This window comes from Hemicordylus capensis, chromosome 6 (assembly GCF_027244095.1).
Source record: "Hemicordylus capensis ecotype Gifberg chromosome 6, rHemCap1.1.pri, whole genome shotgun sequence".
Taxonomy (NCBI): domain Eukaryota; kingdom Metazoa; phylum Chordata; class Lepidosauria; order Squamata; family Cordylidae; genus Hemicordylus; species Hemicordylus capensis.
In genome coordinates this window covers 147,648,607-148,802,039 of record NC_069662.1, presented here as the reverse complement: position 1 = coordinate 148,802,039, position 1,153,433 = coordinate 147,648,607, and the positions used below count along the sequence as shown (strand labels likewise).

At 43.3% G+C, this 1,153,433-nt stretch overlaps 3 protein-coding genes and 3 long non-coding RNA genes across 24 annotated transcripts; 4 read left to right on the top strand and 2 right to left on the bottom strand.

Moving 5' to 3' along the window:
• Window positions 1–1,257: 1,257 nt before the first annotated feature.
• Window positions 1,258–46,960, bottom strand: CREM (cAMP responsive element modulator). Of its 6 annotated transcripts, none has more exons than XM_053259651.1 (8): window positions 39,802–39,860; window positions 37,612–37,732; window positions 32,591–32,737; window positions 29,838–29,935; window positions 29,582–29,724; window positions 24,916–25,104; window positions 5,756–5,912; window positions 1,258–1,963 (listed from the first exon to the last, which is right to left on the bottom strand). In XM_053259651.1, exons 1-8 carry the CDS (start codon window positions 39,843–39,845, stop codon window positions 1,819–1,821), a joined length of 1,044 nt encoding a protein of 347 aa, XP_053115626.1. In that variant the 5' UTR covers window positions 39,846–39,860; the 3' UTR covers window positions 1,258–1,818. The 6 variants fall into 6 exon arrangements, with proteins under 6 accessions (XP_053115626.1, XP_053115628.1, XP_053115627.1 ...); XM_053259653.1 differs by lacking the exon at window positions 39,802–39,860 and adding an exon at window positions 46,759–46,960 and having other exon boundaries at window positions 1,724–2,387; XM_053259652.1 differs by having other exon boundaries at window positions 1,724–2,387; window positions 39,802–39,918.
• A 3,946-nt stretch (window positions 46,961–50,906) lies between these two features.
• Window positions 50,907–141,259, top strand: CUL2 (cullin 2). 5 transcript variants are annotated; one of them, XM_053259648.1, is made up of 23 exons: window positions 70,725–71,007; window positions 79,919–79,988; window positions 82,338–82,476; window positions 87,664–87,766; window positions 89,828–89,922; window positions 92,460–92,565; window positions 94,149–94,231; window positions 95,075–95,128; window positions 106,824–106,920; window positions 107,012–107,122; window positions 109,086–109,248; window positions 110,790–110,914; window positions 112,912–113,019; window positions 113,922–113,981; window positions 122,618–122,746; window positions 122,865–122,951; window positions 124,490–124,642; window positions 125,667–125,744; window positions 135,320–135,386; window positions 136,325–136,527; window positions 137,880–137,981; window positions 139,692–139,808; window positions 140,641–141,259. In XM_053259648.1, exons 3-23 carry the CDS (start codon window positions 82,358–82,360, stop codon window positions 140,770–140,772), a joined length of 2,292 nt encoding a protein of 763 aa, XP_053115623.1. In that variant the 5' UTR covers window positions 70,725–71,007; window positions 79,919–79,988; window positions 82,338–82,357; the 3' UTR covers window positions 140,773–141,259. The 5 variants fall into 5 exon arrangements, with proteins under 5 accessions (XP_053115622.1, XP_053115623.1, XP_053115621.1 ...); XM_053259647.1 differs by lacking the exons at window positions 70,725–71,007; window positions 79,919–79,988 and adding an exon at window positions 50,907–54,752; XM_053259646.1 differs by lacking the exon at window positions 79,919–79,988 and having other exon boundaries at window positions 70,728–71,007.
• Window positions 141,260–218,451: 77,192 nt separating this feature from the next.
• On the top strand, window positions 218,452–984,735 carry PARD3 (par-3 family cell polarity regulator). 9 transcript variants are annotated; one of them, XM_053261597.1, is made up of 25 exons: window positions 218,455–219,030; window positions 338,634–338,735; window positions 500,493–500,673; window positions 537,642–537,820; window positions 557,751–557,885; window positions 630,161–630,252; window positions 637,246–637,329; window positions 663,122–663,247; window positions 665,418–665,800; window positions 686,794–686,933; window positions 695,883–696,011; window positions 707,203–707,241; window positions 725,195–725,383; window positions 729,692–729,862; window positions 741,535–741,685; window positions 750,978–751,167; window positions 759,517–759,665; window positions 762,417–762,461; window positions 774,043–774,270; window positions 783,069–783,285; window positions 814,502–814,603; window positions 831,902–832,153; window positions 963,733–963,853; window positions 973,903–974,030; window positions 982,698–984,735. In XM_053261597.1, exons 1-25 carry the CDS (start codon window positions 218,911–218,913, stop codon window positions 983,089–983,091), a joined length of 4,047 nt encoding a protein of 1,348 aa, XP_053117572.1. In that variant the 5' UTR covers window positions 218,455–218,910; the 3' UTR covers window positions 983,092–984,735. The 9 variants fall into 9 exon arrangements, with proteins under 9 accessions (XP_053117580.1, XP_053117581.1, XP_053117575.1 ...); XM_053261604.1 differs by lacking the exon at window positions 218,455–219,030 and adding an exon at window positions 257,969–257,985; XM_053261600.1 differs by lacking the exon at window positions 814,502–814,603 and having other exon boundaries at window positions 218,453–219,030.
• LOC128329836 (uncharacterized) lies at window positions 405,006–407,897 on the bottom strand. Its single transcript, XR_008309814.1, has 2 exons — window positions 407,816–407,897; window positions 405,006–405,330 (listed from the first exon to the last, which is right to left on the bottom strand). It is a non-coding gene; the product is annotated as an uncharacterized LOC128329836 (long non-coding RNA).
• An 86,040-nt stretch (window positions 984,736–1,070,775) lies between the features above and the next one.
• On the top strand, window positions 1,070,776–1,088,972 carry LOC128328735 (uncharacterized). 2 transcript variants are annotated; one of them, XR_008309371.1, is made up of 3 exons: window positions 1,070,776–1,071,037; window positions 1,073,187–1,073,243; window positions 1,088,180–1,088,972. It is a non-coding gene; the product is annotated as an uncharacterized LOC128328735 (long non-coding RNA). The 2 variants fall into 2 exon arrangements; XR_008309372.1 differs by lacking the exon at window positions 1,088,180–1,088,972 and adding an exon at window positions 1,080,789–1,081,119.
• Window positions 1,088,973–1,098,049: 9,077 nt separating this feature from the next.
• On the top strand, window positions 1,098,050–1,105,414 carry LOC128328736 (uncharacterized). The gene is made up of 3 exons (XR_008309373.1): window positions 1,098,050–1,098,172; window positions 1,099,346–1,099,526; window positions 1,104,404–1,105,414. It is a non-coding gene; the product is annotated as an uncharacterized LOC128328736 (long non-coding RNA).
• Window positions 1,105,415–1,153,433: the final 48,019 nt, after the last annotated feature.

The window sequence follows — 1,153,433 nt, the reverse complement described above, 5'->3', positions numbered from 1 at the left end:
TTGTCTATATGCAATCTTTGAATGTCTTCAAATAGAGATTGTTCACTGCCCACTGAGAAGAAACATGGTCGCCAACTAAATCTCTAGAAGCATTTATTCTAGCAGATCTGTCACCCAATATATAAAAATCATTAGAATTAGTAGACAATGGCTCACATACCACATAGCATCCTGTGGACATTTTACATATCGTGGGCACTGATGTGTATTCCAAATGCAAGTTGAGCTAAGGTATACTTGTGCAAATGTGGAAATCGAGCAAGGAAGTTGCACAATCGGTCACTGGAAATAATGGCCATGAGAGCATGCCCCTCCCTTGCACAATTTCAGCATTTGCACAAGTGCGCTTTAGCACAACTTGCATCTGGACCCTACAGCAGCACCCACAGTGTGCCAAAACACCCATGGGAAGCGAGCCACAGTTTACGATAGGCTTTTGGTTGTTGTTTTAAGTGGAAGAAAACTTTAACCCATTTTAATTACACCACCTATATGTAATTATAACATAATGTCTTGGAATGGACACATCTGTTCTAGTATTCCTTTTCCAAGAGTACAATGAAACAGAGCATCCACTTGACAGATTACATTTTTGTAAGGCCTTTGTAATTTTACTGTAGTCCATTCAATTGCAGCCATTAAGTAAGTCTCAAGAATGTCTCACAGGAAGTGGAAGCATTACCACAGTCACCCAACAGGAAATCCAGTTTGTTACTAACACAAAGACTGCATGTACTCTTGATCATTGTGAGCGCTCTCTTTTCAGAGCTCCCAATCTCCTGTTAAATGGGCATGGGAAATCAGGCCTATACTAGAGAATGGGGCCTGTGAGAAAACACAGGCAAGCGAGAACTATCAAATGCCTGCAAGACAAAATAGTCAAACTGAAGAAGAGAGAACCAAAGGAAAAAATAAGTAAGACACTGTAGAGCTACTCTCCACTTAACTGGCTGATGGAAAAGAGATAATCAAGTTCCTCAAATATTATTTACATTTCATCAACTTTCTATAAGCAGTCACCAGCAGGCAGAGCTAACCAACAGCACTTGTAGAAGTTATGTAGAATTCCCTTCATGAGGAGAGGCTGAACCTTTTGTCTCAATGAACAGACTGATTTAGGATTTTTGTATTACAATTCAAGAAGCTGCTCATGAAATAAGAGACACAGTAAATGTGTCCACTCACCTTGCTTCACAGCATACACCATTAACTTCTTAATGGGGCCACATATTAAAATAAACACCAAACACTACAAAGTTTAACCAACATGGTTCTATTTAAAAACTAGTTTCAACCATGGCACTCAGTGACAGCAATACAATACTTTTTCCACAAAGCGATGAATATAAAAATATGCCATCCATTCATTTGTAAACTAGTATTCTAATACATGTATGTCATAACAACATACTTTTTATATAACTCTTTCCTGAGATACTTTGGGTGGTTTTCATTTCATTGTGTTAGATGCATTATTTTTTATCACTTTAAAATACTGGTGCATGTGGGATACTACCAAAGTTATGTATTTAAAGTAATTAATGAAAATATTGAGCAGAAGAGCAGTTCTTGCAGATGCTGCATTTTGAAAACATGGACTTCACACTGCCTTAAACATTTGACTCTTTCTGGATAAGAAAAAGACACCTGAAGTTTCAACGAAGAATCTACAAAAATGCAGCAAAGTGTTTCAGGAATGTTAGAGGCTGGAGTAGAAGACAAATGATACAAAAGAAAAGTCATAATTCTTGTTGACTAGACATTGCCTGCAGAAGCATCTGTACATGCTGTAGCCGGTTTACAGTTTCAGTATTGACACTAGTCTGTCTTGGAAGAGCAAATGTCTTTTAAGGTTTCTAGCTCCTCTACAAGTTTCTTGTTTTGGACTTCTAACATCGCAACACGACTCTCCAGACATTTCACGTATTCTTTCTTCCGCCGTCGACATTCTTTTGCAGCTTCCCTGAAAAAAGCAGAAGTAAAGAGGGCAAACAAAAACACTTTTTGGCATACTACTGGACTGGGGGAAAGAACTCAGTGACGAAAGCTCGGTATAGGATGGAGACTGTGATACCTTCCAAATTTTGGAACTCCCCAGTCTTAAAACACCTAAGAAGAACTGGGATCACAAGGGCCACATATTGTCCCTTCCTCAAGGGTCACATGGCAATCTGGAGAATTGCTTCATCTCATGCCTTGATTAGCGTTCATAGCAAAAAAAAAGTCCATAGCCAAACACCAGTTATTCTGCTTTATGGCAATAAAGATCTTTGAGGGCCTTGAGTTCCTCAATGAGAGTCTTGTTTTGGTTTTCAAGCACAGCCACACGGTTTTCAAGACATTTGACATACTCCTTCTTCTTCCTGCGACACTCGCGAGCAGCTTCCCTGGAACCAACACAAGGCAAATGACTACAGGAGCAGCCACAACAAATGAAAACCCGGATAAATAAGATAACCTCCAACTCCAGAAATGCCACAATGAATTGAACAAGTGCCAATCAGTAAACCACACAACAATCACACCACAAATTTTAGACAGACTGGTCAACAGACAACACAGAACAACAAATGAAGCTCAGTGACAAACACAGGATCAGATTAGCACATTTGGTGTGAGAAATTATTACAATGCAGATAGTCAAAGAGCATTCACTCTTATGAGACAACAACAAATACCTTTAAGCTACATCAAAAACTTGAATTAAAATAGCAGCAGAGTATTTGCAAAGTCCCACAACATCCCAAGTTTGCATGCTTAAACAGACAGCTGAAGCATCATAGTCTTAACCTACAAAATGCTATGTAATGAAGTGTCAGAGACAAATGCTAGGTTCTCTCTTCAGATTAAAGTTTCATGCCATTTTGAAATTTTACCAAAGCCTGATTTTTTGTGAAAGGAAAAGCCAATTACAAATCAGTTAGTTTGGCTTATCTGGAGATGAGGTGCCAGGGGGCGTATCCATTCATTATGAAGCAGCTATTACAAGGGTGGTGGGGAACAGAAGTACCACCGTATTTTCTGGTGGAAACACCACAGCACATGCGTTTTTACACGTTAGTTTTTGCCACCTGCGGCATTTCTGCTGATGTGCTGTTTCTGCTGGGTTTTCTTCTGTTCGGCTGGGAGAGAGGGCGCCAGAACGGGCGCCATTCAGCAGAACAGTTTGTGCACTCCCTGGGGTGGGACATGGGGGGCGGGGGCCTTCAACGAACAGGTAAGGCGCTCCTTACCAGTCCACCCCCTCCCTGCTGCTCCCCCCACCCACCAGTCAGCTCCTGAGTTTGAAGGAGAGGTGCAGGGCTGCAGCATTCCTTCCTGCAGCCCCGATCGCGTTGGCATGCACAGGGCATGCCGACACCTATTGGAAGGAACGCTGCAGCCCCACACCTCTCCTTCAAACTCGAAAGCTGGCAGGGGGAAAGCGGCAGGGAGAGGGCCAACAGGTAAGGAGTGCTATACCTGTACGTTGAAGGCACCCCCACACCGCCTGTGGCTATGCTGCTGCCTCCAAATCACATCCTCCTCTCCCCACTCTTCCTGCAGGGAATAAATAACACTGTATAACTGCAGTGTTTATGCCAATGCGGTATTTCTGATGTTTTTTTAAAAAAATTCGAGCCTTCCCCCCTCAATGTGTTGTTTACACAAATGCGGCATTTCCACCACAAAACACAGTGATGTTGGCAAGTCAGCAGGCTGTTACGGGGAAAGATAAATCAGAAATCTACTGTTTCCCCTGCTGGCTGGCCAGCCAGCTCTTTGACTAGGGATGTGCACGAACCACGGTTCGAGCCCATTTGGGGAACAGGGCTCAGGAGCTCTAAGAAAGCGGAGAGCAGGTCCTTGCCTGCTCTCCACCACCCCATGGAGCTTCCTGCTGAGACAGCGCACATCGCAAGAAGCCCCGTGCGGCATCAGCACACACAACGGTGTCCACGCATGCACAAGCACTGGGTCCTATGTGTTATTTATATAATGAATATGGACCGGGGATGGGACCAGTGTTCCCTCTAATAGGGATTTCCAGATGCTGTTGACTACAACTCCCATAATCTCCAACCAAAGGCCATTGCAGCTGGGGATGCTGGGAGTTGTAGTCAACAACATCTGGGAATCCTTGTTAGAGGGAACAATGGATGTGACTGCAGCTCAGTGGTAGAACATCTGCTTTGCATGCACAAGGTCCTAGGTTGAATCCCTGGCATCTCCAGGTAGGGCTGGGAGAGACTTCTGCCTGAAACCTTGGAGAGCCACCACTAGTCAGTGTAGCTAAATGGACTAATGGTCTGACTCAGTATAAGACAGCTTCCTAAGTTCCTAACAAATGTTAAAAAGAATTAATGCATGTTGTGTATGCATTACTGGCAGCAGACGTGAGATTTAACCTGAAGAGAGAAGGATGCAATTGTGTGAGAGGGAGGGAGAGATTCTGATTTATGAGAGATGTATACTTCTGATGAGCAATTTAAAACAAAAAGGCATGAGAACAAGCAATACCATGAATGCAGCGAGCAGTGACAAGGTTATTTACAATGGACTGAGCTTTCTCCTGCAAAGCACATGCTAACAACAGCCATTAGTATTAGCAGCGGACATGCATGGAGCCCAGAGACAAGGCACACAGGAAGTAATATGAAAAACATTAGTATATTCTGCACACCAGAAAATACCCACCAAGAAGTGCAAAACCCCAAACCTAAAGTCAGGCAACTTCACACAAATATCTATTATAAGAGGAGGATATTCTACACAAATGTGTTTCATATGTGTTTTGCTGTAACAGATATGAAATCAACCACTGGAAATTTAACAGGGCCTACACACCTAAAATGAAAGCAGAAGGTTTTCACTCTTCCTTTACAAGGGCTTCATTACAACGTCTGCCTCAAACAGAACTCCAATCTAAAACACTGGCAATGAATGAATAATCTTAAGTGCATTTTGTCTAATTTTATTAAATAAGCAGATTTATACTGAACATCTATTTCATATTCTGCAAGTGTTTCAGACCGAGTGTTATATTCGAATTGAACAGTGGTTTCTAGAAGGAAAGCTGTATATCAGGGCTGGTCAACTTCAGCCCTCCAGCAGATGTGGGCCTACAGCTCCCATCATCCTTCACTATTGGCCACTGTGGCTGGGGACGATGTGAGTTGTAATCCAAAAACAGCGGAGGGGCCAAAGTTGTGCAGCCCTGCTCTGCATAAATGCCTAAGAATACCTACCACCAAAAGCTCTCTTAATAACACCTCTCAAGAAATACAAAGCAAAACTAACCTGACTTTGCAGTAATCTTGCAAATTCTTTCATGACCAGTGGAACTGTTTCGATTGCCCTAGCAATTGAGGAAACTATGCTTCCTCCATTAGCACCAGAATGGACAACTTGCATTCTCAATTTTATCACCAAGTTTCAGGAAAGGAAAACAACTACACGGACCAATTTAACAAGTGACACAAACTGGCATTTGCTGAACTCAGCAGGAGAAGACATCACAAACTGTTTCTAATCATCTACCATCTGAAGTGGGGTGGGCAACAGAGCTGAAGTGATAATAAATTATTAGTGGCAGGGAAAGAGGTGATTGCTCTCTCCCCAGCAACTACATGAAAAGGTGCACAATCTTTTATGCAAGAATCCACTCAGCTGTTTACCTTAGAGAAAAGGCCTATGCTGAATTTTTCCTAACCTTTCCTGTCATTTGCTCTTGAAAGTAAAGACTAGCCATTATTTTTGATAAAAATAATGGTACCTATTTTTCATAAGCCTTAGCTCTCGTTTACGTGTTGCTTCTTCAGCTAGCTGCTGTGGGCTATGCAACGTTCCTGGGGAGGCTGCCATCACAACCCCTTGAGGTAAGGCTGTGGTTGGGGTTCGGATCTGGTAAGTTGGCATGTCACCTGTAGCAGCTATAATTAAAACAAGAGAGAAAGAGACAGTTTTAATGAAAAAGCAAGTGACAAACACAACTTCTGAAATATTTACTGATAGAAAGGTTTAGATCCAACTTTCCTGTTAAAAACTCAAGGCAGCTAACAATAAAAGAGAACACACACAGTAAAAACTACAAAAGAAACCCCCATAAACACCCAGTGTTCAATTGATTTAAAACTTTATATATTAACACACAATGTTAAGAAGTTGTGCAGAATTTAAAAATCAACTTCCATTTAAAAACAGCCAGAGAACGAAGCATTGGTACCTCTCTAGGGAGAACGTTCCAAAGAGTAAGTGCCACCATGGAAGAGGCCCTGTCTCTGCCACTCGCCAAATAACTCTCAACCAAGGGCAGGATTGAGAGGAGAACCCCTGAAGCAGACCTTAGAACTCTAGCAAGTCACAAGGGCATAAATGGTATTTAAAGTAACATGGCCCCAGGCAATTCAGGACTTTAAAGGCCAAAGCAATTGCTTTGAATTGAGCTCAGAAACAAATGAATGTTCCAGTCAAATGTTCTCAATGGCCAGTGAACATACTATTTCCAGATGCCAGAAAGGACATATTTCGACTTGATGACATATAATCCAGATGATCATGTTTCTCATCTGCCCAAGAGCACTCCTTGAACCAATTATAAATGTAGGCCCCCTGATCACAACTTGGGGAGCAAGCCTAACAAGAACTATAGCCATCGTGAACTCTCTTTTCAAGGACACAAGATCTGCTCTACACTAAAGGAAGGAACCAATGAAGTAAAGCTACTAAAAACTAGGGCTATACTTTGAGTCAAGAAAACTTAGTCATATGACTTCTAAGTGATGGAAACAGCACATACAGTATTTGCATACACTAAGATAGTAGTTCTGATGAAGGATGAAGGAATTCTCTCCTTGTCTTTAGACCAGGCCTGCACAACTCAAATGACCTGGCGGGCCGAAACCAACCGTGACTTGGTTCATGGAGGCCGAGGTCAATTCCCAGGGTGCTGATTATTAGAGTAACACTTAATATCAATCAATCAACCAATCAACTGAATTAAAGTGAAATGAATTAAAAATGAATTAAAAATGAATTTAATCAATATTTAACTTTTGATGTTCTGGCAGGCCAAGATTGATTTAAATTAATATGAAATAAGTTGAATTAAAATTCATTCTAATAATATAAATATTATACAATCTGTACAAAATACATAATAAAATGCATTGTTCTTCCTTTCCACCTCTGCCAAATCATCACACAAAACATGGAACACTTTTAAGGGGGGAAAAATGAGAACCTCTTCTCATAATTTTGGAAAAGAAGGGAGAAGGGGAAAGAAAGATGGAAAGGATGCAGCAGGAGGCTTGGCCTGAGAGAGAGAGAGAATGGAGCGGTCTTGGAGGGAGAGAGAGAGAGAGAATGGAGCGGTCTTGGTGGGAGAGAGAGAGAGAGAATGGAGCGGTCTTGGTGGGAGAGAGAGAGAGAGAATGGAGCGGTCTTGGTGGGAGAGAGAGAGAGAGAATGGAGCAGTCTTGGTGGGAGAGAGAGAGAGAGAATGGAGCAGTCTTGGTGGGAGAGAGAGAGAGAGAATGGAGCAGTCTTGGTGGGAGAGAGAGAGAGAGAATGGAGCAGTCTTGGTGGGAGAGAGAGAGAGAGAGAGAGAGAGAGAGAGAGAGAATGGAGCAGTCTTGGTGGGAGTGAGAGAGAGAGAATGGGAGAGAGAGGGAGAGAGAGAATGGAGCGGTCTTGGTGGGAGAGAGAGAATGGAGCAGTCTTGGTGGGAGAGAGAGAGAGAGAATGGAGCAGTCTTGGTGGGAGAGAGAGAGAGAGAATGGAGCAGTCTTGGTGGGAGAGAGAGATAGAGAATGGAGCAGTCTTGGTGGGAGAGAGAGAGAGAGAGAATGGAGCAGTCTTGGTGGGAGTGAGAGAGAGAGAGAGAGAATGGAGCAGTCTTGGTGGGAGTGAGAGAGAGAAAATGGAACAGTCTTGGTGGGTGAGAGAGGGAGAGAGAGAATGGTGCAGTCTTGGAGGGGGGGGGAGAGAGAGAGAGAGAGAGAGAGGCTTAAGAGACTTAACTGCGCAGGCGCGCCTTGCAGTTGGGAAGCAACACCGGGCCAAATAGCAGACCCGAGTGTCGCTCTGGTTTCTGCCACTGTGCGCTACTGCTGCCGTGGGGGAGGGTAAGGAAGAACACCCGCACCCCCGCAGCCATCTCCTCGGCCGTGCAGCGGCTGGAATTTTTTTTTGGGGGGGTGTTTTTTAAGCAGCAGGGGGAGGAAAAGGAAATAGCCCCGGGGGCCAGGAAAAAAGGCCTCGCGGGCCACATCCGGCCCCCGGGCCGCATGTTGTGCAGGCCTGCTTTAGACGATGCAATGCATAGGTTACAGGAAGCAACATTTTAAAAGGCACATTCCTGTATTAGGGAGAGAGAATGCCTGTTCTAAGATACTGCTTGCCACCCAGGGGGTTGTATTCCAAGACAGTTATGACTAGCTTGTCCCCCTGATTTCAATGGCACTTACTCAGGATTCACTTTCTTAAGCTAACAATCCCATTGTTGTTTTCAAGTGCATGCATAGGTGGAGCTACAGTAGCACTGATCATGTATATGCACTACCAACCTCAGTCTTTTAGCTACTGTGCACTACCAATGCTGGAGCGTGACTGTGCCAGGCGGCCAAGCATGACCTCTGCTTTAGGGACAGAGGGGGGAAATGGGGAAAGAAATATGTGGGATGGGAACATGTTAAGTGTTGAAATATTTCTGCTCATACATATTTGCATAAATATACCTTTTTAATATCCTTACATTCTTGTGAGTTCAGTTGCTGTTTGTGCCCTCAAGAACCCATGTGTTAAAAATACTACATGTGTCGGGGGGGGGGCGGTGTCTGTAGGGGAATGATGCTTAACTTGCAGCAGGGGAGGGAGGGGCTGGCTCCCAAGGCCTTTAGGTCCAGGCTCCAAAATTACCAATGTGCACCTCTGCCTTCAAAAGCCATGCACAGACAGATGTCTTTGCAAACCAGAGCTGAAGTCAACAAATTTGGACCTGTCTTTAAAGATATTGTGTCTGGGATATATTTATTTATTTAACATATTTTTATACCGCCCAAAACTTATGTCTCTGGGCGGTTTACAACAAGATATAAACAAAAAGTAAAACATTAGTTAAAAACAAAAACAAAACAAGAAATTTAAAAACAACAATTTAAAATTTTAAAACAATATTCTAAAAACATTAAAACAATAAAAAAAAATCAGTTAAAAGCCTGGGTGAACAGATGCATCTTTAAAGACTTTTAAAAAGCTGTCAGAGATGGGGATGCTCTTATTTCACTAGGGAGCGCATTCCAAAGCCTCAGAGCACCAACGGAGAAGGCCCATCCCTGAGTAGCTACCAGACTAGCCGGTGGCAAATGCAGACGGACCTCTCCTGATGATCTCAATGGGCGGTGGGGTTCATGACGAAGAAGATATTCTCTTAAATACCCAGGGCCCAAGCTGTTTAGGGCTTTATAGGTTATGACCAACACCTTGTATTTTGCCCGGAAACATATCGGCAGCCAGCGTAACTCCTTCAATACAGGAGTAATATGGTCTCTCCGAGATGACCCTTCTCTCACACAAAGCAGTCACAAAACTAACAGCCTTGAGACACTGACAGGACAGCCAGACCCTTGCGGTCACAATATACTATACCCCAAGGGAACCTTGACTTGTAATTTTAAACACAGGAAACCTAGGTCTTGTCTATCAATTAACCCATCAATGGGGCCAAGTCTCCCAGCAATGGTGTGCCTAGCTCTGTGAATCTGTGGGCTGCCATCTCCCATTGGCTATAAGGATAACTTTGGCCCTGCCTACTCCAACCTGATTTGGTGAAGTCATATTTCATTTCCCCCCATTGTTTCCTCTCCAGCTGGTGGATATAGACAGCACTGTTTGTTCCTCCCTGGTTTATTTATTTATTTAAGATGGTTAAGCTGACCTATAATCTGTAAGTTGCCCTGTAAATCAGAACTGTAGAGCTAGAAACTGATTTGCAAGTTTTTATATATCTGGGCTCTGCCTCAATCTCAATCCTTGTTCCTAAACTGTCTAAACAGACATTAACTTTACTTCTCTCCAGACCTTTTTTATTGCGTAAATTAAAACATAGAAAGAGGGAATTGCAATAAAGAACAGATGTTTCGATGTATATATGTCAGCTTCAGTGTTCTATGCCCCACTATTTAAAATCCACACTTATAACCAAAACTTTCCTCCAATCTAATTAAACACCTGGGTAACACATAACAAGTGGGGGGAGGAGAGAGGAGGAGAAGGTTGATGACTCACAGCTATGCATGGTTAGCACTGACACAGAGAGAAAAACCTGGAAGAGGGACAGTATGACACAAATCTATCATGCGTATTACATCGCCATTATATCAACTAATTCAGACATTAACTTTATTAATATTTTGCCGGTGCTGTACTACAAAAAGTGACTGTGCATTAACATTAAGGAAGGGAGTAGGTCAGATACAATTGCATGGACCATCTCAAAAAATATTGTTTTGGAGCAACATGGCAGGAAATTTTCTGGTGTACCACCAACTAAATCTGTCACTTTCTACACCCCGAGTACTTGCATAAACAATATTTTTTAAGGGATTGAAAGATTTTCAGTCAGTCAGTCTAATCAAGCAACTAAATGTTGCAGCCCTACTAAAATCCTAATGGAAACAACCGTCCTGTCAACTGCTTCCAAATAATGGATAGGTCTAATAGTTCCCTCTTTGCTTCTGTGGACTTCAGTCTGTTTATCAAGAATGAGTCTGAACAGAGGTGGTAATGCCATTTGTCAAATGATCACTCTCATTTTAGGCTTCAGAGAAGAGCACTTTGTCTCTCTGTTTTAAAAACTGAGATCTATTTATAGGGGCAGGGGCAAGACACCTATACAAAATTTCATTCATTCATTCATTCGAGACATTTAATATACCGCCCACTCTGAAGACTCTGGGCGGTGCACAATAACAAACAGGCAACATTAAAAATTAATTCTAAATTAAAAACTAAAGTAACTACCAAAGAACAGAAAAATAAACTACAGGGCAAAAGCCTGGCAAAAAAGAAAAGTCTTCAATAACGATTTGAAGATCAGTAAGGAAGGGGCTAGCCGGATCTGTAGGGGGAGAGTTACAAAGGAGCAGGGCCGCAACCGAAAAGGCCCTTTCCCAGGTCCTAGAGCCCCAAACATCTCGGAAATCAAGGACTGACAGAAGGGCCATCTGAGATGATCTAACTGAATGGGATGTAACTGGGAGAGGTGGGTCTGTAGGTAGACAGGCGCAAGGCCTCGCAAGGCTTTGAAAGTCAGAACCAGGACCTTAAATTGAGCTCGGAAGCGAATAGGCAACCAGTGCAATGACTGTAGGAGAGGTGTTACCCTGTCATATTTTCTGGCACTCATGAGTAGGTGAGCCGCTGCATTCTGGACCCGCTGCAGCTTCTCGATGGTCCTCAAAGGTAACCCTAGATAGAGAGCGTTACAATAGTCTAAAAGGGAGATAACAAGGGCATGGGTCACTGTCATTAATGCCTACCGATCAAGGTAAGGGTGTAATTGCGAACCAGATGAAGCTGGGCAAAAGCACTTCTGGCCACAGCTTCCACCTGCTGCTCAAGCAGCAGGCACGAGTCCAAGAGGACCCCCAAATCACGAACAAGCTCTTCTGAGGGCAGCGCCACCCCATCTAAAACAAGGTTCACATCCAGCTGTTGGCCATTACGAAGGCTGAAAAAAGTAATTCAGTCTTAGTGGGATTCAGTCTGAGCCTGTTTTGATTCATCCAGACCTTAATAGCTTCCAGACATCGAGTAAGCACAGAAACAGTGTCCCCAAAATGGTCTGGGATGGCAATATATAGCTGAGTATCATCAGTGTATTGATGAAATCTCACCCCAAACTGGGAAATGACCTGACCCAGTGGCTTCATATAGATGTTAAAAAGGACAGGGGCAAGAACTGAACCCTGGGGAACTCCATAAAGGAGTGGCCATGGGTCAGAGCACCTGTCCTCAATGCATACCAACTGGAGACGCCTGCTAAGGTAAGAATGGAACCACTGTAGGACAGTGCCCCTGATACCCAACCCAATACCCAACCCAATATTTAAAAAAACCAAGGCATCAGTGGCAATACAGGGTGACCCCCTGCCTCCATACAAAGGCCCAATAGCCAGCCTAAACACATCCGCATCATTCAGGCTAAATGACAGGTTGTACATAACAGATGCCAAATTCTCCATGATCTGTCCTTCCCTCCACTGTGCAGAGGAAGGAATGGTTTCCCATGCACTGAGCAAAAAGCCCAGGCCATCTCTAACAAAACAAGAGCAATGCTCAAGAAGACTGGCTTTGTAGATACTGTATAGATACTATGGAGTATCAATCTAGATACGTATCCCTTCATCACATCTTCATATTAACATTATACACCTGTGTGAGTCCAATTTGGTTGTCCTGTCCAAATTGGAAGTTCCTAGTTCGACTGCTGAAAATCTCACAAGCAGTGGAGGGCTTAGCTCTGGTTTTGTGTGCTGTAGCAAGGAACCTCTTGTTCAAGGCAACTGATGGTTTAACCCTTTCTGCCTTCCACATTCTATCAGGTAATTGGTGAGAAGTTGCTGCTGAGCCCTGCCATTTGGATTCCCCAGACATCTTTGAGAGTGGATGTTTGAAAACCCCACAAAAGAAGCCATGCCTTTATTATAATATATTTATTATATATTATAAAGTGTGCCGTCAAGGCTCTTTGGTTTTCTTTAGTAGAATACAAGAGCTGTTTACTATTGCCAATATGGTAGCAGTGGGGAATTCAAACCGGCAACCTTCTGCTTGTTAGTCAAGCATTTCCCTGATGTGCCACTTAAGGTTTATTATTTAATATTAGGTGCTAAACTGCGAATTCATTGTTTCAGTTGTCAAATGTAAACAGCAAAGATGGAAAACCACCATCTTTTAACATCCTGGTGATCAGGCACACTGTTTACATATTCAAGTCAGATGGCAGGCATATTTGCTTCACCAAAGGAACTAACGTAACATAATGTAAAACTAACTGGCTGTTGGTTAGTTAGCCCCTGTCCCCTGGGGTCCAGGATGGGGGCAACTAGGGAAGCAGACAGAAAACAGTCTAGTAGCTACAGCCTGAAAGAGAAGAGCAGAATTTCATAAAGCACAGAGCTAAGCAGCATATAGTAAGTGACTATATTTTGCCTCCCCCCCACCACTCCCATGGGTTTATTTCCTCGTTACTTTTGGCCATTTAGACCTGCTCTGTCCCCTTCCCCCCACAGCCTTCCTCTTAATTAGAGACAAATCATGTATCTCTTATATCAGGGGTTCCACAATAAATTGTAGCTGAAGATGATAGGCGTTGTAATTAGCAACATCTGGAGTACCACAGGTTGGGAACCCCTGTGTTATATGAAGCAGTGGCAGAATGTTAGACTAGGACCAGGGAGATCAGAATTCAAATCCCAGTCCAGCCATGAAACTAACTGGGTGACTCTGGACCAGTCACTTATCCCTCCGCCTAACCTACCTCACAGGGCTGCTGTGAGAAGAAACATAACCAAGTACACTGCTCTAGGCTCCTTGAAGGAAGTGTGGGAAATAAATGTAAAAATAAATTAAATAGGTGTCCTCAGCATTATAGGTTTATGGCTTCAGCTGCTTTGCATGGAGTTTGCATGGTATCACTGCTGTATCAAACAGATTTTCGTTCAGACATCTCATATCTGAGCCTCGAGGTTTTTGATACAACCAAAGGGCTGTTGTTATATCTATATTAAATGGCAGCATCTCAGACTTGTGGCTTCATTCTGAAAGGAGTAGCACCTGTGTCTCTTATTTTTATTAGGCAATGCATTGTATAATGAATGTTTTGCCTTTTTTACCCAGCAGTATTATACAAGGTATTCCTTGTATAAGGCAACACAAGGTGTTTGCCACATGGATCACAGACCATAGGTTGTATAGAATGTTTTGCTATGTACAGTCATCCCTGGAAACCCTCACAGTTGGTGAATTCATAGTCAGGAAGCAATAGGGAATCATTGAAAGCAGGGGATTATGGGACTCACGGTTGCGAAACAAAAAAGACAGGAAAAAAATAGAAAAAATTGCCCCCTGACTCCCCCAGAAATGACCTCCCTCCCCAACCCCCCAATTTTTTAAAAAAGAAAAATTCCACCAAACCACAGATATTCGGGTCACAGTTGGCGAGACCAGTCACAATTTCTCAGTCATGGATACTCAAACCCGCAATTAGAAAACCTGCAGTTGGCGAGGGATAACTGTATAGTGTGAGCTCTAATATCAGGAGGTAACATTCTCATCTATGTGATTTGTTTGAGATATGACAAGAGATACTTTCTATAAGATTTCTAGTTCTACCAAGTTGCTTTTAAAGTTCTTTAGTTTGTATGATGTGCAAGGTTCTTTCATTTTTTAAACAAACAATGATATGTGTTGACATGAATTTGGCATTTCTGTGACTCCAATTAAAATAATATCAGGGCGCAAAAACTGCCAGTCAGTGTCCTGCACTTAATGGACTGATCAGACTCCATATAAGGCAGCTTCAGATTTTCATATCTCCATTTGTTTAAGCAGATTTTATTAACATGCCTTTTCCCTCCTCCTCTGTTGTTTACTGTCTTGGCTTTTAGCCTACTTTTGTCTTATGTTAGTGATTTGAGCATTACCACTTCATTATGAATTCTCTTTTTTGAAAATTTTATATAAGACTCCTGTTGCTGATATGCTGCTTCTGTTTATGATTTGATTTGGGTATAATTGATCCCAGCACCTGATCTAACAAATAAAGTTGTCTTGCAAAGTTTTATACTGTGTATGTGTTGCAGTCAGTACTTTTTGATGATGAGGGTTTGTGTGTCTGGGGTGGGGGGAATTGGAGATAAAGTTATGCAAATATAGTACCCAATTGTCTCTTTAAAACCCACCTTGTAACTGTACAGCATGTAGTAACTATTTATCATATTTTTATACTGCCTGATATGTACATCTCTAGGCAGTGGATAACACTATCCAAGTGTGTTAAAAATAAAATGGTGAAATACTTATTTGCCCCAATCTAGGCACTATTACTATGCTTTTTGAAGGGTAAAAAAAATTCAACAGCATATTTGAAAAGTCTGATTTCTGGGCAAAAAAGCCAGAAACATATCCATGTACACCTTTCTGGGCTCCTTGGAAGAAGTGGGAATGAATGAATGAATGAATGAATGAATAAATAAATAAATAAATAAATAAAATTTGTCAGGAGGGCAAAATACTAACTTTTTGCAATACACTGGAGCTGCTAAAAGGCTGTATTAGAAAACTGACTTAGTAGTAGTAGAGTTACAATGAAGCTTTCTGTAGAGTTACTTTTTTTTATTTCCCAGATTCCCCTGTTGCTTACAACAGAATGGCTCAGCTTGTCACCTCAAAGATTTCAGTTCCTCATTGAGTCTGCATTCCTATGCTCACCTTGGAGTTAATCCCATTGAGCACAATGGAGCTTATTTCTAAGAAGACTTGTAGAGGGTTGCATTGAATTGAACAGGGAAATCATAAAAACAATTCATTCTACAGAAAGCTCCAAGGTAATTACCCTGTTTCCCCAAAAGTAAGACCTACCCCGAAAGTAAGACCTAGCAGTAATTTCTGATGTACTGCTAATATGCCCTAGTGCATTTTGGGGGGCTAAAATTAATATAAGACACTGTCTTATTTTCGGGGAAACACGGTAGTTACAACTCTACTGTAACTCTACTACTACTAAGTCAATTTTCTAATACACCCTTTTAGCAGGTATATTACAATTTAGTACAAAAAGTTAGTATTTTGCCTTCCTGGCTATGTACTTTAAATGGCTTTTCTTGCCCAGAAATTTGCCCATAAAGTATAATAAAAATATTTTTTGTTCTCCAAGGTAATGGATATCAGGTGATGTGTTACCAAAAAAGGGGCATCACAGCAAGAAAAAGGAAATGCAGAGCAGATTGCTCAGGGTGAACCATCTGGTGCATAGAAACTTGAAGCATCATGTGTATTATTATTTTGTAATAATATTGCATAAAAACTATTATTATATTATAATATTATTGTGTCCTTGGAGGGAGAATGGGTGTAAAAAAACTGTTAAATGTTATGGTTTATTGTTATTACTTGATAATTTCAAAATGTGTAATAAACATTTATTATTTTGCATATAAACATTTTTTTTGCAATATTGCATATAATTTAAAAAAATTATTATGGTATTACTTGCATGATTGCATTTAACTGTAAAAATGGGAGGGGACTATAGATGGACCAGGGGCCGTGAGCCTAGGCCACTTCAGGACCTAGCAACGTCCCTGCTCACAAGAGCACCTGGCGACAACAGTAACACAAAGCTGGCAGGCTGGGCTGCCGAGAGTAGGTTTGGGCCCTAGTGGGGGGAAAAATTTGGGGCCATGCTGCAAGGCTACCACTCCACCACCACCGCAAGGCCTCTCTGCCATGAGCCCCCTCCCCGCCACTATGAGACCAAACTGGCGATCTTTAAAATAATTCTAGCCACCATGTGCGCGGCCGGAGGGTGGGTGGTGAGCCGAGAACCCCTGTGTGGCGGTGGCGGGTGGAGCGGGGCAGGCGTGGCAGCCAGGCCCTGGTAATTTGTACCAGCTTTCCCCCACTGTTGTCGGCCCTGCTGGCAGGACCCTAGCCACCTGACCTAAGAACGGGCCATGGAGAAATCTTGTGGGACAGGGCTGCACAGTTTGAGAGCCACCAAGCCAAATGAAGCCCACTCGCTACCGAGGCCCTTCAGATATTTGGCAACTCCTATTTATCCAGTTCCAGCAGGGATCAAAATCAGGATGATCTAGTCCCTGGTGGGCTACATTCGGACTGGTGGGTCACAGGTGTACAGATCTATTCTAGTAGATACTAGCAGAACTCCACAATGTGTACGGCTTGTGTTTGAATGGTCTCCTCCCTTTGAATAGAGGAGAGCTATGACTGCAGTGCCCCACGTAGGCCTAGAATTGTTTGTCTCTTCAGGTGGATGCACTGGATATTCTTTCAGCAACTCATGTCCATTAAAACAAGGGCAACAAAGTTGCTAACTGACATAATTTCCTGGGATGAACTTCATTGTTACTCATAGTGAGTTAATAGCAAAATGCCAGTCAATCACAAAAGAAGCATTTCCCACCCACCCTTCCTTGAACCACAGCAGCACCTCTGGCAGCCACATCAATAATTTTGCAGTCTATGGGCATAGCTGCCATTGCGGAGTCATTTCCAAACACAAACCGTTGCCAGTTACCATCTCAAAGTACATCCAACTACCATGGGGCTGAATAACTCACCAATATGAGCAATACCCAATGCATTAACAGTTCACATAAAGAGAATGGCTCAAACCAGAGTAGTGTTCCATTTGTGATTCACTGTCAGCCAAAGCCGAACATTCATTTTCTCAGATGAGGTTTACACAGGCAGGGTTAAGAGTCTAACCGTGGCAGGACTCTTCGTGCACCTCCACCCCAACATAATGCAAAGTTTTTATATGGTTTTAATATTAAAATGTGTATCTTTACATGAGTGGGAAACTATTATATTCAAAAGCTGCTTTAAAAACAGCAAACAAAAAGTGGAATGGTGAAACAAACAGGTGGGATTCCCAAAATGCTTGCACCATGCAACCTTAGCCAAGTAATGGTTTTGATAAAGAAAGGAGGAGGAATGGTCCCAGATTTCATGCAGTATCTAAAAGAACAATTTATAAAATGATGGCTAGAGTGCCAACCAAAACTATAGCTCAACTAATGATTCAACTAGAATCATTAACCCCCAATAGAGGCTGGAGCAGCTGATAAAATCTGCCAATGAGTGCTAGAGCACAGCCCTGAAAAAACAGACATGCTACATAATAAGAAGAAAAGCTTCACCCACAACCCCTCCCCTGCCCCAATCTCCCAACACAAGTGCTTTATCAGAAGGACTATAAACTTTACTCAAGTCTGCTGCACAGCTTCTGCTTCTTTGCTCACACACGCCGAAGCTTTAGTGAAGATGCCGACACAGTTGGTTCAAACAAACAAGCCAGGCAAATCTGATTTACTTCAAGTGCGCGTGTGTGCAGGCTACTGAATAACAGCACTATAAAATGTGTCAGCAGTATCAGGTGAAGCAGAAAGGAACTGACTAAATCACAGCATGACTCGAGGCTGACGTCAATGTATATCTTGTTTGTGGAGTTTAACTTTTCCAGCTCTGTTACTGAAGCACGATTCCAGGAAATGTAGTGACGTCAGCCTTGTGAACTTGATTAGCTGTGGAAAAGACCATTTTCAAAGGCAAAAAAAGACCAAAAAAAAAAAAAAGAGAGAGAGAGGCCATTTTCAAAGGCAAAAAAAGACAAACATGCCAAGCAAATGTTAGAACAGCCACAGCTCCTTCCATTTCATTTCTGTCCTTTCTGTCCATCAAATATGAATGCTACAGAACTGAGTGCACAGCTGAATGAAGCACACCCTTCAGCTCCAGCTGCTAGAAGCTCAGGAAGAAATCCTTCCCACACTTCCACCATTACCCACACACCCCATACCCCCCCCAAAAAGCCACCAGTTGCTAGCTTTTATTTTTTTAAAGGAGAAAAAAAGTTGCTTCAATGCCAAAAGTCGACAAAAGAAAACAGAAATATGAAACTACAAGCACCACTCAGTTCCCCCGAGAATGCTGCATTAGCAAAGGAAATCGTGAAAACAGCTTACATTATAAAAAGAAAAAATGTGCATGAGAACTGAGTGCTGCAGACCAGCAATGCTGAGGCTGTGATTCTGCACCCAGTTAGGCTGCTAAATCCCACTGAAGTAAATGGGATTTAAGCAGCCTAACTACAAGCAGGACTTAACAGCTGGAATCCCCTCTTTTTCAAAGCAACTTACAAAAGTGCCTACCGGTTTCATCCCTTGTTACAGCCATGATCAGCTTCTGCTCTGAGACTTCTCTCCCACCAGCTGAACATGAAATGTTCCAAACAAGCAAGCATGTGCAGGATTACAAGCTCCAGCACTGACATCATAATGACCTCACTAGCCTACCCCGTCATTAATGTGCTTTCTCATTGGAACTGCTCGGTGAAACAGGAGCCCAGGGAAAAACCTTTGCTAATAAACAATCGCTTGAGCTTTTTTCTTCTTCTTCATACCCTAGCTTTCCTCTCCCTACAATACAAAGAGCACAGAACTAGGGAGCCAGCCATAAATCAGCTTTCACAGATGGATTTGTAGCAAGAGCAGAAATGATTGCCTTGTCAATGCTTTTCAAGATAACAGACTGGAAAGCTATACTTGAACAGAACAATGGAATCCAACAACAACAGGAACAAAAGGCTGGGGGACTAGGAGCGGTGCTGTGCTTAATTCGGTGGCATATTAGATGGTTATACGTCCACGTCCAGGTCAGAATGTTTACTTGAGTGTGCTTTACAATTCCACCAGGAGAACTTTTCCGTCAGCAACTCCCTTGACGGACATCTTGCAAGGAAACATACTGCCACTACAATAAATATTCCTTTACAGTAGAACCAAGAATGAAAGAAAATGTGATTTGGCACAAACCCAATCAATTCATCATACCCTCAGCTATCCCCCAGCCTTTTTTCTTGATGGGGGAGGGGCTGTTTCTCATCCCACCCCCGACCCCGGTCTAGTTCAGTGATCTTCACTATTTTCAAGCAGGGGCCACTTTGGCAAAAGGAACCTTCAACAAGAGAGCCATTTCCCACAGGGCTGACTCCACCCAGCACTGTTCTTAGTGCTTGGAGGGCCCTTTAAGAGAGACGGAGCCCTCTCTGAAGAGCTCTAGGAGCAAAGCACGGGCAAGGGCAACACTCCCCTGCACTCTGTGCACACTTTCCAAGAAGGTGCCAGGGTTAAGAGGGCTCCGTTTCCCTTCAAGGACCCTCAACCCACCACCACCCCCGTTCTGAGCAAAGTATAGCACTGCACAGTGAGAATGGTCACCTCAGCATGGTGCCAGGAGGGCTGGGCAGAATATTCAGCTTGAACAGGCTTCACACGCGCCCGACAAACAATTAGCCAGGGAGCCACACTTAGGCTTGATGGGGGCTGCCACTGGCCTCCGGGCCTAACAGTGAAGAATGCTGGTCTAGTTCCTAACTCTACAGACATACCACTGGCTCCTCCCAGCCCCCCACACAGCATCAAAATGACTGGCGTGTGTAGTGGACACGTGTGCGGGGATGCACAGCTGTTCACAGCTGTTTTCAGCAAGGATGCACAAAGTAGGAGCGCTCGTCTTGGCAGTAGCGGCCCGTGCTAACAAGCTGGAATGGCAGAAAAGGAGCGGCTACTGGCAGCTGCACTCGCCCTCCCTCCACCCCAGCGGTAACTGAGCTATGCAGATTGGTCCTTCACCCAGTAGGAGAGGGGAATCCCCAACCCTGGTCATTTGCCAGCCCGAGGGATTTCCCTCCCCTTCCAGATGAACAACAAGCCTGCATGGGAGCAGCAGAAAGCGAGAGCGCGGCTGTCGATACTGGAGCAGCCACAGGTCAAGTTCTGCCTATTCAGCTCGTTTGCACAGGCCACGACTGGGGCTTGAGGAGAAGAGTGTTGTGGGGATGGGGGGAATTGTCCAGGGTTCAATCCCAGGCAGCATGGTAAGCAGATTCTGACCTGGTTTGCACTGGAATGGGAGACTACACGTGCGAGCACTGTAAGATATTCCCCTTAGGGGATGGGGCCACTCTGGGAAGAGCACCTGCCTGCTTGCATGCAGAAGGTTCCCGGTTCCCTCCCTGGCATCTTCAGTTTCGTCTGAGAGAGACTCCTGCCTGCAACCTTGGAAAAGCCACTGCCAGTCTGGGTAGACCATACTGAGCTACATGGACCAATGGTCTAACTCAGTAGAAAGCAGTTTACTATGTCTTTACTGGTCAAAGAGATGATAATCCTTTACAGGAAAGTGGGATGAAGAAATCAGGAAGAGCTAGGCATCTACTTTCTTTTTCTCCAGAAAGAGGGTGGATTTCTAGCTCTACCTTATTCCCGAGACTTAGAATAATGCATTTTAAAACACCAGTAGCATCCAGCTATGTTTGGAATGAATAAGATGGTCTCATAAAGCAGTCAAAGTCTTCTCTCTAACTAGTAACTTTAACAAGTAAGAGTTATCCCAGTCCAAAGATGCCTGGTTGGCCATTAGCCTCAGACAGAGGCGCATCTAGGGTAAATAGCGCCTAGGGCAAGCACTGAAATTGTGCTCCCTGTCCAAACATCTGACACCCATCTTTCAGATAACTTTACCATAATATCAGCTCAAAAATACAAGTCAAGCTCATTAATCTTTTAATATTTCAAAAACTATTTAGCAGTGGACGTAGCTAGACCAAAAAATGCTAGAAAACTACGAATTTCAGTATGCTGGGGCTCATGAAATATCTAAATACTATGTGGAGGTGTACTTGGAAAACTAAACAGAAGTATCTGTCTAATTCTCTACTATGCATTGTAGCACTGCTATTACATAAGTTTTAAAAATAAATGGAGAATTTGACTTTTCCCAGATACTCTGAAAATAATTAAAGGATATGCAGAGTAAACTGTTTCACTACTTGGAATATATTCTAGTATTTCAGAAAGACAGTTAAAATGAGAGAAAGAGAGCAAGAAACTCCCAGTGGGCCTTAATACTAAGGATTTCACACTGATTCAAAGACAAACTCACCATTAATAGCCATATTATTAAGACGTCGCATTTAACTCACTTATCACAAGAAGCAAAGTAAGAGCAAATGAATACAATCCTAGCTCATAAGCTTCAGCTCAGTATTCACAAGCCCTGATTCTCTGTACTTAGTGCCAAACTAAATATGTGTACAGTGACATACATACATACATACATACATACATACATACATACATACATATACATATACATATACATATACATATACATATATATAAAAATTACCCGTAGCCCCTTTGGGGGGGGCTTCCTAAAGGCCATGTGTGGGGGGTCTGCAAAGGTTCCCCCTCCCCCTGCTGGCCTCTAGGGCCTCATAGGGACCATTTGAACATGTGTGGTGGCCATTTTTTAAAATAATTTTTTTTTAAAAAAAATGGCTGCTGAAAATAAAATGGCCACCATGCATGCTCAAATGGCCTCTGCAAGGCCTGGCATGGCTTAGGGCCTCACAGAGGCCATTTGAGCATGCACGTTGGCCATTTTGTTTTCGGCAGCCATTTAAATTTTTTTTTTAATTTTTAAGAATGGCGCCCCCCCTCAAGTGGCACCCGGGGCACGTGCCCTGCCTGCCCCACCTTAGATACGCCACTGGCCTCAGAGGACTGACAGGGGACCTCCAGTCACTGAATGGAATTGCAATAGAAAAAATGTGATTATATTCTATAATAGCGGTTGCAACCTCAATTTGATATATTTGCTTCAAGCTGCATTTTCTGAATAACTATAATCACTCCTTATGTGGTTTACTCATTAAAGCTCAGCCTGGTAAAAATGTTAATGAGTGATTTCCCTGATCTTTGAAAACAACTTTGACATTTCTGACTCAAGTTGGGATTTCCCCAAATCTCACAAATTATTTCTTCAAGGGAACCCTCAGGAGCAGATTTGGAGGAGGGGACGTCACCAGTAAGGAGGATTAAAAAATCATCCCTTTTCTTTGCATAAACAGAGCTTCTTCTGCAAATGGAATTTCTTAGGATACAACTCAGTTTAAATATTTATTGTTTCACTTTATTTATTATCTATCTAATCTATCAATCAATCAATCAATCATATTTATAAACCGCCTGATACAGGAGGACCTCAATATTCGCAGGGGTTCCATTCCACAGTACAACCACTGATTCAGAAACAGTAAATATTGAGGCATTAGGGCAATGGGGCGGGGGGGGGTGTAGGTTCCCAGCCAAGGGAAAAAGTCTTTAAAACATTGTATGGGGGGGGGATGTGGGGTGAGCTGCCTACCATCACAGCTGCTCCCCGAGTTGCTCTGTGCCTCCGAATGCCTCAAAATCAGGCAAAAATCAGCCAAAAATTACAGGTTTTTTCGTTTAAAAAAAAACAACACAGAGCCATTCTGTCGCTCCAAAACACAAAATGGAGGCTGGAAAGGACCTCCGCAGTTATTTCCAACCACCCCCAATGCATGAATATGCGAAGTCAACGTGTTCTTTTTCCTTTCCCCCCCACGTATGCCAAGGTCGGGTGTCTTTTACCTGACCATGAATACATGGATAACAAATCCATGGATATCAAGGTCCTCCTGTATATGTATCTGTTGGCAGTGTACACAATTTAAAAACAACAAATATAAAACAATTAAAACAATTTCACAGAATAAAAAGGTTAAAATAATCTCATAGGATAAAACCAATTAAACAGTTGAAAATTAATTTCAGTTAACAGCCTGAGAAAACAGGTGTGTCTTTAGAGTCTTTTAAAAATCAGTTCAGAGATGGAGCAGCTCTTATTTTGACAAGGGACATATTCCAAAGCCTTGGGCAGCCACAGAGAAGGCCGAGTCCCAAGTCACCACCAAACGAGCCAGTGCCAACCATAACCAGAGCTCCCCAGATGATCTTAACGGGTGGCAGGGTTCATGATAAAAAAGGCGCTCTCTTAAGTACCCTGGATGCAAGCTGATAAGGGCTTTATAGGGAACTAGTGTTTTCAGGCCCGTTGAAATAATGGGCGCTAGTAGGGGAGAGTTTTTCCCCCCTGCCCCACTCCTCGGCCAGAGGAGACGGAGACCGGGAGCGAAGCGGAGGCCGTTTAAAAAAAAATATGAAAAATTTCTGCCGCGGTCGCCTCCGCCGCCTGCCCTCCCTCCCAACTGCCGAGACCTCCTTACCCTGGGCAGCGTCAGTCGGGCGATGAAAGTTCTTAATTTGAGAGGGAGAGGGGAGCTCGCAAGCGGAGCTCCTCTCTCTGCAAAGCCTCTTCTCGAAATGGCGCTTTGGGCGCAAAGGACGCCTATTGCATCCTTTGCGTCCATAGTGCCAGTTCGGGGCAGAGCCTTTGCACAGAGAGGAGCTCTGTTCGCGAGCTCCTCTCCCCCTCTTAAAGTAAGGACTTTCTTCGCCTGACTGACGTAGGCCGGGGTAAGGAGGTCTCGGCAGTTGGGAGGGAGGGCGGGCGGCGGCGGCGACCGCAGCAGCAATTTTTTTTTTTACGGCCTCCGCTTCGCCCCCGGTCCCCGTCTCCTCTGGGCGAGGCGGCCGCTTCTCGCCTTTCTGCGGCCGGGCAAAGCGACCAACATGGCTGCCTGGTTCCTGTCTCCGTTTCTGCCTTGGCCTGTTCTGGGCATGCGCTCTGCGCATGCCCAGAACGGCCGAGGGAGGCACGGACACACGCCTTGGTGTCCACGGACGGACACCAAGGCTTTTATTAGAGAGGATAACCAGCACTTTGTATTTCGCTTGGAAACATATCAGCAACCAGTGCAGTTCTTTAAAAATTGGTGTTATATGGACCCTTCCTGTTGACCCAGAGACTAGTCTGACTGGCTACTGCATTCTCTACCAATTGTAGTTTCCAGACTACGTACAAAGGCAGCTCTATGTTGAGTGGACTGCAGTAGTCAAGTAGTTTTATCAGCCAAGTTTAAATAAGTAGCTATTGTTTCACGTAATACTAAGTGGTGAATTTTAGCGAATATTTTCTTCCCATTTAATTTATTTAACTCACACCAGCAGCTGGATATAAAATAAACTTCTACAAAAGGTTTTCAATAAGCCTTTGCTCTTGATGTTAATTGTATTGTTATTTGGAAGCTTATTTAGATTTAAAAAATAATAATAGAAAACTGGTGTAAACCTGTTTAAGAATCAACATGTTACTTAAGTCATCAGTCTAAAAGCAAATAAAAAAACAAAAACCTACCTTGGACAACAACTTGACTCCCAGGTACAAAGAACTGTTGTGTGCCATCAGGTGTTTGAGCTGCATATTGTACAATGGTAGCACCAGGCTGTGGAGCTCCTGAATTTGTCATTGTTAATGTCTGCAATCCCTGAACGCCATCAGATGCTGGATTTGATATCTGGATTGCTCCACCCTGGGCTATAGCAACTTAACAAGAATGACAGAAATGTCAGACCACAGAAACAATAGTATTTGAAACAAGTGCAAGTCCAGTCATTCCCAAACTGGGTGCCTGAACACGCAAGTGTGCCTTGAAAGAACTACTAGAGCGTCACAAGAAATTAATAATGAAAGGTTCCTGTGAGGCTCTGAGGCAACAGCCTTCCAATCAGCCTTCTGTGAGGACAAGTAATTCTGCAGCCTCACTGCATCAGGAGTGATTGAGTGAGACAGCAGTACCAGACACAGAGACGTGCCAGAATTACCTGTCCTCAGAGAAGGTCACCAACTGCCCCACTCCCGACAGTGACTATCTGATATGTTCTGCCTTCCAATCTAAGAGCAAAGGGGGCAAGAGCAAAGTAGATCTCTCACTGGAAAACCTCTGCTTCAGTGTTCACTGCCACTTTTGCAGATAAGAACCTAATAACAGCCCTTCTGGATCTAGTCCAGTATCCTGTTTCACACAGTTGCCCACCAGATACCTCTGAAAAGCTCACAGGCAAGAGGCGAGGGCATGCCCTCTCTCTTGCTCCCCTGCAACTGGTATTTAGAAACGTCTTGCCTCTTAGGCTGGAGTTGGCCTACAGTCACCAGACCAGTAGCCATTGATAAACCTGTCCTCCATGAAGTTGTCTAAGCCCCTTTTAAAGCCATCCAAGCTAGTGGCCAGGACCACATTCTGTGGCAGAAAATTCTATAGATTAATTATGCCCTGTGCCAAAAAGTACTTCCTTTTGTTGGTCCTAGATTTCCTGGCCTTCAGTTTCATGGGATAACCCCTGGTTCTAGTGTTATAATCAATTAAATTATATACTTAATGCAACTCAGCACCCCTATGCGTTTTCCAGGAAAACTGGTTACAGACACTAGAGCAGGATTTTCCAAGCTCCCAATGGTTGAGCACAACCAAGCCCCATCTGTAGTGCAGTTAATCTGGGACCTTTCCAATATGTGGCGTGTCCTGCTTTTTGTACAAGCTCTTTTTAAGAAATCCACAGGTCAGAGTTATTTCCTCATCATAAAAACATGAGGGCTACTATCACACTGTCTGCCATAAGAAAGCTTACTGGTAGCCAAGACAGTAAGTGCTGCAGAAGAGTTGGAGGACAGAATAGGATAAGATAGACAACAATGAGTGACTGTGGGAAAATGCACATTTGCCTGTCAGCACACCCACCTCTACACATGAATCTTGGCAGAGAAGAAAGCAAGATGTGTATGTCAGAAATGGAGAGGGGAATTCTCAATATACAACTTAGCACACACCCCACTAACATCTTGATATACTTTTACCGAAGGGACCTAGTATCTACATGCTTGAACTGGCCAAGTCCAACATACATTTCATGTTTTCTGTCAGGACCTTCAGTATAGGACAAACACTTGTTTAATATATTAATGTAGATCTTATTAAAAAAATAGGAATTATAAGGAAGTTTTTGTCCATGTACATGTGTAGACCCTTCAATAGCAGGACTGTGGAGGCATGATGATCAGGAGCACAGTTGGCTTCCCAGTTGTACAGAGAGCACAGCCACAACTTAGGGGTGTGCATGAAATGCCTGGTTCAGTTAGAGTTTGAACCAGACTCAAACGGAACCAGACATGTTTGGGTCCCCCACCCCACCCCGAACAGACTTGGCTCAAATTCAAGCTGGCCCAGGGGTTCTAACAAAATCATTTTTTTAAAAAAAGACTTCAATGCCTCTTGGGAGTGCTACTGGGGTGGGGGTCTCCTGTGGTTCCCTCTCCCCCCGGTCTGCAATTGGCCCAGTTTGGGTGGTTTTCCAGCCCATATTGGGCCTCTTTGTGCTGGCGGCGTCCATTTTGGAGGACGCCGCGCATGCGCACTGGCCATCTGCATAACTAGGGTGGCCAGCAGAGGGAGGAGGAATCTCTGGAGACCCCCTGTGGCAGCACCCCCTAGAGACGGTGATTTAAATATTTATTTTTGTTAGAACCTCCAGACTGGCTGACGGAGGTGAGTGGGTTTCAGCTCGAGTTTGAGGGTGAGCCAAGTTCAACCCTGAACTGGCTCAAGGTCGAGCTGGTTCACACATCCCTACTACAGCTCCCACAATCCCCAACCACAGTGGCCAACAGCCAGTGATTATGCGAGTTGTAGGCCAATATCTGCAGAAGGGCCAAAGTTGTGCAGCCCTGCTCTATGCAGACACTCAACTCAAGACGTGGAGACTGGGTATCGGACCAGCAGGCCTGCCCCTACTCCCCTCCCACACATTCATAAGGGCTGTACAGAGCTATTGTTAACTCATCATAAAAAATATTTGTGGAGTCTACATATGAATTACAAGTCTTAGTGAGAGAGAACCCAGTACACAAATATAGATCACTGTACAAAATCTATACAAATAAAATGGGGTTAACATAAAGTGTAACTACTTCATTTTTGAAAAATATTTTTAAAGGGTTATTTTAATGTGGGATGGAGAAGACAGGAACAACATTAATTTCACATTAAATATATGTGCCATAAATCATGATAAATCACAGTTTGCCATGATTACTCATGATTAGTCCCAATGAAGTTAAAATTAATTTCAGTGGGACTACTCATGAGTAATTTAGTCTGGATGTCCATCATAGCTTTGGATATAACCTCAAACATCCAGGAAAACATTCATGAAGAACCATCTTGAGGCTACTGAGAAAGGCAGAGTAAATACTTTTGGAAGATATACTGTGTTTTTAGTGACTACTGATATAATAAAACATCTGAAACCTCACAGATGGTCCAGAAACACCTGACCAACTTAAAACTTTGTAGATTCGTCATTGTCTTATCACTCTGATTTGAAAGATTACAATTTTATTCTTCAAATTGAGGCTCCAGATTAGAAAGATTTTTCTTTTCCAAACCATTAGCAAACAGATGTATACTATTTAACATAAATCTGATTGTTTTGTTAGCTTATGCCTTGAAACTGGTGTTGAATCCTCAAGCATTAGAGGTCTGTTTGATTACTGCAGATCTGCAGAAAAGTGACATTATGAATGCAAGTAAAGATTAAATTAAAAATTGTGAATGTTATATCAATCCAGGTATGTCCTTTAAATGATCTGGGATGCTTTTAATGCTGTGTGGAGACAACTTTACCAGTGCAGCATTGCCCAACAGAACACACACACACACACACACACACACACACACACACACACACACACACACAGAGATTATTGGCTGTTTGACTATAATAAAGATTGATGACAAGATAATATAAGTTAATATCATCCAAATTAAACAAGTAGAGAACATAAGGATCTTACAATACAGCATCTGGATTGTTACATTTTGCATATGAATACTTTAAGAAGCAAACTTTAGGAGTCATACAGACTACACATTTTGTTATCTAACACGATTAAGTTACTGACAGAACAATTGATTTATATATTATTTGTGTGACTGGATATAAACTTACTAAACGTTTATATACAATCACACTTGACTCAGCTCTACTGATTATTTTACATTAAAAAATATGGAACACTGAAGTTTTAGCAATCATTTTTTACATTGTCAAGACTGAGTACTCCACCATCCAACACAAATAAAACAGTAAAAACGCAGTTCCTGGTATTTCTACTCATAGAACCCAAAGAACACAACCTACTGCAAACAACTGCTGCATAAGCCCCTAACAATGGATAGGATTTCAGGTGCATTTTTCTTCTAATCCCATTTGTTTCAGCGGTGCTGAGTGCAAGATTGGTTTCTAACCAATTATGCCCAACAGCCTAACTCTAAATTATACATTTTAGTAATTAACTTTTTTTTTAATCCCTCAGGGTTATATTTAAGGGGCACAACTATACAAACTCTTCCTTGAGTACCTTAGCTTCCGGTTATTAGATACAAGCAAGCTACTAGGGCTGTGCTTCCGAATTTCCAGTTCTGACAAAAATGCACCATCTCCACCTTAGCTGCAGAGGTGAGAGTGCCTGACATAGCCAGCTCCGCATAAGACCTGCCATTTTCAGGGGGGGATGGAGACTTTTCACTGGAACCTGAGGCATGTGGGGACATCAGGGAACTGTAGTTCTCAATCTATGGTTTTGACTGCACACCAACTGAGAACCATGAACAACATCTGAAGAGGAAGAAAGGAACAAAAGAAGTGAGATGGTATTTTTACTTACATGGATTATTCCAGATGATTGTGATAAACCACAATAAGAGAACAATCTGCTAGTCCCACTGTTGGGGTTTATCACAATCACCTGGCATATTCCATGCAAGTAAAAACACCATCTCACTTCTTTTCCTCTATTCTTCCTCTTCAAACAGTGAACACAAATTTCACTCAAATTTTAAATTAAGAATTCTCCTTGTCCCTTTCTCCAATAACTCTACTGGTATTGTACTAAGCTTCCAGTCTGCATTAAATAAGATATGTTTTAACAACAAAAATTAAACCGCCTGGTATTACGGAATACATACTGTATTGCCCAGTGCTAGTCTGATAAAGGCTTGTTGGCACTGCCATGGCAGGGATGCCAGAGGGGGCTCCTTCTTCCTCTGGTTTGGCTTCTTCAATCTTAGTGACACCAGGTGCATCAGAAGAAAGTTCATTCAGAATTTTTCTGACACAAATAAATATATATACACACATTTAAGAAGCCAGTCAGTAAAAAGAAAATAAAAACTAACTTTAATAATTAAACACAGAATAAAAGGCCTCAAAGGTATAGCTTACCGATATGAAGGCCTCCTTGAAAGTATCTCTCTGCGCTTCTGAGAATCAATTACAGCCTCTGATTCTGTGGACTCATCTGCACTTGTACCTGATCCTACCTATAAATAAAAATATTTCTGAAATTTATCCTCCTAAAGATGGACGGACTTCATCAACAGAAACAAAGTCTACCTACCTAATGAGCTGCAACTCTTGTGCCTAGAACTCGGCACAATTATCAACACAGCATGGAATTCAGGTGCAGAATCTATTACAAGTGGCCTACCTCACAGGATTGGTGTGAAAGGTTTGGCAAATATAAAAGTGTTGTGTAAATGATAAACAGTGGTATCTAATAATGTATGCATAATGTTGATAATCCTGGCTTTCACTTTGAAGCAAGATCATTGCAGCAGATCCAGTGGCTCTGAGATAACTACTCTCACAGCAGCTTCCCTGCTCTTACTATGAGAGCAATAAGGAAAATTTTGCATACAGAAGGCTACCTGTCTTCCTTCACGGAAAACTAAGATTATTTAGTACCGCCTGATACTAAATAAAACGACACAGCAACAAACAACAGAGATAGTCCCTTCACAGGACATGGGATGATGAAGAAAGATGGGAGCAAACTGAATATAGACTTGAGCCACTGACAGACTAGGAAAAGCTCTGCAGGTGAGAATGGTTTTTGGAAGGAAGGGTGGCAAATTAACACATTTAAAGAACAGAGGAGATCCACATTAAGCAACAGCATAATATGAGTGGGAGGAAGAAACAGAAGGGAAAGAGCAGTATAGCTTGCTAGTGCAACTGTATGGAATGAAACTGGAAAGGGAAGAGAAAGAGAGAGTGACAAATACAGTTGGGCCACAATGGCACAGTGTGCAAAGGTAAAAGCTAGAACTTGAAGTGGCTACAGAAAACAGTAAGAAGCCAGCATGTGGGTTTCAAGAAGAGGGATGAGAACAATTATTTTGTAATTGGGATAGAGGACATCAGGGTCAGACCACAAACCAAACCCTGTAATTGATTACTGTCTCCCACATGGGAGCCAATTAAATCAAAAGTTGGCTCTTCCCTCTCTTTTTGGGAGGAGGGGTTCCTTTTCTTTTGTGAGTCTCCTCTGGGGATTTACAGGGAGAGTTGGTGGGGAAGGAGGGAAGAGAAGGTGGTGGAATGCCTTGCTGTCTCTCTCCCTGAAGCCTTAACTCCGCTTGAGCTGAGATGGTGACTTGGAGGCCTGTGGAGTAGATCAGCCTCAAGGACTAGAATGAAAGGTATAGAAGGGACAGTAATTGCAGTCAGTCTGTGCTACCTTATTCTTTGTTTTCTCTGGGTTGCCTGGGCGTCTTAATAAGGCTGAGGCCTACTGTCCTATTTTCCCCCATTTGCTCCAATTCATCCCATTGTAACAATAAAGCTTTTTGAATTGTTAATACTGTTTCATGAGTGATCCATGGGGAAAGGTGGGCCCCCAGTCACACGCCTCCCAAGCCCTAGTCCAAAGGAGCAACAATCTTCTAATATTATTTCCCAAGTGACCACTTTACAGTTTCAGGTCTTTGGTGAAACTGTGAGGGACTCTGGGTATGCTGTTCGACCCAGTCTGGTATACCTTCAAGGGGAGGAGTCAGAAAAACAACAGCTTCCCAGGTTGTGACAGCTGGTGGCAGCAAGATACCTGTCAGGGCCCACCCAGAAGGTTCTAGAGGCACATGGGTCCAAACACCACCCCCACTACAGCATCTAATTAATTAGTTCCCCAAGTGGATGCTGAAGATCAACATTCATACAGTTACAGTATGTTTTCATTCTTATTTGAAGGATGAGTCAATTTACACACAACTGACATGTCCCAAGTACATAAGAACAGCCCTGCTGGATCAGGCCCAAGGCCTATCTAGTCCAGCACCCTGTTTTGCACAGTGGCCCACCAGATGCCGCTGGAAGCCACAGGCAGGAGTTGAGGGCATGCCTTCTTTCCTGCAACTGGTACTCAGAGGCATCTGCCTTTGAGGCTGGAGATGGCCTATAGCCCTCCGACTAGTAGCCGATGACAGACCTCTCCTCCATGAAGTTATCCAAACCCTTCCTAAAGCCATCCAGGTTGTTGGCTGTCACCACATCTTGTGGCAGAGAATTCCACAAGTGGATTATTTGTTGTGTGAAAAAGTACTTCTGTTTGTTGGTCCTAGATTTCCCAGCAATCAATTTCATGGGATGACCCCTGGTTCTAGTGTTATGGGAGAGGGAAAAGAACTTCTCTCTATCCACTTTCTCCACACCATGCATGATTTTATAGACCCAAGAAGGCTATTCTTAATGTTCTCGGCCTCTTTGTGCTGGCTGTGGCCATTTTGGAGGCCGCCGCGCATGCACACTGGCTGTCTGTGTGGCCAGGCCTTTCTCAGCTTTCCCCCCAGAGTTCCTAGGAGAGGGTTCAAAGGTCACTCCCAGTACTGAGAAAGTGCAGTAATGTATGGAGGTCAGCAAAGTGGGAAATGGTTCACACATTGAAGGTTTTTTGCCCAAGTGAATTCTGCTTGAAAAATAGGGAAGATCACTGCTCTAATTTGAGGTAAGGAGTCTTTACATAAGTAAACAGAAAATATTAATATAGCACTGCTGGTCAACAGATGACGTATTAGTCAGTCAGAAGTCCATTCTCGGCAGTAAGTACGAAAGGTTCTTCCGTTCACTGACAGGGCAAAAATTAGAACTTCGACGGTGCCAACTGAAGCCCAGAGCAAGATAAGGGAGCAACAACTAACCTGAACAGATTGCAGCTGAGGTGACTGAATTACTGAAGGCTGCGTAGCTTGAATCACTCCCTGCACATGAACTGTTTGACCAGAAGGCAACTGCACGACAGTTATCGAGGGAGATCCTCTTCCAGTTGTTGATCCAGCTACAGAAACCTATTATAGGTGTGAAAAATATCATGGAGAATTAAGCCAACATGAACATCAAGATATAAATGATCCAGGGGTGGGGGGAATCCAGATTAATATAAAGCTTTCATCACTGAAACCTTATGTGCCATTTTCTGATACAGTAAGAGTGACCATCGCTTATTAAGAGAATTGATTTGGGTTTCCCACTGCAAGCATAGATAGCAGATGAAATGTATCATTAAGTCTTCTGATTACCTTTTAATAACATATGCCCACTGACAAATGGACTAGAAAAAACTCTTTTCAGTTTTTACTGGCTTGTTGTTGTTCAAAGTGTGAAGTACGCACAAAAATAGTTCACTGTCACATTGATGTCTTCAGACAGTTTTGCTCTACAGAGCTCCTAACCTCTCATTTAATAAATACAATACTTTCATACAGTGTTTTTATATCATTTAAAACACCTCACCGCATATATATATGTGTGTGTGTGTGTGTGTGTGTGTGTGTGTGTGTGTGTGTGTCTTATAATAATCCTGTAAGAGTAGGCAACTATCATCACGATCTTCCAGAGAAACAAGCTAAGAAAGAACAGCTTGCTAAGGCCACCAAGTGATTTTCATGGCAGAACAAGGGATTTCCATTCAATCCATTGCGGACCAAAGGCAACAATTTTATTTACTGGTTGACCCATAACAATTGTTCTCTGGGTGGCTCACAAAGTCAGTCACTTTACAGTGGATTACAAGTTTTTAACGTAAGTATTGAGGGTACTCTACAAAGTGGGGATGGGCGGGGGGAGGCTGGAACATTTAACACTTTTAATTATAAAATTGTCAAGGAGATTCTCAGAGGATGTGTTTAAGCTCTGAAATTTATATGGGATGCTTATTTGCTGAAACGAGAAGAATTCCCAAACCCAGCTGATATAGCATCGTTAGACGTACGTGCTCAGGTGGAACAGCAGTTCCCACATTACAGAATAAAATGGCATTCATAGAATGTGTTCGCTCACACTTGAGATCTTTGAACCATGTGATTTACAAAACTCTATACATGTGGGGACATTTCCACATCATAGTTTACAGTAAATGAAAACGCAGTTACATATATTGTGTAACATGCAAAGGGGCACAAACTTTGATGTAATCTTTTTATTTTCAGTACAGCTAGAGTGCTTACTTGTACAAATTATTGGCACAGTACACTCATTTATAGACACTTAACTTTGCATTAAACACTGCAATCCAGAAAGAAAGATCTATTTCACACATTTTACAGATGAATAGAAAGTGAGGACTAGAACCTTGCATAAGGCTAGCCAGCAAGTCCACAATATATGCATCTTCCCTGCCCTAGTCCAGTGTGCCTCCTACTGAAATTCAGGGACAATCATATATCCTTGGTCCAAGCAGCTGCTCAGATTGGAATTGTACAGAGGGGTGACAATGATCAGAAATGTATGGCTCCTAAAAACAGAATCATAAGAAAAAACATGTACACCAATGTACCCAATATAAGGAACATAGCATGCCAGATCAGTGTTGACAACCATAAAACTGGCACATGTCATTGTTAACAAGGTCCTTCTCTTCTGGTTCTTCCACCCACAATTTAACACAAACTGTTGAGTTCCATCCTAACCTAACTAGAATGCCGCTTCTCACCTCCGTGCCCGAGCAGGTGAGGCGGGGGGCGTGGTTGTGCACCCGGCACTAGGATGCAGGCACGGAAGCGCCATCTTGGCCCCCTCCACGTGACTAGGGATTGTCCAGTCAGGAGAGGGGGCCGGGGAAACATCGTAGCCCGGCAGCCATCTCATGAGCAGTCTCTCTGCTGCAGTGCGGGTGTTGGGTAGGTAGATTCAGGGATCGGTGTTTGGCTAGAGGACCAGTTGGGGGGGGGGGTCAAAGAACAGCCTTTCAGGGCTTTGATGGCCCGTAAGGTTGGGAATGGCCCCCACTCGGGGGGTGGGCGCGACTCACCGGCTCAGAGCTTAGATGGCTTGGGTTGGGGGGGTCTCGGACCACCACCACCCCCCTCGGCGGGTTGGAGCCCCGCAGTGAGAGGAGGCCAGGACTTGGAGCCTGGCCAAATCAGGACCCGGCCCTTCGCCCTGGTGTGGGGTGCTCTTCACTAGGAAGGGCCACCACGCGAGAGTAGTACCCGCACTCTAGTGTATTGGGACCTCGTTGCAAGTGTCGCTACCTCTGTACAATAATAAAAGTGACCCTTATTTACTCCAACTAAGAGTGTCCTGTCTTCATTGGGGGCCTGGGGGTGCAATGATAATATGTGTGAGTTTAGGAGGAGTCTCCAAAGGAGTCTGCTTTTTGTCCCATCACCCCTTTTCTCTTTCAGGAAAACGAACTTTTAGAGGGGTGTTTTATTGCAATTGCTTTTTCTTTTCTTTCTTTTTTAAACAAAAAACAGCACCTTTTACTACCACAGAATTGCTGAAGCACTCTCACATGCACAAATGTTTGCTAGATTACTCATGTACTGATTGCAGCAGCACTGGCAAGTCTGACGTCAATAAGGAGGGGAACCAGCTACAGCCCTGGCATTTGAATGCCTGCACAGATTGCCAATTACTCGAAGCAGACAGTCTGGAGGACAATTTAGAAGCCTGGGGAACAAAGTTTTATAGCATCACTGGTAATGCCAGAAATGGGCAGACACACACAGAGATTCAGCTTACGTTAGGGCCAGTTATTTCAGATAAATGGGCATTCTCCATCTTCAAGTGTATAAGAGTTCCAGGCTTCTTAGTGCTTAATGTTCAAAACTGCATTTAAATCCACAGACAAAACATTCATTTGGATTGAGCTCAACTCCTATGGCATCTGTTCAAAGTTGGGAAGGATACAAACTCAGGGGGAAAAGAGGAAAGTTTGTGCCGTCAAGTCATTGTCAACTCCTGGCAACAACAGAGCCATGTGGTTTTCTTGGTAGAATACATGAGGGGTTTACCATTGCCTCCTCCCACGCAGAATGAGATGATGCCTTTCAGCACCTTCCTATATCGCTGCTGCCTGATATTTCCTGTAGTCTGGGAAACATACCAGCGGGGAATTGAACTGACAGACTCTTGCTCCCTAGGCAAGTTGCTTCCCCGCTGCGCCATTAGGAAGGTAGCTTCATATACTATCAAGGAATATAATAGTAATGCTTAGCATCTATAACACATGTTAAGTGCTCACAGTGCTTCACATATACTGGGTTAATTTTCAATTAATTCTTCTACGAATGAAATAAGTTCTGTTTGCACAGGGTAGCGGGTGATTTTTGTTGAGTACCCCTTCCTTCTATAATGCCTGCCCGCCCCCCCTAATCTATTCCTCAATGTTCCTCAGACCTCATTGGCATACGAAGGCAGCAGAAGCGAGGGGAGACTGGCAAACACCATCCCTTCCTCTTGTGCAAGCAGAACTCCTTCCATCCACAGAAGTACTGGTTGGGATCCAACCCAGCAACTCAGTGGTCCTTACAATAAGCCTGTTAGGTAGGCAAGTACTAGCATCCACCTATTGCAGATGGCAGCTAGTCTTATAAGTGGCTTCTCAGTGGTAGAGGTGGGATTTGAAATTAAAACTTCTTGGCTTTGTGTTCATCCTTTTAGCCAATACACTATACATTACTTTTCATTATTTCTCAAGAAACAGGTCAAGTCTGGAGTGCATGCTGCCTACCCAAGAATGAATCTTATGAAGAGAGCCCCAAAAGCAGAAACATAATGAAAGCTAAATGCCCTCTATTAGAGGGAGATTGTGGACAAACACAGTTTAACAACTGTGGGGGACAAGATATTTCATAGCAGCTTGTCACATTGCCAAAATAAGGTGTCCATGTTTGACCTTTCAGGTCTTGTCCCATAAGAAAATATGTTTAAATACAGACCTGGGCAAGAAAATGTGTGACTCTGCTGTATAAAAAATGCAATGGCTAAAATCTAGCAAGGAAGCTTGCTATGGCACAGAACTTTCCTAATGCTGGCTAAGGATGGGAAAATAACCGGCGATGCTTGCAACTCTGAAGTAGATATCTTCTATGCAACCCAAAAGCTCTAGCATAAGTTGGTGTAGCATTGCGCCAGCAGAGAAATAACTTCTATGCCAGCATTCTTAACAGAGCCGTTAAACTACAGGATTATGGTGTTGTCACTTTGAACATAAGAAAATAAGAAAAGCCCTCTCTGGATCAGGCCAAAGGCCCATCTAGCCCAGCATCCTACTTCATGCAGTGACCAACAAGGTACATCTGGGAAGTCCACAAGCTGGGGGGGGGGGAGGCAGGGGTGCAAACACCCCTTCCCACTGGTGTTCCCTAGCACCTGGTGTTCGCATTTAACGGGGGATCAGAGTTGCAGGGACCCGCAGTTTCCTTACCATTATGTCCAAACATGTGCAACTCCAGTCCCATTCGTTGTGCGACCCAAGGTTGTGCTCAGGAGACTCCAATTTGAATCCTCGGTTTGTAGTGAGTTTTGCTGCTCCAAACTGAGGGTTCATGGAGCCTCCGTTGCATCCAAATGCAGCACAGGAGGCTGCATTCAGCTAGACTGGAGTTGAGGGAGGAAACTCCTCCCTGATTGGCTGTACGGTTGTCCTTCAAGCAAGAAAGAAGACCGCACAGCCAATTTCCCTTCCTCTCTGCAGTCTCACTGACTACAGAGAGGATGCTCTCCCTGTCACCTGAATGTAGACAGAAGAACAGGGAGGTGGGGGGAAGAGTGGAACCGCAGGTCCACTGGACCCACGGTTCTGTGTGACGTGCGAATACAGCCAATGCCACTCTAGCTAATGCACAACAGTAAACCTGCAGACAGGACTTGTGTTGGCTTCTCTGCCTAGAGTATCTGGCTATATACTTTTTAAACCAAGTATATTTAAAGTTACCTGAGCTATAGTGGAAATCTGATTTTGGCCACTTGGAGACTGTATATTAGCAGAATCACTTTCTGCCACAGAGTCTGCTGCATTGCCATCTTGTGATTCACCTGTTTCCATGGTCATTTGCCTAAAAATAACACAAGAAAGAAAAGTGTACAGATAGCACTTGGAGCAATTTTCACCTCTAAGAGTTTAGGCAAACTGTCATAAGGCTTCTCTTTTCTTTTTTTTACAATTTTGCTACAAGGGCATTCCCACAGCCTTAGAGATCCATGAAGAGATACAATGCATTTATGATCAGCTGCAAACCCGTATATGTGAAAGACCACCATCTGTTTCAAGCTCTGCAGGCAAGATCTTCTTCAAGGTGCTAGTTTCCCCAAGGAAACAAGATCTTCTGGTGCTCAGAGGACATATCCAGAGCAAGTATGTGAAATGCTCTCCCGTAGAAGACTTGCTCAGCCACTTCATACAGCTTCAGGCAACAAGCAAGTGCCTTTTTGTTCACCCAAGCTTTCCCCCTTTTAAAGTTTTCTTAAAAGTTGATCTGTAAGATAACACTCGGGTTGCTGCTCTAGAAACTGATTTTAAGATTTCTTGTGTATTTTCTCATTACTGTATTTTTTAAAAAATGCTTTCAGCTTATAGGCTGCTTTGGTACTTAAAAACATATTTAAGAAAGTTTAAGAGAATTGCGGTGTGTGTGTGTGTGTGTGTGTAGTTTGGTCCCTGCATTATTAAGGACCAGAGACACACAGTCAATCATAGGCTCATGTACACCTAAGGCCATGACCAAGTACATGAGAGTATCACATGCAACCAAGATTTCAGCATCTTGGAGGGAGAAAGTGTCTGTCTTCCCCTACACAAATGCCCCAATGTATAGTGCACACTCGCTACAAAGAGCTGGCCTTTTAGTACTATAGAGCAAGCCTAATTGCATAGGCAATCCAAGCAGCCATTGGGTGAGGTAATATTTTTACCGATACCAGTGTGTAATCTAATAGCCAGGCCCTACAATTCTTTAATATATCACAGAAGATGTTGGGCCACAAGTCTTGAGACTGTGTTCACTGACACAGCACACTAAAATTAAAGACAGCTAGACGTGCTCTATTTAGATAGGCATGCACTATTTTCCCCCGACTCTACAAGCTATTTATCTCATGCTCTAGAATGCCAAAACTGCCCCCTCCATTTCTGAACAATGGCCGTCTATCCTGCAGTGATTGTAGGCAGGTGAAAGCAACACACTCAGTTGTTCCAAGTATTCTAAACCTGAGGTCTGGTCTACAGAATGATGTGAGTTGACACTGGACTCTGGGGACTCATCTGCAAAGTGATTCAGTTGGCAGACTCTGTTCGTCAGAGTGTCTTGATCCAACTTTATTCCAGCCCCTCCCAAGAATCTAGGCAGAAGAGGAAAACTTGACCCACATACAACTTCACAGTTGTCTCTATTAATGTGCTCCATCCTCTTTTTTTATCTGGTCTCAACTCATATGCACAGGCTGTGTTAGCCAGGCACAACGGAATACAAACTGCCATTTCTGAAGCACTTGTTATCCATACTCCAACACAGATGAATTAAAATTGTTACATGGTATTTCATATCTAGATTGTAGTATATTTTGCATTTTCATCCTTTAAAACTACTTGAGGATCTCCCATAGCTTCATTTATATCGGCCTATAAAAATACCTGCTGCTCAAATTTGCTTGGTGCAAGATACAACCGAATCTGCAAAACATCTAATGGTGCAATGCACAAGCCATGTAACTCATCATCACCCCAATAACAGGAGTATTTCAAAGGGGGTATCTTCACAGAGATCCAGAACAGTGTTACAGCAGGGGTGAGCCCTATGATCAAGCAATTTCTTGATCATAACTAGACATATATTGTTCTGCCTCCCCCAGAAGGACGTTCACTTCTCCCCAAACCGTGAAGGGTAAATTTAACTGCTTAATTCCAAAAGATAATAAATCTCTAATTCAATCCTGTATTGAGCCAAATGGACACATTGTTTCAAACACATACACAAAACTTTCTAAATATTAGGATCAATACAGGATGTGCTTGGCTACATTCCACAGGAATATAATGATTTGAGTCACAACTACATGAATCACACAATATAGATCTGTAGTGCAGAAACATGTTTTGATGATATCTACCAGATATACAATGGGCTACCTTATGCTAATTCTTGCATGCTGTTTTTTGCCACACTTGCTCATGATGATTGATGTGTTTTGAGAAGGACTTCCTCCTTCTCCAGCCCAGCTCCCTTCTAGTGAATCTTGCAGTGAAGTTATGTTCCACTTGTGATGTCATAGCTACTACCATGGCAACGAACACGCACAGTGCTACAAACAGTACATAAGGTTCACTAGAGAATTGAGGAAAAGCGTAGCTCTAGAGAGAAAAGGCCTTTGTTCAATCACACACAAGAGAGATTTGAGGAGTGTTATGCAACCAGTTCTATAAGTCAGGGGGGCTGGGGTCCATGCACATTTCAGCTATACTATAGTTCCAGATTTGGTAGGACTTTCAGAAGATGTACATGTGATGCAAGGCAGATTGCAGGATCGGAGGTACCTCTGCCACACCGTACATACAGCTCAGTTGACAGAGGCTCTGTATTCTATAGGAGTGGCTTGCAAGTTTTCTTCACGGAATCTTTCCACATGTCTGCTGAAGATCTTGTTTACCTGCCACGGAACCCCTGAGCACTGTAGAGAATTCTGGAACATGTTATAAGGCACTTGTTCAACTGATGTGGCACATTTGGCAGGCCTGCTGGGCCTCACTCTCACCTCCACGAACTGCATGTGTACCCCCTAAAACAATTCAATGCACACCAGCAGCTGTACTGCTGCATAAGACCGACAGTGGTGTACAAGCTTAGTTGTGCTTAAGAACAAAACAAAACTCAACATCCAAGATTATCCAAGCAATTTCAATGTAATTTGAAATACTGATTCACTGGCTCCGCACTGTAGCTAATTTATATGAAAGCTTTTTAAAATGCTTCATACGGCTCCACAAGAAACCAAGAATTTCAGCCTTGCTGTTTTAGGCCTCTATATCAGTAGAAAGCTAATGTGTGTACGGAACAGATAAAATAGCTTCATAGAGGAGATCCAAGCACAGGTTCTCTTGTTCTACTCCTCACACTCCATTCAGCTCAGTTTTACACTCCCATGTTTACTAGACCTTACAAAGACAGACAAGGGCCTGTTTATAGACACTGAGCCTGTGATATAACTTTGAACATACCCATGAGTCTAATAGCTCAACATACAGCATAGACCTTCCTGAGGAGGAAAACAATGGAGCGCCCAACAAGTTCTGAAGAAAAGGAAAAGGACTATCGAAAAAATGCAAAAACCGGCATACTAAGGTACTCTTTGGACAGTATTTTAGATGCAGCTTTGGTTAAAAGCCCGAGCTGCTTCCTCCCAAGTCCTACCGAAATCTAGGGTTCTTACAAGGAGATGTACACTTTGAATACTGGTGTATCACACAGCACTACTTAGTCCATAGTGAAGCTACAAGGAAGTGGTCCTCACAGAATAAGTTATAATTGGAACACTACTAGAAACAGAAAACCCATCAGTACATTAAATCAAGATTATTCTCCTCTATGGTATTTAAGGATTTACCCTAAATCCAAGCTGAGAAATATTGGGCCAGTGTACAGGATACAGCTACATTAGTCACCTTAAACTCCTTTCCAAGGCAACAGTCTTCAACTGAATTTGTGAACAATTCACTGTGTGCATTGGTCAATTTTCTCTATACCAATGTGTGGAAACAGCTACCACTGGGTGAGATTTTTAAGAGGGACAGTGTCTGCAAACAAATGCTGATAGCATGAAATTAGGACACACAAAGGAGAAGTTTCATATATGGAAAGTGAACCTTTATTTTGGGTATTCCCCCCTCCCGCGCCCCAAGGGTGGTGGAGAAATCTAGTTTTGTACAGTACAAAAGCACTGAAAGGGTGAAAGAGAACACATACATGGAATCTCATTTTATATGCTAGAAACCAGATTGAGGTCAAAATATTAAGTTACAGTAGCTGCATAATTAAATAATGAAAACACATTGCACTGGTCACCTAATACAATAAGTATACTTTTAAACGTTATTTTCCTTCAAAGCACTGAGTTCTGCAACTTAGAAAGTTACAGTTAACTGTAATTAGTAGAAAAGGCCAAAAGATTCTGATGATACATAGATGTTACCTTAATGTTTCTCCGTTAAAAAGTTAATTCTTTCATCTTCCATTGTGATATACAAGATCTACAGACTTTGAAATCAAGTGTCAGGACTACTACATCTAATAAACTATTCTTCAAAGAACAGCAGCATGTTTTTCTATGTGTGGTTCCTCTGCAATGTGAAGAAACTGATTTCTGGTCTGGGAAACATCCAAGTGTGAAGACAAAAATGTCCAACCTGAATTCATGTACTTAACAGCCTAGGGTTTTCACTGCTAAAGAGAGTGGCTGAAAAAGTGTAAGTCACGCTATAAAACCACCACACCATGTGTTCACTCCTCTCCAGGCAGGGTTGATTTAATTTAAATCAAAAATCACTTGACAGGACTCAATTTTAATGATATAAATCACAATTTAAATTACTACTCAGGAAGATTCTATTTAATCATTTTCTATAAAAGTACATTCTTGTTATCTAACCTTAATACATATTTAGAGATAGATGTAGATTTCATTTTTAGAAGGTAGGTACACACTATAATAGTAACCTTAAGTGGCACAGTGGGGAAATGCTTGACTAACAAGCGGAAGGTTACCAGTTCGAATCCTCACTGCTACTATATCGGGCAGCAGCAATATAGGAAGATGCTGAAAGGCATCATCTCACACTGCACAGGAAGAGGCAATAGTAAACCCCTCCTGTATGCTACCAAAGAAAACCACAGGGCTTTGTGGGCGCCAGGAGTCGAAATCAACTGGATGGCACACTTTACCTTTACACACTATAATAGGTACACACTTCTCATAAAGCTGTTTCATTCAGGCAATCAGGCCTTGCATTTTGTTTTTGCACTGTTTTCCTTTCGCACACATGCCTTTCTTAACCACAGGTACAGGAACTTCATTAGAGTATTTTCCAAATGGGGTTTCTTTTAGCGCCTGCTGCCATGATAGGTGTTTCCCTTCAACAATGGAGGATACCCTCAGAAAACATTTCCACACAGGACTGCATGAATACGTTGTGTTCACTTTTGGTTTCACTTTCTATTCTCCTCCCCTGCCATATTCCTTGCATTTATATCCAAACTTCTCCTCCTTGCTCAGATCTACTCCATCCTTGCAAATCCTCTATATTCACTCATTGACCTTCTTTGTCTTTGCATGTTTTGGTGGGGGGAGCAAGGGCTTGACTGTGTGTATGTGTGCTGCATGTACACCATCTGCAGAATAGGACTGATCAGGTCTGTTATCCCCATATACTGCTGTTAACATGTTCACAGAATATAATTACAAGTTATGTTTAATATTTATGATGTTATCTTTGACCTAAGTTCTTCATGAATTTTTAAAATCAATTTAAATTTTTAAAATCCTATTTAAATTTTAAATATCTGAATTCTTTTTTAATCAGTTTTTATAAACCCTGTCTCTAGGCTACCATAATAAATATGCATGTATATAGCACCAACGGCTTCTTAGGTGCTGTTAATTTACAGAGGAACATACATAAAAGCAGTTATTCCACTTCACATTCCAAGTTTAAAAAAATCCTAACCCCAATAAAGCAGACCCTAAGCAGACCCAATGGATGTGTATAACCAGCACTACAGAGCCCCTCTTCTCTATGTAAGAGGACACATCTATGAGATGGTTTAGATCTGCCCGTTCTGGATGGAGTTACACTCCCCCTGAAAGAAGCTTGAGAGTGCTCCTGGATCCCAAACTCTCTGGTTTCTCAGGCTGAGGCAGTGGCCAGGAGTACTTTTTATCAGCTTTGCTGATATGTCAGCTACCACCCATATCTGGGTGTATGACCTTAAATGACCTTTAAACAGTGGTGAATATGCGGGTAACCTCCAGGCTTGACTACTGTCATGCACTCTATGTGCTTTGTATGTAGTCCAGAAGCTACAATTGGTACAGGATACAGCAGCCAAGCTGGCCTCCAACCTCAGGGGACCATATAACATTGATTTTATAAGAACTGCACTGGCTCCTGATTTGTTTCCAAGCAAAATACACACCTCAAGACACACCTGTTTTCTCAGGCTTTTAATTAAAATTAATTTTGAATTGTTTGTTTTCATTCTATGAGATTGTTTTAGTGTTTTATTCCATGAAATTGTTTTAATTGTTTGTACTCCATTTTATATTTGTTGTGTTTTAAATTAAAATGTAATTTAAATCTTTAAATTAAATAAAAGAGATTCACATATCAGGAGGTACATAAATATGATAAATAAAAATATATGAAAAAATGTATTCAGTGTCCAACATGAGGATATGGCAGTGTAGCTGATGCACTTTATGACAAATTGACTACTCTTTGTGTAGCCAGCTCCTGAACACTCAACTACCTTGGCAAAAAAGAGGATCAAAGTGGCTCATGTGGTATTGCACCATCCCCATCCCAGCAAAAGCACAATTAAAAGATCATTCTGATCCCAACCAGATTTAAAACACCTTTTAAAAACATCACCTCTGTTATGGCATTGTCAAAGTAACCTCTCCTCTATACCTTTCCCTTCCACTCATATCTAGACTTTGGGGCCTGTACCATTACTTTGATTTCGGTTCTAGTTAGCATTGGTGCTCTAGAAATGATTTGCTTTTTTTACAATTACAATAAAATCTATGACTGAAAAACAGTCCTGAAAGCTTGGTGTTTTTGTTCTTTATATGAAATAATCCAGTGCAAGTATCATCTCATTTGATTGATTTCTCATTCTGTACAGCCAATCACCTACTGAACTCTCTTATTCCCACAGAATTGAGAGGATATTTTTATTTTTATTTATTTTACATTTTAAATCCCACTCTTCCTCCAAGGAGCCCAGAGCAGTGTACTACATACTTAAGTTCCTCCTCACAATAACCCTGTGAAGTAGGTTAGGCTGAGAGAGAAGTGTCTGGCCCAGAGTCACCCAACAAGTATCATGGCTGAATGGGGATTTGAACTCGGGTCTCCCTGATCCTAGTCCAGCACTCTAACCACTACACAGCCCTGCACTACACAGCCCTGCACTACACAAAAGATTATTTTGTGGCCTTTTACTCCATCTAACCACTGTTCAAATGAAGAGAACACTTTAAGGTAAATGAATATTTGCCTTACACATTTTATACATTTTAAACATTTATTCAATGTTATTGGAGATTAAATGGACTCTGTACAAGGGAAGACTGCCAATATAATCTCCCTGAAGAGTGTAGGTAACTGAAAGGAAACACGAAGCAGTTCTTTCTTCAGTTTTAAGAGTATATTACAGAAGAAGCAGCACATTGGGCAAACCTTTGCCTACATGCAATCTTGCCCATGTCTGGTCTTTGTTGCTGTATCACACAGCCTCTATCTAACCGACACCTAACGTTGCTATTTCAGGAACACCAGACTCAAACCGCTGGCAACATGCGCAACTTCCTTTGTGTGAGCGTATTGCTCACACAGGGTGCCCTGCTGCCCTATTCGATCCTTAGTACCCATTATAAGGTGCTTCAGGGAATGCATATAAAGCACCCAAAGCCAAATATTTAGGAATAACCACCCAGAAATTTAAATGAACCTTGATGGGGGGGGAAATTAACCCATACTGAATGTTACTTAAGAGGAGGCTCAAACGCTATAAATAAACTTTAACCAAACAGAGTGTTTGACACCCTGCCAAACACACCGTTACATACATATACACACACCCCAAGTACACCCTCTGTCCCTCTTATTAGCAACTATCCTATTTTCTGCTCCCAAGTGTTTTACTACATTGTGTGTTTATTCATAAGAACACTACAACAGTCACTACCATTTCCCCACCCCTCCCCATCTGAGGCTTTAATATCATAACTTGCTCAACGTCACTTAGTAGAACTATGGCAGAGGTGCAACTTGAACCATGCATTCCCACATCCAATACTCTTAGCTGCTGGATTGCACTAGTGCAGGGGGTTCCAAACTGGTGGTACACCACATGTTGCTGAATTACAACTCCCATCATCCCCAGCCACAATAAATTGCAGCTGAGGATGATGGGAGTTATGGTTCAGCAACATTTGGGAGTACCCACAGGTTGGGAACCCCGGCACTAGCGCTTCCATGACTTGAATTCTAATTCCAACTCTGCATTTTTTCATCTAATCATTGCTTCTTTCTGATCTACAGTGAACTTCTTTTCAGTCCTTCCTGATCTTTCTCTTTCAACTCCTGCCTTGCTCACTCTCCACACAAAGACCAAAAGAGGAAACTTCTTGATCAGGAAGGCAAGGGCAACCTCTGCTTTAAAAAAGAAGAAGGGTGGCAAAACACACTGCTGACTCAGGACTCATACTTACCTAGAATTTTCATTTTTAATAGTCTTGTCACTAATAAGAGGAACTGGTAGCAGTATGCAGGCTATCAAGATCTTTTAATGATAAGAGCACATAAACGCTGAAGCTCTTATTATTAAAACACCTTGACAGTTAGTCTACCTAGTGCTATCCTCTTGTTTATCTTCAGTTTATCTCCTTCTTTATACCCACCTAGGAGTACGCCCTACAAAACTCAGTGAATCTCTTGCACAGAGTAAACACGCAAGATTGCGTCTTTAAACACACGCGCAGAACAGCGCCACTGCCCGAGAGTTACGGACAGGAGACTTAAAACCCCTGCGGGAAGGACAGAACAGTGGAAAGCGGCGGCACTCTGCGCGTGCACAGGAGCACTCTCGTCTTGGCCGAGGGCTGTGGGCCACTGACAAGCTCTCTGGGGCTCCAGCTGAGCCCCGTTTCATACCAGCCACAATACCCCAGGCGGGGCACACAGGGCCGCCGTTCAGCCTGCCCTCCGAGCCAACGTGCCCACCCAGCCTTCACCCCTTCTCTCTCCTGATCCAGCCCTGCCGCCGCCTTGCGCGCTCTCCTCTTGTCCCCGCCCCCTCCTGCGACTCACCCGAGTACGTGGCGCCCCCGTCACAGGGGAAGCGGGTGGGGGAGGAGGGATTGGGCCGGGCGAGGCCGCGCGTCGCCCTCACGTCAGCGCTGATGCCGCTGCGCCGTCACCGCGGGGGGTGCTGAAGAAATGGCGCCCGGCGCCGCGCCTCCCCCGCTCACCTGGGCCGGTGGACGGGGGTGGGGGGGGGAGCGCAGGGGGCGGAGCCACGGCCGCCCTCGCTCCCCCCGACCGGCGCCCATTGGCTACTCGTGAGGTCCAACGGCTGGAGCGTCCGCCAACCGCCACACTGGCGTTTCGGCTCCTGATTGGCTTGGCGGGGAGGCAGAGGGCGGGATGGCAGCGGTTGGGCTTTATTGCTGCCTCCCGGGCACGCACCCGAGGTAACTGGCGGCGTTGGAAGTGCGGGTGTCCGCTCGTCTTCTCTGCGTCCCTCCCTCGGGCCTACAGCGCAGCCCTAGGCATGTTTACTCGGTAGTAAGTTCCACCGGGCTTAGTGGGGCTTGCTTCCAAGTCAGTTTGCGAACTTACTCGCAAAGGCAACGCTAGAATTGGGGGGGCGGGCAAGCGCTCCCCCAGCAGAAAACTGCCCCCCCCACTGCCTCCCATTTCTCTCGTCGTATGTAGGGCCCAGTTCGCCCCCCCCCACGCTGTAAATGCACTCTTTGTCTCTTCTGTGCCACTCTCCCCCCACACACATTTTTTCTGGTGTTGCCAGCAGCAGTGCTTGGGACTAAGCCCCATTTGAACCCAATTTGAGTAGAACGGTTTAGAATGGCATCGGCTCCTTCGAATCAATGGCTCACGTCGGTTTCATTGGGGTGGGCATCCCCCTTTACATTTTTACTCCAAACAAGTTACCCTGCGTGAAATGAATGCCAGAGACGGTTGGTCCTTTCCTGAGGCAGGGTAAGGCAGGTCGCCTCGGGCGCAAGTAGCAGGCTCTTGCCACCATGAGTGCAACTCCTCCATCTGCCACCCTTCCTCGCCCTAGTGGAGTCCGCACTTTCCCCCTTCCTTGCCCTGCTGGGGCACCTATCTTCTCTCCCACCCAATTTGAGGTAGGAATGCCCCTGCCACCACTGCCTGGCTTGGTGGCATAGCCTGAGAGGACGTGTGCTTCTGCCCGTTGGCTTGGCAGCCCGGCCTGAGAATGCTGAGCACCCACCTGCAGATTAGGGAGAGCTCCATATTGCCCTTCTTCTCAGGCAGAAAAAAGTATTGGGCCATCCCTCCACCCAGAAAATTGTGCCTAAGGATGACAATTTAAACAAGAATAACTTTAGTTGGTTTAGGGGCTCATAATAGGCATACAAGATTATTGATAAATGTTCATAAAAATAAAATTATGGATATTTTTGACCATAAGACTCAAACCACATAGACTTTTCATTGCATTTCAACACTTATTTTCTCCAGTACAATACTTATTTTCTCCAGTACAATTTTCTCTTGTTCATGAAAAGTTCTGGACACTTACAGCACAATTCTGTGCATACTTAGAAGTTAATTCAGTTTTGCTCAATGGGTCTTACTTTCAAGTGGGCATTGAATTACAACCTTATAATCCTGCGAACTGGGCAAAGAGGCGCCTTTTAACGTGGTGATTCTCTTTATTTAGCAAGGAGAGAGCAACTGGCCCTATCCACCCCCAGCACAGTTCCTCCAGTTACTGTTGCTGGTGTCTATCTTATGTTTCTTTTAGATTGTGAGCCCTTTGGGGACAGGGAGCCATCTTATTTATTTGTTATTGCTTTGTGTAATGTCCCTGAGCCATTTTTGGAAGGGCGGTATAGAAATTGAATAAAAATTTATAATAATCAAGTTAGTGTAGCAAATCAGTCACAACTCTGATTCTAAGCACTGTTATTTGGAAGCAAGTTCCATTGTGGTGTAGTAGTTAGAGTGCTGGACTAGGACTGGGGAGACCCGAGTTCAGAATCCCCATTTAGCCATGATACTTGCTGGGTGACTCTGGGCCAGTCACTTCTCTCTCAGCCTAATCTACTTCACAGGGTTGTTGTGAGGAGAAACTTAAGTATGTAGTACACCGCTCTGGGCTCCTTGGAGGAAGAACGGGATATAAAATGTAAGAATGTGAGGACCTTTCTCCAGAGCAAATATGTTTAGGATCAAAATTAATGTATTTGAAATACAAATAATCTTTTGCCAGCTCTTACCCCTTTAACAGTTGTGTAAAAAAGGCTCTGTTGGAAAGGATATTTAGATGCCCTGACATGTCTACAGCTACAAAGATTGGAATCATTCAGACAATTCTTTTCCCTGTTTACACTCTATGGATGTGAAAGCTGGACTTTGAAGAAGCAAGATAGAAAACGTATTGACGCTTTTGAATTTTGGTGCTGGAGAAGTCTTTTGGAGTTACTATGGGCATCCAGGAAAACAAACAAATGGATCATAGAACAAATCAATTTGGAATTTTCACTCAAGGCTCAAATGACCAGGTTCAAACTATCATACTTTGGAAACATTATGTGAAAACCCAACTCCCTTGAGAAATCCATAATGCTAGGAAAAGTTGAAGGAAAGAGAAGAAGAAGATGACGAGCAGCAAGGTGGATGGACTTGATTATGACAGCAATGAATGCACCACTCAGACCTTAAAGGCCAAGCTGAAGAAAGATCATCCTGGAGAGAATCTATCTATGTGGTCGCTAAGAGTCAACACAGACTTGACAGCACTTAATCAATCAATCAAAATAAATTTGAGCAAATATAGCTGTTTTCAACCCAGCATGACAAACCTGCTAAAATTATGTTACCCAACTATTAAAAGTACCAAAACCAGTTTTCCCTAGCACCTGTAGGATGTAACAATCTTCACTGCTATCAAACAGACCTTTAAATCTGACGGAATATGGTTAGAGACCAACAAATTCTCATTCTGAAACTTGTCATCTTTACATTGCACAGGATTTGGTGCCCTCTAGGTGGCTATTCTGTTTTTATACTTTAGTTGTGACACAGTTGTGAACTTTGGAGGTAGTGATTTACATAGCAAAATGCATGAGAAGGTAGTTCTGTGTCTCAAAAAGCAGTCTGAAAAGAAACAGGAGAGACACCAGCAACAGCTACTGAGAGGAATGCTGTGCTGGATTGAATAGGACTCATAGTCAAGTCAAACTTTATTGTTAAGGCCATTAACCTTAACAATATCAACAGGGAAAAGGAATTTTTGTCAAAAATGCAATTAATCACCATCAATCACCAAGTTAGTCTTCCTTAATTTTCCCAGCAGCAAGGGCAAAATTTGCCATGCACGTAATATAAGGCAATACTTTGTTAAAAAAAAAAAAAAAGTTGAAAAGTGCTCTCTCACTGATAAATATGAGATTTGCCACTTTGAAAGGCACCTCTTTGCCTAATTAGCAGGAGTTAGTATCAATTATAATAATTATATATTTGCCAATATCAAATTTATATATAATTACTTTGAAATATAACAATAGTAATAATAAAAAAAGAGTTCATTCTACTCTTGGGTGCATTATGTTGCAAGGAAGTTGGGAAATAATTTTAAAAAAATAAAACTGAACAAATAAAGGAAGATATGTTACGAAAGTGACTCAGCCCTAGAACACTTTTTCAGCACTAGATGAGCATATGTGGAGTTCATTTCTCTCAACAGCTCAGCTTCACATATCAGAAGCATGTGCAACCAGAGGCAGGACAAGAGGGGGCACTTGCCCCCCATGGATTGAACCAGTCCCACTGAATTCAGTAGGGCTTACTATCATGTAATGTTGAAGCTCTCCTTGAGGAGTTCTCAGAGCCAGATGACTGGAGGGTCCAAGAACCTACAGCAGACTCAGGGAATGAGGGCTGGGAGACAGCAGCACATGCAGAGGTCAGGAACCACTTTCAGTCCAGGGGAAGACCTTCCAGGAACATCCTGGGGCTCATCAGCCCACTTGCCAGTAACGGAGACCTCCAACTATCCTTCAAGAAGGGGACACTAGGGAGCTATCTCCTCCAGACAACGCCTCACAGGAAACCCCTTGTTCTACAGCCTAGGGATGCACCAAAATGCAATTTGGCATCCAAATCACGGCACAATCCCTTTAAAGCCGAGGGCTTACGTGGCCCCTTTAAAGCAGAGGAGAGCAGGTCCATACATGCACCTCCGCTTGCTGCCATTTCTGTCAAAACACCCCCAGCTATGACTGCGCGCTGGTAGGGTGTCTACCAGCTGCCACTGCAGGGGCAGCTGGGAGATGCTCTGCTAGCATGTGGTCATACTTGGGGGGAGCACCACCATTATAGAAGTGGTGGTGAGTGGTGGAGGAGCAGTTATGGACCTCTCCTCTGCTGTAAAGGGGCTGTGCAAGCCCTCAGTTTTAAAGGGATTGTGCCCGTGATTTGGACACTGAAACGCATTTTGGCACATCCCTACTATGGCCTACCTATCCGAATCCAGTCTAGGCAAGACGTGTGGCATTAGCCCCCTGGATCCTTTGGGATCCCCAGTTGGTCTCCCTGACACAACCGAGTAGTCATGCCCATGAGGAACCCAACCAGTGTCACCAAAGTGCCCACCTCACAGCCAGAAAGCACCCAAATCAAATCTTTATTATGGTCCAAGACCAGCGTAAGACAAAAACAGTAGGGCATATCTCATGACAAAGGCAAGTAATGATACCATAAAGCTATATTACTATGAAACTGTTAAATTGATACTATACTGTTTTGTAATACTATAAAATTGCTACACTTTAAAATGGTGTGTGTGTGTCACAACTAAAATTATTATAGCCATAATTAGGAGCATCTATATTTAAAAAGATAAGAAAATAGAATGTATAAAATATGTATAAGGTAAAATAAAGAAATGGGAAAAGATGTAAAATGAAGTACCTAAGACAAGATATATAAAATATATAAATTAGCTAACTGGGAGAACTGAGCGGGCAAGTAAAATAGGCAGTAGTTAAAACCTATACAGGGCTGATTACATGGTTATGGACTAGCAGTCAGGGACCGGCGGATCTTACATGCTCCTGTGCAGGATTTGTTATACGTGTTATATATATGTGTTGTACGTGAAGGCCCGGTTGGTCCACTAGCAACATCTAGGTGTAGGCTTGGCTTGGGCGACCAGGGTACTTGAGCAATATTCTCTCTAACTTTTTTCGTCGTTATGTGGAATGAGTTTTGTTCTGGGTGACAGTATCAAGGCAGTGTGCGTGCATGTGAATGTGAAGGCATGTGGGACCTTCCTGATAAAACCTGAGCGGGATCTAAAATTAACTGAGTGGACATCAAAAAAGTGTGAGTGTATGCACATGCGCACACCTTACAGGGAACACTGTTGAGGAGTAGTGGATGTATAAGCTTGGCACGACTGTCTCTATAAAAGGGACAGGAGAGGAGTAAGTGCTTTGTGGTTTCAGCTTCCACAGTGTCACAGGGACAAAGCCTCTCCATGATTGGAATCTTCCCATATTTGTCTTCTAAAACAGCAGAGGAGATGACATGACAACGGGCAAGGGTGAAGGCCCTTCTGTGGCTTGGGATTTCAGACAGTGACAAGTACCAGAAAGTAGCCAACTCCTCAAGAGGACCAACAACCAGACTCCTCATGAGTAAAGTTTGCTTGTTCTCAATCTCCAGGGAAATGGTGTGGCTCTTTCCTAAGAGTATTTAAGTCATTTCCTTTTCTTGAGCAGTTGCTGGTAACTGCTCAAGCAGGTATGAGTCAGTTGAACTCTTATGTCAGTTAGAATTTAGAACTTCTGCATTCCTTGTTTCTACCTGTACTTGGCCATCTGATCCTGCTCTTGATCCTGTTCTAAGACCCCATTCCAGTGACCTCTGAATTGGGTTTTTTTGCCTATAAGACTTAACTTGAACCTTTGTTCCTGGGGGACTCTTTGTCACGCCCTCGATCTCCGACAGCGAGGAGGAAGGGGAAGCTGTCAACTTTCCAGCCAAGTCAGGAGTGTCTGAGGGGCAGAGCCCGGCTGTCAGCGTTCATGAAACGGCTGTGGTAGATCCAACTAATTATTTAGAGCAGGCACAACAACCTGAGTCAGCAGAAAGCATGAGAGACCAATCGGAAGAAGAACTAGGCAATGAAACACTGACATCACAACAATGCAGGCGCAATAAATGCAGAACGCAATTAGAATCTATTAGAAGGAGCAAACGCCTCTCGCTGAAGGCTGATAAGCCGTGAATTATTGCCAGCTGGGAACTATCGGCTTCCACTATAAATCCTGTCACCAGCCGTCTACTCCTTGCTGAAAAACAACATACGTCATTCAGTTGACAGCGTTCAGCCAAGCCGTGAACTTCCCTGGCATTTGGCCAGACCTTGACACTCTTGCCTAGGGAATCCCAGTGTTCCCTCTAAGGCGTGCGTGTGTCTGCGTGCTCACACATTTTTTGATGTCCACTCACTTAATTTTAGATCTCGCTCAGGTTTAATCAGGAAGGTTCCACTCTGAATATATGTGTGTGCACACTCTGCCGCCCAGAACAAAACTCATTCCGCACATGGATAAAAAAAGTAGAACACTGCTAGGGTTGGGCAAAATGTTTCAAGCTCAAAACAGCCATTTTGAGTGTTTCAAGCTGATAACAAATCACCCTTAAAATAAAGGGCCTATTTTGAGTGTGAAACAAAAGAGCCCTTTTTCAACTCAAAACATTTTGCGTGTTTTGAGCACCGTTTTAGAGACCTGTTTTCCCCTTTCTGATTGGCTTTCTGGCACTGGCTTCCAATTGGCTTGCCATCTCCTTGCCTTTTGATTGGCTTGTTATTAAATTCAAGTGTGGTCATGGGCAACAGTGTCCCCATTGGCTGGGAGGAGGGAGTGGGAGCAGGAGCCAAAGGAGGGATTTTCAAAATGTACTTAAGGGACTGGGAGGCCAGAGAGCTCTCTCTTATAGTGTGCCTCTCAGAGAAGAAAAGATCAGCAGCACAGAGTGAGACTGGTAGAATGGGGCCTGCCTGTGTGGAGAGGCAGAGTATCTGTGGCTTTTATCTGTGTTTCTCTTATCTTGGCAGTACCAACTGCATTGTCCCACCCCCCCCCCCCCAATTTGTTTTCAAGTGTACCAGCAGCCCCAGTGGCTTTAACAACCCACCCACCCCTCCCCAGCTGCTGAGTACCAGAGTGTCTGCTCAGCCCAAGTGCCTCTGAGAGTGGCACATGCACAGATTCCAGCAGAAGACACTGGTTGCTGGAATGTAAGCACTCCAACCTTGGTCAGATTAGATTTCTTTAAAGAAGGCCTAATTTGGGGAAGGGATGAGGTATAGCCAGGTATGTAGGACTGTATGTAGGTCAGGAGGAGTGAGTTAGGAGAAAAGCCAGAGTACGATCCTCCCCAGAGTACAAACCTGCTGAGATACGATCCTCCCCATCTCTGGCAATTTTCAAAAAACATCTGAAAACCCATCTTTTCGCCCAGCCTTTCTCAGCTTCCTAAACTTTTGGGGTTTTAATCTCTGGTTTATTTTTAAATTGTTAAATTGTTTTAAGTTTTTTGTATATGTTTTTAACTGTTTTTATGCTATTGTTGTTTTCTGTTATTGTTGCAGAGACGAAAATTTGGGGCGGTGTAAAAATTTGATAAATAAATAAATAATCCCCTTGTCCTTCCCTTCCCTTAGACTTACCCCATTGTTCCTCGCTTCCCTCAAAAAGAAAAAGAAAAAACCCTCCCCTGCAATAAAGCCTGCCTCTTTATTTGTGAGGATTTAATTTTTCTAGCTGCAGGAAAAAAGTCCAGGGGACCCCTATAAATATAATTGATTGATAACCAGTACTCTTTAAGAAATGTGGTGGCCAAGTTATGCTTCCCAGCCCTTCTCATTGGTTGTTGCCACCCTGTGATGTCACAAAGAGACAGGACAGTTAAGTACTGGGATAGAGCTAGAGGGGAAGGAGACAGCTGACATGGGAAGGAGAGACAAGAGGCTCAGGAAGAGAAAGAACCAAAAAAATGAGGGCCATGAGAAAGGAAAGGTGAGACATGGCCACTTGCTGGGACATAAGCAAGGTAATTGAGAGGGTGGTGGCCTCTCAGCTCCAGGTGGTCTTGGAGGAAACTGATTATCTAGACCCATTTCAAACTGGTTTTCGGGTGGGCTATGAGGTGGAGGCTGCCTTGGTCAGCCTGATGGATGATCTCCAATTGGAAATTGACAGAGGAGGTGTGTCTCTGTTGGTCGTTTTGGATATCTCAGCAGCTTTTGATACTATCGACCGTAGTATCCTGGAACGTCTGAGGGTGTTGGGGGTGGGAGGCACTGTTTTACAGTGGTTCCCCTCCTACCTCTCAGACAGATTCCAGATGGTGTCGATTGGAAATTGTTGCTCTTCGAAATCTGAGCTTAAGTATGGTGTCTCTCAAGGCTCCTTACTTTCTCCAATGCTTTTTAACATGAAACCGCTGGGAGAGATCATCAGGGGATTTGGAGCTGGGTATTACCAGTATGCTGATGACACCCAGATCTACTTCTCCATGTCAACTTCTTCAGGAGCTGGCATAACTTCCCTAAATGCTTGCCTGGAAGCAGTAATGGGCTGGATGAGGGAGAATAAACAAGCTGAATCCAGATAAGATGGAGGTACTTATTGTGTGGGGACAGAACTCTAGAGACTATTTTGATCTACCTGTTCTAGATGGGGGTCACACTTCCCCAAAAGGAACAGGTTTGCAGTCTGGGAGTACTTCTGGATTCGCACCTCTCCCTGGTTTCTCGGGTTGAAGCGGTGACCAGGGGTGCTTTCTATCAGCTCCAGCTGATACGCCAGCTGCGCCTGTTTCTAGAGATCCACGACCTCAAAACAGTGGTACATCGGTTGGTAACCTCCAGACTTCTGTAATGCGCTCTACGTGGGGCTGCCTTTGTACGTAGTCCGGAAACTTCAGTTGGTTCAGAATGCGGCAGCCAGGTTGGTTTCTGGGTCATCTTGGAGAGACCACATTACTCAGTTACTGATGGAGCTGCACTGGCTCCCAATAGGTTTCCGGACAAAATGCAGAGTTCTAGTTATAACTTACAAAGCCCTAAACAGCTTAGGCCCTGGGTATTTGAGAGCATCTTCTTCATTACAAGCCTCACCGCCCATTGAGGTCATCTGAGGAGGTCCGTCTCCAGTTACCTCTAACTCGTTTGGTGGCTACACAGAAACGGGCCTTCTCAGTCGCTGCCCTGAGATTGTGGAATGCACTTCCTGCTGAGATATGATCCTCCCCATCTCTGGCAATTTTCAAAAAACACCTGAAAACCAAACTTTTCGCCCAAGCTTTCTCAGCTTCCTAAATCTTTTAGGTTTTAATCTCTGGTTTATTTATAAATTGTTTTAAGTATTTGTATATGTTTTTAGCTTGTTTTATGCTATTGTTAACCTCCCAGAGACGAAAGTTTGGGGCGGTGTACAAATTTGATAGATAAATAAATAAGTTCACAATCACTTGGCCCTTGGAATTCTAGATTCCTTAAAGTATTGCAAGGCTTAAACCAGGGCTGCTCAACATTGGCCCTCCTGCAGATGTTGGCCTACAACTTCCATAATCCCTGCCTATGGCCATTGTGGCTGGGGATTATGGGAGCTGTAGTCCAAAAACAGCTGGGGGGGCTAAGTTGAGCAGCCCTGGCTTAAACTAAGGTAGTTCCCTAAATTTCTAAGAACATGTATGTCATTTTGAATATGTCATCTGGTGGGATTGAGATAGAAGAAGATAAAAGTTGAGTGAGGCCTTGCATCCGTGTTTCTCTCAATGGAATTGCTGGCAAAGATACACAGGCCTTAGCCTGACCCACTGGGCTATGATTTCTGGGCCAGTATGAGTGGCCTGGGCCATAACGACCTGTGGCTGTGGTGCGTGGTGCATGCGGTGATGCCACATGCAATCTACATTCAAGGGGACCTGAATGTTCAGGCAGACACTTTGAGCAGGCTGATCTCCCATGAGTGGATGTTGGATCAGGGCGTGCTTCAAGCCTTGTTTGCAATGTGGGGTGTTCCGGTTCTGGATGTTCTAGCATCACAGGACAATGCCCATTGCGCTCTCCATTCAAGAGGAGGGGGAGGGAGGTACTCTCTGGGGGATGCGTTTGTTCTGTCCTGCGAGGACCACTTCGTTTACATTTTTTCACCATTCCCACTCATACCAAGAGTCCTTCGAAAGCTGAAGGAGGACCGCTCTTGGGCCATCACGATAGCCCCTTGGTGGCCCAGGAGGCCGTGGTTTGCGGCTCCGATACGGTTGGTGGTGATTTATGTGTGTCTGCCGTCACTACCTTATGTCGCAGGAGAGGGGTCAGGTGCTCCATCCGAAGATCCAGTCTCTTCATCTAGCTGCCTGGAAGATCTCACTGTCTTCCCATTGGAACTCAGAGACATTCTGATTGCGGTTAGGAAGCCTTCAATGAGAAAGTCATATGGACATAAATGGACTCATTTTCTTGTCTCTGCTGCTCAAAATGGCTTTGATGTACTTATCTTTTCTGTTCAATATGTTTGTTCTTATCTTTTGTATTTGAAAGAGTCTGGTTTGAAACGCTCCTCTCTCCGAATACATTTGGTGGCCATTGTGGCACATTCACTTGTCACTGGGGTTTCCTGGTTCAGGGATCCACTGGTAAAGAGGTTTCTGAAAGGGCTGTCACATGTTTTGCCGGATTACCCTGTAATGTCACCTGCTTGGTGATCTCCAAGGTGCTGGTTGGTTTGTTACTCCCACCCTCTGAGCCGTTGGCTTCGGTTGATCCTCGCCTTCTTACATGGAAGGTTGCCTTTTTATGGCGATCACCTCCGCGAGGAGGGTGAATGAACTCTAAGCTCTGAGGGTTGATTTGCCATACCTTCCGTTTCATAAGAATAAGGTCGTGCTCCAACCAGATGTTCAATTTCTTCAAAAATTGTTTCTACCTTTCATTGTTCCCTGCTAATTACCTTACCTATATTTTTTCAGAGCTGTTCATCTGATGCAGAGCGTAGGTTGCATTGTTTGGAGGACATTATCCTTCAAAGGTCAGCAGAGTGGAGAAAAACTCCTTCTCTGTTTGTTCTGTATGATGGGCCTCACAAGGGTTTGCAAGTTTCTTTGCAGTCCCTATCTAGGTGGATTGTTTCATCTATTGAACTTTGCTACAATTTGGCAAATTAACAGTTGCCTGGGGCTATTAAGGCACACTTAGGGCTATTAAGGCACACTTAATAGGTGCCATAGTTAGGTCTATGGTGTCCTCTGTTGCCTTTGATCGTGTGGTCCCATTAGACACTATTTGTCAGGAAGCTACTTGGGCTTTGCCCCATTCTTTTCTTCGTCATCCTGTTGATGCCAGGGCTTGGAATGATGCTAAATTTGGCAGGAGTGTCCTGCAGTCTATTTTCAGTCGATGTGCTTTGTTTATTTGAAATAAATGCTGCTTGCAGAGTGCATCCGTGTTTCTGTTTGGTTTTCCCCTCCACTTTGGGTACTAGCTTGTTTGTTTGTTTGTTTATTGAATTTATACCCCGCCCAAACTTATGTCTCTGGGCGGCCATTGCTATGCTCCCATTGATGTAAAAGACAGACCATGTTGAAGAACTACAGTCTGCTTACCTGTAACTTTGGTTCTTCTAGTGGTCATCTGTCTTTTTACATGCCCTCCCATCCTCCCTGCTGGATTTACTGAAGGCGGACTCTGTGACTGAGGGGATGTGGAGTGGCACAGCCACATAAAGTGGCTGGTGGTGGGGTTCCTGCCTAAAAGAGGAGAACTGAACTTGTTAGGTTCCGACGAGATCTCTGTGAAGGCACATAGCCCATTGGTGTAAAAGGACAGATGATCACTAGAAGAACCAAAGTTACAGGTAAGCAACCTGTAGACTGATTGGTCAGTTTGTATTTCTTACTGGATGCTCAAGGCTGTTGTTGTTGGGATGGTCTTTCATTCAGAGTAGGGCTGTTGTGTATTATTTGTTAATAGTCAAGTTATCAGCCTTAGTAACTTTGTTCAATAAACTTAACAAGTCTCATGGCAGAAGGACATGAATGAAGAGCAATCTGTGATACAGGTTCAATCCCAGTTCTGACATGGTTGCTTGTATCCTCCAGATTTTGCTTTTACTTGTACCCTGCTTTGAACAGCACTTTTCTTTTCTTTTCTTTTCGCATTTTGAACAGCACTTTTCGACCATGCAAGTGCACCAGAAAACGTAGTCATATCAGGATAACAGTGGCCTCTGCAACCACAATGTCTCTCTGTGAAGCAGCATAAACCACTCTATGCAATGAGGAAGTCTGCATCCCACTTTGCGTGCTTTGTCTGACATCCGGCTTGTTCCAGTCTGTCACTGAAGATGTGTACAGTGTTGCTTGTTAACCTTGTTGGCTGGAAAAAGCCATCTTGCTTTATTGTCATGTTTGGGGTACTTTTAACAGCTTATGAACGCATCTCTACATCTCATATGGTTCACATCCTTTATTGAGGGACAATCTGAGTCACTATTGAACTTGATTATGGGCTCCCTATACTCGTGTAGAGCATACTATACATAGTTGCTAAAGATGTTAGAGAAAAATGTGCCAGGAGGATAGACCAGACTAGTTGATGCAACAGGGCACTGGGGTGTGCCGAAATGTGATTAGGCATCTGAATTGCTGACTCAATCCCTTTAAAACTGAGGGCTTATACAGCCCCTTTAAAATGGAGGAGAGCAGGTCCATACCTGCTCCTCCTCCACTCACTGCTACTTCCGTAAGGGTGGCGCTCCCCCCAGCGATGACCGCACGCCAGCACGGCGTCTCCCAGCTACCCCACATGATGTGAGCATGCACATGACCTCCACGTGCCCGGGGGTGGGGGGAGGAGTGTACCAATTCCGACTGTATTGCCACAGTCATCTCAAAAACTTAGTAAACAGTGAATACTTCATGCAAATGTCTTTCATTTCTCACTGGCACTTGTTACTGTCATATTTCACATATTTGATTGTGTTTATTGAGCTGAAGTGCTCCTAACCCACTCCTGTGGAAAAGCATGCTTTAGAGAAACATGTGTGAAACAGCCACCAAGCTCTGCTGTTGAGCACCCTTTCCAATTCCAGTGAAAAAAGTGGGATTTTAAAATTTGTGCCCCCCATTTTGATAGTTGTGTCCAGGAATTCTCTCCAACCAATGTGTAAACCCTACCAGACACCCAATCCAAGATCCAAATCAAGCATACAGATAGCCTTGTAAAGACCTAGGGTTGAGTGGAAAGACTGGTAGGAAATGTGTTAATTGCCAGTGTTTTGTACTGCCCAGAAAAAAATGGAGGAAAACGATATGACACATGATGAATATAGATATTTTAACTCACTGTAGTTGCATGCAAGATGAGACCCCACATAGCAGTTTCTTTTATAAGGATTGGAAATTCTTTATTGATTATAGAAATAGACATGTGTAATATGCAATAGAGAAGATTATCTATATATTCATGGTGTGTTTTTTAAAAACATATTAAAATACACTTAAAATAATTCAAACCTTTAGTAATTTGACAGACTCACAGTGGAAGAGAGAGGAAATGACGGAAAGGTAGAAGAACAGTGGAAATATATGTACATGTGGAGATGGATTTTAAGGAAGAATGCCAAAAGCTGGGGTGGGAGGGAGAGTGCAGATATGTATTGCATAAGCCCTATTCAGACATTATGTTGTATGTGTGTTCAGCTGTCTGAACACTCCATGTTTTTGTAAATGAGCCTGCATTCATTTTAAAAATAAATGGTACAGATAGAATGTATACTGCTGTACCTGTGTTCAACATAATGTGCAAATAACTGAACCTGTGTATATTGTACACTAATATGAGTTGAATAGGACTGTAAGTATTCAAAGAAGAGGTTCCAGGCAGAGCTGTGCTTTTTTAATCCCATCCCCTGTTCCCTTGCCTTCACTCTCTGCCATGCCCTGCTTTAAACCTTTTCCCACTGTTCTGTGTGTTTTATCCCCTGTGTGTTTTATCCTCTCTCTCCCCCCTCCCTTGCTCTGGGCCAGTGGGGCGCACCCAGGCCTTTGGGCCTGAAGTTTCTGGCCGATCCACTTTACCTATTATTTCTCCAACCCCCCCCCCCCCCACCTGTCCTCCTGTATTGCTTTTCTGCTTCTCTCTCTCTCTCTGTCCCACCCAGTCCCTAAACCTTCTCTTCTGAGTGGGGGTTTTCTGCATTTAATTTAATTTAATTTAATTCAGAAGAACACAGTGTTCTTCTGAATGGAAGGCTCACTCAGTGATTTCCAATGGAAGCAAAAAATAATTCTGCAAACTCAGATTTGCAAGGCCAGAGGCTTGGCTTTATATATGATTTGAAACTCCCTCCTTTGGGAGCCCCCACCTTTGCCCTCTGCCTGTGGCCAGTAGAGTGCCAGCTCTCAAGCACTGGCACAGTGCACAGCCTACCACAGAGCCAGACTCATCTGGCCAATCACAGAAGCAGTGGTTCGGACAATGCAAACAAGTATCACAAAATGGAGCTTAGAGGCTTTGAACCGGCTCGAGCCTGTTTGAACTCAGACCGGCATTGCAAACCCAATGCCCTGTTTGGTCCAAATTCGAACCGTCGAACTGAATTGGTTTAAATTTGAACTGGTTTGCATATCCCTATTGGCCGTATCCAGTTCCAACAGTGCAACTAGTTTGGGAGCTATTTGGGGAAAGGGAACCTTTTTATTTTTATTTATATCTGTGTAAACCACATTGGAAACTTTTGTTGAAAAGTGGTATATAAATAATCATAGTAGTAGTAGTATTCACTCTTGAGTAAAGTATTTCTCACACATGAAACATTTACAGGGTTTGACTACTGTGTGATTTTTCTGATGTCTCACAAGGACTGACCGACAAAAAACATCTCATTCCAAACATTTAAATGGTTTCTCTCCTATTTGAACCTTCTGATGTTGTACAAGTCCTAGGTATTGAACAAAAGATTTCTCACACTCCAAGCATTTGTAAGGTTTCTCTCCGGTGTGGACTCTCTTAATGCCTTACAAGGGTTAAGCTTTCAGCAAAGCATTTTCCACACTCAAGGCATTTATGTGGGTTCTCTCCATTGTGGATTCTTCTCTGGATCACAGGGTCTGGGTGCTGGGCAGCCACAATCTAGACATTCAACGGGCTTCTCTCCTGTGTGGATTCTGTGATAATTTACAATGACAGACCTATGAGCAAAATGTTTCTGACACTCCAGACACTGAAAGGGTTCTTTCCCATGTAGATTCTCTGGTGGGTCAACTGCTAGGCAAAATCTTTCCCACATCAGAGCACTTATATTTCTTATCTCCTGTATGGACCCTCTGGTGTAGGTCAAGATGCATTTTCCAGGCAAACATTTCTCCATACTTCAAGCACTTATTTCTCTCCAGAGTGGACTTTCTAGTGTCTGACAAAAACAGCAAAACATTTTCACACTTCAAGCAGAAGTTCTTCAAGCCGCCTGCTGGAATAAGAGGACAAAACTTGGTCGGCCTGATGGATGATCTCCAATTGGGAATTGACAGAGGAAGTGTGACTCTGTTGGTCCTTTTGGACCTCTTGCCGGCTTTTGATTCTGTCAAACATAGTATCCTTCTGGAGTGTCTGAGGGGGTTGGGAGTGGGAGGCACTGCTTTGCTCCTACCTCTCAGGCAGGTTCCAGATGGTCTCTCCCTTGGAGACTGCTGTTCTTCAAAATCTGAACTTTTGTATGGTGCCCCTCAGCACTCCATATTTTCTCCGATGTCTTTAACATCTACATGAAACTGCTGGGAGAGATCTCAGGAGATTAAGTGCAGGATGTTAACAGTATGCTGATTTATTTGTTTGTTTATCATATTTTTACACTGCCCAAAACTTACATCTCTGGGTGGTTTACAACAAGATTAAAAGTAAAACATTAATTAAAAACAAAAACAAAAAATGTAAAAGCAAGAAGTTTAAAACACAATTTAAAATTTTAAAACAATATTCTAAAAACAACATTAAAACAAAACAATATCAGTTAAAAGTCTGGGTGAAGAAATGCATCTTTAGAGACTTTTAAAAAGATGTCAGAGATGGGGAGGCTCTTATTTCACTAGGGAGTGCATTCCAAAGCCTTGGGGCAGCAACAGAGAAGGCCCGTCCCTGAGTAGCCACCAGACAAGCTGGTGGCAAATGTAGACAGACCTCTCCTGATGATCTCAATGGGCGGTGGGGTTCATAACGAAGAAGACGTTCTCTTAAAAACCCAGGGCCCAAGCTGTTTAGGGCTTTATGGGTTATGACCAACACCTTGTATTTTGCCCAGAAACATATTGGCAGCCAGTGTAACTCCTTCAATACGGGAGTAATATGGTCTCTCCTGGATGACCCAGAGATCAGCCTGGTTGCCGCATTCTAGACCAACTGTAGTTTCTGGACTACGTACAAGGGCAGCCCCACATAGAGCGCATTGCAATAATCCAGTCTGGAGGTTACCAGCAGATGTACCACTGTTTTGAGGTTGTCTGACTCAAGAAACGGACGTAACTGGCGTATCAGCCGAAGCTGATAGAAGGCACTTCTCGCCGCTGTCTCAACCTGGGACACCAAGGCGAGACTTGGATCCAGAAGCACCCCTAGACTGCGTACCTGTTCCTTCTGGAGAAATGTGACCCCATCCAGAACAGGCAGATCAAAATTGTCTCTCGAGTTCCAGCCCCGCACAATGAGTACCTCCGTCTTATCTGGATTCAGTCTCTGTTATACCTCATCCAGCCCATTACCGACCCCGGGCAGGCATTTAGGGAGGTTATGCCCTCTCCTGATGATGCTGACATGGAGAAATAGATTTGGGTGTCATCAGCATACTGATAGCACCCTGCACCAAATCTCCTGATGATCTCTCCCAGCAGTTTCATGTAGATGTTAAACAACATTGGAGACAATACGGACATCCGTATGACATCCAAATCTGTTTCTCCATGTCAACATCATTAGAAGGCATAACCTCCCTAAATGCCTGCCTGGAGGCAGTGATGGGCTGAATGAGGGATGATAGACTGATACTGAATCCAGATAAGATGGAGGTACTTATTGTGTGAGGTCAGAACTTGGGAGATGAGTTTGATCTGCTGGTTCTGGATAGGGTTACACTTCCCCAGAACGAACAAGTACACAGTCTAGAGGTGCTTCTGGATCGGCTTGGTGTTCCAGGTTGAGGTGGTGGCCCAAAGTGCCTTCTATCAGCTTCAACTGATATGCCAGCTTCGGCTGATATGCCAGTTTCTTGAGATAAACGACCTCAGAACAATGGCATGTATGCTGGTAACCTCCATACTGGACTACTGCAATGTGCTTTGTGTGGGGCTGCCTTTGTATGTAGTCCAGAAACTACAGTTGGCCCAGAATGCGGCAACGAGATTGGTCTCTGGTTCATCTCAGAGAGACCATATTACTTCCATTTTGAAAGGTCTACACTGGCTGCCAATAAGTTTCCAGGCAAAATACAAGGTGCTGGTTATAATCCACTATAATAAAAGCCTCCAGCGTGATCCCGTGTCGCCCGTGTCTTTCTTGGCCGTTCTGGGCATGCGCGGAGCGCATGCCCAGAACAGCCAAGAAAGATACGGCCGCCCAGACACAGGCGGCCATGTTCAGCAATCGGGAGAGGAGGACGGAAAGGGCATGTTCAGGGAGAACAGAGGCAGCAGCGGGGGAACTGGGAGGGCTGGGTCGGCAGCAGGGGAACCGGGAGGGCTAAGGCGGCAGCGGGGGAACCGGGAGAGCAGAGGCGGCAGCGGGGGGAAATAGGGTGAGTTCCCTATTCCAGGTTCCCACCAGGGCATCGACAGAATCGCTGGCAGGACCAACATCAAAACCCTCCAAGGCTTTTTGGAATCCTCCTGGATCCAACAGCCTCCTCGAGCAGACCATCTTAATAGGTCCTCCACCCCTGCAAGGCTGGGTTGTGGCTGTGAAACCTGTTGGGAATTCTGTCTGCTAAGAGAAACCCTTTTTCATTATAGCAGAGTACACAGAGGCACAACACAGCAGAATTTAGTTAGGCATGCATGTATGCTGAGAGTGAAGTAACTTGGAACCAGTTCATAGTTTCAAATCAATATATATGGCATTTATTAGAGAACTCCATTCTAGACAGGAAAGTGAGGAGTTAGGATCTGTAATCTAGCTAGCTAGCTGGATGCAGATGGATTCTGTATCTCTGCACACATAGTGCAGGGAGAGGAGCTTGCATGTTGCAAGGTAGAAGGAACAGGAAGAGAAAGGGAGAGAGGAAGTGCAAAGCAGGAAAGAAGGCAGTTAGTCCCTAAGAGTAGCAATCTACATTCCAAAGGGATAGTGTCAGAGCAGTAGAGACGGTATGACCAATGTCTTGATCCTCTAGCCCTCTGACTCACTAGTCTGTCCTCCACTGTCATTGAGACAAGAGACAGCGTATAGTCCTTCACTTCCAACAAAACCAACCTTAACCAGGCAGTGGTCCGTCCATGACAATGGGGAAACCACAGGATCCCACACCCACGGAACACCCCCCTGATCCGAACAAAAGACCAAATCAAGTGTGTGGCCGGCAACATGAGTTGGTCCTGAAACTAGCTGGGATAGACCCATAGTTGTCATGGCTGCTATGAACTACTGAGCTGCACCAGAAAAGTCAGCCTCACAATGGATATTGAAGTCACCCAGAACCAAAAGTCTGGGTGACTCCAACACCAACTCCGAGACCAGCTCCATCAGCTCCGTTAGGGAGTCGATTGGGCAGCAGGGTGGACGGTACACCAACAGAATCCCCAATCTACCCCAAGTTGCCAGCCTTAGAAAGACACACTCAATGTAAGTCAACTGTTGCACAGGGGCCCTGGTAAGGGAAATGGTATCCTTATGGACCACAGCCACCCCACCCCACCCCCGCCCACATCCCCTAGCCTGCTCCACAACAGAGTAGCCTGGTGGAAGAAGCTGGGCCCAAACTGGGCCACTAGCTTCCCCCATCCAGGTCTCAGTTATACAAGCCAGGTCGGCTCCCTTTTGGGGGATTTCGGTCTTATTCTGAACCGACCTGGCATTGCAAAGGAGCAAGACTAGGTTCTGTGGGAAGTTGGAACTGCGCCCCAAGGCCAGAGAGCTGACAAGGCAGCCGGAAGTGGAAACAGTAACTAGATTACTGGGTTCCCTTCCCCTGTAACGGCCAGCTGCTCTGCCAACGCCAATTCTTCTATTCCCCACCACAACAGTAATAGCTGCCCAGAGCCACTGGACACACACCCAGCATCATTCTGCCCAAGAGAACCCAAACACATGACAACAGAAGGCCTGGCACAACCCAATAAAAGGGAGAACTAACAATAAACAACCCAAACCTCCAACCACACCTTATAACTCCCCCCCCCCCGACCTCAGTCCCACACCGAAGCCCTGGCTTTGGTGGCTGCCTACAGGCGGTCTGCTGGATACGCCTCTGGCATGCCTCCCTCCAATATATGCTGCCAAGGACTCCAGAAATCAATCGTCTTAAGAGAGTTCTCTGGTCCTTGGGGACAGGTGGAACAAGTCAAGCACTCAGAGAGAAGGCACAGGTGGAATAGGGCAGCAATCCCAAGACGGTCCTTCAGAAGGTCTGGGGCTGCAAAAACAAACCTCCTCAGTCAGGACAGGCAGGGTGAGACGGATGTTGTTCATCAGGAGAGGTCAGGGAACTGACAGGATCTAGCTCCCTCCTCTTGTCACTCTCTTTGATCTCCCAGACACTCTCGGCGTGCCTTCCTCCAATATATGCTGCCAAGGACTCCAGAAATCTCTCCTCTCACAAGAGTTCTCTGGTCCTTTATTACATTTACTAGTATTTTTAAGCCCGTTAAAATAACGGGCGCTAGTAGACCTTTGGGGCCAGCCTCCTCCTCCATACCTCCTCCACCGCCTCCACCCGGCCGGGCCCACCACCTCCTCTGGCCGAGAGTGGGGGCCCTTTTCTGAGAGTACTGCCCCACTCTCCCTCCCTTCCTTCTGCTCCACACTCTTGTCTTTCTTCCCCTCCCACCCCACTCTCTTGCCCTCCCCCTCCCCCTTCCCCACTCCCTCTTGCCCTCCCCCTGACCCACTCCCTCTTGCCCCTCCCCGCCCCACTCTCTCTTGTCCTCCCCTCCCCCACTCCCTCTTGGCCCCCCCTCCCCTGACCCACTCCCCCTTGCCCCTCCCCCTCCTGCCCCTCCCCTCCCACACTCTCTCTTACCCCTCCACCCCTCCCCTGCCCCACTCCCTCTTGCCCCTCCCCCTCCCCCTGTCCCACTCTCTCTTCCCCATCCCCCCTCCCCCTGCCACACTCCTCTTAAGGCCGTTATATTAACGGGTTCATTCTTTGGGGCTGGCTGTTCCCTTCTCTCTCCTGTCCCACTCTCCCTCCCTCCCATCTGCCCCACACTCTTGCCTCTCTTCCTCTCCCTCCCACCCCAATCTCTTGCCCTCCCTCCCCCTCCCACCCCTCTCTCTCACCCTCCCCTTCCTGTCAGCCTCCTGCCCCAGTCCCTCCTGCCATCCCCACTCCCTCTTGCCCTTCCCTTCCACCTCCCCCTGCCCCAGTCCCTCTTGCACTTTCCCCTCCTCCTCCCCCTCTCACCCTTTCCCCTCCTCCTGCCCCACTCCCTCTTGCTCTTCCCCCTCCCCCCGCCCCACTCCCTCTTGCCCCACTCCCTCTCGCCCTTCCCCCTCCCCGCTGCCCCACTCCCTCTTGCCGTCCCCCCTCCCCCTGCCCCTCTCGCCCTTCTCCCTCCCTGCTGCCCCACTTCCTCCTGCCCTTCCCCTCCCCCACTCCTTCTTGCCCTCCCCCCTCCCCCTGCCCCACTCCCTCTTGCCCTTCCCCCTCCCCCCTGCCCCAATCCCTCTTGCCCTCCTCTTGCCCCTCCCCCTGCCCCACTCCCTCTTGCCCTTCCCCCCTGCCCCTGCCCCTCCTGCCCTTCCCCCTCCCCCTCCATTTTGAAAGTTCTACTTACCAGGCCGCCGCCGCTCCTCCTCCCGTGCGGCGAGCAGGAAAGTCCCGCTGCCCGGATCCCTCCCAGAAACCACCCCAGCTAGGGAGACCAACAGAGAAGGGGAAAGGAGGGGAGTGGGAGAGGGGAAGCCACAGGCAGGGAGGGCTAAAGCCACATCGAGCCAACTCCTAAACCCAACGGAGGACACCCGGGGAGGAGGGGGATGCGGGGGAGGAATGGACAGACCAAGAGGGCTAAAGCCCTCAACCGCCAAAGCCGGGCCTGGACAACAGGCCAGAACGCTGGGCACCCCTCTGAGCCGGGACGCCACCGCTGAAGCCGCCACCCGTGAGGAAGGCCAAGCCGCCAGGCCCCATTCCGCGGCTGAGAAGCTGCCGAGGCCGCCGCCAACACCCTTGCCAAGGCCGCCGCCTGCCGCCGCCAACACCCTTGCCAAGGCCGCCGCCTGCTCCACGGCCGGGAGCCTGAGAAGCCAGCCGCCGAAGCCTTTGCTGAATCCTCCAGTGCCTCTTCTGGGCCCGCCGCCCTCCACCCTCCTTTGGCCGAGGCGGCGGCTCTGCCGCTGCCTCGCCCAGCTTCCCCTGCCGTCTCGGCCGGCTTCTTCCGCCGCCCCCGCGGCCGGTCCGGACCCGCCGCTGCCTGTCCTCTGCTCTCCTTGGGTCCGGGCCAGACCCGCCGCCGCCTCTGGCCTCCCCGTGGCCGCCTCTGGCCTCCCCTCGGCCGGGCCGATCAACATGGCCGCCTGGTGCCTGCGGCTGTATCTCCCTCGGACGTTCTGGGCATGCGCTCCGCACATGCCCAGAATGGTTGAGGAAGACACGGGCGCACACACAGGCTCTTTATTATAGAGGATATCCCTCTCCAAGGAGCCCAGAGTGGTGTACATGGTTATGTTTGTTCTCACAATAACCCTGTCAGGTAGGTTGGGCTGATATACAACTGGCCTAGAGTCACCCAGTGAATTTAATGGCTGAATGGGTATTTAACTTGAGTCTTCCCAGTCCTAGACATATTAAAATGCCATTTTAAAGAATTGTTTTATTGTTTTTAAATGCCTGGCTTGCTTTTTCTGTGTCTAATTTAAACAACTGTGTCTAAATATATTTTCTGTAGTTTGTGTTACTTGGTGGTATTAGCAGGTTTGTGGTTTGCAATGTATTTTTGTTTGGTTTGTGGCTTGCTCCAGTGGGCTTGTAGTCTTCTGTGGTTACTACTTGTTAGTTTGGATTGTGCACCTTTTTGTCTTGGTCAGGTACGGTTTGTGGTTTGTAGTTATATTTGTAGTGTTTTTGTAGTTTTCATTTTGGTCACCGGTGGGTTTTGTGACTTTGCATTAGGTGTTTGGGCTGGTGGCATACCTAGGCATGTGAAAGCAGGGTGTGTGGTGAGTTGCCATGGGTGCCAACTAGTGTTGGGTTGGGTTCTCTATGGCCCATAGATTCCACATAGGGATTCATTATGTAGAATCTATGTGACATTATGTAGAATCTATGTGACATCATTTGAAGAAGCAAGATAGAAAACGTATTGAGCTTTTGAACTTTGGTGCTGGAGAATACTTTTGAGGATACCATGGACAGCCAGGAAAACAAACAAATGGATCATAGAACAAATCAATCCACTTGAGGCACAAATGACCAGACTCAAACTATCCTACTTCGGACACATTATGCGAAAACTCAACTCCCTTGAGAAGTCCATAATGCTGGGAAAAGTTAAAGGAAAGAGAAGAGGACGACCAGCACCAAGGTGGATGGACAACAACAACGAATGCATCACTGAGAGACTTTAAAGGCCAAGTTGAAGACAGATCATCCTGGAGCGAATCTATGTGGTCACTAAGAGTTGACACCGACTTGACGGCACTTAATCAATCAAAATGTGACATCAAAGAATCCAATCCCCTTTACTCCCTATGGGAGAAATAATAAAACTTAAATTTTAAAAAAATAATAATTAAAAATTGCTGCTTTGACCAATTGCTTTGGGGCTTGGGTAGTAGTTGGCACCCATGGTGTGGGTGCTATGGGGTTGGCAACCATGGCACCCACAGTTGCAGGGGCGTAACGAGGCTGGAGTGGGCCCAGAGACAAAATTTTAAAATGGGCCCCTGATACACACACACTCACTTCACATGTGACTTGCCTCTGGGGGGCCCCTTGAGGGGTGGGGGCCCCCAGGCAGCCACCTCCCCTTGCCTAATGGTAGTTATGCCCCTGCACAGTTGGGTACTACCCATAGGGGCTGGTTTGATCCCCATTATTCCCTATTGCGAACCTTTTAGAACTGGTTCTAGGAGGGGTTCTAATTAGAACCGAACCATGGGCCAGTTCTAATACTTTAGATTCAGAACTGGAAGAGCCGGTTCGAGTTCGGTTCTAATTAGAACCGAACCACAAAAACTGCTTTTGTGCACATCCCTAATGTCTATGATGGAAGTTTAAGGAACTGGACTTCCAAGAAAATCCAGACTTTTCTCTGTTCAAATAAACTACTAGGGACGCTGTTTCACCACTGCCCACACCCTGTTATTGTTTGTATGCCGCTGAGAAAAAGCACTCATTTAAAGCATGAATTTCCTCAGAAGGATGTTGCTTTATTTACTAATTTTCAAGTAACAACCCACTGCCCCCAAAAGAGGGAGTCGGGTTGTCTTAAACGCGGATAAGCAAAACCTGACTGTCAAAAAGAACAGGCATCGCCTACATAACACGCAAATGCAAGGTAGGAGCTGCGCGCGGAAAAGACAGGATGACGCACGCGCAGCCTGACCACCACCAGGTCCGCTCCTCTCCGGTGCTAAAGGAAGCCGCACTTATTTATTTATTTGAAGCAGCGGAAGTGATAGGCTGTTTTGGCCCTTTGCGCTCGCCGTCGCTCGGGCGATACCACTCTCCCTCCTATCTGGAGGGGAGGAACAAGAAAATAGAAAAGATGACTTTGAACGCTGGGCTCCGGTTGGTGGCTCTGTGCTGAGTTCGAAACCGAGATGAAGAGGCCGAAGCGAAACGCAGAGCGGCCGGCCGGCCGAGCTTGAGCCTCGGGGCGCGTGGGCGCCCGCGGGAAGCCAGCCGCCGAATGGACGAGTCCCTTCTCCCCCGCCCGCGCGGCGGAGGTCCTGGGAAAGCAGTGGGCGGGGCTCAACGGGCAGCCGTGGCGGCTGGGTAATGGCAGCCCTGTGAGGAGGACTCGGGACAGCGGTGGGGCAGGAACCGCAGCCTGCGCGACGCACACGGCGTGGGGAGGGGGCGGGGAGGCGACACTGACCCAGGCCTCTCCTGTTGCCAGGTAACGGCGGGCGGGAGGGCGGGCACGCGCGCCCATCGCTCTTCTCTCTCGCTCTTCTCCACCCCTCCTCCCTCCACCCGCGATGCTGTTTCCTCGCTGATGCCCCGCGAGGGTCAGGGGTCTTCGCCCCCTTCTCCTCTTCCTCCTCGCCGCTCTTGTCCCCCCGCCCCCCTCTCCCGGTCTCCGGCTTCCTCCCCATTTCTCTTTCGACTGCGTGATCTCGCCGGCTGCGCACAGGTCTGTGACCCTCCCGGGTGCCGCCCTTGGCTGAAGCCCTTTCTGTTTGCTCTCCTCCCTCTCTGCGCGCGTCTCTGGTCTACACGGACCAACCTCTTGGGCGCGTATGCGGTTTAAGGAGTGTGCGTCTTAGGTGCGGGGTGCCTATGGGAGCATCTCAGGCGTGCTACCTGAGGAACAGAGGAAGCTGCCTTCTACCGAGTCAGACCCTTGGTCCGTCTAGCTCGGTATTGTCTACCCAGACTGGCAGCGGCTCCAAGGTTACAGGCAAGAGTTTCTCCCAGCCCTGCCTGGAGATGCCAGGGAGGGAAATTGGGAACTTAGGCTGGCAAGCATGGCCGCACACTTCCCAGAGCGGCCCCATCCCCTAAGGGGAATATTTTGTAGTGCTCACACATGTAGTCTTCCATTCAAATGCAAACGGGTGGGCCCTGCTTAGCAAAGGAAAACAATTCATGCTTGCTACCACCAGACCAGCTCCCCTCCCCTCCAAGCAGGCACTGGATCCTTCTGGCAGGCAATGGATCCCTGTAGAATGCCAGTGATGTAAATAAGTGGCTGATCCCACAAAGAGGTGCTTAAGGTTATTTAGTTAAAATCAAGGGTTCTCAAACTGGGGTCCCCAGATATTGATGGACCAAAACTCCCATCATCCCCAGACACAATGGCCCAAGGCCATTCGGGGAAACCATCAGTGGTTTCTCAAACTTGGGTCCCCGGATATTGCTGCTAGAATGACTACAGCTCCCATCATCCCCAGCCACAGTGTCTTAGCCATTGTGGCTGGGGATAATGGGAGTTTTAGTCCAGTAATATCCAGGCACCCAAGTTGAGAACTGCTGACTGTTTCCTGAATTGCCTTGGGCCATTGTGTCTGGGGATGATGGGAGTTTTAGTCCATCAACATCTGGGGACCCAAGTTTGAGAGCCCCAGAAAGTTTCTCTCCCCCACCAGACACAACTGAATTTCAAATCAATGTTGGGAACCCCAATGACAGTTCTAAGAATCCTGGAGAGGAAAAACCCAACCATCAAACTTGTGGACAGGGCCATCAAAAATTCATGCATCCCTTGCCTTGATGTGACCACTCCACCATCAAGCGAAGGAAGGTCATCACAGTAAATCCACTGATTCCCATACCTAAAGTGGAATTGCAGCAGTTCCGAATGCATCCAGTGAAAAGAATCTACAGTTTAGCCCTTAGAATTACATGTCATTGTAACAACAATTAAAATTACAAGTATCTCTCACAGAGAATATCCTCAGGTCATTGAGTGTAACATTCACTGGGCATCTATAGTTTCCAGAGAATCTTGCCTCTACAAAAGTGATATTAATCGGTAGCATTATGCCCCTTTTGTGGTAGACTAAGATGGCAATTGTTTACTTCTTTGTGGCAGTAAATCCCATTGGCCTGAGTAAGCATGAAACACTGTCCTGTGTCACCTTTGCAATTAAGAAGAGCAGCCCTTTGGTAGCTGCCACTTCATAATGCTTTGAGAAAGACCTCAGAAAAGCCTTCATTTGCGTTTCTCCAGATCTATGCAAACCACTTGCCGGAGCTGAACTCTACCCACCTCTGCCTAAGACTATAATCAAATTACATCACTGTGAATCTAATAATTACATATCCTGTATTTTTCTTGTCTGCCACTTTCAAAAGCAGAACGACTTACTACATCTAAAAGAATACCTTCTGTACATTTAACAATGTATTGTATATGTTATAAATTCATTTTAGCCACTCCTAGAAGTCAGCTGTATTTTTGGGAAACAGCTACTTACATTTCTGTCAATTTCAGAAACTGCAAGTTGACAATAGCAACCAAAAGGTTTTAGCAAGCTGTTAAAGGACATCTCGGTTTTGGTGGCTACAACTTTTTCATACTTAGGAAACATTTCCAACAAAATACCCAGTCCTTTGACACCAGAAACAGGAGAGAACTTCTGGGTATGCAGACTGAATACCCACCCGTGGCCTTAACTTGGAGGATAATGCTCAAACTTGTGCTTTTAGGTCATCTTAGAACTGCTCATGTTTCTGTAGTGGATGGCACCTTCTTGAGAACCCTCTCCATCCTTTGTATTCTTAAAACTGTCACCTCGGTTCCCAGTCCCTGGTTGGAAATCCAGCTGCATTGCTGATGAAGGCAGAAGCCAGAACATCTAACTAAATATTACCTGCTTCTCTGTTTTGTTAGTCACGTGTATTTTATATATGTAAAATGGATGTACATATATAGGCATTTCCTCTAACCACCTGCCCCCCCTCTATAAATACACACACTGGCAGGTATAATATAGGCCAGGGCTGCTCAAGTTCAGCCCTCCTGCAGATGTTGGCCTACAACTCCCATAATCACTGGCTATTGGCCACTGTGACTAGGGATTATGGGAGTTGTAGCCCAAAAACAGCTGGGGGCCCTAAGTTTAGCAGGCCTGATATAGACCAACTGTATGCCAACTTCCTTCATTGTGTAACTTCCTTCATTACACTAGCTGAATGAGAGAAGTTGCACACACTTGAGACATTTGCAGAAAAATAGGTATGCAAGTACATGTACCTTTCACTTTCTCAGTGCAGTTTATGCATTTGGTATCTCTCTAGCTTTGTTCACACACAACCACCTTCTCTGTCCTCTGCATTCATTCTGTCAGGATGCCTTCAGTAGCAGATGTCCTAGCCTAACTACCAGGAAGGAATTTTGATTCACCCTGGGCAGGTTCCAAACTCCAAGACATAGGCAAAGACTAAAATCAACAGCGAGATGTAAATTTGGCATACTTAATTAAACAAAGGGCTTATCCCAATGGTATTTTTTCCTACAGACTCTTACGACGGTTTTAGTGGTGTGCATGGAACCGTGGCATTCCGGTTCTCAGCCGGGTGGGGTGGCGCATTAAGGGCAGGGGAGGGTGCACTTTCCCCTCCCGCCACTCCCCCCCCCCACTGTCGCTCCATTTTTGAAAAGCATTTGGGGTGGCAGCGTACCTCCCTGCCTCCCCTTCCTCCGTTTCTCAGCAAAAGACTTCAGAATGTGCGACTGCGTGTGCGCACATCTGACGTACGTACGCACGTGATGCGTGCGTGCAATGCGCAGTCGCACATTCTGAAGACTTGTTCCAAGAAACGGGGGAAGGGGCAGCAGGGAGGTACGCTGCCGCCCCAAATGTTTTTCAAAAGTGGAGCGCCAGTGGCGGGAAAGTGGCGGGAGGGTTAAGTGCACCCTCCTCTGCTCTTAAAGAGCCACCCCAACTGGCTGTGAACCACGAACCCCCACCTTCCCCATGAACCGGTTTGCAGGCCTTTAGAATGGCTTGTGAACCGGTCCATGCACATCACTAGACTGTTTCACATAGAACACTTCTCTGTATAGGGGTGTTCTCCATGAAAGAGAAGGATCATGTACACAGGTCTTTCTCGGAGTGGTTATTTCTGTTTTGGGAAAATGACACTTTGACTAACATCATATGGTGATGTTCACTAGTTTAGATGGGTTTTAAAAGAGAGAACTGGACAAATTCTTGGAGGATACCAACTGTTAACTATATTAGGTGAACTGAACCCTGCTGTTCAAAGACCTTTAAATATCAGATATTGGGAGCAATAACAGGGATTGACTATTGCCGGTTCAAATCCCCACTGGTACTATATCGGGCAGCAGCAATATAGGAAGATGCTGAAAGGCATCCTCTCATACTGCGTAGGAGGAGGCCATGGTAAATCCCTCCTGTATTTTACCAAAGAAAACCACAGGGCTCTGTGGTTGCCAGGAGTCAAAGTTGACTCAACAGCACACTTTACCTTTATTACCATTATGCCCTATTTGTGAGTTTCCCAGAAACATCTAACTAGTATCTGTTGGGAACAGGATGCTTGGACTACATGGGCCTTTGATCCAGTCCAGCAGGGCTACTCTAATATTCTTTAAAAGGGATATATAATATTCTTAAAACATTTTTCTCCCAAATGTTCCTGGTTCTCCCAAGTTTACACACTTAAAATATCAAGCAACAAAAGTGTTAGGCTGCTGTCCTTAGCACACACATGTGGGAGGAGGCATCACTGAATGCAGTGGGATTTATTTCCTCATAATCATGGATATAGGATTATGCTTTTAATCATCCTTGGCTCAATTTCATCTCAAGCCATCTTTTAGACCGTCAAGCAAGACAAGATCTTATATGTGAAATGGCCCTTAGTGGTTCAAGAATATGCTATAAAGGAGTGTTAACATACAGTTGCTTAAGGTAGAAGTTTGCCATTTGATTCATAAAGAAGATATATTAAGAAGTTTTAATTTGCTCATCAGTAGTAAACAGTACCTCAGGAAAATCCCTTTTCCATTTAAAGTAGTCATTCCAGGTTTGTCCACATGAACAGACTGCCACAAGAGCTCTTTGTTTATTAGTAATTTAGCTAATAACATAATATCATTTGTTTCTACCACTGTGACAACTTTTGTTACTCTGTCTCTCTTAATATATTTGGAATGTTTTTTCTCCATTTGCCGTGGTTTCTTGCTTTCTCTCACTGCATTCTAGGAATAGTTATTCATATGCTTTTAGTGTGAGTAAGGCAGCATACAAGAAACTGTGTTTGATAAGAGTGTTCTTGCTAACTCTTGCAGAAGGAGAGAAATAATTATTGTTAATTCTCAAATAATCAGCACGATCAGTTTTAATTTTTCTTTTTCCTTTCTGGGATGTTGGGTAACTTGGAGGAATTTTGTTATTGCTTTTTTGTGTGAATGAACAGATGTTTATTGAAGAATATTGAGTATTCTAAACCCAAATAACTTAGCTTTGACTCAGTAGCTCTTAAGCTTCCAGAGATTACGTTATGTGACATCTTAGTTACGGTTCAATAAATTTCCTTGCTTTTGAATGAGAGGGAAAACTACGCATCCAAGGTGGCAGATAAAGTGACTCTGAATTTGGGATTTGGTCATAATTTGGTGTTTACTTATTTCAACAAATATTAATAAAGCATAATCTATTGGAATGGATAAGATCTCACTCATGATAGTTGGTTCATTTTAGAACTTGCTTAAGGATTGGTCCCAGCCAGTTATATATTTTGCATGTAATAAGAATATATTGTGAGAAAAAGCTATTGTGATAGCCTTCAGAACTGTCATAACATTTTGCATAAATATTCTAATTATATTTTTTGATGCTGTTATACCTGGTATATTTCACAAAATATTTGTGTATATAAACAGATAATAAATTATGTATTCCATGGAATAGTTGCCTCTCTGTAGTATTTACTCCTAAAGAAATGAAGTCTGTAGGTATATGCACACAAATTACATATTTGAATGCCATCTGAAAAGTAACCATAGTTAGGCCATGATGTCTGAACCAACCCAATGCATTTAAAATAATACAATGGATTAGGTTTTTGAGTGTTTAATATAGTTAAGTTTTACTCAGATCTCATCTTAAACTAGGTTACTTCTGGAGAGGCATTTATTATGTCTCTCCCACCTTTGCAGGGGTGAGGGGCCTATTAGGATGTTCCGGCTAAGAAGGTTATTGGATCCCATAGGATTTCAAGAAGCCCTGGAAGGATTTAGTGTTGGCTCTGCCAGTGATTCTGTTGATGCCCTGGTGGAGAACTGGAACAGCATATGCACTAGGACAGTAGACATGATCACTCCTAAGTGTCCTCTCCAACCTGCTTCAAAATGGGCCCCTTGGCATACAGAAGAACTGTGGGAGCTGAACTGGGAGCACAAGTGGAGAAAGACTCGACTGGAATCTGACAGATTACAACATAGAGTGCATTTGAAGATGTATGCTCAGGCAGTACGTGTGCCAAAGAAGCTATTCTTTTCTGCCCATATTGCATCCACAAGCTCACGTCCAGTGGAGTTGTTTAGGTTTGTGAGAGGGCTAGTACATGCCCCTTCTTCCTCGAATCAGAATTTTGAACCATCAACTGCCCATTGTGACTTTTTAATGAGTTATTTGTGGATAAAATCTCGTATTCAGGCCAACTTAGATTCGGACCCCACAATTCTTGCAGGGTCTGATGCTGAGGTGTCCATCAACTCCTCTCATGTGGATAGGCTAGACCAGTTTCAGTTTGTGAAACTGTGGTCAGTTTGTGACATGGTGATGATTGGATAAGCTGCTTGGAACAGGCGGCCTTTCACCTGTTTTCTTGACCCTTGTCTGGCATGGCTTATACTGTCAGGCAGAGGGGTTGTTGTAGAGAGCCTGGTCGATACTATAAATGCTTCTCTGAGGGAGGGCAGGATACCCCCTTGTCTTAAGGAGGTGTAGTGACCAACCACTCCTTCTCCCCTCAATATTAAACCGGAAGTGAACCCTGTCGTGACAGACTGGTGAACTCATAGAAACATAGGAAGCTGCCATATACTGAGTCAGACCATTGGTCTATCTAGCTCAGTATTGTTTTCACAGACTGGCAGCGGTTTCTCCAAGGTTGCAGGCAGGAATATCTCTCAGCCCTATCTTGGAGATGCCGCAAGGGAGTGAACTTGAAACCTGCTGCTCTTTTCGGAACGGCTCCATCCTCTGAGGGGAATATCTTACAGTGCTCACACTTCTAGTCTCCCATTCATATGCAAACAGGGCAGACCCTACTTAGCTAAGGGGACAAGTCATGCTTGCTACCACAAGACCAGTTCTCCTCTCCAGGGTTCAGTCTATCAGCACACCAGGTGGGTGGGACCTAGAGAGCCATGAGGAGGAAGAGAAGGCTCCTTTGTGAGAAGAAGCTAGGCTGGAGGTGAGAGAAGCACGGGCAGAAAGGCTTAGTGAGGAGCAATGGAGTTTTGCTTCCTCATGGTCAAAAGCTAGCCTGGAGATTTCTCTCATGGAAGGACCTCTGAAGCTCCTTGAAAGACGGGGGCAGGAAACTTGAATTCTCATCCAGGATTTGGTGAGTTCAAGAGAAAGGAAGCCAGGACTTTGGCTTCTGGAAGTTTAGTCTAGGGAAAGTTTGTTTAGTCAGATTTCATGTTAGACTCTGTGTGTGTGTGTGTGTGTGTGTGTGTGTGTGTGTGTGTGTGTGCGCGCGCGCGCACGTGCGCTTTGTAGATCCCTGAAACTGTTCTAGGTTTGTTTACTTGTAACATAACTAAACTAAGAAACATTAGCCTTTGCCCATCTAGCCAGCTCATTGTAAAAGACTCTGTATGCTTTTTAAAGGTATCTTCCCACATCTCTGTTCCTTGCAGCTGGGGTGCTTTTTGAAGTATTCTTGTAACCACTGAGTATTTTTACTTGTAACTAAAAGCTGAGAGAGCCTCAGACAGCAGCAGTCTGTAGCCTTTGAATAAAACTTTCCCCCCTTTTCTTCTTTGCATTTTACAAGTCTCTCTGGGTGGATTTTTGGCTCAGGAGAAAGTGTTTTTTACTCTGGTGCAAACATGCCTCAGACTCGGTCCACTTGGATCAGTTTTCTTGCCACATGTAGACTTGCATGTGGGAGGTTTATGCATTTAGCTTAAAGCAACACAAAGGGAGTTTCCCCCTGGGATTTCCACCCCAAGTCCAAGAAGGGTCAAGCTCTGCAATAAAGAGGGGTGGCAGCGGCAGCCATTTTTGAACCTACCAGAAATACAGGAAAGTAAGGAAAAGCCTTTGCCGGAAAGCATAGAGGGGATGGTTCAGCATTTTACTTCCCCTCACATGGGCTTGCTCTGAGAGCTTTAATTCGCTACAGGAGGCAATCATTAGATCCCTTCTGAAAAAGCCTGCATTGGATCCCTCAGATTTAAGCAACTATAGACCTGACTCCAACTTTACATAGTCGGGCAAGGTAATTAAGAGGGTGGTGGTCCTGCAGCTCCAGGGGGTCTTGGAGGAAATTGATTATTCTAGACCCATTTCAAACTGCTTTTTGGGCGAGCCATGGGGTGGAGACTGCCTTGGTCTCCAATGGGATGGATGATCTCCAATGGGAAATTAACAGAGGGTGTGTGACTGTTGCTACTTTTGGATCTCTTGGTGGCTTTCGATACTACTGACCATAGTACCCTTCTGGAGTGTCTGAGGGGGTTGGGAGTGAGAGGCACTGCTTTGCAGTGGTTTCACTTTTATTTCTCAGGCAGATTCCAGATGGTGTTCCTTGGAGAGTGTTCTTCAAAATGAGAACTTTTATATGACACCCCCCAGGACTCCATGTTGTCTCCAATGCTCTTTAACATCTACATAAAACCGCTGGGAGAGATCTTCAAGAGATTTGATGCAGGTTATTATCAGTATGCTGATGACACCCAAATCAATTTCTCCATGTCAGGAGAAGGCATAATCTCCCTAAATAGAAGGCATAACCTCCCTAACCTATTCACCCAGGCTTTTAATTAAATATTGTTTTAAGTTTTATCATCGTTTTAAAATGTAGTTTTAAAATTTAAATTGCTGTACTGCTTTTAACTTTTATTGTGTCATTTATTTTGTTTTAATTACTGTTTTAAGTTTTTTGTTTTCATTTATTTTAATTAACGTTTTAACTTTTTGTTTGCTTGTTGTAAACTGCCCAGAGGCATGAGTTTTGGGTGGTATAGAAATGTGATAAATACATACATACATACATACATACATACATACATACATACATACTACCTGGAGGCAGTGATGGGCTGGATGAAGTGTAAAAAACTGAGACTGAATCCAGAGGTACTTATTTTGCAGGATCGGAAACTCAGGAGACAATTTTGATCTATCGGTTCTGGATGTGGTTACACTTCCCCAGAAGGAACAGGTACTTTGTCTGGAAATGCTTCTGGATCCAAACCTCTCCCTGGTGTCTCAGGTTGAGGCAGTGGCCAGAGGTGCTTTCTATCAGCTTCGGCTGATATGTCAGCTGTGTCCCTTTTTTAAGATAAACAACCTCAGAACAGTAGGTACATCTGCTGGTCATCTCCAGACTTGACTACTGCTCTATTTGGGGCTGCCTCTGTAAATAGTTTAGAAACTGCAGTTGGTACAGAATGCAGAAGCCAGATTGGTCTCTGGGTCATCTCAAAGAGACAATATTAGTCATATATTAAAAGATCTACATTGGCTACCAATAATTTTACGGGGAAAATACAAGGTGCTGGTCATCACCTATAAAGCCCTAAACAGCTTAGGTCCTGAGTATTTAAGAGAAGTTCATCTGTAGTTGCCACCTGCTTGTCTGGTGGCTGCACAGGCACGGGCCTTTTCTGTTGTTGCCCTGATAATCTGGAATGCGCTCTCAGCTTAAATCAGAGCTTCCCCATCTGTGACAACTTTGAAAAAGTTTCTAAAGACACATTTACTCACACATTTACTCACCCAAGCTTTTTAACAAAACTTGTAGTTTTAATTTGTTTTTAGCAATAGCAATAGCAATAGCACTTACATTTATATACCGCTCTATAGCCGGAGCTCTCTAAGCGGTTTACAATGATTTAGCATATTGCCCCCAACATTCTGGGTACTCATTTTACCGACCTCTGAAGGATGGAAGGCTGAGTCAACCTTGAGCCCCTGGTCAGGATCAAACTTGTAACCTTCTGGTTACAGGGCGGCAGTTTTACCACTGCGCCACCAGGGGCTCCCTGGTTTTTAATTTCCCTAGGTTTTTAATTTGTTTTAATTTGTTTTATGTTGCTGTAAAGCACCCAGAGACAGAAGTTTGTGGCAGCACACAAATATAATAAATAAATAAATACACTAGCCAACCCGCACAGAGCATCTGTGCGCTCTTTGGGGCCAACTGTTCCACCCTCCCTCCTGCCTCACTCTCCTTCCCTCTCCCTCCCGCACCACACTCTTGCCCCTTTTCCCCTCCCTCCCACCACACTCTCTTGCCCCCTCCCCTCGCTCCTGGCCCAATCTCTCTTGCCCTCCCTCCCCTCTCTGTCACCCTCCTGTCCTCCCTCTCCAATCAGGCACCTCTGCCGCCCAGCCAATCAGGTTGGGTGCCGGGACGCACATTCGAAGGCACAACCAGGAGAAATAAATATATAGATTATAACTTAAACTGGGGAAAATATCAAATATAAATATTTATATTTAAACATAAAAATAATTGATCTCCCCCCTCCCCACCCCCGTGAGCATTAAACACTGTTAAGGAAAACTGGAGTTCCCATTTAACCAGTATTTGAAACCAGCTCTTATGGTACGAGCAGGAAATGGGTTCCCAAGGAGAGAGGGAGCAAGCCCTTTTATGGTTGTGTCCAGTCTAACTCACGGTTAAGAGAAAGCCTGTGTTAAATCTTCACTGGCCCCAAATACAAGCTTGGTACATGCTGATTCCCAAAAGAAGCTTAGTACATGTTTCTGAACGGTCAGAATTGTGCAGTTGGGGCTCAGACAGTGTAAGTACAGTTCATATTTTCTTTTGGTGTATTACTTAAGTGCCTCTCTAAGTGGTTCACTGGCCTAATGGTTGGCTTCCACGAAACCCAACCCTGCTAACTGGGCAAAGAGGCACCTTTTAATGTGGTGATTCTCTTTATTTAGCAGGGGGATAGTAACTGGCCCTATCCATTCCCAGCACAGTACTTCCAGTGACTGTTGCTGGTGTCTATCTTTATTTCTCTGTGTAAACCGCCCTAAAAATGTTCAGTTTCACAGTATATATTTCTGTTGCAAAGGCTGAATTGAAACAATTCAGCTACTTTCTCCAGGCTCTGCTACTATATATATTTTCCCTAGATAGCAGTAGGTCGAAGACGCTAGTCTAACTAGTTCGAAACTTGACCTGAACTACTGAGACTCTTCTCGTGACATTTCCCCCCCACATGAATCAAATGCTTGTATTGGGTGGTCTATGATTGACACTCTCTCTCTCTCTCTCGCATGTACATACGTGCATTTGTTGCATGCCTAGCAAAAATGTGGATTAAAGAGACCAATCAGCAAGCAGAATTTTGCACTGAATGCTGGGAAAGTACTACAGTAACAAAGACTACTGAGAGTACCAGTAGAAATCAGCCTGTGTAGTACAGTTTATCTGGGGGATATCATCTTAGGTGTTCACAAGCAAACAGACTGCATCATAAAATCACATTTTACAACTAGAGAATATTCCTTTAGTTTGAAACTAATAGTGCGGATTTTGTGGTTGTTTTTGCAGATTAACACTAACACCCCACGATGTCCTTGAAACCACGCGTAGTTGATTTTGATGAAACATGGAACAAGCTTCTTACAACAATTAAAGCTGTTGTTATGTTGGATTATGTTGAAAGAGCGACATGGAACGACCGCTTCTCGTATCCTTTAAGCAGAAGGTGGATTCTCTTATCACATCCCAGTATGTGTCTTGCACATGCTGCTTTGACATAACCTTACATTAGTTTGGCCTGATATAAAGCCAGTTGAAATGAAATGTGTCTCCAGTGACCTCATTTTTCACTGGCTCTGTGAAAGTGAGGATCTGCTGTGCTCTGTAAATTCATTTGCCAGAAAAGGTGTGTGCAGCATAATGAACAAAGTCTAAATTGATCACTTACTAAGAATTGTAAGCTATGAGTGAATTACAAAGACCATCTTTCTAAATGTGATACTTGGCATTATGGTATTTATTCCACATTCCTTATTAAAAGAAACAAAAGATTTGAGCAAACTTGCCAACAGTCCCAATTGCTACATCCAGCTTCATTGGAACCCCCTACTCAGCTTTATCACAGTTCCACTAATGAACCTCAGCCCAGGTTATATTTTTGACAGCTGGCTTTTGCTAAGGCTAAGGTTTGATTGTCTGTGACTGCAGAGAGATTGCCTTGCTCTGGAAGGAAATAAAGCCATTTCCCTTCCGTCTCCTTGGTATTCTTGGAGGCTGTGACAGTCTTTTCCTGAGCCGTCCTACCTATTGCTTGATCATGTTCTGTTTGTTAGGGTGCTTATAATTCTGAGTTGTGTAAGCTGTATGTGACCCATCTGCATATGAATATATGCAAATGGTTTACGTTTATTTCTGTGAGATGAGGAGAAGCGTGCTGCTGAACCAAGTAGGCTAAAGGTAGAACCACACAGTTGGGTGATTCAAGTCAGGTAGGTGGCTCGGTCAAGAGCTCTTCATTTGCTGCACTAGCAGCAGAATGGCTCTTTTCATCAGGATGCGATCCTGCACTGCTGTATCCTAAAGCAGTGACCTTCACTGTTTTTCAAGTGGGGGCCACTTTGCCAAAAAGCCTTCAGTGTGTGAGCCATTTCCTACTGTGCTGACCTCCACAAAGTACTGCACTATTCTCAGTGCTGGGAGCCTCTCCTAAGAGCTCCAGGAGGAAAGCATTGGAAGGGGCTCTGCTTCCCAGCATTCCGTGCATGCCTTCCAAGATGGTACAGGGGCTCCAGAGGACTATGTTTCCCTTTAAAGGAGCTCTCCCACCCCATGCTTGGCCAGGTTCAGCACTGCATAGTGAGAACGGTTGTCTCCGCATGGTGCCAGGGCGGACTGTGCAGAATATTCAGCTTTGGCTGAAGCTTCACAAAGGCCCCCAAAACATTTAGTCATGGAGCCTCACTTAGGGTTGATGTGGGCTGATGTGATAAGAACCTAAGAACAGCCCTGCTGGATCAGGCCCAAGGCCCATCCAGTCCAGCACCCTGTTTCACACAGTGGTCCACCAGATCCCTCTGAGAAGCCCAGCTCTCTCTTGCTGTTGCTCCCTTGCAACTGGTATTTAGATGCATCTTGCCTCTGAAGCTGGATGTGGCCTATAGCCACCAGACTAGTAGCCATTGATAGACTGATCCTTCATGAATTTGTCTAAGCCCAGGCCTTACAATGAAGGTCACTGCCCTAATGCACTGATGTCAAAATCAATACAACTTTGAGAGAAATGACAGTGAAGAAGAAGGCCAAAGATTTATATTGGGCATATGATTGATGGCCATTTGGAGGGTGTAGGGGAGAGGAAGAAACAACCACCATTCCCAATTCTGTGTATCTGCATTCATCTTGCATCCAGATAGGCCTGATGAAGTTTGGTCCATCCAGGGGGAGGGAAATCCCTTGTATTTACCAAGATTAAAGAGCCCCTGCTAACTGGGTAAAGAGGCACCTTTTACCGTGGTGATTCTCTTTATTTAGCAGGGGGAGAGTAACTGGCCCTATCCACCCCCAGCACAGTACTTCCAGTGACTGTTGCTGGTGTCTATCTTATGTTTCGTTTTAGAATGTGAGCCCTTTGGGGACAGGGAGCCATCTTATTTATTTGTTATTTCTCTGTGTTAACCGCCCAGAGCCATTTTTGGAAGGGCGGTATAGAAATTGAAATAATAATAATAATAGGCGCCCTGGGTGCAGTTCCAAAAGACCTTGAAGAGCACCTCAACACCATAGGGGCCACAGAAATCACCATCAGCCAGTTACAAAAAGCAGCTTTACTGGGAACAGCCTATATTCTGCAACGATATCTATTAACAATTGACAATAAAATTCTGGCATCCCAGGTCCTTGGGAAGGACCCGATGTCTAGATAAAACAAACCAGTCAATAACACCTGTCTGACTGTGTAAACAAGAAATAATAATAATAATAATTAATTAATTACAAACAAATTGTCTTGTCCTGTCTGAGAAATTGCTGTTCGTTTGCTTAGATGGAATTCAAACTCTCCACAGCAGATTTTTAATTCAGTATTTAAATTAGTACACACCTTCCTGGAGACTGAAAGCAGGGTAAATGTGTTTGGGACACTGTGCCCCAGCATAGTTTCAAGCCTTCTTGAAAAGAGCAATAGAAAATCACATGATACCTTATTTAAAGCATTGACTTGCTTCCCGTTACCTTTTGACCTTCAGATATCCTCTGCCTGAACCCTACAGAAATGAGATATTCCTGGCACTACTCCAGGGCATGCATGCTGTCCTACAATAGATGTGCCAAATGTGACACATCCTAAATCTGATCCTGGAAATAACTTTGTGTGTGTGTGTGTGTGTGTGTGTGTGTGTGTGTGTGTTTAAAATTTCATTTTAAGAAGTTAGTTTTACTTTTTAGAAGTGGTGATTCACAAGTTGATGAGGATATTCCCTAGATCTCCATGTATTTGGTCACACTTTCAAGAAAGGACCTTTGGTGTGCAGCCTTTTGATACAGCTCTTTCGCTCTAAAAATCTGTCTTCCCTCTGCTTTCCCCTAGTAAATTACTCCTGTTTTTCTTTCATCTTCATTTGTGTCCGAGTATTTGTTGTAGATTTCTTCTAGGAATCTTTGGACTGCTTTTCATATCCTCTCTCATTATACTATTCAGGATATATCTCTTTTTACTATATGTCTCTTACATCTTAGCCACATGATTGCCAGCACTGTTCCCTCTAAGAGGGATTTCCAGATGTTGTTCACTACTACTCCCAGCATCTCCAACTGCAATGGCCTTTGGGTGGGGATTATGGGAGCTGTAGTCAACAACACCTGGGAATCCCTGTTAGAGCGAACACTGATTGCCAGAACTGTAACAGCAGTCCTAGCTCTTTCCCAGTAATCCTTGAGCTGCTAGGATAATTGCTTAAATAATCTGTGCAGTTTTGGAGCTCAACACTGAGGAACAGAACAGTTTCTGTAGATTTCTGCTCCGCTCCCCCCCCCTTTTTTTTTGCAGTAAACATGTTGTATTCTTACCAGGCTGTGAGCCTACCATCCCCACTAAACAAGGCCTGGAGGGGATTGATGTTGAGTAGGAGTAATCTGGTAACGGAATACAAAACTCATGTTCTGCAGTACCCAAGAGAGTTCTCAGGGAAGTAAATGTTCCAGCAGGGTCCAGAATTCGAACTAGCTGTTACTGCTTTGAGCCGGAACTGTTGGCTGCCAGAGCCTTGCCTGACTGAGATTGCAGAGATGCATCTCATTCTCTTACTTGAAGACATTCATTGTAATGTTGTTAAACTGCCTCAGATTGTACCATCTATCCCTATAGTGAGAGCCCTTAAAAAGAGCAAAAGGTTTTTTAGAGTAGGCAGGCCAATCCTACTTCTCACCCAGAAGATCTGAGCTGCTTCTCAAGCTGCCACTTAATTGTCTTAATTATCTTCCCTCTTTGGGGAGTTTCCGCTTATAGTCTAGTTTCCCCAGGTTCTGATCCTGTGAGACTACTAGGTAGATGAACCTTGGCTTGTGCTCATTATTGGAAGATTCACTTTCACAAGGGCTTGGTCACAAAAAGGCTGTTGAACATAAGATGCTAATGACGTAAAACAAGTTTAGTAATCAAGTTATCATTTCTATCTATATTTGTGGATTTGATTTTAAAAGGTGGTACATTTTTTGCTAGTTTTTAGTGCAGTCTGCTTCTCGACCATTGTTATGTTTTCAGAATCATTTGACTAAGGCTTTGTTTTGTTTTTGTGTTGCTGTGAGTAAATCTTGGAGAGAACTACTAGGAGTGTAAATGAAAATCTGAGACTGGCAGGGCTTCTGGTGGGGTGTGTGTGTGTGTGTAGTATAGTATTTGGAAATAGAACTGATGCCCTTCATATGCAGGATTTTATTTTTTATTTTTTTAAGGAAATCCTTGCAAAAGTTGACAGTTTTAAAAATAATTCTTTTGTTGGCTTTATTATTTTTTGTTTTGTTTTGTTTTGTGGCTGCACAATTGTTCCAGCAAAGTTCAAAGGCAGACAGTGTTTTCCAATAATTGTGCTCTTTACAATAGCTACAGAACAGTTTCTTCTGCAAAATTCTTGCTTGTTTCAGTTTGGATGGTTTATGGAGGAAACAAATTGATTGTATTTTCTTATGTAATGAATAATGTTGATGAGAAGTGCCACTAGCATCCCTCTTCTTGTCTTTTAAAAGTTCCTGTATCTTCCAGGAAACCCCTAAAAAATAAAATAAAAATGGAGTGGGGGAGCATGGAAAGTGTATCCCACTATTACAGGTCTCTCTCTCCTCCCTCCTGCCGCCCCACTGGAAAGGTTGTTTACATATTGCTGACTACCAGATTGTTAGTATCAGAGGTAACTGGTGTGGTGAGGTATAAAGCTGTGCTAAAACTATGTAATATTGCTCTGTTGGTAAGTCAGGCTTCTTACTACTTGTTTGCACATACAATAATAGAAAATGATTTTTTTAAAAAAAATTAAGGATATGTTTTTCTCCTTACTACAAGTTCAGTACATCCTAAATGAATATATGGCCAAGGTCGAAGGTGGCATTCCATGAACACACGAATGCTTTTCAGGCCGTTGTTGTATTTCCTCAAGTGGCATTCCTGAGGCTGGGGAAGTTTGCTCAGGGACCCTCCTGGGCAGCATTTGATTCAGCACATTGAGCTGCAACTGACAGGGAAATTGGCAGTCCCTCCATGTGCCTGTAGAAGCATTGTGGTGTGTGCCTAGTGCTCTTTGGATCCCAACCAGGATTTCTTTTTTTTTCTTTTTTAAAAGAATTGATTTGCTTTTAAGTTCTAGAGCTTGTGAAAAGTGTATTTCCACCTTGACTTCAAACCCAGGGACATTTATGCTTTGTGTGTGGCCTATCCTGAACCTCTGGGGGAGAAACTTTATATGGAAACTAAAATATTTTTGGAAAATCATGTACACCATTTGCACAAGGTAACTATCCTGTACAAAACGTAAGTATTGTCACTGTGTATGAGAGAAGACTCCTGTATGTGGTTTCCAGAAGGAGATTTCATAATACAGTACAAACTTCCACTGTTTATAAAATATTTGTTCAGGAGTCCACAAATATTAGTCAGGTATGAATTTGTCCATCAGTTTCCTCTTCTCCACTTCACGCATGCACCAACTATCCCCCTCCCTGAAACATACTCCCAGCATGTTATCCACACCAGACATTCCTCCAAACACACATTACACCATCTGCCTCTCAGTTGGTCTTCCGACACACATTGCCAGGGCTCTACAGCTGTGAAATATAAAGGAAAGATTGTGCCGTCAAGTCAGCATGTGCTTTTCTTGGTAGAATATAGGAGTGGTTTACCATTGCCTTCCTCCCGCGTGGTATGAGTTGATGGCTTTGCCATTGTCACTGAAGTGAGCATCCACCTCCAGCACCTTCCTGTATCGCTGCTGCACAATATAGGTGACTACAAATATAACCCCGCCATGAATTTTGAAAACTGGTGGCAGTTACAGCAAGCTGAAAAAGCTGTGTAATAATTCAACCTTTATTTCAGTTCATGAACTCATAAAATCCTTGCTTTTTACTTCTAATCGGTGACGTCATGGTTTTGGACTACTTTTTAATTTTTAATTTTTAAGGCTGATCTTTCAGAATAGTTTTTTAATTATATTAAAAGCTCAAATACTCTACATTTTCATTTTCTAGTGCAAAGTCCAAGATGTGGAAAGTTTGTATTTTGACTAGCAAGGTGCTTATTTTAATTCCCTGTCCAAGAATTTTTCTTACAAATGTGAAAAATGGCATTCACGTTTCACACAAAATAAGAGTCCTGTGGCCCCTTTAAAGGCTGACATTCCCCCCCTCACGCCCCGTTTGTATTTTCATAGGTTGTACTCTGTTTTGTTGGGGCAGTTTTTCCAAGCTAGAACCCTGAAACTCTCTGTCTACAAGGTTTGGAAAAGCTTGGTCTTTATTTTTTAATTCAAGTTTCATGATAAAACCAGATTTTTGACAGGTAATATTGGACATTCAGAATGTTCCAGAAAGTTCTGTTACAATTTTGAGTAAAAATACCAAAAGGAGGAAAGAAATCTGTTGTATTCCAGTTATAACAACACTTATATCTGAAGTACAAACTTGACTTACAAGCTTTAATTTGTAAGTTTAAATATTATTGTGAGTTTGCTTTCCTGTGCACACTTACCTGAAAGTAAGTGCCACTGAAACAAATGGGACTTAGTAGAATGCACTGAAAATTTGCTTAACAAAGGCTCTCTTCTGTCAGCTGTAATGCAAGCTTTGCATTTCTAACAAGCTAAATGATCACGCAAAGAACAATTTCTAAGTGCTTTTTCTGTTTTTCCTAAAGGCTCATTCTGACCTGAAAGCAAAATCTGAAAGAAAAGCCAGCTCTGCCCTATATGGTGGTTTTTGTGTGTGTGTGTTTTGATCACTCGCTTCCTGTCTCCCTCTGTCCCTCCCTCTCCTCTGACCTGCAGGCTTTTCCAATCACAGGGCCTACCTTCTTTCTCTCTCTTGTTTTTAACTTTGAATCCCTACTAGCTCTGATTAGCAAAGATAAAGTAGTTGGCCCCCATACCCCAAAAAACTCCTTCAGAGTGATTTGGCTGGATTTCTAGATCCAAGCAAATAATAAACTTGCGTACCTATTCCTATTCATTCTAGTAGTAGTAGTAGTTATTGTCACTTTTGTTTTTGTTTGGCCTATGGCTGCAATAAAAGAACTACTACTACTATTCATTCTATTTGCCAGAGTTGGGAGGAGCAGTTGCTAGAGACTGAGGAGTGATTTTGTGAAAGCCTGGATGCAGTCAAAATTTTAGTGGTAAAATGTTTGTGAATTACAACATGAGAGCACTAAGTAAATATGTGTGAGGTATCAAATACTTGAAACCGTTTTGAAAGGTAGATTTATTATGGAATAAACCATCCATCATGTCTAACATACAATTATAATGTGAATAATGGAATTAATTTCTCCCCCATGCTTTCCCCCTTCTCCATAGAGAGTCCTGGACTCTGAAGAACAAGTACTGGTAATGTATCACAGATACTGGGATGAATACAGTAAAGGGGCAGACTATATGGACTGTTTATACAGGTAAATGTTGGAGAAAGAATCCTTACATAATAGATGCAAAAGATTTCTTATGGGAGAAGGCCAAAACTGTTTAGAAATTGAAACAAATTAGTATTAGTTTTCAAAAGATATTTGGGATGAGATTATGGAATATGACACACATGTCAACTTTACTGCTGTCAGCATTATTTTAGAGAGATCCTTTGTATGGTATTCACTCCGTAAAATTGCATAATGGACAACTTAGTCTCGCAGCAACATCTTGGGATTCTGGTTTGTTGAATGCTTCTTAAACTGGCATTAAGTGATCTCTTTTAAATCATTCAGTTAATGTAGTAGTGTAAATTAGACTAACATTGCTTCTTGAAAGATGCACAAGAATAGACTTGAAGCATTTCAAAAAGCAAGTTTACCACCCCAATTCTAAATGTTCTTAGTGACAAGTAAGCCCTGATTTCGTAGTTCAGTTGGGGCAGCTGTGCAATACCTTAATGAAAGAGCAACAATGGCCCCTTCATCACATAGCTTCCAGAGTCCCAGGCCCTTCATGTGAGCACTCAATTGCAGAGAGACCCAAGTCACTTGATTTCTCTCTACACACACACACACACACACACACACACACCCCAGGCTTCCAATTGATTGGATGCTCATGTCAAAGGCATTCTTCATGCTGTTTCTGTAGTGGAGGGGGTTGCGGTGTTTTTCACCATGCCTTGCTACCCTGCCCGAATGTATTATATGATCTGGGGCTATGTTGCATTGAAATCAGTGGCATTTACTTTTGCATAAATGTGTTAGTATTGGGCCATATTTTTGGTTATTGTGAAACATAACTAAGATGTGGTACAAACTATGCCATCTGTTTCTGATTATTTGGGTGTATTGTGTGAAAAATGACTGGTAAGACTCCTCCTTATAAGACTTAAAATTGGTATCAGATGATCCCAGTTCAAAGGAATTGAAAAATCCAGAACCGCCAAAAAGAAGTTTAAACTAGATCTTGGTTCTTTGAGCTTTTCTTCACAATATGAACTCCCAAGTTATCAAGTTCAAGTTCTTTAATGTTACAGCCACAAGCCAAAACAGAAGAGAAAGTTACAGTTATATAATTGATTATATAATTGAATGTATGTAATTAAAACAGGCTGCAATTAGAATTAGTTAAAATTTTTTAACAAAATTTAAAACATAATGACGATAAAAATTTAAAACAATAAAGTATCCTTGTTAACCATCTGGTGACGTATATTTATGGCAGCAGCACAGAATTTAGCCACATTAGAAGTAATTAAACTCTCTGAGTCCGAAAGCAACAAGGAACAATAAAATTGCTCCTGTCGACCAGGAAATTTACATAGCAAAGCAAAATTTACATAGCAAATGAGAGATTCACGAATATCCTTGTAAAACAGGCAGAATAATAGAACGTGTTCAGTTCAATTAAAAAAAACAAAAAAACCCTCCCAAGTTATCTTTGCTGCTACCTGAATTCTTTCTTGTGTGTTAATATTCTTTTAAAAGCATAGTTTCCAAACTTGGATACAGCTCTCTAGCCACAGTCTAATTTGCGTTGTGCAGAACAGTAACATGGCCTTACATCTACAGGTGAAACTCGGAAAATTAGAATATCGTGCAAAAGTCCCATTAATTTCAGTAATGCAAATTAAAAGGTGAAACTGATATATGAGACAGACGCATTACATGCAAAGCAAGATAAGTCAAGCCTTAATTTGTTATAATTGTGATGATCATGGCGTACAGCTCATGAAAACCCCAAATCCACAATCTCAGAAAATTAGAATATTACATGGAACTAATAAGACAAGGATTGAAGAATAGAACAATATCGGACCTCTGAAAAGTATACAGTGTACTGTGCTTGATTGGCCAGCAAACTCACCTGACCTGACCCCATAGAGAATCTATGGGGCATTGCCAAGAGAAGGATGAGAGACATGAGACCAAACAATGCAGAATTGCTGAAGGCCGCTAATGAAGCATCCTGGTCTTCCATAATACCTCATCAGTGCCACAGGCTGATAGCATCCATGCCACGCCGCATTGAGGCAGTAATTGCTGCAAAAGGGGCCCAAACCAAGTACTGAATACATATGCATGCTTATACTTTTCAGAGGTCCGATATTGTTCTATTCTTCAATCCTTGTCTTCTTGGTTCCATGTAATATTCTAATTTTCTGGGATTGTGGATTTGGGGTTTTCATGAGCTGTACGCCATGATCATCACAATTATAACAAATTAAGGCTTGACTTATCTCGCTTTGCATGTAATGCGTCTGTCTCATATATCAGTTTCACCTTTTAATTTGCATTACTGAAATTAATGGACTTTTGCACGATATTCTAATTTTCCGAGTTTCACCTGTATTTCCTGTGTCCCATGTTCATATTTGTATGTTTACAACTTCCACATTCTGCTAAAAGTATTTTTAATGTCTTTCTCTCCCCAAAGCTAAAGTGTTTTTCTTAATGCTACCATAGATCTGCTTCAGATTTCACTTCTGCTTCTGAACAAAAATGTTGTTTCCCCCCCATAGATACCTCAATACGCAGTTTATTAAAAAGAACAAATTGACTGAAGCTGATCTTCAGTATGGTTATGGAGGGGTGGATATGAGTGAGCCACTGATGGAGATTGGAGAGGTAGGTATTCTTCAAAAGTAGTTTCAAGAGGTCAGTGTGAGGGGTATATAAAATATATGTGTATCCTCCCAATTAAGGCAGTTTCTCCTTCTAAAATAGCATAGCCTGCTTTTACTTATTTGGAGTTTTAGTTGGTACAATATAACAAATATCTTCTGCAGTCGTCCCCCCCCCCCCCGCCACCGCCATGCTTTTAATGGCTTTTAGCAGTCTGTTGGGCCATCTTTGCTTACTGCCCCAGGCTCATTGAAGTGAATTGAGATTGGCAGAAAGAGCCATCATAGACGCTCCAATAATGGAAGAAGTCCTAATTTTAATGGTGGTTGAAATGCCCAGCACAAAATTGTTTACAGCAGCCTCTTGAATTCGAAAAAGGTGAGGCATTGCTTTCTGAATCTAGTATGCATGGAAGCAAGCCTTGAGGAAGCTAGCCTTGGGGGGTCACACATTTTTAAGCCCATTGTCCCCACCTGCTTTCCCCAGGTTGAACATAAGGTCAGACCTCTTGGACTGAAGTACCATACCATACTCCTTTCTACTGGGAGCACTCTGAACCTATTAGCTATCACTACCATCCTATATTTTCGGCCTACCATCCATCCTATATTTTCTGCTCTTCAAATGGAATACATGATCCTCAACTGAGGACATTAAAACTGCTGCCACTACTTACTACTACACATATGTAGGTACCACTTTTTAACCATTCTCAGAGTGTTTACATAGAAACATAAATTTACATAGAAAAATAAGATGGTTCCCTGTCTCCAAAGGGCTCACAGTCTCAAAAGAAGCATAAGGTAGACGCCAGCAACAGCCACTGGAGGGATGCTGTGCTGGGATTGGGTAGAGCCAGTTGCTCTCCCTGAGAATTGCCACTTTAAAAGGCACCTCTTTGCTCAGTTGACAGTGTGAGGAGCTGCCTCTTCACATGCTGCGTTTTTGCATATGTCTGTAAAGAGGCAATGTGTGCAAGTGACAAAAGACTGAGATACAGAAGTCAGAGAGCCACAATTTGCTGAGGCTGTTTGGGGCTGCATGTACACAAGAGACAAGCTAGCATGTATTGGTTCCTGTGAGTAGGGTTCACAGCGCCAACTTCACAGGGTTCATGTATTGCCCTTAGTAGGGTTCACAGCGCCAACTTCACATTTTTTTCCACAACATGAATGAAATAAATACATGCTTGAACTAGAGGCTCTTGTCACAGAGCTAGTATTAACCGTTGCTTCCCCTTGAATGGCAACACAGTAACAAACCCAGCTTTTTGTTTGTTTCATCTTAAAGCTTCAACTTTTCCTTTCTTTACTAGTGCTGGGAAACATCTTTCTATACCAATGTTGGAAAACCTTTTTTTTTTAAATCAGGCTGTATTTAGGTGGCTAGGGCTAATCTGTTGAGGTGCTGGAGTTTATTTCCATATTTGAAATACTATTTTGAATTCTTATTTGCTGTGTTTTAATCTGTTACATTCATGTAATAGGTTATTTTATGTACTGCACCACCTAGAGCCTTCAGTACTGAACAAGTTTATAATTGAAATAAATTAACAATCTGTTCCTGTTGTGCATTTGTCACTACAGCTAGCACTTGATATGTGGAGAAGATTAATGATCGAGCCCTTACAGGCCGTCCTTATTCGAATGCTGCTCCGTGAAATCAAAAAGTGAGTGTGCTCTTCCACTTCTGTGAGGGGGTATTATGTGCCTGCATATATGTGCATGTTTATTGGACCAGTCCGAGAGCTGCATTTGGTGTTTAATTAAGCCGAAATTGTGTGTGAGGCTGTTTGTTCACTGTAGTTGATATAAGTGCAACTGTTTAAAAAATGGCTCCGTTGGCAGTGTGCCTGAGCAAAGCAGCATCTCTTGAGATGTGAAATTGACTCTACAAGCAGGAAGTGTGCTCCGTCAAGTAGCAGATGGTTTGGGAGTGCCAGCCTCTGTGTTCACTTGCGCTACTTGCTGCAGAACCTGAAGCTTGATCGATTAGCGCTTGGTACACTGGCCAAGAAAACGTGAATTCTTCCATTGCTGAGTGGATGCCATGCTTCTAAGTTATTTTGAATTAGGGATGTTCATGAGCTGTTCGTGCAGCTGCCGGCGGGGCAGGGATCTGTTCCCTTAAAAAGCAGGTAAGGAGCTCCTCACCTGCTCATCCCCGCCCTGCTGCTTTTCTGGCAGCAGTGCCCGCTCTTCCAGAGTGCATGCCGATCACGCATGGAGGCAGCAGGAAACAGCGCCATGGCCAGCCTTTTGGAGAGTGTGCGGTGGCGCCGGAAAAGTGGCGAGGCGGGGACAAGCAGGTAAGGAGCTCCTTACCTGCGTTTTAAGGGAACCACTTCCCGCCACACTAAGCCGAAGCCAGTTTGGCGCTTCCCAGAGGAGGTGCCAAACCAGCTTGTGCACGTCACCATTTTGAATTAGGTATTATGGAATGTTGTATAAATGTGTTTTTAAAAAAGGATGTTAGAGCTAGACTTCTTTCTGAAATTCTGAATGTATTGCAGAACTGAGCAGCAGTGCAAGCTTCAGCTCCTTGTGTCAGGCAGCCTTGTTCCAGGGTAAGGCTCTGATTGCCGGCAATTTAAAATCTTGCATATTCTATAGCTTCTTAGCAGACGTATAGAGAAGCCAGCCAAGTCTGGCCAACCGGATGCATTTGACAGTACAGTCATGTTTCTTCTGTAACCTCGCTTGGGTTTTATGCTGCCCTGAAGCTGCTGGCAGCTAGGGGTGTGCACGGGACCATTCCAGGCTGTTCAGTTCACGTTCGAAATGAACCGCCCAGTCTGCGTACCAGTTCTGACTAACTGGCTGGCAGTTTGGTTCATGCCCAGATCTAAGGTCGAACCAGTTCATCCCCAGTTCTAGTGCTTGCAAAGGGGAATCCAGTAAGGATTCCCCTTTACAAGCATTGGGGAACCCTACAGGGCTGGAAAAGGGGTGGGTGGGAAAGAACTTTATGTGCCACAGTGGTGGCGTGGCTCCTCAGGGGGTGGCAGTGGAGACTTGCCTAGGCTCCACCAGCACTTGACGCATGTGCAGTGGTCACTTTAATAGCCACCATGCTTGTGTGTAGGCCTGAATCGGCCCCCGTCAGCCCAAGCTGATAAGGGAGAGCACCAGCTCCCTCCGAGGAGTTGCACCACAGCAGCAGCATGTAAGGTAACCTCCCACCCACCCTTTTCCCACCCCATAGGGTTCCCCCAATGTTTGTGGAGAGGAATCCTTACCAGATTCCCCTTTGCAAGCACTAGAACCAGTCTAACCAGTTCGATCCAGGCCTGGCCCATCTCAAGATCAGACCGGCCCCGCTTTTTGGAGGGCTAGTGTGGTTTGAGCTTGAACCGGTTTGCACACCCCATTGTCAGGGGGCGCAGAATTATTGCCTTGTGGCACCCCAAGTAGAGTTGCAAAGAGCAGCCCCAATCCAACACCTAATTAAGTGTGCCTTATTGATTTTTCTGGGGCTTGGGCATCTTAACAATGCCCTTCGGTTAGTTTCATCCTGATTTACAAAATAAATGTAGTGACAAAACTGGTAGATTTGAGACAAGTATAGTTGACCAAAGTATCATGATTGAAAGTATTTTAAATGCTCATTTATTGAAGTAGCTCCTCTCATATTGGAGCACATCTTGTAGGAATGAACTCTCTTTCACAGTTTGAAAAATAATTAGGAACATAGGAAGCTTCCTTCTACTGAGTCAGGCCATTGATCCATCTAGCTCAGTATTGTCTACACAGACTGGCAGCGGCTTCTCCAAGGTTGCAGGCAGGAGTCTCTCCCAGCCCTTTCTGGAGATGCCAGGGAGGGAACTTGGAACCTTGTGCATGCAAGCATGCAGATGATGATGATGATTATTATTATTATTACATTTATATCCCGTTCTTCTTCCAAGGAGCCCAGAGCAATGTACTACATACTTGAGTTTCTCTTTCACAACAAGCCTGTGATGTAGGTTAGGCTGAGAGAGAAGTAACTGGCCCAGAGTCACCCAGCTAGTTTCATGGCTGAATGGGGATTTGAACTCGGGTCTCCCCGGTCCTAGTCCAGCACTCTAACCACTACACCATGCTGGCTCTTCCCAGATCGGTCCCATCCCCTAAGGGGAATATTATTATTACTATTATTATTTATTTGATTTTTATACCTTATAAATAAGATATAAAGGTATATAAATCAAATAAATAATAATAGTAATAAATCTGGATTGTGATCCATTGTATCCATAAGAACTGGGTTTCTGCGCCTGCGCAGGGACCTCCCGGGCTGACTAGCTAGCTCCTCTTTGCGCCCCGCCCGTCTGCACGTGCCTTGCAGCTTCCGTTAGAATCGACGGTTGGGGCGCCTCTCCTTCAGTTTTCTCTTGACCGCCAAAGCGCTTACACCTCTTGGCTGTTGCTCCTCAATTATTATCAAAAATTTTGACTTCGGACTGTTTGACTATTCTCTACTGAGCGGATTAATTGGTTTGACTTCAGAACGAACAACGGACTTGATTTGGGACTCTGATTCTAACTTCGAAGTTTGTACAGGACGGTTTTGACTCGGAACGGCGAACGGACTTGATTACGGACTCTGCTTTGTTTGTTCCTAAGATTGTTTACTGAATTTGACTCGGAACGGCATTTGGACAATGGAAGCTAAGAAGACATTCAAACGGTGTGAAAAGTGTCGAGCAAAGTTGCCTTCGACTGATTATCACGACGCCTGTTTGATGTGCCTAGGAGAGAATCATAACACGGCGGCATGTAAGATATGCTGCTCGTTTTCAAAACAAACTAGACAAAATAGAGCTCTCAGGCTTCGAGCTGCGTTATACGAGGAGGCACTTCGGCCGCCAACTCCTCGTCCGTCGGCGTCGATGAGTTCCGGTTCAACATCGGGAGCTTCGATGTCGAAGGAGTGCGGTGCGTCAAGCTCCCCGGGATTGGGTTCCAGTGGGTCTGCTGATAAGCAGTCTAAAACCACTGTTGACACTCTGTTTAAGAAACCAAAGGAGGTTTCCAAAAAACGGAAGCATAAGGATAGAGATCGTCATGCTTCTGAGAGGGAAGGTCGCCATCGTGAGGAGTCTCGACATCGAACTCCCTCACCGACGGCAGCACAGATTTACGACGTGGACTCGGCTGAGTCCCCTACAGCCTCGACGTCGACACCTCCGGCATCGACGGTCAGGATGGTTTCGGCTTCGACGTCGACGTTAGTCTCGACGTCGACACCAGTGCCGACATCGAGATTGGACCAAGGCAGTCTGGGACAGGCGTCGACATTGGAATCGACATCGACGCCGACGTCGATATCGGCGTCGAGGCATTTGCAAGTCTCGGCATCGGAGCCTCCCATAACTGCCCAGGCGGTGTATGCCATTCCTCCGTCGGCGTCCACGGTGCCGGAGCAGATATTGAATGTGAACACTGCTCCTTCGTCGGTGTTGACGGCTTCGACATTGAGGAGGATTCCTCATCTTTTGTCACCGGCATTGACGCCAGCACAGTCCCCCTCGACGCCGAGGACTCCGAGTCTGGCTACACACGGGGACGGACTTAGAGAACTGCTGGAGTCGAGTTCGAGTACACCCTCGGGTGCGACGTTTCGCGGCTTCCTGTCGACAGGCTTGGACGAGGGTCCTGGAGGTGGAGAGCTGGCTGATCTGCCTCATGTTGCCTCACTGACACCAGCAGTGGTCCAGGATCCAAGAACCGATGTCGGGTGCTCTACGATGCTGCAGCCAACTCATTCCTGCGGTTTCCGCCATGGGGTGCCGGATGATTATGCAGAGTTCTTGCGTTGGAAAGCGGCACAGGTAGAAGTGCAACCAGTGCAAGGGCTGCGGAATTTTGTGCAGGCTGGACAACTTGCTCAGCCGCTGCTGCAGTCAGAGCATGCAGACCATCAGGGGCCGTCTGTGAACTTGCCTATACAAACACCATTGGTGCAAGTTCAAACCTACCTTCCAGAGAATTCACAATTACCTGTGGTCCAGACGAGGATGCCAGAAAAACCTGCTGGGAAAAGAAAGAGGAAAGCAACACCTCCTCCTTCTGAACCATCATCTTCACCCTCTGATGACAGTGAGGACGATGAGTCGGGACCAGCCTCTGACAGAGATGATATCAGTCGTAGGTCTGACCCCCCTTCGGATGTGCCACCAAAGCTATCCACCTCGCCAACTGAGGAATTGAAAGCTTACCATATCCTCATAAGGGACATCGCTGAAGCCCTGGGCATGGACGTAAGCTCTCCGGATGCGGACGTTGCTGACCCGGTCTATAATATGATGAAGCGGTCTAAGACTTCGCATCCTGTTGCCCTCACCATGATTCCTGGGATAGACAAGGCTGCGAAGGTGGCATGGGACTCAGTGGGGGTCGGGGCTCCAACTTCCAAGCGCATTGAAAATTTGTATAGGGTTACTGAAGGAGAGAACTCTTACCTGTTACGGCATCCTATACCGAACTCCTTGGTTGTCAGTTGCGCTTCATCCACCAAGAGTGGACACCGTCATTCCACGCCTGCTGACAAAGAGGGGAGGAAAATGGACGTTATGGGTCGAAAGATCTATAGCACCTCCAGTTTAGCAATTCGTATTGCTAATTATGCGGCGTGTATGGCACGCTATAACCATTTACTTTGGGATGCGCTCTTACAGGATTCATCCTCTTTGTCTCCGGAGGACTTCCAATGGAGATTTAATGATGTGTACGAAAGAACAACGGCAATAACGCGCCAACAACTGAGCGCATTCAAACACTTGTCGGAGACGGAATCGAGAGCAATGGTGACGGCAGTGAGCTTGCGCAGGCATGCGTGGCTTCGCTCAGCAACCCTGCAGACAGACATGAAGGAGAAAGTCGAGTCCTTGCCATTTGACAGCAAAGGTTTATTCCATGAGGACACGGACACGTCAATGGAGACGTTGAAAAAATCTAAATTCACTGCCCGCACCTTTATGGTGCCTTCGAGCGGTTCCAGCTCAACTGCAAGGAGCCGCACTTATTATCAGAGAAAGAGTGATCGGTATCGGGACCGCAAAGAATACCAAAAACAATTCAGACCTTACCAACGCGGTAAGGGCTTTAACCAGAAACAAAAAGGAAAAACAGCTCGTCAAGGCGACAAGGACGCTTCCAGCAAGAGCTTTTGACGGGACTGTTCGTCCACTGCATCAGTTTTGCAGCAGCCAATTAAGTCCAACGCTACAATCCAGGACCCACTACATCGGCCCTGTAGTTGCCAGGATCGACATCAAACTGGCAAGCCGTGCGCCAGCATGGCACAACATAACATCCGACCGGTGGGTACTGAGAATAGTGCAGACTGGATATGCGTTGGAGTTCGAGACAAGGCCTCCCTTCTCTGGACTGGTCTATACGCCGGCCACGGAGGTGTTGCGGGAGGAGGTCAAGGTGCTGCTGGAGAAACAGGCGATCACGCGGGTGCAATGGGCGAACAGACTGACCGGCTACTATTCCCGGTATTTTCAGATACCAAAGAGAGACGGTGGAATAAGAGCCATAATGGACCTGAGGGGGCTCAACCTCTTCATTCAGACCAGGAAATTCAGAATGGTGACGCTGCAGGGAATTCTGCCTCTGCTGGTGAACGAACAGTGGGCAGTTACTCTGGATCTCAAGGACGCTTATTTTCATATCGGGATACAGGAGAGTCACCGCAAGTTTCTCCGGTTTACAGTAGGGGCACAGATCTATCAATATGTGGTGCTTCCATTTGGACTTTCTACTGCGCCCAGAGTGTTCACAAAGGTGATGGCGGTGGTTGTAGCCCACCTGCGAACTCAGGGCTTGAGGCTGTATCCGTATTTAGACGATTGGCTCGTGGTGAGCCACGACAGGAGTTTACTGACCCGCCAAGTGCAGATGCTGCTAGCCTTGTTGGAGTGCCTCGGCATCAATGTGAATTGGAAGAAGTCGAGACTCGAACCCATGACTCGAGTGAACTTCATCGGAGCGGTGCTGGACTTGAAATTGGCCAGGGCGTTCTTACCTGCGGAAAGAGTTACCCAAATGCACGAACTCATACGTCACTTTCAGAGGACTCCACGGCAGCCAGCGGTTCGAATCCAGCGGATGTTGGGTTTGATGGCATCATGCACCACAACGGTGTCACACACGCGCCTCCGCATGCGCACATTGCAGCATTGGTTTCTCCACAACTTCCGACCCAATGTGGATGGCCAGAATATGCACTTGACATTACCACAACATGTCCTCGCCAGCCTGGGGTGGTGGCTAGACATGGACAATTTGGGCAAAGGAGTCGAGTTTGTGTCCAAGGAGCCCACCTCCCGGATAACGACAGATGCCTCGATGGCGGGCTGGGGTGCGCATTGCGCCAGCGTATGCGTGCAGGGAACATGGACCCAGTTGCAGAGACTTCAGCATATAAATTACTTGGAGCTATTGGCTGTGTTTCAGGGCCTAAGGGCATTCGAACCTATGATAAGGGGACGGTCAGTACAGCTGGAGTTGGACAACACGACGGCAATTGCCTACCTCAACCATCAAGGGGGGACAGTGTCACTGTCTCTTTGCCTACTTGCGAGAAAAATATGGGACTGGTGCATTCAACATGCAATTCACCCGGTGGCAATACATATAAAGGGTGTAGACAACTGCTTGGCCGACAGACTCAGCAGGGACATCAGTTTCAACCAAAGACACGAGTGGGAAATCAACCCGATGTATCTCGACAGGGTGTTCGAGATCTGGGGGGTCCCATCGATAGACTTATTTGCCACGGTTGCCAACAAAAAGTGTGCCAATTATTGTTCGCGTGCGGGCATAGGCCAGGGATCCCTGGGGAATGCTTTTCAACGGGCCTGGAAGACGGGGCTGTTATATCTTTTTCCCCCGCTGCCGTTAATGGGCCGTGTGGTTGCGCAGATATTGCAGGACCAAACGAAATGCATACTTCTGACCCCATGGTGGCCGCGCCAGCCGTGGTTTGCCACACTTCTGGGAATGTCTCATTCAGTGTTCCACAAGTTCCCCAGGGCTCCAAACCTGTTGCAAAGAGAACACGGAAAGGTGTTACACCCCGATGTGCACTCTCTCAAGCTGACCGCTTGGAGAATCAACTATTAAACAACATCTTACTAAACAGTAGGCGTGCGTCGACAAGACGCAGTTATGCCTGCAAGTGGAACCGCTTCAAGAGTTATATGAGGGGGAAGAGTGTCACGCCATTGCGTGCGACCCCTCGGGATGTGCTACGTTACCTGACATCGCTCAAACTGAGTGGATTGGTGAATGTCTCCATTAAGCTGCATTTGGCTGCAATCTCGTCAAAGCACAGGGGATGGGATGGGTCCACGGTTTTCTCCCACCCGGAATGTAAGCGTTTCCTGAAAGGTGTTAATAACCTTTACCCTCCTGTGCGCAGCCCAATGGAGCAGTGGAGTCTGTCTTTAGTACTCTCCGCCCTAACGGAGGCACCCTTTGAGCCACTGGCGACTATTCCGCTGAAGTTTCTGACTTTGAAGGTGGCATTCTTGGTGGCCATTACATCGGCTAAGAGAGTGAGCGAGATGACGGCCCTGCGGATGGATAGACCCTACACTCAATTCTATCCACACAAGGTTGTGATGCGTCTCGATCCGAGATTCCTGCCGAAGGTGGTAACAGATTCCACTTAAATCAAGACATAGTGCTGCCAACTTTTTTCAGTAGTCCGGAGACAGACTTAGAGGAGGCCCTCCACACGTTGGACGTGCGTAGATCGCTCCTATACTATTTGGAGAGAACTCATGACTTTAGGAAGAGTAAAAAGCTTTTTCTCTCCTTCCGGGGGCGTAGCAAGGGCCGTCCAATCTCTCGCCAGAGACTTGCTCACTGGCTAGTGGAACTGATTTTCCTCGCCTATAAAAGCCAGAAGATAACACCGCCAAAGACGGTTCGGGCTCACTCTACTAGGGCCTACGCAACGTCTGCGGCACATCTGTCAGGCATTAAAATGGCAGATGTCTGCCTGGCGGCGACATGGTCATCGCATCTACCATTCGTGAAGCATTATGCTTTGGATCTGCGGATGGCTAGGGAGGCGAATTTTGGAAGATCAGTGTTGAAACGTGTGTTGGCATAGCTGGGGGTCATCTGCACCCGCCTCCTTATGGGGTAGCTTGCTAAACACCCAGTTCTTATGGATACAATGGATCACAATCCAGATAAACAGGTTGCTTACCTGTAACTTATGATCTGGATGTGATCCGTTGTATTCATAAGTCCCTCCCAGCCGGCCCCGCTGCAGAATGCCTGGACTAGTGGATGCTGGTGTGCGGATCGTCATTTATATGGCGGTCTGCGAGAAATCTGAAGGAGAGGCGCCCCAACCGTCGATTCTAACGGAAGCTGCAAGGCACGTGCAGACGGGCGGGGCGCAAAGAGGAGCTAGCTAGTCAGCCCGGGAGGTCCCTGCGCAGGCGCAGAAACCCAGTTCTTATGAATACAACGGATCACATCCAGATCATAAGTTACAGGTAAGCAACCTGTTTTAATATTCCACTTAGGGGATGGGGTTGATCTGGGAAGAACATCTGCATGCTTGCATGCACAAGGTTCCAAGTATAATAAATATCTTACAGTGCTCACACATATAGTCTCCCATTCAAATGCAATCCAGGGCAGACTCTGCTTAGCAAAAGGAACAATTCATGCTTGTTACCACAAGACCAGCCCAAAGATCATGTCATGTGTTCTTAGCTACTTTTAGGAAGAAAGGGTTGGAGGCAAGAGAAATCGTACAGCCAAAAGGAATTTGCTCCACCTACTCATGCACAGTCCTGAAGCACTTAGCAAGCACTGCACTGTAATGCCCACAGGGTCCTTGGACTGTGTTTCTCATATAACAGCCTGCAATGCAACATGTCAAACTACTTTTGAAACTGAAGAGATGTCCAAAAGCATGTGTTCAGCATGGCAAGAGAGTTTGCTCTTTGCTCTTCAAACAGGGAGAATAAAAAATTCCAGGGGGCATGTCAGAATCCTTGGGGGTGCTTAAAGCTGTTCTTTGGACTTCAGCCTATACCTTTCACTAAACCCCTGTAATTAATGCATGGACAAGAAGTGGGTGGGATGCCTTCTTCTAGATATCCTGCTATTTTATCCAGCGTTTTTACTTCATCTTGTTACTTTTCATGTAAAGCTGTTCTACTTACTGTGTCCAGGTTTATAGTTGTCTGGAAAAAACGGGTTTCCAGGATGGTTTCTCTTTTTTTAGCATCTTAAGTAAGTGTGTGTGTGTGTGTGTGTGTTTGTGTGTGTGTGTGTGTGTGTGTTGGGTTTCTCTGTTACTGACAATGCAACAGGGGATGGGGCCGTATCTCTGTGGTAGAGCATCTGCCATCCATGCAGAAGGTCCCAGGTTCAATCCCTGGCATCTCCAGGTAGGACTAGGAAGGATTCCTTCGTGGAGCCTTGGAGTGCCACTGCCAGTCAGTGTAGACAATGGACCAATGGTCCAACTCATTATCTGACAGCTCTGTATATTCCTAGGTATAAAGATTTGTGTTTCATTCAGCAACCAGATAGTTTTGTCTGCTCCAGTACATAACTGTTTCAGGCAGGCCAACAGATGTGATGTCAAGTTTAAAAGATTTCAACAGACTTCCTGTGTCCTGACACTTGTAGCTTTATGCTCTCTCAGTGCTTTCTTGTTGTGGGCTATACATTTGCTGCTCCATCCCACCAGACATGTGAGCTCTTTAATTCCCTAAGACCTCCGCTTTTGAAAAACTTGAGAAATGTTCAGGGAGTTGAGAACTTACTAATCACTGTGTCAGAACCAGGTGTTGTCCACGTGAAGGCTGGGTTCCGTTTCAGGGATGGTTTCCTGTAGCATTGTTGTTCCTGCAGCACTCCTCTTGGACCCACTGTATTTTGGAGCAAACTGCTGGTCTAGAACTTCACTTGACATTGCCATTAGGGTATATCTGCATCAGCTGTTTTCCCCAGGGCATGCTAGAAACATATAACATATCAGCATGCTGATACATACAACATGTGGCCCTAAGTGGAGTCATTGATTTGGACTCCACTTCTGGGTTTTGGTCTGTGGAATATGGTTCTGTTGGAATTTGTTCTGTGGACTTTTGTCCTGTTGGAATTTGGTACCTCCATTAGAAGTACTAAGTTCCCTGCAGTGTTCCTTGCGATAAGTGGACAGATACTGTCCTGCAAGTTTGCTGCTTGAAAATAGCAGGATGGTATGTCCAACCAGGACCAGATATATTTTTCCTTAATTATTCTGTGTGTGTATGTGTGTGCATGCTGCAAACATGTGAAAAACAAAGGGCAGTACAACTAATTCAATCTTGTGGGCTTCGCATAGCCAACGCTCAAGTTCTGATTCAGTTAGCATTTGTATCAAAGTGTAGCTGGGGTAGTTTGAGAGAGATATTGTCTGCCCCACTTTCTGCTGGTTGATGATCGAAATAAAGTTGAGACTGAACTGTCTTCCCCCGAGGAAACCACCCCACTTTTCAAAACAGACATCGGGGAGTCCAAAGCAAGTACATCTCTAGATCTAAGCCCCTTGGTTTCTGTTTAGACTTGTTTTCAGTCTCTTGGAAAACTGACTTCTGCCTTTCCCATTGTTTGAGAAAGAATAGGAGGAAATTGTCTGTCTGTCTGTTGCTCCTTTCTTAAAAACCATGGGATCCATTCCATATTTTGTATTTTCTTTTTGTTTGCTTTCTGTAGTGTTTGCTATGGCGTCAACATTCGTTGCAGATGTTAATCTGTTTGGCATAAATAACAGTGTTAGGACCAGGGTCAGTTGCCAGCTATTAAACATCAAAGCTATCCTTTCCCCCTCTGCCAGTCCTGAGCAGGAAAAAACGATGATGGAGTGAAATCATCTTTCTCTTGGCTCCTTTCTTGCTTGCATTGAACTGAGACAGAGGAGAGGAGATAAACTCATATGCATCTGGTGATAGTACTTGTCCTACTGAGGACTGATGTACTCCTTGGGGATATTTTGCAGCTCCTTCTCGAATGTTCAGCTTTTACTCAAGTAAAGCAACTTTAATTTGCGCCGTTATAAGGAAAGAAGTGCAAGCAGTATTACTCAGTTTTCAGACCCGGTCCCACCCTTCACCTGCAACATGGGACCCAGTTATAATTCCTTGTGGTATATGTTGGTCTTTTTGTCCTTCTAAATGTCTTTAAAAAGGAAAAAGTGGTGCTTGCATCAGTGCAACTTGCCTTAAGTCAGAGCGCACCAGTTGTGGGTCATAATTTACCAGTTGAAAACCAATAGTCTACCCAGCTGCTTAGTAAGAAGTAATCCAGCTCCCACCTTCTTGAGTTCTGTCTAAGGAGTCCAGACATACTGGGGTGACTGAGAATCACTTGCATACTTTGCACTCATTGTTAAGCTGTAAAGAAAAATAAGGTTCCTATTGTTAAAACCTTCGAATGATGAAGTAACTTTAATGTAAACGATTGATTGATTAAGTGATGTCAAGTTGGTGTCGACTCTTAGCAACCACATAGATAGATAGATTCTCTCCAGGATGATCTCACTTCAACTTGGCCTTTAAGGTCTCTCAGTGGTGCATTCATTGCTGTCATAATCGAGTCCATCCACCTTGCTGCTGGTCATCCTCTTCTTCTCTTTCCTTTGACTTTTCCCAGCGTTATGGACTTCTCAAGGAGAGCTGGATCTTCGCATAATGTGTCCGAAGTATGATAGTTTGAGCCTGGTCATTTGTGCCTCAAGTGAAAATTCTGGATTGATTTGTTCTATGATCCATTTGTTTGTTTTCCTGGCTGTCCATGGTCTTCTCAAAAGTCTTCTCCAGCACCAAAGTTCAAAAGCATCAATACTTTTTCTGTCATGCTTCTTCAAAGTCCAGCTTTTGCATCAATAGAGTGTCATGGGAAAAACCAAGATTAGACTACCTATATTTAGTTTTTGGCTCTTTTTGTGTTGAGGATTGTGGAGAGAAGAAACTGCAAGCTACACAGGGGGATGGGAAGTGGGGACTGAGACTATGGGGTGCCAAGTTTGCTCCTCTTCCATTCTTCAGATAATTGTGTTTTGTCTTTTTTGTGAGTTTATGCACAGTCAGCAGTTGCACCTGCTTGTATGCAGTATAATTTGAGAAGCGTATCGCATGTGGGAGAGGGAAATGGTTTTTAATAATTTCCCCAGCCTAATCAGCTGGCTTGGATGCCTGAACAGGATATACATGGCCTGCCTTATGAATACTTTATTTTGCCATCTTTCAGTGATCGTTGTGGAGAAGATCCAAATCAGAAAGTAATCCATGGGGTTATTAACTCCTTTGTTCATGTTGAACAGTATAAGAAAAAATTCCCTCTGAAGGTAAAAATTCATTTCCTGTCTGTCGTAAGTGTCTTAATTAATTGTTCCACGCTTTACCTTATTTGTACTTGATCAGACTTTCTCAATTTAGTTTTATCAGGAAATTTTTGAGTGTCCTTTTCTGAATGAAACGGGGGAGTATTATAAACAAGAAGCTTCAAATTTATTGCAAGAGTCCAACTGCTCACAGTATATGGAAAAGGTAAGAAAACCCTATTTATTTGTAGGTTGTATTTTCATCCAATTTACCTCAAGGAGAAATACAGGGAGAGTGTATTGCTTTCTTTACTTAGTAGAATCTTTCAAAGGAAGCTCATGGAGTTGTATCCTCAGAAAGCTAGTCATGAATAAGCACCACTGAAACCAGTGAGACTTGGTTGTTGTGTCTCATTAATTTCAGTGTGACTAATGACTAATTATTGCAGGTAGTAATGACTAAATATCTTAGGATACAATCCATTGTATTCCTTACATTTTGTGATCAAGGTCAGTTGCCGACTGCAAAGGTAAAAGAGAAGGAAGAAGCAGCCTCTGTGGCAATGGGGACCCAGCAGCTTTCAGAAGTGGAACGGAGGTTCCTATTCTCTGCCCTACACTTACCTGTCATTGTCCTCTGGCAAGGCTTAATTGCTGACCCAGGGTTTGACAGGTAGGCTCTAAAGAACTGTAAAACTAGTTCTTGTAAGCCCAGATAGTCATCTTTTCCCCACACACAGCAGCTTCCTATTCCTCATGACAAACTCTTTTTGAAACAGAGAATGGATGTCAGCTGTTTCAAAAGAAAGAAGTCAACTTTGACAAGCCCCCTTTCATGAGTCCGCATAGCATTTTGGATCCCAGCATATATATTAAATGAAGCTTTGTCTTCAAATTTTATTATAACCTTTTGCGTTTTCTCAACTGATGTCAGACTACATATGATAACCATTTGAAGAGCATGTGATCTGTAAAATGGAGATGGGCCTTCTGAATATCTCTTAAATCAGCATTCAAAATTGGTAACATTTGAAGTATGTCAGCTTCCTAAGAAAACCAAAGGTGATCAGTTGCCAGGCCTTTCCACTGCAGATCCTCATTAAGCACACTTGTACTATTTGAACTTGCTTTCCTCTATTCCCTGTCACATTTTTCTCCTCTGTGTCTGGGAAGAATAACCAATTCCTTGACATGTGTGAGAACTTGGTCTCCTCACTATGGGTAGTTTATCTTCCACAATAGAGACAGCAGCAGCTTTTGTTCATTTTCCCTTCCTTCTGCTGCCCCTTGCAGTCCAAAAAAAAATGTCCCCAAGGAGCCCTTACAAATATATTTTCAGTGGACATGGCAGTGCGGAAAGAGAGAAGAACTGGCAAAAATCAACCCTCCACCTTTGTGCAAGTGGAACATTCTTCCAGACACGCAGCTACCGATCTGTATGCTGCCCAATATGTCCTCTCACATAAGATGTTTTAGACATCTCTGTTTGGGGGTAGACATCATTGTTGAAAACTGGAAGTATTACTGAGAAATGCATCGAGATTGTAATCTTAGGCACATTTATTTGGAAGTAAATTCCATTGCAATCTAATGCAGCTTCAGAATAAAACCTCTTAGGGCAAGGTTTAAGCTTCTTCCTTAAGGTTCGTTCTTCTGTAATAGTCCCATCGTCTCAGGATGCAGTCCTTTATTTGAGTGGGACGCCAGGGAAGAGCTGACTTTAGTCTTCTGTAGTCTGCTTCTTCTGTCTGTCATTATCACCATAGTTTACCAAAGTGTGTTTAAATTTACAAAACAAATAGTTTTGTAAATCAGGATTTCTTAAATTAAGGTGCAGCTAATCTGTGTTTAAGTGTTCCCAAGTATGCACTTTTGCTTTAGAATGGAAGGAGTTCCTTTCCGGGCCAGACCAGGCCTAATCCAGATTCCTTTTGCAGCAGCCTGAGCAGCCAGCAGGCATTAGGCATTCTGAAGCTGACCCTTGGCCAGCCTCTGGGCTATTCCAGAATGAATGGAATTAGGTTCTTGAATACGTGCTTTAGAAATGTAGCGAAATTGCTCCTCCGTCAAATTAAGATAATTATCTCAGACGCGAATGCTTCTCTCCCCCCACCCCCACTCCCGCCATTCCTCAATAGCCCTGTAGCATTTATTTCATCACTTTCTTTAACTTGAAAATGTGATTTTAGGTTTTATGTAGATTAAAAGATGAAGAAATGAGATGTCGAAAATATCTACACCCCAGCTCCTATGGCAAAGTAATTAATGAATGCCAACAGCGAATGGTAGCAGATCACTTACAGTTCCTTCATGCCGAATGCCATAACATCATCCGACAAGAGAAGAGAAATGGTAAAGTCTTGTGTAATAAAAGCTGAATGCATGTGAACGCAAAAGTATCCTGCCTTCTAAATAACTGTACATTTGGAACATGTTCTGTCACTTATGCTGTCTTCTACTAATAGAAGTCAATTCCCTTATCCAAAAAAGGAGATGTATAGTTGATGTGATTATGGGTCAAAATATTCATTGGCCCTACTGAATGATTCTGATGCAGATAGGTGTGTAACTACTTAGTCACATGTAGTACAGCAGGACAGAAGATTGAATGGATGCCTTACTTACCTTTGCGTGGGGGTGGGGGCTTCATTTTCTTCACATGATTCTCCACTCTAAAATCATAGCTATTTCAAATTTAAAATATAGCTAAGAATCTGTATCTCTGTACAATAATGTATCAAAAAATGTCAGCTGGCAGGGTCAGCCTGTACTCTGAAGCCTGGTAATGTCCCCTCCCCCGGGAGAAGGAGAGCTGTGGTGGAGACTTGGAGAGGGAGCATGGGGTCAGAAGGCAAGAGTGGACATTAGAGCTGCCTGTTGGCAGTAAACCCAACCTCTACACTAGCCTTAGAAGATGTTCTTCCCCTTCCCCACTGCATCCTGACTCCATGGCTGGGCTGACTTATCATCTGAGTAGGAGTTGAAATAGGTTTTCACCACTTCAAAGAACAGCGTAGGTTAGATTTGTTTTCTGAGGAGGACTTGAGAGCTCCTCTCCGGCACAATCCAAGGTTGAAGCATAGCTCTGCAGTTTTTACTTCTCTCAAAGAAACTGAAAACATTTTCACCTCATTATGCCCTGTGCACCTGGAATGTTCCTGAGCTGTAATGCTCACACAGCCAATCAGAGGCTTTGCTGCCACAAGCACAATGCATATATGGTTTTTTTTAATTATAACCCAGGTCAGTGACCTCTTCCAGTGGGATTTTGTGTTTGTCTTTTTCGCCCTTTTTCAGATAACCAAAAGTCTCATGATGTTTTCTAGAATGAACATTGATAACAAAACAAAAAACAGAAAGCCCTCCACATGTCACATTAAAATAATTGCCAGAGTTCATTCTCCTAACAAGTGCTATTTCAGACACACACCATCCATACAGAATATTCTTTTGGGCTGTATCAAAGATGTAGAAAAATGCCTTGGTGTTAGAAAAAACAGAATTCTTTTTATCACGGTTACTCCTAGATAGAGGGAGAGGGTTCACAGAGGAAAACTTGTGCACACCTTGACGTGTGGTGCTAATATTTATTTTGCTGCAATTGCATAAGTTAGGGAGGTGATCTGTCAGGTGGTGATAGTCCAGCTGATGCTTCCAACATGATGGTCCAGGAAAAGAGGTGTGGAAAGTTTAGGATTTGTGTCTTGCAATGAGGAATCAAAAAATTCCAGACTACAGCTTCTCTTTTCCTCTGTTTTCTGCATTTTGTATGTATGTTCTCTCTTTCTTTCCCTAGAAGGCAACTGCTTTCAGACTGCTGTTTAAATACTAAGTTGTGATAATAGTCAACTTTCTGAGTATATCCTGAAAACCTGTTGCTTTTGTTCTTGCAGATATGGCAAATATGTACACGTTGCTTCATGCTGTGCCAAGTGGCTTACCTCATATGATTCAGGAACTACAAAACCATATCCATGATGAGGGCCTTAGAGCAACCAGCAGTCTTTCTCAGGAAAACGTGAGTAGTAGAGGGGCAAATTTTCGGATGATTAAAAATGCTGTATAGACCAGGAAAATTTGTTTGTTTTTTGTCAGTCAAGTCAAGTTTTATTTATGGTCCTAGACCAAACGATCCATACATGCAAAAGGCAAAACAAATTTATAAGAAATTCTATAGGTTCTCATTATACATCTTAAGAGCAATGTAACAAAATTTGGCTACAGAGTTAAAATTTAAAACATCCTCATCAGAGAGTAGAAATTTAACAAATTTTGTTTATTTATTAGAAACATTTGATATACCACCCACTCTAAAGACTCTGGGCGGTGTACAAAAACATGCAAAACAAGATAGCATTAAATTACATTCTAAATAAAACTAAAGTAACTAACGGTGGCGGCGGGGGGACAAATAGGTAAACTACAGTGTAAAAGCCTGGTGAAAAAGAAAAGTCTTCAATAGAGATTTAAAAATCAACAAGGAAGAAGCTAAACGAATCTGCAGGGGAAGGGTATTCCAGAGAAGTGGGGCAGCAGCCAAGAAGGCCCTTTCACGGGTCCTAGCACCCCGAACCTCTTGGAAATTGGGGACCGACAAAAGGGCCATCTGAGCAGATCTGACCGGACGGGATGTAACAGGATGGGAGAGGCAGGTCTGTAGGTAGACAGGTGCCAAGCCCCACAAGGCTTTGAAGGTCAAAACCAGGACCTTAAATTAAACTAGGTAGTGAATAGGCAACCAGTGCAATGACTGCAGGAGAGGTGTTACCCTGTCATATTTTCTGGCACCCATAAGTAAACGAGCTGCTGCATCCTGGACCCATTGTAGTTTTCCAATCATCCTCAAAGGTAACCCTAGATAGAGGGCGTTACAATAACCTAGGCGGGAGATAACAAGGGCATGGGTCACTGTCATTAATGCTTGCCAATCAGGGTAAGGGCGTAATTGACAAATCAGATGGAGCTGGGCAAAGGCACTTCTGGCTGCAGCCTCCACCTGCTGTTCAAGCAGGAGGTGCGAGTCCAAAAGGACCCAGAAATCATGTACAAATCACATACAATGAAAATGACCTGTGCATCTTGATTGCCACTCTTGTGGCTGCTGTAGTCAAAGGCTTTCATAATTATGTGAGGTACAATAGCTTTCAGATTACGTTTATAGATGTGACATTCCTTTTAATATATAATCAAGTAAACAGTGTAAGGAAAATTAAACTGCTGCTTCCCAACTAGGACTTTCGCATGGAGAGTACTTCTGTATTTTTTGGCAAACCCTCCTTTCCCTCTGCAGCTGCCTGTGCCTCCCAGAAATATATCCCTGAAGGCTGGGGGACTCCCCAGGGACATATTTTAGGAGGCATATGAAGCAGCAAAGGGAATGAATAACTGAAAATGGCCCCTCCCCTCCATGCACAAGCAGAAGCACTCCCTCTGTGCAACTGTTACTGAATATTGGCATCTGGGTGTCAGCTGTTCTGTGTATCTGCCCATAACCTTGCCTATGAGTGTGCCCTTCACCTTTTTCCAGCTGAGTATGGATTCTGACAACAGTAACATACTGAAGTGGCCCTTAGTGCACACATCAGAGGATATCATAGGTTGGAACGCCCCAAACTTTTAAAAAGAAGTCTCAAGGCAACTTATCTTTTGAAAGGGGTATCTTGAGCTTTTGTCGCTGAAAGTTTGATAATGATCCCCCCCACGCACCATGGGATCTATGGAAGTTTCGTTTCTTAGAGCTAACATAAACTAATAATTGAAGAGTATCTTGTGATGCACACAGTTGTATGACTGAACAATACTACTACTAATAGTAGTGATAGTAGTATGATTGAACATGGCAAATATACCTTAGAGATTGTGCGACTTGGTTAAATGTTCACACCTTAGCAGGTTTCTCTTAGCCCTGTAAGCTAAACTTTCTCCCTGGCAAACTAACTGTTGGGGAGCTGGGGGAAGCATGTTGGTTTTTGCATTTCTCAATAGCATTTATCATATCTGTGATTTTGTCTTCAGATGCCCACCCAGTTTGTGGAGTCAGTGTTAGAAGTACACAGTAAATTTGTTCAGCTCATCAGTACAGTTTTGAATGGTGATCAGCGCTTTATGAGTGCCCTCGATAAGGTAATTCCAGCAAAAGAGCTGGAACCATATAACTTAAAAGGGAAATGCTTTGTTCTGTGAAGAATTCTATCTGGTAGAAGTTTTTTGGATACTGTACTTTTGCATTTTGATATATTGTACTTTCTCTCCCTTGCACTTATGGTTGCCTGCCACATGGTGGAGCAGTTGCAGATTTAAAATACTGCATACAGTCCTACAAGTTCTATGTGTTGATTGCATTTTGAAGAGAGAAATGCTCTTTTCTGCTGTTTTCATGTCCATCTCATAAACAATGGACAGAATGATTTCCCAAAATAATTTCTAAACACTTACAAATCAAGTTGTCAGCAATCCTAAAATGTGATATAGGAACCATGTTAAGGTCATAGGAACCTTCAAATTAGACAAGCCCATATTTCCACTATCCCAATGTGCTCTGCAACTAGCAAAAAAATTCTAATTTCCTAATATGGTCCCGGTCCATGCGGTCCATATTTCCCAATATGGTCTGGAAGCTTCAATCCCAGCCAGTTATGAGACAGGAGCAACTAGGGTGCTTATCCCCTGTGTTTTGCAATAGATTTTGCCTGGAGGCCAATCAACTGTATTTATAAACCCAATGGGCTGGATCCACATCACTTTTATATCCTGTACAGCACCTAACATGCTGCTCGTTCTTAATATATTTTTAGAAGAAGAAGTAGTAGTAGTAGTAGAAGAAGAAGAAGTAGAAAGTAGATGTGGAGAAATGGTTGACCATTCTTAAATTGAAGTTTGCTCATGTGGCTTAAGTAGCAAGATAGACACACCATGTCTTTGTGGGGACCCACTTGGGATTAATGAGGAGGCATCATATGGCTAGCATATGTCCACATGTGCTAGTCTGATTCTCTTTCTCTGTCTATCTTCTCATTTCTAAATAGGCTTTGACATCAGTAGTGAATTATAGGGAACCAAAGTCAATCTGCAAAGCACCTGAGCTGGTAAGCAACAAATATGTTTAAATAGTTATAACTGAAAGCATGAACCATGTTCAGATAGCATCATTAGGCTGTTGCACAATTTAAAGAAGTCTTGATCAGCATCATGTGGGTTTGAGTCAGTTAATCACATTAAAGTTGCACATGAGCAAAAACAATAGTTCCGAAGCGAGAAGTATGCTTTCTTTGTTCTTCAGTGATGTATGCAAGTGTCAACACAGGCATTGTCTTTGAAGAGGCATTCCATCCTGTGTCAGAGAAAAGGGGGAATGCCTCTTTTAAGATAGTCCATGCGAGGGGTAGCCAACCTGAGGCTCTCCAGCTGCTGTTGGCTGTATACATTGCAGCTAAGGTTGATAGGAGTTGTAGTCTAACAACAGCTGGAGAGTCCTCAAGTTGGCCACCAGTGTTCTCTCTAATTTTTTTCATCTGTGTGCAGAATGAGTTTTTGTTCTGGGCAGCAGTATCAAGGCAGTGTGTGCACACAGGCATTCAGAGTGGGGCCTTCCTGATTCAACCTGAGCAGGTTCTAAAATTAACTGAGTGGAAATCAGAAAACGTGTGAGCACGCGACGTGCACATACACACACCTTAGAGGGAACAATGTTGACTACCCAGCTATGTGCCACCTGCATTTTTCCCCAAAGGGAAGAAGGTTTATAAAATCACACATGTCTATGTGTGTCCTGATAACCTAAGTATTTGCAATCTGATAGAAGCCAGATTTACAGAAGACACAGGATAGGGGCAATTTTAGATTGAGCCACCATCTTGAAAACAGAAACACCAGTCATATGACTTGGCTGTTGAAAGAAGCAGAAAATAAGTTCTATTAGATCTGGGCCGAGAGTCATAAGAATGGGGTAATGTGCCTGTGCGGGACCCTTGCGGTAGAATGCTACATCTTGTTGAGGTCACCGAGCCTCGCCCACATGCCTTCAGTGTGCTATTTAAAGGCAGGCTGGGCACCTGTTCTTCAGTTCCGCTGTTGCGTTCAGTCCTCGGGCTGTCGCTCAGTGTCGGTTAAGTTGTTCTTTTTGAGTTTATCTGTGATATTAAAAATATCTGACTGAATTTATTGGATGTGACTTGGAATGGCTTCTGAACTTCGCTAGTGTTTTTTCGAATGGCTGAGGAGAAATGGACCTTCAAGAGGTGCACTGGCTGTAATGCCAAGCTTCCCTCAAAAGATATCCATGACTTGTGCTTAATCTGCCTGAGAGAAGAGCACAATGTCTCTTCATGCAAGATATGCCTATCTTTCTCAAATCAGACGAGAAAATATTGGGCCTTGTGGCTTCGTGCCACCATTTATGATGAGATGCTAAGCCCTTCAACATTGGGAGAACCCTGCCCTACAATCTCATCGTTGACTTCGAAAACTTTGATGTCGACATCTAAGTATCCTTCTATGAGTCCACAGCCATCGACATCGAGCTCTGAATTGGCATTATATCAAATCCCAAAAATCTGTTCGAGGTCCATTCTCCTTGCAACACCAGAGTCTTTGAAGTTGAAACAAAAGCATTTGGGATTGGAAGACCCTCCCTCCTCCCAAGACTAAAGAAATCCAAAACAGTGGATTTAACGAAGGAAAGAACACTGTCTCCTTCAGGTCTTCAGAACCTGCCTCTGATTTTGGTATCGACAAGCATCTCTTGGCATCAAGAATTTCGACTTTGAAAGAAAAGGAACAACCAACATCAGAAGCATTGAGAGCCCTCGACGTCGACTGTGCATCGGCGTAGAGATTGTAGACACCGAGAGCCCACTCTCTGTCTCCAGCTCCTATTCCGATAAACTCTTCACCACCGTCAACACCTGTAGATCAATGTTGAGAGATTCCTTTGGTATCAACCCAGCTTCTTACGACTTCAAAAGCTTGAGTTCCTTTCTCAACTTTAAACACACCAGTTCTGTCAGCATCAAAGTTGGTGACTCCTCAATGTCAAACTTAGATACTGACTTTCAGTGTCGAGGAGGAGGACAGGGAAGTGGTATTGGACTCTACCACTGCCCACACCTTGCTTTCAGTTCTCGATTCCAGTTCCAGCACTCCCTCTGCATCGACATTCAAAGGTCCCCCCACTTCACCCCCCACAATAATCTGAAGCAGGAACTCCTAGAGAATCAGTTACAATGCAGTCTTTGGTCCACAAAACACCAGGTATAGCAACTTCTGCCCACTTGACAGACCCCTTGCCATGTCATATGTGTGGCTTTGCACATTCATCAGCTGCGGGGGCAACTCTGGCATCAACATCTATGGGGACTAGATCTCCCGGTTTCCCTTATGACTTTCAAGAGGATCAACCCTGGAAGTCTTCACAAACAAGACTGTATCCACTGCTAGCTACAGTACCAGCTCTAACTTGTACTGTACACACCCTGGCTGGAGGTGATAATTTAACCACGGCATTACAACCTACGGTTAAGACTGTTTCAGTGGCAACACAAACCGCTTTCTGGCCCCCTGTAAAAGTTTTAAAAGATACGGACACACAAACTGTTTATGAAAGCCTGGAGGTTGGGACGCAAACACTAAGTATTCCAACTCCATGAAAAACAACTACTATTGAAACACAAACATACATACCACCTTCTCCATCTCATTCACCTTCTGATCACCATGGCTCTTCAAGTTTGACCCAGATGACCCAGACAACAGAGTTGATCCTCCAGTTGATGTAGCTCCAACCACTCATGTCTCCCCTAATGAAGAAATGAAAGCATATCACTGTCATGTTAGGGAGATGGCTAAAGCACTATGTCTCGACCTGAAATCTGAACTAGCCACTATTGATGTCCCCGTCTATAATTTTATGACTAGGTCTGAACTCAACCTGTGGCTCTGCCTGTTCTCACTGGCTGCACAGTGTGCATGGGGGGCAGGGCAATACACACCTCAATTCCCATGGCTAAGCGACTGGAAAGTTTCTTTCGGGTTCAGGTGAAAGACAATGACTATCTTCTAAAGCATACCGCGCCTCTTCCCTCGTCCTAGACTGCGCTTCATCATCATATTCTAATACTACTCCTGCAAACAGAGAGGGGAGAAAAACTGACTTTTTGGGGAGAGAAATTTACTCCACCTCGTTCCTGTCTGTTATGATAGCAAACTATTCAGTGTACACAGCAAAATATACTCATGGCTTATGGGAGGATTTACAGAATGCTATGGAGGTCCTCTCTCCGGAAGAATTTAAAAAGCAATTCCAAGACACGTTGGATAAATCGGCAGCACTTACTCGCGATCAATTAAGCACTGCCAAACACCTGGCCGAGTCTGAATCATGCTTTTTGGTGGCTGCAATCTCCCTGCGGAGGCACACATGGCTTTGCTCCACCAACAAAGAGAGCGCCTTCTTCCACATGATCCTCACTGCACGTTAAGGTCATCTGAAGAGGTCCATCTCCAGCTACTACCCATGAGTCTGGTGGCGACTCAGGGGTGGGCCTTCTCTGTAGCTGCTCCTGGGCTGTGGAATGCACTCCCTGCAGAAATCCTTAATCTGAATTCTTTATTGGCCTTCAGGAGAGCCCTCAAAACATATCCGTTTGGCCTGGCCTTCCAGGGTTTTTAAATAGTTGTAAATAGTTTTAATGTTGTAACCTGGTTTTTCAGGGTTTTTAAATTGTTTTGGATGTTTTAATTGTTGTTGTTTTATGGTGTGTTATAATCTCTATTTTTAACTGTTAATTTGATTTTAATTGTTTTGTTTTAATGTAAACCACCCTGAGCCATTTTGGAAGGGCGGTATAGAAATTGAATAAATAAATAATAAATAAATAAATAAACCTGCAGGGCACCATGAAAGAAAGAACTGAGGGCTTACCTTTCGATGGTAAGGGCCTGTTCAGTGAGGACATCAACTCCACCATGGAGAAAATGAAAAAAAATCAAAATTCACTGCTAAAATGTTCACCACGTCAACATCTGCCTCTTCCTACAGCTCCAAATACCATCCTTATTCAAGGCAGAAATCCACATTTAAACATCAGGAACGCCATGATTTTAGGAAGCAGTATCAGCCTTGCCACAAGCGTCTTTTTCACGGCAAGGGGAAGTCAGGCCAAGCCCAGTGTACGAAGCAGACTGAGCCTCAGAAACATCTTTGAGGTTCAGACCCACCCACTGTCACTGCTACACTCCTCCCTTCTCCCACCACTGGGGTCCACAACATCTTGGCAAGTGAGAAACAACACCAATCTCACGAACTCTGTTCTCTTGCCAGCAACCAACATCAAGCTAGCATGCCATGCCCCTGCATGGCACCACATAACATCAGACCTCTGGGTCCTAAATATAATATCTTAAGGCTACACCATAGAGTTCAGAACAACCCTGAAATTTACAGGGATGAGATTCACTCAACCCTCCCAGATGTTATTGGAAAAAGTGAAAGAGCTATTAGCCAAAGGGGCTATTGCCCCAGTACAGTGGGTGCACAGACGGAAGGGGTTTTACTCCCGATACTTCTTGATCCCAAAGAGAGATGGTGGCATTCGACCTATCCTGGATCTATGCCACCAAATTTGTCCATGTGCAAAAGTTCCATATGATAGCGTTACAAGAGATCCTACCTCTTCTATAATAAAAGAACTAGCTTCTGATTCTGGATCTCAGACTAAGGATATGCAAACAGCTTCAATCCCCAAACCTGTTCGAGGTCGAACCTCTTCGGTCCGACCATCCGTGGTCGAACCGAACCCCCAACAGCACAACGGCCTTGCAGAGGCCATTTGCGCATGCGTGGCGGCAGACAAAATGGCCACCGCGCCAGCATACGGAGACCCGAATGGGCAGAATAAAGCGGCTGAACGGGCCGCGGCGGTGATGACTGCAGCTGGTGGGAGGAGGGGGAACCTTCACAGACATCCCAGACCCACCCCACCCACCCCCCGCAGCTTAGAGGAAGCCCCCAAAAGGGGCTAAAGGTTTAACTTAAAAAAAAAAAATCGCGAAACCCCCCGGACCGGGGGTGGCAGGTTTGAAGGGGTTCTGGACCGAACTGGTCCGGTCAGATTTGAGTCTAGTCCAGATTGGGCCAGCACATCCCTATCTCAGATGTGTACTTCCACATTGGCATCAGGGCATGACAGAGAAAATAACTGAGCTTTGCAGTAGGAAACAAAGTGTACCAATATGCTGTCTTACCCTTCGAGTTTGCCACCCCCACCCCAGGGTATTTACAAAATGTATGGCTGTAGTGGTAGCTTACCTGTGGATCCAGTGCATATCAGTCTATCCTTTTCTAGACGACTGGCTTCTGATTTCCAAAAACAAAGAAGAGTTACTTTCTCAGACAAAATATGTATTATCTCTTCTCCAAGACTTGGGGATCCAAGTCAGTTGGATTCTAGACATGGAAGCCTGGAGGGCATACTTCCCTCAGGAACACTTCCAGTGCGTCAGGGACCTGGTTCTCCATTTCCAGCAACATTCATCTCAAACAGCCCGACTAATTCAAAGACTCCTAGGTCTTATGGCATCCTACAACATAGTAGTGTGATATGCCCAGTTAAAGATGCGCAAGTTGCAACTTGGTTTCTGTCAGTCTGTCACCCGTTTGAATGTGGATCGTCAGGACCTACGTCTAGTACTCCCAGATCAAATTCTACGCTCTCTTACCTGGTGGTTGACGGGCAGGAACCTGCTGGTACGGGTTCCTTTTCAAATGATGACTCTTTCAATCTGGCTAACAGACGCCTCTCTGCTAGGCTGGGGGCCCGACTGCGGAGCACATCAGATACAAGGCAAGTAGACCTTTCAACAAAAACAATTACATATCAGTTTCCTGGAGTTTCTGGTTGTCTTCAAAGCAATGAAAGCCTTCCTACCACTTCTACAGGAAAAAGTTGTACAGGTTCCTTTGGACAGTACCACTGCCCTGGCCTGCATCAACCATCAGGGGGGGACAGTGTCCCAAAGTCTTTGTGCACTCAGCCTGCAGTTATGGCACTGGTGCATCCAATATCAAGTCTATCCGATGGTTATGCACATAAAGGGTATAGACAATATCCTGGTGGACAACCTGAGTAGAGTTTTTCCTCAGAAACAACATGAATGAGAAATCACGACAAAGTACATTACACCTCTCTTCACAAGTTAGATACGACCAACCATAGATCTTTTTGCCACCTCAGAGAATTTACACTTGTTTCTGCTCCAGGGAGGGTCACGGCCCACAATCACTAGGAGACACTTTCCAGCTAGATTGGCAGCAGAAGATCCCTTATATGTGTCCTCCGCGACCACTGATCAGCCAAGTGGTTGCCCGCTTTTTGACTGCTCCAACAATGGGTATCCTGGTGACTCTATTGTGGCCAAAATGCTCTATGGTTTCCACAGGTACTCAAACTGTCAGGGAACCACTACCAGAGGCTAAACGGGAGCTAGACCTCTTAACACAAGACAACAGCAGCATACTGCACCCAGATGTTCTCACACTGCCTAACAGCATGGCGAATCAACTCTTGAATAGGATCCTTCCAAACCAGCAAAAGCCATCCACCAGCAGTAATTATAAAAGCAAATGGCTCCAATTCAAATCCTACACAAGGATGAGTGGTTTTCGTCCTACCCATGCCAAAATCAAGGATGTACTCCTCTACTTGCCTGATTTAAAATCACAAGGGCTGGCAAATGTATCTTTGAAGGGTTAGGGATAGCAGCTCTATCTTCAAAACTTCCAGGCCATGATAAAAAGACTCTCTTCTTACACCCAGAGAGTAAAGCCTTCCTGAAAGGCTTTATGAATTTAACCTGTTCGCACACCCATCGAACCATGGAACATATCCTTGGTCCTTTCAACTTTGACAGATGATCCGTTTGAACCTATGGGTTCTGCCTCCATCAAACTAGTGACTTTGAAAACTGCCTTCTTACTGGCCATAATTTCAGCTAAAAATGTAACTGAATTAACAGCTTTGCGGATAGATTTGCCATACACCAGAATTTATCTGGATAAAGTGCTAATGCGTATGGACCCAGACCTTTTACTCAAGGCGGTGTCCAACTTCCTCCTGAACGAGGGTATTGTTGTCCCCACATTCTTCAAGAATCCATCTACTCCTTTTAGAATGTGCAGTGCACTTTTATATTACCTGGATCACACCAAGGACTTCAGATCCACCAAGCGTCTGTTTGTAGTACTCAAGGGCTCTGTGAGATGATCCGGTATTTCCAGACAAAGAATGTCCAGATGGCTAGTTGAGCTCATCCTACTAGCATACAAGACACAGAATGTTCAACCACCTGAAGCAATCAAGGCCCACTCTTCCCATGCCTACACTTCATCCGCTGCACACCTATCGGGGGTAACCTTCGCGGACATCTGTAAAGCAGCAACTTGGTCCACTGAGATACCTTTCATCAAGCATTATGCCCTAGATATGTGCTCTGCTGCCAAGGCGAGCTTCAGGAGAAGTGTTTTGTAGCGGGTCTTACAATAGCTACTACAGCACCCTCCTCCTTGGATTGCTATCTAAACACCCATTCTTATGGATCTCGGCGGATCTCGATCCAGATAAACAGGTTGCTCCACTGTAACTATTCTGGTAGAGCTCTGTTGATATCCATAAGACCCTCCCAAACCACCCCTCTGCAGTAGGGCTACACTATGTGTGTATTGAGTGTGCAAGCTCTTCTTCAATGATAAACGCACCTAATTCCGGATGCATTTATTCCAGATGCGTCTTGGAGTGGTCGTCCAAGAACTGAAGAACAGGCTACCAGCCCATCTTTAAATAGCACGCTGAAGGTGTGTGGGTGGGGTTTGGTCGCCTCGACGAGCTGTGGCATTCTGCTATGAGGGTCCTGTGCAGGCGCATTACCCCATTCTTATGGATATTGACGTATCTCTACCAAATCAATAGTTACAGGTGAGCAACCTGTTTTTCTACTGAGAATTTATTGTTAAAGGGACTTTTTTAAAAATCTGCCTGATTTATCAGCCGACTTTATTAGCTGACTAAAAGGTTTTATTAATGTAATCAAGTAACTCATTACACATTGTAGCCCTAATTATCATGCATAGTTTCTCTGTAATTTTTCAAGGCCAACGTGTCTGCCTAAAGGACCTGTATTAGCAGTACTGAGGCAAAATGGTCTTTATTCTGCCCTGCCTTATATGGCTGTTGTCAAGATTCCCAAAAGCATACTTGAAGCACTTTGAACACTTGAAATGCACTGCATTCTTACTAAATAGGTTTACAGGTTGCTCCTATACCCAAGACACTGTATGGTTATAAAAACATCATAATACAACTCGCTAGAAAATTAAATACAAATTACAGAAGTCAGCACTGTAAAATTGGGAAGCTATAGCCTCTAGCAGAAGTCATAAATGCACAGCTTACCCGCTATAAATGAAGCCTTTGCCTGGCGCTGAAAGGACAACCAAATTTGGTTCCAGCCGAGCTTCTCTGGGTATGGTATTCATCAAATAATGGGGCACACGGAGACACACAGGAAGGCTTCTGATGCCAATTGAAGGGTTTGGGCAAGCTGATGTCATAGTATTTGTATTAGTCACATATTGCATCTCTATTTCAAAGGTTCTCATTGTCTTAACTATATTGCTAGCAGGATTATGTTCCTCTTCAGCTTGACAAATATTCTTTTCTTTTAACTTGAGCTGGCCAAGTATTGTGACAACTTGCTAAAAAAATCAGCAAAAGGCATGACAGAAAACGAAGTCGAAGACAAACTTACAAGCTTCATTACTGTTTTTAAATATATTGACGATAAAGATGTTTTCCAAAAGGTAAATAATTACTCTCTCAGAATAAAATTCCGTTTATTTCCTTGGCTATCTATATCTTTCTTTCTTTTTTTAGAAAAAATGCAAAAGAAATCTTAACTCTTACTCTTCTTTAATGTAGTTCTATGCCAGGATGTTGGCAAAACGGCTCATCCATGGCTTGTCTATGTCCATGGACTCTGAAGAAGCTATGATTAACAAATTGAAGGTAATTATTAGCTTGCTAGAATAGTGAAATCAGTTGTATAGTAGCAGCAGTTGTATATACTTTAAGTTTGCCTAAATTAGCCTAAGCCTAAATTGATTTGAATGGAACTTCCCTAAATATTCTTAGGATCATTATGGACTGGTGGATATTTTTATTTCATGTTAATTTTAACTTGTGTTAAATTCAGTTGTATTAGACATGTATACTTTTTTTTTAAAAAGGTTGGTTTCTGGTCATGTACTGAAATAAAGCTGTTACTACCGTTCTTGGGATCTCACCTAAGTTTGTTAACCTTCTATTGATTGTGCTATCTGATCACAGTGGAAAAATCCTGGTGGGTTATTAGCAATAGCAATAGCAATAGCACTTACATTTATATACCGCTCTATAGCCGGAGCTCTCTAAGCGGTTTACAATGATTTAGCATATTGCCCCCAACATTCTGGGTACTCATTTTACCAACCTCGGAAGGATGGAAGGCTGAGTCAACCTTGAGCCCCTGGTCAGGATTGAACTTGTAACCTTCTGGTTACAGGGCGGCAGTTTTACCACTGCGCCACCAGGGGCTCAATTCCAGCTGGTCTTGTGGTAGCAAGCATGAATTGTCCCCTTTGCTAAGCAGGGTCAGCCTTGGTTTGCACTTGGATGGGAGACTACATGTGAGCACTGTAAGGTATCCCCTTAGGGGATGTGACCATAGCTTAGTGGTAGAACATCTGTTTCCATGCAGAAGGTCCCAGGTTCATTCCCTGGCATCTCCTGGTAGGGCTGGGAAAGACCCCTGCCTGAAACCTTGGAGCCACTGCCAGTCAGTGTAGACAGTGCTGAGCTAGATGGACCAATGGTCCAACTCGATATAAGGCAGCTTCCTATGTTCCTAGTGTAATAACTTTCTCTGAGAATTAGCTGTTTTGAAGGCTGTCATGCTGGAAGCAAACCAGCAGATGGCACCAGAATTATGCAAGCAGGCAGCAAGCCACTCCATAAAACTTCACACACATCCCATTCTAAGTCTGTGTAGGGACAATAGCTTTTCAGAGACGTGTAAATTGCCTGCGGTATGTGTGTGTATTTTCTGTCCTACCATAGTCTCTGGTGAAAGGGTTTGGCAGGTTTCTATACCATTTCAAACTCTGTTTGCAGATGGTGGGGACTAGCTCCCAACAGTGCTGCTGCAATGGTGTGTACTTAATTACCAGGGACAATGATTGAACAGTGTCTGTGATACCACTGAGGTTGAGTAACACAGTTTCTTGCCCTGATGCAGTTCCTAAGATTTTTCTTATCCCCCCCCCCCTAATCCTGCAAAGGATGTTGGCACATCCACTATGATGAAGTTATGTTTTTAAAAGAAATACAATAGTATGCCCTTCTCCCCATGCTGGAACAGGTTTTAAAGCTTTTCTTAAAGTGTACCTATCTGCTATTTATCACGTAGACTTTTTTAAAAAAGAGTTGTTTAAAAAAAAAAAGGCTGTTCACTTGTTTTAATTTTTACAATCTCTGTGTGTGTGCCTTAACTGTATTTTTTTTTCCAGCAAGCCTGTGGTTATGAGTTCACTAGCAAGCTCCATCGAATGTATACAGACATGAACGTTAGTACAGATCTTAACAACAAATTCAACAACTTCATTAAAAATCAGGACACAGTCGTTGATTTGGGAATAAGCTTTCAGATATATGTTCTTCAGGTATGAAGGCGTGTGTGTATGTATAATGAAACAGTTTGCCAAAGTAATGTACTAAGAATAAGTATAGCACCTTAATTCAAAACTCAGTTACATGAACGCAACATTTTAGTAATGCTTTATCACTCCTTTACATTCCTGTTCCAATACCCCATTACACTTGCCCCTGGCCTGCATGCTAAATTATGCTGACTAATTTCTCTGTCTCCTGAAAAAATATAAGTATGGGAGAGGATCAGTTTTTCTTGTAACAAGGATTCCCAGATGTTGTTGACTACAACTCCCAGAATCCTCTGCCAAAGGCCATTGCAGCTAGGATTGCTGGTAGTCAACAACATCTAGGAATCCCTGTTACAGCGAACACTGGATAGGAATTTAGGTACTTAACTTGCAGTTCTGCAGGAAAATAAAATAAATTGAACATCCTTCCTTCTAAAACAAAAATTCCTGAACACCTGTGCTACACTCTGCAGAACTTGCAACAGCTTCCATAGCTCTGTGCACTTGCCTGAGGCAACAGGGGAAAATCAGTCAAATGAGGAGTGCTCCTTAAACTGAGAGCTCCAGGAAGGGAAGCAGGAATCTGAGAGGAGCCTTAGATCCCCTGGAGGTTAGCTATGGGGGAGATCTGGAAGGCAAATTATTCCTAGAGGGAATATATCTGAATACAGTTCAGTCACCCCTTTCCTTCCTTGGGGAAGCAATCATAACTTTCAACTGCAGAAGCAGACAGGCTGATTTCCTTAGTAGCTTGTTTCATTAGGTAGGAGAGGTCAGGATTTCTCCGCTATTCAGTCTCCTGTCTGAAGCTATGATGTGTGATGGTGTTATAGTGAAACGAGCAAACAAAAATGCCCAAACCTTAGTGCGAAATGTCGTTGGTTCCCACCCATGCCTCATAATTTCAAATAAGGTTGCTATAGACAGGTTTAAGCCTACCGAGTTTGGGAGTTTTTAGGAATGGCAGCTGTTTTAGATGTGTGGCCTCATTTCAATATATAGTAATGTCCATGTGGTTATTTTCCAGGCTGGTGCATGGCCTTTAAATCAGGCTCCTTCATCTACATTTGCAATTCCTCAGGAACTGGAAAAAAGTGTACAGATGGTAGGTTAGTAGGAGATTTCTTGCAGATTTAATAAATATCTTAAGTTGGGGTTTGAAATACTTAAAGTCGTTGGTATGCACTGTAGAAATCATTTACATCTCCTATAAAACATGGCAAGATAAAAGTCCGTTGGCTTTTGCTGCCTTCACAGAATACCTCTTTGATGGTTCAGTATTCTTTCAGAATTAGGTAACACAACCGTAGTGTTCTCCTAACACTGCAGCCTGAACTTCCTGCCCTGGGCTAGTCTGAGGATCTTCCTGTCACAGGGAAAAGGTGATGTGTGAATGCAACCAATGTTTCTGAACGGCTAATTAAGCAAATCTCCCTTCCTGTTAAATTCACATGTTGAGTTTCTCAGGCTCAGTTGTACTTGCCTTCAGGTCAAAATGTAGCATCCAAGAAGCCAAAAAAGGGAGGGGGGGGATATTGCATTACATTTGACGAGAGGGTGCGCCATTATCTTTCAGCACATTTTCCTCATATGACTTTTAGGGAACTTGCTCCATCAATAGACTTAGCAAATTGCAGAGGTTTTGCTAGTGGCACAGCGAAACAAGCCTATATGTGTACACTTTCATTTCTGCTTCTCTTATAAATAATACAAAATACATCACCTTAGTTGCTCAGCTGCTGCAGAAGATATTACTCCTCCTTGATCCCAAGGCCAGCAACATGCATATATTTCTTGTCCCCCCCCCCCCCCAATCTACCTTCGGCTGTTCTGGAATTTTCTCTATTGTCTTTAATTTCATCTCTGCTTCCTTCAGTCCTGTTCATGCTAGCCAAACTGCTGTTTAAGATCTTTTGGGACTAATCAGGGAAAAAACATCCCATATTCAGCAGAAAGTATGCAACCTTCCACACCTGACACTCATCAGTGATGGCTGGAAACCAGGTATTTCTAACACGCAAAAGAGGCAGAAATTGTAGCACTGGTTAACATTTTAATAAGCAGTTTTTTATGATGGCAGTAATAAGCAAATGACATTTATTTTTATTATTATATTTATTAGTATTAAATCTATTAAATTAATAATAAGTAAAAATAGCAATAAGACTACTAAATATATACTTGAATATATTTGAATTTATTCTTGAATTTAACTAAGAGATCAACCTTATTTTGAACATCTATTAATTCAGTATGTCTTGATAAGAGTTTTTTTTTTACTAGAACCAAAGAAAAGTTGCCCCATTAAAATTTATGGGAATTAACTTGGTCACAGTTAACTGCTTTCATTGATTTTTAATGGTGCTTAGTCATGGTTTTCTTGGGTACAACTCTGTGTGTTCCTGTATAATTTGAGAAACCCTAATAGCCATCTGCTCTTCTTATCTTATAACTTATAGATGTGGGTGTTTAGAGAGACCTGCTTGAAAACTATAATTCCTGCTGACTTTCCTGAGATGCTGGATACCCTAACCCCACCAAATCCCTGCTTAATTCAGGCAGTTTTTATCCTCTTTGGTATCACCAGTTCTGAAAATTCTATATCACTGCTGACGTCTTATTCTGAACTTGGAAGCTCTCTGTGTCCCTTTTTTAAAAAGGGAAAAATATACATTTTAATATACCTCTAGTAAAGGTGATAGTTTTCCTCATATAGTAGAATTTTCTGCAGAAAAATATTATCCAGCTTCTTGGAGATCTTATGTTGTGATACATAATTACCAAGGATGTCCCCATTTTTTCTTCTTTCCCTCCTCCAACATTATTGCATTATCAGGAAATATTTCACATCTACTTTGTCATTAGCACAACTGACTTCAGTTCACATGTCATGATACATGCCCTGTTTTCTTTTCTGGCAGCACTTGTTAAGAATTATTAGGACATAGTCCCCTTCTTAAAAACCAAGAGACGTATTTTTCTATGTACATAAGAACAGCTCTGCTAGATCAGGCCCAAGGCCCATCTAGTCCAGCATCCTGTTTCACACAGTGGCCCACCAGATGCCACTAGAAGCCTACAGGCAGGAGTTGAGGGCATGCCCTCTCTCCTGCTGTTACTCCTCTGCAACTGGTACTCAGAGGCATCCTGCCTTTGAGGCTGGAGGTGGCCTATAGCCCTCTGACTAGTAGCCATTGATAGACCTTATGCAAGAATACATCTTATTCTTGTAGTTAGGGACAGCTTAAACCTTTTCTAGGTTAAGATTTCTTGCTGCATTGTGAGTGGTTTTTGAAAAGTGTCTTTATTCCTCTTAAAGTAAAGGCTTTCTTATGCACTGCCCTGTATTTGCAGCTTGATGCATTCCATTTGACAGAAACAATATCAAGCTTTTTCTCAAGGACCGCCTGTGTCTCACTTGAACTCAAGCTTGAAACTTGAATTTGGTATCACACTTGAACTAATATCTTGATCTAGCTTAGTGGCATCAAGGGAAGAAGCCACTGAGTAGCTTGCTCTGTTTCCAAGTGACAAGTTAAATGAAAATAATCCAACTGTTCTGTGCTCTTTCCGATCTTAAGCTGGGTCCAGTCCTAGTTTCCTTTTAGATCTGAGGAAATTTCTCTCTGCCTTTTAGCCAGAAAGTTACTTCCATTGTGTCAGTTGTACTGAACTCATTAGATAAAATAAGCTTGAGTACTCTTTCTTAAGGAGCCTCTGCTGTCTGTCTTTCGAAGTCGGGAGCCTCTGCTGTCTGTCTTTCAAACGCCTTGGAGTTCTCAACTGCTACAAACCAGTTTTTCACCTTCCCCCACCTCCCCTTTTTAAAAAAGCGGCTTGTTTATTCTCAGTAGTATCAAGATTGGTAGCTTAGGCATAGTTTTGAAGAATGGGAAACATCTTTTCCTTGTCTGCGAGGTAACTTTTTCTCATGGAGCCATCCACCAATCTTGAACATCTCTGTTGTCTATTGCGGAGCAGGGACTGTTAAATATGGATGCTTTAAACTTTGAAAAGATCTACTGGGAGTATGAAGTACTCTCTGCCTCTCTAGGCTGGGACCTGGATTCCAGGAACTTGGAGTAGCTACTTCAGTTGCCCAGGACTGGCAGATTGAGTATATATGAGAAGACCGAATGACAGGGGAGGAATAAAGCTGTCCCATAAAATCAACTCTAGAAGCATTGTAAAGATACCAACTTCTTCCACTCCTAATGGCCATCACTGGAAGCTTGCTTTTCTCTCACACCTGTGACATTGTGTGGCTGCACACATGGCAGATCCATACTAGGGAAGAGATCCATACTAGGAATAGAAAACAGCCATGACTACAATGTCCTGCATCTTGCCTCAAGTCTTAAGGTCTGTAGAAGTAAAACAGCCAAATAGAATACAGAGAAGAAGAATATACCTCCCAGCAGAGAGAAGTTGGCCATTTCCTAATTTGTGTATCCGATTTGTTCATAAAAAGAGCAAACTCTTTCAGGTAAAGCCAATTTCTGTAGCAGATCCTCTTAAAAACACACACGCACACATGCACGCGTATATGTATGTATGTATCCTGAGGTAGTCCCAGGAACCAATTGTTTTAGATTGGGGCAAATGTCATCTATGCAGAAAGCCATCATGCTTGATTTATTTCTCTATAAGTGGTAGACCATAGATATAACACTCACTTCACATTTGGAATCCCATTGGCACTGATAGACCAAACGCACCCCACTTGCAGCTCCTTATCTATAGGGGGCACCTGGCCTTTCTCCCTTTCCCCACCCCTGAGCAGCAATATATGACTCACCGTAACTGCTGGGGCATGATCTGTCGTACAGATTGCCCACTTTGCCCTTCATTGTGTGTCAGAAAAATGTGCTTGTTCGGATGACCCCCTGCCATTAAGGAGGAGAGCACTGCCGGTGCTCACTGAGCACAGTGCATGTAGCAACTTGCACATTGTCCAAACCTGGAAATGTCGGGCTGCCAATGTTGGGCACCCCCCTCCCCCACCCAATATCTCTAACAAATGTTTGGAGTTGAGTGGCGAATGTCATGTGGCAGAAGGGATCCAACACTTCCAGATTCAGAGAGCACCGGAAGCGAGCGGAAGGAGCTTCTGGTGTTGGGAGCACATGCTTACCGGGCACTGGCACTTCCCTCCTACCTCAAGTAGGCCAGACCAGTGAGCTGTCCCTAGGTTCTTGTGGAAGGCCTCTCCATGTTTTGAAATGCTAACTGGAATGTTAACAGTGTAGCATTAACCGGACTCTACCCAAACCCATAGGAACTTGCGTACAGTGCTATATTCTCTCTACCTTTGCAACCACACATTCGTTAGTACGCGGCCATGTTTTATCGGGAAATTCTATTCACTATTGCTTTTGTAAACCATATGTTAAACATTCTCTAATAAAAGTCAGTTAGTTCTTAGAGTGTCAAACCAATAACGAGGAGAACCAGTTTCAAGCCCTTGCTCAGTCTCAAAGCTTACTGGGTGACCTGGAGCCAGTGAGCATCACTTGGCCTAACCTACCTTACAGGATTGTTGTGGGGATGGTGGGGGAGACATAGTGTTGAGATCATGAGTGTAATAGTTTTTCAGCTAGCAAAAGAGCAAGTTCCTGGTGTCTGGAATGCAACTGCAAGGATCAAATCCTGGAAGAAGTTGTCTACCATTGTCTAGTCCAGTCTCACAACTAAGACAGGTATTCATAATGTTATTGCTCATCTATGGACAGAGTAAGGATACTGGTAGCCTTCCTTTTATTTTTATTGGATCTCACCCCATTCTAAGCCACCTAATGGCACAGCGGGGAAATGACTTCAGTAGCAAGCCAGAGATTGCCAGTTCGAATCCCCGCTGGTATGTTTCCCAGACTATGGGAAACACCTATATTGGGCAGCAGTGATATAGGAAGATGCTGAAAGGCTTCATCTCATACTGCATGGGAGGAGGCAGTGGTAAACCCTTCCTGTATTCTACCAAAAACAACCACAGGGCTCTGTGGGCGCCAGGAGTCAACACCAACTCGATGGCACACTTTACCTTTAACCCCATTCTAAGCAGAGCAAATCCTGTCTTACAATTCTACATGTCAGCAATCTATGTAAGCAAGATTAAAACCAATGCCAATATATTAGAATCCTAGACTTGGAAGGGGCTTTGGAGGTTTTCTGTTCTAACTCTCTGCTCAGCGCAGAATTCTACTACCGTGTCCTTGATGGCCAGCGAGCATCTGGAAATCTTCAGCAAAGAGCTCACCACTGTACATGGCAGCCTTTTTTTTTACTGCTGTATATCTTTTACAGTCAGAAAACTCCTTATGTCTAACCTGAATCTGCTTTCATGCCATTTCAATCTAGTTCTGTTCTCTCTGCTCTTTCTTCTCTGCAGCAGCAATTCCAAAATTTGAAGATCACAAAATCCTATCTCCCCGTAGTCTTCTCTTCTCCAGACTAAACATGTCCAGCTCTCTCCACCATTCCTCATAGGGCTTGGTTTCCTGCCCCTCACCTTCTTTGTTGCCTCCTCTGAAACTCTCCCATTTTATCAATGTCCTCCTTAAAATACAGTGCCCAGAAGTGGACACAGTATTGACCCAGCGCAGAAGAGAGTGGAACTGGAGTCTTCTGCTCCAATTAATTTGCACAGTCTGTACCTCGTGAGTGCAACCCTGATCATGTGGTGGTGTCTCTTAGATTCTGGAGTGGGAAAAAGGAATAGAAGAATTTCAGTTATGCAAGATTAACATTGTTCTGGATTTCCTAGTATGTAGTGTAAGCCTACAAGGAACTCCAGACAAGGAACTCAAGCAGTACAGTCTATAGGAAGGGATCCAGTTTCTCAGAAACGGCTGAGAAACTTTAGACAGCCTTTAAGGCTGTCTACCAAAGCCTGAGAAGAAGAAACATGTTCCAAAAAGTACTCTGATGGAGTGGGGAATTAGATGTAGCAGGCAATGTTAATTTCATTACACTGGTCTTCAATGCATCACACAGAGCCTCTTAAAACCTTTCGGAAAACTTTTCAGAAATAGAGTACCTTGCCAGATGGTTTATATGTACATGTCTAAACATGTAGATAATTAAATAAATTTTTGGAAAGGCTGCTGACTTCAAAAATCAGAATTTTGGTTCAGATCTTGCTTGTCCATTTTCAGCATTGTATCCACTATTGGTCCCAAATGGACATGCTGGGGCAACCTTTGAATGGATTTAAAGGGATGCTACTTGTTTTTTTGGGTCCCTCTCTGGGGCTAGATGAAGCTACATAGTGAATGATGATGAGGGGATTGATGGGCAAATTGTTGGTTGACACCAACCTTTCTTGCAGATTTACAGAATTAAAATGTTAGCAGCAGCCTTAATAAGGGCTTAACTTTGTGCTGTTTAAAATTGTCATTTTAATCAGCGATTTGCTTTCTAAATCCTGCTTTCTAATTTATTTGATCAGAGCAAATTAACTAATGTACTTAGTATTTGGATAGAATTTTCCTCTCCCCTCCCCCCCCCCCCCCCGAGCTGGCTTCAAAGGAAAAATGGAGACTTGGAAATTGAAAGTCTCCTGAGCTTTTCTTTGAAACCTCACAGTGGCAGTTGGAGATGACCCCAATAAATTCTAACCCCTGAGGATTGGGAATTAAATTAGACCAGGTTTTTTGATGTTGTTTTAGTAATATGCACTGTAGGTATCAATTTTATTTTAATGAGCCATTAATATAAGTAATGAGTATAAGCGTATCTTAATATGAAAGATATGAAATGTATTTTGGAGTGCTTTCTTCTAAAATGGCCAATTAAGATGGTATGCATTTGACTTACTGGGATTAAACATCAGGCATTCATGTAATAATATTTTCAAATAGATGTAAAATTAGTGAATCGTTAATGTTGTGATTCATGTTCATATAATTAGGACAGTGTGATACATGGAGTATTCTTAGGATTCATTTGAAATGGTGTTAGGTTTTATTGCCATTCCTCTCACCTTTTCTCTCTGCTTCAGCAAAAGACAAGCATTTCAAGTTCTGTTTAATTATTAGAAATTCCCTTAAAGTTCAAAGTTGTAGACTATTTCTTGCATTAATGATTTAACTCTCCAAGAAAGTCCTAATTAATAGGCCACTATGTATATTGAGGGACCGCCTGCTCCCAAGGGTTGCTGCCCACTTGACAATGTCATCTGAGGGGGCTCTGCTCTGGGTGCCGACAGTGAGGAAGGCTTGGCTGTTGTGCACTCAGGACAGGGCCTTCTCTGTTGCTGCCCCCAGACTTTGGAATGCTCTCCTAGTGGCCATTCGCTCCTCTGACTCCATCACAGTTTTTAGAAAGCTTGTTAAATCTTGGCTTTTTATCCAGGCCTTTACATGATTGTTTTATTACTGTTTCTATGTGTTTTACTCATGTATAGTTTTTATGTTTGTATTTTATAGATTTTAAATTAGATTGGTTTTGCATTTTTAGCTTAATATTTTTATTGTCATTTTTATTGTATGTTTTTTAACTTTTGCAAACTGCCTTGGGATTGTTTTTAATGAAAGGCGGTATATAAATGTAACAATAAACAAACAAACAAACAAATATTTCATGTGCTCAAAAAATAGCTCTTTCTGAAATAATGCTGCTTAATTAATCAATACAGGGTAGAATAAAAAGAAAGGATATAGGATTGTTCCTGTCACAATTGTATGCTTTTCATAATGAAATTCAGAGGCTTTTTGTAGCCCCCTCAACCAGTGTTCCCTCCAACAGGGATCCCTAGATGTTGTTGACTACAACTCCCATAATTCCCAAGCAAAAGCCATTGTGGCTGGGGATTCTGAGAGTTGTAGTCAACAACATCTGGGAATCCCTGTTAGAGGGAACACTGCCTTCAACCATGGTTGAAGGCTCTGCTTAATAGCTATCTATCAGCCCTTTAAGCTAATGTTTAGAGCCAAGGGACCCTAAATAAGGACTACAAAACCTGCTTGTTAGTTCTTCTAGTGAACTTTTAATTGTCTTCCAAGAGGGGTCCAGTGAGACTCCCAAGGTTACTGGCACACCTTTCTTTAGAACCATTGTGAGTCTGTCAGAAACTTTCTTTAAGATGTAAGACCAGCTGAAACCTCCTGCCTGGCATGTTGCTTGCTAAGAATTTTAATTTGCATTTCATATGCAAAGCTCTGTCATTAGGAGCCTGTGTGGCCTAGCGGATAGAGCATAAGGCTTTGCTCTGTGTGACCTGGATGACCTACTTCTGCCGTAAATGTATTTTGTAGCTTTGGGCAAATGATAACTACTTGCCATTTGGGTCTCCACTGGAAAAAATGGGAATAGCAACTGCTTCACAGGGTGGTTACGTGTTCTGTGAAAGCAGCCTTTAAAAATATAACTGTCCATACAAAGTGATTTGAAAGTAGCTATTCATTTGAAAAATAGTGGCTGACATACTGCACAAAGTTCCATGCACAACGTTACACGGCAGACATGCAGCTGGGCAAGTGCACTCTTGCGCAAACACACACATTGTGCAAATGGAGTTGTGCAATAGTACGGCCATTGGAAATTGTTACAATGCATGCTGAACTTTGTGCAGTATGTCAGCTAATACTGTATTCTGCAGTAAAACATGAGAGGCGTCTAGTAAATGTGCTAGTTAATCACACCCTAGTTTACAGATAATGCCAATGTTGGCTTTGGTTATTGAACTGACTCGCAAAAAACTCCAATGGGCGTAGGGTTGGTAGGAACACACACGCAAAATGAAAGCAAGTAGACACAAAACCGTAGTATACTGGCTAGATTGTTGGGTTTGTATGTGTAATTCCTACTTAACCTTGAGTTTCCTTTGTGGCCTTCAGAAAGTCACTTCTTGGGTTCAGACATTGCATGAATGCACTGTGTGACCAGCTTGCCAGAAGACTTGCTGGGTTGTCCAGCCACAGTTTGCTGGGACAGCTGAACCGGAAAACTGTACTTTGACAAACTAGGAAGTCTAGTGATCCAAGCATGAAAGGGTAGGAGCAAGAGGGAACACACAGCAGACAAACTTTTTTTGCATCAAGGAGTAAACATCTGAACCTGGCCATACGCTCTCAGCCTAATGCTTGTGAGGATAAATATCTGGAACATCTTGTATACTGAAAAGTGCTACAGAAATCTACTGTACTATATATATTGTGCTATAGTGATATAGCTTATATCAGGGGTTCCCTGCCTGTGGTATACTAGATGATGCTGAACTACATCATCCTTGGCTACAATTTATTGTGGCTGGAGATGATGGGAGTTGTAATTCAGCAGCACCTGGAGTACCACAGGTTGGGAACCCCTGGCAAATATACTTTCATAAGTTCTGCTTGGTTTCCACAGTTTCTAGGAAATCAAATATTTCTGTTATAATTGTGAGCTATTTTATTGTATGTATTTTAAATGTTGTTGCTATTCTGAGCCTTCAGAATTGGGTGTGCTGACTGGAATTATTAATAAACATTGCACTTTGCTCATAATTGGATCTGTTACATCTTGTGAGCAATGATTACCAAATATATGCAACATTTCTGCTGATATTTAGAACCTTAATTTTCATTACACTTTTGCCTTTTATGTGTTAAAACTCGGGCTAATTCAGGCTAACAGGAATTCTTTGTTGAGATAATTGGCTGACGATCCCTTTTTTGACTGAAGAATGATTTTGTTTTACAGTTTGAATTATTTTACAGTCAGCATTTCAGTGGGAGAAAACTTACCTGGTTACATTACCTCTGCACAGGTAAAAATAAGTGTGCATGTCTTTTACCGTTTGAAAACGTACATAATACACACTAATAAGAGTTTTTGCTTATTAGAACTTATTAATCCTTTTGGAGTTTTGTAGATTTAATTCAAGTTATGGATTTTTTTAAAAAAAGGTTGCCTTCCCCTACATATTTGACATGGTTTTGCTGACTTATTTCAATTGGGTATCTTAATTTCATCTCCTTCTGATTCTTACTTTTAGGATTTATTGCTTCAATGTTTGTGTCTTTTCATTATTAATTGAGCACTCTCCAAAAAGGGGTTCTCTTCCAGGACTCCCTTTTGGAAACGCCCACAATTATTAGCACAGGTTGAAAAAAAGAGGGAAATGTTAGGGTTAAACTCGAGTTAAGTATTCAGGAAGCTCAGCTTCGGGCTTCAACCACAGTTTGAGTGTGAACACTCTGTGGGCCCCTTGGACAAGTTCAGGAAGGCTGGGCCTGAAGGCCAGTTTAAAAATATGTATGGGGGAAAGTGAATTAATGTAGATAATATCGTAGAGTGTAGTTGGGAGCACTGGAAGGTCAATACTACAGAACCGAAGAAGTTTGCCAATATCTCTACAAGTGCGCGCACACAGAAGTTTTATGCATTTTAATTCACTTGTATTGGGATGATCTTTTAATGAAACTAGGTAAGATATTCAAACTGTAACTAAAAATACTTCTCCAGCCCTTGTTAGCCCTCAGAGTGCTTCAGTGTTGTGTTTCTCTTCACAGCACCCTTGTACGTCTTGGTTAGGCTGCTGTTCTTTAACTACCAGGTTGGAACCCAATACTGGGCCTTGGGCTTAGATTCATGGCTCGCCCCTTGCCCCCGGCCAAGATGAGAGAAAGTTCTGTGTTTTGCTTTTAATATAGGCTGTTAGTTGCTTCATAAACTAGTTTATAAAAAAGTATAAATCATTTACAGGTGAGGTCAAAATGAATTATTTGTGCAAACCGTACGTAGCCATGGTTACGACGTACCAAATGGCAGTGCTGCTTGCCTTCAACAATAGTGAAACTGTCAGTTACAAAGAGCTTCAAGACAGTACGCAGATGAATGAGAAGGAACTGACAAAAACTATCAAGTCCTTACTTGATGTCAAAATGATCAACCATGACTCAGACAAGGTATGTCGCAAAAGGGACATTGAGTATTTTCTTAACAGATTGTCTTTGTTTTCTATTTTTGACTCACACCTGCTTCTCTTGGGGGAAAGGGATGGAGTGAAATTTAGCCTCCCATTGCTTTTATCTACAGCCACTATAGAAAAGTATAATGGCCACATTTTTTGACAATATGAATCCTGTCTCTGAGAACCAGGGACACATGAATGTTGTATAGCAGAGGTTCTCCAGTTTGGGTCCCCAGATGATATTGGATTACAGCTCCCATCATCCCCTTTGACCATTGTGGCTGGGGATTATGGGCACTGTAATCGAACAACATCTGGGGATACAAGTTGGAGAAGCCCAGATATTTGTTTTTCATACATCACATGGCCACTGCTGAAAAGTAACAGGATCCAAAGTTGCACATGACTTGGAGGGGGGAAAGTATGTCTTTCATTAATGGCATGTTAATATTTGTGTCCCACTTTTCTTTTAAAAAGGAAGTGCAGAGCAGCTTACATGCAAACAAATACAGTAAGATCAAAACAGTGCAAAGTAAGAACATATAAATTAATTAAAAGTACTTCCACTACAAATACTAAAGTAGTGCTTTGGATGCTAGCCAAAGTCTGGAGCTGTATGTGTGTTCTGTGTAGTACTAAGTGAAACGTTATTGTAATGCAGACATCAGCATCCATAGTTAGCAGGGAGAACGTCCAAAAAGCACAACTCTACCTGACTTGGAATGTTAGCCTTGGGGATTATTCCTAGGCAAGATAGTGTGGAGTTGGTATTAACTTAAACTTGAGCAGTGTTTAACTGCACCTTTCCCCGCAGAAACACATATCTTTCATAAAAACTATGCCCACCCCACTGTCTAAAAGGAGATTTTAAGCAAAGGTTCATTTTCCTCTCCCCAGTACCCTTTGTAATTTTACTTTAGAGATAGGAATATGCATTTGATCTTTTTCCAGTGCAAGATTGATACCTAAAACCTGTCTTAGTTTTCCCCCTCCAGTATTTGTTTACTATATGTTGTTTTTATTTGTGGTTTGGGGGTTTCCCTCCTAATGTTAAATGTAGTGAAACAGTTACTGCATTGCAATCCTAAAAACCAGTTGTATACAAATGAGTTAGCTGATTTGGGCAACGAGACCTCTCCATAGAGAAGTTAAATAAATCAGATCTGGCAAATTGAACAAGTAGCAATATGTTTACACTTCAGCAGAGGAGATGGAAGCCATATGTAACTGCATGTAGACTCTTCAAGCAAGCTGTTCACTGTTCTTGGAAAGACAGCCTAGCTGCTAATGTGTTTGGCACCATTTGTGTGTTTATAAAATATATGTGGTTTTTTTTCCTCAATGCAGGAGGATGTAGAGGCAGAGTCTACTTTTTCATTAAACATGAACTTCAGCAGTAAACGAACAAAATTTAAAATCACCACATCAATGCAAAAAGATACACCACAGGCAAGTATTCTTACCCCATCTGATATTATCTGGCATGAGGTTCTATAAAGAGTGTAAAATTGAAATGGATTTTTTTTTTAAAAAAAATAACTTTTTGGTGATTGCGAGGGAATGAGTCATAAGAGGCAAAGCAAGAGTCTGGCGGCTAGGACACAAATATGAGTAGCAGAACTTTTTGAAGTTGGTGGTTCCAGATGACTGTCTAGAAACCATCCTTCAGTGACATGAATAACTCCCAAATGAGCCATAGCCCCCTCTTGCAGGTAGTTTTTCCTGTCTGTCTCTTCTTCATAGATTCCTTATGGCAAAACTTTATAAATCCAAGCAAGGGGAAAGCCATCCCTTTCAATAGCAGGCAGTCGTTAGTTAAATCAGTGTGGGGCTTCAAAGTGAAAAGCTCTCCTTTGCACTAATGACTACCTTGTCATGGAAAGGGGTGATTGTTTCTCTTTTAAGCTTCTCACGTTGAAATTTGAAAGATTTGCCATGAGGAATTGGTGAAGAAGAGACAGATGGGGAGGGAAAGCTGTGCCCATTTTATGTGATCAATTTGAATTCAATTAAACACTTCCCAGCATATTTATAAGAATTTATTATTATTGTTGTTTATATCTACTCAAGGGCCATTGGGTGCAGCCTACTGTTCCCGATCATAGCCGGTCAGATGTCTCTAGGAACTTGCAAGCAGAGAATGGCAATGATGGCCTCCCCTGTTTACAATTTGCAGCCATTAGTTTTCAGTTGTATAATGCTACTATATATGGAGGCTCTACTTAGCTACCATGCATAACAGTTGTTATCAGATCCATCCTCCATGATTTGTCTGACACTCACATGCAAACAAATACAGTAAGAACAAAACTGTGCAAAGTAAGAATATATAAATTAATTAAAAGTACTTCTTCTGGACTTACTTAAAGTAGTGCTTTGTATGCTAGCCAAAGTCTGGAGCTGTGTGTTTATTCTCCTGTGTAGTATTAAGTGAAAAGCTATTGTAATGTAGACGTCAGCATCCATAGTTAGCAGCGAGAACATCCTAAAGCACAACTCCACCAGAGCATTCCTGACCTGGAATGTTAGCCTTGGGTTACTCCTAGACAGGGCAGTGAGGAGTTGGTATTAACTTAAACTTGATCAGTGTTGAACTGCACCTTTCCCTGCTGAAACACAAGCCTATTTTTCAAAGCTGGTTTTACTGGTACTGAATTCCACAAACTCATTTTGCATTGTGAGTAACAGTACTCTGTTTTATTACTGTTTGATCCAGCAGGGCTGTTCTTATGTTCTAATATTGGTATTATATGGATTTCTTTTTCTTTTTCTTTGATGCTGTTGATAATTTTGTTAATCCCCTCTCATGACATTCTTCCCTACCTTGAAATTAAAATGCCCCACATTGCATAGTCTTTCCGAAATTGTCCTTGAATCCTTCCCTTCATCTAGCTCAAGTGGCCTAGGTGGGAACTGAATGCTTTTTCACTCAGGCACTGATCAGATTCATACCCACCTGGCTTCCGGGAGCACTACAGCTTGAGTCACTCCCAGACTCTTCACTTACAAAAGTATACTGTAGTTCTCAGCGCAACCGAGTGCCTAGCTTCAACATGCAACTCAATGGTTGCACTGCAGATGGCAGCACCACAACTAACCCACTGAGCTGCACTTTCCTGGACTATTGGTGAGTCTCTTACTATTGTCCATGTGTTACAGGAGATGGAGCAAACCAGAAGTGCTGTAGATGAAGATAGGAAAATGTACCTTCAAGCTGCTATAGTTCGTATCATGAAAGCACGAAAGCTGCTGCGTCACAACGCTCTTATTCAGGAGGTAAGGAGAGATGTGTCCGAGGGTTATAGCACAGAGCACACGCCTCATGGGGTGGGGACTGCTCAGCATGGAGGAGTTCTCATTCAGTGGGAGTTTTCAAACTGTGGCACTCTTGCCTTCACTGTGACACTGGGCAGGGTCCTGAGCGAAGCTAATCATGACTAACCACCACTGAAATAAACAAGGTGAGTTAGTCATGACTTAAATTCAATGGGACTCAGTCATGACTTAGTTTAGATTTTGCCACTGTGTCTACTTTGGGTTCTGATTTTAAGAAGTGTATAGTTTAGATACAAAAATTCAGGGGTTCAATGTCACATCATAGCATCCCTCTATCTCAGTGGCTAAAAACAAAGGCACATTAAAATGTCTGGGTTTTGGAAAATCTCCAGAAGCAGCACATTCTGTAATGCTGCCATATGGACTCCGTTCGCCAAGAGTTTGGGGCCTGCCCACAGAGAAATTGCAGAGAGGGATGCCAATGTGAAGGGAAACAGCAGCTGACAGTTTTCACAATCACAGCCGTGTTTTTTCTAGTGTCCCAAACATGGAAATTGCTGCAGTTCTATCCATTTCTTAGCAGATTTCTTAGCACAGAAATATCCATTTCTTAGCACAGGCCATCTGTGCCTCCCCGTGAGGTGTGTTCTGATGAGAACTCATGACTGTTCATGAGCGATTGTGTGAACTGGTCTGCAGTGCAGAGAAAATGAATGATTTTCAAATAAAATGTGGTGTCCCAGGGATGGCATTTGGCTTGCTTTTGAAATGTTTGTCATTTGGGTACTTAGCATAAAGTGTGTGTCTTCCTTTCTTTCTCTTTCCCACACAGGTAATTAGCCAATCAAGAGCTAGGTTTAACCCAAGTATCAGCATGATTAAAAAGTGTATTGAAGTTCTGATAGACAAACAGTACATTGAGCGGAGCCAGGCCTCGGCAGATGAGTACAGCTATGTAGCATGAGGTTGATATCCTGCAGGTATGGTTGTACGGAGATCATTGCTGTCACTGCTTGGTGTGTCCTGTGGGGGGAAAAAAGCAGGCCTGTTGTGCCTCCATAACCGGTCACTTGGCAGCCCCTGTTTCTTCTGCTGTTTACAACATCACCAGTGCCACGTCATGAGCGTCAATGAGAAAACAAAAAGCCTATAGATATTCCAAGCTCATGTCATTATGACATTTCTTAAAACTTTACTAAAAGAGAATGAGTGAAATCTTGCTGAAATGTGGAAATTTTGGTTGGACACCATGCTTCCCCCCCCACTCCACCCCCTCCATTCTACACCCCCCCCCACGTTTGCAGTTGATGTTTTTTAATGTATCTTAAAAGGCAAAGTTGAAACAAACTAAATATTGTAATATGGCAGATAACATAATAATTGTATCTACATTAAAATGTAAAAAGAACATGATACTGCTGCTTGTCAAATAAATAAAGACATGGAATACATTGTGGTGACTCATTGTGGTGACACCATACATTGGTGGTAATCCTACATGTTTCTAAATAGGATTAAAATGTCTGTTAACAATAGATTTTAAACAAAGAACCATCACATTTTTCTTTAGAAATACTAAATGGTCCCCCAATCAAGTATTGCCAATTGAGATTTTTCTCTATGCCATTCAGTATCCTGCTCCCCATCTCTTTGCTCTTTTGTTAAGAAAATGGGCATTAACTTCATAAAAACAAGTTATGTTGAGATGTTTGGGTAGGATATTACTGTCACACTTGAAAAGAAGGTTTGATATAACAGATGCAGGGTGGAAGGGGCAGCTATGTTATAAAGAAAGCAATGGTTCACCATCCTGTACACAATTAACAATGGGGCAAGTTCCACTGAACACAGTGGGATTTACTTGTAAGATCCACAGGATTGCACTTAACTCAATATACAGAAACATATCTTTACTTCCAAGTCCTCTAGCAGTTCTTAGAGAGATGCAAAGCTAACGCAAACCCATTTGATCGAGTAGTCGTATCCTATGGAGAACTTCATGCAGAGGCTGGACAGCCATCTATTGGGGATGTTTTCACTGTGGGTATAATTGTGGTGGGTGGACCAAATGGCCTACAAGACCCTCTACAACTCTATAATACTACGAACCTGTCAGCATGACACGTCAGGAATTGTTCGGGGATTCAATGAAATTCAGTGTATAGCTGCATATATGCCAATGGCAGAAGCCTCTGAGCCAAGATGGGCAAGCTGGAGTGCTTGGTTGCTAATGAAAACAGAAATATAGTGGGCATAACAGAAACATGTGGGAACCAGTGGGACGTGGTTATCCCTGGAAATAAACTCTATAGAAAGGACAGGGAGGGGTAAATTCGGGGTGGAATAGCACTGTATGTTAAAGAAGGGATAGAATCTAACAAGCTAGAAAACTTAGGAAGACTGGAGTCTTCCACAGAAACTCTGTGGGTGACAATAAAAGGCCTGAAAGGAACTGTGCTACAAGGAACATGCTATCTCCCTCATGATCACACACAGATGGGGTAAACTCATATTCAAGTAATGACAGAGGCCAAATTTGTAGATATGCTGAACAACTGTGCCCTAGAACAGTTGGTCATGGAACCAACCAGAGAGAAGGAGACCTTGGACTTAATCCTGAGTGGTGCACAGGACTTGGTACGAGATGTCAGTGTCGTGGAACCATTAGAGAACAGTGACCATAGTGTGAGCCAGTTCAGCATATATGTGAGGAGGGAATCGCCAAGAAAGTCTAACACAGACACTTCGAATTTCAGAAGAGGAAACTGCTCTAAAATGAATTTGGTGAAAAGAAAACTGAAAGGGAAAATCAAGAGTAACTTTGCTCCAGAATGCATGGAGTTGATGTCAAACCATAATAATAGAAGCCCAGTTAGAATGTATACCAAAAAGGAGGAAAGGTACCACCAAGAGCAGAAGGATGCCAGCATGGCTAACAAGTAAAATCAAGGAAGCTATAAAGGTAAGAAGACTTCCTTCAGAAATTGGAAGGCCTGCCCAAATGAAGAGAGAAAGGAACGCAAACATGGGCAAAAGAAATGCAAGGAGACGATAAGGGAGGCAAAAAGAGAGTCCGAGGAACATTTAGAGAAAAGCATCAAGGGGAATAACACAAACTTCTTTAAATACATCAGAAGCAGGAAAGCTGCCAGGGAGGCGGCTGGACCATTAGACAATGAGGGAGTGAAAGGGATTTTTAAGGAGGACATGGAGGTTGCAGAGAAGCTAAACAAGTTCTCCACATCTGTCTTCATGGCAGAGGATACTGAGTGTATACTAGGGGTGTGCCCAAACCCCGAGCACTGTTTGGGGAGGTTTAAGAATACACCCCGTGCGGCTTCCTGCTGGTGCGGTGCTCAGCCCGAGTACCCCCGCATGGTGCCAGCTTGTGCATAGTGTCCAGGCATGCGTGGGCACCATTTGCATGGTCAGCAACACCTTGCTGACCACGCAAATGATGTCCGCACATGTGTGGACACCACGTGTGTGCTGGCACTGCACAGGGGTACTTGAGCTACATGCCACCCTAGCAGGAAACTGCATGGAGCAGCAGACAGCAAGTAAGAACCTGCTCTCCTTTCTTAAAGCTCCTGCTCCCAAACTCTGCTCAGACCGTGGTTCAGGCACACCCCAAGTGTATTCCTGTGCCTGAACTAAACTTCTCAGGAACAGAGGCTAAAGAACTGAGTCAGACAGAGGCGACGAGATATGATGTTCTAAACTCCCAGGAAAAATTAAAAATTAACAAATCAACAGTGCCATACGGCATTCACCCGTGAGTCCTTAAAGAATTCAAATGTTAACTTGCTGGTCTGCTAGCAAAAATATGCAACCTACCCCTACAATCAGGCTCTGAACCAGAGGACTGGAAAGTAGCCAATGTGACACCAATTTCCAAAAAGGGATCCAGGGGGGATTCGGGAAATTACAGGCCAGTCAGCTTAACATCTGTTGCAGGCAAATGGATGGAAAGCATTCTCAAGGATAAAATTGTTAAGCATATAGAAGAACAGGCCCTGTTGAAAGAGAGCCAGCATGGCTTCAACAAAGATAAACCTTGCCTCACCAACTATTTGGAGTACTTTGAGAGTGTCAACAGGCATGTGGATAAAGGTGATCCAGTTAACAGAGTGTACTTGGATTTTCAAAAATTCCTCATCAAAGATTCTTGAGAAAAATTAGCAGTCAAGGGATGGGATACAGAGACAGGTTCATGTGTGGATTGAAGGGCAGGAAACGGGGTATATATAAGTGGACAGTTTTCACAATGGAGGGAAGTAAGAAGTGGGGACCCCCAGGGATCTGTACTGGGACCAGTGCTTTTTAATTTATTCATAAATGGTCTAGAAGTTGTGGTAAGCAGCAAGGTGGCCAGATTTGCAGATGGCACCAAATTATTTAGGGTCGTGAAATTCAGAGCAGATTGTAAGGTGCTCCAAAAGGATATCTGCAAACTTGGGGTGTAAGCAATAAAATGGCAAATGCAGTTCAGTGTTAGCAAGTGTAAAGTAATGCATATTTGGACAAAAAACTCCAGCTTCACATCCATGCTGATAAGATCTGAGCTGTCGGTGACTAACCAGGAGAGGGACCTTGGAGTGGAGGTGGACAACTCGTTGAAAGTGTTGACACAATGTGCAGTAGCTGTGAAAAAAGGTCAATTCCATGCTTGGAATCATTAGGGACTGAAAATAAAACAGCTAATATAATGCACTTATGCAAATCTGTGGTGCAGTGTTGCGTACAGTTCTGGTCACTATCTCAAAAAGGATAAAGAACTAGAGAAGAGGGCAACAAAGATAATCAGAGGCCTAGAGCACCTTCTGTGGTGATCGCCTAGTAAATCTTTCCTTACGAGGCAAGGCTACAACACCTTTGGCTTTTTAGTTTAGAAAAATGACAACTGAATAATGATAGAGGTCTATAAAATTATGCATGTTGCATAACACTAGAACTAGAGGTCATCCCATGAAACTGATTGCCAAGAAAGTTAGGACCAACAAAAGGAAGTACTTTTTTACGCAATGCATAATTAAACTATGGAATTCTCTGCCACAAGATTTCTTTTTAAAAGTCTCTAAAAACGCATTTCTTCACCCAGACTTTTAACTGATATTGTTTTGATTGTTTTAATGTTTTTAGAATATTGTTTTAAATTTTTAAATTGTGTTTTAAGTTTTTTGCTTTTAATTTTTTTGTTTTTGTTTTTAATTAATGTTTTACTTTTAATCTTCTTGTAAACCGCCCAGAGATGTAAGTTTTGGGCGGTGTAAAAATATGATAGATAGATAGATAGATAGATAGATAGATAGATAGATAGATAGATAGATATGATAGCCAGCAGCCTGGATGGCTTTAAGAAGGGCTTAGATAGCTTCATGGAGAACGAGTCTATCAATGGCTACTTGTCTGAGGGCTATAGGCCGCATCCAGTCTCAGAGGCAGGATGCTTCTAAATATCAATTGCATTGGAGCAACAGCAGGAGGGAGGGCATGCCTTCAGCTCTTGCCTGTGGGTTTCCCCGAGGCATCTGGTGGGCCACTGTATGAAACAGGATGCTGGATTAGATAGGCCTTGGTCCTCATCCAGCAAGGCTGTTCTTATGTTCAATGTTTAATTGGTGTTTTATCTCCCAGAATGTATCAGAGTGGTTGTGAAATCCCCCATTAATACTAATTCTTGCTTATTGAAAAATCTGTAATTTTGTTTCAAGAGATCATAATTCAGGACTCAACAAGTTTTGGAAGAAGAGTATATAGAATGGAAATGGTTAGCAAGCTAGATAGTTTGTCCTTCGCAGAGCGCAAGGATATGGCAGTTTATTCAATTGCACACTATATATGTGCTGTGCTGTGTGTGGCACTTCTATAACCCAAATTCTCTGGTGCTTTCTTTTGCTAAAGGAAATTTTTCTTTTCATTAGGCTAGTTAGAAAACAGCAGTGCAGTGCTGTGCTTGTTCTTTATTGCTTTTTATTTATTACTCTTTTGCTTTTTACATCCATCTCTGCAGTGCCACTTCCCCCCAAATACATTGAAATTGTATGAGTATCGGCTTCCTGTTAGACTAGCAAGGGATGAAATTAAGTTCATTCTGTTCTCACAAAATAGATGTCCATTTTTCGCTACAGGAGTTGCCGTACTTTGCTGGCACAAGGCATTTATGTAATGCCCTGTGCAACCACTTGCCACTAACAGGCTTTATTGTAAACAAATGGATGAGGAAGGTAAGGTAAAAGCAAGCATTTTTTAACTGAACCAAAAATTGTAGAAGATATTGTAAAGCTAGAAGAATGCGAAATTTTTCAGCTCATGTACCATGATTGCATGGCATGAACAACCTTTGCTTTGATTCCAGCAAACAGGAGGCTTCTTTAGTGGTTGGTATTCTCACAGGCCTTCACTCAGGATCTTCTCCCACCTCCGTGTTTGCTTGGTTATTCCCATGGGTGAGAGGGGACACCCACAATGTGCTGTGGATTCCTGGCAGGTGTTATATACTCCAAGCACTTGTCTTTGGAGGCCATCTCCATGCCTTGGAGCAAGCAAAAGATGATTAATCTATGCCATGGACTGGAGTAAGATCTCACCCAAGCTGTCTGTCACTTGAAGCTGAACTTCAAGGAAATGGCTAGAGTGAGAATCTTGCTCCCTATGCTAGGTTTTTTTGTTGGGTTTTTAAGGTGTCCCTACTGCTTACTTCTAGCCACCTAATGGCGCAGTGGGGAAATGCTTGACTAACAAGCAGAAGGTTGCTGGTTCGAATCCCCGCTGGTACTATATTAGACAGCAGCGATATAGGAAGATGCTGAAAGGCATCATCTCATACTGTGCAGGAGGAGGCAATGGTAAACCTCTCCTGTATTCTACCAGAGATAACCACAGGGTTCTGTGGGCACCAGGAGTCGAAATCGACTTGACGGCACACTTTACCTTTACTGTTTACTTATTTTATAAGGAAGACTTCAGCTACAAGTATTTCATAACTTATTCAACTTGTGAATCAAAAATAGATTGGTATGTAGGAACTTAGGAAGCTAACATAGACTGAGTCATTAGTACATCTAGCTTAGTATTGTCTACACTGACTGGCAGTGGCTTTTCCAAGGTTTCAGGCAGGAGTCTTTCTGAGCCCTGCCTTGGAGATGCCATGGATGGAACCTGTGAACTTCTGCATGCAGAGCAGATGCTGGATCACTGAGCCATGGACCCATCCCAGAGTGAGTGTAAAAGGAAAATATTAGCAATAATATCAAACCCTGCTCCTCTGTATAATGAAAAATGCCGCCAAGAAAAGAGACAATACGTTTTTCATATAACTTCAAATTGCTCACATGTTGGCAGTGCTGCTACTTTTTTTGCAACAAATAAATCTCAATCTTGGGCACCTTGTATGCAGTTTTGAAATTGATTTAGACAATACAGTACTTCAAACCTTAAATATGTGGAGGAGGTGCATGGATGTGCATGTCTTCCCTGCAGCCAACACATTGGCACTTAATCGCGGGGTTTGTGTCTGTCTGAACTACCACTTGGCATATGATTTAACACTAGGAACACAGGAACATAGGAAGCTGCCATATACTGAGTCAGACTATTGGTCTATCTAGCTCAGTATTGTCTTCACAGACTGGCAGCGGCTTCTCCAAGGTTGCAGGCAGGAATCTCTCTCAGCCCTCTCTTGGAGAAGCCAGGGAGGGAACTTGAAACCTTCTGCTCTTCCCAGAGCAGCTTCATCCCGAGGGGAATATCTTGCAGTGCTCACACATCAAGTCTCCCATTCATATGCAACCAGGGCAGACCCTGCTTAGCTATGGCTAAGACCAGCTCTCATCTCCTATTTTAAACACTGTTTTAAAGCAGTATGAAAACTGCTTTGAGGAGCAGTTTGGATGAACCCACATGCCATTGTGGATTAGTAGGCAGTTGTGCAGCAGTGACTGGGAGAAATTCACACTTCTCCCTGAAACACCGAAGGAGTGGTTAGGACCCTGACCCTTGTTTAAATATCATAATGATCAAATTTAATAGAAGTTAATCTGATTTTCCAAAGTCCAACCATTATATTATTTTTTAATACACACGGGTTTAAATTGGGTAGTGAGATGGGAATAAGTAAAGGAAAAATAATTGGGATGGGGTCCTCTGAGAGAGGACAGTACGAAATGGGATATAAAAATTACTTCTCCCCTGCCCTCCCAAGAGGCCTTCCTTTTCATACTCTTCTATGTAGCTAGCCAGTACTAGATTTCCATTAGCAGAAGGGGGAGGGAAAGAGATTACCTCTTAGACAATTATTACTTAAAAGAGGAATGAATGCATAAACACAAGGTTAAGAGGACTGCAGCTGAAATGACCCTATTTCAGCACATTTGGTGAATGGGAAATACTATAATTATTGCCCTCTCGAGTGCCTGTTATTTTCTCCAATATAAAGCTGCATTCTGCTGCAGCTGTGAAGGAGAACCTATCCTGCCTGCTGCAGTTTGCTTGGGCATCAGCTTATGATGCTTTGCTTTGAGGCCTGCAACAGAACAGTATCATAAATAGCCATCCTTGGTTGCACAGTGTTTCTTAAGCAAAATGTGTTGTTTTTACCAATAACTTGCTTGTTTAAATACAATTCCTTTTGACTTGTAGCACCCAGATCTAAAAGATGTTGGGCTTCCTCTTCTCCAGGTGCTGAGACCAAGGAGTTTCAACGGATCTGCTTTTTCCTGACAATTGAACCAGAGGAACTGAGTGGGGGGGAGGGGGGAGCGCACAGCTCAGTAGCATAAGCTTAGAGCCTTTTAAGCTAAGAGCATAAGCTTAGCCTTTGCATGAATCAGGTGCTTAGTTCAAATCTTGGCATCTCAAATTAAAGGACCAGCTGGGCCAGATGAGCCATATCTGACTTCAGTAAAAGGCAGTTTGATATGTTCAGATACAATTTCTAAAAGGGGCAAATGGAAGAACTGCCTTGCTGGGCTCAACTAAGGCCCATTTCAGCATGAGATCTCAGGATGTGGGTCCCTAGCAGCTCTCGGTAAAGGTAAAGTTGTGCCAACTTGGTGTCGACTCCTGGTGACCACAGAGCCATGTGGTTGTCTTTGGTAAACCCTTCTTTAAAGGAGGGGTTTACCATTGCCATCTCCCACGCAGTATGAGAATATGCCTTTCGGCACCTTCCTATATTGCTGCTGCCCGATACACATAACAGTGGGGATTCGAACCGGCAACCTCTTGCTCGCGAGGCAAGTTACTTCCCTGCTGTGCCATTAGTAGCCAGCTCTCTGTGCTCACCCTTAAAGTCCAGATCCTATCAGAGGGACCTATCAACCAGCTGCAGCTGACTTATCAACCAGCTCACTTGATATCTGACCAAATTCACCAAAAACTGGTCAAAACAGTTATTGGTAACTTGATGGACAAAGGAGAGAATGAGACAGGTATCATGAGAGAAAATCAAATCAAAATCAAATCCTTATTGTTACGGTCATTTGACCAGCAAAACACATAGTACAAAAGCTTTACATAAAAGCGAGTTTTACATAAAAACGAACTTGGTCAAATAAAATAATAAACTGTTGAAACATAAAACAGAACCATAACACCCGAATTCATCCATTACATAAAACAGAGGGCTCCATGCATTGTAATAATCCAAAATTTAATTCGATCCAACCCCATATCTCACTTCTCAACATTTCTTATCCTAGTCTTATTAGCCAGAAAACAATACTTCGCCCCGTTATAAGATACTACATCCCAACGATCTGTCAAAAGTAATTCCACATAGAACTGTTCAGAACAACTGGGGTATGCTGTTAAAAAAGGACTTACATATCTCTCCCGCAAAGTTCAATAAGCTCTGCTTTTGGAAGCTCAGGTGGAGGCGGTGGCCAGGGGTGCCTTTGCACGGCTTCGGCTAGAGCGCCAGCTGCGTCCCTTTCTCGAGAAGGCAGATCTGGCCACGGTTACCCATGCCTTAGTCACGTCACGGCTGGATTACTGTAACGCGCTCTACGTGGGGCTGCCCTTGAAGAATATCCGGAAACTGCAGCTAGTGCAAAACGCGGCAGCGAGGGTTTTATCCGGAGCTGCCCGTTGGGAACACATTACCCCCATTTTGAAAGAGTTGCACTGGCTGCCGGTTCGTTTCCGGGTCCAATTCAAGGTGCTGGTTTTGACCTTTAAAGCCCTTAACGGTTTGGGCCCGGGGTATTTGAGGGACCGCCTGCTCCCAAAGGTTGCTGCCCGCTTGACGAGGACATCTGAGGGGGCCCTGCTCCGGGTGCCGACAATGAGAGAGGCCCGGCTGTCGTGCACTCGGGAAAGGGCCTTCTCTGTTGCTGCTCCTAGCTCTGGAATGCTCTCCCAGTGGCCATTCGTTCCTCGGACTCCATCATGGCTTTTAGAAAGCTTTTAAAGACTTGGCTTTTTACCCAGGCTTTTACATAATCGTTTTTACTGCTGCTTCTGTGTGTTTTTACCTGTTGTATTGTTTTTATGCCTGTTTTTATATGTTTTTTATATTTTTTAGCTTGATGTTTTTATTGCCTTTTTATTGTAAGTTTTAATTTTTGTAAACCGGCTTGGGGTTGTCTTTTAACGAAAGGCGGTATATAAATGTAAAAATAAATAAATAAATAAAATAAAACTGACAGTTCAAGAGAACATGAGCCGTTGACTCCACTTCCCCAGAACCACAAGGGAAGACATGCTCCTTATAGGAGATCTTACAGTATCTCCCCTCCCGGACAGCCATTTCTAAGGCATTACACCAGGCCAGCGTCAGAGCCCTCCGGAAACTAGGTACTAATATTTTATTAAAGTATCTTGCTGGGCCAGACAGTGATGTTTGATTACCTAAATAGGTGTCAACCCTTATCTGGCTTTTGTCTAACTGTTTCTCCATATCCATAATGCGTTGGTGCAGACATGATCTCGCTCTCCCATAGCCCAAGACAACCAAAGCATCGCTGGAGAAGCCATAGTAGTTCAACCCCTTCTCCACATAATATTTCCACCTAGACCTATATGTATCATTCAACACTAAGGGTACTAGTCCTACCGGCTGAAAAATCAACTTCAGCCAATATTCAAATCATGAGAGAAAATGGCTGACATGCTGACTAAATTTACTAGAGGAGGTCCTATTGAACTTCAGTAGTCCTTTAGAGTAACACCTGAGTAAGTACTATTGAGTAATTTAGTCAGGTTGTTAGCCAGTAACTGGTATTTGTTGGAGCAGTGGCTACTATGGTTGGGGATCATGGGAGTTGTAGTCCAGCAACGATCACTTTTGAGTCATTCTCACACCCAGAAGGAGTTCTGGAGTATGAACTTGTCAGGACTGGTAAGCTGATTCCTTTCCCCCTTGTTTGTGCTGTTCCTGTGAGTGTGGGGAGCGGATAATCTGTCCCAACATGCCTCCCTTTGTTGACAGCTCTGTGAGGAGAATTCATGTGGGAACATTTTTAAATTATTGTTAGGTTCAGTATCTTGCAACACTACACTTGTTTCAGGTAATTAAAGAGGAAAAAAAATCAGAGTTGGCAAGGCTTGGACTCCCTGTGAACTAAAATAAGCACAGACGGAAAATAAAATGTTTTGTGGTGTCCCAGTGGGCAGGGACAGTCTCTGTGCATAATGTTCTGTCAGTTGGATGTGCAAAGTGTCTGTTTTCATTTTGAAGTATTAGATTTTCTTTTGATTTATTCAAAATTGGGCTTAAAAAAAAAACACATTTGAAAGAGAAAGGGATTTTTTAATAATTTTGGGAGCTAAAATAAGGCTGAAGATTAATTGTTTGCATTTTATATGCCTATCATTTTGGCCTACATACTGGCGGCATCTGATGAAGTGGACTCTCATCCTTGAAAGCTTATGCTACAATAAGTATTAGTATCTGAAGTGCCACAAGGCTCTTTAGCCCTGACATTACATTGTGCATGTATACAGGTGTCTGTATACATGTATATGCTTTTGTATGAATGACTCTACATGCATTCATTCTTAAAGGGAGCCTAGATACAGGTCTCAATAAATGCAGGTAGAGATAGGGAGCTGGATTAATAACTGATTGGAAGCTGGGAAGATAGGAATTGGGATATTTTTATGAAAGGTGGTACAGTGAGGGAAATAAGTATTTGATCCCCTGCTGATTTTGTCCGTTTGCCCTCTGACACAGAAATGACCAGGCTATAATTGGAATGGTAGGTTTATTGTTGCTGTGAGAGACAGAACAACAACAAACAAACCCTCAAAAGCCCAGTGCCCAAAAGTCAGCGATGGATTTGCATTGTAGTGAGGGAAATAAGTATTCGATCCCCTATCAACCAGCAAGATTTCAGGCTCCCAGGTGTCTTTTCACTATATGCAGGTAACGAGCTGAGATGAGGAACACCCTCTGTAAGGGAGTGCTCCTAATCCCAGCTTGTTACAGTACCTGTATAAAAGACACCTGTCCATAGAAGCAAGCAATCACTCAGCTTCCAAACTCACCACCATGCCCAAGACCAAAGAGCTGTCGAAGGATGTCAGGGACAAGGTTGTAGACCTGCACAAGGCTGGACTGGGCTACAAGACTATCGCCAAGCAGCTTGGTGAGAAGGTGACTACAGTTGGCACGATAACTCGCAAATGGAAGAAACACAAAATAACTGTCAATCTCCCTCAGTCTGGGGCTCCATGCAAGATCTCACCTCGTGGAGTTGCAATGACCATGAGAACGGTGACAAAGCAGCCCAGAACTACACGGGGGGAACTTGTCAATGATCTCAGGGCAGCTGGAACCATAGTCACCAAGAAAACAATTGGTAACACACTACGCCGTGAAGGACTGAAATCTTGCAGTGCCCGCAAGGTCCCCCTGCTCAAGGCAGCACATGTACAGGCCCGTCTGCAGTTTGCCAATGCACATCTGAATGATCCAGAGGAGAACTGGGCGAAAGTGTTGTGGTCAGATAAGACCAAAATCGAGCTCTTTGGCATCAACTCAACTCGCCGTGTGTGGAGGAGGAGGAATGCTGCCTATGAGCCCAAGAACACCATCCCCACCGTCAAACATGGAGGTGGACACATTATGCTTTGGGGGTGTTTTTCTGCTAAGGGGACAGGACACCTTCACTGCATCGAAGGGACGATGGACGGGACCATGTACCGTCAGATCTTGGCTGAGCACCTCCTTCCCTCAGCCAGGGCATTGAGAATGGGTCGTGGATGGGTATTCCAGCATGACAATGACCCAAAACACACAGCCAAGGCAACAAAGGAGTGGCTCAAGAAGAAGCACATGAAAGTCCTGGAGTGGCCCAGCCAGTCTCCAGACCTTAATCCCATAGAAAATCTGTGGAGGGAGCTGAAGGTTCGGGTTGCCAAACATCAGCCTCGAAACCTTTCTGACTTGGAGAGGATCTGCAAAGAGGAGTGGGACAACATCCCTCCTGGGTTGTGTGCAAACCTGGTGGCCAACTACAAGAAATGTCTGACCTCTGTGATTGCCAACAAGGGTTTTGCCACCAAGTACTAAGACATCTTTTGTGAAGGGATCGAATACTTATTTCCCTCACTACAATGCAAATCCATCGCTGACTTTTGGGCACTGGGCTTTTGAGGGTTTGTTTGTTGTTATTCTGTCTCTCACAGCTACAATAAACCTTCCATTCCAATTATAGCCTGGTCATTTCTGTGTCAGAGGGCAAACAGTCAAAATCAGCAAGGGATCAAATACTTATTTCCCTCACTGTATATACATCTAACAGTAAATAAAGCCAATGCATGTTTTATTTAATTTATTTATTTATTTATTCTTACATTTTATATCCTGCTCTTCCTCCAAGGAGCCCAATACTACAGACTTAAGTTTCTCCTCACAACAACCCTGTGAAGTAGGTTAGGCTGAGAGAGAAGTGACTGGCCCAGAGTCACCCAGCAAGTATCATGGCTGAATGGGGATTAGAACTCGGGTCTCCCCGGTCCTAGGCCAGCAGTCTAACCACTACACCACGCTGGCTCTTGAACTTAATGGGCTGATTCATATACTCCTTAGTCTGCTGGCCTAACTCCATGTCTTTCCCCAATTGTGGAAGCGGAGCCTTTTCATCCAAATCACTACTCTTGATGTGATTCGAATGTATTTGGGTCATCATCAGTGAGTGGTAATACCAATCATTAAAATTAAAATGGGGGGGGGGGCCTTCTGTCTTTTTCTTTTGAGGAAAATTATCTTTCATTTCACTCTTCTTCTCCTACCAGTTGGCTATCATTCTGATTCATGGTTTTTCAATTATTGTTTAACCGGGACTATATATATTTTTTCAAACCTTTGTATCTACATCTACATCTATATTTATGATATGTGTGTTGCTTTTTTGGCTCATTTTTTCCAGAAATGCATTGCACAAACCTGAAGGAACTTTGAGAACAAGAAAATTCCTGCTACCTCCTATTTGGTTCTGTTACATTATGGTGGCACTAATTTTACTTGGTGTTATCAATGGCCTGATTATGGTAGAAAAGTCTCATTACTTGTGGGAGCAAAGGTGTTGCAGACAAGCACATGTTGTGTGTGGGATGGGGGTTTGTGCAAAATATGGTTGTCTTGCAGGTTGATCCAGAAATTTCCACACAGACTGAATTTGAGTGAGGAAAGAGGAAGAAATCTGGCATGCCAGTACTACAATCTCATCAGGAGGGCGAGGCCAGGTGGGCGGATGATGGATCCAGTGCTTGTGCCATGCTTTTTGACCATCATAACTCGCAGTCTTCTCAGCAAAGAACCATGGTGGCACTGTGAGCCCAGACTGCAGTGACTCCAGAACAAGAAAATGTAGAACAGCAATAAGATAGCAGACCTGCAGATATTGTGTAGCAAGTAAATTTTACAACTTCAGTAGAATTGACACAAAGTGATTACACCAGTACAGAGACTATTTGATATTACAGATTGTGGGTAGAAAATCTACTGCTCTTTCAGCTGTAGAAAGCAATCTCAACCTATTGGTACTTGTCTGCAACAAGTAAAATCCATGCATGGTCTTTCTATGAGTTCTGCATAAAGAAAGAATGCAGGGGCTTGTTTCCCCCCCCTCCCCGCCCCTTCAGTCTATTTCCTCCTTTAGTTTTTTCCCCTAAACCACATTTTCCCCCCTCTTGGCCGATGGAGCAATAGATGTTCTTCCCACAATTTGTGGACAATATATTGTCAGAACCATCCCACTATGTGAATAAGTGTCCCTGCATAAGATCCATGTGTGAGTTAGGAACATAGAAAACTGCCTTATACCTATTCAAGCCATGGGTCCATCTAGCTTAGCATTTTCTACACAGACTGGCAGTGGCTTCTTCAAGGTTACAGGCAGGAGTCTCCCCCTCAGCCCTAGCTGCATATGCCAGGGAGGGAACTTGGAACCTTCTGCATGCAAGCACACAGGTGCTCTTCCCAGAGCAGCCCCATCCCCTAAGGGGAATATCCGATAGTGCTCACACATGTGGTCTTCCACTCAAATGCAAACCAGGGTGAGCCCTGCTTAGCAAAGAGGACAATTCATGTTTGCTTCCACAAGACCAGCTCTCATTTACATGTGTTGAACATAACTTGAATAGGGCTTCTGTTTTTCATTTCTAGACCATTTAAGCATACAAAATCAGGACCAGAACCATGCTAGGCTGGCCCCCTCAGGAGTAGTCGAAGCCCCTCCCTGAATGTTCAGGTTTAATTATCAACAAAACAAAAAAGCAAGCATCTAGCAAACCGTTCATTCAGAAGTAACATAATTTGATAAATTATGGGGCTACCTGCATCTATCTATCTATCTATTGATTTGATTTGATTTCTATACCGCCCTTCCAAATGTGGCTCGGGGCGGTTTACATTAAAATAACATAAAATAATTTATATTTTGGTTCTGCAGTGATGCCCTCTTAGGCTATCTGGCCATAAAATGGCTATGGACATCTTCAACATTCCTTTTAATTTACTCCTGCCGTCCTCTGTGAGATTAGCTTGAGACATGATGGCATAATCCATGTGGCCCTGAGTGAGTAGTAAGGCAAAGCAGAGGGTTTGAATGTGGGTCCATCCTATAGGGGCCTCATGGGCCAATTGTCCACTTTATCCAGAAGTGGGACTTCTGTCCAAATAAGCATTGCTTGCACTCCGGAAGTGCTCTGCATGGCCAGAAACCTGTCACTGAGCAGCACTTGGTTGTCTTAGCTCTGTAAGCACAACAGTATGCATGTTCCCAGTGCGTGCCCACAGAGCCTCCTTACACACACACACACACACACACACACACACGCGCGCGCGCGCGCTTGGTTAGTCAGGATGTCAGCCATGTATTTTTTTCTTATTCCGGGCAATGGTGTTTCTCAACCATAGGGGCAGGATTGCCTTTAATGGACTTAGTATTTAAAAACAAAAATAAGCATGAGTCTATCTGAGAGTTTAGTATAGCCTCTTCGTTTGCGAACTAACACAGCTCCCTCCCTGGAATACTTAAAGAAGTCATTTTTTAAAAAAATATTGGAGGGCAGGGGGCTCCAATTACCTGCATTTGTGTTTTGGTACTCTACCAACCTCCTGCAACATTACTATTCCCATCTACATAGAAGGTGAGACTTGTGCTGTGTTTGAAATCCATGCAAATAAGTTTCCTGTCCTGTTAGCAATCATCCCTTCAAACGCTTGGTACAGATAAGAAGTGCACAGCTGTGCCTGCTTTCAACGTAATGTGAATTACTGTATCTGCATACAGAGATGAACACAGACTGTACAAGTGTTGAACAAAACATGTAAATAATAGGGCTTTGGGCAGGGGTGTAGCTATAATATAGAGAGCCAGGGTGGTGAAGTGGTTAGAGTGCTGGACTAGGACCAGGGAGAACTGAGTTCAAATCCCCATTCAGTCATGAGACTTGGTGGGTGACTCTGGGCCAGTCACTTCTTTCTCAGCCTAACCTACTTCACAGGGTTGTTGTGAACAGAAACTTCAGTATGTTGTACACTGCTCTGGACTCCTTGGAGGAAGAGCAGGATATAAAATGTAAAATAATAATTAGCTGATGGTGATTTCTATTATTATTATTATTATTATTATTATTATTATCATCATCATCATCATCATCATCATCATCACCATTAGCCAATTACAAAAAGCCACATTACTGAGAACAGCTTATATTCTGCGATGATATCTATAATAATTATAATTATAATTATTATTATTTTTACATTTATATCCCGCTCTTCCTCCAAGGAGCCCAGAGCGGTGTACTACATACTTGAGTTTCTCTTTTACAACAACCCTGTGAAATAGGTTATGCTGAGAGAGAAGTGACTGGCCCAGAGTCACCCAGCTCTGCAGAGTTTCATGGCTGAATGGGGATTTGAACTCAGGTCTCCCCGGTCCTAGTCCAGCACTCTAACCACTACACCACACTGGCTCTCATAATAATAACAGCAACAACATTGATAATGAAATAAAAAAAATCACCAAATACAAAGATCTACAAATTGAAATTGAAAGGCTGTGGCAGAAAAAGACCAAAATAATCCCAGTGGTCATTGGCGCCCTGGGTGCAGTTCCAAAAGACCTTGAAGAGCACCTCAACACCATAGGGGCCACAGAAATCACCATCAGCCAATTACAAAAAGCAGCTTTACTGGGAACAGCCTATATTCTGCGACGATATCTATAACAATTGAGAATAAAATTCAGCCATCCCAGGTCCTTGGGAAGGACTCGCTGTCTGGATAAAACAAACCAGTCAATAACACCTGTCTGACTGTGTTTTTTACTGAATTGAATTGTAAGGTTGTTTTGGCGTATCCCCTAGATTTCATATCTTATCCCCATGAATTACAGTGCAGTGCTAGATATATTTTACTCAGGCATCCCATTAAACTCAATTGAATTACTCCAGTGTAAATGTGTAGGCTAAATAATTAAACCTGGGCTTAAATTGCATTTTGACAGCTGATTTAGTGCTATAGTGTGTTTATATCCTCCTTGACATTCTCTTATGAAAACTATGTCTCTTGATTCTGTCATAGTTTCTATGGCATTTGGAGGACTAGGTATTTGTAGCATACATTGTGCTGCAAATTAAGTTAAAAGAAGCCTAGTGGGAACCTCTTACATTATTTAAGAGAAGGCAGTTGTTTGTGTAGCTCATTATGGAAAAGAGGAGAAAAAATCCCGGCTCTTCAGTACAAGCTATTTATTTTTCGTGTCCTTTGAGAGTTTCATTGTGTATTTTAGAAGCTCTTTGACCAAATGCAGAGCAAGTGAATCTTCTGCCCTTGAGATGAATATTTTTTAATTTTAAAAAATGGAGAAAGCAAATAAAGTAATGAATGTTCTCTTCAGGGAGGGAAATTGAATCCTCCTGCTTCAGTTACTATGTTATTTGTAGCTGGTTTAGGAAATGAAAGCTTTGATGTACTTTTTTTTTTTACATTAATTGTAATACAATAAAGTTTTAAAGCAGCATTTGCACACTTGGGAGAATATTAATGTGTTTCTCCATTTGGGGAGGGATGTTGAGTTAGAGCTGAAAAAAAGTCTTCTCTATTTCAGAGCCAGAACAGATGACAAGAGGACTTGCTTTTGCCTGAGTAGTTAGCTAAAACCTAGCTTAGTTTAGTCAAATGTTAAACACAATCTCAAATGTAATATCTGCTTTCCTGCCGCACAACAGCAGGGAAACTGTTGCATAGTAGGATATAGTTCATGATGCATCAATACCAATGCACTTTTGTAGAGACAGATAACTGAGCAGAGGAGCAGAACTGGGGGGAAATATAAGGTGGCTTCACACAGCCACCAGGAGGAAAGCTGATTCCTGGGAAGTGTATGCTCCTGGCAGGTGTATTGTGTGAACCTACCAGCTGCTGCTCCCCCAGTGCTCTGACCAACCTTTGCCTGACTTCAGGTACAAAGTACAAAGTTCTTTATTTGCAACCCAAGGTCAGCATAACATAACATAAACAAAACCTCTCATAACATAGAAAGATACAATTGGAAAAAAGAAATATGTAAATATATAGATAAATATCCACGCATAAATAATCAGTAAAAATTTAAAATTAATCAAAGACAAGCTTGCTACCCTAACAATACTGCAATAGAACAGAATTTGGCCACCTTAAAAGTGACATCTAAAGTTCTATCTGCAAGAAGATAGGAAACATAAAAATCTGCTGAGCAACCTGGGAAGGGTGTCAGAAGAGGAGTTAATAAGGAACGTCTTAAATCTCTATATAATGGACAGCGCAACAAAACATGTTGGGTGGATTCGACTTCCCCCATACCACAAGGGCATAATCTATCCTCCCTAGGAATCCCCAGAAACCTCCCTGAGAGTACCGCTGAAGATAACATATAATGTCTTGCTCTGAATAAGGCCCTCTGGTAGCACGTCATGTTCAAGGCATTCAAATAAGCAGCAAGGACCCAACTAGAACTGCTCAAACCCAACCTCCTTTTAGTACAATCAGGGATTTGGGAGAGTTCTTGTTGGATTTCAAAGTCCAAGAGTCTTTGTTTCAGGATCTTCAGGCCTAGCCTGGTCGTGACTTAAGAGGACCAGGTAGTCCATAGACAGACCCAAGGACACAATTTTGTCCTGAATAGCCTGGGCCCAAGTGGGCTGGAATACAGTTTGCCTGACTTCCATAACCAAGATTTGAAGTTGGGTGGAGAAAGTTGAATGAAAGTCAAGTGGAGGGCTTGGGAACTGGTGGCTAATGGGTTTACACATGCCCAGCAGGAGTGCTCATTCCCTGGGAACTGGACTTTCCATTGATCATGTGAAGCTGCCCCTAGTGAGAGCAAATCTGAAGTAAAGCTGTGTAGTGTCAGTGCCAGGTCATGGGCAGCCAGCAGAAGGTAGGTTGGAGCTCAAAGTCAGGACTGGGAGGACTTAATCTAAGACCAGGAGCAAAAGAGTCCACCAGGAAGTAGGTGGGAAGCAAGCCAAGAATCAACATCTAAACTGAGGATTAAAGTCAAATGGATAACAGGAACCCTGGGGTGGACAAAAAGTTAAAAGCCAAAGCCCTGAGTCAAGCTAAATGGGAGCCAGGAAGTTCTTCACATGGGGCTTTTAAAGCCCTTTAACTCACATCTCCTCTGGAATGGAGGGGGATGCGTTCACATATTGGCCAGATTTACCCCAAAGTCCCTGTGAGTTATCAGGGAGCAGTTCACACACACAATACACGTTTTTCACTGAGTGTTGGAGTGTAGCCCGATTTATATCTGGGGTTAAAAAAATCCACTTTTTGCATCAGTTTTTTGGGACAACTTCGAGTTCGGGGTACAGCCTCCCAGTAAATCCGCGGTAAAGCCTGTGGTGTGTAAAAGTCCAAGGATCATGAAGGCTACATATAATCATAATGGCTAGTAACTCTTGTTAGACTGATAATCCATTCATTTATCTAATCCCCTTAATAAAAATTAACCAGCTGTGTAAACGGTGAACAATTGAGACACTGTTGGTTGTTTTTAGACTTGGGGTGAATGAAGGGGTTCTCAAACATGGGTCCCCAGAGGTTGTTGGACTAAGCTCCCATCATGGCGTTTGACCACTGTGGTCAGGGATGATGGGAACTGTAGTCCAACAACTTCTGGGAACCCATTTGAGAATCGCTGCTCTAATTTCAGTAAGTATCACATCTGTAACTGGTGGATGACTAGTGGCTTTACTGCAGAAGTGAAACATCAGGAAGGTTTCTAGCGTTATAAAACAAGGTTTTTGATTCCCCGGAAATGACAGAGAATTAGGCATTGACTTCTGTGAATACCCCCTCCATATGCAATAGGACCACAATAGATTCTGGTGCTGATAAACATATTCTTTTTTTAAAAATGGCAAAAAATCTTGAAAGTGACTGTAAATTTTTCAGTATTCAATACGAGTTACTTGAAAGAACATGGTTTTTACAGGTAGAACCAGTAAAATACTGGGGCTATTCTTACGATCACAAAAATCGGGCTAGGAAAGCCTAGCCCGATTTTTGCGGGTCGTCAGAACCACCGGGCTTGCAGCTGAGCCCAGTGGTTCTGGAGCGGCTAACCTGCTCCTGTAGCCCGCCCCTTAGCCTGGGTTTGCGGAGCGAGTGCTCCGCAAACCCGGGCTATCTGCTCGTGAGTAGCCGCGCCGCGGCTCAAACCGGGTCTCACGGATCGTGAGACCTGGTCCACTGTCTATTTGGCATCCCTACATGATAACAGGGTTCACAATTGTTCCTCTTCAAACCACTGGTGGAGCAACTTGTCCTGCACATTTAATTAGAGCACCATCTCAATTTTACTGCAGACTCCAGCAGTGCAGTCCAATTAGGCAATGAATCCTGTTGATGCCTGTGAAAAACCTAATAATATGCAACAGTGTTTATGGCCAACAGTGATTATCACTCTGGAGTTGCCATTGTTTGCAGCCTCTTATATGGGCACAAGACTACCTTGCCTTCTGAAGGGCACGCAAGTATAGAAATGCTTATGACTTCGGCATGCTGAGATAGTGTGTTGACCAAATGCATTTGCTGTTTAGCATGGCACCACTTTACCTTTTCCTTGCTTTTGCTCCCCTCCCCCCTTTTTAAACTCTCCAATCCTTTTTTTTTTTTTTTTTTACTCTCCAAATTTAGACCACCAGCTATGGTGGTCTGCACTTGAATTTAAAAGCTGAAATTGTAGCATTTTGCTTCAGACAAAGATTGCTTTTCTCGCCACTGTAAAATGAAATATATTCCAAAGTAACCCCTTTCGCTTTGAAGTGTGGATTTTTAGTGCAAAAATTATCCTCCTATTAGAGTAGTGAAAATGCTAGATTTATGAACCTTTAAACTATTTTTTTTAATGAATAGCTAAAAGACTAGTTATTTTGAATAGCAGCATGAACATCTGATTTTCAATGGAGGCCTGTTCCAGTGAGGGTGGTATGTCCGCAAAAGCAAGATTATCTGGGTTCATCCTCTGCTGTATTGGGTGATATGTACGAAAAAGGGTACAGCTTTGGGTCACTGCATTCAGTATTCAGGGCTGCGCAACTGTTTGACAATGAATCAGATTTTGAATATAGAGATATTGACACCCACTTTGTCCAATTAAAATGTTAGGTAGAGACAGGGTTGCCTCTGAAAACACCATGTTTGTGGACACAGATGCAGGTAGTAGAGATATGCACGAACTGTGGTTTGAACGGCGGTGTGAGCACTTTTAGGGACTGGGGACTGGGCAGGCAGTGGTGGATTTAAGGAGAGGTAAAGTAGGCACCTGCCTATGGCGGCAAAATTTGAGGAGCGACTTCCGCTTCTCAAATTTTGCCACCCCACTCTGGGAGGCGGGGGCCATGGCTGCAGCGAGGGGGGAAATTCCCCCTTTTTTCTTCTAAAAACTGCTGCTGCACGGTGGGATGGAGGCAGTGAAGGCCACACAGTGGTGGCTGCGGGGCTGAGGGGAAGTAAAAGTCCCCCTTTTTACTTTAAAACGCCACTGCGTGGCAGAATGGGGTGGCAGCAGCTGCAGCAGCAGGGAGGGGGTGCGAGGAGAAAGTTCCCCCTTTGACCTGAAAGCAAGGCCGCTGGGTGAGAGAGAGCTCCTTCCAGATTCCCTCCCCACTTGCAAATGAGTGCATGCCCCCATCTGCAGCCCATTTGGGGGGGGGGCGTGCACTCATTTGGGAGGGAGGAGGGGAGCTTGGAAGGAGCTCTTGCTTGCCGCCCCATCGTCCAGCGGCACTGCTTTAAGGTCAAAGGGGGGACTTTCCCCTCGCTCCACCCTCCCCACTGCAGCTGCTGCTGCCCCATTCTGCCACTCAGCGGCATTTCAAAGTTAAAAGGGGAACTTTTGCTTGCCCCTCTTCCCCCCACTCCCCGCATCCCCCGCCGTGCGGGCTTCGCTGCCCCATCCCGCCGCTGCTGCAGCTTTTAGAAGCAAAAAAGGAGGACGTCCCACTCACCACTGCTCCCCTCATTGCAGCAGTGGGGATGGCAGACCCTTGGCTGCCTATGGGCAGCAAATGGCTTAATCCACCCCTGGGACACAAGAAAAAGGAGAGCAGGCCCTTTCCTGCCCTCCGCTGCCCCATGCAGCTTTCTGCTGGGGCAACACATGTCTCAATAACCCCCATATGGTGCCAGCATGCACATGGCGCCCACACATGTGTAGGTGTCATTTGCATGGTCAGCGTGGTGTTGCTGACCACACAAATGGTGCCAATGCATGCATGGATGCCATGTGTGTGCTGACGCCATGGGGTTATTGGGACATATGCCACCCCAGCAGGAAGCAGCATGGAGCACCGGAGAGCAGGGAGGGACCTACTCTCCTCTTTCTTAAAGCTCCCGCTCCTCATTCCCAAATGGTGCTCGAACCAGTGCTCAAACCGCGGTTCGGGTACACCTTTTCCTCCAAGTCAGCAATTCAATGAACCGCTGATTGGGGAGCAGTGTTCTCTCTAATCTCTTTCATCTGTGTGCGGAATGAGTTTTGTTCTGGGCAGGAGTATCAAGGCAGTGTGTGCACACAGGCATTCGGAGTGGGGCCTTCCTGATTCAACCTGAGCAGGATCTAAAATTAACTGAGCGGACAGCAAAAAACGTGTGACCACGCAGGCACGTGTGCATGCCTTAGAGGGAACACTGTTGGGGAGATGTCTCCACAGTGGGGCTGAGTGGCCCTTTCCCCACTACTAGCCATACCTTCTGTGTCTGATGTCAATGCCAGCATTTCAATGAAACACCAGCTGGGAAGGAGGGGCATGGCTCATGCTCCCAGCCACAAGCATTTCATTCTCCAGGTGGGTGTGGGAGGGGGCAAGGGGGTGCCTTGGCACCCCCCCCCCAATTACTGGCAGCCAAGGGATCCCACCTTGCACCATTGTCCCCACACCCCTGATCCCCAGCTACAATTTATTTTGGCTAGGGATTATGGGAGTTGTAGTTCTCCAATCTCTGGAGTACCACAGCTTGAGAACCCTTGGCCTAGGAAGAGAGGAGGCTGCAGAATGGCATTCCAGCAGCACCTGCTCATTGGCAACAGGAAGGGGGGGAAAGGAGGATGCAGAAGTGATGTGGTGACAGCACTCATTTTGCAGAAGTGCCGTCGGCTATAACAGCATTATTTTAAAGCACCACTTGAATAAGAAAAAATCTCATCACTCTGAAAAAGAAAAAAATCATAAGTGGTTTTTCAGTTTCCTCCCAGACTTCCAAGTTTGTTCTTAACTTGTTTTTCTGGGCCTTCACATCAGTCAGGAAACTCTTCCTGAGACCAGATTGTTGGTATGTTTTTGCTCCCCCACCCCGAAATTTGTGAACAGCCTTAGGCTCCACCTTGTGACAGCTGGAGATGTTGTCCTGGCAACCTATTCCTAACAGAATCAATGTATGCTGGGTCCAGCATTTGTTTTTCTGTGGCTTTCTCAAATACGTTCTCTTTCCTGACCACAGATTAGAAAACAATTTTTTATTGCTATACCAATTTAACCATATGCCAGAGAGATCCAAATATGTATATATAATGTCAACATACCAACAAGCTCACTAATGATTGCTGCATTAAATCATATTTGCAGCTTTGGCAAATGGATGGGAAGTGCCTCCTAGGGATCTCAAAGGACACATAAGATAATTTAACAATACAATAAGCAGCCACAATTGCACATTGTTAGGCCACTTTTGATATTTTATTTTTCACTCCATTTGACAGTATTTATTATTATTTCTTGTTTACACAGTCAGACAGGTGTTACTGACTGGTTTGTTTTATCCAGACATCGAGTCCTCCCCAAGGACCTGATTATTATTATTATTTATTTATTTATTCAATTTCTATACCGCCCTTCCAAAAATGGCTCAGGGCGGTTTACACAGAGAAATAACAAATAAATAAGATGGCTCCCTGTCCCCAAAGGGCTCACAATCTAAAAAGAAACACAGGACAGACACCAGCCACAGTCACTCAAGGTACTGTGCTGGGAGTGGATAGGGCCAGTTACTTTCCCTCTGCTAAATAAAGAGAATCACCACGTTAAAAGGTCCCTCTTTGCCAGGTTAGCAGGGGTTGCCAAATAGCCTAAGAAACCCCATGTATGTCAGCATGTCATTAACTTACAACCCTACTAAATTACATTGGTCCTCAGTAATAACTCAGCTAAAACGTTAGTTGGTTAATGCATTGATTAAACCTATTAAAGGTTGTCATCCTTTTTTCCAGAGCTATAAAATGTACTATTGTTGATCGTTCATATCCACCCAAAGAACCTGAAAGGATGTCTCTGTTATCTCATCCTAAAATGGGTATGTGTCATACTTTGAATAATTCTGGCTTCTAAGAATTGACCAGTATATAAGGGGGTGTGAACTAGGATGTTGGCTGCCATTTTATTCTATAAAAAAGAATTCAGACACTTATATAAAACATATGGACAGAACATTAATCTTACTTTCAGAAACTACCATTCTTGACAATCCCATGGGTTTTCACACCTCTTTTTTTTTTTTTAAATCATCAGAACATTTCTGTCCAGCCAAGAATGGATACCAAAAATAACAGAAAATGTATAGGAGTAAGCTGTGTCAGACACAGAGATTAATCTTCAAAGCAAAGAAGGATTGGAGGAAGCAGAGGTGCAAATTCCAAATAATCTGTTTGAGGCAGAGTTGGAATGTGTCACTGGGATAGCTAAGAGCATTGACAGAACCATCATGCTAGGAATGAGCAATTGCTTCCAGCACAATCTCCTCAGTGAGAAACTCCCTCAGGTTAAGCGTGTTAGAAATTCAAGTACAGAGAAAATTTGCCTTGGAATTTCATCCACCGAAGCATGGCTTGACCTTTATGCATCTCAGATGGGTTGCTCCCACCCACACCCTTCACCCCTGATGTGTATTTTGCCGGTGTGAAAACACTTGTTTTGCCACTGCCTTAGGCTGTTCCCACAAACACACACAAATGGAATTAGGTAATAGGTCGTCCTATGGGGGCTATCCAAGAGCTCATGTTCACACAGCACTCTGGACAAGCACAAGCAGAAGAAACACACATCCTTGGGACATTATAGTGTTCAAAGCCTTTCATGTACATTATATCAGAATTATGTAAAAATTGGCGCCTGCATTTTGCTTTTTTCCTTCTTCCCTACCCATCCTTTTTTCCCTTTTGAATCATGTCTATTAGGGATGAACTTCAGTGTGATATATCTATAAATGGATCTTCCAGTGTTTCTTTATTATGCTAAAAGAGTTAAAGAGGGGATAATTTGGACTGGGACTGTGGTGCAGGGAGAAGTTGGTTTGTTTCTGAACCACATTGTTCTTCTGAACCAAAATGAGTGATACAAGGGAAAGCAGAGGGGCACAAGAGGTGCTTATATATTTCCCACACCAGCCACTAGCAGCAGTCCTGAAGGTGACTATTTGCAATGGGGAATCAGTACAGGGGGGAAGGGTTAGACTTCCCCCTCCCCTCTCCATGCCGCAGCCTAATCCAAACCGCATGTCCTGAATATGCATTTTGCAAAAGAAAAACATGTTGGGAAATCCACTCCTGTCAAATTCCGAGTTTGATTCTTGTAAGCCTGGGGCGGGCTTTGTGCATTCTTTAATTTTTCTTTTTAAGTGCCTAGACATTTGAGGTGCTTAATAAATAGCCCTAGAGTCTAGATGGCAATAGAGAGGGAACAAACAAATTCACGGAGGGGAAATAGATCAATGGCCAGTAGTCATGATCATTGGAATTGCAAAGACAGCCTGTTGTCTAGATTTTACGGCAGCTTACCACTACGGCTCACTTGCCACAATCCCGCGTCCACCTGCCACTGGCCTACGCAGCAATCCCCGCTCACCGCCACCCACCTGCCTTCTGGTCACTTCCAGCTGTGATTGCCTCCTTTTTTTAGCAAGGTGTTTTTTGATCATGTGATGGTGATCAAACTCCAGGGATTCCTGGAGGAAACTGATTATTTGGATCCTTTTCAATCTCGTTTCAGGCCTGGCTTTGCTAGTGAAACAGGGTTGGTCACTTGCTCTATGGGAATTTGACAGGGGGGAGTGCATGACTGTTGATTCTGCTGGACCTGTCAGTGTCTTCCAATACCATCAACCATGGTATCTTTCTGGACCATCTGGCATGAATGGGACCTGTTTTGCAGTGGCTCTGTTGCTTCCTGTCAGGGAGGCTTCAGAAGGTGGTGCTGAGGGACTTCTGCTTGAGACCCTGGCCTTTGACTTGGAGTGTCCCACAGCATGCCATCTTGGCCCCCATACCTTTTAACATCTACATGAAACCGGTTGCAGAGGTTATCCAAGGGGTTGGGGTGGGTGTCATTGGTATGCAGATAACATCCAGCTTTACATCTCACTGCCATTCCCAGCTGGAGAGGCTATAACGGTCTTGAATTAGTGTTTGGAGGCAGTTTGGAATTGGATGAGGGCTAACAAGCTGAAATCAAATCTGGAGAAGACAGAAGTTCTCCTGGTTAAGTGATTTTCTGGACTGGGAGTGGGTCATCAGCCTGTTTGGGATAGGGTTGCACTCCCTCTGAAAGAGCGGGTTTATAGCTTGGGAATGCTGTTGGATCCAACTTTGCTCTTGGATACTCTAGTAGTGGCAGTGGCTAGGGGGTGCTTTTGCCCATCTTCAGCTTGTGCGCCTGCTGCTTCCATTCGTGGGCCAAGCTGACCTTTCCGTGGTGATCCATGCCCTTTTCACCTCATGGTTAGACTACTGCAGGGATGTTCAACTTCGGCCCTCCTGCAGAGGTTGGCCTACAACTCCCATAATCTAAAGCCCTAAACGGCATAGGGCCTGGGTATTTAAGAGATCGTCTTCTTCACTACAAGCCCCACCGCCCATTGAGGTCATCTGAGGTGGTCCATCTCCAGTTACTGCCGACTTGTTTGGTGGCTACACAGAGACAGGCCTTCTCAGTTGCTGCTTCGAGATTATGGAATGAGCTCCCTGCTGAGATACAATCCTCATCTCTAGCAATTTTCAAAAAACACTTGAAAACCCATCTTTTCTCCCAGGCTTTCTCAGCTTCCTACATTTTTAGGTTTTAATTTCTGGGTTTGTTTGTTTTTAATTGTTAAGTTGTTTTTAGTTTTTGTATATATTTTTAACTTGTTTTATGCTGTTGTTAACCGCCAAGGGATGAAAGTTTGGGGCGGTGTATAAATTTGCTAAATAAATAAATAAATAAATAATCCCTGACTATTGGCCACTGTGGCTGGGGATTTTGGGAGTTGTAGCCCAAAAACAGCTGGGGGGGGGGCCTAAGTCGGGCAGCCTGGACTACTGTAATACAGTTTACATGGTACTGCCCTTGAAGACATTCTGGAGATTCCAGCTGGTGCAGAATGAAGCAGCTAGGGTTCTGGCAGGCGCCAGATACTCAGCTCATATTACTCCATTGCTGCGCCTGCTACACTGGTTGCCAGTGTTTTTCCAGGAGGAATGGAAGGTTCTGGTGTTGACCTTTAAAGCCCTTAACAGCTTAGGACTGACTACTCCCACATAGTAGGGATGTGCATGGAACCGGCAGTATGGCTGGTTCGAAATGGGGCGGGGGGTCTCTTTAAGGACAGGGGAGGGTGCACTTACCCCTCCTGCCACATTTCCCCCACCGGCGCTGCCTTTTAAAATGGTCCAGCAGGGCAGCAGCGTACCTCCTTGCCACCCCGATGCCTCCTCAGGCCAGAAGTGACTGGAAGTTGCCACTGTGCATGAGCACGTCACGATGTGCTCATGCGCAGTGGCAACTCCCAATCACTTCTGGTCCGAGGAGGGACTGGGGCACCAAGGAGGTACACCTGCGCTGGTTCCGTGCACACCACTACCACATAGCTCTGCCCAGCCCATGAGATCATGCAAAGAGGCTCGCCTGCATGTACCACCACCTTCTGAAGCACAACTGTCTGTGATGTGTGGGTGAGCCTTCTCAGTGGTGGCCTCAGCTCTCTGGAACTCCCTGCCCCTTGATCTTAGGCTAGAGATGTGCATGAGCCGGATCGGCACCTCTTCCAGTGCCAAACCGGCTCAGGTCCAACATTCAAACCGGCTTGGCAGGGCAGGGTTCCCTTAAAAAGCAGGTAAGGAGCTCCATACCTGCTCGTCCTGTCCCACTGCTTTTCCAGCAGCAGCACCTGCTCTTCAAAAGGTCGGGCAGAGCCTTTTGGAGCGGAGGCACCACCGCTACGGAGGTGAATGGTGGCGGCTCCTTTCTGGTGGTTTGTGTGCACAGTCGCAGCACTGTAGGTCTGTTCCTGGATGGAAATATTCCACCTGCAGGTGCAGAGGCAGTAATTCCTGGAATACCAGTTGCTGGGATGCCACAGTGGGAGACGAGGGCTATTATGCTGATATTTCTCACTTCTGGTCTTCTCAGGGGCATCTGTTGGCCACTGTGAGAAATGGAAGGAGGGCCTGGATGCACTTTTGGTGTGATCCAACAGGGCATTTCATACGTTCTTATTTATTGTTTAATTAATTTATTTATTGTTAAATTTGTATACTGCTTTTCATTAAAACAATCCCAAGGAGATTATAAATCACCATCATCATCTCATTAATTCTTACTAAACAAGATGTGTCAGTATTATTATCAACCATGCATATGGGATTGGGATGAGGTCCTGAAGCCCAGGGAATTGTCTAAGGCATTTAATGAGTTCATGGTTGAACACCGATTCTATAAACTACACCCATTTATTCCTGACTTTTTCTTCCATAAGGAAAAATGGATTCAGTTAAGTCATGAGGGGATATCCCTGACTCCTTTTTTGAGCTACTTTATAGAGAGACAGTTCTCATCTCTAAAAGATGAAAGAGATGCTATTCTTGAAAGAATTCCCGCCCTGTTGAAATTAGTATTACTTATTATGTAAAGGATTACGGGTTTTATTTGTTAAATCCTTTTTCCCCATTTCCATTTCTTTTTCGTGTTTATTATGTAATCATCCATGTGACTTATTGTTATTTTTTGTTGTTTGTTTTAATTGAAACAAAGGGCGGGGGGAGCGGGAATCTCTACATGGTGGACGCAAGCAAGGTGGGAATGGGAAAAGTAGGTTGTATCCTGGTACTATCAGGGTGGGAAAGGAAAGAGTGGGTCCTGTTCTGGTAATAGCAATATGATGAAAAATGTTCTCTTAAAAATCCGTGCAGGCATTCGGAACCAATTTCCTCCCATCTTCTCTATGAGAACAGAACAGAAAGACTGAAGTATTAAGTGCTTGCTAAATGAAGAGACTGTTGGCGGGAACAAGGCCAAAGGCCAATTCTCCTGCCATAAGGTTTGCATCCCTGAAGCTGCATTCCTGGAGAGATTCCTATGTGTATATCCATGTGAAAATCCTTACTAACCCCACCAGGTCAACTGCTGACATCTGGTGAGTTTTAAGTATTCCACAGGTACTTCAGGAATTCCTAGGATCAGGACCTATTGTAATTGTAATATAATGTGTGGCCAACTTTAAAGTGGGGGAGGGCAGACTCATCTATTATTCACTGTCATTGCTTGCTGCTTCTATATTTTTATTATTTAGTTATTTGATGTGTATACCGCCCTTCCGAAAGTGGCTCAGGGTGGTTTAAATTAAAACCAAGAACACATAATCAAACAATGAACATCACAAGGCCTTGAAGTAAGCTGGTCTTGTGGTAGCAAGCATGACTTGTCCCCCTAGCTAAGTAGGGTCTGCCCTGGTTGCATCTGAATGGGAGACTACATGTGAGCACTGTAAGATATCCCCCTTAGGGGATGGAGCCACTCTGGGAAGAGCAGAAGGTCCCAGGTCCTCTCCCTGGCTTCTCCAAAATAGGGCTGAGAAGGAGTCCTGCCTGCAACCTTGGAGAAGCCGCTGCTAGTCTGTGTAGACAATACTGAGCTAGATGGACCAATGGTCTGACTCAGTATATGGCAGCTTCATATGATGCTCACTGTGTGACAGTCAGCCAGTCACACAGTCTCACCCTAACGTATCTCATATCCCTTTGTTTGGTGGGGGGAAACCATATATACTGAAATGTTTTGCTATGATAACTGTCAGACTGTACCAGCTGCACTGAATGTTAATGTTGTACTATAATGCCGAAATCTGATCAAGTACTGCAACAAAGATATTCTATTCAAAAATGTTTTAGTACTGAAAGCATAATAGGCTTAGTCAGAGGGTCTCAGATGAGGGTCCCCAGATGTTGTTGGACTATGACCTCCATCAGCCCTGGCCACAATGATCAAAGGGAGTGATAGTCCAAGAACATCTAGGAAGGAGAGCTGGTCTTGTGGTAGCTACCATGAATTCTCCCCTTTGCTAAGCAGGGTCTGCCCTGGTTTGCATTTGAATGGGAGACCACATATGTGAGCACTGTAAAATACTTCCCTTAGGGGATGGGGCTGCTCTGGGAAGAGTACCTATATGCGTACAAGCAGAAAGTTCCAAGTTCCTTCCCTGGCATCTCCAAGATAGGGCTGAAAAAGACTCCTGCCTGTAACCTTAGAGAAGCCGCTACCAGTCTGTGTAGACAATACTGAGCTAGATGGACCAATGATCTGACTTGGTAGAAGGAGGTAGAAGAAGATGTCCGTATGTTCCTGAGGACTCACGTTTTAGACCCTGGCCCTAGTCAAATAGCCCTAGCACACTCTCCCTTGGCAAAGAAATGCATCTGTTTTGTAAAGAGCAGAAATATCAGGTGCATTTGTATGTAATCTGAAGCCATCTAAGCATCTGCAGTTTGGTCCCGGGGGAACTGTGTTAAATGCTGGCAACAAGTGAGGCTCTGATACTTAGGATGAAAGAAGAAATAAAAATTAAGCTTTTCTCTGAGTCAAATGATTAAAGGCTGTATTAAACAAGCCAGTAAAGCTTTCTCGAGATAGCAGCCACACAATAAGCTCCACAAAGGTGCAAATGTAAGTCCCTGTGATTTGTACAAACAAGCAGGCACTATTACAGACTTAGCAGAGCTGTGCTTGAATTATCTGAGCCCGTATCATGTAGAAATAATTTCCACTGTGTGGCATTACCAAGCCTTGGCAGGCAAAACATGACCCAACACAGTATTCAGTAACTCAATAGAATGGTAACCCACAAATTGTTGCTTGATCACTGCATCTACAACGTAGCACTCCATATAAGGAGCCAGGGGTGATTGTCTGCAGCTCCCTGCTGAAGTACAGTCAGTAGCAGACACAGGTTTGCTGCTGCGTAATCTCTGAAAGAGACCTACGTCTATTCATATTGCAGTCAACAGTTCTTCTCAGCGGATACCTCCCAGAGTACAGGGCAAGGCTGTAGGCTTGTTCTCAGGACCACTGCTAGGGTAAGGAAGGCCAGCCTGCCTAGGAGAGCCAAGCACACCCCTGATCAGTGGCCATGTGCTTGCAAACATTAAAGTAGGAAGCAGGGAGAATAATCAGGCTTGTTCACACAACTGTTAACTGGGCAGGACTAGTGTCCTACCAAGGTGCAGTGGCAGGCCAGTGGCGGCCCAGGCTCAGCCCACTGCCACTGCCTCTGCCCCTGTAGCCCCGCCCCCTGCATCAGCACTTGACGACAGATGCAGGGAGTGGTTAGCCACACCCCGTGCCTGACATCAGACGCAGGGGGCATGTCTGGGGCGCGAGGCACTGCGGCCTGGGTTATTTGAACCCGTTCGCTCAATGGTGGCTCTGCCTACCCAACTTCAGGAGCTCTCAGATTTCAGCCACGTGTGAGCAAAAACCTAGGTAGGAGGTGGGGAGCGTGATCAGCTGCAAAGCATCAGCTGGGTAAGGCAGGTTTCCCTCTTACCGCATTCAAGTGCTGGGGACAGAATCTGAGTAGGGTGAGCTTGTCCTCCCCATCTGCCGCCTTCCAGATGATCACGCGCCCTGCCTCCTACCTAAGCTTTTGCTCACACGAGACTGAAAACTGTGTGGGCTTCCTGGAGGCATCAGGTTGGCCACTGTGGGAAACAGGATGCTGGTCTAGATGGACTTCTTGGCAGGGGCATAACTATAACTCAACAACATGAGGCAAATGTCCCTAGGCCCTGGAGGGAGGGGTACTGTTGGTTGGGCAACAGCTTGCTCTTCTCCTCTTGCCTCCCCACCTGCCCTGGAGGGCAGGATCCCATCTTCACTCCTTCACTTCTTGTTGAGGGCCTATTGCAAACTTGCTACGCTCCTTCTTGCAACAGTGGCCTAGCAAGCCCTGTGGCAGCCTGTGTTCCATGCACACACCCCATTGCTACCCCCACCACTTGTCTGTGGGAGCCAGCAGTGGCCAATTCAGTGGTGCCCCCCTCCTGCTGCCTCTTGCTGCTACCGTCTCCTTCCTCCTCCTCGCACTTCTCCTGCCATTCCCACCTCCATTACCTGGACAGCTCTGGGAGCAGCAAGTGAGGGGACAGGATGTTTCCACTTTTGCTTGTGCGAAGGAGGAAACATCCCATCCACTAGCTTACCACTGCAAGAGCCGGCCAGGAAATGGTGACGGTGGCAGCAGGAGCAAGAGAGGGAAGATGGTGGTGGTGGCGGCAGTGGTGACTGTGGCAAGGCAAGGGGCGGCATGGAGGAGTGAGCACCAGTCCGCGCATGACAGTGGAGGGGAGTGAAGAGGCTTGGCAGGACAACACGTGAGGGTCCCTTGGTGGCCCCTCATGACCAGGTGCTTCATGTCCTTTCAACATGTCCTTACAATTCTAGTTACACCCCTGTCTTGGAACATAGGCAGCTGCCTTATGCCAAGTCTGACCACTGGTCCATGTATCTCAGTATTGTCCACACAGACTGGCAGCAGCTCTCCAAGGTTTCAGGCAGGAGTTTCTCCCAGCCCTACCTGGAGATGCCAGGGATTGTGCCAGGGACCTTCTGCAGGGACCTCCTGCATGAGCTATGGTCTCATCCCTAAGGTTCATCCTTGGTCTGAATGAGCATTGCTCTTTGTATGTTCAACCAACAGCAACCACCACTATCTGCCATCCTTACTAACTATCCCTGTTGTGGCTGCTGCACCTGCCGCATCTTAAAGGAGGGCCCTCCCAATGCTGCACAACTGTGACTTATTTTGACAAAGGTCGGAGCAAGAACAATGGAAGCCATTTAGGGGCAAGTAAGTCAATCGCTGCCTATGGGCCAGTGGGTCAGGAATGTAGGAGCACACACTGACAGGTGGCAGCTGCCTACAGTTTCACAAGCAAACAATGAACTTAACCCACCGTCCGCTATTCCTTTCCAGGCATGCCCCACCCCCAGTTTTGAATTCCCAATTCAGCTGTTTCGCTGAAATGGAACATTTGGCATTGCATGTAGTGACCATGATTCTGTTACTATTTTGTGCACATTAATCTTTTCTTCATTGTTATCTGATGCAGTTGTGGTCCCTGGAGAAGTGAATAACTTTATGAGAGGGGGAAACCAAACACACACACACACACACACAGGATCCCACTCAGTGTTTACATAAGTGCTTTCTCTCTAGAAAGCTAATCTTTTCTGCAGCTGCATCACAGCCAAGCACAAGCTTATGAGCTTTTTTGTTTGTTTTTCCGAATGAATGTTGTATTACAACTTTCTCCTCTGAATGAGGGGTGCTAATTTAATCACTAAGGCTCAAAAGAGTTCCAACTCAGTATCTGTTTTGAATGCCGGAACTCAGCCTTGGACCATATGAAATAATGAGTAACCAAAACCAGAGTGCCTCTGAGAGCATACAGAGTGCACTTCCCCTGATGTGGACCATCCCCTGATCATAAGAAAAATGCCTCCAAACATTTTCATAATGGACAAGTTCAGATTATTGCTGGCCAATATACGAGATGAGGTTGGGGAGGCACCAAGAGCATGCTCACCCTGACATCACTGGAGGATGTCCCAAAGCGCTCTCAGAGCATCCCTTCATTGTGTGAGGAGATCTTATCTGTACCATGCATTTCGGGGACCTGTATCCAGGTTCACTTCTTAAATGAATGCAAGTACAGTCGTTCACACAAAAACATGTACAAGTGTTCATACAACATCATAAGATCCGAATTTAGCACTTATAGTGCCAGTGATGATTTCTGGATGTTATCCCACAGAGGTGTAAACTTCTGGAACTTTATCCCTGGCAAGGCTGTGTTGGCATAAATTAGCCAGGTAACTTTTCCGGGGACCGTCCTCATGAGCAGGTTCTGACAGGAATATAGGTTGACATTCAAAAGCTATTGCAGGAGCACAAAATATGATGTTGAAATTGCCTCTAGACTGAGGAAGATCTCCCCTTAATTGTATGTGAGCAAATCTTTAAAATATGTGAAATAATATTAACAGAGGCCTTCCAGCCATACATAAATGGTTTCAGTTATGCTTAGCTAGGTAAGGGTCAAGATGGTTCCAATACATTTTTAATTGGTAATTTCTCACTTCCTTGGCAGAGGAAGGCCAGTGGGGAAGGGGAGGAGTGATGTCCAATCCCAGTAGAATGGGAGGGAGCTCTAAGCTTCCCCTGGGCTTTGCTCCATAGCTTGTACTTCACCTCATGCCAAGACCCAAGAAATGGCCGCTTCATTTCTTTCTCAAGAGTGGATTGTGACAGGTTGAGGCAGATGAAAGCAGTTATTGCTTTCAGCCTTCCCATGAGCATACACACCTGCTTCATTGTCATTTCGTATAACTAATGTCTTTTTGCATACCAAGTAGCTCTGGATTCTACTTGTGTGACACCTGAGGTGATTAATTCTAATGAGGATGACTGTGTCTCTGCTGGAGGTCCTATTCGTAATGCTGGGATCAGAATATGATGTGTTTATTTCGTGGTTACTGTTTGCTTCCTCCAACCGCCCATAGTTGCCTGTTCCGTTCACCTGTTCTGACTTGTTATCATAATCCTGAAAGGGGCAAGGGCTGTTTTCTCCTTTACTTGGTCACATGGCTCCAGAAATCAGGAGTATTCATCTACACTTTTAGGGTCCCTGAGGTGCCAAGTCAGCTTCCAAATAACAGACTTTCAGTAGGTGTCCCCTTAATGGTCACCCTTCATCTCTACCCATGTTTGTTCCACAATCAATAGTAACCCTATTCATACATGGTTTTGTGTGAGTGATTATTTATTATTGTTGTTGTTGTTTACACAGTCAGACAGGTGTTATTGACTGGTTTGTTTTATCCAGACAGCGAGTCCTTCCCAAGGACCTGGGATGGCTGAATTTTATTATCAATATTGTTGCTGTTATTACTATAGATATCGTCGCAGAATATAGGCTGTTCCCAGTAAAGTTGCTTTTTGTAATTGGCTGATGGTGATTTCTGTGGCCCCTATGGTGTTGAGGTGCTCTTCAAGGTCTTTTGGAATTGCACCTAGGGCGCCAATTACTACTGGGATTATTTTGGTCTTCTTCTGCCACAGCCTTTCAATTTCAATTTGTAGATCTTTGTATTTGGTGATTTTTTCTATTTCTTTTTCTTCTATTCTGCTATCCCGTGGTATTGCTATGGTGATTATTTTGACTTGTTTTTCTTTCTTCTCGACTACAGTTATATCTGGTGTATTGTGTGGCAGATGTTTGTCTGTTTGTAGTCAGAAGTCCCATAATATTTTTGCATCTTCATTTTCTACCACTTTTTCATTTTTATGGTCCCACCAATCTTTGGCTACAGGTAGCTTGTATTTTTTGCAGATGTTCCAGTGTATCATCCCTGCTACCTTGTCATGCCTTTGTTTGTAGTCAGTCTGTGCGATCTTTTTACAACAGCTGATTAGGTGGTCCACTGTTTCATCAGTTTCTTTACAATGGCGGCACTTGCTGTTTGTTGTTGATTTTTCAACTTTTGCTCTTATTGCATTTGTTCTTAGTGCCTTTTCTTCTGCAGCCAGTATTAAACCCTCTGTTTCTTTCTTCAAGTTGCCATTCATAAGCCATTGCCAGGACTTAGTGATGTTTGATTTTCCAGTTATATTGTGCAAATATTGACCATGCTGTGGCTTATTTTTCCATTATTATTATTATTATTTTATCTAATTGAAAAATCAAATAAATAAATAAATAAATATTAAATTTATAAACCACCCGATCCAAAGGCTCTGGACAGTGTACAAGTTTAAAAAGACACAAAACCACACACCATTTAAAACACAGTGCTCAAAACAATATAAAAACAATTTAAAAGCAATTCAAAACCATTTAAAACCAATTTACAAATAAACGACACAATGCCAGAGCAATTTGTACTCATATCTCGGCTAGTTGTAGCTGGGCATGTGGGGATAGGTATTGCCAGCTTAAAAGTAGCTAATTCAATGCTAACACTTTATAGAGCCTCTGAATTGTATATCTCCTCCCAGATTGGGAGCTGAGCTGTGTTTGGAGTTGTAATTGTTCAATAAGCAGGAATAAGCTGCCCTTTTATTTTAATCTATTTCACTAGTATTTTACTAGCATTTTCAGTGACTCTGTGCTGAGCAGGACCCCATAGAATGCTGATTATCCCCTCTTTTAAATTTGTTCTGATTTTATACTGCTTTTTGACTGAAACAAAGTGTTTGGCTGAGTCCTTTTTAGCTTACATGCATTTTATCTATTCTGTTTGTGTTTTATATCATGTTTTAAAATTTTGTATTTTTAGACTCCCTCCCCCTCAGTCTTAATGCTACATCAATTTTAATCTCCGTAATACTGCAACACTTTCCTTATATTGCATTTACTGTATAGTATTACTGTTTTACAACTTGTGCTGGTCATTGACCGTAATAAAGATTATTATTTATTTATTATTAATTAAAATACTTTAAAAAATCAATTTTAAAACCTTGGAAGGCCAGGCCAAACATGTAAGTTTTTAGGGCTCTCTTAAAGGCTGAGCCTAAACTGTGGATACCTGCTGGGAGTGCATTCCATAGCCAGGAGCAGCTACAGAAAAGGCCCAGTTCCAAGTCGCCACCAGACCTACTGGTGGTAACTGGAAACGAACCTCTCCAGATGACCTCAATGTCCGATGGGGAACATACAGAAGGTGGCGCTCTCTAAGGTAGCCCAGACCCAAGCCATTATACCTGTAGTCCTTTTAAAAGTAAGAACATAAAAACATAAGAACAGCCCTGCTGGATCACGGAAGGCCCATCTAGTCCAGCATCCTGTTTCGCACAGTGGCCCACCAGATGCCACTGGAAGCAACAGGTAGGAGTTGAGGGCATGCCTCACCCAAGGTTCAGGCCCCTTACAGTGCAGGATACAGATAGGAATTGTACTGCTGTACAATAATTGTGAATAATTGTACCTGCATACAGGTCTGTACACTGTACAAGTGTTGAACATAACTTGTCAATAGAACGCTAGTCTCTTGGATTTGTAATATGTGTTGGGATTTTCCCTCTAATGCAACAAGCATTAGAAATACAAGAGACTAGAGTCGTACCTGAATGTTAGGTTCAACGCTCATACAGTTGTACAGATTTGTGCATAGGTATAGTTATTCCTATCTTATCTTGAACGTGTAAATAACTGTCTTATAGACCAAATGTGCAAATATCAACAAGGGGATAATGAGTCAACCGCTTTGTAGACATTTGATTGGAAAGCCGAATATAAATATTCAAAATAGATAAAATAATATGCGCCTTTTTGGATACGACTCTGCAGTTCACTGTCCCAATTGCATTCACTTGCTTTGAAACATGTATAGACTCCACAGACACATTGCACAATGTGTTAGAACAGCTGTCCCATTGATCCCCACAACATGCAAGGAAAGCTATCATTACCTGGCCAAGAATCTGTCCTCTCATTCTTCTAAAGTGCTTTGCATGGTGATGGCAGCTTAATTTGTAAATAAATGGCCTGTTGTATGTCTCACCATCATCCATAGCATAGTTGGTGGGAACAAGGAAACGGCCTTCTCTGTTGTGGCATCCATGGTGCAGATATCCCTGCCCCAAGGATCTATCTAGTCCCTTTGGTTTCTGTTTTCCACTGCCGTTTAAAGACCACTTTCAGCCTGTCCACTGTATGATTTCTTTTCTCCCCCTGAAAATAGGTTTATGACTGGAAGATGTCTTTTTGCCATGCTTTAATTCTGTTCCTTTAGTTTTATTTCAGCTCTTTTGAGCATTTCGTTTGGGAGTTTGCAGGTTAAAATATCTCAGTAAATACCAGCGCTGTGGGCATTCTGTGTAAGTGGTAGCAGCTACAGACCAGAAAATAATCATCCAGTGCTGGTGACAAAGGGCTGTGCCGCTCACTGAAGACTGAGCCATACTCACCGGCAGTTCTGCTCACAGGGGCGGCCCTTCCATGAGACAAGGTGAGGCAGCTGCCTCAGGAGACAGTAAGGCAGCAAGATGCCCTCCTGCACCCTAGGGAAAAATGGGAAGCACAGGAGGAGGGTGTGTGAAAGGGGAGCAGCACGTGGTGCCCTGCCTCGGGTGCACAGAGCTCTTGAGCCTCTGCTCAGCCTCTTTTTGACTTCTGTGACTTTACCACATTTCCTGTACTTGTTCAGATTTTGATCTGCAACCACAAGGACTAGAAACTTGCCATTTTAAAACATTGTAAGTTATGAGTCTCAGGATGCCAAGTATTGAACAGGGTACCAAATTCTATGTTTGCCTAGCTAAATTATATGCATATGAAATAAGCTGTGGGGCAAGGCTCTGTGCCTTTAAGGAACACGTCATTAGTAAAGAAAAGTTGATATTTTCTCTGTCGCTGCATCTCTGTGCTGCCAATAGTTTCACCCTAATTTCTGCATATGTATTCGTTTTTACAGTTATATCCTGCTCTTCCTCTGAGGAACCCAGAGTGGTGTACATAGTTGGTAATCTTCACAAAAACCCTGTGAAGCAGTTTAGGCTGAGGGGTGAGTGACTGTCCCAGAGTCACCCAATGAGTTTCATGACTGAGTGGGGATTTGAACTCTGGTTTCTTCGGCTCTAGTCCAGCACTCTATCTTCTACACTACACTGGCTTTATTATGCAGTCAATGAAGACATAAAACCTCTGCTGTTTAATAGATGGAAACTCTGCCTGGGACATATGAAACAGTAACAGTGTTCCTTTGAGCATGGACAAAGTGATTTTCCTCATGCCTTAGAAATCACAGCCTATCTGCCTATATCTAGAACTGAGTCAGGGAAGAGCTTCCAGGCCAAAGGGTGTGGCTTGCATGCCGTAGCACATTTAACTTGCTTGCATTCTGTGCAACTCATGCAACTTCAGAGCTACAGTGATTTGCACATCCTATTTATTTGTTTATTTATTTGTTTGTTTGTTTGTTTGTTTAGTTAAAATATTTATACCCTGCCCCTCTGGTACACTACTGCTTGGGGCAGCTGACAACAATAAAATAGATACAGTATAACTACTACTACCCCCCACACACCCCCAAAGCTGCTGGGGCAGGAGAGAGAACTGTTCCAATCACGGGATTCCACTGCATGGGATCTTACCCAGTTCTCTATGCTGTGAAATCACCCACTGGGTTATAGAGAGAAACACATGGGCACAAAAAGTCCGTAAGTTCCCCTCATTCTGCAGCAAATAGCAGCTTGGGGAGGCGGGTCTAAGTTAGGGACTTCCCCGCTGGCTGCTTGCAGGAAAAGGAAAAAAAGCATTTGGAGTTTTATGAAATTCAAGGAGGGGAGCTGGTCTTGTATTAGCAAGCATGAATTGTTTCCTTTGCTAATCAGGGTCCATTTGGGTTTGCATTTGGATGGAAGACTACATTTGAGCTCGGTAAGACACTCCCTATAGGGGATGGGGCCATAGCCCAGTGGAAGAGCATCTCCACGCAGAAGGCCCCCGATTCACTCCCTGGCATCTCCAGGTAGGGCTGGAAGAGACTTCTGCCTGAGACTTTGGAGAGCTGATGCCAGCCAGTATAGACAATCCTGAGCCTGAATAACGAAGGGTCTGACTTGGTATAAGGCAGCTTCCTATGTTCCTGTATTCCCATGTCATACCTAGGGCTGCAGTCCCATGTAAATTTACTAAGCAGCTCAGCTGATCATAGTGAGATTGCCCTCTGCGTAACGTGCACAAGACTGTACTGCGTGTGTTACAGATGCCTTTGGGCAGTGCTCTGGGTCACTTGTTGGGAACCGTGAGTTTGCAGGCAAGTTGGCTTCAAGACCCTGTCCTGTTAACCATGTTGTTCCTTCATACATTGCTTCTTTGCCTCATATCCAAAAGCAAGTGTTTATTTCATCCTTTAACTCTCTATGTGATCTGAGGGCTTAGAGCCAGGCACTCCCAAAACTATAAGGCTGGTTATGAGGTGATTCATTCCTTAGCCCCGGGCAAGTCTGAGCACTTATCTCTTTGTATTTCAGGTTTCCACTTCTGTCTTTCCAGGTGAGCACATTATAATTGTGGAGGGCTGGGAAAGGGGAAAAGGACAAGGCCAACATACTCTTGCATTTTGACTGATCCTTTACAAAGGTGCAGCCCAATCCTATGCATGAGTACTCAAAGAAGTCCTATTTTATTTATACTTATTTATTGTTAAATTTCTATGCCGCCTTTTATTAAAACAAGCAGTTTCCTTATGAGGAAAGCCTACAGCATCTGGGGCCTTTTAGTTTGGAAAAGAGGCGACTTTGGGGAGACATGATAGAGGTGTATAGGCATGGAGTAGAAAGAGTGGACAGAGAGAATTTTTTCTCCTCTCCTACAACAGTACAACCAGAGGTTCAGAAATTGAAAGCCATGAAATTTAGTACCAACAAAAGTAAGTCCTGTTTAACACGGCACATAATTTATCTATGGAATTCTTTGCCATGGGATGTGGAGATGGCCACGAGCTTGGATGGCTTTAAACGGGGCTTCAACAAATTCATGGAGGACAGGTGTCTCAATGGCTATTAGTCTGGTGGCTGTGGGCCACCTTCAGCCTCAGAGGCATGATGCCTCTCAATACCAGTTGCAGGGGAACAACAGCCGGAGAGAGGGCATACATACCTTCATCTCTTGCCTATGGGCTTCTCAGAGACATCTGGTGGGCCACTGTGTGAAACAGGATGCTGGACTAGATATGCCTGATCCAGCAGGGCTGTCCTTATGTTCTTATGATACTCCAACTGCCCCAATACAATATGTGAAGGAGGAATGTGGCCATGCCCTCCCGCCCCCTGCACCTGCTGCCAGTGGCCATCATCTACTTGTGCAGGGGTGGAGGCAGTTCATCTGCACCATCTCTCAATGTGCAGTTTTAATACTACTGTAGTCTTAAAACCAGTGTTGAGGGGCAGTTTGGAGAAATTGCCCTCCTACGCTATTAGGCAACAGCCTGCTGGGTTGGGGACAGTGTTCCCTCTGACAGGGATTCCCAGATGTTGTTGACTACAACTCCCAGCATCCCCAGCTGCAATAGTCTTTGCTTGGGGATTATGGGAGTTGAAGTCAACAACATCTGGGAATCCCTGTTAGAGGGAACAGTGGTTGGGGACAACATTCATGCCTATGCTCCTTCTTTATTTCTTGAACTCAACTCAGCTCAACTTGTCTGAGTTTCATCTGGCCTGTGATGCATTCCACAGATCCCAAGCTAGCCACTTTTGACTATAAGCCACTCTGGACCTGGTTCAAGCCACGATTCACCACACTGCATGGAGAAAAGTAGGGACTACACAGTCCCTCTGTTGACGATCTAGGATAATTTTTGTTATTCTCAATTATCTCCTGCTCACTGAAATCTCATTTGTGTATGTAGCTCTGCTACAACATGCAGCAGAGAAGTGACAAAGAGTGAGTTTTGTGTACTTGTTTTTATATGCATGCTAAATTCATACATCTCTCCCTTGATTCCCATCTGTCCGTGTTATATGCAAAAATATTAGTACATCCTAGAAGGGCCAAATTGACGTGAAATACAACCAAGAGGGGAACTGCTTCTCCATAGTGTTATCCATTAAATTACAATATTGTGTGAATAGCACCAGGGGTGTAGCTATAATCAAACAAGGTGGAACAAAATGTACCTGGGCCCTGGGGATGGGGTGGGGCGAGGGGACTGCTGCATAGGGAGTGTGTGATATTGTTTGCATAGACGCAAGAAGGTGTACGGAGAAAATGTTTTGCTTTTCACTGTGTCCTTACTGTTCTTCTGAAGCAAAGGCATGGGATGGGGGGAGAAGAAGGCAAAGTGGGGAAAGGGGATAAGGGCCCATCTTCACTTCTTGTCCCAGGGTCCACTCCAACCTTGTTCCTCCAACAGGAACAGTATAAGAACTTCCTGTCCTGAAACCAGTTTTGTCTGAGCATCAAGGTCTCCTTCCTCCTGTCCTGGTGTGTTTGTTCTTGTTGACTCTTTCTGCTCGGCTTGACCTTTTGCATGCTTGTTGCATTCTATCTAGTATTGTTTGTTTTGTTGTTTAAAAGTTTGTTCCAGTGGGGATCCTGTAGAGAGTGTGGGGGTGGGGTCAGAAAAGGGGGGGGAGAAGAAAATTGAGTTGTTTCTGAATAAACTCTTAGTTAAATCTACATAAGATTACGTAGGCCAAGTTCAGACGACATAGGAAATCAGAGGTCCCTTCACCTCTGGTTTCCGAAGCTGCTCGTCCAAACTCAGAAAACTGGAGTTAAGGGCAAAAAGGGTCCTGCGGTTTCCCTCGCCAAATTCCACTCTGAATCTTCAGTCAGAATGGAGTTTTGCCACCCGTAACTCCAGTTTTGTGGCATGAACGCACCGCAGTTAGGGGCTCAAGAAGCTGGAGTAGAGGAAGGAAGCTCCTCCCTCAGCCCAGTCTGATTGGCTTCTGTCAAGGACAGCCCACACAGCCAGCTCCCCTGCCGCTCTGCAGTCTTGTTGACTTCAGAAAGGCAGCTAGCTCTCCCTGTTGTCCAAATGCGGATTGGAGAGTAGGGGGAGGGCGGCAGAACGCTACGCTCCACATTACGTCTGAACTAAGTGTTTGTGTGAGGGAAGCAGCTTTCAAACAGTGCTTTTGACCTTTGGCTGCCGATTTTGCTCCCTGAACTTGGACTGGTTGCCTGTCTCTCCCAGTCCTGCCCTCTAGCCTTGTGCCACTAGTGGCCACTGCCCACAGCTCAGCCCTGACAGACTCCAGCCTTTCGTTTTCTGCCCCTGGATGAGTAAATAAGAATCCCAAGACTCACTGCATAATGATTTCCCATAAACTAGGCTGAGTTTTCTTGGAATTTTTGGTTGCTTATTTGTGGGCTCAGTTACCATTGCAAGACCTGGTGGCATGGTTTTATGTAATGAGAGTGTGACACCCATTATAAAACAGACTTTTGTGTAAACCGTGGGTGTTGCACCAGTGAGCAGAGATAGCCCTCAAATTAAAATGGCTATCGCTGCTGCAGATGAGAGGCCTGTAGCTTTCAATTAATCTCCCTGGAGCTGAACTCTCATAACCTTGTGGTTAGGGAAATTATAGGATAGAAAGAAATGAGGGAAATGTTTGGGAACAAAGTGCAATTTCAGTATGGAGAGATTCAGTATGGAGTGAAACGAAGGCTTGCTATACATTAAACCATAGGTTAAGGAATTTTAAATTTACTGCACATTGTAGCTTTTTCCAGCATGGTTAAAAATACACACACTTTATTAGCAACCTTGATGGGTTTCATAAAAGAGAATAACAAGCTCGCTCTCGCTCTCTCTTTTTTGTAGTTGCCCTTCAGTTCTGCAAAGCTCTAGTGTGCCCATGTTTTTATATTACTGCATCTGTTAACAATTTGGTTCAGTTTGTGTGTGTCTATAGGAATGGCCCGTTCTTTTACGGGTCCCTGAAATCCCGCATGAACGAGAGAAACCGTGAAACAACATTAGGTGTAGCAAACGAGCATCTTTGGATGACTAAGTATGATCCTGAAATTAAATCACAGAAACAAAAGCCAAGATGCCTAGACTCTATCATTGACGACCCCAGGCTTTCTATGTGGTCCTGGGCGAGTAATTGGATCACTGTAATCTATAGATTACCTCTACATGCATATTCTCAAAACAGCTGTGATAACCACATCCTATTAAAACTGCTGTCGATCAGAGAATTCAGAAAAGACACTGAGATTGTCAGATGTTTAAGTGTATCAGTGTGTTTGACAGAAGCCTGACAAATGTGATAAAGATGGTTTTTAACTAAATCCTGCGGGGGACAAAGACAAAAATGTGATATTAAGAGAAAGAAAAGAGAGGGGAGGGGAGGGGAGGGCACCATTTGGTGCTCTACTTTAGGCAGCAAAATAACATGCTCCCATATTGGCTGTAGCAGGGTTTCCCCCTCTTGGTACAGAGAACCCAGAACTCTGACTGTGATGCAGCCACAATTCAAATACTGTGAGATGTGTGTATCATTAACTACAGTGAGATGTGTGTAGCATTAACTACAGAAAAGGAATACCACAAAGGTCCCACAGAGGATGAAGGACCACATTAATGCCTACTGTTGTTCCAAATGGAATGTCTAAAGCCTAAAAAGTCTAAAAAAGAATGTCTAAAATGTCTAAAGTTGGGAAAAAGCCATTGCTGAGTGGTAGAGCATCTGCTTTGAATGCAAAAGATCCCAGGTTCAATCCCTGGCATCTCCAGGTAGGGCTGGGAAAGGCTCCAGCCTGAAACTTTGGAGAAGACAATATTGAGCTAGATCAGTGATTCTCAAACTTGGGTCCTCAGGTGTTATTGGACTTCAACTCCCATAATCCTCAAGCAAAGGCCACTGAGGCTGGGGATTATGGGAGTTGAAGTCCAATAACACCTGAGGACCCAAGTTTGAAAATCCCTGAGCTAGATGGACCAATGGTATGCCTCAGTATAAGGCAGCTTCCTATGTAACACACATGAATGTCTGAACTCTCAAACCTGGGTCCCCAGAAGTTGTTGGACTACAATTCCCATCATCCCCAGCCACAATGGCCAAAGGCTGGGTGTCACGTTCTCCTTGCCTGAGGCTGTATGTGTTGCTTCCCCTTATGACGGCTTGGTGCACTGCAGTAGATTCCTAAGTTTTTGAGGCTCTAGAACAGGGGTGGGAAAACTTGGCCTTTCAGTGGTTGTTGAACTACAACTCCTATTATCCACAGCTATGGTTGGGGATGATGGGAACTGTAGTTCAACAACAGCTGAACTGTTGTTCAGTTGGCCTTGCCTTAGCATCAAGGTCCCCTTGTAAGTTTTGCCTCTCTGTCTGAAAAGCGATTGGTGAGAGCGCCTTCTGGCTAGTGGTGCCCAGATTCTAATTCCTTGCCCCAAGAGATTTCTCACCCCTTACTTCATGTCCTGTTTTTGCCATCAGCTGAAAACATACTGTATTGACCCGAATACAAGATGACTCTGAATTTAAGATGGCCCCCACTTTGTAAAAAGAGGTTAAATACCAGTTATTTAAATACATAGAGGACCAATGTTCCCTGTAACAGGGGTTCCCAGATGTTGTTGACTCAATTCCCAGAATCCTCAGCCAAAGGCCATTGCAGCTGGGGATTCTGGGAGCTATAGTCTACAACATTTGGAAATCCGTGTTATAGGGAACACTGAATAGGACTCTAATTTAAGATGACCCCCGATTTCATCAAAGAACTTAGAAAAAACCAAGTCTTGGATTCAGGTAAATTGATGGAGAAATTCCAGGGATTCTGGGTTCGTTAAATGAGCAGAGGTCCTCACCGTCCATCAGGTTCAAGCTTTATTGATCACAGCATGCTGGGTGTCTCTCTTTCAAGAGCACACCCTCAGGTTTGGGGCAAGAGTCTTTTATACTGTTTACATACAGGCTATAGGATTGAGTACAGAGCCTATAAGAGGCCAAAGTTTCATGGTATACACAAATCATACTAGTACAAGCAGAAAAAAGCTTAGCCATTGGTAGACAAGGTGAACCAATTACAGGGCAATGAACAGCAATAATGCACCAATCCAGAGGTGTATCTAGGGAAAATAGCGCCTAGGGCAAGCACTGAAATTGCGCCCCCTGTCCAAACATCTGACACCCATCTTTCAGATAACTTTACCATAATATCAGCTCAAAAATACAAGTCAAGCTCGTTAATACAAAAAAATACAAGTCAAGCTTCTCTACTATGCATTGTAGCATCACTATTACATAAGTTTTAAAAATAAATGGAAAATTTGGCTTTTCCCAGCTACTCTGAAAATAATTAAAGGATATGCAGAGCAAACTGTGTCACTGCTTGGAATATATTCTAGTATTTCAGAAAGACAGTTAATCTTTTCATATTTCAAAAACTATTTAGTAATGGATGTAGCCAGACCAAAAAATGCTGGGAAACTACAAATTTCAGTATGCTGGGGCTCATGAAATACCCAAATACTATGTGGAGGTGTACTTGGAAAACTAAAGTACCTGTCTAATTCTCTACTATGCATTGTAGCATCACTATTACGTAAGTTTTAAAAATAAATGGAAAATTTGGCTTTTCCCAGATACTCTGAAAATAATTAAAGGATATGCAGAGTAAACTGTGTCACTGCTTGGAATAGATTCTAGTCTTTCAGAAAGACAGTTAAAATGAGAGAAAGAGAGCAAGAAACTCCCAGTGGGCCTTAATACTAAGGATTTCACACTGATTCAAAGACAAACTCACCATTAATAGCCATATTATTAAGACATCACATTTAACTCACTTATCACAAGAAGCAAAGTAAGAGCAAATGAATAAAATCCTAGCTCATAAGCTTCAGCTCAGTATTCACAAGCCCTGATTCTCTGTACATAGTTCCAAACTAAATATGTGTACAGTGACTTATATTATATTATTTTTATTTTTACCTGTAGCCCCTTCGGGGTGCTTCCTAAAGGCTGGGGGGGTCTGCAAAGATTCCCCCTCCCCGCGCTGGCCTCTAGGGCCTTGCAGGGACCATTTGAGCATGTGTCGTGGCCATTGTTTAAAATGTTTTTTTTTAATGGCCGCTAAAAATAGAGGCCATTTGAGCATGTGCAGTGGCCATTTTGTTTTCGGTGACCATTTTTAAAAAATTTTTTAGAGAATGGCGCCCCCTTCAAGTGGCGCCCGGGGCACGTGCCCTGCCTGCCAAATCTGATGAGCATAAAGAGGAATCTCCAATGGTAAATAGTACTCGTGTATATGATTTTAAAAATCTTTAGTTGTATAATATCAATATGTTGGTTCCTAACCCTTCCAAATGAAATGCATGGATTTCTTATCCAATAGAAACAGAACCTGAGAGGTTTTTGAGGATTTGACTGTGTTTGTTAAAAACTCATCCAATGAAGAGAGCTTTTGTACTGAATCTCCTTCACTATAAGAAAAACAACATTGTCCCCAGTTCATCTGGATTCTTCAGATAGTGCTCTCTGCATTCTCATTGCAGACATTACTAATGCCCATAAATAAATACGGAAAAATGCATGTGGTATTCTGATACACTTATCAGCAAATCCATGTGCAGCAGTGCTTTTGTGTGGGCCGTGTGTCCCCAGTAACTGCAGGAGTGAGAAAACCAGTTCAGGGATTGGGTGTCTATATAAATATTCCAAAATTGGTTGGACTGCCATGTTAATCAGAAAGGTGCTGAGACTACAGGAATGTTAAGAAAATTGTTCTTTAAAAATGAAAAGCAATCAATATTTACATTTTGAGACCAGTAGCTTGGCACCTTTCATCAGCACCGAAATTACTGCTACTAAATTATTTAGTTCAGTAGTAAAATCACTATTAAAAATTACTGCTAATATAATGGATCTTATTAATACTGCATATGCTGAATGCCTCTGTATAATTGTTGACAAACCACTTGCTAAACATATGAACTTGCCTTATATATTGCATCAGACCATTTGTCCATTTAACTGTGCACTGTCTACTCTGACTACTAAGGTATTGAGATGAGGCAGGAGTGACCCAAGGCATCATGGTGCCTGAGGTGGGATGCCAAATGCTGCCTTTCCCCATCAAAGTGGGGAGCAGTCCCCTTTCAAAACTGACCCTTGTAAGTTTTGAAAGTACATTGCAGGGAAAGGTTGCCAGCAGCATCCTCCTCTCTCCTCATTCTTCTTGCAAGCTTCTGGCAAAGCTTGCAAAGATCAAGTCCCAAAAGCAGGAACAGAGCCACCATTAGGCGAACGGGTTCAAAGAACCCGGGCCGCCACCAATCAGGGGCCACAAGTGCGGCCTCAGACACACACCCCGCATCTGATGTCAGATGCGGGGGTGTTATTTTGGTCCCAAACGGCGCCACACAGCCCCGTTTGGAGCTGAAATTGGCCCGTGCAGCATTGGCAGTGTGAACTGAACTCCCTTTGGCTTTTTAGACCCATTGGCTAATTGCCTTACCAAATGCAGTTGCAGAAACATAAATGTTATGTTTTTTCCAGTATCAAACCAACAAGAAACAATAAGATCTCCACCATGCTATGCACTAACCATGCAATAAAGAGTATGCAACAACTTGATCCAGTATCATTTTATAATCAAAGATATTCTCAATCTAAGATAAAACAAAACAGAACAATTGGAAACCACATGAATGAAACTAAATATGCTGCATGGGAGGCATGGTGGAGTCCATTGTGTGGAGAGTAATGTATTCTGTAACAAACAAGTCCACACATCCACAACGGTGACATCGTGACCTCCGTTTCGTTGTTGGTCTTTAACAAGTGGAGAATAGTCTTCAGAAAGTGACACTACTTGGTCCAAATGCTCCAAAATCCAATCTTAATATATACAGTGAGATCTACTACTTCTGGAAAATTCACTAAGAGAGCCAAGTTCTTGTAACATTCTAATGTGGTACAAAGCTACTAAAAAACTACAGTATCAAAAGTCACAGTATCAAAACACAGAACTGTGAGTGGAGGATAAGGATAAAATTTATAAATGCTATCTTGTGAGCTCTCATGCAAGCACTGAGAAAGGCTTTCTTGTAGTGCATTGTCACGATGTAGTGGGAACTGCAGTATGAAGAACATGCTGATACATTGTAAGACCTTATATCTGGTTGATTATAGCAAGGATACACCTCTTCTGCTTCATCTGGACTCTCTCCCAACCTGGTCCCCGGTCACCTCCCATGAAATTGTTAGCCTAGTGTCCCAGTTAAAACCAGGCAAGGCACCTGGAATGGATCTGATCCCTGTGGAGCTATTAAAAGCACATATTGATAGGTCGGCCCCGGTTTTGGCAACTCTTTTCTCTTATATTGATCGAGTAGTCCACATATTGGAAAAATGGAATACGGCTATTGTTGTACCTATTTACAAGAATGGTCAATGCTCCAACCCATCTATTTCCCAATAGGTTTGCCGAGCATAGTTAGTAAAATGTATGCCAGACATCTTTGAAACAAGCTTATTGATTGGGTGGAGCAAGAGAATATCCTTAGGGACAAACAAGGCTGGGTTCCAAGTCGGTCAATCCACACTAGACCAGGCTTTGGTTTTACGGCATTTAATGGAAAAGTATGCCGGCAAACCCTCCTGCTCTCTATATGTGGCATTTATTTACTTTAAAGCCACCTTTGACTCCATCTCTAGATTGCAACGTTGGAGCAAGCTGGCCAACATAGATCCATCATAGAGAAGTCATAGATCCATGACTTCTCCTCCTCATTTGTATGCTATATGAAAACACCTCATTGAGAGTAAAGTACAATAACAAAGGTCATTTGTCCAAACCGGTAGCCATGCAGAAAGGGGTTAAGCAAGGATGTATCCTTGCTCCCTTTTTATTTAACTTTTATATTAATTTTTTAATTCCCTTTCTGGATAATCCCAGCCTCCATCTGCCTAAGCTAGCTGGCAGACCCATCTCGATCCTACTTTACGCCAATGATGCGGCTATACTATCGAAGACATTAGTTGGCATGAGGAGGGTGTTACAAAAGCTCACACAGTTTTGTGAAGATGAGTTGCTAGATATAAGCACCCAAAAACTAAGGTTATGGTGTTTGCTAAAATACTGAAAGAACACAAATGGCAAATTAACGGGAGTAGGGTTGAGCAGGTTAGGACCTATAAGTACTAAGGTTTAGTTTTTCATGCAAATGGGACATGGAGTGCACAATAGGGATGTGCACGAAGTTTCTTCGGCACCGGCAGGGGTAGTCATTTAAGGCAGGGATCCTCAACGTTGGGCCCCCAGATGTTAGTGGACTTCAACTCTCATAATCCCAAGCCCCAGTGGCCTTTGTTTGGGGATTATGGGAGTTGAAGTCCAATAACATCTGGGGGCCCAACGTTGAGGATCCCTGCTTTAAGGGAGGGGGAGGGTGCACTCACCCCTCCCGCCGCATTTTCCCCACTATTGCTCCATTACTTTTAAGCCCCTCTGGGCGGCAGCATTCCTCCCTGCCGCCCCATTTTCGTCATCGGCCGGAAGTGGCCAGAAGTAGCAAGCGCGCGTGCACGTGATGATGATGAAAAAATGATGAAAACTGCCGCCCCGAGGGGCTTAAAGGTAACGGAGTGCCGGCGGGGGAAATGCGGCGGGAGGGGTGAGTGCATCCTCCCCCACCCTTAAAGGACTAACCCCGCCAGTGCCAAAGCACTGAAATGGCCCCCGGAGCCGAAACGTTTCGGAGGCCTTCATAATGGCCTCCAAAACGTTTCGGGCACCAGCCTAGTGCACAATGTGATGTAAGAGACGTAAGTTTGGGCATGGTATAAATTTGATAAATAAAATAAAATAAAAAATAATAAATGTGAATATGCTGTAGCAAGTGCTCAGAGGAGCGCATCTGCTATATAGAATTTTTTACACTAAAGGGGGACATTTTATCCCAGGGGCTGTTAAGGTATACCAGGCCAAAATTTTGGCACAAACCAAACCTATGGAAATGGTCCTGTCAAGATTCCTTCATGCCATATTTCAGGTGCCTAGATGTGTCTCAAATGCCATCCTACACCTAGAAGCAGGTTTAACCAGAGTCGAAGCCCAGGGATGGCTCCACACATTTAACTGTTGGCTCATATTACATTCTGTCTACATGGTGTCAATGTTTAAAAACCCCATAGTCTTACCCTATCTCTGGCCTCACTGCTGCATACTGGCTAGGTTGGCTTTCTCTCTATGGCTCAGTAAACCCCTTCCCCTTCTTTCTGGATCATCTCCAAAGTTAGTGAGGGTGGTAGTGGACCTCTAATTTAGCTGTGAAATATATGGGCAGAGAAAACCCCCTTTTCTTTTTGCCTCGTGCAGCACTTGCTGTCTTGTGAGGGCCCCTCTTAGCCAACAGGCAGTATCTCCTGTGTGGAGTAGCAGGAAGAAGCGCAAGAAGCAACACTCCTTAAAACACAAGTGTCCTTTCTTAGGTTACCGTTCGAAAGATAAAGTTCTGTAGAAGCTCCCCGCTACTGCTCCCAAATCTATATGAACTGCTGGGCAAATAATGCTGTGTGGGGAAATGTGCAAAATAGCCACATGCTGTTGAGCATTTCAGAAATCTTATCTTGGTCTGTTTATTGTCAGATGTCTTCCTTATGTTCTGCAAAATGCAGATGTATTTACAGTATATGACGTACTGTCATCAAGGGTTTTGCTCACCACTAAGGGCTCTCCTATTTCACTGCATTTTCTTACTGCATTTCAGAAGCTGATCCTATAGTTTGAAAAGGCAGGATGAATGGATGGAAGAAGACAACATCAAAAAAAGAAAAAAAGAAAAAGAAAAGAAAGGTGTAATTGTTTGGTAAAGAAATATATAAAACAGGACATACAGTAGGGAAACCAACATAGGAAGCTACCCACTTCTAAGTCAGACCATTGGTCCATCTAATTGAGTACAGTCATCCCTTGCCAACTGTGGGTTTCCCAATCACAGATCTGAGTATCCATGTCTGGGAAATTGTGGCCGGTCTCGCCAACCATGACCTGAGTATCCGTGGTTTGGTGAGGGGTTTTTTTAAATTTGGGGTTGGGGAGAATTTTGGGTTCAGGGGGTCATTTCTGGGGGTCATGGGGACATTTCCAGGGGTCAGGGGTGATTTCTGTGGGCTTGTGGTGATTTTAGGGGGTTCGGGGGCAATTTTATGGGGCTTGGGGGGTCATTTCCAGAGGTCAGGGGGTCATTTCCAGGGGTCACGGGGGATTTTTTCTAATTTTTACTGTATTTTTCAGTTGTTTCGTGACCGTGATTCCCCAAACCCCGTTTTAATTGGTTCCCTATTGCATCCCAACTGTGCATTCGCCAACTGCAAGGGTTTCCTGGAATGGAACCCTTGTGGCTGACAAGGGACGACTATATTGTCTACACTGACTGGCATCAGCTCTCCAAAATTTCAAGCAGAATCTCTCCCAGACCTACCTGGAGATGCCAGGGAAGGAACTTGGAACCTTCTGCATGCAAAGCAGATGCTCTGTCACTGGGCTACAGTCCCATCCCCAAAGATATTGTGAAGTAGGTAGAGGTGAAAGACAAGAGAATGAAAAAGCAAGATAGTGTTTCTTTTGTTATGTTCTCATGTTATGGTCAGTGCACGCACAATCTACACACAGTGTACACACACATACAGATCTGTATGCATGTACAGTTATTCACACATTGGCCTGGTTCACACAGTCGTTTATCAACTTGACTTTACTTTACTGACATTAGCATGGTTGTGTGAACCCACTAAGGTAGTTTATGGCCTGAGATGAATCTGAAATGCCTGCCTTGGCATGGGTTTACCCACCATCATGAGACAGTCAGTAACCCATGTTAAACCTAGATTCAAATGACTGTGTGAAATAAACAATAGAGGCTGTTCACACAAGCACCTAACCTGGGCTAGTCCGCTGGTGTTGAGCGCCGGGATCCACACAGATCCTGGCGCTTCCGCCCAGCCTAACTCTGCTCCAAAGCCAGGCTCTTAGCTGAGGTTAAGGGAGGAAACACTCCCTTAACCCGGCTGCCAAATCATGTGTCTTCTCGGGCTGCATGCAGCCGAGGAGACGCAGAGATGGGTGCAGAGATGGGTGCCTAGACGCCCGTCTGACGGGGGATCCTGTCAATGCACCATGCTCATGGTGTGGTGTTTTGTGGGATATTTGGAGGGCAGCATGCATTGTCTGGGTGTCCAGAGTTCCGTGCTGTGTGGCACGGTGCAGATCATCTGGGAGTGTGGTCCATGCAGCACAGATCAATTGGGAGTGCGGTCCACGAGGGGAGACCAAGGTGAGGGAGGTGGCAAGGGCTCCTTTCCTGGGCCTGCCTGCCACCCAAGTGGCAGGTCGGGCCATTTTTACCCCATTTTGTGCAGAGAGCCCCCAAATGGGCCCAAAATGGCCCAACCTACCATTTGGGTGGCAGGCAGGCCCAGGGAAGGAGCCCTTGCCACCATTTCTGCCTCAGTCTCCCCTCACCTCTGTAAGTGCTGCTGGAGCACTGCACCACACCGGCTGCCCCCAGTTTCCACTGCTATCATCCCTGCCACACAGGGTTGGTTGGACAAAGTTTTTTAAAAGCTTTAACTTGCCCCCGACCCCGCAAAATTTTGCTCTCTCTCAGAATTTGCCTCCGAAGGCAAGTGACTATCTTGCCTATGCGTTAATCCGCCCCTGGAGTATAGCTGTATCGTGCCTACTGAGACTCCATGAAATATTGTTATTGCGGCTTGAGCATTGATTATTTTATTGGCAAATTAGGTCCCACAGAGAAAGCCAAAGATGTCTAGATAAACTAGAGTAGACAGATTCATGGGAATAGGGCTAGATGGGCATTCCCTTGTTTAAGTGGTGCAGAAGGAGATAGAATATGTTTTAAAGAGATTTGCAAATTAAATATAACTTTGGAAAAGAATACACAATGCTGCAGGCATGGCTGAGGATTAGTGGAATCACAGGCATGTCACAGGCACTAGCCAATAGGTGTCTGTTGTACTTCATGGCTACATGCCTCACTGTGCACAGTGTTGCAATTCAGTGTGGTGATTCATGCAGTAGCTGCAGGTGGTGCTGGTGCGGGGGAGAAATCCTCAGAGGCAAAATATTGTGTCCTGAATGCTGGGAAGATGTTACTTCCCCACAAGAAGAAACATTACACGGAGGAAAGTTATCTAGATCCCATGCAAGTGAGCAGTAACTGCACAATTATTGCAGTTTGGTCAGTAAATCCTGGGGGTGCCTCCAGGAGCTAATTTTATTGAGGGCTATTACTAGGCTGTCCTACCCATATTGGCCGTTGTTTACAACTTAAAACAATAAGTCAATTCTGTGGGCACAAGAGGATCTTGCTCTGAAGCCAATATTTATACAGGAAATGGTGTGTGGTTAGAATTTTGGTGATCTCAAGAAAGCATTTAAATAAATTCTAGGAATGCATGTCTGTGCAAGATATTATGAAATCCTCATCTCCCCTCCCTCATTTTGGTTTTTTTCTTTTCTTTTCTGTATTATAAAGGCTATATTAAGGATTAGGATTGGAAAGAGGCCACCATGCCGTGCTGGCACCTCAGGATTCTAGATAATCTGTGAGGCCTCTGGAGTAGACGCTAGACACAACTTCTGCATAAGGAGATAAAATCCACAAACCCCCCCCCCCCCACACCGAGGTCTCTGCTATGTATGCACCTTCCAGAACAGGTCCATAGCTATAACTGTATAAGCTGCCTGGCCCTAGGGTTTCCGGTGCCCTAGCCAAAGTATGACTTTGGCATGCACGCATGCACACACATACATTCTGTTAACATTATATTCTGTATAGTGCAGGATATAATTTTAAATGAATGGGGGGGGGCTCCAAAGTCATACTTGGCGACTGCCAGTGGCTGGGGTAGGGTAGGGGGTGAGGAAGAAGATTATACTTTTAAAAATTCATAAGATGTCCCACTGCTGCTGCTCCACACCACTGCCCAATTCTGCCTGGAGTCCACCCCACTGAGGACCCACCCCTCTGTTCAGTGGGCTGCTGTGCATGTGTAGCAACCATTTGAGGGGTCCGTCCAGCAATGTTTTTTACTGGGCTGCCCCTCAAATGCCCACCATGCATGCACACCGACCAGCTGAGAGATGGGGGCAGGGCGTGCAGCAGGAGCAGACTTGGACAGGGAGTGCAGCAGGAGCAGAGTGGGAACATAAGAACATAAGAACAGCCCTGCTGGATCAAGCCCAAAGCCCATCTAGTCCAGCATCCTGATGCCTCTGGGGAGCCCACAGGCAAAAATAATGTGTATGCCCTCTCTCCTGCTGTTGCTCCCCTGCAACTGGTATTGAGAGGCATTGTGCCTCTGAGGCTGGAGGTGGCCCAAAGCCATCAGACTAGTAGCCACTGATAGACCTGTCCTCCATGAATCTGTCTAAACCCCTTTTAAAGCCACCCAAGCTGGTAGTCATCACCACATCCCATAGCAAGGAATTGCATAGATTAATTGTGCACTGTGTGAAAAAGTACCTCCATTTGTCGGTCCTAAATTTCCCAGCCTTCAGTTTCGTGGGGTGACCCCTGGTTCTAGTGTTGTGAGAGAGGGAGGAAAATTTCTCTCTGTCTACCCTCTCCACTCCAATGCATGATTTTATACACTTTGATCATGTCTCCCCTTAGTCGCCTCTTTTCCAAGATAAAGAGCCCCAGATGCTGTAGCCTAGCCTCATAAGGCAGGTATTCCAGGCCCCTGATCATTTTGGTTGCCCTTTTCTGCACTTTTCCCAGTGCAGAAGAGGGCAACCAAAATACATGTTTAATGTAGAAAGAATACTATAGAAAAGATGCCCCAAAATGGTTATTTAAATGTTTTAAACATTATTTTCAACGCAAATGCATAAATATTTTCATAGTTACACAAACTGCAGATTGCAAAAACTGTACTGGAATAGGGATTCCCTCCTGTGTGGGGGAGAAGGGAGAATGCCTCTTCCGGGAGGGTGCTGCCAGAGGTGCTCTTACCCTTGGACTTAGAGGGCCAAAGTTCAGGGCCTCCACAGCCCCTGAGGGCCCCCAAATCCTCTTTAGTCTGTCCTGGGTGGCGTGGTCACCTGATGGAACATGATGATGCTTAATTTTCAGGGGAGGGGGGCCTCCAAAGGCCTTTAGGTGCATTCACCAAAATTATCTAGAGGCACCTCTGGGTGCTGCACACATGTATTTATCGTCTAAGAATCGAATTATTTATTATTATTATTATTATTATTATTATTATTATTATTATTATTATTAAGAAGACAGAATGTATTATCTTTTCTTTAGAAATACTTTTTTTCATGTGTGCAGACTTAGTCAATTAATTGACTACAGTTTCTTTAATAGCTGAGGGAGCTCTCTAATGGGACAGCAGAGCCCTTCCTGGCCGTGATGACTTCATTGTGTTTAGTCACTGACTTCAGCAATGCCAAGATTTCTTCCTCCATTTTTTTCCTGTCACAGCTTTCTTGAAGGAAAGGTTGCTATAAGGTATACTTCCAAATAATTATATGAATGCCATCAATAACCTCTATGAATAACTCAAAATCTGAGAAGAAGGAAATACCACCTCCCTCCAGGCAATTAATTAACAACCCGCACCTCCAATTACATATGAACAGAAGTTCAGTGGAACCAGACACATGTGCTTCCCCCAAAGAACATGTGCAATTCAAGAGGAACATGTTGTTCCAAAGGAACAAGTATTCAAGCCATGCAAAATGTGTATGATGTTAGATGATGAGAAAAGTAAAGTGAATAGCCATGTCTCTTCTAGCACCCATACCCTGAGCAAGTGGACCAATTTTCCTCCCCCTGCTAAAGACACTTCCTGCAGACTGAGGAGAGGAGAGCTGGTCTTGTGGTCTTAGCTAAGCAGGGTCTACCCTGGTTGCATATGAATGGGAGACTAGAAGTGTGAGCACTGTAAGAGATTCCCTTCAGGAGATGGAGCCGCTCTGGGAAGAGCAGAAGGTTTCAAGTTCCCTCCCTGGCTTCTCCAAGATAGGACAAGATATATATATATATTTTATAGGACAAGATTTTTTTATTGAACCAACAAACTACCAAAGCATACAGTACATTGCCAAAGCACAATTATATACAAAGTGGTTGTTTGTACATGATATATCTACAAAGATTTACACACAAGGATTTGGAAACACACAAGTTATGAAGTACATGCAGGTAGTACTGTAACTCGGGGGTGGGGGATTACAAGGCACATCAGGTAATCGGGGGGGTTACGTCCGACGTCCATTTCCACAATTTGTCCCATTGCTGTTTAGAAGAGATACTCTTGTCTTTTTGCACATAACCATACAGACTTTTCCAGAAGAGATTTACTGTCTCATCTGCGTGAACCTCTTGGTTGCGTCTTCCCTCCCTATTCCTATGCAGGAGCATTGCATAAATGACATACAGGTTTACTAACCTGGTTACGAGAAGGGGAACATTCTAATTCCCTAGTATGGGGGCACCCGTTCCATCCCGTTTCCTTGAAGGTTTCTTTCTGGGACCTCGAAAGGAGGTTCTATCGCTCAAACCCAAGGTTAGTTCTTCCCAAGTCTGTTTTTCCAAATCAGGCCACTCTAACAGCTTGCTTACTCCCTGCCACACTCTTTTGGCTACCACACACTCTTTTAAGAAATGTGAGTGGGTTTCCCTGGATGTTGCTGAGAGAGATTCCTGCCTGCAACCTTGGAGAAGCCACTGCCAGTCTGTGAAGCCAATACTGAGCCAGCTAGACCAATGGTCTGACTCAGTATATGGCAGCTAGTGCTGTCAAATTCCCAGTTCTGAAGATTTTATCTCACTCTGCAAGGCTGGCCCTAGGACATTTAGTGTCCTAGGTGAAGCATTATTTTGTCCCCTCCCCTTCTGTTGTCCCCCCTTCTGTACTGTCCAGCTTTGTGCAGAGTCCGCCTCTCTCATGTGCCCCACTCCTGCTGCTAAGCTAGCCAGTGTGTATGTGCAACAGCCATTTATTTGAGGAGTCAGTCCGGCAAACCAAGGGATGTCAATTGCAGAACATTTTTATGAATTTTTAAAGGTATGAAGGAATTCTTTATTTACGACCAAATGTCAGCATAACATGACATAAACAAAACATCTCATAACATAGGAAAGTACAATTGGAAGGAGGAAATATGTAAATATGTGCATAGGTATCCACAGATAAATAACCAATAAAAATTATAAAATCAATCAAGAAGAACTCGCTGCCATAACAACACTGCAATAGAACAAAATTTTTCCACTTTAAAGGTGACATCTAAAATTCTATCCATGAGAAGATAAGAAACATAAAAGTCTCCTGAACAGCCTGAGAAGGGTGTCAGAAGAGGAGTTAATAAGGAGCATCTTAAATCTCTATATAATGGAGATAGCTACTGAGGTCATTCTCATGACATAAGCTGCTTGGGTAAAAGAGAGAGAACCCAGGCAGCTGGTGTCATCTGCATCACCAGGAGGCTGCTCCAGAGTTGAGTCGCCCTGATCCACTAGCCAGGTACAAAGTAAGGAAGGAGAACAAGTGCGCGCCTTCTAATTCACTCCGTGGTCATGTGCCGCTCTACATCGCTGGCAGCCATCTTAACTATAGAGCCCGGATGGGGAGGGGTGTGTGTGAAGTAGTGGCCAGGCAGTGCAGAGGTTTCCCAATGCACCATGCTGCTCGCATGGTGCACTGTGGGATACCTAGCAGCCTGGCTTCCTTCCTCCCTCCCAATCGGTGCTCTGTTCACCGCCACACTGCTCGTATCGGCATGAAAGTGGCAGAACTCTGGTGGGGCTCTGGTCATCTGGGGAAAGGCAAATAGGCCTTTCCCCCAGCCCATCCCCTTTTGGTTGTGTGAAGTTGAACAACCTCATAATCTGCGACTTCCCCATCCCCTGCCCCCTGGGAGTTTCCACAGCTACTCACTGCAGGGCAGAGTTGCCTGTAGCCACTTCCTCCAAGGTTTGGTGCCCTAGGCAACTGTCTATGTCCTTTTTGTGCATGGGCAGGTCCTGCCATTCTGTGTAGCCTTCCAAATGTCATGGGATGTGATTCTAGGCCACAAAGTAGGTGTGTGCACAGACAAGGAAAATGCACAGATGTGTGTTGTAGTGGCACTTGAACTAAACTCAAATACCATTGTGCCATTCCAATTTTTCCTTCTAAGAAGCCCTGCAGAAGTCCCTAATCAACTAACAGAAAAGAAACCCTCTCAGAAATACTTTAAAGTCATTTTTGCAAATGGGATCTGAGAATGAAGTAATCACCTGACATATCTGCAGCAGCAGAGAACTCCAGAGCATTTGGAATGCCTAATTAGACCCAACATCCCAAGTCTTAAGGCTATTTATCCAACAAGCTATACTGTTGTTGTGCTAAATTAAGCCATTCATCCTGATTTTCAGAGGTGCTCCGCTCACAACAGGAGGGTAAAGCCTTGGATTCACTTTAAATACAGTGTGCTTAACAGGCTTCTAATGACGTTTATTAGATAACTGGCAAGCCAGAAATCACTTAATTCTACAGTTTAGATGTCTGTGTTTGCATTAATATAAGTACATGCTTAGCTATATTATATTCACATGCTCTCAGTTAGGGGTGCCAATTCAATATGAGCTGTTCTGTAGCTACTGGGGGGAAATCTACTGTCTTCATGTATAAAGGTTTGAGTTATAATGTGATTATGGCTTATCCCCATGCAAGAAAATCCTTTTGGTCTGTTTCAGCTAGCCAGTGTCGTTAGAATGCCAGGGTGACCAGACTTTAAATCCCCACTCGTACATGAGGCTGACTGGGTGACATTGACCTAGTCACTAGGATTGTCCACATGGCCGTTAAAATCAGGGTGGGAGAGTGAGGTACTCAGATTTGCATGTTCAGAATCCACACAAATCCCTCCAGCCCAGGTTGCCAAAGCATGGCTACCCGGCTTTCATACCCAACATTTTACTGAGCATGGAGGAGAGGAGAACCTTCCTACCTTGAAACTCCTGTTGTATGAACCCTGGTGCCTCTTCTACCCAGCCCCTGGGACCCAACATGACCTCTCCTGCACGGAAACCATAGAGACCTGTAGCTACAAGGCTGTCGTCAATGGATGCACTAGCCTGCAAAGCACACTCTATGATCCTCATTGGCTATCCTTTGTGGCCAATGAGGGGATAGCAGCTGAGATAATGAGGATTTTCTAGTCTGCCCACAGCACAAAAAATGCTGAGAAGGCATGTAATGCCTTCCTGCTGTCCATGACAGTGATCCTTTCCAGGGTGGCAGAGGTCACTGACATCTCTGTGTGTCCGGGGCCCTCACATGCACCTCTTGTTGCTGCACAGCACATAAGTGTGCCAAGAGGAGGGGAAACCTTAAGTGAAGGCAGGGAGCACAGTGGTCCCATCCTAGTGTGGTTTGTGGATGACACTGGACAGTCCCTGCAATCTGGGCTGTATTCTATTGACTTTGGCAAGGACAATAAAGAAACACAGATTGAGGGTCTGCATCAACTGATCCCCTCCCAACTCTTTGATGAGGACAACCAGGCCTCACTGCTGGAGTGTGAGATCCTACAGGGCACTGGCCTTGGGACAACCAGCCCCATGGACCAAGGACTGCCGACGGACCTTTTGGAGGAGCTTTTCACCCACACACCACCTGATGTGGTTGCTGGGGCGGGGGCACTTTAAACAGCTGGGGGCTGCCGGCCCACAAAGTGGCATAGGAAGGTGCAGGTTACTCCTACTACACATATGGGGAGGAACATGGTGCACTGGAGGATCCACCAGGTGAGTGATCATGTCTCTTTCAAAGGGAGATGCGGAGTTTCGGGAGGGGGCGCTGGTGGGGTGGTGTTGGTGAGAGGTAGTGGGGTTTATGTGCTGTTTCTGTGGTTTTGCTGATAATTAGGACTTGGTGCATCGGCCTGGGCTGAGCTACAGAGCTGAGTCTATCCCCTCCAGGAAAGCATGTGTAAAATCAGAATTGATGGCCAGGGGGAGCCATAGATGCACACTACATTAGAGCTGTGCATGATTAAGCAGGTTGGTCCAGCCTTCTCCCTCTCGCCACAATGCTTACCTACCTGACCTATGGGGGTGGGGCAGTGTGCCCCTCCCCTAGTCTTCTGGCCACAGCAATCTGGACTGCGGCACACCCCCTTCCATTCTATAATCTTCTGGACATCCAGTCCAGGGGGGAAGGGGGCGGCAATGCACAGCTTGAAATCACCCCAACACACACACACACACACACACACACACACACACACACACACACACTGTGCAACCTACAGTGCTGGGCTCCACATCCCACCTTGCCCTGAATGTGCACAGCACCAAGGTACATCCTCCAGCCTCCTCCAGACTTAGAACACTAAAAAGTAACACAGCCATAGGTGGCTGCTTTGGAAGCCGTTGTACTCTTATCTCCAATACAGCGCACAGGCTTGTGGCAATGAGGGGGTACCTATTAGGGATGTGCAAACGGGTTTGAATTTGAACCTATTCGAAATCAAACATGGTCAGTTGCATGGTTTGATGTTGAAGTATCCCCAAACTGAATCAGCCCCTGTTCACCCAATCTCGGACCAGGGGTTAGTGTAAACCCACTCCCAAAACATTTTTCAAAGTTATAAAACTCACCATCTTTTGCTCTGGGGGCTTCTCTGAGGCCATGTGGGGCAGTATCCAGAGGTCCTGCCTCCCCCCCCCCCGGCCTCCATTTATTCACAAATAGCCCAGTTCAGGCAGTCTTCGGCCTGTTCTGGGCCTCACCTCCATGGCGGTGGCCATTTTAGAGGCCACTGTGCATGCCCAGTGGGCTTCTGCATGCCAGGCCACTTCTTCAGCTTGCCAAGGTCCTTGTTTCACAGCATGCAGAGAACAGGCCATCTGCTCACTGCTCCGTGAACTGGACAAAAGAGAGGACCAAAAGTGGCAGGAAGACAGGCAGGTCTTCAAAGAGCTGTCAGATTGCAACATGAGGGAAGTAGTGGGTGCCATGTAGTGATCTGACACATGGCGGATTCCATATCTAGAATCACCAACCAGCCACCCCACTTTCTCCCTCAACAACAGCTGCTCTACCAACCACAGTTGCTGAAGCCAGTGAGCAGGCATTCAAGAGGCTAAGGCCTGGTGGCACACCATCTACACCTTGCTAGATGTGGACGAGGATCTTGTGCCAACGTTTATTGTGGCTTGCTGCATCCTGTACAACATATGCAAGACTAATATTAAATAGATAGATAGATAGATAGATAGATAGATAGATAGATAGATAGATAGATAGATAGAATAAATTAATAATAGGGGAGACATCTTGCTGGAGGAGCATGACAGAGGAGGAGCCCAGACATCCTGAAGGTGAGAGCAGTAATGGTCAGGCACCCAGCCAAGGTGGGGATGCTGCTGTGCGGGCAGCCCCCACAGCCCCACTCAAGAGGATTGTTGGCAGCAGCAGGGAGTCACGGGCAGCCTTCGCAAGACATGCCTGGGAGCATCTCCCACCACCAAAGTAGAGACCCAGTGATGGTAGCATGGGGTCATTGCAGGGGTGGAGCCACCATTGTGTGAACAGGTTCAAAGAACCCAGGTTGCCAATGGAAAGGGCCACTGAAGATCACAGTAGGGAGTGGCTTGGGCTCTGGAAGAGCCCTGAGCAAACTCCCCCTGCCCACACCTGGGCTCTGGAGAGCCCTGAACGAGCTCTCCCCTGTTCCTGCATAGTGGCATATTTTAAAAGGTGCGCTGGAGCAGGGAGGGTGCAGGGGCAGTGGTGGGATGGCGCAGAGTAGCTGGAGGAGGCCCCCTTGGACCTTTAGAGGCCCCATGGACCTAGGAAGCCATGGGCCAGCACCCCAAGATCTGGGGGTAAGAGCGCCCCTAGACCCCACCCCCCCAATATATCAATATATTGATTTATTTCCTGGGTTATAGTTCATGTGTGGAGAGGGATGAGAAGGACCAGTGCAGAAATAATAGAACGGGCCACCTATAAGGCAGGGGTAGACAACCTTGGCTCTCTAGTTGTTGTTGAACTGCAACTCCCATCATTCCCAGTCAAAATAAATTGTGATTGGGGTTGATGGGAGTTGTAGGCAACAACAGCTGGAGATCCAAAGGTTGCCTCCTGCTGTAAGGGTTACACTACATACTACATAAAGGTGGGTTTTATTTCCTAAACAGCAGCCATGAGGTTGGCATTGGGGGAGAGGGGATTTAGCCCTTTGCTCTTTCCATGATTGCAGTCCAGATCGCCCTGCTAGGAAACAAAACCAAGCGTGCAAAGGACAATGACATGCCTAATGTAATATGGAGTCTGATCCTAAGAATAAGTTACTCAGTGGACCCCACGCTCTTTGAGAAACGACTTGTCCTTAGAGGCACTGTGTTTTGTATTCTATGGGACATAATAACTAAATAAATAAAGTAGAATACTGCTTCTGTTACCATTATTTATACAGAACACAGGCAGAGCCACCATTGCACGAACGGGTTCAAAGAACCCGGGCTGCCACACTTCCGGGGCTGTGCCTCACACCCCAGCCACATCCCTGCATCTGACATCAGACGCAGGGGCATTATTTCACTCACAAAGGGGGCTCCATTTACAAGCAAAATCTGGCCAGTGCCATGTTTGCAGCTCAACCAGAATGGCTCTCCCTGCCTTTCTCCAGCCACATTGCGAATGTGGCATTGGCTAGACTTAGGTCACACTTTATTTATTTATTTTTTACATTTATATGCTGAGAGCGAAGCTACACCCCCCCTGTGTCTGAGATGCAGGGGGCATGGCTTAACTATGCCCCCTGCATAGGCACTTGTGTCTGGCACAGGGGGGAGGGGCTAGGGAGCTGCGGCGGCAGGCTGAACTGTGGCGGCAGGCTGAACTCAGGCTGCCACTGGTCTCCCTCCACCTCGAAACAGAACACAGAGAGGCACTTCACACAAATGGTGTGAAGGGCCGGAGGGGGTTCTGTGGGGAGAGTGGGCTTAGCCCGCTCTCTCCACAGATGAGCAGCTGCTCGTAGCTGGGTGGCCAGATCGGCTGCCCACACAACTGCCGACTCCGTCGTGGAGCCAACAGGGGTGGTGGGGATTGGGGGCTATGCGGCCGCCGGAAGTTCCAGGATGCCCCGCGTGAGTGTGCAGGGCATCCTGGAGAAACTTTTGAACCGGGGAGGCTGCTTGCAGCCTCCTGGTGGGGGTCTCCTTATGTGTCTCCATGGCGTGAAGTCATGCTGCGGTGGCACACAATCAGAAAACCCGGGTTAGCGGAGCGCTCTCTCCGCTAACCTGGGCTAAGGGGAGGGCTACTTTGGTGGGCTAGCCGCCAGAGAACCACCGGGATCACCTGCGAGCCCACTGATCCTTACAATGGGGGGAAACTGGGCTGGGCTTCTTTAGCCCAGTTTTCCCCCATCGTGAGAAAAGCCAGAGAGAGGGAGGGAGGGAGGGAGGGCCTTGAAAGATATAGGGTCCCATAAACAACATTTTCCATATGTCTTACAAAATGTTTCTCCAGTTGTTTTTATAAGTTGTGCAGGCTTGTCAGAAATGAACCATCGTAAATTTCGGCTGTAATTCTAACCCCGGCTAACTGGGCAAAAAGCTCCCTCTTAAAGTGGTAGTCTATTATACGGAGCGCAGGGTGGGTGGGTGGTCATATTGTGTGTGTTTTAGGCTGAGGGCCCCTTTGGGGGCAGAGCACTTTTCCCTCATTCCATTCATGATGTAAACTGCTCTGAGAACATTGTTAATTGTTGAAAAGTGGTATCAACGCACCAAATAAAGAATCCTAAGCAATGGGTTATTGCAGGACCTTTTATTTTTTAGTGTTTTTAGATGTTTTACACTTCTTTAAGTTTTTGAAGTGGCGTTTATTAATTTATTATTATTATTATTATTAGACTGTGAGCTTCTTTGAGACATGTTTTAAAAAGTGGGATATAAATCCCTATAAGCAAACTTACTGGGGAGAAAACTTCATTTAGCTTCATACATTACTTTCAAGTAATCAGGTATAAGATCTGGAGATTAAGAAAATTCTCCCTTGCCAAAATTGGCCCTGAAGCTGAAAAAAGCAGAGATGTTCTAGGTCAAAAGTTGTGGTATGTGTATTCAGTGACCCACCTGGATAACATCTTGCATAACATCTTGCAAACTTGCAACCATAAGATGGATAGCAATGGGCAAGCCGACTGTTTTTTGTTGGTTTGTTTTACAGAATGTTCATTCTGTTCTTGAGGATTAAGTCCATCTTGCAGTTGCGAGCATGAATTGTCCCTTTTGCTAAGCAGGGTTTGCCTTGGTTTGCATTTGGATGGGTGACTACATGTTAGCACGGTCTGCTGTTACATACTGTATTCCCCTTAGAGGATGGGGCTGTAGCTCAGAGATAGAGCATCTGCTTTGCATGCAGAAGGTCCCAGGTTCTGACTCTAGTATCCCCCATTTAGGGCTGAGAAAGACTCCTGCCTGAAATCTTGGAGAGTCAGTGCCAGTCAGTGTAATATTGAGCAAGATGGACCAATGGGTATATAATAAGGCAGCTCTGTCCACCCCACATCTGACTTCCATTTTGATACTAACTTGAGGAACTGCTCCTATTAATTTCAGTGGATCTTGTGCAGGAAACTTGACTTATTGGTGGCTTCTTCTCTCAGAATTGCAAAATGCACATGGCAGAGAGCTGGGACTTGAGCAGTTCCATAACACCTCATCCTGCTTATTCAAAACGCATCCTTTCGTACTCCCAATGACTCGTTGTCACAATAGTAATTGCCTCAGAATGGAAATCACCTAGAAAGCCCACTCATTAATAAGGGGTTTGTCATATCAGTCTTGAAGCATATTAGCCATGGCGCAAAATGCTCCAGATAAAAAGTGCACACACATACACACACATAAATCTGCCACCCATGCTGAAGCAGGGCGTTGCTTCATTAAACACATGGGAAGTGCTTTTCTGGTGTATGAACTGGTAACCCTTGCCAATTTTGCTTCTGATTAGTATAAACTGTTGTGTTAGGAATGTTTTATACATGTGTGTGTGTGGTTAGTCCTTGGACAGTCTCAGAAATGTTTTTTGCTAAGCCCTTATTCTTTCATCTGTGTGACTGATGCCTGTTTGAAAAACAAGAATATATAAACATAAAGCCTTGAAAAATGTGCATTTCTTCAATCTTCAAAAACCTTTTCGGGTTAGCTTTTGGCAGTAATGCAATTCTTCAGCTGCCTGATCTTGAAAAGAACTTATTCACATAAGCCGGACAATGTGATTACTTTATGTAAGTGTCAAATATTCCCATGAGTTTGCAAAAAATTAGCTTTCACTCCAGTAAACAGAGAAATCCAGTTTATCCGTGCAAGAAAATGATAAAAGTTTAAAAAGTTCATTCCAAGTATCTTTTTGCTTTACTTTATGAAAAGGCACATAAGATGATGAGAAACTGCAGGAAAAATGGGCACACCCACTGAAGGAAGAGTTCTGATTCACCTAAAGTTAATCAGGATTAAAAGGATAACATTTTGTGGAATGTATTTGGGGAGAAATCCCACTAAACTCATAGGAACATAGGAAGCTGCCTTGGCTTATACTGAGTCAGACCATTGGTCCATCTGGCTCAGTATTAACTACCCTGATTGGCAGTGGCTCTCCAACATTTCAGGCAGGAGTCTCTCCCAGGCCCTCCCTAGGGTAGTAAGATGAGAAGACAGATCAAACGGTGCAACTTAAGACCGTAGATGAGGAATCACATTTTTAAAACTTCAGACTGTGGGTGAAGAATCACATTTTTTAATCTCCTCTATTAAAACACACTCAGTTTGTAGCAAGGAGGGGGCTCAGGTCCTTAATGTGCATTTTCCAGAAAAGTACCCATTGGAACAGTTTCTGATACCCTAAATAGATTGCGACCTGATTTGGCAGGTATATTTGACGTATATATTTAGTCAACAAAACTTTTTAAAAGTATCCCGTGTTAATTTTAAATGCTCTGTAAGCATCTCACATTCTCCTTATAGTGCAAGTAAAGGTAAAGTGTGCCATTGAGTTGGTTTTGACTCCTGGTGACCACAAAGCCCTGTGGTTTTTATTTGGTAGCACACAGGAGGAGTTTACCATTGCCTCTTCCCAAGCAGTATGAGATGACGCCTTTCAGCATCTTCCTATATCGCTGCTGCTCAATATAAGTGTTTCTCATAGTCTGGGGAACATACCAGCGGGGATTCGAACCAGCAGCCTCGGGCTTGATAATCAAGTCATTTCCCTGCTGCGCCATTAGGTGGTTCATATAGGTGCAAGTGTTTTAGCTGAAATAGTTGATTAGGAAAAACACTTTAGTGAAACACATCTAATGTGTTTGATTCTACTCAAGCAAATTCAAAGCTGCATGTGATCTTTTTTCCCTAGATTGCAGTGGCCCTCCATGAGGCAGGGTGAAGCAGTTGCCTCAGGTGTGGGTGCAAGGAGGGGCGCTGGGGCAGCAAGCGCTGGCCATCACCACCACCCCGTAGTCCTTCCTGTGGCCCTCTACCACAGCCCTTCTTCCCCCCACTGGGGCATGCTGTTTACTTTCTCTCCATGCCCTGAAGGAGCACAACTCTCCTCCCTCCCAACCAGTGGAGTAAGGAGGACATGGATGGCCCGTGTTCTCATGGGCAGCCTCCCCCTTCGGCAGCAGAGGCAGTAGTGGCGAGCTCCCTGACCCAGCAGCCTGCGGGGAAGCTGCCCTGCCCCCACCACTCAGCTGGCCTCTGTGCATGTGCGGAGGCCATTTGAGTGGTCAGCACAGCAGCCAAGTGCCATGCCGACCACTCAGGGCCAGAGAGATGGCCCTAGAAATGGGCAAGTCGGCCCCGCAGGGCAGCATGGGTTCTTCAGACCCATGTGCCCTATTACAGCTCCGCCCCTGCTCCAAACAGAAGCCAGGGATGTCCCTGCCACCACTGCCTGGCTTGGTGGCCTAGTCTGAGAGGGCTTGTGTGCTCCTGCTGCTGCTGCTGCTGCTGCCTCCGCCCCTGTCTCGGCAGCATGGCCTGAGAATGCTGAGCACCCGCCAGCAGATATGGGCGGGGGTGGCATCATATTGTCCTTTGCTGCAGCCCAAGACATTTTGCTATCCGTTTTAAATACTTGTAAATCTTTAAGACCAAACACAATAGCACTTTGCTTCTACAAAGCAAAAGAAATGAGACGTGGCTCTGTGATTGCTTGAAACCAAAACAAATCGGTTTTAATTTTCAAAAGGAAAAAAAAGAATGCTTGCTTTGATCTCAAATTTATTTGCACAGTAAATAAGATTAATTCATAATTTGATTGTTGGCTTGGATTATTATGACTATATTGGTTTTATCTGATCCATTTACAAATCAAGAGGAGTTTGTGTGTATTTTATAATATACACACAAACTCTCTCTCTCTCTCTCACACACACACACACACACTCTCACACACACATGCTTCCTTGAGATAATCCTCTTTTTAAAAAACTAGTTACAACTTTAAAGTCCTGATACATAACATTGTCTTAGTATCCATTCATTACGTTGCATTGTTTTGTATAATTAATAAAAAGTGGAAAATAGTCCATGGAAATATATAGTTTAAAAAAATCTGCCCTTCATCACTAGCTGGGATAGAAACATTTCTCCCTAAGGTCCTAGTACTCTACTTGTAGGGAGTTCTTACACAGAGGAGTTTTGTTTCATTTTTTAAATGGCATCCATTACCTGCAATTTGAAACAATACACTCCACTCTGCAACCTCAGCAAGCTAATAGTTTTTTCCTGCTTCATTCTTGCTTCATTCTGCTGCAGACCTTATTTCCAAGTAAACAGGCATAGGGTTGAACCAATACCTGTTGCACTGAAATGAAAGAAATAAGTTAGTCACAACTAAGGTGATTTACTCTCAATGGGACAAACTAGATGTTTTGGTATAAGTGTGCTGAGGTTCAAAATGGCAGCTGAGAGTCTAGCTGTCCTCCTGACCTATAAGGACCAGTAGAATTTATGGAGCCTAAGTCAAAAAATGCAACTGACCAGCTACGGATTTACAAATAATTGATTTTGCAGTAGAGAAAATACTTTGGATAGGCTGCAGTGTTATGTTTCAGCAGTTAGTGAATATGACAATTGGCATATAAACCTGCATATTGCAACGTTTACTGAAATACTAGGAAAATTACTGGTCAAAGACAGAATCTTTGACTATGTTGCCTCTGTCTAGCTCCTAGAAGTGTCTCAGATGAGATCTATTTAAAAAATAATAATACAATGATCTATTCTGTTTATCTCTGGTAGGCATATTTCCCAGCAGCATCAATGATTACCTGGAAAATACCATAGCAGCAAGTTAATGGAAAACTTTCTGGTTTTTTAAATAAATGTGATAGAGCTAAAAAAATAAAGGATGTATTTGCTCACTCTAGCCATATCAGTTGTACACTGTTTAGCCAGCTTTATTTTTAGAAAGCATTACATATTTCCTTCCCCATTTTGTGTAAGTGAAATATGATAGGGAATTGGAATATGTAGGTGGATACTCTGATTTTGCAGAAGACACCTGAGTTACTAGTAGCCTACATTAAAACCCGTGCCCTTCACCAGATCAAATGGGATTTTGACCAGATATGGCCACAATCCTGTGTACACTTTCCTGGGAATAAATGCCATTGATCTCAGGACTTCCTTCCAGGTGAACATTCAGATAACTGTGCTCTATGCTCTATGGCTCATGAAGGATGTATTTCCATATAAACGTAGATAGAATCTGGATATTAGTCTCTTAGTATTTGCCCTGACTTGCAGATATTGCCAAAGGTTTGCCAGTGCTAACGTTAACATTCACATGTTCTATGCAAATTTGGGACATCCCAGTTATAGTAACCAGATCATTTAGATCATTTAGCTACAGATTAGAAAAGTTTGGAATCCAGATTATGCGATCACAAATGCTTCATTCTAAAAACCTGTGAGATCATATTTGGCATCCAGTTGACTTAAACAAAGGGTGTGTTTCTTAGAGCAGAAAGCAAAGCTGATTTTTTAAAAGTGTGTTTGTGGTGGGGAGCACAGTTTTCCTTTTGAACAGTGACTGGGCACTGTTTCAGTGCAACAGACAGACCAATAACTTTCCTCTTGCCTCCTTGCTCATCCCGCTGTCTTGAACTTCAAAATACATAACCAAAACAGGGCATACTTCATCATACAGCAGAGGAATACAGTTCTCCCAAGTGTTAGCATGACTTTGACAAGTTTCCTAGGTTTTCAAGATGACTTACAGCACAATCCACTAAAAATAGCATACTTGCACTGAACCTAGAAGTTCCACTGAGATCAAGGAACTTACTTTTGCGTAATGTGTCAAAAACTGAAGTGTTGTTATCTCAACTGATTTGGGAGCAATTTTCAGAATTTTCACCCTCTAGTGTTTTTTACAGGCTTCCCCCCTTCAGATATAAACTTCCAAGTTAACTTTTGGATAATAAAAAATAGTAAATTTTAGGGATGTGCACGAACTGGTTTCGAAGTCTGGCATTTGGGCTGGTTTGGAGGTGGGGGGTCTTTCAGGGGCAGGGAGGGTGCCCTTACCTGCCCCACCACATTTTCCCACCAGCGCTCTCCCCAAAAGTGTTGGTGTGGGGCTGCAGCATACCTCCCTGCAGCCCCGGTAAGCATCATATTGGAAATGGCCGACACAGGTAAGGACACCTTCCCTGCCCCTTAAAGAACCCCCACCCCCACCTCCCAGGAGTGCACAGACCAGTTCGTGCACATCCCCAGTAAATGTATTATTATATACTTAATTTGTTGGTCACCTTTCTACAGGAAAAATACCCTTTACTTAAGGCAACTAATAATAATAATAGAAACACACAACATTACATTACAAGTTAGAAGTATAGTGCTCTTCCGTTACAGCAGAGTAATCTATATCTCTTATCTTATGCTTCTTCACATAAACCCTATAGTGCATGTTGCTATACATACCCATCTTACAGCTGAAGTGCAGAGAGAGTTCTTAGCCAAGGACAGTAAACTTCACTGATAAGTTTTTGAAGAAAAATGTTCTTTATAATAAAGTGTTATACAGCACTTTATTCCAATAAAATAAGGGCCCAGTTTGGATAATACTTTCGCTCTGGCTGCTCAAACAGGTGAGGAGTTTCATCCCTTCTCACCGCAAAAAAACCCCCCAAGCTGTTATGTTCCCATATAGTCGCATGTGATGGTGAGGAATATGTGAGGGCAGCATGGCATTCTGGGTGGATGGAGTTGTGTGCTCCTTGTGACTGGCAGCTCATCAGACGGTATCATCCGAACAGCCCAGTGATTTTTATTATTCCTGAAAGATACATATGTTGGGAGCAGGGGGAGGTATGCATTGTGTACTTAAAAGGTTTATTAGCTATCCGACACAGCTCAAGGAGGCTTAGAATAACTCTTAAATTTGCTATTATGCATATTTATGCTATTAAAGCAGGTTAAGTACAATAAAGCCCAGAGAATAAGACATTGATACCCACCCCTGCCAAAGAACCAACAGACTAGCCAGAGAAAAAGACATATGCCTTGCAACTTGTCCTAAAAGGCAGTACTAATGGAGGGCTATGGATTCTGAGGTAGAGAATTCCACAGTCTTGGAGCCACTGAAGTGGATCCTATCGGGCATCCAGCGCTGCCAGAAATAACAAACAGAGAGTTCCCTCAGGCTCTTGGCAGCCTGGGCATGGGATAGGGGAGTCCGCTCTGGGCTCCAGAGCCCGAGCCATGCCCCTCTGTGGGCTTCAGTGGCCCTTTTCATTGGCAGCCCGGGTTCTTTGAACCCGTTCGCACAGTAGTGGCTGCGCCCCTGTACCCAGCATATTACCAAGGTAAGAGGAAATGCTGTAAGAGCCTGAACCCGCTTCCCACACAACCCCTTTCTCCTCTTCCAACCTAGCTTTTAACTTGGACACAATTGAAAACTGGGAGCACGCCCAACTCCCAAAGCTGGGTAGGATGCTTGTCCTATCTACGATGATGACTGCTACTTAAATACTGCATTTCAACAGAAGTTCTCAAAGTGGCTTACACAGAAAAATAAAGAAGGTGGTTCCCTGTCTCCAAAGGGCTCACAGTCTTAAAAGAAACAGAAAGGAGACACCAGCAACAGCCACTGGAAGAAAGCTGTGCTGGGGTTGATAGGGACATTCAACCCACTTAATCGTCCCACTTAACACTGTGCACTTAACGGCTGTGTGAACAGCCCTACTATGTCTCTTTTTGGGATACACCATGGTTCAGCACCGAACCAGAGAATGGTCTCTGAAGCAACATGCTGCAGCTCTGTTGCTGAAGCTCTGCAGGCCTGGGCTTGAAAGGGTGGCGCAATCCTCCACTAACGGGACCAAGCTAGTTCTTTTATCGCTTGATTTTGCAGATTGTATCAAGTAGCTTTCACTGCTGACGCTTGCACCTTCAAGGTCCCCAGTGCGTTTTAACTTGCAAAAGAGACAAACTTTGCAGAGGTGCTCTGCTCTTCAGGGCTAGGGAAATGATTTAGAACACTTCAGCAGATGTTTTGAAATCAACACATATTGGTGTATGAAGATACAAATGCACGAAGCTGCCTTCTGCGGAGCCAGACAAGTGGTCTGGCTAGTTCAACGTTGTCTAAATTGAGGGGCCATCGCTCCGTGGTCGAGCCTCTGCTTTGCCTGCAGAAGGTCCCAGGTTCAATCCCTGCCATTCCAAACAGGTCTAGGAAACCTTGGGGAGCTGCTGCCAATCAGTGTAGATAATACTGAGCTAGATGGACCAATGAACTGACTCACTGCGGAGATTCTCACAATCGCCAAAAAGCGGGCTAAGGGAGCCATGCAGTTCCTAGCAGCTAACCTACCTAATTTTCCCTCCTTTAGCTGAGGTTAACCGAGCGAGCACTCCATTAACCTCTTCTCTCTGATCATGTATTGCTGCGGTGTGGCTCCACGCCGCGGCAACACATGAGGAGACCCCCGGCGTGAGGCTAAAACCAGACTCCTGGCCCTGGGGGTCTTTCCAGGATGCCCTGCACACTTGCGTGGGGCATCCTGGAACTTTGGGGGGCCACGTGGCCCCCTGCCGCAGCCCCCTGCCGGCTCCATGACAGTCGTGTGGGCGGCCGATCGGCCACCCTGGGCTATCTGGGGATCATCTGCGGGGAGAGCGGGATAACCCCTCTCTCCCCGCAAACCCTCTGAAGGCGTGTCTCACTGATCGGGAGACTTGCCTCAGTATGAGGCAACTTTCTAGGTTTCTAAAAGTGGCAGCTCTCTCTGGGATTCAGATACGGGTCCTGCCAGGAGATGCCAGCAATGGAACCTAAGGTCTTCTGCATGCTTTGCCACTGGGTTGCTCAAGAAAGAGATGAATGACCAAAAGGGAGAGCAAAATACCTGTTGAATTAAAAACTTGAGAGGCATCAAGGGAAATAGGATGGCTTTTAATAGCAGTATATGGAAGCTGTAAAAGAAGAAAGTTGGCACATGCATACGGAAGGCTTCATGTGAACTAAGGCTCCCTAAAAATTAGCTCCAGAACTTGTACTTAAGGTCAGCTCTTGACCCTGGAATAATATTGTTTAAATATTATTGTGAGTCTTTCTGTATTGCTTTTCAGTGACAAAAACACATTCCCACAGTGCTTTTCATGGAACAGGGAGTGAAAAAAAATGGTTCCCTGACCCCAAATGGCTCACAGTCTAAAAGAAGCACAAGGAAGAGGCTAGCAGCAGACACTGTTGGGAGGAGATACTCTGTTGGTTTGAAGAATGTGAAGCAAGTCAGGGCTGGCTATAGATTTCAGGGGCTCTTGGCCAATTGTCCTCTATGGACTGCTCTGCTCCTACCAGGGTTGGCCCTGGTGGTCTGCTGCCACTGCCACCACCACCACCACCACCACACAAAAGCTATGGGCACAGAGGGACTGGCACAGGGGCGTAACTACCATTAGGCAAGGAGAGGCAGTCGTCTTGGGGCCCCACTGCCTCGAGGGGCCCCCCAGAAGCACATCGCATGATTCTCCACCCACCCATGTTGCACCCCCTATGAATTATGTTGAGTCTCTTGGAGATCGGCAGGAGCAGAGAGTTAAAAAAAACTAGATTGTGAAGTGTGTTTGTGTGTGTATATCAGCGAGGGGCCCATTTTAAAATCTTGTCTCTGGGCCCCCTCCAACCTTGCTATGTCCCTGGACTAGCACTGGCCCCTTCCCAAGCCCCCAGCATAGTGTAGTGGTTAGAGTGTTTGACTAGGACCAGGAAGCCCCAGGTTTTAATCCCCGTATAACCATGAAGCTCACTGGCTGACTCTGGGCCCGTCATGTATGTCTCAATCTAACCTACATCACAGGGTTTTTGTGAGGATAAAAATAACCATGATAACTTCTGAGGTCAATAACCTCTGAGCTCCTCAAGGGAAGAGCAGGATAGAAGTGTAAAACAAACAAACAAACAAACAAACAAACAAACAACCCAAGAATCAGGCTGGGCTTACTGCTATTTGCCACTTCAGGTGACCGGCAACTAACAATCCTGCCTCCATTGCTGGCTTCACACTTGCCCGGGTGGGAGCTAGTGCTGACCCTGTCCCAGCCCATCACTGGCCCCACCTCACCTGCCCAGCCACAGCCCTCTTTCTCCAAATCACTGGCCTCAACATCTTGGACCAGAGGCGCTCTTACCTCTGGGGTTGAAGTCCAGGGGTCCTCCACAGCCCCTGGGGCCCCCCAAATCCTCTCTAGCCTGTCCTGGGTAGTTTGGTTGCCTGGCCGAGCATGATGATGCTTAATTTGCAGGGGAGGGGAGTCTCCAAAGGCCGTTAGGTCCAGGCTTCAAAATTACTTGGGTGCACCTCTGTCTTGGATGTGCCATTGCAGCTGGTTATCTGCGCAATGCGCTGTGGGAGGCAGTGTGGTGTGTGACTTCTGCAGCAGTGCCAGCTGCCTGAACTTTCCATCCCTTCTGTGCTGATAAACCGGCAGCAAAAGCATGCTGTGCTTGCACGGGGCACCCAGGGACTTCCAGGGCCCAAGTGGCTCCTGGTTCCTGCAGCCCCCACTGGCTCTATGTCAGAGTCAGTAGTTGTGCAGGTGGTCAATCCAGCCACCGAGGGCTTCACGGGTGATCATCTGTGGGGAGAGCGGGTTAAGCCCACTCTTCCCGCAAAGCATCTCGAGGCGCTTCACACTCATTGTGTGAAGCGCCTCAACATCAGAGACAATATGAAGCCCTGAGGGACACCCTACGAAAATTCAGATTTTTGAAGAACAGTAATCCCGAAGCAACACCATCTGGAATCTGCCTGAGAGGTAGGAGCAGAAAGACCAGAAGACAGTGCTTCCCACCCCCCACCCCCTCAGATGTCCCAGAACAATACCATCGTCTATAGTATTGTACGCCGCTAAGAGATGCAAGAGGACCAACAGAGCCACACTCCCTCTTGTCAATTCCCAATTGGAGATCATCCATCAGGCCAACCAAGGCAGTCTCCACCCCACAGCCTGCCCAAAAGCCAGTTTGAAATGGGTCTAGATAATCAGTTTCCTCCAAGACCACCTGGAGCTAGAGGGCCACCACCTTCTTAATCACCTTGCCCAGCCACTGACAGTTGTTGTTGTTATTATTATTATTACATTTATATCCCGCTCTTCCTCCAAGGAGCCCCAGAGTACTACATACTTAAGGTTCTCTTTCAGAACAACCCTGTGAAGTAGGCTGGGCTGAAAGAGAAGTGACTGGCCCAGAGTCACCCAGCTAGTATCATGGCTGAATGGGGATTTGAACTCAGGTCTCCTCGGTCCTAGTCCAGTACTCTAACCTCTACACCACGCTGGTTGGAGACAGGCCTGTAGTTACTTAGCTCTGAGGGATCCAAGGCAGGCTTCTTCAAAAGCGGTCTAATAATTGTCTCCTTAAGACAAGGAGGCATCCTATCTTCCCTCAGAGATGCATTTATAATTGCAACCAGTTCCTCTATAACAACCTCCCTGCCAGAGAGTATAAACCATGTTGGGTGAGGATCAAGAGGGCAGGTGGTAGGCCGCATCGTTCCAAGCAACTTGTCCACATCCTCAAGAGTCATAAAGTGAAAATGATCCAGGGAGGGTCATCACAAAAGATGAACTGCTGGATGCAGTTCAGCAATCGTGGGGTTTGAATCGAAGTAGGTCCGAATAGAAGAGATTTTGTCCACAAAAAATTCATTAAAAATGCCACAGCAAGTAACTGTTGGTTCTAGGTTCTGATTCAAGGGGGAATGGGCATATACCAGCCCCCTCACAACTCTGCCAGACATGAACTTGTCGACGCAATACAAGCAGAAAAGAATTTATAGCATTATAACTCCGAGGGATCCAAGGCAGAAATTATAGCATTTAGATTTAAGTCCTGGTAAGTTTTGAACCTAGCCCCCTCTTTAACCTAATTTTGCAGAGAAGCTGAACTCTTGCAGTGATTTTTCTTTCTTTTTTAATCTTAAAGCTCGGCTTCCTTGCAAAGCTCACCTTCACAGTTCTACAAAGCAGCCCATGTATGGTTATTCAGAAATAGTCACCACCAGTTTTCTCTCTGATTTTTTTCATCTGTGTGAGGAATGAGTTTTGTTCTGGGCAGCAGTATCAAGGCTGTGTGTGTGTGTGTGTGTGTGTGTGTGCATGCATGCATTCAGAGTGGGTCCTTCCTGATTAAACCTAAGTGGGATCTAAAATTAACTGAGTGGACATAAAGAGGCGTTGAACGTGCACATGCGCATGCCTTAGAGTGCCAGTGCCTTTTTAAAGGCATGCCTTAGAGTAAACACTGGTCACCACTACTGATTTCAATAAGACACCGTGCACCGAATTAAAGCCACGAAGTCCAATCATATGTATGTTTACTCACAAGCAAGCCCTATGAAGTCCAATGGGGTTTGCTCCCAAGTAAACATGCACAGGACTGTGACCCTAACTCCCCTAATAAAGCTGCAGCCCTAGAAAACATTTACTTGGAAGTAAATCCCATTGGGACTTCTGAGTAAATGTATTTCATTTATTTACTTATACGTTCTGTCCTTCCTCCAAAGAGTCCAGTGTAGAGCAGTGTTGATGGTTATGTTCATCCTCACAACAACCCTGTGAGGCAGGTTAGGCTGAGAGTGAAGTGCCTGGCCCAGAGTCACCCACTGAGTTTCACGGCTGAGTGGGGATTTGAACCTGGGTCTGCTGTGCAGATCTGTAAGCATCAGAACCAAAGGCGGCTCCAGAAAGAGCGTTTCTTATGTTCTTATTTGGAGGGCTGTGGGCCACCTCCAGCCTCAAAGGCAGGATGCCTCCGAGTACCAGTTGCAGGGGAGTAACAGCAGGAGAGAGGGCAGGCCCTCAACTCCTGCCTGTGGCGAAACAGGATGCTGGACTAGATGGGCCTGATCCGGCAGGGCTGTTCTTATGTTCTAAGGGGGCAAGGGTCCCTCCCAGAGAAGTGGGTCCTCCCTATTTCAAGGCGACACTGCTTGCCCACCCATACATGCATTTTGCCCCTTCGGTGCCCCCACCCCCCGTCCCCCGCTCGATCCCAACCCCGGCGCGGTGCCGCCACTGTGACTGCCCTAGACCCGTGCCTTCGGAACCCGTTCCACGGATTAGGGTGATGGGGCTGGCTCCCTGGTCAGTGCCGTTGGGATCATGCCCTTCGCTGCCAACAAAAGTGGCTACGAGTCGACTTCAATGAGGAACGAACTCGGTTCAAGCCGGGCAGCCGTCCGGAATGAGAGAAGCGTCAGGAGGGACGGGACAAAGAAAGCCGTTCCATCCTGGTGAGAACAGCGACCACCTCTCCGGGAGACCCGAGTGGCGGGGGCGGGAGAAGGACTGCGAGGAGCAATGCCCTGCACGGCCTTAGCGGGGAGACAGCGCGGCCCCTCCCCTGCCGCAGGGGTGAGGAAGGAAGGAAGGAAGCAAGCGAGAGAGCGAGCGAGCCGCCGCCGCCGCCTGGCTGCGCGCAGGAGGAGACGCCGAACAGGTGGCCAGAGACAGCGGCGGGCGCGCCGGGCAGGCAGCGGACGAGCAGCCAGCGAGGAGGCAGGCGCGCGTTGCGCTGGCGGCGCCTCTCTCCCCCCGGCATGTGAGCGGACGCCCGAGCCGCCCCCTGGCCCAGCAGCGGCGGGACTCCGCCGACTTGGTCGCTGCAGGCTCAGCCGCCCGCCCGCTCGCCCTGGGGCCGGGCTCCCGCTTGGCGTCGGTGGCCGGCGGGGAGCGCGAAGGGCAAGGCGAGCGCGCCGCTCTCCCACCAAGCTGCCCCTCGCAGCTGGCTCGCTAGCGGAGGATCGGGGCCGGGAGGATGAAAGTCACGGTCTGCTTCGGCAGGACCCGGGTGGTCGTGCCCTGCGGGGACGGCAACATGAAAGTTTTAAGCCTGATCGAACAAGCGGTCACCAGGTACAGGAAGGCGATTGCCAAGGTGAGTGCGGGGCAGGAGGGAAGGGGCGGCGGCGGGGTGAGGACCTGGGCGAGTTACGGGTGCGGGGAGAGGAGGAGGAGGAGGAGGAGGGGAGAGGCGAAGGAACAGCAGCAGCTGGGAGAAGAGGAGGAGGGAGGGAGAGAGAGAGAGGGCGCCTGGGATCAATATGGCGCTTCCTGGAAGGGGGAGGGAGGTAGAAAAAGTGGAGCCTGGTGTGGAGAGGGAGCTGCTGCGAAGGCGGGCGGGGGGCAGCGGAGCAAGGGGGGCTGGCGATCGGAGCCCCCCTCCCACGCCCTCGCCCGAATTGGAGGCTTTGTGGTGGTCTCTGCCAAGTAGGCACTGGGCGCACAAGGGAGCGTTTGGGCTGGTGGTGTGCAGCGATCGCTTCTCCTCGCCTTTCCCCCCTGACAGTAAACTTTGAAGCGCTGCTGAGCTCTTCTTGGAGCGTGCGGGGCTCTGGATCCGGGAGGAAGGGGGCTGGGGTGGGAGAGAAAGAGACGCTTCCGAGTTAGGGGCCGAACATGGCTCCCTTTGTGCCGCCGCCGCCGCCTCCTCGCTGGGGCCAGCTGAGATTTTTGAATCCGGTGGAGAGCTACACAGTTGCAGAGTCGCGTGTGGCTGCTGGGGCCTGAACTCCTCTTTGTTGCAGTTTCTGTGACCAGCAAGCAAGTGGTGGTCGTGGCTTTAGAGCTCCCCCCGCCCAGCCCACGAAACCTCCTTGATCATTCCTGGCTCCCCCTGTTCAGAAAAGAGGACGGCGGAGCCGTTCTGTTTTGCACGAATTCGTAAATGCCCACGGCTGCAAGCACAGTCCGGCTGTTGGGTGTCATTTCTCGAAGGGGACACACACGTTTCTGGTTGCAATTGTTGCACAGCGTTGCAGTTGTTCCTCGTCGCCTTGTTGTACAACAGCACATGACATTCTTTGCACAAAACTCGCTGGGGGTGTGTGAAATCCTTCTCTTGTGTCTCCTGCATCGTGCAGATTTCCCTCCCTCCCTCCCTATGGGCTGTGGTTATTGCAAACACTTGAAATCCAGCCCCAGGCTTTCCAGCTAGTCCAGGCCCAAGAGAGGGGGGAACCACCTAAACAAGAAATCATGGAGTTCTTGTGCATTTTGGAAAGATACATAAGCTCTATACAACATCCTATATCTTCTCTTCTCCATGGTTTTCTAGTTGTTGTTTATCAAGTCGACCATCAAACATTCAGTTTAGTTTTATTTTACTTGAAAACAAATAGTTCTGCCACATTATTGAGCAGCTCCCATAGTGAACACCAGTGTCAATATCCTTCCTTCTGAAATGACAGAAATGCTGTTAACATGCTTGTCTAGTTTGTGTGTGTGCGTGTGCAGAGAGAGAGTGATGCTGCTGTAAGGGACCCCGTGGCTGAAATCTCTCCTTGACGTGGTTAACTTCTTGAAACACAAGCAACTGGTGAATGGGGTGTTCGATGAGGTTTTGCACATAATTACAACTTGCTTAGAGCTGGAGTTGTGCTATTCCTGAGCGTGCAGTCCATTAGAAATTGTATGCCTTCCTGCCTTGTATAAGCTTGCTTGGATTTTACTGGTTTTTTCAGGGGTGTGGGGAGAAACACATCTCTTATAAAGTCTTGGGAGAATAAACACATGATCCTTTCCTGTAAAGAACATTCAGTGCTTTTCCTTCTGTGGTCTGTACCGAACTAGGTATGAATTCCATTTTCTTTAAAACAAAACACCCTAAAACAAACTCTTGCTTCTGGTCAGTGATTTAATTGCAGGCCTTTATTTTGGAATTGTTTACTTTTAAGCTCTCCATGTTGCAGACTGGAATATTTTTGGATTTAGTGGGTGAGGGTCTGGAAGGGAACACATTCAGGGGAGGGGTGTCTGTTCTGCCTGAAGAAGCTTGTGTGTGAATTCTACTTCCCACTGCATTTTAAAATGCTGTGTCAAAAATGCAAATACAGTAGGTGGTTGCTTCAAGGATAACTGGCAATATTGTTTTGTATGTTCCAGCTCTCCCTGTCCTTCGGGGAACGAAATCTGCAGTAAAACCAAATAAGATAAGGCTTCATGGACGACAACACTGTTGAAGAAATAACGCTCTTATTTGAGAAATAAAAAACTACATCCAGGGGAAACAAAATAGGGCCTAGGTCTTTGAAAATATAGTGTGTGTGTGTGTGTGTGTGCCTTTAAGAAATCCTTTCCCCCTACAGCTTGAGCCTCCATCCAGGCTAACCAGAGTGTAAGAAAATCTCTTGCTGTGGAGAGGAGAGCTGGTCTCCAGCGAGAGGCTAACTCAGAGGGTTGTGAGTCATACCAGAGTGGTAGGGAAAGCATGCTGCCTGCAAACTACAGGCTTGGAAAGGAAAGAAGAGAGAGTGTGTGTTGTCCCTTGTATAATGCTGGTGATGTGCCCAGCAGCTTTTGAATTGGATGAAAGATGGTGCTCCTGCGGAACGGAGTTCCCACTTTGAAACGGACGGACGTAGTAGTTGGCAATTGGCCGGTGGTTGAGATGCCTTGGGAGCAACATATAGTCCTTGTAGCAGACTGGAGACCTGCAGCTGCCTTGCACGTTCAGGACTGGCTTTTGCTAATAGACAGGATGGCGAAGGATGTGTTAGGCCATGGCTTCTGGACATGTGATACGCCTGCAAAGGGACTCTTACCCCCTGGACTTAGGGGCCGAAGTCCGGGGCCTCCATACCCCCTGGGGCCCCACAAATCCTTTTTAGTCTGTCCCAGGTGGTGTGGTCACATTAAAAATGTGTTGAAAATACAGTGGTGGTGGGGCCTCCAAAAGCCCTTAGGTCCAGGTTCCAAAACTACCTAGCTGCACCTCTGAACGCCTGTGATATATCCAGCAGGGATGTGCATGGAACCGGCTCAGAGGCCCTTTATGGGCCTCCAAACCGACTGCTGCGGGGGTGCCGCTTTAAGAGCGGGAGAGGGTACACTTACCCCTCCCGCCAGTGTTCATTTCTCTAACAGCTAATCGGGGCGGCAGCATAGCTCCCTGTTGCCCCCATCGGCTGGATATGGCTGGAAGTTCCAGGCCCCCCTGCGCACCGCCTTCAAGCCTCCTTGTTGCAGTTCCATGCACATCCCTAATATCCAGGGGTGTAGAAATGTCTGAGTGGGCCCCCTGGGCCACCCACATTCTTCATTGCCTCCCCCACCCACCCACCCCGCCGCTGTGTGTTTTGGCTGCAGAAGGACTGTAAGAACATAGTGAAAAACAAAATTCCAGGTTAGCTGAGGATTGCTCATGGACTTAATGTGAACTGCCCAGAACCCATACATGAAATTCAGGAACTTGTGTTTCCTACACAATTTCACAGATGCAAGACAGCCATCCATGACACTGGTAGTATTTAATGTGTATATAGTTCTCTGAATACCCTCTTGGAGACTTGCATGTAACCTCAGTGATCTTCACAACAGCCCTGCAGGGAAGGCCATATTGCAGATGATAGGACAGACACTGAGGTCAGGAGATGTTGCCTTGCCAAAGACCACCTAGAGAGTTTGTGGAAGAGGTGGCAGCTGAACCAGGGACTTGCCGCTCTCAGGGAATTGCCAGGCTTTCCTCTGTTGGCTTCGCCACAATCGTACATCAAGGAGATGAGCCTGGATGCTTTTCTTCTTCTTCTTTAAATGCGGGGGTGGGAGTCCAACCGCACCACCTTTTCTAATGCATGGGGTGGAGTGGGAGCTTAGGATCCAACACAAGAGGAAAGCCCCACTCAACAAGGCACAGGCAAGTCACCAGGCTGCACACAGAGAATAAAGTGACGGGTACATAGTCACGGCACCCAGGAAGAGTGGAGAGCTTGTGGGCTTCCCCTGGTCTTGGCTCAGGCTGCAGCTCTGTTTCCACTGAGAGGCTGCTGCAGAGGCAGTCGGTCAGCATCAGGCCACATGTTTACATCTTCATATACCGCGCTCTTTAGGTGTTCGGCCTTCTCTCTTCCCACCTCACCTTAATTATCGTGAGGGCCCCTGGTCACTCTGTGGTGGCAGTTGTGGGAGGGAGGGGCCATCTCCGTGAGGACATGGGAGTTGTATGGTGGAAGAAGCTCCCAGCCAGTGTTCCTTCTAACAGGGATTCCCATATGTTGTGGACTACAACTCCCATAATCCCCAATCAAAGGCTATTGCAGCTGGGAATGCTAGGAGTTGTAATCAGCAACATCTGGGAATCCCTGGTAGAGGGAACACTGCTACCAGCCTGTGTCTGTGTTTCTCTCTCCTCCCCTCAGAGCAAGATAGTCCCTCCCTGGTCACATGGGTGTCTGCAGGAATTTTTCAGGTTGGGGAGACTGCAACCCTATACCCACTTACCTGGGAGCAAGCCCCATTTAATTCAAAGGGACTGGCTTATTCTGGGGGTGGGTAGGAAGCAACTGCTCCCTCCTGCCCCTCTTTCTGAACACCCATGCCCGGCCACTCTGTGGTGGCAGTTTGGGGAGGGAGACTTTGGTTTACCAGTGACATCATACAGAAGTAGTTAACGCTCTCATTAATATCTGTGTCGATGACTCCTTGTTCCTTTTGACTGCTCTTCATAGTCTTTGAAAGCACTCCTGGTTTGGTTCCTCCTTTTGAAAACCGTGGCGTAATGGCTCCTGTGTGGTCCTCGCTTGGAGGGTTGGAGCACCCATTTATTCAGTTCAGTTGGCCCTCTCTCCAAGGTAACGGGCCAACCCGCACCGTGAGTTTCTGAAATTCAAAGCAGTTGGCTGTGTGATGTTGGGAGTGTGTGGAATCAAGTCTTGCTAGGCCTGCCATCTAAGGAAAGTGTTGTGGGAGGACTCTTCCAGCCAACTAGGGTGGACCCAGTTGAAAACGCCTGAGGTCGTTCATGGAAGTTGTGATATGAACTCCAGAAGTCCTGAGATTTGCGGATGGCAAAAGCTGAAGATTTATGCAACTCTAGTTTCTGTTTGGACATGTTGCCATTGTGTCCTGAAGCCTTTTTTTTTATTTTTTTAACTATGAAAGCAGAGGCTCCGAGTGCACCGGGGTTTCAAACTGAGGCCTTCCAGCTATTGTTGGACTACAGCTCCCATCATCCCCAGTCTTAATGGTCAGTAGCCAGAGAAGATGGGAGTTGGAGGGCCACAGTTTCAGACCCCTGAACTATGTAACATGGTGATCCCCCCCACCCGCTTTTAACCCAAAGAACCTGGGGCAGCCTGTCCGGGGGGGGGCAGGGGGACAGAGAGAAGCTGTTCCCCTCCAGTTATTTGTGAGTTTAAAATCATCCTCCAGATGCTGATTTGTCACATGTGGGGGTCTCCATAACTTGCCTATGTTTTCCTCCATGGGTGAAAAAGCAGATGGGGGAGGGCAGTTTTTGAGGTGAAAGAAATTGACAGAAGGGGAAAGGGTTAAGCATCCTCTCCCAATCTGCCCTCCTGCTCAGGTGCTATTCTGCCCAAGGCTGTTTGGGTATGAGGAAATGACTGTAGACTCTAATATATATGGGTCTTAGAAACACTTAACTTAGTAGCTTTTGGCAATGTTTGAAAGTCTTATTTGCAGGGGGGTGGGTGGGTTAAACAACCCTTGGATTCTTTGGAGTGTGCTAGGAATTCAGACTACATGCTGGCCTTCCTCTGGTTTAGAAAGCATTGTTTCCCATCCTTGCTGTAGTGCAGGCTCTAGTCAAGCAGGGGTCATAGGTCACTGCTTGTGAATAATGTCCGCTGAAATGAAAAGACTCTGATGCTGCAGCCCCTTGCTAAGAGTTAAGCCCCACTGAACTCAGTGGGACTTGCTTTGGAGTGAACGTGTATATGATTGTGCTGCAAATACATAGAAACAAAAGTACTTTGCTTAGTTTTGTGGTTGTGGCAGGATCAGTACAGTACCTGCAGTGTGATTGAGAAGGTGGGTCTTGCAGTGTGGGTCTTCGTTCTAGCAGAATATCAGGTTTTCTGTTCTTGCAAATGATAGGGGGAAGGGGACTAGGGAGGAGGCTCACGAGACTCCTGCAGGTGGAGAAAACGTAGCTTTTCGAAAAGGGATATGTTGACGGACGTGCAAGTTTGCTTTCCAGTGCCTGTGTGCATGCTATGTTCTCCAAACCATCTAGGCCTTGTATTGTTTGACGTGCTAGCCCTATTCACATGTGATGTTGTACAGTGAATGGACACTGGTACAGATCTGTACACAGGTATGCAATTATTCACATGTTATGTTGAGCACAGGTACAGCAGTATACTTCCTTTCTGCACCCTGCATTTGAGAGGCCTATACCCAGGTTCACTTTTAAAATGATTGCAGGTAGAGCCATTTATACACACACACACACACACACACACACACACACACACACACACACACACACAGAGACAACTGTACACTCATGCAACATGAGCCCTTTTCAGGGGTTATTCCACAGAGGTGGTGTTCTACACAAGAACAGCCTTTGAAAATGTGCCGGAAGTTCTGCCCTGGTGCATCACTCACCCAGTCCTACAGGCTACATGGAAGCGTCTGCCATCCCGCTTACAGCCTCTGCCTCTTCAGAGGAATGCCTGCAACCATAAGTGAAGTGCTGGGGGACTGAGTGAGTGACGTGCCAGAGCAGGACTTCCGGTGTGTTTTTGGAGGTTGTATGTGTGTACAGCCTCTGTGGCTGTACACTGTGGCTGTACTCAATGTCAAAATAGGACAATTATGTCTGCATAGGGCTGTTACGCTGTAGCAAACATGGGGTTGCCACCAAGTATGCCCTCGGCAGGGAGCCCTGTCAATTCCAACTCGGAGACCACTGGTCTATCTAGCTGGGTATTGTCTGCATTGTGTGGCTCCCGGGTTACAGGAAGGAGTCTTCCTCAGCCCTTCCTGGAGTGTTCTGCATGCAAAACATTACCAATGTATGGATGCTCCTGATGGCCATATGGTCCATCTAGGTCCGCATAGTTTACCCTAACTCTCAAAGCAGTTCTCAAAGGCTTCAGACAGAGGGGTCTTTCCTAGCTTTACCTGGAGATGTCAGGGATTGCCCTTGGGAACTTGTGCATGTGAAGCATGTGCTCTACCTCTGGTCTCCTTCCTGTTAAGGCTTTCGGGTGAGTGGCCTGTTTCATATGTTGATTAGGGATGTGTACGAATCGAGATTCGTGCACTGATTCGAAGCTCACCTCGAGCACCGTTAAAAGTGAGGAAAGCAGGTCTTTACCTGCTCCCCTACTGCTCAACACAGTTTCCTGCTGCGGCAGTGACCCCCAGGACCCCTCACACAGTGGTGGCACGCACATAGCCTCTGTCCATGCGTGGTAGTCATGGATGCTGACCATGCGAATCACCACCATGTAAAAGCAGAGGCCATGTGCATGCCACTACCATATGAGGGCTGCAGCAGGAAGCTGCTTCAAGGAACAGGGGAGCAGGTACAGATCTGCTCTCCTCACTTTTAAAGGTGCACGAGGTGAGCTTCGATGCAGTGCACGAGTCATGATTCGTGCTCATCTCTATGTGCTTCTCGCATTCATGCTTTAGGTATTTGCCTAAGATGGTTTAACTTTATATCTTCCCAAATTGTAATATAATTTTCACAGAGGCCACAGACCTGTCAGAAGTTTTGTAGTGTGTGCCTGTCTGCATGTATATGAATTGTCTCCGAGTTCCCTTGGTAAAAGTGATGGGATAATTAATAATTTCTTTTGAGAAATAGCCATATTAATATTTTCTTGAAGCCGAGAACTGCAGAGGCATCTCCAGGACTGTTCATCTTTAAATATCAAATGTGCATCAATGTTTCCATTGAGACCATCAAATTATTATAGTGATGAGATTCTGAAAGTACTTTCCCAAATACCTAGAGATGCATCTTGTGGAAGGTTTTGCAGACAGGCAGTGAGGCCGCTTCTAAGAAAGTGAAATGAGTAGGGAAAAATATTGAGTGTTTTATGACCTCTCCCTTGTCTCTTTTAGTGGAAGTTTTATAGTATGTTTGAAATTAAGTGGGAGAAATTGAACAAATAATTTGCTTTTGAAATCAATAGAACAGTTGGTAATGTATGTTAACAGTTTTAAATTTGAGTTTTAAAAATGACTTTTAAAAAGTTTTTAAATTGTTTTGTACTTATTTTGTATTTTTGGTGTGTGTGTTTTGATTTGATGTGTGTTATGTGTTTTTATTGGATATTAATCCAATTTTATTTAATATTGTATTGTGAGCCGCCCAGAGAACAATTTATGGGGCAGCTAACAAATAAAGGTGGTGGTGGTGGTGATGGTGGTGATAATGTTTGTTATTAATAAAATAAGTGATACTTTTTTGATGTCTTGTTGACATTATTTGCTAAAGTTTGTATTTGAATGGCTAGCTTAGGAAACATTTGTGCCTATTCTGTTTATAGCTTTTTGCAGGCAGTTTATTCAAAACTAGTGTTTTTAAGCCCGTTAAAATAACGGGTGCTAGTAAGGATATGATCTGCTGCCGCTGTTTCTTTCCTTTGCGGGTCCGGGCCGGTCTTGCCGCCGTTTTTTCCCCCTCAACCGGGCCGGTCCCGCCCCCGTTGTCTCTCCTCACTGGAGAAATCTCCTCCTCAACGCCGCTGTTGCCTCTGTCCTCCCCCGGTCTCTGCTTCTCCTCATTCGTTTTTGTGGCAGGGCTGGTCCCGCCGCTGCCGCCTCTGCCCTCCCCGGTTTCCGCTTGTTTTCCTTCGTTTTTGCGGCAGGGCTGATCCCGCCACTGCCGCCTCTGCCTGGTCCCCGCTTCTCATCCTCCTTTTTAGAGGCTGGGCTGGTCCCGCCGCTGCCGCATCTGCCCTCCCCAGTCTGCATCTGCCCTTCTCCTTCTTTCGTCCCGGGAGACAACATGGCCGCCGTGTCTCTGCGGCCGTATCTTTCTCGGACGTTCTGGGCATTCGCTCTGTGCATTCCCAGAACAGCTGAGAAAGACACGGGCGCAGAGACACGGGCGCACACCCTGGCTCTTTATTATATAGGATACTGGCATTTGTTTTATGTCATTACTACAGTATCAGGGTTTATTTATTTATGATGGCATCTTGTAGTAAGTTACTGGGAAATAACATTTCTTAAATGCCTTCGCTCACTCATTGTGCTGCTCCAGAACTCACTTCTACGGCATATACATAGTACCACTTTTCTCCCTTCAAATTCTTCCTTTGAACCTGCACTTTCTTAACCTGTTGGTCCTAAAACCCAACTGAAACAAACTCTAAGGTGAATTGCATCCATCCCTCATTAGTGTTGGGCCTCCTCCTCCCTTCTTTCTGTTGTTATTCTTCTTGGGGCAGAGACTGGTGTGTGGTAGTTTCTTTCTTCTTCTTTTTCTTGTTTTGATTATTCTGCCAAATGACAAATATACCAATGATACTATCTAAATAATATCTATATAATTAATTCTCTTAGCCGGCATGCGTGTCCAGGATTTGGCGGCGAAACTCTCGCAACACACTGCGAGAGGCCCGGAGGAGGGAGGAGGAGAGGGGGAAGAAAGTGGCTGCGGCCGGCGGGCGGAGGAGGAGGGGGGAGAGAAAAGCAGCGGGGGCGGGCAGGCGGGGGAGAGAAAAGCGCGCGGGGGGGAGAAAAGCGGACGTGGGGAGAGAAAAGTGGTGGAGGTGGGCGGGCCAATGGGGGGAAGAGAAAAGCTGCCGCGGCAGGCAGACGGGAGGGAGAAAAAAATGGCAGCGGCGGGGCCCTTCTTGGCTGCCCGGCACGTGGTGGGGCTCTGTGTGGGGGGAGGAACGGGAGGGGAGGAGGGCTAGAGAGCTGCGGAGCTGGAGGGAAGAGAGGAGAGACCGAGGGCAGGGGCAGGAGGAAGAGGGAGGGGGAAACAGCCGGCCTGATAGTGCCGCACAGATTCTCTGTGTGGGGTGGGCTAGTTATATTTATTTCATCTGGTCACCAAATTCTTTCAGTTATGAGATAGCCTTGCCCCTTTCAGCAACCTATGCATATGACGCTTATTCTTCAGTGGTTATGGTGGTTGCCAGTTTGCTTAGGCTTGATTCAGGATTGTAGTTGTTACCTTTTAAAGCCCTACATGATTTAGAACCGAGATACGTAAGGATTGTCTCTACTCATGAATTTATTCATATTATCAGAACTACGTATTAAATTCGTACTTTCTAGCCTGTTTTCAACACATATTCACTTGGGGCATTGGTACTGGGGCATGGCCTTTTTAGTGGTAGTGCCACATTCACAAATTTGGAATTCACTCTCTGGGATATGTGTCAAGTCCACATGCTAATTGCTTTTAAGGAAAGTGTGAAAACAAGTTTATTCTGCCTGACTTTTGAGGATCCTAACTGTTTATTCTTCTGTACTTTTAATGCTGATTTTAGACAGATTGAAACTGTTTTATCCTGTTTAATTAATTAAAATAATTAATTAAATACAAAATAAAATAAAAGCTCTTTATTGTATTTATGTTGTAGTTCTTGTTTTTGCATTCCTGTCTCTATTGTAAACTGCTTTAGGAAAATTTTTGTCTTCTATTGTATATATGAAACAAAATTAGTGACATTTTCTTCATTATTCAAAAAAGTATTCCAAATCCATAAGGCTGTTTTTGTTTCATCAGTGTTTTTGTTTTTGTTGTGTATGTTAAAGGTATGTTCTGAACACAGAGAACTTGGGAAAGTGGCTAAAGTTAGTTAAGTGTTAGGACCCAGTTTTTAGGTCTGTGCCTGACCCATAGGATTGTTATGGTCATGTGGGACTGTTCCAGTCTTGCTTTCCTCATCTTGGCACCAACCGTGTGACAATAGCTTGTCAGAGGCACATTTGGCCTATTTGAAAAGCAAAAAGTTGACTCCTCAGGTGCTGATAATACCTTATAGGAAACTGTGCTCAGAATTAAGCCAAGTAGAATGCAAATGACATCTTTTGTTGTTGTTGGAATGGGACCATTATGCGAGGAAAATGAAAAGTTAATTACATGGTTACAGACAAAACTTGCTATAAAAAAGTAGAACTCTGAAAACATGTGTGACTAAATGAATCTCTTTGCTTTGTCTATTGTACTTTATAATAATGGAGGGATTGAATCATGTCCCTTCCTGGAACTTTTAATTGTGGACCCAAACCCTTATAATTGGAAATTTCTCCTACCCTTCAAATTCAGGATAGCCTGTAATCTGTAATGCCTCATGTAAGTGAACAAGGATCAGAATACTGGTGGGATAACTTCAGCCTCCAATCCTTCCTGCAGTTACATGGAAGTAAGTCCTATTAAGATGGATGAGGTTTACTTGGAAGTAAATGGATTGGAGCCAGAGAACCGCAAGTTGACTTCTGCTTGTGTGATGGGGCGTTCCTACTCTTCGCTCTCCAACACATTCCCCTGCACCCCCTGAAAATAACATTTTGAATGCCAGGGCATGGAGGTTTCAGCAGGAGGGGGCGGGATTAGCAGAAATCAAGAGGGCTGCCTTTTGCCAGTAGAACCACCTTTCAGTTCATTCATGCGAGGTGTGTTTGGAGACAACCCAAACCTTAGGACCAGGGGGGATGTACTCGGGTGGATTGCAGAGCTTCCTCTGTAGGGACCCTTGATGTTATGTACTTGGGTATGGTTACATGAACACGAAATGCATAGGCCTAATGAGAGTTGTAAGTATGCCCAACTAAATACTATTATTTATTTGAAGCATTTATATCTTGCCTTTCCTCCCATATGGGTCTTCAAGGCAACTGACAACAAATTATTAAAACAGTAACATTAATTTGTCTTGCCTCTCACTGGAGGGTCTTCTAGGTATTGCTACCAGTTCTTATTTGATACTTCCAGTCCCAGTGAATGTACCCAGTCATTCAGGACACAGACAAAATGTTAAGGACTTAAGGACTTATACAGCATTTCTAGAGCCTCGAGGTTGATGGATTTGCAGCTTCACTGAGTCAAATGCTGTATAAGACCTTTGCTAACTATACTCAGCCATTGTTAGCAAAATAAAACTGCTGAAGTTAGGGAGATGTAAATCTGAAGTTAGGGAGCGGAAAACCTGTGCATTTCAGTCACAGGTACATAACAACCAGGGAAAACCCCTTGAGAAGTAGCGGTCTTATATGTTAATGCATTATGTTTGCTGTAACAGAATTATTGTGGCATTTGCTTCTGCGGGAACAGGGCTCAAATCTGGGGCTGACTCTTCTAGTGTTCTCAAAAGAAAGACATGAAGAGAGACCCTGAATGAAAAGATGATTTTTTTATTTTTATTTTTTGCCTTCCTTCAATTGATATCGATCTCCAAAGAGGTCTTTTTCTGTTACTGAGTGGCCAGCCTGCTCTACTACTAACCATTTCAGAAGCAATACTCTTGGTGGACAACTGGGTACAGACTCGTACATGGTGAAATATGTGAATAACCATAGTGGGTGATTGCTGGCAATGAAATGTAGCTGGCAGTTGCTTTTTGCGGGGTAGGATTAATGGTGGTTTTGGTGCGCTCCTGATGTTTGTCATAGTACTTGCCACAGCCTACTTGGTTGACGCTCATATCTATTTGTTGATGGATGTTTGGAATCACAGCTGTTTGCATCTTTGTACCCTAGAGCTGAGCACTCAAACTACAAAAGCGAAACACGGGCCAGGGTGGTGTAGTGGTTAGAGTGCTGGACTAGGACCAGGGACACCCAAGTTCAAATCCCCATTCAGCCATGATACTTGCTGGGTGACTCTGGGCCAGTCACTTCTCTCTCAGCCTAACCTACTTCACAGGGTTGTTGTGAGGAGAAACTGAAGTATGTAGTACACCGCTCTGGGCTCCTTAGAGGAAGAGCGGGATATAAAATGTAAAATAATAATAATAATAATAATAATAATGGTTGAAGCACACAGGCAAGTTTGTCGGAGAGAGAGAGAGAGAGAGAGAAGCTTGCATTCCAAGGCCCTAACTACAGTAACCCATTGGCAACTGTGAAGGTTCCATTGGCAAAACCTGGCCGTTGGCAAATTTGCAGTTGGTGAAGCATTAAAGTCTAGGGGAAACGGGGTTAGGGGAACCGTGGCTGCAAAAAAGACCTAAAAATAAAGCAAAAAATACAAAAAAGGGCTAAAAAATCCCACAATATCACTAAGAGCAAGAAGAAAGAGCAGAGCAGATCTCTGGAAGTTTTTTGACCCCTCTCCCCCCAAATCACTCCAAGGCATTTCGAATTGGCAAGAGACAGCAAGGTCAGCAAGGGTCACCAAGAGGAATGAGCAGATGAAACCTCTGAAACCCCCCCTCAAAATCACTAAAAACCCTCACCAACCATGGATACTTGGGGTTGCGCTTGGCAAGACCTGTCACAGTTCCCCATTCACACATACTCAAGACCATGGTTGGCGAGGGATTACTGTAGGCCCATCTCTTCGTGCAGGGATAAGCAATGTGTGACTCTCCAGATGTTGCTGAACTACAACTCCCATCATCCCCTGCTGGAATAAATTGTGGCTGTGGGGTGATGGGAGTTGTAGTTTAGCAACATTTGGAGAGCCACATGTTGCATACCTCTGTTTTAGTGGCATACTTGCGGGTCCTAGTTGGCAGTGGATTTCCTGCAGTAGTCATCATGTTTAAAATTTGTATAGCATTTTTGAGTGATCAAAACGCTTTGTGTATATTCTCGTTGTTTGTTGATGGATTTATTTAAAATATTTATTCCCCCTCCCCTCCAGCGAGGCGGCTCACAACAATAAAATAGATACAAAATACAATAAAAGTAATAAAAGTAACCAAATTGAGTAAACAACTTAAAAGTCAGGTTAAAAACCACAATTAGTTCAAATTAAAAAATATATATTTTATAAGCTAAAAACTGAGAGTTATAAAAACTAAATAACCTACCAGATATAACCAAAAATGGAGCATTAAAAAGCCTCCTTAAAAAGGTGTGTTTTTAGCTGTTTTCTAAAACTACTGAGGAAGAAGGGCTCATGGCAAAGCTTTTCAGGGAGGGCGTTCCAAAGCCGAGGGGCCACAACTGAAAAGGCCCTGTCTCTAGTCCCTGCCAACTGGATCTCTGTTAGTGGCAGGGCCATGAGCAGGGCCTGAGAAGATGAATGGAGGGCCCTGGCAGATTCATATGGGTGAATGCTGTCCAACAGGTACCCCGGTCCCAAGCCGTGTAGAGCTTTAAAGGTCAAGACCAGCACCTTGAATCTAGCCTGGAAGTGGACCAGTAACCAATTAAGTACTAATCTTAGTACTTTTGCTGTTTTGCAGGTGTAAGGACTGAGAGGGAGTGGCTTCTAAAAGTATATTGACACTAATTTGCAAATTGGTTTTAATACAGCTGCAACTTTAACATGCAGTCCAGTTACCGAGAAACACAGGTCTCATTCTGCTCTCTTCAGATAGTATTTCATTATGTACTTTACAAATTTTTGGTTACGATGCCATTTTAAATAGTCTGAGAAGCTTTTCTGCCCCAACCATGATCAACTAACTTTCAAAGTATTTGGTTATGTGCCCTTACATCATCAGTTAGTGTTCTGAAGGGCAGTTGAGCTGTCACCATGAGTTTTCTTCCCATCTCTTAAAATTGTATTGTGGCATTTAAATCAATACTACAAGCAAAAGTTACTTGATTTTTATTAAATGTCACGTTTGATATCTAGGTGTCTTGTGATGCTTTTTCAGTAACAAAGGCGAACACCAACACCAAAAACTAGTTTCACAATAGAAAAAGTACCCACCAGTGCTACTGTTGGTTGATGGCCCCATTCTGAATTTTGTGTGCAGATACTGCTTGATATAAGCTAGGTGAGAGCCACCTAATGGCACAGTGGGGAAATAACTTGCCTAAGGAGCATGAGGTTTCTGGTTCAAATTCCGGTGGGGAAACACCTATATCGGGCAGCAGCACTACAGGAAGATGCTGAAAGGCATCATCTCATACTGCGTGGAAGGAGGCAATGGTAAAACCTTTCTGTATTCTACCAAAGAAAACCACAGGGGTCTGTGGTTGCCAGGAGTTGACATGGACTCGTTGGCACAACTTTACCTTTGTAAGCTAGATGAGCACTTTTCAAATCTTTGGTCTTCAAAGGGATATTTTGCACAAGAATTAGTCTGTGGAGGATCCTGCTGAGGATAGTATTTTTATGTGTTTTAACTGTATGTTGTGTTTCATTTTTGTTTTTGTGATTAGCCCAGAGAACATTTGTTAGTGGGCAGCTTTATAAATAAATATTGTTGTTGTTATCACTTATTCCAACCAGTATAAATTAATAAACATGATAGATAAATAAATATTAGTTTATAACGTGTTAAAAGTTTTGACAGTTATTTTAGTTTGCTTTGTATGATTTAAGGTTTTAATTGTTGGGCTTTAACTTATAAAGCACCCAGAGATTTTATATGGAGCGGTATATAAATTCAGTAGATAGATAAATAAATATTTTTTCAACGTTTATATTTACTGCCCAAATGTCAAGATGTTTCAAGGACTGACTCAGTTGTTATAGCTGGCTCTTACAATTGTGCGTAAGTGTGCAACATGTTCTTTGACTGTAGTTTGGCTTCCATACCTCTTAATAAAAGCAATATGCTTTAATGGATGTGCCTGGATTATGCAAATGAGCTCTTCCTATTCTGCACTTGATGAGCACCAGGAGTGAGGATTGTCAGTGTTAATTGGTTCCCCCCACCTCCAAGAAGAGATTTCTTTGAAAAGAAATAGCTGCATTTATGTCGCTTGTTCATATCACATGCATAGTGATAAGAGGACTATGTTTCCAGATGCCAGGGCAAAGTACTGCCTTTTTGATAGGGGTTAAAATTTAATGCAGATTAATGGACTCTACTCCTCTTTCCTTGTGCTGAAAGAAATACCCTGTTAAACCACCTCAAGTAGCTTTTGTTTGTAAAGGTAGGGTTTTGTCTTGTTGTGGGAGACTTTGCGTGTTGGCACATCTGTCAGTGGTTTTGTATATTGTTCTTCACAGCATAAAGCATGTGAATTCCGTCCTTGTTGATTCAATGTGTAGCTCTGTTTCTTGTGTAACTGGTTTTCAGTTCTGTGGGAAATGAGGAGTTCTTGATTTACACCTCTTTCAAGACTTGAAGAGCAAAATTATACACAGTGTTGTGGCTCATTCTTGCAGTGTAAGCCAGAGCCAGGGAAATAATTTCTCTTTAAATTCATCAACAAAAGTTTTAGAACTGTAATTCCTAAACATTTAGAAATGAAGACTGGGCATATCTTGGAAGGCTCAGTACAGTCAGAATGTGTGCTAGAGAATATTGACTTAAGGTGGGCACAGTAGATGCTATCACCAGTGTTCCCTCTAAGAAGGATCCCCTGATGTTGACTAGAACTCCCATAATCCCCAAGCAAAAGCCACTGCAGCTGGGGATTCTGGGAGTTGTAGTCAACAACATTGTTGTCTTTAGATGCATTCCAGATGGGTTCTAAGATGAAAAGAGACTTTTGAATGAATTATTTGCAGTTTAAAAAACAGAATATTCTAAGCAGCCCATTGTATACTGACGGGGTTCTGTTTTTGTTTTTTTGCTGGGTGAGATATTTCGAATAAAATGCAAATAGCAATAGTCATGATGTTTTGCTTTTCACGTGAATAGAAAAGAGGACCTGCAAACTAATTTTATAGAACTCAATAAAGTGTGTGTTTATGAAGCTTTTTGAACTATGTATTTTGCAATGTTTGTTTGTAATGGGGTAAGAAATGATATATAAATAGACTTGACACTTTTATGCAAATATGCAAGAATATGTATGTTTCTGAAAAGGGCAAATGTCTCTTTAGAACAGGAGTAGGCAGCCTTGGGTCTCCAGCTGTTGCTGAACTACAGCTCCCATCATCCCTAGCCACAACTGGTTGAGTCTGGGGATGATGGGCACTGTAGTTCAGCAACAGCTGGAAAGCCAGGGTTCCCTGTCTCTGTTTGAGAGTATTAAATTCCCCACAGTGGTGTTAGCAGAACATAACAGCTGAAAACACTTCTGGGAGGCAGAGAGATGATTCTTTGTAAAGGTTCAGTTATTTTCCCTGCCCACTGCTCAGCCTTTATGGATTTTAACTCTCGGTGAGTTTGTGTGTGTGTGTTCTGGATTCAGTCCTGAAATTGGTAGAATGGTAAATATCAGCCTTCAGCTTGAAAGCTACTGTATGAGCTGAAGCCACACGTAAATCAGATCTGTAATGATCCATACCCTTTTCATACATTATGATCACAACACTCATGCAACCTAGCCCTATTCATTATGTTGTATGAGTGTACGTACATTCACACAGTCATTTGTGTGAATGACTGTACCTGCGTTCATTTTAAAAGTGAACCTGAGTACAGGCCTCTCAAATGTAGGGTATAGATACAGCAAGGTATTGCTGTACCTGTGTTAAATATAATGTGAAAAACTGTACTCGTGTACAGATCTGCACCTATGTACACTGTACACTTCTATCAGTGTTGAAAGATATAGCTCTTTTCACATGTTAGGTTCAACACTCGTATAAGTGTACAGTGTATACATCTACTGTTGTTCACATGTTGTACTTCTGTACCTGCATTCAGCATACCTCCATTCTGTACCACACATTAGAGCAGGCCTGCTCGACTTTGGCCCTGCAGCTGTATTTGGACTACAACTCGCATAATCCCCAGGCACAGTGGCCAACAGCCAGGGATTATGGGAGTTGTAGGCCAATATCTGCAGGAGAGCTGAAGGTGAGCAGCTCTGTATTAGAGGGACCTATGTACAGGGAGATAAGAGTTACATCGTAAGTCCTTATCACTTGTGGTTGTTCCCTCAAGTCGATTTCGACTCCTGGTGACCACAGAGCCCTGTGGTTTTCTTTGGTAGAATACAGGAGGGGTTTACCATTGCCTCCTCCCGCACAGTCTGAGATTATCCCTTTCAGCATCTTCCTATATTGCTACTGCCTGATATAGCTGTTTCCCATAGTCCGGGAAACATACCAGTGGGGATTTGAACCATCAGCCTCTGGCTTGCTATTCAAGTCATTTCCCCACTGCGCCATTAGGTGGCTATAAGAGGGGTAAGGTAAAGTGTGCCGTCAAATCAATTTCGACTCCTGGCGCCCACAGAGCCCTGTGGTTTTCTGTGATAGAACACAGGAAGGGTTTGCCATTGCCTCCTCCCGCACAGTGTATGAGACGATGACTTTCAGCATCTTCCTATATCGCTGCTGTCCGATATAGTACCAGCAGGGATTTGAACCGGCAACCTTCTGCTTGTTAGTCAAGCATTTCCCCACTGTGCGATTAGGAGGCTTGTACAGGAGGGGTAGTAGGTAGTAAAAAGCCTGACTAGGTAGACAGGCCAGAAGCTGAAGTGAGATATTTTGAAACAATTGGGGGTCTAAGCGTCTTAATAAAGAGAAGATAAGAATGGTACTGTCGGAGAGGATGGCTCCATTTTATGAAACGAAATTGGAGGAGGGACTAACAGACACATGGAAACGGGGAGGTGTTGGAAAGCTAATGATTCCTTAAGGAATTAAAGGCCTTTTCCATAAACAAAAGTTAGATCACACCCTCACAAATCAACTTGCTTAGGGTGGTGAGGTTTTCTTGGTGCCTTTCATAAAGCATAGTATGAGAGTCTGTGGTGATTGAAGTGTGTATTTAAGTAATCTAACCAACTTGGGGAAAAATGGGGAGACTTTAAGACTACAGTGAGGAGAAGCAAAACCATTTTTCATTTCATTTAGTATTACTCATTTAATTTAATTGTGGTGTTTGCAGTGTTCATTAATTAAGCTTTGAAATTGTTTGACCTGTTTAGAACCAAGTATACCAGTGAGTGCCTGGCAGGGGACGGGAATTGCTCTGAATGTATTGTATACGTATACCCCACTTCTTTATTTATAAAGTTGGTAGTCTTCTGGATCTAGGATTTGTTAACTTTGGACATTGCTGCATTCATTTGATATGCATCACATAATTTTAAATCATTCACCTAAAGTTAGAAGTATGTATGCATGAGCCAGTCATTAACATTTTTAAACAATGTTAAAACTATTAAAACAGTATTTAATTAAAAGCCTGGGTGACAACAGATATGTTTTTAAGGAATTTTAAAAAGTCATCAGAGATGGGGAGGCTCTTATTTCAGCAGGGAGTGCATTTCAAAGCTCAGGGGCAGCAGTGGAGGCGGCCTGTCCTAAGTTGATGTAGAGCAGGGACAGATCCCAGATGCTAAGGAGGCATGGTGCTTAGAAATTCAACTTAGAAATTCAGAGTAGAGTTATTTAATCAAATGCTTTTTAGGAAGCCTTGTTTCTGTTCTAAGTGTGTTGCTTGTAAAGAGGATAAAGAGAAGCTCAATCAGCATTCCCCTCCACAATGCCCATCACTAACTCAAGTCATTTATTTATTTCTTTCTTTATTTGATTTATATACCGCCCTTCCGATACGGCTGAGGGCGGTTCACAACATGATAAAAACAATTAAAAACAAATTAACAATTAAAATCAAACTATTTAAAACACAATAAAACCAATAAAACAGCTAAAAGCCCTGGAAATCTAACAGCTAAATAAAACTGCTAAAAGCCCTGGAAATTTTGTCAAGTGTTCATTATCTGGCTTGTAAATTTTTGGACTGGCTGCTAGATCCAAAGAAAATGTGTCAAGGCCTGAGGCAATGTGCAATTCCTCCACATTTTTACAGTCCTTACGTAAAGCATTTCCTTTACTTTTGCTTGGAAAACTTACATCACAGTGTCTAGCCTGTGGCCAGGATGCTAGTATGAGGTAATATTTTCCATGACTTCCTATCATTTTGGATTATAGGTAAAAGCAATGAAAGGACCAGGCTTATACAGCTTAGTGTCTTATATGTAATACTGTACTGAAATACTGGTGGGCTTCATTATCTGCAGGGTTTCTGTTCCTGCAGGTAACGCAACCGTGGATAATGAGTCATTTAAGTCTATGGGATTGCGCGGTTTAGATTCCCAGACTTTTACAAATTGCTGAAAAATGCAAAAATGGTCCAAATAAAGTGTCCTGTCATGTTCCGTGGACCTCCTGGCATCCAGCAATGTCCCCCAAATGCCCCCTGAGAGTCCCAGATGGGGGAAAAATAATGGATCCCACCCCCATTTTTCTGACAAAATGAGCCACAAAATGGCAACCGGAAATTACCTCCGTGGTCATTTCTAGCCTTCTAGGAACCATGAATACATGGGTTTTAACCTTTTTGTATCTGCAGATAATGAGGTACAGTGCCTTTTTGTGGACCACGAAACTAATAAAAAGGAACCAATGAAGGATTCACTTGTCTGTTGGCAGGCTGGATTTGATTTCAATCAAATCGATTTAAATCACTAGCCAGTAAGACTAGATTTAAATCATGGTTTTTTACATAGACTCATTATTGCTGGTATAATCTTAATATTTACAACCAGATGAAGGTTTTATTTTTGGAATAATAACTTTTCAGGTTAGTTACAGTTATATCAAAAATTATTGATTTGGTTATACTATTAGAAATACACAGATAATTATGAATTTATTGCGAGGTGAACTATCTCCAGTTTAATAGGTTAATCAACTTGATTCTATGTACATAGATTTGCAAAGGAACAATGAGATTAAGAGGTCTTTTTCTCAACTCTGTATGTTTATTTTATAACATTTTTGCTGTGAAGAAGAGGCATGTTATCTCTGCAGACACAAAATCACAGTTTTGAGAACTGCAAAACCAAGCATCTGTGATAATATCTTCTAGTTCTAGATAGAAAGCCAAAATAATCTTACAGAAACCTCTGGAAGAGCATGACATTGTGAATGGATTAATGGAATTCATTTACCAAAAAATTTGAACATTTGAACAAAATTTGAACATTACAGCCTCATGCTACATAATTGAAATTAAAAACTAATCCTTATTTCATGATGAATAACTTTTGGATTATAATGTATCTTAAATAGAAAACTATCTTTAGATAGATTTTTCCTCAAAAAGCATTTTATTTAAAAAATCTGATTTAAATAAAAACCGATTTTATTTAAAATATTTCTATACTGCCCATAACTTGCGATTCTGGGAACTTAAAGCAGCCCACCACACTGCACCAAGATTTCTAGCCTTCAAGCCCTGGATAAACCCTGCCTGGAGGGATCATCTGTTGGCTCCCTCTGCAGCAGGAAGTATAAAAGACTTCCTGGCTGAGGCAGGCGTTGTTGTTGTGCATTTGTCATCTTGTTGCTTTTCCTGACTGTCTGCTCAGTGTGATTTCTGGTCTAATCCTGATTCTTGAGTGCTTGGTAGACCCTCTCACTCCTGACGGTTTAATCAGCTTGACCTTAGGTGTTTTTCTGGCTCTTGTCTCTTATTTGACCCCTTGATGTTTGACTGCTTACCTGACTTGACCTTTGGTATGTTCTTGGTTTCTGTTTGACTTTCTGCCTCCTGCCTGTCTACTCCAGTGTGTTCCTGGCTCTCCCAGCTCTGGTCTTGCATCCCCTAGTGACCACTGCCCACAGCTCAGCTCCTGACACCATTAGGAACATAGGAAATGCCTTATGCTGAATCAGACCATTGGTCCATCTAGCTCAGTATTGTCTACTTAGACTGGTAATGGCTTCTCCAAGGCTGGAAGCCAGAGTCTCTCTTAGCCCTATCTCGGAGATGCCAAAGAGGAAGGGATGTGTACGAATGGGTCATGCCAAACTAGTTCTCTTGGAACTGGGGCTAATACAAAGGTTGGATTGCGGACCGAACTGGGGGAAGTCCGGCCCATGATTGAACCGAACCTGTTACGGTTCTGGTGGTTCGGCATGTTAAGAGGGCAGTTGGAAGGGAGCGGTGAGAGAGAGAATATGGTCCTTACCTGGCTGCCAGTGCCACCACTCACCCTCTCTGCGGCCTCAAGCACTCTCCATTAACAAGCCACTGCCAAGAGAGGAGTGCACTTGAGGCCACAGAGAGGGTGAGTAAGGACCATATTGTCTCTCTTGCTGCCCCTGCTGCCCCTTACCCCTGGAAGGGTCCCCCACCCCCTGTATTTGTAATGGGGAATCCTCACCAGATTCCCTTTTACAAGTATAACCCCTGGACCGGTTCAGCCCGCTTTGATGGCTGAACCAGACTGGACCCTAAGGGGACTATCTTAAGACTGCTCACATGTAGTCTGGGTCTGCATTGGGTCAGGTACAGCTGGTATTATTTCCTTACCTAGTTGGTTGACTTGGAATAAGATTTCTGAATCCTCCTCTGTGCGCCTCATCTTCAGACCTGTAATGTGTATATTGTCTATGTATTGTGTGAGGATACTTCCTCATTGGCTTCTTCCTACCTCCTAAGACTCTAAATCCTGGAAGGCTGCCTTTAAAAGTTTAAATCCTGGAAGTTTGCTTGAAGCATTTCTAGACTTAAACAATGAAAAACAAACAAACAGTATTTCATCTGCTGAGCATATATACAAGGGACTATTTCATTTGGAAATTTTGATCTGTGCCTTCAGGCTATTATTTAAAAAAGTCTATGGATTGCTTCAGATATATTTTAAGATCCATGCAAAAAGCTTTTAAGATTTGTGCTACTTTCACTTTAGAAATAGACATGTTTGTAATTTCATATTGATATCTTTCCATGTTGAAAGCATTAAGAGGAGATCAGATATTTAATGATGAATGAAATTATAATTTGCTGAGTTCATAGCAGAAAAAGAAGATTTATCTAGAAAATCAAAGCAATGTGCTCTCCAGGCCATTATTTTTATTTTAAAAGTTCTAGCAATATATAATGTGTTTACATGGTAGCATCTTCATTTGGTAGCATCTTCATTGTACAGTCTCTGCGTAGCAGCACGGTGACAGGAATCCTTGTTTCTGGCAGATTGTTTCACAAAATAAAACAAAGACACCACTTCTAATTGGAATTAGTGGACTGGTTTGTTAGAGCAGGGGTTCTCACCCTTCGGTCCTCAGATATACATCCAAGAACCCAAGGCTGGAAACTCATGTATTAGAGACTTATCCTATTATGTCTCTATTTGGAAGGAAGCCTCATTAAGTACAATGGGGCTTACTCCCATGTAAATATATATGGGATTGCAGCCTAAGAAATGCTGAAACTTTATCATTTATTAATTATATTTGTATACTGCCTGATAAGTACATCTCTAGGCAGTGTACAAAATTTAAAATATTTAAAAGTCAACACAGAGTAAAATACACAACAAAAACAGCTTAATACAGTTATTACAACAAATTATTAAAATTGTAATTAAAAGCCTGTGTGAATAGGAGAGTCTTGAGGGTCTTCCTGAAAACAAACCGAGAAGGAGATGCTCTATTTTAGCAGGGAGCATATTCCAAAGCCCTGAGGTAGCCACAGAGAAAGCCCAGTCCTGGGTCACCACCAAACGAGCTGGTGGCAACTGTAACTGGATCATTCATGATCCCACCTTTTCCTTCAAGCAGCCCACTGCAGTGTTTATGGTTCATACCCCCTCCTCTTTTTATTCTTACAACAACCCTTGTTGGGAGTTGGGCTGAGAGAAAATTATAAATGCTAAGGGGGGGCCCCTCACACACTCTGTCTCCACCCCCCACCCTAGACTCTTCACCCAGCTCAGGGCAGCCCTAATGACTGCTTTGCAGAGTGCTGTCAAAGAACAGAATTGTGCCCCGAAATTAAAGTGAAATTAACTTCTGATGATGATAAAAGGAAAATGCAATTCTCCTTCAGTTGTGTATGTGCTAGTCTTCCTATCTTGTGAAGAACAGGAGTGGCTCTCGTCTGGATAGTCGGAATGTGTGGTTTGGTGTGTCTGATTTCTGAAATGTTACCCTGGCACAGTGGCAGCGTTCCCTCCAACAGGGATTCCCAGATGTTGTTGATTGCAACTCCCAGAATCCCCAGCTGCAGTAGCCTTTGTTTGGGGATTCTGGGACTCGTAGTCAACAACATCTGGGCATCTCTGTTAGATGGAACACTGCACTGTGGTGCCAGTATAGTTAAGTTAAGGAGGAGTTTCAACGTTCCGCCATATACCCCTAAGCTCCAGGGAACATCAACCCCCACTCTTCCCTTTGCCTCTTAGGATGTGGAGGGGTGAATAGGCTGTGCACTAGATTTCTGTAGTCAGTTCAGGAATGCTACGGGGAGGGAAATAAAGTACTACACTAACAGTGATGTGTTTCCAGTTTGAATTAGGGTTCCTGGAAACCCTAGGACAGGGGTAGGCAACCTTGGCTCTCCATCTGTAGTTGAACTACAACTCCCATCATCCCCAGCCACAGCACTGTGGCTAGGGATGATGGGAATTTAGTTCAACAACAGCTGGAGAGCCAAGGTTGCCTACCCCTGCTCAGAGAGATACACCTGAAGTGCAAAGGAAATAGCAATTGCTAACTGGGCTGTTGACAGCAAAGATGTTGGACTGAAATTTTATTGTTGCAAAAAAGGGGATGACATGCAAACGGGTCATAATGCTGTTTTGAATATTGCTGTTCATTATGTAAGATCTCAGCAGCTGGCTGCGTTCAGAAGGAGTTTGTCTCCTTACATGGGCATTGCCCCTTGAGAACTAACAGGGCTGCCTCAGGGTTGGGTAAAGAATTGCCCTTGAACTAGCAGTTGAACATGGAAGCAGTTCCTCTCCCAAAGCAGGCAAGCTTCAGATTTGTTGTTACTCTTGGGGATTCCTGTTGATTATCCACTTCATCTCCCTCAATGTGCAATTTCTTACGTAAATGGCTCTCCAGTGTGCTTCATAGGTAGCTATCTGAAGTTAGCCTCTTTACTAAAGCTAACAAGTGAGATGATAAGATGGTATGTAGTGACATCCCTTTCCTTAAAAGCAGAGCTGCACAAGTTAAGCCCTCCTGCAGATGTTGGACAACAACTCCCACCATCCCTGACCATTGGCTACTGTGGCTGGGGATGATGGGAGTTGTAGTCCAGAAACAAGTAGAGGGCTGAATTTGTGCAATCGTGCTCAAGAGGGATGATTTAACTCAGTTGTGTATATTGGTAGATCCTTCTGTGTTTTCCTGGCCTGCTGATAACATGCCTGCTTGTCGGTTGATGGTGCCTTGTCTCCACTTTGTACTTCTGTGTAGAGAAAGCTGACCTGTGTGTCTACATCGGGAGGATAGAGGCTCCTTTTAAGATGACTTGAAGGGTTCAGTATTGGTGCTGGTGGTCCCTGCCAAGGACACCAAGTTCAACAATTGGGTTTTGAACAGTATGTGTTTTCCATAGTTGAGTGAAAAGTCACCATGATCTTGCTAGGGCTGACTCACTGAGCACTTAGCTACAGTGAAAATCCATTTATGTGAGTCGGATGAAGCAGGAAGACAGCTCTTGCTTCAGATTTGCGTGTGTTTCATCCTGAGGGTCGGCCCTGCTTGTGTTCTCTCGCATGTACAGGCTGGTATCATTGCAGCTGAGAGCACCAGTTGCTTAACACCCTGTGTAGTGGTCAGACTCGCCTCCCCCTAAAGAGTTAAGCAGAAGTGAACCCTATCTTGACTGATAGGCTGGTGAACTCCAGGACTCAGCCATTTGGCACACTAGTTGGGTGGGACCTAGAGAGCTGTTGCCAGGATGAGGGGAGTTCTTTGTAAAAAAAAAAAAAAAGAAGAAGTTAAGTGGCAGGTACACAGGAGGACATGTGGCCATGAAAGTTGGCTGCAGGGGAATGACTCTGCAGACCCTTGAAAGATAGGAGGGCAGGAAGCTTGAATTCACATCTGCAGTTTGGTGAGGAAGCCTGGGCTTTGGCTCTGGGAAGATTAATTTAGGGTAAAGTTTGTTTAGTTAGATTTTGTGTTAGAAACATATATTTCTTTGGTGTGTATGCTTTTGCATATTCCTGATACTGTTTTATTATAGTTTACCTGCAACGTAATTGAAATAAGAAACACTAGCCTATGCCCATCCTGCCTAGGGTTTTGCAAAAGACTCTATAAACATTTAAACATGCCTAAGACAACCTGTTTTTGTAATCTACTAAGTATTTTTGACCGTATCTAAGAAAGCTAGACAGAAGGAAGCAGTCTGCAGTAATTGAATAAAACTGTTTTTTATTCTTTCTTGGAGTTGGAGCCTCTTGGAGTTGGTTTTTAACTCGGGAAAAGCAGGGGCCAAAGGGGGATTTTTCTCTGGTGCAAACATGTCCTCAGACATTCAGCACCTATCAGTTTTCTCATCCCATGTAATCTTACACATCAAAGTGTTTTGTGTTTTTTAAAAATTGCCCAATACCCAGTTACAGAGAGGGACCTTGGATTATAGCACCCAATCCACTGGTCCATTTCTCTGCAAATTTTAGGGTTCTTGGTGGCAGCATTTTGAACCTACCGATAATACAGGATAGTTTTAGGAGCAGCGTAGCCAGTCAGCTCAAGCAGGGATGATTCTGCATTTCTTTCCCTCATGTGAGCTTACTCTGAGACACAGGCTGTAATCTGCTACACCCTGTGACCGAGGGAAGTGCTACAAGCAGTAACTGCATTATAACAAATCGATTATAGTGGCTGCATCGGCTGAATTTCATGATGAAGGTGCGCAAAATGCCTGTTAAGCCATGCTTCACCTCTCCTCTGATTTGAAAGAGAGTGAATTTCTCACTGCTAAATGTAGCTCAGAGGCATGCTTGAAGGCAGTGCACAAATATAGGGATGGTATCTCCATAAATGCTCATTGTGCCCCAACTGAAGAAATCACTGTAATTCATCTCGGACATGCTTGGATATATATGAGGAAGTGGGAGGGGAGAGAGTAGAGAGAGGGAAAGCTGAAAAGACCAGTTGAAGGTAACTTAATGGGAATCCTTGCGAGAGTGGGAGCTATGGGAAATGAAGCAATGGCCGGGTGAGAGTTTTGGATGAAGTTGAAAATGAATTGGGCTCCTTTTAAAGCACGACCGCACAGTTTAGCCCTCCAGTTGTTGCTGGACTCAAACCAGCAACATCCCCAGCCACAGTGGCCGGTAGTCAGGAATGATGGCAGTTCAGCATCTGCAGGTGGGCTGAAGTTGTGCAGCTGGGCCATGTGTTAGGGTGGCTTTGCTTATGGAGCTCAAAGTAGAGATCGGTTTGCAGGGTTGGTAGAGTCTCCTGAATGGAGGGATTGGTTGGTAGAAATGCGAATGGGCTGGAAACAGTGTGGCTGTATCGACACAAACGGTGACCAGACGTAGGGAAGAGAAGGGCCAGGGATTACACTGTGATACTCCTAGCAATAGGATAAAGGCAAGACATTTCTATCAGTGCCTGTTTCTGGAGGTGCTCTCTGCTTGATAAGCATGGGTCAAGAAGAATGCTTGGGGCTTCTGAATTTTGCAACACCATTGCAGCTCCTTGCTGCTGCCGCAGGAAGAAATTAGGAGGAGAGGAGGGCTGGGCAACTGCATAATCAAGTGCAGTCTCAGTGGTATGCCTAGGGAAGATGTCAGACTGGTAGAGGGCCAGGAATATGCTGCTATTTGCATGTGCTTGAAGCCGTCGGATGGCCAGTTCTGGCAACTTTATGAAGAAAGGGAATGATGGAGGGGGAAATAAGTACTCGGGAAATATGTATTAGTTCTTGTGGAGTTTTTTTAAAAACGAAGCCCAATAACCACAAACTAAAACAGTTTGGCCCCGTGCCTTCCTCTGGAGATGCTCTGATGATTCCAGCTGGCTTCCATCAGCCAGGATAGGCCTAGTTCTAAAGGGTGTTGAATTTTTGAAAAGGCAGCCCCACAAGCTTTAAAATGCTGTGTACGCAATACTGCAGTTGCAGTTTCCCACCAAAGGCTTGTTTTGGAGCCTGTTACCATGATGGATGCAGCACAGCTGCTTGCTTTAGTGTTTGGAAAGGCGGCACGAGTGGAAGAAGAGCAGAAGAAGCCATTCAGTATTCTTCAGTAACGTGAGAGCCATTGTGTGTTCTCTTGTCTCTTTTGGCTTCTTAACGATGGGGCTGCCTTCAGAAAATTCTCTGCGTTTTGACAAGGGAGGATAAGGATTTGTAAGCAAGGGCCATAGAAGCTCTTTTGGTCTGATTCACATCTCTAGTGGAATCGCAGTGATACCGAAACTACAGCATTGTAAGACTCTTGTGAGCTGGTATACGTGTGCACTTGATTTCTCCTCCCTGGATGGATGATTCACAGTTGAATGTGTGAATGGACATCAGTTTAAAAACATTGTGCTTGAGGTGATAAGGAAATTCTGTCTATGTTGTTTTGATCTGTGATGGCTCAGTCTTATGATGATCTGTGATGGCTCATTCACACCTGCAAATCTTGACCTGATTTTGTAGTCTTCAGATAACAACAAAACAACAACAACAACAAACTTTATTTGTTAGCCACCCATAGGAAATTGTTCTCTGGGTGGCTCACAAGACAATATTAAAAAAGCATCCAGTAAAAACACATAAAACACAACCCAACCAACAATACAAAATAAAAATAATTTAAACTTTTTTTTAATTTTAAAAAATCAATTTTAAAAGTCAGTTTAAAAAGCCTGAGGGGAACATAAAGGTCTTCACCTGACATCTAAAGGAACAAAGTGATGGTGCCTGACAATGTGAGGCTATTCCATAAGCGAGGTGCCACCACTGGAAAGGCCCTCTGCTCAAGTGCAGTAGCTGTTGGTCTGTTTAGGACATCAACTGTAGTAGGGTTCCTTATAAAAATACTAATGTGCTGCTCTTGAATTTAATCGCTCTCAATAAAATATTGTCTAACATTCTGAACACTCTGCTTCAAATATAATTCCATCCCAGTGTTGGTTTTCAAACTTCATGACACTCATTTTCTAAATTTTGCTTGGCTTGTCTCTCTGGCTTCTGCAAGTCCTGTTGGATATTAGCCATTTATCAGCTGCGGTGGCACAGGGGGGAAGCAGCTTGCCTAGAGTGTAAGAGGCTGTTAGTTCAAATCCCCGCCGGCATGCTTCCCAGACTGTTCCTAGTAAATACATTTGTAGTCACCTATATTGGGCAGCAGCAATATAGGGAGGTGCTGAAGGCATAATCTTATACTGCACGGGAGGAGGCACTGGTAAACCACTCCTGCATTCTACCAAGAAAATCATATGAAACTAGCAATTTTCAGCCCGTTACATTAACGGGCGCTAGTAGGGGAGAGTTCCACCATCGCTGCCTCTGGGCTCTCCGCAGTAAAGTCAATAGCGGTCAGGCCGGACACTTCTGCCGGCTCTAATCTCCCCGCCCCCCCCACCTGATTAAGGGCCAAATCAGCCCAAACAATTGCCACCGCGGCCGCAGCAGCCAGCACCCGCCCTCCCAGCTGCCCGAGTCCTCCTCACCCCCGTCTTCGGCCTGCATCAGTCGGGCCGTCAGGGACCATAATCTGAGAAGGAGAGAGGAGCTCGCAAACAGAGCTCCTCTCTCTGCAAAGCCTCTGCCTGAACTGGCGCTTTGGGCGCAAAGGACGCCTGTTGTGTCCGCTCCACTCCGCTCCGTGCATGCCCAGAACTGCCGAGAAAGACACGGGCGACACGGGATCACGCTTAAGGGTTTTATTATAGAGGATGTGATCACCATGAGTCGACCCCAACCTGACGGCACAATCTTTCAATTAGCCATTTAGCTTCCAAACCCACACTGATGCATGCAACTACTATTCCCCTTGGCTCCTACACCTCTTCTCTGTGCCACAAGAGGATGAACTGGTGATTTGTGGTTCAGTTCCACCCCCCCCCTTTGGCTAGTAACACCTGAAAGGAAACTTCTGCAGGCTCTTGCTTGTATCTTGTATTGTCACTTCTCCCCTGTGTGAGTTTCTGTTTTGGACAGTGGGATGAGTATCTGCTTTGATTACAGTAGGATGATGTGTTGGCTGTTGTGTGTTGGCTGTTGAGTCCAAAATTGGTTCAGCGGGACCACAAATCATGCAGGCTTGTTGGCCGTAGTGTCCAAAACTGCCTAGTACCACCAGTTGCTTCAGGCTGAACGTGAAGCAGCTAGGAACGTGTATTTGGCGCTTTCAGGAATCCCGGTGACCCAACTGCTGATAGACCTCTTCACCATAAAACGCTTTTTGCATGCTTGTGTCTCCCACCCCAGTGCTGCTGGTGTCTTGTACACGCTCTCTGGAGAAACACCACTCTGGTTTTCTCTCCTTAAGTTGGCTTTCTCTCCCCCTGCTTCTTCCTACATCTGGAAGGAGCGTGCTTCCTTTAATAGTGGATATATATTTTCCTGGCCAGTTGGTTTGTTATTTATTTACAATGTTTATACCCCTCCCCGCCGTTGCTCTATTGCTCTGGGCAGCTCACAACATGAATAAAATAGATACAATGTAAAATGAAAGACTAATAAAGTTAAGTTAAAAGACCAGGCCAAAACGACACTTAAAATTACAATTTTTAAAACAAGTTTCAAACTAAAAGCTAAAAATGGAGAGCTATAAAAACTAAAGAACCACCAGATATAAGCAGGGGGCTGATAAGGCTCCTTGCCTTCAATTAGTTTCTCACCTTGAAGGGCTGCTCCCATCCTGTTTGCTTCAGTTCTTATCACTCTGGTTTCTCTCCCCCCCCTCCCCACTTTTCCCAGTTTCAGTTTTCAAGGCAATAGCAGTAAACCAAAATAACCTCATTGCCCATTAAGCTCTTTCAAGAGTGCTGTTCTGCTTTCCTTTTGTTCTGTGGCTTAATTTTATTACCTTTCCATTGTGCCTGCTCCTTTGCAGGTAATGTCAGTGGCTTTCATATGAAGGGGATCATCAGAGGGCTAGTGTGTTTAGCACAGCTGCCATATCAAGGAACTTGTCATGACAGTTGTGTCTGTGCAACAGCCCACGCCAAAAGAACCTCATCAGCCATGGATGGTGTTACACAAGTGTCCTGTTATGGGACTGTGCTGCAGAAGGCACCAGGTGATATGGCTGGTGGGTTATATTTGGCTGGGTGGGTCACAGATTGTAGAGATCTGTCACAAGGATTGGCAAAATGCAGTGTTGTGAAGCCTAAGTTCTGTAGCACACTACTGCATTAGAATGCATTTCTGCAAGGTGCTGTGGGGCACCTTCTAAAACATCCTCCATCTTGCAGCCATTTTGCTTGTGCACCAACCCTTGGTGTCCTGTTCCAGGTGGCTTTGTAGAAAAACTACTGACAGATCATCATTTATCTTACAAAAATGCAGATGACTTCTTCTTTGTCTGCCTTGGTCTGCATTTGAATGGGTGACTACATGTAAGATATTCCCCTTAGGGAATGCAGCCATCGCTGAGTGGTAGAGCATCTGCTTTGCATGCAGAAGGTACCAGGTTCACTCCCTGACACCTTCAGGTCGGGCTTGAAGAAACTCCTGCCTTAAACCTTGGAGAGCCACTGCCAGTCAGTGTAGAGACAGGCTTAGCCAAAAGTCAGTTTTTGAAGATGTTAGTCATGGAGATCTTTTGATTTGTAAAAAGGATTTCATGTCATTGCCTCTAATTTCTTTTCTGTGCTGATCTCTGGAGTATGGATTCCCAGGATAAATAGTGGACACACATCCAACTTTAGGCATCCAACAGGTTCCCTGTTTTTGTTTTGTGTGTGTTGGCTTTGGTGATGAATTTTGTCTCCTACCAGGAGAGAAATGCCCTAGGCTTAGAGTCCCCTGCTGATCATCCTTAGTAGTGCTGCGAGTGTGCACTAACATGGTTGGTAACTTGAGTGGTGGCATGCCATCTCTCCAGAGAACAAGGTGCTCCAGATAATTATTACTACTCCTAAAGGTAAGGTAGTCGTTGAGTTGGTGTCAACTCCTGGTGACCACAGAGCCCTGTGCTTTTCTTTGGTGGAATACAGAAGGGGTTTACCATTGCCATCTCCCGCACAGGATGAAATGATGCCTTTCAGCATCGTCCTATATTGCTGCAGCCCGATATTTCCCATAGTCTGAGAAACATACCAGTTTGAACCAGCAACCTATTGCTCCCTAGGCAAGTTACTTACCCACTGTGCCATTAGGTGGCTCCTAATTACTACTACTACTACTACTGCTTATTATTATTATTATTATTATTATTATTATTATCATCTATATATATATTTCTCCTGGGTGTGCCCAGGAGAAATGCGTCCCGGCAGCCCAGCTGATTGGCTGGGCTGCTGGGGCGCCTGATTGGTCCTGGCGCACCCAGGAGAACGGCGGCGGCGGCGGCCATGGCCGGGGAGCCAGGCGGGCCCGGCCGCGGAGCCGAGGCGGCGGGCCTGATTGGGCCCGGCGGCGGCAGCACTCCTGGGCCCGGCCACGGCGATGGGCCCGGCGGCGGCAGCAGCACCCTCGGGCCCAGCGGCGGCGGTGGCGGCGGCAAGGCGGCGGCAAGGCGGCCGCGGAGGTAAGGCGGCAGGCCCGGCCGAAGCGCAGGCGGCGGTGGGCCCGGCCGCACTAGAGGCACAGATGCTCTGTGCCCGGGCCCACTAGTTATTATTATTATTTATATACCTCACCCAAAGAACTTCAACCAAAATTCTCAAAGCAGTTTATGTAGAAAAATAAATACATAAATAAGACGGCTCACAGTCTAAAAACGCAGATACCAGCAACAGCCATGGAGGGATGCTGTGTTGGGGTTTGATAGGGCCATTTGCTCTCCCCCTGCCAAATATAAGAGAATCACCACTTTAAAAGGTGTCTCTTTGCTCAGTTAGTGTTGTGTATGTATGGAGAATCAAAAACTCTTGCTTGTCAAGCATTCTAGTCCAGAGGCAGGCAGGTAACAAACAGATGGGCAAAAGTCAGGCAGCAGGGCAGGTTCAAGATTGTCAGCACCTGAGGGGAGGAAGCAAATTGGCCTTTACAATTGTCCTTTACAGTGGTGCTGGGTTGGCCCTTTGGTATCACTTGACTCCCCAGGCTGTGATCTTTTGTAAGGCCAGCTGAAGCTGTCTGCACTTCCTTTCTCATGGTATAAGGTGAAGTGTGCTGTTGATTTTGACTCCTGGCGCCCACAGAGCCCTGTGGTTTTCTTTGGTAGAATACAGGAGGGGTTTGCTATTGCCGCCTCCTGCGCAGTCTGAGATTATGCTTTTCAGCATCTTCCTATATCACTGCTGCCCGATATGGTACCAGCAGGGATTCGAACCGGCAACCTTCTGCTTCTTAGTCAAGCATTTCCTCACTGCGCCACTTAAGGTGACAGTTTCTCATGGTATAGGCAGCTAGTACTTGACGTCAGGGATTTTTATTGATTTTTTTGGCATATTTCTATACCGCCTCATATACAAATCTCCTGGCAGTTTACAATATAAAGCACAACAATTAAAATGATTTAAAATATGGAAAAACGCTCTAAAGCTTAAAACTATAAACTAAAAGCCCCATTAAAATGGTATGTTGTCAGATTTTCCTTAAAAACTGCTTGCTTGCTCTTAGATAGATGAATCCTGGAGAAAGCCCCACATTTCCTGGCCCACAGCTAGCCTAGGACCATCTGCAAGTGGCTTAAAATAAAATAAAATAGGAGCTTGTTCAGACTATACCAACCCTGCCCATAGGATTAGGAAGGGGATGTGCCAAGAACGTGCCCCTTGGGAGACCTGCCTCAGAGATCCCAGTGTCATCCTGGCATATCCCATTAGTGCATGGAGGCGGGGTGGCGGGTGGAGGAGCTCACTACATGTGCTCCAAAATAGTTGTTCAAACCAGAAATCTGTCAGCAAGGCATCTCTGTTGTGTGCTCTTTGCACGTCCCTTTCCTAATCGTGTTGGTGGTCATGGTATCCAAAGGAATCCAAGACCAGTTCTCCACCTTGATCATTTTTAAAGCAATTTGAGCAACATGGCAAGCTCTATGTATCTGTGGATGCTCCACTTCTTATGGTCCTGGTTGGCAGCTTGATTCCACAGAGGCCCATTTGGAGAAGGGTTGGTGGAGGGCCTGGGCTTTAGCTTCACAGTGTGACCCGCCAGCAAGCCTGGTTGGAGGCTATAGTCAATGCTTCATTCAGGGAGGGCAGGATGCCATCATGCCTCAAGGTGGTGGAAGTCAGACCACTATTTAAAAAGCCTTCCCATGATCCCTCCAACCTGAACAACCACAGACCTCTTTCTTACCTTCCTGTTTTGGGCAAGGTGATAGAGCATGTGGTGGTATCTTGGCTGCAGAGGGCCTTGGATGATATGTATTATGCCTTTCAATCTGGCTTCCATCCTGGATATGAGACTGAAACTGCCTTGGTCGCCCTAGTGGATGATCTATGCTGGAAGCTTGACAGGGGGAGTGCATCCCTCTTGCTTATGCTGGACCTCTCAGTGGCATTCAATACCATTGATTATGGTGTTGTTCTGGACTACCTTTTGAGTGTGGGTATCGGAGGCACTGCTTTGGAGTGGCTTCAATCCTTTCTTGGGGAGATGGTTTAGAAGGTGGTGCTGGGGGACTACTGCTTGGCTCCTTGGTCATTGGCCTGTGAGGTCCCGCAGGTTCGGTTTTGCCCCCCGTGCTGTTTAATATAAACATGAAACCACTGGGAGAGGTCATCTGGGGACTTGGACTGAGTTGTCAGCTATATGCAGATGACACAACTCTATCTTTCCTTATCACCCAATTCTAGGGAGGTGGTGGATATCCTGAATCGGGGGCTGGGGGGAGGGAGAGGCTGGATGTGGGGTAATAAACTGAGATTGAATCCAGACAAGATGGAGGTGCTGTTGGTCAGTAGGAGAGCCACTTGGAGTGCTCTTAGGTCCAGTCCTCACCCTGGTATCTCAAGTGGAGGCTTTGGCCAGGAGCACTTCCCATCAGCTTTGGCTGATTTGACAGCTGCATCCATTCCTTGATGAGAATGATCTCAAAACAGTGGTGCATCAGCTTGTAACCTCCAGGCTTGACTATTGCAATGTGCTCAGCGTGGGGCTGCCTTTGTACGTAGTTTGGAAACTTCAGTTAGTTCAAAATGCGGCAGCCACGTCTGCCTATGGAATGCACTCTCGGCAGATATCAATAGTTTAGGCTGACTGTTGGCCTTTAAGAGAGCCCTGAAAACTTATTTGTTTGGCCTTGCCTTCCGAGGTGTTTAAATTGTTTTTGGGTATTTTAATTGGTTTTGAATTGTGTTAAAATGGTTTTTATATTGTTTTAAGTATTGTGTTTTAGATTGTGTTTGTTTTATATCTATGTATGTATGTATGTATGTATGTATGTATGTATTTAACACATTTGTATACTGGCCAAAACGCAAGTCTCTGCAATACAATAAAAACAACAAATAAAAAGGTTAACGTATTATAACAATTTAAAATTTAAAACGTTAAAACTGTTAAAAACACAATTAAAACAGTATCTAATTAAAAGCCTGGGTGAACAAATGTGTCTTGATTGTCTTTGTAAAAATGTAAGAGATGGGGAGGCTCTTATTTCAGCAGGAAGTGTGTTCCAAAGCCTCAGGGCAACAATGGAGAAGGCCTGTCCCTGAGTAGCCACCAGACGACTCGGTGGCAACTGCAGACGAACCTCTCCGGATGATCTGAATGGGCGGTGGGGTTCATAGTGAAGAAGACGTTCTCTTAAATACTCCGGGCCCAAGCTGTTATGCCCTGTTTTTAAACTTGTTGTGCACCTTTCAGAGCTGTAGGATGGGGCGGTCTATAAAATAAATAAGCAAATAAATTGGGATGAAGGGATTCTACCTACCAGTCCTGGATGGGAATGCACTCCACTTGAAAGAGCAAGTGTGCAGCTTGGGAGTACTGCTGGAACTGGCTCTGCTTTTGCATGTTCAGGTGGAGGCAGTGGTCAAAGGTGCCTTTGCACACCTTCATCTAGCGTGCCAGTGGTGTTGCTTCCTCGAGAAGGCAGATCTGGCCAGCTACCCATGCCTTAGTCATGTGATGGGTGGATTACTGGAACATGCTCTACGTGGGGCTGCCCGTGAAGAATATTCAAAAACTGCAGCTAGTACAAAATGCAGCAGCTAGGATTTTGCAGACAGGGCCGCGGCAGCTGGCCACATATTTGCTCATTTCAGATTAAATTTGGTAGCCTTTAAACTGCCATAAGACTCTTGGCTGGGCATGCCTCATATTTAACAGTTGCAATTTACTGCATGGTTTGTTTAAGAAACAAAACTATGGATTCAAGTATTCTAAATGATGCAGAAGTGTTCTGTTAGAACTATAATTCCTCTACATTTTACTATCCAGTGTGATACAATTAAAAACTTTTGCAGTCCATGGGCAAACAGTAGCAACAGTGTAAATATGAAGATTTGCTTTGCATGTGCAGAAATGGATTATCTCTGATTTATGTCCATAAAAATCTTGCATAGTCAGAAGGTGCTGTGTGTGTTGTATTAGGCGGGTGGGGGCAGAGTGTTCTGCCAGTCAATAAAATGCACTTTTGCACCTGAGTCAGTGTATTGACCTGCAAGTCATCTAAAGGCTGAAAGCTGAGTCCAGATCCTCTTGTTGCTTCTCTTTGTCCTGCCTTTCCCTGTTTCTGCCCACTGCAGAAACGAGTATCTTGGAAATCAATAGGAAATACAAAGAATTCTCGGGCAGGGTCTTCTCAGTGGTGGCACCCCAGTTATGAAATTCTCTGCCCCAGGAGGTACATCTAGCCAAATTCCTCCCACCTTTAGGAAACTGGGTAGGATCCCTTTTTTCCCTTTGACTTGGGTTAATCATCCGTACAGTGTGTGTCCGGGGTTTTGACCTGCTCTCTTTCACTCCCTTTTGCTCCTTCAGTTATTTTGCTTTGCTCTCTCTCTCTCTCTTCCCCCCACTCCTGCTCCCCTGGGTAACTGGCTTTAGCCACCTAATGGCGCAGCAGGGAAATGACTTGACTAACAAGCCAGCAGTTGCTAGTTCGAATCCCCACTGGTATGTTTCCCACACCTATATCAGGCAGCAGCAATTCAGGAAGGTCCTGAAAGGCCTCATCTCATACTGTGCGGGAGATGGCAATGGTAAACCCCTCCTGTATTCTACTAAAGACAACCACAGGGCTCTGGTTGCCAGGAATTGACACCGACTCAACGGCACACTTTACTTTCAGTTGCTTTTATATATAGTTGTGAGCTGCCTTGGCCTTCTGGGCAGATCGACGACTTGCAAATAACTTGTTCTACTGTTCAGGCAATAGCCACCACCAGCAATAGTTAACACCTGGATAATAAGCTCATGTTAATAGCAAGCTGCATAGACTGCTAGATAGGTTAGCCTATTGCAAATGAAGACACCTGTTCTCTGTTTGACTTTGGAGTTATGGATGGAGCTATAGACTTGGCTCAAAGTACCTGAAGATCGAAATCGGAGCACTACCAGATGGCTCTGCAGAACATGTTTCCTTAAGTTGTTTCCATGGCTGTATAGCATTCTTTAATACTCTAGGCAGTCACAAGTGTGGTTATGCTTTCTTGTATTTGTACATTACTGGAGATAATTGCTGCCTGTCAAGGAACAATTGTGGATATCTCACGGGAGAAGCGTTTCCTTTAATGCATTGGCAGCTAATCACTTTTTGTATGAAACATAATGTTTTATGCATTCGTGTGTGTTGTGGTATGTGTGTGTCCTGCTTCTTTTCTTTTACAGTTGTGTGCTTTGAGAATTTCCATTTTCTGATTTATAACTGCTGCTCTTGTTTTGTTTTTTTGTTTTGTTTCATTTATATTCTGCTCTGCCTCGAAGGAGCCAGAGCGGTGTGCATGGTTATGCTTATTTATGTTAGGGACATACATTTTAACAATAAATAAATGTGAGTTTCTGCAGTTTTTATTTTCTCGCCCTTGCTTCTCTTCTAGCAGTTATCAGGCTGCCCTGGATTTTTGAATCTTAGCGTTTTGTTCTGATTCAGTTGTGAGGCAGGATAGGCAGGCAAATGCACCCAGGCGGCCTCCCAAGTGCCTGGCATTCTGTGTGAGCAGAGTTGCCCTCTCCTATGCAATGCAGCATCAGCATGCAACCGTGGCACCTGCCTGTCCACAGGTCCCTGGTGTGCTAACGCTGCACACACAGGTGAAGTGACCCGGTTTAGATGTCACATTTGGTGTGTGTGACCCTGCATGGGTAGGGTCGCTTTTCCTCATACTTGGCATCTTGTTTAAATTAGACCTTGGCGTAACAATGCTCACTTTGCATTTTAAGCCTAAAGCAAACCATTCCAAATAGGCTTTTCAATATATTTGTGTGCTTCCAGGTGGGCAGAATGGGCTTCAGAGCTGTACAACGTTTTGCTGGATTTGCTGTATGAATTCACCAGATGCAAAGGCATCTAGCCGCGATGTCCTTCTTTTCCTTCTATGTCCTTCTTTTGGTCATTTTGCAGACTAAGCTAAGAACAGCCCTGCTGGATCAGGCCCAAGGCCTATGTAATCCAGCATCCTGTTTTGCACAGTGGCCCACCAGATGCCTCTCGGGAGCCCACAGGCAAGAGGTGAGGGCATGCCTTCTCTCCTGCTTTTGCTCCCCTGCAACTGGTATTGAGTGTTAAGATAAAATGAATATATAAATTCACAAAGAAATCTCACATAGTTTTGAGACAGAAATATATAATATAGTCTTAGGGGTTGCAGGTTAAATATCAAGGCATAAGCTTACATAAATGCACACTTAGCCAAATGTCTTTCAGAAAAATCTGATTTGGTGGGATTAGGAAGAGATGGCTCATGGTTATCATATCCTACAGGCGCGTAACAATGATAGGGCAAGGGGAGACAGTTGTCTGGGGGCCCCACTGCCTGGAGGAGCACCCCAGAGGCACCTCATGTGACTCCCCATTGCCCCCTGCTCAGCCCCATAGCCCCTCAGCCACTTGCCCTCTTCGCCATCTCTCCTGCTTGTTCTGCTGGCCGCAATCGAAGCAGCAGGCAAGCGGCAAAGAGCTCCTTTTCTCCCGCCTCTCAGCTGATCGGCGGGTGGGCGGGGCTTCCACGGAGGCCTCCGTGTAGGCCGCAGTGAAGCCTGAACTCCAGTAGGGCCCAAGCAAGCCAGGAAGGAGGAGGCAGCCAGAGTGGCCACCACTGTTCTCTGCAGCAGAAGACTCCTTGCTGCCCTGCCCAACCCAGCCTAGCATTTGCCAGGTAGAGTGTGAACTCCTTTTTGTGGTTACCTTTCCCGCCCCCCCGCCCCATATATAGGGATCTGCTTGCCATAGGGCTTGGATATGGGGGGGGGGGGAGGGACCGAGAAGTCTCTGGATATTTATTTTGAAACAGCTTGGAAAATTTGCTGACTTAAAAAAACTATCTAAAAAGTCCTATAAGTGGCTTGTTTCATGGCAGAAAATTGCAAAAACTTCTGGAACAGTATTTTATTAATTTTATTTATTCATTCATTCATTTATAAATGCACTTATGTTCAAGTTGTTTTGCAACCCAGAAGGTCTGAGTGAGAACTGTGAAGCATGTGTGGTGCTTTTATTTTATTTTTCTTGTGTGTGAACTGCTCCCCAATAACTTGCAGGGACTTCAGGGTAAATCTGGCCAACATGTGAATGCAGCACCTCCATTCCAGAGGAGATGTGTCTTAAAGGGCTTTAAAAGCCTCCTGTGAAAAACCTCCTGCAATCAAACTTGACTGAATTTGTTCAGAATTCTGAGAAAACAAACATAGGTTCACCCTGCATGGTTGAAAGTCTCCTTTGCTAATCTGCAGCGAGGGGCCCATTTTAATCATTCATCTTTCTAGTGTGTTCTAGGCATTAAAAGTAATACAAATGTATAGTACTCAATGTATATCACTATATATTGTGACGTGTGTGTGTGTGTATTCAGTGAAATGTATTTGCAGGCAGCATACTTATTTTGGAATATCAGACTTAAATCCTTGGGGGCCTGGGGTGTGCGGAGGCCCTGGACTTTGAGGCGCTGGGGGCCCATTTTAAAATCTTGTCTCTGGGCCCACTCCAACCTTGCTACGCCCCTGATATCCTATAAAGATTTATTTTTTCACTTTAACATGCTTGTGAAATTTTTCCTAGCCAGGAAGTTGGGGAAAACATTTGGAATACCAAACATTTTTAGAGGGATATCATTCACACAGGAGGAAGGTATGTGTGAAGGTATTTCAGTTGGCCCTAGGCTATCTCCATATGGCTGTGAACCAGGTATATTAATGTAACCTCTTTATATTAATCTGTTCCCATAAGGCACAATTTTTTTTCGGAAGGCAGGAATGATGGATAACTTTGAGAGGCTTTGACATGCAAGCTTGACAGCTACACTCGGTTCCTTGGTGGCCTTGTTCCCTAATCACATGTTGAAAGTTGGCTCTGAAAGTCATGATGCACATGCTCAGAACTTGTCTAGTATTATTACTGGGAGTTTAGCTCTAATGGGCCTAAGCTCCTTTCTGACCCGTCTTTACTGCCCTGCTTGTGTTTTGTATGTCTTGATCAAGTGAGAGGATAGAATGTCCATTCTCTCATTTGTTTTCTTAGTTTGTGAAGCTGCCTTCTACTGAGTCAGACCATTGGTCCATCTAGCTCAGTTACACAGATCGGCTTCTCTAAGGTTGCAGACAGGAGTCTCTCTCAGTCCTATTTTGGAGATGCCAGGGAGGGAACTTGGGACCTTCTGAATGCAGGTGCTCTTTCCAGAGTGGCTCCATCCATCTTGCAGTGCTCACATGTAGTCTCCCATTCAAATGCAAACCAGGGTTGGCCCTGCTTAGCAAAGGGGGCAACGCATGCTTTCTACCACAAGATCAGCTCTCCTCATTGTATGCACTGCAAGCAATTGTGTAGCCCTTTCCACTTCATGTTTTCGAAATACTATATTGCCTTTTTGGGGATTGCAGGGTGGTGTCAGTTAAACTGAATATGAGTGCTGGGAATTACTGGGATAATAATGCACTGTTTTCCCTTTCCCTGCCACTGGAATTCTGGCATCCCTGGGGAATATCTTTTTGTCTTGACAATCACATGGAATCCACCAGTGTTCCCTCTATGAGTGATTCCTAGATGTTGACTACAACTCCCAGAATCCCTAGCTGCAATGGCTTTTGCTTGGAGATTCTGGGAGTTGTAGTCAACAATGTCTGGGAATCCCTGTTAGAGGGAACACTGAAATTCATGTCGTTGCTGCTGCTGCTGTTAGAAATAATTTATATACCACTTTTCAACAACAAGAAAAGTTCTCAGAGCAAAATGTTGTCCTGCAAAGATGTTTTTCCTCTTTCTGCACTTAGGGTCATTGTGACTGTCTTCAAAAATCCTAGGGGAGAACTGAATTAGTTTTTCCTTCCCCAGGTTTAGGTCAGAGACTGTTATGTGACAAAACTGAGAATTGCTGTTCTCGTACTGTTTGCATATTAGATGGTAAGGGGGAAAGTTCCCCTTCTTCCTGATGCTGGGTTGTCCAGCCCACACTTACAGGGATTGTGTGTGCAGTCCTGCTTGTGGTGTATTTCTGTCTCTTCTCTTCCTCCCCACCCTCGGGCCACCTCCTCCTTGCATTATCCAGTCACCCCCATAATGCCATAATGACAGGCATTTTCCTAGTCTATGCTGATGATAACTTGGTTGCTTGCTAGACACATGCCCAAAAGAGAATCTGAGGCTGTAATCTGCAAGACTGTTTTGGATAGCCTTATCCATGGCTTCCTGGTGTGCTCTTGCATTCAAATACAGTTGTGACATCTAACTTTGATCCTTCAAGGTGCTGAGTTTGCACCCTCTGAAAGATATGCAACCCTTGCAGTGCAAAAAATAACTGCAGTATTTATAGGAAGAATTTGATCACAAAGGCCACTTAAAGTCTGTTTGTACTGACATATGACATACTGACAAAACCCCTGCTAACTTGGCAAAGAGGCACCTTTTAATGTGGTGATTCTCTTTATTTAGCATGGGGAGAGTAACTGGCCCTATCCACCCCCAGCACAGTACCTCCAGTGACTGTTGCTGGTGTCTATCGTATGTTTCTTTTTCGATTGTGAGCCCTTTGGGGACAGGAATCCATCTTATTTATTTATTATTTCTCTGTGTAAACTGCCTTGAGCCATTTTTGGAAGGGCGGTATAGAAATCTAATTAGTAGTAGTAGTAATAATAATAATAATAATAAAATCCAGCCATCCCAGGTCCTTGGGAAGGACTCAATGTCTGGATAAAACAAACCAGTCAATAACACCTGTCTGACTGTGTAAATAAACAAATAAATAAATAATAAAATATGTGGGAAGGAAGGATGGAACATGAAGGTGATTTCCAGCAATGGCTTTGTCCATGTGGAGTTGGTTTCAGAATCAGTTGATTCATTTTAAGCCTTTGGGGCACAGATGGCTTTATGCTACGTGTCTGTCTGTGGAACCTCATGGGCAATGCAGATAATTATAATAATTAAATGCTAATGTGTGCTGGGGTCTTTTGATCCCTGACTTCTTACACTGCCAAAGAGCGGCTCCAATCTTGCCAGCCCTATACTTAATGTGAATATTACCACATTCTCTCCTGGTTCTTGTCTTGCGTTTAATGCAGACATTCACAGAGGCCCCTTCCAGGTCATCCAGGTACTCTGTTCCAGAACTGAGTTGCTTGCTGCTAATAGAGCCTGATTGGAAATTGCATCTGACAGGTCCCAAGAAGAGAAGATGAAAGGAGGGTGTAGGCATGGTGAAGGATGCAGTGAATACAGCAGTGTATGCTAATGGAGGTTAATTTAAAAAGCACTATTATGAATTAAGCACTGATGAGGACAAACAAATATCATTAGTTGCAGGAAAATTAGTCATGCTTTTGGAGAAAGGAGTGAATGGAGTGAAGAGGGTGATTGGAAATATGGAGAGCAGGAGTTGGGGACTGGGCCATAGCTCAGTGGTAGAGCATCTGCTTTGCATGTAGAAGGCCCCAGGTTCAATTTCTGGCATCCCCAGGTAGGGATGGGAAAGGCTCTTGCCTGAAACCTTGGAGAGCTGCTGCCAGTCAGCATGGACAATACTGAGCTAGATGGACCAGTGGTGTGATGTAACATTGCTTCCTACGTTCTTATGGGTTCCCAAACTTGAGCCCTCAGTGTTTTTGGACTACAACTCCCACCATCTCCACTCACAATGTTCAAAGGCCTTTGGCCATTCTGGCTGGAAATTGTGGGAGTCATCCAACAACATCTGGGCACCCAAAGTTGAAAGTATTATGGGATGACTGTTCTCCTCTCTCAGTGATCATACTTGACTCTCCAAATGCACAGTGGCTTTAATCCTGACTTCTGCTCATGGAATTGATTTGCATTTATATTTATTATATTTGTATACCACCCCAAACATGTGTGTCTGGGCAGTTTACAACAACATAAAACAAATTAAAATAGAAATGAAAATCTTAAAACAATGTAAAGCCACAATCTAGTTAAAAAGCTTGGGTGCATAAATGTGTCTTTAGAGACTTTTAAAAGTTGTCAGAGATGGGGAGGCTCTTATTTCAGCTGGGAGCGCATTCCAGAGCCTTGGGGCAGCAACAGAGAAGGCCCGTTGCTCTGTAGCGACCAGGTGAGCTGGTAGCAGCTGCAGACAAACCTTTCCAGATAATCTTAATGGGCAGTGGGACTCATGACGAAGAAGATGTTCTCTTAAATACCCAGGGCCTCTGCTTTTCAGGACTTTATAGGTTATAACTAGCACCTTGTATTTTGCCCAGAAACATATTGGTAGCTAGTGTAGCTCTTTTAATATAGGAGTAATATTGTCTCTCCAAGATGACCCAGAGACCAACCTGGCTGCCGCATTCAACTGCAGTTTCTGGACTGTATACAAAGGCAGCCCCACATAGATCACATTGCAGTAGTCAAGTCTGGAAGTTACCAGCATATGTACTACTGTTTTGAGGTCGTTTATCTCAAGAAATGGATGCAACTGATGTATCAGCTGAAGGTGTAGGAAAGCACCTCTGGCCACTGCCTCAACCTGGGACACCAGGGAGAATTTTGTTTCCAGAAGCACCCCCAGAATGCATATCTAACCCTTCTGGGAAAGTGTGACCCCTTCTAGAACCGGCAGATTAAAATTGTCTCCCGAGCTCCGACTCTGCATAATAACTATCTCCGTCTTAAATGAATGCAGTCTTGGTTATCCCTCATCTGGCCCATCACTGCCTCCAGGCAGGTGTTTAGGGAGGTTATGCCTTCTCCTGATGATGTTGATATAGAGAAATAGATTTGGGTGTCAGCATACTGATAGCACCTTGCACCAAATCTCCTGATGATCTCTCCCAGTGGTTTCATGTAGATGTTAAAGAACATTGGAGAAAGTATCAAGCCCTGGGGGACACCATATAAAAGTTTTGATTTTGAAGAGCAAGAGTCTCCAAGGGACACAATCTGGAATGTCCCCAAGAGTTAGGAACAGAACCACTGCAAAGCAGTGCCTCCCACCCCCAACCCCCCAGACACTCCAGAAGGATACTATGGTCAATAGTATTGAAAGCTGCCGAGAGGTCCAAAAGAGTTGCACTCCATCTGTCAATTCCCAACTGGAGATCATCCATCAGGCTGACCAAGGCAGTCTCTACCCTATAGCCTGTCTGAAAGCCAGTTTGAAATGGGTCTAGATTATCAGTTTCCTCCAAGACTGCCTGGAGCTGGGAGGCCACCACCTTGCAATTACCTTGCCCAGTCACAGAAGGTTGGAGTCAGGACTGTAGTTGCTTAACTCCGAGGGATCCAAGGCAGGCTTCTTCAGAAGCAGTCTAATGATTGTCTCTTTAAGACAAGGAGGCATCCTTCCCTCCCTTGGAGAAGCATTTATATAACAGACATAATCAAAACCAAGACCAAGAACTACAGGAAGGAAAATCAAGGACAATAATTCTGGTCAAACATCAGCCCATATTTTAAAAAGCATGGATACAAAGGAAAATTAGTTGTTCACATCTGAAAATGGGCAGACAAGCTGCCAATCACATTGCCTTCTTTGCCCAAAGGAGATCTGCAGGGTGGAGGGTATCTGTAGAAAAAGCTCACTCTTGCTTTGATGTCAGCCTTTCCTCTGACAGGAGTAATGCAAATAGTGGTCTCCCTAAATGATCTTGGAAGCCACCTAATGGCACAGCAGGGAAATGCTTGACTAACAAGCAGAATGTTGCCAGTTCGTATCCCCACTGGTACTACATCGAGCAGTAGCAATATAGGAAGATGCAGAAAGGCATCGTCTCAGACTGCGCAGGAGGAGGCAGTGGTAAACCCCTCCTGTTTACCAAAGAAAACCACAGGATTCTGAGGGCGCCAGGAGTCGAAATCGACTCGATGGCTCACTTTACCTTTAAATGATCTTGGAGCAGATTCAAGTGGGTGTTTTGGTCATAAGGAAATAAGATCAGGCTCAGCTGGATCTAGACCAGCATCCTGTTTTACACAGTGGCCCCCACCGGATGCCTCTGGGGAGCCCACAGGCAAGAGGTGAGGGCATGCCATCTCTCTTGCTGTTGCTCCCCTGCAGCTGGTCCTAAGCTGAAACAGAAGTTCCTTCTGTTTACAGAACTTCATGTGTGGTTCCATGTCAATTTTGTCTGGTGATCACCATTTGTGTCAGAGTCACATGCCTCTTGGACGCTCCATTGAGTACATATATGCACTTCACCCTAGAAAATGGAGAGGATGGTATAATTGTGTGCTTCGTTTTTTGGGGCCCAGGAAGTTGGGAGGAGTAAAACATGGGGAAGCCTTTCCTCCATGTAGAAATGGCTATATGCTGCCCTGTACAACTTAACCACGCGGTTGGATAGGAGGTGGAAATGACTAATTGGGCATTCAGGGTTTTTTTTAAAAAACCACGTCTTGATGGCTGATAAGTCATTTTGTTTCCCAAATTGTGCAATTGGTAATTTTGCTGATATTATCAAATTGAATACTAATTTGTCATCTTCTCATTCCGGCACATATTTAAGAATTTCTATTGATATGATATGTGATGGATTCATGGCTGTGGGGTATTTGTCGTCTCTTAGGAAGCTGCCTTATACCGGGTCAGGCTATTAGTCTATCTAGCTCAATATTGTCTACAGTGACTGGCAGTGACTCTCCCAGGGTTCGGGCAGGAGTCTCCCAGCCCTACTTGGAGATGTCAGGAAGTGAACCTGGGACCTTCTGCATGCACACATATCTTATAATGCTCACATGTAGTCTCCCAACCAAATGCAAACCAGGGGGACTTTGCTTAGCAAAGGTGGTAGCAAGCATGAATTGTCCCAAGACCAGCTCTCCTCTTCTCAGGGGCGTAACAAGGCTGGAGTGGGCCCAGAGACAAAATTTTAAAATGGGCCCCTCGCTGATACACACACACACACACACACACACACACACACACACACACACACACACTTCGCATGCGACTTGCCTCTGGGGGCCCCTCGAGGCGTGGGGGCCCCCAGGCAGCCGCCTCCCCTTGCCTAATAGTAGTTACGCCCTTGCCTCTTCTTCAATTTTATTGGGGCCATATCTATTCCAAAGACCTTTAGATGGTCACAGGGCAGATGGAGTAATTAAGAGACTCCAAATGCTAATACTTTGGAAACTTATAATATGGGGAAAGTTGATGATTTCACAAGGAAGCGGTGCAGTCTAAAAGTGATTATATTTTGTGAAGATGGCTCTTGTGAGTCACCGCAACCTGTATTTCACACATAGAAGCCAGCTGTATTTCACTTGCACTCCCAACAGCTGTTCAGGCTCTGCTTCTCCAAGTGGCCTTCCTAGGGAAGGGGTCGAGGTGGAAAGAGCTACTGCTGCCAGAACTGTGCTCCTCTTCCACAGTCTCATTGTAAGTGCTTGTAGTTTAGGAAATTGTTTCTTCATTGGACTTTGGGTTCTAAAAATGGCACTTAATGGTACTCTTGAGATGTCAATTGATGGCTCTGAATCTGTGCTCACAATCTGCTTGTGTGATGCTACTTTGTTCTCTCTCTGTGGTTGCCTTTATGTTTAGTAGAGATCCACTCATTATTTGTTCTCCTGTCTTAAATGACCCTCGGTACTGATGTTCAGCATGTACAATCATGAGTGGGTGAGTTAATCTTAAGGGCTTAACAGCAAGGATGGTTGGCTTCTAGACTGTATAGCCCTATTCACATGTTCTGTTCAAATGCATATACAGCTTGTGTACACTATGCGCCTGTTTCAATATGTACACATTTACAGTTATGCATGTGTTACATTGGATGCACATACTCTTCCTACCTGTAGCATGCATTTGAGGGATCTGTACCCAGATGCACTTTTCCCTTGTGGCTCAGGTCAAGTGGAGACCATCACGCATTCTGTTTTGGATTGTGATTCTTATAGGGACACTCATCTTAGTTTAATTTCCCCCTTGTTGGCCAAACTTATAGGGCACCCCGACGATTTTTATTTGAAGTTTTTATTATCCAGTCCAGGTATCAATACAGTAGTCATGTACTGCTATAAAATCTGTAAATTCCATTCAGATTCTTAATAATATTTATGTTCCGATTAACCTTTTTTATATTTTTGCTTTGGTTAATCTGCTCTGTATATTGTTTGCTGTTGTTGTTGGTTGTTTTTTCTTTATGTGTAGTTTTGCTTTGTATTCTGGTCAATGACTGTAATAAAGATTGGATTGGATTCACTTTTAAAATGAACACATCTACACTCATTCACACAACAAGATGTACGTGTCAAGAGATACCTGAATGTATGAGTGGTGCAGTGTCTGTGAGGCTTTTGTGTTTGCTGTTGTAGGGTAATATGTCTGCTTTCTGGAACATACCCAAAGATGTTTGTGAGTATTTTTGGTGCTCCTAATAATTTAGGATCTAGAAATATGAACTCGTAAAATGCTTTACAGCAAGTTTCCCCAACCTGTGGTACTCTAAGTATTGCTGAACCTCAACTCTTATCATCCCCAGCCACAATAAATAGTAGTGGGGGGTGATGAAAGTTGTAGTTCAGCAACATCTGGAGTACCACAGGTTGGGAAAATACTACAGTATCTGTGTACAAATAGTTATAGTATATGTGACTTTGCAACAACCTTTGGGGTGAGGTCACCATTGTTGCTATGTTACTGAGGAAGAATGGAGACGAATACTGATTTGCCCAAGATCTCCTAGTCGGTTCATAGCTGAAGTTAGACTTGAATCCAGGCATCCTAGATCACATTGAATATAAACTGTAAACACTCGCAGAGGGTTTTGTTCATTTATAGCAAACAGCCTTCTAATTCAGACTTGCTGGAGCCCAATTACAAGTTGTGCTACAGATATGTAATTAGAATTTCAAGAGTAAGGGAAAAGTATACCGCTCAGATAAGCAATTTCTGGGACAAGTAGTTGCTTTAGTGGAGCTGTAAGCGAATTGCTATTTTACTGCCCATTAAAAAAAATTCGTCATGATATTGCAAATGCACTAGAAATGTACAGATGTTCTCAGTTAATTTACTGGCCAAACAGGTATGCATGTGTGGATACCTTGGCTAGCAATGCAGAGGAACAGGACAGAAGGGGTTGTTTAGAGGTGGGGAATTTATGTTTTGGAAATTATAGAAATACACAGCTTGCCCCAATTTCTCAAGGTTGAAGGCTGCAGATGCCTCTGTCCCCCGCAAAAACTTTCACAAGTCCACAATGAAATGTTGCTTTCCAGCCCAAAGTGAATAGTTACCTTCCAAGACTTCTGCTAACACCCTGCATAGCAGAATAGTTCTCTGGGTGGGCACGCCCCTTACTGACATGTGGCAGTCGCTCCTGCTAAGCTCTCTTATGCTCAGGGGCAAGGTTGAATTGGCGACTTGCCCATTGAGAGTAAAGTCTGAGTCACGGTGTTAAGTGATTTATTAAGTCATGGCTTTAAAAAAAAAGAATCTTTCAATTACTGCATTGTGTGTCTCGGTCTCTGGACAGGGTTTATTTTGGAGTGACTCATTTTCTTATGTTAACTTCCTAATGTATATTGTGCATTTGTTTTTAAAAAAAATTGAGATGAAGTAACATCGTAAAGATATTTGGTGTGCCAACGTCTTGCAATGCGCACACGAATCCCAGCGTTGCTCTGTTGCCACTCGGCTTTGACTCCATGTTTTGTCAAAGTGCAGCCAAATCATTTTCATCAATGACTGACTAACGGGAACAGTGGTAAATAATTATATTATTTGCACATTAATCATTATTATGATCATTCTACAAGTGCTTCAGAGCACTCATTAACTCTGCAAAGTAGGTCAGTATTATAACTCCTGTATTGCAGATTTGGAGTGAGGGGGGAAGGATGGGGGTGGACAGTTAACGAGGCCACTGTCTAAGGCAGGGATTCTCAACGTGTGGGTCCCCAGATGTAATTGGACTTCAACTCCCATAATTCCCAGCCAAAGGCCACTGGAGCTGGGGATTATGGGAGTTGAAGTCCAATTACATCTGGGGACCCACACGTTGAGAAACCCTGGTCTAAGGCTACCTAGAGCAGGAATGGCCAATCTGACACTCGGTCGCTGTTCTTTGATTGTAACTTCTCTCTGTCATCCCCAACAATAGTGGCCAATAGTCACGAATTATGGGAGTTGTAGTCCAGCAATCGCTGGAGGGCCTCAGGTTGGCCAGCCTTGATCTGGAGCATGACAGAAGTCATGTTTAAACTTGCACATTATGTTCAACATTTGTACAACCAGTGTGCAGTGTATACATGTACAGATCTGTACACCTATGGTGTTGAACACGGGTACTGCAGAACACTTGCTATCCCATTCATTTGAGAGGCCTGTGCCCAGGTTCATTTTTAAAAGGAATGCAGGTACAGTCATTCACAAAGCAACAAGTACAGATGTCTGTATGCTCATACAATAGAATGTCTGAATAGGGCTCTCTTTTACAGCTCACTCTGGTTATACTACGCTCTCAAATTATAAAATATCCTTTAAGCACATCATTATCTTGTGGTGGGCTTGTTGCTCTAGAGCAGGCCTGCTCAATTTAGGCCCCCCAGCTGTTTTTGGACTACAACTCCCACAATCCACATTGGCCACTAGCCAGGGATTATGGGAGTTGTAGGCTAACATCTGCAGGAGGGCCGAAGTTGAGCAGCCCTGCTCTAGAGCTTACTAAAAGAAGAGGGGCAGAAGAGGAGAATTTAAGACTAAGAACCAATTCATCCATTATTAATCTGCTCTGATATACATGACTATCCATTCACTGACTGGTCTACTTCCATGTGTAGTGCAATGTTGAAGAAATTACTCATGCAAGATGCTGTAGTAGCATGTAGACCTCTCACATGATGCACATCAAAGCCAATTCATTGCATGTGAGCAAACTCCAGGACTTCTCAAATGTTCTCTTTTGAAATCCAGTGCTGGTTTGGCATAGCACAGGGTTTCTTAACCTTGGGCCCCCAGATGTTGTTGGACTACAACTCCCAGAATCCCCAGCCACAAAGGCCAGGTCTGGGGATTCTGGGAGTTGTAGTCCAACAACATCTGGGGGCCCAAGGTTAAGACACCTTGGCATAGCATGATTTGGGGTGATCTCTTTTATAAATCAGCAGGCGGTTCTCCATAGTGGCCCCTTTCCAAGAAACCAGCTGCCTAAAGAGATCCACCAAGAGTTGTTTTTTAAAAAACTCTCTTGGTGGGTAATGGGGTCACCTCTTGCAAGCTTTAATTTGTATTGCTGTTGCCTGGATTTTATTTGCTTGTTTCTGTTTTAATGCACTGTCAGGTGGTGTTTAATGTACTTTAAAGATATGCTCTTGCAAGTAGATTCTGTATAGAAAGGCAACTAATAAAATTAAATTGATTAGTAATGTGGAGCAGCTATAAAGTCAGCTGTGGGATATGCGTTGGCGTCTGTTTTTTCTTCCAATCAGCAGCTTGCCCACTTCTCTAGTTCTTCTGAAGGTTTCACAAATTGATTTGAAGTATTTCCCTGCAAAAAGTGTTGTCTGCATCAGTCTTAGCTGTGCAGTTTTGAATTGCAGAACTGCAAGGTGCACGGAGGGCACCCATTTCAGGTGGAGTCCTGAGGCAGGCTTCCTTTCACCCAGCCCCATAGGAATCATAATACCCCATATGATGGGCCAGTGTGTCACGAGCAGCAGATCTCAAAAGCAGACTACTCCCAGAAGTTCCTGCTAGGCATAGTTCAGCAAAGCAATCCATATGGCTCACACAGCCAGTGCAAGTTGAGAGCTGTGCTGCTTAATACCAAAGTCAAACGTATCCAAGAGTTTAGGCCACATCATTGGAGCAGTAAATAGGTTCTGCTTCTGTAATGTCTGTGTTCAGCTGAGGATGTGTTCTGCTCATCTGATGACTTGGGTGAGTTTGACAAGCTTCCTAAGTGTAAAGTAGAAGAAGCATCCCAAATTCCCTAGCTCAGGTTAGCCTGAAGAGAAAATAGCAGAGACGAAGAGGAGACGGGAAATATATTCCTGAGGTCTTGTGACTTAACTCTCCAGGTCTGGCAATGAATTTCTAACCCAGTTCTGGCTGTGAATACGTTGCTCATGGCCCAGTCTGTATTTGGACATGCACCTGACCAATAGCAATGGTCCTAGGAAGGCTGTGTTAGGAAACAACTGCTTCAAGGAGTTTAGGAATTGCATTGCCCACTTTTGATCTTGTTGCTGGTCACAAACTGTATATGCAGCCTGTCTATTGAATAGTTAAAAATAAAGACATGGAGACTTGCAAGCCTGAGCACACATCTTTCCATTAACATCGCTGCCTAATGTCTTTAGGTCAATTTTAAATCAATGAGACTGCTTGCATGGCTCAGGACTATTTCCTAAAAGGTCTGCAAGATAGCCATAAAGGAAGCCAGTAATACAGGTCTAGATTCACAGGGACTGGGTGGATCAAGTACCACGGAAATGTGGAAGAATGCTTCAGGTGGCCTGTTTTACTCCTTGCAATGCCAAACAAGGTATCCCATTGAAAGGTAACCAATATATAATCAAACAAGGATGACAACTGAAAAGGGTCACAGTCTCTCAAAGTTTGGAAACAGATAATAGTAGTCAGAGACTTTACAAAATAGGAATGTAGGGAGCTGCCTTATACCACGTCAGACTATTGGTCCATCAAGCTCTGTATTGTCTACACCAGGAATTTGCAATGTTGGGTCCCCAGATGTTATTGGACTTCAACTCCCATAATCCCCTGCCCCAGTGGCCTTTGGTTGGGAATTATGGGAGTTGAAGTCCAATAACATCTGGGGACCCAACGCTGAGAATCCCTGGCCTACACTGACTGGCAGTGACTCTTCCAGGTTACACGCAGGAGTCTCTCCCGGTCTTGCCTGGAGATGCTAAGGAGTGACTCTCTTTCCCTGAGCTATGGCTATGAAAATAGTGGTCACATGCAGTCTCCCATTCAAATGCAACCCTGCTTAGCAAATGCAACAATTCATGCTTGCTACCAGAAATGACTTGACTAGTAAGCCGGAGGTTGCCAGTTCGAATCCTCGCTGGTATGCTTCCCAGACTATGGGAAACACCTATATTGGGCAGCAACAATACAGGAAGGTGCTGAAAGGCATCATCTCATACTGCGCTGGAGGAGGCAATGGGTAAACCCCTCCTGTATTCTACCAAAAGACAACCACAGGCTCTGTGGTCGCCAGGAGTTGATACTGACTCAATGGCACACTTTACCCGAAGACCGTCTTTCCTCCCTTAGAGGTATCATTTCCTTGTGGCATAAACGTCCATCATTTTTGCCCCACTGTTATCCCTGGTCAAATGGGCTTTCTTTGAAGCACTAATCCCCCCGCCCTCCGAAAAACAAAAAGCTACAGTGGGATAAGCATGCAAATGACAGAAAACAATGCGTCTATCATGCCACTTAACATTCTGTATAAAAAAAGAAGCAACCTGTAATTGTGCTTTGGGTCTTAAACTTCACTGAATACTTTTCTGTATTCCAGTCAAATGAAGCAGATGGTTACTACATCACATAACTGGAAGAATTAACTCCTGTTGGGAGTGAATAAATACTACTGTAGCTGTTGGCAGTTCTACTAGCTACCAGGAGAGCATACTATTTGGGAAATAGTGTCATGTGCCCAAGTCATATCAAAGCATAACCAGTGATGAACTTAATAATGGGCAGCCAGTAGAATGTGAACTCACCTGGAAGAGTTTGTGGCCAATGCAATTTTTATATATATAATACGCCTCTTCGGTCTCGGTGTGAACCTGATGCATTGTTTCCATCATTTTAAAGAAGCAGCTTGAAGCTATTAAACACGCACTTGAAATTCAAAGTGGCTCAGGTTCACTCCAGTGAGGCAGCTGATAATTGCAGATGGCAACAGTCGTTTAAAGAAGCTCATATTAGTATTACTACCCCTACTAAATCATATTTGCAAAATAAAATGCAGTGCTTTTATAAGGCTCCAGACTGACTTAATAGATGTTCACTCTAGGACAACTGGTTTACTGTAGTGTTGTGACTTTGTAGATTACTTCAGCAATTCAGCCAACCTGACTCTTCCCTCCCCCTCCCCACCCCCGGAGAAGACAGTGGTATGCAAGCTGTCTGTTCCTGCAGTCTGGGAGGATTTCAGGTCTGTTTCCTTTATGCTTGGTTAGCACAAATAAATCAATAGGTGTAGGTGTATACATTTTGTACAAAGGGAGTGGACATGTGACATTATTTCCCCCCCATATAGACCCACATCTTAATTAGGAAGCTGGTAAGGAGACAGGCTTCCTGGAATGCATAGTGGAATGAAAAATCTTTTGGTATGGCCCTGCCCAAATTGTGCAATATATTTTTCCTGAAGTAGAAATGAGAATCTGTGTATGTGCCCCTCTGAGGTCTTTAGGGAAGGCTCTGCTCTGCTTGTATCACTGTCCGTAGCAAAGTGGATGTGGTGATGAGAAATGGAGCTTTCTCTGTAGCAGAGTCTTCCCTATGGAATTTCCTACCAAGGGAGGATCAGCTGGCTGGGTTGCTAAAGAACAATAGAAATGACCAGCAGCTGAAGATGGCCCATAAGAACATCAACCTAAGAACAGCCCTGCTGGATCAGGCCCAAGTCCCATCTAGTCCAGCATCCTGTTTCACACAGTGGCCCACCAGATGCCTCTGAGAAGCCCACAGGTAAGAGGTGAAGGCATGCCCTCAACTCTTGCTGTTGCTCCTCTAAAACTGGTATTTAGAGGCCTCTTGCCTCTGAGACTGGAGGTGGCCTATAGTCATCAGGCTAGTATCCATTGATGGACCTGTTCTTCATGAATTCGTCTAACCCCTCTTTTTAAAGCTTTCCAAGCGAATAGGCCTGTGTGTTGGATACTCCAGTTCTAACAAATGTATACTGTTCGCCATGCCATGTGAGCCCGATTCAGACATAATGCTCTACGGCTGTTTAAATGGCTGTTGCCATCTACAGTTATCAATTGCCTCACTGGAGTCAGCCTGAGCCACTTTGAAATTCAAGTGCGTGTTTAATAGCTTCAGCATATTACTATACAATAGAGTATGGTAAACCAGTTGCGCTAACCATCCATGAGTTCATTTTAAAAGTGAACTTGGATGCAGGCTCTTCAGATGCATGGTACAGATAGGAAGTGTACTGCTGTACCTTCGTTCAACTTAACATGTGAATGACTGTACCTGTGTACACTGTACGCTTGTACGAGTGTTGAACATAATGTGTGAATGGGGCTGTGGAGGCAGGTTTGCCTACTATGGCCAGCTGTATGCATTACCTGCCATTTTGAGTGCCACGGGGTTTTCCCATGGAACTTGAACCTGTGGGGATATGGTGCAAAGCAGATGGCGGGATAGCACACTGGGACATCGGGGAACCTTCCCCCATCCCAGTGCTATTCCCTTTGTGTTTTCCTGACCTCTCTTTGCACATTCCCAGCAATTCCACGGGCTCCAATTCATGGTGGTTGAAACCACCATGAATAGTAAGTAACTGCACTGAGCTGGCCGTACTAGGGAGGACCTGCCTGGGAGCCGTGGTGGTTAGAATCGGCGTGTCCTCCGTGAAATATAGACCTCTTGTATTTCATGGATTCTACAGGTCTGTTCAGAGTGTTGGCTGCCACTGCATTAACATTTCTAAAGTGTGTATATTGCCTAGTTAATTGAAGGTTTAAGTCTCTACTAGTCATTTTAAGCTTAGTTGGTAGCAATTTTAAAGTTAGGCAGATCTAGCATGGGAATTGGCGTTCACATTTGTTTGGGAAAGGGGAATTCCTTTTGTCCTCCAGGCTATAGGAATATGAGTAGGCTGATTCCACTTGCATTTCCCCCCTACAAGCCTGTCTAGGCAGTTGTTTGCTGTTTTGAGGCACTCCAAACTAGTGCAGAACCGCCAGACTGGCTCTGGCAGGATCTCATAAAAGTAGAAGTCTCATCAGGGCTGTTGTGAGCAATGCTCTAAAACTAGATGCAGCAGTAATTCCAGTGTAAAGACTGCAACAAATTTAACGGATTGAGCATCTCCTTTCTATGTTGGTACTATACTGCAGACAGCAAGGAGAGCAGAATCTGGAGTTACTATATGTGGCTGTCTCCAGTACCAGCGTCTATTATTATGACTGCAAAATACTTGTGCTGCACATTTCCCTGTTGAATTAATAAAATGGAGAAGTCGGACATGGCCCTTCACAGGGGCATAAAATCTGAGCAATGAAGATCGTGTTTCTCTTTCAGACCAAGTGGAGTTGGCCTGTCGGCTTGATTTGAGAGACTGCCCATGAGGTGAATCTAACCGTGTCACAGGTTCATGTTGTAACATGAAGAGGACTCAGTGTTACAGCATGATTGGCCTTGCTGAGAAGTCTTTTGGCATGGAGGAACTGGCATCAGGATGTGAATTGGCAACCCCAGCCTTCCTTACCCTTCTCTGCTTCTGACTCATTCTTTCCCCCCCTTCTTTTTACCCTTTAGTGTTGCTTCGTTCTTCCTGTCCCTTCCTAGAATGGCGATGATGCTTCACAGGGCTGTTGTGAGGATTTATGTCTTTATATCCTGTTTCTTAAGCAGCGGAGACTAGAATCTGACAAGAGAAGTCATGGCATCGAATGCGCTTGTAGAACATGTACAGGCAACACCACCGATCCATTGTTGGGGGGAGGAGGAGCTCTGACTCAGCATGGTCAGACGCACACAGGGAAGACTCCCACGCTCTGAAGTCTTCAGGGCGGCCAACTCAGTTCTCTCCATGTATAGATGTTGAGTTCAGTGCATGATGGTGAGGCACCAGCCATGGCTCTCTGGTCCTCTCGATGCAGCAGGGAGTATAGCTCAGAGTTATAGCAGATGTTTTGCACAAGTAGCATGTCCCAATCCTCAGTATGCCACTTGAAAGGAGAAGATAGCACGTGGTGGGAGAGGCTTGTGCTGGAGTCCCCGGAGAACACTTTCCAGTCAAGTAGACAATACTGGGTTACATTGGCCAATAAGCCTACTCTGTAGAAAGCAGATTAATGTGTTCATTCAGCCTCTGTTTTTGGAATTCCTTTCTGTGTTCTGGGTACCATATTGAAGAGAATGGGTCAGGTTCAGTGTGTGTGTCATCAGGTCAACCCCTGGTTAGCCCAGTTTTTAGTTTCTGGCTTGTGTCTTTATATTTCAAGATGTCTGGCTTCTGCACTCTGTCCTCTTACCGTCTTGGTTATTGAAAGTTGCTGAAAGTGTTGAGTAATTTTGTGGGGCAGAGCAGAGATTTTTAAAGAGTAAAACTCAACACCCACTGCATGTATTAACATGTCGCTTGGCTGTGCAAAATGTTGAGCTTTGTATTAGCTACCTTTTACTTGCTGCTGCTCACAAAACATGGTGCTTAGTAGCTAGGAGAGAATTATATCTTAGTTAGGAAGTTATTTCTCTCTTTATTACTTTGGGTGGGGGGAGGGGAATGCATATACTTGGGTTTTGTAAACCATTATCCACCTGGATAGTGGTTACATCCTGGTCTGGGTAGTGCCTGATATATTGTTAGTGCTGTATAGAGGCTCAGTCGTGATAGTAGCCTTATAGTGTTCATTGCTGGCAAACCATTGTGTTTCACTTTCAGACTAAGTGGAGTTTGCTTCTCCAGTAGGTGAGATAGTAGCATTCTGTTCATTAATCTTTATTCAGTGGTCACCCTACCTTCAGTGGGTAGGGTATTGGGTTTGTTTGTGGAAGAAGCAGCTGCAGATCTCTGCTGCACCACAAACTGACTGGAACCAGTTGTTGTTGTTGTTGTTGTTGAACCTGTTGTTGTTGTTGATGATGAACCTGTTGTTGTTGTTGTTATTATTATTACTATTAATTTGATTTCTATACCGCCCTTCCAAAAATGGCTCAAGGCTGTTTACACAGAGAAATAATAAATAAATAAGATGGTTTTCTGTCCCCAAAGGGCTCACAATCTAAAAGAAACCATAAGATAGACACCAGCAACAGTCACTGGAGGTACTGTGCTGAGGGTGGATAGGGCCAGTTACTCTCCCCCTGCTAAATAAAGAGCATCAACACGTTAAAAGGTGCCTCTTTGCCAAGTTAGCAGAGGAAGTTAGCAATTGCCTTCTAGTTGCTATTCATTTTTTATATTTATGTCATGCTTTTCCTCCCACAGAGTGTAGAGCAGCATACATGGTTGCGTTTATTCTCAAAACTTCCCTGTGAGGTTAGACTGCGAGATAAGTGACTGGCCCAGTCTTAGCTGGGTTTCATGGGTGGGTTTCATGAGTGAGTTTCATGGCTGAGGGGGGATCTGAACTCTGGTCTCCCTGGTCCTAGTCAAACACTCTTAAACACTACACCACACTGGCTCTCCTTCAGGAAAACCGACCTCACTGGCACTGTTCCCTCTAACAGGGATTCCCAGACGTAGTTCTGTACAATTCCCAGCATCCACAGCTTCAGTGGCCTTTGGCTGGGGATGTCAACAACATCTGGGTATCCCTGTTAGAGGGAACATTGCTCACTGGTGGTTGTGAAGGTAAAGGCATAACTGCTGTTTAGGTATCTTGAGGTCATGCAGGAAATTTTTATTTTGTACCTTTCTATATCAGTTCTTCAACAATGTTTTCAAGGCAGTTTAGAAGAAGTTGAAAACAGTTAAATCAACTTTAGTGAACAATGAAAAAGGTCTTAATCTGGCAGACAACAATCTGGCAGACAACAATATCAGCACCAGGTGAGCCTCCCTGGGGAGAGAATTCCACAATAGGGTGTCACAGCTGAAAGGACCTCTCCCCACTCATGTATAGATGACTACAGCTTATAGACAGCTTGTTGTGGGAGTGGGCATTCATTCAGGATAGAGGTTAGTGTTGGCTAGAGGAAAATATCATCCTCAGGGCTCAGGAAATCCATTGGTCTATGATGAGCGAAAAAATGATGCTTCATGAGTGAAAAAAATCCTGATGAGTAATGTACCAACATAGCTTGAGGAACCATCTGAAGAATATAATATTTTTGTCTGGCTGGTGAACTGAGCCAACATTTCTTGACGCCCCTGACTATTCCACTTGATAGGATACTTGTAAAATGCTCTTTGTAGCATCTCTAACTCAGCTGTGATAGTTTTTGTCATTTTTAAATTGTATATTTTATAATTGTTTTAAATCTGTTGATTGTTAGTCACTTTGAGCATCCTATAAATTGGGTTGGAAAAGTGACTGACTATCAACAGATTTAAAACAATTAGAAAATGTGCAATTAAAAAATGGCAACCACCACAGCAGAGTGCTACAAAAACCCTTGATTCTGCGGCCCAGAACAAAATTCATTCTGCACAGAGATGAAAAAAATTAGAGGGACCACTGGATGCTGGACTAGATAGGCCTTCGTCTTGATCCAGCAAAGCTTTTCTTATATTCATATGATTTACTCTTTTTGTTTTTGTGTTGCATTTCAATTACAACTATCTATTTACATTAGACAGTATTTTATGTCTTCCTCATGTCACCCTAAGGACAACTAATGGCGCAGCGGGGAAGCAATTTGCCTAGATTGCTGGAGGCTGTTGGTTCGAATCTCTGCTGGTGTGTTCCCCAGAATACGTGAAACTCCTGTATCGGGCAGCAGCAATATAGGAAGGTGCTGAAAGGCATCATCTCATATTGTGTGGGAGAAGGTGCAGTATTTATCTCCTAAAGAAGATATGAAGCAAGGGAACACAACAAGGGAATGAAAATAAATAAATAAATCACCAAGAAAGCAAGAGGGGGAGGAGAAACTAAGTCTGCTAGGGCTGGTAATTTTCTAGGGTTTGATTTCTGGCTGGCTGGCAGTGTTTATGTCTTTGACAGAGGAGAAGCCTGAGTAGGGGATTGATTCCAGGATAGTGTTTCAGCTTGTGGGAGTGGCCACATTCCTGAGGAGAATCAGTTTGACTGCTGTTCTGAAATACAAGGCTTTGACCAGGGGAACTTTGCTAACAGGAGTTTGCAAACAGATAACGAAGGAGTTTAGTGGGAGATTGGTGGAAAAAACTGTGGGGAGGCACACAAGTGGTGCCGCTTCATCAGAGGGGAGACACCCAATGCAAGAATAAGGTGAGTACAAGCGAACATTTGTGATTTTCTTGGAGGACAAAACTGAGAACCGTTAATTAGGAGCCCCTGGTGGCGCAGTGGTAAAAAAACTGCCGCCCTGTAACCAGAAGGTTACAAGTTCGATCCTGACCAGGGGCTCAAGGTTGACTCAGCCTTCCATCCTTCCGAGGTCGGTAAAATGAGTACCCAGAATGTTGGGGGCAATATGCTAAATCATTGTAAACCGCTTAGAGAGCTCCGGCTATAAAGCGGTATATAAATGTAAGTGCTATTGCTATTGCTATTGCTAATTAGCTGACAACTGTACCCAATACTTAAATTCAAGCCCCATATACTCTAAATAGCCAATAAAACTAATTATGAAGGTAGAATGCTAGAAGGGGAGGGGTGCTTCCCGGTGTTGTGTGCATGACTATCTGCCTGAGGGGCAGAAGTTGTGGGTGTGCGCTTGGTGCAAAGAGCTCTTGGCTCTCAGGGAATAGGTTTGTTCCCTTGAAGCCAAGGTGGTTGACTTGGAGAAGCTCAGGGAGGCAGAGAGGTGTGTGGATGAGATCCTCAGGGATGTGGTAGAGGCATCCCACTCCCAGGCTGACGGCATTTCTGCTGTCATGGAGAATGAGCGTCTCAGGGGACATCGGTCTGAAGAAGAGGGAAACACTCCCTTAGCAGGGACCCCTTCTTTGGGTGATGCGCCCAAATCCTCTTGCACAGAGGATATTCCTCCAGTGGGTGGGGCCTCCTAGTAGTGGGTAATTCGATTGGGGCATAGAGAGATGGGTCTGTGAAGCGCATGTAGACTGCATGGTTACTTGCCTGCATGTTGTGAAGGTTGTGGGCGTCATGTTGCATTTAGGTAGGCTGTTAGGCAGTGCTGGAGAGGGGTCAGCTGTCGTGGTGCACGTTGGCACCAACTATGTTGGGAAATGCATTCGGGAGGTCCTGGAAGTCAAATTTAGGCTGCTAGGTAGCATACTGAAGTCCAGGACCCCCAGGGTAGCGCTGTCTGAAGTGCTACCTGTTCCACACGCAGGGACTGTGAGACAAGCGGAGCTGAGGGATCTCAATGTGTGGATGAGACAGTGGTGCCGGGAGGAGGGGTTTAGATTCATTAGGTACTGGGATATATTTTGGGGAAAGTGAAGTTTGTACAAAAGGGACGGGCTCCACTTTAACTAAGATGGTACCATACTTCTGGCACTTAAAATCAAGAAGGTCGCAGAGTAGCTTTTAAAATGACACCTGGGATATTGCCGGCAGGAACTGGGTGGTATCTGCTTCGACCAACAAAATCCCCTAAAGTGTGAGGGTGAACATGTTTCGGATAAACCAGAAGGTGACAGTGTAGAGCTAGGAGTTGAGTAGAGGGAAACGCAGGACATCTTGCCAAATAGGTCAGATGATGGTAGGGGGAATAGCACACACCAGCACCAGGTGAGGGACTCAGCGTATAGGTGACTATATACCAGTGCCAGAAGATTCTGAGCCAAGATGGGTGAGCTCGAGTAATTCGTTACTAATGAAGACATGGATATAGTGGGTGTCACAGAAACCTGGTGGAATGGTTAGAATCAATGGGACATGATTATTCCTGGATATAAACTCTGTAGAAGGGACAGGGAGGGGAGGACTGGGGGAGGAATGTCACTGTATATCAAAAAAAGGGATAGTTTCCAATAAGCTAGAAAACCTAGGTGGACCAGAGTCCTCCACAGAATTATTATGGGTAACATTACGAGGACTGAAAGCAAATGTGTTACTAGGGACGTGCTGTCGCCCTCCAAATCAAAATGATGAGAGTGATGTCGAGTTGGAGAAACAAATAAGAGAGGTGTCAAAGAGAGACAGAGCAGTAATAATTGATGACTTCAACTACCCACACATAGACTGGGTAAATTTACATTTAGGTAATGACAGAGAGTCCAGATTTCTAGATGTGCTAAATGACTGTGTCTTAGAACAGTTAGTCACTGAACCAACCAGAGGGATGGCGACCTTCGACTTAATCCTGAGTGGTGCCCAGGACCTGGTGCGAGATATCAGAGTTGTAGAACCATTGCGGAACAGTTATCATAGTATGATCCAATTCAGTATATATGTGAGTGGAGAATTGTCAAGGAAGTCCAACACAGATGCGTTGGACTTCAGAAGAGGAAACTTCTCAAAAATGAGGTGACTGGTAAGAAGGAAGCTGAAAGGGCAAGTCATGAGGGTCAAATCACTCCAGAAAGCATGGAACTTATTTAAAACCACAATACTAGAGGCACAGTTGGAATGTATACAAAGAAGGACGAAAGGTACCACCAAGTTCAGGAGGACGCCAACATGGCTAACAAGTAGAGTCAGGGAAGCTATAAAAGGAAAGAAGACTTCCTTCTGAAAATGGAAGTCCTGCCCAAATGAAGAGAACAGGAAGCAACATCAACTCTGGCAAAAGAAATGCAAGGAGAAATTTAAGGGATGCAAAGAGAGAGTTGGAGGAACATATACCTAGAAGTGCCAAGGGAAATAACAAAAACTTCTTTAAATATATCAGAAGTAGAAAACCTGCCAGGGAGGTGGTTGGCCCCTTAGAGGATGAGGGTGTGAAAGGGATTATTAAGGAGGATAAGGAAATTGCAGAGAAGCTGAATGAGTTCTTTGCATCTGGCTTCATGACAGAGGATACTGACCATATACCCTCTCCAGAATTGAGCTTTTTAGACTTAGCGGCTGAAGAACTGCACCAATTTGAGGTGACAAGGGAAGATGTTTGAAACTGTCTTTAAAAACTAAAAATTAACAAATCGCCAGGGCCAGATGGCATCCACCCAAGAATTCTGAAGGAACTCAAATATGAAATTGCCAATCTTCTAGCAAAAATATATAACTTGTCCCTTAATCAGGCTCTGTACCAGAGGACTGAAAAGTAGCTAATGTAATTCCGATTTTCAAAAAGGGATCCAGGATTTTTTTGGGAAATTACAGGCTGGTCAACTTAACTTCTGTGCTGAGTAAATTGATGGAAAGCATACTTAAGGACAAAATTGTTAAACATATAGAGCAAAAGGCCTTGCTGAAGGGGAACCAGCATGGCTTCTGTAAGGGCAAGTCTTGCCTCACTAACCTTTTGGAATTCTTTGACAGTGTCAGCAGGCTTGTGGAGAAAGGTGATCCAGTTGACATAGTCTGCTTGGACTTCCAAAGAGCTTTTGATAAAGTTCCCCACCAAAGGCTCTTGAGTAAACTTAGCAGTCATGGAATAAGGGGACAGATTCATGTGTGGATTGGTAACTGGTTGAAGGACCAGAAACAGAGAGTGGGAATAAATGGACAGTTTTCATAGTGAAGGTAGGTAGAAAGTGGGGTTCCCCCAGGAGTCGGTACTGGGACCAGTGCCCTTTAACTTGTTCATAAATGATCTAGAAGTTGGGGTGATCAATGAAGTGGCCAAATTTGCACATGACATGAAACTATTCAGGGTACTGAAATTCACAACAGATTGTGAGGAGCTCCAGAAAGATCTCTCCAAACTGGGTGATGCGGCAAATGCGGTTCAATGTAAGCAAGTGTAAAGTGATGCACATTGGGGCAAAAAACACCAGCTTCACATACTATATGCTGATGGGATCTGACCTGTTGGTGACTGACAAGGAGAGTGATTTTGGGGTTGTGGTGGACAGCTCATTGAAAGTGTTGACTCCGTGCACGGCAGCTGTGAAAAAGGTTAATTCCATGCTAGGAATCATTAGGAAGGGGACTGAAAATAAAAATGCTAATATTATAATGCCTTTATACAAATATATGTGTGGCCACATCTGGAGTACTGTGTACAGTTTTGGTCACCATATCTTAAGGAGGATATTGTAGAACTGGAAAAGGTGCAGAAGAGGGCAACCATGATGATCAGGGGCCTGGAGCACCTTCCTTATGAGACTAGGCTACAGCATATGGGGCTCTTTTACTTTGGAAAAGAGACAACTAAGGTGAAACATTATCGAGGTATATAAAATTTATGCATGGAGTGGAGAGGGTGAACAGAGAAATTTTCCTTCCTCTCTCACATCACTAGAACCAGGGGTCACCCCATGAAACTGAAGGTTGGGAAATTTAGGACTGACAAGAGGAAGTACTTTTTCACACAGTGCATAATTAATCTATGGAATTCCTTGCCATGGGATATGGTGATGGCCACCAGCTTGGATGGCTTTAAAAGGGGCATAAAAAAATTCAAGGAGGACAGGTCTATCAAGGGCTACTAGTCTAGTGGCTGTGGGCCACATCCAGCCTCAGAAGGACAATGCCTCTCAATACCAGTTGCAGGGGAGCAACCGCAGGAGAGAGGGCATGCACATTCTTTTTGCCTGTGGGCTTCCCAGAGGCATCTGGTGGGCCACTATGTGAAAAAGGATGTTGGACTAGATGGGCCTTGTGCCTGATCCAGCAGGGCTGTTCTTATGTTCTTAAGGCAATGGTAAAACCACTCCTATATTCTACCAAGAAAACCACATGGCTCTGTGGTCACCAGGAGTCGACACCGGCTTGATGGCACAACCTTTCCTTTCCTTTCATGTCACCCTAGACTTCAATATATAGGCACAGAAGCGTCCTTCAAAGAAGTTAGAACTCACTGTGATGTCAGTGAAAAACAAATAAAGCTAGTGTGGCTGGATAAAGCCAAGACTGTGCAATATACATCTTGCTGCTGTTTAGCATGTGGTGTGTCAGTAAAGAGTGAATGCAGCATGAGCACACTGGAGTGTTGAAAAAAACTAGAAGCCATATTTAGCAACCTGCTCCTAGCTGTTCAAAGCGATGTCAACCTGGGACATGGGCATGCTGGAGCAATGAGCCAGAAAGCTGCTAAGAAAGAAGTTGCAGCAATTTGCCTTCCTAATGTCAACATTTGGCAATGCTAAATAAAAAGTGTACAGAAGAATATTTGTGTTCCATTTGCTCTTCTAGATTCTGGAAATAACAATAGCATAGTGTTGCAACTGTGGGTTTAACACAATACGTAACGGAGAAACAAGAACCTTTTTGTTCATTGAGTTCTCTTGTTTTTAAAAACAGTGGTAAATGCAACTTTGGAGCAAACAAGCCTAAAGTATTAACAGCCTTAATTTCTGGATAATCTACCAATTGGTTGTGTGTTGTTAAACTATTTAGTTCCTGTTGAGTGAAAAGGCTGAGTGCTCAGTGCAGAACAGCTTGCTTCTTGGGCATCCTTTGAATGCAATAATTTGTCCCAGAGAATTTCAGACCATTCTCTACACCAACAATTAATTCATATTAATGTTTGATACCCTAGTAGATACTTGAGTTAATCTATATCTACAGGGCTCGGTCCTTGCTCCCATTCTCTTTAACATCTACATGAAACCACTGGGCCTGGTCATCCATTGGTTTACGGTATGTTTTCATCAATATGCTGATGATACTCAGCTTTATATCGCTATCCCTGGCCAAACAGGTGATGCCGTCCATGTTCTGGCTCAGTGCCTAGAGCAGGGATTCTCAATGTGTGGGTCCCCAGATGTAATTGGACTTCAACTCCCATAATTCCTACCAAAGGCCACTGGGGCTGGGGATTATGGGAGCTGAAGTCCAATCACATCTGGAGACCCACACGTTGAGAAACCCTGGCCTAGAGGCTGTCAGGACCTTGGTGGGCCAAAACAAGCTCAGGCTGAATTCCTTCAGGACCGAGTTGCTCTTGTCCAGTTTGTGATCTAGTCAATTGCCGTGTGTGAGTTTATCTCTTGACAGGGTTGTGCTTCTCTTGAGAAAGACGGTTCATGATTTGGGGGGTCCTTCTGGACTCTTGGCTCCTGCTTGAACAGCAGGTGGAGGCCGTGGCCAGGGATGCCTTTGCCCTCCTTCTGCTGGTTCGCCAGTTACAGCCTTTTCTTGACTGGCAGGCCCTGGCAACAGTAACTCATGCCTTTGTTGCCTCTTGTTTGGATTACTGTAACACACTCTACCTAGGGTTGCCTTTGAAAACAATTCAGAAGCTTCAACTAGTCCAGAATGCAGTGGCCTGCCTCCTCATGGGTGGCTGTAGATTGGATAGTGCCACACCTCTTTTACGGTCACTGCACTGGTTGCCTCTTTGCTTCCAGGACCAATTCAAAGTGCTGGTTCTCACCTAAAAAACCCTCAGGGGCTTAGCATCTGTATATTTCCAGGATCGCCTCTCTCGGGTGGTTGTATCCTGTTCTGTGAAGTCTCTTCTCAGCTGGCCTTCTCTCTGGCCGCCCCTGTTCTTTGGAATACTCTTTCCGCCCAGAATTGTTCATCCCCCTCCCTAGCTGCTTTTAAGGTCCTTCTTAAGACCTACCTGTTTCGCCAGGTGTTTGCCCCCCCCCCTTTTTAATTGGTTGTTGGTTTGGTTGTTCACTGCCTAGAGTCTTTGGAGGAGGCGTTATTTAAGGATTTTAAAAATAAAACCAATCAACCAATCAATACAGTATTTGTGTTCTTGGAATTTAGTAATGGGGAAGTGTCCTCTGCAGCCCTGTGAGTTCATCTTTCACTTACCTTGTTCACTGGTCCATGACCGTAATAAAGGACTGACTGAGTGACTGAACTTGTTAATTTGGTTTGTTTTCTGCGGGGCGTGTGTGTGTCTATATATTATAGCTTTCAGTCCACATCCAATGAGAGAGGCTGTTCCTATAATCCTAAACCATCTACTGTTCAAGACAGATCTGAAAAAAATTATTTGGACGCAGGAGTCAGCCCCAAGGTTTAGGAGCCATACAATGGACACTTGGCAAAAAATTTTATTCACTCATTAAATGTATTTATATACCATCCAAAACTCGTGTCTCTGGGTGGTTTACAGTAAAAAATTATGAGGCTTTGTGATGTACATCTTTATCCCCATTGCAAGTAACATTCTTAGAACAGAAACAGGGCCACCTGAGGTAAAGATTTTAACTCTACCTCTGAATATCTGGTTTAGGTGGCACAGATAAATTTCTAGGCACCATGGCTTCTTAGTGCTTGGAATTGATCAAGTCCTGATTTAAGACAACAGTACTAGTTTGTGCTGCTTGAATATAAAAATGGACTGTAGAAAGGGGCTCTGTGGGTCATAATGATTTTTTTGATAATGAAGCTTTCGATGAAGTGTTCTGCTCCATTATCTGATATTTACATGGCTCTTATTCTAGAAGGCCTTAACACAGGAACATAAGAAGCTATGTTCTAGTCAGACCATTGATCCATCTAGCTCAGTATTTGTCTGCATCAGGGCTGCTGAACTTCGGCATTTCTGCAGATGTTGGCCTACAACTCCCATCAGCCCTGGCTATTGGCCACTGTGGCAGGGGATTGTGGGAGCTGTAGTCCAAAAACAGCTGTGGTGGCAGCAGGGATGGGGGGGCTAAGTTGAACTGGCCTGGTCTACACAGACTGGCAGTGGCTTCTCCAAGGTTGTAGGCAGGAGTCTCTCTCAGCCCTATCTTGGAGATGCCAGGGAGGGAATCTGGAACCGTATGCATGCAAGCATGCAGGTGCTCTTCTCAGAACGGTCTCATCCCCTGTGGGGAATATTTTGCAGTGCTCACAGATGTCTCCCATTCAGATGCAAACCAGGGTGGACCCTGCTTTGCAAAGGGGGAGAATTCATGCTTGCTACCACAAGAACAACTCTCCTCCAGCCACTTTCGCTTGATTTGGAGTGGATTTATTTTTAGTTATTTTTTTCTTCCTTTGATTGTGTTACGTTTGTGGCATACAGTGTGGCCTTGGTTAAAATGCTGATTTCTCATTGCATTTTATGGTGACTTCTATTCTTTATAATCATCTTGTAAATTTTGCTTTGTGTATGTCTTTGTACAAAAACAAAACAAATAATAGGATTCGTGGGGTTGGGGAGAAAATGAGCTAAGGGCATTCTCCTGCTCCGTTCTCTGAGCTGCTTCTGAATATAGATAACCTCCCCTTAGAAAAATAAAACTCCAAATTGGTAATCCCAAACTGGAATGCACTGGTGTCATATTACGCTAGCCCTATAAAGCAATACTGAATTTCCATTTTAATAGTAAGCAGCACTGGAAGCTGTCGTTGGCCTCGTGTAAAATGCTTTTCCCTAAAGCGCTGCATTGCTCCAAATCACTATTGGAATATGTAGCGGATTTGTGCTGGGAATTTAAAAGAGACTTTCACGTTGCTCTGTAAAACAGTGGGTATCCCTCTTGCCTTGCTTTTTACTACTAACAGTGATGCAATGCTGCAAGAACTCAAGGCCATGTGTGAAGTCTTTGGAAATGCTCTGGTGTTTTGGTGTCTGAAAGCCCTGGACCGGTTCCTTCTCCGAGGCTGCAGTTTTTGAGTTTTGCAACATCTGGCCTGTCTGTTGGGCTCCCCAGTTGGACTCTTTCTGCCCTCATTTGAACAACAAACCATAAGCAGTCTGTTTGTTTTTCTTGCAGGTAGCCAGCTACCTCCCAGGGTGCTGGCTGCATAATTTCTAGAACAGTAGATTGCTAATGTGCTGAGAGAGGATGTTCCACAGCTGTGAAATTTTTGTTTATGCTGATCAACAAAACTGAAGGTGTTTAGTCATTATGACAGACACAAACATTTCTATTTTTATTCACGGGTGTACGTGAGAGCAGCATGCACACACATCTGCTATAATTGGCTGTGACAATTGATATGACTGCGCTACGAGTTTTGTATGCCCTACCTCAGAGTTTCTCCAACTTGGATTGCCAGATGTTGTTGGAATTTGACGATGATGATGACGATGACTACTACTACTGCTATGGATATTTATATACCATTTTCTCCCACAGTGTAGGAGGTCATCCCAGGTTCTACCATCATAGAGGCTATTGTTTAAAATGTCTGCTTCAGGTACCAAAATGTCTGGGGTTGGGGCCATAGCTCAGTGGTAGAGCATCTGCTTTGCATGCTGAAGGTCCCAGGTTCAATCCCTGGCATCTCGAGGTAGGGCTGGGAGAGACTCCTGTCTGAAACCTTAGAAAGCCATTGCCAAACAGTAACAATAATGACCACAATAATAAACAAAGCAGTACATTGTGGCTGAGGATGATGGGAGTTGTAGTTCAACAGCAGCTGGAAGGCCAAGTTTGCTCACCCCTGATCTAGGGACGCCAGTTGACCCCTGGTCTGAGGCAAATGGTCGAAGGAAGGCCATTGTGGCTGGGGGTGATTTGAACTGGAGTTCAGCATCAACTGGTAGCCCAAGTTTGAGAACCACCACTGTGCTATATTAATGCAAGGTAGCATTTTTAAACAACATGCATGGTGCACTGCCACAGGGAAGACATTTTGGTAACTGCTTTGTAGAGGCCATGAAGTAGAAACTGGACCTTTGTGTTGGTGCAGATGGAAGTCCTTACTTCTGATCCCAAAGGTAGTCAAAATGCTGTGTTCTCCTTTGGCGACCAGAGCTGCTTGTCATCTCACTCCTATTTAACTGTGTGTCATACGTCTTCCTTGAACCAAAGAGGAGCAGATATAACAGTACGATGGAGCAGGTGTCATGGGTCTGTGACACTTTCCTCAGAGGCAACTGTTGCAGGAAGGGGAAGAGATCAAGATCAGTCAGCTGGTTTTGAAGGTGACGTGGAAATGAAGACTTGGAAAAGGACTTCTGTCCCAGATTGCTCTGAACAATTGGAGCAAAACTTCCAAGTTCCTTCCCTGGCATCTCCAGATAGGGCTGTGAGAGACACCTGCCTGTAACCCTGGAGAAGCAGTAGTGTAGACAACACTGAGCTAGATGGACCAATGGTCTGACTCTGTATGTGGCAGCTTCCTATGTTCCTATGATCAGCAGGTTCTAATAAAGCATTCCCTGGCCTGTTTTTTTGAATGCATCCACCCTTTGTAGAAGGGCCTGTGTGTTGCAACCAGCATAATCACTTATAAAAGCTATCTATTTGAGACAGTCCTGAGAACATCATCTTTTATGCACTATCTTCTAGGGGTGTACACAAAACCAGATTTGCCGGTTCAGCTCAAATCCAAACGGGAATCAAGGCAACTTGGCACGGTTTTGGCCAAGTCGAGCTGGACCCAGTTCAAGTTCAAACCAAGCTGGCTTAACTGGCTCGGACTGGTAAACATATATACCAGTATAGCTTTACTAAGCTATACTGGTAAAGGGGAATCCGGTGGGGATGGCTCCCCCCGACATCCCTCTGAGTAGCCCTGGCTGCCGCCAGCCCAGTTTGGGCCTCAGTACGATGGACCATTTTACTGACCTCGGTGCCTGGGCAGGGGGAGGCCAACGGGGGTGGGGGGGAGCTGTGGCCTCCACCACAGCCACGTCTTATACTGGTAAGTACCTATTTACTCCCCTCTCGCTTCCTCTGTATTTAGGAAAGCCCCCCCCCCCGTACTGATAAAGGGGAATCCTCAACAGATTCCCCTTTACCAGTATAGCTCCAAGCTGGCTTGGTTCAAACTGGGCCTGGCTCAGCTTGAACTCAGTTCGACCTCAAACCCATCGAGCCGAGTCTGGCATGAACCGAGCCAGTTTGCACACCCCTATTATCTTCCTTGTGAGATACTGCCACATCATACAAGTACCAGCTTATTCCATAGTTTGTGTGTATTTTGAATGCTGATGAGAGAAATTCTTGGCGAAAGGGAAATATAACAGCATCTGTTATATAGCAGAAATGAAACACAATGATGTCTCGTGTGTGTGTTCTGTCTTGTATCTGCAAGTTCAAAATCTGTAACATTAAAACAGATGAAGTGAAGGAGAGGAAGTTGCCTGTCAGTGACAGATTCTCTGTCAATGGAGGGGCCAAATTAAAATGTTCTTTAGGTTCAGTGCCTCCGGCAAATAACGTCTTGTGTTGCAAACCAGTCTCTGATCAAAGAATATAGCAACTTAATTCAAATTACGTGGTGTTTGCATGCCTACCCCAAATTGGAGACTTCAGCTTGTTAAGGCAGAGTGTGCGCCATCTTCAGGAATGCAGGATGTGTTCTCTGTTGCTGACCTCCTTGAGGCCCCAAAGCAGGCATAGCCTGTTGACCAGCACAGAGATTATTGTCAGTAGGGGACAGTGGCTGACAATAAACCCTATAATCCTAAAGATGGCGTATCCTCTGTTTTAACTGATTGAATCCCCTGTTTTAGAGGTTCTTGTGTGTGGGTTCCCAGATGCTATTGACTACACTACTCATCATCCCCCATAGTCTTTGGCTATTGTGACTAGGAATGATGGGAGATGTGGTCCAACATTATCAGGGGAGCCATGTTGGTTTGTCTAAAATATGTATATCCCACCCCTGCTCAGGGTGGCTGATAGCAATAAAACAGATGCAACAATAAAAACTATTAAGCTAAAAGCAAAACAGTAGAACAGATAAAACACTAGGCAGTATAAAATCAGCCAACTAAAACGGATGCAGTTAAAAATTAAAAACCCATCAGATACTTATAATTTAAGCATGGAACATGAAATAATTACTGCGACAGTGTCATCCTCTGCTACTGGAAGGGCTGCAGTGAGACGCTGTCACCTAGCCTTCAGCCGACTGAAGGCACACTAGAACACATTACGACACCTGTTGAATATGTTGTTGAAATGAGCTTGGTGGAGGTGAAGGTAGCCAGGACAGGTTTTAAGTAGCCATTTCTGCATGGGGTAGACTCCATCTCCCAGGATCAGTGAGAGCACCTGAACGCCCCTAATCTGAATAATGGGATTCCTGGGAATGAACAAACTGGAGTCCATCGCGTCACAAAGCACAGTATTGTAGAACACGTGGGCATCATGATTCTTCCCCCTCCAGTCTACTTCAAGGTTGGCAAATGGGCTGATGTGGTTGCTTGTCCTTTGCAGCAGGGCACAGCAGTAGTGTTCACAGTTGACCTGGGTTCTGGGCGCCAGTGTGCCATCGATAGCACGAATGCAATGAGGAAAGCCCATTTCACTGAATCCATCCAGGATCTTCCTGGGACCCTTTCAGGAGCAAAAGTGGCCTCAATTGACGTCCCATGCCATGCTGCTGGATAGCTGACTATATCTGATAGCACCCTATCTGTCAGTTGATCTCCTTATCACCACTACCATTCTCCTCTTGCAGTGCAGGATGCTTTGAATGGAATCCTTGTTAAGGTGGTTCAGCTGCTTATCACATGTCGTACAGCTAACATCATGTAGCCCTTCCTCATGGCAGCAGTTGTGCCAGGGGGATGTGTGTCCTCCTTCAAGCATCATAATGCCCACCTTCTATGCAAGGAGTCTCCATCAAGTTCTGCTTCCATATTCTAGCCCCGCCCCTTAAAGGATGGTAGCCCTGATTAGATGATTTTTTTCCTGTAGTGTGCCACAGTGCTAAGACAGTTGCAAGTGCTTCTGCTTGTAGAGATAGCTCTCGAAGAAATCTTCAATGAATGATGGGATTCCTATAATGCTGAATTCTATGCATTGAATCTATATGCAGAGAATATGTATGGCCCTGCTTGTGATGCTGCTATATATTTATTACTTACTTACTTAATTACTTTTCTATACTGCCCCATCTAAAAGGCTTTGGGCGGTGCACAACAAGTAGAAAACAAAGGCAAAACCATTTAAAACAAGCTACTTAAAACAATGTAAAAAAACAAATTTAAAACAATTCAGAATCATATAGAACCAATTAAAATACTTTAAAACAATTTAAAAGGCCAGGCCAAACAAGTAAGTCTTTAGGGCTCCCTTGAAAGCCAACAATGAATCCAAACTATGGATATCTGCCAAGAGTGCATTCCACAAACCAGGAGCAGCTACAGAGAAGGTTTGGTTCCGAGTCACCACAAGACGTGCTGGTGGTAACTGGAGAACGGACCTCTCTGGAAGACCTCTGTGTGCGATGGGGATTATACAAAATAAGGCACTCTCTAAGGTAATCTGGTCCTAAGCCATTCTGGGCTTTCAAGGTAATAATCAGCACTGTGTATTTTCCCTGGAAACATATTGACAGCCAGTGCAACTGCTTAAGAACTGGCATAATATGGTCTCTTCAGATTACCCCAGAGACCAGTCCGGCTGCTGCATTTTAGACTAATTGAAGTTTCCAAACTATGTACAAAGGCAGCCCCACGTAGAGCATATTGTAACAGTCCAACCTGGAGGTTACCAGCTGATGCAACACTGTTTTGAGATGGTTCTCTTTTAAGGAATGGACACAACTATCGAATCAACCAAAGTTGATAGAAAGCACTCCTGGCCATAGCCTCCACCTGGGATACCAGGGAGAGAGCTGGATCCATGAGCACTCCCAGGCTGCATACCGTTTTTCCATCGTAATGGGAGCCCATCCTTGAATCCAGGGTATTCAATTCCAATCTCTCATGATGAGCACCTCCATCTTGCTTGGATTCAGCTTCAATTTGTTGTACCTCATCAAGCCCATTACTGTAGGCATTTAGGGAGTGAATGCCATTTCCTGAAGATGATGGTGATTGATGATAAAGAGAAATAGATTTTGTGTCCAGCATACTGATAACACCCTGCACCAGATCTCCTGATGACCTCACCCAGAGGTATCATGGAGATGTTAAAAAGCATTGGTGACAGAATGGAGCCCTGTAGGACTCCATATAATAGCTCTCGTTTTGAAGAGCAACCGTCACCAAGCTCCACCATCTGGAATCTGCCTGAGAGATAGGAGCGGAACCACTGCAGATCAGTGCCTCCTATCTCCAGCTCCCACAGGCTCCAACTCCCAGAGAAGGATACCATGGTCAATGGTATTGAACCCCACCAAGAGATACAAAAGAACCAACAGAGTCGCACTCCCTCTGTTGATTCCCATCAGGCCAACCAAGGTAAAGATCATCCATCAGGCAGACCAAGGCCATCTCAACCTCATAGTCAGCTCTAAAGCCAGTTTGAAATGGGTCTAGATAATCGGTTTCCTCCAAAACTGCCTGGAGCTAGTTAGGCACCACTCTCTCAATCATCTTGCCCAACCAGGGGAGATTGGAGACCAGCCTATAACTATCCTTAACTGAGGGATCTAGTGAAGGCTTCTTGACAAGTGGTCTAATCATTGCCTCCTTCAAACAAGGAGGCATTCTTCCCTCCCTCAGTGATGAGTTAATGATATTAACTAGGCCATCTCCAGCAATTTCCCTGCTTGGAAGAAGCAGCCAAGTCAGACAAGGATCCAGAGAACATGTGGTAGACCGCACCACCCCAAGCAAATTGTCCATGTCCTCAGGCATCACAGATTGAAACTGATCCAATCTAATAATGCAAGAAGGATTGCTGGCCACCACTTTAAGAGGCTCCACAGAAACAGTGGAATCCAAGTCAGCCTGAGTATAGGAGATTTTGTCCACAAATAACCCATTAAAAGCATCCCAGCAGGACATAGTCTCCAGGGTCTGGTTTGAAATGGAAGCAGCCTGAATCAAACTCCTCACAACCCAGGATAACTCTGCTGAACATGTACCTGCAGAAGCGATGTGCACAGACAAGAAGTGTTTTTTTTCTGTATGCATTGCCTCCGCATAAACTTTCAAATGGCCTCTATACTGTGTCCTGTCACATTCGAGCTGGGTTTTTCTCCACTTGCATTCCAGTCGCCTACCTTGCTGCTTGAGATCCTGCAACTCCTCTGTATACCAAGGAGCCACTTTTAAAGCTGGTTGGAAGGGGCGCTTAGGAACGATCGTGTCTACTGCTCTGGTGACTTCCCTATTCCAGGTTTCCACCAGGGCATCGACAGAGTCACTGGCAGCACCAACATTGGAATTCTCCAAGGCTTTTTGGAATCCTACTGGATCCAGCAGCCTTCTCGGATGAACCATCTTAATAACTCCACCCCCTCTGCAGGACTGGATTTGGCCGTGAAACTAACCTTAACCAGGTGGTGGTCTGTCCATGACAATGGGGAAACCACAGGATCCCCCACCCATGGAAGACCCCCCTGATCCAAATAAAAGACCAAATTGAGTGTGTGAGTGACAACATGAGTTGGTCCTGAAATTAGTTGGGATAGGTCCATTGTTGTCATGGCCACTATGAACTCCTGAGCCGCACCAGACAAGTCAGCCCCAAAGTGGATATTGAAGTTCCCCAGCACTAAAGGTCTGGGTGACTCCAACAACTCCAAGACCATCAGCTCAGTTAGGGGTTGGTTGGCCATCACAGTGGATGGTACACCAACAGAATCCCTAACCTGTCCCTAGTTCCTCAGAAATACACACTCAATATAAGTTGACTGTCTCACAGGGGTCCTGGTAAGGGAGATGGAATTCTTATGGACCACAGCCACTCCACCCCCCCGGTCGGCTCCACAACAGAGTAGCCAGGTGGGAGAAGCTAGGCACAAACTAGAACACTAGCCTCCCCCATCCAGGTCTCAGTTATACAAGCCAGTTCAGCTCCCTCATCCACGATCATGTCATGGATGATTAGTCTGAACTGACCTGGCATTGCAAAGGAGCATGGCTAGGTTTTGTGGGTAGCTGGAACTGCTCCCTGAGATCTGAGAGCTTGACAGGGCAGCTGGAAGTGGAAACAGTTGTTAAATTACTAGTTCCTCTTCCCCTGTAACAGCCAACTGCTCTGCCAACACCCGTTCTTCTATTCCCCACCACAACAGCAGTAGCTGCCCCAAAACTGCGGGATACACCACCCACATCACCCTTCCCAAGAGAGCCCAAAAGGGCTGACACAACCCACTAAAAAAGAGGACTAACAAGCTTTAACCCAAGTCCCCAACCCCAACTTAATATAACCTCCCCCTCCCCACAGACCTCAGTCCCACACCAAAGGCTGGGTTCAGCCTTTGGCGGCTGGGTTCGGTGGCCACCTACAGGCAGTCCGTCGGCTATGCCTCCTTCCTTTATGCTCCCAAAGACTTCAGAAATCTCCCCTCTCATGAGAGCTCTCTGGTCCTTAGGGACAGATGGAAATAAGTCAGCAATCAGGAAGAAAGCACAGGTGGAAACAAGACAGCAAACCAGGCTGTAAGCACGCTGCTCTTCAGAAAGACTGGGCCTGTAAAAATAAACTCCCTCGGCCGATGCAGCAATGCCTTAACCCCACCCCCACCCCCACCTCCTTATATATTATACTGCTTAGATCTGCAATATAATTTCGTACATTGCCTAGAGATGTATATATCAGGCTGTATAAAAATATGATAAATAAATAAATCGTGCTCCGTTCCAGGTTTTATCATGAGCTGGGCATGTATTGCAACCAGAGATGTTGCAATATCAAATCTGAAATTAGGGGGGGGGGGTCTGGAAAAAAATTGCCAGCAAGTTTTTGGGATATTTTTCTTATCTAAATTTCTCCCTCACTGTTATAAGACTTGCATCCCTTCTCCCCCTCCCCCCAAAGTCACTGTACAAATTTTCCTGATGCCTTAAATCAGGCCTGCTCAACTTCGGCTCTCCTGCAGATGTTGGCCTATAATTCCCATAATCCCTGGCTATTGCCCACTGTGACTGGGCATTATGGGAGTTGTAGTCCAAAACCAGCTGGGGGGCCTAAGTTGAGCAGGCCTGCCTTAAATAGATTGTGATCTTATCTGGCATGCTATTTTGCTTATACAGTCAGTCAAGCAAGCAAATAACGAATCTTCTCCACCATATCTCCGGTGAGATGACGGAGACTTCGTCTTGTGATGTGATCTGGGATACTTTTGAGCCTGCTGAGGCTGAGGACGTGGACAGGATTCTATCTGGTATGGGTGCTGCGACCTGTAGCCTGGACCCTTGCCCCTCCTGGCTTATTAGAGTAGCTGGCGGGAATGTAGGATCCTGGCTTCAGGAGTTAGCCTTAAAAGAGGCTGTGGTGCACCCTCTTTTGAAGAAGACTTCTCTTGATCCTGAGGTCCTTGATAACTATAGACCAATCTCCAACCTTCCTTTGCTTGCCAAGGTTTTGGAGAAGGTTGTATGTGGCCAGCTTGAGAGAGCTCTGAATGAAGCTGATTTTCTAGAGCCTTGTCGGTCGGGTTTCAGGCCACAGCATGGAACGGAAATGGCATTGGTCACTCTGGTTGATGGTCGCTTGTATCATGACCTTGATGAGGGTAGCACCCCTCTCTTGGTCCTTTTAGATCTTTCAGCGGCTTTTGATACCATCAACCATGGTATCCTTCTGGAGCGCCTTCACGACTTGGGTATCTGGGGCACTGTTTTGCAGTGGTTCTGTTCCTTCCTTAGAGGGTGCTTTCAGTCGGTGTGCATTGGTGGCAAGTGCTCTGCCCTGTGGCCACTCCTTTGTGGGGTGCCTCAGGGCTTGGTTCTCGCACCCATTCATTTTAACATCTACATGAAACCGCTGGGGCTGGTCATCCATCGATTTGGGGTGAGGTTCCATCAGTATGCTGATGATAGTTGTATATTGCCACCTCAGGCCACTCCGGAGGTGCCGTATCTGGCTTGCCCAGTGTCTGGAGGCTGTCAGGGTCTGGATGGGCCAAAACAAGCTCAGACTTAATCCCCCCAAGACTGAGTTGCTTTTGCTTACTCTTCGATTTGGCCAATTGCCGAGTCTGAGTCTCTCCCTGGATGGTGTTGTGTTGCCCCTGAAGGAGGTGGTCCGCGACTTGGGGGTCCTCTTGGACTCGCGCTCAAGCAGCAGTTGGAGGTCGTGGCCAGAGGTGCCTTTGCCCAGCTTCAGCTGGTCCACCAGATGCAGGCCTATCTCAACTGGCAGGCCCTGGCAATGGTAATTCATGCCCTCGACATCTCTCGTATGGATTACTGTAATTCGCACTACCTGGGATTGCCTTTGAAGACAACTCGGAAGCATCAGTTGGTCCAGAATGCGGTGGCCCGCCTGCTTATGGGCGCTAGGAGATAAGATAGTGACAGCTCTCTTGCGGTTGCTGCACTGGTTTCCTATTTGCTTCTGGGTCCAATTCAAAGTGCTGGTTCTCATCTTTAAAACCCTTCAGTGCTTAGCACCTGCTTACCTGCTGGACCGCCTCTCCCGGCCAGTCCCGTCTTGTGAAATCTTCACAGGCTGCCTTTCTTTCGGTCCCTGGTCTCAGAGAGGTCCATAGTACTAGGGCCTGTGGAAGGTCTTTCTCTGTTGCTGCCCCTTCCCTTTGGAATTCTCCCTCCGCCCCCAGATTTGGTCTGCCTCCAAAAGCAAATTTTTTCATTTGTTTATTTATTCCCCCCCCATCCACAATTCTCGGATGCTGTTCTTGTTTGTACACTGCCCTGAGTCTGTGGATTGGGCGGTATATTAAATCTCTAAATAGATAAATAGACATTAATTTCCCACATTCTATCTCAAACGTTTTTCGACTACCTAGGGTAGCTGAACTGAAATATTTGAAATGGGGGGCAGGGGAGAGGAATAAATAAAAACATTTAATGTGCTTTAATTGTTAAAGTGAAACAAACTTGAAGCTTTATGTGAAAAGAAATAATTTTGATTGGAAAACCCCAAAGCAATAAAACATATGTACCTTCTTGCACATGTCCTAAGGATAATTGCCTGAAAAACCTGTCTAATGTTGCATTGGCATCTGTTTGTTGTTAATTAGTTTTATGAAACTATGCAGGACATCCAGTCTAGCATTGTGCAAATGCAGCAGTGAGAAGATGATGTGCCACTTTCAGAGACTTAATTTGGTGATGCACAGTGGGCTTCAGAGGGAAGGGTAGAGTGGCAAAAAATGGCCCCTTCCTCAGCTCAAGCAACAGCACAGGGATTCCAAGATCTTTTTGACTACAACTCCCATAATCCCCAAGCAAAGGCTATTGCAGATGGGGAAATAGGGAGTTATGGTCAACAACATCTGGGGATCACTATTAGAGGGAACACTGCACAGTAGGAGTCTGGAACTTGCATTATTGTCTGTATGCAATGCTAGTCTAGATATCAGCCAATAAAATTTTAGAAATGGAAAAAATTTCCATGGAAAAGCGAAGTAGGGGAAAAGTTTTCCACCTCGTGTCTTGGATTGCAACTGTATTTTGCACATGAGGGAGCTGAATAGCATTACCAGTTTGTTTTTTAACAGAGTGCCTGTTGTGTAGTTCAGTGCCTGATGGCTTGAACTAGCCTGTGATCATAGACTTAAGTGCTAGCCTCCAATTTCTAGGCCAGCTCCTTCTCACCTTACTCAAAACAAGGAGTGATGCTGTCTCTTAATCAGATTTATCCCCTTTAGGCTGGGTTTGAGTTGTTATAGATTACTGGCATGTTCTTTAGTTAATCATTTTAGGAAGCTATGTGTTAAACAAAAGAATTTTATTGTGCTTTTATTTTATTTCCCCAAGATATAGCTGTTGTATTCTATGTAGCAATCCTTTATGTTTTGTCAATTAGAAATTTGTCCCACTGGGCATGCTGTAGACTGGAGAGTGTGGTGGGTGGAGTCAGCAAGGAGAGAGATGGAAAGGAGAAGGGGGGAATGGGAGTTGTTTCTGAATAAAGCTTAGTTAAACAAATATAAGATTGCTTTGTGTTTCAGAGGGAAGCAGCTATAAAACATTTTTTTTCTTTGCTATATATTCGGCCCTCCCTTTTTCTCTCATGCTCACGAGGGGACACTCGCTTCCTCCACATCATGTAGCTCTTTTCTACCCAATTGCTGCCTGTCCTCTCTTCCTATAGAGTCGTGATTGACTGAGAAAGACCCACACAAAATTGACCATTATTTCTTTGCTTTATTCATTCTCTAGTCTTGGCATAGGATTAGACTATGGAAAAGGACATTCTACTGTAGTTCTATGTGGACAGGTATCTTTGCTTCTTTTTCTGCCGCTTTGGATCATGTCAGGGGTGGAGCCACCATGGGGCGAATGGGTTCAAAGAACCCGGGCCGCCAGCAATCAGGGGCCACGAGTGCAGCCCCAGACACGCCCCCTGCATCTGACATCAGACGCGGGGGCATTATTTAGGTCCCAAATGGGGCCGCATGGCCCCATTTGGAGCCAAAATTGGCCCACGCTGCTTTGGCAGTGTGGCTGGAACAGCTCTCCCTGCCTCTTAAGGCTAGCCGGGCCACATCTGATGTCAGACGCGCGGGCGGGGCCAGGGATCATGTTAGTGTGATAACATTTTATTTTCTTGTCCTACCTCTTTTCTCTTTCTTAATTAATTAGAGTAATTAATTTTTTAATTATTGGATGTCTGGAAAAGTGGTTGGCTCAAGCTCGGCAGCATGAGGTGTAGATGGCCTAGAGCAGTGATCTTCCATATTTTTTTCAAGGTTTGGCAAAAACGTGTCCAATGTAAGAGCCATTTCCCACTGTTCTGACTTCTGCACAGTGCTGTGCTTTTCCCAGTGCTGGGAAGGCCTTTAAGAGAGACGAAACCGTTTTTTGACGATGATGACAACTACAGCTATTTATATACCGCTTTTCAACAAAAGTTTTTCCAAAGAGGTTTACATAGAGAAATAATAAATAAATAGATGGCTCCCTTTTTCCAAAGGGCTCACAATCTAAAAAGAAACATAAGCCAGACACCAGCAACAGTCACCGGAAGTACGGTTCTTGAGAGCTTTATGGGGAAAGCCTACGAAGGACTACAGTTCCCAACACTCTGCGTGTTTTCCAAGATGATGGTTGGGCTTATGAGGGCTCTATTTCCGTTAAAGGAGATGTCCCCTGTCTGAGCAGCACGGTGGGAATGACCACTTTCACATGATGTCAGGAGGACTGTGCAGTGACTCCAGCTTTGGACCAAAGCTTTGCATGGGCCCAATAAACAATTGGCCACAGAGTCTCACGTAGGGTTGATGGGGGCTGCCAGTGGATCCCAGGCCTGTGTAGGAGGGTTGAAGCGAGAGACTGGGAAGTCAGGCAGTGATGTGGGACTCAGAAATGCTGCCACTTAATGTAAGAGCTGTTTGAGATCTCTTGCTTGTATTTTCTCCAAGATACTTCCATAAATGCTAGAAACTGGATATTTGAGAAGGAAAAATGGAAAGGGTAAGAATTTAGGAATACGCTTGCTAAGCAAAATTTCAGATTAGGCATTTTACATGCAAAATATGAAAATATTATGGGTGTATTGGCAAGTAGTGTCTCTTCTTATTAAGCCTTGTTGCATCCTTGGTTCCTTGATTGGTTCAAGATAATCTCTCCCCCGCCACCACCCAATAAAAAGGCAGGAATTGTAGCACTTCCAAAGCTAAGTTGAACACTTCGCTCCTATTGCTTTTGATGGGAAAATTTCAGCAAAGCTCTCTTGAGGGTCTCCAAAGATGATAAGCCTCTTATACCCATGCGGAGTGCGTTCCACAACCTTGGGGTGGATTGGATACAGAGAAAGCCTGATTCCAAATTGCCACCAAATGAACTGGACTTCTTCTAATGATCTTAATGAGCAATGGGGATCTTGCAGAGAAGGGCAGTCTCTCAGATAATGTAATGCCAATGCCTTGCTTCTCTTTCTCTCCACCCACCTGGTTACAGTCTATCCATATAGTAAAGTTGCTGGTGGTGTTGCAGCTATTCTGTAATAAAGCAAATCAGGTCCACTGTGAGATTCAATTTTATATTAAGGATGCCTAAGTTAATTGTATAATAATGCACAGTGTAATCATGACCTTTATGCAGTGATCCCTGGTATGAGAATAGGGGTGCTTATAAGTGTACACAAATGTCCCTGTTTCACTTGTGGCATGCTGGAGGGTACAGAATTGTCATTTCTCACTGTTGCACAATGCACCTTTAAATGAGTGCAGATGCACTTGAAGTGAAAAAAAGAAAGGAAAAGAAAGTGTTCAACAATGCTGAGAATGAATTCCTGCAATATCCATTGTTTGCCCACAGAGATGATGATAGTAATTTAAGCTCTCATTTTCTTTATTCCACCACTTTTGGATGGCAGTTAAAAATGTTATTTTTTGGTGAATTGTTCTTTTGTTCTAGGCTGGACGGTAGTGGGAGAACTAGTTTTAAATCAATATTTGAAATTTCTTATAAGATTTTAAGTGCTGGATTGTTATGCTAACATTAAGGCACCCCAGGGTTATATTCCAGTGTTTAGTTTGTACAACTCCCTTTGCCTGTGACTGTATATTTGACAGTGAGGCAGATACTTGTGTTTATGGACCCAGTTAAACTGGTCTTGTTGTATCCCATCACCTTGGAGAAATACTTCTCGGTGATCAAGGGAGCAAGTTTATTTCTTATTGCAGGTGTAGATGTGTGAAATGAGAAGAGTTTTATATTCCTTATTAAAGCAGGGATTTCAATTTAACAATAAATGGCAGCTTATTTATTAGATCAGAATTCTCATAGTATCACCTAGGAAGCAGCCTTATACTGAGTCAGAACATTGGTCCATCTATCTCAGTACTGCCTATGTTGATTGGCACTGGCCCTCCAAGATTTTAGATGGATATTTCCCATCCTTACCTGGAGATGCTTGGGAACTCGGGATGTTCTGCATGCAAAGCAGATGCTCTACCACTGAACTATGGCCCTTTCCCCATTTTTTTTAAAAAAAGACTTACTAGGGTTTTTGATAATACACACATATATTTATAAAATAAGTCAATGAACTGGTGGAAGTTGATCAGTAAACTCCAAATTATCTTAAATCTATTGACAGTCCTTTTAAAAATACAAAACATCGATTGAGAATGGGAGCAAAATAGCAGAAACATGAGATATTGATTACCCTTGGCTTCTGGCTTGCAAGGAAATGATCAGTGTTGCCAGGCTTAAATTCTTTAAAAGGTGGCTCTTAAAAATAGTTCTATACTGTTTTTGAAGGGGGGGAAAGGTTCTCAGAGTGGTTCTCATAGCAAAATAAAATAGAAGATAATTCCCTGTCTCTACTATGTGTGGAAGTTTGAATACATCTAGTTTTCAGTTTATCTGAGGTATCAACTCATAAGGAGCTTCAAACAAACCAATATTTTCTATGCCTCAGTCATCTTTCTGCCTTAGGGGGATAGTTGTCTACCCTGTAAGGTTGTTTTAAGGATTTTTGCGATAATGTATCAAAAGTATGTTGAACCTTAGAGAACACAGCCTACTGTACAATATCCACCACTTATTGAAATTATCTGGGGATCCTCCTGTAGTTGCCACCGGCTTGTCTGGTGACTTAGGCACATAGGAAGCTGCCCTATACTGAGTCAGACCATTGGTCCATCTAGCTCAGTATTGCCTTCACAGACTTGCAGCAGCTTCTCCAAGGTTGCAGGCAGGAATCTTAGCCCTATCTTGGAGATGCCAGAGAGGGAACTTGGAACCTAGATGCTCTTCCCAGAGTTGATCTTTTTCTGTAGCAGCTCCTGTGCTTTGGAATGCACTCCCTGCCATTGTACAAGGTCCAACACCTCTGGTGGCCTTCAAGCAGGTCTTAAAAAGACATTTTTTAAAACTTGGCTTTTGGTGGATATTTTAATTTTAAAAAAAAATTATTGTAATTGTTCTTTGTCATTTTTTTTTGGGTATAAGCTGCCTTGAGTGTCTATAATTTGGCGTTATATAAATGTAATCAATAAACATAGATTTAACACTGCATAATGGCACTGATAGTATTCTTACCAGTTTTAAGTGTGTCATCCTGACTGCCTTAGGATTTCTTTCTGTTCTGCAGTTCTCATGTTACCCTGGAGTAGTTTTGCTGATTACTCTAGAAACAAGAGTTGAAAATTGGTTCTAAATTTCACTTTCTCTTGTCTTGGCACACACATATGCTACAAACAGAAGTCTTAGTCACCATTCCAAACAAATAATAATTAAAAAAACATAAAAATTAGGACTAATTTGCTCCCAGTCAGGGAAGCACCTGTTGTAATGGAGAACTAGGAAATTAAGAGTGTTACAGCTGCACTCAGAGTTACTGAAATGGCCAAAAATACATTGAAAATGCTTGGTTCAGCAGAAATAGGTACAAATATCGATGTTTGTACATTGTTTCAAGGAATGGTGAGAACATTTTTATGTTGGAGATGCGAGGATAATATTCTAAATGTTCCAACTTGAGCATACAGATATTTCTAATTTAACAACTGCCTTATTATCAAGAGACTGTGGTATAAAACACCAATGATCATTACACAATAATCCAGACATCCTGGTTAAAGAATTGGTAGAAAGCAGTTGCATTTATCTACAAGAAAGTTAATGATGATTTTTATTAACATATAGGGAGTGGAGTTGGTCAATTATTTCAGAATGCTCTTAGTTGAGAAAACTCGGAATTCACCTCTTACTCAATACCTCATAACACTATGAAGCCAACCTGTCAGTCTCTTGCTTGTTCTTTAGTTCCCTTCCATCCCCAGCCCTTATCCTGGACCTCTGCAAGATCTTCTAATCCAAACCTGTCCATCAGTTTCCAAGTGCAAAAATGCAAGCACACATTAATAATGGATTTTGAAGCAAAGGCCTTTGGAAAGATAGAGGGAAGGACACAATCTCTTTGGTTATGGCCAGATCACAGAAAGAAGTCCATGATCTCTTATGCCCGTGATCAGAAAAGAATTGTGCGCACCAATGCTATAACAAAGGCGAAACTTTTTTGATAACAAAAGTATAACTAACTAAAATTCAGTAAATTTGAGTTTAGTGAGAACTGTTTTGTCTTCACTTGTCAGAGAAGAGAAAAGGCTTCATATTAGATAGCACTACTGCAGAGGAGACTCTGGCATACAAAGTAGTGATGTAACATCCCGTTGGAAGGTCACATCGAGGAGTCGTCTCTGCGGAGGTCTTTGGGAGATGCTCTGCTTTGCATCATGGAAGGTTACAACATGGAAGATCCCTCTCCTGAGGACTTCTGGAGATGCTCTGCTTTACATCCTACCACTGGCAGATGTGCAGCTGGTGGGAACACAGACAGGAACTCCTTGGCTTCATATCCAGACTGTGGCTTTTCCTCCTCTGTGGCTTGACTCTGCACATGGGGGTACCTTCACATCATATGGGCTGGAGACCTGGCTGGGCAACACATGGTCAAAGAACAACAGGAAGCAAATAACTTCTTTTCTTTATTATGATATGCTATCCAGTCACTTGCGCCATGTCTCTCCTGGGCAGGTGGGTTGTCTTCACTCCCTTGTCCCAGGCCAGTTCCCATGTTTTTACCACATGGTTGTCTTAAACTTTTAGTCAGATAGATCCCCTTCTGATTCCTTGCTCCTCAGGTATATGGCCTTGTCCCTTTACCTTGATGGCCCATGCGACTTTCCTTTCTATGGCCAGGGAGCAGGTGTCCATTATAGAATTGGAAAAGGTGTAGAAGAGGGCAAGCAAATGATCAGGGGCCTGGAGTACCTTCCTTGAAAGGCAAGGTTTCATCAACTGTGGCTTTTTAGTGTAGAACAAAGCCAACTAAGATAGAGGTCTATACAATTATGCATAGTGTGTAGAGAGTAGATAGAGATTATTCTCCGCCAACACTAGAACTAGAGGTCATCCCATGAAACCGGTTGCCAGGAAATTTAGGACTGACAAAAGGAAGTACTTTTTCACCCAGTGCCACCAGCCTGGATGGCTTTAAACAAGGCTTAGACAAATTCATGCAAGACCGGCCTATCAGTTCCTACTAGTCTCGATGTCTATAGGCTGCCTTCAGGTCTGAATAATAGTTGCCCCGATTGGTGTACTTATTCATATCTGTAGGCCACTTCCCCCCAAAAAGACTCATAAAGTAACGTAGAGCAGGGATTCTCAACGTTGGGTCCCCAGATGTTATTGGACTTCAACTCCCATAATCCGCAACCAAAGGCCACTGGTGTTGGGGATTATGGGAGTTGAAGTCCAGTAACATCTGGGGACCCAATGTTGAGAATCCCTGGCGTAGAGTTTAGAACAAAAACATAAGGGGCCTCTGCTGTTACATCAGTGAATTGGGAGGCTCGTGTGGTAGAACTTTGTGGGCTTCCCAGACAGCGTTCTCTCTAATTGTTTTCATCTGTGTGTGGAATGAGTTTTGTTCTGGGTGGCAGTATTGAGGCTGTGTGTGTGTGTGTGCATGCATGCATTCAGAATGGGACCTTCCTGATTCAACCTGAGCGGGATCTAAAATTAACTGAACAGACATTTTAAAAAACACACGTGTGAGCACATGCACATGGGCATGCCTTAGAGGGAACACTGTTCCCAGATGTACCTAGTCAGCCACTGTGTGAAGCAGGATGCTGGACTAGATGGGACTTTGGCTGATCCAGCAGAGCCTTTGTTATTATTTTTACAGTAGTTCTTTAAACTCCTTGGTCCCAGACTGGTTTTGAGAGATGTGTTGAAGCTGCTGACTCGGCTGACCTTGCTTATTTGTGTCATACTGCCGTAAGCTGCTCTGAGGGCCCTTTGGGGTGGAACCGTGGCTTGATAATTGTTTACATAAATAGGGTCAAAAAACATACTTGCTCTCACTCAAAGTTTCTCTAGGCAAATGTTTGTGATTTTTCACCAACACCATTTTGTATAATGCTTTTGGGTGTTCAAGGCATTTCACAGGTATTACTTTGTTCTCATTCTTGGAAGAACTGTATAAGATGTGTGGGTATTGTTATCCCCTTTTCAGGGATGGGGATGGTTGACTGAGATGGAATGACTTGCCTGAAACCATACGTGAATTCATAGCAGAAGTCAAATTCATACTGTGAACTTCCTAATTCATAGCTCAGTCTCTTAGCCACTACACTACACCAGATCGTTCTTTTGAAAAATTATGCTATGAAAAAAACCTGGTCTTCCACTTGAAGTACTTGTGTGTATGGCACTTTGTGTCTTCCCCCAATAAATTTTGCTTTGACAAAAATAGTATAGAAAGAAGCGACCAGGTCCAGTTTAACAAATGGCACCTTGTTTATTCTCTTGCACATGCAATAGATTAATTGCAAGTACTTCTAGAGGATAATTGCATTTCTTCAGTATATTTTGTAGCAAAGGAAAACTAGGTTCGTCTTCAGTGGAAAACAAATGTAATATGCCAAAGATTAATAGAGTTTATTTCTTTCTGAAAGTGGGATGTTGTTTGGGTTCTGCCAATGATTTGAACCCCCCACCCCCACCCCCTGGTGCTTCCATGATTAAGTTAGATTTTAACAATAAAGCAGACACGAAAGCAAGTTTTTACAAATGATCCATATTCGGATTATGAATGCAACAACTGTAAATATGCCTTGTTTTACACTTTCTTCTACAACAGTGGTATAAGATACAGCTATACGTAAACTACTAAGAACTGAACACTTGAATCAGTCCTGTTCACTTGGTATCCATTCAGGTTACTGTTACTGTTCATTATTCAGTAATTCAAAAAACTTCAGTTTAAGATGCTATAAAAAGAATGGAAATTGCAAGTTAGGGTTCACATTTTAACTTGCATGCCATATAAGCTATAAAGACTTTGTACAGTCTGGTATATGATGATGGCTTTAGAAACGAGGCTCCATGCATCCAAACTTTGCCTTGGTCTTTCAGTTGGACATTGGGTTGGGGAGGGATGCATCACGGCAGGCATTTAGCAGGTACAGCTTCACTAATCACTTCCTAGAGATGCCCCTGATGAATTTCTACCTGATACATCTCTGTTCAAGGCAAAGTGTGGATGCATAGAACAAAGAGGAAGGATAGAGTTTTATCTCCTGGTCCCTTCTGGTTCTCACAGATAGTGTGAAGGGTTGTGTGGGAGCAAAGTGAAGCTTTTAGGGGCCAAGAGGTTCAGACCAGTTTGCTTTGCTTTGAGCCTACTTTAGCTTCACACAGCTCTACAAGCTGACTTTCTTTTTATGATCCACCCTATTGGTCGCAAGGGATAAATACATTATGTGAAATTCATGTTGTCTTTGCCATGTTTTAAAGGGGAGAAATGGAAGGGTTCAGCATGAAGCCTGATGAAGGTACTTTCCTTATGCTCTCAACATACATTTAAAAGTCTTTGGATGTAGTTAGCAAAATAATGTTTTTCCAAGTTTTCTTTGTTTCATAACTCACCAACTTTGACATTTTAAGTGCCAACTTTAATGAATTTTAAGGCAATTTGTGTTTTGCCACAAATAAAGCTCTGATACCGTCTTGCACTTACACTGTTAAATTTGTTGATATAATAACACAAGGGATAAGTCCTAGAAGTTAGTGGAAGCTTGTTGATACATGCATGGTGTTGAACAAGGAAGATTTTGCTGACAAGGGGGGAAAAGCAACTTTGATGTATTCTTTGGGAAAGGAGGATGGTAAAACATGGATTTATTTAAAGTGTTTTAAATAAAGGGTAGCATCAGTGAAGGAAATGGTCTCATGACAAGCTATTTAGTGAAGATAGACATAAGAAGCTGCCTTATACTGATCCATCTAGCTCAATGTTGTCTACAATGATTGGCAGAGGTTCTCCTGGGTTTCAGGCAGGAATTTTTCTCAGCTCTACCTGAAGTTCGCAGGGTTTCAACCTGGAACCTTCTGTATGCAAAGCAGATGCTCTTTCACTGAGCTACATCCCTTCACTATGTTGGAAGGGACCGTTTGAAGTTTTGGTTGTGTTTCTCTGGGGGATCTCAAGGCTGAGAATTTAAAGTTGTTGATGTGATGTTGATTGATCTCTTAGTTAAAGTTCCTAAGATTGGGAGTGGGGTTCACTCACTTGCCACAGCTCTCCTTCTCTCCTCTCCTGTGTGACTTGCTTGTTGGATTAATTAAGTGCTGTCATGTCGGTGTCGACTCTTAGTGACCACATAGATAGATTTTCTCCAGGGTGATCTGTCTTTAACTGGTCATCCTCTTCTTCTCTTTGCTTCAACTCTTCCCAGCATTATGGACATCTCAAGGGAGCTGGGTCTTCGTATAATGTGTCTGAAGTATGATAGTTTGAGCCTGGTCATTTGTGCCTCGAGTGAAAATTCTGGGTTGATTTGTTCTATTATCCATTTGTTTGTTTTCCTGTCTGTCCAGGGTATCCTCAAAAGTCTTCTCCAGCGCCAGAGTTCAGAAGCATCAATACTTTTTCTGTCTTGCTTCTTCAGAGTCCAGCTTTCGCATTCATAGAGTGTCACGGGAAAAACCATGGGGTGAGGAAGGGTGATGGCAACAAGCAGCGGGGAGGCTCATGAGGTAGTACCCATGGTGGCCTGTGTTTGCTTCCTCTTTGCACCTATGCCTGAGACAACTGCCTCATGAGAGGGCTACCCCATACATGGAGACTGCCTTATACCAAATGAGACTATTTGTCCATCTTGCTCAGTATTGTCTATACTTCTCCTCCGCCCTTCCCAGTGTAAACCGGTTGAAGAGTAGTATATAAATATTCATAGTAGTACACTGACAGGCAGTGGCTTCTCCAAGATCTCAGGCAGGGGACTTACCCAAACCTACCAGGAGATGGCAGGGATTGAAGGTGGGGCCTTCTGCATGCAAAGCAGATGCTCCACCATTGAACTATAGCCCCACTCCAAAGGTGGCATACACAGGTCTCCCATAGGAACCTAGGAAGCTGCCATATACTGAGTCAGACCATTGGTCCAACTAGCTCAGGATTGTCTACATAGACTGGCAGTGGCTTCTCCATGGTTGCAGGCAGGAGTCTCTCTCAACTCAATCTTGGAGATGCCAGGGGGGAACATGGAACCTTCTGCTCTTCCCAGAGCAGCTCCATCCCCTAAGAGGAATATCTTACAGTGCTCACACTTCTAGTCTCCCATTCATATGCAACCAGGGTGGACCCTGCCTAGCTAAGGGGACAAGTCATGCTTGCTACCACAAGACCAGCATCCAGGCACTGACCACAACAAGTTCTGCTTAGCTTCAGCAGGGTGGCTATATTATGTGCCCTTAGACGATGCTCTGGGCTCCTTCCCCGGAGAAGGGTTAATGATGGGAGCTGGAAGGTCTAGACCAGGGCTGCACAACTTTGGCCTTCAGTTGGTTTTGGACTACAACTCCAATCACCCCCAGCCACAATGGCCAATAGTCAGGGATTGTGGGCGTTGTAGTCTTACATCTGCAGGAGGGCTGAAGTGGTGCAGCCCTAGTCTAGACTGAGAGTTCATATACTGCTGATCATGTGTTTCTTGTAGGCCCTTGCTTGGCAGGTAAACTGGGTAGCAAAGAAAACAAAGGAACAGAAGATCCAGTAGCTTCCTGGCTTCCAGGAAACAATAGGAGTAGGCAGGGCCAGTGTCAGACTACTTTGTGCCCTAGACAAGGCTAAGTACCTGCACCCTGCCAAAACAATTTCAACTTTGGTTTTCAAAAACACATGTTTTGTAGAATTAATGAAAAGCACAAAACTTGAAACGGCTAAATGTATTTTAAATTGCAAGAATAGGTAATACACCAATTTTTGATTATCTTTCTCAAATAGAAAAGAAAATATTTTGGTACACAAATCATTTTGAACTAGAAGTACACTTGGTAGAGCTCATACCTCCACCAAGGGCAACACAATCCTCAACACCACATCAAACTCTCACTTTGCTTGCCTTTTCCTTTGCAAATTTTGTCACCAATTCAATCAGATCAAATGCTGATGCCTGTTCATGTTCAATTGCTATAGTTGCCATGCCCACTAGTCTCTTTTGCAAAATTGTTGAGCATATGTAAGTTTTTATAAGTCTGAGCTTTGAGAAACTACGTTCACCACTTGCCACTGATACTGGAAGTGTGAGAATGATCCTTAGAGCAATTGAAACATTAGGTACATTATCCAGGAGTTTTTGTTGTAGTATGAAGAGAAGTATTCCTTGTGGTGGCATAGACTTTGGAAGTCTTCAAACTATTGTTACAAGTTCACAACACAGATCTTCAGCATCAATATCTTTGTTTCTATTATACATTAATGATTTTTCCAAATTCTTGCAGGCCTTAAGTACATCTTCGGTAGATTTTTTCTTTATAATTTATAAATTAAGTTTAACAGTATTGTTAGTGTTGAAAACAATGAACTGTTTCCCCCAGTCATGTTTCTACTCATTATTCTGGTTTCTCACACTCTGAACACATTGACCAGTGTGGACACTGCGCCCCTCTGAGGTCTGCGCCCTCTGCGGCTGCTTAGTTGGCCTAATGGTAGCACCGGCCCTGGGAGTAGGGATGGTTGCTTCTGCTATTCCAAAGTAACCATCTGCTGACCTTGCTACAAGACCTGGTGGCTATTTTATCATGACTGAAAGGAGTTTCTCTCCTTGGATGATTGGATACACATTTTGGAAGTCATCCTGGTCCAGAGAATTTTTTGAAGCTTTCTGAGGCTTGGACTGCTGACTTGGGTACAATAAGCTGATAAAGAATTTCCAGGCCGGATTTCTGATACAGCCCTGGCTGGAGACTTGCAGGAGGACTCTGACTGTCTGTTGTGGGAAATGGGATTCTGGGCTAGATGAACTTTTTGGAATTAGGGATGTGCACAAACTGCTGTTTGAACTGCGATTCGAGCACATTTTGGTTGCAGGGCCCGGGAGTTTTAAGAAAGAGGAGAGCAGGTTTTTTTCCCTACTCTCCGCCACACCATGCAGCTTCCTGCTGGGGCAGTGTGCATCCCAAGAAGCCCTGCACAGCACCAGCATGCACATGGTGCCTACTCATGCTGGTTTCTTGGGATGTGCACTGCTCCAGTAGGAAGCTGCATGGGGTGGCAGAGAGCAGGAAAAGACCTGCTCTCCTCTTTCTTAAAGCTCCCAGGCCTCAGAACCGAAACGTGCTCAAACTGCGGTTTGTGCACATCCCAATTTGGAATGATCTAGCAGGGACCTTTGTATGGCTGAGGTCATAGTAGCAGGTTCCTACCTCAGACCCTCTTGACTTAAGCCTCAGAGTGCTTAATATAGGGCTTTTGGTGGGTTAAGGTTTGGCCCTGTGGCTGGGGGTGATGGGAGCTGTAATCCAGCATCATCTGGAGGCCCAAGTTTGATAAACTCTACCCTAATAGAAGTCTATTATTTGATGGGCCACACAGTAAAAAGTGTGTGTGTGTGGCTGGAGATAACGAACTTCCATATCATTTTAATGACATATGGCAATTACTGATAGTGGTCATGCTATTCCATGTAGTTCTTAGTTTGAACTGTTTACTTTGTAGTGGCAAATACTTGTATTTCATGTGAAAATATTTTATGTTAAAAGAAAACAGGAGAGTTTAAGATATATTGAACTCTGGCTGCTGGCTGCTTTTGCTTGCTTTATCTTCTTGTTTCTGACAGACATGTTTTCAAACTTACCTATGAGGACCAGAAACATGTTTTATGTTTTCTCTCATATGTTGCTGATCCTTGCTTTAATGACCTGCTGTTCTGCAAGAAGCTGAATTCTCAGCTTATTAATTGCTTTGTAGTAACACTCCTCTGCTAGTCTTGTTCCTACAGTGTTCAATAATTTATTCGTGTTCTGACTCTGAGTGCAACACTGCACGTACCACATAGAGTTTTTAAGGCCCTAGATGATCTAAAGACAATGCCTAAGGCCTTGCAATTGAGAGAGCTGTTCTGTATAGTGATCGACTCCCATTTGCAGTGTTTAAATTATTCCTTTTAATCTTGGAAAAAGGAGAGACTGAGCTTGATCACTTAGATTATTTATAATACAGTATTGCATCTTGCTTTGCCAAATGGCTTCAAAATGCTTTTTATATCAGCTATGTAAGTAAAGCCAAGAGGGGCTCAATTAGCAATAGTTTTATTGAGTTTTCCTGTGCTTATGAGAACAGTCAAATGGCGCAGGGTGAAATGTATCGCCTTGCCAGATTCTACTGGAATTGGGAGGACTGTTGCCGTGATGTTGATGCGCAGGGATGAAGAAATGTTGGCTCAGTTTATCAAACAAAATATTTTACTCATCAAGCTGTGTTGGTACATTGCTCATCAGGATTTTTTTTCACTCGCCAGGCATCATTTTCTCTCTTGTTACAGACTAGTAGACTAGTGGATTTTTGCAGCCCAGTTGATGTGTGTTCACATGCACAAGGGGGCTTACTCTGAGGTTAAGAGTAGTTTCTGGTCTGGAAACATTGATGACCACTGATATCAGTGGTATTAGTCACTAACTCGTGGTACTAGATGACTATATGGCATCTTCCTCTTTCAGAGGCCACTGAGTACTAGAGACCACTGTGGGAGATGGGTCTGATTCTACAGAACTGCGCTTTTGTTCTTACGCACTGGAACATATTCTGCCTGGATCTGTCACAGAGTGTCTACCAGTTTTTCCTCTAAGGCGTGCGCACCTGCCTGCGCTCACAAGTTTTTTGATGCCCGCTCAGTTAATTTTAGAGCCCACACAGGTTTAATCAAGAAGCTCCCACTCTGAATGCATGTGCGCACACACTGCTTTGATACTCCCACCCAGAGCAAAACTTATTCTGCACAGGGATGAAAAAAATTAGCATGGAACACTGCTGTCCAAATTACCTTTGTCAAAATGTGCAGACTGTCTTTAGGATCTTGAATAAGCACAGCTTGTTTCAGGGGCCTTGGTTAGCTACTCAAAAGACTATGGATTTTGACTCACTCGGGGGAAAGAGCCAAATTATTGCTGCTTCTCAGTGCCTGCAAGTGGTGTGCTCTTCTGTTTTCTTCTTCCCAGCTCGATTGTGAAACCTCAGGTCTTTTTTCCCTTCATTGCACCAAACTAACTGTGTGAAAAAGAATTTTGCCACGAGCTATGGAGACTTCTCATCACAGCAATCTGCTTGGCGTTCTGAGGGAAAGATTCCTTTATTAAAACCGGTTAGTCTACAGGGGTGCAGTCAATTTTGTGTTTTGGTTTCCTCTCTTTTTAAAAAAGAAGTTGGAGGTATCCAGACATGTTTTAAGGTTAACTGAGTAGAGAACACTGTGAAATCTGACTCTGACAAGGCAGAAAGTAAATTACTAAGTTGTTTTTACAGGTCTTATACAAGCCAGGAAGTCTTTTTTGCTGCGTTTTAGTTGAGATTCCCTAATTTAGAACACATATTCTAAAATTGGTATCCAAACATCTGGAATTGCTATTCAAATGTTTATGTTGACGATCTATTCTACCTGTGCATTCAGGCAAATGTAGGTAACCTTGGCACTTCAGCTGCTGCTGAACTACAACTCCCAGCATCCCCAGTTGAAGTAAATTGTGGCTGGGGATGATGGGAGTTGTAGTTCAGCAACAGCTGGAGAGCCAAGATTGCCTACCCCTGCATTAGAGAATTAAGATATTAAGAATTAAGATCATTCCTTAATGATCTTATCCATGCTTAGAAAGAATAGATTTTTCCAGTTACTATGAAGACTGCATTCATATGTGTTTGTCTTTCCCATATGATTCTTCACCTGTGATGATCTCCATTTTGGCTCCACTGGGTTTAATTACCCTTCCTTTTCCTGCAAGACTACATTCCCACTAAATGCTTGCCAGTTATTGACCCTACCCACATGCTTTCTGATCTGTAGCCCTATTCAGACATTGTTGTACCTACGAGCAGATGTAAAGTGTGCCATCGGGTTGACGCCGACTCTCGGTGACCACAGAGCCCTGTGCTTGTCTTTGGTAGAATATAGAAGGGGTTTACCATTGCCATCTCCCATGCAGTATGATGGTTTCAGCATCTTTCCTATATCGCTGCTGCCCAATATAGGTATTTCTCATAGTCTGGGAAACATACCAGCGGGGATTCGAACCGGCAACCTCTAGCTTGCTTATTAAGTCATTTCTCCACTGCGCCATTAGGTAGCTTTTATGTCTAGATGTACATGTACATATTTTTGTGTGAATTACTTCACCTGCTTTCATTTTAAATTTGAACCTGGGTACCTTAAGAGGCGCAGTGGGGAAATGCTTGACTAACAAGCAGAAGGTTGCCGGTTCGAATCCCCGCTGGTATGTTTCCCATACTATGAGGAAACACTTATATCAGGCAGCAGTGATATAGGAAGATGCTGAAAGGCATCATCTCATACTGCGCAGGAGAAGGCAATGGTAAACCCCTTCTGTATTCTGCCAAAGAAAACCACAGGGCTCTGTGGGTGCCAGGAGTCAAAATCGAGTTGATGGCACACTTTACTTTACAGGCTCCTCAAATGTATGGTGCAGATAGGAAGCATACTGCTGTACCTGCATTCAACATTATATCTGAAAAACTAAATCTGGGTACAGATCAGTGCCACAGATTGTACAAGTGTTGAACATGATGTGTGAGTAGAACTTCTGGGTAGTACAAATCAAGATTCAGCAATAAATTTACTAGTTAGCCTTTCTGCTTTGTCTTAGGATAACTTAGGCCTCATGAATAAAGTTGTTAGGGGATAGGGAGGGAGAATATACATTACCAAAGACTATATAATAATCATTATTACCTGTAGTTAGGACTACTGTGAGATATGGAGGAGTGTCATATCATTAGTAGCATTAAAAAATCATCATATATGCAGCCTTTGATCCTGCAAGAGTGCGTGTCTCTCTGCAACCCATGCTTTTGGTTTCGTTGTTGTTGGTGATCTTACAATTGCATGTGAGGTGAGCATCAATGGCCATTTAGCCACAGCGACTAAGGGTCATCAAGGGTCCAAGAGTGAGCATCAGTGGCCACTTAGCACACGGCCACTGCTTAAAAGCATCCAATTTTGTGGCTCTTGCCACACCGAAAGTGGGTAGGTTTTGGCCATGCACTGAGCCAGGAGTTACCATGCATGTCCAAGAGGTCCATCAGCTTGCAGCTGATGACTACAAGTGAGCAGCTCCCCTCACATGGAATGCCTCTAAGCAGCAACTGTATAGTAAGTGGTCTGTTTTTTGCTGTTGGGTATTACTCTGGCTTGGTATGCGTGACTCATTATTCCTTTACTACCTTTTGTATTTGGTCAGGTACATCATCATCATCATCATCATCATCATCATCATCATCATCATCATTAATTTGATTTCTATACCAGCCTTCCAAAAATGGCTCAGGGCAGTTTACACAGAGAAATAATAGATAAATAAAATGGATCACTGTCCCCAAAGGGCTCACACTCTAAAAAGCAACATCATGTGACCAAAGCCATGCTTTCTCTTCTTAAATCAGGGTGATAGACTTTGCTGTTGCCTACTGAGGCAAGGCAGGAAGACGGAGCAGAGTTTTTCCTATGTGCTCTACAGAGTGAGTAATTTTGACCTGGAAGCTTTTAAGGCGAGAGGGAAATTTCACCTGACCTGCCTCCATACGATTTATGAGTAAGAAACTTCCTTGCTAGTCCTGTTGTAGTTTCATCCTTTGCCACAATGAGGTGGTGGCTCTCAAGGCAGGTTCTACTCCAGACAGGATGATCATTTAGTGCTTTAAAATACACTGGTGTGCCTTTTAAGAGCCATATAGATATGATTGATAAGTGACATTACATATTTATTGTAGTGTATTATAGCCTTTGTCTCAGAGCAAGCTCACGTGAGGGAAAGAAATGCGGAATCATCCCTGCTGAGCTTTCTGGCAAAGGCTATTCCTAAAAAAATCCTGTATTTCTGGTAGGTTCAAAAATGGCTGCCACCCCCCACCCCTCTATAATGGCTGCCACCCCCCACCCCCAACCCTCTAGAGCTTGAACCTCCCTGGGCTTGGGGTGGAATTCCCAGGGGGGGGGGGAAATGCTTTATTTTGCTATTGGAAAAGTAAAAAAAAAGCCTTCCACCTGCAAGCCTACATGTGGTGAGAAAACTGGTAGTTGATGAACATCTGAGAACATGATTTGCACCAGAGGGGGAAAAAACCTTGTTCAGCGCCCCCCCCCCCCCGCTTCTCCTGAGTTAAAAATCCACTTGGATGAGGCCTGTAAAAGAAAAGAACAAAAAGAAAAACAGTTTTATTCAAATGCCTACAGACTGCTTCCATCTGAGGCTTTCCCAGATTTTAGTTACATGAATACTTAGTAGGTTATAAATTACCAAGAATACTCAGTAGGTTATAAGAATACTTTAAAAAGCACCCTAGATGAAGTTGGGGCGGCACGCTTTAAAAATCTTGGCTACCCAGTTGCAAGGAACAAGTATATAGGAAAATACAAAAGCACAATTAAAACTTACAGAGTCTTTTGCAATGCCCTGGCTGGATGGGCAAAGGCTAGTGTTCATTAGTTTAGTTATGTTGCAGATAAACAATAATAGACCAGTATCAGGGATATACAAAGCACACACAAAAGAAACAGAAAGTCTAATGCAAAATCTGACTAAACAAACTTTCCCTAGACTAAACTTCCTGAAACCAAAGCCCTGGCTTCCTTGCCCTGAACTCACCCAAACGCTGGAAGAGAATTCAAGTTTCCTGCCCTCCTGTCTTCCAAGAACCTGCAGAGGTCATTCCATCAGATAAATCTCCAAGCTAGCTTTGACCATGAGTGAGCAAAACTCCATTGCTCCTCACAAAGCCTTTCCGCCCATGCTTCTCTCACTTCCAGCCTGGCTTCTTCTATCAAAGAAAGCTTCTCTTCCCTGCAATGGCTCTCTAGGTCCCACCCACCTGCCGTGCTGCAGAGCTCTGGAATTCACCAGCCTGTCAGTCAGGACAGGGTTCACTTCCGGTTAACTCTTTAGGGAAGAGGTGGCTGAGCACTACAGTTATGCATAAGCACTTGAGTATTATGTAGTTTATCGAATGAATATATAATATATAATATTAGTTTCTTAGTCTAATGGAATCCAATTAGGGTAAAAATTCTACACCCTTAGAAGCAGGGCCTGAGAAATTCCAGGCACCAGGAACCATGACACATAGAAATTCAACCATCATGCCTAGACTAAGCGATTCTGAGGAGGAGTTACTTAATACTATCTCTATCTGCAGGGGTGAAGAAGTATTGGCTCAGTTCATCAGCCAGACAAAATATTTTACTCGTCAAGCTATGTTGGTACATTACTCATCAGGACTTTTTTCACTCGTTGGATATCATTTTTCATTCATCACAGACTAGTGGATTTCCACAGCCCTATTTATTGGTCACAGGCAGTTCAGTTTCTGGTTTTTTTTGTAAAGGGGATAAAGAGAGGCCCATTTACCTTCCCGCTTTGTCACTACATCACCTAAGTCTGTCTATTGTCTGGTTCTCCAATTTTTGGGCTGGCCCCTCAATCCAAAGAACATTTGTCAAGGCCTGCTTAGAAGTAACCCTAGCCATGTTCTGTGCTTATCATAGTTTAGACTCCGAACCATGATCTGTGTCCCAGATGCACAGGCAAGTCATGGATAACCTAGTTCTGCTCTTCCACCTTCTCTGAGAATCCCCAGATGCTATTCCAAGTGGTCACCTCCAAGAGCAGAGTAGCATCCCAAGCCATGCTTTGTTGGCTTGCATGTTACACCAATAAGTTTCAAATCATAAGTTTTAGATCCTGGTTTAGTAGCCTCTCATCAAGCCATGTGTGTTAGATGGTGTCAGTTCAGGAATCCTGAAAAGCCATTGTTTGGCATTACTCCTGAACTGTCTCCGAGACAATTCAGACATATCAAAAGGACATTGTCTCATGCCCCGTCCCCAAGACACAAGTTGGGCCAAAGACAATTCTCTCCTACCCCAAGGCAAGAGAATTGATGCGCATAGACTGCCATTTGGTTAATAGTCTGTGATTGCTTGTGGCCTTTGCCAGCCAAATGAAATTAGGCAACTGGAATTGTGACTTCTCGCTATTAACATGACATCCAGGAGTAAGTAGTTAATTGACCATGACTGTCATTTCAATTGAGTGGATTGGGACTGTGTCTTTGGCTTATTGGTGGCTGAAATGGGCTAATGACCAATTCATGTTGTTCAGCATCAGAAAATGAATAGGCGCTAATTTTGTCATGAGCGCTGGGATGGTAGCTTAATGTAATTGAAGAGATTAAAATATAAATCAGTATTGCTGAGAGTGTTCCATGGAGGAAGGAATTAACATAATGTTCCACTACATAAATCCCTTCTAAAATTCATAGCAATATTGTTTTTTAAAACAGTGGTCTGCATATTTATACAGATGCCATTTACTGGGAGGAAAAGCCACCTTAAGGATGCTAGAAGAATCCAGGAGTATGAGAAGTGAAGAAAAGCGGAGAACCATGACATGCAGGTTCCTAATGGATCGTGCTGTCAGATGTAGTTAAGGCTTTTACTCTTTTACGAGCGTTGGGGTTTTTTTTAATGGATATAGAACATGTAGTTGATTTCACTGCACATATCCATGAAATCAATCATTAGCAAATCTTTCTAAAAAGTTATGTTTGCCTGATGAATGGGCACCTATCAACTGGGGATACTGCTTGTTCTCTTTATTTAGCAGAAGGAGAGCAACTGGCCCTACCCACCTCCAGCACACTATTCCTCCAGTGACTGTTGCTCGTGTCTATCTTATGTTTATTTTTAGATTGTGAACCCTTTGGAGACAGGGATTCATATCTATCTATCTATCTATCTATCTATCTATCTATCTATCTATCTATCTATCTTTCTTTCTATACCGCCCTTCCAAAAATGGCTCAGGGCGGTTTACACAGAGAAATAACAAATAAATAAGATGGCTCCCTGTCCCCAAAGGGCTCACAATCTAAAAAGAAACACAGGGTAGACAACAGCAACAGTCACTGGAGGTACTGTGCTGGGGGTAGATATGGCCAGTTACTCTCCCCCTGCTAAATAAAGAGAATCACCACATTAAAAGATGCCTTTTAGCCAAGTTAGCAGATCCATCTTATGTATTTATTTATTTCTCTAAGTAAACCGCTTTGGGAACTTTGTTGAAAAGCGGTATATAAATTTTCGTCGTTGTTGTAGTTCCTAAGTAGAGGTTGCAGGATTGCACACATAGCCAGTCACTGCCTGACACAAAGAGCTAAGCTGTCTTGGAACAAATGGCCTGGGGCTGCAGATGCTTTCCCTTAATTGGGCATTTTATACCATATTTTAAATTGAAGGCTTTTAACTATAGCCCTTGGTCTCTAGATGGAGTTTAGATGGAGGTAGCTCCTCCCCCAGGGACAGGATTGGTAAGTCTTAAAGGGATCTCAGTTGATTGCCTCTGATTCTGCCAAGACTTAAAGGTCTTCAGTGTCACTGGCAGATACTTTGAAGTCGGAGTCAGAAGGCAGCACAGTGTCCTCAGGCCTTGGCACGAAGGGCCGGGGATCGCGTTCCTGTGCCTGTTTCCTGAGGGGTCCTCTTCAGCAGGTTCCTGGCTGTGAGTTTTGGATCCCTGCACCCTGACTTCCTCCTCATCCGAGGGATCCTCCAGGATGGATGGAGGGTCGCAGCTTTGAGTCATGACACCTTTCCAGACTTCCAATCATATGAACAGAGCTTCTTGGAGTACACTTTGTACATGCCTAGGCTGTGTAAGATGTGTATGGGTAAGGGATGGGAGCAAGTACATAGGGCATGATCCTGCTCTACTCTCTACACCAGGTCTGCTCAACTTTGGACTACAACTCCCATAATCCCCAGCCCACTGGCCAATAGCCATGGATTATGGGAGTTTTGGGCCAACATCTGCCGGAGGGCCAAAGTTGAGCAGGCCTGCTCTACATGCACTCTCATGGGAGTATAGGCTTCTTATTGACCTTAGGCATTGCATTGTAACTTGTGCTTCTGGTGTCCTTCATAATTTGAGGTTTTACAGTTTCCTCTTACTTTCCCCCTTGGGAATGAGAAGAAGGACCACAAAGTGCTTTAAACTGAGATTCTTTATATCCAAAGCCAATACTCTGGCCTGGAATATGAGAATAAGGACTTCATTGGGCAGCCTCCAAACTAAGTCCCATTGAAATTAATGGGACTTGAATTAGTCAAGACTAACTTGGCTCATGGATTTCATCGGTGCTTAGTCACAATAAACTAGTCTGGATGCTCCCCCTTGTGTTCAAAAGATTTTGGTTTATTTATGGAAGGAGTTATGAAGCCTTATTATGTTCAATACATGTGCAGTCTTACAGATCTGTATGTGCATACAGTTATTCACACATTATGTTCAATGCACATACAGTATTGCACTTCCTGTCTGTACAGGACCTTGTCATCTGCGGCCTGGGCACCCGCAGTTGGGCCACGTGCACCCGACCTCGGTATAAGTGGATAAACAAAGGGGTAAACTCCCTTTGTTTCTGTGGTTCCTAGGTGGCTGGAAATCACCTCAGAGGTAATTTCCAGCCACCATTTTGCTTAAAGGAGCCATTTTGTGGCTCTTTTTGGGGGGGAAATAGTTTTACCACAATTTTTCACAAAAAAACTCTTGAAGTTCGGGGTTTGGAGGGGCACATCACTGGACAGCTGGAAACCTGCGGTGCACAGTACAGCACTTTATTTCTCTTATATCCACCATTTTTAGCCATTTCTTGGCCTTCAGGAACCTAACCCCCCACCCCCAGTTGCCGTTGACTCAATGCCTTGTTACCCATGGTTTCGTTAGCTGTGGAAATTTTCGGGAACAGAACCCCACGGATAATGAGGTCCACCTGTACATCATATTTGAGGGGACCTATACCCAGGTTCATGTGTACAGTAATTCACACACAACATTTAAGTGTGTGCAGACACCTATATGCACATACAAAGTAATGTCTGAATACAGCTGTTGTTACATTATGTTGTGTTCTCCACTCCTTGCGGTTAAAAATATGTGACATAACGGTGAGCCCATACATCCTGCCATTCATCTTTATGCCTGCAAATTTGGTTCTCTATTGAGAAACTGGGCACTGTAGTAAGATTGCTCACAATTCACTGGGCACATCTGGTGCATTTTTTTCAGTCCCTCAGCTGCTGCGTTTTTGTTTGTTGCTAGATTACATTTCTCTATCTGAAATTCTGGCAACTGTGTCCTGTGCATGAGATGTAATTCAATCCATGATGTTTGTTGTTACTGGGTTGTTGGACTAAAGAAAGTAATTGGATTCCAACTTGTATAATAAAAGCTGTGTGTTTTCCCACCTTAAAAACCTGAATGCTTGTTTTGGCTGTTCCCTCCAGTACTACAGAAGCACGCATGGAAAAGCATGACCCTATTAACATTCTGACAAAGGAGTGCTTGATTTCTTTTAAAGAGAAAAATAGAATTTCAAATTTGTTCTCCTTCTTATGTCCTGAATCCACTTTTATGGGTTATCTACATTCTTTTTCCAAATTGTTAGTTTGACTGTGTATGGATGGTCTGAAGTGAGATACTGGGAGACTGAGAACGGAAGTGGGGTGGGAAGAGGGAGGGAAAGAGAGTGTCACACAGACCCTTCCATTCTCCCAGAAAGTCTAAGGTTCATAGAAAGCATATACTCTCCCGATTCCAGTCCAAGCCAGGCTCCTGTGATTTGTGCTTTCTCACTAAAATGAGGTTCACATTAGTTAAAGTCAAGAAGGGCTTTCCAGACATCTGCCATTGTTTAATTATTGGTTTAATTTTGATTCTGCATACTTTCTGGCTGGCTGTACACTCTGCACATCCTAGAAGTAACTGCAAAGGAATTCCTTACTACTAAGGAGGAAGTTGTCCTCGGTGCGGCTGGCACAGTTCTTGGAGGCTTGCCGAATCGGACGCTCTCACAAACCATTCAGAAGCAGGAGTACGCTTTACATGTGCACCTGCTGTTCAATGCTTTTAGATTAAGGTTTAAAAATGCCTTATCAGTTGTGAATTGTTTGCATTTCAATGGAACTGAGAACAGTTCTACACGTTAAAAAAGAATAATGTGGTAGGCTGAGGTGGTAGAATCATGGTCTTGGACCTGAGCTGTGGGCAGGCATCAGTTGGGAGTCTGGAGCTGGAGTCAGAACAAGGCAGAATCAGAGCCCTATTTAGGTGTTTATGTTCAATGCATTACAATTTATGTGCAGTGCACACATGCACAGAACTGTACACATGTTATTCACGTTATGTTCAATTCACGTTATGTTCAATGCTTCCTACAGTCCTATTGCAATGGATTGCAGGGAATGGTCACTTGCTATCTATTCCCTGCTACTGTACCCACTTTTAAAAGGAACACAGGTTCAGACATTCACTTTTCTCATTTAAGAGGAACACAGGTTCAGACATTCACACAAATGTGTGTATGTTTACAGAGACCTGTACGCAAGGGCAATGTAATGTCTGAATAGGGCTCAGGAAAGAGTTATTGAATAGGGTTCAGTAAAACTGAACAGGAGATCCTTATAGCCCTTCTTGTGGAGGAGAGCCAATGGCCAGTCCAGAACCAGTCCAGTCCTTTTCATTGCCCAGGAAGATTCTCCAGCCTGGCTCACCACACAGGCATCTCTTCACTGAGCTGTTCTTGTCCTGGTAGCTTTCTATATCACGAAAGGACCCAAGAAGAACCCACCACCATATGACAACCTAAAAACGTAAGTTTTAAAAGTATACATGGGACTTTAAAAACTACCACATTTATAAATGTATAATACCTCCCGATGCCATGGAATGAGAAGATTGTATAGTCATCCTGGAGAGAATCTACCTATGTGGTCACTAAGAGTTGACACCAACTTGACCGCACTTAATCAATCAACACATTAATGTGGACAATGTATATAAAGAGGTTAAAACATGTAACCATAGAAAACATAAATGTAGAGCAACAAATTTGTATAATGAGAATTAACAATCAGCCTTGCTGCTGAGATCCCCAAAATGAATAAGCAAAGAATATCAGTACTTGCAGGTTAGTCCTCCATAAGTTGACCTTCTAAGTATTTGAAAGTCCAATATAAGTTGAATGAGAATCCAGTTGTCCTTAAATCAAATAACACTATGAATTCTGTATCTTACGGGGCATTGACATGGATTGCAAGTCACATATAGGGAATATCCTTACTTTTCTAGTATAGCCAAATGCGCTTCGGCCTATAATGGGCCTTCCTCAGGGGCAGTATTATAAAGGAATTCCTGTAGTCCCCCAAGTAGCTTTGGAACATAGGAAGCTGCCATATACTGAGTCAGACCATTGGTCTATCTAGCTCAGTATTGTCTTCAGAGACTTCTCCAAGGTTGCAGCCAGGAATCTCTCTTAGCCCTATCTTGGTGATGCCACCAGGGAGGGAACTTGGAACCTTCTGCTCTTCCCAGAGTGGCTCCATCCCCTGAGGGGAATATCTTACAGTGCTCACACTTTTAGTCTCCCATTCAAATGCAACCAGGACAGACACTGCTTAAGTAAGGGGACAAGTCATGCTTGCTACCACAAGACCAGCTCTCCTCTCTCATGTGGAGCCAGGTTTTTGGTTTGCAGTTAGTAAAATTTCAAACTTATAAATGTGGATATCCTGCCAGCATGGCCCTTGCGTCCTCTAGTGTCAGGATAATACCTCTTTTTAAAAGGGGGGCGGGAAGTCTCCCACATAAAAGCTCCCTTCATGTAGTAAGCTAAACTTTCCCCCCTGATGTAAACTTACTACATGGAGACAGCTCTTACCATAAGGGAGCATTTCAAAATACGACACCCTGGGCTGCAGTTGGAAATCCTTTGTGTTCTTGGTTCAGAATTGGACCACTTCATTTTGTGTAATGTAGAGAATGAAACAGCCTGTTCCTGTATGTGTTGTGAGTGTTTTCGCCTTTCTCTCTGAGTGGAGTGCCAGGGTGGGGGGAGCATAATGAGCATTTTAGATTTATACTCCTGGTTGCCAGAAGTGTGGTGAGCAAGTGAGTTAGCATTAGCTATGCCGAATTGCTACTGTTGTCTTGAAGAAATGTGGCCATCTCCTAGACAAAACTATTGTCTTAGCACTGTTCAAATAGTGCTCTCTGCTGGCCTTCCTGCAGGGACTGTTAAAAATGATATTCGTCTGCCATGAACATACTGTGAAATCCTCCTTTCCAGCCAGCCACCCTCCTAAAGTGAAGTTGACGGATTGTGAGCATAAGATATTAATGTGGGGCACTAACATAAAAGCACAAAGGGTAGTAAAAACCTGAATGTTCTTTTATATTTACAAGTTGCAGATGCTTTCAAAATTCCCCCTCCCTTTTTGGAAGCTTTAGGAATCTAAAGCCGTGCCCCCCCCCTTGTTTTCTCTCGGTGTTGAGAATTGCTGATATTTTTCCCATCTGAGAGGCTTAGGTGGCATTGTTCCCATTTAGTGTTGAATTAAAATATTCCAGAGTAGCTGGCTGTACCTTGACACACAGAACAGAAGCTTCTTTGTGTTCTCCTGGAAAGAAAAAGGCTGTGAAAACTTAGGCAATGTCTTTGCAGTTGGGAGTGAGGGAATTATTTCTTCCGAAAGAAATAACACCAACAGAAGAAATTGTGATTTTTGAGTTTGATTTAATAATCTGATTTCCACAGTATTGGCTGTTGTAGACATAACACAGTTTAAACATGGTTGGTGCTAGCCATGGTTTGTTGCTTTAACCCTGGTTAAGACCTCAAATGTGCAATGAACCCATGGTCTAATTCATTAAGCTAACAGTGCTTCCTCCAGAAGGCATTTGTTACCTTTCAGGCAGAGTGGCTGGGGAGATGAGAAAAGTATGTGTGTGTGTTTGTGTTTTTGGCTATTGCTTTCTCAGTGCATATGAGAAAGCAATACTAACTATGGTTAATGCACACCCTTTTAAGGCTATGCTTTCACTTCTTGCTTTGTTATCAATCTGTAACCGTGGTTTAGCTATCTAAATGTAGCACTTACTGTAACCATTAGGGCTGTGCTTCAGATGCTGCAACCTTGATGAATCTGCCGCACCTCACATGTTCTGCTGCATGGAGATGAATGCTCACACCACAGCAGTCTATCACATCTCTTCACATTTCTGGGACTCGAGGGTCCCTCTTCTGTATTGTATTGTATTGTATTGTATGTTTACTGCATTTATATCCTGCTCTTTCTCCCAAGGAGCCCAGAGTCGTGAACATAGTTATGCTTATCCTCCCAACAACCGTGTGAGTTAGGTTAGGCTGAGAGAAAAGTGACTGGCCCCCAAGTCACCCAGTGAGTTTCATGGCTGAACGGGGATTTGAACTCAGATCTCCCTGGTCCTAAACCAGCACTGATTACTACACCACATTGGCCCCCTCCCCGCACTGGAACTGTGAGGAACTGTGTGCAGTTGGCTGTGGTGTGAGCGGTCGCATCCTCACAGCAGTATGGATTGCTGCAGATGCATCAGAGTGTCTGATGCACAGCCTTGTTAACTGTGGTTAAGGAAAACAAACCATGGTTGAATGTTATGTCTGCACAGTGTCTGTATGTTTTCCCTGCTGGCATCATTTGGGAGACACTAATGTAGTCAGTTTGTGTTGTATTGAGCGAGTTGTCTTAAGATAGCGGCTGGGACTCAAAGATGTTCTTGTATTCATGGAAGTAGTCTCCTACTTGTAAGAGGATTATTTTACGCCTTGCACGAGAGCATTGTGCGAGAAAAAGTGAAATGCACTTCAAAGCTGCGTCTCTGCTTGTGCAATAGTTCGTGCAAGCACTTGCAGAAACGGAAGTTGTAAGCGTGTCTATAGAACTGTCTGGTAGTTCTAGTGTGAGCTCTTAAGCATTTCCAAATACCGTATTAACCTGAATAGAAGATGACTTTGAATTTGACAGCCCCCTTTAAAATAGAAGTTGAATACAGGCCATACCTGTATTTACCCTTTAGGAACAGGATTCTGAATGTAAGACTCCTCCCTGATTTCTAACATCAAAGAATTTGGTTGGGGGGAACCTAGTTTTGGAATCAACTAACTACAGTAGTACTAGTGACAATTTTCCTACTCAGGGCTCTCTGAGCCAGCCCAACATCTTTTTTTTCATAACAGTTTTCAGTTGCCAGAGAGCCAGCTAGTATACAATAAATGTGCTAGCAACGTTTGTTCCTGCTTAGCTGACACATTATTAATTAATTAATTAATTAATTATAAATAAATAATTATTATTTACATTTTATATCCTGCTCTTCCTCCAAGGAGCCCAGAGCGGTGTACTACGTACTTCAGTTTCTCCTCACAACAACCCTGTGAAGTAGGTTAGGCTACTAAGAGAGAAGTGACTGGCCCAGAGTCACCCAGCTAGTATCATGTCACCCAGCTAGTAAAATTCTCTGGATTTTATAGCAAATCCAGAGAAGCAATTTGTAAAGTTGTAAACGATTACTGCTTTTAGGTGTAACCCTTGCTTTTAAAAAAAGTCTGTAGTTAAAATCTCACTGATTCTTTCGGTGTCTGAGTTGCGTAATGCTTATTACTTCAGTTCCTTTTGAGTGTTGTCAAATAGTCAATGCACCTGGGTGTAAGAAGGAAGTAAGAGGTTTGGCTTGTTTCAACTTGTGAGGTGCAGGTAAGTGATCACATTCTTGGGTTGTCTATCTAGTTTCCTGATAGACGGGCCGGTCTTCCTATATGCTATGTCAGTTGAATATAAAGCAGCCGATATAGATCTTGTAATTATAGCTTCCTCGTTTGCCAGGCTAAAAAGTACACATCGTTTTAAAGACATATGTAGTCTAGGGAGTAACATCCTCATCCAAAATAATTGAAAATGTAACCTTGAAAGTGTTACGTAACCTACTTTTAACTTGGCACTGAAGTTCTGCGTACTCCAAATATTGTGCGTGCATTGAACTTCCCGTGTTATACATGGAATTGTCAGCTACAAATCTGAAAGTCCCCAAATTGAACCCCACTTCTGCCAAGGATTTACTAGGAGGCCTTAGGGAAGCCACTCCCTCCTAGCCTCTGCCCATCTGTAATATGGAGATAATAGCCACCTTACAAGGTTGTTGTAAGAAATACAAGATAATAGATGTGAACTGCTTTGACAGTCATTGGCACTGACAGTCTGTCTCTTCTTTCCTTCGCAGTCCCTTCTCAAATCCTGCCTTTTAATGAATCTTTGTCAAGAATGTTCCAGGAATTTCTGTGAAGTACTAGTCTCCTAGTACTAGTTCTAGGAGAGGAGAGCTGGTCTTGTGGTAGCAAGCATGACTTTGTCCCCTTAGCTAAGCAGGGTCTGCCCTGGCTGCATATGAAAGGGAGACTAGAAGTGTGAGCACTGAAAGATATTCCCCTCGGGATGGAGCTGCTCTGGGAAGAGCAGAAGGTTTCAAGTTCCCTCCCTGGGATCTCCAAGATAGGGCTGAGAGAGATTCCTGCCTGCAGCCTTGGAGAAGCAGCTGCCAGTCTGTGAAGACAATACTGAGCTAGATAGACCAATGGTCTGACTCAGTATATGGCAGCTTCCTATGTTCCTATTATATAGGAAGTTGCCTTGTCTCAAGTCAGACCCTTGGTTCACCTAGCTCAGTGTTGTCTACACTGATTGGTAGTAGTGCTCCAAGGTTCCAGGCAAGAGTTTCTCCCAACCCTACCTGGAGATGCCAGGGCTTGAACCTGGGACATTGTGCATGCAAAGCAGATGCTCTATCGCTGAACTATGGTCCCATCCCCTAAGTGCTCACGTGTCTGCTCATGGCTGCCCCACGAACAGAGATCTGGTTGGTGGAGACTAGAGAGGGGGCCTTTTCAGTTGTGGCTCCTCAGCTCTGGAATGCTCTCCCAGAAGAGCTTTGCTATGCGCTTCACCATTTAAGGTCTTTAAAAGTCCTTAGTGGCAGACTGGCAGTGGCTTCTCCAAGGTTGCAGGCAGGAATCTCTCTCAGCCCTCATAACCTTGTGGGTTTCCAAATCCTTGTGTGTAAATCTTTGTAGATATATCATGTACAAACAACCACTTTGTATATAATTGTGCTTTGGCAACGTACTGTATGCTTTGGTAGTTTGTTGGGTCAATAAAAAAATCTTGTCCAATTTAAAATAAAAAAACCGAAAGAAGCTTGTCCTATCTTGGAGATGCCAGGAAGGGAACTTGGAGCCTTCTGCTCTTCCCAGAGTGGCTCCATCCCCTGAGGGGAATATCTTACAGTGCTCACACATCAAGTCTCCCATTCAAATGCAACCAGGGCAGACCCTGCTTAGCTAAGGGGTCAAGTCATGCTTGCTACCACAAGACCAGCTCTCCTCTCCAAACATTAATCCTAGCCTGGCAATATAGATTTTCAGGAAACAATAAGGTTCTTGTTTTGAAAGAGACATCAAGAGTGTGTTTCATCACTAAGCACTTGTTAAATGAAACAGAAATTAAAGAAAAGCCTGTTGAGTACAGAGAAGAGGCTTAAGTAAAGGAATTTATGATATTTTCATATTTACTTAAGAGATGCTACCTGTAACATGAGCTGCTGTCAAACTAGTTTTGGGGTGTTCCTTGCCCTGTCTAGTCTTGCTGACCTACTGTTTTGTGCCAAGGCCTTGTCAAACTGGAAGAGTCACAAGAGACTCACCTCCAGCTTCAATAGAATGACATGAGTAGGTTCTGTGGTTGTAGATGGAAATACAGCTGTTCTTCTCTGGAAGTTTCTGACAAAAGAGAAACAATGAGGTCATTTACACAATGAAAAACTGTGTTCTGTATTTTGTAGGGATGTGCAAAAAAATTTGACTGAATCAATTTGAATCAAATTCAAATCTATTTGACTCAAATATATATGCACAGAATGGGATTCATTTGAATCAATTCAGATTTGGGCGAATACGAATCAAATTCACATTGACTTCATGGAAATTGGATTAGAATTCACCCAAATTTGAATTGATTCAAATGAATCCCATTTTGTGCACACATAATTTGAGTTGAATTGGTTTGAGTTCAATTAGAATTCAAGTCGATTGGTTGAATTTTTTGTATATCTCTAATTATTTGTGGATTTCACTTCCTTGTGCAAATATCTCTGTGAGGGCTGTGGGACTTGTCAGGAGCATTTTTTGGCAGGCACAAGAGCTGCAGATCAAAGGGAAGATTGCTGGTGATCACTCTCTCCCTTCTCGTGCAAGAGCGAAAGTGTTCCACTTATGCATGTCTTGCTCTGGCTGTTACTCTGTGGTTAGTGTTCTGTTCCCATAGTCATTGTTACAGTAGCTTTGTAAGGCAGGTTAATATCTTATCCATAATGTCAATGAAGCTGAGGGACAGGCTTGCCCAAGAATGCTTAGTCAGCTAAACAATGAGATGAGATAAGAACTGTCAAGTTCCTGGTTGGTATTTAACTACTACATTGCACCAGCTCTAAGCTCTTGGCTTTCAATAACCAAAATGTCTTAATGGTGGAAGCAAAGTCCTGTTTTCTGTAGTAGAATATACATTGCATATTGTATGCCTCTGAGTTCCACGAACGTGCTTTCATTCAAGACTAGTCTAAATAGCTCACATTCATCTCCTTACCGCCTTGGTTTGGTCGGCATTGGACAGGCAAGGCTCTCCTTGTGTTTCTATCAAGCTTGTGGGCTATCATGCTTTTAAAAAGCGTTTAGTGTCCATGGAAGCAATACTCGGTGAGGGAGGGGAAATTCGTAAAAATTGAGACAAAGCGATGTAACGGCAATGAAATGTGCATGACAACACTTCACAAAAGTTACAAGACAACCTCTTTAATGCACCAAAACATGGTGTTAAAATAAACTACAGACATGTAAGCAAAGTAAACGTTTCAGTGTGCAACACCCTCATTTGTGCTCTTTTTGGCATACTTGCTCCAGCTGGTAACACCTTAAGCCTTAAATACAATATAATAGCCAGACCGAAAGTAGGAACAACTGAGAATGGAGAGAAGAAAACGAGCAAACCTTTTAACCCTTTCAGTGACCAATTTCAATTATTTATTTATTTATTTATTTATTTATTACATTTATAAACTGCCCCATCCAAAGGCTCTGGGCAGTGTACAACAAATGTAAAAAGACATAAAAACACACCATTTAAGACACAGTGCTAAAAACAATTCAAAAACAATTCAAAAACCACTTAAAACTAATTAAAATACTTTTAAAAACAATTTACAAACCTTGGAAGGCCAGGCCAAACAAGCAAGTTTTTAGGGCTCTCTTAAAGGCCAATAGTGAGCCTAAACTGCAGATATCTGCTGGGAGTGCATTCCATAAGCCAGGAGAAGCTACAGAAAAGGCCCGCTTCCAAGTCGCCACTAGACATACTGGTGGTAACTGGAGACGGACCTCTCCAGATGATCTTAGCATGCAGTGGGGATCAGACTGAAGAAGGCACTCTCTAAGGTAACCTGGACCTAAGCCATTCAGGGCTTTAAAGGTAATAACCAGCACTCTGTATTTCGCCCAGAAACATATTGGCAGCCAGTGCAGCTCTTTTAAGACAGGAATAATATGGGCTCTCCGGGTTACCCCAGAGACCAGACTGGCTGCCGCATTTTGAACTAACTGAAGTTTCTGAACAACATACAAAGGCAGCCCCATGTAGAGCACATTGCAGTAGTTGAGCCTGGAGGCTACCAGCTGATGCACCACTGTTTTGAGATAGTTCTCTTCAAGGAATGGACGCAGCTGTCAAATCAGCCGAAGTTGATAGAAAGTGCTCCTGGCCATGGCCTTCACCTGAGATACCAGGGTGAGGCCTGGGTCCACTAGTACTCCCAAGCTGCATACCTGTTCCTTCTGGGGAAGTGTAACCCCATCCAGCACAGGAAGATCTAAGTCATCCCTCAAATTACTATCGCCGACAATGAGTACCTCCATCTTGCTCGGATTCAGCTTCAATTTGTTATCACTCATCCAGCCCATTACTGCCTGTAGACAGGCATTTAGGGAGTGAATGCCATTTCATGATGATGACGATGACGACGACGATGATGATGATAAGGAGAAATAGATTTGGGTGTCATCAGCATACTGATAACACCCTACACCAAATCTCCTGATGACATCACCCAGCGGTTTCCTGTAAATGTTAAAAAGCACTGTTGACAGAATGGAGCCCTGAGGGACTCGATATAATAACTCCCATTTTGAAGAGGAACTGTCACCAAGCTCCACCATCTGGAATCTGCCTGAGCGATAGCAGAACCACTGCAAAGCAGTGCCTCCTATCCCCAGTTCCCCCAGTCAATAGGATACCATGGCTGATGGTATCAAACACTGACGAGAGATCCAGCTCTAAAGCCAGTTTGAAATGGGTCTAGATTATATCTCATGGTTTCTTTCATCTTTTCCTTTACATTAATATTTGGTTGCAACTGCTCTGTAAACATTGCTTGTTTCATCTTAAGTCTCATTAAATTCCTTCAACTGCCAGAATTGACACTTTTGTTTGTGTTTCTTCTCCTTGATGTTTTTGCCTCATGTGCATCACCCACAGTTCAGTTCACTCACTTTTTATTATGCTGCATATCAGCCAAATGCTCTTTATATCTTTTCATGAATGGCTTTCCTGTTTCCCCGATAAGAGAGACAGCTTACTGGGGCAAAGTGGATGTTTCACTTGTGTATATTTTGCTTCATCCAGATATGAGAAACATTTGGCAGGTGGGTTCCTCTCAAATTTGTTCTGGTTTTCCTCTATTACTGCTTAATATATTTTTTAAAAAGTTAATTCAATGTCACCACTTTGGGCTTTGGAAAAGTGCTGTACAAATATTTAGAATAAATGAATTGCAGATCCACTATTAGATGTTGGGGTCCAAGTGCAGGCAACGTCTAGACTGGAGAGGAGGCAAGTAAGCAACAGCAGATAGGAAGCAATAGTCAGCCAGGCAGTCTGGAAATGTAGAGCAATAGCCACGTGGCCTTCCTCAGTGGCTAGCTGATTTGGCCAAGGGAGTGCAGCAAATCTTGAAGCTTTAAAGAAGAAGCTGGCAAAATGCTATTGGTTCTTTGTGTCATCTGGAGGCCTAGCACCAAGAGGATTCTTGGTTGTGAAGTTAGTATCCTGGCATCAACGCTTGCAGTTCCCTCATTAAATCTCTGGTCCTGTCCCACAGAGAGTGGGGAATTGGTGTCTGTTCCTCAGGCTTCTGGTTTAGTCTTTGTGGTGCTTTATAGCTATTATTATTATTATTATTAATTTGATTTCTATACCGCCCTTCCAAAAATGGCTCAGGGTGGTTTACACAGAGAAATAATAAATAAATAAGATGGCTCCCTGTCCCCAAAGGGCTCATATTCTAGAAAACACAAGATAGACACCAGCAACAGTCACTGGAGGTACTGTGCTGGGGGTGGATAGGGCCAGTTACTCTCCCCTTGCTAAATAAAGAGAATCACCATGGTAAAAAGGTGCCTCTGCCCAGGTAGCATAGTTATAAAGGTAAAGTGTGCCGTCAAGTCGATTTCAACCCCTGGTGCCCACAGAACCCTGTGGTTTTCTTTGGTAGAATACAGGAGGGGTTTACCATTGCTTCTTCCTGTGCAGTATGAGATGATGCCTTTCAGCATCTTCCTATAACGCTGCTGCCCGATATAGTACAAGTGGGGATTTGAACTGGCAACCTTCTGCTTGTTAGTCAAGCATTTCCAGGAGTGCGGTGGGGTGGAACTGCTTTGGGGCCCACAGTCTATTGGTTCATATTGTTGCCATCTGAGCCCCACAGGTGTGCTGGTGGAAGGTGACATTGCAGGTTTTCTAGCAGACATGAAACTATCAATTTCTCCTTACAATACAAAGGTGAATTAAAGCCTTGATAAAGGTCCTCTCTTCCCTGTTGCTCTGCTATTGAGAGTTTCTGTCTGTATTTCCTTGTCCATATTGAGATTTGCTCAAAACAATTTGAGAGAGGTTGTGCAACAGTGTAATAATTGTCTCTTGTGGGTCACTCCCAAATGTAAAGGATGACACGGAAGTCCACCCAACTGGAGATTCCTGTCTTGTCTGTCTTTCCACTCCTCCTAGCATGAGGAGCGAGTTGGCTTGATGCATTTTTTCCCCTTTTCACTTGAAAATGAAGTCACTGAAGTGAGAATTAAATGTGCTGGTTACTAATCTTTTCACTATCTGTTCCAACAGAGGAGTTCATATGGGGCCAGAGGCTGCCAAGCACAGAGGAAATTGAAGTGTGAATTTTGACAGTACTACCAGAGCTGGATAGAGAGTCGAGGCAATTGCACAAGAGAGTTAATAGGCCTTTTAGCTTAGATGTTTTTAAGTGGTGCTAGGAGAAGGTGTGACCTTCTGCATACAAAGGGTGGGGTGTGCCATTGACTTGCATCCCCACTCTTAAATTATTGTCCCTAGGAATCAATATTCTTTTCCCAACTTCCATGTTATAATTGTGTTTGGATAAAGTACTTTATCCAAGCCAGCGTGGTGTAGTGGTTAGAGTGCTGGACTAGGACCGGGGAGACCCGAGTTCAAATCCCCATTCAGCCAGGATACTTGCTGGGTGACTCTGGGCCAGTCACTTCTCTCTCAGCCTAACCTACTTCACAGGGCGGTTGTGAAAGAGAAACTCAAGTATGTAGTACACCGCTCTGGGCTGCTTGGAGGAAGAGCGGGATATAAATGTAAAAATAATATTAATAATAATAATACTTCCCACACAATTAGACGGCAGTGCCTTGGTGCAGGCAGGGAGTGTGTGCACATGGCATGGTTATGTCCCTAATTGTGTGGGAAAGAGACAGTTCTGAACAGAGTGCCATTTGAACAGGCCCAGGATTTTATAATCTGTTTTTCTTTCTGAGTGTGAAATCAGAGGATGTACTTTAAAACACACACACACACACACACACACACACACACACACACACACACACGAGTTGTGCTGCCAACCGTGATGTGATTGGGAGGGGAAAGTATACACTCAGTACTACCTAGATTGTCTTGCACCTTAGGTACCTTGAAGGCTTCAATTAAAAAATAAACAAACATAACAAAGTCTGGTTGTGGAACAACAAGGCAATTTTAATGGAAAATACAGGCATGGGAATATAAAGATAGCTAGTGCCTGAATTTTGATGAAAAAAGTGGAGAAAAATATGGAAAACTGTATCCTGAAAGAAAAAAAGCAATCTTTGGCAAAATATTGACTATGGCCGCCAATACCTGAACTAACTTTTCTATTCCCACACTCTAATACTCTGCTGGTAGCAATAGAATGACAAGAGGATTGGTGAAGGGGTGTGTGCGCACATGCGCGTGAGAGGGGGGAATTCCCCCAAGAATCTTACCTGTCTACTATTTTAAAAACCTTTAACTGTCTGAGAGTTACATAACCTGCATTTGCTATTTGTCAGAGACCTGCAGCCAATCCCAGTTCTCTAAAATGTGTACCTGTGTTTTCAAACACCTGTTGGTCACATTAACACTTTCGGTGGATGCATGCTTGAAAAAAGTTTAGTTATTTTCAAAAGGTTTAACGTGTGAAACGCCTCATCATAGTAAGCTAGGCTGAATAACTGAAGATTGTGTCTTGGGCAGCAGGTTGATCATTCTTTTGAGTCTGAAAGGGTGGGAAATGAAAAAGACTAGCATCTTTCAGTTGTAATCTCTTGGCCAACTTGCCTGGAAGTGCATCCCATTGATTTCAGTGGGACACTGCTTATTGCTTATTTGGACGTACAGTATCACTGTTCAAGTCAGTAGCTTTTAACAGCCATGGCTACAATCCTCTTGACAAAGAGATGGGCAAAATTGCTCTGTTTAGGCTTTCTTTCACATTGTGCATTCATGAATGTGTGAGGTGGAAGTGAGATTCCACCTGCTGCCTCTAAGCTTCTTGATTTCTGCATGTCAGGTTGGCAGTCTGAAGGGGGTTAAGCTCCTTCACCCCACCATGTGTTAATAAGTTGATTGTTGTGACACAACATAGCATCACATAAAACATCATGAAAGAGAAACAAAAAGGAAAAATTCAGCGTACCATAAAATACTTCAATGGTCAAGTTAAACTAAAACCAATAAGAACGTGAGAACAGCCCTGCTGGATCAGGCCCAAGGCCCATCTAGTCCAGCATCCTGTTTCACATAGTGGCCCACCAGATGCCGCTGGAAGCCACAGGCAGGCATTGAGGGCATGCCCTCTCTCCTCCTGTTACCGCCCTACAACTGGTACTCAGAGGCATCCTGCCTTTGAGGCTGGAGGTGACCTATAGCCCTCTGACTAGTAGCCGTTGATACACCTCTCCTCCATGAAGTTATCCAAACCCTTCTTAAAACCATCCAGGTTGTTGGCTGTCACCACATCTTGTGGCAGAGAATTGCTACAGTTTAGATCAGAGCAGAGCAGCTACAAATTTCTTTCTGAGTTTAAAAGAAAGCAAGGCAAAAGTTGTGCCCCTTTCAGACCTTTCACCCCAACATGTGTAGGCCAGGGTGGGTGATTGGTCATGATGTCCTTTCTCTCTCCACTGAACATGTATGCAGACACAATCTTGTTCCAGTCAATGAATGTGTTGTGCACAAAGGTGAGAATAGGGCTTCTGTGTTCCATCACCATCAGATATATGGCAGGTGGTGGAAGAGACAGGGCATTCTCTGATGAGGCATTATAACTGTGGGGGATCCACCAGGATGCATATTGGGGCAAAGCCCCCAACTTCACATATACACTGATGGGGGCTGAGCTGTCGGTGACTGACCAGGAGAGAGATCTTGGGCTCGTGGTGGGCAGCTCATTGAAAGTATCAACTCAGTGTGCAGCTGCTGAGAAGAAGGCATGCTTGGAATAATTAGGAAGGAAATTGAAAATAAAACTGCTAATATTATAATGCCCTTATACAGAACTATAGTACAGCCACATTTGGAGTACTACATACAGTTCTGGTCACCATACCTTAAGAAGAACATTGTAGAACTGGAGATGTTGCAGAAGAGGGCAATCAAGACAATCAGGGGCCCAGAGCACCTTCCTTAGAAAGCAAGACTACAACACCTGGGACTTCTTAGTTTAGAAAAAAGGCAACAGAGGGGAGGTCTTTATAAAAGAGGTCCTCTCTTATAGAGTTCTATAAAATCATATGTGGTGTGGAGAAAGTTGATAAAGAGAAATTTTTCTCACCCCCTCGTAACAGTAGAACCAGGGGTCACCCCATGAAACAGATTTCCAAGAAGTTTAGGACCGACAAAAGGAAGTACTTTTTCACACAATGCATAATTAACCTATGGAATTCTCTGCCACAAGATGTGGTAACAACCAACAGCCTGGATGGCTTTAAGACATGCTTAGATAAATTCATAGAGAACAGCAATGTTCACTCTACGTGCGCATATGTGTGCACACACAAGGTTTTTGATGTTTGCTCTGTTCGTTTTAGATCCCGCTCAGTTGAATCAGGAAGGTCCCATTCTGAATGCACATGCACACACACTGCCTTGATACTGCCACTAAGAACAAAACTTGGTCCTCACAGACATGAAAAAAGTTCGAGGGAACACTGGAGGATCTATCAAAGGCCACCAATATGAGAGCTATAAGCCATCTCCAGCCTAAGAGACTAAGCTCTTGTCTGTAAGCTTCCAGTGGCATCTGGTGGGCCACTGTGTGAAACAGGATGCTGGACTAAATCACCTTGGGCCTGTTCCAGCAGAGCTGTTCTTATCTTTTCTTGCCTTTTGTCTAGCTGTAAGAACACCTTAAGTGGCACAGCGGGGAAATGCTTGACTAGCAAGCAGAAGGTTGGCGGTTCATATCCCTGCTTGGTACTATATCGGGCAGCAGCAATATAGGAAGATGCTGAAAGGCACCATCTCAGACTGTGCGGGAGGAGGCAATGGTAAACCCCTCCTGTATTCTACCAAGGAAAACCACAAGGCTCTGTGGACACCAGGAGTCGAAACTGACTTGACGGCACACTTTAAGAACACTCATATTTCCATGTGTGTTCAGTATTCCTTTCCTTAAAATGATGATTTATTATTTTGCTGATATTGGTTTTAATCTTTGCTGGTTTCATTACTAATGATCTGATATCTATTCTCTGCTTCAAAGACTGAGCTTCTTAAGGTTTTTCTTTTAAATGGAAAAATTGGAGAAACAGATAGATAAGACTTGCAAAGAAGGTGGATGGGGTGCTGCTTTGCATGGCCAAGGAATTTGTATTGGTAGGAAATTCGAAGATTTTTTTGTTTTTTGGCTTGGCCCAACAAAATGAAAACCTCTGGGTTCAGCTACGTGAAAATTAGTTCAACTGAAACCTTAGCTGACCTAAAAGCTTCAAAATCTGCCTGGTTTAAACTCAAACAAATCAAAAGAGCTTCTACCTATCCTTGATGCAAATCAGCCAGAAGCTGTGTCCTAATGTTGGCTCCAAGCACAACAGGTTTGTGATTAACTGTTCAGGAATGTTTTAGTTGCTTTTTTGCTATAGTCTAACAATGCCCTTGGCTTTGTACCACCTGCTTTCTCCACTTTGGAGTTTGCAGTGTGATTCAGCTCAGAGTAAATAAAGCATGCTTGGAATTTAATGAACTGCAGGAAGTAGGGAAGACCTGGTTCTCTCGCTACTGAATGTTCTGCTCCTGCTCTGCTCACCTCTTCTCTAGATCAGATGATTGAACTATTTCATGAGCTTGCCATTTCTCCATTCATGTTCTGATTGTAAATATCTGTGCTCGGGTAATCTTTCTGACTTGCTGCTGTCACTAAGACCTTGTTGTTCCTCCGTTTCAACCTCTTCCTCTAGATCACTGTCAGCCTTCATCAGCTTCAAACTTCTGATCCTTGGCTGCAATCCAAAGGAAGTGTTTATACGCCAGTGGAAGTGAACTCTGAAGGCAGCCAGAGTAGTTGCTTCCAATGTCAATGAGGCAGGCTGCCTGCTCTTAAGGGCAGGTTACTACGCTGAAACTGTGGGAGGCAGCCCCTCTATAGATGAGTTTCCTTACATGCCTATGAGCCTTTGATCAATGTCTCTGTGTGTGTGTGTGTGTGTGTGTGTGTGTGTGTGTGTGTGAATCTCTCTGCTTTGAACATATATTTCTAGGCCCCTTTTAACCTGAGCCCCAAAATGGTGTAGAACATAACACCAGAATAAAAGTCAACTGTATGACAATAAAGTGCACATATAATCACAAGTGTAGAGACAGAATTACAAACCAGAGCATTCAGCTTAAAAAGTCCGGACTCCAAACGATGGGCAGAAAAAAAATAGTTTTAACCATCAATGAAACATTGGCAGTGGTGATGTGAAGTGTGCCTCCCATGGAAGGGCATTCTGGGAGTAGCTGCCATGGAGGCCCTGATCCATGTGCATACCAACTGAGCTTCTAAAATTATACCCTCTGCCCGCTTTTCCAACTTCTAGGGGAGCCATTTAGGGGAAAACAAGAACCAACATTCTATATAGAATGTGCACACGTGAGTGAGTCTTTCAGGCCACATCTGTGTCCTCTCTAATTCTTCTCATCTGTTTACGGAATGGGTTTTGTTCTGGGCAGCAGTATCGAGGCAGTGAGTGTGCACAGAATGGAGCCTTCCTGATTAAACCTGAGCGGGATCTAAAATGAACTGAGCGCACATTAAAAACTCTGTGAGCATGCGCAAGCCTTAGAGGGAACGCTGGGTCACATGTATCTTTCAAAGAAGTGTCCATTCCTGATTGGTCAGGCACATAATTTGCATGCAGAAGATCCCAAATTCAGCACTAAATGAGAGAAGATGTGTAAGATCCATGATTTGATCTCTCATTTCTTTAACTTTTTAACAAAGAATATCTGTGTGGAATGCAGATGGTGGTTGTGGTGTTGGGGGAAGGACTGTAATCCCAGTGTGAGTTGTGTTTGTCTCCCAAAGCTGGTAGAGAAAAATGATCTTTTATGCAACTCAAATTGCAGTTTCAGGATGTGCATATATGTTGTATTGGGGGAATGGTGCAGGGAATGTGGGCAGTTTTGTGGTTCTGACTAGGGATGTGCACGGAATTGGCAATTCCGCCGGTTCAATGGTGGGGGGTGTCTAACTTTAAGAGCGGGGGTGGGTGCACTTATCCATCCTGCTGTTTCCTCCCCACTGGTGTCCATTTTTTAAAAAGCCCATCGGGGTGGCAGTGTACCTCCCTGTCACTCTTTTGCCCCTGGATATGATCGGAAGTCTCCAGAGACTTTTTGGTTCATATCCGGACAACGGGGGCGGCAGGGAGGTACGCTCCCGCCCCAATGGGCTTTTTTTTAAAAAAAGGATGCCTGTGGGCGGAAAGCGGAGGGAGGGGTAAGTGCACCCTCCCCCACTCTTAAAGCAGCACCCCCGTCGCCTTCGAGCCTCCCTGCAGCGCTTCCGTGCACATCCCTAGCCCTGATTGGAATTGGTTCCCATGTGTGGTTGCTTAATTCTTTCTTCGTAGATGGTCAACTTGTTCACAGATCACCAACATCGTGTCTAATTTGTCCTTGATCCGTAACACCTCACTTAAAAGAATTTTATGTTGTTAGTATTTTGTTGTAAGCCGCCTTGAGCAGCACTTTACTGGAGGGGGCGGGATATAAATGCTTAACTAAATAATACCTAAGCAAGGAGCATATAAGAACTTGATAGTACTTCTGCCCTGAGACCTTGGAAAGAGATGTGGCAGGTTGTAAATACTACTGGTCTAGAAGGACTAATGCTTTTCCTTGCCAGAAGGCAGCAATGTTGTTGCTTTTGTCTGACAGGGAGATTTGGGGTGTGGGGGTGTGGCAGGCAAGCAGTAGTTGCTGGGTAGTAACTAACCATGGGATAATGATTTTGCTTTCTGATATCTAATGGTTTTCTTTTGTTAATAGGATCCAAACTACTGGATACAGGTGCACCGTCTGGAACATGGTGACGGAGGAATCCTTGACTGTGATGATATTCTCTGTGATGTAGCCGATGATAAAGACAGGGTGAGTACAGAAGCTTGGAAAAGCTCAGTTCTTTGGCTTATGAGCACCTAGAGGGTTTCATAGCTGTTGTTTATGGTATAACTAGCACTGAAGTGGAGAACTGTAGGGTATGGGAAAATGTGGAACAAATAATTGGTGAGGGGTGATGGAGAAAACATTTTGTAAGATCACATGTTTAGGGCACCGTGAAGTCTAATGGTAAATCCAAGTTGGAAATGTGACAAAATGAAGAGTTCTACTTCCACCCCACCCCCACCTTTTTGAAAACCAAAAAAGAAGCAACAAAACAAAACCCAAGAGAAAGAGAGCCCCAACTTCTCAAAAAGGAAACAGATAAAGGGTTGGATCCAAAGAATTGCCCAAATGGTTATGTGAACTCATGGAAATTTTACCTTGAGTTTCTCAAACAACTCTTTGCCATGCTGCATGGCAAAGCTTTTTTGGAACTAAGGAAAGTTTAGAATGGTTTCTCATGTTGGTTTGGGGCAAGGAAGAAACTGCAACTGCAACTGCGAAACTCTCAAAAATACCACTGGGCATGTCCTACCTCATGGGTGCTCCTAAAGTTTATTCGCCTTGATGAAAGTTTGGGCCTTTGATTTGGTCCACCTTCCAAAGATCATTGGCTGAGCCCTATGACATTGCTTCTGAAAATTCTGTGTCACATTATGGGGAAAAAATGGGCCCTGATGACTTCACAGTAAATTTAGTAATTACTAGGGATAGGCATGAACTGGTTTGGCGCTCCTTTTAAGGAGTGCCAAACTGGTTTGATAGTACGACGTTTGAGGTGGGGGGGGCGGTTCCTTTGAGGGGCAGTGAGGGTGCCCTTAACTGCCCCTGCCAGTTCCCCACTGCCAGCACTCTCCTCAAAACCACTGGTGCGGGGCTGCAGCATATTTCCTTGCAGCCCCGGTCAGCATCATACAGGAAGTGGCTGACACGCATGTGGTCACTTCCGGTACGACGCTGACCGAGGCTGCAAGGAGGTATGCTGCAGCCCCGCACCAGTGGTTTTGGGGAGAGCACTGGTGGGGAAAAAGTGGTGGGGCAGGGAAGGGTACCCTCCCTGCCCCTTAAAGGAACCGTCCTCCACCTCCTCCCAGGAGTGCATGATTTAGTTCGTGCACATCCCTAGTATTTACTCAGATTCTGAAAGTGAATTTGATTGCATTTATTGAAAGTTTTGGCATGAATCTTCAAGTTCATTCAACCACTCTCTCTGTCATATTGCATTTTAATGGTCTGAATGTCTTGGCTCTTCTGATTCATTATCGATATGGATGAAAAATGAAATACTTGAGTGATTACACTGATTTGTCATTCTGCATTCTGGCATTTTTATATGTTGTCATTTGCCCTGTAGAGAAGTAGTTCGGTTGTTTAAAAATAATTGACACTTGATTGTTAAAATATGTTTGAAGTTCTAAAGTGTTTTAAGATCCATAATGTGCCAAATTTGAAGAAAAATTGGAAGGAGTGTACAACGGAGAGAGATTTAGATTGTGAGACTACAAAAGAAATCTCAAGGAAGTAGGCTCGGTCTGGTCTATAGTATAGTAAAGCAGGGAGATGGAAGGAAACCAGAGATTCCAAAGGTTGCTGCAGTAGCATAGACATGCAATTGATAAATTAAGGAGGAATGTATGTTGAACTGAAACTCAGTTGTACATGCAAAGTTTCCTTGAAGAAATAGGAAGGTAGCACTGTTCTAGAGTGCTTAAAGAAACTGAAATATTTTCCCTACTTTAACAGGAGTGTGAACCTGGTCAATAACTAGTTTTACTGGCTACTCTGAGGAAGGAGGCCCTGTCCAGTTCTAAAGTTGACTGCCAGAAAGTCTCACTGTTGCAGACACCCCTCCCTTCTGACACCTCTCTTGCTCCTGTGTAGGCATTTGGGCTGGGCTGGGTGAAGCAAGGTGATACTCGGCAGGGTGGATTTGGCTGTGAGACCTCCAGTTGCTGATCCTTATTGGAGAGAGATGAAATCTATTTGAGTGCATGGGCATTGGGGGGGGGGGAATAGGGGACCCCCCAATTGAGCCAGTTCCCATTGAATTCAATGAGGCATATTTCCAGGTTGGAGAGAGATGAAATCTATTTGAGTGCAAGGGCATCTGGGGGTTGGTTGGGAAGAGGGGGCATTTCCCTCACTTGATTGAGCCAGTTCCCATTGAATTCAATTAGGCATACTTCCAGGGGAGGGGTGTACAGGAGTTTTGGCTCACCCCTCCCCCGAAACAAGTACTGCAGATGCCCATGCTTGTGTGGCTTCAAAAAGTATTGCATATAATAATCACTTATAGTATCTGCTTCTAAAGGCTGTAAACATCTTTGGGGTTTGATCCTTCTAGACAGGGTTGATAATTTGTTTTTACAAAGTTGGAATTTTAAAACATTAATTCAGATTTTGTTTAAATTTGATTTAAACAAAATAGGGGACCCTATTTTTTAAATCATTTTTTTTATTTTATGATTTAATTTTTTAAATCATAAAAAGAACCTAGGTCCAATATATCATCATGAATATTAATCACAATTTCTAATTATATTCTATGAACACGTTAAGAGCAGTATATGGGATGAGAGATAAACAGACCTGATCAATCCTATTCTGCAGGTGGTATACATGCAGCGTGTGCGCACGCACACACACACACGTGCGAAGTCAAGCCCTTGCCCCTCTCCCCCTAAAATTGCAAAGACAGAGACAGTCAATAAATGAATAGAGGATTTGTGGGAGATGGAGTAGATCTGAGCAAGGAGGAGGAGTCCAGATATAAATGCAAGTAATAGGGCAGGGGAATAGAAAGTGAAACCAAAAGTGAACAGAACATTTTCATGCAGTCCCGAGGGAGGTTTTTTTGAGTGTATCCTCCATTGTAGAAGGGAAACACGTATCATGGCAGCAGATTGTGAAATAGACCCCATCTGGGAAATTCAAGCACTGCAGCAAAGAACTACAAGGCCAGGTTGCCTGAATGGAACCACATTCTGAGAAGTTTGTGCTAGTATAGTATGTAAAAGGTAAAATGTGCCATCAAGATGATTTCAACTCCTGACTCCCACAAAGCCCTGTGGTTTTCTTTGGTAGAATATAGGAGGAGTTTAACATTGCCTCCTCCCGTGCAGTATGAGATGATGCCTTTCAGCATGTTCCTATATTGCTGCTGCCTGATATAGGTGTTTCCCATAGTCTGGGAAACATACCAGCGGGGATTTGAACTGGCAACCTTCTGTTTATTAGTCAAGCATTTCCCCACTGCACCACTAAAGGTGACATTATAGTGTGTACCTACCTTCTAAAAATGGAACCTACATCCATCTATGAATATGTATGAAGGTTATATTAGACAACAAGAATGCACTTTTACTAGAAAATGATGATTAAATAAAATTTTCCTTAGTGATTTAAATCATTAAAATTGAATCATCCTGTGAAGCAATTTAAATCATGATTTAATCGTAATTTAAATAGATTTGATTTAAATCAAATCAACCCTGCTTCTGGTACAACTCCTAATAGTGAAACTGTGTGTAGGCATCTCTCTGTTGATGAAGCAGGGGTCGCAGTTCTTGAGTGCCACTTGAAACAAGCCACATCATCCCATCAGCAGTATTGTATACCTGTGCCTGAGGTACATGTCAGACAACTGAAGGCTGTCTTTCTCTCGGTTTCCTATGTCTTTAGTTTGTTTGTTCATTTTCTTGTTATGGCAAAGGCTCTGCTAGAGAGTCCTGAGCGATTGCAATGCTGAATAGCATTCTGACGTGGTCATTCCAGCCTTGGCTTATTGTGGCTTCCAAATGCTTCTGCCCTTAGTCTTTTTGCCAGCTGCATACCTTTCTACACCCACTTGGAATACAGCTGGCTTTTGATACTGGGCTGTTCCTTTCTTCTGTCATGAATGGCTTTAATTGTCCATTGTTAAACTTCTTCTATATATAGTACAATCGGCTTGGTGTTGCCTACTCTGTCTACTTAAACCAGTTTCCAAAAGCACAAGTGAGCCAGCGTGGTGTAGTGGTTAGAGTGCTGGACTAGCACCGGAAAGACCCGAGTTCAAATCCCCATTCAGCCATGATACTAGCTGGGTGACTCTGGACCAGTCACTTCTCTCTCAGCCTAACCTACTTCACAGGGTTGTTGTGAAAGAGAAACTCAAGTATGTAGTACACCGCTCTGGGCTCCTTGGAGGAAGAGCAAGAGATAAAAATGTAAAAAATAAAACAATAATAAAAATAAAGTTTAAAGGCTAAGGTGCACAAAAGAAAAGCCCAGTGCATGAACGTCCTTCCTCAAACAGAAATGCCTCATACACCCGGCAGAATTTCCGATTGGCCTGTGGGACTTGAATTAGTCTTAGAAGAGAAAAGGAAAGGTGCAGAGGTCCTAAATCCCAGTTCCTGAAGTCTGAACTCATTAATCTGTTGTAGCTGTTTACCAGGTATGTAGAAAGAGAGAGTGGAGAATGACAGCTTGCTAAGAAAAATGAGACGTTGAGGAACATAGAAACATAGGAAGCTGCCTTATTCTGAGTCCATCTAGCTCACTATTGGTCCATCTCGCTCAGTATTGTCTACACAGTCTGGGAGTAGCTTCACCAAGGTTATAGGCAGGAGTCTCCTTCAGGCCTCTCTTGGAGATGTCAGGGAGGGAACTTGGGAACTTCTGCATACAAGCATTTTCTCAGAGCAGCTACATCCCCAAAGGAATATCTTATAGAGCTCACACTTGAAGTCTTCCATTCAGATACAAAGCAGGGCAGACCCTACTTTTCATGTTTGCTACCACAAGACAAGCTCTCTTCCCCAGAGGCTGACAGGGAGGCAATGATAGCTGGTTTTTAGGTGTAGGAAAAGATGCTCTTCCACATAAGGGCAGAACAACCCTATAACCCTATGGGCAGGTTCCGGAGACCCGTGGAAAGTAAATAGGAAAGAAGAGGTTGGCTCCCGCTGGTCATGGGTACTTCTGTCCATCTCAATGTCGTGTGAAGCTGTAGGGATGCGTGCGGAACTGGCCAGCCTGGTTCAGTTCGATTCTGGACCGGATTCGAACTGCCCCGGGTGGCTTGATTTGGGCTCGAACGAGCCTGGTCTGGCTCGATGGCTCAGCTGCCATACTTGTAAAGGGGAATTTGGCAAGGATCCCCCTTTACAAGTAAAGGGCTGTGGAGGGTGAGGGGAAAGTCTCCCCTTTTTATCTGTGCAGTGGGATGGTGGTGGCGGCCGCTGCAGGGAGGGCAGCGGTGGGGGGAAGAACAGCTGAATGTGGGCTGCAGACTGGCTCACGCTGTCATTCGAGTGGAAGGAGCACTCACTGCCCCCATCTCACAGCTGCTGTGCCTGCTGCCGCCTCATCCTGCTTTGCACAGCGGCTGTTTTTAAAGGTAAGAAGAGAACTTTTCCCTTGCTGCACTCCCTGCAGTGGCCACCGCCACCATCCTGCCAAACAGTGGCCTTCTTTACAAGATAAAAGGGGACACTTTCTCCTCGCCCTCCCTTTCCTCTGCAGCCGTTTACTCACAAAGGGGTATCCTTGCTGGGTTCCCCTTTGCATGGCCCGTGAGCTAGCTTGCAAACGGGCAAGCCTTTGAGCCCAGATGTCTCCGGGTGTGAACCGGCTTGAGGGCAAGCTGGTTCTCACATCCCTGTGAAGCTGGAAGTGTCGGGTGGAGAATGTCAGGACCCCACATTGCCACCTAATGTTGTCAAACCAACTCTGAATCTTGGTTACAAATGTCAGTTTGATAGACAGGTCCCGACATTCTTGACCTGATACAGACAAACCTCTGTACTTGCAGAGTCATTATCCATGGTTTTGTGTATCTGTGGTCCGGAAAATGACACTCGACCTCAGCATGCGTGGGGAAAAAAGGGGGGAACACACTGACCTCATGTATCTGTGGGGGGGGGGGGCTGGAAATGTTGCTGGAGGTCAGTTTTGGCTGCCATTTTAGGGACTGGAGCCACAAAATGGCTCCTGTCAAAAAACGACAAGAAAAAAAAGTGATTTCCAGCCATTTTTTGGCTGTTTTGGGGGACACATCTCAACTCGGGGGAGCAGCAGAGCAAGGCAGGCAGCTCCCCCCTGCAAAGAATGGCCGATTTGGGGCCATTTCTGGTCACTTTGAAACTTAACCCCTGTGATCCCATAGGGATCAATGAATCTGATATTTGTGGTTTCCAAATCCATGGTACAGCTGCGGAACAGAACCCTTGAGAATATCGAGGTCTACCTGTATTTCTGCCTTCATACAATCCCCAAATGGGCAGAAGTACCAGTGAGTGGAGGGAGCGCTCCCTTGCCATGAACATTTCTACTTAGTACAGTGGTCCCTCGACTTACGAAGCACTCGACATCCGAAGATTTCGACATACGAACGACAAAAAATACCGGAAGTCGTTGCCGGTTTAGATGCGGCTTCCTCGACCTACGAATTTCTAGATGCAGTTTCCTCGACTTACGAGTGTTCCGGACCTCCGTGGATGCGCTTTTCGACTTACGAAAATTCCGACCTACGAACGTGCATTCGGATCGGATTATCTTCGTTAGTCGAGGGACCACTGTACTTCCCCACTTACTTTCCACCCTCTGTCTGAACCTGTCCTTTGGATGTAAAGCAGTATAACCTCAAACATATAGTGTTGTCTGGCTTTGTGTGAATGCAAACTGGGCTTTCATTTTCTTACAACAGGGTTCACAGGCTGGTCACAGAGTCAGCAGTAAGGCAGCTTATTTTATCTGTGCCTTGGGCATTCGGGCATTGTTCCATGTGCTACAGGAAGTTTAGTGGCACTGTACCCTCACTTTGTTTTTTTTTAATCTAAGCTGTAAATAACTTTCACACTAGCTTGACCTTTGAAGCGCCTATCTGGAAGGTCAGACTCTTGGGCTATCAGTTGCTCAGTGAGTTAGAAGCATTTTTGTCTGGCTGGTCCTGATAAAACAGAGCTGTTGAGGAACCTTGGCCTTTGTCCAGCTTAAATGCTGCCCAAGTATTGCCTCGTTCTGTTGTTGAGGAGATACAACGAATCCCTCTCTTGCCTGGAGATGTTGGGCAGCGTCCACACTAGTCAGTTGTGATTAAGCCCCATTAAAACAATGAAAGAAGCTAGTAATGACTAATTCATGTCCCATTAATTGCAGCGGCTGACATCCAAAGCAAGGTACCATGGATGTGTCAGGACGATGTGTCCACATTCCGGCAAGCTTACCTAGCTGCATCACCGTGCAGTGGTGGGTGGGAGCAAATTTAAGTGATTGCACCACCACTGGAAGTGCCCTGTGTCATCTGAAATATTCCCGCACCCTTCTGGGACACATTTTCGGGTGACATAGGGCACTTAGTCATGCCTAACTTAGTCTGGATGTTTTCCATTTTCTAAAACTTATTTTTTCCACACGGTTTAAAAAGTGGGTGATTCATACTGTAGATATCCACTCATAGGATAAAAGGTAGCAGCTGGATGGTACACTCTGTTTTTAATGATTTGGAAGTCTTGCAACAAATTCATGATGATGCACAGGTAATGGAGGGTTTGTGTTAACCTTCAGGCTTTCCTCACAGATCTTGTGTGAAACTTTCTCTTACCTTGAAGAAGGCCAACTTTGGAAAGTGGTTGGGGCAGCAGTGGACATGAGTTTTCAAAACATATGGAGAAAACTGTTCAAAGTAGGTGGGTGGCTGGGTGTTTGTTCCAGTGGACTGGGAACCCTGGGCAACATCCAGACCAAATTAGTCATTACTAAGTCACATTGAAGAAGCAAGATAGAAAAAGCATTGACGCTTTTGAACTTTGGAGCTGGAGAAGACTTTTGAGGATACCATGGACAGCCAGGAAAACAAACAAATGGATCATAGAACAAATCAATCCAGAATTTTCACTCAAGGCACAAATGACCAGGCTCAAACTTTCATTCTTTGGACACATTATGCGAAAACCCAACTCCCTTGAGAAGTCCATAATGCTGGGGAAAGTCGAAGGAAAGAGAAGAAGAGGATGACCAGCAGCAAGATAGGTTGACTCAATTACAACAGCAATGAATGCATCACTGAGAGACCTTAAAGGCCAAGTTGAAGACAGATCATCCTGGAGAGAATCTATCTGTGTGGTCGCTAAGAGTCGACACCGACTTGACGGCACTTAATCATCAATCAATCAAGTCACATTGAAGTTGATGCTATTAACTTGAGTCCCCAGGTGTACTAGTCCATCCAGATTGAAAGTGCATCTTTAATTAAATGCTTGTAAATGGAACATTACAGCAGTCTTCTCCCTAACCACTCACCTGATTGCCACTGGTGACCAAGAGTTGGCATCTGGTTGAGTGGCAGCAGGAGGGTTCCCCTTCTTCAGCCTTTCCCCCCATGTTGTCTCAGAGGCCAATGACAGATTTCTTAGTGTTTGAAGTATCTCCAGAGGTTGGCTGCTGGTGGCCACCGTCTGTTTATTTAGTCTATTTTTTTAAATGAGTTGCTTTGTGGTGCTTCATAATAATAATGCTGTGTTACAGCTAGCTATGTGTGTGTGTTTGTTTCGTAACAATAATAATTAAAGATAGGGAGATGGACAAAGATTTCTTGTCCACCCTAAAATCTGCAACAGTGATCCTAGAAATGTGGGCTGACATAACTGGTCTACTAAAATACCCCTGCACTTTGGTGCTTAGACTGGCTGTTGTCATGGTGTATCTTAAGAATTTCTGTGTGCTGCTGAAGTAAATCTTAAAAGTTTATAACTCAAAACAGTTGAGATTGCAGACTGTTTGGTAGAATTTATATTTGTTTTTTCTTACGGTTCTACTGTGGTTTTGAATAACCTCCAAGTGTTCCATGGAGTAGAAGCCCAGATAAAAAGTATACCACAGATTAGGAAGGCATTCAAAGAAGAGATGCCCGTGTGGTTAGTAAGTACACTGAAGAGGAAGCTACAATGGGCAAGGATATTTCCTTTAAAAAGTGGTGTTGACCAAATGAGGAAGGTAAAAAGAAGTGTAAACTTGGGCAAAATGAATTTAAGCTGACAAGCAAAAGAGCCTAGTTTTCATTTTTCTGATTGTTAGCTGCCTTGAGTTTCTCTTTAAAAAATGGTAGGTTATAAAATATTGCCAGGAATATTAAAGCAAATAAAAAATGTATCTAAATGCATCAGAAGCAGGACATCATCCAGGCAGGCAACAGAATGGGTGGACAACAAAGGCAAGAATGAATTTACAGGAAGATAGGGCGATTGTGTGGTGTGGTGGAAGGTGCTCGAACGAGTCTGTGCTCATCGGAGTCCAACTCAGCTCACTACTCAAGCATCAATCTATCCCTCAATCGCCACTCATTCCAAACACACAGACCAATTAGCACCCCCAAACACACTTAAAACGCACCCCAAACATATAGGCACAAGCTGCTTTCCATGCATATTTGCAGCATCACCATCACCACCACCCCGGGTCCACAGCTGTGAAATCCAGTCTCACCACTGCTGCAATATGAAACTTCAAAACCGAGAGTATCAAACTGGATGAATGTATGTTAAGTTTGACCTAGGTTAATAAACACACTTAAAAAAAACCCTTATGTGTGATTTTATAGGTTTTGACTTTCTTTTCTCTCCTGAAATATATTTATATAGTGTTAAAAGCTCAAATAGTATACAATATTTACATTTTCTGATGCAAAACCCCAAGATGTGTAGATAGTATGGATTCTGGCCAGTAAGCTGCTTATTTTAATTCACAAAAGGTGCTTATTTTAATTGCTCAAAAGGAGAGCACCTTTCCGGGAAGGAATGCCTAAAGAGTTAGGGGCTTTTTAGTGGAAAGCATAATGAGAGACTCACACAACTTTGGGACTGTGAATATAGATGGATTTCCCCCCTCTTCTGTAGTTCTAAGAGCCTGGGGATCACCTACTGAAAGTGATGGGCAATAAATTCAGGACAGAACAAATAATGTACTCATCTGCACTGTGCATATTTTTATGGAATTTACTGCTACAAGTTGTGGTGAAGTGCATCCGCTTCAATTGCCTTAAAAGAGGATTAGACAAGTTCATGAGACTGGTTTACCAGTGGCTACTAATCATGATGGCTAGGAAGGACCTCCACAACTGGAGGAAGGATGCTGCTGAATAGCCGTTGCTGCAGAGAGCCAGTGCAAAAACTCAGTGCGTTCATCCCATGCCTGTGGAAATCCAAGTGGAATGCTGAACTAGATGGACCCATGATATGATCCAGCAGGGTGATTTGTATGTTATAAGAGCACCTATACCTGTAAGAATCTCCTCTGCAAACGGTTAGCAACAACTTGGTCCTGCACAGAGTTCATTCAGATATATTAGACATCGGGGCGCGGCTTTCTAGGTGGTGGCCCTGATCTTGCATTACAGGTTTCCCATTCAGACATGAATACCTGACCTGGAAAGTGTTTAAAGAAGACTTAAGGTGTTGGTGTTAATATTATTAATACTAACAATATTTATATGCTGCTTTTCAACAACAATAGCAAAAATTATCAAAGGAGCCTCTTGGCCAAGTTAGCAAGGATTAGCTTGGATCCTTTCTCATGTGTCTGACTTTTGGGTGCATAGCATAGTGGTTAGAGTGTTGGACTAGGACCAGGAAGACCTGGGTTCGAATCCCCATTCAACCATGGAACTTACTCGGTGACTCTGAGCCAGTCATGTATCTCTCAGACTAATTTACTTCACAGGTTTGTTGTGAGGATAAACATAACCATGTATACCACTCTGAGCTCCTTGGAGGAAAAAGCGGGATATACATGTATAATAATAATAATAATGCTCAACTATTTGTTCTTTGATTTAGCCTTATTGCTCTTTGATTATTTCAGCTACTTTATGCTTTGTTTTGATGACTGTATGATGAATGTGATCTCGTTTTGAGTGTATAGCTACAGCAGGATAACAATATTTTAAATACAGTACCTATTTTTAAGGACGTAAGCCTGTGGGCAAGGCTTGTTCTTTTAAATATAGCCACTGTGCATTGCCTGCTTTTTAAGGCCCATCATAAATAGTAATAATAGCTGCAATAATTATATGCTTCAAGTGGCTTTACATTGCAGGCAAACATCTTTTTTCCATGGTATTCATTCTTTTTTTTAGAAAAGGTTTGGATAAAAAATAGTTTTTAATGAGAAAATGAACTTGTGCAGTGGAAGAATGCAAAGTAAAGTTATTTACTAGATGTTCCCCATTGGATTGGGGAAGATGATACCCTGGCCTATCAAGTAACCTTAGTTACTTGGCCCTAATGACTCATTGTAGACATGAGGTTGGTAGATGTGAGACCAACATGTAATGGAGATGATAAACTCTTATTTTGGGATAAATCACCATCAAGACAGTGCCTTTCATTGCACAGCTTAGCTCAGAGGCGGAGCCACCATTGGGCGAACGGGTTCAAAGAACCCGGGCCACCGCCAATCAGAGGCCAGGACTCACAGCCCTGACATCCCCCCCTGCGTCTGATGTCAGATGTGGGGGGGGCGGGGCGTTAGTTTGCTCCGAAACTGGGCCACATGGCCCCTTTTGGGAACAAAATCAGCCCATGCTGCGTTGGCAGCACAGCCAGAACGGCTCTCCCTGCCTTTAAAGGAGGGAGACCATGCCCCCACATGATGTGGCTAGTCACCCCCCTGCGTCTGATGTCGGACATGGGGCGAGGCCAGGGGGCCATGGCAGTGGCCAAACAAGGGCCACCGCCAGCCTCGCTTAGCACCTGGCTTAGCTACCACTCTGTGGATGGGCACTGTGAAAACGGGGGAAATCCAGGGCTACCCCTGCTATATGTACCAGTTGCTAGAGTGTACCCAGTTCTCACCCTTTCCTGGTACATGCTATGCATTTGTTTCATTTGAGGTAGTAGAATGTTTCCCTTTAGAGTGAGTGCATGTGTGTCCCCGCCCCACCTCTGCTGCGTCGGGCACTTTAGCTAGTAACAACTGAACTTTGTAAATCTGAAACATGATAAAAACCAGAAGCTAAAATTGTGTCTTAATCTAGAGGCCCTAAATCTGTTCATTAAAGCACAACACATTTCTTACATGGTATGTTGCACTGATCTTTGACCAAGGAATTCAGGTCCTGCTGAAGTCTCTGTTAAATTCCCTAAACATGATTGGTTTATTAGCAGGGTTCTGTGCAGCTCTGGCAGGGATCCTAAAGCCAGGCCAGGCCCCTAGCAAGTCTCTTCCAGCAAAGGGGTGAAGAGAGAGCTCTGGATTGTACTTGAGGAAGGCTTGCTAGCCACTCTACCTTCAAAAGCGTCCTGATTTGACCCATTTGCACTCCGACCATGGTGACTTGTGACAGTGTAAAATAAATCTGTGTGTGTTCTCATTTGTCGTGCATTGCAGGATGTGAAGATGCCTGTGCAACACAAGGCAGGTGTCCACAGGTGTGATAATTTTAATGACCGTGGCGTGGGATGTGTGTGGATTGCTGCCTGTTTGATAGACTACCAGGATGAGCAACTGATTTCCCATTTTCTTCTAAGAGAGAATGTGCTGTCATGTTGCTCTGTGGAGTGAATCCAAAGCTGCATCATAGCCCATATTGGCTTGGTTAGGATTGATTCTCTTGAGCATGTTGTCCTCTGTCCAGCCCACACAGGTCAGGATGTGTGCCTCCATACCAAATTGTATAGCTTCTTCTTTTAGGCACCACCCCCATATTCACTCAGAGTGACTCATGGGGATCTCATTTTTATCTTTGCAGCTTCTAAGCTGCTTTACTCACGTGTACTTCTCTGTATTAGCATGTGCGCTCTCTCTTTCTCTCGCCCTGGTTGATGCATTCCTCTGTTATGCTTCGGGCAGGGGCAAGGGGATTGCCTGGAGATTTGAGAGAGTCCCCTGCCAACTGGGCAAAGAGGCACCTTTTACCATGGTAATTATCTTTATTTAGCAGGGGGGAGAGTAACTGGCCCTATCCACCCCCAGCCCAGGACCTCCAGTGACTGTTGCTGGTGTCTATCTTATGTTTCTTTTTAGATTGTGAGCCTTTTGGGGACAGGGAGCCATCTTATTTATTTGTTATTCCTCTATGTAAACCACTTTGGAAACTTTTGTTGAAAAGTGGTATATAAATATTTGTTGTTGTTTGACATAATTTCCAACTCATTTTATTTTGAAAACTGTTGAGTCCTAAGTAGCTGGGCATGGTTCAACACTTAATGAGTGGTGAATGGCTGAATATTCATAGTCGGTGTAATTATGACTTGATGAAGAGTCCGAGCCACAAATCAGGAAGGCCCTTGGCTTGAATCTCATCTCTGCTACAAATGTACTAGGTGGCCATATGCAAGGGCTGCACAGCTTTGGCTGCACAGCTGCTGTTGGACTACAACTTGCATAATCCCCCGCTGTGGCAGCCAGTAGATAGGGGTTATGGAAGTTGTAGTCCACCTTTGGGTGGCCAAGTTGTTCAGCCTTGTCTTAAGCAAGGCTCTGCCCCCCCCCCATTCTCAGCTCCTCCTCCCCCCAAATATGTATTTTGGAGATAATATTGATTACCTGCCTTGGAAGTTTTTGCTAAGAATTGCCAGAATAATCCACATGTAGTTCTTTGAACTCTTGAGAGCACCGTACAAAGGCTAGGTAAGAAATGTAGCCTGTTTGTCCATAGAAACAGCTCCCCTCATGGTCTGTTTTGCTTTGCAAATGGTGTGGCTGTCGTGAAGCTTATCGTCTGTTTATTTCTTCACTTTTTGTTTATGCTTCTAGGAGCCATATTAACAGCTTCTTGCCATCATTTATTCCCCCGGCTTGCAAGCATCTGTTCCCTCGCTTGGCTTCCCATTCTATAATATTCCGTCAGCATTTTTGCCCCTGCCTAACTCTTCATTTCTTATTTATGTGCGCTCTGTAGTCCAGAGATGCAAACCAAGGCAGCGAGGTGCAGGAAAGAAGCGACGTCTAGACCAGATTTCCCAGGATGGACGTCAGGGCATCTGTCTTTGCTTTGCGAGGTTGTTCGCTGTGTTTCAGACTTGGCTGTTGCAAAGCAGATTAGGGTCCCATCTCCTTATTGGCGTTTAGGCATTGGAGAAGGGGAGCCTGAGGAATTTTGTGGCGCATTGTTTTGAGATGTGGCTTGTGGAAATGAGAATCCGCTCTGCAGATCAGTGCTGAACCGGAGTTCATAAAACATTCATCGTGCAGAGCCATGTTAAGTGATCAAATTGCTTCTGAAATTTCCAGTGAGATAACAAATTGCTTGATGTGCAAACCCCATTTTAAAGCTCTGCAAGGCCTCTTTATCCCTTTAATTAATGTCTGGCCATTCTTTGCCTGACTGTAGAAAATGTAGGGTTTAAGCATCCAAAGCTCTGCTGATGGGGGTGTGTGGGGAAGGAGGTGCAGTATAGCAGCTGGAGATGGATGGGCTAGAGTGCTTTGCATATCTGTGGCCTGATTTTTTTTTTTAATTTCCTTCAACCTTCTCAGGCTTCTATTTACAGAGAGATGCAAGTCCTGCTGAACTCAATCAGTGGCGAGTGATTGAGGTGAGCAGAGCACAGTTGACCCCTTTCTGTGGAGCCTCTATTAAGAATTTGATTCTCAGTGCCGCATGTGGTGTGTGCAGTTGGTTTATAAAGCTTCCCATTTTAAGCCTGATGCTTCTTTTAAAGGGCAGTTGTGCTGTGGATATTCTAGCCAGGACAATAACTGCATTTGTAGCTAAACATTGCTTGCAATGGGAATGCTGTTTGGAAATACGATTTGTTCATCTAGCCTAAGAGTGGCTTAGTTTGACTTGTCTCTCCAGTAGTTGGTGAGAAGGGAATTCGATACATTTTCAGATGCATGTATTTTTATATTGCACACTCCAAGGGCTAAAGTCCTCTGTGCCTAGCAAAATCCAGTGAGCTCTGTGTGATGCATTCTGCGAAGCATCCAGCCAGGGCCTTCTATGAGCACCAATCCATCCCAGGAATGTTTAGTGAAGGTTTCAGAACTGATATAGTACAGCTCTTGACAAATCCCAGGTGCTAGGGAGCCATAACACCTAGAAATATAGCCATGACGTATGGACTAGGATATTCAGAGGTAGTTATTTAATAAACTCTATTCATCCCAGTTCTAAATATGTTACTTGTAAAGGGGATAGGAACATAGGAAGCTGGCACATACTAATTCAGACCATTGGTCTATATAGCTCAGTATTGTTTTCACAGACTGGCAGCGGCTTCTTCAAGGTTGCAGGCAGGAATCTCTCTCCACTGTATTTTGGAGAAGCCAGGGAGGAAACTTGAAACCTTCTGCTCTTCCTGGAGTGGCTCCATCCCCTGAGGGGAATATCTTCCAGTGCTCACACTTCTAGTCTCCCATTCATATGCAACCAGGTCAGACCCTGCTTAGCTAAGGGGACAAGTCATGCTTGCTACTGTTGTAACCCAACAAAGAGAGGTTCTTTTTCTGGGTCAGCGAGCCAAACACATCACCAGTTGAGAAGGTTTTAAAAGGCTTTATTTTGCTCTATAGTAGCAAAAGGTCTTGGCCGGCTATCGCTCAAGTCCAAGACCCTGAACATACACAAACATGATATATTTATAGTCAAGGAGTTGCGTGCATAGGTACTGCCCATCTTCTTTGTCTGTACTTTCTGTAAATTTCCAACTAACTTCTGCACATGTGCCTGAGTAAGTACATAAACATCTTCTTATCCAGTGTCTCCTGGCCCTCCTTTACACGGCCAGTCAACTCCTTATATGGTGTCTCCTAGCCCACTTTTACAAAAGTCAGGTCATATGAAGGGTAACATGGCTTCAGTCTGGTTCAGGCCTACACCACTACCACAAGACCAGCTCTCCCATTTACCCTCCCCCCCCCCAACAATGTCCGTCACTAAATCTGGCTTCTGATTTGTCAAGTGTCTATAGTCTGGCTTCTTAATCTTTGGGCTGGCTCCTGGATGCAAAGAAAATTTGTCATGGTCCGGCATAGCAGGTGACTTACTGCTTTCCCCCTCCATGCTAAGCTGTTGATCCATGTCTGCAGCTGGAGATGGAACTTCTCCCTGTTGACCCAGGCTGTCTGTCTACAAATATTCTCTTTGTATATATGGACTCTCTGGTTATTCTGGAGAGCTGTGCCTTGGTTTCAGTGTGTGTCTCTCTGCACTCTTTCTCTCTGTTTTCTTCCCACAATTAAATTATGGAATTGTAAACTCCTCAAGGTAGTACTTGAAATTTGTGTTTGTGTTCCAAAGTGCCACAAATATTCATGATGTTCTTGTGTTCTTATAATAATGCATATTACATATGTGCCACATATATCCATGGTGTTCTTATTATAATAATGCATATACTTCTTACTCCAGATTACAACTGAGCTTTAAAAATTTATTTTTAAGCTAAAGCACTCTAGTAATAGTTAATATTATTATTACTAATATTAATATTACTCCAGTAATAGTTAATAGTGTGTTTACTGGTAGTCCAACAAATAAGATCAAGATTCATTAGTTTGAAAATAAATACTCATTTACTACTTTGAGAGTGTATTTTCTACATATTAATACTGAAGCTGATGGAAATAAAAGCTTATTTTGGCCTGGAAAGCTCTCCAGAGTTAATGCAGTATAGGTGTAGAGCAATATTAGAATTGAGTTCCAAGAAAAGGAGAAGTGAGCTTGAGTCTTAACTTCTATTTATTTTTAAAGCATGTGCTTTTGTAGATTACTTAATAAGATGCATTATTAAAACATTCCAGTAACTTTTGACCAGTTCCATGTCATGCATCTGATGAGTTATTACCTTTCTTTTTTATGTATTATTTTTAGTTCTGGCATCTTGGACTGGGTTTCTGAGTATATGAAGAGGTCCCCCTTTCAAGGGGAGCAAACGAGGAGGGCAGATTTCTTCAATCTTTTTAAATGTAGCTATTCAGCAGAAGGAGAAGGACTTGGACTAAATTCTGAACGGTCTGGCTTGACCATAGAGCAATGTATATCTGGAAGGCCAACCAACATGCCAGCAATCTCACAAAATCTACCATTCAAAATGGCAGCAGTGACCTTCGTGCATCTCCCGTTTAGGGGCAGATATCTTCATGGCTTGCGTTAGAAACAGAATTAGCTGCCTTCTGCTGAGTCTCATCATTGATCCTTCTTTCCAGCTCATTTCCAGACCATTCTTTCCATGGTCTGCACTGACTGTGATACTCCAGGGTTTGAGAATGAGAGTGAGATTGAAATTGGGACCTTGTGCGTGCAAAGTATGTGTTTTATCCTTGAACTACAGCCCCCTCCCATTAACGTGGCATGGATGCACCTTAACAAAAAAATGCAGTTGCCCTTACATATAATGCCTTAGTGCATATGCATGAGTGATAACAGCTCCTATATTTGTGCTAACTGCAAAATATTCATTTAGATTTTTTCCTGATGTAGTACCCTTCAGTACTGTCAGCAAGTCAAGAGGGTAAAACTCACAAAGTTTCGGTCCTACTGGTGAAGCCTGTTGTGGGTTCTGCTTAAATATTAAAAAAAGTTAGGTTTTTTTGGTTGCCAGTGGTGCTCTGTCTTTCCTTCAGTGATTGATAGCTGTGACTGGTATTTTAGAAACATCTGTGTGCCAGCCATAACCATGTTGGAAACAAGAGCCTTCAAACTACAGTTGTGAAACATCTGCTTTCATTTGAAGTGATGGTTGAAGCTGTGAGTGAGTAGTTTCTTCAAAACAGCATTGCTTTGGAACAGAATGAGTAAGGTGCCCTGCGGTTTCTGATGTAGAAGAGAGATTTTAATGGCAGAATTAAGTACTGTCTTGGGAAATGTGGATTTCTGATTGATTTGCATCTTGTCATCTGGCAGTACAACCTGGTAACATAGAAAACACAGTGATTAGAGCTCTTCAAAGGTTGTGAAATTAATAGTGCTGGGAGAATTCTTTGTTTAAAGGAAGAGCTAAATGTCTCTTAGCAAGCTCTTTTTTATGTAGTATGGCACACAGTGTAAGCTTGAAACAGTAATTGAAATTACTAATGGCAGCTACACAAAAGTCTGAGATTGTTAGTCTGGCATTGGTTCAGTTTCTAAGAGGGTTTTTTTTAAAAAATTTTTTTTATAGAGATTTGTGCTTTTCTAAATCATGCTTTGAGTGGCTATTGATAAACAAAAAATGTAGTGTGATCCTGACTCCTTTTATCAGGAAAACGAAGCAAACATAATCAAAGCACTTCATGCAGATGTTAGGAGCAGGCTGCCAAAATTTGGGCAAGAGCTTTTTTTGAGTCGAGCATGACACACACATGGGGTTTGTTTTGGTTTCTGCCACCCCTAGTTAAAATGCTGAGACGGGTTTGCTTCTTTGCGTGTGTGTGTGTGTGTGTGTGTTTTCATCCCGTTAGCTTACTGCTGCACACATTTGAACAGCACGACATCACTGGACTATCTGCCATTGGTGGGTGCGGTGTTCAGCAGAGTCTGAACCTCTGTGGAAGCATCCCTTAATGCACATGCAGGCAAACTTTCAACATGGAAGGAAGATATTAGGGTTGATTTATTCAATGTAATTAATCTGCATTGAAATTCAGTGTGCAAGCAGAATGAATAATGGGCATCTCTGCTTGAAATGGGCATCTCTGCCAATCCAGAGTTGGACAGTGGGGAGAGGGCAGCGATAAAGAGGCAAGGGTAACACAGACTGCAGGGAAAATACTTCAGTGAATGCATGCTTAATTGCCATTGAATAGAAGACCTCGGGGTCCAACAAGGACAATATAGAAAAGGTGGGTTTAAGTGATGCGTAGAAAGATAGAAGGGAGCGCTACAGAGGAGTTCTGGGAGGGACTTCCAGGAACAAGTCGTCCAGGGCTTGACAAATTCCAGGCACCAGGGAGCCATGGTGCCAAGAAGTTTAACTGTGGCGCCTAGACTAGGATTTTAAGAGGTAGAGTTATTAAATAAAATCTTTATTTGTCCCAGGCACTCTGCTTCTGTTCTCAATATCTTATGTGTAAAGGGGATAATAGGAAACCGAGTCCCGCCCCTGCACAGTTGTCATGCAATCCAGCGTGGTGTAGTGGTTAGAGTGCTGGACTAGGACCGGGGAGACCTGAGTTCAAATCCCCATTCAGCCATGAAACTAGTTGGGTGACTCTGGGCCAGTCACTTCTCTCTCAGCCTAACCTACTTCACAGGGTTGTTGTGAAAGAGAAACTCAAGTATGTAGTACACCGCTCTGGGCTTCTTGGAGGAAGAGTGGGATATAAATGTAATAATAATAATAATAATAATATTTTAAAATAATAATCCAGTATCTTTGTCAAGTGTCCATTGTCTAACTCCTACATTTTTGGGTTGGCTCATAGTTCATGTGGGTGTGACATGATATGCAACACTTTGTAGCCATTTCCGGCTTTTTATAGTGATGCAGTAATCTTCCGTGGAAAATCCTCGACTATGTTAAAATCACCACATTGTGAATGATGACATCTCGTTCCCATTCATTCACAGATGCTACCGCAAAATCCTTATCTTGTAAAGATAAGAAGTATATGGTTATTCTTTAAATTGGTGGTGAACAAATCATAGTCCATTTTAATCTCTTTACACTTGATGGGCTTTTCTCGAGCCACATGTGTATTCCATAAAAGCTGTGAGATGTATACTCTGGAGCCCTGACCCTCATATAGTCTTGCTTAAGATAATGGCTAAAGCCATCATAGCTATAAATTATTCACATTTGCTTTGTATGTGGAGTGGAGATATCTCTCTCTCTCTCTCTCTCTCTCTCTCTCTCTCACTCACTCACTCACTCACACCACACACACAGAGAGGAGAAGTCTTTAAAGCAGGATAGGTTATGTTTTATTAAATGTTCTCTTGGTATTTAAAAGCCTGATGTGTTCTTTAGTCATGGGGCCCCATAATTAATTGTATGCACTTCTGAGCAAAATTTGCATTCAGTGGAGGAAGTGTACACTGAGTGGGGGCAGCCATCTTGGTCCATCCGTTGGTCTATAGACTTGGTCCACACATTACACATTTAGGTATATACTAAGAGTATCTCTGGAAAGACATAACAAATGTTGGTTGCCAGGGAGCTATGGAGCCTAGATGTCAGTGTTCAGGAGTAAAGGTAAAGAAAAGGGTGCTGTTGAGTTGGTGTTGACTCCTGGCGACCACAGAGCCCTGTGGTTGTCTTTGGTAGAATAAAGGACGGGTTTACCATTGCAATTTCCTGCGCAGTATGAGATGATGCCTTTTCAGCATCTTCCTGTATCGCTGCTGCTTGATATAGGTGTTTCCCATAGTCTGGGAAACATACCAGCGGGGCTTTGAACTGGCAACCTCTGGCTTGCTAGTCAAGTTGTTTCCCCACTGTACCATTAGGTGTTCAGAAGTAGAGTTATTTAATAAAATCTTTATTTGTCACAGGCAGTCTTGTTTCTGTTTTAAGTGTGTTACTTTGCTGGACTAGGACCGGGCAGACCCAAGTTCAAATCCCCATTCGGCCATGATACTAGCTGGGTGACTCTGGGCCAGTCACTTTTCTCTCAGCCTAACCTACTTCACAGGGTTGTTGTGAGGAGAAACTCAAATATGTAGTACACCGCTCTGGGCTCCTTGGAGGAAGAGCGGGATATAAATGTAATAATAATAATAACAATAACAACAACAACAACAACAACAACAACCCCATTTACCCTCCCCCTCCACTATGTCCAGTCATTTTGTCAAGTGTCCATTGACTGACTCCTGGATCCAAGAAAATTTGTCAAGGTCTGCTCTGTATACCATCACTTGGAGACATTTAGCTGAATGTTTGAACTGCCTTCATTGGAAAGGAGTTGGAAGTTGTATGAAACACCTGCCTCTGCTTGTTTTGTCCACATCAAGGGATCACTTGATGGTCTGTGTTCATCATTCAGTACCTTCTTGTGTGAGCTTGCTCTTAGCCACAAGTGTTCATTGGATTAAAAATACAAATCAATATTTTAAAAATGAATTGGTATCAATTAGTGCATGGAATTTTTAAAACCTCAAGTGCCTTTTGTTCCCTACTATGAAGGAGAATGCTTTTTGCATACTTGGTGATTCCTTGTTGTGTACTGCGATCATTCCCTTGTTCCTAGAAGAGAATGGTAAATTAGTCCTCTGCGTGCATGGAGCTCCTTGCAAGACACATTAGTACCTTTATTTTAGTGAAGGTAAGGATGATCTTGTTGGATTGGATGCCATCCACCTTTCTCATTCTGATAACTCTAGCCTGTATTTGTCTACAATGGTTTCCAGTTAACACACTGACAATGTCCTTAATTGCTTAAATGGCTAGCTGTTTGGTATAGATATTATGATAAAGGCAGTTGCTTAGATGAGAGGCCAGGAAGTTGATGGGACTCGGAGGCTCCAAAATATCATACATAGGACAATTGCTGAGTTGCATTTTTAACTGCAAACAATATATATGTAAATTATATGTAATTAACATAATGTCTGCAAGTGTGCATGTTGCTAGTTCGCACAAGCAACATGCCACAAAAATGCGTGCTCATACTGTATGATGAGTTTCTCTCCAAAGTTTTTGATACTAGAAATTGGAAGGTCATCTTAAACTCTGAGTCCTGTTCCTTTTGAATAAATGCAGGTATAACTTGTATTTCACCTCAGCTTCTTAAGGGAGTCATCTTAAATTCCGAGTCGTCTTCTATTTGGGTAAATACGGTTTTGGTCCCATGCTGACATTGCCACAACGATGCACACTTTGAGGATCATGAGGCTTGTTTTCAGTTGGGATACTGGCCTCACAAGTGAAAGGGAAGCGGATTGGAGTTGAATCCCTGCTTGCTGAGCAGAGCAGCCTTCGACTATCTCACCTTTTTGGTTGCTCTTTAATTTCCAGTTAAGTGAAAGAAGTGCGGTATGATCAATTCGCTTTAAAAGGAAACATGGTCTTGGTTTTCCAAAGTAAGCTTTCTTCCCTATTTTTGAAAGTTGATGACTTTCTGAAATAAGGGCTTCATTTAAAAAAAAAAAAAAAGCATGACAGACTTTCACTCTTAAAGTAATAATGCTCTGAGCATCTGGGACACTTTGTCACCATAAAATGCTTAATTTTGCTGGGCTATTCACAGTGAATATTCACATGACAGTATACTGAAGGGCTGTGAAGATGGCTTGATAGCTCTCTGTAGTTCTGTCCATTAGGGATGTGCAAACTGGCTCAACGTTTGACAGGTTCGATGTCGAGCTGGTTCAGTTCGACGGTCCAGGGTCAAACTGAACCACCCCGTGTTCGGTCCGACCCCGGACTGAACACCCCCCGACTGTGCAGGGGGTTCGTGAGTGTTTTTAAAAAAATAAATCTTTACTTGGGTTGTGCCAGGCGTCTCAGAGGCCAATTGTGCAGGCGCGTCATCGTCCAAAATAGCTGCCGCGCCGAAGTTCATGGGCCACTGCCAGTGAAAATGGAGGCCATAGGGGGGAGGAGGAACCTCCGTGGAACACCCCCCCCCACACACACACCTCAAGGAACTCCCCCAAAGGGATTAAAGTTTTTTTTTTAAGCAAAAAAAAAAATCACAACCCCCCCCCCCGGACTGGACCAAACTGGGTGTGTGTGTGTTTTAAGGGGGTGCTGGACTGAACTGGCTCTGTTAGGTTTGAATCTGGTCCGGTCCGGACTCGAACCGAACCGGGCCAGCTGGTTCTGTGCACATCCCTACTGTCCATCAATTGGATGCTGCTTAATTCAGCATCACTAATATCTTCGTGTCATGCCAGAGGCAGGAGTGGACAACAAGAACTACATGCTTCTATATCTCATTGAAGAACTGCCTCGATTGATAAAAGAATTTGCAAAGCAGGTTCCATCTCTCTCCATCTACATGTCTTACTGATAAATACATGTTTTATTATAATGATATACCTTTTGGGAGAGGAGAGCTGGTCTTGTGGTAGCAAGCATGACTTGTCCCCATAGCTAAGCAGGGTCTGCACTGGTTGCATCTGAATGGGAGACTTGATGTGTGAGCACTGCAAGATATTCCCCTCAGGGGATGAAGCCGCTCTGGGAAGAGCAGAAGGTTCCAAGTTCCCTCCCTGGCTTCTCCAGGAGAGGGCTGAGAGAGATTCCTGCCTGCAACCTTGGAGAAGCCGCTGCCAGTCTGTGAAGACAATACTGAGCTAGATAGACCAATGGTCTGACTCAGTATATGGCAGTTTCCTATGTTCCTAAGAGAGACTGTATTTATTTTTTTAAACTGCAATCCTAACTAAGGTGACTCTAGATATGAAAACCCTTCAGAAATTAGATTGGTGGTTACCTGGGATAAGACCTTTTTATATTGTGGTATTCTAGTTATGGGGCGCCCTCCCTGGACAGATTTGCCTGGTCTCACTTTCTTGTTAGCCTCAGCCTTTAATGATAATTAACCTGCTCTTAGTTGCTCCGGTTCTGCCAGCTTGTGTGTCTTCAGGCTGATTAGTTTGATTTGTTTTTCTTAATGTTTTATATTGTGTTTAAATTGCATTTATAAACTGCCTTGAGTAAATGGTGGAAAAGTGGGATATAAACCTAAATAGTGGAAAGGTGGGATATAAATCTTTCAAATATATATTTCTAAGAAGCTGGGAAGCCAGGTACCAAATTAAATTATCCCTTTTCTATGTGAGAACAGAGAATATGTGAAATTTTGACTGCAATGGACATCTTCTTACGTGAAAACTGAACTCTGGCTTGTCAACTGACACAACACAACTTGAGTAACAAGTCTCTGCAGGGGAGGAGCAAAAAAGACTGCTTTCAACCCCAGTTGGGTTGCTTCACCTCCACCCTGTAGGTGCTAGCAGTACTTCCACACCCTTTTGGCTTGTATTAAGCTACCTTTTCTTCACCTTTAGTACACTCAGCAGGATAGGCGCTGCTACTTTAGATAAACATTGCACTGTCCTGGTGCGAAGAACCTGTGCTTCCTTCCCAATGACATCCACTTTGAGGAAAAACTATGTGACTATCTGGACACCTTACAGGTGGCACCTGTTGTGCTAAGTTGCTTTCTTTCTTGTATGACTGAAGAACCTCCATCCAGCTAGAAAGAGGAAGCCCTTGGAACCTGGTATCTGTGTGCCACAGTGTGGATTATTGGCGGCTTGGGTTTGCACTGGTGTTGGTGGATTGAAATGGCAGAGAAACCAAGAATGAAAATGAAAAAGAAGTCTAATTCATTTTCTTATGATCGCCGGAGGGATTCAGTGAAAGTTAGGAGGCAGGCTAAATCTCTCCGCTTCAAGTCTGCTACCTTGGAAACCTGTAAAAGACAAGTGAAAGAGAGGCAGGTTGGTACAAGTTGATTTGGCACCACTCCTAATTGCATGGGAGTAATACTGATTTTAATTTGCCAGGTGCAGCTTAATTGGACTGATTTCTGCTCTCCCCTCGTTGGTTGTCCTGCTTTTCTTTTTAGGGTGACGACCTGGAGTGGTGGTGGTGGCATTTTTTGTGTTGGGAATCTAACTTGTGTTCTGAGTACCTTGATGGAGTGCAAGTTTGTGTCTCTGTCTAAGAGCGCTTCCTGATGTAGCATGTTGTGGGTGACCCCTTCTCTGGAGCAGAGCATCAGCTGGCTGCAAATTGACAAATTAGGTGTCAGTGGATCCTCTCCAAGTACCCAAGCATTTGTGGGTACCACTATGCAAAAACATTGTCAGTAATGCAAAGCTCACACAACAGCAAGTATCTCTCTTTCTTGGGAGCTTCCTGGTTTCACGCCACAGCTGCTGCTACTGAGAGAAATGCCTGGAAGCTTATAGCTTGTATCGTGGGGCTCATCAGATATTCCTTTTCCAGATTATCAAAGTATTTTGAAGGTTTAGTGTTGGCAGTGGGGTTCTTAGTTCTGGTTTTTTTTGGGGGGGCGGCGGCAAAATGTTGATAGATGCAAGAGATACAGCTGCTCCTGCAAACAAGTATATGTCTGTGTTTAGAGGAGTTAAACAAAATAGGAAATTGAACTGTTCCAAACCTGTTCTGGAGGGACGAGTTTTCTTCCATTTCCCCCCTTTATATTTTTACCCTGCTTTTTTCCTTAGGCTTGGGATTGTTACAAACAATCCTAGAAACATTAGCATTCTTCCCTTGTAGATTTGCTGTTTGGGAAAGTAGAGCAAATATAAGATAGCAGCTATAGGTGTTTATGGTGGAGGTGAGAGTATAGCTTCACCTGCAGTGCTGTATTTTGTCACCACACCATTTAGTTGGGGGTTGTGTGGTTCCATAGCGTGGTGGTAGAACAATCTTCGCGTGTAGAAAATCCTGGGTTCAATTCCTGACATCTCCAGATGGGGCTGGGGAAAAGCCCTGTCTGCAACCTTGGGGATCCACAGCCAGTCAGAATAGAAAAACTTAACTGGATGGAACTTTATAGGTCAGGTGTACAGCCTAGTAGAATATGAGGGGTATTGAACAGATTCTGGGAGGAACCTGATGTGTTACATGGGAACATAGGAACATAAGCTGCCACATACTGAGTCAGACCACTGGTACATCTAGCTCACTATTGTCTGCCCAGACTGATAGCAACTTCTCCAAGGTTGCAGGCAGAAATCTCTCTCAGCCCTATTTGAAAATGCCAGGGCACGAACTTGGAACCTTCTGCATGCAAGTATGCAGGTGCTCTTCCCAGAGATGCCCCATCCCCTGAGGGGAATATCTTACAGTGTTCATGCATGTAGTCTCCTATTCAAATGCAACCAGGGCAGACCTGGCTTAGCAAAGGGGACAAGTCATGCTTGCTACCACAAGACCAGCTTTCCTGCTGTGCAACCAAGGGCAAAGCCTGCCAGAATCTGATGGAACAAGGCTAACCTGGTGTGTCAGGGAGGAGGGATTCAGAGCTCAGTGGTGAGATCCTCTGCCAGGTAGTGCAGAAATCATAGCTAAATAGACCAAAAGCCTGGCTTGTCTTAAGGTGGCTTCATATGTCTACATGGATGTCAATCATATACTCCTAACACCCAGCGCTAAAATATAACTCTACAGGTAACCATCACTAAATATCTGCTTACCTAATAAACAATTGATTTGGTTGCCATTAAGAGGGATCAGAGGGCTGATGCTGATCAGAGATTTCCTCCAGAATGCTCATCAACATGCCCTTGTTCTTTAATGTTCCACCCATTGTTTGTGTGCACTAAAATGAAGGCTGATATTTTGTATACCTTGGAAAACTTGAAGGGATACATGAACATAGCAGCTTCCTATGTTCCTATAACAGGCAGTCTCCAAGGCAGGAGTGAACTGGACATAATGATTGCAGTCCACTAACTAGGTCTAGATTTACAAAGAAGGGGTGCATACCTGTGTGCCCTGCAACAGAAATTCTCAGATGTTGTTGACTACAACTCCTATCATCCCCAGATGCAATGACCTTTGGCTGCGGATGATGGCAGTTGTAGTCATCGACATCAGGGAATCCCTGTTACAGGGAACACTGGTGGATACCCATAATCTGTTAACAGTTAAAGCATATAATGAAGTCCCAGAATATTAAGGGTGCCTTGCAGATTTAGATGAGTACACAACTTGCCAGCATTTTTTGGGAAACTCCCCAGCAACCTGCAGGGTTGAGGTGATCCAGTCTGTGGCCGGCCTGCCTGCCTTCTAATCGAAGGCATATAATCAGATAGCAGATGCAAGACAGAGAGCAGCAAGATAAAACTTTGCTGCGCAGGATGCTGCTGTGGGTAGCCAAGATCAAGACAAAGTGTGTGTCACGGTGACTATGTTTAACTTTAGGATGGGGATACCACTTTGCAAGGAAGCAGAATGAGAATATTTATGTACACATTCCTCTGTGTGTAGTACAGTCCATTATTTGGCTGAATGCCATAGATTTTGAATGACCTCTAGTGGTCAGTGGAAAATATTGGTTGAAATACAGTATGGTTCTTATAACAATGTATAAATTCAAATTTTTACATCCAAACTTTGCAATTATTTGTCTCACAAGACTAGCGCTTCTATCAGCTGCTAACATGATTATTTCCATAATGCCTAGATGAAGGGTGGGGAAAATGTGGGTGTTTGCTTACTCAAAATTGTTATAGCCATGAAGAGTGGAATTAAAACAAATAATTTTTGAGATTCCAGGATATGTCTGATGAGATTTTCTGACTCTTAGAACAAACATACAAATATATCCAGGGGAAGCTTTCTGTGAATTGTATTTCTCTACCCTGTGCTATTTGGTCTTAATTTTATCCTTTTGTGCAAAGAACTAATTTGAAATTTAAATAGTTAATGGGCAGGATCCCATTATTGTACAGCATATGTACAATCATTTTGAGGTCATTCATCTCAAGAAATGGACACAGCCAGTGTATCAGCTGAAGCTGCTGAAAAGCACCTACAGCCACTGCCTCAACCTGGGACCCCAGGGAGAGGTTTGGATCCAGAAGCACCCCCAGAATGCAAACCTATTCCTTCCGGAGGAGTGTGACCGCATCCAGAACCAGTAGATCAAAACTGTCTCCCGAGTTCCAACCCTGCACAATAAGTACCTCCATCTTGTCTGGATTCAGCCTTGGTTTGTTATCCCTCATCCAGCCCATTATCACCAGCCAGGCATTTAGGGAGGTTATGTCTTCTCCTGATGCGGTTGACATGGAGAAGTAGATTTGGGTGTCATCAACGTTCTGATAACACCCTGCACCAAATCTCCTGATGATCTCTCCCAGCGGTTTCAGGTAGATGTTAAAGAACATCGGACACAACACGGAGCCCTGATGGACACCATAAGAAAGTTCAGATTATGAAGAAAAACAATCTCCAAGGCACACCATCTGGAATCTGCCCACGAGGTAGCAGCAGAACCACTGCAAAGCAGTGCCTCCCACTCCCAATCCCCTCAGATGTTCCAGAAGGATACTATGGTCAATAGTATCGAAAGCTGCCAAGAGATCCAAAAGGACCAACAGAGTCATACTCCCTCTCTGTCAATTCCCAACCGGAGATCATCCATCAGGCCAACCAAAGCAGTCTCCACCCCATAGCCCACCCGAAAGCCAGTTTGAAATGGGTCTAGATAATCAGTTTCCTCCAAGACCACCTGGAGCTGGGAGGCCACCACCTTCTCAATCACCTTGCCCAGCCACGGAAGGTTGGAAACAGGCCTGTAATTGCTTAACTTTGAGGGATCCAAGGCAGGCTTCTTCAGAAGCAGTCTAATGGAGGTTGCCTCCTTCAGACAAGGGAACATCCTGTCCTCCCTCAGAGAAGCATTTATAATCTCTATCAGACCCTCTACAGCAGCCTCCCTGCTGGATAGTATGTCAGGCAAGGATCAAGAGAACAGGTGGTAGGAGACAGGTGTTGTATCCATGTTAGGTGGCTGGATTGGGGACCCTGGCCCCCCTCAAAAGCTATTGCCCCCCCAGCATGCTTCAAATTGTATCAAGTTCTTGAGATGCAATTTGAAGGCCTAGAAGACAAATGGATCTGTCATCCCTGCAAAGTTCTGGTCAGGAAGCAGAGAAATAACATTTGGCTAACACCTCCCTGTGCCTCCAGTCCAAAATCCAGCCAACCTGGCTGTTAACCTATTTACAGGTCCTTTCACTTGCTGGATGGTGAGCCCCTGGCCATCTCCTTCTAGGCAGCACCTCCACCATGCTCTTAAAGGAGCTCAAGCAATTTGAATAATTTATTATCTGACTCTCTTTGTGGCAGCTTCAAAGAAGTCTTAGGTTGCAACTTACTTTCTCTGTCATGCTGTCTGTTTGCAATGGACATACTACTACCCCATCTGTGAGTCCTGACTGCCTTTTTACAGAGTGCAGTTCTGAGAGGGAAATGCCTTTTCAAAAATTATTTCTACTTTTCAGATGTGGGAATGAGAGAGACAGTGAATTGCCAGAAGCCTGGGGCATCTGTATGTGCATCAGGATTCGAACTCTCATCTAAAGCAATTTTTTTTAAGTGTACTTGACACTGGCTCTCAGTTCCAATTCCAGAGACTTCTAAAAGCAAAGAGATCAGATCATCTATGTCTACCTTCCAACCGAAATCAATGTACAGTGCAGTATATATTCCTAGCTCTTTGCATTTAGGGGTGTGTGTGTGTGTGTGTGTGTGTGTGTGTGTGTGTGTGTGTACCACCACAATGCTCTGTAATTAAGTGGTCCTATGTCTGTCTTCTTGGAAAGGTGTACATATGTGTGGAAACACAATTATAATTGATTAACTAACCAACCTGTGTGTTGGTGACTCACAAGTGCATATCCATTATTTTTCCTCAGGAGTTAATAGTAATCTTGCTTGGATTTTTCGCCTCTGTTGCTTGGACCGTGGATTGATCCCAAAGATAAGATTTGGGGCAAATCCAGTAAGATTTCCCTGGTTTCCTCTACTGTACATTTCAGTCCAAGCACTTGTTTTCCTTTGATTTGTGGACTGTAATTTTCACTGACAGTCTTAGTGGCTTTTAGAAGAACAAGCGTTGACAAGCGACATCCATTCCAACAGATGCTACCTCATCTAACTACAATCTAATGACTGAAGCATCTGGCAGAATTGGAGTTACAGTAAATCCTAATGGTGGTTCATCTATTATTGAAAATATAGCAAGAGAAATATCAGAGGCAGCCGTGCCAAGCTCTGCATTGCTTTGCTTTATAATGCTTTAGCAGGGATGTGTTGGTTTTATGGTGCTTTCATTTGTTTGTAACTGGAGTGTTTTGCCTCCCCTACTGACCTCTTTTTATGGGAAGCTCTATATGTGAATGACACTGGCATTTAGATTGGAGCAAGGCAGGAGGCAGATGAAGATCTATTGGTAGAACTCTGGGCCATTTGCAGGACATCAACAGGACTTTCTGACTCACAAGAGCTTAACAATAGCAAGTAAAATTTAAAAGTAACACACACATATACACAAACTCTGACATGGTTGGCTTTGTGCTCATTATTTATCTTTCAGCCTCAGTATTCCTTACATATTGGTTGCCTTTTATCAGGTTTTTGTGTAGTTCTTCTGCCTGGCTTTAGAATGGCTGTGTTGGAGTCCCTGATCTGTAGTAACTTTAGCCCAGGGCTTGACAAATCCCAAGCGCCGGGGAGCCATGGTACCTAGAAATAGAATTGTGGTGCCTAGATTAGGATATTCAGAGATACACGTATTTAATAAAATATTTATGCCAGGCAGCCCCACTTTTCCCTTGAGCTGGAGCTCATCAGTTGTGGACTGAGCATGCTTGAGAGACAGGGCCGGATCACATGATACTAGTTTCCTGTTGCCAGGAGGCACCATAGCACTAGTTCCGGTCCTGTCTTGCAGGTCTTGGAAAGAGCTCTTCAGTGTTTGAGATTTTTGCAGGCTAGTTTCTATTTTGCACTTGGTTCTGCCCTGTGCATTATTTTGCATCTGAGTTCACTTGGTGAACTTTTGGGGTTACTAGCCTGAGGTTCATTCAGCTCTGATATGGAACCATTATATGTATCTTTTCATAAAGCAGTTTGAAATTCAGCAGTAATGTATTTTACCTCTGCGTGGTCCATATTTCAACTTGACGGAGATGGAACTACGTGCAATCAGTGGTTGGGGGTGGGTGGGCGGTTTCAAATATTTTGCCAGCAGGTTAATAGCAAGCATCTTAGGCCTGGTCATGTACAGTTTAAACCAGTGTCTGTCCAAACAGAATGAGCTTCTTTCAATCCAGAAGTCACTTTGAGGATTGCCTCAAGAGGATAGCGGTATCTTTTCCATCAAAGCACTGAGTGCATCTTCTTTTTCCCAAGCAAGGCACTCTCTGTTGCACTGCAGAATGCCTTCCTGAGCTTAATGCCTCAAGTCACGCATCACATTTCCCAACCTCTAGCCATAGTCTTAGGCTGGGGTTTTTTTGTCTGAATTGAGTTTTATGTCTGAATTGTGCTACAGTCCGCTTCAAGGAACATGTGCCCCTGGGGAACAGGTGGTTTGTCTCTCCAGAGCTATCTGTGACATCTTTTAAGCATTCATTTTGGATCAAACCTGAAGGTCTCATTCTGTATACTGTCACATAGTGCTTCTGAAACACATGCCAACAGTTTTGACATCTCTCCCCTCAATATTAGGCATAAGAATCACATTACTTATTTTGTTAATAAGGCAATTTAGTCTACATTTCAATGCCATTCTTCCCAGAATAAATTAGTGGCAACAATCTGTCTTTCTCCATAATATGCTGAAGGTACACTTGTAGTCACTGAAGGAATTGTGCTTATTTCTAGTGAGTTACTTCCAGTTACCAATTTCAGGTTCTTCCAAATGAACCAATCTTACATCTGTGAGATAATATGTTATGTACAGCAGCCCTAATTGTGAAACTACCACAAAATGTGGTAGTTAGATATCACACAGTTGTATAAGAAGAGGTCAATATAGCCTTGTGCAAAAAATATTTTGTTACGAGATTGCTAATTTCCTTTCCACCCCGTCCCCCAAGAAGCATTGTGTGATATATATTTGAAGGCTGTGATCTAGAAAATGTAGAATTGTGTATGTCCTAGCTCAGGCCTGCTCAACTTAGGCCCCCCATCTGTTTTTGGACTACAACTCCCATAATTCCCAGCCACAGTGTCCAATAGCCAAGGATTATGGGATTTGTAGGTCAACATCTGCAGGATGGCCAAGGTTGAGCAGCCCTAACCTAGCTGAACTGAGGCAGAGGGTCATCTAACTATAATGCACAAAACTGTAATATATTTCAAGTATGGTTGCTTCTGGATTTTGTTTTCAAATGTCAAAACCTTCTAAGCATTTGGGAGAAGAAAGGATAGCAATATAAAAAATTATGTGATTGTAGAGATTTTTTGAAATTGAAGTCCTGCACTGTGGGTACCAAAGGTTGCATCCAAATAAAGTGAATCCTGCTTAAACAGCACAGTAATCAATCAGGTAAGTTAGTCGTGATTCCCTTTCTTTTGATATAAATCCAAATACATAGGAAGCTGCCATATACTGAGTCAGACCTTTGGTCCATCTAGCTCAGTATTGTCTGCACAGACTGGCAGTGGTTTCTCCAAGGTTGCAGGCAGGAATCTCTCTCAGCCCTATCTTGGAGATGCTAGGGAGGGAACTGGGAACCTTCTGCTCTTCCCAGAGTGGCTCCACCCCCTAAGGGGAATCTCTTACAGTGCTCACACTTCTAGTCTCCCATTCATATGCAACCAGGGCAGACCCTGCTTAGCTAAGGGGACCAGTCATGCTTGCTACCATAAGATCAGCTCTCCTCTTCCAATAATAAATAAATCACTAGAGTCTGACATTTCCCCATCAAAATTAAGTAGATGTATAAATAAATCTCAAGTTGTCAAAATTACTATTTTCCCTAAGGGCTGGGTTTTAGAATATTTAACATAGACTGCCTGTCATGCAAAGCAAGGTGCCAAATGAAATGCATCTGTCCTTAGCTTGTAAACCTCAAAGCACACTGACAAATGATACCCAGGCACCTGTGATTCAGTTATTGTACTACAAGAAATACAATAACGGAGAATACAGATGTAATTCTGAAACATCAGTCTTTTTCTATTAGTTCTCTGCAACTGTTTGTTTTAGAAGAGGACACCTGAGTATTGACACAAGGAGTCAGTTGAATGTATTTCTCTGAAAATGTTACTGTAGTGTAGAATGACTTTTTCTGATCAATGTGGTTTTCTGATACACACATAAAATGATTTCTATTGTGAGAGAAACCTCTGTTTCTCAAAAGTGTGTGAATCAAATCTCGCATGCACACACACGCTGAATTTACCTGATTCAAAGACTAGGTTTCCCCCCAAATTCTTTGATGTTAGAAACTGAGTTTCTCCCTCTTAAATTCAGTCCTCTTCCTTTTGGGTAAATACGGTAATATACTATATGAAAATACCATAGCCCTCTTCAGCCACTAGTCCTCCATGGAGGATCAATGCATACAGGAGCAAATCCGAGGATGCTGGCTAGCATGCCTCCCCTGTACTGATGCTTTCTCTAGCTACTGTATGGCCTTGCAACGCCCCCATATTCAGCACTTATCCTCAGAGGCAGTGATATAGAATGCTGGGTAACCAGGGTTCTAAATCACAGCAAAGATCTCAACCTGCATTCCGTACTTGTGTCTACGGACCAGGGAAGATATATCTGGGATGTCGCAAGGGAGCACATTGTGGGGATATTGCTAGTGTATGTACATTTGTTGGTCCTCCACAGGATCTAATCTGGGTTGTTAAATGCATACATATGCAAATCAACTTTGATCCTATTTCAGTGGTGAGGCAAGTAGTGTTAAGATAAATTTTATGTTCGGTTTGTGACTAGAATGTTCTTGGCTGGTATCTGGTTGTCTGGATATTCAGAAGTTATTCTGTGAAAGTTTTGTCATAAATAAAGCAACATGGTATGATGGTAGCTTTTTCCTTACTTTCTTTCTAAAAATGCTGTGTGTGTGTGTGTGTGTGTGTGTGTGTGTGTGTGTGTGTGTGTAAGAGGTATTCATTCCATTTGGGGATAGAAATTCAGTTTTGTCTGGAGACTTTCCTTGATGTTTCCTGACACAGTCCTGGTTTTTATTCACCAGCCATTTAAGCACACTTAATTGGGTTGCCACCATTCTCTGAATTAAGTTGTATAGAATTCAGAATAGAATATGAAACTGGAGAGGTAGCCACTTAATTGAGAATGGTGTTTCTGTTACAGATTTAACTTAATACTGAGGAACAGTATTGTGTTTTGTTCAGTTCATTAATAATTGCCATTTTAGCCCACACTTAATTTTTTGACATATAAGAGGCACCATGGCTGAAATGTACCTGCTGCTGTTTGTTTTGAAAATGTACAAGGCACATTCTGTGACCTTTGAAGTACCTGAACCAATGTACAAATTGAAGGTGAAATCTCAATAAAAGAAATTTATGTATTTATTTATTTATTTATTTAACATATTTTTATACCACCCAGAACTTAGCCGTGGGGCGATTTACAAATAAACTTCGTTTGTTAGCTGCCCCATAACAAATTGTTCTCTGGGTGGCTCACCACACAGCGTTAAAACACTGAATGAAAAAACATGAAATCACAACACATGACCAAAAACAAAACAAAACACCCTGTACAAAACTATTTAAAAACATAAATAGATTTAAAACATAAATCAGTTTTAAAAATAAAAAACATGGATAATTAAAACAGGAAATGCCACTGCCATAAAACATAAGCTAAAATTTGGTTTACAAAGCAGATTTTTGTTGCAGTGTTAAACTATCAGTAGCTGAAGAATACCTTTCTGAAAATAACGATGTCTTCCTTTGATGACCAGAGGATCTGGAAATACAACCAGAGAAGATAATGGATTGATTGGGGGGCTGTTTGTTTAACAGTGTAAGAGGTACTGTTTCTCATGACTAAGGAATCCTGTGTATGTTCGTGTTTAGTATTTTGCTTATTGTGTGCAGCATTATAAAGTAGCATTGTCCCCATTATTCAGTGAGAAATGTCAAAAAGATTTAGCTATGCATTCCTACATAATCCTTTAGCACTGCATTGACCAGTGGGGTTCAGTGTCTAGAAATTCTAGTAACTTGTGTTTTCTTAGTGGTGTGTTTCAGAGAGACTCTCCTGTTTCTTTGCCATTCAGAATCTACTCTGGAGGCAGCTACTTTCTAGGTGAACGGTTCAAGCAAGGGTTTCTGTTGATGTGAGTGCAACTGTGACCAGCCATTCGACAAAGATGAATGCATCTGCAGGAAACTTTCTGGGAAGCAGAAATGGTGCTATAGATTTGGATGAGCAGTGACCCTCTCTTAAAGAGCAGGTGACATGTGGGTCAAGTTGGCATGGGAACCCTGTCGCAGTGTCAGACCAAGTGCTTGCAGGGAAGCAAAACTGCTGCACTCCTTTGAAGCAAGAACTCTTCAGATGCATCTTGTGGATTGGAGTCTGAGTGAATGGATGGGCTGTTTGAAAAGGATCTCTGGGCATGGCTTTCTCGGAGAGTCAATGGAACTGTCTTGGAAATCATGAGAAGCAACCCCATTGCATTGCACTCACACTATTAGTGGGTATTCTTTGGGAGAAGACCATCAAACCTATTTTTCTTGCCACATAGTTGTGTCTCTCGATGAGTGCAAGTAGCTGCCTTCCTTTTTAGAAAATATATGTTTGGTTTTGGGTGCACCTTATTGCTCAATTTTAAGTATATGTCCATGCTTAAAGGTTTTGAGACCACTTGCAGTGAGTACATTACTCCAGTCTTTGAGGCACTGCACTGACTGCCAGACTGTTTATGGGCAAAATTCAAGGTGCTGGTTATTACTTTTGAAGCCTTAAACTTTTGAAGCCCTAAAAATATGTAAAATAAACAAATATAAATTGTTGTGTTTTAAAAATTTTTTGTTTTGTTTTTAACTAATGTTTTAATGTTTTTATTTTGTTGTAAACCACCCAGAGATATAGGTTTTGGTCGGTATAAAAATATGTAAAATAAAATAAATAAACGGCTTGAGCCCCGGCTAACTTAGGGACCATTTGCCCTCAGCTGAATTGACCTACTGATTAAATCGGCTGGGAGGGCTCTTCTCCATGCTGGAGCAATGCATGCAGGGCAGGGCCTTCTCAGTTGTTGCCCCAAGGCCATGGAACCTGCTCTCAGCTGAGTCCTGCTTGGCTCCCTCTCTCCCAACCTTTGGGAAGAAAGTGAAGACTGCCCTTTTTATCCAAGCTTTTGGCCAATGACTTGTCCTTTGCTCTTTAAAAACCTTTAGCTGTATTAGTGGCATTTGTATATTTGTATTGAATTGTTTTTACCAACCTGGGATCTTAGGATGAAGGGCAGTATATAAAAATAAATAGATCTCCTTGCTGTCCTCGCCACAGTTTTTCATCTGGATCTGATTGATGGACTTTGGAATTCTATTAAAAAATAAAAATAAAAGCAGATCCTGCAAGTTTGAACATTGCTTGGCCCTGACTTAGCCTGATATACTTCTGTTGCAGGTTTGAGAACAAAATGGGGTAACACTGGGATTTGACAAATCCCAAATCCCAGCTGCCAGGGAGCAATGGTGCCTAGACTAGGATCTTCAGAGGTAGAGGTTTTAAATAAAATACTTATTTGCTGGTGGCAGGACTGTTTCTGTTCTAAGTTAGTTACTTGTAAAGGGGACAAAGAGAAGCCCATTTGTCCTACCCTCAAATGTTTGTCTTGATGTCAGTGATTTTGTCCAGGGTCCATTTTCTGGCTCTTAAATTTTTAGGCTGGCACCTCAATTAAAAAAACGCCAAAAAAAAAAAAAAAAAAAAAAAAAAAACTTGTCAAAGCCTGGGGTAACCCTGCATACTTTCGTCTGCAAAGGGCAGAATGCAAGTGTGATCACTTATTTATTTACATATTTATTTGATTATTATACCGCCCTTCCAAAAATGGCTCAGGGCGGTTTACATTAAAACAAAACTAAAATCAACTAACTATTAAAATGAAACACTGTAAAGACAACTAACTATTAAAATGAAACACTGTAAAGACAACATAAAACCATTATTAAAACAATTAAAACAGTTTTTTAAACCCTGGAAAACCAGGCCTTTATGATTTAAAAACCCTGGAAGGCCAGGCCAAACAAATAGGTTTTAAGGGCTCTCCCGAAGGCCAATAATGAACTCAGATTACGGATTTCTGCCGGGAGTGCATTCCACAGCCCAGGAGTAGCTATAGAGAAGGCCCGCCTCTGAGTCGCAACCAGATGTGTTGGTGGTAACTGAAGATGGACCTCCTCAAATGACCTTAATGTGTCATGGTGATTATGCAGAAGGTGGCGCTCTCTAAGATAACTCGGACCTAAGCCATTCAGGGCTTTAAAGGTAATAACCAGCACTTTGTATTTTGCCCAGAAACATATTGGCAGCCGGTGCAACTGTTTCAAAATAGGAATAATATGGTCTTCCTGGGTCGCCCCAGAAATCAATCTAGCTGCCGCTTTTTGAACTAACTGAAGTTAGTTATTAATGATGACATTAAAGGCACTATGTTTATATTGCAGATGGGAGGGCTGTCTGGCTTGCCTCCTTGAGAATTAAAGGTTCCACGTTAAAGGTTCCACATTAAAGGCACTATGTTTATATCGCAGATGGGAGGGCTGTCTGGCTTGCCTCCTTGAGAATTAAAGGTTCCACCTAATGGCCCCGCGGGGAAATAACTTACTTAGGGAGCAAGAGGTTGCTGGTTCGAATCCCTGCTGGTATGTTTCCCAGGCTATAGGAAACACCTGTATCGGGCATCAGTGATATAGGAAGATGCTGAAAGGCATCTCACACTGCGCAAGAGATGGCAATGGTAAACCTCTCCATTATTCTACCAAAGACAACCACAGGGCTCTGTGGTCACCAGGAGTCGACACCAACTTGACGACACAACTTTACTTAGTACTAGGGATGTGCATGGACACAGCGGGGGCTGGTTTGAAGGTGAGGAGGAAGGTGCACTTACACACACACATCCCACGTCGTTTCCCCCCACTGGCGCTCACTTAAAAACTTGTCCGGCGGGGTGGCAGCATACCTCCCTGCCGCCCCGTCCGTTCCTTGGACCGGAAGTAGCGTGTGCGCATGCCTGACGTGTGTGTGAGCACGCGTGATGCATGTGTGCACATGCCCAACATAGACATGTGCTACTTCTGGTCATTTCTGGTCCGAGGAGCGGACAGGGCAGCAGGGAGGTACGCTGCTGCCCCGCCAGACCAGTTTTTAAGCGAGCACCAGTGGGTGTGTGTGTGTGTAAGTGCACCCTCCCCCACACTTAAAGTTATTCCCCCGCCTTTGAATCCTTCGAACCGCCCACTGTTCAGACCTGTACAGAGGCCCGTAAAAGGGCCTCTGAACAGGTTCGTGCACATCCCTACCTAGTACAGAGGCTCTCAAACTTGGGTCCCAGAATATTGTTGGATTACATCTCCCATCATCCCCAGTGACTGAAGCATGACAGGATGATGGGAGTTGGAGTCCAAAAACATCTAGGGACATGGGAAGCAGCTTACTACCAAGTCAGGCCATTGGTCCATCTTGCTCAGTATTGTCTACACAGACAGGCAGCAGCTTCTCCAAGGTTGCAGGCAGGAGTCTCTCTCAGCCCTATCTTGGAGATGCTAGGGAGGAAACCTGGAACCTTCTGCTCTTCCCAGAATGGCTCAGTCCCCTACTGGGATATCTTACAGTGCTCACATGTAGTCTGGGGGACCAAAATTGAGAACCTCTGCCCTAGTAAATTTGTGGCAGAGACAGATGTGAACCGCAGACTTCATGCTCCACAGTTCATACTCTTAGCCACTGCACCAGGTGGTCTTTAAAGCTACAGACCAGGTGTTCTCAAACTTGGCTCTCCAGATGTTGTTGGACTTCATCTCTCACCATTCCCAGCCACAATGGCGATATAGTCTGAAAGAAAAATCCACACTTAATGGCATGTTACATACAGCTGTTACTTCTCAATGCTGATTTGATTCTGTCACTTAGCGCAAATGATTGTATAAATCCTGACAACCTTGTAATCATTGGGAAATTCAATTTAACCGTGATAAGCCTCTGTTTGGTTGGTCTGGTCACTATGGTATATGAGATCGTAGTTGAGGAAAAAAGTTGTCCATTTAATACTATGCAAGGCAACATGGTGGGATTTTGCCTGCAGCCGGCATTCAGACAAGAGATAATTACATTTTCAATTACACACTTTACTTGAACCTCCCTATGTGCCGCAAGGCATCCACAGACAGCTGAATAACATGTCTGTGTTCTTTAATTCTTGTGTTGGCTTGCCCTTTCCAATTAATTCACAATTCCAAATCTCTGGTAGGTAGATGGATAGACTGAGGAGAGAGTAGTTACTCAGTCTGCACAAAAGAAGGGTACTATGTTGAATAGAAAAAAATGGTTAAGCTAATTTACACTTTGAGTTGGGTGGCAGGAAATCAATCCAGGCATGCCAGTCTGTTGTTGACTGTAGAGCTTGAAACTGACATTGCCATGCTGACTTTGACAAAGGAGCAAAAGTTATAACTTTGGGTCTTAGCCTTTGTTCCTTGGAGTGATGTTGACACTAATGATCTTCTTGGTAGGCAAATGATTGCATGACCATGATGATGAACTGTTGAGCCCATTGTTTCAAGGAACTGGGGGTGTGGGTGAGCTTTGGAGGTCTAAGTAAAGATCTCCCAATTTAAAGTCCTGTATAGCATATTGAGCTTAAATAATTTTACTCTATTGGCCATCATTACTTAAAACATTCCACACTACTGTACTTTGGGGAGAGGCAAAATAAGTCTTGAAGCATATGGCATTAAAAGATTCCACTTGCTTCATACAAACTTTCAGACTTCAGTGTCCAGCGGTTTCTTTCTATCACCAGTTTATTATTTTGACCTGGGGTGGGGGGCGGGACAGTTTTGAGTAAGTTTAAAATTTGCAGCCTGCCATGAACTGCTAGTGTAATCAGCATAAAAAATAAAAATGAAAATGAAGAGGAGAGCTGGTCTTGTGGTAGCAAGCATGACTTGTCCCCATAGCTAAGCAGGGTCTGCCCTGATTGCATCTGAATGGGAGACTTGATGTGTGAGCACTGCAAGATATTCCCCTCAGGGGATGGAGCCACTCAGGGAAGCGCATCTAGGTTCCAAGTCCCCTCCCTGGCATCTCCAAGATAGGGCTGAGAGAGATTCCTGCCTGCAACCTTGGAGAAGCCGCTGCCAGTCTGTGAAGACAACACTGAGGAAGATAGATCAATAGTCTGACTCAGTATATGGCAGTTTCCTATGTTCCTATGTTCCTAACTATTAGCATAATCAGCAGAAGTCCCATTGAGGGGTTACCCCATGAGTGGCACATTCAACACCTTCAGGATCTCCTGTTAAAAAATAAGAATAAAAATGCAAGTTGTCCTCCATCACTGTTCTGAAGGCTCTTAAGCAGAGAATAAAGCAGGCTGGGTATCCTGTGATCAGGAGGTGCATCTAAAGTGCCTGTTCTAGTCGCTTGCCCAAGCTTAAAATCGTGTTTGTTTCCTCCTGATAACTGCAGGCTGAGGACAGCCTCAGATGCCTTCGAGTTGCATGACAAACATATTTATGCAAGATGGTATTTATATATAATTTGGCAAGTGTGTGTGTGTGTGTGTGTGTGTGTGTGTGTGTGTATGATGTGCTGAAACACGATTCGGCTGTCCAAATTGTGGGCACCTTGATTTAAAATTGAGGGCTTGCACAGAGGCCATGTGCATGCTGGGCGCTGTACAGGGGCAGTTGGGAGATGCCCTGCCAGCATGTGAGCATAGCTGGGGTAAATGCCAGGATGGCAGCGAGCGGAGAAGGAACAGGTATGGACCTGCTGCATAAGCGCCCTTGGTTTTAAAGCGAGGTGCCTGCGATTCGGACAGCTGAATCATGTTTTGGCAGTTCCCTAATATATATTCTTCGGTCCACAGATGTTAAAAGTGGTCTTCTTGTTCTCATGTATGTGCAAAATCAGCATTCATGCCATTTTACTTGGCATCTGTTTTCCAATCTGCAAACACTAATAAGGCCTTCAGAATGGTTAACAGTGAGGGCAACAGGGAGTTGCTTGGGCTATTTCAGGCATTCTCCTGTAGACATGATGGTGTTCATAATGCCGATTCTCTCAGTGTGTGCACAGTTAATGGAAGGAGCTATCCAAGAATGAAATGCAGGCACCAATAGGTCAATCTTACCAGATGGTTAATTATTACAGTTAGGAGAAGTGTTTGGAAATACCCGGTGTGCCCTTTTGGAAAGCAGAACAGAAAAACCAAGTCGCCTTGCATTTTGATGGATAGCTTCTATTGTATTAAATGATGATTAAACTTATTAGTAACGCAGAGGCAAAACACTGATTAATCTTCAGGACGTCTTTATCAGACAGGTAATAATTACACTATGCTGGATCTGCTATGTATACACACACATTCAAGTTAATATGTTCATTTGACTCCATAGCAGGTCCAGACTTTAAAATATTTCAAAAATTGGAAAAAAATGTCTCTTCCTATAATTGCTGCATCAGTAGCAAAATTTCATGTGCAAAGCAATCATATAAACATGCCTTAACATTGGAGTTATTTAGTTTTCTAATGATTAAATCTGAAACAGCTCTCTCTCTCTCTCTTTCTCTCTCTCTCTCTCTCTTACTGGCAGTGGAGAAAGCAGTTATACTATCTGGTTAGAAAATGTTGTATGGTGAGACATCTTGTAAACATATATTACCCTTCAAAAGTTCTGTATCCTTAGGTCATTAAAATAACAGGAGGAAACTTAGCTTGCTTTTCTTTTACCTGTCTGTCATTTGGTGGTTCTCCCTCTCCCCTCTCCAATATAATTTATTTCTTTTCACTTGGGTGTATTAGTATTTTAAAAATAGACTTCCCTCTTCACACTTGGTTCATTTTTTACTTAAGAATATGGATTTCCCCCTGATAGTGGTTCTGTTCAGAGTAGTGTATTAAAATATGGTGCCAATAGCCACCTCTAGTGTCCAATCTATTAAACTGCAATCTCAGAAGTCTTCCTTTAAGCAAATGTAGGGAATTTGGCAGTATTAGTGATTCCAATAAAAAAGCAATATTTTCAAATTAATGCCATTGCTCTCGCTGTTTTGATGGGCCCGCACTTGTTTTTAAGAAACATTGCTATAATAGATGACCCTACTTGCTCCTTAAGAAAAAATTTTTTTTAATACAATATCCCAAATAGAGAATCTAGGTGAAGTAAGTGTGTGTGTGTGTGTGTGTGTGTGTGTGTGTGTGTGTGTGTGTGAGAGAGAGAGAGAGAGAGAGAGAGAGAACCCTTTAAACTGCCCCAGGACTATGGAATGCGCTCCCTACTGAGATATGATCTTCCCCATCTCTGGCAATTTAAAAAAACACATTAAAAAACCCATCTTTTTACTCAGGCCTTCTCAGCTTCTTAATAATGTATAGGTTTTAATTCTGTGATTGAGTTTTAAATTGTTAGTTTTTAATTGTTAGTTTTTAATTGTTTTTGTGTGGTTTTATATGTGTTTTAACTGTTTTATCATTGTGAACCGCCCAGAGACACGTGTGTGGGGCGGTATAAAAGTGTAATTAATTAATTAATTAATTAATAACATTAGGAATTGGGTTCTCAATTGGTTTAGTTGCATAGGCCATTAATCAATAATGGTGAATAAAGACTGAAAAGCACAGATGGGTTGTCAAGGGAAGTGCGAGCTGTTTGCTGACATAGCCAACACGGTTTGCTAACTTGCACTTGTCATAAAATAGGTCAGGAGGCAAAATGGCATGCTTACACCTACTACCTCCGTATTGCTGCAATACAGGCTCAGCCCTTATGTTTATTATCATGTCAATGACGACTGCTTGCTCCTCTGTTTTTGTTTCCATAGAATGCTCTAAAGCAGGGATGCTCAGACTTGGGTGCCCAGATATTGTTGGACTACAGCTCCCATTTTCCCCAGCCACAATCACCAGAGGGGATGATGGGAATTGCAGGCCAGCAACATCTGGGGACCCAAGTTTGAGAACCCCTACTTTAGAGCACTGCATGGCCACACGTAGCTCTGGCCCAGTGATAAATAATGGTGTCAGCTGGTCAGTCTGTCCAATGGGAAGGGCTTGCAGGACTTTGGGTGAGAGGCGGTAGCATGTGCACCAAGAGCACATGCCTTGCACCATAAGGTCCCAGGTTCAACCCCTGGCATGTCCAGCTAGGGTAGGGAAAGATACCGGTCAGTCACTGCCAGTCAGTTATGACAGTACTGAGCCTAGATGGTGATCTGACTTGAAGAATCAGGAGATCAAGAAGCCTGAAGTTTCACTCGAGCTGCTGCTGCTGCTACTAACTATATGCTCGTGCAGTCGTGTGCATCCACACGTGCATATTGTTATGGGCCCGGGGCACCTGTCATGCCAGTCAAGGATGTGGTTTTTCCAGTTCTCTCTATGCCTCGCCCTGGTGTAAGCTTCACGGAGGCATGGAGTGTGTTAGAAAGGTGTGGAAGCAGCATGCCCTGTAGCGTAGGAGCAGGAGGATGGCTTCCTCTGACTGCTGGCTTAACTGGCCAAAGTTTAGGGGTCAGATCGGTTGTTAGCCACACTTGCAGTGCTTTTCTCTTCCTATGTGCCCCTTGAGTCCTGGGCAAGGTGTTCGCTCCTTTTCTGACTTGTCAGCAATTGGCACAGTGCAGAAAACAAATTGGCACATACCAACTTGCTAGTCGCCTGCTAACGTTCTGATGGATGCCGGTATCAGATCTGTTTTTAAAACAGTGGCTTTGTTATTCAGTAGCATGTCAGCCTCAGTCCTTAAGTGCACTCACAATGGGACCTACTGTTGTGTCTGCATGCTTTGGTTTGCAGCCTTTCAGCCTAATTTTATCAGCCACTGTATAGTTGAATAATACATAGCGTGTGTCATGTCATACCGGAATCATAAACGGATTGATTCTGTATGATTGGGTGCAGCTGGATAGTTTCGATGGCATCCTGTGAAGTCATTATGGTTTAAAAAGAGATTGCCCCCAGCTTCTGGTATTCAGAAGTGTAGTGAAAGGTGATTCCATTTAGCTTTGGAGGATAGGTTTTTCAGTTTATCTAATCCTGACTTGCATTTTTGTTTTTGACCACCTAAGCTACTGGCCACCGCCATGCCTGATTTAATGGTAGTGAATTCCATTAAACCAGGATGGAAAGGTGTGTATATTGGCCTATTTCAGAATTTGGGAGTTGTTTGTATTTTTTTTAAACCCCTCCCCCCAATAATGGTGTAAATTTCACCACTGATTGTAAACACAGAAAGCAATATGGTTTATTCCCAGAACTGTTTTCAGTATACACATACACCCCGTGTTTGGCATTAGGAAAGTAATCTCCCAGGTCCAAAGTTGTGACTTCTAGGATAGCTTGAGCCTTGGAATCAATCCCTTTAATAATTGAATATATGCTGGGTTTCTTCAAAGAATAGTATCTTCATTCTTGTTGTGTTTTTTCTTCTGTTAACATGGAAACTAGAAAACGCAGATGCTCTTTCACCTAGGGATGCTGTTTTCTAGCAGTGTGACTCTCTGGCACATTCCTCCAGCCTGCTGTGGAGCTGTGAGGGTGCCAAATGCTTAGGCTTTAAGAACACAGGAACATAAGAACAGCCCTGCTGGATCAAATCCAAGGCCCATCCAGTCCAGCATTTCACACAATGGCCTACCAAATGTCTCTGGGAAGCCCACAGGCCAAGAGGTGAGGGCATGCCCTCTCTCCTGCTGTTGCTCCCCTGGAATTGGTATTGAGAGGCATCTTGTGTCTGAGGCTGCATGTAGCCTATAGCCACCGGACTAGTAACCATTGAGAGACTTGTCTCCCATGAATTTATCTAAGCCCTTGTTAAACGCATCCAGTCTGGTGGCTGTCACCACATCTTGTGGCAGAGAATTCCATAGGTTGATTATGTGTTGTGTGAAAAAGTACTTCCTTTTGTTGGTCCTAAAATGCCTTGGCAATCAGTTTCATGGGATGACTCCTGGTACTAGTTATTATGGGAGAGGGAGAATAATTTATCTCTCTCCATAATTTCCACACCACCATGCATAATCTTATAGACCTCTATCATGTCACACCTCTCTCATCTTTTTTCTAAACTAAAAAGCCCCAGGTGTTGTAGCCTTGCCTCGTAAGGAAAGTGCTCTGGGTCCCTGATCATCTTGGTTGCCCTCTTCTGCACTTTTTCCAGTTCTATAATGTCCTTTTTGAGGTATGGTGACCAGGACTGCATTCAGTACTCCAAATGTGGCCACAGCACAGATTTGTATAAGGGCATTATGAAATTAACAGTTTTATTTTCAACCCCCTTCCTAATGATTCGAAGCATGGAATTGGCCTTTTTCACAGCTGCCACACATTATGTAGACACTTTCAACTAGCTGTCCACCACAACCCCAGGATCCCTCTCCTGGTCAGTCACTGACAGCTCAGATCCCACCAGTGTATATGTGAACTTGGGTTTTTTGTTTTGGGTTTGGGGTTTTTTTGCCTCAATATGCATCACTTTACACTAGCTAACACTGAACCACATCTGCGCTTTTGTTGCCTATTCTCCCAGTTTGGAGAGATCCTTTTGGAGCTCCTCACAATCTGTTCTTTGCACTACCCTAAATAGTTTGGTGTCATCTGCAAATCCGGCCAGCTTACTGCTTGCCTCTACTTCGAGATCATTTATGGATATATTAAAAAGCACTGGTCCCAGTACAGATCTATGGGGGACCCCATTCCTTCATTCCCTCCGTTTAGAGAACTGTCCACTTAATACCTATCCTATTTCCTATTCTTCAACTAGTTATCAATCCACACATGAACCTGTCCCCTTTATCCCATGACTGCTAAGTTTTCTCAAGAGTCTTTGATGAGAAAGACTTTCTCGGTTGTTATGTTGTTCTAGATGCCGTTTACTTGTGATGTTTCCATCCTTTGATTCTTCTGATGTGTGCTATTTTACAGGTTGTGAATAAAGCCCTGGCACAAATTGCCCCATGAGGATGGTGCACAGTCTTTTATTTGAGAGAGAGAGAGAGAGAGAGAGAGAGAGAGAGAGAGAGAGAGAGATGTCATCTCATCTGTTTTTCTTTTTGATGTCCTGTTCAAAGTGCTTTGGGAATACTGATTGCAGGGAGGAATCGTACACTCAGTGTATAAAGAGGAATGTGAGGTATCTGAATACTGATGGCCATTTTCTCAGAGTGGTGAATATTTTGACAAAGGTAACTTGAAAGTAGGGTATAACTTTCAGTATAGTAGAAAGCTCTTTTAGTTCTCAGTGCTTTGGAATGGAAGAAGGGAGAGTTTTGTGTTTCAACACTCTTGGCAAAAGAGTCTGACTTGTTTTTTGTTGGGTTTAATGCAAATCTCCCGTCTGCTAAAGTTATATACACACTCAGTTGATGCAAACTTGTGTCTTGTGTTACTTTGTTCAGATACAGAAAACCAGGCATATATCATTACAGGCATAAGACTGTGAATGATTTCAGAAGAGTGGCTGTAGTAGCAAAAAAGGAGGGGGGGAGCCGTGTAGAGACAGAGTGTTGATCTACACCAGGGATTCTCAAACTTGGGTCCTCAGGTGTTATTGGACTTCAACTCCCATAATCCCCAGCCTCAGTGGCCTTTGGTTGGGGATTATGGGAGTTGAAATCCAATAACACCTGAGGACCCAAGTTTGAGAATCACTGATCTACACATTTGGATGGACCGCATGTTACAGATCTCCTGGGGAACTACTACTTCAGAATACAGGTAGCACACTGAACGACTGAATGTTGACCTATACAAAATTTTACCTGAATTCAAACCTGGCCATGACTCCTTTCCCTTTCAGGCTAGCTTTCTGCAGGCAAGGAGGTGCTTTCTAAAATATGGAATATCAATGAATGTCCAGTTTCCCCCAAATATCATTCTGATATGACACAGTTCTAGAAAATCTGGACTCTGTGATTTTTCTGAACAAGGAAGATTAGCCCTAACTGATTTATTGGGGCATGGAATAAATGGCAGATTTCACTACTGCATGCAGTAAGCTAGTCTTTTCAAAGTGGTAGCTGAAAGGATAGGAATGTTAATGGTGACCTAGTCATAGAGTCCTATTTCCTGCCAAGGGGATATGCTGTGTTGGTGAGCAGGAACAGAGTGTTACTTCTTTGTTTTTGCATTGGAAACTTAGGGTCAATAGAAATGCATTTGTGAATTATCTAAGTCCTCCTTTCAACAAAGCATAGAGGTTCCCTGAGTGTGTATCCGATCCAGTGTGGAACCAGTCAGTTGAGAGTTGGACGTGAATATGGAAGCTGGGTTCTGCCTATGTTATGGGCTTGCTGTGTGGTCTTGGACAAAGCATTGCCTCTTCCTTCTCCACCCTGAGCCTCTCCCTCATTCATAAAAAGTGAAGAATAGTGGCCTTTCTCAGAGAACTGTGACGGAGAAATACAAGAACAATGGGAAAGTGTCTTAAAAATGAAAATAGCCTGCCTATAAATAGGTCAGTAAATTCATGATTAGTAGAAGGGATTTTGTTTGTTTGTTTTACAAGGGTAGCAGAAGATAGTAGAGTTATTTGATTCTCCAAGGTAAGAACTTTCACTGACAAGACTGTAGCGCAGGCTGTTAACAGGGTCCATGCGTATGGCTTGGCTGAAGGCTGATAGTCTGGTATGCACGGGGCGAAGTGGTGTCCTCCCCCAGCAACCAGTACTACAGAATGAAGAAGGCAACAGGCCCTAAGGTCTTCATAATTGTCAGTATCACCAGAGTGGCAATCCCATATCACTGGACAGGAGACGAGAATTATGGTCTGTCAGGTGAGTCTCTTGCCTTAGAGTTCTCTTCTCTGGCCAGCAGATCTGGTGATGTAAGTAGCTATGGAGCTAGTGCCTGATCTGCAGCTCTCATTGTTCAAGATCTTTTGGGGCCTGACAGATACAGCGCAAAACATGTATCTGCCTTTGAGTTCAATGATTAGTAGCTGGTTTGATGCTGGTTGAGTGCAAGCCTCTTGTTGGACTCCTGTCTTCAGAGGTCAACACTCTGAAAGCATGAAGAGATGTTTAAAGCAAACTTCATGAGAAAGAGAATGTTAAGTCTTTATAGGATGCTGCCATATACAAAGTCAGACTATTGGTCCATCTAGTTCAGTATTGTCTACACTGACTGGCAGAACTCGTCAGGCAGGAGTCTTTCACAGCCTTCCATGGAGATGCCAGGGAATGAAATTTGAATGGCCCGATCTCTTTAGGGGATTATTTTACAGTGTTCACATGAAGATTCCCATCCAAATGCAAACCGATGTGGACCCTTCTTTGTACAAGCAGTACATGCTTGCTACTACAAGACCAGCTCTCCTCTCCTAGGAGGATAGTCTGAAGGTTGGAAATGGATGGTTGTTCCTAGCCACACCTTTGTCCTCACTACATCCTGTTTGTTGTTAGCATAACTTAACAAATGTGTACTATATGTCTAATATCATTGGGTCCTTTTTGAGGGTGGGGGAAAGGGAGTTAATGATTCTTTGTTTTAGTTTTCAAAAGTTGAACTGTTCTGACCACTTCTTTGGTGGGGGCGGAGGGAGTTGCTATTCTACTTCTCAAATCTCCTCTAAATCTATGCAGTATATAACATTAAAAATATGATGTGCTCACTTTCTTCTATTTTGATGGAAATGTCAGTTTAGTATTCAGTACAGTGGACAAAGATGGCTTAATACAACATTAACACTGATTTCTTTTGAAACAGATGATCATTACAGAGCTTTCTGAACAATGTGGTAGAACTGCTTATGTTGCAATTTACAGCAGAGAAGAAAATAAATACACAAAGCTACAGTATCATGAAAATTAAATCTCCCAAAGCCCTGAGCATTCAGAATCAAGGCTTAAGTTCTGTGCTTACTCAATTTTCCCTTATCCCAGCTCCATGGTGGTACCTAAATAGAACAACAATTTAAATAGCCCATGTGCTTTACTATACGCCTCTGAAAAAAAAGCTTTTATTAGAAGCTCACATGTGGGCTTTTACCAGCTTACTCTGTTGTAAAGCACTAAGATGACAAATCTCAAAAGCAGGACTGAGCCAAACTAATTTCCAGGGCCCTGTTTCATCATATTAGAATTGGTATGTGATGTTTTGCTGCTTTTTCTTTCCTCGCTATCCTTTACATGGTGCATTCAGAAGGAATTTCTGAACGTATTCAGAAATGCATTCGTATTCAGAAGGAATTTTAGAGGAATTGTGGTTGGGATGGAAAGAGCTGCATGCACTATAGTCCTAAAAATTTTACTCATTGATCTCAGGGGGCTTACTCCCTAAGTGTGCGTAAGATTGCATAGGAAGCGGCCCGAGCCCGACTGTTGCTTCATGTAGCCCAGTATTGTATCCACTGACTTGCAGCTGTGCTCCAAGGTTTCAGGCCAGAGTCTCTCTCCCATCCTTAGCTGGAGATGCCAGGGGTTGAACCTGGGACCTTCGTCATGTAAGCAAGCGTGCAGATGCTCTACTATTGAGCTATGGTCCTGCCCCCTAAGGGGAATATCTCACAACAGACTGTTTTTACATATAGTCACCCATCTAAACCAGGGGAGACTACTTAGCAAGGGGGGAATTCCATGCTTGCTACCAGCTCTCTGCCTGCACTGTCAGGCTCACTCGTTTTGTGTTTCAGTTTCGGACAGTTTGCCACGTGGCGTGGGAGGCTGATGTGCGTGGAAAACCAAGACTAAAGCCCTGTTGGGCTGAGAGATCTGGTTTTGTTGTTTGGATCCTCTTTATGTACAGATAGGCAGGGGATGGCCTGCAGCCCTCCTCCAGGCCCACAAGACTGACTCCCCCACCCCAGCAAGTTCAATTTGTTCTCTCCCCCCCCCCCCCGGCAAACCGGGCCATGTTCAGAGTTTTAGGAAGGATGAAGGACTTCAGGAGGCTGGTGGGATAGATCTTTCTTTGGGGTTTAAAATAGACTACTGAACTCTTTGAGACACAGCACTTCAGAAATGAAATGTGCTAGACACCCTAAATTCTTCAAAAATTCCAGTGCTCTGGCTTAGAGTGATAGAATTTCACTTGGGAGAACATTTTCTTTTATTAGGCATTCTTTTTAAATTCTACTTTGCCCTTCTTGTTCTCCTTTAACATAAACCAGGATATTGCCTTAATATTACAGTCAGACGCCTCCTTACACACACTTAACACATGCATACTTGTGCATACACACGCACGCACACACGCACACTCTTTTGTTTTGTAAATTATTTTGTAAATATTTTGTAAATTATTAAAAAGCCCAGAATTCTGCCAAAATCAATCAATCCAGCAATTGCATTCTTCTGCAAGGCTGTCCTTTCTTCCTCACAATGAATATCAAAACTTTATGGACAATTGAAAGAAGAATAAAATTAATTATGTTAGGAACCAGCAATTAGTGAATGAAGTATGGGAGACATGGGAAATGTTCCTTTCTAAGTAATGACCAGAGTATTCTCGTCTCCAACGATAACCGATTACAAATTGTAAGGCCTTAGGATTAAAACACTTCCAGGTTATTAGAGAAATGATGATGATAATACTGTGTTTTATTATGAAATTGCTATCATACTCTCTGAGGTATGAAGCAGTATTAATGACCGTTTTCAATAAGAAATAACACTCTGTAGCTTGGGTATCATTTCAACATATTAAAATAGTTCTAATGTGCAGCTAAAGCTGAAGGGTGCAGAGATGAAAATGAAATAGTTTAATTTCAAAATGCAATGGGGAAATAATTTTGGACACGTGGAAAAGGAAATGGGGAGGTGAAAGTTCAGTAATCAATCACATTTTTCACCTTTAGAAATTATTTCTGATGATGGAGATATGCTTAAATTACCAAGACATAATTGCAGTTTCAAATGACTTTTTAAAGCGGGGGGAGGGGAATGGCCAATAATCCATTTTGTGCTTAGAGAATGCCCATCCTCTTAAAGGCACCAAGATCTTAAGGTGAACACTGGCATTGATTCTAAGCACCAAACTTGCAGGGGGTCCAGCCCACGGGGAGAGGGCTTGCATTCCAGTGGTAGAGCATGTGCTTTGCATGCATATGGTCCCAGTTCAGTCCTTGGCATCTCCAGAGAAGATAGGGAAAGAACCCAGTCTGAAGCTCCAGAGAGCCACTGATCTCTCAGTGACAATGCTGTCTAGACCAGGGGTTCCCAACCTTGGGTCTCCAGATGTTGTTGGAATACAAGGTCACCTTGGGCCATGGTGGCTGGGGTTAATGATATAGTTCAATAACATCTGGGGACCCAAGGTCAGGAATCTCTGATCTAGATTATCAATGGTATGACACAGCCTATGGAAGCTTTCTATGTTCCTGTGAAGATGACTATTTGGATCAGGGCTTTAGCACCAGGGTAGGAGAGTTCAAACCGTTTTTCCTGTAAAATTTTCCTGATTTAAACCATTGTCCTGAAGTTAATATGTGCCCTGCAGGCTGGCCAAATATGGTATTTGTGTGAGATACGAAATCTCTAGGGCAGGGCTGCTCAACTTAGGCCCAGCTGTTTCTGGACTACAACTCCCATAATCCCCAACCACAATGGCCAGGAGCCAGGAATTATGGGAGTTGTAAGACAACATCTTCAGGAGGGCCGAAGTTGAACAGCCCTGCTCTAGGGAAGAGGTTAATCCCCTTTTCAGTGTGGTTGTCTTGATCCAAATTGAGCCTCTCCAGAGGTGACTTTGATACTGAAGAATGAACCATGGTTCTTCCACGTGACATGTAGTTGGTCCCAAGTGTGGTGGGTGTGGTTTGAATTCACATTCACTGAAAACAAGTACTTTGGAATGAATACGTTTCACTACATTTTCTGTGGTCTGGATAAAAAGAGGTCATTCTATGTGAGTAAAACTTCAGTTGGAAAATGTATCCAAAGTATTGCTCGAAGCTGAAATTGTATTGCAGAATACGTGTGAGAAGCATTTCTGTGACACAGAGCTGGTTTCCACAACCAGAAGTTAATTGGAGGAGCTTCCAGCCCAGATGGAAGCCAAGCGAAAAATGGATTGATGGCAAAAATCCAGGGTAGAGGACTGGTCAGTGATCTTATTGAAGGAATAATCCCATTTGATCAGTGTGGGTACCTGACATTAGTAATCTTAGGTTTGATTTAGGGTAGAGAAAGGTCCGCAGCCTGCACCAACCAACTGAGGTTTCTCCTCCCACACAATCACTTCCCGATCCTCTGACTGGGATTTTTGTTGCCCACACAATTCTTTTTTGGGAGTGTGCATGATGGTTGTATCTCAGCTGGCAACTCCTTCAATGTGCTTCCGATTGTGTGAAGCAGCCCTTTTGTCTCTTAGGAGACGTTTTATCATGATGTGCTAAGGCTTGTTTTTTAAATAGGGGGTATACAGAAAGCCCTCCCAATTTCACAATGGTTATGTCCCCAGACAGTTCCACGTATAGTAAATCCACAATACTGGAGTGCTTAACCAAACCGCCCCCCCCTCATGGGTTCAAGCCACTGTCTCTTCAAGCCTCACCACCGTGCACCAGCTGAAAAGCAGGAAATGTGGCCATTTAAGCTTTAAATCTCCCCACCCATCTGCGGGCGGGGAGGTTTAAAGTTTAAAAGGCTCAGCTTCTCGGCTGCTGCACAGGGAGGCTTAAAGAAACAGTGCCAGTGGCTGGGAAAATTTACTTATTGTGGGGCAGGGGGAGAAAACAGCAAATAAACAAAACTACTCCCATGATAACTACATTGCTATGCAGGCAGATGCCCCATGAATAAGCAAAACTGTTGGAATTGAACCCACGAATATTGAGGGCCACCTGTATATGATTTTCTCTCTCTGCTGAGTAAAGAGGCACCTTTTTAAAAAGTGGTGATTCTCTTTATTTAGCACGGGGAGAGCAACTGGCCCTCTCCATCCCCAGCACAGCATCCCTCCAGTGGCTTTTGCTGGTATCCGCCTTATTTTACTTTTTCAGATTGTGAACCCTTTGCGGACAGGGAGCCATTTCATTCATTCATTCATTCATTCATTCATTCATTTATTCATTCATTTATATCTATGTAAACCACTTTGGGAATGTCTGTTGAAAAGCGGCATATAAATATTCATCATATTAATATTCTCTGCAGTCTGAAATGGCACAGCAACAATTTCATTGCCTGACTTCTTTGATCCTGTGTTCTGTCTCTTAACTGTTCAGTGAGAACTTTTAAGCATTCTTTCAAAGGTGCTTGCTGGCTGCAGTCCAGGCAATGTGTCGTGGTTTTGGAAACAAGGTACTGCAGATTTGCTGTACCACATGTGGAAAAACCCCAGCAGATGTGCTACATTGGAGGAGAAAGGTGTTGTACATTCACATGCAAAAATGTGTGTGTGTTTGTGTTTGTGCATGTGCACAGCTTTGTGCAGCATCCACAGTATTCTAAATTCCAGCCACTATTGTTCAAAATAAGATCATTAGTCAGGTGTCTTTCTTGAAACTGCTGTATTAAATTGTTCTTCTTTAGCATACCATTACATTCATAAGTGTTTAGAAAGAACTTGGTCCTACACAGAACAATATCAGAAAATACTTTGTTTTTATCCATTTGTCTCAATTGGGGGGAAAAGAAACAGCCCATAGAACTACATGCAAATTTTATATAAAAATTCCAAGGGTATGAAATGAAAGAGCTTTATCTTAAACACCCTTTATATCAACGAATTTTGTTTAACTCAGTATGACATTGTTTGGACTCGCTTGAAAATAGTGATAGTAAATTGAAGGATTATATTTAGCCTACTTTTCTTAAGAAAAGTAAGCTGATGAGATGATCACCAGGCTGTGTGTGTGTATGTCTGTGTGACTCATCAATTTTGCAATGCCTGGACCAATATGAACCAAATCGGGTATAGTTGTGGGGACGCACATGGACACCTCAACGGCATCATTTGTGATGATGTCATCCACCCCAGTTCAAGATGGCGGATGTGTGAATGTTTAAGGCTGAAGTGGGCTGACTTGTGAAGATGGCAATTATCAATGAAGATTATAGAGAAAGGAAAGTGGGCAGATTAGTTCTTACCAAGGCCAAGGCCATAAGTTCATGCCAGTGTGAACAAGTTTTGGGTTCACAAGTTTTTTTTCTTAATTGTGCACTCTCTTCTCCTCTCTTGTTCCCTGGTTTGAGCAAATTGTAGTTGTCCAAACTGAGTAATTTGGGTTGCACAAACCATATTTGGCCTCCAAGTGAAGACTTCAGGCTTTGGATACTTATTTGTGGGAAAGCAATGACTTATACAAATTGTTGCTAGGTCTGAACTGGGATTCTCTCTCTCTCTCTCTCTCTCTCTCTCTCTCTCTCTCTCTCTCTCTCTCTCTCTCTCTCTCACACACACACACACACACACACACACACACACACACACACACACTCAGACTCTTGTTTCACCTGATAAAGTTCTGCTGTCACTGCAACTTGGTGTTGAGGGAAACAGCATGGAATCATATAGCCTTCTCATATTCTGCATCGTCCAGTATTGTATTGTATGCTTAATTGCAACCACTACCAGCGATAATCCCCGATGCCCTGCATCTTTTATGACGAATATTTATATATGGCTGATATTTATATTCCGCTTTTCAACAAATGCGCCCAAAGCGGTTTACATAGATACAAATAAATAAATAAATAAAGTGTCGCCCTGTCCCCTAAGGGCTCATAAGCTAAAAAAGAAACATAAGATAGACACCAGCAACAGCCACTGGAGGGATGCTGTGCTGGGGATGGAGAAAGCCAATTGCTCCCCCATCCCTGCTAAATAAAGAAAATTACCGCTTTTAAAAGGTGCCTCTCTGCTCAATTAGCAGGGATCACCCATACATTTAATAATAATCCCTGTGTTGCCGTGGTTCTGAAAAGGCTAAACAGCATTCCACACTGTGAGTTCTTCCTTGGTGCAATATACTCAAAATGCTCAGCAGAGGTCAGTGTAAGTTTATAGTTGGAGCTGTCTCCTTGTCCTCATCAGGATGCTATCCTTGTAATAAGCAGTTACACCCACACAGTACTGCATGAGGCTTCTAGCGAAAACTAATCCTGTTTTTCCTCCACCCCTTTGTTTTACACATTTGTTGTAGATATAGAAAATCTAAGGGATTAGGCACAGCAAGGTACTTAAATCTAGAATGGAAATGTAAAAGCATGTAGATGTAGAACTAAAATATTGCGAACCACAGGACTTCATTGCCATTTCAAAGGCAGAAGATGATACACATCTTTGTGTTCCCATTGTTGTGGGTTTTATTTGCCTTTGGGCATTTTGGACAGCAGGATAGATGTGTCACTGTACACAAATCACAACATGAACATGCATGGATTTCTTGGCCTCCCTACTAAGGGGGTGAATACAACTTTGATATACAGTTGAATGATTAACATGTTTTGCAAATTATTATTAGTCTCCAGAGACAATTGAGCCTTAATGACTCTGTCCCACTTCCATGTTTGCTTATTGTTTCAGATAAAACAATTTAAGAAATTGGTCTGTTTTGACACAATGTTGTAGAAATATTGTACATGACAGAGAGTGGTATCTGCTGCTGAATAATCCCATGCACGACAACTTTAAAGTAAAGTAAAGTGAAAACAAGCCAATCCTTAATTAGAAGTGCTTTTTTATCTAATGAGAACCACTTGATGCTTGAGTCTTTCCTGCTGCTGATCTGTGCTGACTGCATTGTCTTGCTACATCATTTATTCTAAAATTTTCTGTGCTCAGGGATCACTCGTTGACTGGTCTGCTGATGGATCCCTGCAGGTCTGCCGTGGAACTGCAGTGTGTTTTAGAAGATTCTGGGTGTTCTGGTGCAGTGATCTGCAGCCCTTTTTGAGCCAGGGCTTCATTGGTTGTGGGATGTGAGGGTTATTTCTACCAGGCTCTAAACCAGGGCTGCTCAACTTCCGCTCTCCTGCAGATGTTGGCCTACAACTCTCATAATCCCTGGCTATTGGCCACTGTGGATGGGGATTATCGGAGTTGTAGTCCAAAAACAGCTGGGGGGAGGCCAAAGTTGAGCAAGCCTACTCTAAACCGAGTCCATCAAACCTTAATCTAAGGTGGGGATAATCCCCCATTACCTTTCTGTAATTAATCTAGTGCAACCATCTATCCACTGCAACAGAACATTCAAAACCCCAGTAGCTTGGTAAAGTGAGTATTAGGGATGTGCACAAATGGCTTGTGCAGGTTTGGGTGGGGTTCGCTGAAGAATCAGGTAAGCAGGTCTTTACCTCCTCTGCTGCTGTCCCACTGCTTTTCTGGGTGCAGCACTCGCTCTAACAAAGGCTGTGGCAACGTTCCCTGCAGCCTGCGCATGTGAGTTAGCCCTGTGCATGCAGTTGCCACATGTGCAGGCTGCAGGGAACGGTGTCGTAGCCACCACAACCCTTGCTAGAGTGAGCACCATGCCCAGAAAAGTGGCGGAACACCAAGGGAGCAGCAGGTAAGGACCTTTTAACCTGCTTCTTAAGGGAACCGCTCCCTACCCTTCCAAACTGGTTTGACTGTAGGTGCCCGAGCTGGTTTGGTGCTTCCCAAAGCAGGTGCCAAACTGGCTCGTGCACATCCCTAGAGAGCGTGAGGGTGAGAGAGAGAAGCAGAGGAACAGATGAAAGGAACCAAAAAAGAAATAGCTTGATATAAACAAGAATATCAATATGTTGGTACTGTAGATGTAGGAATTTTGCTTGCTTGTTGTTGTTGCATGAAAATTTAAAACAAAGGTGTAAATACAGGTAATCTGTGTCTCGTTTGAAAATTCTTCTTATCAATGTTTAGGCCTGATTACCCTTTCCTACCACGGCATTTTTTACCTCGGAAAGATCTCCCTAACAGATCACCTATTTCACTCTCTTTCCACTGTAGTTTGACTTACTCTTGTACAAGTGTACACATGCACAGATCTTTAAACAGTATCTGTGTACAACTTTGGTTGAAGAGCAGTACAGTATATAAATATTTGTGGTAGTAAAAACCAGATGACCCTATCCATCCCCTGCAGAGCATCCTTCCAGTGGCTGCTGCTGCTGCTGTCAATTTTGTTTGTTTGTTTGTTTATCTATGTAAACTGCTTTGAGAACTTGGATTGAAAAGCAGCATATAAATATTCATTGTATTAGTATGTGCACTACAGGTCCACACATGTGTCATCCTCACTGATACTACCTTCTGTCTCTCCTCAGACACTCTGAGGAAAAATCACAGATGTAAACGGTAAATTAAATAGGGTCAAAGTTGTAAACAGTAAATTAAGCAAGAAAACAAAAACAGACAAACAGTGGAAATAGAGCAGGTCTGTATTTAACTTTCTGGTTTCCTATTAAACCCAGAAACTCTAAAAAACGATAGTGATGCCATTAGTGTGAGCCATCTTAAGTCAGTTTGTTATTCACTTTCCACCTACTAATTGAAGACCAATACAAGAAGAGTCCTCCTGGATTAAATCAAAGGTTAATTGCCCCTTGGAGCACAGCCAATGCCTCCCTTTCTGCAAATTTTAAGGGACAGTCAGTAGCGGTCTGCAGACTGTCACTAGAAAAGTGTGCTGCCTTTACTGATCTCGTTGAGAACCCCTCATCAGCTTTTCTTCCCATGTTTTCCCACCCACTGGAGACTGTGAGCCTGTATGCTAATAAAGCAACACTTCCCCCGTATCTCTCATGAAATCAGGATGTGTTGGAGGCAAACATCCTTAATTCTTGTTTCAATATGTTTGGGTTTTGTTCTTAATCCTATAGTTGGTACACTAAATCCCAGCTGAATTGCACTTACTTAAACTTATTTCCCCCCTCTTTAGCTAGAGTCAGTTGAAGGATCATATTAACTCAACCTTTTGTGTGCTTAGGCATTGTGGAAAGAGTTAGGAGGAGGAGGTAATTATAACAAGCCCTTAAAAACAGTTAGTGCTTTATAGGAAGGAAAATGGCAGTGGACCTCCATTCTGCTTGTTAAATTAAAATAAGCATAAGGACCCTGTTCACTATAGGAAGCTGATCAGTTGCATCTCAAGTGCATTAACTGTCTCTGTTTTCCCAGAGATGCAGAATGTGTGTGCCCACACACAAAGTGGGAAATATTGTCTTCAGTGCTTGGGGATTTGCCTGCAGGTTGTGGATAATTGCATTGTCCAAGAAGCAAGTCATTTTCTGATGATATTCCCTTATTATATTTTCTACCCTTTCTCCAAAGGGCTCAGGATGACATAGGCAAGATGGCCCCCCTCTTAATTTTATCTTGAGAGCAACTCTGTGAGGTAGATTAGCCACTGCACCATACTTTATTCATTTATACATTACATGTTTATACCTCCCATACATAAGTTGCTGTTTTACGTTTCCGGAGCATCATAGTCCAGTGATTCCAAACCATCATTCTTGGCTTGGAAAAGAAAAAACACTGATGAAAGTGAAAGGGTGTACAAGCACATACATTTCCTTCCCTTGTTTGTTATCTCCACAGGCCTTGTTTTCCAAAGTCAGGAATTTAGAGCTGATAAGATAGTCCTGAGACAACCATTTGAAAGAGTTGGTCATGCTCTCTTACAGACTGTTATTGTATTGCTACATTACCTCTAAGGGACTTTATTCCACCTGGCCATTTCTACATATGATGATATGTTCCAGGAAGCAAGCAAAGAAGACAAATTGAGTCTTTGGACTGCTGAATATTAAAGTGAGTTTAGAAAATAAATGATTTTATTAATTTCTCTTTTGAGGTGAAAGCCTGCAGTCATTTGGATTTTTTTCATGATAGTGTGTTAATAGAAGATTCCCCCCGCCCTGTATTTTCTTGACCTCTCTCTGTGTGTTTTCTCTGCTCCCCAAGCTCGTGTGTGTGTGTGTGTGTGTGCGCGCGCGCGCGTGTGTAATAAGAGAGAGAGTTTTGCCTGCAAGAAAGTAAGAGAAAATTATGAAATAGCAAAATTCCACCCTTGGGGAAGTTTTAGAAATTATCTTCAGAATTTATGAGGAAAACAGCATTTTAGCCTTCAGGACAGCAAGGTGAGAATTGATGCATTTGAGCAAACCCATTCATTAATGTCTGAAAACACACACAATGCAAAAGAAGCTTTATTTCTCACCTACACATCAAGGAAAATGCTTTATTGACTAAATACTCTGTTATGCGCATTTGTTGTTCTTTACATTGTATGCCTTCAGTGCTTCCGGAAATTCACAGTATACCTGAAACAAATTGGTCAGTAACTGTGTTTAGTTCTGTCTCTATACTCAACAGTTGTAGTAAAACTGTTGCAGTTTAATGTATTAGTCAGAGACTACACAGATAAGGAATAATTCTGTAAAAGCTTTTACAGTTAATCATTGGCCCTGGTGACTTCAGTGGAACCTAAATGCATATAACCTTTTTGTGGATTGCAGACACAGACCTCCTAAGTAGATTAAATATATTTTCAAGAGAATCACTGTATAGTACTGTCTTGCTGCATCCACCTATTTCAACCCTTGCTATGAATTCTGTCAAATTGCTACCAGGGATCACTTTTCTTTAATCTTGGGGTCTCCTTCAGCATTAGACAGCTCTGCTCTTGTGCATATTACTATTTAGTTGCATATTCTGTCTCTTGGGATTTCACCGCTTCATAAGGATGGATAGTGGTCACACTGTGGATGAGATTAGAGAAGGGTGTTTGTTTGTTTGTTTTGCGAAAGGGTTGACTTTTCCTGCAAATGCAGAGTATCTTTTGACCTAAGGTGTGACAGTGTTGCCTCTAACAGGGGTTCCCAGAGGCTGTTGACTACAACTCCCGGCATCCCCAGCTGCAAAAGCCTTTGCTTGGGTATTATGGGAGTTGTAGTCAACAACATCTGGGAATCTCTGTTAAAGGGAACACTGGTGTGAAGACCGAAATCTTTTGGGGTAAACTGCAGCAGATTGGATGAACGCATGGCGGTTGTAGCAGGACTGGCAGAATGTTTGGAAGTTGTTGACTGTACTACTTAGGAACATAGGAAGCCCAGTGAAGGAAACTGCGACAATAACCTCGCAAGATGCCTGTCCAGCCTCTGCTTGAAAGCTTCCAGTGAAGGAAAGCCCACAACTGCCTGAGACAAACTATTCATTCGCTCGTTCGGGCTCTCGGCCTCCCAGGCCACGCCCCCTTGCACATGACAAAGTCACATGACAAGGGGGTGTGTGGCCTGGGCTGCCGAGAGCCCGAACGAGCTCTCGGAGCGTCATTTCAGGCAGGGTCGGCTGCCTAATAGGATGTTTTCCCCTCTCTCTCCCTCCAGAGAGGGAGAGGAAGGGAAAAACGTTCTATTATGCAGTCGGAGCTGCATGAAATACTTGGCAGAAAGTTTGCCCGGGCGTGGGAGGGGGGAGTTCGCTCTGGGTTCCTTTGGAGCCCAAGCCACGCCCCGTGCGCATGACGTCACGCGCATGGGCATTTCGGAAGGGGCCGCCGAGCGGGGCTGGACACAGGCCGCTGCTCGCCTGGCTCCGTGCCTGCTCACCTTTGCTCCTATCTTCCTTCATAAATTAAATCTTTCATGCTAACTGTAATTGCTTATCTGTTAATTATAGTTTAAATCAATTGAAGGGCCATCTGTACCAGAAACATGATGGAGCTGATGTGTCTGCTTTGAATAAATCTGTTTCTGCAACCTCTTAGGGAGTGTTAGTGTGCTGCACCCATTCTGGGGGCTTATGTCTTGCTGGACCCTGTTAACTGTAAGCCAAGGATGTGTTGAGAGAAACCTGTATGACAGGATTACAAATTTCATATTAGAAATGTAGGAAGCTGCCTTATACTGAGTCAGACCATTAGACCACATTAGACCATCTACTGCACTGACTGGCAGTGGCTCTCCAAGGTTTCAGGCGGGAGCCTTTCCCAGCACTACTACTACTACTACTACTACTACTACTACTACTACTACTACTATTTTGATTTCTATACCTCCCTTCCAAAAATGGCTCAGGGCAGTTTACACAAAGAAATAATAAATAAATAAGAAGGATCTTATCTCCACTATGTGGAGATGCTGCCGGCGAATGAACCTGGGGCCTTCTGCATGCAAAGCAGATGCTTTACTACTGAGCTACGGCCCCATCTCCATATTGGTTCAGATTATTTATTTATTTATATTTATTTATTTAACTTATTTTTATGCCGCCCAAAACTTGTGTCTCTGTTCGGTTGACAACGAAGCAAAAACAGAAAAAGTTAAAACTTTCATTAAAACAAAATGATAACAGAAAGTTAAAACATTACAACAATTTAAAAAAAAAATTAAAACGCTATTATACTATGGAGGCTGGCAGTAAGGAGACACAACAGTTTCAAGAATGCAGGTTGTTGACTGATGCATAACACAGTTGAGGAAGAGAGCTCCTTTCTTCTGCCTCCTCCCTGGAAACAATTTCTCACCTGATTTCTCAGCTTTATAAAACGTCCCTATGATCCGTGTTAGTGTCTCTATTACCACTTCCGAGTTTCTTGTGTGTGGATGAGCTGAACTCCAATTTGATTTTGTGTGTGTGCCCTCCACCCACCACACCGGTGCTTAATCAGACAGTGAAGAGAAATGTCATGCCTTCTCTGGCAATGTCACATATTGGAGCAGTAATTTCTACACTGGTTTCTGGTCTATTGATCGGATTGCCTGGGCTAGTGGGAGATAGCGAGGAGTGCAGCCAGAGTTGAGAAAAGGAAGCTTGAATGACAGATAAGAGAAGCGGATCTATTTTAGCTTTATTATAAAGGTCACACAGGTCTGGTCTGTATGTATAGCCTTCATTATGCAGTGAAATATCCTGTTGCAAGAGTCAAAGCGTGTTTTCTGAACAGGTTTGGGGGCTCTTGGAGGAAAAATGGTTGCCACCTCAAAGTTCTCTTCTTATCTGGGGTTCTGGTTTTGCTTACAGAAGCACCTTTGTGGCTAAATATGTGGCCTGTTTTGAAGCAATACCTAAAATTCCTCTTCTCATGTTTACGGGGCTGTGCCTTGATCATTCTGCCATGCTGGGACCAGGGGCTGAGGGGTTCTCACAGTCACAGAGCCTAAGCTAGTAGATGGGTATCATCTCAGGTTGATGATCCAGAGGCATGGGTTTCCTACAGAGATTTTCCCCACTTGCAGGGGGGACTCTCAAACGTCTTCCCCTATCTCCACTGTTCTGTGTGCTCTGGGCCAGGAGTGCAGTGGAACCCAGTTCTCTTGTCTCATGGGGAAGCAATCCAAAAGATGTGGAGCACTGATCTGACAATCTATCTCAAACAGAGAGTAGGACTGAGGCCTTTCTCTGCCCATTGGGTACTGTATCAGAAACCAGAGCTGCAGCACTATAAAGACAATTGATTTCAAAGCAGCGTGTTGTTTTTGCAACATTCTTCATCGGCCAAACCTGCTAGTGCTGTTTGCCTCTCCCTCTCCCTCATTCCTTGTCATTTCAGTCACGGTTACCATTCTCAGCTAGCCCCCTTGCCTACTGTATTCACTGAACCTTGCATAACTGTTGGTCTGCTGAGTTCCCTGAATGTTGTCTAGCACTTTGTCTGCCAGTTTCCTTATTATCTGCAGTCTTCCTCTTGCATATCTGTCCATGCATGTGTGGCAGTCCTATTCATCCACCAGTTAAAGACATCCTTGTTGGTTAACAAAGTGAATTTTAATCAGTACATTAAATGTGCATAGGACAGCACCAATTGTTCTGAAACAAAAAGTATACACACCATATTTTGACATGATGTCATAGCAGGCACCATCTTCAAATAGGCATTCTTTCAGTGTGAGACTGAAGAGGGAATGCCTCTCCTTTGGGAATGCCTCTTCTAAGATAGTGCATGCCACCTGGCGTTTTTATAAGTGTAGTTAATCAGGATGCCATTTTGGTCAGTTAAAAAGATTTTTTTAAAATAAAAAGAATAGATTAATCTATGTGATTTAAAAAAGAATAAGGCAGCACCTTTTAGATTAAGTAATATTTTAATATAAGAGGTTCTGTGGGTTTTAATCCACATGCTCAGAAGCAGGGTGAAAGCAAGGATAGTCAGTTTTAGCACGTAGTGACAGCATTCTGTATACATTTAAAGAGACATTTACAATGGCTTTACACATATACTGATGACTCCAAATTCTGGTTCAAGGGAGGTGGGGCAGATACTAATCCCCTCACAACCCTGAACAACTCTGTTCAGTGTTGTGAGGGGATTAGTATCTGCCCCCCCGAACCAAAATTTGGAGTCATCAGTTACCCGCTGTGGTGTGTTTAAAGAGCTTTTCGCAGATAAAATATCTCAGATTCGGGCCAACCTAGATGGAAACTCCACAATTAATTTGATGTCTGAGCTGGAGGTGCCCAACGGCTCCTCTTATGTGATTCGACTGGATTGGTTTCAGTTTGTGACTCCTGAGGATGTGGACAAGCTGCTTGGAGGGGTGAGGCCTACCGCTTGTTCTCTTGACCCTTGTCCAACATGGCTTGTTCGATCTAGCAGGGAGGTTGTTGTAAACAGCCTGGTGGAAATCATAAATGCTTCTCTGAGGGAGGGTAGGATGCCTCCTTGTCTTAAGGAGGCAATCATTAGACCTCTTCTAAAGAAGCCTGCATTAGATCCCTCAGAGTTGAGCAATTATAGGCCTGTTTCCAACCTCCCATGGCTGGGCAAGGTAATTGAGAGGGTGGTGGCCTCTCAGCTCCAGGCGGTCTTGGAGGAAACTGATTTATCTAGACCCATTTCAAACTGGTTTTCGGGCGGGCTATGGGGTGGAGACTGCTTTGGTTGGCCTGATGGATGATCTCCAAATGGGATTTGCAAAGGAAGTGTGACTCTGTTGGTCCTTTTGGATCTCTCGGCAGCTTTCGATATTATTGACCATAGTATCCTTCTGGAATGTCTGAGAGTGTTGGGGGTGGGAGGCACTGTTCTACAGTGCTTTTGCTCCTGCCTTTCTGATAGATTCCAGATGGTGTCAATTGGAGACTGTTGCTCTTCGAAATCTGAGCTTAAGTATGGTGTTCCTCAAGGCGCTGTGCTTTCTCCAATGCTTTTTAACATCTACATGAAACCACTGGGAGAGATCATCAGGGGATTTGGTGCTGGCTTTTACCAGTACGCTGATGACACCCAGATCTACTTCTCCATGTCATCTTCTTCAGGAGCTGGCATATCCTCCCTAAATGCCTGCCTGGAAGCGGTAATGGGCTGGATGAGGGAGAATAAACTGAAGCTGAATCCAGATAAGACGGAGGTATTTATTGTACAGGGTCAGAACTCTAGAGATTATTTTGATCTACCTGTTATAGATGGGGTCACACTTCCCCAAAAGGAACAGGTTCGCAGTCTGGGAGTACTTCTGGATTCACACTTCTCCCTGGTTTCTCAGGTTGAGGCGGTGGCCAGGGGTGCTTTCTATCAGTTCCGGCTGATACGCCAGCTGCGCCCGTTTCTCGAGATCAATGACCTCAAAACTCTGGTATATCTGTTGGTAACCTCCAGACTTGACTTTTGTAATGCGCTCTACGTGGGGCTGCCTATGTACGTAGTCCGGAAACTTCAGTAGGTTCAGAACGCAGCAGCCAGGTTGGTCTCTGGGTCATCTCGGAGAGACCATGTTACTCCTTTACTGATGGAGTTACACTGGCTGCCAATAGGTTTCTGGACAAAATACAAAGTGCTAGTTAAAACTTACAAAGCCCTAAACATCTTAGGCCCTGTGTATCTAAGAGAGCGTCTTCTTCATTATGAGCCCCACCGCCCATTGAGGTCATCTGCGGAGGTCCGTCTCCAGTTGCCGCCAACCCGTTTGGTGGCTGCACAGAGACGGACCTTCTCAGTCACTGCCCCGAGATTGTGGAATGCGCTCCCTGCTGAGATATAATCATCTCCATCTCTGGCAATTTTCAAAAAACACCTGAAACCCCATCTTTTCACCCAAGCTTTCTCAGCTTCCTAAATTTTGAGGTTTTTAATATTTGGTCTATTTTAAAATTTAAAACCTGATTTTGGGGTTTTTAATCACTGTAATTGTTTAATTGTTGTTTTAATATGTTTTTAAATTGTTAATTGTTATGATGTTTTTAAATTTGTTTTAATTTGGTATACAAATCAAATCAAATAAAAATAAATAAAAATAAGTATCAGATAGCAGGGGATAGAGATTATCGACTATATGTCTCTCTAATGTGCATAAAACCCATAATCTTTACTCAAAGAGAGATTTGGCACAAATTTTACTATTAGTTGTTCTGCTAATTGGATTGTGCCCATCTCCCTTTGAATAGAGAATGTTCAACATTTATGAACATTTCAGAGACACATAGGTGGTAATTTCTCTCCTTTGCTACCTGGTGTATGTAAAACCATTGTAAATCTCTCTTTAAAGGTATATGGAATGCTGTCAATACCTGCTGAAACTGACCATCCTTGGTTTCACTCTGCTTCTGAGGAAGTGGGTTATAACCTAGTGATAACCTAGTGTATCATGTATTACAATGTTAGTTAGTCTAAAAGGTGTTGCCGCCTTCTTCTTTTAATCTATATATTTGACTAACATGGCATATAGCATCTATTTCTACATGACTGATTAAAGCTTGCAGTCTTAACTGTGTCATAATTCAGTCCTGGACCTCCTCCTTCTTTGTTGCCTGCTTGTGACATCTTCTTCCCCTCACCCTACCCTTGCATCAGCCACTTCACTTCTCTCTTTGATTAGGCTTAACCTAATAAGTTGAATTGACCAAATCAAAGCCAACTGGATGCACTGTAGAGTTGCATCGTCTAGTAACATAAACTGTGCACACTGGAGTATCCTAGTTACAGTGGATGCGCAGCTTGGGAAAATCTTAGGACTCTGCCTGTTTTCAAAAATCTTTTTTGTTTGGGGGTCATTCATCTTGTGTGTGTGGAGGGGGGTCCTTAAAGGGGAAAAAATCTATTATAACAAAACCTTAAGGAAAATAAAGAAAACTGATGAAATATTAGGAGGAGATTTTACAGAAACATTCAACATCTGTTGCAATGATGAGCAGTGACACCACATCAGTGGTTTTCCAAGGAGTCCTGTGTTGCCAGCACAGTTGTACAGCGAAGGCTAATCACACTGCTGGGAACTTAATTCTAGCTTTATTGAACATCTGTGGGGTAATTGTGTTTTTAGATTTCTTTCTCTCGCTCAAAAAGAAATCCCTCCAAAAAACTCTTCAACTGTATGGCATTTTTTCTTCCCAATGCCAGTTCCTGGTGGTTGCCTAATTGTAATGTTGTTGCAAATCTTCACTCAGTTCAGGACTGTGGTAAGGAGAGCCACTGATTAACGAGAATGCACAGCCATCCCATACTTACCTTTCTACTGTATGCTTAACAGTTGACCCGGCAGAGACTGTTAGCACAGAAATGCCACAGTGCCTGCTATTTGCAGTTGTTAGTGTTCAGAAAAATACATGCCCCTTAATAATAATGGCGTAGATATTTGTCATCTTGGGAGGACATGGAAATATTTCTGAAAATTAAGCACATAGCTGGCCCATGTTTCCCAGGGTGTGTGTGTGTGTGTGTGCGTGCACACGCGCATCCAATCCCTTAAACAAAAATAAATTTACTTCTTTTTTTGCAGAATACATTGTTAAGCGGAATGAGTGCATTCAGCTTCAGTGGCAGCATGAACCCACCTTGTGGATCTCAGCAATTGCTATGGTAGCAATAATAAGCAAACTATGTGTTCAAATTTACTTCAGTTCTTCTTGAAACACAAATATAACAGTATTCTGTTAAAAAGTTAAAAAAAACAAAACACCACCACAGCAATTACTTTAGACTCTGTTGAAACCTAGGGATTCTTTTCCCAGAAATGCCCCACAAATCTGTTATCGGTAAGTTCTCCTACTTGATTCCAGTCCTTCAGGATGGTGTAGAGATATGATCTTTGCTGTCTCCACTTCTTCTGCTCACTGAAATAAATAATGTGTAGGCTGATGAATAGGCCCAGACGATTCTCTAGAGTCCTCCCTGAGGTAGATCTGCTCCAGACCCTCTGAATCCTGAGAGTTGATTTACAATATACGGTAATACAAATGCAGTTATAAATATAGTAACATAAAATACATAAAATTACTACAAATATTATAAATATAATAACAAAGAGACACAACTCTACCTTAAACAGTAGTTGGGTAGAAGCCTCTTATACCCAAAACAATTAATAGGCTCATCGGTGCTTTTCAATAGTCCCGGTTGTTCTCTAGAGTTCTTTTGATGTCGACCTGTCTCCAGCCTTCTGAATCCTTTTCTTCACATTATATCAGGGGTTTCTAATGTGGGATCTGCAGTGCTTTTTCACAGCTTCTAAGCATCTCTGCACACAGGCTTCCATGCTCCTTCCTAGTGCATTTTTACCCTCTGTATGCATGCTAAGTTGGAACCTTGTGTAATTTTAACAGCGCCATGTGCTTGTCAGTTCTTGTATTCCAAGAGGAACCCATTACCTTACTACTTTCCTGGCAACTGAGGAGGAGGATGGGTTCTTCCTGGAATGAAAGAGCTGGCTAGCAGGTGGTGATGCAGGGACGTGTGTATGGGGAGTAAGATCATTCTTGGAACTTGTGCAAAAGCTTTGCAGATCCCATATGTTGCTATCTAGAAACCCCCATGGTAACTCATATTCACTGTGGTCCCTTAGTGGACAAGCCCCCCCACCAAGAAAAAAATCGTATGCTGCCATCCCTTAAAGAAGTGGGAGTTATAGTGGACAAGCTCCCCCACCAAGAAAAAAATCGTATGCTGCCATCCCTTAAAGAAGTGGGAGTTATAAATGCATGTGCACACACATTTTTGTTTTGTGAGCCTAAATAGAACGATATGAAAGGGAGCCAGTGGATCATCTTGCCCATTCTTACCCTAAGGGAATATATCCATACCTGTAGAGCATTCCCAAGAGATTCCTATCCAACCCTTTTCTGTAAACCTTAAATAAAGGTTACTCAAATTGCCAAGGCAGACACTTTCTTTGATTTAACCTATTGCTGCAATGGGTCACATGTACAGTACTGAATCTGTAGTTGTCAGCATTGTCTTGTACTAGCAAATTGTAAACTGACATTATGTTGGGCGGAGTCTGTGTGTGCTGGGAGAACCTGTATTGTGCAAGGATCTTGTGTTGCGGCAGCGGGGGGCAGAGAGTCATGTAGGATGTCTCTCTGTGCTTCAAGAACATGCATGTGCACACATGCCTTGAATCCCTGTGGGATCCCTATGAGTTGGCCTGATCACACAGTGTCAGGGCTGGAAGTCAGGCTTCACTTTCATTTTTCCCTCTAAGAGACAATGGCAACCCTTCACAACAGTGTTCTCTCTAAGGTGTGCGCATGTGTGCATGCTCACACATCTTTTGATGTCCGCTCAGTCAATTTTAGATCCCGCTCAGGTAGAATCAAGGAAGCCCCACTCTGAATTCACATGTGGACACACTGCCTTGATACTTCCTCCCAGAACAAAACACATTCTGCACACAAATGAAAAAAAATTAGAGAGAACACTGCTTCACAGATATGGGAGAAAATAAAGGAGTGCAGTAGGGATACTACAGTATAGCGACACCATCTCCTGCCTAGTTCTGTCCCCATCTTCTTATGACCCCATCCTGAACTGATTGTGCTGAAGTGTGATGGGATCTTGGGAATGCCTACCTACAGGGGCGTAGCAAGGTTGGAGTGGGCCCAGAGACAAGATTTTAAAATGCCCCCCCCCCCAAGTCCAGGGCCTCCGCACACCCCAGGCCCCCAAGGATTTAAGTCTGATATTCCAAAATAAGTATGCTGCCTGCAAATACATTTCACTGAATACACACACACACACGTCACAATATATAGTGATATACACTGAGTACTATACATTTGTATTACTTTTAATGCCTAGAAGACACTAGAAAGATGAATTATTAAAATGGGCCCCTCGCTGCAGATTAGCAAAGGAGACTTTCAACCATGCAGGGTGAGCCTATGTTTGTTTTCTCAGAATTCTGAACAAATTCAGTCAAGTTTGATTGCAGGAGGTTTTTCACAGGAGGCTTTTAAAGCCCTTTAAGACACATCTCCTCTGGAAAGGAGGTGCTGCATTCACATGTTGGCCAGATTGACCCTGAAGTCCCTGCAAGTTATTGGGGAGCAGTTCACACACAAGAAAAATAAAATAAAAGCACCACACATGCTTCACAGTTCTCACTCAGACCTTCTGGGTTGCAAAACAACTTGAACATAAGTGCATTTATAAATGAATGAATGAATAAATAAAATTAATAAAATACTGTTCCAGAAGTTTTTGCAATTTTCTGCCATGAAACAAGCCACTTATAGGACTTTTTAGATAGTTTTTTTAAGTCAGCAAATTTTCCAAGCTGTTTCAAAATAAATATTCAGAGACTTCTCGGTCCCTCCCCCCCCCATATCCAAGCCCTATGGCAAGCAGATCCCTATATATGGGGTGGGGGGGGGCGGGAAAGGTAACCACAAAAAGGAGTTCACACTCTACCTGGCAAATGCTGGTCTGGGTTAAGCAGGGCAGCAAGGGGTCTTCTGCTGCAGAGAACACTCTGGCTGCCTCCTCCTTCCTGGCTTGCTTGGGCCCTACTCGAGTTCAGGCTTCACTGCGGCCTACACGGAGGCCTCCGTGGAAGCCCCGCCCACCCGCCGATCAGCTGAGAGGCGGGAGAAAAGGAGCTCTTGGCAGCTTGCCTGCTGCTTCGATTGCGGGCCAGCAGAACAAGCAGGAGAGACGGCGAAGAGGGCAAGTGGCTGAGAGGCTATGGGGCTGGGCAGGGGGCAATGGGGAGTCACATGAGGTGCCCCTGGGGTGCTCCTCCAGGCAGTGGGGCCCCCAGACAACTGTCTCCCCTTGCCCTATCATTGTTACACGCCTGCCTACCTACATTCCCACCCCCCACCCCACTGTATGTATTTCCATGCTATTATGTTGATGATCCTTCTTTCTTGACCACTTTGCTTTTAAAGGAGAAATGTGGGGATATAAAATGGCTTTGTGCAGCGGAAAGTGCATTTGTTGAGGGCAGTTGAATTCTTTCTCCCGTCCTGGTGCTGCCCTGCTGTCTAAGCCTCCTTCCTAGCTGCCAAACTGATGGGGATCTGATAACCAGTGGAGACAAAACAGAACCATAAAGCTTCTAGATTGTGTAATCATTCGGATGACTCTGTTCAGCCCTATGCTGTGGGTTTCACTAATCATGATTAATTGTGAGACAGGCTACATGGACTGCCATGTAGAGTGGCTTATAATTAAATAAACATATAATCATTTTAACATAATGCCACTAATATGTACTTAATGGCAGATAGTACTTTCTGAAGGACTGTTCTTTCCTTCATGATTAAGAAGTCATGAAGCATATAATGTTTGAAAAGCACAGATGTTGTTAAAAGCTCAAATTTCAGGTCATAAAAAGTTTATTTTGTTCTTGGGTGGTATTTTGTTATAAATAAGCTTTGAGCATCTGTTTTGTGAAACACTAAAATGCAAAAAAAAAAAAAAAAAAAGCCAATTGGGAACTAAGAGAGAGATTTATAAACACCCAATAGATGAGAAGACAATAGTCTGGAGTCATTTTTTTGATCTTACTAAAAATGAGTAAAGTGTTATTTGTTGATGCATTCATATCTGACAGCTTTTTCTACTGCAGAGGAGGAGAGTACTGTATTATATATATGTGAGTCCTTCAGTAGTCTTGAAAGTAATATCACGATTCCTCCTGACTTATTGTTTTAATTATGTTTGTTGTTTTATTGTGTGTGGCTTTGCATTTTTAATAGAAAAGTGTCTTAGGCATTTTCTAAATGAATAAAAAGAATTCTTAGCTTCTTCGCTTGATTGCAGCATTTTCCGAAATGAACATCCCCAATTCATTTTTGTTTCTGTTAAGATTATGTTGCAGATTCCACTTAACTGGAACCACCATTTAATTTCTGAAACCTCAATGACTTATTTTATACTTTGCTTTTGTTTAAAAAATTTCAGGGCCAGTTTTCAAACTCTTTCAAAATAGTATGCAACTCAAGTAATAGAATGTGCAAATAAGAATAAAACAAAGAGCAGTCATGAGTCCTTTGTGGGGAAAATGAATCTTGACCTGCCTGTGGAGGGATAGTAAACAGGGAACCATGCATTGTTGCTATGGGAAGGCTTGTGGAATATGTTATGAGAGGGTATGCTCTTGTTGACTATTGCTGTTGCTGAACTAGCAGTAATATGAGGTGAAGCTAGTTCACACAGTCATTTTTGTCATCTCAGGATAACATCGTCTTCACAGACAAGTGGTTTCAGAATGTTTCATTCCACACACAGTGCTCTCTTCCAGGCTGTGCACAAAAGTACACGTGGTTTTGTGTAGGGAACTATGATTGCCACCCATCTGAGATAATAAGCTTGCTCTTTTCTTGTTTCAGTATCTCTTATCCTTGGGTGATGATGAGTGGGGAGTTTCCAGTCATGTCAGTGCATCCTTGTCAAGATCTGAGCCATAGTTTAGTGGTACAGTGCCTGCTTTGCCTGCAGAAATCAGGCGGAGTCCTCAGTATCTCTGGTTTAGAATGTACCCAGGCAGCATGTCTGGAGATTCCAGTGCCTTAGACCAGGGATCCTCAACGTTGGGCCCCCAGATGTTCTTGGACTTCAACACCCATAATCCCCAGGCCCAGTGGCCTTTGGCTGGGGATTATGGGAGTTGAAGTCCAAGAACATCTGGAGGCCCAACATTGAGGATCCCTGCCTTAGACTTTAGAAAGCAGCTGCAAGTTGGAGCAGACAGTACTGTGCAAAGTGGGCTAGTGGACTGACTCTGATAAAAAGCAGCGTCACGTGTTCATTTCTGAAGCTGACCATAGAAATTCATGAGAGAATGGAGCTGGAACGGAGAAAGCATGCCACGAAAAAAGCAAAAAAAGGAAAGGAATGGGTGGTCTGCAAGCAGTGCTAGAAAGCATTTGCGATTATTGTTATTAATGCACAATGAGTTTGAAAATATGTCTTCTGCAGGGGCAAAGGTTCTGTGTATGTCTCTTACTTTAATCCAGCAAAACCAGCTCACTCACAATATACTTCAGCTCAAGCTGGCACAAGACTGTTCAAGTAACTTGCTGCAGGGGTTGGTTCTGCAAGAACTTGCGGGGGAAATGCCTCTTTGATTACGGACCTTGCAGCATAGCGTGGTGGCTGTATTGTGTGTATGAAGTGCTCTCATGAAATGTCGTGCACAAGTGTGCCTGAGGCTGGTCTGTGTTGATTACATGGAGCCCAAAATGTTTTGGGTAGGAAAGTTCTAAGCGGATAAGAGCCAAGAAGTAAAGGCAAAAATGGATATGCCTTAGACTAGGGATAGCAAACATGTTGCCATGTAGTCTGTCTCCTTAGGAAATGAGTGTTGCTCAAATAGGTGGCTGCAGCTAGAACGCTATTGTGATCATTTAAGGCTGTGGTTTGAATGTCTTGAAGGACCTTTCTTTTCTACCCCCATGGCCTGGATTCAGACATCATGCATGATTATGGTTTAATCATGGCTGTTTGTGATAATCGTGAGCCTGGGGGTCTATTCTCTGCCCTTTCCTTCATGTGATTTGCCAGCATTGTACATGCCAGTTTGTTCCAAGCCAGTACCAGAACTTAAATGTTTCCATGATCGTTCTAAGGAATCATTACTCAACTATGGTTTGGGGTCAGTGGCTAACTTATTGTTGTTCTCAGAGCTTCTAAGTAAATCATATCAATCTGCTTAAAGCTGCTCCCTTCTGAGAGATGGCTTTAACATAAATTATGATTGCAGCATTGGGGTTTTTTTTGGGGGGGAGGGGGCTTTGTGAAGGGGCATCCTGTAGAATTTGGATGGATTTGCTTTTTTGCTCCAAAAATAAATTATATGTCTATTTTAAAAGAATTCAGCAATATTGCTAAAAGATGAGTGCTGCTAAAAGACTCATTTGACAACATGGCAAGCAGCTGTTTTCCACGATGATAATTTTTTTTGCCATCTTGCTGAAAGGCTGAAAGCAGCAGGGATGCTTGAAATTTATTGCAAACTTAAACTCAGCCCTCTTGCAAACATGGGGCTTGTATATTGTGTTGATCCTTGGACTAGTGCTTATTCATTAATTGAAATCAATGGGTGTCAGCCTTGTAGTCAGCTAAATGGCTAAACTGAGGCTAATGGTGCCAATGAGGGTTATTGGAAGTCTCGAAAAATCCTGGCCTGTATTTTTTGTTTCAGTTCCATGGGATGTGTTTAAAATAACAATGTGGTTTCGTTCTTCTACCATGGTGAAAGTCTAGTCAGGAAAGCTGTTCTTCAACCCTTTCTGCTGCTGTTACTTTTGGATTTACATAATCTTCTTAATTCAAACGTAAATTAAATCTTATGTTTGAATACTTAATTAGATTTCAGTTTTAGAAGGCTGGCTTTAAATAATCTTTTCATATTTGGGCATATCTCCCATGTGGTAACTCTGTTATATTCAGGCATGGTGGAATAATTGTGCACTGTTGCTTTAAGTGGAGCTCTGCATTCCCCCTTCCCTCAGAGTTGGAAAAAAAATGGTGGTGCAGACTTCTGGTTACAGCCCTGCCAGGGAGCTTTGCGTAACCCAGCTGTGCCACCAGCACATCTGTGGAGCCCGAATTCAGCAGTCAAGGTTCGGTAGACAACGCAGTAGCGTCTTGTGACCTGTGACAGTTGTAAAAAGCACTTCATTAATCTGCTGTTAAGGTCAAATAGTTCACAATTAAGTCATCTTAAAAAAATTAAAAATGACATATCTCATTTGACAGTGTCTCCAATTTAATGTAACCTCCCACCCAATGAAATTATATCAAGGATTATAGTTTTATTACAGTCAGTCCTCAATCAGTGGCTCTTACCTTTTTGAAGACTCTCAGCCTATTATTTCATAGCAGTTCAGAGAGCAGGAGACCCTTCCCATCTGTCACATTTTGTCCGAATGTACCATACTAGCTCAGTTTGGATTTGGCAGTCTATATACCTTATTATCCTCATTTTATTTTTAGAACAGTTGTCTTAACCACTGCTATCTACATGCTGGTAAACCTTTCAATTTCTTCTCTTTATTAGAGTTAAATATTCAGCAGCAGCAGATCCCTGAAAAGTTCCAGTGGGTTACCTTTCCTTTCAGCCACCACGTCCTCCTGGAATAGACTTAATTTTTCCATAGCAGCATCTTCAGTGCAGCCACCTCATGGCACAGTGGGAAAATGACGTGACTAGCAAGCCAGAGGTTGCTGGTTCGAATCCTCGCTGGTATGTTTCCCAGACTGTGGGAGACGCCTTATTGGGCAGCAGTGATAAAGGAAGGTGCTGAAAGGCATCATCTCATACTGCATGGGAGATGGCAATGGTAAATTCCTCCTGTATTCTACCAAAGAAAACCACATGGCTCTGTGGTCACCAGGAATCAACATCAACTCGATGGCACAGTTTACTTTTACCTATCTCCAGTGTGCTTTTGGAAGGAAGGAGAGTCCTAAGGGCTGGACTCCCAACATCCAGTCCAAGCATCCATGTGCCAAATAAGTTTCAAATAAGTGCTTTGTCAAATGGTTAGGTTCAGGCTAGTTACAATGCTGGGGCCAGTGACAACTCTATCAGGCTTTTATTTGCTCAGGGAACCCAGAACTAGTGGTACATCCTAATTGGCAAGCTTGGTTTTCCCTGTCTGTGTGCAATCTTTGATAAAGCATTAATCATCTCCAGGTTGCATCCAAGCCCATTGACAGAAATTGTGAAATGTAATTTAGCTTTGGGGATAGAATTAATGTTTTCTAATAGCTCTAAGCTATTCTGTGATTTATTGGTTTCATTGCTTGAGGGTTTTTATAATCTAAATTGGTGATTACAAATGATACACAACAGTGTGTATTATAAATAGCAAGTATGTGTCTAGGAAAGAGACCATAATGAGCTTTTTAACTTCTTGTATGTTGGTGCAGGTGAGGAGCTGTCATGCCCACATACTGGTCCCCCCCCCACACTCATTCATTTGTGAAGCTTCACGCTGTTTGGTGGTCTCTTGTTTATTTACTAGACCAATGCAATTTGAAATACATAATACTAATAAGCCCACAAGCTCTTTTTTGAAAGCGAAAATATTTATTGTTCCCTCAGATACAGAACTGGGGGGGCTCAGGTGTCTTTGAGGTTCAACAGGGCCAGCCAAAAACAAGGTAGAGTCTTTTGCATACATATAATAGTGTATTGGGTTGTAAATTGAGGGACAACCGCTTTATTTATTTATTTATTTATTTATTTATTATATTTTAATACCACCCAAAACTTACATCTCTCGGTGCTTTAAATCTCCCCAAATGGATCTGTGAACTTCCAGGATCTTTCAGCTTCCAGGACCTATATATTGTTGAGGACACAGAGATAAGAAGATACTAGAGTAGCTCATCTCTTGTTAGATCCAAATTAGATTACTATAGCACATTTGACTTGGGGCAGCCCTTGAAGACCCTCTGGAATACCCAGCTGGTCCCAAAAGCAGCAGTGAAGTTCTTGACAGGGTCAAGACTCATGGACTATATAGCACTGGACCTGTGGGGACTGCCTTAGTTACCAGCTTGTTTCCAAGCACAATTCAAGGTGCTGGTGATTATCTTTAAAGCCCTTCATAGTTTAAGACCAGGATACTGAAGAATATCGTCCTCCCATGTGCGTCTACCTACCCTATAATATCTGAGAGAGAGGGGCCTCCTGGGTGTGCTGGTTCCAGCAGAGGTTTGTGTGGTGACCACCCAGGGTTGAGCTTTCCCTGCCCTATATATTACTCACATTTGGGGATGCCAGCAACTTGCCAATCTTGAGCTTTTTAGTACTATATAGAATGGCAGGAGAAGGTTTCAGGTGGGTGGGAAAGAAAAAGAGGTGTCCCCGGAGAACCCCAACCAGTACCATGGAAGGCTCCTGTTCGAGGCTGGTCTTAGTCCTTGCTTGACACAACCATTCATTTTAGGCACAGAGGATACATTGCAACATGTTGATGTGGATTCCTAGACTCTGACTATTTCCAGTGTGACCCATGTGGTTTAACAAGGACAGTTAAGTGGTTGCAGAGTCCTTTTTCCTTCCCAGTCCTTGTCAGTGTTACTTTGTCATGGAAGAGACTTTTCTGATGCTGAGTAAAAATAGAAGTTCCCCCATGAACTTCACTAATTATGTACACAGTATAGTGTGTAGCTGTGCCCCAACCCTATAGCAGTTTTAGCCCATGCTGGGAGGAGGCATTTCTCTTAATAGTATTCCAGGCCTTAGCAGGAAGTGGTCTTATCGCCATGCCACATTCTAGCAGCTTTCTGAAAACGGAAACAGGGTCAGCACTGAACAGTACCCTGATGTGAATTCACCAGCCTTGGTTGTCCCTATTCCATCCGTCCCTGTCCCTCCTAGCACTGACCTGTGTCTAGCCAGATCCTTTGTGCTCCCTGAGCAGTAACTGGTGTGTTTGGCTGAGCACCAGTCCGAGTTCCTAGATGCTCTCCAAGGAGGTACAGACAGCTTGCTGCATGCCCCATGCACCTGCTCAGAAGACAATTATGAAGCAAATAATCTGAAGCAGAATCCAAGCTAATATTTCTGCATGGTAACCTCTGGTTGTCTGACAATCAGGAGAATTAATTTGTTAGGAATTATTAATAAAACTAGCATGAATGTGAAGGTAATCACTCCTCAAAATTATGAATTGCTTTGTCTTGCATGTTATGGACTGTTCCTTTTTGCATACTTAAAGCTGGTGTAACAAACTGTATTCCTATGTGCACTCACACAGGCACACATGTTAGTAATCATCATTTTGCTGCAGGAATACACAGACTGTTATCAATTTTGATTACTCTGTTCTGAGGAGATTGAGCACCACATCCTTCTCTGATAAGTTGAACTCAGGCATTGCATTTTACCAGTTAGGGTTAGTATAAACATGCACTAAACAATGTTTTATAGATTCGCTGCCTCCACACCTCCTGTCTTGCATGTGAATCCTTCTGTCCAGCCTCGGAGCGAGGCTGACGGCAGCCTGTCTTTGGCTGTGGCGGCCCCTGGTCCCACCCCCATGTCTGATGTCAGACACTCCCTGCTAGCTGCGCCCCCACATCTGACCTTTAAAGGCAGGGAGAGTCGCTCCAGTAGCTCCACTGCCAATGCCGCACAGGCCAATTTCATTGCCAAATGGGGCTGCGTGGCCCCGTTTGGGAGTGAAATAACCGCCCCCCGTGTCTGACGTCAGACACGGCGGGTGCGGCGGGGCCACGAGACACAGCCCCTGATTGGTGGCGGCCCGGGTTCTTTGAACCCATTCGCCCAGTGGTGCCTCCGCCCCTGCTTCTGTCCTCCCACTTCCATGGTTGAATTATGTCTGATAGCCATGCTTACCAAACCTAGTTAACCAAGGTTAACATGCCCTTAAAGTGACAGGTTTTCTTTGGATGTAGGAGCCAGCCCCAGAATTTGGGAGCCCAGACAATGGGCAAAATCACTGGCCTTAAAACTGACAAGGCATTGTGGAGGGGGAGGATAAATGGGCTTCTCTTTATCCCCTTTACAAGTAACATACTTAGAACAGAAACAGGGCTGCCTGGGGCAAATAGAGATTTTATTAAGTAACTGCTTCTGGATATCCTAGTCTAGGCATCACAGTTAAATTTCTAGGCTCTCCAGCGCCTGGGATTTGTCAAGCCCTGCCTTAAGGCACTTCTGAACTGCTGCTCAAAATGCTTTAGGGCCTGGCGGGATCCCCCATTCAAATAACCTGCTTTCTCCTTTGAGGAGTAGAAAGATCAAGTATATGGAATTCTCAGTCATGAGCAGAAAACATTACTGCATAGGAAGCCACACCTGTGTGGGGCAATAAAATAAGCTCTGTGTATGAACAAACAACCTTAATTGGTTTGTAGTGAGGCTGTTTAGCTTATTAGTTAGTTTTTTTTCACAAGGCACTTCAAAATATCTCTATTGCATTACCTTTTGTCACTTATTGTGGGATCTAAATTTGGAAGCATGTGTAAAAACTTAAAGACTTCTTTAGCAAATATATTCAGTTAATTACTAGTGAATTGCTTGGAGCGCAAAATTTGATTTCCAAGAAGAAAATCACTTTTCATTTGTTAAGTCTCACGATCATTTTGCTAGCAGCAAGTCCTTTTTGCCGCCTCTTTTGCAGCAGCTCTAAATCAGATTTGTATGAAGCAGCGGTTGCTGATTAGATCCTAATTGGAACATAAGCATGAGCCTCCCTGGCTCATCTTATCCTGGTTTCGATCTGCAGTGACTGCTAAGAGAAAAGTCTGAAAGGGGACTGTAATAAACACAATTTCTTCAAGATCAGTTTTCACAGGAGTGAGATAGCAGAAAAAGCTTTTCTGAAAGGTGTAGGGACGTGGCCTATAAAGGAAATGGCTTGAAGTTAAAGGCTACTTCTCCTACTCCACAAAGCCTCTCCTGTCCCTAGGCCTTTATCCCACCTTAGACTGATAGTTGTCCCTTCCTTCACTTACACTGGTTGGCTTTCTAACACTTCTGTTCCCTGATCAGAATTGCCTTTATTTGAATGTTCATGAACATTCTGTGCCATCACACCAGAACTATAGATTGCAGCAAAAGGGTCACTTTCATAGGTGCGATTAGTAGAGGTGTGCACGAATCAGATTTTTCAATTTGATTCGAGGTGAAATTGAATTACAAAATTCTTGAATTGATTCATCGAAATTAGCCGGCTGTCTCAAAGAATCAACCTCTAATCACTCAAATTGATTCATTCAAATTGAGTCATTTTATTTATATCTATGTAAACCGCTTTGGGAACTTTTGTTGAAAAGCAATATATAAATATTCGTGATATTCGTTTTTGTATTTGAATTTATTTGAGTGATTTGGGTGCCATTTTGAGGCCTGTTTTCTGGGGAGAGCTGGAAAAACAGGCCTCCAATATGGAGCAGTTTTTCTGGGGAGAGCTGGTCTATCAGTTGGGGTCAGCAGGTATACCAGCCATCTGCTCCGGACCTTGCACGTCTGCCTGCTTACTGGTTTACCCAGTAGACCATTTTGAGGTCAGTTTTTCCAGCTCTCCCTAGTAGACCAGTCCTCTGAAGCGGGCAGATGCAGTAAGCCACTGGTTTGTGAGCACTGGATGAAGTAAACAGCACATTGTATAGAGTTGGGTGAATGATTTATAGTTTGATTATCAAGGGCAGACCCTAGAGACAAAAACATTAAGTGCTTGATGAGCATGGCTTATGAGACTGTAAATGTTTGAGTGTTCTGCTTGCTTGAAAGCTCTTCTCTTCTGTCTGCCCACAGAAAGCAAAAATTACTCAGTGACAGGACTAAGGCCTTACTCTATATTTGGATCTTTTTCCAAGATTCATACAGCTATGAAACAGCTGTTAAGAATATTCTGATTTCCTGGTTGTTGGCATTCTTACATGTGTGAGGTGTTTGCCTATATATTTTAGTTTTCTGAGAGAAATACAATTGTGTTCATATAGAGAGTAGTCTTCAGTAAAAGCTGCATAAAATAGCAGTGGATTTCTTCTCCTGCAGGTTTCTCACATCTCTTGTTTGGGAATGTGACACTAGCTGTTATAAAATATAAGGCCTAATTTATACTTATGAGGAAGAGGAACCACATCTCCTTGATAAGATGCACACTGCAGTGGTAAGCCTGAGTATAGGGATGGGTCATCATCATGATCATCTGGTCATCACCACCCAGTTAGACCAATGATACATGGCAAGGATCTTCACAGGCATGTCCAAATCTACTTGCCAGTTCACCAGTGGTGAGTTCCCTGGCCCTCTGCTGAGAGGTATACCTAGCACCACACGGCTCTCCTCCCAGAGATCTTGTTTCCAGTGCTCTTTTTGAGAAGGTAAGAAACAGCAGGAATCCCTTTTGAGTTGTAGTTTCTCTCATTGTTTCTTACCACTTCCACTCCCAGTGCAAATGACAGAAGATCCACTTCTCTCCTAACCTCTGCCTATGTGCCCGAAAAGGATCTGAAGAGAGGGGTGGGGGGAATGGTGGCAACCACATATAATGGCTGGCTAGTGAGCTGAGCCTAAATGTGTGGATTCCTGGATCCGCATAAATAAAGATATCAGTCATTGAATAGTCAGGCTTTTTAGTCTCCAAGTTAAACACCCCCCCTGCCCTTACTGAAACAGTTTTGGGGATTGGTTCAACGGTGTTTTATAGCGTAAATAAGGGGTGGGGCATAGCAAACTTTCAACCACTGGTGTTAGTTTACGTTTAAACTGCTTCTGTACCACATTTCCAGAATTGCTTTAAGGAGGTAGGAATTAGAGATAATTTTGGAGAGTCACAGCAACGACTGAAAAGGAACATTTGTAGAAAATTCAGGAAAAAGCCAATTTGCAACACTGGTGGGAACTGAAAAAGGGATCTATTGACAAACATAATATGTAATGTGAGAAGGTGCTGCGAAAAGAAAATTATGCCATTCCACGACGTTTACTTAGCTGTTTCAAATTAAAAGTGTACTATATTACTAAAAAAAGACAATATTGTTTTTTTGTTTGTTCAGGAATCAGTTTCGAAGCACTTTCCACTTTGGATTTTCATTAGTATTCATAGCTCCATCAGACTGCAGTTCAAACTCTTTCTCTTGTTTTTGTCACAGAAGATGATGGAGCAAGGTTGCTTAGGAACACTTAGCCACACTCTCAATGGGAATTATCAATCTGTTCTGTGTATTCACCTCCACATGCAGGGGAGAAAATTGAGTTTAACTGCTGACAGTGTTAATTGATTGCAAGTTGTTTTAGTGGGAGTATTATGTCTCAACCCAGATTTCCTTTTATTCTTCTTAATTAGATGTAGGAACCAACATACAAAAATAGTGACTTCATGCTATTTTTAAACAAAAAAGAAAGAAAAGACACGTGCTCCTAAAATGCTCTTTATTTGTTTTTATCTTTTGTCCCTTAAAAATGCAAATTATTACCTCTTAGCTTTGTAAATAGGTGTGGTTGATTAACATGCATACACAAGTAAATGCAGTGCGCACTATGCAAGCACAGAGATATTTTTGCCTGCCACAGTAAATTCTGATCCAAAGATTGTTGAAGTATGCAAAGAGGCAAGTCCCATACCTGTGCCTTTTCAGGAGATATGGCTTGTCTTGTCTGCTAGAGTTGCTTGCTGTTACAAGGCACACTTGTGTTTGTAGGCAAGAAACCTAAGGATTCCGGTAGCCCTGGATATTGGAGGGGATTCCATTCTTGCCTATAGGCACGAATATGGAAACAACGAATAATGCAACCTTGAATCAATGGGAATGAGTTGGGGGAAGGATCCTAACAACAACCAACAACAAAGACCAAAACAAGGGGAGCAGAAATGGTAGTAGAAAAGGACAGTACAAAGAGCCACAAAATGGCTCTCAGCTGGAAATTTAATTCTTCTATCTATCTATCTATCTATCTATCTATCTATCTATCTATCTATCTATCTATCTAGAGATTTAATATACCGCCCAATCCACAGACTCAGGGCAGCATATTAATGGCATTGGAAGTCATTTCTGGCCACTCAAAACCGTGAATAGTGGGTGCGCGGCTAGGGACGAATCAACATGTGCAGGCGCTCTTTAACATTTTAATATTAACCGGGGAGACCCGAGTTCAAATCCTCATTCAGCCATGATACTTGCTGGGTGACTCTGGGCCAGTGACTACTCTCTCAGCCTAACCTACTTCACAGGGTTGTTGTGAGGAGAAACCTAAGTATGCAGTGCACCGCTCTGGGCTCCTTGGAGGAAGAGCGGGATATAAAATGTAAGAAAATAAATAAATAAATAAAAATACACATGATATTAGGGCGCACACATCCGTGCATTCAGAGGGGGCCTTCCTGATGCAGTCTGATCCGGATCTAAACAACTCGCCCTTCAGTGTTTCCTCTAACTTTTTTTTCTTGGGTGCATGGAATGAGTTTTGTTCTAGACAGCAGTATCAACACAGTCTGTGAGTGTGCGTGCGCATTCAGAGTGGGGCCTTCTTGATTCAAGCTGAGCGGGATCTAAAATTAACTGAGCAGACATCGGAAACTTTGTATGCACTCTACTACTTCTCCTCCTCACAAGCTGCTGATAAGTGTGTTTCCACACTCACCTGGGTGGGCGAGCAAGCAGCAGGCAGCAGCTGGTCTATGGGAGGAGAGCTGGTCTGTGGGAGCAATGTGCTACTACTTATCAGCTTATGGCTAGTGTACAAAATATAGCTATTAAGACACAAGGCAATTCTCTGTGATAGAATTTTCCTCTCTGATTATTGTCTCTGATAACCGTTATTGCTAACAGGGAGAATATGACTTAATGATACCGTTATTAAGTTTTGCTGTGCTTTTGAGGAATCTCTGATGCCAACGATATTTACTGGAGTCAGGCATATGTTAGTAAAGAAAAGTAATTCGACTTTCTAAATGTACAATCTGGTATGGATCAGAGCTGCAATGGTCTATATGTACCAAATTGCTGGTGCCTATGAAGGCAACACATTAGCATGGAAATTAAATTTCTTTTAAAATCCACTGTCAGTTGCATGTTGTTACAATCATTTCTAGGCTTCTATAGTACCATATATCATTAAGCATTTAAGAAAGCAGTAGCAATTTCACTAAGACATTTGAGGCTTTCTGGAGAGATTGAATTTGCTGCAGGTAAAGACTTTAGTCATAGACATCTGGAGTTGTTTATGTTTAAGTTAGCAATGACTTCTTCCTTTCAAAGTAGCAGGGCTGTTAGAATTAGTAAATAGAAACCTCAAATTTGAACCCAGCCCTGTACCCAGTCCCGCTTCCTAGCCTCTGCTGGGAACGCTGGGGACACTGTTCCTTCTAAGAGGGATTCCCAGATGTTGTTGACTACAACTCCCAAAACCCCCAGCTGCAGTGGCTTTTGCTTGGGGATTATGGGAGTTGTAGTCAACAACATCTGGGAATCCCTGTTAGAGGGAACGCTGGCTGGGGATGAGCACCAACATCTAATTCATGGGGCTATTTTGTAGACTTTCTGTTTCCATGAAGCTTGGGTAAAGAGGCACATTTTAAAGTGGGTGGCTCTTGTGCCTGTAGTGGGAAAATAGCAACTCACCTTGTTCAGGGTCCTTTTTGGTGTTTAGATAGTGAACCCTCTTGGGGCTAGGGGACATTTTCTCATACCTTTTGCTACCTTTTGCTCTTTGACAACTTTATTTTGTTGAAAAGCGGTGAATAAATTCTTAATAATCTTAATGCCAGAGTATGCTTAGTGCTAACATGCAGTTTACACTTAATATGTGGAGGGCTTAAGCCAAGTGCTGGGATTTGGTCGGGGTGGCATGCCAGGTGTCATCTTGTACCAGTTTGGTCCAACAACAGCTCTGTGTGTGTGTGTGTGTGTGTGTGTGTGTGTGTGTGTGTGTGTGAGGAATTTCCCAATCCACATACCAGCAATTGAGAAAGAAGCACCCATGGATTGGTTAGGGTGTGAGCGCTGCACACCTGTTGCAGGACCAATGCTTCCAGTTTTTTGTGTGTTGAAGTTGGCCCTCAAAACTGGTCAAAAGGTTTTTGCTTTGTTGAGGAATTTCTATTCCACCTTTCCATTTCAAATGGAGTGCTCAAGGAAGATTTCATCATAAAATAAAACCAGAAAATTGCAATAAAATCAATTCAAACACAATAAAAGTCCAGGAACAGAATGCTATAACAAACTGAAATGTCAGAGGGAGAAAACAAAATGATATAGACCAAGTCAAAACAAATAAGCAAGCAAACAAACAAAAAGTCTTCAGATTGTGGTAGAAGACCTTCAAAGAGGGGTTAAGATTAATCTTTGCACAAGCAACTTCACATTCTGGACTCTGCCACAGATAAGGTCATTGCCATCAACTCCCCATGGTGGAACATTTAACGTTCTGAAATTGGTTGAGATCAAGGCCAGAAATGTAGGGTGGAGAAATTTCAGATTCTAAAACTTCTGCTTATCTGCTTGAAAAACATTGAGATACAGTGAAGGGATATTAAGATGAGGGGTGTGTGTGTGTGTGTCTGTCTGTCTGTCTCTACTATATAAATAAGTCAAATCAAATGCCAAATCAGATCACAGTCTGAGGCATGAGGAAAATGTGTATAAATGTGTATAAAGAATGTACACATTTTAAGGGGGGGGTCAAAGCAAATTTTATACAAATGAGGGGGAATTTGCATGGGGAAATTTTCCAGTGCAAAATCTTCTAGAAAACCGACATCTCTGAGGGCTGTTTGCCAGCATTCAGAACAGAGAATTCTGGTATTTTAGACTATTCAACTGCCCCACAGTATAAATGAGACCAGTTTTGCTTTCCTAACTTTTTCTGAAAAAGTGATTCAAAATGTAGATGCATCATATATGAGGAATTTAAAAAGTTAACATCATCATCAGTAACTGAGATGAGTTTTATAAACATAGATGCATTCCTTTTGAGCAGGATTCTCAGCCAACCTAGGATAATGATTTTTTGGAGGTCATTCTGGAAATCTTCAGTTTCTGATGCAACAGTTTGCAACATGTTAACACTCTAGATTAACTCTTGAAGCCTTAAATTTATTAGAACTTTCCCCCCTTTTTTATGCACTCATCATAATCGACTTATTAAAATTTTAAACTACAAATGTAAGAACGTGTATCACATGTTTACTTAATTAGATGTAAACTAAATGCTTCTAGTTTATTTGTTGTGCAGGCATCAGTGTGTGAAGCCCATGAGATTCAAATTATAAGTTGTTTTTTCTTCTTCAAATGAAGAGCATTATAAGTCAGAAACCATGGCAGTTTTAACTCATGGTTGAGTACAAAGTGTTTAGTTTTGCATTTAAGGCACCCACTTAGTTACAGTGGCTGCATTTGAGTTGTCTTTCCTGTTACAATCCTAATTTTTGGAATCCTGTTTTATTGGAGTCAAAGTGACTATAATTATGTTTTAGTAAAGGAGCCTAATTACAAAACTCTGTAGACATTTTATCAAATGCAGATTATGTTGTTGTTTTGTCCCATGCAGTAAGACTGCAGAAGTATAAATGGTTCCCTTCCCTGCCTGTGAAAGACTAATCAATATGGATCAGTAGTATTATCAAGGCAGAACATAGGAATACATTAAAAATTATAATAAACCTTTTATTGTTAAAAAAAGATACAGAGACCTATTTCTCTAGGCATATGGGTGCGGTTGCTACAGAAACTGAATTCCCTTATTATCTGAATTTGCTAAAATGCCTCTTTTACTCCATAGAAGCAATGCTGTCTAAACATTCATCTATAAATCTTTACAACCAATAAGCTTGAGGCTTGTTCTTCAGCCTTTCGGTTTCCAGAGATGAATTAATGGGATGTCCTTTACATGTGGTCATCTTGTGTATCATTGCAGAGCATTGATGTGGATGGGGGAGAGACAAATCTACCGATTTGATCAGGAAAATGCTCTCCTTCTATTTCCATGTTGGAAAGTGAAAGGTGCATATGACTAGTTGTGAGTTTCTAGCATGTGCATGTGTAGCAGTGAGACATAGATGGGATAAGCGTCCCATGATGAACTCTGCAAAGCTTTAACATATTTTTCTACTGAAGTACTTCCTCTGCAGGAAAAACTGATTCATAGATTCTGATCCATACTTTGCCTTGTTGTTTCCTTTAGGTTAGTGGTTCCTCGAACCACAAGTCTCCCACAAGTCTCCTCCTCTCCAGAACTGTCTCTCACAATACCTGCATTTGCTTATCTTTCTCTTCCCTCCCCTTCCTGTCCACTTCCCCTCTTGTATTGTCTCTTACTTTAAACTGAAAACCGCCTTGACAGAAAGGCAGGATATACATGTAATAAATAAACAAGAAGTACGAGATTTATTAAAGTATTTTCTAAGGATGTTGCAATGGATCTAGATGACTTTGTACATATCTCCAGCCAAAGTTAAGCACTGATGTGATGCACTGAATGGATTTTATATCTTTAGTTTCTTTTATAGATAGCTGAATTAATTTCAGAATGGAATTTGAATGAAGTGAATAGACATTGCTGGTATGGGTTGGTTTTTTTTTTAAACTGTGCTTCAGTCAGGGTCTTATTACACACTGAGGAACAAATCAAAATCAGATAATGGTTTTTAGTGCAGCAGTTACTCTTTTGGAAACTCTGCAGAAGGAACTCTTCTCCCCTGCAGTGTTCTTGATATGCCAATGTTGGAAAATTTTACCACTCTGGCTTTCAGGATGGAGCTTGGCAAAAGTGATCAATTTCTATCGACTGTGAAGTGAAATGTACTTCTCTCTCTCCCTCTCTCTCACCCTCTCCAGAGATTCTTCATTTCATCTTGCTACTTCTATGTATGGCTAAAATCAGGAATACAATGTTGGATAAATTATCATTTTTGTTTTTAGCATTGCCTGAAGACTCATTAGTTTAGTGAGTCTTGATTTAACTTGATTTCTTCCTTTCTCATTTATTTAATTCTCAAATTTGTACACCACCCCCAACCTCTGTTTGTTTTACATTTTACATTTACATTTTACATTTGTTGTACAACATAAAACAAATTAAAAATGAAAACCTTAAAACAGTTTAAAACCACAGTCAAATTAAAAAGCTTGGGTGGAGAAATTAGTCTTTAGGGACTTTTAAAAAGTTGTCAGAGATGGGAGCGCATTCCAAAGTGTCGGGGTGGCAACAGTGAAGGCCCGTCCCTGTGTAGCCACCAGATGAGCTGGTGGCAACTGCAGATGAACCTCTCCAGATGATCTCAATGGACAGTGGGGCTCATTCTGAAGAAAATGTTCTCTCAAATACCCAAGGCCTAAGCTGTTTAGAGCTTTATAAGTTATGTCCTATCTTATTTAGATCTTATTTCTCTTGTCTCATTAGATTGTGGGTTCACAGGTAAGGCCTGTCATATTTTTCTAGCACCCAACTTTTTAGGTGCTGTATAAAGTGATACAGAATTATTACTATAGTTGTCAAAATAAGAATGTGTCTTGCTATTTAAGCCTAAATCAGTATTCTATTACCGGTAGCTGGTTTTTTTTTTAAAGCAGTGTTTTGGTTTGATCAGATTTGATTGAAAACACTTCTCACAATAAAAACACCTTTTCTGTTTGATCTTTTAAAATGTTTGTATTACTTTAATTAGGACTGAATTTTAAGTGTTCCTCATTCTGGTTGCTTTTAGTCAAAAAACCATCTTGCTTACCATTATGCCGCGTCCACTGGTGTGTATATATAGAGAGAAAGAGGGATAGGAAGAGAAGCTTGGTTTTGTTTCCTGGACCAGTTACTTACGGAAAAAGTCTTGAAATCTCTTTAAATACACCTTAGTTCCCAGATTGCTCCTTCACGTGATATTCTTTGCCATAACAGGTTACTCAGTATGTCAGAACCATTAAGGTACTGTAATTATGGGATAAGGAGATCCATTTTGTTCATACTGCTGAACGCACACAGCAGCTATGATCTTCCCTAATTAAGATACTTGAGTGCTTTTAACCTTGATTTAATTACTTTTGGGGATTTAAAAATAGGTCATCTTTTGCCCTGTTTCCCACACACAACTAAAATATGCTTAAAGGGGGGGAAATGCATACAGTGTTACTCTGGATATCTGTTGGATATGTGCAAGAGTTCCTTGAATATATAGTAGAATAAAAACATCATGGAAAAACAATTGATTTCCCCCCTCTGTTCATTTAAAGGAGGAGTTTGCCAATTTCAGTACACTATGCTATGCTATAGGACTATTTAGCATATGCTTTTTAGTAAAGTGCTTCTGGTGGCTGTTCTCCTATATTCTAATTAAGTCAATAAAAACACATTGTAGGGATAGCTGGCAAGAGTATAAATTCCCAAATGTGAATGCCAAGTTGAGTGTGTTATGTCTTCACTATTACAAATGGCTGGGTAGGTTACAGTCCAGCAGTAACTGTTTAGAGAAACTGAGCTCTCTGTGTACGTGTGTATAATTGTGTAATTGAATAAAACTGCTGCCTCTTTGATAACCCACTGCAAAGCTCCAAATTAGATTACATTTATAAGTGAGGATGTGAACGGTGCTATTTAAATCTTTACTTAAACTAATTAATGAGTAGGAGTAAGTACTCCACAGGAGGTCAGCCTCGAGGCCTGTTTTCAAAAAAATGTGACAGGAACTACAATTTAATTGTGAGGAAAATGTATCTCTATTAAGCTGCGAAGCAAGCGTGCAGGAGAGAAAATGCTGTTCATAAAAGTGATTGAGAATGAGTTGGACTGGATCAGTTTGAGAACTATCTGTCGTTTCCTCTGAAATCCTTTGCAAACGTATTAGGATATTAGCTACACTCCAGTGTGTTCTGTTAGCCTTGTCCAAGGGAATGTGCCTTGTTGCACAGTAATGGGTTGTGTCCATTGCTTGTCTTGGAATGGTGACACACTTCGGTAAGCTGTATTTTGTCCCTCTTTAAGTTGCAGAACTAGATCGCCACATGTTTCAGAGGGCTATTTTCCCCAAAAGTAGCTGTTATTGGAGGTGGAGGTTTGGCTGCAAGGTTCAGAAGTAATGGCAACAACCATCCCGCAACAAGAACTATGGCATGCAGAGGGGCAGGACTGAATTAGCAGGTTGCTGGCATTCACCTGGCCATCTCCACCATCAGCCTTGCTCAGTAGAGTTGCCATGGGTAGGCATACTGCCAAAATCATGGCGAAGTGAAACTTGAAGCAAATCTCAGGGTTCCTCCCAAGGGAAAACAGCTGAGAACTTTCAAGGGAAGCCAAACATGTTTTGCTAAGGCACGTTAAATTTTTCAAGGGGTTCTGTACATCTCCAGCAATACAACCTTTATTGTCCCGGGTCATGTAGTTGCTGTTGATTACCAGTTTCCGGGAACTGGCTCAGCTGGAGACAGAAGGAAAAATATTATAGTGACCACTGTGTATTTTTACCCTCCAGTACTTTTGGATGGTAATTTGGAGGGTCTTTTATTTCCCCCACATAGAGGATTAGAAAATATGACTTCCATAGACTCGAGGCGGTTGAAATTCTTTAGAATCCTATTTTATTTTATTTTGTCCCATATACCTGATGTAATTAGAAAAAGTGTGTTCTAATTTTCCCCCTTGAAATCTCAAAGTACAAAAAAAACCCCAAAACCCTAAGTGGTGTGTGAGGGGGTGTGGGATATGTCGCATTATCATCCAGTCTTTTTTGTCAGGTGTGACAACCCTTGTTGGAGGCATTGTCCAGGTTGCCTGAATGCTAGTTGCTGAGTCGACTGAAAAGGGACAAACCCCAAACTCAGGGTTAAGGCAGTGTTTGGGCAGGCCTATCCATAAATAAAGAATTTCTAAGTGGGCTAGTCAGGGCTGCCTGGCTCACTTGAGAATCTCAAGGTGACCTGTGACTCTGCTTTCAGATTGACTGTTTTAGAATTGGTTCTAATACCTACCCTTATGTGATGGAGTAGTGTGCAGTTTCTCAGATCCTCCCCCCTCCCCCGCCCCGCCGCTGCCCGGCTTTTGAAGCTTGGGACAACACCAACACATAACCAATCTTGAAGTACCTTGTCCATCCTTCAGCATTTCTCAAGGATGAGAGAGAGACTCTCTGAGAGTACACCTGCAAGTTTTTAGTACTGTGGGATGCAATTTATCAGTCCCTGAATACTTTAATTCATTTGAGGTAGATGGCTGATGAATCAGTTTTGAATTGCTGTCCTGAGCCCTTACCATTTATGATATTTTTTGTGAGATTGCATACAAACAGTTCCCCATGATAGAGACTCAAAAGAAGTCAAGCCTTCTCTTCACCATCCTTAGTGAACAGTGGATTGATCGTCACCTTACTTTGGATGTAACATTTTGTTGTTGATAGCATCCCTTGCCAGTCTCAGCTTGTTAAGCTTTACCTTTCCCGACACTGCCCCTGCAAGTCTGGCCTACTTATCTGTATTGATTCTTGATTAACTGCCCCCCCTTCCATTTCTTATGCATTTCCTTTAAAAAATATATTCAACTCATCACTGCTTTTTGTACATGATTCCTCCTACTTTTTTCTGGTTGAAACAGTTTGTGTCTTTGCCTTTAGTCACTGCTTCTTGATGAACTCCCACCCTTCTTAGATTCCTTTCCACATTTTGTTTATTTAGAAACTTCCTAGCAGTTCTCTGTGCTTATCAAAATCAGCTTTCCTGAATTTCCAGGTACATGTTTGGTTATGTCCACCTTTCATTTTCCATAAGATCAAGAGCTTCATTATTAAACTTTCTCCCCAAAATTCCACTACTTCAGTTCACTGACTAATACTTCCTTATTGGTTAGGATCAAGGCTGCCAACCCCAAATTAATTTCTCCACTTTTTAAAAAGCAAGCTGTCAGCAAGGCATGTCAAGGATATGTTGGAGATTTGGTGCTTAGTGAGTTTGACTTCTATCAGATATCAGGGTAGTTAAAGTCCTTTTTTATTTTATATCTGTCTGTCTGTCTATGAAAACTGCTCTGGAAACTTTTGTTGAAAAGTGGTATATAAATATTCATCATATTGGTAAAGATTCATCTTATTATTACTAATTTCTGCTTTCTTGAAACATCTGTGTAATCTAGTTCAGGAAAGCATCATCCTCTCTTTTGTATGGTGGTTTGTAGTGAACTCGAGCTATTATGTAAATAAAGTAAACTTTTCTGCTGTGTTATATACGGTTGCTAATATTTATTGCTTTTCAACAAAAGTTCCCAAACAATCCTTTAAAAACACAGGGAAATAAGGTAGACACCAGCAACAGCTACTGGATGCTGTGCCTGGGGTTGAATAGGGTCGGCTGATCTCTCCCTGCTAAATATAAGAGAAGTGTTGCTTTAAAAGCAACTCTATTTTGCTCCATTAGCAGGGGAATATGTATTTCAATGGGAATCTCAGTTAAACTGACCTAGTTTGTATGTAACTATGATGTCCAGAAATTAAAATAGACAATGAAATGCTTCCTTGGGGGAAAAAGTAATAGGATCCCATAAATCTCCTAGGATTTCTTGATACAATTCACAACTTCAAACATCTGTAACATGCATTTGAGGATAGAGTGCTTCCTGCTTTTTGTTTTGCACTTTCCTAAATAGGCATCACTGCTTCCCATTTCCAGCTGTTTATTGGGAAAGTGGACATAAATAGAAGAATAGCTATAATGGTCCACCTTCAGCTTGAAATGAAAACATTGTTCTCTATTCCAGGAAATCTGTTAATGGCTTTGGAAGTTGTCAGTGTCTTCTTAAAAAAAATTGCTTGCATTTTGCACGTCTTTATTTCCATTAATCGCTTCGACTGAATGGCTTATTTTAAAATTGTTTGAGACCTGGTGCTGAGGACATTAATTGGAAAAACAGCTAACAAATGTAAAGATATTAAATATATGCCTAGTTAGATATCAGCAATTGTAAAGATGGATAGTTTGGTCAGCAGTTGGTGAATGTTTTCATCCTGATGGGTGTGTTCATTCTTGTTAATGTAAGATTTGCCAATATATGCAAATCACAGTTAAATTTCCATGTAAGCCCTTCAAAACTGAGCACTGTGGCTGGCTTCTGTGTTGTCAAAACTAGAGGTTATGGTAATAACAACATCCTTTATTTAATGAATAAATAGCCATCCTGTTATTGCAAGAAGATTTGCACTGTTTTTGAGGAGGTGGTGTTTTCTGTTTTGAGATCTCTCGTGATAAGAATATCTGTCATAGTAGCTTCTGCCTGAAATAATGCATTATTACTGTTGCTAATAGTATTTACATACCACGTTTCAACAAAACTTTGTTAAAGCAGTTTAAATGGTAAAAGGAATAAGAAGTTGGTTCCCTATCCCAAATGTGGTGGTGGTGGTGATCACACAAGGGAGACAACTGCAAGAACTACTGGGGGTGAGAGGAGGACACTCAGAGGTGATCCTAAAAAGCAGGTTTGCTGGAGCGCTCGCTCCGCAAACCTGCTTTTTAGCAGGGGCTCTCAAGTGGGTTACCCTCTGCTAGCCCGATTTTTGTTGATCGTGAGAATCGCCCAATGTCTCCCTGTGATGTGTTCAGTGAGTTGTATGCAGATAAAATCTCTCACATCTGGACTCCAGTATTTCTGCAGGGCCAGTTAGGGAGGTTTCTGGCAATCCCTCTTGCAAGATAAGATTGGATTAGTTACAGTTTGTGACCCCTGAGGATGTGGACAAGCTGCTTTGGAGCAGTACAGCCTACCACTTGTTCTTTGGATTCTTTCCCACCATGGCTGTTGTCATCTTGCAGGGAGTTTGTTGAAGCTAGCTTATTTGATAGCATTGATGCCTCACTAAAGGAAGACGGGATGCCACCTTCTTTGAAGGAAGCAATGGTTAGACCTCTCCTTAAAAAGCTTGCTCTTGATATCCTGGAGATGAATAATTATAGGCCACTAGTCTCCAACCTCCCATGGTTGAGTAAGATGATTGAAAGGGTGATAGCTGACCAGCTCCATGCAGTCTTGGAGGAAACTGATTATCTACACCAATTCCAAACTGGCTTTAGGGCAGGCTATGGGGTTGAGATGGCTTTCATCAGCCCGATAAGTTACCTTTGCCAGAAAATTGACAAAGAGAGTATGGCTCTGATGGATTTTCTGGATCCCTCAGTGGCTTTCAATACCATCAACCATGATATCCTTCTGGATCACCTGAAGGATTTTGGGATAGGAGGCACTGTTTTACAGTGGTTCCAACTATGTCTCAGGGAGATTTCAGATGGTGGCACTTGATGACAGTTGCTCTTCAAAATGGGAGCTGCTTTATGGAGTCCCACAGGGCTCCATTCTGTCTTCCTTGGAGGCTTTCAGGAGAGTAGTGATACCTCTAAGGCGTGTGTGTGTGCGTGCACTCACATGTATTTTGATGTCCGCTCAGTTAATTTTAGATCCCGCTCAGGTTCAGTCAGGAAGGTCCCACTCTGAATGCATGTGCACACATACTGCCTTGATACTGCTGCTCAGAAGTTAACAAAACTCATTCTGCACACAGATGAGGAAAAAAAAAATAGAGAGAACACTGCAGTAGAGTTTTAAGGATCCATCTTTCTAGCCTGGCTTTTAATGATATCTAGTTTTTATTTTTAATTTTAAAGAGTTTTAACCTGTTTTTATTTTATATTTTATTTTAATTGTTTTATTATGTGTGATTGATTTTTAATGTAATGAGTCACTTTAGGAAGGGCAGTATCTATCTATCTATCTATCTGTCTAGGTATGTGGCAAGCCCCACCCCTGTTGCAGCCGTGACCAATGAAAATGTGGGGGCGGAGCTTTCACATACAACCTGAAAGGTCCTGTGGAAGGAGCTTTTACTGCCATCTCTGCTGTCATTGCCCATCCTCTCTGCTGCCATTGAGCGGCTTAAGGTGGGGGGTGAGGTGGGACAGGGGGCCAAGCTGGGGAGGGGGAGGGGAGAGGCTGAGCAGGGTGTGGAGAACAAAGTTTCCGATGGGGGCAGGCCGAGTGAGGAGGCCTTCCATCACCCCACCAAGTCTCTGGGGTGGGGAAGGCTGAGTGAGGGGGTGGGAAGGCTGAGTGCACTAGCACACAGATGTTCAGTGCAGGTTCAGCTTGTATAAAGTAAGTAAATAAATAGGAGAGCCACCAATTTAAAAGGCTGTAAAGTTAGCATGATTTATAGAAGTTTTGCATTGTGACATTGACTCTCACTTGTTCTTACAAATATTTCTCCAAAGTAGAGAACAAATCTCAATTAAATAGTTAAAGCCAATAAAAACGTGCAATAAAATCAGAGACCAAATATACTCAGCCAGGACACAAGATGTCCTATCCTTGCTCTATGAAAGAGCCATGCCTTGGCAGCCTGGTAAAGTCAGCCATGATGGCATCAGATGTTCCTCTTTTGGAAGGGTATTCCACAGTTGTGGCACTATAACCAAAGACCCTTGTCCTGTGTATGCGCCCATTGCATCTCAGGTGGGAGTGGTGGCTGAGAACGGCCTCACTGATGTTTGCAAGATGTGTGCTTGCTACTATACTCAAGTACTCCTAAAGCTTCTCACTTGAAGGAGATCTACTGCTAAGTCATGACTGGGAATGCCAGGTCTCTGCCCTGAAAGCAGCACTCCCTTGCCTTAGACATCCCATATTTTGCTGTAATCCTTTGGAGCTAAAGCTCAGCATCACTAGGTGTGCAGTAGCTTTTTAACATGCTGTGTGATCCATGGTGTTATCCATGGCAATTTAGGATTATACTTTGTGCAAACCCATAAAAACAACCCAAAATGTGGTTTGTAGTCATGTCATTGCTCTCTCTCTCTCTCTCTCTCTCTCTCTCTCTCTCCATACACTACATTCACTCACTTTCACATACACACACATGCACACACTACACACATACACTCTCTCTCTCTCTCTCTCTCTCTCTCTCTCTCTCTCTCTCTCTCCCCCCCCCCCACTTAAGCATGCTAGTGGCTGTTCAGAACTGACTGACCAGAGAGAACAACTGTGCAGCAGTTTCAAGCACTAGTGGTTTCACCCAAGCAGTCATGGGATTATCCCACAATGCTTGCTGATGATACATGCCTTTGTGTAGCACTTTCAAGTGTTCAAAGCACTTCATGTGTATTTTCTGGCTGTAATCTGTACAATAACCCTGCAAGGGAAGTGAGTAGTATGATCCCCATATTGAGTCTGAGAGGGAGTGGCTTTCCCTAGATGATCAGGTACAAGGCTGCACAACTTCGGCCTTCCAGCTGCTGCTGGACTACAACTCCCATTATCCCTCATCACTGCCCACTGTGAGCAGTGACCAGGGATGATGGGAACTGTAGTCCAGCAACAGGCGGAGGGCTGGAGTTGTGCAGCCCTGACCCAAGTAGTTCATGGAAGAGGTGAGCTTTGCCTTGGTTTGTAGCTCAGTCTCTTGGCCATTAGAGCACACCAGTTCTCTGTGGCAACCAAAATGCACCCTGCAGATACTCATAGGCACTACTTGTATTATTAAAGTTTTGCAGGCCAGGGTACCCAATCCCCTTGACAATGCAAGAGAGGCACAACCCTAATCCTTGTCAGGAAATTCAGCTGAATGAAGAGTAAAGAAACATTAGCATGTCATGGCAATATGTCTAGAATGGGAGATCTTTATTATGGGAGTGCTCAACAACTTTGTCTTGAACCCAATAAAAGGTTCCTCCTTGGGCTCTTTTGAACTTCCCCTCTGCTAAGATATACGTGAAGTAAATTGAGATGGTGCCATAGGATGTGTTCTCACTGTGTTTTCTGGCATGGTTGCAGCATAACATTAAAGGCAGTGGAAAAAAATCATATGGAAAAGCATGTACTGGATTGCCAGACATCTGAGAAGCATAGCCAAGTGGTTGAACTCTGGATGCCTTACTGAGTTTCCCAGAGTCTCAGCTTTCTGTGCTGCAATTAAAAAAAGAACAACCACCCACAAAAACCCGAGTGACAGTGTTGATATTTAAAACACCAAGAAGTCATAGCTGTGCAGCCTGTCACGTTTTGTAGACATGCTACCAAGAAAAAACCAAAATAAAGCCAGGATTCCCTACCAAACACTGACAAAGCAGGCTGATGTCTCTTACTCTTTCTCTGTTCCTTCCCTCTTTCTCCAACAGTGTCTCAGATGACTGTTGGGACTGCTTAAATGTCCTTCAGAGGATTTGTTCTTTGGTCCCTTGAACAGTGAAGCAATTAAATTTCTTGCTGTCCAAGTGTGGTGGTGATAGTGGGATGCAGAAGATTGTCTGAGGGTTTAGGGAGGGGACTGCTTGGGACGATTGGCCAGTATGTTAGGCCTCTTCTGTGCCTGGGAAAGAAATCTTTTGTTTTATCGCAGCCTGGACCTCCAGATGTTTTGGATCCACTCACCCCTGGTCTGCTTGCCTGCATTCCTTGAGAGAGGGGACAGTGGGCCAATATGCTAGGCTTCCTGTGCTTGGAAAGGAAGCTTTGTTTTATCTCAAGCTAGACTTCCACATAGTTTGAATCTGTTCACCTCCCTAAACTGCATGCCTGCATTCCTTGATCCTCCTCGCAGCCAATTTTTGGCTACTCAATAAGACCTGCAGACATCCAGCTGAATACTGTCATGTGTCTGGCTGCTCTGGGAACCAAAATGGACAGATAGTGGGAGTTTCATGATCAGATGTGGCCCCAGGATGAATAGCACCCTGAGTGCCTTTGGCACCCCTCCCTATGGTTAGTTTGCCAGTGTTGCCAAATTGTGTGGCTTGTGGAGGTTCAGCTCAGCATCCCCCTTCAGGTAGGCACTTGGGTTGCCCATCCCTAAGGCTGGCCCTGTGCATGATTATAACTCCCAATGGCCTTTTCTTTTCAAAAAGCAGCTGCAGGGGCTGTAATCTTGATTTCAGCTGTGATGGGTGGTGGTGGACCCGAGGTAATTAACTCTTTAAAAGAGTATCAGAAGAATAGTTTTAGAAGAGAAACTGAATCCAGCCCTTTAGGTGTTACAATCTGCAGTATTAGAATCCATTGCATTTCTTTTTGCAACAACTGGTCATTTTGATTCCTCACTTGTTTTATTACCCTAGGGTTGCCATATTCTGGCTCTCCAAATCTGGGTGCCTAATTTGCATATTATGTAAATTGGCTGGAAAATAATTTCTGAGCAGAATAGTGACTGCACATTTTGTTCCATAGCACCACTTCTACAAGGGCTAGAGCTTAGTTTATTTTGGGGTGTTTTTAAAACTTTTTTCTTTTTAAATGAAAGCTGAAATCTGGGAGAATCTAGGTGGCCTAAGCAAGCTGGGTGAGATGCTTAAAATCCGGGTGAAACCTGGAATTTCGGGGGACATGGCAACTCTATATTACCCAGAAAATGAAATCCGTAGATTTATGATTATGTTGTACAAAATTTACGAGTGGTTAAATAAAGGACTGAATTAAGTTTCTCTTTTAAAACAATGAGATACTTTTGATGCTCTTTTAAAGAGTGAATTCCTTCATTAGTTTTGTTTTGTTTTCTCTTTCTCCTCATCAGCACATTAACATCAGGTACACCTTAAGTGACGCAGTGGGGAAATGCTTGACTAACAAGCAGAAGGTTTCCAGTTCAAATCCCCACTGCTAATATATCGGGCAGCAGCGATATAGGAAGATGCTGAAAGGCATCATCTCATACTGCGCAGGAGGAGGCAATGATAAACCCCTCCTGTATTCTACCAAAAGAAAACCACAGGGCTCTGTGGGCTCCTGGAGTCAAAATCCACTTGACAGCACTCTTTACCTTTACTTGCTCTTCAAGAGAGTTTTATTTAGAAAGGTGCTTTTGGAGGATGAGTACAGAGATTCCTGCCAGTGCATGATACATTTTCCAATAAGTGAACAAAGATACAGCATATGTGAGTAAAAGAATTGTGGTTAATGGCAATCATTATTTAGTTATTTTTAGTCTCCCTTTTCAGCATTTTGATCTAAGAAAGGTTGGTGGCACACCAATGGCACATTGGATGTTTTTCAAAATAGTTGTATTAGTATTGTATATTACTGAATTAAGGTGGAAATATCTTTTAGAATCAGCAATGTATAGTTTGATATTTACTAATGTTTTATAAGCAAAGTTTTTTGCCAATCATTTTTAGACAACTAACACAATTATTTAATTATATTAGATTATTTAATTTAATTAGATTAGATTATTTAATTAAAATCCAGGTTTTTAATTAGGTGCCTTGCTAACACCTGCTAACTTGGCAAAGAGACACTTCTTAACGTGGTGATTCTCTTTATTTTATTTATTTATTTTTACATTTTATATCCCGCTCCTCCTACAGGGAGCCCAGAGCAGTGTACTACATACTTAGGTTTCTCCTCACAACAACTCTGTGAAGTAGGTTAGGCTGAGAAAGAAGTGACTGGCCCAGAGTCACCCAGCTAGTATCATGGCTGAATGGGGATTTGAACTCGGGTCTCCCCGGTCCTAGTTCAGCACTCTAGCCACAGTAACTGGCCCTATCCACACCCAGCACAGTACTTCCAGTGACTGTTGCTGGTGTCTATCTTATGTTTCTTTTTAGATTGTGAGCCCTTTGGGGACATGGATCCATTTTATTTATTTGTTATTTCTCTGTGTAAACCGCCCTGAGCCATTTTTGGAAGGGCAGTATAGAAATTAATTAAATAAATAAATAATAGATACTGTTTTAATTGTTTTAATAGTTTGTTTATTTTAATAGTTTTAACATTGTTTTAAAATTATTGTTCTCTTTTAACCTCTCTGTTGAGATTTGTATTGTTTTGTTGTAAACTTCCCAGAGACTTGCATTTTGGGCGGTATAAAGTGTGCTGTTGAGTCGATTTTGACTCCTGGTGCCCACAGAGCCCTGTGGACACAAATATGTCAAATAAATAAGTAAATAATGCACTGATTATTTAATGGTTTGTATATGGAGGGTTTCATATTATGCTAGTTCTAGTCATGATTATTTATATGCTGTATGTTTTTACAGTTCCCTCTGATGAAAAGCCATGCTCAGAAAGCAGCTGGCTACAGCACTTTTGGGTTTCCCCCTTTTTCTTCTCTCTGGTAACCTGTTAGTACTAACCTGATATGGTGAGCTTTTGACACTTGCCCCCATTGGTGGCTTATTCCATTGTGCATTGAAACTCTTGGTGACTGTGGAAGTTGACACATGTTGGAAGAAAGGTCTCCACCTTTCAGCCCACACAACAGTGTGTTGGAACTGGGCTATTAAGTGGCCAACTTCAGCACGTTCTAAAGGTTAACTAGCATGCTTATAGTAGTAAAGGGGCCTTCCCTCTTTGAGAAGTCTGGGGTAGAGGTGTGAAATGGAATTATAGCTAAAGTCAACATCTAATTAATTTGATGTATGCAGCTTAACTTTAAAACAGGGTTAGGCAATGTGTCACTGAACTACAATTCCCATCACCCCCCAGCTGTAATAAAATGTGGCTGGGGGTGATGGGAGTTGTAGTGCAGCAGCATTTGGAGAACCACACTTTTCCTACCCCTGCTTTAAAGTATGCAAGCCATCGGGTCTTATTGGTAATGGCATGTATTGTTTTGTTCTATGTGTGTTTCTCTAGAGATACACATTTTCAGCTCTTTATTTAAAAACCAACCAACCAAGAGCCCTGGGTAATCAAGATACACTTTTCATTGGGTTATTTCTGGTAATTGATAACACTTAAGACAACCCTTATTTTGGCTCTTGGATGCTTCCTGATTAATTATGTGTTCTCCTTAAACATGTGGAATATACAGAATGAGAGATTGAAGGGAAAATGTCACAAACAGTAGCAGGAATCTGTTTATCTGTCTATCTGTCTCACATACACATATAACAGTGTCTTCTGCCAGTAGTACATTTTATGATACCCGCTATTCAATTGTGTTATTGCAATCCTATTATCATACTTATTTGTCAGTAACCATTTAGTCTCTGAATGATGGAGCTGTGGAATTTCTATCATAGCTTATCCTTGATCTGGTAACCATGAATATGCATAAGTAATGCCGGCGCGAATGCAGCCCTGTTGAGTTGAATATTATCCCTTAAAATTCTGCTTCCAAGTAATAAGCAGCCACCAGTCACTTGGCCAGTATTAAGATGACTGTGCTTGCATTTGCTCTTCAGTCGCTGCCTTATCCCCAATCTCTCTCCTCACTTGTAGCAGAATTTGAGGGATGATGATAACCTCTTCCAAGTCTAAAAAGCGGTTTGGTGATTCAGTGCAAGAACTACTGAGAGTGAGGAAATGTGCTGGGACAGGGGTGGGGGAATTGGGGAATAATGGCTGACATGAGGAGAATTACTCAAAGTAGTCCCATTGAAATTAAGTTAGGCAGTGTCATGTCAGCCACTGTGTATACACATTATAAGCAGTTTCGTTTGCAGAATTTGCATGCCATGCCAAACTTGAATCTGTTGTGTTTTTTTAAAACTCCAATGAGTTAAAAAAAACTGGAACTATGGTGCAGCCACACCTGGAGTACTGCATACAATTCTGGTTACCACATCTAAAAAGGGACGTTGTAGAACTGGAAAAGGTGCAGAAGAGGGCAACCAAGATGATCAGGGGCCTAGCGCACCTTTCTTATGAGGCAAGGCTACAACACCTGGGGCTATTTAGTTTAGAAAAAAGGTGACTGCAGGGAGACATGATAGAGGTCTATAAAATCATGCATGGAATGGAGAAAGTAGATAGGGAGAAATTCTTCTCCCTCTCACATAACACTAGAACCAGGGGTCATCCCATGAAATTGATTGCTGGGAAATTTAAGACCAACAAACGGAAGTATTTTTTCATACAACGCATAAGCACCTTGAGGAATTCTCTGCCACAAGATGTGGTGACAGCCAACAACCTGGATGACTCTAAGCGGGGTTTGGATAACTTCATGGAGGAGAGGTCTATCAACGGCTACTAGTCGGAGGGCCACCTCCAGCTTCAAAGGCAGGATGCCTCTGAGTACCAGTTGCAGGGGAGTAACAGCAGGAGAAAGGGCATGCCCTCAAGTCCTGCCTGTGGCTTCCAGCAGCATCTGGTGGACCACTGTGTGAAACAGGATGCTGGACTAGATGGGCCTTGGGCCAATCCAGCAGGGCTGTTCTTATGTTCTCTGGTATTAGAGAAGCTGCTAATAGAGTTCTTAGCATTAGGACTGTTCGCATTGCTAAAGTGGGATTTCCAACATCGGAAATCCCTGTCCGCATCAGCAGAAGGCTGCAGTGGCTGACCAAAGTGCCCAGAACCCTGAAGGAAGCTGGGAGGGGAGAAGGGGGAGAAAAGGAGATGTGATAGGAAAGCCATACTGCAGACCAGTGTCCTCCATTATCCGGCCTTGGAGCCAGTGGCAGCCCCTACTGACCCAGCGTATGGCTCCCTAATGGCAAAATTGAATCCTTTGCACAACCCTCCAGCACACTGTAGAGATGACAGTTCCCACTGAGCAGTGGGGCTCCTTGAAGGGAAAAGGTATTTCTCTCATTCCCCAGCCCCATCTTGGAAGGTGCACCTGAGTGCTGGGTAGTATAGTCCTTCCCAGAACCTTTTTCATAGAGCTGTACAGTGAAAGTGCTGAAAAGGACTACACTTCCCAGCATTCCATGTGCACCTTCCAAGATGGCCTTGGGCTTGACAGGGCTCTGCTTCTCTTAAAGACTGCCCCCTTGGTGCTGGGAAAAGGGCAGAGCCCCCTGGAGGTCAGCATGTTGGGAAATGGCTCTTACATTGGAGGGTGTTGTTGTTGTTTTTCTGGCCAAAGTGGCCTCCACTTCAAAAATAGTAACCATCACTACTGTAGAATATGCATATGGCAGCCTGCACTCACTGTCTGTGGTTCTTGTTAAGAGCTGGTGGCCTCTGAGACTTCACTGATGGCCACCCATGGACATCTGGTCGATTTTTCATGTCTCTCGAGCCTGCCAGCTGCTTCAGCATCAGGGAGCTGGCTGTTTCTGTCCTGGCAAGTTAGTTGCAGCTCTCTATGTGACAGCTGCTTTGGGCCCTGGAGAAGTGAGCTGCCCTAACCGTGGGAACTGTGCTGGCACAGTGACATGGGGATCCAATTTAAGGGCTCTCAAAATGAGGAGTTCCTTGCTTTCTGGAAATAAAGATGATGACCTGTGACATGCTGAACCCTCCTTGGAACAGTAGATGACCTGAATCTGGCTGACTTCAACCCTTGCAAATATTTTGAAAGGGTTCGCATAAGGCAAAACCCAATATTTGTGCAACCGCCTCTCAATCCCAGGGGTGCATGCTCACTGTCCCCTGGGGAAAATTGCCTGGGGAAAAACCTGTAGTTCAACAACAGCTGGAGGGGGGCCAAGATTACCCACCTTTGCTCCCTTCTGGTGCTGTCTAGGGCATGTTTTTAAAAGACATAACCTTAGACAGCTAAGTGATTCTCCGCCACCCCACATACACACCCTGAAAAAAATGACACACAACCCTTATCAGTCCCCCCACACCCCTGGCCTTCACATCTCTGTGAAGAGAGCCAGCATGGTGTATTGGTTAGAGTGCTGGACTAGGACCGGGGAGACCCGAGTTCAAATCCCCATTCAGCCATGAGACTTGTTGGGTGACTCTGGGCCAGTCACTTCTCTCTCAGCCTAACCTACTTCACAGAGTTGTTGTGAGGAGAAACCTAAGTATGTGGTACACTGCTCTGGGCTCCTTGGAGGAAGAGCGAGATATGCAATATACAAAAATAATAATCTCTAGCTTTGACACTTGAGCCCACCAGTTATGGCATATCCTAACCTACTTTCTCCACGGAACCTGGGAACTGAATTGGAGGGTTGACAGTTTCAGGGATTCATGCCCTCTCTCTCTCTTTGTTCCTGAGACCACATTAAAAAAAAAACTAACCGCCATGTTTTTGCAAGATTCTACTTTCTGGTCTAGAAGCCCAGAGTTTCTGTCTCAGGGCTTCATGTCAGCAAATGCCTGCTTGGGGAGTGAAAGAACAAGCAGTCACTGCTGGTGACTGGCATTCTTAAAATCCTGATATTTGGTGCCTAGCTAGGCACTTTTGTCTACTGTTTCTGTCAGCCATAAAAGGCATTGGAGAGACTCTTTCATTGGAGACTAAGGCACAAAGGTGGAAAGATAGTTTAGAGAAAAACTTAGCACATGTAACTGGGGGCATATGGAAAGGAGAGCTGGTCTCGTGTAGCACGCGTGAATTGTCCCCTTTGCTAAGCAGAGTCCATCCTGGTTTGCATTTCAATGGAAGTCTATATATGTGTGAGCATTATAAGATAGATGTGGCCTCTCTGGGAAGAGCACCTGCATGCTTGCATGCAGAAGGTTCCAAGTTCCCTCCCTGGCATCTCCAAGACAGGGCTGAGACGGACTCCTGCCTCAACCTTGGAGAAGCTGCTGCCAGTCTGTGTAGAAAATACAGAGCTAGATGGACCAATGGTCTGACTCAATATATGGCAGCTTCCTATGTTCCTATGTAATTGGCTTCATATAAGTTTGATCACACCAGATGAAAATTAAAAATAGAACATCATAGTTCGCGTTCTGCATTTTGCAGGCCATGAAACATAACCTCTAGTCATTTTTAAGTTTTCTTCTTAACAAGGCGATTACTTTTGTATACTTCTCAGAATGTGTGTCTAGCTTTCTAAATCAAACTGGAATTTTACATCTGGTTCACATCTGCTAAAATTTATTATTTAGAATACAAGCACTGATGCCAAGATTGAGAACTTTGTCCAATGCAACATTTGCAAAGCTTACTATTGTTTGTAATTAGCAAGGCTGCCAGTATGCACATGTGCACCTTCTGAGGCCAAAGGAGTTTCATGGGTCTGCTTGGGCAAATGATGGGTCAAAGTGTTAGCAGCTCATAGACAGTGATTCTTTTTAACATCCATTCTTGGTTAAAAGTTATCTGTGTGACTTGCCTTGCCTTTTCTCGCCCCTCTCTCTGAAAGGATTTACAGGGATTGTTTCAAGCCTATTTCATCCGTTTTGTCAATGAAATGTATTGACGTTTGTGGATAATAAGGCAAATTCTTCCTCTGTTGCTTAAACATATGCTTTGTAGTACCTTTCAGTGCTTTCATTCCATAGACAATAAGAATTAAGCAGAAGATGATGTGGTGTTTCCTCTGTGTATATAAAAACTAGTTTCCTGTAGAACCGTATCTTATGTAGCTCCTACTGGCAGAAGCAAGGGGTTTCAAATGTAGTTTTTGCTAAGCTCTCTTTTAGAGAGTTGATCCCTCAATTTCCACCGGTTCCTACAGAAGGCAGTTGTGCACTTGACCGCTGCAGAGCATGGGAGGCTAGCTCTCTCAGTGGCTCAGACCTCAGACCTTGAATTCCAGGGGGAGAGCTGAGCCTTGGAGCTAGCTCCATGGTGGTATCTGCAGGGCCAGAATGTAGACCCTTGCAACATCTGGAGATTTATTTATTCTTTTTTATTTTAAAAGGGATTTCAAGCCAATAACTGATATACTTGCCTTATTTCCCTTGAGTTTCCAAAAATATATTTATGCCTGTCTTGCCCACTCTCCCTCCACACCAGTTATTTTCTCCCATGAAAAGAAGGAAGAGATTGTAATCCTTTTTCAAGGCCTTCATAAGAACAGCCCTGCTGGATCAGGCCCAAGGCCTATCTAGTCCAGCATCCTGTTTCACACAGTGGCCCACCAGATGCTTCTGGCATGCCCTTTCTCCTGCTTTTGCTCCCCTGCAACTGGTATTTAGAGGTATTTTGCCTCTTAGGCTGGAGGTGGCCTATAGACCTCAGAGTAGTAGCCATTGATAGACTTGTTCTCCATGAATCTATCTAAGCCCTTCTTAAATCCATCCAGAATTTCTGTGGGGGACTTCCTGTTAGATTCCTGTGGGGAATCTTCCTGTTAGATTCTATCCCTTCTTTAACATATAATGCTACTCTACACCCAATTTGCCCCTTCCAGTCCTTTCTGTAGAGTTTATATCCAGGAATAACAGTTTACAGAAAACAGACTGGTTATCACTGTTCCACCAGGTTTTGGTTATGCCTACTATATCTATGTTCTCATTAGTAACCAAGAACTCCAGCTCACCCCTTTTGGTTTGGTTGGAGGCCTCTGGCTGTGGCATATAAGCACCTATATGTTGAAACTCGTTCTTGGTGTGTGCTATCTTTCTGATGACCATTTGATCTCTTTGACCAGCTAGCACATCCTTCTGTTTGCTCTTTACCTGGTTCTACTCTGAACTCTTCTGGTTTATCTGAAGCATTTACATCTTCACACCTTCAGGGAAGGCATTTGCTAAACCAGATACTGCCCAGCTCCTGTCAGTTATCCCCTTCAAGGCTGAATTCATGGAGAGGGACAGGGACGGGAACATACTGGCTAGCCATACCCCTTCTTTCTACCTTCTGGCCAGCCACACCACTTAATGTCCCTGTATTTAGCACTTGCCTCTTCAGACAAGCACTGCACATGGCAGGAGCCAAAGGAGTAGACACACAACCTGTTCTTGTGGCCAACTGGTGTGTTTCACTTCATGCTTTGGACCTTCATGGGGTTATAACATATGAAGATGACTACTGAGATGAACAGAAATTGGTTGAACTGAGAGTTGACAAATCCCAGGTGTTAGGGTGTCTAGAAACCGAACCATGGCGCTTAGCTTAGGACATTCAGAAGCAGCCTTTATTTGTCCAAAGCAGTCCTGTTTTTGTTCTAAATGTTTCTGGTAAAGAAGCCCATGTCGTCACTACAGTGGCCATCACTAAGTCTGGTAATGTTGTCAAGTATCTGGCTAATAAATGTTTGAGCTGTCTCCTAGATCCACAAGGCACATTTCCCTTAAGGAGAGAAGGTTTGGAAATGTGCCTTGTGGAAAAATTGCCCCCTTGGTTTTTGATATGCCATCTTGAGTTTTAACTCCTTCTTTTGGTGACCCAGATTAAACCTATGAAATTTGGGGTCAAATCCTAAGATGTGATAATGGTAGCAGAGCCAGTGGCCCCAACAAGGATCACTTTGTTTTCTGGCCTTCTTTCTTTTGCCTGTAGACGGCTGAGGCAGAATGTGTAAAAAGAGTACTTTTCCAGTTTGAAATTGTTTCTCCCCCTGCCTATAGTGGGGGTGGCTGGGATCATAGTGTACAGTAGTGTACAGGGAGAGGGGGAGGGGAGCGAGAGAGACACCAAGCAAGCACAATGTCCCATCCTGGAGCACTGCTGCAGCAATAAAGGTAAAGTGTGCCATCAAGTCTATTTCGACTCCTAACGCCCACAGGCCCTGTGGTTTTCTTTGGTAGAATACAGGATGGGTTTGCCATGGCCGCCTCCCACGCAGTCTGAGATGATGCCTTTCAGCATCTTCCTATATCACTGCTGCCCAATATAGGTGTTTCCCATAGACTGGGAAACATACCGGCGGGGATTTGAACCAGCAACCTTCTGCTTGTTAGTCAAGCATTTCCCCGCTGAGCAGCAATAAGTCTGCTCTTTTCTTTAGGTTGGCACTGCCTGTATAATGCAAAGCAGCTTGCAGCAGACACTCTATTGTGGTTTTGGCTTCTGTGAAAAAGAAAAATACAAGATAGGTGACAGATCTTATTGGACTACCTCTTTGTCGATGAAGAGATATGTATGCTGTGTGAGTCTCCCTGAATGATAAATGAGGCAGCAATAGGAAGAACAGGTGCAAACATCTGGAAAGGGGAAGGAAGAAGGTCAGTTTTCTGTGCCATTGTAGTATGGTGCGAAGTGGCCAGTCCTATCCCCAGTATGGTCCTGGAGCCCCAAATGGTGCCAAGAGATCATCATGTATTGCACCTTGGATATTTCAGCAAAAGTGTGTCTTACACTTCTATGGTTCCACTTGAAATAGAGAGACCTAATGAGAAACTTGAGCTCTTTAGACTCACACAAATTGAGCAGCCCAATACTTCTATTCAAGAAGTTATGCCTCTTTGCTCACCAGAGGGTCAGTGGTTGTTGGAGCTAAATAGATTTGCATTTGTTGCTCTCTTGTATAGCTGAGAACTGCTACCTTTCTGTTTGGACTGACGAAGAAACCCTATGTATCTGGTGGCTAGAGATTTAACCAAAAATATAATGCTCACATTTGAAATTCACAGATGCCACCCACAGCCCATTTTAGTTCGCAAATGGGCAATTGGGATCCCTGTAGTTCCAGATTGCGCAGTGTGTCTGCACGCACAAGAGAGCGAATTATTTGATGTCCACATTGTTGCACCATTAATGGTAGCTCGGGAAAGATGGTTCTTGAGGTTTGGGTCTAGCTATCAGTGTGTTCCATACTACATACATTGCCAGATGGATACCTGTGTTGGTCCATGGCTTTTGAAGCATCAACATATAACTTCTCACCAGCTGGGAAAACGTTAACATCTTAAATTCAATCCCTGTGGTTACTTTTAATTTTTCTTTTTCAAGGATGGGCTCAAAGTATATAACTCTGGTCATGTGCTTTCCTTGGGAATTTTGGCACAGATGAGTCTGAGGCAATTTCAGGCTGCTCCCTGCAACTATAATTCATAACGTCCCACTAATTTCTTGCTGTGTACTAAATAGCCTGATGTTCATAAAGAACTGGAAAGAGTGTAGGCTAATTTATTTTTCCAGCCTGCTTAAATTTTTCATTGTGACAACAGATTTACATTTTGGGCTTTGCATTCTTGTAGTTTTTTATTTGCTTCTGTCCTCGCTGAGTTGCTAGCTGTTTCCTTACAAAATAATTCATTTTCTTTGTCAAGTATATGGTTGGTGCATTGAAACACTTTTGCCAAATTAAATACCTCCATATAATACTTAATTTATTTCTAACTCTGAGTTCACGACTCAGAAGAATTAATGGTCTTAGATTTAAAGCTTGGGGCTACTGCTGAGAGAATTTATTTTCTATTCCCCATAACAAGTATGGCTCCATAGGAGCTCGCAGCATGATTTTCTAGGCACAGAACTTGATTTTGGCTTCTGTTGTATGAAATCTTGAATAAATTGGATCCAATAGATCTGTGTCTCTTCATGAGATGAGCATACCTCAATTATTTCAATTTTGTGCCAAGTTGATAAAACAGGTGAATGCAGAGCAGGCTTTGACCACCTTCCTTTGGATCTGGGAGCCAGTCCAAAAATTTTGTAGCCAGACAATGGATACTTGACAACATTACTAGACCTAGTGATGGACATTGTGAAGGGTGGGGGTAAATGGACTTAGCTTTGTCCTCTTTTCAAGGTGCCAGGGTAAAATTTCTAGGTGCCATGGCTCCTTGGTGCTTGAGATTTGTTAATCCCTGATGTAGAGATCATTCTTGATTGCACCTCTACATCTTTGGAACATCTTGCATTTGGATCCTCAGGAAACCCTGCAATAGGATATTTCTGGATTAATTCTAAGGCTTTTTTGTAGGTAATTGGCCACTGTGTTGAAAATACGCACAGAAGAACAGACAGCAGCATAAACTGGTGTGCGCTCCCAACAGTTGTGTGTGAAAATTTGCTTATGGTCTGGGACGTTATCTATAACAGTTAATATGCAATCTTCTGCACTGGGAGCAGAATATCAGTGTAATCCCTAATAGAGGCAAAGCCAAGAGGCAAAGCACAACAGTGGTCGTGATGTAGGCCTTTCCCTTCTCCTTCCCCATTGCAGCCCCTGAAACCCTCCTGAAACAAGCTTCTCCCGAGTTACTCCTTAATGGCAGGAGACCTCTGGGAATGGCCTGGATGTGATGAAGGGAGCTGTAGCTGAAGGGAGGAGTTGGTGGAAATGTTTGACTCCCCTGTGAGCAGTGAAAGACTTGTGGTCATGCCAGGGTTGCTTTGGATCTGATCGTAGTTATCTATACTCAACAGAAATGGCTGCACAAACTTTGTAGAACTAAAATACTTTAGTAGAATGCTTCAGTCTGCCTGAGTGAAAATCTATCTTCCAAGGGCTTCAGGAGTGAGACACTTTTCTCATGGGAAGGAGTTGAGCTTCGGAACTCTGTGTGTGTGTGTGTGTGTGTGTGTGTGTGTGTGTGTGTGTAGGGACAGCAACCCATAATTTGTATGTGGTTAAGGTATTGGAAACTGCCACAACACAAGTCACGCTAGTGATGCTTCTGTGCATTAGGCCCGAAACGGTTTGGAAGCTTGAAAGCATTGAAAAGGTCAAACCATAGCATTGGGGAAGCAGATACAATACTATCCCACCCACTTTGCATTGCTACGTATCTCAAAGTTGTAGTTCTAACATTAGCTGCTATTGGACTCTGCGTGAACTCTGGAAGAGATGACTTACATGGGAAGAAGCCAGATAGCAGAACACTTGGAAATCCTGTCAAAAGCTAACCTTCCTTTTTCTCCCTCTTGACATGAATGCACTGGAGGACTGGATTTTGTGCTGAGAAATTCTGTATCTGTAAATTCTGTATTATTTTTGGCAGAGGAGAAAAGAATAGAAGTGGATTTTGTAAAAGAGGAATATAACAATTCTTTTAGAGCCATTTACATTTTTCTCTTCTGTAAATTCTAACTTGTCTCCTCCTTTGATATTCAGTGGACCTTTAAACTCTGACATTAAAATTGAATCAAGGTGGGTCAAGGGTGCCCGCATGCTGGTTGTGTGTACTTGAAACTCTAGTTTCTTTTCTCTGAAGACAGACCTTGACAAATCTTCTTTGGATCTAAGAGTCAGCCCAAATATTTAGAAACCAGACAATGGACACTTGAAAAATTAGAAGCCAGACTTAGTGACGGACATTGTTGGGGGGAGGGTAAATGGGCTTCTCTCTATCCCCTTGACAAGTAACCTATTTAGGGCAGAAACAAGGCTACCTATTTAAAGATTTCATTAAATAACTCTGCCGCTTAATATCCTAGTCTAAGCACTACAGGTAAATTTGCCAAGCCCTGATCTAAGAGCTACATGTTTTGTTATTCATTTGTTCCCTCTCCCTATCCGTCTGTCTATCTATCTATCAATCACACTCTTCAAATGTACCTGAAATGATGATTTAGAGTTACTTGGAGGATGGGACTACTTACTGATCTTGCAGAATGCATGTTCTCAATCTTGACTTTGCACAGGAAATGCAAATCTAAGGAGTGGGAATGAGACAATTGAGAGGTAGGTCTGCTTAATTCTTCTCCCAGCTGTGGATTTCCCCCCTTTCAAATGCTCACCCAGAGCAGCTTTTCCCCAGTCACACTTATTTCTGTCTGAGCCAGCTGAGAAAATATGATTAAAACTGATTTGCACAACACTTGCAATGGAATCAATGGTGGGAGAAAGGTAAAGTGTTCCCTTCTGCCCACCAGATGTCCCTTAAAAATGTCCCCTGGCCTGCATCAGTGATACAAGGCAAACAGGCTTGAGAATGACAAGATTTAATTACAGAATGTGTTTTGCTTATTCCTCTAAATCATAATCCCACCACATGCTTGCATGGTTTTATGCTCTCAGTCTGATTTTTCTGTGCAACTTGCACATTCAATGGATCATGGCCGAGAGAACACAGTCCCACCACAGGGTTGATTTAAATCAAATTGATTTAAATTACAATTTAATTCATGATTTAAATTGCTTCACAGAAGGACTCAATTTTAATAACTGAAATCACTAGTCAGGAAGGTTCTGTTCAATCACTTTCTAGTAAAAGTAGATTCTTGTTGGCTAATATGACCTTAATACATATTCAGAGATAGATATGGGTTTCATTTTTAGAAGTTAGGTACACACTATAATTTTTTTAAATCTCCCCCTGCCCCCCACCTCTCTTCATGTATTTTAGAACATAAGAACATTTTAGAACATTACTCTCCTTGGCTTAGTCTCCCAGTTCCATCTTTTCCCACCACCACCCTTCTCCTCTCCCTTCTTCCTGCTCCGGCTCTTCTGAAGGAGGGAATATCGTCTCCCTCCGAGAGTCCCGTTTGCTGCTGATGATCTCATGTAGGGAGAGGTGGAGGTGCTGCTCAGCAGCAGCAAACGCGGGGAGACGATTTCCTCCTTCAGAAGAGTCTGCGGTGGGTGGGGGAGGTGGAGGGGGTGAGGTGGCAATGGGGAAAGGCGGGGGGCGGGGGGGGGGGACAGCAGCCGCAGCCAAAGTGAGCGGCAGCTTGGGGAAGCTGCATGGAGGGCTTGGGGTTGTGTGCGCATGCGCAGCCATGCACCTTAGAGGTAACAGTGACCCCAATCTGAACTGATATTTCATTTTGGATGTGAACCTTTTGGAACAGGGAGCCAATTGAATTATTTATTATGTATTTTTCTGTGTAAACTGCTTTGAGCTTTTCTTTAAAATGGTGTATAAATATTCATAGTAGTGATCTATTTTTTAAAAAATGTTTTTGTTATCAGCCACCCTTATTAAGTTTTTCTGCATTAGGAAGCCTGTGAAATCCTGAAAATAATGAATATTAACAGAAATAGTTTGATAACCATAAAAAAACCCCGGTCATTGGAGAACAGAAAAATTACCAAAAAAACGAGTGGATCAATTTAAATTCCAGTTGGGAATTGCATGCTGGTATGTTTACATTAACAGTTTGTCTTTTGAATCTTTCCTAAATCCTAAATGATATACTACCATGCAAGCTATGTGCTTCCCTGGCGCGGACTTCAGAATATTGTGTATTATTATTGTGTATTCCCTGCCAGTATGAGCTACTTTTTGCCAGCACAAAGGCACTGTTGGATACCTCTGCTCTCCAGGGTAGGAAGGGGACTTGGCATCTAGAGCTTCATCATATTTTTGGTGTTTAATTGTTGTGGATTTCAGGCTTTTGCAGCTTGGTAAATTAGCATTTTCTCTCTTTCTGTCGAGAAGCCAAGGAATTACTGGTTTAATAAAACATTCTGCTATAATTATGCACACTAATGGACCTTGATTTTATTGACGTTGTAACTGCAGAGACTTAACCTCAAATAAAGTTGTCAATCTCCTAGTCGAGTAAAAAGATAAAATGGAGAATTACAGTTTTTACCGTAAACTTTTAAGTTGAACTGTCTGTTGTTTTTTCTTATGATGACACTGCTCTTCTCTTCTCTTTTGTCTCTGCTATTTAAATGGTCTCTTGGTTACACGTACATGCACACGCACCCACAAAATATATTCCTGTCCTTTCCCACCCGTGTCGTTCCATGCCTAGACTTTTGAGTGCAGTTAATTCTCAGTCGCCTCTTTTCTACTGCATTTCAGGTTTCAATTTGAACTGGTATGTTGGTTAACTTTTTAAAATTTATTTGTTGGGGTTTTTTTTTGCTCTTAAACTTTAGTGAAGGCGATGAAAGCATTTTACAGAACCAAATAAAAATGTATGATGTCACTAACCTGAAAGTGATCCTGGCTTGCATTAATTGGTTGGAAGTATTTTTATCCTACCTCTCAATCATAATTACCAAAGTGGTGTGCAATACAAATTAAAATTAATGATATCAGTGTCAATAAAGATGCACACAGGCTCAACAAATCCAAACTATATGTTAAGAGCAGCAGCAAATTTAGAAGAAGCAGCCACATAAAAAACTAAATCTCATGAAAAGTCTGCATGAATAAGTGTCTGGATGCCATAAAAGAGGATGCCGGGCAAATGTTCAGTGTGGGGATATTTCACCGAGGAGCCAGCATAATTGAAAAAAGTCGCCCCTCAACTCACCTGAGAAGGCCAGGCCACTCAGAGCAGGGCCTTAGATGAAGATCAGAAGCAGTCCAGCTTGCAAAGTATGGAAGCAAGTGATCCTTCAGATACGGCCCCTGGAGTAACAAGATTACATTTTAGGACTGCTTAACATATTGTATTTATCAGCTTTACAGGAGAACCTCGTTATTTGAGGAACCGCTGTTCGCGGCTGCGCGTATTGGTGGGGTGTCTCATTGACACCCTTTTGCAGTATCCACAGATATTAAAGGGTTAAAACCCATGTATCTGTGGTTCCTAGAGGGCTGGGAGTGACCACAGAGGTCACTTCTGCCCACCATTTTGTCTTTGGGGGCTATTTTGTGGCTCCTTTCTTTTTTAAAATGGACTTTCCTCACTGTTTGGGGAAAGAGAGGCCCCATCCCCTGAGCAGAATATCTTGCAGTGCTCACACATGTCTTGCATTCAAATGCAAACCAGGGCAGACCCTGCTTAGCAAAGGGGACAATTCATGCTTGCTTCCACAAGACCAGCTCTCCTCCCATGCAAACAGAAGGTCCTAGTTACAATCCTTGGTCTTTCTACATGGGCTGGGAAAGGCTCCCAGTTAGCCAGTGCCAGTCAGTGTAGACCATGCTAACCTAGATGGATCAGTGGTTGGAATTGTGTAAATCAGTTTTACGTGACAGCTACATTTATTAGTGAGTCAACATTGGCTATAGTTCTTTGACATCTGGTGGCAAGCTCAGGTGTGTGTCGCCTTGTAACAGGTGGAATGCCCTTTGTCAAATTCTGTTTTAACATCCCTGGGGAGTGGGGCAGATTTTCCCTATCAATAACAAACATCTTTTAAAACGGATGTGTTTCTATGATGTTTATAACACCTTAAAATCTAATCCCTTGCTTGCTTGTTTCCTTTTGGTAGACAATACACTTTACGTCAGTTGAACCAGCACATAACCCTATCCCCCAGCTGCTATCATTCTTTTTCTAGTCCAGAAGAGGACACTGCGGTGACCAGGATGCAGAGAAAGGAGATAAAGGGAACAGCACGTGGACGGCCACAAGGCTACCATGTTGTAACCTCTCTCTCTCTCTCTCTCTCATTTGGCTAAGTGATACAGATGAAAACAAGGATCCCATATTTTGGAGATATCTTGCAAAGGCAGTATTCTGAGTGTATTCATTCCAGTCAACCTTGGATTGGTCTGTTCTAGCTAGTGGGCTTTTCCATGGAGCTGGTGCATGTCTGAGGTTTTTTTTATAGCACCGATGCTGTGCAAATATGAAACAATTAATGGCAAAAGACTCCCATTTTATCTGCTGCCTTCTAAGAGGGTGGTTTAAAAAGCAATTTTACACTTTCCCTCATTGCTAACAGGATTATTATTTTTCTCCTGAATTGTCACTTTTGTAGATTTTGAGAAATTCAAGAGACCTTTCTCAGACCTTCAAGCACAGGAGTGGAAAGCTGCTTAATCTCCTGCATTTCCACAATCTGATTTGTCTCCTCTGTTTAACGGGGCAGACACTTGAAAAGACAGCCCTGATAGCTTATTTACAGTTTAGTTCACTGGTTTAAACCTAATTTGGGCACATTACTGCCTGAATACTTAAGGTGAAACACCTGCTACTGGCTAACAAAAAATATTGTGCAAGGTTGGATTTCTTATTCTGCAACGTCTATATACTGATCTGAGAGATGGGTCCATTTTTTTTATCCCTTTAGAACAGGGTGGTAGTTTTTATTATTTTAGACTATTTATATTCTACTTTTTAGCAAAAATAAAGGTTTACTTGCATGGTAAAACCTTTGTGCACTTTGTACACATGGTAATTTGTACACCGCCTAGATATTTCTATGTCAGGCAGTATAGAAATTCAATAAAATACAAAATAAATAAAAGAATTATTAATTTAAAAATTGTGAGTTGCCCCAAGCAGCAGTGAACTGGAGGTGCAGGGCATAAATATTTCAAATACATATTTTTTAAAAAAAATATTTTATTTTTACATTTATATCCCACTCTTCCTCCAAGGAGCCCAGAGCAGTATACTACATACTTCAGTTTCTCCTCACAACAACCCTGCGAAGTAGGTTAGGCTGAGAGAGAAGTGACTGGCCCAGAGTCACCCAGCTAGTCTCATGGCTGAATGGGGATTTGAACTCGGGTCTCCCCGGTCCTAGTCCAGCACTCTAACCACTACACCACACTGGCTCTGTTCCCTGTACCAAAGGGGCTCACAGTCTTTAAAAAGCGCACATGGGACACGCCAGCAAACAGCCACTGGAAAAGATGCTATGTTGGCTTGCATAGGGACAGTTGCTCTCCCCCTCCTAAATATATGAGGACCACCACTTTGGAAGGTGCCTCTCTAACCTGTTAGCAGGGGTAAAAGAACAGCAGCACTGTTGGGTAGCTTTATGGATTTTAACTTTTGCCACTTCAGTGCGGGTGCAGAATTGCTCTGTATAAATGCCAGCCTTCCATCTGTCTCCAGCATGGTCTGCAACCCAACATGAAGCAATGGGGCTAAAAACATCATAATTCTTAATGGCCGAGTGCACCAGAATCATGTGTAGCCTCAAGCCAGTTGGTGTCACTTAGTCTACTCTGTCCGCTCACTTATGCAAAGACATACAGTACTGCCTTTAGGGAGCCTGTTTTGGTGAGATTGTACTTTGCTCCCCATCCATGGCATTGGGTAGTCCGTCCAGCCCCCACTGATGGAGAGTGTGGTGTCTGTGAATGAAATACACATATATGAACTGCACCCCATTGATAATTGACACATACAAGTTCTCTGTCTGCATATATTCCAGTTGTCGTAAATGGAAGTTGTGGAAGTGTGTGTGTGTGTGTGTGTGTGTTCATTCTCTTTCTCTCTCTCTCTTTCTTTGTAAGAATGTTTTGCTCAGTATAGGAAAGTGTTATTTATATCAATTCTTTCTTGTTCTTCATTATATAACATTTTTCCCATGCAAAGGACATTATAACACAGAAATCCTCTTACACTTTTTTTTTTTTGCTTTTTCTTTTGGATAGTGTTATCTTGTGCTATTTCGCCTAAAATCTGTTCCTGTTATTTATGGGGAATATTTCCTTTAGTTAATTGCTAACACATTTGAAGAATGTTTACACACAATTGTAAAGGTGCTAATTGGCCCAAGAGGCTGTGATGAATGGCAAGCAGTTGTAGCTCAAGTTAAGCTAAAACATACTATCCACCTTCATGTATGAAATCCAGCTTTGGCCTTCTAGTTCGTTTTCTGCTCAGCTGAGGGTAAAGGAAAGGCTGGTTAACATTTGCTGGTCTTTATTTTCATGGTTAATACCTTTATTAAAAATAAATAAATTGTGAGATCACACATAGCATTTCTGCCTATGCTAACTGTAATTAAACTGTCATCAAACTCCCATTCTGCCATTGTTTTGCTGGTTTGTTGTAGATTTAAATTTGCTGCATTTGTTACCTGGAAGCCAGATAGGTGTTTTATATGTACATAAAATGCATAATTGGGTCCTGCTTGCTTTTTTCTCTGTGGGCCCAGTTCAGCTGCAATGCTGTCGGATCTCCCAAGGGAAAGGCTTATGAGGTCTTTCCCACTCGCTCTTCTCCTTGTGCTTAAATAGAAACATATTTGAAGGTAACCTTGAGGCCATCTAATCCAACCCTCTGCAGGAAATCCAGAGCGACACCATTCCTAACAACCCCTGTTTGAAGACCCCTTCACTGACGGAGAGCTCACCATACACTGGGTCTGTTTTTTTAATCTTTTTGTTCCTACAGACCTCCCAGATAGTCAGGTATTGCTGTTGGACGCCCATCGAGGGCTGGCCCTAGGATAAATAGCACCCTGCGAGAGGAGTGACACAGGCACCACCCCTGATTAGATTATTAGTGTTGGCAAATTGGATTGATTAATTGATTGGATTTATATACTGTCCTTCCTAAACTGGCTCAGGGTGGTTTACATTAAAATAAAAACACATAATAAAACAGTTTTAAAATGAAACCTTTAAACAAGATCAAAACTCATTAAAATTAAAACTAGATATCGTTAAAATCCAGGTTAAAAAGATGGGTCTTTACGGCTCTCCTGAAGGCCTCCAAGGAAGAGAATCCTCTTATATCCACGGAGAGCATGTTCCACAATCTAGTGGTAACAGCTGAGAAGGCCCGGAGTAGTGAACTGATGACACCCTAAGATGGACCGTTCCTGATGATCTCAGTGAGCACTGGGGAGCTTGTAGAGAAAGCCACTTTTTCAGGTAACCTGGACCTAAGCCATTCAGGCTTTGAAGGTGGTAACCAGCACTTGATACTTTACCTGGAAACACATTGACAGCCAATGCAACTGTTTAAGAACAGGTACATAGGAACATAGGAAGCTACCATATACTGAGTAAGACCATAGGTCCATCTCACTCAGTATTGTCTACACAGACTGGCAGCAGCTTCTCCAAGGTTGCAGGCAGGAATCTCTCTCAGCCCTATCTTGGAGAAGCCAGGGAAGGAACTTGGAGCCTAGATGTTCTTCCCAGAGTGGCTCCATCCCCTAAGGGGAATATCTTACAGTGCTCACACTTCTAGTCTCCCTTTCGTATGCAGCCAGGGTGGATCCTGCTTAGCTTTAGGGGACAAGTCATGCACAAGACCAGCTCTCTTCCCGTATAATGTGGTCTCTCCATGATACCTCCGAGAACAATCTGTCTGCTGCATTTTCAACTAACTGAAGTTCCCAAACAACATACAATTGCAGCCCTGCATAGAGTGCCTTGCAGTAGTTAAGCCTGGAGGCTACCAGCTGGTGTACCACTGTTTTCAGGTCATTCTTCTCAAGGAATGGGCAGCGTTGTCAAATAAATCGCAGCTGGTAAAAAGTGTTCATGGCCACAGCCTCAACCTGAGGCACCGGGGGAAACCCAGGTCCAAGAGCACTCCCAAGCTATGAATCTTTCTAGGGGTAATGTAATCTTGTCCAGAACAGGGAGTTCTATCCCGTCTTGCAGATTACAACCCCCAACAATGGGCACCTTCGTCTTGCTTGGATTCAGCTTCAGCTTATTATTCCTCATCTAGCCCATTACTGCCTGTAGGCAGGCATTTAATGTGCTAATGCTGTTTCCTAATATTGACAAAAGGGAGAAATAGATTTGGGTGTCATCAGCATATTGATAATACCCAGCACCAAAACCCCTGATAACCTCGCCCAGTGGTTTAATGTAGATCTTAAAAAGCATTTTTCACAGAATGGAGCCCTGAGGGACTCCATATAGCAGCTTCCATTTTCAAGAACCACCATCTGAAATCTACCTGAGGCGTAGGAGCTGAACCACTGTAAAACAGTGCCTCCTATGCAGAAATCCCTCAGGTGATCCAGAAGGATACCATGGTCAATGGCATTGAAAGCTGTTGAGAGAACCAGCAGAGTTGCACTCCCTCTGTCAATTCTCTGGCCATGGTCTTATCAGACCAATCAAGGCTGTCTTAACCCCATAGCCTGCCCTAAAGCCAGTTGTAGGCCAACACCTGTAAGTGGGCTGAAGATCTGCAGCCCTGTAGAATGGTTTTCACTCCAGCCATGTGGCTTTTCCTCCATATTTTCCTCCAGCCTAGCCTTCTCTCTTGTACCATAAGAGAGAAATTATGCAGAGAAAGCTTCCTTGATTCTGCTTTTTTCTCCCTAGCACACTCCACAATGTATACTCAACACACAGTGAACCATCAAGGTCAGCCTGACACCCCCCTCAGGTAGGTGGCCTGGGCAACCGCCCATCTCATCCACCCCTAAGGCTGGATGTGCTCCCACCCCATTTCTATATTTCCATAAGGCTCCAGTTAAAATTAGAGAAAAAGTAAGCACTCAGGATATGTACTTTCAAGAACCTTCTTCTGGCTCAACAGGAAGCAACTTAAATTTAGTGCAGCAAAGATTTTCCATGGAGTACCTGGTCCATGGACCTAACTCTGGGGACCCCTGCCCTTAGTAATTGCTCTTACTATTCCCCCCTAATGTTAAGCCAAAATTAGCCTCCTTGTAACTTAAGCCCATTTTTTAATTGAATAAATTGGTATACCGTCCACTACTGAAGTCTCTAGGTGATTTACAGCATAAAATAAACCGAGAATAAAACAAACCAAGGATTTAACAGTTGAAACATAAAACCAGATTCAAACATCCATAAAAACACCAACTAACTAAAAAGCTTGGCTGAAGAGACGTGTCTTCAGCTGTTTCCTAAAAGTCAACAGAGATGGAGCAGCTCTAAAGTCAGCAGGAAGAGCATCCCACTGTCCCGGGGCAACCACAGAGAAGGCACCCCTTTGAGTAGAAGGCTCTATGCTGTTTCATGTGGCAGCTTGTCAGATATTTCAAGGATGCGGCCATGTCGCCCCTTCAGCTTTCCCTCACAGGGCTCATTGATGGAGTTAGCATTACAGCATTACATCTGCACCAGTGCCTTTGTTAAGAATGGTTGGCCCAAACCAGATTTTGCTTATCTACTTCTAACTAGCATTGCAAACGTTGGTTTGGAGCTCAACCAAAAAAATCAGTGCATCATGAAAAGCTCCAGAAACATATTGAAAGAGGTGGTTTGTGAGCTTTCAGGGTACTCCTCATCATGTTTGTTCCAGGTTTAATGTCCCATCAGCTTTTCTGAAGCAAGAGTGCCATTTCGGGTCTTGATGAGAAAGAGATGGTAGGCAAAGCGATTCTTAGGCTCAGAATTCATAGCCAAGATGGAAAGGTCCACAAATTAAATTGTCAAAAGGCATATATGTTAAGATTTTGTGTGTGAGAGTGTGTGTTGGCTACATTTTTCTTAAGGGGCTCTGTTTCTGCTCCTCCCTGCCTAGTAAGGTGATTGGCCTGTCACAGCTGACAGCAGCGCCATCTGTTGGAGGGTGACTGGGCGCAACATTGTTCCCAGTGGAGGCCCATACCACCAGACAGGTGATATGCACAGTCAAAGCTGACAGCACCAACCATCTGTCGGGTGAGTGTGCACAAAGAGAAATGTGCCTATCTGGTTGGGTCTGTTGTGAATGCTTGCTTGTGAGTTCCTGGTAGGAAGATGAAAGAAAAGAAAGGATCCTCATGACATGAATGGGGTTTAAGCATATGTCTAATTCCATCATTAAATAAGGCTATCTATCTATCTATCTATCTATCTATCTATCTATCTATCTATCTATCTATCTATGGCAATTTGCAATAACTTGTTTAGGGCGGTGGAATGATCAAGTTGTGGGGACAGTGTCCTCCCTCCCCTCCCCCCCCTCCAGTTATCTATGGACCTTCCGAAACTTCTTAAATCAGGTTTATCTAAGCAGGGAGGCAGAGTTTAAGCTTCTCATTCCATCATTTCTGGCAATGTTTTTATGGTCCCAGTTTGAAATGCTCTGAGTTATGTCTGTAATATTTATATTGTAGAGCTCATGGGTTAAATATTGGGTAAAACTTTGACTCCATTGAAGTTGGTGCCAAAATTCCCAATGATTTCAGTGGGACCTGCATTTCTCTTGAAGTTTATAAAAGCTATATAACTTTCTGGCTTTCCTGCTTATTGTAAGATACACCCTTGAACTAGTTATAACATGAGTGCGCTTAAATTGGTATATGCAACCTTTGAATGTTTTTAAAGACAGCTTTGTATATCTTATTCAGTTTCTACTTTGAAAAGAAATACGAATAAAAGAACACAAGTATAGAAGTCCATAATGAAAAGCAGAAGCATTTAGAAGACTGAAGGCTGCGGTATTGTGTCCCTGTTCTTTTTCGGCAACTTGAAATAGTTCAGAGCAGATATCTATATACCACTTTGCAGAACAGATCATCTCCTATTAGTCCTATTAGAGATTGTCCTATTTAGACAATCTCTAATAGTCCTCTCTAATATTGAACAGCATATACAATGCATAAGCATCTGGGTAGATTTCTTTCTTCTTCTTCTTTTTTTAATACAGATAGGGAGTGGTGGGTTGACCTCCACCTCTCAGACAAAATGACTGCAGTGTGGCAGCTTTGCTTTGTTGTGTTGGACTTGTTTGCTCATACTGCAAACTTGCTGAATAGAGGAGCCCAAACAGGTTGGCATATCTTGTTCCAGGGCTGCAGCACCTTCTGCAGTACCTTTCAGACTGTGAACCCTTTGAAGACAGGAACCATCTTCTTCTGTTTTCTTTGGCAGCATAAACTGCTTTGAGAACTTTTCTAAAAAATAAAGCAACATACTTCAGCAACATACCTTGGCCAGCTTGAGGTTCTCCAGCTGTTATCGGACTACAGCTGCCATCCTCCACAACCATTGAAAATTGAAAGTCGTAGTCCAGCAATGGATGGAGTGTCTCATTTTGGTCACTCCTTTCATAGTTCCATGGAAGTGGATTTATCTTGCTTGCTCTGCCAGCAGTTTTCTTTGCCGTATGGTATGAACAGACTGAGGTGCTGCTGTTCTAGCCCTGAACAAGAGTGGTTCGGGTGTGTTGCATTACATCACTCGTTTTTAATTCTGTTCTGCAGGAAAGAAGCAGGCATGTGCAAGTGAAAGCCCACTATGTGAGTTTAGGAATATAGGAAGTCACCTTATACTGAGTCAGCCAATCGGTCCACTTCGCTCGGTATTGTCTACACTGACTGGCAATGGCTTCTCCAAGGTTTCAGTGGATTCTTGAAGGTTTCTAGCCCTACCTGGAGATTCCAGGGATTGAAGCGGGGACCTTCTGCATGCAAAGCAGATACTCTACCACTAAGCTACAGCCCCACCATATATTATAGGGAAAGTCAATGGTTAAACCAGTCCAACAACCTCTTCCACTTCCTCTACTTGCTTCTGGATGGAATCTACTTCTTTCTTTGGCTTTGCAGTACAGAGATAGAAAAACTCAAATGCATGCAAATTCTTCTCAGTAGAACATGTGAATCAGTTACTGTGAAAGTAAAAACACTGAACAGGAAAGTCCTTGTTTTCCTAGATGATTAACACTAAGGTAAAGTGTGCCGTCAAGTGAATTTTGACTCTTGGCAACCACAGAGCCCTGTGGTTTTCTTTGGTAGAATACAGGAGGAGTGCTGCCCGATATAGTACCAGTGGGGATTCGAACCGGCAACCTTCTGCTTGTTAGTCAAGCATTTCCCCGCTACAAGTGATATTTGTATTCCGTTAGTACTCCCCCCCCCCGAAAAAAACAAACACACATGAAAACGGTAGTGAAATAATCTGAGCCAATTAAAGCTACCTATTCTGATTGCTAATGCTGTTATAGCATCTTTGCAAGTAATGCCTGAAATGATTGCTAGCTTGCCTTCCCACACATACCTATGGCAGTCTTTTGTAACATGAGGGACCTGGTAAATGAGTTTTTATGATCAGGCTGATAGCTGAGGTTTGTATACAGTCCACCAAGAGGTCAGTACTCCCTTGCAGCATCTCCGCGTGCCTGGCTGTTTAGTTTCAGAAATTAAAAAATTTGCTGAACAAAAGGGCTTGAAGAAAGATGCCAGCAAAGGAAAGAGGACCAAATGGGGCTCATTGGTTACTTTGTCACACTTGTTGTAAAGAGAATAATTACTAATTGCCTCTAACCATGCCGTGGCAAAGCTCTATTCTGTTACAAAATCCCATCAGTGATATTGAGAGTTGAAGAAGGTTTCTGTTGCACTCTATTCTGTGCTGTTCAGACTTCATTTGGGATACCACGTCTGAGGAGAGTTTAAAGACCACATTGATAATCTGCATCAGGTTCAGAGGAAGGCAGCCAAGGGTCTGGAAACCTATGGTTGGAGGACCTGGGTATGTCTAGTCTGGAAAAGAGAAGACTAAGGAATGTTAGCAGTCTTCAGATATCGGAAGGGCTGCTGTCACACAGCAAGGAGGAGTGAATTTGCTCTCTGTTGCTCGTGAAATCAGAACTAGAACAAATGGGTTGAAATTGCAAGGAAGGAGATTGAGGCTAGATGTTGGGAAGAATCTCCGGACTGGAAAGCTGGTCCGGAGGAGAGCTGGTCTTGTGGTAGCCAATATGACTTGTCCCCTTAGCTAAGCAGGGTCCACCCTGGTTGCATATGAATGGGAGACTAGAAGTGTGAGCACTGTAAGATAGTCTCCTCAGGGGAGGGAGCCGCTCTGGGAAGAGCAGAAGGTTCCAAGTTCCCTCCCTGGCTTCTCCAAGATAGGGCTGAGAGAGATTCCTGCCTGCAACCTTGGAGAAGCCGCTGCCAGTCTGTGAAGACAATACTGAGCTAGATAGACCAGTGGTCTGACTCAGTATATGGCGGCTTCCTATGTTCCTACTGTAAAAGCTGTTTGATAGTTTGTCTCAGGCAGTTGTGGGCTTTCCTTCACTGGAAGCTTTCAAGCAGAGGCTAGACAGGCATCTTGTGAGGTTATTGTCGCAGTTTCCTTCACTGAGCAGAGGGTTGGCCTAGGAGACCTTCATAGTCCCTCTAATGGTACAGTTATGTGACTCAGCATATTTCTGTTGACATCTAACTGGAATTTTCTTTCCTGTGTCTGAACCCAAGGACTTTTATTTGCAATCAGTCCATAAAACTGTATGTCTCATGGTTTCAAGGAAACATACTTTGAGCAGGTATGCTTAGGAGCACAGTCTCCAGCACTTGTGGAACTCTTCTTCTATTACTGCTTGCTTGTTCAACATATTCGTACACAGTCCAAAACTTAAGTCTCTGGGCAGTTTGCAATAAAACAATACAGAAAAACAAACAAACACATAAAACAATGTTAAAACTATTAAAACAAGCAAACTATTAAAACAGTATCTAATTAAAAGCCTGGGTGAACAAATGTGCCTTGACTGCCTTTTTAAAATGTTGTCAGAGATGGGGAGGCACTTATTTCAACAGGGAGCACATTCCACAGCCTTGGGACAGCAATGGAGAAGGCCCGTCCATTGCTGCCCCAAGGCTGTGGAGTGCTCTCAATGTATTTCAAGAACCTCCATCACCTTCTTTGTGATTTTTTTTTTTAGTTTCCTCCTTTTAAGCATATCTCAAGAACCTCATCACCTTTCATTTTGGCAATTAAGCCCTCTTCCTTTGGATCTGTGTATTATTACAAGAAATGAAATTGAATTCTTCCCACCGCTTCAAAAATGTGTGCCTTCAAGCCAATAATGCCTTTATAGCCACAAATGAACCTCTACAGAATGAAGACTAATAAGTGGCAAAAATAAATAAATAGCAATTTGCTTGTGTGCCACTAATGATGCCTTTGGAAATGGGGGGAAGTTGTCCTTTATTTGTTGCTGGACTCATTCGACACAGTAATCGCGAGCTTGCTGATAGCAGATTGAATTGTTGCACAGATGAGTTGGCTAATTAAAAATTGTTTATTTTCCAGAAGAGCAAGAGTGACATGGCGGACCTGTTCCTGTCAGGTGTCGCCGTCCAAGTTGCCTTGGGTCTCGAGACTTGTTTAGCGAGCGTCTTATTTGAGATGACCCTGTTCCAGGTGATTTGTCGCTTGCTGATTAGAGACAAGAGACTCGGGTTGCTTTTAAGGGCATGTTTCTGGCCAGATGGCCAAATGAAAGGAATTGCTCTCTGCAAATTGTTATGGTTGTCTCTGATCTGTCAGCTGTGCAAGCTGCTCTTCACTTCAGTCTAATTAACTAGCCTACTGCTTTGATGGCCATGACAAATTAATTGAGGCGAACCTATGCATGGGGCTGTGAAGCCATTGTTAGAAGCCACACCTCAGATACTTCATTAATAGGACTGGGCCCCCTTTAAAAAACCAACCAGTTTCCCTGCATGATGGATTGATTGATTAAGTGCCGTCAAGTTGGTGTCGACTCTTAGCAACCACAGAGATAGATTCTCTCCAGGATGATCTGTCTTCAACTTGGCCTTTAAGGTCTCTCAGTGGTGCATTCACTGCTGTCGTAATCGAGTTCATCCACTTTGCTGCTGGTCGTCCTCTTCTTCTCTTTCCTACAACTTTCCCCAGCATTAAAATCCCGGCATTTTCCCAGGGATATCATGCCAATATCCCTGCATGATATTTGCTGTTAAATATGAGTGCAAGAGAGTGATCAGTTCTGCTGAAAGCAGAGTTCGCTGTTAAATCTGACAGCTGTAGGAGAGGGCTCCTAAACAAGGTTGTTCATTTCAGTGGGAGTGGTACCTTTTAAGCACGAGTAAAGAGGGTCTTTACCTGTTCTGCCACTGCCCCACCGCACTTCCTGGAACCGCACTGCACCGCTCAGAAGTCTGCGCGGGCTGCGTCCATGTGTGTCTCGTGCGATGCAGCCGCAGCACACAGATGGCCACCGCACATGTGTGGCATCCATGTGCGTCCTGCCACCATGCACTGGCTGCAGCACCGCAGCCGCACACAGACCTCTGAGTGGTGCATTGCCACACCAGGAAATGTGGTGGGCCAGTGGAGGAGGAGGTAAGGACCGGCTTTACTTGTGCTTGAAGGTACCACTCCCTAGCCCACCCAAATGATTTGGCAGGCCGCACCAAAGTGATTCATGCACATCACTACTCCTAAATGTGGCCATCCACCAGAAAAGAATATTGCTACTACCACTACCAGCAGCCTGCTGCCTATTTTAAAGATGACTGCCTCCCTGAAGTTTGAAATAAAAATTGCCTATTTGCAGGAGTGTCCTTGTAAACACCACTGATTGGCAGGTTTCCCCCATATTGCATTTGAGGGAGACGGCCTGCATAATCGGGCACGTGCTTTTTAATCAGCTGAGTGCTGTGTGTGGTTGATGGGGCAACAGGCAACTGAATAGGAGAGGATAGCAACAGAAGAGGAAAGCAAGTCTCCAATAGGTCATTCATCAGTTACGTCTCCTGTTGGGTGACATTTACAAGGAAACTGAGGCAGGAGGCCAGTTTTCTACTCTTGCTGTAGGCTAGATGAACCAGTTGCTCAGCGTACCCAGGATATTTATTGGCAAGTTGACAACATCTGACCTCCGGGCAATGAGTAATTAAAATTTGCTTGTCGGTTCCAGGAGCGGCGTTGTCCTAGGCTGCCATGACGGCAAAGATTATACTAGTCTGAATTTGATGGTCTAACCAAGCAATCCTGCAGCATTCTTTGTGGTTTTTCCATGTCCTTGTCACTCTTTAACAACTGCATTGGTGGTTAACAGGATTTTCTAGCAGTAATATGTTAGGGATAATTGTACTGAAATACCTGAAAATTGGTTTTGTAAGGCATTCATTGTAATATTGTTACTTTGACATGTGCAGTGCATGCCTATACAGGCTAATGCAGAAGTAAATCCTGAATAGTTTAGTGAGGTTTACTTCTTCATGTCTGTAGGATTGCAGCCCAAATCAGCTCTGGAAAGCCTGCTGAGATGGAGGAGGTCACATGTAGAGGTTCAGTGCTCCCTTTCTGGAGTGCTGAACCTGTTCGAATGCCAACATTCGAGCTGGCTCAATGGGTGGCAGGCACCTCTAAGTTGCACAGGCTTCACCCCTGCCCCCCGGCACAACAATCCCCAAAAGCCGCTCACTCAGCTGCTCACTCGCCCTCTTGCTGCCACGGGATGCTGCTCCCGAGTCCCCTGGGGCTCCCAGACAGCGCCGTCTCTTCCACGGGTGCTGCTCCCCCACTCTCACTTGCTGCTCTGCTCCCCCCCCCACTTCCCCTTCCCCCCACCCAGGGCCGGCTCAAGGGGTTGTGGTGCCCTTGGCCAATTTTGCTCTGGTGCCCTCCCCCCATTTTTATATACTTTTTCTATATAAAAGAAAAACTTTTATATAGGTTTGTTTAAAAAAAAAACATAAATTATTATATGTCTTTATTGTTTACTTCATTCAGTACATTTTACTAAAATAATCAATATTTTAATAACTTGCATTCACAAACAACATTATAACATACACAGAAGTTAAACATGGGCTCGTTCATATTTTCCCCTCAAATTCTAACTTTCCATGCCTTAGCAGCTGCAAGTCTTTGGATTATTTCGTCCATATCTAGAACCTTGGCAACAGCATGATCAGTTGAGAAGGTTGCCAGCCCATCTATCTGATCTTGATGGTGTAGTTACCTGGCAATGCTTCCTTGTGGCTGTGGCTATGCTGGGATGAAGGGCTTAGTAGAGAGGCCATTTCACATCGAATGGGACCTCTAACACTGTACTGGTGCACAGCTGTCTGTGAGCACATGCAAACATTTTTGTGTAAATGACCATACATGTGTTGGCTTTAAAAGTGAATCTGAGTACGTCTACATCTGAATAAAAGAAGTTTTGCAGTCTAGACCCAATCCAGCGATAGTAGTGCAATATTGTGCCTCATGCAATAGGTGAAAGGGAGGAAAGTTGCTATAGTGAAATCACACACGCACACACACCTCTTTATACACACACACACCTCTTTATACATACACACACCTCTCTATACATACACACACATATCCCCCCACTCAGTAAATTGTAACTGGGACTGATGGGAGTTGTAGTTCAACAACATCTGGAAGCTCCCAGATTGGGAACCACTGGATTAACTCTGTTGAGACAGAGATGTGTTGAGACAGAGATAACTCCGTCTCAAAAAGAGCCTAGCCCAGAAAGATTCACTCTCTCTTCACATGACAGACACAGCTTCTAAACCAGTTTGCAAACACACACACACACACACACACACACACACACACACACACACTTAAAAAGTCACAGCACAGACAGATTTGCACACCTTCAGGACCAATTATTACCGCATGTGGTAACTAAAAAAGGCTCCTCTCTGTGGCAACTTTTGTTAAAATCTGCATAAGAGCCAAAACGTTGGAAGAGCAAAGCTCCTGCTGATTAGAGTACACTTCGCAGTTTACTCCTGCACAACAACAGGGCTGTCCCTAAGGGGAGCGTTGCTGGGGGCAAATCAGCATGTGCGGGGCCTCCTTGACATTTCCTATGATTACAGAATCATACTGACTGATGACTTACTATGTAAATAGCATGAGTAGTGTGAGTGAAATTTTTGGACATGTCCAATCAGCTTGAACATGTAGTGCATTTGTAAAGGAAAAAGTTGAAAGCACAACACATGCCCCTTGCTTCACAGTTCTCATTCAGGCTTTCTAGACTGCAACTTTGAGCATAGTGCATTTACAAATGTACTCCCCCTCCCCTCCTCCTCTTTCTTTCATTCCCTCCCTCTGCCCCACTTGCCTTGCCACTACTTGCCACGCCAAAATACATTCAGGGAAAGGTTGAATTGTGTTTCGTGTTTTGTTGATTATTTCTTGTTTGGACAGTCAGACAGGTGTTATTGACTGGTTTGTTTTATCCAGACATCGAATCCTTCCCAAGGACCTGGGATGCCAGAATTTTATTGTCAATTGTTATAGATATCGTCGCAGAATATAGGCTGTTCCCCGTAAAGTTGCTTTTTGTAATTGGCTGATGGTGATTTCTGTGGCCCCTATGGTGTTGAGGTGCTCTTCAAGGTCTTTTGGAACTGCACCCGGGGCGCCAATTACCACTGGGATTATTTTGGTCTTTTTCTGCCACAGCCTTTCAATTTCAATTTGTAGATCTTTGTATTTGGTGATTTTTTCTATTTCTTTTTCTTCTATTCTGCTATCCCCTGGTATTGCTATGTCGATTATTTTGACTTGTTTTTCTTTCTTCTCAACTACAGTTATATCTGGTGTATTGTGTGGCAGATGTTTGTCTGTTTGTAGTCGGAAGTCCCATAATATTTTTACATCTTCATTTTCTTCAACTTTTTCAATTTTATGGTCCCACCAATGTTTGGCTACAGGTAGCTTGTATTTTTTGCAGATGTTCCAGTGTATCATCCCTGCTACTTTGTCATGCCTTTATTTGTAGTCAGTCTGTGCTATCTTTTTACAACAGTTGATTAGGTGGTCCACAGTTTCATCTGCTTCTTTACAAAGGCGGCACTTGCTGTTTGTGGTGGATTTTTCAACTTTTGCTCTTATTGCATTTGTTCTTAGTGCCTGTTCTTGTGCAGCCAGTATTAAACCCTCTGTTTCTTTCTTCAAGTTGCCATTCTTAAGCCATTGCCAGGTCTTGGTGATGTCTGATTTTCCACTTATATTGTGCAAATATTGACTATGTAGTGGCTTATTTTTCCATTTTTCTGCTCGGTTCTTGACTTGTTCTTTCTTGTAGGCCTGCTTTGTTTCATTGGTGTTGAATAGTTTCACATTATTGACCATTTGAAGTGACTGCAGTTTTATTATAAAAGTGTATCGGCACAAAGTCAAGTGGTGTGGTCGTGTTTTGAAATATGGGTCAAGGTTTTCACACTGAGTCACTTGGCAACAATCCTAGATTGGAAAAATTCTGAAAGAACCACATCCAAGCACTGGTTTGCAGGATTGTTGGATGTTAAATTAATTGCATTGCTCTTTAAGACATGTTATGTTACCAAGGAATACATTTTTAGATTGGAGTGCCTGATGGGAGGTGATGAGCTACTTCCTGTTTCCCTCCTTCCTCCGTGAGTGACTGCACGGGGCCTCTCACCTCTCTGCTTCCTCCACATGGAGGAAGGCTGAAAACAGGCTGCTTAGCAGAGAGGCGAGAGGCTGTGCAGTCACTTGGGAAGAGGGTGACTGCCCTTCTCGCCCTCCGAAGCCGCTGCCTCTGCTGTGCCCCATCCCACCCTCCCTCCCTTGGCAAATATTTCATTAAAGAGGAACTCTCCCCTCCTCAAAGAGCAGCTAACACAGCAACTGAAGCTGTTGTGGGGCGAAATAAAATGTAAAAAGCTCACACACACAACGGCTGATTAAGAGAAATGGATGGTCATCTCCTGGTGGTGAGTTCATGAGATTGTGGGGCAAGAAAGTTGAGGGGTCAAACAGCTGGGCAGAGGGCTGGTCATGGAAGGACCATGTGGCAGAACAATTTTCATTGCTGTTGCTGGATCTTTCTAAAACTTTCTTGATTCACTTGACTTGACTGAGTACCTTTCCAAACCCTCTCAAAGAACCCCAAAAGGCTGAGGGAGGAGTTCCGCCAATACATTATCTATGATATTTATAAATAATAAATTTAAGTATTTGATGCTGCCACTGGTATGGCACCATGGAAATAATACAGAATTTTGCTTCCCCCCCCAAAGAATTTTTTAAAAATGTTTACTTATTGGTTCAATATTCATTGAATATTAGCTGAATTAATTCATTTAAAAACATTTTTTTTGGCTTTAAAACAATCTTAAGGAAAATACCCACACCCATCCACAACTTCTAACCCTCATAATATTTCTTTTGCTTTGTTTTTATATTCATTATTTTAGATTTAAAATAATTTGTTATATTTAAAAATATGTGTGTGCAGTCCTTCTGCACTGATTCTAGAATAGGTTACAAAATGTTTTACTGCTTGATCTGATGTAGCACACAAAATAGAACACATTAGTTCTTGCTCTGTGCTTGTGTGACACTATTACTATTGCTATGTACCTCTTTCAAATAGAAAGTTCTGAAAGTGGTTAATATTGGAATTGGGAAGAAAAATAATTAAATGATTCCCTGAATTTTAAATTTAACTTTAAATAAACAAGTCTTAGAAAACAGGGAGTTAATTATTTTTTATTGTTTTATTTCATTTAATAGAATTAAAATTCATTATACTTGAATTATTTAATACAAAATAGTATTTATTATTTTATAGGCCACTTTTAACAAGCAACGGCTATTAAAACAGAATAAAATTAGAAAATACACTTGTTTCCTTCTATATTTATGGTGTCTGTGCACGTGTGGTATCTATAGTGACACATAATAATGCACATGTGCGCACACTGCCTTGATACTGCTGCCCAGAACAAAACTCATTCTGCTCAATGATGAAAAAAATTAGAGGGAACACTGGGTTTGTGTGTGTGGGGGCTTTAAAAAACAAGCAAGCCATTCCTTATGTGTTCACTCCATCCCCACCACTCCCCCCCCGCCATTGGCACACACATGGCCCCTCAAGGCCCATATTCAAAGAAATAACTGTGCCCCCAAGGCCCAATCCAGAGAGATGACCCAGAAGGATACCATGGTCAATGGTACTGGAAGCTACTGAGAGGTCCAGGAGAATGAACAGTTACACTTCCTCTGTCTATCTCGTGGTGTAGGTCATCCACCAGGGCGACAAAGGCAGACAGGGCTGTCCTTAGAGAGCCCTGGTGGGATGCGGGGCCCGGGGTAAATCAGCCAGTTTGGTGCCCCTTCCAGTCAATTATAATGGGGGTTAAAAGAGCAGGGCCTGGGGTGGTCGCCCTGCTTGCCATGCCCTAAGGACAGCCCTGAAGGCAGTTTCCATCCTGTATCCAGGCTGGAAACCAGACTGGAAAGGATCTAAGTAATCAGATTCATCCAGGGCTGCCTGGAGCTAAGAAGCCACCACACTCTCCAACACCTTGCCCAAGAAGGGGAGGTTAGAAACGGGTTGGAAGTTATTGAAATAATCTGGGTCCAATGAGGGCTTTTAAAGGAGGGGCCTAATGACTGCCTCCTTCTGCTGAGGGAGTACCATCCTCTGCTTCAGGGAGGCATTCACCACCCTTGCCACCCATGGACCCAGTCCCTCCCTAGCAGCCTTCACCAGCTATGAAGGCAAGGATCAAGCATACACATGGTAGGCTGAGCCTACCAAGCAGCCTGTCCACTTCCTCGGTGAACATAGTCTGAAAACCATCCAGTCCCACAAGACCAGATGATGCATTGGTAACGTCCAGCTCTGGTTCTTAGCGTTCAAGTCAGAATGGAAACAAGCAACTTTATTTGCCTAGACTTGAAAGATGCATCCAGCTAGGTCAAGAGGTCCCAGGTCTTGCTTGGTGGGTCAAGCAGATCCACTCTCTGCTTCATCCAATTTCTTATGATGACAGGCAATTTGGAAGCTGCTGTTCCAGGATTTGACAAATCCCAGGTGCCAGGGAGCATAGAAATTTAACTTTGGTGCCCTAGATTAAACCATGGTGCCCTATTCAGAGGCAGAGATGTTTAATAAAACCTTTATTTGTCCCAGACAGCCCTGTTTCTCTTCTAAGTGTGTTGTAAAGAGGATAATGAGAAGCCCACTTTACCCTCCCACCAGCCACCACAGTACCAACCACTAAGTGGTAATTTTATCAAGGGTCTGTTGTCTGGCTCCTAGGTCCAAAGAACATTTGCCAAGGCCTGCATTCTTCATTGCCAGCACAATTCCCTCCCTTGTCTGTCCTGGAATTAAGCTGGAATGCCACCACAGAAGTTGAAGGAGGAAGGGTAGGTGACTGAATTGGTGGATGATTGTGGTAGGCATGTGCTACTATGGCGCATCTCTTCTTCTGTTGTTTCAGTAGCTTTAAATGTATAGGAAGGATCTCTGAGTTCTGCTCTGTCACTATTAGACTAGACAGACTCCAGGCTAAAGAGAAGACAGACCTGTTCCAAGTAATCAATTAAAATAAGTGAGGTAGGGAAGTACAGTCAAGGCTAAGGAACAGGACGGAGCTTGAGGCATAAACAGGAAGGGTGTCAGTCAAACAAGGATGTGGGAAATGTCAGGGTTGGGGAGAAAGAACTTGAAAGAGTCTAGGCTGGAACTTAAGAACATAAGAAGAGCCCTGCTGGATCAGGCCCAAGGAGGCCCATCTAGTCCAGCATCCTGTTTCACACAGTGGCCCACCAGATGCCACTGGAAGCCTATAGCAGGAGTTGAGGGCATGCCCTCCCTCCTTCTGTTACTCCCCTGCAACTGGTAGTCAGAGGCATCCAGTCTTTGAGGCTGGAGGTGGCCTGTAGCCCTCTGACTAGTAGCCGTTGATAGATCTCTCCTCCATGACCTCTCCTCCATGAACTTGTTAACTAGGCCTTGTGGCATATACTGGGAATAGCGCCAAGGTAGGAGGCTACCAATGTCCTGAGGGCCTAGATTCCAAGAGTGGTGACTAAAGAAGTGAGCCAAATTCTGACCTAGCATCAAGGCTTCCTGTTGTCAAAGTTGCTGCTCGGAAGCTGAGTGGACATGTTTTCTGCTACCTTCTGAATGTATTTGAGATGACCATGATACGTGTATTTTCTAGCATGGGAGTCTCTCATGTTCCCTTCTTTCCGGAAAAGGACAACATTTTGTATTATGCACTGGCTAGCAGGATGAAACTGCTTGGTTAATAAAATGTCTTTCTCCACCCACTGGGCAGTGTTCTCTCTAATTTTTTTCATCTGTGTGTGGAATGAGTTTTGTTTTGAGCAGCTGTATCAAGGCAGTGTGCGCGCATGTGCATTCAGAACAGGGCCTTCCCGAGCTGACCTAAGAGGGATCCAAAATTAACTGAGCGGACACAAAATAACATGTGAGCGCAAGCACATGTGCACGCCTTAGAGGGAACACTGTGACTGGGATGTCATATATTTGATTAATATGGAAATCTATGGCATGTTCTCCTAATGGTGCATCCATGTGTCCCCGCACCCACTCCCCCATTTAGGAAGGGAAATCTAGGGAAGTAAGAGAGACAATTTGCTTTTATGTATAGCAGGTGGATTTCTTTTTAAAAACTAGGCATATGACAGGATTGGGCATGTTCTATACATTCAGAGCTCTGAAAGAATGTAGTGTACAAGGGCTTCTATTAATATTTGCACAGATAAATCTGATAATTATTTCTATTACTACAGAAGTAATTTCTGAAAGAGGCTTGGTGCTGCTTGAAGGAACAAGGCCTGTTTAATTCTGATTATATGTGATGTGGCTCCATAGCATTATCTTCCATATTTATAGGGGTAGAACAGTTTTAATAAACAAATGATCTCCAATGAGGCAGGTAATTTAAAAGTGATATTAAACTCCAGAAAATGTGACTCGTCTGGGGAAAAAATGACAAAAAAATGCCCTCTTTTGAAACCATTCCATCTGTGTATTACCATCTTCCTCGCCATTTTTAATTACCAGGGATGTTTTCATTAAAGCAGGATCTTTAAGGTATTATCCACTCCTGCTGTTTATTTCCCATTTTAAATTCTAATCCTTTGTGACAGCATAATAATTTCCACAGCAACCAGTCTCATGCAATAAGACATTATCTTGTACCGTGACTTTCTCACAAGCCGCTTCAAAAATATTTTAGTACTTAGATAATAAGGTTACTGAAAGGTAGGGGTGTGTGTGTCTCTGTGTGTATGTATGTATTTGTATAGATAGGAATGGTTGAGGAAATCTGGAGGTATGGTCAAAGGACGTGAAAAATTGACATCTGAGAAGGGAAAAATGAGAATTGATGAGGCAGAGAAATATAGGAAGGTTCTTGTAGATGACGGGCTGCAAAGAAGATGGTTCTTGCATGGCTGATAATGAGACTTAAGTGAAAGTACAGAAGGAGGTCAGTGCAGTGTTGACAGGAGACAACAGGAGAAGAATTGGAGAGAAAAATGAGAAGCTTGAGGAGGTCTCTTGGGCCAAATCCCTTGAGAGTTTTAAATATGTAAACAGGATTAGGATGAGTAGGAAACAAGCAAGAAAAAATAAGCTCCCCAGCACAAACATCCTGGTTTTTTTTTTTTTTAATGCAAGGGACATTGACAGAAACAATGAAAGAAACAGAGTAAACAGAATTGCTGAAGGAACCCTTCCATGCATATTGGCTAGTAACTGAAGATATTAATTTTCATAGCTGGTGGATATATGCCAGCTGTTGAATTTGCCATGTGTCGTCTTTTGAAATGCACACTCAGCCCAGTATGACTGTGCCTCATATTCCGACAGGAGTCTTAAAATGGCTGATTCTCCCCCATACACGTAATGTAGTAACTTGCTCCTGAAAGTTGATGCTTGCACATAAAAGCCATGATATCTTGGACATCTTGGCTAACTAAAATTCCTATGGTGTTTGTTGATGCATAATTTTGAGGTTAAGCCTATGAAGAATAAAAAGACAGTAGAAAAGAGGGAACTCTGCAGGTACTGTAGACAGTGGATGCTGCCAGGTATGATATGCCAAACAGATCTTGTGGTCTTTGCATAAGTAGCTGAATCTAATAAGGACCTGCTGGAGCTGTACTTGGGAAGCCAGGTCAAAGGGTCTTTCTTATAACCTTGTTGGCTATACCTAAATTCCTGCATAGTCTTCTTGCATTTCCTGCACAAGTGGCGATGGTAGACTTTCCCCCCAAAGCCTCTGTTAATCTCTGAAGCCATTTAAGGTCAATGTAATGGATACTGAACTTTCAGAAATATAATATTTCCAACACATTTGAGTAGTGGGGGGGGGGAGGCACATTGCTACTAAACCTTTGCGCTGGTGTGACTACAACTCACGTGTAACATCCCTATAGTGCTGATGCTATGGAATGGAAGATGACGTGCTTGTGCTCCCCCCCCCCCGGCACACTTTCCCCTTCCCATACACGGTGTAAATCATCATTGGCTCCATTTTGCAGATGAGGAGATGGAAGCCTGAGGGGCATTGGCTTGCCCTACATAATGCCATGGCAGAAGTGGGAGAAACCCAGATTTAAATTCTGTATGTATAAGACAACACTGATCACTTTGAGAACGATAGGTTGATACACAGAGGCAATGTCTTTCTGTTGTTGCCCACCACCATGATCATGACTACTTCCTGAACTCATTTTCCATATACAGAGAGCCATCTTTGTTTTTGCAAGGAGGGAGGGGGAGAGAGAGAAAACAAAAGGAATTGTCAGGTTTGGAGCACTGGTTGGTTACATATGCATCTGCAATAACTGAAAGATTTAATTAGTCTAAGGCAAATATGTTTCCAGTTCTTTTTTAACACCTTAATGAATAAACACTTCCTTTTGAATTTTCCTTGTAAACAAGAGCTCATGTACAGCCTTGTTCTTCTCCAAAAAAACAGCCTTAATACTGTATATAAATGTACGGTTATTCACTAAATGCAAATGATTTATGGATAATAATTGATAAGTAATCATGGTTGAAAGAGAAATCTTGATGATGGTGTGGTGCAGAAAAAACGTCAGAAAATTATTAAGTCAACCACCAGATTAAGGCCATAAATTTCGATGAGTGCTCTGGAAGAATTTTTATTGATGGAGATAAAAGAGCATTTAAATCTTGTTTCACAGTTCAAGCTGCTAATATCAGTGAGATGTGGATACCCAGGACTCTTATATGAGCTTCTATACATTCTCTGCCCTTATGCAAAAACTTAATGAAAAACAGACTTAGTGTTGAATATATTGTTTTGCCTGTTCAACAAAAGGAGTTAAATTCAGAATATTTTTGCATAATAAAGATAAGTGTTGACAGTATAATGATCCATTTGGCACTGGAAGATAAAATCTTGAATGATTTTTATTAAAAATAAGCCAGCCTAGCATGCTTGGAATTCAATATGAACCATAAAGTAGATGCTGCAACCAAAGCTTCAATGAACTATTGTGTACTGCAATGAACTTTGAGCAGTTCCAGCTGTATTTCCTCTCCTCTGCTGGAAGTGATGTAAGAGCCAAGCTAGAATAGACACTATGTGCCAAGAGATGCAAGAAGTCAAGTTAGGATACATAGATGTGATAGTGAGTGGTCCGGACCTATTCTGGAAAGGTGCACAGCCAGGTCTTTGACCAGTAGTTAATTCTGCCCTGCTTGTCAATGTCAATAATTCTTTCCAGTCCATAGCAAGTACATCTATTTTATGAGCGATTTTGTAGAGACAAAAATGTCCTTTATGAGATGCACAACTTCAGTCCTCCAGCTGTTGCTTGACTACAACTGCCATCATCCTTGGTCACAGTAAAAATAGTCAAGGATGATGGGAGTTATAGTCCAAGAACAGCTGGGGGACCAAAACTGTGCAGTCTTGCCCTGTAAGCTTTCAAGATATATGCAAAACAAATCAAAGCTTCATGTGTTTTAGAGCAAATATCTCAAATTATAATGCACTCCTATCATGAGCATATGATCTAAATGTCATTGGGAATGGTCTATGTCCAACTAAGAGTACATCATTTCTATGATTCCTTTTGACTCCCCCACCCCCTTGTGGAGAATTCCCAGGTGAGCCAGTAGACCGCAGATCTCAGCTGTTGTATCTTGTGATCCTTGATGTACATTTTCCGATCATCAGGGATCATGGGAGTTGTTGTGGATGAAATCTATGACCTACCAGCTCATGCGTCACATCTTATTGAATGAATGACTCCTGAGAGTGGGGAAAAATGGCCCCAGGAAGGCTACCAAGTAGTGGTACCAACCCTCAGGCGAAAGAAAGACAAACAGGTTAGATAGCTCTGGCCTCTGGATGTTCTGATCATAGGAAAAAGGGAATGGAATTACAGGGCTCAAATGTGGAAAAAATAACCATGAAAAATAAGCTGATGCCTCAGGACTCCCTTCTGTTAGTCATCAGTGAGTGTCGGGGAACGCTTAATCCATACAGCCAAGGAAGTATGGATACAATTAGAAGCAAGGAAGGACACTTGTTTCCTTTAAAAAAAAAACCCCTCCTTTCTTGGTTGAAAGGGAGATTGTAGATCAATTAAGTTGCAAAAGTTAAACAGGGGAGGGGGTGCTGTCATGTTTGTGGGGAAAATTGGGGTGTGGAGGGAAATAGGGGAGTGCCAGTGATGGCCACAGGAAGTGTTAGAGGTGGGGAAAATAGTCGGATAGTGAAATAGAAACTCTGTAGTGGCATGAAACAGAAGGGGGCTCATACTTCAACTGTACTTTCAAGTGCATAACGGGTATATATAAAATATAAATCTGCACCTCTTATCCTTGTGCCATAGTTGAACTGATAGCAATAATTAAAGTACTATTACTTCAGATGATGCAGAGTTAACTAACAGGGATTCACTAATACGCAATGCCATTATAGTTATTAGTAGAAATGTTGGGCAGTAATGTTTCTAGAACATTTTTCCATACTTTATCTCTCCTTGAAATTTTCCATTTATAACATTTCTACTTGGGAAAACGTTTGAGATACAGTGAGTGGAACTGTATATGGTGGAGGTATTGTTTTAACTGTAAAAATAGGCCAAACAGCTTGCCAAAGCAGATTATAATCTATTAGAAAATCAGGAAAAACTGTGTAGTGATTTTTTAAAGGGAGGGGGAGGAAGCAAATAGATGCAAATGAGTGGAATTTGCATGTGAAATTTTTCCAGAAATGTTTTGTATAGAAAATGTTCTGGAAAATCCACATGTCTGGCAATTGGGTTACAGTGCATGCTGTGCATGTTTACTTAGAAGCAAGTCACATTGTGTTCAGTGGGGCTTAGTCCTAGGTAAGTGGACAGAGAACTGCTGTCTTAGGACGTTGAACGTATTAGAGGAAGATAGGCCCATCAAAAGTTATTAGCAATATAGTCCTAGGGCAGTATACCTTGTTACCAAGACTACACAGGAGTTATATTGGCTAGACTCTTGGGCTATGTTTTTGGTCTAAGTGGTGAAATTAACTCAAATTGAGGCGCAGTCCTGAAAACAGCATTAAATTAAACAAGCGCGGTGTACTGGAAAGATCCAGAGGAGGAGAGACTTGATTATGAGTTTTTTAAAAATTAAAAATGAACGTGGGGAGTAAGAGGAAGCTTGGTTAGGAATCTTGGTGCCTGGCATAGAGGACTGCGCTCATTGCATGAAGTTCGTTCTGGCGATCCTCGAGGAAAGGGGCACCTGGCAAGGCGAGGTGTGTGAGAAGAAAGAGGAAACAGGCAAGGGGGGGGGCGGAGGCCAGTGTGTCAAGAAACTGCAGCAGTGAGCCTGCAGCAGCAGCAGCTAGTTTGCTTGAGCATGTCAAGGGGTAGATATACCAAAAACCTTGCCCCAGGCTACAGCAGGGCCATCTGGCAATTTTTAAAAAAACACCTGCAAACCCATCTTTTCGCCCAAGTTTTCTCAGCATTTTAAATTTTTCAGGTTTTAATCTCTAGTTTATTTTTAAATTGTTAAATTGTTTTAAGTTTTTGTATGTGTTTTTAACTTGTTTTACGCTATTGTTAACCGCCCAGAGACCAAAGTTTGGGGTGGTGCACAAATTTGATAGATAAATAATAAAATAAAAAATTGAGTGGCTCTGTCTCTCCCCCCGGAGGGCAGGAAGATGGAGACATTACAATGGTGTCAATAACTGGGTTAGGCTAATCAGCATGAGTGCACATTCCGATGATGAAATGGGACAAAGATGGTTTCAGCTGTTCATGAGCGGTTACGTGTTTGCCTTTCTGAAAATAGGTGTCTCAGGCATATGCAGAGTTCATTGTTTCAGGTTGAGCTCCTTCTGATCTAGCCACCTCTTTTCCTTTACTTCACAAGGAGAGAGATGGTTGCATGACTGCCTATCTTGACTTGAGCACAAGTGTCCTTATTGCTAAAATAGTTGTCCTGCCCAGGAGATAGCTTTAAGGTCTGTCAGCTGGCAACTTCAAAGGTCGAAGCTGTTTTTAACACCCGTTTTAGTCAAGCTGCGGTTTGACCTTTTAAGGATGTTTCCAATCTTGCCTTTTGCCAACAACCCAAATATGCAAAGAAGCGAAGGCTGGAAGATTGCTGAAGGCTGTCATGGACCTGGTGCTTTCTGAGGTTCTGTTGGGGGTGTGTGTGTGTGTGTGCGTCCCGCATGCCCCATAAGAATACTATTGGCAACAACCTCTGACATCAGGTGCTAGGCAACATAAATTTCTGGAGTTGTTTAACTGGCCGCTGTTGCTGAATGCTACACTAGATGGACTCTGATCTAAGAGAGCCCTTTAGTAATCCAAGTTTTTATTTTATTCACTTTTGTATAACATGCAGTTGACGTTGAACACTTTTCAGTCCCACTAAATCAATATTAGAAATGCTGATGACTGTGTGTGTGTGTGTTTGTTTGTTTATTTATTACATTTATATCCCGCTCTTCCTCCAAGGAGCCCAGAGCGATGTACTACATACTTAAGTTTCTCTTTCAGAACAACCCTGTGAAGTAGGCTAGGCTGAGAGAGAAGTGTCTGGCCCAGAGTCACCCAGCTAGTTTCATGGCTGAATGGGGATTTGAACTCGGGTCTCCCCGGTCCTAGTCCAGCACTCTAACCACTACACCATGCTGGCTCTCATATTTATCACATTTTTATACTGCCTGATATGTACATCTCTAGGCGGTGTACAAAATTTAAAATATTTAAAAATCAACACAGGTTAAAATACAAGAGGGACACAATAAAACAATGGTATAAAACAGTTATAAAAATAAATTATTAAAATTATTAAAAATTCTAATTAAAAGCTTGTGAGAAGAGGAGAGTCTTGAGGGTCTTCCTGAAAACAAACAGAGAAGGAGATGCTTTTATTACATAAGGGAGCATATTCCAAATGTACAAATGGATTCGACCTCAAATCGACTCAGGTGAAATTGAGGGTGATTTGAGGATTCAACCTCATATCAAATCACCCTCAAAATAAAAGGTCTGATTTGGGATCAAGGTTCGACCCGAATTGATTCGGGTGACTCAAATGCCATTTTGAGGCACCTTTTTCCAGGGAGAGCTGGTATACCAATTGGGGTTGGCAAGTAGACCAGCCCTCCGCTCTAGAGTTAGCTCGTCTGCTCACCTCGGAGGATTGGTCTGCCCGGTATGAGTCATTCAAGCTTGAATTGAATAGCAAAAATTGATTCATTCACACCTCTAACTGTGTTATTCCCTCTGTTCTGAAAAAGTTGATCTATAGGTAGTAATAAAAAGTGAAAGAGTAGTTATTTTATTGTGTTTACTTTTTGAAGCAACCTTTTGCAAGTTGATTAAAATAAGCCTAAATGAATCAGTACTGCATTGCTCACCAAAGCTAATTTAGGCTAATGTTAAGGAAAAGTATTATCTACTCCTTTATTATGGCAAGGTGTTGAAATAATGAGCAGAACAGAAGGGAATCAAAACATGTTTGAAGTTTCTCATCTCTGTCTCTAGATGAGTATTTCTAATTGCATTTTCCTGGCTTTTGCATGCAAATTAAACTGAACAGCATACACTGTGTAAAATTAGTGGCTATATTTTTCAAATTCCATGGCGTTCAGCACTTTAATATGCTGCAAATATTGGTGTGCCTGTTTGGATACTTCTGCAGCTCTGGACTCAAATTAAGCCCTTAAAATTTAAAAGCGGTGTTGTATGATGGTGTGTGTGGCTTTTAAAAATCCTGTAAAGTTGAAGATCTGGTGGTGTTTGCATTTGGTGAGCCTGCCCCTGCCATTATTTCCTTGGCGTTTAAGGCCTGCAGCACCAAGTGACAAACGAGACAATGGGTTGAGTTAATACATCTTTATTTGAACAATATATCTTGCAGTGTGACACCAGCCTCTCTAATAACCCCGGTGTCTGGCTTCCTTGCCACGTAACGTCAGTGCTTTAACTGCCAACCCCACTGTCAGGAATAAAAAGCAGAGCCTTCCGTATGACCTCCATTTAGCGGGTCAGAGACACAGTTTTGAGCTGCAAAGCCGCTGACCTGCAGAGAGCCGCTTCAAGACTCGCCAATTCAACGGAACGGAGGGGAGTGCAGGAACAATCAGGGTGGGGTTTTTTTTTGAAGCGTACCCTTTTAAAGAGGGCAGCGGGACTTTCTGGAGCACTCACAAGATGTTCCTTGCTTTCAACTACTCTAACAGCTCTGTGCCTGGTGCACCTCACACAAGGCTAGCAAGGATAGTCGGCTGTATCTGGTGCATCTTTCTCTTTCAGTGCTTTCCTACCTCCGGTTTGTTTGTTTTCTTCTATTTTTCTTTTGCAAATTAAACATGACACGTACAATTGAGCAGTGCATAATGTGGTAATTCTCCAGTTGGTCTGCCCCAACTCTCAGACTAGACGATTCCTTTTTTTGCAAGACACATGTGCTTTTGCTGCAGACTTGCTTATATTATCTGGAAATGACAGAGCAACAAAATGAGCCATTATAGTTCATATATTTCAGAAGTGGGATTCATTTGAGAAGCACTCAGCACTCAATATCATTATGTTTTAATGTGTCAGCTCAACTGGCTTTCAGAATGCAAGTCTTTCTTCACCTGGAATTCCCAATCAGGGCTCTGTGTGCCTGATGGCTTCTTTCCAAGTGAATCTTGACTACTGTTTCAAGGCAAATGGTAAGAGGATTAGTCCGTGTTTGTTCCTTCTTTTTCATCCTTGCGTTTATCTTCCTCCTAATAGGGAGGTGTATGGGCAGGGATCCAGAGGCCCGCACAACGAGTTCTGTGCAACCAAAGGGGCCTGTGAAATTCTGCTGCTTATACATGTTACCCATGCCTCATAGTGAGCTGCTTTGGGAGGCTGATGGGATTTTCAGAGCCTGTTTGTGATACAGCATGCTGGTTGAATGCCCAAGCAGGGCAGAATCTTACTGGGCATCAGTAAGCCACTGTTTAAAGTAGCTGGATCCAGGCCATGGTCAGCTGACAGCTTTGAAATGGAAGGGGAAGAATCACCTTTAAGAACTGTCTGTTTAATGTAGATTAACAAGTGTAAAACAAGTTCACCAAAACATGGGTACTTTAAAATAATAAAGCGTTAATTCAGGTAAACTAATTCTTGCATGCCATCTTTTTTCCATGTTGGAACTCAGGGCAATGCACAAGGAGGTCCCAAGTGATCAGCTATCCAGGCACTGGTCAGACCCAGACCTGCTTAGTATCAGCAAAGTTGCCGCTCTATGTGCCATTAGACCGTATCTAGGGATGTTGAGATACTTTGGATTCTTTTTGGCTGGGATCCAAAGAGCTACTTTACGTGTGCCCGTCAGCTCAAATATTTCAAAAGGAGGTTTTTAAAAGAAAATTTAAACTCCTCCCTCCCTTGGAGCAGCAGACCTTCATGCTATTATCAAAAACTGCTTTTGCAACGATCTTTGGCTTCAGGAATGGCTTTCCTGTTGGAACCAGTGAGGGTGCCATTTGAGACCGAGACCAAAGTTTTCTTGGGCACGTGCCACTTCTCGTGAAGTTCTTTGGACCTCAGCACTTAGCTTTCACCCTCTCTAGTGATGTTACCTTACTGTTAGCATAAGGAAAAAAAGGAGCTATCAAGAAAGGGGTGTACATGAGTGATTGAAGGAACAGATCTGGGAGGTTGAGGTGAAAGAGGAAGGAGGAAGGGTTGCAGTAGAAGCTGTGAGAAGAGATGTGGAGAGTAGTTCATTTAGTAGGCAGGGGACTTGGTTGGGAATCAGCCAAAATCTGTGTCCACTTGAAATTTCCCCTCAGCTTGTTGCTTGAGTGTTGCAAAGCTATAAGCGCTATTGGGGATGTGCTCACAAAGGATGTCCGCACCTGCTGTGTTTTGAGACCATGTGAACTTCTCCAGTGTTCGTATTGCAATTGTGTAACAGCAGAGTTAAGAGCTGCTCCTGGAATAATATCTCTGATGCCGGGAGCTCCCACCCAGTGTCGAATATTATGCTGCTGACTAAACTGGTGCCTGGGCCTTTCCACAAGAGCATCTCCTCATGAGACTGTTGCAAAGGTAGAGGAGAAGATGTGACTTTGTGAGCAGCCTACTTAAAGGCCGTCATTCTGTCAAAGTCCAGCAGACAGTCTCCCCATATAAATCATTTCTGTTTGCTCATAGGGTGACAATTCAGCTGCTGCTCCAGATTCTTTTGCGTCCTTCCTGTAAACTGCAACGAGAGGCTATATATTACTGTGCACCACCAATTGATGCTATGTTGTATAAATGGTCTAGGAACATAGGAATCTGAATTATACCGAGTCAGACTATTGGTCCATCTAGCTCAGTATTGTCTACACTGACAGGCAGCGTCAGGCAGACGTTTTCCCCAGTGCTACTGGGAGAGCCCAGGGAGTGAAGCTGGAGCCTTCTGCATGAAAAGCAGATGCTCTACTGCTGAACTACAGCCCCATCACCTTCAGGTGCTGTTGTACTATAACGTCCATCTTCTACAACCACAATAGTTGTAGTTTACCAACAGCTAGAGGGCCAAGTTTGCCCACTCCTGTTTTAAGGGGAATATTTTACAGCAGACAGTGCTCACAAATAGTCTCCCATCCAAATGCAAACTAGGGTGGACCCTGCTTAGCCAAGGGGACAATTCATGCTTGCTGCCACAAGACCTGCTCTTCTCCCCTCTCCTCTGGATACGTCTTGCTCTCGTGACTCATTTGCGTTTGGAGCCCCCTAAAAAAAATTATTTCTTGGTTCGGATTGATCAGTTGGTTTGTTTGAGCCCAGAAGTTTATGTAGTGAATTCTGCTATATACTATATACAGCCATTGAGGCCACTCATAAGTTAACATACCAGTCAGCCTGCCCGCGTTAGGACTTCTCTTCTTCAAATGCGTCTGGAGGAGCATGGGATGTAATCTCATTGCAGCAGCTCCTGCATCATTCAAGCGATTATTCTGGGCGTAAGTTTCCCCGGAAAGTGGTAATCTTTTGCAGCTGGATAGAGAGAAACGCCTTTTTGAGAGTACTAATAAACCAATTTTCTCCCTAAATATGCAAAAGTTGCACTGAGCCATTTAGGGGCAAATGAAACAGCTTTTAAAATTCATTTTCAGTGACAAAGTATGTTTTTCTTTCGATTAGATGCCTGATGGGTAGCTGTTTTGAAAGATAATTATGAAAGAGAGAGAGAGATTTGATATGAAATCCTGACAGTAGGGAGCTAGACAGTATAATGGCTAATTGTTTATTAAATGCACTAAGTGCACATTAGTTGCATAGGGATTCTAAAATGAAGCCACGTTGTGTTTTTGTTTAAAGCGTTCATTTCTGGGTTTTTGCATTAATGCACACATTGTTCCCATGCAGTTACATGCACACGCTGATGTAGGATTTTTCTTAGGTGCCATTATTTGCCATTTTAACTTTAGGCTTATGGGAAATAGAGGTGCATTGGATAAAATGGTTCCGTTCATACTATATTTCCTGTTGCAAGCCTTTTGGAGTGCTAGTTACCTTGAAATGGGTTTTTAATGAACCATGTATGAAAGGGAAGCTCAGAGAATGATTAAGTATTTGGGACTGCCTCTGTGCTGTTCAAGTCAGCTCAGTCGTTAGAAAGCGTACAAATTGATTTTTATAGTTACTCGTCTTCATGTCCAACCAATAATTGGTTACTTCCACATTATACACACACACACACACACACACACACACACACACACACACACACCCTAAATTTCACCCTTGTGTATGCTTCTGTACAATTTATTATTTATTTATCATATTTCTACACTGCCTGACACATGTGCATCCCTATGCAGTGTTCATAAGTTAAAATACAATATAAAAACACAAGAAAATGATTAACACAATTATGATATGAAATTAACGAAAATTAATTAGAAGCTTGAGAAAACAGGTGCATCCTGAGGGTCTTTTTTAAAAAAGCCAGAGATGGAGAAACTCTGGTTTTAACAGGGAGTGCATTCCAGAGCCCCAGAGCAGCCACAGAGAAGGCCTGGTCCCGAGTAGCCACCAAACGAGCTGGTGGTGGCCATAACCAGACCTCCCCAGAGGAGGTTAATAGGCAGGAGGGTTCATGACAAAGGAGGTGCTCTCTTACATTCCCTGGACCCAAACCGTTCAGGACTTTATAGTTAATAACCAGCGCTTTGTATTTTGCTGGGAAATATATTCGGGTTATCCCGGAGACCAATCTGGCTGCTGCATTCTGCACCAAATGTAATTTCCCCAACTATGTACAAGGGCAGCCCCATGTAGAGTACATTACAGTAGTCAATTCTGGACTGCATATGTACCACCATTTTAAGGTCATTTACCTCCAGAAATGGGTGTAGATAATATATCAGCTTAAAGTTGCTAAAAAGTGCTGCTGGCCACTGCCTCAACTTGAGAAACCATAGAGAGTTTGGGATCCAGGAGCACTCCCAAACTACATACTTGTTCTTTCTGGAGGAGTGTAACCCCATCCAGAACAGGCGGATATAAACCATCCCTCGAGTTCTGACCTCCCACAGTCAGTACCTCCATCTTATTTGGATTCAATTTCAGTTTGTTATCCCTCATCCAGCCCATTACTGCCTCCAGGCAGGCATTTAGGGAAGTTACACCATTACTTGATGATGTTGATATGGAGAAATAGATTTGGGTGTCAACAACAACAACAAATATTTATATACCCAGCGGTTTCATGTAGATGTTAAAGAGCATTGGAGACAGTATGGAGCCTTGCAGAACTCCATACATTAACTCCCACTTTGCAGAGCAACAGTCTCCAAGCAACACCATCTGGAATCTGTCAGAGAGGTAGGAATGGAGCAATTGTAAAACAGTACCACTCAGTCCCAGCTCCCTCAGGCGACCCAGAAGGATACCATGGTTGATGGTATCAGACGCCGCTGAGATAACTGAAAGGATCAACAGAGTCAAACAAACAACGAATATTTATATACCACTTTTCAACAAAAGTTCCCAAAGCGGTTTACACAGAGAAAACCATAATAAAGTAATAAGATGGATCCCTGTCCCCAAAGGGCTAACAGTCTACAAAGAAACATAAGACAGACACCAGCAACAGCCACTGGAGGGATGCTGGGCTTGGTTAGGATAGGGCCAGTTGCTCTCCCCCGATAAATAGAAGAGTATCACCACTTTAAAAAAGTACCTCTTGGCTCTGTTAACAGGGGACAACAGAGTCCTACTCCCTCTGTCAATACATAATTGAGATCATCCATCAGGCCGAACAAGGCAGTCTCAACCCCATAGTGAGTCCCAAAGCCAGTTTGAAATGGGTCTAGATAATCAGTTTTTTCCAAGATTGGGAAGCCACCACTCTCTCAATCATCTTGCCCAACCATGGAAACTTGGAGACAATCTAGTCGCAGCTACAATCTTGTCGTCAATGGTAGGTTATTCCCAAACTAGCTGACCTGGCATAGAGCATCTGCGCTCCTAGTTATCCCTGTCTCCTCCCTGCCCCAGTTTGTTCTCCCTCGGCAGGTGGGCAGCCGGCCTGGCCGTCGCTTCTCTTCCCCTGCCTAGTGGCCGGCCTTGCGGCTGCTTCTCCTCCAACAACCAACTGGTCTGGCCATTGCTTCTTCTCCTGGCCATCAGTTTCTTTCTGCCCTTCCCCGTTGCTAATTGGCATCTGCTCACAAACTCTTGCAGGAGCTGCCACGCATGGGATTAGCAACGGGGTACACCTCAGAGAAATATATATATAAAGATTGTAATTATGATTGTTGGAGTTTTATGAAAGCTTCTTTCCCAAATCAGAGAGGTACTTTTATTCATTGTAAATATCTTTGGCATGATCCTTTGGCTGTTTTATAAATATGCATGGTTATACCCTTAAGATATATCATCATCTTTGAAGTAGATGGGGGAAATTGCATTTTTGTATGAGTGAGAAATGTGACTTATGCATGCACTACAAACATAAACTACCTCCCAACTTGCTCAAGTGTGTTCACTCCCAATTTAGAAGCTGTGGGAATTGTAGTACAAGGGATTTCAAATAAGAATTTTTCAGCACCTACATACACCTGCAATTCCCATGATGTTTGGGGGTGTGGGAAGGGAGCATCACTTTAAATTTGTAATGTAGATTTGCCTGGAAAGTGGGATGTTGATTACTTCAAAATGTGTCATTATTATTTTTCTTCAGTCTCCTTGGAATTGGAACAGATCTCTCATCAGATATTATTTTTTTTAAATTATGAAAATAACTATCCAAGAATCTTTTAATGCTAGTCACTTTTGTACTGCATCAAATTTCTCTTTGGATATCTTCCCCGCTCCTCCCCATTCCATTATATTTGCTTCATGATCATCCCGTGTATAAGGGCTCTTCTTTCATTAAACTGGTCTCATCAGTTGAATCCACCACTGAACCATTGTTAACAGATCCTGGAGAAGGTTCATACCATGTGGCTATAGGCCACCTCCAGCCTCAAAGGCAGGCTGCCTCTGAGTACCAGTTGCAAGAGAGTAACAGCAGGTAGGAGAGCATGCCCTCAACTCCTGCCTGTAGGCTTCCAGCGGCATCTGGTGGGCCACTGTGTGAAACAGGATGGTGGACTAGATGGGCCTTGGTCCTGATCCAGCCTTGGAACTGTTTGTTACCTACAATCTACTGTTTCATGTGGCTGTTCACCTTATCCTATTTGCATGCAAGTCCAATTTGGCATGTATGGGGAATTTTCACACCAGAAGACGTGTGCTTTCAAACTTACTATTAAGGCTTCAGTGTTTGTCTTATTACACAGAATCACCTATTCTCTTGGCTAAAGCTGATTCCCAGTTTCAAGATTGTTTCTCCCACTTTAATAACTGATCCAGAGAAAAGGCAGTTTATTGTTTTTTGAAGCAGTGTGAGTATCAGCTCAGGTAAGATGAACCGAGTTAAATCAAAGCAGATACTTCAATGCAGCACAACACCACTATAAACTGTAGCGTTTATTTGCAAATTAAATTATTTTCAGAATCTTGCTGTCCTTTACATTATTATCTTGTATTCAGGTGTAGCCAAGTATTTAGCGAATGTTCGAGTTTAACACCAGTGGTTTGTTTAGTAGGGCTGCATCAGTAAAAGCTGGAATTGTGTTTCAGAATTTCCAGCCCACACTGCAGAGTGGCTGAGAGATGCAGGGTTGCCAACATCAAGTGCCCAATTTTCCCTTTGGCACTCCTTGCCCTCCCCCCTGCATGTTTCCAAGTAGCTCCACAGCCACCCAACTCTCCCCAGTGCTGGGCAGCTTTTAAAGAGCCCCCACTCCTCCCCCTGGGGCAGTTACTCCATGAAGCACTGCCTCCTTGTGGTAGGGGCTGGGAATTTTGAAATGGAATTATGACTTTTACCATCACGTACAGCACTATTGTTGAGTTATTTGGCAAGGTAAAGAAGAGGTGTATACACTACTATTCAAAAGTAGGTAAACTCTTGACAGTTGAAACCAATGGTATGAAGTGGCTAAATAGAAAAGCATTGGATTTGATGGAAGGAGGCCTGAAAATTTTGTCGCTTGCATTATCAAGGGAGGGGTGGTACCAGAAAGGAAGCCAGGAGACCCAAGTTCATAACTCTACTCAGTCTGGATAATCTGGGGCTAATCACACTTCTTCTGAGCCTAACCTACCTTGCAAGGCTGTCATGAGTGTAATTTTTTTTTTTAAAAAAACACCAATAATTTGGGGGTAGAGGAGGTACTGGCTCTGAACTCCTTGGAGAACGGGCAAAATTTAAAAAAAATTTTTTTTAAAGGAAAGTAAGTGATATATCAGAGATGGCCCACAACTGCAACAAATCTATCGAATTATGCAATAATCAAGTGATGATCATGCATATGGGAATGAGCCCTTAAAGTGTGACCATATGAAGCATCTCAGATTGTTTTTTTCCTGAGCATGCATGCAGTTGGAAATATGATCCCACTGAATCCAAATCTTAGAGGGCCAGTCTTGCCTTCCTTTTTCTTGGCATTAAGGGCAATCTAGTGAGGACAGAGGCTTGCAAATATATGGATGGTAGGTAGGTAGATAAATAAACTTTATTACAGTTTTTGACCAGTACAGAAGCATGAAGAAAGGAACACAGTGTCATACCCATACAACAATATAGCAACAGCATAGTTTTACGAATATACAGTAACATAGTAAACTATTCTAGTACATGGGTAATTAGGTGTCATATGTTCATGGCTATTAAACAAAACTTAGCCACGTTGTAAGCAGTGTTCCCTCTAAGGCGTGTGTGTGTATGCGCACACACTCACATTTTTTAAAATGTCTGCTCAGATAATTTTAGATCCCGCTTAGGTTGAATCAGGAAGACCCCACTTGGGATGCATATGCATGCACACTGGCTTAATACTGCCGCCCAGAACAAAACTCATTCCGCAAACATATTTTTTAAAAAAAGAACACTGGTTGGAAGTAACATTGGCTTGATGGTCTGACAAGAGAAATGAGATATGTACTTCATCATCTCTACCTGGTATGTTAATCAGGGATAAAACTAACGACTCACACAAGTCCATTTAAAAATTTCAGTATAATAAAACTTGATCCACATCCTCTATGGCCTGTATTTCACATGGGTAGTAGTGTTCAGAGTAAGATATCCTACCATATCTACCATATAAAACTGCTGAGGGCAATACAGCTCGAATGCTCTGCGGTACTTAGGGGTAGTTAGGGCTTGGCAATGATCAGCTGGCTTAGTGCTAAAGGCAAATCTCTGTATTTTAAGTTGTTACATTCATGGGGGGAAATCACCATCCTGGAGATCTTACGACGTTTGACAGAACTGTTACTTTTGCTAAGTTTTTAGAATTATTATTTTATTTATTCGATTTCTATACCACCCTTCCAAACATGGCTCAGGGCAGTTTATACAGAGAAATAACACATAAATAATATGGCTCCCTGTCCCCAAAGGGCTCACAATCTAAAAAGAAACGTAAGATAGACAGCAGCAACAGTCACTGGAGGTACTGTGCTGGGGGTGGAGTTGCCAGATTGGCTTTTTAAAAGCCAAATTTTGGGTTATGGCCCATTTGACTCACGGGTATACCCCTTAGGTTCTGGCCATGCCACTGGATAGGGCCAGTTGCTCTCCCTCTGCTAAATAAAGAGAATCACCATGTTTAAAAGGTGCCTCTTTGTCAAGTCAGCAGGGGATAGAAATTCAATAAAATAAAATACAAAATAAATAAAAGAATTATTAATTTAAAAATTGTGAGTTCCTTGTGGGTTCCCTTCTGTCCTTCAAAGTGCGCTGACATTCACAAATATCGTTAGTTCTTGATTTTTGTTTTATTTTGTTCTCTTCATTCAATAATGCAACCAAGGATGATTTCTGAGACATTCGTTTGCTCAGGATATGAAAGCAGCCCTGCTCAGGTGATGGATGGGTGCATGACCAGTGTCCTGAAAGCCATTCTGCTCTTGCATCAAGTATTTATTAGTTCAGTGTGGTTGCTTCCTCTGATGTTGTCATGCTCCTAGAGAAATTCATGCTGTGACATACTGCAATAAGGTTTAGAGTTCCTGGGTTATTGTACGTTTTCTTGTCTCTCGGAGCAGAAAATCCTGGGATCTTGATTCATCTGTGTCAGCAGGAGGCTTGTGACAATTTAATGAAGATCCCAGGATGAGTAAAACAAGTTAGGTTTTATGGCACATTTTCTCTTGGGAAGGTAAATTGAACAGAGCTGAAGAGAGATGAGATCAAGTGGGTAGCTGAGTGGAAAACGTTTGCTTCTCCTTTCATTCATTGACTTCCCTAGGAAGCAGCACTGGGAGTATTGTGTGAAATTAGCATCTTAGATGTAGTTATGGAAGGTAGCTGTCCGCGTGTGCTGTCCTCTGTTTAGGGAAAGACATTGCTTTTGGGTAGAGATTAATTGTACAAGCAAAACTGCCTGGGCACTTCAGGGGATGTGCCTTCTGCCAGTTTGCATAGAATGGAATATAGGAGGCCTATTAACTGAACATAATTACTGTAAATGTCAACTCGCCCAAATTCACTGGGGCATGTCATGTACCAATGTATATCTCTATACATAGTGCACCAATTATCAGCACTTGTATGCTTTATATATGTACATTAAGATACAGTTTGGTTCCCCCCATCCAAAATATACCATCTTTGCTATTCTGTCTAAGGATTTGAAACATTTCATCCCAACTTTGCAAAGGCTCTTTCAGGCATTAGAACAAGCATTTTAAACCAATAGGAAACAATAATAATGCACTTGCCGGAAAGCACAAAGAGCAGCATACTTTAAGCCAGTCTAAGGTACCCCAGTCCATAAAACATGCATACACAGTCCAAAAAAGCTGTGCCTTCCAGAATAAATGGACTTTACATAACTGACCACACAGACACACACCCCAGCATTTCACTTCTTGCCAAGTATCTACTCTGTTGTGATTTTGGTGCCGACCTAGAATACAGAAAGACAGTTTCTTGTTTTCTGAAAAGTGCTGCATGCAAAATCATGACTATACATCTCTGTCAGCAGAGACTGGCATCATGCAGAGGCCAGCAGTGGACAGGTTTGGGCTGGTGAAAGGCCAGCACAGATCTTCTGGCTGCTGTGCTGCTTGCCAGCTTTACAAGCCCCTGTGGACCTTTCTTGCTTCTCAATGCTACCCATTGCTGTGGCTGCATACATGTCATCTGGAGTTTAAGCCTGTCAGACACCACTTAATTAAATTAGACTTGGCAGTAACCTGCCAGTGGTTTGGCACTGCATTTCATGCCAATGTTGCTACCAGTTCAGTTCAGCGAGTTGGTGATCCAAAAACAGCAGCCGAGTGCTTTACCCACATTTGGTGCCTAGAGCACGCCAGAACTCTTCAGTATGTGGTGTTGGATTTTTCCCTCTGCGATAACTTGCTTCAGACAGCAGTGCTGTAGTTTCACTGGATACCCTTGGACCAAGTCATTCCTATATTGCTTAGTTCCATAGGAACATAGGAAGCTGCCATATGCTAATTCAGACCATTGGTCCATCTAGCTCAGTATTGTCTACACAGACTGGCAGCAGCTTCTCCAAGGTTGCAGGCAGGAATCTCTTTCAGCCCTATCTTGGAGATGCCAGGGAGGGATCTTGGAAGTTAGATGCTCTTCCCAGAGTGGCTCTATCCCCTAAGGGGAATATCTTACAGTGCTCACACTTCTAGTCTGCCATTCATATGCAACCAGGGCGGACCCTGCTTACTTAAGGGGACAAGTCATGCTTGCTACCACAAGTGCAGCTCTCCTCTCCAATGAATGTAAAATGGGAGTAACAGAAACTGAACTGTTAATGCTGTTTTGAGGATCAAGTAGAGATAAGCAGTTTCCCATCTGAGACTTAAGGAGAAGATAGGCTGTAAATTTAAAACATGGTACTCCCCAAAATCAACATTGATTTTGTTTTTTGTCCCAACTTTTGAAATGATCTGGTAGTGAGATCAAATACTTGAGCTCCTTAGCCACAGTATCCATTTATTTTATTTTATATATTTATATCCCACCCAAAACACATATCTCTTTTAAATCTATCAACCAGCTGGGGTGGTCAGTATCATTTGGGGGAATGGATGCTCATTGGGATTTTTGATAAGGTCTGCACTGCTAGAGATGGAAAACAGGTGATAGCATTGCAAGACTGTCTGCTTCCCATGTATTATCAAGCTTTTATTATTCTGACCATTGGGTTTGCCGTGGCCAAATTTGCAAATGGTGTCTTAAAAACATTTTAAAACACAAAAGTTACTATCACATTTTATCGATGTCGTAGGAAAGCAAATGAAAACTGGCAGTAATGTCCTCAAAGATTACTCTGTGGAAAGAATACAATTTGTTTGTTGTTACCCTGACCTGAACCCCTTGCTCTGCAAAAACAACTGCAATTCTGCTCTTAATTGTTTAAAGGTGGGGATAAAGAAAGGGTGATAACATGCAGAAAGCTGTAAGTGCAACAGTGCTATCACCCATTTTCCATCTCTAAAGGGGATAATGTTGCCAAAAATCACTATGAGCATTTGTCCCCTGGGACGCTACCGATGGCCAACATTTGTGAGCCTGGCTCAGGCATTAATGTAAGAGTCCTTAACCATTCAGGGTGAAATCACATCATCTGATTAATAACCCTAAATACGCTGCTGTGTACAGTCAGGGTAGCTAGAGTAGGAAATGAGACAGGTTTCACAACCTGTCGCCTAATCTGGTTATGTTCTAGTCAGGATGTTAAGAAGACATATGTTTTGGTTTCAGAATCCCGCTGACTGTCTTACTAGGAGATCTTGCTTGTCGATTAGCTGTTGTCATGACTTGGCTAGGGCTTGAGACGAAGCTAGAGCTTGGAACTACTGCTGTGACTATGAGACTGTCAAGTAGGTGCAGGATAAAGCAAAGCAGAATGAAGCAGGTCTGCACTACTTGGATGAGTTGCTCAGGTGGCTGAGTTATCCTAGAGGCAAAACAACCAACTTGGTTCTGTACAACCAAGGAGTTGGCTGATAGTGCTGAGCTTTGCATTGCACCCTAGAGGGCAGCCTCGGTCCATGAAGTTTAATCCTTCTGGCCTTGCTGATGGTTCAGAATGCGAGTGGTGCAGAAGGCAAAGTACTGGAAATGGATTGCCGTGAGATCCGATTCTGGACCCCCCATGACACCTTCTAGCTGCGCTGTTCCTTGTCTCTGCAGAGATGGAACAGTCCTTTGCAGGCAGTCTGACAAGGCCGATTTTGCATAACAAGTTGGGCATTTTTCTAGTCCAAGTGGCCCTCGTTATTCGCAGGGGTTCCATTCTCACTTATAGGTGTGAGTACAGCAACAGCAACCACTACAAATATTTATATACCGCTTTTCAACAAAAGTTTCCAAAGTGGTTTATAAAGAGAAATAATAAATAAGATGGCTCCCTGTCCCCAAAGGACTCACAATCCAAAAACACACACACCATAAAATAGACACCAGCAACAGTCACTGGAGGTGCTGTACTGGGGCTGGATAGAGTCAGTTACTCTCTCCCTGCTAAATCAAGAGAATACCACATTAAAAAGGTGCCTCTTTGCCCAGTTAGCAGGGCAACTGTGAATAAAGAAACCCTACCCCTATGGGAATCCAGGGTTTAGGTTCCTACACACACAAAAAGGGCTAAAAAAGCCAGGGTGGGGGTTACAGTGGATAAGATAAATAAAGTACTGTACTTGCTCTACAGGTCTCCATCAATGCTCCCCCCAACCCCAAATCGCAGGATTTTTTTTAAGAGCCGCAAAAGGGCTCTGCATTGTAAAATGGCGGCCAGAAATGACATCGGAAGTCATTTCCAGGTCATTTCCAGCCACTCTAAACCATGAATAGGCAAATTTTGCTTACTTTAAAAATACCTCCGATAAAGAAACGTCCCTAAGACCCATCCGTGGATACGCAAAACTGCAGTTGTTGAAACCAACCACGGATAATGAGGGCCCCCTGTAATGTGTAATGGAGATTCCTGGGTAGCAAAGTTTAGGAGAGTTCACAGAAACCCTGAACAACCAACTGTGGCTGTGGGATGATGGGAGTTGTAGTTCTACAACATCTGGAGGCTCACAGGGTAGGAAGCCCTGATTTAGAGCATTCTCCAGTAAATATGGAAATGTCTTCCTCTTATGTTAATATTGAATGGGAAGCTATTGGGCATGAATGGCTTTCTATAGTGCAAAAGTGGTGTCTCATGTATACACCAGAGGAAGATGACTTAAGTTGGAATGTCCACTTGGGATTCCATTAAAACGAACACAATAGAATTTACTTCTGAGCAAAAGTGCAGAGTTGCTCTGTAACACCCTCCATATCTTAGATTCAGTAAGCACGTCTCTTCCACCACATTTTCCTGTAATCTCCTCTTTGCCCGACTTCATTTTGCAAGATGTTAGAACTGCTTCTGTTGCAATATTCCATAGCTAACCCCCCCATTAAAAAAAAACAAAAAACAGAGTTTCAGATAATTTTGTGAGGTCTGTTGCAGCCTTATAGTATTGCTAACCTACTTTTACACTGTGTAACCCCAATGTGTCAAAACATTCCTGTGAAAGCAGAGCAGTCTGTCGGTATCTCATAACTTGAACAAGGCTTATTCTGGTTTGTGTTTTGTTTTTTCCTAGAGGGCATGCAAAAATATGACTTCTCAAGGTGCTTTTCATTGGAATTGAAAAAAATTGTAAGGGAGGGTTATGCTGTCAGTACTAGTAACAAGGAAGATTGTAGAAGATCAAAGAGAGAGCTTGAAACAAGAAATGTTAATTTTCCAAGGACGGAAGGCCAGTGAATAATACTTCAGGTTGTAGGCTAGCTACTTAGAGTGTATAGAGGGGACTGGAGGCAATTTGCAGTAATGGGTGTATTACAAATCAGGGAAGGTTTGCCTATCAGCCTTTATAGAATGGATTGTAATTGGAGGGGCAAACTTCATACGAATAGTGTCAGAGCAAGGGGGAATCAAGTTTGATGCATCTCCTTCAGATCTCTTCAATCTATACTCTCCATCTTGATACAAATTAGGCTTGCTTTTTCTCTAAATGCTCAGTATCGCACTGATCACGCACTTGCAAATCGACCTGTTCTGAACCACCAAGAATTAATTTGTCAGCAGAAATGACAGCAAAGAACTGTAGTTGTTAACTCCTGTCCCAAAGATGATGCTGCACCTTCATCAATGGTGTGTTCAGCAGGTAGTCAGTAGATGCAGCATGTCGTGTTGAAGCAATACATAACTCTAAGAGAGCGGAAATATTCCTGGTAGTTTTGTTGTTGTGCCATTGAGACACAAGTTGTTTTTCTGTGCAGAGCCTTGCACTTCCTGGTTTGCGGTAGCTCTGTCTCACCTGAAATAGTTTTTCCAAACAACCTGCTTACCCCCAGATACACAATCTTTTCCTGCATTGTGAGCATGTGCATTACCTCTATAGGAAGATCTAAAAATTCTGTCTTGGATAAAATGGAGATGTGTAGAAATAGGAAGTGCAAAGGCAAGTCCACTTGCATTTTCCTCTGTGTTTGCTCTTAAATCAGGGCTTAACAATCCCAAGTGCCAGGGAGCCATGGCCCCCAGAAATTTAACTGTGGTGTCTAGACTCGGTTAATAAAATCTGTATTGGCCCCAGGCAGCCCTGTTCCTTTTCTAAGTATAAAGGCCCAGTGCCCATAATTCAGTCCAGTAATTTTGGCAAGTGTGCATTGTTTGGCTCCCAAATTTTTGGGCTGGCTTCTACATCCAAAGAATATTTGTCAAGGCCTCTCCTAAGTTAAGAAAAATGAGATGATCTTGATTCTCATTTGGACTTAGGTGCAGTGTTCCTTCTAACAAGGATTCCCAGATGTTGTTGACTACAACTCCCAGAACCCCCAGCTACAATGGCTTTTGCATGGGGATTCTGGGAGTTGTAGTTGCAACAACTGGGAATCCCTGTTAGAGAGAACACTGCTTAGGTGCCCACACTTAATTATTAATCTAGTCCTCCACACAAAAAGGGCTCAGACCAGGATTTGGGGGTATTGGGACTATAAATGTATCGAGAAGCCATACTATTACTTATAGCTATTTCTGGGTATTACCTCATAATAATAATTGCCCCTTGGAGAATCCTGTGATTATAAAGTTGACTTCACTCCATTATAATCCTGGACGTTAATATGTAGCTCTTTGTGTGACACTCTTGCCAAATACTTCATTATTGCCAAATCCATTAACCATATGGCCCGTATGGATCACCTCCAGATTTTCACACACACTCCCACACACACCAGGGATTCAAAAATGGTGGGCTAAGACCTACCAGTGAGTTATGGGAACTTCTTGGGTGGTTTCAAAGGCTAACAGCAAGTGGTGGGACATTGTAATATGGGGGTGATGTTTGTGGGAAACTGTTTCATCTGAGTTTGGTTCATCCCAGTGCAGTTTCAGTGGATGAATTTTATTCTCAACCTAGATTAACTATAATCTTTCTAAGGAACACAAGCAAAAAATAGATCACTATCTGTTTTAAAACTTTGTGTGATGATGCTTTATTTTAACAAAAGGTGCATATGACATATGGGCTGATCTTAACAGAGCAAGAGGCCTAGGTGTCTGCAAGAGGATTTCTTCAGGCCAGGTTGGCTAGTGATTCTTGGAGTGTGTTAGTTTTGTGTTTGTCTCTGATAATGATCCATGGCTTGGCTTGATGGCTTAAGCTCTCTAGAGCTATTGGCTTGGCCACAACCTTCTTTGCTTTTGCCCCCTGTTATTGCCTGCTTGGTTTGCATAAGATTGGTTAATTTATGATAGAGACAAAATGGTTGTAGAAGCCAGACCCATGCCAGACAACACAGCTGGCTGGGAAGGATATTTAGGAGGTGTCTGGATGTGGGCTAGGCAAGGCAGCTTAGGTAACAAGGCAGCTGGGATCATGAGCGCTCTGGTAGGGCTGTTGGACCAGTGGAAGGCTGGTATTGTTGCAAATATGTTGGCATGGCTGACCCAACAGGATTTTTAGTCCCTCCAGCTCCACTTCTGTGAGTCAAGATAGACATTCTGTAAATAAGAAAGTAGCAGCTTAGCTACATGGATGAAAACGAAGGATGACTCTCAAAGATAAAGTAGTAGAAACAAAATAATGTCCCCTTGAAACTGAACTAGGTACTCCCCTCTACGATATCTGAGCAATAACTGAAATAAAGGAGCAAGGAAGGAACAGAACAAGGACAGGCTGAAACAAAAAAGGTTGAACAATTATAAGCACGAGGAACACTGTATGCGGTAGGCAACGTTGCTGACAGTACCTCTCAGGAACAGCGTTTACTTGATATAGGGCTCGAGATAACCAGCCGCCAATCAGGCTGTCCTGACTCAGCATTTCTATTCCCTCTCCCGCGAGATCTTACGCCTGCATGTCTCCCACTGAGCCTTTCTCCTGAGACGTCGTCTTAACACAGGTGAAATTCCAGCTTCCTCCTGATCAGTCTCCTCAGCCCTCATCTCTGCCAGCTGTTCAGATTCCCCTGTCTGCTGCCGTTCCGCTTCAGAGTCTGTTCCCACAGCCAAATCCTCCTGCTGTGCTTCTGAGCCTGCTCTCCCAACCAAATCCTCCCGTTCCTCCTCTGACTCTTCTGACTCAGAGGTCTGGGCCATAACAGGTATGAACTGAGGGTTTGTGTAGTCAGTGAGAGCCCCTCCCTTTCTGGCTCCCCACTTCAGCCCTACTCCTGAGGAGTCACAAGAGCTGACCACCTCCTCTTGCCGAGTGGCTTCATTGGTGGAGGAGGCCCTGAGTGAGCAGCCAGGAGAGCACTCTGCCTTTAGAGCTGGAGCTCCATCCTGGTGTGTTGGCACCTCTATTCTTGGGGACAATGAAGGGGTGCTGAGGGAAAGCGAAGAAGCCCCACTGAGGGGTGCTGAGAGCTGAGGGGTGCCAGGGCTCTTCCAGGGGGTGTCTGTCTGTCCCTGGCTGTAGCCCTAAAGGTGTCCAGGCTATAGTGGGCTCCTCCTACTGTTGGAGTCTCTTTGGTGCCTTGGGGAATCCCAACAGGAGGTTCAAATGGGACAATGTAGAGTTGGTGTTGGTGGAAGCAGCATGCTGCTAAATACCCATGAATTACATTAGGCTGTTTGGTGACAGGGTGGGTGGCCTTCACGCCCTGACTTTGGAGGCTGTAGTAGGGATGTGCACAGTGCACACATGCTTCGGCCATTTCCAGTATGATGTTCACTGGGGCTGCAAGCAGGTACACTGCAGCCCCATGGCATGGTAAGTAGAGGCACCCTCCTTGCCCCTTAAAGGACCCCGCCTCTAAACCGACTCGAATGCCAGACTTCTGAACCAGTTTGGTGCCCCAGAAAAGGAGTGCTGAACAGATTCTTGCACATCCCTAGGCTGTAGTACTCGCAAACAGAGCATCACAGATACAGAGTACTGGTGTCTTAGGGTGGAAACCCCAGCTAAAGCAAGGGCTGCAAACAGAGGGTCCTTAGTTGGTCTCAGGAGACCCATTACCCCAACTAATGGGGTGTCATAAGGAGCAAAGGAGAGTTTCCTTCCTCTGTGTTCTTCCCTACCCAACAATCAATTACAGGTCTACACTTTTTGATTCTGTATGTTGTGTCCTTGTGCTGCCAGGGCGGTGGTTATATGCCGTTCTAATCATTCATTTGAGGATTTTAAGAATAGGCAGCTAGGCAGTATTTTCTCACTTCTCTTACTCTTATTGCATAGTAACAAGAACAGATTTAAGGAGCTCATATCATACAATTAAACTGCCGTTACAAGAATCTATCAATCAAACTATAGTTACAGGAATCTGTGTTTTTATTGCTGTTGTTCATTGTGCCTGGTTGTAGAATGTCTGATCTCATACAAAGGCAGAAATCTCTCTCTTGGGAACTGGCTAATGAAGCAATACTGGAGACACATACTATTTATACTGTGTTAAAATACTGCTGTAGGATATTGGGTAGCACTTGTAATAATGCAGGATGGTTTAATTCCTCTCTGTGCAAGAAGTACCAATGTATTACAATTGTGTATATATGAAAATCAAAATATTACTATCAGGCAAGATAATGATACCCTTTCCAATCTACTACTAATACTAACTAATACAAATATTTATATACAGCTTTTTAACCAAAGTTTCCAAAGCGGTATATACAGAGAAATAAATAAAGATGGCTCCCTGTCCCCAAAGGGCTCACAGTCTGAAAAGAAACATAAGACAGACACCAGCAACAGTCACTGGAGGGGTACTGTGCTGGGAGTGGATAGGGCCAGTTGCTTTCCCCCTGCTAAATAAAGAGAATCACCACTTTTAAAAGGTGCCTCTTTGCCCATTTAGCAGGGGCACTCCTGCTTAGAGATGTGAGAACCCAATAACAACTAGAAAAATAGGTTGGGTGGGTTGGGAATATGGAATAATACTTTCTTCTGATTCCTAAAATGGAAACATTGGACAAAAGAATCTTAGGAAATAGTTTGATTTTCAGAGTGAGCACAGGATGCTTCTAAAAGCAGAACTGTAAAACAATACTGTTACAGACAATTCATGCTGATGAGATCAATTCCCCCTAAGATTCTAAAGTAGTGATGATCCCATTGGTGCCGCTTTTGACTGAATTACTAAACGAGCTACTCTTGTGTTGGGAAAGTGCTCCCTTCAATTCTTGCAGTACTTCTTCAGTTATTTGGGCAAGGGAACAATCTGGGAGTCTGCCCAGCATATTGCACAGTCTTAACACTACACAACTTCTGAGTCCTCTTCCTTTTCATTGGCCTCAGATGATGTCACCTTCTGTATCAAATGAAGGAAATGGATGAATGCTTAAAAACACACAAGGGTAACTGAGAAACAAACAAAGGTGTGAAAGAGATAAGAAGCTTGTTTTAGTTCATGCAAACCTATTTTCTGAACACGGTGATACTCAGTGAATAGGAAGATATGGATCTTGTGACACCATCTTCTTTTAGGGACCCTCCTGTCCAGACTATGGTGGAGCAGAGAGCTAGGCCAACCCAGTGCAACAGTGAATGTGCTATGTGCCTGTGACTAAGGACGTGCAAATCAGATAGTGGACAAAAGCGGGCCTTGACACCTGAGCCTTTTCCAGTGTTTGGATTGCTACTGCATATCAGCTTATTCTGTGGCTCCATGATAATACTGAGTTTTACTTAGTGGACAAGATTCAGTGTGCAGTGTACTATGGCCCATTGGGGCCTTTCTGGCACCTTGTGCTCCATTAAAAGCTGCTCTTAAGTAGGGGTGTGCGAGCCGGTTCGGATCAACAGGTTCGGGGTCAAACCGGACTGGCCTCAGTTAGTCCAAGTTTGAACCGGGCCTGGTTTGACCCGAACTCTACTGGTAAAGGGGAATCTGGTGAGGATTCCCCTTTACCCATAAAGCGGGAGTAAGAAATCACTTTAAAGTGCCACTGGCAGCTGTGGCTCTCTGCATTTCCTCCAGCCTCCCCCTGAGTAGGCAGGGCCAGTTTGGGCCTCTGCGCCGACAGGGAGGTCACTAAAATGGTCTCCATGCATGTGTGGAAGCCATTTTCATGATCTCCACACCTGTGCAAAGGCCCAAACCAGCCCTGCCTACTCGGGAGAGGCCGCTGAGGGTGGGGTGGAACTGCCGCCATCCCCGCTGCCCCACCCCGCAGCTGCTGCAGCCTCCACAGCCGCCACTGGGGGCACTTTTAGGGTAATTTCTTACTCACCTCTCGCTCCATTTACCTTTAGGAGAACCCCTTGCCCCCCCCCGCCCTTTACTGATAAAGGGGAATCCTTTCCTGATTTCCCAGCTCCGAGCCCCTTCAAACTGGTTTGATTCAAACTCGAACTGGGTCTGCTTCAACAGTGCATGAAACTGGACCAGGCTGGGTTGTCTTGAACCAGTTTTACTGGTTTTGTGCACAAATGTACACACATGCTTTAGAACCTTAGGGTGTTGCAGATACATCTATAATTGTGGCTGTACTGCATGTTTTAACAATAAATAATTTGGTCAAACTAAAGCCAAGTCATTTTAACTTTAGATTTCCCTGAATATACCAAAAGGTTCTTTGTGTGTGTGCTGAATTATACATAATGCATTTCATTTTCTTAAAGTAGCACAGTTGCATTTGATAATTTTTGTCAAAATTTCTGGGTGGTTTGTTTGTTTTTTTAATTCCGATTCGTTTCCTCCCATGGCTTTAAAACATTTCTAGAAATCTTTGTTTCTGCTCTCGTCTTTTAACATGCACTGCTGCTTCAGTTGTCACAGTTACCATCTGGCATTAGGAGAAGAGGGATCAGTTATTTGCAATAAAAAGTCTTCCTGTGTCTTTGCTGGAAAGTCATTTTAGCCACCCCATTTCTGCTTTTTTTTAAATTTGAAAACTGAAGATAGTATTGCATCCCTACCTTGCAGGGCTGCTGTGAGAATATATCAGCTCTCCTTACTAATTACAGAATAAGACAACAGCAGCACTCCTTATTTAAGGAAGTGCTTTACTTTGCCTCTGCGCTTCATGTGCTCTGCAAGGAAATGGACGTTACTTATTCTATGATCTCTGTTTGTATTCCGGTTGGATGTGTGTTATGCAGACTGTTGAGGGCTATGCTCTTAATTCCCTGTTAGATGTGCTCTTCAAGATATGGTTGCTGCTGCTGCTGCTCCTGCGTTTTTCCCCATGCTGGTGCCAGAACATCTAAGGCCTTTTCTTCCATGTGGGTTGCCGTTATATTGCCATTAGCAACTATGTAGGTGATATATCTCCCAAGGAGCCAGGTATCTACTTCATAGCTGCTAATCATAACTCAGCAGCAAGCCATATGAGGAGAAGAATTTAGAAGTTCTGCTACCGCTGGGGCACGGACCCTGGAAACAGCAGCAACCACACCAGCATGAAAAAGGGGTCTAAAATTATTCGATTGAGACAGCCATCTGAAATTTTAAGGAACTATGTTGGAATGTGAGCATCCTAGGGACCCAGGTGGCATATTGGCAGGATTTTGTGGTGCAAGACATTGGTCCAACAAATGGTAATCGCCTTCTGTATTTGATGAAGCTGATTTATGATGTGCTTTAGTATCGCTTCTCCTTCTAACCATTGATCAATTTGCCATTCACAGCTTGTGGCTGTATTTGACGAGCAAGACCCGCACCATGGAGGAGATGGCACCAGTGCCAGCTCCACTGGCACCCAAAGTCCAGAGATCTTCGGCAGCGAGCTGGGCACCAATGCTGTGTCAGCCTTCCAGCCTTACCAAGCAACAAGTGAAATTGAGGTCACGCCTTCAGTTCTTCGCACAAGTGAGTAAAAGCTGTGCCTCTGCTCATTTCATCTTCATTTACTAGGATGCCAACTTCTGTTTACCCTTTCATGTGACTGGGAATATGATTCATTATGTGTCTTTATCGGAAGCTGATTAAAGTTCAGAAACAGGGTAAACGTTTGAGGCAGGCAAGTAAATAAGCTTCTGCCTTTCTGTTTTTAATAGGCTGGTTATGAACTGCTTCAGACGCTCCTAAACTGTGTGTGTTGCATCAACAAATGCCAAGCATGCAAAGTTGCAGCACAGTTTCCAGGTTGTAGCTTCCAGAGTGGCAGTCTTCAGCTGGTAAATGAAGAGGGGAAATGTGAAAAATGGGCTTGCACATAGTTTGGGGCTGTACAAGTCTATGATGGCCAGAGAGATTTCTCTTGCCATCTTGCAGGTTAAACATCACCTGATGATGCACTTTGCTTATATCAGGAGTTCTCAAAATTGGGTACCCAGATGTTGTTGGAGAACAACTACCATCATCCTGAGCCACAGTGGCCATTGGGGATCTAGGTATGAGAGCCCCTGACTTAATATCACTTATTTCCTTTTCACATAAATGAAGATCAGGCAGTCTCTTTTTTATATTTTCCCATCCAGGAACTGTTGCAGGTTGAAGGAGTAAACAATCTCAGTACAGCAAAATATAAGCCCTGTTCAGATAGTTTAAAAAAGGGGGGGGGGGTTGCTGTATTTGTTTACAGCATATCCAGAGTGTGCCAGCAAGTCTCGCCCTGGTTCTGATGTGCCGAGAAAGCTCACACTGCCATGCGCTCGGTGCTTATGGTGTTTTTCTGAAGAGGGAAACACTGCAAGTGTGATGCCTCCGTGATAGGAGGGCTGGGGCAAGGGCAGGGGAAGTTGTGAGGGGAGGGTGATCAGCATCAGTGCTGGGATGAGCCTTCTGGGCATGCCCTCGGGATGCTTTATGCTACTACCGCGTCCCTCCCCGCCCCATGTTGGAACAAGGCTTTAGTGTGAAACATGGAACTGCATGTTACAAGAAACGTGAAGCTGCAGTTGAAATGGGTGACATCCAGAACAGTTGATTAACCACCACTGAAATAAATGAGACAAGTTAATAATGACTAACTTCGTCCCATCAATTTCAGTAGGATGCAATCATGACTAATGAAGTTGGGAGGTTGTCCACTGTGTTTTGAGTTTCCTCCACTACTCCGACTATTACATATACCTCTGTCAAATTTTATTAGTCCATTTACCATAATTCACCAGCAGAGAGAAAGAAAGAGAGAAAACAACATATATTGGACAACTAACCACATGTTCTGATGTATTCCCTGTTCCACATCACTATGTGCTGTGGGCAGGGGGACGGGAGCACTGCGCATCTTCAGGTCAGTCAGGACATGGAGTAGTTGGCCTACATTTTAGGAAGGAGAAGGTTGAAAACTGCCATTTATGGGTGCACCCTATATTTCTTATAATGTTATCTAGCTTTGCCCTCGCAGGGTATTTAGGCCTTACCTTGGGCTATTTACAACATGGAATTAATACATCCTTCCTTACTTACTACATCCTTCTTAAACAATGAGAAGCCTCATTGACCCATGCCTGTAATTACTTTTAGCTCACAGAAGCCAATGGCTTCCATTTTATTTTTATTTTATTTTTACATTTTATATCCCGCTCTTCCTCCAAGGAGCCCAGAGTGGTGTACTGCATACTTACGTTTCTCCTCACAACAACCCTGTGAAGTAGGTTGGGCTGAGAGAGGAGTGACTGGCCCAGAGTCACCCAGCTAGTTTCATGGCTGAATGGGGATTTGAACTCGGGTCTCTCCTGTCCTAGTCCAGCACTCTAACCACTATACCACGCTGGCTCCTATAGCCTTGTCCATGATAGCCTTGTCAGCTCAAGAGTGTTACCAATTTATCATTTAGGACAGAGATGCTCAATGTTTGGTCCCCAGATGTTATTGGACTTCAACTCCCATAATCCCCAGCCCCAGTGGCCTTTGGTTGGGGATTGTGAGAGTTGAAGTCCAACAACATTAGAGGACCTCTGATTTAGGGCAATGCTGCACAACTTTGCTCTCTTGAATAAGTTGGACTACAACTCCCATAATCCCTGACAGTTAGCCACTGTGGCTAGGGATTATGGGAGCTCAAACCAAACCAATCCTGGAGGGCTGAAGTTGTGCAGTCCTGATTTAGGGCAAATGTTATCAGTCTTCTCTCTAGCTAAACTCTACCTTGGTGAAACAAATGGCTTGAGCTTCATTAACATAACCAAGGCACACAATTAATTAACTATCCCATGCACGGCCTAGATAGGTGGCCAGACAGATTAGTGGAAAAGGTAACAGCAAAACTGTGGCATGCTTTAAGGTCCCCATGGAAGTGACTACAGATGGTTTACCTGCCCATCACTTTCATAAACAGCTTTGAAAAAGCAAACTACCAAAGTTATCTTTCTCCATTGCCGTTCCTGAGTACTATTGCTCAGTAAACAAAATGGCTCAAGTCACGTTGACTGCAGGATAGGGAACAAGAAAGGGTCACCATATGCCTCTTACTCTAGTCAAGGCATGTACAAAGCTGAGTAATGCCTTGTTGGACCAGGTTACCTGGCCTCCCTCTGCATGCTCCCGAATGTACATTAAGATCATCGAGAGAGGTCCGTCTCCATATACCACCAGCTTGTCTGACAGTGACTCGGGAACAGGCTTTTTCTATAGTTGTGCCTGGGCTGCAGAATGCGCTCCCTATAGACATTCATGGTTTAACATCTTTACCAGTCTTCAGAAGAGCCCTCAACACATTTTTTTTCAGCCAGGCTTTTAGTAATCCCTGAATGTTTTAAATTTTTAAATTGCTGTTTTAATACTTGGTTTTATTTTGTTTTTATTGTGCTTATTTTTGTGAAACGCCTAGAGCCTTTGGCGTCAGGCGGCATATAGAATTAATTAATTAATAAGGGCTAGGTCAGTTTAGTTCACTGTTCTGTTTCTGACAGTGACCTGACAGATGCCTTCAGAAGCTCACAAGGAGTACCCATTCACTACTTATTGCACTTTGTGGTATGGATTGTATCAGTCAGGGATTCTCAAACTTGGGTCCCCAGATGATGCTGGAGTACATAGGAACAGAGAAATTTGACGTCAACTTGAACCATTGGCCTATATTGCTCAGTATTGTCTACTCTGACTGGCAGCTGCTCTCTATGGTTTTAGGCAGAGTTTTTTTCTCAGACCTACTTGGAGATGCCGGGGATTGAACCTGGGACTCTCTGCATGCTAAGCAGATGATCTGTCACTGTGCTATGCCCCCATCCCTAAGGATGCTGAAGGACGATATGGCTGGAGATGGGAGTTGTAGCAACATAGGAAACTGCCATACACTGAGTCAGATCATAGGTCCATCCTTCTCTTCCCAGAGCGGATCCATCCCCTAAGGAGAATATCTTACAGTGCTCACACTTCTAGTTTCCCTTTCATATGTAACAAGGGCAGACCTTGCTTAGCTAAGGGAACAAGTCATGCTTGTTACCACAAGACCAGCTCTCTTCCTTGTAGCCCAGCATCATCTGGGAACCCATGTTTGAGAACCTGCGGCATAGGTCGTTCTTTAACAGAACTGTTCTTGTATGGTCCTGCCTTTGGCGGGTGATCAGACTAGATGGCCTTTTGCATTCCCTGAGAAGTAGGCCAGTGGTGATTCTTCTCCTTTAGCCACTATGGGTACCTCCACAGGGAGGCCCGCCATTTATATTGAAAACTTGAGTGGTGATGCACTGCAGAGACATGATTAAAGATGCTAAGTTAGGCAATGTTTTTGCATGATATCCATGCACAGAGAAAAATGTGTGAAATATTTTGGCATAGATACCCTAGAAATCAAAAGCAATGTTCTATGTACCACTTAGAAGAATTCCTTTCTTTTCCTTTCTTAGGAGAGTAGTTTTTGTTCTTCAGGACACTTATACCCCATGGGTAATTGAAGCCATACCAGCAATGTTACTTGACATTAAAGCAAACCAATTTCAAATACCTGATTTAAATATACTTTGAAAATAGAAATAATCTCCCTATTGTATTTCCTTTTTAACTTGTGAAGTGAAGCGTGGCATACAAATAGTATTCTCAGAATTTCAAATAATTACCTTCTCACTGTTCAACTTGTATTCAGCTCATAAAACCCATCCAGTTTCGTGGTAGCTGCAGATCCTGATTATTACATGTTGACAAGATCATATATCTATTAATTAGATTGGAGATGGGATGCAAAATTGCTATAATTATTGTAATTTTCTAGCTAATTGTAGGGTTGGTGGTGAATATTTTACTTCCACCAAATGAAAAACAGTATTCTATCTGAAATTGTTTGGGAGCAGTTGTAGATATTTCTCTCTCTTTGCATTGTAATTGTATTATTTTTTCTTGCTTTAGCATGCTTTTTTCCCTAGCTACCAAATGGGCTACATCTTTTGACAATGCAGCTCAAGTGGTAAATTCTACATTTTTATTCCACTGTTCCCATGCATCTGAGGGGTAACAGAGCAGGCTCTGTTCCGACACACTGTCGAAGTGTATTAAGTTCAGGCTGAACAGTCTGCTGAGACTTTCATCTTCCTTTGTTCAGGTTGCCAGGTTCCCCCTATCCCTTTGTTTTGTGTATAAATTGTACCACCTTCCCCAGAAAGGAAGCTAGATCAGTTCCAGCTGGGAAAGTAATATTCATCTGGTCTGCCTCTCCCCCTCATGCACAAGACATATAGCCATGCACGCTCTGCAGTAATCATGTACTGTGTGCATGGAGAGTTGGCTTAGATTGGATCTTTGCAACTAAGCAAGAATAATACCAGGCAACAAAGCCTTTGTACTATTCTGTATTGAGGCTGCACAGACCATACCTTTTACACGTCCCATATAGTTACATTTTGTTTGGTTTTTTCTTTACTTTTTACATCTGGCACTTTCATCTTTGAATGTTTCTTATCTCCTTGTTTTTTTAAAATCTGTTTTTAACACCTTAAGCTAAATTTCCCGCTGCTGTATTTCTTCAGCTAAGCTAGACTTCTTAAAAATAACTGTATGCTGCACAAAAAAGGGTTTTTGGTTTGGGTAAATGGATGCCTGTGTGCTTTGGAGAAGAGCTAGGGAGCTTGTTGGAGAAGATGGGTTGAAGCAAACTGATGTTTATTCCCTGCTGGAATATATAAAGTGGAGGCACAGGTGAAAATTGCCAAACCTAATGAGCAATTTGGCAGATAAGACAGGATGTCAGGCAATGACAGTTCAGCCCCAGCTGCACTGTCTGTGAACCAACTTGTTTGTTTCACAGGACTGCATTTAAATACTGTAAATAAAATGCTCTATCATTTGCTGTCTGATAACACGCAAGAGTTCTTGTTCCTTTGAGGTGTTCACCTTTAATTTAAAGTCTTTCATAATGTATGCAATATTCCTCATGCTTTCTCTCCTGTTTTACCTATTAATTACCGGCTGAATTTAGCAAATAAATACTATTCACCAGTAAAGATCTGGTTGGGGTTTGTGTGTGTGTGTGTGTGTGTGAGAGTGAGTGAGTGAGTGAGTGAGTGTGTGTGTGTGTGTGAAATCTTACATTGCTATTGGAACATGCTTATGCTCTGACTTGAGGGGTTCCAAGGACTTCCTAGTGCTTGGGAGCCGTCAGAGAGAATGATTCTCTGCAAACCTTTACTCTTTCTCTTTGATTGATGGGAGATGCTATGAAGAGAGATGAAGGTGGCAATCACTTAGATAGGCCCAAGTCATTTTGCCTGTATTCAATATCTGCCAGCTTTGCCCCCTGAATGTTTTGTGTGATAATTTATTTTAGATTCTCTCTTCCATTTTCTTAACATTTTCACATATGCTCTAGAAGAGATGATGGATCTTGTAACTGAATATCTGTGCTTGGGACTTTTCAAAAGTATAGTGCCGCTGCCGGCTGCCAGTCAGTGTAGACATTACTGAGCTAGATGGACCAACGGTCTGACTCGGTATAAGGCAGCTTTCTATGTTCCTATTATCTCTGGGGCTGATTGACCTTTGGAAGGAAGGGACTGTTCACACTACCTTGGGCTTGCTGTGTGAAATGTCTGCCTATGCCAGTTCCTTGCTAGGTTCTGTCCCGACACTGCCAAGATTAAGGCTAATCTTTCTGGCACACGGCTACACCCCCACCCCTTTGTTTAGGGACTGTGGTGGCGTGCGAAAAGCTTAATTGCCAGCAGCTTCCGTGCACTCGATGGTCAAATGAAGCAGCTCAGAGATGTTGGCCTCAGGTGTTCGTGAAGCTGCAAAGGCCCACCCACAGCAGGCGGCTCGTGTTGTTCTCTTCCATTCACAAACAGATGTCATTTCTCTTGAGACCAGAGAAGCGTGAGTAGGTGGACCGGGAGTTTGCTTCTCTGGATACACCCTCTGGTGCTGTCTCATCAAGGGGGAGTTGAAGCAGATAACACACACGGGCTGTGGAGCACAGCTGTTTCTTTTCCCTGAGCTGTATTGAGGGAGGCTTCTCTGTAAGCCTCCCATGAAAAGCATCACACCTTCCCAAAAATAGGACAAGAGTTGCATCCAGCCATATAGATGATATGCCAGAACCAATCCCAGAAACGTAGCACTTAATTCAGTAGGTCATATACCTCCTCTTTTCTTTTTCTTTTTTTAAAAATATACCTCCTCCTTTCCAGTTACCTTCTTAAAATAAAATGACTGTTTTGCACCACCATAGCCAACTATCTGAATTTTCCAGTTAGCCTATATTGTGAATGATTTTGCCAACAGCAGATAAAAAATTCTGCTTTCTCTTGCAACTCTTGATAACGATCTCTTTGTTTATTTCTCATGACTTCTGTATTTATTTTTCATTTCCCTTTTAATGGGAGTTATTGCTTTGCAGTTCCATTTGGAGGTTCCCCCCACCCCTACCCCCACTTGGAGAATCTTTTCTAAGAAATAATTGCCTGTCTTGAAATGAAAAAGCACTGATCAGAGTCACGTCCTCCAAGATTTGTGCAATGTTTGTGACCAAGAAGAACACTTATAGTCCTTGGCTTTTAGTACATTTTCTTATTGGAGAGACAAACCTTTAAGTGCTTTAAGGAAAACCTGTTTGTCGTGTGCATGAATGTTGAGAACTGTAAGCAAATTCATGACCCCTATACTTTTGGGACGGGAGGTAAAATCCGCTACATGGAGCAGAGCTTTCTTGGTTGTAGAACCTGAAAATAGCCTCCTTAAGAGGTCCTGCAGAGTCCTATGTTAACGTTTAACACAGCTTATAGATAGCTGGTTTTATAAAGTGCACAACCTTTTTATTTGTTTTTATATACAGTGAATTAAAAATCCTCCAAGGAGTCCAGAGCTGCATACATGGTTATGTTTATCCTCGCAACAACCCTGTGAGGTAGGTTAGGCTGAAAGAGAAGTGACTGTCCCAGAGTCACCCAGTGAGTTTCATGGCTGAATGGAGATTTGAACTCGAGTCTCTTTGGTCCTAGTCTAATGCTCTAACCATGACACCACACTGGCTCTCTATCCCATGACTTGTTACGGAATGCATACTTTTAGCTCTCAATGTTTTATTGCAAGTTGATTTGAGGTATACTGTGATAGGAGACAAAAGGTATAAATTATGTGAGGAAATAAAAGATACACATTTTAACTTTTTGTATGGCAAGTTAGTTTTAATTAACAATGTGTGGATTCTCCCCCACTCACCCACTTAATTTCTCCCATAATTGGGAAGTAGCCAATTTGAGTTAGGAACATATGAAGCTGCCTTATACTGAGTCAGACCATTGGTCCATCTAGCTCAGTATTGTCTACACAGACTGGCAGCGGCTTCTCCAAGATACAGGCAGGAGTATCTCAGCCCTATCTTGAAGATGCTTGGGAGGAAACCTGAAGCCTTGTGCGTGCAAGCATGCAGGTGCCTCTTCTTAGAGCAGGCCCATCCCCTAAGGGGAATATATTACAGTTATCACACATGCAGTCTCTCATTCAGATGCAAAGCAGGGTGGACCCTGCTTAGCCAAGGGGACAATGCATGCTTGCTGCCACAAGACCAGTGTAGCCATGCTCCTGATCAGATGCAATGGGATCAGAGTCCTCCATCACCCACTAAGTCTATAGTGTCCCCCACACACACAACCCCGCTGTAACTGTTAGTGGGAAGGTGGCACTGGGGAAGTCTCTCCCCACTTCCCTGGTTTGCGGCTAATGTACTAGCAGCAGTACTTAGTGGGGGGTTGGAGAGAGAGAGGGAGAGAGAGAGAGAGAGAGAGAGAATGAATGCCCCCCATAAGCATGGTAAGCATGTGGGTGGGTGAAGGTTGGATGCCTGTAGGTATGGAAATAAATTATCCTCTGATTCAGATTTAAATGCTAGCTGGAGAATAACTTGGGGAAGGCATAATACCTTGTGTGTGAGGTGTAGGTGAAATTTGGATGACTTCTCTACTTTTAAACTTGTATATTTACACACACACACACACACACACACACACACACACACACACACACACACACACACACTCTTACACTTCCCCTGCTAAATATAAATGAGCCACCACTGTAAGAGGATGGCTTTGCCCAGTTAGCAGGGTGAATAGTTCATCAGTTTCCTTGAAAACAGGTTACCTCTGTAAGTGTTCTCCTACGAAATAATGGCCAACAGGTCTGGACTGCATTCTGTGTGAACTGAGTGTTGTCTTAAAGGAGTCCACAGAATCCTACTAAGTAGTTTGTGAATAATGGGCACCATGAAAGTAGAAAGTGAAAACCCTTGACCTGAATCATTCATCTTCCTGAATGTGCTGCCCATGTGAAACAGGGTGTTTGCCGTTCCCTGAGGTTTGTATTGTAGCTGTTCACAACTGTGGAATCCATGTATGTTCTAGAGCAGGGGTTTCCAACCTTTTAAACAAGTGTACCCTTTTGGCTGCAAACCCCAGCTCAAGTACGCCAAAGAGGGAGAGAGGTAGGGGTGTGTGTGTGTGTGTGTGTATGTATGCATGACTGTATGGATGTCTGGTCTTGTGGTAGCAAGCATGAATTGTCCTCTTGGCTAAGCCAGGTCTGCCCTGGTTTGCATTTGAATGGGAGACATGTGTGGGCATTGTAAGACATACCCCTCAGATAATGGGGTTGCTCTGGGGAGCATGCAGAAGATTCCAAGTTCCCGCCCTGGCATCTCCAAGATAAGGCTGGGGGAGACTCGTACCTGCAACCTTGGAGGAACTGCTGCCAGTCTGTGCAGACGAAATGGAGCTAGATGGACCAATGGTCCAACTTGGTATAAGGCAGCTGCCTATGTAAACCTGTCCCATTAATTTCAGTAAGACTGCTTATGAGTAACTTTATCTGGATTTAATCCAGTGCCTGTAGTAGTCTGTCTCCCTAACAGTATTCCCTCTAACAGAGATTCCCAGAGGTTGTTGACTACAACTGCCATAATCCCCAAGCAAAAGCCATTGCAGGTGGGGGTTTTGGGAGTTGTAGTCAACAACATCTGGGAAAAGCTGTTAGAGGGAACATTGCTCCCTAACTGTAATACTTAAAACTTTTCTGTTAATTTACTCTCACTCACTCACTCACTCACTCACTCGTAAGTGTTGCAGTTAGGGAGACAGGCCACTACAGGCACTGGATTATATCCAGATGAAGTTGCTCATAAGCAGTCTTAGTGTAATTAATGGGAAAGGTTTACTTGTCCTTTTAATGTCAGTGAGAGTACTCAGTGCAGTTATTCTGAAGCCTTTCAGTCAGGCTGAGAAGAGGGGTATGCTGAGCTTCAGCACATAGCCAGCTAATCAGAAGCAGAGGGGGAAGGACTTCACCCTCCTCCCTCCCCTTCTGCAGCGGATACATTGCTGAGGACACATCAGCAATGTATCTATTTGTCCGCACAGCAGGGGGACAAATAGCGCAACTGCAGCGTGGCAGGACGGGAGGGCTCTGAGAAGCCCCTGGGAGTCCTGTCCTAAAGCATCACTAAAACTCAAGCGTGAACATTTTCTGAAGGTATTGGATGGTCCAACATTTGTCTAGATATAAGTAGATACGGAACTCTGTTGACAGTGTTTTATCAGTTTGTTGTAAGTTTTGCTACCCATTCAGACTCACTGGAAACACTTAGCATGAGTTAGAAATAAGATCATATAAATGTAGTGTGAAGAAGTCTCATGCATCTCTTTCTCTCTAAATAGTCTTCTCAGATAAAATGGACGTGTATCAGTTGTTGTTAGATTGTTAAGTTGTTAGATTTAAATTGTTAAATCTAAATTGATAAATTTAAATCCAGATCTATCTCTGGATGTCCTTCAGAATTCACTGGGAGCACATGGATCTCACTGATTTAACCCTTTCCTAAACAGTGAAGCATGACACTTGCATATAGTGTTGATATTCATCGGTCTTTAGTTGGATTAAGATATAATAGAACCCTTTGCAAGAAGCAAAATAAAAATAGTTGCCGGCTGGAAGTGAAAGTGGAAAGCACTGAGTAGAAGAGTCTGTTCAATCTGCATCATATGGTTTTGCTATTTTAAAAAAATTCCAGTTCGGACAATAAAATTCATTATCTTCTATTGTAGATCAGGATATTTCAGTTCTCTTGATCACACAAAATGAGAACCCTAGAGTAGGAGAAATGACAACTTTTCATAGAGCCTGTAAATTATTTGCAATGGACCAATAAAATATATTATTTCAGCTATCCTGTGTTCTTCATTCTGCAAACCATCACTGTCCCAGTATTGTTCAACAAGGTACAGTATATAAATTCTTTGTTTTGAGAATGGCTGAGCCAAAATTATGTATTGGGTTTCACTTTTATTATTGATGAAACCATATTTTTCATTTCCCCCTTTAAAAAAACAAAACAAGAACTTTTCACTATTTTTCGTCTTCATCCTGGAAACAGAATGGTAACTACAGGAAACTGCAGCAAGTACCCAAATGGCTGTTTTTTTAAGACTACTGGGAACTGGGCAGTTCCTGAACTAGCCCACAAGAACTTAGACACAAAAACATTAAATGATTCCAATTTTCACATATTCTTACAAACCTATTTAAGTAAAAATTCTCCCTAGTCAAGCATGCAAATGCTGACAAAAAACTTAGTCTTGGTCCAGTATTTTTAACATAACTGGATTGTTTGGTAACACTAACAGAAATTATTTTGATTATGCTTTATTATGCCAAATATGTATTATACTAATTAACTCCCAACCAAGCCTAAAGCAACCCTAAGTAGTATTTTTATTTTGAAAGGAGTTTGTTTTTCAAAGTTTCATATCTTCATCAAAATTGGTTTCAAAGTTCTGTATTAATTTTCAGACTGATAAAAAATGATTGTTCTTAATGTCAAGTAACATATACAAGTCACCATGAGGTATGAAAGCCATAATATATGTTGATAAGAGAAATTGCCAAGCTTTTTAGTTTTAATCTTGATGACTTGTAATGTTAACCTTAAAAATGAGGTGAATTCTATGACCCAAAAGCATATTTTTCTGCCTTGGATTTTAATCCAAAACAGTGAAGTATTTCTCTTTCCTATACACTTACCTGGCTGCTTTGGTGGGAAAAGGAGAAGGGAAGTTCAGGATTCTCTTTTTCCTTCTCTTCTTTGTTTAGGAGATATTATCTTTGTTTAGGAGCCAGCGTGGTGTAGTGGTTAGAGTGCTGGACTAGGACCGGGGAGACCCGAGTTCAAATCCCCATTCAGCCATGAAACTAGCTGGGTGACTCTGGGCCAGTCACTTCTCTCTCAGCCTAACCTACTTCACAGGGTTGTTGTGAAAGAGAAACTCAAGTATGTAGTACACCGCTCTGGTCTCCTTGGAGGAAGAGCGGGATATAAATGTAATAATAATATCTCCCCTCTGCTTGACACTTTGGACACTGAGAAATATAGTTTCAATGGTTTCTCACAGTGTCTGGTGACCTAGGATAAGTGCATTTCCTAGTGTTCCACACAGCTAATAGAACAATTACCCCTGCTAACTGAGCAAAAAGGCACCTTTTGAATAGCGAAGTGCACAAATTGTTTAGGGAGGTCATATAACTGGGATGGAGGTAAATAAAACTTGGTTTGCCAACTTAGTTAATCAGCTCAGACCTTCCTGTCTGTCACCAGTCTGTCGCTTCCCCACTTACAGAGCACTGCCCAGTATACTCGTGGTTCCACAGTCCCCACACATTCACCATTCAAGTTCCACACAACCCCCTGAACCATCTGTCCTGTTCAGATCACATAAACCAATTTCTCTACTACGCGCTGTCCAACCTCTCACTCCTAACGTTCAGCTCCTACAACTCCCACTCCAACTTCTAACACCAACTGTCTTCTCATGACCAACTGTCCTTATTTAAATCCTTCCTCTGAACCTTCTGTGCCTGGTTACTATGGCACTCACTCACTTACATGCACTCACTCTCCAGCTCCTATATGTACACTCCATCACACTATCTAATATTTCTTCTTAGATTGTGAGTCCTTTTGGGACAGGGACCATCTTGTTTGTCTTTTTCCCCTATGTAAACAGCTTTTAGAATTTTTGTTGGAAAACAGTATATAAATAGTAGTAGCAGTAGTAGAGATCAATCTCCCTTCCTTTTGTGGATCTACAGCAAGGAATTGCCATAGTGGAAGTAGGGCAGGGGGAAAAAACCAAACTTTTCCTCAGTAGCTGCCTCTAGTCACCAGATAATGAAGTTTCAGGGCTCTCAGAGGGCCAGGGCATTTACAGGACATGTTGAACTTCCTAGGAAAAATATAAAAAGTTTTTCCCCCCTACTCCCCTCCACCTTTTCTTGTAATTGCTAATCCCAATAAGAATTTCAGCCTGGGGGAACTCACCCATCACTAGTTTTGATGAGTGCAATAGACCTTGCATTTCTTTATATGGGTCAGACTTGCTATTAAACTCTTTTGCTGTTGAGCTTGATATGTGTAATGCATTAAACAGCTTTAACTGTCAGCTTGCATGATTTAGCTTTTTGAACGTGAAGAAATATGATTTACTATCTTTTGTATGTGTCAAAGTAGTATTGCAATATTCTGGGTGCTGGATTTTATGTTCTTTAGCTGAGAATTAGTTTGTTCTTCCCTTTAGCGGGATTATATATTTTAATATGCTCCCTGTTGAAATAAGAGCATCTTCTTCTCTGTTTTTAGGAAGGCCCTGTTTTTGCAGGCTTTTAACTGAAATTAATTTTAATAACCTATTATTTTTATGATATTGTTTTTATTGTGTTTTCTGAAATTTTAATCTGTTTCTGCTCTTATATATTGTGTTTTACATTTTGTACACTGCCTAGAGAAGTACATATCAGGCAGTATAAAAATGTGATAAACAAATAATAAATAAATATATCCACTAAGATCTTTACAGGGAAACTGCACTATTTACAGATCCAACATCTGCAGTTTTGTGTATCTGCAGTCGGGTAATTGACACCCGACCTTGCATAAGCAGAAAGAAAAGCAGTTTTTAAAGGGTTACTCTTGTGTATCCGCAGTGTTGGGGTGGCACCATTTTGAGAAAAGGAGCCATTTTGTGGCTTAAACAACAACAGCAGCAACATAGCCCCTTGCAATTGTTCACAGAAAAATGGGGTTCCATTACCCGTGGTTGTAGGGTGGAACAGAACCCCCACGGATAACAGTGGTCACTTGTAGTAAAAGAATATGGGTACAAGAATGCATGGAGTGCCATGATTTAACATTGTAGAGATGTCCATTTTTACAGTGTGGATTCAGTGGTATTAAAATTGGTCCAAGTTAACAACTACCATTGTGTTAGTAGGAAAAAATGTGTAAGGTTGTCAGACAGAACCCATTTTATGCATTTCATTGACATTACCCTTCAGTCAAATTGTAGCTTAAACAAATGGGAAATATTTCTTCAAACATTTTATTATGTCTTTTAAAATCCAGTTATAAGAATTTGGATAACTGTTTGAGCTGTAACTGAGGTCGCCTGTGATGCTTGATGAAATAGATGACCCCTCATTTTCTTTCAATAAAATAACTGCTCTTTAAGGTTCAACTTGGTTCTGTTCTGGCCTCAACACATGTTAAGCTATCCAAGCAGCTAAACTCACAGCTAATCCACACTCCCATGTAAATTTTTGAAAGGGCGGTATAGAAATCAAATGAATGAATAAATAAAAATAAATGTGTTTAATTCTTTGTGAACAAGTTGCCAAGCAGTTTGCTTGCAGTGAATAATGGTAAAAGAGTTGTATTTAAAAGCTAAGACCAAATGTTCAAATGAAACTGGTTATTTTGAGCTGAAATACAAATATCTGAACTGGGAATCTGCCTATTAAGGGTTGCAGTTAACCACTTGAAGAATGGTTATGTAAAGTACAACATAGACTTTGCAATCAATACGAATCACTGCAGGGTCCCCCTGCCCACTTTGCGTGCTCAATGCTTTAGTCCAGGGATTCTCAACCTTGGGTCCCCAGATGTTGTTGGACTTCAGCTCCCATAATCCCCAGACCCAGTGGCCTTTGGTTGGGGATTATGGCAGAGGAGAGCTGGTTTTGTGGTAGCAAGCATGACTTGTCCCCTTAGCTAAGCAGGGTCTGCCCTGGTTGCATATGAATGGGAGACTAGAAGTGTGGGCACTGTAAGATAGTCCCCTCTGGGGATGGAAGAGCAAGGTAAGATAGTCCCCTCTGCTCTGGGAAGAGCAGAAGGTTCCAAGTTCCCTCCCTGGCAACATCTCCAAGATAGGGCTGAAAGAGATTCCTGCCTGCAACCTTGGAGAAGCCATTGCCAGTCTGTGAAGACAATACTGAGCTAGATAGACCAATGGTCAGACACAGTATATGGCAGCTTCCTATGTTCCTATGAGTTGAAATCCAACAACATCTGGGGACCCAAAGTTGAGAAGCCCTGCTCTAGCCTCTCATTACGTTGTTGACCATTATTATCTGCAGCACACATACAAATAATCAGCTCTGAGTGCAAATAAGGCTTAGAAGATCTCAATTTGCTCACAGGCAATCTACAAACACATGAGGGGCAAAACCTGTCACATTTATTTTTCTGTGACTTATTCACTTGGATTCTAATTGGAAGTGTCGCATATATGACATGAGGTTTTTTTTGTAGCCAGCAGTAAACGAAAAAGCAAGGGAGGGGGGCTGGGATAAATGAATATTTGTTTACCTGTACATGTTACCCCCTAATAAATAGTAATGCTGTACTGTTGGCTTCCTCTGGTAGAAAAATTACATAGATGCTGTTGGGGAAGTAGAATAGCAGATTTCTAGACTGCTGTGGTGATGCCCATTGACTGTTTGGTTCTTTTGGCCTGAAGTAGTTCTTCAATAAGTTACCTTAAGTGGTGCAGCGGAGAAATGCTTAACTAAGAAGCAGAAGGTTGCCAGTTTGAATCTCCGCTGGTACTATATGGGGTAGCAGCGATATAGGAAGATGCTGAAAGGCATCATCTCAACTGTGCGGGAGGAGGCAATGGTAAGCCGCTCCTGTATTCTACCAAAGAAAACCACAGGGCTCTGTAGTCACCAGGAGTCTAAATCGTCTTGACGGCACAATTTACCTTAGTTCTTGTATGCAGTAATAGCATAGCCATAGTAAACGTTAAGCAGATATTGGTTCTGGACTGTGTAGTGTTAACCACCATATTTCCTTTTATTTCAAAATAGCACTGCTGAATCAGGCCCAAGACTCATCCAGTCCAACATGCTGTTTCACACAGTGGCCCACCAAATGCCTCTGAGAAGCCCACAGGCAAGAGATGAGGGCATGCCCCCACTCCTGCTGTTTCTCCCCTGCAGCTTTTCAGAGCCACTCTGCCTCTGAGGCTGGAGGTAGCCTGTAGCCATCAAGACCACTAGTCCTATAATTTGTCTTAAGCCTCTTTTGAAGCCACCCAAACTGGTGGCCATCACCACATCCTGTGGCTGAGAATTCCATAGATTAATTATGCACTGCAAGGAAAAAGCACTTCCTTTTGTCAGTCCTTTATTTCCGGGCAATTAGTTTCATGAAATGACCTTTTGGTTCTCGTGTTGTAAGAAAGGGAGGGGAAAAAAAGTTATCCTTCTCCACTCTCCCCACATCATGCATAATTTCAAGTCCTCTGTCATGTCTCCCCTTTGTCCTCTTTTGCTAAACTAAAAAGCCCCATATGATATAGCTTTGTTTCATGTGCTTTACTCCCCTGACCATTTTGCTCTCCTTTCTCTCTCCTGCACCTTTCCCAGATCCATGATGTCCAGCTGGTGGATAATTCATTAATCACTCGTGAAATTCTGTCAAATATATATTTTATTTGCATGTTCTAAACTGTGCACAACTCACTTAAGTACCTCCTCACTCCCTCCTAGAATGAGGAGAAACTCTTCTGCAGGTTTATATTAATAGCTCTGCAAGGGAGCTGTATATAACCCTGTTAAACCTGTGTGGAGCTTGAGATAACCCTAGTGGACCACACCCACACCTTGAGTTTATCACTCTGTTTTTTGTTTGCTTTTCCATTTCTAGGAAGGATTAAAGAGAGGTGCTTACTGCTTGTGTGCGTGTGTACACACAGACGCCCCCTTCCCTTCCCTTCCCTTGAATTTCTTTCAAGCTAAGTCAGGCAGGGGACTGTGATTATTAATTTTGTTTGGTGTTTGAGATCAAACATTGTTCTTGATTTTGATATTTGACAAGCTTCTTCAGGTTCAGCCTTTACATGATAGGAAATTAAAATAAGAAACTATCTGCTTCTTAGATACAATTAAGCAATTCCAATCAAACTTTGTTTCAAAGTGTGTTAGTTAAGTGTCCAACATGGCATTTCGTCTAGTCTCTTGTCTGACAGTAGCTATGTTTAGGTGTTTCATAGTAAATTTGCTATAAATGCCATTATGCTTGAGGACCTTAGGTTATTGAAAGTCCAGAGCCGTAATTCTGCCAGGCTGAGTAGCAGCAGAATAAATTAGGCAAGTAAGGCAAATATTGGTTTATTACACATCTAATAAATGTCAGATTTGATTTATTGTCTACCATCTCTTATCAACAGAAGTCATAACAGTTTGTTTGGGGCAGTGCTTCCCACTCTGTATTAGACCCTTTGGCAAATATTTTATTCAAAAACCTTTAATGACAAGTGATAACCACAGGTACTCCTGCTGCATCATATACCTGCATCAGGTACTCCTATAGCATCATGGTTGCTATATTCTTCCTTTGAGGAGTTTAGGGTGGCATGCCCTAATAGTTTTCTCCATTATATCTTCACAATAAATTTGTGAGATAAGTTAGGCTTAGAGAAATGGACGGTCCCAGTGTCACACAGTCAAGAAAAATATTCTTAACCGCTACAGCATACAGGCTTCCGCCCTGTGTTTCTTTCCAGTAAGCCCCCTGAGTCTCTGCCTGCAGTGATCTCTCCTTCCACTGTCCTAGCAGAAACCTTTCTCTCAGCCTTTCCTTCGTCCATTCATTTCAGTCTCTGCTCTGTTTCTCCAACCATGAGACCCCTGCCTGCTGTGTACTTCCTTCCTCAGCTTTGACTCAGTCTGTAGATGGTTGCTTACATTAAAGGTGAAGTTGTGCCACCGGGTCGGTGTCGACCCCTGGCGACCACAGAGCCCTGTGGTTTTCTTTGGTAGCATACAGGAGGGGTTTACTATTACCATCTCCTGTGCAGTATGAGATGATGCCTTTCAGCACCTTGCTAGCATACAGGAGGGGTTTGGTAGCATACAGGAGGGGTTTACTATTACCATCTCCTGTGCAGTATGAGATGATGCCTTTCAGCACCTTGCTATATTGCTGCTGCCCAATATAGGTATTTCCCATAGTCCCTAGTTTACATTAGGATACTACAAATTGTACTTTGACCCTTGTTGCTGAGATCTCTTCTTCTCAGGCTTCCTTGGCCTCTGCTTGTAGCTAAAAGGCATATTGCCATGACCTTGATCATGGAGTCTGACCCTGAGGAGGGGCGGGAAGTCCTGGTCCCAGGCCAGCCCCAGGCCCTGACCAAGACCAGACTGGGGCTTCAGTCTGCCAGCTTGAAGACTCTAGGTTGGCAACCCTGCAGCCTGCATGCACTGGTCTTGAGCCCCCACCCAGTCTTCTCGGTGTCAAGTATTTTATCCTTTTCCAAGCCTGCATAGCAGTGCAAGCAATGGGCCTTGAGGGACTTGATGGAGCGGAGTAGAAGCGCTAATTTCCAGATGGCAGGTTTTCCTTTTAAACCTTTTTGCTGTCCAGAAAGAGAGACGGTGCCTGGGAGAGGCTCCCAGGCATTTAAGGCCACATTCCATCTCTAGCACGCGGCTCACGTATTATTATTTATTTACACAGTCAGACAGGTCTTATTGACTGGTTTGTTTTATCCAGACATCGAGTCCTTCCCAAGGACCTGGGATGGCTGAATTTTATCATCAATACTGTTGGTTTTTATAGATATCATCGCAAAATATAGGCTGCTCCCAGTAAAGTTGCTTTTTGTAATTGGCTGATGGTGATTTCTGTGGCCCCTATGGTGTTGAGGTGCTCTTCAAGTTGTTTTGGAATTGCACCTAGGGCGCCAATGACCACTGGGATTATTTTGGTCTTTTTCTGCCACAGCCTTTCAATTTCAATTTGTAGATCTTTGTATTTTGTGATTTCTTCTGTTTCTTTTTCTTCTATTCTGCTATCACCTGGTATTGCTATGTTGTTGTTGTCGTTGTCAATTTGATTTCTATACTGCCCTTTCAAAAATGGTTCAGGGCAGTTTACACAGAGAAATAATAAATAAGATGGCTCCCTGTCCCCAAAGGGCTCACAATCTAAAAAGAAACATAAGATAGACACCAGCAACAGGCACTGGAGGTACTGTGCTGGGAGTGGATAGGGCCACTTAGAACTCTCCAAGGTTATGGTACCCCAACTATCTTGTCTCACCTCATCTTGCTTGGCCTCATGGGTTCCTGTTTGCAGGACAGGATGCATATGGGTGGGAGAATTTGGGAACTGCCAACAGGCCAAATTCTGTCAAGTCTTTCAATTCAGAGTGGTTGAATCCAAATATTTCTGTTGATAGAAAAGTGGTAGGATTACTTGCCCTAAGAAGCTGATTGGACGGTGGCATAGCAAATAGAGAAAGGAGGCGGAGAGAAGGCTTCCTCTCTTGTTGATTAGTAACTGAGCTCATAGGGAGATCTTTTTATTTTAATACCTCAGCCACCCCGACATGGCTCGCTATGTTCCAAACACACAATTAGTGTATTTTTGCCAGAGGAAGGTATTGCCTTTACCATTGACCTTTTACTTTGGAGGATAGATGCTTATTATTTAAAGATCAAGAACAAAGTTTTGCACAAAGAGCTTAACCTTAGTGTATAACAGTTCGTTTTTAATATGCTTTTTAAAATTATCCTTAAAACTGTATTGTATTGGGTGTATGAAAGAGGTGACAATTTACTCTCTCACAGCCTGAATATACATTTAGAAGGAGAACTTCTAGTAGCTTTCTCTCAGAAGAATCAGTAGTGCTGGTATTGAATTGGACAGATAAGTGGAACCAATTTGATGCTTGCCCTACTGTACCTATTTTTCATTGTGTTGGGTCTGATGGGAAAAAATCCCTGATAGGACTGGATCCAGCACACCCTGTATGGGATTTATTGGAGTGTGTGTACTTTATGTATGTACGTGTAGGATTTAACTAGCAGCAATGTGATGGGTGGTCCTTGTACCTACTACCTCGATAGGCAGCACTGCTGAAACACACCAATTTTATTCTTCTGGCCAATAATGCTCTGGCAAAGAACATAACATCATAACATTGTGTCTTTTCCCCAGTGCATCAAGCTGGAGGAAAGAAACACACAGAAATGGAGATTTGCAAGTGGGAATGGGTCTTCTCTCACATGTGCACACAAGCGGTTCATACAGGGTGAGGAAAGAGAAACACCATGGCTTGAGCAAGGGGGACAAATCATACACAAACAAAACAAACAGATATGGGTTGGGGTTTTTTAATGTTGTAATTTCCTTGAAGGAGACGAGCCCAACAGGCCGCTTCTGCCCCCCATTCAGCTCCTCCTCCTGGCTTCATCGTTCTGCAATTAAATTCAAACACCGAATGGGGGAGGAGCACAAGACTGCAGGCGAACCAATCAGGTGGCTGTTGCTCCTGCTGGGGAGGGCAGGACAAGCAGCAGGAAGGGAAGTTAACTCTTCCCTCTCCGATGCTACTGCTGATGGTGGCAGTGGGGGAAACTCCTCTTTCGCAGCAGCACCCAGCACCAACAAATGGAAAGGAATGCTTCTGTTTTGCTGGGCACCAATACTGGGGTGGGGCTGGGGGGCAGAAATGCATGCAGCCACTATTCACAAGGGCTGCAATAGCACCTTTGCAACCTCCTCCCCCTGGGATCCTCCCCGAGTCCTTCTACTCATATGCATAGACACATGAATGAAGTCAGCATGTCCTCTGGTGTCTAAAACATGAGGTCTTGAAGGCATTTCCTTTGGGTAGATCTGTTTTGAAAGCCAAATTAAGTTTGGGAAGAAAGTTTTTCCCCTTCTCGCTAGTATGGCTTTAGAATTGTCCTATAATATATACCGTTTGGCTTCTGTCCTGAATTGTGCTGTCTGTGACAAGTAGATAATTCCCGTTTTCCTCCCCTTACCCTAAATTTTGCAAACTGGTTCGGGGAGGGGGGCAGGAAGTATGCATTCATCATTTTCTGAAAATGCTTCAAACATCCATTTTCCACATCTTATCTCAAGTACATTTGCCTCATGGGTTAATTGTTTTGCAGTCACTCTACATGCTTCTAAGAGAAGCAAAAGGGGGATATAGTGTGCTGCCTTTGATTTCTCAGTTTCCCAGCTTCAAAACAGCTAAAGGGATATATTTTACCAAGTTGTTTAAAAATAATTATATGAATATGGAAGCCAATGTTTTATCTAAATTAAATGGTACAAAGACCAGTCAGCATATACAGGTACCTTGTACTGAGTCATGCCTATTAAGGTCTCCCCAAGCTTGCAGCAGCCCGCTTAAGTTTTTTCTCAACCCTCGGTTTTTATACATGGGAAATTCCAGGGACTAACAAAAACCTGGGTCCACGTGCTCTGTTCCTCCTCTCCATAACTATGAAACCTTTCCATAAGCCAGTCTTAGCACTTCTCTGTCCAGTCCCAGTGCAGGTTGCTGTTTTTGACCTTTAAAGTCCTAAATTGTTTGGGTTGTGAGTGCCTGAAGGGTTGCTTGACTCCGTATGACGCTTCCCACACCCTGAGGTCAACTGGGAAGACTCTGTTTCAGGTTCTGAAACTAAAGTGATCCTGTAATTTTGTTGTTGTTGAGAGGAAAGTTTCTACGATGCTTTTTTCTTTTTTTTCTTTTACTGCTGCTCATGTCTACCTGGTCTATTGTGTAATGTTGCCTTTGATCTTAGTATTTTTAATTGTTTGTAATGGTGACTTCTGCTGTTAATTGCCCTGAGTAAGGGAAGAAGTGCATACAACTTTGAATAAATAAAATAATTATTCACCAGATGTGCAATTACTTTCTGTGCTGGGACCCTATAGTGGTTAGACTAACTTTGGGATATGTGTTTGGGGCCAGTTATAGATTATCGGCTGATAATAGCAAGAAGAGACTGTATACAATGGCTTCTGGGATCTGAGGCTGGGGGTGTTAAGTAACTGGAACAATGCTGCTGTTCACGTGTTGATATCCTGAGAATCCATTCTCATTTTAAGCACTTTTTTCCTAATGGTGGTGGTGATTGTCTCCAAGTATTTAGTAAACTGCAGACAGTATTTGCAGAAAGGGGAATTGGCCACCAGTGCTCTGACTTACTCTTTCTCACTCTCCACTCAAGAGGTGTGCCACACCTGTTTGCGTCGAACCTTGGAGCACTCCATGGTTCCATGTTAGTAGGTGAACCTTTTGAGATGTAGAGCCAAATCTGGAGGGAAGGTATAGAATGATAGAAGGCAAATTTGTCTGATTCCTGAGTGTTTGGAGTTACTTGTTTTTTCTCTGCAATAAACATTGGTGATACAGCAAATATGACTACCACTGTTAAGTGCAAATTGACTCTGAAATCCTGATAATTGGGAGTTCCACTGATCTAGGTGGAGTCAGTGATGTGGGGGCGAAATATATTGTGGTTCTGTAGTGTAATATTTGAACTGCTCTTTTGCAGCTCTGCCTTGAGCTCGGTGAAGTAGAATAAAATTCAGGAAATGAACATATAAACTATGAATGAAAAGAGACTTACCTGAACTGCTAATGAGCTGCATGTGGTCCTGTAGTAGAGTAGAATTCAAGATGGTATAACTATGGATACCCTGGCAGTGTGTGTTCTCATTTTTTTTTCATCTGTATGCAGAATGAGTTTTGTTCTGGGTGTCAGTTTCAAGGCAGTGTGTATGCATGCACATTCAGAGGGGGGCCTTCCTGAGTCAACCTGAGCAGGATCTAAAATTAACTGAGCAGACATCAGAAAATGTGTGAGCATGCACACACACGCATGCCTTAGAGGGAAGAGAACACTGTTTCCTGGTGGTCTCGCATCCAAGCACTGACCAGACTGGCTTAGCTACAGCAATATTGCTACATCATGAGCCATTAGATCATAGCTATTACTGTACAGATCAAGGGTGGCCAACTTGAGGTTTTCCAGCCAGCTGTTAATGGACAATTTCCATCACCCCCAGCTATCCACAGTGGCTATTGTGGCTAGGGTTGATCAACAAGCTCTGGAGTTCTTCAGATTAGTCTGAGATGAGTACGCTAGGCTAGGCTGCTATGCTGGATATGTCAAGCCTGTGAGGCCTGTTTATACATGCAGAAATCTCTAGACATGGTCTTCTGACAGTGACTGGGAGTTGCAGCATGAAATCAGGGAGGCGTCAAGTAGAGGCAGGGCTGTAATAATGGGTGACTTCAATTACCCACACATAGACTGGGTAAATTCACAGTGAGGTCATGACAAAGAGGTCAGATTTCTAGATACGCTGAATGACTATGCCCTAGAACAGTTGGTCTTGGAACCAACCAGAGAGAAGGCGACCTTGGACTTAATTCTGAGTGGCACCCAGGACCTGGTGTGTGATGTCAGTGTCATCGACCCTTTAAGGAACAGTGATCATAGTGCGATCAAATTCAGCATACATGCAGGGAGAGAATCAGCAAGGATGTATAACACAGACATTTTGAATTTCAGAAGAGGAAACATCTCTAAAATGAGGAGTATGGTGAAAAGAAAGCTGAGGGGGGAAATCAGGAGAGTCACTTCACTCCAGAGTGCATGGAGTTTACTCAAAACCACAATACTAGAAGCCCAGTTAGATTGTATACCCAAAAGGAGGAAAGGTACCACTAAGTCCAGGAGGATGCCAGCATGGCTAACGGGTACCGTCAAGGAAGCTATAAAAAGGAAGCCATAAAAGGGAAGAAGACTTCCTTCCGAAATTGGAAGGCCTGTCCAAATGAAGAGAACAGAAAGGAACACAAACTCTGGCAAAAGAAATGCAAGGTGACACTAAAGGAGGCAAAAAGAGAGTTTGAGGAACATTTAGCTAAAAGCATCAAGGGGAATGACAAAAACTTATTTAAATAAATCAGAAGCAGGAAAGCTGCCAGGGAGGCGGTTGGGCCATGAGACAACGAGGGAGTGAAAGAGATTATTAAGGAGGATATGGAGGCTGCAGAGAAGCTCAATGAGTTCTTTGTGTCCGTCTTCACAGCGGAGGATACTGAGCATATACTTGTTCTTGAAACAGGCTTTTCGGGGATGGAGGCTAAAGAACTGAGTCAGATAGAAGTGACAAGAGATGATGTTCTAAACTGTCTGGAAAAACTGAAACTAACAAATCACCAGGGCCGGATGGCATCCATCCAAGAGTCCTCAAAGAACTCAAATGTTAAATTGCCAACTTCCTTGCTAAAATATATAATTTATCCCTCCAATAGGGCTCTGTACCGGAGGACTGGAGAGTAGCAAATGTAACACTGATTTTCAGAAAGGGATTCAGGGGCGACCTGGGAAATTACAGGCCAGTTAGCTTAATGTCCGTTCCAGGCAAATTGCTGGAAAGCATCCTCAAGGATAAAATTGTAAAGCACATAGAAGAACAGGCCCTGCTGGGAGAGAACCAGCATGGCTTCTGCAAAGGGAAATCTTGCCTCACAAACCTTTTGGAGTTCTTTGCGAGTGTCAAGAAGTGTGTGGATCAAGGTGATCCAGTTGACAAAGTATACCTGGACTTCCAAAAAGCTTTCGACAAAGTTCCTCATCAAGGATTCCCGAGGAAACTTAGCGGTCATGGGATAAGGGGACAAGTACATGTGTGGATTGCTAACTGGTTGAAAGACAGGAAACAGAGGGTAGGTATAAATGGAGAGTTTTCACAATGGAGGGAAGTAAGAAGTGTGGTCCCTCAGGGATCTGTACTGGGACCGGTGTCTTTTAATTTATTCATAAATGATCTAGAAGTAGGGGTAAGCAGCAAGGTGCCCAAATTTTCAGATGATACCAAACTCTTCTGGGTAGGGAAATCCAAAACAGGTTGTGAGGAGCTCCAAAAGGATCTCTCCAAACTGGGTGAGTGGGCGACAAAGTGGCAAATGCGGTTCAATGTTAGCAAGTGTAAAGTGATGCACATTGGGACAAAGAACCCCAATTTCAAGTATATACTGATGGGATCTGAGCTGTCGGTGACTGACCAGGAGAGGGATCTTGGGGTCATGGTGGACAGCTCGTTGAAAGTGTCGACTCAATGTGCGGCAGCTGTGAAAAAGGCCAATTCCATGCTAGGGATCATTAGGAAGGGGCATGAAAATACAACTGCTAATATTATAATGCCCCTATACAAAGCTATGCTGTGGCCACACCTGGAATACTGTGTACAATTCTGGTCACCACATCTAAAAAAGGACATTGTAGAGCTGGAAAAGGTGCAGAAGAGTGCAACCAAGATGATCATGGGCTTAGAACACCTTTCTTATGAGGCAAGGCTACAACACCTGGGGCTTTTTAGTTTAGGAAAAAGATGACTGCGGGGAGACATGATAGAGGTCTATAAAATCATGCATGGTATGGAGAAAGTGGATAGAGAGAAATTCTTCTCCCTTTCCCATAACACTAGAACCAGGGGTCACTCCATGAAATTGATTGTCAGGAAATCTAGGACCAACAAATGGAAGTACTTGTTCACACAATGCATAATCAACTTGTGGAATTCTCTGCCACGAGATATGGTGACAGCCAACAACCTGGATGGCTTTAAGAGGGGTTTGGATAACTTCATGGAGGAGAGGTCTATCAATGGCTACTAGTTGGAGGGCCGTGGGCCACCTCCAGCCTCAAAGTCAGGATTGCGGGCGAGTAGCAACAGGAGAGAGGGCATGCCCTCAACTCCTGCCTGTGGCTTCCAGCAGCATCTGGTGGGCCACTGTGCGAAACAGGATGCTGGACTAGATGGGTCTTGGGCCTGTTCCAGCAGGGCTGCTGTTATGTTCTTCTACCCATGCAACACACTGTGCAGGCTGTTTGTGATGAGACCTTGTGGAGAATCCAGCTAGAGTATGCCTGGAGCAACAGAAGGGGTCCTCCTGGGGAGGTTTACCCAGAGATCCTCACAGTGCCCTACCACGTTCACTGTACTTAACAAGCTGGAGACCTGGGAAGAAATACCCCAGCCCCAGACTCTAAAAATGGCACTGGGATGTGGTGGTAGATCCACATTTTTTAATATCGAGCTGGATATCCTAATTAATAGTTCTTGCCATTTTAGGTGGCTGGAACAATTTTGACAACTTGCATATATGTCAACAGCAACATTTCAACATTTTAGAAGCTTGTCCTCCCTCCCTCCCTCCCTCCCTGTTAAAAATATGAACAGCTCGACTTTTGAATGTATGCACAGAAGAATTGTCAATGTTGGCACCTCTGGGTGCAGTGGTTTATATACCTGTTCTGTTTAACACCCAAGTATAGTGCTGTAGGTTTTTCCTTGGCATAGTTGGTGACTGTGCTTGGTTACCTAGGAAACTGCTGTTGTGTGGAATTAGATTTGCTTGGTTGTCAGAGTTAGGGTTGAAGGTTCAGGTGGAGAGTGCTGTGAATGTAGGAGCCCTCAGAGCAGCTAAATGCTTCCAAGTTGAGTTGTTGAATACAGTACTAGGAAGAAAGGTGGACAGAACTGAGGTAATTAGGACATGCCTGTGGTGATTTAACCATGCCAAAAATATTGTTGAATAAATAAACCCTTTCAGGATTTAATTCTTTTCTTGAATGTGAGAACTTGCTTTCCACTTCTGCCTAAAAGGTAATGGTAAAGTGTGTCATCAAATTGATTTCGACTCCTGGCGCCCACAGAGGCCTGTGGTTTTCTTTGGTAGCATACAGGAGGGGTTTGCCATTGCCTCCTCCCACGCAGTGTGAGATGATGCCTTTCAGCATCTTCCTATATTGCTGCTGCCCAATATAGTATCAGCAGGGTTTCGAATCGGCAACCTTCTGCTTGTTAGTCAAGCATTTTTCCACTGCACCACTTAAGATATCTAAAGAAAATGCCAAAATGAACAACAAGTGAAGTTAGTCTAATGGGAAATGGTTCTGTCGAAAGAAGTAATATGTTAAGGACATATCCAGCCCTCTTTGACTACCCTAAATGTTAAGTTTGCAACTTGATGCTCACCACACTTACTGAGAAGTACACTCCATTTAAGTGAATGGAATTACTCTCAGGATTGGGCTAATAGACTTTTGTTCAGATGTGATACTCTGTATAAATTGTTTCTGAACATGCAGCATAGCACCGAAGTGCCCGGGTCGATTGTCTTATGAAGACTTTGCATAGTTCTGTTCATGGAGAGATAAATGATGGAATGTCTTTGTCTTATGAAGAGGAATCTATTATTATGCCAAAGTACTTAAAAGTAGTGAGCCTCACAGTAAACCAATGAGGGAACTAGAATTTGAACAGGGATTTTAAAAGACTCCCTGTTGCAAGGTAGAGAAAACTCTTAAGGCAACTGGAAGAGGAAACAAAAGTTCCAAGGCACTTGAAGCAAGGTGGAGAAAGAAGTTAGAATCATTGAGGAATTGACTAGGAATTGTTGAGCACATTTTATGAACCCTATTAAACATTATGTTCAGCACTTGTAAAACAATTGTATCATTTACACAGGTACAGATCTATGTACAGGTATAGTTATTTTACATATGCTGAACACAGGTACAGCAGTACACTTCCTATCTGTACTATGCATTTGATTTGCCTCTATCCAGGTTCTCATTTTAAATGAATGCAGGTACCGTCATTCACACATACATCTGTACACTTATACAGCATAATGTCCTGATAGGGCTACTGTCTATTCATTTAGGTTTTCAATACTCCCCCGCCCCCAATTTTGTGTCTTCTATAGGCCCATTCACACGTTATGGTCAACACTAGTACAATGAGTGTACAGTGTACGCAGGTACAGATCTGTACACAGGTACAGTCATTCACATGTTCTACTGAACACAGGTACAGAAGTAATTCCTATCAGTACCATGCATTTGAAGGGCCTCTATCCAGGTTCAATTTTAAAATGAACACGGGTACAGCCACCTAATGGCACAGTGGGGATAAGACTTGACTAGCCAGAGGTTGCCGGTTCGAATCCCCACTGGTATGTTTCCCAGACTATGGGAAACACCTGTCACGCCCTCGATCTCCGACAGCGAGGAGGAAGGGGAAGCTGTCAACTTTCCAGCCGATTCAGGAGTGTCTGAGGGGCAGAGCCCGGCTGTCAGTGTTCATGAAACGGCTGTGGTAGATCCAGCTAATGATTCAGAGCAGGCACAACAACCTGAGACAGCAGAAATCATGAAGGACCAATCCGAAGAGGAGCTATGCAATCAAACCCCACTGACTCCACAACAGCGGTGGCTTACGAGACGCAGGGCTCAATTAGAGACTATTAGGAGGAGCAAACGCCTCTTGCTGAGGGCTATTAAGCCTTGAATTCCTGCCAGCTGGGAGCTCTCGGCTTGCACTATAAATCACGTCACCAGCCTTCTACTCACTGCTGAAAAGCAACATTTGTCAACCTCCGTGTCGACAGCGTGCAGCCAAGTCTGTTCAAGACGAACTTTCCGAGCCGTAACCTGTTGCAGCAGCTCCGTTTTGTCCCGTGATCTTCCCTGGCAGTTGGCCAGACCCTGACAACACCTACCTTGGTCAGCGATATAGGAAGGTGCTGAAAGGCATAATCTCATTCTGCGCGGGAGGAAGCAATGGTAAATCCCTCCTGCATTCTACTAAAGAAAACCACAGGGCTCTGTGGGGGCCAGGTATCAAAATCGACTTGATGGCACACTTTACCTTTACAGTCATTCAGGATCATTCACACAAACACATGTACGAGTATACCGACATCTATATACTCGGACAGCATGATGTCTGAATAGGGCTTATGTCTCTGGAGTATGTCTGGTTTGGTGGTTGAAATTGAGGGGGAATTAAAACCCAGGCAGGGGAATTAAGACTCAGGCAGGTGATAGCCACCTGGTAAGGGTTCCTAGAAAAGAGTTACGCCTATGAAAGGTTGGGCACACAAGGTGCTGGTGCTATTCAGCTTATGATAAATTGTTTCTAGTCAGCAGCTCCACTCTGTTATCTTGCAAATCTTATTATCCTTTGTAGTTTTAACCACAGGTAATAGCTTCCTTAATCAAAAATCTACTCTTCTGTATGTGCACACACAATTTCCTTTCATTCTTCATTTATGTAACTGCTGTTGAGATAATAACAATAAGGGTGTTTTTCAAAGGCACTCCAGTTTCTGTACATCTTAATTTTACTTCATTTTTGCCCTCTGTTTCTTTGACTTAAAAAAAAAAATCCTTCTGCAATGTGTTATTAGATTTACCATTTCTAGTGCTTGTTTAAAATGCACCTTGGCTACAGAAGCAAATCAATATTTACAGTGCATTAGTGCCACAGAGAATTTGAAGCCTTGTGATTAGAGTTCATTGCCGTTTTATCCACTCTTCAAAGCAACCTTAGACATCAAACGCTATCAGCCATCATCCAGGCATTTGTGACACCACACTGGGCCCACGCAGGCCTTCATCTAGTGTTTTAATTATTGAAGCTCTTTTTTCCCCTCTGGTTTTTTTTAAAAGGATGTAATTATGAAATGTCCAGATTAAGAAAGCTAGAAAAATGTACCCACCGATGTTTTATTATAAAATTTTGTTCAATACTTTTTTTTTGCTTTTATTTTTATGCAGTCCCTGTTGGGTAGTAGGAATTGAGGTGGTGTGGGAAAGAGGGAGGGGAAACTTAAATGACTACAAAAAGACAGCACTGGTGATTAATTGGGGAGTGAGATGAATCTGTCAGATCAGTTTTTGTGAGCTACATCAGTGTGTTGTTATGTGTGTATACCTACATGTTACTGGCTTTAAGCAAATGGCATGTTAACACCTTAATTTTATGTGGGGGTGGGAATAGCTGGAATGTATTTCAGTTGTGTTCTAAGCAGTTAGGCATCCTGATTTACTTTTGTTGGTAAAGTATGGATATTAGCACTAATCACTGACATTTGAATATAGATTGATCCTAAGGAAAGACTTCATGCTGGCAGTAGTTAGAAGTTTCGCGTCATATCCTCTCATTAGCCGTGTGCGTAAATCTTTTGGGAGAGGGGAGGGACCCATGAAAAGAAGCAGAGAAGTATTATTTAAGTGTCTCATTATACTGACTTCTGTGCTAAGGAATTTAAAATGAGATTTTGGGAACTGCAAGCTAATCAGTGAGTGCATTATTACTGGCTTCATTATTTTTGATTCCTTCTGATACCCATTAAAATGTGGGAATCCCTTCGTAGGCAATTAGGTTTCAAAAAAAAAAAGCCACCCAAAAAACCTTGCAAGATGCAAACTGTTTTGCAGAGTTGGAGAAGAGTATTTCTCTTTCCACACTGTGTGTAGTTTTATATGCTCTCTCTTCATAAGATGATGTGGTTTCTAATTTTATCTGCTCTGCTGTTTACTTTTTATCTTGCTTCATATTTTGTAGGGTTTTGTTGGTTTGTTTTTGTATTTGTTAGCTGCCCTGAGATAGATAGTAAGAACATAAAAACATAAGAACAGCCCTGCTGGATCAGGCCCAAGGCCCATCTAGTCCAGCATCCTGTTTCGCACAGTGGCCCACCAGATGCCGCTGTAAGCCACAGGCAGGAGTTGAGGGCGTGCCCTCTCTCCTGCCATTGCTCCCCTGCAACTGATACTCAGAGGCACACACTTGAGGCTGGAGGTGGCCCACAGCCCTCTGACTAGTAGCCATTGATAGATCTCTCCTCCATGAAGTCATCCAAACCCCTCTTAAAGCCATCCAGGTTGTTGGCTGTCACCACATCCTGTGGCAGAGAGTTCCACAAGTGGATCACGTGTTGTGTGAAAAAGTACTTCCGTTTGTTGGTCCTAGACCTCCTGGCAATCAATTTCATGGAGTGACCCCTGGTTCTAGTGTTATGTGAGAAGGAAAAGAATCTCTCTCTCTCCAATTTCTCCACGCCATGCAAGATTTTATAGACCTCTATCATGTCTCCCCGCAGTCGTCTTTTTTCTAAACTAAAAAGCCCCAGGTGTTGTAGTCTTGCCTTGTAAGAAAGGTGCTTTAGGCCCCTAATCATCTTGGTTGCCCTCTTCTGTACCTTCTCCAGTTCAACAATGTCCTTTTTAAGATGTGGTGACCAGAATTGTACGCAGCACTCCAAGTGTGGTCGCACCATAGTTTTGTATAAGGGCATTATAATGTTAGCCGTTGTATTTTCAGTCCCCTTCCTAATGATCCCTAGCATGGAATTGGCCTTTTTCACAGCTGCTGCACATTGAATAGACACTTTCAATGAGCTGTCCACCACAACCCGAAGATCCCTTTCCTGGTCCGTCACCGACAGCTCAGATCCCATCAGCATATATTCGAAGTTGGGGTTTTTCGTTCCAATGTGCATCACTTTACACTTGCTAACATTGAACCGCATTTGCCATTTTGTTGCCCACTCCCCCAATTTGGAGAGATCCTTTTGGAGCTGCTCACAATCCGTTTTGGATTTCACTACCCAGAAGAGTTTGGTATCATCTGCAAATTTGGCCACATCGCTGCTTACCCCTGCTTCTAGATCATTTATGAATAAATTAAAAAGCACTGGTCCCAGTACAGATCCCTGGGGGACCCTACTTCTTACTTCCCTCCATTGTGAAAACTCTCCATTTATACCTACCCTCTGTTTTCTGTCTTTCAACCAGTTAGCAATCCACACATGTACTTGTCCCTTTATTCCATGACAGCTAAGTTTCCTCAGGAGTCTTTGATGAGGAACTTTGTCAAAAGCTTTTTGCAGTCCAGGTAGACTATGTCAACTGGATCACCTTTATCCACATACTTGTTGACACTCTCAAAGAACGCCAAAAGGTTGGTGAGGCAAGATTTACCTTTGCGGAAGCCATGCTGGCTCACTCCCATCAGGGCCTGTTCTTCTAGGTGCTTTACAATTTTATCCTTGAGGATGTTTTCCATCAATTTGCCTGGAACGGACGTTAGGCTAACCGGCCTGTAATTTCCCGGATCGCCCCTGGATCCCTTTTTGAAAATCGGTGTTACATTTGCTATTCTCCAGTCCTCTGGTACAGAGCCCGATTTCAGGGATAAGTTAAATATTTTAGCAAGGAGGTCGGCAATTTCACATTTGAGTTCCTTGAGGACTCTTGGATGGATGCCATCCGGCCCTGGTGATTTGTTAGCTTTCAGTTTTTCCAGACAGTTTAGAACATCATCCCTTGTCACTTCTATCAGACTCAGCTCTCTAGCCTCCATCCCTAAAAAGCCTGGTTCAGGAACAGGTATATGCTCAGTATCCTCTGCCGTGAAGACAGACGCAAAGAACTCATTCAGTTTCTCTGCAACCTCCATATCCTCCTTAATAATCCCTTTCACTCCCTCATTGTCTAATGGCCCAACCGCCTCCCTGGCAGGTTTCCTGCTTCTGATGTACTTAAAGAAGTTTTTGTTATTCCCCTTGATACTTTTTGCTAAATGTTCCTCAAACTCTCTTTTTGCCTCCCTTATTGTCACCTTGCATTTCTTTTGCCATAGTTTGTGTTCCTTTCTGTTCTTTTCGTTTGGACAGGCCTTCCAATTTCGGAAGGAAGTCTTCTTCGCTTTTATAGCTTCCTTGATGGTACCCGTTAGCCACGCTGGCATCCTCCTGGACTTAGTGGTACCTTTCCTCCTTTTGGGTATACAATCTAACTGGGCTTCTAGTATTGCGGTTTTGAGTAAATGCCATGCACTCTGGAGTGAAGTGACTCTCCTGATTTTCCCCCTCAGCTTTCTTTTCACCATACTCCTCATTTTGGAGAAGTTTCCTCTTTTGAAATTCAAAATGTCTGTGTTATACATCCTTGGTGATTCTCTCCCTGCATGTATGCTGAATTTGATGGCACTGTGGTCACTGTTCCCTAAAGGGTCGATGACACTGACATCACGCACCAGGTCCTGGGTGTCACTCAGAATTAGGTCCAAGGTCGCCTTCTCTCTGGTCGGTTCCAAGACCAACTGTTCTAAGGCACAGTCATTTAGCGTATCTAGAAATTTGACCTCTTTGTCCTGACTTGAATGTGAATTTACCCAGTCTATGTGTGGGTAGTTGAAATCACCCATAATTACAGCCCTGCCTCTCCTTGATGCCTCCCTGATTTCCTCCTGCAACTCCCAGTCACTGTCGGCATTTTGATCCGGAGGGCGATAGCATGTCCCCAGTAGCACGATTCCTTTCCGGCCTTGTATAGTCACCCACAGGGTTTCTGTGGAGTACTCCAGTCCACCTAGGTTTTCTAGCTTGTTAGATTCTATCCCTTCTTTAACATACAGTGCTACCCCTCCTCCAAGACGCCCCTCCCTGTCCTTCCTATAGAGTTTATACCCAGGGATAACAGTGTCCCACCGGTTCTCACTGTTCCACCATGTTTCTGTTATGCCCACTATGTCTATTTCTGCATTAGCAACAAAGCACTCCAGCTCACCCATCTTGGCTCTGAGGCTTCTGGCATTGGCATACAAGCACCTATACACTGAATCTTTCCCCTGATGTATACTATTCCTTTGACTCTTTGACCTGCTGGCACAGCCTCCCGTCTGTTCTTTATGCAGTTCTGCTCCGTCCCCATCTGTTTTATTTGAATTCTTTGCAGCCTCACACTTTAAAGGATGGCTTTTGCCAAATGGGATACTGCCCAGCTCCCATCGGCTGTTCCCCAGGTGTCATTTTAAAAGCTGCTCTGCAGCCTTTTTGATTTTAAGCGCCAGCAGTCTGGTTCCATCTTGGTTCAAGTGCAGCCCGTCCCTTTTGTACAGGCCTTGCTTGCCCCAAAATGTGTCCCAGTGCCTAACAAATCTAAAGCCCTCCTCCCGGCACCAACGTCTCATCCACACATTGAAACCCGTCAGCTCTGCCTGTCTCACTGTACTTGCGCGTGGAACAGGTAGCATTTCTGAGAATGCTACCTTGGGGGTCCTGGATTTCAAAATGCTACCTATCAGCCTAAATTTGGCTTCCAGGACCTCCCGACTGCATTTCCCCACATCGTTGGTGCCGACGTGCACCACGACAGCTGTCTCCTCCCCAGCACTGCCTAGGAGCCTGTCTAGACGCTGCGTAATGTCCTCAACCTTCGCACCAGGCAGGCAAGTCACCGTGCAGTCAACACGCGGGTCACAAACCAGGTAGTCAGAAGGGTGGGTATAGGGCATAATCTGAGTACACATGATATAGCCACCTTCCTGAAGGCAAGCAAGTCTAGTGGTCAGTGCCTGGATGTCTGACTACCTGGGAACCCCGTATAGGCCCTCCCTGGGATGGAAGAAAAACAGGACTGGAATGTAAAACACATAGATCTCAATGGGGTCTGTGATGATCCAGGAAGAGATTATGGGTCTTTGTGCACAGCTTAATGAAAACATGAACTTAGCGTGCAATTCAATAAGCAAGTCCAGTGTTCGTGATTGTCGGAAAAGGGGTTGAAAATAAACAGTGTTGTAACAATTTCATATAAAATGTATGGAACAGCCATAGTTGAAATATGCTGCATGCAGTTCTGGTCACCTTATTTTCAGGAAAGGGCCATCACCGTGATCGAGTCGGTAACCCTTTCTCCTAAGGAAAGGCTAAAAATGTAACATAATAAATAAGTGCCAGCCCCTAGTACCCAACTCTGTAAACTGACTTCAGGAACGTAGTGGGAATCTCAGACAAACCATACCTTCACTGCCAGTCTGGTTTTGGCCCTAACCTGGCACTGGCAATTTGTGAGGCTGCTTTGTATGCTTGGAAGCCCCATTGAAGCACATAAACTCTGTGCGATTATGTAAGGAATACTAGATACTTCTTGATATATGTCTCTAATTATTTTTGCTCCATTTTTATATTACATGCTGCCTCATTAGTGGCAAATATATCTCTCCTAATGCATTTTCTTGGTTGAACATCTTGGAATGCAATAAAATTGTGTGGTATTTAAACAGGGAAAAAGACAGCCTAATGAAAATAAAATACATTTTTCATTTTTAGGCATTTTTTCCTGTTTCTCCATAGTAGGCTTGAGAACTTGCTGCTTTTGGATTCTCTTGGGTGCTACTTGGTGCCAAAGAGGTTTAAAAGGCAGGAAATCATGCTGCTAAACAAATATTCAACATAGCAATATCCTTAGACTGTATAAACCCTTACCACTGGAACCATGGCTCTTGGTACGGTGCCAGCCACAACAAGGATTTCATTCTGATCGAGACATCTGAATGCTACTGTGTGTAAAATAAAATAGAGGAGCTGGAAAAGGATTGTGTTCAACTGTTGATGTGAAGGAAGGGTTCCCCCTCCCATTAGATGTGTGTGGTATTATGTCAGCAGCTGTACCCTTGTGCATTGTCTACGTTTTTGTTATAAAGGTAAAGTTCTAACTCTTACAGTTCTAGCAATGATGTAAACCCTATTCAGACATTAGCTCTATTGGCACATTATGTGTGACATGGTACAATTTGTGTACAGTGAATGCACATACAGATATGTATGTATCAAAGTATGTACAATAGTACATGTCCAGTCTATACCTTGCATTGCATTTGAGGAGGCCTGTACCCAGGCTCATTTTTAAAGTGAACACGTATATGGTCATTCATGCAAAAACATGTTTATAGATTTCCATATGCATGTACAAGATAATGTCTGAACAGGGCTATCATATTGTATGGATGTACAGATATCCATACTCATGGGCGTTTTTGTGTAAATGACTCTATGTGTGTTCACTTTAAAAGCAAACTTGTGGACATACCCACTCAAATGCAAGGTACAGATTGGAAGTGTACATGCATTGAACATAAAATGTAAATAACTATATGTGTGTACAAATTTGTACATACATACCCTGTACACAGATTTTGTGCACATTGAACATAATGTGTGAATAGGGCCATGATGTGTGTATGTAAACCCTGATGATATTCTTCATCTGGAGACGGGAAGTTGAAGCAATTCCTAATGTCTAAGCGCTGGTTCTGGCATTCAGTTGAGGGGTAGTGCTGCAGTGGTGGTGTTGAGAAGCAGTGCACTTTCCTGTCCACCATTACACAGGTAGCCTCCAGTGTGAATTGGGTCTTAAGAGTGAGTACCTGGATTGTGTAATCTTCCCTTACTTTTTCCCATCCCATTAAAAAATAATAATAATTACCCAGCAGGTTCAACATGCTTCAGATACATTAAATCTGTAATCCTTGCCTGTAAGGAAAGTCAGTATTGCTATGTTGGGGCAAAGCATTTTTTCTAAAAGCGTTGCCCAGATGTAAGTATCAGTGGTCTAGAAAAGCTGCAGAATGTAACTTCCTTTATTCAAGTTAGTGCTGGACACACAACCTTCAGGGATGCTTTACCCAATGGTTTGTGCTCAAAGTCCCTTCCATTTCTGTGGCATCATGTTAGCTTCAGGCACATTCAGAGCACTTTTCCCTATAAGGCATGCCGCTCACACATTTTCTAATGTCTGCTCAGTTAATTTTAGATCCCGCTCAGATTGAATCAGGAAGGTCCCACTCTGAGTGCACATGTGCACACATTGCCTTGATACTGCCACCCAGAACAAAACTCATTCTGCACCCAGATGAAAAAAAGCAGAGATAATACTGATTCAGAGTATGAAACCATGGGTGTGTATAAGTTAATAATTAACCTACATTTTACATTTGCAATTTTTTAATGTGTATTATTATATAACCACTACTTTTCAACAGAAAATTCATGTTGCAGTTTACCTAGCAAAAGGAATGGAAAAAAGAGAGAGAGAGAAAGTATGATAAAAATGGTTCCCTGTCACCTAAGGGCTCAGAATCTAAAAATGAACTCCTGTCTGTGGCTTCCAGCAGCATCTGGTGGGCCACTGTGAGAAACGGGATGCTGGACTAGATGGGCCTTGGGCCTGATCCAGCAGGGCTGTTCTTATGAAAAGATTATTTATTTATTTATTTTTACATTTATATCCCATTCTTCCTTTACATTTATATCCCGTTCTTCTCCTCACAACAACCCTGTGAAGTAGGTTAGGCTGAGAGAGAAGTAACTGGCCCAGAGTCACCCAGCGAGTTTCATGGCTGAATGGGGGTTTGAACTCGGGTCTCCCTGGTCCTAGTCCAGCACTCTAACCATTACACCACGCTGGCTCTCCAGATAGAAAGGAGGTGCCAGTAACAGCTGCTGGAAGGGATACTATCCTGAGTTAAGCAGGGGCAGCTGTTCTCCTTCCACTGGAGAGCCACCCCTTTAAAAGGTGCACTGTGTTTGTAATTTTTGCGCTTACAGGGGGGCGGGGGATGGGACAATAACTTCAATTTTAGTTAGTTTCTCTCTCTCTCTCCCCAGATATGCCTCTTCATGTACGGCGCAGCAGTGACCCTGCGTTAGTTGGTCTCTCAACATCAGTAAGTGATAACAATTTTACTTCGGAAGAGCCGTCACGGAAAAACCCCACAAGATGGTCTACAACTGCAGGCTTTCTTAAGCAGAATCCTTCTGGGGGAGCCAGGAGTCATGAAAGAAAGGTAACAATTCCACCCCCTGTATATACTCCATACATGCACACTGCATGCACTTCTAAGTGTGTTATAAAATACTATTAATAATTTTGGGTGTTGTCCTTTCATGTGGATTCATGGTGGATTGTAACCATTGTATCCGTATCTTTCTCTGCCTGTATAGGGCTCATGGAGTTATCCAGGGCTGCAAACTTTGGCCCACCAGCTCTTGTTGAACTACAACTCCCACCATCCCTGATGAATGGCCACTGTGGCTGGAAATGATGGGAGTTGTAGTACAGCAAGAGCTGGAGGATCGAAATTGGGCGACCCTGGTGTTAGGTTTGGAGGGCCTGAGGAAACAAAAAAGGGGCAGACTAAAATGGCAGAGGAATAATAATAATAATTATTATTTATTATTGCATTAATGAAAACAAAAGTTGCTAACAGGTAACTCTAGGGAGTGAAGACTGAGTTGCAGCCTACCATATGTCACTCACTTTTATTGGAGGAAATTACTTTAAGAAGCAATTATTGATTAAGGCTATAAGATATACACCTGGCAGATCAGATCAAAGATCAGTTTTGTCCACCATTTTGTTTTCACTCAGGGACCAGCCAACTACTTATATGATCTCAGGTTTGTAGGGTCTAGGCCTGGGGAGGGCATTAGGTAGCTTGGTAGTTATTGGTATCTCCCAGGCTAGTCTGAAGTAGCTCTCCTGGCATTTGAGCTAACTTCTCCCTCCCTACCTTTTGAGTCAATTAAGTACTGCAAATCTGATTGACTGATTGAGAAAGGACATCAGGGCATCATTTTTAATTCCTCTCTTTGGCCAATCAGGGTTGCTTTTATTTTCTCTCCCGTTGATTTATCTCCAGTTTCTTCTCCTACAAAGCAGCCTTTCTTGCTTCCTTCCTATTGAGCAACAAAATTGTACAAGAATTTTGGTGGTTTGATGTTAAAATTCCTTCTTCTGTCAACACAAATTTTTGTAAAACCTATAATTCTGTTGTTCGTTCTGCCTCCCCAAGCTACCATTTTGCAACTGATTCCACCCCCCCCCCCCGTCATGATTTCATGCTGGTAGCTCCGAAACTTCTGGCAGAAAGAAAGAAAGAAAGAAAGAAAGAAAGAAAGAAAGAAAGAAAGAAAGAAAGAAAGAATCTCCCGGAAGCCTTAGGTCTGCCCACCCGCAATCTAGCTGTATGTAGGCCATAAGGTGCTATGGAGTGTTTCCGTTGTATCTAAATGGCTACTGTTCCAGCTGATTCCCGCTCCCTACACCATTTCTGTCAAGCACATCAGGTAGCTCTTGATGTTATGTCATTCTGTTATAGTACATGATATAGAATTGAGAGGAAAGAGTTGTGTATGCAAGAACAAAACAGTGGAGTTGAATCAGGAATATTAATGGTTTAATGAGTCAGATATTGTACAGAGAGGCGAGTGCAGAATGCTTTTCAGTTCTCTTTCTGCTGGCTATTTGTTAGTTCCGCCTCTACTCCAGGACTGAAATACAAGCAACTAAGGTTGGTTGTGCTGTCGATTTGGTGTCAACCCGTGGCGACCCAAAGCCATGTGTGTTTCTTGGTAGAATACAGGAGGGGTTTACCATTGCCATCTCCTGCGCAGTATGAGATGATGCCTTTCAGTACCTTCCTGTATCGCTGCTGCTCGATATAGGAGTTTTCCATATTCTGGGAAAGACACCAGCGGGGATTCAAACCAACAGCCTCCAGCTCTCTAAGCAGGTTATTTCCCCACTGCGCTATTAGGTGGCAGCCCCGTTCAAAAACTGGGACGGATCAAGAAGTAGATTAACAAAAAACACCACTCATGACACTTTCTGCTTAAGATGATAATATTTATCATTTATATTGTGCTTTTTGAGTGAGCAAACTACTTCACGTATATTATATTGATGTTATCTTTACAACACGTGGATAAAGTAAATCCTAATAACCTCAAATTGCAGTTGGGGTTGATAATTAGGAGACTGAGTTGCTTGTGTAAGGCCACCTGGTGAAGCTATGGCAGAGGGAAGATGTGAAATGGGCAAGTCCTGTAGCCCAGCAATTCAGCCACTATGCCACACCAATCCATTTCCCAGTCTGCCTTTGCACAACTGGGCGCCTTGCAAATAACAAAGGAAAACTGCAGATGGTTCCATAACTTCAATTAAAGTTCTGAGACAGACTGACTCACAATGTGTGGTAATTCCTCCCCCCGCTGCATATTCTTTCTGAGTTCAATATCTCCACATGAGGAATAACTGGTGACTAAAGAAATCAGCATGAAGCTTGTTTTCCTCTGTACCTCTATTCTTAAACAGAAGACATGAAAGGCATTTTTTGTTTTTGTTTAGTCCCCCGATCTTTTCTTCTCTGACCTAATTCTGACTGTGAAAGTACTTTTTCCCCCTTAAAGGGTCTGATAATGCTTCATTTTCAAAGCTTAGTTATAGAAATCAGTTCTCCAGGTAGATGCATTGTGCATTACTTTTGGGTTCATGGCTGAATAGTGTGTGTGTGAGAGAGAGAGAGTTCATAATTATTTTAAATAAAAATCAATCTTGTGTATTGCTGTAGATTCAAGGGTTGAATCTACAGTAACCCAGTAACCCAGACTAAGTTAACAGTACTACTCAGGAGTTGCCCTGAGACTACTTAATTTCAATAGGGCTTGCACTTAGGGTTTCCATGGAGTAATTTAGTCAGAATGACAGCCATGGTGTCAGTAACTGTCTTTGCATCAGGATCTATCTCCAAGCTGCTCTCAATTTCACTAATTGGTTGATTCAGCAAAGGTGGGCAAATTAAAAACAGTAATTATTTCAAGTCATTAAAGCATCTGTTGTCCCCTTTTGGGGACCTTTCTTCTGAAGTACTGTGTTAGGAATAAGGGAAAGTGCCTTATACCAAGTGAGACCATTGTTCCATCTAGCTCAGTTTTTTCTATCTAGACTGGCAGCGGCTTCTCCAAGGTTGCAGGCAGGAGTCTCTCTCAGCCCTAGCTGGAGATGCCAGGGAGGGAACCTGGGACCTTCTGCATACAAGCAGGCAGGTGCTCTTCCCAGAGCAACCCCATCCCCTAAGGGGAATATCTGACAGTTCTCATACATGTAGTCTCCCATTCAAATGCAAACCAGGGCAGACCCTGTCTAGCCAAGGGGACAATTCATGCTTGCTACCACAAGACCAGCTCTCCTCCCATCAAGGAGGATGGGAGGAGAGTTCCTTTGTTCTAGTTCCATTAATTCCCAGTGCCAAGTCTTAAAAGCATAAAGAAAAGCACAGCTAAAAGGGGAAATTGACAAAGAAATAAAACTAGTTAGAATTTTGTCCTGTTCCACATTTTTAGTCTACTTTCTGCATGGAGATCACCTTGCTGTCCATGTGTCCATTCACATGTGTGTGCCCTCTGCAACAACTTTGCAATGCCTGCACCAGATTTGGTACATATGTCAGTTGTCCCCACAGAGGGACACCTGAACAGCATGGGGTTTTTTAATGATGTCATGAACCCTCATCCAAGATGGTGGCCACACGCAAAGTAGGTGGATTAGTTCTTACCTGAGCGGCTTGTTTTGAATTAAAGAGCCTGCTGTGTGAAAGAGGAGAACAGTTCCTGTTGGTGATGAATCAGGTGGCAATGGCTATAATAACTTGCTCTCACAGGACAGTTGGGTTCTAAAGAGCACTTAGTGATGCAGCAGATGGTGGAGATGTTGCTGCTGCTGAGTTATGTGATGCTGTACTGTGCATGTGTGCCCCATATATATTGAGGATGAATGGAAAGAACTCCTTCCTTGGGTTCTGTCTGTGGTGCTCTGCCACTAGCCCAGGAAGAGGGAAAGGTGTTTGAGGGATGAGAAGGTGGGTGGGTTGGAAGGAACAGGTTCAGGGGCTAGCTGACTGATTAGAAGGGTGGTGGGAGGCAAATTCCTCTTAGTTTGGAATGAAATTGAAGCCTGAGAACAATTCAGGGCTCGTCGTTGAGAAGAGCACTATGACCTGCTTGAGACTCATACTTTTCTGAGTGCGTAAGAGCAGGTTCAGCATATGAAAGCCATTAACAACATAGGAAGCTTCCTATATACAGAGTCCGACCGGAACTCCATCTAGCTCAGTCTTGTCTACACAGACTGGCAGCAGCTTCTCCAAGATTACAGGCAGGAGTCTCTCTCAACCTGATCTTGGAGATGCCAGGGAAGGAACTTGTAACGTAGATGCACTTCCCAGAGCGGCTCCATCCCCTAAGGGGAATATCTTACAGTGTACAGTGCTTACATCTAGTCTCCCATTCAAATGCCACCAGGGTGGACCCTGCTTAGCTAAGGGGACAGGTCATGCTTGCTACCAAGAGACCAGCTCTCCTCTACAATGAGCTCTCATCTACATTGTAGTGTAGTGGTTAGAGTGTGAGACTGGGATTGGAAGGATTGGTTCAGTTGCCTGTCCAGCCATGAAGCTCACTTGCTGACTCTAGGCCAGTCACTTATCTCTCAGCCTAACCTATCTCACAGGGTGGTAAAGTGTGCCATCAAGTCGATTTCGACTCCTGGCACCTACAGAAGCCTGTGGTTTTCTTTGGTAGCATACAGGAGGGGTTTACCATTGCCGCCTTCTGCGCAGTATGAGGTGATGCCTTTCAGCATCTTCCTATATCGCTGCTGCCCGATCTAGTACCAGCAGGGATTCGAACCGGCAACCTTCTGCTTGTTAGTCAAGCATTTCCCTGTTGTGCCACTTAAGGTGCTCACAGGGTGATAGTGGGGATAAACATAATCCTGCACACCACTCTCTGCTTCTTGGAAGAAGAGTGGGAAATAAATGCAAAAATAAACAATCGTCTGTTTAGTTATGGAGCTCACTGCATTCTGACTTGGGCAAACCACCACTGATTACCTCGTGTACTTACAGAGTTGCTGAATGGGTAAAATCAGATCAGCTAAAATCAGATTATATAGGCCACACTGTGTTATTTTGAGGAAGGACAGGATGATAAATATATTGCAAAAAGTAATATATTTGGGGTCCAGGGTGGTGATTCTTGGCTTAGTTAGTTAGTTAGTTTTCTATACTGCCCCAAATGACTGTGTGATGTTGCAGTTTACAACATCATAAAACAAGTTAAAACACAGAAGTAAAAAAAACCACCCAAGTTAAAACAATTGCAAACTCAAATTAAATTAAATTTAAATTTAAACTAAAATGCTTAGGTGAAAATATAAGCCTTTAGGGACTTATTAAAAGTTGTCAGAGATGGGGAAGCTCTTATCTCAACAGGGAGCGCATTCCAGAGTCTTGGGGCAGCAATGGAGAAGGCCCGTCTGTGCATGGCCACCAAACGGGCTGGTGGCAGTTTTAGACGGACCTCTCCGGATTATCGCAATGGGCGGTGGGGTTCATGGCGAAGAGATGTCTCTCTCTCTTAAACAGTTGTTCACGAGTATATTTGAAAGCCTCTTGGTTGCCTTGGACCATGTTATATTTACATTTTTGTTCTCTCTGTGGCCGACCAGTTCTCCCTTAGCTTCACTGTGGTAGTCCTTCAGAAAACAAAATCTTGGCCTCTTCCATTATTTGCATTCCGTACAAGTAAATTTCATTGGCAGGGAGAATACCCATTTTTGTGCTCATCAGTAACCCTATTCACACGTTAGGTTCAAAACCCGTGTACCCAGGTTCAATTTTAAAATGAATGCTGGTACAGTCATTCACACATAAATATGTGCAGGTATCGGTACACTCATGCAACATAATGTCTGAATAGGGCCACTGATACTAAACCAAACAACAGTAGTTTGCATAAACAGTGATAACTGGCATTTTGTTTTTGGCCTTCTCCATCTTTATTTAAGGTCAGTACAGATTTGGAAGCATTTTAGACTTTACGGAGACAGGAAGTGTGCTCAGATCAAGCAAATCCAGTTCAGTGAACTTGGAGTAATATAATCGAGGTGTTCCATTCTCTTAGAAGTTTAGCTAGAGGCGCAGTACCATAAGCGCCTGTACATAGCACGGAGCAGCCAAATGTCAGTGTACCCAGTTTGTAGGAGATTAAGCACTGTGCAGTTTCACCATACACTCCTGTCTCTTTGCATCATTAGCTGTTGAGCATGTACTTACTCTTGATTTCCTTGAAAATATTTGAAGTGCACTGAAGCATCACATCACTGGAAATGAGTAGGGTGACCAAGATGAAAAGGAATCCGATTGATCTAGCATAGTGATGGGAAACCCAGACACAGGGGAGCATTAAATCAGGACGGTGGGGAGAAGTAATGTAGGTTAGTACAACAGCTATTGATAATGCATCTCTTTAAAATTTATTTTCTTATGTGCCAACTGCATTAATCTTGATAGCAGTCATTGGGAATAGTAAACGCTGATAGACAGAAGTGTACATCTGGAAAAGCAGTGAATGTCATTACCGTCTTAAATTTTAAAAAAACCCACATGTTATCTTCTGTTTGTATAGAATTGTTTTGTAACTGAGCTCCTGCAGGTTGTGATTAAAAATAAATAAATCTTCATGTACATTATCTATGCCAAGTCTTATACTTATTTATGCCACTTGTTCACTCACCTTCCAGTTCAAAGATTTTGAATACCTTCTTGGCAAACTGTTCCTTAATAATATTTGAAGGGCCAGTTCACATGATCCCACCTCCAGATGGTGCCTTGGAATATGCTTGAGCTGGGCCTCTTAGGCATTCATATGAACTCGTTCCCATACACAGTAGCAGACTGTGCTTCCTGCTACCACATACCCATGGTTTAGTGCAGGGGTTCCCAGCCTGTGGTCTCCAGATGTTGCTGAACTACAATTCCCATCATCCCCAGGGGATGACGTGAGTTATAGTTGAGAAATTTCCAGAGGACCACATGTTTAGTGGGTTTGCAGTAGCATTAGGAGCACAGGAAGCTGCCTTATACCAAATCAGACCATTGGTCCATTTAGCTCAGTATTGTTTACACCGATTGGCAGGAGCTCTCCAAATTTACAGGCAGGAGTCTCTCCTAGCCCTACCAGGAGATTCCAAGGAGTGAACCTGGGACCTTTTGCATGCAAAGCTCTACCACTGTGCTATGGTCCCATCCATTAAGGGGAATATCTCACAGCAGACAGTTCTCATGGGTAGTCACCCATCCAAATGCAAAGCAGTCAGACTCTGCTTAGCAAAGGGGACAATTCATGCTCATGACTGCAAGACCGGCTCTCGTCCCCTGTTCAAATACTGATTCTGCATACAACAGCTGCTTCAAAATTAAGTCCTTTGCACAAATATTTTCTACGTGCATGCATGGGTGAGGGAGTGTCTTGTCTTTGTAGAAGTCCGTGTATACCCTACACACGCTTTCTCCTCTATTACTATAATAGGGCAGGTGTGTTGGTTATTTTTGTCTGATTATGTGGATATAGCATAGTGAACTTTCCAAGTAGCTATTATTTTATTTGTAAGAATAAGCTGATAGTCCTATTTGGTTCATGTTCTGTTTCTGATCACTGTGACACCCATGGGTTAGGTGCAGCTTTATGAAAAGTCCGGATATATTCCTGACTTGGCAGTTTTATGTTGGCTGTGTGTCTGCTCTACAAGCAAGTTAGCTCGTCACTTAGGCTTCTTACAAGGTAAATGACACAGTGCTTTTATCTCAGTCTCAGCTTGGCTTAATGAGACTTGTGGAGATGTTTGCCCAGTATTGTAATATAAATAAACTTTCCATTAACTTTGGTAAATCAAAGGTTTTGGTATTCTTGAATTCTAGGAAAGTTTATAAATGGAGGATCAACCAGACCAGTATAGAACAGGTCACCAAGTTCAAATATCTTGGGCTCTATTTCCAATCCAACTTGAACTGGAAATCTCAGCAGTTACACATTATCTCCCTGGCACGTAACACACAATATGCCTTTTTGCACTTTTTAAACAGAAAAGGCGGCCAATTTATACCTATGGCCTTGCAAGTGTTTTGAGCCAAGATTGTGGCTCAAATGCTCTTTGGAGTTGCTATCTGGATCCAAGGGGATAATCTGGATATCGAATCGATCCAGTCTAGATTCCTTAGAGCCATTTTCAGAGTTCCTAAATGTGTATCTTACGCTGCTTTATGTTTGGAGACCGGCTCTTATCCGATCTCCTGTTTAGCTTCGGAGGCCTCATTGACACGCTGGCTTAAACTCTGTTTGGACCCTCAGCTTGGGAGGCCTCATTGACATGCTGGCTTAAACTCTGTTTTGGACCCTTGAACTTCATATGTTCAACATATGTGGAGAGACACCTTCCCTAATCCATGGTTGTCTGTTGTCACCAACAAATTGTTGGGCATGGGGCTTTCTCACTCTCACATTTTCTCCTTGGGTTTTTTAAAGGCTAAGGCTATTGTCATTCAGTGCCTAAAGGATAAAGTGCCTAAAGGTTATTGAGTACCAACGCCTACTTGACCTTGGAAACAAATATTGTCCCCCTTTGTACCTTGGCATTTCCCCTCCAGCTGGAAAACAGGCTGCTAGTTATTTAACCACCCTTCATTTTGTTAAATTTAGGTCAGCCTTTGCTAGGGCAAGGCTGAATGTATTACTTTCAGCCTTGCTTCAAAGGAGGTTCTCTAAAGAACTCCCTGTTTTGAGGTTGTGTCTATGGAGGGTAGTTTGGAAACAGTCACTCATACTCTTTTATACTGTTCCCTTTATCGTGATTCTAGGAGAGAATTACTGCATCCATTACTAGAGCAATTCCCTGGTAGGTCTGATCCTTTTTATCTTAATTATTGTTTGGCTGATACCAATGATGAAGTCACCAAAGTGGTAGCCACTCTCTTGCTTGTCTTTTGTTTTTCTTTTATTTCTTTAAAAACACTTTGTGTTTTTAACTAGTCTCTGGAGAGATTGAGAATGGTTTATTTGCAGAGAGTGAGCAAATGCATCATAACTGCTGAATATGGGAAGCTGTTAACACAACTAGTTAATGTTGGGAAATGAAATATGTATGCACAAATAGGTAGACGTACTTAAAAAAAAATCCACAGAACCATGTATATGTCTTCTTTGGGAGCTGATAGATAATACACTGTCAGTTTACATTTGGGGATAATATAGTCTAAGCCAAATGTACCTAAACAGACATAAAAATAAAATTAAAATAGCAAGCGTATATGTGAGAGAGTTCATTATCTTCTTGCATGGTGTATAGAGATTCATAACTTTTATGTCAAAGCAGCTAGTGTGATTTGAGGTGGCTGGTAGGATAAAATTAAACTCTCATCTCTCAGGATTAATTTCAGCATTGCTTGTTTCCAAAACAGAAATATATACGCTTTCAAAAATTGTTTTATTTCTTAATCTTCCAAGGAATTCAGCATGGTGTAAATGGTGTCCTCCACCATCAGTCGGTTAGGCTGAGAAAGTGATTGGCCCAAGGTGAGTTCCATGGTTGATTGAGGTTTTGAACCTAGGCCTGCCAAATCTTAGTCTGATGCACTAACCACCACACTTCCTCTCATAGCTTTTAGAGATACATGCACATTCCCTTGGATTGCCAGCTCTTTCATTTGGGGCAGGCAGTGTGGTGTAGTTAGCTATAGTCCTTGCCCAATCTTGTACTGATGAGTGAATAAATGGAGAGTGCACCCTGATGTGACTCCTTCCTGTGGTGTTAAAAGTGTCCCTTCAGGGAACAGGAAGAACAGAAATTATGTGGGTGACAATATGAGGCCTGAATGGAAATGTGCTACTAGGAATGTGCTTTCACTCTCCTGATCAAAATGCTGACAGTGCCTGGGAGTTGCAGAAGGAAATCAGGGAGGCATCAAGGAGAGACAGAGCTGCAATAATGGGTGACTTAAATTACCCACACATAGGCTGGTTACATTCACATTCAAGTATATGATAACGAATATGACAAATATTTATATAGTGCTTTTCAACCGAAGTTCCCAAAGTGGTTTCTATAGATATAAACAATCAAGCAAACAAATACATAAAATGGCTCCCTGTCCCCAAAGGGCTCCCAATCTAAAAAAGAAAATTTGTCCTCTTTGTCAAACAAAGAGGCCACATTTCTTAATATGCTGAACGTTTGTGCCCTAGAGCAGTTGGTCATGGAACCAACCAGAGAGAAGGTGACCTTGGACTTAATCCTGAGTGGTGCCTAGGATTTGGTGCAAGATGTCAGTGTCATGGAACCTTTTAGGGAACAGAGGCCATAGTGTGATCAAATTCAGCATACATGCGGGGAGAGAATCACCAAGGAAGTCTAACGCAGACACTTTGAATTGCAGAAGAGGAAACTTTTCTAAAATGAGGAGTTTGGTGAGAAAAGAACTGAAAGGGAAAATCAAGAGAGTTACTTCACTCCAGAATGCATGGAGTTTATTTCAAACCACAATAATAGAAGCCTAGTTAGAATGTATACCAAAAAAGAGGAAAGGTACCATGAAGTCCAGAAAGATGCCAGGATGGCTAACAAGTAAAATCAAGGAAGCTATAAAGGGGAAGAAGACTTCCTTCAGAAAATGGAAGAGATGCCCAAGTGAAGAGAACAAAAAGGAACATGAACTCTGGACAAGAAATGCAAGGAGGCAATAAGGGAGGTGAAAAGAGAGTTGGAGGAAGATTTTGCCAAAAAGAATCAAGGGAAATAACAAAAACTTATTTAAATACACCAGAAGCAGGAAACCTGCCAGGGAGTCGATTGATCCATTAGATGATGAGGGAGTGAAAGAGGTTATTAAGGAGTATATGGAGATTGCAGAGGAGCTAAATGAGTTCTTTGCATCTGTCTTCATGGCAGAGGATACTGAGCGTATACCTGTGCCTGAATTGAGAAAGAGGCTAAAGAACTGAGTCGGATAAAGGTGACTAGGTAAGATGTTCTAAACTATCTGGAAAAATTAAATATTTAGAAATGGGCCAGATGGCTTCCTGCCAGAGTCGGTAAAGAACAACAATGTGAAATTGTTGACCTCCTTGTAAAAATATGTAACTTATCCCTACAATCAGGCTCTGTACCATAGGAGTGGAAAGTAGCCAATGTAACATCTCTTTTCAAGAATCTAGAGGGGATCTGAGAAATTACAAGCTGGTTAGCTTAACGTCTGTGCCGGACAAATTGATGGAAAGAGTTATCAAAGATAAAATTTTTAAGCATATAGAACAGGCTGTGGGAGAACCAGGATGGCTTCTGCAAAGGTAAATCTTGCCTCACCAACTCTTTGAGGTTATACAAATATGTGTCCACATTTGGATTACTGTGTACAGTTCTGGTTGCCATACCTCAAAAGGACATTATAGAACTGGAGAAGGTGCAGTAGAGGGGAACCAAGATGATCAGGGGCCTGGAGCACTTTCCTTACAAGGTAAGGTTACAACACCGGAGGCTTATTAGTTCAGAAAAAAGATGACTGAGGGGCAACATGACACAGGTCTATACAATTATGCATGGTGTGGAGAGACTGGATAGAGAGGAATTTTTATCCTGCTCACATAACACTAGAACCCAGGGTCATCCCATGAAACTGATTGCCAAGGAATTTAAAACCAACAAAAGAAATTACTTTTTCACACAATGCGTAATTAACCTATTGAATTCTCTGCCACAAGATGTGGTAACAGCCATCAGCCTGGATGGTTTTTAGAAGGGCTTAGACAAATTTAAGTCTATCAATGGCTACTAGTCTGGTGGCTATAGCCACCTGCAGCCTCAGACGCAAAATGCCTCTAAATACCAATTGCAGGGGAGCAACAGCAGGAGAGAGGGCATGCCCTCAGCTGTTGCCTTCTCAGAGGCATCTGATGGGCCACTGTGGGAAACAGGATGCAGGACTAGATAGGCCTTGGGCCTGATCCAGCAGGGCTGATCTTATGTTAGTTGGGCAATTCTGTGAGCATCCTATATTACTTCCAGATCTAAAACAATGGTGGACACTCTTAGATGGGATCTTTAGGCCTTAAGTGATTGTCAGGAGAGTGGCCCCAACTGAAAACTCCCTTTTCCTTCAACCTGGGGGGGGGATCCCCAACAACTCCTGTGGATCTTAAGGAGATAGGAAAGGTGGAGAGAATGAGACAGAATGAGACTGTTCCAAATGTAGAGAACCTAAAATGGTAGTTGGAGATGATAGAAGATGGGAACAGGAGATAACAACAGGTATAGACAACAGCTGCACTTTTGCTTGTCAGAGAGTGCAAAAGAGTGCAAAATCAGAGAGTGGTCCAGGGGAGATTCAAGGGAGACAATACACTTGGGCGTGGGGGAAAGAGAGAGTGAGTTTTGGAATCTATCTATCTATCTATCTATCTATCTATCTATCTATCTATCTATCTATCTATCTATCTATCTATCTATCTATCTGCCATATTTCTGTACTGCCCAAAATGTGCGTCTCTGGGCAGTTTAAAATTAAAATAGTTTAAACATTAAAACCATTTAAAACCCAACATTAAATACATCTAATTAAAAGCCTGGGTGAATAAATATTTCTTCAGTGCCTTTTTAAAAGTTGAATGAAGAAGTTGGACCTTTTCTGTTGCTATGCAGTGTGGCCAGCAGCCAGTGGAAAGGTGATGTGCAAATGGTGAGAGAGGAAGGTTTGAATGAACGCATAAGAGGGTTTCATCTTGATGGTGAGCCTTGGAACACAAAGATAATACAGATGGATGATTCTGAATTATTGTTTATATAAATAGGCAGTATTTCTTCTTGTACATGGTAGTTCTTTCTCTTTAAAATGCACCTGAGGGAAACACACATCATTTTTGTCTCTTTATTCCTCCCCCCATTCCCACCCCTGTCTTATTAAACCTACCAGCAGGATTAAGGCCCAACTCCTGCATTGTAATTGCACTGCATCAATCACCATATGCTGTTTTGTTTGTTTTGCATTATCTTTATTGAGATTTTACTGTGAGATTAATGAGTGGAGAATGAATTGGGGGAATTCTTCAGAGCTCTGGAGGCCTGCAACATAACAGTCTGCATTGGTAATTCTTGGTGCTGCATGTGTACATGTACAACGCTACATCACATGGTGTTCTGATGTTTCCTTGATCAGTGAGCAAAACTGACTGCTGCCTTTTGCCTTTGGATTTTGCTTAATTCTCCAAGCTTGCTTCATGAGATTCTTCCATGCCAGCTGTGCAGAACATTTGTTGTTTAGTGGAAGGCTTGAGTATTCATCACTGCTGACCTTAATAATCACTCCTTTTTCTTTTTTTCTTTTGCTCAGACCTTGCGTATCATTCAGAAGTCTCAGGGAAACACATTTAACCTGGGATGGTGCACCTCTTATGAATGCAAAGCCACTGAATTAAATATAGCACTGATTTTTAAAAGGGTCTGCTGTCTTCTCACGCCATTGCTGTCTTGTAATCTGTTCTTTATATATAAGAGATTAGTTCCATTCATAGAACTGTGGAGATGGGCATTTTTGAAGGGTGCTCAGTAACCGGGATGAGTAACAGTTCTTAAACACATTGTTGTAGATTCGGAATGCAGTAGTTTGCCCCATTTTCTTTGCAAGAATATGAGATAAATGCTTTCGCCTTCTGTCTAGTTTCCCTAATAACTGTGGAAAATATATTATATGCTTTATATTCTATTCTCCTCCAAAGTGTCTCTGCTTAAGTATAGGCTTTTAGCTCTGTATATGTTCTGCTCTTCTTTTTGTGGCCTACATTCAAAGACTGATAGAGCCCAGGTATTGTGCTGTTGAAGCTGGTCCCTTTTGTTAAGCAGGTCTTACGGACATCAGCTGTCTTGTCTGCTTTAGTTTACAAGGTCATGGCTCTAAAACCATGTGGAAATAGGCAGAGTGTTAAATTGCACTGTAGAATGATAAAATAAACTGAGCCAACCCAGAGGGAAATAGAGACTGCCAAGCAATGGTGTCCGTCTCATTTAATATATACAAACACTTGTAACAAGTCACTTGCTGACGGACACAATTAGTCTCCATGTCCCCATTATGGAAGAAGCCTTGAAACGTGTGCTTGATACACTGTGGAGAGAATTGCCCTGAAGTGGCCTTGGCTGCAAAGGTCACAATCAAAATGGCAATGGTTTCTTTTCTTTAAGGACATAAGGGTTATTTAACTTTCCTTACCTGTACGTTTGAGGAATCACCGATAGCATTATCAAAGGTAATGTTTTTGTTCATAGGAATCTCTTCTGTTGTGCATTTTGTTAGGATGTGGGATTAGCAGTCACAACACTGTGTAGGCACAAAATATATGATGTCATGTTGCTGTGAAATAAAGATAGCCAAGAGGACTCCCTCTGATACCCCCATTTAACATTTCAGGTGGAAAGTACCCACATAGCAGCAGTGTTCTCTCCAATTATTTGTCATCTGTGTGCAGAATGAGTTTTATTCTGGGTGGCAGTATCAAAGCAGTGTGTCCGCACTTGCATTCAGAGTGGGGCCTTCCAGATTCCACCTGTGAAGGATCTAAAATTAACTGAGCGGACATCAAATATCCTGTGAGCACGTGCACATGCACACACCTTTGAGGGAACACTCCATAGCAGCATCGGAATGCTAACACATACAGCATGCTGCTACAAGAATACTTTTTATTTGAAATGCTAAACGTTTTAAGAAGCTGTTGGCCAGGGGGTGGGGAACCTCTTGGCTACTTTTATTTCATCACAATGCGGCATCATATATTTTGCACCTACGCAGTGTTGTGATACTAAACCCTTATCACAAACAGTGTTGCAATACTAATCCCCTCGTTTAGAATTTTCAATTATGTTTTCCTACAAATGAGTGACCAGAATGCTCATTTGTAGAAAAACATCCTTGAAAAATCTAAAAGAGAGGCATGGAAGGATCTCTCCAACCTTTTTCTCTGCTACTTGACTTGTTAGAACATTAGTCAAGAAAATCAGCATGCATACTTGGATATGCTTTCTCTGCAAACAGCAATGCAACTTGCAACTTACACATTGATAAGCTTCTAAATTAGCATCTGCATTGCAATATAACAAGCTGCTCTTCGTTGCCACTTTACTTTTCCTTAACCTTAGCAATACAGAGAGTTCTACCCACTCAGATGCTGCAAGCTACAAAGAATTCAGTAATTAAAAAAAAAACAACTTAAATTTAAGATGAGAGTTAAGATAGGTTTACATTTCCACTTGTCCTCTAAACAGCATGGAAATTGCAAGTTAAGGTGCCCATCTTAACTTACGTGCCATATGAGCGTATAAAGACTTTGTATAGTCTGGTATATCATGCTGTCTTTAGAAATGAGGCTCCATGCACCCACACTTTGCCTTCGTCCTTCAGCTGGACATTGGGCTGGGGAGGGATGCATCCAGGCAGACATTCAACATGTTCAGCTTCCTCAATCACTTCCTAGGGATGCCCTGGATGAATTTCTGCCTGATGAATCTCTGTAAGGCACAGTCCTAGCCCCAAATGCCGCCTATATAGTAACTGTCCAGACAGAAATTCAACAGGTCCCCATGTCAGGCAAAATCACTTCCTACAGATACCCCTGATGGATTTCTCTCCGGTGTATTATGTACAAGGCAAGGTTCTTCCCCTAAATGCTATAGTTAGTGTCCAAGCAGACATTCAAGACATATAGAAGTTTCACATTATTTGTTTATTTATTTATTTACTTGTTTATTTATTTGATTTCTAAACCGCCCTTCCAAAAATGGCTCAGGGCGGTTTACACAGAGAAATAACAAATAAATAAGATGGCTCCCTGACCCCAAAGCGCTCACAATCTAAAAGAAACATAAGATAGACACCAGCAACAGTCACTGGAGGTACTGTGCTGGGGGTGGATAGGGCCATATCATTTCTCCAACCTTTGGGCTGCTAGCAGTAAAAGGGTTTGCTTGGCCCTCATTCTGAATGGAGGAGGGGGGAAAGATTGCTAGGATGGAGCTCCTCCTAATTTTGTGCCCAATGCTAAACTACATTCCTCTGCATGCCAGTTTGGAACAAGGAGATGGGAAGCACTGTCTGGTCCCCTAAAAGAGCAAAACACAAAAACAAAACTTTACTTTAGGGGCCGAGCTGAGCCAGTTTGTAAATTGTGCTCCCTCCTTTATTGGGCTTTACTCTGAATCTACTAGCTGCTGCCCCTAATGTTTTCTCCTCTTATTCCGTTTCTAATCAACGATGTTGCCTCAATTCACTTTGCTCTTGAGCAAAGTCAACATATATTTCACTATATCAAATGCCAGTGAGTGCCACAGATCACTTTGTAAAATCGCTGGTGTCAACCTAGACAAGTTTCCAGGACTGCCTGTTAAATCCAGGGCAGATTATGTGAGAACTACAAGTGGATAGGTGAAAATTTAAGGTAGCACTATGCCTTGCAGAGATGCATTGGGCAGAAATCCATCCATTGTAAGTATGAAAATCGTCTGTTGCAAGTATGTTAAAAAAAAAAAAGTTGATTTATTTTTTAGACAGAGTCCAGCAGGGAGGCCACAGCAAAATTTGAGATGAAAGTTGTGTAGCCTTTAAAAAATGTGAATAGCAGCAAAATTGCTTGGTTAAACGTTGCTGCAATATTTTGATCTGAGAACTTTAGCATTAATACTGATCAGTTCCTATTACAAAGATTCCAGAGCCCCACATGTGCACAGCCTCCTGAGCTGTATGGAGAAAATATTTTTTCAAAATCGGAGCATTTAATTGTAACTGATGATCTATGTCAGTAGTGCTCTCATGAGGCTCCCGACTTCTAAAGAACTCTAATGTCTGTTCCTAACCCTGGTGTCTGTCTTACTAAAATTTATCCATCTTTTTTGGTTGGCAGATATGAGACATGGGCTTTTTTTGGTAAGCACAATAGCTGCAGAGAGAAGGGGAGATCAACCTCCTCATTGTGTGCATGTGCAACATTAGTCTGGGTGTCAGCATGTATATATTAGAGAGATTGTGTATAACACCTGCTAACTGGGCAAAGAGGCACCTTTTTAAAGTGGCGATTCTCTTTATTTAGCAGAGGGAGATAACCTTCCCTGTCCATCCCCAGCACAGCATCCCTCCAGTGGCTCTCGCTGGTTTCTATCATATGTTTCTTTTTAGATTGTCAGCCCTTTGAGAACAGGGATCCATCAATAAATAATGGTTTAGAGTGACTTTCCTTCATGTCAAATCATATTTCTTGGTGCAACTGTGATTGTGCTTTAGCTGTGCACCAGCTCAGATGATTTAAATAGTTGTTCTTGGCTCTTCGCAATTACATACATGTTTTTGACACAAAGCGGAAATGGAATGAGAAGCAATATTCTCCTGCACGTGACCTGCTGCTTTCTGTGGAGGTCTTTGGATGTCTATTAAACCCAGCCAGCTGTCTTTGTAATTTAGAAGAGAGCGATGGAGAGAGATTTCTGTGACTTGCAACTTTTGCCAGTTGTTTCCCTGTTGTGTGTTTTAATAAAAGCTAAAGCCGCTTTTTATATTTATAGCAATCTTGAGCTTTAGGGCAATATGTGGAGCTACATGTACATCAAGTAGGGTGCAAATTCAGCTTGCTTTGTCTGTTGCCTATGGTTGTGAGCCTAGCAAAATACACAGGCCCAACAGAGATGGCAGTTGCACTGTTTGCTTAGCAGATCTGCCAAATTTGTCCCCAGCCTGGCCATGCCGTGCCTCATTCCGTGCCTCATTTGGTGCGGCTCAGCAGTGTCCTTGCATGAAGTTTTCCTCCCGTGTGTGGCACTGCTCCTTGAACCATGCTGCTCTGTGCTGCTGAACAATGTGCTATTGGCATGAGATGGCTTAGCATAGTCCTGAAGGAGCTGGTAGTGCACGGGCCATTCTCTGCAGTCTGTAAGAGATGGCTGGGAGTTCTTGGACCATTCCCAAACAGGAAGAGGGTTGAGATATGTGTTGAGCTTTGGTTCTCTGAATTCTGTATCCCATGAAGAGGAGTAGAATATGGTCATCTGCATCTCTTTCTTGGTGGCAGCGGCAGTGACATAGTACAAAAATAGCCAATTATACAAGTTCAACGGAACCTTTCTACCATACTATCCACTTAAGGACTGCTTCATACATGACACTTTCTAACCCTATATGAAAAACCTTCCATCCAGAACATGTATACCGTCAAGTATCAGGTTGTGTCCATCTGTATACAATTGAACCAGCAATGTCAGTAGCAAAAACAAGCTCACCTGGTTGCTTACTAAAGAATAGAGATACGCAACTATTGTGTATTATAGAGTTCAGACACCACGGTTTGCTAAGCCTGTGGGCAAAACTTCCGTAGGGCACACCCCACAGCATCTGACTTGGAAAGCTTACTGGGCGGCAGCTCATTTGCCAGCACTGCCATGGGTGGCAGTGCTGCAGAATGCATGATTGCTGCAGCTTCTGCTGACACCTGTTTCCTCCTCTTTGGGCTCAGTTTGAGTGGTGGTGGCAGCAGCAGCTCCTTCTTCAGCTCCTCCATGCGTGGTGCTCCAGAAGTCCCAGATGCCCTGACCACCCCGAAGACATCTGGGAATGCCAATATAAGTTGGCCAAGGCTCAATGGCAGCTTTCTGGGTGGCACTAGGCAGTAGTGCTTATTCAGTGATGGCAAGAGAGCCACTTGCTGAATAAATTGGAGGTTCATGGCTCAGTGGTAGAGCACATGGCTGAGTAAGTTGCTCTTTGGCAATCTTCTCACATCCCCAGCGTCTGCAGATAGGCTTTCCCCCAAAGCCCCTACATCACGGGTTTCTGGAGCAAGCCCATTTTGCTGATGTAGAGGGCAGGAGAAGGGACCAGCGGCAGAGTGAATCACTTGGTTGAGCAGGTTGCATTGCTGCTGCAGGTACTGGGCAGGTGGGTCTCAGGGTTGGCTGTGATTCCTCTGGACATAGGCACTCAACCAGTACCTGAGTTGGCTGCCCCCCTGATGCTGCCCCTGTTTTTCTGTGGGATCATCGTGAATGTCATTGTTGGTGAAGCAGGCGCCCAGTGATGCAAGTGACCAATCAGATTCTGCCTGGTCCTGTTAAGCTGCTGGGTCTAGCCTGGCTTCCAACATCTAAGTGAATCATGCCTCAGACAAAGAATGAGTTCTCATACTTCCTACCACAGTGGTGTTCACTATTTGTCAAATGGGGGCCACTTTGGCAAAAACAAAATCTCCAATCTTCCATTTCTCACTTGCTGACCTCCACAGAGTGCTGCACCTTTCTCAGTGTGAGGGCCCTTTAAGAGAGACAGAGCCTTCTCTTGAGCGCTCTAGGAGGGAAGCACCAGGAAGGGCTACACATCCCAGCATTTGGTCCAGCATCCCAGCATTCTATGCATGCCTTGCGAAATAGAGCAGAGGCTCAGGAGGGCTCCATTTCCCTTAAAGGAGCCACCAGCCCCTCCAGTGCTGGGCACAGCACTGCATGGTTGCAGTGGTCATCTCCACATGGTACCAGCAGGGCTGTGCAGAGTATTCAGCTGTGCTTGACACTTCACACAGGCCTACTAAACAATCAGTCAAGGAGCCACACTTAGGGTTGATGGGGGCTGCCACTGGCCCCTGGGCCCTACAGTCAAGCAAACTTGACCTACCAGCTTGGCTACCCATTTGCTTCCCAGCTTGACAGTGAAAAAGCACTTCAGCTTCAATAATGGGGTAATCATTACCTGACAAACATTTGCACAGTTTTCACATTTGAGTAACAGAACATCTTGCCCATGGATTTGCTGCTCATGCAGAAAAGAAGTCACAGGTGCAGCAGTCAGAAGAGTGTGCAGAGGCAGCTTGTATTTAAGTAGTCCCTCGAACACTTTCGCAGTCATCACGGCACATACAGACTTAAGGTGACAGAACTGCAAACAGAGCTATTCTGTGAAATTATTATCTATTGTTTTTACTTTCTAGTCTATCTCTGGTGTGTCATGTATAAGAGCATGCTGCATTGTTAGATGGTGTTTTGTTTTGCTTCTAAATCATAGCACCTTTTTCTTTGTTTTGGAACAGAAAGATGAAAACTACCGAAGCCTCCCGCGGGACACCAGTAGCTGGTCATCTAACCAGTTTCAGAGGGACAATGCTCGCTCTTCACTAAGTGCCACCCATCCCATGGTAGATAAATGGCTGGAGAGGCAAGAAGAGGTAACATAGATGAGCATTTGGATAATCTAACTCGTGTACCTGTATATGAATGCATTGATGTGTGCAGTTAGTGTCAGCTTCCGAGAAGATGGTTATGAATTTAGATGTGTTGGGAATCTCTTAAAGGCCGTTGAACTCCAGTGCAGCCCCAGCTGCCTGACTTGCGTGGAAATGCGGGCCAGTGCAAAGTTCTGTGACAAGCCACCACAATGCAGTTGGAGAGCCGGTGACGTTGGGGTGGTGGTGGTGGAAGGGATGGAGCTGCACTGCCAGCAACTTGGGCACACTCAAGCCCCACAAGACCCAACCTGGACAGCACAAAGATAGACTGGGTGGATTCTGAGCTTCCGGGAGTGGGATGGGAAGTAGACAAGAAGGAAACAAGGAGTTCCCGAAATGGTGGAGGTGGAGGGAATGGAGGAAGGAACCTCAAAGGGGGTGGGTGGGGAGGAACCTCAAAGGGGGGCCTTTGAGCAGCTGTGGGGGTTCTGCAAATCTGTTTAACCCAGAACCACGGCAATGAGAAGAATAGTGGTTGAACTAGACTTGTGCCCTCTGGTGAGAAGCCAAGTTAACATTAAAACTGTTTGCCAGAGGAAGGCGAATGGTGACGCTAATCCCCTTCTCTGGATGCCTGAGGTCTCTGAGGTCCTGGAATACCTGCCTTCAGGTCTGATGCCCTCACCTGCCAAATTGGAACAAAGGCAAAAAAACCCCTAACATAGTTGTGACTGCAGTTTATTGAAATGAGCACGTGCAAACTCCGAGCATGACCACTTCAAACATCCTCCAGGACCATACTGGCTGGATACAGGTCCAATAGAGAAACAAATAAAATCTGTATAGTTCCAAGGTGATAATGATGAGGGAATTACAGTGCTGGAGAGTTATGAGTGTCATCTAGCCAGATCTGGTGATGACAAAAGCTTTGTGTGGTAGAGAGGGAGGACCTTCCAGGGGACAAAGTGATCTCTCTAAGTCTATTACAAGAATCTAACCCTTCAGGATGTGGAGTTTAACAGAGCAGAGAAATGTGGACATAAACAGGACACAAGCCAGTAATACAGTGTTTTTTCCAATCTTTTATAAATTAGCACCACTGTTTGAAATCTGCCTTTTGGGCCCTCAGTAGGATGATTCAAAGAGCTGAATGCAGAGCTCAAAATGGCTCTTGACTTCCAAGGATGTGCTGTCCCTGGGTAGATGCCCAAGCATCTTTTCTAAAGTGTCTTTTCTAAATGCTATTTCAGAGGTTAGATACTGCCCCTGAATAGGTCTCCACTGGACTGCCACACTTTGCTTCATTGCACTGGGTTCCAGGGGCAGAGGAAAGGGAGTCACACAGCAGGGGAGGCCGCAGGAATTGAAGACTTGGGAGGTAAACAGTGATATTTTGTCCTGATTTGAGGAATTTCTTCAACAACTCTCTTCTTTCTCCTCGCCATCCATTCCCAAAAGCTGCTTGCCATTAGTTTCTGTGGGATGCTCTTCAGAAGCAAGTTTCCGAGACATGCCCCATACTTTGGTGAACATCTTGCCTCTGGTACAGTGGATGTGGGCTGCACATAATTTTTGTAGTGGTTCTGGGATTCTGTGTCTGGCTTTTCAGAACTTTTGCTCAAGATTCTAAAGGCTTGTCTGTAGTTATTGAGTTCTTATTGCTGCCATAAAAGTTCACTTCTCAGGGCAAGTTGAATGGGGAGCTGTACTAGTGACCTTCTAAGAAAATGTCTTCGATTTGCATATTTTAATATATTTCTAATAGATTTCTGTGTTGTGGTATGCTGACCCTCAAAGCTTTTAATGAGACCTTTTAAACACAGAAAATTGAGATGATCCGTGATATCAAAAGAAGCTTGAATTGAGTTAACTGAGTGCTCTTTTCCTTTTGTATATGCACTTTTTTGTGGACTCTTTCCCCCCTATTTTTTTTTTAATAATGAAGATCTATTAAATTTGATGTTAATGAGTCTGCATGTATCTAGAAAGAAAGGATCCTTTGGTGATTTCATATCAGCAGGATAATTAATTAAACTGAAACAGTTTAACAGGGCGTGAATAGTGGAAGCAAATCCATAATGAGAGCAGAATGGAACATGGAGCTGAGGAGGGTGAAGATGAGTCTTGTACATGATAGACCAGATGCAGCTGGACATCTTGGCTCTGATCCTCTTACAAATTATATTTATCTTTAATGCACAAATTCTCAGTGTTTCCTGAGCAATTTTGTCTTGCACTGGTTAAGTGAAATGCTGGTTACTCCTGCAAATTATATTTAGGATCCTTTCTCTGTTTATAGGAAGTGCATCTCAGGTGATGTTTCACCCCGAGATGGTTGGGTATGGCACCATCTGTCCTGCACTCCTCCCACCTCTTTGCTCAGTGAGTGAGAAAAAGTATGAATGGAACAGGGATATCCTGCATTTATTTCAACATAGTAGGGAAGGAGAGTGCAAGCCCCAGACTCAGTTCATTTACATGGAGATCAGATTTGAAGGAGTATCAGCAATAGGAGAAGGCTGTTTCCTTTGTGTCCTCCTTGTAGGGCTTCCTGGAAGTATCCAGCTAGCCACCTGCACAATTGCCAGGGGATTCAGGACCAACAAAAGAAAGTACTTTTTTCACACAGCAGACAAGTAATCTATGGAATTATCTGCCATGGGATGTGGTGATGGCCACCAGCTTGGATGGCTTTAAAAGGGGCTTAGATCAATTAATGGAGGTCTATCAGTGGCTACTAGTGTTGATGGATATAAGCTGTTTCCAGGATCAGAGGCAAGATACCTCTGTAGTACTTGCAGAGGAGCAACAGCAGGAGAGGGGGCATGCCTTCATCTGCTGCTTGTGGGCTTCCCTGGGGTATCAGGTGGGACACTGTGGGAAAGAAGATGCTGGACTAGATAGGCCTTAGGCCTGCTCCAACAGGGCTGTTCATATGTTCACTTTTGGAAACAGGATCCTGACCTAGATGGGATCTTGTTTTGATCTAGCAGGACTTCTTATACTTTGGGGCCTTGGCAGTGAGGGGGGAGTGTTGTTGGTATCTTGCCTGGGGCTGCCCAGAATCATGTGAGTGCATATCGCCAAACTATGCTTGGGCAACATAACTTCACTATTTTTCAAGCGGGGGCCACTTTGTCAAAAACGCTTTGTTAGGAGAGCCATTTCACACTGCACTGACCAGTGTTCTCTCTAATTTTTTTCATCTGTGTGCAGAATGAGTTTTGTTCTGGGCGGGAGTACCAAGGCAGTGTGTGCCCACAGAATGGGGCCTTCCTGATTCAACCTGAGCAGGATCTAAAATTAACTGAGCGGACATTAAAAAAAAACACCACTTGTGAGTGCAGGCACGTGCACATGCCTTAGAGGGAACACTGGCATGGACCTCTGTAAACTGCTGCACTTTCCCCAGTGGCAAGAGGCCCTTTAAGAGAAACAGAGGCCCGCCAGGGCCCAGCACCACCTTGGATTGTGCACATGGAGCTCTGGAAAGTATCGTCTTTCCCGGCACTTCCTCTGTAGAGCTCTATGGAGAAAGCGCTCTATGGGGATGGGCTGCATTTACTAGTGCTTTGTGTGTGACTTCCAAGGTGGCACTAGGGCTCAAGCAGGCTCCATTTCACTTGTAGGATCACCACTGGTCTTGAGCCCAGTGCAGCGAGAATAGTCATCTTTGCTCGGTGCTGGGGGTCTGTGTGGAGAGTGTTCATTTTTGGCTGAAACTTGGCACAGATCTCATAAATAACCAGGGAGCCACACTTAAGGTTGACGGGTGCAGCCTTACGTGCCGCTCTCTCCTGGACCTTGCAATGTAGTAAAGTAAAGTGTGCCGTCGAGTCAGTGTCGACTCCTGGTGACCACAGAGCCCTGTGATTGTCTTTGGTAGAATACAGGAGGGGTTTACCATTCCCATTCCCATGCAGTATGAGATGATGCCTTTCAGCATCTTCCTATATCACCGCTGCTCGATATAGGTATTTCCCATAGTCTGGAAATCATGCCAGCAGGGATTTGAACCAGCAACCTCTTGCTCCCTGGGCAAGTTACTTCCTTGCTGAGCCATTAGGTGGCTGTTGCAATGTAGTACATTGCCCTAATTTGGGTGTTTATCTTATTCTATTGTGAGTATTCTAAGCAGGCTTGTTTTGTATAGTTTTAAAGGTAGTTTTAGCTGTAGCAAAAGATATTCAGTTTTATTTAGCTTGTCTACACATGCCATAAATAATGATGGTAACCCCGCCAGGGTCATCTCACTGCTGGCTAGTTGTGCAACACACAAAAGGTGTTGCTGCTATCGTTTTGTGGGAAGGGAGACTAAATACCTTCTCCTGTAGCTGCAGTCGTTCCCCCCCGCAATGGGAGTACATCATCCTGTTAAATCATCCCGTAGCACATGCTGCAATTTCCTACTGCCATTTTGAACAAACATATGCACAAGCGAGGCTCAGTGGGCTACAAAGAGGGACTTGCTAAGAGAGCAGAACTGGCCCTTATTAGAGAAGTTGCTGCTTTTCATTACACTGCTCAGGACCTCAAGTGTCTGATGGTTGAAAAGATGTGTGAAAATGCATGCATGCATGCTACACACACACACACTCTCTCTCTCTCTCTCTCTCTCTCTCTCTCTCTCTCCAAATATATTATCACAATTTCCAGTAATGTGAAATAATTGGCGATCCATCTTTTGAAGTTTTGTGAACTCCAGAGTATCTTCAGTACTTGCTGGTTAGGAATCTGTACTGGACTATAAGGATCAGTCTCCACTACAAGAATTGGAACCTTTTGTTGAAAAGCGGTAGATAAATATTTGTTGTTGTTGTTATAACATGCTCTTAGAGCAAGCATGAGTGATTTAGTATAAAGATCTCCTGCTATTATACCCCATAAAAAGAGGCAACCTAAATTTGCTGCTTCATACCTGTTTGACTGCAGACATCTTCAGTATTCAAAGCATATACTCACATTCATTGATTTCCAGAGTAAGTGTGTGTCCTACAAGACATTGACTTGTAAAGTTTTATGGGTATTTTTTTAGAATGATATTAGTAGTGTGTTAAATCTGTTAGAAATAGCTTTTTCTTTTCATGGTGTTCATGCTGCTAAGAACAAAGTGAAGCAGGTTTTGTTCCCTTGACAGATGTCTGTTGTGAAATTTTTTTTAAACAAATAACCCCAACATTTTGTAAGTTGCATATTCTGAGATGACTAAAATGAAGACACGCTCAAGCCAAACTTTGAAAATATTCATCCAACACTTTGCTGATTGTCGTGGTTGTTATCATAACTATGTGTACATAGGAAGCTGCCTTATACAGAGTCAGACCATTGGTCCATCTAGCTCAGTATTGTCTACCCAGATTGGTAGTGACTTCTCCAAGGTTACAGGCAGGAGTCACTCTCAGTCCTATCTGGAGATGCCAGGGAGAGAACTTGGAAGCTTCTGCGTGCAAGAGCAGCCCCATCCCTTAAGGGGAATATCTTAACAGTGCTCACACATGTAGTTTCCCACTCAAATACAAACCAGGGCAGACCCTGCTTAGCAAAGGCAACAATTCATGCTTGCTACCACCAGACCAGCTTTCCTCCCTTAGAGTCTAGCCTTACTCTTTGCCCTGATATGTTAGCATTTTGTTTTTTAATGTACAGAGAACTTGCATTGTATGTGTGGAAGAATATTTAATCATGTGAACCTCCACCTGCATTTTAGTGTGGCAGAGGTTTATCAAGACATTAATGCCTTCTTGCTATCTGACTATACAGGAAATACAAAATTCCATATTCCTCCAAAGATAACCACAGGGCTCTGTGGTTGCCAGGAGTCGACACCGACTCGACGGCACACTTTACCTTTACCTAAAGTGCGCTCTTAAGCTATCTTGGAGGATTGTGAAAAAGAAAACTACCAACAACAAAGGAAAGCACATCACCTTGGCATTATTTATTGAATATATTTTCATGCCCAAATTCCTTGGAGGAGTGGTGGTTGTGTCAGCATATTCCCCTATATCCTCACAATGATGTGAGGTGGGTTATGCTAGATATAGTGACCAGCCCAAGGTCACCCATTTTCCTTTTTGGTTTACTGAAACAAACTGAAGTGGCTTATTTAGGCACAAGGAAAAAATAAGGAGAAATTAAACCTGGAAACTTAGATACATGCATGGGAAAGAAACATTTTAAGCTTCCTACAACTATTCAGTTATATCAAACTTCTTTCCTTCTCCTGCTTAGATTACTTAAGAGCTCTACTTGTTCCCAGCAATAGACAGTATTGAAATAATCCAAATACATAAGAACATAACATAAGAACAGCCCTGCTGGATCAGGCCCAAGGCCCATCTAGTCCAGCATCCTGTTTCACACAGTGGCCCACCAGATGCCACTGGAAGCCTACAGGCAGGAGTTGAGGGCATGCACTCTCTCCTGCTGTTACTCCCCTGCAACTGGTACTCAGAGACATCCTGCCTTTGAGGCTGGAGGTGGCCTATGGCCTCTGACTAGTAGCCGTTGATAGACCTCTCCTCCATGAAGTTATCCAAACCCCTCTTAAAGCCTTCCAGGTTGTTGGCTGTCACCACATCTTGTGGCAGAGAATTCCACAAGTTGATTATGTGTTGTGTGAAAAAATACTTCCATTTGCTGGTCCTAATTTCCCTGCAATCAATTTCATCTTTCCTGTATCGCTGCTGATACCTCAGCCAAATCACCACCACTTTTCAGGCTTTCTGTTGGTTGCATTCTCTTGGCAACCTAGCAATATTCCTATTAATTCGTAAAATTCTGTATTGAGTAATGATGCCTCAGCCATTTTAAGATACTGTCCTTTCCCCCTCAAATTTTCCATTGTGGGTATGCAAGCAAACTCAGATTAACACAACGTATTAAGAAGGTTTGTTATATAAACGCTATGTGATCCTCCCTTGGTAGCTCATGATCAGACAGTGATGAGACAGTCAAGGTCTTCTCACTGTCTTCCATACACCAGTGTTAACCCATCCAAAAAGCAGCGTTGTTCTCACTTCATTAAACTGCTGACTTGGTTTAAAAGCAAATAATGTCTCGGAATTAGGGGTTTATATGTACCAATTTTTGCAGTTTAGTTCAAATTCAGACTGAATTCGAACCGAACCACTGGTCCACAAATCAGTTTGGCTGAACAGACTGTCCAATTCGGTCCAAGGGGCTATGCTTGTAATGGGTAATCAGGTGAGGGTTCCTTTAAAAGGCTTCGAAGGGCGTACCATTGGGGTGGCAGTGAGAGGGCACCTTTAAAAGTAGGTGTTTTTGTCGGCAACTGCTGAAAACCCCAGCACTCCTCCCCAGCAGCCCACCTACATGGTCATGGTGCAGTTCCATCTGGTGGTGGCAGCTCCTGGAAATCCCAGTGCTCCTCCCAGCAGCCCACCCGCATGGAGGAGATTCAGTTCCAGCCTCTGCGAATGCGCAGAGGCCATTTGCCATAGATTACATCATTTGTGTAATCTTGGGAGGCCAGAACCATGCTGCCACTGCACAGGCTGAATGCTGGGAGAAACACTGGTGTTTCCAGGAGCTGCTGCCGCCACCAAGTTGATATATGCCTACTTTTAAAGGTGTCCTCTTGTCGCCACTCACAGCTACCCTTATAAGTTTTTTAAAGGCAGGATTCCCTTTTGCTTGTAAAGAAGAATCCTCACTGGATTCCCCTTTACAAGCATAGCCCTTTGGATCATGGAACCGGGTCAAACCAGTCTGCAACGGACTGGGCTTGGTACGGTTTGATTGTGTACCAACTTGCCTCTCCTGGAGGCTGGTTCAGTTTGTGGTTGAACCAGCCTGGTCTGCTATGGACTCGTTTGTGCACAACCCTATTCAGAACTGTCCATCTTGACGCAGGCTACCAAAGGTGGATCCTTCCAGGTCAAGTCTTTTTCCAGACACATCTTGACGAAATTGTCACCTTATCTTCAGTGCCAACAGCACCAAAATGAAGCAAAGTAACCTGTAGCAAGATTATTCACAAGCAGGCACATTAGGGGGGGAAATAGCCTGTAGAGTGTCTGAAAGAATGAGTTAAAGTAAGTTTTCACAGGTACAAACTCCAGCCCAGAGTTCTGTTTATTTTTTCATGCTGTTGGCTTCTGTACTTCCATCTACATTTAGCTTACGGCATCTGTCAATATTGAATAAAATCCTAATCTCTGTGTGATCTCACCAGTTTTTCCCCTCCTAGCAGTACTATCTGATGTACAAATATAATTAGCATTAGCTTTCCAGACAGAAGTTTCAGTCTTTGCTGTTTCTTTGGAGCAAGGGAATGCTCATTTAAAAACAGATTTCCCCCCACTTTTTAACAATCCAGTCTTTTAGGCCCAGGAAGACATACATTTCCATTTTGCCAGTTTAAAAGACTCGTTCAAACCTTTGTGACTTCTATATTACAAACAGTAAAGTATATGTCACTCTCACTTATTATTGTAAAAACATTATGTTTATCCAGATTTTCAAGTGCACAGAACAGGTATCAAAGAACATTAAGGTATATGGGTAGCTATATTAAGAGTACATAACCCCCACTTATTATTTGCATTAACTTCGAGAACACCTGGAATTAGGAAAAAAATCAGGATGTATGTATGTTTAATAATCTTCTCTAGTTTAGACCTCTCATTTGTTTTTCTCTCCTTTAGGAGGCAAATGGTGTAGGTCTAAGGGGCATGGCCACTGGCTTTTAAAGAGCTCTTTCTAGAGGCAACATTACATTTTTAATGTGATTACACAAAATGAGGATGACTCCCTTGAAATTCTACTTTTGAGGCTATTCCTTTCTGATGAGTGATTCTTAAATAAATGGAGGTGGCGGGTGGGGAACTAAGCTCAAAGCCCTGATAAGCATGTACAGATTGCCAGCTTAACAGACATATTTTAGTATCTGTATGGAAAGAGGGACAAAGGATAACAAATGAATATAAGTCTCCCCCACCCCATATCTGATGCATCATCAAGTGTGAATTTGGTTTAAGCCTTCTAGATGTGCCAGATGTTATGCTTTTTCTACCCTGCTGATTTGAGAAACCACAGCCAAAATGTTCTGTTCGATGAGCAGTCGTAGTTGTGCTGTTGGGTCCTGGCAGTTGCAACAAAATGCAACAAAAATTTAACTTGCATCAGAATAATGTTCATAAGAAAAATGTGTCTCAAGGAGCAACCAGGTTGTATGGGCTAGGTTGAAGGCTTAATCTTTCAGAATTTAAAAAAGGGGAGGAATTTAACAAGCAGTTAAAAACTTCTCCTTTTGGTTCACAGGAAAACAGCGCTAGAAGTATCAGGAGTCCTATATTAACTCTGCCAATCAGAATGTTTTAATTCTGGAAACAGCCTACCTAAGAATAGCTTACACCAAGAGGATTGGTACTGTATACCTTTCTTTACACAATGGATGACTACTCTTAAAAGGTGCCTTTAAAGAGTCATATAGGTAGATCAATTAAAGATTTTTTTTGCTCTGTGCTCTGCTTTTTTGGAGCTGCTTGGGCTTTTGTTCTTTGTTAGTTTTGCTTTTCCATCTAATACCTTTTCCAGTTGATTTTATTTGGGATTTATGAGGCTGGTTTGTAATTTTAATAGTTTTTATTTTTTCTCTAATCTGAATGTTTTACTGGTATTGATGTTCCCAGTTACTTAAAGGTTTCCATTCAGTGTTCTTAAGGGCTCTAAAATATAAATATCCATGGCCTCTCAGAATGTATACCCCTGGCCCACAATACTAATTTCTCCATGCCCAAAATTATTATAAGTTCAACTCAACATGCCTCAGTTAGATCAAAGTCCCAGTGGAACTGCAGTGAGAATTTGGCCTAAGTGAAGAGTGAGTGAATGTTGTTGAATAGTGCCCTTAATTACTATAGTGCCAAACTAATGCGTAAGTGAAATACATTAGTAGAATTAAAATTTGTCTTTTATTCCCTTGGTGGGTAATACAGTTAATGAATATAGATCTGACCAAATTAAGATAATTTATTTCAATGGTTTACATCACTGTAAAAGTTTTAGTACAGCATGGCCTTTTCATACCAACTTTAAATAGAAGCAGCCCTTGTATCCACTTCAAAGATTGTGAAGGTTAAAAGTTTTAAGTGTATTAAAGCAATTCGCTTAATTATGTCTATGGAGGATATTATTTCCTCTGCTATGGATTTTTTTTTCTCATTTACAATTCACAGTACTAGCCACAAGCCTTTTTATAACTTGGTATTTAGAGATGTTTTCACCAATGATTTGTACTATAGTTATTTCAAAATACTAGCTCCTTTTCTGGCCTCTTGGTCAGCATAGCTGCTGCCACACCTTCCACATTCTCCTTGCTTGATTTTGCAACTGTCCAGCTTTAAATAATTTAAGATTAATTTGTGGAATTTGCTGCCACAATGTGTGGTAATGATATCTGCTTTAGAAGTCTTTAAAATGGACAGGCCAATCCATGGCTATTTGTTATGATAGCTAAATAGAACGCCTGGGTTCAGAGTTAATATTGGTCTGATTACCAGTTGCAGGGTAGGGTGGGTTTCCCAGAAGCATCTAGCTGGCCATGGTTGGAAACAGGATGCTGGACTAGATCCATCAGTTACCCATTGTGGCATTTTAGATGAATTTTTTGCAGATAAAGAACTGAACTAGACTCTACAGTTACCACAGGGTCTGTCATGGAGGTGTGCCAGGAGTGTGTTCTACCAACTTTGCCTGATTCACCAGTTTTGTCCATTTCTGTAGATAAACAACCTTAAAACAATGGTGCATATGCTGGTAATATCCAGGCTTGACTCCTGCAATGCGCTCTACATTGGGCTGCTTTTGTACGTAGTTCAGAAACTGCAGTTAGTACAGAATGCAGCCGCCAGGTTGGTCTTTGGGGTTGCCTGAAGGGATCATATTACACTCATTTTAAAAGAACGACACTGGCTGCCAATAAGTTTCTGGGCAAAATACAAAGTGCTGGTTATTACCTATAAAGCCCTAAACTTGCTTGGGTATGAGGTATTTAAGAGAATGCCTTCTTCTTCATCAACCCCATCGCCTGTTAAGGTCAACAGGGGGGGTCTGGTTGCGGTTGCCAATGGCTCTGTTGGTGGTGACTCAAAACTGGGCCTTTTCTAGAGTTTCCCCGGGGCTCTGGAATGCGCTTCCTAATGAAATTAGAGTTTCGCCTTCCATGAATTTTGTTAAGAAGAACCTAAAAACATACCTGTTTAGTCAGGCTTTTAGTTTGTAGTTTTAAAGCTTCGATTTTAGAGGGGTTTTTTGTATTTTAAATTGTTATAATTACGTTAATGTTTAATGGTTTTATATTGTGAACCTGCCAGGAACTTTTTTGTATGGGGCGTGGTGTAGTGGTTAAAGTGCTGGATTAGGACCGGGGAGACGCGAGTTCAAATCCCCATTCAGCCATGAAAACTAGCTGGGTGACTCTGGGCCAGTCACTTCTCTCTCAGCCTAACCTACTTCACAGGGTTGTTGTGAGGAGAAACCTAAGTATGTTGTAAACCGCTCTGGGCTCCTTAGAGGAAGACTGGGATATAAAATGTAATAAATAAATAAATAATACATAATAAATAGATGGGCTGATCGAACTGAGCTCTTCAGCATTCTTACTTTAGAGCAGAGGCTCCCAACTTGGGGTCCCCAGATGTCGGACTGCAACTTGCATTGTTGTAATCCAATACCTGGGAACCCAAAGTTGAGGATGATGGGAGTTGTAGTCCAACTGCATATGGGGACCCAAGGCTTGGAACCCTTGCTTTAGAGCCACACTGCATGATGTTGTTTGCTGTGTTTTTCTCTCCAAACCACCTGCCCCCCTTTATAGCTTATATCAAAGTCCTAACATGTCCAGATCCACTTTTTGTTGTTGTTGATTTTACTGATTGGTAAAAAAGTGTGGATCTCACTGATGAAATACTTGTTTGTAAATTGATTGATTTAATTGTCAGTTAATACAAGTTAAATCAATTTACGTTTTGTGAACCTTCTGTTGGAAGGTTTTGAGGATGTTGAAGGAACCATGGTTTAGTGTTGCACAAAGAAACCTAAGAGAGCTTGTAGGCTCTCACACTTCTCCTCTTCTCGTGTGCAAGAGAAGGAGAAGCTGAGTACTCAGCTCATTGTCCCCCTGACATCATGGGGCGGTGACTGTTCCCACCCTGCCTGCAGTGCTGCACTTTGGTCGGCACGAGTGGGGTTTCTTTAAGGGAAATTGATTTCTCTTGATCTGCTTTACCATCTTGGAAGGCATGCTTGGAACACTGGAATGTGTAGCCCTTCCCAGTGCTTCCCCCACTGAATGCTTAAGAGAAGTCTCCATCTCTCTTAAAGGGCCCTCCTAGCACTGAGAAAGTGCAGGACTGTGTAGAGGTCAGCACAGCAGGAAATGGCTCTCACGTTCAAATATGTTGTTTTATTTTTTGCCCAATTGGGCCCAGTTTAGAAAAACAGATCACTGGGCTAGGTTACCCAACCTTGTTTTGATATCTTAGTTTGTCCAGTTAGCAAATCAGAGTTCTCAGCGTGTATACGTAACATGGAGCTGTAAAGCAAAATCTTTCACCCTGCGAAAGAGGAAAAAAGGGAAGTATGAGCCTAGCGCTCCCTTAGGCTTGCTCACCTAATGGTAAACCATGGTTTAGTGTTATATCTGAACAAGCTCACAATGATCTTGAGTGCTGTTAGCTATGGTTGTCTCTTCCTTATTATTAGACAGAAACCCATAGTGCTTTCATATTGAAAGGCAAATTATCCGCTAGTTTTGTTGACCCCTGGGGGGGAAGGTCACTGGAAAGACTTTAATTTCTGCTGTTTGGTATATCAAATGAGTGGCGGCATTTGTATTCTCCACATTGCAAGGGGCTTGTAGTCCAGGGATCTCTGTCAGCCTCATCAATTAATTAGCAGCCAGGGAAGAATTCTGGTCTGCAATTAATTTTTTTAATTGATTAATTACACTGATAATTCACTTAAAGATACAGGTTAAAAGTGGCAATCATAAGCGGTCCCAGCAATACCTAAACCATGTGAGAAGATCCTCCCCATCCCTTGCAGTGGCTTTTCAAATCCTGCCGTTTCAAATAGTTTACAGTTCGGAGGCTAGATCTAATTTCCTGGAAGTAGTATTAGCATGCAGGAGTCACTGTGGGATGTCATGCAGAAGAGCATTACTGGGCTGAAAACTCTACTGGGATGAAGAAGTGTCAGCATAATTCTTGCAAATTCAACATCTGGTCTTTCCCATATTCAGTAATTGGGGGTGGGGGGTGAGGTTGTAATGAAAGTGTTGCAGTTGAGCAGATTCCATCCCAGTGGTCTTTATTAGTAATAATATTACTTAGTGTTTTGTATAGCACTTTCAAATGTTCAAAGCACTATGTATGTATTACCTTGTAATCCGTAGCACTGCCTATTCAGAGGCATCCAGTGGGTCAGTGTGGGAAACAGGATGCTGAACTAGATAGGCTTGGGCCTGATCCAGCAGGGCTGTTCTAGTGTTCTTACCTTGAGAGGTAAATAAGTATTGTTGTCTCTGTATTGTAGATGGGGTGCTGAGGCTGAGAGGAAGTGGCTTGCCTAAAGCTACCTAGTGAGTTCACTGCAGAGGCAAAGTTTGAATTGGCAAAGTTCTGATCCATAGCTCCATCTGTTGGGTACTGTTCTACCCTGGTTCTGAAATTGTGTACAAAGTTCTTAGATGCATGCAAAGGTAATGAGAGGGACCTAGGAGAGTTAAGGGGACTGGAAATCAAGGCTTCAGAGCTATAAGAGGGCAGCCAAGAATATACCAACTGCGTGCACACTTGTAACAAATGAAGAGGTGACAAGTATCGGTGTTTGATGGGCAGCAGTTCCACAACATAGAAGCATATTAGCCCATAAAAATAGTTGAACTTAGTGATAGTCAGTGCCACTGAGCATCAGAAGACAGGACACTCCATGACTGTGAGTAATCCTCTCTTGAGCATCTGATGATGCATAAGACACAGTACTAGTTGGGAGCCATTTGATCCAGTTCAGAAAGGGTTGCTCTCATGCAGTGAATGATAATTCAAGGATGACATCTGTTTGCCGATGCACTGCTTTGCAACATAGAACAAAGGTTTGTATAATATAATTTCCCCACAGGGTTTAGTAATTTTAAAATATATATAATTGAAATCTCTTTCTGTCCATGAGCTGCCTTGTAACAGTGGCAGGAAGAATTTATTAATGGTGAGATTGAATCTTAAATCTCTACTCCAAGGAGAGAAAATTGATTTGCATTTTACATTCTGAAATTCTAGCTTGTGGGAGTTCTGTGTCAGAGTTACAGAATATTAGTAAGAATGTCCTGTTCCATCAAGAAGTATTTTGATAAAAAAATACTTATGCTTGGAAATGAATAATATTATAAAGTTTGTGTTAGTGGCCCAAATCTAAGTGTTATAGATATGGCTTATCTTCATCTCTCTCCATATCCCCAAGGGAAACAAATCTGGTTCAAAAACCAATGATATACATTGCCCATTGTCACCTGAAAATATGTCCCTGTGGATCATATAGCCCTCAGGAACATATTTTTGAGTGACGTAGGACACTTCCAGCCTCAGCTTAAAACGTCAGCATTCTGGGAAAGCTTCCTGCAGTAATGACACATCTGGCTTACTCAGGATGAGAGCCAGATTTTTTTTCCAGATTGCAGTAGTTTTGAATACTAAGCAACGTAGTCAAGATAGGACAGTAGTGATAATTTTATTTACATCGGTGGACCTGTATGATGGCACCTTTGAGTGATGGCAACTTTAATAAAGGTAGAGGAAGAGCATGGCTGCCTAGTGCGACTGGGAGGTAGCCCAGTGTAGGTCTGTCCTTCTCTGAAGCGTGACAACTCTCCTCCATTCCTGTGTGTGTGTGTGTGTGTGTGTGTGTGTGTGTATGTGTGTGATTTGACTAAAAAAGTATGAATGTCTCAACTTTGTCTGCTTTTTTGATGAAGAAGAGCAGTTTGCTGTCCAGAAATACCACTGCTTGAGTCAGCGAGGGCATTTACCTCATGATGGCTTGAGACTCCCTGCTGATTAGACTAACCCTCTTTTCAGCTGTGTCATCTGTGGTACTAATTTAAAGGCCACTGTAATGTCACCAAACAGCTGAACAGCGGCTGAGGAAGAAAATCTCTTTAAAGTAGATTTTTATCTGCACTTTATTAATTTTTCTCCTCGCTATTTGCATCCTGCTAAATAAACAAGCAAAGTCATGAAGTGATATGTCCAAAACATCCTCAGCTTCAGATTCCTTTTAAATCTCTCTTCATGGGCACTGGGCACACAGCCAGTATTCATCTCTTCCTATGCTGAAGCTTTGCATTAGCCTCCATGTTTTTCCCATTACAAAAAACAGACTTTGCAGTGCTTTGAAGTTTTATAGTGGTAATATTTAACACATTGCTCCAAACTAGAATAAATAACAGGTCTTAAAATAACTACAGTGCTTGCCATCATATCTACTGTATATTAACTTATAAAAATCCAAAGAGTGAATTCTGATTATCTACATTCTTGGACTGATTATATATGTCAGATTGTATGTTTGTTTAGATTAAAAAACAACAACAAAAAACAACGACACCTGCTTCATCCTAGTGAGAAATTGGGACACATTTCTTGGAGAGAAGTCATTACAATAGGAGTCATACAATATGACCAACATGGTGTCTCCATTGTGGATTTTGTATCTTCCTGCTCAAAAGTCAACAGTTATTACCTCATAGAGGGCCACTTAAACACATTTTGAGTATCCTTACCCCTCTCTCGTTCAGTGGGATACTTGCATATTGAAGACTGACTTATGGCTGCCCTCTTTAATAGATAAATGGCTCCTCTCATGTCAAGCAGGAAGGCCAGAGCATGTTTATCCATGACACTTCCATTAGGTAATATTATATCAGGAGAATGTTGCCACATGTAGTGCCCTTCCTGTGGTGATTGAGACACTGATGGCTATTTGTTGTAGGCAACAGATAAGAGGTACAGACAGTGGCTGGGTTATGAGAAATGACTTCTGACTTGCCCACTCAGAGTTTTGACTTTTCTTTTTTAATCAGAATTTTTATTAAGAAGTAAACCAAAGAAGACAGAGACAAATCACCATAAAGACAATATAAAACCAATCATTTTTCATAATGAAAAATCTCATTTTTCTAATTAATTACCTCAGTAAAGAGAAAATATCTAGAACAAGATAAAGCAAAAGAAATTCAGACTCTTAAAATTGTAAAACCTAATCTGATCAGCTTCTTGTAAGTTACATATTGAAAACACTATAAGTCAGATCCAGAAAATGGGAACAAAGTTTGACTGTAACAAATAGTATAATTTATAAAGGGTTCCCAAACAGACCTGAATGATTCAGTAGACGTACCATATGCATAAGCTGAGACTTTCGAAATTGAAGCATAGTCCCACACTTTCAAAAACCAATAGTTTAAGGAAGAGATTTCCAAAATATGCCATTTAGATGCATATGTAATCCTAGCTGCTATAATCATATATAAACACAATTTGTTTGATTTGGCCAGAATATAAGGTTTTATCATACTTAAAAGAAAAATTTATGGAAGGAAGGGAATCTTAACTTCTACGATTTGTTCAATTTTCATATGAATTTGTTTCCAAAACCGTTGAGCTTTACCGCAACTCCACCACATATGGTAAAATGAACCTAAATGTGAGTTACATTTCCAACATTTCTTAGAAAAAGAATCATCTATTTTATTAATAGTCAAAGGAGTTATATACCATTACTTTTGACTTTTTGGATGAGCAACACATCCCTGTACCTTTGCAGGACACTGCTTTTAAAAGTCATCTTAGTTTAAAATGTGCTTTGCCATGTGGCACTGAGGGATGCTGTTTGATGGGGAGAACCAAGCTGGATTAACTGTGCTGTACTTTGGATCATCCACTCAGATCATCCTGGAGAGAATCTATCTATGTGGTCGCTAAGAGTCAACACCGACTTGACAGCACTTAACTAGGATTCCAGCCTGTGTTTATTGTGAGGATCATATAGAGGAGTGATAGCTAAATAATGCAAGAATTCCTGAAATATGTTCAACACGTGACATGTAGGTGGGTGAAGCGTGGGCAAAAGGATATGGTTTGTTCTGCCTACTTAAATGACATCTCTAGCCAAGAAAAAGATATGATTTGACCTCCGTAATTGCCAACTCCATCTTCTGAATGGATCTGTTCCAAAATAACCCTTGACTGTCATATAGTATATTTACATCCCAAGTTTGTCCATGTGAAAACATATCCTTGGGTTGTATAATTGATCGATGAGCATATTTTCAGGAATGATCTCTGTTTGGCGACGTTTACACAGACATCTCATTTCCTCATGTGTGCACTCACAGGATACTTCAAAAAGTAATCTTCCAAGTACCAAAGGAATGTTTACTAATCACTGTGTTCAACTCTTGCCATCATCCTGCTGGTTTTCCAGCTGGTTTTAAGCACAGCAAATAAGACTATCTGGAGTTCTATAGTTTTGTATTATTATGAAAATATTACCAGATGTTAACAATCCAAATTAGGCTATTTTGTTGTTATCATAATCTGTATGTTTTGATCCGAGTAAAGGCCCTTGGACTGTCTGATTAGATTTCTGCTTGCCAGCTTTTGGGGGTCTATGAAATATTTTCTGTTGTACTTTAAAAAATAATGGTGAACAAATTAGCTTTAAACAGTGTACATGTCCATGCCCAACATAGAGACTAGTCTTGCACTAGTGCAAATGTTGCACTAGTGTGTGGTCACTGTACACAATAATTCACCTAGACTAGTTCTTGTGCTAGTGCAACACGCTGCAATTGTTCTATAACCTCTTGTATAGCTGTTTGCAAAAGCCTGCATGTGTGTAAATTGGGAGTTCCTGCAAAATGTGTTGGATGGTTCCTTTTCCACTAGCAGTAGCAGAACATTGGGACGTAGGTAGCTGCCTGACACTTAGTCAGACTCTCAGCCCGTCTAGAGTGTTATCGTAACTGACTGGCAGCGGCACACCAAGGTTCCAGGCAGGAGTTTTCCACAGTCCTATCTGGAGATGTTAGGGATTGAACCTGGGACCTTCTGAATGCAAAGCAGATGCTTAAACAGAGTTTTGGAACACTTGTTCAGGGACCATTCAAATGAACAGCCCCCACATGCAATGGAAGGACACCCCAATAGCACCTTGGGACATACTCCAGTGACATCAGGATACCAGCTGTTTTTTTTTTACTACCACTCCCATATTTCTCAGCCACAGTGGCCAATAGCCAGGGATTATGACAGTTGTAGGTCAACATCTGCAGGAGGGCTGAAGTTGAGCAGCCCTGCTCAAGAAGACTGAGGAATATGCTGTTAAGACTATAAAGCCTCTTTACTAATGTGGCAGATATCTGAAACATAATTCATGCAAGCCAGCTTGCTACTCTTTTATGGAACTTCCTGTAGGCCCTAGAGAAGAAAACGAGTTTGCCTGTCTATAATGGTTGTTTAAGAAGTCCTGTGTGCAGGAACACGTCCTCCATTGTCGATAAGCCTTCCTTATCTCCACACTAATATATTCTGTGACAGTTACACGAGATTCTGAAAGGTAGGTATGATCCTCACCTCTCCAAATATCAATCCTAGCTCATAGGCAGGGATTGTTTCCCTTTCTGTCGGAGTTCTGGAAGGTTCTGAGGTGAGGCCTGTACATTTGTGGTCCCATGCTGGGATTGTACAGTTAGAAGAACAATGGTTACGGATGAGCAATCTTGTGTTTTAAATCTTGAATCAAATCCCTGACAGCGTGTTTCTCATTTTCTACCATTACACCAGTGCTCAGAACTGCACACATTAGATTTTAAGATAATTGTAGTGATTGAAATCTCAAAGACTCTTGTTGAGATTAAAGGACCAATAAAGTTATTAAAGTAGGGAACAAATCTCACAGAATAGAACCTTGGAAAGTATGGTTCTGCTTTCATCTGTTAGATTAAGCACAGAAATGTATCCAAGGGAGATTAACGAAAAATGCCCAAATAGCCAAAGCACGATCAGTTCTGTCATATTAGAAATCTGCAAATGGATTTTATGCATCACCTTTTATTTAATTTGTGCATTTTTTTAAAAAAGGACATTTCCTTTCATCTGATATATCAAATTGCACAGTGGAGAGTTGTTTAATTTAATTCTATTTTGAAATGATAGCCTTTTTGTAATGGCAGTACAGCCATTTTTATTCTTTTACTTTATACAGAAGGAAGTCTAAGGTTGTTATATCCTTTATCGGGGTAGACAATTTTGGTTCTCCTGCTGTTGTTGGACTACAACTCCCATCACCCCCATACACAATTTCTCGACATTGGCCAACTCATTTTCTTCTTAGGGCCTGCCGGAGGTTCCATGAAAGAGTCACAAGCTGTCTTGCATGAATGATGGTCCAGATATTTGCCACATTTATTTGCCTATTTATTGTGTCTCGGGATGATGACAGTTGTAGTTCAACAGCTGGAGAGCCAAGGTTGCCTATCCCTGTCCTATATATTAGTAACTTCAACTCTAGGGTTACCACCTTGTTGAGATTTGGATCCAGGCACCAGCTAATTTGCCTATGCTAATTTATTCACATGTTTTAAGACCATCTATTGCCTAGCCCTGAAAACTCATGGCTGTGTGACACCAGCATGCACATGGCCTCCGTGCATGTGCAAGCCAGTGTTGTACGAGGGCACCTGGGAAATGCTCCACCAGCACCCCATCATAGCTGTGGGGGAGCGCCACCAAACTTCCTGTGGGGGCTAGCGGAGGAGGAGCAGATATATATCTGCTCTCCTCTCTGTTAAAGGTACGGTGGTGTGCTGCGATTCAGTGGCCAAATCGCATTTCGTGCACATCCCTAATGCATACTGCATGGGGATTGTGTTTGAAGGTAGACTTCTACTGGTTCAATATAGAGCAGGTAAACTGTTAACAAGCAGTTAGAACATATCTTACCATTATTAAAGGGTTTTTTGTTTGCTTGCTGGCTCAATTCTGAGCTGCTTCTGGGCTCAGTTCAAAGTGCTGGTTTAGATTTTAAAGATCTAAATAACTTGGGGCCTTACTCTCCCCTATATAACTTGCCCTGTTGTTGGGAACTGCTGAGTCTCTTCTTTAGGTACTGTCACCTTAAAGGTTTAAGTGGGGGATGACTAGAGAGGGCCTTGCAAGGGATGGCCGCTTGTCTTTGTGACAGCATCCCTAGACAGGTGTGAGGTGCCTGAACCATGATCTTGTAGGCTGTAAGGTGTTACCAAGGCCTTAACTGGACTGCTTGCTGCTTTAAATAAATAGATAAATAAATTTTTACTGACTACCATTTTCACCATTTTTGTCTGTTGTTTAATTCAGCTTTCGAATTTTATTTGCGCATTAAAATGTTCTTATTTGCTATGGAGGTGACTGGCTGTCCTATTTAAAATGTTAAGAATGGAATGATGTGAAAGGAATTGAAATAGAAATTAATGCTATTCTACAAATACTGTGCAAGTAACATAAGAAACATAAGAACAGCCCTGCTGGATCAGGCCCAAGGCCCATCTAGTCCAGCATCCTGTTTCGCACAGTGGCCCACCAGATGCTGCTGGAAGCCACAGACAGGAGTTGAGGGCGTGCCCTCTCACCTGCCATTACTCCCCTGCAACTGGTACTCAGAGGCATCCTGCCTTTGAGGCTGGAGGTGGCCCACAGCCCTCCGACTAGTAGCCATTGATAGACTTCTCCTCCATGAAGTCATCCAAACACCTCTTAAAGCCATCCAGGTTGTTGGCTGTCACCACATCCTGTGGCAGAGAGTTCCACAAGTGGAAAAGAGTTTACACAGCACTATAATAGGTTCTACAGCAGTGCTCATTCTTCCATCCCTGCAAGCTTTTCTGTAAGTGGATGATCTTCTTTGGATATAGTTTGATGTTTTTCCCCACAACAGTCCGCGAAGCTGCTGTAAGGTGTAAAACTGCTCTTCAGTGAGCAGGAGCACTTTCCAAAAGTCATGCTTTGGATTTTTATGTATTTTGTATTTGTTGATTTTTTACAACTGTTAGCTGATCTTACAGATTAGTTGGAAAAGCAGATTATAAATCACTAAATATTTGAAAACAGCAGCAGAAAGCTGACATGCTACTCAGTATACAGATAACTTTGTGGATTGCAATCCTGATCAAAGTTTGGATGCTCAAGTCAGTGGAATTTGAGACATCTAACGGTGGAGGTTTGATGCATTGTTCGAATAAACATATACTGTTTTGTAAAAATCCATTGTTTACTGTATGAACTTGATTTAGAGGTTTGGAAGTGGATTGTGGTGATGCGTTTTGGCGGAAAATGCTAGTATGATCACAATAAGCACATTCTAGTCTTTCCTATTCATTTTCTTTTTAATACTCTGGGGAGACTAATTTTCATGAGAAATTTGTGTTGGAAATCACAAACAGACATAATTCTGTAATTTTCTCATGAAATATTGGCTACAGTTTTGACATTAATAACCTCAAACTCTCCCAAAGAGGAACACATTTTTGTTCTAACTCCAAGAAAAATATAACTGAATTTAAAAATAAAAGTGAAGTTATTACTCAATATTTTAGAACCAGTTGCAATCAAGATAGTGCATAACTATCAATTTGTAAAAATTTAATGAGAATTTAAGCCTATTGTAACATTTCATTAACATGCTGATAGAGACTGGGTTTCATTTTATCAGTTGCTGTTAGATGATATTTTAGTAGAAAATTTGCTATATGGGAATAGCTGATTTCCATGTACAAGAAAAAATTCCAAGCAAGTTCCATCAGGTCTCTTGCATGCCTTCTTGCATGCCTGTGCAAGAAGGTTGAGACTAATAGAGCACCAGCATGATCTGTTCTGATGTGCGTTGTTTTCTCTCCTCTCCTCCCCACCCCAGTTTCAAATATGGTACAATAAGTGTAGTCAGTGTATTGAATGTTTCATATGAACCAGTTTATTTATAGCCTCCTTTTTTGTCACTGGCTGGTAAAGCTTATTTTCACTCTGCTGTGTGTCTTAGCTTCTTAAAAGAAGAAAAATTGAGGGTTTGTTTTTTTAAATCAAATACTTATATACGATCATCTTGTGTGATAAAGTCAGAATTATGTTGGTTATTTGTGAATGCACACACTTGTTGAACTTACTATGAGTGGGTTGAGATGTGTGGAACCTCAGTTGAAGCCAAGCTCTGTGCAGCCCCCCTTCACCTTGGGAATGTGTTGTTCCCCTCCCATCCCTGCACAAATGTTTACTTCCTCTCTAAGTTAAGCAACTGAGATTGGTTGCGATATCTGAACCCATCAATCTCAGCTTCTTCAAACCCACTTGTTTCAGAAGAAAACCCAAGATCTGAAACTCCAGTATTGTTGGAGATGGAGTTCCAGTGCGTTGACCTTTTGCACCAACTATCCTAATGACCACTAGGGGCGTTGGGACAGTGAGTAAGGGTTTCCCTATCTGTCCCTACTCTATGACCGCCTGATCTCTCTTCAGCACTTCATGTGCTGAGTCACAATCCTTCCTTTTCTTTTAGAGAACAGATGGAAACATCTCTCTCTCTTTCGCCTTACCTATCCATTATGTAGTTGTTTAGATTAGGTTTAGGTCTTTCCTATCCAAGTGTAATTAACCAATAAATACTTAGTATTTAGTTCTACAAGAATCTCTATATGTTTGCTCTAAATAGCTGTAACAACTAATCCATCCTGTGCTACCTACTCTGTCACTGGATTGTGTGCTTTCTTCCTTAGTTTTCTGCTGTTTACCAACTGGGGATAAAATTAACAACCCCCAACAAGAATTGGCTTCAGATGTCAGGTTTTCTGAAGGAAGTGGGGTAGAGCAAGCCAAGATTGGTGGGTTCGAACATTGTAACCAATCTCGGTTTTTCCTAATCTAGAAAGACACTCATGTAGGGATGGGAAGGGGCGAGTGTGTGTTTCCTGAGGCTAAATGATGTCGTAGAGAGCTCTACTTCAACCAAGGTTCCATGCAACATTTAAACCCATCCTATATTTTGTACCCTATGTGGTCTATCTTGGTATTACTTTTTCTTTCATAGATGTAGAATAAGAAAATTCCTTTCTTTTGTGGCCATCTATCACCCTTCCCTTCTCTGTAGCTTCTTGATAATAATTTTAAACATGTTTTTAATTACTGTGAATGAGTCTTGTGCTTGTGGACTTCGACTCCTCCCCTACTTTCCTCCTTAGGGTGTAAGGGGAAGAGACTGAAAGAACTCACATTTGGTTTAGAAGAAATCACAAGGTTTTTTTAATGTCCAAACTTGAGAAATTGTGGTTTATCCTAGCTGTGGTTAGTTAAAATATTCTGACATGGTGGGGGGAGGGGGGCTTGTGAAGAGGTGATATTATTGTGAAATACTGTTGGATAAGTATTCCATGTAACAGTTTTGAGATGCCTGCAGTTTTTAATAACTCCTTTTCGTTCAGATTCATGCTGTTAGCTTTATTTGGGGACAGGATTCAGCTGGGAACAAATGCTAGAGTCACATCCTGTTTCTATTTCAGTGAATTATTTTGAACTTTGAAGCCCCTCGCTGGATGCTTTAAAAAAGAAAAAAAGAATGTGTGTGTTTGAAGGAAGGACACTGTTTGATGTTCTGCAGTATTGTGAATTCTCCTTTGCAGTGTTGATCACTGGTTAGTAAATGCACATACATAATGATGATTTTACGAATCCTTATCAAGGTTTATGGGCTTCTAGAATTTCACTTGACCTTGCTTTAAAGGTTTTCTTTCTCCTCCACTTAAGAATTTAACTTCACTTTCTTAAACATCAGTAATCCTTTTACTGTCTCCGTCTGTTGTGGAAGCACCACAAAGAAACAAGTGCATGTCTTCCATTTTAATCATGCCCTTGCAGAAATTGTGATTAGCTTGAAAAGCATAATCGTTGAAGTAAACAGTGAGTGGATGTTGGTTCAAGATCGTAATTTTTCACCGGCCTGAAGCAAGTAGTAGTTGCCCTTCAATTAGCACCTGACTGGTAAACTTGGCTGCTCTTTATTAGTTGAGCCATATGTGTAATAGTAGGAACAATAATACTTTGTGCTTATATAGTGCTTTGTGTGCTGATAAGATTATCGACATTATTTCAGTAATCGTTGCAAATAAACATGTAAGATAGGCCAGCATTATTATCATTCATGTGATCGGGGTTGCTGTCAGATTGTGGGGGGCCCTGTACCAAATCCTGTTGGTGATGACACATGTGAGCTGGACCTCCCTGATGCCTGGGAACAACACGGAGATGCTCCTATTTCAGTGCTGCTACTTGGAGCTTGGAGGACAGCTCACTAGGCCCTGGGGATTTTACCTGGTGACCATGGGTAGCAGTGGAAGCCACACTCTTCATCTGTGGCACCATTTTAGATTCATCATTTTACTGTGCCCCTTATGCAGCATCCCCTTATGCAGCATTTGCCGCTGCCCACACAAAAGTGGATCCTGGGACAGCAACTTCAAGGGTCAGCTGCTGGGGGCTGTGAGCCCTTGGGAGGATGCCCGACCTGCTCGATCCCAGATGCTGCCCCTGCCTACAGTGGGGTGGGGCCCCAAGGCAATACTGACTTGCGTACAGCCTCACTGAGTGTGTGGTTGAGGTGAGCTTTGTAGCAAGGACTTCTGGTCTCACGGCTCAGTCTTGTAGTTTCTAAACTGCACCAACTGTAGCCAGTCAGGCTCTCCACCTAAAGGATTGCAGCATGCAACTATGCTTCCAGAATAAATTAAGAACAAGCCCTACGTGTGCAAAATGAAATAGCTAGCAAATCTCACACTTGTTTCTATGGCATACTTTAAGAAGAACTAGTAGGGAAGGGAAGCCACCTTAAGTGGTGCAGCGGGGAAATGCTTGATTAACGAGCAGAAGGTTGCTGGTTCAAATTCCCGCTGTTACCATATTGGGCCGCAGTGATACAGAAAGATGTTGAAAGGCATCATCTCATACTGTGTTGAAGGAGGTAATTGTAAACCCCTCCTGTAAAACCACAGGGCTCTGTGGGCACCAGGTGTCGAAATCGACTTGTGGGCGCACTTTACACTTTACCTTAGTAGGGAAGGACTCCGAGGAGAGAGAAGTCATGTTGAAAATAAACACTCTGTTGACCCCTTGTCAGGTGGCACAAAGCCCTCAGTGTTACCTAATCGCATCTGTAGTATTATTTACACATAGTGTACATCCTGTTCTTCCTTTGGAAGGTTGGAGAAGCATACATGAATCTTCTTGGTGTCATGTGTATGACACTCCTGAGAGGAAGAGGAGTGTGCCAGCTGGGAATGTATATTTTATCCCAGTTGGGCCTCACCCAACAAAGCGAACGCCTCTGGTCCTGGGCTAAGCCAGGCCAAGGATTGTCCAGATAAGTGAAAAAATGAAGAAAAGGGATTCTTGTCTCCCCTTATAGCTCTTTCATTGCTAATAATAAACACTAATTGAAGCAGAACACAGTCATTGACATAAAGTCAAGGCACACACTTGAGTTGAGGTCTTCTGAAGACTCTTCAGTTGCAAAAAGACAGTAGCAAGTACACAGTAAAGCAAAAAGAACAAGTGTAAAAGGCAAGCCTCCGAATAAAATGCTCTCCCCACCCCCAGGGCCTACTAAAACAGCTTTCCAAGTTGATGTCCCCATCCTAGGTGTTTCCAATCCACGTTAGTAACCACTCAGATCTTTTCCCTTCTGCCCTGAGAGCACTGTCCAGGCCTCTGATAAACAGTTGCATGAGCACCTTCCCCGCTTGCAATCCAAAACAAACCAGAAACCAGTGATTTCATGCTCATGCTCGGCCTTGTTTTGACTCAGAGTGAAGGCCACGTGCAGAGTGCACAGCAGGTGCTTCTGCTGTCTGGCTGTTCTCAGAAAAAACAGAGCTGTGAATAAACAGCACAAAATGGTCTTTCCTGAATCAAGACGGCTCTGCTCAGGCCCTTCTGCCAATTTACATTGAGAAACCCACCGAAAATTGAGTGCTGGCCATAACATTGGCATTCTCCCATATGGCAGGCCACCCTAAGACCTGTTTATCGCAGTAATAACACAACAGCACCATGAGGCCTCAGGCAGTTCCTTGTGCAAAATCTAAATGGGAGTCAGAGATAAAACGGGCACTTTCCCTAGATATTGCAGTGTCTTGTGACACTTTAGAGAATAACATATGGAATGAAGCATAAGCTTTTCTGGACCAAAATCCACTTCATCAGACATTCTGTTGGCAGGTGTCTGTCTGTCTCACACATACCCACATCCATACCCCGCTGACTAATAGTAGGACCAAATGGCCATGAAGTGCAAAATGTGACTTTTGTTGTTGTTAGCAATAGCAATAGCAGTTACATTTATATACCGCTCTATAGCCGGAGCTCTCTAAGCGGTTTACAATGATTTTAGCATATTGCCCCCAACATTCTGGGTACTCATTTTACCGACGTCTGAAGGATGGAAGGCTGAGTCAACCTTGAGCCCCTGGTCAGGATTGAACTTGTAACCTTCTGGTTACAGGGTGGCAGTTTTACCACTGCACCACCAGGAGCTCTTGTTAAAGCTGTACTGTGTATAAGATAAGCACAGTGATAATTCACAGTTACCAATGACTTCTGTTCTGAATTGTTGCTGTTCTTATTTATGTATATTTGTCTTACATACGTGTGGGGCAATTCTTTACATAGAATTGCCATAGAACAGGGCTACTCAGCTCGGGCCTTCCGGCAGATGTTGGCTTACAATTCCCATAATTCCTGTTAGTCACTATGACTAGGGATGCTGGGAGCTGAAGTCCAAAGATAGCTGGAAGGCCGAAGTTGAGTACCCCTGCCATAGACGCTTGCATTCAGTGATCATTTGGTCCCATTGTTCACATTCCCCCCAAACCCCATGTGTGCGTGTGTGTATGTGTGTGTGTGTAGCCAGCTGAAGAAAACATTTAATGTATTTCACCTAGTGGGAGTAAGCCCATAAAAGCTTATGCTTCAATATGGAGAGGAGAGCTCGTCTTGTGGTAGCAAGCATCACTTGTCCCCTTTGCTAAGCAGGGTCCACCCTGGTTGGATATTAATGAGAGACTTGATGTGTGAGCACTGTAAGATAATTCCCCTCAGGGGATGGAGCCACTCTGGGAAGAGCAGAAGGTTCCAAGTTCCCTCCCTGGCATCTCCAAGAGAGGGCTGAGAGAGATTCCTGCCTGCAATCTTGGAGAAGCCACTGCCAGTCTGCGAAGACAACACTGAGCTAGATGGACCAAAGGTCTGACTCAGTATATGGCAGCTTCCTATGTTCCAATTAATCTGTGTGCCTTTAAGATCCTGCAAGACTTGTTTTTGCGGCAACAGCTGACATGGAAGTTGTTCCCTAAACACTGTTTGTATCTCCAGTGATGGCCGCTTGACACTTTTAGAGCCCTGGATCTCCATTTCCAGCTCGAGTATTTTTGCCCAGTGTTTGGATGGACATGATTGGATGGACAGAAGTTTGTTCATGTGCTATTGCCACATGTACATTTATATTAGGTCATATATATGGAAATAGGCCCAGGAGTTTTTGATGACTTCTATTTTGAAGTGAAATTGCCTTCAGGCAGATCTCCATATATAATGTCAGACTTAAGCCAAAACTCCGTCAGGGTCTAACTTTGAATAATAACAATAATAATAACATTGAAAATTGGCGGGAGAAAACTTTAGCATATGTGTGGCTAATTCTGCACTGCTTGCGCTTGGTCTAAAAAGAGTCGGAGTGGAATTCTACCCCCCTCTGCCAGTCCCTGCACACTGTCATTTTGTGCAGCGAAGCCTGATTACCATAGTAACAATGTTTTGGCTTGTATAGCTGCAAATGTTGTTAATGGTAATAGAATTATCTAGTTATTTTAAATCCAATTATATTTGGCCATCTAGTCCATTTCTGTTCCTACAGCATGTTTTACACTGCTGTCTCAAGCTTTTAAAAAAAGACCAACGATGCAGCAAGAATTCCGCTCTACACACTGGGAGGTTGTCACCAGTCTCAGAGCGCTCCACTTTTTGTGATCGCTTCAGGCACACATGGATTGAATCTGAGTGTTCTCTCTCTCTCTCCCTTTGTCTCTCTCTCTCTCTCTTGCTTTTCCTGCTTCTGAAAATAATGGATCACAAACAGATCAGCTTCTCTCTCACACACATCAGGAAGTATGCCCTGCTTTGAGTGACATGCATCCAGGGTTGTATCCACTACATAAGAAGATGCTTCCTCTGGAAGTCACCTTGACCTACTGAAAAGTAATCATTACCATGTGTGAGAAGGCAGTGAGTGACTACACCACTCACTTCCAGGGGTGGCCCCAGATATTTTTCTGCCTGAGGTGCATTCCACCCGTCTGTGGAAGGGTGCTGATCATTCTCAGGCCATAGTGCTGAGGCAGCAGTGGCATGCAAGCACTCTCAGCTTATGCCACCAATTCAGGCAGCGGTGGCAGAGATGTTCCTAGCTCCCATACATGGGGGAAGGGGAAGAAAGAGGCATGCCCCGCACGGTGAGGAGGGGCAGTGGCAGTATCCCCCAGTGTGCCTTTAAGATTCCACAAGACAGGGCAGTGGCAGGGGGGCTGGCACTTGCCACCCCTTGAGTCCCTTCTCTCACCCATGCCTGAGGCAGCCACCTCACCCTGCCTCATGGAAGGTCTACCCCCAGGAGCATTGCTAAGTACTTAACTTACCTAAGTAGTGTCTGGGAGAGCAGAAAAGCGGGGATGGAATGGGGGCAGCAATATCGCAGGTAGCGGGCAGAGGGAGGTATGGCAGTGGGAGTTGGGAAGGCCATTACAGGGGGAAACGGTCCAGGCAATCGAGGCCTGTTCCTTTTTCCAGCTCTTCTCCCACCCCTCTGACCCCACGGAGCTCTGAAAACACTCTCTCAAGGATTAGGATGCTGCTGCAGAATGCCAGGTCAGTCAATACTAAAACATCTCTCATCCACAAAACAGAGCTGTTTATTGTGATAAAAACATCGCTCCACACATCCCCCCAGGTAATGGGGGAGGAATCATCCACAGCCCGCTGCGATCAGTTTGTTTGCCACTTTGCAGATAAAGTCGCTCACATCCGTGCCGATTTGGACTCCCGAGTTTTGGCAGTTCCAGAAGACATGCCTCTGGTCCCATCTGGTCCCATTGTGTTGGATTGTTTTCAGTTGGTGTGGCCTGAGGATGTGGACAAGATCCTGGGCAGTGTGCGGGCAACATCGTGTGCTCTTGATCCTTGCCCTTCATGGCTAATAAAAGCTGCTAGGGAGGGTAGATGGTTTGAGGTGACTATTAATGCCTCATTAAGGGAAGGCAGGATGCCACCATGCCTCAAGGAGGCGGTGGTAAGACCACTATTAAAAAAGCCCTCCTTGATCCCTCCAACCTGGACAACAATAGACCGGTCTCTAACCTACCCTTTTTGGGCAAGGTGATAGAGCATGTGGTGGCGTCCCAGCTGCAGAGGGTCTTGGATGATACGGATTATCTGGACCCTTTTCAGTCTGGCTTCCGCCCTGGGTATGGGACAGGGACGGCCTTGGTTGCTCTAGTGGATGACCTACGCCGGGAACTTGACAAGGGGAGTGCGTCTCTGTTGGTTCTGCTGGACCTCTCAGCGGCTTTTGATACCATCGACCATGGTATCCTTCTGGGCCGCCTCTCGAATATGGGAATTGGAGGTACTGCGTTGCAGTGGTTCTGGTCCTTTCTTGGGGGGAGGGTCCAGAAGGTGGTGCTGGGGGACTACTGCTTGGCTTCGTGGCCACTGGCCTGTGGGGTCCTGCAGGGTTCGGTCTTGTCCCCCTTGCTGTTTAACATCTACATGAAACCGCTGGGAGAAGTCATTTGGGGACTTGGACTGAGTTGTCAGCAATATGAGGATGATACTCAGCTCTATCTCTCCTTGTCATCTGATCCTAGGGAGGTGGTGGATGTCCTGAATCGGGGGCTGGAACCCGTGATGGGTTGGATGTGGGCTAATAAACTGAAATTGAATCCAGACAAGACGGAGGTACTGTTGGTCAGTAGGAGAGCCAATCGGGATGAGGAGATTTTACAGGTTCTGGATGGGGTTGCACTCCCCTTGAAAGAGCAAGTACGCAGCTTGCGGGTACTACTAGACCCGGCTCTGCTTTTGGAAGCTCAGGTGGAGGCGGTGGCCAGGGGTGTCTTTGCACGGCTTCGGCTAGTGCGCCAGCTGCGTCCCTTTCTCGAGAAGGCAGATCTGGCCACAGTTACCCATGCCTTAGTCACGTCACGGCTGGATTACTGTAACGCGCTCTATGTGGGGCTGCCCGTGAAGAATATCTGGAAACTGCAGCTAGTGCAAAACACGGCAGCTAGGGTTTTATCCGGAGCTGCCTGGTGGGAGCACATCACACCCATCCTGATAGAGCTGCACTGGCTGCCAGTTCGTTTCCGTGTCCAATTCAAGGTGCTGGTTTTGACCTTTAAAGCCCTTAACGGTTTGGGCCCGGGGTATCTGCGGGACTGCCTGCTCCCAAGGGTTGCTGCCCACTTGACAAGGTCATCTGAGGGGGTTCTGCTCCAGGTGCCTACAATGAGGGAGGCTTGGTTGTTGTGCACTCAGGACAGGGCCTTCTCTGTTGCTGCCCCCAGACTTTGGAATGCTCTCCCAGTGGCCATTCGCTCCTCGGACACCATCACAGTTTTTGGAGAGTTTCTTAAATCTTGGCTTTTTACCTAGGCTTTTACATGACTGTTTCTATTGCTGCTTCTATGTGTCTTTACCCATTTATAGTTTTTATACTTGTATTTTATAGTTTTTAAATTAGATTTGTTTTATATTTTTAGCTTAATATTTTAATTGTCATTTTAATTTTATGTTTTTTAACTTTTGTAAACCACCTTGGGGTTGTTCTTAATGAAAGGCGGTATATAAATTGAATAATAAATAAATAAAATAAATAAATACAATGTTCTGGGCTCACCGTCCCACTTTTGATATTTAAACTCAATCGTAACACCACCCAAGAATACTTATTATGTTTTTGAAAGTCTGTAATGTTATAATGTGAGGGTGAAAGCAGGAGAGAACTAGGTGATGCACAGAGCTCTTTCCCATGCCCTGTGCAAGTGCCTCCACTGCACTCCCATACTGGAAGAGGTCAAGGAGGAGGGAGGTGGCTGATGAGATTCAGGGCCCTGAAGAATTCATTAGAGGCCTGTGCTCCATGGGCCATACCTAATTAAGTCCTTGGCCAGCCTTGCATATTATAACCAGTCTTGCCTTCAGTTTCTGCTCTGCCTTTTAATCCCTTTATTTCTGAGGGCAACAAATCCAGTAACTCTCTTTATATCCTCTTGAGGAGTCTTGCAACTTGTATATAATGGCTGCATGCACATGTAACCACAAAAGATGGTTCTGATTATGAGCAGGGCCAAAGACAACTGAGCCTTGGGCTCACACACTCCCTGCTCCTCTGTGCCCAGAAAGGGAGGTTTGATCCTGGTTTCAGATGCTGATTTGTTAACTAACTACAGCTAGAACAATCACTGTCACCCAAGTCCAGAAGTAATGGTTTGTTTAAAATGAAAGCAGAAGCTCTCAATCACCTTCAGTTGGGTGAGAAGCGAAGGAGGCTGGGAGAATGCCTGACTGACCCAGCCTTTGTCCTTATTCCCCCGAATGAGTTTATTCTCTTGACATTGGTTCTTTCTACTTTTATCTGTTCAATGCAATCCGTTGCTCCTGAATGTATTGATTTTGATAGAGTTCACAATTTCTTCCAGCCTTACTGAAGCCCACATCAAAGTAAAGCTCAAGGAGAGTGCTTGTATGTATTCTCATTCCCATCTTGCAGTCTTCTTGTAAGACTGGAGCTCAGCAGAGGAATTTCCAGTACTCCTGCTGACAGAACTGTAGTCTAGCAGCATCCTGTGTACATATCAGGGTTGGCATGGGAGGTCGGCATTGTTGGGCAGCCACTGCAGGTCCAAGACGCAGAAGGGTTGATCCCTGAGATTACCTCTGTGCCCAAAGCTGTTGTGTGGAGATTGGGAAGGCAGTTGGCTGAGGGCTCTCTGGAACGGTACCGGACAGTTGTGATGTACCCTCTTTCATAATTTTGCTCATATTGAATAAGATTAGCTTAAATCTCTTGGGAAGTATCTCTCCAGTGTGCCTTATAGTTTTATGGTGGTTTTTGTTTTTTAAATACTTGGAAACATATGAACTACTCTTTGTGGTTTACAAGAAAACCACCGGGTTTTCTTACAAGAAAGTAAGAAAGGGGTTGCAGACACAAAAGTAGGGTTAGGAATTTTTCAACGGTTCAAGTGAGAGGTTAGTATAGAAAAGAGAAGACGCATGTGTTGGTCGTATCCACCTGCACTACACATTTGATGCCACACCATATGTTATTGTGTCTTTAAAAGAACACTCTGCATTTTCTCCAGGATCTTCAGTGTACATCCTGAGCTCTGAAGTGCATGTGGGAGTGCCATATGAGCATCCTTTTCTGTGAGTCATGGGGTTCTCTGCTTGAGCAGTGATGAGCTTCCTCCATATTCAACTGAAACATTCCCTACCTCATGCAAGACAGCTGAGTAATTCCTGCAGTTACAGATCATTGTGTGTACCGTGTAGCCATTGGACAATACATTATCTGTTAAGTTTCAGATGTCAGCAGTAGGAATAAAGACAAATTACTTTTATACCAGAGGCAAGGACTATGGAGGTCAGAAAATATTCATTCACAAAACAGAATCTAAATAACAAATATGCTTATACTGAAAACATGTTTTCAAAGAGGTTAAAAGAAAGGAAAGATCGTGCCGTACAAGGGGTGGTCCAGCTGAGGTACTGCCCCCACAGAAGAGATGCTGGCAGATGGATTAACTAAGCCATTATCCAGAGACAGATTCCAGATGCTTCATGAGAAGATGGGAGTCGTGACCAGGTGCGACAGGCGATGAGAAGGGGTGTTGGAGATGAACTTCTCCAACACCCCTTCTCATCACCTGTCGCACCTGGTCACGACTCCCATCTTCTCACAAAAGCATCTGGAATCTGTCTCTGGATAATGGCTTAGTTAATTCGTCGAGTTGATGTTGACTCCTGATGACCACAGAGCCATGTGGTTTACTTGATAGAATACAGGAGGGGTTTACCATTACCTTTCTCTCTCACAGTGTGAGACGATGCCTTTGCTGTTATAACTGAAGTGAGCATTCGCCTCCATCACCTTCCTATATAGCTGTTGCCCGATATAAAGTAAAGTGTGCTGTCGAGTTGGTGTCGACTCCTGGCGACCACAGAGCCCTGTGGTTGTCATTGGTAGAATACAGGAGGGGTTTACCATTGCCACCTCCCGCACAGTGTGAGATGATGCCTTTCAGCATCTTTCTCCCTCGAAGTAGGAGGTCACAGCTTACAATGGGTTGTCTTCCTCCCCTTGCTCCAGGTAGACAGGAAGTCTCAGGTGTTTGAATAGGTAGGTCCGTCCCCCTTCTCCCAGCATGCCCAAGCGTAGTTCCCCAGTTCCTTCCTGTCTACGCTCCGGGTTAGACGCTTCTGGGCAGGCTCCTGCCCAAGGAACGATCTTTCTCAACTTTTTCTACTCTGGTGAGCTCCCTTATACTAACTATGAATCTAGCTCAGACAGGGGACTCCCTTCTGGGATCCCTCTCAGAGGGCACCGGGGGGGAGGAACAGAAGGCAGGAAAGAAAAGGGCCAAAAAGCGGCACCTTTCCTCTCCCCCTGACTCACTGGGCCAGGGAAAAAGAAAAAAGAACCCCAAGGGGACAAAAAGTGGGGGAAAGTTGGTTTCAACCCTGCCTGCCTCCAGACAGAGCGAGAGGATATTGATCCAGGCTGCCTGCAGCGTTTCGCGACAGCAGCCGACAGACCAAGGGACGCACGTGGCCGGCGCGCAGCCGGTGGGAAGCGGACATTTGTCCCTCGCTCCCCCCACCTGCTCAGACCTTCCGCCTCGGCCGGGACCTTCCTTACTAGGCGCCCCGGGGATAGGCGGCTTTCCACCAAGCGCCGCCACGCCAGTCTCCCCTGGAGCGACCAGCAGGGTCGCAGGCACCACTTCCGCCCCCGCCGCAGTTGCTGCTCGAGCCGCCATGGCGGCCACCACCACTGGGGCCTCCGCCGCTGCGGCTGGTGCCGCTGCCGCTCCCACAGAGGCCGCTGCCATTGCGGTCCCCAGCGCCGCACATGCCGCCCTCCTTTCGGCCCCAGCCGCGCATACCGCCACTGCGGGGGACCCGGGTGCAGTAGAGGCTCCGGCGGCGGCTGCGGCCGCCGGGGACGCACCCATTTCGGCCATCGCCACCATGCCCGCCGAGGCCGTCTCCGTTGCGGCCGCTGCCGCCATTGCCGGCCCCGGCGGCTCCGCCGCCTTGCCGGCCTTCCTGGCCCCGCAGCGGGCTGGCCCCATGTCTGCCGCCTCTGCTCGGCCCTCCACGGCCGAAGCTAACCACGTGGAGGATCCGGCAGGACCGAGGGCCAACGCAGCAGCGCCACCTGCTGGCCTCCTGCATATGGCACCCATAGAGGCTGAGGTGGATTCCACAGCCTACAATGCTTGGGGACTACTCCACCAGGACAGCCTAGGCTACCCCCAAGCGGCATGTCTCCCCACTCACGGGGAGCAGGTCTTGGAGGCGCACCCGAGACGGGGGTACACAAGGGGCCCGGCAGGCGAAGTCCATAGACCTCTCAGCCTTGCCACGGAGGAAAGCGGATGGCTGGGCGAAGTCCATAGACCTCTCACCCACGCCACATGCGATGTCCGCATGCTGGGGGAAGTCCATAGACCACTCACCCAAGCCGCATATACCCGGGCACGGAGTTCGGAAGACGACGGGCTAGCAAGGCCGCGCCTTCCGCAGTTCAACCATCTGCCCCAGGCGGCCCAGCACGAAACCAGGTATGAGACGACGTCGATCCCCACGCGACGACAGGTGAGTGCTGCGTTCGGGGATTTTGAGTGTATGCAAGAGAGGGCCCAATGGGTCCGGGACATGATGGCCAGCGAGATGAGGGCGAATGCCAAAGCTCTCTCGCGCTCTGTGAAGGAGGCAGTGGCCAGGGAGATGAGGAGGGCCTCGAGACTTCCACGGGGCTCCCCGCCGCAACTCACCCCCGGACGGTCAGGGATAAGGTCCCAGTCCTCATCCTCCGAGGACAGCCCTGAGAGGACACCTCCTCGCACCCACGCAGTAAGACGCAGGCGTTCTTCAAGGGTCGCCCCCGCAAGCGGTCGGGGGTCTAGTGAGGATCAAGCTGGTCCCAGTGGAAGGGTCTCACCCCCTCCCCCAGCGAGACCTACGTCCCCACCGACCCCCAGAGATAGCACAGGGAATCGCAGTGAGAATGAGCCCTCTGACAAGGAGGAAGGGGAGCTGTCAGGGGAGGAGGCCCCACAGAACCCGGGCCCTATCCTGAGGTTGTTCTCCCAGGATACCTACGATGTAATGCTGGCTAAGGCCAGGAGAGCCATAAACGATGCAGCCCCGCAGCCAGAGGAGCAGGGCAACCCGGGTCAACTGGCACGGGAGGTTTTCCCCTCGCCCAGGCTCCAATCCCCGGTAGTGCCCTTCCCGGCTCTCTTCCGGAACACTATGCGGGCCGAATGGGCTAACCCAGCGGCCACCAGGCACACCAGCTCCTTTCCTAAGAAGTACTATATCCTCCCCGAGGAAGCTATGGCTGAAATATCGGTGCCCAAAGTAGACCCACCGGTGGTGGCCCTGGTGTCCGGAGCCATAGTGAACAGAGAGGGGGACGAGCAACTTAAAGGCCCAGAGGACAGGAAAGCAGACTCACTCCTGCGCAAAGCACACGAGGCGTCGGCCAACTCCATTCGAGCCTCGGCATCCACTTCTATCATGGCCCGAGCCTCGGTATTATGGGTCAAGGACCTCCTTAACAAGCTGGAACCTGGCCAGACTGAGCTCAGGCAAGGCCTCAATAAGCTTGCTAAAGCAGCGGCCTTCATGGCAGATGCCAGCCTGGACTCGATTCAGTCATCATCTCGAGCTATAGCGGCTAACGTAGTCCTTCGCAGGTCGCTCTGGCTCAAGAGTTGGCAGGTGGACGCTAGATCAAAGTCCAACCTGGCTTCCACTCCCTTCAATGGGGGTAAACTCTTCGGGGAGTCCCTGGATGAGGTGCTGGTGGAAACGCAGGACAAGAAAAAGGCCATGCCCGCGAGGCGCAGGGAGACGCGTAGGCCTTTTCGTAATAACAGACTATCCTTTCGCTCCTACAAGCAGGGTTCTAGTAACCGGGACAACCGACCATTTCGGCCCCAGGGCCGACCCCATTGGGGAAACAACTCCAACTGGAACCAGAAAGGCCGAGCGGGTCCACGCCAACAACGCTTCACCGGCACACAGGCGGGAGGCCGGCAAAACCGGAAACAGAACTGACTATCTTCAGATTGGGGGCAGGTTGCAGCACTTCACCACCAGGTGGGCTGCATCCACACAAGACCGGTGGGTACTGGGCATAGTGGAGCGGGGCTACTGCTTGGAACTCACCTCCCGGCCACGGGAGCAGTTCATTGTCTCCCCAAGATCCAGGAACAGGGGCAAACACCTTCGGATGAGGCAGGCGATAGACCACCTGCTGGGGATTCAGGCCATAGAGCCTGTGCCCCCAACAGAGTTCCGTCGTGGCGTCTACTCCATTTTATTCTTGGTTCCCAAGAGGGACGGCTCCTGGCGGGCGGTACTGAACCTCAGGCGCTTGAACCGCTACATTCGGAAGCGGCGTTTCCGGATGGAGTCTCTTCACTCTACCAGGGAGGCGATTGCTCCTGGCGATTTCCTGGCCTCCATAGACCTCAAGGAGGCGTATCTTCACGTTCCCATCAACTCCTCCCACAGAAAGTTTCTCAGGTTTTGCTACAACCAGAAACACTATCAGTACAAGGCCCTACCCTTCGGTCTATCCTCGGCCCCACGTGTCTTCACCAAGGTGCTGGCCGCCTTGGTGGCACACATGAGGTTGGAGGGCCTCAGGGTCCATGCGTACCTCGACGACATGTTAATTTGGGCGCATTCTCAACAGCGGGCACGCAGGGATGTCCAGAGAGTTCACCAGCTACTGCTAGACCACGGCTTCCTGGTGAACGAGGCCAAGAGCCAGCTCCTTCCGTCGCAGGCCCTTCAGCATCTGGGGGCCTGGTTCGACACCAAGGCAGCAACTATCTCCCTTCCTGTGGACAGGAGGGAAAAGATACGCGACCAGATTCAAATGCTCTTCCGCCGGCCACGGGTGGAGATCATGACATTAGCTCAGCTCCTGGGGTCCATGATCGCATGCATAGAATGCCTGCCGTGGGCAAGGTGGCATGCGCGCCCCTTACAGTGGGCCCTGCTTCCCTTCCAGGACGAGATCGCCAGTCGCTCCAGACTGCTGTTGCCCCTTTCGAAGGAGGTGCGAGAGTCCCTTCTTTGGTGGATCTCCCCAAACCTGGAGAGAGGGAACCCCTTAAGGGAACCCGACAGAATATTGGTTACTACCGACGCCAGCCTTTCAGGGTGGGGGGCCCATTGCGAGGGACACACTGCACAGGGCACCTGGACCTCGGAGGAGACCATACACAGTATCAATTGGCTGGAGCTCAGAGCCATCCGGCTGGCTCTGCTCCACTTCACAGGGATCCTCCTAGGTCAACACGTGTTGGTCAGGACCGACAATATGACGGCCAAGGCCCATGTGAACCGCCAGGGCGGAACCAGATCCAGGTCCCTGATGGAGGAATCCAGGTCCCTCTTCCAGTGGGCAGAAGCCCATGTCCAGTCGATCAGGGCGGAACACCTGAGCGGCATCTCCAATGTTCAGGCGGACTGGCTCAGTCGCCAGACGGTGGACCAGGCGGAGTGGTCTCTCCACCCCGAGGTGTTCAGGCAGATCCAGAACAGACTGGGAACCCCCCAGGTGGACCTGTTTGCATCACCGGAGAACGCAAAACTTCCCCGCTTCTTCACGAGGTTTCACCATCACCTCGCGGAGGCAACCGACGCACTAAATGCACCGTGGCCTCCAGGGCTCCTGTATGCCTTTCCCCCAATAGGCCTCATACCCCGGGTGGTGGCGAGACTTCGCCACAGGGGGGCACAGCTCATCCTTGTGGCTCCCCATTGGCCAAGGCGACCATGGTTCGCAGATCTGGTTCTCCTCTCGAGGACAGACCCGTGGCCTCTACCGGCACGGCGAGACTTGTTGTCACAAGGGCCAGTACTACATCCGGACCCAGCGTGGCTCCAGCTACACGCTTGGAGTTTGAGCGCTCGCAGCTAGCCAAAAAAGGATATTCCAGGTCAGTGCAGGACACCATCCTAGCTGCCAGACGCCAGAGCACCAACAGGATTTATCAGACAACCTGGGCGGCCTTCCTTAGATGGGCTAGGCGCAAAGGCGTCGACCCTACCGCGGCCAGGGTGCCACAAGTCCTGGCCTTCCTCCAGGCGGGTCTGGACCAGGGCCTGAAGCCCAGTACCCTGAAACGACAAGCATCAGCCCTAGCATCGGTCCTGAAACTCAGGAGGGCTGGGGGTACCACCCTACACCCCCACCTTTCACGGTTCCTACGAGGCGCGACCAATATCGCCCCGCCACCAGTTCATCGCTTTCCCTCCTGGAACCTCAACAAGGTTCTCAACGCACTCACGCAGGCACCCTTTGAACCTATTTCATCTATTCCGCTGAGGCACCTATCGTACAAGGTTCTCTTCCTAACAGCGATAACCTCGGCACGCAGGGTGTCAGAACTGGGGGCGCTATCGGTCCGTAAGGAGCTTTGCACCTTCCAGCCGGACGCTGTGGTCCTTAGGACGGATCCTACCTTCGTCCCCAAAATTAACTCAGTGTTTCATCGTTCCCAAGCGCTTGTCCTGCCATCCTTCTGCCCCAGTCCTAAGCACCCACTAGAGCAGAAATGGCACACTCTGGACGTTCGCAGGGCTCTGCGATGCTACATCCGTAGAACCAAGGGCTTCAGGCGGTCCGAGGCCCTTTTCGTGTCCTTCCACGCCGGGTCCCTAGGGAACAGGGCCTCTAAGGCGACCCTGGCGCGATGGCTGAGGGCATGCATCGCTACGGCCTATCAGGCCTTGTCGATACAAGTACCTCGGGGCATCACGGCGCACTCCACTCGAAGTGCAGCCACCTCGGCAGCCTTCTCGGCCCAGGCCCCGTTAGCGGAGATTTGCCGCGCAGCCACGTGGTCATCCGCGTCCCCTTTCCTTAAACATTATAAAATCGACTCTCTGGTCTCGGAGCAGGCAGCCTTTGGGAGAACTGTACTGCAGCAGGTGGTGCTCCACTGAGAGGGATCCACTTCCCCCTCCCGGGTACCTAGACTGCTTTGGTAGGTCCCATTGTAAGCTGTGACCTCCTACTTCGAGGGAGAAAGAAACATTGGTCTTACCGTGAAGAGTTCTTTCTCCTCTGAAGTAGGAGGTCACGCGGCCCACCCGTGGATCCGGGGAGCTGCAGCGATAGATCACTGTTCTAACATTCATCCTCTTTGACTAACCTACCTTCCTAAGTCTCAGGGTTCTGTCCTCTGACCCGTGCATGCCAATAACAACTCCTCAACAACTAAGATGACCAACGAGCATTGTCACACTGTACGATCAAGAGGCACGACAGTCGGAACTGGGGAACTACGCTTGGGCATGCTGGGAGAAGGGGGACGGACCTACCTATTCAAACACCTGAGACTTCCTGTCTACCTGGAGCAAGGGGAGGAAGACAACCCATTGTAAGCTGTGACCTCCTACTTCAGAGGAGAAAGAACTCTTCACGGTAAGACCAATGTTTCTTTCTATGTTGCTGCTGCCCAATATAGGTGTTTCCCATAGTCTGGGAAACATACCAGCAGCGATTCGAACTGGCAACCTCTGGCTTGCTAGTCAAGTCATTTCCCCACTGTGCCGTTAGGTGGCTCTGCCTGCTATAGGTGACTACAAATATATATTTACTAGGCACAGTCTGGGAAGCACACCGGTGGGGATTCGAAGTAACAGCATCTTGCTCCCAAGGCAAGCTGCTTTCCCCGCATCCAGATCTTTCAGCAGAATCTATGTATGTTCAGTGTACTGTTGCCCATTAATGTTGTCTTTTTCAGGTTCCAGCTTTCCACATTGGCTTTCCCTTTGCATTTCCTTTCCCTTTGAGGTTTTTGCTTGTTCAGAGCCTTTCTGTGATTATAGAAAGTTTAGATTACACTTTCCCAGCATATATTATTACAGTCATCTAAGTTAAGTTTTTTCAGTCATCAAGCCTCCCAATCCACTGATTTGATTAGATCCTTCTGGACTTCATCATAAGGGCCCAGAAGACAGTTACGTAGTTACTGGGGGGGGGGGAATCTAACCTCAATAACTTGGTGTCACCAGCAAATTTTACCACTTCGGTTTCCATTTCCTCATGTAGGCCATTAATAAATCCATTAAAAAGCCAAGGTCCCAATTCCAGTCCCTGAGGAAACTGTTATTAACTTCCCTCATCTTTTCTCCAACAGGTTTTAAAAACACTCTTTTGCTCTAAAGTGAGTGTACATTGTTTATTGCTCTCGGCATAGTTATATGGAAGAAGGGTGGACAGAGAGCTGCTTTTCATCAATTTTATAGATTTTTCTCTTTGTTTTATTGCTTATTATATTGTTATATTATTATAAATCATGTGAGTTTTGAAATATTTTCTTGCAAGGGGAAGAAACCCCCCCACACTCAAATTTTAGAAAAGAAACAATCTAATATGGTTTAGGAACCAATTTGAATTCATCAAGGTAAGGAAATTGTGGTCTAAACTCTGCTTAAGTATTTGCATGATGTTTTGTCAGAAGTGTGGGAAAATAAATAACATCGTTGTACCTGTATTTTTTCCTTCCTTGCTTCTTTGAGGTTTTGGATTCATTGTAAGTTGTGTCGAACCCAGGAAACCTCATTTCCCAATTAGACTCCTTTGAGGATATCTCACACTGATGGGGAGTGCGCGCGCGCACACACACACACACACACACACACACACACACACTCTACAACTTGTTCCTTATTCCCAGTGAGACTTGGGGCTTAGATTTCTCAAAACAACAGTCCTTATAAAACATGGCAAGCCACATTTGAAACTAAGGTGACTAAAAATCAAACAAACCAGTATTTGACATAGAGAATGTGGGTCTGATGTTCAAAAGTCAACAATCCCACTGGGTATGCCCAAAGTTCGCAAGTGAGCCTACGGTAGTTCCTTAGATCCTGGCCATGGACTTGTCCATCCCCTGGCTAGAATTTTTTTGTGAGGTCGTCCACATTCTAGTGTCTAATCTGAAGGCATATGAAGCAGCAATCTTGCTGAAACTAAGCACTTCTGAGTGCTGGGAATTCCACGTGAACTGCATTTTTCCAGCATGGAAGAAATGGGAAATAGAAATGCAATTATTAAATAGCATTTCAACTCTCCCCTTGCATTGGCTTCTAGACTCTTGGGGGAAATCAACAGAACTCTTGCTTGTGCTCTCCCCAGAACAAGTTTTAGATAGATCTAGTCATTTGTAACCTTGTAGCTTAATGCTGCCATGGCATTTCTCTAGAAAACCATATTGAAAACAAAGCTGCATCATGGCTTAGGCCAGAATGTATTACACTGCCTGAAGAATTACAGTATAGAGCAGGGGTCTCAGACTGTAGCCCTCCTGCAAATGTTGGCCTACAAATCCCAACATGGCTACTGGCCATTGTAACTGGGGGAAATGGAAGTTGTTGTCCAACAACATCTGGGCAACTGCAGCTGGAGTCCCCAGATTTAGAGGCAGTCCATGATCAAATAGACTTGAGTGAGATTTTGATGTGGACTGGATTGGCCTGTTTTTCCTTCCGGAGTTCCTCCTGCCAAATTTCTTAGGCACCCTGTACACCTTTTCCTTGTGAAAAAGTGGACTCAGGACAGGTTCATTGACGGAGAAAAGAGCTTCTGGAGGTAAAACAGTAAATAATATTATAATGTGTACATATTGACGCTTGTAACATATGTATCTCTCCTTGCTGTGTTAGGGGTGTCTGGGAATGTGCTAAGTTAGAGTTTGGCACATAAGAAGATCTCCAGCTTAAGGTCTGGGCTTTAATTACATGTGGGATGCTGACTCTCTACAAGGAATCAGTAGAGTAAGGATTTGTCTTTATGCTATTTTAGCTGAACTCATCGCTATAAGTTTATGAAGAAAAATGTGTGTAAGAGAGTCAGAATACTGGCATACCTCCCAGTCCAGATCGCCTAAAAGCAGCAGCGCTGCTTTTTGTGAACTCGCTACATTTTACCCATGACATTTCCAGTTATCTGCTGATAATCTCAGCATGTGAAAGTGCTCCAAGAATTTATTGCAAGGAGAGCTATGGCAGATTGTGGCCTATCATCATGTCACTTAGCAGTTGAAGATACTGCTGACATTATTTGCTGTGATCTTCAACAGATAGACATGTCACTTTAACTGAACTCGTGAATGTTGTTTTACCTAGGTAGTTAAAATCCAACACAAGGTTTCTTGCAAAGGTAAGAACATAAGAATAGCCCTGCTGGATCAGGCCCAAGGTTTATCTCATCCAGCAACCTTTTTCACACAGTGGCCCACCAGATGCCTCTGGGGAGCCCACAGGCAAGAGGTGAGGGCATGCCCTTTCTCCTGCTTTTGCTCCCCTGCAATTGGTATTCAAATGTATTGTGCCTCTGAAGATGAGGTGGCCTATAGCCACCATACTAGTAGCCATTGATAGACCCACCTGTCCTCCATGAATTTGTCTAACCTCATTTTAAAGCCATCCAAGCTAGTGACCATCATCACATCCTGTGGCAGATAATTCCATAGATTAACTATGTGCTGTGTGAAAAAGTACTTCCTCTTGTCAGTCCTAAATTTCCCAACCTTCAGTTTCATGGGGTGACCCCTGGTTCTAGTGTTGTGAGAGAGGGAGAAATGTTTCTTTTGGGGATGTGCACAGAACCACAGAAGCGTGGTCCGGCACTGGGGGGAGTCTCTCTTTAAGGGGTGGTGGTAGTACTTACTCCCCCCGCCACTCTTCCCCCTCCAGCGCTGGTGCTTTAAAAAATCTTCTTGGGGCAGCAGAGTTCCTCCCTGCCGCCCCTGCCCCCGTCGTTGTTCTTTAAGCCTGAAATGGAGAAGAGCTAGTGGCACGCATGCGCCCTTTGCGGCGCACACGCTCGTTTCCGCCGCTGGAATGCCGAACCGGTCCGGAGGGCTTTTCAATTGTGCCCGAACCGAACCTTGCACACTACTAGTTTCTTTCTCTCCACTCTCTTTACTCCATGCATATTTTTATACATCTCTATCATGTCTCTCCATAGTCTTCTCTTTTCCAAAGTAAAAAGCCCCAGTGCTGCTGCCTTGCCTCATAAGGAAGGTGCTCCAGACCCCTGACCATCTTGGTTGCCCTCTTCTGTACCTTCAGGAGTTCTACAATGTTCTTCTTAAGGTATGGTGACCAGAACTATACTATACACAGTGCTTCAAATGTGGCCTCACCATAGATTTGTATAAGGGCATTATAATATATACATTTTTATTTTCAATCCCCTTCCTAATGATTCCTAGCATGGAATTTGCCTTTTTCACAGCTGCCATGTCCACCATGACCCAAGATCTCTATCCTGGCCAGTCATTGACAGCTCAGACCCTATCTGTGTATATGTAAAGTTGGGTGTTTTTTTTTTTGCCCCAATATGCATCTCTTTACACTTGCTTACATTGATCCGCATTTGCCATCTTGTCGCCCAATCACACAGTTTGGAGAGACCTTTTTGGAGTGCCTCATAATCTGTTTTGGATTTCACTACCCTAAATAGCTGTATCATCTGCAAATTTGGCCACTTCACTGGTGACCCTGACTTCTAGATAATATATGGACAAGTTAAAGAGCACTGGTCTCAGTACAGATCCCTGGGGGACCCCACTTCTTACTTCCCTCCATTGTGAAAACTCTCCTTTTATCCCTACCCTCTGTTTCCTGTCTTTCAACGAGTTATCAATCCACACATGAACCCATTCCCTTATCCCATGGCTGCTAAGCTTATTCAAGAGCCTTTGGTGGGGAACTTTGTCAAAAGGTTTTTGCAAGCCCAAGTATACCATATCAGCTGGTTCACTTTTATCCAAATGCCTGTTGACACTTTCAAAAAAACTCCAAAAGGTTAGTGAGGCAAGACTTGCCCTTGCAGAAGCCATTCTGGTTCTCCTTCAGCAAGGCCTGTTCTTCTATATGTTTAACAATTTTGTCCTTAAGTATGCTTTCCATCAATTTACCTGGCACAGAAGTTAAGCTAACTGGCCTCTAATTTCCTGGATCCCCCCTGGATCCCTTTTTGAAAATCAGAGTTACATTCGTTACTTTCCAGTCCTCTGGTGCAGAGCCTTTTTGCTAGGGGATCAGCAGTTTCACATTTGAGTTCCTTCAGAACTGTTGGGTGGTTACCATCTAGCCCTGGTGATTTGTTTATTTTTAGTTTTTCAAGACAGTTTAGAACATCTTCTCTCGTCAGCTCAAATTGGCCCAGTTCTTCAGCCTCCAAGCCCAAGAAGCTCAATTCCGGAGAAGGTATATGGTCAGTATCCTCCACTATGAAGACAGATGCAAAGAACTCATTCAGTTTCTCTGCCATCTCCTTATCCCCTTTAATAATGCCTTCCACTCCCTCATCGTCTAAGGGTCCAACCACCTCCCTGGCAGCTTGTCTGCTTCAGATATATTTAAAGAGGGTTTTTTTTTTATTCCCTTTGATACTCCTGGTTATGTGCTCTTCAAGCTCTCTTTTTGCATCCCTTGTTGTCTCCTTGCATTCCTTGTCCAGAGTTCATGTTCCTTTTTGTTCTCCTCGCTTGGGCATCTCTTACATTTTCTGAAGGATGTCTTCTTCCCTTTTATAGCTTCCCTGATTCTACATGTTAGCCATGCTGGCATCCTCCTGAACTTGGTGGTAGTTTTCCTCCTCCTTGTTATACATTCCAGCTGAGCTTCTATTATTGCAGATTTAATATTAATATAAATATAATAATAATAGCTTCTATTATTGCAGTGCTTTCTGGAGAGATTTGACCCTCTTTACTTGCCCTTTCAGCTTCCTTTTTACCAATCCCCATATTTTTGAAAAGTTTCCTCTTGAGAAGTCCAATGCCTCTGTGTTGGACTTGCTTGGTAATGCTCCTACACGTATGAGCCACCCCAGGGTCGTAGTGGTGGGGGAAAGAAAGGAAATAATGTTCCTTGCAGGGAAAACTGTATTTGCTGTTGGCCTAAAGATACAACAAGGCAGCCAGTGCCATTTGCTTGTAGAACTGTTTGGTTTGGGGGCCTTTCCCCATTTGAGGTTGGACCCATGCAAATGGGACTTGAAAGACCTTTTAAAATTTTGGTTATAGCTGGATTTTTATATTTGTGTTTAACAACCTAATTTTCATCATCACAGTGGGGCAGGCGATGCCTGCATGGCATCTCATGCTATTTCCCCCCCTGCTTTGACGCTTGGCGCTCTTCATCTTCATAGTGCTAGGATCTTAAGGTAAATGTATTGGAATACCACTGCACCACCAGAGCCCCTGGTGGTGCAGTGGTAGAACTGCCGCCCTGTAACCAGAAGGTTACAAGTTCAATCCTGACCAGGGGCTCAAGGTTGACTCAGCCTTCCATCCTTCCGAGGTCGGTAAAATGAGTACCCAGAATGTTGGGGGCAATATGCTAAAATCATTGTAAACCGCTTAGAGAGCTCCGGCTATAAAGCGGTATATAAATGTAAGTGTTATTGCTATTGCTATTGCTATTGCTACTGCATCCTTGTCATATGTCCCTGGCCATCACCCTGGTATCACTTTATAGCTTGTTTACTCTGACTTTCTTATGGACTTATCTGCTCTGAACACGACTGGCCATAGGAGAAATAGTGCCCTTGGTGAGGAACAGTGTTCTCTCTAATTTTTTCCATTTGTTCGGAATGAATTTTGTTCTGAGCAGCAGTATCAAGACAGTATGTGCGCACATACGTTCAGAATGGAGCCTTCCTGATGCAACCTGGGCGGGATCTAAAATTAATTGAGCAGACATTTTTAAAAAAACAACTGTGAATGCGCGTACCTGTGCATGCCTTAGAGGAAACACTGGTGAGGAATGCCTTTGGCACCCTATGTTAAGTTTATCAGTGTTGCCAAGTTGTGTTGCTTGTACAGATTTGCAAAACTAGCAGTGTACAGGACTTCCTACTGTTCCTGCCTTTCCCAGCAATGTCTATGCAAAGGGTCCAGAGCCACTTCTCAGCTGTCCTGCACAATCCTGGGATCTGACTGAACTCTCAAAGGCCTTCTTCGGCTTCACTGCAGACAATGCACTTAAACAGGAAGCCAACAAGTGCCTTCTTCAGGTGGGCACCCTGGGTGACTGCCTGGTGCAACCACCTCAACGACAGCCCTGGCTCTGGAAATTCTACCCTGGTAGGCTTCCACCCGTTGGCATGATCGAAAGAGCTGTGTCTCTGTGTGTGTGTTTGCGCCCAAGCTCTCCTATATGTGTACCAGTGCATTGTTAACTTCCTCTTTCGACTGTAATGCTTCACATTGTATCAGGAACAACTCCCACCCTGGTGTGCCTGCACTGTGGTTTAGATTCCACAATGGCAATGCAGTGTGGCTAGAAGTGTCTGCACTGTTGCTTGTATTCCACTTCCCATAAGACTGGGAGTGAAGAATGGATTGTAATTTTGCCTATATGTCTTTGAGTGACTCAGTAGAAAGGAGCCTGCAGCTTTAAGCTTATTCATCAGTGAGGAGATATAAACACTGGTCTAGTCCATTATTTCAAGGTGTAAGGTTTATGTATTTGATCCTGGAGTTACTAGATTCATATCCTGGTTGGTGTCAGTTATGATGGCGGCTGCCAGATTTTGCAAGGATTTAAACGTTGTAATGTTACTCTCCTGCTCTAAATTCCAGAGATAATTAAAGCCTTCACCTGCAAAGCTCTGTTAGTATCTGAAGGACTGGGAGTGAAACGCAGCAAACAGAAAACTGATTTTGCCTTTCTGTCTTGAGCAGACTGAGATGCGATTAACTTGGCGAAATAAGTGGAAATGAAAAGTAAATTGGATTTTTAAAATTCTTTCAGTTTTAATAATAGAGCAGAGTGTTAGTGACACAGGAAAGGAAAATGGTTTTAAAATCGCGAGTGTTATTTTTATCTTGCCACTTTGCCCTTTTTAAAATCTCAGAGTTGTAGGAAATTTAGAATTCTGGTAGACAGACCAGTTTTTGAAGCATCCAGAATACTAGGATCATGGCATTATTAGAACAAATAAATTTTGGGTTTAATTATGTTTTAATTATAAAGGTTATTTAGTTCCTAATGACATCACCACAGAGCAGATTGTGGGGATAAAAAATATCCAGAGTTGACTGGGGGGGAATTAAAAAGCCTGATTGAGTAAGGCGATTTTCAAACTGATAGAAAACAGAATAGAAACAGTTCTAATATACTTCTGGGTTTACTCTTACGTATTACACAAGGGATCAGACTGGAGCATGTTTTTTCTGAAATTAAGGGAATAGAAACCTTTGCTCTGTGACAAAGGTTTTTCAAGCTGAGTAACAAAGGAATATTTTTTCGTAAAACAGGCAACAGTAAAAGGGTTGTGAAACCACCTGAAACTTGTGCCAGGATACATATCAGTCTGCAAATCCTAATATTTTTGTAGTCACAAATAACAGTTGATGAATGAGGTGGGGAAATGTAACCTTGTTCGCTAAGGTGAATTACAAGCACACAGAAGCTTTGCCTTCTTAAAGGAGAATCCATTTTATGCATAATTCCTCCCTTCCTTTTGTCTCTCTGTGCCTTGAAAGGTTCATAGGAGTCATCTATTATGCATCCGCTTCAGTGCTGCAGACATACACAGGTGATTTCTTGGATGCTTTTTTCTTTTAGGGGTGGCATAGGTGTCTCAATTCTATACATCCAGTATTGCTCCCCCACCACCTTTGCCTTAAAAACACACACACACAAGGTTAAATGGTGACTTTTAGCTGTTTGCTGCTCCACAGAATAACCCACAAAGCCCTGCTAAAGCGACAAATAAATAAATAAAACCTATTGTTCCACATTAGTTCCAAGCAGGTGAACTCAAAGTGTTCTATTTATAGAAGAACTAATGGATGTGTTTTAACTTGACCTACTTCTTTCAGGTTGTCTTTGGTAGAATATAGGAGGGGTTTACCATTGTCTCCTCCTCCTCAGTGTGAGATGATGCCTTTCAGCATCTTCCTATATCGCTGCTGCCCAATATAGGTGTTTCCCATAGTCTGGGAAATGTACCAGCAGGGTTTCGAACCAGCAACCTCTGGCTTGCTAATCAAGTCATTTCCCCACTGCACCATACAAGTACTGTACTGTATTTACCTGAATCCAAGACTAGGTTTTTCCCAGTTGTTCGATGTTAGAAATCAGAGGTCATATTAAATTCAGAGACCTCTTCCTTTTGGGTAAATATAAGTATAATCTTTGTTTTTACAGAGACTCCTCTTAAATCCATTGTCGTCTTATATTTGGGTAAATCGGGTAACATACTAGAATACAGTCATCCCTTGTCAACTGCGAGAGTTCAATTCCAGGAAAATCAAGGGTTCCATTCCGGGAAAATTTCACAGTTGGCGAATTTGTGGTAGATGAGCCATTGTGGTAGATGAGCCATTTGTGGTAGATGAGCCATTGAAATCAATTGTGAACAGGGGATTAAGGGAATCACAGTCAGGAAAGGACGGCAAAATACAGTATAAAATATAAAAGCCAGCGTGGTATAGTGGTTAGAGTGCTGGACTAGGACCGGGGAGACCCGAGTTCAAATCTCCATTCAGCCATAATACCAGCTGGGTGACTCTGGGCCAGTCACTTCTCTCTCAGCCTAACCTACTTCACAGGGTTGTTGTGAAAGAGAAACTCAAGTATGTAGTACACCGCTCTGGGCTCCTTGGAGGAGGAGCGGGATATAAAATGTAAAAATAATAATAATAAAATAGTAAACAACCCCAGTAAAATACATTTTTAAACCCCAGAAATCACTCCTGACCCCTGGAAATCAACCAACCCACCCACCCACCCCAATTAACAAAAAATCATGCCAAACCATGGATACTCGGGTGACAGTTAGCGAGACCTGCCACAATATCCCAGTCGCGGATACTTAAAACCATGATTAGGAAATGGGGTTGGTGAGGGGTGACTCTATTGTAATTTGGATTGTTTACACCGCCTAGATAAGTAGTATATAAATGTAATGTAAATAAAATAAATACAGTGCTATGATGATGGGGACCTAAGAATGGTGTGTCTGAAGTTTGTTTCTACCTTCCCCCTCCCCTTAGATCTTAGGCTTGTATATGCACTTTCTCTCCACTGCCATCAATGGTATTGAGAGGCCTCTCTGATTCTTATAGTCTCTTTAGCCCGATATCATGGCTTTGCAGACGTGAGGAGGGTTCAGCCATAATCACTGTCAAGATGTTTCTATAATAAAAGCCAGTATAGGATTTATTTAAGTTAATGTCTGAGGTGTGTGTGTGTGTGTGTGTGTGTTTCTTTCACTACTGTTCAGAAGGGCTGAAATCTTGCTTGGTTACAAAGCTACTCTGTGCGTGTGTGTGATCATAGCACTTGGCTAATTAACACACCATTCATAAAGCTTTATACACGGGCACCCAGTTCCTTTCCAGAACTGTGCTGCTCTTTAGATTGACTAGTTTTACCTTTTGGTTACTACTAGGGTCCAGTCCTTACACCCTTTAGGCCCGCTTTCATCAGGCTTCCTTACCTTCAAAGAGTCTCCGTGACTGACTCCCATCTCACACAAACTCCAACTGACTGCAGAAGCCTTCTCCAACAGGTTGGGAACTGACCTTTAGCTAACAGGATTCCAACCACAGACCTACTGAGAGTTGTAAAAGGTGAACCCTTAAACTACCAAACATTCTATAGCTATGTGCATGGGCTATACCAACAGTGCTTTCTGTTGGAGCCATAAAACGTTCCTGGTCCGTTAAAGAAGCAAGAGACAGAAACGAAAGAGACATACCTATATACTGCCTGATATGTGTATCTTTAGGCAGTGTACACAGTTCAAAACAACAAATATAAAACAGAATAAAAACAACTTCACAGAATAAAACCAGTTAAAACAAGTCTTGGGATATAAATAATTAAAAAATTAAAATTAATTTCAATTAAAAGCCTGAGGAGAGCTGGTCTGGTGGTAGCAAGCATGACTTGTCCCCTAGGCTAAGCGGGGTCTGCTCTGGTTGCATTTGAATGGGAGACTACATGTGAGCCCTGTAAGATATTCTCCTTAGGGGATGGAGCCCCTCTGGGAAGAGCAGAAGGTTCCAAGTTCCCTCCCTGGCCTTGCCAAGATAGGGCTGAGAGAGATTCCCACCTGCAACCTTGGAGAAGTCACTGCCAGTCTGTGAAGACAATACTGAGCTATATAGACCAATAGTCTGACTCAGTATATGGCAGCTTCCTATGACCCTATGAGAAAACAGGTGTGCCTTAAGGGTCTTCCTAAAAGCAAACAACGTTTTGCAAGATAGTCAGGGCTAATCAAAAGAACTGCAGCATATGCTGCTCAGACTTATTGTACTGGCATGGGATGGGACAGCTATACGGTTATGGTTCTTTTGTTCGAAAATCGAGAAGGGACTCTTGAGTCTCTGTGTTTAACTTCTCTGGTGCCAGGCTTTATACAAGGACATGGAATAAAAATGGCAGGAACAGCACAGGTAAACATAGCCACGAGTAGCAACTGCTATAGAAATTACTGTCTGCGTTGGGTTTTCTATCTGTAACTGAAAATAGATCACAAAATTTGAAAAAGTGTGTCTATATTTGGGTTGAGATTTAGCATATTCCCGTGTCTGACTAGTGATAGTCACTAGGCTTTTGAAGCAACAAGGAGATTGTTCCTTAGTTTTGCTTATAACGAGCTCTATTCAGATGTTGTTTTAAAATTTTTGTATGAGAATACATTCATCCAAAAGCACTCTGGAAGTTGTTGTTGTTGTTGTTGATTCACTTTCTATACCACCCTTCCAAAATTGGCTCAGGGCAGTTTACACAGAAAAATAATAAATAAATAAAATGGATCCCTGTCCCCAAAGGGCTCACAATCTAAAAAGAAACATAAGATAAGATAGACACCAGTAACTGTCACTGGAGGTACTGTGCTGTTCCACCTGGTGCCCATCTACCCACACCCTTTGCTATTACAGAGGCATTGGAGGAGACAAATGCTGTCATTGTGAGGGCAGGCATTTTCATGATCAACACACTCAGGCACCCGACTTTGCTGATAATGGAAACACCTTCCATCACAGTCACAGCACTTGCCTCTTCAGACGTACACCACTGACGCACTGGGGTGGGACTTCTGGAGCACTTTTGGGCGGCTATACCTAATGGCACAGTGGGGAAATGACTTAACTGGCAAGCCAGAGGTTGCTGGTTTGAATCCCTGCTGGTATGTTTCCGAGACTATGGGAAACACATATATTGGGCAGCAGCGATTTAGGAAGATGCTGAAAGGCATCATCTCAGACTGTGCGGGAGATGGCAGTGGTAAACCCCTCCTGTATTCTACCAGAGATAACCACAGGGCTCTGTGGTCTCCAGAAGCTGACACTGACTCGACAGCACACTTTACCCTTTACTCACACACAGCTTTAAAAATAATAATTGTGGGCTTTGAAATATTTTATTAGGGATTAGTCCATATTTAAGGTATGGAAATATTGGTAGAGTCATATGAATCGGGATTTTATTTGTAAAGTAGAGATGATATACAAGTACTTCCACTTAATATATTTTAAACGTTAATAATCGAAATAAAATAGCTATCTCCCCAAGTAGCTTGTGAGAAGATTGTATAGAGGCAAAGCAGGTTTGAGATCTCATACATTAGCTACATCTCATATATCTAAAAAAGCAGAATAATGTCATTTGGCCTTTTCTCTCCACCAATACCAAGGGAAAAAGCCGGAAAACAGAGTGTCTCTGGAGGCTTTAACACTTCAGATGTATAAGCTGGTGTAAATGAATGATAAATTGCATTCTAACTAGATTCTTTCCCCCACAAGAAAATTCTCACTAGTATATATTCAGCTATTTCTCCTATGATAATAGCAATATGTAATTTATTGACTCTCTAATAATTATTTTGCCTATACTATACTATACTATACTATACTATACTATACTATACTATACTATACTATACTATACTAATTTTAATAATTTCCATATGTTGGTATACAAATGTGGACACCAGGAATGCTGTTATGTAAGCTGTTGGTTCAGGGCACCATGACGTCAGGCCACTGCTGAAAGGTTTCTTACTGCTTTTAGACAGGTGTGTGTGTGTGTGTGTGTGTGTGTGTGTGTGTGTGTGTGTGTGTGTGTGTGAAGGCATTGTGATTTCTGTGTAACATGTACTTGTTTTTCTTGGGAAAGAAAAATATTGGAAAGCAAGGTGATACAGATTTCAGTCTCTCTCTCTCTCTCTCTCTCTCTCTCTCTCTCTCTCTCTCTCTCTCTCTCTCTCATCATATTTTTATACCACCTGATATATTCATCTCTAGACAGTGTACAAAATTTTAAACAATGTTTAAAAATCAGCAGATTAAAATATACAAAACAATTAAAACAGTAGCATAAAACAGAAATAAAAAAAATTGCATAAAACAATTATTAAAACAAATTATTAAAAGTAATTCTAATTAAAAGCCTGTGACAACAGGTGAATCTTGAGGGTCTTCCTGAAAACAAACAGAGAAGGAAATGCTCTTATTTCAGCGGGTGGCATATTCCAAAGCTCTGGGGCAGCCACAGAGAAAGCCCGGTCCTGAGTAGCCACCAGTCGAGCTGGTGGCAACTGTACCTGGACCTCTCCAGCATCGTAAAAGGTGGGAGTGTTAATGACAAAGGAGGCACTCTCTTCAATAACCTGGACCCAAGCCGTTAAGGGCTTTATAGTTAATAACCAGCTCTTTGTATTTCACCCGGAAACATATCAACAGCCAGTGCAGTTCCCTTAAAAACAGTGTTATGTGGTCTCTTCGAGTTGTCTCAGAGACCAATCTGGCTGCCACATTCTGTATCACTTGTAGTTTCTGAACTACGTACAAAGGCAGCCCCATGTAGAGTGCATTACAGTAGTCAAGCCTGGAGGTTACCAGCACATGTATCACTGTTTTAAGGTCATTTACCTCAAAAAATGGACATAGCTCGGCCCGAATCGGAGAGATTTTATCCGCAAAAAAGTTATTAAAATGGTCACAGCAAGTGACCAATGGTTCCAAGTTTAAATTAAAGAGGGAGGGGTGCATACTAGTTCCCTCACAACTCTAGACAGTTCGGCTGGATGCGAATTTGTGAAAACAATGCAGGCAGAAAATAACCGCTTATTTGCTGCCCGCATTGCCAGAGCATAGATCTTCAAATGTGCTCTGTGTTGTGATCAGACTCATGCCGAGTCTCATAGGAACAAAGGGAGCTACCATATACCGAGTCAAACAACTGGTCTATCTAGTTCAGTATTGTCTACACAGACTGGCAGCAGCTTCTCCAAGGTTGCAGGCAGGAATCTCTCTCAGCCCTATCTTGGGAGAAGCCAGGGAGGGAACTTGGAACCTTTTGCTCTTCCCAGAGCGGCTCCATCCCCTAAGGAGAATATCTTACAGTGCTCACATGTAGTCTCCCATTCAAATGCAACCAGGGCAGACCCTGCTTAGCTAAGGGGACAAGTCATGCTTGCTACCTCAAGACCAGCTTTGCTTTAGTTAGGTAATTATGTAAATAAAAGCAATTTTTAAAGCCGCTACTCAATATAGTATGATTTGAAATATTTATACATTCCTTTAATGGCACAAAATACATGGATGGAATAATACAATAGGATTTAATGTAATTAACCAGATTTTTGGGGTGGTGGGGGGCAACATTTTGGATGTGGTTTAAGTTTGTTGAAAATGCCAGAATACTAGCATTTAATAAGTACATCAGAGCAACACTTTGTGACTAGAGTTCTCTCATGTCCTTTCCTTTCTCCCCTTACCAGTAGGTGTCACTTTTGGGACTGTAAAATCCATTTTGTTGATACAGCATGTAAACCCACACTTTTTAAATGAGTGTTTTACAGCTGTGTATTCATCTGTAAGTGAGCTTTAATGATTATTACTTTTTCGAAGTTTTGCCTCAACACAATAACAAGCAGTGTGTGTAATCTTGCAAATTGATCAACTTTTTTTTCTTTTTCTTTTTTTTTTGCAAACCAGCAGTGCTATCAGATATCTCGAGAAAGAAGGCTTTTTAAAGAAACAATTTGCAGAGTGTTCGGGTACATGTGTTATCATTCATATTCATTCATATATATATATATATACACACACACACACACACGCAACGTGTGTGTGTATACAAACACAAACACACACACGTACTCGATCAGTGCTTGCACACTCTGAACTTTAGCATTCTGTTTACAGCAAAGTGTTAGAACAAATACACACAAGTATTTCAAATGAATAGGCAGGAATTATTCTGGATTTGAGTTGTATAGAAATTTGGTAGTGTAGGTGGAGCAGTTTCATTATCACTAGGCATGTAGTTCTCAAGAAGTGAGCTTTGCCTTACTTGGCACTAGTCTCTTTACTCACAGAAGAGTGCCGTGCGGTTTTATTTTTATTTTATGGCTGTCACCTGATTAAAGAAATCTTCATCAATTAATCAGATGAGTTGGAACCATAAATTTGCATACTACTAAATCTGTACTTGTGGAGAAAAAAGGCGTCCTTTTGATTTTAGATTATGCATGGTGCAGCAGGTGCTGTCTGCGAGAAGGCGTTCCCTGCTGTGGTGGCAGTAAAGGAAGAAGGCTTCTTAAGATGGTGTCTGCTGTTTGCAGTGACTGTCCTGCTCTGCTGCATGATGTGGGCAATTCTGAGCTGCCCACGCTGCTGCGGACGTCTAAGGAACTGCTGGTGGCCTTACGCTTTAGCATGAGAGTGCAGATAATTAAAGTAGTAGGCCCCCAGACTTGAGGAACGCTACCTAGTATCCTACCCGGCCTGCTTGGTGACCTTGCTCCTTGCTGCACTTTGTGGCAGTCTGCTGTCTTTCAAGCAGACACCTAGACTTCTGAATTCCTGAGCCAGCCTCGTTCTAGGTAATCGTTCATTGGTCTTCTCCCTGTAGCAGGAAGTATATGAGACTTCCTGGCTGAGGCAGGCCTGGCCTCAGTATCAAGGTCTGCTTGTGCTGGGGTATTGTCTTGCTTGTTCTCCTGACTACTCCGTGGTTTGATCTTGGATGTATTCCCAGCTTCAGGCACAGCCGGTACAGGTGCAGCTCTTGCCCCTCTCTTTCCTCCCACCCTGGCCACTTTGCTCCTCCTCATTTCTCCTGCCTCCACATTAACTCTAGGCATGCAGGCAGGTGATTCACCTGGTGCTTTGTACTTTCGCTCCATGGTGACTGTGATAAAGTGATATAGTGATGAATGGAGCAGAACTATTTTTAATGTAAATTCGCTTGGAGCACAGTGAAGCTGTCAATCACGAGTTGGTTGTTGGGGAGTTAGTGGATTGAAGAGGAGTGGGGGTTTGGGGTCTGGTGAGAAGCATCTCTAAAGGAGATGCTTTAGACTCAAAGGATTAAAAAGAGACTGTGATATAGACTGGGAATAGGACTATCTGCGATGAAGCCTGGGGGGTGACAGTCTGTTGTAAGGAATGGGTAACATGGACAGTTCTAGGAAGGAACTGGGTTAAAGTTTTAAGTACTGACTGAAACGCAACCAAACTCTGTAAAAAGAAACAATTTACATCAATATTGTAACCAAGCAAAACAGCCCCCCTTAATAGTAGTGGACACAAACCTCAGAAAACATCTTTAATAAAATTTTGTTCTTGTTCTTGTTTGAAGCATTTCTGGCTGAGTGATTCCTGTCTGCAAAGTCACCTTACCAGGAAAAGAAACCCTAAGTGTTACAGAGGTTTCATAACAAATAAATGGTGGCAGTGGAGATAGAGGTGAAGTGAACCTAGGTAACCTTAAAGGTGAAAAACAACTGGAAATAAACTTAACACACACAGCAGAATCAGACCCAAACACCACAGTGACTACTGCCCACAGCTCAACTTCCTATCTCTTAGATTGTTTCCAATCTAAATAGCAATTTTGGACTCTGGGCATGCTACTATTTTTTTTAAATACTATTAATATTTTTGCACCCTTGTGTAAAAGGAGAAGAAGCTGGCAGTTCCTGGCAGACTGCAACAGTGGCATGGGCTGCTCAGAACCGCCCGGCACCATTGAACTCAATGGGACAAGTTAGATATTACTTATTAAGTCTTATTATTTTTTGTCATTCTTCTGAATTCTGGGATTTATTGAAAGGGGCTTAATTTCAGAAACTGATTCCTGAGGAATTGAACTCAACTCGAAGAGCTCTGACTGGGCCTCTTGCTGCTCTTCCATGGAGGAGAATTGATTTTAAACCAAATAATAAAGGGTCAGATTCCTTTGGAGAAAAATTGCTACTGATACCTATTACTTTCAGTGGTATTCAGCCATGATAAATTTAGTCTGGGTCCTGTCCAAGATGGGGATGGGTGGAAGGGCAGGAAGGTGGGCGGGCAGGGGGAAGAAGACTGGCGGGTAGGAAGAAAACGGCAGCGGCAGTGGGCGGGCGGGGGGGAAATGGCAGTGAACGGTGGTGGCGGGGGGGGGGGGGCACGGGGACGGACGGTTGCAGTGGGTGGGTGGGGAAGAAAACAGTGGTGGTGGGGAGGCGGAGTACTAGAGGCACAGATGCTCTGTGCCCAGCCAAGCTAGTTCTCGTAATAACCACTTGATTAACTGGTTAGAGTGAGTCAAAAGGGTGCAAGCTGTTTGTTGTTTTATTGGGCTCTTTCTTTTGGGGAGAAGGAAGTGAGTGAATCTGTATGGATTGCAGTCATATTGTAGTGATTTGATTTAATGGAAATCACCAAAACTAGTTTCAAATTCAGACTTCTTGGGGCATTTTGTTTTATGTCATTGTTTATATAATCAGGCTCCTGGTCCTGATGATTCCAGGAGCAGTTTGGTAGCCTATGGAAGTACTTGGCAATACTCAGAAAGTAGAAGGAACCGGCTGTAACTTTCTGTAGTCTGGGTTAGGATTTCAATCCTCTATCAGGGGTGCTATCTGAGAGGAGTATGGGGGATGAGCAGCCATCACACCCTGCATTTCAGGCTATATGTTGTCCCTTAAGTACATCCTTATTTCATGACAACTCACTGGTTCTAAATACTGCACGAATACTTTTATAAACTACTAAATGGGCATATATTAAATATGTGCTAAGGCTGAAGTAGGCGATCGTGGCTCTCTAGCGCCTGTTAAACTACAACTCACATCATCCCCAGCCACAATTAGCATGGGATGATGGTAGTTGTAGTTCAGCAACAACTGAAGAGCCAAGACTGCCTACTCCTGTGCTAAGGGCACAAATTCTGTTTTTCTTATTTCTAATAATTCTGTATTAATCACAAGATATCTTTAAATAGAAGAAAAAGTTCACATTATCTTGAATATATCCAAGAGTATGTCTTTCATCCTTGTTGAGAATGTTGCCTCCCAAATTTCTCTCCCCAACTTGTGAGATGGCATTCCTTTTCCCTACAGTGCTTCCTGACACATGGTGAATATTCCTTCTGGCCCATTTAGTTTAGTACTTCTCTTTTTTCCTTGTCAAACAATTGCAAATTCTTTGTTAACCAGAAAGGAAAGTACGTCTTGGGGAATGTATTTGCTCTCCATAATTACATCTTGAGCACATTGTTTGTATTTTCTTGGGGGCAGATTTTGTTTTCTGTATAGGGTCTTCAGAGTTGCTGACTCTGGTAGACCTGAAGTTAGATTTATTTTGCAAGATCTAAGGGCCCCGCCATGGATCTCATTACATTAATAGACTGTGCAATAGCACTTGGTAGCAATACTGTAGATAATTTGCATTTAGTGTGGTCTTCTTGCAAGGTCTAATGCCAAGCCAATAAGCCAACTGTCTCTTGTTACTTGGAATAATTCCAGGTTGTCACACATGTACACCGGAGCTTGTACTTGTGAGGCTTGCCATTGTATGCTTGAAACAAAGTTTTATTTTGCGTTTTTTTTAACTGACTTTTGTTTGATTAAAAACATGCTTTGTTGTTTGACTTGCTGAAGACTGCAATAGTTTTCTGTTTGTGTATATTTCGAGGATAGCTTGTATTGATAGCATACTGCAGCATTCTTCCTTGTAAGACTTGGGGGCTGTTAGTAGGTTGCTTTGAAGTGTGGTAGTTTCCACATTTTGTGGCTATGCTTTGACTTAATGTGGGGAATTTAACTTATTTTAGTGCAAACCTACATATAGCTTGGGTCTAGAGTATTAAGGGAGTGCCTCTTTTTTCATGAACCCTGCAGCCTAGTAAGAGCAGCCGGGAAATGCTTGACTAACAAGCAGAAGGTTGCCAGTTCGAATCCCCGCTGATACTATATCGGGCAGCAGCCATATAGGAAGATGCTGAAATGCATCATCTCATACTGCGCAGGACGAGGCAATGGTAAACCTCTCCTGTATTCTACCAAAGAAAACCACAGGGCTCTGTGGACGCCAGGAGTCGAAATCGACTTGATGGCACACTTTACCTTTAGTAAGATCTGGTTATGGTTGCCACTGGCTTGTTTCTGTGGCTGCCCCACAGGGCTTTGGCATACACTCCCTGTCAATATAAGAGCTCAATCTCTGATTGATTTTAAAAAAACAAACCCAAGATGCACCTGTTTTCTCAGGCTATTAGTTAAAACTATTTTAAAACTGTTTTACAGTTTTTATTTTGCAAAATTGCTTTTATTGTTTTTATTCTGTTTTTATGTTTTAAAATATGTATATCGCTTAGAGATACACATAGCAGGTGGGATATAACTATGATAAATAAATATTATAAATTAAGGTACCAGGAAACCTGATTCTGTTAGAGTACTCAGAAGGGCATAATAGAGTACAGACACCTTTCTTACAAGCAAAGCTGAGTTTCATTAAAGATCAGAGACTTACAAGTGAAAGCAGGGGTTAGCGCTAGAGATGTCCAAATCGATTAAAACTCGAATCGATTTGAACCCAAAATAGGCCATTTCAAGGGTTTTTAGCTCAAAACAAAAAGCCCTTAAAATAAAGGGCCTGTTTCGAGCTTAGAACAAAACAGCCCTTGAAATCTTTTGAGTGTTTCGAGCACCATTTTTCCAGGAAGAGTTGGTCTACCAGTCTGAGGCGGGTTGATGCATTAAGTACAGGTGGAGGACTGGTCTACATGCCAAACCCAATTAGTAGATCAGCTCTCCTGGAAAAAACATCCTAGTTTTTCTGGGGAGAGGTGGACTACTGATTACAGCTGGTGGACAGACCAGCCCTCTGCTCTGGATTTAGTGGGTTGGTCTGCCTCAGAGGACTGGTCTACCTGCCGACCCCAAATTGGTAGACCAGCTCTCCCTGCAAAAAATGGAACTCAAAAGAATTTGAGTGTTTTGAGGTTGATTTATCAAAACAGCTGACTTTGGCCACTGTTTCAACAAATCAATATGAAGATTTTGCTATTTGTTTCAAGCTCGAAACAAATCACATAATCTGTTTCATGCACATCCCTAGTTAGCACCTCAGCAGATTTGCTGGTAGTGATCTTCCTTGGGGGGGGGGCGGGTTTAATGTTTTGAGAATAGCATAAAGTTGCCTCTAATTTGCATTCACAGGTTCATGCTAAGGTACAGGTGATACAGTTGTGGACATGAGGAAACAGGAGTAAAAGAGAGAGATAAAATTGGGGATTGAGAAAGGGATCGCTAGCTTCCTGTCTAGCTTTGCTTTGGGCTGAAGTGACGTGATAGGAGATTCGCCTGATGAGGGGAATCTCTGGGTAGCTAAATTCTTGGCTTGCAAGGAATTGAAGTGCCCATCAATAGTGATTTCAGCTCAGAGGTTTTCACGCATGGGAATCTCTAGGACTCATCCACAGAGGGAAAAACCATCACTAATAAGGGGATGCTGTTTATATAATAATACTAATACTAATAATAGAAGAAGAATTTTTTTTAAAGCATTATAGAATGTTTGTTTTCTGTACCACTCTGAAAACTGAAATTGCCATCAGGGGTTTTCAAAAATGACTATGTGGACCATTAAGTATTAGTGATATGTTTTCAAGCACTTTCAACTAATACTTAAAACTAGCTGCCCCGGCACAGAACATCTGCACGCTAGTTGTCCCTGTCTCTTACACACACACACACACACACACACACACACACACACACACCACTGATTTGGCTCCCTGCTCTGCCAGGATGGCAGCGGAAGCAGCAAAACCTCCTTTCTTGGAGGCCATCGCCGCCTCAGTCTCCCCTCTCTCACACCTCGCTGGCCACATCTCTGCCCCCCCCCAGCCATTTCAGTCCCCTGCTCCGCCTTCCCCCCTGCCTTAAGCCGCGGGGAGAAAGGTCTGGGAAGGTGAGCCTGGCTGTCCGTACAGGCCAGATGGAAAGCCCCAGCTCGGCCCCGCCATCCTCCTCGTGAGGAGACGTGGTGGAGCAACACAATGGAGGCCGGCATTTGGAGCCTGCCTAGGCCACCGCCACGATGCCGCTGCTCTTCCTGGAGCATTTCCCAGTGGGCTAGAGGAGCGAGGCGCTCCTTGGCTCTGGTGGTGAGGTGGCCAGAAGGAAAAGAGAAAGCAGCAACCACAGCCCCCACTCACCCCGCCCTCAGCTCCAAGCGCAGCAGCAGCTGCCACTTCGTCCACTGCTCAGCCCTCCTCTGTGCCTGTCGTCAGAACTATTGTGAGATGTGCCATGTATGTCCTTGGCATTTTATATAGATAGATAAGATGATCTTAGACACCCATGATTACAATAAACTCCTTAGGGTTATTAATTTGTTTTGCCTCATTCAATGACAGACTGTCTATGCCTTGGATTGGTTCACATGTAAATTATTGCTTAAAATGGCAAAAGGACTTCTTTTCACATATAAGAGCCTCATGCTAGCACTTTCTTTCCTCCATATCCCATCCCCTTGCATGCTCTGATTTTGTCCCTTGTTTCATGGTTTGAGCAAACCATAGATTGCAGTGAGGTCTCTTTAGGGTAATAATGGTTTGTGCAAATGATGGCCTGCTCTCCTGCCAAACTGAAATTCGAAACCCACTTCAAACTGTGGCTTCCCATTCTGGTTTTGAGGCAAACTATCATTTGTGCAAACTGTAGTTACACCTGATTGAACATCATGACAAATTGTGGTTTGTTCAAAGCAGGAAGATTATTGGAGCATGGGAGGGGAGTAGGGAAGGGAAGGAGGAGCACATGAGTCTGAGGCTTGGCTCTGGTCAATGAAACCATCAACATAGGATGCTACCATTTAGCTCAGTAATATTTACACTTAACTAGCAGCAGCTCTCCAAGGCTTCAGGCAGGAATCTCTCCCAACCATACCTGGAGATGCCAGGGAGTGAACCTGAGAACCTGGGAGTTAGAAGCATGCAGCGGTTCTTCCACAAAATCTAAACTATGGCTCCCATCCCCTAAGGGGAGTATCTGGCAGTGCTCACATGTAGTCTCCCATCTAAATGTAGACCCTGCTTATCAAAGGGTTGCTACCATGAGACCAGCTCTCCTTCCCAACTACAGCTTCAAATCTAGGTGGGTGGAATATACTGAGGTAGGCTTGTAGCTAGGTTGTGTTTTAATTTGTTTGTGCTGTAGATGGGGAGGAAGGGAGAGGGGCGATTTGTTTTGTTGCTGCCAGTTCTCTCTCTGAGTTTGAAAATTGCTTCTCTCGGGAGATTTGGGCAGCTAATCAAGAAGTGAAGACGACATGAAAGCCAGTTAAGCGTGTGTCTGTGCTAGTTAAAGCAGAAAGCAGGTCTCTTAGGAAAGGTGTTCTACTGAACTTGATTGTATAGAAAAAGATGTTTCATGTGGCATGGATTCTAACAAAGATTTTAGAGATTGAAGCTGTATGAGTTTTAAGCAGCAGAAAGATGTAGCTTTCTTGCATTAAATAAGTATTAAAGATGTATACAAGTACATGGAATGAAATGTGTGCAATCTATTATTTTGAGTACCAATTAATTTGCTATTTTATAATTATTTATGGAACATAGGAAGCTGCTGTATACTGAGTGTCAGTCTATCTAGCTCAGTATTGTCAACAGGCAGCGGCTTCTCCAAGGTTGCAGGCAGGAATCTCTCTCAGCCCCACTCACATTTCTTAAAAGAGTGTGTAGCAGCCAAAAGAGTGTGGCAGGGAGTAAGCAAGCTGTTAGAGTGGCCTGATTTGGAAAAACAGACGTGGGAAGAACTAACCTTGGGTTTGAGCGATAGAACCTCTTTTCGAGGTCCCAGAAAGAAACCTTCAAGGAAACGGGACGGGACGGGTGCCCTCATACTAGGGAATTGGAACGTTCCCCTTCTCGTAACCAGGTTAGTAAACCTGTATGTCATTTATGCAATGCTCCTGCATAGGAATAGGGAGGGAAGACGTGACCAAGAGGTTCACGCAGATGAGACAGTAAATCTCTTCTGGAAAAGTTTGTATGGTTATGTGCAAAAAGACAAGAATATCTCTTCTAAACAGCAATGGGACAAATTATGGAAATGAACGTTGGACGTAACCCCCCCCCCCCCGCCGATTACCTAATGTGCCTTGTAATCCCCCACCCCCGAGTTACAGTACTACCTGCATATACTTCATAACTTGTGTGTTTCCAAATCCTTGTGTGTTAATCTTTGTAGATATATCATGTACAAACAACCACTTTGTATATCATTGTGCTTTGGCAACGTACTGTATGCTTTGGTAGTTTGTTGGTTCAATAAAAAAAATCTTGTCCTATCTTGGAGAAGCCAGAGAGGGAACTTGAAACCTTCTGCTCTTCCCAGAGCAGCTCCATCCCCTGAGGGGAATATCTTACAGTGCTCACATGTGGTCTCCCATTCATATGCAACCAGGGTGGACCCTGCTTAGCTAGGGGGACAAGTTATGCTTGCTACCACAAGACCAGCTCTCCTCTCTAACTACATTTTAGGATCTAAACACAGGATTCTCAACTCCATGCTTTCTCCATAGCACTGTTGCAGGAAGGGAAGGGCAGGATCTGTAGGCAGGAGATGATAGTTAACCCTTCTCATGCTTCACAATTGTTGAAAATCATAGATCCTCCCCCCACCAGCTGTTTTTTACTAGCTGGACTCCAAGGGCAGTCATGACTAAGCACTGTTGAAATGAATGATTTAGTCTAGATGCAGCTCCAGGACTAGAAATTAGCCAAACTGCCCAGGCATTTGCTGGGGACAGTCACTGGGTGCAGGAAAAGTCAAGCATCCCCCTTCTGACAATTCCCCCTGTGAAGAACTGACATATATATGAGTGGGGGGGGGGGGAGAGGCATGTTGTTTTTTTGTAAAGAGGTTAAAAGTTGTCTGAATGTAGGCTTAGCAGTGATATGTCTTTTGTATAGGCTCAGGAGCTGTACAGAAAGAAACCTTTATAGGAATGATTATGTTCTAAGGTTGCTAAGCAGCCATTTTTGTTACTAAGGGAGGAAGGAAAGCTGTGTCCCCATTGGAACAGATAGGGCCTATTGGACTGAGAATTTCCTTAAGATACTTGGTTGGCAAAACCAGCTGGTCACTGAGGAGATAGGTGTGGCTGTGGATTGGCAGCACTCTGGAATTCTCTTGTTGGAAGCTGAATGCTTATGCCTCCAAGAAGACTACTGGAAGAATTGGGGCCCAGACGTATGGAAGAGGACCTGAAAGAAGACTTCGGGACTTCTGAAGCCAAGACTGGTGGAACCTTCAAGGCTGGAAAGAGAGTTGAATTAGTTCAGCTATTCCTGACCACTCCCTTAATAAAGCAAATTCATGCTACAGAAATAACAAAGCCTTATTTATATTGTGTTTTTGATTTGTTTTTTAACTGCATAAAACAAGAAGCAAGTGTTCCATTAGATTCTAAATCTTGGATGTATTTATTTTCGTTTCTGGCCATATGTGCATGTTCTACACACACACACACACACACACACACACACACACACACACACACACAGAGTTGGGACCCTTATGCCATGTGCTATGGCTTAATTTCTCCATGAGGGATGTGGAGGACTCAGTGGTCTCTGGAAGTAATTCATTCCAGAGACCACTGGATTCAAATAAGCCATTCCTTTCTTTTGTGGAAGAATTGTACCCCACACCCCCAGTGGAAACTGGTGACATTCTGTTCATAATTTAAAGGCACTCTTTTCTTTTCTTTTTGTGTTGTAGAAGTTCCAGTTTGGAGAAGGAGGGGCTTTAAAAATAGCAGTCCAATCCCACATCAGCCATGAAGCTTACAAAGAGATTTTGAGCAAATTACCATCTCATAGCTCAGGGGTAGACTACCTTCAGCTCTCCAGTTGTTACTGAACTACAGCTCCCATCATCCCCAACCACAAATTGTTGTGGCTGCGGATGATGGGAATTGTAGTTTGACAACAAGTGGAGTGCCAAAAGTTGCCTACCCCTGAGCCTAATGTTATCTCACATGATGTTTCAGGGGTGATTGATTGTGAGTTGCCTTTTTGGGGAAGGTGGAATATAAGTTGAATTAGTATTACAATTTTAAATGTGGATAAGCATCAGGGTAAGAATATTCATGAGTATTCCATTCAATAACCAATGGGGGGAGGGGCAAAAAGGTGACTGATAAGAACCAATTTGTAACCTGTGTAATTACTATATGATTCCTAAATCATATTGCAATGCTGAATTCTTTCAACAATGTTTGAAAATCAATCAAATGTTGATTATGCAAAGCATTCATCTATGTAAATGTAGATTTTTCTGTAATTTTCTTTTAAAAGTTATTATTGTATAAAACATGCAGTTTAAGATTCCTATATCATTAGATTTGGAACTCTCTCAAGACCCTAAATAAGGTATACCATTTTCTAATTTTACCCTAGTAACAGGTGGGATTTTTAATTTAAGAAAACCTAGGCAATAATTACTTGATGCAGATACTTTCAGAGCTAGTTACTTTTTTTAAGCAAATGAGAATTCTAAGTTACTTCCCTGTGCAGGTGTCCAAATTAATCTACATTTGGTTCCATGTAAATGAAAGTCTGTGTTATATAGGAAAGAAGTGTGTGCCTGATTACAGCAATATTAAAGTTCTTGGGTTTTTTAAAGGATGCATCTGTTGATTATAGCACCATGATACTTATGCTCTAGGGAAGTTTAGACTCTGTAATAATTCAGACACATAATTTTTGGGCTCACACGATTATCAAAATCAGATGGAAGCAATATGTTTTTCTTTTAGAGGTTTTAAAACTTTGGGAAAACATAATTTCCAAAAATACATGTCTTCCTGGGAAGTAGGTTTATTTCAAAGATTCCAAATATGTATTATGCGTAGTTCTTAAAAAGTGTGTGGTGCTATTAAAATTCAGCTTCATCTAATTGGCTTAAAACAATTCTAAAGTAACACCATTAAGGGAAAATAATCAATGTAGATACAAATAAAATCCAATTAATTAAAAAAAATCCATATGAACAGCAAGAGAGAATAACATAAAATGCCACATACAACTACAATATTGTGAAGTTAAAGCACTTCCTAGAATGCTTGACAAAAGAGAGAAGCATTTATGAAACTTCCTAAATGTTTGTGGGATTCAGCACAAGTGAGCAGAAGGGGAAACATTCTGTAAGACCAGTTTGACTGAGGGCTCTGTTCAATAGCTCTGTTTAGATTAATCTAGGACTCTTAATTATTATGAGAGACATGAGCTGCCACTGCTTTGTGTCTCTTCTCCACTCCTCATAATGTCTAGTTGAACACAGCACTTGATGTGATGTCATTGCACTATGCATCATCCTGATAGTTACAGCAAATGATATGAGGCAGAACAGTGCACCATGTTATGATGTCACTTTGAGTTATGTTCAAAGAAACATTACAACACTTGAGAAGAGATGGGGCAACAGAAGTTATGTGTCCCTTCTAACATCAGGTTAGGTCCAGAGACTTTTAAATGATAGAATGACAGCTTTACCCACCAGTCTGAATAAATGAGAGGAGGGAATACATAGGAAGAGATGTTCTGGGCACAATGCAGAACGCAAAGGACTTTAAAGATGTTGGTATTGTCCTTGGTCTTCAGGAAAGTGGGAGGAGCCTAGATCAGTGATAGAGGGAGCATATGTTTTGCATGGGAAAACTTGCATGTTCAACCTCTGGAATCTCTAGTGGGGGCTGGCTGAATCCCTGGAGAACCACTGCCTATCAGTTTAGACCACACTGGGCTAGATGACTCAGTGGTCTGAATCAGTACAAGGCAAGTTTCTATGTTCCATATGTTGCTGGTAGAAGGTGCTCCTAGTTTTGGACTCTGCCTTATGTTCCAGTGCAATGTCAGGTCAAGGATTCTTCCCAACCTATGATTTTATTTTCATATCTGAAATATTTGGACTGCATCAAGGTAACATAAGAAGTGTTACAAAGCATTATTTTGTTGTGGTTAAGGTGAAGCACACCCTCTCTTCTATGATAAACAGACAAGAAGATATTGTATTGAAAAGGAAAAGGAAAGATTTATGGCTAAGAAGCAAATCATAATATGGATTGGTGTATGAAAATGCTTCTTCACAGATTACCCCATCAGAAGCTCTGGTAACTATCACAAGAGGGAGGATTGCTGCATCCAAGAATATGGGTTGCATTAGTAGTTCTGCTTCTTTTTGGATCTTTCTCTCTTATGGAAGTCAGGCCCTGAAGTATGGATTAAATTTGTTAATAGGAACACATTCTGGGTTCTCCATTGCCCTTACACAAATCAACTGTTTGGAGATAGGAAGTGGTGGGTGGGGTGGTCCTGTAAATGCAGCCATGCTTCTAGATCAGTCGTGGAGTTTTCTCAACACTAAGCACTTAGGAAGCTGCCTTACACCAATTCAGAAAATCGGTCCATCAATCTCAGTATTGTCTACACAGACTGGCAGCAGCTTCCCCAACATTACAGGCAGGAGTGTCACTCAGCCCTAACTTGGAGATGCCAGGGAAGGAATCTGGGACCTTCTGCTTATGCATGCTGATGCTTTTCCCAGTGTAGTCCCATCCCCTGAGGGGAATATCTTACAGTGCTCATATACAGTCTCTCATTCAAATGTAAACCAGAGCAGACCCTGCTTAGCAAAGGGGACAATTCGTGCTTGCTACCACAAGACTAGCTCTCTTCCTCGATTTAGATTGAAATTGAACAGATTGAGTGCGAACAAGATCTGTTCAGCCTCCACCTTGCTGCAGTATCTCTGACAAGCTGCCCCGAAAGTTCATAAGAGATTCCAGAGTGGTGTTTCATAAGTACTACTATTGCTGCTAGTAGCCACCTAATAGTACAGCGGGGAAGTAACTTCCCTAGGGAGCAAGAGATTGCCGGTTTGAATTATTATTATTATTATTATTTTACACAGTCAGACATGTGTTATTGACTGGTTTGTTTTATCCAGACATCGAGTCCTTCCCAAGGACCTGGGATGCCAGAATTTTATTGTCAATGTTGTTGCTGTTGTTATAGGTATCGTTGTAGAATATAGGCTGTTCCCAGTAAAGCTGCTTTTTGTAATTGGCTGATGGCGATTTCTGTGGCCCCTATGGTGTTGAGGTGCTCTTCAAGGTCTTTTGGAACTGCACCCAGGGCGCCAATTACCACTGGGATTATTTGGGTCTTTTTCTGCCACAGCCTTTCAATTTCAATTTGCAGATCTTTGTATTTGGTGATTTTTTCTATTTCTTTTTCTTCTATTCTGCTATCCCCTGGTATTGCTATGTCGATTATTTTGACTTGTTTTTCTTTCTTCTCGACTACAGTTATATCTGGTGTATTGTGTGGCAGATGTTTGTCTGTTTGTAGTCAGAAGTCCCATAATATTTTTGCATCTTCATTTTCTTCAACTTTTTCAATTTTATGGTCCCACCAATGTTTGGCTACAGGTAGCTTGTATTTTTTGCAGATGTTCCAGTGTATCATCCCTGCTACCTTGTCATGCCTTTGTTTGTAGTCAGTCTGTGCAATCTTTTTACGACAGCTGATTAGGTGGTCCACAGTTTCATCTGCTTCTTTACAAAGGCGGCACTTGCTGTTTGTTGTTGACTTTTCGACTTTTGCTCTTATTGCATTTGTTCTTAGTGCCTGTTCTTGCGCAGCCAGTATTAAACCCTCTGTTTCTTTCTTCAAGTTGCCATTCTTAAGCCATTGCCAGGTCCTGGTGATGTCTGATTTTCCACTTATATTGTGCAAATATTGACCATGCAGGGGCTTATTTTTCCATTTTTCTGCTCGGTTCTTGACTTGTTCTTTCTTGTAGGCCTGCTTTGTTTCATTGGTGTTGAATAGTTTTGCGTTATTGACCATTTGAAGTGCATCTTCTTCACTGTCCTTGATATATTCTTCAAGGCCTCTTTTCTCCTCCTCTACTGTTTGATGGACTTGCAGCATTCCTCTTCCACCTGAGCTGCGAGGGAGGTAGAGCCTATCGACATCACTGCGGGGGTGCAGAGCATGATTGATGGTCATTATTTTCCTGTTCTTACGATCCAGCGTCTCTAGCTCAGCCTGGGTCCAGTCTATTATTCCTGCAGTGTATCTGATGACAGGTATAGCCCAGGTGTTTATGGCTTGTATGGTGTTCCCGCCATTGAGTTTGGACTTGAGGATTTTTCTAACTCACCTGATGTATTCACTTCCGATTTTTCTTTTAACTTCAGTGTGTGCGATGTTATCAGCCTGGAGAATGCCCAAGTATTTGTAAAGTTCTTTCTCTTCCAGGTTCTTGATGTTGCTTCCATTGGGCAGTTCTATTCCTTCTGTTTTTCTTATTTTCCCTCTGTTCATTATTAATGCAGCACACTTGTCTAGTCCAAACTCCATTGCTATATCGCTACTGAATATACGGACAGTGCTTAGCAGTGATTCAGTTTCTGACTGGGACTTTCCATACAACTTTAGATCGTCCATGTAGAGCAGATGGTTGATTTGACTTGATGTTTTAGATGTTTGGTATCCGAGGCCTGTTTTGTTTAGTATTTGTGAAAGTGGGGTCATGGCGATTACAAACAACAGAGGGGATATTATTATTATTATTTTATTTTTACATTTATATCCCGCTGGGAAATACCTGTATTGGGCAGGAGCAATATAGGAAGATGCTGAAAGGCATCATCTCAGACTGTGTGGGAGATGGCAGTGGTAAACCCCTCCTGTATTCTGCCAAAGACAACGGCAGGGCTCTGGGTCACCAGGAGTCGACACCAACTCGACGGTTCAACTTTACTATTACTGCTACAATGAATATTTATAGCCCGCATTTCAACAAAGTTCTAAAATAAGTTTACTTACATACATACGGTTTCCTGTCCCAAAAGGGTCTGAAAAGAAACCAAAGGGTAGACACCAGCCACTGGAGGGATGCTCTGCTGGGGTTGAATAGGGCCAGTTGCTTTCTCCTTGCTAAATAGAGGATAATCACCACTTTAAAAGGTGCCTCTTAGCTGAGTTTGAATTGCTGTTGGTGGAAGGGGAAATCACCAACGTTTAATGAGCACCTCATCGCTCCTTCCCTAAATAAGTCTTTTCAGATATGAGAGGTATGGTTTGGGGATTTCTTAAATGCTGCAACCGTTGTCTTGGTTCAACCATCTGTTTTTCTTAACTTCATAGAGTTAGACAGGGATCCAGAGGGCCATGTGCACAAGCTCGTTTCAGCCTCTGCCTTCCAGCAGCACCCCTGAAAAGCTATCCCTTAAAGGGCATAAGGTGCAAGAGTCATTTCCTTTATATCCGTTGGGAAGGGAGCAGATAGTCTGCATCTACAAGGCTTTTGTCTGTCCTCCTTAAATATTGTTTTCAGCTGTGCGCCCTGGACTAAATTTTAACACGTGTCCTCTGCTATCAATACAGCCGAGACCACCTTTGAGTGCAAGCATGTTGCTCGCAGACTCATTATTCATTATATTTGAACCCCCTTTTTTTAATTAACACAAATATCTTATTTTGAGTTGGTGTTTACATTTCTAATGCAGTTCTAGGCAAGTTCAAGTTGCTGGTTAACCTTTGAAATGTATTACTTGCCTGGTGCTTAAGAGAGATAGATGACTAAGAAGTGCATATTAGAGCCTCTCAAAATACAGGATCATCAATCTTCAAGGAGCTTGGTTTCACGCAGCGAGCTGCCATCCAGAATCTACAATTCACAGGGCAAGCTTGGTACATCCAGCTTCTTATTTTTGCAGACTCTCAGAGGAAATGTCAATTGGACATTACAGACTGCCTCTGCCTTGCTTTAATATCTCTTCAATAATTTAATATATTGTCTGACTCTCTCTGTGCTGAACTCATAACCCTTCACCCATCACTTATTTTGCTGATTGATGCCTCAGCCTGTGGAATCTAAAACTGCACTCTGAAAGCCTACTGGTTACAATACAAATCTCCTGTTTGGGCATGTGGACAATTAAAGACAAACATTTCCATGCATAATGCTTTGGGTCCTCCTTTCCCAAACCCGTTATATGTATAGTTTATCAGTAATGGTATTCCCAGTTGTCAAATTAAAGAAGTAAAAATAGTATGTGCAGTTGTAATATAAGCCACCTAATGGCGCAGCGGGGAAATACTTGACTAACAAGCAAAAGGTTGCCGGTTTGAATCCCTGGACTATCAGAAACACCTATATCAGGCAGCAGCGATATAGGAAGATGCTGAAAGGCATCATCTCATACTGCGTAGGAGATGGCAATGGTAAATCCATCCTGTATTTTACCAAACACAACCACAGGTCTCTGCGGTCGCCAGGAGTTGAAATCGACTTGACGGCACACATTACCTTTACTTTAGTTGTAATATAAGCCTCCATATGAATAAAGTAACATAGCCCCCTTTTAACTTTTTGAATTGAGAAATAATTATTGTTTTGTCTTAATATTCCTTTTACTAATTTTGTTAGCAATTTTTAAACACGTCTTCTGTAATTTCATGGCATCCTATTCAGCAAATAATACTTAGTGGAACACAGTCACCTCCGTTCATTGGCAGTGGAGGATGGACAGTAGCAATGGACAATATTGTTGCAAACTGATGGCCTACAAACCACTACAAACAAGCAGACTTGTTGAATTGAGTGAGATTACACTTGTTTAAGTACAAGTATAGCAGCTCCATAATCAATATTCCATTAACAACAACAACAAAAACCCTTTTCCATTCAACACTTTGCATTAAGGGCTGGACCAAATTCCCTTCCAAATGAGTCACCCGGACACTTTGTGGAATAGGTTTTCAGCAGTGGTCCCTCTAATTTTTTTCATCTTTGTGCAGAATGTGTTTTGTTCTGGGCGGCAGTATCCAGACCGTTTGTGTGCATGTGCATTCAGAATGGGGCCTTCCTCATTCAACCTGAGCAGGATCTAAAATTAACTGAGCAGACATCAAAAAACTTGTGAGCGCACACATGTGCGCACGCCTTAGAGGGAACAGTGTTTTTCAGATCAGAGGTGTGCCTTCATCGCAAAGTTGCAGTGAAAGGAATAGAGATGCAGATCCAAGTCTTGCTCTCATGTTTCACCATTTGCAGATGGTACACATTGGTACATGTGAATGTGTGTAGCTTTCCTAAGTCTTTATAAATCTTCTCCAAGGAGCATGTCTTAGACCTTTCACTAGGTGTAATTCTTCTTAAAGATGGCTACAATTCAAGCTGACTGTGCTGTTTAGTTTAAAACAAATTAAGTCAATATTCTGAGGCCATGCATTTATATTTCCAATTAGAAATTTCAAGTTTCTGAAATTCCTGAAATTGTGCGATTCCAGCTAGATACAAATAGTTATGCCAACTGGTTTTTTATGATTTGGTAGCATAATCCACAGATAACTGTTGATAGACAGAAGTACACATTCAATTTGAATTTGTAATCATTTTTTAAAATTTGTATGTGTAAGTGCTGCTGATTCTGATGATGATTATTATTCCGCCATTGCCAGGATGAAGACGGGACTGAAGAAGAAAACAGCAGAGTTGAACCAGTGGGGCATGCAGATACTGGCTTGGAAAACATCACTAACTATTCTTTAGAGTAAGTTTGTTAGCAGAACTGCATTTGTTATTGTAAGTTAGAGAGATGCAAGGTTTGGGTGGTATAGAAATATGTTAAATAAAATAAGTTGTAAGAATATACATGCAACAGCGAGGGATTTCTTCCATACTTAACTTAGATTTGAGGTCTTCTGGGTTTGTACCCACTCCATATTTACAGTATTTATTTATTGTTTGCTTGTTTGTTTATCTATCATATTGTTATACTGCCTGATATGTACATCTAGGTGGTGCACAAAATTAAAAACAATATAAAACATCACAGATTAAAATCTGTCACACAATCATTTTGTACCAATTGTAGTTCCCAGACTACGTACAAAGCTAGCCCCACATAGGGTGCATTATCATAGTCAAGCCTGGAGGTTACTAGCATATGTTCCACTGATTTAAGGTCACATACCTCTAGGGATGTGCAAACAGGTTCGATGTCTAACAGTTTTGGTTTGGCGGCTCAACGTCGGGCCAAACCCCTGCCAGCCGTTCAAGGGGGCGGGGTTCATGAGCTTTATCTTTAAAAAAATCTTTTGATACATACCTGCTCCAGGGGGCTTTTCCAAGGCCCAGGGGGGTTGTGTGTCTCCGGAAGTTCCCCCTACCCCTGTGGGCCTCCATTATGCCTCAAATTGCCCTGTTCAGATGGTCTTTGGCCCATTCTGGGTCCCACCCCCGTGTGCCGGCCATTTTGGAGGCCGCTGTGCATGCCCAATAGGCCTATGTGTGACTGTGTAAAAAAAATTAAAAAAAAATTTTAAGATAATGCTCGCAACCCCACCCACCCGCAAACCAAACTGGGGTGGGTGGGTTTGAGGGGTGCCAGACCAAATTGGCCCAGTCCGATTTGAGTCCAGTTCGGATTAGAACCAGGCCAGCCGGTTTTATGCATACCCCTATTTAACTCCAGAAATGGACGTAGCTGACGTATCAGCCGAAGCTGATAAAAAGCACTCCTGGCCACTGCCTCAACCTAAGAAACCAGTGAGAGCTTTGAGTCTAGGAGAATTCCAAAGCTATGTACCTGATCTTTCAGGGGGAGTGTAACCCCATCCAGAACAGGCAGATCTAAACCATTCCTCAGATCCCAACCCCCCACATTCAATATCTCCTTCTTATTTGGATTCAACTTCAGTTTGTTGTCCTTCATCCAGCCCATTACCATCTCCAGGCAGGCATTTAGGGAAGATATGCCATTTCCTGATGAGGTCGACATGGAAAAGTAGATCTGCGTGTCATAAGCATTTTGACACCAAACCTTCTGATGATCTCTCCCAGTCGTTTGGTGTAGATGTTAAAGAGCATTGGAGACAGTATGAAGCCCTGTGGAACTCCACACTTTAGTTCTTGCTTTGTAGGGCAGCAGTCTCCAAGTGACACCATCTGGAATCTACCAGAGAGGTTGGAACAGAACCACTGTAAAACAGTGCCACCCAATCCCATCTCTCTCAAGCAGTTTCACCATATGAGAGAGATTTGACATGGCTTTACTGCCATGCCCCTAACCTATTGCCATCCAAACAAAATGAAACACATAATCAATATCGGTAGATTTTTTGCAGAATCATTCCCTGTATAGATTATGAGCACCAGTAGCCACATTTGATAATCCTGAAATGGGTGGGTATAGAGCAAAAGAAAAAGTCTTCTTTTGAAGAAAGCCTTGCGGCTGCAGCATTCGCTAACTTTATACATGAGATAGATAGCACAGGATTCCTTGCTCAAAGAGCCAATGTTTATGTGGAAAGAATCTGTTATAAGAGATAAACCATTATCTTTGGATTTGCCTGTTTTTAACACAATAAGAGGAAATTGGATTATTCAGGCTACGCAGGAAACAAAATCACTACACAAGTAATGAAAAATCAATTGGGATGTTCTTAGATTCCCCCCACCCCCCCCCCCACCCCCTCTGTGTTGCTTTCACTTGCAAGGTTCGCTGTGTAGCCATGAAGCCACAGTGTAAAGCATGGAAATGAAGACTAAAGAACATGTTAGGTTAATCTACAGGGCCCTCCTGCAAATGCTGGACTGCAACTCCCATCACCTCGACTATTGGCCATAGTGGCTAGGGATCATGGGAGTTGTAGTCCAAAAGCAGCTGGAGAACTGCAGTTGTGCAGGCCTGGGCTAATGCAAGGGTCTTGCACTTACCTCAGTTAAATTTTGTGTCCCCCCTCCCCTTTCACTGCCAATCTTCCCACTCTATGTCCTCTCATAAGCTGATTTCAGTCTGTCGTCAGTTTCCAAACCAGTTTTTCATGAGAAATAGTGGAATAGGACAGGATATGCTATGTAAAGAGAACAAATCTTGGGCTTAACAAATATTCAAAATGTTACATTAGACAATCAATGATTTAAAACAAAAACAGGGTTTTGTTTTGTTTTGTTGTTTTGTTTTTAAACAGTATGGTTGTATTACATCCTTGGAACATAGTTACAGTTGAAGTCTCTAACACTCATTTCTTTTTTTAAAATTCCCAAAGTATTAAAAAGTATCTCTTTCCAATGCTGATTTAATTGAAATCTCTACGTTAGGGGTTCCCAAATGGCCATTGTGGCTGGGGACGATAGAAATTGTCCTCCCAACGACATCTGGGGACCCAAGGATGGGAGCTTCTGCCCTGCATGAATGATAGAACCAGTGACCTTTGTTCTTTCAGTTCAATAAACCACAACTTGCCTGTTTTGCTCAAAAAATATTGTATATGTTGAACTTTTCGTAATTGCAGGCAAAAGATGGGAAGGCACTAAATGCAAAAAGAGAGAAAAAGGAGACCCCAATGGTCCAGAGAGGAGGATTTGTTAGCCTAACACACCCTCATTTCAAAAATTACCCAAACTGCTGCACAGTCACTGAGATGGTATGCAGGGGTGTGCTTGAAATGCAACTAGGCTTCCGAATCACTGCACAATCCCTTTAAAGCCAAGTAACATGGAGGAGAACAGGTCAACCTCTCTTCCTTCTCCTCCACTCTCTTCCACTGGCATACTCTCCCCCCAGCTATCCTTGTGCACCAGGGCTACTCTTCCCCAGCTGCCCCCTTGTGATGCTGGCACACACATTGCCTCCATCCATGCACAGCAGACGTGTATGCTGGCACCACGGGAGGCAGCTGGAGCAGAGCGCTGCTGGCATGCACTGATAGCTAGGGAGAGTGCTGCCAGTATGGAAGTGGTGAAGGGTGGAAGAGGAGCAGCAGGGGTGGACCTGCTGTCCTCTGTGTTAAAGGGATTGTGGAAGCCTTCGGTTCTAAAAGGTTGTACGCTGATTCGGATGCCGAATCACATTTTGTTCACATCCCTAATAGTGTGGAACACAATTTTAGTGACTGAAACCAGAGCATAGGGACCATGGAGTGACGATTGCCCCCCAGCTGCCAGGGTCTGGGAGTGCCACCAAGGCACCCCCACAGCTAGGGCACCTCCTTGCTCCCTCTCACAACCAGCCGGTGAACAAAGCACTTGTGGGCTAGGAGTGCGAGGCACGCCCCTCTCCTCCCCAGCCAGTGTTTCACAAAAATGCTGGCTATGCTGGAGGGGAAAGCCCAGCGAATCAGTGTCTCAATGAAATGCTGACTGGGGTGGGATGGGAGAGGGTCCAAATGGACCCTCTTCTTGGCATTGGCCCCACCGCTGAATCTGACGTCAAACACAAGGGAATGGGACCAATGCTGAGGATGGGGCCCATCAGCTCTGGCAGCATTTCCCTTCCCCAGTCAGCAGTTGGTGGAATTGCTGACTGGGAGCTCCTTTCCCTGCCTCCTGGAGAAGGAAGGGAAAGGAGCTCCCAGTCATTGATTCCGTGAACTGCAGACTGGGGAAGGAAAATGCTGCCGGGCACTTTCCTTGGCATTGGCCCCACCCCCTTGCATTTGACATTCAACACAGGGGGTGTGGCTTTGTGCATGGAATTGTAAAGCCCAGGGGGCGGGGGATCTGCCAGAGGACTTAATCCTCTGGCCCCGGCAAAGCTTCCTATGCCCCTGACTGAAAAGCATTGGGTTAACCAATAATTCTCTGTGTACCTTTGAGCTCTTCATACCTTGTTTTTCTAAGTTAAAAGCCTTTTTCAGGGACTCAAATAAAAACCCTGTGTATGCTTAGAAATGCTGCTCCAACACATCACTCACTTCCCTTGACCTTGCCGCTCAAGGTTACAGCAGTGTTGGTGTGAACAGGGAAGCACCATAACCGTAACGGTAGCCTGCCATTACACAGAAGCACCGGTCATCAGCGTTACGACGCTTCTCTCTTCACACAAATGCCACTGTAACCATGAGTGGTGAGTTGGAAGGAAGTGAGTGATGTGTTGGGGCCAGAGGTGTAACTAGGGAAAACAGCGCCCGGGGCAAGCACTGAAATGGCGCCCCCCCACCGCACCCCCAACATACTACATTATACGTAGGTTTTTCCTCACAAGCGCCTGCCGCTGCCGCCAAGCCAGGCCACTGACTGGCCGCCAGGCGCCAGCAAAGCAATGGGGGGGGCGCAGGCGGCGCAAAAGGGACCACTCGTGGGGAAGGGGGCACCAACGCGCTCCCTTGACTGCTGCAGCGCTGCTGCACTGAGCAGGAAACATTTGTATTAAGAAAAAAAATTTAAAAAATTTTTGGTCATGGCGCCGCCCCCCCACATGCCCAGAAAAGATGGCACCCGGGGCACGTGCCCCCCCTGCCCCCCTATAGTTACGCCTCTGGTTGGGGCAAGACCTCTGACCTGCTTTTGGCATTTCTAAGCATGTATAGGCCGGGGTTTTATTTGAGTGCCTGAACCGAGCTAATATCGTTTAGGTTAGGGATATGCCCAAAGCACGGTTTACAGTGCGGATCAAGCACTGTTAGGGAAATTAGAAAGGGAACTTTAAGAAAAAAGAGAGCAGGTGCTTACCTGCTCTCCGCCACTCCTTCCAGCTTCCTGCTGGGGCAGTGTGTGTCCCCAAAGGTCCCACACGCTGTCAGCACACACATGGCACCCACCATGTAAGCACCCGCTCTCCTTTTTCTTAAAGTTCTTTCTAATTTCACTAACAGTGCTCGAACCGTGCTTCGGGCACATCCCCAATTTTACATAGTCAGTATGATGCTTTCCAGAAAATGGCTTGCTGCATGATGTCAGGACATCTCTGCATTGTAATAACTGGGACTTTGTGGGTCAAACCATGGTTGCATCATAGGTGTTATGTTGTCATGAGGAACTGAGCTATGCAAGCAGCTAAGCAAGTGAAACTCAACAAATATTTCAAATATGGTACTGGACATAAGCTGAGCTAGCTAGCTAGCTAGATAACATTTATTGCAGTCATAGACCAGTTAATCTTTACATTTTACAAAATATTCGATTAAGTAATGCAGGCTTTACGAAGCTTACATGCAGTAAAACAAAATTTGGCCACATTAACATTCATCCCAGGTTTAAAATTGGACAGCAGTTACTCCAAGTAAAAAAGATCGGTGTGGCCCGGACAATTCTTTAGCAAAGGTAAAATAAACTTAGAACGACTATCCCTATAAAATTCACAATAAAGTATTACCTGAGCATTGGTTTCTATTTCACCTGCACCACAGGGACAAAGGCGTACCGCATAAGGTACCCGCTTGTATTTTCCCTCCAAGACTGCGGTAGGAAGTACATTGAGGTGGGCCAGGGTCAATGCTCTCCTAAATTTAGATACTAGAATGTTATCTAAATAATCGGCGGCTTTAAGATTAAAACCTTGAGGGCCTATATGTAGCCCTCTTGTCATGCGTGCAGATTCATCTTGCAGCTCTATATCTAGGGCTCGTTGTTTGATAAATTGAATAGCCTGATCGAATCCCCGCCCTATAAGTTCTTCCTGGGATGCACCAAGATGATGCAACTTTGTTTTTAATGCTGTTTTCCATTTGGATGTAAAGCTATCAGCTAATACTAGAGGGGCAAGGCCAGTAGGAAAAAATACCAGGTTCAACCAAAATTTGATTACACACAGCCAAATTTTCGGCTTTAACATGGTAACCCCAGCCTGAGCTATTACAGTCTAAGTGAAAACAAAATTCAAATCATGAGACCAATTGCAGCTTGACCCCAATTTTAAATTTGTCACTTGGTGAATTATCAAGGGCTCATAAACACTTTGTGTTTAAACCACAGGAAACTGTGGTTTAAGTAATCTTACCAACTAGGATCAAACTGTGGTTTTAAATCCTGCCAGTTTTATTTTATGTCTTTTCAACTCATTCATCACTCAACAAGCTATGGTTTCTTGGATCTTCTGAACCAGGCCGCTAGACTATTTCTCCCCCAGAATAGATGAGTGAAACACCTGGAAGATTCATAGCCCTCCCTTTTGAAAGCAATGATGTATAATTTTCTGAAGTACATTTATTACAGTCTTTGAGAGTATTATGAAGAATTAGTTGCTGAAGATAGTTACTTATAAAGAGACATAAATAGTCCAGTTCATATTCGTTTAATTTTCCTTTTAATAGCGACAATATATTGGATGGGAGAAAAGGGAACTGGATTTGAACTTTTTTGTTGCCTGCATACAGTATAAGACTAAATTTTATAAATGTAATCTTGGATTATATATTGAAGGGGTATTATGTTTTGACAAGTCCACCTATCCATCAGCAAATACAGTATAAGACCCACTGCTTGGGTTAGGCTTCATTTCTAACCCAAGCAGAAGCCACAACCAGCTGTCTCCTATCATGGTTGTACATAATACAATTCACGTAATGGAATTGGTTTACCCAAAACATTGGTTCACGTTTCATTTGATTTATTAACGGAATTATTTTTCAATGATTGATCTCCTTTCATGCTATCAGATTAATATTGAGGTATGTTGCTTTCACCACTACCAGTTCTCGGATATCTTTGTGTGTCGTGTGTGTTGGGGTGTTTGTGTGTGGGGTTGGGGTTTATTTTCCTCCTGTTTTTTGGTTCATTTGCGCTCTTTGTTGATGTTCCCTCATTCATCATTGTCTCGCAGTGATATGGTAAAGCTCGTTGAAGTCTCCAATGACGGTGGGCCTTTGGGGATCCATGTAGTGCCTTTCAGTGCCCGAGGCGGAAGGTAATGTATTGTGTAGGTTTTTTTAATTGAATCAAAGTCTGCTGTGTGTTAGCTGCCACTTTTCTGAAGGGGAGTGTGTATATATATGAAATAGAGCATGATCTTTTTGGAAGGAAGTCTTGCTGACTCTAAGCCATCAGAAATCCTGCCCCTGCATGTAGCTGCACTTATAGCTGAGTATATCTGGTCAAGGTGAGGATGTCAGAACCCAGTTTCAAATTTATAATAGAAATTATATTGTGTCCCTAATGCGAAGCGGACTTGCAAGGACATGAATTATTTCTGTCAGAGTCCCATAAAAGTTCCCTCTCGCCTTTTACCTTGGTCTAATATTAGAATTGTACTTCATTCGGCATTTATCCCTGGCTGCTTAGACCATAATTTACCAAACTGGCAGCATCAGAGCCACAATAACACACTTCTGTGTGGCCCCCCCACCCCAGAATGAAATTTATGGTCACTGTGGTGTTAAATAAAGCCCGCGGCATGAAATATAGCACAGTTTTTGAGGTATAAATGATCTGCTGCTGAGCACATGTGTGTCTTGTATTGCATTGCATCCAAAAAGACAAGTATCTGAGAGATCGAATGAGGGCAGTGCAGACGATGGCCATTTCCCTGATCTTCATTTGTAAACAGCACTCAAAAACATAACGCTCATTTCACAGAGATGGAATTGTAGTATTTAGGGTATTTGATTGAATATACTTGGAGAATTAAATGACCTGTAAAGCAATTATGATTCTGTGCCAGGATTTAAAGCTTTATGGTGAGGTTAAAAAAAAAATTCTGGCAGTTCCTCAAATATATAAGTAGGACTCAAGGGGTGGGGTGGGGAAGGAGATTACCTTTATCTCAGAAGAGTAATTGCATTTTCCGCTCTCCTTGGTGAGAGAGGACCAAACATGCATTTTATAAATGTAATCTTGGATTATATATTGAAGGGGTATTATGTTTTGACAAGTCCACCTATCCATCAGCAATTTCACTTTAAATTGATTAAAAGCAAATGCCACTGTATATCAAATATATCTTATCAACTGCTTTTCATACTTGATAAATAGAGGATTTCCTCCCCCACATACCTTCACAGAATGATGAATGCAGTGTAAAAATCATTCTGAGTATTATTTTAAACTTAATGGTCTAGTAGGTACGGCGACATGTGGTGCTGCGACAAAACTAATAACTTCCTTATAGCAGGTTTCCCTGAGGACTTGGGAAGTAAGAATAAGTGCCACTATAAGACTGTCCCTCTTGTAAAGTGATCTAGTATTTGCTTAGCTATGTTTTCCTGGTATAAGTGGAATCTGCCATAGCCACATGACAACCCCTGCCCCCAGGCAGTAAACCATAATGTGCTATGAGTTCATGTTGTGTAATTGCAAAGAAAAAGTAGAGGTTGACTGAAGGCTCACATTTTTTCCTCAGAAATTTCCAGAATAAGAAAAATTCTGGAGCTGTGAAATCTGTATTGGTAGCTCTGTGGATCTCACTCCTGATTGCAAACTTCCTGTGGTGAGGGTATTGGTTATAATACATTGATGATGCTATAAAAATAGTAATATAAGAGGTATTAGTAGCAAGTGAAAGGCATAAGAATTCTTGAGGGAACCAAGCTCCCCTTTTCCTCTGATATTCTCACTGGCAAAGGCTTAGCCCCCCTTCACTGCAGAAAGTAGCTGACCTACTGAGGGAAATTACTTAGAGTTGTTGCACTGAAATTAAATGGACAAATTAGGCATTGCTTAACTTCAATGGGACTACTTGGAGTTATTTTCCTCAGTGATGTAGAATTAGGGCCTAAAGGTGCTTCTTATAGGGATCCCTTGTATCCTTCAGTTTTTCACTGGACTTTGACTTTGAGAACACACAGATAATTGTCTGTGAGGAAAAACTTAAGTATGTAGTACACTGCTCTGGGCTCCTTGGAGGAATATAATTTTTTAAAAAAATTCTTGATGACATTGAAAACATGGGAGAGTAGCTTTTGGGTTACCCAAAACTTGTGTGTTGATAAAATAAAAATGGAAATATATGTATATGTATATTAGTTCAGAGTACATGCACACTTTTTAAATGGAGGAACAAAAGGAAGTTGAAACAAAGCCTGTGTTAACTATTTTCCCCTTCCCCCCTCACCAAATAATAATCCGACCTTTCTGGGCCAAGACAGATTATACAACCTCCAAAATTTGATTAGAAAATATAACACCACATAGAAAGTTAGTTACACTGATTTTCACTGAGTGACTAGAGTTAGTTGGATTTGGACTCTAGAAGGTGAGGCAGCTCTCCTGCTATTTACAGTATGTATATAAATGCAAGGCTACTTGATTATTTTTGGACTTTGGGGGAGAGAAGGCTGTTGAACCTTTTTCCCCACTCAACCTCCCAAGAACTGAATCTCAGCTCTTCTCAAAGCCTTCTTGGTAAGGAAGCGAAATGCAAGAAACCTGTCTTATCTCTCTGATCCCAGAATCCACTCTGAGAAAGTCTGGAACTAAGAAAAGGTCATTGAGTGGACTGTAGGAGTCCTGGCAATCACCATTGTCATCTTTCCCGCTCTCACTCTATGGCAGTGTTCTTCATTGTAAAGCCCAGGGGCCACTAGTGGCCCACATCAACCCTAAGTGCAGCTCCCTGTCTAATTGTTTATTGGGACTGTATGAAGCTTCATCCAAAGGTGAATATTCTGCTCAGTCCCCTTGGCACCTTGTGGAGTTGACCCTTCTCACTGTGCAGTGCTGCACTTTGCCCAGTGCCAGGGGGCACCTTTAAGGGCAATGGAACCCTCTTGAGCCCCTGCACCATCTTGGAAGGTATGCACAGAAGGTAGCCCTTCCCAGTGTTTTCCTTCTAGAGCTCTTAAGAGAGGGCCCTGTCTCTCTGAAAGGGTCCACCCAGCATTGAGAAAAGCACAGTACTGCACGGAGATCAGCACAGTGGTAATTGGCTCTCACATTGAAGGGTTTTTTTGGGGGGGGTTGGCCAATGTGGCCCCTGCTTAAAAAATAGTGAAGTTCACTGCTCTAAGGGTAGATGACCCAATTGTTCTGTGTATAAAGCAATATTATCTATTGACATCTATAGACTAAGCTGTGTTTGCAGCTCAGCTTAGAATAGTTTGGTTTATCATAGGAGCTGTAAATGAGCCATGTTTCTAAAGCTGTGCTTTTATTAAAAGTGGGACCCAGCATTTGTGAGAATGTTGCCTTTATTGCAGTCATAGACAAAAGATGTTTGTTACGGCGTTGTGGTGCAACGTGAGTTTGCTCTTTGTTAAACAGCTCGGCCTTGTCCCTTGTGATGTATCTAGCTTCTATAACCCCTTTTCAATGTGGTGACGTGGTTGTCAATAAAGCATGTGTTTTGCACATAATGGTGCTATAAATGTTGCAAAAATCAGGTCAGGACACCAAGGTGAGAAAAATTAATCTTTTTCACTGTGAAGGGACATTATAATCTCCTCAAAGGAACGCTCACCTCGGCCTGACACACTCCTCAATGACACTTTACAGGCATTACCACTGAGATCAGAAGTGTTCAATTTTCAATTTTTTATGCAAGGATTCCACACACACCCCTTTCAGAAATGGCAAAGATGAATGGAGCTATGCATGGAGTGGGAGGGCAGAAACAGTCAATCCATTAATATTTAAAAAAACAAAAACAAAAAACAGGAAGCTTTGCATATTATCCTTGCCCTGCTCAGTAAAACAAATTGTTGGTGACCACCCCAAACTGTTAAACATTGCATTTGTCACAGACAAGAGCAAAGTGTTTAGAGTGAAGGACATTGCGCTCCATCTGTCATGCACATCTCTGCATTAGATACTTAGAAGCAGTGCAGGATATTTAGTAAGTGGTTGCTGACAATATTCAATAACTTTAGTGTGAGCAGGGGTCAATCTGAACATTATGGTGCTACTCCAGGAAATTCTGCAAGTCCTTGGAAGGGAAGTTTTGCTTACTGATGTCAGTTTTGTTAAGTATGTGTTTCAGGGTCAGTGAATGGACAATTGCTGTTCAGAAATAAATGATGGTGTCATAACAATTATATGCATCCCTATATATTGTTTGGTCACTTTTATTTTGTAGAAAATAAAAGTAATTGATATAAGGGATTTTCTGATGATCATTAATTGGGTAGGACAAGCATCTTACTCAGTTTGGGGAACTGTGCACGCTCCTGATTGTTCATTGTCTGTAAGCGGACAAACAGGTAGAGGAGAGGGGTGTGCTTGTATGTGAGGCTCCCACTGGGTAGGAAGGCACCATACTACGCAGCTCTCATACCCAGCAGTTGAATGAGGTAGGACAAAATGTAGTCCTATCCAGTAGGAGCCTCACACAAGAGCACTCCCCACCTACCCTGTTGTTTACACATAGTCGCTCAAAAATCGGGAGCACACACAACTCCCTGCTCACTTAATGATTGTCAGAACAAGACTATAGAAACATAGGCTGCTTCGGACAGAATGCTAAACCAGAGACAACCATGCCAGAGGTTAAAGATTTTTGCTGTTTGGATGCATAAAAAGTCACAGTTTTGTAACCAAGCTGTGGGTTGGTTTTAGCCTCCACACCTGAACTTGTACCTGGGTAGGACACTCGAGGTTGCAATTCAGTTTTGCCACTGAAACTTCAGGTCAAAAAGTGGCATCATGTCATCCAAAGCCTACCGCCCTTGTTCTCCAGTTCTTCTTGCAGGCCCGCAGCCCTCCTTCCAGTGATGAGGGGCTGCACATTATGTCTCCTGCTGCCATTGTAAGGTGGTAAATACTGCAGGCATGGGAGTTACACCAATAGTGAGCCCATTTACTTAGAAGGTAAAGGGGATTGATGATAATCTTCAGCCATTTGTCAGAGAAGCTCAAGAACTGGATGTCCAATATAAACATTAAAAGATAACTATTTACACGATTTCTTAGCCTCTGCGAACATTAGACTTCTACTGTGGGCTCTGACAAAGAAGTAGCTTGGTTTGACCTCAGAAGCTCTTTCTGGAGGTGGAGATAATAGAATTCACACGTTTTCTTCTTTCAATCAGCAATTTTCCTTAACTCCAGTCCACCATTCCTTCTTCTGCCTTACCATTTTAATTTTAACACACTGTATTCCTCATCAGTCCTTCAGTATCTTGTTTCCAACTTGTCAGTTACTTCTTTACCACCTGTCAATTAATGCTTAACTGAACTCTTTCTTTCTGCTACTCAGTTCTGAAATCCACTCAACTCCTTCCACAAGTCAAATCCAGCCCTGTGCTCGAGAGATCATAATTAGAATCCAAGTGTGTGCTCAATCTCCAAACCACAACCTCCAAACCAAGAAACACAGAAAAATAACAATCCTTCACTAAACTCATTTTCCCAAGAGTAAATTCTTCAAAGAGCCAGTCTCTACCCCTCTACCAGAAATTGGTTCTTTTGTGGAACTGTTCTTACCATTAAGAAGTCACCTTAATGTTCAACCTCAGCCTACCCTTCTGGAACTGTTTATTGTGATGTATACTGGTCAATTACCATAACAAAGATCTGATCTACCCTTCTGCAACTTACGCTCATTAGATCTATCCCTGTCTTCTGAGGTAGCAGAGAAGGCTTGACCCACTTTTATGTAAAAGCCATTCAGGTATTTGGAGAGTGCTATCATAGCCTCTCTCAGTCTTCTCTTGTCCAGGCTAAACATACCCAATTCATCAACCTTTCTTCACAAGGCTCCCCCCTCATTCCCCGCCGCAGTCTTCTGGCCAGCCTTGTCTTTCTCTGAACCACATATTGTGAATGATGAGTTTAGCAGTTTGTGTCCTCTAGTGGCCTATGTGCCTTTCTGGCCCACTGCACACACAGGCTTCTTATCTTCTGCCCTGGAATCACTGTCTAAGCTGTCTGTGCAGTTCTTTTTCTCGAGGCTTGTCATTCAGTTGTATGGGAAGGACATGGCTTCTGTCTAATACATGTGTCTGACTCAGCTCACTAAAGTGGATGTCGCTAAGGATTGCCTTTGTGATTTTTGCCCTTAAACATGGACTTGATAAACCCTGAGCAGTTCTAAATATTTTAAACATAAGGCATCCCAGCAAATGACCCAGAAAACACACATGTTTTCAATTGGTGGCAAAAATTATGCAGCAAGAGTATCAGCTGGATCTCTCATGGGAAAGTTCCATTTTGTGGTGCCATCAGAGAAAAGACCGTGCGCCTTCTCTGTTTGCACAAAGTGTGTAGCCTCTTCTGATTTAAGTGAACAAGGGTGATTCATATAGGATCAGGTGCTCCCTAAGCTATGCACAATATGTGCTGTTATAGGCTTTAAATGTAAGAACCAGCTTCTTGAAATTGAGCAGGAAACAAATCAGTAGCTAGTGCAATTATGCGAAGATCAGATTGGCAGGATCTCTCCTATGTGCTCCTGTTGGCAAAAGGTGTCCTGCCTTGCCTGCTATGCAGCCCTGCATTTTGCTGCCTGTTCTGGTAGCCTGTTGCATTGCAAGTAGGAACACTGCAATTGGAACACCTTTTCCTGCAAGATCCTCACTGCTCATTAAGATCATCAGGAGAATTCCATCTTTGGGTGCCACTAGATCATCTGGTGGCAGTTTGGGATTGGGCCTTGGTTATTGCCCATAGGTTGTGGAATGCACTGCCCATGGGTATAAAAGGCTGCTCTGTTTGACCTTCAGCGTTCTCTTGGCTTCTGTCTCACCCACTGGCTTTCAGCTGCTACGTGGCGTGACCTCCAGTACGTTCATTGCTTTCGACTCCCGGCTTGACCCACGACCCTTGACTGCCTGTTCAGTGGATCATCCGGCATCTGCATGACTCTCTCAGTCCTGGTCCTGGACTCATGCCCGTGCATGACCTCTGGCCGTGAGTTGGCTCCTGATAAAAGGGTGGCTGAATTCAGCAATAGCTGAAACTTCACAACCATCTTCAAGGGCAGCCCAACATAAGTTACTACATATCAGTGTTTGAGTTGAGTGTTGCACCATTTTTTAATCCAAGCATTAGCTAAATGAGCATAATGTTATGATGTGTGAATATGGGCACAGAGGAGAAAAAAGCAAACGGGCCAAGTTCATGTATCCATTGCCAAGAATGTGTAGGAAGTCTCCCCCCCCCCTTTGTATGTTTTTCACCCCATCACCTTCATCTTTTTTTCTGCTTCTGATTCCTCTTTCTGCAGTTTATACTGTAGTATTCCTGAACACATTTCTAACTCCTGCTTACCAGTGATGGGCTTCTGCTACAAGCTACCAGAAGGCCAGCACATATTCATCACCTTGGCTGGGATAATTTCCTGAAGGATGACATTTATCTAGATAAACCTTAAATAGCAACACAACAGCTTGTTGCAATGGTCTGGCTGTGCTACCAAGCAAACCAGAAAAACGTGGGGCACAAGGCCATGAAAGCTGTACAGGGGCCTTATCAGCCTGTATTTGGGCCTAAGGGAAGACTCATCCTTTGCTCTCAAATGATGATGTGGAACATTTGAAAAGAATGTAGAAATCAGAGATCCAACTACAGAGCAACAAGAAGTGGAAAATCAATCTCCAAATCCTACGTGCAGCATCAGCCTGCCTAACATCCTTATCTCTACTATTCTGTATCCTGCTGAAGCTGTTTTGTGTCCCTAATGACCTGACATCTGTCTCCAGCAACCCCTTTCTGTGTAACCACAGCAGTGGCTTCCAGTGGCTATTTAATTTCAAAGGAACCATTTCCATCAGCCCTTTTCCTTGTTGCCCCAAACATGCTTTCTGCCACCACAACTAACTGCTGAAATCCATTCTTTTATAGTCCCTTAGAAAAGTTCCTTCCTCCTAAGCATTGCAGTACTATGACCAAACAGTCACTCAATTGGAAGGGAAAGAGGTTGATGTCCCACATACTCTCCTTCCAAGATGGAAGCCACTAGCCACAGGACAGTGGGACTTCATAGGTGAATCAAAGATGTAGCATTCTGTCTGCTTCTCCATCAAGCCAACAGTTTTGTGGTGAATTAGCATTTTCCCACCTCTTATCCACCCTTCTTGAAGAGGCATTTAAGCCACAAAGTCCGTCTCAGAAGGGTGTGAGAGACTCTCCAGACCATCAACCAGATTAAACTTTGCTCTGCCTCCTCACTTTTAAGCTTATACTTATGAGTGAGTCTCTAGCAGACTCATGTGGTAAGGGGGGAAATGCTTTATTTGTCACTGCTCCTCACAGCTCCTGAAGATGGATATAAAGAAGATCTTTGTTTTTAGTTGCTAAGACAATTTTAACATGGGAAAACATGCTGATGTAAAAAAAAAAAAACCAACCCCTGTGAATATACTCAGGATTTGTGTTGATCATGTAATAGGAATCCAGAGTTAAACAGGGCAGAGGTTGGATTTCTATTTAATCTGAATGCATGGTACCTCTGTCCCATTGGAAAAGCAACCCAAGGTTTCCCTCCCCAATCTCCAATTTGAACCCTTGGTCTGTTCTACATTTCACTGCTCCTACCTGAGGTTTGCAGCTGGCTTCTGTATGTCTGCATTCTGAACCTGAGGCTGGATTCGCCAAAACCAGCACTGAAGGAGGAAACTCCTTCCTCTCTCCGTTCCGACTGGCTGCTACAGCTATCCTTCATACGAAGGAGGAAGTCTAGCAGATGGTTCCCCTGCCTGCACAGCCAATCTCCCTGACTGTTGTTCAGGTACTGGCCATTACGTCCGAATGCGGACAGGTAAGCATGCAGGGAAGGGTGGAGGGCGGACCTGCAAGTCCATTGGACCCTTGGTTCCAAATTACATGTGAATGTGTCCTAAGGGTCAATGCAAATATTTTGGCCTCATGTTGACATCATGGAATAGACTTCCATGTAGAGATGGATTTATGTGCTGTTTACCATAGGGGTCCACCCAAATGAGTGACAATGGTCACCAGGAACAAACCACCATGAGTTAAAATAAATAAATAGTGGTTTCCAGGGTAGATGGGGTGTAGCATCTGAACCATCCCTATGTAGATTCAAGTCTGTTGAGAGGCTAAAGATAAGTGGGAATCCAGAGGGGCAACTGCAGTGCATTCCAGCTGTCACATGTAGACATAAGGCAACTGTCCATTGAAAAACCAGCTTGAGACAATTGCTGTAGAAATATCATAGACACAAGCCACCAAATTGCCGAGGCTGTTTCTGTATGCTGACATTAACAAGCAATCTGGGAAAAGCCCTGTTGCATGTCCATAAAAGGGCTCATAACAATTGCACAACCTATGTAGAGTGTACAGACCTTTTGGAAGTGTCCTGCTCTCTGATCCTCTGCACATTTAGCTGGACACCCATACTTGGAATAAATTCTTAGTGGTGGAAGCTGTATAGTAGAAAAGCAGACAGCTTCATAGGAGTGCCCTGCAGCTGTTTGTACATGTAGATGCATACAGCTGTTTGGGTGGTTAACAATGGCATGGTGGTGACGATGACCAGTCTTACAGCTGCTGGTAGCAATTCAGGGCCTCTCAGCCTATTGTGGGGAGAGCAGGAAATGTATACATGTACGGACATTTCTTTTATAGAGGAATGAGACTTTTCTTCCTGTGTGAACATAGCACTCCCACCAAGATGTGCAGGCACATGACTTGTACAATCAGAGTTCCTGGATTGTGGCTTTTATTATCGTGCTAAAATGCTTTATAAACTACAAGTGTTAGTAATGCTAATAAAATAGGTTGAGAGCTCTGAATGGAAAGTGGAGTCTAGCCTGTGGCAGGATAAATTATCATAAACGGAGGTGGGGAAAGGAAATCTGAGAAACTCTGTATTCTTAGGAAAGTTGTCATGAGATCATTAATTATCCTGACATGTTAGGAATTGCATTTTGACAGGCTGACACACCATAGACTTATGTATTGCTCATTAGGGGATTTTGGTTGGAGTGTAATCGAGTGGCTCTTTGAGATGCTGAATGGCACACATAAGATAGCTAATCCTGGAGTAACTCAAAAGACCATAAATTGGAAGTTGTGGGGGTGGGTATCTGAATTAATTCAAACAGACTTGAGAAACATAACAAGAAAACCTCTCCAAGAAGGAAATTGCAACGGAGGCTAGACTTTCACTTGCAGTTCTAATATCACGTCAACAGAACATGGTCTAGAAATAATTTTATTCATTTGGTTGGGGGGTGGGGGGACACCATCAGGCCAACAGTTTCCATACCAGAAAATGGTTACAGATTTTACTCCACTCTCTTGCTTCCATTCCACCCCCCCTTTTTTGCATCAAGTATGTGCAAGAGCAGCCTTCAAAATCCAAAGCTCATAAATCTTTTAGAAATTGCTCTTTCCTTTTTATCTCAGTGTGGCTTTACCTCCCTTACTTTGCTGGGCTACTTGTTTTCCTTCCTTTGTGCTACATCAGCTAAGAAAACATGGTGAAGGGGCAGCCGCCTCATAACTGTAAATAGCTTAGAGCCTTTCCGCTTTTAATGTGCTTTAAGCCATTTAGGGCTCCCCACCATTTTTGAGCAAGTTATTGCTCTGGTCTAGAGTCAGTCTCTCTCTCTCTCTCTCTCTCTCTCTCTACAGTTTTTTTAAATATATATTTGCGTCCAGCATTTCTGCTTTACAGCTGCTTCCCTCACATACACAAAGTGTTTTTATGTAGATTTAATGGAGAGTTTATTCAGAAATAACTACATTTTCTCCTTTCCACCCCTTTTCCTTGATGACTCCACACACACAGTGTACACACACACCCCACACACACTACAAGATCCCCACTGGGACAAACTTCTAAACAACACTTAAAAGATTACTGGATAGAACGCAACACACAGCATTCCTAAAGCACCTGTTCATACTAGCCCAGATTATTATTTACACTTTTTATCCATCAGCTAAAAGCAGCAAACCATGTCATGTTAAAACTGCCTTCATAATTAAATGTTTTGTAATAATTACATTTTTGGTAATAATGATTCACATTCTGCTCAGCAAAACCTGGGTGAATCACCACCACTTTTCCCTCTAAGGCGTGTGCATGTGCGTGCGCTCACAGCTTTTTCGATGTCGGCTCAGTTCATTTTCAATCCTGCTCAGGTTGAATCGGGAAGGCCCCGTTCTGAATGCACATCCACGCGCACTGCCTTGATACTGCCGCCCAGAACAAAACTCATTCCGCACAGAAATGAAAAAAGTTAGAGGGACCACTGTTCACAACCACCCATGCACACGCGCGTGTGTGTGTGTATGTGTGTGTGTGAAACATTGCCCATGCTGTTGCAGAACAGAGCTGTTGTCTAGTTACTTCAGATTATGCAATTGTGGTTGTGTGCTGCTGCCTTCATTGGAAATAATGGTATTGTTGAACAATGGTGATTGTGCCATTTTAAGTTGCTGTAGAACATCTCTGTTCTGCAATAGCATGGGTCATGTATTAGATGTACACAGGAAGTAATATTAGCATCATTACTGATACTAGCAATAGTGTAGATATATATATATATATATATATATACACACATATATATACACACATATATATATACACACACACACACATACACACAATGAGGGAAATAAGTATTTGATCCCCTGCTGATTTTGTCCGTTTGCCCTCTGACACAGAAATGACCAGGCTATAATTGGAATGGTAGGTTTATTGTAGCTGTGAGAGACAGAATAACAACAAACAAACCCTCAAAAGCCCAGTGCCCAAAAGTCAGCGATGGATTTGCATTGTAGTGAGGGAAATAAGTATTTGATCCCCTATCAACCAGCAAGATTTCAGGCTCCCAGATGTCTTTTCACTATATGCAGGTAACGAGCTGAGATGAGGAACACCCTCTGTAAGGGAGTGCTCCTAGTCCCAGCTTGTTACAGTACCTGTATAAAAGACACCTGTCCATAGAAGCAAGCAATCACTCAGCTTCCAAACTCACCACCATGCCCAAGACCAAAGAGCTGTCGAAGGATGTCAGGGACAAGGTTGTAGACCTGCACAAGGCTGGACTGGGCTACAAGACTATCGCCAAGCAGCTTGGTGAGAAGGTGACTACAGTAGGCACGATAACTCGCAAATGGAAGAAACACAAAATAACTGTCAATCTCCCTCGGTCTGGGGGTCCATGCAAGATCTCACCTCATGGAGTTGCAATGATCGTGAGAACGGTGACAAAGCAGCCCAGAACTACACGGGGGGAACTTGTCAATGATCTCAGGGCAGCTGGAACCATAATCACCAAGAAAACAATTGGTAACACACTACGCCGTGAAGGACTGAAATCTTGCAGTGCCTGCAAGGTCCCCCTGCTCAAGGCAGCACATGTACAGGCCCGTCTGCAGTTTGCCGATGCACATCTGAATGATCCAGAGGAGAACTGGGCGAAAGTGTTGTGGTCAGATGAGACCAAAATCGAGCTCTTTGACATCAATTCAACTTGCCGTGTGTGGAGGAGGAGGAATGCTGCCTATGAGCCCAAGAACACCATCCCCACCGTCAAACATGGAGGTGGACACATTATGCTTTGGGGGTGTTTTTATGCTAAGGGGACAGGACACCTTAACTGCATCGAAGGGACGATGGACGGTACCATGTACCGTCAGATCTTGGGTGAGCACCTCCTTCCCTCAGACAGGGCATTGAGAATGGGTCATGGATGGGTATTCCAGCATGACAATGACCCAAAACACACAGCCAAGGCAACAAAGGAGTGGCTCAAGAAGAAGCACATGAAGGTCCTGGAGTGGCCCAGCCAGTCTCCAGACCTTAAACCCATAGAAAATCTGTGGAGGGAGCTGAAGGTTCGGGTTGCCAAACATCAGCCTCGAAACCTTTCTGACTTGGACAGGATCTGCAAAGACGAGTGGGACAACATCCCTCCTGGGTTGTGTGCAAACCTGGTGGCCAACTACAAGAAACGTCTGACCTCTGTGATTGCCAACAAGGGTTTTGCCACCAAGTACTAAGACATCTTTTGTGAAGGGATCGAATACTTATTTCCCTCACTACAATGCAAATCCATCGCTGACTTTTGGGCACTGGGCTTTTGAGGGTTTGTTTGTTGTTATTCTGTCTCTCACAGCTACAATAAACCTACCATTCCAATTATAGCCTGGTCATTTCTGTGTCAGAGGGCAAACAGACAAAATCAGCAGGGGATCAAATACTTATTTCTCAAAAAGTAAGCCCAGCCTAAAGTTCCTTATAACCGCCAGGAATTCCAGGTTAGGAATATGCCAGCCTGACTTTGTTCCCAAAGACTTTTGAAAACAAAAGAGTATTACAGTATTTCCTAAGAGTCATGGAAGGCATTCTTAGCTGAACAACCTCTGGAAGATCATTCCCAGAGTCTTGAGGCAAGTTCAGAAAAGGCTCTGCTCTTCAATAATCAATAGTGATAGTAAACTTTATTTATTAATTGCCCCATAACATAATGTTATCTGGGCGGCTCACAACACAACATTAAAAAACATCCAATAAAAAACATATAAAACATGACAGAGAAATCATAACACAAAACAAAAAATACAATCCATAACATTATGCTAGGAGGCTGTCCTGCATATTTCTCTGGAAGGAGAAATGATCTCCACATTTCCCCCTCTTTGATTCCACAGGCTGTAGACATGTAAGCCACAGGCAAGAACATGAAAATTATGCACCTGTATTCAGCACTAATCTTGTAAGAACATTCTGAAAACCAGTTGAAAAAGGTTCCAAAATCCTAGAAGGGAACATGTTCAGTCATGGACCCTAAAAGACAATGGTTTTCCTTAATGAAGACAAACTGGAGGAACAGATCATTAATATTCTGTAGTGATCTCTGTTGAAGCTGTTATTTGTTGCATTGGAAGAAACGTGTACAGGAAAAATTTCTTTTGCACTCCTAGACCCCAATAAAGACAGGACACACAAAAATTGGAGGAAACTAGGGCCACTTTATTGACATTACAACACAGAACCTGCAACAAGGAACTCAAACTAATCAAATGCAGGTACTCCACCCATGTGTGTCATCCTCATAAGGAGGATTGTGTCACAGCAGAGTGAAGGGCCAGGTGCCGATTCAGTCAGGCACCAAGTCCTGACATTGTCTCACTGTGGGGCTTAACCCCACTGAGGGGAGGGCAGCCTGACCCCACCCCACCCCGGTCTCAAAACTCTGAATGGTGAAGCCAAGCCACCCTCCGAATCGGGGCAGATCCCAGCCAAAGGGCCACAAAACCTGGAGTGGCTGTTCCTCAGCCCCTTCCCGCCTTACATGGTCCTTCAGCCCGACATCGTTACCAAAATAACCTACCCCAAACCCACACTTTCCTGCCAAGTGACCAAAGATCTTAAATCGGTGGAACCCCTATCATTGAACTCAGTGAGAAGTTGGTGAAAAAAGGCCATACCTAGTGACAATCACTTGTGACCCAAAAAATTCCTACTTGGCCCCAGTTGGTGATCGGATAATCCTCACTGAGAACAGGGTGAGCGCCTTTCCCAAGAGCAACTGACAGACGTTACTAAAGTCTGCTGCTTATACAGGCACTACCCACTCCTCATTGGCCAGCCTGCATCACATGCAGGGGGTGGCCATATAACAGCTTAATTGGCCAGCCCAAATCACATGCCAGGGGAGGCAAGATGGCGGCCCTCTGTGTCTGTCTATGGAGCTGGGAGCACAACCCCTACCCCCCACAGGTACGGCAGTGGGGGCTGGCAGAATAGGAAACATAGAAGCTCTGAAGGGTTAAACTTCCTTTCCTCAGTTCTGTGGTCTCTGTCCAAATCACTGCCTACTAGGTATTTTACCAAAATTTAAAGAAACCGGAGATTTGATCATGGATCTTCACAATCTTGTTTAGATCACAACAGCTTCATAGCTCTTCATAGCAACTATAGTTATTTATTTTTATTTTTATTTATTTATTTTTACATTTCTATACCGCCTTTCGTTAAAAGAAAACCCCAAGGCGGTTTACAAAAATTAAAACATCCAATAAAAGCAGTGAAAACATCAAGCAATAAAAACATCAAGCTAAAAACATATAAACAAGCATAAAAAACACGACAACAGATAACAGATTATGTCAGTTATGCTGACACTCCAAATTTAATATCTGTTAGTGGTGTGCATGAAACACATTTTGCTTTCCAAGTTTGGAACGAAACACAAAATACATGAAACATTCAATTGGAACAATGGGCTGAGCTGATTGTTCTTGCAGAATTACTCCGTATTGCTGGACCATTCCTGCCGCCATTTTGGATTCCAGAATGGCGGTCTTTCTGGCCTTTGCACTTGTGTGGTGGCCAGAAGGACCACCATTTTGGAATCCAAAATGGCAGGTGGGACATTCTGGCTGAAATGGCGTCGTTCCATTCCAGGCTTGGAACAGGACCCATTTCTTAACGGCATTCTGTTCTGAGCCCGGAACACTTGAAATGCCCCGTTTCAAGGCAGAAGATTCCACTGTCAGAACATTCTGCACAGTCGTAGTATCTGTTATATAGATCTTATGAAACCACTTAATACTCCATGCATGGAATCAACCATGGTTTTTTAGTTTAATTACTCTTTTGCCGCATTAATAAAATTATTTTGATCTAATTCATGTGCTAATGTATTTGGCATGAATTAGGCAAAGCCTAATTCATAAAACAACTTGCCATTTGCCTAAATCAGTGGTTTTCAAGCTTTCTGCATTCAGTGAATTATTTGTATATCAGTTGGTCTACTAGTGAAGCCATTCATATTTGTCACAGAATGTTTGTGCATCGCAGAATATTCTGGAAGATCTACACAAAATATGCCTTAGGGCTTTACAATTCTTATGAGAGTATGTCCTAAAACACACACACATCTGTGGCTCCACATCGCACAGGAAGGTTGGCAGTGATGAGCGAGTTGTTTTTCAGGGAAGTTCTCCATTACTGGTCATCTCATTGAGCAACCCCACAGTTCCTGGGAACACAGTTTCAAAACTGCTGCTTTACAACACTGAAAGACACAAAACCTTTAATATATTAGGCCAGAACCTTTTTAATCCCTGTAGCAGCTAATTTTCAGGATTTAGTCAATAGCCAGTATTAATTTCATGAACTAGGCAGAGGCTTTGCTTAGCTCTTGAATTAGGTGGAACTACTGACAATTCCCTTAATTAGGAAGGGAATTTGCTGGTTTAATGAATGAATAAATATTTTTGCTGTTTCTTTATCAATTAAGCAATTTTAAAGATTTAGTTATTTCACGAGTTTGTTCGCGTACAGGGGCAACAGGTCATTTCCATCCTTAATTTTTATAATAGGCCTGCGGTTTGAAAAATTACATTTGTGACAGGATGTTAATATTTCATCTCTCCTCCTAGACACTTCAGTGTTTAATAATCAGTATGTTAATTTTATCTTGGTATAATGATAGCCATTGCTTTCCATTTTTGAGGATGCTATAGCCTGAATTATTTAATAAGGATGCAGAACGCATCTCACTACCTACACAACACGCCTCATCTCAAACCTAACTACACAAGCCTTTAAACAACCTGAAATTTTATTAATCCTGTCATGCAGTAATAATGTGTAATACAAAATAATCTGTGCGTCAAAACCGCAATTACTCTCATTAAACAAAACCCACAAGTTAAATTAATATAGGGAAGCTCCGTTCAAATGCAGCATCTGGTATTCACAAATATAGTTTTGTACCTCCTTTCTGTAGCTGTGTGGTCAAAAACATGCACAGCTGAAGAGATGCAATTATCACACGTTGAGGTCATCCCCAGGTGGGCCCCATGCATAGCAATTAGATATGATGTGTATTCAATAATACACAGCCATGAGAGAGACTGGTGCAGAGTTGGAAATAAATGTTCGATTTCTGGAGAACTCAATAACTTCCAGCTTCCAGCTAAAGGAATCCTCTTTGCTTTTAGCCGATATGAAGCAGAAGTTGGTTTTGTTGAAATATAACGAGAGATCAGAAGGTAGACACACATTCAATGTAAAATTTGAGTTATAGCATGCTATTCACCCACTTTCAGTAAACACAACCCTGCATGTCTTGTTGCTTTCCTTCTATACATTGCATGGAAAGGGAGACACTTTGATCAAAATACATCATTTAAGCCACCACTGATATTGGTTTCTTATAATTCTCAACCATTTCTCAAAACCTTACTTCCTGTAGAAAAACTGTACAAAGAATTCATCTGCAAAAACTGTTCGCAATTTCAGGAATTATTCAGATTATAGTTTTGTGCAGGTTTGTTCTGACAACCACAGTAGATTCAGATGAAATTCATCCTGTTCAGATGCAACACATATTGGGGTCTGAATATAAATTGGGTAACCAGGACATTTTTTGTTTTGCAGAACACTCATGCTTTACAATAAGTGAGTTTGCAAATTCAGACACAGACCATGCCAGCACTCCGGTTTGCTTTTTGATGTGTTTAGTTGCTTTAATGCATCTGACTGAATATTTCATGAATATTTCATAAGTTCCATGTGATGATGATGATGATGATGATGACGACGACGATGTTCAAATGCAAACTTTAGAATATGTAGGATGAATTGAATCCTAGGGTCCTAAAATAACTTCCTAATGTACTTTCAGAACTTCTGTCTATTGTGTCTGAGAAATCCTTGGGTGAAGTTTTGCGAGACTGGAGATAGGCTAATGCCATAAGAACATAAGATCCAAACCTCTCCCTTGTGCCTTGGGTTGAGGTGGTGGCCAGAGGTGCTTTTATAATTGACCTCAAAACAGTAGTAGATATGCTGGTAACCTCCAGACTTGACTACTGCAATGCAGTCTATGTGGGGCTGCCTTTGTATGTCATCCGGAAGCTGGTACAGAATGCGGAAACCAGTTTGATCTCCAGGTCATCTCAAAGGGCCCATATTACTCCTATATTAAAAGAACTACACTGGTTACCAATATGTTTCTAGGCAAAATACAAGGTGCTGGTTATAAACTATAAAGCCCTAAATAGCTTAGTTCCTGGGGATTTAAGAGAATGTCTTCTTCACTATGAACCCCTTTGCCCATTATGATCATCCGGAGAGGTTCATCTACAGTTGCCACCAGCTTGTCTGGTGGCTACACAGGGATAGACCTTCTCTGTTGCTGTCCTGGCACTCTGGAATGCGCTCCCTGCGAACTAAGAGCCTCCACATATCTGACAACTTTTAAGTATCTAAAGACACATTTTTTTCACCCAAGCTTTTAAACAAGACTTGTGGTTTAAAATCGTTTAAAGGTTTTCTCTTCTGTTTTCATTTGTTTTATGTTGTTGTAAACTAGGAGTGGGGAACCTTGGCCCTCCAGCTGTTGTTAAACTACAACTCCCATCAGCCCCAGCCATATTGTGGCTGGGGATGGTGGGAGTCGTAGTTCAAAAACAGCTGGAGGGCCAAGGTTCCCCACCCCTGTTGTAAACCGAGATGGTAGTTTGGGGTGGTGTACAAAAATGAATGAATGAATGAAGAGCCTTACTGGATCAAGCCCAAAGCCTATCTAGTCCAGCACCCTGTTTCACACAGTGGCCCACTAGATGCGTCTGAGAAGCCCACAGGCAAGAGCTCAGGGCATGTCCTCTCTCTTCTCCTCTTGCTCCAGTGCAACTGGTATTTAGAGGCATCTTGCCCTCTAAGGCTGGAGGTGGCCTACAGCCACCAGACTAGTAACCATTGATTGACCTGTCCTCCATGAATTTGTCTAAGCCCCTTTTAAACCATCCAAGCTGGTGGTCATCACCACATCCCATGGCATAGAATTCCATAGATTAATTATGCACTGTGTGAAAAATTACTTCCTTTTGTAATTTTTGAGATGAATTTTTTGTAATCAGTTTAATGGAATGATCCCTGGCTTGTGAGAGAGGGAGAAAAATTTCCCTGTCCACCCTCTCTACTCCATGCATAATTTTATAAACCTCTACCATGTCACCCAGTAGTTGTCTCACTTCTAAACTAAGAAGCCCCAGATGCTGTAGCCTTGTTTCCAGAGGAAGGTGCTCCAGGTCCCTAATCAACTTGGTTGCCCTCTTCTGCACATTTTCCAATTCTACAATATCCTGCTTAAGATACAATGACTAGAATTGTACATATGTACCAGTCTTCAGGAAGAGAATCTGGGAAACTATCAACCAATCAGTCAAATTTCACTAGCAGGAAAGATCCTAGAACAGAATGTAGAGCACTGTAGACATCTTGGGAGCCAGTATGGTGTAGTGGTTAGAGTGCTGGACTAGGACCGGGGAGACCCGAGTTCAAATCCCCATTCAGCCTTGAAACTAGCTGGGTGACTCTGGGCCAGTCACTTCTCTCTCAGCCTAACCTACTTCACAGGGTTGTTGTGAAAGAGAAACTCAAGTATGTAGTACACCGCTCTGGGCTCCTTGGAGGAAGAGTGGGATATAAATGTAATAATAATGATGATGATGATGATGATGATGTAATAACAACAACAACAGCAATAATTCAGCAATGAGAATTACAAGCATGGATTTGTCAAAAATCTTATTTGTCTGATGGGGTTACTAGTATTGTATTGTTTGCTGTCTTACTGTATTGTGTGCTGTTACAATTTATCTTCTTTTCAGCAAATCATTTGCCAAAGTTCTTTCTACTTTGGTTAGCAAACTGGTCAAATGCAGGCTAAAGGATAATACAGCCAAATAGATTGTGCACAGAATTGGCTTGGCCAATTTGGTTCGAATCTGAACCAGATTTGACACAGCCTAATTCTGGTTCTACGGCTGGACCAGTTTGAACTGGTTTGCAGACCAGTTCGAGGTTCTACTTGTAAAGGGGAATTCTGGTGAGGAGTCCCCTTTATAAGTAAAGGGGCAGGGGGGCTTCCGAGAACTAGAGGGTGCGTGAGGGGAGCCAGGGGTACTTACTTTAATTGGTGGTGGCTCCCCCACTCCCGCTGTCGTCATTCAGAGCAGCCTGGGCCAGCTGAGGCCTAATTCGGGCCTTCTCTGGCCCAGGCTGCTCCAGAGGAGGCCAGTGGGGGTTGCGGGGAAGCCACCACCAAAAAAGCAAGTAGCTTTACTTCCCTCCTGCACCCTTTAGCTCTAGGAAGCCCCCCTGCCCCTTGAGTTGTAAAGGGGAATCTTCAGCAGATTCCCCTTTATGAGTAGAGCCTCTGGTTCGATCCAGGGCCAGTCTGATTCAAACTCAGATTGGTACCCCCTTTGAGGGGGTGGGTTCTGGTTCAAACCTGGACCAGCTGAACTGCCCAAATTCGAGTCGAACCAGGGTTTGAACCAGGGTGGATTTGATTTAAATCAAACTGATTTAAATCACGATTTAAATCACTAGCAGGGTGGATAAAAATCAAAAAAATCCGATTTAAATAAAAAAAATCCGATTTAAATAAAAAAAAATCAGATTTTTTTGATTTAAATCGGATTTTTTTTATTTTTATCCACCCTGCTAGTGATTTAAATCGTGATTTAAATCGTGATTTAAATCAGTTTGATTTAAATCAAATCCACCCTGGTTTGAACCGGACTGGTTTGCACAGCCCTAATTCACTAGTTGGAGAATCATATTCAGAAATTACTGAGATTAATATTAATCTGGTTAATTAATAATTAATAAATTAATATTAATATCCACTTGTTTGCAAACGATACAAAACTAGGAGGAATGGTTGACACTTCAGAAGACAGGAATACATTCAAAATTACCTTGGTAGAATGGAAGTCGGGGATGAAACAGAAGCAAAGGCTAAGTTCTACTGCCCCCCCCCCCGAAAATGCATAGTATAATGCAGGATATCAAGCTTGGCAATAACACATGTGGAAAATATTTTTGGGATTGTAGTTGATCACCAGCTGAATGTGTGTCAGCAGTGATGCACCAGCAAAAAAGGCTAATGTGGCTTTTAGGTTTTATTAACAAACCATAATGCCCAAATCATGAGAAGCAGAATAGTTCTTCCTTGTTCCACAGTACTCAAACCTCATCTGGAGTACTGTGTGCAGTTCTGGATACCACACTTGTTGAAGGATGTAAACAAATCAGAATGTTTTTGAAGGTGATTGGAATTTGAAAACAAGCCATAGGAATGGCTAAAAGAACTGGGTATCTTTAGCCTGGAGAAGTGAAGACTGAGGGGCAGGGCTGATATAATTTAAATCACATTGATTTAAATCACTATTTAAATCGCTTCACAAAAGGACTAAATTTAATTATTTAAATCACAATTTAAATTACTAGTCATCTATTTAATCATCATTTTCTAGAAAAGTGCATTCTTGTCTAATATAACCTTAATACTGTATGTAGTTAGAGATAGATGTAGGTTTCATTTTTAGAAGGTAGGTACACACTTATAATAGGTACACACTTCTCATAATGCTGTTTCATTCGGGCAACAAGGCCCTGCGTTTCGCTTCGTTGCACTGTTTGCATTTTGCACCCATGTCTTTCTTATCCATAGGTTCAGTAACTTAAATAAAATATTCCCAAATGCGATCTCTTCTATGGTCTGCTGCCATGATAGGTGTTTCCCTTCTACAATGGAGGATACACTCGGAAAGAGTTTCCTTGGGATAACATGAATATGTTATGTACACTTTTGGTTTCACTTACTAGTCCCCTCCTCTCCACATCCTGTGCATTTATGTCTAGACTCCTCCTGCTTGCTCAGATCTACGCCATCCTCCCAAATCCGCTATTCATTCATTGACCTTCTTTGTCTTCACACTGGGCGGGCGGGGGGAGGGATTGGGGGGCAGCAAGGGCTTGACTGTGTATGTGTGTGCTGCATGGTCACCACCTGCAGAATAGGACTGTTCAGGTCTATTATATTTCATCCCCATATACTGCTGTTAATGAGTTCATAGAAGATAATTAGGATTAATATTCATGATGATATCTTTGACTAGGTTCTTTAAATTTTTAAAAAATCAATTTAAATCTAAAAAAATCCAGTTCTTTAATCATCGATTGTTATTAACTCTGCTGAGGGGAGACACGATAGCACTCTTCAAATATCTGAAGGGCTGTTACTTAGAAGAAGTCAAAGGCTTGTTCTCTGTTGCTCCAGAGGACAAGATCAGCTCAGATGGGCTTAAGGTACAGGAAGGTAGGTTTGGGTTGAACGTTCAAATAAATCTCTTAATGGTTAGAGCGGTTTTGCTATGGAGCCAATTAGGTTGAGGGATGGTGAGTTCTCTTCTTCAAGCACAGGAACATATGAAGCTGCCTTCTACTGAGTCAGAACATTGGTCCATCTAGCTCAGGACTGTCTACAGAGATTGGCAGTGGCTTCTCCAAGGTTGCAGGCAGGAATTTCTCTCAGCCCTGTCTTGGAGATGCCAGGGAGGAAACTTGGAACCTTCTGTCTTGCAAGCATGCAGGTGCTCTTCCCAGAGCAGCCCCATCCCCTAAGGGGAATATCTTGCAGTGCTCACCCATGTAGTATCCCATTCAAATGCAAACCTGGGTGGACCCTGCTCAGCAAAGGGGACAATTCATGCTTTCTACCACAAGACCAGCTCTCCTCCCATTACACCAGCAGAGGTCGGACACCATCTAATAGAAATGTGTTAGCTTTGGATACCCTCCACTAAATAGGGGGTAAGGCTATGACCTACAAAGTATTAAGATGCTGTAGTTCACGAGTCCATAGAGTTTATACACATGCAGCCTAAGTATTCAGAGATTAATGCTTGCACTGTCACATTTCACAAGCTTCGTTAGCCTAATTATATAAATAAAATAAACTCAGTCACATATGTTAACATCCCCATTCTACTGCTAAATTATAATCAATGATAAAGCTGGAAATGTTTTATTGATGTGTAAATTGCCTGAGTTAATATACGTCTTTTCTTTGAAGATATCTGCGCCCTTCAAATGCTACCCAGCTGTATGAAGATGATCATAATGTATCCTAATAAAAATTGGCAGTGTAAACACCAACAGTGTAGGAAGAATGTTATACTGGATATGCCAAAAGGTGACTTGGCTGTCGCTGGACACTGCATGTGTGCACTGATGTTATATGTGCACTGCCTCCTAAAACTTAGTTGTAATTGGAATAGTTGAGGAATAAATCAGAACAGCTTAACACAACCAAATATTCAACCACAACTTGCTTAATAGTCTCCATTGTTGTTGTTTAAATGTGCATAAAGAGAATAAGAGTCATTATTTGAAGAAATGAAGAAGGGATGTTTCTCTTCAACCTGTAATGTGAAAGCTATCTATTTGGTTTTATGCTCTTAACCAGTCTGTGCATCTTTCACCCTCTGTCTTTCTTGCTCTCTACTTCTCTCTCCTTCACCCCCTTTTTATCTATCTTCTCTTCAAGTAATTGTAAACCAAGAAAGAAAATGGTGCCATGATGTGGCCCATGTGGAATCAGAGTATGGCCCACTTCTGAGTCTGAACTCTTTATTTGAAGACCAGTTCTTTAGCTGAGAGCCTCTTTATTTTTCAGTAATAATTAATATTTTCAAGGAATGGTAAAATAAGAGCAAAGAAGTGTATCTTCCAGCTCTTCATTACAGTTTAGGGAACAACAATACAGGGGCCAGCTCTAAGTGATTAATATCTTGGTGTGTGTGTAGAGAGGATGGGGCTGCAAATCAGTGGTAGAGCACTGAGCAAAAGGCCACAGGTTCCATCCCTGTAATTTCTAGGTAGGGCTGGACAAAATTGCTACCTTGGAATCATTCCAGTTAGTGAAGACAATACTGAGCTAGATGGACCAAGGGCCTAAGTGGTATAAGGCAGATTCCTATGCTTTTATGTCTCTGAAAATAAGTAATGGAGGGAGTGGGCATGATGGAGAGAATGACTGAAAATAAGAAGTAACAGAGGGTAAATAGGTCCATCGGAAAGTGCCTTATACCAAGTCATACCACTGGTGCATCTAGTATTGTCTACACCAGGGATTCTCAATGTTGGGTCCCCAGATGTTATTGGACTTCAACTCCCATAATCCTCAGGCTCAGTGGCCTTTGGCTGGGGATTATGGGAGTTGAAGTCCAATAACATCTGGGGACCCAGCGTTGAGAATCCCTGGTCTATATTGACTAGCAGCGGCTCTCCAGATTTCAGCAGGAGTCTTTCCCAACCCTACTTAGTGATGCCATGGATTGGACCTGGGGCCTTCTCCATGTTAAGCAGGTGCTCTTTCACTGAGTTATGGCCCCATCCCCTCATTTAGGTTGTGTCACGTTAAAATAATTTGGAACTTTGGTTGGGTTGAGAAGTCAGGCTTTTTCAGACAGGGCTGTTCTTCATCCCTCCCCCTCCCCAGCCAAGTTCAAAGAGAGAAGAATCAAGAAAGATAGACCTAGGTGACTCTAGTGAGAATGTACTAAACAGTACTATGAAGCCATATTATGCACACTCTTTGCAATGTCTGCTATAACAGGTGCAAGTGAGATAAGAACTGGAAAATGTTCTGTACCCTATTGCTTGGCATATTGAAAAGTTCTATGGATGTATTGAATTAAACAAGTTGTTCTAGTAAGAACTAATCTGCCTACTTTCTTTTCACTATCCCTACAACTAGACTAAATATGGTCCAGATTGGTTAGGCAGTTCACAAGTTAGCCCATTTGCTTCTCAAAATTTTATGCACCTGCCATCTTGAATTGGGGTGTATGACATCATCGGAAACAATGTCATTGAGGTGTCCCTGTGTGTTACTCACTACAACTGTACCTAATTTTGTTCAAATTGGTTAGACAGGTTACGTTAGCCCACTTGCACCTCAAAACGTTTCACATTCAACATCTTGAATTGGGGTGGATTTTATCATCACAAACTATACCATTGAGATGCTCCTGTGTGTCCCTACAGCTGTAGCAGTTTTGGTTCAAATTGTATAGATGGTTCACAAGTTAGCTCACTTGCACCTCAAACGTTCACACGCCCACGCCCACCAACCTGAATTGGGGTGGATGACATCATCACATACTAGGCCATTGTGGTGCCTCTGTGTGTTGTTCACTACAACTGTACCAAATTTGGTCCAGATCAGTTAGTGTTTTAATGTAAACCGCCCTGAGCCTTTTGGAAGGGCAGTATAAAAGTTTTAATAATAAATAAATAATAAATAAATAAATAGACAGTCCTCAAGTTAGCAGTCCTCAGTTAGAAAGTCCTCACTTATGCCTCAAACATTCACACGTCTGGCATCTTGAATGAGGGTGGATGATATCATCACAAACTAAACATTGGGGCATCCCTATGTATCCCTACAGTTTTAGCAAATTTGGTTCAGACCAAATTTCATGTTAGCCCAATTGCACTTCAGATGTTTCTGCGTCTGTCATCTTGAATTGGGGTGGATGGACGTAATCACAAACAATGCCGTTGAGGCGTCCCTATGTGTCACTAACTACAACTATACCCAATTTGTTTCATATTGGTCCAGGCATTGCAAAGTTGATGGGGGTCACACACACACACACACACACACACACACACACACACACACACACACACTGCTGGGTAATCTCATAAGCCTACTGGAAAGTAGGCAAAAAACAACTGAGCACCAACCCAGGGAAATTCTCCTGTCCATGCTCTTGTGTGGTCCCATTCTTTACAATGGGGTTTGCCCAGGAAAATGTCCCAGTGGCCTGTGCCATCATCCGGAATTATTGCTATTCAAATAATGTGTATTAATACTTTAGAATATTGATATTCTGGGCTGGGAAGATTTGCGCTTAATGGTAGTGGAAGCGCTTGAGTATTAAGACCAGGCTTGGTCTTCTGAACAGAAACAAGATACATGCTAAAAATACTGCATATGTGATGATTATTTACAATTTTTATATTCCAGAACCTTGGGGTTGTTAGTAAAGCGTTTGGAGAAAGGTGGGAAAGCAGAGCAAGAAAACCTTTTTCATGAAAACGACTGTATAGTCAGAATTAATGATGGGGACCTCCGCAATAGAAGATTTGAGCAGTAAGTGCATCTGTACAGTTTATTGCTTTTCTTAACCTTTAACCATCACACATGGTAGTAATTTAGGGAAATAAAATGTTTAAGAACAAATTGCTTAAGTAAGTTCTTTCTGTAAAGAGGAAAGTGTTTATGGATCATTACAGTGTTTCTTTAATTACTCAGTCTACAATGCTACAAGATAATGACTACCATTACATTATATGTGTACATTTGTCTTTTTTTCCTGACAATTTAGGCCTTGTTTCATAATAGTTATAGGATTGTTTTTCTTACCCCCACCCCCCACAAATACATTGAATAATTTTGAGGGTTTTTTATAGGTGTACAGTACAAGTAAAGCATTGTTTTGGTTTGTAGTAGCAAGCATGCCGTGCCCTTAGCTAAGCAGGGTCTGCCCTGGTTGCATATGAATGGGAGACTAGAAGTGTGAGCACTGCAAGAGATTCCCCTCAGGGGATGAAGCCACTCTGGGAAGAGCAGAAGGTTTCAAGGTCCTTCTTCAAAATAGGGCTGAGAGAGATTCCCGCCTGAAACCTTGGAGAAAACGCTGCCAGTCTGTGTAGACAGTACTGAGCTAGATAGACCAATGGTCTGAGTCAGTATATGGCAGCTTCCTATGTTTTTATATTTAGGCCACCATGGGAAACATTTTTAAACCATTCTTCTTTTAAAAAATGTAATTTTGTTTGTGCATTTTATTTGTACTCTCAGTGGCTGAAACTTCCCCAAAGAAGTCTGTAAGACTAGATTATAAATATTTGCATAGCAAGTCCTTGAATTTTGGCAGCAGCTTGCTCTGAAGTGCTCACATGGCTGTTGTGTATTCAGAGTGTTTCTCTAAGTTGTATTAGGGTACTTGTGCATACGCATCCCCATTACTCATGCAGAGACCTCTTCAACATCTCTCCACACTTGCACACTGAACGCTGTGTGCTGGGATACTTACGAGTCTTCAAATAGTGGCTATTGGTCACCATCCAGCAAGGTCAATTACCTAAGTGTAAGGACACTACAAAAGTTGCTTGTTATATGGCACAGGATGGACCATGAACAGGTGGAAGTGTTCTGTGCCAAACCCAATGTGAAATAGCCTGCTGTATGGCTGGACCTCAAGATTTCATCAACTGGGAGCAGCCAAAGTGATAAAAGCCTAATGAAATATGTTTTATCACTAAAATAAAATGTCTATAGAGTGGGGTTTGGTGAATTTTACCCACTTATATTGGTCTTAAGTGTGTCTCTTTACAAAAGACCAAAAGAGCTATACCTAGTTACACGTAAAATATGGAGAAATTGTAAAGTAAGTTATGTTCCCGTGGTCATGCAAAACATAACGACTACAGATAATATCTGTGGCACTTCTGGTTTAATGATGTCTGCAATCCAGTGAGGTACTTCAGGCACAACCAAGCTTCAGAGCATAACCAGTGGGATTTCTTCGTTCGAACAGCAGATTCCCCATGCCATATTACAAATTGCTTTTGAAAGTTCCACTTGTTTTCAAAAATGGTTTACTATGTTGCAGCTGGAGGCAGTGTTTGAAGAACACAAGACCAAAGTTTCCTTGGGCGTACAGAACTAGTGTCATGTTCTTGGGATCCCAGCCTCTGCCTTTGAAAATATGAGCAGTCTCACTGCTTGTAATTGATGTAGTCATACTTAAAGGATTAAACATGAAAATCTTTATCATGCATACAAGTCTCTATGTTACAGATGCATTAAAAATGTTAAATAGACAAATTATACTATTTTAAGCCAGAGCAGAGTGAAGCTTTGTGCTATGTAAAACAATGTATGATAATGCTAGATTTTCTGTTCATGTTAGAACATGTTAGATTTTCTGTTCATCATGTTAGAGATTTTTGAAAAACTGCAGTGTCATGTTTATATTTTAAGCTTGTGCAAATGATCAGAAGTGCTTTTATGGTATGTTAAGGAGAGAAGAAAGCATTTTATTAAAAAGTGTTGGTTTAAGAGAGTTATGCACTTTAGAAGAACAAGGATATGTAAAAGGATTACTCCCAGAAAATCAGTTTCTCTGGTTTACAGTTCAATTTCAACAATATGTCTGTCATCTCACGATGCCTAATTAACATCAGTAATTATCCTTGTAATGTCTTCTAGTCTGCCAATCTTAATTTGCTAATTTCCCATTCTTTCTAAAACCTAGAGCACAGCATATGTTCCGTCAAGCCATGCGTACACCCATTATTTGGTTCCATGTGGTTCCGGGAGCAAAGAAAGAACAGTACGAACAGTTATCACAAAGTGAAAAGAATGTTTACTACTCCAGTCGGTTTAGCTCTGATTCCCAGTATATCGATCATAAGAGTGTTAACCACACTGGACTTCACACGTTGCAAAGAATACCCCGAGTTAGCAACCAAGCAGATCAGATGGACTCTTACTCACAACTACCTCATAGTGTGAATTCATCAGGAAAGCCTCCTCTGGGCCTGGCACCATCACCGCAAAAAGTGTTCACTTCCACGTCAAACAGTGGTTATAACACCAAAAGGATAGGGAAGAGGCTTAATATACAGCTGAGGAAAGGTAAGCAGCCTCTTTCTGTACTTATTTTTACTGGGAAGTTAAAGGGTCACATGAAATAGAAATTTCTGTAGGCAGAATCAGATCCTGAAAAACACAACAGTCCTGATCCACAAATTTTCTGCAAGTGGCTGTTTCATGCATTGCAGCATTTATCAAAACTGGATTTGGTAAATTATAAATGAAAGGGGGCTATTTTTATTTTTTTAAAGCAAACAGAAAAGGTAAGAAACTTATGTGGCTTTAAATCAGCTATCACAGTGATTAAACATAAAAAGTACAGTACTTTGCATGTCAGGGGAAGCTGAGAATGGTGGCAAGGATCTGAAGAAATTAAGCCAATATGGGTGCTCAAGCGCCTTTTAACTTTTTATCCAACAGCAGCCCTTCATGCTAAATTGAAAACAGGAGGGGCGGGGCGGGGGGGGGTTAGCTTTCAGCTGTGCTGTGTTATATAGCATGGCGGTCAGCTACTGAAAACATAACTCAGTGGTAGAGCACATATTTTGCATACAGAGGCTCCTAGGTTCTGTCTCTGACATCTCCAGATAAATTATTTCAGATCGGAGGGCTGGGAAAGGGACTCCATGTGAGATCCTGGAAAACTGCTGCCGATCGGTGTAGACAGTACTGAACAAGATGGACCAATGGCTTGACTCACTTTAAAGCAGCTTCATGAATTCATGTGAACTTTAGAGCCTAGTAATCCACTGGGCTAGTGCAAACTCCTTGTGTTGGCCATTGGGTCCAAACCATTGTGTTCCGTGTGGTATGCATTTGTATCTGTTGCTAAAAGTCTAGACAGGGCTGCTAACTTTGGTCCCTCTGGTGCTGTTGGATTACAACTTCTACCATCCCTGACTATTGGCCACTGCAGCTGGGGATGATGGGGGTTGTCCATCAGCAGCTCGAGGGCTGAAATAGTCTATCTCTGGTTTAGACTGGACACTTCTTACCTGAGTTTTCTTTGTATACATTCCAGATAGGTGAGTTCTGAGAGAATAATGTAAATGAACGTGATTTGTGTGTGGCAAATCCCACCTTTCTGTGTTAGGCATAATAATATCTGAATGTGCTGTGCATTTGTCACAAGATCTGAAAATAAGTTATCAAGTGGTTACATTTATAAGACCAGTTATTTTCTTTGTAATGAAGAAGGATTAGCTAGTATCTCAGTGTCACTTCAGTCTTGCTGTTGGCAAACAGTGACTTTTTATTTACATTGCATTTAGTGGCTAAGTTTAGTGCCAATCATATTCTTTAATTAACAGGAGACTTTTTCACATGGAATATGTTAAAGGGTACTCTTACTGTGGCTTAATAATGATTGGAGTTGTTATTTTCATCCTATGATTATGCTCTATTTTCTGTGAACTTCATGTGAACTACCAGATTGCTTGTTTCTGGTTACTGAGTTTTAAGCTCTACAAACTTGGATGACATAAGGTTGAGTTGACAGTTTGCTTCTGTTGTTGATGCGCCTTCAAAAATACTTAAGGCCATCAGCTTAAGATGACATGCTTGGGAGAGAGGAAAAAGCAATGTTACTGGCTGAGTGAGGAATTGCTGTGCTTACAAATATAAACTCAGTCACTAGAGTGATTTACCAATTTCTCATCTTTAATGGAACAGATAAAGAGGAAACCTATGCAAACACCACTGGGATGTTTTACAGGCTTCTGATTTTCTCAGCAATGGAAATAGTGACCATACCATTTTATAATTATCACAGTGATTTTGACAAAGTAGCGGACTAAATAGCGTTTTACAGCTTCTCGGCAGTGACCATGAGAGGCCAGATTTCTGCGACTCTACGTGATTTAAATACTACATAATATTAAATACATAAAAGTAGTTGTGATGTGTTAGTCAATTGTATAGATGAAAAAAGAGTAAGGTAGCACCTTTTAGACTAACTGATGTTTTAATACATGAGCTTTCATGGATTATAATGTACTTCAGATGTCAGGTGAAAGCAAAGATGGCCAGTTACAGGAGCTGGTGGCAAACACTTCATCTACATTAATAGAGATTATAGGTTTTATGCACATTATAGAGACACATACCGTATTTACCCAAATAGAAGTCAACTAGATGACCCTCTTAAAAATATAAGTTGGATACAGGTTATATCTGCATTTACTCAAAAGGAACAGGACTTTGAATTTAAGACAACCCCCTGATTTCTAACATCAAAGAACTTGGTGGAGGGGAACTAGTCTTGGATTCAGGCAAGTACAGTAGTTGGTAATCTCTCCCCTTTGCTAGCTCATACGCAAATGTCTCTTTAAATATTGTAAATGTCTCTTTAAATGCCATCACCTACTCTTATTGGCCATCCTTGTTTTCACCCTACATCTGAAGAAGTGGGTTGTAAACCACGAAAGCTCATGTACTAAAACATCAGTTAACTTTAACTGTGGTACCTCATTCTTTGTTTGTTCTAACATTAATATAAAATTGAAACCAGCAACTTTACTTTGAAGCCAACATGTCAAGAATGTTCAGTTACCAAAACTTGAATTGTGAAAGTGGTAAATACTGGTAGCAATCCAACATGAATTTGGATGCCCTTATGTTCATCACAGTATAAGAATTTCAAGTGTGCCTCATGTTCTCTGGAAAGCTCAGACGTTCTCACGTGGACTCCATTTGCTATGTTTGGTTTTGTGCACTTGTTTCTATTTCTGACTTGTTCTAGCAGCTTGCTCTTATAACTGAGTCAACAAAATAACATTCTGCATTAATATAAAGCACTGTAGCAGATTAAAAGGACATAATAAAAAGAACTCCACTTAATGAAAGTGTTGCTAAGATCTCCTTTATAGCAGACTTGTGAAGAGAATCGAATGTTGCATTCCTAAGTTGTGGCACAGGAAATCCAAGTTGTGGCACAGGAAATCCAGGAGAGCTCTTGTGTTTTAAAGATGGAGAAACAGCTCTGAGTGAGAGCCATTTGAATTGGAGCTCCAGATCTGGGGAAGTGGGTCTAGTCCAGGGACGGGCAAACTTGGCTCTCCAGCTAGTTGAACTACAGCTCCCATCATCTCTAGCCACAGTCCTTTCTCCATTAACTTTTTAAAATTTAGATCTTCCTATCAAGTTGCTACTTTCCACGCAGGAAAATGTGCAGTTAACCATGTTCTGGAATCTTTCATTCTGGAGGCAGCCTATAGCCGTTCCCAAGCTTCCCTTATGGCATTTCTCTTTTTTACCCTTATAAATTAGTCATTGTAATTATATGTAACCTCCATGTCCTGTGCAATATGCCACTGAATACCAGTTGCTGGGGAGAAATAATAGGGAGGACTGTTGGCTTTGTGACCTTTCACTGGGCTTCCTAGAGACATCCAGTTGGTTATTGATGGGAAGCAAGAAGCTATACTGGGTGGACCTTTGTGCTCTCTAGCAGGACTTCTTTTTTATGTTCTCATAGACAAGCATTGATGACTATTTTACTATGTGATTAACTTTTCTATTGAAAAGAATACCCAGCATCCAGGCTATATTACTTTTAAGTAGTCCTGTCGGGTATCTCCTCAGTCGTAGTATTGAGTAACTTAGTCTGGATGTGAGCTAGTGTGTCTTAAAGGTTAACTGAAGCTTTGTTACCCAATGTTCATAGATTCTCAATATGCAATGTTTAGATTTTTTCTTTGTGACTGCTTGAGAGCTGGTTGACTGCAGGTCCTTGGGCTGTTGCTGGAGTTTTGCTTCTTTTTAAGGGAATGAAATACTTTAGAATATACTTCCATTTGCCTTAACTCACCCATATAAGCAGAGGTCACTGCCAGGACTTTTTTTTTCATGGACAGCAGGAAGATGGTTTGTATGACTGGAAAGGTCACCAATGGGGCAACTTGGCTTTTGAAATAAAGTAATGGCTGCTATGCCTATATATCTAATAGCTGAAATGCCATTTGCTGGTGAATTCCAGTTCCAGTGCTTTCATAAAACTGAGCAAACTATGCTTGAGCAACTTTTATTATTAATATTCTTATGTTTTTCAACAAAACAATGTGCAAAGTGGTTCACATAGAGGGGGAAAGCGGGTTCCCTATCCCAAAATGGTTCACAGTCTAAAGAGACCCACGGTAGACACTAATGAACAGTAACTAGAAATATGCTCTAATGGAGTAGGATAGGGACAGTTGCGCTTGTCCGGTTAAATATAAGAAAGTTGCCACTTTAAAAGGTGCTAAGTTACCATTAGTTAGCAGAGATTACTAATAAGCACCCTTTGATTTTGTGGGTTGGGAACCTCTAAAATGTAATGTTTCAAGAGTAGTTGATGATGCCTAATATTAGTGGGATTTTGGGAAATGCCATCTTCAGGTAAAAAGTGTATAGGCAGTCCAAGAGAGAAATTCACCTGTGGGTCAGTTTGGTGTCAGGGAAGAGCCAGAGTGCAAGCAACTCTCTATAGCGCAAGCCAAACAGGGATGACGTAAGGGGTAGTGCCCCCCCCCCCAAAAAAACCCTGCTTCCATCCGCCAGCCTGGAAGTTTAAAGCAAAGAACCAGACAATACAGTCATAGTATACTATGGCCCTATAGCTTGAATTAATTGTTTTAAAAGGCCTGTGCAACCAGGGAGTTAGGAGACTGTTCCAGCCTCCCAGGAGGCAGACCAACCCACTATGCTAGGTGTGGGGAGCATATGTTGGAGGAGTAAAGGACTGCTGGATGGAGAAGAGTTACAGAGCTTGTATTGTGTGAGGCTTTGGAGCGTTAGGGACACTAATTACTCTGATACGAGGGACACGAGGATTCTGCCTGGAGAGACTTGATCTATAGCTAGTGACATCCAAACCTAAGTTGTCATACCAGCCACATCACCATCCTTTTCTTATTAAGTTTTTTGAAAGAAGTGAAAAACAGGGAGAGAAAGAATAAGGAAAAATAGATATGAGGGCAAAGAGAAGAAGAAAATCTTAAGTGGTAAGGGAAAACGAGTCCCTTTTTGCAGGTTGTGGTTAGTGCCACATGCTAAGTTAGTGCCATGGATACTGAAACTATGAATACTGAGTAAATGGGGCAATGGAATCATGGGGGTTAGCTTCTAAGTGGGGGGAAATTGGCCCAAAATTGCAAGGGGTGGGATTGTTTTATTTTTTAAGAAATTGGCCAAAAAACTGCCCCCAGATACAAAGAAAAGCATGGCAAAGTGCCCTACCATGCTCCGCAGATCCCCAGCAGTCTTCCAGTGACCCCAAGGTTTGGAAATCAACCAAAAATGGTGGGTTCCCCCCATGTTTAAAAAGAAATGGGCCATAAAATGGCCCCCGGAGTCAAAATCCCTCAGCCCGTGGATACGTGGGCTTAACCCTTTTTCTTTTTCTTCCCCCCCCACCCCCCGCATATACCAAGGTTGGGTGTCCATTATCCGGCCACAGATATGCGAAACCAGGAGTACTAAACCCGTGATTAATGAGGTTGTCCTGTATGTTCCAGATGGTTTGTGATCCAGATGTGTATTTGAACCGTGGGGCAAGGGACCCAGTTCCTTCCTGCCTGCACCAATGCGAAGCTGTGTGAAACCATGGGGCTAGTGGGGGCAGGAGAGAAGATGCTTCTTTTGCAAAGAACCACCCAGTAACCCCTTAGGTCCGGCTCCAAAATTACCTAGCTGCACCTCTGGTTATATAGTATATTCCATTGTAGCCGTAACATATTACATCTCTCTTCCTGATGTCATCATACACAGTGCAGGCAGAGAGAGGATTGCCCTTTTATACCAATTGTGTTTTATTGTTAATGTTCACCGTGGAAAGACACATGTCTTGTGCCTCGGTTCTCATTCGATTATGCTGAGAATGTGCATGTGGCGCAACAAATGGAGCAGAGCGCTTAAGTATACCCCCAAGTAGTTTATTATAAATATGAGCAGAATGGAGATGTTGATTGTCTTTGATTATTTTTAATGAAGGATATTATAACATGACAGGCTTTATGGAAACTGAACAAACGTGCTTTCTTTTCAACTAACAGGCAGCAGTTATTTCACCAATTACCATCATTAGATTAAAATTTCCTTGCGGGTGCGTTAATGCATATACACACACGTATGCCATCATCATGAAATTCTCCTCTTATTTAGCTGGTCTATTTGGAGTAATGATTTAGAGTGTGCATGTTGCTCCTGCTTGATATAAAAGGAAGAGACACAGGAAGAGAGAAAGCTTCCTTATTAAAGCTGTTCTTTTTGCAGGCTGGGTGAACTATGTCCTACGAAATGACAAAGTGGGGTAGTCCTACAATAATCGTACTTGCTTCCGTTATGATTTCTTAATATTTATTGCCATTTTGGCATTTTCAAGTAACCTGATCTTTCATAGGAATTAGCTGTTTAATAAAGTCAGAAGAGAAGGTCAGTAATATGCTTCTGTCAATGCAGAATGTTTGTTGGCTTTTTCCAAATGAAAATTGATATCTATTTATCTTTTGTTAAAGGTCGGGACTTCAGCGTCTCGCATACAGATTTAGGGGTTATTGCTGATGTTCTAATATTACAGGGTTTAGCGCCCCCCCCCCCCCGTTCATTCAGTCTCCATAGATCATATAAATGAAGGCTGCATTTCCAAAGCCAATTTTTCACCCAAAACAACCCCTTAATATATTGCAATTTCCCATGCATATAGCTCAGTCTACATACAATAAAGTGTGCACACATTGCAGTGTATGAAGCATGTGTGAAATGCTCTTTGCCCTATGGTTGCTGGTTCTAGGGGCTCAGTGTAGATTGTAGCCTCCTGACCATGGCTAGGAAGTTGAAAATGTCTCTGAGCTGTAACATTGTGTCCCCCAATAGTCAGCACCTGAATAGTGAATAGTAATGAGGGAGAGCTGGTCTGATGGTAGCAAGCATGAATTGTCCCCTTTGCTAAGCAAGGACTGCCCTGGTTTGCATTTGGATGGGAGACTAGATGTGTGAGCACTACACGTAAGATATCCCCCTTAGGGGATGGGGCTGCTCTGCAAAGAGCACCTGGCTGCTTGCATGCAGAAGGTTCCAAGTTCCCTCCCTGGCATCTCCTGCATCAACTGATAGGGCTGAGAAAGACTCCTGCCTGTAACGTTGGAGAGGCTGCTGCCAGTCTGTGTAGACAATACTGAGTGAGATGGACCAGTGGTCTGACTCAGTAGAGGGCAGCACCGTATGTTCCTATGAAGCCCTTCTGCAGCTTCATGTACAGCAGCACTTATAAAAACTCGAACTTTGTGTGTCTTTATACAGCAGGGGCCGAACTGCTCATCTTCTTCCTTTATCAGAGCAGGGCTGCACAACTTCAGCCTTCCAGCTGTTTTTGGACTACAGCCCCCATCATCCCCAGCCACAGTAGCCAATAGTCAGGAATGATGGGAGTTGTAGTCTAAAAACAGCTGGAGGACTGAAGTTGTATAGTTCTGAAGTTATATACAACCTCTGTGACACTGCAGTAGGGGTGTGCAATTCGGGTTTTCGGGTGATTCAGCTCGGACCCAAACCGAATCACCCCTGTTCTGTTTTGTGCCCGAATCTGGGTCACCCGAATCACCCTTGATTCGGTTCAGATTCGGATTTAATCTGAATTCGAATCTGAATTGATTTGGTGGGGTAAAAAGGGGCCCAGGGGCAAAATTTTGGGGTGGGGTGGTAGTGCCCAATGGGTAGAGTCTACCACCCCAATTTCAGGGGGATTGGGCAAAGTCCTGATTTTTGGTGAATTTTTGAAGTTTTAGTGACTTTGGGGCAGTTCGGGGGCATAGCATGGGATCTGGGTAAAAGGAGTGGGGTGGGGTGGTAGTGCCTAATGGGTGCAGGCTACCACCCCAATTTCGGGGGGATTGGGCAAAGGGCTGATTTTTGGTAAATTTCTGAAATTTTCATGTCTTTGGGGCAGATTGGGGCAGAAAGTGGGGCCTGGGGCAGAATAGTGGGGTGGGGTGGTAGTGCCTAATGGGTGGAGGCTACCACCCCAATTTCAGGGGGTTTGGACAAAGGGGTGATTTTTTGAGAATTTTTGAAATTTTAGTGACTTTGGGGCAGTTTGGGGGCAGAAAGTGGATCTGCCCCCAAAGGGTGGGGTGGTAGTGCCTAATGGGTGGAGGCTACCACCCCAATTTCAGGGGGATTGGGCAGAGGGCTGATTTTTTGGGAATATTTGAAGTTTGGGTGTCTTTGGGGCAGATTGGGGGCAGAAAGTGGATCTGCCCCAAAGGAGTGGGGTGGGCTGGTAGATAGTGCCTAATGGGTGGAGGCTACCACCCATCCCCAATTTAAGAGTGATTGGGCGGAGGGGTGAATTTTGGTGAATTTATTTTTATGAGGTTTGTCTTCATAAGGTGAAGTGTGCTAAATAGATTACTTCCTCATATTATTCATAGTAATAGAGAGTGTGAAAAAGTGAAAGTGGGGTCATGAGAGTTGTCTAATTGAAAAAAAATCTCATTTGCTATGATACAATGAGAATTCACACCTGAGGTGTGAGGCCTCTCTGGAAGCCCCGCCCAACCACCGAACAGCTGAGAGGCAGAGAGTTGGAGCTCTAGCAGCTTGCCTGGGAGCCTTTCAAGCTGTTCACAGACACAAAAGATCGGCTGTGGGGAAAGATAAGTGGCTGGGACTGGGGGAGAGAAGAGGGCAGGCTTTACTGCAGTGTGCCAAGAGTGGGGCCTGTGCCAGAGTGGGGCTTGGGGCAATTGCCCTGGTCGCCCTGCCCAAAGGACGGCCCTGCCCAGAAGCTAGGAAAGCATACTGTCTTTCCAGTAAGCCTGTGCAAGAACAGAGGGCTACTTCTCACGAAGTAGCGTGCAGACCTGGAGGACATGTCCTTTGTTGGGGATCATATACGATGGCCCAAATTCTCTCAACAAGCAGACATTGAGAATACTTAGTGTAATTATGTTGATTGCACATGCAGCTGCAGTAATTTCATTCTCAAATGACCAGTTCAGGTTTCTATCTGGTCATTTCCGCATGCAATTACTGTGATTGTGTGTGCACAATTCTAGAGGTGTGGAATTCCACTATAAAAGGATCTTAAAATTGTCTCTTAGCACTCTAAGTGTGTAATTTAAAAATAAAAAAAACTTAGTCTTGATCCATGTGACCTTACAATGTGCAGTTGGCCCCTCTTTCGTATTTTTTTAAAATAATGGACTGCTAATGAAGCATATCAAACAATAGTTATTTGCATTTGATGAACCATTCACTAAATCAGAGCAGATTCTCAGAAATGGCACCTCATTGTAGGCGGGGGGGGGGGGGGGCGCGGTGGGAAGCAGGGACACAAATGGCCTGTAGTTCTCAACCTTTCTTTGCTGTCATTGCTCTATTTTTGTGTGGCCTTCCTACATTTTTTCCAAAATTCTCTACACTATTTATTTATTTATTTATTGTTAGATTTATATACCACCTTTCATTAAAGCAATCCCAAGGCGGTTTACAGCCAAAAATAAAAATAAAAAAAAATTAACACAAGATGCTAAAAAAGACACAATTAAAATATTAATTGGGGGGGAAATATTAAACAAATCTGATTTAAAAATTTAAAACTAAAAGCATAAAAGCAATAAAGATTATAAAGAGCAGCAGCAGAGAATCAAATAAATGCCTGGGCAAAAAGCCAAGATTTTACATTTTTTCTGAAAGTACATTGAAAGTCTGTTGATTGGTGGATGAGACTCTAAAGAAGATGGATTTTTAATTGTTCAGTAGGTGCCCCACAGTGGTAAGCAAGTTTCAGGCCACAGATATTGGGGGTGAGGGTGGGGGGGGGAGGATCAAAAACCTCCCAGGGGCAGTGGTCCCTCTAATTTTTTCCATTTCTGTGCAGAAGGAGGTGTGTTTTTGTTTTTGTTTTTTTTTGAGTGGCAATATCAAGGCACTGTGTGTGCACATGCATTCAGAGTAGGGCCTTCCTCATTCAACCCGAGTAGGATCTAAAATTAACTGAGTCGACAACAGAAAATTTGTGATTGCACTCACGCCTTAGAGGGAACAGTGCCCAGGGGTCATGGGTACAGCCTACGGTTTCATGTCAGAAAGTGTGTTCTATTTCATGTGAGTTCTACTTGGTTGTAAGAAAGTTGATAGATGTGCTGGTATATGCTGGGGTGGAATGGATCTCTGTGCCAGATATGCTGTCTGCAGCGGCATAGGGATCTTGGTTGCGGCCAGAGGAAAAAAGTACTCCGGCTGCTCCCCTGCCCCCTGAACATTGTGCATGCTCCAAGCCATGCCCCCTGAATCTGCCATCAGTTGAAAGGGCAGGGCCAATGCCAAGGACAGGGCCTGTCTGCCCAGTAGAGCTTCCCTTCCCCTGTCAGCAGTTTGTGGAATTGCTGACTGGGAGCTCCTTTCCCTGCCTTCTCGAGGAGGCAGGGAAAGGAACTCCCAGTCAACAATTCCATGGACCGCTGACTGGGAAAGGGAAGCTCTGCCAGGGCTGACGGTCATTGGCCACCCCTTCTTGCACCTGATATCAGAAGGAGCAGGGCCAATACCCAGGAAAGGATCCATTCGGACCCTTTCCCATCCCTCCCTAGTCAGCATTAAATTGAAACACTGGCTGGCTGGACTCCGAAAAGTATACAGTGTACTGTGCTTGATTGGCCAGCAAACTCGCCTGACCAGACCCCATAGAGAATCTATGGGGCATTGCCAAGAGAAGGATGAGAGACATGAGACCAAACAATGCAGAAGAGCTGAAGGCCGCTAATGAAGCATCCTGGTCTTCCATAACACCTCATCAGTGCCACAGGCTGATAGCATCCATGCCACGCCGCATTGAGGCAGTAATTGCTGCAAAAGGGGCCCAAACCAAGTACTGAATACATATGCATGCTTATACTTTTCAGAGGTCCAATATTTGTTCTATTCTACAACCCTTGTCTTCTTGGTTCCATGTAATATTCTAATTTTCTGGGATTGTGGATTTGGGGTTTTCATGAGCTGTACGCCATGATCATCACAATTATAACAAATTAAGGCTTGACTTATCTCGCTTTGCATGTAATGCGTCTGTCTCATATATCAGTTTCACCTTTTAATTTGCATTACTGAAATTAATGGACTTTTGCACGATATTCTAATTTTCCGAGTTTCACCTGTATCTGCAGCCAAACTGCCAATAGTTTTAACTTCTGAATGCTCTCATTTTGACTTCAGGAGTTAGACCCCACTGAGATTAGCAAAGCTCTATAAAGCTCTTTAAATTTTGTTTTATACAAGCTAGGAAAGAATTGTGCTCTCAAGCTTTGTTTGGAGAGTTTTCATTGTTAGAAAGTGTGTGTGTAAAACACAGGTCTTTGCAGAAGCTAATGTGGGTTCCCACATTAATGCACAAGCTAATGTGGGAACCCAACACACAACGTCACTTATTCATTCTGTTCAGTATCATGATCCTATCTGACTTGTATCCATAATAAATGGTTATGTGTAACCTAAATACCAGAAGGAAAAAGAAATAAGGGTAGGTGGGCAGGGAGCTGCACAGTGTTAAGCAATCAATACAGTAGTCTCATCATGTTAGCAGCCAACACTCTTCTCAAGGAGGTCCCAGAAGACCGAACAAGAACAAAATTAATTAGACTCAAAGCTGCAAAGAACATTAATTGCAACGATGTATCACTTTTTATTGTTTGCAAGCACTTAAGTCAAAAGAAGATGGGAACTTGGATGGATTCCAGCTTGGCCCACATGCAGCCTCTGAGAGATAATAATGAGTTAAGGGATGGATACTGTACAAGGCATTTTCTGGCACTGGTTGTTCAAGTGAAGAGGAGGACAAGCTTTAGGAATTGTGAGATTATATGATTCATCCATTTTTCGATACTGATTGGCAGCTGAACAGCAATGTCTGTTGTACACATGGGCATGAACTTGAGCTAGAGGGCCTTGTGGTTCATTCAAACGCTACTATTTTTTATGAAGTCTGGAATTAATTCATGCCACTTGAAGCATTTGAAAAATGTATGTAAAGTCTATGTATGTTGTGTAAATAGTAATTCATCCAGCTTCTTCCTCTGAATTGTCATATGATGGGGAAGAAAAAACCCACAAGCCAAAGCTGGCTGTATCTTTATTAGGACCAGCTAAAAATCTGGAGAGTAATGAGCAACTAGCTTTCAAAATTTCCATAATAATTAATAATAAAGATCTTGTCCAACTTTGTCTTTTGGATTTATTTTCTCCAGTGGATCAACATGACTATCTACAATTTCCATATGATGAAAACCTAGTTCCAGTTTACAACCATGTTACAAATAGAAATTTCATGTGGTATACCACTCTTGGGACTGTATCACGTGCAGATACAACATAATCTGTCTGAGTGCTCTTCTTCATTAGGGATGTGCAGGAACTGCGGGTTTGAGCACTTTTAGGGAAATTGGGCCAGGAACCTTAAGAAAAAGGAGAGCAGGACCTTATATATCAGTATATCGATGGTATAAGGCAGCTTTGTATACTCCATTGAACTCTATGAATGCAGAATAGGGATATGCAGGAACCATGGTCCGAGCACTATTCGGGAAATTGGGCCAGAAACTTTAAGAAAAAGGAGAGCAGTTCCTTACCTGTTGTCCACTGCCTCATGCAACTTCCTGCTGAGGTGGCGCACATCCCAAGACCGCCCCCCCCCCCGCTTGGCATGGCATCCACATGGCACCCGATGACACTGTGTGGGGGGTTATTGAGATGTGCGCCACCCCAGCAGGAAGTTGCATGAGGCATCTTCTTCACTATGAATCCCACCACCCATTAAGCTGAACCTCTCCAGATGATCTTCAGTTGCCACCTGTCTGTCTGGTGGCTACTCAGGGATGGGCCTTCTCCATTGCTGCCCCAAGGCTTTGGAATACACTCCCTGTTGAAATAAGAGCCTCCCCATCTAGTCAAGACACATCTGTTCACCCAGGCTTTTAATTAGATTTATGATTTTAATAGTTAACACATTTAAAATGTTTTAAATTTTAGATTGTTCTCATGTTTTAATTTTGTTTAAATTGTATTTTTTATTGTAAACCTCCCAGAGACATGACTTTTGGGTGGTATAGACATTTGATTGATAAATAAATACATTAAATAAGATAAAATAAAATAAAATATCCTTCTATGGAATTATCCTCAAGAGGATGCAGATATGTGGGGACCAGCCCAGTTGTATGTTCTTGCTTTGATATATGAAGTTGCCCATCACTCCTGGGATAAACTGATTCTCAAATCCTTTCCTCTCTTTCCTTCAAACACTGTACATTACTGTAGAATAGTGGTTAAGAAAGATGGTTAGATTGTTGTAAATTATGGATTATGTTTCTCTTTTTTGTTTTGATTTGTTTATCACCACCTCCCCACAATAATTGCAATAAAGGTGGGGGGTTTTTCCTTAAAGAGGATGAGTAGTGACCACATCCCCCAGTTCAAATTTCAGCTCACCTGTGGATTTACTGGGAGACATTAGACAACCCATTCTCAGTATTACACCCCACCATCCATTAAGTTGGCTTAACTGCAGTATAAAAACTACAGATAAAACATGCAGATCAATAAAAAGATTGGCAAAACCACCAATCCCACGCAAAAGTAGCAATAAATCACAATGATGAAGGCCAGTAGCTAATTATTTGTTGTTCTAAATGTCCTCTCAAACAGCAACATTGTTTTTTTAATTTGTCTTCTGAACCTTAGCAGTGAGCAGCTCAAAGAAGACATCCTTGCAGTCAGTGGTCCCTCTATTTTTTTTTTTTCATTTCTGTGCAGAATGAGTTTTTTTCTGGGCAGCAATATCACGGCACTGTGTGCGCACATGCATTCAGAGTGGGACTTTCCTAATTCATCCTGAGTAGGATCTAAAATTAACTGAGCAGACATCAGAAAACTTGTGAGTGTGTGCATGCCTTAGAGGGAACAGTGCTTGCAGTGTAGGAATGATGGGGGGGGTGCACACACACAGCAAAACGGGGTCTCGGATTACCTGAATGGTGACAATTATTTAATGCAATTATGTTAATATTTGCATACTTTACAGTATTGTTAGGATTGTTGAGGTCATGGATGGGAAACATTTTAAGCACTTAGGAGAAGTGTTAATTAAATAAGTACTGCTATTTATTTATGATGTTAATGAGAGAGATGTGAAAATTTAAACTCTACAGATCAATAGGTTGAATGTTAAGTTGGCATATTTACAGTCATTTGGGCATCTTTAAGACTGGGAGATACAGATTATTTTCTGTACTCTTTGGCATGATTTCTGTCAATGGAATCTATATTAATTAGCCTGGGAAAGCACGTCTGCTAATGAACTATACTGACATAAACCACATCTCTGTGTGTGATGCAGCCCCATAGAACTAAATAGTTCAAAATTGGTCTTGGAGCCATGGTTGTCGGGGAGGGAATGGAGCAGAAGGAAAAGGAGGGCTATGAGCCATCTTTCCCCTTATGTCCTTTCATTGTCTTATATAATTATAATATTGCATTATTTCCCTTATTGTTTTACACGTTCACTCTTTTTCTGTGCATTAATAGGTATGCAGTAGCTCAACCTGTGACAGAGTAATGTTGGAGCTTGCCATATGTTTCAATCCAATAGCCATGAATAATACATTGCTCAGAGTTTTCTTTATACTTAAAAAAAATGAATAAATTCAGTATATGCAAAATAGCAAGGAGTTATAAAGCATCTTTCCAATAGCTTTGGTAGTACAAATATTTATTGCCAATAGGGCCTCTGTATGTATGAATAATAAAACTCAATTACTTTGTGAATAAATGGTGTAAAAAACATGGAACTCATCAAGACAAAAAGGGGTCTGATTACTAAGTTTATTAAATGTAACAAAGTTCACCAACACAGGAGCATAGCGACGCCACTGCTCCCTGTGCACTGAACCCAGTACTGGCTGAAGCTTTTCAAAAAGCGTTGAGATCATCAGGAGAGGGCCGTCTGCAGTAGGCTTGTGCCCGAAACGTTTTGGCGGCCATTGAAAAGGCCACCAAAACGTTTCGGGTGTCGGGGCAGATTCGGTGATTCGGCGCCGGCGGGGGTAGAGCTTTAAGGGAGAGTGTATTCACACACACCCCACCGCGTTTCCCCTGCTGGCGCTCTCCGAATTTGAAGCCCCTCAGGGCGGCAGCGTTCCTCCTTGCCGCCCCGTTTGCCCCCTCGGCCGGAAGTGGCCAGAAGTTCCGTGCGCGCGTTGTGCGCGCACGACGGGCGCACGTGCACTCGGAACTTCCGGCCACTTCCGGCCGAGGGGGCAAACGGGGCGGCAAGGAGGAACGCTGCCGCCCCGAGGGGCTTCAAATTCGGAGAGCGCCGGCGGGGGAAACGCGGCGGGGGGGGTGAGTACACTCTCCCCCGCCCTTAAAGCCCTACCCCTGCCGGCACCGATAAATATCGTGCACATCCCTAGTCTGCAGTTGCCACCAGCTCTGCTGGTGGCTACTCGGGAACAGGCCTTCGCCACTGTTGCCCTGAAGCTTTGGAATGTTCTCCCTTCTGAAATAAGAGTCTCCCCATCTCTGACAGCTTTTTAAAAGTTTTTAAAGACACATTTGTTCGCCCAGGCTTTTAATTAAATACTGTTTTAATAGTTTTAACACTGTTTTAAAATTAGAAATTGTATTGTTTTCACTTTTTCTATTGTCATTTATTTTGTTTTATTGTAAACTGCCCAGAGACGCAAGTTTTGGGCGGTATAAAAATATGGGGTGGTGGAGGAGGGAGTCGTTCAGCCAGCACTGGGTGCCCAGCCTGGCCGGGAACGCGTCTCCCTGCCTTTACAAGCAGGAAGATGCACTCCCCGCCACCACTGCAAACGTGGCACTGGCTCTAATTTACTTGCAAACCGGGCCCATGGCCTCATTTGCAAACCTACCACGCCTCCTTTGCATCTGACAACAGGGGTGGGGGTGTGTCTGGGTCTCCAGGTGTGGGGCCTCAGGCATGGTGGCCTGGGTTGTTTGGAACCGCCCTGCGTAATTGTGGCTCCGCCCCTGCACCAACCTCCATGTTTTTTACATGGAGAAGTTGGGCTTTGATTAAATGGATCAAACACTATATGGGAAATAAGGATTTTGTATGATTAACCCAGCCACGTAATGGCTCAGCGCGGAAGTAACTTGCCTAGGGAGCAAGAGGTTGCTGGTTCAAATCCCCAATGGACTATGGGAAACATCTATATTGGGCAGCAGTGATATAGGAAGATGCTGAAAGGTATCATCTCATACTGTGCGGGAGATGGCAGTGGTAAACCCCTCCTGTATCTACCAAAGCAAACCACATGGCTCTGTGGGCACCAGGAGTCGACACTGACTCGATGGCACAACTTTACGTTACAACATAAAGCCAGCGTGGTGTAGTGGCAAGAGTGCTGGACTATGACTCGAGTTCAAATCCCCATTCAGCCAGGATACTTGCTGGGTGACTCTGGGCCAGTCACTTCTCTCTCAGCCTAACCTACTTCACAGGGTTGTTGTGAAAGAGAAACTCAAGTATGTAGTACACCGCTCTGGGCTCTTTGGAGGAAAAACGGGATATAAAATGTAAAAAAAAATTAAATAAATGTAAAATAACTTTATGATTAGCCCATAAGAAGTGGAAAACTTAAAGATCCTTCTACTTCAATATCCTGTTTCCCAAAAGCCAGCCAGATGCCTCTGCAAAGCCCACAGGCAGGTTTTGGAGGCAATAGCTCTTCTCTGCTGTTGCTTCTAGCAGTAGTCTTATATGAAAGATTGCTGTTTAGCTTAGGAATTATTATTTCACAATAATTATGTGAAAGATTGCTATTAAGGCTCCTTTTAGCTTTCCTGTATAATAGCCAGTGTTAGACCCATTGTAAAGTCTGGGACTGAGCTCCACAGACTGGTAAGTACCTGGAGCAGGTAGACCACAGTTAGGAACATAGGAAGCTGCCTGATACCAAGTCAGACCATTGGCTCATCTAGCTCAGTATTGCCTACACTGACTGACAGCAGCTTTCCAAGGTTTCAGGCCACATTCTTCCCAGCCCTACCTGGAGATGCTAGGGATTGGATTTGGGATTTTATGCATGCAAAGCAGATGTGTGCTCTACCACTGAGCTATAGCCCCTTCCCCTAGGGGAAATATCTTAACAGCACCGTGCTCATGTGCAGTCACCAAATGCATCCAAATGCAAACCAGGGTGGAGCCTGCTTAGCAAAGGGGACATTCACGCTTGGTACTGCAAGACCGGCTCTCCGCCAGTTAAGGGATTACGTAAACACCAGACAGACGATGCTGTAGCAAGGCTGGAATTCCTGCCGCGGCCCGCCAGTCATCCCAGCAGTGCCCCACTCCAAAACATGTGCATGCCCTCATTTCCCCCTCCAACGTAACTAACTCCGATTCAAGAAGAAGAAGAGCTTTAAATCTGCTTTCTGAAATGGTGTGCGTGTGTGAATCATGCATCATTTGTGTGCTGATCCTGATTTAGGGAAGAAAGGCTAATTATTTTAATCCAGATGATTCCATTCATTCATTCTAACATCGTTATCCCATCCTTTCACCAAGAAGCTCAAAGTTGCAAGTCTTCTGTCTCCCCTTTTATTTGTATCACAGCCCTGTGAGGTAGGTTAGGTCCAAGATCACCTAGTGAACATGGCTAAGCGGGGCTTTGAGACGAGGGTTTCCCTGGTCAGAGTCCAACACTCGACATATACTACACCACAATGATGTATCTATTTGATGAGCAAAGTGACACCTTTTAAAAGTGGGGGTTATTTTGTATTGCGCCGGGGGTGGGGGTGGGGCGGGAAGGAACTGTTCCTAGCCAACCCCAGCACAGTATTTCTCCAGTTCTTGGTGTTGGTGTTTGCCTTTATGTTTCTTTTTAGATTACAAGGAACCATTTTATTTCTTTTTCTATGTAAACCACTTTGAGAATTTTGGTTGAAAAGCAGAATATAAATTTTCAAAATCATAAAAGCACTTCCTGTGAATTCTGTTGCTAATAGCCTGAACATAGTACTTCCGTTTGTCCACACACACCCAAAGCAAAACTGTGCACAAAGCAAATATTCTTTGTTGCAAATCAGAATATAAATAGTAAACAACAATTGCCAAGAAAAAGTAATAGGTAAGTGGATCCATGAAACATATTGTAGGCTTTTGAAAAGCTGAGCTCTGAACATACTCTTAAGTATGGTGACACTGGGATTTGTATGCTATCTGGATGTCGACAAACCTGTATGAGAAGATGCCTAGAATATTACAGTTCTGATCTGATTACTCCACACTACTCTCCCTTGTCTTACATTTGCTTCCTCCTCTCAGCGTTTACTTCTTCATTTCAGCAGCTCCCAAGATATTTTATAAATAGTATGAAAGCCTCTTCTGCCTCTGGAGCAGTGCAGAATTCATCAACACAATGAATTTCAAACATGCAAACTTTTGTACTATTCCAGAGGCCAAAGAGATTTTAATAATGTGTATGAAATGTCACGGGAACTGTTAAGAAAGCAATTTTAAGTCAAGGGAGCATAATGCGAAGCAATAAGATCAGATCCGTAACAGCAGTCTCTTCCTCCTCCTCTTTGGGGTTGTTGACATCAGAGGGCTTTCTGCATCTTCTGTGATGATCATTAGGAGCTTGAGTTTCCTGCTTTAAGAAAGAAAGGAAAAAAGAGGAAGGCAAGTGTGTGTGTGTGTGTGTGTGTGTGTGTGTGTGTTAGATTGAATTGTCAGGAGACAGACTGGCCTGGCTCCGTGATCTGCGTTGTGCTGCTTTGCTTTCTTTGCAGCAGCAATCTTCCTTTTCTAGCTGCCACCTTCTCTTGCATATCTTTAAAACAGTTGTCAGGTTTAATGGCATATTTCTGCAGAGCTTGGCATAAAGCAAGTCTCCAGTCCCAGCAGACAGCAGCATGATGTATTTAAGTACTGCACACCAGCATTTAATATTTAAGATGGTGCTCTCAGCAAAGCTTTTCAGAAACAACTTGTGATGAGGGTTCACCCTCTGTTTGCATGCAGATGACACCCAGATGCACATGCTTTCTTACAGGTGTGAACGGTGTGCCCAGGTATATTCAGAGTATACCTTTTGATGTCTGAGTAGCAGTGGTTGGGAACCCCCCACCGCCAAGGACATTGAAACTGCCATCCTGAATTTTACATGTCCTCACCCATTAGGCTTAATGAGAAGCATGTTTATCTGTATCAGTGTACAATATGAAAGTGAAAGCTAGCCCTCGGGAGAGATAGATTATTAAGGTTTCCCCCCTTTGTGTCTTCCACGTGGGTATCCATATCTAAGCATAAAGCATAAAGTATTAATTAGGACTCAATGCAGGAATGTGAAAATTTATTCATAGAGCCAGTCGGCTGACGGTCCTTTTGTAGATCGGCAAAGTGTCCTGGTTACAAGTGGGGGGGGGGGAGTCATCAGTCTCTTTGTAAGCTTCAACTAATAAACTTTTAATAGGAAAAGGGAAAGTAGTAATTTTTCTCCATTTGCTTTGTTCTATTTCATTATCATTTACTTGGTTTTTGAATCTTGGAGATAGGCTTTGAGATTAGAGCTTTACAAGAAAAGTAACCTATGCAGCCAGTTAAGATTTGGAGTGTGAGTGTTTGTGCAGTGCTTTTTTTGTGACACTACGCATCTGTACTGAGTACTGGCACCTTTGGTCACCTTGGGATCTTATCACCTGGTAGGGTTTTGTCTTCATTCCCTGCAGGGAGGCAGGGGACAGAGACAAAACCCTGCCAGGTGCTGAAGTCCCAGCTCAGAGATGAGTTTTGAAGTGTCATGCCGAGTGTTTTTGAAGCTTGGCCACACCCCTATATGTGTGACGGGCTGAGAGAAGGCTAGCGGATGTCATGATGCCAAAGTTTGGAGTTAGTGCTTCTCTGGGTGCTTACATCCAGGAGGAGTGTGCAGCCATTGGAGGAAAACTGTCCATTGGGTTATGGAGCAACTGCAAGACATACTGCAGTTTCCTGCTCCTGATGATGATTTTCTGACGTAGTTCATATATTAATTGCTTATATCTATCTATATGTATTAACCAAGATAAGAGTACCAGCACTTTTTTACAAAAAACAAAACAAAAAGGCGCTGTATGTGTGTGTGTATGCATTGTGTGTATGTTTGTATGCATGCATGCATGCACAGAAGAACCTCATTAATAATGGGCCCCGCACTCATGGTTTCACATGTCCGCGGTCAGGTAATGGACACGTGACCTCAGTATACATGGAAGGAAAGGCAGGAATAGGGTTAAACCTGCATATCCAGGGGTTGGGGTGGCCAGAAATGACTTTGGAGGTCACTTCTGGCCACCATTTTGAGTTTGAGAGCCATTTTATGGCTCATTTTAAAAATATTTATTTATTCATTCATTCATTCATTCATTCAATTTCTATACCACCCTTCCAAAAATGGCTCAGGGCGGTTTACACAGAGAAATAATAAATAAATAAGATGGATCCCTGTCCCCAAATGAGGGAGAAACCATAATATTTGGCCAATTTATTGGGGCTCATCGCTACACTCCTTAAGGGCAGAGGAGCACTTTAAGGCCCTTTATTTGGCCCATTTGGGGGTTGATTTTGGGTGGTGTGGGAACCTTCCTCCTCACATTTACATTCATTTTAATGCCACATTATTCGTGAATTTGCTATTCCTCCCCCACGCAGAATGGAATCCTCACAAATATACAGGGGTTCTCCTGTGTAAAGTATTGGAATTGATGGATTTTAGTGACATGTCTTCTAGATATTTCTTGTGGTCCAAAAGTAGCAGACAGCAGTTGCATGCATTAAATCAAGGGGAGGCAACCTTGGCTACAATTGTTGAACTGCAGCTCCCATCACCCCCAGCCACAATTTATTGTGACTGGGGATGGTGCAAGTTGTAGTTCTGCAGCACCTAGGTAGCCAAGGTTGCTTGCCCTTGCATTAAGGGATCAGACATTTCTGTAAGAAGTCGTGCCCGTCTGAGCATAAGGAACTTAACAGCACTTTTAAATCACTTACGCAGGTACTGAAGGCCTTGGATTTAGCATCACTTCAAGAGATGTTCCCATTGGCGGCTCTGCTCCAATTTACGTGAAAAACATCCTTCCAAGAGGTGCAGCTATTCAAGATGGAAGATTAAAGGCTGGGGACCGGCTCATTGAGGTGATGAAATGTTGCACTGCTATTGAGAGTTCTGCAAGTCTTTTCAGCAGACAGCCTACTTTTGTATGAATTATCTAGCAATTCAGTGAGTTTTCTACTGCTCTGCTGCCAGTTCCCAGGGCATTGTCTTTTGATTTTTGTGCTCTGAATAGCTATATTAATAAATACCAGTATTCTAGCAGTGGCTTCGCTGGCTCTGTTAAAAAACAAACAGAAGCGGTATTTTGAAGGTTTTGGAGTTTTGTCTTTTTTTAACTGATTTTCTGCATTGTGAAGTATAATTGGATGTGCCAGCAATGAGTTTTTAATGTGGGTCTCTTACAGCAACACAATGAATGCTGGAATTATTCGGCATATGGAAGCAGATCCTTCATATTTCATTCAATACAGGTCTATAAATATATTTTGTGGCATGATGAATATTTTAGTGATATCCTTTCCAAACGTTGTATCAACAACCATAGTAGTAATAGCTGGAAAAGGCTGACTCCTTACAGCCTTTTCTGAAAATGCATTTCTAGTAGCATAGATTGCTGGCTTTTGCCTATACTCAGGTACCATCTATCTAACAACTTATGTGCATGTTCTTTATGAGTTGTGCAGATTGAGAATATATGTCCTTCTGGCCCATATAAAAACACACTCAACCTTTTCCATTTCTTTCCCATGGCAGCTGTTTTGAAGGATGGTCGTTCTTCATTAAATTCGCAGTGGTCAGGAACTTTGTAGACCAGCTAAAAAACAGCACACATTTGATCATGACTCACTAATACAACTGGGGAAGCAAGCAAATCCAAAGCAGGAAAAGCAGAAGTGGGCTGATGATCTGAGGGACCCAGTGCAGAGAGAAGGCTGGAAGCAAGGCTTCTGGAATTCCTTATGGTAGGGAGAAAAGTTTGAGCAGGCAGAGGGAAGAGGGGGGCAGGAGGAGGGAAAGCTTGAAGAGCAACTCCTCCCTTAAATTTTTTTGCGGGGAGAGGAAAGACACTTTTTGTAGGGGGAGATATGAGTCATTAGGCTTGATAGAGGAGAGAGCCCCTTCTGGGAAGGAGATATGGTCCATTAAGTTTGGCAACAGGAGACAGAGGCACTTTGGCAGAGGAAGATATGGGTCAATAGGTTCCGCAGGAGAGCATCCAGTAAAATGAGAGAGAACTCAAATCCTTGGGCAGGGATCTGCACCCCTGAGAGAAAACAGCGATATGTATTCTCTTACGTGGGGATATGTCTGCCAGTGTCTGTTAGACACTGCATCCTCTACCCTGAGAAGTAGTATGCCACTGAATATCAGTTTCCCAAGCCCTACCTGTGGGCTTCCAAGAGCATATTTTCTGTTTTTGTTGTAAACCACACAGAGACGTAAGTTTTGGGTGGTATAAAAATATGTTAAATAAAATAAATAAAATACAGTTAGCCACTGTGGGAATCAGGATGCTGGATTAGGTGGACCTTTGTCTGATCCAGCAGGGTGATGTCCAGCAGGTATGACTACCAGACTCATTGCTCTGAGTCCTTGGCTAGCATGATGGCAGGTGCTGTGGGGCCAGATGGCAAGGATATCTGGGGCTCTGTTACAATTACATTGATAACACATGGGAAGCATGAAGTTTGCAGCTTCATGTATTTCAGCCTGGGAATTGGGATGATATGCTACTTTTGCATCTCTTTCAGCCTCTTGGTGGGAAGCATGAGAATAGGTGAGTAGGGAAATCTGGTGTATAGACACCAGAATGTAGGAAGCAGAGATTGTGTGGGGGAAATGTGTAGATAAATAGGATCAGAAACTTAAGTAAACTGTTTCTTTATCTAATTGATTGGCTGCAGCTAAAAATAGCTCGGATGTACTGATAGTCATTCAAAGAATAAACATATAGAAATCTATCGTTTTACCTGATAACATTAAGAATGGCAGGAATCTAAAGGTTCATTATTCTACAATGACCTTAACTTTATGTTTGTTATATGAAATTGCTGGAGGAGACACAGATTCATTTGCAATTCTTGGCTGCATACTTTAAATATGTTTGTATTTCTTTCAAGGTTATTTTTGAGTTTAATGAGTTTTGTGTAATGCTGTGGCTTAAGATATTTGCAACACTCTGTGCAATGCTTTGCCTTTAATGTCAGTGAATTGTTCCCTGCTTTAATTCCATCCAAGCTTTCCTTGTGCATATACATCGTCAAAACAAAGGAGGGGAGTGCACAGGCAATTCCCTTGGAATAGGCGGATCAGAAACTGCGATTTAGAAATGAGCAACAGAAAGAGGAAAGGACAGAGAGTCAACAATGAGAGGGAAGAGGAAGTCGGTAAAGTAGGGTGGAGAGAACTCATTCGTTAATAGAAAATATGTTCTTTCCCCTTTATCTGTAAAAAATCCTCAGCTCTTGGAAATGAGATCATAGTAGTAGCTGTTTTTTCTTTCTCTCTGCCGCCCCCCCCCGCCCAGTTCTTTGATTCCCATTGTGGCAGTAATGTTATTGAACTCAACCAACATTTCAATGCAATTTCCTATTGACATATACACACAGCTTGAACAAACTTCTACTTTATATATGTATTGGCAGAAATCAGCAGTAGACATATCACTGCTTTTCTCTCAACTTTGTTTTTTGTTTGTTTTTCATATGTATACAAAATTTGTTTTGTATATATATGAGAGCTTTCGGCTTTTTCCTGGTATATTCTTTGCCATTTCTTAAACAGCCAACCTGCTTTGGAGAACTGTATCACAAAGCCGATCATTTTGGGCTAGGGCAGATGTAACTCTGGGCCAGGTTCAAAGTCACGTGTAACCATGAGTAACTGAAGTCTGGTTCCGTGTGGCCTCCTTGAGCCTCGAGAGTGCAAGTTCCTCCCTCCCTTGCCCATGCAGGCATCACCCACTTGGGTTAGAAAGAAACCAAGATTGGTCAGTTTATCACAATCAAACTTGGTTTCTTTCTAATCTAAATTGAAAGTAGAATTCTCGAGAAGCTCACACAGGCGGGGATGGGGGTGTGAGGTACTGAAGCTTGGAGACATTTTATGAAGCCAGGCTTTAACTGTGATTCTGTGTGGCATCCAGATCAGCCAACTGGTTCTCTCTGAACCATGTTATGAGACCAGGAGTAGGCCAGGAGTAGATTTTTAAGGCTAAGTGTGGTACACCTGCAGATAGGATGTGAAACCAGAAACTACACTGATGCTTGGTGATTAGGCCACTGTCTCTTTAAGACAGGACACACACACATCTGCATTTGTCATTCAGTATGTGGACCACCTTTTCATTCTTGTGAGAAGAAGGGCACTGTGTAACTCTGTCATGTACCTTCTAATAATTTGGGGTTGGGGGCATGTGGTACCTGATATGTTATGCTTTATCTGATTTGGGGCAGAATATGATCGTTGCAACATCTTGTGTTGCAAACAGATAAGTGTTAAATATGGAAGCAGTGAGAGCCCGTGAGGCATGAAGAAGGATTGAGACTTAGTTGCCCATTCATAGATCCGGGTCTCACAATCCGTGAGACCCGGTTTGGTGGGGAGAGTGGGCTAAGCCCGCTCTCCCCGCTTACGAACGGAGAGGGAGCCCTGGGTGGCTGGATTGGCCGCCCACACAATTGCTGGCTCCGAGACAGAGCTGGTGGGGGCTGGGGGGATCAGGGGCCAATTGGCCCCCGCAAGCTCCAGCATGCCCTGCGTGAGTGCGCAGGGCATGCTGGCAAGACCCCCGGAGCCGGGAGCTGGCTTTTCACCTCCCCTCCCGGAGTCTCCTCATGAGTAGGCACGGTGCGGCTTCGCGCCACGGCTACTCACGATAATTAAAACCAGGTTTGCAGAGCGCTCGCTCCACAAACCTGGTATTGGGGCAGGAGTTCTTGAGCAGGTTACCCGCTCTAGAACCGCTGGGCTCGCAGCCGAGCCCGGTGGTTCTGACAATCGGGAAAAATTGGGTTAGGCTTTCCTAGCCCGATTTTTCCCAATCGCCAGAATAGCCCCATAGTCTTCTTAAGTGGAACTCCGAATTGTTGGTATTCATTTAACCTTCATTTAAAAACCGAGAAAACAATTAAATCTGAGCAAGGTTGACATGTTGGTTGCTTGCATCCTTTCCTCACAAAAATATACAAACTTTAAAAGTCTTTCCTAAAGAGACTTTGCAATCCTTTTAATTCAAGGTGTTCCTATGATAAGTGAGGCCGAAAATGCAACAAGATGCAAAAAGCTTGCATTTGAGTTTACATTGTTGTTATAGTGAATGTAATACAAAGCTGCCCTCCCACACCTTTTTAGTGGGCAATTTCTGTGGGCTTAAGTCCTTGATGCTCTGTTGCTTCAGTAATTTCTATGAATTGCCAGCCTCCCCCTCCTTTGCTATTCATTTTAAGAATGTTTAAGCAAAATGTGGCAAAACCATTTACAGTTTCTCTCCGTTTTTTCACTATGGATTTTGTACTTCTCTGGAGAGCCTGCCACTTTACCTTACAATCTACAAGGAAAAATACATTGGTTCCTAATCCAGTAATCCAATACTGTTGTCTGATTACAAACGCATAAGGCTTTAACTGCTCCTCCATTGCTTGCACACTGCAAAAGTTGGAGTTAACCACAGGAATTATCTAGTTCAGCACTCTTGCCTAGAGACAGGACATTCCGTATTCAATATCTCCTTGACACATGACCATTTAGAGTCTCTTGGAAAACGTTCTGTGGTTTTCCTTAAACAAAACATAAAGTGTATTTCAACATCCCCTGCTAACTGGGCAGAGGGGCACTTTTTTAATGTGGTGATTCTCTTTATCTAGCAGGGGGAAAGTAACTGGCCCTATCGACCTCCAGCACAGTACCTCCAGTGACTATTGCTGGTGTCTATCTTGGGGGGGGGGGGGTTGGAATGTGAGCCCTTTGGGGACAGGGAGCCATCTTATTTATTCATTATATCTCTGTGTAAACCACCCTGAGCCATTTTTGGAAGGGCGGTATAGAAATCGAATTAACAACAACAACAACAACAACAACATTCCTTAATACCCTATCAGATCTCTTCTAGGGTAACTTAAACCACTATTCTGTGTTTCCTTTATTCCGTGGCCATTTGGGTGTGTGTGTGTTCAGCTTGGACGCAGTCATCCAAGAGTGGGTAGAGTCTTGACCTTGCCCAGTGGTGCAGGGAGAAAGAGGTGGAAGGCAAAGGGTGGCTGCTGAGCCATGGCAGGGAGAGTAAGAAAGAAGTCACAACTCTCCGTGGGGCAGCTGATCTTCTGCATTCACTGAGATAAAGGTGGAGGTGAGCCTTGCCATTGCTGCCACAGTTGTTCCTTTGAAGAGAGTACAGTTTGCTGCACAGTTTGGGAATTTGGAGGGTTCTCCCATAAAGGAACAGCAGCACTCCTCCCCCTCCCCCCTGCTATATGTTCTGCACTGCTCTGTGTTAACCCCTTTTGATCCCCATTGCTCCTAACCCATAATGCTGAATCAATGTTGCCATCACTTTTATTGAAGTGAAGGTAGTCCCCCCACCGACCCATTTCATGCATCTTAACTAAAAAAAAAAAATTAGTTAGATTTATATGTCACCCTACTCCCATAGGACTCAGGGAGGCTTACAAACAATAACATATACAGCAACACAATTCTATAAAATACATCTTACATAATGTCATAACACCAACCCCATACAGTACTCATTCCACATGACATAGTAAGTAACCATGGATTACAAGATAACTTCTGAAGCAATTACTTCTGTTCCCCCCAAAGTAGAAATAAGGTTAGTCTAACTGGTTTCTGCAGCTCCTTGTCGTTTGTCTGATTGCTGCTGTAATTTCTTACTGAGCACTGAAGTCAAGGTGACGAGACTTTATAATTCTCTGCATCTTCTTTACATCTAGCAGCAGCAGCAACAAAAGCATCTTTGCTTTCCCCTTTCTCTCCTGGGACAATGTTTGTCCTCAGTGAGTTCTTGGAGATAAAGTTTGGTGGGTCTGAGATCTCCTCGGCTAGTTTCTTTAGCTCCTTGAGATGAATTGCATTGATCCTGACTTGCTTAAATTCACTTGCATTTCTGTTGTGCCTTTCTATTAACTGACCGACCTGCTTTCTTAACTCTGCCTTCTTGTTGTGTATCGAAAGACCCACATGCATCTCATCTAGTCTAGGGGTTGGCTACCTTTGGCACTCCAGCTGTTGTTGAACTACAATGCCCATCATTCCTAGCCACGGTTCATAGTGTAGTGAAACTGATGGCGTCTGCCAAAGCTTGACAGTGATCTTCAGTGTGCCTTGAAATATTGCAAACATACAAGTACAAATCTCTTGGCATCTTAAATTTGTCAGAAAGTTTTTTTAGGCTTTATATTTTGTTTTCCAAAGTAAAGTGGCCTCATTTCATGATTGACTGTAGATCTGTTCTGTGCTTACATTTCCTGTGGGATGGTGTCAGTTTCTAGTTTGTTGAAGTAGCAAAATTTGAACTGATAGAAAAATACTGAGTTTTGAGCCCTGTGTATGTTGTATTTTATTTTATTTTTTAAGGAAATGGCATAAGCAAACCATTTAGCTCACTGGTTTTGATAATAAATTATTTGTGTTGCCTCTAAAGGTAGGTTCAACTGAGGCCTGGTTCACATGAGCAGTAGACTTGTGAGTCTTCTCCCCCAGAGGGCACCTACCACTCATGGCCTCAGCAAGGGTATGGAGGCAATGTGGAGAGCAAGGTGGTTTTAAGTAGCACCAGGGCCCCCATCTCCCTCCGGGTCCAGCTCTGCCACAGGCTGCCCACTCAATTGCCCAGGAGAGCCTCCTCCCTCCTCTGACCCCATCTCATCATTGGCCAGAGGTTTAAATACTTGTCAGCACTTGTCGCAAGTCTTCTGAGAGCCCAAAGTCCTGTTTCATGAAACTTCCGGCTCGTGCAAGACTGAGTGACTCCTGGAGACTGCGTTTGGGCCCTCCTCCCTCACTCAGTCTCAGGGCTTCTCAAAGGCAGCCAAATTGGGAGTCCCCACTGCCAGTCCAGCCCCTGCGACACTGTCCCGGGATCCCGAAGTTAGGGGTTCAGGGGCTTGTCTCACCCGGGGTTTGGGCAGAGCAGCATAAGGCTATAGGAGAGAGATGGTAGAATGCTACTTCAGATGGCAGATGAAGAAATCACATTTTTGAATGCTAACACACACAAGCTTTGCTGTAAATAAAATGGGCAGGGTTTATTGTTTTATTTATTTCATTATTTATTTAACTTATATACCGCCCAAATGTTCATCTCTGGGCGGTTAACAGTGACATAAAAACAATTAAAATAAATATAAAAGGTTAAAACAGTTTTAACAATTTAAAAACAGCATAAAATTAAAACCTACAAATTTTAAAAGCTGAAAAAGCTTGGGTGAAGAGATCGATCTTCAAATGTTTTTTAGAAATAGTTAGAGATGGAGAGGATTGTATCTCAGCAGGGAGCGCATTCCGCAATCGAGAAGGCCTGACTCCATGTGGCCACCAGACGAGCTGGTGGTAACCGGAGACAGACCTCCTCAAGTGACCTCAGTGGGCAGTGGGGCACATAACGAAGAAGACATTCTCTTAAATACCCAGGGCCTAAGCTGTTTAGGGCTTTATAAGTTATAACTAGCACTTCGTATTTTGCCCGGAAACCTATTGACAGCCAGTGTTAGCTCCATCAACAAGGGAGTAATGTGGTCTCTCCGAGATGACCCGGAGACCAACCTGGCTGCCACATTCTAAACCAACTGAAGTTTCCGGACTATGTACAAAGGCAGCCCCACGTAGAGCACATTACAAAAGTCCAGTCTGGAGGTTACCAACAAATGTACCACTGTTTTGAGGTCATTGATCTCGAGAAATGGGCACAGCTGATGTATCAGCCGAAGCTGATAGAAAGCACCCCTGGCCACCGCCTCAGCCTGAGAAACCAGGGAGAGGTGTGGATCCAGAAGTACTCCCAGACTGCGAACCTGTTCATTTTGGGGAAGTGTGGCCCTGTCCGGAACAGGCAGATCAAAATCGTCTCTGGAGTTCTGACCCCACACAATAAGTACCTCCATCTTATCTGGATTCAGCTTCAGTTTATTCTCCCTCATCCAGCCCATTACTGCTTCCAGGCAGGCATTTAGGGGACTGAAAATGTGTTTCTCTTGATAGACATTTGGCCTGCCCATTGTTTGCTTATTCTTGGCTTTCCTTTAGTTGCTGTTCTGGTTGGGTAGATTTTTTTAAATCTTGTTTTCTTAATTGTTTTGTGTTTTGTTGTTGTATTATGGTTGTTTTTATTTTTTTAGCCCTCACTCAATTTTTCAGTTTAAATTTCCCAAGTAGGCCTGGGAAAGACCCCTGCCTGGAATCCCAGAGAACCACTGCCAGTATACCTGGACACTACTGAGATAGATAGACTACTGATGTTACTCAATAGCATGCAGCTTCCTATGCTCCTAAGCTGTAGTTGCCAGAGTGCTCTGCTGTTTTACCTATTTAGAGTAAGACAGTGAACTGCTGTACCCCCCTCTGGCTCAGGGGTAAAGTGGTATCTGGTAACTTAAAGAGAGTTTTTAGTCACCCCAGGCAACCAAGTGAGTGCCTAAGCGTGCAGCAGAAGAAACAAGTCTTTCCATCTCTGTGGTATTGAACAGTTTGGGACCCACAGCCAGCACATGCATTATTCTGTTTGCTGAGTCAGTCCTGCATCTACAGAAGCATGCCCCAAAAGAGCAGTTGGTTTGACATGCAGCCTGATCCTATACATGTTTACTCAGAATTAGACCCTACTGATTTCATATAGACTTACCTGCAGTTAAGTGTTCCTAGGAATGCAGTCTTGGATACAGCCAAGGATTCTTCTTAAATCTAAAAGTTATCACGTATTTCTGGTTGGCATTGTTTTGCTCTGTGTGTCTGATCTGTCACACACACTGCTTGCTGCAGACAGTACATTTTAAAATATGTATTCTTGGTTATAGGTAAATGGAGTGGACCTAACAGGAAAAACCCAAGAAGAAGTTGTCTCCCTGCTGAGAAGTACTAAAATGGGAGGGACAGTAAGTCTACTCATTTTCCGCCAAGAAGAAGCCTTTCATCCAAGGGAAATGGTGAGTGTGTATATAGATAGATATTAAAAATATAATCTAATATGAGCAATGATCTGATGGCCTCCTGTTAAAGATGTGTAGAATTATCTATGTGCCAGGAATGGAACACAGGAAAATAAGCTTCTATTATATTTCACTTGGACATTTCCTTTTAGCAGTGGGCTTGGAATTGGATTTCCCCATTAATATGTGAACTAATGTTTTCAAATCATGGGTGACAGCAAATGCAAATTGGAAGCTGTTGCACAGACCTTGCTTGAGTGCCTACAGACAACTGGTTTATTCTCTGTCTTTTGCACTCTTGTGTCCCTGTTGGAAAGCTTGCTGTTTGTCACACTACATGAATATTTCTTTTTCTCGGAGCATTTAAAATTAATCCAGAACAGGATGTACAAATGCTGTGGTTTGGAAAAGAAGAGTCTGCAAAGGCAAGAATGTTGTTTTAATACAATAGCGATTTGCATGTGGGAGAAACACCCTGCAGTTAACTGAAATAAAATAATTGATGTATATAAACTAACTGTTCCACAAAGTGGGCACAAATGTTTCTTTGGTAATAGCACAAGGTAGGTTTTTGTTACGAAAGGTAGGCTGTGAATGTAGTTGGCACTGAATATATGAAGCTGCCTCATACTGGCTTACACTATGGATCAGTTGGTTACCCATCTAAAGCAGCATCTAGTCTGACTGGAGCAGAAAGTCCTTAGGTAGTGTTGTCACTGATGTTCATATTTACCTGCCTTGGAATATGACCTTGTCCAGCTCGTAATGCTCAGTATTATATTATAATTCATTTTATATACTTTCCCCCAAAAGTTCTTTTTAATCTCAGAATGTAAATTGAGCTCCAAGCTCTATAGTGATCTGAATGCTGCAATGGCATCATCCCAGATGCTAGGGACCCTGGAACATGTCATTTCTAGGACACTAACATTCATACTAAGAATTCAGGTTCCTACAGATCTAAATTTCCCAGGGCCTCGGGTACCTGAGCTGCTTCAACTGCAGCATTTTAAGGTGCTAGGGAAGCAAAAATTGGAGACCTTCCAGAAAGGTTTTCAGTGAGACATCCCTGTCACCACCACCACCACCAGATACAAGGATTCACAAGCGGTGAATTAGGATCTCCTGAGCAGGGGAGTGTTTGGATTCTCTTGTATGCCCCTAACGACAGAATTGAAAATACCTCAGGGTGCAAATTTCAGATTTGAGCTCAGAAAATCAAAGTATATTCCTTCTCTTTTTAAAATGTTCAGTTTGGTGAACCCAGTTCTGAACATGAGGAGTTCATCCATCACAAGCCTCAAGGGGTTTCTGTTCCCAGTCCTGCAACTTGATACTTTTTTGGCCTGAGTATTGCCCCAGGATTGAACCTGGGACCTCTGGCTTGCGAAATATGTGTGCAGCTACCGAGCTCTATTACCTCACCTCATGGAGGGAGTCTCTTATGTTTGTTTTCAAGTAAAATGCTGTAGGTGGCTATAAAATAAATCGACCAGTTAAATGATCACATGAGCAGGAAAGGACGCATTGAATTTCCCCCCCTTTCTGACGTGATTCACACTACACATTCTCTCCGATAACAAGGGATGTTAAAGTGAATTTGTTTTTCTGCAATTCAAAGGTGTTCTCCATCAGCCTTCCACTATCTGTCTGGTCTCTTGCAGAGGGAGGTGATGAGCGCCCGTGTGGTCTACAGGAGGGAGTGCAGAATGGGAACAGTAATTTTTCTGCCCAACATGGTGGCTGTGAGAATGAATGAATAAAACATTTTGCCTGCTCAATGTGCAACAGAAGCTATAAATAAGAATTATATAGTTGATTGTGCTTCACTTTTTTAGCTTCTGGAAGAAGATGCCTTGTTCATCTTCCCAATCGGTTTTGTCCCCAGGAGCCTGATGTTGCCAGGGCTCCTTCATATATGTCCTCTTCATAGAGCACATTTATTTCTGATACTTGCCATTCCTCAAGACTGCAGGAATCTCATGGTGCCTTCAAGTAGACCAATTAGCCAGGAACTTTTAATGTCCCCTGGCGCTGTGTATTATGAACGAGGGAAAGTGGGGGAGTGTGAATTATTGAGGATCCTTGTCAGCCCTTTCTGTGCTTCCACAGCAATCCACAACTCAACAGCTTAACTTGTTGCACATTTCTAGAGATGTCTTAAGAACATCCTTGTATAAAAAGAACAGAACAAATCCTAGTGTTACCCAGGGTGCAGAGCTGGTACTCTTGTCAGCCAGAGCAGGCATGAAAAGGCTGTGAATGAAAACTCCAAAAGCACTTAAAAGTAAAATAAAGGAAACGTTAAAATGGCAAAAAAAACCCAACATTAAATAGAAGGGCGGGGGGAAGCAAGATACAATACGTTTTACATTGACTAGCCCAAATCTTACAGACAGCAAAGTCCTGTGACTCATAGGATTCTCCAAAAGTCCTTGGTTCTTCCCATTTCTAAATTGAATCAGCCACATGTTTTTTCAGGAGAAGGTGGCAGTGGGCGGTATCCAGACTTTGCTAGTCATGCCTAACATGTCTCATTGATTTCAGTAGTGCTTAGTCATAACTAACTAGTCAAGAAGTTGCCTAGTGTCTCATGTTCAGTGGTTTGCAGTTGGGATCTCTTCGGAGCTCTCTCTCTTGACCTGTCAAGAAAGCCTAACTGAATCATCCCAATTGCATTGTGTTGCTCCTTCATGCATTAGAAGTAGATTCTGTGAAAGCTTACTGTATACTACTGTTAGTCTATTAGGTGCTACTGCTAGACTAAGATACCCTGGGACAGCTTGGATAATCTGTTCAGAGCTTTCCCCGCCCACAAGCAATTAAGAAAGCACCTGGCCCCCGCTCTTGGTGCACCATTCCAGTTTTTACACTCACATAGGCGGGGTGCGGGGGACAGGGTTCATCTGAACCGCCTCCTTCATACATGATTGAAATACTATATTGTTTGGACTGAAGTGAGCCATGTGATTATGAAAACCAGAATGGCACACCAGGATGTACTTCTCCACTTCCCTACTTGCATGGGGTGGAGACACTTGCATGTATTATTTGAAGCAGTCTTCTGTTGTTATGTTGCAATAGGTGATCACAGGCAACCCATCTCTTTTCAGCGAATGAGAGAAAGGTTCAATGAGCCAGGCAATCCTAGGAATGTGTGAAAACAAGGTTTCACCATGCCATGCTGACTTCAAGGCATGCAAGCTCACCATTTCAATATGATATAGAATACACATATGTCTCCTCTGTGAGTTGGGATCCCACGCACCCACCCCCACAGGAAACTGGACATGTTCAAAACAGCTTGTTTCATTTAATTAAACAAGCTGTTTTGAATTGGGGAGTGGGGAGGTTTTGGGTTATAGAAATATGAGCCAAGTCTGGTCAAGTTGACCAAGCCTTAAACATCAAGCCAAAGTGTGTCATTCTGGTTTACAGTGTGTGCCCTAAAAGCCGTCAAATAAGGGCTTTTTCTCGTGTTGTACTGGTGCCATGGGAGTCGCTTAAACATGGGTTTTTCTTGTGTATGTTCAGTAACAGGTGAAATATACATTTTGGCTCATCCTAATGCCAGCATTTCCCTAGTTTCTGTGGGGGTGTAGGATCGTCTTGGGTGGCCTGGGACTTGCTGCTGCTGCTGCTGCTGCTGCTGCTTCTTCTTCTTCTTCTTCTTCTTCTTCTTCTTCTTCTTCTTCTTCTTCTTCTTCCATTTATATCCCGCTCTTCCTCCAAGGAGCCCAGAGCGGTGTACTACAGAGCCAGTGTTGTGTAGTGGTTAGAGTGTTGGACAAGGACTGGGGAGACCCGAGTTCAAATCCCCATTCAGCCATGAAACTAGCTGGGTGACTCTGGGCCAGTCACTTCTCTCTCAGCCTAACCTACTTTACAGGGTTGTTGTGAGGAGAAACTCAAGTACACCGCTCTGGGCTCCTTGTAGGAAGAGCGGAATATAAATGTAAAATTAAATAAATAAATAAAAATATGTAAGTTTCTCTTTTACAACAACCCTGTGAAGTAGGCCAGGCTGAGAGGGAAGTGACTGGCCTAGAGTCACCCAGCTAGTATCATGGCTGAATGGGGATTTGAACTCGGGTCTCCCCGGTCCTAGTCCAGCATGCTAACCACTACACCATGCTGGCTTATCTGAGTGGCAGAGGAAGAAAGCCCACTGCAGTGGCTCCCACATTACCAACCTAATGTAAAAATATCTTCTAGATAGGCTATTAAACGTTGCACCCATTAATTACTTACCAGCAATGGATTTTCCATACTTAAGGTGTCACACGAAAGTTGAGTAGGCAGGATTAATTCTTCTTTTTAATCTCCCACTTATACTGCAAACAATAAATGAGAAAAAAATTTTGTAGAAAATACAAGAGGACCTCGTTATTTGCAGGACCAGCACTTGTGGTTTTGTGTATTTGTGGTTGGGTAATTAGCACCTGACCTTGGTATATGTGGTGAAAAATAGAGGTGGGGTTTAACTCATATATCTGCAGGTCGGGGGTGGCCAAAATGACCTTGGAGGTCAATTCTGATTGCCATTTTTTCTTCAGAAGCCATTTTATGGCTCGTTTTTAAAAAAAACCTGGTCAGAACCACCTATTTCTGGCCAATTTTCAGAACGGTGGACTACTTGGGAGCATGATGGGGTACTTGTGGGGTTACCTATTTTCAGCCCATTTATGGCCATTTTGGCTAATCCAAGAACCTAACCTCCAGGTTCCCATAGCCCTTGTGATCCAGCACTCATGGATTCACTATCCATCCCCCTCTCCGAGGAACTGAACCCCCACAAATAATGGGGTTCTCCTTATATATTTGACTGATGAAATTCCTCGGTAAAATGTCTGTAGTGTGTGCAGTATTCTGCACAGGTTTAAGCATAGATTAACTTTGCCTTTTTAAAAAAAAGTTTTCACCCATATAGGCTAGTTAATTAACCTCTGTGATAACCTCACACTGGCAAGTTTTACCTTTCCAGGATTATCATTGTGGTCTCTGATCTCATTTGGCACAGGATTTGTGCATTTTAAAAATTAAAATTACCAACAAAAAGCCAGCCACATTTCATATTAATATCCGTAGCTAATAAGAAGCATAAAGGAAAAGTGGTTGAGTACATGGCCTATAATTCTTATAAACATCCAGAAGCCGTTCTCATCTTTTGTGCTGGTAAGGAAGAATCGATAAAATAACAGTTTCTTCCCTTATCCAAATTATCTCATCAGTCACTCATAGCAAAATTTCATGTACACTAGTTTCTCATGAATAAATCTCCAATACTTGTTTTCAACTGAAGCATTGACTTCTGAATGTAAATGCCAATTTCTTTTAGTGTAGATTTTTCTGTTTCACTATACCAGGATATTTGCCATATTTATTTAAAACAGAAGCATTATGAGCAACAAAACTTGATCCTCTGGACAGCAGTGGGAGCAAGATGCTCATTACTTTTAGTTTTATGTATTCCTAAAGTCTGTGTCCCTGTGTCATGGGGCTGGGCTTGTGGCAAAAAAATGCGCATCTTTGCCACAAAAATGTGCTTCTTTGCCACAAGCCTTGCCCCGTGTCTATAGGCAGGACACATTGTTTCAGAATAAATAAATCTAAAAGTAATTAGCATCTTGAGTAAGAGTGGAAGTAAAGCTTAGGTGTGTGTGCGTGTGCCGGGCCTCACTGACTGACATGAAACTCCCAGACCTAATCACAAAAGGTAGAAATGTTGCGTTTTCGCAGGTAGGTTCCAGACCTTGCCCAGACAATTAAAAAACAACAACCCAGACCCTGGAAAAATCCATTACTTTCCTGGAAAATCCAGAAAAACTCTCCCATTGCAAAGCATGGGGAGTGATACCTCATAGAGATAGCAAAAGGTTAGAGTCACAGACCTAAGACATTAATATGCTTGCATACTGCAAGTAGGGATGTGCGGAACTGGTTCAATTTGAATTGGGCTAGCCCCCCCCCCCCAAAGGGGAGCCAGTTGGAGTTTGGACCTAACCAGCCCCAATATGAATGTAACCCTGGTGGCGCAGTGGTAAAACTGCCGTGGTAAACTGCAGTGGTAAAACTGCAACCCCTGGTGGCGCAGTGGTAAAACTGCTGCCCTGTAACCAGAAGGTTACAAGTTTGATCCTGACCTGGGGCTCAAGGTTGACTCAGCCTTCCATCCTTCCGAGGTCGGTAAAATGAGTACCCAGAATGTTGGGGGAAATATGCTAAAATCATTGTAAACCACTTAGAGAGCTCCAGCTATAGAGCGGTATATAAATGTAAGTGCTATTGCTATTGCTATTGCTATTGCTAACTGGTTTGGCAGTTTGAGAGGTATGCTTGTAAAGGGCAATCTGACGAGGATTCCCCATTTACAAACAAAGGATGGAACCCTGCATTTAAAATACTTCTAGTGGTCTGGTTCGAATTCAGCTCAAATTTGAACCGAACCACCAGAATCAGTTCCATGCACACCCCTAACTGCAAGCCCTCACTGAGTCACTGACTGACTGACATGAAACTCCCAGACCAAACCATGAAAATAGAAACCATTTTTTACAGGTAGGTTCCAGGTCTTGCCCAGACTACCCCAAAAAATCCAAACCCAAAGAAAAATTCATTAGTGTCCTGGAAAATCCAGAAAAACCCTCCCATTTATTTTATTGTTAAATGTATATACTGCCTTTCATTAAAACAACCCCAAGGCAGTTGAAATGCTTGAGGAATGAGACCTCAATTGAAACGAGACCTCAATTGAATGAGGCCCATTGAAACACTTGAGATCTCAAATTTAGAAAAAGACTGGAGACGGCAAGATTGGTTGTTCATACGTTTGCAAACTGCAAGCCCTTTTACTAGTGTCTGTATACACTAGTACATGTATGCATACACTATTAATGTGTATACACCACACACACACACGTGCACAAACACACTCATGAGTGGACTAGATAGAGGCCCTAAAGCTCTGCTTAAGTCTGAGAAAAGGGATTTCCCAGGTGCCCATAGGAGTAGGAGCCAAATAGGGAGACTCCCTGAGATGGCACAGGGATGAGTTGAAGAGAAGCGCTTATCTGCAACTATTGGAAGCCACATGTCTATGCTGATGCTTTCCAATATGAATACAGCAAATATTTATATACCCGGTTTTCAGCCAAACTCCCCAAAGTGGTGTGTGTGTGTGTGTGTGTGTGTGTGTATAAATGTCCCCCTTTCCCCCCCAAAGGGCTCACAATTTAAAAAAGAAATATAAGATAGACACCTTGACTAACAAGCAGAAGGTTGCCGGTTTGAATCCCCACTGGTACTATATCAGGCAGCAGTGATATACTGCGCGGGAGGAGGCAATGGTAAACCCCTCCAGTATTCTACCAAAAGAAAATCAAGGTCTCTGTGGGCGCCAGGAGTTGAAATCAACTTGGCAGCACACTTTACCTTCACAGCCACTGGAGGGATGCTGTGCTGGGGATGGATGTGGCAAGTTACTCTCCACCTGCTAAATAAAGTGGATCACCACTTTTAAAAGGTGCCTCTTTGCTCACTTAGCAGGGGTAAAAAAGAGGGATTCTTCAGGAACTCACAGACAGTTTTGATATGTCTGTCTCCTGATGACATTCTTAATGGGCCTTGCACTGTCCTCTAATGGGCCTCTCACTGGCTTTGAAAACAGATGAGGTGTCTTGCATCCTAAATCAATATAAAATATGGTTTAAAAATCAACAATAGTAGGAACTAAAGTTCAATTGCTGGCAAGAAGCTACAGCAGCCATGTTAAAATATAACTACCAGCTAAAGTCACACAATTCCAAAAACAGGGATGGTATATAGGCGGGTTTTGGCCGCTCTCTTAAAAACATGTCAAAATGGTACCAGTCCCCAGGCAAGTCTGTTTCATATTGAGCAGTTGAAGCAAGTGCTCTTCCCTCATGAGTAGAGGAGCACAGAGCAATGTGATAAGCACGGAGGCTCATGTATGTGTTAAGGTACAGTGTGCTGTTAAACATTGTCTAATAGCCGTTGAAAGACATTATGTACACTTAAGCTGCCTTTTCCTCGTAAGCTGTGAGCTCAGTTTGTAAGCTGTTTAATGAAGATCAGCTGGGTTGAGTTGATAAACACAGGCACCCTTCCAGAATTCCTTCTTATTTGCTGGAGGTGACCCCTGGAGAAATTTTCCTTTTCTCCATCGCCTTTGTGCCAGCTGTGTGCGTTTGGACCCAAGTGGCCAATATTTTGGAGGAGGTCAAGTCAAAGCTGCAGTCCTTTGCTTCAGATCAAGGATTGGGAGATTATCAGCTAATTTCACTGAGTGTGCTTTGTACTGCCAACCGATCTTTTTTTGTCTTTAATTTTAGGGACTCAAGTTCTTGGCTCGATTTTCTGTCTTTGTCAACTGAGGTGATTTCAGCAAGGAATTCCCCCTAGACAAGCCTTGGTTGCCTTTGTCTGTGCGCAGGATATTAATTAAAATGGCCCATCTCATTGGAGAGTTGTTGTGTTAGGTTGATGCCTCTGCCACACATTCACATTGCTTGATTGGCAGGAACTGTGAAAGTGAAGAGTGCTGCGAATGTGCCTGTGTGTGTGTATAAGGGATGAGCGTTTATGGAAAGTCACTCTTTGCTTTCTGTAAATTCTGTTGTCATGCAGTATATTGTACATGTTTGGTAAAACAGAATAAAATGCTTCAGTGCCAATCACTGTGAAATTTTGTACGTACTACTTAGAAACACTGTGTGTAGTGGCTGCTAGTACCACCGTGACTGAGTCCAGGCAGGGAGGAGGCTGGTCATTGCTGGATAGGCAGGCTGGGGAAAGCAAGGCAGGAACTGAGCAGGCAGGCAGGCCTGCTGGGAGCCAGTAAACCATATGCAGGTTAACAGATATGTGCAGGCTGACAGGAGCTTGATATTTGCCACTGATGGGTAAACTCTTCCATGTTCAATTCAGATTGGGAGCAGCAGTTGCAAGCAAAAACAGAGAATGTTCGTGCGTCAGGGAGAGATCTTTTTTGTTGAGTTCCAAATTTACTTCTTATTGCCAGTGTGACGCGTAAGGCTCCCAAATCCCTGTCTTGCTCTGTAGGAGTTGCCCTAGCAGTCTTCTGCACTGAACGGGGGTTTGGACTTGAAGACCACTGAAGACCTTCCACCTCTAAATTCTATGATTTTTAATAGTGGTAGCTGCTACAGCTCTCCTCCTCCTCCTCCTCCTCCTCCTCCTCCTCCTCCTCATTATCATCAGTGTTGTATATTGTCATTGCCAGTTTTGCTCTCACTCCCCCTGCTCCTGCATTGTCGTCTTCATCAGCTCTCCTCCTCCTTCTCTCCCCCACCCCTGCTCTTTCTCAGCAGCAAAGGAGGAGGACGCTTTCCTCCCCCAGCCCTGCCCAGCACCTGCAGTGCTCTATGTCGTGGTGCAGGCTCCAGGAGGCCTGGGACTAACAAAAAAACTGCTCTAGTAAAACATGTCCTGGGACTTCTGCTGCCTATAACAAGCTAGAGTGGGGAGGAGGGAAAATACCTTTCTACTTTCCTCTTCTGCAGAGTTCAGAGTGGACTAAAATCTGAGCTGGAGAAGAACTTGGGGGTATAATGCTTGTGCATGTGTGTGTGTTTCCATGAAATTTTATTTTCAACAAATACTGCGCATGTGTAAAAACTGCAGCAATGGAAAAGAACAAACAATAAAAACTTGAATATAAGCCAGAAATTAAAAGCCATTTGAGGTTATATACAAGTCCAGTGTTAAGAAGAGATTGTTGGTTGCTGAGCATGCAGGTACAACTTGATAGGAAACAACTGAAAATAAAATTCAAGAAAGAACATTGTTCCAAAATTTGATTTGAGTGGATGGAGGGTTACAAACTGACCATCCCTTATTGACTTATTCAATAAATGTAAACCATATTTTCGAAAACCTGTCTTATTTGCATATATGTTTTTAAGGTGAACATTACAACTAACCATGTTCTGGGGTAAAGAATCGCAAACTTGGCTGGCCTTTTTGCTCAGAGATCAGTTGTTTAGAGAGGAAAGCTGCTCTTGTGGTAGCAAGCATGAATTGCCCCCTTTGCTAAGCAGGGCCCTCCCTAGTTTGCATTTGAATGGGAGACTACATGTGTGAGTACTGTAAGTTGTTCCCATTAGGGGATGGGGCCACTCTGGGAAGATGCTTGCATGCAGAAGGTTCCAAGTCCCCTTCCTGGCATCTCCAAGATAGGGCTGAGAGACTCCTGCTTGTAACCTTGGAAAAGCTGTGGCCATTCTGTGTAGACTGCACTGAGCTAGATGGACCAGTGGTCTGACTCAGTAGAAGGCAGCTTCCAATGCTCCTATGAAAAAGCAGGATGAGATTCTGTGACTCAAAGAAGGCCAGATGCCTCTGGCCCTTATTGCCTGACTATGAGGTCAGTGAGCTGAGGTACCTCTTTCTGACCTTATGAAATAGCAACACATAAGCATAGTGGATAGCAGGACATCAGTTTTTTCAACTGTTCCCGTAGGAACAGATAATAAGGTGTATAGTTATAGCTGCAGAGTCCCTAGTTTGAGCAGCTTATGCTGTAAATGATGGGAATCTCTGTGCTGTTAAGGACAGTCTGTTAAAATGCCTTAGGCCATTAATGACAATAGCACAAGTGAAAAGCATTAAGCTCAACTATTAGCTTAGATAGCTGTATATTTCCATCTGGATCAGAGGTGGCATTCCCTTGATCACCAGGAACTAGAAACACTGATGGGAGGGGACAGTTGCTCTCTTTCCCCCATTGGCTGTCTTCTCTGATGCACCTGATTGATGATTGTGTGAAGCAGGATGCTGGGCTGGATGAACCTTTGGCCTGATCCAGCAGGGCTTTTCTTATGTTCTTATGGACACAGCTAGTGTTAAAGGAGTTAAAGAGCTCTTTGTCTCAGCCTTCCAAAACTGAATTCTGCAATTGTGCCCACTTGGCTACTAGGACGAAATGTGATCTGTGAGTCTGAGGGATTTCCCCTCTCTTCTGGCCGTATTTTAGGTACAGATTTAATCTGCAACATAGGCAAAAGGCATTAGGAGTACCAATACTCTGTATAGTTTGTAATCCTATACACTATTTTGGAGCTAAATGATTTTCTTGTCCACTTCTTATGAGTTAGCAACTGTGTTTTCTAGATTTGTTCTTATTTTACTTTTTTTCCACTTCTTCTAGAATACTGAACAAAGCCAGTCACAAATTCCAAAGGAAACGGTAAGAGTTTTGTCTTTGACATCTCAAGAAGAGTTGCGATAATTCTCTCCCCCCACTCCCATGTTAATCATGTAAGACCACTCCATCAAAAGGAGTATTCACAGGCAGTTCCATTCACTATATTTGCTGTAGGTGGCTCTCTCCAGCCTCTAACTGCATTTCATTCTATTTCTTGCACTTATTTTGAATGTACTTCACAAAATGTGAGGAAACATAATTTGCATGCATACACACAAACGAATTGCTTCTTAGGAGAAAATCAAGTATTTGGTTACTAGAGACAGAGAGAGCTTCTAATAAAAGCAAAGAAGTCTGAAGTACACACTGACATTGCAACTTTCCCCCTTTCTTTCACCTACTTTTAAAGCTGCTCTGATGTCATTTAAGGAGGAAATATCAAATTTACCTTTGAGTGTAGTGTAGTCAGTTTACAATAAGCACAGAGCTCTAGCATCCTTTAAATGTTCACAAGCATTTAAAGAATATCCCCTATCTATTGCTATAAGCTACTGAAGCATTGAATGATTCTTTTTTTTCCTTTTAGAAATGAGTAATCCTATGAATCAGTACTTTACAACACAGTCCTGTTTACTTTCCATAACATCTTTCATAATGCCTTCACCTCAGTAGGCATAATGGATAAAAAAGGAAAGAGAATTGCTTGAGCTGAATGTTGTAATGGAACAGGTAGTTAGTTGAGATTTCCTGGGTTTCTCCGCTTGGGTGTGTGATCTTTCAGGACGGATTATTTTTTAGCTCCTGTGGTCCAGTAACATTACTGTTGCCTGTCAAGTTTTCAAGCCAGTATCTTTTAATAAAGGATCTTTCTCTCACACACATGCGCAAGGACACCTTTAAAGTGCTTTTCACACAGAAGTATCTTACCCTGTACTGAGCATTTTCTAGTAGCTTTGTGATCATGAACTCTAAAGCAGGCCTGCTCAAGTTAGGACCCCCAGCTGTTTTTGGACTACAATTCCCATAATCCCCAGACACAGTGGCCAAAGCCAGGGATTGTGGGAATTGTCAGCCAAAATCTGCAGTTCTGTGAAGCATGTGCCCACCAGTAAGCCGAGATTGGTGCGTTTGGACATCACAACCAAACTCAGCTTATCCTAACCTAGAAAGGAGATAGATGCTTGTGCGGGGTGGGAGGTGGAAATACACGCTCCCAGGGATGAGGGAGGTCACTCAGAACTCTACTTCTGCTTCATAATTTGGGTAGGGGAAGCCTCCAAACCTAATTCGGGAGTTGCGCACAAGGCTGTTTGCTGAGGTTGGAGATGCCCTCTGTGTGCCTGTGCTAAGCAGCAGCTGTGTCGGAGGACTTTTCCTCCAGCCTCGTTAAAGACTTGAGTGTACAGCTGCTGGGTAGGAGGAATCCTGCTTGGCACACGGTCATGGATGGTGCATCCAACCTTGGTTTTAACGCAGCCTTGGTTTTTGCCGACAGATGAAATAAGAGCACACATAGCTCCTGGATTTGAGTCGGAAGCTTCTCCTTCCCTAATTATGATCATGTGGGTTGCCTTATTATGTAGGCCCTGACAGATTTCAAACATGGAGTTTGAAACAAGTGAACAAGTCTCTGTGATGGCCTCCAGGGTGACCCTTGTATGCCTGTGTGAATATTGGTGTGAGAGAGCATAGGGTGGCATTTCTCTCTCCCCACTTTAATATTTTCTGCATTTCAGGGTTTCTTCAACAGAACATCAATACTCGGACTTGTCTTGTAGTATTTCGCATGTTGACCTGTCTGCCTTTCCCTTCTCCACTTGGTTCTGCATCATTCCCCATTTGGTTTTCCTGTCTTTAGTTGTCAGACCCTTCAGTTGCTTGCTCTTGCAGCTTCTATTTTTTGCACCACACTTCTGGTCTCTCTTGTGCTGTTAGTTGTGAGTGTTGCTGTCATGGCACTGACAGTAGAAGAATGCAAAGCAGAAATAGTAGCGATAAGAATACTGGGAGAATTGCTGGCGATGGGCAAAGCACAAAAACAAAATTAGGCTGTTCTAGAGTTGAATGCAGCACAGGCTTCCGCAAATGTTTGAAGAAGACAGGTTGAAATAAAATGCCTGTTGATGTGGAGTCCAATTGACTTCCCTCACAATTTGATCCTGAGCTTTTCAAGGCAATCCTTTTCTATGTGTTTGCATAGTGCATGCACAGACATGCAGGAGATGAAGGCCTGCCCTCTCTTCTGCTGTTGCTTCCTTGCAACTGGTATTCAGATTTACCCTTATTTGCTGTTTTCAGTTTAAAGGCTTTTTCTTCTCATAGTGCTTCTATGGCATGTGCTGAATTTCCGTCTCTCAAACAGAAATATTTTGGCTTGCCAGATATTGCTGCAAGAGTTGAGCACAGATTGTAGACTGTGATGGTATGCATGTCCCAGAAAATAGCTCCCAAGCTATTCACTACTATTTCATCACTACTGAAAAGCTATGCCAAGGATAGGTCCCCAAACCTAGTTCCCCAGTTATTGCTGGACCACAACTGCTTCCATTCCCAGCCCTTCATCCATTGTGATTGAGGTTGGTGGGAATTGTAGTCCAGCAATACTACAGTTGCTGAACCCAAGTTTAAGAATCCCTGAGTTAAAATACTCTCCTTAACTGCCTCCTCTGTACAGTATAGAAATATCCTCCTAGTGATCTGGCATATGGAAGCACATGTCCTTAATATATCTACCCCTAAATTACAAGTGCAATAGGGTAACCAAGTCTCTTGATGAGTATAACATGCTGTCCCATCTGTGATTCCATTGGCTACCAAAATATTCTGAAAAGTGTCGCCTGCGCCTTCCCCCTCCTAGTCAACTTCATGGACTCTCATATGGCAATTATTCTCTTTTATGCTCTCCTATCCTAAATGGAACAGATGCACCTTCTGCTGAGCATGGTGATTATTTTGATATGAAAGAGATTGACTGCGATATGAAAACTGGTAATTTGTCATTACATTTCTGTTTCTGAGGATAATTATCTTAATCTTGTTACAGTGCATAGAAATAAATTGTTAATTATGATATGAGAAACATCTGCTAATTAACCTTTGCCCTTCTCCTCAAAAGTCAATAGAGCTAGGCGAATATCGTGCATTTTGTATTATGTTTCCTCTGTTTGTTTTTCTGATCCCAAATCTGCATGTGGCCTGTGGCTTAGTTTCACCTGCAGGGACTTGAAGTGCTTTGCTCTCCCTCCCAAGATTCCTTGATAGCGTCTTAGTGGGCTCTGGGAATGTGTGAGCTACGAAAGAAGGAGAAAATAACTGTATGTAGCTCACCAGAAGAGGAGTCCTGCTGGAATAATTCAAAGGGCCATCCTATTGGGGAGGGGAGGAGGTCTTGTGAGCATGAATTGTCCTCTTTGCTAAGCAGGCTCACCTTGGATTGCATTGGCATGGGAGACTACATGTGAGCTGAACTGAGCATTTGCTCTAAAACCTGTCCCAGAGTCTTCTGCACTATTGCTCCAAATGGATATGGATTATTTCTCAACAGACAAATCAGTGTTGAAAGGGGTCACTGTAGGTTAAAACTTTGATAACTATTGTCTAACTATGCTGATAGATATGTAGTCATACACACTAGCCAAGGGTCATCCCATGAAACTGGTTGTTATGAAATGTAGGATAGGCAAAAGAATACTTTTTCTCACAGTGCAGAATAATTAATTTTTCTCATAATTAATCTGTGGGATGTGGTGATGGCCACCAGTTTGGATGACTTTAAAAGGGACTTAGACAAATTAAGCTCTATCCATGGCTACCAATAGGGATGTGCAGTCCAGTCCGGCTGGGTCCAGTCCGGCCGGTCCACAAATTTTTTGTTTTTTAAAATCAAAGTAGATGATAAGTACCTTTAGCCCCTTCAGGGGGCTTGCTGAAGCCATGGGGGGTGTCCACGCGAGTTACCTCTCCCCCTGCCAGCCTTCTTCATCACTGCCGCAGCCAGGTAACTGGAGCATTTTCGGCCCTTTCGGGCCTCCATAAGAGCGTGCGGCTGCCAAAATGGCGGCCGCTCGCTTGTACGGAGGCCTGAAAGGGCTGAAAATGCTCCAGTTACCCTGCCGCAGGGGGGCCGCAGCAGTGATGAGGAAGGCCAGCAGGGAGAGAGGGAACCCGCGCTGACCCCCCACCCGGGCAGCTTCAGCAAGCCCCCCAAAGAGGCTAAAGGTACTTATCATCTACTTTAATTTTTTTTTAAAAAAATTGCGGACTGGTTCAGGACCGGACTGAGGAGGTTCGATGGGGGGCACACTCCTAGCTACCAATCCTGATGGCTGTAGACTACCTCCAAGCTTAGAGGTAGGATACATCTGAATAAAAGTTGCAAGGAGGCAGCAGCAGGAGAGAGGGCATGCCTTCATCTCGTGGGCTTCACAGAAGCACCTGGTGGGCCACATACTGGACCAGATAGGCTTTGTGCCTGATCCAGAAGGCTATTCTTATGTTAACCATGGGTCATGTGCCATAACCGTCCATCTTCCTGAAGATTTTATTTTAAACTGAATAGTGACTATGCTGTTGGACAAACTGAAATGTATAGTAATATACCCATTTCTCTTTGTTCAAGGCTCACTTGCAAGTATTGTGTGTGTGCAATTGTTGGGACTTTGATAAATACTTCCCTCGTATATGATCATATCATTTAGAGTCTAACAGTTATTATCAAATGAGGAGAGGTTTGGTGCTGATGCCGTTGACAGTGTTATTGTCTGCATTGATTGGGAGGATTGTGAATACTGCTTATTATTTCTTATGACTTTTAGTGAGATAAAGAAGAATTCAGCCTTTGTCTTCTAATAATGCCAGACTAGTCATGTTAAAAATGAGGGTGATTGCCTTTGGTTCCATATCCATTTGGGGGCAATTCTGAATGGTTTCAGATTACATTTTTAATAAAGATGCAATCTAAAGAATGCTGATAGCTCTTTAAAGAGAGAAAGAGAATATGTAATTTGCCCTAGAATACTGTTGTTGCTTTCTTTTACCCAAGGAGGTAAGCTGTTTCTGAATAGCTTAATAATGATGCCTGGAGCGAAAGCAATAATCCTTAGGGAATAGTTTTCTCTAACACCAGCAATCTCTTTCTGCACCTAATCTGAATTTTTTTGGATGATCAAATTAATCAGTTTAGCATCAACGAAGAATTCTTTACTTCTGGTTAATTCGGAAGCAGCTTAGTGGAAAAATAATGTCTATGGAAATGGAAAGTCAAGCAGTTCCACAGATTTTGCCCTCTGTATTTCGACTTGGTCCCTAGTGATTGATTTTGTCTGCTAGAGTTGGAAATCTAGTTTTTAGCAGTAATTCCTATGTCCTGGAAGGCAGATATTTTTAAAGATTCATCTTCATGCTAGGGTCCTCAAACTTGGGTGTCCAGATATTGTTGGACTACACCACCCCATCATCCCCAGCTATTGTGTCCCCAGTCCAACAACATCTGGGGACTGACGTTTGAGAACCCCTGTCTTCATGGGTCAAGGGTTTTCTTTCCTTGGGTAAAGAGTGCCGTCAAGTTGGTTTCAACTCCTGGCGACCACAGAGCCCTGTGGTTGTCTTTGGTAGAAAAGAGGAGGGGGTTACCATTGCTTCATCCCATGCAGTATGAGATGATGCCTTTCAGCATCTTCCTATATCATTGCTGCCCAATATAGGTGTTTCCCATAGTCTGGGAAACATACCTGCAGGGATTTGAACCAGCAACCTCTGGCTTGATAATCAAGTCATTTCCTGCTGCGCCATTAGGTGGCTAGTTTCTTTCTTTACACACACTTTTATTGAAGAACTCTGCCTTGGTCTTCACCTGGCACCTAAAAGAACAAAGCGATGGTACCAGGTGGGTACCTCCCCTCCACCACTGGGGAGGCTGTTGCATAAACAAGGTGCCACCACTGAAAAGACCCTCTCCCTAGTAGCCACCAACCTCATCTTGGAGCAGGACTTCTAAAGAAGACCTCAGGGTCCAGAAAGGGACATATGGGTCAAGACTGCCCTTCAGGTAACCTAGTCCCAAGCTAGTTTTGGACTTAAAGGTTAAAAATCAGCACTTTGAATTCAGCCCCAAAACAGGTAGGGAGCCAGCATAGCTGTTGAAGCACTGGTGTGATATGATCAAACTGTCCAGCCCATTAATAATCATTTGGGTCAACTGCGGTTTCTGAACCGTTTTCAAAGGCAGCCCCATGTACAATGCACTTCATTAAACTAAATGGGAGGTTACCAGAGCATGGGTAACTGTGGCCAGTCCTCTTCCCTTCTGCTCAGTCCCAGCCTTCACTGTTTTCAGGCCTTTATTGCTCTTTGCGGGGGTTTGAGGTCACAATACTTCAGTGACAGTATAAGCCGCAACTTCTGGAATCCCCCTTCCAAGTATCTCCTAACTATAATCCAGCTCATTCCGTGTCTAGACACTGTACCTAGCAGCCTTACAGGCCAGAGTTGTTCACACATTACTTACCTGTTTGCTTCCTTTCTTACGTTTATCTCTTCCTTTTTTCATTTCCCTGTGTCTTTTGCCTTTCTCTCATGGCTCCTCATTCTCTTCCATATACCTTTCCTCCATGTTCCTATTTCTTGACCTATTGCTCACCCAACACTTTTCCTTTGGCCCCCTTACCCCTGGGCTCTTCCCCCTTAGTTTCCTTACCCTCTGCAGCTTCTTATGAGTCTGCCCCACAATACTGCTACTGTCCTTCGGGGGCCTGTGTGCATTAATATTAGTAGGACAAGTAACACTTTTCTATATAGTATCTTGACTAAACAGTTTAATTGAGCAGTCGGAATGTTTGTGAATATTCTGTTTCACCTCAGCCATCTGGTGTCAGAGATTTCATTGTCATGGATGCAATACAATATAGCTGTGAAAGGTGGAAGGGATATGCAAGCTGTAACTGTTTCACACCTCTAATTTGGATACTGTATTAGTACTATATCAATGATGAGTTTAAAACTAAAGCACATTAAAACTCCTTTGGAATTTCAAACAAGTCTTTGCATATAGTATCTGATATTTAGCAGCGAGTGTTAGATTTGTACTAAAGTGCAGTCTTTGCCAGATGTGACATATTAACTTAGCTAATAAGAATAATGAGCCTCGGTATATGTGTGCAAATAAGATTAATTAATGTTTACCCTAACATGTGGCTGAAATTAAAATATTTAGCTTGGGAAGAGCTGAAGGGAAAAGAAGAATGAGACTTTGTTGTATGTAGGAGCAGCTGATCATGAGTTTATAGTCAGCCAGTGGGCATTTGTGGCAGTACCAAGCAAATCAAAGCAGTGATTTTATCTTTGCCTTTATATAGAGTGTTTTGAACATGTTTGGAGATTTGGACATGTGCACTATAGATTATTTTATAAATTGCCTATTTTTGTTTTCATTTAATATGCAAACTCTTCACAGTATCAAACTAACACCATAACTTGCATGGGCTTTGGTTCCTGGAGTCCTTCGAGTGGAATGCACATTTGGCTTGCATTCTGCTAAGATTTTCCCATGTGCCTGCATGTGGTAAGATGGAGTGGAATACCCCCTTTCCTCAATATCTGTGTCACTTCCCCCTCAGAATCTTCTTAAACCAGATGTGGATTACTTAAGGTTCTCCATCTGTTCTTAAAACTCCCATCATCTCCAGTCATAATTAATTGCAGCTAGGGCTGATGGGAGTTGTAGTCAAGCAACTGATGGAGAGCCTAAGGTTCTGTGTCTAACCCCTGTCTTAGACAGGGCATTTCCCCATCCATACATTTTTCCAAGCATTTCCCCATCTTTTCCTTTTTGTTTCTCTTGGTATGCAGGGAATTTAGAAGAAATTTGATGGGTCTATCCAGGCAGCAAGAGCCTTGTTCCTGCCCTTTCCCTAGGCCCGTTTTGGTGTCTAGCATGCTTGCACGTAACATACCTGCTTTACTAACAGCAATGTGACAGAAGAAATATTCTTTTCCTTTCAATATACAGCAGTTCTAATATGTAGATTCATAAGGTTTTGTTCCATTGCACGTCAACTATGCAGTCATTTCACAATGGATTTTGGTAGGGATTACCATATTTTTGCACATATAACCCACAGATTATGCATTTTTTTGCAAACAGAAGTAAGGATGTGGGGACTTAAAGAGGTGCGGGCTTTCTAGCACTACAAACACAGACTGCCTCCCTTTTCACCCTGCCTCCCCTGCTGCCTCTTTCTCCCCCCCCCACTCTGCTCCTATTTCTCTCTCTGTTGCCCTGTTTCTCTCCCACCGCCACTGGGGCAGCATTCCCCCCACTTGCTGCTACTTTGTTCCTCTCTCTGGATGCACAGGTCTACCTCTGCAGCAGAAGAAGGTCCAGGGAACAGCTGGAAAGGGGAGCAGCTCTCCATTTGACTTGTAACAACAATACGAATGAACCGTGGGCTTTAGGCAGATCCAGGCACTTCCTGTGGGCATGGCAGAGGCGTGAAAATATGGTGATCTTGTTAATCGACTGTGCATATCTAACTGCACCATCTTTATTCGCTTCAGAAAGAGGTGGGCCACAGAAGGCCTAGAAAATTCAGTCTTTTTGAGTACATTGTGGCATCACAACTAGGGATGTGCACAAAACCAGTTCGCCCGGTTCGGTTCGAATTCGAACCGGGTTCGAACCAGGAGGGAGTGGTTTGGTTTTGGTTTTGTTCGAACCACCCCTGGTTCGGTTCGAATTCGAACTGGTTCGGACCAGTTCGGACACCCAAAAATTGGTAGGATGGTAGCTGGCACCCGGGGTACCTGTCACCCAAACCCCAAAGCAATTGGACACTCGTACGATATTTTATGAAATTTTGAATATTATTTTTATTTTTTCTCATAGGATATAATGGGACTCCAACCAGTCCATTATTCCTTATAGTGGAGCATCCATGGGTGCCAACAACCATGCAAACCTCGAAGCAATAAGACAACCCTATGATTTTTTATGAATATTTGAAATATTTTTAATTATTTTTCTCATAGAGTATAATGGGACCGGAACAAGTCCATATTCCCTATTGTGGAGCACCTAGGGGCACAAAAGCGGGATGGGTGGTAGACAGACAGGGGTGCCTACCACCCACAAAACCCCAAGGCAATTGGACACTCCTCTGATTATTGGTGAATTGTTAAAGTATTTTTGAATTCCTCATAGAGAATAATTAGGATTGCAGCAAATGTATAGCTTCACGTCGGGGGGAAAGGGGTGTCGTAGAGTGGAGTGTGGTGGGTGGTAGTTCCTTGGGTGGGCAAGGAAGCTATCAGAATTATTTGAAAGGAATTAGTCAAAGGAATGATTTTTAAGTGATTTTTGAAGTTTACGCGTCTTTAAGGTTTTTCTCCATAAAGAAGCATGGAGGTGTCAGCAAATGTATAGCTTCACATCGGGGGCAAAGGGGTGGCCTAGAGCAATGTGGGGTTGGTGGTAGTGCCAGGTAGGGGCAAGGAAGCTACCTGAATTTTTTCAAAGGATTTGGGCAGAGGGCTGATTTTTGGTGAATTGTTGAAGTTTACGCGTCTTTAAGGTTTCCCCCCATTAGGTATAATGGAGGGTGTATCGCTTCACGTCAGGGGGAAAGGGGTGGCCTAGAGCAGTGTGGGGTTGGTGGTAGTGCCAGGTAGGGACAAGGAAGCTACCTGAATTTTTTCAAAGGATTTGGGCAGAGGGCTGATTTTTGGTGAATTGTTGAAGTTTACGCGTCTTTAAGGTTTTTCCTCATAAGGTATGATGGAGCTTTCAGCAGCCCCATAAGTGCACTTGGGGGGTGCTGGGGTGGCCTAGAGCGAGTGGTGGTGTAGTGCACATAGGGTGCCAACCACCCCCATGGGTTTCTAACCCATGGGGTATAGGGTTCTGTTGTTTCAGAGGTATTCTGAGTGTGGATTCTATGATAGCAAATTAGAGTGGATTCATGGTGTCTCATTGAAAATCTCATTTGCTATCATAGAATCTACACTCAGAATACCTCAGAAACAACAGAACCCTGTACCCCATGGGTTAGAAACCCATGGGGGTGGTTGGCACCCTATGTGCACTACACCACCACTCGCTCTGGGCCACCCCACCTTCAACAAAGAAGTTATATATCCCCAACCCTAATGCCCACCTCCAGGACTCTCTGGGGAGGAGACCTAGTCTGGTGGTAGCGGGCATGAATTGCCCCCTTTGCTAAGCAAGGGACAATTTGCTAAGCAGTCTACCTTTGTTTGCTTTTGGATAGGTGAGTACATGTGAACGTTGTCTGCTATATTCCCTTTAGGGGATGAGGCTGTAGTTCAACAGTAGAGCATCTGCATGCAGATGGTTCCAGGTTCACTTGGTCTCACCTTGGAGATCCACTATCTGTCAATGTAAGATAATACTGAGCTAGATGAACCAATGGTCTGACTTGGTATAAGGCAACTTCCTATGCTCTTATGACTAGGCAGACTAATCCCCACCACCACTCTCACACCACCACCATTTTCTGTTTATTCCATCTTATCTTTCAACATGCATGACTTCTGGAGGGCATGGGATATTTTTCATCTGTTTTAGGATATTTTTCTTTACTTCTCCATTTAATTTACATGTGTGTGTATTTCTGCATAGTAGGGGAGCAGAGGTACCATGCCTGAAGTATAGGCAAACCACTACATATTGTGGAGCAAGGTTGCCAGGATCCAAGGGGTATACTCGTGGGTAAAATGGGCTGTAACCCAAAGTTTGGCTAAAAATCAGCCAAATCAACCCTTCCAGTCTACTTGGTTACCTGACTTCACTATTAATATACTAGGGAACTAATATCATTACATTTACATTTTTATTACATTTACATTACATGTATATACCGTCCAGAACTTGCAGCTCTGGTCAGTTTACAATTAAAATAATTTAAAACATCAAATCACTTAAAATCATTTAAAACATTAAAATATTTTTAACACATTTAAAACCCAGTATTTTTTTAAAAAAGATTTTTTTCCTTTTATTTTTAAAACCATAGATATAATTAAAAGCCAGGGTGAGTAAATGTGTCTTCAGTACCTTATAAAAAGTTTCCAGAGACAGGGAGGCTCTTATCTTAACAGGGAATGCATTCCAAAGTCCAGGGGCAGTAATGGAGAAGGCCCATTCCCGAGTAGCTGCCAGGCATGTTGGCGGCACCCGCAGATGAACCTCTCCAGTTGATGTTAACAGGCAGTGGGATTCATGGTGAAGAAGGTGTTCTCTTAAATACTTAGGGCCTAAGCTGTTTAGGGCTTTATAGGTAATGACCAGCACCTTGTATTTTGCCCAGAAACATATCAGCAGCCAGTGTAGTTCCTTCAACACAGGAGTAATATGGTCTCTCCTAGATGACCCACAGACCAACCTGGCCACCGCATTCTGAACCAACTGCAGTTCCCATGCTACATACAAAGGCAGCCACACATAGAGCACATTACAGTAATCCACCTAGAGGTTAGCAGCATATGTACTACCGTTTTGAGGTCATTCATCTCAAGAAATGGGCGCAGCTGGCATATCAGCCGAAGCCAATAAAAAGCACCTCTGGCCACCGCCACAACCTGAGATACCAGGGAGAGGTTCGGATCCAGAAGCACCCCCAGAATGCGTACCTGTTCCTTCTGGGGGAATGTGACCCCATCCAGAACAGGCAGATCAAAATAATCTCCCGAGTTCCAACCCTGCACAATAAGTACCTCCGACATCTGGATTCAGCCTCAGTTTGTTATCCCTCATCCAGCCCATTACTGCCTCCAGGCAGGCGTTTAGAGAGGTTATGCCTTCTCCCGATGATGTTGACATGGTGAAATAGATTTGGGTGTCATCAGCATACTGATAACACCTTGTACCAAATCTCCTGATGATCTCTCCCATCGGTTTCATGTAGATGTTAAACAACACTGGAGACAATATTGAGCCCTAAGGGACACCATGCAAAAGTTCAGATTTTGAAGAACAACAGTCTCCAAGAGACACCATCTGGCATCTGCCCGTGAGGTAGGAGCAGAACCACTGCAAAGCAGAGCATCCCACCCCCAGTCCCCTCAGACATTCCAGAAGGATACTATGGTCGATAGTATCGAAAGCCGCTGAGAGATCTAAAAGGGCCAACAGAGTCACACTCCCTTTGTCAATTCCCAATTGGAGATCACCCATAAGGCTGACCAAGGCAGTCTCCACCCTATAGCCCACTCGAAAGCCAGTTTGAAATGGGTCTGTATTATCAGTTTCCTCCAAGACTGCCTGGAGCTGGGAGGCCATCACCTTCTCAATCACCTTGCTCAGCCATGGAAGATTGAAGACAGGCCTGTAATTGCTTAACTGAGGGATCCAAGGCAGGCTTCTTCAGAAGTGGTTTAATGATTGCCTCCTTAAGACAAGGAGGCATCCTGCCCTCCCTCAGAGAAGCATTTATGATCTCTACCAGGCCCTCTACAACAGCTTCCTTGGCAGATTTTATAAGCCATATCGGGCAAGGATCAAGAGGTCAGGTGGTAGGCCGCACCATTCCAAACAACTTGTCCACATCCTCAGGGGTCACGAACTGAAACTGATCCAGGTTCATCACAAAAGGGGAGCTGCTGGGCACCTCGGCATCATACTCAGTAACAATTGTGGAGTTTGAATCTAAGTCAGCCCGAATACGAGAGATTTTGTCCACAAAAAAATCATTTAAAAGGTCACAGTGAGTAATTGTTGGTTCCAAGTGCTGATTCAAAGGGGGGCACACATTACCCCTTCACAATGCTGAACAACTCCACCAGATGTGAACTTGCAGATGCGATATGGGAGGAAAAGAATCGCTTCTTTGCCGCATGTATCTTCATATGCTCTCTGTGTAATAATCTGTCGGATTCGAGTTGAGTCTTCCTCCACTTGCGCTCTAGTCGTCTACCTTGCCACTTCAGCCCCCGTAGTTCTTCTGTATACCAAGGGGCCAATTTTGAAGCGGGTCGTAGAGGACGCTTAGGAGCGATCATATCCACTGCCTTGGTGAGTTGATTATTCCAATTCTCCACCAGAGTGTCGACAGGGTCACCGGCAGAGCCAACACTAAATCCCTCCAAGGCTTCCTGGAATCCTATAGGATCCAGTAACCTTCTTGGGCGGACCATTCTAATGGGCCCTCTGCCCATATAACTAACTATAACTAATAGTTAGTTATACAGCACCATCAATTTGAATTGCAGTTAGCAGAGTTTCACAAGAGAAACTCTGAGACACTCCTGACCCAAGGTGTTTGCAAATCAACATTTCAGCCATTGGGGACGCAAGAGAGCGAAGGAAGGGAAGGCAAAGGCAAGAACCATAAAATAAGGAGGGTGAAAGGGAGTGAAGTGAACTTGGGTTTTATTTCGAGGGACTCAGGAGAAGGGTGGTTGCAAAAGTCCCAGTAAAATGATTTCATGTCCCTTACAATGCTCGTATACTAGGCTTGAATTTGAGACAAAGAAGTCACCTATGTACTTTATCACCCATCGAATTTTTATTGCAAATTACATACTTGAGCAGCTTCATTCATTCAGCTGAAGTCATTTCAGGTGACCTTTTCTTCAGTACGGCAGCTCTGAACAGCGTATTGTGAAGTTGCTAATTGTTTTGGACATGGTATGCGAGAACTCTTGAGGGAGTTGCAGCTCTGTTGTTTGGTGATCACGGCACGTACATTGACTTGGGAGTTTATTTCTGGTGGTGTCAGGGTATATGGAGCAGACAATTTCTCCCACAGATCAACTAATCATGAAAATAATGTCGAGGGGTTTTGATTGACACACCAAAGCTGTTAATTTGGAGCATATCAAGATCAAATGGAAGTTATTGCAATTAGACAGTGATTGTCTTATCTTTTCATTTTCAGTTCTTAAATGCCACATTTTACATATATATTTTTGTGCGTATTAAAGCTATGATTCATGATCTTGAGATTGTGGTGGATCTTAATTGGTGTTTTTCATGTTAAATATGAAGCTCAGTGCTTCACTTCATCAATATCACTTTCTTTCTCAAAATTAGACATCCCCCTCGTTTTTGTATGATTAAGTCCTAATAGATACATGAAGTAAATGCTTAGGTGAATATTCCATTGTGTGTACCAATTGTGCATAAAGTAGCTCAGTAAGGAACTACATTATTCTGACTCTAAAGAATAGTCTGCTTTGCCTAGTGCTTTCTTCTCAAAAGGCCAGAAACTCTCCAGGGTCTCAAGCATAGGTCTTTTTCAGCCTGCAGCCTGGGAACTTTTTCACTGGAGATATGAAGATATGAACCTGGAAATGTATATCCTTAAAGCAGATGTTTTCTTTTCACCCTGGAATAACATCTCACGGATGTTATTCCATCATAACAGACAGATACCCGAATGCAGCAGCTCATTTTTGTAGTGCTTTGTAAAATCTTCTTAGAGCGGTAGCGATATTATCTATTTGAATCTTCTGAATGGTAACAAAGTTGGGTAGTTACCAGGTTTGTAAAATATTTTAGAGGAAGAATGCAGTTTTAAACATGTAAATCTCTCAAGCACAGTGTGATTACCAGCCCTATCACGCAGAGCTAATGCAGATGTAAGGTTGTCAGGCTCTTGGCCATGATCACATACTCCTTTCCCTTCTTCCTCCCCTCCCTTATACAAATCACCGTTCCTTTATCAGCATTAGCCATGGTGTAGCATTATGTCTGCATCAGTGTTATTTCTTAACCATGGTAAGCTTTTTATCCAGGGCTTGAAACTGGCTTGCAAACCCTGGTTGGCATCAACCAGTGTTAGAATTAGTGTTGATGGAGCAATTAACACATTACCATGCTTAATGCTCACAAGGAAGGGGATGAAGAAAACTTACAGGGATGGGAGCAGTGGGAGGTAGACCCATGGCCTGCTCCTATTGTTCTAATCATAGTGAAGAAATTGGGTTTATTGTCTCTAACCAGCTCAGAGTTTCTCTCCCCACTGCCCCAAACTTCCTGATATCTGCTGATGTCCTTATTGTGAACCTGGTAGAAAATAGCTTCTACTTTTCATAAATCTGGGTGGCATGCTTTACTTGTTTTCTTTTTTCTTTTTAAAAGTTGGCATACTTCTGGGCTATTATTTTTTCTGTCTTTGTAACAAACTCAAGTTTGCAAATCATATATGCTTTTAGGAAGTTTTTAGTGTGTCAGTCCTGAGACTAAATAGTGCATGTTTGGCAGATTGCCAGATCCTTTGGGCAGCCTCTTGAATAACTCCTTTTGACTTGATTGAAGTTATATTAAAACAATCTCCAGTGCTAAAACCATAGTCAGTCCTTATCACCAAAGGGAAAGGAAGTTCTGTGAGGATACTTGCAGTAGTGAAACAAACGAAAGAACAGACATAACATGGTAGTGATGGGCAAGGATGCCCAGTGGGAGGAGAGCTGTTCTTGTGATAGTGAGCATGAATTGTCTCATTTGCTAAGCAGGTCTGTCCTGGTTTGCATTTGGATGGGTTACTACATATTGGGGAGTAGAGGTGGTCTTGGGAGCATGAATTTTTGCCTTTGTCCCCTTTGTTAAGCAGGGCTTGGTTTGCATTTGGATGGGAGGCTACATGTGAGTGCTCTAAGATATCCCCCTTAGGGGATGGTGCCATAGCTCAATGGTAGAGCATCTCTGCCTTGCATGCAAAAGGCCACAGGTTCAATCCCTGGCAGCATCTCCAGGTAGGGCTAGGGAAGGGTCTTAACGAAAACCTTGGAGAGCTGCAGCCCGTCAGTGTAGACAATACTGAACTAGATGGTCCAGTGGTCTGATTTGGTGTAGGGTAGTTTCCTATGATCCTGTTTAAGTGATTTGTATTGTCATATTGTCATAAATCTCGGAGAGACCATGTTACTCCTTTACTGATGGATCTACATTGGCTGCCAATAGGTTTCCAGACAAAATACAAAGTGCTAGTTATAACTTATTAAGCCCTAAACTGCTTAGGTCCTGGGTATTTAAGAGAGCATCTTCTTCACTAAGAGCCCCACCGCCCAATGAGGTCATCTGAGGAGGTCTGTCTCCAGTTACCGCCAACTCGTTTGGTGGCTACACAGAGACGGGCCTTCTTGGTCGCTGCCCCAAGATTGTGGAATGTGCTCCCTGCTGAGATACGATCCTCCCCATCTCTGGCAATTTTCAAAAAACACCTGAAAATCCATCTTTCTGCCCAGGCTTTCTCAGCTTCCTAAAATTTTTCTGTTTTAATCTTTGGTTTCTTTTTAAATTGTTAAATTGTTTTTAAGTTTTTGTATATGTTTTTAACTGTTTTTATGCTATTGTTAACCGCCCAGAGACAAAAGTTTGGGGCGGTGTACAAATTTGATAGATAAATAAATATAAGGTGGGTTACATCATCAACAGGAGCCCCTGGTGGCGCAGTGGTAAAACTGCTGCCCTGTAACCAGAAGGTTACAAGTTCGATCCTGACCAGGGGCTCAAGGTTGACTCAGACTTCCATCCTTCCGAGGTCGGTAAAATGAGTACCCAGAATGTTGGGGGCAATATGCTAAAATCATTGTAAACCGCTTAGAGAGCTCGGGCTATAGAGCGGTATAGAAATGTAAGTGCTATTGCTATTGCTATTGCTAACCGGACCACTGTTTTTGTGTACTTTTTTTTTTTAACAAGACAGAGAAGGTTAGGGGGAGAGAGAGAGAATGAAAAGTGGAGAAGAGAGGAAGAACTGAAAGGGAAACTTTCTTCTGTGATGAAAACCTAATGTTGGTCCCATATTAGGGACCACCATGATACCTACATCTGTACTCTGTCTCATTCTTCTTGCAGGCAAGAGAACTTGACACACAGTAGTGGTTAGGGCATGCTGAATCACCTGAAGTCAGCTGTTATCATAGGCTGTTAAACAAATGCCTAACCAGGAGACAGCAAAACGTTGGTGCCAATTTTAACAAATAGTAAAAACAAACCTCAGGTTGAATCTAAAGGTCCCCTTCTGCTGCTGGAAGGAGTCTTTGCATTAGAGCGTGTTGTGAGAAAAGTGAAACTCAATCCCAAAGATCATTTTCTGTTTGTGCAACCTGTAAGAAGCAGCATGAGAGCTCCTGTGGAACCTCCCTCTTATAGGTTCAAAGTGTCAACTCCAAATTGGACCAGTGGCTATTGGCCTTCTGCTCGTGGTTCTTTGGATCCTATAGTTTGTATCCACATGTGCACCTCTGGATTCCTTTGAGCAGCTGGCCTTTCACAACTTTCAGGACATCATGCTCTTCATCACTATATATTAGGAGCAGAGGTGAATTGCTGCTCCTCAAATTTTGCCACCGTAGGCAAAAAATGCCCACTCTGCCTCTCCATTAATCCACCACTGATTAGAAGTCCAGGCTGTGTATTGGGAAGAAAAAGGTGGCCCTGTGAAAGGCAGATGTCAAGAAACGAGTACTCCCAGCTGTTTCCCATATGATTTTTCTGGCACCCAAGAGCAAAGAAGCTTACTATTACCTGATCTCATCTGTAATGTTTTACATGCTGTTTCTTGGAACATTATTAATAATCCCAATGGAGAAAATGACTAATGGGTATTTTATCCATATGCCTGCCGCTTGTATCCTTCTCACTGTTGTTAATGGCATTAGAGTATTTACGTATTCCACTCTAATCCCATTATTTTAAAATGCAAGTGAGTTTGTAACAGAAAATGCATTGGTTTTAATGCCTCTAGTAATTGTTTCCTGTTTGGAAACTGAGTAGTTGAAGTTTGTATTAATTCTGAAAGACACACATACACACACACTCATATATATACAAACTGGTCACATCTGGTTCTAGGAATTATTTGAAGGTGGTGCCAGATGCACTATTATCACAGATTTCCCCATAGAATATCAATTGGAATTATTGTGGTATTGCAATTTGAGCATGTTGTTTTGAATGTTTAATAGCTGTAGCTAGAAGATAATTGCCAACAAGAAATGCTTTTAAATAATACCATGGTCAATCTCTTCCTGACAGAAAACAGAAGAAGAAGATCTTGTCCTTACCCCCGATGGCACCAGGGAATTCCTCACTTTTGAAGTTCCCCTAAATGATTCTGGGTCAGCTGGGCTTGGTGTGAGTGTCAAAGGTAACCGGTCAAAAGAGAACCACGCAGACCTAGGCATCTTTGTCAAGTCCATTATTAATGGAGGTGCAGCTTCCAAGGTAAGTAGAACAGCAATCTGTATTGTAAAAGGGCCTGAATGCTTTCAGTACCCCAGGTGGTCTTAGGTGATCCACTGTTGATTTTTCCTTGAGTGTGTCTTCCTTTCCTTTTCCTTTCAACAATTAATATTTTCATGCCTTTTTATTCTTAGGGTGCATCTAGTGCTATTTTTATTTTATTCTATTTTGTGAGCCACTTTGCTCATCAGCTAGTGCAGGGATTCTCAACCTTGGGTCCCCAGATGTTGTTGGACTTCAGCTCCCATAATCCCCAGCCAAAGACGATTGGGGCTGGGGATTATGGGAGTTGAAGTCCAAAAACATCTGGAGACCCAAGGTTGAGCATCCCTGAGCTAGTGGTTGGCATAATGTCTTGTATGGGGAGAATCTTATTCCCCCAGAGGCAATTAAAAATAACTCGGATTGATGGGCTCCAGTTTTGGCTTCGCTGTTCACCTATATAGATAAGGCTGGCCATATTCCTAAAGCCTGGGGGGGCGGGGGCGGCTGCTATTATTGTTCCTATTTTAAAAAGGATATGAAAGATAATCCAGCCATCAGCTTGCTTAATGTTATTAGTATGCTCTATGCGAGGCATCTTTATGATAAGCTAAGAGATGGGCTGGACCAAGAACATCTTCTTGCCGAGGAACAGGCTGGCTTTAGGGAAGAGCATTCCACAATTGACCAGTGTTTGGTGTTACAGCATTTTATCGAGAAGTACTCCTCCCATAGGGCGACCTCTTTATATGCTGCCTTTGTTGATTTCAAGGCAGCATTTGATTCTATTTCATGGGTTAAACTTTGGGAGAAGCTGGGGACTTCTTCCATTGACTGACGTTTGTTGTATTTGCTCCTAGCCTTACATTCAGACACTTCTCTTAAAGTTAGATGTAGTCCACAAAGACATTTAACGAGAGCTATTCTAACCCAGAAGGGACACAAGCAGGGTTGCATTCTGGCTCCACTTTAATTTAATTACTATATAAATTCTATGGTGGACCAGCTTAGTAACCTAGATTTTCACCCTCCTAAGCTTGCTAGGAGACATACAGTGGCCCCTCAACCTACGAAGTTAATCCGTTCCGAACGCACGTTCGTAGGTCGAAATTTTCGTAAGTCGAAAAGCGCACACATGGAGGTCTGGAAACATTCGTAAGTCGAGGAAACCGCATCTAAAAATTCGTAAGTCGAGGAAGCCGCATCTAAACTGGCAACGATTTCCGGTCATTTTTGTCGTTCGTAAGTCGAAAACTACGGATGTTGAGTAGTTCGTAAGTCGAGGGACCACTGTATATCTATTCTCCTATATGCTGATGACGCTCTCTCCAGGACACCTATTGGCCTCAGAAAAGCATTGAGGGTCTTGATTCAGTAGTGTAGGAAGGATGGTCTGGATGTCAACTTTCAGAAAAACAAATTTATGGCTTTCACTAGGAGGCCTAAGATCCTGGAGGATTGAGGGTCATGAAATAGAGCAAGTGATATCTTTTAAGTATCTAGGAGTAGTTTTTCATGCTGGTGGCACCAGAAAAGCACATGGGGACTTTCTAGCTTCAAATGCTCAGAGAAGTTCTTTTGCCATTTTACAATATCTACAGTCAAAAGGAGGTCACTGTCTACCTGCTGCCCTTAAAGTTTTTAAGGCTAAGCCATTAGCTCAACTTCTTTATGGAGCACAGTTAAGCCTTTTTCCAAATATGGAGTCCTTGGAATGAGTGCAAGCTAAATTTTTAGGAATGGCACTTTGTGTTCCAAGATGTGTATCTAATGCTGCTTCATGGTTGGAGACGGGTTTGATTAAGGTTGAGGCCAGTGTTTGGATGATTATACTAATCTATTGGCTTAAATTGGTTTATCGTTCAATTGGGTTAGCCCCTTTAATTTTACAAGATGATCATCAATCCAGATGGAATCAGTCCATTGAGGCTAAAATAGCTACATTAGGCCTCTCTACTTTAATCTTACGTAATATTTTATTTATTTATTTATTTAGCACATTTTTATACCGCCCTAACCCAAGGTCAATATGGGTTTTAATCAGGCAAAACTGCTCATTAAACAGCATATTTTAGATTCTGAGCGGCAAACTGATTTTAGCAAGGTCTCACAATTTTATATTAGAGAGGAGCGTAGATATTTGGTTTCTCCTATGCCTTATTTTGCTCAGTTGGAGACCCTTAAATATAGAAGAGTGTTCACTTTAGCCTGCTGCCATAGTCTACCTTCGGCAGTGCTTGAAGGATGTTATAGGGGGATTCTGTTTTCAGAGAGGCTCTGCCCTTGTGGAGAGCAGATTGAAACCATTGAATATGTTCTACTATTTTGTTCATTTTATAGGGATATTTGTGCATACTTTCTCTCTCCATTTTTAAGTACATATCCTGGTTGACAGAGTCAATTTTACTGTTCTTTCTTGCTTTCGGATTCTGAGTCTGTAGTCACTCACTATTAGTGTTGCTAGATTTTGTGCTGCGGCAATTAATATCCGCCGGCAGATGATCAACAAGGAATTCTTACAGATGTACTTAAGTGAGTCATTTATTGGTATTGTTTTATTAATTTTATATATATATATATTTACTTTATATATTAATTGTTCCCTAATAATGGTTTTACCTCTTATTTAAAAGTAATGTTTTAATTTTCATTTTTGTGCTGTTTGGAGACTGTAACAATAAAGACTGATCGACTGATGTCTTGTATCCTAAGTGCTCATAGCATAAATGGAAGAAGTTCCGCTTGGGAACGTCTTGGGAGCAAAGGGGAGAGCTGAGTATTGCTGGTGGGTGTTTGGGGGTGGGGGGTGGGGGAGGGGGATGATTTCCCTTTCCCTCAGCAGCCCACTGTGTCCTCAAAACACAAGATTTGCTCCTAAGAGTCACAGGGGAGCAAGATGGCACTAGTATACGGGGCTGCAACAGGAAGAGGGGTTTGACGAAAAGGGGGAAATCTCCCCTCCCTTTAGGCCAAGTGGGACTTCTGTTCACACTTCAAGTGCTTAGGATACTCCCCATTATATATTTCTTATTTCATTTAAAAGTTTGAAGCCCGCCCATATTGAGAATTTCTAAAATGGCCAACAGAGGGGCTGGGCAATCTGTGTCCCTTTTGCTGTTATAGAGGATGCAGCAAGATACCTCTTTGTATCTGGTTTATAGCCATGGGTCTTATGAAAGAGATGTGAATTGGTTGGGACTCTGAAAAACCAGAGAGATCAAGAGCCATAAGTTAAATGGTGGGAGGCTGAGCCACACACTTTACAGAGATTGTGTGTAGCCCTGAACTACAGGTGTGCAAGCTGTCCCATGCTCAGTTTAGATTGGGCCCAACAGTTATGAAAAGCCGTGTAAGAATGCTAGTGGGGGAAAGAGGTGTTTTGAATTTGCTTATTCCGCGGGCCCAGCGCAATGTGCCTCTAAGCCCCTTTTCTGGTGGTTGTCACAGCTCCTGCTGCACATCTCTCTCTTTCTCTTCTCCACCCTCTGTGTTTCTCCTCTGTGACCACAGCAGCAGGGATGGAGTCTAGTTATTCTCTTTCCCCTCCTCCCTCCTCCTTGTCTTCCTCTCTTTCTCACCCTCCCCCAGATGGCTGAAATGCTGGAAAGGTGGTTTTCCTGGCAAAATGACATTCTTTCCGAAACTGGAGCTAGCGAAAAAGATCAGGGTCAAGATATCTTGCTTTAGGGCAAGAATTACAGTTGCTGAAGTTCATATTTCCAGGAATTATGAAGTTCAGCAACATCCATACCCCAGACTGTGGAAAGCAACATACTGAGAAAGGAGGGTGGACCGGGTGGAGTTGAAAGCTCTCTTGCTGACTTCCATGGCTCCAAGCAAGGTGGGACCACTCTCCCTTCATAATGTATGGAGGATCGTTCACATATTCTCACTCCCTTGCTGGGCATATTTTCACTCCCTTGTGAGCATAGTGGATGTTTGGAGAGTTAAAAGGGGGTGGTCACAAGCTCCACCTGAGCATAGTGGGATTAGTTTCTGCGTGAAAAGAGCTTTTGCTGGTATGCGCTTGGGAATTCCTTCCATGGCTTCCGAAAAGAGGGAAGCAACTGTAGCAGCACATTTCAATTAGTATGCTGTTGGCATAAACTGATTATGATAATGATGTGGAAGTTCAAATATGTAAACGATTTGAAGAGACACGGCCACTGTGATTTCTCCAGAAGCCATTATAGTTGTGTTCACTTAACCATAAACTTTGAGGATTAATGGTTTTCCCCCTAACCAAAGATGCCAGAAAAAGAAAAACAAGGCCCTTAATCTTTACTAACTAGCATTTTCCCTTGCCAGGATGGAAGACTACGAGTGAATGATCAACTCATCGCAGTCAATGGGGAATCGTTATTGGGCAAGACGAACCAGGATGCCATGGAAACCCTGCGCAGGTCCATGTCCACAGAAGGAAACAAACGTGGAATGATTCAGCTCATTGTGGCAAGGCGAATAAGCAAATGCAATGAGGTAACACCATGCCTTTGGATTTAGTTCTGGCAAGGTTTCGGAGGAACGCAGGAAGCTGCCTTATACCGAGTCACACCCTTGGGCCAGCCAGCTCAGTATTGTTTGCACTGACTGGCAGCAGCTCTCCAAGGTTTCATTTCATAGCCCACATTATAGGGTAGAAGAAGAAAGTGGAGAAAATGTTTCCTTTCCCTTAAATTTAGAGGTCGGTTTGATAAAATTAGCTACATGCACCAGTCTTTTTAGGAGTTCATAGTTACTACAAATTGAACATATGAAGCTGCCTCATAGTGAGTCTATCTAGCTCTCTGCTGTAAACTCTGGTTGGCAGCAGCTCTCCAAGGTTTCAGACAGGGGATTTTCCCAGCTCTACCTGGTGATGACAGATTGAGGGACCTTTTGCATACAGATCGTCATAATCAACTTTATTTGTTAGCTGCCCCATAACAAATTGTTGTCCGGGCAGCTCACAACACAACATGAAAACATCCAATAAAAACACATAAAACACGTCAAATCACAACACACACAAACATACATTAAACACTAGTTTTGTGAAAATCAGTTTTTAAAAGCCTGAATGAACAGAGAGGCCTTCACCTGGTGTCTAAAAGAACAAAAGGATGATGCCAGGCGAACCTCACTAGGGAGGCTATTCCATAAGTAGGGTGGGGCCACTGAAAATGCCCTCTCCCTATAAGCCACCTGCCTCACTTCATTTGGCAGGGGCACCAGGAAGAAGGCCTCCAAAGAAGATCTTAAGGTCTGAGTCGGGACATATGGGGCAAGGTGTTCTCTCAGGTAACCCAGTCCCAAGCCATTTAGGGCTTTAAAGCTTAAAACCAACACTTTTAATTGGCCCAGAAATGGACTCTGAGCCGGCGCAGCTGATGAGCCACTGGCGTGATATGATTAGAGCGCCCAGTCCCAGTTAATAAACTTAGACATATTAAACCAACTGCAGTTTCTAGACTGTTTTCAAAGGCAGCCCCACGTAAATCTTAGCGAGAGTTTACCAGAGCATGAGTAACTGTGGCTGAGCTATCGCTATCCAGATATGGTCGCAGTTGGCGTATTAGCCAAAGCTGATAAAAGGCACTTGGTGCCACAAAGGCTACTTGAGCCTCTAGTGACAGTGCTGGATAGATGGGCACCCCCAAGACGGCAAACCTGGTCATGTGGACAAGTGTTCAGTTAAGCTTGGCTGGCCATGTGCCTGCTTGGTCTTTGCACTGCATGGCTTATTAAATCTAGTAGGGAGGGAATTTTTAGCTGGATCCAGCAGGTTTTAAATGCCTCATTGGGAGAGGTGATGGTCCCAGCTTAGTTGAAGAAAGCTATTATTTGACCACTCCTAAAGAAACTAGTCTGGACCCAGAGGATGTAAACAACTATAGGCCTGTGGCCAATATTCCCTTCCTGGGCAAGGAAGTGTAATTACCGTATCAGACCTGATTAATGTAATTTAGCCATGCTTCATCTTAATCTTCATCTTTTACTTCCCTAAACTTAATTAATATTATGGGTGGTTTGTTTCCCCCATTTTTCCCTTTGCCATTGTCAGATCTGAAAGTTCCACTGTTCCAGTGCATATGAACTGTAAAGCCTCAAAGAATGAAACTGGCTTTATACTAATGATGAACTCAGGAATATATACATGCAGCTGTGGTATTAAGACACTTACAAGTATGTTATGCAAATAGGCTTAAATACTAGGCCTGTGCATGATCACAAATTTCAAATCTAATCCAATCCGAAACCATAGGTTTCAGGTCCTTTGGATGCTTTCAGAATATCCTTTTAGTGTTTGGTATCGGGTTTTCTTATGGCTATCCAATAATTTTTGGTAAAAATCCCCTTAGCTGTCAATGAGGGGAAGAATTGGTGGGGGAAATGCCAAAGAAAGAAACCAAATTTGGAAGCAATCATCCTGTCCTTCCCCAATAAAAGAGAGCTGGTCTTGTGGTAGTGAGCATGAATTGTCCCCTTTGCTAAGTAGCATCCACTTTGATTTGTATTTGCATGGGAAACTACATGTGAGCACTAAGATATCCCCCTTGGGTGATGGGGCCATAGCTCAGTGGAAGAACATCTGCATGTAGAATGTCTCAGTTTCACTCCCTGACATTTCCAGGTAGGGCTGGGAGAGACTCCTGCCTGAAACCTCACAGAGCTGCTGCCAATCACTGTAGACAATACTGAGTTAGATGGACCAATGGTCTGACTTCCTATAAGGTCGCTTCCTATGCTCCTAATGTCTTCAACACTGAACAGGGTCAAAACACGTAATTTGCTTTGGTATAACGGCAGAGCTGGCAACTGGGGATGTGGCTCTGATCTCTGGGGACGTTTCCTACCATTATCTCCAATTCCTGATTCTCAAACCTAATATCTACAATGGAGATTAAAAGCATCCTTAAGCCATAGTTCCCTTAAGCCATAGTTCCCCCACTGCAACAAAAACCTGATAGTGTATGTAAGAAATGCTTTAAATTGAAGTGTCTGAAAAGCTTCCTCCTTGCACACTGAGAGACAGTAACCATGCACGTAGTGTGTGAGGAAGATATGGATTCAAATAAGCCATGGAGAGGAGAGCTGGTCTTGTGGTGGCAAGCATGACTTGCCCCCTTAGCTAAGCAGGGTCCGCCCTGGTTGCATATGAAAGGGAGACTAGAAGTGTGAGCACTGTAAGATATTTTCCTCAGAGGATGGAGCTGCTCTAGGAAGAGCAGAAGGTTCCAAGTTCTCCCCCTGGCTTCTCCAAGATAGGACTGAGCCTAAGAGAGATTCCTGCCTGCAACCTTGGAGAAGCTGCTGCCAGTCTGTGAAGACAATACTGAGCTAGATGAACCTATGGTCTGTCTCAATATATGGCAGCTTCCTATGTTCCTAAGCCATGGGTGAACTCACTGGGGAGCCTTGAGCATGTGTTTTATCATATTTGTCTCACTTCTGTTCGCACTTGTCAGCCTCCCTCTCCCCACCCTTGATGAGATGTCAGTCCCATGGCGCTTTGCAGCTGTCTAACTTAGAGGCTGATATTTATCATTGAATTATGTGTACATCAACACACTGAGGAGCATGGTTTAAATTTATTGCTGAAGAAAAACTGTCAGGCACTGGGAGAAATGGTAACGATTTCAAAATCTAAGCTTAAATCCTCCCAGATATTATGAAAAGATACAAATAAAATGTGAATGTATAAACATATCTGAGAAAATGTTACATCTGTGTTCATTTGAGAGGCGTTAAGTGTTGAATGCAGGAATCTCCTTCTCTCCTGTAATGACTGGATATCGTTAGTTGTGACATGATGTGTATATGCATGCATAAATTATCTCTCTGTCCTCATTAATAAGCCCAATTTACCCAAATCAGAGGGAAATAAACACTCCGAAGTGGGTGGGGGCTGTCTTATTTTGCACGGTTGTGCTTGTTAATGAAGAGGACAAATCTACCTGAAAGTCATTCTGCTGTGTGTGCAAAATTGGCAACTGCCGTGCTGACATTCACCTGCTTCTAAGTATGCCTGTGTTGCTGTTGCATTTGGAACTCTGTGTAAGGCTTGTGTGTCGAATCACTGACGTCCAGCGCAGGGAAATGTGGGAGATCACAGACCTCCGTTGCGGTTCATGTCCAATCCAATCTTTATTTCGGTCATAGAACAGAGTGACTGTGCATGTCTCAGCCCCGCCTACACTGTTGCAGAACAGCCCTATTCTGCCGCAGTTTAAAACTGCATGGCGCAGTGTACATTTTGTTTGTTGTTCTGTACGAAGTTGGGCCCAATGGTGTTTTTTTTATTTCCCCTTTCTCATCCACTACTGAACATGCATGGCGGTCAGTAACTTCAGTGTGTGTTTTATTCAGATCGTAGCGAGCAAAATACCACAAGAAGAGATGAGCTGCAATAACCCAGCAAATAGTGCTTGTATCATAATTACATATGCCCATTTAGTTTAAGCATAGTGCTCTTGGATAGGAAGAATGGAAACTGCATGATGATGAGTTACCAGCCCATGCATTTGAGCATCTTTGAACATTAATGAACTACTGCCCCCTTTTTGACTTTGCTGTGAAGAACTGCAAATATGCTAGCTTACTTAAGAGTAAGCCCCTTTGAACATAGTGGTACTTACTTCTGAATGAAAATTTATAGCACTACACGATGGACTTCTTTTTATGATTTTTTTTAACATTACCATATAAATATTGCCAATGTGAAAAGTGATGCTGTGTAAAATGATGTAAAATTAGATATATTCACAGTGATTCACCTTCCAAGAGTACTGTAAACGTCTTCCTGTTTAGACTGGGCATGAACTAGGCAAAGTCAAAACTAGATCTTTAAACTGAAAGATAGAAGCTACACTAAAATGTATATGGGAAACTTTAAGGTAAGTCGTCACAAGCCTAAGACAAATTCTAGGTGGCTTTGTTGGCTCTTATGGTAATGTTGTTTATACGTTGGCTTTTATATCCAGGACCTACATGTTTAATGTATGTATCTAATTTCATTGCCCAGTCCCATGATGATAAGCACTTACAGATATCGCTGTCCTGCGCATGCTTATGATAATAAGCACTGAGATATGTAAAGTGCTGTAATGCCTCGCACTGGGAGGAGAACAACTGACAGGTTGCTCAGCTCCCACTAATGCCAATGCATGGCCTCAATAAAGAGTGTTTAAACAAGTATCTTGAACTTTGGCCCAAGCAAACCAGCTAGACGCCAGCCAGTCTCAGGGCCTATAAATAAAGTATGTAGCAAAGTGAAGCAGATTGAGAATTGGCCGCGGGTACGTCCCTGTTCAGACTGCCCTATTTTAAATATGTCTGCCTTGTTTTTCCCCTATGCGATAGAAATACAATGAAAATGTGTTTCTGCTCCAAGAAATGGTTGCAAAAATTCCATGGATCTGTGTCATTGGAGTGGCCACTTCTGTTGCTCAGAGTCCCATTGGTTTGGGTTACTGCCGGAAAATAACACCTCCTGGCTCTCTTACAGCCATAACAACAGTGTGAAATGTTATATGCAGTTTGTTTGCCCTCATAATTATTTTCTACATCTGATTCCAAAGATTTACAGCTTTGTATATCTAGGTTCAGATCATGAGGGATGTTCACAGAGGTGTTGCTGGAGGTGGGATTTTGATTGGCAAAATCGCTGTAGCTGATAAGGGGTTGGAAATTTCCTTTCCTTCTTTTTACCTAGAGGTGACTTTTTCTTTGTCTGGCTGTTAGAATGATGATAGTACTTCAAAGTTATGCATTCTGGGAGTTAAATTGGAATTTTGTATATTGGCTTGTAATAAAATGAAGATAAAGAAGATTTTAAGCAAGTAGGGTCATAGAGATTATTTTTGTGGGGTTTTACAGCTAACCCTAAACTGCTTGCTGTTTTAAAATATAATAATAAACGTGTGAGGGGGGAAGCCATGCAATCCCCTCTTGTCCTTTATCTGATATCTTTATATGTGTGTGTGTGTGTGTGTGTGTATGTCTCTCTCTCTCTCTCTCTCTCTCTCTCTCTCTCTCTCTCTCTCACAATCAGGTTCTGTTTCACTAAACCCATGGCTTCTCAAACTTGGATCACCAGATGTTGTTGAATTACAACTCCTATCATCCACAGCCACAATGGCCAAGGCACTGGGGATGAAAGGACTTGTAGTCCAACAACATCTGGGGACCCAAGTTTGAGAAGCCTTGGGCTAGGACCTAAACTACACGCTATGTTAAGCATGTAAATGGCTATGTAAATAGCTACGCTGCTTTTGTTTGAGAGGTGCATTGAAGCACCTAAAATGGTGTAGCAAGCAGGGCTAGTAACCCATCAAGCTAGTCAATTTCTTTTTGCAGCACCATTCCACAACAAACATTATTATTCCTCCTTAGAAATAATTTAACCCAGATCTGTTTTCCATTCACATTCAACCTCTTAATCTTTTCATATCCATATTTGTGATTAGATGATAACATTTACGTTTCAGTTCTTTTAACTTATGAAAACTTAATAATTGCACAACTTTGTTTTTTCATACATTCTTTTGTATTTTGAGATCAGAGGATATTATTCCTAATTTGAAATCTCATTAACCTATCCCATTTTATCAACCAGCTCTTGGATCATTAATGTTACTTTTGTAGAAGTCTGAAATCTGAAATAATTGAAATTGGTGCTATAGAGCGATCCCCCAACAATTCAGGAAAGAGGAGCTGGTTATATAAAACATTTCATTGCTGAGGGTGTAAATTATAGGTATCTTAAGCTGCGTTGTGTATGTGTGCACATAGATTACCATATAGGTAAAACCAGGACAGCAGAGAATTTGAAGGGAGAGCAGCGCAGTTTTTAATAAATTGTGGCTTATAATAATTTTCTGTACCAAGTTCTCTTAAAACCACAAATGGCTTGCTTGTCACTGTTTATAAACTTCATTCTGAGTTCCTGAAGAAGATTATAATTAAAGCAACGCTAATAGGGAAACCTAATTTAACCACTTTTGGCATTGGTTTTCCCGATACACATTTCCCATGTTTATTAATACATCACCTGGCAATGATAATGTTGAAGTGCCAAAGGCCACTTAACTGTCCCTTTATCATTTGTTCAGATAAGGACTCAACCAGTTCTAGTTAGAGCAGGTAGTATTTATCAAGTACCTAGTATTTATCGAGCAGCTTGTTCTTATCTGAATGATAAAGGACCATATGGCTGACGTCCTGTTCCTTATTTAAAACATGACACTGTCTGCAGGCGTCCTGTAACGTGGGCCGTGCTTGTTACTGTCTGATTTGCAGAATAACATTACAACCTTGTACAAGTGTTAGAGATGGAATTGTACTATTAAACTGAGTTTCTTGCTAGCTGTCATAAAAGGTAAAGTGTGCCATTGAGTCGGTGTCGACTCCTGGCGACCTCAGAGCCCTGTGGTTGTCTTTGGTAGAATACAGGAGGGGTTTACCATTGCCACCTCATGCGCAGTATGAGATAATGCACTTGGAAGAAAAGAGGAGACTGTGGAATCCTTATACTCCCATCCTAGGCTCATTTCTGCCCCTCCCACCTACTGTCGGCTCATAGATGGCATCCAGCAAATAAGTTATGAATGAGAAAGGGACTGTAAGAAAAGAGTGCATCATTTAAAATGGCATTCACATTTTCAAAATTGTGTAAAATATGTGCAAAAATGTTGATTCTAATGGTACAGTATATTCTTTTTGTTGTGTTTTAACATTCCCAACAAGATAGGAATTTGATTGTCTTAGACTGGGGTTGCACAACTTTGTCCCTTCTGCAGATGTTGAACTACTACTCCCATAATCCCTAGCTATTGGACACTGTGGCTGGGGATTATTTATTTATTCATTCATTCATTCATTTATTCATTCAGTTTCTATACCACCCTTCCCAAAATGGCTCAGGGCAGTTTAGACAGAGAAATAATAAATAAATAAGATGGATCCTTGTCCCCAAATGGCTCACAATTATGTGAGTTGTAGTCCAAAAACAGCTGGAACGCCAAAGTTGGGCAGCCCTGTCTTAGACTGCTGACTCATGCTGCCGATGCCAGTGTTAAGGGGGACACTTGCTTGGTGTGGGTCTCTGTGGGTCTGGCCCACTCAGGGATGTTTGAGGAACATTTTTGTGTTTTCAGCTTTAATTTTAAATAAACCACTAGCATGAGTTTGTATGAGTTTGAGCAAAGAGCAGCAGTCCATAGTCTTCCCGGTGGTGCCATCGTTCTGGGCAAGGAGTGCAAAGGCATTGGGATGACTGATGAAATCAACTGAAAATTTCAATCTCATTTAAAATGAAATGTGTTTTATTCCAGTGGTTAAGAGACTGACAGCCCGATCCTATGCATGTTTACTTGGAAGCAAGTCTGGCAATGGCCTTACCTCTCGATATTTATTCAGCTCCTTCCCTATTTCTGTCTGACGAAGATTGTGCTCTTGTGATGGGATTTTGGGACTGAATCATCCCAAAGGGTAGCAAGTAGGCTGAGCTTGGGAGAGAGTGCATGCCCTGGTCACCCCGTTCTTTGGTCTGCTGAGTTTTGAACCAGGGCATCCCACCTGTAGCACATATAAGGTCACTAGGCCTAAATAAAGTTACTGGGCCAAGTTGATGATGTGACAGAGAGGCCAGTGGATGGTCTCCCCCTTCCCCATTTTCGATCTATCTCTTGAGCCTGTCAACACAGTTTGCCCTCCTTTTGACATGTTTACTTTCTGTAAACCTTCCTTGCGAATAACCAACAAAAGTGTTTTTAAAAGGCTTTTGTGCAGTCTTCCCTGCCCCTCCTCCCTGAAACTTTCTTTTTTGTTAGTCTATAAAAGGCATTGTATCTTTAGTTAAATATTTGTGTGGCTGACTGTTGATGTCTTGATTTAAATCTGGCTTTTGATATGCTAATGAGACACTGAAGAAAGCCTATTCCCATGGAAGTAGTAAGACATGCCAGTAGTCTTTTCAAAGCCCAGCCATCTGAACCATGGTGCTGTTGTTTCTCCCCTCTGTACACTGTGACTTACCAGTTTACCTGGGGCGCATGCCTATGTCTCTCTCTAGGAGCCTAAGCCGCCTCTTTCTCTAGGCCTTTAAAATAAATCTGCTCCAAGCTTCATTGGAATTTTTCGATATGCATTATCCCTTGTGGAATGGCTCCATTATGTAGTTCAATAAAGAATTAGACATTTGTTATATCAGCTTTGGTAGAGTCCCATTGCCTTGGGAAAATAAGTCATGTTAGTCATTTAGGCTAATTTTCACCCTTTGTTTGAAGAAAGTTAAAACAAAGTACAGTTCATCTCCGTGAATATACTTGGCATGCAACTTCAGTCCTTGGGTAGATTCTTTCTCTTCCTCTTTTTTAACAGCATTTCAAAATTTTAACATTTTATTCTCCTTAAATTTGCCTTTGATTCTTTTACATCAGAGGCTTTGAATATTGTTTAATTTACTTTTCAGTGGAGCTGTCAGTTGTAATCTGCAATTTAGAGGGGAAAAACCTGAATAAAACAAATCCTCATTTCACAATTTAAACCTTATTGAGTCTAATTCACTTGCACGGCAAGTTTATTATTCTCCTGCAGCCTGACGTGCCTCCAATTGTAATTGTGTTGACCCTTCAATGCAGTAAATCTCCCCAGTGCTGATCAAACTGGGAAAGATAAGACTGCAATTCAGAACTTCATTAAATATCTCATTTATATTAAAAAGACGATAGCTTTGAACAGAAATAATACTTCTTGCAATGTCCTCCGATTGTGCTTCACCCACTTTGAAGTACTGCAAGTTTTGCAAATTCTTTCTTTATCCATTGTTCTGGTGATATGAAGTCACTCAAAGTTGACATGGTGCTAGTCCCTGGGCTTTTATCATAAGTACCACATGCACAGGATCACGTCCTTTGTTTAAATTCAATGCTAGCCCCACTTGGGCCCAGTGAGTCTCGAAAGTAGATTGGAATCCATGCTTTACCATGCATTAAGTTGGGGAAACCAATCACCATTTTACCACCCTGATTGACCAGCTGGATAAATGACTTTAAGGAGGGATTATTAATCTGCATTCAGAAGTGTTGAGTATGCACTTAAGTGGTTTAAGAAGGCTTTTTAGAGAACAGTTCAATGCATACATTTGTTTACTCATACTGAGAATATGAATTAATCAAAAGCAGAGAGTTCATAATAACATGGCACAAGTGCCTGTTTTAAAGAATATATGTTACTTATAATTCATATGATTGCAATTCTCTATCATTCTATACCCATTTAGTTCTCAACTAGTATGGCATGTTCTTCTCAGCGGTCACTGTGCTGCATGCATTTCATGGTCTACTTGGAATTCATCAGGATTTAGCTCTTCATGTGGCTTGGAAGGTGTGAAATATTGATCTTGCAAAAGGCTCTTATGAGTGTGGCTTGCTTGTAATTTATAGAAGTATTGGCATACATTAACAGTAGATATGTTCTAAATTATTTGCGTGCAGATTCTTAACTAGGGTTTAAAGCTGGTTTCAAAATTCTGGTTGGAAGTGAACCCTGATGCACATTAACAATGATTATATTTAAGGTAGCCAATTCTTTAGGATTGGCCTGGAGTTTCCAGGAATCTGCATCTCCAGGTGGCTACTGAAACAGTCCAGAAGATCTTAATGGTTTGAGATTGTGAAAAATATTAGAAAAATTATTTTGGAAAGGAAACCCCAAGAATAGCTTCACTCAGAGTTAGCAAGCCTAGATTAAAGCCAGTGCCAATCTTAATCTTCACCATGGTTAGGACCCATGGAGAGAGATTTGCATGGGATAGGACTGTGCAGAGAGGGGTGTATGATTCTTTAGCCCATTTCTCATTTATTATTATTATTTATTCGATTTCTAAACCGCCCTTCCAAAAATGGCTCAGGGTGGTTTACACAGAGAAATAATAAATAAATAAGATGGATCCCTGTCCCCAAAGGGCTCACAATCTAAAAAGCAACAAGATAGACACCAGCAACAGTCACTGGAGGGGTACTGTGCTGGGGGTGGATAGGGCCAGTTACTCTCCCCCTGCTAAATAAAGAGAATCACCACGGTAAAAGGTGCCTCTTTGCTAAGTTAGTAGGGGTAATAATAGTGCACCAATTAGTCATGTTACATTTGCACAGGGCAGTTGGAAAGAGAAAACAAAGAGAGAGAAGCGGTGTTATATGTTTCCGTTTTGTTTTGGGGGTTCCCCTCTTACACAGCCAGGCATAAACATCCCTCTCCTCGCACACCCCGACTCTTCACAGTACACAGGCTGGAGACTCCCTGCTAGGCCAGGGATTCTGAAAGGCACTTTTAGGCCTGAAGGGGTTTGGAGAAAGTGGGACAAGATTCATATGTGTATGTGTAACAAAACTGATAGAGATGCCACTCACACCCTGAAAAGATGATGAAACGTTTTACCCTTGTAGGTCAGACGCACAGAGTGCATAGAGAATACCCACCAAACTCAAACAACTTTGTTTATGGTCGTATTTGTACAAAGTAACCAATATTAATTCCAAATCATTGTATAATGCTAGTTTTGGGTATTTATTTGTAATTAGTAGTTGTGAGACTGGGTTGTATGCTGTGCATGTGTGTATATGTTGTTGGTGGTGGGGGGGTGACCTGAAATCTCACGACGATTGTGTCAGAAAGCAAACGGCTCCATTTGGAAAAGGTTTGGAAGCAACCAGCTTTGAAATGGAGTTCTCTTTCATTTCTGTTCCTTTCTGTGGGTTTGTTTCCCTCCCCTCCCCGCCACTGTTCTGAAGGCTCCGGTCCTGACAAGCTGTCAGTCTGTGAAAAAAGGTCCAGGCTATCTGCCAGATAATTTTGAAGCATACGAGACTGCCTGCTTGCTCAAGGAAATGTGCAGTACTGATAAACCGAAACATGGTGCTTTGTCTTTGCCTGTTTCGTCCTGGAAAGGGATGGAGTCCGACAGGGCTCCATGGGAGACGTGGTGTGAAGTGGCACCAAAAGTTGCCCATTAAGCAGTGCTGTCATTGCGAATTATTGTGGTCCAGGGTGAAAGGTTCTAGCTCATTTGGTGCCCAGCCAGGTCTGGGCCTGCGGCAAGTTGTGATTGTTCCCCCATGCTGTTAAATGGACCTTCAGCACTGTGTCTTTTCTCTCCCCTTTCCGTGCAGCTGGAGTCACCTGGGAGTCCCCCAGGGCCAGAGTTGCCTATTGAGACAATACTGGATGACCGGGAGCGTCGGATTTCCCATTCATTGTGCACCGGAATTGAAGGGCTCAGCGAATCGCCCACCAGGAATTCTGCCCTGAATAGGATAATGGGTGAGTCAAGCAGACTCTGCTGATCATGTCGTGTTTATCATCTTTCTTTTTGTGCGTGCTTTTTAACTGATGGATGATTGATGCGTTATGAATGTGGGCAGCCTGAAACATAGACAATTGGAGTGGCCAATTTAAAAGCATGGCTTATTTCTTTTCCCACCCCCTTCAAGTTCAACACACAGGTTTCTTAATGTGAGTCAATAAATTGATAACGCACGTCATGGATTGTGGAGCAGGTGATCACCACAGGAACATTTTGAAACGTTTTGCTGCGTCTGAGTTGGAGAGACATACATTGTATTAGTCCTCTGTGGGGCTGACTGGTGCAGCTTCATTAAATCTACAGAGTCAATGGATGTTGTTATTAAGGATGTATCAGTTAAGTTTCAGCATTGATTTTGTCTTCATTTAAGTCCCCCCTCTAAAACAAGATAAGCTCATATGGACCTTATCCAATTTGTGCTTAGTATGATGTTTGTTTAGGGGGTGTTTTGTTTTGTGTCTCTGCTTTATATGCCTTGCAGGCCCCTAACTTTAAAATCATGTAGCTAATTTTATGCATCCTTTGTTTGGATTCAGTACTCTGCTCTCTGCATGGCCCCCAGTGGATATATTGAGGTTATTAGTACTTGCTCTGTAGCAATTCAGGGTTTTCTCTCTCTCTCCTACTAACGGATCCAGTTAATAAAGGCTTGGAGTGGCTGGATTTACCAAGTAGCTCATAATGGGATTTGGTTCATGCAGAATTTTCACATTTTAAAGCACACTTTTAATTGATATAGCACCTCACAGAATTAAAAGACATGTATTCCTAGATTCATCTGCAAGTCTGTAACTCAAATACAGTTGCTCAAATCCATCACCCCACCCCGCTCCCCCACCCCCTGGCAATTATTGACACAGACATTATGGATACAGATATCCATAGATTGATTTTTGAAATCCTGCTCTGAGTTTGCTCAAAGCAATGGAGCATCAGATTCTAATGTTCTGGTTTAACTTTAGAAAATGCATTTCTTTTTCAAATTGGAGTGCTATAGAAGTCCCTGTGGCATGAAGGTTAAGTAGATTAAATTGATTATATGCACAAGGTGTAAGTGAGCTCTGTGATGGTCCGCACATACGACTTCCAGCTTTCATTTATATGGTCCAAACCTCATGCATATATGGGTAGTGCTTTGAGCAAATGAGAAAAATCCACAGTGCAAGTCTTGCTTGGGATTTTCATTTTGTCCTGCTTCCCGGCTGTCCATCCTGTCTTCTCCCATGGGGAAAAGGTGATACGGAGGGAGGCTATTTCACAACCATTTGAAATGTGCCATTAGTGTTCGGTAGTTGAGCTTCAGACTGCATCTTCACCACATGTGGGTATATTGGGAACAACTAGTGACCGTGAAATCAGAGGGAAATGTTACCTCCTGGTGAATGATGTTGCATGCAAACCTCGATTGTGTAAATTCCCCCTGAGCTGTTCTCACGTTAATGCATAATGATAAATTGGGGGGCCTTTTTAGAAGCCTATTGTGACCAAAGGATCCCTACCCCAACTCTACGCTTGCTCGCTGGACTACCAGCCAGCTACTCTATGTATTTACAACATTTATATCTTGCCTTTCTTCTAGGATGCAACTCAAGGCAGCATACAGTATGTAGGGTTTCCAGATGGTCTTCCATCTAAATGCAGACCCAGACTCAGGCCTGCTTAGCTTCTGCAAAGTGGTTGTGTCATAAGCCTCAGTCTAGACCCTGGGACTATAAACTTTCTGGGATCCCTATAGCAGCTACAGAAAACCCAGTAGAGAAGCCTGCACTTTGCTTTCATGCAAAGCCTTTTGATCTGGCTTGACAAGCAGGGGCCTCCTCCTTTTACTGAACTGCTGATTGCTCATCCTCTATGGCAGACAGTCACGGAGAAATAAGACCAATGGCTGAATCAACAGGGAAATCCATCAGAGGTGGACCCCAACCTCTTTCTCAGTTGCTTCCGTGATCCCTGCCAGCTAGTTTGCCAGTGCTGTAAACCAGCTTGAAGAAGCATGGGGGCGTGGTGGGGCCCAGGACATCCATTGTGGCTTGCTTCATGTTTGGAGATGCACCCAAAGCAACCTAGGCATTTCAGATAATATGCTGCCATATACCTGTGTTGGCTGCACTGTAGTCCCCAAAAAGGTTACTCTCAAAATTGAGCTTGACATAGGATTACACAGGAAGCTGCCTTGTACGGAGTCAGACCATTGGTCCATCTAGCTCAGCGCTCTCTACATTGACTTGCAATGGATGTCCAAGATATTTCAGACAGCCATTTCCCAGCTTTGCCTGGGGATGCCAGGGATGGAACATAGAAAGCTGCCTTAGACCAAGTCGAACCATGGCTCCATCTAGTTCAGCACTGTCTACACTGACTGGCAGTGGCTCTCCAAGGTTTCAGGCTGGAGTCTCTCCCAGCCCTACCTGGAGGTGCCAGGGAGTGAACCTGGGATCTCCTGCATACAAGCATGTTGGATGTTCTTCCACTGAGCTATGGCCCCATCCCCTAAAGGGAATAACTTACAGCACTCACTTGTCGTCTACTACAACAAATATTTATATAACGCTTTTCAACAAAAGTTTCCAAAGTGTTTTACATAGAGGAATAACAAACACAAACAAATAAATAAGATGGATCCCTATCCCCAAAGGGCTCACAATCTATAAAAGAAACATAAGGTAGGCACCAGCAATAGCCACTGGAGGGATGCTGTGCTGGGGATAGATAGGGCCAGTTGCTCTCTCCTGTTAAACATAAAAGAATTTAAAAATGCCTGGCTGCTCAGTTAGCAGTGAAGCATAGCAGAAGAGAACTCGGAAGAATCATTGCCTAAACAGAAGCAAAAAAAATCTCATCCACAAGTGAGGGGTGGGTGGGAAATCATATAACAAGCAGGCACGATTGACCTAGCAGGCTTTAATAATTCTAAAGCATTACTTGCATAATAATGGAGGAATGTTACCTAAGCAGTAACTCTAGAATGCTCTCTTCCCTGCAGGGATCCCTCTCATATTCTGAGAAAGTAAAGTTTCCCCCCTAATTATAGGATTCCTAACTGGATCTGTTTTCCTTACTTCTGTTTTAATAAATGTAATGTTCTTACACTGGGAAAACAAGCCCCAAAGCATTAAGTATTCTACTTGCCCAAACCTGCATCAAAAGAGAGTACAGTTTGTACGCTCCGAATCTCAGTAGTGTGAATCTGCTTTCCATCTTTCGGTAACATTTGAACTTGCAAAGAAAAGTGGTGGAAATAAATAAATTAAATGTAACCAAGAGTTAAAAGTATTTCTCAGCTAATTGAGTTTTAGGGTAGCATTAAGTTAGGATTTAATGCCTCAATGTGTTTAATTTTTAGGCTCAAGTATGCAAACTGTATCTATTTGATTTCAAGCTTAATCAGTACATGGGGATTGTATTTCATTATTTCTGCAAGGGTTTTTTGTTGAGGTTGTTGTTCCAAAGGTTGCATTTCATGGCACTGCTTCGTAACAGAAACACTTCAGTTTCCCAAAATCTATGTTGTTTTCCATCGTGATATCAAAGCACAATATATTATGTCGCTATGATTGGGACTGCCTACAGAACTAGTCTGTCGGATCAGTTTTGTATTCTGCCTTTCTCCCAAGGAAATGAGGGCAGCATGTATGGCTTTAGCCCATTTTAGCCTCCCAATTACCATGAGAGGTAGATTGGACCAAGAGATGGAGACCAAGAGAGAGTTTCTGTCCTGGGTGATGCAGCAAGCTTCATGCCTGAGCAGGGATTTGAATCCATATGCCTCTCATTTACTCTGAGCACTTCAGCACACTCTGGTTGTGTTTTGCTCTGTGTGTTGTGTGGTGTTGTTTTAAAAGGGTTGGGGCTTCTTCAAGCAAGCTACTATCCTACCTAATAATATGCTTTTGTGCAGCCTGATAATTGGAAGTCAAAGACGCAAAAACCACTACACCACGCAAAAAGAGCCAGCGTGGTGTAGTGTAAAGAGTGCTGGACTAGGACTGGGAAGACCCGAGTTCAAATCACCATTCAACCATGATACTAGCTGGGTGACTCTAGGCCAGTCACTTCTCTCTCAACCTAACCTACTTCACAGGGTTGTTGTGAGGAGAAACTCAAGTATGTAGTACACCGCTCTGGGCTCCTTGAAGGAAAAGCGGGATCTAAATGTAAAAATAAAACAAAACAAACAAACAAACAAACAAATAAATAAAAGACCTGAATTTTCGTATTTATATTTTGTGATGTATCTATTTGGCTTCCGGGCGTGTGTGGGTGGGTGGGGGATGTCCTGCTTAAGACCACTTCCGATGCTACTTGGATTTTGTTACCAAGTGTCATTGTCGGGCGCCTGCAGCCTATCTCCTATTTCTGGCCTGTATCATGCATATGTAGAAGTTACCATATGCATGATACAGGCCAGAAATATGACTGAATGAGTTCTTTGTATCCGTCTTCACAGTGGGAGTTAGTGACCCTGTCCCCGCTCTGTAACGGCGCTTCTCAGGCTTGGAGGCTGAAGAACTGGGCCAGTTTGAGATGTTGGGAGAGGATGTTCTTAACTGTCTTGAAAAATTAAAAATTAACAAATTGCCAGGACCAGATGGCATCCACCCGAGAGTCCTTAAAGAACTTAAATGTGAAATTGCCGACCTCCTTTCAAAAATATGTAACTTGTCCCTACAGTCAGCATCTGTACCAGAGGACTGGAAAGTTGCTGATGTAACTCCGATTTTCAAAAAGGGATCCAGGGGGGATCTGGGAAACTAGAGGCCGGTTAGCTTAACTTCAGTGTATGGTAAATTGATGGAAAGCATACTTAAGGACCAAATCATTAAACATATAGAAGAAGAGGCCTTGCTGAAGGGGTCTGAGCTGTCAGTGACTGACCAAGAGAGAGAGATCTTGGGGTCGTGGTGGACATGGCAATTGTGAAAAAGGCAAATGCCATCCTAGGAATCATTAGGAAGGGGATTGAAAATGAAAAATGCTAATATAATACCCTTATACAAATCTATGGTGCAGCCACATTTGGAGTACTGCATACAGTTCTGGTCACCGTAACTTAAGAAGGACATCGGAGGACTCAAAAAGGTGCCGAAAAGGGCAGCCAACATTATCAGGGGCCTGGAGCACCTTCCTTATGAGGCAAGGCTACAGCATCTGGCGCTTTTTAGTTTGGAAAATCGGCGAGCACAGGGAGACATGATAGAGGTGTATAAAATTATTCATGGAGTAGAGAGGATAAATTTTTCTCCTTCTCTCATAACACTAGAACCAGGAGTCATCCCATTAAGCTGAAAGCCGGGAAATTTAGGAGCAACCAAAGAAAGTACTTTTTCACACAATGCATAATTAATCTATGGAATTCTCTGCCACTGGATGTGGTGATGGCCAGTAGCTTGGATGGCTTTAAAAGGGGCTTAGACAAATTCATGGAGGACAGGTCTATCAATGACTACTAGTCTGGTGGCTATAGGCCACCTCCAGCCTCAGAGGCTTGATGCCTCTCAATACCAGTTGCAGGGGAGCAACAGCAGGAGGGAGGGCGTGCCTTCATCTCTTGCCTGAGGGCTCCCCGGAGGCATCTGGTGGTCCACTGCGTGAATCAGGATGCTGGACTAGATGGGTCTTGGGCCTGATCCAGCAGGGCTGTCCTTATGTTCTTAGGGATCTCTGTGTATCTAAAGCCTTTGCTCCTCCACACTCATTCTTCCCTAATAAGATCTTCCTCAAATCTCTTAGCCAAGTTTGTATCAGTAGAACTAAGCAGTTTAAACCAAAATCCATCAAGTTAAGTTTATGGACTATATGTTGGAGTTATTTGTGATTCTTCTGCCTTTGGTGGATTGTGTCCGGCATAGCCTAAAGGGCGGTGGTCTTTCTATCTGCCATCTGCAGTAAGAGAAAATTATTTTCTTTTACATTTCAGTGTGACTACTAAAATGTCATCACTCATTCTTGTTGAAATATTAAGTACAGAGAAAAGCTAGACATGCCACTGAATTGCTTTTGCTTCTCAACATTGGAGGCTTCATCTGTAAAATGCCATAAGGCTATACTCTTTTGCATTCAGCTGTTTGTATACGTTATTAGGTGCAGAGTTAACAATCTTGTAGGCATTATGTTTGGAAAGGAGTGCATTACAAGGCTCAACATTAACCTGTCCATCAAAGAAGCTTTTGCTAGGCAAAGAATTAGCTGCTATGCAAACTTGAACACATTCATTTCAGCTTGACAGTGATGGGTCTACGTGCTATAGAGGCCTTTTAAAATCCTAAATCTCTTTTTTTAACCTTTTTTTAAATTTAAAGAAGAGATGGATCTCTTTGTGATTCTGTATTAGGTTTCTCAGCTGAAATTCTCAGGGCTAGGAATGTTACATTTTGGTCATCAGTTAATGATGTCAACATGAAGCAAGGATATTTAACTGTGGCAGTGGTTCCCAACTAGGCTTCCTCCCAATGTTGCTGAACTACAACTCACAGCATCCCCAGCCACAATAATTTGTAGTTGGGGATGCTGGGAGTTGTAGTTCAGCAACATCTGGAGGAACCCTGGTTGGAAACCACTGATCTAGGGCATGGCCCTTACCCATATCAGCACCATGCTCTTGCACAGATCATAGGGAATAATATAGCCCTATCCTCCCTTCTTCTCTTAGCGCAGACAGGTGCTCAGCACTAGGGATGTGTAAATCAATTCAGGTACAAATGTACCCAAATCTAGCTGATTCAGGTGATTTGGAGACAGAACAAATCGCTCCTGTAGTCCATTGGTTGATTTGGGTCCAAATCAAATAGCGCCAGATTCGATTGGAATCTATTTGAGATTAGGATTACTCCTATTAATTCCCCCAGATTCCCAGCTTTCATTTTTTAAAAAAAGCTAAGCTCTAGCCCTTGTAGAATTGGAGTTATGGAACAAAATGTGTGGTCACTAGTTTTCAAGTTTTGGATTCTTTGGTGTATAATAACTTTTCCTCAACGAATCCCTATGAGGATTCATTATACGTCTTCATTTCTTCTATTCATTTTGACTGTCTTTGGACAGTGCCAACTTTCATCTGCCATGTGCCAACTGCACCCGCCCCCCACCCACAAGGCAGTGGGGTACAACTCAGTTTATGTTCTAGAAATCTTTTCAAGTGTTTAGACTCCTTGGTGTCGAATAACCTTTCCTCATTACACACCAAAAAGTCTAAGCACCTCAAAAATTCATAAAATATAAACTGAGTACACAGTGACTTGCGGGTAGGGGGGTAGTTGGCACATGGGATGCCACTAATTCCCCATCCCCACCCACAAAGCAGTGAGGTCAAAATGAACAGAAGAAATGAAGGTGTCTAATGAAGACACCAAAGAATCTAAACACTTCAAACATTTCTTAAAAAATAAACTGAGTGTGTGTGTGTGTGTGTGTGTGTGTGTGTGTGTGTGTGTGTGTGTTGGGGGTGTGTGTAGTTGACACATGGCAGTTGACAGTTGACATTGTCCAATGACAGTCAAAATGAACAGAAGAAATGAAAGTGTATAATGAATCCTCATAGGAATTCATTATGAGGAAAAGTTATTAGAAACCAAAGAATCAAAACACTTATATATTCCAAAAAATATACTGAGTACCCCACTGCCTTACAGGTGGGGTGTGTGTGTAGTTGGCACATGGCAGTTGACAGTTGGCACTGTCCAATGACAGTCAAAATGAACAGAAGACATGAAGGAGTATAATGAATTCTCATAGGGATTCATTATGTGATGTTATTATACACCATATAATCCAAACATGTGAAAAATAGTGACTGCACATTTTGCTCCATAACTCCGCTTCTACAAGGGCTAGAGCTTAGCTTCATTTTTAAATGAAAGCTGGGGATCCATGTTAGGGTTAGGATAGGGCGTGTTTGAATCCCCATTATTTCCTATGGCAGAAATTTACAAAACCTGCAAAAACTAAAATAAATCATTAAATATCAACCAAGTGCCCCACTGCCTTGAAATTAGGGTGGTAGGTGGCACCCATGGGGACCTACCCACCACCCAAATCTAGTACCCCTAGGGCCTTTATAAGTGGTCTGAATCTATCTGAATTGAATCCACATCAAATTTGGGGTGATTCAGGGGACAGATTTGGACACAAAACAAATCAGGGGTGATTCAATTTGGGCACACATCTAATAGAAAAAAATCAGTTCATGCACATCCTTACTCAGCACACCAGGCCATTGCGGAAATGTGAGGCCTGCACATATTCTACATTCAACTCCAGCCCTTAGTAAGTGTCTCCAAGTAGAAGGAAGGGGTGGACGGGAGTATAAGAGGCCCACAGAGACCTCCCTTTCCCCACCAAGACCTTGTATGGTACCTCTGCCTCTGTGCTTACAGGGAATGGAACTCTGCTATTTTAAATTGGCAATATTTTCACCTTGCCTCTCCTCCAAGGAGCTCAAGGCAGTGTTCATGCCTTTCCACTATTTTATCCATTCAGCAGTCCAGTGAGGCTTAGTTAGGCTGGGAGATCGAGACTGTCCCAAGTTCACCAGTGCGCTATGTGAGTGAGTGGGAATCTGAATCAGTTTATCTGATTCTAATCCAACTACACTCTACCCTCTGTATGGGGAGCGCCCAGTATGCATGGGCACTCTGCCTGTGTCGCTGATGCTGAGCAATCCACTGCTGCTGTTGCCTGCCTGTTGTCGCTGCTGTGCACGAGAGAGACAACCTTGGCGGTATTGTAGAGGCGGGCAATTTTGCAATACAATGCAGGTACTAGCATGGCACAAGTCCTTCATGCTGTTTTAAGTCCTTGAACAACTGCTCACCTCCGCACCACTGCAGGGGCTGCTTTTCACATGTGTATCAGCCCCAGTGGGCCAAAATGCCAGCACTGGGTTGCACAGCCTTTGGATGGAATAAAATAAAATTAAAATTGGTACATCTGGGTCTCTAACATGTCAGTAGTCAGCTGCACCTCTGAAATCTGTATTGGGCAAAACACAACGAGGCTGTCCACTGTGGTGCAACTGATGGAGCCGGCTGTAATGTATGGAAACCTATCCAAAATATATGTAAAGGTAAAGTGTGCCGTCGAGTCGGTGTCGACTCCTGGAGACCACAGAGCCCTGTGGTTGTCTTTGGTAGAATACAAGAGGGGCAAGAGATTGTTGGCCAATGTGTTTCTAAACTCTGCCAGCATGGGGAGAGTGTGTGGTGTTGAGTATTCATTTTGTAAAGTTAGTTCTCTTCCCCTCCCCTTTTTGTGCAGGTAAATACCAGCTTTCTCCAACAGTCAACATGCCCCAAGATGACATGGTCATTATTGAGGACGACCGACTACCAGTACTACCTCCCCACCTTTCAGACCAATCATCTTCCAGCTCCCATGATGATGTGGGTTTCGGAACAGTGGATGTTGCTGCCTGGAGTAAACCAACAATCAGTGAATCCACAGAATGGTAAGATCCATGCAGAGAGTTGCATCTGTTTATCAATGGGTTAATGCACTTTTAACTCCTATATTTCCCTTTCTGACAGAAGAGCAGGAGTAAAGAAGACTGTATGTCCCTCTTTCCAAATTGCTTATCTCTATCGATTGTTTCCTTTTCTTCTACTACCACTACTACTTCTACAAATATTTATATACTACTTTTCAACCAAAGTTCTCACAATGGTTTGCACAGAAAAATAATGCATAAATAAGACAATTCCCTGTCCTGAAAGGGCTCACAATCCGAACAAGAAAAAGAAGGTAGACACTAGCAACAACTACTGTAGGGACGCAGTGTTGGGGCTAGGTAGGGATAGTTGCTCTCTCCTGCTAAGCCTAAAAGAATCACCACTTCTAAAAGTGCCTAGTTGCTCAGTTAGCAGGGAAGCACAGCAGAAGAGAACTCTGGAGAATCAGCACCTAGACAGGAGCAAAAAATAACTTCTGAGAGCTGTGCATTTTTGTTGCTAGAAAAGTGGCCTCCCGTGTGCTTCCACAGTGGCTTGAGACATGGTATTAGGACCTGCTGTTCAAAGGTGGAGGCGGAATCAAAGACTACATAGTATAGCACTTGTATGAAGGACATAGGAATAGTATGCTGCTATATACGGAATCTGGCTTTTGGTCTATCTAGCTCAATATTGTCTACACTGACTGGCAGCAACTGTCCTGGTTTTCAGACAGGACTCTTTGAACCTGGGACCTTCTGCATGTAAAGCAGATGCTCTGCCACTCTGCCACCCAGCTCCAAACCCCTCCCCTTATAGTGGTTTGTCACCTGCCTCCAACTTAGGTGACTCTCCTTGAGGGAGGAATGTATTCTTCACACGGGTGTGTGTGTATGTGTGTGTGTGTATGTGAATGGTACATGGGGAAGGCCTTCTCACAGAATACTTCTCAGCATTTGCTTATGTGAACACAGCCTATGAGCACACAATCCATCTGCACAGGAAATCAGAAGTAGCAAAAAGGTTGCAGCTGCTCTTCAGTGGCTGATTGTAGCGCATATGGATTTCTTTCGTTTTGACAGATGATCAAAACAAGCAATATCTCACACCTTTGGTTGTCATTGTTTCCATAAGAAAGGGCAGACAGATTGATTTTTGACAGACTCCTGTGTGGGTTAATTGTATAGTCATGTGTGCGTTCTAAAAACACATTTAGGCAAAGTATTACAAGCTAATTTTTGCTCAGTATTGCTCTGCTAATTTAATTATATAATTTTTGATTTATTCACGAGCTCCGGTATCATTGCCTTGAATCTGAGCATTTGTAATGGATCCTTTCTGTATCTAAAAGTGTTAGAAAATATTATGAAGATGTTGAACTACACTAGTCGATCATTCTAAACTAAACAAAAAACTTTCAGAGATGTCTTATCAACCTCTGTGTAATCAGTTGACCCTGTATTGCAGGGGTGTCCAACTCAATGGGGTGGTGGGCCAGATTTAATCCCAGTTCACCTCCAAGGGGCCGAACACAGCCTTGCGCCACTTTCTGCCACCTGGTGCCCCTCTCACCCCACCTTACATAACCATCACATTTTAACCGTTATTGCAATCAAGAATATTACACAGAGTGGTAAAAAGGTGGATCCCCACCTCCACTACCACCAGCACCACATACACACCTCAACACTTGCTTGTGGATTAAATGAAGAATCTACTCTGTGTTCTCATTGTGGGTAGAGAGCCAGGGAGCAGACCATCCACATGAAGCATCCGTTAGTTTCAAAATGGGCACACTTTCTAGGGAGTAAGCCCCACTGTACACATTGAGATTTGTTTCCGAGTCAACAAGAAAAGCAGAACCCCTCTTCCTTCTCCATTACCCTCCACTTATTTCTTCCTCCTCCTTCATTTCTTCCTTCTTTCTTTCTTACTCCCCTCTTTCTCCTTTTCTGCCCAAAGAAAAAGTCCCCTGCCCATGCCATTCTCTAACTTTGTCTTTTTTCCTCCTCCTCCTCCTCCTCCTCCCTTCAGTACTTTGCATGCTGAAGAGCCCGCCATAAGGGAGGCGAGGAGGGTGACATCGGAGGAAGCAAGCAATCCAGCCACTCACACTTTTCCTCCAGTGAGAGCCAGAGGAAGGAAGACAGAAGGAAGCTAGCTGGCCAACAAAATGTGTGGTCACTCTTTTTCAGAGTTTGGATTGTTTGGTGTATAATAACTTTTCCTCAACAAATCCCTACAGGGTGGATTTGATTTAAATCAAGTTGATATAACTCACACTTTAAATCATGGATTTTTACATAAAGACTCATTCTTGCTGGCATAATCTTACTATTTACAACCAAAACAAAGTTTCATTTTTGGTCCTCTTCTAGATAGAAAAATTGCCCAAAATAATCTTATAGAAACCTCTGGAAGAGCATGACATTGTGAATGGATTAATGGAATTAATTTACCAAAAAATTTAAACATTGAATATACAGCCTCATGCTACATAATTAAAAACTAATCCTTATTTCATGATGAATAACCTTTGGACTATAATGTATATTAAATAGAAAACTATCTTTAGATAGATTTTTCCCTCAAAAAGCATTTTATTTTTAAAAATCTGATTTTTAAAAATTTATTTATTTTAATCATTGATTTTTATCCACCCTGAATCCTTATGAGGGGATTTTTTACGTGGGCTGGTCAGGCGATCTCAGCAGGCCTGCTCTGGCCCTTGGGCTGGCAGTTTGACTGTCTGGCTATATTGAGTTCACGCTAGAACTCAAACCCTGGAGTTCTTACTCATGTGTCTTCCATCAAGAGTGGGGATGGGGATGGAGCATCAGGTTTGCATACAGAATGCCCCAGGTTCAATTCTTGGCATCTCCAGGGAGGGCCGGAAGAGACTCCTACCTGAGACCTTGGAGAGCTGCTGCAAGCCAATATAGACAATACTGAGCTAGATGGACCAGTGGTCTGACTCACATAAGGCAACTTCCTTTGTTCTGCCTTCTGTACATGCTTGAGAAGGTGGGGCAGGCTCTTACCCACTCAATTCTCTTTTAACTGCCTAACAGTAGTATCACTGAGAATGCTGTCTGAGGGGTTCATTGGGAATGGTACAGTGGCAGAGCATCTGCTTTGCATGCAGAAGTCCCAGTTTCAATCTCTGGCACCTCCAGGTAGGGCTGAGAAAAATTCCTGCCCGGAACCTTGGAAAGCTACTTCCAGTCAGTGTGGACTATACTGAACTAGATGGACCAATTTGGTATAAGGCAGTTTCCTATGTTTCTTCTGAGCAACCTCTATAAGCTTGCAAATTCAAAGAAGCTGATCATCAATACATCCTCCACTTACAACAAGGTAGATGGCCTTGTTGTATCTTCAGTCCTTGTTCACTTGGCAGCAGTCTCTGCTTTCTATGCTCCTTAGCATAGAAAGTTGAGTTTTTTCTCACCCGTTGGTGAAACATTTATTTAAAGGACACAGTCACTGGAAAAATTGCAGTGAAGACACTTAAGGCCCTTAATACTAATGCTCTTAGGCTGGGTTCATGTAATCATAAGGATCCTAGTTAGAAAGGTAATCAGGATTAGTGAGCCCTAAGGAGCTGATTGTGTGAATCCAGAATTTCAGGGCAATCCAGGTTAAAAGCTCCGGTTACCCAGCATTTAACCAAGGTAGATAATTGGGATTCAACAGGATCAAATTATTATTTAAACTGCCTTGAGATACATTCTATGAAAGGCAGTATAGAAATTGAACTTTAAATAAATAAACTAACTATATCTACAGATTGTTTAGAGCTTCATATTACACAGATGCAGTGATGAGAGTATGTGTGTGGAGGGGTGTGCATCTGTGTATTGTTTTCTTCGGTGTTGGCTTGTTTGCCATCATCTGTAAGATAAACATTGTATAGCTTTTAGGTAACACTGTGTGTCCTAATCCAAGAGAGCAAAGTTAATTTGTAAGCTTCATAATTATGTTCAGCAATAAGCAAAATAAAAGATCTCTCTGTGGAACCCCCTGCTAGGGTTGCGGTGATAATTAACACAAGCAGGTTGAAGTATGAGAATTTTCCCAGTCTCCACTCTCCTGGGTCTGGTAAAACGGTGTCAGCAATATTTTAATAAGAATTAGCACCAGCAAGCATCTCTTTGTTTGAATTTGCATGAGTCAGCTATTTCATATATCTCTCTATGTATATTGATGTTAGTGGCCTCATCCTTACACTATCATAATTATGCTTTAATTATATTATTAACTTGAAAGGAGTTTGTTTCTCCTTCACTGTTGCTTTTACTCTGGAATACTAAACTTTCCCTCTTGAAAGATGCACACTTTCAGTTTTGACCCTCCAAATGACCACCACTGACTTTGAATAGAAAACAAATTAAAGAATAAAAAACTCAGTTTGTAAATATATTGAGCAGCAGTCAAAACTTCACTTAATAGATGTGTCAATCTGGATTTTTCCAGCTGAAAGTGGTTTGGCGACCACAGCAGAATTTAAAAGTCCATTTGTAGAAGCTTTTACATGCACTGCTGTAGAATTTTTTCTAACACATAGATACTTTTTCCTGACATGGGGAGAAAGAGTGAAGAGCTATTAAGTATAGTGAAATTCCTTTTGCAACCCACCTCTTATGTCTGCTCTTTCAAAGACAGAGATGTAATGACTTTATGAGAAAGGGCAGATCAGTTCGGAGCCTTACATGTATTGACTGCATTCTTTTTGTTAAAACAACACCAACAAAAACCCCAAACACTAAAATAAAATAAACAGCAGTTTAAGTGGATTTTTGTATTAATTTCCTGCTGCTAATGGACAAAGGAAGGCTTGTAAAATGAAGGTGTATTCCCTGATTTTGCTGCAAGGCACCAAGGGGTGAAGTTAAGAATATGGACGAAGGGTTATCCAAACAAGAATGGCAGCTGTTCTGAATCACCACCGAAAATGTAAGCTTTTTCCAGCCTGACAATATCTCCCTAATCCTTGATGAAAATGTTATGAAAACAAAGGGACAATGAGACAGGATTAATAAGTGGAATTTTAATAAAATTGAGGGTCATAATACGGTTACATTCTTTAAAGAGTCAACTGTCATTCCAGGTCCCTTAGTAGTTTTAATAAATGTTTGCTGCTTGTTGATTTTTTCCAATTAGAATAATACTTGGCAGAAAATGATTTTAGCATCAATTTGAAAATGATGTGCATGTCTCTATAGTTTAGGAGTCCTTAGAACACGTGTGTGTGTGTGTGTGTGTGTGTGTGTGTGTGTGTGTGTGTGTGTGTGTTCAAATTTGTCGTGTTTTCCTTTGAATGAATGCTTCACACTTCATCAACAGTATCCGAGCTGGGGTGGTGACCGTAGTCCAACCATAGGAAGGTCAGGCAAGAGATCTCTTCCCTCCTGGGTACCTTCCCTTCTGTGTGCTGGTAGTGCACCAGCACAAAAATCCCCAGTGACCCTTGGGGAATGGGGTTTGAATACAGGCATGAATTCAGATTGGTTGGAAATTAGCCAAGCTATATATTTGAGAATTAGTTCAGTTTACCTTCCAAGCCTAGCCAACTTTGGCTATTGTATAGTATCCCTCAGGACTCTATTCTATCCCTGATGCTTTTTAACTGGGTGAGATCATCAGGGGGATTTGGAGCAGGGTGTTACCAATACACTGATGATACCCAAATCTATTTCTCCATGACATCATCATCAGGAAATGGCATAGCTCCCCTAAATGACTGCCTTCAGGCAGTAATGGGATGGGTGAGGGACAATAAATTGAAGCTGAATCTAGAGGTACTAATGGTGAGGGGTCATAAGTTGAGGGACGTGATAGAACTACCTGTTCTGGTAGGTTGCACTCCCCCTAAAGGAACAGGTACGCAGTTTGGGAGTGCTAATGGTCCCAAAACTGGTCCCAAAACTGGTGCACTCACTGGTAACTTATTGGCTTGACTACTGCAATGTGCTCTACATGGGACTGCCTTTGTATGTCATTCAGAAACTTCAGTTATTTCAAAATGCAGCAGCCAGAAGAGCCTCCAGGGTTTCTTGGAGAGACCATATTATGCCTATTTTAAAACAGCTGCACTGTCTTTCAGCAGCCCCATAAGTGCACATGGGGGGTGCTGGGGTGGCCCAGAGCGAGTGGTGGTGTAGTACACATAGGGTGCCAACCACCCCCATGGGTTGCTAACTGATATTCTATGATGGCAAATGAGATTTTCAATGAGACCATGAATCCACTCTCATTTGCTATCATAGAATCTATACTCAGAACACCTCAGAAACAACAGAACCAAGTACCCCATGGGTTAGCAACCCATGGGGGTGGTTGGCACCCTATGTGCACTACACCACCACTCACTCTGGGCCACCCCAGCACGTCCCAAGTGCACTTATGGGGTTGCTGAAAGCTCCATTATACCTTATGAGGAAAAACCTTAAAGACGCGTAAACTTCAACAATTCACCAAAAATCAGCCCTCTGCCCAAATCCTTTGAAAAAATTCAGGTAGCTTCCTTGCCCCTACCTGGCACTACCACCAACCCCACACTGCAACCCCTTTCCCCCTGACGTGAAGCGATACACCCTCCACTATACCTAATGGGGGAAAACCTTAAAGACACGTAAACTTCAACAATTCACCAAAAATCAGCCCTTTGCCCAATCACTCTGCAATTGGGGTGGTAGCCTCCACCCATTAGACACTACCACCCCACCCCACTCTTTTGGCCCAGATCCCACTTTATGCCCCCAATCTGCTCCAAAGACACTAAAACTTGAAAAATTCACCAAAAATCAGCCCTTTGGCCAACCCATCTGCAATTTGGGTGGTAGCTTCCACCCATTAGGTACTACCACCCCACCCCACTCTTTTGGCCCCAGGACCCTTTTTTAAAATCTGATTCAGATTCGGATTAATTTGGATCCGAATTGAATTGGGGGTGATTCGGAAGGGCCAGATTCGGCTACAAAACGAATCAGGGGTGTTTCGATTAGGATCCGAATCGAAACACCAAAAATCCGAATTGCACACCCCTACTCCCTATGGATATTTTAGTTTTTGCAGCCTTTCCAAGCACCCTAAAAACATATCTTTTTAGCCTGGCTTTCAGTGATGACTGAAATGATTTTAAACTGGTTTTATTTTTGTTGTAATGAGTTATTTATTTGCTTTGTCTGTTTCTATATTTGTGAACTGTCTAGAGCCACCTGGGTGAGGCGGTACAAAAGTCAGATAGATGGATGGATGGATGGATGGATGGATGGATAGAATAAGACACTATTGTGACACTACACTTGCTATCCTGATACTGCATGCACTCCCATTGTTTCTTACTGCCCTTCTGGAGGAGACTGTAGTTCTGTGATGGAAGTAATGGAATATAGTGGTGCTGCATTTTTTCAGCTAATGTTATGTATATGGGGGAGGGGGCTGGATTGATGGTTGCTTCTTCGGGATCTAGATTCTATGCCAGAGGTGGCCAAACCTTGCCCTTCCGCTATTGCTGAACTACAGCTTCCATCATCCCCAACCACAATACATTGTACATGGGGAAGATGGGATTTGTAGTTCAGCAACAGTTGGAGGGCCAATTTCTCTTCCCATATCCTATGCCATAGTGATTATGTCTGCAGACAGAATCTGATCAACAAATCAAATCAGACCACACTAGCATTGACAGCTCTCTGGGAAGTGGACCTTGCTGTAGAAACCTACCACATCATCTGTCCTGCATAATTCTTTGCTGCAAATGTTAATGCTGCATTGTCTGGTTGTGGACATGGACATGTGGACATCAGACAAATGCTGCATTGTATGAATGTGGACACGGAGGCCATACTTTTAGATCTTTCCGTGGTCCACAAGTATGGCCCAATTCATACACATCATTGAATCAGTTGTCCGTCAGAATGAATTGCCAATCAGAATCATGTCCATCAGAATGTGGACATGGATATGTGGACATCAGACAAGTGCTCCGTTGTCTGAATGTGGGAGTCAATTGAGTCATACTATACTTGTAGATCTTCCAATGGTCCTCAGGTATGGCCCAGTTCATACATATGCTGAATTAGTTATTTATTTCTGCATAATGAACCTCTGTGGTAGCTTCACCATGTGTAGGATATTTTCATGGGTAGTTGTAGCCACATCCATTTTATAAAAGGCACACTGCTAATAGTCCTGCCATGGTTACTAGGACACTCATCTGACACCAAGCTATGTAGTAAACTATACGTTGCTAGCTTGTTTTTGATTTTGCAGAGAGGCTGATCCTTATGCAAATGAAGGAGTTGCACGACTATGATAAATGTATGTATGTGTGATCTCCCCCACCCCCTTTCCTCCTCCTACAGCACACTGAGTCCTGATGTTGATCCGGTGCTTGCCTTCCAGCGAGAAGGGTTTGGACGCCAGAGCATGTCAGAAAAACGCACAAAGCAATTTTCAGATGCCAGCCAGTTGGACTTTGTTAAGACACGAAAATCCAAAAGCATGGACTTAGGTATTGCATTTAGGCTATTTTTCAGTGTTGTGTTTCAACATGTTTCTTCAGGTTGCAATTATGTTGTTTGTTGTTTCATGTTGCAGTTACATTATTGGTTATGCCAAACATTAATTTGCCCAGACAGCTGGATCCAATATGTGGTATGAAGAATGCTTAATATGGTCTCACTGAGTGCATTATGTATGCCTCTACAGTTTTAGCATCTATATGCTTTATACATTAGGCTTGTGCAGATGCGTGCTTTATATGATGGTTTAATATGATTGGATATGAATATGGTTTAAGATGGTTAATATTATTTCCAGAGACTAGAAAAATGAAATAAAGATATTTGTAATTTAAAATAATTCTTGAACAACTAAACCTTGGTTGTCTGGATATCCATAAGGCCATTCTTGATGGGTTTTTATTTTTATTTTTTGGAAAGACGCGGAGTCTTACCCTGTGTCTGGATTCAGGTATGGACGCAGAGAATCCCAGCCTGGCCCTGAGACTTACCTCCAGGACAGTGTGATTAGAATTGCCAGCCAAGGGTTGATCTACACCATTTTCCAGTGGCCAATTCCTTTATTAGTCCTTTATTATTAGTCAATTATTATTATTATTGAAGCAAAATCAGTAACGAGGATTGTGGCACCTTAATGGCTACCAGGTTTATTGTGGCACAGACTTTCATGGGCCAAAGCTTTCTTTGTTCTTCATGTGGTCAGTTAGGTGGGTTGGTGTACATTCCTGTGATAAAACTGGGGAAAATAGTAAGGTGGGGTTTATATGGGTCTCGGCACTGTAGTGAATCTTCTGTGTACACTTATCCACAATTGACAGTGTGGTGGAAAAAACGGAACACACTCCTTAGGTATAAGTTTACACTATTACCATGCCTACTACTACAATTTATATACTGCTTTTCAACCAAAAAAAGTATTCAGAGTGGCTTACATAGAGAAAAAGAAAATGTTTTTCTCTTCCCGAAGAGCTCACAGTCTTTAAAAAAAAGTAATTAAATGCAAAGGTGGACACCAGCAACAGCCAATGGAGGGATCCTTTGTTGAGGTTAAATAGGGCCTACACTAGTCAGTTTGCTAAGCCTTTTCCTCGCTTGGGGCATTTGGTCAGGAGTGAATCATACTCATTTAGCATTCATGCTGCTGCCTCTTATTTAGCCCTTTGGCTTTCCTTGGTCAGATTTTTTGTTGTTGTTGATCTTTTTCTCCCCTTTCTCATCATGCTGTATTCATTCGTTTATTTTATTTGGTGGATTCATAAGCTGTCCTCCAGCCAAGGTTGGGGCTTGAGTTTTTGGCACCCTGGGCAAAGTTTGGCTTTGGCGCCCCCTCCGGCCAAGATGTGCAGAGCCCCAGCTTTAATGCGAGCCGTGGAGGCTACTCATTCACCAGGATGGGGGAGGGAGAGCAAAGCAAGACAAGGTTGGCTTTGCTCTCTTGCTCTCCCTCTCTCCTCCCCCCCCCGAGGAAGAGAGCAAATGGGCACTCCCAGCAAGTTAGATATGCCAGTGGTGAGTTGGAGAGGAAAAGAGAGGAACATAGAGCTCCCTCCCACCTCCAGTTGGTGTCCTAGGCGAGCACCTAGCTCTGCCTAGTGGACAGGTGGACCCTACCTGCAGCATAAGAGTATTAGAAGAGCCCTGCTGGATGAGAGCAAACATCCACCAGATCTGGCATTCTCATTCCCATAGTGGCTAGCCAGATGCCCCTGGGATGCCCACCAGCAGGGCATGTGAAGGCAACAGCCCTGCTCTGAACTGTGCTTGGAGATGGCCCATATTCCTTCAGGCCCAATAGACCAGCCTACCCATGCATCTGATGATGTGGGCTCTGGCCACTTTAAGGTGCCACAAGACTCTTTGTTGTTGGCAGCTGACAACCTACTTTGAGTCCTGAGATGATGGGATGCAAGGTCTCCCCTGTCGCAAACTCAGCAAGTGGAGAGGAATGGTAGACTAGCTCTTTGGAATCTTGACCTCTGATACTGTTTCATCAGCAATAAAACACATATTGCATGAGCAACATTATTTAGTGGTTACACAGCAGTGTGTTGATCAGTTATGGGAATAGTTAACAAATCCTGTGGTAAGGAGACCATGTGCCAGAATCTGAGAACCTTTCCGGAGGGCTCGCTAATTGGTAGTTTAAATTGCCATTCCTGTTTTCCTAGTATAATGTATGAATTCTCATAAGGCTTTAATATATCCCAAGGCAAGAGGATGAGATAACTAACCATGTACTCCTGCATGCACACCTGGTCAGGAATAGTGTTAAATGAAGGCAAATGAAAGTAATTCAAGCACTCAGAATTGCCTGAAATGAGCATTTCTACCCTACCCTTTTATAAATAAATCCTGCTGGAGGATTTGTGTGCTTGGATGGTTCTTTTAAAAATGCAAGGAAATGTGATACATCTGGGGATATTTATGGGGCTTTAAAACTCAAAGCACCACTTTCAGATGTGTAGTGGTGACTTGTCTCGGGTAGTGGCGATAGCATGTGAATAATATATTGTACTTGCCTGCAGTATGGAAATGACACTGACATAATGCATGATGGTTACGAGGTTTATTGCTGGAGAATGGGGTTTTTGCCCCTTCAAAGGAGATCTGCATAATATTGCACATTTGCATGAAGAGGGATATTGCCAGTCTTCTCTAACTTTAAAGACAATATAAACAGTGGATGCATGTGGGGTGTGGGCACTAACAAGGCTAACCATTATACATTTACCTTTTAACAGTAGCTGACGAGACTAAGCTCAGTACAATGGATGACCAGAAAACAGGTAAGAATTGACTGTAGGGTGGTTGCCATAGAAACCTGGGTCAACGCAGCTTACCACAATTACAGAGCTGCCAATCACAATGCATGGAAAGTAATATTTCAATAGTTACATGACTCTGGCTTTTATTGTAGCCAACAATTCAGATGAGATGAAATATCTTAATTAATTTGCAATACCGGGTAAATAAACAAGAGTACGGATAAGAAAATGACACCCAGAAAACGGAGTCTAGGAACTCTCTGTTCTCTCAATATAGTTCTTAGAGGACAATATCATTCCCTAGAGATTTTCAACAATATATTATTTGGGCTACAGTCTCGAATTAGAGCAAATGCCTTAAGAAGTCAATGCATTCATCTGCAGGCACTGTTGGCGCCAGGCTGTTACAGTGTGCTTTTAAGTGAAAAGTTCCATCTTCTTTGGATACTTTCCTCAGTGGAGTGGCCATCTTTGTGACAATCAAAGATGTGGAACTGCATTCCAGAATGTCCATACAGTCTTCCCTTTTCCTTGTTGGGTATTAAAACAAAATAATCTAATACGCACCGTGTGCTCCACAAAGCATGCATCACATTTTGCTTTCTGTGTAATGGTCATGATGTGGGCTTCCAAAGCATGAATTTATTAGCAATTAAAATAATGCACCAGCTGCAATTATGAGGCTTCATAATTTATTAATGCAAGTTAGCTTTTGACCTTTGGAATGTTGTTTTAATTAGGGTAGATCTAGAGGACACAGTAACATTCCACGCACAAGAACAGCAACATTACTTAGCTCTAATTAGGACAATTCACCTTTGAAACCTGAAAATATTACTTATTTTGAGCATGACTCATTGAATAGGGCACCCCATGCACAGTGATGATTAATGTTCTTTATAATTGGCTCTCTGTTTAATCACATTGTGAAGCATAAACAGTCAAATGGAAAGCTATATTTATATGAGTTGGTGGGATGGTTGCATTATATATAGTATAGATAAAAACCTAAAGAAGCTTAGATGTCTGAATAAGCAAGATGTCACAGTCTTGCAGTGACTTGCATGCATATATTATATACTGAGATTAGTCTCGTTAAGTGACATTTACCAAAGCATGCAGAGTTAAATGTGCATCATTTTATAAGATTGGTCGAGCTCTATAGAATTAAATTTATATTACTGTGACTGTTGCCTGAGCTGACAGGCATGAGAAAGAGATGTGATGAAATGCTAATTTAATGCAAATGAAGGGGTAGGGTGGGGAGTTGCTTCGTGATTCCAAATGTTTGTGCTGTATTTATCCCTCCGAAGGCATTACAGGGGCCCTGTTCACAGCATAGCATTCCGGTTGTGTGACATTCTGCTTGTTGCTACATCCATCTTGAACGATTAACATGCCTGTGCAGCCAGTCTCTCTACTCTTTCATGATTTGTTACTTTTCCTTTTGCCTGTATCATTGGCTTACATTCACATGTTCAGAGCCTTGTCGCTCCATTAGAGGGCCCATGATTTGCATTCACAAGGTCCCAGGTTCGATCCCTGACATCTCTAGAAATGCCAAAGAAAGACTCCAGCCTGAAACCCTGAAGAGCTGCTGCCACTCAAGCCATTATGTTGAACATAAGAGAGCTGTCCACAAATAGTTATCCATACATTATGTTGAGCACCGGTGCAGCAGTTCATTTCCTATCTGTACCTTGCATCTAGGTGGCCAGATTTGGCTTTAAAAAAGCCAAATTCTGGCTTACAGCCCATTTGACCCACGAGTATACCCCTTCGGTTCTGGCAACTCTGCCTTGCATTTGAGGGGCCTGTACCCAGGTTCACTTTTAAAATGAATGCAGTTACAATCATTCACACAAACATATATACGCTTTCATTATTATTTACATTTTTATTCCACTCAAGGAATAATGATCAGTGGTCTGACTTGGTATAAGGCAGCTTCATGGGCTTATATGTTGAGTCTCATCTATTTCTGATAACACTTCAAGAAACAGGTTGCTCAAACAGATTTGATTTGAATACTCCTTGATTTCCCCTGGTTTTGTATACTATTTGGTCATGTGATGCAAGCACTGTTGGTTTTGCACTAACTTTGAGAGAGAGAGAGTATGAAGCTTTTTCAATGATCTTCTTTAATGCACAATAAAAGTTTAAAGTTTAAAAATATTCCAAAGTTTAAAACTTAAAAACTAAATCACAGATGTAACAAAATAGCAAACATTTCGATGTAAGACATCATCCAAGGTGATGGAATGTTTTTAAAACTTTGGAATGTTTTTAAACTTTTAAACTTTTATTGCACATTAAAGGTCATTGAAAAAGCTTTGCAGTGTGGAAATGCGTATTTCATCGCCCTTATACCGATATATATATTTGGCACTGTCCATACATATGGTAAGGCAAGGGTTCTTATACATGGATCATCAGATGTTCTTGGAATACAACCCCCATCATCCGCAGCCATGAGGCCATGGTGGCTGGGGATGATGTGGGTTGTAGTCAAAGAATATCTGAGGACCCAAGTATGAGAACCCCTATGGTAAGGGAATTTATGACTTGCAATTAAAGGTTTTAATTTTTTTTTTAAAGTTTCTGGTTTTATTTGCAATAATGCAAACCACTCCATGTAGAAACCTCTGTTTTAGAGCCATGAAGACACATTTACTCTAAAGGGCAGTGACCTATCACCGCAAACCACCTGTACCAAGCAAGATAAATATTTAGTTCTTCTTTAAACTTTTTCTCAATGGGCTCCCCCCCCCCCGCTTTTTGTAATTTGATGCAGGTTTTTCATAGAGCCTGTAGACTTTTCCTGTTGTTAAAAGCGAGCACAGCTGAATGAATCTGTGTTGCCTGTTCACACACACACCCCACCTAATCCTTCAGGTTATAAACAGTAAATGTTTAATATCTGTGGTGAAACATATTTCACTGAACTATATAAACTGCAAAACAGTGGAGCATATTTACATTGGCAGAGTAAACTTGAACCTGTTTAAAAACTGTAGTTAGGTTTAATTGTATTGACCCCAGATGGAAAGTAAGGTTCTCACCAGGACAGAATTTGCTAGAGTCGATTAAAAAAAATATTTTCCTTTCTTCAGTTCACTTGAACTGCCTAATCCTTGTCAGTGTTTACAGTTCATTCCAAAGGTCAGAAGAATATTCAGTAGCAATTGAGTATGGCTCATTTGCTCAGCCTTAAGCTACAGTAACGATGATGGTTTATTTCCATATTCACCTTGTCATAATGCTAACAATAGGTCTCAGAGAACAAAAAAGCTTATTAAAATGACATGATGTTCATGATAGCCATCCATCAAGGGGAGTTTAATTATCTTTTTCAGTAAATGGATGTAAATTGCGTTGGTGGGCTTGTCCCCTCCCTCAAAATCAAACCACTGTTCCTTTATCTTGTAGGTTAAACTATTAAATAGAGCAGGCTGTTTAGAAATAATCATTCATCAACACTAATGATCTAGTTTCACTGAAACCACCAAGACTGCACCAGTGTGAAGGTAAAGTGTCTCCCCCAGATTTGAGATCCAAAATAGTTACGCTGGCATGTTTGCATACAACATTGATTAAATGCCCTTGCATTTACATTCTGGCCAGACCCCATGGCTAGAAATCTCTGAAAATTATCCATGGTTAATAATTGTACAAACACATATATCCCGCATACATACTGTGAAACCACAGAATTGAGGTGCTACAAATAATTGCTTGGCATCTGTGGTCGCGATACATTAATATAGTGATTAATGACAGAAGAATTACATTATCAGGGATGGGGCCGTAGCTCAGTGGCAGAGCATCTGGTCTGGAGGGAGAAGGTCTCAGGTTCAGTTCTTGGCATCTCTAGGTAGGGCTCGGAAAGTCCCCTGCTTGAAACCTTGGAAAGCAGCTGCTGGGTGGATCAATGGTTTGACTCGGCATAAGCAGCTTCCTACATTTGCATCTGCAGCAGCCTCTGGTCATGCTCACCACAACCTTACAGGGAGGAGAGCTGGTCTTGTGGTAGCAAGCATGACTTGTCCCCATAGCTAAGCAGGGTCTGCCCTGGTTGCATATGAATGGGAGACTTGATGTGTGAGCACTGCAAGATATTCCCCTCAGGGGATGGAGCCGCTCTGGGCAGAGCAGAAGGTTTCAAGTTCCCTCCCTGGCTTCTCCAAGATAGGGCTGAGAGAGATTCCTGCCTGCAACCTTCGAGAAGCTGCTGCCAGTCTGTGAAGACAATACTGAGCTAGATAGACCAATGGTCTGACTCAGTATATGGCAGTTTCCTATGTTGTTCCTATGTTGTACTGTGGTGGTAACGAAGTGCAAGGTGATTCCTCCACATGCACAAATCTCCCTTGCTCTTTGAAGCCCAGTTCAATCTGGCCATTGTTGATCTTGACCTTTCCTGAGATGAACTTGGGGATGTACCTAAACACCATTTTGGAATTCACACTGAACCAGGGTTCTGAATTAGGAGCTGTCCTCTGCTCATTTCAGTCCTAATTTAATCATTATTAACAATGTAATCAGGAACCTGCATAGAGAGGAACAGGGGCGATAGTCCACTTCCCTCACCTCAACTCTAAATTAGGTGTGTAGCTGATGTTGGAGGTTGGAATGCTCTATTAAAATATATGATCTCACCCTTAACGATCATGCTGTAACAGAGATTATTATGAAAAAAAACATTTAACTTTGCAAATGGTGGTGGTTTCAGTCACAGCTTTGGTTGCCTGTTAATCATTTTAATCACCTCAGGCTGTATCCTAAGGTTTCTGTCCTCTGAAGGAGGAACATTGGGATACAAGCCATTAATTTTATGGTATATATTTTATTTCAATATTATTAGTATTCTAACTATTGAACATTCTTTCAAAAGGAAAGACTAAAGAGCATGCTAAATTATTCAGTTGAGAACACATAATTAAAAATTAATTTGAGGCCTCTGTAATCAGGCAAAGGAAATGTTGTACGTCATTGTGTTAATTATATGAGGATTTTTTGAATCAGAAACTCTACATGTTACCTTGCAAATTAACCTAAAGTTATGGCATCAGATAAATGCTGCCCATAATATCAAAACAGAGAAGAGGCATTTTGTTGTTGGGAGGGGAAAGAGCTTAGGATTCTCTTAAGAACTGGCGAAAGAACATTTAGTTTTTGACAGTATATCAGAACGAGAACTGTCACTGAAAAAACCATATTATTATTTGTAGTTTCTGTGCAGCACCACAAATGGGATCTGAGCATGCACAGGTCAAATAGAGCATTTAGAGACATAGACACTCTCCAAAGGAGTGGAGTTGCATACTAAAGGGAGAAGACCACAAATAACCCGGAATGAGTAACAAATCTGACCAAAGAATTACATCAGTCAGAATTCCAATTAGAATACATTGGCTATGTACTGTAATACTAAAGCAGGGGTAGGCAACGTGTGCCTCTCCAGATCTTGATGAATTACAATTCCCATCACCCCAACCACAATTTATTACAGCTGGGGATAATGGGAGTTGTAGTTGAGCAACCTCTGGAGAGCCAGACGTTGCCTACCCCTGTACTAAAGGATAGTTATAGTCATGGTCACTTTATTCGTAGACCACTTTCTGTATAAGTTCTGCTTTGAGTTGATTACAACAAGTAAAGTGAAAAGGATCCAAGCAAACAGCAATATTAATGCATCAATGAATCATTGTAATGTTTCAGTAAACACTTTAATTTCATTGAGTCCAACTCCGTCCACTTGATTGGCTGTTCCCCAACTTCATGTTGATACCTAGTGTCCCTAAGGCTCCACAGGAAGTTGGGAAGAAAAATAGAAGGCCATATGGTTTGTGTATAGTGGCGGGTGGGGGCTCCTTGAACCACCATAGTAATAATCGCAAGAATATTTTAGAAGAATATCCCATGCAACTAATGAAGTAGGCTCTCCCTGTGAAAGTTCATGTCATAATAAATGTGTTGGTCTTTAGACTGTCATAAGACTCTTATTTTTTTAAGATAGCTTCACATGTGTCTGAATTGGTGAATCCAGTGAGATCTGCTGTCTCTGTGTCTGTTACAGTGAGAGCATTCTGGAATTATGCAATTCTAATAGTTAAAAAATCTTTTCAGATTTTCATCTTAAATTGTTGATGCCATACAACAAGCCAGGAGAGAAAGGGCTTGGTTCAGTTTTTGAAAAGTAACATTTATATTAGACATGTTTGTTTCTCATAGATGGCAAGATATTTTTTCTTTTTTTTTAGAATTGCCTTTTGAGTATATTTAAAATTTTCATTCATTTAAGACTAGACTTTATCTGGCAAATGGTGTATTGCTTTCAGATGTAATCTTTCCAATTTAATATTGGACAAATTAAATTGATTAAAATTAGCATTCCTGCAGGTTTTGATAAGTGTCAAAATGGCAACATAAAAGAAATCATGTCTTGTTTTCCCATTAGCATGCTAAGAAAATTACGTTGAATTGCGTTTTGAATTTTGAGAATGACTAAAAGGGAGTCTGACACCATTGGTGTATGTTGGACAATTGTAGGCACGATCCATTGGCTCCTGACTTAGAATTAATCCTGTTTGTTTCAGTGGAGCTCATGTCACAGGGTTTCCCATTGGATTGTGTCTCTGAGAGACCTCTTAAACTGTGACCATATTCAGGTTACTAAAGGACAAATGCACTAATCCAGACTAAGTTAGTTAGTTTCAAATCCCATTGAACTCCATATTGCTTATTTTATTTGCAACTGACTGGTTAGGAACATGTGGTTCCCTTTCTGTGATTTGGATCATAAAGCCAAAGACCAAGTTTTGATAACTGTTTCCTTGGTGCAAAGTGATCACTAAGCTAGTCAGCAATTAACACAGAAATGGCTTTTTAATCTTCATAGTTGGTATTCTGCTTATGCAGGGATATTTCTCTCTTTAAGCGTCTGCAAACTGTCCACATTTATGTTGATGGCCACCCAGGTTCAATAAATATTATTCTCATTTCTGCAATCCATTATTAGTTTTACAGTACTCAGGGAACATTAGGTCATATCCCATCTCGCTTTTCCTTTGGGATAGTGCAACTTAAATAAATATTGTTCTCACAGTGATCCGTATTGGGTAGCAGGAAATGGGGCTTTTCTTCAATGTCCCTTATGAACATAAATGGGTACCTAATGTAACTACTGTTTACAGAAGGACCGTGCAGCCCCTCAGTAATTAGAAAAAGATTGATGAACATTTCACTTAAGATAGATATTCAGATGCAGAATCAGGGAGTACTTAAAGTTGCCACGTAGTAGGAAATCTTTTCTTTCCCCTTGGAATAAATCGATTCAACAGCTGTTTTATTCGTGGCTGCCTTACCTCTTTATCTTACAGTTTTTTCCCCTGTCTCAAGGATTGAGTTTGAACATACTTACATCTTAAAACAATAAACCACTCATCAAACTTGTTATAAGGTAGCATCTGTAGGTGTGGCTAGAAAGTCAGTGTAAAATACAGGACAGTCCTTCAGGCTGGAGTTCGGTTTTGTTTTTTGTAATAATGCCAGGTTTGGAAATATTCCCTTGAAAAAAGAGTGTCATGTGTGACACTCGCACCAGACATTATCCCGAATATTTTGCAAGCATAGGCTTAAGGATTGTTTGCGCAGCTGGGGAGAGCAGAACCTTGCTTTTCCTTTCTTACTTCTCCCAACAGCTGGCCCCTGCCTTCAGTTATTCCCAGGTCCTTTTCCCTCTTAAAACACTGGGGACCTGTGGGATGTGGGGCGGTTCGTGGAAGTGTGAATGGATTGCATTTATAGTAATCCGTAAGTCTAGAGACAATTAGCTATTTCCACACTTTGCTTCCTGAGCTGTTTTATATTCAGAGTATAGGGGTCAGCAGTATTTGAGAATAGGATGTGCCTTCATATGTGCAGTGGCTCCTGTTATAGATGCTTCCCTGTTCTGCAGTTTAGCATCAAGTCAATCCTTATTAACATTACTTCACCAAGGACTGATAGAGATGTAATTCTGGCTCCTTCCCAACTACGATGAGCGAATTGGGAGCCAGTTCAGGAATATATGCTTGCTTCCTTGCACATATTGCCTTCTTCCTTAGAACACATGCCCTGGACCTGGTAACTGCAGTTAAGTAATCTGTCAACCCCAGTTAAGGACAGCCAGAGTTTCCATTAACCCAGGCATCTGCCAGCCAAGTCATTTATCAATCATGGTTTATTTCTGTCTTTGTTAACTTAATTAATTTTTGTGCCACTCTTTTGTCACATCATAATATAAAATCACATCAGAATCATGCAGTTAATAAAAGCATAACAGCAATCAGTAAAACAATTCAAAGGTCGTTAATGGCCACATCTCCTAGAAATGGAGTACTCCAGTTAAAAAGGTAAAAAACATGCTATTGGAGTGGCACAGATCTCTTCTGGAATAGAGTTGTTCAATCTGGGGCCTATCACTAAGAAGGCTCTGTCTCACGTGTACAACAAACGTGCCTCCCAAGTCATCAGTACGTGGAGCAAAAATCCCTTTGAAGTGTGCCATCCGACAGATAGATTCAGCTGGAAACAGGCCATGCTGAAAGCATCTGAAATCCAGCCTGCTCAGTGCTTTAAAGTAATAACCACCTCCTTGAGTTGTATCCAGAAACAGACTGACAGCCATTGCAACTTCCTCAGGATCAGTCTAATTATGTGCACTCAGCCCCTGAACCTGGCTGCCGCAGCATTCTGCCTTATTTGTAGCTTTTGAATACACATCCTGGACAGCCCCATGTATTTCATATTGCAGTAATCCAGCCTTGACATGGCCAAGGCATGGGTGACAGTGTGGCCAGGGCACACGGCCAGATTTGCTGCTCCAACGAAGGGCCGTGCCAGCCAAAGCTGGGAAAAGGTGTTCCTGGCCAGAATGGCTACCTGATTATCCAGGATCAATGCTGGGTCCAGAAGAACCAGCAAGCTGTGCTCCTGCTCTTTCGGAAGTAGTGCAGCGTCATCCAGAATAGGCTGACCCAAAGGGAGGGCTTCTTCCATAAGGGCTTTGCTATTGCCTCCTTCAAAAACAGATGGAAAATTGCCCTCCCTCAGTGAGATGTTGATTATAGCCTTCAACCATCTGGTTGTCCCTGCTTTGACAGCTGTTATGAGCCAAGACAGGCAAGGATTAGCAGTGCACAATGGCTACCGAGGATCTTGTCCACCACCTCAGGCAACACAATCTGAAAAGTTTTTCAGAGAGCCAGCATGGTGTAGTGGCTAGAGTGCTGGACTAGGACCAGGGAGACCCGAGTTCAAATCCCCATTCAGCCATGATACTTGCTGGGTGACTCTGGGCCAGTCACTTCTCTCTCAGCCTAACCTACTTCACAGAGTTGTTGTGGGGAGAAACATAAGTATATAGTACACTGCTCTGGGCTCCTTGGAGGAAGAGCGCGATATAAAATGTAAAAATAAATAAAGTATCCAAATTATCAGAATTAGACAGTGCCTGAGGCGAGTCACTAGGTACCGCAAATAAACTGACATGGATACGACGAGTGAGTTTAAGGGAAACCCTGTTTAGGCTTAACCATGGGTAATGTTGGTGCCAGGTCTCTCCACCTCACCACTTTCCCCTCATTTGCTTGTAAGTAATGTCCCTGCTTTTGGTCAGCCTTAACAATTTGTCATCTTAAATGCAAACTGAAATGCTATTTCCACCTCTGCCCTTTTATCTGTGTTTCTAGTTTCATATTTAAAAATCCTCCAGTCAGGCAACACAAACACAACCTTCTCTTCTGAGCCAGGAGCAGTACTGCTTCATGACTTGCCTGTTTCAACTGCACATATGTTAAGATTGAAATTATAGTGGTTGGCATAGCTTCTACAGATGGATAAACCCAAATGCATGAAGTATTGCTCTTTTTTTTCTTCCCCCTTTTTTTTTTTTAAAGGAACTGGCCATCGTTCATTGGTAGGCTTTTGCAGGCAGGAAGTTCCTGGTTCAATTCATGGCATCTCCAGTACTTGGGTAATAGATCTTCAGAAGACCTCTTTGTGAGATCTTGGACTGGAGAGCTACTGCAAGTTAGAGGAGAAGCTAGATGGGCCCTTGATCCAAGACATTATAAGGCAGCTTCATATGTTCAGACATATGTTCTTCTGATTGTGCCATCGGTACCTCAATAGATAGACAGTATTAGTGACTACTAAGCCTCAGCATTTTTAAAGGACATTTTATAAGACCTTTTAAAAACATGTGCTGGCTCTGGAATTTGGAGTTATGCTAATAGTGGGAGGAAAATTAACCACAGTAAGAAAGAGGGTGGCCATCTGCTTGCATCTGAAATGTGGACCATGATAGGAAAATCTCCAACACCATCCTCTAAATCAGCATTAATTATGACAGCCCTTAGCCATTTTGCCACTGCAAGCAGATGTATACTTGAGGGGGGAGGGTGTGCTACTAGGATTCTAATTTAAATTTGAGGAAATTATTTCAGTTGTTTGATATAGTAGTTTTAGGTGCATCTAACTTCGAATTCTTATAATATTTTCTTACTTTAGTTAGAAACAGGGATTACTTTAGTAGGATAATTGCACTAATAACCTCTAATACATGTTTATGTGGGGATTATTGACAAATAATTTTAATAAACCCAATGGAGAAAATCTCAATTAGAATTGCATACAGCAATGAATTTGTACAAGACCTATTCCTGCCCCTTTTGGTACAATCACTTATCCATTAAGTCTGCTGAAGTTATATCTATGCGCATGCCATTTGAAAATTAATTTTATATGGTATTCTAATTAATAGAGTTATTTCTCCTCAGGTTTATTAATGCTGTTTATTAGCTATTCCCTATGTAAACACTTATTAAAGATTATTAGTGTTTTTATCATGCTGCAGTAATCCCTCCTTCTAATCAAGGTAAGAAAATTTACATTATTCATATTTAATCCATAATAAGTGTCTACATGAGTTTTAATGTGTAATAACCACATTAACTAATATGGGTTAATTAATCCAAGGGAAAAAAGTCTGTATAGATAAGCCCCCGGGAACACTGTAATATTTAAGGGCAGGTTATTAAAATTCACTTCATGAAAGTAGCTAGTGAGGCAGAATTTTCCCTAGATGTTCTGAGAATGCAGGCTAATTTTAGATCAATAAAATCTCCTTAATGTTCATCATTTCCAGTGGCTACATACTACATAGGATTGTTTTTGCTGTTAAAAATAATAAAACAACAAAATTAACTTGCTATGTCAATCAAATCTATAGTGCTGACATCTTTAATATTTCAGTTCTGTTTTTGTTTGTAACAGCTTGGTAATTATTTTATTCTCATTAAAATGGTTGAAATAACAGTGATGACTTTAGCTTCCCACCAATCTTAGAAGTGGGAATGTTGCTAACCTTGTCAAATGCATTGAGTACGACTTGACACACTCATTGCTCTGACCAACAAAGCTGTCTAGAATTCCCTACAGGTTATAGAGATAATGTGAATAATGTTAAGCGTCCCCATAGACTTTCACTGTGGATGTGAATAATCAAGCATGAGCTGCCTCCTTGCTAATCCTAATTAATTTTTTTTTAACTATCAAGGTTCCCCAACCAGAGATGTGGGGCCTTCATTAGGCCTGAAGAAATCCAGCTCATTAGAAAGTCTGCAGACGGCGGTCGCTGAGGTGACTCTGAATGGTGACATTCCTTTCCACCGTCCACGGCCACGGATAATCCGAGGACGAGGGTGCAATGAAAGCTTCAGAGCTGCTATTGACAAGTCATATGATAAACCAGTTGCAGATGAGGATGATGAAGGCATGGAGACCTGTAAGTATACCTTCTTCATGTAAACTGTTTTCTTTGATTCCCTTTTGAATTATGTTTTGTTTTGTTACTGATGGTCTTCAGGTTTCCCCCCTTTGGGATAATTTGCACATTATATCTTCTCCAGTCAACCCAACACAGTCGTATTTCTTTGCTTCCACTCTGACAACGTCATTAATTTTCTACCAGTATGTTGCTACAGTGGCTTCCTGTCAACCTCTTATTTCATTTCATTTTTAAGCCAACTTCAGAGTTCTTGATTTCACTCTTTACTTCAGAGCTTTACTTCATGGTAGCTTTTTTTTTTAAAACAGTTTGCCAAATGCACTGTAACCCCAAAGTCCATCACATGCTGAAACCCTTGAAAAGATGCAGGCCTCTAGGGATGGCAGTGCTAGTATGGACACAGTTAGGTAGTCTCAGCAGTATGGCACAATTGCTGCCCAAAGAAGTGCAATAAGCTAACCTCCCTCCTTGCTCTATCTATGCATCTCAAACTCATCTTCTATCAGCCTTTCTCCTTTCTCCTCCCCCCCCCACCATACCTCTCTCCCAATTGCATCCCTATTGCTGGCTTCCTAAGAACCAGCGTGGTGTAGTGGTTAGAGTGCTGGACTAGGACTGGGGAGACCCCGGTTCAAATCCCCATTCAGCCATGATACTAGCTGGGTGACTCTGGGCCAGTCACTTCTCTCTCAGCCTAACCTACTTCACAGAGTTGTTGTGGGGAGAAACTTAAGTATGTAGTACACTGCTCTGGGCTCCTTGGAGGAAGAGCGGGATATAAAATGTAACTAATAATAATAATAATAATCTCATGCTCTTTCCTTGAGCTTGAAACAACCTTGCCCTCTCTGTTTCTCAGGCTGACTCCTTGAGGCCCAGTAAAGCCCTTCTTTCACAACCTCAGCCTTTTCCTTGCTTGCTTCTCTGTTGCCATCCTTCTTGTCTCCTCCCCACCCCAACTACTCAGTATGAATCTCTCCCTTTCCTCCAACATACACAAATGTGACCTTGTTGTCAATGTATAAGCTCTCTGAAGAGGTACTGTATCCCTTCTGTGTTTTCTGCAGCATGTAGCCCCACACTTGAGACTGTCTTTGCATGAACACTGAGTGGTTGTTGTTGCTCTTGTGCCATTTGGAGTCCATATTATGGATTCTGGCCATGTGGCTTCTCTAGGAGGCCTGGGAAAGACTCCTGTCTGAAACCTTGGAGAACCGCTGCCAGTCAGACAGTGCTGAGCTAGATGGGCCAATGGTCTGACTTGCTATAAAGCAGTTTCCGATGTTTCTATGTACCATACCATAAGAACAATTCACCTCCCAAAGGACTAGGCATTACTTGTATGGTGTGGTCAACATGCTTTCAGGGGAGCTATGTGGACATAAGCCTTTACGTGGATTTCATGAAGTTTAGGAGCACAAAAGCATTGGCATCTATGTCCTAGGGTTGGGCATAAAGGGGTTATTAATATCTAATAAAGCTAGTGGTATCTCTAGGCCTCCATCACACTTCAATGTGTTGTGGACACGGTAGCTACTTTTATACAAACTTGAAAAATCTAGCATGTCAAAAATATGGCAACCGCAGAGTAGTCTACCCACTTTAACTTCTTCAAATAACTTTGTTGTTTTGTACTTTCCCTACAAAGTGATCGTAAAGTCACTTTGTAGAGAAAAAACTGAGCAGTTTGTCTCAACTTGGTTGGTTGGTTTCCATTTATGAGACAGTGCCTATTTCAGATGGAGTCTTATTCCAACAATGGCTCACCAATTCCCGGTGCCTGAAGTTAAGTTTTTATAGAGCAAGGAAATGGGTTGATTTAAAAAGATGGGGAAAATGCTTCTACACTTGTGTAACCAACAATTAGAAAGAAGTTGCACCGAAGATTAAAATATTCAGCTTTGCAAGTTCAACCATAAAGTGAAGAAAAATCACTACTCTTCTTTAATTAGGATACATAAGGTTGGCAAAGCTAGTAAAGCATAATGTTAATGATCAGCTATTACCCATCTTAATGGGCGTTCATTTACATTTTCACTTTTTTAACCCTAAGAGTGACTTAACATGTGGAGAATACCATTAACATTTTAAAAAATAGTCTTCATGCTTAACCTTATCATTATTGAACTTCCCAGCAATGAGCTGGTGAAATCACAATTCACACTGAATTACAATAGAGTGAATAGCAAATTAACTCAAATAGGGCAGGGTTATATGAAAATGCTTAATTTTTTAATCTTAATGTTGTATTTTCATCTTGTCTCCTGGCATCTTGTCTCCTGGCATTTTTTTTTCCACTCTACATTTATATATTTCAAGTTTTTGAATGAAAAAGGTGTTGGGAAAGCCAGCTTACTTAATTTGTTAGCTAGTCTGCTGACACAAGACTTTGAAAAATGAATTTTTCATTTCATCTCAGTGTTTTATGGATGTGTTTGCATTGAGGAAACTATTGTCATAATGAGTGCATCTGTTCCTCTAAGTTCACTGCGCGCTCTCTCTCTCTCTCTCTCTCTCTCTCTCTCTCTGTGTTTTAATCTGCTTCTAAAAATATCTATAATTGAATGTGAGGACATTTAAAGTAGTATGTTTCCTTTAACAACAGACCTAGAATTAATTTTGTGTAATCCTACACCTGGAAGATATTCTTTCTTCATTTGGAGGTCCGTCCCCCTGCCCCTTTCCGTTGATTTCTCTGCCCCGGCTACAGTTCCATACACCATATTGTTCATACTATTATGATGGTATGAACAATATGGTGGTCAAATAGACAATACATTAGCTGGTGGTCAATGTAGACAATACTGAGCAAAAATTCCAGAGGTCTGACAGTATAAAGCAGCTACATATGTTCAGACATGAGATCAGTCTCTCATCATTATTGGCATCTTTCTCCCATGAATGAATGAATTTGGGGCGGTGTATGCCCCATCCCCCTTTTCTCATCACAACAAACCTGTGATAGAGTGAATGGTCACATAGGAAGCTTAACTGCTTTGAGTGGGGGTTTGAACCCAGGTCTCCCCATCGCTAGTCAAACCACTATATTATACTTACATATCTATTGGAGATGAGTATAGGTCTCCTGTTCCAGATAGTGGGTATTGTAGCAGAGAAGGAGAAATTAAAGGATTTCATTGAAGCATAGCAAGTGTCCTAGGGGAACCCCTTCTAAAATCTATTTAACTCTTTGATTGACTGTTTATTATTGTTCAGAATTTAGAAAGCTGCTTTCTGTCATTATGAAACCAATGCAAAGTGTTGGTGGGGAAATGGCAGGTTTTAGAAGTAAGGGTATTTCTGCTTTCCAGCCATTGACCAATTTCTGAATCTGTAAAAGAGTCACGTTGAATGTAAAGAAATAAGAAAAGTTTCACACAGTGTGGCCCACCAGATGGCTCGGGGAAGCCCACAGGCAAGAGGTGAAGGCATTACCTTCTCTCCTACTGTTACTCACCTGCAACTAGTATTTAGAGGCATCTTGCCTCTGAGGCTGGCGGTGGCCTATGCAATTTGGTCCTGCGAAGAGGTATAAGATTATGATACACCATGTGATCAAGGACCACATTGACTGCAAGCTTCAATATAATTGCTCTCCTCAGAACAATAACCCATTCAGCCTGTTAAACAGAGGATGAAAGAAAGATGGGAAGACGTTAACTTTGGAGGAGGGTACCTATAGATTTTAAGGGCTATAATCAGATAGTCATAGCTGAACGCTTGAGGTATTTGGGTCATATGAGTCTCAGTGCTTGTTTTCAAACTTTTGGAAGGGCTGATAAAAAAGCAGAGTACCTTTCTCTTGCTTGTTGCCTGAGAGCAAGCTGTTTGAATCTGAATAAATTAGAAGAGCTTTCTGATCTCCATTGTCTTAATTGCGAGAGTCTCTGCTTGTATTAAATAATACAATAGAAGCTCAGTTATGGAACAGTTTCACATTCAACAGTTACAATTTCTCATGTGTATATTGTCTGCTTTATGGAGAAATTAAGAGAGGAGCTTCACAAAAGCTTTCCTGTGGCTTCTCTTCAACATACGTCTCTGCTCTTGGGTGCAACTCAGAGGCCAGTACTGATTCACCTTCAATGGCCAAAATGATAAAAATAAAAATTTATCCTGTGGCTTTCCAGCAACCAGATCTTATCACTGAACCAGTATAAAAATCTGAAGTTTACTTTGTTGCTGGAACTTGAATTTTACAGGAGCAACATTTAGATGTAAATGTAAACAGTAAAAACATTTACTGTGTTTGAGACAGTAGAAAATAGGTCTTTTGTTTGTTTGGACCTTACAATTGAGGCAACTTGCCATATTTACCCGAATAGAAGATGACTCTGAATTTAAGATGGCCCCCTTAAAAATAGTGGTTAAATACAGGTTATACCTGTGTTTACCTGAATATAAGACTCTGCATTTAAGATGACCCCCTGATTCAAAGAACTTGGCAGGGGGGGGACTAGTCTTGGATTCAGGTAAATACAGTACAAATTTATCCTAGTAATTAGTTGTAAAATGTTCCCAAAATGATTAACAGTGTAGCTTAGAGAACCCCATCATGGTCTTGCTTCTCTGGCAATGCAGGCTGCTTCTTCCACTCTGACCTTGCAATTGCACCTTAACCCCTTTTGTACTGTAGTCACCTAATGGTGCAGTGGGGAAGTAATTTGCCTAGGAAGCAAGAGGTTGCTGGTTCCAACCAGGTTGCTGGTTGGTATGTTTCCCAGACTATGGGAAACACCTATACTGGGCAGCAGCGCTATAGGAAGATGCTGAAAGGCATCATCTCAGACTGTGCAGGAGGAGGCAATGGTAAACCCCTCCTGTATTCTACCCAGAGGCGTATCTAGGGAAAATAGCGCCTAGGGCAAGCACTGAAATTGCGCCCCCTGTCCAAGCATCTGACACCCATCTTTCAGATAACTTTACCATAATATCAGCTCAAAAATACAAGTCAAGCTCATTAATCTATTAATATTTCAAAAACTATTTAGCAGTGGATGTAGCCAGACCAAAAAATGCTGGAAAACTACAAATTTCAGTATTCTGGGGCTCATGAAATACCCAAATACTATGTGGACGTGTACTTGGAAAACTAAACAGAAGTGCCTGTCTAATTCTCTACTATGCATTGTAGCATCACTATTACATAAGTTTTAAAAATCAATGGAGAATTTGACTTCTCCCAGATACTCTGAAAATAATTAAAGGATATACGGAGTAAACTGTGTCACTGCTTGGAATATATTCTAGTCTTTCAGAAAGACAGTTAAAATGAGAGAAAGAGAGCAAGAAACTCCCAGTGGGCCTTAATATTAAGGATTTCACACTGATTCAAAGACAAACTCACCATTAATAGCCATATTATTAAGACATCACATTGAACTCACTTATCACAAGAAGCAAAGTAAGAGCAAATGAATACAATCCTAGCTCATAAGCTTCATCTCATTATTCACAAGCCCTGATTCTCTGTAAATAGTGCCAATCTGAATATGTGTACAGTGACTTATGTTATATTAATTTAAAAAAAAAAATTACCTGTAGCCCCTGCAGGGGACTTCCTAAAGGCCATGGGGGTTCTGCAAAGGTTCCCCCTCCTCCCGCTGTCCTCTATTTATTTATTTATTTTATTTTACATATTTTATACCACCCAAAACTTATGTCTCTGGGCGGTTAACAACAGATAAAAGCAACATTAAAACATGGTTAAAAACAAAACAAGAAATTTAAAACACAACAGTTTAAAAAAAATTAAACCAATGCTCTAAAACAACATTAAAAGCAATCAAAACAGTATCAGTTAAAAGCCTGGGTGAACAGATGTGTCTTTAAAGACTTTTTAAAGGCTGTCAAAGATGCGGAGGCTCTTGTTTCACTAGGGAGTGTATTCCAAAGCCTCGGGGCAGCAACGGAGAAGGCCCGTCCCTGAGTAGCTGCCAGACGAGCTGCTGGCAAAAGCAGACAGACCTCTCCTGATGATCTCAATGGGCGTTGGGGTTCATAACGAAGAAGACATTCTCTTAAATACCCAGGGCCCAAGCTGTTCAGGACTTTATAGGTTATGACCAACACTTTGTATTTTGCCCGGAAACATATCGGCGTTATATGGTCTTTCCGAGATGAGATTAATTGCCTCCTTAAGACTAGGAGGCATCCTACCTTCCCTCAGAGACACGTTTCTCTACCAGGCCTTCTACAACAACCCGCCTACCAGGTAATATAAGCCATGTCGGGCAAGGGTCAAGAGGACAGGTGGTGGGCTGCACCGTTCCAATCAGCTTGTCCACATCCTCAGGAGTCACAAACAGGAACTGATCCAACCTAACCGCATAAGAGGAGTCGCTGGACACCTCCACCTCTAGGGCCTCGCAGGGACCACCTGAGCATGTGTGGTGGCCATTTAAAAAAATATTTTTTTAAAATGGCTGCTGAAAACAAAATGGCTGCCACACATGCTCAAATGGCCTCTGTGAGGCCTGGCATTGCCTAGGCTCTCACAGAGGCCATTTGAGCATGCATGGTGGCCATTTTGTTTTTGGTGGCCATTTTTTTAAAAAAAAAATTAAAAATGCCCCCCTCAAGTGGTGCCCAGGGCACGTGCCCTGCCTGTCCTACCATAGATACGCCCCTGATTCTACCAAAGAAAACTACAGGGCTCTGTGGGTGCCAGGAGTCAACACCGACTTGAGGGCACAACTTTACAACTTAGGGAGCAGCTGGCATTGATTTACACACAGCCCAGGAGCCTGTAGCAGTTCCTTGCAGCAGGGAGGAGGGAAGCAGGCTCCCTGCAGCTGCTCCAGTTCTGGCCAATGATTAGGGCCAGGCTACTCCCCCTGCCTTTAGCCACCTAATGGCGCAGTGGGGAAATGCTTGACTAACAAGCAGAAGGTTGCCGGTTAAGAACACAGGAACATAGGAAACTGCTATATACTGAGTCAGACCATTGGTCTATCTAGTTCAGTATTATCTTCACAGACCAGCAGCAGCTTCTCCAAGGTTGCAGGCAGGAATCTCTCTCAGCCCTATCTTGGAGAAGCCAGGGAGGGAACATGAAACCTTCTGCTCTGCCCAGAGCGGCTCCATCCCCTGAGGGGAAGATCTTGCAGTGCTCACACATCAAGTCTCCCATTCACATGCAACCAGGGCAGACCCTGCTTAGCTATGGGGGCAAGTCATGCTTGCTAATTCTCGCTGGTACTATATCGGGCAGCAGCGATATAGGAGGAGGCTGAAAGGCATCATCTCATACTGTGCAGGAGGAGGCAATGGTAAATCCCTTTGGTATTCTACCAAAGAAAACCACAGGGCTCTATGGGCACCAGGAGTCGAAATCGACTTGACTACTTTACCTTCACTTCCCCTTTCCCAGGGTCACAGGGAAATGTCCCAGTGGCCCTTGGGCATCTGCCTAATGACAGTTTTATAACTGCAGGATAGAAGCTGCATAAAAGAGACTCTCCATTTCATTTAATTGTGTTTAAAGAAGTCCAGATTAATGAAGATCTGGAGAGATCTTTTATGCCAGTTCATTGAACAAGATGTAATTCTGATATAAACATGGGTCTGGTTTTTTTTTAAAAGTACATCCACATGAGCAACAGTGATTTACTTCTCCCCTCCCACATTTGCATCACAAGCTGCTTTTAAACTAGTGTGCCAGGGTGTTAAAAGACAATTTAAGATTACCTGCAGAAGATTTGCTGTTGCAGAAAGAAAAGTTCAAAGCTCTGCAGCGTGTACAGAAACCCCATAAAGGGGCTCTTTGGATCATGGCACAAGAAGTTAGCAACAGGCCTAAACCAGAAGTCTATTGTAGCATGGAAACTGTTTAAATTGAGCTATATTAATATGGTGGAGTATATGAAACAAATTGCAAAGCAGTGGGGCAAGTCCATACACAGGCCTTTGTTCTGTGTGCACGCCGGAGGCCTGCAGAAGTCTGGATTGCAGTTAAGTGACTGAAATATTGTCCCTCTTCAGAGTCTGTTTTTCAAAAAGGCTAAAATGTTTTTAGCAAGAACAGAAACCTGTCGAAAGTGTGTGTTTCCTGAATATCTGTGGAATATCGGGGGGAGGAGGAGTAATCTACAAGAGTAAACTCTGCTGGATCAGAAAAGGCTCTTATATCTAGTCCAGCACTGTAGGGTGTTTTATGGTTTTGCCAGCTTGCTTGAAAGCAAGTGTGGGACTGAGCTATTGTTTGAATTTGAACCATAGCATTGTCTTGAATGTGTATATATTCCATTCTGGTATTGTGTTTTTCAAGGCAGATATCCCATTCTAGTGTATTTTGCATGGTTCTTGACCCTCTTCAAAGGATATGGGGGTTGAGCTGGAGTTCAAGCTTTAAAATTGAGAACTATGTGACAAATGTACACATGAAATATTGTTCTGATATTTCATTATCCAAGGGAGATACCTGTGTTGCAAACTCACACATAAATGGAATGCTGGATGAGAAAGCTGAACAAAAACACTTGTTTTGCTCAGACAACAGCATTAACTCTATATGGGCAGCTTTCCAGAAACAATTAGAAAGATGGGTGCGAGGATGCATTTTATTTCGTGGTGGTTTGGAGTTATAATGGCTGCTCATTAGCCATTTGATAATGAGGGTATCAAATTATCAAATTTGAGGGTAATGGCTACTCATCCTGGGTGAGCCATTGAAGGTTACACAATGCTCTCATGTGCTTGGTTATTAATCTGCATGTGTCTGAAAACGGATGAAGAAATGATGGTCTCCTCTTCATATCTTACCAGGCCTTAGTAAAATTATCTTACTCTTGCAGTGGAAGAAGACACTGAAGAAAGCTCACGATCTGGTAGAGAATCGGTGTCCACATCTAGTGACCAGCCATCCCATTCGCTGGAAAGACAGATGAATGGAAGTCAAGATAAAGGGGACCGGAAAAAAATTGGGAAGGACAAGAAGAAAGATCGAGATAAAGAGAAAGATAAAATGAAAGCCAAGAAAGGAATGCTGAAAGGCCTGGGAGACATGTTCAGGTAGGAGTTGTGTAAACACCAGTAGAAAAATTGAAGCTTTTGCATCTCATTGCTTGTGTTGTGTTGATGGTTAACTGTCATATCAAATGTGAGTTGGGATCTGTTCTTCTCTTCACAATGTATACTTCATTACTCCTTTCCCAAATACTAACAATTCAAATGTATTTTAAATGCACCATTCTTTACTCCCTCGCTCAATTACAATCTGTAATGCGACATATCATTCTGTCAACGTGGGCTCTTTTACACCAAGAGAGACACAGGTTTATGTCATGTTTTAGTAACATTTCAAGACCTCTTAGCCACTTACAAGGTGGAATGAAGCAAGTGACATCTTTGTTGCATCTGGGCAAGGATGAGCATTTTTTGCAAACCAAAGGAATACTCAAGCAGCTTGATATGTCTTAGGTCATTATTTTATAGCTTAATATTTGTCATGAGATTTCATTATTGAAGTGCTGATGGGACCAGTTCATATAAACACAAAAACCTTTAAATGTGAGTGTGGAGGTGGCTTTAGGTAGCATGCTGGATGGAACTCCCCATGCAGTTTGGGCTATTTTCATCATGCCAACACAATCCCTCAAACTTTCAGTACATTTTGGGATAGGGAAAATTGCCCAGACTGCATGGGGAACTCCAGCATGCCATCTGAAGCTGCACCACAGAATCGTCCTGCCACATAAGTAAGGATTTTGCTTCCGTCAGTTACTTTGCTGTGGTCTTCATCATTAGCAACGATGTAGGGCCATCAGTTACATTACAAGAAGTTACCAAATGCACTTGATTTGTTGAATATTTGTTACATTTATTAACCAGGGATACATTTTGACTTTGGCGGGTGTCACTCTTCCAGCTCATCTCCCTAGAAGGCAAAGGAAGCACAGGCCTAGAGGCATAGCGACAGGGATAAAACCAAAGCCATTTCCTGTTCTGAGCTCTTCAGAGGATAAGCAAAGTACATACATGTTGCATAATGCACCACTGCTGGTTCTTTCCAATATGCATTGGAGGACATACACATACCTGTAAAACCTCTCTGCAGTTTTGTGCAGTAAAAACAAATCTCTCTGCCTCTCTGAGCTCAGTGTCACAAGTCTTTGTTACTGGTGTTAACTTGTTTTCAACAAGTGACTCAGCATTCATCTGCTGGAGAAAGAGGTTCTTTAACTTAATTATATGCAGTGAGTGAGGAAGTGTTAGGATACCCACATGCTCTTCCTTAGCATTCTTGCCTACACCTGCTTTTACCTTTCCTTTCAGACAAAAGTTGATGCATATTTCCAGGTGACCTTTATTTTCTGCCTGGCTGGGGGAATAACTCTCCTGAAAAGTTAAATGTTTTTTCTTTTGAGGAAGGTGGCAGACAAGCAACCTCTGTGATATACACAAATCTATCCAAATATGTGTCATAAATTGCCAGATAATGTAAGTTATCATTTGGGTTTTTAAACACTTTGTGGATTTATAATTGAGTTGTTACATTGTGTTTTCTCATAAGAGTAGCATCCACTACTATGGATGTGCAATTTGATTTGACCTTGAATCAATTCAGGGGCAATTTGGTGATTTAACATTGAATCGCCCTCAAAATAAAGAGTCTGATTCGGGGTTGAAGAGAGTCTCCCTCAATTCAACCTGATTTGGGTGATTAAAGTACCATTTCGAGTCCCATTTTGCTGGGAAAACAGGCCTCAAAATGGCATTTTTCCAGGGATAGCTGGTCTACCAATTGGCGGGGGGGGGGGCGGCGGGTAGACCAGCCTTCCGCTCCACACTTAGCGCATCAGCTCACCTCAGAGGACTGGTCTACCATAGACCAGTTCTCTAAGGCAGGATGATGCACTAAGTCCAGAGCGGAGGGCTGGTCTACCTGCCAACCCCAATTGGTAGATGAGCTCTCCCTGGGAAAAAGCACCATTTGAGGCCAATTATTCCAGCCAAAAAGGCCTCAAAATGGCACTGAATCACCCGGATCTATTCATTGAGGTGATTTGTCAAGACAGCTGGCCAAGTCAGCTGCTTTTGACAAATTCAATAATTCTTCAATTAAATTTGAGCTCGAATTGAATCACAGAATCTGATTCATGCACTTCTCTATCCACTACAATAAATGTCTGTGTATTATCTGGCAGTATTTGATACTTATTTGGGTGGATTTGTGCAGTAGTTTGGAGCTCGCCCTCTCATGGCTTCTTTGAATTTTTCTAGACAGATAGACTCAGCTGTAGGCTGCCCTGGAATAAGGCGGCAAGGAACGCAGGAGGCACGTCTCGGGAACAGTCCTCTGGCATGGGGGTGATGCATTGCTTTGTAAACACTGGTTTTCCTTCTTGAGAACAAACAGTCAGATACAAATGCAGCTCAGAGCCTGTGAACCAATAAAGTGCAAGTTATTAGTTAACAGTCAGCTGTCATGTTGGCAACCCTGGGCTCCCTTGTCCTTAGCTGCTGTTGTATCATGTCACATAAAATATTGAAAAATCTCTTTCTCCGGCGTGATGTTCAAACTGCTCCCCACTACCCCTTAGTTTATCTTGGTGCCTCCTTCCCCCCTTCCCCGCTTGCTGTTTCACAGTTCCAGATATCTGAAAGACTGTATAACTGGCATGTTACAATTTGTTTTAACTCTCTCTGTGTGTGTGTGTGTGTGTGTGTGTGTGTGTGTGTGTGTGTGTGTGTGTGTATGGATGGTGGAGATGCAGGACTAACTAAAGTTAAGCCCTTAACTGTGGTTCATACAATCCTATAATGTTAGAGTCAGAAGGGCACCTTAGAGGCCTTATAGTCCAACCCCCTGCTCAGTGCAGAAAACTGTTATAGCATAGCTGACGAATGGCCACCCAGCCTCCATTTGAAAACCTACAGTGAAGGAGAGCCTACCTTGCATGAACCAGACTGTTGCACTGTCGGACAGCTCTTACAGTTAAGAAGGGCTTCCTGTTGTCTCACCAAAATCTGCTTCCTTGGAGCTTCAATCCATTGGTTGCCCTCAGGAGCAACAGAGAACGAGTTCACTCCCTCTTGTATGTGACGGCCCTTCAGATATTTGAAGACGGCTATCATATCTCCCCTTGGCCTTCTCTTTTTGGAGCTAAGAATACCAGCCCATCTCCTTTCACTGTTTCTCATACGGCTTGGTTTTCATACCTTTTCCCATTATGGTTGCCCTTAAAATGTGGGGCACAGTATTGCAAGTCAGTGAGGTCTGACCAGGGCAAAATAGAGTGGGACTCTTGCTTCTTGTGATCTGAATACTATTCTAGAGATACAGGTTAAAATTGTATTTGCTTCTTTAGTTAAAGGACTTAACTGTAGTTAACTGCCTTGAGATTTTGTATTAGGTGGTATATATATTCAATAAATAAATAATTACTTGCTGCCCCTTTCCCTGCCTTTTCTCTGTCTGTCTGAATGCCATCAGCTGTTCACTCCTGAGCTGGAATATTGAACCTATTTTTAACTCCTGGTTACAAAATCTAGAGTAGTAGCCTCTGATTTGCATTATTCTTGGTATAATGTCAGTGCGATAGACTATCAAGCCATGGTTAAGGTCAGCGATGGAGGGACTTGGGTTAAGGGAGCACCCAAATGTTGTAGCCCAGGGGTTCTCAACCTATGGTCCTCCATACGTTACTGAACTACATCTCCCATAATCCCCAGCCATAATTTATTGTGGCTGGGAATGAAGGGGATTTTAGTTCAGCAACATACAGTATGGAGGACCATAGGTTGAGAACCCCTATATGTAGCCTGCTTCCAGTCCTGAGCTGGAGTATTGAGCCAGGAAGTTATTTATATCATCTGCATCCCTTTGTCAATCTCATTACTGAAAAGAGTCCCTATCACTCTTTTTTTTTTTTTTTGGCTGTCTTTCCAATCTGGAAAACTGCTGTATTTTGGGCTCATTCGGTTCACTATAAGCCAAAGACATTTTGTTCTGAAGGCAGAAACACACTGAAGCTATTCTCACGATCACTGAAAAGCGGGCTAAGGGAGTGTAGACTGCTTTCCATAGATTGTGGGAATCACTGGGCTCGCAGGCAAGCCCGGGGCTCCCAAGATGGCTAGCCCACCTAATTCCCCCTCTCCTTAAATGAGGTTAACGAGCGGAGCGAGCACTCCGTTAACCTCATCTTTTTGCTTGTGTGTTGCTGCGGTATACAGCGACACACAAGTAGACCCCCGACCGGGAGGCTGCAAACAGCCTCCCGGGCTCAGGGGTCTCTCCAGGATGCCCCGCGTACTTGCCGGGACCCGCGCAGCCCCCGATCCCCGCAGCCCCCGCCTGCTTAGTGTTGGAGCCGGCAGTTGTGTGGGCGGCCGATCTGGCCGCCCAGGGCTGCCTCTTGATCATCTGCGGGCAGAGTGGTCTAAGCCCGCTCTCCCCGCAGAAGCGCCTCACTGATTCCTGAAGAGAGGTTGGGTTTATTGTGGACTAAATCAAGAACATGGGGACATCTGGGAAGTGTACTTCCTCCCAGCACTGTATCCATGCCTACGGTGGAGTGGTGTATGAACTTGTGAGGGAATGCAAGGAGGTGGCAATGGGTCATGGGAAAGAATTCAAACTAGTGTGAACGCTCATGAGGAAGCATAAGCTGGTGGCAAGGTAACGGGTCCTTATGAGCTATATGAGGCAGAGGGGTGAGGATGGTGAATGGACTTGTGAAGGCACGTATGGCAGCAATGAGATGGCAATTGTACTTACTAGGGACTGCAAGGCAGAAGTGAAGTGACTTGGGCTTTGCAGTGGCATTTCAGGTGGTGGCAGACTGCCTTTGAACACAAAGGTTTTACATCAGAGGTATACTGCATAATGGGAAGACTCTACTTAATCAGCATGGGGAAGCTCTTCCCCATAGTATCTAATTTGATTTTCCTTTTTTATATGCCTGGAAATTCAGTAATCCACAAACCTTAGGTTTAAGATTCTTTATGTTTTCACTCATGCTCTAAAAAGAATGGAAATTGCAAGTTAAGGTGCCCACCTTAACTTTTGTGCCATATAAGCTGTAAATACTTTATACAGTCTGATGTAAGATTATGGCTTTAGAAATGAGGCTCCATGCACCCATGCTTTACCTTTCAGTTGGACATTGGGCTGGGGAAGGATGCATCCAAGCAGGTATTTAACAGGTGCAGCTTCCCCAATCACTTCCTAGAGATGCCCCTGATGAATTTCTGTCTAATGTACCTCTGATCAAGGCAAAGTGTGGATGCATGGAGCCTCATTTTTAAAGCCATCACCATATGGCTTCTTCTGAATGATCCCCACCGCATGTTGAGTTCATCTGGAGAGATCCATCTCCAGCTGCCACCAGTGCGTCTGATGGCAACTCAGGACTGGGCTGTCTCTGTAGCTGCTGCTGGGTTGTGGAACACACACCCCACAAAAATTTGTGATTTAAATACATTACTGGCCTTTAAGAAAACCCTTAAGACTTATTTGTTTGGTCTGGCCTTCCAGGATTTTTAAAATTGTTTAGATCTTATGGTTTTAAGTTTGATTTTTGAATGATTTTTGTTTTAACTTGGTTTTGTAAACCGCCCAGAACTGTTGGATGGGGTGGTGTAGAAATCTAATAAACAAACAAATGAGACTGTACAAAGTCTTTACAGTTTATATAGCACAAACGTTAAGATGGGCACCTTAACTTGCAATTTCCATTCTTTTTAGAGCACGAGTGAAAATGTAAATGTAATTCTTAACTCTCATCTTAAACCAAAGGTTTTTGCCTTCCTGAATACTCAACAGTCTTGGTGATCAGTATGACCCTTTTTAGCCATTCACTTGCTATGAGTCTGGCAAGGTGTTTAAAGTGGATTGAATGGAAGGTTGCTTTTGAAATCCTACTATTCCAAGTTTGCCTTGGACTGGAGTTCCAATTGCCTGATCTTGGCTGATAGCCAGACTGAATTACTCATGAGTAGCCACATTTAAATTAATGGAATAAGTTACTAATGACTAACTTAAGACACTATAGTGCCACTGAGGCCAATGGGATTATGATGGCTTTATTCCCAGACCAGTAATTTAAGGGAATTATGTGTAAGATCAGTGATCTGACCCTGGGTTTCCCTGGGTACCAATCAGATCAGCCATTTGGAGCTTTTTAGCGGTATGAACATCACAAGTGTATCACCCCATTTTGCAACCTTACACTTAATTCCCTTAAATTGCAGGTCTGGGAATAAAGCCATCTTAATCCCATTGGCCTCAATGGCATTACAGTGTCTTAAATGCATATACTGTGACCAAGTGGGCTTTGCAGGTCACAACCTGAGAAGTTATAAAAGTATGTTTACTTTCTGCAATTTATTCTCCAATAAATAACTTAATGAAAGAGTATTTAATATTAGAATGGCTCTGAGTAGTACTTTGTCCCCTATAGTTAGTGAATCAGTTGAGCATTTCCTAGGTCTCAGTGTATCCTTACTCTCACCTGTATGGGATCGTCCTCAAAATGTATTTGAGAATGATATGCAGTGTCTTAATGTGTGAAACTGACAAACTAAAAAAAACAAAACGTGAGGGACTATGCATACAAACTCCTGCCTTAAGAATGTGAACAGTACAGGATATTCCGCTCCACTAGTCTTCTTGTTTATATATGCAGTGTCATCTATAAAAATGACGCTTCACAGAGAATGACAAGGCAAGTACTTGTCCTGAACAGCTTAGAATCTAGAAATAGACAGAAGAGGCAATAGAGAAAGGGAGCAGAAATGTTTATATTAGTTATGGGGTACTTGGGCTTAGTGGGACCTTTTAAAGTGGTGATTATCTTCTATTTAGCAGGGGGAGAGCAACTGGCACTATCCAACCCCAGCACAGCATCCCTCCAGTGACCACCTTATGGTGACCGCCTTATGTGTTTTTTTTTAGACTGTGAGCCCTTTGGGGACAGGGGACCCTCTTATTTACATATTATTCATTTTTCTATGTAAACCACTTTGAGAACTTTGGTTAAAGAGAGGTATATAAATATTTGTAATAAAAAATAGTTACAGTCGAGTAAAGGGATTGTGGCAAAGGTTTGATGGGAAGGGGAGATTTTGAAGTGAGATTAAAAGGAAGTAAGAGAAGTACTAGTAGCATCATAGAGAGGTTTGGAAGGCAGTTTCAGGTATATGGGATAGCAAGGAAAAGGGGACAGAAGTGTCTGAAGGAGCAGGAGACCTTTGGGTGGCTGAGCATTTTGCAGAGTGTGGGCTCCATATACCTTAAAGGTTTGGTTCATAGCACTTAAAATACTGACTGCACAGTGCCTCGCCTTCATCTTCAGGCGTGCAGAATTGCCGGTGCAGAAGGGTAAGCCATCCTGTTGGAAACCAATGCAAATGAAATATCCCCATATTACCATTAAAATTGAATCCTACAATTACATTTGGAATGATTGCCAAGGAGCCTTGCAGTGTTGCTCCATGCAGTCCTGCAAGAGGAAATAGATAATTTAGTTTAAAACCCTGTTTAGCTGAAATCAGATATACTGTTGTCTCTTCTTACACAGCCACTTTCAAAGTGCACCGAACACGTCCAGATTCATCAGCATATTATTTGGAGCTTTGAATTACACACTCCAACCGCATTAGCCACCTGAGACCTCTGACTGGGCATTTGGGAAAACAACCCACACAGACTACACTTGCCGGTTGTGGAGCTTGCAGGCTTTCTCGCCTGCTCCATGGTTTTCATTTACTGTGGCTTATTTATGTCTGAGGGTAGTGCAAAAGCTACTAAAAAGCGGGTGATTTGGGTGTGTGATTTTTAAATAAGAGTGAAAATCAGTTTGGAGATCATAATTTTCCACTGTTTTAGCACTAATCAACCAGTAATTCCAGCAGCCACATTCAGATGTTTCATTAACTTTATAATTTTTCTTGATTACAAACTTGTTTTATGTCCCCTAATTGGAAGAATTTCTCAACATTTCAACAAAAGGAAATAACTAGATGCTCAGTGCATTGATCACCCTTTCACCTCATGCTGCTACCAAATCTGTATTTGTGATTTTCTGCTGATAGGGTTTTACCCAGCTGTCCTCCTTAAGACAGGAGAGAACCCCACACATCCACGTTAAGTGTGTGGAAGACACCTGCAAAGCCTTCTACAACCAGCAGATTGATTATTTATTTATTTATTTGATGCATCTTTATACCACCTTACTGCCTTGACAAAGGCACTCAAAGCGGTTTACAATACTGAAACAAGGAGATTACATAAGATTAATCAAATGGTTGCCTCAGGCTGTTGGTCTTTTCAGGAGCTGAGGACAAGAGCTTGCCTGCCTGGGTGCCTCCTTTCTTGCCTTGTTCTCACAGGACACTGGTCTTTCAGTACTCCTGGGAAGGTGGGGGAGAGGCTGCCGCAACAGTCCTCACTGAATAGACACACTTCTGCAATGAAAACTAACCATGTTTTCAGAAGCAGCCAAAATGTGTCCTACATATATATGTATGTGTTTTAGATATGTATTCCCCACCCACATTGTTCCTACTTCCAGGAGAGCTTATTCAATAATCAGTATCAACACATTTCAAAAACAAATTAAAACATCAGGGCCAAAAGAACATAGCTACTTAAGTCAGAGGTTCTCAAGTTTGGGTCTCCAGATATTGTTGGACTACAACTCCCATCATTCTCAATCACAACGGCTAAAGGCAATATTGTATGAAAAAAATGGTCTCCGCTTCTTCAAAGATCTTAAATCAAATTCAAACCATGGAGTTCTTATCACCCATCATTGTGGCAGTTCCTTCATAAGTGTATTCAGCATTTTTTTTAAAATGAACATAACCATGCAAGCAATTATCTGTCCATTGGCTAAAAAGATCTAGCTAACCTCCTACAACTAAAATTTCATTTTGATATGATCCCAATTGACTGGTGAAAATGAATCAGAACAATGGGGAAAGGTGGTCTCCAGTATTATTGGAGAATTACAAGTCAGTATAAGAAATGGAGATCTAACTATTCCAAACTTTAACTTTAAGCAGCAGGTACCACATATCCTGTTATACCTGGCAAAATGAATTGCCTTACCCTAATTGGTGCTTGGCATAGCCTACTAAATGCTGCCTTCAGTTTGATATAGCCTGTTACCAAATGTCCATATGGTCTATAATGGAAACAGATCACCACATGAGCTTATTGGGCAGGGGTTTCTGCCCAACTTGGACATCTAATCCTGTTTTCATGTCTTTGCTGCAAGTAAATATCACCCCCCCCCACACACACACACACCATATTTTAGCCAATTGCAACCAGATGGTTAGTTTGGTTATCTTCTTGCACTTCATGACCAAACATATTGGTAAGGATGTTTGCTGTCCTAGATGGCAATCAAATTTCACCTTCATCTTCTCTTCTTGAAGGAGCAGGGATAATATTCCCTGCTCCTTCAGCTCATAGGACTTGGTTTCCAAGCCCAAATAGCTTGTCACAGAGGAGGGTAGGCTAGAAATCTTCCTCTTGGTGTTTAACCTTTCCATACACAGGAAGTTTGGAACTTGGGAACACTTTCAAACAAGTAACATCTTGCAAAGATGCTCATGCAGTATAGCTTCCTCCCGAAGCTTGGTTATGTCTCCGATCCAGTGGGGTGAAAAAGTAGCAGTAGCAGCATCTAGGCCAGGTCAGCTAAGTGGGCCACTACCTTGATGCAACTGAATGATTGGGGTGGAATTAATAAATAGTTGGCTTTCCTTCATTTGGCAGAGACACTAAATAAAAAATAGAGGCTCTTGGATTAAAATAAACACATTGCTTTGAAAACGGAATAAGTTGTCACTGCTGCCTTTCTGTTTAATTCTCTTTTCTAAAAAGTTGTTTCTCTGTCCTTGTAACTAATCAGTTTTATGGAGAAAGATCTTACTGAAAGATCAGTTTTGTGGAGAAAGAAACTCTTATTGAGTTCAATGATTCTCAGCATTATACTTTGTTATGACTAGGTTTTAATAGAGGTGTCTGATTTGGCATGTTGAATCCTCATTGCAGCCTCTAGGTCCCATGCAGTCCAGCAGTGGTTTTAGCAATAGCAATAGCACTTACATTTATATACCGCTCTATAGCCGGAGCTCTCTAAGCGGTTTACAATGATTTAGCATATTGCCCCCAACATTCTGGGTACTCATTTTACCGACCTCGGAAGGATGGAAGGCTGAGTCAACCTTGAGCCCCTGGTCAGGATCGAACTTGTAACCTTCTGGTTACAGGGCGGCAGTTTTACCACTGCGCCACCGCATTTTAAAGAATGCTTTTACAGTAAGTGAGTAGTCGTAAACTCCATGCCTTTGGCGTGGTGCCATAACTCAGCTCTAGAGCATCTGCTTTGCATGCAGAAGGTCCCAGGTTCAGTCTCTGGCATCTTCAGGTAGGAGATGCCACCTGGGAAAGACTCCTGCCTGAAACCTTGGAGAGCCACTGCCAGTCAGTGTAGACAATACTGAGCTAGATGGACCAATGATCTGACTCTGTGTGAGGCAGCTTCCTAGATTTTAAAAACAAAATGCAGAAACCATTGGTGTGCAGTTGTGAAGAATGGGTTTAAAATGAGAGTTTGTGTTAATCTTATGTGAGTTCCCCATTGTCATGTTGACAGGGAACAGTGCTATGTTCCCAACTGGATTTTCCCAGTGAATCTTGAATATCCATTGGGTATAGTGTACAGTTTTTAATCTGAAGCAGAACCATTGTTCTAGTTTTCATGCACCAAAATAAGTGTAAGACTGACCTACTGTATTACCATGGACAAGTCCATAGCTCCTGATAACATATTCTCCCACTATTCTTCTTTGCTTGTCAGGGAGTTTAAGCAGAGAACCCCTGACATCTACAGCACAGTTTCTGACTGCAAAGCAAGCCCAAAGAGGCACACAGCGTGACAGCTGAGCCTTCCAAGACCCTTCCTGACGTTTCTTAACATTTCTTTTCCAGACCTGCCATCTGAATATAAAATGCAAGTGTCAGGGTTGACACCTACTTTATAATCTCTGTAAAGCAAACCTTTTCGTAAGAGAATTTGTTGACAGTTCAGAGATTCAAAGTCAATTTCAATTCAAGCCTGTGTACAAGATGGGATCTCCCCCCCCCCACCCCGTTCTCATCTGCAACTGATGTGAAAATTGAAGGCTGGTGACTATTCAGCCTGTAGCAAAGTATGGTAAATAAATATAGTCTGGAGTGCCAAGGAATCTGCTAGATGAAAGAATATGTTAATGGCGTGCCTTGCCGTGTGTGTTGGAAACATTTCTTTTGAGATTTAATTTGCCATGCTGATAGCAGTTGAATATCTGCAATAGTTTGCATAATCTTTCAGAGCAGCTTTTGTAAGAATTGTTTTGTTTTGTTTTGTTTTATTAACTTTGTAAGCCTTCTGGAAATAGCCTTGTTGAAATTAATGTTTGCAATGCCACATTTATGATTTTAGGAGGAGACATATATCTGTGTGTGGGTGTAGGCATTGATCACACCATAAATAAATTAAAGGCTGAGTGCTTTAGATTGACACATGCTTGAACGATGAGTTTCTGTGGGTAGGACACAGCTTTAACTTTTAATATTTCATTTCAGCCCATTTGAGCAATAGACTTGTATTCAGGTTGTGTTGCGATGCTAATGCCTCTTGAAAGGTTTCCTTTCATTAATCATTACTTTAGGGGTAAAGAGTTGTTTACACAGGAAATATCTATGCATGTTACCCTCTGGTTATAAACACAATGCTTCCTGTTAACCAGTAAGACATAGTTGAAAAGCCTTGCTGCTATAAAATGCAGCACGCTATCTGAAGCCCTGGGAATTCAGGTGTGATATCCCCATGAATGAAAAATGCACTTTGAATGGCTGTAGAATAGGAAATGATGTTATTTCCTTTCAAACAGTAGTCCAGTAATAATTTGTGTACCAGATGCCTGCCTTGATTGTCAGATTGTTTGAAATTATAGTTACAGATACAATTCATCATTAGTCATTTACGTTTTATTTAGGAAGCTTATATCCTCTCAGTTTGATAAAATTCCCAAGTCAGCTAACAAATTAAAGATTTTTGAAAAAATATTTAAACAGCTGATAATCAATATGCACTATAAAATAAATACCAGAAAACAGCATTAAAACAGCATAAAATATAACGAACAACAATAAAACATAAAAGCAGCAGTAAAAATCAAGCTCTGTAATTAGGTGTAGGCATAAAGGCATTTTGACTTGGTGCCTAAAGCTTAGCAGGGTTGTTAGCAGATGAAGATTGTCAGTGTCATCGACACTGACAATCGCTGACATGATGTCAGTGTCATCAACGTAAGTTTTGGGAGGTATAAAAATATGTTAAATAAATAAATAAATAAATAGATCAGCCCTTTAGGGGACAGTGACCATAGTGAGATCAAATACGGCATACATGTGGGGAGAGGATCACCAAGAAAGTCTTCACACAGACACTTTCAGAAGAGGAAACATTTCCAAAATGAGTATGGTGAAAAGAAAGCTGAAAGGGAAAATCAGCAGAGTCACTTCACTCCAGAGTGCATGGGGTTTACTCAAAACCACAATACTAGAAGCCCAGTTAGATTCTATACCCAAAAGGAGGAAAGGTACCACTAAGTCCAGGAGGATGCCAGCATGGCTAACGGGTAACATCAAGGAAGCCATAAAAGGGCAGAAGACTTCCTTCTGAAATTGGAAGGCCTTCCAAATGGAGAGAACAGAAAGGAACACAAACTCTGGCAAAAGAAATGCAAAGTGACAATAAGGGAGGCAAAAAGAGAGTTTGAGGAACATTTAGCTGAAAGCATCAAGAGGAATAACAAAAACTTCTTTAAATACATCAGAAGCAGGAAACCTGCCAGGGAGGTGGTTGGACCGTTAGACAATGAGGGAGTGAAAGGGATTATTAGGAAGGATATGGAGGTTGCAGAAAAGCTAAATGAGTTCTTTGCATCCGTCTTCACGGCAGAGGATACTGAGCATATACCTGTTCTTGAATCAGGCTTTTCGGGGATGGAGGCTAAAGAACTGAGTCAGATAGAAGTGACAAGAGATGTTCTAAACTGTCTGGAAAAACTGAAAACTAGCAAATCACCAGGGCCGGATTGCATCCAACTCATCCATAACTCAAATGTGAAATTGCTGACCTCCTTGCTAAAATATATAACTTATTCCTGCAATCAGGCTGTGTACTGGAGGACTGGAAAGTAGCAATTTTCAAAAAGGGATCCAGGGGCAATCTGGGAAATTACAGGCCGGTTAGCTTAATGTCCGTTCAAGGCAAATTGATGGAAAGCATCCTCAAGGATAAAATTGTAAAGCACATAGAACAGGCCCTGCTGGGAGAGAACCAGCATGGCTTCTGCAAAGGTAAATCTTGCCTCTCAAACCTTTTGGAGTTCTCTGAGAGTGTCAATAATGTGTGGATAAAGGTGATCCAGTTGACATAGTATACCTGGACTTCCAAAAAGCTTTAGACAAAGTTACTCATCAAAGTCTCCTGAGAAAACTTAGTCCTGGGATAAGGGGACAAGTGCATGTGTGGATTGCTAACTGGCTGAAAGACAGGAAACAGAGGGTAGGGATAAATGGAGAGTTTTCACAATGGAGGGAAGTAAGAAGTGGGGTCCCCCAGGGATCTGTACTGGGACCGATGCTTTTTAATTTATTCATAAATGATCTAGAAGTAGGGGTAAGCAGCAAGGTGGCCAAATTTGCAGTTGATAACATACTCTTTCAGGTAGTGAAATCCAAAACAGATTGTGAGGAGCTCCAAAAGGATCTCTCCAGACTGGATGAGTGGGCGACAAAATGGCAAATGCACTTCAATGTTGGCAAGTGTAAAGTGATGCACATTGGGACGAAAAACCCCAACTTCAAGTATACGGTGATGGGATCTGAGCTGTCAGTGACTGACCAGGAGAGGGATCTTGGAGTCGGGGTGGACAGCTCGTTGAAAGTGTCGACTCAATGTGCGGCAGCTGTGAAAAAGGCCAATTCCATGCTAGGGATCATTAGGAAGGGGATTGAAAATAAAAGTGCTAATATTGTAATGCCCTTATACAAAACGATGGTGCCACAGTCGCGCTCAGCATTGTGCATTTGGGCACAGACCAGCAGTGCAACGACCCCTGTCCCTGGGGGAACATTTTTTGGGTGCACCCCCCCAGTGTGGAGGACCAGACTTCCGCCTGGAAGTCTGGTCCAAAAGGCATCTCTGCCTGCTTCGTTAAAATATCTATTGCACCATTCAGAGTAGAATATCTATTCTTCTATTACTATTATATTAGTAAAATATCTATTACTTCCATTCAGAGTAGATAGTATTGAACTGTATGGATCAGTGGTTTGGCACAAGTTGAAACAACTTTGTATGTTTTCTATGTTCATATCTTCTTCCATTAATTTTTCTTTTCAATACAATTTCAGGGATTTTCAAAATGGCATAAAATCAATCCAAATTAGTTTCCCCATGGTTTATCATTAACCTGGGGTCAGCTGACTCTTATAGTTTGTAAGCACATATTCCTTGATGAATATGCAAATGCTGTTCTGCATACCTGGACAAATTTCCCTAGATAAATATGAAGCAATGGCTTTTGGTTGATCAGTTGAGCTGCCAAGTTGAAATGAATCAAAAAGTACATCATCTCAGAACTTCTAAGCCAGTTGGTTCAATATACCATTTGGGTCTGTAGCTCCTGTTCCACGTTTCCAAAGGAAATTAAACCCATATAGCTATTAAAAAGAGGCATGGCCTTTATGATTCTGGAAATATGTGTGAGCCATATGATGGTATTTCATGGCAGTGTTGGAAGGACTTATAAAATGGACAGAACGGCAAAATTGCAGGGGAGCGACAGCAGGAGGGAGGGCGTGCCTTCAGCTCTTGCCTGTGGGCTTCCCAGAGACATCTGGTGGGCCACTGTGTGAAACAGGATGCTGGACTAGATAGACCTTGGGCCTGATCCAGCAGGGCTGGTCTTATGTTCTTAACTTTTGCATATAATTTCTGTGTTCTCCATAGGAGAGTTCCTAATACACTAAAATTAAATATGCAAAGCAGATTTCAAGGTCTGAAATAATATTGTGTATTCTTTAATTTATTCAACAGAGAATATTCCTTAAGAAACTTACATGAACAAATATTTTTCCATTAACTGTAAGGGCAAAATGCTGCTATGTTAATCCCCACCCCCCCACACACACATAATGAGGTCTGCAGTGAAGTTTTAATCTTTGGGAGGTTCCAGCTGAACTCTCAGTAGTTTGGTTAATCTTGTATGTGCCTATATAAGCCTTCACTGCAGAGTTTATAGCATTATATACAGTGCCCATTGTCATAAACATTTGCATGAAATTGCTCCACGTTGATTCTGGCAGTGCTGACAACGTGTAAAAGCACCAATATGTGTCCAAATTACAAATTTTCTTAACTCAGTTTTAGAACATTCCCTTAGACATGGCAATTGGTTATCTTGTGTTGCAGTGTTTGTAAAAAAAAATTTAGCTCCGGACTTTTACCTATAAGTGGGTATCACTTCAAATCTTGTGAAATAATACGGCAGTTCACATGATCAAAACTTGGGTAAGAGACACCTCCTTCCCAGGATCGGGAGCTGTGTGCTCTCCTGTTTTCTGTCCAGGAGCGTATCGAGGGTTGAGCAGGCAGGAGACGTGCCCCGGGTGCCACTTGAAGGGGGGCACCATTTTGTAAAATTAATTTTTTTTAAATGGCTGCCAAAAACAAAATGGCCACCGTGCATGCTCAAATGGCCTCTGTGAGGCCCTAGGTCATTCCAGGCCTTGCAGAGGCCATTTGAGCATGTGTGGTGGCCATTTTGTTTTCATTGGCCTTTTTTTTTAAAAAAAAGATTATTTTTAAAAATGGCCACCGCACATGCTCAAATGGTCCCTGCGAGGCTCTAGAGGCCAGCGGGGTGAGGGGGAACCTTTGCAAACCCTCCCCCCAGCCTTTAGGAAGCCCCCCAAAGGGGCTAGAGGTAAAAATAAAAATAATAATATGACACTGCACACATATTCAGATTGGCACTATGTACAGAGACTCAGGGCTTGTGAATACTGACGCTTATGAGCTAGGATTGTATTCATTTGCTCTTCCTTTGCTTTTTGTGATAAGTGAGTTAAATGTGATGTCTTGCTAATATGGCTATTAATGGTGAGTTTGTCTTTGAATCAGTGTGAAATCCTGACTATTAAGGCCCACTGGGAGTTTCTTGCTCTCTTTTTCTCATTTTAACTGTCTTTCTGAAAGACTATAATAGATTCCAAGCAGTGACACAGTTTACTCTGCATATCCTTTAATTATTTACAGAGTATCTGGGAAAAGTCAAATTCTCCATTGAATTTTAAAACCTATGTAGTGGTGATGCTACAATGCATAGTAGAGAATTAGACAGGCACTTCTGTTTAGTTTTCCAAGTACACCTCCACATAGTATTTGGGTATTTCATGAGCCCCCGCATACTGAGATTTGTAGTTTTCCAGCATTTTTTGGTCTGGCTAAGTCCACTACTAAATAGCTTTTGAAATATTAAAAGATTAACGAGCTTGACATGTATTTTTCAGCTGATATTATGGTAAAGTTATCTGAAAGATGGGTGTCAGATCCTTGGACAGGGGGCGCAATTTCAGTCTTTGCCCTAGGCGCTATTTTCCCTAGATACGCCTCTGTTTCTGTCTGACTGTGAGTTAAAAACAAGGACGGAGGAGGCAAGCTTGATTCTTTGCTAAGGTTCATCTGGGTAGGACAATCACCTCCTACACAGATTTTTTTGACCCCAGCTTTGGAATGAGGTAAATGGGGAAAAAAGTCATGCACAGCTCCTAAACTTGTTTAGGAGGTGTCTCCTTCCCATGTTCTGATCGTGTGAAATGCCGTAATATAAATATTTTTTTACATAAATAAAATGACTAGCGTTCAGTCTGTAGCGTTCGGTCTTGCAGATGCAAGGGCACAGCTGCTTTGCATCTTGTAACTAGCAGGAAGACAAAGGACTTGTACAGTCTAAGTGGATCACCTGCTAAGCCTCTGGATACCCATAGTGAGTATATTTCTTAAGGATGAGCCAAAAGAGAGCACTATTAACCGCAGGTTTCATTGTCTGCAAAAAGCAAAACTTAAAAACAAAACAAAACACCACACTACCTTCATGGTGTTTTGTTTTTGTTTTTGTTGGGGGTAGTGTTGAGTGAATTTTCTTTGTGATGGCATCATCTCTGTTGGCACCTGTTCAGAATGAGGGTAGGAAGCATTGCATTCACTCTGGCTTGTCTTTATGTAGCAAAATCTTAGTAATATTTATTACAGGGTTAAGGTGTCCCCCCCCGCCTTTGCTAGCAGTCTCTGCTTCCAAGAAAGTTTAGCTGACCATTTGTTTCATGCCAGCTTTTGAATTCAAATAGATTTCCATTTTTCCCTAGCAATTTTGGATTTAGTTGTGCTGGTTCCAAGTCACTAGAGGGAATGACCTTGTTGATGTGGCTGCTTTATCCATGGCTACCAATTGCATGATGGCCCCTTCTGTTGCCTCCTTCCAGTTTACTGCTAAACTAGCATGGTGTTGGCAGAACACTTAGCAAGGAGAAACATACACCAAGCTGTTACAAACAAAGGCAGTGTTTCAAGTATGGCACAGCTCCTTCCAGGGAAACTGTAAAAAAGGGTGTCATTGTGTTAAGATAATGCATGTTGTACTAATTTATCTTTGGTTCCAAAATAAGTTTCAGGCCTTTTCTGGTTAATTCTGCAAATGAGGAATAAGAGACATCACCTTGATGTCACTGGTAAAGATTGCTGCTGCTGCTGCTGTTGTTTTGGCTGTTATTTATCTCTCTTAAATGTTATTATGTTAGTTTATTAAGGGGTTATTTATTTATTTATTTATTTATTTATTTTATTCATCATATGTATGTACTGCCTGATATGTGCATCTCCAGATGGTTTACACAATTTAAAAACCACAAATATAAAACAGAGTAAAAACAAAAGAATTTCACAGAATGAAAAGTTAAAACCATCTCATGGGACAAAAACAACGAAACAGTTTAAAATTATTTTCAGTTAAAAGCCTGAGAAAACAGATGTGTCTTGAGCATTGACTCTGATATGAATGATGATAAAAAGTTTATATAATGATAATAGTCAAATACATAGCATTTTAGAGTATTGAGAGTATATTACTTACATTTTCTCAGTAATCATTAGAAAAGTCCTGTAGGGTAGATGAATATTATTGCCCACATATTGCAGGTATGCTGTGGTTGAACGTGAATTCCTTAAAGTCATCCAGAGGAGAGGTTAGAACCAGGAGCATCCTGGTTCACAGCTCAGTCATTCAACCACCATACTATACTACCTTTTCATTTATTATGGCTTTTCTTTTTTCAGCCATTGAAAATAGGTCTTTTTAGAGCCCTTGGGGATGACATCATTTAGGTTTTTTAGAGCCCTTGGATGATGACATCATCATCATCATCATTATTACATTTATATCCTGCTCTTCCTCCAAGGAACCCAGAGCGGTGTACTACATACTTAAGTTTCTCTTTCACAACAACCCTGTGAAGTAGGCTAGGCTGAGAGAGAAGTGACTGGCCCAGAGTCACCCAGCTAGTTTCATGGCTGAATGGGGATTTGAACTCGGGTCTCCCTGGTCCTAGTCCAGCACTCTAACCACTACACCACGCTGGCTCTCATAAGAGCTTGACATGTAGAAGGTTCCAGGTTCAATCCCTGGCATCTCTAGGTAGGGCTGATAAAGACCCCTGCCAGTCAGTATAGGCAGTACTGAGCTAGATGGGCCAAGGTTTGACTCTGTTTAAGTAAGGCAGCTTCCTATGTTTAACCATGAGCCTGACATAGTATTATACCGTACTATTAATTTTGATATGGTGACAGTTTTATGCTTTTCATTCCCCACTTAAAAAAAAAAAAGAACATTGCTTAATTTTTCTTCGCTTTTTTTGAACAAAATATCTGGGAATTTTCTATGTTGTTTCTTTGCTCTTCTATACAGACTGAAAGTTGTGGACTGTGCCTCAGTCGTTTATACTTCTCTTAGTGTCCCCTTCTGGGACAATACCCATATTTTAAATGGTAAGAAATCCATGGTAACCAAATATAGTTAGATTTGTTGGCTTTGACATGTCAGAGTGCTGTGTTTAACAAAAGAAACTAATGGCAATGTTCAGATGGACCCTTCTCATCATACGGCTGCTCACAACTCAATCAATCTCTCATTATTATTATTATCGGAGTAATTCAGGCAGAGGCAGTAGTCCTAGTATTTCTCATAATCAGCCCTTGAGCCAGATGTAATTTGCAATTTGTAGTATTGTATTTTGAAACAATAATGCATTAAAATGTGCAGAGCAGAGAATTAGAAGTATAGTAGTCAAGAGGACACATTGGAGAGCAGCGACTACTGAATGCTCTCTTCTGAATGCTCACAAGTAGACACTGTTGATTTTAAAATGAGTGAAATGCTATTTAAGTTGAGTAACACTTTTTAGCAGTCCAAGTCTATCTTATTTCATAGGCTGTGTAGTTGAATGGCAGAGAAATTAATACAAAATTAACCAACCTTACTCAGTTTTGTATGTCAAACCTCTGCTTAACAAGTTGTCATATGAACTTCATAATTGTGTTAAGTATGACATTTGCCATTCATGCCAAAATCCCAGTGGGTTGTCCTCATTTCCATTGTTTACCAGGTATGTTGGAAACAAGGCTGATGATTCAAAGCATTTCTAACTTTGCCCACTCTTCTGGAACCTCCTAAAATCTTAAAAAATTACTGGCAAATGTCAACAGTTGGACATTTGTATGACATGCATGCACATTAATACACATCATGAAGGGTACTGGTGTAGCCTTGGATAAATGCTGCATGAAAATATCTGATGTCTTGCAGGCTAAAAGAGACTCCTGAGTCTGTTTTTTCTCTTATTTACAGCTGTTTAATCGCTGTCTTAACGTCCTGCTGCTTGGATCGCTATAGAACTCCTAAGTGTTTAGTTAGCTAACAAAGCACTGCTGCCTTGATTGGATAATACTGACTGGAAAGAGAGCATTTCTAAGTGCATTAAGTGACAGTAATGTAAGGATATGTTGTCCATTAGGAGTGCATTACCCATTAAAACCTGGTTTAATTTGTTCAGATCTCCCAGCTATTCTTGTTTAAGCAACACACACACAAATCTGTAGCTAGGCTCTGTGCATAGTTCATACCAGGAATCAGATCTGGTATGCCATTGAATTGCCACATATATTAAATATGTAGTTCTTGTATTTGGTGGGTTTGCAACGCCAAAAGAGCTTTTGCTATTCCTAATCAATCTACACAATGCTTGGGATTTTACAACAGCTCCATTAAACATCACTGCTCTTTTTTTATGGTTGCTCTCATCATTGCTGATTACCAAGACTCTTATGTCTCAATAGAAGCTTTTCTCTTTTATAATCTGCTTCCTTGATTCAGGATTCACTGATGCAGCCAGCAACCCACCGTTTAACATATTATAGTTCACCACCTTTAACATAATGTATGCAAATTTACATTAGACACTGAAAAAACTGAATGAGTCAAAACCCAGGCATGATAGCAAATATGCTTGCTAGTCCTGAGCCTCAGATATCCATGCGCCAATATCCTCACTTTGATATGATTCTGACAGATATGATTCAAGCAAAATATACTTAGTCATAACACTTTAAAAAAATTGATGTCCATACATCTATTTCATCACCTTAAATGTGCTTAGATTAATAAACTACAAGGGTGGTTATTTATCTATTTATATATTATGTATTAATAATATATAAATAATATATAAATAAATTTATTAATAGGTTTAATATTAAATATAAATATCATTATATTTAATGTAATAATTCAGTATTAAAACATGTTTCAAATAGCTCATTTAAAAATGCATAAAAAATGTCACAGCCCTTTCCCCTCTAAACTTAGCACCAGACCAACAGTTCTGCAGTGACAACTTTTGGTAGAATTTGCAGGTATTGATTTCAGGGATGAAAAAAGGAGCAAAACAATGTCACTTTTTTCACAGCTCTTTTTATACCATGGTAAAGTGTGCCATTGAGGCAGTGCTGACCCCTGGCAACCACACAGCCCTGTGGTTGTCTTTGGTAGAATACAGGAAGGGTTTACCATTGCTATCTCCCGCCTAGTATGAGATGATGCCTTTCAGCATCTTCCTATATTGCTGCTGCCCGATATACGTGTTTCCCATAGTCTGGGAAACATACCAGTAGGGACTCAAACTGGCAACCTCTGGCTTGATAATCAAGTCATTTCCCTGCTGTGCCATTAGGTGGCCAATACCAAAGTGCCCCAGAAATGATGATGCATAATCATCACCAAGATTAAATTCAAAACCTTATGCAAAAAGAGAGTATGTCAGTCTGAAGGATCATTATGATGACACAAAGAGAAGAGGTGGCTTCCCCTTGCATGTTGGTTTTTGGTGGGGAACGGCTTTATAGGTCAAACCTAGCATTTTACAGTGTGCCCAGAGGGCAAGAGGAAATCAGTGAAGATACTGGGGGTCTGGTATAATGTGTGTCTCAGAAATAAAATGGGCATGGTTGCAAATGACAACAGTGTGGTTGTCTCCGTGTCTAACAGACATTGGAGCCCATGCGCTGGATTTGGTGAGCTGCACTTAGCATTGATGGTAGCCACTACTGACTCCTGGGTCTTGCCATGAAGAACATGGGGTGTTGCCCGGCAACCTTGCTGGTTATCCAATCAAAGCTGTAGTTGATACCGGGAACACAGTTAATGTAGGTGGTAGATGCTATAATTCTTAGGTACTCTGTTCTGCATCATGTGAACAGTCCCAGATTTTATCTGGGACATTGATTGCACTATTGAGGTCTATGCTGCCTGTGTGTACACCCTATTTAATGTTAGCCATCTGATGGGATATGTGTGCCTGTTGATCAGGATGGGAGGGCTTTGCAGAGGAGAAAGGGAACATTGTCCAGTCTGGGACGCATACCTACAAGAGAGACGTGATCTCCACTTAAGAAATGCAGGCAAAGTTCACTGACAGATTGGCTAAAGAGCTTATAGCCTAATAATATGTATGTAAGAGGTTTTATTGGCTGTGTAAAGGTTTTATTGAATTGTGTATGAAAAATTATCTTTTGGTCTTTTTTCTCCTTGCTACTGTTTGCTTTTTGGTTGCAGAGTAATCTGCTTTTCTTTTCTTCTGACCATGTTTTCTTGAGAGAATATTTTTCCTATTTGTGAAGCAGACACACAAAATATGCATGCATTTACAAGTGAATGTAACCTGTATTGCCTTACTGCCCTTTTTTGTGTGAAGAAAATGCATCTTGTGGATTTCTGGGTCTTGAAACTCATGGGAGTTACCATAGTAACCAATTGCTGACCTGAGACAAGAACGTAACTGGGCAGTTGTTTGGAGAGACATTTCTAGAAGGTAGTGAGTCGGCAATCTTGTAGCGCCAAAAAAGAAGACGAAGAAAAGGCAAGGTAACGAGAGGGTGAAACGGATATCTAAGAGAAAGCAAGGATGAGAGAATAAAAGGCAGGATTTCTGTTAAGCTGTTTTACGAACTAGGAAACACTAAATTAAGAAAAAAATTGAACTGTGGTGTTTAGATCATAACTTGTAGGCTCTGTGCAGGAAACCTGAACACCTCATGGGGACTGGAGCAGGGCCAGTAGGCATGAACCCACTCTGCTTCTCCATGCATTGGTTATCCTTGATATCATGTCATCTGCACTGGGCTTATGTGAACGTGGGAAGTGCTTCTATCCATAACTTCTTGGATAGGAAGCATTTCTGTTTACTTGATGGATAGGAAGGTGTGTGTGTGCGTGCAGAACTCTTGAGGCAATGAAAATGCAGTCATAAGAATCCCGTTTTCACTGGTGGAGAAACCTACACCTGATAAAATTCCCAGCCACACATCTGTGAATAAATGGCACCAGAGCCTATTCTAGAAGTGCATTCTGTAGGTCACTTGATGCTGATTGCTCAGTCATTAGAGTCTTATCCTTTTGTGCTCTCAAAATACAGAATTCAAACACACGTTTGCTGTTTCCATGGGGATACTGACAAAAACTCCCCAAGCCAAATCATCCCCACCATGGCTGTAATTTGTAGGAGCATCTCCACCCTATTGTGACTGTCCTCACATCCTTATTTCATGTTTCTGCCTGTTGTGGAGAAGGGTGTGAAGATTTGCAGTGTGACAGGCCTTATCTATGTAATGTATACTCCTTGCATTCCAGTCAGGGATTACCTGCTATTGGGATGCGGGTTGGTTGGTTGGATTTAAATAACATACCTTTGGCAACCATAACTGGCTCCAGGTCTCAGAATGTTAAGAAGCAGCACCTTTTCACACTTCTGTGATGGTGTGGGAATTAAACTCATGGTTGGCATTCTAAATATCTATCTGGACTATGCATCAGATTGGAACAATAATGGATGTGATTTGTAGGGATATGCAAAATGTTTCGCACTTGAAACAGGCCACTTTGAGTGTTCCAAGCTCAAAACAAAACACTTTTAAAACAAAGGGACTGTTTCGAGCTCGAAAAATAATGACCCCATTTTGACTCGAAATGTTTAAAGTGTATTGAGCGCCATTTTGGTGGGCTGTTTTTCCCTTGCTGATTGGTTTTCTGGCACTGGATTCAAATTGGCTTGCAATCTGCTTGCTTCTTGGTTGGCTTCTTAGCATCCAAATCAAGTGTTGTCATGGGCAACTTGTACCCTCATTGGCTGGGTGGGGAAGAGATTGGGAACACTTTTGGAGGTAATTTTAAAATTTATTCAAAGGGACTGGGAGGTAGAGAGAGAGACCTTATGCCTCTCTTGAAGAAGAGGACAGGAGAAAGGAAGGTTTGATTTTGTGGTGTTCTTTCTCAGCACCAAGTATATTGCTACTATAACTATTTGGTTTTGCTGGATCTCAGATTGACAAAGGGGAGATAAAAAGGACGGAATTTAAAAATGTATGAGGGTTTGGTTTTGTGGTGTTCTTTTCTCAGCACTGAGTATAATCCTGTGCTACCTGTTGCTGCTATAACAGCTATAGGACCAGGGACACCCGAGTTCAAATCCCCATTCAGCCATGAAACTAGCTGGGTGACTCTGGGCCAGTAACTTCTCTCTCAGCCTAACCTACTTCACAAGGTTGTTGTGAAAGAGAAATTCAAGTATGTAGTACACCGCTCTGGGCTCCTTGGAGGAAGAGCAGGATATAAATGTAAAAATGATAATGATAATGATAATAATATCTGGTTTTTCTGCATCTCAGATTGACAGAGGCAGAACTTGGGTGGGTGCCTGCCTGACTGCCTTGAGTTGTGATTTTGTTTATTTGTGAGATAGTCTTGTGGCAAGAATGGAGTGTGTGTGTGTGTAAAATATTTCTTGGTGATTGCTGTCAGGAGCAACATGGCTAGCCTTGAGACTAACTTGTGCTTCACTCATTTCTCTGGTCTGCTCTGCGATCTACATTCATTGCAAAGTGTACTTGGTCAAAATGTGGCTGAAGCTGCTCTAGTTGAGGGTATAGCTCTGCTTGCTGCTAAAGCTGCTGCTGTGGCTGCTGTTGCAATGCTAGTAACGTAAGGAATCATAATTGTGTGCGAGAAAGCAACTGGTGCCAATGGTGTTACTGCAGTGCAGGCACTGTGGCAGGCAGTGGATTCTGGGCCAGTGATTCTTTTTTGGCCATGTTTGGACTATTTTTGAAATGTGTGTTCTGTGTTGGGAGGGGCAGATTCCCTTTTACTATGTACTTGCGATGTTTTTCAATGCTGGGTTGCAAACGTATGTATTCTGCTTGTTCTGGCCATAAGGAACAATGGGGAAGTCAAAACACCCCATTGTTCCCCATGGGTAGCTTCTAGGGACACCAAAGTGGATTGGGTGGTAGAGGATGATGGGTGCTACCTAGCACTCAACCCACGAAAGGAAGGGGCAAGTGGGAAATTTTTTTAAACACCTGTAACCTTTCTCCATAGGATCCTATGGGGGTTTGGGGGAAAGATTAAAAAAAATGTAATTGCCCGCTTGCCCATTTCTTTTGTGGGTTGGGTGATAGGTAGCATCCATCATGCTTTATCACCCAGCGCACTTAGGTGTTGCTAGGAGCTGTCCATGGGAACAATGGGGTGCTTTGAGTTGCCCCATTGTTCCCTATAGCCGAAAATAATGGACTGGAAACATTTCACATGTTTTGACAAAAGGTTTTGAGCATTTTGAATTGCCTTTCGAGCTCAAAATGAAACAAAAAATCCATTTCATGCACACCTCTAGTGATTTCATAGGCCCCTATCAGCAGCATTTTGCATAGCATTGTTTTCAATGCAAAATGGTTAATACTGGCAATGCCTTATGCTTGGAATTGCTCTAAGCATGGTGTAATTGGTTCATCTCCCCCCCATGGTGCTTGCAGGGAGGATCGTAGAATCGTATATTACAAGGTTTCTGAGCCCAAACTCCACCTTTCTCTATGTGACTCTTTAGTGGAGTTTGGAATGTGCTGCTTGCCAAAGGGAGGTATGTTTGTTTGTTTGTTTGTTTGTTTGTTTAATATGTTTCTATACTGCCCAAAACTTGCATCTCTAGGTGGTTTAAAATTAAAATCATTTAAACATTAAAATCATTAACATTAAAATAATTTAAAACCCAACTTTAAAAGTATTAAATATAAATCTAATTTAAAAGCCTGGGTGAATAAATATGTCTTCAGTGCCTTTTCGAAAGTTGCCAGAGATGGGGAGGCTCTTACCTCAAGAGGAGCACATTCCAAAGCCCAGGGGCAGCAACGGAGAAGGCCGGCCCCCGAATAGCCACCGGTCCGAGCCAGTGGCAACTGTAGATGAACCTCTCCAAAAGATCTCAATGGGCAATGGGACTCATGGTGAAGAAGACATTCTCCTAAAAACCCAGGGCCTAAGCTGTTTAGGGCTTTATAGGTAATAACCAGCACCTTGTATTTTTCCTGGAAACGTATCGGCAGCCTGTGTAGCTTTTTTGACACAGGAGTGATATGGTCTCCCCGAAATGATCCAGAGACCAACCTGGCTGCCGCATTCTGAACCAACTGCAATTTCCGGTCTACATACAAAGGCAGCCCCACATAGAGCGGATTGCAGTAGTCCAGTCTGGAGGTTACCAGCATATGTACCACCATTCTGAGGTCGCTTATCTCAAGAAAAGGAAGCAGCTGGCACATCAGCCAGAGCTGATAGAAAACATCTCTGGCCATCACCTCAACCTGGGATACCAGGTTGCAATTGAATATTGGAGGTTGCATGAACTCAATATGACATATCAAACAATTTGATTTGGGTCATCGGACGCACAATTCAATAATTGCATGCATTGGGTTGGAATGGATAATCTCATCTGTGCACAGTCCTAATATATATGCAGGTGGCAGAGAGATTGGGATAAGGTGTAGGCAGCCTCATAGGTGTGCTGTATTCAAACCATTGTGTCATTGTTGACTATTGTGAGTGTAGAAGTATGCCGATGGTATTGTTTAAGAGAATATTACTGATGATAGACCTTGAGGATGTTCTCACAAGCAGTCAAAACCAAGCTTGGCTGCCTGTAGGAACGCGCAGGAGCCAAGAGGTTCCCAGCAGCACCTTGGTGGCAAACCCAGTAAAGAAGCCCACCTCTTAAATGAGGTTAAGGGAGCATGTGCTCCCTTAACCACGTTTCATTGACTGTCTGTCAATGGGCTGATTGTGTGGGAGCGCAGAGGCTTCTGAGGATCGTCTGGGGGAAGTCAAGGTTTGGGAAGCCTTCCCCCCACCCCACCTGGTCGTGAGAATGACCTCCTTGAATTTAAGCTGTAAGTCACAGTATAGGTCAAAACCAGGAGGGTGCTGCTGTCATACTTGCTTCCATGAGAAAAGGAATTGTCACAGATCTGCGTTAAAAAGTCCATCTCAACAGGTCCACTTCCTTAATTTTATTTTGTTTAAAGCAAAATTACATCTGAAGGTAATGGTTTTAGAAGAAATTAATTTCCTTACGTTTAGCAATGGTAGATTTGATCTACTATTTGGTGGCTAGGTGTGGTAGTCATTTCAGTTGTTAGAAATGAAAGGAAATGCAGGTAAAATGTTTTTAAATATGAACATTTAATATTTCTTAATGAATACTTCAGGATAAAGGATTAATAGTACAGTGTAATTTCAGGAGATCCACCCCACCCCACCCCCACACACTATTCTAGTATTTATGTGGAATATAAGTACTTGTACTTACAAAATGTTAAATATATAGTATCACACACCAACATAAAATGTCATCTGTTTTGATAATGGAGTGGAAAACATTACATTGAGAGTTTAAGTGCTTGTATTACAGAATGTGAATGCTGACATTGGCTTTTAAAATGTAGGAATATTGCATAGTTTGAAGAAAGGAACCATTGATAGCAGTCCAAGATTCTGTGTGTTAATTTTCAAGGGCAGTACTTTCTCAATTCGGAAAAAATATACTACTGAACTGTCTCAAATCAATTTTTTGTTGTTGCATATTTTCAGTCATCATCTAATACATGCTTCTCCCATTGCTCCTTATTTTAATGAACTCTGAAAATGATTCGTCAGACAGCAATGATCTCATCAGTAACATGTCAGAATGAAATCCATTTAGTAGATTACATGGACATTATTTTTATTGTATCAATGTATTGTATTTGAAAGTAATGTTGCCACTGCATACTCATGTATCTGTTGAGATAGTTAAAATGTGAACAGTATACTTTTTTCTCAATTTGAAATCAAAATAGAAAAATAGAAAAGCTTAATTAAAAAAATTAATAGTTTGGACCTATTAATTTCATACTTAATTCAAGAATTGTCTTCATTCATTTTTGATTATTCATCTATTTATTTATTTGTTAGTTATTTATCATATTTATATACTGACTAATATAGAAATCTCCCGGTGGTGTACAAGTTAAAACATAATATCAAAACAATATGAAACAGTCAAAAATTCATAAAACAGGTAAAAACTGTTTTATGTAGACATAAAGTCACTGGGATGGAGAACCACTCTTGCTGTAGCAAGCATGAATGGCCCCCTTTGCTAAGTAGGGTCCACACCTTGGTTTGCATATGGATGGGCAACTACACGTGAGTGCTGTCTTCTGTAAGATATCCCCCTTAGGAGATGGAGCCATAGCTCAGTGGTAGAGCATCTGCTTGCCCGCCACCTACAGCCTTCTTCTAGGCATTGCATGCTGGACTAGAAGGGCTTTCTAAAATGTTCCTAGAGATGCTACCCAAGAGCATAATTGATCTTCGCATCATATTGAGTCATCTTGTCACAATGCAATTGTCAATTTTGTTGAGCTGAGGATTAAAACAGCATCTGCCTTCAGAGAGTTCACAGGTATCTTGGAGCTTACTTTGACCCCTCTTTTTTTGCAAGAGAAGGAGAAGCAAGTTAATTGAACAACCCTGGAGTATCTTGGCAATTAGTGACAGGATTTCAGTTGCTCTCCCTCATCATTTTCTCACACTTTGTGATAGGCAGGATATTTTTTAATTTGCAACCGTTATTTCAATCTGTCATTTTAAAAAAATCTCTAAAAATTGCTTTTTTTTCAATTATATAGTGGTTGTAAGCTGGGTTTCCTTTTAAGTACGAGTTAATGCAAAACCTACATTAAGAAAAAGACTGACAAAAATCTGAGTGTGATATTTGGTTTGTTGATATTTAATGGTATGATATTCACTAGAACTGAAAAATATATTAAGCAGAGCAAAAATGTCATTTTGAAGAATCAAGGTAGAAGGAGAAGCTTTACAATTCCATTTGATAGATTTTCCTTGCTGGGGATTAGAAATTTTTTCATCATTTCTGATGCAGAACTGCTGTTTGACAAACAAGTAGATTTTTTTAAAAAAATAAATTATTATTTATGTGATTCTGGTGACTTGGTGAATGTTAGTTGTAAAAGTGAGGCAAAAAGCAGCTGCCACATAATATAAGTGGAGATTCCATTGCAATTATAATGTATTTCAGTTTTATGTTTCTAGTAGTCTTATTCCTCTCTTTTCTCTCCTTTCATGACATTAATTCTCAAAGTTATGCTGGGCTTTGTTGCAATGCATATTATAAGGTATGACATCTATAAATGTGCATGTGTGTAAAAGTTTATTATTTATACATTTATGTATTTCTGTACCACCCTTCATAATAAAGCCCCAGAACGATGTACAAAATCAAAAAACAAAACATGCTATATTTATTGAGCAAGTGTCTCCTGTGGCCTCATTGTGAATTGAAAAGCTGTGTGGGTGTGTGGAGCAGGTAGGATTTATATCTGGGTCAGTTTTCTGGATTCTTGTGGACCATTAGCTGGTTCTGAGTCACACTTCCATGTATTTATTTTTAAACAAACAGTTAAACATAGGAAGCTGTCAAACTTTTGGCCCATCTAGATCAGGCCTGCTCAACTTCAACCCTCCTGCAGATGTTGGCCTGCAACTCCCATAATCCTTGGCTATTGGCTACTGTGGCTGGAAATTATGGGAGTTGTAGTCCAAAAACAGCCGGGGGGGGGGGGGCTAAGTTGAGCAGGCCTGATCTAGATTCACTGACTGGCAGTGCCTTCTCCAAGGTTTCAGATAGGAGTCTTTCCAGTCCTACCTGGAGATGCTGCCAGGGGTTGAACCTGGGACATTCTGCATCATGCAAAGCTGGACTCAGTTATAGGGCAAAAAGTGATATATTGCCAAGCAGGAATCTTGCTACTGTTGTTGCTTAGTCCTCTGAAACAAACCCCTTCGGTGCATTTGACCACTTGGAGATCCATTAATGTAACTGTAAGCTTTCCCCTCCCATCAATTATGTGTTCATAAGCAATGCAAAGACGGGCAGCAGTATGTATGGTGTTAAAGGGAGTAAAGTGGGGAGAAGAGAAAGACTAGTGCCACTGTTGCCAAAAGGCAAGAAGCTGATTGCATCCCTTACGTTGCATTTGCCAAGAAGCATCAGGTAGGGTTTATCTTCCACATAGCCTTTTACCCAAGGCCTGGTTTGGAGGATACAATCCCCAGGGCATGCTATTAGGATGGGAACATACTGAGAATATCCCCATTGTGATGCCCTCTGTGGACATTCCTCTACACACTCTCCAGTTACTTGTTTAAACAATTATCTGGAGCATGTGTAGAGGGTTCATTCAGATCACCTGCCCTCCCACATGATAAAGGGATGTTCTGTGAAGGAATTGGGATGGGTGGATGACATCATAACAGGTTTGTTCTCAGTGCATCCCCTTCCTAGTCATGTGTTTCAGCATTGCCCAGCCAGTTCCCAGAGGTACATCTCTGGCCTCAAAATTCTGGAACACCTTGTGGAGGAAATAGAAGTCTTAATTACTATCTTATCCTGCACTTCTATGCTTTTAGGGATTCTGTTGTTTTACTCCGGTGTTTAATTAATTTTGTTGTAAGTCGCCATGAATTCATTGAGGAATGGTGGTATATAAATCTTCTAGAACAAATAAAGAAGGAAATGAGAAGTTAACACGATCTTGTATGATAATCTGGCCATGCCTAATATTTCTTTTATTTTTACAGTATTATACCCCATGCTTTCTCCAACTCAGAGCAGCTTACATATAGTTTTGGGGCGATCTCCCCCTTCAGTCAGCTTAAAGGTCAGGCCTGTTTAGGTGCAGAAACTGAACTGCATCCTGTGCCTTCAAACCATTCTCTAGCAAAAACATAAACATCCCATAGTATGCAGAGTGGACGCTGCTGAATGGAGAAGAATAATTATCTAATGTTTCATGAACTTTTAGTTATAATCTGCACTCTGCTCCTCACCGCTGCTAAAAGGGAGGCTTAGTCTCAGTGCTTAACTGTATCTGCAAGTTGCTTTGATGAGCAATGAAACAGGAACATCTATGAATTATCTGGGCATTCACTTAGAAATAGAAATCTCACCAGGATTTCTACTAACAATACAAACATATTTAAGGCTGAACTATCTAAACTTATATTTGTTTGATCATTGCTTTGGCACACCATCCCACCCCCTTCATGTGGGAGTCTTCATAATGAGCAGGCAGTTTCTTTCACAGACAACAGGAGTTTACACATTATTTTTTGTTTTGATAAGTTAGCATGTTTATTTTGTTATTAACAGGTTTGGCAAACATCGAAAAGATGACAAGATTGAGAAAATAAAAGTGCAGGAAGCCGTAACATCAGAAGAGGAGCGAATACGAATGAAGCAAGAACAGGAGAGGTAGACTTCAGTATTTTGCTTAAACCTTGGTAGAGAATATTTTTACACTTGGTATTTTTAGCTAAAGAATTTACATTCCACTGGAGTTCATTTTGGTCAAATGACTCAGATACAAATTTGTCTGTAACTAATGGGAGGAAGCAGGATTTACATTGGACCTCAGCAAAGATAATTTGACTATATTCAGAGGCTGTTATGGCAACCAGGCATCTGCTTCACAATTTGTTGTCGTCCCCCACCCCACCTTCTTTATGGGGGCAAGTGGAGTAATACATACACCTGTGCTAGAACTGATTGTCTAGATACTTTCAAAAACATTAATATTTATATGAAATTTGAATGAATTTTGTATCTTTTTCTGAAAGCTTTGCATATCTGCTTTTTGTTGCAAATTGATTTTATACTGTGTCATAAACTGAACTTAAAACTTGATCACTGGAAATAAATTTTGTCACTGGAGATCAACCTTTTCCTGTTGTCATGTAGTGTTGTGTAGTTTAAATGGCAGACTAAAATTAATAGTGAGGGGTTCTTTTTCTGGGTTATTTCCCGCACGTTATAGATTTTGAAACTTTTGTATGTACAGTATATACTTGTTCAATACCACAAGAACTCTTCTCACTTTCAACCTGTGCATTGAATAAACATGTGAATGGGGAAACATCATCATGTTCCTGGCTTCCGCATGTTCAGTGGAAGGAATTAAATGGATTCTATGCTTGTAAGACAAGCAAAAATGGAAGAGACAAAACCTCACAGTGCTGTGAAGCATTTATTGAATCCCTTCTTATATTTTTATTATTTATTTAAAATATTTCAGGTTAAGCTTGTAAGAAGGCAAAGGCTACTTGCTCAAGGTCTCTTTGAAAGATCACAAATTATTGCCTCTGAAGAAGGCCTCTAGCCTAAAACACATTGGGCTTCAATAAATGCTTCACAGCACTGTAAGAGTTTGTCTCTTTTTTTGCTTGCCCGGTTGGGTGCTTCCTGGGTTTTTTGTCTACTCCATGCTTGTAACCTTGTATACATGTAGGTTCTTCGCACAATCGGAATCTATGGGCGACTAGGCCTCCCGATTGGACATACCAAGCCTATAGCTTCTTTTAAATCTTCCTCTAAATGTGTGGAGGTCAGGGGTTGAGCCAGAAGCTATCATCCTTACTCCCAATGCATTCAATCAGTGCACAAAGCAAGAATGAGAACAGGGCTTTAGTTATCAGCTCTGTTTTCCAAGACACAAACTGCCCGTATTCTGTGGACACTTTGTTGCGTTCAATGCATTCTATATTAGCACGGATTTTCATTATCCATTCACTACAGTGTTTGATGTAGCTGTACACACACAGCTAGGTTGTGTGCATGGAGTCGTCCTCTACATTAAAGTGAGTAGAAAGGCGTGTGTGTGTATGTACATGTATGTAAGTACATAGGTGCTTTTATGTGTACAGTATAATGGACCTCTGGATAGGGTTCATGGCTAAACTCATGCACGTACTAACATGAACTTAATTCTCATTAAAATCAATGGTACTTAAATGCATATCCGTGAACATAGGTCTGCATCCCAACTCTGCCACTTCCAGAGCACTGTTAAGTCACATTCAAGTCAATTAACCTGGTTAGCTTTATGATGTAACTGTTGGTTGTAAAATGCTCTTGTCATACCCACAGTATTTTATTTTATTACAGGGAAGCTAAATACTAACAATGATGGCTATTTATAATTCTAAAAATATTAATAGAAAATAGGTCACTGACTAATTGCAGTGTGCTGCACTATTGACGTTAATGAGGCTACACCAGTGTGGATTGTATTTTAATTGCACATTGAAACACAAATCAGATCCTTTTTTTATTTGCTCTGTTAAACTACCTTAGAATACAAATATGCACTTAATTTTTATAAGTAGAGCTATATACATCTACTCATTACGCTGTTGGTTTCAATCAGAAAACTTTCGATCCAAAGTACTTCATGCTGGATTTAAGCCAGCAGTTCTTAAATTAATTTCAGTTTTCGCATAAAGTAGTTTCCTGGGCTAGAATCCAAAGAGGCCTCTGTGCCTTCATAAGACACTTCTGCACACATTCAGAGTTGGCCTTTCCCCCAACTTTCAGTGGCAGCCTAGAGGGCCCTTCGTCCTGGAGGAACTTCAGGAAAAATGCAAGCTTCCAGGATATATGGGGGAAGTCACATTTATTCTGTTAAAAGTACAGCGTCAAATGTAATGCATTTGGGGCAACAAGTGGCAAAAGCTGAGAAACTATGGAGAACTGGATGCTTGTCATGGATTATTAAATGCATTCACAATTCAAATTGTTTTCTGATTATAGGAAGGTAAATTGGACTAATTTTATCCAAACTCTCAACAGTAAGGCTGAATTCACATCTTCAGCTAGAGAGCATTCACTCAATAGCTAAGCCATGGTAAGGATTACCACCTGATAACATTGCTCCCATTATTGAGTAATAGACACAATAATACATGCAAACTCATCATGCAATTATTGATAATCACTGCACTATACATTTATTTTAGGAAGTGAGAATTCTAATAATGTAAACAATGTAATATGAACTTGCCCTAAGTGTCTGGGCTTTACTGAATGTTTCACACACTTTGTGGTGGCAAATCTGCATTTGCCATTGAATGTGTCTTCAATAGGAAGCTGTCACCTGACAAGCATATACTTTGTTTATGAACATATGCTTGTTTTACCTTTTAGGTATGCACTTAAGCGCATCTTAAGTGTATTTTATGTATAGCTAAAAATTCGATGTATGAAAACACCTAAATATGTAATGTACATAGGAACGTAGGAAGCTGCCTTATACTGAGTCAGAAGATTGGTCCCTCTCGCGCAGCATTGTCGACTCTACACTGAACAGCAGCTGGTTTTCAAGTGTTCAGGCAGGAGTCTTTTTCTGCCCTACCTGGAGATGCTGCCAGGGATTGTACCTGGGACCTTCTGCATGCAAAGCAGATGCTCTGCCACTGAGCTATGGCCCCATGGAGCTAGATGGATACTGTATCTCACATTTAGCAGTACAGAGCTAGATGCACCGAGGGTCTGACTTGGTATAAGGCAGCTTCCTATGAAAGTAGGCACAAATACTAGGCTGTTTATGCATGCCTGTTTTGTTTTTCCTTCTGGGTTGGTTGTATGGAAATTTCACACAAGTGTACAACTTCCCAAATGAACTGTCCCATGTTGCTGAACTAAGCATATTTTGCACAGATCTGTTGCTTGAATTATTATTTGTCCTGGGCTTGCATGATTATAGGGGAGGTGTTTGTTTTGGGAACTTCTGTACTACCATTTTCTTTTTCTTTGATGTAACCATTCACTGCACTTCCTACTCTGTTGGAATGGCAACAAAGGGAGGTTTTGGGGGTTTCCAAAAACCATTTATATCCCACACTTTCTCCGAGGAGCCCAGAGTGGTGTACATGGCTATGTTTATCCTCATAACAACCCTGGGAGGTAGGTTAGCCTGAGAGAGACATGCATGACCCCCATAGCAACTGTCTTATAATGTACAGTATTTAAGATAGTTATATTGTGGAAAATACATGAGAAGATATTAGGGTGTGCAAAAACTCTCATGAGTGAATATTGAATTGTTTGTATGTAGTTGGTGAGGGGAAAGGCCTCCATGCCCTCATGTATGTACATCTAAGTGCATACATAGCAGCAAACATGACTGGTGAATTTGCATCTGTGTGTTGATTCATATGGAGATGGCCCTGAGGCTGACCCCCACATGCATATGTATGAGGAGGGAAAGAGCAATGTGGCTAGAAAGAGGGCCTACTCCACTTCCTCCTCACCCCACCATGTAGAGGGGGCTTGCCCAGGATCCAGAAGGAGAGTTCTGGTTTGTCTTGCATTGGCTACTCGACCCAGCCATTTTGGAGGAGGCAAAGGAACAAGTGGCCACCAAGGGCACAGAATCTCTCCCTCTGGGGTCATAGATGGGCTCTGGTGGAGACTGCCACTTCGGTTCCCAACTGTCGCACAAAATTACACAAGTTCAGCAGAGACATCAGTGCGGGAGGGAGGGCAAGGAGGAGGAGGTGCAGCAACAGTGACCAATCGAGGAACCAGAGACCTCTCTGTCTGGCCACACTGATGGCTTGCAAAGGGGACAAGAGTGAGGACAGAGAGGACAATAGCACATGTTCCTCTTCATCCCCACCAGCGGAGAGGAGAAGCAGCTGCAGAAGCTCTGCTGAAGTTGTGTGCACTTGTACACAACTCATTTCAGAACATGTGCACAAGGCAAAATTGTGATGCTTTTGAATCGCAATTCTGGTGACCCTGTTTGGTGGTGGATTGCATCCCAGCAGATTCCCTTGCTGACCACTAACACTGTCACTATCGGTCTTCACACTCCTGCATGAATATTTTGATTTGCTGGGTTCATTAAATTGGGAGCATACCAGTAATTGGCCCAATTGCATTATATTGTGTAAAGCTTTCTTTAAGACTTCTGTTGCAATTTTTTTGGGTTCACAGGCTTGTCATGTCCAAAGTTAGGCTGCATTAGAGGGAGGGAGACAGAGAGAGACAGTGAGTATGTTGGATGTATGCATACTGAGGGCCTGTAAAAATTGTGGTTGGGTATTTCCAGTTGCTGACTGACTGTAGAGAATCTTAATGGGTATAGCATTGTTGCAAATCTGTGTGTGTATTTAAATGTATTGTGGTGCGAATGTTATGGTGTATGTCAGGAAGACAGTCATATCCCCAGGGTTTTGTACAGCTTGATTGTTTGCTTCATAGCCTTTGATGTCTTGTGGTTTTTTTGCTACTGACATTTGTGATATACTCCTAGTCCTTGGGTGGAGCCAGAAGTACACCGTTTTGCAGCTTTATTGCAATCAAAGAAAATTTTTGTTTTTGCAGCTAGCTGGCAAGACGTAGATAGACAAGCATTGTGTCTCTGCTTCCTCCTCTGCTCAATTCAGAAAATGCAAAGATATTACAGAAAGTGCCATAAATTATCAGTACTGTCTCCTTGAACAGAACTGACTGTGTAAAAGACTGTTGTAATTTTACTACTACATGGGGGAATGGGAAGCATGAAAGAATATATGATCTGCATCTATACAGCTGTAGCTTGGGGTAGTCCTTGAAAACCAGTTCGTTATTGGGAATCCAGTTAAATGTCTCAAATTGTTTCTCTTGTGTGTTTAATGGCACGAGTCACTTAATTTCAGTTTTACTTGCTCTCCAAATCACTCTACCTTTAATGTTGAAATGCATCAGGGAGCCAGGTTGGGTGTAATGAATTTACTGTGTAGAACAGAAAGGCAACAAAAATCCTCAGGGGTCAGAGTACAAGTGGATGCTCCATTAAAAAATCAATCAGGGCCACAATTATATAAACATATTCTGCCCTGACTCTATAACTTTAATAGTATTTTGCTTGCACTGTATTTTGCTCAAGTCTTGAAAGTGTTTTGTTCATATTGATTAGAAGACAAGCAAATTAATGTGGCTTAATTTTCCATTGAATGAACTGAATTGAATGAGGACTTGCATTTGATACAGTGCTCCTGCCTTATTGCAAATGCTGTCTTGCCTGGCGACCGTCCCTCAGCCATTCCTGGCACATCCTTAGAAGTTCCAGAAAAGGCCATTTTACAAAAGGGGCATGTTAAGGAAGTCCCAATATGTATGACTACCCTAGTAGTCTCTGATACCTCTGAGTACCAGTTGCAGGAGAGTAACAGCAGGAGAGAGGGCGTGCCCTCAACTCCTGCCTGTGGGCTTCCAGTGGCATCTGGTGGGCCACTGTGTGAGACAGGATGCTGGACTAGATGGGCCTTGGGCCTGATCCAGCAGGGCTGTTCTTACGCACTACTACGACTATTTATATATCTCTTTTTAATAAAAGTTCTCAAAGGGGTTTACGTGGAAAAATAAATTTTTAAAGCCGCTTTCTTGCCCCCTAAAGACCCACAGCCTAAAATAAAACACAGGGCAGACACCACCAGCAGCCACTGGAGGGATGCCTTGCTCGGTTTGGACAGGGACAGTTGCTCTTCCCCTGCTAAATATATTTAAAGAATCAGCACTTTAAAAGGCTCACATTTATGTGATAAATGTTCTTGGTAACTTGAGTAAATACCCAACATGGCTATTAGAGTTACCTCACTGGCAGACGAATATATGGCCTCAATGTGTTAGTCTGTTTGATGACAGGAACACCTCGCATTCAGTGGGTAACAGATACTCCCCAGGCCACATGGAAGTTCCTATATTAACGGTGGAGAGGGAATCCAGTGGAACTGGAAAAAGCAGAAGACGCCCTTGATTTTTGAATAAGGGCTTCACCAGACCAGTTCAGAGCATGCTTTTTTACCTGGGTACTAATGTAAATCCCTATTCAAAGGCACTATATCTAGTTGACATTTAATGGATTGAGAGATATGTCTGGGCAGCAGTTTCTCACCTTAAAAACAAAAAAATCTAGGCGATGTGCTGGAGTGCACGAAAGGGGGAAAGAGAGAGACTTAAACCTGAAAAGTGGGGTTTATTATAGGATCAGTCAAGTCCCATCTCAGTTTAATCTCTGCTGTAATTCCTGAAGAGGTCTTAAGTCACAATCAGATGCGCAGAGGGTGGAGAAGGTGCTGTGAGTTGAGAATTTGTGTTAGGATCGTAACATGACAGAAGCATGATGAGGGCAGGTGGGTTTTGGTGTTTGTGCTGGCACAACAGCATTTTCCATCTCATGGGTGTGCATGATTTCCAGCAATTCTCTTTTCAGCCCTCTGTGTCTCCCAAAATTATTCCTGAGGGTTGGGGAACCCTCAGGGACATATTTTCAGGAAGCACAAGTGACTGAGGGGGAAGGGGGAACATCAAAAATTGTGCCCCTCTCATATGACAGAAAACACTCTTGCATTTGCACAGCACAAGTCTGGACATCAGCCACCATCCAGTAGATGTTCATGCATCATATTCAATACAGCATTTCCAAACTGTAATACTTCAGCTCACTGTGGGGTGGGGGTGGGGGCCTGTGGCAAGCACATCCTTCCAAGTAGCAATATATTGTGATTTGAATGCTGAAAAATGGTGACATTACTGAACCAGAATTGCTTCCTTAAGGGAAAATGTCTGGATCTCATGCAACAAATGAACAACTACTACACATATATTGAACTATAAACTGATTTTCTGGAAAAGCCCTAAAGAAGAGATTTGAGAGGCATGACAGCTTACATTCCAAACATTTATACACTCTGTACTGCTCACACAAATTGTTTGTCAGCTCTTTCAGCAATGTGTGCATTAATTAGGTAATAGAAATAATTCACCACTTTTTAACTATTTGAATCCTACAGTTGTTTAGGACAGAGAAGAATCTAGTTGGCGAGAGATGGCTCCAAAGCACAAGACGGAATGATGTTATCCACAGGGACAGCTAGATTTTAGATTATTTTGTCCACTTCAATAAAGGCAATAATTAGTTGTATTGACTTAAAAAGACCTTTGTCATTCCAAGGGGGCATTACACATGATGCATTTTGCATGTGTGCTCCCCTAAAATAGTCAGTCATGGAAAACAAACCTACTTTCTTCTAGGAGTTTACTACTACTTAAAGATAAAGTGTGCCATCGAGTCGATTTTGACTCCTGGCACCCACAGAGCCCTGTGGTTTTCGTTGGTAGAATACAGGAGGGGTTTACCATTGCCTCCTCCCGTTCAGAATGAGATGATGCATTTCTGCATCTTCCTATATCACTGTGCCCGATATAGTACCAGTGGGGATTTGAACCAGCAACCTTCTGCTTGTTAGTCAAGCATTTCCCCGCTGTGACACTTAAGGTGACTACGAATGGTTAAGTACTGTGGTATAATAATGGATTCCTCTTATTTCTTCTATTGGGAAATATCACTGGCTCTTTGTCTGTCAGCTAAATATGTTATGTTTGTATAGTGAGGCTGCTTGTGTGTTTGTCTTTGCAAATTCTGTCATTGGTCATTGAGGTTAAAATGGAAACAGTATCTGTCCTTTGCAGCTCCAGAACCAGAAGGGGGAGCTCCCAGCACTGCTTTTGTAGGTCTTGGTAAAAGGCCTTGTATTCTCTATAAGTCCCACCCCAAGAGCAATGGAAGTAGAAGCAGAAATTTGCCAAGTGGATTGTCTCTGCACCAGCTCAAATAATGACTATAGTAAAGATTTCCAGTCCCGCTTTCTAAGTACATTGTACATCGTCAGTACACTTCAACTGTAAAGAGGGCATTAGAATGCAATCTAGTATCTAGGAAGACCTTACAAAGAGGAGTGCAGTATTCATTTCAGATCATTTGTAGCATGACATTTAAGACCTGATTCTAAACTGAAAACTGATGTAAGAAAAATCCATCCCTTGGAATGAGGAGAAATGTTGAGTGACATTTTAAGAGTTATAAACTTCAGAGCATCTGCTGGAAGTTGCATTACCGCCTAGAGATGTACATATCAAGCGGTATAGAAATATGATAGATAGATAGACAGATAGATAGACAGATAGACAAATTACTGAGCTAAAGCTGCAGTTCTGTGCGCACTGTGAGAATCAGCCCCAGCTAACACAGTAGGATTTAGTAGACGTCCTTAGAATTGGGCTGTAAGACTGAATAGATGATAATGGGTACTCACTTATGTGAACAGAAAAATCTAGAAGAAATTTGCTCTGATTTGAAAGTGTGTGTGAAAAGACTTAAATGGGGTGTGTTGGGGGTATGTGTGTCCAGAGCAAAAAAAAAAAATTGGTGCCATGCAATTGACATGCACAATTGCACACAGATAAGTTATACTAACAAAATAACTTACTGATATCTTGTCCTGGAAGACCTGGTTATTCCATCATGGTAATTTCCTGTATTGTCTGTTCCCCCCAGGGGCATAAGAGCCTACACCTCTTAGAGATAATAAAGCTTTTCTTCATCTTCCTTTAGTACCATTAAAGCTACAAGCCTTTTGCTGTAAAAAAGTATACTAATGAATAGAAATGTTACAACAAGAACAGAAGTCTTGTGTTTTCCCTTCATCATGCATCATCCATTTTAATTAGAGGAAAGGGTAGTGAGCACAGTGACAAGAGTGTGGAATTAAAATCATTAATTGATGTCAAGCTGAAGCGAGGCTGCTAACATGAATTTAGTGACAGCAGGAAGGAAATTAACCTTATTACTTTATTTAGAGCATTAGTTTATTTAATATTTTTTTGCCTATGCAAATCCAAAGTGCTTTATTTATGACAATGGCAAAGGACAAATAATTCATTAAAAATGTGAATATTCATTATTTCACAGCAATGAGTCTTACAAGACACACACTGTTTTTAAAACATCAGTTAAAGTTGGGAGACGTGCACCTTAACGTGCTTAGGTTTTTATTTTCAGGACTAAACCTTCGTTTCTAAATGAGTAATGTTTTATTTAGTTGATCATATTTGCGATGAAAACCACCTGATGCAAACAAACAAACAAACAAGCTTCAAATATATTCATTTCCTTTAAAATGGACAATAGCAAACAAAACATCCCTTTCTTTCCATTTCCCATATAGTGGCAATTGGTTTAACTGTTTATTGCTTCAGTGAAAGTTTGGTCTAATAGGAACTGAGGTTTAATGGAAAGCATACCAAGCTACTCTCAAAGAAAGATAGCACCACCCTTGCAGATAATTTGTGACCTCAGAGGTCATGATAAAAGAATAGTGGGAGGGTTGTCTTCCAGTAAAGCCATCTGGAGCTATTAAAATATCAGATGGAGTCAGAGTCTGAACAGCAGGATGCTCTCCTGATGTATTTCTAGAATTCCCAAGGAGACCATAATATTTTTACTGGGAAACCTACACTTTGTTTCTCCTGAGCAAAATATTTGCATAGCTCTTTGTAGATGAGAAATTTGGGCGTCGGTACCTACTGACTGTAAAGACACATTGTTATTTTCCCTTAGGTTTTTTAAAAAAATTTATTAGTGTGATAATTTTGATGCATTAATTTATTGGCATATTGAGCCGAATCATTCTCAACAAATTGCTTGCATTTTGGCTATTGATATAGCAATAACAATAGCAATAGCACTTACATTTATATACCGCTCTATAGCCGGAGCTCTCTAAGTGGTTTACAATGATTTAGCATATTGCCCCCAACATTCTGGGTACTCATTTTACTGACCTCGGAAGGATGGAAGGCTGAGCCCCTGGTCAGGATCGAACTTGTAACCTTCTGGTTACAGGGTGGCAGTTTTACCACTGCGCCACCAGGTGCTCATTATATGACTATGAGTGCATGGACATCCCATTTGTGTATCATGAAAAAGCAAGCTCTGTCAGTCCATCTTTGAGTTTTCAGTCTTCTTAATCATATCCTTTGCCTTTTGAACTGACAGTGGTCATATTCTGTACAGAGTATTGAAACTGACTGTAATAATATTTACAGTGTGGTTATTTTAAGTGTATTATTCACAGCTCTAACAGGGGCAGTAAGCCAGTAGATCCTTGAGTGGTATTTTCATATATTACTGTAATGGCATATTTTTCTTCACAGAGATTTAGGCTGCAATCCTATGCATGTCTACTCAGAATTAAACACCACTGATTTCAGTGGCACTTACCCCTTGATACTATAAGTATGTAAGCCCAACTGAACATAGTGAAACTTACTTTTGAGAAAACATGCATAGGCTTCTGCTGTTAACATGGGAACTTGGATTCCTATATAATGATCTCCAAATAACTTCTAATCCAGTTATATCTAATTTGACACACTTTTCATAATCAGCGTTGCCTAGAATCAGGAGCACACAACTAAAAGTTTATCTGTACTTTTTGCCTTTTGATAATAATTTAAATGGTAAAGGAAATGAGATGAAGGAGCCAAGGGACAAAATTGTATCCTATATGGTAGTGGTTTGTGAACTCAGTTCTGGCAAATTCTGGAGTTCCGTGGATGTTTATCAAGGGTATGTCAATAAGAAGATCAGTCATGGAAGAAAAGTCTCATACGAAGCTGTGTTATTCCAGATCTGACAACTGACCCATTTTAATTCAGTATGTGTACTCTCTCTGGCTGGCAGGAGCTTTCCAGGACTGCAACCACAGGTCTTTCCCCAGTTCCTCTACCTTTTAACTAGCAATACTGTTGGCACCTTCTAGAAACACCTAGATATAATTTGGGGCCTTCTATATAACAAGAACTTGGCCAGAAGCTCTGCCACCAAGATATAGCAGATGGCAGCATGCCCTCCCCAGAAGACGGCATACCCACCCACTACCTTTCTTGAGTGTGCCACCATAGAATATAATCCCAGAATCCTCTGTAGTGTACATGGGGTTCCTTAGTAGACCAGTCAAAGTGGGAAAAGTTTCCTACAGCAAGAGAGTTTAAAAAACCACCGCAGCATGGGAAGACTTGGGAAGTGTTCCTTAAAACATTTTTGCTGCGTACTCACACATTTATTTCAATTGTATGCCTAACTCAAATGTCCAGCACTCAGTGAGTAAAGCAACCAGTTCTATGGCTTGCATATTGAAGGTTCCTTGTCTAGAACTACTTGTTTAAAGTATATAAATAGTAGTACAGGGGAAATCTGTAAGAATTTCTGCAAGCAAGATATTATTCCTGCCTTGGTTTTTATCCAGCATAGCTAAACACATTGCTGAGCACTGAAATAAGGAAGCAGATAGGAAGTTGCCTTCCTATATAAGGCAACATAGGAAGTTGCCTTATGCTGAGTCAGTCCATTGGTCCATCTAGCTCAGAACTGTCTATGCTGTGGCTTCCGACTGTGGTGGAGTCTTTCCCAGCTTTACATGGAGATGCTAGTGATTGTACCTGGGACCTTCTGCATGCAATCAGATGCTCTACCTCTGAGCTACAGCCCCATGGATAAAACAAGCCACAGCTTTAGTAAAGGAACATGATACAACATGCTGTTTTTTTATATGTGTAGCCAGGGATGGTTATTGCCCTCTCTCTTAAGAGGCCCAAAGAGACTGGAATGGACCGCCAACTAAGGTCCTACTGGCACAGCTTGGCTCGCCCTAAAGCTGCACATAATTTATAATAAATTACCTATGTCACTTGGGGGAAGAGATATGCTTGAAATAAGTTCCCCAAGGGAGCTACTCCTATTGGTTATATTCTACCTTTACTACCATAGACAGGAGTCCTACTTGTGGGCCCCATCGGGCTTGTTGAGTGTTCCCCCTTGCTCCGCAGCAGTTGAGTTAGTCCTCCTGGCCATCTCCAAATAATTTCTTCACTGGCTGCTGACATTTTTCCATGTCTGCACTGATTCTTTGCCAAAGTTCTGACAAAAGAACAACAAAACAAGCAATGAGCTAAACAGCTAAATTCAACCAATTAGTATATAATTGTGAAATCATAGTCCAGAAGAAGGAACACTGCAAGGATAGTGAAGCATACATTTGCAGAATGGCCAGTGAGGGCACACAGGGAAATTCCTTCCTTACCCCAATCAAAGATCACCCAGTTAAGATTGTGTACGTCTTTACTTAGGTGCGTGTGTGCTGCCTGCCCGCCTGCTGTGATTGACAGTTGGGAAAGGGGGAACTGGACGTGTTCTAAGTCTTGGCAAATGTTATGAGGTTCAGACCATGTAGCTCCACAGCCGTGCATTGCGAGGACCATTCAGTCCAGTTTTTCCTGTCACTTGCAAGCCATCTCCCCCCTCCAAGAACAGACAATGAGGGGACCTTTTTAAAATCAAATATGCCTCTGAAGAAGAGTCTTCCTGCTTTTTAATTATTGGTCCTGAACTGTTCTTATTGCTGTTGTATTGAACCGAACTGAGAAATCTCTCAAATCCTTCAACTTGCACCTCATGCATCTGATGCTTAAATATCATGGTTACTCTAATTCTTAAGGACAGTAACAATTGCCTAAATAATCAAAAGGATAGCTGCTTGTAGAATTCTCAACATGTGTTCTTGGCTTGTAGCATTAGTTAAGCCGTAACAGGCATCTGTAAACTACTTAAGGGCCCAGTCATTTTGGTAAGGTTTCTGTGCCTTCATACTCACTTGTATTCTCCCTCAGAAATGCAGTAAAAAAAATTGTACAGCTGCCCCAGGTTGCAGCAATTACAAATGCCCAGAGGTTTACCTACAACAGCCTTCACTGTGCCCTGCTTTGTATTCCAACAGCACACTAAGTGAGAGCTGTAGCTGCTAGGAGGAGGGCCTTTGTAGTGATTGCCCCGAGGCAGTGGAATGATTTCCCCCCTGAGGTCCAAAGCTCTACTTCTTCTTTTTTTTGCTCTCTTTTAGAAAGGGCTGTAGAGTGCAGTTTTTTAGTTGGATTTTCAGTTGGACTGACAGGTTAGCTGTGTTTCCAAGTAACAAACAGATTCTGTAGTATTCTTGCTTTGCTGCTGGTCTCACAATGTTTGTGGTTTTAATTATTATTGCATTTTTTAGAAAAACCTTTTGCATTTTGCTTTGAGCTGAAGGGGGGAAAGCATAGGTTTCCAAAGAGAACGTTTGCCAGGGAATTTTGAAGCTAGATTGGGAGGAATTTCCAAATTGCAAGAGCTGTTCAACAATAAACAGTCTGCCTTTCTTCATTAAAGATGTTCAAGTAGAGTCTGGATGACCATCTGTCAAGAATGTGGTGACATAGGACATAGGGAGCCCTATCTGGAGATGCCAGGGGAGTGAACCTGAGACCTTGCACATGTAAGCGGATGCTCTACCACAGAGCTATGGCCCCATCGCCAAAGGGAAATATCTTACAGAGCTCACACATGTAGTCTCCCATTCAAATGTAAACCAGAGTGGGCCCTACTTAGCAAAGGGGACAACCCATGCTTGCTACAGTTTCCTGCTCTGCTCTTTAGTACATGAGCCAGCTGGGGTGGTTGGCAGTGGTCCCTCTAGTTTTTCCCATCTCTGTGCGGAATGAGTTGTGTTCTGGGTGGCAGTATCAAGACAGTGTCTGCTCATGTGCATTCAGAACGGGGCCTTCCTGATTAAACCTGAGCGGGATCTAAAATTAACTCCGTGGACATCAAAAAGCTCGTGAGCACGCGCACACCTTAGAGGGAATACTGGTGGTTGGTACCAACTGGCGGGAAATGAATGCTCATTGTGATTTTTGACAGGGTCTACACCCCTAGAGATGGAAAATAGGTAATAGAATTGTACTCCTTTCAGGGAGTTATCATGCTGTTGGCCTGCTGTGGCCAAATCTTCAATTATATTTGAATAGCCTTTAAGCATTTAAAAAACACACAAACTACTATAAGATCTATCAATGTTGTCAAGAGGAATGGAAAGAAAAATGGGCAGGAATATCTTCCAAAGATTATTCCATGGAGAGAGTACTACATCACTGTTATCCTAACCCTACCCTACCCTACCCTTTTCCTCTGTTCAAAAATGACAGAAATTTTACTCTGATTGTTTTGGGGGTAGGGATAAATGAAGTGTTGTCACACACAGAAATCTGCAAGTGAAATATGCTATCACCTTTTTTCCGTCTCCAACGGAGTGAACATTGCCAGAAATCATGATGAGCATTCGTCCCCTGGGATGGTACTGATGGCCAGAATTTGTGTGCCTGGTTCATGGATTGTATGGCATTCAACGAGAAGACCTCCAAGGTCTTGAAATTTAAAGTTCTATGATTCTATGAAAGTAATATGCTGCCCTAATATAGAAATGAACCGTCTTAAAGCTCATGTCGCAATAAACTGGTTATCCCCCCCTTAAGGTAAGATATTTGTGAAAGCCCAGCCCTCTGCTACTACTACCGCCACTACTTATATACCGCTTTTAAAAAAGAAGTTCTCAAAGTGGTTTACATAGAAAAGTAACTAACTAACAAGATGGTTCCCTCTCCCCAAAGGGCTCACAATCTAAAAACAAACACAAGGTAGACACCAGCAACAGTCACTGGGAGGATGCTGTGCTCGAGTTAAATAGGGACAATTGCTCTCCCTTTTATATAAGAGACCTGCCACTTTTACAAGTGCCTCTTTGCTCAGCTAGAAAGTATCCTCAGGTGACAGTGGTGTGGATATTTTCCATTTGTCCAGTGGCAACAGGAAGAGGTGTATTCAAATGGGAAAGACCCACCTAGTTGGCTGTGCCCGTGTCAGCACCACATGGGATTACAACAAGGGGAAATGGCTCCCATGCTGCTCCAGGTGTGCATATAGGAAGCCTTCACTTCTAAAGTAGCACAGAGCTATTTGTTTCCTTTTGATACAGCTCAATAAAGCAACATGCTAGGAGAATGCTAACAATGGGGACATTGTTGAAGCAGCTGTAATAAGACAAAGTGATTTTTCTACAGTCCAGGACCCTGGCTAGAACCCCTGCTGAGCAAAGCGGCACCTTTTTAAAGGTGATTCTTTTTTATTGAGCAGCAGGAAAGCAACTGCCTCAGTTCTCTTCATCATGCGGTTGGCCCTGAGAGTGGCATGATGAATCTGGGTATACAGTGAAGAAATCTGCGCTCATTCAAACAACAGTCCTGATTCCAGGAGCACAACATCAGAATGCAGCTGCCAGAATAGTTCACTTCATTGATTTGGTCCCATGCATCTTCTCTGCCTTCGGGTCTCTCATGCAGACCTTCGGGTCTCTCATGCCTTCGGGTCTCTCTCATGCGGGGGGGGGGGGGGGGGGGCTTCCATTGCCAGCAGTAGCAGATGGAGCTCTGTAAATGGAATGAGCTTGTTCCTCTGCTCTGTTTGCATGGGTGACGGAAGAGCCCCACTTATATAGGTGGGCTAGATTGACGCAATGTGTTGAGAGGCCTTCATTACAAAAAGAGAGTCTCCAGTATTGCTAGCTGTAAGACCACCTTCTGAATTTAAAACGCTTTAAATTACATTCAGATGTATAATGCACATGGGAATCATGACTGTAATACATAGAGGTACTATTTTGTTATTAATTATACTTAACAAGATGTTTATAAAGTCTATGAATGAGTGAAATTCTATCCTCACTGAGTCAATGGGAAGTTTCCTATTGATTTAAATAAGGTCAGCATTTATCCTTCGGAGTTCTTTATAGAAACCATAAAGTAGGATAGCTAAAAGACATTAAATAGCCTGTGAATGGATGAAGGACAGAGTTCGATTTAGTATGAGATAAAACCTCCACCATGTGCTTTTAATGGTCAAAGAATACTGAATCTATCAGTTTGCAAAGTGATATTGTTACAGTGTGAAATACATCATCATGCAAACAAAGATTAATAATTACCACATGCAATAGAATCAAAGTGCTCATAGTTTTGTGAGCCAAGCTCTATCTCCTTGTGGCAGGGTAAGAATTTTGTGAGTGACATTTTAAGTTGGTGTAAATTTTGCCTCCCAGGAAAAGCTGCTTGAATGTCCAGACGAAGATAATTTCTGAGCTAAATTAATAGGGGGATCTTCCAAGCTGAGGATTATACTTGTATGTATGGCAGGCCTGCACAACATAAGGCCCAGGGGCCGGATTCGGGCCACGGGGGCTAATTAACTGGCCCCCAGGTATCCTGCAGCAACACAGGAGCTGGAAACTGCCTTAAAGTGCAATCCTGTGCATGTTTTTTCATTAATATGTTCCATGGTGTTCCCAGCAAGGCTTACTCCCACGAAAGCATGCCTAGGATTGTAGCCTGAAAGCAATGACTGTTTAGGGAGAGGAGAGGCGTTGGCATTTATTTTGGGCTGGCTTGCACTCCAGGGACCTCACTGACTCAGCAGGTGCAGGACCTATTTTCTGGCCACTATTTTTTGGTTAAAACTATGGGTCCATTGACAGGGGGGAATAGATCCACAAGTACCTAATTATTTGTTTAATTTTAATGTAATGTGCTAAAATTGACTTTGGCTCTGCACGCCAAGTTGTGGATGGTTCCAGCCCATTAGGGCATTTGAGTTGTGCAGTCCTGATGTATGGTGAGCCTGAAGCCTGCTCCCAATCTTACTGCAGGTGGAGGAAAAGAAAGGAGTCAGAACCTTTTGTAGCATTGGAATAACTAAGTGTGGATCTTCAAAATGCAAATGGCAAACCTTGTTGAAACCTGTCCACCAATGTGTGTGTCAACAGTTTTTCAAAAGAAATAGTGGTCCAAGCCATTTGCCCCTAAAGATGTCTAAAGATGGATGGAAATCTTCTTCAGAACCCCAATTCAGGTTAAATCCCATGCAGCTATTCAGCTATGCGAGACAACATTTTAATTATTATTTACTGCTGAATAGAAGTATCTTTGCACCCTGGTTTCAAACATATTTCTAGCCTTATTTCTCATTTCCAGAATTCAAGCCAAGACACGAGAATTTCGTGAGAGACAAGCTCGGGAAAGAGACTATGCTGAGATCCAAGATTTAAACAGGACATTTGGATGTGATGGTGACTCGATGTATGCTGGAATTGCTTCATATAATTCCTCTACAAATAGTGGCACAGTGAACAATAGACCACAGAGCCCAAGGGAAGGACCAACGGTGGAAGCATTATATGCACAAGTAAAGAAAGCACGCAATTCAAAGTCTTCACCTGCAGACAGGTAGGCACCAGACTTCAGTCAATATTCTGCTTCCAATGTCTGGTTTGTAATTTTTTTTCTTTTTTCTGCCATGGGAGGTGACTGTTCATCAACTCTAAAGCCAGAACTGCATTTTATTAATGGCTTTTTAAAAGCCTTTGTGGAGAAAAATATTGAATTTTCACAAATCAAGTCATAATGGAATGAGCAGCACAATCTTTTCAGATGATTCTAACACAATTTATCATCTTCTAGAAATGCATTTGGACCCAAATTACACTATTTAGTATAATTCAAATTAAAGTCACACTTGGAATGGCCACTGGTCCAATTATCAGCCATCCTTGTAATATGTTGTGGTGTTTGTGGGCAGTATCTGTCATTTGGTTTTCTGGAACAGTGCCTGGTCGAATGTTTCAATGCCCTCATGTGCTTATCATGTGGCAGGGTGGGAAGGAATCATTTAAGCCAATGTTTCTGGATTCCCAGGCTGGGGCTCTGCACCAACCCTTCAACTGCTTCAAATCAATTTCTTCAGTAAAGCAAAAACAACACAGAGAATTGGGTTGAATGGTCTAGACAAGGGCAGTCTGGCAACAGTACTGTCTTAAGTGAAACCCTATGTTTGTGTCTCTTGGGCCCTGCATTGCTCTGCTACTTTACCAATCATTCTTGGTGTCACAAGAAATAACACATAACGGAGCTTTCCCAGGAGTTGAATGTGTGTTATCCAGTTTCTAATGGAGTTATTCTATGGCATGGTTAGAGAAAAAAATTGCCATTGGAACCAAAGGTTGTTTTCAAAGTTTTTATCTGAACAAAACCTGTCCAGAATATGTGTACCATTCTTGAGGAGCCCAGATTGGACCATTTCCAAGTTTGCAAGATGATCATTGTGAAGCCATAACAAAGATTATGTTAGTGCATTTAGGGTTTATATACATGTGTTGCTATGGTGAATTCTATAAGCAAGTTGGATAGGCAAATGCTAATCAAAACAAAGCCCCTCTTGCTTTAACATTAGCAAAATATCTGTCATTATGATACAAGGGCAGACTACGTATTGAGGGAGAACTTGTGAGTTGCAAGGACCCTTGGAAGGTGTAGTATTGACCCCTGCAAGGATCCTCTACGGTTGGGGAATTTGGCCCTTAGCCCTTTACTTTTCTTCATTGCAAGGAAGTGGCAATAATTGGTTTTTAATCTTCCAGCTTTATCTGGTGGCTCTTTTTCTGGAGGCATTTGCTTGCAGAGCACTAAGTGGCCAGGTCCAGCCCTGCTGCTGGAAGGGTGTGGGGAGCTGTAACTTTTATTTATCAAATTTGTATGCCACCCCAAACTTCCATCAGACATTTGTGCAAGGACTGTAGCTCAGTAGAAGAACATCTGCTTTGCATGCAGAAGGACCCAGCTTCAGTCTCTGGCATCTCCAGGTAGAGCTGGAAAGACCCACCTGAAATGCTGGAGAGTTGCTGTCAGTCTGTGTAGACAATATTGTGCTAGATAGACCAATTCTACAACCTAGGCATCACCACCACCACAAAGGCCATGTTCCAGTTCACTGCCAACCATACCTCTGAACAAGGTGGGATATGCAGTAGGGATCAAACTGAAGATCTCAATATTTGGGGAGTTTCATAAGAGGATGAAGTGGCAGCCCTTAAGGTATCTAGGTCCTAAATCATTTAGGGCTTTACTAATAACAGCCAGTACCTTAAATTGTGTCTGGAAGTGAATTGGGAGCAACTGCAGGTGGTGTAACAAAAGAATCACTTCATCCCTATAAATGAGCTCCCAACAACAGCCTAGACTCTGCATTCGGGACTAGTTGTAGTTTCTGGTAACTTTTAAAGGGCATCCCTATAGATATGGTATATGTATACGAATCTTAAATCTGTGTGGATGTATACTAAGCTTAAACCCCAAAAGTTAGAAAGTCTCTGGCGGCCAAGCTGGAGGACTGGGGCTCTTGCCAAGACAGTGAGGGAACAGGGTGCATCTGCTAGTATCCACCCTTCTGGCCCAGGTGGTGCTGGTGAGGCACTCAGTTGGTTCAATACGTCCTTCACAGAGGCCTGGTCTTGGGCCTAGTCCAGGGAGATCCGCAGGGAAGACCTGAGTGCTCACTGGCTCAGGTAGGCTGCCTTGGGTGCTCAGCTCACTAATGTTCTTGAGATGAGAGTCACTGTCCAAAGATATGCCAGTTCCCAGACCCTGCAAGGCAGTGGGCACTTGCACAGATTTCTGGCCTTGGGTAGGGCTCTGCTGCTGGGCCTCTTGATGAGGAGATACTATAGGCGGTGTGTGTGTGTGTGTGTGTGTGTGTGTGTGTGTGTGTGTGCGCGCGCGCACTGCATGGCTCTGCCCTTCTTTCTCATTGAATGCCAAAGGGTTGGTGTGAATAGGTTATTCCATCATAGAAGTAATCAGTCCTAGAGTCGAAGAGGGGGCACCACAGGAAGGATCCGGGAGACCCGTGGCGCAGACAATCTATCTGGGGTCAAGTTTACTATAGAACAGAAATGAATGAAAACTGAATGCAGTTCGGTGTACTATATGTTGTTTTCTGTGCCAAAACAAGTGTTCATTTGCACAAACATTTTATGACAGAAGTGGCCTGCCGTTGTTTACAAAGGGTTGCTTACAAGATTTATTTAATTTTTAATAACTTATTTATTTATTAAAATAGTCAAAGAACAAAGCTTGATTACATCTCTTGAAACATAGAATAAGGTAAGAGCTTTAAAGTGATTCAGAGATCAAGAAAACGTCTGAAACATGGAAAAAAGTACTAAAAGAGAGAAAGAAATAGAAGATTACTTCCACCTGCTGGTCTTAATGCAAGCATAATTACAATAGATATACAAGATACACATGTGGACAAATGTGTTGGTACCCCTCCACGAAAAAAGAAGAACTCACCATTGACTCTGAAATAACTTGAAACTGACAAACGTAATTGGCACCCATCATTGTTGATTCCGCATTGAACAAAAATCAGACTTTGCTTTAGAGTTTTGATACAACAGAATATTTCAAATAATAACACAAATGAAAATGGCATGAAACATAAAATGTACACACGCACACACAAAAAGGGGAAAAAGGAAAAAAGAAAGAACAAAAACACAAACAAAACAAAAAAACATGAGGACTTCCATCTCATCATTAGAACAAGCATCAGTTACAATACCCAAATCTTGCCTGTAATTTAATTGTTCTCACCCCTGATAAATCATACGAAAATCAGCTGTAGGGCATTTAAAAAACTTTTTTGTTACCACTCAAAAGCCTGATATCCATTTTATAATATGTTTTAGGTAAACAAGAAGAGGGTCCCACTCCCTTTTAAATACTTCAAGTTTATTTATTAATAATGCTGTTAGCTTTGCCATTTCTGCCAACTCTAAGTATCCAATCCTCTTTACTAGGGCAATGGATGTCTTTCCATTTGTATGCAAATGTCAATCTTGCTGCTGCTGTCAGATACATAAAGAGGATCCAGTATTTCCTAGGCAATGAACTGTTATCAATACCTAATAGTATTGTGTCTGGGCTCTTAGGGAAAGTCATGTTAAACACTTTCTTAAGCTCATTGTATATTAAATCCCAATAGCCTTTAGACTTATTACAAGTCCACCATAAATGTATATAGGAACCCTCCTCTGTTTTACTTAGCCATTCTTGAGTGCTTTTAGCTGTGTGTTTTGGGTCATTATCCTGTTGGAGGATCCATGACCTGCGACTGAGACAGAGCTTTTTGACACTGGGCAGTACGTTTTGCTCCAGAATGTCTTGATAGTCTTGAGATTTCATTGTTCCCTGCACAGCCTCAAGGCACCCCGTGCCAGATGCAGCAAAGCAGCCCCAAAACATAACTGAGCCTCCTCCATGTTTCACAGTAGGTATGGTGTTCTTTTCTTTGAAAGCTTCATTTTTTTCGTCTGTGGACATAGAGTTGATGTGACTTGCCAAAAAGCTCCAGTTTTGTCATTAAAAAGCCAGACTGGAATATGCTACAATGCATATTGACAAGCCACAATGCTTCTGGGAGAATGTCCTTTGGACAGATGAGACAAAACTGGAGCCAATTACGTTTGTCAGTTTCAAGTTATTTCAGAGACAATTGTGGGTTCTTCTTTTTTCGTGGAGGGGTACCAACACATTTGTCCACATGTGTAGAAGGATTACAAATCGAACCCAGATCTCGGGAACAAATGATAGCCTTGTCAAGTGTTAAAGTTTATAAAAGGTTCCTAAACAAGCATGAATGACTCTGTTGAGGCACTGTTCATATAAGCAGTAACCTTGGAGATAGAAGCATAATCCCATAATTTAAAAAATTAATCGTCTAAAGATGAAATCACTGAAGAGCGCCAGTTAGTAGCATATAAAATCCTAGCTGCCATAATCATGTATAAAGATAACTCAGTAAACTTAATGGAAATATAAGGTTTCGTCATATTTAAAAGAAAGAGTACTGGCAAAAAACGGAATTTGATTTCCAAAATTTCTCCATTTTAGAGTGAATTTGCTTCCAAAACGATTGGGCTTTGCTACAAGTACACCATACTGTATATGATAAAATGTCCCCACTTGTTGATTACATTTCCAGCATTCCTTTGGGAAGCTATTATCAATCTTATTAATAATCAATGGGGTCATATACCACCTGCAAAACATCATATATCAATTTCCCCTTAAATTATTACTTAAAGTAAATTTAATATTCTTCTTCCATTGATATTCCCAATCACAGATATCTATCGTTCTGTTGATATTCTGCATCCATTTTATCATACATTCTTTGATCTGCTCAGTTCCTGTCTCATATTTCAGTAACAACTTGTATATTGCACTCAACATATGATCAGTTTTCTGATTAATTAAATCTTCAAAATCAGTTAATTCTCTGAGTCCTCCCCCCTTGTCTTTGTAACTCTTTCTGCACAATCGAGCTGTTCTGAAAATATTGGAACCATGGAGGTTTTTGAGCCAACTCCTTTGTAAGCATTTGGATAGATTTCACCTTAGTCTTATCTGGAGTTAAACTCTGTAAAGTATATGAATTAGATTTAGCGAAACATTCATCCATTGTCGCAGCTATATTTGTTCTATGCAATATTCTGATATTTGCAACAGTTGTTTGGGGATACCAAGTTTTGTTTTTCTCAAAGTGTTACCTCTTCATTTTGGGCACCACCACCATTTAAAAAAATAAATAAATCTAGATGGAGTTTATAATAGGCTTTATTTTCCTCTGTCATACCAAGCAGTGTCTGGGGAATCACATTCCTGTAGCAGAGGCTTTTAGCCTAGCTAAGAAGTGTGTTGCTGGTATGTTTTACATCACATGGAAGAAAACACAAACCTTTGATCAATAATGGTGTGGTTTTGTTCTGTTTTATATTTTTTCATTTTAGATGGCAATGCTATATAATTGCTTTTAAAAAATAAATAGCTATGGTTTAGCATCCAGAGAGAGAGTAAGAGAACTCCACGAAAAGACAGCTGCTAATGGACATTTACTGGCTGTCGCTGTGCCATCACTTCCCACCAAGAGTGCATTGTCCTCAAATATAATTGAAGTGAAATAGGCACTGTGCTGTTGTAAACCTAAATAGCTTCAAAATAGTAGACTAGAGTTCCCCAACTTGCTGTGGACACTTTAATGGAAACATAAATACCATAATCATATGTTTTTTGCATTCATTTTGCTATTAAAAAGGGGGGAAATCTGTCTGAAAGAAGAGACCTCCATTAAAAGTGGAATCAAGTTGTGTCATGGGAATTAGGCTGAATTTATTTATTTTTTTGGCCAGGGCAGAGGGAGTAGGGAGAGAATCCATCTTGTCCTTTTGTCTAACATGTATAACGAAGATATTGTTTGTTTAAAATTGTCACATGCAATACTGATATGCGGCTGCCACAGGAAAGCAATAAACCATTTTATTTTGCCTTCAACTTTTATCTGACAATATTTACCTCAGCTTAACTTCAAATAGGATCAAATATAATTTAGAAGAACACTGGAAAGGAAGAAAGAAACCTGTTCTCTGAGACCTCTATATAAAACTAACTTTCTAAAGTAGTCCAAGTCATATTTTAGAACTCTAGTAAAATATTATACAGTATTGCAATATTGGGGTAAATATTGCTTAAATGTGGAAAAGCAAGATACCTGAATATTGTATTGCTTCATTATTTGTAATGTCAGTTATGTGAATGATCCTTAAAGTCTGAGGTACTGCTCACTGCATATAAATCTTTGTTTTTCCCCAAACCTATAATAGATGGAGATATGAATTATTACCCAGGGTAACACTTTCTGTAAGTGCTAAAAATTTATTTTCTCTCTCTTATAATAGAGAGTTACGACAGTTATTTGAGTAGCTATGAGGTAGTAATTTAGGACAGCTATAGTAAAGTGAAAGACCACAGTTTTATTACTAACCCCAGCTGCAACGCATTCTGGGATGAAATGTTTTGGATAAAACTTGTGGTTCTGTTAACTTTTATTCTTTGCTGTGGTAACTCATAGATCCTACAATGGGCAAGCTTTTTTAAGTTAAGTTCCACTTCGTTCCCTATGTTGGTCCCACTTAGCACTTTTAATGGAGCTGCTAGAAAGTACGTGGGTTCACTCAGAATAGCTAAGAGTAATGTTGTGTGAGGTTGTTATATATATTACATGTGCCTCAGGCCTCTGAAGTTATCACAACTGCTGATGGCTTCATGGACAGGAGTTCCCATAAACAATTTCTGGGCTGGGGTCTGTTCCCCCTCACAAAGGCCCATGAGGCAACTCACCTTCCCACTGCCACTAAACCTTTCTACTAGGAAATGTTCTCTAATGGATATGGGTTGCGTTAACATAGCCTTTTATAGCATAGGCCTGGAACTTTTAATACTAAGGAACAGGGCTTGTGAAACAGGGCTTCTGAGTGAGCGGATATGACAGCAACTTGGCAATCTTGAGCTCCGGCATTTCTTGTTCAACAAGTCAAGCCCTGTCAAAATATTCCCTTCCACATTCCCTCAAAAATCCTCATAGACAGACCGGGGTCGAAAGAAACATGATGCTAATTTCATGTGCCTAAAGACACTTGATGACTCCTTGTCATCAAACAGCCCTCCACACGTGCACACGCATGTGTGCGCACATACACACACCAAGTAGAACAACTTTTGAAATGGAGGGGAGATTCCAAAGCAGTTTGTTGTGTGGCATGGAGATTTGTGGCTGTTTAAAGAAGGCGAAAATTACAAATTCCACTTGGCAAAAGTGATCTTTTTGAGATTACATTTTTCTTGGGCTTACTGTACTAGAGAATGCAAAAGTAAATATTAAAGATGATCTCCCCTAACAATTAGTGATGGTTTTGATTATTATATTTTAAGCCAGCTAGTACATCCTTCAGTTCCTCACAAAGGTACCTATGTTGAAGTTTTGGTAATAGGCTATGATAGACAGCTGCGGTTCTTGAATGCACCCCAGGCTTTTCTTTCTGGATCCAATGGAGGTATGCAAAATTGCAGTTTTGTTCTCATAGCAAATGTGCCAGAAGAATCTTTCACCATGGCAAGTAAACACTGGCTGAGGAGAAAAGGCACCCATCATGAGCCTGAGTGAATCAGCCTTCTATCTGCTTGGGATAGCTACTTCTCTATTTTCTGCCTGAATGAAAAACTTTTATCTGCAGTTTAGTGCTTTTCTGTTTTCCCGCTGCCCACATCATGAACCAGCAGCCCCTCGTTGGTCCCCCGAACAGACTGATAAAGACTATTTGCCCTTCTGCAGACTCAGAGTAAAGGAAGCAAGAGGTATCACTAACTTTGGTATTTAGTGGTCTTAGGTTACTGCTTCTCCCTTCTGCCAACATGGATGCAATAAAAATCCACTTTTAATATAAATTCATGAGGATTTATGCAGAGCCCCTATTGTGAGGTATATTTGCTGTGACTCTATCCAGTGTTTGGGTTATGACTTTGGAGATGTATTGGGGAGGATTCATAAAGAGTTTTATTCAAATATCTAGAATCTTTCTGGCAGCTGATATGGCTGTGAGAACTACTCAACCTTGCATTTACCATGACGCATCATGCCTTGGGCGGGGGGGCTGCTTCTTTTATTGCTTTAATGAGCTTTGCACTATAATCAAAGGACTGGCAGCTATTGGCTTGTTCTTTAAGACATATAAATGGGAGAATGTATGGCAAGATAGAGAAAGGAATGGGCTCCCCCTTGAGGTTGCAAAACAGGAAAAGACTAAGGGGTCCACCCAAGAGTTCACCTTATACCTGTATATAAAATAACTGAAGGTCACTTAACAATAATTCTTTATTATGAGCTAGCAATTGCTCAGTTCAGTTCTGCAAATGTTTTACTTAAGCGCAGCAGCTATCAGTAGCAAGCTGAGAGAATTCTGAAAAGTACAATTTACTTCAGGAGTGATTCAGAACTTGTCACCCTTAATCAGTGTAATGCCGCAATCTATATGCAGAAATGGAATGATAAGGCATGCTGTTGCCAAGATCTGAAAGAATAGCTTTTGTTTTGCTCATCTCACAAAATGCAACTGGTTAATAAAGAAAACCTTGGGAATCAAAAACAAAATTTGAGGTGCAAGTGGGCAAATGTTTGCTATCGTGAGGTATCTGGGTTTAAAAGCATACAAGCCAAACAGTTGTGTTAGCATACAGTTCTTTGCTACTTCTTCATTTGAACTCCAAAAACCATCAGGAGCTAAAGTATTCTGATAATTTCCATTCCAACTGTGCTACAACACAGTCTCTAGACCAGGGCTGCACATCTTTGGACCCCCAGCTGTTTTTGGACTACAACTCCCATAATCCCCAGTCACAGTGGCCAGTAGTCAGATATGTTGGAAGTTGTCCAACATCTGTAGAGGGTTGAAGTTGTGCAGCCCTGCTCTAGACAGTGGGCTTATTCTCACAACTGTCAGCTGGGTAGGAAAAGCATCCAACCAGCCTATTAGAGTCATGCATGCTCCAAAAAACCAGTGGTGTCTCAGCGAATATCAAGGTAGGAGGAGGGGGAAGAGATCGTGTGCTAGCCCCGATTTGGGTGAGATGGTGCGGGGCCGGCCTTTTCTCCATCCTCGATAAAATGGGTAAACTAGAGACCAGTGGGAGGAGAGCTGATCTTGTGATAAAGGTAATGTGTGCTAGTCGGTTTCAACTCCTGGTGACCACAGAGCCCTGTCTTTGGTAGAATACAGAAAGGGTTTACCATTGCCATCTCCCACACAGTAGGAGATGATGCCTTTCAGCATCTTCCTATATCACTGCTGCCCGATATAGGCGTTTCCCATAGTCTGGGAAACATACCAGCAGGGATTCAAACCAGCAACCTTTGGCTTGCTAGTCAGGTAGCAAGCATGAATTGTCCCCTTTGCTAAGCAGGGTCTGCCCTGATTGCATATGAATGGGAGACTTGATGTGTGAGCACTGTAAGATATTCCCCTTAGGGGATGGAGATGCCCTGGGAAGAGCATCTGCATGGTTCCAGGTTCCCTCCCTGGCATCTCCCAGATAGGGCTGCAAAAGATTCCTGCCTGCAACCTTGGAAAAGCCACTGCCATTCTGCATAGACAATACTGAGTTAGATGGACCAATGGTCTGACTCTGTATATGGCAGCTTCCTATGTTCCTACCTCAAGGTGCAGAGAGGTTCTGCATCTTGAGGTATGACCAATATTGGTGAATATGATACATCTTTGTTGAGAGTAGCTCTAATTCAGTTTTTTTTCCCCAAAGCAGAGTCCAGTACCATCTTCTACAGCAATTCAGAATAACCCAGTGATTATTTTGAGATGGTATGGAAAGCAGTTAAGGTTTCTCCTGGAAAGAACTGACAAAAGAATTACTCACAACATTTTTGGCAATTGCACCTTGAGATCTGTTATCCTTTTGTCCATCTAGATGTGCCCCCATAGCCACTGTTAGGGCACCTGTAGAGGCAGTGGCAACTGCACAGAGAAAATTACATGTAAAGGAAGCCTAAATATATGAGCACTACGCATTCCAAAAACAGATAAATGGCTGTCAAGGAAGGGATGCATCTAAGCTGTGTTAATTAGCAAGATGTGATTTAAAGGTTGCTGAAATCAGAAAGGCTTATTCATTTTTAATCAATAATCACTCTCCTTAATATTTCATCAAAACTTGCTGATTCGCCGACCACCTCCTCGTCTTTGATTCATTATGACTGCAGACATAATTTAATCTCTCCCCCACTCCCTCTTTTTCTCATTCAGAGAGATCTTCTTTCATCTCTATGACACTGTGAAGATGTTTCTAACATTCATAGACTGCTAATTGATCTAACTTATTAAAAACTGTAGTTAAGACTCAGACGTCTGTTCGAAGGAAGCATTTCTTCCTGGATTATTGTTTTTGTTATTTGTTGCCAAAGTTTTATTTCATTCTGCATACTAGATATTAGGCCTGTTCAACACAATCATTTGAATCTAGAGGCCCTTTCACACATTATGTTCAACACTCATACAATGGGTGTACAGTGTACACAGGTACAGTTATTCACACATGAACACAGTACACTTCCTATTTGTATCATGCATTTGAAGGGCCTGTACCCAGGTTCACTTTTAACATGAATGCATGTACAGTCATTCACACAAACACATGTAGGAGTGTACAGACATCTGTACACTCATACAGCATAATGTCTGAATGGGGCTAAGGTTTAACGTGGGTTACCAACATCAGTGTGATTGTTCGAACCCATGCCAAGGTGGGAATTTCAGACCATAAACCATCTTCTCATGAGCTCACACAATCACTTCAGTGTTGGTAACCCAGATTAAACCTAGATTCAAACTACTTTGTGAATAAGCCTACTGAGTGACTACACACATCTTTCTTTTTCATACATGCTAGAAATGAAAGATATTTCTGGCTTGCCCCCTGCTTTATAAAACTGAGTTGTATCCATACATGTATACTATACAAATAGAAAATACTACACTTTACAGAGGCTCACAAACCCCTTTCGTGCATAAAACTTGTTATCTTGGTATTTTCAGAAGCCAGATAGAAAAATGTGCCTAAATGCCCCGTGGAGTTAACAGTTTCAAACTAGCTACTTTGGGAATGAGAACAATATTGACAAATCAGTGAGAATGAGGAGGATGGAAAGGGTGAAGCCTGAGTTCATGTGGTCATTGATTTTAGGAGATGTGAGCCAACTGATTTGAACGAATTACTCAACATCTCTCCTCAGGTACACTCAAGATGCTGCAGCTCCTGCCAAATTAATCTCTGGTGCTTAATGTATAGAACCAGATAACACTAGTGGGATACTGGTTTCCTCATTCGTTCTATATACTGTTCCAGAAGAGTAAATCAGAAGAATTGTGATTCTCTATCACAGCGCTCTGAATTGAGTCCAAAAGCAAATTGGTAACCAGGATAGCTGATATCAGACTGGAGTAATATGAAATGATGAGTCCCTCACCCCAGACAGCAGTCTGGCTGCTGCGTTCTGAACCAACTGAAGCTTCAAAAGGCTTTTCAATCGTAGTTCCACATGTAGAGAGATGTAACAAGGGTGTGGATGACTGTGGCCAGGTCTGTTTTCTCCATGCAGGGATACAGCTGCCTACCAGCCAAAGCTTAATTTCCACCTTAATGGAAATTCTGAAGTTGATTTTGCTTGAACCACATTTTCAGACATGCTTTCATAAGCTTTTGACTTGTACAAGGGAGTGTTAATAGGGATGTGCTTGGGATGATATTTGCATTCTGTTCCAAGCACGGAATGGAACACAAATATGCCCAGATCATTCCATTGGTTGTTCCAGTAGAACGAGCTTGGAACACTTGAAACATTCTGAGCACCATTTTGGACTCCAAATTAGCACTCTTCTGGCCTCTGCGCATGTGTGGCAGCCATTTGCATGGTGGTGCTGACCATGCAAATGGCTGCCACACGTGCGCAGAGGAACATTACGGGTGCGGAACATTCTGCTCACCCTTAAGTGTTAATGAAAATAAAAAGTAACAGTTCTGAAATACAAAAACTACTAAGTACTGTATTTACATGCATCTAAGACTAGTTTCCCCCCAAGTTCTTTGGCGTTAGAAATCGGAGTGGGTGGAGTTATGGCTTAAATTCAGATACTTCTTTCTTGCAGGTAATTACATGTATATCCCACATTTAACCTCTATTTTTAAGGGGAATAATAATATACAGTGGTCCCTCGACTTACAAACTACTCGACATAAGTATTTTTCGAGTTACAAACGGCAGTTTTAGATCCGGTTTTAGATGCGGTTTTTTCGACTTACAAATTTTTAGATGGGGTTTCCTCGACTTACAAATTTTTAGATGGGGTTTCCTCGACTTACAAATTTTACATGCGGTTTCCTTGACTTGCCTGCCTGTTTACTGCCTGTTTATTCTTGAAAAGAAATGTTCCTGTGCAGTTTGCAAGCCTTACTGGGGGTCTGGGTCTTTTTTCTAGGCTCCGGAACGCATTAATCCGTTCCCAATGCATTCCTATGGGAAACCGCTTTTCGACTTACGAATTTTTCGACTTACAAATGTGCATTCGGAACGGATTAATTTCGTAAGTAGAGGGACCACTGTATTTATATACCACTTTTCAACAGACGTTCTCACAGTGGTTTACATAGAAAAGTATATAAAAATAAGATGGTCCCCAAAGGGCTCACAATCTAAAAAGAAATATAAGGTAGACACCAGCAACAGCCACTGGAGGGATGCTGTGCTGGATTGGATAGGGGCAGTTGCTCCCCCTCTGCTAAATAGAAGATAATCACCACTTTAAAAGGAGCCTCTTTGCCCAGTTAGCAGGGGAGTGGTAAATTAAATTTACAACTCCAAATTTGAATTTGGAGTTGTAAATAAAATGATTTTGGATACAGAGAATATGCTTCTCTCCCTTTGTTGTAGAAAAGGCAAAAGGGTAGTAAAGGATATTCCTAAACTTCCAAGTGCCTCTGTTCCCACCTGCCCAATTTCCAACTGGCTACCCCTGACCTGGAAGGATAACTAAATCTTCCAGTACAGACTAGGGTTTTTCCTGAGTGACAACAGCAATATTCACTAAATCTGACTCCGGGCTTTGATGTTGACACCTTTCTTATGACTTCTACTTCCTGGTTCTGTGAACAGAACCTGATGACTGTAAGCAGACCAGCTCTGACAAACTCCACAATCTACTGCCTTACTGAGCGCTTCCCCATGCAACCAAATGCAAAGATCCTCAGATGCATGTTTTGCGACCCATCAGACGCTAACAGCTGCAGTCCTGGATTTCCGCTGTGCATATGATCTGGCAGTTGGGAATATTTTGGTGTTTTTTTAACTTGATTCTAATTGTTGTTTCTCCAAGGAGAGCCACGATCTTTATAGGAAGACCTCCTGCTTTGCTTCCCCTTTCTCTTCCCTCTCCCTCTGCTTCTCCCCTCTTCAGAAGCCTGGCAGGCTTGGCAGGCACAGTTGCTGACCATGCTAGGCATGCATGCCTCTGGTTTAGAGCAGCGCCATCCTTTTCAGTTAGTATGCATGACGATTCACCTCAAGTCTCATCTGAATTTCAAAAAATGCCCTCTAAAGTCTTGCATAGATGGTCAGAGCTAAATTGTTTGGCTTCTAAAGCCACATTGAACAGTTCATGGAGACTGAATTTCATTAACTGTCATTAGTTGTAGCATTTTTGATAGTGGTTAAAATTGCTGCAGTTTAAGGCATCAGTACATAATAGGATAATACGCAAAACCTAGGCAGGAAAAATTTGCTTCACTGGACCCTGCATTTCTGTCTTTCAGAGTTCTTAGCAGAGCCACTGCCGCCTTCATTATCGAAATAATAATGTCTGTGCTTTGTAAATTCATAAACGTGTGTCATTCACTGTAGCAAAGTTCAGCTGTGAATTCTTTGTCTTGGTTTAGTGAAGTCAACACGAGAATTTAAAGCAGTTCAGATTATCTTTGCAATAGATCCAGGTATATATAAAATATTATGTAGCAGAAATTATTTGTGTATAGTCAAGGGAAAAATATGAATGCTATCATACTTGATCCCTACCACACAAATGTGTGTTTATTTGAAAGGTAAGGAAATGTACCTCCTTCATATATGTTCATGTTAAAATTATTTGCATGTATTTGTACACCTCCAGATTTAGCATGCAGAAAGGACTAAGAGGTAGATGGCTTCCAACAAAGGATGTAGAAGTAAAGACATTTAGTTACTTTCATGGGAAATTGAGTCTCTAAAGCTTCATGGATCTGGGACAAAGGAGAGAGAAGGGGGCAGGAATTTCCTGCTGACCTTCATGAGCACTGCTGTAATACAGGATGAGAGAAGAAGGAAGTCAAGCATTTGTTTCCCACCACCCCTCTCCAGAACCTCAAAGTCCTCCATGCATGAATGATATGGAAGGCAGGTGCTCTGTGCAATGAACCATGAGCTATTTATGGGCCTTTTTCTCTCTGCTGCATAGTATGAGCACCTTTGACCTCTAAGAATAGCCAAAGAGATGTAAACAAAGATAGAAACTAAATAGATTTCCCTTACCCCAACAATTTACCTATTCTTTGAACCTGTTTTTCAAAAACCAACAAGAATGTAGGTAGACATAATAATCAGAAAGGGAATTTAGCTAAGACATTGGAGGAAGCACCTCTGTATATACCGGTAGAAACACTTGGATATTTGCACTTAAGGATCCTGAAAACTTTTTAAGCTTTGGATAGGAAAAAAGGATAGAAAGGATATTATTTTTGTTACATTACCAGTGTCTATGTAAACATAAAACAAAGAGACAGTTCCATTTAAGAACCTTGGCCTATTATTCCTTTCATAACAATGTTTCCCATCATAAAATAAAGGTGTCATCCAATTTCAGCCGAACCAATCCAACTTTGGAATTTGTCCTCCTCCCTCCCACTCTTCTCCCCCAATCCCCTCTGCCCTTCCTTTTAAACCACCAATCCTGGCCAAGTCACCTGTGGCAACAGTTCTTCGGTTGTGAGATCTAATCTCTCTTTCTCCTTCTCCCCTCCCCTCCCTTCCTCTCCCCTCCCTCCAGTATGACTCCAGAATAAATGACCCCAATGAGCCCTAGGAAACTTTTCCCTAGGGGGATACAGCCTGAGCTGTTTTAAACTTGACTGCCCTTTAAATATGACTTTAGAAACAGTCATGTGTATGCCTTTAAGAATCAAGACAGCAAACATACATTTATGTTGCTCACAGTTCAGTTACCAAACATTTGTTTCATTTCATTTTGCAATGCACACTAGGTCCCTCCTGATAAAAGATCCAATATGGGGGGAAACATCAGAGTTGGTGTTTTGTTTTTTTACACCTAATAAACACAAGAAGTAAAACAGCTACATTAAAAAGCATATCCCCCACCCCCCGTTACACACACACTAATAGTAGGGCTGTGCCAAATGTTTGCCCAATTCAATTTTCAAGCTGGAAGTGCTTCTTTTGAAGAGGGCCAAAAATGGCTCCTGCAGTCTCTGATGCTCATTTGCTTTCATTCTTCTTTGCTTTTGTTTCTCCTCTTGGTTCACAGTACCATTTTTTGTTGTTGTTTCTGATTGTCTTGGGTTGATTAGCAGGGTGATAGCCAATCAGGAATCATGGATTGAACACAATGATGGTGCAAACCCTATGTAGCCAATCAGATTTGGATTTGATAACATTGTTCAAATCAAACAACCAATTCAGAACGTAACAGAATTGTCCTCAGCCTGAAAAGGTAATATTTTGAGCTCATTTTAGAGCAGTCCCTACACGACTGCTAAACGGGAAAACAGTATATGTTGCAAAAATCTTTGCAAAAAGCATCCTAATGTTTCATTCAGACCTACTTAAAGCATGAACTGGAATGTCAGTGTTGTTCCCATAATAGACAGAAAACAGAAGATGGGAGATTTGACTTGTCCAAAGCTACTGTACAGAGTCCATGGTAGAGGCACAACTTCAGCCCTTATGTCTCAGACATAAGCTCATCTTGATCCACTGAACTGTACTCATTCTCATCGAGAACATTTTTCGGATACTGACAATGGAAAGGCAACAATTCCTACCTAATTTGTGAATGCATATATTAGTGGTCAACAGCTCCACTGGCATGTATGTCATGGGAACCAGTACAGCTCCAAAGATATTGGGCAAAGTCAGTCTGGGACCAGTTTGGTGTTTCTTCCATTAAATCCATAGAGAGAGCTACTCAAGCAACCACATAATTCACTTATGGTGTGTCTGTTTACTCAAGTTCTGATGGTGTTTCCTGTCTCTAGCAATGTTATATTCTGTTTTGAACATGATAAACAGAATTACACTCTCTGCCTTTATTTCCAGAGGTCCTTCTACAAAAGTTTAGACAGACTTTTAATTCCTAATGCAGTAGCAGAGTAGGACCAGCATGACATTTGACTGATTTAGGGAGTAGAGAGATTTTGCCCAAGGAAACAATTTGCTTTTAGAGTCTTGCTCATCCATGTCTGAGTACTTTAATGGAAACACACAATATTGACTAAGGAAGGCTGTAAATGTTAATACACAAGCATGCAAATTTAGATATGTAAAGGTGACACACAATGGGACCCTTATGGTCGTGAATCCCTTCACCTGAAATACACAGATCCAAAGCAAACACAAGAAAATATTAGCATCCCTTGCACACTTTGTATTTATGAATGTCATCAACTACTTCCAGCTTTTCAGACATTGTTTTCCATTGGTGGATGATTTCCCCAAAAATTAGTTGGTCAAAGTTCCAAAAAAGCTTAAAAAAAAAAAAAAGCCTAGCTGCCAGTTCTCCCTCAATTGTAATTCTGCCTCTATTCCTTTTCCCTCAGAGCAATTTAAACAAAGATGACACAGCAGGACAAGCCATATAAGTTATTTAGATTCTGCAGTTCAATCACATTTGTTGCGCCATGTCTATGAGGGTGTTACTAAAGTTGATTAAGAAAATTAATGTAGAGAAACAAGTGGGAAGGGAGCAGAGAGCAAAGCAGAAGGGGGAAAAGTGAAGTCTCTGAAAGAAATTAGTTGTGTAAAAGTCACAGAAACACATCCTCAAGCTAAGTTCCCTGACTTTTTTCAACAACAAAATCTTAATGCAAAAATGTTAATTCTGTGTTGTCCTGTTTATATGGGACCCTTTGAGAACATATACACATGGACAGCATGCACTGACCCCCTCCCCTTTTTTCATTTATCCATACAACCTTTTCAAGATCCCAGAAGCAGAAAGTGCTGAGCATTATTAGAAAGGTCAGATGGACACATCCATGGTGGAGTGTTAGGAAGCCTGACTGTGTGCTAATGCATTGCTGTGTAGTGTTGCTTTTCTCTCTCTAAAGGCTTGGGCCTGTCACTTCATTCCATTAAAATCCGGGGGGGGTGGTGGTGGTGAGAAAAATGTCTCTGCAGAGCTGTGAGATAGCAAACTTTAAGAAAATAAACAGGTTTAGAAATCAAAAGGGAGAAAATTCCAGAGCTATTGTCCCACTTAGCTTTTTAGTGCTAATCATAGGTTACAGAAAGGTCTCTGTGATCCTGTATGTTAAACTCTTCTTAAGCACCAAAGGAACATCAGTCTCTTCTTTGAACTGCCTTATGTTTGACGCAACTTCCCTTGTTCTCTTTTTCCACTGACAGAACAATGTTCCCCTTGTTGGTAGGTCTGGGTTACCAGATGTCCCGTCTTTTAAAACCTTATTAGTTCTAGCAGAATGTCACAGTTGCATATCATGGCTTCATAAACCATAAAGAACATCCCATGTTTGAAACATCACAGCTCCAAAACTGTGCACAGGACTAGCTTATTCATACTCCATTTGCCTACACAACATGAAAGAGATAGCCCTGAGTATATAGTTGTGTGCTCCCTGTCCTTGCCCTACCATGCCTGTTGCTCACATGAATGCTGTATTATGGGAGTAAGCCAATCACTATATTTATACATGCAACTGAATTTTATATTAGCTCCCTCTTGCTTTAAAATGTGGCCTCACAACTTTAAGGTTACTCAGTGCTGTTGGCAGGAGCTGAGCTTACTAGATCAAAGGAAATCAGTTTGCAACACAGTTCCCAGCCCTTTGCAAGCTACCTAGCATCTTTATTAACAGCCCAACTCTTTACCAGATGACTTTCTAATTTTCTTGCAAAATACATGAGATTTTTTCAGAGTACTTTGCTTTGATCCTACACACTCTTAGACCTTAAAGAGTATTTCTGATAGTTCAGATAAAAGCAGATTTGCTAAACCGGACAGGGCCTTTTAAGCTACAGGGCCTTTAAGCTACTACAGGGCCTTTAAGCTACTAGGACAGGGCCTTTTAAGCTACAATGGATTTCGGGTGGTCAGGCCTAAAGTAAATAATGAAATGGGGGCATTTCTTATCAGCCAACCCAATTCATGGGCAGTATGAAGACTCTAGATTGGTTAGACATGGTATAAACACTGAGAGTATAGCCTTCTGCCACCCTTGTTTAATCCACAGAGCACCTTATGTCTGCTGTAGTTCAGGATGCAGCTTCCTCAACTTCTAACACAGCCACAGACCTTAGGGATACTGAGCGGAATGATATAACCTATATAACCTAGGTATGGCTGCACACAGTTTCCGTTGGTCTTGCAAGCAGCTGTTGAAGGAGGAGCCTAGTACAGAATTTTCAAAGAGAAGAGGAAATATATATCTAACATTTGGCCTTAAGGCATAACAGCACGCAGAACCTTTATATTTTTCCCTCCTAATGTGATTTTGGAATCTGGTATTAATAGATGCATATATAAACATTTGTGTGAACATTTATTTTTCCTGCTTTAGGGGAAAAAACAGTTTGGTATTAGCCGCCTAATGGCGCAGTGGGGAAGTAACTTGCCTAGCAAGCAAGAGATTGCCGGTTTGAATTCCCACTGGTATATTTCCCAGACTATGGGAAACACCTATATTGGGCAACAGCAATATAGGAAGATGCTGAAAAGGCATCATCTCATACTGCGCAGGAGGAGGCAATGGTAAATCCCTTCTGTATTCTACCAAAGACAACCTCATGGCTCTGTGGTTGCCAGGAGTCGACACTGATTCGACAGCACAACTTAACCTTTTTATCTCTATTAGACCTTAGATTAATGGTGTGCAGGAATAGAGTGGAATTGTATGTGGACAACTCTGATGTGAGATACTGGGACTGTACATGTCACATTCCAGGATGCACTCTATTATTTTGCATTTAGACATCAAAACAGTAGTGGTGAGGGAAACAGAGGGAACAAGGTTTGCAGCAAGTGATAGTGTTTGATGTCACCAGGTGACAGCCACCTGGATATTAGCTAGTTTCCTAAGAGATGATATACCAGATGTAATTTAATGCAAATATTCTCTGAAGTCGCAAAGAGTTTCATAAAAACAGAATGAGAAAAACAAGCTCTTCCTTAGCAATTGCAAATCATTCTCATGCAGAATCATCACACCTACACCTCACTTACTTTAAAACAAATAACAAAAAATCCAACATTATCCTTAAAGAAAATAAAAGCTGCTCAGTGATGAATGAAGTGAATCATACAGTCAGATCTTTTTCTGGCCAAATAATTGGTGCATTTTGACAAGCTTGATATGCAATGGTGTACTTTCATCTCTCAGTAGGTATATGATGATTAATGTAACACGTATGTATGGGTGCTCATCAAGGGGGAGCGGAAACTCCAGCTTTTTGTCTTGATAGCTCACAAAAGAAACTCCAACTGTGGGTGTAGTCTGTTGATATCATTTAAAGTGAAGTAGTGGAATATAGGAACATAGGAAGCTGCCTTATACCGAGTCAGACCGTTGGTCCATTTAGTTCAGTATTGTCTATAATGACTAGCAGTGGCTTTCAAAGTTTTCAGGCAGGGGTCTATCCCATCCCTAACTGGAGATGCCAGGGAGTGAACCTGGGACCTGCTGCATGCAAATCAGATGTTCTGACACTGAGCCATCATGGCGCCATCCCTAAGGGGGCTATCTTACAGCGGACAGTGCTCACATGTAGTCACCCATCCAAATGCAAACCAGGACAGACCCTGCATAGCAAAGGGGACAATTTATGATTGCCAACACAAGACTAGCTCTCCTCTCCAAGTAGGTGGTTCTTAGTGATTCACGCATCCATATGTGGACGCAGAATTCCATTGTATGCAAAGATGACAGTTGGGACCCTGTGGAATGTTCAACATCTCCATCACTGCCACCTGTACTGTACTTAATTTGCCCCATCTGCTTTCAGTTATGTCTACTGATGTGCAATAGAGAGAGAGACACACACACACCGCCATTTGTATTAGGGGTGTGCAAGACAACTAACAACAATTTAAAATCCATAACCCAAAACTAAGATAACACAACAAAATAAACAGGACACAATATAAAACTGATAACTAATGAAATTCAGCAGTGGGACCAATCAATGGGAACAGCAAACCAAGACAATGACAAATGCTCCCCGCAAAAGCACTGTTGTTGTCAAGCATTAGAATACTATTCCTGATCTCATTTAGGATAGGGGATCCCAACCTTAGGCCCCCAGATGTTGGATTACAACTTCCATCATCCCCAGCCACAATGTGGGAGTTATAGTCCAACAACAAAACCGCCTGAAGAAGGTGAAATTGTATTTGTTTGCAGGCTGCTGAATTTGGGGGGCTTAATTACAATTAATGGGCTATGGGGAAGGACATATGCAGCTCTCCTAGGGCCCAGCACTGACTCCCACGTCACGTACAATTAATTGCCCTCTCTGTGCCCTTTCTTTAATCTCCCAACTGCTTCCACCTTCTCTCATGTGAAATTCATGAATTATCTAAGTACTGTGGTAGCCACCCAGAAGCCTGGGTTCCTCTCCATGTGGTTATCCACTTAGTTAAAGTGGCATCCATCTGTTTCATTGTGATTCCAACTAGTTCAAGAAGTTCAAACAGCTTTTCTTTCATTTTTAAAAATTTAATCAACTGATTATCTCAATCTGCCATTATTTGTGCTTCCAGAAGACTCTTAATCGTAGGTTCCTTCCCCTCCCCATCCTTGATTTGTTTGACTTCTAGACCTACTTTTTACAGTAACAGTTAACCTGTTAGGATTTTTAAGCTGAGAATACAATTATGTCACTTCAGGGACTTCTGCTTTTCATTACTGCTGATGTTGGCTGTTTTCAAGAACAGGGAGGTGTGTAAAAATAAAAGCAGTTGTGATGGTTTATTTTGAGAATCTGTAGCACTTCTTGGTAGGTCTGCTGCATAAATCTCTGCATAAGCATTCACTCACTGAGGCCATATTTAGTTAACTCTTAATGACTTTTGATTAATTTGTTTCCCCTTTCAGGGCTTAAGGAAAATGCATATTATACCTTATTCAGCCATTTTTTGTGATTGCAATTTTTACTTACATACTATCTCAATTAGCTTTAACTGAAAAACAGAATATTTTGGAACTGTTTTTTGCTTTGCACAAATAAAAAGTTTTGATATCCTAATAGAAACACTGATGTGTCTTAAAAAGAAAATGCTAAAATTCTCATTTAGGCTGTGCATCTACCAGAGTGCCCCAAGAGCATTGTGGGACACTTTCAGACTATCAGCTGTGAATGTTAGGCCCAATATATTAATTTGGTACTGCTAGGTCAAGTACTAAACCCAATGAATAACTGTTTAATAAATAGCATTGATGGGGTCAATTTAATTAAATACTGGGCACCAACTGGATTACATTTTCATGTGTAATGCTACACATAATAAAGTTCTAGCTTGCTAAGATTGGTATGAACCATATCAAGGCTCAACAGCAATTTCCTGTTGTTTTCTCCCAGCATGTGAGAATCCCTAATGATGTCATCCACCTTTGACATTTCATACATATAAGCCATGCCACTCCCAAAAGTTTTTGTAATTGAAGTACAAAAGTCAGACTATCTAGAAGAATTGTGGAAAGGGCTTATACCTCACTGTAGAATGTATGTGCTGCAGTCTCTGGCATCTTCGGCTGAACCAAACCCCAAATGGCTTAGGGCAGGGCTGCTCAACTTTGGCCCTCCTGCAGCTGTTGGCCTACCATTCCCATAATCCCTGGCTATTGGCCACTGTGGCTGGGGATTATGGGAGTTGTAGTTCAAAAGCAGCTGGGGGGCCTAAACGGAGCAGGCTTGGCTTAGGGTCATGATATTTGAAGAACTGCCTCCCCCCTTACGTATCCAGTTGTTCTCTAAGCTGGTCTTGTTTGCTCCTTTTGCTTTCTAAGGTATGGTTGATGAGAAGATGGGTATTTCCTTCCTCTTGGGCATGCTCTTCCCCAGGAGATCAGCTTGTCTCCACTCTGCCAATGTTCGGCCATTGCCAGAAGACTGTTCTTTCCCGCAAACATACAATTCTTCAGCTGTGTAGGATTTGTTGTTTCATTTCATTTGTTTAGGCTCTTTTTAGTTAGTTTTAATTACTGCCCTTTGTATTTTATGGGTTTCTTTAAAAAAATGATTGATTTAGGTTTATTAGTAGTCGTTACCTGTTCTGTAAGCCACCTTCAGCACTTCCTTTATGGATATAGGGAAGTGAGGAACAAGCCTTCTGGTGAGATGAAATGAAATACGATGATCTCAATCTGCCATAATTTGTGCTTCCAGAAGACTCTTAATCTTCTCACCCACCCCTGCTGCCCCACTCTCAACTCTCCCCATGACCCTGGAGAGCTACTGACAGCCAGGCTAGATAATGCTGGGCATGATGCATTATCTTCGCATCAATCTGTTTCCTATGTCCATACAGTAGTTGCTTAGAAGGACAGATAGAAGTGACCTCTTAGTAGACCTAGGATGTTTTGGTAGGCCCATTGAGACAAGGCAGTCTATGCCCTTTTGCTGCTGTGCATCAGATGGTTCATCTTCCTGGGGATGGAGCTGTAGCTCAGTGGTAGAGCATCTGCTTTACATGCAGAAGGTCCCATGTTCAGTCCCTGGTGGCATCTCCAGGTAGGGCTGGGAAATACTCCTGCCTAAAACCCTGAAGAAGCCTCTGCCGGTCATTTATGGACCGTACTGAACTAGATGGACCAATGGTTTGATTCACAGCTGGCAGCTTCCTATGCTTTTATCTTTGTACTTGGTTTACTGGCATCACAATATTTCTATCATTCTACAGCAAAATAATGTATTTAACCCATGTCTGTTCCCCTGATGAATTTTGTCCACCCACTTCCTTTTGCCTGTGTGATGAATTCTATTTATATCTGACATTGGCTTTTTTCTAGTTTGTGCTTTTCCAAATCGATATTGTTTTTCACATAATGTTATTTTGCTGTGATTTACCTTTTTCATTTAAAGAGTACTTCAGAACGACCCATACTGAAAACTTTTGATTTTGTCATGTCATTTTTTCTTTGTATGCCTAATTTTCAATCAATCATAAATCAGTGGTAAGCAAAAGGTTCCACTCTGTGCTCGTATAAATTGTCATGGTCAAGTAAGTGTAAGTGTGTGTGTGTGTGTGTGTGTGTGTGTGTGTGTGTCCGTCCAAGCTGGAATTTATCTTTGTCATGTAGCTGTCTCCATTCTGAAGCATACAGAATACCATAGACCTCTGACACTCATTCATTAAATATATTAAGGGTGTTGACCAAATTATAAAATCTATCAATCCCCTTCTGGCCGGGTCTGGAGATGCTAAGACTATGAAATGCGCCAAGAGTTCTGAGGTAGAAGTGAACAAATTTCTTTGTTTAATTACTCATTTGGGATACTACAATCTGTTGCCAAAGCTGGTTATCATCAGCTTTGATTAGAAATCATGAAAGACAGCTGCTGAAACACTGAGTAGGGAAGATTGTATTGGATTAGTAAAGCCTTCCTTGGAATTTAAAATAGCAAAAGGACATAGATGGCGAATCTTTGAATACACATTTATTTTAATAGGTAAAAGGCTGGCGGGGGAGGATGCCATATCAAAAATGCAGCTTCTGTGTGTTTCTCGTTATCATATTAACTCTCTGTTGGCTGGTCCAGGATCTTTTATTTGGCCTCCCTCCCACCACATGTCCACTGCCCATTTTTAGTCTTATTTCATGCATGGTTCTGTGCTCATATTTGCAGGCGGAGTTGCTTCAGCTTTCATAACGTAAATGCAATGGACAGTGTCTCCTGTTATAGAAATTCCCAGATGTTGTTGACTACAACTCCAATCATCCCCAGCTGCAATTGCCTTTGATTGGGGATTATAGGAGTTGTAGTCAAAAACATCTGGGAATCCCTCTTATAGGGAACACCGCGTGGGACTGAGTTCCACCCCCTCCCCACCACTGCATCCTCAGCTGCTGTTTACCTGGTTCAATCCCAGCAGGAAGCAGTGGTTTTCACTACTGCCACCTGTAAATAATGACTGCCATGCCATTCAGCATACCATGGGCAGTATTTTTTTTTTAAGTATAACATAACATTTCCCAGAAATGGTTAACCTGTGAGTCTTAGCCTGCAGCCTTTGGGTGTTCAATATATTTGAAAATCATTTATTTTATGTGTCTTAAGATATAAGTTAACAACTGCAGGTATTAATAGATACTCTTGTTTATACAGCACAACAGGTAGAGAGTTCAGAAAGATTAATATAATAAGTTGTGCCCTCAGGCACCTACAGGGCCCAGGAGAGACACTGTAAATGATAAGGTACAAGCAAACTGAGTAGCACGTTATTCACAGACAGAAGAGAGGTTTCACAGCAATAAGTATGATTTTAGGTTGGATCAGATACTTGCACATTCAGGAATGTAGAGGTCAGCTTAGACTAAGGTTTGTTTTCAGCTATGAGTTAGATCCATGCGGGTTCTAAATATTCTACTTTTTCTGTAGCACTCGCCACATCACAGAGTATCTCAAACTGGATCAGATCTCTTTGTGACACAAATCATTTATTAAGGAGCATGTTCAGTTTCAGTAGCATAGTATTTATGCATCCCAACAGTCAAAATGCATCTTAAACTGTTTATCTAATTTTAAATAATAGCATTTGTGGGAAAGGTTTCCTTTGCAAACTGTTGATTTACAATCCCCAGTTTCTCCACCAGATAGCTAATTGCAAACAACCCTCCGTTCAACAAACAGTAGATCCTGCTCAAAGCATTTTGTAGTGCTAACAGACATTAAAACCTTCCCAGAAGTGGTCAAGAGCAAACTCCCATTTCAGCAGTTTTCGGTTCCTAACACATTTTCCACAAATAAGCCTTTATTCTTCACAGCCTGATTTTGTTTTGTAAGGTCAAGTCAAGTTTTTCACTGCAGCTCAGAATGCTAAAGTTATTCAACTGCAGCTGAATGAATATGCCCATGAGAGCTAGTTTAACAGCTGCGAAGTCTTGACCAGAGACCTTGAAGGTGGGTGCCTTACTTCCTGCACTACCACAGCAGTTCTCCAGAGGGAGCTATTCTTGTGCTCTCTGCTACAGTGAGATACCTTTGATAGCCAGCATGGTGTGGGGATAAACATAAAGTAAAGTGTGCTTTCCTGTTGGCATCGACTCCTGTTGTGCAGGAAAGCAGGCCAGAGGTGCTTGCCTCCAGGATTGGGCTCTCCCTGTAGGTAGGCAGCCCCCTCCCCCTATTCTCCACTGAGGCTTGGACCCAGGTGCAGAAGAAAGCAGAGAGGCTGCCTCCATGCCTGGGCTCTGCCTATGGAGAGAGCCCCATCACCAAGGCAAGTACACCTGATTACCTCCCCTCCAGGGTGGCTAGATGCTATGGAGAAACCAGAGGAAGAGAGGGGGATGCCTCCACAACAGGTGCTCTACATGACAGCCCCCAAGGCCATGCCCACTCCAAGGGAAGTACTGGCATGCCACCCCTGCACATCTGCTCTCCACTATACCCCTGGGGCACTTGCCTTGGCGACTGGCTCTCCCCGTAGGCAGAGCCCTGTGGCAGAGGCAGCCCCCTCTCTTCCTCTGCTTTCCTCCATGGCTGCGTGCAACCCCACTTTAAAAGAAAAACCTCTCCCTACCAACCAACAACATCATAATCACTGATTGGAGGATTGCATTAGGAATGCTTCAAAGTGGGGTGTGTGTGTGTGTGTGTGTGTGTGTGTGTGTGTGTGTGTGCGTCTTGTTTACAGCAGACTCATTGAAAGAACAGTACTTAAATTACAGTGCAATCTTATGCAGGCCTATTCAGAAGTAAGTCCCATTGAATTAAATGGGGTTTACTCCCAGATAAACAGATATGATTATGTTTATGCACCATGGCAGGCTAGTGTACCTTCTTCCCAACAGCACACATGTACCAACACAGCTTGAAGAACCATTGGACCAGTAAGATTTTTGTCTGGCTGGTGAATGGAGTCAACATTTCTTGACCCCTGCCAATCCCAGCCTGCCTTGCCTGTGCCCTCTGCCTCTGGACCCTTTGTCCTCATCTGCCTGAGCCACAATTGAATCCTACTGAGTGCAGCCTAGTTTGACACTAAGCCGAGGCCTTAATATGACTAAGGAGATGAGCTTGTAAGCAAGGGCGCCATGAGGGAGTGGCCCATGCGGCATGGGCACTCAGTCAATTGCTCATGGCCCCAAATCTCATCAGCTGCTTTTTCCTCCATGACCTCTTTCAGAAAGGTAGTGCAGCACTGAAGGCACCTGCACAGAGCATGGGAGAGAGCTCCTGGCCTCACTTAGGTTTGCTTCCATCTTCATAGGTGCTGTATTCTAATATTAGTAATTATTCTTGGGGGGTATGATTGAGTTTAATTATCAAAAGGGGAGCTGTGGGCCCAGGGCCTGGTTCTTCAAAGTACCTAGCAATGTCCCTGCTTTTAAGCCTTTGTCATCAGTTTAACTAGGTAGCCTTAGACAAGCCACATTCTCCTAATCCCTCCACCCCATCTGCATATCCAAAAGAGATTTTCACATAAGCACCAATTATCCTTGGTTTTTGATGTTGTATTTCTCAAAGCTAACAAGGCAAGCTGTTCCATGGATGCTGATGAAGAAACCCTTCCTTTGGATGCCTTAATGAGATGGAAAAATCTCTTTTTGTACACATTGTAGATACTTAAAAGTATCTATAAATTCAAAACTAACCCCAGTGTTGCAGTGAGAACATGCCCAAATCTATGAGTAACATCAAGCCCACCCCTGAGGCTCTGATTGGCCAGGAGGCCCAAAGGAAATGACCTAGCTGGTGAAAATGCTCCTGGCTTTCATCCAGTTGGAATAATATGGATGCTGATTCTTTATACTGAGGTCATTCACATAATTAAGAAAACCTGTGTTCTGCCTGGGTTTGGGACCTGTGTGTGCTCCCAATTTTCAGTTGTGTGGAAGCAAGGTAGAAGGAAAACCTGGGTGGTAGTGATTGTGTGCAAGCAAGAAATGCCACCCAGGTTTTCCTCTCACCTTGCTTCCACACAATCACTTCTACCCAGGTTTTCCTCCTACTTTGCTTCCACACAACCAAAAATTGGGAGCACACACAGCTCCCAAACTCGGGAAGAACACAGTTTTTTTATTGTGTGAATGACCTCATTTTCTGAGTTCTATAAGACTGGCTGAACAAGCTACCATCAATGCAGAGCTAGAGTAAAGGAAAAGTGGGCCGTCAAGTCGATTTTGACTCCTGGCTTCCACAGAGCCCTGTGGTTGTCTTTGGTAGAATACAGGAGGGGTTTACCATTGCCTCCTCCCACAGTTTGAGATCATGCCTTTCAGCATCAATCTATGTGGTTACTAAGAGTCGACACGAACTTGACAACACTTAATCAATCAATCAATCAATCAATCAATCAAACAAACAAACAAACTGTCTTTAGGTGAATAGATTTGTGACATGGCTCACAGGAGTGCAATGGTCTGGTACCTATTTGCAGGTAAATATTAAGATGGAGCAGAATATATATTCCACCATAATAATTAATATGGATTGGAATCAGATTACTGATAGTATTAACTGGGCTTGCAATTCAAAGATAGCAGACATTAACAGTGATGCATAAAGCTGATTAGATTCGATTTCTGATAAGGTCCCATATGGGGTTAGAACTATTTTGAGGGAGAACCAAGTCAAAATAATCCCTCTCCAATAAAATTCTTTAAAGTCTATATCCTGTTGAGACAAAGCGAAACCATTCTGTGGTAAGGATGCTGATCTTCTTAGAGTTTTGTATGCAAGTAGCAAACGCAGGTCTTGCCCAGCAATCTAACCAAGATTTGGTTCAATCTGTAATTTAGCATTTGCAGCAGGTAAATTGTTTTGCGGCATATAGAGGGAAATTTTATTGGATAGAAGGTATTGGGCTGGATTTATCTTCATATTGACAACAGCTGAGCTATGACCTTCAACCTTTTGCTATCCCTGCTACTAGGAGGAATGGCAATGCACGGATTCCTGTTCTACAGCCTAGTTAGCTTCCTGTCCATGCTGTTGCATGTCAGTTTTGTAAGACACCAGCTCTACTCCTAACTGAACCAGTAGATGGAGCAGTTACTGGATCCCTCTGAAGACTCATTGCTTGGCGTAGGCCTGTAGACTTCCATTGCCTGGCCTGATTATTAGTGGATTGCATACCAACAATCCAAAAAGATTTCAATAAAGGCATACTTTGGGGCTAGTTCCATTGTATATCAACTTTCCCATTAGTGTGTAGATACATTAAGATGCACACAAAGTATACTCACGTGCTGAGCACATTATTCCCTGTTTCTACAAATAAAAAGTTTAGCTCTTAATTGTGCTACTCAACACTTACATAAAACCAAGATAACATTCTCTGGCTGAACAATAGTTCCTGCAAAATGGTTTCCTTCATCCTCACTTTTGACCATCTGTTCTAAAAGGAACTGAAAAAGAAAGAAAAAAACGCCCCACCACAGGAAGCTAGACTTAATCTGGTTAAGAGTTTTTAAACACACACATAGTTCAGATGTGTGTACCAAGAGCTATAACAGGGTTAGCATTAGCTGGGTTTTTTTTAAGTGTGCTTTCAGCATGTAGCCAGTATATACCTTTTCCCCCTTTCTTTTCAAAATACATATACTTTAATGCCATTTTAAACATACCTTTTTATGTGCTACAAAGGACAGTATTGTAGTAGCATTGTTTTTGGCGATTTCTCTGCTTTATAAAATTGTCTATTGCATTGATAATCAATCAGCTATCAATGAAATAGATGTAGGGTAGCTCACGCAGCACACTGAGCAGCCTTGAGCAGGCAACTCTCTATCAGATTCCATAGATAGTTTTGCTAAATAAATAATGTATCTGCGTGAGTAGTTATGGACATTCTGTGCAAAGCCAAAACTGAACAAAAATGTAATTTAATATAGTATGCTTAGGAGACTTGGCAATAGATTAAAAAGGCATCTTATAATGATTCAACAGTGGTTTGTCTACTTGGTTTTCACTTTGAATAGGAAATAGGCCTACTTTTAGAGTACTCATTAGGTTTTCTACATTAGAGGATGTGTGTCCATAGATTGCTTTTAAATAGGGTTGGAGAAAGTTGGCAGATAGGTAGACCGCCGAGAAACAATGAGCACGCCTTGCAACATGTCTGTCTCCAAAGAACCAACTTAAAGGTAAAGCAGGAGTCAATGGACTCCAGTCTGACTGAGTTTTAGCTGATCAACGAGAACAGATGGGAGCCAAGCTATTTAAGCTTTTAAAAAGGCCAATGCAGGCAACTGTTTCCAGCAGCGGACGGAACAGGATTGATAGAATTTATTATTATTATTTTTTTCTTGTTTACACAGTCAGACAGGTGTTATTGACTGGTTTGTTTTATCCAGACATATTATTATTATTATTATTATTATTATTATTATTATTATTTCAATTTCTATACTGCCCTTCCAAAAATAGCTCAGGGCGGTTTACACAGAGAAATAATAAATAAATAAGATGGCTCCCTGTCCCCAAAGGGCTCACATTCTAAAACGAAACATAAGACAGACACCAGCAACAGTCACTGGAAGTACTGTGCTGGGGGTGGATAGGGCCAGTTACTCTCCCCCTGCTAAATAAAGAGAATCACCACGGTAAAAGGTGCCTCTTTGCCCAGTTAGCAGGGGTTAATTTAGTAGGGGGTAGTCCAGGATTCCCTCTAATGTAAGCACTGGATGCACCCACAGGTATGAAGCTGCCTAAATAGCAGCCATTGTAACCCTATAGGGCAGGGGTAGGCAACCTTGGCTCTCCAGCTGTTGTTGAACTACAATGTTGAACTACATCATCCCAAGCCACCATTTATTGTGGCTGGCGTTGTAGTTCAACAACAGCTGGACAGCAAATGTCGCCTACCCGCTATAGGGCTAGGACATGCTTTGTGAAGAATATCACACAATTTTCTGTATTCTGGAATGGGGGTGGGGAATATGAGTACGAACTAGTATTCCTGTGACAGAAATTATCGGATGCTGTTGACTACAGCTTCCATAATCCTCAGCCAAAGGCCATTTCAGCTGGGGATGTTGGGGGTTGTAGTCAGCAACTTCTGAGAATCCCCATTATAGGGAACACTGCTACAGTCCTCCCTTGCCAACCAATTCTGGCAGAACCTCGCCATTGGCAAATTCACATTTGGTGGGCTATTAAAGTCTGTAGGAAACGGGGTTAGGGGAACCACGACTAGAAAAAGACCTTAAAATAATGGAAAAGATACAAAAGAAAATGCTAAAAAAAATCACACACAAAACCCTGTAATATCGCCAAGAGTCACCAAGAATAATATGCAGATCAAACCTCACAAAATCACTCAAAGGCATTTTAAATTGGCAAGGGTCGGCAAGGGTCACCAAGAGGAATGAGCAGATCAAACCTTTGGACCCCACCCCCCAAAATCACTAAGAAACCTCGCCAACAGCAGATACTTAGGTCGTGGTTGGCAAGACCTGTTACAATTTCCTATTTGTATATACTCAAAAACATGGTTGGTAAAACCGTGATTGGCAAGGGATGAACTGTACTTGAAATCCACATCAGTTATCAGTGGAGTGTATGTTCCAAAGTCTGTAAATGTTGCCTTTTCATAGAGCAGCCATTTATGTGCACATTTATCAAATCAAATATATTTTAAAATGTCTTGAAACCTCAGCGCAGATATGAAAAAGTATTATCAAATGATTGCTCACTACCAGAAGTTCAGAAAAGAAAAAACCCATGAAAGACAAATGGGCACCTCCTTCAGAATGTTGTTAGAAAGAGCATATAAATTAATTCACGGCTGTGCTACTAGATAGGGTCATTGATTTCCTCACATGCTGAAATAGTTGTTTTGGGCAAGAAAGCATTCAAATGTGGAACAGATAAAGGAATAGACTGATTTTATACTATTGGAGAATGGCTTATCGTGGGCTGTTCGAGCATTCCATTTAACAGCCCACATGTTGCTAGAATGATCTCATCACACCTGTGGATTGTTCAGCTTTAAGATATGGAAAGCAACTTTTTATCTTGTGCATTATCCAACACAATTCTGTGTCACACCACATGGGAAGGGATGACACGCCAAGTGCAGTCCCATCCGAGATGAAAATTTCAAAGTTGTTTTGAAGGTTGCAAATGGGATTTAAAGGTGAGAAATTTCTCTTTTGTTACTCACCAAGATGAAAGTACTCAATTTTCACAGCATACACCCCCTCCCCCACCAAAAAGAGAGAGAGACTGCCAGAAGTTTCAAATGCATAAAATGCACAATGTGGTTTCTCTTCATATCTGCAGCTCCCCTACAGATAAAAATTTTAATCAGATGTTTTTGTACTCTAAGGATTTTTCATTTGATTTACAACTTGTAGGAGGGAGTTGCAGCAAGTAATCAGGGAGAATGCCATGAGGAGGACAAAAGAAAGGTGAAATGCAGCGTTAATAATTTAGTTTCAATAACCTTAAAAGGTTTGCCAGTCACTTTTAACCTTGCTTTAAAAAAAAAAAAAAAGGTCCAGCTACTGAAGTGAATCATAAAAAAAAAATCTGTTTAATTTGCAAACCATTCATCTGAGTTCAGCTACAAGCAAGCTGAAGAATCTGCTAGAGAGAAAAGATTAAAACAAAAGCTGTTTTTCAATTTGAGTGTCTGGCACTTAAAGTTGCTCTTCTCCAGATAAACATTCTCCAGATCCTGGTCAAGAAGATGGTGTGAATTAATGGGAAGGCTTCTCTCATTGGACGCTAGGCAGGAAAAAATGGATACCGATGAAAGGGGCAAAGGGAAGCAGGAGATCTGCAGAATGATCTTATGGAGCCAACGGAAGGGCTACAAGTCACTTAAATGGTCATGAAAACTGTGACATAAGAACAGCCCTGCTGGATCAGGACCAAGGTCCTTCTAGTCTAGCACTCTGTTTCACACAGTGGCCAAACAGAGCTGCTGGAAGCCTACAGGCAGGAGTTGAGGGTATACCCTCTCTCCTGCTGTTACTCCCCTACAACTAGTATTCAGAGGCCCATGGGCATACCATTAATGAGACAAAGGGAGATAAATGTCTCCTGGCCCACAGCCTGTGAAGGGCCCCCAAGGCCGGTCCTTGTCCTCTCTCCAGTCCCATAGCCAGGAGTGTGAGCTGCAGTCCCCCCAAGCAGGTTATCTGTGACTCCCAGTTTCCCTTTTGTCAGTTGGAGTGGAGAAGAGCAGCAGCAGCTGCAGCAGAAGTAGAGAGGCTTCTTGAGCTCCTCTCCCACTCAGCAACTGAGTGGAGCTGGGGCTGGAGTGAAGTAGGATGGAGATGGGGCTGGGAGCTAACAAGCTTTTCAAGTGGAAAGGAAAGTCAAACAACTCTTACTTGTGTGGCCTGTGTGTGTGCGTGTGTGTGTTTTTCTGCTTCCCACAATTTATGGAGTGTGTGTGTGTGTGTGTGTGTGTGTGTGAGAGAGAGAGAGAGAGAGAGAGAGAGAGAGAGAGAGAGAGAGAGAGAGATTGTGCTTGAGCTATTTTTAATTTCCAAAAAAATGATTTTAAGTGATTGGGTTCTTCCCTCTAAGTCCTGATGACCCATGTGAAGCGATCTTCTTCCAATTTGCAATGAGTAATTTTCCACTCTGTGGAAAGGAAAGAGGGGGTGGTGGCAGAGGGGTTTATTGATTGGTTCTTTGATAGTGTCATGGTTATTGAAAATATATTCAATTGTTTTTTCAACCAAACAAGTTCTCAAAAAAAGGTTCCTTGCTCCCAGAATGGCTCACAATACTTGAGAGTTGGGGAAGAGTGGAGCTAGCCTAGCATCCTCACTGATTGTTTACTAATTTTAAACTGGTTTGACTGGGTATCTCTTCACCTGCCTTTTCCAAATAAAAAATTGTGTGTGTGTGTTTAAATTCCGCCATGCTACAGCCCTGACAAAAACTGTTAAGCTTGGAACAGAAGCTTCCTTTGGAACCCACAGAAGGGGAGGAGCCATGGTCTTGTGGTAGCAAGCATGAATTGCCCTCTTGTATTTCACAAAGCTGATATGGTTGTATTATTTGGTTCTGCTGGTGTTTACACCTTGTAACTGTAGTCTCCTGTCCTCTGTTAATCTGCTACACTATATTACATGTGTCCTTAATGTTCTTCTGCAGCAGAGACATGGGGGCAGGAGAAGGAGAGGAAGGCAGCGATGGACCCATTTTAAAATCTTGTCTCCGGGCCCATTCCAACCTTGGTACGCCCCTACAGAGGCATCCTGCCTCTGAGGCTGGAGGTGGGCTATAGCTCAGACTAGTAGCCATTGATAGACCTCGCCTCCATGAAGTTATCCAGCCCCTTCTTAAAGCCATCCAGGTTGTTGCTGTCACCATATCTTGTGGCAGAGAATTCCACAAGTTGATTATGACTGATTGTGTGAAAAGGTACTTCCTTCTGTTGGTCCTATTTTTCTTAGCAATCATGACTCCTGTTTCTGGTGTTATGTGATCGGGAGAAAAAATTCCCCCTCTCCACACCATGCATGACTTGATAGACCTCTATCATGTCTCCCCACAGTCATCTTTTTTCTCAACTAAAAAGCCCCAAGAGTTGTAGCCTTGCCTCGTAAGGAAGGTGCCCTAGGCCCCTGATCATCTTGGTTGCCCTCTTCTGACATGAAGGAGCACATGCCTGTATTTGCATACATAATTCCCGTCAAGTGTGCCAGTTAGTAGTGGGTAAATGTAGACTCCTAGAATTGAGGGCTGGAAGGGACCCTGCAGGTTCTCTAATCCAACCCTTGCTAGGTGCAAGAAGCTGTTCCCGTATCCCTGACAGATGGCTGTGCAGCTTCTATTTGAAAACCTCCACTGAAGCAGCGCCTACCACTGCACGAGGCAGACTCTTCCACTGTCAAACAGCTCTAAAACCTAGGAAAGTACTCCTGATATGTAGCCTAAATCAGCTTCCTCATAATTTCAGCCTATTGGTTCTAGTCCTGCCCTCTGGAGCAGTAAGACAGGAGTCTGTTCCTATGTCTTAGAGCAACAGGAGGAGTCTTGCCATACTTTTATATGCAGATAATGCTGTCATCCTCTCACAAACTCCGATAGGCCTAAGAAGAGCTCTGTGCTCTCTTGCTACTATTGTGTTGAACAATCTTTGGAAATAAACTATAACAAAACTAAGATCTTGGTGTTTGCAAAGAGATGAAATCCTTCAGAACTGGTAATTAAATGGGCATAGGTTAGAACAAGTTAAGTATTTCAAATAGCTTGGTGTAATTTTCCAGGCTTCAGGAAGAAGACATGCACATAGAGAATATGTAAGGCAGAATGCACATAAGAGTGCACAAGCAATTCAATCCTTCCACCACTCTAGGGTCGCCCAATGTATCCCCTCTGCAATAAAACTTTTTTCTGCTATAGTACGAGAAGAGCTCCTTATTGGAGCCCAACTTGGTATGTACTCTAACTTCTTTAAGGTGGAATCTTAAAGAAGCCAATTTTGGAAGGGTGATATAGAAATTGAATAAATAAATATATCTCTGCAATCTAAGTTCCTGAGGAACATTTTTCAAGTACCCCGGTGTGTGCCTAGTGCTGTTCTTCATCTGGAAGCAGGACTGTTTAAAGTACAGGCCAGAGCATGGATTAATGTCTTTGAATTCCAGCTAAAGCTGGTTTTCCACCCCGTAGGTTTAGCTCCACTTGTGCTAATGGATACCTACCACTACAGGTAGAAAAGAGAGATGGAGGAAAGGCTGCATCATTATGGTTTCTCCCCTTCTGCACTGATAACTCTGGGGTATGAAAATGCCAGGGCCAACCTCTGGCAAAGGATATGTGGTATGGAGCGTCAAATTGACCAGGACTCTATTCCTGTTGATGTCCATTTGGGCAACCAAGCTCTGAGCTTTAACCCTGCTAGATATCTAAATTTGATAACTGCACCAAAATATTGCAGAGCGTTGACACAGGTACAATGTAATGCCTTGCAAACAGCAATCTTGGAAGGGAGATACCCAAAAAATCCCCTACAAAGAGCGTACTTGTCACTGCAATTCAGGAGAGATTGAAACAACGGCACATGTACTCTTTTATTGTTTAATAGCCAGTAAAATTCACCAGGAGTTCATTAAGAATAACTTCTAGTTGATTATCATAACCTTGTCGGTTTAATTTCTTGGGCTTCTGTTTGTAAACTGTACTGGTTTGTGGCTGTAAGAAAGGATGGATGGATGGATGGATGGATAAGACAGGAGTCTGCTCCTTATGTCTTAGGGCTTAGTCTGCTGCTGCTCCTGTGTGACAGCCCTTCAGATATTTGGAGACTGCTACTGTTCCCCCTGCTCCTTAGTCTCTTCTTCTTCAGGCTGAACATACCTGGCTGTTCACAAGACTTGGTTTCCCATCCTTCACCATCTTGTTTGCCCTCATTTGAGTCCTCCTTTGAACCCATTCCTGTTTCTCATCATGGTCCTTAAAATGTGAGTCCCAGAATTGGACATAGTATTCCAAGTGAAGTCTGACCTGCACGGAGCAGAGTGGGATGACTACATTTCATGATCTGAACACCATGCCTCTGTTAATGCAGCCCAAGTTTGCATTAGCCTTTTAGTATGCTGGCTCACAATCAGCATGTTCTTAACTAAGATACCCAGGCCCCTTTCACATGTACTGATGCCAAGCCAGGTCTCCCCTATCCTGTACTTGTGCATTTGCCCAAATGCAAGAGTTTGCATTTGTCTCCACTCAACTTCATCTTGTGCCCATGTCCTATTCAGAATTGATCTGTAAAAACTGAACCCTGGAAAGGAGTTGTAAAAATAGGTCCTCTGTACACAAGCAAGACCAATGGCCTGATCTACCCTATCACTAGCACCACCCTTCTGTCCCCGGTCAAAAGGAAGATTCACAGATCTGAATGAGATTTTGGCTATTTTGTCAGAAAGTTCTAGAATTACGACTGGCTACTTCAATTTGTGACTGTGTTGACGACGACTACTAAAATTTTATTTATTTATTTATACATTTATATCCCACTCTTCTTCCAAGGAGCCCAGAGCAGTGTACATGGTTATCTTTATCCTCACAACAATCCTGTGAGGTAGGTTAGGCTGAGAGAGACATGACTGGTCCAGAGTTACCCAGTGAGTTTCATGGCTGAATGGGGATTTGAACTCAGGTCTCCCTAGTCCTAGTCCGGCACTCTAACCACTACACCACGCTGGCTCTCCTCCTCAACCGCTTTTCAATAAAAGTTTACAAAGAAAAATAAGAAGATGGCTCCCTGTCAAAAGGCTCACTGTCTAGAAGAAACTCAAGGGAGACACCAGCCATAGTCACTGGAGGAATGCTGTGCTGGGATTGAACAGGGCCAACTGCTCTCCCCGAAGATAACTTTGAACCATTTAAAAAGGTATCCCTTTGCCTAGTCAGCATGGAACCTGCTAAAACAGAGCGTTAAATGTAGCCAAAGATGCTGGCAGGTAAAACTGAAGTCCCTGTGTTCTTGGAAGCCTCTCATAGAGTATGCTAGCACCTGGGAACCAGCTGGCATGCACTGTAGCCTGCATAGTTACTGGGAGTCAGGGGAACATGTAAAGAAAGCTAGCCCTCTGTGGGTCAAGCAATTTGACTCCATGGATTCTAGCTGACCCACCTTGCACCCCATGTCAGCTAGAGGCAAAGCTGTTATCAGATTTCTCAGCCTGACCCAGGGCACAGCCCTGATCATCTGGTGTGTCATGAAGTTCAATTACATTACTGCTAAGAGCTGCAGTGTCTTCATTTTCCTTCTCTCTGCCCTCCTCTCTGCCCCTCCATCAGTGATTATATTAGGTTGCAATGCAAATTGGCTGAATGTTTGGTCACTAGGGTTCAGTGGGAACGCAACCTAAAGTATTCATAGCATGTTTTTTAATTGAAGGATAACTAGAGTGCCTTACAATAAATACCTTCTAAGCTAGGTAAGCTATCGTGTTGCTTATTTTGTAAGTAGGTAAATTGATTACAGCGAGAGAGCTCCCGCTGTATTCCTGCATGCAGACTCCTGCAAAGAACTGCAGAGCAGGGAGGTCCATGTGCACAGCAAGGCTTATATTTTCCTTCCAAATAATAATAATCCCACCTTGGGATTTTCTTAATGAAAGGCAGGGTATAAAATTAACAATAAATAAAATAATAATGATGATGATGATGATCAAATTGTGAACAATTATTGTTTTGATAATCTATATATTGATTTCTCCTAGCTGTACCCGTCGCTAATCCCATGCATGGCAGATCTCGCAAGAGTTCGCGAGCAGCTGCCCATTAGTGACGTGGACAGGAAAAATAGGGAAGCCGGCCACCAGTGGGCGGCCGGCCAGGAGCAGCAGGTGGCAGCAGGCTATCCGGCGGGAGCAGGCAGCAGCCCGGCCACCGGGAATGGGTGGGCAGGAGGAGGAGGAGGTGGCGGACCAGAAACCATGGGCGGGAAGAAGCGGGCAGCTGGCAGGAGCAGCAGGTGGCCGGGAATTGGTGGGTGGGGCGAGAGGAGGCGGTGGGCCAGCTTTCCAGCTGGCCTGCTAACCAGAAACCGGGGGGGGGGGGGAAGCCGGGCCGGGGGGGGGGGAGAGAAGTGGGCTGGCCGGGCCAGCAGAGGCACAGATATTCTGCACCTGGCTCAGCTAGTTTTATTCTATTGCTTTTATTGTCGTGTATTTTAATTTGTGACTTTTAAATATTTTAAATTTTGAACACTGCCTAGAGACATATATATCAGGCAGTATAAAAACATGAGAGAGGGAGAGAGAGAGAGAGAGAGAGAGAGAGAGAGAGAGAGAGAATTATTAACATTCCTGAGATGTTGAAAATCACTTGCAATGCAGCACAGAAAGGAGGTTTAGGAATAATGAGTCACCTTCTTGTGATTGTGCAGACATACATGAGTGCATCTAAGCACTCTAGATCTAAGCATCCATTTTTTTCATACGGTGCACTGAGAGAGAGAAATCAGGTTCTTCTAGCTCTTGTGTTTGCTGGGATCTCCAAAAGTTTGGATACTGTGTTGTCTCTGGCCATATGCAGGATGTATGGAATGTTGATACAGCAAGTGGGGAGCAGGCAGGCTCCGCCCCCTTGGTACACACATTTCATTGCACATCTGCAATGTGCCTAGGAGTGTACAACCATATACCATATGTACACTATGTGTGGCAGGGAGGTGAAGCTTACTACTCCAGTGATGCCTCCTACCCTATGCAGAGTTACAGTTTATATGATACATGCAGTGTTAGCATTTCTCCCTGCTAATTGTGCAATAAGGCATCTTTTAAAGCCATGGTTCTCTTATATTTAGCAGGAGGAGAGCAACTGTCCCTATTCAGTCCAATATTGTATCTCTCCACTGACTGTTGCTCATGTGGTGTGTGTGTTTGTGTGTGTGTGTGTGTTAAGATTGTGAACCCTTTTGACACAGAGAACCATTTTCTTAAGTTTTTTGCTATGTAAACTGCTTTGAGAACTTTGTTGTTGAAAAGCACTATATACATAAATGCAATACATACATGTATTGTTATTATAATATATATGTTTGTTAACTTGTGGCGCCAAAGGTTTGAAAAGCGCTATACATTTAGAGAGTTAATGAACTGACAACTCTCTTTACATTGGTTTGGCGCTGTTAAAATGAAATATCTTTTCTATTGTGCTTATATTGTTAAGAAAATAAAAGCTCAGTCTTCCAACTCCATTATGATGCTATACTTTCAGATATCTGTATCAGCAGGTAGTTATTTGACCTGACCTTAATGGCAGGGAGGGAAGCACACCTTATTTTTATCACACGACAACCATTACATGGCAGGAACATTGTTCTAGGATAAATAGAGTCATAAAATTGCACATATAGATGATTTACTTAAGTGATACCATGGACATTCTAAAATATGTCTTTTTAAAGAATTATTGAAAAAAAATTGGTTACGTAACAGTAACATATTAACGGCCATTTCATATTCTTGTTCCAGGCATAACCAATTTTCCTTTACATATTCTTTTTCCTGAGTTTCCAGAACTCAAACGTATGCAACACAGCATATTGCAGACGTGTACAACATCCCCTGATATCAGTGAACCATTACAAATGTAGGTTTAAGGCTAGCATGTGGTTCAGACATCCCCTTTTTTAGAGCCAACGTATATGAGAAACAAGAACTGCTGTGTGCTTCGTTGTGGATGTTTTGCGGCAAGCCAGCTACTGCTTTCCGTTTCAGAAGGAAATACAGTTACACCTTTGAAACGGAAAATTCTGTTCCACCTTTGTTTGCTAAATTGCTGTCTACAAATCGAATCCCCAAGTCATTGCTCCTATGAGCTGCAACAGTGAATTCAAGAATAGGATTTGAAAAATGCAGTGGGAACAGCATTATTTTATTGTATTGATTTATTGACCTCCCTATTAGATACTGTACAATCCTGCTTCCAGCACCTCAGCATGCCTGTAAGATAGTAGGCATATGCATATATAAATAAAAATGAGGTGAGTTAGGTCCTTAAGTCTAGCCCATGCTCATAGTATCGGCACTGCAAATAGAATCCGGTAGTCTTTCATTTCCAACCCAGTGCCTTAAGCGTAGGATCATCCTTCCTCTCTAAACAAGTTTACACTTGTTCTCTAGTGATAAAGTGACTGTCAAAGTGTTCTAAAGGTCTGTTATGGTCTGAAGCTATTAATTCTATTTCCAAAGTAAGCACCAAGTTAATATTTGCTCCCTTGGTCAGCAACGGCACTTGTCCCTCAAATTGTCGGGCACCAAGAAACCTTGAGGGGTGAAACACGGTTTGGTTTTACTCCAGATTAAATTTTAAAAACCTCAGGCATTTTGAGATGAAGAGTTGCCTATATAGATCCATTATGACAGGGCTGTTGCTCAAGGGGGTACATTGAGTGGTATGAAATAAAGCTCAAATTATATGTGTCAGAGTGCAATTTCCAATGTATCCAGATATTCATGAGTCTCCCCCCACTCCTCCCCAAACATTAGCTATTTTGAGGTGGATGGGGGTGGGAAGGAATCAGCTGATGGAAACAGACCTGAATTGTGTTCATTATCCTGTACTTCTGTAAATCCTTTCTACAGGTTTCCAAAAATGTAAGTAATTTCAAGTAAAGACCTGCAAGATCACAGAAGGCATGTTTCCTCGTATTTCCCACCAGCAGCATACATGTGTGTGATGAACGGGGCGAGGGGCTCTTAAGTTTTCCTGGGAACCATCTTCCGAAGAGAGATGCTCGGATCCCACTTTAGGAGCATGCCACTCCTGCAAAATAGGCTGTCACCAGTTGAAGTCTGGTCCAGAGTCCTTAGCTAGACTCAGGCGTGGCTTCAACAAGCTCTGGAACTGTTTGGCCTGAGAGCGCCTGACACAGCACAACCAGAACCTGCAAAGTACTAAACAAGCAGTATGGTTCACAGGTTTAATTCTAGAGACGGTTGTGTGATGTAACGTGATCATGAGTAGCATGATCACTGTACGTTGGCAAGTGGGGAGGAGTTTTGCAAGCACACCACCAGAACCTTTTAAAACCATATATAGTAATAAAGACTTGTCCAATGATCAGACATCTGAATGCAGGCACAACATAATGTCTGAATAGGACTTTTCCTCCTCTCTTTCTCCACCCCCCCCCCTTTCCTCCTTACAGTCAAAGACCGGGAGGGAGGGGGGAGAACATTGGAACATAGGAAGCTGCCATATACTGAGTCAGACCATAGGTCTATGTAGCTCAGTATTCTCTTCACAGACTGGCAGCGGCTTCTCCAAGGTTGCAGGCGGGAATCTCTCTCAGCCCTATCTGGGAGATGCCAGGGAGGGAACTTGGAACCTAGATGCTCTTCCCAGAGTAGCTCCACCCCTTAAGGGGAATGTCTTACAGTGCTCACACATCTAGTCTCTCATTCTTATGCAACCAGGATGGATCCTGCTTAGCTAAGGAGACAAGTGATGCTTGCTACCACAAGACCAGATCTCTTAAGAGCAGGGTTGTTAACATAAGAACTGCCCTGCTGGATCAGGATCAAGGCCCATCTAGTCCAGCATTCGGTTCCCAAAGTGGCCCACCAGATGACTCTGAGAAGCACACAGGCAAGAGGTGAGGGCATGCCCTCTCTCCTGCTGTAGCTCCCCTGCAACTAATACATATACACATCTTGCCTCTGAGGCTGGAGGTGGCCTATAGCCACCAGACTAGTGGCCATTGATAGACCTGTCCTCCATGAATTTGTCTAAGTCCTTTTTAAAGCCATCCAGGCTGGTGACCATCACCATATCCTATGGCAGAGAATTCCACTGGTTAACTATGCACTGTGTGAAAAAATGCTTCCTTTTCCCGGTCCTAAATTTCCTGGCCATCAGTTTCATGAGATGACCCCTAGTGTTGTGAGAAATTTCTCTCTCTATCCACTCTCTCCAAACCATGCATAATTTGTAGACCTCTATCATGTCTCCCCTTAGTCGTCTATTTTCTAAACTAAAAAGCTCCAGGCCTTGCCTCACAAGGAAGGTGCTCTAGGCTCCTGATCATCTTGGTTGCCCTCTTCTGCCCCTTTCTACTTTTTGTTATAGCTCGGTAATTGTATTAAAACCCACATGGCTCTGTGGTTGCCCGGAGTCAAAACTGACTCACCGGCACAAACTCCTACATTCAGATACTAAGCCTATGCTGACATCTGCATTAAAACCAGAAGCAAGTTAACTATAATTATTCAAGGGAAAGTGTGTACACGGACAAAGAATACCATTAGAGCAAGGGAGTGGGGCAGCTTTTGTGCTCTTCACATTATTGTGTCTGGATAGGTCTGTCCAAATACAGTTTACTGCAAAATGCAACAGGCTGCAAGTGTTAAAAACTCCCATGCCCACTGCCAAGCAGATTGTTGCCCTTGATGGTTTTCCTACTTAAAGTAGCTTGGAAGTGCCTTGTTTATATTATTGCCATTTATAAAACATTGAGAATGGCCCTTCTGCTGAATAAACAGTCAAGGGCCGGGCGGATAAGCATATCGCCATCAACTCCTTAAGACTAAACTTTCCAAACCGTTTCCTGCCAGAGGGGACCTCTGCAGCAAAATTGCAAACTCTGTGCTCCAAGATGAGATAGGCAGAATTAGATTAAGCAGCTTACTGTTGACATGTCTATTGATCTGGGTTCAGTGCAGTTTCCTGCCTGTGCTAGCAGTAAGATTGCTGTATGCAATAACACAGTGGCCTGGTTTATATGAAATTGGGGTCTCCAAGCATCAATTACTGCAGGAAGGCAGTGGCACTGGGAGATAAGGTTAAGCTGCTCACTGTGTGTAAGACTGCTGAAACCCAAGCAACACGTTTGCTGTTTAAATTGCTACATATACATTTGACAGAGCCCCATTTATACAATATTTGTCTCTTCCCCCACCCCGCCAATCCTGAGACCATTTTGCATTATCCTCATCAGCTCAACAGTTCAATCTGAGTTCCCATAAACACCAGTAGTTAGGAGTCTTCCTCAGCTCTTCTGCTTTTATTTTAAATATAAGATACACACACGCACACACACATGTCTTGATGTGTTTTAGCAAGTATTGCTCAGAACAATATTTTAGCTTTCCTCATTTATAAAGAGAAAGCTGCATTCATTAAAACGTCAGCTTAAGTTACAAATGATTCTAAATTGATGGTTCACTGCAGTTGAAACATTTTTGTCGCATAAAATGTCCTTAACAGAATTGCATTTGGTCGTGGGAAAGGGGCTATAGCTCAATAGCCTCTATATCTCGAGAGCAGAGCATATGTCTTGCATGCAGAAGGTCCTAGATAAATCCCCGAAAATCCAGGTAGATGGACCCATGATCTGACTTGCTATATAATTTACTAACTGACTAACAGGAATTCTCTAAAGTTTCAGTTAGTAGTCCTTCAACCTGGGGCCTTCTGCTTGCAAAGGGGTGTGTACAAAGACACACACTTTTCTGCAGCAGAGAGTTCCCCCTTTTACCAGGATGGAGGCTGCGAGCTCCTTCCAGCTGCCCTCCCAACTGATTGCATGGGCCTCCCGAGTCCCCAGGTTCTTTGCTGCAGCTGCAGCTGCTGCTGCCGTCCCGGAGGAGGGATTTGAGGAGTGGCAAGCTGATCCTCAGATTTTGCCGCCATAGGCAGATGCCTCCTCTACCTCTGGTAATCCGCCATTGCTTTCTGCATAGCATATTGCTACTAATAATGGAAATTGCTACTAATAATGATGATGATGCAGCAAATTCCATTGTTTGGGCAATACAGCTGAAGATTTGAGCTATAACCCCAATTAAAGGAGATACTTAAATAGTGACATTTGCATTTATTTCGGCATTCTAGAGACTATGCACTGCAGGTACTTTATCATTGCACAGTCTCTCAACAGTCTAGTGGAAAGAAGAAAAATTTCCTTTTTTTGCTCATAATACGAATAGGACAAATATTTATATACTGCTGTTCAACAAAAGTTCCCCAAGCCATTATGAATACGATGAATATTTATATACTGCTTTTCAACATAAAGTTTCCAAAGCAGTTTACATAGATATAGATAGATAGAAAAAGATGTCTCCCTGTCCCCAAAGGGCTCACAATCTAAACAAGAAAAATAAGACAGACACCAGCAACAGCCACTGGAAGGAAGCTGTGCTGGGGATGGATAGGGCCAGTTGCTCTCCCCCTGCTAAATAAAGGGACTCACCACTTTTAAAAGGTGCCTCTTTGCCCAATTAGATATTTACATATACATACATACATACATACATACATACATACATACATAAATGGGCTCCCTGTCCCCTAAGGGCTCACAGTCTAACAAACAAACAGAAGATAGACACCAGCAACAGCCACTGGAGGGATGTTGTGCTAGGAGTGGATAAGGCCAGTTGCTCTCCCCCTGCTCAGTAAAGAGAATCGCCACTAAGAAGGTGCCTCTTTGCTCAGTTAAAAAGGGAAGAGTTCAGAGGCTCCATTTGAATATGAGGAATATAAGAACATAAGGCAAGTTTTGCTGAACTGAATGAGAGGTGCCATTAGTCCAACATCCCCAACCAGATGCCTCATCCTGCTCTAGCCCTATAGCAATTGGTATCTCATTCTGGAGTTTCCATACAGCCATAGTGACTAATAATCAGCCAGTAGCCCTATCCTCCATGCATTTCTGCATAAGGAATTTGAATCAGAATTTGTTTGGACCCCTGGACAAGTAATTATTTGAATCCAGCCACAGATTTCAGGAGGACGACTTGGGTGGGGATGTAGAAATAAGAAGTATGGGAGGGAGGGAGGGAGAGAGGGGTGTTGAAATATTCCTTATACTTCATTTGGATGAAAATATCACCATCCATCCATCACCACCACTATTTTTCCTAATATAAATGCAACATTTGTGCCTCACAAATTAATATCACCTATGATAATTAATTAACTTAAGTAATAACGTGCTTCCTATACAGAAGCAGGAGGCCAAAACCTGCCCTCGTTAATCAGAAACAAAGATACAGTATAACAAATGAGAAAGACCTTGCCCATTCCAGAGTTGGGGAAGGTGTTAAGATTATATACTTTCCAGTGGGTTTTTATCTAATTCTTATTTTGTTTCGTTCACTTACTTAAACTGCTGAGTGCTACTAATTAATTATGGAAAGCATCCTGCAAATGGGACTTAGAACTGTTAATCGGCCTGGCCCAGTACTTAAGCATGGGACAACCACTGATAGGCAGGGATCTTTCTTTACATAGGAGATGTTTACTAAATATACAGGGAAGATAGCTACACTTTCAGGGAAGGAGGGATGACAGTATTTGGATGGGGGAAACGTTTGCAGAATTAAAAAAAAACAACCACTAAGGTACTGCCTGCCTGGTTTGGGGTGTGTGTATGTGTGTCCCTCTTTGTTTTGAGACCTGTTTCCTGTGGATCCGATTAGATTTTCTGAGCTGATAAGAACAGGGAAAGGAATTGTGAACAGCTCATTGTTTTTATTTCTTGGTGATTTTATTATTATTTCATTCCATTAATTGTTTTTCTGTCATCTTCAGCAGTGCCTTTATGCCATGCAGTACTTCTCCTTAGCCAAACAGCAGGCTGCTTTGGACCCCATGTCCACTTGCCCCTTCACATCACAAGATGGAGAACTGTGCATATGTCCATCTCCATCACCCCCACACTCCCATTTGGCGTGTCACCCCACTACTGCATAACGACACGGGGCAGTTCAGACAATTTGCCCCTTGACATACAACTTCGGTACTACTCTTCCTGCACGGAGGGGTGACATGGACAAAATGCCCTCCACACAATTATGGGGTGGGTCATGTATACTCCTATGCCTCAGTATGTGGAGGCACCAGAAGTTGGATCATCCAAACCAGACTATTTTGCCAACAAGTAGAGGTGATTGCATCATGTTTTTCCTTCCCTGAAGTATGCCTCAGCTTACATGTGTTACTGGCATCATAAGGGCTAGCTATCAATCATTGTTAGGCATCCCCAAATGATGGTGACTATTGCACAGGAATTCAGGGTACATTCTTAAATGTGGAGTGGATGATTGAGATCTAGTGTGTTCAATATGAGACATGGGCAGCCTGTAAAGTGTAGTTAGGAATTTTTGAATACCAATTTAATAGGTCCAATATATTGTCACTATGAAACATATGCCACCCATTAATTAATCCCTCCTCTATTTTGTGTCAACTTGTGAATCCAACATGCCGCATACTTATGTCTGTGAAGCCTCAAGAAGATGCTGATCAAAGACCTTTGGACTTAAGGGTAAAGTCTAGACTAGGTTTAGGACTACCAACTCTACAGAATTGACCTGGAGTCTTCAGGAATCTGCATCAATCTCCAGGCAACTGCTGGAAGCAATCCTGGAGATGTTATATTATTATTTCTTGTTTACACAGTCAGACAGGTGTTATTGACTGGTTTGTTTTATCCAGACATCGAGTCCTTCCCAAGGACCTGGGATGCCAGAATTTTATTGTCAATTGTTATAGATATAGTCGCAGAATATAGGCTGTTCCCAGTAAAGCTGCTTTTTGTAATTGGCTGATGGTGATTTCTGTGGCCCCTATTGGTGTTGAGGTGCTCTTCAAGGTCTTTTGGAACTGCACCCAGGGCGCCAATTACCACTGGGATTATTTGGGTCTTTTTCTGCCACAGCCTTTCAATTTCAATTTGTAGATCTTTGTATTTGGTGATTTTTTCTATTTCTTTTTCTTCTCTTCTGCTATCCCCTGGTATTGCTATGTCGATTATTTTCACTTGTTTTTCTTTCTTCTCGATTACAGTTATATCTGGTGTATGTGTGGCAGATGTTTGTCTGTTTGTAGTCAGAAGTCTCATAATATTTTTACATCTTCATTTTCGACAACTTTTTCAATTTTATGGTCCTACCAATTTTTGGCTACAGGTAGCTTGTATTTTTTGCAGATGTTCCAGTGTATCATCGCTGCTACTTTGTCATGCCTTTGTTTGTAGTCAGTCTGTGCGATCTTTTAACAACAGCTGATTAGGTGGTCCACGGTTTCATCTGCTTCTTTACAAAGGCGGCACTTGCTGTTTGTGGTTGAATTTTCAACTTTTGCTCTGATTGCATTTGTTCTTAGTGCCTGTTCTTGTGCAGCCAGTATTAAACCCTCTGTTTCTTTCTTCAAGTTGCCATTCTTAAGCCATTGCCAGGTCTTGGTGATGTCTGATTTTCCACTTATATTGTGCAAATATTGACCATGCAGGGGCTTATTTTTCCATTTTTCTGCTCGGTTCTGGATTTGTTCTTTCTTGTAGGCCTGCTTTGTTTCATTGGTGTTGAATAGTTTCGCATTATTGACCATATGAAGTGCATCTTCTTCACTGTCCTTGATATATTCTTCAAGCAATAGCAATAGCAATAGCACTTACATTTATATACCGCTCTATAGCCTGAGCTCTCTAAGCGGTTTACAATGATTTTTAGCATATTGCCCCCAACATTCTGGGTACTCATTTTACCGACCTCGGAAGGATGGAAGGCTGAGTCAACCTTGAGCCCCTGGTCAGGATCGAACTTGTAACCTTCTGGTTACAGGGCGGCAGTTTTACCACTGCGCCACCAGGGGCTCATTCAAGGCCTCTTTTCTCCTCCTCTACTGTTTGATGGACTTGCAGCATTCCTCTTCCACCTGAGCTGCGAGGGAGGGAGAGCCTATCGACATCACTGCGGGGGTGCAGAGCATGATTGATGGTCATGATTTTCCTGGTCTTACGATCTAGCGTCTCTAGCTCTGCCTGGGTCCAGTCTATTATTCCTGTAGTGTATCTGATAATAGGTATAGCCCAGGTGTTTATGGCTTGTATGGTGTTCCCGCCATTTAGTTTGGACTTGAGGATTTTTCTAACTCTCCTGATGTATTCACTTACAATTTTTCTTTTAACTTCAGTGTGTGCGATGTTATCAGCCTGGAGAATGCCCAAGTATTTGTAATGTTCTTTCTCTTCCAGGTTCTTGATCTTGCTTCCATTGGGCAATTCTATTCCTTCTGTTTTTGTTATTTTCTCTCTGTTTATTATTATTATTATTATTATTATTATTATTATTATTATTAAATTTATATCCCGCTCTTCCTCCAAGGAGCCCAGAGCGGTGTACTACATACTTGAGTTTCTCTTTCACAACAACTCTGTGAAGTAGGTTAGGCTGAGAGAGAAGTGACTGGCCCAGAGTCACCCAGCTAGTTTTATGGCTGAATGGGGATTTGAACTCGGGTCTCCCCGGTCCTAGTCCAGCACTCTAACCACCGCACCACGCTGGCTCTCTTTATTAATGCAGCACACTTGTCTAGTCCAAACTCCATTGCTATATTGCTACTGAATATACGGACAGTGTTTAGCAGTGATTCAATTTCTGACTGGGACTTTCCATACAACTTCAGATCATCCATGTACAGCAGATGGTTGATTTGACTTGATGTTTTAGATGTTTGGTATCTAAGGCCTGTTTTGTTTAGTATTTGTGAAAGTGGGGTAATGGCGATTACAAACAACAGAGGGGATAGTGAGTCCCCTTGGAAAATGCCTCTTCTAATGCTAACCTGTCCAAGTGTCTCGCCATTGATTGTTAACTGTGTACTCCACATGCTCATTGCTTTTTTAATAAATATCTGAATGTTTTTGCTGACACCAGTTGTTTCTAAACATTTTAGTATCCATGTGTGAGGCAATGAATCGAAGGCTTTCTTGTAGTCAATCCATGCAACACTTAGATTGGTTTTTCTTCTCTTGCAATTTTCTAAAATCATTTTGTCAATCAGCAGCTGGTCTTTTGTTCCTCTGGTGTTCGGGCAATTTCCTTTCTGTTCAACTGGTAGCTGTTTGTTAGTTAATAAGTGTTGCATCACTTCGTCTGCTATTATTCCAGTTAATAATTTGAACATGTTTGGCATACAGGTTATTGGTCTATAATTACTTGGAACTGCACCTTTTGCTGGGTCTTTCATGATGAGATGAGTTTTCCCAGTTGTTAGCCATTGTTCAGTATCACCTCCTTGCAAAATGTGATTGAACTGTTTTGATAGTTGTTTATGGAGGCTTGTTAGGTGTTTAAGCCCAAAGCCATGAAGTTCATCGTCGCCTGGAGCAGTCCAATTTTTAATTTTCTTTGCTCTTTCACTTATTAATTCTGGTGTTATTATTAGATCTTGCATTTGTTGGTTACATTTTTTGACCTCTTTCATCCAGCCTGCTTTTTTATTATAATCTATTGGATTGTCCAATAATTTCCCCCAGAATTGCACTGTTTCTTCTTTATTTGGTGTTTCTATGTTTCTTGCAGTTTCTCCTTCTATGCTTATTATGCTTATTATGATTATGATTATGATTATGATTAATTCGATTTCTATACCGCCCTTCCAAAAATGGCTCAGGGCGGTTTACAAAGAGAGATAACAAACAAATAAGATGGCTCCCTTTCCCCAAATGGCTCACACTCTAAAAAGAAACATAAGAAACACATCAGCAACAGTCACTGGAAGTACTGTGCTGGGGGTGGACAGGGCCAGTTACTGACAACAAATTGTGAACAAATATTAGAAGAAATATTGAGGGGGGGGGGAATCTCCGGGAATAGCTTGAGTGAGAGCTGGCAACCCACTGTGTTTTGGGTTTCACCCTCCAAACGGAGCCTGGGGGAGTTGGAGACTTGATTGATCACTCCATAATGTAGAGCAGTACTAAATAAAGCAGGGCTTGACAAATTCTAGGTGCCAGGGAACCATGGCACCCAGAAGTTTAACTGTGGCACAGACTAGGATATTCAGAAGTAGAGTTATTTAATAAAATATTTATTTGTCCTAGGCAGCCCTATTTCTGTTCTAAGCATGTTAGTTTTAAACGGGACAAAGATAAGCCCATTTACCCTCCTCTCCAAAATGCCTGTCACTGAGTCCTGTGTCAGATATAAATTGTCTAGCTACTAAATCTTTAGGCTGGCTCCTAGATCCAAACAAAATTTGTCAAGGCCTGAAATAAAGAGAAATCGAGCCAACAAATTAAAATTTAGGGCAATTGATAGAGCCAGAAAGTGAAGTCTCGGAATTATGCAGCTAATACACTCTACAGCTCCTGGAGTTAGGGATAGTTTTGAATACTTTAATATACTTTTAAATACATTGTTCAGCTGTAATTAGTCTCAAATCACATTAAAAACACACAAGGCTTAACCTGTTCAGTAGCAACTGATCTCTTGACACAGTGGGTGCTTAATCTGTATGTTTTTAAACTGTGATTTGGCATTTTATTAGTATGATTTCTGGTGGGGGGGTTATCTTCTAATGAGAAGTTAATTGGTTTTATTCCCTTTTTGTGTATGGAAGCCAAATGGAACATCTGAGGCAGACAGACATTTAATAAATAACACTGACTGTGAAGAGAGATTAGAACTAGAAGTACAAAAGAAACATTTAGACCACTGCAGGGGAATCTGATCCACATAGTTAATTGTCAAAGTTCCACATTTTATCTTTGGCTTATGCAACTGTTTCAGGATTTCAGTGTACCATGCATGGTCTTATAAACTACATAGATTTGCCAAGCTGGGATCTTAGTCTTTTAATTTATTTATGTTTTTAACAACTTTAATAAATCTTTGAAGCTGCCACCTTCTGCACTGCATTATCTTTCCACCCACTCCCTCTGAGGGAGTCTCCTAGAGAGTCTGATAACTCTTAAGGGCTTTCCTGACATCTTCCTGCCCTTATTTCCATATGCAGTTAATCAAGGGAGCCAATCAGAATGGAAGGGGATTAATGCAGGGTGGAATTAATCTTGTCTGCTTTGCTGTTAATTATGTCTATTGTTGTTGGGGAGAGTAAGCGCCTGCTGAAGGAGAGCTCTCTTCCTCATTACCAGACAGGCTGAGCTTGTAATACGATCAACAGTAATGCTTCTCCAGGAATTTCTCTTAGCAATTGGAAAATAGGGATGTGCGAAAACATGATTTGGCTTCTGAATCATGGCAGAATCCCTTTAAAGTCGAGGACTTACCCAGCCCCTTTAAAGCACAATGCACATGGCCTCTGTGCATGTGCAGCAGCCATTTGGAATGGACAGTGCTGACCATGCAAATCACCACACATGCGCAGAGGCCACTTGCACGCCGGCATGTGCAGGCTGCTGGGGGGAGCACTGGCGGGGTGCGCTTATAGCTGGGAGGAGTACCGCCAGTACAGAAATGGCGGCGAGCAGAGGAGGAGCAGGGTTGGACCTGTTCTCCTCCATGTTACAAGGGCAGGGTAAACCCTTGGTTTTAAAGGGATTGTGCCACAATTTGGAAACTGAATCGTGTTTGAGCACATCCATATTGGAAAATGGATGGGTGTTTTTTGTTTTGTTTTGTTTTACATTTCAAAATATATAATAGCCATTTGCAAATGTAATGGTGTCTTGTTTTTTTTATGTGGGACAGGAGTGGATGCGCATGAGATAAGAGCAATTCCACCAATAACCTTTATTCCAGGTTTTTGCCCATTGAATCCAACTGAAAACAGGGTGCATCCCACAAAATATTTCCTTCTCCTCCTTCCACCAGACTGGAACTTTACGGTAAAATGTCAGGCAGTACAATCATAGCGGCTATTCACACGACTGTAGAAAATCGAGCTAGCCTCCGCTAGCCCGATTTTCTACAATCGTGAGAACCACTGGGCTCGGCTGCAAGCCCGGTGATTCTTGAGCGGATAACCCGCTCAAGTAGCCTGCCCCTAAAACCGGTTTTTTTTATCGTGAGTAGCCGCGGTGCGGCTCTGTACCGCGGTTACTCATGAATAGACTCCCAGCAGGAGGCTTAAAAGCAGTCTCCCAGCTCGGGGGGTCTCCCCAGTATGCCCTGCGCACTCGCGCAGGGCATGCTGGAGCTTCCGGGGGCTGCACGGCCCCCAAACTCCCCATCCGGCTCCGTCACGGAGCTGGCAATTGTGTGGGTGGCCGATCCGGCCGCCCAGGGCTCACGCCCTGATCGTCTGCTTAGCCCGCTCTCCCTGCTGAGCTTCCCGAACCGGGTCTCACTGATCATGAGACCTGGCTCATAGTCTATTATGGCCCCATACTGTAGCTTGAATTAAAGACCTCCATTGTATAAAGAAGCCTCATGCACTCACTCCTCTACCCTAGAACAAGCTGCAGAAGGCTGGACAGCCAGGCAGGTTGGACAGTCATTCATTACCTTAATTACATCAGTTACTGTATCTATATAAGTATTTAATTTATAGCAAAATCCTTTCTCCCTTAATAACTTTCTGTGCTGCCCCTTTGCTTCCCCAGACTGGTTGTTCTGGAGTCACTCCTGACTCCAAATCACTGGAATCTTTTCTACTTGTGCATAGAAAACTGTTCATGGCTGTATTCAACCTCTCGTGGTTGCCTTCAAATTATGAGTTAGAAAGAGGATTCGTAACTCTAAAAACAGTCCTGAGAATAACAGTAATCTAGTCGATCAAGAAAGCAAATATTATGAGCCAGTGGAATGCACAAATTAGTCATATGGATTTCTGTGGCAGTGATTATGGCAGAAATATTGTTTTTAGCAAGTAGCTGTTTGATATGTAAACACAATTTCCTGGTTCTCTCCCACCTGTGGGCATACCAGTTAGGCTGTGTAGTCTGATCTGAGGGGAAAGCTTGAGGAGGCCATATATTATTTGCCACATCATGTAGAATCATTCAAATGCATTAATCATGCCAAGAAAAGCAACAGCACCATATTTTCAGTTGCTTGCATGGCTGGGCATCTGAAACTTTCCCACTCTAGAGTTAGGAAAGAACAAATGAAATATTTGGTCTCCGTCTGGATGAAGCAATATGAGGGAAATCAGAGTAACTTTGCTGACAGCACACACATTTATGCAAAGGTTATTTCTATCGTACTGTATCTCTTACATAGGCAATGACTGAACCTGGGTCATTTTACAAGCAAACTATGCACTTTGCCACTGAGCTGTGGCTTCTACTTTTTCTATCTAGACCTCTTATCCTTGCAGTTTTTTCTTCTGAATCCTCTTCAGAATGTCAACCTCATTCTTGGATTGTGCTACTCAACAAAGTACTCTAAACTAAGATCATACCAATGCAGAGTATTACTACCATTATGGGACCTTATACTATGGGATCCTTGGAATATTGGTGACACTTGACTACAGTGCTAATGTGACAATGGGAATAAAAGCTTCTCTTTTCATTTAACATCCTGTTTATATTTTTATAGACAATGTGTTATTCAATACAATAAGAGATGGAAAGTGGACATAGATAACTTTTGCATTCAGTCTCACCTAATAACATGAGCATTTACTAAATCCACTGAGTACATTCTGTCTAAAGAAAATGGTATTATCTAAAACTATAATTTTTATTTCTTTCCAATAAGAAGTTGAATTACATTGAAAGAGAATATTTTAACTGTAATAGCAATAGAATGGCATATTTGGAATGATACGAAGCACAAGATTCTATTGGGACAATTCCCATAATTCAGACATTACGCTGTACCTGCATTCAGACGTTTGTACAGATGGCCCTCATTATTCACAGGGGTTCCATTCTGTCCTACAACCATGGATAATGAAACCACGGATAAAGAAAACCTAAGTAAGGGCAAACTGGGGGTGGGGTTTAGGTTCTTCAGCCCAGGAAAATGACCGAAAGGTCACCGAAAAGACAGGGTGAAAGCAGAAATAAGGATGGAGCACATCACTTTAGCTTGGCCACTTCACTCAGCAATCCCACTCTCCAGTTTTTCCCGTCAGGTGCCGAGAAAGGCCAGCAGCGCCCCCCCCCCCACCCCGCCCCGTGTCAGCGTCTGACATCAGACGCAGGAAGCAGTTAGCAACGCCCCCCACGCCTGACATCAGATGTGGGGGGCGTGGTTTAACTCCCAAAGAGGGTCACGCGGCCCTGTTTGGGTGCTAAATTGGCCAGCACTATGTTCGCAACGTGGCCAGAGCAGCTCTCCAGTAGGGAGAAGCACTCCGGCTGCACTACAAATGCAGCACTGGCCAATCTAGCTCCCAAATGGGGCCGCACGGTCCCATTTGGGAGGTAAATCCAGCCAGCAATGTGTTTGTAGTGTGGCCAGGACCAGCTCTCCCTGCCTTTAAAAAGGCAGGGAAAGCCACTCTGGTGGCCGATTTAGCTCCCAAATGGGGCCACACACCCTGCGCCTACGCCCCCCGCGTCCGATGTCAGACACGGGGGGCGTGTCTGGGGTGTGAGGTGTGGACCCAGGTTCTTTGAACCCGTTCACTCAATGGTGGCTCCGCCTCGTTCACTCAATGGTGGCTCCGCCCCTGTTTCCAGTGATGTGTAATCATGACATTTTCTCACCCCACTGTACAAGTCCAGCACTTAGCAGTATAAGCCCCTTGGCTTGACTGGTTGGTAGTTTGGCCAAAGAGGCAGCACAAAATTAAATCCAATTCAGGTAAACACAGACAGAGGAGTATGTTAGAATCAAGGAGTGAAAGGAAAAGCATTCTTCAAGGGATAATTAAAATCAGTTTTTAATTTTAATTTAATTTTAGTTGCCATTTCAATTAAATAATACAGTACTTTAATTGTCAAAATCAAAATTAAAGATTTAATTTTGAGAATTTTAATTAAAAATAAAATTTCATCAAAATTAAACTATTGAGAAAAGTTATAATTAGCATATTACAAGAGCAGCTCAATGTTGCAAGAGGCTCCAGAAAATGGCTCCAAGAAGCTCCACAGGAATGGCTCAAAGAAGGCTCCCAAAGGCTCTACAGAAATGGCTCCAAAAGCCTCCAAAAGCTCCAGAGCAACAGCTGCTGAAGTTGTGCAATGGCTCCCTATCAAATGCTGCCAGGTTCTACCCAAAATGGCTTTTAGAAGCACAAAAAACTCTAAACATGCAGACCAAGGCACTCCACGGTCCTCCAAACTCCTCTCACAACCCATGAGCACAGGCAGCAAGAGCCCGACCATATAAAGGCAGAACAGCGCTGACAAAAACCACAAATATGCGTAAATAAAGATTTCTTAAATCATTATGTTAGAAAAAGTCTATATATGGTATGGATGAAAAACAAACTTGTGTTAGAACCAAAAATTCCACTATGGGTATCTCCACTGGAAGTTATATCTAGAAAACAGAAAAATATGCAACAGACATGGCCCACGTATCAACAACTTCTTGTTCTTCAAGGCACAAAATATGAACTAAAAAAGCTAGATCTTATGCAGGACTGGAATATCTCTTGGTTTTAGTACCATCAGATCAGCGCCTTATTTAAGCAAGATTGTAAAAAAGGCTTTAACCAATCAAAGTCAGAATTTGAACAACAGTTGTGTAATAAGGAAGGAAAACTAGTCTCTAGGATGTATGGTCTGTTATTATTGGAAGATACAAGAATGGAAGTAGTGAAAACTTCTATGATAAAATGGGCTCAGGACTTCGGTTATAATATTGACATGGAGAAATGGGAAAAGCTATGGATAAAAGACATGAAATATACTGCCTGTTCTAGTTTAAAGGAAAATAATCTCAAAATGATGTACAGATGGCATTTAACTCCCAAGAAGTTGGCCTTATCTACAAGAACATGTCAAATAAATGTTGGAAGTGTAAAAAAGAGGAGGGTTCCTATATACATTTATGGTGCACTTGTAAAAAGTCTAAAGGCTATTGGGACTTAATTTATAATGAGCTCAAAAAAGTGTTTAAAATGACTTTTCCCAAGAGCCCAGAAACAATACTATTAGGTATTGACAACAATGTGCTGCTGGGGAAATACTGGATCCTCTTTATGCATCTGACAGCAGCAGCAAGACTGACATCTGCTCGCAAATGGAAAGACAGTCAATGCCCGAGTAAAGAGGATTGGATACTTAAAGTATTAGAATTGGCAGAAATGGCAAAATTAACAGCATTATTAAGAAATAAACTTGAAGTATTTAAAAGGGATTGGGACCCTCTTCTTGTTTATCTAAAAACACATTATAAAATTGATTTTTATCAGACCTTCGAGGGGTAATAACAAATGCTTAAAAAATGTCCCAGAGTTGATTTCTGTATGATTTATTGGGGGGAGAATGATGAAACTGCAGGCAAGACCTGGGTATTGTTACTGACACTTGTTTCAATAATGAGATGGAAGTCCTTATGTGCTCTTTCTCCTTTTTCTGTTTGTTTGTTTTATCTGTGCTTTCCTTTTTGTGTTGTGGAAAAACTGAATTAAAAATATTTTTTTAAAACAAAAAAACCCCACAGATATGCGAAGCTGCATACCGTGGATAATGAGGCTGAGTATATATTGCTCGATGGCAGATATGCGGAACCGTGAGTGCTGAAACAGCAGATAACAAGGGTCTCCTGTACACACATACATGTGTTTGTGTACATGGCTGTACATGCGTTCATTTTAAATGTGAACCTGGATACAGGTCCCACAAACGCATGATAGAGATAGGAGGTATATTGTTGTAGCCACATTCAATATAACATGTGAATAACTGTGCCTGTGTATGACTCTACCTGTGTACACGGTACACAGATTGTTTGTGTTGAATATAATGTGTCAATAGGGTTCTAGTGCTTATATTCACAAATCTGTTTCAGACTGCTATAATTCACATTGTTGTCCATCCATTAATGATTATTTGCCTAGTCAAGGTGAGAATCCAGCTAACTAAGCAAAGGGGCACCTTTTAAAAAGTGGTGATTCTCTTTATTTAGCAGGGGGAGAGCAACTATCCGTATCTAGGCATGTGCAGAACGTTTCAACATTGTAATGTTTCTCCTTGAAACAGGCTGTTTCAAGCTCAAAACAAAATGTTCTCTAAATAAAGGGCCTGTTTCAAGCTCAGAACAAAACAGCCCCATCTTGAGCACCATTTTGGAGGCCTGTTTTTTCCTTGCTGATTGGTTTTCTGGCACTGGCTTCTGATTTTGATATCCTTGCTTCTTGGTTGGCTTGTTATCATACAGATTAAGTGTTGTAATGGGCAACTGTGCCCACATTGGATGGGGGGTGGGAAGGGGAACATAAAAGGAGGGAATTTCAAAATGTATTCAAAGGGACTGGGAGGCAGAGAGGACCATTATGCCTCTCTTGAAAAGAATACATTAGGAGAGGAGGAAGTTAGGTTTGATTCTGTAGTTTTCATTTCTCAGCACTGCGTAGAATATGCTTAGGCTATTTTCACAACCAGCCAAAACTGGCCTAAGGGAGCCCAGCCCAGTTTCGGCTGGTCGTGTGCTGTGTGGGAGTTGTGCAGCTCCTGGTGGCAAGCCTGCTTAAATGCCCCCCCTTAAACGAGGTTAGCCCGAACCACATGCCCCAACCAGCCCCATGATGGAGCTGGTAATTGTTTGGATGGCTGATCCAGCCGTCCAGGGAGGGCTTCCTGCTCATGTGCAGGGAGAGCAGGTCAAGCCCACTCTCCCCACAAACCTCATTCAAGGCTCTCCACACTGCTTGTGTGGAAAACCTTTCTGTGCTTTTGCTGCTATAACTATCTGGTTTTGCTGGCTTCCAGATTGACAAAGGCTGAACTTGGGTGCCTACCGGCCTTGAGTTATGGCTTGTTTTGTTTGTGAGATAGTGTTGTGGCGAGAAAAGGACAGTGGCATCTCTTTCTGTCTGTGTGTAATATTTCTTGGTGATTGATGTGATGAGCTTCATGGCTGGCATTGAGACTAACTTGTGCTTTATTAATTGCTCTGGTCTGCTCTGCAATCTGCATTGCAAGGTGTACTCAGTCAAAATGTGGCTTAAGTTGTTCTAGTTGAGCTTATGTCTATGCTTGCTGCTAAGGATGCTGCTGTGGCAGATATTGCAATGCTAGGAATGTAAAGAGTCATAATTGTGTGTGAGACAGCAACCTGTGCCAATGATGTTACTGCAGCACAGGCACTGTGGCTGGCAGTGGATCGGAGTCCATGATTCTTTTTTGTCCATTTTGATTGTGTTTGAAACAGTGTTGCCTCTAACAGGGATTCCCAGATGTTATTGACTACAACTCCCATAATCCCCAAGCAAATGCTGCTGCAGCTGGGGATGCTGGGAGTTATTTATTTATTTATTTATTTATTGTTGCATTTCTATACCGCCTTTCGTTAAAAGACAACCCCAAGGCGGTTTACAAAAGTTAAAAACATACAATAAAAAGACAATAAAAACATCAAGCTAAAAATATAAAAACATATTAAAAACATACATAAAAACAATATAAGTAAAAACACATAGAAGCAGCAATAAAACGATTATGTAAAAGCCTGGGTAAAAAGCCAAGTTTTAACAAGCTTTCTAGTCAACAACACCTGGGAATACCTCTTAGAGGGAACACTGGTTTGAAATCTGTGTTCTGGTTTGATAGGGACAGATTCCCTTTTCTTGTGTACTTCTGCAGTGCTTTTCGAGGCAAGGTTGCAAAATGCATTGTGCAGCTTGTTCTGGCCATAGCAAACAATGGGGAAACTCAAAACGCCCCATTGTTCCCCACGAGCAGCTCCTAGGGACATCAAAGTGGGTTGGATGGTAGGGCATGATGGGTGCTACCCACCACTCAACTCACAAAAACAAATGGGTGAGCAGGTGATTCTAAACACATTTTTAACCTTTCCTCCAAACTCCCATAGGATCCTATGGGGGTTTGGGGAAAAGGTTGAAATTTTGTTTAACATTGCCTGCTCACCCATTTATTATGTGAGTTGAGTGGTGGGTAGCGCCCATCATGTCCTACCATCCAACCCACTTTGATGTCCCTAGGAGCTACCTGTGGGGAACAATGGGGGGTTTGAGTTTCCCCATTGTTCCTTATGGGCCAAACACTCAAAACCTTTTGAGCTGTTTCATCGAAACAACTGGTTTGACCACTGTTTCGATGAAACGTTTCAGCCGTTTAGCATTTTGTTTGAGTTCGAAACACATAATCTATTTTGTGCACATCCCTATCCCTATGCATTCCCAGGTCAGTATCCCTTCAGTGGTGGTTAGTGCCTGCCTTGTGTTTCTTTTTGGATTGCAAGCCCTTTGGGGACAGTGATCCATCTTCTCTCTCTCTGTAAACCACTTTTGGAACTTTTATTGAAAAGTGGTATATAAATATTCTTAGTAGTTCATAGCAGTAGAATGAATTAATGCTGTGTGTACTCAGCCTGGGTATAGCAATTTTGCAATTGTCGCAGAATAAAGCATTAAATACTTGGGATTTGCAGGCATTTAGGCAATTAATTCCAACACCCCTTCCCCAATCAAGAAACTGTGGGAGAATCTCTGTTCCTGTCCCTCCTTGCCCATCTCTGCCCAGTTTCATTTGTTGGCAGCGATTCTCTTCTAGTGGAACGGAAGATAGGGTGTACAGTAGGCCTCTCTCTTCCACCATGTATTAATAATACCCTGTAATATTAACACTGTGCTAATAATACCCTATGATAATTTGCAATAGGACACAGCTCTTATTTGCGTAATGTTTGCTCCTCTCCAGGCAAGGATAGCACATGAGCCTCTGTAAGTGGACACTGTGGTGAAGGAGTGCTCAGCTCACAGGTTCCTGATGGGGAAAGAAATGGACACAGGATGGGAGGCAGGAGAAGGTGCTTTTACTATTGCCAGCATATGAAACAGGGCATATTCTCCCCTTTCCTTCTCTCCTATCCCTTACTCTTTCATTCATTTCTCTTCCACCTTCCTTCCTCAGAAATGCACAATTCACGGTTAGGCTTTGCACCAGAAATACAATCAATCAATATACAGTAATTTATTCTGTTAAACATCTGCCACTCTCACCAGTTATGTAATGGGCTGCTTCAGATGTCACGCAGAACAACTTTTAAAGCTTGGTTCCTTGGAAATCTGTGCTCCCCTGCCTTCCTGCTCAAGCCTTGAAAGAAATGAATTCTGTTTTTTAAATTTATTTAGGTTAGGAACAAATGAAAATTGGTCATGACGTCTGAACAGATGTATCCTGGTTTTATTCTAACTAACTTGTGTAAAATAAAGCTTGATCTGAACACATGGTTTGAAGTAGCTTTCAGATCTAGGGAAATGTTCAAATCAATTTAGGGGAATTGGTTAAAATCAAAATTGGTTAGTTGAGACATCTCAGCTGCTCTTGGCTTCTTCCTAAATTGAAAGTAGAATTCTTCGGAGGCTCATACAGATGGTGTAGGGAGGGGAGAACATAAGAACAGCCCTGCTGGATCAGGCCCAAAGCCCATCTATTCCAGCATCCTGTTTCGCACAGTGGCCCACCATGTGGGGAGGAAGTACATGCTCTCAAGCTTCAGGGATGTCATGTCAATCTTTGATCATGGTCCTGTGTGCCATCTAAATCAGCCTGGTTAAATCCCCTTTCAGTTCAGTAAAGTAGAGTGTACAGAAATAGGAATGCATTTCACCAATTAATGGACAGGGCCTAAGATTTCCTGCACTGTCAAACAGAAGCTAGGAATGAGGTACAGTATATATATTCGCACAATGCCAAAAACATCATGAAGTGAATAAGCATTCAGAAACATTATTTTGGAACCCTGGCAAAATGAATCACCCCCAGTCCTTAATATTTGTAATCAGTGCTTCCCTTTATAAGATATTTCCAAAGAACACTTCCTGGAACACCACTTAGGGACAGTTGCCTCATTCTTAATGCTACAAAAATATGAAAATGTGAGCTGAAGGATTATTATCTGCATGCTTCCTCTTCCTCCTCATCTTGCACATTTTGCACTTCTCCTCATCTGGCTTGTTAAGTAGCAATTGTGGAGGGGGCGGTGTTGTTTGTTTGTTTTGTTTTACACATTTCATATCCCGCTCTTCCTCCAAGGAGCCCAGAGCGGTGTACTACATACTTCGGTTTCTCCTCACAACAACCCTGTGAAGTAGGTTAGGCTGAAAGAGAAGTGACTGGCCCAGAATCAGCCAGCTAGTATCATGGCTGAATGGGGATTTGAACTCGGGTCTCCCCGGACCTAGTCCAGCACTCTAACCACTATACCACACTGTTTAACTGTGTATCACATCCAGGATTTCATTTTCATTTCATATCTCAGTTTATAAGCCACAGCTAAACCACAACTTCCAGATTCAGACAATATGTGGAGCTGTGGTTTAATAACCTAGGATTGCTTCAGAACAGTTCTGCATTGGAGCTGAGGAGGACAAGGAAGAAAAGTGGAGGAACCCTGAGGCGTGGCATTCCTTCAGCTTCTGCTCTTAATCCAACATATCACAGTTTGCTGGATCTTCTCCACTGAGCCACTGAGTAGACCATCATCCTTAATTTGTCAGCTGTTTCCATTCACAGATAGAGGCCATCAGACAGTCACCGTGGGGCTCGCTTCACCTTGGCATTCAGTATCTCGGTTTCCCCTTTCCCACCAAACCTTAGCATTGCAGAGCAGAATGTCTCAGAATTGGCATGATCGTGGCAACTCCATAGGAAAGCACCTATACTTAAATACTGGGCAAGCGGCATACGCTAGAAGCTTTTCCGTTGCTGGCATGGCTTCTGCAGCATTTGCTGACCTGCTAGTTGTAAAATATTACTCTCAAACTCATTCTGCTTGCTAATGCGGGTTGAAATGGTAGCCAAAGACCCCACGGCAGCTTTCCAAAAGAGAGTAGTAATAGGCCATGTCCAGGCAGTATTTTACTTGGATACCAAGATTAATAATAGTAATCACATCCTAATGCTAGGCGTAAGTATTTTAAGTGCATGTAAATGTTCTCCATAGAGCATACTGTGCCAAGCATACTATTGGTGCTCAGCAAGCAATAATAAATGACCAGCCATTTAAAATTTCATGACAATTCTTCATAAATGGCAATATAAGCTTTCGGAAATCAATAACAGCAGCACACTGGAAGTGCCTTGTTTGTTAAGGCATGTCGCTCAGACTCTGAATTATCATATTCTCTGGGGTTGCACAAAGCCAGTTAAGTTCATACTGGGTGAGACCCTTGCTTGTTGGCTTTGCACGGTGTGGGGCTTGGAGGGTGGGCTGTGTCTAAAACCATGGAGGATTAATTACATCTGAATTGGGCAACTGAATTTGCCATAATGCTAACATATAACGCAAGAGTTGTAGACATTTAGGACAGTGTGTGTACGGAATTTCCAGCAAGAGTCCCTTACCTCAGCATTTGCAGAGGGGAGGAGTAGCAGGAAGAAGAGCAGGTCATGGAAAACGGCGGACTTCTTTTCTCACATGGACAGATATAAGATGGAGGCCAAACACAGGTCTGGCCTCTGAAGAAAGGCGCTAACAAGTCTCATAACTGTTTCAAGGGAAGGCTGTTACCACCTACTGGTGCAATCTGGTAAGACAAGGAAGTAATTGCCTGGACTAGCCTTATAGAACTAAAAATACCTAGAGTTTCTAGCCCAATATGTGTGTTCAGGGCACTCTCCTTCGCAAGGAACATAGGAAGCTGCCATATACAGAGTCAGACCATTGGTCTATCTAGCTCAGTATTGTCTTCACAGACTGGCAGTGACTTTTCCAAGGTTGCAGGCAGGAATCTCTCTCAGCCCTATCTTGGAGAAGCCAGGGAGGGAACTTGAAACCTTCTGCTCTTCCCAAAGCTGCTCCATCCCCTGAGGGGAATATCTTACAGTGCTCACACATCTAGTCTCCCATTCATATGCAACCAGGGCAGGCCCTGCTTAGCTAAGGGGACAAGTGATGCTTGCTACCACAAGACCAGGTCTCTTCAAGGAAGAGCCTTCCATCTCTGAGGCATAATTCTCCACCCTTGCTCGTAGTGTACCTTTCTCCTGCTTTAGAGATCTGTCACCCCACCACCCTTGCAAATTCCATCACTAGGCACTGGGAAAAATCCATTGTACCATGGTAGCTGGGTTTCGAAGTAGGCCCCCCATCAGCCGGGCACTGGCGCCTTGCTTCCTGCACCACTCAGAGAAAGGGAGTGATTTGCCACAACACCTCCCAGATGTTGCCCAGCAGCCTGGTCATGCCTTGTGATCTGAGAAACCAATAGAGGCCTGGCTAGCTAAACAGAACTGTTTCTTCAGACTTGGGGCCCTTCATCTGTCCAACTCGACTCTACACAGACCCTCTTCTTGCCTCGCCTCACCTCATCCTCCTTCCAGTTGACCCAGGTTGCCACTTTGGGAGCCTTCACTTCTTACCTGCTTCTGCACCTGCTCCTTCCTCGCTGGATTTCTGTTAACTCCTTTGGAGCACAACTTCTGCCTGACCTGATTCTGTTGTCTCCCTTGGGCCCCTCAGATCACTCTCCAGAAACTGACCAAAGCCCCTCTGCTTGCCTTTGAACCTGGCTGAAGCCCCGTGCCCACACAACTAAAGTCTCCCTACCCAGTGGCTGGAGGTCTGCCTTGTGTTTCTTTTCAGACTGTGAGCCATTTGGGGATAGAGGAGCATCTTGTTTGTTTGTTTGTGTTTCTATGTGAACCGCTTTGAAAACTTTGGTTGAAGAACAGTATATCCATATTCGTAATAGCAGAGGTAGTAAAGCTGCCAGTGAAATTAAAAAATGCTGGTGCTTGGACAGGACCCAACAGAAGAGCCCAAACGCATCCAGTTTGCAGAAGTTCTGTTCATCTAAGGTGTGCAGCTATTGCATGCTGTCACCAAGAAATACCCTTCACATACTACATCAGTCCCCCAAAGATTACAGTGTGATCCAAACTACAACTATGCAGTCAGAAAGTAACATATATGCAAAGCCAAATAACTGAGCTAAGCTGTAGACAAGACATCAGAGTGCACAAGTGCATGGTATAATCAGAGAAGTGAGCATGACAGACACACACCGAACAATGTGCTGTCAAGGAATTGAGCATGTTTTGTCAGACACAGACAGAAAGACCTACAGGACCACACCCTCAATAGTACACAAGCAGACAAAGACTGGACTTGCTAGCTCTGCTCTGTTATGGCCTCTTCTCTTCCTCAGTGGGATGGACAGTTAGCAAGCAGGCGGATTGGTGGTCGTCTTGCCTCTGATCTATGGGGAATAAAAATGATATGTACACTAAGGATGGTTTTCACTGGAAGTATATATTATACATTACATTAATTGATTGTGTTTGGCCTTAGGCTGCTGTTGATAAAGTATGCTTATGATGCAAATACATTTTTCCCCGTCCCTACTGCTTCTCCCTAGACTCGAATTACTCTTGGCATTTGCTATAATGATGCAGGTACAATAGTTTTGCTTAATTACAGTTTACCATCTTAAGCAACTTTTCCCTTGAGTCACGGAAAAGTTTTATTGCTACCCTTTAATAAGATTATGAAAATTAATGGGCTTGCACTATCTGTTAATGTAAAGAATAAGCGGGAATAAACCGTGTACTGTCCCCAGACTTTCTCCATTGCCAGCAAGTTAAAAATATATTGGATGTACAGGAAGGCTTTGAATTCATTATGTGCTTTTGCTGTACCTTATAGCTTATTTAAAGGACCAGCACACATTTTGCACTGGGAGGCTGCATATGTCAGAAGTGAAATGAAAAGAAATGTATTTTATATTTCAGTAAAAGCCATTAAACTGGAATAATTTATATGCAAAGCAGATATGTTCATATTTTACCTATGGGATTTGAGGTATCCTATCTAAACCAATGGAACGGCTCATAGTGTGTGCAGGTGTCACAGACATCTATTGGCTAGTGTTTATGACATCTCCATTGGCTAGCAACACCTACCTTAAAGTTTTGATTAGCATTTCCATTTTGCTCTTTATTTTTATTGCCACTTTGAACAGAGGGAGTTCCTTAAGAAAACAACCCTGAAGTAACAAAGATAAACATAATTCAAAAAGGAATTTTCTGCTTTCTAAGAGCCTAAATCTAAGTTTATCGGTTCATCTTTGCCTTCCATGTGATGGCCAAACATTAGCTTATGTCTGCAGGCAGGGGACATTTTGTAGCTCGAGAGGTTTAAGCATGTGAAGCAAGGTATCAGATGTTGCCTACTTTCCATGCTTCTCCCTACACCATTGCCCGCCTTGTCCACATAAGCGCACACCCCTCCTCACTGGCACCATGAAGGGGAGAGGAGAATGGAGGGCTAGAACATCTTCCTTAAGAACACAGGAAGCTGCCTTATACCGAGTCAGACCATTGGTCCATCTAGCTAAACATTGTCTACACAGACTGGCAGCGGCTTCTCCAAGGTTACAGGCAGGAGTCTCTCTCAGCCCTATCTTGGAGAAGCCAGGGATGGAACTTGGAACTTTCTGCATGCAAGTAGGCTCTTCACAGAATGGCCCCATCCTCTAAGGAGGATATCATACAGTGCTGACATGTAGTCTCCCATTCAGATGCAAACCAGTGTGGACCCTGCTTAGCAAAGGGGACAATTCATGCTTGCTACCACAAGAGCAGCTCTCCTCTCTTCCTCCTCCTCTTTGTCTCCCTCCTTTTCCAATATGAGGGAGGCAGAGCTGGTAGTGTTGATGCTCTCATGGTGGCACAAGTAGGGGAGGTGCTCACTGCTTACTCACACGGTCAGGCAGTGGCACCCTCGCATCAGCATCTTGCCACCTCTAATAATGTGCCACCTGAGGTAACTCACTTTCATGAGAAGGCTGGCCTACATGTCCATTTATAGTAAATAGCATCAACAACACACCCCATATTTATTGCGAACAGGAGAGGAGAAAAAGACGTTTACTGAGAATAGGAGAGAGAATTGGATAAGGTAATGACGAGTTCCTTGTGTGACTAAGAGATCATTTGAATTCAACTGAATGTAGGAATTATTGGACAAGTTTATTATGAAAAGTCTATGTAAATCTAGTTTCTAGCCTACAACCTCACTTTGAGTTAGAATTACCTTCAGGTGTGATCCATCTCTGTGTGCTGGGGTCCATCCTTCACAATAAACCACCTGCTGCCGTTCCTCTCGGCTCTGTACAAAATAACTCGGTTATTTGCAGGGGTTCCGTACTGGATAGCTAATGTGTGTGGACAGCTAATCCACGAGTGCTGGATCATGAGGTCTATGAGGATCTGGGGGTTAGGTTCTTGGACTGCCCCAAATTGCTGAAAATAGGTGCCCCCCCATAATGTCCCAAAGTGCTATACCATGTTCCCAAGTAGTCCCACCATTGGGAAAATCAGCTGAAAATAGCCGGTTTTGACCTATTTCATTTTTAAATAAGCCATAAAATGGCTCCCAAAAACAAAATGGCAGCCAGAAAGGACCTCCGAGGTCATTTCTGGCCACCCTGACCCAGAAACTATCATTTTCAGTCATAATAAATTCCCAATGCATGGGTTTAACCCTTCCCCCATGCACATATATATACCGAGGTTGGGTGGTAATTACCTGACTGTGGATATGTGAAACTGCAAGTGTTGGACCCGCAAATAACGAGGTACTCCTGTACTAGCTTCAAAGTCATAACTCGCTCTTTACATTAGCCATGCAGCCCCTATTTTGTACATTGGGAATCCTCTTATCACGCCCTCTTCCAGGTACCTTTTTCATGATAAATACACACCAACATGGTTTTTATCTCTAGCTGTAGCTTGCACATCCAAGCTTCTTAGCCACTTCCTTCTGTGATTGACAATGGTGTGTCTTTTCCTGCAAATGTTCAGTCTGTCCTTCACTAGCCAGTTCCGTACAGGCCTTCATTTGCTATGGTCTAATGCACACTTTTGACGCCCTACTAGATACCTTTGTCTTGATAATGCACCCTTGCCAGTATGGGCTGGAAGGTGACTTGCCTGATAGGCAAAATGCTGGATCAATGGAGAGCTAGATGAATTCTTGAGCAATAAATATTTGAAGGGCTGGATGTACCACTCTGCTGTAATGTGTAAAAATGCTCAGCTGAGTCAAGGAATCCTTGGCTCCTTTGCATACATAAATGTCTAACTATAATGACAAAGTAAATTAACTCTTCCCTTCACAGAGAACCAGTTTAGCGTAGTGGCTAGAATGTTGGGTATAAATGGGGAAGCCCAGATTCCAAGTTCTGCTCAAGGGTTATAAAAAGTGGTGACGTGGTACTCGCATTCATCACCCCCAAGAGTGCCTCGGAAGTCCTTCCCCAAACAACTGATGTGCTTAGAAGTGCCACCCCCCACACCATTGTTCATGGTTACAGCATTTATCAGCAGAGACAAATGCTGGATTCTTCCAGTCACAAGGACCGTGGCTGGGTTCATCCAGCCACAAGGATCATGATTAAAACATTAATCAGGATTATGAGCCCAGCAGAGCTGATTGCATGAACCCAGAATTTCTGGTCAAACAGCTCAAATTAACCAGCATTTAACCAAGTTAGATAACCAGGATTTAATCACAAGGATTCTGGTTAAAATGTTAATCAGGATTAGGATTCAATCCTGGTTATCTACCCTGGTTAACTGCTGGTTAACCCAAGTGCTTTGACCAGGATTGTGCTGAAATTCTGGGTTCTCACAATCAGCTCAGCTGAGCTCACTAATCCTGGTTAACCTTTTAACCAGGATCCTTGCAATTGTGTGAACCAGCCACTGTATTTGTGGGCAGATTTCCACTGGCATTCCATTCATGGGAAAAATCTGTCCTCAAATACAGCATTTGTCTCTGTAGGCAAACACTGGAACTGTGGATAGTGCAGGCAAAGCTTCGGAGCATATCAGTGTGGTGATGGATTTTCAGCGCACACTCAGGGATGCTGTACATGAGTACAGAGTCCTCACTTTTTATAACACCTGAACAAGGTGCGCAGTTATTGCTCCGTCAGGAAAATCAATGCTTATCCTTTGGTACATAACCTTTTCATAGGATGGTTCTGAGGATAACTCCATGTCGATTTTTCTGAGGTTCTTGGAGGAAGAGCCAGCTACAAATCAAGAACAATAATAATAATAATGAGGGTGGGGCTATAACTCAGTGGTAGAGCATCTGCTTTGCATGCAGAATGCTCCGGGTTCAATCTGTGGCATTTCCAGGTAAGACTTGGGCAGACTCCTGCCAGAAACTTTGGAGAGCTACTACTGTTCATTGTTGTTAGACCAGGGGGCAATTCTTTTTTTTGTTGACCGTAAGAACCACCGGGCTCGCAGCTGAGCCTGGTGGTTTTTGAGTGGGTAGCCTGCTCGAGGACCCCTGCTAAAAAGCAGGTTTGCAGAGCAAGCGCTCCAGCAAACCTGCTTTTTAGGATTGTGAGTAGCCGCGGCACGCCTACTCATGAGTAGACTCCTGGCCAGGAGGCGAAAAGCCACCTCCCGGCTCCGGGGGTTTCCCCAGTATGCCCTGCGCGCCAGGGCTCCCTGCCCGCTCGTGAGGGCTCGTTAGCCTTCTCTTCCCGCTCACTGCCCCAAACCGGGTCTCACTGATCGTGAGACCCGGTCCCAGGAGTTCCCAGTCTATCATACTCCAGATGTTGCTGAACTACAGCTCCCATCACCCCCTACTACAGTTCATTGTGGCTGGGGATTATGGGAGTTGTAGTTGAGCCACAACTGGAATGCCACAGGTTGGGAACCCCTGTTGTAGAGAGTACTGAAAGGGATGGACCAATGGTCTGACTCCTTATAAGGTAGATTCCTGTAAGGTTTCTATTGTACTTTAAAGTGCAAAGCACTTCATGTTCATCAGTTACTCTCACAACCCCACTTTGAATGTAGTGCAGTGATTTTATGTCTGTACTGCAGATGGGGGAATGAGGGAATAGGGATTTGCCACCTTGTGAAGTCTGTGGCAAAGGAGAGCTGGTATCACTAAGAGACTGAGCTGTGGTCCCAAACGTCCCCGGTTCAAGTCTTATTGCTGCCATGAACTGACTAAGGGGTCTGGGGCAAGCCAGTCTTATTTAGCCTCAGTTCCCCAGCTGCAAAATGGAGATAACATTGCTTAATTATTGTAGGGTTGTTGTAAGGATGACTTCAAGATAATACACGTGAAGCGCTTTGCACTCAGAAAGTGCTGTACAAATGTGAAGTATTATCATCATAAGGATCAGAACTGGGGATAGCCTTGCACATAGCTCTTAAAATCAAAGTTGATGTGACCTGAAGTACATTGTTTGACCCTGCATGGTTTTGTTTTTCTAAATCAGAGCCACAGGAGACCCTGATCCAGTAGCTTCCTTCCTAGGGCAAATAACTGCAGGGGACCCTGATCCAGATGGGGTTCACAGCAGGGCCAAAATATTAAGCCTTTTTCCTTCCACAGCCCCAGCTAAGATAATGACACCCCCCCTCTCTCTCTCTCACACACACACACACACACACACACATACTCACAAACACACACCCCCTTTTGCGCTCTCTCTCTTTCTCTCACACGCACACATTCTCTCAGACACACTCACTCACACTCACTCTCTCTCTCACACACACACACTCTCACACCCTTGTGTGCGCACTTTCTCTCACGCACACACACTCTTACTCACACACCCATGTGTGCGCTCTCTCTCTCTCTCTCTCTCTCTCTCTCTCTCTCTCTCTCTCTCTCTCTCACTCACATACTCACACAGAGGAACAAACTGTGTGTTGTCATGCCTAGTTTAGCCCTCAGCCATTACCCTATCCTAGCTGTCATAAAATAATTGGGATAAAATAAAAAAGAGATAAATTGTCCATTTACCTGTCATTTAGGCTGGGCTTAAAAAAAAAAAAAATCTGAAGCGAAAAGCTGACAATTTGTTTGGGACTGTTTCAAATGGACCGAATGGCTGCTCTTGCTCTCTCCAAGCAGCTTTTGCAGTGTGTGATGAAGCTTTCTTGTTTCCTGTGGTGGCTAAATTCATACAATTCCAGGGTTAAGCCCTTCGCTTTCAAGCAATCTTCTACAAATGGAATATAATGGAAGGGACAGAAAATTCTCTTTTGATGTCTGAAAAATATCATTGCAAGCAGCTGGAGGAAATGTCTGTTTCAGCAAAATGTATCTATGGCTATTTCCTCGAGCTTCCTTTTGTGGTTCAAAATTTGGAAACATAACTTTAGCATAGCATCTGTTTTCTTTTTTTGCCTGTTTTTGTGACTTCCCAATTTCGCACGAGGAAGTCATAGGACATCTATTCGGAGCTATCCACATTTCAGTTGCTCCTAAAACCATTACAGCCTAAGAAATTAGCCTCCTTCTGGGATCTGTAGGTAGTTATGCTTTTAATAGATTAAAATCTACAGTTTTATCACAGTGAAGTCAAAGAGTCATGCGAGAACAGATAATTTGAGGGGAAACAGTAGCGGGTAAAATGAAGCAAACATTCCATGCAAAGTACAGTCAAATTAAAAGCTGGTTTTTAAGAGGAGAAAATGAAGGTCTCAGCTGGGGTAGCAAATTGTTAGAAAAATCAGCTGGCTAAGGAGAGAGCTGTTGACAGATCCAGGCAGTGCCTGAGATCACAATGATCTTAATTTGGGCTAATAGCCTATATTAAGGACATGCTTGAAAGATCAGACATATTTGAATGGAAAATTCATGAATATAGGGCCTTAGAAACAACTGTCTAAAACCTTACCCCTTTGACTAATCTTTTCAGAAATACCTGATGCCGCACACTTTAACAGGGCACCGTTTGTTCCCAAGAGGCTCTGCTTTGGGGGCTGCATTTCATGTACGGTATGATTCCAAAGCATTGCTTCTCTTGTGCATAAATGGCAGCCATTTATGGACCATTTTGCCTAGTTTGTAAGCATATGAAGCTGCCTTTTACTGAGCCAGCTCATTGGTCAATTTATAGCTCTGTATTGCCTACACTAGGAACATAGGAAGCTGCCATATACTGAGTCAGATCATAGGCCCATCTCACTCAGTATTGTCTACACAGACTGGCAGCAGCTTCTCCAAGGTTGCAGGCAGGAATCTCTCTCAGCCCTAGCTTGGAGAAGCCAGGGAGGGAACTTGAAACCTTCTTCTGCTCTTCCCAGAGCAGCCTCATCCCCTAAGGGGAATATCTTGCAGTACTCATGCATCTAGTCTCCCATTCATATGCAATCAGGGTGGATCCTGCTTAGCTTAAGGGGACAAGTCATGGTTGCTACCACAAGATCAGCTCACTAGGGCTGCACAACTTTGGCCCTTCAGCTGCTGTTAGACTACAACTCCCATTATCCCGTCACAGTGACCAATCATTTATTTATTTACTTATATCTCTGTAAACTGCTTTGGAAAATTTTGTTGAAAAGCGTTATATGAATACGTGTCATATTCGTATGGTTGGGGGTGATGGGAGTTGGGCTGACAACAGCTAGAGGGCCAATATTGTGCACCCCTAGTCTATTCTGACCAGCAGTGGCTCTCCAGACTTTCAGACAGAGGTTCTTCTCAGCCCCAGTTGGATATGCTAAGGACTGAAGGGAGTAGAGCTGGTCTTGTGGTAGCAAGCATTAATTGTCCCCTTTGCTAAGCAGGGTCCACCCTGATTTTCATTTGAATGGGATACTACATGTGAGCACTGTAAAATATTCCCCTTGGATGATGGGGCTGCTCTGGAAAGAGCACCTCCCTGCTTGCATGCAGAAGGTTCCAAGTTCCCTCCCTGGCATATCTAAGATAGGGCTGGGAGAAGCTCCTACTCGCAACATAGGAAGCTGCCATATACTGAGTCAGACCATAGGTCCATCTAGCTCAGTATTATCTACACAGATTGGCAGTGGTTTCTCCAAGGGTGCAGGCAGGAATCTCTCTCAGCCCTAGCTTGGAGAAGCCAGGGAGGGGACTTGAAACCTTCTGCTCTTCCCAGAGCAGCCCCATCCCCTAAGGGAAATATCTTGCAGTGCTCATGCATCAAGTCTCCCATTCATATGCAATCAGCGAGGACCCTGCTTAGCTAAAGGGACAAGTCAGGCTTGCTACCACAAGACCAGTGGTCTTCTCCTGCAACTTTGGAGAAGCCGCTCCAGTCTATGCAGATAACATTGAGCTATAAGGACCAATGGTCTGACTCGGTATATGGCAGCTTCCTGTGTCCCCGTGCCCTTCTGCATGCAGTGCGTGTGCTTTGCCTTTGAGCTACAGTCCTTTCCCCTGTTAGAATTCTAGAATGGGAGAGTTGAAGGGAGCTTGGAGGTGTTTTAGTCCCACTCCCTGCACAGTGCAGGAAATGGCTACAGCATCTCTGACAGCCGCCCAGCCTCTGCTTGAAAACCTCCAGTGAAGGAGAGCTGACCACTTGCATGAAGCAAACTGTTCCACTGTCAAACAGCTCTTAACACTTAGGAAATTCTTCCCAGTGTCTAGCCTAAATCTGCTTCCCTGTAATTTCAACCAATTGGTTCTAGTCCTGCCTTCGGGAGCATCAGGGGACAAATTCGCTCCTCCTGTGTGACAGCCCTGTAGATACTTGAAGATGGAAATCACATTTCCCCTTCACCTCCTCTGCTCCAGGCTAAACATACCCACCTCCTTCAACCATTCCTCATAAGACTTGCTTTCCAGACCCCTCACCCTCTTTCTTGCCCTCTTCTGAACCTGTTCCAGTTTATCAGTGTAATTGGTTGATCTGTTGCTTATCTTGCAAATAACAGTACACATACATGGTCAATTTTATACCTATGATTTGTCGATTAATTGTGAAAATTGTTTTTGTGTTTCTTTTCAATGATCCTGTATGTTGCTGTAACTTTGCATAGGACTGCTCTCTTGCATCTGTTGTACTAATGTACATTTCCTTTCGTGGGGCTTAATCTTGCAATTGGTATTTGCAAGTTGGGGAGTAACTAAAGTCAAATTGAAGTGAGACAGTGTGCACTGAGCTTCAGAATTAGGTATGTTCTTTTCTCGAGAAGGTACGTTTTCGCCTGATACATTGTAGGGCACATTCACACACAATATGTAGCTCTTGTTTGGATGCTTCCCATTCAAAGGCTTGATGTGAAATGATACAGAGAAACTGCTCATCAGAAATCTGAGGAATGGGAACTCTTTCTTCCTTTACACAGTATATATTTGGCACTCACTTTTGGCACGTATGGTACAATCCTGTGCACAACAGCTTGTGAGCGACGGATCAGTCAGTTACTTCAGTGACCTGCAAGTACATTGACTATGAAGAAAATCGCTGAGGCTGAACTCTAAGCCTCCAGCTCAGTTTTGTTCATGCAAATGGGTGACTTCCATGATCACAGCCTGAGGAAGTATCAACAGTTTTTGATTTGGGAATATTCCATTCCAGGGATCATTGATCAGCAGTTCCATCCCTGTGGTTTACCCACAGAGTATTCGGATGAGAGTTCCCTTGGTAGAATTGATGCATGTAAGATTTAAACAGGTTGTTTAAATGTACTCTACTTCTTTATTGGAAAAAATGGAACTTGCTATCTGTTCTTAGCTGATAGGGTAGTATTTTCCCCCTTCATTTTCTTTAATGCGCTGTAGAGAAAACTGTTTTGGAGTTTTCTGAATGTTTCTCTTATGCTAATATTCACAGCAGACTTGTAAGTACTGTAAGCAAAACACTGATGTTCTTCACAGAAATTACATATCTATTTAAGGCTGGCGGGGGGGCGGGGAGTGAATGAATTCGCAATTCTCTTGGTTTTCTAGCTTTTTCAACATTTCCCTGTGAAGGGAGTATAGATAATGCAAATAAGAATTCTTCACTACTGGGATGTTTAGAAGTGTAAAAATGTTTAAAATAAAAACAGTGTTAGAAGAATGTGCTTCTAATTAAGGGAATCTTGTGAAGAAATGTTAGAACTCGAATCAGATACTTGAGCTGAAATAATTAGTGGCTCAGTTTATAGATGAGTGTTTGTCTGCATGCCAGAGAAGGTTCATTTCTTTATTGATATTTCTATTATCTCCTGAAGAGCTTTTGAGAGTTTCTGCTGTCAGAGTTTACATCAGGCTGACCCTACCATTAGGCCTGCCTCAGGCAACAGATTTTGACATGCCATTAAAGGAGAGCAAATAGTCAATTATTTAGTTTATTATTATATATTTTTAATCACCATGGGGGCACCATTTAGACTTTCTGACTCAGGCACCAAAATGTCTTGGGCTGTCTCTAGTTTACATTTTTAGATTAATAATGAAAGACAGTGCATTATGGTAGTAGGCATTGTCCAGAATGGATTACACTAACCTGGCAAACCTTGTGTACTTGCAAAAAAGCTATTTATTGTAATATGGTGCCGTGATTTTTTTTATTTTATTTTTTTTTGTAATCACCCTAATCTGCTCCAGTTTCTGCTTGTTTCCCCAAGAAGCTGGGATTGGCTTAATCTGTTAACTTGTTTGGTCAGGTGCTTGTCCTGGAGAGACTTGTGTTTTGGGTGGTACACACATATGTTAAATAAATAAATAAAAATAAATAAGTTAGATCTGAAATATATAATACTCTGCAGTAAACCACGCATATAGCTCAGGCCCCTGCAGGCATGTGATGCTGCAGAGGTGGGGATGTCAATGGTGCAAAGCAAGGGTTCCCAACCTTGGGTCCCCAGAAGTTGTTGGAATACAACTCCCATCATCCCCAACCCCAGTGGTCACAACCAATTCAAAAGTGGTTAACTTTGGTTGAATCCTGTTCATTACGTTTAGGCTGGTTATCAGCTCTCCTGCTTTGCATTGAACTACACTTGGGCTATTTTGGGTATAGATAAATTTGAAACATGAACAGTGTGAAGCTAGGAAAAACCCCAAACCAGATAACATATTGCAGTGAACCCAACAGAGCAAGTTGCTCACACCTTTCATTTAGAACATATGCTAATAGAAAACACCTTATTTTCAGTAATGTTTTGTCTCTGATGTTATGATCTCTTTAGTTGCTGGAAAAAATATTTATTTATTAAATAAATAATAAAACAAAATACTCAGTTCCTGGGAGCTAGCATCAAATATTCAGCTCAACAGAGGGCTGTGTACATTTGTAACATTCCTAGGCACCATTATCAGATTTCTAGAAGTACAAACAACCAAATGCCTGGCATTTCTAGAACTCTAATCCTCCTCCTCCATCATCATCATCATCATCATGATGAAATAATGTCAGATTATTTTGTAGTCTCTGTGATCTGGAACAGAGAATAAGAGTTTGCTCATATATTGCAAGATATGTATATAAATAGATTCATGGAAATGTAAGTACTGAGAAGTTCCCAAGGGTTCTAATCACATGTTTTCCACCATGAAGTAATTAAAAAAAAGAAAATAGGCAGACATTTCAAATACAGGCCAAATACAATTTAAGTCACCTTAATACTCAAATTTGTTTTTCTTGCTGCTATTGGAACAAGTATTAAAGTTCACTTTGTGATGGCAAAAATGGTCTTGTGAGTCCATTCTAAGATGGAAATAATTTAATTCTTTCCTTGGGAAAGCATTGTGAATATACAATCCTTATTGTACAATATTTTTGTTCGTCATGGAACTAATCCTGGAAGTGTTTTCATTTTTGACAATTCTGAGAGAGGCAAGACACCGTGACAATCTGATAGTGGGAATCTACTTGGGATTCTCTTTTAGCATCATGCATCATCATTTTGTCTACTGTTCATGTATTAAATGGTATAGAGATTTTCTCTGGATGTTTCTGCAGGAACAACACTGATGTGATATTTTGCAGATAAATTACTTATCCTTTATAAGAAATTGAACAAGATGCCAACTTCAACTGAGAAATGAGAGTTTGATATTGATTACTTACTAAACATAGGCTAAGAAAACAATAAACAGGCTGTCTCTTACACACACAGTGAGAGAACCTTTCAGTTTGAATTCAAGTGAGCAAGTAAAAAGCTCACAGGAGGGAGCAGCTTAGTCTCCACCCCCAAACACAGACACATTCAAACAGAGAAGCATGCCCCATATAAATAACGGAGACAGTGTATATGGGAAAATCCCAACATGGTAGACTGCCTCAGACCTACATGCATTCACTGTAAGAACTTTAAAAAGCTTATACGTGCGGAGAGCTCTCTGTGGATGATCAGAAGCCCTGGAAAAGTAAGGCCCTGTCAGGGATGGAGGCACCATTGCATGGATGGGTTCAAAGAATCCAGGCCCCAGGGCCATGTCTCCCTGCCTTTAAAGCAGGGAGAACCGTTCCCAGCCACACTGTGAATGCGACACTGGCTGGAATTTGCTCACAAATGGGGCACGTGGCCCCATTTGCGAGCAAAACCATGCTTCCTCCATCTGACATCAGATGCTGTGTCTGACAATGGATGCAGGAAGCATGGCTAGGGGGGCCTCTGGCAGCAGGCTCAACTGGGGGCCCCTGCTGGCCTCCCTATGCTACTGGGTCTGTAGCGCAGAGAAAGCCCTCTGAATGTATAGCATATTTGCCAACATGTCCCTATTTCCTCATTCAGGTGAATGGAAAAATAGGGACATGTTGGCAGCGGTGTTCACTCTAACAGGGACTCCCAGATGTTGTTGACTACAACTCCCATAATCCCCAAGCAAAAGCCATTACAGCTGGGGATTCTGGGAGTTGTAGTCAACAACATCGGGGAATCCTTGTTGAGAGAACAGTGGTTGACAGGTATGGTATAGTTGCATATTCTCCAGTTTTCACAAATGAAAATGTGGACATGCCTGTGAAGATGTAGGAGGCATGGCCAAGCAAACTGGGAGGTATGGTGTATACTGTGTAGGAGGATGGCCAAACAATGCAACATACAATTCTGATTATATGTATTCCACAGGTGGAAAAATTAGGTAGATAAAACAATGACATAAAAAGGGACACTTGGAAATTGAAAAATTGACTCAGAATAATTCAGAACAGTTAGACAGTTCTCATATTAAGGATTACTATGCAACCCTACACTCACTATTACACATTGCTGAAGATTCCACCCACTTGTGCACCCATTTATATGCAGGTCGACTAGAGACGTAACACATCCACCAATATTGTAAATATAGGACAAATATATATTACAAATATATCCACATACCCACCTAGATTTAATTTCTAGAAACAGCTGAATTCTGAAGAATGTCAACTCTAGCAATTTAAATTGAACAAGAGATCCCCAAGAGGCAAACATAGGGACAGTGATTTACCAAGGACAGATTCCAGGAAACAGAGGCTGTCCCTAGTAAATTGGGCTCGTTGGAGCCCCTGTAGTTGTGACTCTATTGGAATTTGTCTGAAAAGGGCTAAAAGCTTGCCCCAATCTTTCTGAAACAACTTACACAGAAATCCCAATGTGGCATTGTAGGGAAGCTACTTTTCAACCCATCACATTGGTTATGTGTGGATTTGTAGATGTAAGTTTTGGGTGGTATAAAAATATTTTAAATAAATACATAAATTTGTACACATTTATCTAGGGTCATGGCCATTCTGACTAGAATTGGCCTGATGGTCTCTTACCTGGTCTCACTACTCTTGAAGATAGTTTTTTAATGGGAGTTTTGTGCACACTGAACAAATCTCTGCGATGTACCTAAATGCTCAGATGGAAAAACGGTCTGCAAAGCTGAACTTCTCACACACAGGATCAGGATGTCAGGCTGCCTTTAGGGGCTCCAAATATAAATGGCTGTCTCTTTGAATTGCAGGACTAAAATCCGGGAAGAAATATAGTGAAACTTTTAACTCTGATTCCATTGTGATTGATCTCGCAGATTTTTAGAGTAATTGATGGCATTGCCTTAGTTGAGTCTGTTAGTGCAAATAATTATTAATCAATATGCACTCAGTTCTTACTTTAGAAGATAATTTTAACACATGATTTATTCTGAACATTTCAATTGAGCTACCTTTACAAGGAGAAAATCAATTGGCTAGTGGTCTAAAGCACTTTAATTATCTCAAGAGCTGTGTTCTTTTTTTTTGCTAGGCATTTTCCTACCATAGTAACTTATTGTCCCGCACAGAATAAAGCTCTTTACTACTTGGCACTATTGACAGGATATTTTTCATTGCTTCTTTAAAGAAGAAAATGCTGTTTTTTATTGACTTTTTAAAAAGTTGTTTAGTTTGATACCATAAAAATTAATTTAAGACAGACGGGGGGAGGATTGGATGGGGGAAGATTGTAATTCATATGATTAATTCTTTTTTTGTAAAGAATGAAGTACTTCCATACACAAAAGAAGCCAACAACTTAGAAGTTGTGCCAGTAATGATTTCCCATAGATGTTTACTCGTATATAATAAGTATAGCAGTATAGAATCTGAGTTAATTTGGCGAGGCAACCTCATTGCAAAATATCAGATGTTAAGTGTGTAATATTGGACATTTGTGGATGCAGTATATTGACACAGGGACGTAGCAGGGTTGGAGAGGGCCCTGGGACAAATGTGAAGATGGGCCCCACCCACACCTTCTCCTCTTCCCCTCCCCCATGTATTTGCTGTAGAAGAAGTGTAAGGACTTGGCAAAAACAAAGCATTATTGGCACACCTTTCTCTCACTCTTGCAAATAATATCACACACTTCTCATGCACACAGACACTTTTACATACATACTTGTGTGCATTATCCCGGCTTTGGATACACTCACACACAACCACACACACACACCCCTGCCTACTTTGTACCCACCTATCTCTTGGAGAGGGCTCATCTTTTTTTAAGCCAAGATTAATCTTCCAGTCAGAAGCTAACAGTGTGCCAGTCAGTTGGGGGGGGGGGGATGAAGAGCAAGCTGTCACGCAGCCAGTGGGTGTCCCTCCCCCCTCGTTCAATTATAGCTATGCCCCTGCAGGGACAGGCTTTTCTTTGCCTTTTAATGTAGGTCTGCACAATTGTGGGCAATCAAGCCAAACACCGTCCATCATCCACATATAGTGACCTCTCTGGTTCAACCCACCTTTCCCCTTCCTTTTTTGCATTTCTAGTCGGGGAGTGGGGGAATCAAGCCTCTGAGGGCTGCTTGCAGCTTGCTGTAACACTGTCAGGATGAAGCCATAGATAGAAATGGTTGTAGTGCCAGGAGTTGTGCAAGGAAATCAGGGTTGGAGGTTGAGGTCAAACCAGGAACTGGAGGAACAAGACCAAAGAGCAAACTCTTGCCCAGACAAAATCCTCCCAGCCCAAACAGAAAACCTTTTATACCTCTTCCTACCTGGGAGAGACCAATGGCTGACTTTCAGGGCCAATCCAGAGAGCCCAGGAATACTTGACTGCTGCTCAGGATAATATTCCAGCCCACAGTTCTGATGGCTCAGCATGCAGAATAGCCACACACAGAGCCATGAGTTCCAGTTTTATCCCCACTGATGTCTGACAGTCAACAGTTGTGCAAGCCTTCTTAAATGGAAAAGGAGAAAAGAGGGGAAACCTCAAATGCCTCTGGGATGAACTTTATTGCTGGCCCAATGCATTTCAGAAAGCCAAAGGCTGTTCCAATAGCCCTAAGTAGTCAGAAGAGACTACAAAAAAATCTACTGTTCCTTGTAGCTAAATTCATTTGCATTAAAGTTTGGACCTAATGGACACAGCGGGAGATGGCAATGGTAAACCCCTCCTGTATTCTAACAAAGACAACCACAGGGCTCTGTGGTCGCCAGGAGTCGACACTGACTCAACGGCACATTTTACCTTTACAAGAACAGTAAAGGTTTCTCCTCCTTTCTCTTTTGGCTTGGTTTCTCTTCCTTTCTTTCCTTAAATACAAATACAACAAATATTTATATACTGCTTTTCAACAAAGGTTATCAAAGCAGGTTACATAGAAAAATAAATAATGCATTATTAAGATGGTCCCTTGTCCCCAAAGGGCTCACAACCTAAAAAGAAACATAAGGCATTGGAGGGGTGCTGTGCTAGGGTTGCTCTCCTGCTGCTCAGTAAAGAGAATCACCACTTTTAAAAAGTGCCTCTTTGCTCAGTTATCAGGGGAACGATAATTTGGCATTCGTATTTCCACTCTCTCAAACCAAGGTTTATCTTGCTCACATGAATGCAGCAGATAATTATTAGAATTAGATTGTGTCATGTGTAACCGTCCAGAAGTAACTTTAGCATCACCCTAATGCTTTCCAAGGTTTATACCTGGATATTAAGTTAGAATCTTGATTTTTTTAAAAAAATTATGCATTGGCATATATAGAACCCAGCTTTTGTCTAAAAGTCTGCAAGGCAACTAACAAAGCATATTAAAACAATATAAAATTATATGTAAGTATACCAAATTTGAGAAGTATCCTATAAATCGATTAGTAGCAATTAATCAAATCAGCAGAACCAAGAAAAAGAAGTACTCGTAGCATCCTAAAAGTCCTCCCAAGGCTGTCTTGGTTTAGCATCTGTAAACATATATGTGAACCGTTGAGTTAAATAGTTAATGTTATTGAATAGCATCCACAGTTATGCTAGAGCAAGGAGACATGTTCCAGACTAAGGAGTACTGTGGATCTTGCCCATTCATGACAGCTAGACTATAAATAGATAGCCTGTGTGTCAGGCCTTTCCCTCTAGGTAGGCGAGGCCTGCTCATCTTCGGCCTTCCTGCAGATGTTGGCCTACAACTTCCATAATCCCTGGCTATTAGCTACTGTGGCTGAGTATTATGGGAGTTGTAGTCCAAAAACAGCTGGAGGCCCCTAAGTTGAGCAGGCTCTGCTCTAGCCTTGATGGCTCATTTTCTAAATCAGTAGTTTAATCTACCATTAGTGTAGGCTTCAAAGAAACAATGGAACTTGTTTGTTCATAGCTTCTTCAGCTGATTAAAAGAAAAGGACCTAATGACATCACAGTAGATTTCCTGGAAGATGATTGTTATGGCTGCATGTGTTTTCCTGTTCTTCAAACCTTAAGCTACTACTGAGAGAACAAAATCAGTAATAAGGGGAGCGGAAGAAATGGTTTTTCTGTTGCACACAGGATGTAATTAAAAAGGAAATAAGAAATGGTTTATTCTAGATCAATTTTGCATTTTGGTTCCGCTTTATTTTGGTCTCGAATGCATATTATGTTCTCCTGCTACAACTAAGAGGTGTGTTCCTAACCAGAATCTGGATGTTTGGCCGTATGTATGGTTGCCATATTCATCGGAGACAATTCCTGGACACAAACATAAAGAGAGGTGCAAATATGGTGTTAATAATAATATTGCTTTCAATGAAATCATTCTCAATGAGGTTTGCTTTTTTTTTTTTTAAATGAATCAGAATATGGTCTCCTGTCCCCAGAGGGCTCACAATCTAAAAAGAAGCACCAGGTAGACACCAGCAACAGCCACTAAAGGAATGCTTTGCTGGGGTTGAATAGGGCCAGTTGCTCCTCCCCTGCAAAATATAAAGAGAATCACATTTCATGTTAGCATGTCATGTGTTGCTAGCCCCTAAAAAACCAACAGAATGATATAAATTGTATTGGTTTGGACATCTGTCTCACCCTGCCCAGGATCCTGAGACAAGTTCCAGCAGTTTAAAGTGAAGCCTGCCCCACTTGCCTGCCCCTGCAAGAGACTCTTAACTTATCCTATGTCTAATGGTTTGAAAATAGCTTAAACTGTTATAGTTTAACATCCTTCTGGCAACAGCAAAATTCCATATAAAAACACTTCAGGTCTATAATTCCTGCAATTAATCACTACTTTATCTACCAGCTAAGTAGGGATAAAGACTGTTATCTGCCAGTTTTTAAAAACAAACACCTGGCTACTGTTTGCCATGGAACCGTCGATAGTCATTATTTTAGCATATTCCCTCCTACTTCCTTCAGGAAGGATCCTATAGAGGAAACAATTGTTTATTTCAGATATGCTAACTTTAGAACAAAGTGCAGGGAGCTGTTATATCTCCAACAGAACTTCCATCCCGGTCTGGTAGTGGCCACCTCTGACTGTGAGAAGGAGCTTTCGAGGAACAGAGAAAGGTCTTTGGTATGTGTGAAAGATCAAACAGGTTAATTCTGGGACTGTTCCCAGCAAGCTACTCCCTTCCTTCCACCCGGTTGCCTGCTAGCTTCATAGTGTCAAAGAACTGAGACTTTGGAGATTAAAAACATCTGGCTTTTCCATCTATTTTGTGCTCCAGAAAGATAGCTCAGAAGAGTTAGCACAGCAGCGCCAGCACTTATCTGACACATTTTGTTGACCTTATTGCTTAGTACTGGTATTGCCAGCCGAAGATAAAAAGCTGAGTGGGACTGCCTGTCTGACACAATGCAGCCACCCACTACAGATTTTTACAGATGCTTCATGCTTTTATCAGGGATTCAGGGATTCTGCTACTGGGTGGTGGCTAAGTGGCAATATCTTCCAGACTTGCACTCCTCTGTTTAAGCCAGTCTGGAAGGCATGTTCTGTTCTGTTACAGCTGTTTCAAGGTTGAGCCCTGGTGTACTTATTACCCATCTCTGACAATTTTTAAAAAATCTTTAAAGATGCATCTGTTCACCCAGGTTTTTAATTAAATATAGTTTTAATAGTTTTAACATTGTTTTAAAATTGGAAATTATTGTAACGTTTTAACTCTTTTGTTGACATTTATTTTGTTTTGTTGTAAACCGCCCAGAGATGTCAGGTTTAGGCAGTATAAAAATATGTTAATTTGTTTATTTGTTTATGTATTTATTTATGTTATTTACATTTATATCCCACTCTTCCTCCAAGGAGCCCAGAGCGATGTACTACATACTTAAGTTTCTCCTCACAACAACCCTGTGAAGTAGGTTAGGCTGAGAGGGAAGTGACTGGCCCAGAGTCACCCAGCTAGTCTCATGGCTGAATGGGGATTTGAACTCGGGTCTCCCCGGTCTTAGTCCAGCACTCTAACCACTACACCACCCTGGCTCAAATCAATTAATTAACAAGTTCTCTGATTGAACCCTAAGGCCCGAACACATTTGGTTAAACATAGCATTTGTTACACGTTCTGGTCAAAGCAAATGCATTCTTTTTGATGTATGAAAATGTTAGCTGCCTTTTCCATTTCAAACATATACAGGATAAGATTCTTATTTATGTAGTGCCGCTGAGTACTGTAAGCAAAAGGCAGGTCAAGGCCCTGAGGAGTTGACAATTGTAATGTCAACAGTAGGGGAAACACAAAGGAAAGGAAGAGGTAACAAGGGATCAATTTGAGCAAGCACAGACACACGTAATTATGCTTGTTTTTCCCTTCAGGATGAGGACTAACCTTTGAAACTGCCTTATGCTGACTCAGAATATGGGTCCATAACTCCTTGGGCTGGTTCAGAAGCCACGTTGAGCCAAGACTGAAACTTGTTGCCTCTTGGCCTTTGGAATGTGTGCTACCTCTCCCCATGCGATCCATCCACTACTTGTGGGAAGAAACAAGTCAGGATCAATTGTGACATCTCAACTGAACGACTCCAGGTTATTCTGCCCAAAGTTTCAACACAAACTGCAATCAGAATCCAACAATGAAAGCTGAGTTTAGATCATGCCTGATTTTGCCTGGCCCCGCCTGGCATCCTGGTGACAGCTACCCACCTATGGCACTCACCTGGCTGCTGCGCATGCGTGATAGCCATTTGCATGATCTGCATCGTGTTGCCCACCTGTAAAGTTAACAGGCAATACTGCTGGCACCTGGATGCCATGGGGAGCAGCGATGCCATGCCCAGCATCCCACACAACGGCCGCCCTGCCTATGGCACTCCCCTGGCTGCTGCGCATGCATGGTGGAGATTGCATGGTCAGCAACACCGTGCTAACCATGCAGATGGCTGCTATGCATGCGCAGCAGCCAGGTGTGTACTGTACGTGGGCAGCTACCCTGTGGGATGCCAGGTGGGATACACAGTGGGGCACTGCTCTTCCCCGCAGCATCCAGGTGCTGGCATCCCAGACAGTATTAGTTTAGTACTGCCTGCAATTGACATAACTTCTTCAAGGTCTCAGACAAAAGGTTTTCCCAATCCTACCTGAGATCTTTTTAACTAGAGATGCCGAGAGATTTAACTGCACAGAACTGATGTGTTCTACCACTGAAATTTACCCCGAACCTCATCAGGGCTTGGCCACGGTTAGGTCAAATGCCACACAGATTGCAAATCCCTGCCTGTAATTATTCCATTGGAAAAAATTAGTTCAGAATAATGGTCCATAATCCTACTCCCCTAGCTTTTGAAATGAAGAATGAAAGTAAGCATTTAGAAACATGTTCCATATCATAGTTTTCTGCATTGATGGGAGTTTTCTGTGTTTGGCTTAGAATGCGTAATCTGAATGTTCTTATGCATTTACAGCCCTGTGATGATACTATATATTAAAACCAGGGTGCACAAAGATAAGATAAAATTCATGTTTTTAGATTATCCAAAGCAAATATGATTTTAATGCCTTTAATACTTGCTGTAGACTTCAGCTTTCAGGTTAGAACTCCCATAAAGCTGTCTTAATTTATTAGCTGTGTCATGTTAGTATTGGATAACTAGCTCGAAGATAAATCTGTGCTTAGTACAAATGTGTCTGAGTTGATGATGTTCAGTGTAATTTATATAGAAAGTCTAGTTTGGTTATGAGGAGAAGTGCAATTTTATGTGACAGCTTTAGATGGTGGAATGCTTATTAATCTTGGTCTGTTGCATATCTTTGGAATAATATTTTCAGCCATGTTTAGAATTTGATGAGTCTGCCTCCTCCTCTTTTTGGTTTGATTTACTAAAATACCAGTTTCTTATAATGATGAATATTACCTTTTTTTTCGCCTTAAGTGCTTTTAATATACTCACCACCAATTCACTTTCTGCATTCTGCATAGAGGCAGACTCTGCTGCATTCGGAGTGGATGACTTCCAACTATATGTTAATGGAACTCTCCCTTCCATAATCCTAATCATGGGGCATGGCACAGGGGTTTTGTCTACGCAGGGTCAATTCACGTGACTCCTTTGATAGTAATCAGTCTCAATTTTACGTTTTCAAATTCAGCAGTACTAACGATGAATGTATTTTCTTCTTCGTCCATGGCGTGCAAAGTTTTTATTTATTTATTTTATAGTTTGACTGCCTTTCATAAGACCTATCTCGAGGTGGTTTACAACAGTTAAAAATACTACAACAAAAATCCATGAAAGTTGCACTGAAAACTTTTTAAAGCAATTAAAAGCAGTGAGGACCATAATGATACACCCAGAGCAGCAATCATAAAAAGCAGAAACAGAGCAGCAGAAGAACAAAGAGACCACCAGACCCTAAGCAGCAAAGGCCTGAACAAACAACAAGGTCTTTAGTTGCTTTTTAAAGGCAGCTAACAAAGTCAGAGAACAGACACCCATTCGGAGAGCATTCTAAAGCCTAGGGGAACAATACGGAAGGCCCTGTCCGGTATGTACAGTACAACAATCGAGCCTCCCTTCGTCTTGACACGTGGAGCAAAAGCCCTCTCCAATGACATTGTTGGGTGGGCAGAAACATTTGAGACCAGGCAGTCTTCAGGTATCTAGGCCCCAAACCTTAAGGGCTTTAAAGGTAATAATAATAATCAGCACCTTGAATTGGATCCAAACAAACTGACAGCCAGTGTTGCAACTTCTTCTCTTGCCAATGAATCGGGAATGTGTTTGCTTGAGTGCATAGGGTGAAGGTAAAGTTGCGCCGTCGAGTTGGTGTCAACTCCTGGCAACCACAGAGCCATGTGGTTTTCTTTGGTAGGATACAGGAGTGTTTACCTGTAAGGGGAAGTAGAAACATAGGATCTGCCTTATATCAAATCACACCATGGGTCCATCTGATTTAGTCATTTCTACACAGCCCGGCAGTGACTCTCCATTGTTTCAGACAGGAGTCTTTCCCATCCCTGCCAGGAGCTGTAATGGAGTGTACTGGTTCCAAGACCCCATGCAGTTCTGCCTCTGAGCCCCCTCACTTGCCCCTGGGGTTGCCACTTGCTCGCTGAGAGTTTTTCTCCCCACAGTGCTGTGCACTGTGCCCAGGAGTGTGCTTCTCCAGCCCACCTCTGCTTTATGCTCATCCCCAACAGCATCACATGGGTTAGGAGCCTGCAGTCTCTGGGGTGAGAAGGCCGCCACCATCACCATCACTCACGCCGCCACCAGGATAGAGAGTGTGTTGCCAGCACAGGGGAGTTGCCTGTGAGAATACCTTGCCCCACTGGCACGGAGATACTAGAGATGGAACTTAGGACCTGTCACTGAGCCATAGCCCTACCCCTCAAAAGCAACCTGCCACAAAGCAGTTGTGTGGATCAGCTTGGAGCTGAATGACGACTCAGGCTTAATGAGGGAACCTGATATTTTAAAGCTTGTTTTGTGACTGTAAAGAAGAAATTGAGTGCATCATATGATGTCTTCGTTCTGTCTAATTTGAAACAGATTCAGTAGGTCAGGGATCGGAGGCCCCAGGGCCATAACATAGGGACATAGGAGGCTGCCTTATACTGAGTCAGACCATTGGTCCATCTAGGTCAGTATTATTTACACAATATTGTCTACACAGACTGGCAGCGGTTTCTCCAAGGTTGCAGGTGGGAGTCTCTCTCAGCCCTCTCTTGGAGATGCCAGGGAGGGAACTTGGAACCTTCTGCACTTCCCTGAGTGACCCCATCCCCTGAGGGGAATATCTTACAGTGCTCATAACTGTAGTCTCCTATTGAAATGCAAGCCAGGGTGGACCCTGCTTAGCAAAGGGGACAATTCATGCTTGCTACCACATTGGCGCAGCTGGGAAATGACTTGATGTTCAAGCCAGAGGCTGCTGGTTCAAATCCCCACTGGTATATGTCTCTCAGACTATGGGAAACACCTATATTGGGCAGCAGCAATATAGGAAGATGCTGAAAGACATCATCTCATACTGCACAGGAGATGGCAATGGTAAACCCCTCCTGTATTCTACCAATGACAACCATAGGGCTCTGTGGTTGCCAGGGGTCAAAACCGACTCGATGGCACACTTTACCTTTAACACAAGGCCAGATCTCCTCTCCCCCAGTGGGTTATTAATTGGTTTCCCAATTGCCATTTTGGAGGCAAAATGGGTCTTTAGAGGGAGTGATAGTTGTGCAACTGAGACTTGCTGACATTTCACATTGGGAGGGTGGCAGGTGTGTGTGGGAGAGCCTCGCCTTCCACTCAGACTAATTCCTGTCCAGGACACCAGACAGTCAGCTTTGTACAAAAGCTGTTTTAACTAGCATAAAGGGAATGCTCTCTTGAAAAGTTGTGAGCTACCAAATGTAACTTGTTTGCACCAGAAGTGTTGAACCAGAAGTCTAAAATGGACCAGGAGTCCATTTTAGAATGCCCAGATTAGCCAAATCTATTTGTTAGATAAAACTGACATGCCCAGAGGTCATACCGGATGGGAATATATATCGCCTTAACTTTGTTCAGCACCGTCATTTAAACACTGGCACTCTTCAAAGCCAGCTGGCAGCCATACAAAGGCTGAGGCCAGCTTGCTTTGCAGCAGTTGCTCATCTTTCCCATTCAGATTAAAGTGCAGCAAATAATCACAAAGAGGACATGAAAACACGGGGCGGAACTATTCCAAAGGGACCATGCATTTTTTATTTCTTCCTGGAAGGTTGCCACTTTTGTAGTTTGAAACCTTGCCATCACTGTGGCTGTTTGTCACCTCAGTGCAGGCCTTGACCATTTTTCTTTCGATCTAGCAGCCATTCCAAAAATGTAGGAGCCAGAAGTGGACCTCTGACAAAATTTCCAGACTAATTGATTGACATTGTTGGAGCGGAGTGGGTTGGATGGGCTTCACTTTATTCCCTTTACAAGCAGCTTACTTAGAACAGAAACAGGGCTGTCTGCCACAAATAAATATTTTTTTAAAAGAAACTCTACCTATATATATCCTTCTCTTAGCACCATGGCTCCCTGGTACCTGGGAGATGTCAAGCCCTGCCATAATGGCTGTTTAAAGTCCCTTCCTAGAATTGCTGTTTAAACATGATATGTAAAGCACCTCCTTTTCTTTGAACTGGGGCAGTCCTGTGCAACCCAAAGGCTTCATCTCTGTGTTTCTTTTTCCTATGCTGCCATGATTGATTGATTGATTGATTGATTGATTGATTGATTAAGTGCCATCAAGTCAGTGTTGACTCTTAGTGACCACATAGATAGATTGTCTCCAGGATGATCTGTCTTCAGCTTGGCCTTTAAGGTCTCTCAGTGGTGCATTTACTGCTGTCGTAATCGAGTCCATCTACCTTGCTGCTAATCGTCCTCTTCTTCTCTTTCTTTCAACTTTTCCTAGCATTATGGACTTCTTCAGGGAGCTGGGTTTTCACATAATGTGTCTGAAGTAAGATAGTTTGAACCTGGCCTTGAGTGAAAATTCTGGATTGATTTGTTCTATGATCCATTTGTTTGTTTTCCTGGCTGTCCATGGTGTCCTCAAAAGTCTTCTCCAGCACCAAAGTTCAAAAGCATCAATACCTTTTCTATCTTACTACTTCAAAGTCCAGCTTTCGCATCCATAGAGTGTCACGGGGGAAAGCACTGTCTGAATGATTCTAATCATTGTAGGTATAGATATGTCACGGCATCGAAATATCCTTTCCAAGGCCTTCATTGCAACCCTACCAAGTGCTAGTCTGCAACAAATTTCTTGACTGCTGGATCCTGTACTGTTGATGGTCGATCCTAAAAGGCAGAAGCTATCCACCACTTCAGTGTCTTCATTGTCAGTTCTGAGGGTGGTTGCTGTACCCATTGTCATTAGTTTAGTCTTATGGCCATAAATAAAATGATTGATTGATTGTCTTCTTTACATTTAGTTATAGTCCTTTTTTCCCCACTGTGCTCCTTAACTTTCATTATTAGAGCTTGCAGATCATCATCATGGTATGCTGTCATACACTGATAAAAATAGGGACATGGCTGTGAATGAGTAGGGGGTGTAACTGAGCAACCTAGGAAGAGAGCTGGTCTATGGGAGGACAGCTGGTCTTGGACAGTAAGCAAGAATTGCCCCCTTTGCTAAGCAGGATCTGCTCTGGTTTGCATTTGAATGGGAGACTGCACTTGTGAGTGCTGTAAGCTATTCCCCTTAGGGGATGAGGCTGCTCTGGGAAGAGCAATTATATGCTGGCATGAAGAAGGTTCCACGTTCTGTCCCTGGCATCTCCAAGATAGGGCTGAGAGACACTCTTGCATGAAACCTTGGAGAAGCTGCTGCCAGTCTGTGCAGACAATGCTGAGCTAGATGGACCAAGGGTCTGACTCTGTATAAGGCAGCTTCCTTGTATTCCTATGTGTGGAGTATGCTTCTGACTACAAACATGCCGCGAATGGAAAGCAGTAAGAAAGTGCACGCAGGACACATGATTCCAGATTACCATAGCCAAGCCCATACCCTCCAGCATTTTGCAGACGGAACTCGGGGGTACAGTTGTAACACCTAATTCTCATGCCAAGGACTACTGCCCTGCCCCCACCTCCCAATCCACTATTATGCATTGCTCGAGGTTGGATCCCACCTGGTATATACTGTGTGTTGAATAGCATCTGAGTGTTGTGTGCCCTTTACTTGCAGCAGCACTAGAGATATGATGCATCCACCCACCCATATGGAGATTTGATTACTAGAGATGCTGGGGAGAAAACTGAATCCTGAAGGATGACAACTCTAGCAACTCACATTAAAAAAAACCAACAACTGAACAAGGCATTGTTAGCAACATCATGTGTGCAGAAACAGCATGGGTTGCAGTGGCATTCACTCTGGTTCTCTTGGTTTGGCGTGCTTCCTGTTTCTCTGCTGCCTTCCCTTTTATGGATGTGTGGATGTGGACAAAATGGTTATGGATATGCTCTATCATGTAGTTTGCATGGTTGCAATGGCTCAGAGAAGTTTTACTGTTGTTATGGCCTCCACTAAATCCCAAGCAGACCCTCATTGGCAAACCCCACTCACTCCTGGAAATGATTCCATAGGGAATTGCAGCTCCACAGACCATCACAAGGATGAGGAGTTTGCACTAGCACGTTGACTCTTGCATCCAATCCTAGCACAGCACACAGTGATGCTGGACTTTCAACGCTTTTTCATAAGCAACGGAGAATAATACCTGGATCCTTTTTCTGATTTTTGAGGGCATTGTCAAGTTCATATATTTAACTATTCTGCTTTTGGAAAGAATGAAGCTGATAAGATTCTCGCTTGATATTCTGTCTGTGCTGCTGATTTAGAATGCATTTTGTTTATGGAATATGAACCCATCTTTGTTTCAGGCGGGCTTTATATATGAGGTGAATTCCATACAGTTCGAAAGAGCATATTCTAGAAATCCTTGTATTCAATTTTAGGATTTTATCTCTTCTGAGCAACCATCTTTTCATCATCAATTGAAAAGGGCTTCATGGTTCGCCTAGTTTGGAGCTCATTGCCTAGCTGCCTTCTTCTAAGTTAAGCTGTTGAAATTGAATTTCTTCATAATGTAAACAGTCTGTTTTACCTAAGGTTATTTTGATATATCTACAGTAAAGCTTCTTAATATCTTGGAATTTATCAGCAGCATTGGGTCATTTTGTTGTCCTTTTTATATTATTAAAAATGGGTGTTTTGAACTGATTTCTTATTGCATTTTTTTTTAAAAAAGAAATAGATATCTATTAGTCTCCCTACTCATATCGTCAGTCTTTTTTTTTTCAGCTGCCTGTTTAACTATTTATGTACACACACTCTAAACTGTGTCTTCTATTGAGCTGCAATTAAGAACAAATGTATCTGCAAATTGCAAATTAAAAGTTGCTATCAGTCTGGAAATGCTTGAAATAAGCAAATTAGCTGCCCAGAAAACTATAACTCTAATTAAGGGGAAAGACAAACAGTTGTTAATTGTTTTGGATGTTTACAGATTACTGGAAACGTATAATTTGTCCAGAGGAAATTGAAAAAGTATTGACTTTTTTTCTTAAGCAATGGGCAGACCAATTGCAAGATCCAGCTAAAATGGCTGCCAGTACCCATGGTGTAGCTAGCTGGTATCCTCTGTTTCCCAGTATTAATGCCAAAAGCACAAATAGCAGAGAGAGAAAGAGGTGATGTAGCAAACAGCCATTCCCATAGCATCTGTTGTCACTCTCTTCACTCACTTGTCACTGCCAATGATGTTATTCTTGACATCACACATCAAGATGTCAGTTATGCTGACACCCCCACATTTGCCATGAATGGAAGGCCCAACTGACATGCAGAAATGGCAGGAACATATAATGCTGCCTTGTATTGAATCAGACCATTGGTCCATTAGCTCAGGATTGTCTACACTGAATGGCATCAGCTTCCTAAGGTTTTGGACACAGGTCTTTCCCCAGCCCCACCTGGAGATGACAAGGATTGAACCGTGACCTTCTGCATGCAAAGTACATGTTCTGTGACATAGGAACATAGGAAACAGCCTTATAATGAGTCAGACCAGGCGCAGAGGGAGGCTGGTGGCGACCCATGTTTGACCGCTGCAATGCCCTCCTGGCCCCGTCCCTGCATCTGATGTCAGATGCAGGGGCGTGGTCTCCCTCCCAAACGGCGCTGCGCAGCCCCATTTGAGAGGGAGATCGGCCCCGCTGCATTGTCAGTGAGGCCAGGAGTGGCTCTCCCTGCCTTTAAAAGGCAGGGAGAGTCACTCCAGCGGCGCTGCCAAAGCAGCGTGGGCCGATTTTGGTCCCAAATGGTGCTGTGCGGCCCCATTTGTGCATGAAATAACACCCACTGCGTCTGACGTCAGACGCGGATGTGTGTGTCTGGGGCCGCGAGGCACAGCCCCTGGGGGTGGTGGCCTGGGTTTTTTGAACCTCCTCCGACAATGGTGGCTCCGCCCCGGAGGCAGACCATTGGTCCATCTAGCTCATTGTAGTCTACACTGTCTGGTAGTGGCTTATCAAGGTTTCAGGCAGGAATCTCCACTAGCCCTACCTGGGACCTTCCACATGCAAAGCAGGTGCCTTGCCACTGATCTATGGCCCCTTCCCACATGAATGTCACCTCTCTTGGTAATGAAAGCCATCCCCTGAGGCAGAAGCAAACAGCCACGATCCCACAGCATCTTCCCCAGCACAACTGACACCATAGTCCTAGTGGTCAGTTGCAGTGTTGTCCCAAGACATGGATCTGTATTGCCACCTGACAGCCCAAACCCAGACACAGAAAGAAGTATTAACAACTGCCCTATTGCCAGGAAACCAGCCAGGGCAGACAGAGAAGAAGGAACACCATAGGCTACAGGGCTGCCCCCTCAAGAGAAGGGAACATCACAGCCAAATGGAGATGCATGAGCTCTACAGGATGCAGAGGAGAATAAATGCACACATAAGAACAGAACGTAGGGCCAGTCTAAAAAAGACCAGACAGAGAAGAGATATTTTAAGTTTTTTTCCTGGATCTCAAAGCAGAAACTAGGCAGATTTTTTGTTTGGTGCCTGAATGTGCCTTGGTGGATCGGTTGCCTAAGCTATCTCATGTGCACAAAGAAATGTTTTTTATAAGTATAACACTTTAGTAATCTCCTGTTGAAAATACACTGGCTGATATCCAGACTAAATTATTCACTAGTACTACTCAGGAGTTACCTTAAAAGACAACTGAATGTCAATAGGACTTAGTATTAATTTAGTAGTAATTTAGTCTGGATGTCAGCTACGGTTCCTGGAAATATCCACTTCTGTAAAGTCTCTCCCCTCTCACACACACACATACCCGCCAATAATTTCTTAAACAATTGAGCTGGTCTTCCATGAAATCCTCACTTTGGCTCTTTGCAGATCCAGATGTTACAAAATTGAAGAAAAGTTCAACACTTGATGATCCTTTTTGTGCTTAACATTTTTTGGGCATATCCCAAGTTTAGACTAGAATTTTGCTTGGCCTGATGGTTTTTCTAACCTCCATCTGTTGCAAGCTTCCAAATGAACATTGTGCATAAAGACAGTAGAGAATGTAGAGTTGCCTTAACCATAGCAACAGCTGTATTTATTAAACCTGGCACTTAACAACAAAAAAGGAGGAAAATTTGACCATTGCGCAAGCATCATTATAACTGGCTCCAGGGTTAAGTGGGAAGGAATTAAGGATGCAAGAGTTTGAGGATAATAACCTTAAGTGCACAAGTATTGCTAATCATTTTCTATTGATCACAGAGAAAGCTGTGCATTTAATTGTTGGAGGGCAGATCCCACCCCACCCCCATACCTCTTAACAGTATTGAATATTCATGATCAGAGGGATGCTTGAAACCTGATTGTGCTTGCACCTTGCTCTCTTTTTCTGAGCTACATCTTGGAGATGTGTAGCATGTTATACAGTATTTACTTTTGAATCCCATTTTCCTTGTTTCTGCATGCAAACCTTCATCCTCTTGGAAAAAGGTAGAGCACAGCACCACCTGTTCTGAGGCTCGTGCCAATGCCACTGTGTTGATTGGCAAACCTGGGGTGCAAACGGGGGAAATTTGCAGGTGGGAAGATGGACCCAAGAGACAAAACACATCTCTTCTGTGCCTATTATGTCAGTTGGATGTGCGTAACATAACCTTTCCCATAAGCAGCAGCTATAAACAAATTACCCCACTTCCAGTGTCAGCAGCTTTAAATGCTAATTGTGCCTGTTGGTGGATAAACAGGAGGACTTCCTTCTAACAAGCCTGTAATTCATCATTTTTTAATCACCAGATCTGTGCATATTTTTCATGACATTACCTGTTGTGTGTATATGGTTCCTTCACTTGGTGACTTCTTAGCAAGTTCTTTGCCTATCAATGGTCTATCTAATTCTTGCTTAAAATCCAATTTCCATATAGATCAAATGTCTAAGAGTCTAATATTGCTTTCTGTCCAAGCAAATAAGAGCAGAGCTTCATCATTTAAAGAGAGACAAAAAGTATATTTTTGTAGCTTCTCTAAATCCACATAAAGACCCAGTCTGGACAGCTTCATTCATTATTTACCATTCTTGAAGTAGATGAAATAAATTGATATGGGTCTCCTTATTTATAATAATATATTTCTGTTAAATCATGTCAAGTTGGGAGATTTACTTTTTTTCAGTAGAGCGATATTATTAAATAAGGGTACAAAGCAAGTGATTTGTTGCTCTAGTGAATGATTTATGGTTGATTTGGTGTTACTTTGAAGACTTTAGTCCATTTTCATACAGCAATAAATGTACTTTTGCAAAGGACAATCTTTGTTATTGTCAAGCTAACTAAGGTTGCACTTACAACAGCGCTCTAAATACAACAGTGAGAGAGGAATTGTGTAATGAGACTCACAAGTGCAAGAAAAGGGTTAAAGGTGCTTGATTTCTCTTGATATAAAATTTGAAGAGAAGTAATATAGACTAATGTAATTACATTAGATAGATTTCTTGTTCAAACATTGCAATAGTCCCACAAAAAAAGTTGGTTTCTATCAATTTTTAGCCTACTTTCCAGTAGGAAACACCCGACATTCTCTCTCTCTCTCTCTCTCTCTCTCTCTCTCTCTCTCTCTCTCTGTGTCCCCGCCCCCATCAACTTCACAATGCCTGGACCAATATCAACCAAATCGGGTACAATTGTAGGGACACATAGGGACACCTCAATGGCGTAGTTTGTGATGATGTCATCCACCCCGATCGAAGATGGCAAATGCATGAACTTTTGAGGTGCAAGTGGACTTGCATGAACTTTTGAGGTGCAACTTGTGAACCGCTTAACCAATCTGAACCAAATGTGCTACAACTCTAAGGACACATAGGGATGCCCTAATGGTATGATGTGTGATGATGTCATGCACTTTAATTCAAAATGGTGGCCACATGAACATCTGAGGTGCAAATGGGCTAATTTATTGACTGCCTAACCCTTTTGAACCAAATTGGGTACAGTTGCAGTGAGTAACACACAGGGACAACTCAGTGGCATAGTTTGTGATGATGTCATCCACACCGATTCAAGATGGTGGATGCGTAAACTTTTGAGAGACAAGTGGGCTATCTTGTAAACTTCTTAACCGATTTGAACCAAATTTGGTACAGCTGTAGGGACACATAGGGACATCTCAACGGCATAGGTTGTGATGATATCATCCACCCCAATCCAAGATGGTGGTCACATGAACATCTGAGGCGCAATCCGGCTAATTTGTGGACTGACTAACTTTTTTGAACCACTTTGGTTACAGTTGCAGTGAGTGGCATGCAGGGGCACCGCAATGGCATAGCTTGTGGTGATGTCATCCACACCAATTCAAGATGGTGGATGCTTAAACTTTGGAAGCGCACATGGGCTAACTTGTGAACCGCTTAGAACCAAATTTGCTACAGCTGTAGGGACACATAGGGACACCTCAATGGCATAGATTGTGACAGTGTCATCCAACCCAATTCAAGATGGCAGACATGTAAACATTTGAGGTGCAAGTGCCCTAACTTATGGACAGTCCAACTGATTTGAACCAAATTTGCTACAACTATATGGACACATAGGGATGCCCCAATGGCGTAGTTTGTGATGATGTCATCCACCCCAATCCAAGATGGTGGATGTGTGAACTTTGAGACACAAGTGCATTAACTTGAGGACTGTCTAACTGATTTGAACCAAATTTGGTGCAGTTGTAGTGAGTGACACACAGGGACACCTCAGTGGTGTAGTTTGTAATGATATAATCCACCCCAATCGAAGATGGTGGACACATGAACATTTGAGGTGCAAAAAATCTAACTTGTGGACCTCCATTTTAACCAGATTTAGTCCAGTTGTAGAGACAGTGAAAGGAAAGTAGGCTGATTAGTTCTTACTAGAACAACTTGTTTCATTTTTCCACTCCAATTCTGCTAAAAATAAAAATAAAAATAAACAAATAATGTGGGTATTTTTAAAAAGTTAAATTGTATATCATGAGACCTGCATACATGGCCCTGTGTGTTACAGGATTTTTCACACACACAATAAGACCCCAAATGTTGGGCATAGAATTCAGTATTCTGAGAAGTACAAATTGCATTTAAGAGACAGAGAGAGATTCTAGTGATGTCTATGAAGACAGGCCCAATCTGTATGGCAAATACTTGGTGACATTTCTTAAGCCAAAGGGGTTTCTGAGATTCAGCCTGGCCACTATAGGCATGTTGACATTAACTGCAAATAACTATTCTCCTGCTCTGTCTCTGTATTTATGGTTCGCATTATTGTTTTAATGTGATTTTATCACATTTGCTGTTGTGTTTTATTCTTGTATACCACCTTGGGGACCTTATGAAAGGTGGTATAGAAATCTGACTATAAAATAAATAATACTGTGTGTGTGTTTGTGTGTCCCTACCTCCTCAAGGGAAAAAAGGAGGATGGGGAGAGACTAAAGCACATGCCTATACAAATATATGTACGTGTATGCATCTTGTATCACACATTTGTCACAGAGGCTGTGCACAGCCCAATGCCCCATTGTGTATAAGGGTTTCTTGCCAGTGATTATGTGAACCATTCCAGAATCTCTTAATTTTGCCATATAGTGTATTACTACCTTATTTATTTTCCACCTCGTCTGAAGATTAGGACATATGCATTCTTTAAGAACATAAGAACAGCCCTGCTGGATCAGGCTCAAGGCCCATCTAGTCCAGCATCCTGTTTTGCACAGTGGCCCACCAGATGCCGCTGGAAGCCACAGGCAGGAGTTGAGGGCGTGCCCTCTCTCCTACCATTACTCCCCTGCAACTGGTACTCAGAGGCACACCCTTGAGGCTGGAGGTGGCCCACAGCCCTCTGACTAGTAGCCATTGATAGACCTCTCCTCCATGAAGTCATCCAAACCCCTCTTAAAGCCATCCAGGTTGTTGGCCATCACCACATCCTGTGGCAGAGAGTTCCACAAGTGGATCACACGTTGTGTGAAAAAGTACCTCCGTTTGTTGGTCCTAGACTTCCTGGCAATCAATTTCATGGAGTGACCCCTGGTTCTAGTGTTGTGTGAGAGGGAAAAGAATCTCTCTCTCTCCACTTTCTCCACGCCATGCATGATTTTATAGACCTCTATCATGTCTCCCCGCAGTCGTCTTTTTTCTAAACTAAAAAGCCCCAGGTGTTGTAGTCTTGCCTTGTAAGAAAGGTGCTCTAGGCCCCTGATCATCTTGGTTGCCCTCTTCTGTACCTTCTCCAGTTCAACAATGTCCTTTTTAAGATGTGGTGACCAGAATTGTACGCAGTACTCCAAGTGTGGTCGCACCATAGTTTTGTATAAGGGAATTATAATGTTAGCCGTTTTATTTTCAATCCCCTTCCTAATGATCCCTAGCATGGAATTTGCCTTTTTCACAGCTGCCGCACATTGAATAGACACTTTCAACGAGCTGTCAGCTACAACCCCTAGATCCCTTTCCTGGTCCGTCACCGACAGCTCAGATCCCATCAGCATATACTTGAAGTTGGGGTTTTTCGTCCCAATGTGCATCACTTTACACTTGCTAACATTGAACCACATTTGCCATTTTGTTGCCCACTCCCCCAGTTTGGAGAGATCCTTTTGGAGCTGCTCACAATCCATTTTGGATTTCACTACCCGGAAGAGTTTGGTATCATCTGCAAATTTGGCCACATCGCTGCTTACCCCTGGGGGACCCCACTTCTTACTTCCCTCCATTGTGAAAACTCTCCATTTATACCTACCCTCTGTTTTCTGTCTTTCAGCCAGTTAGCAATCCACACATGTACTTGTCCCTTCATTCCATGACAGCTAAGTTTCCTCAGGAGTCTTTGATGAGGAACTTTGTCAAAAGCTTTTTGGAAGTCCAGGTAGACTATGTCAACTGGATCACCTTTATCAACATACTTGTTGACACTCTCAAAGAAGTCCAAAAGGTTGGTGAGGCAAGATTTACCTTTGCGGAAGCCATGCTGGCTCACTCCCAGCAGGGCCTGTTCTTCTAGGTGCTTTACAATTTTATCCTTGAGGATGCTTTCCATCAATTTGCCTGGAACGGACGTTAGGCTAACCGGCCTGTAATTTCCCGGATCGCCCCTGGAACCCTTTTTGAAAATCGGTGTTACATTTGCTATTCTCCAGTCCTCTGGTACAGAGCCCGATTTCAGGGATAAGTTAAATATTTTAGCAAGGAGGTCATCTTCCATGTATTCTTATCCAGTTGTTTCAGGGGATTTCTCCTTTTCATAATTCATCTAAACTTGTTCATTAATGTTCCTTATATACTCATCCAAAATTCATCTATTAACTGTTTAGTATGTGATTCTCAAAAGCTTGGAGCCTATAGTGTGGTGAAATCTCTTCCCTTGTGGAGAATTAGCCTCTAAACTACATATCCCACCATTCAGATGTATTGGGTTATGACACTTCTCTGTATTGTGGCTGTAAGCTTGGAGTTCAGTGGTAGATATCTACACTTGACTGTGATTTTTTTTTCTTGCTTCAAAAGGACATGGTGTTAGAATAATTTCTTCCTTGCTTTTTCTTGTTTTCAAAATGTTATTTAGGGAAGAGAGGCAAAGAGAATTCACGCTTACCAACAGAATTCTCAAGTTGCACTGAAGAGCTTCTGCATAGCTTAAATTACTCTGTGCAAAGAGTCTGAATCGCCGAAGGCTCTCTTTTTTCTTTACTCTTTTTTCCGTACTCGCTCCCATCGGAAAACCACTTGCAAAAATCATAACAGAATTCCTGCTTAATTTTTAAAGAATATGCTAACAAGCTTCAGAAACTTGGTATCATTTTCCAAATAATTCACTGTTGTAAAATGGGTTTTCTTTTTTAAAAATCACATTAAACATCACCATTTATTATGCCAGAGACACCGCATTGCCATTTTAATGAACTTTTACATATTGCTCTTCTATTATCTTTTATTCTTTTACATGTGTGATTCCCTGTGGTTGGATACAAATAAGTCAACTGAAAACACCTACACTAGAGATGATTTGATTTTGTGACACATTTTGTTGTTTCAGAAGAACACTGAAGAAAATTAAATAGTGCATCTACGTTGCTTAGTTTGAAACCTAAAGTTCTGTGTGGTACACATTCCTGTTATTGGGCTTTGCACCTGTTCAGAGCCCATGTCAGAATCTTCCAGAACTTTGCTCCTCAGAAACAGAAACCGCCCAGAGACTTGCATTTTGGGTGGTATACAAATACGTTAAATAAAAATACGTTAAATAAATAAATACAGGTTGGCTGTAACCCTGCCTCCTTAGTTTAAAATGTGGTATTGTTTAAGACTTTGAGGATCCTATATAGCAGGAGTTCTCAAACTTAAGTCTCCAGATGTTGTTGGACTTCAACTCCCACAGTCCCTAGCCACAAAGGCCATTGTGGCTGGGGATTATGGGAGTTGAGGTCCAACAACTTCTGAGGACCCAAGTTTGAGAACACCTGCTGTATATGAATATTAATATGAATAGTGGCTCATATGCTGCACAGCAAAACATGGGTAGTTCAGCACAGCCCATGCTGCTGCAAGTTTAGCATAGCCCTTGCTGCTGCCTGTACTGTTGTGGAAGCGGGCTGTTCCTCTGGAACTTAAAATTGGACAATCACAGTTGAAAATAATGGAAGGTAATCAATATTATGGGGGTAGTGTCACAGAACTGTGATTGCCCAATTTTAAGTCACAGCGGAACAGCCTTTGTCACAACTGGGAATGCTGAAATGCCCATGTTTCACTACACAACATGTGATGATCTAGTGTTTCTCTGTGGGTTGATTTTCACATGTATATCCCGTTCTTCCTCCCAGGAGCCCAGGGCAGTGTACACGGCTATGTTTATCCTCATAACAACTCTGTGAGGTAGGCTAGGCTGAGAGATAAGAGACTGACCCAGGGTCTCCCAGTGAGTTTCATGACTGAGTGGGGATTTGAACTCTGGTCTCACCAGTGCTTGTCTAACAGTCTAACCCCTACACCATGCTGGTGCTCTCATGTTGTTCTGCTTACTGGATTTGTCCCACTGATGGAAAGAATGGTGGGGGCTGAGGCAGCATTCTGCCAGTTTCCTTATCCCTTCTCGCCACTGATTGTAGCTGCTAATTGATAAAGTAATTGAAACATGGTCTGGCTCTTGTCTTATAGTCTGTCCTATGCCTTACGAACAAAAGAGTTGCCCTTTTGACATGATCTGTTCCCAGGAGTCAGATTATGGTGTTTCACTGGAGCATAACATTTCATGACACAATCAGAGCCCGAATTAAAACAACAGCAACAAAGCAAAACACTAACAAGGAGGAAGTGCCGTTGATTAGCTCTGTGTTATCGTATACCTTTGTTAAGAGTCGCTAGTCCTGAGACGTGCCTTCTAAATATTTTATGAAGGAAGCTTCTGCAGCAGAAATGTTAATAATTTAAAGAACCTTGTACTACATACCGGGTTTTTCGACATAGATACTTAGTAATAATTTTGTATTTTGCATGAAGGCCTAGTGAAGCAATTCTCTTACTGTGTATTTGTGTGAAAATAATGTTTTTGTCTGGCTTCCTTAGTGAATTGTGTTCACATAATGCAAACTGTGACCTAATAAGCATTCACATTCAGCTTTTATTCCTCTTCCTGAAAGGGATAAAAGTTCATTTATATAAAACGTGCACTCATGTCTTCGATGTGTTGTCCCTTTAGTCAAAGTAATACGCATCGGAATTATAGGAACTGGTTGAAGTAATAAGCAGTAGGAATTGAATTCTGGAAATATCCTTTCACAATGTACAGAATAAGCTAGTCTGGATGGTGACAAAGATAAAACGATCTAAGCTAATTAGTCTTAGTGATGGGTGAACCCATCAGATTTTCTTGGAAATAAATTGAGCTATATAATTTAGATACTGTATTTCATTAAAAGCCACAAAGTGGTTTTCATCAAGACACAGACAAAAATATATTGTTAAGTCAATAAAAACAATAAAATCTTAAAAGAATTTTAAGAACAGCAGGGATAAAAGAATTGAAAACAGAATCGTACACAATGAAAAACCATTCTGATTAAAAAATAATGTTATTTGTCATAGAGAGGGCATTTGACAGAGAAGGTGCCACCTCTGATACGACCCTGTCTCTAATTCTGGCCAACCAAATTTCTATTAATGGGGGACTCAAGATTGGCCAAATTCATATGGGGGAGAATAGTTGGAACATGGCTTGGCTTATTCCCAAGTCAAGTCTTAATTCCTTCCCAACCCTTCCCTCCTTCAGCAAAACTCACCCATCTGGCCCAGGGCAGCAATATTCCAGCTGTTGAAAAAGAAAAGAAGGGGGCAATACAATCTGTCCCTCCCTCCCCTCTCTGGTGCATCATTGCAGCAGACAGGGATGTCTCTACCTTTTGCTCGGCCAAGGGTGAGAATAGTATGTGGGAAGGGGGGAGTGGTGAATCAAAATTGTTCCTACCCCAGTACTTTTTCAGAACTGGCAGGGTCCCTGTTGCTGTACTGTAGTGCAGAACACCTGTAGGTGCACTACAGTGTTCCCTGTAACAGGGATTCCCTGATGTTGACTGCAACTCCTATGATCCCCACTGCAATGGCCTTGGATGATGGATGTTGTAGACAACAACCTATGGGAATCCCTGTTACAGGGAACACTGGTGCAGGGTTCTGGGTGAACATCCCCTCCCCAGCCTCCCTCTTCAATCAGGCCTGAGCAGACATTGAGAAAACTACATTTCTCAATGCATGGTGCCCTGAGATTCCTGGAGAAAGGGCGAGAAAAATAAAGCCACGTACTGATTTGGGAATGGAGTGAAAATTCATGGGAACATAGGAAGCTGCCTTATACCAAGTTGGACCTTTGGTCCATCTAGCTCTGTATTGTCTACACAGACTGGCAGCAGCTTCTCCAAGGTTGTAGGTTGTAGTCTTTCTCAGCCCTATCTTGGAGATGCCAGGGAGGAAATCTGGGACCTGCTACATGCAGATGCCATCTTACAGCACTCACATAATGAGGCGGGTCTCATGATCCGTGAGACCCGCTTTTGCCAAAACTTCGGGGAGAGTGGGCTAAGCCTACTCTCCCCGCAGACGATCGGGGCAGTAGCCCTGGGCAGCTGGATCGGCCGCCCACATGATTGCTGGCTCCGTGATGGAGCCGGCGGGGGCTGGGGAGTTCAGGGGCCGCGTGGCCCGCGGAAGCCCTGGTATGCCCTGTGCGAGCGCGCAGGGCATATTGGGGAGACCCCCCCTGGAGCCAGGAGACGGCTTTTCACCTCCCCTCCGGGGGTCTACTCATAAGTAGCCACGGAGCCACGCCGCGGCTATTCGCGATCAGGGAGCCCGGTTTTGCAGAGCGCTCGCTCCACAAACCCGGGCTAAAGGCAGGGGTACTTAGGCGGGTTACCCGCAGCCGAGCCCGGTGGTTCCCACGATCGGGGAAAATTGGACTAGGCGTTCCTAGCCCGGCTTTTCCCGATTGTAAGAATAGCCCTGTAGTCTCACAACCAAATGTAAACCAGGGTGGATCCTGCTTAGCAAACATGACAGTTCATACTTGCTAGCTCAGTTGTTTAGTCACTGTGCTATACCTCTTATATTGATAATATTTCTTCTTACCATTAAAGATTGTGGGCATACTTTGGATCACACTCTTGAACTAAAATCAGTGCTACTGATCAGAGCAGATAAAATGGATCAGACCCCCAGCCCATTGGCCACTAGTTGGCTATTTCTCTTTTGTACCTCTCCTGCACACGTTTTTCCCTAAGTGTCTGGATTCCTTTGGGCTGTTCAGAAATATCTGCCAGGAAAAAAGAGCTTTCAGAATAATCAGCCATGTTCCAACATGTCACTTCAGTTTTGCCAGTTCATACATATGAAAGATGGTGTTTAGTGCCATGGAATATGCAAAGTTCATTGAAGATCTTCTCAATGGACAATGTGTTGACAAGGCTGGCAGGCTAGTTGAGTCCCCCTGTCTCATCCAGTCATAAAGAGCTGCTCCTGTTTAGATTTGCTAATAAATGCAGGCATTCATATTTCAGTAACTTATATGGATGTAAGAGACAAGATATAGATTTTTATTCTAAATTAGAAAGCTCTTTGAACTGAAGGTTGATTAATAATCATTCTAAATTAAAGTGCTTTCATGAACTAACATACACTACTGAAAATTGCCTCACTTAAAAAAAAAACCCTCTTTCAAAGCTATCATTTTCATAACTTGATAGATCAATTATCTAGGGAAAAAGAGAGTATTTGTTCATTTTTGCTGCTACTAAAATGTACTGAAATAAAGATCATCCAACTAATGCACTGTATTGCAACACAGGTGAAATTGATCTCTCTATTTAAGTGTTTCTGGAGTGCCCATTGGTGAAATATTTGGTCCCTGTATTGATGCGTTTTGTGCCGCAGGAGAACTGTACGGTAATGAGAAATCGCCGAATAGCTAGCTGTATATTGTACTTTGCAAATAACGCCTGCTAGTCTACATTAGCCCTGTTGGATTATGGTGATATGCTCTTATAGGGATGTATATCAGAGCCATCATCAAAGCAAATAGACATCTAGGGAGGATGCCCTGAATTGATGTGGGGGGAGTCTACTGATGTGTTCTAGGACTATGTCCCTCCTGGAACCCCTACCAGCATCCTAATCCCTGCCTTGGTGGAGGCCCCAACCTGGCCATTGACACCCCTCCATGCACACTCTTGAAAAAGGATAGTGGGAGATATTGTTCCTTGGTTGTGAGAACTAAGCATGTTCCTATTTTTATCTTGGGTGGGGTGATGTTGAAAGGTATGCACAATAGCAAGCACAGAGCATGTTGATTGTAGCCATAATCAGTAGTCCTAAGCAATGTCCTTGTATAGCTACATGTTGCTGCTGAGTGAGGAAAAGGCCAGGCATGCTTTCTACATGCATCTAATTCCTTTTGCCTCCATTTCATTCACCAAGTTCTCACTTTGTAATAGCACCGCCACAATAATCCTGTTGATCTCATTCGAGCACATTTCCTGTTTTTCAAAACTCAATGTCAGAAATCAGTCTTAGTAGTCCTTTAGATGGTTTGGGATGAAGGCTAGTTAAGTTAATCGCAGTGTTGCCCTTTTACTAACTTGGTCAAATAACTGCATGGTATGGAGGGTCAGAGTTTACAAACTGCTGGGCTCTGCAGTCTTTGGATGCTGCTATTCTCTTGCTTGCGTTTCCATTGAGAAGTAATTGCTCTGAACACCAAAAATGATTACAGAAGATTATACCTTTTAAAGGCAATTGCTGAATCTTGTGCAGTGGAGGAGCACAGCACGTTAGAAGTAGTATGACTTGCACAGCAATTACTCACCTTGTTGTAGCTAATCTCAGAAAGCTTAAATTGCCCATTTTTTGAGCATAGTCTTTCTGTGCACCCAACAGCCATGGAGAAAATGGTTGCCTTGTCCCAGACATGCAAGAAGATGCAGTCACTGAGAGCTGGCTGCCATAAGTGGGGCAAAAACTTCATTGGAAGCAAATAATACAAAGTTGAACAGACCAATAATCCTATGAGCATAAGGTCTACAGGTAACATATCCAACCCAAAAGATTGCAAGTTATTCATTCATTCATTCATTCAGCATATTTGTATATCACCCCAAACTCACATCTCTAGGTAGTTTACAATAGAACAGATTAAAAACAAAGTTAAAAAATTAAAGCAATTTAAAACAATGATAGATTTTATTAGTTAATTAAAAGCCTGGGTGAATAAATGTGTCTTAACAGCCCTTTTAAAAGCTGTCAGAGATGGGGGAGGCTCTTATTTAGACAGGGAGCACATTCCAAAGCCTCAGGGCAGCAATAGAGAAGGCCCATTATAAAGAAGGCAAAAACATCTCAACATCAAGTCAAATTGTCCATTTCTTTTTGGGATGGGGTGAATATCAGGTGCAATAGGAGTGTAACTATAATTGAGCAGATAGGTTCAAAGAACCCGGGGTCCCCAGCTCTTGAGGGCCCCGCAACTCTACCCCTCCCTATTTTCTTCATTATCTCCCTTGCTCCAGAAGGCCACCAGGGAGATGAGCAAACATGGGCCCCTTTCCCCCCAGCTACACTCCTGAGGCCCAAGGCCTATCTAGTCCAGCAACCTGTTCTCACAGTGGCCTACCTGTTGTCTCTTGAAAGCCCCAACCAGGAGATGTTGATGATGATGATGATGATTTAACATTTATACCTTGCTCTTCCTCCAAGGAGCCCAGAGTGGTGTATTACATACTTGAGTTTCTCCTCACAACAACCCTGTGAAGTAGGTTAGGCTGAGAGAGAAGTGACTGGCCCAGAGTCACCCAGCTAGTATCATGGCTGAATGGGATTTGAACTCGGGTCTCCCCGGTCCTAGTCCAGCACTCTAACCACTACACCACGCTGGCTCCATGCAGGAGATGAAGGCATGCCCCCTCCCCTGCCATTGCTATTTGGAGGCATCCTGCTTCGGAGCCTGGAGGTAGCCTATAGCCATCAATACTAAGTAGCCATGGATTGACCTGCCCCCCCTGAATTTGTCTAAGCTCCTTTTAAAGCCAGCCAAGCTGGTAGCCACCATCGCACCTTGAACTGGTATTTGCACACCATGTCCACCTCTGCCTGTTATCCCTTTCTCCTTCTTCAAGCCAAAAAATCCTTTCCTGAAGGAAGGGAGTATGAGGTATGAAGTAACACAGAGTAGTGGATAAACTGGGCTGTTTATTTCTCCTGTGCACTTACAAAAAGGTCATGGGGATTTTCTAGTGGAACACTCCCAATAGTCTGATTTATTTTCAAAGCAAGGAGGAGGGGTGGACCCTTTGCTCTGTTTCTTGATGGCTTTTTCCCAAGAGGATTTTCTGCAGCACCAGAATCCGTTACAGTTCACCTTTTAAAACAAATTTGATGACCTTCATATGTTATGACAACGGTTCTCAACCTTGGGTCCCCAGCTGCTGTTGGACTACAACTCCCACCATCCCTACCTGGGGGGGCGGGGGGAATCAAATCTAACCAACAGGTTACATACAATTTCATTGCTGGTAGAATAACAGTATGGGTACAGCATTTTACTTTGTTTTATTTTTGGCACTGAAGATGGAGAGCATTGAGCATTTATGCTTGATCTTTGGCAATCTGAAGGCGTTTGCATTTGCAGATGTACTGGGAAGTTACTGGAGATGTGCCTAACCTAGAAAAGATCCCTTGGTAACAAAAGGTTGCATACTGTTATAATAACAGGTATGAACTCTTCAATTGAAAACTGTGTAGGTGGGAAAAGAATGTTCAAAGAATATAGCTCATTACCAGAGGCTGTAACCCCTTGATGGTCAGTGTTTCTGAATCTGCATAGTTTTGTGAGTGGGGCACTTTTTAACTGAAATAACAAAAAATATTTGCATGTATACTTCTTTGTTTCGTTGAGTAAGATCTCTCTCTCTCCCTCTCTCTCTCTCTCTCTCTCTCTGCTGAGGAAAAGTTCTATACAGCTTCAGTACCAGCATAAAGAGTCTCAATATAAACCATTAACTGTTGTCATTCTGTGAGCCCTTTCTCACGAGCACTGAGAAAGGGCTACCGGGTTTGTGGGGAGGAAACCCAAAAGAGCTTACCTCCCCGCAGACGAGCATTCCCCTGTCCCTGGGCGGGTGGATCACCTGCCCACACGAGCATTGGCTGCTGCCAGCAGCTCCAAGGGTTGGGGTGCCGGGATGCATGGCCCATGTCACCCACCCCCTGGAGCTCCAATAATCCACCCCGTGGGTGTGTGGTGCGTTATGGGGATCCTTCCCCTCCCAAGCAGCTGACACACAACCAAAAAATTTGAGGTTAAGGGAGCATGTGCAAAATTGGGCTGGGCTCCCTTCAGCCTGGTTTTGCACGCCTGTGTGAATAGCCTCTGTATGTTTTATCATTCAGGAACGAACTAAGTGATTGCATTGCATCCAAGACTGGAGGTGGTAAACAACAGTGGGTGCTTTATAGCTGCTTCCCTCCCAACACAAGATAATCTTATATAGATTTAACGAAGAGTTCATTCAATAACAACTCAATTTTCCTCCTTTTTCTTTCTCTCCCTTTCCCTTTCGGACTCCTCCCCCCATGCTCTCTACAAGATCCCCACTGGGACAAACTTCTAAACAACAAAAGACAAAATATTACTGGATTGAGTACAACAGTCGGCTACAGTAGTTTGCACACAGGGTAGTCAGAGAAACAGCACCAAAAAAAAAAAAAGAGTACAAAACTGAACACAGATTTGCATATACTAATAAGTATGTATCAATGCCAATTTTGAAATAATTACTGGAACAAACTATAGGGAAACACTGTTAAATCAGTTTCATACAAGCCATGTGACAAAACAAGGGAAAAGTTGGAAGAAACAGCTTCATGTGTGGTTATAGTCACAAGATCGTATTTCCATCATCACACAACATTGTTTTGTTTATATGTATTTACGAATATGACAAATATTTATATACCGCTTTCCAACAAACGTTCCCAAAGTGGTTTACATAAATGCAAATAAATACATAAAGCAAGCAAGCAAGCTCCCTTACAATCTAAAAAAAGACACCAGCAACAGCCACTGGAGGGATGCTGTGCTGAGGATGGATATTTTCTCATTGGCAGCAATGGCATTGCTCTGCTCTAAGACAGCTTCACACGTCCACCATGCTCAGCCTCATTGCACATCATCTGGTTGACTGCACAGGCAGGTGAATGAATGAGAGTCTCATGTCACGTGAGACATCCAGATAGGTTCTTGGCCATTCATTCTAGGCAGGCGCCCTGCCTCCACTCCAAATTGTGTCTTGGCATGGCAAGAAGTGTAGCACATCATGGCAGAACAAGAAAGTAAATATCTGGCTGATCTGAGGAGAAGACAAGCAGCATCCTGGCTTTATTATTATCATTATTAATTTATTTATTTAACACAATTAACATTTCAACAATTAAAATTAAAAATGTTACAACTATTAAAAACACAATTAATGCAATATCTAATTAAAAGCCTGGGTGAACAAATGTGTCTTGACTGTAGGGAGATGCAGGCAGCCATGCCAGCATCATGTGAGCCATACTGAACTGGATCTGGACAGCCATTTGGATAGAGCAGGGATGGGCAGATGTAAGGCTTCCAGGAGCTTCTTTTCTTTTGTCAGAGCCTTGGAGCCTACCCGGTAGACCCAGTCCCAAAGTGGAAGGTTGAGGAGGCAGTCACAAAATGGCAGCTTGCACAAATGTTGACATCTGCATAATTAGGGGTGTAGCAAGGTTGGAGTGGGCCCAGAGACAAGATTTTAAAATGCCCCCACACACACTGAAGCTCAGCTCATGAAGTAAAGAAATCTTAAATTAGGCTGAATAGCGGTAACAAAAAGCATAGTGAAATTTATATATACCCTATGTGCCACAATAGAACATCATCCTAAATTATTTTTTAAAACGTGGACGATGCAAGTCATTTAATGGTACTAGAGAAAGACATGCTGTTCTGGTAGCTCCAAGTCTTAACACTCACATCCATTTCGGAGGATGAATACAACTGAAGGAAGCCCAGGCAGGTACGCGGCAGCAGGAGTCAGTCATGTGACTTGCCTATGGGGGCCCCCCAAGGCAGAGGGCCCCCAGATAACTGTCTCTCCTTGCCCTATTATAGTTACGCCCCTGTGCACAATACGAGATTTTAACATCAAAGGCCTAATTCCCAGGATCATTTTGCTGCAGGACAGGTGGGGAGCAGGTATTTTGCTTTTGGGGAAAGAAAGTGGAGAAAAATGAATGGGAGATCAAGTACGCTAGTCACCTAATGGCGCAGCGGGGAAATGACTTGCCTAGTGAGCAAAAGGTTGCTTGTTCAAAACCCTGCTGGTACCTATATCGGGCAGCAGTGATATAGAAAGGTGTTGAAAGGCTTCACCTTACACTGTGCAGGAGGTGGCGATGGCAAACCCCTCCTGTATTCTACCAAAGAAAACCACATGGCTCTGTGGTCACCAGGAGTTGACCCTGACTCGAGGGCACAAATTTACTTTGGAGAGGAGAGCTGGTCTTGTGGTAGCAAGCATGACTTGTCCCCTTAGCTAAGCAGGGTCCACCCTGGTTGCATTTGAATAGGAGACTAGAAGTGTCAGCACTGTACGATATTCCCCTTAAGGGATGGAGCTGCTCTGGGAAGAGCAGAAGGTCCCAGGTTCCCTCTCTGGCATCTCCAAGATAGGGCTGAGAAGGAGTCCTGCCTTCAACCTTGGAGAAGCCACTGCCAGTCTGGGTAAAAAATACTGATGGACCAATGGTCCGACTCAGTATATGGCAGCTTCCTGTGTTCCTAAAAGCAATCTTGAGCACCTGAAGAGAAAGAGGGAGGGAGAAGGAGATTAGAAATGGCCCAACAATGCCTGCAGCAATCAGATTTTCAGTATTGGCTGGAATAGAAGGAAAAGAGCAAGCTCAAACTCCTGGAAAAATACTTCAGATAAGCCGGAGTGCTACCAGTAGCTCTTGAGCTACCAAATGCCTACCCCTGAAATAGAGGACTTTCTGATTCAAAAACAGATGCTTGGCCAGTCCATTTGTGCACTTCAAAATAAACTCAGCTGAGCTCAGAATTATTCAGTGAGACTTACTTCTGCGTAAGCAGGCAGGAACAGGATCAGATAACCTCTGTCTGCCTACATCTATCTATCTATCTATCTACACACACACACACACACACGTGCATATGTAAGGTTTGTGATGTGTTAGGCTGCAAAGGTTTGTTTCAGAACATCCTTCAAGGAAGGGATAAGAATTTGTAGCCTCTCATATAGTTGGGGGAAGCTGAGAAAGAAAGGTTAAGTGGTTTGCTCAAAATCACAGAGGGAGTATGGATTAGATCTCAAGAATATCTGATTCCCTCTCAGCTGATGACACCTCTCAGAACCAGATAAGGAGAGATTAGAAGATAGCTCACTGTGATGGAACAAGATTATTGTGGAGTTCTGATGACCCAATGAAGACTACAAGATCAAAACTCAAATGAGTTGCTGTATTTCCCTATGCTGCTTCAAAGGGTTTTTGTTCTTATTTTAAAAGCAGATGTGACAACAGATAGAAGCCAAAGTTTCACCAGGCAGGCATGGCGCAAGATCTTGTGCTGCCGAAGTGGGGTGCCTTGCCTCGTGCCCTGGTGGAGGTCAGCCTCCTTTCGAAACCAACTTGTCAAGATTAAAAATGGTGCAGGTGACAGGGAAGAAAGGAGGTGAGCTGGTTTTATGGTAGCAAACATGAATTGTCCCCTCCTTTGAAAAGCAGAGTTCATCTGGCTTGCATTTGAATGGGAGACTACATGTGAGCACGGTAAGAAATTCCCCTTAGGGGATGGAGCCACTCTGGGAAGAGCAGAAGGTTTCAAGTTCCCTCCCCTGGCATCGCCAAGATAGGGATGAGAGAGTCTCCTGAGAGAGACTCCTTGGAGAAGCCACTACCAGTCTGTGTAGACAATATTAAGCTGGATCAGGCCTGCTCAACATAGCCCACGCCAGCTGTTTTTGGACTACAACTTCCATAATCCTCAGCCACAGTGGCCAATAGCCAAGGATTATGGGACTTGTAGGCCAACATCTGCAGGAGGGCCAAAGCTGAGCAGCCCTGAGCTAGGTGGACCAGTGGTCTGTCTCGGTATATGGCAGCTGCCTATGTTCCTAAAGATTGCTAGCAGCTTCATCTTCTCTCATCATGCTTCTTGCAAGTTTTGCAAGGAGTATGAGGAGAGGGCTTGTAAGGGTCAGTTCTCCTGTCATTGCCACCTTTGCACCTTCCGCCATTTTGCTTCCTGGACCCGGATCCTCCGTTCTATTCATTTGATCAACCCTCCCTGGCCTGACTGTTCCCTACCTCACCCCCATGCTTGCTTCATCTTTCCCCTTACCTGCGATGTCTGTTGTAGATTAAAAGCCATCTGGCCAGAGACCATGTCATTTTTGCTTAGCTTCTAGCGCATCACTGGCATTGAATACATATTTAGAAGTAGTAGTGACTATATTAATATCTCTGTGTTGTGTGCCCCATGGCACTTTTTCTTACACTGCACAGGGTGCCATCAAATTGGAAGGGGTGCCTTGTGAGCTATTCAGTACCCCGGCCATGTGACAAGATGCATACTGCTTAACAGGAAATTCTAGAAAATAAATATTCAAAAATTCAAAAAACATAGCTTGGCTATGTCCCTGCGGTACAGGTGCCATTGAAACAACTGCCCATGTTTCGCTTCATTGTTTATTTTATAAGGATATTTGAAATAATCTTATCTCTCCTTTTTTAGTAAATTATCCCGGCCATACTGATATGTTTTATCTACAACATTTATTGTCTGACCATAATGATGCCATTTCTTTAAAGGTGTCTAAATTTGGTTTTATAGCCTGCAAAATATGTCAGTGATGTCTACCTTGATATAACTACTTTTTGTTTGCTGTAAATTGTATGATGATTGCTATTTGGTCGATGACCATAATAATCTATCTATCTATCTATCTATCTATCTATCTATCTATCACTTCACCCTTTGAGGCCAGTCTGTTCCCAGCATGATGAAAACTCCCAAGATCCCCAGACTGAGGAATCGTATGCTCTAGTCTCAGTCAATGACTAGTATAGACACTTAATGCATTGATCATCACTATTTTTCAAGTGAGGGCCACTTTGCCCCCCCCCTCCGCCCAACAAATCCTTTTAGAGTGAGAGCCATTTCACACTGTGCTGACTCTCCCACAGTACAGTGCTTTTCTCAGGGCTGAGAGGGCCTTTTGAGAGAGGTGAAGCCCTCACTTAAGAACTCTAGGAGGAAAGCACTGGGAAAGGCTACACTTCCCGACGCTCTGTGCATGCCTTCCAAAATGGTGCAGGGGCTCAAGAGGGCTCCGTTTCCCTTAAAGGAAACGGTAGAGTGAGAATTAGCATCTCCTCATGGTGTCAGGGAGAGCATGCAGAGTATTCAGCTTTGGCCAAAGCTTCACACAGGCCAAATAAACATTTAATCCATGAGATGTGCTTATGTCGTAAATCTGTTAGCTCGGCTAATCCAACAGGATTTACAACCCCTTCAGCTCTCCCCCTGTGAGTTAAACAGAAAGTAGCAGCAAAGCTGCATGAAGGAAAACAAAAGACTCACAAAGAAAAATAGAAGTAAATGAATAAAGTCCCCTGAACTAAACTAGGTACCCCCCTCTATGATAACTGAGTAATAACTGAAAAGAAAACAACAGAGCAAGAAATTAATGAAACGAGAGACAACCGAGCAGGAAGAACAGAACAAGGGCAAACTGGAACTTGAAAGGTTGAGGAATTCTAAATAGGAACACGGTCTGCGGTAAGTGAAAGTTGCTGACAGCAATCTTAATATAGGGCTCAAGATAACCGGCAGCCAATCAGGCTTTCCTGATTCAGCACTTCTACTTCCTCTCCTGTGATATCCTGCGCCTGCATGTCTCCAACTGAGCCTTCCTCTTGAGACGTCTTCTCAAGACAGGCGAAATCCCCGCCTCCTCCTAATCAGCCTCCTCAGCCCTCATGTGTGGCAGCTGTTGCGATTCCTCAGCTCCAGAGTCTGTTCTCCCTGCCAAATCCTGTTGCTGTGCCTCTGAGCCTGCACTCCCAACCGAGTCCTCCCATTCCTCCTCTGACTCTTCTGAGTCAGAGGTCTGAGCCATGACAGCTTAGGGTTGATGTGGGCCACCACTGGCCCCTGGGCCTTACAATGAAGAATACTGACTTAATTGCTGTGTTAAGGAATACATCCCATGACAGCACCCTGACTTATGCTTTTGGTTGTACTATGGGACCCGAATACTTTTTATATTTTTATTCCATCCCAGAACTCATTCTGTACACATAACATCCCAGAACTAACACACAGACATCAGTGGAGGAAAGATTTCTTTACTTGAGAAAGGAAGGAGTTTACATGTTCTGTCACATAAATCTGTGGAAAGAAACAGGAACATATATACTGTTGCATCTTTGTATTTTGGCTTTTTGAGATTGGGCTATTACTATGTAAAATAAACCACATCAATCTTATATATGTTGCTGCATATGGTTCCATGCTACCCATTACACTTAGCAAGTCTGTTTGTCAGAAAATTCTAATTGCTTTATGCGTGAGAACATTAAGCTGCAGTAAATTCCTATACACAGCTGTTCCATTACTGCAGAACAAGTTTTATCTCCTAATAAATTGATGTTTCTTTTTAGTGTCAACTCAAACCAAAATTTACATCCCAGTAGGTGAACCTTAACATTGTATAATTAGTTTGCTGCCAGGACTGGTAATAAGAGGGTACTTCCTTTAAACATATTGATGAAGAAAAAGTTTTGGCTTCTCTTAATTGTTTCTTGAAAGCTTAATTGTGATTAAGAGCAGCTTTAAGGGGGGGGGACGAAAAGGAAAATATATATATATGACCTTTAAAGCACCTTTTACAAATATCACATCTCCCTTTGGTATGAGTCCCAACCATAAAGAAGAAATATTAAAAGCTTCCTTTAAAACCAAAGGAGGAGGATGCCATGGCAGTACGGGATGGAGTCACATTTAGGTTAATGGAACAGAAGCTTATATGGCTCTGGACTTTGATTAATATTTAATTAATCTTCAGCAGAAGGCTGTGATTTTGAATTAAACAGGCCACTAATAAAAGAGCCAATTCACCAAAGAGTTCACATAAATCTGATCTGCCATTATGGGGATGTAAATTAAAATGCGCTAAGTTTTGTTTTCTCCTTCTTTTATGCCACTGTACATCAGCTGCAAGTAATTGGCCAGCGACGACTGGGTTGGTGAAATGTGACCTGAATTGGACAGCAGTAATCGAGCCGTATAAAATTGCACTGTTTGGGTCTCTCCCCCATTAATATCACTGAGACTGGCGTCTTTTGCAGAGGCATAGTTCTAATCCCAATTCTTAACTCAGAGCACTGGCATAAGCATTGGTGGTTAAGAGAATGAGCCAGGAACCACGTCAAATCTTCCTCTTTCCATCAATTCATTAGGGAGCCTTTGAAAAGACGTACGCTTTTTACAACTGCCCACCCTTCCCGTATACAGAGTGGGAGTCATTATACTAATCTATCGAAGGATGATTGAGATAATGTATGTGAAGGGCATATAGTGCCATAGGAACACCATTGTCATTATTACATCTCTTGTGATATGCCCTGTGAGATGTGTAGTGGAAAATTGTTCCGCTCTCATACTTGTGGGTGTAAAGCCTATTAACTTTGACGCTTGCTGGGCTCTGAGAGAGAAGGCAATTTGGCCCCTCAGCTCCTCTCCCTCTTCTTGTCTGTGCCAAAATGATTCCAAAGCTTGCCTGCCTTTCAGAGGTTATTCTGTGTGCTTATGGAAGTGTTTGTCTAACTCAACGACACCTGTGGTATTAAGCATTCATTTAAAAATCTCTCTTCATAAAGCCAGGAGAAGCGAGGCAGGGTGAACGATATACAAATACCTGCAGGAATACAATGTGATGTTTGATCGTCTAATATAGATGTTTGTTTTACTGTGAGAATCCAATGTATAGAAATACCCTCTTGGTAAACGCAGAACATTTAAGTATCATTGTACTTTATTCATGGAGAGGGATCATGGGGATTGTTTCAAATAAACCTTACTACCCTTTCTAAAATACGATAACATAGGCAATTGCTGTTGAACATGATGACTCCAGCTTGATTGGAAGAGGGAGGAAATTCTTTAGGCTCTTATCAGATGTGAACACAAGGAGAGACTTATGCAGCCATGTTGAACCTTCAGGGATGTTATCGGGACTATTTATAGATAGAATGTAGAATATTGTGTGGAATAAATGTGCTTTCTTAGGTTACACTAAATATTGTGGCTTTTAGAGGGATCCTGTTAGTTTTGCTATGACGAAAGGAGGAGTTAGAAGAAGGAGCTTATTCAGAGACATGGTTTCTACTTTATAAAGGATCTGAAAATTTTATATTTTATGTCGATCTGTGGTTTTCAAGGGATGCATTTCAAAATTAAACAATGCCATTTATGTTATGATAAATTTTCATCACTTTAGCAATGTAAAAAGGGAGGGGACATTGCCTTCTTTTCTCCACTTGTGGGCTTCCCTGGTGTACCTGGTTGGCCAATGCGTGAAGCAAGAAGCTGGACTAGATCGACCTTTGGCCTGATCCAGCAGAGGTTTTCTTGTACCTGTTACATATTTTCAAAGTAAATTGAAATATTTTCCATTTTCATATTTTCAAAAATGTTTTTGTTTGTGCAAAATAAAATCATACTTCCCGACGACCTACAGATATCAGGTTTTGTATGCACAATCCTGTCACTGAAATTATCTGAATGCTCTACTTTTTACACCAGAATATGCTCAGTGAATTTTTTTAAAAAAATTGTAGTTTGGGGAAGAAATTCTCACATCAATGGAAGAATCAATATTAGAATATTAAATTTCTCCCTTCATATGGTGGCGCAGTGGTAAAACTGCCTTTACCCTGGTAAACTCCCTTTACCCTGGTGGCGCAGTGGTAAAACTGCCGCCCTGTAACCAGAAGGTTACAAGTTCGATCCTGACCAGGGGCTCAAGGTTGACTCAGCCTTCCATCCTTCCGAGGTCAGTAAAATGAGTACCCAGAATGTTGGGGGCAATATGCTAAATCATTGTAAACCGCTTAGAGAGCTCCGGCTGTAGAGCAGTATATAAATGTAAGTGCTATTGCTAAGTGCTATTGCTATATGTTAGTTTTTCTGAGTGTAATCCTAATGTAGTCTGGGAAGCATGCCAGTGTAACACTGCTGTTTAGCTCTCTAGCTTTTACCTCTTTTCTCATTGTGGTCCACTTTGCATTGCTAAATTCTTCCATGTGATTGTGGAGGCAAAGAGTATGTACTGTGAGCTACCTGCCTTCTCCTTAAGTGTGGTTAGTTGCTCTTTTTTCAGTGGTTGACATCACAGAAGTGGCTGCTGTCACATTGCATATGCAGGTGGCCCTTGTTACCCGTGGTCCTGGCACTCGCCATTTTCCATATCTGCGGTTAGATCATAGGGACCCAGTTTCTTTATTTGCGAGGCAAAAGTAAGGTTATTTTCGACTATCTGTGATTCTTGAGTGGACAGAAATTTCTGGTGTGTGATTTTCAGCACACTTCAGGAACCTAACCCCCCAATCCCTATAGGATTAAGGTATCTTTATTCACAGTTTTCGTTATTCGCAGAAATAGGCAGGAACGGAACCCCTGCAAATAACGAGGGCCACCTGTACAAACTGTTGACTCTAAGGCCTAGCCTATACATACAGCAGAATGAGGTGGTAAAAAGTTGAGGCGATATAATACTCATATATAATACAATGCCCAGATATGAAAGTTTGGGCAGTATAGAAGATAGATAGATAGATAGATAGATAGATAGATAGATAGATAGATAGATAGATAGATAGAATACAACCACATTAGACTGTATGTAGGAGATACCATTTTCTAGTGCTTTTCTATATGAAAACTCTCCAAGTAGAAAACTAACAGATTGGGAAGAAAGGTGATTTGCTAATTTTTGACTTAAAGAGGTTTTTTAAATGTAAGGACATATTTTAAAATGTGGTTTTCCCCAGCCTGCAGTCTGATGTGGTAAAGTCCCTTCTTCCACCTCTGGATTCTCATATTATCCCCACCTCACTCTACTGCATGTGTAGACCCAGCCTACTATGTGGTTGTGTTGCTATATACATGGTGCCAAGGATGAGGTGAGGAAATTTATATTTTGAAGTTACTGTTTCAAATCTCATTTGGTGAGAAATGCCACCAGATCCTGTGGAAATGGGAAAGCGTCTAATTATTCCATGTGTCAGTGCAGAGCAGTGCTCTTTAGATTATGAATGTGCACAATGGAGCACCAGATCTATTACTTTTATCTCTCTGTTATTCTCTTACTCTTTTTTTCTACTTGTTTGAACACATGTATTTGTGTGTATAAGCACAAGCAATTTGAGGAGCACGTGGTGGTGGAATGCCACTCACTTAGCATATAAACAGCAGTGCAAATCATGTGTGGCAAACTGAATTTTAAAAAATCCATTTTGAGTGTTACTGGAGGCCACTTGCAGAGGATGGGGCTGGAAAGGAAGTGAGTTTGTCCTGGAAAGTAGCATTTAGATTCACTGGTCTCCAAAGAGACACCACCCAAACTTGTGTTCCAGAGCCATTTGGAAAGCGCCCCATATGTTCCATTTCTGCTGTGAGTGTGTCTTCCAGGAACATGGGAAGCTGCTTTATACTGCATCAAACCATTGGTCCATCTAGCTCAGTGTTGTCTACACCAGAGTTGGGCAGACCTGGCCCTTCAGCTGTTTTTGAACTACAATGTGTGGCTGGGGAAGGTGAGAGTTGTAGTTCAACAACAACTGGCCCACCCCTGGTCTACACTGACTGCCAGCGGCTCTCCAAGGTTTTAGGCAGAGTCATTCCCAGCCCTGCCTGGGGTTGCTGCCAAGGGATTGAACCTTGGACCTTCTGCATGCAAAGCAGATGCTCTACCACTGAGCTACGGTCCCATCCCCTGAGATTGGGGCACAGCTTTGGCCCTCCTGCAGATGTTGGACTATGAACATAGGAAGCTGCCTTATACTGAGTCAGACCATTGGTCCATCTAGTTCAGTATTGTCTACACAGACTGGCAGCAGCCTCTCTAAGGCTGCAGATGGAAGTCTCTCTCAGCCCTACCTTGGAGATGCCAGGGAGGGAATTTGGGACCTTCTGCATGCAAGTGCTCTTCCCAGAGCAGTCCCATCCCCTAAGGGGAATATCTTACAATGCTCAGACATGTAGTCTCCAGTGGCGCTCTTACCCCTGGACTTTGGGGCCAAAGTCCAGGGCCTCTACACCCCCTGGGGGCCAAATCCTCTTTTTCTGTCCTGGCTGGTGTGGTTGCCACTGTACCGCATTGCACCAGGTGAACAAATGTGATTATGACCTGTGCCAGGTGCTTTAAAGACAGAGGGGTGTGTGGGGACACACAGATGTGTCACAGTGTATGTGTGTGTGGAGGGATGATGCTTAACTTGCAGTGGTGGAGGGGGGCATCCAGCAGGCATGGGGGCCCTCCAAAGGCCTTTAAGTCCAGGCTCCAAAATTACCTACGTGTACCTCTGGTAGTCTCCCATTCAAATACAAACCAGGGCAGACCTTGCTCCACAAAGGGAACAATTCATGCTTGCTGTCACAAGACCAGCTCCCCTCCCCAATTACAGTTCCTATAATTCTGGACTATTGGCCACTGTGGTTGGGGATGATGGGAGTTGTAGTCCAAAAGCAGCTAGAGGGCCAAATTTGTGCAGTCCTGCCCTAAGGTGATTGCAAGCTTCTCTGTGCATACAAATTCTGCCTGCAACATGCAGCTGGTAACTGGAAGTGAAATAACTTGGCCTTCTTAAGCTTCTGCATAACATCTGCTTCAACACTTGATCTATGCTTTCTAGCACTTAGCTACATTCCCCCACCAACCAGAACATAAGTGGTAGTTTTCATTTTAAGGGACCCCCGTGGGTTCAGAAATTAATATTTTTATTGGCTTTCTGGTTAGCATATAGTTGAGCATGAAGAACAGCACTTTAGATATTTTTTAAATGAGAGAAGATTTCCAATTCGTTGTAATGTTTTTCTTCTCAGTTTTTGGACAAAGTTTCTGAAATGAACTAAGAATTGGATTTATTTCGGCAATGTCTTGACAGGCTTCTTAGTATTTCTTTTACAGTTACCGTGGGACTCAAACTCTGTTGTGTTTTTGAGAAATCTAAAGACATGGAGCCACTAAGATCTGGTGTGCTGTAATTTTTCTGGCAATTTATTCTATTTCATCAATCTCTTTAATAAGCCTAAAGATACACATGACAATTTATGGGACAGTATAATATACGGGCAAGTTCAGAGGTGACATTTTGATGGCAAAATAAAATGTCATGCTAGCCTAATCAAAACAATATTGTGATGGCAAAATTAAATAGTATCAATGTGGGTATATTTTAACACAATGTCAAAACAATGTGCCATCTAAAATCCATAGAGATACTATTTTGATGTCAAAATGAAAAATTGTCAACACAAGGCAGTGGAGAGACAACTCTGGTGGTTGTCTGCTGAAAGGAAGACAAAGTGGTATCAATTTAAGTCTGTATCATTATAATGTTGCCATTCCCCACATCCCAAGACATTTGATATGTTAAGTGGTTTTTATTTTATTTTACCTTTTTTCATTTCTCTCTATTTGCAGCTTAAAACACAAATTATATCATTTAAAACAACGACATTTGCTTGAATAGTTATTGGGGTTGAGCTGTAAACCAACCTGAACCAAACAACTCCAGAGATGCTTTATTCAGAATTTCTGCTTGCACTAGTTGTATTTGTTCAACTTGAAGGATTGTCTGGCTGACCCAAACCAAGATTGTTCTGTCTCATCTCTTCTCAAGCATAGTCAGTCAGGTGCATCTGTGCATAAAGAGGAAAGCCTTCTCTGGTGGCTAGCCCCCAGCATTTGGTTTCATAGGTAAACTGTCTTTGACTTTGGAGGTTCCATTTAGTTATCCCAGCTAATAGTAGTTGGTAGACCCAAGCTGGTAGAGCTACTGTATTGGTCTTGCTGTTGTGTCCTCACAGTCCTAGGTAAGTTGGCCTTCTGATTACTGAGTATTTCAGGGTGGAGCTATAATTGGGCAGACGGGTTCAAAAAACCTGAGCTGCCCAGCTTCTGAGAGCCACCAGGCTCACCCCTTTCCTGGGCTCCAGGTTGGGCTCCTCCCCAGCCAGCTTCATTGTGGGCTGAGTATTTTCTTTGTCCTCTCCCTCAAGGGAGAGACTGAAGAAAATACCCAGCCAACAACAAAGCTGGCTGGGAAATTAGCTCTGGAGGGGCACGTGGACCCTTCCGGGTGCTGGCCACACCCCCTACATGTGACATTACATGTAGGGGCATGCCTGGCATGTGCAAGGGGACGCCAGGGAGGGGGCGAACGTGAGCATACTTTCCCCTAGCTATGCACCTGGAGTATTTTATTCTAGTTCTGAGAATAGAAGGTAATTTGAAGTGTCTGGGCATCTTGGTCCACGTGGGTCTTTATCGGGGTACGCAACCTTAGCTTGCCTGCTGTTGCTGAACTACAACTCCCATCATCTCCAGCCACAATTTTTGTGGCTGGGTGTGATGGGAGTAGTAGTTCAGCAACAGCTGGAGAGCCAAGGTTGCCTACCCCCGGCTGTATTATGTGCAGATGCTGCTCCTATTTTATGTACCCTAGCTGCAAGAGGAACTGCTGGTACAGTTCCAAAACTCAGAAATCCCACCCAGCTTCTGATATCCAGAGTACATTCAGTCACCAAGGCTTGTTCCCCATTCCTTAAATCAGGGGTTCCCACCTTGGATCCCCATATGATGTTGGACTACAACTTCCCTCATCCTCAGTCATAATGGCCTTTGGCTGGAGATGCTAGGAGTTGAAGTCCCAAATTTGGGAGACCCAACCCTAAGCGATCAGCACGATTATCAGCAATCTGACTTAAGCTGCATATGCGTGTCCCTCAAATGCTGGATAAGGGGTAGCTACATCTATGAGAGCCAGCGTGGTGTAGTGTTTAGAGTGCTGGACTAGGACCGGGGAGACCCGAGTTCAAATCCCCATTCAGCCATGAAACTAGCTAGGTGACTCTGAGCCAGTCACTTCTCTCTCAGCCTAACCTACTTCATAGGGTTGTTGTGAAAGAGAAATTTAAGTATGTAGTACACCGCTTTGGGCTCCTTGGAGGAAGAGCGGGATATAAACATAGTAATCATCATCATCATCATCATCATCATCATCATCTTGAACATCTTCAGTAGCCCACTTGTGCCTGCATGGATGGCTGCACCAGGGTCTGAGACTCTATGACTGTACTAAGCTTTTCCTGTCACTGGGTTGTTCCCACAATGATTTTTCCCCATCAAATACACTGTGGAATTGTTTGATATTGGAAATAGAAACTCTGGTTGTGGATTTTCCATTCATAAGTTGACAGGCATGTAGTAAGGGTTGCTGACCCTTCACGATTGGCCTAGAGTCTCCATTGATCAGTATCAATCTCCAAGTGACTGCTGAAAGCAATCCTGGAACTTTCCTGACTTGATGTTATGAAAGATTAGACCCACAACAACATGTTGCAGCACATCCTTGGTGTGCATGTGTTACCTGAGTCTGTGCCTCAGCATGGCAAAATAAATAAATAAATTGGCACCTTTCTCTCTCAGAGGCAGAAGGGTTTGTGACTGTCTTGAGAGAGTATTCTTCAAACTGAGAAATTTCCCAGTCTTCGTATTGAAACCTTTCGTCCCCACATCCTCGCCACTGAGTTCCAGTAGCAACGTCCACCTGGTTGTCTGTTAACCTGCCCTCTGAGTTTGAAAACATTCCGCTCCATTGAGTTACATAGGGACAAATTTGGAGGGGCAGGTGGGTTTGACCTCCTTAGGGGTTTCTCCCCCACCCCTTCAGATTGTTATGAAATGGATGTATCTACAGTTTGCCCTAAGGTACTGCCCTTTCGTCTGCAGGTGCTCCAGTTATGCATCCATAAGGACGATGACATCCCTAGCTCTTTTAGAAATAGATATAAGATATTGGGGAAAATATTGGGGGTAGGGGGGTGGAATCTCCAGGAACAGTTTCAGTCAGAGCTGGCAGTCCTAAATGCAGTTCTTCTCTTGTCTGCACGGTCTCATTAAACATTTGTACTGGCATCTCCAGTGGAGGAACTGATTGAAAGTAAGCTTTTCATAAATCATCCCAAAGCCTTTCCTGGTGGCAGCTGAAAATAAAACAGGCACTCTCTCTTCACTATTCTGCCCCAACACAGCTTGAAAATGCCCCCCCCCCTTTAAACTTCCTTTGGAGTTCAGAAGACACCATTTTGTCTCTGCCATCACTCAGGACCTGAACATTCTACCCATCATCAAGACCTTTGACTAAGCAAGATTTGTCAAAGCTCTTGATGTCTTATGAACAAGAATATTTAATGATGGGTAAAACATGCTGTAGGGAACCCTTGACTCTAACTGCCAAAGATTTTAACAATAGTTACTGCTCGTAAAATTTTGCATTTTAAAAAACCTGGCTCTGTTTATGGAAGTCACTGCACTGAATATGTCTATTATCCTCTGTTTGTGGTAGGACCCCAAAGCATCTGCTTCATTTTTTCTGTAGCAAATAGAAAAGAATCCCCCTGAAGAGTAAAACAAAATTTTTGTCTCCCTCATGTGAACTCTGACAGGCTAATAAGGAAGAATGATGATAGCAATAAAATGGGGTCTTGGGTGCATTCTTCAGATTTCACTGTTGTAAAATAATGGCCCAGTTACAAAATGACCACATAGGAACTCAAAGCAAAAGCTTGTCCTGAACGGTTGGAGAGTGTTCTGGTGTGACCTCTGTCTAAGCCGTAAAACATCCCAAAGATTCTGAGCTATCACATCAAAAGCGAGTGCTGTATTAACAGCTTTGGGGAGCACCCTTTTAACCCAGAGAATAGAGCTGTATGTTTTTAATTTGTGATGATTTACTACATTGAAATTGGTGTGAAATGTACAACAAATCAGTGTGTCAAAAAGTGGGAAGTGAATTTTATCAGCTGAAGGAAGTGCAGGCTCTAGGGGAAAAACAGAACTTCCGTGTAATATTGTTCCCATTATGAAAGGAGGGGCAAATCTCTTCTGAAAGTAAAGTCAAAGTGACAGGGAATTTCCTTAGCAGCTGATTTCATGTGCATGCACACAAACAATCTGACATGGATGCTGGACTTTAAATGCCAGGGTTTAAAGCTGCCTTTGGATGGAAATTTGGCCATTGTGTGCTTGTATGTGACCTAAGTAGAATGTGAAGAGATCTTCTTTGTCATATTAAGTTGATCCATGGATTTAGCTATGCAAAGAAAGCAGAAGTATTAAAGGATATGTGTTATATATTCATCTTGCAAATCGCAGACTAAGAAATGGGAATTTTTATATGCCCATCTTTAGTGAAAATAAGTAAAAATTGGAAAGTATGTGTAAAAGGGAGTTCAAATATGCAAGTGTACTGCTTAGAATACCTTGTTTAAGCAACTTACTTCACATGCATAATCAATATGGGGTAATGTATTCAGCTCCTGAAACTGGATGCGACATTGAAATCAGGTGCTTATTTAACATATGGGGGATTTACTGTAAATTTGAGGCTTGTGCGTTACATGTAAAAAAAACAAACCTCCAAGATACCAGCTGATCATATGAAATGAAGCTTGTGTAGAGAAGCTATTCTTACCTGTACATTACTAATGGATATTTTTTTTTCAAGGTAAAAAAAACACCTTACCATCTTTCAGCATTCCAGATTGTTTATTTCTGAGGAAAATATGAGCAATGCAATTCTAGCATAGTATGAGCAAATTGATTCTAAACTAAATGTACCTCACTGAAAGCACAGTGCATAACCTGATTGACTAAAACAGCATTCCAAAGTTATTTCTGCACTTTGGATTTTAACTCTGTGTATGAACTTTTGTGTGTCTCATATAAACAAGCTCTAAGCTCCCAATATTCACTAGATAACTGATATACTTGTCAAAAATATCAATGGTAAAACCATAAACATAAAATAAATTTGCAGTGCAAATGCACTATTTCATTATATTAAGAGCGTCTTAAGGTGCTGGGAGATTCTCATACCAGGCTCTTTGCAGGAAGTAAAGCATCAGGATCTGAAACTTTATTCCTGCACCACCAGCACTCTGACTTCTCTGCAAACCTAGTCAACTAAGTTTTATGTTGCAAGGGCACCATCATCTAATCCAGGGATGGGCAAACTTGCACCGCCAGCTGTGGTTGAACTACAGCTCCCATCATCCCCAGCCACAGCAAATTGTGACTGGAGATAATGGGCATTGTTGTTCAACAACAGCTGGAGGGCCAAGTTTGCCCACCCCTGAACTGGGCTGTAGTAACTGTCAGCTGACTCCACAGGCCAATAGTTGCTCACCTGCTCCTATAAAGCCCCATCATCAGAGCTTGCTCATCAGTCTTAGCAACTTATTGTTGCAAGAAGCTGTGCAGATTCTTCTTGCCCTGCCTTGGCCTAACCCACCCAGGCTGCCATATTAATGGGATCTTGAACTTCAGCCCAGCTTTTACTATGCCCTAACCCTGGCACCTCAAATTCTGGCTGCCTTCCCCAGAACATGACCGTAGGCAGACCATAGTCTAGTCCAGGGATTCTCAACCTTGGGTCCCCAGATGCTACTGGACTTCAATTCCCATAATCCCCAGCCCCAATGGCCTTTGGGTGGGGATTATGGGAGTTGAAGTACAACAACATTTGGGGACCCAAGGTTGAGAACCCATGGTCTAGTCTATTTTCAGAATCCAGCTCTGGATTATCTTCAGACACAAGCCCTGTTCAGACAATTTTTTAAAAAAGTGGGGAGACTCACATACAACATTCCAAGAGTGCTTACAGAAGTCCTGCCCAAGTGTTGATGCACCAAGAAGCATCACTTCCCCATGCACTCCCTGATTATGGCGATTGAAGAGGGAAATGTATGTGTGAGGGTGGTTGCTGCTATGATCAGATGGCTGGGGAGCCCCTGCCTTCCACTCATGGGAACAACCACCATCATGCTTACAGCATTTGCATTGTTAGACAAATGCTATAAGCAGGGACAGTACATCAGTGTGAGGATTCTCAGTATGTCAACACCGGGGCAGGGCTTGCTGGCACAGTCTTTCTAAATTGTCTGATCAAGGCCATACCAAACCATGAAACCCAGTCATGATAAACCTCTCGGTGTCTATAAAAGATAATTTCTTCTATAAGTGTCTATAAAAGATGTTTAGAGACAAACCTCTTGGTGTCTATAAAAGATGTTTCAGGCTACATTTTCTATAGCACCTCACAATGCGTCTGTGCCTTGTGTGTGTGGCAGCGCTGCAGCTTTCATTGATATGCATGTGTGCTCACGGAGAAGCCCATCTGTGTTGAGTAAGCACTGCTTTGGACTGGAGAGAAAACAGAGTTCTGTTAAACACAGCAAAAGCTTTTACAGTGGATTAACACTGCTCTGCATTCGCTTTACCTATTTTATCCTGCCCAAGCAATGTCTGGAGAGATCCAATTTAATATACACTCTCAACTTTGGCAAGCGTGCATTCTGCAGGCTTAATTCATTGCCAGAAGAACGGGGAGGCCTTTAATAGTCAATGATACAACCTTTTAAAAATTGACTGGAACAGTCTTTGTTTCTCTTCCATGCTACCTGTGGTTACAAGATTCGCCATTACTTCCCTCCCACCCCCTCCACCACCCAAGGAACATAAATTTGAATAATTCAAGTGTGCCTTCTGACCTCGAGGGGATTTAATTAACACAAGTTAGCAATGTTTACTCCTAGGCTGGGAGAAGAGAAGGGGCATAGTTCAGTGGTAGAGCGTCTCAGTGGTCCTAGGTTCAATGCCAGGCATCTCCAGTTAAGGATGGAGAGAGACTCCCATCAGAAATCCTGAGTAGCTGTTGCCAGTTAGTATAGACAGCATTAAACTACATAGACCAATGTTCTGACTTAGCAAAATGCAGCTTTCTATGATAACATAACGTTTGTAGTAATGGACTCAGAACAAAATGCTTCAGTATATCCTTGGTGTGCATGTGTTACCTGATCCTGTGCCTGAGCGTGACAAAAGTTTTAGGTACCTTTTTACCTCAGAAGCAGAAGGGCTTGTGACTGTCTTGAGGGAATATTCTTGAAGCTGAGAAATTTCCCACTCTTTTTGTTCAAGCCCTCTTCCCCGCTCCCTATGCCCACCTGGTTGAGTCTACCTGCTGAGTCTGGGAACATTTTGCTCCACTGAGTTAGATTGGGGCCACTTGGGGGTATTTTTCTTCGGTTTTTCTTCTTCAGAGTCAGTACCTCCCTCTTGGCCATAGATGCTTTAATTATGTATCCATAACAATTATAAAATTTCCAGCTCTTTTGGAAATAGATATGATGTGTAGGTTTCAGTGATCAAGAAGCCAGTTAGTACATTTACGGCTACTATCTATAGATCTCTATAAGTTAGAAAGTTGGATAGATTGTCATGTTCCTAGCTTGCCCCACACACCCACCCACACATGCACTCATGACTGCTGTAGACAAATTCCACGTAATGATAATGTTTGCTTGCTAAGCTTTCTGTTGCTGTATCTGTAACCTTATTGCTTGGCTTTATTGGTAGGCCTCTCCTTGCCATTCTCTCTCAGACCAATATATTTTTTTTCTCCCCAAAGCTTGAGTCATTCCTATTCAGTGGCTTGCTTGTATCCACTTTATCACGCTGACAATCTGTCCGTTCTGAAAGGATTACAACTCTGTACTTCAATGCATGACATCATAGTGAGATATTGCTTAACGATCGGAGACTCTTAACAGCCCTTTCTGTGGCTTCTTGTTACTGAAAATATGTGACAGCTCCGGCCTGTATGAGCTTTGCTTACATTGCACTTTTCCAGCCCAGGCTGGCGATTTCGTGGGTTGTAAGTAGCATTCATGAAACTGCTGAGGGCACACTTACAAGTTGTCCTGCCGCTTAAGCCGTGTAACTGTCCTTAACTATTCCTGGATAAAGCTTTTAGCCCTTAAAACCCGTGGCTGAAATCTCCAGACGAATGCTGTCCTAGATGCATCCACACACAAGAAGGCCATCTCGCTGAGTGGATGTTCAGAGCTGTTCAGTCTCCTGCACTCTTGTTCTGCTTGCTTGAGCATTGTATTTGTGCACCAAGGAAAGTGGAGAGTGTTGCACCATTCCCTGCAACACATATGGACTGAGGAAGAGGTTTCACAGCAGGTGACACACGATTGCACAAAAACACCCTGTTGCACCAGTCTGGAATGCAAGGTCCCGACATAGCAGAATTCGCGAACACAACATCCTTGTGCTAGCATACACACTTGCACTAATGCAGCACTAGTCTGGATGTCAGCCTGTGATTTTTATGGAAGAACATGGCAGGGTTTTTTCCTGTGGGAGGGAAACAGTTTTTCCCAGGTAGATAGAGAGCTATTGGTATAGTGGTTACAGCAGGGGTGGGCAAACTTGGCCCTCCAGCTGTTGTCAAACTGCAACTCTTTTTGGGAAGAGCGGAATATAAACCGAACAGACAAATTCACATCTTCCCCAGCCACAATAAATTGTGGCTGGGGATGATGGGAGTTGTAGTTCAACAACAGACAGCCATAATATATGGCTGGTAGGGCTATCTTTGGCTTGTGGGGTAACACATTAGGCAGCCCTGATCACGAGGATAACCACCCGTCTGATTGATATGGAAATAACACCCTTCCCATGTCTTTTTAAAAAAACAAGTCCATCCGAGATGGAAACAGTCACTGCCAGAACCCGCACATTTCCAACCTGCTCTGTTTTGTATACTTTGATGTAATTGTTTACAAGGCATTGTGAAAGGATTTCCCTTATAAAAAGTAGAAAAATATTTCATCTGCCATTAATTAAACATTTTCCATATGACTTTTGTTATGTTGATGCCTGGTGTTTGTTACCACAGAGGTTTAAGAAACCTGTTGCTTGCTTTTTCTGAATTACCTGCACATCAAAACACTGGATTTATAAGGTTAAAGTTAAGAGGATGCAGTGAGCACAAGATCTGAAATATTTATTTGTCAAGATTTCTGAAATTTGTAAGCTATGATGTATAGTAGCACTCAGAAAATAGGAGAACGTATGTCTGGGAAAGGGATGAATGCAAGAAATCACCTATTCCAGTATATTTCATGTTGATTTCAAATAAACCAAGCTTGAAAAGACTTTATGACCTGGGCTTATATAGTTGGCTTCTGAGGCAAGACCAGCTGGCTCTTAGCTCTAAGGCCATGAGCCAAAAGGACCAAAATTCAAGAATTTAACTCAGGAGAGATTGTTGGTTTAAACATTCATTTCAGAACGGGAATATCAGTAGGCACCCACTTCTATCTGAAGATTCTACAGCCAAGATTTGGAACTTAGGAACATAGGAAGCTGCCTCATACTGAGTCAGACCATTGGTCCATCTAGTTCAGTATTGTCTACACAGACTGGCAGCAGCTTCTCCAAGGTTGCAGGCAGGAGTCTCAGCCCTATCAGGAAATGTCAGGGAGGGAACTTGGAACCTTGTGCATGCAACTATGCAGGTGCTCTTCCCAGAGTGAAGCATGCAGGTCCTCTTCCCTAAGAGGAATATCTTACAGTGTTCACACATGTAGTCTCCCATTCATATGTAAACCAGGGTGGATCCTGCTTAGCAAAGGGGACAATTCATGCTTGCTACCATAAGACCAGCTCTCCTCCACACCACAACTTACGTGGTTGCTATTCTCATTAAGGAAATCTTTGATTCTCTTACCAGAGAGAATTCCCAACAAACTAACAATTGGTGAGGCATTAAAGTCTATGGGGAAAGGGGTAAGGGGAACCACGACCACAAAAAGTCCTAAAAATAAAGGAGAATTAAAAAAAAAAGCTTTAAAAATTACCTAAAAATCCTGTAATATCATCAAGAGTCATCAAGAAGAATGAGCAGACCGAAGCTCTGAAAATATTTTGGAACTCCCCTCTCCCAAATAACTCCAAGGCATTTTAAATTGTCAAGGGACAGCAGGATCAGCAAGGATCACCAAGAGGAATGAGCAGATCCAACCTCTGAACCCACTAATCCCCCACTCCCCGCAATAACTAAAAAACCGCACCAACTGCAGATAGTCGAATAGTTGGCCTGACACAATTTCCAATTTGCATATACTCAAAACCGTGGTTGGTAAAACCGTGGTTGGCAAGGGAAGACTGTAATATATGGTAGAAGAATAATAGTGGCCAATGAACGATAATGTAAACCAACATAGAGTGCTAATAACTTTACGTTGCGTTAATCTTCCTCAGGTAACTTCATCGTTTGTATAAACACACCAGAGAGAAACGTTCTGTAACAAGAGAAGAAGAAAATTATTCCCAAGTGCTTTGGCACTTATAAATGTGGTTCTTGTTACTCTTGTATTCATATACAAGAGGGAAAACAATATATGCATCCTATTTTGAATAAAACAGTTCATGTTCATGTATTGGGCAATTGCAGTACATCTGATGCAGTATGTATGTTAATCCTTCCTTGTCGTCTTGCTTACATTGGTCAAACTATATGAGCACTCAAAATGCTCCCCTGCCCCATTAGCCATTATTCTTTATGGTACCAGTTAACCATTTGTATTGGCTTCTATATATCAAGCAATAATTTTCTGTTCATTGTACTGAAATTATTTCCCTCCCCTTCACATTATTTTATCGCACTTACTGTAGAAGGTCCCAGGTTCAATCCTTGGCATGGAAGGTCCAGGTTTAGTCTTTGGCATTTCCAAGTATGGCTGGGAGAAACTCCTGCCTGAAACCTTCGAGAGCTGCTGCCAGTCAGTGTAGACAGTACTGAGCTAGATGGACCAAAGGTCTGACTCGGTATAAGGCAGCTTCCTATATTCCTGTGCTGTCTGCATTTCTTTGAAGTGCTGCCCTGGTTTATTAACCTAATTTTGGGATTTGGCAAAAGCAATTCTATATAACAACAAGACACAACTACAATATGGGTACTGTTACAGAGCAGCTAGGTTACCCAAAGAAGCTGCTGCAGATTCTATGCATGGTTACATCCAAGTAATGTACACTGGGCTCTCAGCTTGAGAGTAAGACCCACTGAACTCAGTGTAAGTTACTGAGTGCACATGGCATTGTAGCCTTCATCTCTTGTTCTTGCAAGCCTCTATCCCTGGTGAATGCTGTTGAACATGCCACATGGCAAAATATACCAGATGCCCATTAACCTTTTAATGCTATCAGGCTGATCAGTTCAAAGGACTTGTCAGAAACAGTCCTAAAGGGTGACAGGATCCTATTGACTGGGAGAAATAATCCAATAGTGGCGTCTCCAATTTACAGCGAGGAGTCCAGTGGGACTGAGGCTCTGACAGCAGCAGAGTGGCTGAAGGGAGTGAACAATTATCCGTCATGTTGATTCCATGTTGCAGGACCTCATAAAAAGATGTCTTTGGGTCACTGTCTTGAAATAAAATAAAAAATGGAGTCCTTACATTCTTTTTAAATCCTCTTAATAACAAAATGGTAAACATGCCAGTTTGGATGAGGGCCAGGGTTCAAGTTACAGCCTACGCAAAGCAGAGCAGCCCAGAGGATTTATGGGGGATGGGGCAGGTATGATTTGGGGATTCCTCTAAAAGGCCCCATGCTTGTGTGTACAAAGTTGGGAAGCCATATGTGGGAATTCTCACATGTAGCTCTTCCTTGTCCAGTTTATCATGGTCAGGTTGGGATCTACATTTTTATAGGCAAGAGATGAGGGCATGTCCTCTCTCATGCTGTTGCTCCCCTCTGTGGCTGGAAGTGGCCTATTGCCACCAGATTAGTAGCCATTGATAGACCAACCAAGATAGTGGCCATTGCACCCTCTTTTTAAAATGGAAACTTATAAAAAAAGGAAAACAGGAATTCATTGAATAATGTCACAGGGCTGGGGCAGAAATTAATGGTACACACAGGAGCTGAGGCAGGGGCCCCTTGCTTTGCCTAGGCCCCACTTTTTAGGCATCCTCGGGTAGTTTGTCCCCCCCGACCCCCCCAGCAGCCCTCTCACAAAATCATTCCAAGTGGTGGCGAATACATGGTGAGCAGCTCAGCATAAAAATCTGGCAAGTTTCACCACAGCCCCTAGGGTTACGGACTCTGACTGAAGTTATTCTCAGATATTCCACCACCACCACCGATTTTCTCCCCAATATTCTTCCAAATATCAAGCTATTAAGATTGCTTTCCATAGTTTCCTGGAGATCTATGCCAATTCCTGGAGACTCCAGGCCAGTTCCGGAGGGTTGGCAACCCTACTCTCCCAAGCCATTGTTGTTCATTGTTTCTGGTAGGGTGGGGAATCTTGCCCGATCAGCATTGTGAACTTACATTGGGCCGGTTCAGTTGGACACCAGCCAGCATACACAGAGATGCAGTGAGAGTGCACCCATCCTGACGTCACTGCAGGATGCCCCGATGCACTGTTGGGGTGTCTTTTAATTGTGTGAGAGGGATGTTCATCCAAATCACCCTTGTACATGCACTCAAAACCTCTGTTTAAATGTGTATAGGAGCAGATGAACACCCCCTCACACAGTTAAAGGGTGCCCTGACAGTCACCCTATTCATATGACCATATACAGTATGTACACCTGGGTACAGCCTCTGATCTGGGTATGCACCGTTGTGTGAATGGGCACGTGCATATATATGTATATATATCTAGGTATATATGGTTGTGTGAATGGGGTGGCTGTGTTTGGACAACCTGCTGCGATGTCAGGACAGGCATGCTCTGGACACATCCCAGTCCTCATCACACATGCTGGACGGTGTTCTTCTGAACCGGCACTTTGTGAGTCATTGTGGAGTGACTTGAAATGATGCCTATGTTATACCCCTAATGTAGACTATCCAGAGAGACCAAATAATTTACCAAAAGATCCATCTCAGCTTCTTTCCTGTTGTTAGTATGATAATATGTATAAACATTCTCTAAACTTTATTAAGAGTTTTTGAGTAGTATTTTCGTCAATTTTGTTATAAGGAACAAATTCATGTCAGTATGTTAGAAGGAACAAATGGTGACTGTATGCATACAACACTGTTGCTGCCCTATGACTTAAGTTATTACCTGAAGCAGTTTGTCATCTTATTAATCTAGAATGTTAAGATTCCTCCTGCTGGTTTGTATCTGAAAAATAGTTTACTTTCTAATAAGACAATGTATTAACCTCTCTCCACCCTCCACCTTTCTTCTAGCAACCGATCAACTCCCAGCAATCATGATCGGATACAGCGTCTAAGGCAGGAGTTTCAGCAGGCAAAGCAAGATGAGGATGTAGAAGACCGGCGACGTACCTACAGTTTCGAACAACCGTGGGTAAGTGTTTACAGTCTTTGCGTGCAGCACTGTATAAAGGCCTTCAGCATTTGCTGAGTGCCTCTGCTTCAGCTGTTATCCTTAATCCCTGGTGCAAGAACAATGCATCTTAGATTCTTGTTCCTGGGTGACCTTTAAACTCCTGACCCTTTCCATCTCCATCTGTGGTCCAACGTTCCTAATTTCATTTTATATCGTGCTCTGCCATCTGTCCATTGTGTAAAGGGTATTGTTTGCCCTCTGACAAGGCGTAGCTGGGTCACATCGATGCAGACTAACTTATCTGTCCTTCAGATTATGCCTGTAGGGGGTTTATGTAGGCATTATTTACAAGAACATGATTCTTGGCTTGTGCATACTGCAAAGTTTCAAATTCAAGTGTTTACACATTTATGCTGGACTTCACTTGAAGAATGCATTATTTTTTTCCTAACAAATGCACTTAGCATTTACTCAGTAGGATTTACACAAACAGGTTTTCTGTGTCAGACATCAGCAACTAGATTTTGCCAAAGCAAGGAGAAGGGTGCAGAAGAGCACTGTTCTCTCCCTACTCTTTTTACACAGAAGTAGCATATTTTAGAAGGATTGCTTATTTATTTAATGTCTACCACCATCCTGTCTTCTGATCAAAAGGGTCCCCAAGGCAGCTTACATTACAAAATGCAACTGTTTCAAATAATTAAAAAAAATCTAGTTAATTAAAACTACCAATCAAAACAAATAAGCCATTAGACAGTGTACATATGTGTTATAGGAAAAATGGCTGGCATGCAGGAAAACACTAGAGCAGTTCATACAATCATAATTAGGGTAAGATCAAGTGGGGATCTTCATTGTCTGCTAAGCAGGAGTACCCAACTGCTGAATGAGATAGGAGGGAAAGTTTTCTGACCCACTTGCTGATTAACAGATGATCAAGCTCCCTGCTAGGGCTGGCTCAAGAGTCGGTGGCGCCCCAAGCGCCATGCCCTGTTCGCTTGTGTGGATGCACTGCACCCCATTTGTCCACACAAGCACCACACGCCCCATTCATCAGCGCAGACGGGCACATCCCATCAGGCAGGGGGCAGGCCCCATTGCTCTCCCACTCACTCCTGCTCACTCTGGCAAGTTGCCACGCTTGTTGCTGACCTGCCATGGTGCATTATATAAGCCCCAAGTGTGTAGTGGAGACCTAGCAGCATGTTGTTGAGTGTAGGGTCTTTATTAATACCCCTTGCTAGTGTATAAATATATAGAAATGACTTTTATTCTCCAGTCTTAAGGTTCAGAGCTATGCCACATATATTCATGCAACATGACGTATATATTTATTATATTTGTTAACCTGGAAAATATACCACATTTTCATATCCTTAAAAGCACTGATTTGAAATTGCAACATAAAAACCAAGGACAACAAATCTACTCTTAAATCAGCTGCTTCTGTGAAGAATGCTCAGTGTAAAATATATGAGCTCCCTTTTATTGCTCTGTTATAAAATACCTTTGGGTCTCTCTGGACCTGAGCAAATAAGTTGTTCTATCTATCTATCTATCTATCTATCTATCTATCTATCTATCTATCTATCTATCTCACTAGTCATTTTTCATAAGATGCAGTACAGATAATTCAGAAAGCCCATTTTTATTTACACGTGCAAGGTTCCTGGAAAGGTAAGCACTTTGCTATGCAAAAGTTTTGTCTGCGGAATCTCAGGATGAGACAGGTTTGGGATCTTGGGGAAATTGTCTGAGAGAAGAAGGCTCTCAGGAGCACTTGAGGACTTAACTACCAAAGGTTATGGGCCAAATGTTGTCTTTAGACAGGCTTCCTTGGGCTTGTATTATAGTTTCCAGCATTGAGTAAGTGGGGAATTATTTAGATGACAGCCTGATTACCTCAGGAATTGAACAATTTCCTAAATTATGGGTCAGAACACGAACCTTTCCTTTTTTCTCTTCCTTTCCCCCTCAAACAATTGGGACCTCTCCTCCATTGGTCTGATCATGCAAATGAGCTTAAAGTGACAGTAATTCTGGTTAATGTATTAATTTTAATTCTGAGATTTATTGTTGTCTTTGTTGGGGGCCTGCTCTGTATAAAAACTATAGCTCTGTGTGTGTGCGTGCATGAGAATGCACACACACACATGCATCTTTTTTATAGAGACACACACATTTAAAAAATAGGACAGAAAATAGTACCTTGGAATTACTGTGCTCCCCTTGTGTATTCCAGTCTGTGTAAGATTGCTGATCTTGGAATGGATAAAACCATGATCTCATCCATTTTGAGAGTACACAATCCTTTCGGCATTGAGGAGCAATAAACCCATCCTTTAAGCAGCATATATGACTTCGGAGGATTACTTTAAAATTGTAGAGGTGCTCTCCCCAAAATGTATCCAGATGTAGTAAATACAAAAGGCTGCGAAAAACATAAAAGTGGTTTACTGCGTGCATGTCGAAGGATACCTAAACCCTATTCTTAAAATGCTTTTCTGGCCTTTCTGTCTCAAAGCTCTTGGCTAGGAGTGCAGTTGTGAAAAAACACACCTGTATGAGGCCTATTGTTAAACCTGATGTGATAGCCTGAGGGAGTGAGTTTGTGGCACATACTGGGGCAGGAGAAAGCTTAGACTGACATAAAACTTAAAATCTAGAAAAGCCCCTCAAATCCACAATGGGAAAGCAAACTGTTCTGGTTTGAGCAGAGAAAGCAATTGTCCATCCAGAGAGTCCCAAGAACTACAACATGAAAACTGATATGTTTTTTTCTTTGAGATGGTGATTAAAGATCTGGGGTTCTGGGAGCAGAGAGATGATGTGAACATCAGTCTTTTCAAAGTAAATGAAGATTAGTGTATACATCGAAGATATAAGAAGGTCATTTGGCTGAGTCATCGTTTCCAGTTCCTGCTAGATGGTGACGATCACATGTCTCTCCCCAGATTGTAGTGGGCAAGTGTCCATCTCAAATTGTTCCACTATGGTCCCATTGGCAGTCTCTCTACTGGCTAGCTGTGGGAGAGCTGGCATTTCTGCCAGGGCTTGTATCTTCTCTGCCAAAAATTAATGAACCCCTCTCCTCAAGGCATTCTGTCCAACAACTTTAATGGATACAGACATTCTGAATAAAATATTTAAAATCACTTTCCCAGAAGAGATCTAGGTAGGAAGGATGGTATCGAGGCACACAATTCAGAACAGCATGTCTAAGTTTTGATTGATTTTGTAGAAAGACAGTTGATCCAAATGGTTTCCTTTCATTAATGCAAACAGCCCAAACTAGAACTTCAGTGCTCATGTTATGGACCCTCTGTTCATGATAACGGGCTGCTTTTTTTGCTTCCATATTTGGAATGCCCAACTTAGAAGTGGCTGAGGATGTCCTTGCTGATATATGAATGCTATGTGCTGTTTAGGATCCTGTTCAGGATTCTGCAGTTGAGTTTCTGGGCCAGTTTTAGCATTTCTAGTGTCTCAACAGCACGTTCATAATCTCATCGTTCTCAGGATCAGATTGCATTTACTTTTATAGCCATCAAAACAAAGTCATACAGAATGTTTTTACCTTTAAAAATTCTGATAAAAAGTAGTACTATTTCTGTAAGGCTATACTGATATGGAGATGCCAGGAAATGAGCCTTCTGTATGCAAAGCAGATGCTCATACACAGAGCTAAGGCCTCATCCTTAGGTCATCCTCATCCTTACAATGAGCTAAGGCTTCATCCCCAGCGCCTCAGGTGTTTCGAGCATTGCCTTGCTAAAACATGGGGTGTCTTTTGGAACACTTTTATTTCATAATTGTTTTCCTCTGATGAAAAGCATTCAGTTCAAAGCATTGCAATTATGCAATATAATACTCAGTCTGACCATTGCTCCATCTACAGTGTTGGCTGCACTGAGTGATAGCAGTTCTCCAAGGTTTTAGATGGGAACTTGGATATCCTGGTGCCTCCATTTATTTCTGTTTCGTAAGTGAAATTCATAATGCACTGCACACGTATTTTCACCCCAACTGTGGTGAATATTTGCATTTCATCTGCCTTTTATAAGGTCAGAAGGAGGCCATGATGAATTTTATCTGGCTCACAATGACATGTTCTTCACTCCATGACAACTCAGAAATAGAGCTTTTAAAAACATGCCATCAAGGACATCCTTGTAACTACTGAAGCTGTGATATCATTGAGATCCAGTTAATGAGTTGTATTAAGTGTAGATCTCTATTCAGGGCAGATAAGGTCAAGAAGTCTTATCTCTTGCTAATTAGCTTGGCACAGCAAGTGCATTCAGCACCTCAGGATACCTTGCTGTCTCTGTACATTCAATGCAGCTGGTGTAGGTGTGATTGCTTCAATAATTAATCATGAGTTCTAACTTGATAAAATAACAACCAATGAGTAACATTCCCCTTGGAGTGTAACTGTTCAGCTGTTAGTTACATCAGGCATTGTGTTGCCACATGTCCAGGATTTGTCTGGATGGTCCAAGAATCTGACGTCCTGTCCAGGATGTAGGGAAAGTGTCATCCTGGACACAAAATGTCCAAGAATTTGAGTAGGAAGGTTATGTTAATGAATTATATCCATTTTTCTGGTGCTTTTCTCCAGGCTTTGTAGTTACCTGGTGTCAGTGTTTAGAAGCCCCATATCCTTACCAACAGTACAGCCAGCTGGCTAGGTTGGTGCTCTAGCTATGACTTAGTAAACCCGCTTCCCCTTCTCTCTGAATAATCTCTAGAGTTAGCGAGGGTGAATTTAGCTATAAAGTGTATGCAGACAGAGCCCCCTTTTCTCTAACAGCATGGCTGGGGTTCCACTTTCCAATAGAACACTCATTGTGTGGCTGTAGTCTGGTGGGGGCTCTTCTTAGCCAACAGGAAGTATCTCCTAGGGATTTGTGACCGAGACCAGCTCAGTTTGAACCCGGACTGGATTCGAACCAACCCGGCTCAGGCTTGGACAAACTGGGTCCGGTCCAGTTCGGCCATCGAACTGGCTGAACTGATTCGCAGGCCAGCTTGAGGGGTATACTTGTAAATACAAGTAAAGGGAATTCCCTAGTAATGTGGGGTGGGGGGAGAAAGGCTACATTTTACCTTTAATTATCAGGCATTGGGATGGTGGAGGCAGTGGCAACGGCATTGGTGGCCATGGGGGCTCCTCCAATCCACCTCCCACAGTCTCCCAAATGACAGCCTGGGTTGGACATGGCCCTCTGCACATGTGTGGAGGCCATTTGCATCACGACACGATTTGCTGTCGAAATCGCGTGCGCAGACACTGTGTGCATGCTCATGTTGCGTGGGTTTCAAGGGACATGCACCGCCCCAGCAGGAAGCTGCATGGGGCGGGGGAGAGCAGGTAAAGACCTGCTCTCCTTTTTCTTAAAGTTCCAGATTCCCCTGCCCCCCAAATGCTCGAACCACAGTTCGTGCACATCCCTACATGAAAGATGAAACTGAGCAGAAGCTCCACCCCGAGTACTGCTCTGAAAATGATATGAGCTTCTAACCTGTTCCTGTGCAAAGAAATCTATAGCGGAAAATGTGTGACAGCTGCCAAGCCTCACTGTTGAGTACTCTTTCCAATTGTAATTTTGCAATTACACAATTTTTCAAAGTTCTGTTCATTATTCCACTCTCTTAAGTGAATTACCAAATGGCTTACAAAATGTCAGCGTGTTGGATCCAAAGATGTCCTCCACATGTGAAGGGTTGTCTTTCACTCACAGAAAGGCTGCTATCTACTTTGGACTTAGAACATTGTGCAAGAAAAGTGAAATTAAATCCAAGGATTTTGTTCTACAGACTAAAGAGTTTGTGCAATTTCTTGCACAACAAAAATAGTGAACAGAACCTTATCTATTATAGCACATGAACTGTGCAAGGTCTCACATAAGCATTTATGAAACAGCACAAATGCAGTTATTTCCTCCTCCTTTGGTTAGGAACATAGGGAGTTGCCTTATACTGAGTCACACCATTGGTCCACCTAGCTCATTATTGTCTACACTGATTGGCAATGGCTCTTCATAGTTTCAGGCATGAGTCTTTCTTAGCCCTATCTGGAGATGCCAAGGACTGAACCTGAGAGTTTTCTTCTGCGTGCAAAATCGATGCTCTACCACGCTATGACTCAATTTCCTAAGAGGAAAATCTTACAGCAATCACCTATAGTCCCGATTTAGCAAGGCACTCATTCATGTTTTGTATCTCAAGACCAGCTCTCCTCTCCTGGATCCAGGCCAATATCTCTGTATGTGCCTTTTGGTTAAATGGTCTCTTCCAAATATAAACTGATTCCAAATCTCATAGTAAGTCCTAATGTTGTTAACCACCCCCCACACACACACCGCGCAACCAAGTGCATAAGTTTAACTGTGTATAATTTATTCCAGATTCTTTTTGGGCAGCCTCCCACACTGGGCCTTCTGCCTTTTTCCATTTACCAGCTATCTCTACTCCTGATGCAGTAAATAAAGTGATCACAATTTCTTGATGTTCCTTTCATTTCACATCATCTATGAAACCTAATAACAAACAGCCTCAGTGGGAATATATAGGCATTAAATAAAAGAATACACCTCTAATTGTTTCAACTACATCCTCCCCAAAGTCCTGAATGTTCTTGCAACTCCATCACTTATGCATCTCATTTGCATTTGATTCTGCATGATGCCAGCATACATCTGATACACTTTCATTAAGATGATCCATTCTGTGCAACATAATTTTCATTGTAGCTGCTCTGATGTTCTAGAAAACACTTCATTCTACTGCTGTGTTCAACCAAAGTCCTCTAAAGAGCTTCATTCTAAAGTCACGCAGATCATAACTCCTACTGAACTTGTGCTTTCCTTAACAAATGTTCAAAGCAGTCATTATCATCTTCACTTAAATTGCATCGCAGAAGACATCAACATGTATTTATTTGTATAATACAGCCTTGGTGTGATGGCGGCCTTGACCGCTATTTGATTTAAAAGGTCAACGCTTGTCATAGATCTCCTCACAGACAAGGCCAGAGTTCTGTGCAATTTGCACAGTTAAGACGAAGCCAGCTTTGTTTGATAGCTTTAAAGAATTATGATAATTATACTTTGCTTCACACTGCCCTGTTTGCACAGGTGTTAACAAGTTTGGGAGTTCCATTCTGAGCACACAATTTGTGTTCCAATGCACAGAAATATATTTTTCCACTTTGCAGGGGTTATTTTTCATCTCATGTTCATGATGTACATTGTTGCCAGGATCAAAAATTGTGTGCATATGTGAATTAAACTGACAAATACTTTCCCTAAAATGCACTGACAGTCATTTTTTGAAAATTAGTTGTTTTTGAGTGTATTGTTTTTCATTTATCAGCTGTGAAACATTTTCCAGCCCAGTGTGAGTTAAGTGCACCTAAGATATTTCATTTGACTGATTGATTGATTGTTTGATTTCTATACTGCCCTTCCAAAAATGGCTCAGGGCGGTTTGCACAGAGGAATAATAAATAAATAAATAAATAAGTAAGTAAGTAAGTAAGTAAGTAAGTAAGTAAGATGGATCCCTATCCCCAAAGGGCTCACAATCTAAAAAGAAACATACAGTAAGATAGACACTGGCAACAGTCACTGGAGGTACTGTGCTAGGGGTGGATAGGGCCAGTTACTCTCCCCCTGCTAAATAAAGAGAATCGCCATGTTAAAAGGTGCCTCTTAGCCAAGTTAGCAGGGGTTAGCAATTTCAGGACATTTCCTTCTAGTCTGGGATTCATTCATTCATTCGCACCCCTTTCCTCTTTCCCACCATAACAGCCCTCAAGATGGTTTAGACAAACAGATTAAAAAGGCTTCATACATAAGGCTGCACCAAAATGCTCCCATGGTGCTTCTGAGTCTCCCAGCGAGTAGCAGTCGCCGTTTTCTTTCTCCCAGGATTCACCATGCAGGAAGGACAGGAAGCACTAATTGGCTTCAGCGAAATGCTACATGACGATGCCATTCAAATCAATAAATCAATGTTTGTTCAAATCAGTAAATCAGTTCTTTTCGATTAATCTGAGCTTGTCACTGTTAGATAGCTTCCAAAGGAAAGAGCGAAAGACACAGATAAAGCCGATCACATGCTTTGAGCCATCTCCCCCCCAGCCACCCTCAAATGTCCATGTTTTGACTTGGGTTTTTAGCTAATTATATGCACTTTAGTAGCAGCAAGTCAGTAGTGGGGAAGGACTCCTTGCTAGGCCAGTTCCGATGATACCTTACCAGCCCATATGATTAGAAAGGGGATGCACCACGAGAGCGCCTGTCAGAACATCTCCCACAGACATTCCAACGCCATCCTCACACTCCCCTTTATTGCATGGAAGGGGCTGTTCGACATGCACGCCAAAAACCAGTTCAAAAACCTAATATCGGGAGCACATATAGAGCAGCTGTTCAGACCAAAAGTCCCCCGAAATGTGATAAAGAGACGTATCAGTAGACATCAGGATGTCTGCAGCAGATTTCACAATGGCACACTCCTAGTGTGTCCCCTTTCACTGGGCTCCGTAAGGTGTTGTCCTTAACCAGACCTTGGATATCACTATCCAGTTTGATGTTCATTAATCTGATCCATATGGGGTTATACATATACACAAATGTAAAGACTCAAATATAAAATGAGTCACTGCAAGTTTTGGTAAAGGGAAGGGGGTAGAAGAGGGCAAGACAAGTGGGGCTGTGTGGGGGGATACAAGGGGTAGCTATGGGCAGGTACTGTATGTGAGTCTGAACTTCGGAATGGCCTTGGAAATGATATTGAGCTTGATATTGAAATGGGGATTGCTTACTAATTAGTAGAGCTGTTCTGAATACTCTACTTTTGCTTTTTAGGGCAAAGATACTTAGTTAGTCTCCTACAAATATGAGGGAAAGGGTACTTAGAGCACATGCTTTGCCTACAGAATGCCCTAGGTTCCGTTCCTAATATCTCTGGGAAGGGCAGGCAGAGGCTCCAGTCTGAAACCCTGGAAAGCTGCCAGGCAGTGCCGAGAACACTAAACTAGGCAGAGCAATGGTCTGACTTGGTATAAGACAGCTTTGTGTGTGCATTGTTTTAATCTTGTTTCGATTGTTTTAATCTTGTTTTTAGAATATTGTTTTAAAAATTAACTGTTGTGTTTTAAATGTCTTGTTTTTGTTTTCAGCTAATGTTTTACTTTTGTTTTTATCTTGTTGTAAACCACCCAGAGACTTAAGTTTTGGGCGGTATAAAAATACGTTAAATAAATAAAAAAAATATTATTCATGGTGGCTGACATGACGGGCAGCACTCTGTCAACAGTAGGGACTTGTTCAGGCTGTGGAACTTCAGAGGCAGCCCCGGTGGTGTAGCAACAGGGCAGCTGCATAATGCCTTCAAACTGTCCCAGAGCAGCACAGTTCTTCTTTCCAGTGTCTCCTCTTTAAAGTTCCCCAGCAGCCCTAAGGGATACCTACTTTCAGTGGAGGGCTGTTCATCATGTCAGCCATTATGTATGTTATTTGTATGCTACTTTTCAACAAAGTGTTCAAAGTTGTTTACATAGAAAAATAAATAATTAACTAGATGCTTCCTTGCCTCAAAAAGGCTCACGGTCTGAAAAGAAACATAAGATAGACATCAGCAGCAACAGCTGGAGGGATGCTGTGCCTGGGCTGGATAGGGGTAGTTGCTCTCCCTCTGCTAAATATAAGAGAACCATTTCTATCTATCCATGAACCTACCTACACATCTACACATCTACATTCATTCCCAAATATGTATGATCTCCCCAAATAAACATTTGTGCAAATTTTCATTTATTTTCAGTCCTGTTATTTGCTGTTGTTTCCCCCTGATGCAACTTTATTCTCCTTGACTCTATGTTAGAATATTTCAAATATGAACAGCATATGCAAATGTATCCTAAAGAGAACTATCTGTGAAGTCTTAGTCCTAGTCCTAGAAAATGACTAGTGTGTTTTCTACTTCTTGTTCCAAAGTAGAATTACTTCTTGTCTGAAAGTACAAATCTCCAATCCTTATTACTTTTTCTATCCTAGCCAAATTCGAAGACATACTCGCAAAGTGGCAGGCATTCTGTATCAGTAGAAGTGCAGATGCAGAAACAGCGACAAGAAGAAAGAGAGAGTTTCCAGCAAGCTCAGCGGCAGTACAGTTCATTACCCAGGTATGGCAACTGTCTAAAGCTATTTGGCGAAAATGTGCCTGCAGCCTGTTTCTTCAGAGGGAAATAACTACAGTGCTGTAGGAGATGTGCTTTCCTTATTAAAAAGGTGTACATATGGTGAGGAACAGGCATGAGGTGACATTACAAAGACAAACTGACACAAAATTTTGAAAGTAATATTGACCGACATCCAGAGCAACACAGGTACAGTCTTTGCCAATCTCTCCTACCCATTGACTCCCCCTGTACTTTTTGAAAATATGTCCCCGGGGGTTGTGTGTCCCTTAGGGACATATTTTCAGGAAGCACAGTGGGCTTCAGAGGAAAGTGCACATAGGTAAAAATGGCCTCTCCCCCATAGTGCCAGTACAGCATTAGTCTGGATGTCAGGCAGCTTGAGGTACTTTTTGACAAATCTCACAAAATCAGCTCAGAAAGCAAGAGGGCACAAATCATGCCTGTTCTGTAGATCATGGAACTGAGTTCCAAAATTGTACATCTTTATGGATCCTTGTACGTTATAATTTCATATAATGAAGGAGAAAAAATATCAACTTGTTCAGAGGAAGTAGTCGTAATGGGAAGTTTTCTTTCTTTATAGGTTGCAACAAAGTGCATTTTGGATGATGATGTAGAAGATGTCTGTCATAAAAGAATTAATCGAGTGAATAGGGAGATTACCATGAAAAGCTGTACCAGTTTGGGCCACATCCAACTTTCTGACACATTTAATTGGCTGCAAATTTTTATGGCTGCCTATAGACATACTTTAGTTTAAATTCAAGATTTATTTGTATAGTATTCACAGGCAGCTTAGATTCCAGAGAGAGCTGAATTGTAAAAGAAAATGAAGGTTTGCTTTTGGCTACTTGAGGGCTGCTCCTAAGAACTTGAAGGCATTTGGTGGATGATTTTAGGGTGGTTTAGGGCATATATAGTTTGAATCATGCTTAAGGTCTTGGAAAATAGTGAAGTCTGGAATCAGAATGGGGGATTGGGCTAGGGGAGATTAGCAATTCCTTATAGCAGTGATGGTAACTTTTTCAAGCAGGCAGCCTGAAAAAGTGTGTTTGCTGCTTTGGTGTGTGTGTGTGCACACTCACACACACACCACAGTGTGAGAGCCAGGGACGTATCTAGGGTAGGGCAGGCAGGGCATATGCCCCAGGCGCCACTTGAAGGGAGGGCGCCGTTTTTAAAAATTAATTTTTTTTTAAATGGCCACTGAAAACAAAATGACCACTGCACATGCTCAAATGGCCTCTGTGAGGCCCTAGGCCATGCCATTTGAGCATGCGTGCTGGCCATTTTAAAAAAATATTATTTTAAAAAATGGCCACCACACATGCTCAAATGGAACCTGCAAGGCCCTAGAGGCCTGCGGGGGGAGGGGGAACATTTGAAGACACCCCCCCCACACGGCCTTTAGGAAGCCACCCGAAGGGGCTACAGGTAAAAATTTTTTAAAAATTTTAGTATAATTTTTAATATTAAAAATAATGTCACTGTACACATATTCAGTTTGGCACTATGTACAGAGAATCAAGGCTTGTGAATACTAAGCTGAAGCCTATGAGCTAGGATTGTATTCATTTGCTCTTACTTTGCTTGTGATAAGTGAGTTCAATGTGATGTCTTAATAATATGGCTATTAATGGTGAGTTTGTCTTTGAATCAGTGTGAAATCCTTGGTATTAAGGCCCACTGGGAGTTTCTTGTTCTCTTTCTCTCATTTTAACTGTCTTTCTAAAATACTAGAATATATTCCAAGCAGTGATACAGTTCACTCTGCATATCCTTTAACTATTTTCAGAGTATCTGGGAAAAGTCAAATTCTCCATTTATTTTTAAAACTCATGTAATAGTGATGCTACAATGCATAGTAGAGAATTAGACAGACACTTCTGTTTAGTTTTCCAAGTACACCTCCACATAGTATTTGGGTATTTCATGACCCCCAGCATACTGAAATTTGTAGTTTCCCAGCAGTTTTTGGTCTGGCTGCGTCCACTGCTAAATAGTTTTTAAAATATTAAAAAATTTACAAGCTTGACTTGTATTTTTCAGCTGATATTATGATAAAGTTACCTGAAAGATGGGTGTCAGAAGGTTGGACAGGGGGCGCAATTTCAGTGCTTGCCCTAGGAGCTATTTTCCCTAGATACACCTCTGGTGAGAGCCACTTCCCATTGTGCTGACCTTTGCCCAGTACTGCACTTTTCTCAATGTGAGAAGGGCCCTTTAAGGAAGACGGAGCCCACTCTGAAGAGCAATAGGAGGAAAGCACTACACTTCCCAGCACTCTGTGCACACCTCTCAAGTTGGTGCAAAGGCTCAAGAAGGCTCAGTTTCCCTTAAAGGAGCCTCCTGGTGCTGGGCAGCATGGTGAGAATTTTTTTCCCTGCATGGTGCTAGGTGGGCTGTGCTGAGTCTTCAACTTTAGCTGACACTTCACACAAGCCCAATAAACAATTAGGGAGATGCAGTTCAGAGGAACATAGGATTCTGCTATATAGTGAGTCAGACCACTGGTCCATCTAGCTCAGTATTGTCTACCCAGACTGACAGCGGCTTCTCCAAGGTTGCAGGCAGGAATCTCTCTCAGCCCTGTCTTGGAGATGCCAGGGAGGGAACCTGGAACCTAGATGCTCTTCCCAGAGGGGGAGATATTCTATCCCCTGAGGGGAATATCTTACACTGCTCACACTTCTAGTCTCCCATTCATAAGCAACCAGGGTGGACCCTGCTTAGCTAAGGGGACAAGTCATGCTTGCTACCACAAGACCAGGTCTCTTCCATTCAGTTTGATGGGGGCTGTCACTGGCTCCAGGACTTACAATGCGTAAAACTGTCTTAGGGTGACCAAAGTATGTGTGGGAGAAGGTTTTATTTAAGGGGTGTAGTAGGATGGGAGCAGACGGGCCTATAATGAGGCAGGGTTGCATGGTTTCTTTAAGTAGCCAGTGTGCCAGAGGGTGGCAAGTGCAGGAACTTTGCCCCGCCCCACCTGCCTGCTGGCAGCAATTGCCATCAGTTCTCCTCCCTTCTGCTGCTGCCACCCCTCTTCTCTGCTCTCTCCCCCCTCCCCGTCCTGGAGTATGCTCTGCCTACCTCACTGGCACATCCCACGCCGGATCCAGCTCAGCTCCCTGAGACAAAGCCTGCCGCTGCCACCCTTTCCCCCTGCTCTTCCCTATTACCTCTCCTCCCATGGTACTTTCTGTTTGCCTGCCCGCCTGCCCACCTACTGCCACTGCTTCTGCAGCAGCATCCGGCTTGCCCACCCATGCTGTTCCTGCGGCAGAATCCAGCTTCTCCAGCTATGTAGCTCTGTGTCTCTCCCCAACACCACACACCTCTTCTGCATGGCCTGTTCAGGGAGGAGGCGAAGCCAGGGAAAACGGTCACTGCTGCAGAAGCAGTGGCAGTGGGCAACAAGCCTGTTGCTGCTGCAGGAGTGGCAGTGATAACAGACAGTGGTCAGGAGAAGCTGGAGCCGCTGCAGGAGCAGTGGCAGTGAGGGTGGAGGGACAGGTGGGCACCCCAGGAGGGAGAGGAGAGTAGAAAGAGGAGCAAAGAGGAGCAGTGGAGGCAGGTTCTGGCCCTGGCAGGGGGGTGCCAGTGAGGTGGCATTTGTGCCTAGTCTCATGTGCCCTAATACCTTGAGCAGGCTTACACACCTATGTACAGCACAATGAGATTAAGTGCTATCTAATGTGAATCATTCATGCTTTTGTTTGGGCTTACATAAGACTTCAATAGAAGTCTGCTTCTGAATCACTTAAGGTGAAACTAATTGCAGCAAGCTGAATGAACCTCTCGAGTTGGCAAAACTGCCAAAGTTTCAGAGGCTTATTCAAGCCTCCAACTTAATAAATAAAGTTAAATGGGACTTGAAAGAGTTTCACATCGAAAATGACAAAGATTAATTGAGCAGACTTTATCTAAATATGTCTGTTAGTAATAAGATGAGCTGAAAATTGGTTGAAGTCTACACCACATTTATGCAAAGCCACTACAGTAATTTATGAATGTTGTAAGCAAGTTATATTTATAACTGTGTGGATGTAGATTATGCATGAAGTGGGGAAACAAAGACTGCAGTACTTATTAATTTGTTTGTGCACAGATGTTTTGTAGAAGAGACCTTGAATGGTTTCCGTTGAAATGAGAATATATTTGTTGCTCTTCGGAAGGTTATTCCATAGTCCATGGCAATTCACAAATGAAATAGTAATGCACTACATTTTTGTCAGGAGGGGAAATTACAGTATATCACAGAAACATTGTGGAAAATTGTGAAAGTATAGTCATGTTGTAGTCATCTTCCTTTAATTAAGACTATAAGAGCAGTTGTGTCGCTCTATACCAGGGGTGGGGAACCTTGGCCCTCCAGCTGTTTTTGAACTACAACTCCCACCATCCCCAGGCTGGGGTTGATGGGTGTTGTAGTTCAAAAAAGCTGGAGGGCCAAGGTTCCCCACCCCTGCTCTATACAATGTCTGTTCATATGATGCCCTTCAAATGATATGTATGGAAGAAGAACAAAACGCGAAAGTTACAAAGGTGCATATCCACATGATTTTGGTCATTTAACCACAGGACTATCCCGACATTACATTGCACTTGTGTACAGAGGTCTGCGCACATGTACACATGTTTGTATGAATGACTGCACATGCTTTCATTTTAAAAGTGAATCCAAGTACAGGTCCTCTTACATGCAGGCTACAGATAGGAAGCATACTACTGCATGTGCATTCATCATAATGTGTTGTGAAGGGCCTGGGCTAGGCACATGCCACTTGCCCACTCTCTGGGGCTGCTTGTTCCTCCCAGCAAGTTTAACACAGCCTCAGTAGGCAACTAAAGGTGCCTGGGGAGCAGGGGTCAATTAGACCCCTGTCTCCCCTAAATGGCGACTGGCTTCACTCTGGTTGCCCTTTCTCTATGCCTTCCTTGGGAGCTCTGTTGGACCCCTTTGCCTCCATTACATCCTGCATGGCCACTACATCATTGGCCTGGCATTTAAATGCTTCCTTGCAGCCCCTACACATCTTGCAAGCTCTTGCAAGATTTTGGCCCTCTCTCCCTTCAGGCCCCCACCAGTTTCCGGTAGTGGCAACTATCCCTACTGCCGCAGCTGAGCCAATCTAGGAATCTCTGCAGCCCCAGAGGAATCCCAACATGTGAATCTACACAGATCTACACATCTGTACACTGTACTCGGACTGTACATGCGTTGAACATAACATGTGAATATGGCTTCTTAGAACATTTGAATTATCTTCCACAGAAAGAGAGCTTCATATATGCTCGATGCTTGAGTCTGACCTAGAACAAATTTAATTTAATTATAGACATTGTCTTTTGTCAACAAACTGTCTTTACATTCAGTTACTGACTATACTTCTGTGTCGCATTGCTTGGGTGTATGGCCCTCCTTTTTGACTACACAAGGCAGCGTTTTGCCTTTATGCAGACAGAAGCAAGCTGTGCATGTTTGGTTTGTCATATGTTCAGCTTGCTTAAATGTCATTTGGTTGTATGTCGAGATAAATTATCAAAAATTGCATATTTATAGTAGACAGTGTTCCTCCAGAGTAGGCTCGGCTCGCAAGTCTTTAAAAAATGAAGTACAGGCCTTTGGCAATCTGGGTTGTAAACCCCCTGAATACTAATATCCCATGTCCAGGTCTATTGGAGCATTATATTTGAAGGTTCTAATTGCTATTACAGTACTAGCTGTCAAACTGTGAATATTTATAGTCCTGTCACAGTGCATCAAGGAGCACCTTGAAACCAGAGAAGAGCTGATTACTCTGAGCAAAAGAGACAATGCACATGTTTGGGTTGTGGGTGAAAGAAACTTAAAGGTAAAGTGTGCCGTTGAGTCGGTGTCGACTTCTGGCGACCACAGAGCCATGTGGTTGTCTTTGGTAGGATAAAGGAGGGGTTTACCACTGCCACCTCCCACGTAGTATGAGATGATGCCTTTCAGCATCTTCCTATATTGCTGCTGCCTGATATAGTCTGGGAAACATACCAGCAGGGATTCGAACTGGCAACCTCTGGCTTGCTAATCAAGTCATTTCCCCGCCGTGCTTACCACCTGCAAAACTGACATCACCATCATCTGGGAATCCAACATTAATGTGGGAATCCAACCACTCTGAGCCATTTCTGGAAGGGCGGTATAGAAATCAAATAAATCAAATAAATTAAAATAAATAATTTTATTTGATTGTTTCATTGTTCTTCCAAGGGTGCATCTGGTGTAGGGGAGAATTGGAGTCAACCCCTCATTTAGCCGAGAAACCGGGTTTGATGAGAACGGAACTCAGGGAGGAGATCTGGAGACAATTGCTTGAGGTCTAAAACAAGCAAAGGTTTATTTGAAGAGGTCACAAGCTTAGATAGAAAAGCCTGCATGCTGTGCTAGCAACCTCATGGTAGAAGGAAGAAGAAGAAACAGAGAGAACAAAGAAGAAGGGAGTAGCCTAAAAGTACAGGAGAACCTCGCTATTGGCAGAACCATTCTGTGTATCTGTGGGTGTCTAATAGACACCTGTTTCCAGTAACTGCAGATATTAATGGGTTAAAAACCATGTATCCACGGTTCCTAGAGGGCTGGAAGTAACTATGGCTGTCATTTTGTCTTGAGGAGAGAGGAGAATACAGGATCAGCCATTTCGTGGCTCATTTCCTGAAAAAAATCAGACTTTCCCCCACAATTTCCCACAGTTGGGGGGGCCATTCCGACCTTTGGAGGGCATGTATGGTCACATGGTGGACTGGCGGAGCACACCACAGTATGTTTGGGGAAGTTTGGGGTCTTTTTCCGATTTCTCTCTCCACCCTGGAATCTAACCCCAATTTCTCCATAGCCCCAATGCCTCATTACTCACTGTAGTAGGCAAGGAATGGAACCCCCATGAGCAACAAGGTTCTCCTGTTTAGGTCTGCCAACCAGAAGATACTTTAGTAGAGATACAGAAATAAGAGAGAACAAAGGGGCAGTCCTATACTCCATATCTCTACTCCTAATGTCCCTGGTGGTCAATAGGAGTTCCATGGTGGTTAGAGTTGATGTCTGTGGAGTCACATCTCCAACATCTGGACCAGCTGTTTTTTGTTTTGTTGCTGCTGTTGTGTTTGCCCCTTTTGCTGCTGCTATTTGCACAATGTCTACACTGTACATTCCACACTGCAATCCATTTTACAGAAAACGTGGGCAAATCTTGATTGGGGTGTTCATGATTGTAGCAGCAACTTCGAAAAGTAAGAAACTAGAATCTGCTGTTCTGTGGTGTTTATGTATAGGATGCATGAGAAGGGAGTTCCTGAAGCTGAAGGGAAAGGAAACATTGAGATGTGCACTACATAAGAAAAGGCGGTAGGAAAGTAGAGCAATCATAATTATTTTGAGCAAAAACTTTGGGACACATAACTGAAGCCAGCTTTCTGTCACTGAGATCAATGGGACTTGGTCACTACTTTTGCTGGACTGTGCCCATGATCAGTAACTGCATCCATAGCCAGATATGTTACAAAAGATAATGGCTGCAATCCAACAAAGATTTACTGAATCCATCAAAACTACTTGACTAAAGCATACACACTCTGTGCTGTGACCAGTGTCAAGAAATACAGCTAAAATGCATCGGATTTCTTGACACTATCTTTTGTAAGCAAACTGCCTTTACATTCAATTACTGGCAACATTTATTCATACTGATTGGTTGTGAGCCTCCTTTTTGACTACACAAGTTTTTCTTTGGAAACCCTGCTCTGTGGCGTCCTGCAGTCTGATGTGGTTTTTGGCCTTATCAGTAACGATACCTCAACTGTAGAATTTCCTCTAGAGGGGGGCTTACCTGGATCCCCAACTGCTTAGTTTTCGACAACTAATTAAGATGATGTTTTGGAGGACATTTGGGATAAGTGATTAATTTTTCCTTATTTAAAGCTGTGGTTTTATTGCTGATTCTGCTGTGATTTTATTGTTTATGCTGATGTTTTATTGCTGTTTTTCTTTATTTGCTTGTTTTTATACTGTTGTTAAAATAACTTATGGATCTGTGTTCACAGAAGGTAAGGTACAAATATTTTAAATTGGGAGGTGAGGCCCGTTATTGGCCAGGCAAAGTCATTTTGCATCGATTTCACTTACAGAAAAGTTCAAGATATTTAATATGTCATATTAAAGTGCCTGCAACAGGGAAGTAAAATAAGAGTTTTAAATTTGCAGGATTTCATTCTCAAATATTTATTTTATTTAATAATGATCATACATAATAAATTTCAGTCTGAGAAAGGTCTTCTGCTTCTTTTGGGCATTATATTGTTTTTGAATTATTTAGTGTTAAAAAAATCTGTTGAGAACAATTACAATTAAAATATGCTTATTTTTTTCAGAATATGTTCTGAAAAAAATACAAAAACAAAATTATGTAAACCTTTCACCCAGCATATTCCACTGTAAAAAGTAGTTCATTCAGCTAATTTAAGTGGCAGAATTGTTTATGCCAATTGGGTGTCTAGGTAATCGGGAAGCATGACTTTATTTAACAACTCCACAAACAACAAACACACTCTTCAAAATGTATATAAGAGACACAATTTACTTATTTATTTACACATTTATTTTCCTATTTTCGTGTTCAGGCAAAGCCGGAAAAATGCAAGCTCCGTATCTCAAGATTCTTGGGAGCAGAATTATCCTCCTGGTGAAGGTTTCCAGAGTGCAAAAGAAAACCCAAGGTATTCCAGTTATCAGGGCTCAAGGAATGGCTACATGGGAGGCCCTGGCTTCAACGCTCGGGTCATGCTTGAAACTCAAGAGTTGTTGCGTCAAGAACAGAGGCGGAAAGAGCAACAGCTGAAAAAGAAGACATCATCAGAAGGGTCCAGCAATTATGACTCCTATAAAAAAGCTCAAGACCCTAACTATGGTCTTCCCAAAGGTCCTTTCAGGCAAGATGTCCCACCTTCGCCATCTCAGGTTGCCAGGCTAAACAGATTACAAACGCCCGAAAAGGGGAGGCCATTTTATTCTTGAGTCAAAGCAAAAGGTCAACATCCCATGCAATAAAGGAACATTTTCATATGAAGAAACATGTATTTTGAAAAACTTTTTAAACATGGAGGTACTAAGGAATCCTTGTCTGCTTCAGTGCCTTTAGCAATATGGGCAAAGAATTGGAAGGCCTTATGTCTTTGCCATTGTGTCTCAAGTGTTATATTCATGGAAGTCTTTTCCATCATTTGACAATCATACTCTAGGCGAGTGATGTGTCTTAGATATCAAGGGTTCTAGCCTGGTCCTGTGCTGTCAATGGCTGCTTCACTGCATTTTGCTATCAGGTGTTCAACTCTACAGTGAGTTGTAGTTCCAACATGCAACATTCATTGGTGCACTGGCACATCTTTTATTATTTCCTTCCTTCGGATTGAGGGAAAGGGGTACATATAAGCAGTAAGGCAGATATGATCTCTGGTCCTTGATGTTTTGCAGGTGATAAATATTTAAATGTCTATATGCTGAATTATTGTTTTCTTTCTACTGCACATGTTTGCGCCTATCAAAATGCTTTATTCTCATTCCTAAGCAAAGGAAAAAAAATTCATTTATCTGGGGACCTCATTGCATTCGTCTTATACCTTAACCATATATACGTATATTATCTGTGAGAACATTGTATTTATAAGTTAACATCAGCTAATGACAGAGAGGGAGGCAGAAACTGGCTCTTTCATGACACATACAGAATGGTGAGAGAGAAAAAGACCTCTCTGGATTAGTTCAGCAAGTTTTGTATTTTATAACCTAACAATGTTTTTTTTTTATTACATTACATAAAAATTGAAACTCAAAAATGAATTATTGAGGAATCATTGCTCAGTTATTTCATATATCTTGATAATTTAATTTCTCTTTATTTTGTTGGAGGGAAAAAATGCAGGACAAAATAATATGAAATTCTATTTTTGAATTAAAATAGTTTTTTTAAACCTATCTTTTTTGGTGATTTGTAAAGCCTTGTGGACAATTTGCTCTGTGCTTCCATATTGCTGTATTTTTGCATCTCGGCATCACAATAAGCCACAAACGTGTATAAATAAAAGATAAATGGCGGAAAATTGGTGCGCATCATCGTCAAAACATGTTGGTGTCCAAAAATTACTGCAACAAAGAGATTGCTCTGCCAGTGATATTCTGAATATGCATATGGGATATATGAAATTTTCCTTTGCAACAGCTGGTTTTGTGTTTGAGGGTCTGAACCTGGAAGTATTGTGAAAATAAATGTATCGCTGGATTGCTAAAGTGCCTGCAAATCTTGATGTGAAAAGTCTTGAGATTTAAAAGCTCAGCATATCATGTATAAATGAACAAAAGGAACGAAACACCATGTGCTGTGTGTGACTGATCATTTGCCTTTTTAAAAAGAATGAAAACCTTGGCCCATTTTATGTGTGCCTCGTTCTGTTTCTAGAATATATGTGAAAGCACATGCTATCTGTGTCTTTTATGCCTTTTTTTTTTTTGTTAATATACTCAAGTGTTAAAAAGATTTGTTACTAATGTAAGCACAATGACATTGGATGACTATGGCTCTTTTACGCAGAGACTTACAACACTGTGTAAAATGGCTTTCTCTGTAAATAACAAAAAAATTAGAATAAAAAGACAATTTTTGTTTTTTGTTTCAAAATCCTTTTGAAGTTTTAAAAATTATAGCCTTGATTAACTTTTCAAAATATTTCACAGATGTTGATTTATCATGTTCCTCATGATTTTATCATTCCTTTCTTTAACCAACTATACAAATTAACTTAGAAAAGCAATGATCTATAGCCGGTTAGAGTGCCAAAAGTGTTTTGCAAAAAAGGGATTCTGGTTAAATGCTTTGCAATATTTCTGATCAGCTTGGTCATGAAAAAGTCCCCTTTTAAAGGCCTATTCCAGTGGAAGTCATCAAAACAGAATACTTTGAATACGTTAAATGCTTTGCAATATTTCTGATCAGCTTGGTCATGAAAAAGTCCCCTTTTAAAGGCCTATTCCAGTGGAAGTCATCAAAACAGAATACCATGTTGTTGACCCCACATTGTGCCTATGTGTACATCCAGTGCCCCTCCATGTTAACTTTTTGGAGTGTGTTAGGTACCTGTTGGGTTTATGATTAATCTATGGAATTCCCTGCTATGGTGTGTGGTGATGCCCACTAGCTTCGATAGCTTTAAAAGGGGCTCAGACAAATTCATGAAGGACAAGTTTATCAATGACTACTAGTCTGATGGCTGTATAGTCCACCTCCAACTTCAGAGGCAAGATACCTCTAAATATAAGTTGCAGGGGAGCAACAGCAGGAGAGAGGGTATGCCCTTACCTCTTGCCCAGGAGAGTAGCTATAATTGAGCAGATGGGTTCAAAGGACCCAGGCCCCCCAGCTCCTGAGGGCTCCCCAGCTCCACCCCTCCCTATTTTCTTTATATCCATCACTCCAAGGGGCCACTGGGGAGAGGGGCAAACACGGGCCCCCTCTTCTCTAGCTATGCCCCTGCTTTTGCCTGTGGTCTTCCCAGAGGAATCTGGTGGGCCACTGCGTGAAACAGGATACTGGACTAGATAGGCCTTGGGCCTAATCCAGAAGGGCTATTCTTATGTTCTTATGACACAACTGGACTCATGTGGAGGTATCAGTGGTAGGTTGTCTGTTGAGGAATGCTGTGGACAAATGAACCGTGTGATATATGCAAATGCAGTGACCCCTTTTCAAGCTTCTGTAATCACAGATGGCAGCCATATGTCTAGTAAAAGGGGGACTAGAGCACCTTCCTTTCGAGGTGAGCCTAAAATATTGGTGGTAGGGGTTAGTTTAGAAAAAAGGTAATTGAGAGGAGACATGGTAAAAGTTTATGCATGGTGAGGAGAGAGTGAAAAGGGAGAAGTTCTTCTCCCTCTCTCACTACACAAGAGCCAGCACTCATCCCATGAAACTGATTGTCAAGAAATTTAGGACCAACAAAAGGAAGTACTATTTCATGTAGCACTTAATCAATCAATTAATTAAGCAATTAATCTATGGAATTCTCTGCCGTGGAAGATGGCCACCAGCTTGAATGGCTTTGAAAGAGACTTAGATAAATTCATGGAAGACAGGTCTATCAATGGTCTATCTTGATGGATACAGGCTTCCTCCAGGGTCAGAGGCAGGATGCCTCTGAATATTAGTTGCAGGGGAGCAATGGCAGGAGAGGGGGCATACCTTCATCTCCTTGGTTGTGTGACTTCCCAGAGGCATCTGGTGGGCCACTGTGGGAAACAGGGTGCTGGGCTAGATAGGACTTCAGCCTGATCCAGCAAGACTCTTCTTACCCCACCCCCAATGTGGAGGCAATCTTACATGCAACCCTACCTCATGTGGTTAGCCTGCCAGCAAGGCCATTGTGTGGGACTCATCAGCTGTATGAACCAGCACTGTATGTGCCATCTTATGTGCATGATGACACAAAGCCAACTTATGTGAAGAGTGGAATAGGGAAGAGAGAGCCTGTGGATCCATCATTATGGAAGAGAACCCTTGACAGACTGAGAATAATGAAAAGCATCCAAGATCAGATTCTGACCATCCAAAAGCACCACTGTTGCCTTCTAGGCCACTAAATGTCCAGATTTGGTTTGCACACTCCCAAAAGCTACCTAGGGTGAAACAATGAACATTTAATCACCAGAGAAAGATTATCCTTACCTGACTTTTGGTCAGGCATTTTTTTATTCAAGGTTTATGGCTATCCTCCTAAATGATACTGCACTGTATAGTTGACACGAAGGAGTGGGAATGGAGAATGGTGATGGAGGAGGAGGAATACCTGCATTAAAAAGACTTTATTACAGTGCAATAAAGTAATGTAGTGTTCTCTTTCTCCCTCCCCATTAATAGGATTCAAGATATTTTCTTCTCCATTTTGTATGCCTTGTTCACGCAGCATCTCTTTTTGAACAATCCTGCAGTGAAAATCGGTGCTAATCCTTTATTTGCATGACATCACAGCCAGTTGCCATGGCAATCATGTCAGCTTATGTGTTCCGACTATACTCCAGGTTCAAGGGAAGGGATGGAGGGTGGGGGAAGACGAGGTGGATTCTGATTCAGACTCTGAAGCTGATGTGGTAAATAGGCTCTGTTTTAGATGCAAATGTAACAGAGAATTGAACCCACAATTTTGTCCTCTGCGCATGTAACCACCAATCAGACAGCAGCAAAAATCAGGTAACATGATAGTGGCAGAATTTGCACTTACAAGTATGTGTAGATTGGACTCAGGCCCTTTCCAAAATCACATCACTTATACAGTGCAGGAGAAAGTGGGACGTGAACAACTAAGAAAAACCTGATTGAAGATACTGTACAAGCATGCTTGGGAAAGATATACACTGCCCTGTGAAAGTCCTTTTAATGATTTGCCACAGAGTCTTATGAGAAAGTCAGATGTTCCCTTAGGTCAGTAACTATTTTGCTAAGGGAGAATAAAGTCATCTCTTTCCCATCATCCTGTGTTTTTGTCATAACATAGACAGCATTTCTCATCCTAACTACCTTCGCCTCAGGGGAGCATGTAATAATGAGTGAGCCACTTTTCATAGCACATTTGCCTTTTGTTCCTATTAACCAGTTTGCATACAAAAGCTAACGGTAATTGAACCAGGGAAAGATGATCCAGAGATGTGAAACAGAAGAAATATGGCCATAGTTCTGAAGCTTCTCATGTTTATATGTTAAAACAATTAAGTGAGGGCATCCTTGCAGCTTCCTTTCCTTAAAGTCATGTTCTCAGATCTCTAGAGCAGGAATTCTCACCGTTAGGTCCCCAGATGTTATTGGACTTCAGCTCCCATAATCCCCAACCAAAGGCCACTGGGACTGGGGATTATGGGAGCTGAAGTCAAATAACATCTGGGGATCCAACATTGAGAATCCCTGCTCTAGAGTAGGGGTTCTCAGACTCAGATGACTTGGGTCCCCAGATGTTCCCCAGAACTCCCATCACCCCAGCTCCAATGGCCATAGGGGTTGGGGATGATGGGAGTTATAGTCCAGCAACATCTGGGGACTCCAAACTCCCATCATTCCCAACCCCAATGGGCATTGGAGCTGGGGATGATGAGAGTTGTAGTCCAGCAGCCTCCGTGAACCCAGGTTTGAGAACCCCTGCTCTAAATGGCAGTCTTCCTTTTTGAGTTCTCCGCTCCTCATACACCTCTGCACATTGTCCATGTCTGACCTCATCATCTTGCTCATGTAATATAGATAATAAGCCCTCCAAGTACAGGCTGTGTCACCTCTGGTGTTCTGGGACAGCCCCTATGCTGCAGTGGTAACTCCTGCAACTGACATATTTGACATGGTATAGTACACCTCACACACATTATCAGCTTGGGTGGCTTTAAAAGAGGCTCAGACAAATTCATGGAGGATAGGTCTATCAGTGGCTACTAATCTTGATGGCTCTAGGCTGTCTCCAGGTTCAGAGGCAGGATGCCTCTGAATACCAGTCACAGGGGACCAAGAGCAGCAGAGAGGGCATGCCTTCATCTCTTGCCTGTGAGCTTCCCAGAAGCATCTGGTAAGCCACTGTGGGAAACAGGATGGTGGACTAGATAGGCCCCGGGCCTGATCCTGCAGGGCTGTTCTTATGACATTGCGTAAATGCCAAATAGTAATAATATTTACTTACTAGAGTCATACCTTGTCTTTTTTCCATTGTGGAATTTAAGGTGGCATACTTGGAGTTCCCAAAGGGTCACCCATCCAGGCACTGACCAACCCTAGACGTACTTAACTTTAGCAAAGTTGCTGTGCCACGTGTCCCCGGACCATGCCTTGGGCCCAATGTGATGAGGCCTGCTGCATACGGTGGAGCTATCTTGAAGAGGGTTTGTGACTGGGTAAGTTAATGAAGCATTGCCCAAGGTTGTGTCTGCTGGCTTCATGGTCCGTTAGAATGGTCTCTCTCCGGAAGGATCCTCCAAGACCGTGTTCCCTTGTATGTTATCCAGACATTTCCTTAATGCTATTCAAAATTGCGTGGGATGGTGCTGTGCAATGTATGGTGCTGTGCTTCCATTAAAACATGTTTCACCGCTTGCTGCAAGGCCTCTTTGGAAACAAGACACGAAACTCAGTTGAGCTACTCTATGGTGCCAATATTTTAATATACATCTTTGAGGACTCTGCCACGATAAACAGCTAAAATGGCCAGCTGCCCAGCATTATGCACCCTCAAAGTGCAATTGCCATTTCTTATTGGCGAGTATAGCTGCATCATGAAATAATGCAAAGGTGTATTTCTGGACTGAGTCATAACCATAGATGTATGGTTAGGGAGACTTTGGTCTGCTGATGCCTGGCTGCTGTTCCTTTTGTTTACAAGGGTATCAGTGGCAAATTTTTCCTCTCTGTGGCTCAAGTTGGGATGAGCTAGGGGAAAAGCTCTTGGCTAGACAAGGAGAGGAATTATTAGCAGTGCTGGCGCAATACAAGATACCCTTGAGTAATTCAAACCTTTTAACTTGGCTTCTTGAAAATCAAAGTGAATTTGGTTGAGATGTCCTGGCTTCCCAAAACCTGTTTTCAAAATGTTCCTTAATTTTATTTGCTGTGCTTTGATATCTCTTCATTTCATTCTCAAAAGTCTAGTTTGCTGGAATGATGCCCAGCACACAATAATGTCATATTAAATTGTGCATGTTCTCAGGCTGGGGTCTGAGGTATTTCTCTTTGCTAACATTTCATGGGTGATTATGTGCACAGTATCTCAGAGTGTGTAGAAAGCTAGGCCTGGGCTTAGCTGAGCACTTTACTCATAGATCTCTATGGGGAAAACACTGAAAAGGGCTACATTTCCCAGCATTCCTTGTGTACCTTCCTGTTTGGCTTCTACGTTACTGGGACTTCCCACAGCTTCACTTGCCTTTAACGGCCCTCTCCAGTACTGTGCACAGACCCTTAGGAACATAGGAAGCTGCCTTCTGCCAAGTCAGACGATTGGTCCATCAAACTCAGTATTGTCTCCCCAGACTGGCAGCGGCTTCTCCAAATTTCAGGCAAGCACCACTCTCAGCCCTCTCTTGGAAATGCCAGAAACGGAACCTTCTGCATGCAAGCATGGAGGTGCTCTTCCCAGACCAGCCCCCATCTTACAGTGCTCATATATAGTCTCCCATTCAAATGCAAACCAGGGCAGACCCTGCTTAGCAAAGGGGACAATTATTGCTTACTACCACAAGACCAGCTCTCCTCCCCACCATTCTGCATGGAGGTAAGCAGGAGGAGCAGCAGCTTCTGCACAGGGCCTTGAGGCAAAGTGCACATGATTCGGTTTTGCTTCGAAGCTTAATCTTTGCACAGGCCTAGCTTTCTGTAGTTTGTCACACTGAGATACTGTGCATCTGATTACCTGTTCAAAGACAAATCTTTGCACAAGGGATGTGCCTGAACCTTGGTTTGAAGTGCAGTTTGATCACTTTTAGGGAAATTCAAAAGGGGACTTTACGAAAAAGGAGAACAGGTGCTTACCTGGCCCTTCCAGCTTCCCAAATGGCCCTGCTGGTCCCATGCACCATCAGCATGCACATGGCATCCGTTCATGCACAGGCTCTATGTGTGTGGTTAAAATGGTGTTAAACCACCATTCGGGCAAATCCCTACTTTGCACAGGCCTATAGAAAGCACAAAATTGAGTGAATTTTGAACCTTCTTAAACCCTCCTCCTTAAATTCTGACCACTAACCTTTTTGACTACTAACCCTGATTGCCACTGGCTGCTCTATTCTGATACCACAAGTGGGTATGGGTAGGCACAAGTATGACAACTCCTTTACTGACATTGGCTTAGCTGTTGTGCTGTCACAGAAGGGCTGAGCAGGTAAGACTTAGCCTAGCTAACTGAGTGTGAAAGTGGTTTTGAAAAATCGGAGAATACTAATTCCAAGGTCAAGGAAGAACTTTCATTAAACAATGTTAAGGTCTGTCTTCATGCCATTGGCTGACAACTTGGTGCAAATTGGTCAACTGGTTTTGGAGCGGTTTTGTTGAAAACAAACACAGAGCATGTATTACATTTTTGCAGATATAGCCACCCTAAGTGCTTGGGGAGCAGAATCAAGATGCCAAACCATCTTGACAGGTTCGTACGTGACGCCAAATCCCACAAGATGCAGTTAAATAGCTATAGTGTCCTGCGTTAAGTAAGTAAAAAGAAGAAATGCACGAGTATAAAATGGGGAATACCTGGCGATACATATGAAAAGGATCTAGGTGTCTTAGTGGACCACAAGTTGAACATGAGCCAGAAATGTGACACAGCTGCTTAAAACAAGAATGCAATCTTGGGTTGCATTGTATCCAGATCATGAGAAGTGATCATTCCATTCTGTTGTGTGCTGGTCAGATTCACTTGAAATATAGTGTCTAGTTCTGGGGATCACATTTTAAGTTGGACTTTGATAAACAGGTTCAGAGGAGGGCAATAAAGATGGTGAAGGGTCTGGAAATGTAGCCCTGTGCAGAACAATTAAAGGAACTGTTTTGTCTGGAAAAGAGAAGGGGAGATACGATGGCTGTCCAGATATTTGAAGGATATTCAGAAGGACCATGTTGACTGGACACTAGCCTGAGGCAGACTGAGCACCTAAGGTACCTCTGAGTTCAGAATACCCTTAAGGGCCTCTGCCTCCCTGCTTGGAGAATGGAAACCTTAAAGGGGCAGCCTCCTGGAATCTGGAACTGCTCTGCTCTATCTGCTCCTGCTGAGCTGGTTGCTGGTGCTGTGGCCCAGTGATGTGGGAGAGGTCAGTTCTGCAGTGAGCTTGGGTTCTGAGTGCTGTCTCCATCAGCTCAAGCCTTGAGGGACTCCAGCACCAGGGCCCTCTCAGCTTCTGGTATGATATTAAGATCCAGGGCTGGAGCTGGTCATACCACCTCACTGTCTGACTAGATTTGCTATTGCGAGTGGCAGCTGTAACAGTCTGGGCCATGACAAAGGGTTGTCACCTGGTAGAAGGAGCAGGCTTGTTCCCGGCAGGGGCGTATCTATCATAGGGCAGGCAGGGCATGTGCCCTGGACGCCACTTGAAGGGGGGCACCATTTTTAAAATGAGGTTCTTTTAAAAAAATGGCTGCCAAAATCAAAATGGCCACCATGCATGCTCAAATGGCCTCTGCAAGGCCCTCGGCCGTGCCAGGCCTCACAGAGGCCATTTGAGCACGCACAGTGGCCATTTTGTTTTCGGTGGCCATTAAAAAAAATTTTTTTAATGGCCACCGAACATGCTCAGTTTGTCCCTGCGAGGCTCTAGGCCTTGCCATGCCTCACAGAGGCCATTTGAGCATGTGTGGCGGCCTTCAAAATGGCCACCACACCAATCTTTGCAAGCCCGAACAGGCCCAAAAATCAGCCTGGGACGGGCTGCGGCGATGAATTAAGAGGCCTTGGGGGGGAAGGGGGAACCTTTGCAGACCCCCTCCCCCCCATGGCCTTTAGGAAGCTACAGGTAAAAAACAATTTAAAAATTTAATATAATAAGTCACTGTACACATATTCAGTTTGCCACTATATACAGAGAATCAGGGCTTGTGAATACTGAGATGAAGCTTATGAGCTAGGATTGTATTCATTTGCTCTTACTTTGCTTCTTGTGATAAGTGAGTTCAATGTGATGTCTTAATAATATGGCTATTAATGGTGAGTTTTTCTTTGAATCAGTGTGAAATCCTTAGTATTAAGGCCCACTGGGAGTTTCTTGCTCTCTTTCTCTCGTTTTAACTGTCTTTCTGAAATACTAGAATATATTCCAAGCAGTGACACAGTTTACTCTGTATAGCCCTTAATTATTTTCAGAGTATCTGTGAACAGTAAAATTCTACATTTATTTTTAAAACTTATGTAATAGTGATGCTACAATGCATAGTAGAGAATTAGACAGGCACTTCTGTTTAGTTTTCCAAATACAGCTCCACATAGTATTTTGGTATTTGATGAGCCCCAGAATACTGAAATTTGTAGTTTTCCAGCAGTTTTTGGCCTGGCTATTTTACCTGCTAAATAGTTTTTGAAATATTAAAAGATTTACGAGCTTGACTTGTATTTTTCAGCTGATATTATGGTAAAGTTGTCTGAAAGATGAGTGTCAGAAGGTTGGACAGGGGGCGCTATTTCAGTGCTTGCCCTTGGAGCTATTTTCCCTAGATACGCCTTCTCGGTCACTCCTGAAGACACAACTAGAACCAATGGGTTGAAATAACAAGGATACTCTGGGACCAGTTTCCTAACTGTAAGAGCTGTTTGGCAGTGGAACAGTCTGCCCAGGGCACTGGTGGTCTCTCCTTTGCTAGAGGTTTTTAAGTGGAGGCTGGAGGGCCATCGTCAGGGGTGCTGTAGCTGATTCTTGCATTGAGCCATGGATTGGATTAGAAGAGCTCAAAAATAATTTCCAGTTCCAATATAACTCTGTATTAATCATAACAAGAGGCCCAAATACCACTTGCCGTTCATACATATGACTATACAGGAGAACCTTGATATCCGCAGATCCTGCATCTGTGGATTTGCGTATGCGTAGTCGGGTAATGGACACCCAACCTCGGAATATGTGATTAAAATATCTGGGGGGGGGGATTATACCCATGTATCCGTGGATCATTTCCTCGGTGGTCATTTCCAGCTGCCATTTTGAAGAGAAGAGCCATTTTGTGGCTATTTTTGCAGAAAGAAATTTTTAAAATGGGAGGGGGAGACTTGATTTTTGGCCAATTTTTCGCCGATCTCTGATGCTTGGCGGGGGCACTGCAGGACTGCTGGGGACCTGTGGAGCACAGTTGGGCACTTTACTGTGATTTTTTCATGTTTTTTGGCCATTTCTAACCCCAATTGCCCCAATTACTCAGTATTCGTGGTGCCGGTATCTGCAGCACTAGCTGGGTTGTCCTGTATAATCTCTGCCTAGTCTTTGTTGTTTCCTTCTCTAGATGTCTACAACTTTAAAACAGAATACTTCTCAGACAGACTGAGAAATATTTTGTTGTACCATAGGTTCAGCATGAAGTGGACACCATACCCTCAAAATAAACAAAGTCAGTGCCAGGAGCTAGTATGAGATGCCCTAATAAATGACAGGGCATGAAAAGAAGATTCTGAAGGTTAAAAAAAAATCTGCTTCTGAGTTAACTTCTGTAAGTTTCATTCACCCAAGTATAACTTGTACAGTAAAGTGGCCTGTGCCTCAAGAGTCAATAAGAGAAGTCACTTATCTCCTTCATGGATCAAGGCACTGCTGCTCTTTCTAGGTGTGAACTGAAGCCAGGAGAAGTTGACGCTGCCTTAGAACTTTACCAATGACAAATAAGGGACACAAAGTGATGACATGATAATGGACTAAAAGATTTTTTGATGCCCTCATTTAGTCCTTGAAATAAAATCTCCAGTTTAACCTTAATCAAATAAAACAGAATAAAACAGACTTCATCTGATCAATTTCCACCGCAGTAGGAAGAGTGCAGGCTTTTGAAATGTCTTTCTATGGTGTTTCCACAATGATGTTTTAATTGCACCAAATATTCTTGTTTTGATTTTGGGGCAGTGTTTTACATCTGCTTCCCTCTTAAACACAAAGTAATCTTATGTGGGTTTAACTAAGAACTTTATTAAGGAAGAGCTCAATTTCCTCCTCCTCCTTGCTCTCCCTTTTCTTTCTGACTCTACCCCCCCCTCCCCACACACACACTCTCTACAGGATTCCCCACTGGAATAACCTTCTAATCAACAAAAATAACAGATAGAATACAACTTCGCTATTGTGAGAGTGAGGCGGTAGCTGATGTTGACTGTTCTTTCAGTCCTGTTCAGTGCCATTTTTTGTGTGCTGGTTCATACAACGAATGCATCTCTTTAGGCACATTCATATCAAGAGCCATTTGTAGCTCTTTAATAAATGCAGCCAGTGTCTCCAGTTTCCATTGATATGTATTATGTGTGTAAAATGTCTCTTGGCTCAAGTGGATTTATAAATATTAGTCCGAATATTTTTAAACCAGCTTTTAAAAAGATACATTTTACACACATAATACACATATGTCTGACATACTGTGCAACAGTACATCAGTCAAGTAAGGTTAAGTAGTACAGCGGGGAAATGCTTGACTAGCAAGCAGAAGGTTGCCGGTTCGAATCCCCTCTGGTACTATATCGGGCAGCAGTGATATAGGAAGATGCTGAAAGGCATCATCTCATACTGTGAAGGAGGAGGCAATGGTAAACCCCTCCTGTATTCTACCAAAAGAAAACCACAGGGCTCTGTGGGCACCAGGAGTTGAAATTGACTTGATGGCACACTTTATTTTAAAAGTAAGGTTGCAGTCACACAAATGCAGAAACTGGGCGGGGGGTGGGCCTTACTCCCCACCTCGTGAATGAAGCAACAAATCCTCACGCTTAGGCTTCAGTCTCCTTGGCTCCTGATACTGGCCCTGTGGCTGGATAAAAGATGTCTGAGAGCAGAAAGCTGCCATTCTTTTCTTCTTTTCAGTAAGGATCCTTTGCCTTTTCTCTTCTTGTCACAAACATTTCCTCTTCATAATCTAATTTATTCTCTCCCTCTTCTTCAGGGGCAATTCTAAATCGGGAAAAAAGAACTGGGGTGGCAAAGAATGCTATTAGGGGAGTAATATATATGAGCTCACTCATACATTTTATTCTATTTATTGATTTGATTTCTATACCGCCCTTCCCAAAATGGCTCAGGGCGGTTTATATTAAAGCAAAACTAAAATCAATTTTAAAACAACATAAAACCATTATTGAAACAAAACAGTTTTTAAAACCCTGGAACGGCCATTCATGAAATGCATATAGAGGTAAGGTAATTGATGTTGTTCATTTGCTTACCTTATTAATTATGCTTGTTTGAAGTTTCCAAACATATTCAGAAAATGGGCCTGATTCGTCTTAGAAAACATGTATTTTGGGATTAGGCCAAACTTCCCAGTCTGCTTTCCAGGCTAGTTTCCTCTTACTGTCCAAGATGATGTGGCAGGAAAGGCTGGGGAAAGGTAGGCGGAGAGGTCAGGACTCAGTCAGCTGTAATCTGCAGGGGAAATGACCCTACACACATGGTCTCACCTTGCCCAGTTCCTGGACAGGAAGGAAGCTGAAGGGTTGAGTTGGGTTGGCTCCTGGGAGGCTGGAGGAGTCTCCTACCTGCATGGCTGCACTGGGTTCTGCTGCTTGTCCTGGGATGGAAGCATGAGTAAATGAGGCTTCTTTAAACAATAATAATAATTCATGCTCTAGGACCTTAATATACTAGGATTGTATTGGCTGACATTTTGCTGTCAATTTCCAAACTGGTGGATTGGGCAATGAAAGGAGAAGTGGGAAATGTTTTTTTGTGGGTACCTTCTACCCCTTGAAGTCACCCCTATTCTCCCCCCTCCCAGTTTCTCATAATTTTTTCTCACACAGACTCTCCTCAGTAACCCACCAGGGCCAAAAATAATTCAATGCACTCCCCATCCAGTAAAGGGCTATACACACTCGGAGTTACACACGTTCTGCCAAGGCTTGGGGGATGCCATGCAGAATCAAAATTTAACCAATGTTAAATATCTGAACCAACCTTATGTAGGGGGGCGGTAGGGAGAAAAAGGCCTGTATAATCCTACTGAATCATTTTCTTTTTTTCATACAACCCATCTTAAATTATGGAGGTAATATTACAGTTCCAGTTGTTTTTATGGCATACTAGGAGGAGCTCTTGTTTAAGAAACTCACTCCTTTTGAGAACAAGAGTCTGTATTGTCCATGTCAAGATAAGGAAAAAGGCTGCTTTTCTCATCCGTTTCTCTCGTAAGCCTCTTCCTAGATCTAATTTCTAGTTAACAAAATGTATGTATGACACATTGCCTCAACTCTCACATACATAATTTCTGAGAGAATACAGGACATAAAATGGTAGTAATTTGATCAATGTCCATGGTGGCTCTGGTAACTTTTGAAAAGGAAAAAGGATGTAGTTTGTGTTTAAAATGAAAATTACTATAAAATATCCCGTTGTTAAAAAGTGAAATGTATGTACCCCCCACCCCCGCACTAAGTTACTGATGGTTGATTTTTTGCTAGGGAAGTGTTTGGTATATGCTTTGACTGTTCATGCTGGTTTTAGATGTGCAGCCGTCAGGCCTCTGGAATTCCTGTTTTGAATGTACAGAATGTTATTGGAGCAAATCACATTTCTTAATGTGGAATGGAGTTCTTTTTTTCAGTGCCCTATGTTGTCTCTGTAACTATATTTGGTAACATGTGAGTACTGTGGAAAAGCCTGAGGAACAAGACAATTTGCACATCTGGTTAAGCACTGCTTACAGGGATAGGTTATTAATTATACTGGGAATAACACATTTTTGCAGCTATAAATGAGTCATCCTGACATGTTCCATTATGTTGTCCTGAACCAAGGAGCTTAGGATAAAAGCAAGCCGTTTTGTGAACCACCCCAGCACATATAACCAATCTGAGCCTCACAGCAAATGTTTATCTGATAAGCTTCCAGCTACAAGAACTGAGACCAAAGGATTAGGAAGGTGTGAGCTCTTACACAGTACACCATGCAGCTTTTCCTTCTCACACCTTGACTTAAATCTCAGTTCATCCCTCCCATCTCCCCCATATGGTTTACACTTACAGCATTCATTTGTAAACTGGCTAGGCTGCTCCTTCCAACCAAAGTGATGTCTGCCCTGCTGCTGAATCCCAAAAGGGAGAAAGAACATTTTGTCTGAAGGCCAGTCCCAGACGCCTATTGACTTCAATGGAATTGGATCAGAAATCAAGGAAGGAAATGGATTCTCACTGTCGCTTTAATGTTGATGAATTGCCTAAGGAAATGCTTTTCCATGGCACTTAGAGTATCCCCTGGGCCATTAGCAAAAAAAATACATTCACTAGAGTTCTCTCATGCTCTCAGCCAATGCAAACTACATTAGATTTCACTTAATCTTGGATAGGTTCTTGTTATTAATCCTGCAGATTCTCTAATGATTAAAAGTACAATCTGGAATGAACATCACCTTTCATGTTTCCCCACAAAGTGACCAAAGGCCTCGTAATGCTCATTGGGGAGAAATGTTGGTGCTACCATGTTCCAACGCAAGGTAAATTACAGAAAAGGAGCAACTCTGTCCAAATAATCTTGGCACAATGATAAGAATATTTTTTTTTGAATGGTATAACTATACAACTTCTTTACTGACATTTAAAAAAAAAACATAGTTGGGAAAATCGAGATGTTTTCAATAAGCAGTTATAAAGGTAAAAGGTAAAGTTGTGCCTTCAAGTCAGTGTTGACTCCTGGCAACCACAGTGGCACCACGTGGTTTTCTTTGGTAGAACACAGGAGGGGTTTACCATTACCATCTCCTGAGCAGTCTGAGATGATGCCTTTCAGCATCTTCCTATACCGCTGCTGCCCAATATAGGTGTTTCCCATAGTCTGGGAAACATACCAGCAGGGATTTGAACCAGCAACCTCTTGCTCCCTAGGCAAATCACTTTGCTGAGAACACTGGTAACTCTTTGTGTTAAGCAAGTATCAATTTAGATGATGAATGTGCAGGCCCCAGAAGGTCTTCCTCCTGGTGGCATTTACACTGTGGATAGAATGCTTGAATGCCCCCTTTGATCTGGTTCCAGAATTTACTTACTTGTGAGAGACACCCTGGGGCTATTCTGATAATTGGCAAAAATCAGGCTAGGAGATCCTAGCCCGATTTTAGCCGATCGTAAGAACCACTGGGCTCACAGCTAAAGAACCCCTGCCTTAAAACCAGGTTTGCAGAGCAAGCGCTCCGCAAACCTGGTTTTAATAATCGTGAGTAGCTGCGGTGCAGCTTTGCGCCCCACCTACTCACAAAAAAAGCCACCTCCCGGCTCTGGGTTCTCACCAGCATGCCCTGTGCGTTTACACAGGGCATGCTGGAGCTTGCAGGGGCCAATCAGCCCCTGCTCCCCTCAGCCCCCACCAGCTCCATCTCAGAGCCGGCAATTGTGTGGGCGGCCGATCTGGCTGCCTAGGGCTCCCTCCCCGCTTGTGAGCGGGGAGAATGGGCTTAGCCCGCTCTTCCCGCTCACTGCAATAAACCGGGTCTCACGGATCATGAGACCTGGTCCTCTGTCTTTCCATTACACATATCCCAACTTAAAGTAAGATCTGAGTGCTCCTTGTTGGGGAGGGATCATAGCTCAATGACAGAGTACCTGCTTTGCATGCTTAAGTTCCCAGATTTGGTCCTTGGTCTCTCCAGGCAGGGCTGGAAGGAGCCTTGCCTGAAGCCATGGAGAGGTACTGTCACTCAGTGTAGACAGTACCAAGCTAAATGAACCAACAGTCTTGACTTACTAGAAGACAGTTTCTTATGCTCTTTGGCATTATCTTTTCTGCCTTTTTTGGAGGGAATAATCACAATAATTGGGAGGCCATATGCACTGGCCTCTGCATGAAGCCTAATGTCTGTGCATACACCCAGACCATACAACTTCTGTTGCCCACACCAGTGACCCCAGGGAACCTGAGTGGAGCATGGATGTTCAGAGGGTATATGAACTTGGAATGGTACACACAGGATGAGTTATTTAAATGATACATTGGGTATGTTAAGGGTGTGTCACATGGGAGAGCTTTTTGGCTGGCAGAGCATAGACTGAATAAAGTCTAAATTGGCCCTGTTAGATCAGCTAGTAAAAAAGAAACTTCCTCTTCAGTTACAGGGTTTGTGTCCAAGTTCACTAGTCTTTTACCAAATCCTTTCTTGGCTTACGCTTTTGGCTTACGCTTTTCAGATTTCTTCATTCTATCTCTTTACGTCTCGAAACATATGGTGGCTACAGTTCAACATGGAGTTGGGCATGTTTAAACTGTTTGATTTTGAATAAGCATGTCAAAGTCTGTGTTGGATTATAGCCACACTGTACTGAATCATTATTTAACCCGTTTCTAACTTCCTTGCTTGTTAACCACCCCATTTATTGTACATCCCTTAAGTTTTTGTTTGGCTGTTATCCCCTTAAGTTCCTGTGACTGTCAGAATGTCTGTGATGGCACAGCTTTGAGTGTTTCTGATTGACTCCTGCAGGCCACTGTCTAAACTTGGCATACATCATGGTTTACAACGTGACCAGAATGCATGTCATCATCAGTTCTCACAACTCTTCAGGAGGTTCAGACAGGGTACAGCTGTCACTTCAAGAGCTGCTCTTCGTACTTGGGGAGAATGTGAAACAGGTTTCTTTGGAGATTTTTTCAAGGAAAATGTCGAGCAGCTAGCAATGGCTATCTGGCTGGGTTCTAGATTCAGCCCTATCAATGTTACTAGGGATTTAGCCAGATTGGTCTCTGGGATTGCCCGGAGAGACCACATTACGTCTGTTCTTAAACAGTTGCACTGGCTGCCAATACTTTTCCGGGCAATGTACAAAGTACTGGTGACTACCTTTAAAGCCCTGAATGGCTTAGGTCTAGGATGCCTGATGAGCGCCTTTTTCTACAACATCCCCACCTCTCATTAAGATCGTCAGGAGGGGTCCGTCTTGCTGAAGGTCCCAGTTCAATCCCTGGCATTACCAGGTAGGGCTGGGAAAGACTCTTCGCTGAAGCCTTGGATAGCTGTTGTCAGTCAGTGTAGACAATACTGAGCTAGATGGATCAATGGCCAGACTTGGTATAGGGCAGTTTCTTATGCTCATATTTAATTTGTATTACTTTTTAAATCTATTTTTACATAGACTGCCTCAGCCTTAGTCTCTAGACAGTCTTCTTTCTCCTGGAAGTTGATGATGTAGCCAGTTGATGGTAAAGTAGTAGTCTTTCCATTATTTTGCAGAGTCTTCTGTCTCTAGTGCCTGATGACATAGTCCAGATGGGTTATGTATGTGCATGTGTATAAGTGTGTGTGTGTGTGTGTGTATTAGGGATGTGCATGAAACATGATTCAGATGCCGAATCACAGCACATCCCTTTAATACGGAGGGATTACACATCGCCTTTAACACAGAGAAGAGCAGATACTGTCACGAGCTCACTCGCTGGAAAACGCTGGCCAGAAATATATGACACAATAGCCAGTAGCTCAAGTTTCAGTTTTACTGCTAAATAATCAGGTTTAACAGTCACACCAAGAATACAGGAGTGAGAAGCCCAAATTCCAAAGTCACAATTTCTCCGACAAAAGCTCCAAGCAGGTTTGACGTGTTGTTTCCAGCAGTTTGTTCAAAGTACAGGCTGCCCGATTTATAGTCAGTAGCCACATGCACTTAATCAACACTCCACTCCTGCCAGCTGCCATAGATTCAATCCGGCTCCTGTCTTCTCACCAGCCGACTCCTCCTCCGTAATTCCCTCACCTGCTGCTGATATTTTTCCTGCCTGCGTCCTCGAGGAGATAGTGGCCATTGAAACTCTGGCTCAGATTCTGACCCTTCTCTCCAAAGATCACCCGGCCCTGCTGGTCCCCTCCTGCGCCAAACACTCACTCTGGCTTGTCTCAATTACCTCCCCATTACCTCCCACATCACTGGCCTGCTCCTCCTCAGGCGCCTCCCCACTTTCTAGTAAGACGCCTACCTCCCACTCCTCTCCAATGTCCTCGAGTGGGGGAATGACAGGTACATACCTGCTTCTCCATACTTGTCACCACTTCTTCAATTGTCCCTCCCGTTATCATTGCGTGCCAGTGGCACTCTCCCCCAGTTGCCCCTGTGTGATGCCAGCATGCATATGGCTGCTGTGCATGCATCTCCACTCAAAATAAGAATGTCACCACATTAAAAGACGCCTCTTTGCAGGGGAACATTCTGCTTATTCCTTGTCCAGAGTTCTGTGTAGTGCAGGCAACCACACAGAACTTTGTAGGCAACTTTGGCTCTCCAGCTGTTGTTGAACTACATCTCCCATCATTCCCAGATGCAATTTATTGTAGTGGAACAGGTGTCACCAAACTCTATGCCTGTAGAGTTTGTTTTCACAAAAACAACCCCAAAGAAGATTGCATGGTATAGGACTCCAAAATCATTTGTATTCGACAACTTTATTCAGTGATTTTTTTTTTAAAGGAGATGCTTTCGTGAGTAGCCATGTACAGAATTTTGCAACTGTTCACTGGTGGTTTTCAAAGTCATTTTGCGTGCATAATTTTCTCATCTTTATGCAGAATTTCCCCACATTTTTGTTGACTAAAATATTACTCATCTAATTTCCTATTTAAAAAACTCATTTCCAGCACGACAGTGTTGAAAGGTGCTACCAACCATTTAGCCTTCAATTTGCATACAACAAATCCTGTAATCTGATGGGGGTTTTCACACAAGGATGGCTGCAAGCAATTACATGGACAAAGAAATATTTTCAGCTGAGGTTCTGCCCTGCGTTAATTTCATCTGTTGAACCCCCCCAGTGAGCTTTCTTCTATTGTTAAATTGCTTATTGATGTGGATTTAGAAAGGGGGAGAGAATAAAATCTGAACCAGGTTGAGGTCTTGAGTGTTCTAAGGCAGTTTACACATTTTTTTAAAAAAATAAACTTTTTAATTGTCATTTGGAAAATTCGGATTTATTAGGAAAAGACAAAGGCATTCACTTGGAATAATTCATTTCCGTTAACACTCATTGAAAGTGCTACACACAATATTCTCCATATGAAGCATCCATCATGAAAGAAGAGGACTAATCCCAGCATTAGAACTCCAGTAAATTAGTTTCATGGTGTTATATATTCCAATACTGCATCAAGCTATACAAAAGATTAATATTTGCATAATAAACTGGATATCCCTGTCCCGCCCCCCAGCAACTGTTTTAGAGCAACTTAAACAACAAAGATATTCTTGTCTTTGTGGTTAATGTGGAAAATAGTTTTATAATGTGTGGAAAAGCAGGGAGATGTTTTATAGTAAGTATAGGGAAGCAGAAGTTGTACTCCAGCAAAGCTGTTGGACTAGGCTAATGTATTTTGCAAAAATCACAAGCAGTTGCCCCAGAGTAAATTATTTCACTCATCACATTTGTAGCCCACCCTTTATTTCGAGGAGAACAAGGTGGCATACATAGTTTTTAATCCTACTTTATCTTCACAACAACCCTGTAAAGTAGGTTAGATACTAACATACTAACCCTGTAAAGTAGGTTAGTAGGTTAGATGGAGAATTACTGAAGACCCCTGTGAGCTTAATCACGATGCAGATATTTCATTCTAGGTGTTCCCCATTGCCTGTTGAACTTCAGCACTCGTGGTCCGTTATAGCACATTGGATTTATTTATTTATTTATTTATTTATTTATTTATTTATTTATTACATTTATGAACCACCCCATCCAAAGGCTCTCAGCAGTGTACAACAACTTTTAAAAAGACATAAAACCCACAATTAAAACAATGCTAAAAACAATATAAAAACAATTCAAAAATGATTAAAACTATTTAAAACCAATTAAAATACATTTTAAAACATCAACACTTTACAAGCCTTGCAAGGCCAGGCCAAATAAATAGGTTTTTAGGGCTCTCTTAAAGGCCGACAGTGAGCCTAAACTGCGGATATCTGCCGGGAGTGCATTCCATAGACCAGGAGCAGCTACAGAAAAGGCCCGGCTCCGAGTTGCTACCAGACGTACCGGTGGTAACTGGAAACGGACCTCTCCAGATGACCTCAATGAGCAATGGGGATCATACCGAAGAAGGAGCTCTCTAAGGTAACCCGGACCCAAGCCATTCAGAGCTTTAAAGATAATAACCAGCACTTTGTATTTTGCCCAGAAACATATCGGCAGCCAGTGCAGCTGTTTTAAGACAGGCATAATATGGTCTCTCCGGGTTACCCCAGAGACCAACCTGGCTGCTGCATTTTTGAACTAACTGAAGTTTCCGAACTACGTACAAAGGCAGCCCCACATAGAGCGCATTGCAGTAGTCAAGCCTGGAGGTTACCAGCTGATGCACCACTGTTTTGAGATCGTTCTTTTCAAGGAATGGACGCAGCTGACGAATCAGCCAAAGCTGACAGAAAGCGCTCCTGGCCATGGCTTCCACCTGAGATACCATGGTGAGGTCTGGATCCAAGAGCACTCCCAAGCTGGGTACCTGTTCCTTCTGGGGGAGTGTAACCCCATCCATCACAGGAAGATCTAATGTGAATTCCTGCAAGTGCTCTCATAACACAGACAAGGGAGGGAGATGCATTCATTTCAATATAAATGAAAAACTGAAATGAATGGGATCTATTTGTTACAATTAAGGGTACGAATGCCAGAAATCTGAAATAGTTCCAAATGTCATATAGAAATTTATTGCTTTTTTCAAACTTATCAGGAGCCATTTTAGTTTTAATTTTCCTGCACCAGTCTGAATAGGTCAGATGACCGGTAGGGATATGCAGGTAACCGTCTGGCCCGGTTTGGTTTGAGTCCAGACCGGACTCGAACCCGACTGGGCCAGTTTGGTCCGGCACCCCCTCAAACCGCCCCTGCTCAGTTCAGTCCAGGGTGGTGGTGGTGTTTCAAACTTTTTTTGTAAAAAATATTTTTTTTTAACCTTACTCCCCTGTGGGGGAGTTCCTGGAGGCAGTGTGTGTGTGTATGTGTGTGTGTGTCTAGGTCCGTTGAGGTCCCCCGTCCCCTCTGTGGCTCTCTTTGTGCCTGCTCTTTGGCCAGTTTTCAGCCTTCTCCTTTCATTTCAGTGGCCATTGTGGCGGCTGCGCACCTGCGCAATTGGCCTCTGAGTGTCACAGGCCTCACAGAGGCCAATTGTGCAGGTGCGTAGCCTCCAAAATGGCCACCGTGCCGAGGGGAGAAGGCTGAAAACTGGCTGAAGAGCCGGCCAAACTGACCAGAGGGAGCCATAAAGAAAGCGGGAGGGGGGGACCTCTGCAGACACCCCACTGCTGCCTCCAGTAACTTCTCTGAGGGGGGATAAGGTTATTTCATTTATTTTTTTTAAAACCACTTTTGCGAATTCCCCAAACAGTTGAGGGGTGTTCGGTCTGGGGTCGAACGAAACAGGGTATGGTTTGGCTAGACCCCGAACCTTCGAACTGAACAGGTTCGACGTCAAACTTCTCGAACATCGAACCTGTTCGCACATCCCTAATGACTGGCCCGATCCACCCCCAGCACAGTGACTTTCGCTGGTGTCTATCTTATGTTTCTTTTAGATTGTGAGCCCTTTCCTTTGGGGACAGGGATCCATCTTATTTATTTATTATTTCTCTGGGTAAACCACCCTGAGCCATTTTTGGAAGGGCAGTATAGAAATTGAATAAATAAATATCAATAAATAATGAAGGCAAGAGAGAGAGAAGGGAGAGAAAGAATAAGGAAAATGTGTAGCTTGAAATAAAAAACATTCTAGCAAAAGTGTCCAACATTCTGATAGATCTTCTTTCCCTGTAGGACTCTGGTATCACTGGGTAAGGGGAAGGATATGCAGTTTTGATGGTAGTTAGGCTGAATTCCTTTTTAAATTGCCTATTTTATCTCTACCCCTTTCTCGATCGGTGTGAATTTTGCCTGGTTTGATCTCTTAGAATGGTAGTAGAATGTCTGGAAATGACATGCCAACTGGATGGGAAACACAAAGTTTATAGGCAGCAGAAGAAAAGCTTGGTCTCCCATTGAAAGCAATAGGAAACAAAAAGAAAGGGGAATAATGAAAACAGATGAATAATGACTGAAAATGAATGTGCCTTTAATGAATGAATGGAGTGACTGTTTAATAATTAATATGAATATAATAAATAAATGAGGGGAAATATGTTAAATAAATAAATAGTAAATTTATGATGTGGCCATGTGCATTGTTTGTTTGTTTGTTTGTTTGTTTATTGTTGAATTTATATTCAACATGCTGTCACTGACCAATGTAAATGGAATTGTGGACTTCAGTACAGAGAGAGTGAGAGAGAGTACTCAAGCCACCTAACCTTGAGAAAGGGAGGCTTACCTCTTAATGAGTTGAATTTAATGATTGGTTATGCAAATGTTCCGGATTGCTTATTGGTCAATACAGACACAGTTGCTGTTAGGTGTTTTTTCATAGAAAACCAAGATGTCTTGGTTTGTTGTAAATCTGGTCATGTGACTACCATGTACTCAGTCAAACTGGCTTTTGGGTGGACTATGGAGACCATTGGTTGGCCTGATGGATGATCTCCAATTGGGAATTGACAGAGGGAGTGTGACTCTGTTGGGCCTTTTGGATCTCTTGGTGGCTTTCGATACTATTGACCATAGTATCCTTCTGGAATGTCTGAGGGGATTGGGGTGGGAGGCACTGCTTTGCAGTGGTCCCACTCCTACCTCATGGGCAGATGTCAGATGGTGTCTCTTGGAGACTGTTGTTCTTCAAAATTGGAACTTTCATATGGCATCCCTCAGGGCTCAATATTGTCTCCAATGTTGTTTAACATTTACGTGAAACCACTGGGAGAGATCATCAGGAGATTTGGTGCAGGGTGTTAGTATGCTGATGACACCCAAATCTATTTCTCCATGTCAACATCATCGGGAGAAGGCATAACCTCCTTAAATGCCTGTCTGGAGGCAGTAATGGGCTGGATGAGGGATAACAAACTGAGGCTGAATCCAGATAAGATGGAGTTACTTATTGTGCGGGGCGGGAACTTGGGAGATGATTTTGATTTGCTGGTTTTGGATGGGATCACGTTCCCCCAGAAGGAACAGGTACGGAGTCTGGGAGTGCTTCTGGATCCGAACCTCTTCCTGGTGTCCCAAGTTAAGGCAGTGGCCAGAGGTGATTTTTGTCAGCTTCGGCTGATATGCCAGCTGTTTCTTGAGAGGAATGACTGTTTCTTGAGAGGTAAGTCTGTCTTTTGAGAGGAACGACCTCAAAATGGTGCTACATATGCTGGTAACCTCTAGGCTGGATTACTGCAATGTGCTCTATGTGGGGCTGCCTTTGTACATAGTCTGGAAACTGCAGTTCATTCAGAATGTGGCAGCCAGGTTGGCCTCTGGTTCATCTAGGAGAGACCATATTACTCCTGTGTTGAAGGAACTACACTGGCTGACGATGGGTTTCCGGGCAAAACACAAGGTGCTGGTTATTACCTATAAAGTCCTAAACAGCTTATGCCTTGGGTATTTAAGAGAACATCTTCTTCGCCATGAGCCCCACTGCCTGTTAAGATCATCTGGAGCGGTTTGTCTGCGGTTGCCGCCAACGCGTTTGGCAGCTACTTGGGAATGGGCCTTCTCCGTTGCTGCCCTTGGACTTTGGAATGAGCTCCCTGTGGAAATAAGAGCCTCCCCATCTCTGGCAACTTTTCACAAGGCACTGAAGACACATTTATTCACTCAGGCATTTAATTAGATTTATAGTTTTAATTTTTAAATTTGGGTTTTAAACGTTTTTAATGTTTTAAATTATTTTAATTGTTAATTGATTTGATGTTTTAAATGATTTTTATTGTAAACCACCCAGAGACACAAGTTTTGGGCGGTATAGAAATATTTTAAACAAATAAACAAACAGACAAACCAGGCTGACCCCGCCTCCCCCCCCGCCGCAATGTCAACCTACTTTAAAACAAGGAATATTGACTGACATAAAAAAGGTCAAAAGATTGTGCATATTGACTGACATTCGGACTAGCACTGTGCTGGTGAAACAGCGCTGACATGCATTGACATGCAGACCATTGCATGAGAGGGTTGGGGCAATTTTTGCCCATCTTCCTTTCCTTGCAAAGCCCACCGTACCTCCCGAAAATATGTCCGTGAGGGCTCTGTGACTATTGCACTAGTGCATTGCTCGTCTGGATGCCAACCACTGTTCCTGTACTCAAGAAGAACATTATATTCACGAAAAACACAACCTAACTGACTGACAGAGTAAATCCTTATTGAAAGTGAGCACTCCTGACATTTTCTTGTGGTGCTCTCCTTCTTTTGACCCTTCCCTTCATCAGCACATTCTGGAGCTGTTGTGGGAACTGAAGGGGAGGACACTGTTGACCAGAGAAAGAATCTCTCTGCCACCCGACATCTGTCAGCAGTGAAGCCCCGGAGGAAAGAGTTTGGAACCAATGAAATCAGGAACAAGTATACAATTCTGCTGCTAGTTCAGTTAGAATGCTGCGTGTTATTTATTTGCTTCGTTCCAGAATGAGACCTTTTTTCCATCATTCCATGCTGGCCTTTGTGAAATATGATCTGCCTTTTCTGAACCCAGCTGTATAGCATCTACACTCTTTGTACTCCTTTTTCTGGTGTTTTCTGAACTGCCAGTGCAGACCTTAATCTAATTCTCAATACAGGCAGTTTCTTTCGTTAAACTTTGCATCCTAGACATGAATGTACATTCCTTTCCCCCATAATTATTCCTCCTTACTAGTGGTTTCAATTGCACTTTATCCCACAGGCCCAAATCCTTTCTGAACATCTGAAGTGGATGGGAGAGAGAGAGGATTATGAGTAATAACTCCGACCATAACCAAAAGTCTGTCTTGCATACTATATATATTTTAAAAACTCAGCTCCCTACCTTTCATTATCAAAAGAATGAATTTGGTATCTGAGTGCATAATCAAAATCCAGTGACATGTCAGAAGAGGCAGTAATCTCTGGCTGTTACATTGCTCAATAGGCTTCCATTCAGAGCTGCACTTAGCCCGATTTTTCTCCCTTACAGTAACTTACATCTCTTTAAAGTGTACTACAGCTGAGATAATGTGCAAGGGATGGTAATACCTGCATCTAGTTTGGTGTATTTATAATCACCTTTCTCTGTCAAAATTGTACACTGTATCTTTCAGATGACAAAAAGGAATTATATTTTTAGATCTTTACTAACCATGATCTAGCACCAATACTATTTATGGCAGGAGAGTTGCCTTATGCTGGAGAGAGCGCAACGATATTTGCAAAAGACGGAGCTAGCTGAGTGGTGAATTATATTCTCCTAGTGACAACAAAATATGGGCAAGTGCGTCCCTGTAGGCAAGATATCTGCCTCTCCTACTATTCTTCTTATGTAATAGGATGCAACATTTCTTATGTAACGATTTGGATCCTGTGGCTGGATGCGATCCTGCTTTGGAAACATTTAGAGGAGTGAAATAATTTGAAGTGTTCCCATATCATGTGCATAGCTCCCTGGAGGCCAGTGAAACTGCTGTGACTGTGAGAACTTCCTGCCCGCCCTTTCAGTGTGATGGTTATCATTTTAATGTTACGCAGCAGTGAGGGATCGAGGCATACAATGTCAGCAATCATGCCATTCCAACAATATAAGTAGGGTTCTTAGACAGTGCCAGATGTCAGGATTAATGCCCGTGTTGATGCGAGATCTCTGTCACATCACAGCTGGCACCAAGACTTTCTGCCCTAGCCTTAAGTTCTATCAACTGCCTGGCAGTGGCTGATGGACTCCACAGCCTGATCCGGTCTTCATTTCGCAGTACAAGAAGTTAGCCATTGTCCCTATTCATGCTGCTCAGTCTTGTGCACTGAGCTGGTCTTGTGGAAGCAAGCATGAATTGTCCACTTTGCTAAGCAGGGTTTACCCTGGTTACATTTGAATGGGAGACTACATGTCTGAGCACTGCAAGATATTCCCCATCCCTTAGGGGATGGGGCTGCTCTGAGAAATGCACCTGCTTGCTTGCATGTAGAAGGTTCCAAGTTCCCTCCCTGGCATCCCCAAGAGAGGGCTGAGAGATACTCCTGCCTGCAATCTTGGAGAAGCCAGAGCCAGTCTGGGAAGACCATACTGAGCTTGATGGATCAATTGTCTGACTTGGTATATGGCAGGTATATTCCTGTGTTCCTGTGCTTAAGAGAAAGTCCTTCCCCTCTTGAGCACACATCATATAAATATAATAATTCTCAGTAGAACCAATGAAGCCTACTTTCTGCTTCTTTTAACTGGTGATGACTCTTACCTAAGACCCCCTCCCATGTGTTGTGAATTTGGTTACATTCCAACAAAGAGTTACAAAGGGCTGTTGCCTATATTTTGAATGGCTGCCATCTTGAAACAAGGTGATGGATAAGGAAAAATAACCCACTTAGATCCCCTAGGCCCCCCTCCGATGTGCTGTGAATTTGTCTTGTATCCAACTATCAACCCAGGAATTACAAAGGGCTGTTCTTTCAGTGGCTGCCATCTTGAAATAGTAGGTCAGCAAAACAAAACAAAACAAAACAAAACAAAACAGATTATCAGAAGCCCCTAAGCCCTTCTCCAACATGCTGTGAATTTGGTTTGAATCTGACTAACAACACAAGAGTTACAAAGAAGTGTTGCATATATTTTGGCAAAAATAATAATACCCCTATTGAGATCCCATAAGAACCCCTCCCTTGTTCTAAGAATTTGGCTTGTATTGTATTGAAATATAATCACTGACATATCAGATACATCGTATTGGATACATCAAAGTATCGGATACATCGCCGGCATATCAATAACAAATTTATTAGAAGGGCATACACAGACACACAGACATGGTGATTTTTGAAGACTTTTTCCTATGGCAACTAGGGTAAATAAGAAAGTTGGCCCAAATGGTCCAGCCCTGCTGTATTTCACTGTGATCCATATGTGAGTCTGCAACAATCCTCTGCCATTACAGCAGAGCACTTGGCATCTGTTCTTATGCTTTTGCTTACCTGCAGAGTCTTCATTCCATTGCTTCCTTCCTGTTCACTTCTTCTGTCAAAGCAGATAGCAACCCACTGAGCCATGATTATTTCGAGATTGTCCAGGAGTTGTCAATTACCCAGTTTGTTCTGTGGACAGGAACAGGCTCTAAAGAAGGACTGCTCATTTATGCTAAAAATAACCCTGTTGGTTCCTACTAGGGGTTCTTTTTTTTTTTTTTAAACTGATAACTGCTACTTCAAAACATTCTCTCTGAAAACATAGGAAGAGCTTAATCTTAGAGACCTGGCTACACAATCTAGGCTCAAGGCTGTTATTCTCTGCTCAACCCCAGATTCAAGGATGTTTCAGCCAAATTGAGCAAGAAAGACCAATGGATGGACTCAGTATAAGGCAGGTTCCCATCCTATGGTAATTTGGAATAGCAATTGATTTGGGGGATAGGGCCACTCAGTGGAGAAGCATCTGCCTTGCATGCAGAAGGTTCCAGGTTCAATCCCTGGCATCTCCAGGTAGTGCTGAGAATAACACCTGCTTGAAGCCCTGGAGGAGCCACTGCCAGTCATTCTAGACAATATTGAGGTAGCTGCTGGACCAATGGTCTGATTCAGTATAAGGCTATTTCCTGTGTTCCTATGCAATCTGCTCCATGGTCAGACAGTGCTGAGCTAGACAGACCAAATGGTCTGACTTAGTAGATAGCAGCTTTCTGTGCTCTTAACGGCCCCTCAGAGGCATCAGCCCTGTCAAAGAAACCAGAATCATGCTCATCAAGTGTTTGGTGGAGCAGAGGCGTAACTAAGGAAAACGGTGCCCGGGGCAAGCACTGAAATGGAGCCCCCCCGCCGCCCCCCTAACATACTACATTATACTTAGGTTTTTCATCACAAGCGCCCGCTGCCGCCGCCAAGCCAGGCCACTGACTGGCCGCCAGGCACCAGCAAAGCAAATGGGGGGGGGGTGCTCAGGCAGTGCGGAAGGGACCGCTCGTGGGGAAGGGGGCACCAACATGCTCCCTTGACTGCTTCAGCGCTGCTGCACTGAGCAGGAAACATTTGTATTAACAAAAAATTAGTATTATTTTTTAAAAAAAAATTGGTCATGGCGGCGCCCCCCACGTGACCAGAAAAGATGGCGCCCGGGGCACGTGCCCCCCCTGCCCCCCCTATAGTTACGTCTCTGTGGTGGAGAGTAAGAGTGGAAGGGGTAACTAAAACCAACCCCTGTTCTCCCTCCCTCCCAAGCAGCTGATCAGCATGACTCCCCGTCTGACTAGGGCTGTGGGTGAGGAAGCTTTCTTCCAAATGTGTATGATCCCTAACCAGGTCAGGACAATGGAACAGAATGCATAGGAATAGAGGAGGCTGCCTTATACTGAATCAGTATGCTTGGAGTTATTAATTACATTTTTATTTTAATAATATTTAATGCAACATTATAACATTTAAAAATAAGAGCCTAGTGCCTGTCAGTTAACTTGTAGGGATGTGCAAAAGATTTGACCGAATTGATTTGAATTTGAATCAAATTCAAATTGATTTGACTTGAAATCAAATGTGAATCAATTCAGCTCAAAACTGCTTGCACAGAATAGGATCCATTCAAATCGATGCAAATTTGGGCAAATTCAAATCAAATTCAAGTTGAATTCAAGCAATCTTGACTCGAGTTCAGGCAAATTTGAATCGACTCAAATGGATCCCATTCTGTGCAAGCAGTTTCAAGTTGAATCGAGTCAAATTTGAATCGATAAAATCCATTTTTTTGCACATCCCTATTAACGTTGTGGTTTTGCACTGATTGTAAAGTGGTGTTCTACAGGGAATAACCTCATTTGAGTGAGGAATTAGCAACCTTTGATCTAGTTTATGCAAGAAGAGAAAAAGTCCATCTCTTCCAGATGCTTCTGGGAAGTCTGCAGACAGAGCATGAAGGTCACAGCCTCCCCTGCTATTTTTCCTCTCCAGCAACTGATTTTCAGTAGTATATTGCCTTTTAAAATGGAAGTTTTGTTTAGCTATCATGGCTAATATCTATCCATAGGTCCCTCTGTGAATCTGTCACACCATCATATGTCCCAGCTATCCCTTTTTTCTGGTACTTGTCCCTGGTAAGTCAGCACTCCTGTTCTGTCACTATTTTTGTCCTTTGGGAATGCCTTGTTAAAATGCTGTTACTTGTGAGTTGTTAGATTTGTCACTCTTCCAGGTTTGGTTCTCTTTCCAGGGCCTCAGGAATTGACATCTCTAAAGAAAGTGGTGGTGGATGCATTGTAATTCTAATACACTTGCATGTAGATGCATGCACGTGAACAACAGGTCCAGTGTGGTGTAGTGGTTAGAACGTTGGACTAGAACCAGGGAGACCTGAGTTCAAATCCCCATTCAGCCATGAAACTCATCTCTCAGCCTAACCTACCTCAAAGGGTTGTTGTGAGGATAAACATAATCACGTGTACCACTCTAGGCTGCTCAGAAGAAAAGTGAATAAAAGAAATATAAATAAAATAAAGAAGAAATAAAAATAAACCAAACCTGCAAACTGCAGCTGTGAAGGTATGGTTTGATGTGCTGCAAACATCTTGTAGAGCAATTGTGTTGCTCATGTTTTGCTTTAAGGTAGGCTTAAGCAAATACTGTGGCTCACATCCTGCACAATCCACCATAGATCCAAGCGAAGTGCATGCATGCTGCTGCCATCTATTCAAAAGCACACCTGAATTGGTTGCAGAGATGGGGCTCCTCTATGCCTACTTGTCACAGCGTCATCACTGTTCTGATGCTGCTCCTACCATTCCCAATGGGAGTACCATTGGTGCAGTGATGACACTGTGCTTAGTAGGCATGGAGAAGCCCCACTTCTGTAACTGCAATTGAGTAAATTGCAGTAGCATACATGCACATCACTTGGATCTATGGTGGATTGCACAGTATGTGAACCTCTGTTGGCTTTTAAATCAATAGAAGACAGCCTATTGCAGAGGAAAGGAAGATGGCAAGCAGCAAGAGGACTAGAGCCTTCACTAGTGTGTGGTGGTGGTGGTGGGAGGCTATTAATGGGGAGGAGAGCATGGGGAGCTTGGGGAGGTTTTGTGGTAATGAGCATGAATTACTTAGGTGTTGGGGCCATAGCTCAGTGGAAGAAGACTCCCTGGCATTGCCAGGTAAGGCTGGGAGAGACTCCTGCCTGAAATCTTGGAGAACCAGGCCTGCTCAACTTAGGCCCCCCAGCAATTTTTGAACGACAACTCCCGTAATCCACAGCCACAGTGGCCAATAGCCAGGGATTATGGGAATTGTAGGTCAACATCTGCAGGAGGGCCGAAGTTGAGCAGCCCTGGTGCAGATAATACTGAGTTAGACATTACAGTGGTCTGATTTGGCATAAGGTAGCTTCCTATGTTCCTGTTCATCCTTGGTTGTGAGAATTGGGATGTCACAAATATGTCCCTTTCCCCCCTTTAAAAATATTGGAGGGTATGCAGCATACCTGTGTGACCACCAAATGCTGAGTTATGCCCTATTCAAAGGGGGTGGGAATGCATTTCAGATTGTTGAAATGTGTTGCTAGGTGCAAAGAGAGTATCTCTGCAGCACTGTACTGCATGAACCAACATATTTCACAAACTGTTGTTGTTTGCACAAGCTCTTCAGTGGGAGGGTAACCCCACAATGTTCTTATAATAAGTAAAAGAAAGCTTTGTTTTACAAAGCAATATTTTGCAGGCTATTAATCTGTGATACCAGCTATAGTCCTAATGATCAGATCAGATAGTCCTTAATGCTACATGAATTTAGTATAAGATAATGAAACACTGTCACCTTGAATGTGCTATCTCTCCATTATGAGCTTTATCTGGTAATCCTCATTTAATAGAGGCATTCTCTGGTTCTTTGGTATTAGAAAGAGAAAGGCTGATTGAAGATATCTTCAAAGAAAGGCCTTCATCATAATTTAAAAAGCTAAGATTAAAGAGTTACATTCACAATAGCCATTTCCTCTCTCTCTTTCTTTTACACTTGAGATTACAGCTGAAAGGACTGGGGAGAAAATATAAAAAAGAAATATTATCCAGAAAACGTTTTGAAAGTTGGGCAGTAAGCACCCTTCCTACCTTTCTCTTGCCTTCAAGAAGGCTGCCTCATGGATGCCACATCACGGTATTACTCATCAAGTCATGACTTAAAGTGGAGGTGTGAATGGCCTCTACTGAAACGTTTTGGTTGCAATTCAGCAAAAATTTGTCACACCTAAAGGCTGATTCACACATGCATGGAGATCACTTGATGCATCACTTCTCAGCGAGGTTCAGAAATAGAGGCATGATCTAGCCAGTGTTACTCAGATTGACTTCTAAATATCCTTGCTTTCAGTAGGAGAGTTAACAAATGTTTAAGTCTCTTCCCTGGATAGCAAAAGGACAAAAACAGCTTGGTTGACATCCTAATGCTGCATTTGTGCATGGTCCATGAACCAGGTCTACACATTTTAGCCATCAGTACCATCTCTGGGCAGGAAAACTCATAGTGATTTTTGGCCACATTTATCCCCCTAGAGATGGAAAATAAGTGATAGCATTGTTGCACTTACATTCTTACACTTACTTTCTCTGTGTTATCACCTCTTTCTTATCCTAGCCCACTAACAATTGAGTGAAGTTGCAGCCATTTTTGCACAGAGGAAAGCTCAGGTTAGAGTAATGATTAAATTACTGTGCTCTCTCCATGGAGTAATCCTATCTCAGGGCTGCTCAACTTCAGCCCTCCTGCAGACGTTGGCCTACAACTCCCATAATCCCTGGCTACTGTGGCTGGGGATTATAGGAGTTTTAGTCAAAAAACAGATGGGGGGGGGCGCTATGTTGTGCAGGCCTATCTTGTCTATTACTCCAGGATCTCTCTAGAGCAGAGAATCTCTCTAGAGGAGATTCTTGCCAATTTTCATTCCCATTCCCCTGACAACACTGATAACATGTTATAGTTATTCTTGGGTTTTTAAAAACTTTTTTTAAAATGCAAAAACTGCTGTAACAAAAACTACGATGACCATTGCAAATTTTGGCCACTGCAGGTCGGATGGTGAGGATAGTAAAAGCATGGTAACACACTGAGAGCTGAAAGTGTTGCAATGCTATCTCCTGTTTCCCTCCAGATTGTACCGACCACCCCAGCTATCTCATATACTATAGCTGTGCTAAGTCTGCAGCTTAACTGGTCCTATCCACCCCCAGCACAGTACCTCCATTGACTGTTGCTGGTGTCTATCTTATGTTTCTTTTTAGATTGCAAGCCCTTTGGGGACCAGGTTCCATCTTATTTGTTTATTTCTCTGTGTAAACCGCCCTGAGCCATTTTTGGAAGGGCGGTATAGAAATTGAATTAATAATAATAATAATAATAATAATAATAATAATAATGTTGTAAAAAGATTGCACAGACTGACTACAAACAAAGGCATGATAAAGTAGCAGGGATGATACACTGGAACATCTGCAAAAAATTCAAGCTACCTGTAGCCAAACATTGGTGGGACCATAAAATTGAAAAAGTTGAAGAAAATGAAGATGTAAAAATATTATGAGACTTCCGACTACAAACAGACAAACATCTGCCACACAATACACCAGATATAACTGTAGTCGAGAAGAAAGAAAAACAAGTCAAAATAATCGACATAGCAATACCAGGGGATAGCAGAAGAGAAGAAAAAGAAATAGAAAAAATCACCAAATACAAAGATCTACAAATTGAAATTGAAAGGCTGTGGCAGAAAAAGACCAAAATAATCCCAGTGGTAATTGGCACCCTGGGTGCAGTTCCAAAAAACCTTGAAGAGCACCTCAACACCATAGGGGCCACAGAAATCACCATCAGCCAATTACAAAAAACAACTTTACTGGGAACAGCCTATATTCTGCGACGATATCTATAACAATTGACAATAAAATTCAGCCATCCCAGGTCCTTGGGAAGGACTCGATGTCTGGATAAAACAAACCAGTCAATAACACCTGTCTGACTGTGTAAACAAGAAATAATAATAAGTTCAAGACTAGTGTTGCATGAACACAAACATAATTTCAATTGCACAACAAGTTGCTGTGAATCCCATCCTGTGTGCCCCCACCACCCCAAGGTTTTCTGGGAACTTCTGTGTAATAGCTCAAAACTGCATTTTCAAGTGTCCTCAGGATGTTGTGCAGATGTGTGATCTTTCACTAACACAACTTTCTTTGTTGCACAAAGACAGCAGTAGTAAGAATATTATTGGTTCTCCTCTTTAGCCTGACTGTGTTCTACACTTGCAGTTTCAGGGCTTCGTGACCTGTAAAAGATAGGATGCTTTAGAATAGGTGGAACTATTACTGGAATAATGTAATACTTACATTATTAATGCTTGTCTCATTTACAGCCATCAGGGAGAATTCCGCTCCACAATTATCTGTCTAGGTAATCTGTTACAAATCACTGCCATTGCTATGTCTTATTTTCATTCCCCAAATAAGCTGCTTCTAATATGGAAACGTGAGCCTCTCGCTGTGGCTAAGTGGCATCTGAAACTGCTATAAATTTGGGTACAGCAGAGAGGAATAATGGCTTGGATCCAAAGAACCATGAACAGAAGGAAATAATGGATTAGTGCAATTGCATGAATTTTTGTGCCAATCCTGGAAGAGGTCTTCTTGCAGAGAAACGCCACAATGTATAGGGGGCTTATGTATAGGGGACATACAAGAAACAGTGGCTGACATGATGTACAATTCCAACATCTCCAGTAGGACTTGAAAATGGAAACAGTAATGCCACTGCAGAGTAATGATGGTAGCTCAGTGGTATAGAGTCTGCTTTGCAGGCAGAAGGTCCCAGGTTCAATACTTGGCATTTCCAGGTAGGGCTGGGAAGACTCCTGCCCAAAACCTTGGAAAAGCTGCTGACAGTAAGTGGCAGTGCAGACAATACTGAGCTAGATGGACTGATGGTCTGACTTGGTATATGGCAGTTTCCTATGTTCCATTCCTATGTTTCTATGCATTTCCCCCTATTTGCAACAATGGGAAGAAAAGGGGTAACACTGGTAACACTACTAACCATTCTCTACAGTGGCACTACTGCTTCTGTTTTTGCAGCATAAGAACAGTCCTGCTGGATCAGGCCCAAGATCCATCCAGTCCAGCATCCTGTTTCACACAGTGGCCCACCAGATGCCCCTGAGAAGCCCAAAGGCTAGAGGTGAGGGCATGCCCTCTCTCCTGCCTTAGCTCCCCTGCAACTAAGAGGCTTCTTGCCTCTGAGGCTGGAGGTGGCCTATAGCCACCAGAGTAGTAGTCATTGATAGACCTGTCCACCATGAATTAATCTAAGCCCCTTTTAAAACCATCCATGCTAGTGGCCATCACTGCATCCCGTGGCAGTGGCTCTTCAAGGCCTAATGGAGATGTTAGAGCTGCACATAATTTTGGTGATGGTGAATAAGGCAGATACAGGCCATAGTGTGTAAACTCTGGTGAGCCATAACAATTGTGGAAATAGAAGAATTGCTCTGGGTTGTGGGGTGGGTCCATTTTTCTTTGGCAACACTCTTCTTCTAGGTCAGAAATAACCATTCTTTGATCAGAAGAGGCTGTGCATGGAAGAGCAGCATTGGATCCAAGATAGTATGTATAGGGAACCCATTTTTAGCCTACTTTCCTTAAGCAAATTGAGCTTATGAGATCGCCCAGTTTTCTGTTTATGTCTTTGTCCATGTGCATGCCCCTATCAACTTAACAATGCCGGGACCAATTTGAATCACATTTGGTACAGTTGTAGAAACACCTCAATGACATAGTTTGTGATATCATCCACCAAAATGGTGGATGCATGAACCTTTAGGGCACAAGTGGGCTAACTTGTGAACGGGCGGATTACACCTTTTGCTGCCTGTAGGTGGCCAAGGATTTGCCGCCCCCACCGCCGCAGTGAGGGTAGGGGTGGTGGTGGGGGAGTTCCCCTTTCCCCCCTAAAAGCCGCAGCAGCGGTGGGATGGGGGCAGTGAAGGCAGCACACTGGGGAGCAGGGGATGAGGGGAAAGTCCTCTCTTTTACTTTAAAATGCCGTTGCCTGTGCAGCGGAATGGAGCAGCAGTGGCTGCAGTGGAAAGGGTTGTGGTGTGTGAGGAAGTACCCCCGTTTACCTTAAAGCAGCTTCCACTGCCACTGCGCAGAGGAGCTCCTTCCAGCTCCCCTCCTCCCTCCCAAATGAGAGCACGCCCCCCCCCCATCTCAGCCTGTTTTGGACCTTTCTTTCACATGCAGAAAGGTCCAAAACGGGCTGCGACAGGGGTGTGCACTCATTTGGGAGGGAGGAGGGGAGCTGGAAGGAGCTCTCCCTCACCGCTCCTCCGCGCAGTGGCAGCGGATGCTGCTTTAAGGTAAACGGGAGTACTTCCCTGCACACCACAACCCTTCCTGCTGCAACCACTGCTGCTCCATTCTGCTGCACAGGCAGCGGCATTTTAAAGTAAAAGGGGGGACCCCTCATCCCCTGCTCCACACAGCTGCTACTAATCCGCCGTTGCGGCAGCTTTTAGAAGGAAAAACAGGAGGACTTCCGCCTTGCTGTGTTCACTGCCGTTCAGGCAGGCTGTGCCCTGCACCCGACATGATTTGGGAGACGGGCGGGCCCACTAGGAGCTCTTGCCGCCACCAAGCAGTGGCAGTTTTAAAAGTAAAAATAAAAGATTCAACTTTCCCCCGCCCCAAGATTTGCCTCTCCCCCAAGATTTGCTGCCATAGGCAGTTGCCTATGCTGTAATCTGCCTATGCTTGTGAAGATGGTAATTATCAGTTAGGTTTACAGTGAAAGGAAAGTAGGCAGATTAGTTCTTACCTGAACTTCTTGTTGCATGATTAAATCGACAAGACTTCTGGTTATTAAGGATGTGCAAAATCATTCAAGCTCAAAATGGCCATTTTGAGTGTTTTGAGGTTGAAACAAAACACCCTTTATTTTATGGGCCTGTTTCAAACTCAAAATGAAATGACCCCATTTTGAGCTCGAATCATTTTGAGTGATTCCAGTGCCATTTTGGAGGACTGTTCCCCCCTTGCTGATTGGTTTTCTGGCACTGGCTTCAGATTGGCTTGTGATCTTCTTGCTTCTTGGTTGGCCTGTGGATTTTCTTCTTCTTCTTGCTTGTAGCCAGCTAGCCTCCAGTGGCTTTAATAACTGAGTGCTGCTTTGCTGACTGACCCCCCCCCCTTTTGAAACTCCAAGCTGCATCTCTTTGCTGCTGCTTCTGCTGCTGTGTGTCTGCCTGGATCATTGGACTGCATTTTTTCTTGGCAGGCTATGGTTTCTGTCTGGTGCCCAGCCTGCCCAGGCTCTCTCTGTGTTCCCTGGTGTTCTTTTTTGTTTTCCATTTTTCCAGATTGTTGTTTTAAATTGTTTAGGTGGGTGGTTGCCACCTGCCATCCCTCCAGCTGTTGAGTCTCAGCCAGAGCGCCTTGGGGAGCAGCACCTGGCCAGACACCAGCAGAAGAGACTAAGAGAAGACTCTGGAAGGTAAGCCACCCTTGGTCACTAGTCAGGTTATTAGAGAACATAGAGTTCTTAATCTTTAAATAGAGCCTATATTGGGGAAGGGATTTTAGGTAGGCAGTAGGACTGTAGGAAAGGAGAGGTGGGTTAGGGGGCTGGCCACAGTAATCCCCTTTCCTTTCCCTTCCCTTCCCTTCCCTTAGACTTACCCCATTGTTGCTCGCTCCCCTCCAAACAAAGCCCCCTCCAAATAAAACTGCTTCTTTATTCAGGGGGATTTAATTTTTCTAGCTTCTGTGTGTGCACTACAGTACTATAGACAGCACTGTGTGTGGCACACACCACATAAATAGACCACCCCTGACCCTGCACCCCTTTTAAAAATACCCTCCTTAAAGGTGCTTCTTCTCCCTCCCCCACTCAGTTAGGGCTTCAGTTTTTAAAATCCCAAGATATCTGGGAGGGTGCAAGGCAGAGCAAGGAGCAGAGTGGCAGGCAGAGGGAAGGGTGATGCTGCTGGTCGTGGTGGGCAACAGCGAGAGGGGCCTAACTCCCTGAGTCATCCCCACTGATGTGGCTGAGCACTGGTTCTCCTTTCCGGAGGAGCCTGGTCCTGCAGCACGGGTGGGGGATGAGGTGGAATTAGGGGAGAGGTCCTCCCCTGTCAGGGAAGAAGCTCTTCCTATGACAGCAGAGGAGATGATGTAATTGGCTGCTAGCCCAGCCAGATCACTCTCTTCATCCTCCTCAGTCCTTGTTGGCAGTGGGAGCCTTCCAGTCTGAGACTGAGGAAGTACTTCTTCTTTCTGGACCTCCTCAGCCCCAGATTGAGGGTAGTGGTGGTGGTGGCCTCCAGAAGAAACCAGTAGCCCCAGTAGTATCAGCACCACCAAAAGGATCCTGGACCAAAGGCAGTATGGTGTAGGAACACTTTGAGATCTGCCATGGTGACCTAACCCATGCTGTCTGAACCCACTGTGGGGCACAGGTCAGTAGGGGGAAGGACCCCAAGTATTTTACGATGTCAGGGATGCTGCTGCATCCATGGCAGCATCACCTGGGGGCCCCTGTTCCTTCTGGCAGGAATAGACCTGGTGTGCCCTTGAGTCTGACTAGCAGCAGCCATGCACTCGCTCCTGCTCTCCCTGCACCTGTAGTCCTCCCTGTCCCTGTCCCTAGTGCCCTCTCTGTACCTGTAGTGCAGGGAGGCTGTGTTGTGTGCAGCAGCACCTGACACCAGTGTGCACTTCACTGAAGATCTGTGGACCAGCTACAGTGGGAGGCACGCTGCTTTCCTGTGCCTCATGGCACACACATGGGGGCAGGAGAGTGAAGGAACATCGGCTGCTGGTGGTGTGGTCAGCCCCTCCCAGGAAGCAAAGCACAGGTGGGCTGTGCTGCATGTGGAGGTGAGCTGTTGGTGGCCATGAATTGCCAGGTGGGCCAATGGCTGTCAGGGCAGCCAAACCATTGCTGTGTGTTCATGGTCACCAACAATGCCACCAACATACAAAGGCAGCTGAGCAAGGTCGGCTCGCAGTGCTTTCAGTAGGGATGTCTCACCTGGCCACAGCCCCAGAAAGGCCAAGCGCATCCCACACGAGCAGGTTCAGAGTGTGTGTATGCTTGGATACTGACTTGGTGGAGTGGCTGGTCTTCCTGAAATCCAACCTCCCCCTGACACACACGCACACACACACACACACACACACACACACACACCCCACTGCCATGGCCAATGATGAGATGATGGACTGGTGCCCTGAAACATGTGTCAGTCAGGGCCCAACACCAATCTGAGGCTATGGTGTTATATCCAGTTACAGTTAGGCGGACAGGTAGGGTTGTACACTCGAGAATAAGAGAAGAAAGAAGAATTCTTCTCATGGTACAAGCTTTTCTTTTTCTTTTTCTTTTCTTCTTGTCAGACCATTGGTCCATCTAGCTCAGTACTGTCTACAGGACTGTGTCCTCCTGTCTCTCTGAGGCAGGCAGAATGGAAAGAAGTTCTGTGGTTTTCTTGTCAACATAGAGTATAATATGTTCTGCTATTGTTGCTATAACCATCTGGTTTTGCTGGATCTCAGATTGACAAAGGCAGAACTTGGGTGCCTGCCTGATTTGTGGTTTGTTTTGTTTGTGAGATAGTGTATGGTGAGAAATGGACAGTGGTAGCTCATCTCTCTCTCCCCCTCTCCACCCCTCCCCCCGCTCTCTCTGTAATATTTTCTTGGTGATTTCTCTAAGCTGAGTTCCATGTCTGGCCTTGAGATTAATTTGTGCTCTACTCACTGCTCTGGTCTGCTCTGCAATCTGCATTGCAAGGTGTACTCAATCAAAATGTGGCTGATGACGTTGCCGTAGTTGAGCTTATGGTTATGCTTGCTGCTGCTAAGGGCGCTGCTGCTGCTGTGGCAGCTGTTGCAATGCTAAAGTAAGGAGTCGTTCGCATGTAACATGAAAGTTGAAGTTGACAAACCTGCAGTTAATATTTCAAACTGTGAATCACATCACAGATGGTAGTCCAACCATGGTTTTGGCAGCCTCCAGTTTCAGGGCTGGGTGCCCCCTCCCTCCTCCTTGGCCACCGAGGCTCTATGCCAGGCAGCGGTGCACCATTCACGTCGCCAGATTGAGGGCAGAGTGTCAGCACATCATCCCGGCAGCCACCATTGGTCACAATCCCCAAACGGGCATGTTGATCATGCTTGGCTCTTTCTGGCTTTGCCTGCCGGCTTTGTCGGGCCAATGACTGTTTAACCCCTTCCTCTCTGTGGCCGGTGTTGGGGTGGGGAGCCCAGGGAAGTCCACTTGCCATTCTCTTCTCCATGGCTGCCAGATAACTAAACTTCACCACCCCCACACCCTCTGCTTTCTGAACCTAATTGATCCATAGATCGACACACCTCCTGGTTAATTAAAAGTGATATATTTGCACACCATGTACCCCCAGCAGTGTCCATTCAGTAGACAGCAAGTGGAGGGGTGGGGTGGGAGTGTGGATGAGGATATTCCTCCCCTGCAGCATCCCAACACCTAAACTGCACATCTTCCTCCCTGCCACTGGCCAGGTGAACTGTGCATTTGCATTTGCAAAGAAACACGGATTTATTGCAGAGATCTGTAACTTTATTTGACAGCAATACACTGGCAGCCTTTTAATTTGCATGTTGGGGAAAGGTGTTTCTAATCTCCGATCCCACTGAGGCTGCAGCTGTGGGCTGTGACCCCGTGCTATCATCACCGGGTTTAAGATACTGCACCCTTCCAACACCACGCAGCTGCCCACTCTGGTGGTGGTCTGGTGGGAGATGCTCCCAGGCGTATCTTGTGAAGGCTGCTCTCACTGCCTGTGCCTTCCTGCTGCTGCCAACAGGAGCAGGGACATGGGGTCTGTCAGCATAGCACCCCATCTCTCCTTCACCACTCTTGCCCTTGGGTGTGCAGGCAAGTGCAGGTGCTCCTCCAGCAGGATGTTTCCCTGGGACTCGCATATGTTGTGCAGGCCATGATTATGATTGGCACTAGAGCCTCCCCAACATACAGCAAGGTGTAGGGGGCATAGTTAGGTGGGCGGGCACTCCCACCCACTACCAACCCCTTGGATTCCCCAGGTGGGCAGCATGCACAATTAACGCTCCCACATGGGCGTGCGCCATCACCTGACCCTCTTGCTGGCAAGAGAGGGATAGTTTTGCCATGGCGGGCACAACCCCCAGTCCATTGCACAAAAGTGTAGCACACTTCTTTCTTGAAGCCTAAGCATCCATTACAAGCCCACCAAGGACAAGGGGGTTCCTGCCCATGCTGGAAGTGGGTGCAGTGCTGACACATCCAGGACCAGCACTTGCATGCCGCCATAGAGCTACTGTGTTCCTGGGTGGGTCTGGGTCACCTTCTTTATTATTACAGTTCCAAAAGCAGCACGAAACCGAAGTTAAGGCAGTGTCCGTGTTCAGATGTAACGTTGCCACTGCCAATCCTCAGGATGGAGCAGCGAAACTTACTACAAACTGAAGGTTCAAATTGGAGTTTGGCGAGGCAAACCACAGGTTGCTTTTGCCTTGAAACCGTGTTTGCATGCATTTGGATGTAATGAAGTTCCAACCTGTGCCCTGTTTACCTCTGTTTCCACGTTACATGCGAATGCGGCTATTTTTGTGTATGTGAGAGCAGCTTGTGCCAATGATGTTACTGCAACACAGGCACTGTGGCTGGCCAGGGGCGTAACTACCATTAGGCAGGGGGAGGCAGTCGTCTCGGGGCCCCACTGCCTTGAGGGGCCCCCCAGAGACACCTCACATGACTCCCCATTGCCCCCTGCCCAGCCCCAAGACCCTTCAGCCACTTGCGCTGTTTGCCCTCTCTCCTGCTTGTCGTCCTGGTCGGAAATCAAAGCAGCAGCAAGCTGCTTTTCTCCCCGCCTCTCAGCTGATCGGCTGGTGGGCCTCCGTGTAGGCCTCAGTGAAGCCTGAATTCGAGTAGGCTGGTAAGCCCCAGGAAGAAGGCTGGCAGTCAGAATAGCCACTACAGCTCTCTGCAGCAGACCCTCTTCCCAGGCCAGACAGCTCAGTCTTTGCCAGGTAGAATATGAATTCCTTTTTGTGATTACACTCCCCCCACCCCCTATATAGGGATCTGCTTGCCATAGGGCTTTGATGGGGGGTGGGGTGGGGAGAGACTGAGAAGTCTCTGAATATTTAATTTAAAACTGATTGGAAAATTTGCTGGCTTAAAAAAAATCCTCTAAAAAGTCCTATAAGTGGCTTGTTTCATGGCAGGAAATTACAAAAACTTCTGGAACAAATTTATTTATGTATTAATTAATTAATTAATTAATTAATTAATTAATTAATTCATAAATACACTTCTGTTCAAGTTGTTTTGCAACCCAGGTCTGAGTGAGAACTGAGACATGAGTGAGAACTGTGACGCATGTGTTGTGCTTTTATATTTTTTCTCCTTAGGGTAAATCTGGCCAACATGTGAATGCAGCACCTCCATTCCAGAGGAGATGTGTGTTAAAGGGCTTTAAAAGCCTCCTGTGAAAAACCTCCTGCAATCAAACTTGACTGAATTTGTTCAGAATTCTGAGAAAACAAACATAGGTTCACCCTGCATGGTTGAAAGTCTCTTTTGCTAATCTGCAGCAAGGGGCCCATTTTAATAATTAGTGTTTCTAGTGTCTTCTCATTTGCTCAATTTTGTACATCTGCTTTTTGTATGTTTTGAATGAGGACAGAAATGTGAGAATAAAAGTCCCCTGCTAACTGGGCAAAGAGGCACCTTTTTCTCTTTGTAAACCGCCCTGAGCCATTTTTGGAAGGGCGGTATAGAAATCGAATTATTATTATTATTATTATTATTATTATTATTATTATTATTATTATTATTATTAAAAAAATTCTCGGCGGGGGGGGCCCATTTAAGAATCTTGTCTCAGGGCCCACTCCAACCTAGTTACGCCCCTGTGGCTGGCAGTGGATTCTGGGTGAGTTCTTCTTTTTTGGCTATTTTTGGACTTTCTTTGTAGTGTGTGTTCTGTGTCAGGAAGGACAGGTTCCCTTTTAATGTGTGATTGCAGTGATTTTCAAGGAAGGGTTTCAAAATTGTGCACGGCCATAGGGAACAATGGGGAACCAAAATACCCCATTGCTCCCCATGAGTAGTCCCAGGAACACCAAAGTAGTTTGTGTAGTAGGAAATGATGGGTGCTACCTACCACTCAACCCACAAAACAAATGGGCAAGTGAGCAATATTTAATTTGTTTAAACCTTTCTCCATACTATCCTGCAGGGTTGGTTTTTGTGTGGGGGGGACTTTAATTTTTTTTTTTAAATCACCAGCTTGACCATTTCTTTTTTGGGTTGGGTGGTAGGTAGTACACCTCATGCCCTACCACCCAACACACTTTAGTGTCCCAAGGAGCTACCTATGGGGAATAATGGGGTGTTTCACATCCTCCATTGTTCCCTATGGCCAAAGTGCTCAAACACACAAAATGAACTTGAAACATTTTTGAGTGTTTCAATGAAACGTTTTGAGAATTTTATGTTCCAACTCAAGCTCGAAATGCAATGCAAAATTCATTTTGTGCACATCCTTACTGGTTATGTTTCATGTCAAGCTCAAAATGCAATGCAATATTCGTTTTGTGCACATCCCTACTGGTTATATTTAGGACAGGGATATTGGAGTCATAGACTCTAGATTTAAATCACAGACAGTAGACACAGCCACAATACAGACACTAGTCATGCATCACTACTCGCTAAGAATAAATAAATCTATTTAGTATTTTGGTCTTCACTGTTGCTCATGCATCAGAGAGACTCAAACCCTATGCAGCTGAAGTGTTCCAAACGGCTCAAATCCCACAAGGAGTTCTTTTCCATAAGCCGACATTATGGAAGGGATTCTTCTATGTCAAAACAGTTTTATTAAAATTACACTAAGCATTTGTCTTCTATCCACAGTAGTCAGGAAATCTGATGCGTAGTGCCTGAAAAGTGTCCTTAACTCATCCCTTTATGCCCTGTGGATGGAAAACCTATCTGCATCTCATAAAACACTGCATGCCAATAGAAATCTCATCGCTTGGCAATCCCGAAGAAGTCTTTAGAGCGGAATACAAGATCCAGATGCTCTGGCAGAGAATACCTTCTATGGGGAAGGAAGCTTCAGGGGAACTTATATTGATTCTTGTTGTAGTTATAGATCGAACTGTGTCAAACACAATGGGCAGGAAATCATTTTGACTCTGCATCAGTCAACTCCAGTCTGGCCTTGTTTTTTTGGTTAAATAAACTAATTGTATATTATTCTGGGGTGTGTGTCTTTATTTTCCAGCAATATACATTAGAATTGAGTTGTTTTGATTGTACATCATACAGACAGTTTCATTGCATCCACCAGCAATTCAAAACTAAAATTATGCAATGCAGTATCAGTTAGGAACCAAGGATTTTTGAAGAACCAATTCTAACTGGAACTTTTATTCAAAGAGCTGTCAGAGAACTCTTCACATCTGTCAAAGAGATATCAGTCTGCTGCCCTGCTGAATTCTTTTGTGTGGCTACACTAAGTATGGTGTGTTTTGTATGGCTATACTATACTACCGTGTCTCCATCCCTGTGGTGGACCCCTGAAGGATAGGGCCGAGAGAGACTCCTGCCTGAAACTTTGGAGAAGCTGTAGCCAGCCTGCATAAATAGTACTAAGCTGGATGGACCAATTGTCTGAAGGCAGCTTCCTGTGTTCCTATGTCTGTTTGGTGAAAACGAGGCAAAAGTGAAGATAGGAGGAAAAAGAGAGTGGTGCAAGTGGTGAGGTGGTGAGCAGGCAGGAAGTGGAAAGGGTGGTGGACCTGCAGCTGCTTTTCTGATAATCTCTTGCCTCAGGTGACTATAAACATAAGAAACAGCCCTGCTGGATCAGGCCAAAGGCCTATCTAGTCCAGCTGAGCACCCTGTTTCCCACAGTAGCCCATCAGTTGCCCCTGGCAAGCTCACAGGCAAGAGATGAAGGCATGCCCTCTCTCCTCCTGCTGCTCCCTTGCAACTGGCATTCAGAGGCATCCATGAATCTCTTCCCTAATGTTAGCTTATGGACTGCCTCACCATGCCTCATTATGGGCTCAGCCATGAAGGCACATCTGTGGCCTGGTTCATCTAGACCAGGCCTGTTCAACTTTGGCCCCCCAGCTGTTTTTAGATGACAGCTCCCATAATCCCTAGCCAGAGTGGCAAATAGCCAGGGGTTGTGGGAGTTGTAGGCCAACATCTGCAGGAGGACCGAAGTTGAGCGGCCCTGAACAGTGGCCGATGCGGCAACACTGTTCTTGGACTGTACCACTTCATACTGCAGGTTTGGGATTGTATGAATGAATACTCTCCGTTGTTTTAAAAAGGACAACTTCCCACATATCTGATGTCAGGAAGAAGGGATTTTATTTTTCATGGAGAGGCATTAAACCATGCAACCTCCTAGCGACATTCTAAATTGGTTCACTCCAGTAATACAGTGTTCTTCATTGTAAGTCCGGGGGTGGGGCAGTGGTGGCCCCCACCAGCCCTAAGTGTGGTGCCTTGACCTTGTTTATTGGACTTGTGTGAAGCTTCAGGTGCAGCTGAATTCTCTGCACAGTCGCCCTGACACTGTTCAAAGATTACCATTTGCACTGTGCAGTGCTGTATTTTGCCCAGAGCCAGGGCAGGGTGGGTGGGGCTCCTTTAAGGGAAATGGCTCTCACATTGAAGTTTTTTGCCTAAGTGGACCCCAGTTATATCGTCGTCGTAAGTGCACCACAGTTGAAAAATAGGGAAGATTGCTGCAGTAATGGTTATTGCTTGAGCAAACTAGTCCGTAGCATTCTGGGAACACCAGAAATATGAGGAATAATTAAACTTTCCACCAGATATGATATGGGTAATATTTTATCAGGGTCTTAGTCACTGACTCAAAGAACAAGGTCCCAGTGATTTGTACTCAATATGCACAATTGAAGTAATAGGCTAAACGGGATATTGTGGAGTTAGAACTCTATTTTAGCTCTAAGCGTGCCGAAGGAATTAAATTCTTCAGTGTTCGGAGCTCCCAGGCACTCTCTTAAATTGATTTAATCCACCACAAAACTGTGCAGTTGAATTTGGCAACGCACTGCTCAAAATATATGTAGCTCTCGGCCGTATATTGTCTTTACTTCTCCTGCACTTGAAATGCTTCTCCTTGCTCAAAGTCGTGCTTTGAAAATGGAACAATGTTTGGAAATAATGAGTGGTGCTAACTTAAAACCAGAAAGTGCCACTCAGTCCAAAAACGAAGAGTAGACACCATCCTTGCTGTGTTGGCTCTTTTAAACGGACGGATAATGAGAAAAAACAGAGCTTTCTGAGCCAAGGCTGTGTACTCCAGGTAGTAGTTTTCCAACCATATGTTGGCTAAGGAAGCCAGCTGGTTCCTACTACCTCTTAATTACAGATGATGCCATATGAGGTATTATGCAAGATGTAATGGTTTTGTTTTGCCTCAAATGATCCCAAGATAATAGAAAGCCTTGCATGTACTGTCTGTGGAATAGACGCGTTAGGGTACAGTAGGTCCAGGTGGCTTCAGCTGGTTCCATGCTTGAAAAAAAATTGACTGATGATTATCCCACAAATGATAATCATCATTTCAGAACATATCACCCTTAAAAGGGGAACCTCCCTTCTAACTTTCTGTGCTAAATTCACCCGGATCAGTGATAAAAGTTGCTTACAACAACAACAACAAAAATTACTTATATACTGCTTTTCAACAAAAGTTTCCAAAGCGGTTTACACAGAGAAATAATAAATAAATAAGATGGCTCCCTGACCCCAAAGGGCTCACAATAAAAAAAGAAACATAAGATAGACACCAGCAACAGTCACTGGAGGTACTGTGCTGGGGATGGATAGAGCCAGTTACTCTCCCCCTGTTAAATAAAGAGAATCACCATGTTAAAAAGGTGTCTCTGCCCAGTTAGTAGGGGTCTCACAATCTAAAAAGATGATCTACAAATAATTCCAGAACTTTAGTTGTCCTGATATTTTGGTATTCTAAGCCAGGGGGTCTCAGTCTTGGGCCCCCAGATGAGGGACTACAGCTCCCATCATCCCCAGCCACAATGCTCTTTGCTGGGGGATGATGGAATCTGAAGTCTAACAACATCTGGGGAACCTAAGATGGGAACTGCAGCTTTAAGAGAAATGATTATTTTTTAATGTGACGTCTATAATATTTTATGCTTTCTTCTGCCTAATTGCACCAATGCCTGGCTGCACAACTTCAGCCCTCCTGCAGATGTTGGACTACAGCTTCCATAATCCATGACTATTGGCCACTGTGGCTGGGGATTATGGGAGCTGTAGTCCAAAAACAGCTGTAGGGCCAAAGTTGTCCATACAACGTTGAATGTTTGAATCTACACAAATTGCCACATAAGAGTAAGCTCTTTGGAAATAATGAAGTTACTCTTGTGTAATGCAATTGGCACACATTTTGTGTCTGTGCAACTTACACAAATGGATTGGATGCAATTTTACTAGGCTAATGTACTTCTGGGCAGTATGTCAGCCAGTATAATGTCAAACAGTAAAACAGCAGTGGCCAAGAATCAGACTGAAACCTTAAACTACAAGTCATGCAAAAGAAAAGAAGAAAGTGTTGGCTCCCCATTTAAAAGCAACTAGCTTAACCCACACAGAGCATCTGCGCGCTAGTACTTGATTGCTCCCATCACCCCTGCCGCAGGCCCCCTCGCCTCAAGAGGTGAGGATCTCTCCAACCCCACCTGAGTTGCACTCCTGCTCTTCCTCCTCCATCCCTTTACTCCATCCCCCTCACACCTCTTGGTTGAGGCTGCAGTGTTGCTGGTGCCTGTTGGCCAGGCTTCAGCCCCCTATCCCCAGAGACCTCCGCACCCTCACCCCGCTCCTGCTTCTCCCCACAGGAGCAGCAAACATTGACCGGGCCCTTCCTTGCTGCTACCCCACCATGGCCACTCATTCCTCTCAGGCCGCTGAGAGGCCTGGGTCAGTCTCCTGCCTGCCTCCCTCCCTCCACCAATGGCCTTGGTGGCCCCAAACAGCAGCAGTGGTTGACTGGGCCCTCTCTTCCTGCCAATAGGCACCACCATTGCCGCTCGTTCCCCTCAGGCCGCTGACTCACTCTTCCCTCTCTTCTCTCTCTCTCCCCCTTCCTGAGTTAACAGATCTTGTTCATCTTTTTCCCTCATCTAATTCACACAACGGCAGCCTCCTTCTCCTGAAGGGGTTCTTTCCTCTCTCACAACCCCTCTCTTCACAGACCCCTGCCCACTATCCTTAAATATAGAGAGATTCCTCTCCTCTATGATCAAGAACATCTTCTGGACCAGTAACAGTTGCATTCAACTGACCTTAACCATCACAGGCCCCTCCTCCTTATCTGCATATGTAATCCCCACTGCCCAATCACCACAGTGCCACAGGCTTCTCCTCCCTCTCTGCATATGGAATCGCCACTGCCCAATCACCATGGTGCTTCTGCTCTCACAGGCTCCTCCTCCCTATCTGCATATGGAATCCCCACTGCCCAATCAGGTGCTTCTGCTCGTGAACTCTCTCGAGAGCTGCCATGCATGGGATTAGCCATGGGTATGCCTTAGAGAATTATATAGATAGATACGCAGAGGAGTCTAGGGAAGGTCCTCCGAAGTTGTACAGTCCTGCTCTATGTGTCAAATAATTTGGTGAATGAGTTTCACAACTTGTGAAATAATATCTGTGCAACCAGCCTAGGCCTGATATATTACTCTAGGCTGAGATGATACAGAAATCCAACCTGAAGCCACAACCTTAAACTTTAATCGTGTCTATAACTTACCTGAATCCCTGGCTTAAAAAACCCCCCACCTTCCCCAGCTAATTCAAAGAGAAGTGTGTAGTCCTTTGCTTGTAGTGTGAGTGCCACAAATCTCTTTCCGTGTCATTTTAATACAAGCCACTCAGATAAATTGCCTCACAAATTTCAAACTAATGACTTATTATTTCTCACTGATGTAACATGAAAGAGGATGACATTCCATCATTGATGGCTATAATCACCTTCAGCCCAGATAAGGCATCCCAAGCCCTGGTGTTCTTTGATTTGATAAAGTATTTGTCATTTCAAGTTCCTCCTCTTCTGCCAGAGATAACTTTGTTTTATTCAAACTGTCACACTTTGGAGTTCAGCAAGGACGCGGATGTGTCAGGTAATAATCCCCTTTCAGTCTGGGGAACTGGTTAATGCCGCTAATATTGGGAACTATTAGTAGGTTGATTTACTTTTCCTAACGTAATAATCCTCTGTGGCCCGAGCTTTTCCATGAGCCCTAGTGCTGTTAAAGCTGATCTGGATAAGCTTCTCTCTTTGCAGCCTTTCGTACGCCTTGGGAGATTTACAGAAATAAGCACCTTTCATATTGTAACTTTTAGCATCCCCGTTTTTGAAAAACTTTCTTTAAATGACTTTTAGCATGATCTCTACAGCACACATTTATTCCTTCAACATAGATTTCATGCACTGGGAAAAGGAGGAAACCTAGGGAAGGAGAGTTGGTCTAGGGGAGAAGAGCTGATCAGGGAAAGAGAGCTGATTGTGTGGTAGCGAGCATGAATTGTCCTCTTTGCTAAGCAGGGTCCCCCTTGGTTTGTATTTTGAGGGGAGACTACATGTGAGCATTGTAAAATATTCCCTTTAGGCTTAGCAGATGGGGTGATTGCTCAGTGGAAGAACATCTAGGCCCCAGATTCACTCCCTGGCACCTCCAGGTAGGGCTGGGTGAGACTCCTGCCTGTAGCCTTGGAGAGTCATTGCCAGTGGATGGACCAATGGTCTGACTATGTATGAGGCAGTTTCCTATGTTCCTAAGTAGAAGTCGTGATTTTTTAATTCCCCCCCTCATTTTATACATTTAATCATAACAAAACAAATGGGATAAATCCAATAAAACAATTTATCAAAACAAACGAACAAAACCAAACCCAGACCAAATCCGAAAACCAGGAATGCAGGCCCAGATCAAACTGGGGAAAGGGTGTCTTCTTCCTTGGCTAACTGAGGGCCAAACAATATAAAATGATAAAAGCCCTGTGTTTTTAAATAAGGGGTTGCTCTGATCATGTGTAAAGCTGGGTGATTGGTGTGATTTAAAGCAGAAAAGAAACGGGGTGGGGGGATGCTCCCAGCCTAGCATGCTGCTTTTCTGCCCTCAAACTCTCTCTCTCTCAGTGTTTCTCTCGAATGCGCTCACTTCCTGTATTGAAACCTGGCTGAAAGAAAGGTGACTTCAGGGAAGACAGGCTGCTGGTAAGAAAGTATTTGGTGAGTTCTAAAAACTTGTTTTGTTATTTTAGAAGTTTCTGCCAGTGGGGATCCTATAGAGTGTGTCGGGGTGGAATCAAGGGAGAGGGGGAAAGGAGGAGGAAAAGAAATGGAGTTGTTTCTCAATAGAGGTCTCAGTTAAACCTACATAAAATACTTTGTGTTTCCAAGGGAGGTAGATATAAAGCACAGGGGAAACATTCAGGGCCGCTCAGAGACACTTTTGCACTTTAAAGAACATCTCCATCTCGAGGTTTCTGCATGACTGTGGCACATCGATGTTTAAAGATAAAAGGTCTACCAATGTAGTCTGTAATTCGGCTCTCGAAGTTATTCAAAAGACTTGCTTGGAAGTCTCATTCAGGGCCAGTCCTTGAAAAAACGGTGCCCCAGGTGAGGAGTGTCTTTGATGCCCTCTGCTATTTCTTCATCTTTTAGTATTTACTTTTTTCTTACATTTGTAGCCTTCACAGCTTTGATGCATGATCTGCATGCATGATTTATCCCTGTCATATAAGACGATGAATTTGTACACATGGTTTGTAAATCTGTTATTATTTAGGCCTATATATGAGGAAATAAAACACCCGTTTCCTTTAATAGAATTTTTTCATTTTCAGAATCATCAGAATGCCTGGGCCTGCCTAAATGCAGCCTAGCCACATTCACCTCAGTCAGGGGTTCTCAGCCTTGGATCCCCAGGTGTTGTTAGAGTACAACTCCCAGCATCCCAGCCTTTGGCCATTATGTCACGAGATCCTGGGAGTTGAAGTCCAACATCCAAAGAGGGCCTGAGGCTGAGCACCCTGACTTGGCTTGTGAAGTGCTAAATAACTGTTTCAGATTGTGCTTGTTTGTGGCAGAATGGCTTGTTGTAAGCTCCTGATTCCCTCTGCACCTTTAAATCTGCCCCTTACCTGTGCAGTACACTTGGAGTGTCCCCCTTATAACAGGTGGCCAAGAGGCTGGATCACAGGAGCAGTGGAAGCATAGGTGTGAGAGAAGCCTAGAATCTTCCTCTTTTGAGTCAGTGGTGCCTTAAAAGTCACAGAGGGAATCTCTGGGTTGCAATTTGGTGGCTACTCAGGGATGGGCCTTCTCCACTGCTGCCCCAGAACTTTGGAACACGCTCCCTGCTGAAAGAAGAGCCTCCCCATCTCTTGACAACTTTTAAAAAGTATTTAAAGATGGACCTATTCACCCAGGCTTTTAATTAAATATTGTTTTAACAGTTTTATCATGGTTTTAAAATGTTGTTTTAAAAATTTGAATTGTAATATTTTAACTTTTACTATGTCATTTAGTTTGGTTGTTGTCATTTATTTTAACTAATGTTTTAGCTTTTTGTTTGTTTGTTGTAAACCGCCCAGAGACATGAGTTTTGGGCTGTACAGAAGTGTGTTAAATGAAATGAAATGAAATGGGCAATCTCTGGTAAGTCATCATGTGTGATTTTTGCACACGTGCATTTTTTCATTGGCTGGCATCCTGCTCCATGTTATGCATGTGGTGGAGCATAATGGACTGGGTCTCACGATCAGTGAGACCCGGTTTTAAGCTGTGAGCGGGCAGGGAGTCCTGGACGGCCGAATCGGCCGCCCACACAATGGCTGGCTCCGAGACGGACCTGGCAGGGGCTGGGGAGCTCGGGGGCCACACGCCCCCCAGAAGCCCCAGTATGCCCTGCGCGAGTGCGCAGGGCATACTGGGGAGACCCCCGAGCCGCAGCTACTCACAAGCAAATAGCCCGGGTTTGCAGAGCACTCGCTCCGCAAACCCGGGCTAAGGGGCGGGCTATAGGAGCGGGTTAGCCGCTCCTGAACCACCGGGCTCAGCTGCGAGCCCGGTGGTTCTTATGCTCACAAAAATCGGGCTAGGATTTTCCTAGCCCAATTTTTATGATTGTAAGAATAGCCCCAATGTTTGGGCAGTTTCACAAGAGTGCTGTTTCAAAAGAGCATTGTGTAAATGCAGAAATTGCACAAATGAGGTGGTGCGACCGTGCAACCATTCGATATGACGGGTGCACTGTTGCGCAACTCTGCACAAGGTTTGTGCTTTTGCAGAACCACGCAACTGCATCCCATTGCATACGTAACATTGTGCAGTATGTCAGCCCTTGTGTGGGTATGTGCTATAAAGCCATGGCTGAATCTTGACTTCCCATTGTATGCACATTAAAGTGTACTACAGCTCAGAAGATGCAGGAAGAAATGCTTAGTGCTTAAAGTGACCTTCAGGGTATATCTATACTGAAAACCTCTATCAGTTTTATACTACTTTAATAGTCATCGTTTCCCCCCAAAGAACCACGGAGTTGTAGTTTGGTGATGTGTTGAGAATTTTCTGCTAGAGGGAATAATCTATAAACTTGTTCAAGTCTGCAGTGTAGGGAAGCCCTTTGTCTCAGGTTCTCAGTCCTCCAAAGAGAATCGACCCTTCCAGGGCTATCCTGAACCTCCCACCACTTAGAATGGAAGAATGGAAATGGAAAATAAAAGAACATGTTTAAACTAGCCTTTTCTCTTCTATGTTATTCTTTACTTGTTCTGCAGACTGGAAGAAAGCATTATAACAAAATCACACCAGCCAAGAAAGCCATGATGGGGATTCATGTAATTCTACATAAATACATTTACACTGTGTACTGATATTGATTTAGAAACTAAAATAGAAGAGTAAAGGAAAAATTTGCATAATCATATCCTGGTGTAGGCATGCTTTCCAATTATTGTAGAAATCCAAGACATACATACACTTTCCGTAATAGCAATGGATTATAGAGGAAGAAGCAATGAATTCTTTTTACAAAACAACATTACAGGATTAATCAGGCATGGCAATGCATGGACATAGAATAAAAATATCCCATTGTGTTTATGTACCCCACCCCCCTCAATTTCTTAAGTTAGGAGAGAGAGTTAATAAAAGATAAATTGAAACAGGATGCACAGAATTATGATTTGCCTATGATCTATACTCTTTGATAAAGGACTTTCTTTCTCAAAAGTCTGCAATATATAAAAAGGCTATGAACCAATGGGCACGAAACCTCGGGTAGACGAATATGTGATTAATCTGTGAGCCCGGGAATCATCCTGGAAAGGGGTCATGGACCCTCCCCATGGGATGCTGGGTTGGCTGTCACTGGCCCAGCATCCCATGGGTATAGGATAGCATATAGGATCCAATGGTGTATAGGATGCTGGTGCTGATGGATAGTAAGTTTGCCACATTTAAAAGTTATTGTTACCCGCCTTCATCCCACCCCCGCCCCGCTAAGCAGGACTCATTGGCCACTACTGGAGATTACTATTAAACCTCTTTGTTCCCATCTGTCATATATATCTTCCTGATGGAATTCAAACTTTTCATCAAGTTGGCTATCATGTTGTCTGTTGAAACTACCTGTGGTTACTGACAGCCATAATGGAAATTTCATAACACTGCCTGGATTTTCCTTTGTTTTCATTAGTCTTCTGCAAGGGAGTTCTTGATAAAGGTTGGAGCACAGACACCTGCTTTGCAGCTCACAATGTAGCGCTTATCTCACTTCTTTTTGTTCTGGGAAAGTAAACCCAGCTTTTCTACTTCTATAGGGAGCAGTGCAGCTGTCTAGAGTGGATTTGTGCTGCATTGCATGGTCTCTTTCATGTCATCCTGCTAATTAATTTGGCAGGCTCTTGAATTAGAAAAAAATTAAAACTACCTATCAAATTATTGTCCCAGTGCCTTAAACCTCTAACATGAAAGTCATGCAATTTGATTGTCAGCAAGTTTTATTGTCACCCCAGTGAGAGGAGAACTCCGTAAGGAAAAACAAACCCTGAGATTTCAATTATTGACTTTGAGGCAGACATGATTAACAAGGATTTCTTATCCTCAGTTATAAAATCCCAAGCCTCAAATCCGTACATCCACTTTCCCCCCCTTCTTAAATGATATCCCCATAAGGTACCTTGCAGTTCTCGGAGTAACCTCATTAAATCAACTAACTGATAAGCCACAGGTAGATTAGAACTTGTTGGAGGGAATGTAGATGAAACAGTTGATTACTTTCCTTAGTCTGATGACATGAATTGATTTCCCCCCGCAAGATTGGCCAGTCATGCAGCAGCAGATTCCCCCTATAATATTTTCTTGAGGAGGTGAGCTATGTGTTAAAACAAGATTGGAACACAACTGCTTCAGAAAACTTGCTCCTCTCTGATGACTAAGGCCATGATCCACAAACCACTTCAACTAGTGTAATCGCTCATCAAGAACCAATTATCACTGCAATATAAAATATGTGCAGTAATATATATTTTTTATTTGGCTAGCTTCAGAAGATATGGAAACATTCAGGTTTCTTCATTAGGCAGAATAAATTGTCTTCTTTCATTCTCTGTGAACAAGACAGCAATAGCTCTTTATAACAGACTGACCATTAAGATAATTTAAGCACAAATACATACGCTTGGCAGACTACATTGTAAATGATGTATCCAGCAGCCGGATCCTGTGGATTGCTCTAAACTGGAGCTGATTAAATAATCCTTGTATAGCAGGTGAATTTATTTCCAGTGTAACAGTTAGCTCTGGGATAAGGTCCAAGACTTTAGTGTCAGAAATGGACCATGTCTTGCTGTTTCATCACAATAAACCGCTGAGGCACTAGCCCTATTTGAAATGAACACAATAATACAGATGAAATAGTATGGCTGCCATTTTAATGGTAAGAGCCACATCTAAAGAAGACCCCAAAGGAACCTTCCTTTTTTATCCATATTCTTACATAATCACATATAAACACATGGTGATTCATTATGTGATGGAACAATAAATAAATAAATCCCTGGCTTCTTGTTATATAGCATCATAATGTGCCTTTGTTTATTATTTCTTATGACAATCTTGGCTTTAGTATCTAATACTGGAAAAAGGAAGGGATTGTTTTCTTAGCTCTTAGCTTGCTCTTTGACAAGGGAAGTAAACTACAATTTGCAATAACATATTTTATGTTTATTAATGCACAATATGATCACCGACAGGATAACAGCCAGCATGGGATACTGTTCCTGTATTGGTTTAAGAATCAGTTGGTAGGTTAATGTAGAAATTCTTTGTTAGGCTTATCCGCATCCTCTCTTCATGCTCTTTTGGTCTCCTATTCAATGGTTATTTCTTTTGCTCAGCTTCCAAATGCCTTTCATCTGTCTCTCTTTGCAGTACACAGACTGCTTCTTATGGATTAGATCAATTTGCACACTTTAGCGATGGGAGGTCATTATCTATCAACCCTTCCGAATCCAACAGTTCGACTTCCAGTATCGTTAGACTTGCAAAAATGTTCTTGAGATTCTGTTCCAGTGTTAGAGTTCAGTAAACCTGCTTTCGTACTTTATGAACGCCTTTAAATTATGCAGCCATAATGTATTAGTAAAGTCTATACTTTAACAAAATATATAACTTTTAAAAAGAGAGAGGAAACTCTTCATATTGGGCTTGGAGGCCTTAATTCTAACCCCATGCTTAATCATGGAATCACTGGGTGACACAGGAAAGTCACTATTATTACTATCTGGTGCAGGAATGGCCAACTGGAGTCTTTCCAGCTGTTGGACTAAAGGTAAAGTGTGCCATCAAGTTGATGTTGACTCGGTGACCACAGAGCCCTGTGGTTGTCTTTGGTAGAATACAGGAGGGGTTTAAATTGCCTCCTCCCACACAGTATGAGATGATGCCTTTCAGCATCTTCCTATATCGCTGCTGTCCCATAGTCTGGCAAACATACAAGTGAGGATTCGAACCGGCAACCTCTGGCTTGCTAATCAAGTCATTTCCCCTCTGTGCTGTTGGACTATAACTCCCATAATTCCAGCCATGATTTATTGCAGCTAGATGTGATGGGAATTGTAGTCCAACAGCAGCTGGACCGCCTCAGAGTGGCCACCTTGATCTAGTGCTTTTCTGCAAATATAGGCATTGTAATGACCTAACTTTCACTCAGGACCTTCCTGCCCATGAGGTGACCTAAGGTGGCTGCCAGTGGCGTGGGGACTACTGAGCAAGGGATGACAACTGTCCCCTGGCCACCGGGGTTGGGGGGGAGCCCACCAAGGTACCCCCTTTGCAGGGTACCCCCTTGCCCCCTTCTGTACCTAGCTGGCAAATGTAGTGCTCACCGGCTGGGAACACAAGGTGTGTCCCTCTCCTCCTCAGCTGCATGTTTCACTGAAAAACTGGCTGGGCTAGGGGTAAAAGCCCAGCCAGCCAGAATTTCAGTGAAATGCTGACTGGGTATGGGAGAAGGTCCAAATGGACCCTTTCCCGGGCAGTGGGTGAGGCCAGTACCAGGGATGGGACCAGTCAGCCCCTGCAGAGCTTTTCCAGTTAGCTTGTTGGATTGCTGACTAGGAGTTCCTTTCCCTGCCTCCTTAGGAGAAATACCCAGTACTGGCCACTCCTCCTGCATCTGACATCAGATGCAGGGGACATGGCTTGGGGGGTTGGCGCATGTGCACACTTTTCAGTCATGGGGTGGGGTGACACTGGGAGGACTACGTCCTCCAGCCACCCAAGTGCTCCCTATGACCCTGGGGGATTATCAGGGATGAGTGTGTGTGAGGGGATGAAGCCGCTCTGGGAAGAGCAGAAGGTTCCAAGTTCCCTCCCTGGTTTCTCCAAGATAGGGCTGAGAGAGATTCCTGCCTGCAACTTTGGAGAAGCTGCTGCCAGTCTGTGAAGACAATACTGAGCTAGATGGACTTATGGTCTGACTCAGTATATGGCAGTTTCCTATGTTCCTCTGTGTGTGTGTGTGTGTGTGTGTGTGTGTGTAATTTTTGTGTGTGGTCAGTATTTGAATCAGGCTGCAACTTTTCACAGTGGGCTAACTTTCAAACAAACAGCACCTGTATGAAAACAGTGGTGGTACCCAAGAGAGGTCTATATTGCCTCAGATGCTTGTGTAAACCCTAGGTTCTCTTAGTTGGAAGGCTTCACAGGTCTTGATGCTGAAATTCTATAGAATCCGTCATTGATGCTTAAATCTTTACACTAGGAGGCCTGCTCTTCTGCTATTTGCAGTTACAGCTGAATGACCTATTGCTCCCAAAATGGCTCCTGCTGACATTTCAACCAACATCCTGTTGCAAGAATCCATGTCTTTTTATCTTGCACCTTGGGCTGAACTGCAGCAACATCCTACTTTATCGCCAAGTGTACTGTCCTGCCGTTTTAGAAATATTCTCACGCTTGGAATGTTGATAAGATGCCTAGAGAATGCGATAAAAACGAAGGAAAGATATCTTTCAAACGTGATAAATAAAGACTTTTAAAAAATAGCAATGAAAGCCTTCAGCCAGGGCATTATTGAACGCGAATCCTCTGGAGGTGCATGTGGAGTTGGGGGCTTATTGTTTGGTTGTGCTCTCTGAAAGGTTTAGGGCTTTTACTCTGTCTTTCGAAGAAAAAGCCCTTTGAAGGTCATGTCTGAATTCAAAGCTGTACTTATTGTCTGGGTTTACCATGCTATCTACATTAGTGCTGCGTATCACACTCGGAAGCCCAGTATCTCCTGAAGCTAATATTTTCTAATTCTACTTTTATCCTACCCTCTGGTGTAGTATTTGTCAGTGCATGTTTGCATCTGCAGGTGCTGATAAGGTAGAAACAGCTACCTGACTAACATTATTATAGTGGCCTCCCCCCCACCCCCGGTAGTTTGAAATGATTATTGCCTCTGGACTCTAGTCATATGCTAGAAGATAGTATACTTTTATTCAGCAATCCCTTCCTCATCGCTCTGAAGCAATGGAGGTTGTAGAGATTATCAGGAAATATGAAATCTTATTGCCACTAAAAAAAAAAAAAAAAAAAAGAGGAGGTAGGAATGGGGAGAGAGAGAGAGAGAGAGAGCAACGGAGAGAGGGCTTTTCAAGAAGAGCTCCAACAGGAGTAATATTTCTCAGGTAACAAAGGTGGTGGTTCCTTGTTCAGATTTTAGAGCGGGCAATTAATCTCTCTTGATCTGAGAGTGGTACTAAGCAGAAGCATTCCATGAACCTGATGCATCCAGTGATGCTGAGCTGGAGGAGGGGGAGAAGCAGGCATTAGGCTGGAGCACATCAAACGATCTGTGAATGACTAGCTGGCCTTATCGTATTGACCCTTTGGATTCTACATTAGTGAGGCAAGACAAATGCAAAGCTGTTGCGTGTCCAGCAAAGATGCTAGTGGGGATCAATACACAAGAAAAGAACCTGCTCACCCTTTTGGGATGCTTTAAGCACAACTGGTTTCTGCAGGAGAGACAGAATCCCTGGAGCTTTCCAGAAAAGTCTGTAGTGGCCAAGCCGAACTCAGTGCTTTTAAGAAACGTCTGGAGACCCATACTTTTAGAGAGACTTTTTAGTTTTTATTCTTTGCTTCTAGTGGGCTTTTCATTCAAAAACCTGGTTTTAATTGTTTTTAGCTAGATCCTATTCATTGTATGTTGTCTTGTTAGTTTTATTGGTTTGCATTTTGTGCAGCACGCAGCTGACCCAGGAATGGTGCATCCACACTGGTTCCTTTCTTCCTCTACAAAGCTAGCCCATGCTGCTACCAAGTGTGAAGGGACTTTGCGGCACCTAAAGAGGGTGTCCTCACTGCAGTGTGTCAATGCTCCCGTGATTCCCAATGGGAGCATCATTGCTGCAGCGAGGATGCAGTCTTTGGGCACTACAGGGCCTTTTAATAAGACTGTCCTGTGGTGTTGGCTATGCACCTCTGACTCATGAGTTTGGGCTCATGTGGGGAATCTGGCCTCTCGCTGCTTGAATGGGTGGCGTGGCCCATTTGCCCCACCCTCCCTGGCCAAGAGGCACGAGGCCTGGCTGGAGCCCATTGGCTCTCAGGCTCTGGGAGGGTGGGACTTCCGGCATGCAGCTGTCAGCCTTCCCCTCCGCAGTCCATTCCCAGCAGGCAGTAAGGACAGATGTAGGTTGGGAGCTCTGCTTGGTGTTGGCGGCAGAGCAATTCAGCGTCTTCTCGAGGCTGAGCACGGTGCTGATTGCGGCAGCATTTTTGGCTTCCTGCAGGTGACAAGGGCGGCAGCGCGGCGCAGCTGGGACCCGGGAGCGGCGAGACAAGGGGGCAGTTGAGGCTGCCCCCTCTGGTTTGGCAAGTGGGGGGCTTTTCGCAAGGTGGTAGCCTGGGCTCGCGGGGGTGAGCCAGGCCCCAGCCTTGGGCTTTCACAAGGTGATTTGCCACTGGGTGGCTTGGGATGTTTGGGGGCTGTAAGCTATTTTGGGAATTGGAAGGTTTTCCACCTCAGTGTGGGTGTTTGCTCTGGGTGGAGGCGTTGTTGCTCCAGTCTGCTGGGTTTGACTGCAGGATTCTTGCCTTGTGGCTGTAGACATAGGGGCTTTATTACTGGCACACTTGCATTGTTTGCTATACATTATTGGGCCTGATTGCCAGGATACTGCATTGTTTGCTACAACTGCTAGGCTTTATTGCTAAGATAATGGAGCCAGTGCAACCACCTAGGAGACTTGACCCTCTGCCTTCTTCTTCCTCGGTTGATGATATGGGTGCTATGCTTCATTGCTTGCTTGGAGGCATTAGAAAAGTAGAAACGTGCACCTCCCGATGGGAAAGATAAAGGGGGCCTTCAGGGGTGCCGACAGGGCCTAAGAAGCTCACAAGGGGTATAAAGAAGACCAAGCTCATGTAGTCTTTATCCGATAGACTGGCTGCTCTAGAAGCTGATAAGTCCAGGCCAGGGCTGGCGTGTGTGGACCTGATGCAGGAGGAGGAGGGAGCCACACCCAAGCCGGATGTGTCTGAAGGAGTGGGCTGGTCCTCGGCTTCAAGGACCAGTCATCAGGTCACAAGAGATGGGGAGATGCATCCCAAGGTGGTGGGAATGGTGAATGGACCCAGCCCAATTAAGTTGCATGTGCTGGCCTGCTGGTTGTGTGATTACCCGCTGCGGGAGAAGGCTGGTCATTTGTTAGTAGGTTTTCATTTTGGGTTTAGAATTCCGTGCACTTTCCCCAGGGAACACAGTTCAGCCCCAAATTTGAAGTCAGTCCAGGGCGTGGAAACTGTAGTTATAAGAAGATCTAGAAGGAGGTAGTACTGGGGAGAGTTCTAGGCCCATTTGAGACTCTGTCCTTGCCCACCCTGTGGAGCTCCCCTTTGGGGGTGCTGCCCAAGAAGGCTCCCGGGGAATTTAGATTAATAGATCATCTGTCTTTTCCTCAGGGTGCTTCAGTGAATGATGGGATCCCGACCGAACTTTGCTCGGTGCAGTCTACCTCATTTGATTAAGCCATTCAAATGGTCCATTCACGCAGCTGGGGGGCCTTGTTAGGGGTGTGTGATATCAAATCCACTTTTCGCCTTCTTCCAGTCCATCCTGAAGATTTTGACCTCCAAGGCTTTGCCTTTCAGGGCCAATACTACATTGATCAGGCATTACCGATGGGTTGCTCCATGGCCTGTACTGCATTTGAAGCATTCAGCTCCATGCTGGAATGGGTGTTTCAACACAGGGTGGGGCTTAAGTCCTCCACCCATTTTTGGATGACTTTATTTTTGCCAGGGTCAGGGGAACCAAAATCAATGAGCGCACCTGTTAGATCTTTTGTTGGGGTTGTGTTTTGAGTTAGGTGTCCCTTTGGCTCAGGGGAAACAGAGGGCCTCATTTCCAAACTCACTTTTCTGGACATAGAACTTGATACTCAGGAAGGTTACTCCCAACTCCCCATGGAAAAGCTAGCAGTTTTGAAGCTCTTGCTGTCTGAGTGCATACAGGCATGAAAGGCCACTCTCAGACAGCTACAAAAAATTATAGGTCACCTTAACTTTTGCCTGTAGGGTAATGGCTCCCGGCCGAGCCTTTTTAAGGTGCCTCTGTGATGCCACAATTGGCATAAGGGAGCCTCATTTTCACATTAGGGGCACGGCCCCCATTCAGGCTGATATTAAGCTCTGGGCCACATTCATCGAATCCTACAACGGGGTGTCATTTTGGCAAAGCACAGAGCTTCAAGTGTAGTCCAGTGCTGCTGGGGGATTAGGATTTGGGGGTCTATTTCAGGGGCCAGTGGTGTGCTGAAAGGTGGCCTGGAGCCTGTATGGCTGCTGGAGTTACTAGGGAACTGACTTTCCTGGAGTTTTTGCCCATAGTGGTGGCAGTTCATATCTGGACTGACCTGTTCAAGGACTCAACAGTCAGGTTCTGGCGTGAGAACCAGGCCACAGTGCAGGCAATTAACCGCCAAACCTCTAAATCCCCTAGCATCATGGAGTTAGTTCGAGCATTTATGCTTGCATGTTTGCGGAATAGCATCCTATTTGTAGTGCATCATTCCTAGAGTCCAGAATTGACTCTCTGTCTCGGGAGGCCGTCCATTCTGTCTCGGGAGGCCTGTCTCATTTTCAGGTGCACTGTTTTCATCAGATGGCACCAGAGGAACGTTGCGGCCTGAACTGATGCTCGACTGGCTATGGAGCCTTGGCAGATAGAAGCGCATAGAACTATTACCCACGAGGTCCTTAACAGCCCACATTGCAGCCCTTGCATTTTTTGCTAAAGCTCATGGGATACAAGATCACATAGGGGACTTCAGGATCTGGCACATATTGGAAGGCTGGTCCCAGGAGCCACCTGCCAGGGCTGATGAACGTAGGCCACTTTCCCCAGAGGCAGTTTAGGGTGGAGTCGGGGAGTTCAGTGGGATTTGCCGGTCTCCATATGAGGCAGCACTGTTCCAGGTGGCCACAGTAGTAGCCTTTTGGGGGGCTTTCCAAGCAAGTGAGCTCTTCCCCAGGGGGTGGGAGGGGGGCCTTTTCTCCAGGGTTCTGCAGTGGGGGGGGCGCCTTGGTCCTTCAGTTTGATTTAGTTAAATTGCAGCTTAGATTCTCTAAGACAACCAGAAGGGTCGGGGGCATTCTATTGTGTTATGCCGTTCTGACAACCCGGCACCTGCCCTGTTAGGGCCTTGGAGCAATATGGGGCCCTTCGAGGGCCTGGCAAGGGGTGCCTTTTCATGCATGCGGATGGAAAGCCACTCTCGCAGTTCCAGTTTGAGGCAGGGGTGCGCAAAGTCCTAGCAGCGGCTGGGGTCTCTACCGACTGACTGTCACTTCACTCATTTCAAATTGGTGCTGCCTCCGCAGCTTCCCACTTGGATTTTCCCAGTGTGTCCATTCAGTGGCTTGGCTGATGGTGTTCGAGTGTTTACAAGTGCTATGTGCACTCGGGTGCTTGAGTACAGCCACTGGTTATTCTTCTCCTTGCAGGACCAGTGCACCTGGCTGATCAAACTAGGGTCCTCATTCTGGGTCACTCGGTTGTGTTCTGAGCCCACAAGGCGGCATGTGAGACACAGCCTGGAACACAGCTAGGATTCAGGGAGTGGGCATCGATCTCCTGGATTGGTTAGCTGGGTACGGTGTTTGCCCAATCTCCCCCCCCCCGCCGTTCTGTGGGAGGTTTTGGAGAATAATCCTCCTCTCTTTTGGTCCACTTGGGAGAGAATGACTTAATTAAGCAATCGGGGTTATCTCTTATTCACAGAGGCAGGGCTGACATCGGCTTAGTACAAACATGGATCCTCAGACTGATGGTGATCTGGTCCAACCTACTTCAACACAGGGTGTGGAGGGTGGGGCTAGACACCTGGGAAGAATTGATAGAGCTCGAAAGGAAATAAATGAAGCTATTCTCACGATCAGTGGGAAGTGGGCTAAGGGTGCTTAGCCCACTTCCCACCGATCGTGAGACTCACCGGGCTCGCAGGCAAGCCCGGTTGAGTCAAAGCGGGTCACCCGCTTAATTGCCCCTGCCTTAAGCCCAGGTTAGCAGAGCGAGCACTCCACTAACCTGGGCTTTCAGATCGTGAGTTGCTGCGGTGTGGCTCCACGCCGCGGCAACTCACAAGTAGACCCCTGACTGGGAGGCTGAAAAGCAGCCTCCCGGCTCAGGGGTCTCTCCAGCATGCCCTGCGTGCTCACGTGGCCCCCAAACTCCCCAGCCCCCGCCGGCTCCGTAACGGAGCCGTCAGTTGTAACGGAGCCGGCCGACTGACGGGTCATCTGCGGGGAGAGGGGGCTAAGCCCACTCTCCCCGCTAACCCAATTTAGGCTGTTCCCACTGATTGTGGGATCCGCCTCAATGCCCACCTGATGCGATTCAGCTCCCAAACCCTTGGGGTTGGGGGCCTGCACACCCTGACATTATATTTCCCTTTTCGGAACCCTATAGGGGTGATGGGGTCCACCTTTCTTATCAGGCTACCAGGGTTTTTTTAAGAAGACATGTGGAAGGGACTGGCTGCAGTTCTGCATGGTTAGTGGGCTGTGCGGGGTGTTAAGCTATGCTAACTGCCGTTGTGGCAGGTACAGGGGAGTAACATCTTAATTTTTGGTGAACACCTTCAGGTAAGTGGCTATGGAGCGGACAGATTACCGCCCAAGAGGCTTGGCAGATCAGGGAACTCTGGTCTGGCCCGCTCTACTCTGTCAGGCTAAACTCCCTGGAAAGGCTTGGTGGCTTCTGGGGGGTGGGGTGCTGTTATGGCAGATACCTGACCATAGGTCAGCTAAGATGGGCAGCTTCTGCTTTAGAGTGCCATGACCCCCCCTGATCCCCCCCTGGATCACACGGCGGTGGCGGGCAGTGACGGATCGTGTGCCCCATGGCTTGTGGCGGTGTGGGAGTGAGCGCGGCAGTGGCGGGCAGCGGCGGATCCCGCGGCGGTGGAGGGAATGACTTGGGAAGCGACGCCGGGCCAGACGGCAGGCCTCGGCGTCGCTCTGCACTCGACGATCCGCCGCCACTGCCACGCTCACTCCCACCACCGCCCGCCACCGCCGCACGATCCGCCGCCGCCCACCGCCACCGCGCTCACTCCCATGCCGCCACAAGCCATGGGGCACACAATCTGCCGCTGCCCGCCACCGCCGCGCTCACTCCTGCCGCTGCCCACCGCCGCGCGATCTGCCACTGCCCGCCACCACCGCGCTCACTCCCATGCCGCCACAAGCCATCCCAGGGGCACACGATCCGCCACTGCCCGCCACTGCCGCGCGATCTGCCGCCGCCCGCCACTACCGCGCTCACTCCGGCCAGGGCGCAGGTATGTGGGGGGGGGGCACAATTTCAGGGGCAGAGCTTGCCCTGGGCGCCGTTTTCCCCAGTTACGCCTCTGGGAGTATGGGCGCAATCAGCAAATCTAGAGTGAGCAGCAAATTACACAACAAATTTGTGTAAAGCTTCAGTCTTGGAAACTACTGACAGCAGAGGCGTAACTATAGGGGGGGCAGGGGGGGCACGTGCCCCGGGCGCCATCTTTTCTGGTCACATGGGGGGCGCCGCCATGACAATTTTTTTTAATTCTTTAAAAAAATTTTGTTAATACAAATGTTTCCTGCTCAGTGCAGCAGCACTGCAGCAGTCAAGGGAGCGCGTCGGTGCCCCCTCCCCCACGAGGGCTCCCTTCCGCACCACCCGTGCCCCCCCCATTGCTTTGCTGGTGCCTGGCGGCCAGTCAGTGGCCTGGCGCGGCGGCGGTGGTGGGCGCTTGTGAGGAAAAACCTAAGTATAATGTAATATGTTGGGGAGCGGGGGGGCACGGGGGGCGCCATTTCAGTGCTTGCCCCGGGCGCCGTTTCCCCTAGTTACGCCTCTGACTGACAGAGAATTCAAGTTAAATAGAATCAGGTTTATATAGGGTTTTAGGGGTACAGAAAGGAAATCTTGATTTATAAGCAACACAAGATTAATTAATAAGACTAATAAAACCAATAATACTAAATTGAAGCACACAATGAGGCATTTTAGCTTGAGATCCAAATTACAATCAGCTCAAGGCTGAGCAGAGAAACAGACTTAGAGAGCAACTTTAGACATTAAAGAGGATAAGGAAGTAGTAGAAGAGTTTGGAGCACAAGTTTGTTAGTATACCTGGATCCTTTCCGATGGTATTTCAGAAAATTGTTGTTTAGCCGGTGCTGAGGTACATCTCTCTCCAGGGACAAGCAGGAAAAGGGGATGCAAGGGTGGGGATACATGTGCCACTCACAGGTCAGGAAGCCAGTAAAAGTCTAAAGGTGGTCTGATCCCGGGAGAGCAGTTCCCTGATCAGCCAGTTGTGCTGCACAGATTGGGCCTGGAGATGGGGCCAACCTGGAGGCAGAAAGCAGGAGGGGCACAAGGACCAAAGCACAGCCAGATGGAATAGCTGGTGCCCAGATGCATGTACATACAGTGGATGAATCTAGAGAAGAGACACACTGCTTGATGGTCCCTGTGACAGAAATAGGTAGAAACCTGCCTTGGGGCCAAATGCTGACCACACCTTTCTGCTGAAAATCAGAGTGATATCCATGCCATGATGGACAAAAGAATACATTTTGTTGTGTTCAGTTCTAGGTGGGTGTGCTCTAGAGCACAATGAAGTGAAAAAGTTTAGAGAACCTGTATGTAGAAACAGAGGCGCTCTTACCCCTGGACCCTGAGGCCCCGGACTTTGGCTTTGGCAGCTCCTGCTGCCAACCCACTCCACCTTGCCACTGCCCCGCTGCTCCAAACTGACTTTCTCTCCCCCATAATTTTAGCCACCATATGCATGGCCAGGGCGTTGGGGTGAGCCAAGCAGGCCTCCCTCCCCTCCCCGTGGTGGGGGAAGTGGGCAGAGCAGCCACTGGGCCTGTCCATCCAGCACAGCAGCCCTTGAGAACTGCAAGATGCTCCAGCGCACTGCACAGTTGGAATAGATTGTCACGAGCCTGTGATGTCACAGTTCTCAAGGGCTGCTGGATCAGACGGACAGGCCCAGCAGCTGCTTTACCTGTCGCTGCCGCAACGGGGGTGGGAGAGGCCTGCTCACCTCACCCCCCAACCCCCAGCCATGCACATGGTGGCCAAAATTACGGGGGAAAGATTGGTGGTTTGGCGCGGCGTGGCAGCAGTGGCAGGTTTGTTTGTTTTTTTACAGGGTGGGCCTCGCGGTGGGAGGGGGCTCATGGCGGGGCTGGTCTGGGTGCCAAAATTACCACCACTGTGTAAAAACCTTGAATAGGCGGACTCAGAGCTTATCTTCTGTCAGGAAGACCTTTGGGGAGAAGATAACTGATTTCTTTACCATAATGAGAGCATTTCCTATGCTTCATGCCAGCCATTAATGCTTGGGTCAGAAAGATGAGCAGATGAGCCTGTTGCAATCTTATTGGTTCCTTCCTGGGAAGGTGATTACCTCAGAAGACTAATCCTTTGTGCCAACATAGAGGGGAGTTCTTGGCTACTCCTTTTAGAGGAATAACTTGTTAACTCATGTATACTGTAGCATCCTCATCTGTGCTTAAGAGTGTGTGGAATAGTCTCAGGGTTGGGCTTGACCTGGAGTTACCTTCCCCAAGCTACCTGCTACATGACTTACCCTCATGAGTTGGCCCATGTAAGCAACTGGCGAGTCTGTGAGCTTGCAAGTTCAGCTAGTCAAAATCGAAACTACAAGCCTGTAGTTCCAAACCCCATGTGCGGTGCTGCTGGGAGCTCCCAAAGAGGCTATTCTTTTAACAGGCCCTTTCATGTTCAGTAGCAACATGGATGGGCTTTGCAGAAGGATGGAACCGGTGTGTGTGTCCCACTCTTGGACTGCTGGGGTGCGGTTTGGAATGCTAAGCCATTGTGAGCTGTCTGGAGAAGTACTGCATGGGAGGGAAGGATAACAATATTTTGAGTAAGTCGTGTGCAAAGTAAATTATGCCGTAGTTAGGGCCACAAACATTTTTCTACTTTCTTTGGGGTGCAAGCTTCAGGAAGCTCTCAAACATCTCCACATACATTATAAAGCTTAGTGCAACAATTTGAGAGCCAGGGCCGACTACTATGCGGAAAATTACTCAAAATAGCTCCACTGAAGTCCCATCATGTCAGCCCATGTAATTTATCATTTCATTTCTATCCTTCCTTTCAGAGTCTCTGCATGCTGCTGAACACTATCCAGATTATAGAGCTCTCAGGCCCTTGGCTGGCTGTGCTCAGCCAGACAGTTCATTGGATCCAACTGGAACAGGAAGGGTATAAACATTTCCTGTTTGGAGCAAGACTTTGACTCAATATCCAGGCTTTCTTGGTCCTAGTGTGATCCCTGGCTTGTCTGCTCAGCTTTGACCTTTGGCTGATTGGAATCCTGGTTCCTGGTGTGTTCCCTTGTTCCTGGTTCCCTGCTTAGCTCCTAGTCCCGACTTTAAACTTCTGAACTAACCTGTGCTGGCTGCCCACAACCCTAACCCCAACACCTCTTCTAGTGCCTTAATAAAAAGATGCTTCAGAAACAAACACACACACACACACACACACACACCCCTATTGAATATTTTTAGAGTGTCAGGTAGGCAGCAAAAGAAAAAAAGGGAGAGTGCAGGGAGGGAGAAGTTTCTAAAATCCTTTTTTAGTTTTCCTACACAACTGGTGGTCTGCAATCACACACACACACACACACACACACACACACACACACCTTTTCTGCATCTTGTACTTAGGTTGGTAGCTGCAAGCTGTACATATGCTGCATGTATGCATAACAGAAAAAGCAGATTTGTGAGCATTTCTGGCTCATATATCTGGGTCATTCTACATCTGGCTGATGCTATTAACAGTACTTTGGGAAAACCCAAAACTTCAAGGAAACTTACTTTTTCCATATGAGGATAATACTCTGCTTCCTGGAGCAGGAGACCTATGTTAGTCTCTCTCTTTATTTATTTGCTGCTGCTGCATTATTACACTGCATATTTATAAAAGGTGAAGCTAGTGCTGTGCTGAATTTTTTAAGCACGCAAAAGCTTTGTAGTATTTTAGAGCATCTCCTTCCCTTCCGGGACAGGGTTAGAAACTCTGGCTTGTTCCATAGGCATGAGCATCAGTGCAAGCAGGAGCATTGATTTCCCCATTTCCTCACCTCTAGAGAACAATTCATAAAGCATGGAAGTTCTAACTGGTCAATCAATAGTTGCTACTTAAATCAGAGACGCTGCGGTCTGCCTGTGTTATTAAAAGTGTTCCTTTTGAAGATGATGCTCAATGAAAAGGGGGAAACTGATCCAACCTCTGCTTGGACTTCAAACTCAAGCACTAGAGGAAGCTGTGTTGCTAACTGCATTCAGGGCTTTTCCTGTTTGCTTCCTGCCAAAAGAGGGATATGGGAAATGCAGCTCTTTAAAAGCCCCCCAGCTGTTACTAACTGCTTCGTGGGAACAGAGACAAAGAAAATGGTTGGCCATTGTGCATATGTGTTTTCCCCATCCTGATGTCTACAAGGACCAAAACAAAAGTTAGCATTAAAGGATGACCCTGAAATGTAATTATAGCACTGGGATAACCTGCTACCTCGTTTATTCTAAAGTATTTTGGTTTACTTTATGCCTACTGGATGTTGATATTGTTGTTGTTATGCTCTGGGGAAGCATAACAAGGAGATTCCTGTCCTGCATTAGTTGATCCTGTCCTGGTCTAGGAGTTGGCCCTGAATGTATTTATCTATTGGAGTGAGATTTGTAGCTTATAATTTTCCTTTGGTATGGGTGCAGCGGGGAAATGCTTGACTAGCAAGCAGAAGGTTGCCGGTTCGAATCCCCACTGATACTATATGGGGCAGCAGCGATATAGGAAGATGCTGAAAGGCATCATCTCATACTGCATGGGAGGAGGCAGTGGTAAACCCCTCTTGTATTCTACCAAAAGAAAACCACAGGGCTCTGTGGATGGCAGGAGCCGAAATCGACTTGACGGCACACTTTACATACTTTACTTTATGGGTCTGTGTCTGTAGCTTAGTCTGTACTGCACTTCAGTGAATGTACAACCTGAATGTACAATGCATGTACAATGAATGCATGTACGGATCTGTACACAAGTACACTTATTCACACTTTGGCTGGCATGATGAAGAAAATTACTCCAAGAAGTCCTATTCAATGGGACTACTTGAAGTAATTTTCTTCATCCTGCCAGCCACTGTGTCCAACACATGTACAGTGGTACATTTCCTATCTGTACCCTGAATTTGAAGGGCCTGTACCTGAGTTCACTTTAAAATGTACAGTCATGGTCAGAGTATTGGTCTAGGACCGGGAAACTCGAGTTCAAATCCCCGTTCAGCCATGAAACGCACTGTGTGATTCTGGGCCAGTCACTTATCACTTAGTCTAAACTGCCTCACATGGTAGTTATGAAGATAAACTTAACCTGTGTACACTGCTCTGTGCTCCTTGGAGGAAGAGTGTGCTATAAATGTAAAAATAGAAAGAAAGAAAACAGTACACATGTACAGACACCTGTACTTTCCAAGGGTGGCTCGGGGGGGGGAGCACCCCTTCAAAAAAGTAGTGTCCCCTCCCACCTGCACCTCATTTCTGTTTCAGAACTCTGATGTGAGACACATCTTGCCCATCCAGAATTGCAATTTGCCCTTTTTGTGCCCTTTCTCAATTTTTTTCTGGTGCTGCCACTGGTATTCATATATGATGTATACTTTCCTGGGTTTCCTGGAGGATAAATATCAAATATATAGGACCCTGATAGCCTTTATACAGAGGATTTCCCTCTCTTGGTTCTATCCATTGCCAGCACAGTTGGTAAAAGCTAGTGGAAGGTCCACAGAACTCTAGATTTGTTTGTTTAAAACATTCCTAGAAATTAGGAAACGTTTGAAGAACACATTCAAAAATTTGTTTCAGTGCTCATGTTCAGAAGTCAAGATTGTAGAAAAAAGTAGGTTTTTTTTAAAAAAAGGGTAGAAATGTGATGTTTAAATGTGACAATACCCCTTTAAAATCAGTGCTTTGAAACAGCATAACTGCCAATTTATGGTAATTTTAATGCCTCACAACCTTGACGGTGTCCCTTTAATTACCCTGTAAAAAATGAGGTAGCTTTTGATATGTTCACTTACTGAAAATGTCTGCAGGGTATCCACTGTACGATGAATGTCAACATTTGTCACTGAGACGATTTTGGTAATAGGCACAATGTGACTCTGAAGGTTGAAGTAGATCTATCTGCAGATGCTGAAGAGGGGCACCAAGGCAAGATTTGTACACGTCTGGCTATACACTAAATAAATTGAAATTAGTGCATTCGAATTTCTAATAAGATGGTGGTCAGGTTCACACATGGATATACCTCACTGGATTTACCATCATCTGATCATTGATGAATGTGTGAAAAGACTCCAGTGAACAGTATTGCTTTGGAGAGTGACATCTGAGTGAGGGTCAAGGTTCTGAATGTGGTGAGCTGGATAATGTATTAGACATAGCCAGAAAGCCTTAGGCTTAAATCTGCTCAGCCATCAATCTCACTGAGTGAATAAAGGCCAGTCAATTTATTTCACTTCGCCTACTTCGCAAGATTGTTGTGAGGGTCAAACAAATTATGCACTGTGGCTCGAGTCCCTTGGGAAAATGGAAGGATATGATTGTGGGAAATAATTATATAGGCTACATTTGCACATAATGTGGAACTGTGAGTCCAATGGCTCCACATTTCTGCTCCCCACTCCCCTGCTCTCCTGTCCAAATTTGGACATTACAGAAAGCTCCCTCTCTGCAGTCAGTGAGACTGCAGAGAGGAGGGGGAACTGGCTGCCTGGGCTTCCTTCTTGACTGAATGGCAGCCCCAGCAGCCAATAGCAGCCAGAGTGAAGGAGGAACTTCCTCCCTCAAAAGTTGGGAAACATCCAGACTGCAGTGCCCTATTCAAATGAAACACTGGCACTGCTAAACCAGAGGTACAGGGAGCAAAACTCACTACAAACCAGAGGTACAAATCAGAGTCTGGGGAGGGAAACCGTGGGTCCATTTTTTAGTCGGAACTGCAGTTGCCTGCATTCGGACATACAGAAATTGAAACCAGAGGCCCCTTCTCCTCCGGTTTCGTGTTATGCACAAATGCACCCACTATGTTGAAGTCACCAACTGATAAATATTGAATATGCCTGTGTGAACTAGTCCAATGGTTGTTTCTTCTTTGTACTGAACTTGAGAAGAAGTGCCATTGTTTCTTAACGATCTTATCTTCCAAGTACATCCTATATAATAAAAGGCTTGAGTGTGATCAGAACTGCCGAAAACGATACGGCCGCCCAGACACGGGCGGCCATATTGGCTAAGTTTAAGGGCTAAATCGGCCCATGTATTGGCCCCCGCGGCGCCGCCCGCCCGCTCACCCTCCCAGCTGATTTTTGAACCAAGCCCCCCCCCCTCAATTAAGGGCCAAATCAGCCCAGGCACTTGCCCCCGTGACTTCCGCCGCCGACCGACCGCCCGCCTTCCCAGCTGCTGATACCTCCTTACCCCCGGACCACGTCCTTCGCTTGATCGGAAGATATTCCGATATTACATAGATAATATTATAATAATAATATATAGATATTCCGATATTAAATAGATATTACAGAAGGAGAGAGGAGCTCACATGCAGAGCTCCACTCTCTTTAAAGTCGCTTCCATAACTGGCACTATGGACGCGAAGGATGCAATAGGCGTCCTTGGCGCCCAAAGCGCCAGTTCGGAAAGAGACTTTAAAGAGAGAGGAGCTCTACATGCGAGCTCCTCTCTCCTTCTGTAAATAGATATTCCGATCAAGCGAAGGACGTGGTCCGGGGGTAAGGAGGTATCGGCAGCTGGGAAGGCGGTTGGTCGGTCGGCGGCGGAAGCCGCGGGGGCAAGTGCCTGGGCCGAATTGGCCCTTAATCGAGGGGGGGGGGTTGGATCACAAAGCAGCTGGGAGGGCGGGCAGCCACTCGGCGGAGGGAGGGGGAATGGCGGCGGGGGGCCAGGAGCGCCGTTACTAGCGCCTGTTATTCAACAGGCCGAAATTCACTTGTTGTACATATATATATATATATATATATATAGAGAGAGAGAGAGAGAGAGAGAGAGAGAGAGAGAGAGAGAGAGAGTGCATGGGGAAGATAATGAAATCTTCACTCTTTTAGAGATGTGAATCTATGGGCATCGACTCTCAACACCAAAAACTCCTATAGACCACTAGGGACATTAGGAGTAGAGGTAGAGAGTATAGGACTTCCTCCTTTATCTCTCTCATTTCTGTATCTTTACTCTAAGTCTCTTGTGATTGGTAGATTGATACTCTTAGGACACTCCCTTCTTTGTTCTCCCGGTTCTTTCTTTTTTCCTTCCACCATGAGCTAGCTAGTACAGGATTCTATCTAAGTTTGTAACTTCTTAAAATAAAGCTTTACTTATTTTAGTCCTTTAGCAATTGTCTCCAGAGCCTCTGTTCTCATCAAACTGGGTTTCTCTGCTAAACAAGGAGTTGATCCAAATTCTGCCCTACACTGCCTTCTCCTGCATGCTTACATAGGAACAGAGGAAGCTGCCATATACTGAGACAGACCATTGGTCTGTCTAGCTCAGTATTGTCTACACAGACTGGCAGCGGATTCTCCAAGGTTGCCAGCAGGAATCTTTCTCAGCCCTAACTTGGAGATGCCAGGGAGGGAACTTGGAACCTTCTGCTCTTCCCAGAGCAGCTCTATCGCCTGAGGGGAATATTTTGCAGTGCTCACATGTAGTCTCTCATTCAAATGCAACCAGGGCAGACCCTGCTTAGCTTGGGGGACAAGTCATGCTTGCTATGTAGTTGACATAGCCAGAAGGCCTTAGGTTTAAATCTGCTCAGCCATCAATCCAGCTTCTCCATACTGTGCTCCATTGTTTAATATATATTACGGTCATTCGACCAGCAAAACACAATGTACAAAAACTTTACATAAAAGGGTAAAGGAACTGAGCACTTCTACCACCATTTGGTGTACTGGAGAGACCCCTTCACCATGCTGTATGCGAATGGGACTAACACAAGGATAAAATACATATGGCTGCCCTGCCACATCTAACTGCCCTGAGCCAGATTGGGAGGGGCGGTATAAAAATTCAATCAATCAATCAATCAATCAATAAGTTGGCCCTAAGACATGATGAGGCTGTTCTCGCGCACGGAAGCCCAGCCTGGGTTAGGATGCGCATGAGAACTGCCAGGATCAGGCCTGATCCCGGTGGGGCAGTGCCACCTAGCCCAGCTTTTTAGCTTGGCCATTAGCCAAGTTTAAGGGAGCGAGTGCTCCCTTAACCCGGGCTTGCTACCCGTGTGTGAGCCAGGCTGCTTCCAGCCTGACTGCACACAGAGATGGACCCCTAGAGCACCTGTCTGCTGGGGGAATCCCCCAATGCACTGTGCTCAGCGCATGGTGCATTGTGGGATTCCCGAGGCCGGGATGCATTGTCTTGGCCTCCGGAGTGCTATGCTGCAGCATACAGTATAGTGTGGATTGTCTGGAAGCACAGTGCTCCTAGAAACAACCATCACTCATCTGGGGGGAAGGTGAGTACAACCAGCCTGCCCCCTGCCCCCCCCCCCCCGCCTTGTCCGCTGCCCTGCCTGCCCGGCTGCATGAAGAACCTTGATGTTAACGAAAGAATTTGCTGGACTCTCCACAGACCTGCTACATGCATTAGTGATAGAGAAAAACTTCTTATGAATAAACTAAATAACAAATCCTTTTCTACTGGTGAACATTTAAACTCTACTGGTGAACATCCTGAAGGAGCATCAAAACTGCAGAGAGCTCCTTTGGGACCAGGAGGGAACCATCATTTGTAAACTGCTTTGAGTACTATTTGTTGAGAAGCAGTATACAAATACTAAATATCTACAAATTTTAAATCTCTCCTCTGCTTGTAGACAGTTGGTGTTTGTATACCGCTTCTCAACAACAAAGGTACTCAAAGCAGTTTACATAGTGAAATGAAATGACATGAAAAGATGGTTCCCTTCTGGTCACAAAGGGGCGCATAATGAAAAAAGAGACCCACCAGCAACAGCCATCAGAGAGGTGCTGTGCTGAGGTCAACTGGAACAGTTGCTTCCCTCCTGCTAAGTATAACAGACCCACCACTTTAAAAGGTGCCTCTTTGGGCGGTTAGCAGGGGATCGGTGATAAGAATGTCTCTTCCCATATGCTTATCTGGTTTCTGTTTTGAGAGTCTGGGGGGCAAAAGGTTTATTAAAGTTCCTCTGCCCTCCTTTGCATCTCTAGATTTACTTCACTGATTGCACCAGAGAGCCACATATTTATGACAATAGAGGAGATCTGCAAAAAGGAGCCTATACTTTCATTTGGAAAAAACTTTCTCTCATGTGAGTAGTAATCAAATTCACATTTTGGAAAGGGTCTTAAAGACCGCAGCTGTATAAAATAAGATTTTACATTGTGTTAAAGATGACAACTCCAATATCATTTTAAACCAAGATGCATATTAACAGGCTGATTTGAGTTCTGTAAAACTGACTGTGAACATTCTGAAAATATGCTTTATTTCTGCCCTCTGTGAAACCGGCTAGAATTTCAAACTGGAACAAATCAATAAAAATAAAGATGAAAATGCAGTCCGTGTGTGTGTGTGTGTGTTTTAAATGAGCAAAGAGTGTTAACTGTGTATTCAGTTGACAAAAATGCCACGTCTGCCCTGCTCTGTGGAGACAGACTGGTCGGGATGAAGATTCACAGCATTTGCTCATTTAAAGATAAGGGGAACTGCTTGCACAGAGCACCACAAGCAGAATGCAATGAGCATTCCTTTAAAATTTTTTTATTCTGCTCAAATCACTGAAGGCACTTCCTCCGAATGCTTTATGAGAATTGGTGCTCATCCTCATTTGGAAATTCTGCAGGCAATTGAATCTGAGGTTGCTATTCTGAATTTGTGTATCCTTGAAAAACAGAGAACCTGACCAGCACCAATGGCCATCTTGAAAGAATATCATGTTGTAAATCATGTTGCATGGGTGTCATTCGGGGGTAGTACATGGGGTATGAGCCAGTTGCTCAGAGCCCTGAATCTCATCAGCAGCCTTCCTCCTCTATGGCCTCTTCCAGAAATTAAGTGCAGCAGTGGAGGCCCCTGCACAGATTGAGCAAGGGAGAGATCTCCTGGCCTCGCCTAACTCTCTGCTGCTTCCATCAATGGCTTCTAGGAAGTTCACAAGCAGAGTACAAAGGCCATACCTTTCCCCGTTGTGTCTTCCCAGCATTTGCCAATCAGAGGTATAGGTGCTGTCTGCTGTATTATAATATTAGAGATTTTTTTAAAAATGTAATCATTCTTGGGGTGGAAGTATGACTGAGTTTAATTATTAAAAAGGCAGACTGTGGACTCAGGCCCTGGATCTTTGAAGTACCTAGCAACCCCACTGACCTGAAACCTTGGAGAGCCTCTGCCAGTCAGGGTAGACAATACTGAGCTAGATGGACCAATGGTCTGACTCAGTATAAAGCAGCTCCCTATGTTCCTAAGTCAACAGTTCAAGACCCACTTTAGGCTCAAGCCCCAGTACTTTCTAACCTTTCTGACCCTCCCACAATTGTCTGATGGCTTCAATTTCTCCAATAGTTTCCCCGAACCCCCCTCCCCCCACCACCACCACTGGCAGGCAGGCCTCCCATTCTGGGAAACTGCGGTAGACGAAATAGGAGCATTTGGGTTCTCTCTCTCTCTCTCTACATGTTAAAGCCTTATATTCCTTCAGTTTCCTGCTGCCACAGAACTTGTCTTCCTATGAGCTAGATCAGGGCTGCTCAACTTCAGCCCTACTGCAGATGTTGGCCTACAACTCTCATAATCCTTGGCTATTAGCCACCGTGGTTGGGGATTATGAGAGTTGTAGTCCAAAACCAGCTGGGGGGCCTAAGTTGAGCAGGCCTGAGCTAGATGGACCAATGGTCTGACTCAGTATAAAGTAGCTTGTTATGTTCCGAAGTCAGCCGTTCAAGACCCACTGTAGGCTCATAGGAACATAGGAGCATAGGAAGCTGCCATATACGGAGTCAGACCATAGGTTCATCTAGCTCAGTAATGTCTACACAGACTGGCAGTGGCTTCTCCAAGGTTGCAGGCAGGAATCTCTCTCAGCCCTATCTTGGAGAAGCCAGGGAGGCCAGGAACTTGGAACCTTCTGCTCTTGGCAGAGTGGCTCCATCCTCTGAGGGGAATATCTTACAGTGCTCACACATCAAGTCTCCCTTTCATATGCAACCAGGGCAGACCCTGCTTAGCTAAGGGGACAAGTCATGCTTGCTACCACAAGGCGCAAGCCCCAATATGTGCTTTCTACCACCTGGGTACCATCAACCTTTCTGGCCCTTCCACAGTTATCTAATGACTTCAATTTCCCCTAATAGCTTCCCCAAACCCCGCTCCCACGGCAGCCAGGCCTCCCGCTCTCGGTAACTGCGGCAGATGAAATAGCAGCATTTTGCTTCTCTCTCTCTCTCTACATGTTAAAGCCTTATATTCTCTCAGTTTCCTGCTGCTGTAGAACTTGCCTTTTCTCCCCCCCCCCTTTTTGAGAGACTTTAGTACAACTCCCATTATAAGGATTGTTCCGTTCATCAGCTCTAGTTGAGATCCCATCGTGCAGCGCATATTTTTGCTCTCCAAAAATCTTGATCTATTCTCAAATCGATCCATAGGTTATGCATTTACCTAAGTGTTGGTTGTTTCAGGATTTACAAAGTAAACATGATCCTAACATGGGAAAACTGCCTTATACCTGTGCCTTATACTGCAGTAAAAAAACTCAGTCGCCATGAATATGTGCCTTTGAAACCACTCAGACAAGTTACCCGTAACTAATGTAAGTCCCATTAATTTCAAATGGACTTAGTCATGACTAACTTATTTTGGATGCTGTCCATTTCATTTAAAGCAAGAGGTGAAATTCTCATGTTATTAATGGCAGCCCACAAACTTACTAAAATCTGGCAATTTTGGGGGGCATTCTGATGCAGATTGCTAGAGATTTCATATTGTGACTCAGCTTTTGACAAGAGTATGTTCTGGGGGTGGGGGAATAGAAGGGCTCATTTGAAAGACTCAGAGTTTTCTCTTTTAATCTGAAGCGCAAAATAGCTTCTGCTCCAATTTCTCTGTGCCTCTATAATTTATTCCCTCACCCATATCTTTAAATACAAACTGTGGTGCTGAAAGCTATATATTTTCAGAGAGCTCCAACAGTGACAGATGACTTTTACCTGCCTTTCACGATTTCCTTTTCAAAATGTTTTCCCAAGCCAAACATACTAATATTGATACTTACTTATTACTGCAATAATTTTGAGAAGAAGGTGGGGGGGCGGAGGGGGGGGAGAGAATGCTCAGGATAGTATCTGTGGAACTAAAATGGAATATATTCTTTTTGCCTTCAGCTTTGAAGGCTTGGAAAGTCCTATTATCCTGAATTAAATTGGCTTAGTCTAATGCATACAGATGGCAATACCTTGTGCGAGCTACAGCTGTCATATTTTTGTCCTCAAAGGGAAAGCAAAGCAGCAGAAAAGCGTGAGCTTTCTACATGCAACAAACAGCAGGTTTTCACCACAGAGAGGTGACAGAAGGGTCTGTTTTTACTGAAGCTCACCTGTCTGGAACAGGACACGCTGTGGCACTTTAAAAATATTTCAAATGCAAAACTCCTCCAAAGACTTATTTTAAATGGTCATATTTCTCACCTAAGTGGACTAAAAGATGCAGACTAGGTCATTTGCTGTCTTTGACTGAACCAGTTTCTGTTGGTGTAGTAATTTGCAAGCTTTTGAGTGACACAGAATTCATGAAGCAGACTCTCACTCAGTAGCTTGTCCACCATTCCCTAAAGCAGGACTGCACAACTTCGGCCTTCCAGATGTTTTTGGACTACAACTTCCATCATCCCCAGGCTGTGGCCAAAAGTCAGGATGATGAGAGTTGTAGTCTAACATCTGCAGAAGGGTCGAAGTTGTGCAGCCCTGACCTAAACAAACAACAGGTTCCCATAAAAATGCTGACAGCTCTCTCTACCACACCTTAAGGGGGAAGTCAGTTACAAAACCATTTGTGACTATAAGCCCCTTTGGGACAGGGAACAATATTCTCATTCAGTTTGCTATGTAAATACGTTGACAACTGTTTTTGTTGAAAAGCAGATGACTGTTCTAAATAATAATAATAATAATAATAATAATAATGTGCCAAATCCAGTCAATAACATCTGGTAGACTGTGTGTAAATAGCATTAATAATAATAATAATAATAATAATAATAATAATAATAATTATTATTATTATTATTATTATTATTATTATTATTATTATTATGGCCAAAATTGATGAGATTATAAAGAAACATGATCTGATCTCCTTTCGCTTTAAAAGTTGACAAATAGCAGCCGGACACTGTCAGATTTTTGTAGGAAAACAGAATGTGCGTGAAGGGTTTTGTTTTGTTTTGTTTTGTTAAACTTTGCCCAGGCCCATAGCCCTGAGCTGTATTTCCCCATATGTTTTGCTCCCCACCAAAATTTAAAATTGGAGGTCTAACAACAATCTTATTTAGTTTGGTTCGTAATCGCAAATCAGACATTGAAGCTGTCCTCATGTGCAGCCTAACCCCGGGCTAGGGAAGCCTAGCCTGGGTTAAGCTGCTTGTGAGAATCATCGGGATCGGGCTGAATCCCAGAATGGCAGCACTGCCTGGATTTTTAGCCCGTTTCCTAGTTGGGGTTAAGGGAGTGGGTGTGTCTCCCAACTGTGTGTCTCCTTCAGGCTTTGTTCAGCTCAAGGACTTATTGTGCGGGGTCGGAACTCAGGAGACACTTTTGATCTGCCTGTTCTGGATGGGGTCACGCTCCCCCAGAAGGAATAGGTATGCAGTCTGGGGGTGCTTCTGGATCCAAACCTCTCCCTGGTGTCCCCAGTTGAGGTGGTAGCTAGTGGTGCCTTCTATCAGCTTTGGCTGATATGCCAGCTGCATCCGTTTCTTGAGATGAATGACCTCAAAACGGTGGTACTTATGCTGGTAACCTCTAGGCTAGATTACTGCAATGCCCTCAATGTGGGGCTGCCTTTGTACATAGTCCGGAAACTGCAGTTGGTTCAGAATGCGGCGGCCAGGTTGGTCTGTGAGTCATCTTGGAAAGACCATATTACTCCTTTGTTGAAAGAACTACACTGGCTGCCAGTATGTTTCTGGGTAAAATACAAAGTGCTGGTTATTACCTATAAAGTCCTAAACAGCTTAGGCTGTGGGTATTTAAGAGAACATCTTCTTTCCCATGAGCCCCATCACCTGCTAAGATCATCTGGAGAGGTTAGCCTGCGGTTTTCACCAACTTATTTGGTGGCTACTCGGTAACGGGCCTTCTCCGTTGCTCCTCCTGAACTTTGGAATGCGCTCCCTGTTGAAATAAGAGTCTCCCCATCTCTGGCAACTTTTAAAAAGGTGCTGAAGACATATTTATTCACCCAGGGTTTTAATTATATTTATAGTTTTAATATTTTAAGATTGGGTTTTTAAATGATTTTAATGTTAATGATTTTAATGTTTAAATGCTTTTAATTGCTTTATTGATTCAATTTGTAAACGTTTTTAACTATGAACTGACCAGAGATGCAGTTTGTGGGATGTATAAAATATGCTAAAATATGCTTAAATAAATAAATAAATAAATAAGACACACAGATGAGTGTCTAGAGCATCCATCTCCTGTGGGAATACCCCAATGCACTGTGCTCAGCATGGAGGATGTGTTGTTCCAGCCTCCAGAGTGCTGCGCTTCCTGGCGCAGCAGCATTTGGGAATACAGTTCATGTTCCCAGCAACATTCCATGGCTCATCTGGGGGGGAAGGTAAGATTCGTGCAGCCTTCCCCCTCCCACCCATGTGAATGGCCCCATTATGTTGTACCTGTGTTCAGATATCTGTACATCCACCCTGAGAATAGAATCTGATTTGTGACTCTAGTTTCAAAAGGGCCACCATACAAATTGGACTTGAAGGAGCCCTCTCTAAATTAGCGTTATCTCTCGACAACTTGAAGCTGACAGAAACTTGATTTTCAAAATACAGTAAACTCCTTTGGAGAACAGACTGTAATATGGAGTTTGGCTGCTCTTCTGTGCTTCTTCCCCAGAGCAGATCCCCGAAGCATTCTTTGTTGTGGCTTTGGATACAAATCTTGCCCAACGACCAAGCAGTATGACGAGAAATACAGCTGGTGTTGTACGAATGTCATGCTAAGTGAGCACAGTGATGATTTTGCTGAAATAAAGGTTATCTAATTTAGATTTCTTCTAAAATCCCATCTGGGTTGGGTTGGGTTGGGTTTGCTCAACAGTTGGATGAAAAAAGACAACGCCTGTGTTGATAGCTGTGGGGAAAATATACCAGTAAAGCAGAATGAAAGAAATATTCCCAATCAGTGGCTGACATACAGGGCAAGGATGCACTGGTGCAGTGAGAGAGCAGCTTAGCAGAACTTCCCAACTGACTGCACCAGTGCAGAGGGGAAGTGGCGATTTCTGATGCCCTCCTCTTCCCCAGGAAGCCCTTTTTGCCACCCGCAAATGTATTCCCAAAGGCTGTACCTCAGGGACATATGTGTTTTGGGCCAGAGGACTGCACAACCCTCAGAGACATATTTTTGGTGGCACAGAGAGCTTCCTGGGGAAGGGGAGGGTGTCAAAAATGCCTGCTTCCCTGCTGCATGGGTGCAGTTAGTTACAGCAGGAAGTTCTGTTAGGCTGCTCTTTTGCTGCAACAGTGCACCTTTGCTCTGTATGTCCGCCATTATTTCCACAGTGCAATAATTGACCATTCTGCTATGTTTTTGAGTTCAGAATGTATGAATAGTAACCAATGCAAAGATCCCAGTGCCAATGAGAGCTTCTCTGACTTCTCAAATAGCACCGGCAGGGTAGCCTGATCTGGAGCAGAACCACAGTGAGTGGCAAGGGCTAAGAGCCCCACTACTCTCTCCAGCAGTCCCAGCCAGGATTGTGCCTCCCTGCTTCTGCTGTTTGCAAAGAAAATAGCCCTGGTGTGCCTGCCGTGGTATTACTAAGGTTGTTGGATTTGGTTGACAGAGTCAGTAGACTGACTCTTCTTCAGAAGAGGCTGTCCATTTCAACTCTTGGAGACCTTTCTCACGATGGGTGAGAAAGGGCTACAGGGTCAGTGAGGAGGAAGCCTCGGAGAGTCAAGGTGCTGGGATGTGTGTGGTGCAATATGAGGATCCTCCCTCCTTGAAGCTGGCCAGGAATCCTGCAGTCTGCCTGCCCCAGCTGCAAACAGCAGTCACTATCTTAACCCCATTTAAGAAGGTGACTCAGGAGGCAGGTTTGCTGCCGAGGCACTGCTGGGATCAGGCACGATCCCTGCTGATTCTCACGTGCAGGCAAATGCGGGCTTGGCTGTTAGCTTGATTTTGCCAGTGTGTGAGAACAGCCTCTTTGCAAGTCACTGCTTTGGGCTTGCTTACTTCCAGTCTAGAAATGCACCCAGATGGGTGACTTAAGCAGAAACACAGGGAAGGAGGTAGGCTTCTCTGAGAGCGGGGAATTCTTATAGTTACCCCCTCTAAAAGTCAGCATCTACAGATGACAAAAGTGAAGCATGCTTCCAACTTTAATTCAGAAGGCAGTGTGGCTCAGCTCTCAGAACTGGGAAGCATCAATACCCTGTGAGACCGCCGCACCTTTTGTCCACATGCTAAAATGCATCAGGCAACTTAAAAATGGTGCCTTTGCAAATCATATCAAACAGTTCTAGCCAGGCACTCTAGAGAGGCCTGAGCCCCTTCTAGCTTTTGAGGGTCCTAGCCAGAATAAAAATGTATTTATTTACATTTTATATCCCGCTCTTCCTCCAAGGAGCCCAGAGCGGTGTACTACATACTTAAGTTTCTCCTCACAACCACCCTATGAAGTAGGTTAGGCTGAGAGAGAAGTGACTGGCCCAGAGTCACCCAGCAAGTCTCATGGCTGAATGGGGATTTGAACTCAGGTCTCCCCGGTCGTAGTCCAGCACTCTAACCACTACACCATGCTGGCTCTCAGTGCATGAAAACAAAATAAGGCACACACACACAGGGAAAAAAGAGAGTGAGGCATAATTTGAATAAATTTTAAATTAAACAAATGCTTTTCTAGCCTTTTTCTGCCCAAATGCATTAATTATTGAGGAAAAATCTGGCTTTCATGCAGTGTCACTGGCTCACTTATAAAGGGAATGCATGCAAGATCCCCACCCTGCAAGATCCTCACCGCTCATTAAGACATCAGGCGAAGTCTGCCTTTGAGTGCCACCAGGTCATCTGGTGGCAACTTCTTGGATCAGACTTTCTCAGTTGTTGTCCCTGGGTTGTGGAATACGCTCCCCAGGCGTATAAGAGGCTTACCATCTTTGGTGGCCTTCAAGAGAGCCCTACAGACCTATCTTTTCAGCCTGACTTTTAATACTATTTAATTAGTTTTAGAAGGTCTTAAAAATGAGTTCTATGTTAATATTTTAACTGCTTTTATTTTATGTTTTTTGTTAAAACTTTTGGAAGTGAACTGTCTTGAGCTGTTCTGGGATGGGTGCCATAGAAATGAAATGAAATGATAATGATGATGATGATGATAATAATAATAATAATAATAATAATAATAATAATAATAATAATACTGGGAACAGCCTATATTCTGCGATGATATATATAACCATTGAAAATAAAATTCTGGCATCCCAGGTCCTTGGGAAGGACTCGATGTCTGGATAAAACAAACCAGTCAATAACACCTGTCTGACTGTGTAAACAAGAAATAATAATAAAATAAAATGTACAGTCAGTGACACAAAAACAAGTATATACTGTATGTATAGACACCTGTATGCATGTACAGAGTAATGCCTGAATAAGGCTACTGGGAGTTACAACTCAGAATTCCCACATCACATGTCAGTTGGCCCTTAGTCACACTGCCACAACTGTAGTGTGTGTGTGTCTGTGTGAAGCTGGAATCAGGTGAGCCATGCCACCTTATTTGATGTTACAAGCTGGGACCAGCAGGAATGAGGGAAGCTCAGGTCACTTCAGATGTGCCCAAATTCCTTCATGGAAAGCACTTCCATGCAGAAAACAACATGCAACATGAGTGTAGGCTGTCAAATGCTCCTGCTGCACATGCAGTTTACACATGTTGGGAGTGTACAGCCAGCTGTGGTTTCCCTGCCCATAAACATGCTGTGAAATGCATGTCTGTGCAATCATCAGATGTGGCAATCTGGCCTGTGGATTTGCCCCTTTTCAAAGGACACGTGTTTTCCCCATGTTGGAATGTTGTCACGTTTGAAGCCACCCTGAGCTAAGCTTGCATTTCAAGCTCACAGTGCAAGCCTGGTTAGTAGGTCCTAACAGTTTCAAAAGGGAACGAAATGAGAGAGAAATAAAAGCATGTGGGGAATATCATTTCATTATTAATTTTAGTTAAATGAGTGAAACATGAAATGGCTCCATGGCACCATGACATGCCATGTGCCTGCTCTCAGGATATGGCTGCTGTGAGCAGTCAGCTCTTGTTTTTCGTGTTTAAGTTTTCTCTTGGAAGAGCTCTCTGTACTTGGCAGTAAGTAATTCTAAAAACATTTGTTCATTGCCTGAGAAGCAGAACATTAAAAATGATGCAGCAAGCGTGGCCTAGTTATTGGGCCACAATTTCATTTTATTTTTATGGAGAGTTACATTTCATTTTCTGCATCCGTGGAAAACTATAAACAGTCTCGTAAAAGCTAGAATAAAGAAACCTTTTAATCTGCCCATCCCAAATACGTGCAAGGTCTTGAGCAATAGTACTCCAGAGTCACATTATTTTCTAAACATTCCTGTGACAATAATGCCCAAAAGAAAATGGCATTATTGATTATCTCATTCATGTGTCTCTGGTATTAATGAACTTCCATCAGCGGTGTTCAGAACAGGTGACAGAAATGATAATAACCTCAGTGGTATTTTAGAGAATGTCTCCTCAACATGCTGTGTGAGTGGGGAAGGAATCAGGCTGGATGATGCTTGTTTAGAGAACTAATGAAAGGCACAATTCAGCCAAAGATAAGTTCTTTAAAGTCATGTGATGGTGATTCAAAATGGCGCCATCGCCATCATGGGAACTGAGGCAACCAAAGATATATGACTGTTATGCTCCTTCATATAAAGGATACCACAACAAGATCCTCCAGTCTGTGTGAGCCTGGTGGTAACCATGTTGCTTCCGAAGGAGTTGCCATAAGTGGGCACTTGCTGGGGTCCCCAACCCTTCTGAGGCCCCACCACCTGGAACCCCCAGTCACTCCTGCTCACCATTGCCACCTCTTCACTTACCCACCCTCTACCTCTGAGTAAGTGGAGCAAGAAAGGAGCCATGCTGAAATCTGCTTGCTTTCTCACTCATTGGCTCTCTTCCTCTCAGGCGAGCAGACGCAGATGGTGAGGAGGAGCAGCAGCAGCTAGGAGGAATGGCAGTGAGGAGGAGGAGGAAGTAGAGCCACTGAAGGAGGAAAGCTCACTGATGTGGTGTTTTTGGTTAACCAGTTCCTTGATCCAGGCCAGCTTTTGAATGGTGCTTTAATTACTTTTATTCCAGTCCTGAGGTAGAGGCAGGGCTAACAAAGAGTCAGCAGCAAGAGCACTGAAGGCAGACTGCACTTGACTCTCTCTGTAAATAATATTGATCTCATTAAACCATTCATATTCCTGATTCAACTCCACTGTCTTGTCCTTGCATATCACAACTCTTTCCTCTGGATTCTACAACTAAGAGGGTCTTTCCTGAGCCCCTAAGAGCTGGATATGCATTGCATGGTAGTCAAATATACGAAACAGACATTAAACTGGAATTACCAAGTTATACCTTTGCTTTCTTTTTCTTTTTTAAAAATTCTTTTGGGGGCTTTATGATACAATGGACTTTCTGAGACACATATGGGAAGAGAGCTGGTCTTGTGGTAGCAAGCATGACTTGTCCCCTTAAGCTAAGCAGGATCCACCCTGGTTGCATACGAAAGGGAGACTAGAAGTGGATGGTTGGATGTGGGCTAATAAACTGAAATTGAATCCGGACAAGATGGAGGTACTGTTGGTCAGTAAGAGAGCCAATCGGGATGAGGAGATTTTACCGGTTCTGGGGGGGGGGGTTGCACTACCCTTCAAGGAGCAAGTACGCAGCTTGGAGGTACTACTGGACCTGGCTCTGCTTTTGGAATCTCAGGTGGAGGCGGTGGCCGGGGTGCCTTTGCACGGCTTTGGCTAGTGCGCCAGCTGCGTCCCTTTCTCGAGAAGGCAGATCTGGCCACAGTTACCCATGCCTTAGTCACGTCACTGCTGGATTACTGTAACGTGCTCTATGTGGGACTGCCCTTGAAGAATATCCAGAAACTGCAGCTAGTGCAAAATGCGGCAGCTAGGGTTTTATCTGGAGCTGCCCGGTGGGAGCACATCACACTTACTCTGAAAGAGTTGCACTGGCTGGCAGTTAGTTTCTGGGTCCAATTCAAGGTGCTAGTTTTGACCTTTAAAGCCCTTAACGGTTTGGACCCGGGATACCCGAGGGACCACCTGCTCCCAAGGGTTGCTGCCCGCTTGACAAGGTCATCTGAGGGGGCTGTGCTACAGGTGCCGACAATGGGGGAGGCTTGGTTGTTGTGCACTCGGGACAGGGCCTTCTCTGTTGCTGCCCCCAGACTCTGGAATGCTCTCCCGGTGGGTATCCGCTCCTCAGTCTCAATCACAGTCTTTAGAAAGCATGTCAAATTGTGGCTTTTAACCTAAGCTTTTATATGATTGTTTCCACTGCTGCTTCTTGTATTTTGTACTGGTTTTTATGCTTGTGTTTTAATTTAATTTTTTAAATCATATTTGTTTTTATATTTTTAGATCAATATTTTAATGTGTCTTTTTATAATCTTGTTTTTAAATTTTATTGTGAGCCGCCTTGGGATTTTCTTAATGGAAGGGGGGGTATAAATTTAACAATTAAAAAAATAAATTAAATTTTTTTTAAAAGTGTGAGCACTGTAAGATATTCTCCTTAGGGGATGGGGCCACTCTGGGAAGAGCAGAAGGTTTCAAGTTCCCTCCCTGGCTTCTCCAAGCTAGAGCTGAGAGAGATTCCTGCCTGCAACCTTGGAGAAGCCACTGCCAGTCTGTGTAGACAATACTGAGCGAGATGGACCTATGGTCTGACTCAGTATATGGCAGCTTCCTATGTTCCTATGTTCCTAATTAATTTATACAATTCCCCAAGTTGTAGTGATAGCCACTAGCATAATGCTTTTAAAAGTATAGTTTAGACACATTCATGGAGGATGGATCTATCAATAGGTAGACAGACATGATGGCTGTCTGGAACCTTTGGTCTGGTCCAGCTGGACTCTTATGTGATTTACATTCAACATAAGTCCTATACAGACATTCTTTTTAAAAGGCTGTACTCATGTGCAGCTGCCAGAAGCAGGTGCGGATGTCATACCCCCATAGCACGTCAATCACTCCCATGATTGCATCTGTAAATAGAACGTCTGTTTACATTGTATATGACCCTGGCTTCAGTATTACTGTAATACAGTGCATTATACATTATATAAAGCACTCGCTGCTGTAGTCTGATAAATGAATTTTGCCCACCAGCTTGTGGGATGGGGCTGTAGTTCAGTGGAAGAGCAGGTGCACTGCATACAGGAGGCCCCAGGTCTGATTCCTGGCATCTCCAAAGATCCCTGTCTGGGACCCTGGAGATTTGCTGCCAGTCAGTGCAAACAATGCTGAGCTTGATGGACAAATGCTCTGAGTCAGTACTTGGCAGCTTCTGGTGCCCACCTCTGTTTAGCTCCCTGATCCAGATCGCTTACCCTGCCAATCTCTAATTTCAACAACAAAAACCTATTAATACTATAACATAGTAAGTGGCCATGCTGCTCCATCAGAGTGGGGGGGGGGAGCCAGAATTTGGTAACAGCTTTATTAGGACCAACTACAATGATCCGAAATGTTGAGCAGCAACCTTTCAGGTCTTCAGAACTCTTTGCAAGGTTGACTATTAAGCAAAACAAGAAAGAATTCGGATAGGGAGCAGGTCATGGTGTAGCCCCAACATCTTAAGCGGGAGTGCAGAAGGAGCTATATATATACTTGTTGATTAATTTCACTAAGTTGCTTGATGCTAATTTCAGGATTCACCCACGACCTCTGGGCAGTGCCCGATTTAGCCACAAGTTAAGTAGGCCATGGCTTAGGGCCTCACATTATGAGGGGCTTCTGAATACTAAAAAATATATAAAAAATCCAGGTTTTACATAACTGGTTGAAAAATAAAGTAGAAAGGGGGAAAGGGACTCTAAAACAGACATTTATCATCCGAACAGGACAAAAATATATTTATATGGCTACACAGTTATTTATCATTACTGAGTTTATAAATCGGTGCAGAAATAACGGTAAATTATATGGATTTTTTTTCTTTAGGTAAATGCTGCTGTAACCATGAGCAGCGTAACAGGTGGCATTAAGTGATGCACGGGGGCAGAACTTCCAACCTGCTCTGTAATGTGGAGGGGCCCTTTAAGCTGGGAATGGCTTGGAGCCCCAGCATGTCATAATCTGGCCTGCCTCTGAGACCAATAGACAACAATGACTGTTCCTGATGTATAGAAAAAATAAAATCTAGTAATTACTCTGTTCTGTCTCCAGCACCAGTAGTACCCAGTGCAACATCTAAAATCAATCTCCAGCTCTGCTAATAAGCGCCACCACATTTTTTGGCTCTTTGTTTTAGAAGGGACCCCTGAGTTCTAATTAATAATAGAAAATAACTTCTGGCTTTTATTTTTTTAGAACGACCATTGCTTCTTTGTCCCCGTTTGCTGTGCTGCAACCTGAGATCTTTTGCACTGGTACCAACAATCCTGATTAGCCTTCAAGGAGCATCCAACCTGAATCACCATCTTAAGAGTGTAATCAATTGCTAACTGTAAGCTTCTTCCATGCTCTCTCTCTCTCTCTCTCGCTCTCTCTCTCTCTCAGGCAGCATGAGGAAGAGATTTTCTTGTGAAACTCCAGTGTCAAACCACTGCTTTGTGGTTTTAGTTGGTCTTGATAAAGTAATGATGACACCATCCCCATTTGAACAATGTCATTGTCAGTTACTTCTGCTATTGGCACAGTGCCTTCCTTCTTGCTTAAGATTCCGGTTCTTCCAGGGTGGGGTTCTCATGGCTGTTGTAGAGTGCACTGTGAATGAGCCAGAAAAGTAAGGTGCAACTGAAACCTATCGGAATTCTATTTCCTTTAAATAGATAGTGAAACCTTTCTCACAATCGGAGAAATGGCTCAAAAGGGGTGAGGGGAGGAAGCCTTCAAAAGCTTACCTCCCCTGCAGCCGATCTGTTCAAAGAGTCTGGGTGCGGATATCGCGCACCCAGATGTGCAGCTGCCTCCTTAGGCAGCATGGAGGGTTGAAGGGCTGGGAACATCTCCTTGCCCCTTGGAACTCCCATAATTATGGGGACTCCCCCGACACAGACTGGGAGCCATGCAAATGATCCAAAAAATGGCGTTACGAGAGCGCTTGCTCTCTTAACCTCATTTAGGAGGGTGGGTGGCTTGGCAGGTTTGCCACTGAGGCACCACCAGGATTGGGCCTGATCCCAGCGGTTCTCATGGGTGGAAAAGACCAGGCTTGGCTTTGTTAGCCCGTTTTTGCCTGCACATGAGAATAGCCTCAGTGAGTTGGTTTGGATGAAACTTTCACTGCCCATGCGCAGGGGCACACCTAGGTAACTTTGGCACCCAGACCCTGAAGGACTTCGGTCAACGCCCCTCCATGGTGAGCCCCCCCGCCCCACCACAAGCCCCCCCTTTAAATGTTTTAGAGCAAACCATCCTGGGTGGCCACCTGCGCTGCTGCCCCACTGCTGCCCATGCCTGCCACTGTCCCAGCTACAGCGCCACTCCTTGTCATTTTTGTGGCCTTTTTGAAGCGGCCATGTGCATGACCAGGGGGTGGGGGTGAACCGAGCAGGCCTCCCCCGTGGTGGCATCAGGTGCAGTGGCTGGTGGCCCCATCCATCTGGGCCTTCAGTGCCTGCACAGTGGGAGTATTGAGCCATCGCAAGCCTATGATGTCACGGGCTTGCGATGACTTGATACTCCCACTGTGCAGGCACTAAGGCCCAGGTGGACTGCTGCTGTGCCTGCCGCCAGCCACCACCACCACAGGGGAGGATGAGGCCTGCTCGGTTCACCTCCTACCCCCCGGGCACAAACATTGCGACTGCGAAATGAACGCAAAAATGACAGGGAGCGGCATGGCAGCCAGGGTCCCTGGACTTAGGAGGCCACAGACCGGGGCCCCAAGGTCTGGGGGTAAGAGGAGTACCTCTGCCCATGGGACTAGGAAGGAGACACATTGAAAGTACGCCCATTGGGATGTCTTCCATGGATGTCCCAATGGACATGCTTTCAGGGCGGACACATTTTCTAACCATATGGACAGGGATGATGTAGTTCAAACTGGCCCAGTGGTTGTTTTCTTCGGAAGCAACCCCAAGATTAGGGTAGTCATCCTGGCCTGGAGTCTTCAGGAATTGGTATCAATCTCCAGGTGACTGCTGAAAGCCATTCTGGAGATTTTAATGGCTTGATAGGGTGAAAAATAATGGGAGGTGCGGGGAGGCCAGGAACAGGAGAAAAAAAAATGTTCAGGAATAGCTTTAGTCAGAGTTGCAACCCTACTCAGAATATGTCTGAGGGAGCAATCTATGCTTCCTGATTTTTTAAGAGAAGGCCCTAATTGTGGATCCTTCATGCACAGCTGTACTATCTCCTGACAAATTAGATCAACCTCTATGCAAAGGAGTAGCAATTTCACCTGGTATTATTTCTATTATAGCAGCAGGAAGACTCAGAGGCATATGGAAACTTGCCCTGTTTTTGCTGTTACGTTTTCTAGGTACTTCTACTCTGCAAGCTGTCTTGTAAATAGCAGCTACATGTGTTTTGAAACAGTCTTCAATTTAAAGCGGCAGGAGGCAGTAATTAAATTTAATAGAAACCATGTCTGGGAGGCTTAGGGTCAAAAAATCTTTAAATCCATCTTCTCTTCTGCTTCTTTTCTGCAGCTGATGGAAAGCAGCTCAGAGGCCAGGCCAATAAGGACTTGCATTAGATCTTTGAAGGTAAGTAAGATTACTGAGATTATTCTATTTGCCTTTTTATTGCATTTCTATTGACATTTTTTTTTAAATTTTGAGTGATTATTTGACTCTTCCACATGCATCCACTAATCTTCCTGAGGATCAGGCATGCTGTAGATTTCTAGAGTAATTGGATAGCGCATATCCACATATTTGCTATTACAGGTAGCGTCTAGTCCTCTTCTTAGCACTGGGAGGATTCCGTTTGAATAGACAAAATAGATGGATAGTAGATAGCCTGCCAATGATTCAGGGCCCATAGAGATGGGGTGGGAGTGCAGGATAGGTGTGACTACTTGATCATCAGTGGTACTCAAAGACACTATCAAGTAAATACAAGATGTGTATTTATGTGGAATTGGGTAATATCATTCACGCTGCTCATGCTCATTTCCCCACAGAGATGAAACACAAAATTCTGAACTTGGCTAGACAGAGATAAATGTCAATATTGTGCATTTCAGAACACCTTGAGAAAATAGCACATCACCTTTTTTGTTTTGTTTCCATCATGCCACTGCATATTCTTTGTCTCTGGGCTTTCTGACAAATAATTAGTTTCTGGCCCTCTACTCCATTCCTACAAAAACAGTGCTGACAAAATCACTTCCTTACCTCTTGCACCTTCTACATCTCTCAAAATGATTGATGAAATTGACTGGTGATAGATTCAGGACAGACCCAAGGAAGCCCTTCTTCACACCATAAGTAAGTTAACTCATAAAATTCACTATAGCAAGATCGCCCCTAAGTTTGATTTTTTTTTTTTAACAAAAAGACTGGGCAAATTAATGGAGGACAGGCAGACCAACAACTGTTGACTGTGGCCAACATCCTAACACCGTACTTGTGCAATAAACAAAGTTGCCCTAGTGCAAGAAGACCTCATAGCTGTGCTAAATCTCAGGGATTTGGGGGATTTTGCCCTTGTGCAAAAGTTCTCTGCAAAACATAGGAAACGTGCACAGAGTTGGACACCTTGTTGTGCAAGTACAAACATGTTTGCACTAGTGCAAGGCTAGTGTTGAATAAAGACTTTGCACAACTAGCTAGTGGAATGATCTTGTGCTAGCACAATGTCATTGTGCAAGTGCAGCATTAGGATGCCAGCCAGCTATTTAGTAATGGAGCCTCTATACACCAAGACATTATACTGTACCTCTGATTAGCAAATGTTTGGAAGACACAATAGGGAAAGGGTATGGCTTTCACACCCTGCTTGTGAGCTTCCTAGAAGCAGATGGCTGCCTACTATCAGAAACAAGATGCTGGATTAGATGGGCATGGGTCTGACCTAGCAAGACTTTTCTCACGTTCTTTTTAACATATTGTCCCCTGAGGCAACAGAGTTGCTCATTCTTCCTAGTGTCTCTCCACTTACTTGCACATTTCCTTCCAAAAACCACCTACTTGTTGGAACAACGCAGATTCTAGCCCCAGGCACCATGCGAATTCAGTGAAACTTGGTTGTGTTAGAAACATAGGAAGCTGCCTTAGAACGAGTCAGAGCATTGGTCCAACTAGCTCAGTATTGTCTCTACACTGACTGGCAGTGGCTCTCCAAGGTTTCGGGCAGAGATCTTTCCCAGCTCGACTTGGAGATGCCAGGGAGTGAGCTTGGGACTTTCTGCATGGAAAGCAGATGCTTGACCACTGAGCTACAGCCCCATCCCTTCCATTCCTCTATTCCATCCCTTCATCCATCACTCATCCCAGCATCTCTTAACTCTTCCTGTCTGTTCTCCTCTCTGGATGTGTCTGGCCAATGCTGCTGTGACACCACTGGCCTCCCTGTACAACATCTCCTCCAACAATGGAGAACCTGACCTGACTTAGCTCGGGAGCTCCCTTGGAGCAGAAGCAAATCAAAGCAATCCCCTCTCCTGCCTTTCCCCCCATCTCTTTGAATAATTGTGTGCATTTCTGCAATGTCACGACGTAGCCATAGAAAGCCTTGCAAGGGTGCCAAGAGCAGCAGACCCAGGATGGCAATGCAAAATTAATGATCTTGATGGCAGAGGCAGGCTCCTTTTTAAGGTGAAGCAGGCTTTGTAATGCAGCACGCCCTCTCAATTAGTCTCTTATCATATCCAGAGGAATATATGCGATGTGGTGGAGTGTGCCTTAAAAGTGACTCTGTAACTCGGGAAGATCAGTCTAGTTGATAGGCAGACTACAATAACCCCATATGAAAAGATCATCATATATCAGAAAGCATTATAGAAGCAGTTCACTATACTTTCATGCTTTTGCTTAAAGAGAGAGAGAGAGAGAGAGAGAGAGAGAGAGAGTGTCTCTAGGGTATTTGTTAGCAAAGTGGAAGATATTTCAGTTACTTTTGTTAGGAGCCTTAATAAGAAACTGGCGACTGCTATCTTGTATGGGTTTGTGCTTTCTTCTTCTTCCTCTTCTTCTTTCCCTCCAAAGCGCAGATCAGATCATTAGCAAGGCATATGCCTGGCAGAGGGCAGCAAGACCCATTTCTTGTTCTCCATGGTGATTATCATCCCCATCACAAAGGTTAAGATTCTGACTTCCCAACTGAGCGCAACCAAGGCTGCTCCGTAATAAGTGTCGCACGATGGAATCTCAACTAGAGCTGGTGAACGGAACAATCCTTATAATGGGAGTTCTACTAAAGTCTCTCAAAAAGGAGGGGAAAAGGGAAGAAAAGGCAAGTTCTACAGCAGCAGGAAACTGAGAGAATATAAGGCTTTAACATGTAGAGAGAGAGAGAAGCAAAATGCTGCTATTTCATCTGCCACAGTTACTGAGAGTGGGAGGCCTGGCTGCCATGGGAGCGGGGTTTGGGGAAGCTATTAGGGGAAATTGAAGTCATTAGATAACTGTGGGAGGGCCAGAAAGGTTGATGGTACCCAGGTGGTAGAAAGCACGTATTGGGGCTTGAGCCTTGTGGTAGCAAGCATGACTTGTCCCCTTAGCTAAGCAGGGTCTGCCCTGGTTGCCTATGAAAGGGAGACTTGATGTGTGAGCACTGTAAGATATTCCCCTCAGAGGATGGAGCCACTCTGCGAAGAGCAGAAGGTTCCAAGTTCCCGGCCTCCCTGACTTCTCCAAGATAGGTCTGAGAGAGATTCCTGCCTGCAACCTTGGAGAAGCCACTGCCAGTCTGTGTAGACACTACTGAGCTAGATGAACCTATGGTCTGACTCCGTATATGGCAGCTTCCTATGCTCCTATGTTCCTATGAGCCTACAGTGGGTCTTGAACTGTTGACTTCGGAACATAGCAAGCTACTTTATACTGAGTCAGATCATTGGTCCATCTAGCTCAGGCCTGCTCAACTTAGGCCTCCCAGCTGTTTATGGACTACAACTCTCATAATCCCCAACCACGGTGGCTAATAGCCAAGGATTATGAGAGTTGTAGGCCAACATCTGCAGAAGGGCTGAAGTTGAGCAGCCCTCTCATAGGAAGGTAAGTTCTGTGGCAGCAGGAAACTGAAGGAATATAAGGCTTTAACATGTAGAGAGAGAGAGAGAACCCAAATGCTGCTATTTCATCTACCGCAGTTTCCCAGAATGGGAGGCCTGGCTGCCAGTGGTGGTGGTGGTGGTGGTGGTGGGGTTTGGGGAAACTATTGGAGAAATTGAAGCCATCAGACAATTGTGGGAGGGTCAGAAAGGTTAGAAAGTACTGGGGCTTGAGCCTAAAGTGGGTCTTGAACTGTTGACTTAGGAACATAGGGAGCTGCTTTATACTGAGTCAGACCATTGGTCCATCTAGCTCAGTATTGTCTACCCTGACTGGCAGAGGCTCTCCAAGGTTTCAGGTCAGTGGGGTTGCTAGGTACTTCAAATATCCAGGGCCTGAGTCCACAGTCTCACTTTTTAATAATTAAACTCAGTCATACTTCCACCCAAAGAATAATTCCTTTAAAAAAAAAATCCAATATTATAATACAGCAGACAGCACCTATACCTCTGATTGGCAAATGCTGGGAAGACACAACAGGGGAAGGTGTGGCCTTTGTACTCTGTTTGTGAACTTCCTAGAAGCTATTGATGGAAGCAGCAGAGAGCTAGGCGTGGCCAGGAGATCTCTCCCTTGCTCAGTCTGTGCAGGGGCCTCCACTGCTGCACTTAATTTCTGGAAGAGGCCATAGAGGAGGGAGGCAGCTGATGAGATTCATTGGATCTGAGAAATTAATTGGGGTGCTGAGAAATTAATTGGGGTGCTGTGGCCCATGAGCCACCCCCTAATGATGCATATGTTTCAGATTATATTCTTTCCCAGTCCTACCTGGAGATACCAGGGAGTGAATCTGGTACCTTCTGCATGCAAGCAGATGCTTGACCACTGAGCTATGGCCCCATTCTGGTGCACACCTTGCTTAGCAAAAGGAACAATTCACACTTGTGACCACAAGACTAGATCTCCTTCCCATACTTAAGGTATATCAAATAAGATTTCAGCTTGCATATAACCTCCCAGCTCTGGCCAAAGAAGAGACCTGGAGGCAGTTCCTACATGGCCGAGGAAACTGGGCGCATTTTATTGGAGTGCGGGAGTTCAAGGGGAATGCAAGGCTTTACCAGAAGGAAAAACCTGAAGCTCAATTGTAGTTCATGACTGATAGGTTTATACAAACCTATGTCCTTATATCTATGTTGTGGTTGTGCATATCTAAAATGAATGTGGGAAGATGCCCTAAAGACATCCAGATAAGGAAGGCAACCCCACTCCTTTAAAACTGTTTTAAAATTAACCTGCAAAAATACCACCCATTCTGGAGTTTATGGCTGGGCTGTGGGGTTGCAGGACACTTCTTCCTACTGGCTTTTCTGTCCAAAGCGTCTTGTTGGCCATTGACTGAATATGGGGTGGCAGGAATTCACTCTGTGTTTCTTGGCTTGCTTAGCAAAGTTCCCTCCAGGAGTCAGTTGTATTTCTTGATATGCTAGTATCAGGTGGTTGGACGAATGCCTTTGGGTGCTATGGCCCAAAGGTTGGCAAGTGGGAGGTAGAAGGCAGGCAGGTAGAAGACAGATACTCTGTCTTCCAGAGTAGAAATTTATTCAAAGTTAAAATTAAAATTAAAAACTTAGAGACTTATTCAAAACAAGTCTCTTATTGATTTATCACCCAGGCATCAGGAAGTCAGCATATCTGTAAGCGTTTGTATCAGTGATATGGCACGGGAATTTTGGCATCACCTGACTTCCTGGACCAGGAGGATTCTGGGCAGTTGTGACAATTTCCTTCTCCAATCAGTGGCTGGTGGTACAGGGAGTGCGAGGGTGGCCAATGGTGGTGAGACATCACCCCTGCACCCTGTGACATCCTCACTGGAGGCCCCCCTTTCTAAATTGATAGGGCCAACTGACCATGGTACAGGGGGTATGGGGAAGGGAAGATTGCTTACAGCCTCCCCTTGTGCTTCTTGCAAGCTTTGTATGGTGTGTGAGGAAAGCAGATCAGTCTTCTCTCTTCGTCCTGCACTCCTTGCAAAGTTTGCAAGGGTCAGCTTGGTCCTGAATTACTTTGGTCCGATGGCAGTGGTAAGTGGCATCTCGCCGCCCTACTGGAACCCCAATAATCTGCCACCTGAGGTGACTGCCTCACCTGTCCTCATGAAAGGGTTGCCTGAGGGAGCTAGTGACTGATTCCAGTGCTCAAGCCTCAAGGCACTGAACGGATTGCACATTTAGTTCCCATTGACTTATAGGTAAGCAGTAGTCTTTATTTGCAGGGGACCAGGAACTAAGCTAGTTTCCCTCCCACATACACACATGCAACACAAGCCACATGCTTCTTCCACTTCTAGCTGGCTATGTCAACATTTTTATGGCCCCAGTTTAGTGCCTGCTCTGAAATGAAGCCCACCTAAGGAAATCGTGTGCTTACTCCCTATTTGAGCAGCAAGGTTGCCATTTACTGGAGCAACTTCTTGGTGGGAAAGTGTTTCAGTTCTGAAGGAGGCAATTATGTTTTTCAGCTCTAGGTAGCGACTAAGCCAAACAACTCTGGTTCTAATATACACAGACATCTCTGCAGCCTTGAATTAGCAAAAGTCATCCATGCTTTGGCTCAAATGGCAGCGCATATGCCTGGAAAATTTCCTGCCTCTTTTCGTTTTCTCTGAAAGTTAATTTATCAGTTGGCATTTCTACTATATATTGGGCCCAAACCTTCACTCATTGAAGTGGATGGGAATCTTGCCACTGATTTCAACGGAAGCAGGTGTGTGCCCTTAATGAGGCGTGTGGTGGTGTCAGCATATACACAGAAAGCCTGGAAACCGTTAGTGTTAGAAACACTAGGCAAGCACACTTTATATGAATCCTGAAACACATGAATAGTGCATGCTGGTGACATTTAAGAATTGACAAGGAGAGTGAGGGATATCAAGCAGAAGAACAGAATTTAAACAAGAAGATACTGTCATGTTGGAACTATTCACCCCTCACTTGGCGAAGTTATAAAAATCTTGAACAGAAAGACAACGGGAATGCTAATAAATGAGCAGTGTCTAAGCTATATCGGATGATCAGAATGTACTTTTGTATGTTGCCTAGGGCTAATTCATATGGCCATTTTAAAGAAAATGCTTGAAAGCCACTGCAGATTGCTTTTACAGCACTTTTGAAGGTTTTTCAAGATGCAGCTTCATAGCAGAGCAGTCACCTAACTGCTTCAGCACACAAACACACACTCCTGATTTTTTGTATTGGTGCTTGCCCAGATGTGCCTACCTTTTAATCCATCATAGTTTTGAAATTGTCCATATTCATACCCAATGAGGTAGCTAAAAGCGGTGGCAAATGAATAATACAGAGAGCATAGCAATGCATAAATCCTGTCCCACTGGCAGGGGCAGGCTGTTGGGACTGCAGAGCCTTGGAGAGCTCCCAAGGAACCACTTGTTCCAACAAGGACCAGAGCCGGAGTGAGATCTTTAATACTTCCAGGCTCAGATTAGCGGTCCCAGGCCCCACCTCCCTGTTGGAGAGCAGAGAGATTTAAAGAGGCAGGCCTCCATTCTGGAGTGTAGCCCTCCTCTCCTCCATGAAGTCCCTCCTGATCCATTGTTGGCACTAGGCTTGAGAGAGTGCATCGTATTTGGTGTGGAAGTGATTGCTTCATTGGAGGGGCTCAGGGTGAAGCTTGAGTTCTGCTTCTGGGGTTTGGGATCTCTCCAGCCTGGTGTCAGGGTTTGGGTCTGGGACTGGCACAGAGTTGGGGTCTTCCAGCTTGACTGCTTCCCCCTCTCCAGGGTCTGTTCTACTGCTACTACTATATATGCTACTGCTCAGGGCAAGGGTCGTGGCAACATATGATCTCTTGGTCTCTAATCCAAACATTAGTATAGTTTGAGACAGTTTGAAAATAGGAATAGCAATATCTACAGACACGCAATTTAAAGCATATGCTTAACTTTATCTTACTGAAACCAATAGAGTTTAAACTTGAATAAGAGCATAGCATCGCCAGGGCCATGTTGCAGATTATCATCCCCTGGAGTCTCCACTTTAATCTTACAAATCTTCCAATTGTCTTTTGCAGACCCCCTTCAGTTTCCTCATTTGAATCAAGGATGTTAACTTTCTTCTACCCATGTGATTGTGCTGGCATCTTTAGTAGGCAAGCTGAAGTGATCTTGGGTTCATGATGAGTCGTTCGCTATGATCTCAGGATGCTGCCAGCCAGCAAGGTGGAACTGACTTGAGTGACTTGCCAGTCAGCTTGACATGGGCTTTCTGGCAGAATGTGCTCATAATGCATTACTCGGAATAGACTCATTTTGTATTACTCAGAATGGGCTCATTTTGCATCACTTGGAATGTGCTTGTTTGCATCACTCAGCCAGCAATTTTACCCCAGGCATGAAGTCACAAAGTATGATTAACTCCAACTGTTGTGCAATGGTTTTCATAATCTTTTGTGTTGTGAGCCACTCAACATCTAGGCAAAGTGGGAAATAAGTATTTTAAATTAAAATAAATACAGGAAATGCTGTGGCATTTCTTGCCAAAATGGTGATCTGAAATGGTTCTTGGGGTCTATTAACATGTGTGGACTTTTTCTATGTAAATCCCCCTGACCACTGCCAGTACCATGTGCTAGCAGATATATCTACTATATATTTAATTCTCCTAGATGTACCCGTAGCTTATCCCATGCATGGCAGTTCTTGCGAGAGTTCACGAGTGAGCTGATGATTAGCGACGTGGACGGCCAGCCACCAAGGGAGGAGAAGCTGCCTAGAGTGGGGAGATGCAGCGGCTTGGCAAACGGCCAACCACTGGGGGAGGACTAGGGGCCAGCTAGTGTATGTCTATATACAGTAACTATATTAGTAGTTCTTGTAGATGGACCAGGGGGATGCGTGGGGATGTTGCAAGCCCTGCCCTGCTGAAGCTGTGACCAATGGCGTGCCCAGAGGGGGAGACATGCGCAAGGGTGGGAGCAAGCAGCACATGCCAGGAGGTGGTTGGTGGAGCTTGCCCCTGCAATTGGAGGGCCCACAGGGCCCCACTGGCCTCAAGAGGTGGGCGGCTGGCAGCGAGGAGAAATAATGGTGGCAGCGAGGAGGTGAAGGAGGAGGCGAAAGGTGGCAGGAGAGCCACTTTCAGATGGGGAGACTGGGGCAGAAGGTGGGGGTGAAGAGAGACTGGGGCAGAAGGTGTGGGGGGAGTGTACTGCTGCACAGGTGCTCTGTGTGGGGTCAGCTAGTTTGGTTAGTAAATGTGAAGCATTACTGCATGGATTATATGCCCCTTTGCAGTACTTTCTAGTCATCTGGGTAGTGTGAAGAAATGTGTACCAAATTTCAACTTTTTACCAGTTGTGGGAGTGAATTTTGATTCTCAGCATGGAGGAGCTGAGTGAGTCAATGACTTTCAAGCCTCTCTACATGATGTATTTATTAATTTACTGCATTTCTGTACCATGCTTCTGCCAAGGCATTCAAGGTGGTTTACTATTTAAAAATACTAAAATAAAGAGTTATAGCAGATACAGTGAAGTTGTCTTAGGCCATTGGTGGTCCCATGTGGGAACAGATTACATGAACTTTTTGGTTTGGGCAATCCTCTTCTGCTTTTGTCTCAGGGCACGTGGATCTTCAGGTAGCATGTGGGAAGGTGTGATATATTTGATATATAGGAAGCTGCATTATACTGAGTCAACCCATAGGTTCATCTAGCTCAGTATTGTCTACACTGACTGGCAGCGGCTCTCCAAGGTTCCAGGCAGGAGTCTCTCCCAGCTCTATCTGGAAATGCCAGGGAGTGAACCTGGGACATTCTACAGGCAAACAGATGTTCTACCACTGATGTACAGCCCCGTCTCCTAAGGGGAATATCTTATAGCATGCAGAACTCTCATGTAGTCACGCATTCAAATGCAAACCAGGGCAGATCCTATTTAGCAAAAGAGACCAGTAATGCGTGCTACTACAAGACCAGTTCTTCTCCCACTTTCTCTAATTCAGGGCTGCACAACTTCAGCTGTTGTTGGACTACAGCTTCCATCATCCCCAGTCACAGTGGCCAGTAGTCAGGGATGATGGGAGATGTAGTCCAACAACCAAAGACCAAAGTTGTAATTAATTCTATACTTAAGCGGGCCCACAATTACCAAACTTTACAGGAAATTTTACAGCAGCTCCTACTTTCCTTTGGTAGGGTAGGAACTTCCTGCCTTGGCTACTTATGCAGTGACCTTTCAATCTGAACAGGTCCACTTTCTGAAAAGTAGACGCTTAGCACAGGCAGTCATAAAAGTCATTTCATTTTCACAAACAATTACATTCTCTGGCTGGGGTACTTTGATCAAATTTCAACTGAGGTGCCTGAGTTTTCTTACCTCATTCAGTTTAAATTAGGCATATGTTGTTTGTACTTCTCTCCCTTGCGCTAAACTGTTGAACTACTGCCTGTAACTCCAAGGGGTGGCTGTACTCAATAGCTGACTTCTTCCTCCATGCAGTGCTAAATTGTACTTTGAGTTCCACATTAATTAGGTGGATTTAAATAGGGATACTTCATAAGCTTGCAGTCTCTCTAAGATCCCAACCATTGTTCATGGGCACATTGCTTCATTTAAATCAGAAGTTTAAAATGTCAGTCGACAAGCATGGAGAGTCCAGAAATTCACATACATGGAGGGCAACCTCCTTGAGCCTAAGAAAACTAGCCAGGCGGCAACTCTTGTGCATAAAATCTCCCCACAAAAATGGCACCCATGTCTAAAACACCTTTTATAAATAAAAAAGTCAAATATTTGGGGAAGAAGAAAAAAATCAGTTAGAAAATAAATGTACAGCCTGGACCTTCCTTACCATTACAATAGCAGTCACATGTAACAAAAAATGTTTGTGGAAATTTCTCCTCTGAAAGACCATTTAATGGGGAGAAATAAAATCTAGTCAAGATCTATGAGGCTTTTGCCTGTGTTTAGACTTTCTCCACAGTGTGGAGTGAATCTGTGTGCATTTGAGAACTGATGGACAATTGTATTCATGGTCAGAAATAACAAATTTCTTAAAAAAAATAAACCCAGAGAAAATGTTGGCATATGGTAGCTGACATTCAGACTAACTCTCTGTTGCAGAGAAATTACAAGAAGCAACTTTAACTGAGAAACAAGAGTTTGATATTTATTACTAATTAAACATAGGTTAAGAAAACAATAAACTAACAGTCTCTTATGCAGAGAGAGGGAACCTCTCAGTTTGAATCCAAGACAGGAAGTAAGAAGCTGACAAACAAACCATGATTCCAACCCCCAAGCCAGTACAGAGAGAGAAAACATACAGACAAGCATGTCTAGTACAAGAACTAAGACAATGCAACAGCCACTAAGGTGCCAGGGTTTTCCATTGCACAAGAGGGGCTCGAGGGGGGGGGAAGGGAGGGGTCAGTGCCCTCTCAGACAAGTAGTTTGCTTCTCCCACCTGTCCATTTCTGTTTCAGAAATCTAATATGTTGGACATAGCTTGCCCACCCATAAATGCACTTTGCCCCTTCTGTGCTCCCATCATTTTTTTTTCCTGGTACCACCACTGAAGAGGGGAGGGCATTTTTTGGTGCTTTCTCTCCCCTCTGCAGCTGCTTGTGCCTCTTGAAACTATCTGTTTCCCTTAGAGTCTCCCAACTCTCATGACTCTCTTTTGTGTAACCAGGGGCATAGCAAGGGTGGAGTGGGCCCAGAGACAAGATTTTAAAATGGGCCCCCCCTCACTGAAGTAAAATTTAGATAGATAGATAGATAGATAGATAGATAGATAGATAGACAGACAGATAGATAGATAGATTGACTCTCTCTCTCTCTCTCTTTCTGTGCCACAATACAACATCATCCTAAATTATTTTTAAAAGGTTTTGTAAATTGTGGACAATGCAAGTTATTTAATGGTACCAGAGAAAGACATGCTCCAGGTCTTCACACTCACATCAATTTTGGAAGATGAATACAACTGAAGAAAGCCCAGGCGGGTGTGCAGCTGGGGGAGTCAGTCATGTGACTTGCCTCTGCTCCCCCCCAGGCAGTGAGCCCCCAGACAACTGTTTCCCCTTGCCCTATTATTGTTATGCCCCTGTGTGTAACTAAAACCATGGCACATCACTGGAGCAATAATGTAGATGCTGCCCATTTTTTAAACATGCACACATTTGTATGTATACAATGAGCGTGTATGCAAGGGAAAACCAGCAGGCACAGGAAGGGTTAAGCACTCCCCCTGGCCTACCCATCCTACCTTGCAACCCCTCCTTGGCCCTGCATGGGTGTTAACCTGCAGAAGTGTTAGGAGGCACCTTTTTGCTTCTATAGCATGTAGTTCAGCTCTGTTGCAAGGCAGAAAGCAAGGGAAGGGGCTTACGAGATCCCTCTAGTCCCTCCCCTTGGGGGAAAAACCCCAGAAAACCCGGCCTTCTTTTCACTAGGTAATTTTTCAGATAAGAGTGGAAAAGCCAGTACCTCACATTTTGCATCTAATTATATATTAGTGCCATCTGTTTATTTCGTAGTTTATTTCTTGTGGTTTTTCCCTTCAGAATTTCAAGTGCCAGGATGACTGCGAATGAATAACTTGCTGGATTAGATAGGCAATAGTAAGATTATTGTGATTTGGAAGCTGCTAAGAAACCATTGAAGGACAATAACATTTTGTTAAGAGCTGAAGACACAGAAAGGCTTCACCTGTGCAAGGCGATAAATGATTCCTAACTGGCTTTCCACTCTCTGGTGTGTGTGCGTGTGTGTGTGCGCGCGCAAAGCTGCACTTAAGGAAAACATTTCCCCCCCTGTTGTGCAACCTTACAGGAGTCCTCGTCAGACCCTATAAATTGTAACCATGAACACCACTTGTGAAGGGGAGAGCAGGAGGAAGTCCACCCACTGCTGTCTCTCACTCCCGCAGGAGGTGAGTGATGTGCGGTGGGGAGGGGGGACCACGACTTCCTCCCTGCTTTGTAACTTTGCAAGTTACCAGGGGTTACATTATACACAGTTCCCTGCTTTGTAACTTTGCAAGTTACCAGGGGTTACATTATACACAGTTACAATGTATAATGTCTGAAAAGGGCTAGGCTACCCCTCCCACTTTCTCTGCATGCTGGTGGGTGGAATATCTGTTAGGAATCATTAACTACAAGTGGAACCCATGACAAAAATGTTATGTCAGATCTGAAAACTCCTGTGTTAGATTGGCGAGGAAAGGTCAGAATGAAGCTTTGATGACTAGAGTAAGGCGGCAGGAAAGTGAAATGTAGGGTCTTGTCAGAGTGGTTTTCTTTGCTTTCTTGTTTGGTACAGTGTATTTTGCTGCTTTCACTAGGATGTTCTTTTCCTTTGCTTTTCTTTTAGTTTTTTGGACATCCTACCTTTGATTTTCTTTCTTTCTTTCTTTCTTTCTTTCTTTCTGCAGCTCATGTCTTGTGTAAATGTCACCCACTGTCAATGGTTTTCCTTGCTCACTGCCTCTCTCCCTCATTTCCTTCTCTCAGTTCTTTCACTCACCCTCCTTCTCCCAAATTTCCATTTTTATTGGCTGTGCTCTGCTGATTGACAGGAGAAGAAGAACCTCCCCTTGGAACCATTATTCAAGCATTTCATGACTGCAAAGTATAGTTGCTTCCTGCCTCTTTGGGGGCGGATTTTAGTTTTGGGGGGCCCCAAACTTCCTACCTCCCAAACTAACACTTCTGGGCATGCCTTGCAGTCCCACACCCCCAAATTCCCCCCACCCTTTCCAGGCATTTGCAGAGGCTCTGTGCCTATCCACATGCTGCATTAGCAGTCAGCAGTATTAATAGATAAGGCAAGTGAACGTGAAACCTTTCTGCTTCTCTAACTTGCTTTTCTAACTGGTTTCTCCCTGTCTCTGAAATTTGAGGATGTAAATGGAAGGTATCACTCTATACCCACCCTGCCAGGCGCGTAACAACGATAGGGCAAGGGGAGACAGTTGTCTGGGGGCCCCACTGCCTGGAGGGGCCCCCCAGAGGCACCTCACGTGACTCCCCATTGCCCCCTGCCCAGCCCCAAGGCCCCTCAGCCACTTGCCCTGTTCGCCGGCTCTCCAGCTTGTTCTCCTGGCCGGCAATCGAGCAGCAGACACGCTGCAAAGAGCTCCTTTTCTGCCGCCTCTCAGCTGATCGGCGGGTGGGCGGGGCTTCCACGGAGGTCTGGTGTAGGCCTCTGTGAAGCCTGAACTCCAGTAGGGCCCAAGCCAGCCAGGAAGGAGGAGGCAGCCAGAGAGGCCTCCACTGCTCTCTGCAGCAGAAGACCCCCTGCTGCCAGGTAGAGTGTGAACTCCTTTTTGTGGTTACCTTCCCCACCCGGATATATAGGGATCTGCTTGCCATAGGGCTTTGATATGGGGGGGAGGGACTGAGAAGTCTCTGAATATTTATTTTTAAACAGCTTGGAAAATTTGCTGGCTTAAAAAAACTATCTAAAAAGTCCTATAAGTGGCTTGTTTCATGGCAGAAAATTACAAAAACTTCTGGAAGAAACAGTATTATATTTATTTTATTCATTCATTTATAAATGCACTTATGTTCAAGTTGTTTTGCAACCCAGAAGGTCTGAGTGAGAACTGTGAAGCATGTCTTCTGCTTTTATTTTATTTTTCTTGTGTGTGAACTTCTCCCCAGTAACTTGCAGGGACTTCAGGGTAAATCTGGCCAACATGTGAATGCAGCACCTCTATTCCAGAGGAGATGTGTGTTAAAGGGCTTTAAAAGCCTCCTGTGAAAAACCTCCTGCAATCAAACTTGACTGAATTTGTTCAGAATTCTGAGAAAACAAACATAGGTTCACCCTGCATGGTTGAAAGTCTCCTTTGCTAATCTGCAGCGAGGGGCCCATTTTAATCATTCATCTTTCTAGTGTGTTCTAGGCATTAAAAGTAAAACAAATGTATAGTACTCAATGTATATCACTGTATATTGTAACGTGTGCGTGTGTGTATTCAGTGAAATGTATTTCCAGACAGCATACTTATTTTGGAATATCAGACTTAAATCCTTGGGGGCCTGGGGTGTGCGGAGGCCCTGGACTTTGAGTGGGGGGGCCCCATTTTAAAATCTTGTCTCTGGGCCCACTCCAACCTTGCTACGCCCCTGCACCCTGCTTTTACCTTTGGTTGAACAGGTTTGACAGGTTTCATAGAATTAGAAAAACCTGCAGAAAGTGTTTGCCTGGAGCTGACAGAAGGACAAAAGGAATGTGTTTTGTCCATAGATTTATAGGTACATAGGAAGCAGCCTTTAACCATATCAGACCATTGATCCATCTAGCTCTGTATTGACTGGCAGTGGCTCTGAGAGGCAGGCAGGAGACTCTCCCAGGCCAATCTTGGAGATCCCAGGGATTGAACCGGGGATTTTTTGTATGCAAAGCACATGTTCTGCCACTGACTGAACTATAGCCCCATCTTCCCACAGGAAGTGATGCCTCTCTGACACTATTTCAGCTCATCTACAGCCTTACAGGAATGGTGCCCTATGATCTCTGTGAATCCTTATACCCTGCCAACATTTGTGGTTGCCCTAGTGTGCGACTTCACCAACCTGGAGACGGTAACTAGGAGCATAAGCTAATGATTCCATTTCAAGAACAAATGTGAAGCAAGATGATGTTATAGTGTGCAGCGCGAAGTGGAAAACAATGGGCATAAGCATGCTTAATTGCCTGTTGGACTGGGGCCATGATGTTTGCAAGTTGACCCTATATAAAGCTATATGCATATAGTCCTTTTAATATAATTGAACTGGCAGCCACATAAGTGCTTCACGTGACGCTCTGCAATGACTTTGATGTTTTCTTCATCCTCTGATATTCAGGTATTATTGTTTTTACCTCTGATAAAAGCCATAACAAAAAAATAAATCAAAGACTGCCAGGAAGAAGGATGAATGATGTTTTCATTTTGGCTGTTGCCAGAACGGCTCTAGACTGAAGAATATCTTGGGATCTTTAATCAACCCTTTTTTGAAGTGCATATTTATTTTTTCCTCCACTTGCACAATTTATCTTTTATTTTCGGAGAAACTGGAACAAAGCTTTCTCTTTTCCCCCTTTCAGAAGCAAAGGAGGTGAGTTTGACATTTTGTCTACCAAGGTTTTCTCTAATAGGCATTACACATCCGCCAAGGTGATGAGTTATTGGTTGTCAATATTGCATGTATTGATCAACATCTTCCAAACACCAACTTTCACATATGAGTTAAAACAGAATGCACTGTGAAGAATAAAACAGAATTAGTTACTTTGGTCCTGATCCAGAGATCCTGGGGCAAAGCAGCAGGCTACATACAAGGTTATCATTCAGCAAACAGATGTTGAGCACTGTCAAGTTTGACAATGCTGCTCACCTATTGGTGGAGACAGGCATGCTGGAATTCTCTCTCCTCTTCCTGAAAAGGTGATTGGCCCTGTCAAAATCATAACTCTGTTATCTCTGGACTGACTAACAGGACCAGTTTCTGGTTTCTGCAGACTTCCTTTTACCCTGGGCAGAAGTGAAAGTGGCCCAGAGAGATCAATGGTGACATCCAGGATTTTATTTCAGATATTATTGGACAGCAGACACACACCCCACCCAAAACAAAAGATAGCAGCAAAAAAAAAAACAACACAAAAAACCCCCCACCCCCCACAAAAAAACCCCCAAAACTCCAAAGAAAGAAAAAAGAGTCAACTGACATGAAGAGGAAAATTACACAGAGCAACCCCACTGAAACTAAAAGGACAATTTAGGCAATTCCTAACTTGCCTTTTTAATTTCAATAGGATTATTTTGAATAATTTTCCTAATTATGTCAGCTACTGCGCTTTCTAATTCTGGTCTTATTTCATGAGAAATGTGTTTGGTTTTTAAAAACATTTGCAACTGCAATGCAGCTGCATGCAACTCAGTGGAACACAAGGTCTCTATGAGCAACTGAATACAGGATTTCACCTGGCAGCCAGTTTGAGGGAACAATTTAATTGACCTTTCCTGTTTTGTATGGGTTGGTGGGCAGATTTGGCTGGCCAAACCAGCCTTGGCCATCCTCCTACAATAATAACAGTGGTTACTGTTATTACCCCTCAAATTTGTCTTGCGAAAAGACCCAAGTTAGAAAATGAGGTCCTCTCTTTGATGTTACCCTTTGTTTTGCAGGGAAGACACACACACACACACACACACACCCCAGATCAGCATCAAGATTCTGTGCATATGGCTAGCTCCCACTTCCACCCCAGAGGACATTTAAAAAAGACTTATCTAAAAGGAATCAGAAAATGCTCTATACAGAAAGTAAGGTCAATTTCTTTAGGCTTTTTATATCTGTGTAGCTAAAACCAGCAATGTTGGCAAGCAATGTGCTTCCAATACAGAACTGAGTTCACAAGACCTTTGGAACTGGATAAGGTCTCTATGCTGCACAGCACTGGATAAGACCAGAAGAAGGATCTGTTAGCAGAAGGCTGTTTCCGTGAATGGCTCACCATTGCTCACCATTTTAAAGCTAAGGAGATAATCAGTGCAATCAAAGATCCTGAGTTTTGGATATGAGTGGAGTCACCCGCCCATTTTCACCATGTATATTTCAGATTAAACACATGTTCAAATCATGGGCCGTTGTGAACCAAATGAACCTCAATCAGATTGGTCAAATATCTTATGGCAGGGATTCTCTAACTTGGCTCTCCAGATGTTGTTGGACTTCAGCTCCCATCATGATGGGAATTCAACATCTGGGGTTCCACATTTGAGAACTCATGTCTTTTGGTGACTGGAACATATTCTGAGCTTTGAACAAGAGTGGGTTCCACAATCTTTTCCACCACACTATGACTACAAAAACAAAACTTGCTCTGGAAAGGGGTTTCCATGACTGTACCCTATGGCTACACATTTGATAAGATAATTTATCTGTGCCAATTTTTCTGGTATATGGAAATCTTTGAAAACATTTATGTTGGTTTTTTAAAGTGAAAAAGCAGGACTGTTAACAGGAGCACAGTTCTCCAGAAGGAGGCATAGGTTTGCGGAAGATGGAGTTCTTCCAGTCTTATCTACAGAAATCTTAAGCTTTGGGTCTGGAACTACAAGTTGGGAGCTGTACTTGGAAGCCCGGATTAACTCCTCATCGAAATACGTGCCTAGACCCCACTCCTATGATTCAGTACTCTGTGATGACTCAGCAGCTGGAGTTGAGTGGTTTTAGGGGATATTTATTTCATGCAGGTGTACATTTCGGTCTAGTTGTCACAAATTTGTGAGCTCCGAAGTTTCAAACAACATAGGATCCAAATATGTTAGAACTTGGTAAGTGCCTCAAAATGGCACCCACATACTGGCTGACATACTGCACAAGAGGATGTCAGCCAAGTAACATAGCATTTGCACAATTTGTGTATGTTGCACAAGTTGTCCAAATGCAAAAATTCATGCAAATTTTATTACTCAGGACAAAGCCCATTGGAAATAATGGGCTGAGTCTTGTGTAATGCAGTTTGCACAACTTACATAAATTGCGCAAACACGAATACTCTTGTGCAGTATGTCGGCCACTGAATAGGGATAATACAATAATGCACTTCCATCAAGCTCACTTGAGTTCTATAAATTTTTGTTTTATCTAATGTCCAGGTTTAAAAGCTGTTTTTAACTCATATTGATGAGCAATATTTCAATTAGTTCTAGGCTGCTTTCCTTTAATGAGTAATTAGAAATGCTGTAAAGCTGTATTTCAGAGGGAGATTTTAATTAAAAATTCTCAAACATTTTCTGTTCTGCTTACAGATATAGATGGAAGTGTTTAGAGGAAATAATGCTGGAAGTCTCATTATCTTGTTGTCGATAGATGTGTTTAAAGTGAGCAAAAAGGAGTTTCATAACTAAATGAACATAGCTGAGCTTAACAATTACATTACTTTATAATTCTTGGAATGCACTGTTTTGTATTAATATTTTAAAACAGTGGATGCAGTCTTTGTTTCAGTGTGTAAAATATTTTGCTGCTTTTGCTATTAATCAGTTAGGGTGTAATCCATCTCCCATTTTTAAAAAATATTCATTAATTTTAATAGATATGAATCCCATCTTTTAAAGAGCTTACTGAGTGTAAGGAGTCATTAAAAACTAATTGGAGTGTATTTGCAATGTTCTGCTGAATTGTATCTCCAGTTTCAGATTTTATATATGCTTCAGAATATACACATTTGTTGAGAGGGTCCAGTGTACTGTTTCAGATTTCAATCAGGATTCTAGTTCAGCCACAATTTGTGGCTGAGGATGATGGGAGTTGTAGTTCAACAATTGCCAAATAATCACGGTTGACTACCCCTGTTCTAGTTGAACACTAATTAAAGACTAATTGATCAACCATATGGTAGGAAAGGGAAGAATTCAGGCAACTGAAATATTTTCTAAAAACGAGGTTATTCTCCACTAGAATCAGACTATGTCTACAGAAAACATCCAGCTAGAATTTCTGTCTTTAATCTGACTCATGTTATTAGGAATATTTGTTTTTACTGATACTATTGCCCTTTATGCTATGCACGTGTGATATTTCTTTTCTTTATTATCTCTATTGACTTTTTCAAGATTGAATGATGAGATGGTTTGTTCTTTAATAATAATCATCCCCCCCGCAACCCCCCCCATTACAAGCAGAATATTACCAGCAGAGGTGGCAGAAGCGCTTCACTTTAGAGAACGAAATCTCATGGGTAGCTAGCCACATCCTTGTGAAAGGAGATGTTTGTTCCTTGTTAATGTTGTTTTCATTTTTTTAAAAAGATGTCCCCACCAGACTCATTTTTGGTGGCAGTGGTAGCAGTAAGTTGGGAGAAAGGTAGTGAAGTTCTGTGGCTGGAGTGGCTTCCTCTCTAGGCAATGCACACTGTGCAGCAGTAGCCAGGGCTAAGGCGGGGGTGGGCAAACCTCACCCTCCAGCTGGTGTCGAACTACAACTCCCATCAACCCCAAGTTGAAGGTGAAAGTAGCAGAGAGCTAGGTGAGGCCAGGAGCTCTCTCTCATGCCCTGTGCAGATGCTTCCACTGCACTTCCATACTGGAAGAGATCATGGAGGAGGGAGGTGGCTGAGATTCAGGACTCTGAGCCATTCATTGGAGGCTCATGCCACAAGGCTCATGCAGATGGTCCCAGGCTCAATCCCTGGCATCTCCAGATAGGTCTGGGATCGCCGCATGCTTAGGCAGTGCTGGTAGGTGGGGTGGGGGTGGGGGTGCCATGCTGGCTGGTAAGCAATTTAAATTACTTTTCTTGCCCCCCCCGGCTGCCACTTAGTAGATTCCCCCATGACTTTACTTGTAAAGGGGAATCCTCACCAAGTTCCCCTTTACAAGTATAGCCAAACCGGTGAACCAGTTCAGTCAAATGGACAGGACTGGCTGGTTGTTCCAACCAAATTGGTTTGGTTTGAATTTTATTCAGATTTGAACCGAACCACAAGTTCTAGTCTGTGCACACCCCTAAGAGCCACCAGCGTACCAATGTGGGCTGTGGGCTGTAGCTAAATGTTTTGGCGGCTCCCACCACCACTTCTAGCCTCTGCTTGCTCGCCCTCCCAACTGTGTTCCTGCTTGCCTCCCTTCACAGCAGTGCAATTGTCCTCCTGCCTGCCTCTCTTCCTGTTGCTGCTGGAGGCAAAGGGCTGGTGTGCTGGCTCTTTGCCAATGGCAGCGATGGAGAAAGAGACATGTGGGTGGCGGCTGTGAAGGCAGGTAGTGGTGACTCCCTCAGCCCTGTCTCCAATAGGATGGCACATGGTCACCCAATAGTAGATTGGCTGCTGCGTGGAGCCCTGCTGAAGCTCCAGGAAGAGGTGGGCAGCCGTGCCAGCTGTGAACTTGCTTAGTTGATGACTAGCAGTTGCTGATACAACACCTTATCCTGCTCAGCTCCTAGTGACACCTTTACTGCACAATTCCCCTGCTGTTTGGAAGCCTTCATTCACAATCTTCTGGATAACACCCTGGGCATGTTAGTGAGAGAAGAGAACCCTGAGCCCCCAAATGTCTGGTCCCCACTAGCATGACAGCTGTTTAGCAGCTGACATGTCTTAGTGTGGTGACACTACAAAAGGGGATGCCACTTGTTACATTTAATAAATTATTTCTTAATGAATAAGTGAACATAACATTTGACTCTCAACATAAAGGATTGGCCTTGTATAAGAGATTGAAGGGAACCTGATGGCTGGTGGGTGATACAGCCACCTATACCCCTAGCAGGCATTAGGAATGAAGACCTACGGCTGATAAGGTAATGCAAACCTTTATTCTATACAAGTGTTATGAGGAATTGTTATTCATGACACTTCTGTAGGCTAATCAGCCTTTATTTCCAGGGGCATTCTTTCATGTCAGAGGGTTGCCAGAATTGTCAAGCATTCATTGATGGAGGTCAGAAAGAGAGGAGGGGATTGATTTTTTGTAATAGCATATTGCTCTGCTTCATTTCCTTGGTCATTAAAAGCAATGGGGAAAAATGGTACATTTAAAATATTTAATACTGCAAGGTCTCTGTCCTTGCATCTGCAGTGTACTTGGAACTTCCTTTGATGTTGACGGCAGTTTTGCAGATGAAATGACTGATCAAACCCTCGATCTTTAACCGTCCACAAGCATAATGGCAACAGAACCACTTAGAGATAATTGACTATAACAGATCACAGATCTCTCCTTTAAATGGCCAGTATGACTAGCCATGGGACCACCTTGTAAATGTATCCTAAGCCAGTGGTTTCTAATCAAATTTAGCATGTTTCCTTTACATGTTTCTGTTCCCAGTGGTGACCATGAGATACAGAATGGACAGATGAGGACATGGCATATGAAGCACCCTGATGATTCAAGCCAAGCATCCCCGATGCTGTTAAATAGGCAAAAAGCAGCAATGTATGGAAACAAGAATACCCACTCACCACTGGGCAAAAGAAAATTAACGCTGCCATGAACATTGATGCATAGATTCACTATTTGAAATTTTTACTTCTTCCTGTATGTCTTTACCTGTCTCATTATTTGGTTCTGGGGTCATATTATTTACCTCAGTTTTGGTAACTTTGGGTACCTCAGTATCACTTTTCTCTAAAATCTGAATTGGCTGATTCTTTAGTGTCAATAGTTTCTAGGTCACTTTCTTTAGTATTATTTACCTCAGATTCCCTTTCCCCATAACTTTTGGTGCAAGACACTATACAGATTTGAGCATTAGGGCCCATCACATCTCTCCCCATGATGACTGGTACCAAAACTCCATCAGTGAAATGAACTTCATATAAGCCTCTTGTCAGAGTCCTTGGGGATGAGATGGGCTCCTGGCCCTTCTTGAACTCCAGAATGACTGGGTAGGCACAGAAAAGGCCAGACTCAGGAACAGCCAGGGGAGGAGGTTAGTTGGTCACCTGAGTCTTCCTCCTGGCTTGCTGCATTCAGTCGGTTCCCTCTCCTGGGGAACTACCAGCTCCCATTCTCAGAAGCAGACCCTCATCATTGGCTGCCTTGTCTTTAAATGCCCCAGTGCAGAGCTGACAGGGCTTAAAGCCTACTTCCTGCCCCGCCCCTTCCTGACCTTACTTCCTGTTTCCTGCTCCGCCCAGTCTAGCTGTCTCCATGGAGCTCTTCCTTGCAGCTTCCCCAGCCTTGCCCTCAACCCCCAGCCTGTACCCTTCTCACCTCTGCTGTCCTCTGGACTCCACAGGGCCACACAGGCAACCAGGTAGCATGCCATCCCGACACTTCCGTGACCCCTCCATTCGATAAATATCCTGGCTACAGGTACTTCCATCTTAATTCCACCCAGACCTTGTACTTCATAACATCTCCAAGGGTGCCTTTTCATGGCTGACATAGTGCAGATTCAGCTGCAACAAGCTAGTGGGAATGTTTGTGATGGTGGTAGCATATTTTCCAAACACCACACTCGTGATGCTTCTAGGCTGCAATTCCCACCAAGCAAATTATTAAAAGAAAAGCCCCTCTGGATCACACCGGAAGATCATTTAGTCCAGCTTCGGTTTCCAACGGTGGCCAGTCAGAATATCTCTGAGAAGCTCATAAGCAAGGAATAAAGCAACAGTCCTCCTTTGTTGGCTGGCTCCAGCATGTTATATCACAGTATACTGCCCCTGAACATGGAGGTTCCATTGATTGTCACAGCTAATGGCCATTGATAGAATCCTTTTAAAAAATTAATGTGAGTTAATTGTCACTACTATGACATCTTGTAGCAGTGCATTCCATAGCTTAACGCTAGTCAAGTGCTAGTTCACATTAGACTAAGAATTGTTTAAGAACTGCCATGCTAGATTAGACCAAGATCTAGACCAGTCTCCCCCTCTTGTTTCCCCCCCAATATTCAATGGAGGCTGACATATAGGGCAAGGATACACTGGTGCAGTGAGAAAGAACCCTAACAGAACTTCAAACTAACTGCATGGGTGCAGTGGGAAAGTGTAATTTTTGATGCCCTCCCCTTCCCCAGGAAGCCCTCTGTGCCACCTGAAACTGTTCATGAGGGTTGCACGGTGAAAATGCTGCTCCTGACATAACATTTCAACAGAGAAGTTCACAAAGTGGTTTACATCACAAAAGGAATGAGAAAAGGGATTGGAAAATGGTTCCCTTTCCGAAAAATTGCTCACGGTCTAAAAAGAAACCTAAGGGAGCCACCAGCAGCAGCTGTTGACATAAGAACATAGAACATAAGAACAGCCCTGATGGAGCATGCCCAAAGCCCATCTAGTCCAGCATCCTATTTCACGCAGTGGCCTACCAGATGCCCACAAGCAAGAGCTCTCTCCTTCTGCTACTCCCCTGCAACTGGTATTTAGAGGCATCTTGCCTCTGTGGCTGGAGGTGACCTCTAGCTACTGGATTAGTAGCCATTGATAGACCTGTCCTCCATGAATTTATATAAACCCCTCTTAAAGCCATCTGATGGCTGTTACCACATCTTGTGGCAGAGAATTCCATAGGTTATGATGTGTTGTATGAAAAAGTACTTCCTTTTGTCAGTCCTAAATGTCTTGGCTATCTATCTATCTATCTATCTATCTATCTATCTATCTATCTATCTATCTATCTATCCCGCCTGAGATGTACATCTCTAGGTGGTGTATATGCAATCAGTTTCATGGGATGACTTCTGGTTCTAGTGTTATGCGAGAGGGAGAAACATTTCTCTCTATCAACTTTCTCCATACAATGCTTTTTATTTTGAATGATTTTATAGACTTCTATTATGTCTCCCCTCAGCCATCTTTTTTCTAAACTAAAAAGCCCCAGGTGTTGTAGCCTTGCCTTGTAAGGAAGGTGCTCTAGACTCCTGAACATCTTGGTCTCTTCTGCACCTTTTCCAGTTTTACAATGTCCTTCTTAAGATATGGTGACTACAACTGCACTCAGTACTCCAAATGTAGCTGCACCATAGTTTTGTATAAGGGCATTATAATATTAGCAATGTTATTTTCAAACTCCTTCCTCATGGTATAAGGGCATTATACCATTGCAAGAGCCCCTGGTGGCGCAGTGGTAAAACTGCTGCCCTGTAACCAGAAGGTTACAAGTTCGATTCTGACCAGGGGCTCAAGGTTGACTCAGCCTTCCATCCTTCCGAGGTCGGTAAAATGAGTACCCAGAATGTTGGGGGCAATATGCTAAATCGTTGTAAACCGCTTAGAGAGCTCCGGCTATAGAGCGGTATATAAATGTAAGTGCTATTGCTATTGTAAGTGCTATTATAATATTAGCAATGTTATTTTCAAACTCCTTCCTCATGATTCCAAGCATGGAATTGGCCTTTTTCACAGCTGCTGCACATTGAGTCAACAATTTCAATGAGCTGTAGTGTCCACCATAACCCCAAGATTTCTCTCCTGGTCAGTTACTTACAGCTCAGACCCCATCCAGCATATATGTGAGGTTGGGTTTTTTTGCCCCAGTATGCATCACTTTACACTTGCTTACACTGAACTGCATTTGCTATTTTGTTGCCCACTCCCTCAGTTTGGAGAGATCCTTTTGGAGCTCTTCACAATCTCTTTTGGATTTCACCACCCTAAATAGTTTGGTGTCATCTGCAAATTTGGCCACCTTGCTGCTTACCTCATTTTCTAGATCATTTATGAGCAAGTTAAAGAGCGCTGGTCCCAGTATCGATCCCTGGGGGATCCCACTTCTTTCTTCCCATCCATTTAGGGAACTATCCATTTATACCTACCCTCTGTTTCTTCTCCTTCAACCAGTTACCAATCCACAAATTAACCTGTCCCCTTATCCCATGACTGCTAGGTTTTCTCAAGAGTCTTTGATGAGGAACTTGGTCGAAAGCTTTTTGAAAGCCCAAGTACACTATGTCAACTGGATTACCTTTATCCACATACCTGTTGACACTCTCAAAGAACTCCAAAAGGTTAGTGACACAAGATTCACCTTTGCAGAAGCCATGCTGGTTCTCCTTCAGCAGGGCCTGTTCTTCTATATGCTTAAAGATTTTATCTTTGAGGATGCTTTCCATCAATTTGCCTGCAACAGACGTTAAGCTAAGCAGCCTGTGATTTCCTGGACCCCACTCCCACATTTAGCCCAACATTGTGTTGGGCTATATGGTGACAAATGCTGCTCTCCTGGCGCTTTCCCAGATGAGTGGCTTTACTGTGGCAGAAGTGCCTAAAGTTAAGCTGTTTTGAGCATTGCACCAAAGTGCTACTTTTTAAGGACACGTATAATAACAGCAAGAAAAACTTTGTTAGCCGCCCCATAACAAATTGTTTTCTGGGTGGCTCACAACACAGCATTAAAACATAAACTAAAAAAAACACACATAACACATTAAATAATAACATACCGGGGGGGGGGGAATACAAAATACAATACAAAACAATTTTAAAACTCTTATAAAACCAGTTTAAAAATCAAATTTAAAATTTTTAATTTAAAAGGCCTGAGTGTGTAAAAAAAGTCTTTACCTGGCATCTAAAAGAACAAGTGATGAAGCCAGGTGAACCTCACTGGGGAGGCTATTCCATTAATGGGGTATTCCATAAAAGGAGGCTATTCCATAATGTGCAGCAACTGAATTATTGGGGGTGGGGGAAGCTGAATAATGCCACTGGCTGTATGAACTGCCTTGGGATGAGTTTTTATAAAATGTGGTATATAAATTGAACAATAAATAAATAATATAAAAATAAATGGCTCCATCTGGCACCATCCTGATGTCACTGTAAATGGTTCCCTCATATGAAACCTCACCCACCCCCTGCCCAGCCTAAGTGTGGTGAAGTTGCATTCACGCACCATTTGGAAAAGTTCCTGCTAAATGCAAGAGAGCCACTGAGTTAAAATGTGCCTCTTTGCCCAGTTAGCAGGGGATGGAACATGGAATGGAACACAGAAGTTCCTTAGGAAACAGGGCAATGTGCAGTCCTTAAGAACTCCTCATGACCGGTTCTTTTGTAGGGTCTGACACTAGAAGAATGTTGTACAAGCTGAATGGGAAATTGCTTTGTGAAACCAGATAAAGCATGGTCAAAGGGGCAAAATGGAGGCTGAGCTAAACGTTGGTGTTCTTGAATTGCTTCAGAGTCCCTGGAAGAAGGACATTCTACAGCAATATAGAAAACATGTGTGCCGCTTTCCCCGTCAATCACTGCTTAGAAAACGTCACCAATAATTTGTACTGTGGAAGTGCTCGATTTACGGACCCCTGGGTCTAATTGGATCCGCTGATTTCGGCTAAATCCCATTCTGTCAACAGCTCAGTGGTAGGTACAATATTGAAACTCTAATTAATCTAGTAATAATGTCAATTTGCCAGACTGGATTTAAAAATAATAATAATAATAATCCTTGCCTTTAAAAAGTCCAGCTTTTCTGTGAACACAACAATCTTGGACCATACAAAGGTGTGAGCAAGAGGCTGCAGTTTATATTCTGCAGTCTCTTTATGTATGTTCTAATGTGGGTAAGGTTGCCAACTTTTCAGGAACAAACCTGCTTGGGCAATTTTTGACTTTGGAGCTAGTTGCCAGAAAACCAAGATGCATTTGCTTTCTTCTTCAGCTTTTTAAAAAAAACCTGTGCACTTATTATGAATAAATAGCTTTTGCACTACTATGAATATTGCACTGAGCTCTATGCTCTTTTGCACTGCTGGGTTCTGTCCCAGACTCAACAGAAACCACTGGGCTCTACTTCTATCTCTGTCCCAAGTCTATACCTGGAGATCAGAATCCACCCCCCACCCCAAAGTTGATAAACCTACCAGTTCACATGGCCATAAACTAGGTAGGAAATGAGTCTTGATGGTCTGTCAAGTCCCAGCTGCATAGGACGAGCATGCCCTACCCAGATTCTGTCCCCAGATTCTGAATGAAGTAGGCAGAAAAATCATCCTACCCAGCTGGGGATTGACAGACAAGCTCCCTGTCTCCTACTGTTGCTGGTGCCCACTCAGCTCCCAAACCTGGGTAGGACTCATTTCCTACACAGTTTATGGTCATGTGAACTGCTCATATATGTAGGAGATTACAAAGTTAGAAGAGTATCCAAGTTTGTTGCATTTTGGTAAATTGGTAAAAACTGGCTTCATTTATAGACCATTTTAACTCTTTGGAACGCGCTACAAACAGAATTAGAGCCTCCCCATCTCGGGACGTTTTTAAGAAAAATCTGAAAACATAACTGTTTAATCAGGCTTTTTTCATCCATAAGATGTAAAGTTTTTGAATTTTAAAGTTATGTCTATTTATATTTTGAACCGTTTTAATGGATCTATTGTTTTGTTTGTGTTTTGAAATTGTAAACAGCCCAGAGATTTGTATATGGGGTCATATAAAAATGTGCTAAACAAACTCAAGTTAGAATTCATTCCCTTGCTACCAAGATAGGTCTTCACTAACGTATTGGTTATCCATAATAGGGTACTGCATCCTACACCCTGGAGTGTGCATTCAGGTATGGAGGACAGATGGACAACGAGCACCCTTAAGACCAAGAAAATGACTGCCGTGATTATGGGAGCAGGATGATGATATTCAATAAGCCACAGATTTAAGCATGTTGGTTCTAGAAGGGCATTCAGGCTGAGGAGTTCAAGGATGCAAAGCCAGGAACCATTTTAATATTTCATTTACAGGACCAACAACACCTAGGCTGGTCCTGAAGAAAGATGCAGTCAGACTGGGCCAAGAACTAGGGATGTTATCAACCATCCAAATACTGATTGCCATCTTGCCTAGTGAAGGGCTTGTAGGAGGATGTCACACTAGTGCAAAGCTGTTGCGCTAGCTCCTTGTGCTAAGTCTGGAGCTTGGGCTCCAGACTAGTATTGTGTTGCCATAAGAATACTTCTGCTTGCACAAATGCAGCATGTCTCATTTGTTTTAAATGAATCTTTTACACAATTCCCCACACATCCCTGACACAACAACATGAACTTCTGGTGGTAGCATGATGATTATACAAATATCATTGTTAAGCAAGAGTTTTGTTACTCAGGATGTCAGCTACTGCTTTTCTTCTTTTTAAAAAAATGTAGGTATTTTATTTTATTCATTTCATTTCATTGAAGAACAAATGACCTTGGGCTCCCAAAGACCTTTCCTTTGACAATCCTATCAGATGGAGAACCCGTTTGGACTGGACCAAAGGTCTATCTCAGTGTTCTTCACTGTTTTTCAGATGGAGGCCACTTAGAGGAGTTGAGCTGGTCTTGTAGAAGTGGTCACACACATGAATTGTCCCCTTTGCTAAGCAGGTTCCTCCCCCCCCCAGTTTGCATTTGAATGGACACTACTTGTGTGAGCACTATAAGGTATTCCCCTTAGGGGATGGGGCTGCTCTGGGACGAGCACCTGCATGCTTGCATGCAGAAGGTTCAAAGTTCCCGCCCTGGCACCTCCAAGATAGGACTGAGAGAGATTCCTGCCTGCAACCTTGGAGAAGCTGCTGCTAGTCTGTATAAACAACTCTGAGTTAGATGGACCGATAGACTGACTTGGCATAGGGCAGCAACCTATGTTCTTATGTTTTCTTGGTTAAAAAAAACCCCTTCAACATGAGAGCCATTTCTCACTGTGCTGACTTCTCCATTTCTCACTGTGCTTTTCTCAGTGCTGTGAGGGCCCTTTAAAAGACAGGAAGCCCTCTCTTAAGAGCTTTAGCTCTGGGAAGGGCTGAGCTCCATTTCCTTTAAAGGAACCCCCTGCTACTGGGTAGAGTACAGCACTGCATGGTGGGAACAGCTGCCTCCACATGATGCCAGGGGGATTGCCCACAGTGTTCAGCTTTGGCCAAAGCTTCACACAGGCCCAATGAATCAGGGAACTGCACTTAGGATTGATGGGGTCTTACAAAGAAGAACTCTAGTATATCTAGTCTTCTATTTCAGCAGCAAATATTTCTGAGAAGTTTACAATTGGGGCAGAACAGTAACACCCCCTCCTCTTTCAAGTGGCCTAGCATCCTCATTCTGTAGTATATAATGCCATGCGGGCTGCATTACACTACTGTATCAGCTACAGCCAATTTCTTGGAAATGAACATGTCTGTAAATTAAGCTGGGAGAAGAAGGGGTGGGGGAGTGAGAAGAGGGCCAAGGTGGAAATTCATTAATGGCATTTAGAGAGTAACTGTTTTATAAGTGTACCAATAAGCATACAAAGCTCAGGAGGATTAAAGAGCCAAGTGACACACACACTGAGTCACCACTTACATTTTCTGTGCCTTTGTAGGAGGGCGAAATGAAAGTTGAAATGATTGACTGAAAGGCTAGAGGTATTTGTACCCTTGAGATCCTTTTTCCCAGTCTAAAGTTTTACTAATGATGTACATGGAACCTATGAAGAAGAGATGTTGCTTAATTAGTTAATGTTTGTAATGTAAATGTTGATAAATTAGTTAATAGGCTAGACTCGCTCCCAGCAGAGAGATGCTGGAGTGGGAAGTCCACAGGGATTTGGGAGTGGAACGAGCTGAGATTATTACAATGGAAAGTATTTGCTGCGGCTTCTGCTGGGCTGCTGGGTGTGACGTGAAGAGTGCCATAAGGTCATTGCTGGATAGCCAGAAGTGCTACATGCTGGAAAGGGAGTAAGAAAACAGGGTAGTGTGGGAGTTTCAGTGGAATGCATAGGAAAGGATGTGGCTTTTCTTTGGTAAGGCCTGCAGGAATGGAAACAATGTGGGAGAAAATATTACTTGTAATTTCTGAAGCATTTTTCAAGTTTTGATGCTCTCCATCACCAGGTAGTAGGAAATTCCAGGGGCAACCATTGCATTGTCCTTGTGAGAAGAGAGAACTGGAGTCTTATAGCATATTCGTTACCGCTGTTTCACAGCTGGGATCATCAGAAGTTGCCACCTTGGTAGTTGCCCATGGTCCTCAGAAGGCCCACTCTCTATCTCCACAATATCTGCCCTTCCCAGGTTCACCTTGTGGGGTCTTGGACATAAGATCATCTCACCCCATCTCATCCCCAGAGGTGTGCAACTCATCCTGGATCTGGGATGGCACCCAGCCAAGATAATTGCTCCATCACTGCCTCCTCCTTCCCATTCCATCTGCAAATAGGAGCTTTCTCTCCCATTTGCAGTGAGGAGGTGCCATCAGCATTGGGGGCAGGGGAAGAGGAGAGAGGGGTGGTATGCAACAACCTTTTCTTCTGCAGCTGCCCCACCAGCAGGCCAAAAAGCTCACACTCCATGTAAGACATAAACAAATATACTGATTAACATGATGCACGGTGTTACAGAGCTGCGTGATGCTGCGACCAGGGGCTGCTGCATACTTCCAAGGCAGCCCTGATGCTGTTCTGCAGCAGTGGATATGGAAGCAGCATTCACAACAATGGGGAAACCTGTGGAAATGTTGCGTCTGTATCCATTGCTTCAGTACAGCTTGGGGGCTTGCTTTGAAATACGCAGCAGCTCCAGGGTACAGCATTATGGCTCTGTAATGCTGTGCATTCATGCTGCCCACTAATATGCAAGTTTGCATACAGAGCACACAGACAATAAGGTCCTCACATGACCAGCCCTACCTGAGTAGGACAAGGCTAGCCCAGGTAGGGCTGGTTGTGTGTAGCACCACGATTGCTTTCAATCCCACCACTCCTCCACTAGCCCAGATATTAAACCCAGACTTAAAGTGAGGTAGGAGGGTGTCAGCAGCCACCTTGGTCAGAGAGCCCGGGGGAAGGAGTGGAGTTCCAGGAAGGAGTGGCCCAACAGCACTGGCCATTCCCAATGCACCGCGATATTCATGTGGTGCATTGTGGGATGCCTGGTAGCTTGGCTTCCTTCCCCCCACCTCCAAATCACTGCCTGGCTTGCCACAGTGACACTCATGTGGGTGCGTGTGGGTCTGTGGGCAGCAGTGCACTGATCAGGATAATGTTGTGTGAGAGTGGGGACGTAGGTTCCTGCTTTCTCTCAGGCTCCCACCCACATTTGCCCATGTGAACAACTACCTTATTGTATAGGGTACAAGTTAAGCATAATAGGGCGATTGTCCCAGACACTGAAAGTTGTTTAAAGAGCATCCATTCCACTAAATAGCTATTTATGGTGTACGTATAGTGGCTTTCTGAATCCAGTATAATATAGGTTATTTTATAGAGTTCTGCATGATCTTCTGCAGGTGGGTCCTTTTGTGTGCAAAGGCCTAAGGCTTCATCCATTGGACTGAACTCCGTTGGACTTACTTCTCAGTATACATGATTGCAGTGCATGAAGAGGAATGAACCATGGCACACACAACAGCAAGTATTCTTTTAGAGCTAAAGTAGTGCTGCAAATTCATACTATCGTGCACGAAGGAATGCAATGGTAGTCTTGAATCTCGGGAATCCCACTGGCAGTATTACAGATGCATGTTTACCTTGCAGACATGTAGTTAGAACTAAATGGGGAGAAAAGCAGTTTTAGAGGGAGGGAAACAGCAGGTGAGAGAAACATGCTGAACCCTCCCTGCAGGATGGAGAGGTGGTCTGGGGCTAGTGAGCATCAATTAATTATCCCCTTTGCTACGCAAGGTTTGTCCTGGTTTGCCATCGGAAGGGAGACTACATGTGAGCTTTGTCTGCTGTAAGACAATCCTGATGGGACCATGTTGTATTCTATCTAGTAATCTCTTATGTTTTGTTTTTGAGAAGTTTGTCTCAATGGGGATCCTGTAGAGAGTGTGGGAGTGGAGTCAGAAAGGGAAAGGGAGAGAAAGGAGAAAGAGAAATTTTATTTATTTATTTATTAAAATTTCTTGTATACCGCCTCCTCCAAAGACTCTGGGTGGTGAACAATAACAATAGCAATATTTTTTTTAAACAATTAAAGGGCAAAAGCCTGGCAAAAAAGGTAGGTCTTAAGGGCCTTAAAAGCCACTAAGGAGGGGGCTGAATGAATCTGGGTGGGAAGGGTGTTTCAAAGAAGAGGGGCAGCCCGAGAGGAGGCCCTCCTATGGGCCCAGGCACCATGCACTACACCAGGGCCCAGGACGCTAAGGAGGAGTTGTTTCTGAATAAACTCTTAGTTAAATCTACATAATATTATTTATTGAGGGAAACAGCTATAAAACAGGTCATAGCTCGGTGGTAGAGCATCTGCTCACATGTAGAATCTTCCAGCTTCACACCCTGGCATAGGAACAAAGGAAGCTGCCAGTCAGACCATTGGTCTATCTAGCTCAGTATTGTCTACACAGACTGGCAGCAGATTCTCTAAGGCTGCAGGCAGGGATCTCTCTCAACTCTCTCTTGGAGATGCCAGGGAGGGAACTAGGAACAAGTAGGATTGGGAGAGACTCCTGCCTGAAACCTTGGAGAACTGCTGCCAGTCAGTATAGACAATACTGAGCTAGATGGACCAAGAGTCGGACTCGGTATAAGGCAGCTTCCTGTGTTCCTAACCACCCCACATCAATTTCTCTACTCCAATTCCCCACCTTCCAACACTTCTTTCCAGGGTTTCGTTACATGAATTCAAATTAGTATCTTCCTAGACGATCCCAAGGGGCAAGGGATGGTTTAGGTCATTTTGTTGAGAACTTTCCCCTGGAAGGGAAGGCAGGCAGCATGTGTGAGAGAGAAATGAAAAAATTCCTCACTTGGCAAGGCCAGGCTGCATGATCATTGTAGTCTTTGGCTACACCATAACCTAGCAGAGTTGCCATGGGAACCATTGCAAAACGATTAAATATATCAAGGGGACTTGATTGTGAGAAATGGGTGGAAATAAGAGAATTCAATTAGCATAGAAATTGTGTTTTTGTTTTGCTCCCCAAGTCACGGTAGAAACCTTTAAATTCACAAACATCTAATTAAGAGGAAAAAGTTGTAGTGAATGTCTGTGAGGCCCATTCAGAGGAGGATGATTGCTCTATAATTGAAGCCAAATAAATAGTGTTTTATTTTTCAAAATGAAAATTAAATGGTTCAGATTCTTTTGTGTTGCAGGCTCCCCTTGTACATTCTTTGGTATTTTGCTGGTTGGAGGCAGATCGCCTGCACTGACCTCTATAAGGAGTTCCAGGTGCAATGGCTGCTAGCCATTAGGGTGCACATTATTGTTACATAGTTTAGAGTGGGAAGGACTCTTTAATTCCCAGCTTGCATACCAGTACAGATATATGCAAAAGCCGAGTGGCAACAAGTGGGGAGGCAGTCAAAGTAGCATTTCACTGTTTCTCCTGCTGGGAATTGCCACCAAGGCCCATTCCTATGAATGAAAAACCAAACCAAACCAAACTAGGCCTTTTGGATCCTCCAGGTCTGGGATATTTCATTTCATTTTGTTTTAAAACATGTATATCCTGTCTTTTCCACCAAAGACAACCAAAGCTGTAATGTGGAACTGCAGGTCCAATGGACCCGTGGTTCTGTGCCCCTCTCCCTTGACTCTCTTGCCCTTATTTGGACATTTGAGAGAGCTGCCTCGATGCAGTCGCAAGACTGCAGAGAGGCAGGGGAGCTGGCTAGTCTTCGATTCAGGTAAATACAATTAACAGAATTGTAAATTATATATATGTTCATCATATTGCATTGTCTCTCATATATATGATTCCTAGGAACAGGTTCGCAATCTAGGAGTACTTCTGGATTCACACCTCTCCCTGGTTTCTCAGGTTGGGAAGGTGGCCAGGGGTGCTTTTTATCAGCTCCGGCTGATATGCCAGCTGCACCTGTTTCTCGAGATCAATGACCTCAAAACAGTGGTACATCTGTTAGTAACTTTCAGACTTGACTTCTGTTATGCGCTGTACATGGGGCTGCCTTTGTATGTAGCCTGGAAACTTCAGTTGGTTCAGAATGCGGCAGACAGGTTGGTCTCTGGGTCATCTTGGAGAGACCATGTTACTCCTGTACTGATGGAGCTACACTGGCTGCCAATAGGTTTCCGCACAAAATACAAAGTGCTAGTTATAACTTATAAAGCCCTAAATGGCTTAGGCCTTGGATATTTAAGAGAGCGTCTTCTTCACTACGAGCCCCATCACCCACTGAGGTCATCTGAGGAGGTCCATCTTCAGTTACCGCCAACTTGTTTGGTGGCTTCACAGAGATGGACCTTCTTGGTCACTGCCCCGAGATTGTGGAATGAGCTCCCTGCTGAGATACGATCCTCCCCATCTTTGGCAGTTTTTAAAAAAATTAATGAAAACCCATCTGTTCGCCCAAGCTTTCTCAGCTTTTAAATTTTTTAGGTTTTAATCTCTGGTTTATTTTAAAATTGTTAAATTGTTTTAATTTTTTGTATATGTTTTTAACTTGTTTTATGTTATTGTTAATTGCCCAGAGATAAAAGTTTGGGGCGGTGTACGAATCTGATAATAAATAAATAAATAAATAAATAAATAAATAAATAAATAAATAAATAAATAATAGGATTCATTATATATATATGTGTGTGTGTGTGTATATATATATATATATATATATATATATATATATGTAATTCATTCAATGTTTGTCCAGGAACAGGGGAAGTTTTAAAAAATGCTTTACAACCCTTGTCATGCTGTGACAAAGAGCTAATCTCTGGCTTTCTTCAAACTGGGCTGGACCTCCATTGAGGGTCTCCATGGTGATTTGCTCTGGCCTGCTGGACTGGAAGATGAGGGATAAGGGTTTCTGGCCTAGTTTCCCTGGGGTCATTAGCTGGGCTGTGCATGGTCTTTTTCAGTGATAATGGGTGAGCTGGCCTATTATGCTTTCTGTCTGTAGATGCAAGAGCTTAGCTGTGGCTCTAGGCAAATATTCTGCCTGAAGCTCACTGACTAATGTACTCCAGATATCACCTTCATGGCTGTTTTCAGGAGGGCAGACACCACTCTGGGCTAGCTCAGCAAATCCTGCTGTTTGAGCGTGCTCCTGCAGCTCTCCTCCATTCAGGGAGGAGAGCTGGTCTTGTGGTAGCAAGCACAACTTGTCCCCTTAGCTAAGCAGTGCTACATGTGAGCACTGTAAGATATTCCCCTTAGGGGATGGAGCCACTCTGGGAAGAGCATCTAGGTTCCAAGTTCCCTCCCTGGCATCTCCAAGATATGGCTGAGAGAGACTTCTGCCTGCAACCTTGGAGAAGCCATTGCCAGTCTGCGTAGACAATACTGAGCGAGATGGACCAATGGTCTGACTCAGTATATGGCAGTTTCCTATGTTCCTGTACCTGTCTAGCTAGGCCCAGGTTTGTTGAGGGTGATGGTCCACTTTATGAGTTGGTGTGCACTGCAGCCTCTGGTGCTTACTTGGAAGATCCGGCAAGAGTTAATGCAACATTTTCATTATTGTGCATACTGGGAAATAAATAAATGAAATGAAATGAATTCATAAAAGAATGACTTTTTTGCCTTTTGATTCTGAAAGACGAGGGAAACATATGGAAATGAGGGGAAAATACATCCAGCTCTTGTAATTATTCAAGGTCATATTTCAATGTGAGTCCACACAAAGAATATCCAATGCTGGAAGTTTTTGTTTCCATAGCATTTTCTCTCCCTCCCTGTGCTGTTGTAGGGCTCATTTTATTATAACTGTCACAGTCTGCTCTGCATCCAGTATGATCTGGATCCCCAAAGATTTTTCTCCCACATAGCAAACTTCCTGTAATAGTGACCTGCTTCAACAACAGGAAATTTATTTTTTTTAAACAGTACCATATCTGCTCCATTTTAAATTGTCCCATTTCCAGAAAGACTCTGACATGAAAAATCAAGTAAGGTTTGCCTAACATTTGCTCTCATCTCCAAATCGAGCCTTTGATGGTGTGTTCCTTCTGAATAGCAACCGACCATTTCTTCATCTTCTAATCAATACACACTAAATAATAAGTAACAGCAGACAACATCAAATCAGACAAATATCAAAAGGTCACTGCCTATCATCCGTCTTCCATCTGCCAACAAATTGTCAAGGCTCAATTTAATAAACTATTGTTCTAATATTTTAACCCTTGATGTGATCGTACTAAGCCCTGTTATAACTGCTAAAAGTTTTTTAGTCGATTGATTAATTAACCCATTAGAATGAATTTTTCTGAATACCATCAGTGGTGATAGTTTGCTATTTCCTCTTGATCCCAGCTTTTATTGATTGAGAGCACTTCCTCTTGATTAATAATACAGACACATAATTTATCATTGGGGAGGGGGGAGATACCTGAAACACAATTGTCCCAACTGATGATTTCATGTGGATGTGTGAACTTCAGTGTAGACAGAGGTCTCTTAACCTGCAAAGTCTGCCCATTCATTTCAATGGAGTGGGGAGCTCCATATATGCTCAGCACTGTCCCCTTGATTTGTGTAAATGGAGCTCCACATCTCTCCTTCCCCTGCCAGACCTGTGCACAGATGTCCTGCCCTTAGAGAAGCTAGCAACCCCTCTCCTTTCATATAAAAAAGAAAGTAAAAGAATGTTAGAAGAGGAGACCTGGGGAGAAAAGGGGAGGTAGCAAGCATCTTGTGGTAGCAAGCATTAATTGTTCCTTTTGCTGTCCACTTTGGTTTGCTTTTGGATGGGAGACTATGAAGCTCTTCTCACAATCGGTGAGAAGAGCTTCTTGGCAGTCTGCAGGGTAAGTGGGTTTGCCCGACCCTCCCCGCAGATGAGCGCTCACTCATCACTGGGTGGGTGGATGGGTCGCCCAGATGAGCAGTGGCTCGCCTGTGGCTATCCTGTGCCTCGCCTGGCAGCTCCGGGGGTCGGGTGCAGGGAAGCACCACCGCGCAGCGCCCCACCCCCCAGAGCCCCAATAATGCACCATATGAGTGCATGGTGCATTACTGGGATCCCCTCGACTATGCCCACCATGGTTGCAAGCAACCATGGCAGATACTTGATCAAATAAACGAGGTCAAGGGAACACTTGCTCTCTTAACCTTGATTGACTAGGAGGGTACTTTGGTGGGTTTACCTCCCTGTGGCCACAGGGAGCAGCCACAATCCCGGTGGTTTACACGAGCGTGCAAAACCAGACTGGTTTTGCACACTCCCTTAGCCTGGTTTTGCACGCTCGTGTGAATAGCCTCTGTATGTGAGCTCTGTAAAATATTCCCTTTAGGAGAGGGGCCATAGTTCAGCCCTCTTCTTATGGAGGGCTATAGGTCACCTCCAGCCTCAAAGGCAGGATGCCTCTGAATACCAGTTGCAGGGGAATAACAGCAAGAGAGAGGGTATGCCCTCAACTCCTGCCTGTAGGCTCCCAGTGGCATCTGGTGGGCCACTGTGTGAAACAGGATGCTGGACTAGATGGGCCATGGGCCTGATCCAGCACAGCTGTTCTTATGTTCATATATTCAAACCTGTAACAGACCTGTGAGGAAACGCTCCAGGTACTGTTGGGAGAGGCTCCTGCCTGAAACTTTGGAGAGCAGCTGCCAATCAATGTAGACAACACTGAGATGGACCAATGGTCTGACTTTGGATAAGGCAGCTTCCTATGTTACTAAGAATAGGATGTCAGAATTCAGTATTTCTTAAATTCCTGATTAAGAGTCTCTGAAACAATTGGTGCAATCCCTCCCAAGGGAGAGGCTGGGTGAGTGAACGGGTGACCAGCTGCTACTCTTCCTCCTTGTCTGCCACCAGCACAAAAAACAACCAGCTACTCCCATTGAAATGGGACTGATTAATTGAGTCAGCATGGTACAATGAACATCGATTGACTTGCTTTCAGGCTGTGCCTGGTCTTCGTACAGTCCAGTCTGTGCACCAGGGATTGCTTCCCACTGTAGTTGTTTCCAATATGAAGATGAATAGATTGCTGATCCCTGCCACTGCACCAGCATGATGCAGTTTGGGTTGTGCCCCCAGCACATGAAGCAGGCACGGTGCTGCCATCTTGCCTCCCCCCACACATGGTTGGGATCAGCCAATCAGGGAACAACCTTCAGGGTTGTGCGGCCCAGAGGGTTGGGAATGGCCCCTGCTCAGTGGGGTGGCTCGGCTCACCAACTCAGAGTTCTGCAGTTTGGGTTGGGGACACTGTTGACTCTAATAGGGATTGCCAAATGTTGTCCACTACAACTCCCAGCATCCCCAGTGGCAATGGCCTTTGGCTGGGGATTATGGGAGTTGTAGTCGACAACATCTGGGAATCCCTGTTAGAAGCAACACTGGTTGGGGTGGGCCGAGTTGCCCTCCCCTCAGCAGGGGAAAGCCTCATGGTGAGAGGATGTCAGGATCTGGTGCTTGACGGAATCAGCACCCGGACCTTTGCCCTGTTGTGGGATGACCCTCCTTAGGAGGCTGTCCCACATGGGAGGAGTACTGGCACACTGATAAGTTAGGTATCTTGTCGCAAGTCTTATTTCTGCTGTACATTAATAAAATGGCCCTATCTTAGTCCATTTAAGTGTGTCTTGTCTTCATTGGGGCCTGACCTTGACAGCTGGTGTTTTGAAAATGGCCACTCAAATGGTTATAGGTACAAAACATTTGCCCCATGACAAATTATAGCTCAGATCCAAGACACCAAGCTGTACATGCAGATGCGTGATCAATAGAATAGCTAATGACTTGAACAGAGAGGCTCAGTGTAGATTATATCTGACTTTCCAGTCCCCAAATCAGTTATTTGCTTGATATGCCAACAAACCTAGCACTGATTCATTTAACACTGAATCAAAAATGTCCCAAGTCTTCCTTGAACTAATGTACCATTCTGCCTCTCTAGTGAATAGACTGAAGCCCTGGGGGGGCGTGCTAACACAGGAAAATGATATTTTCATACCTCTCATCCTCAAGGATCACACTATTGAGTTTCTATATTCCATCAACATGTTTTTCAATAGCCTCTTCTTTCAGCTTTCTTCATACATGGCTTGACGCTTATTCTGCTGCATTCATTTTAAATTCTGTATTGCCTGCCTCAAGGACATCAAATGCATCTACATCTTAATGAGGTTGACTTCTATATCTATTACTCGATTATTTTCTCCCTGATAAATCATCAAATCTGATTTTGTCAGTGCAGTTCAAATAGTGTATAGAGGAGCCTATCATGAGATATTCCCTTCATACACCTCATTCCATCCGAAGTCTCTGCTCTGTGTAATGGAGATGAGTTACCAAACCCCTAGGGCCTCTCACGTCAGCGTTACAACAGTGATCACCCTTTATGCTTTATGATTTTCTCCTTAGAACTCTGACAGGGACGTTCATAAGCAATTTGCAGGATCCCATATGCTGACGATCTCACTCAGGTTTCACCTCCTTCGAGAGACCATGTAGTATCTGGAAGAGCTAAAAGAATTATCATAACCTATTCAAGCTGGGTGATTCTGCACAGACTTCTAAGATGCAAGTATGCCTTTTAATTCATAGAGATCCGATTGACATGAGCCTTCCAGCCCGGTTTCTCCAGTCCATGCAGGAAAGAATTTTAAGATATAATCTGGTTTCTGAAAATTATTTTTAAGTAAGACTTTGAATAATGGATAGGAGTCAGGGGAAGTAGCATTTTGGCAGGAACAGACTGTGCAGCAAACAGAGGTGTAGTAGGGATGCTTCTTCTATGTCCCTCCTCATTTTGTCAAACCACAGAAACTGTGGACTAATTGAAAGTGAAGGACAAACAGAACTCTTCTGTTTCATCTCTAGCAATGATAAAAGACACAAACAGACAGGTAAGTGGCAGGGAAACTAGATAGTCAAAGTCTAATACTCCGTTTAGTAGTCTGAGATCCTAGAAGATGATATAATTCTCTAAGTGGAAAGGAAAAGTCACCCGAGCCACTTTTTAATAATGCGATTCACATTAAGAACAGGCTCTTTTCTTCCTGTAGTCATCATACATTTTCCTGTCTAGGCATTCTGGTCGCTTGAATTGCTTTCCTGGAGTCCTTTTTCCTTTTCAAGAGATAGATAGTGAGGACCTTTTGTGATTATTTAAAATGGGCATAATGGGACCATCCTTCAGCTTTTTGCAAGGGCTGAAATGTGAGATGAAGTCACAGGAAGGCTGTGAGAGATGGAGGATAACATTCAACATGAGTAAGAGTCTTTCCTTCCCCTTCCTTAGCTTTATTTTAAAAATTAATTTTCAAGGTAAGTAAGATGAATGTCTGAAGGTCAGCAGACACTTTTGCCATTAGGGATATCATCTTAAACTGGCCCCAAGTCATCTGATTAAAGTTTTCTTTCTCCTGCTGAGAGGCTATAGTGGCTAAGAGTGCACATCCCTATATTTCATGGGGCTAATCATGAGCATCAGATAAAACAGGAGGAGGAGGTCAGGATGTTCTGGACTGCTGCAACTTCTCAGCAATGAAGGGAAAACAAAAGGGTTTTTTTGAGCCTTAGAAGTGTAATTGTGGAGGGAGGCAGAAGGTGGTAAATCTGGGTTGCAAAGGCATGAATGATACAACAAACAGAGCAAATATCTGAGAGCAACAGATCAACCTTTGCAAACTATAATAAAAGAATTCTGAAAGGAAAATGGCAGGTGGCTGTGTCAGTTCATTAGAAACAGGTAGTGCTATGGAGAACCAATGGATCCTACTTTCTGTTCCTTTTAGCATGGCGACTCTTACCTAGAACCCCACCAATGTGCTGTGAATTTGGTTTGAGTCAGATTGTCAATGCAAGAGTTGCAAAGGGGTGTTGCCTATATTTTAAGTGGATGCCATCTTGAACCAACAAGGCATCCATTAAACAAGCAAATCTCCATAACGACCCTCTAGGACTTCCTCCCATGTGTTGTGAACTTGGTTTGCATCCATCTATTAGTTGCAAAGAGTTGTTGCCTAATCTGAGTGATCGCCATTTTGAACCAACCATTGGCAAAAATAAAAAAACAAACAGACAAGTAAACAATACCCCAACCAACCTTTTGCTGTGCATCAAGAAGCTTGCAAAGAAGAAGTTGAAACCCAATTAGTATTCCCTACTAACTGGGAAAAGAGGCACTTTAAAAAGTGGTTATATTTAGGCGTGGGAGAGCAACTGACCCTGTTCAACCCAGCATAGATGTTCTTTTTGTGTGGGTTTTTTTTGGGGGGGGGGGGATTCTGAATCTCTATGGGACAGTGAACCATTTTGTCATTCCTTCTGCTATATTATATCACTTTGGGAGCTTTTTTGTTAAAAGGCAGTACAGTCATCCCTTGCCAACCATGGTTTCCCCAATTTTAAGTATTTTAAGTATTCTGGGAAATTGTGGCAGGTCATGTCAACTGGGGCCTGAGTATCTGCAGTTTTATGAGTTTTTTTGTAATTTGGGGTGGGTGTGTTGTGATTTTGGGAGGTCGGGGTGATCTTTGGGGGTTGGGGTGATTTTCAGGGCTTGGGTGATTTGGGGGCTCAGGGGATGATTTGGGGGGCTCAGGAGTGATTTTCTTCTATTTTTCACTGTTTTTTGCAGTCTTTTCGTGACTGTGATTCCCCTAACCTCGTTTCCCATTGGTTTTAATGTCTTGCCATCAGCAAATTTGCCAGAGTGGCTCCCCCAGTCCACTGAGGAGGACCAGAGGCTCAGTAAGCATCAGTCCTCCATTGGACTGCATGCTTATTAGTTAGGCTTTCCAAAAAAAGGGCCCCTCGCTTGTGTGGTCCCCCATTCTTCCTGGTAAATAATAGAATTCATACAATGTGACCCCATCCTCTCCAGGCAGCAACTTTTATACTCCCAAGGAGTAGTGGCCACTCCATGTTTCTGGGCAGTACCATGTGGGCAGACTAGGGAAACAACGGGACCAGGGATAGATCTTTACTCTCATTCAAATTTCCTGGGTTTGGGCTAGTGTTGTAGAGTATGCAGATCAGCCACCGCAGGGAACCATGGGAGAGGGGAGCCCCAATGATCAGCGAACTCAGGAAAGTAGGGCATTATATTGGGCAAAAGCAAACATGGATATGTGCTAATGGATGACTGGACTGGCAGAATGACTGCTTCTTTGCGGCAGTTGCCAAGACAGGGAAAAGTGTTGCTGGGGTACCTATCCCCGTGGCTTGCTTGTGCCAAGCAGTTAATCTGGGAGGCAGATTGTCTGTTTCAGAAGCTGGTAAGGTGTCCACTCACCACACCTCCCTTCGGCTGCCTTTTAAACACTTTTAACCATTTCCCCATCTCTTTGCTTGTAAAGGGGAATCCTCACCGGTTTCCCCTTTACAAGCATAGCCCAGTTTGACCAAACAGACCAGAACACCAGCTGGTTCCATTGAACCAGCTCACAGACTAGCAGTTTGGTTGAATTCAGCTCAGATTCAAACTGAGCCTCCTGGAACAGTTCCATGGACACCCTTAACCTCCTACACTGATGAGGATCATGTGCATGGGTCTATTCATTAATGGAATAACTATTGGCACAAATGTAGAACTTACAGTGATTAATTTCTAAACAGAGAGGAATTCCCTTAAGACCTTAAAAATTCCCTGGAGACTTTCTTTCTAATTCAAGTTCTATGGAGGGTGCTTAGTCACCCAGTGTTGTGGGAAGATCCTCTGCATATGGTCAGATGCACTCTCACTTTACATTCAGTTATTTTTCTCTTATTTTTGTGAAGAGTCTTGTCTCCAAAATGAAGCCATTTTTTTTAGGCAGTGATCTATGCTCTCAGATGATAATATTTTTGTAAAGCGGGGAGGGGGGACGGCAATGTTAAACTCATTTAACACTGTTCTTACAGTGTGTTGGGTCATTAGCTACAATTTGACTGGTACATGGGTCATTCAGACTGTGTTTAATATTTGTGTTTGTTAGCACACATATTCCAACCATGAGTGCCTCAGACTCTTGGACCAGTTTACTCTCCTAAGTGAAAAAAAGTGCCAAAATTGAGGGCCAACTTGGAGGGGGTGTGCACCAGATGAGGCCACAGATGGAGGACAGAATATTGGGATCTGTTTAAATTGCAGCTAAGTCCCCAGCTCCTCTCAAAGCAAATCAAATTTGGTACAACATTGCTACCTGCAACTAAGATTTCATGACACAAATGTTTCCATAGTTCTATTGAAAGATTCCTTTTACACATACTATCTTAATTGCTCTCTACAGTTACCTCTCATACAAAGTGTCATGATTTTGTCTCTGAAAATAAGAGAGGTGGGTTGCTTTTTTGTGCGTGCTAATTTCTGTTGGTCCGAGCATGCCCATCTTCTTGCCAGTCTCTAGAAACTTCTTCAGGATCTACTGACAGAAAAACTGTGAAACTGGCAAATTCTTGTCAACAGAAGCTGGTTCAATAAATGCCAGGGTGACATTAGAATACAAGAGAAGAAAGGAGTTCGGAATACAATTATTGGGGCCCAAAGATTTTGACGTGCGCGCGCACACACACACACACACACACACACGTACGTATGGCCTGACAGCAATAACTGCTAAGCAATTACAGTGTATTTTCCTCCTTTCTTCCCACTTCTGCCTCACTAGGAAAGCCATTGTGCTGCTCTGTTGTGTTTATTCCCCAGACAATTAAGAGAAGAATTTGGCACAAGGCCTACCCTAGGCCTAAGCATGGATGGTGTATAGTTGACTGTTGGTGCTAGCTCTGGATAATAGGGGTGGAGAGATCCCCATCACAGGACCTGTCATTTGTTTTGTTCTTTAAATCTACATTAAGTGTTGTGGAGTCATATATAATAAATGTAGTGTGAATTACAAATGTGAATATCTTCACATAAATCTCTTCATTTTTTTTGTTTCCCTGGAGGCTGATGTGTTACGCTCCATATATTCAGTACCTTGTGCTGAGGGCTCTTCATCTAAAAGATCATAAACTAATGTTTTTCAGCTAAGGGTGCATCTAACCCCCATGGGTATGTATCTGATTGGGGAAAGTACTCAACAGAAAGCAATTAGGTCTGTCACCATCTTGAAATAAGAGGCGAGTTAAAGAGCAGAATAGTATCTATATAACTCAGTTTAAGTAAGTAGCTCTTTGTCCCGAAAAGGAAAACAAAAGGCTAATTTGGTAAAACTCACCCTATAACCTGTTGCTCCCTATTATGTGTGAGCTCTTCAGACACAGATTAGACTGGCTCAGATTATGCTGAGCTATTTACACACACACACACACACACACACACACACACACACACACACACACACACACTTGCGAAAAGGCTTGAGGTAAATCAAGCTACTGAATTGATTTGGACCCTATGGTACCCCTGAGCCCTATCTGCTACAACTCAGCCTCCAGTCTCCAAGTTACTTCCCCCAGGCTGTGGAACTGGCTCTCAACTGAGATCTGCATCCCTTTCTTCCAGCCTTTTGGAGGAAAGTGGAGACTGCCTTTTCAGGCTTTTGGCCAGTGAGATATCTCCTGTGCTTTTAAAATTTCCAGCTGTGTTTGTTTTTAATGTTTTTTTTATTGAATTTTATTGCTTTTATCTTGTTGTTAACCACCCTTGGGTCTTAAGATGAAAGGTAGTATATAAATGTAAATATAACAATAACAACAACAACAACTTTCAAACCATGTTTCTCCAACACTCTCTTCTTTCCAACACACTTAATTGGCTATTGTTGCTGCTCCAGAAATAGGAAGGACGAAGGAAGGTCTCTCTTCACCACCACCTTCTCCTCTCTTCTTGACATGTTCAGTGTGCTAGGCCCACAAGTAGACCTGGGAAATGAGGTTTTTCCCAAGGCACATTTATGTTTGGAGTCTGGTTGTGGGGGAGATAGAAAGGAATAGGATTCCTCTCCAGTTTGAATTAAAATCCAAGATGAAGAAGAATTCAGGAGTAGTAATGCTTACCTTGTATTTCAGGTGAGTATCATGAGCCCCTGAGACTCTTTTCTAAGCCCAGGGATATGTCTGAAGAACACAACTTCACTAGGAGGCTATAAGTGAAGTCTAAGCCAGATCTTGCCAGTGTCATATGTGCAACCCCGTGTCTCTCTGATCTGAGTTTGAAGGAAAGGATGATGCATATGTTTTCATCTCTGAAAAGAATAACATGATGTGAGAAACCTTGAGAACAGCTGCTGTAGGCAACATCCTTCCCTTCCCACAGATGAACACAAAAAGTCATGCCCATTTCATGCATATTATGGAGCCAATTATTGTCTATGAAAAGCTCATGCCAAAAGGGACCATGCATAAACAGTGCTTAGGAAATTGGCTTTGGGTTACCACTATGGTAAATCATGTGTTGTGTGGTGCTTGTGGCAGTGAAGCCTCTTACTGAATAGCTCATGTTTCAGGGAGGAAGGGACTGTGTTGCATGCAGAAAAGCCTTGCTTTCTTCTCTCTTTAGACAGACAGACAGACAGATGCAAAGAAGGGAGTCCTCAGTGGGTGAAAGAGAGAGATGAGTCAGGCACAAGATCTGGAAGAAGCAGGAAGGGCTAGTGTGCATTTCCTCAGCTTGGAGTGAACAAAGAGGATGCTGTTCTGGAATCCACACTGCCTGCTTCAGTTTGGACTCCTGAGCACAGGTAGACAGGGATTGTGCTCATCCTGGAAGAAGCAGAGCTGAGTTAACAACTCAATTTCACAACACATATAGGCTGCCTCATGCTCCTTTCAGAGAAGGATAGTGGAGTTGCTGTTGCCATGGAGAGAGGAGAGGATCATCAGGTGCCAGTATGTGTCCAAAGCAACTCCTACCTACCCTTCCTATTGCTCAGCTCTGAAGAACATCAAAACATGTCTCCCCCACACAACAGCCACCAGTTAGTTGCATAGTGTGATGACTCACCAGTTTATGTCCGTCCAACTCAAGGCACAGTCTGTGTGCTGTAATGAATCAAGTGCTGGACCAGGGCTAGGGAAACTTGAGTGGAAATCTCCACTCAGCCCTGCAGTTCACTTGGTGACCTGGCATCAGTTACTAATCTCTAGCATCCCAGGGCTCTTGTGAGGCTAAGAAGGTGAGAACCATGCACACCAGGTGACACTATGTTCAACACAATGTGGATGCACGAGGAAGAAGCATCTGGGCTGAAGAGAGCTTTCCTAGCTGTGCAGTGTGGTGTGCAGCAGCGGGAACTTGAAAAGGTATTTTGAAGTGACACTGTGTACATTATCTAAACAATAAGGAATTACAGTCTCCCCATATTAGTCTAACATTATAGTACCAGTAGTAACTGCTCCTTATCATCACCTTAAATTATTATTTAAACATGAAATATTATGGGCAGGTTCAAACAACTGCCAGCACAGCAGTAAGCTGGTAATTTCTCGGTAAAATGTTGGGATGCAAGAGCGTATGTTCCTGGTGGGTGTGACAGAGTCTGCCCAAGTCCATTCCTGGGATTCTCCACCTGACATTCTCTTGAAATTATCTGCCTGACTTCCAGATCTTGGGGCCAGAAGTTGATGGAGAATCTTGGGAACTGGTCTTGGGTGGGTTCATATGTCACGCTTGCTGGGAATGCATGTTCTTGCATCCCAATATTTTACGGAGAAGTTACCAGCTTACTGACATGTCAGTGGTCATGTGAACCCACCCTGTGAAACATTACATATATTTCAGAGAGTCAAACAATGTTCAAAACTTCATCTTTCACAGTAAAATAGGCTTTCAAAAAATTCCAATAGATGAAAAAACTATCCACACCATTTCTGTTGTAGGTCACAAAGCATCCCAGAGAGTCTCTTATACTATGTTAATTTGTTCAATAAAGGCTTCTGCTAAAGTGTGGATTTTGCTGTCTCCAATGGGCTGCAACCAAGATATGGGCAGCAACAAACATATTAGTAATCAAATTACAATGCTTCTTTGAAATTTTGTCATAAAGTTATCCTAACAATATTATCAGTGGGTCCATAGGCAATTCACAACCTGTAATTTCTTTAAGATTCTTTTTAGGGTTTTATTTCAGAAATATCTCATATGGAAATGTGTCCGAATACATGGAAAATCTGCTCCAAGTTTATCAGATCTTCAGCACAGAATCAGAACTCTTTTGTACATTTGCCATCTTCTTACTGGCATGTACTATCAATGGCCCATTGTTTTGTAAAAATTCTCCTTAACTGCAGCAATTCTTCGGTTCTTAACCATAATGGTATTTCCACTTCAGTTTCACGATGCCATATAGAAAACAGACCATTTGCTTATATAAAATGAAGAGTTTCTGACCTTATGGAGATTGAAGAAAAAGTTCAGTTTTCCTCGTAGAGAATACACACACACACACATGTAGGTATTTAAGAGATCTGATACTACACCCTTCAAAGAGTTCAATCCCAAGGCAACTTAGAATAAAACAAGATATAAAACAAACTCCCCTACACAGTCTAGGCAACCTATTCTCCTGTGTGTCTCCTGTACGTAATACATTAGCCTTTCTGCTTATTTTTGTTCCATGGGCGGCTTTCTGTTTTACTTAATAAAATATTTTATTTTTAAAAGTGATGCTCCAATTGACACAGAAGAGGTTTTAATGTTCAAGATAAACAGATTTTCATTAAACAAAGCTATCCTGTGGCACTAGCAAGCCTACTCAGTTTACTTGGAGGCACCGCATGAGCTAATAGGAAAAGAAAAATCAAGTGAAGCAAAGACTTTGAGTTGGGTGGATAATCATTTCCTTTCTGTTAGAAATGTGGAAGCCAAGAACATTTGGCCAAGTTGCAGCGTTTTCTATTGTAAGGGTATTCAGTTTACAAAATGCACTTGTATTGTATCATAATGTACGTAGTACTGTATTTTATAAAGGTATTGTCTCTTGGCAGGGAGGAAGTTGTTAAACAATCGTACTTTTACATCTGTCAGCTCAAGGCTATTCAGACTTGTTCCAGTGGAAGCTGAACATTTCAACTATTTCCTTCCTTTCGTTTGTCCGATTCCTCCCTCTATAGAGCCAGGCATTACCAGACAAGGTAGGGGCTTGGAGAGTGGCTGTGGTTCCTTGGGAATTCATAGTATCCCACATTAACATAAACAAACTGATTCTGGTATAGAACATTTCTCACATTTTCCCTGTCTTCCTGCTTTCAGAGCTGGTTCTCATGTTACTATTCAGCAAATTTTGCACATACGGCTGCTGTTCTCACATTTTTGTTCATGGGAACAACGTAACATGTGAACTAGTAGCTTGTGGTTGTCAACTGTGGGTTGTTTTGTGTGTGTGTGTGTGATTTCTGACACATTCAGGAGCATCACAGATCATGGAAGTTGCCCCAGGTGCAGTGGGGGCTTTAGGGGTGGGCAAACAGGGCAACTGTCTAAGGCCCCACAGTTTAGGGTTCCCCTTTTGACTGTTTGTTAATGGGTGAAGAGTTAATAATATCATAATAACCAGTACCTTGTATTTTGCCCGGAAGTGTATCGGCAGCCAGTGTAGTTCTTTCAACAGAGGAGTAATATGGTCTTTCCTAGCTGACCCACAGACCAAAATGGCCACTGCATTTGGGACCAACTTCAGTTTCCGGACTATGTACAAAGGCAGCCCCACACAGAGTGCATTGCAGTAATCCAGCCTAGAGGTTACCAGCATATGTGCCACCATTTTGAGGTCATTCATCTCAAGAGATGGATGCAGCTAACGTATCAGTTGAAGCCGATAAAAAGCACCTCTGGCCACTGCCTCAACCTGGGACACCAGGGAGAGTTTTGGATCCAGAAGCACCCCCAGACTGTGTACCTTTTCCTTCCAGGGGAGCGTGACCCCATCCAGAACTGGTGTCAAGGTCTGGCCCAAGGCCAGCGAAGTACACGGCTCGGCTGCTTGCTGTGGGTGAATGACAATTGTTGAAACTCAGCAATGAGTGGGAGTCAGAGGCTCCAATTTATGGAGCCAGTCGAAAGCTCCCAGGTGTCAGGATTTACGGCTTGTCAGCCTTCGATAACAGGCGCTTGCTCCTCCGCACCGCCTCCAATTGTGACCTGCGTTTGAAACACCTGCGTTGCCGTGGCGTTGGTGGAGCTCCAATGCCTAAATCATCCCCCGATTGGTCGCTGACATTTTCTGCTGGATCAGGCTGTTGAGTCTGTTCTGAACCGTCAGCTAATTCCACTGCAGTCGGGCTCTGCCCTTCAGACATTCCAGACTCGGCTGGAATGCTGACAGCTTCCCTTTCTTCCTCGCTGTCAGAGCTAGGGGACATGACAACTGGCAGATCAAAATCATCTCCAGAGTTCTGACCCCACACATCTTATCTGGATTCAGTCTCAGTTTGTTATCCCTCATCCAGCCCATTACTGCCTCCAGGCAGGCTTTTAGGGAGATTATGCCTTCTTCCAATGATGTTGATATGGAGAAATAGATTTGGGTGTCATCAGCATACTGATAACACCTAGTACCAAATCTCCTGATGATCTCTCCCAGCAGTTTCATGTAGATGTTAAGCAACATCAGAGACAATACAGAGCCCTGAGGATACAATATGCTAATATATGCTGATGATATCCAAATCTATTTCTCCATGTCAGCTTCATCAGGAAATGGCTTCCCTAAATGCCTGCCTGGAGGTGGTAATGAAATGAATGAGGAAGAACAAACTGGGGCTGAATCCAAGCAAGCTGTAGGCACTCATTGTGGGAGGTCGGAATTTAGGAAGTGGCTTAGATCTGCCTATTCTGGATGGGGTTACACTCCCCAAAAAGAGCGGTTATGTAGTCTGGGAGTACTTCTGGACCCAAACATCTCCCTACAGGTGTATAAAAATAGAGGGTGGACAGAGAGAAGTTTTTCTCCCTCTCTCACAACAGTAGAACCAGGGGGCACCCCGTGAAACACAAGGTCGGGAAATTTAGGCCTGACAAGAGGAAATACTTTTTCACACAGCTTATAATTAATCTATGGAATTGTTTGCCATGGAATGTGGTGATGGCCACCAGCTTGGATGGCTTTAAAAGGGGCTTAGACAAATTCAGTCTATCAATGGTTACTAGTCTAGTGGCTGTGGGCCACCTCCAGACTCAGAGGAATGATGCTTCTCAATACCAGTTGCTGGGGAGCAACAGCAGGAGGGAGGGCATGCACATATCTCTTGCCTATGGGATCCCCAGAGGCATCTGGTGGGCCACAGTGTGAAACAGGATGCTGGACTAGACAGGCCTCGGGCTTGATTCAGCAGGGCTGTTTCTTATGTTCTCCCTGGTTTCTCAGGATGAGGCAGTGGTCAGGAGGGCTTTCTATCAGCTTAGGCTGATAAACCAGCAAAGTCCATTTCTAGAGATAAACTACCTTAAAACAGTGGTGCATATGCTGGTAATATCCAGACTTTACTACTGCAGTGTGCTCTGCATTGGGCTGCCTTTCTATGTAGTCCAGAAACCAGGTTGGCCTCCAGGGTTACTCAAAAATATCATTTTACACCCATTTTAAAAGAACTACACTGGCTGTCAATAGGTTTGCGGGCAAAATACAAAGTGCTGGTTATTACCTATAAAGCCCCGAATGGCCGCCACACCTCAAGTTTAAATAACAACAACAACAACAATAACCACCTAGCAATGGCTTAAGAATGGCAACTTGAAGAAAGAAACAGAGGGTTTAATACTGGCTGCACAAGAACAGGCACTAAGAACAAATGCAATAAGAGCAAAAGTTGAAAAGTCAACAACAAACAGCAAGTGCCGCCTGAGTAAAGAAGCAGATGAAACCATGGACCACCTAATCAGCTGTTGTAAAAAGATCTCACAGACTGACTACAAACAAAGGCATGACAAGGTAGCAGGGATGATACACTGGAACATCTGCAAAAAATACAAGCTACCTGGAGCCAAAAATTGGTGGGACCATAAAATTGAAAAAGTTGAAGAAAATGAAGATGTAAAAATATTATGGGACTTCCCAATACAAACAGACAAACATCTGCCACACAATACACCAGATATAACTGTGGTTGAGAAGAAAGAAAAACAAGTGAAAATAATCGACATAGCAATACCAGGGGATAGCAGAATAGAAGAAAAAGAAATAGAAAAAAATAACCAAATACAAAGATCTGCAAATTGAAATTGAAAGGCTGTGGCAGAAAAAGACCAAAATCATCCCAGTGGTAATTGGCGCCCTGGGTGCAGTTCCAAAAGACCTTGAAGAACACCTCAACACCATAGGGCCCACAGAAATCACCATCAGCCAATTACAAAAAGCAGCTTTATGGGGAACAGCCTATATTCTGCAACGATATCTATAACAACAGCAACAACATTGATAATAAAATTCTGGCATCCCAGGTCCTTGGGAAGGACTCGATATCTGGATAAAACAACAGTCAATAACACCTGTCTGACTGTGTAAATAAATAAATAAATAAATAAATAAATTATATATATATATATATATATATATATATATATATATATATATATATTTATTTATATATTTATTTATATATATTTATTTATATATTTATATATTTATTTAAAAAACAAAAAACTCTAGAACTCCTGAACTGGCTCAAATTCCTGCCATGCCAGGTGCCTCGTTCTGGGTCACAAAGCCAAACATGCCTGGTTCAAGTCTGATTCAGACTTGAACCAAACCTGGCAAACTGGTTTTTGTGTATACCTGTATTCATAAAGAGAAGTCTACTTACTGTGCCTTTACGATCCTAGATTTCCAAGTCGGACTCAGATTGAGAATTAATACTCTCATGTTGTGGTGTGCACAAAACTGGTTTGCCCAGTTCAGTTTGAGGCCAAACTGGATTTGAATAGAACTGGGCATGTTCAGTTTTGTGCCACCAAACAAACACATACACACACCCTGGCCTGGCTCGAATTTGAGCCAGTTCGGGGGTTCTAATGTATATATATTTAGAATCACTCACTGGCAGGTCTGGTAGCCTCAGTGGGGGTGGGGTGGTGAGGGGTGGCGGCTGGTGTAGCCGCAGGGTGGTTCTCCCTCTTTCCCCACCAGCCTGCCCCCAATCCTCTAAGGGCCATTTCAGGTCATGACCCAGCCACGGCAAAGCCATGGTGCATGCATGGCAGCCTCCAAAATGGCCACTGCCACCAGAAACAGGGATGGAACAACCCAAAATTGGGCTGAAACGGCCTTTAGAGGACTGGAGGAGGCTGGTGGGTGGAAAGGGAGACTGAAGAGACCCCCCACAGCCCCACCAGCACTCCCCAAGGCTGCAGGACCCACTGGTGAGTAATTCTAAACAAAACAAAACAAAACAATAATGTTAGAACCTCCAAGCCAGCCCTGAGCTTGCCAGGGGGTGGGGTTCATCTTGAGGTCCAGCCTGGTCCAGTCGAGGGCAAGCCCTTGAGGCAGACCAGTTAGATGGTGGACCGGTCCCGCACATCCCTACTGTCTGACAGAAGAATGAAAAAGCAGAGGATAAAAATTCAGCTTAAAGGAGAATTTAGCATGGGAACTATCCATGTTTCAAGAGACAATACAAGGCAAACGGAGATAGAGGAGCACAAGTGAAAACTCACTTCAGGGATCTGGTTGGATGAAAATAAAGTAATAGACTAACCCATAGGTCTCCAGGAAATAAATGTGCGAAAAGTAATTTGACTCTCCGGGCTCATAGACAGCGAGCATGGGACAGGATACCTGGGGTAGGAACTTGACCCACCCATATCAAAGGTGGGGGGTCTGAAGACATAGAGGATGTAGAGGACTGGTTTCATGAGATGTAGGAGGCAGCAACCACCTGTCTAAAATAGATAACAAATGTGTGGGGAGGAGAGATGACAATACATTCTGAGCATATTCTTACTCTCCCTAGATGCATTTTGTGCAAGTTTTCACTCAGCAACCAATCTATATTAATTAGGTGAGCGCATCTGTTCCTTTTGCCCATATGGGTAAAATTACACCTGTGAAGTTCTTGTGCTGCAGTCCACAGTTAAGTTAAACGTGTTCAAATACTGTTGAGATCAATGTAGCTACAATGGAAGCTAAAATTGTGCATAGGAATTCAGTCCACAGTTTCAACTGTGAGTATCTTCTGTTTTGATGTACAATATACATTCAAAAGAAGCATTTATCATTTCCAAGGGGTGGTAATGTCTGCACTGTTGATATATTATTAGTGTTACTACTAGATAATATCTTAATGGGTATATTACATCTAGAAGGCAGAAGGCAACAGGAGGAGACCAGTAATGGGCAAGGATATCCATATATAGGAATCAATATCATAATATTGGTTAGCAGTATAGGTAATGGCTATGTAGGAAGCCGTCTTAGAGGCAGACAGTTGGTCCATCTAGCTCAGGATTTCCTACACCGACTGGCAGCTGCTGCCCAGAGTTTCAGATGGATATTTTCCAGCCTTACCAGGAGACACCAGGAACTGAACCTGGGATTTGCTGCATTCAAAGCAGATGTATTTCCACTGGGCTGCAACCCTTTCCCCAATATATAACCTCTGTCTCATTTTCACTGTCTAATTTACCTTGGATATCCTCCTGCCAAAGGAGAACTGTATTGTACTGAAGGGTAACAGTTGCATTTGGGTGTATTAATAACAGACAAAGAGCATGGAAGAAAGCAAAATAATTCCAAAATGTAGCCGTTATATTTCCCGAATCCAGACAGAAGAGGTATTTATGCCATTAAAACAATTCCCTGCAGACAACATTCCATCTGACGGGCATGTGGGTAATATGTCCAGCTGTTAATCAAAACAGGAAGGAAAGAAATGAAATAACTTTGAATAATTGTACTCTTCTCCAAGTTAGCATGCCACAGTCAGGAAAGAAACGATGCCACAACATAATGCTTCACTTTGATGGCTTTGGGCCAGGGGAGGAGATTTGTGTAGATGGGAATGCTGAACTGCTCCCTCCTTTCTGAAAAAAGACCCTAGGACCCTTACAACCTGTTCCTGAAACATGAGAAATGTCTCAGCAATGGCCTTTGATGCAGGGCAAAAGCAAACAATATTTTCTTGACAAAGTCACAGGTTATTCTGTCAAGGCAGATAACAATTGGTTTACTACTCTGCATTCTCAGGTTTGTCTGTACTGTGGCAGCCTCCAATTCTGGCCTCTTCTGCCACCTCTCCACAGTCCTGTCCACTCAGACTGCTACTGGCTAAAGTTGCTGGGTGCTCAGCTCACACTTAGCCTGAAGACCCGCCTTGTGCGTCAATAGTTCCTGAGATCCAGCCATCTGCATGAGCCTTACATAAACATACCTGCACAGATGGACTGGTTCTGCTCCCTTTGTCAGCATAAATATTTATGTTGGCAAAGGGAGCAAAGGAGATGGGGCAACAAGAGAATGAAGAAAGGAGTACAGGGGGAAAGGAGGGATGTGTGATTTATTTCACCTGGTTGTCCAGCTGTTTTGAGCTTTAAATAAAGGATAATGGAGGTGGCAAGGGCTTACGAGGGCTTTCTGCCCTCTGCATTGGCGGTGATGATGGTGAGCAAGACGGAGTTGATGACTTTGCTGATTTCCAATGGATTTAAGCAGGCTAGCTGATCACAGTCCTGGTCTTCCTTTTCCAAAAACCTGCCTGTTAGAGATGAATGCCCGCTGTGCAGTATGTCAGTGGCATAGCTACCATTGAACTGGGAAATGTCTTCTGAGGTGTGAATTCTCATTCTATCATAGCAAATGAAATTTTTTTCAATTAAACAACTCTCATGACCCCACTTTCACTTTTTCACACTCTCAATTACTATGAATATGAGGAAGTAATCAATTTAGCACACTTCACCTTATGAAGACAAACCTCAGAAATTCACCAAAATTCACCCCTCTGCCCAATCACTCTGAAATTGGGGATGGGTGGTAGCCTCCACCCATTAGGCACTATCTACCAGCCCACCCCACTCCTTTGGGGCAGATCCACTTTCTGCCCCCAATCTGCCCCAAAGACACCAAAACTTCAAATATTCCCAAAAAATCAGCCCTCTGCCCAATCCCCCTGAAATTGGAGTGGTAGTCTCCACCCATTAGGTACTACCACCCCACCCCACTCTTTTGGGGCAGATCCACTTTCTGCCCCCAAACTGCCCCAAAGTCACTAAAACTTCAATAATTCTCAAAAAATCAGCCCTTTGTCCAGTCCCCCTGAAATTGGGGTGGTAGCCTCCACCCATTAGGCACTACCACCCCACCCCACTATTCTGCCCCAGGCCCCACTTTCTGCCCCAATCTGCCCCAAAGACATGAAAACTTCAGAAATTTCCCCAAAACCAGTCCTTTGCCCAATCCCCCTGAAATTGGGGTGGTAGCCTGCACCCATTAGGCACTACCACGCCACCCCACTCTTTTTGCCCAGATCCCATGCTATGCCCCCGAACTCCCCCAAAGTCACTAAAACTTCAAAAAATCCCCCCAAATCAACCATGAAACGAATCACCCGAATTTTTCGGGCCCGAAATTCGGGTGATTCGGCTCGGGCCCGCAAAATATCGGGGGACATCGGGGGTGATTCGGTTCGGCCCCGAATCACCCAAAATTGCTCGTTTCGGGCACAGATAGTTCTGTGCCCGAAATTTTTTGCACATCCCTAGCAAAGGTTCTTATACTGTGCGTTCCATGGAGCATATTCTCTTAGCATTGCAAAGACACAGATTAGGACATGCTTGCTGTAGCACCTCAGTTCTGCCTGCCAACCCCTCTGTCATCAGCCACACTGCTCCCCATTGCTGAAGGTTCATTGCAACATACTGTGTGCCTGTTTATGGTGCAATTGTCTGCCTTCCACTGATTGAAAAGCAAAGTGGATGGGGCACCCCGGAAAATACACACTTGCCTTATAAAATGTTATAGCTCAAAGTGAGCTTCACCAGTGTATGAAATGGCAGGATGTGGAAGGTGTGGTACCTGAGTGTACATGTATGTGAATTTACTTGTATGCACATTATTATTTTACACAGTCAGACAGGTGTTATTGACTGGTTTGTTTTATCCAGACATCGTCTGGTATGCACATTATTCCTTGTTTACACAGTCAGACAGGTGTTATTGACTGGTTTCTTTTATCCAGACATCGAGTCCTTCCCAAGGACCTGGGATGCCAGAATTTTATTGTCAATTGTTATAGATATCGTCGCAGAATATAGGCTGTTCCCAGTAAAGCTGCTTTTTGTAATTGGCTGATGGTGATTTCTGTGGCCCCTATGGTGTTGAGGTGCTCTTCAAGGTTTTTTGGAAATGCACCCAGGGCGCCAATTACCAATGGGATTATTTTGGTCTTTTTCTGCCACAGCCTTTCAATTTCAATTTGTAGATCTTTGTGTTTGGTGATTTTTTCTATTTCTTTTTCTTCTATTCTGCTATCCCCTGGTATTGCTATGTCAATTATTTTCACTTGTTTTTCTTTCTTCTCGACTACAGTTATATCTGGTGTATTGTGTGGCAGATGTTTGTCTGTTTGTATTGGGAAGTCCCATAATATTTTTACATCTTCATTTTCATCAACTTTTTCAATTCTATGGTCCCACCAATGTTTGGCTACAGGTAGCTTGTATTTTTTGCAGATGTTCCAGTGTATCATCCCTGCTACTTTGTCATGCCTTTGTTTGTAGTCAGTCTGTGAGATCTTTTTACAACAGCTGATTAGGTGGTCCACTGTTTCATCTGCTTCTTTACAAAGGCGGCACTTGCTGTTTGTGGGGGATTTTTCGACTTTTGCTCTTATTGCATTTGTTCTTAGTGTCTTGTTCTTAGTGCCTAACAAGATTAGTTCTTGTTCTTTGTTCTTAGTGCTTAATAATAATAATAATAATAATAATAATAATAATAATAATAAGTATTATTATTATTATTATTATTATTACATTTATATCCCGCTCTTCCTCCAAGGAGCCCAGAGCGGTGTACTACATACTTGAGTTTCTCTTTCACAACAACCCTGTGAAGTAGGTTAGGCTGAGAGCAAAGTGACTGGCCCAGGGCAAGGGCTGACATCCTAAGGTTATGCACATGTGGCAGGGAGAAATATCCACGCTGCAGAAGGCTTCCCAACTGCCACAGCACCAGCACTCACTTCAGAAAGGAGGGGGAACTGGCTTCCTGAGCTTCCTTCTTTACTGAAGGACAGCCTTGGCAGCCAATAGCTGTCAGCGAGAGGGAGGAGCTTCCTCCTTCAACTCTGATTACAAAACAACCAGACTGTGGTCCTAGCATTTGGACGTAACTCTGGCACTGTGGAACCGGAGGTCCAGGCTGCAGACCTCACTACAAGCTGAAGATATAAATCACTGTCCAGGGAGAGAAACCGTGGGTCCATTTTTGGTAAAACTGTGGTTGCCCACATTCAGACGTACAGTTTTTGAAACCGGAGATCTCTTCACCTCTGGTTTTGTGTTACGTGTGAATGCAGCCACTGTATTTAATATATAGCACAAGCTTGGTTCCACAAATAACATTCTTTGCCACTCCTTTGCTCCTCCAAACTAGTTGTTTTAGAGTTGCTCCTGGTTTCCATGGCAAAAGAATATAGCTGTACTTGAAGTAAAGTGTAAACAGACTTTGGGAGCAGGCTTCAAAAGGTTAAGGAACAAAGATAATTCATTACCTCGCTTTCCTTTGTTTCTCTTCTCAAGCAAATATGCTATTGTACCCTGCTTCTTCAAGTACCCTCACAGTCCCCGAAATGAAGTTACTTAAATTAATGAGCTGTGTCCATTAAGGAACCTCTATGATCTTGAAGCCACAATCTCAAACTTGCACAAAGTTTTAGTATATTGTTAATGTTTATGGTCATAAGGAGACAGCTTTTGGTATTTCCTTTGTGCTCAAACACCTTCTTTCTGTTTAGCCACTTCAACTAGCTTTTCTTTGATGATCACCCATCATAAAACAGTAACCCCAAGCAATGTCAGCTGTAGGATTAGATCAGCCTCTGCTAAGGCCACGTTTAATATTGCTGTGTTCACACCTCATTCCCTTAGAGAGAATGTCTGTATGCATAACTAGAGCCATTAGTTCCACCCTGGGTTTCAGTTTTTGAATGTGGACAGATGATCTGGCGGTGAAGATGTTTCTGAATCATTATTCACAACCTTTAGATAACATTGCATTTGCAAGAGAAATGAGATTTTATCTCTCTCTGTCTTTTGTAAGCTCAACCTGGCTGCTGATGCAGTTCTAGCATGAAACACCTTTAAAATGGATGATTTGGTTGCACAATGTTTCTAGGTCTATTCATGAATTTGTTCCCCTTCCTACTTATGTGTTTGTGTGTCAGGGTATTATTCATGGATCCTTATCTCCCCACCCACCCCCACTTTCTGTTCCTGTTAGCAAGTGGAATGAATAGCTTATACACATGTAAGTCAGAAAAGCAGGAATCGGTTCTCTGATAATCTACCATTCTCCCATACCTCTTGTCCATTACTTTCTGGGAGCTATGCTTTGATTTGTGTTGTGTTTCTGGGCCTTTTGTATTTTACGATGTTGACTGTTCCCTGCATGAGTATTTTAAAAACACCTTTCAAGCACTGTTACGTGCACGGAATTTGAGATTTAGTTATAGAAGGATGGGGCCAAATGGCTGCTGTGTTTGAAGATTAAACAGATTTTAACTCATGCTTATGGCAACTTTTCTGAGTCCATTAAAAATATCAAACCTTTTAACCTTACACTTGAGAGTTTTTTGGGAACAAATCAAGGTCTTTGCAGCCTGATCTTGTACATTTTTATTCAAAAGGAAGGCATGGTCTACACATGTGGATACTCTAATTGGTTACTCCCTTGGCAACTGCATGGTGATAATTATCCACGTTTCTCCCACATGTTTATAATATGACACTTTAAATATGAACTATTGGAAATATTCTTGGAATTGATCTCTTTAGCTAGTCACAGAATGGACAAATGAGACTTTGAGCCCTTTCTCATGATCAGTGAGAAAGGGCTCGAGGGAGAGCAGGGAGGAAGGCTGCTAGCACTTACCTTTTGCAGATGATCCCTCTCCTCTCCCTGGGCAGGTGGATCACCCACTCAGATGATCACTGCAGCCCCTGGCAGCATGGCAGCCCAAAAGTGTGTGGTGCATTGTGGGGATTTCCCAGGCACTGGTAGGAAGGCTGCTGCTGTCTTGGTGCTGATGAAGCCTCACGGCACCAACACATGATCATTTTGCCCAGACTAAGGGCATGCTCGCACCCTTAAGCCTGGTTAACAAGTGGGGCTTGTTGGCAGGTTTGCCACCGCATTGCTGCCAGGAGCCACATGGCTTGCAGTGGTTTTCACATGCAGGCAAAATTGGGGTTGGCTTCCTTTGCCCAGTTTTGCCCGTGCATGAGAACAGCCTCTTTATCTTTTATGAAACCAATAATATTATATGGACATACTATATTAATTTGGAAAGATCACATTTAATAGCAAGGATACCTTTTTATCGTATGGTACATAGTTTTATTACTATTATATTAAATAGCAGTATTATATCATTGGGTTATCTTTTGGCATTCTGGTCTACACTTGTATCCGAATGAAGTGGTAGAATCCTGAGGTCAGAGAGTAGCCAGCACCACTTCATAGTAGTGGCACATCAGGGAGAAAGATTCTAACTCAGCCCACTTTCTGATGGGTTAGTTTTTCTCATGCAGGGAACTCTTTCGTCACTATCAACCAAGTTCACATAGGATTACATTAGAAGGACCAGTGGTGTCACTTCGGGCTGATTCTCATGATCAAATCCGTGTTCAGTAAACAAAAACCTGAGATCCTATGCAGCGTGATGTGAGAAACTGGATGTTTCCCCCTATCTCTGGTCGGAATCACACCAACCCAGAATTTACCCTGGAATTGAAAGCTTTTAAATCAAACTTCTGATCCTGTATAAAGGTTGGATTGAGGCAGTGTCAACCCGAGACCACCAGTTTTCCCCAGATGTGTGTGTGTACCAGCAGGATCTCAGGTTTTTGTTTACCGGTCATGGATTTGATCAGGAGAACTGGGTGACCCATAGCGAGAGGCAGTTTATTTGGTTAGATGCTGGTGGCGGCACAGAATTGTGTGAGGGAAGGATCATGTGGATGAACAGATGTGTGGTAGAAAATGGGAAATTGTAATGTTCAGTATTAGTTATATTTTGATATAATCTCAACCAAGTCCTGGTTCTGAAGTGATTGTAATAATTGTCAAAAGAAATCCGCTCATTATAGGAGGTCTGTCTCCATCTCAACTCTAAAATCAGACTAGTCTGTTTTTTATTTTTTAATTTGGTTTTAAAAAAAAGGTCTTCATATACCTTTTCCTTTGGGAGGAAAAAGCAATTATAGATGGAAAAGATGAGTTTGGTTAGTGCATTCATTCCCCTTTGTCTGCAAAGAATTGTTCCCCATGGTATAGCATTGTTTCCTAAGCTTTTGTCTGGCCTAGCTCTAAATAATAACACATCAGTGCAGATGATTTGCTGCCCTCAGTGCCTTACAACTGAAAAGCCTGGTTCCTATACCAGGATGTTTACTGGAAAAGGGAGATGGAATAGATATGAATGTATCTCTGGCTTTTGTCTCTTTGGGGTACAAAGGAGAGGAAGACAAAGGAAGCATTTGAGGCTGGGTAGGATGCAGGAAGATAATGTTTGTTTAGCCAAAGAGTATACAACTGTGGAAAGCTGCCCAAATGTTCTGAATTGCATCAATTTGTCTGGCATTGTCCAGGCGATGTATGCTCCAGAGATCCTAGGATACTTAAATCCTCTGATCCATTCATTGCAGCCTGGGACAGCCGTTGATTTCCATTTCAATAGTTATGAGGATTTGCCCCGAACAGAATAAATACTCTTTATCAGTGCTGGTGAACTAGAAGCAGATGTGTATGTGTGTGTGAAGGGGAGGAAGGTGGGTGTTCTAGTGAGTAGGAAGGTGTGCATTCCAGGAGGAGCGAGAGAAGATTTTGCACCAGAATCTGGAGCTTTCCCAGACAGCAAGCTTTACTGAGGGTTTACTGAGAGGCTTTACTGCAAGTTCGAAGTTGCCCTCAAAAACTGATACTAAAAGTGGATTTTTCTACCCTGAATATAATTTGGGCTACATTCTTAACGCACAATAAAAACCCCGAATGGTGTGTGAAGTGCTCCCGGATAGCTCGCAGGGACTTTGGAGTAAATTTGGCTGATATGTGAATGCACCCCCTCCATTCTGGAGGAGATGCACACTAAAAGCTGGGTGGAAAACCTCCTGGCAGTCGCAGGAAATCAAAAAGTTTGTGAGATCTGGATATGTTTCAGAAAAGATAAAAAATACATTTGCACAGCAAATACATTTTGGTTGTGTATGCAAACACATGAACCATCACCAGGGTGTTTGCTTTATTCACTAAAGAACCCGTAAGATGCCTAAACCAGACCTAAAGTATGTTCCACAATATTAAAGACACCCCTAATCTGCCACATAAATCATAAAGAACATCTGCCATTTCTCAGTGGGGAAGGCATCTTAAAATCAGGGTCTTCTGGGTGTCTCTGTTATATTCATTCAGTGCAGAACAAAACAGTCCTCCTCTAGGCTCATCCTAAACAAGTCCAGGCAGAGTCTCCTGACCTCATCTCCCCATAGTCTCAATCAGCCCCCTCAAGCAATTAAATCTGTCCATTCCCAGCAGAAAACAAAATGTGTAGGGGAGGAAAGAGAGGTCAAATAAACAGTTTTTTTTTAAACCAGTTACATTTGGGGAAAATCATGAATATAGATGCTTAACTGCAAGGAACTGCTGTTTCTTGTTGTACCATATTGAATATACATAAGGAGCGGTTTTTGCAGCTCCTTCTGCTTCAAATCTGAAGTCCTGTAATTATTTGAAATGTAGAAATTCTTTCATTTATTCCATAAAGGCTAATTGGGGTGGTTACATCAAGGCTACGTCCTGCTTTTATACAGATCTTAGCACCTGGAATTGGCCCAGTTAATTTGAGTTCTAAGCAACGACTCCATGTTTCTTCTGCGGTTTTCTAAAAGTACTGAGTGGCTCATATGACTTCAGCGCAGCTGAGGACTGCTGGATCAGTCAGTGAGCAGAAATAACTTAATTGGGTACTTCTCCCCCCCCAAATAACAATGCAACATTTTTTCCTCACAAACTGCTTCTCTTGTAGCAGCGTTCTTGTTGAGTTTGGCACCACCAGTAACCAACATTACTTGCACCCAGTGGTGCACCTAGGTGATTTTGGTGCCTGGATTGTCCCCACCATGAGGCCTCCCTGCCGCTGCAAGACCCCCTGACGTTGCTGCCACGAGGTCCCCATTGCCACTGCGAGGCCCCGCTGTGCCGAACCATGGCATTTCTATAATTTTAGCCGCCATGTGTGTGGTTGAGGAGTGAGCCAAACTGGCTTCCTGTCCCTCCTCGCCCCATGGCGGTGGAGGCGGGTGGAGTGGGCGCTGGACTTGTCCGTCCGGCCCAGTGGCCCTTGAAAACTGTGAGGCATGCCTGAACCATTTGAATAGATCATTGCAAGCCCCTGCTAGACTCACCCCACCGGCTGCACACATGGTGGCCAAAATTACAGAAAAGCACAGCAGGGCAGTGGTGGATCGGAGTGCAGGGTGGTGGCAGGAGCCCCCCTGGCCCAGGGGTAAGAGCACCTCGGCTTGCACCAACTTGAAGTGGGTGCAGAAGGTGCTGGTGGAAGATGCCTTGCCTACTTTGCATTCTAAAGACCTTTTCTCTGATGCTGAACTAGCAATGTTGGAATAATGGATTCAAATGACTGAAATATTGGGTGGTGCCTTTTATGCTGAGGCCTCACCTGGCAGACATTGGGACAAGATTTCCCCTGTTTCCGTGAACCAACAAGCTTAGGAGCCAAACGAAGGTGCTGATTTTTAATAGAAAAACTCTGGAGGACAAATGGTTAAGAAGCCGCTCCCCTCTATGAATGTACACACACCTCATTTGCAACTTCTCCAGTGGTGTTTTACATATGAAAAATGTAATGCTTCTAATACTTCTTAGTGACTTGTTTCTGAACTTACAGAGAGGTTAGCCACATAGGAAGCTGCCTTATAGTCTGACCATTCGTCCAGCTAACTCAGTATTGTCTACACTACAGAATCTCAATGTTGGGTCCCCAGATGTTATTGGACTTCAACTCCCATAATCCCCAACCAAAGGCCATTGGGGCTTGGGATTATGGGAGCTGAAGTCCAATAACATCTGGAGATCTAACGTTGAGAATCCCTGGTCTACGCTGACTGGCAGTGGCTCGCCAGGGTTTCAGGCAGGCGTCTTTCCCAGCCCTACCTGGAGATGTCAGGGATTGAACCTGGGGCCTTTTGCATGCAAAGTAGATGATCTACCACTGAACTGCAGCCCCATCCCTGAGTGAGCAGCGCTCAGAAGTATTAGCCCTCTGGTGGAACAGCATACGTGGAGGACTGAGGAATCTGCAAGAGGTCTCCTGGCACACCCCCACAGGGTCTCCTCTAACACACATGCTTTGATAGTCAGGATAATGAGCCAGTAAGAGTGAATCAACTGCAAGAACGTCTTACGAACAAATGAAAACCTGCTTTAAGTCACACTGTACGTCCATCTAGGCTAGTCTTGTCTTCTCTTTGGCAATGAGGTCTTTCCCGTTTCTGTTGCCAGAGATCTTTGAAATGGATGCACAAGGGACTGAAGATGGGAACTTATGCGTGGAGAATCATGTGTTATGATCTCTTCCCACATGCAGAAATGACGTTCCTCATTCTTTCCAACAACATCAACAAATCCCCCCCCCATCCCCCCAACATAGGATATCTTTTCTGCATTTCATTCGCATGCACTAGTCAAGTTCTGGGATGTTCCTGCAAAAGCTGTGAGGTGTCTGGGGGAGGGGGGGATCTTTGTTGAGTGCCTCATCGTGACACTCCAGTGGTAACTAACCATATGTATAATACATTAACCGCTCTGACTTTATTTTCTGGTGCCATATTATCTCGCTAATATAATGATGCTTTGGCTTTACCTCCTGAAATGTGGCTACTTAATTTTGCACTTCTCCCAATGGTTCAGCCCCACAATAATGTAAAAGCTTTATTCCGGCTGGCGTGCACCACGGGCTATGCACATTCAAACAGTCCTGGTTGGGTTTCCATGGTACCTTGTGTCAATCAGAGATGCTGCTTTTGTTTTATTTTAAAATTCCAAATTTGCAGCACAGAGGTGAAGCATCTGTATGGTACATTATGCATTTAAACCCTGCTATTGTTTATCTGTTGCAAAGATTCAAAGGAGTCTGGCACGCTGTATTACGGTATTGGGAGCATTTTGCCACCCTCTCTGTCTAGGTTTCTGCCAATATTCTAAATGCAATTTCAGAAAAATACATCAAAATGTCACAGCTAATATAAATGAATTCTGCACAATCTGGGCAACCAAGATCACAGAGTATTTCCAAAATGCTGAAATCCTGTTTGCACGAGGATAGTGTTACAAAACATGGTGCCTCCATGCTTTATTTTGATGGAAAATCTCGTGGAAATATGCAACGCAAATTGGAATTAGCCAGATGACTGCATGATTAAATGTTAGGTATAGCAACTTGAGTCTGGTTTCATGGTTTTTGCAGTTTTTCAATAACAGCCTAATCCTTTAAACAGCTGTGCCAAGAAATCAGTGTGGATGCAATAAGATGGGATGCAACTTTAGGAACACAGACATAGTGATAAGACCTGAACTGAATGATCAAAGCTGTGATTGTTCAGTTCACAGAAGGGAATGGGTGATCTCATGCGAGCTAGTTGTTTGCATGTTACACTGTTCACATATGTGGACTTCTTGTGTATTTGCTGGGGACTTTTGTATCATGAGTTTCAATAACTGACACATACAGCAGTAGCGATTTGCCATAGAAAATGCTGTGGTGGTGCCTGATCAAACTATATGTCTCTTCTTGGAAATAAAATTCTATTCCACCTTCTTTGTGAATTTTCAATCACAGCTTATAAGATGTAAAACCAAAATGCAATAGAAAAACAGTAATAAAAAGTCAGGCAACTAAAAACAGAAGTGGAAAAAGCCAAGCAAGATGAAACCCACAAAAACCATGACAGCCAATCTCCTCTTATTTAAAATTAAAGTAGGACATCATCTAGTCCCCAATGCTTGTTGAAGTAGGTACCTAGCACCTGAAAGAGTAAAGGAAACAGAGCAGAGACCTTCCAGCTGGAGTGAATTCCACAAAGTTGGTGCCATTACCAAGACGTGTAGCTGCCTGTCAAAATGCTTCCATTGTGGTGGTGTGGTTTTCCTTTCCTTGTGGTCAGCTCCACTATAACACTTGTAATTCCGTAAGGTCATTCTTATGATGGATACCGTCAGGGCACAACCTGCCTTCCCCCGCACAAGCAAGGTCTTACCAGTGCTGTGCTGCACCACACGCCCACACAATTGGCGTGGTGGAGATGTCTTCAGAAGGGATCTGGAGGAAGAAGTCCTGCAGTATCCCACAGTGCATTGCACAGGCAGTGAAGTGGAGAGGCTGCTTGCATCAGTGCAGTAGTTCCCAGCAGCCTGGCCACTCTGAAGTCATCAGTCAAAGGTTGAGAGCAAACTGGGCTGCTGGGAGCTGCTGTGAACACCTCTGATCGTGCACACAATCGGGGCTGTGAGGTAGGATGGATTCCCCCCCCCCTCATACTTGGCTAAGACCAAGGTAAAAATATAGGGTAGCCCTGATATTTATTTAATTTATTTAACAAATTTCTATACTACCCAAAACTCACGTCTCTGGGTGGTTTTGGAATGGAAGGGTAGGACTGAGTCCCATGGCTTCACAAGAGCCTCTCTACCCTAGTTTCCCCACTCCTACTCTGCTTTGACCAATCATGAGAATGACCTTCATATCTGCTGAAGTTTCATGGAGTATATGGCTACTTCCCGCACATGTACAGAACTGCACAGGAAGAAAAGAAGTTGGTAGGGAGGAGGTTTGGGATGGGGAAATGACATGCAGCTTCACATTCAAAACATCCACATTTGCAGCTGTTTTAAGCAAGTAATCACGGAAGGCCAATGTCCTTCTCAAAGATGAAATCCCCTGGGTTGATGTTTTAGCCTGTGCCTTAAATGGAAGAAGATATTTAATTCATAAGTAGCATTAGCATTTGCAGCAGGTTATACTGGAGACTATTTTTTTTTTAAAATGAAGATTGTGTTAAATGCCATCAGTAGCAATGAGCAGTCATGGTAAATACTACAGTAAGCAGAAACCCCCACAACTCAGTGAAATCTAGAGCAATTAAAATAGCACATGCATTGCAGGTTGCGGTCTGGCATGTGGATTGCAGATTGCAGTTCTATTATTCAGTTGCATTTTGCAAACCTTTGGCCTCTGCAGAACACTCTGTAGGCTGTTCTTGGCCGACACACTGTACCGTGTTGTACACACAGTGGAATGTCATGCACAGGAGTGGTGCAAGTGCAACATTGTGCAAAAGGAGTTGTGTGACAGTGAAGCCATTCTATATAATGGCCTCAATGTCACACAAGTCCATTGGTGCAATTTCTGTATTTGCGCAACTGTGCAAATGTTACATTCCACCTCATGTGTAATGGTGTACAGTATGTCAGCCAGTGTGTTCTGTGAAACTCAGGAAGGTCATTCACATGACCTCGATAGGGAGGATGGATGCGGAGGCAGGCTCCTACCAGCCTCCCCGCACATGATCCCCCTTCCCCTTACAGCTCTGTCACTCACATGGCACATGAGCAGCACCACAGTGAGTGGAAGAGCTAGGATCCAGAGGAAGCATCCTGCAATGAACTGGCATCCCACAATAAGGAGAGGGGAGCTGGTCTTGTGGAGTGCTCGCTCCGCAAACTCAGGCTAAGGGGAGGGCTACTTGAGTGGGTTACCCGCTCGTAAACCACTGGGCCCGCCTGCGAGCCCAATGGTTTACACGATCAACAAAAATCGGGCTAGGCTTTCCTAGTTATCTTATGTAGATGTAACTAAGTTATCTTATGTAGATGTAACTAAGAGTTTATTCAGAAACAACTCCATTTTCTCCTTCTCCTTTCCCTCCCTTTTCCATTATGACTCCACACACCCCCTTTACAGGATCCCCACTAGGACAAACATCTCAACAACAAAACATAAAAGATTACTAGATTACTAGATAGAATGCAACATGATCCTGTAGTGGGGTAGCTGTGTTAGTCTGTTGTGGCAGAACATCAGAGCCTTGTAGTACATTAAAAATAAGGTTTTATGGACTAGACCAGCTTTTGGTAGAGTGGGGAAATAAGTTGCTTAGGGAACAAGAGGTTTCCGGTTTGAATCCCCGCTCGTAAGTTTCCCAGACTATGGGGATCACCTATATCAGGCAGCAGTGATATAGGAAGATGCTGAAAGGCATCATCAGATATTGCACAGGAGATGGCAATGGTAAACCCCTCCTGTATTCTACCAAAAACAACCACAGGGCTCTGTGGGCACTAGAAGTCAACACCAACTCGGTGGCACAACTTTATGTTTACTTTTATGGACTAGAGCCCACTTTCAACATACTAACAATCTACAATTCCCATGATCCTTTGCAGGGAGCCATAACAGCAATAATGGTGTAAAATCTCTGTACGTTTGTTTCATAGACATGCCCTTCATCTTCTTTTTGGACCGCATCTCGCATTGCTATTTAAAGATGTGAGCATCGTTCTCTTTCTAAAGACGTGCATAATTCTTTGTACTTATCTTTGAGACAAAGAATATGCATAGATCTGTGCACACATTTGCAAACAGCAGATTTCTAGAATTGCCTCTGAAATTCATGTGTCTCTTTTTTCAGACAGATCCATGCACACTCCCACTTTACTTTTGCATATATCTTTCAAACTTCTCCTGTTCTTCTTTTTTAGCAATAGCAATAGCAATAGCACTTACATTTATATACCGCTCTATAGCAGGAAGCTCTCTAAGCGGTTTACAATGATTTAGCATATTGCCCCCCAACATTCTGGGTACTCATTTTACCGACCTCGGAAGGATGGAAGGCTGAGTCAACCTTGAGCCCCTGGTCAGGATTGAACTTGTAACCTTCTGGTTACAGGGCGGCAGTTTTACCACTGCACCACCAGGGGCTCTTTAGGGGCTCTTTAGGTTGATCTTCATTTTGCATCATGGCAGCATCTTCTGATCATGCCAGCACATTGTGAGGACTGAGTTTTGATGCACCATTGAGAAGGTTCATAGCTTTCAATGTATCTCTAAGCCATGATCATAGGAACATAGGGGTTATTTTGGGAACATAGGAAGCTGCCTTCTTACCAGTTAGACCATTGGTCCATCTAGCCTAGTATTGTTTACACAGATGGCAGTGGCTTCTCCAAGGTTGCAGGAAAGGAATCTCTCTCAGCCCTATTGGGAGATGCCATGGAACAAACAGAAAGTTATTATTATTATTATCTTGTTTACACAGTCAGACAGGTGTTATTGACTAGTTTGTTTTATCCAGACATCGAGTCCTTCCCAAGGACCTGGGATGCCAGAATTTTATTATCAGTGTTGTTGCTGTTATTATAGATATCGTCACAGAATATAGGCTGTTCCCAGTAAAGCTGATTTTTGTAATTGGCTGATGGTGATTTCTGTGGGCCCTATGGTGTTGTGGTGCTCTTCAAGGTCTTTTGGAACTGCACCCAGGGTGCCAATTACCAATGGGATTATTTTGGTCTTCTTCTGCCGCAGCCTTTCAATTTCAATTTGTAGATCTTTGTATTTTGTGATTTTTTTTCTATTTCTTTTTCTTCTATTCTGCTATCCCCTGGTATTGCTATGTTGATTATTTTAACTTGTTTTTCTTTCTTCTCAACTACAGTTATATCTGGTATATTGTGTGGCAGATGTTTGTCTGTAGTTGGAAGTCCCATAATATTTTTGCATCTTCATTTTCTACAACTCTTTCAATTTTATGGTCCCACCAATCTTTGGCTACAGGTAGCTTGTATTTTTTGCAGATGTTCCAGTGTATCATCCCTGCTACCTTGTCATGCCTTTGTTTGTAGTCAGTCTGTGCAATCTTTTTACAACAGCTGATTAGGTGGTTCACTGTTTCATCTGCTCCTTTACAAAGGCAGCACTTGCTGTTTGTTGTTGATTTTTCTATTTTTGCTCTTATTGTATTTGTTCTTAGTGCCTGTTCTTGTGCAGCCAGTATTAAACCCTCTGTTTCTTTCTTCAAGTTGCCATTGCCAAGTCTTGGTGATGTCTGATTTTCCACTTATATTGTGCAAATATTGACCATGCAGTGGCTTCTTTTTCCATTTTTCTGCTCGGTTCTTGACTTGTTCTTTCTTGTAGGCCTGCTTTGTTTCATTGGTGTTGAATAGTTTCTCATTATTGACCATTTGAAGTGCATCTTCTTCACTGTCCTTGATATATTCTTCAAGGCCTCTTTTCTCCTCCCCTACTGTTTAATGGACTTGCAGCATTCCTCTTCCATCTGAGCTGCGAGGGAGGTATAGCCTATCTACATCACTGAGGGGGTGTAGAGCATGATTGATGGTCATTATTTTCCTGGTCTTATGATCTAGCATCTCTAGCTCTGCCTGGGTCCAGTCTATTATTCCTGCAGTGTATCTGATAACAGATACACTGTGTTTATGTCCAGGTGTTTATGGCTTGTATGGTGTTCCCGCCATTGAGTTTTGACTTGAGGATTTTTCTAACTCTCTTGATGTTTCTTCCCTTCCTGCCTGCCTCAATTGCATGGGTCCATGACCTCTATATATCCTTCCATTCCCCCATTGTTAATTTAACATCAATCACATGGTCCACCATTAGCTTCCTCTATCATATTTTAAAATTCAATAAGACATTTCAGCATGAATGCAAATATTCAGTTCCATTCTCATATATATTTCTGTAGCTCAGAAGGGGCAAGACTTTGGATTGTACAGACAGTAGGTTAGGAATGACAAGTGTAATGAGATGGAAGAGTTTTTCCAGATATTTAATATCCCATAAAATAATTCTTCTCCCATGATAGTAACTTTTGTTTGTCTGATAGATATTCGAAAAGATACATGGAAAGTACACTAATAATTGCCTGTTTCTGATGCAGTTCATGAGTCCCAATGAAAAATGTCTAATGTAAATCTGTCTGCTGACTAGGTACTGGACTTGTCTGGCAACAAATGCCAAGTTTATCATTTAATTGGAGGATAATGATGTCGCTGATGATGTCTGGTCACTCTGTTGTAGGTGGTGCCAGAGGAACAAGGGGGACATATGTCTCCCCAGACAAGTAATTTGTCCCTCACTCCCATTGCTGTCCCTATGGTTATCTGATAGAAAGACAGTTCTCACATACACAGAGGAAATTGATTTTAATCATGGAGCATCAGTCGAGATAAAGAGCAGTTCCCAATCCCCATAGGCTTGGAGATGAGTGCATAATGTGAAATGTATCATCATTTCTCTTTTAGAATTGAACATGTGGGGCAAAGCTTACCTCTGCAAAAGCACTTTCCCCCTTCTATATATTTTTTCTGGTGCCGCCACTACATTATGCATACCAGAATAGCCCCAATTCATTGCCCCATACAAACTATGCAGATAAAGAATGTTTATGTAAGATTTTCCCCACCATAACATTGCTCAGTATAAATGTGTCCTTCTTAGCCTATCATCTGAGGGGGTGGCTCCCCTAGAATTTGATAATAAGCAGTGGGATACCAAGAAGGAGTCTATCTATGGAGAGTAGGAAATAGTAAGAAATAGTAAGATAGAAACCAAAGGTTCAGATTACAATTTGGGGAGGGAAACCTTGGATGGGTTTGGTGATGATGATACCGTGGTTTCATGCATTTGGACAACCATGAAACTGAACCTCTGGCTTGTTCATCTCTGGTTTGGCATTGTGTGTTAAGGTGGCCATAGGAAGCTACCATAAACTGAGCCGGACCATTGATCCATCTAGCTCTGTATTGCCTACGCATTGGCTCCTCGAAGTTTCAGGCAGGAGTCTTTCCCAGTCCTACCTGGAGATGCCAGAGATTGAACCTGGGACCATCTGCATTCATAGCAGATGCTCTACTGCTGAACAACAGCCCCAGCCCTATAAACACTGGAGTCTGTTGCAACATTTGCCTCAGTCCATTGATGCCCCCCACCCAAGCACAAGATTTGTACTTCTTGTTCTCTTCTCTCTTCGCAAAGATGGAGTGGAGCTGCCTCTGTCACTGAAGTGAATGGGGAAGCTCCATGTGTGCATTGAAGACAGTACAGGGTTCAAGATGGGTACAATTTTTTATGTGTTTCCTTGCATATATGATCATGGGGGGTAGACTCTTGATTTTGCTAGTTCATGAAACCACCTCCCACCAGATGTTCAGTGGGTACCAAGTTTTGTGCTATATAACAAATACCTGCCTAGGATTCTGTGCTTGTGGAATCATAGCAAACAGGTAGCCCTGATGGTTATTTGCAGACATAGTAGTTAACAACATATATATGGTTGGTTACGGTTAAAGGGTCATTGCCAGGTTAAAATACATATTTTTTAAATGAATTGCTTTCCTCAGTTGGAGCCTCTTCCAAGAGATGGGCTTCTTTTAAAATGTTTTTTCTACTGGGCATTGACTTGCATTAACTGTCTGCAGATCTGTATCTCCAGGACACCTCTGACCTTTTAAAAACTAAATGCCACAACCTTATCATCTTAGATTAGATATCAATTTGGCATCACACTGGTATATCACTGGCCTGTCTTCAACTACTGTTAGCAGGAGCTTGCCTTCTTTCATCTTTGTAATCTGTTCAGAATCTTGCATCTTAAGGCCTGGGATAAAGTTATTACAAATTAACATTTCAAGTAGTGTCATTAAATTTTCAGCAAGTGCCTTTTCCCATGCCAGAATGCAATGCATTAAATTGTATGTCAAATGTATGGATAAGTTACATTTCCAAGGGATATCGAATATGGTTCCATATTTAACTTAATTGTTTTTATTTATATTCCACTCTTTTGCCCCTAACAAGACCCCCAAGGCAACCCCATTGAAACCCCAAATACATAAGTATCAGCATTAGAACCTTAGCTACCAACTTACTTTGAAGTCTTCTGGAATAAAATGGCTTAACCAGTCTCCTGAAGAATAAAAATGAATAGGCCTGATGAGATTCCCTTGAGGGAACTGGATTTGACCAAACTGTTGCTGCACACAAAACACTTTGCAACTCACAGCAGCTTTCCTGACTTTGAATGATCATGGTATTAGGAGCAGAGTATTACTTCACGAACTTAAGATAGCATAAGCATGTGGGCTGCTCATACAGGAAGTGTACTTTAAGATGTCTTCATATTCCTATCATAAGCCAAAAGTAGTAGAAACAAGGGAAACTGCCTTATACCAAGTCAGACCATTGGTCCATCTAGCTCAGTATTGTCTGTACTGATGGGCTCTGGGTCTCCAAGGTTTCAGGCAGGAACCTTTCAGGCAGGAGAAGAGAGCTGGTCTTGTGGTAGCAAGCATGACTTGTCCCCTTAGCTAAGCAGGGTCTGCCCTGGTTGCATATGAATGGGAGACTTGATGTGCGAGGACTGTAAGGCATTCCCCTCAAGGGATGGAGCTGCTCTGGGAAGAGCAGAAGGTTCCAAGTTCCCTCCCTGGCATCTCCAAGGTAGGGCTGAGTGAGATTCCTGCCTGCACCCTTAGAGAAGCTGCAGCCAGTCTGTTCAGACGATACTGAGCTAGATAGACCAATGGTCTGATTCAGTATATGGCAGCTTCCTATGTTCCTATGCCTTTTCCAGCCCTAACTGGAGTTGCCAGGGAGTGAACCTGGGACCTTCTGCATGCAAAGCAGATGCTCTTCCACTGTCCCTATCCCCTAAAGGGAATATCTTCCAGCATTCCATGTAATCACCCATCCAAATGCAAACCAAGATTCTGCTTAGCAAAGGGGACAATTCATGCTCTCTACTGCAATGACTTGATTAGCAAGCCAGAGGCTGCCAGTTCAAATCCCTGCTGGTATGTTTCCCAGACTATGGGAAACACCTATATCGGGCAGCAGTGATATAGGAAGATGCTAAAAGGCATCATCTCATACTGTGGTCTCGGCAGTGGTAAACCCCTCCTGTATTCTACCAAAGACAACCACAGGGCTCTGTGGTCTCCAGGAGTCAACACCGACTCGACGGCACAACTTTACCTTATTACTACAGCAGCTCTCCTCCCCATACAATGTATGCAGTAGAATGTAGTCCCATTATTTGGTCTGTGCCAATTTCTAATTTCCTGGTCTGCCATTAACAAGGTTTGGAACTAATTTCCGGGTCTGCCTCTAACAAGGTTTGGAACAACTCCAGTGTGGCTTCCGCATCTCAGGTGCACTGACACAATAGGCTTCCATATCATCCTCTCTGACTTTTCTTGCTCTGTTGTCTGATCATGTGTCATGCTGGACAGGCCCCCTGTCTTCATTCAGGATGTTATTTACTTACTTATTCAATTTTTATACCGCCCTTCCAAAGTGGCTCCGGATGGTTTACAATTAAAACAAAACCATTAAAACCAATAACAGTTAAAACAGAAATATAAACAATATAAAACATCAATTAACAATTAAAACATCATAAAAAACAAACAACCAGCACAATTTTAAAAACCCGCTGAAAACCAGTTTATAGCATTAAAACTAATTTAAAACCTTGGAAGGCCAGGCCAGAGAGATAGGTTTTAAGGGCTCTCCTGAAGGTCTATAAAGGATTCAGATTGAGGATTTCTGCTGGGAGCGCATTCTACAGTCCATGAGTGGCTACAGATAAGGCCCGCCTCTGAGTCGCCACCAGAGGTACTGGTGGTAACTGGAGATGGACCTCCTCAGATGACCTTAACGTGCAGTGGGAATCATGCAGAAGAAGGTGCTCTCTAAGATGTGAGCCTATCCAGGAAAGGGAATATGGATCTGGACCTCTGAGTAGGTTGGGCTGAAGCACCTGGCTAAGGGAAACTGGAGTCAGTCTTACTGGAAGCCCAGATAGGTAGAACAGGTGTGAAGAATAGTGCAGGTATTGGAACTAGTAAGTAGGCCAAGGAGCTAGGAAAACCCTTTCAGGTCAGGAAGTTAAGTAGGAACAAGCAGGGGAAAGATGAGGATCGGAATTTGCCAGCTGCACATGTGAAGTGCTGCTTTGTACCACACAGTCTGCTATCAGAAAGGTGAAGTTGTGTAGGTACAAGGCAGGACAGTGACTGAGACTGTGTCACCACCAGTGTTCGCTCTAACAGGGATTCCCAGATGTTGTTGACTACAACTCCCATAATCCCCAGCTGCAATGGCTTTTGCTTGGGGATTGTGGGAGTCGTAGTCAACAACGTTTGGGAATTCCTGTTAGAGGGAACACTGGTCACCACTTTGCATAATTCCACCTTTCAGCTGACAGGCTTTGTCTGTGCTACAAAGCATTTTTGGTGTGTAGCTCACAGACTCCGTGAGTAGAGCAAGGGATAGCTCTCAAAAAATGCTTCATAGGCCCCCAAAGGGTTAGGATTAGTCTCCCAAAGAGCCCTTGTCCTTCAGCAGCAGCGGCTCAACCAATAAGGCTCTAGCCCAGCTTCTAGAAGGCCTTTGGCTTGAGTTTGCCCATGGCTGAGGATTCTAACACCATGTGGAGAAATGGCAGAGAGATATTTCTGTGATAATAGCAGCTAGGACTGAAGGACACTAATAATGTGGCTCTCCTTTAGTTAATCTCTTGTGTTATTCTGTCATGAATTAATAGTCAATGCATGACACAATAACACAAGGGATTCTCATATTTAGACTCAGTAAACTCAAGAGGAAATTATGTGCAATTGCAGAACTCAGTCAGACTTAACATGTTTAGGATTGGGTGGTTAAAAAAAATGAATTGTTTTAGGTGAGACTGTGATCCTAATATTCTTTCTCACTTCCTACTCAGTCTTATTGAACTGTAGAGCTATCAAGCACTCTCTCATTATGGTACCTGAGGGAATAGTTGTACAGCTCATAAGAAGCAGTGAGCTCCAACATTATTCCATATTATCCTGAGAAAAGTGAACCAAAAAAATGTAGATACTTCTATCACCTTGTGAGTGTCTTCAACATGGCAAGCTGAATGATGTGTCCTAAATTAAGAATATTGTTATTTCTGTTTCAGTGGAATTCAACAAAGCTAACCCTAATGCCATCACATGTCTGAATGCTCAAGTGATATTCCAGTGGCCTGCAATGGGGACAAAACTGGTATTTCAGATGAGAGGACATGGAAATCATTGTACCAGGGAAAACAGAAATGCTATTCCTTAAGTACTGTATTTCTGACCGGTTTGAAGGTAACTAATGATCAAGTTAAGTCAAGTCAAGTTTTATTTACGGTCCTAGACCAAACAAGTAACTAATGATTTATTGCCCTAGAGGAATTCTCCAGAGTTGTTGAAGTTGGTAATTTCTAGGTTTATTTGGTTAAGTATTATTAGATTGAAATTTGAAATAAATGGATAACAAAATGATTGTTTCATAAAGTTGCATGAGTGTCAAACTGTGGCCCTCCAACTGTTGTTGGCTTACAACTTGCATTATCCCTGGCTACTGGCCACTGTGACTGAGGATGATGGAAGTCGCAGGCCAACAACAGCTGCAGGGTCTCAGTTTGACACTGTGGTTTAGGGGTTGTATCATTGGCCTGGTTGTGACATTTACTGGACCATTTTCTGGAGCTCTTCTCACGATTGGTGAGAAGAGCTCCAGGGAGGTCTGCGGGGTTTATTTTTAATTTAAGTAGCTGTATTTTATACCCTGCAGTCTTTAGTAAATCATTTATTCTGAGAAATGGCTCCGGCCATTGCTGCAGCCAAGTACACAAAGTTGTCTTTGTATGCTGCACCCAAGCATACAAAGTTGTCCAGCCTACCTTCCCCGCAGATGATTGTGTTTCCTCCCCTGGGCAGGTGGATCGCCCGCCCAGACAAGCGGCTGCTTCCCCTGCAGCTCGCCCAGCAGCTCGGGGATTTTGGTGCCGGGACACACCGTCATGTGTTACCCCCACCCCCAGGAGTCCCAATGATGCACTGGTTACCCCTCCCCCCCACGGGTGTGCCTGCTGCGGCACAATCAAAAAATGAGGCCAAGGGCGCACTCACTCCCTTAACCTCATTTTAGCAGGAGGCTACTTGGGCAGGTTTACCGCTGTATAGCCACCGGGATCAGATGCAATCCCAGTGGTTCACACTAATGTGCAAAACTGGACTGGGCTTCCTTAGCCCGTTCTGCATGCTTGTGTGAATAGCCTCTCTGTGTAGTTGAGCGGAGAGAGATGCTGCATTGCAGTGCAAACAGTGTGATTGGTAGGAGTGCCAAATTGTTCTCCCTGTTCTACACCCTCTGTGAGCCCTTACCTCTATGTCCCAAATGGCTCCCATTACTCATCCACCCAGCTACTGTAACTAGCCCAAAGCTTTCCTTGCCTGATTCATTCCTCTGTTGCTAGGATCCCTTCCCTGTTCCTGGCACCTCTTTGTCTCAGTGGCTAGTTCTTTCTTTTCTTTCCCCACTTTGGTGATTGTGGGTGGCTTCATGTGACCACCAGCATCACAGTAAGCTGGTAACTTATTGGTAAAATGTTGGGCCATAAGAGTGCATGTTCCCAGTGGGCATGAAGTCTAAAACCACCTAAGTCCATTTCTGAGATGCTCCACCTGACTTCCAGATTTTTGGGACAGAAGTCAAGAGAATGTCAAATGGAGAATCTCAGGAACTGGACTTAGGTGGGTTCAGACGTCACAGCCGCCAGGAACATGTGCTCTCACAGCCTGACATTGTCCTGAAAAGTTACTGGCCTACTTCACTTGTGTGAAGCTACCCAGAGAGCAAGCAATTTAAAATCTGAACACCTTTAAACAAACAATAACTTACCAAGAATAATGGCTATGTTTTTAACAACAACAACAAAAATTGGGAGAAGTGACATGATGGTGCGTTCTGCTTATAGTTTCCCAGAAGTGTAGTTTAGGAATCGTTCCTGTTAGCACAGGGCTTCTTAAATGGGTCCCCAGATGTCGGACTACAACTCCCATCATCCCGAGCCACAATTACCAAAGACATTGGGAATGATGGGAGTTGTTGTCCAGCAACATCTAGGGCAGGGGTAGGCTACATGTGGCGCTTCAGATGTTTCTGAACTACAATTCCTATCACCCCCAGTCACTATTTATTATAGCTGGGGATGATGGGAGTTGTAATTCAGCAACATCCTGAGAACTGTACGTTGCCTACCCCTGATCTAGGGACTCACGTTTGAGAACTCCTGTGTTGGCATGCATCAACAAAGACAATCAATATTACAGCAGTGGCATTGAACTCAGAAGCCAACAAATTGCATCGGATCCAAAACAGGGGGAGGGTCTGTGTGTGAGAGAATTTAAAAACTGGCCAAGTTTCTATAAATGGGAGCCAAAGCTCTTTATCCCACAAAGCTATAATAACCAGCAGAGCAAGGTAAATTGTGTGAGAGGGACAGCATTAGACTATTATAGCCAAAAAGCAAAATGAACAAAAAGGCACATCTTAATACACACAAGTAGCATAATGGGTGTTTTGATACAAAACAATGTAATTATGCAGAAACATTGCAGGCATTTAAATGTCAGGGCTAGGAGATGCTTAATGAAGTTAATAACATAGTAGCAGTTTGGGATGTTAAAAAAATAGATTTGAGGTGCTAGAAGCAAAGGAAAAACAACCGCTTTGCCTGATAAAAATAATAGTGGATATTTCCAGACTATTCTAAATCTTCAGGCACTGCCAAAAAAATATGAACTAATTAATTCTACATATTCCACGTGTAATACACTCTTTCATTTCAGAACTGCAGTAAGGAGGCCAGTTAGACTGTGGTGTGAGATGTATGATAGCTAAGGAGCAGCACAGAATTTAAGAATGGCCCTCTCCAGGGGAACAGATTAAGCTTCAGAAGTGAAAGTTGCAATCTTGGTGATGGGATTAGGGTTAGCTGACATTTCCCTGCTGTGGGGCAATCCTGTCCGTGTCCTTCCTGTTAAAGGTAATTACTTATATAGCAGAATATTTCAGGAGCTAACTCACTCCCATTACAGCAGAAGTTAACGGGGTCTCAGGGGCAACAGCTTGTAAATGGTAAGGATGGAGATTGATGTAAGGTTAAACTAATCTACTTTATTCAGAAGTACATGATGATAGAAAAGACCTATACCAAATCCTGGCTACATGATGCTCAGAGAGAGACCTATAGAAGCATGGTGCTCAGAGAGAGAGAGCACCAGAAGCATTTTGGGGAAAAGAAGTAGAAGGAAGTCACTCCCAGGAAGTTCCTGAGTACACTCTATCAATAGAGGGGTTATAGAGGCAGAGACAGACAGGAAAGAGAAGGAGATGCTAACACTTAGCCTAACTGAATATTGCTACTCCAATGCCCCAAATGGTCATTAGGGTTACTGGTGTAAAAGGTCAATGTTGCCATCTAGAGCTGGATCTCCAACACTTCCTATTAGTAATTGCTGGTGGCACTCCCCCACCCCAACCTATGCATTCTTTAGAGCTGTTCTCATGACCCTAAACAGGGTCGGAGTGCCCAGCCAGGGTTGGAGAGCTGTGTGCCCTCCCAATTATGTGTTTGCAAAGATCTTGGTAGGAGAAGGGGAGGATGATCACGTGAGAGTCGGAAGCTGGACAGGCAAGCTAGTAATCCACCCTCAATCAAAGGCTGGGGACAGGATGTGGGCTGGCTGTACTCTTCCTACCGAGCTCCTGGCTCCCACATGGTCACTCCCTTCTCCTCCTACCTTGACCTTTGGATTCACATGATGGCCAATTGGGAGTGGGCATGACTCTCCTACCCTGGCTGGGCGCTCTTCCAATCGTCTTTCAGATGGTGAGAACAGACCTCCTGTCTGTTACAATGCCCTAGAAGATAATGCCTAGCAGGCCTTGGCAAATTTCCTTTGAATCTAGGACCCAGCCCCAGAATTTAGGAGCCAGCAATGGACAATTGACAAAATTTCTGGACTTAGTGATGGACATTGAGGTAGGGGAGAGGGTAAATGGGCTTCTCTCTATCCCACAGGAACATTGCAAGCTGCCATATACCATTGGTCCACCAAGCTCGTCTACATAGACTGGCAGCAGCTTTTCCAAGGTTTCAGGCAGGAGTCTCTCTCAGCCCTATCTTGGAGATGCTGCCAGGGAGGGAACTTGGTAATCTCTGCTCTTCCCAGAGCGGCTCCATCCCCCTAAGAGGAATATCTTACAGTGCTCATGCATGTAGTCTACCCCTCATATGCAACCGCTGGGAGAGATCATCAGAAGATTTGGTGCAGGGTGCTATCAGTATGGTGATGACACTCAAATCTACTTCTCCATGTCAACATCATCGGGAAAGGGAATCAACTCCCTAAATGCCTGCCTGGTGGCGGTGATAGGCTGGATGAGGCATAACAAACTGAGACTGAATCCAGATAAGATGGAGATAGTCATTGCATGCGGTCAAAACTAGGGAGATGCGTTTGATCTGCCTGTTCTGGGTGGAGTCACACTTCCCTGGAAGGAACAGGTACACAGTCTGAGGGTGCTTCTGGATCCATGCCTCTCCCTGTTGTCCCAGGCTGATGTGTTGGCCAGAGGTGCAGTCTATCAGCTTTGGCTGATATGCCAGCTGCGTCCATTTCTTGAGATAAACGACCTCAGAACAGTGGTACATATGCTGGTAACTTCCAGAATGGATTACTGCAATGTGCTCTATATGGGGCTGCCTTTATGTGTAGTCTGGAAACTACAGCTGGTTCAGAATGCGGCAGCCAGGTTGGTCTCTGGATCATCTAGGAAAGACCATTTCACTCTGGTGTTGAAAGAATTACACTGGCTGCCGATAAGTTTTCGGGCAAAATACAAGGTGCTGGTTATCTTTATATTTAATTATCTAAGATGTACCTGTGGCTACCTGTGGTAGAGCTACCTGTACCTGTGCAGGTGGAGCTACCTGTACCTGTGGTAGCTCTCGCAACAGTTTGGAGAGCTGCTGGATAGCCACAGGGATGGGGGAAGAAAACAGCCATAGCAGCCAGCGGAGTCGCGCCTGCTGGTGGAGCTGCACTGGTGGGAGGAGGAGGCTGGCTGGTGGGCGGGAAGTTAAGCGCCGGTGGCCAGCCGGTGAGAAAACAATGGCAGCGGCGGCGAGCAGGAGAAAATGGCTAGGCCGAACTAAAGGTGCAGATGTTCTGTGCCCAGCCCAGCTAGTGACCTATAAAGCCCTAAATGGCTTGGGCCCTGGATATTTAAGAGAATGTCTTCTTCGTCATTAACCCCACCGCCCACTGAGATCATCTGCAGTTGCCACCGTCTTGTCAGGGAATGACTTTTTATTTTTAAGCAAGATTGCATACCCCAAGGTTTGAGCCCCTGTGT

Coding starts and splice junctions, on each gene's coding strand:
- CREM (XM_053259652.1), bottom strand. CDS start 39,845: ATGAGCAAGTGTGGCAAAAAACAGCATGCAAGAATTAGCATAAG. Junction 29,936..32,590: donor CTCAGCTGCAATCTGTTCAG/GTTAGTTGTTGC, acceptor TTTTATTTATAG/GTAGGATCAGGTACAAGTGC. Junction 25,105..29,581: donor GACTAGCACTGGGCAATACA/GTATGTATTCCG, acceptor ATTCTTGTTAAG/TTGCTATAGCCCAGGGTGGA.
- PARD3 (XM_053261597.1), top strand. CDS start 218,911: ATGAAAGTCACGGTCTGCTTCGGCAGGACCCGGGTGGTCGTGCCCTGC. Junction 338,736..500,492: donor TAGCCGATGATAAAGACAGG/GTGAGTACAGAA, acceptor TGCCATTCACAG/CTTGTGGCTGTATTTGACGA. Junction 729,863..741,534: donor GAATAAGCAAATGCAATGAG/GTAACACCATGC, acceptor CTTTCCGTGCAG/CTGGAGTCACCTGGGAGTCC.
- CUL2 (XM_053259647.1), top strand. CDS start 82,358: ATGTCCTTGAAACCACGCGTAGTTGATTTTGATGAAACATGGAACAAG. Junction 109,249..110,789: donor CCGACAAGAGAAGAGAAATG/GTAAAGTCTTGT, acceptor TTGTTCTTGCAG/ATATGGCAAATATGTACACG. Junction 113,020..113,921: donor TTATGAGTGCCCTCGATAAG/GTAATTCCAGCA, acceptor ATTTCTAAATAG/GCTTTGACATCAGTAGTGAA.